General features: G+C 45.2%; 32 protein-coding genes, 11 long non-coding RNA genes and 12 pseudogenes across 241 annotated transcripts in view, besides 144 other annotated features; 28 read left to right on the top strand and 27 right to left on the bottom strand.

Annotated features, from left to right (window-relative positions):
- Positions 1-17,449, bottom strand: part of LOC102724497 (uncharacterized) — a 39,767-nt gene extending 22,318 nt beyond the window's left edge. Inside the window, exons 1-2 of one of the 3 annotated variants that reach the window (XR_427047.5) lie at positions 17,373-17,449; positions 10,915-10,974 (exon numbers count right to left, since the gene is read on the bottom strand). This is a non-coding gene — a long non-coding RNA (uncharacterized LOC102724497). The other 2 variants (XR_001739541.2, XR_001739542.2) reach the window with 2 other exon arrangements.
- Positions 17,063-17,322: a silencer, noted in NCBI's record as "silent region_11672". NCBI's record gives its function as "represses an Ori minimal core promoter by ATAC-STARR-seq in GM12878 lymphoblastoid cells {active_cell/tissue: GM12878}" and the evidence as "EXISTENCE:reporter gene assay evidence [ECO:0000049][PMID:35858748]".
- A 5,887-nt stretch (positions 17,450-23,336) lies between the features above and the next one.
- Positions 23,337-78,501, bottom strand: SEMA4F (ssemaphorin 4F). Of its 16 annotated transcripts, XR_007068742.1 has the most exons (16): positions 78,227-78,501; positions 76,063-76,214; positions 75,124-75,183; positions 74,797-74,895; positions 69,923-70,016; positions 59,172-59,291; positions 58,920-59,071; positions 58,072-58,250; positions 57,713-57,860; positions 57,364-57,586; positions 57,114-57,223; positions 56,839-56,999; positions 53,414-53,472; positions 53,007-53,149; positions 48,486-48,569; positions 39,539-42,341 (listed from the first exon to the last, which is right to left on the bottom strand). XR_007068742.1 is itself a non-coding variant. In NM_001436846.1 (15 exons), exons 1-14 carry the CDS (start codon positions 78,369-78,371, stop codon positions 48,478-48,480), a joined length of 1,794 nt encoding a protein of 597 aa, NP_001423775.1. In that variant the 5' UTR covers positions 78,372-78,501; the 3' UTR covers positions 23,337-25,237; positions 48,451-48,477. The 16 variants fall into 16 exon arrangements, 12 of the variants coding, with proteins under 12 accessions (NP_001423775.1, NP_001423776.1, XP_047298882.1 ...); NM_001436846.1 differs by lacking the exons at positions 39,539-42,341; positions 53,007-53,149 and adding an exon at positions 23,337-25,237 and having other exon boundaries at positions 48,451-48,569; XM_047442926.1 differs by lacking the exons at positions 39,539-42,341; positions 53,007-53,149 and adding an exon at positions 25,328-33,749.
- Positions 78,225-78,654: a silencer, noted in NCBI's record as "silent region_11671". NCBI's record gives its function as "represses an Ori minimal core promoter by ATAC-STARR-seq in GM12878 lymphoblastoid cells {active_cell/tissue: GM12878}" and the evidence as "EXISTENCE:reporter gene assay evidence [ECO:0000049][PMID:35858748]".
- On the top strand, positions 84,418-174,865 carry M1AP (meiosis 1 associated protein). Of its 14 annotated transcripts, none has more exons than XM_047443430.1 (11): positions 84,418-84,483; positions 92,421-92,712; positions 117,599-117,784; positions 125,525-125,693; positions 150,901-151,074; positions 156,130-156,292; positions 157,229-157,310; positions 170,325-170,531; positions 172,457-172,597; positions 173,039-173,050; positions 173,874-174,865. In XM_047443430.1, exons 2-11 carry the CDS (start codon positions 92,473-92,475, stop codon positions 174,030-174,032), a joined length of 1,533 nt encoding a protein of 510 aa, XP_047299386.1. In that variant the 5' UTR covers positions 84,418-84,483; positions 92,421-92,472; the 3' UTR covers positions 174,033-174,865. The 14 variants fall into 14 exon arrangements, with proteins under 14 accessions (XP_047299386.1, NP_001308668.1, XP_006712009.1 ...); NM_001321739.2 differs by having other exon boundaries at positions 157,169-157,310; XM_006711946.4 differs by having other exon boundaries at positions 84,418-85,473; positions 157,169-157,310.
- Positions 103,803-104,620, top strand: TVP23BP2 (TVP23B pseudogene 2; annotated as a pseudogene).
- On the top strand, positions 113,363-113,991 carry TOR1BP1 (TOR1B pseudogene 1; annotated as a pseudogene).
- Positions 154,165-154,264: an enhancer, noted in NCBI's record as "active region_16081". NCBI's record gives its function as "activates an Ori minimal core promoter by ATAC-STARR-seq in GM12878 lymphoblastoid cells {active_cell/tissue: GM12878}" and the evidence as "EXISTENCE:reporter gene assay evidence [ECO:0000049][PMID:35858748]".
- Positions 155,084-155,263: an enhancer, noted in NCBI's record as "active region_16080". NCBI's record gives its function as "activates an Ori minimal core promoter by ATAC-STARR-seq in GM12878 lymphoblastoid cells {active_cell/tissue: GM12878}" and the evidence as "EXISTENCE:reporter gene assay evidence [ECO:0000049][PMID:35858748]".
- Positions 160,295-160,504: an enhancer, noted in NCBI's record as "active region_16079". NCBI's record gives its function as "activates an Ori minimal core promoter by ATAC-STARR-seq in GM12878 lymphoblastoid cells {active_cell/tissue: GM12878}" and the evidence as "EXISTENCE:reporter gene assay evidence [ECO:0000049][PMID:35858748]".
- Positions 161,502-161,601: an enhancer, noted in NCBI's record as "active region_16078". NCBI's record gives its function as "activates an Ori minimal core promoter by ATAC-STARR-seq in GM12878 lymphoblastoid cells {active_cell/tissue: GM12878}" and the evidence as "EXISTENCE:reporter gene assay evidence [ECO:0000049][PMID:35858748]".
- Positions 175,197-183,643, bottom strand: DOK1 (docking protein 1). Of its 6 annotated transcripts, none has more exons than NM_001197260.2 (5): positions 183,576-183,643; positions 177,295-177,594; positions 177,080-177,173; positions 176,670-176,854; positions 175,197-176,440 (listed from the first exon to the last, which is right to left on the bottom strand). In NM_001197260.2, the coding sequence occupies exons 3-5, from the start codon at positions 177,114-177,116 to the stop codon at positions 175,634-175,636; spliced, it is 1,029 nt and encodes a 342-aa protein (NP_001184189.1). In that variant the 5' UTR covers positions 177,117-177,173; positions 177,295-177,594; positions 183,576-183,643; the 3' UTR covers positions 175,197-175,633. The 6 variants fall into 6 exon arrangements, with proteins under 6 accessions (NP_001184189.1, NP_001305796.1, NP_001372.1 ...); NM_001318867.2 differs by lacking the exon at positions 183,576-183,643 and adding an exon at positions 177,889-178,028 and having other exon boundaries at positions 177,295-177,592; NM_001381.5 differs by lacking the exon at positions 183,576-183,643 and adding an exon at positions 177,934-178,028.
- On the top strand, positions 177,046-200,490 carry LOXL3 (lysyl oxidase like 3). Of its 7 annotated transcripts, XM_024453177.2 has the most exons (16): positions 177,046-177,087; positions 177,755-177,908; positions 178,810-178,872; positions 180,102-180,426; positions 182,400-182,563; positions 183,165-183,379; positions 195,820-196,039; positions 196,277-196,457; positions 196,598-196,752; positions 196,993-197,160; positions 197,294-197,456; positions 197,974-198,217; positions 198,317-198,432; positions 198,512-198,648; positions 198,755-198,866; positions 199,069-200,490. In XM_024453177.2, exons 4-16 carry the CDS (start codon positions 180,114-180,116, stop codon positions 199,140-199,142), a joined length of 2,262 nt encoding a protein of 753 aa, XP_024308945.1. In that variant the 5' UTR covers positions 177,046-177,087; positions 177,755-177,908; positions 178,810-178,872; positions 180,102-180,113; the 3' UTR covers positions 199,143-200,490. The 7 variants fall into 7 exon arrangements, with proteins under 7 accessions (XP_024308945.1, XP_024308944.1, XP_011531436.1 ...); XM_024453176.2 differs by lacking the exon at positions 177,755-177,908; XM_011533134.3 differs by lacking the exons at positions 177,755-177,908; positions 178,810-178,872.
- Positions 177,411-177,928: an enhancer, noted in NCBI's record as "H3K27ac-H3K4me1 hESC enhancer chr2:74781947-74782464 (GRCh37/hg19 assembly coordinates)". NCBI's record gives its function as "activates a minimal SCP1, AML or CMV promoter by ChIP-STARR-seq in primed H9 embryonic stem cells {active_cell/tissue: H9 hESC(primed)}" and the evidence as "EXISTENCE:reporter gene assay evidence [ECO:0000049][PMID:30033119]".
- Positions 177,727-177,786: an enhancer, noted in NCBI's record as "active region_16077". NCBI's record gives its function as "activates an Ori minimal core promoter by ATAC-STARR-seq in GM12878 lymphoblastoid cells {active_cell/tissue: GM12878}" and the evidence as "EXISTENCE:reporter gene assay evidence [ECO:0000049][PMID:35858748]".
- Positions 177,937-178,686: a silencer, noted in NCBI's record as "silent region_11670". NCBI's record gives its function as "represses an Ori minimal core promoter by ATAC-STARR-seq in GM12878 lymphoblastoid cells {active_cell/tissue: GM12878}" and the evidence as "EXISTENCE:reporter gene assay evidence [ECO:0000049][PMID:35858748]".
- Positions 179,412-179,706: a silencer, noted in NCBI's record as "tiled region #4995; K562 Repressive DNase matched - State 8:EnhW". NCBI's record gives its function as "represses a minimal TATA promoter and a strong SV40 promoter by Sharpr-MPRA in K562 cells {active_cell/tissue: K562}" and the evidence as "EXISTENCE:reporter gene assay evidence [ECO:0000049][PMID:27701403]".
- Positions 179,412-179,706: an enhancer, noted in NCBI's record as "tiled region #4995; HepG2 Activating non-DNase unmatched - State 4:PromP". NCBI's record gives its function as "activates a minimal TATA promoter and a strong SV40 promoter by Sharpr-MPRA in HepG2 cells {active_cell/tissue: HepG2}" and the evidence as "EXISTENCE:reporter gene assay evidence [ECO:0000049][PMID:27701403]".
- Positions 179,412-179,986: a biological region, named in NCBI's record as "Sharpr-MPRA regulatory regions 4995 and 13004".
- Positions 179,692-179,986: a silencer, noted in NCBI's record as "tiled region #13004; HepG2 Repressive non-DNase unmatched - State 4:PromP, and K562 Repressive DNase matched - State 8:EnhW". NCBI's record gives its function as "represses a minimal TATA promoter and a strong SV40 promoter by Sharpr-MPRA in HepG2 and K562 cells {active_cell/tissue: HepG2 | K562}" and the evidence as "EXISTENCE:reporter gene assay evidence [ECO:0000049][PMID:27701403]".
- Positions 183,652-183,971: a silencer, noted in NCBI's record as "silent region_11669". NCBI's record gives its function as "represses an Ori minimal core promoter by ATAC-STARR-seq in GM12878 lymphoblastoid cells {active_cell/tissue: GM12878}" and the evidence as "EXISTENCE:reporter gene assay evidence [ECO:0000049][PMID:35858748]".
- Positions 186,533-186,702: an enhancer, noted in NCBI's record as "active region_16076". NCBI's record gives its function as "activates an Ori minimal core promoter by ATAC-STARR-seq in GM12878 lymphoblastoid cells {active_cell/tissue: GM12878}" and the evidence as "EXISTENCE:reporter gene assay evidence [ECO:0000049][PMID:35858748]".
- Positions 195,769-196,270: an enhancer, noted in NCBI's record as "H3K27ac hESC enhancer chr2:74763605-74764106 (GRCh37/hg19 assembly coordinates)". NCBI's record gives its function as "activates a minimal SCP1, AML or CMV promoter by ChIP-STARR-seq in naive H9 embryonic stem cells {active_cell/tissue: H9 hESC(naive)}" and the evidence as "EXISTENCE:reporter gene assay evidence [ECO:0000049][PMID:30033119]".
- On the bottom strand, positions 199,192-203,343 carry HTRA2 (HtrA serine peptidase 2). Of its 8 annotated transcripts, none has more exons than NR_135772.1 (9): positions 202,836-203,343; positions 202,236-202,307; positions 201,927-202,131; positions 201,643-201,837; positions 201,377-201,409; positions 201,046-201,151; positions 200,823-200,892; positions 200,034-200,129; positions 199,192-199,928 (listed from the first exon to the last, which is right to left on the bottom strand). NR_135772.1 is itself a non-coding variant. In NM_013247.5 (8 exons), the coding sequence occupies exons 1-8, from the start codon at positions 202,739-202,741 to the stop codon at positions 199,763-199,765; spliced, it is 1,377 nt and encodes a 458-aa protein (NP_037379.1). In that variant the 5' UTR covers positions 202,742-202,815; the 3' UTR covers positions 199,429-199,762. The 8 variants fall into 8 exon arrangements, 4 of the variants coding, with proteins under 4 accessions (NP_001308656.1, NP_001308657.1, NP_659540.1 ...); NR_135770.1 differs by having other exon boundaries at positions 202,236-202,303; NR_135771.1 differs by having other exon boundaries at positions 202,236-202,287.
- Positions 201,709-201,918: an enhancer, noted in NCBI's record as "active region_16075". NCBI's record gives its function as "activates an Ori minimal core promoter by ATAC-STARR-seq in GM12878 lymphoblastoid cells {active_cell/tissue: GM12878}" and the evidence as "EXISTENCE:reporter gene assay evidence [ECO:0000049][PMID:35858748]".
- Positions 201,929-202,008: an enhancer, noted in NCBI's record as "active region_16074". NCBI's record gives its function as "activates an Ori minimal core promoter by ATAC-STARR-seq in GM12878 lymphoblastoid cells {active_cell/tissue: GM12878}" and the evidence as "EXISTENCE:reporter gene assay evidence [ECO:0000049][PMID:35858748]".
- Positions 202,039-202,108: an enhancer, noted in NCBI's record as "active region_16073". NCBI's record gives its function as "activates an Ori minimal core promoter by ATAC-STARR-seq in GM12878 lymphoblastoid cells {active_cell/tissue: GM12878}" and the evidence as "EXISTENCE:reporter gene assay evidence [ECO:0000049][PMID:35858748]".
- Positions 202,129-202,258: an enhancer, noted in NCBI's record as "active region_16072". NCBI's record gives its function as "activates an Ori minimal core promoter by ATAC-STARR-seq in GM12878 lymphoblastoid cells {active_cell/tissue: GM12878}" and the evidence as "EXISTENCE:reporter gene assay evidence [ECO:0000049][PMID:35858748]".
- Positions 202,649-202,738: a silencer, noted in NCBI's record as "silent region_11668". NCBI's record gives its function as "represses an Ori minimal core promoter by ATAC-STARR-seq in GM12878 lymphoblastoid cells {active_cell/tissue: GM12878}" and the evidence as "EXISTENCE:reporter gene assay evidence [ECO:0000049][PMID:35858748]".
- Positions 202,649-203,598: a biological region, named in NCBI's record as "H3K27ac-H3K4me1 hESC enhancer GRCh37_chr2:74756279-74757161".
- Positions 202,714-203,596: an enhancer, noted in NCBI's record as "H3K27ac-H3K4me1 hESC enhancer chr2:74756279-74757161 (GRCh37/hg19 assembly coordinates)". NCBI's record gives its function as "activates a minimal SCP1, AML or CMV promoter by ChIP-STARR-seq in naive H9 embryonic stem cells {active_cell/tissue: H9 hESC(naive)}" and the evidence as "EXISTENCE:reporter gene assay evidence [ECO:0000049][PMID:30033119]".
- Positions 202,769-203,598: an enhancer, noted in NCBI's record as "active region_16071". NCBI's record gives its function as "activates an Ori minimal core promoter by ATAC-STARR-seq in GM12878 lymphoblastoid cells {active_cell/tissue: GM12878}" and the evidence as "EXISTENCE:reporter gene assay evidence [ECO:0000049][PMID:35858748]".
- Positions 203,042-206,096, top strand: AUP1 (AUP1 lipid droplet regulating VLDL assembly factor). Of its 3 annotated transcripts, none has more exons than NR_126510.2 (12): positions 203,042-203,168; positions 203,249-203,386; positions 203,466-203,616; positions 203,813-203,997; positions 204,259-204,331; positions 204,427-204,500; positions 204,742-204,808; positions 204,910-205,012; positions 205,158-205,277; positions 205,385-205,500; positions 205,627-205,807; positions 205,912-206,096. NR_126510.2 is itself a non-coding variant. In NM_181575.5 (12 exons), exons 1-12 carry the CDS (start codon positions 203,119-203,121, stop codon positions 205,946-205,948), a joined length of 1,233 nt encoding a protein of 410 aa, NP_853553.1. In that variant the 5' UTR covers positions 203,042-203,118; the 3' UTR covers positions 205,949-206,096. The 3 variants fall into 3 exon arrangements, 1 of the variants encoding a protein (NP_853553.1); NM_181575.5 differs by having other exon boundaries at positions 205,689-205,807; NR_126511.2 differs by having other exon boundaries at positions 203,466-203,997; positions 205,689-205,807.
- Positions 206,250-206,419: an enhancer, noted in NCBI's record as "active region_16070". NCBI's record gives its function as "activates an Ori minimal core promoter by ATAC-STARR-seq in GM12878 lymphoblastoid cells {active_cell/tissue: GM12878}" and the evidence as "EXISTENCE:reporter gene assay evidence [ECO:0000049][PMID:35858748]".
- DQX1 (DEAQ-box RNA dependent ATPase 1) lies at positions 206,517-214,617 on the top strand. Of its 4 annotated transcripts, NM_133637.3 has the most exons (12): positions 206,517-206,612; positions 207,000-207,255; positions 207,546-207,739; positions 208,441-208,825; positions 209,211-209,438; positions 209,530-209,629; positions 209,734-209,892; positions 209,977-210,168; positions 212,714-212,833; positions 213,002-213,192; positions 213,518-213,708; positions 214,146-214,617. In NM_133637.3, exons 2-12 carry the CDS (start codon positions 207,019-207,021, stop codon positions 214,300-214,302), a joined length of 2,154 nt encoding a protein of 717 aa, NP_598376.2. In that variant the 5' UTR covers positions 206,517-206,612; positions 207,000-207,018; the 3' UTR covers positions 214,303-214,617. The 4 variants fall into 4 exon arrangements, with proteins under 4 accessions (NP_598376.2, XP_047299539.1, XP_047299540.1 ...); XM_047443583.1 differs by lacking the exon at positions 207,000-207,255; XM_011532645.1 differs by lacking the exons at positions 206,517-206,612; positions 207,000-207,255; positions 207,546-207,739 and having other exon boundaries at positions 208,733-209,001.
- A 982-nt stretch (positions 214,618-215,599) lies between these two features.
- Positions 215,600-218,298, bottom strand: TLX2 (T cell leukemia homeobox 2). The gene is made up of 3 exons (NM_016170.5): positions 217,542-218,298; positions 216,878-217,115; positions 215,600-216,775 (listed from the first exon to the last, which is right to left on the bottom strand). The coding sequence occupies exons 1-3, from the start codon at positions 217,939-217,941 to the stop codon at positions 216,559-216,561; spliced, it is 855 nt and encodes a 284-aa protein (NP_057254.1). The 5' UTR covers positions 217,942-218,298; the 3' UTR covers positions 215,600-216,558.
- Positions 216,061-216,560: an enhancer, noted in NCBI's record as "H3K27ac-H3K4me1 hESC enhancer chr2:74743315-74743814 (GRCh37/hg19 assembly coordinates)". NCBI's record gives its function as "activates a minimal SCP1, AML or CMV promoter by ChIP-STARR-seq in naive H9 embryonic stem cells {active_cell/tissue: H9 hESC(naive)}" and the evidence as "EXISTENCE:reporter gene assay evidence [ECO:0000049][PMID:30033119]".
- Positions 216,561-217,062: an enhancer, noted in NCBI's record as "H3K27ac-H3K4me1 hESC enhancer chr2:74742813-74743314 (GRCh37/hg19 assembly coordinates)". NCBI's record gives its function as "activates a minimal SCP1, AML or CMV promoter by ChIP-STARR-seq in naive H9 embryonic stem cells {active_cell/tissue: H9 hESC(naive)}" and the evidence as "EXISTENCE:reporter gene assay evidence [ECO:0000049][PMID:30033119]".
- Positions 217,591-217,660: a silencer, noted in NCBI's record as "silent region_11667". NCBI's record gives its function as "represses an Ori minimal core promoter by ATAC-STARR-seq in GM12878 lymphoblastoid cells {active_cell/tissue: GM12878}" and the evidence as "EXISTENCE:reporter gene assay evidence [ECO:0000049][PMID:35858748]".
- Positions 218,241-218,340: a silencer, noted in NCBI's record as "silent region_11666". NCBI's record gives its function as "represses an Ori minimal core promoter by ATAC-STARR-seq in GM12878 lymphoblastoid cells {active_cell/tissue: GM12878}" and the evidence as "EXISTENCE:reporter gene assay evidence [ECO:0000049][PMID:35858748]".
- Positions 219,312-219,980: an enhancer, noted in NCBI's record as "H3K27ac-H3K4me1 hESC enhancer chr2:74739895-74740563 (GRCh37/hg19 assembly coordinates)". NCBI's record gives its function as "activates a minimal SCP1, AML or CMV promoter by ChIP-STARR-seq in primed H9 embryonic stem cells {active_cell/tissue: H9 hESC(primed)}" and the evidence as "EXISTENCE:reporter gene assay evidence [ECO:0000049][PMID:30033119]".
- Positions 219,378-219,437: a silencer, noted in NCBI's record as "silent region_11665". NCBI's record gives its function as "represses an Ori minimal core promoter by ATAC-STARR-seq in GM12878 lymphoblastoid cells {active_cell/tissue: GM12878}" and the evidence as "EXISTENCE:reporter gene assay evidence [ECO:0000049][PMID:35858748]".
- Positions 224,244-224,303: an enhancer, noted in NCBI's record as "active region_16069". NCBI's record gives its function as "activates an Ori minimal core promoter by ATAC-STARR-seq in GM12878 lymphoblastoid cells {active_cell/tissue: GM12878}" and the evidence as "EXISTENCE:reporter gene assay evidence [ECO:0000049][PMID:35858748]".
- Positions 224,860-225,790: an enhancer, noted in NCBI's record as "H3K27ac-H3K4me1 hESC enhancer chr2:74734085-74735015 (GRCh37/hg19 assembly coordinates)". NCBI's record gives its function as "activates a minimal SCP1, AML or CMV promoter by ChIP-STARR-seq in naive and primed H9 embryonic stem cells {active_cell/tissue: H9 hESC(naive and primed)}" and the evidence as "EXISTENCE:reporter gene assay evidence [ECO:0000049][PMID:30033119]".
- Positions 225,044-225,223: an enhancer, noted in NCBI's record as "active region_16068". NCBI's record gives its function as "activates an Ori minimal core promoter by ATAC-STARR-seq in GM12878 lymphoblastoid cells {active_cell/tissue: GM12878}" and the evidence as "EXISTENCE:reporter gene assay evidence [ECO:0000049][PMID:35858748]".
- On the top strand, positions 225,053-227,705 carry PCGF1 (polycomb group ring finger 1). The gene is made up of 9 exons (NM_032673.3): positions 225,053-225,172; positions 225,601-225,706; positions 225,864-226,016; positions 226,496-226,567; positions 226,691-226,796; positions 226,978-227,011; positions 227,110-227,196; positions 227,329-227,409; positions 227,558-227,705. Exons 1-9 carry the CDS (start codon positions 225,080-225,082, stop codon positions 227,603-227,605), a joined length of 780 nt encoding a protein of 259 aa, NP_116062.2. The 5' UTR covers positions 225,053-225,079; the 3' UTR covers positions 227,606-227,705.
- LBX2-AS1 (LBX2 antisense RNA 1) lies at positions 227,683-230,155 on the bottom strand. Of its 2 annotated transcripts, NR_152616.1 has the most exons (2): positions 229,796-230,155; positions 227,683-229,108 (listed from the first exon to the last, which is right to left on the bottom strand). It is a non-coding gene; the product is annotated as an LBX2 antisense RNA 1 (long non-coding RNA). The 2 variants fall into 2 exon arrangements; NR_024606.2 differs by having other exon boundaries at positions 227,683-230,155.
- Positions 228,997-229,622: an enhancer, noted in NCBI's record as "H3K27ac-H3K4me1 hESC enhancer chr2:74730253-74730878 (GRCh37/hg19 assembly coordinates)". NCBI's record gives its function as "activates a minimal SCP1, AML or CMV promoter by ChIP-STARR-seq in naive H9 embryonic stem cells {active_cell/tissue: H9 hESC(naive)}" and the evidence as "EXISTENCE:reporter gene assay evidence [ECO:0000049][PMID:30033119]".
- Positions 229,232-229,526: an enhancer, noted in NCBI's record as "tiled region #184; K562 Activating DNase unmatched - State 1:Tss". NCBI's record gives its function as "activates a minimal TATA promoter and a strong SV40 promoter by Sharpr-MPRA in K562 cells {active_cell/tissue: K562}" and the evidence as "EXISTENCE:reporter gene assay evidence [ECO:0000049][PMID:27701403]".
- Positions 229,256-229,325: an enhancer, noted in NCBI's record as "active region_16067". NCBI's record gives its function as "activates an Ori minimal core promoter by ATAC-STARR-seq in GM12878 lymphoblastoid cells {active_cell/tissue: GM12878}" and the evidence as "EXISTENCE:reporter gene assay evidence [ECO:0000049][PMID:35858748]".
- Positions 229,432-235,231, top strand: LBX2 (ladybird homeobox 2). Of its 2 annotated transcripts, none has more exons than NM_001009812.2 (2): positions 229,432-230,081; positions 234,430-235,231. In NM_001009812.2, exons 1-2 carry the CDS (start codon positions 229,889-229,891, stop codon positions 234,819-234,821), a joined length of 585 nt encoding a protein of 194 aa, NP_001009812.1. In that variant the 5' UTR covers positions 229,432-229,888; the 3' UTR covers positions 234,822-235,231. The 2 variants fall into 2 exon arrangements, with proteins under 2 accessions (NP_001009812.1, NP_001269359.1); NM_001282430.2 differs by lacking the exon at positions 229,432-230,081 and adding an exon at positions 233,145-233,415.
- Positions 229,623-230,247: an enhancer, noted in NCBI's record as "H3K27ac-H3K4me1 hESC enhancer chr2:74729628-74730252 (GRCh37/hg19 assembly coordinates)". NCBI's record gives its function as "activates a minimal SCP1, AML or CMV promoter by ChIP-STARR-seq in naive H9 embryonic stem cells {active_cell/tissue: H9 hESC(naive)}" and the evidence as "EXISTENCE:reporter gene assay evidence [ECO:0000049][PMID:30033119]".
- Positions 234,799-234,848: an enhancer, noted in NCBI's record as "active region_16066". NCBI's record gives its function as "activates an Ori minimal core promoter by ATAC-STARR-seq in GM12878 lymphoblastoid cells {active_cell/tissue: GM12878}" and the evidence as "EXISTENCE:reporter gene assay evidence [ECO:0000049][PMID:35858748]".
- A 2,957-nt stretch (positions 235,232-238,188) lies between the features above and the next one.
- TTC31 (tetratricopeptide repeat domain 31) lies at positions 238,189-249,667 on the bottom strand. 30 transcript variants are annotated; one of them, NR_164773.1, is made up of 13 exons: positions 249,613-249,667; positions 249,338-249,426; positions 242,621-242,723; positions 242,275-242,504; positions 242,009-242,092; positions 241,564-241,620; positions 241,373-241,453; positions 241,076-241,267; positions 240,697-240,744; positions 240,519-240,609; positions 240,303-240,444; positions 240,001-240,102; positions 238,189-239,826 (listed from the first exon to the last, which is right to left on the bottom strand). NR_164773.1 is itself a non-coding variant. In XM_011533035.2 (13 exons), exons 1-13 carry the CDS (start codon positions 249,650-249,652, stop codon positions 239,530-239,532), a joined length of 1,620 nt encoding a protein of 539 aa, XP_011531337.1. In that variant the 5' UTR covers positions 249,653-249,667; the 3' UTR covers positions 238,189-239,529. The 30 variants fall into 30 exon arrangements, 24 of the variants coding, with proteins under 24 accessions (XP_011531337.1, NP_071937.4, NP_001363059.1 ...); XM_011533035.2 differs by having other exon boundaries at positions 240,693-240,804; NM_022492.6 differs by having other exon boundaries at positions 240,693-240,744.
- Positions 249,238-249,347: an enhancer, noted in NCBI's record as "active region_16065". NCBI's record gives its function as "activates an Ori minimal core promoter by ATAC-STARR-seq in GM12878 lymphoblastoid cells {active_cell/tissue: GM12878}" and the evidence as "EXISTENCE:reporter gene assay evidence [ECO:0000049][PMID:35858748]".
- Positions 249,668-250,207: an enhancer, noted in NCBI's record as "active region_16064". NCBI's record gives its function as "activates an Ori minimal core promoter by ATAC-STARR-seq in GM12878 lymphoblastoid cells {active_cell/tissue: GM12878}" and the evidence as "EXISTENCE:reporter gene assay evidence [ECO:0000049][PMID:35858748]".
- Positions 249,750-259,916, top strand: CCDC142 (coiled-coil domain containing 142). Of its 2 annotated transcripts, none has more exons than NM_032779.4 (9): positions 249,750-250,931; positions 251,210-251,296; positions 251,376-251,525; positions 251,683-251,792; positions 251,866-251,979; positions 257,022-257,136; positions 257,346-257,523; positions 257,633-257,832; positions 257,946-259,916. In NM_032779.4, exons 1-9 carry the CDS (start codon positions 249,911-249,913, stop codon positions 258,200-258,202), a joined length of 2,232 nt encoding a protein of 743 aa, NP_116168.3. In that variant the 5' UTR covers positions 249,750-249,910; the 3' UTR covers positions 258,203-259,916. The 2 variants fall into 2 exon arrangements, with proteins under 2 accessions (NP_116168.3, NP_001352504.1); NM_001365575.2 differs by having other exon boundaries at positions 251,662-251,792.
- Positions 250,318-250,437: an enhancer, noted in NCBI's record as "active region_16063". NCBI's record gives its function as "activates an Ori minimal core promoter by ATAC-STARR-seq in GM12878 lymphoblastoid cells {active_cell/tissue: GM12878}" and the evidence as "EXISTENCE:reporter gene assay evidence [ECO:0000049][PMID:35858748]".
- Positions 250,508-250,607: an enhancer, noted in NCBI's record as "active region_16062". NCBI's record gives its function as "activates an Ori minimal core promoter by ATAC-STARR-seq in GM12878 lymphoblastoid cells {active_cell/tissue: GM12878}" and the evidence as "EXISTENCE:reporter gene assay evidence [ECO:0000049][PMID:35858748]".
- Positions 260,030-260,129: an enhancer, noted in NCBI's record as "active region_16061". NCBI's record gives its function as "activates an Ori minimal core promoter by ATAC-STARR-seq in GM12878 lymphoblastoid cells {active_cell/tissue: GM12878}" and the evidence as "EXISTENCE:reporter gene assay evidence [ECO:0000049][PMID:35858748]".
- Positions 260,068-260,766, top strand: MRPL53 (mitochondrial ribosomal protein L53). The gene is made up of 3 exons (NM_053050.5): positions 260,068-260,179; positions 260,278-260,390; positions 260,496-260,766. Exons 1-3 carry the CDS (start codon positions 260,088-260,090, stop codon positions 260,627-260,629), a joined length of 339 nt encoding a protein of 112 aa, NP_444278.1. The 5' UTR covers positions 260,068-260,087; the 3' UTR covers positions 260,630-260,766.
- Positions 260,530-260,659: an enhancer, noted in NCBI's record as "active region_16060". NCBI's record gives its function as "activates an Ori minimal core promoter by ATAC-STARR-seq in GM12878 lymphoblastoid cells {active_cell/tissue: GM12878}" and the evidence as "EXISTENCE:reporter gene assay evidence [ECO:0000049][PMID:35858748]".
- Positions 265,092-265,386: a silencer, noted in NCBI's record as "tiled region #2309; HepG2 Repressive DNase matched - State 5:Enh". NCBI's record gives its function as "represses a minimal TATA promoter and a strong SV40 promoter by Sharpr-MPRA in HepG2 cells {active_cell/tissue: HepG2}" and the evidence as "EXISTENCE:reporter gene assay evidence [ECO:0000049][PMID:27701403]".
- MOGS (mannosyl-oligosaccharide glucosidase) lies at positions 267,366-271,691 on the top strand. 2 transcript variants are annotated; one of them, NM_001146158.2, is made up of 5 exons: positions 267,366-267,434; positions 267,761-267,852; positions 268,026-268,252; positions 269,362-269,558; positions 269,736-271,691. In NM_001146158.2, exons 2-5 carry the CDS (start codon positions 267,819-267,821, stop codon positions 271,471-271,473), a joined length of 2,196 nt encoding a protein of 731 aa, NP_001139630.1. In that variant the 5' UTR covers positions 267,366-267,434; positions 267,761-267,818; the 3' UTR covers positions 271,474-271,691. The 2 variants fall into 2 exon arrangements, with proteins under 2 accessions (NP_001139630.1, NP_006293.2); NM_006302.3 differs by having other exon boundaries at positions 267,366-267,852.
- Positions 267,580-267,799: a silencer, noted in NCBI's record as "silent region_11664". NCBI's record gives its function as "represses an Ori minimal core promoter by ATAC-STARR-seq in GM12878 lymphoblastoid cells {active_cell/tissue: GM12878}" and the evidence as "EXISTENCE:reporter gene assay evidence [ECO:0000049][PMID:35858748]".
- Positions 271,857-277,725, bottom strand: INO80B-WBP1 (INO80B-WBP1 readthrough (NMD candidate)). Its single transcript, NR_037849.1, has 8 exons — positions 277,574-277,725; positions 277,150-277,342; positions 276,812-276,930; positions 276,476-276,645; positions 274,888-275,414; positions 273,003-273,105; positions 272,699-272,875; positions 271,857-272,527 (listed from the first exon to the last, which is right to left on the bottom strand). It is a non-coding gene; the product is annotated as an INO80B-WBP1 readthrough (NMD candidate) (long non-coding RNA).
- On the bottom strand, positions 271,867-274,310 carry WBP1 (WW domain binding protein 1). Its single transcript, NM_012477.4, has 4 exons — positions 274,077-274,310; positions 273,003-273,105; positions 272,699-272,875; positions 271,867-272,527 (listed from the first exon to the last, which is right to left on the bottom strand). The coding sequence occupies exons 1-4, from the start codon at positions 274,143-274,145 to the stop codon at positions 272,067-272,069; spliced, it is 810 nt and encodes a 269-aa protein (NP_036609.1). The 5' UTR covers positions 274,146-274,310; the 3' UTR covers positions 271,867-272,066.
- Positions 273,878-273,987: an enhancer, noted in NCBI's record as "active region_16059". NCBI's record gives its function as "activates an Ori minimal core promoter by ATAC-STARR-seq in GM12878 lymphoblastoid cells {active_cell/tissue: GM12878}" and the evidence as "EXISTENCE:reporter gene assay evidence [ECO:0000049][PMID:35858748]".
- Positions 273,878-274,432: a biological region, named in NCBI's record as "H3K27ac hESC enhancer GRCh37_chr2:74685443-74685950".
- Positions 273,925-274,432: an enhancer, noted in NCBI's record as "H3K27ac hESC enhancer chr2:74685443-74685950 (GRCh37/hg19 assembly coordinates)". NCBI's record gives its function as "activates a minimal SCP1, AML or CMV promoter by ChIP-STARR-seq in naive and primed H9 embryonic stem cells {active_cell/tissue: H9 hESC(naive and primed)}" and the evidence as "EXISTENCE:reporter gene assay evidence [ECO:0000049][PMID:30033119]".
- Positions 274,433-274,939: an enhancer, noted in NCBI's record as "H3K27ac hESC enhancer chr2:74684936-74685442 (GRCh37/hg19 assembly coordinates)". NCBI's record gives its function as "activates a minimal SCP1, AML or CMV promoter by ChIP-STARR-seq in naive and primed H9 embryonic stem cells {active_cell/tissue: H9 hESC(naive and primed)}" and the evidence as "EXISTENCE:reporter gene assay evidence [ECO:0000049][PMID:30033119]".
- Positions 274,658-274,807: an enhancer, noted in NCBI's record as "active region_16058". NCBI's record gives its function as "activates an Ori minimal core promoter by ATAC-STARR-seq in GM12878 lymphoblastoid cells {active_cell/tissue: GM12878}" and the evidence as "EXISTENCE:reporter gene assay evidence [ECO:0000049][PMID:35858748]".
- On the bottom strand, positions 274,804-277,661 carry INO80B (INO80 complex subunit B). The gene is made up of 5 exons (NM_031288.4): positions 277,574-277,661; positions 277,150-277,342; positions 276,812-276,930; positions 276,476-276,645; positions 274,804-275,414 (listed from the first exon to the last, which is right to left on the bottom strand). Exons 1-5 carry the CDS (start codon positions 277,629-277,631, stop codon positions 274,884-274,886), a joined length of 1,071 nt encoding a protein of 356 aa, NP_112578.2. The 5' UTR covers positions 277,632-277,661; the 3' UTR covers positions 274,804-274,883.
- Positions 275,058-275,297: a silencer, noted in NCBI's record as "silent region_11663". NCBI's record gives its function as "represses an Ori minimal core promoter by ATAC-STARR-seq in GM12878 lymphoblastoid cells {active_cell/tissue: GM12878}" and the evidence as "EXISTENCE:reporter gene assay evidence [ECO:0000049][PMID:35858748]".
- Positions 275,438-275,507: an enhancer, noted in NCBI's record as "active region_16057". NCBI's record gives its function as "activates an Ori minimal core promoter by ATAC-STARR-seq in GM12878 lymphoblastoid cells {active_cell/tissue: GM12878}" and the evidence as "EXISTENCE:reporter gene assay evidence [ECO:0000049][PMID:35858748]".
- Positions 277,558-278,147: an enhancer, noted in NCBI's record as "active region_16056". NCBI's record gives its function as "activates an Ori minimal core promoter by ATAC-STARR-seq in GM12878 lymphoblastoid cells {active_cell/tissue: GM12878}" and the evidence as "EXISTENCE:reporter gene assay evidence [ECO:0000049][PMID:35858748]".
- Positions 290,721-290,800: a silencer, noted in NCBI's record as "silent region_11662". NCBI's record gives its function as "represses an Ori minimal core promoter by ATAC-STARR-seq in GM12878 lymphoblastoid cells {active_cell/tissue: GM12878}" and the evidence as "EXISTENCE:reporter gene assay evidence [ECO:0000049][PMID:35858748]".
- On the top strand, positions 290,811-306,913 carry RTKN (rhotekin). 8 transcript variants are annotated; one of them, NM_033046.2, is made up of 13 exons: positions 292,165-292,395; positions 292,771-293,197; positions 300,082-300,281; positions 302,071-302,132; positions 302,230-302,283; positions 302,379-302,496; positions 302,711-302,920; positions 303,806-303,900; positions 304,011-304,117; positions 304,352-304,480; positions 305,156-305,324; positions 305,475-305,579; positions 306,174-306,887. In NM_033046.2, the coding sequence occupies exons 2-13, from the start codon at positions 293,126-293,128 to the stop codon at positions 306,503-306,505; spliced, it is 1,653 nt and encodes a 550-aa protein (NP_149035.1). In that variant the 5' UTR covers positions 292,165-292,395; positions 292,771-293,125; the 3' UTR covers positions 306,506-306,887. The 8 variants fall into 8 exon arrangements, 7 of the variants coding, with proteins under 7 accessions (NP_001015055.1, NP_001397772.1, XP_005264536.1 ...); NM_001015055.2 differs by lacking the exons at positions 292,165-292,395; positions 292,771-293,197 and adding an exon at positions 290,811-291,042 and having other exon boundaries at positions 306,174-306,913; NM_001410843.1 differs by lacking the exons at positions 292,165-292,395; positions 292,771-293,197 and adding an exon at positions 290,811-291,042 and having other exon boundaries at positions 305,989-306,865.
- Positions 291,111-291,170: a silencer, noted in NCBI's record as "silent region_11661". NCBI's record gives its function as "represses an Ori minimal core promoter by ATAC-STARR-seq in GM12878 lymphoblastoid cells {active_cell/tissue: GM12878}" and the evidence as "EXISTENCE:reporter gene assay evidence [ECO:0000049][PMID:35858748]".
- Positions 291,886-292,195: a silencer, noted in NCBI's record as "silent region_11660". NCBI's record gives its function as "represses an Ori minimal core promoter by ATAC-STARR-seq in GM12878 lymphoblastoid cells {active_cell/tissue: GM12878}" and the evidence as "EXISTENCE:reporter gene assay evidence [ECO:0000049][PMID:35858748]".
- Positions 292,623-293,360: an enhancer, noted in NCBI's record as "H3K27ac-H3K4me1 hESC enhancer chr2:74666515-74667252 (GRCh37/hg19 assembly coordinates)". NCBI's record gives its function as "activates a minimal SCP1, AML or CMV promoter by ChIP-STARR-seq in primed H9 embryonic stem cells {active_cell/tissue: H9 hESC(primed)}" and the evidence as "EXISTENCE:reporter gene assay evidence [ECO:0000049][PMID:30033119]".
- Positions 295,495-296,174: an enhancer, noted in NCBI's record as "H3K4me1 hESC enhancer chr2:74663701-74664380 (GRCh37/hg19 assembly coordinates)". NCBI's record gives its function as "activates a minimal SCP1, AML or CMV promoter by ChIP-STARR-seq in naive H9 embryonic stem cells {active_cell/tissue: H9 hESC(naive)}" and the evidence as "EXISTENCE:reporter gene assay evidence [ECO:0000049][PMID:30033119]".
- Positions 305,809-306,308: an enhancer, noted in NCBI's record as "H3K4me1 hESC enhancer chr2:74653567-74654066 (GRCh37/hg19 assembly coordinates)". NCBI's record gives its function as "activates a minimal SCP1, AML or CMV promoter by ChIP-STARR-seq in naive H9 embryonic stem cells {active_cell/tissue: H9 hESC(naive)}" and the evidence as "EXISTENCE:reporter gene assay evidence [ECO:0000049][PMID:30033119]".
- A 79-nt stretch (positions 306,914-306,992) lies between the features above and the next one.
- Positions 306,993-311,018, bottom strand: WDR54 (WD repeat domain 54). 6 transcript variants are annotated; one of them, NM_001320824.2, is made up of 10 exons: positions 310,932-311,018; positions 310,373-310,628; positions 309,816-309,878; positions 309,363-309,429; positions 309,217-309,270; positions 308,766-308,893; positions 307,773-307,873; positions 307,511-307,673; positions 307,257-307,331; positions 306,993-307,178 (listed from the first exon to the last, which is right to left on the bottom strand). In NM_001320824.2, the coding sequence occupies exons 2-10, from the start codon at positions 310,592-310,594 to the stop codon at positions 307,047-307,049; spliced, it is 1,005 nt and encodes a 334-aa protein (NP_001307753.1). In that variant the 5' UTR covers positions 310,595-310,628; positions 310,932-311,018; the 3' UTR covers positions 306,993-307,046. The 6 variants fall into 6 exon arrangements, with proteins under 6 accessions (NP_001307753.1, NP_115494.1, NP_001307752.1 ...); NM_032118.4 differs by having other exon boundaries at positions 310,373-310,595; NM_001320823.2 differs by having other exon boundaries at positions 310,373-310,595; positions 310,954-311,018.
- Positions 310,339-310,518: an enhancer, noted in NCBI's record as "active region_16055". NCBI's record gives its function as "activates an Ori minimal core promoter by ATAC-STARR-seq in GM12878 lymphoblastoid cells {active_cell/tissue: GM12878}" and the evidence as "EXISTENCE:reporter gene assay evidence [ECO:0000049][PMID:35858748]".
- Positions 310,919-311,198: a silencer, noted in NCBI's record as "silent region_11659". NCBI's record gives its function as "represses an Ori minimal core promoter by ATAC-STARR-seq in GM12878 lymphoblastoid cells {active_cell/tissue: GM12878}" and the evidence as "EXISTENCE:reporter gene assay evidence [ECO:0000049][PMID:35858748]".
- Positions 311,129-318,571, top strand: C2orf81 (chromosome 2 open reading frame 81). Of its 4 annotated transcripts, NM_001145054.2 has the most exons (4): positions 315,031-315,366; positions 316,507-316,737; positions 316,821-317,039; positions 317,130-318,571. In NM_001145054.2, the coding sequence occupies exons 1-4, from the start codon at positions 315,340-315,342 to the stop codon at positions 318,417-318,419; spliced, it is 1,767 nt and encodes a 588-aa protein (NP_001138526.1). In that variant the 5' UTR covers positions 315,031-315,339; the 3' UTR covers positions 318,420-318,571. The 4 variants fall into 4 exon arrangements, with proteins under 4 accessions (NP_001303694.1, NP_001303693.1, NP_001303695.1 ...); NM_001316765.2 differs by lacking the exon at positions 315,031-315,366 and adding an exon at positions 311,129-311,205 and having other exon boundaries at positions 316,507-316,590; positions 316,821-318,571; NM_001316764.3 differs by lacking the exon at positions 315,031-315,366 and adding an exon at positions 311,129-311,205 and having other exon boundaries at positions 316,821-318,571.
- Positions 314,057-315,929, top strand: HMGA1P8 (high mobility group AT-hook 1 pseudogene 8; annotated as a pseudogene).
- Positions 318,572-334,079: 15,508 nt separating the features above from the next.
- Positions 334,080-347,245, bottom strand: DCTN1-AS1 (DCTN1 antisense RNA 1). 4 transcript variants are annotated; one of them, NR_158172.1, is made up of 4 exons: positions 346,998-347,245; positions 341,505-341,589; positions 341,133-341,270; positions 338,867-340,759 (listed from the first exon to the last, which is right to left on the bottom strand). It is a non-coding gene; the product is annotated as a DCTN1 antisense RNA 1 (long non-coding RNA). The 4 variants fall into 4 exon arrangements; NR_024463.2 differs by having other exon boundaries at positions 338,867-340,754; NR_158174.1 differs by lacking the exons at positions 338,867-340,759; positions 341,133-341,270 and adding an exon at positions 334,080-337,694.
- Positions 339,690-340,231: an enhancer, noted in NCBI's record as "H3K27ac-H3K4me1 hESC enhancer chr2:74619644-74620185 (GRCh37/hg19 assembly coordinates)". NCBI's record gives its function as "activates a minimal SCP1, AML or CMV promoter by ChIP-STARR-seq in naive H9 embryonic stem cells {active_cell/tissue: H9 hESC(naive)}" and the evidence as "EXISTENCE:reporter gene assay evidence [ECO:0000049][PMID:30033119]".
- Positions 340,232-340,774: an enhancer, noted in NCBI's record as "H3K27ac-H3K4me1 hESC enhancer chr2:74619101-74619643 (GRCh37/hg19 assembly coordinates)". NCBI's record gives its function as "activates a minimal SCP1, AML or CMV promoter by ChIP-STARR-seq in naive H9 embryonic stem cells {active_cell/tissue: H9 hESC(naive)}" and the evidence as "EXISTENCE:reporter gene assay evidence [ECO:0000049][PMID:30033119]".
- Positions 340,882-371,593, top strand: DCTN1 (dynactin subunit 1). Of its 9 annotated transcripts, none has more exons than NM_001378991.1 (32): positions 340,882-340,954; positions 354,503-354,748; positions 355,022-355,100; positions 355,282-355,316; positions 355,986-356,006; positions 358,408-358,425; positions 359,800-359,820; positions 361,020-361,211; positions 361,572-361,769; positions 361,923-362,127; positions 362,204-362,282; positions 362,403-362,562; positions 362,679-362,783; positions 363,257-363,448; positions 363,534-363,650; positions 363,868-364,020; positions 364,617-364,777; positions 364,884-365,052; positions 365,328-365,396; positions 365,641-365,703; positions 365,816-365,965; positions 366,128-366,289; positions 366,373-366,504; positions 366,730-366,855; positions 367,091-367,233; positions 367,507-367,673; positions 369,120-369,134; positions 369,321-369,454; positions 369,571-369,754; positions 370,019-370,098; positions 370,607-370,696; positions 371,112-371,593. In NM_001378991.1, exons 2-32 carry the CDS (start codon positions 354,521-354,523, stop codon positions 371,247-371,249), a joined length of 3,786 nt encoding a protein of 1,261 aa, NP_001365920.1. In that variant the 5' UTR covers positions 340,882-340,954; positions 354,503-354,520; the 3' UTR covers positions 371,250-371,593. The 9 variants fall into 9 exon arrangements, 8 of the variants coding, with proteins under 8 accessions (NP_001365920.1, NP_001365921.1, NP_001177765.1 ...); NM_004082.5 differs by lacking the exon at positions 340,882-340,954 and adding an exon at positions 352,437-352,743; NM_001378992.1 differs by lacking the exon at positions 358,408-358,425.
- Positions 340,943-341,122: a silencer, noted in NCBI's record as "silent region_11658". NCBI's record gives its function as "represses an Ori minimal core promoter by ATAC-STARR-seq in GM12878 lymphoblastoid cells {active_cell/tissue: GM12878}" and the evidence as "EXISTENCE:reporter gene assay evidence [ECO:0000049][PMID:35858748]".
- Positions 341,333-341,382: an enhancer, noted in NCBI's record as "active region_16054". NCBI's record gives its function as "activates an Ori minimal core promoter by ATAC-STARR-seq in GM12878 lymphoblastoid cells {active_cell/tissue: GM12878}" and the evidence as "EXISTENCE:reporter gene assay evidence [ECO:0000049][PMID:35858748]".
- Positions 352,125-352,636: an enhancer, noted in NCBI's record as "H3K4me1 hESC enhancer chr2:74607239-74607750 (GRCh37/hg19 assembly coordinates)". NCBI's record gives its function as "activates a minimal SCP1, AML or CMV promoter by ChIP-STARR-seq in naive H9 embryonic stem cells {active_cell/tissue: H9 hESC(naive)}" and the evidence as "EXISTENCE:reporter gene assay evidence [ECO:0000049][PMID:30033119]".
- On the bottom strand, positions 381,329-381,662 carry TAF13P2 (TATA-box binding protein associated factor 13 pseudogene 2; annotated as a pseudogene).
- On the bottom strand, positions 381,739-382,679 carry NECAP1P2 (NECAP endocytosis associated 1 pseudogene 2; annotated as a pseudogene).
- Positions 389,332-516,506, top strand: SLC4A5 (solute carrier family 4 member 5). Of its 3 annotated transcripts, NM_133478.3 has the most exons (31): positions 389,332-389,392; positions 390,214-390,290; positions 393,845-393,893; positions 398,571-398,721; positions 404,562-404,628; positions 417,723-417,803; positions 428,068-428,259; positions 446,846-446,975; positions 467,484-467,644; positions 468,449-468,601; positions 470,516-470,611; positions 473,105-473,160; positions 476,816-476,973; positions 478,042-478,129; positions 479,620-479,774; positions 480,360-480,569; positions 482,231-482,405; positions 484,262-484,395; positions 485,441-485,712; positions 490,696-490,754; positions 493,213-493,413; positions 497,534-497,647; positions 499,185-499,346; positions 500,101-500,279; positions 501,440-501,512; positions 504,870-504,938; positions 505,618-505,791; positions 507,753-507,908; positions 509,796-509,880; positions 511,247-511,314; positions 513,956-516,506. In NM_133478.3, the coding sequence occupies exons 6-30, from the start codon at positions 417,725-417,727 to the stop codon at positions 511,279-511,281; spliced, it is 3,366 nt and encodes a 1,121-aa protein (NP_597812.1). In that variant the 5' UTR covers positions 389,332-389,392; positions 390,214-390,290; positions 393,845-393,893; positions 398,571-398,721; positions 404,562-404,628; positions 417,723-417,724; the 3' UTR covers positions 511,282-511,314; positions 513,956-516,506. The 3 variants fall into 3 exon arrangements, with proteins under 3 accessions (NP_597812.1, NP_067019.3, NP_001373065.1); NM_021196.3 differs by lacking the exons at positions 389,332-389,392; positions 390,214-390,290; positions 393,845-393,893; ... (1 more) ...; positions 404,562-404,628; positions 513,956-516,506 and adding an exon at positions 505,184-505,231; NM_001386136.1 differs by lacking the exons at positions 389,332-389,392; positions 390,214-390,290; positions 393,845-393,893; ... (2 more) ...; positions 417,723-417,803; positions 428,068-428,259 and adding an exon at positions 442,400-442,504.
- Positions 397,612-397,801: an enhancer, noted in NCBI's record as "active region_16053". NCBI's record gives its function as "activates an Ori minimal core promoter by ATAC-STARR-seq in GM12878 lymphoblastoid cells {active_cell/tissue: GM12878}" and the evidence as "EXISTENCE:reporter gene assay evidence [ECO:0000049][PMID:35858748]".
- Positions 399,304-399,393: a silencer, noted in NCBI's record as "silent region_11657". NCBI's record gives its function as "represses an Ori minimal core promoter by ATAC-STARR-seq in GM12878 lymphoblastoid cells {active_cell/tissue: GM12878}" and the evidence as "EXISTENCE:reporter gene assay evidence [ECO:0000049][PMID:35858748]".
- Positions 413,247-413,349, bottom strand: RNU6-542P (RNA, U6 small nuclear 542, pseudogene; annotated as a pseudogene).
- KRT18P26 (keratin 18 pseudogene 26) lies at positions 424,690-426,078 on the top strand (annotated as a pseudogene).
- Positions 441,970-442,470: an enhancer, noted in NCBI's record as "H3K4me1 hESC enhancer chr2:74517405-74517905 (GRCh37/hg19 assembly coordinates)". NCBI's record gives its function as "activates a minimal SCP1, AML or CMV promoter by ChIP-STARR-seq in naive H9 embryonic stem cells {active_cell/tissue: H9 hESC(naive)}" and the evidence as "EXISTENCE:reporter gene assay evidence [ECO:0000049][PMID:30033119]".
- Positions 442,166-442,225: an enhancer, noted in NCBI's record as "active region_16052". NCBI's record gives its function as "activates an Ori minimal core promoter by ATAC-STARR-seq in GM12878 lymphoblastoid cells {active_cell/tissue: GM12878}" and the evidence as "EXISTENCE:reporter gene assay evidence [ECO:0000049][PMID:35858748]".
- Positions 442,471-442,971: an enhancer, noted in NCBI's record as "H3K4me1 hESC enhancer chr2:74516904-74517404 (GRCh37/hg19 assembly coordinates)". NCBI's record gives its function as "activates a minimal SCP1, AML or CMV promoter by ChIP-STARR-seq in naive H9 embryonic stem cells {active_cell/tissue: H9 hESC(naive)}" and the evidence as "EXISTENCE:reporter gene assay evidence [ECO:0000049][PMID:30033119]".
- Positions 445,839-445,973: a silencer, noted in NCBI's record as "fragment chr2:74513902-74514036 (GRCh37/hg19 assembly coordinates)". NCBI's record gives its function as "represses an EF-1alpha promoter that drives an FKBP-Casp9 reporter gene in an ReSE screen in phorbol 12-myristate 13-acetate-treated (for megakaryocytic differentiation) K562 erythroleukemia cells {active_cell/tissue: K562(+PMA)}" and the evidence as "EXISTENCE:reporter gene assay evidence [ECO:0000049][PMID:32094911]".
- Positions 465,486-465,565: an enhancer, noted in NCBI's record as "active region_16051". NCBI's record gives its function as "activates an Ori minimal core promoter by ATAC-STARR-seq in GM12878 lymphoblastoid cells {active_cell/tissue: GM12878}" and the evidence as "EXISTENCE:reporter gene assay evidence [ECO:0000049][PMID:35858748]".
- Positions 482,167-482,226: an enhancer, noted in NCBI's record as "active region_16050". NCBI's record gives its function as "activates an Ori minimal core promoter by ATAC-STARR-seq in GM12878 lymphoblastoid cells {active_cell/tissue: GM12878}" and the evidence as "EXISTENCE:reporter gene assay evidence [ECO:0000049][PMID:35858748]".
- Positions 482,277-482,446: an enhancer, noted in NCBI's record as "active region_16049". NCBI's record gives its function as "activates an Ori minimal core promoter by ATAC-STARR-seq in GM12878 lymphoblastoid cells {active_cell/tissue: GM12878}" and the evidence as "EXISTENCE:reporter gene assay evidence [ECO:0000049][PMID:35858748]".
- Positions 504,146-504,646: an enhancer, noted in NCBI's record as "H3K4me1 hESC enhancer chr2:74455229-74455729 (GRCh37/hg19 assembly coordinates)". NCBI's record gives its function as "activates a minimal SCP1, AML or CMV promoter by ChIP-STARR-seq in naive H9 embryonic stem cells {active_cell/tissue: H9 hESC(naive)}" and the evidence as "EXISTENCE:reporter gene assay evidence [ECO:0000049][PMID:30033119]".
- Positions 511,292-511,586: an enhancer, noted in NCBI's record as "tiled region #13618; K562 Activating DNase matched - State 18:Pol2". NCBI's record gives its function as "activates a minimal TATA promoter and a strong SV40 promoter by Sharpr-MPRA in K562 cells {active_cell/tissue: K562}" and the evidence as "EXISTENCE:reporter gene assay evidence [ECO:0000049][PMID:27701403]".
- Positions 515,183-534,133, bottom strand: MTHFD2 (methylenetetrahydrofolate dehydrogenase (NADP+ dependent) 2, methenyltetrahydrofolate cyclohydrolase). Of its 3 annotated transcripts, NM_001410192.1 has the most exons (9): positions 534,006-534,133; positions 531,269-531,366; positions 526,859-527,043; positions 524,922-525,044; positions 524,027-524,179; positions 522,699-522,806; positions 521,457-521,549; positions 520,882-521,007; positions 515,183-518,669 (listed from the first exon to the last, which is right to left on the bottom strand). In NM_001410192.1, exons 4-9 carry the CDS (start codon positions 525,022-525,024, stop codon positions 518,506-518,508), a joined length of 747 nt encoding a protein of 248 aa, NP_001397121.1. In that variant the 5' UTR covers positions 525,025-525,044; positions 526,859-527,043; positions 531,269-531,366; positions 534,006-534,133; the 3' UTR covers positions 515,183-518,505. The 3 variants fall into 3 exon arrangements, with proteins under 3 accessions (NP_001397121.1, NP_006627.2, XP_006711987.1); NM_006636.4 differs by lacking the exon at positions 531,269-531,366; XM_006711924.3 differs by lacking the exons at positions 526,859-527,043; positions 531,269-531,366.
- Positions 525,911-526,490: an enhancer, noted in NCBI's record as "H3K27ac-H3K4me1 hESC enhancer chr2:74433385-74433964 (GRCh37/hg19 assembly coordinates)". NCBI's record gives its function as "activates a minimal SCP1, AML or CMV promoter by ChIP-STARR-seq in primed H9 embryonic stem cells {active_cell/tissue: H9 hESC(primed)}" and the evidence as "EXISTENCE:reporter gene assay evidence [ECO:0000049][PMID:30033119]".
- Positions 526,281-526,380: an enhancer, noted in NCBI's record as "active region_16048". NCBI's record gives its function as "activates an Ori minimal core promoter by ATAC-STARR-seq in GM12878 lymphoblastoid cells {active_cell/tissue: GM12878}" and the evidence as "EXISTENCE:reporter gene assay evidence [ECO:0000049][PMID:35858748]".
- Positions 533,375-533,464: a silencer, noted in NCBI's record as "silent region_11656". NCBI's record gives its function as "represses an Ori minimal core promoter by ATAC-STARR-seq in GM12878 lymphoblastoid cells {active_cell/tissue: GM12878}" and the evidence as "EXISTENCE:reporter gene assay evidence [ECO:0000049][PMID:35858748]".
- Positions 533,595-533,874: a silencer, noted in NCBI's record as "silent region_11655". NCBI's record gives its function as "represses an Ori minimal core promoter by ATAC-STARR-seq in GM12878 lymphoblastoid cells {active_cell/tissue: GM12878}" and the evidence as "EXISTENCE:reporter gene assay evidence [ECO:0000049][PMID:35858748]".
- Positions 533,913-534,471: an enhancer, noted in NCBI's record as "NANOG-H3K27ac-H3K4me1 hESC enhancer chr2:74425404-74425962 (GRCh37/hg19 assembly coordinates)". NCBI's record gives its function as "activates a minimal SCP1, AML or CMV promoter by ChIP-STARR-seq in primed H9 embryonic stem cells {active_cell/tissue: H9 hESC(primed)}" and the evidence as "EXISTENCE:reporter gene assay evidence [ECO:0000049][PMID:30033119]".
- Positions 534,065-534,204: a silencer, noted in NCBI's record as "silent region_11654". NCBI's record gives its function as "represses an Ori minimal core promoter by ATAC-STARR-seq in GM12878 lymphoblastoid cells {active_cell/tissue: GM12878}" and the evidence as "EXISTENCE:reporter gene assay evidence [ECO:0000049][PMID:35858748]".
- Positions 539,181-539,908: an enhancer, noted in NCBI's record as "H3K27ac-H3K4me1 hESC enhancer chr2:74419967-74420694 (GRCh37/hg19 assembly coordinates)". NCBI's record gives its function as "activates a minimal SCP1, AML or CMV promoter by ChIP-STARR-seq in primed H9 embryonic stem cells {active_cell/tissue: H9 hESC(primed)}" and the evidence as "EXISTENCE:reporter gene assay evidence [ECO:0000049][PMID:30033119]".
- Positions 539,909-540,635: an enhancer, noted in NCBI's record as "NANOG-H3K27ac hESC enhancer chr2:74419240-74419966 (GRCh37/hg19 assembly coordinates)". NCBI's record gives its function as "activates a minimal SCP1, AML or CMV promoter by ChIP-STARR-seq in primed H9 embryonic stem cells {active_cell/tissue: H9 hESC(primed)}" and the evidence as "EXISTENCE:reporter gene assay evidence [ECO:0000049][PMID:30033119]".
- Positions 543,713-544,385: an enhancer, noted in NCBI's record as "OCT4-NANOG-H3K27ac-H3K4me1 hESC enhancer chr2:74415490-74416162 (GRCh37/hg19 assembly coordinates)". NCBI's record gives its function as "activates a minimal SCP1, AML or CMV promoter by ChIP-STARR-seq in naive H9 embryonic stem cells {active_cell/tissue: H9 hESC(naive)}" and the evidence as "EXISTENCE:reporter gene assay evidence [ECO:0000049][PMID:30033119]".
- Positions 544,386-545,059: an enhancer, noted in NCBI's record as "OCT4-NANOG-H3K27ac-H3K4me1 hESC enhancer chr2:74414816-74415489 (GRCh37/hg19 assembly coordinates)". NCBI's record gives its function as "activates a minimal SCP1, AML or CMV promoter by ChIP-STARR-seq in naive H9 embryonic stem cells {active_cell/tissue: H9 hESC(naive)}" and the evidence as "EXISTENCE:reporter gene assay evidence [ECO:0000049][PMID:30033119]".
- Positions 550,793-550,922: an enhancer, noted in NCBI's record as "active region_16047". NCBI's record gives its function as "activates an Ori minimal core promoter by ATAC-STARR-seq in GM12878 lymphoblastoid cells {active_cell/tissue: GM12878}" and the evidence as "EXISTENCE:reporter gene assay evidence [ECO:0000049][PMID:35858748]".
- Positions 550,933-551,072: an enhancer, noted in NCBI's record as "active region_16046". NCBI's record gives its function as "activates an Ori minimal core promoter by ATAC-STARR-seq in GM12878 lymphoblastoid cells {active_cell/tissue: GM12878}" and the evidence as "EXISTENCE:reporter gene assay evidence [ECO:0000049][PMID:35858748]".
- Positions 553,869-580,220, top strand: MOB1A (MOB kinase activator 1A). Of its 5 annotated transcripts, none has more exons than NM_001317110.2 (6): positions 553,869-554,087; positions 559,999-560,162; positions 565,641-565,734; positions 567,397-567,530; positions 573,494-573,657; positions 576,103-580,220. In NM_001317110.2, the coding sequence occupies exons 1-6, from the start codon at positions 554,074-554,076 to the stop codon at positions 576,178-576,180; spliced, it is 648 nt and encodes a 215-aa protein (NP_001304039.1). In that variant the 5' UTR covers positions 553,869-554,073; the 3' UTR covers positions 576,181-580,220. The 5 variants fall into 5 exon arrangements, with proteins under 5 accessions (NP_001304039.1, NP_060691.2, NP_001304041.1 ...); NM_018221.5 differs by having other exon boundaries at positions 559,996-560,162; NM_001317111.2 differs by lacking the exon at positions 553,869-554,087 and adding an exon at positions 554,434-554,633 and having other exon boundaries at positions 559,996-560,162.
- Positions 554,108-554,297: a silencer, noted in NCBI's record as "silent region_11653". NCBI's record gives its function as "represses an Ori minimal core promoter by ATAC-STARR-seq in GM12878 lymphoblastoid cells {active_cell/tissue: GM12878}" and the evidence as "EXISTENCE:reporter gene assay evidence [ECO:0000049][PMID:35858748]".
- Positions 554,108-554,844: a biological region, named in NCBI's record as "H3K27ac hESC enhancer GRCh37_chr2:74405031-74405714".
- Positions 554,161-554,844: an enhancer, noted in NCBI's record as "H3K27ac hESC enhancer chr2:74405031-74405714 (GRCh37/hg19 assembly coordinates)". NCBI's record gives its function as "activates a minimal SCP1, AML or CMV promoter by ChIP-STARR-seq in primed H9 embryonic stem cells {active_cell/tissue: H9 hESC(primed)}" and the evidence as "EXISTENCE:reporter gene assay evidence [ECO:0000049][PMID:30033119]".
- Positions 556,017-556,209: a silencer, noted in NCBI's record as "fragment chr2:74403666-74403858 (GRCh37/hg19 assembly coordinates)". NCBI's record gives its function as "represses an EF-1alpha promoter that drives an FKBP-Casp9 reporter gene in an ReSE screen in K562 erythroleukemia cells {active_cell/tissue: K562}" and the evidence as "EXISTENCE:reporter gene assay evidence [ECO:0000049][PMID:32094911]".
- Positions 580,359-584,767, bottom strand: BOLA3-DT (BOLA3 divergent transcript). Of its 3 annotated transcripts, NR_045636.1 has the most exons (3): positions 584,525-584,767; positions 584,270-584,398; positions 580,359-584,050 (listed from the first exon to the last, which is right to left on the bottom strand). It is a non-coding gene; the product is annotated as a BOLA3 divergent transcript (long non-coding RNA). The 3 variants fall into 3 exon arrangements; NR_045634.1 differs by having other exon boundaries at positions 584,270-584,767; NR_045637.1 differs by having other exon boundaries at positions 583,694-583,854; positions 584,270-584,767.
- Positions 584,423-585,082: an enhancer, noted in NCBI's record as "H3K27ac hESC enhancer chr2:74374793-74375452 (GRCh37/hg19 assembly coordinates)". NCBI's record gives its function as "activates a minimal SCP1, AML or CMV promoter by ChIP-STARR-seq in primed H9 embryonic stem cells {active_cell/tissue: H9 hESC(primed)}" and the evidence as "EXISTENCE:reporter gene assay evidence [ECO:0000049][PMID:30033119]".
- Positions 584,423-585,095: a biological region, named in NCBI's record as "H3K27ac hESC enhancer GRCh37_chr2:74374793-74375452".
- Positions 584,616-585,095: a silencer, noted in NCBI's record as "silent region_11652". NCBI's record gives its function as "represses an Ori minimal core promoter by ATAC-STARR-seq in GM12878 lymphoblastoid cells {active_cell/tissue: GM12878}" and the evidence as "EXISTENCE:reporter gene assay evidence [ECO:0000049][PMID:35858748]".
- Positions 584,836-597,348, top strand: BOLA3 (bolA family member 3). 2 transcript variants are annotated; one of them, NM_212552.3, is made up of 4 exons: positions 584,836-584,927; positions 587,445-587,559; positions 590,388-590,476; positions 597,090-597,348. In NM_212552.3, the coding sequence occupies exons 1-4, from the start codon at positions 584,874-584,876 to the stop codon at positions 597,153-597,155; spliced, it is 324 nt and encodes a 107-aa protein (NP_997717.2). In that variant the 5' UTR covers positions 584,836-584,873; the 3' UTR covers positions 597,156-597,348. The 2 variants fall into 2 exon arrangements, with proteins under 2 accessions (NP_997717.2, NP_001030582.1); NM_001035505.2 differs by lacking the exon at positions 590,388-590,476.
- TET3 (tet methylcytosine dioxygenase 3) lies at positions 597,250-749,117 on the bottom strand. Of its 16 annotated transcripts, none has more exons than XM_011532683.3 (13): positions 748,362-749,117; positions 746,042-746,768; positions 729,582-729,638; positions 684,337-686,470; positions 659,109-659,199; positions 652,157-652,250; positions 644,710-644,918; positions 642,701-642,851; positions 639,757-639,846; positions 639,330-639,377; positions 639,082-639,219; positions 633,136-633,472; positions 624,572-632,355 (listed from the first exon to the last, which is right to left on the bottom strand). In XM_011532683.3, the coding sequence occupies exons 2-13, from the start codon at positions 746,342-746,344 to the stop codon at positions 630,572-630,574; spliced, it is 5,436 nt and encodes a 1,811-aa protein (XP_011530985.1). In that variant the 5' UTR covers positions 746,345-746,768; positions 748,362-749,117; the 3' UTR covers positions 624,572-630,571. The 16 variants fall into 16 exon arrangements, with proteins under 16 accessions (XP_024308513.1, XP_024308514.1, XP_011530985.1 ...); XM_017003566.2 differs by having other exon boundaries at positions 748,777-749,117; XM_011532684.3 differs by having other exon boundaries at positions 748,876-749,117.
- Positions 601,993-602,606: an enhancer, noted in NCBI's record as "H3K4me1 hESC enhancer chr2:74357269-74357882 (GRCh37/hg19 assembly coordinates)". NCBI's record gives its function as "activates a minimal SCP1, AML or CMV promoter by ChIP-STARR-seq in naive H9 embryonic stem cells {active_cell/tissue: H9 hESC(naive)}" and the evidence as "EXISTENCE:reporter gene assay evidence [ECO:0000049][PMID:30033119]".
- Positions 608,473-609,175: an enhancer, noted in NCBI's record as "H3K27ac hESC enhancer chr2:74350700-74351402 (GRCh37/hg19 assembly coordinates)". NCBI's record gives its function as "activates a minimal SCP1, AML or CMV promoter by ChIP-STARR-seq in primed H9 embryonic stem cells {active_cell/tissue: H9 hESC(primed)}" and the evidence as "EXISTENCE:reporter gene assay evidence [ECO:0000049][PMID:30033119]".
- On the bottom strand, positions 610,932-612,229 carry FNBP1P1 (formin binding protein 1 pseudogene 1; annotated as a pseudogene).
- Positions 612,119-612,478: an enhancer, noted in NCBI's record as "active region_16045". NCBI's record gives its function as "activates an Ori minimal core promoter by ATAC-STARR-seq in GM12878 lymphoblastoid cells {active_cell/tissue: GM12878}" and the evidence as "EXISTENCE:reporter gene assay evidence [ECO:0000049][PMID:35858748]".
- Positions 632,799-633,298: an enhancer, noted in NCBI's record as "H3K4me1 hESC enhancer chr2:74326577-74327076 (GRCh37/hg19 assembly coordinates)". NCBI's record gives its function as "activates a minimal SCP1, AML or CMV promoter by ChIP-STARR-seq in primed H9 embryonic stem cells {active_cell/tissue: H9 hESC(primed)}" and the evidence as "EXISTENCE:reporter gene assay evidence [ECO:0000049][PMID:30033119]".
- Positions 646,535-647,034: an enhancer, noted in NCBI's record as "H3K4me1 hESC enhancer chr2:74312841-74313340 (GRCh37/hg19 assembly coordinates)". NCBI's record gives its function as "activates a minimal SCP1, AML or CMV promoter by ChIP-STARR-seq in primed H9 embryonic stem cells {active_cell/tissue: H9 hESC(primed)}" and the evidence as "EXISTENCE:reporter gene assay evidence [ECO:0000049][PMID:30033119]".
- Positions 680,043-680,542: an enhancer, noted in NCBI's record as "NANOG-H3K4me1 hESC enhancer chr2:74279333-74279832 (GRCh37/hg19 assembly coordinates)". NCBI's record gives its function as "activates a minimal SCP1, AML or CMV promoter by ChIP-STARR-seq in primed H9 embryonic stem cells {active_cell/tissue: H9 hESC(primed)}" and the evidence as "EXISTENCE:reporter gene assay evidence [ECO:0000049][PMID:30033119]".
- Positions 680,543-681,044: an enhancer, noted in NCBI's record as "NANOG-H3K4me1 hESC enhancer chr2:74278831-74279332 (GRCh37/hg19 assembly coordinates)". NCBI's record gives its function as "activates a minimal SCP1, AML or CMV promoter by ChIP-STARR-seq in primed H9 embryonic stem cells {active_cell/tissue: H9 hESC(primed)}" and the evidence as "EXISTENCE:reporter gene assay evidence [ECO:0000049][PMID:30033119]".
- Positions 699,861-700,006: a silencer, noted in NCBI's record as "fragment chr2:74259869-74260014 (GRCh37/hg19 assembly coordinates)". NCBI's record gives its function as "represses an EF-1alpha promoter that drives an FKBP-Casp9 reporter gene in an ReSE screen in HepG2 liver carcinoma cells {active_cell/tissue: HepG2}" and the evidence as "EXISTENCE:reporter gene assay evidence [ECO:0000049][PMID:32094911]".
- Positions 700,071-700,240: an enhancer, noted in NCBI's record as "active region_16044". NCBI's record gives its function as "activates an Ori minimal core promoter by ATAC-STARR-seq in GM12878 lymphoblastoid cells {active_cell/tissue: GM12878}" and the evidence as "EXISTENCE:reporter gene assay evidence [ECO:0000049][PMID:35858748]".
- Positions 700,311-700,410: an enhancer, noted in NCBI's record as "active region_16043". NCBI's record gives its function as "activates an Ori minimal core promoter by ATAC-STARR-seq in GM12878 lymphoblastoid cells {active_cell/tissue: GM12878}" and the evidence as "EXISTENCE:reporter gene assay evidence [ECO:0000049][PMID:35858748]".
- Positions 700,983-701,482: an enhancer, noted in NCBI's record as "H3K4me1 hESC enhancer chr2:74258393-74258892 (GRCh37/hg19 assembly coordinates)". NCBI's record gives its function as "activates a minimal SCP1, AML or CMV promoter by ChIP-STARR-seq in primed H9 embryonic stem cells {active_cell/tissue: H9 hESC(primed)}" and the evidence as "EXISTENCE:reporter gene assay evidence [ECO:0000049][PMID:30033119]".
- Positions 701,483-701,984: an enhancer, noted in NCBI's record as "H3K4me1 hESC enhancer chr2:74257891-74258392 (GRCh37/hg19 assembly coordinates)". NCBI's record gives its function as "activates a minimal SCP1, AML or CMV promoter by ChIP-STARR-seq in primed H9 embryonic stem cells {active_cell/tissue: H9 hESC(primed)}" and the evidence as "EXISTENCE:reporter gene assay evidence [ECO:0000049][PMID:30033119]".
- Positions 705,311-706,188: an enhancer, noted in NCBI's record as "OCT4-NANOG-H3K27ac hESC enhancer chr2:74253687-74254564 (GRCh37/hg19 assembly coordinates)". NCBI's record gives its function as "activates a minimal SCP1, AML or CMV promoter by ChIP-STARR-seq in naive H9 embryonic stem cells {active_cell/tissue: H9 hESC(naive)}" and the evidence as "EXISTENCE:reporter gene assay evidence [ECO:0000049][PMID:30033119]".
- Positions 706,189-707,066: an enhancer, noted in NCBI's record as "OCT4-NANOG-H3K27ac-H3K4me1 hESC enhancer chr2:74252809-74253686 (GRCh37/hg19 assembly coordinates)". NCBI's record gives its function as "activates a minimal SCP1, AML or CMV promoter by ChIP-STARR-seq in naive H9 embryonic stem cells {active_cell/tissue: H9 hESC(naive)}" and the evidence as "EXISTENCE:reporter gene assay evidence [ECO:0000049][PMID:30033119]".
- Positions 710,927-711,426: an enhancer, noted in NCBI's record as "H3K4me1 hESC enhancer chr2:74248449-74248948 (GRCh37/hg19 assembly coordinates)". NCBI's record gives its function as "activates a minimal SCP1, AML or CMV promoter by ChIP-STARR-seq in naive H9 embryonic stem cells {active_cell/tissue: H9 hESC(naive)}" and the evidence as "EXISTENCE:reporter gene assay evidence [ECO:0000049][PMID:30033119]".
- Positions 710,927-711,427: a biological region, named in NCBI's record as "H3K4me1 hESC enhancer GRCh37_chr2:74248449-74248948".
- Positions 711,378-711,427: an enhancer, noted in NCBI's record as "active region_16042". NCBI's record gives its function as "activates an Ori minimal core promoter by ATAC-STARR-seq in GM12878 lymphoblastoid cells {active_cell/tissue: GM12878}" and the evidence as "EXISTENCE:reporter gene assay evidence [ECO:0000049][PMID:35858748]".
- Positions 711,608-711,687: a silencer, noted in NCBI's record as "silent region_11651". NCBI's record gives its function as "represses an Ori minimal core promoter by ATAC-STARR-seq in GM12878 lymphoblastoid cells {active_cell/tissue: GM12878}" and the evidence as "EXISTENCE:reporter gene assay evidence [ECO:0000049][PMID:35858748]".
- Positions 723,048-724,006: an enhancer, noted in NCBI's record as "H3K27ac-H3K4me1 hESC enhancer chr2:74235869-74236827 (GRCh37/hg19 assembly coordinates)". NCBI's record gives its function as "activates a minimal SCP1, AML or CMV promoter by ChIP-STARR-seq in primed H9 embryonic stem cells {active_cell/tissue: H9 hESC(primed)}" and the evidence as "EXISTENCE:reporter gene assay evidence [ECO:0000049][PMID:30033119]".
- Positions 728,031-728,546: an enhancer, noted in NCBI's record as "H3K4me1 hESC enhancer chr2:74231329-74231844 (GRCh37/hg19 assembly coordinates)". NCBI's record gives its function as "activates a minimal SCP1, AML or CMV promoter by ChIP-STARR-seq in naive H9 embryonic stem cells {active_cell/tissue: H9 hESC(naive)}" and the evidence as "EXISTENCE:reporter gene assay evidence [ECO:0000049][PMID:30033119]".
- Positions 728,547-729,063: an enhancer, noted in NCBI's record as "H3K4me1 hESC enhancer chr2:74230812-74231328 (GRCh37/hg19 assembly coordinates)". NCBI's record gives its function as "activates a minimal SCP1, AML or CMV promoter by ChIP-STARR-seq in naive H9 embryonic stem cells {active_cell/tissue: H9 hESC(naive)}" and the evidence as "EXISTENCE:reporter gene assay evidence [ECO:0000049][PMID:30033119]".
- Positions 729,864-730,403: a silencer, noted in NCBI's record as "silent region_11650". NCBI's record gives its function as "represses an Ori minimal core promoter by ATAC-STARR-seq in GM12878 lymphoblastoid cells {active_cell/tissue: GM12878}" and the evidence as "EXISTENCE:reporter gene assay evidence [ECO:0000049][PMID:35858748]".
- Positions 733,477-733,576: a silencer, noted in NCBI's record as "silent region_11649". NCBI's record gives its function as "represses an Ori minimal core promoter by ATAC-STARR-seq in GM12878 lymphoblastoid cells {active_cell/tissue: GM12878}" and the evidence as "EXISTENCE:reporter gene assay evidence [ECO:0000049][PMID:35858748]".
- Positions 737,002-737,071: an enhancer, noted in NCBI's record as "active region_16041". NCBI's record gives its function as "activates an Ori minimal core promoter by ATAC-STARR-seq in GM12878 lymphoblastoid cells {active_cell/tissue: GM12878}" and the evidence as "EXISTENCE:reporter gene assay evidence [ECO:0000049][PMID:35858748]".
- Positions 738,257-738,346: an enhancer, noted in NCBI's record as "active region_16040". NCBI's record gives its function as "activates an Ori minimal core promoter by ATAC-STARR-seq in GM12878 lymphoblastoid cells {active_cell/tissue: GM12878}" and the evidence as "EXISTENCE:reporter gene assay evidence [ECO:0000049][PMID:35858748]".
- Positions 738,407-738,596: an enhancer, noted in NCBI's record as "active region_16039". NCBI's record gives its function as "activates an Ori minimal core promoter by ATAC-STARR-seq in GM12878 lymphoblastoid cells {active_cell/tissue: GM12878}" and the evidence as "EXISTENCE:reporter gene assay evidence [ECO:0000049][PMID:35858748]".
- Positions 746,416-746,645: an enhancer, noted in NCBI's record as "active region_16038". NCBI's record gives its function as "activates an Ori minimal core promoter by ATAC-STARR-seq in GM12878 lymphoblastoid cells {active_cell/tissue: GM12878}" and the evidence as "EXISTENCE:reporter gene assay evidence [ECO:0000049][PMID:35858748]".
- Positions 747,126-747,295: a silencer, noted in NCBI's record as "silent region_11648". NCBI's record gives its function as "represses an Ori minimal core promoter by ATAC-STARR-seq in GM12878 lymphoblastoid cells {active_cell/tissue: GM12878}" and the evidence as "EXISTENCE:reporter gene assay evidence [ECO:0000049][PMID:35858748]".
- Positions 747,676-748,365: a silencer, noted in NCBI's record as "silent region_11647". NCBI's record gives its function as "represses an Ori minimal core promoter by ATAC-STARR-seq in GM12878 lymphoblastoid cells {active_cell/tissue: GM12878}" and the evidence as "EXISTENCE:reporter gene assay evidence [ECO:0000049][PMID:35858748]".
- Positions 747,719-747,917: a silencer, noted in NCBI's record as "fragment chr2:74211958-74212156 (GRCh37/hg19 assembly coordinates)". NCBI's record gives its function as "represses an EF-1alpha promoter that drives an FKBP-Casp9 reporter gene in an ReSE screen in K562 erythroleukemia cells {active_cell/tissue: K562}" and the evidence as "EXISTENCE:reporter gene assay evidence [ECO:0000049][PMID:32094911]".
- Positions 748,539-749,462: an enhancer, noted in NCBI's record as "H3K27ac-H3K4me1 hESC enhancer chr2:74210413-74211336 (GRCh37/hg19 assembly coordinates)". NCBI's record gives its function as "activates a minimal SCP1, AML or CMV promoter by ChIP-STARR-seq in naive H9 embryonic stem cells {active_cell/tissue: H9 hESC(naive)}" and the evidence as "EXISTENCE:reporter gene assay evidence [ECO:0000049][PMID:30033119]".
- DGUOK-AS1 (DGUOK antisense RNA 1) lies at positions 751,309-774,781 on the top strand. 2 transcript variants are annotated; one of them, NR_104030.1, is made up of 2 exons: positions 751,309-751,613; positions 774,541-774,781. It is a non-coding gene; the product is annotated as a DGUOK antisense RNA 1 (long non-coding RNA). The 2 variants fall into 2 exon arrangements; NR_104029.1 differs by having other exon boundaries at positions 751,309-751,639.
- Positions 761,537-761,706: an enhancer, noted in NCBI's record as "active region_16037". NCBI's record gives its function as "activates an Ori minimal core promoter by ATAC-STARR-seq in GM12878 lymphoblastoid cells {active_cell/tissue: GM12878}" and the evidence as "EXISTENCE:reporter gene assay evidence [ECO:0000049][PMID:35858748]".
- Positions 764,542-764,625, top strand: RNA5SP97 (RNA, 5S ribosomal pseudogene 97; annotated as a pseudogene).
- On the bottom strand, positions 773,802-805,868 carry DGUOK (deoxyguanosine kinase). Of its 16 annotated transcripts, none has more exons than NM_001318861.2 (7): positions 805,696-805,868; positions 800,065-800,150; positions 785,842-786,029; positions 782,016-782,163; positions 775,508-775,623; positions 774,503-774,602; positions 773,802-774,038 (listed from the first exon to the last, which is right to left on the bottom strand). In NM_001318861.2, exons 3-7 carry the CDS (start codon positions 785,991-785,993, stop codon positions 774,012-774,014), a joined length of 543 nt encoding a protein of 180 aa, NP_001305790.1. In that variant the 5' UTR covers positions 785,994-786,029; positions 800,065-800,150; positions 805,696-805,868; the 3' UTR covers positions 773,802-774,011. The 16 variants fall into 16 exon arrangements, 10 of the variants coding, with proteins under 10 accessions (NP_001305790.1, NP_001305791.1, NP_550438.1 ...); NM_001318862.2 differs by having other exon boundaries at positions 785,860-786,029; NM_080916.3 differs by lacking the exon at positions 800,065-800,150 and adding an exon at positions 793,726-793,838.
- Positions 794,911-795,410: an enhancer, noted in NCBI's record as "H3K4me1 hESC enhancer chr2:74164465-74164964 (GRCh37/hg19 assembly coordinates)". NCBI's record gives its function as "activates a minimal SCP1, AML or CMV promoter by ChIP-STARR-seq in naive H9 embryonic stem cells {active_cell/tissue: H9 hESC(naive)}" and the evidence as "EXISTENCE:reporter gene assay evidence [ECO:0000049][PMID:30033119]".
- Positions 805,567-805,836: an enhancer, noted in NCBI's record as "active region_16036". NCBI's record gives its function as "activates an Ori minimal core promoter by ATAC-STARR-seq in GM12878 lymphoblastoid cells {active_cell/tissue: GM12878}" and the evidence as "EXISTENCE:reporter gene assay evidence [ECO:0000049][PMID:35858748]".
- On the bottom strand, positions 812,883-839,740 carry ACTG2 (actin gamma 2, smooth muscle). Of its 2 annotated transcripts, NM_001615.4 has the most exons (9): positions 839,697-839,740; positions 831,311-831,472; positions 830,260-830,388; positions 823,965-824,075; positions 823,609-823,693; positions 819,102-819,263; positions 817,877-818,068; positions 815,983-816,164; positions 812,883-813,316 (listed from the first exon to the last, which is right to left on the bottom strand). In NM_001615.4, the coding sequence occupies exons 2-9, from the start codon at positions 831,434-831,436 to the stop codon at positions 813,173-813,175; spliced, it is 1,131 nt and encodes a 376-aa protein (NP_001606.1). In that variant the 5' UTR covers positions 831,437-831,472; positions 839,697-839,740; the 3' UTR covers positions 812,883-813,172. The 2 variants fall into 2 exon arrangements, with proteins under 2 accessions (NP_001606.1, NP_001186822.1); NM_001199893.2 differs by lacking the exon at positions 830,260-830,388.
- Positions 820,195-820,342: a silencer, noted in NCBI's record as "fragment chr2:74139533-74139680 (GRCh37/hg19 assembly coordinates)". NCBI's record gives its function as "represses an EF-1alpha promoter that drives an FKBP-Casp9 reporter gene in an ReSE screen in HepG2 liver carcinoma cells {active_cell/tissue: HepG2}" and the evidence as "EXISTENCE:reporter gene assay evidence [ECO:0000049][PMID:32094911]".
- Positions 839,851-840,664: an enhancer, noted in NCBI's record as "H3K27ac-H3K4me1 hESC enhancer chr2:74119211-74120024 (GRCh37/hg19 assembly coordinates)". NCBI's record gives its function as "activates a minimal SCP1, AML or CMV promoter by ChIP-STARR-seq in naive H9 embryonic stem cells {active_cell/tissue: H9 hESC(naive)}" and the evidence as "EXISTENCE:reporter gene assay evidence [ECO:0000049][PMID:30033119]".
- On the bottom strand, positions 854,929-855,566 carry LOC100420774 (zDHHC palmitoyltransferase 6 pseudogene; annotated as a pseudogene).
- On the bottom strand, positions 859,092-903,787 carry STAMBP (STAM binding protein). Of its 28 annotated transcripts, none has more exons than XM_047442970.1 (14): positions 903,678-903,787; positions 903,238-903,343; positions 901,689-901,903; positions 887,860-887,935; positions 887,486-887,581; positions 884,995-885,361; positions 883,261-883,385; positions 882,235-882,372; positions 873,382-873,494; positions 872,597-872,696; positions 870,444-870,545; positions 865,574-868,404; positions 862,396-862,605; positions 859,092-859,396 (listed from the first exon to the last, which is right to left on the bottom strand). In XM_047442970.1, exons 3-11 carry the CDS (start codon positions 901,889-901,891, stop codon positions 870,489-870,491), a joined length of 1,275 nt encoding a protein of 424 aa, XP_047298926.1. In that variant the 5' UTR covers positions 901,892-901,903; positions 903,238-903,343; positions 903,678-903,787; the 3' UTR covers positions 859,092-859,396; positions 862,396-862,605; positions 865,574-868,404; positions 870,444-870,488. The 28 variants fall into 28 exon arrangements, 24 of the variants coding, with proteins under 24 accessions (XP_047298926.1, XP_047298927.1, XP_047298920.1 ...); XM_047442971.1 differs by having other exon boundaries at positions 868,111-868,404; NR_148670.2 differs by lacking the exon at positions 865,574-868,404.
- Positions 875,771-898,386, top strand: LOC112268419 (uncharacterized). Of its 5 annotated transcripts, none has more exons than XR_007087106.1 (3): positions 875,771-876,127; positions 893,846-893,916; positions 898,099-898,386. It is a non-coding gene; the product is annotated as an uncharacterized LOC112268419 (long non-coding RNA). The 5 variants fall into 5 exon arrangements; XR_002959405.2 differs by lacking the exons at positions 893,846-893,916; positions 898,099-898,386 and adding exons at positions 883,103-883,505; positions 887,761-887,957; XR_007087101.1 differs by lacking the exons at positions 875,771-876,127; positions 893,846-893,916; positions 898,099-898,386 and adding exons at positions 882,367-882,451; positions 883,103-883,505; positions 887,761-887,957.
- Positions 899,486-899,575: an enhancer, noted in NCBI's record as "active region_16035". NCBI's record gives its function as "activates an Ori minimal core promoter by ATAC-STARR-seq in GM12878 lymphoblastoid cells {active_cell/tissue: GM12878}" and the evidence as "EXISTENCE:reporter gene assay evidence [ECO:0000049][PMID:35858748]".
- Positions 901,091-902,290: an enhancer, noted in NCBI's record as "CDK7 strongly-dependent group 2 enhancer chr2:74057585-74058784 (GRCh37/hg19 assembly coordinates)". NCBI's record gives its function as "activates an origin of replication core promoter dependent on BRD2, BRD4, P300/CBP, MED14 and CDK7 cofactors, with strong dependence on CDK7, by STARR-seq in HCT116 cells {active_cell/tissue: HCT116}" and the evidence as "EXISTENCE:reporter gene assay evidence [ECO:0000049][PMID:35650434]".
- Positions 902,350-909,611, top strand: LOC105374807 (uncharacterized). Its single transcript, XR_940246.3, has 3 exons — positions 902,350-902,432; positions 903,844-903,991; positions 908,528-909,611. It is a non-coding gene; the product is annotated as an uncharacterized LOC105374807 (long non-coding RNA).
- Positions 903,798-904,016: a silencer, noted in NCBI's record as "fragment chr2:74055859-74056077 (GRCh37/hg19 assembly coordinates)". NCBI's record gives its function as "represses an EF-1alpha promoter that drives an FKBP-Casp9 reporter gene in an ReSE screen in HepG2 liver carcinoma cells {active_cell/tissue: HepG2}" and the evidence as "EXISTENCE:reporter gene assay evidence [ECO:0000049][PMID:32094911]".
- Positions 909,612-915,599: 5,988 nt separating the features above from the next.
- On the bottom strand, positions 915,600-948,565 carry C2orf78 (chromosome 2 open reading frame 78). Of its 3 annotated transcripts, XM_047444260.1 has the most exons (4): positions 923,847-923,975; positions 919,210-919,271; positions 918,522-918,662; positions 915,600-917,677 (listed from the first exon to the last, which is right to left on the bottom strand). In XM_047444260.1, exons 3-4 carry the CDS (start codon positions 918,631-918,633, stop codon positions 915,756-915,758), a joined length of 2,034 nt encoding a protein of 677 aa, XP_047300216.1. In that variant the 5' UTR covers positions 918,634-918,662; positions 919,210-919,271; positions 923,847-923,975; the 3' UTR covers positions 915,600-915,755. The 3 variants fall into 3 exon arrangements, with proteins under 3 accessions (XP_047300216.1, NP_001073943.1, NP_001340273.1); NM_001080474.3 differs by lacking the exon at positions 923,847-923,975 and adding an exon at positions 948,342-948,565 and having other exon boundaries at positions 918,522-919,271; NM_001353344.3 differs by having other exon boundaries at positions 918,522-919,271.
- DUSP11 (dual specificity phosphatase 11) lies at positions 952,599-970,535 on the top strand. 2 transcript variants are annotated; one of them, NM_001424649.1, is made up of 9 exons: positions 952,599-952,874; positions 954,372-954,447; positions 957,704-957,835; positions 958,825-958,948; positions 963,423-963,483; positions 965,541-965,587; positions 965,845-965,920; positions 966,154-966,330; positions 969,889-970,535. In NM_001424649.1, the coding sequence occupies exons 1-9, from the start codon at positions 952,633-952,635 to the stop codon at positions 970,085-970,087; spliced, it is 1,134 nt and encodes a 377-aa protein (NP_001411578.1). In that variant the 5' UTR covers positions 952,599-952,632; the 3' UTR covers positions 970,088-970,535. The 2 variants fall into 2 exon arrangements, with proteins under 2 accessions (NP_001411578.1, NP_003575.3); NM_003584.3 differs by having other exon boundaries at positions 952,645-952,874.
- Positions 952,674-952,743: an enhancer, noted in NCBI's record as "active region_16034". NCBI's record gives its function as "activates an Ori minimal core promoter by ATAC-STARR-seq in GM12878 lymphoblastoid cells {active_cell/tissue: GM12878}" and the evidence as "EXISTENCE:reporter gene assay evidence [ECO:0000049][PMID:35858748]".
- Positions 952,824-952,873: an enhancer, noted in NCBI's record as "active region_16033". NCBI's record gives its function as "activates an Ori minimal core promoter by ATAC-STARR-seq in GM12878 lymphoblastoid cells {active_cell/tissue: GM12878}" and the evidence as "EXISTENCE:reporter gene assay evidence [ECO:0000049][PMID:35858748]".
- Positions 953,004-953,153: an enhancer, noted in NCBI's record as "active region_16032". NCBI's record gives its function as "activates an Ori minimal core promoter by ATAC-STARR-seq in GM12878 lymphoblastoid cells {active_cell/tissue: GM12878}" and the evidence as "EXISTENCE:reporter gene assay evidence [ECO:0000049][PMID:35858748]".
- Positions 978,567-978,750: a silencer, noted in NCBI's record as "fragment chr2:73981125-73981308 (GRCh37/hg19 assembly coordinates)". NCBI's record gives its function as "represses an EF-1alpha promoter that drives an FKBP-Casp9 reporter gene in an ReSE screen in HepG2 liver carcinoma cells {active_cell/tissue: HepG2}" and the evidence as "EXISTENCE:reporter gene assay evidence [ECO:0000049][PMID:32094911]".
- Positions 994,962-995,021: an enhancer, noted in NCBI's record as "active region_16031". NCBI's record gives its function as "activates an Ori minimal core promoter by ATAC-STARR-seq in GM12878 lymphoblastoid cells {active_cell/tissue: GM12878}" and the evidence as "EXISTENCE:reporter gene assay evidence [ECO:0000049][PMID:35858748]".
- Positions 995,062-995,141: an enhancer, noted in NCBI's record as "active region_16030". NCBI's record gives its function as "activates an Ori minimal core promoter by ATAC-STARR-seq in GM12878 lymphoblastoid cells {active_cell/tissue: GM12878}" and the evidence as "EXISTENCE:reporter gene assay evidence [ECO:0000049][PMID:35858748]".
- TPRKB (TP53RK binding protein) lies at positions 995,403-1,002,875 on the top strand. Of its 8 annotated transcripts, none has more exons than NM_001330387.2 (6): positions 995,403-995,446; positions 998,160-998,319; positions 1,000,048-1,000,164; positions 1,000,463-1,000,585; positions 1,002,012-1,002,188; positions 1,002,719-1,002,875. In NM_001330387.2, the coding sequence occupies exons 2-6, from the start codon at positions 998,179-998,181 to the stop codon at positions 1,002,803-1,002,805; spliced, it is 645 nt and encodes a 214-aa protein (NP_001317316.1). In that variant the 5' UTR covers positions 995,403-995,446; positions 998,160-998,178; the 3' UTR covers positions 1,002,806-1,002,875. The 8 variants fall into 8 exon arrangements, with proteins under 8 accessions (NP_001317316.1, NP_001317315.1, NP_001317319.1 ...); NM_001330386.2 differs by having other exon boundaries at positions 998,157-998,319; NM_001330390.2 differs by having other exon boundaries at positions 998,157-998,319; positions 1,000,044-1,000,164.
- An 8,515-nt stretch (positions 1,002,876-1,011,390) lies between these two features.
- Positions 1,011,391-1,011,861, bottom strand: LOC124905592 (uncharacterized). Its single transcript, XR_007087069.1, has 2 exons — positions 1,011,772-1,011,861; positions 1,011,391-1,011,532 (listed from the first exon to the last, which is right to left on the bottom strand). It is a non-coding gene; the product is annotated as an uncharacterized LOC124905592 (long non-coding RNA).
- A 2,410-nt stretch (positions 1,011,862-1,014,271) lies between these two features.
- LOC124907848 (uncharacterized) lies at positions 1,014,272-1,023,044 on the top strand. The gene is made up of 2 exons (XR_007087073.1): positions 1,014,272-1,014,354; positions 1,022,749-1,023,044. It is a non-coding gene; the product is annotated as an uncharacterized LOC124907848 (long non-coding RNA).
- Positions 1,030,212-1,030,506: a silencer, noted in NCBI's record as "tiled region #15607; HepG2 Repressive non-DNase unmatched - State 4:PromP". NCBI's record gives its function as "represses a minimal TATA promoter and a strong SV40 promoter by Sharpr-MPRA in HepG2 cells {active_cell/tissue: HepG2}" and the evidence as "EXISTENCE:reporter gene assay evidence [ECO:0000049][PMID:27701403]".
- NAT8B (N-acetyltransferase 8B (putative, gene/pseudogene)) lies at positions 1,030,623-1,032,239 on the top strand (annotated as a pseudogene). The gene is made up of 2 exons (NR_132338.2): positions 1,030,623-1,030,754; positions 1,031,368-1,032,239. The product of NR_132338.2 is annotated as an N-acetyltransferase 8B (putative, gene/pseudogene) (transcript).
- Positions 1,032,240-1,035,238: 2,999 nt separating this feature from the next.
- LOC112268418 (uncharacterized) lies at positions 1,035,239-1,038,883 on the bottom strand. Its single transcript, XR_007087079.1, has 2 exons — positions 1,038,847-1,038,883; positions 1,035,239-1,038,031 (listed from the first exon to the last, which is right to left on the bottom strand). It is a non-coding gene; the product is annotated as an uncharacterized LOC112268418 (long non-coding RNA).
- Positions 1,038,884-1,047,175: 8,292 nt separating this feature from the next.
- Positions 1,047,176-1,087,829, bottom strand: ALMS1P1 (ALMS1 pseudogene 1; annotated as a pseudogene). The gene is made up of 7 exons (NR_003683.2): positions 1,087,594-1,087,829; positions 1,061,598-1,061,668; positions 1,060,253-1,060,439; positions 1,059,698-1,059,940; positions 1,058,752-1,058,935; positions 1,057,843-1,057,906; positions 1,047,176-1,047,787 (listed from the first exon to the last, which is right to left on the bottom strand). The product of NR_003683.2 is annotated as an ALMS1 pseudogene 1 (transcript).
- Positions 1,087,830-1,090,325: 2,496 nt separating this feature from the next.
- On the top strand, positions 1,090,326-1,092,025 carry NAT8 (N-acetyltransferase 8 (putative)). Its single transcript, NM_003960.4, has 2 exons — positions 1,090,326-1,090,430; positions 1,091,046-1,092,025. Exon 2 carries the CDS (start codon positions 1,091,120-1,091,122, stop codon positions 1,091,801-1,091,803), a length of 684 nt encoding a protein of 227 aa, NP_003951.3. The 5' UTR covers positions 1,090,326-1,090,430; positions 1,091,046-1,091,119; the 3' UTR covers positions 1,091,804-1,092,025.
- The last annotated feature ends 23,135 nt before the right edge of the window (positions 1,092,026-1,115,160 follow it).

Raw genomic sequence — 1,115,160 nt, 5'->3', positions numbered from 1 at the left:
GAAGGGAGAAGAATTGAGGATGAAGGTAGAATATGTGGAAAAAGCATGAGCAGAAAAGGATTTCCTCAAAACTCAAAAAAAGACTTGCCAGGGAGGGAGTAGGAGGCAATAGTTACCAAAAATTAAGCTTTTTCTTCATTATTTTTTTTTCTTCTCCCCGCCCCGCCACCTTTTTTTTTTTTTTTTTTTTTTTTTGCTAGCTCCATACTAAATAATTATATAAAACTTTTTAAGGCACATTTCTAGTAATTCATACATTGAAGCATGTAAAATTATACATGGAAAGCACTGACATAAGGAAATATTTCAGCATCAACTGCAGAAGCACCTGAACAGGCACCCCCACCAAAAATATTTAGGAAGCTCTGCAGAGAGGAAAAAAGCTATTCGATCAAGGATCTGGGATTATTTCTACTTTGAAACTACTCATTATTAGAAATAACTACAGAGTTCTAGAGACAGAGATTAAGAAATAAAGTCCTGCAAAGATATATTTGTTACTCTGCTTTCTTAAGAACTTATGGGAATTACACATTAATGTTTTGTTTTTGGTTTTGTTTTTCCCCTGCATAAATGCCTCTGTTTTGGTTTCTGCTTCTCAGCTTCTGAATGTCACCCACCAAGAAGCTGTGAGCTGGATGCTCCACAGATATGATATACAGAGCCTTCCCTGCTGGCCTTTTTCCTTCCATCTGGAGATCAGCCCGGGTCCATAGGTAAATCACATCTTCCTACCTAATAATGACCAACTGCTAAAACCCAGGTAAGAGTACAAGGCTTGGAATTGGGGAAAGGGAAAAGGCAGCATTTTATCAGCTGATTCAATTTTTTGTTTGTTTTAAAGGCTTTTTAAAAATAAACTTATTTTGGAATAATTTTAGAAAAATTACAGAAAAGTTGCAAAGATAATACAGAGAATTATCATATACCCCTCACCTAGTTTCCCCTAATGTTACCATCTTATATTACATGGTACACTTGCTAAAACTAAAAAAAAAAAAAAAAAAAAAGGGTACATTATGATTAACTAGCCTTTATTCAGATTTCACCAGTTTTTCCACTAACATTCTTTTTCTGTTCCAATTCAGGAAATCACATTGCATTTTGTGATTTATAATTTTTAAGTTTAAGCTCTATTTTTACAAAAGTTAACATGTCCACAATTGAAAAAGGAAATGATCATACATGACTTATGAAAGGCAATCTTCTGCCCAAACCCTCCTTGCTTCTAATTTTCTCCTTCCAACAGCAAACAATTTCAACTTTCTCACTTTTTTCACCCTCTCTCCCTCGGTCCAGCCACACTGTTCTCTGAACATTCCTCAAGTATGCCAAGCCTATTCACATTTAAGGCCAAATCTTTGCTCAAGTTTTCTCTTTGTCATGTCTTCTTCCCAATAAAGTCTACCCAGACAGACCACTCTATTTAAAATTGTGGAGACTTCTGGTTCTGAAATGGCAGAACCAGAAACGAGTGTAGAAACAAGCTGGTGTAGAAACAAGCTGGCTTCACTCACCCCAAAGAAAACCAAGATCAAATATACAGTGCTGAGATTATCACTAGCAATAAATTATAACTCAAATATGAAGATGAGAAAGTTCTCCTGGCCTCAGAGAAGCGAAAAAAACTCCAAGCAGATGGTAAGAGACTTGGACTTCCATATCTGTGACACCCCTTTCCCCAGTCTGCCTAGCACAAAATGCATAGAAAATTTCCCCTGACGCATGGTTTCTACACTGGAAAAAGTGAGTTGGGGTGGACAACCAGCTTGCCCACCCTCTTGGTTCTCTGTCAGGAGACCTGTCCCTGCCTCAAACCACAGGATGCACTGGGAGTGCTTGAAAGGAGAAATCACCCTAAGGAAACTGAGGAGGCAGGACTACCATCTCCAGCTGTGAAAACTGCTCTCAGCCAAAGAAGACACCAAATTAGAGCAGCACCACACTGTAGGTTTGTTCCACATATCCTTGGGCATAAACTCTTAACCAGCCTTTCGATATTACCAGGATATTCCCCCTTGAGACCTACCCCATTCAGTACTGGTGGTACTCTGGTTGTTTAATAGAACCAGGGCAAACCCGGGCTTAAGGCACCATTTAGTGCCAAAAAGGAGGCAGCAACCTAGCAGTGGAACATAAGAAAGAAAATCAACTGATAAATTACAAAGAATCTCTAAGCAAACATACCCAATAAAAACCAAAACAAGCCAGACAAAGAAGACTGGAATAACTAATCCTTCAATGCAAAAACATAGACATACATCCACAAGAAACGGCAGCCAGTAGAGTGCTATGACTGCCTCAAATGAACAAAGCAAGGAACCAGTAACTGACCCTAACAAGATGGTGATATATAAACTCTCTGACCAAGAATTCAAAATGGCAGTTTTAAGGAAACTCAGTAATTTCCAAGATAACATGGAAAAGCAATTCCAAAATTTGTCAGAGAAATTTAACAAAGATATTGAAGCAGTTTTTTAAAACACAAATCTTGCGGCTGGGTGCAGTGGCTCACACCTGTAATCCCAGCAGTTTGGGAGGCCGAGGCAGAAGGATCACTTGAAGCCAGGAGTTTGAGACCAGCCTGGCCAACATGGTGAAACCCCATCTCTACTAAAAATACAAAAATTAGCTGGGCATGGTGACGCATGCCTGTAATCCCAGTTATTCAGTTGGCTAAGGCATGAGAATTGCTTGAACCTAGAAGGCGGAGATTGCAATGAGCCAAGATTGCACTGCTGCACTACAGCCTGGGCAACAGAGTGAGACTCTGTCTCAAAATTTAAAAATAAAATAAAATAAAGTATAAAAAATCACAAATCTTGAAACAGAAATACGTTTACTGAACTGAAAAATTCATTAGAGGCTCTCAACAGCAGAATGGATTAAGCAGAAGTAAGAATCAATGAGCTCAAAGACAGGCTATTTGAAAATACACAGAGGAGAAATGAGGAGAAAAAAAAGAATGAAAAGAAATACAGGTCACCTACAAAATATACAAAACTACCTCAAAAGACCAAATCTCTTTTTTTTTTTTTTTTTTTTTTTGAGATGGAGTCTCACTCTGTCGCCCAGGCTGGAGTGCAGTGGTACAATCTCGGCTCACTGCACTGCAACCTCCCCCTCCTGGGTTTAAGTGATTCTCCTGCCTCAGCCTCCTGAGTAGCTGGGATTACAGGCATGCGCCACCTTGCCCAGCTAATTTTTGCATATTTAGTAGAGACGGGGTTTCACCATGTTGTTCAAGCTGATTTTGAACTCCTGACCTCATGATCCACCTCCCTCGGCCTCCCAAAGTGCTGGGATTACAGGCATGAGCCACCGTGCCTGGCTCAAAAGACCAAATCTAAGGATTACTAGTGTTCAAGAGGGAATTGAGCAAGAGCAAGGAATAGAAAACTTACTCAAAGAAATAATAATAGAAAACTTTCCAAAACTTGAGGAAAAGATAAATATCCAGATACAGGAAGATCAGAGAACACCAAACAGGTATAACCCAAATAAACTACCCCAAGGCATATAATAATCGAACTCTCAAAGGTCAAGGACAAAGAGAGATCCCTAAAAGCAGCAAGAGAAAAGAATCAAATAACATATACAGGAGCTCCAATTCTTCTGGCAACAGACTTCTCAACAGAAACCATACAGGCCATCAGGGAGTGAGATGACATTTTCGAAGGGCTGAAAGAAACAACAACAACAACAACAACAACAACAACAACAAAAACTGCTTACCAAGAATAGTTGTAACCTGCAAAGCTATCCTTCCAATATGAAAGAGAAATAAAGGACACACACACACAAAAAAAGAAAACTGCAGGCCAATATCCCTGATGAACACAGATGCAAAAATCCTTAACCAAACCAAATTCAACAACATATTTAAAAAGATTCACCATGATCAAGTGGGATTCTTCCCAGGATACAAGAATAGTTCAACATACGCAAATCAATAATGTGATACATCACATTAACAGAACCAAGAACAAAAACCACCTGATCATTTCAATAGATGATGAAAAAGTATTCAACAAAATTCAACATATTTTTCTAATAAAAACCCTCAACAAATTGGATATAGAAGAAACATACTGCAAAATAACAAAGGCTACATATGACAAACCCACAACTAACAGCAAACTGAACAGGGAAACATTGAAAACCTTTCCTCTAAGGTCTGGAACAAGACAAGGATGCCCACTTTCAACATTTTTTTCAACATAATACTAGAAGTCCTGGCCAGAGTAATTAGTCAAGATAAAGAAAAAAAGGACATTCCAAATGGAAAGGAAAAAGTCAGACTAGTCTTATTCACAGAAAACATGATCTTAGAAAAACCTAGACTCTACTGAAAAACTGTTAGAACTAAAAACAGATTCAGTAAAGTTGCAGGACACAAAATCAACATACAAAAATCAGTAGAGTTTCTATATGCCACTGTGAACTATCTGAGAAAGAAATAAAAAAAGCAATCCCATTTACAATAGCTACAAAAAAAAACCTAGCAATAAGTTTAACCAAGGATATGAAAAATCTCTAAAACTATAAAATATTAATGAAAAAAATCGAGAGGGACACTAATAAATGGGAAGATAGCTCATGTTCATGAATTGGAAGAATTAATATTGTAAAAATGTCCATGCTATCCAAAGGGATCCACAGATTTAGTGCAGGTTCTATCAAAGACCAAAGACATTCTTCAGAGAAATAAAAAAAAAAATACTAAAATTTGTATGAAACCACAAAATACTTCAAATAGCCAAAACAATCTTGAGCAAAAAGAACAAACCTGAAGCCATCACACTACCTGACTTTAAAATATACTGCAAAGCAATGGTACTGACATACAAACAGATGCATAGACTAATAGAACGGAATAGAGAACCCAAATATAAATCCCCACATTTGCAAACAACTCATTTTCAACAAAGGTGCCAAGAACATACAATGGGGAAAGAAAAGTGTCATCAATAAATGGTGCTTGGTAAACTAGATAACCAAATGCAGAAGAATGAAACTAGACCTTTATTTCTTACCACATACAAAAATAAATTCAAAATAGATTAAAAATTTAAATCTAAGATCTGAAACTATGAAACTACTAGAAGAAAACATTGAGGAAATCCTCAAGGACATTTGTCTGAGCAAAGATTTTTTTGCTTTCTGAGCAAAGACCCCAAAAGCACAGGCAAGCAAAGCAAAAATAGACAAATTGGTTACATCAAGCTAAAAAGCTTCTGCACAGAAAAGGAAACAATCAATCAACAAACATCATATGTTCTCACTCATATGTGGGAACTGAAAAAGTGGATCTAATGAAGACAGGGAATAGATTGGTTGTTACCAGAGGCCAGGAAGGCTAGGGGGTGAGAGGGATAAAAAGAGGTTGATTAATGGGTAAAAATATGCAGTTTGATAGAAGAAATAAGACCTAGTGTGTGATAAATTAGTAGAGTGGCTATAGTGTACAATAATCTATGGTCTATTTCAAAATAGTGATAAGAGAATAACTGTTTCTAGCATAAACATTGTTAAAATGTTCATACTAACCAAAGTGATCAGAAAGAAAAGCATAAAGAACAGATATTTAAGGTGATGGATATCCCAATTACACTGATTTGATCTTTACAAATTATATGAATGGGATAAATTATTGCATGTACACAGAAAATATGTAGCTATATTTTGTGTCAATAAAAATAATAAGGCTCAGCACAGTGGGTCACATCTGTAATTCCAATACTTCAGGAGGCTAAGGTGAGAGGACTGCTTGAAGCCAGGGGTTCAAGATCAGCTTAGGCAACATAGTAAGACTGCATCGCTACAAAAAAAATAAACAGCCAGGCACGGGGGTGCACACCTACTGTAGTGCTAGCTACTTGGGGGGCTGGTGCAGGAAGATCACTTGAGTCCAGGAAGGACTTCAGTAAGCTATGATCACTCCACTGCACTCCAGCCTGGGTGACAGAGCAAGACTTTGCCTCAAAATAATAATAATAATTAATTAATTAAAATTAAAAATAGCCTGGGCACAATGGTTCACACCTATAATCCCAGCACTATGGGAGGCTGAGGTGGCCAGATGGCCTGAGGTCAGGATTTCAAGACCAGCCTGGTAAATATGGTGAAACCCCAACTCTACTAAAAAATACAAAAATTAGCTGGGCGTGGTGGCAGGTGCCTGTAGTCCTAGCTACTCGGTAGGCTGAGGCAGGAGAATCGCTTGAACCCAGGAGGCAGAGGTTGCAGTGAGCCAAGATCATGCCACTGCCCTCTAGCCTGGGTGACAGAGCAATACTCCATTGCAAAATAAATAAATAAAAATAAATAAACTTATAGGCCAGCTGTGGTGGCTCATGCCTATAATCCCAGCACTTTTGGAGGCCCAGGTGGGCAGATCATCTGAGGTCAGGAATTCGAGACTAGCCTGGCCAACATAGCGAAACCCTATCTCTGCTAAAAATACAAAAATTAGCCAGGCACCTGTGGTCCCAGCTACTCAGGAGGCTGAGGTGGGAGGATCATTTGAGCCCAGGAGGCAGAGGTTGCAGTGAGCCAAGATCACGCCACAGCACTCCAGCCTGGGCAACACAGTGAGACTACATCTCAAAAAGTTAAAATAAAATAAGATAAAATTATAATACACCTCACCCATGCACTCCCAATGTCCCTTACTCTAATTCTTTGTTCTTTTTTTCCACATAATGCCATATACTTTATTTATCTATTTATTATGTATATTGTTTATTATTTCTCTTTCCCTACTGGAAGGTAAACACCTAGAATAGTGCTGGGCCAGACAACAGTCTTTAAATAAATATTTGTTGAATAAATGAATGAATGAACATTGAGAGAGAAGTAAGCAGACAGGAAGATGTTCTTTCTGTCTTCCTCCTCCAACTCTGCAGCATCCCTCTAATTTCCATACTGACAGAGCCTAACATGAAGACAGCCAGCAAAGAAGAAATGTGGTTTGCAGCGTTCCAGCCCCAGCATCACAGAGCAGAGTGTAAAAAGGTGAGCTTATGGCTGAGAAACAGTGTAATAACTGAAACACACACACTCAATTTTCCTGCACTAATCTTCCCAATATAGTTATATTTCCATTTTTGTTTAAATTTATATTATTCTTTACATTATTTTTAATATAGAATATTATTTGCCGCTGAGTCATATGGTGTGCAATGATTACATTTCCTTTCTTACACAACTTTCTGTTTTTCCAGGATTTAATAATTGCTTATCTTTCTTCATCTCAATTTCATTCCCCAAATTCTCACATAACACTCCTCTCAATACAGTCAAACACATCAGGAACCTATCAGCTCATTTTTTTTCATGACTAGATGCTTCAGTGCAGTCCTCTGTCCTCTTGTATTTTCATGTTTAGCTTCTTTGTTTCTAAGATTACTTCTTCCCCTATTCTCTAACAGCCTCTTGATACAGTTTTCCACATATTCATATGTATCTGATGATCCATCTATTATTTTGTTTTCCTTCCCCATGGAGCCCTGTACCTCTCCTACTGCAGACTGGATTGTTTCTTCTTGAGGCCTGCTACACAGCTGTTCTGGAACTTCCCTTCCCCAGCATTATTCTGAATGTCCTCTCCTGTGTTGAATCCCATATTTCCCAGATCTCAATCTTCCTCTTTCCTGGTTTAATCATTTTTGAGGCTCACATTCTCCAGTATCTTTCTGAGAACGAATGCACAGGATATAAGCATTTTGCATGTCCGAATTTGTCTACTGTAAGACTTTATGGATGGTTTGTCTGTGTAAGAAAAATCTAAATTCAAACTACTCTCCTCAGTATATCAAAGGTATTGTTCCATGGGCTTTTAATTCCTCAAGTTGCTATTGAAAAGTCTTATGTTACTCGGCCTCTCACTCCTTTATATGTATCCAATTTTTCTTTTTTGTGCTTCTCTCTGGACTTTAGGACTTTCCTTTTTTTCCTGTGTTTTTTGTTTGTTGTGGTCTCTGGTGATCCATGACTGTTCACTCATATGTGAAAGTGAGAAACCAAAAGGCCGACTGATAGTTCAGTGCATGTGAGCAGGGTTTGTTGATTGTCAGGTCTTGCCTTGCTATAGGATGATTAGGTGGGGACCCAGCGATTTTGTTGATGAGTCCTTTCTGTCAGTATTTTCTTTTAGACTTGTCAGTTTCTCCAGATAGAAGTGACTGTGTTTCTTGTCTTAGGTATTCCTGATGACGGTGAACTGTAAGGAGGGGAGCCTGCTTGGCTTGTGAACTTTTACTTAATACCGCTCTTCAAATACAGTGCTTCTGCTCTGCCCTCTGCCATACTGAGTCCCCAATTCCCTGGCCTCTTCAGTCAGCCTCTGCAGAGAAGACATTCGCCCCAGTGCCCTGGCAGAGCAGACAATCACCTGGCTGCGTAGAGTGAGGAAGGAGCTGTAGAAGCCTAAGCGTCTCATGCCATTCTCGTTTGGAGTCACATCCTGAACCGCTTCCCAGTTCTACCACCTATGGCCCTGAAGTATCACGTAGGGAACTCAACTTCTCCCTCTGAGCTTGGAAGACCTTTGAAACACATAGGATGTCCAGGGCCCTCTTGGCCCTGGGATTCTATGATCCATGAACCTTCAGAAGCTAGAGAGCTCTGCCTAGGTAGTAACATAGACAGGAAGATACAGGAGGTGAAGAAGGGCAAGGTGACAGTGGGATAGAGTGGCAGGAGACTTCAAAGAAAAGGTGGGATGAGAGCAGGACAAGAGCCAGTTGGAGGAATAGGAGAGGGAACGCCTCCTCAGGTGTCCAATACTGGGGCAGGATCGTCACAGCATGCTGGGGGCTGGTAGGCAAAGGGTTCTAGAATAATAAAGTGGAAGAGTAAACTTCAATTAGAATGTGGAGAACTTGAATTTCTTTTTTACATTAGCAAACCCCACAATCAAAGTCGTCTAGAGATTTGTTTTCAGTGCCAGAGACCCTACCCCAGACTTTAAATCAGAATATCAGAGAAGAGCCCAGGAACCTATATGCCTTTAAACTTTCCACGTGAGTCCAATAAACTGGCAAGTTTTGGAACCACTTCCTTAGGCAATGGAGAACCATGGATGGTTTGTAATCAGGATGCATGATAGAAGTGGAAATTCTAGAAAGATGAATTTGACAGGCATACGCAAGGTGGACTGGAGGTTGAAGGACATGTGACAGGGATTCAAGGGAGGAAATTTCAATACTTCACAAAGATGGTCATGAGAGTCTATAGGAGGTAAGTGGTCAGGGAAAAGAAAGAAGAGACTATACCAATCCTTCTTTCATGGATTGAATTATGTATCCCCCAAAAATTCATAGGTTGAATTCCTAACCCTTAGTACCTCGGAATGTAACCTTATTGGGAAATAGAGTCACTGCAGATGTAATTAGTTAGGTTAGATGCGGTCATAGGGTGGACTCTAATCTAATAGAAGGGGGAACTTTGGACACACCAGCATGGACAGCCATAGAGGGAAGACGATGAAAAGCAAAGTAGGGAGAAATGGTTATCTATCTACAAGCCAAGGAGAGACGCCTGGAACAGATCCTTCCCTCAAAGCTAACAGGAGGAACCAGTCCTGTTGACACCTTGATCTCTGTCTTCTGGCCTCCAAAACTGTAAGTCAGTAAACTGCTAATCACCAGGTCTGTGGTACTTTGTTATGGCAGCCATAGGAAACTAATACACTGTCTTTTTGGAAACACATTCCTGCCTTCAACTACCTCTTCCTCACTTTCTCTTGAGGAATGATTTCTCAAAGCCACCCACCTGAGAGGGCTGGAAGCAGTGGTTACAGAATGAAGCATGTGTTTCTAACATTATAGGATGCCTTTTTACTGGAGGAGTGAGTGTGGGGTAGCTTTTTGGAGTCCTTGGCCAGTTTGCTCCCAGAACCTACCTGAGATATCAAAGAACTGACTTGTGATTGGACCTTGCTGAATAGAAAAGATGTTATCTCTAGGAGAAGCAATTCACATTCTCCCCACCTGAGAAAGGAATTGGTGCCAAGAATATCAGACAGTGGGTAAACCCCCAGAGGAGAAGGGAGACTCATTTCTTTGGAGCCACTACCGTCCCACTGGTGGCTCATCCAGATGTTAGAGCTGCAAGAGGAGGAACAATCTACAAAAAAAGGTAAACTCTCATTCTATCATTTTGTGGCTTGGCCTATGCTGAAATAACTATCTTCCTTGGCTAAACAAAGAATTTCCAAGAACCCAATACATGAAGGTCAATGTCATGGTGGCTGATATAACCACATGGGACCAAGCACAACCACATTCCTGGCCTCCCTCACTGTCCTGCTCAGCCTGGACCCACACCAGCTACTCTGCACTGCCCTTGCTAACATCCTTGGGACACTTGGCCCTTTTACCTGCCAGTGTCCCCAGTGGCAACCCTCACTCTAGATCACCCACCACCTGCTCACTCCAGGATTGCCCACTTTTGCTAGAAAAAGTGTCATAACTATACCACAGGACCCGCTAAGTATTCCCACTCCACAACCCTATCTGGGCCCTTCCTGCTTCCATGGTTATCCATCTGGAGTTAGCTTCCTGTTGCTTCCCTCCCAGCCCTTGCAAAGAATTCTCTAGGCTCCATGAGTCTTCAACTCCATCCCAATGACTCTTACCATCAGCCAAGGATGTCACTTCAATTTTCTGGTCAAGTGAAAAGTCTTCAGGCATCTACTACCTCACCTCTGTTTCTCTCCACTTTGGAGTTTCTCTATGTTAACATCACTCCTTTTCTGTATTCCTCCTATTTCAGAGGAAGAGGTGGTGTTTTAATTTCCTTGACCAGGCAAACCCATCTGTTCTGGGTCCCATTTTATTATACCAATAATCTCATTTTTAAAAAATTTTCTTACAGAGCATTTTAAATACATACACATAATTTTATTACCTTTTTATATCTTCAAAATTCTCTGGCTTATTTCACTTGCAAGCTCAAGTCTCTTCCAGCCTTAAAAACAAAACAAAAAATAAATAAAAAATAATCTTAATCATTCCACTTCTTTGAGCTACTTCCTAATTTCTTTCCATTTTTTAAATGGCCACTGTTTCCAACAGGTTACCTTTTCTTTCTCCTCTTTGTTTCTTAACTTTCTACAATCTAGTTTCAATCTCTATCACTCCACTAAAATTCTTCTTTCTTTTTTGTAACTTTGTTATTTTGAAATTTCAGTTTTTTAAACAAGTTTGCAAAAAACTGTGAAGAGAGTTCCCATATATCCTTTGTCCAGCTTCCCCAAACTTTAACATATTACATAACCATAGGACATTTATCAAAAGCAGGAAATTAACTTTCAGACAATACTATTAATAAAACTATAGGCTTTATTAGAATTTCACCAATTGTCCTCCTGTTAATTAATTTCTAAAGCCATTCTTTTAAAAAAGTTTTCTACTAAAGTCATTTTAAACTTTGTTTTACTTCATAAATTCTGAATATAAAATTAAGGAATAATGAGTGGAAAACTTAGAAAATATGAAAAGATATAGGCCGGGTGCGGTGGCTCACGCCTGTAAGCCCAGCACTTTGGGAGGCCGAGGCGGGCGGATCACGAGGTCAGGAGATCGAGACCATCCTGGCTAACATGGTGAAACCCCGTCTCTACTAAAAACACAAAAAATCAGCCGGGCGTGGTGGTGGGTGCCTGTAGTCCCAGCTACTCGGGAGGCTGAGGCAGGAGAATGGCGTGAACCTGGGAGGCAGAGCTTGCAGTGAGCCAAGATCACGCCCCTGCACTCCATCCTGGGTGACAGAGAGAGACTCCATCTCAAAAAAAAAAAAAAAAAAAAGATATAAAGAAGAAAAAAAACTACCCACAATCTGGCCAGAGATAAAGCTTCTAATCTACAGGGCATACCAGGGACAGAAGAACATGTTAAATACCACCATGGAAATATCAACACAATTCAGACGGTGGATTTATTTTTTATTTATTTATTTATTTTTTGAGATGGAGTTTTGCTCTTGTTGCCCAGGCTGGAGTGCAATGGCACAATCTTGGCTCACTGCAACCTCCGCCTCCTGGGGTTCAAGCAATTCTTCTGCCTCAGCCTTCCCAAGTAGCTGGGATTACAGGCATGTGCCACCACGCCTGGCTAATTTTTGTATTTTTAGTAGAGACGGGGTTTCTTCATGTTGGTCAGGCTGGTCTCGAACTCCTGACCTCAGGTGATCTGCCCGCCTCAGCCTTCCAAAGTGCTGGGATTATAGGTGTGAGCCACCAAGACATTCAGTTCCCAGGGGCAGGCAGGAGACAGTGGCCTTCCTCTATCTCAACTGCAACGGGCTTTCCTCTTTCACAAATCCACCTCAACACAGACCCTTTACGGGTGTCGGGCTGGGAGACGGTCAGGTCTTTCTCACCCCACGAGGCCATACTTCAGACTATCACATGGGGAGAAACCTTAGACAATACCTGGCTTTCCAAGGCAGAGGTCCCTGCGGCTTTTCACAATGCATTGTGCCCCTGGTTTATTGAGACTAGAGAATAGCGATGACTTTTACCAAGCATACTGCTTGTAAACATTTTGTTAACAAGACACATCCTGCACAGCCCTAAATCCCTTAAACCTTGGTTCCATACAACACATGTTTTTGTGAACTCAAAGTTGGAACAAAATAGCTGGGGCAAAGTGGCTGGGGCAAAGTTACAAATTAACAACATCTCAACAAAGCAATTGTTCAAGATACAGGTCAAAATAGAATTCCTTATGTCTTCCCTTTCTACATAGACACAGTAACAGTCTGATCTCTCTTTCTTTTCCCTACAACTGTGGATTTCTTCAGGAAAAAAAATTCAAGGAAAAATAAAAGAGATGAAAGGGGAATCTGTAACTTAAAAAGATGTTCATAAGCTAGATTAACCAATTGCAAAAGGTGAACTTTGTGTGGATTCCAATTTAAATAAACTACAAAAATTATAAGACAATCAGGAATCTGAAAATCCTGAATATTTATTTAGTAATGCTAAGAAATTATTGTTATTTTTAAAGCATGATAATACTATGCTTACATAAGGAACATTTATTTTAGATATAGCTATTGAAATATTTAAAGATGGAATGACTGCTTCAAAGTAATGGGATGGGGGAAATAGGTGGGGGTATAGGCGAAACAGATTGCCATGCACTAATAATTGTTAAAGTCAAAGGATGAGTAAATTAGGTTCATTAAAACGTTTTCTCTGCTTTTGTGTATGATTTGAAATTATCCATTGTGAATGCTTTTTAAAAAAAAATGAATCATCTATTCAACATTCAAAGTCATTAAAAATAAATTTAGACTTTTTTGCCTTAGTTTTTCAAATACATAGCACAAAGAATCACATCGTTTAAGTCTGGCAAATACCAGCACAAAAGACCTTTTATATCCACCTGTGTCCTCCAGGTCTCACTAACCCAGCCAATATTTCCCTTGTCTGACTCACTCCCAAACTCTGCCCTACCCAGGCTGTTCTGCCTTCTTTGCCTCCTTCGTGACCCTTTTACTCTTGCCCTTTGCTACCCTCTTCCTGATCTTCCCTGGATCCTTCATGCAAGTAGCTCCAAGCCCTTTCTAATTTGAAGCAATCCAGTCTTTCAAATTCCAGTTCCATGGCTCTGCTCATAACCTTCTAATTCCATGGCTCTGCTCATAACCTTGCTTCACTCAATAAAAGCACAAGAGCCTGGCAGAGAACAAAGGAAAACTCCCTAGTATATGTTAATATTCTGTTTGTGTTTAAAAGGTAGGCAGACAAAATAAACTTGGAATTATGTTTTATAGACATAATTGTATCCTCTCTTACGCTTTAATTTCTTTCTTTTTCTTTCTTTCCTCATTCTTTTCTTTAACATTATATTATAAACACTTTGCCAATTCCCTGTTCTTTGAAAACCTGGTTTTTAATGTCTGTGGAATATTCTGTCACATACATGAGCTGTAATGTATTTATCTCATCCTCTTTTGTTAGATCCAGTGACCCCTTAGTTGCCAAAGAAATTCAGTCCTCACCCTCCTTGACTTTCTACAGTACTTTGACACTGGTGACCACGCTCTGCCTTAAAATGTTCTCTCATTGGCTTTCCTGATATCCTCTCAATCTCACTCCTCTCTGACTGGTCATTCTCCTGCCTTCTGTGACCTGTCTTCCTCCTGCTCCCTGAATAAAATCCCTCCCCAAGGTTCCATTAGATTCTTTCTTTTCCTCTCTTTACTCTCATTCCCTAGGTGGGTTCTTTCTCCCTTGGCTTCACGTGAAGGACTCCCAGATCTTACAACTTCATCCCTAACCCCTTCCCAGTGTCCCAGACCTGCATCAACCCTGTCTGTTGTGCATGTTCACCAAAATATAGCCCAGTGCAGTCCCACCAACACGACTAAGCAACCAAAAGGAGCTATCCAGAAGCAGCTCAGCCTGCCTCCTCCCACCTGACCACAATGCTGCATCTCCTCAGGATTCAGCTCAATGCCTTGGATTCACCACCAACCCTTTCCTTCACCGTCCACTTCACCAAGTCACCAAGCCCTAAAGAATCTACTTCTGACATGTCTCCCATGACAATTTCTTACTTTGGATTCTCACTGCTCCATTCAGACTGTGAATAGGGTCAACAATTTTCATCTCCCATTTGCATTCACCTCCTACTTGGTCTTTTCTCCTCCTCCTCTGTCTCTGTTCTCTCCAATCCATCTTACCAATCAATCTTCCTAAAGTCTGACTTTAGTTAGGTGACTTACCTGTTCAGTAATCTTCAGTGGCTCCCTATTACTTAACCAAATTGAATTCTGACATTTAAGGTACAATTTAATAGGACCTGCCAAACAATTTCCCTAATCTCACTTCTCTCTTCTTCCCACACATATCTTGGAGGGGGAATAGCATGGCTCCAGAGTCGAATCCCAACCTAGTAGTGCTATAGCCTTGGGTAAATTATTTAAGTCATCTGAGCCTCTGCTTCCCCATCCATAAAATGGTAGTATTAGCAGCATCTACCTCATGTGTGATTATGAGGATAAGATGAAAAATATATATATAAAGTAAATAATATCCAGCATACAGTAGGTTCTTGATAAATATCACTTACTACTTTTATTGCATCACTGCAGTCAAACTGCATTGCTTGGTTTTCCCATATAAATTTTACGACTTATTTCCCCTCCTAATTTTGCTCCTACTCTTCCCTCTGCCTAACTTTGACACAACATCTTTGCCTTCTGAAAGCACCTCCTAGACTCTAAGGCCCTACTCAGGTGCTGCTTTCTCTGTGAACTTTTCTTTGACCACCAGCCACAGGAGCTCTCTTCTTGCTCCTCTGAATGGTAGCGCTCTGCTTCCAGCACTCTGAGGCATTTATACTGCCTTCTGGTGAGCTGTGTGAATGCTTTATCTCCTACAAATCAGGGCAGGACCATGTCTTCCTCATGTTTAATTTCCTCTACACTGTCCAGCACAGGATCTGGCACAAAGTTGAAACTCAGGAAACTTTAATGGAAAGATTGAGTGGATGACATTTCCTGTTTCTCATCAATAAAGTTTCATCTTCATACTCAACTGTTAAATATTTATTGTCTCTTTTTAATACATCTTATTAAGCCTAGGATTAATCAATATGGTTCCTGTTCTCTCAAAGCTCACAGCTAGTTCAGATTATACTTTCAGAAAGTAGAATGAAAACAAGTCAGGGCAATATTTAACAATGTGTTTAATCAACTATAATCAAATTTCATAATGTATAATCTAGACAGTCATTCCCGGGTGGTCAATCTAGGGAGGAGTCTGTAGGAATTAGAAGGTGAGATGGGGAGGGGCAGAGGCAGAAATCTTCACCAGAAGGTTGAGCAGACAGAAAGGCAGTTGAATTCAGGTCAGGAAAGTAGGAGGAAAAATAATTTTACAGGAGAATAATCATACCTGCTTTCATGGAGGTGGGGGGCAAGTGGGACGGAGTGTAAACTAAGAGGAGTGTGTCATCTACTTAGTTAATGACTCTTTGTCTTGCAGTACTGGTGGAGGACAATGGACACCAGCTACATTGTTCACAAGTGGTAATTATCATGACTACAAACACCAGGGATTAATACTTACCTATCGAAGACCATATGAGTAATGGGTGTCTCCCAAGCCTGTAACTGAAAGCACCTTCTAGACTCTAAGGCCCTACTCAGGTGCTGCTTTCTCTATTATACAACTTCTATTCCTGGAAAATCAATGTTGATTAAAGAAGTTTCTGGCCAGGCATGGTGGCTCATGCCTGTAATCCCAGCACTTTGGGAGGCTGAGGCGGGCAGATCACCTGAGGCCAGGAGTTCGAGATCAGCCTGGCTAACATGGCGAAACCCTGTCTCTACTAAAAATACCAAAAAAAAAAAAAAAAACTAGCCAGGCGTGGTGGTGGGCTCTTGTAATCCCAGCTACTCGGGAGGCTGAGGCATGAGAATCACTTGAACCCGGGAAGCGGAGGTTGCAGTGAGCCGAGATTACGCCACTGCACTCCAGACTGGGTGATGGAGTGAGACTCTGTCTTAACAATAAATAAATAAACTTTCCTGAGTTTTTGCTTTTTCTATTTTGAGGCTCCCAATTGCTGTTCAGGTTAATAAGGTCACAGCTCCATGCTTCACCTAAGAGAAGAGGGTTTACCAGGAAGTCCGACTTGCCTCTTAGCCACAGATGGTTGTAAGGCATGAGCCGATTGTGAGTTGAGGTGTAATTTAAATAATCCTAGAAAGAAACGCACATGTCTGAAATTACACCCTTATATCTCATGAAGTTGTATCCAGTTCCCTTCCTAACAAATCCAAGCATTCCTGACGAAGGACACAGAAAAGTCTCTAATCTTTTGGCTTGAATGTGATTAGCATCCTTTAAGAGGAGGAGAGAAGGCATGGAACGAGACGGAGGAGGACAGGTCCCTGAGCAGGAAAGGTGAGGGACAAAATAACCCGCACCCTGTCAGGTCTAAAGAAGCCTCCTGTCCCTCGCCTGCAGACCTGGGTCGGATTCCTCTGCTCCCACAGGGGACAGCAGTACGGGGGAAGGCAGCTTGGTGGAGTCCGCAGGCGTCCCCCGCTTGGAGGTGCAGCGCGGAGCTCGCAGTCCCCAGGCGGGAGAGCGCGGGAGGGCGGCCGGCGGGCTCAGGTCCTCGGTGGCGGGGGGGGTGCAGCCATGTAAGGCCTTACGAAATGTGCAGAGCCGGCCCTGGCGCCGGCAGTACGGCTGCGGAGGGACGGACACCCACGCGAAAGACCGCCCCAGGCCCTGCCAGCCGCGGACTGCGGAGGCTTCCGCACAGGCGGGCAAACCGCGCTGCGTCCGCCCCGCCCCGGCCTGCCCTGAGCCGCGGGGCTCCAGGGCCCACGACGCTTACTTAGGTGGAGTTTCCAGTTGAGCTCGGCTCGAGGGTTTAAATGGATGATGTGTTCCATCCGAAGTCGGAGTTCATGTGATCTTACTTTTGTGTCTAACTCCGTTCTCACCTCTATCCCTAAATTACTCTCTTCGGCTCCCACCCCTGAGCGCCCTCGCCTGACAGCGATCGGCACTCGTGCTGCCACCTGCAGGTGAAAGAGGAAATTGAGCGAACTCAAGTTGGGCGGCCCACTGCTGGAGGAGGGCTTTCAGGACAGGGTAGCGGATATTCCAGATTACTGGAAATCCTGGAATTACTAAGATTTAGATATATTACGCCCAAAGAGCACAACAATTGGCAAGAGACTTGATATAGCCTTCACATCCTCTGGAGGTTTTCCTTTGGTTTGTTTTTCCATTATGCGGATTTGGCAGGGGATGGATGATAAATATTTGCACGAATGCAATTTAGGGCTGTAAAACATATGTTCGCCACCAGGTCTTGTAATCGATGCACATCGGGCAGAGCTGGTTTTTTTTTTACCAGCGCCACCTCCATGATGTTACTGTGATTTCCATCATGGCAGGCTCTGCCCTGCCTATATTGCTCAGAAAGGGCCTTGTGCCATGACCAGTGGTCATACCTGGGTCATTCCTAGCCTGGCGGGTTACCCCATTACAATGTTCTCTGTGCCATAGCAAGTCTTTTTTCACGCATTCCGATACCATGATTTTGAAAATGAATGATTGTTTTTAAAATCATTTTAGAATAATTCCATTAGCATTGTGGTTGAAGCGCCCTGGAGTCAGGCTGCCTGAGTTTGAACCTGACTCCAGTTTACTTACTTGGTGACCTTGAGAAAGTTATTTATTCTCTCTGTGACTTAGTTTCCTCACATACTGAATGGGAATAATATACAGGCCACATAGGATTGTGCGTTTTAAATGAGATAATACACACAAGCACAGGAATATAACATAAAAGAGGATGTGCTCTAAGCTCAAAATGTCCAAGAAAAAAAAAAAAGTGCTCTGAGCTCAAAACATCCAGTGTCAAAAAGTCAGGCTTTGACACTAGCTAGTTTGGGAATATGGGACAAATTACTTCACTTTTCTGAGCCTCAGTTTTCTCACCTGTAATATGCAGATGATGAGAGTATCTATCTCACAGGTTATGAGAATTAAATGAGATAAAATGTCTTCCATGCTTAGACACAGTAAGGATTCAATAAATGCTAGTCTTTTAAACCTTAGCTAGTCTTTACTATTTTCAGCATTCTGTTGTTTGGAAGATTCTGGGTTTTAAACTCCCAGATAAACAATCTTCATCTGTTTGTTCACTGTTTTACTTTTGTATCTAGTACAATCATATGTAGTCCTTCTACCATCCTGGGAGGTAGGTGTCCTCATCCCCAGTTTACAGATGAAGAAGCTGAGGCTCATCGTAGTTTAGTGCCATGCCTGATATCATCATACAGCACCTGAAACCAGGGCACATACACAGCTCCACTCTCCAAGACTAGGGCTCTTTTTCCTGTATCACAGCTGCCTTTATAATTCCTCTAAATGTGATGAGCACTCATTTTATTTTACAAGCTTTTGCTAGATGCTCATGCAGTGTTTGAAATTTTTCAAGTTATGGCAACTTCCTAAAATCAGACTTGAAAATTTCAAGAAACTAAAAGAAATATACTTAGAGCCTTTTCTTCATGGCAAACCTTTTCTTCTGACTTATTAATGGCTTATTAGGTGTTGCTTTCAGAGGGAAGCATGGAGGGGGCAGCAGGAGGGGCTGCTGGAAGTACCAGTTGCTCAGAAGTGACAGGTGTGTTAAGTTCATGCATCTCCCTCCTTCCTAGCACCCCACATTCCCCTTTTGAAATGTTCCTCCCCTGTACTGAAATTGCTTATTTTCGTCCTCTTTCTCCCCTGACAGACTGTGATCTCTATGAAGCTCAAGACTGTGTCTAACATGTCAGTTCTCTAAAAGTTCTTTCAATTTTATTTCTGTAAGAAAAGAAATTCATAGAAGAAACACTCTTCAATTCAGGAGTCAGGAAACAAGATAACTTAAAAAAAAAAAAAGAAAACACTTAATAACAGATCCACACCAATCTGTAAATCAAAAGATTAGGGATAAATTTCATAATTTTGCCCAAATATCCAACTGAAGATCTTTCTTTGATGATTAGTAATATTAATAATGATAACAACTAGCACTTATCAAATGCCAACCATGATCAGGCCCTATGCTAAGCATGTTAGATGTATTGGCACATTCAAGTCCTGCAGTAACTCCATATACTAGGTACTCTAGTCATTGTCATTTTACTGATCAAGAAGCAGGCTAGGAGAGAGCTTGGGCTCATCAGCATCCCACAGCTAGTAAGTAAAGTGGCAGACCTGGACATGAACCCAGGCCTGTCTGACACTGAAAGAGAAGGCTCTAACCACTGCCCTGTGCTGCCTTCCAAGGAGTGGCAGAGTGCAGCAGGAGTGGCAGCTAGCTCAGGGAGGTGCCCGATGTGGAACAATGGATGGGATGAGTGTGTGCATGCTTCCTACATGAACCAGCTTGATTCCTTCTCTTTTATTTATTTTCCACTTCATCAGCTGGGTTTGTACCACAGTCATCTTCTTTCGCTGTGCCTGGCATCCCTGTCCCTGACTCAAGCCCAGAGTGATCTCTCCCCTAGTCCTTGGCACCAGGGCAAGGGGAAATATCCAGTGTCAGAGATCTGCAAAGCCCTCCATGTGACCACCAGACAGATCGGTGCTCATCTTCCCAGCAAACTGCATCCACGCCTCCGATGAGTGGTTTCGATGGTGGTCAGCTAGGCCAAGATCACGTCTCTCCCTCAGTAAGTCCCAGATGCCCAGGTCACCGGGAACAGCTGCCCGTTGCATGCTCTGTCCCCAAAGGCCAAATCTTTCTACTCAGTTCATGCAGTCCTGAAGCCTCCCACCCTCTTCCCATGTCCCCATTTGCCCCTACCCATCAAACCTCCCAGGGCCAGATCCTTTTACAACTGATTGGCACAGCCAATTCACTTCTGGGATTTGATTTCCAAATACTCAACAGCCCCAGTAATTTCAGCAATAACTGCACAGGCAGGCCCAGACCATTCACAGCTGCTGTGTCCAAGATTTTTTAAAAAGGTTTTTAAGGGATTTTTTAGAATTCCAAACTTGTTTTCTGTTATATTTGGTTCCAAATAATTAGTAAGACCCATGGCAGACCCTAGAAACCACCGATCATGTGCTGAACACCTGCAGGAAAGATAGTGGAACATCGAACGCCTTTATGCCAGTGTGGCACTTAAGGAAAAGTAACTATGACTAGAAAAGGCAGAGGAGTGGGTTGAGATTCTGAATTGGGTTCGAAGCAACTTCAGAGGCCATAGAGCAAGAACTTCTCGACTCCCAGATGCAGAGGAACCATCAGAAGAGCTTGTTGAAATGCAGATTCCGGGGCCGGGTGCGGTGGCTCATGCCTGTAATCCTAGCACTTTGGGAGGCCGAGGCAAGCGGATTGTCTGAGCTCAGGAGTTCAACACTAGCCTGGGCAACATGGTGAAACCCCATCTCTACTAAAACACAAAAAATTAGCCAGGCACGGCAGTGTGCGCCTGTAGTCCCAGCTACTTGGGAGGCTGAGGCAGGAGAATCGCTTTACCCCCAAAGATGGAGGTTGCAGTGGGCCAAGATAGCGCCACTGCACTCTAGCCTGGGCGACAGAGCAAGAATCCATCTCAAAAAAAAAAAAAAAAGAAAGAAAGAAAATTAATTAACGTTAATTAATGTGTGACTGACTTATAGCTCATATTCTTCCTAAAGTTTTTAAAACAACTTTATTGAGGTGTAATTGACATATAATAAAATACACCCATTTAAAGTGTACGATTTGATAAGTTTTCACATATGACTATGCCTGATAAACTAGCCCCACAATCAAGATAATAAACATATCCATCACCCCAAAAGTTTTCTCGTGGCCTTCTATTATCTCTCCCCCTGCAACCCACACCCCATCACACCTAGGCAACCACTGATCTGATTTCTATCACTATAAATTATGTTAGATTTTATAGAATTTTATATAAATGGAGGCTTACAATATGTACTGTTTTTTGTCTGGCTTCTTTACTCACCTTAATCATTTTGAGATTCATCCATGTTGCTGCATGTGTCAATACTTCATTCTTTTTCATTGCTAAGTAGTATTCCATCTCATAGATATTTATTCATTCATCCATCGATGGACATTTGGGTTGTTTCCAGTTTTTTACTATTATAAATAAAGTGTCTATGAGCATTCATATAAACTCTTTGTATGGATATGTGCTTTCATTTCTCTTAGGTAAATATCTAGGCATGGGATGACTCAATCACATGGTAGGTATATGTTTAAGTTTGTAAGAAACTGCCAAACTGTTTTCCAAAATGGCTGTGCCATTTTACACTGGCAATGTATGAAAGTTCTAGTTGCTCCATATCCTTGCCAATACTTGATATGGTCAGTATTTTTTTTTTTTTTTTTGAGATGGAGTCTCGCTCTGTCACCCACGCTGGAGTGCAGTGGCATGATCTCGGCTCACTGCAAGTTCCACCTCCTGGGTTCTCACCATTCTCCTGTCTCAGCCTCCCGAGTAGCTGGGACTACAGGCGTCCGCCACCATGCCTGGCTACTTTTTTTGTATTTTTAGTAGAGACGGGGTTTCACCGTGTTAGCCAGGATAGTCTCGATCTCCTGACCTGGTGATCTGCCTGCCTCAGCCTCCCAGAGTGCTGGGATTACAGGCGTGAGCCACCATGCCTGGCCGATATGGTCAGTATTTTTAATTTTAATCATTCTAATAGGTAACCAGTAATATTTCATTGTGGTTTTAGTTTGTATTTCCCTAATGAATGATGTTGAGCATCCTCTTGTCTCCAATCCATATATTGTCTTTGGTTGAATAGTTGTTCAAATAGTTGTCCTATTTGGGGAAGGGGAGATTGTTTTCTTATTATTGACTTTTTTCGTAGTTAAATCAGGGGAATAGATTTAATTCACTGTCTTATTAAGGTATTCCATACTTTATGTCCTTTACTTACCCAAAAGACACAAAATTGATAAAGAAAATATAAGCAAATGAAAAACTCAAGCATTTCCCATAGAATAGCATAGAATGTTCATTAAGTTATTAAAAGCTCAAAGATAACTTAAATCAAATGCTTATTTAGATCCAAGAATTGTGCTTGGTTCCACCTCAAAAAGCTTCATAACCTAAAAAGGAAATAAATATAGGAAAAGAAAGCAAGTGCAAAGTTTTGAATGAATAAAATTAAAGCAAGCTCTAGAAAAGAAATTCTAAATGGAAACAACAACAAAAATGTACTTAAGAGCCAAATATTCTTGGAAACTTAATTCACAGTGCAACCATGTTGAAAGGTAGGACCTTTAAGAGGTGGTTTGGTCATGAGGCCTCTGCCTTCATGAACGGATTAATGCTGTTATGTTTCCCAGATAAAACAGGGTTCCTGATAAAAGGGTGATTTTGATCTTCTTACTTCTCTCTCTCTTTTTCTCCTTCTCGCTCTTTTCCACCCCGTCACACATATACACACATGCCCTCTTACCTTTCCACCTTCTGCCATGGGATGACACAGCAAGAAGGCCCTCACCAGATGTGAACCCCTCAACCTTGGACTTTCCTGCCTCCAGAACTGAAAGAAATAAATCTCTTTATAAATATTTTTTAAATAGCCAAATGCTGAACAAAACCGTTCAAAAACAGTAGATTACATACTGTATTATAATGGAGTGCTTTAACATGTGCAATATAGGCATATAATATATACTGGTTTTACAAACTATTTCCATTATTTTGTATTCAGCTTGCTTGTAAAATAACTTTTTCTATCTTGAACATCAGAGAGTAGCAAAAAACTGACTGAAACTGCCTAGAAAATTACATTAGGCTAAATTATAATGTTTTAATATAGCTAGGCAATCTCCCTTTTATTCCTGAATGACATTTTCACTGAATTAGGATTCTGGGCTGACAGTTCTTTTCATTCAGGACTTGAAAAATGTGTGATGCCTCCCTCTGGCCTCCACAGTTTCTGATGAAAAATTTCTGTCATTCAAATTATTTTCCCTCTCTGTGCAAGGTGTCATTTCTCTCATTCTGTCTTGTCTTAGTTTTACAGAAGTTTGATTATGATGTGCTTTGTCATGGATTTCTTTTCAGTTTATTCTGTTTGAGGTTCATTAGCTTCTTGAATTATGCAATCACAGCTCACCGCAACCTCTGCCATCTGGACTCAAGCCAACCTCCCACCTCATCCTCCTGAGTTAGCTGGGACTATAGGCACGCACCACCACACCAGCTCTTTTTGTGTTTTTTGTAGAGACAGGAATTTGTCATGTTTCCCAGGCTGGTCTCAAACTCCTGGGCTCAAGCGATCCTCTTACCTCAGCACCCCAAAGTGCTGGTATTAATGGGGTGAACCACCGCACCCAGCCTATTTGGCTCCTCTTTATGTCTTGTGTTTTCCTGCTGAGACATTCTATTTTTAAATTTGTTTTAAGCATGTTTATAACTACTCATTGAAGCATTTTTATAATGGTTTCTTTAAAATTTTTGTCAACATCTGTGTCATCTCAACATTGGCATTTGTTGTCTTTTCTCATTCAAGTTGAGATTTTCCTGGTTCTTGACATGATGAGTGATTTTCTATTAATTCCTGGGCTTTGGGGGAATTATATAAGACATTATATCTTATTTAAATTTTCTGTTTTAGCAGGCCCTGTCTGACACTGTGCCAGTCAGGAAAGGGGACTGCTGCTTCATAATTGCCAGGTGGTTGTGTAAGTCCACAGTCCTCACTTGGCCTCTGTGGACACTCCACTGGGGTAGAGTGTCTCATTACAGCTGGTGAGGGTGAGAGTTCCAGGTCCCCACATGGCCTTCACTGACATAATCACTGAGGAGAAGGTCATTACAGGGCACATCACCCCAGCAAGGAAGGGTTGGGGTGCCTCATCACAGCTGAGTGAGGGGAAAAGCCTAGGCTCCTTTTTAATATGGGTCATATTTTTCTACTTCTTCTCATACCTGGTAATTTTTGCTTAGATACTAGACATTGTAAATGTACTTTGCTGGGTGTTAAATATTTTTGGATTCCTATATATATTTTTGAACTTTGCTCTGGGATAAGTTAAACTACTTGGAAACAGTTGGATCCTCAGGTTTTGATTTTATGATTTTTTTTTTCAAGGGTGCTGAGAAGTGCTCAGTCTAGGGTTATTTATTGCCCACTTCTGAGGCAAGGACCTTCTGTACAAACTACTGAGTGCCCCAGGAATCATGGGACTTTCCAATCTGGCAGGTGGGAACTGGCACTGTTCTCAGCCCTGAGTGAGCACTGAGCAGCGCTGCTTCTAATCCTCGCAGATGGTTTCCTCACACACATGTGCTGATTGGTACTTAGTTGAACCGATCTTGAGGAGACCCCTGAGGATCTCCTGGGCTCTCTCTGTGCACCTCTCTCCTCTCCATCATCTATCCTGCAAACTCTAGTTGCTTTGGTCTCCCCATACTCTTATCTCTGTTTCCTCAACTCAGAGCATTTTCCAGGCTCCATCTGGGTTCCACCTTCCTGAACTGTGCCCTAGGAACTTCTTCAGGGCTGTAAGCTGGAGCAATTGTAAAACTCTCCTCAACTCCCAGGAATCACTGTCATTTGTCACCTGATGTCCATGTCTTGAAAACCATTCCTTCATATATCTTTATTGTGTTTGTTGTTGTTGTTGTTATTGTTTCAGGCAAGAGGGCAAATCTGAACCTATTACTCCACTTTGGCCAGAAGCAGAAGTCTTCAAGAGAAATTGTTAACCTTTTTAAAAAAAAAAAAAACTTTCATAAAAGCTGCAAGAATACAATGAACATTTACATACCTTTAACCTAGATTTACCAGTCGTTAATATTTTGCCTCATTTGTTTTATTTCTCTCTAGATAGTTGGATAGATGGATAGATAGATAAATAGATAATCTGCACACATGCACACATTATTATTGGTTTTGCCTAGCCATTTAAGAATAGGTTGCTGACATCATGCTCCTTAACCCCAAATACTTCAGCATCTGTCTTTTAAGAACAAGGATCTTTTTATATAACTACAGTATAATTAACAAATTTGGAAAATTTAGCATTGATAACAAACTATTATACAATATATAGCCTACATTCAAATTTTGCCAATGTACTTTATAGTAATTTTTTCCAACCCAGAATCCAATCTAGGATCATGAAATGCATTTGTCAGATACATATTTTTAAAATATATTTTAAAATATAACCCATATGACTTCCTAGTTAGTTAAATGCAGGTAGCAGAAGGGTGAGATCCAGCCTTGTTCTGCTTCCAGGTAGCAGAGGAGAGGGAGTGGCCTACCAGGGATCCTGCTTGGTCACTGCCTCTGAAGCCTACTACCTAATCCCTGCAGTTAGGGTGTCTCCTCTCCTCATTTGGCTCTTTGATGAGTGTGAAGTGAAAATGCTCACTCACTGAGAAGTGCTCAATGGAGTATAAAAACTAATAGAAATGAGATGAAGAGATTTCAAACAAATAGGCAAACTCAGAAGTGAAAATCAATGACACAAAAGTGGTAATGCTATAAAATAAATAAATGCAAAGAGATTAACCGTGAAATATGAATCAACAAACCTCGTGCAGACAACCTTGTCCAGTACTGCCTGTGTCAGAAACTTCCCCACGTCTACTCCAGACAACCCATCTGTCCCTACTCTTCCTCCTTGCCACTGCACCCACATTCTTTGGCCTTCGGGAAAAGCTCTAGCCTCAATTGCTGATTCCTGAAATCTGACATCAAGTTCACATCAGATCTCACTCCCTGATTATGCAGCCAGATCTCCCCTCTATGCATCTCCATGACCCTATGTTTGTCTCACTCATGAGCCACTGATCTGGGTCTGCCTGGACCTGAAGTCTTTGGGTTTGTGGGTTCTGAGCCCCTCTAATACTGCAAGCTCCTGTGGTGTCATGGAAAAATTTTAAACCTGTATGAATATCGATAAGTTCTTTGGCGTCAGATCTGGTTTCAAATCCCACTGAATGTACAATCTTAGGCTAGTTTCTAATCTTCTATGAGCCTCAGTTCCCTTATCTGTAAACTGGAAACATAATATCCCATGCAATTATGGTAAAAATTAAATGAATTAAATTATACAAAGGATTCAGCTCATTGCCTAAAATGTTAAAAAAAATTCAATAAATGTTGTTTCTCCTTCTCTTATTCATTTTTTGAATTCCCAAAGCCTAAAATGTGTTACTAGTAATTTAATGCAAATTAAAATGGCTTGTAATTACATGACTAATTCACATTAACCATAAAGGAATCAGAAAATATACAAAAAAAAAGAAAAGAAAATAGAGAATAACTTGTAACCTCCAAACACCAAGATACTAGTGTATAAATTGATACATATCTTTTGAAACTTTAAAAATGTGCAAATATGGCCAGGCCCAGTGGCTCACACCTATAATCCCAGTGCTTTTGAGAGGCTGAGGCAGGAGGATTGCCTGAGACCAGCAGTTCAAGACCAGCCTGGACAATAATAGCAAGATCCCATCTCTACAAAAAAAATTAAAAATTAGCTAGGCATGGTGGCACACATCTGTAGTCCTAGCTACTCAGGAGGCTGAGGCAGGAGGATCACCAGATCCCATGAGTCAGAGGCGTCAGTGAGCTATGATTGTGCCACTGCACTCTAGCCTGAGTGATAGAGCAAGACCCTGTTTCTATAAAAAGTTTTTAAATACTCATTGTAAAATACTGTACATAGTGCTTTATAATCTGCTTTTTATATGATAATATATGACAAACATCTTTCATTGACCATAAATAGATTTCTCAATATTATCCATTATGGCTACAGAGTAAACCTATACAGGGATGTCTCTACTTACTCAACCAATTCCTTATTTTTGAATACTTAGATCTTTTGCAATTTTTTCACTATTTCCAGGCAATTACTGTGATGACAAGCTTGTAAATCTTTGTTCTTATTCTCAATTAAATTCCTAAGAGTGGAATTGCTAGGATAAAGAAAATGTGAAAATGTTAACACTTTTGAAATACATTGCCTAATTGCTCTCCAGAAAGATGTTACCAAATTATATTCCTCACCTACTCAGGGTATACGGTCATTCTTTGCTTGCCTTTGCCATGGGGAAATGGTATTTAATTGTTATTTTAATTTCCTTTTTTAAAAAATGTAATTTGTATTTAGAAAATGTTGGACTGAATAAATGCACTTCTCTGTCCATCCTGACCCTCACACCAAACCCATCTGCACATTTGCAAGCTTTCCCTTCTAGGATGAGTGGTCATGAAGAGAATATGATCCTAATTTGCATGAAACTGATGGACCCTTGGATTGAGGGGCAGGAGGAGGACCAAACGCATAGGAGAACAAAGACATCTGCAGTGTTGGGAGGAGCTGAAGAAGAGCAGGGCAAATCATAGGATTCCAGGGCTAGCAGAAATGAAGGTCAGGATTATGGGGCCGGGTTTGGAGAAGGAGAGAAGATAGGAAGGGACAAATCCAGTGACCATTCGGAGGGCAACTGGGGTTCTGCTAGGGCTGGGAGCATTATTGGAGACGTCTGGCTAAGTGTGAATCCAGCCCGCATTGGTAGGCAAGTTACAGTTTCCACTCACTCTTGTGTCGGCTCGTTATACAATATTTGTCCCCTAATAATTACTTTTCCTCATCTCCAATTGGTTAGATAATAAAAGTAATAACAATAAACAATTATTGGTGCTATACTCTACATGCATTATCTAATTTGATCCTTACAATAACCTCATGAAGTTTACACTAGCCAATTGTACAGACAAGAAAACAGCCTGAGAGACGTGCATCAACTTGCTCAAGGCCACGTAGCTGGTAAGAAGGGATCCCAGTTGAGAACTCCAGCCTTTTTTCAAAGTAACTGCAATATTTTACAAGGGCTGACATCTTTATCCAACCCATGCATCATACTAGATACTATTTCAAGTTGAAGGCCAAATAGCCATGAGAAAATAGAGGTAAGACTCTAGTAGCAATTCTACATGGAGAATGAGGAAAAGGAGATCAATAATGCTGCCCCTCTCCATACCCAGTCCACTATAGTGACTCATCTAAGGCCCCAATTATTCAAACATCTACTTTGTTAGAAAAACTTAGCACCTACCTCACCAAGCTGGGATGAATTTAATGTACTTGACTCTTTGGAGATTTGACACTCATTTAGGCCCAAAGAACCAATCTATTTCCTGATTCACACATCCTGCCTGTCTTCTCCCCTGTGCAGTCTAATCTAAAATGGGTACTAGGAACTCACTCTTCTCAAGCCCTACTTTACACCTGGCTACCACCCCCAAGGTTCGTGTCTGTGTTCTTTGGGGCTCCTCTAACACAGACCACAAGTGGGGCTTGGCCACATCTCTAGAGTACAGGTACAAACCCAAAGCCTTAAGAAAGAGATGCAGGAGGACCCTCCTATTGGCAGCTCCTGGTGGTTAACTCAGAGCAATCTGTGGCCCCCTTGGATTTTCATGCTATAAAGATTTGGAAGTAGAAGGTGTTACTGAATCTGCAGGGGTTGGTTCCTACTGAGTTCAAAGCCTGAGCTTGACCTGAAAGACTTGTTCCCTCTCCAGCCAATTTGGCCAGGTCACGTGGGGATCCACTGAAGCTATTGTGATTGTTTTTCTATGCCCGTTACGGTATCTCCCCATGACAGCCTCTTCCTGGAAAAGGCCAAGATTAGTGTTTCATTTTGGCCCATTGCAACACAAGCTGCTTCCCAGCAGCTAACGGGAGGGGAGGAAGGATGGAAGAAAACTTGCTTCACTATTTCGCGGCTAAGTTCCACTCCCTTCAGGAGACTTTTCCAGACCACTCATGCCAACAAGTCCTTGGGCTGCATCCCTTCCTGCTCCCCAGCTTCTCTGACCTTTTAGAACATTGCTTGTCTCCATGTACATAATAATGCCTTGTTTGTTCTATCACCAAAATTGGCATGTGAATCCTGTCTTATTTCCTTAACCAAAATGTGCATTTCTGGAGGGCTGGGACTATATTTTAAGATTTTTTTGTATCTTCCCCCAGCTCAGAAGATGACGTTAGGTCCCAGATCACTCTACTTAAAAACTCCAAATGAATCATCTCCTTTCCTCCAACCCGTAGTATTATTTATTTTGTTCAATATATGACCCCCAATAGAAGGTTAGCTTCAGAAATGTAGGGATTTTCACCTGTTTTGCTCACGGATTTTTCTTCAGCATTTAGAGCAGTGCCTAACAGCCTAACATATAGTAAATGCTCAATAAATACATACTGAATTAAAGGATTAATTCAGAAAGATTTATGAAGTGAACCACCAATATCTATGGGAAAATGACCATTTTCCATTTCAGCTTTTCAATGAGTATTTTACATGTTTCTCTTTATGCATTTCAGGATAATTTCTTTAGGCTCCCAAATCAATTTCATTTTTTACTTTATTTCTAGCTCAGAATATCCTAAGATAAAGCATTACTACCAGTAGTTAACTGAGCTTTTACTATGCATCAGTGACTATACATATTCTCATTTAATCAACACCCCCTCCCCTAGGTTGATCTATGAATCGTCTGGAAAGTAAATAACTTTCCTAGTCTCACAAGCAGTAAGTGGCATGGACCCAGGCCATTGATCATCAATCTGCTTTCCTGCCTGAACGGAATCCAGGTTTCTAGGATTCCCCTTGATCTTCCCTCCCTTGCAGTCCTCAGGCCCTAATTAGATGAGATCAGCCTTTTGATGAGAGACCAGGTCTGGAGATGCCCAGGAAGAGTTCAAAGTCCATACTAACAAAAGAACTACCATAGAGTAAGTTTATGGAAGAAAAAGAAAGTAAAACAACAATGTCTGATTGACAAAGTTGCTTCGTTGCTTCATTAGATGCTGATGAGCAATTTTAGCTGTATCATAAACATGAACTGAATGGAGATGACTGCAGATAGAACAGGTTTCAGGGCAGAGGAAGGAGTTAAGTTTTGGTCATCTTGAATTTGAGATGTCACTTCAACACTCAAGAGCAGATGTTCTGTAAACAGTTGTCAATAGTCTGAAGTTCAAGCAAGAGGGCTAGAGATATAAATTGGGGAGTTGACATCATCATGGGAGCTTGTTAAAAGCAAATGCCTCAGGGCTGCCAAACTTACCTCTTGGCTGTCAGGTCCCTAATCCTGATGATTGTGTTAAATGTTTTTGAGAGGCTCGGAAGAGCCATGGAGAGATCTCAGTGTTCCCCAAATTGCTGCAGCTGCAGCATTATGAAGCTCAAGTTTACCACAATGCCCTTCTCATCGGGGTCCCACTGGAACTCCATGAGTGTATGTGTGATCAATTGCAATTGCTCAACGGCTGGAATGGTTGACCTCTGGGATTACCTTTTTCCTGGGCTTCCAGGCTGCCCAAGACCCTTGTAAATAGACACATTCTTTTTAGACAGGTTAAAGCCATACTCCAGACCTGGGATCCAACTTGCTTCTTTTCAGTGACTTTGCATATCTCTAAACTGAAACAAGTGACAAAGATTTCATAGTGTGATGTGAGAATCCTCCAATTTCATTTCTTTTCATACTCTAGGCACAGCATGTACCACTTCACCAACTACTCAGTCAATATGCATCTCACCCCTGCCCCCAGCTGTGAAGATAGAGGCTACAAACAACGAGAGGTGCTGAGGTTGGGGGAGGGACTCACGGAGCATGGCGAGAGCTCAGAGCAATGGACTTGGGGTATCTGAAAAGTACTGACTGAATGAAAAGATTTTTTTAGCAGCATTGTGAACACAGCTGAGGTTGGAAGTCATAAATTTGTTCTGGAACCACTCAACCTGGCTGTGGAATTTTCTATAGCTGAGTTCGACTAGAGAAAATAAATGGTAGGGCTGATTCAGGACTGGGAGATGGCCTGACACTGACAGGTGCGCAGGGAGAGAAAGGTGGGATTCATTGATGAGAATGTAGCTGAAAAAGCTAGTGGGTCCCAGGCTGGGTAAGGAAGGAAGGGAAACCCAGAAGGAACTGATAAACAGTGTCCCATCTCTGCCAGTGAACCAGTGATCACCTCAATAGGATGGAATGTGGGGCAATCCAGGAAAGGCAAGGTCAGAACAATGGAGACCTCCATGCCCGTTCCAGCTCAGTAACCTCAACAGCCCCATCCTCTCCCACAAGCAAGGCAGCTGGGTGCTACACATTCCCCTCTGGCTAAGCCATACCCCACCCATCAGAGATCCCCAAATATCAGGGGCTACTGAAGGCTAAGTGTCCCAGGAATGCATCAGAACCTCCAGCTGAATCTCTCCAATTTCATGTTTTACTAGAATGACACTGGGGTATCTCACAGCATCAAATGAATAACTGAAGAATTAAGCCTCAAGAAAGCAGGAACCAGGAATTCTCCAGAGACCTCAAGCACAAGAACCAGGAACTGAAACACCATTAGAACTGTCTCTTCACCTTCCTTCTGTCCTTTGTTCTGCATGTTACCTTCACTTTCTTTTACTAAAGAAAGTTAAGAACATGGTCTCTGGAACCAGTGCCTGAGATTTGAATCCTAGCTCTGCTCTTCCAACTGAATGACCTTGAGCAAGTTACTTACCCTCTCTGTGCCTCAGTTTTTTTATGGAGATAACACTAGTGCCTACTTTGTATGATTGCTTGAGGAATAAATGATTTTTCTAAAGCACTTGGAAGAATCCCTCCCACACCCCCAGGCTCTGCCTTATCTAAGAGAAGAGTTTGGACAACAAGAGTATTAATCAGCAATCTAGCCTGCGAGGCTGAAGATAATAAACTGAGGTCCCATTCAGGCCAATGGTTGGATCCAATGCCATGGATGGGGTAGGGGGCAGCAGGAGCCATGGTGCTACTCAGGGTCAGGCAGGAGACATATCATTTAGTGAGGAGCAGGGGAACCTATTCCCACATGTGGCATTTATTCTCAGACCCTTACTCTACCATTGCTCCCTTTACTGGCAACAGATGACCTCATCTACTACGTCAAGGCAAAACTAGACATCTTGCCCTCTACCCTACCCCTACATTCTTTCAGAGATGTCTGCTCTGAAGCCCATCCACATTGCCTTTCCTCCCCCTCTGTGAATTATCTGTCCTTTCTGCAGATTATTTAAGAATAATTCCCTCCACTGTCCTTTCATGCCCCCAACGCTCTTCCTCAAGACCATGTCAGCCGTGGTGTTCTTCCCATTCTCCGCATATCTTCCACCCACTCTCCTCATATCTTCCACCTCATCCTCCTCCTGGCTCTTTCCATTAGCATTGAAACAAGCTCGGGTCTCTCCCACCCTAATCACAAATGGCACTCCTTTGACTCCCCTTCCCAGCTAGCAGCTCAAAAAGTTGTCTTCACTCCCTGCCTCCACTTCTGCCCTCCCATTCTCTCCTCAGCCCTATGTTCTCTAGTTCTCATTCTCACTTCTTCTGAGAAGCTGACAAATGCCTGGGCCTCTGCTATATTAGACATCACTGCTATCCCTATTTTGAACACCCTCCTCCCTGAGTTTCTATGGTAACACTCTCTTGGTCATTCCCCTGCCTCTCCAACCGCTCCTTCTCCATGTCTCTTGTATGCTCCTCCATCTTCCTCCACCTACCCTTGAACAATCTATCTTCCCCCAGGTTCCATCCTCTCTTAATCTTACAGTTTCCATAGGTGACCTCAACTACCTTCAACCACCCCCAACATGAGCTAATGATTCTCAAATCTATATCCATTATCTTAGTCCTCCCTCTGAATGTCAGATTATTTATCCAACAGCCTATGTGGCATCTTCACTTGGAGGTCCCCCTGAGGCATTGCAAACTCAGCATGTGGGTGTAGGGGATAGTTCCTGAAGCCATGTCATGTGGAGAATGGCTGAAAACCTAGGAGGTATCTGATCCACAGAGGTGACTCAGATGGATTATGGTAGTAAAGTGGGCCATAGTCTGGGTCAGCTGGGAAAGGTGCTGGAGATATTCTGTGTGTACCCCAAGGGGTGACATGAGGACTAATGATTGGAAAATTGGAAAAGACAGATTTCAGCTGAACCTAAAGAAGACCCTTTGGAAGTCAGAGTAGCTCAAAGGTAAACTTGGGTACCTTGTAAGTTACCTCAGTTATTGACAGCATTCAAGCACCAGGCTTTAAACTCCCTCAATAAGACAGGGCACAGTGGTTCACACCTGTAGTCCCAACACTTTGGGGAGGCCAAGGCGAGAGGATCACATGAGGCCAGGAGTTTGGGACTAGGCTGGGCAACATGGTGAGACACCGTCTCTACAAAAAGAAAAAAAAGAAAAAAAAAATTCCCTCAAACTTCAGGAGTCTGTGATTCTGTAAGAAAGCAAAATGGAGCTTATGCAGATTTGACCAAATACCATGAAACCTGGTACTACTGCTGCTTATTAATTGGGCATTGGTTTGCTGTTGGGGGCCCTGACCCTCTGAAGTGGAAATAACAACAGGGATGTTTTAGGATACCTGAGAGAAGAGAAGAAATTGAATACGTTCTCAAGTGGGAAGGACTGATAGTCAAAGGAAAACTCACCATGGCATGACTTTCTTGGAGGTATTTGTACTTAGTTATATTTGTAAGGAACCTCTCAGTGGATATGGATTTGGCATGACTCGTATTGCAGTAGGGCCTTTGTGCTAAGGTTCTGTTTCAACAAACCTAACGAGATATCCTTTGAGGCAGGGCCCCCTGAATCTGGGTGGAGTAAAATGGCCTGACAACCAGGCTGGGAAGGACTTTTGTGACTGAGTTTACAGATACCTCTGCCTTCTAAGCAGAGGACAGAAGACAAGAATTGCTGTCTGGAAAAGGATAGCTCCCACTTACAGCCAGCTCCATGAACATCTATAAGACAATGTACCCCAACTCTATGACAGCTCCATCCCATCCCATCCCATAATATGTATCATACTTATATTTTCTTGCTTATGTGGCTCCTACAACCTCTGCTTCCTTTCTCCCCATTTAAAACCTTCTTATGAACAGATTTCTCTGACTTGCATCTAGCTTTTTCATACCTGGATTTTCCAGCTTTGTCTAGTCCCTTTGAATTCATGATTTAACTGGATTATTTCCCATAGCATCACTCTTAGACCTAGGACCTATGTTTTAGAGGGTTCTTCTTTGGGGAAATCTATGGTCCCTAAGGGATGTGCCCATCTGGAGTCCAAACTTCCTTCTGGGCCATCTTGCAGGTACCTGGGACCCTGGAATTTCCTATCCAAACAGTCCTGATCCTGATTCCAGGGCCTGGACAAGCATCTTCTCTGGGTCTGGAGAGGGGACCTTGCTGCCTGTGAGTGAACTCCCAGGCCTGAGGGGTGGCTGAGGCCAGTGCACAGGGCTTTTTGAGATGCAAGATGGAGCCAGGGCCAGGAAGAGAAGGGGGAAGACTGGGGGCTGGGATCCTCTGTTTGTACTGCTGCCCTGGCCCTGCTAATCCTAGAGGTTCCAGGTACGAAGATGAATGAGGTCCAGCCCCTGGCCCAAAGGAACATCAAGAACACAAGTAAACTAGGGATCAAAGTTGAACTAAAGATTGTTTCTTTCTTCTATCTAAAGCCTGGAGCCTGGAGAGGCCTTCAATGTGCTGCTCTCTACTCCCTCTGAATGATCTGCACCTCCCCAGCAGGAGGCAACCCCACCTCAAAGTGTTGCCCTCTCAAAATGCTCTCCAGTTCATCAAGACCCCAATCTTACAACTGGGGCTCATCTCAGAAGAGAAGAGGGTAGTAAGAGGGTGCTATCTCTTCCCTCTGTGCCTCAGCTTCTTCATCTGTCAAGCGGAAGTCATATCTGCCCCCTCACTTCTCCAGGATTACTTTGAGGATAAAATTAGAATTGATCACCTGATTGCCCAACATTCAAGGCTATTCTAAGAAACAGCCTCTCAAAGAGAAGTGCAAGAAAGAGCTAATCTGGGGTGACAGACACTGATACTCTGGACTATACATTGAGCTCTAGCCATGCCAAGTTCTTGAGTCAATGCTGGTTTTCCATGTCACCCAGCATGCCTCAGGACTAATGCCCCCAAGTATGTATTCAAGAGATGAAAGAATTTAATCTTAGTCCAAGAAGACTATAACCTGGGAAGACAGATCTCCAGCAAGGGCTAACTCTAGCTGTGGGTAGACAGGCACACTTCTACTCTGTTCATGGAAATGCAAAATGGTACAGGCCTTTGGGAAAGTATTTTGGTAATATTCGTCAAAAGTACACATGCAATTACTCTTTGACCTTGCAAATCCATTTCTGGGAATCCACAGATATACATTCTTATGAGATGACATATGTACAAAGTTAGTTATGACGCCACAGGTTGTAAGAGCAAAAGATTAGAAATAACCCCAGGGTCCATAAATAGAGATTAGTTAAATATACTATGATTCAGCCTTACAACACAATAATTTAAAACAGAACAAGGACACTTTCTATGCACTTATGTGGAAGGATCTCCTTGATATATTGTTTATGTAAAAAATAATGGAAATAAGAATGCATTTTAATATTTTAATTTTTTCTTTCTTTTCTAAAAATATTTTTTATTTCCATAGGTTTTTGGGGAACAGGTGGTATTTGGTTACATGAGTAAGTTCTTTAGTGGTGATTTGTGAGATTTTGGTGCACCCATCACCTGAGCAGTGTACACTGAACCCAACTGGTAGTTTTTTTATCCCTCACCCCCTTCCCACATTTTTATATTTGATTGTATTTTCACAAAGAAACACTAGAAGGGTACAGAAGAAATTAATAAGAGAGGCAGGGCCGGGCGCGGTGGCTCATGCCTGTAATCCCAGCACTTTGGGAGGCCGAGGTGGGTGGATCACCTGAGGTCAGGAGTTTGAGACCAGCCTGGCCAACATGATGAAACCCCGTCTCTACTAAAAGTGCAAAAAAATTAGCTGGGCATGGTGGCAGGCACCTGTAGTCCCAGCTACTTGGGAGACTGAGGCATGAGGATCGCTTGAACCTGGGCGGTGGAGGTTGCAGTAAGCCAAGATCATACCACTGCACTCCAGCCTGGGCGAAAGAGTGAGACTCCGTCTCAATTAAAAAAAAAAAAAAAAAAAAAAAAGAGGCAGGAGAGATGTTTTTCAGTATACAAACTTTTATATATATATTTTTAATCATGAATATTTTAACTTTGCAAAAAAGAAATTAATAAAGATTTTTTCAAAATCACTTCAGAATGCCTTCTAAATGGGCAAAGAGTGCTGAACTAGGTGGCAGAGGTTCAGATTTGATTTTAGGTGGGGCCCTGGCTTCCCTGAATTTGCTCAGCTGTGAGACTAGGGTGGCCCTGTATGCTCTCAGTCCCTTACAGCCTTGCTCTTCTATAAATAAGGTATTTTCCTGGATCGCACCCTGTGTTGTATTACCACTCCCTTCTGTGCCCTTTCGTTGTACAGACAGTATCAAGTTTAATGAGTATGTTTGACACCAACTTCGGGAGAATTCCCAGCATCTCACAATTCATATCTGGTTACTTCCTGCTCTTGGATTATATTTGTCAATCGTCCATGCCATGTACTTCTCTCTTAGGCTTTATTCAGAGGCTTTTAAATTTGCACTTTAACTTGGATTAGTCCTTTTAGAAAGCAATTTGGTCATATAAAAGGTAACTCATTTACTCTTTTGAAAGAGTTTAATACAGCGTCCTGTTTCTTGGGGAATTACCCTCTATATGACAAAGTCCAGTTGTTTTATTCATTGATTTGGATTTACTTCTGTTGAGGGTTGTAGGGATGAGGGAGTAGGGATAACAGAAATCCATGGGTAGAGGATATGGAAAACAAGGTGAGCCAACTGCTCTGCTACATTTGGAGAGAAAAAGGCAAGGCTGAGGACGACAAAAGTCCAGACAGGGGAGTGCTCTGTGCAGAAAAGAAGCACTGTTGTGCTCTGAGGTTGTGCAAAGGAGATCATTGTGTGAGAAGCATGGAGACAGAGCCTGAAGGTTCAAGGAGGATAGAGGAGCTCTACGAGTATAAGACACCAGCTCTGCAATTGAGTCTGCTCCCAGCTACACGGGAGGCAACTCGACTCACATCTGGCTGAGTGTCTGATGCTGTTGTGGACAGTGTTGCTATAACCTGCTGAGACACGCAGAGATCCCAGCACAACAATTTTCCTCTTTTTATTCCTTAAAAACCATTTTAGTTCAAAAACAAAATTTCAAATAATAAAAAAAATTCTCCTCCCAGCTATCACAGTCCTCAGTATCTACTAAAAGGAGTTGAAAACATATCCACAAAAACACCTGCACATGTATGTTTATAACAGCTTCATTCATAATTGCCAAAACCTGGAAGCAACCAAGATGTCCTTTAGGAGGCGAGTGGATAAATAAACTGCAGCACATCCAGACAATAGAATATTATTCAGCACTAAAAAGAAACAGGCTACATTAACCAGTCAATGTACATATTGCTTGGCAAGACTAAGCTTCAGCTTGTCCAGCATAAGTCTTGACTTACACTTCTGTATTCCCTACAGCAACTAGCCTCATGCTTTCCACCTGAAAGATGTTCCACAAGTGTTTGTTAATTTTACCTGATTGGCATCAAAATGAAGATAGCAACACAGAGCTGTTATTTAAAAGAATAAGCCAGAAGCTGAATGGTATTGTTTTTAACTATTAGGACATGTCACCACGCATCAGTCTTTCCCAACTCATTGTTAGCTGGGAATGACTGGGAATAGGAACGCTGGGGGAAAAATCCTGGATGGGTGTGGCTAATAAAGAGGATATGGCTGTGGAGCAGATAGACTTGGCTTCAAACTCTGCATTTACTACTTCCTAGCTGGGGACCTTGAGCAAACTGAGCTCTGGGTTCCTCATTTTGTAAAAAGAGTTCAAAAGGGCTCTTGGTGTGGTTGAAATGAGAGTTCGAAATAATATACTCAGAGCACCTGCCAAGGTGTCTGGCCCCAAGCTGCTCAATGTCTAACAATGATTTCATCACCTTCCTTGCTTCCATCATGTGCTGGAAAATCTAAGTGCATTAAAAAAAATGAGAGACTGAAGGATGTGAATCGCTATGAGAAAGCATGAATATCAAGAAGAAAGCATAAAAGGTATGAAAGAAGCACGCACACACACATGCACACACACGTGCAGCAATTCCAGGCTCAACTGTCTTGTCTGCAGATGTTTTATCAAACATAGGAATATATTATAGCCAAGTTGTCTAAACTCTGTTTACCTGAGTCTATCAGAGTTTATCTGTTAGTAATCTATCTCTAAAAGGCTGAAAGCTTCCTGGTTCATTCTAACACAGCAGTCCCGTTTCTGAGAATTTACTTTAAAGTATATCCACACACCTACAAAATAATGGATTTATGGGGTTGCTTACTGCAGCAGAAGACTGGAAACACCTCAAATATCTATCACTACTGGGAACTGGTTGAATAAACAAACTATGACACAACCACACAAAGGAACACTGTAGCAATAAAAAAAAAATGAGGAAACACCCTATGAACTGATAGAGGACAATTTCCTTGATTTACAGTTAAAAAGAGCAGGTATAGCACAGGTTATAAAGCATGCTACCTTTTCTGAAATATTTTCAAGGCAACAACTTCACCTTCCCGATCTGCAAAACCACTAACACAGGGATGATCTTAGGAACCAACGTGGCTTCAGCACTAGGACATTCACAGGCTAAAGGAGAAAAACTATACCATCATCTTACTGGCTGCTTATGAAGATATTTGACATAATTCAACATCCATCCTATCCTCTTAAAAGAAAAATATAAAACCCTGTTAGTGTTAGAGGTAATGCAAAGACTCCCTCTGTATTACAAACCTATTAGAAACCAAGAGGAAGTGTGAAAAACAATGGTGAAATACTAAAGGCACTGCTATAAAATCAGGTTCAAGTCAAGAATGAGTTCTGTCTGGGCCAGTTCTGGAAGTTCCAGCCAACATGCTGAAATAAGAAAGAGAAGAAAGAAACAAATGTATTATTTTCAAATGATGTGATGTTAATCAATGGAAGGTTAGTTAAAATAAGAAATATCAAGCAACAGAATCCTATGCAGGATGATGATATAGAATAACATTTTATTGTGGAAAAGTACCCAAGATATAGTATCAAATGGAAGAAGCAGTTTACAAAATAGTATCATACTATGTTTATTGAAAATATCTATTTATATCCCTATGTTGAATATATACATAGAGAAAAGTCTGAAAGGAAATCCACCAAAATATATTTACAGATTGTATCTCTGGCCTATGGGTTTTGAAGTGATTCTTATTTTTATTTACTTTTCAGCATGTCCTAAATGCTTTATTACGAGCATATGTATGTAATTGTTTAGATAAATTTCTTTCACCCACAAATAAACACACTCGTGTGTGCACATGCAAAACTCATTTCAAGGTCAGTGAGATGAGCTGCATTTCTCTTAAAGTGGCTAGTGTTTGTGACCTAAGGCCACTTTCCAACTCACTCCCACCTTTGTGAAAAACCAAGCTGGTCTGCTCTGCCTGGTCCCTGCCCCTCTGAACAGAAGCCTCAGATCTGTGGGCTCCAAAAAAGCTTACTCTGGGTTTGATTTCCCAGGTGACCATGGCCCCTGTCCTCAGTACTCATACCCAGTCCTAGCCCTATCCTAGCTGTTTGCAAAGAACTCCCAGCCCTCTGAAGCCTGCCCACCTTGCCTGAGTGAAGAGGGCTCCTCCTTGCCACACATCCAACAGAAGCCTTTGCCTCCCCAGTGGGTGAATTTGGAGATCCCTGTGGCAGTCTGAAGCCTCCAAATGCCAGGCTTCTCAGCCCCACAATGGGGCTGAAGGTCATAGGCAGAGCATACCAGGTCCTGTCACCTCATCCCCGGTCTCTTGGGACCTTAAATGTCCCCCATATGTGTTTCCTCCCTTGGGTCCCTGCCTTGTATTTCAGACAGCTAGTTGGGTGGATTCTGCTACCTCGTTTCTGTTGGCCACATTTCATGAACTCTGTGTCTGCCTTTCCCCACCTCATCTTAGGCACATTGCCTGGCACAAGCTGCTGGTATGTGTGGTGCATCTGATCCTTACTTATTCTCCACCCTGCACCCTGAAGTTGTGAGAAGGCCACTCCTAGGTCTCAATTCCTCTGGGGAGAGGACTGGATTTGTTATCTTCCTGCGTCAACTTGAGTCATAATCCAGCAGTCTGCCCCTAGAGCCTGGTACTTCTTTTGCCTGGTACTTGCCCCACACCCCACCAGCTTCCCTCCTGGCCCAGTGCCCACCACACCATCGGAGGGTGGTCAGGCCTGCTCCGTAAGGCTGGACACTGTTACCCCCGACAGGAGCATTCCAATGGCTGCAGCAATGGAGTGACCGAGCCATATATACGTCCAGCATGACTCAGTAGACTGAGATCAAAGCTGGCCTTGATCATCTTGGGACTCTGAAAAATATTGGCATAATCATCCCTCATCTATCCAGAACCAGCTTCCTATCAGTCAGTGTCTCCTTTCCATAATTTAGTTATGAACCAGGAATTAATGCACCAATACAAATGCCTTCAAATAGAGTTACTTTGAACCTGGGAAAACTTTACATTATGCTCATTTCTACCTAGCTTGGTTATTTGATTTCTAACTCCAAAACGTTTTAGGAAAAGCAAACTAGGAAAAGGGAAAGCAGCAGCTATGTGGCAGTCCTCAGGAAATGATTGCCTGATAATTGATAACATGCAAGGTTTGGAAAAGTACGAGACCTCCAAAAGAGGGAGCAAACAGTCCTTTGCATCTGATATTACCACTCAGCACAAAACCTCATGTTTATAACGTAACCCCAAGTCACACACATGCAAACATGAGTCACCTTCAGCATGCTCCCCGAGGATGCCTAGGTGTTTCCGAACAACTCCCAGACCTCTGAAGGCTGCACACCTTGTCCAAAGTTGAGAGGGCTCCCCCATGTAATGCATCTCTGAAAGCTTTTGCATAATCACAGTACGTGAGCAGCATGGTCAGTTCTCATAATTTGTACTGCAGTTCTCAGAGACTGATGGGAATGTATTTTTACGGTTGACATATTTACAACAGTAAATATATATTCATATATTTAAAGCACAAATCGTGCTTTATTTGCTGCCTATATCCTTGTTTCTTGAATTAGCTAATGGAGGGGAAAGAAACCTTGACCAATTAATTGTTAATGACTTCAGTTTTCTAATGAACTTCGCCTTCCTCATCTCTAAAATGAAGCCAATAATACCTGCCTGAAGCACTTTGGATGACCACGAAAATCTAATAGGATGGCTATGTGAAAGTTCTACAGAAAGGAATAAAGAATGTGTAGTAATTTCCCTTATCTAGATTGGATCATGGATCTAAATTACAGAAGGAAGGAAAACTACAAGTACACATTACTCAAAGGTTAGAGATTAGGCAAATCTTGAAGACAGATAATTGACAGAATTGGGCACAGCTCAGAAGGGACTTCCACCAGCATTAGCAACAGGCTATTCTTGGGGAAAAAGCGACACCTACTGCATCTAACTATACTGCAATGGACCCAGAAAACCAAAAGTCTTCAAACTTGTGTTCAATGTTAGTCGGGCACGAGATCCCTACTTCACTATTGCAAAAATAAAAAATTAGAAATAGTCATATTGTATTTCTCCGGAAAAATCACAATCTCCTTTCATTTAAAAATAACTGTTGTTTTTCATATTCAAGTGTAATGCATATTAGTTATAGATATTTAAAGAACATAAATATCCTCTAATAACATCATTATCAAACGTCTTAGTGCTGCTGCCACTGCCATCTTCATTTCTCTTCATTCTTCCATTTTTTTCCTTCACTTATTCTCCTTCCCCACCTCTTCATCGTCCTCCTCCTTCTATCTCAATTCATGCACATTGTAAAAAATAAATAAATAAATAAGACAGTAAATCAAAAGTAAAACCCCTCATCAGGGGTGACCATTGCTAACAGTTTGTTGTGTGCTATGCCACACAATTTTATAACAGTGGAAATACATTATCTATTACAAATGATTGTAAGATAGTACTGGTTGTCATTGCTGTCCAGCCAAAGATCACTGGGAACACACCTGTAGTCAAGCAAGTTGGGGTTATTACTCTTTGCTGCGGGGGAGAATGCATGGCATGGGGAACCGTGGGGTGTTTCAGTAAGAGGGTGTTAGAAAGAACTTATTATGGGACTCAGGCTTGTGCTAGGGGGTTTGCAGAAGGGTTTAAGGAAGCAGGGTAATTCTGTGCGTGGGTATCTTAATAACTCTCATCCGGAAGGAGGGAAGACTGCTGCAAGGCTAAAGCCAGTGAAGAACTGGTAAAGAAGCACCAGTCATTCCTATTAGCCAGGACAGGAGGCTGCTCGGTCATTTTGTGGTCTGGACAATGTACCTGTTTTGCCTGTGTTGAGACATGATTATAGAGTGATCTCATTTTTTTCTTCATCATTGGCACTGAGTGTCCTTGTCTGATGTTGGTGTTCTATGAAATCCTTTATGTTCAATAGGAAAACACTGAGGCCTGGCTATGAGTGCCAGGCCAGCTCCTGTCTGTCAGGAAACACTTTTCTCTTTCTTATTGTTTCCTCCTTTTTTGCTTAACAATGTGGACATTTTTTCAGGTCAATACTGAAGCTTATTTAACCAAATTTCACTTGTTGAATAATTGATTTTTTTCCCAACATTTTAGGCTTATAATTATTATAAAAATAAAAATCTTTAGAAGTATGTCTTTGCACACTTATACTGCTATTTCCTTAAAATAAATTTCTAAAAGTGTAATTACTGGATCAAATGATATATACACTTTAAAGTTTTCAATAGATATTACCAGAATGCCCTCCATAGAGTGTGTACTAATTTCATTTCCAACAATAGTATAGAATGCCCACTCTCCACAAATCCTTGTTTGGGGAGCACACAAGGTCACCAACCTTTTTTTCTTGTTTTTTCTGGTTCCATAGACAGAAAAACATCTTATTTTAAAGTGTTTTATTATGTAAAATTTGATATACACAAAAGACAAAATGAGGCATGTATATGTCTCACTAGACTACACTACATTAGACTGTCTCAGTAGCTTCAGGGGAGTCTGGTTAGGTGGTACAAATGCTTTGATTGGCATCCCAAACCTGTTTCTCAAGCTGCTAGTTAAGAAGAGAGGTCAGTAGAATGAGGTATCTTTGGGTTCCTCAGATTTGGAACACACCTTAACAATAGCGCCTTTCAAAGTGTGTTGCTGTCTGCTTACTCATCTGCCTATCCTTGAATTATGAGCTTTAAGGGGACAGGGACTATGTCTTATTCACTTTTGTGTCTCCAGAATCTAGCCCAGAACCTGACCTAAATAGACCTAAATTAATATTTAATGAACACCCCCCAATCTATTTTTTTAAATCAATTGATACATAAGTAGTTGGGGGTGATAAATTAGCTATAGATTTTCTATGTAAGAAACATACTTATACATAAAATTCAATTTGTCCAACTACTCCGTTGGAATAATTCCTACAGATTGGAACTGCCAGGGCAAAGTACATACAAGATCTAAATTTTGAGTAAATTTCCCAAAACTGGAGTAAATTTTCCCAGTGTTTAAGAGTTCCCTATTTCCTAAAATTCTATACAAATGTTAGATTTCTGTATTTGTGATCATTGATAATGTAATATTACAAAGAAACTGCTTTTTCATCTATTAATGTTAAGCTACATCATCTTCATATCACCTTATTAATCATGTGTATTATTTCATTTTCCTGTTTCTTTTATTTTCATTTCCCTTGTAATGTTAGCCTGTTACTGATTTCTAAAAGCTCATTTATGATTAAGAATGTTAACATTTTTTCAAGTATTGCAAATGAAATACCATGTTTTTCTCATTTATTTTAATGTGGTGTTTTAATTTTTGGTTGTACAGAAGTTACGTATTGAAATATGATCATGTTCTGTTTTATATATATGAAATGAACAATGAGTGAAGGAGGAAACACCACTCCACTCTAGGAAGGCAAGACCCAGTTCTCGGAAGTTGATCTGTAATGGGCACTATTTGGGTACTTTGTACACTGCAGGGGTTCTGAGCACAAGCTTTGGAATCCGAGAGACCTGGGTTTTAGTCACAACTCAGCTACAAACTAACTGTATGACCTGAGCAAGTTATTTCTCCTTCGAGCCTCAGTTTCACTGGCCGACAATGTGGCTAACACCACCAGTCTTTCTGAGATTGAGTTTGATGTAAAAAATGTTTAGCTCAATGCCCACATCATATCTAGTAGATGATTATATTTTAGGGCATTATTATTATTATTAAGGGCAACTATGATTAGGGAATTTATGCTTGCAAAGTGGTGTTGTGCCTTCCAGGGATACTTTGATTCTTTCACTCTGAAAGAAAGAGCAGAGAGGACCTACCTGTGGACAACCAGACACAAATTAGGGCCCAAAGCAAAGAAGGGTCCAGGATGGAGTTCGGAACACAGACAGGGAGAGGTCATTTGAGGTCTAGGAGAAGGACACCCTAAAGCTATCCCTTGAAAACCATGAGTCTATGAGCAGAGGATCCCAGGGGCTGCCACTTGGTACTGCAGAACCACAGGAGCTGGGAGCTAAGTGGCCTCCTACAGGAGTACTGACCAGTGGATGGTGTTGGCCTCTCAGCAGGACCTGCGTTCTTTCCATTACCCAGTGGGTCAGCTCGGCAATGGCCATATTCATTCACTCAATAAATATTGAGCATCTACTATGTGTCAGGCACTGTTCACTGTTCTAAGCACTGGGGATACAACAGTGAACAAAAAAGCCATAGTTCAGGCTTTCATGGAGTTTGCAATCTAACAAGAAGGAAAATAATTAAACTAAGCAAACAAGAAAATACAAATTGATGATATGCTATGCTGAGAATTAAAATAGGAGGATGTGATAGGAAGTAACTGGGAGCTACTTTATACAGAGTAATCAGGGTGGGCCTCTTTATGGAGGCAATGTTTAAGATAAAGCCTGACTGACCAGAAGGACTTGCAAAGATCAGGGGAAACAACTAGTTCTCCCTAGTTGGGAACAAGCTTGGTGTATCTAGAAAGCTGAATGAAGGTTGGTGTGGCTGTTGCTCCTGAGTGAGGGGAAAGTAAAAATAGTTTAGATAGATGGACAGAGGTCCTAACATGTGAGGCTCTGTAAATCAGAACAGAGGATTTGGATTTCATTCTAATTGTAACGGGAAGTGATAGGAAGGTTTTCATTTGGAAGGAACAACATTATCTTTAGTTTTCTTTTCTTCTTTTTTTTTTAAATTATACTTTAAGTTCTAGGGTGCATGTTGGTTTGCTGCACCCATCAACTCATCATTTTTACATTAGGTATTTCTCCTAATGTTATTCCACCCTCAGCCCCCCACCCTCCAACAGGCCCCAGTGTGTGATGTTCCCCGCCCTGTGTCCATGTGTTGTCATTGTTCAACTCCCATTTATGAGTGAGAACATGCAGTGTTTGGTTTTCTGTCCTTGTGATAGTTTGCTCAGAATGATGGTTTCCAGCTTCATCCAGATCTCTGCAAAGGACATGAATTCATTCTTTTTACGGCTGCATAGTATTCCATGGTGTATATGTGCCACATTTTCTTAATCCAGTCTATCACTGATGGACATTTGGGTTGGTTCCAAGTCTTTGCTATTGTGAATAGTGCCACAATAAACATACGTGTGCACGTGTCTTTATAGTAGCATGATTTATAATCCTTTGGGTATATACCCAGTAATGGGATGGCTGGGTCAAATGGTACTTCTAATTCTAGATCCTTGAGGAATCCCCACACTGTCCTCCACAATGGTGGAACTAATTTACACTACCACTAACACTGTAAAAGTGTTCCTATTTCTTGGCCGGGCATGGTGGCTCACGCCTGTAATCCCAGCACTTTGGGAGGCCGAGGCGGGCAGATCACGAGGTCAGGAGATTGAGACCATCCTGACTAACACGGTGAAACCCCGTCTCTACTAAAAATACAAAAAATTAGCCGGGCGTGGTGGTAGGCGCCTGTAGTCCCAGCTACTCGGGAGGCTAAGCCAGGAGAATGGTGTGAACCCGGAAGGCAGAGTTTGCAGTGAGCTGAGATCACGCCACTGCACTCCTGCCTGGGTGACACAGCAAGACTCTGTCTCAAAAAAAAAAAAGAAAAAAAAAGCATTCCTATTTCTCCACATCCTCTCCAGCATCTGTTGTTTCCTGACTTTTTAATGATCGCCATTCTAATTGGCGTGAGATGGTATCTCATTGTGGTTTTGATTTGCATTTCTCTGATGACCAGTAATGATGAGCATTTTTTCCTGTGTCTGTTGGCTGCATAAATGTCTTCTTTTGAGAAGGGTCTGTTCATATCCTTTGCTCACTTTTTGATGGGGTTATTTTTTTCTTGTAGATTTGTTTAAGTTCTTTGTAGATCCTGGATATTCGCCCTTTGTCAGATGGATAGGTTGCAAAAATTTTCTCCGATCTTATTTAGTTTTCAAAGGTCACTGTCTATATCTAACTCTAAGACAGCTATAGTAAATTACAGTAATTGTGGTTTTTATTTGCCCAGCCAACTTAACCATGTCCCTCGTTCTGACAATTTAATCCTGTCCTCCCTGGGCATGGACTTGACTCAGGCCTGACCAATCATAGTATCCCATTTCCTAGGACACAGTCATTGGTTCAGTGTGGGCATGTGATCTAAGCTGAGCCAATCAGACTCCTTCCCTGGGATTCCCGGATTGGAGCTAAAGAAGAAGTCTTGTCTCTACCCTACAGAGCTGAGAGAAGGTGAAGGAAAGATGGCAACCATCTTTCCTAGTTCTAGGAATATGTCCATTTCCAGCAAGCAGAACATGCAGAGATGACAGACTAATGGAAGAAAAATAATCCTGGTGGCATTAACACTGATTCCAGTGACTAAGGCCTCAGTTCCTGAGGCCCTTCTTGCAATCCTGGGGAATAACTACTCCTTATCTTTCCTACTAAGTGAGACACTAAGTTTCTCTTTTTACTGAACCCTGTCACCATGAGTCCTCTCTAATTCAACAGCCCTTCTTACCCAGGTATTTTTTAAAATATCCAGTCGCCATTTCTCTAAGAGGAAATTCACTGTACTCCATGGAGACAGAAGAAAGGAGAGGAAGTAGCAGGTGCTCAATAGGAGGGATGAGTGAGATTATGAGTGCAAAGATTTAGTATATGTTTCCCTTCAAAAAAGAAACAAAGAGGACATCAGCAGCTCTTGGTCCTAGCAAAAGGGTCTGAGGCCATAATTTTTGGTTTTGTTTTTGTTTGAGACAAGGTCTCGCTCTGTCACCCATGCTGGAGTGCAGTGGCACGATCATGGCTCACTTCAGCCTCCACCTCCCAGGCTCACAGGCTTAATCCATCCTCTCGCCTCAGCCTCCTAAAGTAGCTGGGACTACAGGCATGCGCCACCATCCCGAGCTAACTTTTGTATTTTTTGAGAGACAGGATTCCGTCATTTTGCCCTGGCTGCTCTGGAACTCCTGGGCTCAAGTGATCTGCCTGCCTTGGCCTCCCAAAGTGCTGGGATTACAAATGTGAGCCACCGCGCTGACCCTGTGGCCATACTTTAGGCACAAATGCTTAGTACTGTGGTCTGAGCACAAGGCTATCATAGCCCTTCTCCATCTGCTTGAACTTGCAAAGTCACGTGGCTTGCTTTGATCATTGAAATGTGATCATGCATGTTACTTCTAGACAAAAACTTTAGGTGCCTACCTATGGTTAGCCAAGTTCCCTTTTCCTTTCTCTACAATCATGGAAGCTTATGTCAAGATGGAGCCTCCCTGAGCCTTGGTTCCTGAGTGACTACTAAGGATAGACATACGGCATGAGTAACAAATGTTTTAAGCCACTAAAAGTGTGGGGTTGTTATCGCATCATAGCAAAGCCTGCCCTGGCTAGTAACACAATAAATACCCAAAGTAGAATAAGAACTTACCTAGCAAAGATCTTAATGACAGCTGTATTACAAACCTTTGTAGAGGTAGCATGTGGACAGCTTATTTTGTTGACTGGAATCCTGTAGGTTCATATTCCCTTTTTTCCAAGGACGTTTACCTAGGAATTACAAGGCAATCTCAATCTATGATGACCTATATTATTATGATGAAACCATAGGCTTTGTCTGGTTAAAAAAAAAAAAAAAAAGTTAATTTGGTGGATATGTGTGGGGAGAAGTTGCATTAGGGGGATGACTCCTGCAAAAGGTTGGAGGGAAGTCCTCTTTCTTCATTTTGAGCACTTGGTGCTCACTCAACTCCACCCCATTTACAGCTACTCTGCTCTATCTATAGGTAGGTTCATCACGCATATGCTCCAGACAGATCGTTTTAGAAATGCTGATATTAGTATAGTGGGCAGGAATTTTTCTCCACAAACTCATAGGTACAAAAACTATTTCTATTTATTTATTTAATCAAGTTAACCCGATTCTAAGCATCCAGTCATCTGATGAGATATTTGATCTCAGCCATCTTCAGGGTGGTCATCCCTCTCCCAAGAATTCCACATGAATCCAGGGGGCTCATGTGGCTCCCAGCAAAGGGCAGAAAATCCTCTGGTTCTTATGACTGCCGCTGAGAAGCTCCTCATCCAAGCCCATACAGAGGGTGAGCAGCTCCCTCCTTCCACACCAAGCATGGGGACCCTTTCTCACAATCCTCTATGCCACAGCTGTCTCCAGCAAACACACATTCCATCCCAGCAGAGGTCTGTCACATCTGAGGAAGTGGCATGGAAGCAGGGCATAGGTCTACATCACTCAAAAGAAAAAACTCCCATCCCCGTCCTCACCTCGGGGAAAGCCACTTCTGCCTTCTCTCTTCTTATGGAGGAAGGAATTGGAGCTTACGTATCAAACACACTTAAGTGTGTCTTGAGAGTGCTGAGGATGGGTGGCACGTCCTCGTGTTTTGGGCTGGCATAAAGTTCAGATGAACCCATGTGAGGTGATTAGTGGCCCTTACTTGACAGACATGCAACGTGCCTAATGAAGGCCTGAGGCCTCAGCCTCCCTGACTAGACAGGTCCAATCATCCTTCTCAATCATTAATCTTCAGAGAATCCCTGCTGTCTTACAAATGTACCCAGGTTTGTTTTAATAAGGTATAATAAGACACATAGACACAGAAATGACTGTCATCGAGAAAGCTGATACTCACAGGTCCCTAGAAACAGGAGGCAAAGCACACTATACAGGGGCCACATGGGGAAGCACCAGGGTCAGTTGGGATGCAGAGGGAGCAGGGAAAACGTGGGCAAGAGTGCTTATTGTGGTTTCCATTGGAAGGAATGACTGAGGCAGGGTAGGCAGACTTAGGATTGGCTAGTTTGAGTAATTTCAGCAGGCTTTGGGGTAAAGAGGCCATCCCTAGTTGTCTGGTGCCTGGCCCTAGGTGATTAGAGCAGGCAGATAGTGGCCCAGAGTATAAGAGCCCTGGTCTCTCTCCTCCTTGAAAAACTCTTCTCTCCCACTCCCCACAGGAAGCCCAGTCCCCTTTGACATCTCCCCACCTTCCTCCCTCCCCCAAAGAGGAACTAGGCCACAACCTCAAGTGAGTGGGGTTGAAAGATAGGCTGAGGGTAAACCAAAGAACACACAGCCTTCCTCCATTCTATACAAAGGGATCTCAGGCCACTAAGGTCAGACAGGTCTGAGGATTACAAAAATCATAGATCTGCCTCCTAAAACCTAGAAACCAGCAGCTATGAGCTGTCCAGAGGTGACCCAGAACAGGATATCTGTGAAACAATGACTGTCCTTTACTGAGTGAGGCTTAATATGATTGCGAGTGTCATGGTTATCTTTTTTTTTTTTTTTTGAGACGGAGTTTTGCTCTGTTGCCCAGGCTGGAGTGCAGTGGCGTGATCTTGGCTCACTGCAAACTCCACCTCCCGGGTTCACGCCATTCTCCTGCCTCAGCCTCCCGAGTAGCTGGGACTACAGGCCCCCGCCACCACGCCCGGCTAATTTTTTGTATTTTTAGTAGAGACGGGGTTTCACCGTGTTAGCCAGAATGGTCTCGATCTCCTGACCTTGTGATCCACCTGCCTTGGCCTCCCAAAGTGCTGGGATTACAGGCGTAAGCCACCATGCCCAGCCTACGAATGTCATGGTTATCATATAGTTAAGCTATATGGTTATGGATAGTAAGCCCATTTTTGCAATAACAACATCTATTGGTACAGACAGGTCTTTATTGTTGACATATTTTCTCATTTAATCCTTGAAGCAACCCTGAGGTAGGTTTTATTATCCCCACTTCGCAGATGAGTAAACTGATGTCCCTAGGTTAGGTTACTTGCCGAAGATCACACATTTACTAGTGGCAAAGCCACTGATAATTCCAAACCCAAGGGGACTCTTTTGAGTAGTTCACAGGCTGCTGCCAAGGAAAGTAGAGCAGAAAACTTCAAAGGGGAAGGACTGGATCATTGACTGGAGCTTGAGGGGCTCAAGCACCAGGGATGAACGAGGCACATTCACAGGCCAAGACCAGGACTCAGCAGGAGAAGCCTAGAGCCATGTGCGAGTGGTCAAGCAGGAAGAGGTCTTGACGTTTGGTAAGAGCTGACAATGTCATCAAATACACATAGAGCTCAGCTTCCAGGGACTGGAGAAACAAGAAGGCCTCCAGCAGCTACCAGTCCAGGGACTGGCCACAGTCAGTCAGACTCAAAGAGAACTGAGAGGCCACAACAGTCTTCCAGACCCAGCAACCTTTGGCATCTCAGTGGTAACTCCATTCCAGCAAATCACCCTGTTCCAGGCAGGGCAAGTCCAGGGAGAGCTGCCACAGAGTGATGCCATCCTAACTTGGCCTCAGTGCAGTAACCTCAGGGCAGTGGTCCTTTAACTTTGTTAAGGCCTTGAAAATCTGACAAAAGCCATAAAACCTCCCCACAGAGACATACAGACACACATGTACAAACAACATTTTGCATACAATTTCAGGGAGTCCATGGACCCCAGGTAGGGGGGACTCCTGCTTTAGGGCAAGGGTGTCACCCTGAGTAGTCACTGATTGCAAACGTATCTTTATACTGCTCGTATATCCTATGACTGTTCCCCTTCTGTTGTTCCCTAATCATTAGAATGTTGTTGATTTTTAATGGGAGCCAAGGAAATGGGGTACAGCCTACACTCCAGCCAGAGAAAGCAGCTGTGACATGGCAGTGGTGGCAGCCAGGGGGTAAAAACAAAGAAAAGGATGGGGTCATGTGTACTGCTGCCCTTCCCACCCGGAAGGTCACTTTAGGAGCTTTTCTCTACTCAAATTTAGAGTAAGGTTGTGGGGCAATGGGGAGAGGGGCAGTGTTTCAGTTCCTTTTAGAAAGGAACGCCATTCCCTCTATGGCTACAGGGTCTAAAGTTCTGCAGGCAACGCCCCCATTCCAATTGTCTCCCTCCCCATCCCTCATAAATATTCCTAAGCATCGGCCCAGTCATTCATGCACATGTGGCCAGGTCTCTTATGAACACTATGTATTTACACGTACTCTTTCATGGAAGGAAAACTGAGATGGGGAAGATCTCAGGGCAGAGACTCCATATTGCAACATGGGGATCATGCACTCCCCACAGATTCAGATAAACTTGAAGAATAAGCAGAACCACCCCAAGGACTCAGGGCACATTTGCCCCCAACCACCTCCAGGGCTCTTCCTTCCGGCCAGGCTCCAACCAGAAAGCAAAGTCATAGCTATGCCCTGTGCCCCATCCCCAAAACTAATGGGCCCAAGATAGGGGGCCAGGGATGAAGGTTTACAGGAGTTCAGATGTTAGGGGGAAGCCCTGATTTGCTGCAGAAAGCAGTTCTGATTTCTCATGGGAATCAGGAATCAGGCAAAGGTCTGGCCCCAAGCCCATCCAGGCTCAGAGAGAACAGATACTAAAATCCAAGTAATCACTCATACTCAAAGAGAACTCAGAGGCTGGGATGGTCTTCCAGGCCCAGTGACCCCCAGCATCTCAGTGGTCACTCCGTTCCAGTGATCACTTATACACTAGTGGTCATTTGCCCAGCTCTAGATGGATGTTTCATCACATGTGGCTAGAGGAGCCCCAGTTAGCCGAATGTGGGCTGGGCTTGGGCAAGGATCAAGCAGGAAGGGTGGTGAGAATCCACCAAAGCCACTGCCCCTCTTGGCCAGGGCCAGCGGCAACCGCTCATCTTCAGGAGAGGGGGAGGGAGGGTCTTGGCTGTAGCTTGTGGTCCCAGAAGGTGGAGCCCCCAGGTCCAGGCCCACCTTGTCTCTAGCCAGAAGTTCCCTCTGTCGCCGTCGCTGCTGACGCCGACCAATCAGAATGAGAGTCAGGGATGCTGCGAGAATCCCCAAGAAGAAGCCAGCCAGTCCCGCCCCCACTGTGTGGGCCCGGCTCGGAGCATCTCGCTGGCTGCCCCATACCAAGCTGTAAGCTGCTACCACATGGGCTGCCCCACCCTCCTGACATTCACAGGCATAAGCGCCCATGGCCCCTGGGGTCACCACCACCTCCAGTCCATCCCGCCGGGGGGTGAGTGCAGTCACTCCACTGGGCTGGTGCCACACACAGGATGCCCATGCTGAGCTTGGAGAACATGGCAAGACCACATGCGCAGCTGTAGCCACGGGAACTTCAAACACTACTGGACGTTCTGTGAGAAACAGCAAAGGCACAAAAGGAGGTGAGGCTAAAGGCTGGAGGTGTGATGAAGAAAAGTGTGGGGTGATGTCGGACATGAAAAGGGGCTATGGAGACTAAGCTAAAAAGGGGATTCCTAAAGAGGCTAAGGCCCGAGGTTCCTGGCTGCCACATCTTCCAGGATCCAAGGTTTAGAATCGTTCCAAAATGAACAACTCTCTAGCCCCTTTCCATCCACTCCACCCACATTTCCCTAATCCATACAGACCATACAGACCTCCAGGCTCTTTAGGACACAAAGAGGAGACATCTGCTGACTCTATGTCTTGGACCAACCTATAAAGAAGAGAATGCTTGGTAAATCCAGTGTGAACATTCCCTTCAACCCCCCTCAGTATTACTGAAGACTCCCTCATTCAATATATCTCCCATCATCCCAGAAATCACTCCAGAAATTATCAGTCAAGTTTCTCCTCATCACCAAATTTTTCCCCAATACCTCTTAATATTACTCATGACATTTCATTTGCCATATCAAGTTCCATGCATCTTTCTAGCAGACCAGTGATAGCTAAATTTGCACTAGGTCTGTTGTAAAGATGTTTAGTGGGGGTGCTTTAAAAGAAACAGAATCTTCTAAGAAATGAACCTGGTTCTCCACAACCACAAGATTTCTCTAGGAAAAAAAAGGATAAAAACTATAGGGATTTTTTTTTCTCTTATTTAAGAGAAAGAGCAAACTCCTTTTCTGTAGAAGCTAATCAAAATTCCTTTAGGGTCAGTGAGGTGACTTCTTGTTTCCTAAAAGCTACTTGTCTCTACAAAGGAACTCTTCAATAGTGGTTGATATATACTGGCCTATGTGTTATTTCAAAGGATCTGGGGTCATCCAGCCGGAAGCTCCAGGCACAGTCCTGTCACTTCCAGGATTTGGGTGGACTATATCTGATGGAGGATAGCAAGATGGACTGCTCACTGCTGAACTCTCTGGCACCACTCGCAGAGGCTGGGAAGTCAATGAGACCCCTACACTAGGGTTGTCAGTGAAAAGGTCTGAACACAAAAAGCCTCAATCAAACACAGACTCATCTGAGTATGAACTCCTTCAATATGAATTGAGGTCCCTGAAATGAGCTCCCAAGACTGGTATGAATAAATAGATGGAAATTTCTTGGGTAAAACCAAGGTTGATTAGTCTAGCTGAGAGTGGGGAACACAGGAAGACCACATGCACAGCTGTTGCCACAGGAACTTCACAGTCTATGTTCTTCTCCCTTGGATGAACTGAGGTATGGGCAATGTACACAAGAACAACCCAGAACACTGGCATAAACACACAGCCCACACTCCCCACCACCCCCCTCCACTCATGTATACCTTAAGGGAATCCTTGAGGCTCAAGTATAGAGGATATCTAAGACCAGTGAATTCTTATTTTAATGGAAATTAAAACAATAAAGGACAGAATAAAGCCCTTGCTTTTCTCTTAGATGTTTAAAAGTTCTCCCCCAAAAAACTAAAAGACCAGGTTAAAGTTCTTAACCAAAAATGCAAAGCTGGCCAAGCCTGTCATCCAAGAGTTACTTTATATCCCCAACTGGCAAAAAGTCAAGAATCTGATCAAGAGACGGCATAAGATTTTACACTTATAATTCATGACAAATATCAGAAAAACAAAATTAAATGTTATGACTATTCTAATTATATGCCAGTTTTTTCTTTCATATCTAGCCCTACAGATCAGTTACCATTTTAAACATTTCACTCTGTTTTGACATGTGTGAATTAATCTGTTTTATTCCAAAAGACAAGTACTTTTACCTCTACAGAATTTGTAGCCATGGGGTTTTGTAATATTCTGGATTTTGTATATACTTGAGGTTCTGTAGTATACAAATATGCTATAAATTAACTGGACTTCAAAATAGGAAATCTCAAGGTCAGTTTGCAAAAACACTTTCGAATCAAGTGATTAAAAATACTTTACTGGAAGATCTCAACAATTAAAATACACTTAAGAAACATATCAACCAATTACAATTAATAAGCATTATTTGGATACTGACATAAACTTTTTAAAATATATGCAATTGAAGAAATCAGAACACTGACTGGATATTTGATGACATTAAGAAAGTAAGTTTTTGGTATGATAATGGTAATATGGTTTTTTTTTAAAGCCCTTGTATGTTAGAGATACGGACAGAAAGATTTATGGATGAAGTGAAATGATGTCCAGGATTTGCATCAAAGTAGTTGGGAATGAGTAAACGTACTGATGAGGCAAGATTGACCAGGAGCTGATGGTTGTTGAAGCTGAGGGATGGATGCATGGAAATTCATTATACAATTCTCTCTACTTTTGGATATGATTGAACTTTCCCACAATAAAATGTTTTTAAGAGTCCTGGGCTGGGCGCAGTGGCTCACACCTGTAATCCCAGCACTTTGGGAGGCCAAGGCAAGTGGATTGCTTGAGGTCAGGAGTTCCAGACCAGCCTGGCCAACGTAGTGAAACCCCGTCTCTACCAAAAATACAAAAATCAGCCGGGCATGGTGGCGGGCACCTGTAATCCCAGCTATTCGGGAGGCTGAGGCAGGAGAATCGCTTGAATAAGGGAGGCAGAGGTTGCAGTGAGCCGAGATGGCGTCACTGTACCCCAGCCTGGGCGACAGAGTGAGACTCCATCTCAAAAACAACAAACAAACAAACAAAAAACTCCTTATCTAGTAGAGATACATATTGAAATATTTAAGATGAATATGATATAATGTCAGGGATTTGCTTCAACGTGACATATGCTTTTAAGCTGCTAAATGGAAAATGGATGGTAGGAGCCCAAAATGGTCAAAAAAAGACCAATTAGGTTATTAGAGTAGTCCAGTTAAGAAGCGATGATGGCTTGGACTAGAGTGGTAGTGGTAGAGGTGGACAGAAGAGGGTGGACTAAGGACATTTGGGTGCTAGAATCAGTACAAATCATAATACGATGTGGGCAATTTCTGGCTTGAGCAACTGGATGCATGGAGGTCCCTTTACTGGAATGAGGAAGACCAGAGGAGGAGCATGTGAGAGAAAGAGGAAACAACAGTGCATACTTTGACTTGCTAAGTTTGAGTTGCTTATGAAGCATCCAAGGGAATATCAAGTAGACAGTCGGATGGGGAGTTCCACAGCTCAACTAGATATATTTGTGGTTGTCATTAGCACTCAGATGGTATTGAAAGTAACCAGAATGAAACTGCCTAGAGAGTGCATGAACGTGTGAAGAGAATGGGTCCAGGACTGAACCCTGAGGAATATCAACATTCAGTTGTTGGATGGGAAAGTAAAGGAGACCAAAGAATGCAGTCATAGAGAGCAAGAGGAAAGTATTTCAAGGAAAGAGGGAGTGGACAACTGTGAAAACACTTCCAAGAGCTCTTGTAAGATGAAAACTAAGCAGCATCCACTAGAGATGGCACACTGTCAGGTCAAGGCAGGTCCAGCAGAGAGGCAAGGACATTGATGAGGTAGCACTAGATGGACAAACAGATGAGCTAGTATGGACTGACAGAAGGACACACGAGTGATGTAGACACTAACAGACAGAAAAAGAAAACAGCCTCCGGCAGGGCAGCATTAACAGATGAGAAACGTAGACATATGGATGGGACAGAGCCCTGGCACAGTAAGCAAGAAATCCAGGCAGCTACACTCACCCTCGGTGCTCCCCGGCATGGGCCACACACTCATCCAGCCGGAAGCTCCAGGCACAGACTGGGTCCTGGGCCAGGATGCACTCTGAGCAGCTCTGGAGACGGCCACAGTTGGTTGTATTCACTTGTGTCACCTCAGTACGGGAGCCAACCAGGAGCCAGCTCTATAAAAACGGAGTGGGGAAGGGGAATACACTGGATCTCCCAGACCTCAGGGTCACAAACTGGCTCTGGACTCAGATGTCTCCCCAATAGACTCTCCAAAATCTACAACTCACGTGGTACAATTTCATGTTCTCAACTGGCTGTGGCTCTGGGAATAAGGCCAGATCTTCAAGAACGCTGAGCTGAGCTCCGATCCGCACTGCTCGGTGGAGGTGTCCATCCTCTAGGGGACAGGAAAGGAACAAGAATAATTACATAATTGCCCCTGTGCCTGGGACTCAGACCTATATGTATTACAGTACCCTCTCTGTGACGAGAATGTGTATGCACTAGGTAGGCAGCCTGCTTGACCATTAAATATACCTGTCCCCAGGTAGAGCACATCATACTCTTTCCCTGAGAGGCTGGTCACCCTGTGGGCCACGACTCTGAGATAGGCTGTATCTGTAGTGACCAGCAGGGGGTGGCCATCAGCTGGAAACACTGGCCTGTCCATGAGTGGGTGGTCCCGGATGAAGGTGAGTACGCGGTCAGGCAGGGAGAGAGATGAGCCAAAGTGCCGGAGCTTCATGTTGTTGGTGATGCACTAGAGGAAATACAGGGCTGGTGACAAAGTTTCCCAGGAACAGGACATGCCAGTGATGCTTAGTGGGGCTCTTGCCTTAATAGCAGCTCTTGACTTCAGGCCTAGAATGAAGATCTGCCCCCTCACCTCTCCAGGTCTGGGCTGGGGCACATCATTGTCCACGACAGGCAGTCCTCTGTTGCAGTCATGTTTTAGTTCTCTGAAGGGACCATTCAGCACTGTCCGAATGTCTTGTGGTCGGAAGGCACAGACAGCAGAGATAGTAGCCCCCTCCCTGGAATTCACAGGTTGGAGCTGGATATATGGAGGGGTCTGGGGGATAGCAACTCATCCCTTGTCAAATGAGATGACCCCCGAGAAACGCACAGGGAGCCATGCAGCCAAAGGCGGGAGAGCCTGCCCCCTCTGGAAGAGACAACACTGACATTGTGCCAACCCCACATATCTCCCACCCTGTAACTCTCCTCCACACCAAGACCCCTCACCACTGGGAAGAAAAGATGCCATAAAAGATGGGAGTCCCTGCCCCAAGCTCAGGTCGAAGCACAGCAACATCCTGCAGGACACTGGAGGCCCGGCCATGCTCAGGCCCTGGACAGAGCAGGTCAGCTTTCAAAAACGTCGTCCATCTCTGCTGGAGGGTCTTCCGGCCCCCGAGGTCCCCCTGGGGTGACAAACACATGGGAGGTTCTCTTTAGATGATCATCATTGGGCAAGGAGCATGGAGACCAATTTAAGTTTCCTCCCTGACTTCAGGGCAGACAGACAGATGGGGAGACAGATACATACAAATGCAAGGACAGAGAGCCACACAGAGTAGCTGCGGGGATAATGAGATATGAGGGTGAAGGGGTCACAATAACAATGACAGTGACTAAGTTAACTGTGCCCTTATAAAGTGCTGTATTATGTGTTTTACGTAAGTTACCTCATTTAATCCTCAAACAGCCCTCACAGACAGGCATCATTATTATCCTCTTTTTATAGACAAGTTTCAAAGACACTAAAGAACCTGGACAGAGTTGCAAAGGCAGCTAAATGGTGGGTAGGGCAGGGACTTGAACCCTGGTCTATCTGTCACCAGTTCCTCCCTTTAACCTCTACACTAGTCAGTAACCTCTACACTGTAGACAGTGTGTCACAAGGGTAATTGTGCGTGTCAAAGAGGCCAGAGCCTCTCTCTCACATTCCTCAAGCTCCCAGAAGAGAAGTCAAGGCAGAGAAAATAGGAGACACAGGAGAGATTCAAAGACAGAGACCCAAAGAGGAAAAGATAAGACGGGGGACAGACAGAGCAGGAGATGACAGACAGACAGCTGGGATGGGGTCTCACCGCACACACACGGGCCACCCGTGGGACTTTAATGCGCTCGTATGAGTCAAATGCTCGGGAAGTCTCCGTAAAGAAGAAGTAGATTTCGTCGTCTCCATCTTCATCCCCCCATTCGGCTGGGCTCAAGGCCACGGCTGCGACAAAGGCTGGGGCTGGGAATACCAGTGGCCTCAGATCCTCACAGACACAACCTAGGACTTCCCAGACTCCACCCCATCGGTCTCCCCAGAGGACCCCTCTCCCTCTCCCCACCGTTCAGCCAGGAAGGCAAGGTATCTGTCCGAATCCAGTCCTCGGCACGACCCACTGCTCTGGTGATAATTGGCTCCGTCCCCAGGTAGTTTTTCACAGTGGCAGCATAGAGGACCCCCCCTGCAGGGCGACAGGGAGGAGATGGGCTATCAGGGACCCACTGAGGGAAGCAACAGAGGTCACAGGCAGAGTAGGGCATAAAGCAGGGCAGCGACTCTCAGGGACTAAACACCCATGAGTGCCAGACTCTGCTGAGCACATCACAGGCATTATTGCAATTAAGGAAATCTAGACATAAACTGCTCCAGGGCAGTCAGGGAAACCAGGATTAAGAAAATATTGTGCAGAAATGTCCATGTGTATGAGAATAAAGGCATCCCTCATAAAAATCAAGCTTGTTTCTCTGGGGCTTTTTTGTTGCTATTTCAGTAATCCTGTAATGTGCTGATTGTACTGTGACTCTCCAAAAGGGGCATTTGCTTTGTAACAGGTCCCAATCTTATTTAAGTTGTCCCACTATGGTAAATGTCTCAGGGAATGAATGTTCTTTCTGAACATTAGTGGGCGTACACTGCTTTGGAACAAGTCACGATTTTAGAGAATACTAGACTCACTTGGGGAAGTGATTTAAATGCAGATCCCTGGGCCAGCAATTCTCATTCAGTAGAGCTGGGCTTGGCTCAAGAACCTGCATTTTGAAGAAGCAATCAGAGTAATCGGATGCAGGTGATTCAGGACCTCACTTTGAGAGATACTAGCCTAGGAGATGAGTGGAGATTTCACAGGCAGCCAGGAGAAACAACAAGGAATCAGGTCCTCCCTCCTAGTACAGTGGAGGGGCAGAGGTGCTCCAGGGATAGTGGAGACTGAGTAAGAGACAAATCACAGACACTCTGAGAAGGAAGGGGGGTTCAGCTCTGTGGGTTGAATGGGAGAGAACTGTAGCCACTCTGAGTACCACCACCAAGGGCTCTGACATGAGTAGGAGGAAAATGAATCAGAGAGTAGTACCAAGTCATGAACACCCTGGAGGTGTGTTGAGTATCACAGGCACTCTGGAGAGAACAAGGTTGCATGCCTTCACCAGCTACTATGTACAACAACTGTGCCGGGTGCTAAGTAAATCCCTGGCCCCAAGAACCCCCATGTGAGTCAGGAAGACAAGTGTGTAATCAGATTCCGGGAGGCACAGACCAACAGATATGGGGGACCCAGCTATATCTACCTGAGGGAACAGTATCTCAGAGGCAACATGTGAGCTGGGTATGGGAATGAGAAATTTGCCAGATGGAAGGAGGACTTCAGGGAGGAAGACAAGCAACCAGTGAAGAGGGTAGCCATGCTCAGCCATGTGGGGGCAGAGAGGCTGCTGGGCAGGGCCAGTGAGCAGAGAGGAAGCTGGAGGTGTGGGGATGGGCACTCAGTTGTGGTTGGTCTGCTCTGCCATGCCAGCAGATATGCACTTTACCCTGCAGGTAAGAATAAAACTGCAGAGATTTCTTTTTTTAGGAGGAAAGTGATATAAACAGTTTTGTTTTTTAAAAAGATAATGCTACTTAAAAGGCTATTCATACAGTCCAGGCAAGAGTGAAAGGCCCAAAGTAAGGCAGAGGCAGAGGAAATAAAGGGGCTGGATTTGGAAGGTATTTCTGAGGTAGAATCCATTAACAGGATTTGAAATTCATCCACTGAACATGAGATGAGACAGAATGGAGTAAACCAATGTCTCTCAAGGTTTCTAGCTTCTAAGACTGATGGTAGTCAGTGGTGACATTATTAACCAAGCCAGCAAATGATAGAATAAGGCCCATAAAAGAGGCAGCTGGAGAGGAAATAAGTCCACTTGTTGCACATCCTAAGGCTGAAGTGCCTTCAGGATATCAGTCAGAGATCCTGGAAAGCAATTAAGGGAAGAGCCTGGGAACAGGGCCAGAGTCAGCAACTTGGGAGTCATCACACTTCATGCTTAAGTCATGACATGAAAGTCATAGCCCAGGAAAAAGGTAAAGCCAGAAGAGAGCACTCTCATTTAAGGGGAGAGCTACCAAAGGCAACTGAGAAGATCCAGTCAGAGGCCAGAGAAGCAAGACAGGCTGATGTGCTGGAAGCGGGTGCATGAAACCTCAGCCAGAACCACAGGGCTCATGCACACTGGGGGAAGCAGCAGAGAGTGGGGGGCCACTTGGAGGGAAGCATGATCATCCTGGGGTCACAGATGCTCCAGAGAAGCAGCGTGTCTCAGGCACCAGAAAGGTAACCAGCACTGAAGAAACACTCTATGCAGAGAACAAGAGGGCCAGAGCCCTACAAGGGCAGCAGTGCAGGGCTGAAAGCCTTCTTTTGGGGTGGGGAAGTGAGACTATTCCATTATTTGCAATTATAAAAAGAATCCAAGTGTTTGGGAGCCAGGAAGACTTGGGTTTGAACCCAAGTACTAGTACTTGTATTAATACTAGTACCTAAGTATTAGTACTATGATCTTGGGCAAAGTAAATTTCCTAAGCCTCAGGTTCCTCAAATGCAGAATAGAGATAATGCCATCTTCCACTCAGAATAGTGCTAAGGGTTAAATAAGATAAACAAAGAGACCTAGCTAAGGCCTGGCACATGGTTGACATTCATTCATGTTAGTTATAGCTCCTTATGAAACTTCAAAGGGCCATATGCTTGATCTGCCACCAGAAGAGGGGGAAGCTATACAAAGATATTCCATTCCCTTCTTGAAAATTTCAGGAAAGAAAAACCAAGTATTGGTCAAAGGTCCTGGCAGAAAATGGAGCAGCAAATGAGCCAACCCTCTGTATTTCCAAGGGGGGAAAAGTTGACACAGAGGCCAGAGTTTGAAAATGTTCCCTAAGAGCATGACACATTAAATGCTCTAAAACCAAAACCCTGGCAGAAGCCGTGTCATGGATACCCTAAGAATAGGAGATGTGGTAAAGCAGACGCTGGGAGCGTGACTTGGTACGTAGGGTTGGAGAAAAACAATCATAAATATTCTGGAAACAGTAAAGGACCACAGATAACCATGCAAAGACACAGCAGTAGATAGAGGTCACAAAACTTCCTAAGTGACCAATGTGGGAGTCAGCAACACTGGAGCTCAGAAATACTGAGAAGTGCGCAGTCACTCAGAGTGGAACAGCCAAGGATCACTGACACCATGAAACAGCAGGAGGGATCAGACACTTCGGGAGCAAGTAGCAGGGCTCCAGGTGCCCTAAGAGTACGAAGGGGCTTGCAGCTCATCTTACAGACAGACAGACAGACAGATATACACGTACACACCCCTACACAGCAGAAGGAATAGCAACCATTACAATATTGAGCATAGGAGTCCACAAGATCACATGTCCTGGACTCTTCAGGACACTCTCAATTCCAAATATTGTGATTGTGATACATTGCTTATATAATAACACTGACCATACAACTGTTTGGCAAATTATTGCTGAATGGATCAAGGCCACATCCGCCATTGGCAAAAGATGATGTGCAAAAGCGAGTAATTCCCACAGTGATGAGTTTGCTCAACAAGCAGGTTAGAAAACACACCAGGAAAAATTCAACCCTATTTTTATTTTTTAAAAAATAAGTATATATGCCTGCAAGCATAGGAAAGATTATTCATTGAATAATCCTTGTTTTTTGTAGTTAGCATCTTTTACTTTTATAGTGCAAAAAAAACTAAGATATTTTCATTTTGAAAATACAAAAAAAAAGACATTGAAAGCCACAAAAGACGAAGAAACACAGCCAAAGAAAAATCATAATTATGAGTAAAAATAGATCCCAACTTGCCCAAATGGAAAGCCTATAAACATGTGTCATGGCAGTGAATATTTCTCTACAGCCTGGGGGTTTAAAATTTCTATTCTGGCATCAAAATGCTTCCTTTTAAAGGAGAGTTACAATAGGAATTATCAGTTCATTCGTTTTTTGTTTGTTACCTTTTGTTTTTGTTGTTGTTGTTGTTGTTGTTGTTGTTGTTTGAGACAGAGTCTAGCTCCGTTGCCCAGGCTGGAGTGCAGTGGCGCTATCTCGGCTCACTGTAATCTCCGCCTCCCAGGTTCAAGCGATTCTCCTGCCTCAGCCTCCCAAGTAGCTGGGATTACAGGCACCCCCCCACCACACCCAGCTAATTTTTGTATTTTTATTAGAGACAGGGTTTCACTGTGTAGGCCAGGCTGGTCTCAAACTCCTGACCTCATGATCTGCCCACCTCGGCCTACCAAAGTACTGGGATTACAGGCGTGAGCCACCATGCCCAGCCTACTTTTTAAGACAGGGTCTCACTTTGTCACCCAGGCTGGAGTGAAGTGGCGTGAACAGCCTCAACCTCCTGGGCTCAAGCAATTCTCCCACCTCAGCCTCCCAGGTAGCTGGGACCACAGGCATGCGCCACTATGCCTGGCTAATTTTTTTTAAAGACAGGGTCATTTTTAAAGATGGGGCCTTTAAAGACCCCGTCTTTAATTTTTAACAACAGGGTCTCAGTATGTTGCCCCAGCTGGTCTTGAACTCCTGGGCTAAAGCAATCTTCCCACCTTGGCCTCCCAAATTGCTGGGATTACAGGTGTGAGCTACCACACCTAGCCTTGTACATTAGTTTTAAAAAGCTAATTTTTTTTTTTTTTTTTTTTTTTTGGCCACGCTTGGTGGCTCATGCCTGTAATCCCAGGACTTTGGGAGGCTGGGGCGGGTGGATAACCTGAGGTCAGGAGTTCAAGACCAGCCTGGCCAACAAGGCAAAACCCCGTCTCTGCTAAAAATATAAAAATTAGCTGGGCATGGCAGTGCATGCCTGTAATCCCAGCTACTTGGGAGGCTGAAACAGGAGAATCACTTCAAGACAGGAGAATCACTTGAACCCAGGAGGTGGAGGTTGCAGTGAGCCAAGATCACGCCACTGCACTCCAGCCTGGGCGACAGAGCAAGACTCTGTCTCCAAAAAAAAAAAAAACACAACTGATTTTTTACATGCCTTGGCCTTTCTTCTTCCACTGCCTTTTCTTCTCATAGTCAGATATTTTTCAGGATAGATAGCTCCTACTCAAAAAGTCTTTTCCTTATTTAAGGATTGAGCCAGCTGGATATTTTTTAAAAAAAAAATTCTTTAAGCCTATTATTGGGCACAATTAGATGATTGGAGATGCAGTGTTGACTCTACCTTTCCCTCTGTTGGCCATGTAGGATTTCTGTAGCTGTCTTGTTTTCATGTGTGAATGCTAGTCTCAGAGATTTAAGAGGTAGACTTGGCCTCAAAATGCTGGCAGCATGCAGTGCATCTGGAACATTTGCAGAGCTCCTTGGCAGATGCGTTCATCACAAGATGCAATGACACCAAAACCATACAATAAAAACACAGGATGGGTTCCCAAAGAGAAAGAGCAGTCTTCTGCTCTTCTTGATAGAAACCCTATCTATTATAGGATGTGATAGGGAGGCCCAAAGACAACTGACTGCTGTCTCTAGCTTGGGTACCTGAGTGAGTATGGCACTATACACTCGGAGGAGGGAAGACTGACAGAGAAGCAGGTTTGGGGGAGGTGAGTAAAGATGATGAGCTCACTTTGGGACATGATGATTTTCAGATTCCTGTGGGACATCCAACTGAAGATGTGTGGAAGGCAGTTGGATGTGTGGTCTGTACCTCCACGTAATGTCCAGGAGGCAGATGCAGATTTGGGAGCCATCAGAATGCAGTGGAAACAGAAGCCATGGGCTCACTGAGATCACAACTACACAGAGTGAGAAGAGAAGAGGCTCTTAGGTAGAAGCCTAAGGAACTCCAACATTTAAGAATGAGCAGAAGACAAAAGGCCTGTCAAGGAGACTGAGAAGGAATCACTGATGTTCTTAGGCTAATGTGAATGTCAAAATATTCATATTTTTCCAAATTAGAATAGTGCAAATAAAGACAATGAGATCATTTACTTAATTGTATCTAAGTATAGTACAGATAAACTTCGTATTTGAAAATAAGATTTCGGAGGCTTTCCCAAAAGAAATAGAAGTACCAATAAACACATGAAAAATTGTTCAACCTCACTAAAAGAAATGCCAATCAAAATATATATATCATACTGGACTTTGTAGGAGGTCACTGTTTGTTTGTACATATTACTTGAGACTGGCAATGGGACAGGCCCTTTAGCCACTGCTGGTAGCCATTGCTGGTAGGACTAACTGGAGAGCAATTAATTTGTCCAAATCCATCAAGCACCATCAAAATCTATACTCTTACACCTAGCAATTCCACTTTTTGGATTGACTCATATGCAATTAAGTAGATTAATGCAAAGAATTATGTAAAAGGATTCCTGCTGCAGCATTATGTTTAAAAACAATAATTTTAAAATTTGAATGTATAATTATATAGAAATAATTAAGTCATGCTACATCCATCTGTGTATGCAGCACAAATTATGTAATTGTATGCAACTGCTAAAAATCATGTTTTGAAGAAACAATTTCTATGATGAGAAAATGCTCAGTATACAATAGTAAATGAAATATACATAATTCCAAGTTATAATAAATACGCAGACACATAGACACAGTAGAAGAAAACACTCAAAATACTCCAAAATAATAATAGTGGTTACTTGGTAATGATAGAATTACAAATAACATTTTTACTTTCTTCTTTATATATTTCTACATTTTCTCAATTTTCTACAATGCACATTGTAATTTTTACAATTTTAAGTAAATACTCCTATTATATTCTAATCATATTTTCATAATTAAAAGCTCTTTTCATTTCAAAATACTGCTATTATCTTTAAGGACATTTTTACAGAACCTAATTGGGAATTTTGGTTCTAATGATTATATAATGTTACCACTATTTCTATACTGCTATTTTCAAAACAGAGGCAAAGCAAGGCATAATGAATCATTCTTGAAAGCCCCAAGTAAATGCTAGCACTTATGTCAGACCAGGAAAAACTTTTAAATTATAACCCTGTAAAGTAATAACTTCAGATGAAAATGTATAATATTAGTATTGACTATGATTTGGATCTGAGACAGCTAGAGACATAGAGTTTCCACATTAACTGAAGCTAACCATTCTAAACCATTAGGAAGTGAGTTCTGATCGCCTCCATCAATTATCAACTGAAAGGCAACCCTGAATTTTATTTAAAAAAAAAAAAAGACTTAAAACCTTTTTGAAAATGTTCCTCCCACTTTGTCTTATAATGATCTTTATGGAATTTGTATTCTTGTGCTCGCTTCAGCAGCACATTTACTAAAACTGGAAATTTGTATTCTTAAACCACATTCTAATATGAATTCACTTGCTGACCTAATAAAGAGAAATTACTCACAGAGGGCTAAACATGCTTAAAGATTACTGCTTGAGGCCAGGTGCAGTGGCTCACGCCTGTAATCCCAGCATTTTAAGAGGCCGAGGCAGGCAGATCATGAGGTCAGGAGTTTGAGACCAGCCTGATCAACATGGTGAAACCCCATCTCTACTAAAAATACAAAAATTAGCCAGGAGTGGTGGTGGGCGCCTGTAATCTCAGCTACTCAGGAGGCTGAGGCAGGACAATCACTTGAACCTGTGAGACGAAGGTTGCAGTGAGCCGAGATGGCGCCACTGCATTCCAGCCTGGGCGACAGAGCGAGACTCCGTCTCAAAAAAACAAAAAAAAAAAAAAACAAAAATTACTGCTTGAAACAAAAGTACGATAAATGATTATCTTAGAGTGTTGCAAGTAAGAAGTCATTTTGCTGATAAACAATTTTATAGACTCAAGAGATATCACAACCACGAAAACTCAGAAATCTTTAATGACTCTGAGTGTCATCAAAGATGTTGATTAAAAACCTAGAAAAATAAACTATCCACTAAATTGTTTTATTCAAACATGTATAAGGAAGGTCTCATCAATTTCAACAATAGATAATGATAATCATGACAACTCAAAATATTGTATTTAGTCAATATATACTTTATGCTCATTTTCAAAAACTTTTTTTTATTTTTCAGAAAAAGATAAGTCATTAACTATAAGACTAAAGAGTGACTTAATGGCTGGGTGCGGTGGCTCATGCCTGTAATCCCAGCACCTTGAGATGCCGAGGTGGGCAGATCACGAGGTCAGGAGATTGAGACCATCCTGACTAACACAGTGAAACCCCATCTCTACTAAAAATACAAAAAATTAGCCGGGCATGGTGACACGCGCCTGTAGTCCCAGCTACTCGGGAGGCTGAGGCAGGAGAATGGTGTGAACCCAGGAGGTGCAGTTCGCAGTGAGTGGAGATTGCGCCACTGCACTCCAGCCTGGGCAAGAGATCAAGACTCTGTCTCAAAAAAAAAAAAAAAAAAAGAAAAAGAGTGATTTAATTTGTATAGCTTTTAAAACTTTCCCTAAAAAATAAAGTCATGCATAGGAAAAAATTTTCATTGTTAGATCTTGTGTCCCAATTTTTGTTTAACATAAAATATTTCCCAAAAATATAGGTAAAAATTAATTTTATGATAAAGTTGGCAAAAAAAGTCAGCAAGGAAAGAAAAAAACAGTATGATCAATGATGCTGAGTCAACTGATTAGCTAGCTGGGAAAAATTAATTTAGATCCCCCCTCATGCGATTCATCAAAATAATGCCAAATATTAACAGATCAAAGAGTTATATGTTTGGAAAAAATTTTTAAGAAAAAATGTTATCTGCTCTTTAAGTGAAGGATTGAGCTTAAAAATTATATACAATCACAAAGGAAAAGATATGTAATTGAAATACTAATATCCTACCTCTTAACTGGTCCAAGAACATGAGCAGAGGATTTACCAAAGAAGAAATAAAAATAAGTACTAAAACATGAAGAACATTCAACTTCACTAATATTCAAAGAAATACAAATAAAAACAAGGTGTCATTTTTAGACTCAAAATAGCAAAGATTTTTTTAAATGACAACAATACATTCTGGTGAAATTTATGTGAGAGAAAAGCCACTCTCATTCACTGCTGATTTAGGGTGTAAATTGGTATACCCTTTCTAGAAACTCAATTAGCAACAGATAATGAGCCATTAAATGTTCACACCCTTTGATACAGTAATCCATTTCTAGGAATCTTAAGAGGACAACCTAAAATGTGAGCAAAAATTTATGCACAAAGATGTTCATTACAGTCATATGGATACTAGCAAAATCTTTGAACTAACTAAATTTATATAAATAATTTGGAATTGTTTAATTCATGGTAGGTTAGCAGAATGAGTAACATGTCATTAAACATTATCTTTACAATGAATTTTTAAATTATATAGAAATGCCTGTGATATAAAATTACATGACAAAATTCAAAATTACATCCATGTAGCATGACATTTAAAAGTTTTATACTGTGCACATGCTCATAAAATTTCCATTAACCTGCTTTACACTACCACAAGAAAATGGCTTTTCACTGAATTTGGAAGGTGCATGTTGGGTGGTCTGACCTAAAATTCAGGCTATGTGGCACAAAAAAAATTTGCTGTGTGGCTGCTAATAAATTAGACAGTCATTCTCCAGAAGAGGTTTAGGTTTGTGATAGAATCATTTCACACTTGAGGAATCACAGGCAGCTTGTTCAAAAGAAGTACTAGCAGGAATTTATTTAATAGTCATTACTGACTCCCCTGAGCAACAAAGGACTGGCAGCAAATGTATGTGCATGAATGTACATGGGTGTGCACACACATTAATATCCATTTAGGATATGATATGGCTTGGATGTTTTGTCCCCTCTAAAACTCACATTGATATGTGACCTCCAATGTTGGAGGTGGACCTAGTGTGAGGTGTTTGGGTCATGCAGGCAGATGTTTCATGAATGGCTTGGTGCTGTCCTGGCAGTAATGAGTGAGCTCTCACTCTGAGTTCACAAAAGATCTGTTTAAAAAAGCACCTCCTCCCTCTCTCTCTTGCCCCCTCTCTCACTATGTGACACACTGGCTCCCCTTCACCCTCTGCCATGACTGTACGCTTCCTAAGGACCTCACCAGAGGGAGATACTAGCACTATGCTTCATGTCCAGCATCCAGAACCATGAGCCAAATAAACTTCTTTTCTTTATAAATTACCCTGTCTCAGGTATTTCTTTATAGCAACACAAATGGACGAATACAGGGTATTAGGAAATATCCTAAAATATTAGCAATAATTTTCTAAGTAGAGATATTTTAGAATTACACTAATACGGTACCACTAGACACACAGGCCTATTTACGTAAAATTAAATACTATTTAAAATTCCTTCCTTCAGTCACACTAGTCACATTTCAAGGGCTCTATAGCCACAATAGCTAGTGGCTACTGTATTGGACAGTGCAGATGTAGAACATTTCCATCATTACATAAAGTTCTTTTGGAAAGTGCTGTTCTAGAAGTTTTCTTCATGTTCTTCTTTATACTTTTTCCAAATTTATTACAATATGCATTGTAGTATATTCCACTTATTAACAGGAATAAAAACACTATGAGAAAAGAAAATGAGGTTAAGAGAGGAAACATTACACTAGAGGTGCAGAGGACACATTCTGTGGAGAGAATCCTGGGGATATCATACTAGGTGGGGAAAAGCAGGTGGTTACACAGGCACTCAGGGAAGAACAGGAAAGGCTAAAAAGAGACATGAGAATAATAGACATTCCAAGGTAAGAAAGAACACAGAAATTCTAACAGCAAGGGTGGGGAAGGAGGCAATTAGCAAGAAGTTACAGGTTCTTGTCTCTCCCCACTCACCAGCCATTACAGCTGCTGACCGCTGAGCTGGCTCAAAAGGACATTTCCCCCGGCCACTCTCAAGTCTTTCAACCTGCTGGAACCTGGACACATCCTATAGACCAGAAGGGGGCAATTGGTTTAGGGGTCATAGGGAAGGTTCATGGTGAGAATTACAAAGATGGTCAGATGAAGGAAAAGGTCAATTCCCATTCCTCTCCCCTTCCACTCCCTACCCCCAACTATCATCCCCATATTACCAGTCAGCTATTCCTGATGCCCCCATCTACTCCTGCATTTCTCATCTCTGCTATCCTTTGTTCATCAGTTTATTCCTCTTCCCTCAATTCCCCCAGCAGCCAACACCCACATGCCCTGATGAAGAAATTCCTAGGACAGCCCAAGAAGCACCTAAGAGGCTGAAGGTAGGTCTTTCCTCTGAAACACTGCTGAACTGTAGGGTTTGTAACTGGCTGGAGAATATGCTACATGACAAGAAGGATCAGGAAGAAAGCAGGCCTCCTGAGGACTGGAAACCTTAGAAAGGACAAAGAAAAGTGCAGGCTGATAAAGGACCATCTGAAACCCAGAGGCCTAGAGAGACAAGGGCCATCCTCCTCCTATTCCCCACCCCAAGGATGAAAGACAGAGCTGCATCATACGACCAAGGGCAGAGGACAGGGGAACCAGCAAAGTCAGTAAAGAATGACCTGAAGCTCAGGTCAGAATGTGAGAGTTTGGTAGTAAGTACCTTCCTCACCCAGGGACTCCAGAGGGACTGACATGGGCAAGGAACAAGAGGTGTAAGAGCTTCATCAGGGCCAGCCAGAAGTTACCTTAGTCTAGCATTTGGCACTAAGAGAGGCTTCAAGATAACATCTAAAAACAAGGATGATTTCAACCTAGGACTGAGAGGGAAGTTAACAGTGGCTGGTTGAGAGTCAAAGTTATGGCACGGAAATGCCAGGGATGATATCTTTAGTTCACAAACTGGCGTGGGCATATGGTGTCATTGGAGCCTAATTACTTCCATGGTAGCTGTTGCAGAAATATCGATATATATCCCCTGAAAAATAAGTGTACTACTGGCCCACTCCGATTACTCATCTCTTGTTCTAGATGGCAAACAAGATTCTATTTTACTGAGAGTCTGGAAGAAGGCCTGTTAAAACTTTTGAAGTCCCCAAAAACGGAATGCTGGGTCAGAAGAGTCTGCTGGAATGGAGGACTCCACAGAGGCACAGCACTCCAGCTGTGTGACAGTGGGAGCATCCTCACCTGAGAAGAAAGATGGGTTTGGTGAGAGATTAACAAGATGGTTGGGCACTCTAGAGATGTGGTACTTACCTGCTGCTGCTTCCCTTCTTACCTCTCACCTAAACCATGGCAGTAAACTCCTTTCTCCACATCATCTAGCCACCCCCACCAACCAAGTTATTCTAATACCCACCCAAGATTAATCTGAAGTATTGGTCACTGACTTAATAATAACTTTTTGTGCAAGAGAATGAGAAAATAGTCCACCATTGCCTGGAGTACAACCTCATCAGCCAAACCTACTTATTTTCAACTACTTTTCAAAATGACCTTTGTTCTATCCAAACCAGATCACCTGTTATTCCTGGAAGACAAATAATGTTTTCTATGCCTATAACTACTGCCTTACATTTCTCCAAGGACTAAAGGGATGAACTTTTTCTCAGTTCTCATTCTCTTTAACCCTTATGCACCATTTGATACTTTTGACTCACTCCCTTCCTTGAAATATTCTATTCCTTGACTCTCCTGAAACTCTGCCCTTCTGGAATCCCTCCTATCTGTTATTTCTCCATTTCCTTCTTCTTCTTTCTAGCTCCCACATGTGTATCCTAAGAATCCACCTTTAGTAGCTTTCACATATGCTTCAAAGATCTCATTCATTCTTTCCAGCCAGATATTCTATGCAAATCATTCCCCAAACTCTCCAAATCTGATATCTTCTAAACTCTAGCCCATATTTTTATTTGACTGCTGGACTTCCTCACAGAGATTTCCTATCTGCCCCTTAAAACTCAATATGTTGAAACTAGTTCTTTTTCAGTTTTCCCCAGCAGCATCATCATATCATCCAGGTTTCTAACCTTTGAAGAGGTGAGCCTCCTATTAACTAGATAGGTTATGATTATTGCATGGTCAAAATGACATTTAACTCGGGTCTGAAAGAGACATGACCACTCCACTATATTATCTATCTGAATGTTGAGATTCTTCATTGTATCATCATTGTGTTAGTCAGCAGCATAGTCTCTGAGAATCAGCTGTGGTAAAGCAAAGTCCCTGAAGCTGAAAGCTGGAGCTGGACAGGAAGGCTCTCTCTGAGCTATGGGTTGGAACTGGTCCTTTGGCCTTGGCCAAGAGGAGTTTAAGGCATAGGAAGGACCTTTCCCAGGTGGCTAAGAAAAAAAGCAAAGAAAAGAAAGATGGTTCCTAGTACATGAAACACATCAAATGCCACAAGAAATTGAAGACAGATAAGGTCTTCTGGGCTGCAGGCTAGACTAGAGGGACAGGATAGTGGAACAGAGCCAGAGACAAACACAGGTTTAAATTTTGGTTCTGCCTCTGCTAGCTATTCAGTCTTAGAGACAATACTTAATTTCTCTGAACTTCAGTTTCATTACTTGTAAAATGGAAATAATACCTAAATATCATGATGTGGTGATAAGAATTAAACTTAATCCTTAATGTAAAGTACCTAATACCAAGTCTTCATCAGAGCAGACACTCAACTGAATGGTTGTCATTGTTGCTGTTTGTTGTTGTTGTTGTTAGAAGTCTAACATTTTTCTCTGTTAACTGCTAGAGGTCCCTCAACAAAACAAATTAGGATATTTTCCTCCAATGTCCAATGAGCTATCACTGAAGGACAGCACTCCACAGTGGGAGCCCTTAGATCCAATGCTGGAATTTCCTTTATGTAAGAACCTTCATTTCTCCACAATCAACTTTGATCAAGTTGCTATGTCTGGAACAAAGCTCTCAGATAATTGTTTATATACAGTCTCAAAGTCATCAGTCTAGGACATGAGAGGTTCAGCAGTGAGGATAAAGGAAGAACTTGGTCAAGCAGACTGGGGCTGCTGGGTAGTAGGATAAGACAGGTTAAGGCAGAAGAGAACTTTCAAAACGTCTACAGAGCAGACAGGATGTGGCTCAAAGGGTTACCAGAGTTGACCTCTTGCGGCTAGTCTCTATATTCTCCTTCAAACAAGCCTTGACCAAAGGATGGGCCCTCATTTCATAAGCCTGCTAGACAGGAGAGTTCAGGAAAAGAGCTGAATTCTTGGGAGCTCAGGACACAGACCCCTGGCTTCACTCTTCATTGCTGATGTTCCTCAAGAAGAGATAGGCATCCAAGTCACACCAATCCTGACAGGTATGTCCAGAAAGAACATTTTCTGTCTAGATACCTTATGTAACAACCACTAGAGTCCCACCTCAGAGAAACAAGGAAGAATTAAAGGCCCTAGGAGACTAACTTAGAACAATCACACTGTCTATAAGCCATGGCTCTGGGATTCATACCCATGGGATCCCCAAGCCTGGCAGAATGGAAAAGGACAAATATGGCAATGGCAGTACCATTGCTACCTTATAAACTTAAGGAGAACTGTAGGGAAATTAGACCTCAATGTTACCTGAGGGAATACAGAGATTTTCACCAACACCCTGAACTGCGAACCTTTCCAGAATGAGGGAGCTATCCAGATGCTGGTAGGGAGTGTGTATCACCTGCATTATGAAAAGGACTTAACATAAGTCCAACCCACCCCAAGGCAGCCCAGGGGGACTAACTGGAGCAATCATGCATATGATTATGATTAGCATCCTAAGCCAGAGATATGAGGGTGGTATGTAACAAAGAGGGGTTTAGAGATACACACTGACTTGATCCAGGTGGCAGGGATTACTGAGGACTGCAGAAGAGTCAAGACAAGATCTACAGTTAAGGATGAGGTCAAAAAAGGGAGCAGTTATACTCCCTCCTATTGCTCTACAGAGCAGAAAGAGAAGCCACTGGATATAAAGGATATGTGAGGCTTCTGACTCACGCCAGGGGCTTGTCACAAATGTGAGCTGCCAAAAGACCAGTGCTGACTACTGTGTAACAGATGGGAAAAGCTGAGAATTCAGAAACAGTCATCAGTCCCAGAGATCATGACTAGCCTAGATGTGATTAGGATACACATGTCCCAAGCCTGCCTGTGTTTGAGGCTGGTGATGTCCAGGCCTTCAGCAGCAATAAACAGGATCTATAAGAAAACATGATTGACAGAGTGCCCGCCCTGAAGGCAAGATCCAGAATATGGGGCCAGCAGATATTACATTAGTGGAAGTGACATCAGAAGCCATGAGAGGAGAGACTCACAGCCCATATACAATGAGGTTGGCAGTGGAAGTAGGAGAAGGTGGTAAGAGACAGTCACATGCTGTGAAAGGAAGAAACAGGCAATGGGCTGTACTAATTAAGAAATGGACACAGGCTGCCTGGACAAAGCATACACAGGGCAAGGGAAACATGAGTTTCTGGTTTCTGAAGTCTCTCCCTGGATTTGTTGTTTCCCCAGCCCAACCAGCATCCCTAACTTCCTTAACTATCCCACTATGTCTCTCTTCACACTTTGTATATCTTACCCTCTCCAGACAACCTCCCTTTCCCTCCCTCAGTGGCTTACACATACCCTCATCCCATGAGGACAGCCCCTACACCCAATGCTTATCATGCACAATGGTTGCCTTGACCATGCCCCCATCATGGTCGCTCACAGAAAACCCTTCCCATCCTCCCACCACCACCCCAAGTAACTCACACTGGTGCAGGCACCCTCTCCCTCTCCTCCCACACCGTCACTCACAATAACCCCGCACTTCGGATCAAAAGCGAAGGTGCCACAAGTGAGGAGGTGAGAGGCATTGGCAATGGCGAGAATCTGGACAAAATTGTGACATTCGTCCTGGGGGTCAGAGACGGTTAGAAAGAATCAGAAGCAGCAGGTACGAGGAAGGGTAAGGTAACGTCAGGACAGTTAGATGCAGCTTTGGGATCAGAGATGATGGGTGATGGCATGGTGTTAGAGTCTCTGCCTGGGCCCATTGGTATGGAAGCATTACAGGGGACTGAGAGTCAGGGCTGGGCCAAGGTCTCAACTGACACTCAAGACAGGGCTCAGATTTACACCTACCTCTTTCTTGCCTTTCTTCCTACAGTTCTGTCTGTGAGCCTCAGGAACCATCCAGTCAATCTGAGAAAGGAGAAGTGATCATTTCACCCAGATTCCCCTAACATCAAACTCCCTCGATGTTAGAGGAGATTAAACTGTTCTATAACCTCCATCAATTTGGGAACTTCAAAAGTCCCCCTAGAGCATTGTTTTTCAAATGGAGGTCCCCACCCATTAATGAGTAATAAAATCAATTCTGAAATCATGACCAACATTATTTTTAATGAAATAGAATATATCAAAATGTATCACATATAAGAGGTAGATATTGTTTCAAGAAAGGTTTCTTTCAGTACATAATTGTGTACCACAATACACAGTATACACTGAGCATCCCTTATCTGAAATGCTTGTGATCAAAAGTGTTTTACATTTCAGATTTTTTCAGGTTTGGGGATATTCGCAGAATACATACTGGTTGAGCATCCCTAATTTGAAAATCCAAAATCCAAAATGCTCCAATGAGCATTTCCTTTGAGTGCCATGTTGGCACACAAAAAGCTTCAGATTTTGGAGTATTTTGAATTTTGGATTTTTAGATTAGGGATGCTCAAACTGTATAGTTCTAATAATGGTCAAAAAAAAGTTTGAAAGCTGTTTCCCTAGAGTATTGTAATTTTAATGATCCCTCTGCCCATTGTCACCTGAAACCTGGTCACTGTGGTCTCCTCCCCATCATCATGAACCTCCTTCATATCCTCCCCAGTCACCCTGACCCGCCATACTCTTAGCTAAGAAAACAAAGTGGATGATCTCCCCCCATGTCTCCCAACTCACCCCCTCCTACTACCCCTGCTGTTACATCTTTAGTTATTATGAAATCCCCCACACACACTCATAAAATCATAGATTTAATCACATGCTACAGGGTCAGGGGTCCTTCCCTCTCTTGTCTCTCACCCTGCGGGGTCTCTCCCCTGAGAAGGGCAGGGATAAAGCGAAGATGGTGTCCCGGGCGCCAACATAAAGTGTGTGGGAGGCAGGATCCACAAGGAGAACAGAGTAATTGTATGTGTGAGGGACTGCGAACCGGGTGAGACAGGAGTCAGCCTCTGGCAGGAAGAGAGGAGAGTGATGTTAGCCATCGCTTCCTAAGGGTCAAGTCCACAAGAGCAAAACCAAAGGGGCCAATTTTTGTTTTCTTCCAAGTACCATTTATTAAGCAGCCATGGGGGAGAAACACAGCCTTGACAAGTGAACCAGAGATAGATGAGGCCAGAATATTTAGCACACAATCCAGTGGGTAAGTATGCTTTTTCTATAAAAATAGAGCACTAGCTGGACACGGTTGCTCACGCCTGTAATCCCAGCACTTTGGGAGGCTGAGGTGGGTGGATCACTTGAGGTCAGGAGTTTGAGACCAGCCTGGCCAACATGGTGAAATCCCGTCTCTACTAAAAATACAAAAAATTAGCCAGGCAAGGTGGCGCGCACCTGTAATCCCAGCTATTTGGGAGGCTGAGGCAGGAGAATTGCTTGAACCTGGGAGGCAGAGGTTGCAGTGAGCCAAGATCACACCACTGCACACCAGCCTGGGTGACAGAGCAAGACTCCGCTTCAAAAAAAAAAAAAATCTAAACCTCATATTAGCATTCAAAATTCGTATCTATTTAAAGACTGGAATAAGTTGGCATGAATTTACCTTCCTAGCTCAACCTCTGGTTCTGGGGACCCTACCCTTGCACCAATACAGCTCTGCTCTACCTGCTTCCTCTGCTCAGTACCCTCAAGACTGCAGACTGGACACCAACCCATTCATTCCTAGATGTACTGATGAGTCCCGCCCACTCCTTCCTCCCACACCCATACTTACCTCTGTGCCCACTCTCTCATGCTTAGTATAAGCCCTGGATCACCTAACTTCCCCTCACATCCTCAACTCTGCTTCACCTTGCTTGCCATCTAGACATCTCTGGATGCCTGGACATCAACCCAGCCTGGCAATCTCAACTTACTTTGTGGCTATTGCTTGGGTGCAAACTGAAACCCCAGGCTCTGGCCACAACTTCGCCTTCTGGAATCACAGCATCCCTATATGGCACTAGTCTGAATTTAAACTCTAAACTACTATTAACCAGTCCAGAGTTGTTGCCAACAGGTTGTACTCTTGGCTTCACTGGTTCTGTCTGCCCAAGGTGCTAATAACACTCAATGCCCACTGAGAAGACAACAAGGTCCACGGCCATGCTCATACCCACCTCAGCAGAGTCTAAAATGTGAATCGCCCCAATGATCACTTTTAACCTTGTGACGTCTCCTAGCTTCTTCCACATCTTTTCAAAGGATCATATCCCCCTCCTCTATTTTTCCTTCTGAAGACTTGAAAAATCATTTAAGCAGAACTTTACATCAACACATTGAATGGTTTACCAATATTCAATGTAGGGAATGGGCAGAGGCAGCGAGGAACACTGAGGAAGTTAAGAGAGTTAACGTGGATCCAATAATGGGAGAATGGGAGCTGCTGTCAGAGATGTCAGGGGAGCGGGAAGGGCTGTCAGAAGGGCCAAGAGGCTCGGATGATGTATAGAACTGATAGGGAAATGAATTGGAGAAGATGGAAATGCTGACCTGGAGATCGGAATGGAAAGCTGGAGTAGAATGAAAGACTGATGGGTCTGAAAGCAGAGTGGGCGTCAAGCTGGAATGATGGACCCAGGTGTATGTGCGGGGAAACAGGGGACTAAGGGAGACGGAACTTCGAAATGAACGACCTCGGGCAGCCCCCACCCGAGCTCTGGGCCTCAGTGTCCGAGTCTGCACGGTGAGGACTGGACGCTCCTGCGGCTCCGGGAATAGGGCCCGCTGGTGCAGCCTGGGCGTGTCGTGGGAGCCGAGGCGCGAGGCCCGGGCTGGGGATGAGGGGCTGAGGGGCGCGGGAGGGATGCAGAGAGGATGCGGTGAAGTGCGAAGATCTCGCCCCGGTCCCGGCGGGGCGTGGGCGGCGTGAAACGCCATACACCAGGCTGAGAGGCCCGGGTCCGGCCGAGCGGTCTGAGGAGCAGGTGGGTGTGGGTGTGGGTGTGGGCGCGAAGGGCTGAGGGCGTGGGCGTCCGCGCCTTACCAGAGATTGGAAGCGAGGTTCTGGGCACCGAGCGGGGGACGCGGCCGGATACCGGGCCGCTCAGCACCGCCAGCAGCAGTAGCGGGAAGGGCGAGGCTGTAGGCTGCCCGGGACCCGGGCGGGGCCGCGCAGCAGAGGCCGGCATCTTTGGCTCCGCCTGGCCGCGGGTGCGGCGCAAGCTACGGCCTCTGCTCAGGGCCCCGGGGCTACTGGCCTCGGCCCCACTCGGGTCCTCTCGGCTCGGTCCGGCTCAGCCTGAGGCTGAGGGATGAAACACCGCCCGGCTCCGCCCCCTCAGAAAGGGGCCAATGGTCGGGCCTCCTTCTTCCTCCAGCCAATCGGGATTGAGTGAAGGCGGGGCTGAGGGGAGGAGAGGCCTAACCCAGGCAGAGGCGGAGCTAGACCCAGGTGAAGGTGGGAGTTCTGCCTCGGAAGTGCGCTGGGGCTGCCACTCAGGGACCTCGAGTGGCGAGTTTGCTCCGGCCACTCCAAAAACTCAAACGCCCATAGCTGTACTAATAAGGAAAACTTACTAATAAGAGGACGTGGATACACGCACCAAGTTTCTCAAAATTAATACTTTGCAAGCATTTAAGGACGGCTGCCTATGTGCTGGGCAGGCACAGTGTAACGCGCGCGCGCACACACACACGCACACACACACACACACACACACACACGATTATACAGAAAATACTAAAAATCACGGCCCTTGCCCTAGGGAGTTCACACTGTAATGGGGCTTCCAAATGTAAGCAAATAACTGCAAATAGATAATTGCAATACGAAGCAATGCACGTTTGCTATAATAACGTGCAATAAGTGTGCAGAAGGGCCAGGTTTTGCCAGAGGAAATCAGGAAGGCCTCACAGAAGAGGTGACATTTGAACTGATTCTTCTAGGGTTGGTAGGCCTTTGAGGGCGAGGAACAAAGACTGCCTATGGGCATATCCACTTGGATATCCTATAAACAAGGCAAGCATAGGTCCTGAGGATAACTCACTATCTCCTCCATCCCAACCCTAGCTCCTTCTTTTTTTTTTTTTTTTTTTTTTTTTGAGACGGAGTTTCGCTCTGTCGCCCAGGCTGGAGCGCAGTGGCGCGATCTCGACTCACTGCAAGCTCCGCCTCCCGGGTTCACGCCATTCTCCTGCCTCAGCCTCCCAAGTAGCTGGGACTACAGGCGCGCGCCACCATGCCCGGCTAATTTTTGTATTTTTAGTAGAGACGGGGTTTCACCGTGTCAGCCAGGATGGTCTCGATCTCCTGACCTCGTGATCCGCCCGTCTCGGCCTCCCAAAGTGCTGGGATTACAGGCGTGAGCCACCGCGCCCGGCCCCTAGCTCCTTCTTCAAGCACTTAGTCTGCACTTAGTAGGTAGTCTTTGCTTTCTCCTCTTTCACCCCCATTGTATTAGTTATTTAGGCTGCAAAACAAATGTAACAAATTAACCTCAGAATTTGGTGGCTTAAAACAAACAAACAAAAGACATGGTCCCTGAATTCGAATTGCTTAGCCTGGAGGGAAAATCAGACATTTGGAATAAACTTTTATTATCTCTCACAATCTCTCTGCGTCAGAAATTTAGGAGTAGTTTAGCTAGGTGGTCTGGCTTCCAGTCTCTCACAAGATTACAGTCCAGATATCAAACGGGGCAGCAGTCCACTGAAGGCTTGCCTGGGGCTGGAGGATCCACTTCCAAGATGGCGGACTTCCATGCCTGCCAAATTGGTAGTGGCTGTTGGCAGTAAGTGAAGGTTGTTCTCCACATGAATTTCTCCATGGGGCTGCTTGAATGTCTTCACAAAATGGGGTGACTTCCTCAGAGCAAGTGATCCAAAAGAACAAGGCAAAAGAGCAAATGATATATTTGTGACCTAGCCTCAGAAGTAACACACAATCTCTCGGCCATATTCTACTTGTCACACAGGGCAGCCCTGATGCACTGTGGAAGGGGACTTCACCAGGTGGTACAGGGATTTCACTGGGAATACAAGGATTTCAGCCTCCTTTCTTGGAGACTAGCTACCATGCCCATATGTAAGAAATCACTATGTCCTTATAAATCTGACTAAAAAGTAACTTAAATCCATCCTTTTCTTTCCATTATCATCATAGTTCAGGACATCATCATCATTCACCTGGACTGTGTGATAATTTCATTTAAAAAACAAAAACCTAGCCTCCAGTCCCTCCCCTTCCAGACTGCCATCAGGATAATCTTTCTAAAGTGCAAGTACTAGTTCTAGTTTGTTCTTTCAACAGTTATTAAGGGCCTAATATGTGCCAGGCATTTTACTAAGTACTAGAGATAAGATTAAGACATGGTCCGTTGGCTGGGCATGGTGGCTCATGCCTGTAATCCTAGCACTTTGGGAGGCTGAGGCAGGAGGATCACTTGAAGACGAGTTCGAGACCAGCCACGTCAACATAGCAAGACCCTGTCTCTGCAAAATAATAATAATAGCAAGGCCTGGTGGCACACACCTGTAGTCTCAGCTACTTGGGAGACTGAAGCAGGAGGATCACTTGAGCCCAGGAGTTCAAGGCTGCAGGGAGCTACGATCACACCATTGCACTCTAGCCTGCCAAAAAAAAAAAGCCATTGTCCTTGAATTCAAATTGCTTAGCCTAGAGGGAAAATCAGGCATTTGGGATCAGTACTTCTAATCTTCTCTCTGAAATCTTCTTTCTAAAACCAACCTCAACACAATGGAACCCCTGCCCCCCGTCTGAGTTTCTTCCTCTAGCCCACTATATGCCTTTCCTAAGCTGCTTCTCAGCAGTCTAGTCTAGGCCTTAGTCCCTTCTCTGAACATGACTTATTGGTTGTCTTTTGATTTTTTTAATATTTTTTCAATTTTTTTCACAAAACATACAATAAGAGGTTCTTATTGTGCAACCTAATTGCACTTAAGTACATGCATTCATGTACCCAATGTACATATTAGTGAGTTAAATTTTTAACAAAGTCATACTTACATTATATTTATCTTTACTTCAGGAGCTAAATTCTCATTTTTTTCCCTATCATGTTGCATTTTATTCTATTCCATTTTTTTAAATGCTGGTTGCAGCCCACTAAATTGATTTTACTATTCATTAATGAGTTGAGATCCCCACTTTGAAAAAAAAAATCACTGTTCTATGTAGTCTCATTCATACTAATTTAGTTAATAATGATTTTCTAAATCTACATTTCTAGGCCATATCTTTCTCTTCAGCTTCTGACACACACATCCAAGTGCCTAGTGGACATTTCCACACAGTGTAACCACAGGCACCTTGATTTCAATATGTCCAAAACTGAACTATCGTCCCCACCCTCATAGCATCCTGGTAATTGTGTGGATGCTAAAACCAATGTTCCCCATAGCACTACTGTCTTTCCAGCTGTCTAAGCCAGAGACTTTGCATTTGTTTATTCAATAAGTATTCATTGAATGCCTACTATGTTCTAGGCCCTGTCATTTTGGATTCCTCTTAATCAAATCAATCATAAAGGCCTGTTAATTTTAACTCCTAAATACTTCCTCCCACATCTCCGCATCCCCTCTGCCAATACCCTAATTCAAACAACTATCTTCTCTTGCCTGGGCTCCTTCCTACTCTTGTCTTGTCCCTATGCCCTGCTGCCACCACCCCAATTTCAGCCCCCAATCCATTCCTTTTAAGGCAGGGAGGCAGGGAGAATGTTCTCTCCAGTACACAAATCAGATCATGTCACTCTTCTGCTTAAACACTTCAGTTTATCTCCCCATTCCAGCCCACCCCGCCTTTGCTATGAGATAAGATCCGAAATCTTTAATATAGTCCACAGATCGTATATGTTCTGGCCCTTTGCCTATCTCTCCTGCTTCATCTTTGACACTCCTCTTCCACATACTATACTCCATACTGGAGTATAGTTCAGCAAGACTGTTGGGGAATCATCAAGCCAATGTTGCCCATTAGAGGAGTGCTGTGTGAGGAGTGCTGTGTGAGAAGTGCAGTGTTTCCCAGGAATGGGTCTGCCTTAGTATCTCCACCACATTCAGTCAGTGGCTGGGAAGATGGCCTCCATGCAAATGTGGCAGATTTCTTTTTTCTTTCTTTTTTTTTTTTTGAGACAGAGTTTTTGCTCTTGTTGCCCAGGCTGGAATGCAGTGGTGCAATCTTGGCTCACCGCAACCTCTGCCTCCCGGGTTCAAGTGTTTCTCCTGCCTCAGCCTTCCGAGTAGCTGGGATTACAGGCATGCACCACCATGCCCGGCTAATTTTGGATTTTTAGTAGAGATGGGGTTTCTCCATGTTGGTCAGGCTGGTCTCGAACTCCTGACCTCAGGTGATCCACCCGCCTCGGCCTCCCAAAGTGCTGGGATTACAGGCGTGAACCACGGAGCCCAGTCGTGGCAGTAGATTTCTAAGGCAGCAGCTGATGCCCTTGGTCAGTTACACTCCTTGTAGTTTAAAGTCTGCAAGGTGCTTTCTCATGACCATTATAGTTTATCACCCTCAGAAAACAATTCTTATGTCATAGTCCCCATTTCTGGTACAGTTCTTTGCATATTTTTAATAAATGCTATAGAGGGTACGGAAAGAAATTAATAGTAGGTAGGAGCAATGGGTGGTATGGTTTGGAGTGAGGCTAGTGCTCAAGTTTGAATGCGTCCCCCAAAGTTCATTTGCTGGAAACTTAGTACCCAATGGAATAGTGTTCAGAGGTGGGGCCTAACAAGAGGTGATTAGGCCATAAGGGCTCTGCCCCCATAAATGAATTAATGTCATTATCTTGGAAATGAGTTAGTTATTGAGAGAGTGGGTTTGTTGTAAAAGTGAGTTCAGCTCCCTATTGCTGTCTTGCTCTTTTGTACCCCTTGCCCTTCTGCCTTCTGCCATGGGATGACACAGAAAAAATGCCCTCACTAGATGTGGGATTCTCAACCTTGGAATTCCTACCCTCCAGAATTTAAGAATACATTTCCTTTATTTACAAGTTAGTTGTTCTGTGGTATTCTGGTATAGCAACACAAAGGGGAGTAAGACAGGTAATGCTGGGGTTGAGCCTAGTAAGGTAGGTGGGGTCAGTTATAATGGACCCTCTAACCGAAAAGGAAACATAAGCCATTTTTAAGACAAAGAATGATATGATCAAAATATTTTTACAAGGACAATTCTAACATCAGTGGAAACGATAATCTGGAGATTAGAGACAGAAAGGCTAATTTGGACTATATGGGGGGAAAGAGCTGTTGAGAAGCTACCCTTTAAACTGAAACACAGGAACTCTATTGAATATCAGATTATAGTGTTTAAAAAAGGACATAGGTTAAATAGTTCTGTTCTTACCTGAGGAACAGTTGATAGGAGCAAAATGGTTTAGTGGGACTAGAATACAAGCAGGCAACTCTTTTCCTGTTGAAACATCTAACCTATCCTGTGCCACTCATTGAAATATTGCCCCACCCCACCTCCAACCTGCATCTAGACAATGAACTGAGAAAATAACAATAATAATAATAAAGAAAACAAGGAAAACTGCTTGTACATTTCTAGCTTGGAACTAGCATTATCTTTCCCTCTCCTGTGGACTAATTCAGAGAATTCCTTTTTAACCAGAGTTGAAGACCCAGACCAACCAACTGTTAAGGACCAGGACGCTCCTACCCCATCTGGAGTTCGTCAAAGGGACTATGGGAATCAACCTCAAGTAAGCGAGAATGAGTATGAAGAGAGCGACAGACCCTCTTGGAATACAGGAGTTTGAAAAGACTTAAAAGAACTTTGTGAAGGCAGCTATAACTTCCATGAGGGCAGTGACCATTGTCTGTACATCCACTGTACTCCAATCCTAGCACAATGCGTGGCACATAACGTGCCCACCACAGATGTTTAGTGAACAAAATAGCGACTGGCTGAAGGAAATGATGTGGAAGGGAAAAGTTAAAACCAAGAAAACGGTCGGTGGGGGAGCTACTGGCATGTTTCATGGGAAGGGGTAGAAAAAGAAAAATGTCAGGTTTAGCACAGCATTTCCAACAAATAGACAAAATTCTACCTAAGGGACAAAGAAGGACTGTTCTCAGGGTATCTAGGGACTTGGAGACCGTTTTCCTGAAGCGCCACCTGAAGCGCACCCTGAGGCAGCCAGGCCCCGCCTTGCCCGCAGTGAGCCTCCCGCCCAGCCGCGCCGGCCTGAGGGGGGCGCCTCCGAACGCGCGGGCGCACGCTGAGAGCCGGGAGGACCAGGTGAGGGGGCCTCCGTCTTCCGAAGACAGGTACGGTTCTCCACGCCTCGGGGAGGGAGGGCAGCCCGAGAGCAGCCGGCACCACTTCGCAGGCTGGGCTGGGCGTGGGCCGAGCTCGGGCCAGTCCTCAGGCAGGTGTTGGTTGCGCTGGCCGTGGCGGGTGCCGGCGCAAGACTGACGCCGAGAGAGGCTCCGAAATCGCTGTCGGAGTCATCCCTCCGCATACTGTTCTGGGCGGCCAGGCCTGCGCGGAGTCTGGGCCCGGAGCTTCCTCCGCGGGGCCCCCAGGCCCGAGGGCCGGGCTGCTGATCCGCCAGGCACGGTAGGCGCCATGCCGAGGGACCACGGAGGCTTCAGGGAGCCACGAGAATTTTTTTTCTTCTGGTTTTGCTTTGTTTTTGAGACGGAGTTTCACCCTTGTTGCCCAAGCTGGAGTGCAATGGCGTGATCTCGGCTCACTGCAACCTCCGCCTCCCGGGTTCAAGTGATTCTCCGCCTCAGCTTCTCGAGTAAGCTGGAATTACAGGCTCCCGCCACCACGCCTGGCTAATTTTTTTATATTTTTAGTAGAGACATGGTTTCCCTATGTTGGCCAGGCTGCTCTCGAACTCCTGACCTCGTGATCCGCCCGCCTCGGCCTCCTAAAGTGCTGCGATTACAGGCGTGAGCCACCGTGCCCGGCCACGAGAATGTTTTCATTTCGTTTAAAGTGAACCCATGAAGTCAAAGAAAGTGTTTTGATTTTTTTCTCACATCAGGAGGGGGAAATGAGATTTTTAGGGCCTACAAAATCCATTAACTTCTTTTAATCTTTTTTTAATGGAGGAAGGGGTCCACGAAGACGAAAGTGCCTTAGGGCCCACGAAATCTTTAATAGGGCCCTGCCAGAGGGAGAACCATTGAATCGTTTATCACGCGACAAAGTGAATGAGGGCTTGTAAAGGGGCCCTAACCTAGAATGCTCAGCACGGAACAGAACATCCGCAGAGGCAGACACAGCGAGAAGCCGATCTGTGAGAGGTGGATCTCCCGGGGTGCGGGCAGGGGAGGGCCTAGTGTGAGGATGGAGAGTTGGGCAGAAGGCACAAGCAGAACTTTAGGGCCAGGGTAAAGATATTGGATTCTGTTTCCAGTGGTGTAATTGGAAGTCCTTGGAGGGTTTTTAGTTTGGGCATAACTTGGTGGTTTGGAGTGGTTCAAGGCCCAGTTCCAGTTTTAACCAGTTTGCAGGGAGAATTCATTAAGCGAGTGTTCTTGGCAAAAGTGGAGAGTATAGGGTCAGAATAAGGTCAGAGCCTGTTTAGTACTATGCCCAGACACATCAGATGCATGAATTGATGATGTTTGAGGATGTAAGGAAGAGAGCTGCCTCTTACCTCATTTAAAATACAGTCTTCCAATTGCACATTAGTGTGGGATTGAAAAATGACTGCAAGCTGAAACCATTCAAAGAGATCTTAAACACCAATGGGAAAAATTACAGTTGTTCTATAACCTTGAAAAATTGTCAAAACACTAAAACTTTCTTACTAACTGTATAGGGAAATGTAAAACAGTAAAACTATTTCATACACTAACTTAAAACATTAGAAACATTGAGAGCTAAAGTGTTTTATTTGTTGAAAAAAAACTCTCATAGTAAAACTTATGAGAGAGCAAACATTTTTTGTGTGTCTTGGCAAACTGACATACTTCTTTCTAAGTTTGGGTTAGTTTCCTACATTTTATCCTTTGTACCTTCAATTTTGTAAAATATCTCTGAAAGTTTCTTTAATAATGAAGCTTTTTGCCAGTGGCCCTTTCTGTAGGATGTCTTCATCCTTTTCATCACAATGACTTTCCTCAAGTATGTTGATAAGTTTGCCTTCACTAAATTCCTCTGGCTGCTTCTCTAGAGTCTATCAGGTGGAGGCAGTGTCAACACTCTCATAGTCAGCTGTTTCTCCTTTAACTCCACTTATGTTAGATTCAGATTTCACTCCTGGCATTATCATTTTTTATTTCTTTGCTGCTCCTTTTATCGGCTAGTTTCCTCTTTCAGTTTTTGTTTTTATAAAACATCACATGGGCTTATCACTAGGAGACAAGGAGGCGACACAACTACACACTTCTGTCTGTGCTTTAACTGACTAATGGATCTGCAGTGACGGGTCACCAACAGACTTTGAAAGAAGTGATATAATTAATTACTGATCATGATGCACTGATCACTATATTATATCAGTACGCTATATCAGTATACTATACTATTGATACTGATAACTAGTAATTCGTGAACTAAAGAGCTAGATACTACTTTATGTAATTACAGTTAATATTCCATGGTAACTGAAATTTGAACTGTGTTGTTGGAAGACTAGTGTTAATTAACTAAACTGTAGTAACTGAAATCTATATACTTGAACCATGCAAAATGAGGACTGCCTCTACTTTATTTTTTTATTTTTATTTTTTTCAAGGGTGAGCTGGTGATGTTAAACAGCAACTTTTATTAAAGCAGCAGTGTACAGCAGCAGCAGAGGTACTGCAACTGTGGAGCAGGGCTACCCCATAGGCAGTGTGCCCAGAATAGCAGCTCAGAGGTAGTTCAGCAGTCATAGTTATACCCAGTTTTAATTACATGCAAATTAAGGGGGAGTTGATGCAGAAATTTCTAGGAAAAGCATGGTAACTTCCAGGTCATAGAGTCGTTGCTATAGAAAGGGATGGTAACTTCTGAGTGTTGCCATGGCAATGGTAAACTGACAGGGCACACTGGTGGGCATGTCTTATGGAAAGCTGCTTCCACCCTCGCCCTGTTTAAGCTAGTCCTCAATTTGGTCTGGTGTCCAAGCCCTTCCTGCAGAGTTGAGTCCCGCCTCCTACCTCACTATCAAAACTAAACTCATACGTGCCTTATGGCCCAGCAATACTGTGTCCAGAATTGGTGGGTTCTTGGTCTTGCTGACTTCAAGAATGAAGCCGCGGACCCTGGCGGTGTTACAGTTCTTAAAGATGGTGTGTCCGGAGTTTGTTCCTTCTGATGTTCGGATGTGTCTGGAGTTTCTTCCTTCTGGTGGATTCATGGTCTCGCTGGCTTCAGGAGTGAAGCTGCAGACCTTTGCAGTGAGTGTTACAGCTCTTAAGGCGGCGTGTGTGGAGTTTTTCATTCCTCCCGGTGGGTTTGTGGTCTCCCTGGCCTCAGGAGCGAAGCTGCAGACCTTCACGGTGAGTATTACAGCTCATAAAGGCAGTGCGGACCCAAAAAGTGAGCAGCGGCAAGATTTATTGCAAAGAGCGAAAGAACAAAGCTTCCACAGTGTGGAAGGGGACCTGAGCAGGTTGTCCTGCCTCTACTTTAAAATGGCGTTTTCAGATGTGAGAGATGGAGATGGATAATTAAATTTAATTATACATTAAATAAGGCCTCTGACTACCTGTTTGTGTGAATTTCTCTGTGTCAGCTTCAAGTTCAGCATTCCATGTAGAAATTGGCCCCATGTACTTAAAGTACAGTTTAAAAATATGTTATGTGCTTTCTTGGTAAATACATTAGTAATTGATTTGGGTTTCTGGTTCAAGATGACTTTCAACAGATTAGCATATTAATTCATTTATTTTTCTAGCTGTATCCAGCACGTAATTGGAACTCAATTTTTAAAAATGTTGAATGAACAAATGCTGACTTCCACTATCCAAAAAGGGAAGTTTGAAGAGAATAACTTCACTGATTCATTTGGGGAAATACATCTATCTATGTATTTTTTTTTTTTTTTTTGAGACGGGGTCTCGCGCTGTCACCCAGGCTGGAGTGCAATGGCGCGATCTTGGCTCACTGCAACCTCCGCCTCCTGGGTTCCAGCGATTCTCCTGCCTCAGTCTCCTGAGTAGCTGGGATTACAAGCGCGTGCTACCACGCCCGGCTAATTTTTGTATTTTTAGTAGAGATGGGGTTTTACCATGTTGGTCAGGCTGGTCTCAAACTCCTGACCTTGAGATCCACCCGCCTCAGCCTCTCAAAGTGCTCGGATTACAGGCGTGAGCCACTGCGCCCGGCCTATCTATGTATTCTTAGATCATTTTTAAAGATTCTAAATTCCAAAGTGTTTCTGAAAATTATCATAATTATCTTTGTATTGTCACAGGGGAAATCAAATAAGCTTTAATTTTCCCTACATTCTTTAGCTAAAAACAATTATATAGAATGATTTTAGTTCTCAGAGGTGGGGACATATTTTTTAGCTATCTTTTTTATCATATTTCTTTTGTTTTCTTTTGATTGTCCTAATGTTCTTCTTGAAATATTTTTATTATTAAATATAACATATATACAGAAAATGTCATAAAACATGAATGTGTAGTTTAATAGTAGAAAGTGAATACCCAATATCCACAATAAAGATCAAGAAATAGAACATTAGGCTGGAAGTGGTGGCTCATCCCTGTAATCCCAGTACTTTGGGAGGCCAAGGTGGGAGGATTGCTTGAGCCCAGGAGTTTGAGACCAGCCTGGGCAACATGGCAAAACCCTGTCTCTACCAAAAAAACACACAAATTAGAGAGGCATTGTGGTGCATGCCTGTAGTGCCAGGTACTTAGGAGGCTGAGGTGGGAGGATCACTTGAGCCTGGGAGGTGGAGGTTGCAGTGAGCTGAGATTGGGCCACTGCTGCACTCCAGCCTGGGCGATGGAGCGAGACCCTGTCTCAAAAAAAAAAAAAAAAAAGAACATTACCAACACCCCAGGACCCCCTTCTTTTGTCTCTTCTCATCATAATGCCTTCATTCTTTCCTAGGGAAAATCACTACCCTCATTTTTGTGATAATCAATTCTTTGCTTTTCTTTATAATTTTATCACTGTGTATGCACCTCTAAACAATATAACTACTTTTGCTTATTTTTAAAATGTAGATGAAATCATGCTACATGTGTATGTATTCTTTGTGTCTTGCTGCTTTTACTCAATATTATGTTTCTTAGAATCATCCATGTTGCCACATGGAACTGCAGTTCATTCATCTTCATTGCTGTATGTGGAAATATACTATGATTTATCCATTTTAATGTAGATTGACATTTGTGTTTTTTTCAGTTTTGGGTAATTGTGAACAAGATTGTTATTAATAGTCTTTTGGCTGCTATGATCTGACTTTTTTTTCATGTATCCTGTTATATATGATTATTTAAAGATTATATGATTAAGAACAAAAAAAATCCAAAAAGTTCTATAGATAAATTATTATAATTAGTAAGAGAGTGCAGCAAGGTTGTTAAAGTCAATATACAAAAATTAATTATAGCTGGGCACAGTGGTTCATGCCTATAATCCCAGCATTTTGGGTGGCAGAGCCGGTTGGATTGGTTGAGCTCAGAAGTTCAAGACCAACCTGGGCAACATAGCAAGACCCCATCTCTATAAAAGATTGTTTTAATTAACTATATTTCTATACATAAGCAACAAACTAAAAATGAAATTTAAAAAGATGAGAAAGGGAAACTTTGTCATCGATAGTTCTTTGAAATGTAAATTAATATTTAAAAATCAACAGATCCCTAAGACTAAAATTTGACAAAAGACAAGGAGATCTTTTGGGAAAAATTACAAAGCTGTAGATTATTTTAGATTTTCTATATACACAATCATTGGCACACAATGACAGTTTTCTTTCTTCCATTGCAATGCCTTTTATTTATTTGTCTTACCTCATTACTACCTTCACTATAATGCTGAATAGAAGTGATGATAGCATGCTCCTTGTCTTACATGGAAAGCTTTCAACATATCACCATGAAGAATGATGTTTGCTCTCTCTTTTTGTAAATATATTTTGTCAGATTATTCCTATCATCTATTCTTACTCAGTCTTTATCATGCACAAATGCTGGGTTTTAAACAGAGGCTTTTTTGCGTCTATTGGGATGATCATATCATTTTTCTCATTTACTTTTTTAATGTGACGAATTACGTGATTGATATTCTAATGTTATATCAACCTTATGTTCTTGGGATAAACTCAACTTGGTCATGCTGTTTTTTTTTGTATATTATTAGTTTCAATTTCTCTATATTTTATTTAGAATTTTTACAAGTTTATGGGTGAGATTATCCTATAATTTTTTTCTTATTACACCTTTATCTGGTTTCACTTTCAAAGGTCGTGCTAACCTCGTAAAATTAATTGAGGAGGCCAGGTGCCGTGGCTCACGCCTGTAATCCCAGCACTTTGGGAGGCCGAGGCGGGCAGAAGTTCGAGACCAGCATGACCAACATGGAGAAACCCTGTCTCTACTAAAAATACAAAACTAGCCAGGCATGGTGGCACATGCCTGTAATCCCAGCTACTCAGGAGGCTGAGGCAGGAGAATCGCTTGAACCCGGGAGGCGGAGGTTGCAGCGAGCCAAGATCATGCCATTGCACTCCAGCCTGGGCAACAAGAGTGAAACTCCATCTAAAAAAAAAAAAAAAATTAGTTGAGGAGTGTATCCTGTTATATATGTTCTTCTGTTCTTAAAATAATTTGTTTAAGATTGAAATTCTTGGCTGGGCGCGGTGGCTCACACCTGTAATCCCAGCACTTCAGGAGGCCGAGGCAGGTGGATCACTTGAGCCCAGGAGTTTGAGACCATCTTGGGCAACATGGCAAGACCCCATCTCTACAAAAAAAAAAAAAAAGATTGAAATTCTTGGTCTTTGCATGTTTGATGGAGCTCATCAGTGAAATCATCTGACCCTCTTACTTGTGGGAAGATATTTGATTACCAATTACATTTCCTTAATGATTATAGACTATTTAGGTTTCTAAAATTTCTTTAGTATTGGTTAGATACATTTTTCTAGGAATTTGTCCACTTTATCAAACTTATTAGCATAAAGCTATTCATTATGTCCTCCTATAACCCTTTTCACGTTTGAGCATTTGTGATGATGTCCCTTTCTCATTCCTTATATTGGTTCTTTGTTCTCAATTGTTCTCACTTCCTAATCTGAGTCCTGGGGATAAGTATAAGTAGCCAGTAGAGAAAGAAGGCAGGAGTATTGGAGGCAGAGAAGCAGCATGAGCAAATGCACTAAAGTGAATATATTTGGTATTGTTTCCGTGAAAATCTTGAGGCGAAGAACAATTTCTAATGAGGCTAACAATTAAGTAATGACAGGTCTTAAAGACAGTTTAAATTTTACCTTATAAGAGATTCAGACAACCAAAGAATTTTAACCAAGGAGAAATGTAGTCATATTTTCATTTTTAAGAATTATTCGTTAGGTACTAAACACACATATGCTAGGCATTGATGAATAATATCAACAAGACAGGTTCTCTACCCTTGGGAAGCTTACAATATAGTGGGAGAGGCAGTCATAGAAACAAATTGTAATAGAGTGCAATAAATGCCAATAAAGAAACAAAGTTTATGAGGGCAGATAGCTTACTTTGAGACAGAAGCTTGAGTTTTTTGGTGTAACTTTTGATTAGTTCCACTCAGCATCTCTAAGCATTCTCAGGCTTACATGATAGGCAAACATCTAGATCTCTTGGGAGCTGTTAAAATAGGATGGCCTGGGCCAGGTACGGTGGCTCACGCCTGTAATTCCAGCACTTTGGGAGGCCAAGGCGGGCGGATCGTGAGGTCAAGAGATCAAGACCATCCTGGCCAACATGGTGAAACCCCATCTCTAAAAATACAAAAATTAGCTGGGCGTGGTGGTGTGCACCTGTAGTCCTAGCTACTCGGGAAGCTGAAGCAGGAGAATCGCTTGAACCTGGGAGACAGAGGTTGCAGTGAGCCAAGATCGCACCACTGCGCTCCAGCCTGGTGACATACCGAGACTCTGTCTCAAAAAAAAAAAAAAAATAGGATGGCCTGGACAAGCTTTAGTACCCAATCTGACTCCTTTCTGGATTTGTTTCCCTCGACTTGTATTTTATATTTCAACAGAGCACACATAATTCAGTTTGAAAACCAGTGGTTTCTCTTTCCTTCCCTATAGGTGTAAAGAATATCCAGCTGGTGGCTACAGTTCCCCCTCTGGTTTTGCTGCCATGCATCCTGGGCGAACTACTGGTAAAGGGCCCTCTACTCACACTCAGATTGACCAGCAACCTCCACGGCTTCTCATTGTGCACATTGCTCTACCGTCCTGGGCTGACATCTGCACCAACCTCTGTGAGGCTCTGCAGAACTTCTTCTCTCTAGCCTGCAGCTTGATGGGCCCCAGCCGCATGTCCCTGTTCAGTTTATACATGGTACAAGATCAGCATGAGTGCATCCTCCCTTTTGTGGTAAGTATATCTATATTTATTCATTTTACCCTGAAAGCAAATACAGTGGTAAGGTTTCTGGAATAGAGATCACAGTTATTAATACTTATAACAATAACCGCACTACTTCTCCACACACAGTAGCCCCCGAGTAACACCATGAGAGCCAGAGGGCATCCTGCATATATAGGGGTGTGTACTGTTGAAGAGAAAATCCAAAATTATTAATCTGGGAGTATAAATAGGCTACAAGCTCCACTCCAGAGAGAGGGAGAGAAACCTTGGCATTGACAGATGTTTGAAATGTAAACAACTGACTCCTTTTATGCCCTTTGAAATGTAAACACACAAGGAGGGAAGCCTCTAAATCTCTTCTGAGGTCTCTGACTATTCAATCATCTTTTAACTTCCAAGACTTGCCCTTTAACCCAGGTACCAGTTTTCTTTGCTCAGAAAGCCCTAACTATGCAAAAACATGAAAATATTTTTTCTACATTCCACATAGACTCAGGTGAAACTGCCCCCTAGGGTTATGGAAGGCAATGGCTGGGCCAGGGGCAGTGTCTTTACAAAGCTCCTTCATACATAAACAATTATCTATGCTCCTCCTCAAAATTTCAATCTTCCCTTTCTCCCTTGTATAAAATTCAGAATCATAGTGAAGAGAAAGACTTCCAGAGGTTCTATGCATCTCCTTCCTTGAGGTAGCCTTGCTGCTAATATACGTTATCAAATGGATATAAGTCTTATTTAAGATTTCCAAAAGAGGAAATTTCATAAATCCATTGCTGAATTATGAATGTAATATATGACTGAAATCTATTTTTTTATTAATGCCTTAGTTTCCCTCATTGGAAGTGGAAAGATAACATCTCTGTTGATACTATAAAGAATGAAAATAATATATATTACTTCATGCTTCTTGAGTTAGAACATACCCTGGTTGCTTTGACAGAACCTTAGGCTTATAACAACTCATGGTTTATTTCTTGACAAAAGTCACACAGGGAAAGTTTTGAGTATAAATGCTCCAGTGCTAAGTATGGGGATTTTGTCTGTGCATTGTTACTTAGGCTGGGTTGGGGATGGGAAAAGGATAAAATTATTTAAGAAATTCAACTGATCCTTTCTACAGTTTGAGCAGAATTTGGTACCTCTATTCATTGTTTATTGCTGTGTAACAAATTATCCCAAAATGTAGTGGTCTAAATTAATAAACATCATCTCATAGTTACTATGAGTTAGGAATTCATAAGTGGCTTAGGTAGATCAGGCTTGGGGTCCCTCATGAGATTGTAGCCAAGATGTCAGTCATCTGAAAGCTTGATTGAGGCTGGAGGATCCAGTTGCAAGATGGCGTATTCACTTAGCTGTTGGCAGAAATTCTTGTTTCCTGACCACTTGGATCTCTCCAAAGGGCTGCTTGAATGTCCTTAATTTGTGGCAGCGGGCTTCTCCCAGAACGACTGATCCAAAAGAGAGAGAGAGCAATGAAGAAGCCAAAATACCTTTTATGTCTTAGTCTCAAAAGTAACATGTTGTCACTTCCTCCACATTCTGTTCATTGGAAGCAAGTCACTGTTCCACCCTAGATAGAATAACAGCAAGCTGATTTACCCTCTTGCCTCAAACAATAAAAAAAAACTGGATAAAACCTATGAAAAACACTTTTCAAAACACTGGACATCACGCAGCAAAGAACAAAGCCCCCTGGGTGATAGGAAGTCAATGAGGTGAGACTTAGAATTGTTCCAGCTTGCAGATCACCTGAGGTCAGTAGTTCAAGACCAGCCTGGCCAACATGGTAAAACCCCACCTCTACAAAAATACAAAAATTATCCAGGCATGATGGCGGCTGCCTGTAATCCCAGCTACTCGGGAGGCTGAGGCGGGAGAATCGCTTGAACCCTGGAGGCGGAGGTTGTAGTGAGCCGAGGTCGCGCCACTGCACTCCAGCCTGGGTGACAGAGCAAGACTCCGTCTCAAAAAAAAAAAAAAGAATTGTCCCAGCTTACTGCCTTGAGAAAGTTTCTAAGCTACAATGCAGAGAGGGAGAACCTAGGGGCGGGTGCCAGTGGTTTCCTTGAGTCAAGGAGATGGATCTGGGACTTCAGAGAGACCAAGGTATTAATAGCTAGAGGAGAAGGAGCTACATACAGAACTCTATAAAGACCTGAAGAGGGTGCCCCTTGAGTATTCAGCAGAGTACTGATCAGTACATGCACATGAGGAAACTACCCAAGGCCAAAGAAGGAGCCACCCTGAAGGACTAGAGACAGTGGTACCTGATACTCACAACTGGAATAGTACCTGTTCATATCAGCCAAGCTGGAAATCCTCATAATTCATGATACATTGGATAGAGGACTCACAAAGATCTTGCCTCAGTAGTAGGGCATAAAATAGCCCAAGACTTAGTACTGCTCAAGACTACCTAACATAAACACAAGATCCTAAGTGTCAAACTGTTTCCAGGTAACTTAACTATCCCAGAACAAAGCTCAAGAATATTTATAGAAATACAAAACTATGTAGCACCCATCAAGGTAAAATTCATACTGTCTGACATTCAATCAAAACTTAAATAGGTGTGCAAAGAAGCAGGAAATTATGACTCATTATGAAGAAATTATTAATTAAAACTGACCCAGAAGTGACATAAATGTTAGAATTAGCAGATGAGGACATTAAGACAATTGTTATAATCGGGTTCCATGTGTTCAAAAAGCTAAGTGGAGATATAGAAGACATTTTAAAAGTTCCAAATCAAACTTTTAGAGAGGAAAACTACAATTTCTGGCATGGAAAATACACTAGATGGAATTATTGGCAGATTAGACATTACAAAAGAAAAGATTAGTGAGCATGAAGACATAGGAATAGAAACTATCCAACATGAAACACAGAAAGAAAATAATCATTTTTTTTAAATGGATAGAACATAATTGAGCTCTGGGGCAACTTCACGCCATCTGATATATGTGTAATTAAAGTCTCCAAAGGAGAGGAACAGGGGATAGAAAAAATACTTTTAAAAAATGGCCAAAATTTTTCTAATTTTGATAAATACTCCAAACCCACAAATTTAAGAAATCAATGAATGCCATGCACAAGAAACATGAAGAAAACTACATTAAGGCACATCATGTAAAAACTATTGTTAAAGATGAAATCTTGAGGCTGGGCATGGTGACTCACACCTATAATCTTAGCACTTTGAGAGTCTGAGGCAGGAGGATCACTTGAGCCCAGGAGTTTGAGATATATGTAGAGGAAATACCTAAGACAATTATATTATAAACAAAGCAGGGGAAAGTGATATAAAGGGAGGTAAGTTTTCTACACTTCATTTGAACTGGTAAAATGTTGACACCAGTTGACTCTGATAAGTTTCTATGTACAATGTGATAATTAGAGCCACCACTAAAAAACCTATACAAAGAAATACACTCAGAAACACCATGGATAAGTCAAAATAGGGTATTTTTAAAATATTCAAATAGCCCATTGGAAGGTATGTAAAAGAAAACAAAGAAACTAAAAACAGAGGGAACAAGCAGAAAACAACAAATAAATTGGCAGGCTAACATATCAATAGTTATATTAAATGTGAGTGACCTAAAAACATCAATTAAAAGAAAGGGCTTGGCAGAGTTGATTTTTTAAATGACCCAACTATATCCTGTCTAAAAGAAACTAACTTCAAACACATTAAATGTAGGCTGAAAGTAAAAGAATGGAAAGGGATATATCATGCAAACATTAACCAAAACAAAGCAGGAGTGGATTTATTAATATATCAGATGAAACAGATTTCGGATCAAAGAATACCAGGTACAGAGAGGGACATTAGACAATGATGAAAAGGTCAATCCACCAAGAAGATACAGAAATCCTAAATGTGTATGCATCAAACAACAGAAGCTATAAAATATGTGGAGCAAAAATTGATTGATCTAAAAGAAGAAATAGATAAATCCACAATTATAGTTGGATTCAGTGTCCCTCTCTCAACAATTATAGAACATCAATAAGGATATAGAAAAACATCAGCCAACAGGATCTAATTGACATTTATATAATACTCCACCTAACAACAAGCAGAATGCACATTCTTTTCAAGCACCCGTGGAACATTTGCCAAACTAGACCATACCATGGGCCATGAAGGAAAGAAACTTAAACAAACTTTAAAAATTGAAATCATGCATAGTATGTTCTCTGACACAATGAAATCAAAGTAAAAATCTATAACAGAAACATAACAGAAAAATTCCCCCAAACACTTGAAAACTAAACAACACACTTCTAAATAATCCATTGGTCAAAAAGCAAAATGTCAAGGGAAATTTTAAAAGACAATACATTGAACTGAAGGTAAATGAAAATACAAATATCAAAATTTGTGGGATGCAGGTAAAGCAGTGCTGAGAAGGAAATTTATGGCACTAAAATGCTTACATTAGAAAAGAGAAAAGTCAAATCAGTAATATAAACTCCCACCTCAAGAAACTAGAAAAGGAAAAGCAAAATGAACTCAAAACAAGCAAAAACAAGGATATAATGAAGAGCAAAAATAAGTGAAATTGGAAACAGAAAATAGAGAAGATCAATGAAAAGAAGTTGATTCTTTGAAAAGATCAATAAAATTAACAAACCTCTGGCAAGAATGACAAGGAAAATAGAAAAAGAAAATACAGATTACCAATATCAGGAATGAAACAGGGGAGTGTCATTATAGGCCCTTATTATTCCAAAGGATAATAAGAGAATACTACAGATACCTTTACATACGTAAATCTAACAACTTAGATGAAATGGACCAATTCCTTGAAAAGCACAAACTATCACAATTGCCCAATATGAAACAGATAGTTTGAATGGCCCTGTAACCATTAAAGGAACTGAATTCATAATTTTTAAATTTTGAAAAAGAAATCTTCAGACCCAGGTGGTTTTATTGAAGAATTCTACTAAACATTTAAAGAAAAATAACATCAATTCTACATAATCTCTTTCAGAAAATATAAAAGAAGGAAATACTTCCAAACTCATTTTATGAGGCTATTTTTTATCCCCAAAATAGACTAAGGTGGTACAAAAAAAGAAAACTGAAGACCGATATCCCTCATGAACATAGATGACATAAAACTTAACAAAATATTAAAAAATAGAATTCAGCAATTAAAAAGAATTATACAACATAACCAAGTAGAACTTATTTCAGGGATGCAAAATTGGTTCAATATTTGAAAATCAATCAAAGTAGTATACCATATTAAAAGGCTAAAGAAGAAAACCACATGATTATGTCAATTGAAGTAGAATAAGCATTTGACAAAGTTCAACGTCCACTCATGATAAAACCTACAGCTAATGCCATATTTAATGGTGAAAGACTGAATGCTTTCCCCCTAAGATTGAGACAAGACAAAGATGTCTGCTCTTAGTACTCCTCAGCATAGTACTAGAAGTCCTAGGCAGCACAATAAGGTAAGAAAAGGAAATAAAAGGCATGCAGCTTGGACACGAAGAAATGAAATTGTCCCGGTTTGTGGATGATGTGATGGGCTAATTAGAAAATCCCAAGAATTTTGTACTACCCTTTGAGGAGAAGTATGTCAAAGAATTTGTATACATATTTAAAACCACCATGGTTCCCTTCTGGTGATATACTAACACCTTAAGTCAAGTGGTAAGAGCCTGGATTTCTGAGAGGGAGCTCAATCCTCAGGTACTTCCTACTGGTAGTTTTGCCCTTATGAAATTGCCTCTATAGTAACCACCAACCTTCTCATTACAAATATACAAGGTATTTGTTGGTCATTTTCAGGCACTCAATTCAGACAAATCGCTCTATTTGCTAATATGTTAATAACATTAAGCTGATATTATGGAGTGCTTACTGCATACATGGCATCATGCTAAGTGTTTTTTCCATGACTTTCACTTTTATCCTAATATGTTTGCTTATTGATGTGTGTATTCAATGTAGTTTTTAAAATCTATTGTTATCTTTTAGCTTATAACTTTAAAAAGTATTTTAGATTTTATTTTCCTTTTTAATTGAGTATTTATGTAAGGAGCTGTTAAGTCAGTCAAATTGCTAGGAAGAAACAGATAGATGGCACACTCAAACCAAATAATTTTCAAAGAAATATAGAAGGGAATATTTACATAGGTGTGGGCAGAGTTTAGGTGGTGCAATAGCCATACCACCTCTAGGACTGAAGAGGAGGGAACTGTCTGAAGAGGGCTGCCTGACGGGATCTTTGGCCTTTGTTAAAGAAAAAGTTATTCATGACATTGTTAAATTATGGTAAGAAAGACTTTACTGAGGACCAACACAATAGGTATGTTGTTATGGTCCTAAATAAAGGGACCATAGCACTGGTCCCTTGGAAATCCATCAATAGGTATAAGGACCATGACAATGGGATGTTGCAATGGGAAAGAGAGATTGGGCTCAATTCTGAATATGGCACAAGCAAGTGGGAATATATAGCCAAGGAGCCTGTGGGGATCAGTGGATAGATAATTACTAAGAGGAAACATCAGGGGTAAGGGGAATTCTGGCTAAACTGACTTACAGGATTCTTGCTGAAAACAGGCCAGGGTGATCAGACATCACCTGGGGGATGGTGCAGGATGAGGAACCCAATCAGATACTGAGAATGATCAGACATTAAGAGTAGGGGATTCTCGCCAAACTGACTTAGCAGGGTTCTTTGCTAAAATGAAATTTTACAAGGAAGTGCACAGATGGGCCTAAGAAAAGGTTTAGAAGCCTGACTAAAATTTGATCAAGCAAAGAATCATGTTGCCTTCAGAAGAAGGATGCAGCCATCCCATGGCAATCTGGTGAGGAGGAAATCAGGAGATGAAATACCCTGACCTCACTTTCCTCCCACATGCAGATCTCCTGCTGGTGCCTCCCATTGACCAAAGCCAGCTGGAAGTAAGAGTGTGAATGACCTCATTGAATCAGTCCCTATGGATCACCTTCCTAGGGCACAAAATAGGGTAGAGAAAGTAGAGAGTGATCTGGAAGGGCAAATAGAAGATATCCAGTATAAGAGGTTTCTTAGGAAATGAGCCCATGTCCCAAACAAGGGTAAAAGGATTTTTTTTCCTCCTCAAGTGGCTATGTTATATCCTTCTGGCACTCCTCAGTACATTTGGACCTAGTTGAATCCCTTAATCTTTTAATCACTCCACTAGAAAAGGCAGACAGCTTTACACTAGAAACCACTGACTTGTCAGAAGCTCAACTAAGCTAGGAAAGAGCTGAGCTGTCATAGTAGCTGATTAACGACATCAAGCCTCAAATAAAAGGGTAAGCCTTTGATTATTTACAGTAATAGTATAAGCAAGAATCTAAACTGGAGAAAGTGCCTACTCGCCCTATTCCATTTCCTCCATGGAACTGTGCACTGGTTGAAGATAAGTGCAGACATGGGGATAGTTTCACTGTTGAAGGAGTCCCAAACAAAAGGCTCTAGCAATTTTATGCACCCTGGGGTTGAGGGGAGGGCAAGGAGGGAAGGCTAGGAGTGGAAAAGTACTGAGTAGTGACTCAGAGTAGGGAAAAGTGTCTTTAAGGCTTCCTTCTCCCTTCCGCCACAAGGAGGTCTTGACAGAGGGCCTGAGGAGGACTTGGCCCAAGGCCTCAGATGAAGAGAGCTAGAAATGAAAGTACCAGAGCTAGGAATACAAATATTCCAAGAACATGACCAGCTAGGGGTTCTGAATCCTTGACTGCAACTCCCTACAGAGACTGCAGTGCATTGGCTGTGCACCAAGTCTGGTGTGGCAAAGGCAGCTTTTTCCCCATGAGGTCTGCCAGGTAAATTATTTGTAATTGCCTATGGTCAGGCCTGAAAAAATCACACATAGGTTTTTAACCAGGAATCAGACTCCTCACTGGCTTCTCAGGAAAAATTGAAAGCCAAAATTTCTTTCCAACCGAACAATAAGTTCAACCCTAATTAAAAGCTTAAGAAAATTGCAGAAACAATACTATTACCTTACGTATAGAACAATCCAATCTTTGCTTACGGAAAAACATGACCTTAAATCCATTGTCACTGACCTATATAAATATTTGACATTTTCCATCTGCAGAAGCAGCTTAAAATATAAATGGAGAAAGATACCATGTGGGAAATCTTACTCAGAATGAATACCTCAATATATCCTCTCATATTTAATTTTTGAGTATAATCAAATAATTCTGAATGTTTTATAAGGAGTCATGAGAAGGGATTCATAATTAATATTAAAATTCCTTTTATATCCATTGTGCCGTTAATATAAATAATTTCAACCAGAATGATTCATTTCCCCTCAAAACAGGGTTTCAGAAGAATGCCCTTACTGTGAAGATCTTCCCAATTATTTTACTTTTTTATAATAAAAAACTTATTTAAATCATATATAATCTACAATGAGATATTAGGACTCAGAGTATTCTAATTTAGCTATAATACTCATTTTCTCTAATAGCTGGCATTCAAATGGAATCACTTCAAGGTGACAAGTAATAGAGATATAATATATTAAACAGCATAAAGGTAAACCCCAAGAAAGATAATATAATAAACTATAAGTTAGTGCTGCAATAAAGGGAGCGTAAGAGTAATAAGAGGAAATACACTAATTTTGTCATTTCTATAGTGGTGAATTGATAGATACTGCTAAAGATTAACTTAAGGGAATTACACAGAGTTATAAAGATAATCACTAAAGCAGAAATACAGGCCTTCCTAATCATGACAAGACAAACATACAGAAAAAATAAAAATAAAATATACAGTAAAGTGATTTTCTAAAAGCTGTAAAAATAAAGAGTATACCATAAAATAATATAACTAAAAACAAACATATCTGTCATATCAGATGCTTTTTAGAACTTACAGACAGACTTGATCACAAAGCAAATCTGTTGTTTTCAAGAGACACAGCTACAACAAAATGATTCAGAAAGGTTGAAAATAAAAGGGTGGGCAAATGTATACTAGGCAAAGGCAAACCAAACAAAGAGAATTACGATCAATTGCAGACAAGGTTGAATTTGAAGCAAAATGCATTAAATGAAACTAAGAATGGCACAATGGCACTTTAATGCTAGGGCAAAAACAGAGTAGAGTACGGAGTGATCAAGAAGGCACACTGAGAAATACCCTTTGACCCAGCAATCCCATTACTAGGTATATACCCAAATGAATATAAATCATTCTGTTATAAAGATACATGCACACATGTGTTTACTGCAGCACTATTCACAATAGCAAAAACTTGGAACCAACCCAAGTGCCCATCAGTGATAGGCTGGATTAAAAAAAAATGTGGTACATACACACCATGGAATACTATGCAGCCATAAAAAGGAATGAGATCATGTCCTTTGCAGGGACATGGAGGAAGCTGGAAGCCATCATACTCAGCAAACTAACACAGGAACAGAAAACCAAAGACGGCATGTTCTCACTCATAAGTGGGAGCTGAACAATGAGAACACATGGACACAGTGAGGGGAACAACACACACTGGGGCCCGTTGAGGAGGCGGGAGGAGGGAGAGCATCAGGACCAATAGCTAATGCATGTGGGGCTTAATACCTAGGTGATGGGTTGATAGGTACAGCAAACCACCATGGCACACGTTTACCTATGTAACAAACCTGCACGTTCTGCACATGTATCCCAGAACCTAAAATAAAATAAAAATTTTTTTAAGGTGCATTGAAGATATTTAGCATAGAAAGCTTGTTGGAAGGGGAGCCTATTAAAAATATATCAGTTTTGAATACCTATATACCAGCCTGGTGAGGTGGCTCATGCCTATAATTCCAGCACTTTGGGAGACCAAGGAAGGAGGATCACATAAGCCCAGGAGTTCAAGACCAGCCTGGGCAACATAGTGAGACCTCACCTCTACAAAAAAGTTTTTTAAAAGACATGGTGGTACATAGCTGTAGTCTCAGCTACTCAGGAGGATAAGGCAGGAGGATCACCTGAGCCCCAGAGGTTGAAGTTGCAGTAAGTCATGATTATGCCACTGCACTCCAGCCTAGGCAACAGAGCAAGGCCTTGTCTTAAAAAAAAAAAAAAAAAAGTTGTGAATCTCTTATCCAAAATACTTTAGACCAGAAGTGTTTCAGACTTTGGATTTTTTTGAATTTTGGAATATTTGCATGTACATAATGACTTAGGGATGGGACCCAAGTCCAAACATGAAATTCACTGGTTTCGTATATACCTTATATACACCATCTGAAGGTAATTTTATACATTTTTTTTTTTTGAGACAGAATCTTGCTCTGCCGCCCGGGCTAGAGTGCAGTGGCATGTTCTCAGCTCACTGCAATCTCCACCTCCCAGGTTCAAGCGATTCTCCTGCCTCAGTCTCCCGAGTTTCTGGGATTACAGGTGCCCGCCACCGCACCCAGCTAATTTTTGTATTTTCTGGTAGAGATGGGGTTTCACCATCTTGGCCAGGCTGGTCTCAAACTCCTGACCTCATGATCCACCCACTTGGGCCTCCCAAAGTGCTGGGATTACAGGCATGAGCCACCGCGCCCAGCCTATACAACATTTTTAAAATAATTTTGTTCATGAAACAAAGTTTTGACTGCAACCCATCACATGAGGTCAGATGTGCGGTTTTCCACTTATGGCCTCATGTTGGCCCTCAAAAAGTTTTGGATTTTGGAACATTTCAGATTCAGACTTTTAGATTAGGGATGGTTTACCTGTATTGGCAATATAATCCAGTGTCACATTAAAAGAATTATATGCCAAAAATTGAAATATGCTTTAATATTAGAAAATCTATTAATATAATTTACTATGTTAACCTATCTAAGGAGAAGCAACATCTTATGATCATGTTCATCTCTGTAACTTCTGAAAAAGCATTTGATAAAATTCAACATCCAATTTTGTTTTGTAAAAACTCTAATAAAACAGAAACAGATAGCTATTCTTTAGCATAATACATTTCTTTTTCAATTCAAGAGTTAGTATTGTTCTTAATGGAAAAACACTAAAGACATTCCCGTGCAAGATAAGGAAGTTTAGTATCATCACCATTATTTGAAAGTATTCTGGGCCATGAAGCAGCAGGATAGTAATGATGACACTGCAGATGTTTCACTAATTGATGCAGAAGAGGAGACAACTAATAGACCAAAAAAATCCAAAAATCAGATATTCAGTGGTATCGTTTTCCACTTATTCTTTCAAGTCAGTGCAATCATTGTCTATCTTCTCTGTGAGTTACTCAGCAGCAGCTTTATTGCCTGTATGATGACGATTATCTTGTTGTTGTCATGTGACTTTTGGGCAGCAAAGAATATCACAGGTAGACTAATGGTTGGCCTATGTTGGTGGAGTCACATTGATGAAGATGGAAAGAACCATTGGGTGTTTGAATCTAGAAAGTCTTCCTCTCAAGATAATAAAACTGTGTCAGAAGCTGAATCAAGAATCTTTTGATTGGGACTTACAGTCTGTGCAGTGCTTTGGGTGATATTTGCCTTTAGTGCCTTGTTCTCCTTCAGAGTAAACTGGTTAGCAGTGGTTATCATGGGTATGGTGTTAGCAGATGCCAACCTATATGGTTACATCAGGTGTAAGGTAAGCAGCAGAAATAATTTAACCAACATGGCTACCTCGTATCTTGTAAAGCAGTTTTTAAGACGAAACACTGGAGATGATCGGAGAAGCTTCCTGAATAGAGAAAGCTTATGTGCTTTGTTACATTGGGGAACAACTGAACAGATTCTTGACTCTGAACCTTTTGGAGCTTATTTGATGTCTCAATGAGGAGGATTGGCTTTGTTTTTCCACTTAAAAACTATTTATAAAAAGGAAAAGTAGTTTTCGTATTGTTTTTATTTCCTTTCCAGCAGTTGGGAATGGAAAGTATGTTGGCAGTAGAAACATTGTCAAGATTTGTTCTGTAGTGTATGTACATGTTCCATAGGTATGCGCATGGTCATGTAATATCAATATATCCCAAATTAATGAAAGAGTTTATTTATATATATAAAATGGAGACCTTTGCATTTTGATCCATAGAACATAGGAGGATGTTCTTAGTTTATCTCAAAGCTCTATGTGTTTATATATTATTTCTGTAGAGTATTTTCAGAAGTAAGTTTTGCTTTCATGGTAAGAGTGAGTGATTTGACTTATGTATAAATGAGAAATAATTGTTAGATTTTAATATGCACTTCATGGAGAAATTTCTTAGACAAATGCAAGCAAGTGAAAACCAAATTAGGGCTAGTGGTATTAACTAGTTTCTAAAATGTTATTTTTATTTGCAAGAAGTCATTTACTTACAGCCCAGGTAATATGAATGGAATCATCATAGTTTATGTTTAAGGGATACCCAGAGATTCCTGCTGTTCTATTTATTTTACAGAAAAGATGGCCAGATTTTTCTTTAGAACTTCCTGAAAGCTCTTCAGTGGACCTTGAGCTAATAAAATCTATCTTTTACCACTAAAACAATAAAAATAAAAATAAAAGTATTCTAGATATTTTCACTGATGTAGTGATACAAGAAAAAGAAATTAGGGTATGAAATGAGAAAAGAGGAGATTAAATTGTTATTTGCGGATTATTTGATTATCCAGAAAGCCCAAGAGAATCCACTAGGAAATTATTTGAAACAACAAAATAATCCACAGCAAAATCAACACAGATATTTGTACTCTTTATATGTCTAAGAGCAACAAGTTAAAAGTTATAATGGAAGAAAATTTTTCATCACAATAACCAAAATGATCAAATACTTATGAATGAAATGAACAATAAATATGCAAGATTTATATGACTTAAAATACTATTGATATATTTACATTAATAACAATGTTATATGTCATAAATATATATAGTTTTCCTTTTGCCAATTAAAAAATTGTTCAATACTATTGAGAAACACAAAAAGAGACTTGAACAAATAAAAAGCCATTCGTTTTTGGGAAGACTCAGATGTCAGTTATCCCTAATGTACAAATGTAATGCAATTCCCAAAAATTATAAAATTTCCAACAGGAGAACTAGACATTCTGCTAGTAAAGTTCAAATTTTAAAAGAAAGAATATCCAGGGACTATTCCTATCAGATATTAAACAGATATTCAAAACGATGTGATACTGGAGATTGAAAAGACAGATTGTAATGGAATACAATTTAAAGTTCATTTTAAAAAATATATGTGGGAACTTATTGTGTAATAAAGATAGCATTTAAAATGAGTTGGGAAAAAGGCTATTAATAAATGTTTGGATCAGCTGGATAGCCATATGGGAAAAATAAAGCTAGATCCATACTCACAGCATCTACCAGCATAGATTCCTGATGGAGCAAAGTATAAAAATAAACTATACAAGTACTAGAACAGATTGTATTAGTCTGAGTACAATCAGGAAACAAACCACACAGTGATTTAAACAAGGAAAGTTTGTGTAAAAAGTTTTAATACAGGCTGGGCGTGTTCGTTCATGCCTGTAATCCTAGCACTTTGGGAGGCCAAGGAGGGAGGATTGCTTGAGGCCAGGTGTTCACAACCAGCCTGAGCAACATAGTGAGACCTCATCTCTACAAAAAATTTAAAAATAAAAAATTAGCCAGACATGGTGGCCTGCAACTGTAATCCTAGCTACTCAGGTGGCTGAGGCGAGGGGATCCCTTGAGCCCAGTGCCATGAGCTATGATTGCATCACTACTGCATTCTAGCCTGGGTGACAAAGCAAGATCCTATCTCAAAAAAAAAAAAAAAAAAAACTGAAATATAGCTTAACATATTAAACTATGATAATAGATTACCTATAAGATATAAGGGAATTTATATGGTACCCTAGGGCTAAGGGAGAGATCCTAAGGAAAGTCAAACTTGAAAGGGGGACTCCCTTCCCGAGGCTGGGGTTCACACCAAATTGCAGAATGTGTATTTGTAACCCACTGGATGGCAGAGTTCACTAGTTTGTCAAGGCTAAAGTTGGTCTGCAGTTCCTGGGAAAGCAGGAAGCTACTCTCCAGTGATAGGTGAGCTACAGTGGTGGCTGGGCTTACAGGCATGCAGAGAGAGTGTAGGCAGGATGCCCAGAATACGTATTCTCCATGTTGGAAGAGCAGTAGCATTGAGATGGCCACAGGAGACAAACTTCTCACGGGGAGGAACAAGTAAGCAAAGGGAATTAGGCATTAGTACAGGCAGGAGGCCTGAATCATATGGTGTCCATGTTGAAAGGGCTGCAGAAAGGCGATTACTAGGCCAGGCAGGGCTATGAAGTCACTGAAAGACTATGAATTCTGAATGCATGGATGGGTCACCATTAGGTGTCCCTATACCCCACAGCTGACCCACAGTATGCTGCATGTAACAATAGGAGAGCCTCTTTATGTCCCTCCAGTGCCCTTTACTAAGAAAACTTAACATTGTGCTCACTGTAAAAGAGAAATGCTTAAAGGAATTTATCACAGAGCATGTACTGAAGGATGAATTTGGAGTTGAGAGGCAATAAATTAATAATTAATACACAGACCATGGGGAGAAAATAATAGGAATGGCTTTTCTAAGCATAATATAAAACCAAAAAATCTAAAAATAAAAGATTAATAATATATAAAAACAGAAAATGTATGCTTGGAAAAGAACACACATGCAAATTCTAAAGATAAATAGCTATGAGGAAAAATATTTGCTTCTCATATCATGTAGAGTTAATTTTCTACATACATAGAAAACTCCTACAACTCAGTAAGAAAAAAACATTCAATAACTCAGTAGAAAATGAGGATGGATATACACAGTCAGTTTTCAGAAAAGAAAATATAAATGACATTGAGACATGAAAATACATCAACCTCATTCATAGTAAGAGAAACCCAAATATGCAGAGATGTCACTTTCCACCTATATGATTGGCAAAAATTTTCTGTGACACATTTTCATGAGAATTTGAAGAAATAAGCATGCTTATATGCCATTTGTCAGTGTATAAATCGACATTATAGAGGGCAATTTGGTGACAGTATCACAATTTACATATCTTTTAAAGTAGCAAATTCACTTCTAGGACCTTATCCTACATATATATTTACACATGTACAAAAATAACTTAAGTACAAGATTATTCATTTTAGCACTGTTTGCAGTAACAAAAGATTGGAAACAAACTGAATGTCTGTAAATAGGGGATTGGTTACATAAAATCACGGTTCATCCATTAATGGAATACTCTATAATGATGTGAAATGATTGCTCAAATACAATAATCAACAAAAGCAAGATACAGAAAAGTATTGCCATCACTTCTATTTAGGGAAGAAAAATGATAGAATTACATATCCTTTTGAATTTCAAACCCTATGAATGTATGTATTCAAAACACATAAATATTAAAAATACATTTATGCTGATAAAATACCAATTTATATATAGGGAGTCTTTGTAAGATTTGATTTTTTATAAAGGGAATTCTGATTTTCTTTTTAAATATTTTTAATCCCCTCCCTAAACTGCATTCTGGTTTCTTGACCTGACCTCCAATGAAACATCAATCTAAGTTATCCTAACTGCCTAGGGCCATATTATCTATCTATAAGATAACCCAAAAAAGTTCATGTATGAAAGCCCAGAAATAGAATTCTTGAAGATTTTGTCAAGCCAAGGCATTTACATGATGTCCAACAAATATTAGCCATACTCAAGTGTTCTAGGTCAATAATATATGTCTACTGATTCCTGGAGTTTACCCAATTATTACCAATTTTTTATCCCTTATTTCTCTAACTTGACTTTCTGATAACCAACTAGAATGTGCCACAGCTTTACAGCCTCTGAAATCCTCTTCACCTTTACTTTAATGCTGGCTTATGCTGATCTAGCACTAGCCTGCTTATGCCTTTGTGACCAATCCCTCCAACAATGATATGAGTGTCAGCCTATTTCAAGACAACTCTATAGATAGATGATACACAGAGAAAAGACTTAAATTTTACATAAATGAGATAATACTATGCCTGCTGATTCCATTATCTAATTTTTTTTAATTAACAGTATATTGTAGGCCAGGTGTGGTGGCTCACGCCTATAATCCCAACACTTCGGGAGGCAAGTTGGGAGGATCGCTTGAGCGCATGAGTTCGAGACCAGCCTGGGCAACATAGCAAGACCTTGTCTCTACTAAAATTTTAAAAATTAGCCAGGTGTGGTGGTTCATGCCTGTAGTCCCAGCTACTCCAGAGGCTAAGGAGAGAGAATCGCTTGAGCCTGGGAGTTTGAGGCTGCAGTGAATCATGATCACGCCACTGTACTCCAGCCTGGGTGACAGAGCGAGACCCTGTCTCAAAAAAAATTAATTAGTTTAATTAAATAAAACATAAGTTAAACCAGTTTCAACCTTAGCTGCACATTAGATTTGCCTGAGGAAGTTTTAAAATATATCAGTGCGTGGAGCCCACCTGATAAAATTTAAATGTCTGAGGGTATGTCTCAATGCCTCAAACTCTCTCTCTCTCTTTTTTTTTTTTTTTATAGACAGAGTCTGGCTCTGTTACTCAGTCTAGAGTACAGTGGCACAATCTCAGCTTACTGTAACCTCCACCTCCTGGGCTCAAGCCATTCTCCCACCTCAAGTCCCAAGTAGCTGGAACTACAGGCACGGGTCACCATGCCTGGCTAATTTTTATATTTTTTTTAGAGACGGGGTTTCACTATGTTGCACAGGCTGGTCTTGAACTCTTGAGCTCAAGCAGTCTGTCCACCTCGGCCTCCCATAGTGCTGGGATTACAGGCGTGAGCCACTGCACCCAGCCCTTAAACATTATTTTACTCTCAATTATTACTGTTTTTAGGTATGCATATTAGAGATGACATACAGTGGAATTTTTCAATCTAGTCCAATAATTTGTTTTTTAGCTGGTATATTTTAGGAAGTAAGTTTGTATTTATTGTAATTACTGACCTTATTATTATTAAGATTATTCTGATTATCTTACTTGGTGTTTACTATTTGTCCTGCCTTTTCTTTGCTTGCTTCTCCCATTTACTATCTGATTTTGGGTTTGTTTTTTTTTTTTCCACTCTATTTTTTTTTAAAGTGTATAATCTATTTATTTTCTTTTAGGGGTTGCCCTAAATTAATTGGTATCTCTACCCTTCACTAAACAATACCTTAGAATGCTTTAACTCCGATCATCTCCCTCTCATCGTGCATATTTTTGCCCCTGTATTTTACCCCCAAATTAGACATTACTGCTATTGTTTTATACAGCTAATATTTATTTCATTTTACTCATATATTTACCAATTTATTTGCTTACCCTTCCTTCTTGCATATCAGACCATTTCTCTGTGATCAGTTACCCTCTCTCTTCCTTGAATTATATCCTTTAAATCAGCACCATTTACTAGATATGTAATGTGAGCCACACATATAATACAAATTTTTCTATTAGCCACCTTTAAAAATAGAAAAAAAAAAAAAAAAAAAAGCAGGCAATGGCCGGGCGCGGTGGCTCACGCCTGTAATCCCAACACTTTGGGAGGCCAAGGCGGGCAGATCACCTGTCAGGAATTTGAGACCAGCCTGCCCAACATGGCGAAACCCCGTCTCTACTAAAAATACAAAAAAAGCCAGGCATGGTGGCAGCCACCTATAATCCCAGCTACTCAGGAGGCTGAGGCAGGATAATCGCTTGAACTCGGGAGGCGGGGTTGCAGTGAGCCAAGATCGTGCCACTGCACTCCAGCCTGGGCAACAAGAGCAAAACTCTGTCTCAAAAAATAAAATAAAAAATAAACAGGCAAAACAAATTTTAATATTTTATTTGTCCTGACATATCCAAAATATCATTTCAGTATGTAATCAATATAAAAATTTATTGAATTTTTTATATTGTCTTTTTTTTTAATTTTGAGATGGAGTCCCACTGTGTGGCCCAGGCTGGAGTGCAGTGGCATGATCTCAGCTCACTGCATCCTCTGCCTCCCAGGTCTAAGTGATTCTTATGCCTCAGTCTCCCGAGTAGCTGGGATTACAGGTGTGCACCACCACACCCGGCTCATTTTTGTATTTTTTTTTTTTTTTTTAGTAGATGTGGGGTTTCACCATGTTGGCCAGGCTGGTCTCGAACTCCTGACCTCAAGTGATCCACCCACCTCAGCCTCCCAAAGTGCCAGGATTACAGGCTTGAGCCACCGCCCCCAACCAATATTAAACTTTTTTATGTTTGTTTGTTTTTTGAGACGGAGTCTCGCTCTGTTTCCCAGGCTGGAGTGCAGTAGCGCGATCTCGGCTCACTGCAAGCTCTGCCTCCCGGGTTTACGCCATTCTCCTGCCTCAGCCTCCCGAGTAGCTGGGACTACAGGCACCCGCCACCATGCCCGGCTAATTTTTTTATTATTATTATTTTTTGTAGAGACGGGGTTTCACCTTGTTAGCCAGGATGGTCTCGATCTCCTGACCTCATGATCCGCCCACCTCGGCCTCCCAAAGTGCTAGGATTACAGGCGTGAGCCACCGCGCCCGGCCAATATTATCTTTTTTACTACTCTTCAAAGTCTTATGTGTATTTTACATGGACAACAAACCTTCAGTTAGAGTAGCCACGTCTCAGATAATAACCACAGGCGGCCAGTGGCTGCCATATTTGACAGAGGCCCGGCTGGATCAGTTGTTAATCTGTGCCTCTCATTTTGCCAGCTGGGAAAGTGCTGCTTTTCTGGTGCTTTTTTGTTTTTTGGGGTTTTTTTTGAGACGGAGCCTCGCTCTGTCGCCCAGGCTGGAGTGCAGTGGCGCGATCTCTGCTCACTGCAACCTCCACCTCCCGGGTTCATGCCATTCTCCTGCCTCAGCCTCCCGAGTAGGTGGGACTACAGGCGCCCGCCACTACGCCTGGCTAATTTTTTTTTTTTTTATTTTTAGTAGAGACGGGGTTTCACCATGTTAGCCAGGATGGTCTCTATCTCCTGACCTCGTGATCCGCCTGCCTCGGCCTCCCAAAGTGATTGCAGGCGTGAGCCACCGCGCCCGGCCTTTCTGGCGCATTTTTAAGGTGTGTTTCTCTATTCTGGAGCTGACTCCTAGAGCCCTCAAGCTGGATTTGAAGGAGAAGCTGTTTGGACAGCATGTTGCCGCGGAAGTGATTCTCAAGGCACTGACTGGCTTCAGAAGCAACAGAAATTCCTAGAAACAACTAATTCTTTCCTTACGTGGCTGAGCTGGCATAGGCAAGAATTTTGTCAGCCAAATTGTGGCTGAACGTCTTCACTCAAAAGGCCTGAAGAGTAACTCTCCACCTATTTGTACTAACTCTGTACTTCCCTCATGAGCAAAAGATAAAAAACTGTACCAGGCAGGAGAACCCAGCATTATCTTGTTCACAGGCCATTTGGACTGGTCTGGGCAAACTGCACTAACTCTGGCCTCTGCTTCTCTTTTCTTTGCATTGCAGTAGCCCCAGGCTCCACTGAGTTAAGACACACTTGAACCCAAATTTCCCAACTCCCAGTTTACATGGTAGTCACATTCTCCAATGAATGAATGCACTCAACATTCCCACAGAGCATTTGGTGTTAGGTGGGGGTTGTTCAGCAGGTTGTTTGGGCATGGGGTCATTTAATGCTCTCCACCTATGATGCAGCCTCAGCCTTGCCTCTGCATGTTGCAATGTAGATTAGAGGATTTCTTTTCTTCTAAACACCTTTTATTCCCTTTGTTCCTCTCATCTTTCGAGTCCTTGGCATTGCTTTCTTCAAAGAAAGCCTCAAATAACTGAACATTGACACTGTTTCTCCTTTTCAGATATTCCTTCCACATTTAATTTGTATTACATTATCTAGGAGGGTTCATTCTCATTTAAATGAATGTCGTCCTTGTCAAGGTTAATATTCCCACTATTAGGTGGGGACTGAAATAAGAAACAGAAACTTAACTGAACAAGGAAGTGAAAGTGAGTGTTTGCCACACAAACTGTAAGATAGAGAAGACTGCCAAAATCAGGAATAATTTTCTTATTTTTCACATTTTTTCGTAAATCTCTAGAAATATAGTAAAATAAATAAGGATGTATCTGGGGGAGTTTCCTGGTCACAACCTTTTTACATTGTGAGGTTGAGAGCTTGTTGCCTGGGTGTCTTTTTGTTCCAAGAATGTATCAGAATAAATGCTTTTCATGAGATGTCACCTAGGTCAACTCCTTCATTCATTCCGTCAGTACAAGGCATTGGTCTCGGGCACTGTGCAAGTCTTAATCTAGTTCCTTATTCTTCAATATGTCTGGTAATATTAAGTTGAGATTTTGCTTCACAGTGAGATGAACACTATGGATTAGTTAACGGTGAATGATAAATATTTATGTATCTTGTGTCTCTTATACCTTTAAAAAAGTCACATTTAACATGTCATTTGAGTTAGGAAAAAACTTCCTTGCATTTTAGCACCTATCTCTCTGCCAATTTCAACTTTGTATAGATAAAGTTTTGGAAAAACTTACCCACTGAATGGAGGTGAGAGTGCAGTTTCCTAGAGTTCTTCCCCAGGGAGCTCTGATCTTAAGTCTTTTAGAGCATGAAGAGCAGCATAGTGCTTCTGCTCCCTCAGAGCATCCTTTGAGCCTCCCCATCCCATTTCATCTTTTATGGTTGGTCTAGGACCAGTTACAGAAGTGGATTCATGGTAATGTGAGTGCATATTCCAGCTATTTTCATATTTGACAAGATGCATAAATTCCACCCCCAGGGTTGTCAACACAATCAGTCTGTTTCTAGACCACTACAAAAAGGTTTTTACCAAAAAGCCATCTTCATCTTTCCCAGAAACATAGACAGGGACCTCATAACTGAGATAGCTCTTGACTTTTGGTGGGTAGGAGGAAGGAGGGAAGACATTTAGCTGAAGGACCTGGAACCTGTGCCGTCTGATAGTCTTCAATAATAAGCACAGTGGTCTGTGGTGCAATGGACTGATCAACAAAACCTTAATCAATTACTTTACCTTTTTCCTGCCGATGAAGTACAGACGTGAAAATATGCATGAAGGCAGAGATGAGGGCCCATGGTTCTGCTATAGATGAAGACATTGTCACAAGAGTGGCAGAGGAAATGACGCTTTTCCCCAAAGACAAGAAAATCTACTCAGTCAAGAGCTGTAAGACTGAACAATGACAGCTAGATTTCCACTGAGCTCTTAACCAGATGGGATAAGAGGGATTTGGGAGGCTCAGCACACGAGGGACCTTGCCTTTCAGAGGCATTTTGAAGACTTCTTTGGGGTTTGGCACATTTGCACCTGTGAACTTTCGGGATATAGAAGTTTCTAAGAATTGGTTTTTGAAAAGACACTAATCTGTCAAGTGCACTTGTCATTTTGCAACATGACATCAATCCAGCTGTTAATTGCAGTTAAAGATAAACTATAAAATCCCCTTCACACTTATTGTTGCTGACTTTGACAGAAGTGCCTGGAAACAGCTGTGCAAGGGAGGCCTGAGGATCGAGGATTGTTTCTGACCCACAACACCCACACCTCAGAAGCTACTGTTGTGACTGAAGGGGTTCAAGGGCCCTGCTACAGTCTGAAGAGCATTAGGTTTTCACCTGCTAAAAACATTCTTCTGCTGTTTCTTTTTCTTCACACAGAGAGGGTTCACTGACTTGTATTTTCAGTTTAAATTGGTGGCACTTGACAGGTACAGGTGGTGTCTGGTGGGAGGACATGGCCCTGCACGCTGAGCACTCTTGGCCTGGGGTGAACTGTCTGCATGTGGGGTGGGAGCTCCATCTGAGGTCTCTGCAGAGCAGGGCAGACAGGTCCATTGCTGTGGCTGCTGATTACATCTGTGATCATGGAATTCCTTCACCCATCTCTCACTTGATATCACTTACCCACTTGCCTTCCTTGTACCACATCTTCTCCTGACCTTCACTTGCTACTAAATTCCCCCCAACCATATCATCATAGAAGCTAATCAGAATAAGACTGTAGCTTCAAATTTGAGTCCTTGGTTCCTAAGGTTAAACGTTTGCTGTTACCTTTAAAATATGGGTCAATCTCTTGCTTTACTCCAGAGAACCATTTGAAATTCACAGGACATGCACATTCTCCATAGTTGACATGTGCACAGACTAAGCAGTCAGTTTGCAGATTCGGCATTGCCAAAGAAGTGGGAGTATTAAACACTAGAAATGCTAAGAGTTTTCAAGGATTTGTATATTTATTATAATGTTTTTACTTCTGAACCTTCGATAATAGAAATATAGAACATTGCTTATTTTAAAACATGAGAAGGGCACAAAATGGAATAATTGCTTATTTTTTCCCAGACACTCTTAAAACAAATGGTATGAATTTTTTTAACTTTTATTTTAAGTTCAAGGGTGCATGTGCAGGTACATAAGTAAACTTGTGTCATGGGGGTTTGTTGTACAGATTATTTCATCATCCAGGTATTAAGCCTACTACCCATTAGTTATTTTTTCTGATCCTCTCCCTCCTCCCACACTCCACCCTCTGACAGGCCCCAGTGTGTGTTGTCCCTTTTTATGTGTCCATGTGTTCTCATCATTTAGCTCGCACTTATAAGTCAGAACATGCAGTATTTGGTTTTCTGTTCCTGCGTTAGCTTGGAATTTTTATTGTTAAATCCATAGTAATATGTCATCACAATTGTAGACACAAACAAGCTTAGTCCGAAGTTGTGGCTGGTTCTGGGTGTCATCTAATGACACCCTATATGACATCACCAGGCTGGACTGCCCTGATCACTGAGAAGTAAGGCTTAGATTCCAGCTATTTTGAATCATTCTGTGTCTGTCCTATAGTTGTAGTACAACTGCAGACACATAATTAGAACAATGGTGTAGCATTTTTGTATATAAAATGTAATAGAATGAATTTGTGACATCAAAATGCCTTGTAGGGTATCACATTTAGTCTTTTAAAATACCAAGGTGAGGCTTAAAATTTTTAGTACATATTCTCAAATTGGAGTTAAGTTACATTTCTTTTATAGCCTTTTGGGTATCTGGTCAAGAGAAAACAAGATTTTTCTCTGTTTATAATGATGCAATAAACTCAACCCATGTTGGCCACCAAATAAATAAAATAGGAATAAAAATTGATACTGAATGTTGTGTCATTCGATCAGTAATTATTTTATTTATTCACACAAACCTGAGCTAATTGAAAGAAGAGCCCAGCTTGTCCATGCCATTAAGAGGAATATTTCCAATTATTAAGAGAAACATTTCCAATTAAAGCTATGCTTAATGCCAATAATTATTTCTCAAAATTTGTATATACATGTTGTTTTAATAAATTGTATATGAATGATAATTCTAATAATAACTCAATCTAGAGTGCCCCTTAGAGCCTATGCTCATAGGAAACTTAGAACTCTTGCAAAATATAGCTGTTTTAGATGCAGAGAAGTATGATGGGATGATCAATAAAAGGTTGCCAAGCATAAAAATTCTTTTACATTATGATAAAACTCTCAGGGAAAGTGAAATGGAAATATGAGTTCAAGGAGAAAAAGGAACAATCTAAATTTCTATCTCTTGGGAAAAAAAGAGCTTGTTCATGTACTTTTAACACTGAATAATGGTGAGTATCAAATCACCATGGCATTTAGATTCAATTGGACTGTTTTGAAGAGTTATATTATAGTTTTATTTTTAAATGTTGATATTTAAAATATGCAGGAAGTTACATCGTTAGCAACCACTTATAAAGTTGGAATTTTAAAATATAGATGTTCACTTAAAAATGCATAAGGGGGTACATTGTTTCTCAGATTCTTTTAGTGGGTACATGAGAAGAAATGCTTAAAGCCTACTAGGCTACACCTGTGGTGTGATTTCTTCTAATTTCTTTCTCGGATAGTTTTCTTATTTTCCTTTCTAGATTACAAGTTTTCTTTGTGTAAGAATTATATGCAATTCCTTGTGTTTTCACCCCAAAGACTTGGGGAGAGAAGAATATATCAACTGTGGAGCTAAGCCCAGGAAGGTGTTGACTTAAGCAGTCTTTGTATTCTGGCAGGTTTACAGCTCATGCTCATGGATTTTATGTGCATTACAGATATCACTCAGTTCTGCTCTATGGTCAGGAAGGTGTCCCCATCCCAAAATATAATTCTTCCCCACCCCCCACCTGCTATTGATGCATGGAATCCCTTCAAATGATGTCACAAATCTTCAGTCCACATTTATCAAAATGCATATATCCTTAGGAGAAGTAACATTGACCTAGTATCAGATTAAATTAGTTGACTCCTAAGAGCAAGTTTTTATAAAGGTAGATGAGGAGAACCAAAAGGTCGCTTGTCTCGGTTTAACATGTTGGCTCCTTAAGCTGACTGCAGACTAACCCAAATATCTCTTCTTTACTGAAGTTATCCTAAAGAGCGTATTAGATAGGACGTATGAATTCTGAAGTGATCAACCACATCAAAATTCTCACTTCTGGGAAAACCTCATTTTTAAGTAGAGAAGCTTTTGGTGCCTAGACTGACTAAGAAATGAAGATGATGTCTAAGGTGAACACTGTCTGGCCTCCAGTTTGCAGGTCACCCCAAAGTAAAACTAAGCAGTCACACAACTGGATTTCCCTTTGTGTGAGTGAATGAGTTAAAACACTTCCTTTCATGTTTCTGGTAACTCTAAGTAATCAAAACCTTTATGGCTGCAAATTTTCCTTCTGCTAGTGTAGGGAAGATTTTGGTGCAGTGGCTAGAACACAATAGGAATTCAGTAGATGTTGGTCAAATAAATTTTCAGGAAGGGAAGGAACTTCTGAGGAATTATTTATAATAAATTTAGACTGCCAATTAATCTGAAACCTGGTCCCTAAAGACTTGTGTCTTTGATTCGTTTTTCTCTGCAGCAAGTGAAAGGGAACTTTGCTAGGTTGCAGACCTGCATCTCAGAACTCCGCATGTTACAGAGAGAAGGGTGTTTCAGATCACAAGGTGCTTCTCTGCGGCTGGCAGTAGAGGATGGGCTCCAGCAATTCAAACAATACAGCAGACATGTGACCACAAGGGCAGCTCTGACCTATACCTCCCTGGAGGTAAGTGATGCTGGCCTTTAGGACTCCAAGCTGTGTTCCGATTTCAGTCCATATAGGTCATTGTTTATCATCTTTACATTGTTCTATCTTTCATTCACTCTAGATGTAATATTCAAAGCAAGATTTTCAGCTCCCTACAGGCAGAGGACATGTTTCTCTTCTTCCTATAACCTGTACAGTTCTTAATGTAGAGATAGTTATAGAGAAGAGCTCTAAAAATACAGACTGAAGTGAATTATGAGGAAAAACTGAAATAAAAATAAAATCTGAATATGCCATCTGCCTCTGGATTTTTGGAAGTTGTAAAGAAAATGTTAAACTGCCTACATTGGTAGCTGTATTTATATTTACCTTGGTACTCTTAGGAATTTACAGTTGTTTTTAATCAAATCTTGGCATCAAATTGAGGAACTTTTCTCGGGATTAGCAAGTGTGCAAATACAAGAGTGCCAGACTGAGCCAATCTTAAAAATATAAATAAGGGCATGGCTGGATACTCCATTGGGTACATGAGTAAGTGTGAGTTAAGACAGTTTCGGTCTCTTGTAACCTCAGGGATCAAACAGACAGGACAAAAAATAATCGTGTGGGATTGCTGGTTTCCAATTCTTCATGTAAGGAGCTTGGAAGTTGCCACTCCATCCTAACAACTAGTAAAAAGCTTAACAAACTAAAAAATCAACAATATTTTTTAGATCCCTGAGAAGTGAGGTCACAGGGCAAACTGTTGCATCCAAAATGGGAGAGACAACCAGGCAAATACAGAGAATCACAACATACTGGAACAGAAACCTCCACAGGAACCAGTGCTAGAGTAGGAAACTGTCATTGACATTGCTACAGGCTAGGTGTAGACATGTCTAAAATTCTAGGAGAGGATGAGCATTGTGGCTCACACCTGTAATCCCAGCACTTTGAGAGGCCAAGGCAGGAAGATCACCTTGAGGCCAGGAGTTCAAGAGCAGCCTGGACAGCATAGCAAGACTCCATCTCCACAGAAAATAAAGATTAGCCAGGCTTGGTGGTGTGCACCTATAGTCCTAGCTACTTGAGAGGCTGGGGCAGGAAGATGGCTTGAGCCCAAGAGTTCAAAGTTGCACTGAGCTATGATCATACCACTCCACACTTTTGTGAGTTTTACCTCCAGGAGCTCAACCAAGTCCTCTTGTAAACATCGGGGGAAAATTCCCTCATGCCTCTGACAGGGAGAAGGAAAAATGAACCATTTTGAAATATACCAGAGCACTCTGTTATTAACAGGTATAATGAAACTACCCTAACAGGTAGTTACTCAGGAGAAACTAGTTAAACAGAACCTAACCCTTAACCTCCTGGGATTTTATCAGAGTCTAAATGACCTGGAAGAAGGGAAATACCAAACTCCAGCCAGCTGTATCCTTCAATGTAGCAGAAAGGAATACTCAACTTCAGCCCACTCTAGCCATCCTGTCCCACCTAAGTAGGGAGAGAAAAAACTGAGGAACACTTGTAAAGTTCACAGTCCAGAGGCATAAGTTCACTAAAAGACTGAGACCTAATCATACTTCCCCTCCCTCTATCCCTTACCACACATTACTAAAGGCCTGCTTATAGCAGTTCCTTTAGCCTGGAACATCATGTACAACTATGAAAAGCGTACTAAAAGACAAAAAAACACAGTTTGAAGAGACAGCAAGCATCAGAATTAGACATGGCAGAGACACTGGAATTCTCAGACCACAGAATTTAAAGCAACTATGATTAATATGCTAAGGGCTCTAATGGATAAAGCAGACGGAATGAAAGAACATATGGGCAATGTAAGCAGAAAGATGGAAATCCTAAGAAAAAATAAAAAAAGGTGCTAGAGATCAAAAACATTGTAATAGATGTGAAGAATGTCTGTGATGGGCTTATTTGTAGACCTATGGCTGAAGAAAGAATCTTTGAGTTTGAGGATGTATCAATAGAAATGTTCAAATCTGAAAAAGCAAAGAGAAAAAAAAACTGGAAAAAAAACCCAGAGCAGAATATTCAAGAACTGTGGGACAACTATAAAAGGTACGACTTACATGTAACGGGAATACCAGAAGGAAAAGAAAGAAAGAAACAGAAGAAACATTTGAATAATAATGACTGAGAATTTCTTAAAGTCAGACACCAACCCACAGATCCAGGAAGCTCAGAGAACACCATTAAACCACATGCTCCTGAACAACCAGTGGGTCAATGGAGAAATTAAAAATGAAGTTTAAAATCTTGAGTCAAATGAAAATGGATATACAATATACCAAAACTTATGAGATAGAGCAAAAGAGGGAAGTTTATAGCAATAAACGCCTACATCAAAAAAGAAGAAAGATATCAAATAAACAACCTAGCATTGCACCTCAAGGAACTAGAAGAACAAGAATAGACTAAACCCAAAATTACTAGAAGGAAAAAAAATAGTAATGATCAGAATAAAAATAAAAGAAATAGAGACTTAAAATAGTACAACACTTTGGGAAGCTACGGCAGGAGGATTGCTTGAGGCCAGGAGTTTGAGACCAGCCTTGGTAACATAGTGAGATCCCATCTCTACAAAAAATTTTTTAAATTACCCAGGTGTGGTGCACATACCTGTAGTCCTAGCTACTTTGGGAGGCCGAGGTGGAAAGATTGCTTGAGCCCAGGAGTTTGAGGCTGCAGTGAGCTATGATCACACCACTGCATTGCAGCCTGGGTGACAGAGCAAGACCTTGTCTCTTAAAAACAAACAAAAACATAAAAGTTCAATGAAAAAAGAACTGGTGGCCGGGCGCAGTGGCTCACACCTGTAATCCCAGCACTTTGGGAGGCCCAGGCGGGTAGATCACGAGGTCAGGCGATCGAGACCATCCTGGACACGGTGAAACCCCATCTCTACTAAAAAATACAAAAAATTAGCCAGGCGTGGTGGTGGGTGCCTGTAGTCCCAGCTACTTGGGAGGCTGAGGCAGGAGAATGGCGTGAACCTGGGAGGCGGAGCTTGCAGTGAGCCGAGATCGCGCCACTGCACTCCTGCCTGGGCGACAGAGTGAGACACTGTCTCAAAAAAAAAAAAAAAAAAAAAAAAAAAAACACTTTTTTGTTGTTGTTTTTTTTCTGTCTGTTTTTTGTTTGTTTGTTTTGAGATGGAGTTTTGCTCTTGTTGCCCAGGCTGGAGTGCAATGGCGTAATCTCGGCTCACCGCAACCTCCACCTCCCGTGTTCAAGCAATTCTCCTGCCTCAGCTTCCCGAATAGCTGGGATTACAGGCATGCGCCACCACGCCTGACTAATTTTGTATTTTTAGTAGAGATGGCGTTTCTCCATGTTGGTCAGGCTGGTCTTGAACTAAAAAGAACTGTTTTGTTTGAAAGGATAAACAAAATCACAAACTTTTGGCTAGACTAAGAAAAAAAGAGAGATGAGTCAAATAAATCAGAGATTAAAAAGGAGACATTACAACTGATACCACAAAATACAAAGGATTATTATAGACTATTTTGAAGAACTATATGTCAACAAATTGGAAAACTTAAAAGAAATGGATACATTCCTGTATATACACAATCTGCTAAGATTGAATCATGAAAAAATAGAAAGCCTAAACAGACCAACAGTGAGTAATGAGATTGAATCAGTAATAAAAAGTCTTCCGTTGAAGAAAAGCCCCAGACCTCATAGATTCACTGCTGAATTCTACCAAACATTTAAAGAAGAACTAATAGCAATTCTTCTTAACTACTCTACAAACTTGAAGTGGAGAGAATTCTTCCAGACTCATTCTACAAGGGCAGCATTACCCTGATACCAAAACCGGACAAGGGCACAACAATAAAAAAGAAAACTATAGGCCAATATCTCTGAAGAACATAGATGCAAAAACCCTTAAAATATTTGCAAACCAAATCCAATAGCACATCAAAAAGATAATCAAGAGGGATTACCATAATCAAGAGGGATTTGTCCCAGGGGTGCAAGGATGGTTCAACATATGCAAATCAATAAACATGACACATCACATTAACAGAATGAAGGACATAAACCATCTTCATGGATGCAGAAAGAGCATTCAATAAAATTCAACATCACTTCATGATAAAAACTCTTAACAAAATAGGTTCAGAAAGAGCATACCTCAACACAATGAAGACCATATATGACAAACCTACAGCTAACTCATACTGAATGAGGAAAAGTTGAAAGTTTTTCCTCTAAAATCTGGAACAAGTACCAGGTGCAGTAGCTCACGCCTGTAATCCCAGCACTTTGGGAGCCAAGGTAAGAGGATCACTTGAGGATCAAGACTGGCCTGGACAACATAGTGAGACCCTGCCACTACGAAAAAAACTTTTTGGAAAAACTAGCTGAGAGTGGTGGTGCATACCTGTAGTTCCAACTACCCAGGAGGCTAAGGCAAGAGGATCCCTTGAGCCCAGAAATTCAAGATTGCAGTGAGCTATGATCATACCACTGCATTCCAGCCTGGGCAACAGAGCAAGACCCTGACTCTTAAAATGAGGGAAACAATTTGTGACATTGGTCTGGGCAAGGATTTTTTTTAATAAGACCTCAAAAGCACAGGCAACAAAAGCAAAAATAGACAAATGGAATTTTATCAAACCAAAAAGCTTTTGCACACCAAAGGAAACAATCAAAAGATTGAAGTGGGCCAGGTGCAGTGGCTCACACCTGTAATTCCAGCACTTTGGAAGGCCAAGGCAGCAGGATCACTTGAGTCTAGGAGTTCCAGACCAGTCTGGTCAACATGGTGAGGCCTCCATCTCTACAAAAAAAAAAAATACAAAAATAAGCCAGGCATGGTGGCATGCATCTGTGGTTTCAGCTACATGGGAGGCTGAGGCAGAAGGATCACTTGAGCCTAGGAGGTCAAGGCTGCATGCAGTGAGCCATGGTTGAACCACTGCACTCCAACCTGGGCAACAGAGTGAGACCCTGTCTCAAAAAAAAAAATAGAGTGAAGTAAGAGCCTACAGAATGGAAGAAAATATTTGTAAACTATGCATCTGACAAGGGATTCATATCCGGAATATATAAGGAACTCAAACAACTCAACAGGGAAAAAATGAATAATCTGAAAGCTGAATAAACATTTCTCAAAAGAAGACATACAAATGGCCACAGGCAGGTGCAAAAATGCTCAACATCACTAATCAGAGAAATGCAAATCAAACCCACAATAAAATATTACCTCACCCCAGTTAGAATGGCTACTATATAAAAGATTTAAAAAATAACAAATATTGGTGAGGAGATGGAGAAGGGGACCCTCCTTACATTTTTGGTAAGAATGCAAATTAGTACAGCCACTATGGAGAACAATATGAAGGTTCCTCAAAAAATTAAAAGCAGAGCTACCATATAATCCAACAATCCCACTACTGGGTATATACCCAAAGGAAATGAAATCAGTGTGTTGGAGAGATATCTTCACTCCCAGGTTTATTGCAGCACTGTGCACAGTAGCCAAGATATGGAATCAACCTGAGTGTCTATCAATGGATAAATGGATTTTTAAAATGTGGTATTTATACACATTGGAATACCATTCCTTCATAAGAAAGAATAAAAGCCTGTTGTTTGTGACAACATGGATGAGTCTAGAGAACATTATATTAAGTGAAATAAGCCAGGCACAGAAGGACGAGTACTGCATGATCTCACTCATTTGTGGAATCTAAAAACGTTGATCTCATAGAAGTACAGAGTTGAATAGTGGTTATCAGAGGCTGAGGATAGGGGGGAAGGGTGCATGAGGAGAGGTTGGCCAATGGTGCAAAGTTACAATTAGGAGGAATAAGTTCTGGTGTTCTACTGTACAATAGCATGACTATAGTTAACAGTAATGTATATTTCAAAATAGCAGAGAGGATTTTGAATGTTCTCATCACAAAGAAATGAGAAGTGTTTGAAGTGATAGATATGCTAATTACCCTGATTTGATCATTACACAATGTATAAATGTATCAAAACATCACACTGTACCCGTAAATGTGTACAATTATTATGTGTCAATTAAAAACAAAATAAAACTTTAAAAAATGGACCAAAGACCTTATCAGATACCTCACCAAAGAAAGTACACAAATGGTAAACAAACATGAAAAGATGCTCCACATCATATGTCATCAGGGAAATGCAAATTAAAACAACAATGAAATACCACCACATACCTATTAAAATGGCTAAATTCCAGAACACTGACAACACCAAATGCTGGTGAGGATGTGGAGCAACAGGAACTCTCCTTCATTGCTGATGGGAATGTAGAATGGCACAGCCACTTTGAAAGATAGTTTGATGGTTTCTTACAAAACTAAACATACATTTACCATATAATCCAGAAATCATGCTTCTTGGTATTTACCCAAAGGAGTTGAAAACCTATCCACACAAAAATCCGCACTTGGGTATTTATGGCAGCTTTATTCGTAATTGCCAAAACTTGGAAGCAACCAAGATGTCCTTCAGCAGATGAATGGATAAATAAACTATGATTCATCCAGACAATGGATTATTATTCAGCACTAAAAAGAAATGAGCTATCAAGCTACAGAAAGATATGGAGGGACCTTAAATGCATATTACTAAGTGAAAGAAGCCAATTTGAAAAGGCTGCATATATATCCCCAACTATATGACATTCTGGAAAAGGCAAAACTATGGTGATATAGTAAAAAGATCAATGGTTGCCAAGGGTTGAGGAGAAGGAGGGATGAATAGATAGAGCAGAGAGGATTCTTAGGGTGGTGAAAAGGCTCAATATGATATTTATTATACTGATGGGTACATGTCATTATGCATTTGTCTAGACTCATAGAATGTACTACACCAAGAGTCAACCCTAATGTAATCTGTGGACTTTGGGTGATTATGATGTGTCAATATAGGTTCATCAATTGCAATGACTTTGGTGGAAGATACTGATAATGAGGGAGGCCATGTATATGTGGGACAAGGGGTATATGGGCTATCTCTGTACCTTCCTTTCGATTTTGCTGTGAACCTAAAACTTCCCTAAAAAATAATGTCTTTTAAAATAATAATAATAATAATAGTGCTTTAATCTACATCCCTCTTCATGGATCAAAAACATCTAAGTACAAATGAGAATTGCATATGTTTAATGATTACCGTCCAGTCTTTAAAAGTTCAAGAGGAAACTCCTAATAATAACATACAGTGGCCAGTCATGGTGGCTCACGCCTGTAATCCCAGCACTCTGGGAGGCCGGGGCGGGCGGATCACGAGGTCAGGAGTTCGAGACCAGCCTGACCAACATGGTGAAACCCCGTTCTACTAAAAATACAAAAAAAATTACCCGGGTGTGGTGGCACGTGCCTGTAATCCCAGCTATCCAGGAGGCTGAGGCAGGAGAATCACTTGACCCCGGAAGGCGGAGGTTGCAGTGAGCCAAGATTGCACCATTGCACTCCAGCCTGGGCGACAGAGCAAGACTCCGTCTCAAAAAAAAAGACTAAAACATACATATGGTTTCTCCAGTCACTTTCTAGGGTCAGCTCAGCCTGATTGGAAAGGTCCTGTGATAACCTGTCCCACAAGAATCTGTCAGATAAAATTTGATTTTAAGTTACAGCCAAATCCTTTTTGCACTAAACATAATAGCCACCACCACAGACTTATGCTGTATTTATCCTCCGGGTAGGAACTGTTATGTTCCTCACTCTGTACATCAGGGAGAATAGACACATTGATTCTTGGATTTATTTTCAGATTACTATTCTGACTTCTCAGCCTGGAAAAGAGGTGGTCAAACAGTTGGAGGAAGGGTTGAAAGATACAGACCTAGCCAGAGTCAGGAGGTTTCAGGTCGTTGAGGTCACAAAGGGAATCCTAGAGCACGTGGACTCAGCGTCTCCTGTTGAGGATACCAGCAATGATGGTAAGAATTTTTTAACAAGGTAAAAAGAATTGTAAGAATTTTAATGAAAATGATGAGTTAATGGGTGCAGCACACCAACATGGCACATGTATACATATGTAACAAACCTGCACGTTGTGCACATGTACCCTAAAACTTAAAATATAATAATAATAAAATTTTAAAAAAAGAATCTTAATGAGCAGTCTTTTACAAGTCAGAAAGATTATTTTCCATGGTCTTTTTGTGTTCTTAAATGATAAAAGAAGCCAGCAGATTTCACTGAGGTTCAGACAGATGTTTCTAGATGTTGGAGTTGAATTTTTTAATAATCATTTTATTTCAGAAACAATATATCCTAATAATGAAAACTAAAATTTTATGGGTATGAAAAGTAAAAATTCCTTTCTCCCCTAATCACTTTGAAGGGATTGGGCTATCCCTTCTAACATTCTTTTATATATATATATATATGCACACACACACACTCTCTTAATATTTTAATTAACACTCAATATTTTATAGATACATATATACACATACACAACTAATTTACTGAAACCTTTGTTCATGTGTGTTGGACAGCTGTGTCAGTGTTTATAGATCAGACTCGTTTTTTAATGGCTTTGTATTGTGTTGTTTTACCATAATTTGTTTAATCACTAATGTAAACAATTTGGTTTATTACATTTTAGTATTATAAACAGTGCTGTATGAACAGACTCATATGCAGGGCTGGCTTCATGGGCTAATGACCAGGGGAGTCACACAGGGTCCTAAGTACAGAAAGGCCCCCATCCTTGAGATTTAATGCCCTGTGGCTTCTGTCTTAAAATTCTTAATAATTTTATCTTTGAATTTGTGCAGTTTGATGGAACAGTGGAGCATACACCAGGAGTTTTGAGCCTTGGCTCACACATGCCCTGCCTCCTGCTTCCTTCCCACCACTCCATAGTGGAGACCTCACTCATTTGCCAGCTTACCAGCCATCCAGTGACCTCTGCTGGCCTCTGTTCCCCCGGCTGGGCAGAAGCCTAGACACCTGTGTCAAGGTCCAGCACACATTCCTTTTGTGTTGAGTTGCCCAGGCATCTTTGAGGGTCTGCACTTGCTTGGCAAGTATCTGGTGCCGCCTGAGGAAGTGTGACATTAATAGCAATTTTTTTTTTTTTTTTGAGATGGAGTCTCGCTCTGTTGCCCAGGCTGGAGTGCGGTGGCGCGATCTCGGCTCACTGCAAGCTCCGCCTCCCAGGTTCATGCCATTCTCCTGCCTCGGCCTCCTGAGTAGCTGGGATTACAGGCACCCGCCACCAAGCCCAGCTAATTTTTTTGTATTTTTAGTAGAGACAGGGTTTCACCGTGTTAGCCAGGATGGTCTCCGTCTCCTGATCTTGTGATCTGCCCGCCTCAGCCTCCCAAAGTGCTGGGATTACAGGTGTGAGCCTCCGCGCCCAGCAGCAAACTTTTAAAAACCATGTCATGATGAAAAAGATGAGTAAGTTCTAGATATCTGCTATACAACATTATACCTAGAAATAACAATACTGTACTACTGTACATGTAAAAATGTGTTAAAAGGTTAGATCTCATGCATGGTGTTCTTACCACAATTAAAAAACAACATCCACACACACATACATACAATGACATCTTAAGAAAGAGACTATGGAAAAAAGGAAAAGGAAAAAGTTTTATATTTTAGTATTGTTGATGGCAGTTTTTTCCTGCTTTTTGAACAAAGGGCTCTGCATTTTCATTTTGCTCTGAGCCCACAAATTATGTAGCCTTCCCTGTTTATGTGTATAACTGTGCATTTGTGAGGATGTTTTCTGTGGAATAAATTCCTAGAAATAAAGTTACTAGGAGGTAAAACAGTATATGCATTTTTGACAGTTATTGCCAAAAAACTCTCCAAAAAGATCATACCAATTCATACTTCCACCAATAGTAAATAAGACTTTCCTAGTAGGAATTATCCTTGTTTGTTTGTTTTTTTATTTTTGCTAACCCCATGGGGAAAAAAAAAAGTCTAGTTTTGACTTTCTTTCACCATGTTAGCCAGGCTGGTCTCGAACTGACCTTAGGTGATCCACCCGCCTCGGCCTCCCAAAGTGCTGGGATTACAGGTGTGAGCTACCATGCCTGGCCAGACTTTTATTCTTGAATTATCTCCTAGGATTTTTTTGGAGAGAAAGTGTGGAGTGGTCCTACGTAGTGATCTTTCCCCTTGTTCCAGTCACTCTGTACCTTAATGACATTTTCCTTGATATTTACGTACTGAAAAATATTCATGTTTATTACAAACAAATTAAAAATGCAAATAAGCACAAATAAGTAAATCTAAGTTACCCACAATCCTACACTTCCTAAAAGAAGAAATACTCAAACTGTGTCTTAGAGCAGGGATCTCCAACCCCCGGGCCATGGACTGGTACCATCTGTGGCCTGTTAGGAACTGGTGATCACACAGCAGGAGGGGAGGGAAGGGTGGTGGCAAGTGAGCATTACTGCCTGAGCTCCACCTCCTGTCAGATCAGCTGTGGCATTAGATCCTTATAGGAGAGCAAACCCTATTGTGAACTGTGCATGTGAGGGATCTAGATTGTGCACTCCTTATATGAGAATCTAACCCCTGATGAGCAGAGGTGGAACAGTTTCATCCCAAAACCATTCCAACCACACATCTGTGGAAAAATTGTCTTCCATGAAACCAGCCCGTCATGCCAAAAAGTTTGGGGACCACTGGCTTGGAAGACAAGTAGGAATTAGCTAAGCAGAGGAAAAGGAAAAGGGCCACTCAAAAAGGAGACCCAGAGACATGAGAAGCAAGATATGCCCAACTTTTGAGAAATGCCCATGCTTCCCTACACCAGAGCCTGTCAGGCAGAGGTGGGAGTGAGGCATAAAGGTAGGCAAGGGTTAGATGGAAATGGCCATCTATACCATGCTAAAACATTTGGATTTCATTCTAAGGCAGTGGAAATGTATGAAAATATTTTAGTCAGGAAGTCAAGTGGAGATCTCCAAATTATGGAGTTCAAGGGCTTTGGGACCAGTTTTAATTCATCCAACATTCAAGTTACAGTTCACCCTCCTGCAGTCCTTTTGGGCTGTACTGGCCTTTTTCATGGTTATGCATACATGGAAGTGGCCACTGTTCTGATACCATCGATTTCTTTCTGGTCGCGTGCAGATGACTTCACTCTTCCTCCCCCTCCCATCTCACCTCCCTCTAATTAGGTAGGAGGGAGGGTTGGTTACTAAGGGTGTGGTTCCTGTCAGATTCTGACACATGTGGATCCTTCCACCATCATGCAGCCACTAACATTGTTCTGGCAGGGGAGGGAAGGCAACCAGCCTTAGCCATGTGATTTGTGAGCTCTCACTGTGTGTCCTCCTGTCTCTTCACTGACTGTCCTTTCTATCTCCATCCCTGTACTCATAGCAGTCTTTTCCTCTAAATTCCCTCTTCTTCTCTCTGAATTCCTTCCTCTATTCTCTTCCAGCCAAACCCTACTCATTCCTTAAATCCTAATTCAGGTTCATTACTACTGTATTCATTTTCCTCTTCTTAGAACAACCACATCACTTCTTCTTAGAACAACGACATCACTTGTGGTCTCTACCACGTAATTTAGCACTTAATTATATAGCATGTAGAATCGTTCACCATTGCTTTATTGTGCAATAATTGTGTCTTCTCGCCTAAATTGTAAACTACTTGATATCTTTTCCCTCTGCATTAAACTGTAAGCACCTTGGCATTAGAAACTTGTCTTACTCATTTCTGTGTCCTGGTGTATATCCTACATTATCAGTATATATTTGTTGAGTGAATCAATGACTTTGATACCCATGGAGGCTACTCTTGGTCTGCCTAGCATCCTCTATATCCCCTTTCTCTGGTAACACCTCCACCTTCCTGGTCACAGAATGGGTCATGACCCAGGTTGAGGCAATCATAGTTCCCTAGGCCACCAGTCAGAGCCCTTCTCATTGGGTTCTCAAAATGAATCTGTGAGAGAGAAGCTCTTTTTCTCTCTTTGGCCAGTGACAGATCAGGCATGGACTATGTTCTTTTCTGCCTTCTGTGACTGTCACCAGAAAGAACTTGTTATGTCTCTAATTGCATAGAGCTTAGAGTACACTAAGGCTGCCTGATGCCTTTCTTTAGAATAGTTAGTGGCTAGCATTGTATAGAACAGCTTTTAAATGCAGGAAAGCAGCTTTCTACCTGTGTCAGTGCTGATGACTCTTCCAGTAACTTCCCATTTGCTTCTGAATAATGCATCCTTCCATAAATCGCTTGTAATTCCTCTTTGTGGGTTAAGTGTATATGACTCATTGCTCAAAATCTTCCTAGTTTGCCTGTGCTTTCCTCATAATTAATTGTTTTATTCCCTTAGTGTTTTACTTCATCTTGGTGTTGTTATCAAGACATTGGCAACAGCAGCTTCTCTCATTCTCAGAAGGATGTGTGCTCCAAAATTAGGTTGCCCAAGTCTAAATTGCAGTTTCTATAACTTTCTAGCTATGCAACTTTAGGCAAGGTATTTAGCCTCACTAAGCCTTAGTTATTAATTCCTACTCCATGCAGTAGTTGTGGGAATTAAATGAGATCATGTAAGTTCTCTATAAAAGTTAGCTATACTTATTATTAATATTTTTGAAAATTTTTGTATATGGATGGTTTGTTATATTTCTGAGATTTGTTTTTAATGGCCAGGTCTCAAGTGAACTGTCAGTTACCTGGAACTAAGACTGTGTCTTATATATCTTTCTATCACTAACGATTATCACTCCACTTGGCACACAGTAGATTCTCAATAAATGTTTTTTGACAAAACAAATGAATGATTGAAAAAAAAACAAATGATTTGTGTGAGTGATTGGGGTCAACCTCTGTGACATCGGCTAAAATAGTTAGGGATATGTCCCAAACAGCCATAACTTCCCTCGATAACTCATGAATATCATAAATTGATTCAAACACTTCTTAAATCTAGTTATAATTCTTTTACTCCAATAGCCATGATCATCAATTAAATACAAATTATCTATAGTCCACTTTTCAGAGAGAAATACATCAAAAGCAAATGTTGATATTGCAGATTCATTTATAAAATGAGAATGTGTCCTTCAATCAGTCTAAATGCTGCCTACTTTAGTACAGTTCTGCACAGTGAAAGCTAATTATCACAAAAATGACTTAAGGACCCTGCAAGATCCAGGATCACTGTAAAAGAATGAATTTAGAAATTAAGAAAGTAGACTCACATCTTAGAAAGTTCTTTTACAGGATCTAATATGAAAAGGTTAGCTTTAAATTACATTCACATTAGTTAAGGTTTTCTATAAATTTTAACCATATAGCCTATTATATATTTTCTTCTAACTGTATAAATGGGACTTCCTTTAATATGTTCCTGGTCTTTTTCATTTTATTCTTTAAAATTTTGCTGAAAGATCCTGTCCAGTGCTGTTTGTAGTAGCTTTTGCCTGGCTATTTTAAAATTTTTTATTATGCATTATACAAATGTAAACATTATAGAGGCATAATAGAGACAGTTCAAAATGACCCCAAATTCCAGCCTCCAGAGATAACTACCATCAACATTGTAAGACACATTCTACTGAATTGCCCTCCTTACACATGCATGTATACTGATATACATGTAATATTATTATTGATATTATTTACTTTGACAAAAAATGAGACTATACCATACCAACTGCTCTGCTTTTTTTTCATTTAGCTATTTATCTAGGATTTTTTCCGTATTGGCACATAGAGATCTAACACCTCCCTTTTCATAGCTATGAAGTATTCCAATGTATGAATTAATCATCATTTATTTAACTATCCTTTTGGGTTTTTACATTTTAGTCTAGAACTATGTAACCTTGAACAAGTTAATTTAACTCTTTATTCCACAAATTTCTCATTTATAAAATAGGGCTTTATAAAATAGCTTGTTTTATAAAGCTCATTTGTAAAATAATAGCTACTTTATGGGGTTTTTGTGATGATTAAATACAACTTGCATGGAAAGAAAGCACTTATAACAGTGCCTGGCACAAACAAATAAATGTCATCTACTGATATTAATAGTAGTAGAAGTCCTTCTTATATATGCCTTTTACTGAGAAAATTTCAAGCTCTAATAATTCGTATTTATTAAGAATATAAGACTATAATTTTTAATGTAAAATTTCTCATTTCACCACCCCATTGCACTTTTATTTTTGCACATTGCTGCTCAGTTGTTCACTCATGTTTATGTTACATAGTTATAATTCATGTATATAATTTTTTGTTTTCATGTAACATAATATTATAAAACTTTTTCCATAGTTCTCATAGCCTTTCTTTTCTGTTCATTCTCTATTTTGTTCCTCTTTCCTCTTTTCCTCTTGAAGGAGAACTAGGAACTGTCTGTTCAAGAAATAGAGATAAGAAGATACATACCTCTCACAGGGAAAGCCAGATGCTTTCTTTGTCCTTAAATGCCCTCTTTACATATAAGCCAACCCTACAACCCTAGAACAGATCCCTAATGCTGGATCTTCATCATAAATTTAGGATAGAGGAGAACCTGCCAATTCTAGCAACCAATGTTAACCCCATAGAAGAGCCATAAATCATGGGAATAATGCTGCTAGCTTTGTTTTTAAATAAATTCTGAGCCTTGAGGAAAAGATATGTGAACTAAAGCCAGTCTCTTAATATTCTAACATTTGTTTTTAGGTCATAATTACGGCAACATTTTACTGAATACTTACTGTTCAAATACTTTCTGTTCTAAATAGTTTCTACATATTATCTTATTTAATCCTTGTTTATCTAGATGAAAAAACTAAGGCATATTTTCTTGTCTATAATAACTTTCCCAGGGTTTTTCAGTTGAGATAGAAAAGGATTCACATCCAAGTAGTGTGCTCCAATGGCCCCATGCTTAACTCTTCTCTATACTGCTTCAGTTGAAAAGAACAATAGAGATCAACAGTTCAGGGCCAGGTGTGATGGCTCATACCTGTAACCCTAGCACTTTAAGAGGCTCAGAAGTTTGAGACCAGCCTGGGCAATATAACAAAACCCTCTCTCTACCAAAAAAGTTTAGGCACGCTGAGGAGGAAGTATCTCCTGAGCTCAGTAGTTTAAAGTTATAGTAAGCTATGATCGCATCAGTGCACTCCAGCCTGGGTGAGAGCAAGACTCCACCTCTTTAAAAAAAAAAAAAAATCCTGTCAGAGTTTTTAGATGAACTTGACAAGCTGATTCGTGTGTGTGTGTCTGTGTGTGTGTATTATATATAGAGAGAGAATATATATTCTAGAATATATGTATTCTATATTTTAGAAGTAAAGATACATATTAGGGCCAGGGGTTTGCCTTACCAGATGTTTAGATGGTTTATAAAGCTATTCTAATTAAGATAGTGTCATATTTACATAGGAATAGACAAATTGTCCAAACTGGAATGGATTAGAGAAGTCCAGAAACAGCCACATGAAAACTTGATATGTGGCTTGGCTGACATGGCAGAGCAGTGTGAAAAGGGTGGATTTAGCCATTAAGTCATATTGAAACTATCAATATTCCATATAGGAAAAAATATTCCTACCTCACACCATTTATAATAATGTTTTTAGATGGATTAAAGACTTCAATGTGAAAAGTAAAATGTAAAACTTTAAAAAAAAAAGCATAGGAGAAAATTTTCATGACAAGGGTTGGGGAAGAGGAAGAAGCATTTCCTAAATAAGACATAAAGTTTGCTAATCATAAAATAAAAGATTTTTGACAGAGTCTCTGTCACTCAAACTGGACTGCAGTCGCATGATCTCAGCTCACTGCAACCTCCACCTCCTGGGTTCAAGCAATTATCATGCCTCAGCCTCCCAACTAGCTGGGATTATAGGTGTGCATCACCATGCCCAGCTAATTTTTTGTATTTTTAGTAGAGACAGGGTTTCACCATGTTGGCCAGGTTGATCTCGAACTCCTGACCTCAGGTGATCCGCCCACCTCGGCCTACCAAAGTGCTAGGATTACAGGCATGAGCCACCGTGCCCAGCCCATATAATAAAAGATTGATAAGTATAACTACATTAAAATGAAGAATTTCTGTTCATCAAAGTATACATGAAAATGGCTGGGTGTGGTGGCTCATGCCTATAATCCTAGCACTTTGGGAGGCCAAGGCAGGAGGATCACTTGAGCCCAGGAGTTCAAGATCAGCCTGAACAACATAGTGAGACCTCATCTCTACAAAAAATAAACAAAATTAGCCAGGCATGGTGGCATGCACCTGCAGTCCCAGCTACTCAGGATGCTGAGACAGGAGACTTGAGCCCGGGCGGTCAAGGCCACAATAAATGAAGATCACACCACTGCACTCCAGCCTGGATGACAGAGCAAGACTCTGTCTCAAAAAAAAAAAAAAAAAAAAAGTTGATATACAGAATAAATATTACAAGGAATGTTTGGTGGAATATCATACATTTTTGAAAATGAATGGTCCACAGCTGTAAATAACAATGTGAATGCATCTTTTCAATATTGAGAAAAAAGCAGATAGAGGTGTATACTATATGATACTTATTTATAAAGCTCAAAACTAAAATTATAAAGTGTTATTTAAAGTAACAAAACTACTTTTATTTATTTATTTATTTATTTATTTATTTATTGACATGGAGTCTCGATCTGTCACCCAGGCTGGAGTGCGGTGGCGCAGTCTCGGCTCACCACAACCTCCGCCTCCCAGGCTCGAGCCATGCTCCTGCCTCAGCCTCCTGAGTAGCTGGGATTACAGGTGCACACCACCACACCCAGCTAATTTTTGTATTTTGAGTAGAGACAGGGTTTCACCATGTTGGCCAGGCTGGTCTTGAACTCCTGACCTCAAGTGATCTGTCCACCTTGGCCTCCCAAAGTGCTGGGATTACAGGTGTGAGCCAGCGCATCCAGCTACAAAACTACTTTTAAAAAGAAAGAAATTATAAAAATAAAAGTCAACGTGGCAAGATTTCTGGAGAAGATTAGGGAAAAGCATGCAGATATCTCAGGAGTATTGATGATGTTCTACATCTGAAGTTAAATAAAGGATTTGTGAGTGTTCACTTTTGTTGTTATGCTTCATAGCTTACATTTTTATTGCATGTATTTATTGGCATACAATAAAAGTTTTACAATAGTTTTGTGAAGAATGACTAAGTAATAAATATGTCAAAACTAAAATAGCCACTGAGATCAATAACTTTGGCATCCACAGGGCATCTGTGCAGGTTGACAGCAGTCTGCACTCACTGGGTATGTAAGTCATTCAGCCAATTACAAATCAACCTAATGATGCTGGCAACTAGTCTACATCTCTCAGTCATACACAAGGATATCAGGTTCCCTTTCTAAGTGCTCGCAAACCATCTGTTTAATATTTCCTCCTAGACTTTGCCAGGGATCAATGTCAAGCTCTTTTGGGAAGGTATTTTCTCCATATGTGTTCTCAGGAAACACCAAATGTTAACAACCCAAACATAGAAGATAAAGATTCATTGCTTCCTAAAGAATGCCAGAAAAAAGGGCTGGGGGTGGGGTGGGTAGCCTCTTCTATGCTTCAGTGCAATTGTCAGAACAGATACTGATTTTCTCCCTTTCAGTGTCTTAGAAAATAGACCAGAAAACACAGCTGTTCATTGTGTCTGCCTTTGATAACTGCATTAAAGTCATTTCCCTCTGACATTAAGACTAAATTAGAACCACTGTTGTATTTATTACCTAAAGATTTTTAACACAGAGAGACATTTGTTTATTTCATTAACAGAAGCCATGGTCTCAGAAAAATGGCAGATTTTTCTCTTTAAACTTGAGTTAAATAATTTTTTGAGTTCAGTAGAAAATCTAAAAGTATTTAAAAATTGAAATTTAAAAAATTTTTCCTTTCCTTCCTTTATTGGGGAATAATTTACATACCATAAGTTGCATCCATTCGAAGTATACAATTCAGTGAATTTTGACCGATGTATATGCCCACAAATCATCATCACGATCAATATACAGAACATTTCCCTCATCCTCAAAAAAGATTTTTCTTTCCCCTTTACACTCCATCCATCCCTCCAGCCCCAGGTAAGACCACTTAACTGCTTTTTGTCTGTAGGTTAGTCTGTATTTTGTGTAGGTGGAATCCTAAAGTACACACACCTTTTGTGTTTATATTTTTTAATTCAGATTTTGAGATTCAGCTATGTTGTTTATATCAGTAGTGCGTTTTCTTTTTATTGCTGAGTAGTGGTATATTGCATGAATGTGTCATATTTTGTTTAAACATTTATGTATTAATGGATATTTCTATTGTTTCCAGTTTTTGACTATTGTGAAGAAAGCTGCTATGAATGTCTGTACACAAATCTTTGTGTGGATATATGTTTTCATTTATCTTGGGTCTTACTGTTTGTTGTTGTTGTTGTTGTTGTTGTTGTTGTTCTTTTGAGATGGAGTCTCGCTCTTTTGCCCAGGCTTGAGTGCAGTGGCGTGATCTCGGCTCACTGCAAGCTCCACCTCCCAGGTTCACACCATTCTCCTACCTCAGCCTCCTGAGTAGCTGGGACTACAGGTGCCCGCCACCACGCCCGGCAAATTTTTTGTATTTTTAGTAGAGACAGGGTTTCACCATGTTAGCCAGGATGGTCTCTATCTCCTGACCTCATGATCCACCCACCTCAGCCTCCCAAAGTGCTGGGATAACAGGCGTGAGCCACCGCGCCCCGCCATCTTACTGTTTTTATGGTTCATCCTTTCCCATCCATTTACTTTCAACTCATTTATGTCTTTATACTTAAAGTCTCTCTCTTATAGACAGCATATAGCTGGGTCTTGCTTTATGTCTATTCTGATCATCTCTGGCTTTTATTTAGAATGTAGAGTCCATTAACATTTACCATACATATTCATATAGTTGGACTCAGGTCTACCATTTTATTTTCTGTTTGTCCTGTTTTTCATCTTTCTTCCTTGCTTTCCTGCTTTCTTTTGGATTATTTAAATATTTTTCAATTTCATGTTAATTTATCTATTGTCATTTAGCCATTCATCTTTGCATTTTTTCTGGTTTCTCTATGGATTACAGTATATATACCTAACTTTTTACAGTCTACTTAGAGTCAATATAATACCATTTAATATAAAATGTAGAAACTTCAGGATTACAATATTCACATAAAATGCAAAGACCTTGTGGGAATTAAAATGTATTTTAAAAACTCTTTTACAGCCTACTCAGAATTAATATATATAGTACCATTTCATGTAAAATATAGAAAACTTGCTATTAAGTCCATTTACTGCTCCCATTCACATACACTATCTTTCATGTTATAATTGTCATGTGTATTACATCTACATAAACTCCACAAGAAAAGTGTTGAAATCTTTGCTTTTAGCCTACAATCCCAGCACCTTGAGAGGCCAAGACAGGCAGATCACTTGAGCTCAGGAGTTCAAGAGCAGCCTGGGCAACATGATGAAACCCCATCTCTACAAAAAATACAAAAATTAGCCTGGCATGGTAGTGTGCACCTATAATCCCCGCTACTCGGGAGGCTGAGACAGGAGGATCACTTGAGCCTGGAAGGTCAAGGCTGCAGTGAGCCATGATCATGCCACTGCACTCCAGCCTGGGTGACAGAGTGAGACCCTGTCTCAAAAAAAAAATTGTTTTTGCCTTTAAGCAAACATGTATTTTAAAAAACTTAAGAGGGCCAGCCATGGTGGCTTATACCTGTAATCCCAGCACTGTGGGAGGCCAAGTGGGGAGGATTGCTTGAGCTCAGGAGTTTGAGACCAGCCTGGGCAGCATAGTGAGACTTCATCTACAAAAAAATCAAAAAATTAGCCAGGTGTGGTGGTGCACACCTGTAGTCCCAGCTACTTGGAAGGCTAAGGTGGGAGGATTGCTTGATGTTGTTCCACTGTCTTCTGGCCTTTCATGGTTTCTGATCAAAAGTTACAGTCTCTAACTCATTTTTCCCTGTATGTAAAGGATCATTTTTTCTAGCAATTTCAAGAAATTTATCTTATGTTTATTATTCAGCATCTTGACAATGATGTGTTTAGGTGTGAATTTCTTCTAATTCATCCTATTTGGGATTCCCTGAACCTCGTGAATCTGAAAATTGATTATCTTTTTTATTTTGAGATAGGGTCTCACTGTGTCACTCAGGCTGGAGTGCTGTAGCGTGATCACAATTCACCGCAGCCTCTCTACCTCCTGGGCTCAGATGATCCTCCCACTTTCGTCTCCCAAGTAGCTGGGACCACAGGCTCGTGCTACCACACCCAGCTAATTTTTGTAATTTTTTTTGTAGAGATGAAGTTTCACCATGTTGCCCAGGCTGGTCTCAAACTCCTGGGCTCAGGCAGTCCTCCCATCTTGGCCTCTGAAAATGCCAGGATTACAGGCATGAGTCACCATGCCCAGCCTGTAAATTTACATCTTAACCCAACTTGGGAAATTTTCTGCCATTTTTTTTAAATATTTTTTCGGCCTCATTCTTTCTCTCTATCTTTCTAGGACTTCAATTACCCAAATGTTAAATCTTTTTAAATTGTTCTGCACAGCCCAAGACTCTGTGACTTTTTGCTTGGTTGGTTGGTATTGTCCTATCTTTTCATTTTTTATGAACATATTTTCTATTCCTCATTGAGCAAATTCTAATTATGCCACTTCAAAATCCTTGCCTGATAAATCCAACATCTCTGTCATCTTGGGGTTTGCATCTGTTGACTTATATTTTCCTTTGAGACTGAGTCATAGTTTTCTGTCTCAGTGTGCCAAAACATTTGGGTTGTATTTTGTGAACATTGTGTTATAAAGACTCTGGATTCTATTATATTGCTCTGAAAAGTGTTGATTTTTCAGAAAATTAACTTTGTTAAACTCAAACTGCAACCTGTTGTGCCTGCAGTGAGCAGGGACTCAGATCTTAGTCTCAATCTTTAAGCCTAAACTATAAGCTGCTTTCAGTTCACCCCATATGTGTATAGTGCAAGGTCCAATCAGCTATTTACCTAGACTGAGTTTAAACACATAATTTAGGGCGCTCCGGCTCTGGCTCTCTCCTTTCATGGATTTCTTCCTCACTCTCTGGAGGTCCTGGTTGCCCCAGACTCCTTACCCTGGCAATGCTAGTGAAAGACAAAGGCTTTTCTTTCCAATTTTTAGCTGCCTTCACACTATTGTGACTGCAGCCACTCTTAGAAAGTGCAAAAACTGGGGAACTCATTCCTTGCTGGTTTACTTGGTTACTCCAAGTTTCAACTCCTCTCCAAAGTCTGTCTACTTTTGTTCATTCTGCAGAGCCTTCAGGTAGTTGATTTTTAAATATTGTTCAGGCCAGGCATGGTGGCTCACACCTGTAATCCCAGCTCTTTGGAAGGCTGAGGCAGGCAGATCACTTGAGGCCAGGAGTTCAAGACCAGCCTGGCAAACATGGTGAAACCTTGTCTCTACTAAAAATACAAAGCTTAGCCAGATGCAGTGGTGCACACCTGTAGTCCCAGCTACTCAGGAGGCTGAGGCATGAAAATCACTTGAGTCTGGAAGGTAGAAGTTGCACTGAGCCAAGATTGCACCACTGTACTCCAGCCTGAGTGACAGAATGAGACTCTGTCTCAAAAAATAAATAAATAAATGAATAAAATATTGTTCAGAGTTTATAGCTGTTTTTTACAAGAAAATCAGTTTGTTGGGTACTGGAACCTAACCAGACTGGAATTCCCTTATTTACTCTTTTTCAATTTGGTTCTTTCTTTTTACCTCCTTTTCTGCCTTCTCTTCAGCTCAATAAGCTCACGTTCTCCATCATATCTCTCACTCTCTCTCTTTAGGAGATTTTTGCTTAAAAGAAGTTCTTCTGATTAAATCTCACCTTTTCTCTCCTCATTCCCCATCCCCTAACACGTTTGACAGCACTGCTTTACTTGGCAAATGACTTGTGTTGCCACTACCCAATCTGGGGACAATCTGGCCACTTTCTATCTGAAATCAGCCCCATCATATACCCAGCACTAGAGCATTAGTTAGTACAGTGCAAGAATTGATTGGGACACAGCTATATACATATTCAAGGTCCAGAAATAGGCACGAATATAGATATTAATTTAGCATAGGATAAAGGAGACATCTCAAATCACTAAGGCAAAGATGAACTTGCTCAAAAAGTAATGCTGGGACAACTGGTTTAGCCATCTGGAAAAGATTCCAAATGGACCAGGGATCCAAATGTAAATAATAATATTAAAAGTATTAAAAGAAAACATTGGTGAATTTCTTTACAATCTCAGCATAGATAAAGGTCATCTAACTATGACTCAAAATCCAGGTACAATAAAGAAAGATTTATTTATTTAACTATATGAAAATAAAAATCTTTGGCATGGCAAAAAGTACCATAAACAATGTCAAAAGACAACTGAAAAACCAGGAGAAAGTATTTGCAATTTATGCCATGGGAGAAAAAAAAGACTAATATCTCTAATATATAAAGAACACTTTAAAACTGAGGAGTAAGAAAAAGACCAAAAACACTAGAGAAAAATGGAAAAAAGTCATAAACACATAATTCAAAAAAAGATTTTTAAATGGTCCTTAAACATGTGAAAATATGTTCAACCTCACCCATAATTAGAGAAATGATAATTAAGACTATACCAAAATATTATTTCCTACCTATTATTAGATTGGCAAAAGTTAAAAAGTATGACACCAATAGAAGTGGCATGTGTTTATTTTTAAACACAAAATTACCTATGTGTTTTACTTCTATCCCTAGAAGTCACCAGCCCCACTTCTAGGAATCTAATACCCTGAAGATACACCCCCAGATCTACAAAAATGCATGTATATACACAGAGTCGGTTGCAAAGCTATTATACAGTCTATCTAGGATTTTTTTAAGAATATGTCTTAGGTCTGGGCTCAGTGACTTATGCCTGTAATCCCAGCACTTTGGGAGGCCGAGGTGGGTGGATCACTTAGGTCAGTAGTTCGAGACCAGCCTGGCCAACATAGTGAAACCCCTTCTCTACTGAAAAAAAATAAAATAAAATAAAATAAAAAGTTAGCCAGGCGTGGTGGTGGGCGCCTGTAATCCCAGCTACTCAGAAGGCTGAGGCAGGACAATCACTTGAACCTGGGAGATGTAGGTTGCAGTGAGTTGAGATCACACCACTGCACTCCATCCTAGAGGACAGAGTGAGACTCTGTCTCAAAAAAATAAAAGAGTATGTCTTAGGACTTTCTTTGATTTGAGCGTCTTCTTTAGCTTTTCCTTACTCTACTTAGCTCCCCCAAGTAAGTCTTTTCTTTCATGGCTCCACTTACATTTATTTTCACCTCAAGGCAGCTCTTTCTTTCAGTTCCCTTAGGTGTAAGGAGTCAAAACTGCTTGGTGTGGTTCTTGGGTCATGTCAAAAGATTTAACGCCTTCCTAACTCTGCTTTCTTCTTAATTCAAACTTCTCCTAAATAACCCATTCCCCTGCTCCCTCCCCCACCACAGTGCCTATGACAATATTTCTTCCCAGCTTTTCAATTTTGCATTGCAATTTACATTAAATGCTTTTTGGTTTATAGAATATATGTATTAGTCCCTGTAGAAAAAGAAGACTTTTAAAATACCTTCTAAGTCTAATGTTTCTCACGTCAAAAAATACTTCAGACTTTGGAATATTTCAATCAATAGTGATCAATCTCTTTTGCATATAAGCTGCATTTTTCCAATAAAATGAAAATGAAGCCATTGAGACCCATAGATAAAATATATTTTCTTACAACTTAGATCTTTATTGAAGAGAAAATTTTCAGCAAAAGAAATGGCACTGGCTTTTAGTGAATAAAATGTTCATATCTACTACATAGACAGCTGGGAGGCGGCTTTATACTCTATCATCCCTTATAGTTGCATGGTGCTTTAAAGTCCACAAATTGCTTTCAGGAGTCAAGTGTCATTATTTCATTTTCAAGTAAACCCTTAGCCTAGGTATCACTATCATTCCCACTTTACAAATGGAGAAATTGAGCTTAAAGAGATGAAGTGACTGGCCTAAGGTCACAGAGAAAGTAAGCACCAGGCTGGCTAGTTTCTTCTGTTCAATATAACGTTTACTGAGCCCCTGTTGTATGTAAACACTGCGCTAGTGCTGTGGGTACAGAGGTAGATAAGGTGCTACAACTGGTGCCAGAGGCAGGTATACCCTGCCTTAACCAGGGCCCTTCTCTCCCGTACCTGCAATAACTTCTCTCTGGACTGTCTAGGGCAGAGCAAGTCACTCAGTTCAAAGTGGGATTGGCAATCCGGGAACACTTCCGTGGCTCCAGAGGTGAGGGGTGCAGTGCAGCTTCTCTCATAGGGCAGTCCCCACTTCTGCCCTCTTAGAAACACACAAGCCTAAGAAAAAGATTATAAAAAGGCTACTCTCCCAGCCAAAATAATTGCTCTCTAAACTTTTTCTTACCCAATTCATCTGTTTACTAAAGGCTGAAATACTACATTTGAAATTGTAGTATTTGGGACCTATCTTAGAGCTAAGGGAGTCTGCTATGGTCTGAATGTTGTATCCCGCCCCCGCCCCCCCTAAAATTCATCTTTGAAATCTAATCACCAAATAGATAGTATTAGGAGGTGGGGCCTTTGAATGGTGGATTAGGTCATGAGGGAGGGCAGAATCCTCCTGAATGGGATTAGTGCTTTTATAAAATGTTCCCTAAGGAGCTTGTCTGCCCCCTCCACCATATGAGGATACAGTGAGAAGGGGCCATTTATCAACCAAAAACAGGTCCTCCCCAGACATTGAATCTGCCAGCACCTTGATCTTGGACTTCCCAGCCTCCAAAACGGTGAGAAATATATTTCTGTTGCTTATAAGCCACTGGTTTGTGGTATTTTGTGATAGCAGCCCAAATAGAACCCACTATTCCCTAGTCAGAAATTATGTAAATCAAGTTTGTCCAACCTGCTTCCCGCAGGCTGCATGCAGCCCAGGACGGCTTTGAATGCAACCCAACAAAAATTCGTAAACTTTCTTAAAACATTATAAGATTTGTTTTTAAGCTCATCAGCTATCATCAGTGTTGATGCATTTTATGTGTGGCCCAAGACAATTCTTCCAATGTGGCCCAGGGAAGCCAAAAGATTGGACACCCATAATATAAATCATCCATTGTGAACCATTAGTTCTTTAGTTAACAGTCAATTATTTTTTTCAGCCTGCCTTAGACTATATTAGCTTGATGAGGGCAGGTGAATGGACAACTGCTAACAATAGAATTCCCTGGGTAGCTGACCAGAGCTGGGAAAGAGGCATGTCCACTACAGGCTGAAGGATCTCTGCTTGAGCTCTGCTCATGGAACTCCCAGATTCCTCTTCCCTCCTTCCCCACTGCCTGCCAGCACCACACAACAGGAAAGCATAAGCGGTAAAGCTGGGCTGGGACATGTGGCACCTTACACAAGCTGATAGCTTGGGCACACCTTCAAACAAATATTTTTAAAATGCTAATTCAGTAGTTGTTTAGAAGCTAAGAGCTACAAAGAAAAAGAGAAAGAAAAAGGAACTTGCTTTACTCTGCCCCACTCTTGCACAGTTCCTGAGCAATACCAAATTGCAATAATGGAACCCACCCTTCTTCAAAGCAAGTGTAGTGACCCCTGTTGATACATGAGTGTGCCACTTTGGGGGTCTTGTCCTTCACCCCAGCAGCTTATTAGCTAGTCCTCACTTCCTTCCTTATTCTGCTTTAGTCTTCTGGCTAATCCCCCAACACAAAAAGCTCATTCCCATCTCAAGACCTTTGAACTTGCTCATCTCTCTATAAGAAACAATCTTCGCACAAATGTTTTTATGACTCACTTCACGTCATTCAAGTTTCTGCCCAACTGTCAGCTTCTTAAAGAATACTTCCCTGGCCAGCCAAGCTAAAACTTCACATGCATGCACGCGCGCGCGTGCACACACACACGCCCCTTTATTTTTCTTCATAGTATCTATCATCTGAAATTGTATTCTGTTTTATTTGCTTGCTTATTATCTGTTCTCTCACTAGAATGTAAGCCACGAAAGTAGGCAATTTGTCTCTTTTCTTGATGACACCAATAAGTGCCTAGCTCATAAAAGACAGTAAACTAATAAGTGCTTGAATGACTAAATAAATGAATGACTAAGCAAATGAATGAATGACAACAGTTCTCTCTCTCTGAGAAGAGTTCTGGGATATAAATTTTCTCTATCTCATTACAGTTATGGTGATGTTTTGACCCTCTTACAGACTGGGGCTCCAGGAAGATAGTCACCACTAGGTCCATTCCTGCAGTCACCTCTCTGCCCTGAGTTCACATGTTGATAACCACTACCACCACCCCTGCCAACTCTTTTCAAGGGGCTTCTCCTTTTTCCTAGGGTCCAAGCATCACTTCCACAAATGAGGCAAATGAGCTTAGAAAGACAAGCTTGACTGCCTCACCGTTGTAAGCTGTTAGATTATTCTCATGTTGTGTTGATTTAAAGACAATGGTTGGATGATGCTGCACTGCTGTTCCTGACTAAGCTTTATCTGCTGTGATTACTTACCCTGGTTGTTAACATCCTATAGCTATCCTGTATTCAGAGAGTAGACAGCTAATTGTAAACCAACCCAGGCAGGCTAAGATACTGTGACTCTATAGTCTCTGTAGTGGTTCTTGACCTTTTTGGGGTCATAGAGCTCTTTTGAGAATCTGATAAAAGCTAGGGGCTTTCCCCCTTCCCCCACCCCACCAAAATACATCTATGCATGTACAGATGAATTGTATATAATTTCAAGGGGTTCTCAGAATGTCTGAAGCCCATCCATGACACCCAAGTACAGGCCTCATGAATGTCATTCGGAAAGGAACAGGTCAGGCCTAGAGGTTAGGGCCCTGTGAGACGGGGGAAGATGTGGAGGACTGGGCAAGAGCACCTTTTCCTGGGCCTCTACTTTCCTGGGCCTCTATATTTTATGTGAAGAGAGAAATACAGACATTGTATATGCACGTATGTATGTTAAAGTCTCCTATTTTAAACACACTTTAATTTTATAACCCTATTTTAAGGTTTCTTCTGAGAGGGTCTACTTCAGGTATTACCTAATCTTCAGTCATTTGGCTTTCTTAGTTTTTTCCCATTGTGGCCGCAGGAGGGCAGGGTAAGTTCAAAAACAATGTGAATGCTGGCTGCAGCTTGGGCTGCAGTGAACCAGGCCTTCCTCACTGCTTTAACTATCCAAACACTAAGGGCCACCGTTTCACTCCTGTAACCTTTCCATTTCATGCCATTGGTGTGACCCGTTCATCTAGTGCATGGGTACCCTGCTCCCCAGCCAGTGAGGGAGCTGTTTTTCAACGTCTGAGAAGTCTCCTCCCCGATCCCCAGATTTAGCACATTTAGTCGTATTTGTGAAGAACACAATACATACTAGTTGTTGGTGTTCAATGTATGGTAGTCGGGGGTAGAAAGCAGTGACCAAGGGAAAAAAAGCTTTAAAAAAGGAAAACATATGGCCAGGCGTGGTAGCTCACACCTGTAATCCCAGCACTCTGGGAGGCCAAGGCAGGTGGATCACGAGGTCAGGAGATCGAGACCATCCTGGCTAACACGGTGAAGCCCCATCTCTACTAAAAATACAAAAAATTAGCAAAGCATGGCAGCAGGCGCCTGTAGTCCCAGCTACTCGGGAGGCTGAGGCAGGAGAATGGCGTGAACCCGGGAGGTGGAGCTTGCAGTGAGCCGAGATCGCGCCACTGCACTCCAGCCTGGGGGACAGAGCGAGACTCCGTCTCAAAAGAAAAAAGAAAAAAAAAAAAGGAAAATATATTATTATCCTAAAAGAGTTCATTTTGTGGATGAGAGAAAAGGAAGAAAATTATATTTGTTGGACCTACTGGATGCCATTTATAGATAATCATCTCGCTTTGTAGTGCTTTACTAAGAAATATGTTGTACTATTCCACTTCGCCCAAAATCACATAGCTAACAAATTTTTTTTTTTTTTTTGAAATGGAGTTTCGCTCTTGTTGCCCAGGCTAGTGTGCAATGGCGCGATCTCAGTTCACTGCAACCTCCACCTCCCAGGTTCAAGCGATTCTCCTGCCTCAGCCTCCCAAGTAGCTGGGATTACAGGCATGCACCACCACACCTGGCTAATTTTTTGTATTTTTAGTGGAGACCGGGTTTCTCCATGTTGGTCAGGCTGGTCTCAAACTCCCGACTTTAGGTGATCTGCCCGCCTCAGCCTCCCAAAGTGCTGGGATTACAGGCGTGAGCCACCGTGCCCGGCTGCTAACAACTTTTAATTCTCAAGTCAAACCCTGGTCTTTCCATTAAGCCTTTCATAAACTCAGGAAAAGAGAAGAAAATCCTTTAAAAAAAAATAAATCAGCAGTGCGATTAATATTGCCCAAATGAAGCCCACAGATACCCAGGGATGGCAATTAAAGCTAGATAAGGGAGGATATAGTTAAGCATAACTTCTTGGACAAAGTCAGTCCTGAGTTGAATTCTGGAAGAGGTGCAGGCCATGGGCTAACATTAATGAAAGCACTAAGGAAGGAAGGAAGTCATGTGGCAAGGAGACTAACTTAGATGAAGCTCAAGAGTTACAGGAAAAAGTAATGAGAGCTGAGGAGGAGGGAGTCACTGTTCAACTCAGGCATTTGCTAAGCTTCAGCTCTATACAAGGCCCTGATAGGGAGGATAAAAGTGAAAAGAAACAATTCCCACCTTTTAATTTACATTTAAATGGGAGAGATCAAACGTATTCCCAAATAACAATAGTACTAAGGTAAAATGTAATGTGAACTATATTACAAATGTAAACCAAAAGCTATGGGACTATAATAATGGAAGGAATACAATAATGGCAGACTTCATGAAGGAGGTGACATTTGAACTCGGTCTTCAAGGATGGCAATATCTCAACAGGTAGTGATGAGGAGGAAATAGTCTGAGCCATCACAGAGGAAGGGAAGGGTAGGGTACTTGTAGAATAATGAGTAGTACCAAGTGATACAGGATGAGTGAGTGACAACAAGAAGGCAGTGTGTGCTCTTGAGCAAAGGAGGGATCTGATGAAACCATGTTTCAGAAAAAGTAACTGGTAGTAGTAATAATAAGTAATGGAGGGGAAGAAATGGAGTTTGCTAGGACAGTTAAGAAGCTACTGCCATAATCAGGGACAAGGAAATGAATTCCTAGAATGACAAAGAAAATGGAAAAAAAGTTTAGCCTCTAAAATGTTCTGGTTTACACATAAGTCTCTAGTTTGGATAATGTAAGTCTGCCCCCAAGAGGTGCTCACTCCCTTCTGAAACTGCAAAACTGAAAGCTCAAACCCGACACACAGCACCTCTGTGGAGATTATATGAGGACTTTTTCAAGAAATCAGTTCTGCTTCATGGCTCTTCCAAGAACATGTAGGTTAAGAAGTTAGAAAAGAATGTCAGAACATCGATGGGTGACAACAGGGAAGACTGCTGCCTGGCTGGCTGCCAGGAGGACCTAACCACATGACATTTTCCTTCATAGAGAGGCTGTGCTTCAAGCCTGGTTCTTTAGCTTCGCAGGATCAGAAAGTTAATTTTGCCAGCAAAACACGCACCTTCCTAAGCTCAAGACTAAAGGATAAGCCAGAATGTTTTAGAGGGAGAACCATAACCATAATCACAAAAAAGAGCAGAGACTTGACAAACACATCTCTGCAATTGGGACACATCACTGAGTCCACATGCCTTCTCTGAGCTGCACTTAAGATGGGCACTGCCAGCACGCATCGCTGTTCCCCTTCTCTGTGCTGCATTTCTGGCCAACCCTCTCCCCTTCCAATAGACACATTCATTCTTTAGATATGCCAATATAGGCTGGGCAAGGTGGCTCACACCTGCAATCCTAGCATTTTGGGAGGTCAAGGCAGATGGATTACTTGAGCTCAGGAGTTTGAGACCACCCTGAGCAACATGGTAAAACCCCATCTCTACAAAAAATACAAAAATTAGCCAGGTGTGGTGGCTCACACCTGTACTCCCAGCTACTTGGGAGGCCGAGGCAGGAGAGTCACTTGAGCCCAGGAGGTGAAGGTTGCAGAGAGCTGAGATCACACCACTGCACTCCAACATGGGTGACAGAGTGAGACCCCATCTCAAAAAAAATAAAATAAAAAAATAATAATAAAATATATATATATATATATATATATGGCAATAACATCAATAAGGCTACAGCCAAATCTTGCCTTGGACAATAAGCCATTCTGCCTTCTTAGGGTAACTTTTTCATTGGCCTCACCATTCTGGTTGATTTTATAGTTTAACTCTCTGAGGAAACCTTTATTTTCCTTACTTCCAGATTCTTGATGGGACATGGCTTTGCATTGCTCCCTCACATTGCCTGTGGTAGGAGTGTCTCATCATCCACCCTTTCCCTGGGGAGAAGAAAAGAAACACTTACTTCTTTTCCCAAAAATTCTGTTATTTCAACTCAGCAAGTTTATCTTCTCTACTTTTCTTAGCTCCTTTGCTCAATTCTGTTTCTTTTTCTTTTTTTTTTTTTTTTTGCAACTGAGACAGTGTCTCACTATGTTGCCCAGGTGGGTCTTGAACTTTTGGGCTCAAGCTGTCCTCCTGCCTCAGACTTCTAAGTAGCTGGGACTACAGGCATGAGCCACCATGCCTGGCCTCGGTTGCATTGCTTTAGTAGCCGCCACTTTATGCTTTAAGAACTGTTTTGCCTCACTGAAGAGAAGCTGCTGAGTCATTTTCATACTTGTTACTCAAATCAAAGTACAGGCTTCAGGCTTAGAAAAATTAAATTACTCCTTGTTTTGCCTGTGACAAAATAAAATGCACATTATTTTTTTAAAAGATATTTCTCTTTACTTGCAAGGAATGTTTTTTTGGCAATGACTTTATATATATCACAGTAGTACCCTAAAACATAATGAGGCAGATGAGAGTTTGGGGAAAAATGGTCAAGATTCATGTTGCTTTATAAACTCCATAAGGGCACAGAGTGTCAGATATATCTGATGGAATGAATGAAATAACTAACTAGTTAACAATGAATCCTCATAACTATTCATGGAAGATGGCAGAGTTTTTATCATTCTGGCCATAGAGAAATGCATTTGATGCCCCTTTTCAGCTGCAGGATAAGTTGTTAAATATGACATGAAGTCATTTTCACCACAGTTCCCCTGTGTTGGAACAAGTATGTTGGACTGAAGCCCCTTTGTTCCCTGTGGAAAGTCTGCCACCTCTGCAAACTTGTCCTCAGGAATGTCATTCTAGAAATAATCCAGCCTTCTCCCTGGGGTCTATGAGTCATACACAGAAGCTAATTCATTGGAGCAACTGGCTTTTCTTAGGCCCTTTGTAAAAGTATTTCAGAGATCCCTCCTGATGAAGCAAGGAAAGTAGAGTTCCCCCTCAGCTTCTTTCTAGTTCTTCCCTTATTTGCTCTGTGCTTCTTCCACCACCTCATATTTGGCTTTCACTGATGACCTTTACCTGCAGACCCAGGCCCCAATTCCTTAGCTAGTGTTGCCCGAAGCTGGAAGTACACCAGCAAAGCCTCATTACCCCACCTACCCAGCTCCATTCATTCAGATTTGGAATTAAATCACACTCTACCAGACCCTCCCCATCCTTTTTGCTGTTAACCACACTTGTGAGATACAGTATGCCAATGACTGATGCTCCAGGCTTGGTTCTCTACTATAAGGGGATACCCCAAAATTCATCTTTTTTCCTTTTAATTTTTTTAAATTAATTTTTTATAACAAGTAGTAATAGAACACATTTTCACTGTAAAATAACATGAAGCTGAAGTCCCCTTTGTTCAACTAAGTATTTAATTTGCATTGCTGTATAATTTTTGGTGGTTTTTATATTCTAGAATGTTTTGGGGTTGTTTGTTTGTTTGTTTTTACAGTGGATTTCTTTCTCCCATGTTTTATTTTTTATTTATTTTATTTATTTATTTATTTTTCTTTTGAGATGGAGTTGCCCAGGCTGGAATGCAGTGGCCTGATCTTGGTTCACTGTAGCCTCTGTCTCCCAGATTCAAGCAATTCTCGTGCCTCAGCCTTCCACGTAGCTGGAATTACAGGTGCCCGCCACCACACCTGGCTAATTTTTATATTTTTAGTAGAGACAGGATTTCACCATGTTGGCCAGGCTGGTCTTGAACTCCTCAGCTCAAGTGATCCACCCACCTCAGCCTCCCAAGGTGCTGGGATTACAGGTGTGAGCCACCATGCCCCACCTAGAATTTTTTTTAACACAAGAAATGCACAACTCCAATAAAATTCAAACAGTATAGAAGTATGAAGAGTAAAAAGGGAAAGTATCTCAGAACCCTGCCCTATTTCCACTTCCTGTCCACTGTTAACAGTTTGATGATAGCCTTCCAGAGCTTTGTAAAATGCATTTACATATATATATGTAGATAGTTTTATTTTTATATAAATGGGATCATGTTATATCTGTTCTACAGCTTCCTTTATTTACTTACTATCTCCTAGTTTTTCATGTCAGTACATTTAGCTTTGTTAACAAACACGTAATACTCCATAGTTTGAGTGTGTCATAATTTAAATATTCCCTATTGAGGGGATTTGAACTGCTTCCCGTTTGGGGTTTTTATTATTACAGCAATGCTATACCAAACATCTTTGCATATGCCTTTGTGTACTGCTCAAGAATGTCTCTAGGCTAGATGTCTAGAGATACAGTCAATGGATCAAAAAATAGGTGTGGAAGCTGGGCCAGTGACAAGTGCCTATAATCCCAGCTAATCCCAGCTACCTGTGAGGCTGAGACAAGAAGATTGCTTTGAGGCCAAGAGTTAGAGACCAGCCTGAGCAACATAGCGAGACCTCATCTCTAAAAAAAAGTTTTTTAAAAAATTAGTCAGTCGTGGTGGTGAGTGCTTGTAGTCCCAGCTACTCAGGAGGCTGAGGCAGGAAGATTGCTAGAGCCCAGGCATTTGGAGGCTGCAGTGAGCAATGATTGTGCATGTGAATAGCCACTGTACTTTAGCCTGGGTGACATAATGAGACCCCCGTCTCAAAAAAGAAAAGATGGATGTGTTCAAAATTTTATATTACTCAAAATTTACAATCTAAGTGAACACTTTATTTCCCTTTCTTTTGCAGAGAGTTCTATTCTGGGAACTGACATTGACCTTCAGACTATAGACAATGATATCGTCAGCATGGAGATTTTCTTCAAAGCCTGGCTACATAACAGTGGAACAGACCAAGAACAAATCCATCTTCTTCTTTCTTCACAGTGTTTCAGCAACATTTCCAGACCCAGAGATAATCCAAGTACATAATCCCCAAAAGATATTTAGGCTATGATTATTCTTATCTGGGATCAGGACTCTAGATTGGTGGTGAGTCAGTGGAATATAGCATCGTTGAGGTTTAGGGACTGGAAGAGGGTTGGATGAGGCTGTCCAATATAAGCGTGAGGAATAAGAAGAGAAGTTCTAAGAAGCAATCATAGTTAGAAAGCTGAACCTAATTAAGCCCAACCAGCAAGGGCCAGTTAGTTTAGGGGCAAAGTCTGAGACACCTCAATGACAGAGAATTGGCTAGACTACATAAGAACACAGTGGATCACATTTCTCAATATTCTCATTTTTAATGTGGTAAATATAATTGACATTATAGTTTGGAGCATGCTGCTACCTCAACAATATCAATACAGCCTGTGGCGAGAGGAAGAGAACCAAGGTTAAATAAAGATCTTCTCGCTAGGGAGGCAGCAAATGGGGGAAAACTAAAGAACCTACAGAGATACGCCCCAGGGAGGACAACCTGTGCCCAAGACCATGTTCACAAAGCAGTTCAGGCAATTACTGAAACCGAGAGATCAATCCAGTGTTCTGGTCATGCCAAAAATATCCTGGATAATGGATACTGTTCTGCCTGGCAATTATACTTCATTCCAGGTCCCACTAGATGACAGGAATAAGGCCATTTCCATTCTCCCATCTCCTCGGAAGGCTGGCTCAGGCGGGACCTGGGGTGGCTGGGCCTGCAGATAGATGGGCCCATCTATCAGTCTAATCAGCCACACTGAGGTTGGGAAAGCTGGGTCCTCAAAGACCAGCTCCAAAGAGAAATGACCAAAGTATATCTTCTTTAGGGGTGGGAATTTGTACCCATCTTTCTCATTGAACAGAATACTGGTAGTGGTAGTGGCTACAGAGATCATTGAGGGTTGAAGAATGGATTGAACATGACGTTTACCAAAGCCCTTCTCATAAGTTTTGACACGACTCACTGGGGTTACCGCCTCCTTTGAGAGCTCTTTCTTGGCCATTGGCAGTATATTTGAGTTTTTATATATGTTCCTTTTCTTCAGCTGTAATAGAACTCTTTATGACCATTGTTTCTTTAGGACAGGGGAGGGCTTTTTGGAGGTGTTACTACACAGGATTAAGGCTTCCCAAGACCCTTTCTGTCTAGGGATGGCCGTCAAGTCTCTTCCTCTCTCCCCCATTTCAACCTAGTGCCCAGAATGTCTTTGCCAACTTAACTTGATTTTAATCTGTCTTTTCTTTGTGTAAAATATTCTTCCCAGAACCTCCTTTCCACCTCTTTTGTCCAAGGCTGATAGTACCAATTTCTCCCTGTCCTATCCTCTGGACTTCACTTATCTGTTTTCCCTACTTAAGGCAGCTAGCAACTTTATATAGAAGCTAGTGTATAGCTAACATTATTAAGCCCTGCCTCTGTGCCAAGCACTAACTTCATTTCTTGCATTATCCCATTTTATCTTCACATAACACTATGAGGCAGATACTGTTACCATATGTCATTGAATCTAAGATGCTATCAATTGTAAGGTACACCACTATTTTATGTACCAGTAAGAAAGAAAACAGGCTAGGTGCAGTGGCTTACTCCTGTAATGCCAGCATTCTGGGAGGCAAAGGTGGGAGGATCCGTTGAAGCCAGGAATTAATGACAGCCTGTGTAACATAGACCTGTCTCTACAAAAAATAAAAATAAAAAATTAGCCAGGCACAGTGGTATGCACCTGTAGTCTCAGCTACTCAGGAGGCCGAGGCAAGAGGATCACTTGCACCCAGGAGTTCAAGGTTGCAGTGAGCTGTGATGGAGCCACTGCACTTCAGCCTGGGCAACAGAGTGAGACCCTATCTCTAAAAAAATGTTTTTAATAATAAAGATTTTTTTTTAAAAAAAAGAAAGAAGACATTGCCCGTTAAACATTACACAGCTCTTTCTTGTCACTTAGAAGTAGTATTTTACCTGTATCGAGAGAGCTCTTTTAGGTTAGAGTAGTAAGTAAGGACTTAGAGTGCCTGCCTGGCCAATGGCAATTGTAAGACACATACAGAGATGAAAAAAAATGTGTCTTAGAATCAATTAAATACAATATTACCCCCATTTTCCATATGAGAAAACTGAGACTTAGAGAAATTAAGCACACTTTCCCAGGGCTGCACAGAAAATTAGTAGCAGAGCTAGGATTTGAAGCCAGGCAACAGGGCCCACTCTTAACCCTTAGGATCAGAAATCTATATTTTGTACACTTGACACTCTCAGCCCAGACAATGTCAATAAACCCAGGTCTATCTTCCTCCAGAACCTGGGCCTTTATCTACTATATTAACCTGCCTCATGCTAAGCAATTCTGAACAAAGGGGCTAGAGATTCACTTCTTTCATTAGGAGGGCTGGTGCCCTCAGAGGCCAGGAACTCCTGTAACCAGCCTTTCTTCCACTATCACATGGCATTTGCCCATGGTGCTAATCAGAATTTCTCTAGCTTCCCCTCTGTCTTTCCAAAGCTTTCAGCACCAGGATCAGAGCCAGAATATTTAACTCCATCTATAATCATTTTTTCAGAAATCTGTAGGTCTTCGGGATGCACAGTGGAACTTATATCCAGACTGCAGTCAGCTTTTCTGCTGGGGAGGTCTTCACTGGAATCCAGATGTTTAGGCACAGCTGGAATGAGGTCTGGGGAAATTAGGCCTCTTCTAGGGTGGATGTGACCCACCTGAGATTTTAAACACAATAAAGATTATGCTGGCATTATTATTTTAAAAATTGATGTATTGCCACACATGTAGATTTCTGGAGTATGGCTCACTACAAAAAATGAAAGAAAACAAAACAAAAAACCCAAGCTTTCCTCCTCTAGACTCTTTGGGGTATGCATCTCAGATGTTCACTCTGACTCCTTCTTACAAGGTTCTCTATCTGATGCCAGCTGCTTCTTTGCCTAGGGCCCTTCACCCCGTCTTTAGGTGCTTCCCTTAGAAAGGCGTTCCTCTGACAGAGCACACAGTGAGTTACACATGAGTTTCTTTTCTTGTTCTTAGGTATGGTGTCTGCCACATCTGCATCTGGGCTCTGGGTGGGAGAAGCACACCTGGTTCTAGATTCAAGCCCAGCTAAAACAGCTTTCCCAGCTTTGGGACACTCTGCTGAGACCACAGTTTGGGTATTTCTTAACCCAGGCTGCAGTAAGAATCACATGGGGAACTTATAAAAAATACCAGTGTCTCAGGGTGGGGAACATCATACACCGGGGCCTGTCATGGGGTGGGGGTTTGGGGGAGGGATAGCATTAGGAGAAATACCTCATGTAAATGACGAGTTAATGGGTGCAGCAAACCAACATGGCACATGTATACATATGTAACAAACCTGCACATTGTGCACATGCACCCCAAAACTTAAAGTATAATAAAATACCAGTGTCTGGGCTTCACCCCCAGAGACCCTGATTCAGTTGGTCTGGGGTAGGGCCCAGACATCAGTATCTTTTTCAAGTTTCCTAGATCGGGGTCCCCAACCCCTGTGGCCTGTTAGGAACTGGATCAGCAGGAGGTGAGCAGCAGGTGAGCAAGCATTACCATCTGAGCTCCGCCTCCTGTCAGATCGGCTATGTCATTAGATTCTCATAGAAGCCCAAACCCTATTGTGAACTACACATGCAAGGGATCTAGGTTGTGCACTCCTTATGAGAATCTAACTAATGCCTGATGATCTGAGGTGGAACAGTACCATCCCCCACCACCCCATGGAAAAATTGTCTTTTATGAAACCAGTCGCTAATGCCAAAATGATTGAGGATTGCTGCCCTAGATGATTCTTACTGCAACCAGAATTGAAAACCTCTGCCAGATGAACACAGCTGTCCAGTCCTAAAGCCTCAGGACCGGAAATGGAGAAGTCAGGCACAGAGGAAATAAGAGGAAGCTGGAGTCCTAGGCAAAGTCCCTCCTACTGACTTCCTGTGCTCTGGGACATGTCAGGCTGAGGGCCGTCTCACCCAGAATGAATGTCTTATTCACAATGTCTAATGTGATAAGACCTAATGTCTAGGTCTTATTCACAGGGCCCAGGAGGGCCAGCTGGATCTAACATCTGTTCTGCCACTCTATTTTTTTCTATGTTGTTTTTTACCTCATATTGCAGTTAGTACAGTCATTTCACAAGTCACTAGCATCAACTACCAGCCTTCTCAGAAGTACTCAACATTTGTATATTCACAAGTTTGTTATCACTATTCAAGCCAGGTATACGTTTTATTGAAGAACTTTGTAATATCAAGGATTTAAGCTTGTGTAACAGATCATCATACACTATGGCATATGCAGTTACCTACTGGAGCAGAAGCTTAATGCAGAAGAGTAAAATACCTAGATGAGTAACTCCTACCTAGCCTAAGCATTCCTCAGAACTGTTGTCTGATGCCACTGTGATGCTCCAAGGCCCAGAAGGTCCTAAATTCATGTTTCTTTGGGGAATTAAAAAATAAGCTATTTCAGGAACTTATTCCTTTCCCCCCACTCTGAATGTCCCTGAACGAGCCCACAGAGAAACAGTAGCAGTCATCTGACTGCCTGACTTCTGCTTTACTGCTCTTCCTTCATCTGACCTGCACTGTTGCCAAAGCTTAGCCACAAGGAAGCAGCAGAAGCAAGATTTCCTTCTGTGATTGCCAAAGGGCCTCTGCATATTTTGGCATTAGCTACCTCCTCCACAGAGGATACATGTTCCTCAGACTGGATCACAAGCCAGATGTCTCACTATGAGACAACTGCTCAGCCAGCCCAGAAGTAAAACAAGTAAAGATCATGTCAGACTCTTGAAGATAAGTTAACTTTTATGTAGAGCGATAGAGATACTATAGCTTCCAGACCTGTTCTCCCTTTCCAAACCAGTCAGGCTTTCCTCTTTCCACTCTCCTGCCTCCTCCTATCCCTTGCTTGCCTGGTAGAGATGGAATGGGTAGCAGATGTTGTCTCTTAATGGCATAGCCTAAGGTAACTTATTACCCACAATCCTTCCTCCAATTGTAGTGTGTCTGAAATGTAATCTCCTTTTATTGTAGTGTGTCTGAAATGTGATCTCCAAGAGCGACTGCTCTGCCCATCCCTACTCGCTGGCACAGCTGACGGCTCCTTGAGAATGGATGACCCTAAAGGAGACTTCATCACACTCTACCAGATGGCTTCCCAGTCATCGGCCTCTCATTACAAGCTCCAAGTGATCAAGTATGGTCCAAGGGAACCTCCCCAATCCATGCAAATGCTATTCTTAGTGGTTCTGTGGCTAGGAACTCCAGAGATAGATGGTATCTCTTAAGTGTCAGGCAGGCAAGAGTCAGTTCCGAAGTAGCAGTTACAGCTATGGCATGAGGAAGCAAAGACAGGCTACTCAGCATGTGGAGGCCAAATGTGCAGATGGTGGGAGAAGCGCTGCAGTAGAACACTCTGAGGTCTGCATGAGGATTGTTTTTCTTTTGACTCATTAAAAAGGTGTTTATCCATTTAGTAAATGTTTATTGAATAGCTACTTTGTTTAGGCATCAAGACAGAGATCCAACCTTCAAGGAGTAAGTGGTACATAGGATCTACCCCTGCCCCCTCCCATTTCTCTAAGTACTAGAATTCCTTCTTCCAGGAGAACCAATTGTAGGATAGAATTAGCAGACTAGGCACGGTGGCTCATGCCTGTAATCCCAGCCACTCTGGGAAGCTGAGGCAGGAGGATCGCTTGAGCCCAAGAGTTCAAGGCTGCAGTGAGTTAATTGAACCACTGCACTCCAGCCTAGGTAACAGAGCAAGCCCTTATCTTGAAAGAAAAACAAAACAAAACAAAAAAACACAATGAATTAGCAATAATGGCAGAGTCTGCTTCAACTCTTCCCAGTTCCTACCACTGTGCCCATGCACAGGTTCCTGAACTTTGACAATCTTCTGTGTGCTAGATACTATGCTAGATGCTGGCCATACAAAGATGCATAGTTCACAGACACTAATTTAAAAGCTTTCACAGTACTGTCTTAGAGTTAAGCTGAATTGAAGTGGATCTAGGTGGAGGTTCTAGATATCACTAAGGAGTCTTTGACTGTAATTATCTCTTCCTAGGGCTTTAAAATCTAGCGGGCTCTGCGAGTCATTGACATATGGACTCCCGTTCATCCTCAGACCTACAAGCTGTTGGCAGCTGGACTGGGATGAGCTGGAGACAAATCAGCAACATTTCCATGCTTTGTGTCACAGCCTGCTGGTGAGTACCCATGTCCCCAGGTGAAAAAGAAGAATCGTTTTTAAAGTACCAACCACAGAAAAGCAGCTAACTAACTCTGCCCAATCCTAAATCTGCCTCAACCCTCAAGAAGACAGAAAAAACTGGAAATACTCTGAAATTTGGAGTAAATATGACTTGCCTTTTGTTGGTTTCATGCTATAGAGAATAATTCCTGAATTCAGTTATACAACACTAAACTTGAAAATCCCCGATTGGCAAGCTTAACATTTAAATGGCAACAGGGAATTTTCCGTACGTACCTGTATTTTAAAACCTACTTCCTTCCTAACACTGATAGACGTTATGGTTCATTTAAATGAAGAGCATTTAGTCTATGCCAGACATTGTGTCAAGCCCTAGATATATATTCTGTAGTGACCTAAAAGACATTACCTATGACCTTAAGAAACCCACTCTCCAATGGAAGAAACAGAAATGTATATATTCTTAATTATGAGAAGTTTATAAAGGAAAAGAAAAAGCTGCTATAAGAAAGCCTGTCTATAGAAGTGACATTTAAACTAAGACCTACAAGATAAGTGAGAATTAACCAGGTGAAGGGTGGCAGGCAGAGCATTCCAGGTGTAAGGAAAGGCATGTGCAAAGACCCTAAGGCTGGAAAGAGCTGAGAGAAAAATCAAGAACAGAAAAGCCATTGTGACTGAAACAGGGAGGAAGGGAGAGAGTGACAAAAGGTAGGGTTGGAGAGGTGAGCAGGGGTCAAATCATGCAAAGCTTTGTAGGCCAAATTAAGGATTTGGACTTAGGGAAACAAATCATGAGAAATAACATTATCTATTTCAGTTTTTAAAATATTACTTGGGCAGAAATTTGGAAATGAACTCGCAGAAGCAAAAATGGAAACATGAAAATGAGCTAGGAGGGTATTGCAGTAGACTAGTCAAGAGACCGTGGTGGTTTGAACTAGAACATTGGAAGTCAAGATGAGATGAGCAAACCAATTAGAGAAATATTTTAGAATCGCTTCTTGGCCTTTTAGCTATGACCAAGTGTAGAAATATTTTAGAGAGAAGATTGTCAGAACTTGGTTGAGAGATTGGATATAGGGAGTGAGAAAGAGGAAGTATCAAATAACTGCATGGTTTCTGACTTGAACAACTAGATGGATGTCATTCCCTGAAATGGAAAAAATAAAAGCAGTCACATGAAACTAACACAACACTTAGCAAAATTAAAACAACTGCAAATAGAATGCAAGGACAGATATAGAATAAAGGTTTGACTTAGTAGGATGATCAGGACAGCACAGCAATGCATCTCTTTCACTATCAGAAGCAGACTTCTTTTTTTCCTGTTTCGAAGCCCGCACTCCCTTTTAGGTCCACCCACTGAGTTCCTGTTTCCTGTCTGAAGAACACCCATCTCCTGTCTTTGCAGAGCAGAGACAACGGAGCCGTTGTAACTGTTAGTGCCCAACAGCTCAGTTTACTATTTACTCCACCCAGTTCCTCAGAATCTGAGATGATACATCACATGGGAGGAATTTCTCCCAGGTGGCTTCAATACATTCTTACAGTATTTGATATTTTAAACATACATTGACATTTTAATACACTGCTAGAGAGGATGTAAATTTTCCGGAAAATGATACCCTTTCCTTTTGCTGGGAATGTAGCCAAAGAAGACAGTCAGGAAAGGGATGAAGATATATGTACCAGCATGTTCATCTCGGTGTTATTTACAGTGGTGAAAAATTAGAAACAACTCAAATGTCCTAAGTAGGGGAAAAGTTATAGGAACTATAACCTGGTGTGGTGACTCACGTCTGTAATCCCAGCACTTTGGGAGCCCAAGGCAGGTGGATCACTTGAGGCCAGGAGTTCAAGACCAGCCTGGCCAACATGGTGAAATCCCACAGCTACTAAAAATACAAAAATTAGCCAGGCATAGTGGCACGCACCTCTAATCCCAGCTACTCAGGAGGCCGAGACATGAGAATCACTTGAACCCGGGAGGCAGAGGTTGCAGTGAGCCAAGATCGCACCACTGCACTCCAGCCTGGGCGACAGAGCAAGACCCTGTCTCAAAAAATAGTTATAATAGGCTGGGCACGGTGGCTCATACCTGTAATTCCAGCACTTTGGGAGGCCGAAGTGAGTGGATCACAAGGTCAGGTGTTCGAGACCAGCCTGGCCAACATGATGAAGCCCTGTCTCTACTAAAAATAAAATAAAATAAAAAATTAGCTGGGCGTGGTGGCAGATGCCTGTAATCCCAGCTACTTGGGAGGCTGAGGCAGGAGAATCGCTTGAACCTGGGAGGCGGAGGTTGCAGTGAGCCGAAATCGTGCCACTGCACTCCAGCCTGGGCAACAGTGTGAGACTCTGTCTCAAAAAAAAAATAGTAATAATAAGGATGGGAAAAAGTATTCCCTTCCATCCTGGCTTACATACACGAGATTAGAGTCTCCCTGCCACTAAACTCAGGGTTTGAGGATCTGTATTTATCTATCTGTCTATTTATTTATCAAATATTTACTCACCACTGTATGCCAAGCACTGTTGTAGAGATGAAGAGACCTTTTCTTTGTTAGTCTTCTGTCTTGGAAAAGGGCAGGGATGTAGTTGACCTGTCACTAGTAGATACCCATATTTTGGAGCATTTACTAAGTGGTAGTCACTTAACCAAGTGTTTTGCATACTTTACCTCATTTAATCCTCACAATAATCTGAAGTAGAGATTGTTATCCCAACTTTTGCAGATGGAGGAGGCTGAGGCCTAAAAAGACCAAGTAAGTTACCTAAGGTCACACAGCTACCAAAGTAGTCTTGTCAGAGTTTGAGGACCTAGCTCACACATGTAATCCCAACACTTTAGGAGGCCAAGGCAGAAGGATCACTTGTGCCCAGGAATTCAAGACTAGCCTGAGAAACAGAGTGAGACCCTGTCTCTATTAAAAATTAAGAAATTAGCCAGGAGCAATGACTCACACCTGTAGTCCCAGCTACTCGGGAGTCTGAGGTGGAAGGCTTGCCTGAGCCCAGGAGTTCAAGGCTGCAGTGACCCATGATCGCACCACTGCACTCTGGGCGACAGAGGGAGACACTGCTTAGGGGGGGTGGGAAAGAAAGAAAATTTAAAAAGAATTTGAACCTAGTTCTGTTGACTACAAAGCCCATGTTTTTAACTTCTTTGCTAAATTCCCTACTCTGGATGTAGCCAGATAAATACAGACTATAACACTGAAGCTAATTCTCCTTCACTTACACCCTATGCTTCTGTACTTCAGCGGAGTTGAACTCACTTAAAATGGCACAGTACTCATAACAACGGCTTACTCATCTTGTACTGCTGTTCTCTTTACTCCGTTTGGTCCACCTCATCTAGATTAAAGACCACTCTCCTATTCTGGAAAAGACAGCAGCAAAACAGTTTTCTTTCTTTTTTTTTTTTTTTTTGAGACGGAGTTTCGCTCTTGTTGCCCAGGCCTGGAGTGCAATGGCACAATCTTGGCTCATCACAACCTCCACCTCCTGGGTTCAAACAATTTTCCTGCCTCAGCCTCCCGAGTAGCTGGGATTACAGGCATGCACCACCACATCTGGCTAATTTTTTATTTTTAGTAGAGACGGGGTTTCTCCATGTTGGTCAGGCTGGTCGCAAACTCCCAACCTCAGTTGATCTGCCCACCTCAGCCTCCCAAAGTGTTGGGATTACAGGTGTGAGCCACCGTGCCTGGCCGCAAAACAGTGTTTAAATGCCTCTTCCTTCTTGTTTTTCACATGACATTTTCTCCAAGCAGCAAAAATCCTGAATGGCAGTATGTTATAGAGTACAAACTTTTCACAAACTTCAGCTCATTAATTCAACACAAATATTTTTAAGTGTGACGAGACTTATTTAGGGTTTTAACCTCCTAAGCCTATTTTTACAAGTTTGCCATGCTTCTTTAACTCCATCTTTGGTTTTTTATTCTTTCATATACCTTTTTCATATGTTCTTTTAAAATCTGATTTCAAGTCAGCTCCATATTTAACTCTCTTGCCTTCTGTTTTTCACTGTAATGTTCCCCTCCAGCCAACTTCTCATTCTAACTTCTGCCTTTCTGTTAATAGCAGCACCGCCATTGTCTAGTCACCCAGGCTTGAAACCTCAGTCACTTTCAGCCATCTCACCCTTTACACCTACTCCATCACTAAGTCATATCAATTTTCCACTCATAACATGAGTTGTAACTCTCCTTTACTTCCTGTTCCCACTGCTTGTCTCACCAAGACTTCTTCAGTAAACTCCTAACTGGCTTCCCTGCCTCCAATCTCTCTCTCTTCTGGTTTTCCCTGCACATTGGCACTAGCTTAATCTCCTTGAAGCATTCCCCTATCACATGTTTTTCTATGTATCAATACTCAATCACGTATTACACCTTGCCTATTCTATCCCTATAGCATCTGTTATCACTATCCTAATTCAAGCCCTTTTAACCTTTCCTTTAATACTGCAATAATCTCTCAACTTGTCTCAATGCTTTTTTAGTGCTTCCCATTCCTAGTCCATTTCACATAATGCCAACAGATTAATCTTTTGATTAATCTGATTCAGCACTGATTCTGCCACTACTCAGCTGAAAAATACTTTGTGGCTTACTATTGTTTATCCATAAAGTCCATATTCCTTAGCCTAATATTCAAGGTCCCACCTTATCTCCCATTATTCCCCTTCATGTACCATACACTCCAACCAAATTAATACAGAAACCTTAAATTTTTCCACCTTTGAGCCTTTGCTCATGTTGACCTTTCTCTCATCTCTGTGTGTTCAAATCCTACCCTATCCTGAAAGACCAAACTCAAATGGTACTTCTTGAATGGGAGCTCTCTAGTTTCTTCCACTTGTCATTAGACATTTGTATGCTGTTTCTTTTTGGAGAAAAACATATTTCAAATAGGTTTTTAAATATAGGATCCTATGTTTGAGATTAAAGTCTCAGATATAATTTGACTACCCAAACTCCAGATTGACATAGTGCCTTTTCTATCGCTTCCCCACTTTACTAACCAATTCCTAGGCTTTGGTCAAATTTAGGCCCAGAATAGAAATTCCCCCCTTTCTTACTTCTCTTTTTGGAGGAGTCAAGGCAAGGCAGTTTTCTAATATGTTGTAGTAAAATATAATTTGTGTTGTCCAGGAAAATCCTGGACTGTGGAATCAGACGGCCTTAGGTTCCTGACGCTTTTTTTATTTCCCGACTGTGTGAACTTAGGCAACTTGCTTACCCTCACTAAGTATTGGTGTATTCATCTATTTGTAACCCTAACAAATTTAATGGCCCCTACGTGGCTTAGTCTCTGCACAAATGGCATATATGGAAGCACTATCAGAGGCCCAAAAGTAAATTTTAAAGTGATTTGTGTATTCAAAGGACACCAAAAAGGATCTAGTTCATAACCCATAATGACATTTCTCAAATTTTCTTCCCCCACTCCTCAATTATCTCTAACCTGAAGCTGTTCCTAGAACCTTTCACACACACACACACACACACACACGCATGCACACACACACATACACACACACACACAAATTATCTCTACCTCCTCAGTCCCTGTTCTCTCTCAATCCTCTTCCTCCCTCTCTCAGCCATATATTATAAATTGACTTAGCCTCTCTGACATAATGTAGTCCTCCTCTCTCTCAGGTCCTGTCTCTTTCTACCTATTTAAAATACTAAGAAATAAAGCTGATAAGGCTTCTCCTTTAATCAATAGAAGTAGAGTGAGGGAGGGCTGGGCACAGTGACTCACACCTGTAATCCCAGCACTTTGGGAGGCAGAGGTGGGCAGATCAACTGAGGTTAGGAGTTCAAGACCAGCCTGGCCAACATGGCGAAACCTCATCTCTACTAAAAATACAAAAATTAGCTGGGGGTGGTGGCACATGCCTGTAGTCCCAGCTACTCGGGAGGCGCGAGAATCACTTGACCCCAAGAGGCAGAGGTTGCAGTGAGCCGAGATCGCGCCACTGCACTCCAGCCTGGGTGATAGAGTGAGACTCCATCTCAAAAAAAAAAAAAAAAAAAAAGTAGAGTGAGGGAGAAGGTGCATGACACACACATTAGTAACTCTTGTCCCATCACATATAAAATATAGACAATAAAATATACCTCATGTGGTTTTTAAGATGATTAAATATTGCGTGTGTAAAGCACCCAGCACATGTCTAACACATGATTTCCACATAGTGGTTGGTTAGCAGTTCTACAATTTCCATTTGTTTCATTTTTGTAGATTCTAATTCTCTGAAGAAATTCTCCATATTTTCATCTAATTTCTTAAATATACTAATCATGGTTATTTTAAGGTTCTTGTCACCTAACCCCAATACCTGGATCACTTATGGATTTGTTTCTATTGTCTCTTTTTTCTCTTGGTTTTCAGACATGTGGCACATGTCTTTTGTCACACCTGGCAATAACATATATAAATAAATTGTAGAGACTCCAGCTGGTGTTAGCTTTCTCTAGAGAGGGCTCACCCTTCCCACACTAGGCAGACAGAGTGGTGGCTGAGCATCCTGTTTCACTAGAAACTGTGCTGAGTCAAGGCTGGGCTGCAGTCCTGCTAATGCTCAGTCTATCCAGGGTTTGTTCCTGGCCCTCCAGAGTTTTCCACTGAAAGCCTGGTGTATTATGTATATCCCCTCCCTTTGGAAGGTCCCACCTCTAATCACTGGCTCCCAAGTCTGCTAAAACATTCTACTTTTTGGAAGCTTTCTCCTTAAGTGTTTTTGCCTTTTGCCCCATGGAGCCCTAATATTTGGCAAATGTGTTTGGGGGAAAATTGACTTGATTCCCATCCCTTCCCACCACCAAGTCTCCACCAAAAAATCTGCTAGTTTCTCTGTTCTCCTGAACTTGCCTCCACAGGTGGAAGTCTTGGATTCTCAGCTTCTCCAACCACCACTACCACCATGCCCTCTGTCCCAGAATCAACATATACTCCCAGGGTATAAGCAGCTGCAATAATTCCCTCATCTCTCCGGACTCTTCCTTCTCCAGAGGCTTAGCTACCTCTAGATCTCATTGCCTCAGCAACTCCTTACTGCCTTCCAACAAATTATCCAGCTTTTCCGATTGTTCTAGGCAGGAGAACCAGTCTGCCTCTGGCCACTGTAACCCACTTAGATGCAGAAGTAGATGTTTATTAAATGCTCATTTATTCCCCCTTTGCTATCTGTTCAGACATAACAGCACATCTTCTAAGTTCCCCTTAGCCAGTTGGCCGGCTTCACCATGTTTTCATTTTCAGGCTCCTGGATTTCCTTACAAGTGTGGGTATTGCTCAGTTTATTCAACCACTGCCTCTTCACTTGCCCTTAAGTCGTAGTGATTAGTGCCAACGCACCAGTCCTCGTCGACTATAAATGTTGTGTAACTTTTCAAATTACATTTTACACATACTCTAAGCCTTAGTCAATCACAGGCTTGTTATTTCATTCCCTGATTTTTCACTTGAAAATTGTTTCTGTCTTCCTCACAGATTATTTTGCTTTATTCAGGTATTTCACTTGCTTTTCCTCAGAAAATGATCACTTCATCAGATAGGCAAGACTTTTCCCAGTCTTTTCTGAAAAATATGTGTTGTCCACCACTCCCGTAAATGTCACTCTTAGATTAATACAGACCACAAGAAAGCTATGTGTTTTGGCAGCATTCTTTGGAGCTTTTATAGATCTATATCTAAGAATTATTCACGTATTTTTAATTTAACAAAGTTAAATAAACATTCATAATTAAATGTAGTTTTCATTTTGAAAAGTTAACACTTCATGGTGCTTACCATGTACCTGACACAGTTCTAAACACTTCACAGCTACTAACTTATTTTATCCCCATAACCATTCTATGAAGTAAGAATTATTATCCCTGTTTTACAGATGAGGAATTTGAGGCCCAGAGAGTAAATGGTAGAGTAGGGATTGAAAGGCTGGCTTCAGGCCCCAAACTCTACACCACTCTACAGCTACATGAAATTTATCAGCATATTGATTGCAGGAGTGCTCTGAAATATATTCACTACTCAATAAGAAGCCACAGACAGCTTCTCCCACATTTTATATCAGGAAAGGCTATGGGGCTCCCTTCTAGCAAAAGTGGATGGTTTGTATTTCTGTGAGCTTATCTAATCCTGGCTGTATTATTGCCCTACTTTTATTTTTCTTTTACCCAGTCCCCTTAATTATTTATTTTATCTTTTTATGCTGTTCCATTTTTCTAAACTGGCATAGCTGTTTTGTGGAATGTGGTAGGAAATAAATATATAAATAAAATTAATTTTTTCCAAGTCTTTATGAGATCAATCTATCCATTGCCAGGAAAATATCATTTCTATTACCAAATCTTGCTGTATAGTCCTAGTTATGTAGCTAGTGACTCACTTTCCACATCCTCATTTCAATTACAAAGTCATGTCTGTGTGAACTAGAAAAAGAAATGAAAATACCACCTAGGTCTTTCAGTTTCCTACTTAAAATGTCAGAGTCTCTGGAGACACATTCCAGAGCTTTACAGTCCATGTCTGCCCTAATTGGCCACAGAAGTTACAGGATTCAAGCCATGATGTGTTCAGCAGGAGTCTAAGTACACAGGCAATGAGCCAGTTGGGCTATAACTGGGTGGGGAGATGGAAAGTGCTTGGTTAAATAGGCAAAGACTCAAGACCAAGAATCCAAGCTGAGAGTGGGGTGATGGCAGGTCAGGAGCCATTCGAGAACAGAATGATGGAGGTTACAGTGTAGCATCTGGGCGGGTGGGGGGGATAGACAGGTGCTAGAACAGCAGCCTAGCGTGAGTCAGTGGGCTTCCTGTGACCTAGCTTTGTCTGTTTCTCTTGCTTCATCTTTCACCTACGCCCCTCGCATCTTCCCCCCAGTCACACTAATAAATGACTGAATGTTCTCCAAATATGCTGAACTGTTTCACACCTCCACACCTTTTTTCATGCTGTTCTCTTCCTTTTGCCTCTGTCTACCTGACAAATATCTACTCATTTTTTTCCAGATCCTGCTTAAATAATTTCGGTATGAAGCCTTTCTTGCCTCCACCACAGCCTATCCCCATTCATCTTTCTTGCCTTTCCACACCCATGTACTTGTTGCCACATCTATCTAGACCTTTTGCACCATAGCTCTCTGATATGAGAAATGTCACATTACTATATTTTTCTAAATCAAATTTAGAAAGCATTGGTTCCCAAGGGCCAGGATGTTGACACACGCAATATCTTCATGGGTGCCTCTACCCCTAGGATCATACCCAGAATCCAAAGAGCTTAACACAGTACAGAAAATGTGGAAAATGACCTTCTGGTCTTCAGCACACCTCCCAGGACAATAGTGAATAGAAGTAGCAAGAGCAGACATCTCTGCCTTGTTTCTGATGTTAGAGGCAGAGAATCCACTCTTTCACCACTACATATGAGGTTAGCTGTGGATTTTTTTATAGAGGTTTTTATCAGGTTGAGGAAGTTCCATTCTACTCCTAGTTTACTGAGCATTTTTATTATGTAAGGGTGTTGGATTTTGCCAAATGTTTGTGTGTGTGTGTGTGTGTGTGTGTGTGTGTGTGTGTGTGTGACGGCATCTCACTCTGTTGCCCAGGCTGGAGGGCAGTGGTGTGATTTCGGCTCACTGCAACCTCCGCCTCCTGGGTTCAAGTGATTCTCCTGCCTCAGCTTCCTGAGTAGCTGGGACTACAGGCACGTGCCACCACTCCCGGCTAATTTTTGTATTTTTTTAGTAGAGATGGGGTTTCACCATATTAGCCAGGCTGGTCTTGAACTCCTGACCTTGTGATCCACCCACCTCGGCCTCTCAAAGTGCTAGGATTACAGGTGTGAGCCACCACGCCCGGCTGCCAAATGTTTTTTCTCCATCTATTGAGATGATTATGTAGTTTTTGTTCTTTATTCTGTTAATATAGTATATTACATCAGTTGATTTGAGGGTATTAAACCAGCCTTAGGGATAAATCCTACTTTGTTGCAGTATATAATTCATTTTATATGTTGCTAAATTTGATTTGCTAATATGTAGTTAGGGTTTTTGTATCTATATTAATAAGAGATATTGATCTATAGTTTTCTTTTCTCATGATGTCATTGTTCTGGCATGGTTCTGTGTACCCACACCTAGTGCTTGGAACATAATAGGCGCTCAATAAATTCTTTTTTTTTTTTTGAGATGGAGTCCCGCTCTGTCGCCCAGGCTGGAGTGCAGTGGTGTGATCTCGGCTCACTGCAACCTCCACCTCCCGGGTTCAAGTGATTCTCCTGCCTCAGCCTCCTGAGTAGCTGGGATTACAGGCATACACCACCATGCCTGGCTAATGTTTTTGTATTTTTATTAGAGACCGGGTTTCACCATGTTGGCCAGACTGGTCTCAAACTCCTAACCTCAGTTGATCTGCCCGCCTCAGCTTCCCAAAGTGCTGGCATTACAGGCGTGAGCCACTGTGCCTGGCCTGAATAAATTCTTAATAGACAAAAAATTCACAAGTAAATGCACGAATCAATGTAAAAATAGAAGATTTAAAATAATACTAATAATCCAAATCCTGAGCCCCATCAGAAGTTACTTAAGCCAACTGAAATGGAGTCCCCTGAAACTTCCTGGTTTCTATCCCTTCCAGGCTTAAACAGGCCATGTCCTCAGAGCAGGGGCAGGTCCAACCCACAATCCACATACACACACACCATGATTTGTATACCATTTATTTCCAACATGATGGATTTTAAGCATCAAGCTGACTTTCCTGCACATTTGGATTTGTTCTTCAGGAAGACAGCACATCTCTAGATAGAAGCAAAATGCTAAGAAAGCATGAACTTCTGAAGGCACGCATAAAGCTCTTGGCACAGTACCTGGTGCCTGATAAGCATTCCTTTAAAGTTTGTAATTATGATTATGACTAATTTTCCCATGCCCAAATCATCTGTCCCACCCCCAAAACCTTCTAGTGAGGATGCATCATGCCTCCCGAATTATCAGTCAAGTCCTACCCCACAAAGAGGTCAGCAACCGCAGGAATGGTACATACCTGTTTTTCTTGGAGCTGTTAACAGGTTTCCTACCACTTGCTGTGCCTACCAGACCTCCTCAGAGCTCCGCACTGCACAGAATGATGACACTGCTTTAAAGTGCAGAGCCTCCCCTACACCCACCCCAGCATGTGTCCCGTGGGGTCTAACTCTCATGCTACAGCAAGTGTTTTCTGTCTCACTGTGTCACTTTCTATTTGTCTTCCACAAGACACTGATAATCCTCTTTCCTCTAAAAATCTTTTCCCCCTTTTTGCCTTTCCTCTTTTATTATTTGTCTCAACTTTTCATATAAGAGTAGCCAGAACTCATGTGTTTTCTTCTATCTTATGTAGCAGGGAGGTTGTTACGGTTTGTACCAGATGTAACTGAAGATCACCCCCAGTAAGAGGACACAGTTTGAGATGATTATGATAGTTCTAACTCCATATTTCCTGGAGTTTTGTGTTTTTTGTTGAAAAGCTACCACAAAAAAAATTGCCTCATTTTCATGGCTCATTTAAAAGGGTACATCTACAAAATCTTCTCAGAAGTCTGGTTGTCTCTTCTTCTTACCCATGCCCTAACCTCTGCCATCACCATGGCACATGGCAAAGTGCCACCCTCTGTTCCATAATAACCCATCATCCACAGAGGCACTGCCCCCAGAATCCTGACTCTTCTTGTCCTGTGATTGGCTGAGATGATCTCAAGGGCCCTGCACCCACCCACCTCTCCCTCTGCTCTTTCTTTATGTTTTTTTTTTTTTTTTTTTTTATGTTTTGAGACAGAGTTTCGCTCTTATTGCCCAGGCTGTAGTGCAATGGTGCAATCTCAGCTCACTGCAACCTCCACCTCCCAGGTACAAGCAATTCTCCTATCTCAGCCTCCCAAGTAGCTCGGATTACAGGCATGCGCCACCACGTCCAGCTAATTTTTTTGTATTTAGTAGAGATGGAGTTTCACCATGTTAGTCAGGCTGGTCGAGAACTCCTGACCTCAGGTGATCCACCCGCCTCAGCCTCCCAAAGTGCTGGATTACAGGTGTGTGCCACCGCTCCCGGCCCTGCTCTCTCTTTCTCCTCCCACTTTGCAGGCTGCTTTCACTGCCTTCTCTCTATCTGTCTGTCTATCTATCAATCATCTATCTATCTTTATTTATTTAATTTTTTGTAGAGTCTTGGTATGTTGCACAGACTGGTCTTGAACTCCTGGGTTCAAGCAGTCTTCCTGGCTTGGCCTCCCAAAGTGCTGGGATTACAGATGTGAGCCACCACATCTGGCCTTACTACCTTGTACCCTCTCTGGACATTCCAGGGATACTGCCCAGTCAGCCCATTCTAATCCCAGTTGTTAGCAAACAACCAGACTTTATTACCCTCAAAAGAAGAACTGAATTTCTACAACAGACAACACCCCATACAAGTCTTGGTTTCAAGACACTGCTTTTTTCTTTTTCCTTTTGAGACAGAGAGGGTCTCACTCTGTCACCCAGGCTGGAGTGCAGTGGTACAATCATGGCTCACTGAAGCCTTGATCTGCTAGGCTCAAGGAATCCTCCCACCTCACCCTCCTGAGTAGCTACGGGTACAGTCACGCACCATGGGCTTCAAGACTCTGTTTTTAAGAATTATAATTCTTAAAAGTCCACATGTATGCTGAATGTGGTAGGCCCCTCTGGGATGAACACCTACTTCAAGTTACAGGGAATTTCTTAACTTTTCTCTCCATTGTTGACCCTTTTATATACTCTCTCTGGCATATCTCAAACCAGGGAGGAAGAGTAGTACATTGTGATATTGATGATTCATGCAGGAAGTCCCTCCCTACCAGGGCCGAAGTTAAATGGCTCTGCCCTCCTCAGCACCCCTGGAAGTCAGGGAAACTTCAATTGGGACTGATCCTCAAACCATGCCATAGACTAAAGATGAACCAGTATTTCTGTATGTCCTTGTTTCAGAAAAGGGAATGGCTGCTGTTAGCCAAGGGGGAACCACCGGGCCCAGGACACAGCCAGAGAATTCCTGCCAGCACCTTCTATGTGATCATGCCGTCACACTCCCTCACACTGCTGGTAAAGGCGGTGGCCACGCGGGAACTGATGCTGCCCAGCACCTTCCCCCTGCTACCTGAGGACCCACATGATGATAGCCTTAAGAATGTGGAGGCAAGTGGAGCCCAGATCTCATGGGACAGATCTAGAAGCGAATGGAGTTTGAGAAAGGGATGAGGGAGAGGAGTGAGCCCATGAGGGAATGGATGCGGAGCTGAAGGAGTGTGGTAAGAGAGTAAGAAGAGAAAGCAAGGATAGGCAATTATGCCAGAAGAAGGAAGTAAACACTTAGATTATGGCAGCAGGGTAAGGAGTGAAATAGAATGGAGGGAAATGAGGTTTGAGAACAAAAAACTGGGAGAGAAAAGGGATATTGGCATCAGTGATGACTGGGAATTAGAGCCATCCTGGAGGACACACGACATGCACACGGACCTGAAATCTGAGGAATGGGTGGCTGTGAAGGAGAAAAGGGAGCATCACAGAGTGGAAACCTGATGTCAGGCCAGGGCACAGGGAGGCAGGGGAGGAAGCCACAACACCAGCAGGTCCAGCTCCTGGGGATGCACTGGACGCTTGTTTGGTTTGGTTTTGTCTTTGCGCAGACTGGTTCTCCTGCCCCCACCTCCTCCCCAGAGAGGAGATTGTGAAGTTAGACAAGGGAGAGCAGAACTTTGGGAGGGAAAGGAAAGAAGACACAGTGGAAAGCAGAAGAAAAAAGAAGGGAGAAGGGAATAAAAGGAGACCCAAAAAATCAGCCTTTGTATGGGTTTTCGTGTCTTTGTGTGTTTTTGTGCCCGAGTGTGTCTGTGGTTGGGTCTCTAAATTGGTGGCAGTGGGTGTAGATGCGCCTGTGCACATCTGTGTGCTGGTGTGTTCTTAGGGGTCTGTCTGCATTGCACGTGTGCATATGTGTATACCTGTGTTTGCGCTCATTTATGTTTGTTGAGAAAAGGCAGCCAATGTAGGTGCCCAAAATAGGAAGGGCTTCAAGATGAGATGTGATAGATGCAGATGCAGAGGAGCAAACAACTCTGAAAGCCATTTTTACCTCCTTCTTTTTCTTCTTCTCCTCCTCCTCCTCCTCCTCCTCCTCCTTCTCCTCCTCCTCCTTCTCCTCCTCCTCCTCCTTCTCCTCCTCCTCCTTCTCCTCCTCCTCCTTCTCCTCCTCCTCCTTCTCCTCCTCCTTCTCCTCCTCCTCCTTCTCCTCCTCCTCCTTCTCCTCCTCCTCCTTCTCCTTCTCCTCCTCCTCCTCCTCCTCCTCCTCCCCTCCTCCTCCACCTGTTTCTCCTCCTTCTCCTTTTCCTCTTCCTGGGATCTGGATTCTCTATATTTGCTCTGCTAGTCTCCCCAGGCTAAGAGTGGGAGGGCTGGCTCTGGGTAGGGAGAACTGGAACCACGTCGCTGCTGGCTCGCTAGCTTAAATGCAGCAAGGACAAGGCCTGGGATTGTGCTCTTGGCTTGGCGGCCACAGAGACACAGAGAGAGGTGGGCACAAGTGGCCATGGCCTGCTCAGTGTCTCACTTTGGGGCCAGTGGTTCCTGGCACAGGATGTTGTGGCCGGAAAACCTGACTGCACAGGAATGTTGTGCTCCTGTATCCCCTCCTCCCTTTCCATTCAGCTCAGCTCACCTCTAGGCTGAGAACTCCATGTACTCGCCTTGCAGGCTGTGAGCACCCTGCCCTGCAGGGTAGCCCACTGACACACCCTCCCTCCATGCTCACAGTGGATCCCTTGTAGCATTCATGTGCGCCGGCCCCCTCAGAACCCCTGGACATGCATCTTGGGGCCAGAGTGTTCAGTGTTCCTAACCACTTAGGGTTGTTCCTACTTCTCCTATCCATGCCTGGCCCTTACATCACAAGCACTGGACCTCAGGCCAGAACACCCAGGGGGACAGCATCTATTTCACAGCCTTCATGGCAGCCCTGGGGTTTCACACTTCCTCCAGCCCCTCACACTCCTGGATCGCTACCTGACATCTTGTGTTCTGTGATCTTAAGTTCCCTAGTGAGGCCCCTCCTCTCTTTTCCTCAGAGCATGCTGGACAGCCTGGAGCTGGAGCCCACCTACAACCCCTTGCATGTTCAAAGCCACCTGTACTCACACCTGAGCAGCATCTATGCCAAGCCTCAGGGGCGGCTCCACCCACACTGGGAGAGCCGAGCTCCGAGAAAGGTACCGCTCCCCTCCTTCCCTCCTCTTCCTTACTTCCCCTCCCTCCCCTTCATGCCCAGAGTCCTAGAAAACCCTCCTCCCCCATCCCAACACCGCCCCCATCCAAGGGAGTAGCCTTCCTCCAGGATCCACCCCTGGTGGAGGGGAAAATTAGAACCCTTACTGGGTAGGGAGGCCTGTTTGCTAGGGCATTTACATATAATAATGTTCAGGTGTTTTAATTGTAGTGTTTATGATAGCTCATTAAACAGACCATTGTCCCATTAAGCAAACTGGCTACACAGGAACTATAACCACAGTCCTCGTGAAAGAAAAGGCTGAAGGAAAGGTGGGAAAAGAAATGCCCAAGGGATGGGAAATTAATATTTATAGAGCACCAGTCATTTGCCAGGTTTTATGATAAGTGCTTGCTTATATGTTTTTCTCATTTAATCCTCACAGCATCCCTGCAAGGTAAGTGTTTGCTCATTTACAGATGAGGAAAGGAGGCTGACCAAGATTAGTAACTTGAGAGGACTCCCATGACTATCTGGGGTTGAAGACAGTTGGGGTTGAAGAGGGAAGAGTGATTGAGGATAGAGAAATATTTTTATGAAACCCGTGTTCTATATAATATTTGGGCTTCCTTTTGCCCTTATTAACTTTTTCTCAGTTTCTTAGTAACACAGCCTTTAGAAAAATTCTCATTTTAGGCCGGGCACGGTGGCTTATGCCTATAATTCCGGCACTTTGGAAGGCCGAGGCAGGTGGATCGCTTGAGCTCAGGAGTTTGAGACCAGCCTGGGCAACATGGCAAAACCTCGTCTCTACAAAAATACAAAAAAAATTAGCCAGGAGTGGTAGTGCACACTGTAGTCCCAGCTACTTGGGAGGCTAAGGTCGGGGGATTGCTTGAGCCCAGGAGGTCAAGGCTGCAGTGAGCCAAGATTGTGCCACTGCACTCCAGCTTGGGTAACAGAGCAAGATCCTGTCAAAAAAAAAAAAAATTCATTTTGTCTTAGCTAAAATTACAGAAGGACGTTTCCAAACCAGAGGTAGGAGCAGAGGCTACCACAAGTTAGCTGCTAGGCAAGCTGCCAGAGGTAGGACACCAGGCAAGGAGACAGGCACTGTGGAGGCTGGGCTTAAGGGACTCCAGATCACTGTCCTCGGCCTTGAGGCTGTCACTCCAGGGAATGAACTTAGGAAAGAGTTAGGACAGGAAGCCCAACAGAGAATGGGATAGGTGCTCAGAAACTCTGATCTTCAGAGAAGGCTCTGGTTGCTCTCTTTGCAGACTGGGCAGTTGCAGACCAACCGAGCTCGAGCTACTGTGGCCCCCCTGCCTATGACTCCTGTCCCAGGCAGAGCCTCCAAGATGCCAGCAGCCAGCAAATCTTCCTCAGATGCCTTCTTCCTGCCTTCAGAGTGGGAGAAGGATCCCTCAAGGCCCTAAGTCACCAGCACCAGAGCCCAGCTGCCCAGCTTAACCATATCCATGCTCAGGTTCACATAATGGCTATCTGTGGTCAGACTTGCTCTCTATCCGCCTGAGCCTCTGTGAGTGAGGGCTGACTGGGAAACAACAGCCTTCCTGTCCTGTTTCAGTGCTGTCCCACTCCTCAAGTCTGGAAGCGACACACCCGAGCCTGTCCTTTCTCCAGCAAGGACTTTCATTTTCTTTAGAATCATTTGCTACTGTTTACACAGGTGAAGATTAAACACCCAGTAAGCTTCTACCATTGTTAGGAGCATTCATAACTCAGAATTTCTTCTTGTAGCTCTGTGTAAGCAGGTGGATGAGGTCAGATCACCTTTGGTAAACTGGACCTCAGGAACAAGGATGAGGTTTTGAAAGCTCATAAAAGACAAGTAAGATTGAAATCCAAGCCTCATTTCAGAGCCTGTGCCCTTCCCACTACACCACCAGGCTTCAGCCTCCAAAGAGACAAGTGCTTGGTACCTACATGCAAAGTGTGTGTGCTGGGGGGTGGGAGGGCTGCCCAGAACAGGGGAGAGGATGGTGTAAAAAAAGACCTACTCCTTTCCTGTTACCCTCTCCCCACATGTACCAACCTTCCTGTTGCTCCCTCCATCCACAGAATAATAGCTACCATTTATAAAATGTTTACTCTGGGCTGGGAGCAGTGGCTCACACCTGTAATCCCAACACTTTGAGAGGCTGAGGTGGGATGATCACTTGAGGCCAGGAGTTCGAGACCAGCCTGAGCAACACTGTGAGACCCCCCCGCCATCTCTACATAAATAATAAAAACTTTTAAAAAAACACCCTGTGCTTCAGATTACACTAAATACTTATAATGTATCTAATTTCATACAAAAAGCCCTGTGAGGTAGAGCCCATTATAGCTTTTCCATTTTACAGAGGGGCACAGGGGAAACTGAGGGTTGCAGATGTTATCACCCAGGGCCACAGAGCTCACATCTAGCCCAGGGCAGCTTGACTTGACTCCCCAGGCACTGAACCGCCACACTTCTGTTCCCTTCCTGGGCCCCTTGCCTCTCCGTGACTCTCAACACATTCCTGGTTCTCCTCTTGATCCCCACCACACCCAACCCAACCACTGTGTCCCCTCTTTTTCTCTTCACACACATAAACTTCTTAAACCCAAGCTGACTTTAATGAGAATTTTAAAATTTTTAAATAGGTCTCTGGCAAAGAACAATGCAGGAGTAAGGATCCAGGCACAGTCCAACATCTCCCTGAGGCCTCCACACAGGCCCCTCAAACTGCACCCATTCTGACCATGCACCACTTTCCACAGACCTGGTCCCACAGCCGTCCCTTCATTTGGGGAAGTAGGGAAGGGATGGCTTTGGGGGATGCAGAGCCCATCCTCAGCCCTGCCATCTGCCCCACTTCTTAGGACTTCCTGGGATTGTCCTTCCCTTGACTCTCCCATCCCTCTGGTCCCCTGGTCTCACACAGCATGGCCCCTCCCACCCTCTGGCTTCTGCTGGTTCTAACCATCTTCTTTGATCCCTAGTGCCACCTCCCCATGGTCCCCCTTAGCCACCTCAGCCTTGCCGTCCTTCTCAGGTAGAGCCCTCTGACTTGACCCCAGTCTTGTCAGTCCCTACTCTAGAGAGCCCACAGTCCCAGCTCCCTGAGGCCCCGCTCTTCTGGACCTGGCTGTACAGGGCTGAGTTGTGGCTTTTGATGCCACTGCCAGTTGCAGTACCAGGTTCAGGGAAGGCTGGGCCCTGGGGCTTGGGAGCAAGGAGGGGCTTTGTGCTCCGAGGGGGTGGCACAGCGTAGTCATCAGTGGCAGGGTTGTAGGGGAGCTCATAGCCCTCCTCCTTCACCCGAGCTTGGCACCACCATGCATCCTTGGGCTCCCGAGGCAGATCATAAAGGCCCTGGGGAGGGACTGGGGCCAGGCCCTCAGGTTCATCATAGATGGGATCCTCTTTGGGGTCTGTCAGCTTGGCCTTCAGCAACTGCTGCTGCGCATGCTCATACAAGTCCCAATAGAGAGGTTTCTTCCGTTGTACTCCCTCTCCTGCCTGAGCAGACGTGCTGTCCAAGGGGTCTGAGTATAGGGAGTCCTGGGAAGGGCATGGAGCAATGCGCAGGGAGTCTAAGGGCTCAGCATACAGGGCTGGGGGACTGTCGAGGAGCTCTTGGGGGCCAGGTGGGGAAGGCAACTTCCCCTCTGCCACCTCCCCTTCATGGGAGTCAGCTCTGAGAACATCGTGCCCCTGTCCGGCCTTTCCCTGGGCCTTCTGCCGGTGGATGGCAGTCTCAACTGCCTGGAAGATGTCATTTCCCTGTGCCGTCTGGAAGGTGAAGGTTCCAGGGCCTGAGGGGCAGCGGCGGCCGGCCTCGAAAGAGAACATGACCTAAGGAGGGTAGAGGGGGAAACACATTACCAGGAGCCATCAGAGGAAGTGAGTCACACGCCTGCACTAGTTAGGGTATCTACAAAGAAGAGACCACCTGCGAACAGACGCGGGGTCACCGGGTAGGCAAGAAAGGGGGATCCAAAGGTCAGAGCTTCCCACTTTCTGTCCTGCCCCACCCCTCCCACAGCTGCCCAACCCAGGAAGCCCTCCCGGACAGCCCCTGCACCTTGTCCCGGCCATAGCGACGCAACAGAGTGTAGGGCCAGGACAGGAGTGGCTCCAGTATCTGACTCTGGGCCCCCACGGTCAGGAGAGTCAGCCTTTCAGCCTCCACCCTCAGCACGTAGGAGCCATGCAGGCCACAGCGCTCGGCGGCCTCAGTCCTCTGCACCGTTACCCAGAATTGGGATCCTGGAAGGCATACACGATTAGACAGCTGCGGGGGAGGGACGGGGGCAGCAGTGGGGACCCAGAGGACTCATGAGCATAGTGTCCAAGCACTCACTCGGAAGCCAGATCTCAGGGCCTTCCTACTTCTTACTTCCCCATGGGCCCCTGGGTATCCACCCACTTCCCAAAGGCCCTCGGCCCTCCTCCTCTTCACTCCATCCCTGCCCGGGCTTCTGAGGCGTCTACCTTCCCAGGTAGGGCTGTACAAGGAGTTCTCCAGCATCTCCAGGGCAGAAAGCTTAGGTGGGTTATCGGTAGGCGCCAGAGTCCAGCTGCCTTTCTGTAGTAGAGAGCATCGAGAAACCCGTAATTTCCTCAGCGGGGAGCGGGGGTCGGTCTGAGGCAGCCCCATTTCTCTGCCTCTGTAACTGCCCCCACCCCGCATCGCCGCAGCTCCTCACCGGAAAGGCGTTTCGGCACAGCGTCTGCACCCAGGCTGCACTGGACGGCGCGTCGGCCGCCAGCAGGTGCGAGCGCTGAGCAGTGTCCAGGCGGAAGGCAGTGGCGCCGGGCTCAGGGGGGGTCTCCACGGTGACGGGGGCCACACTCACACACTCAGCCAGACGGATCACTTTGCAGTCCAGGCGGCGCGAGCTCCCTCGGCCACCCCCAGAGCTCGACCCCTTATGGTCAAAGAACTCGAGCCGCGCTACGCCGTGGGGACTGGCCGGGTAGAGCACGGCCCAGGTCTTCCTCCACCTCTAGGGAGAGAGAGAGAGTGCTCGAGAGGGAGTGGCGTGCGCAGGCGGCCCGGGTCCCGACGGGGAAGGAGGTTGCGGCGCAAGTCGATTTGGGATCTGGGGCTTCCAAACGGGGTTGGGGGCGAAGTTTCCCAAGGACGATGCCACTCCGTCTCCCCAGGACCAGAACCCCTAGACTACAGACGCTTCCCGGGAGTGTGCAAAGCAACTTCACGGGAAAGTCACAGGCTCTCCAACTCCCGGCGCCGCTCTCCAGCCCGCTGCCCACCTCTCCCTGTTTCTGGGCTCTCTCACCCACTACTAGCCCGGATAAGGTTCGGCATCCATGCGCCAGACTACCTTGGTCCCAAAGCGCTGACTCTGCAAAAAAAGCGGCCCTTCCATCACTGCTCCGTCCATGGCCCCCGGCGGTTCCTTCCGCGCTTCCTGGCCCTGCGGCGGGAGGCGGGGCGGGAGGCGGGGCCGGGTTCCCTGGAGGAGTTTCCGCCCCTCCCCGGCCCCCGCCGGCAGCCGCTGGGGGGGTCGCGGTGGGGTGAGGGAGAGGAGCGAGAAGGAATGGTGGAGACCCCCGGATTAGCCGGGAGCTGCAGCACCCCAGGCCCCTACCCGCCGTCGTGGGGGCGCGCCAGTGGCTCCACCGAAAGTCCTCGGTTTTGGCGCGAGGGCCCTGGCCTCTGGGCGTGGTGGCTGCGCGTGACGTCATATGCCCAAGGTGACGTCAGAGTGAAAGCCATGACATCACCCCGAAAGCGCCCCGGGCACCGGAGAGACCCACACGGGCCTCCGGGGCTTTATTTACCCTGGCCGGGCCCGCCCCCAGCCCCGCCCGAGCCGGGCTGTTTAGACTCCGCTGGCCCGGGACTCGGAGGGAGGGCTGGGGTTGAACCGCTTCCCGCCACCACCGGGGCCGCCCCGCCGCCCGGCCGCCGCTTGCATGTCAGCTCCCTGACCGCAGAGGCCTGGCCTCCATGCCGCGGGAAGAGAAAGCTTCATTGAACGAGCCGGGAGGGCCAGGGAGGGGGAGGGGGCGCGGCAGTGGCCAGCTCCACGGGGAGGGAGGACCCAGAGGAGGAGAGGAGGGAACTGGCCGGGAGGAATGGAAGGAGAAGGCGGAATGTGGGAGGGCTCAGGGGGATGTGGGAGGGACGAACGGAGAAGGGGGAGAGAGGGGGGTCCAGTCTCCCCTGGCCGAGCATTTTTTTTTTTTTTTGGAAGTCCTAGGACTGATCTCCAGGACCAGCACTCTTCTCCCAGCCCTTAGGGTCCTGCTCGGCCAAGGTAGGGGGAGTCACGCTAACCGCAGAGGGAATGAGTAGGGGATGGAGAGGATGTGGAGGGACCAGGGAAAACGGGTGGTGTGGGATGGAGTCGAGGGGAAGCCACCCAACTGAGAGTTTGATTCTTGTCAAAGGGCAAGTGAGACAGAGTACACGGAGGAGGCACATACCGGAGGCGGGGGCTACGGGTGTTCGAACAGGGCCGCCAGGAGCGCCCTAAGGGAGGGGGCTCCTCCGGGAGGCGCTGCCCCTGGGTCCCCAACCCAGAACAAAGCTGCCTTGTTGGATTGATTGTTTGGGTTGGGGGAAGCATGTTGACGGGGGCTTGCTGTAGAGGGGCTGTTCTCAGCCCTAGGCAGAGAAGGCCTTGGCTGAGGAGCCATAGCGCCTGGCCTCCCGTTGCCCGGTGACAGGGATGGTGGTGTTGGCAGGAGGCTGGGACAACCCTACCCCATCCCCCGCCCAGCCTTGAGGCCTGGCCCTCCTGGGCCTCTTGACCCTGCAGGGCATCTGAGAGCCTGCGTGTTGGGGAGGGCGTGCAGCAGGTTCTCCAGGCGAGCTTTGGTGCCAGCCTTCCCTGCCTGGGAATCTGCTGGGTTAGGACTCTGGGCTCCCATTCAGGGGATCTGTGATCCCAGGGCCGCCTAGGGCCCCTTACGTGCCTCTCTGCACAATCAGTACAGCTGTCTGTCCTCCCTCTGAGTAAATGGGGTCATCTGGATCCCTCCCACGTCCGCCCCTTGGCTCTTGTCAATCCCTCTCCTTCTCACCCGCGGTGTGCTTGGTTCCCCTATACTGAGTGCTTAGTTCTTTGCCTATCACTTTCTATCCGTTGTCTCTCTCCTCTGTGTCTTTCTGGTTTTCTCTCTCTCATTCCCACAGTCTCCCTTCCTCTCACATCCTGTCTGTCTGGGTCTTCCTCTCTCTCTACGTGTCTCTTGCTCAGTCTCTATCTCTTTTTATTGACCCTTCTCTGACTCTCGATCTCTCATAGTTGTCTCTTATCTCTGGGTCTCTCAGGCTGTGCCTCTATGACCTGTGCCTCAGCCCTTATTTAATGTGTTTCTCTCCCTGTCTCTTGGTCCCTGGGGCTCTTTCTCTCCTGTTGTCTCTCGCTGTCTCTGTCTTACTCAGTGTCTGTTTTTCTTTCGTGACTTCTCCCTCTCTTTCTGACTCTGGGCCCCACTCAATCTGTTTCTCTCACGCACACTTTGTCTCTGGGGCACCCAGGCCTTCCCTGCCATGCGACCTGTCAGTGTCTGGCAGTGGAGCCCCTGGGGGCTGCTGCTGTGCCTGCTGTGCAGTTCGTGCTTGGGGTCTCCGTCCCCTTCCACGGGCCCTGAGAAGAAGGCCGGGAGCCAGGGGCTTCGGTTCCGGCTGGCTGGCTTCCCCAGGAAGCCCTACGAGGGCCGCGTGGAGATACAGCGAGCTGGTGAATGGGGCACCATCTGCGATGATGACTTCACGCTGCAGGCTGCCCACATCCTCTGCCGGGAGCTGGGCTTCACAGAGGCCACAGGCTGGACCCACAGTGCCAAATATGGCCCTGGAACAGGTGAGCAATGATCCAGGCATATCCTAGATATTTCCTATGTGTGGCCAAAGTGCAGGGAAAGGGAACACGAGGATGGCACAGCCATAGGGACACACGACACCAAGAACAGCCAGCATTGAGTAAATCCATGGATGACAAACCAAGCAACATAGTTACTTCCCAGAGCTGTGTGACCTTAGGCTAGTCAGTGCTTTCTCTGAGCCTCAGATGCCCTGTATGCAAAATGACTAGATGATGTCTAAGTTCTTTTCTGCTGCAAAAGTATGATCCTACAAAGCCATCCACAAAACAGCCCAGATACAGGTGAGCCCTGTACAAATAAAGTACAGTTAGTCTCATGGGACGCTAAGAGCAGGTAAATGATATCTGGATGTCCCAAAGTCACAAGGGGTCACAGACACTGCAGCTAACAAAATCAGGTTATGGGCCAGAGCTAAAACTAACAAGGTGGTACTGTCTAAGGACAAGTATAAAATCTAGGACAAGTATGAGTGTGGGTGGTGGAGGCTTAAGAGCAGTTCCCTAGGTGAGGCCTAGGACTGTGCCCATGGTATGAACCCACAGTGGGAATGATGGACAGAAGCAGGTGCAACCTGCAGCTGATTCCCCAGTTCCCACTGGCTAGACCACCTGTGGAATTAAGTGTCATTTGTAGATGCTGTGTTTTAAGAGGGACAGTAGAAAATGGAAATACTTTCAGAGGAGAGCTGCCTAGATGTGAAAGATTCAGAAGCCAAGTTTCAAGGAGGAATTGCTGAAGAATCAGGGGATTGATATGGAAAGTAAAAACCTTGCATAGCAATGGCGTAATGGTTGTTTTTAAATATGGGAAGGACAGTCGTGTGGCTGAAGGATTTTTCTGGTTGGCACCAAAGGAATGAATCAGATGTGGTAGGGGAAAGTCATGAAGAGTCACAAGGACTTTGATGGTTACACAGTCTGGTGGGGCAGGAGCTAGGTGTCTCCGCAACAACTGGGTAAGTCCTGTTGGGATGTGAATGAGATGTCCTTGAACATTGGCTAGGACAGATGACCTTTGAGGCTGCGCCCAATTCTGAGAGGAAGCCAGTGATACTCCACAGGGTTCAGGCCGGGCTCAGTGGCTCACGCCTATAATCCCAGCACTTTGGGAGGCTGAGGTGGGTGGATCACCTGAGGTCAGGAGTTCGAGACCAGCCTGGCCAACATGGTTGAAACCCTGTCTCTACTACAAATACAAAAATTAGCCAGGTATGGTGGCACATGCTTGTAGCCCCAGCTACTTGGGAGGCTAAGGCAGGAGAATTGCTTGAACCTGGGAGACAGAGGTTGCAGTGAGCTGAGATCATGCCACTGCATTTCAGCCTAGGCAACAGGGCAAGACTTCGTTTCAAAAAAAAAAAAAAAACAGGTTTCAGACAGAGAGAAGAACAAGGGGCTATATGGCAGCACAGACAGGGCGGGCACAAGAGAGAATGCAAGGATGTGAAGAAAGGATCTTAGACATCCAAGCCTCACAGATAGATCAAACTCCTAAGCCCCCACGTATTGGCTTTATGGTCTTAAGCAAGTTGCTCAGCTTCTCTAAACCCCAGTTTCTTTATATAAAACAGTGTTCTGGCAGCTCTGTTCTAAGAATGATCACATATGTGCACACCATGGCAGAGCACCTGGCACACAGTAGGTACCTGATTAATTGTAGCTATCAATGAATGGGTAGAGACTGATCAGAACTTCAGGGTTGATTCTTGGTTTTTTATTCACCGTATCAGGTTCTTGAGTATCCCCAGATCACACCAATTTTCCCTCAATCTTATGCCCCCTTCCTATTCCCTGCCAGGGTCCCCTGTCCCGTCTCCACCCCTTATCATACCAGAAAGATGGGATCATCATGGCCAAGTGGGAGGCCTCAGCACTCACTCTTCCCTACATCCCCATTACTCCCCCATCCTCCCTCCCCAAGCTTCTCTGTCCCTTCATCTCCCCTTCCACAGGCCGCATCTGGCTGGACAACTTGAGCTGCAGTGGGACCGAGCAGAGTGTGACTGAATGTGCCTCCCGGGGCTGGGGGAACAGTGACTGTACGCACGATGAGGATGCTGGGGTCATCTGCAAAGACCAGCGCCTCCCTGGCTTCTCGGACTCCAATGTCATTGAGGTCTGCATTTCCTAGACATACACACACACACTACCCAGGATAGCCGAGAGTACTGTGGGGTGGTTAGCGGAGACATTAGAAGGTAGTTACCCCTGGGGGATCATTTGGATTGGTGGGAGACTTGGAAAAGCAAATGATAGAGCTCCCAGATGCTGTAAAATCCAACAGGTTTTTAGCATTCACATTCAAGGGGCTAAACCTGGCATGAGCCTCTCCAGCTTCATCCCTAGTCACCCCTGGGGCACCTGGTGCTCTCCTTCTCCTCAAATGTTCCTGCTTTCCTGAGACATCTTCCTTCTGACTTTCTCCTCCTTCAAAGCCATTTCCTTTTTGAAGTGCTCCCTCCTGCTCCAGGCACAGGGAGGGCCTCCTTCCTAGTGCCCTGAATCCTCTCTGGGAGCACAGCACATCCCACGCGCTGCTGGCTGCAAGAGAGTCCACACCGCGGACTGCGGCCATCGTGGCCGCTCTCTCAGCGCCGCCTCGGGCCCATCCCGCCACTGGGTTTACAGCAGGCACACCAAGCAGGGTTCCTTAAGGGCGGCGGGACACATGAAAGGTGCCACTGGGATTCTTTCCCTGCTTGTGGCCCCGCCCCCAGGTAGAGCATCACCTGCAAGTGGAGGAGGTGCGAATTCGACCCGCCGTTGGGTGGGGCAGACGACCCCTGCCCGTGACGGAGGGGCTGGTGGAAGTCAGGCTTCCTGACGGCTGGTCGCAAGTGTGCGACAAAGGCTGGAGCGCCCACAACAGCCACGTGGTCTGCGGGATGCTGGGCTTCCCCAGCGAAAAGAGGGTCAACGCGGCCTTCTACAGGTGAGGGGCCGCGGGCGCCGGGCGGAGCAGGCCGGGATTGGGGTGCTCCCTGATGAATAGCCTTGGGAGACATCTGAGCAGGTCCGGGGCACGGGAGGACCCGGGGGTCGGGACGCGCGGGAAAATATGGAGGCCGTTGCAAAGCTGGAGAGTTGGGAAATCTTGTGGGACCACGAAAGGTGCCCCAAGGGAGTACCTGAAATGGGGACCAGCGAGGCTCCCGCTCTCTCGTGGCCGACGCCTGGGCGGGCAGGCGGATTCCTCGGCCCCGGGGCGCGCGCCGGCCTCGCGAGGCCACTCCCAGGCGCGGGGGCGATTCCAGCGCTGGCGCTGCCGGCCAGCGATTTCCGAGTTCAGTAAGGACGCGGCCGCCCCTGGGAGGCGGCGCCTGGGTGTGTCCCGCGCAGGCTGGGCGCCCAGGGTCCGGGGGCCCGGGGACGGCGGCGCGCGATGGCCGAAGGGCGCCAGGAGAGACCGCGCCAGTCTCTCTGCCCGGGCCGCCCCGGGGCGGGGCGCGTATGTGAACGCTCGAGCCCTCGGGGCTCCTGGAAGTCCTGGAAGTTTCCCAGGATCTCTTTTGGCGAGGCCCAACCTCTCCACCTGCGCTGGAGCCCTGGGGTCCAGTCCGGCTTCCAGGGAAACGCATCACCCTGGAAACTGCCTGTGCTTAACGTCTCCCTTCCCTGGAACATCTACTTTGATCTTTTTGAGAAACTGCCATTGACAGCCAGGCATTTATTTGGAAATCTTTACACCCTCTCACTGTAATCTATTTTGCGAGCCAAAAATCCTCCCTTTCTTCAGTGGTTCCCTAGATCAGTATTGCTGAAAGGCCTCTTGATGTCCGGATAGGTTTCCGCGGGCACACTACTTCAGATGGGGTCTGATGCCGCCAGCTACTGTAGAAATCCTCAACCCCGACTGAAGCGTGCTCGGATTACACTGTCTTCCTACTGCGGCAGCTTCCCACTGCTTATACTGAACTTGTCATCACTTAAAACCAGTTCAGGTCTTCCCTATGCTTCCTACTGATAGAGCAGCCTTTTCCAACCCAGGTATAGGTGACGTTTACCTATTACATTTGTTTTGATACATAATTTAGAAGCCATAAAAAAGCCATGATGATCCCATGAGATTATCTTGAGTCCTGATGTGACTTTCCATCTGTCATTTCCCCTCAGCCTCCTCTGCTGAACAGACATGGCAGCTTTGCCTTCTGGCTTCATCCAAATGGCTAAAAGTTGTTGTGGAAATGTTTAAAACCAAAGTCTAACTCTTCTTGCAAAATGTTCCTGTAGATTTTCATCAAGCTTCTAATCATCAGCTGTAAAATATGTTCCTTCCACCAACTGGGAAGAAACAGAACACTTCAATGATGTAACCAACATTTCACCTTATCTATCTATATATTTCTTATCTGTAATGAAATCATGGGAGATTCTGTTAGTTTTTGATAAAATCCAGATATGCTATGTTCACAGCCATTCTCCAGCCTTCCAATTTAGTAATCCTGTCAAAAAAGAAAATCATAGTAGTTTGAGTCTATTTTTACTGAAATCCTTTTAGGTCTCTAAGAATCACCTTATTTTTTCCTAAATGCTTACAAACTTCTATTTAATAATTTATTCTAGAATATTACTTATGTGTAGATTGAGGAATTGAGGAATCCTTTTTCTCCTTTTTTTTTTTTCTTTTGAAAGTCAGGATATTATCCAGTCTCCAGTCTTTTCTATACCTGCTCACACTTTCTTTGCCTTGGCTCTGAGGCTCATCTGAAATGTCTTTCAGTACTGAGGACTTTCGGTACTTTATCTGGCCTGGACACTCAAACCACTTTAAAACAAACGTGCTGTGCCTCTTTACTTTCATCCATCTTGGGGCTGCATTTCCTTCTCTGTGCTGCTTACCTTCCCTAATTTAAACCCCATGTTCTGAAAGATGCGTAGAATTTAGACATTTCCAGTGAAGAAGATAGCGTGAACAAAGGTGTAGAGATCCACTCACCCAATATTTATTTACTGAGATCTTACTATGTGCCAGGTACTGTTGTAGACACTACCCGTGGCTCATGCCTATAATCCCAGGACTTTGGGAGGCCACGGTGGAAGCATTATTTGAGCCCAAGAATTCGAGACCAGCCTGGGCAACATAATGAGACCCTGTCTCTACAGATAATTTTTTAAAAATAAAATTAGCTGAACATGGTGGTGCGTGCCTGTAGTCCCAGCTACTTGGGAGGCTGAGGTGGGAAGATTGCTTGAGCCCAGGAAGTCAAGGCTGCAGTGAGCTGTGATCATGCCACTACACTGCCTGGGTGGCAGAGCAAGACCCTGTCTCAAAAAATAAATTAACTAAGGCCGGGCACGGTGGCTCACACCTGTAATCCCAGCACTTTGGGAGGTCGAGGCGCGGATCACCTGAGGTCAGGAGTTCGAGACCAGCCTGACCAACATGGAGAAACCCCATCTCTACTAAAAATACAAAACTAGCCGGGTGTGGTGGCGCATGACTGTAATCCCAGCTACTCGGGAGGCTGAGGCGGGAGAATGGCTTGAACCCGGGAGGCGGAGGTTGCGGTGAGCTGAGATCGCGCCATTGCACTCCAGCCTGGGCAACAAGAGCGAAACTCCGTCTCAAATAAAAATAAAATAAAAATAAATTAAGTAAGTAAGTAAATAAATAAGTGGTGAAGGAAGGCCTCTTGGAGAAGGCATCATTTGAGAAAAGATTTAAAGGAGGTGAGGGCACAAGCTATGCAGACCTCTAGATAAACATTTCTAGGAAGAGGGATCAAAAATGAAAATATTCTGGGGTGTGTGTGTGCCTGTGTGTGTATGTAGTGGGTGATGGGATAAGGCCTCTCCTTCTCCTGGAGGCCACTGTGGCTGGAGCTGAGTGAAAAAGAAGAAAATGGTAGGAGATGCAGTGTAGGTGGTCTTCGGAAAAGAATGGGAAGCCAGATCCTGCGGGCCATCTGGGAGAGGATGGCTTTTGTTCTGTGGGAGATAAGGAACCACTGGAGGGCTTGGAGCAGAGGTGTGACATCGGGCTTCCATTTTTTTTTCAGTACTACTTTCACTGCTTTATTAGGAATAGATTGTAAGGGATGCAGTAGAAGCAAGAAGTCAGGTGGCTGGTTATGGGGTTATTGTCTTCTGAAAGCCACGTAAAGAAAGTGAAAGGTGATGGTGACCAGTGAAAGTGGTGAAAAATGATCAAGATTTACAGACAGTTGAAGGCAGAGCTATAGGACTTGCTGATGGATTCAGTGTGATGTGAGAGAGAGGAGTTAAGGCTCTCTCCAGGTTTTTGGCCTCAGCTAAGTAAGAAATTGGCCTCACCTGACAAGGAAAACAGTGAATGGAGCATGTTTTGTTGGGAGATGGGCTTGGGGGTGGAGGGTAGGAACTTGGTTTTAGACCTGTTAAATTTAAGATTCTTTAAGACATTGAAGTGGCGAGGCTAAGTTAGGTAATTTAATATAGGACTCTGGAGTTCAGTTGAGTAAAACATATAAAGTCCTGAAACTGGACAACATACCAAGGAAGTGAATGTAAATTTAAAAGACAGAGAGAGGCCCAGAGACTGAACCTTGGGGAGACTAAATATTTAAAAGTCAGAAGATAAGATGAATGCAAACAGTGAGGTGAGGTAGGAAGAAAACCAGGGGAGTGTGGTGGCCTGGGAGCCAAGTAAAGTGCTTCGAAGAGGAGAGAGTGACCAGCTAAGTCAGTGCTGCCCAGACCTAAAAACATGAGGACTGAGAAACAAATGCTGGATTTAGCAACAGTAAAGTCACTGTTGGCCCCAACAGAGATGATAATGAATGGTTTATATTTGGAAGACAGTAAGTTAGCAAGAGTAGGTTTATACTGAGAAATAGTGGAAGATCTGGATAAAGGGAGGCCAGAAAATGGAATGCTTTAGGTGCCAAATTGGAGAGTTTGGCCTTTGCCTTATAGAAAAATTACAAATAAAGGTATTTATATGGGACAAGAATAAAGCCAGTGTTTTTGAAAGTTTGCCTGATAGTAGTGGATGAGGAGAGGAGGGTCTTGATGCAGTAAGACCAGTCAGGAGTTTGTTCTAAAATTGAAGCTTATCAGGAGGGTAAAAACAAAGATGGAGGAAAATGAATAGATGTAGGATGACTGATAGAACATAGAGAATGAGAGAACAGACACCTAAAATGATTCCGATGCTGCCTGAGAGAAGGATGGTACCAGCAGCCATCTCTGGGCTTCAGGTTAATATGAACTAGCTTTAGAGATGGGCTGTCCTTGGAAAGTTTGAGACACAGGAATTGTCCCCAGGTATGCAAAGCTGAAATAAGTTTTAGGGATCAGGAATATTTGTTGGACATATCGGAATCTCATACTAAGTCTGGGATATAAAGGCTGGAGAAAGAGATACACTAAAGCACAGAGGCCATTCTTCGTGGGGAAAGAGATTGCGGGAGCCCTGGGAGATTCTGTGATGGGGCTATGATCTAGATCCTTCACAGGTCAGGCCCAGCAGAGGGAGCATTCTCACAGGTGATACAATTATTACAATTATGAAAGATAGGCAAGACAGTTGTAAACAACTCTCCCCTCCTTAGGGAAAAAAAATGGATCTGCTGGCTTTTAGAGGAAGTCAGTAAGATTTAGGGAATGAGAAAATCAAAACCTGATGTATTAATCATTTTTCAATTTGTTTTGGTAGTTCTACCCTAGAACATGTAAAAGTTGTAGAACTTTAGAATAAGAAAAGAATGTACAGATAATTGAACTATTTACTACTCTTTTACAGGTAATGAAATTGAGGCTCTAAGAGCTTCAGTGCTATTTAAGAAGTCACTCTTCTAGTTCATTTCAGCTTGACAGATGTTTATTGAACTCCTATTTGCCAAGTACTGTGCAAGGTGCTGAGAATACAAAGGTGAATAAATGACAAGAGAGGTTATTAGGCTGCAGATCATAGAAGACCTTATAGGCCATCATAAGGATTCAGGTCCTTATGATAAAAGGATTGGGAAGCCTTTGATGTTTGGATTGTTTGTTTGTTTGTTTTGTTTGTTTGTTTTTTTGAGAGGGAGTCTGGCTTGTTGCCCAGGCTGGAGTGCAGTGGCACAATCTCTGCTCACTGCAACCTCCACCTCCCTGGGTTCAAGTGATTCTTCTGCTTCAGCCTCCTGAGTGGCTAGGTCTACAGGTGCCCACCACGCCCAGCTAATTTTTGTATTTTTAGTAGAGACGAGGTTTCACCATGCTCGCCAGGCTGGTCTTGAACTCCTGACCTCAGGTGATCCGCCTACCTCGGCCTCCCAAAGTGCTGGGCTTACAGGCTTGAGCCACCGTGCCCGGCCATTGAAGTGTTTTAATGGGGAGGGCTATGAGATGGCATGATCAGGTTTGTGACTCCAAAAGATCATTTGAATCTATTTCTTTTTTTTCTTTTCTTTTCTTTTTTTTTTTTTTTTTTTTTTTGAGACAGAGCCTTGCTTTGTCACCCAGGCTGGAGTGTACTGGTGCAATCTTGGTTCACTGCAACCTCCGCCTCCTGGGTTCAAGCAATTCTCCTACCTCAGCCTCTCGAGTAGCTGGGATTACGGGCACGCGCCACCATGCCCAGCTAATTTGCTGATTTTTGGGTATTTTTAGTAAAGATGGGGTTTCTCCATGTTGCCCAGGCTGGTCTTGATCTCCTGACCTCAGGATCAGATCAAGTGATCTGCCTGTCCTGGCCTCCCAAAGTGCTGGGATTACAGCTATGAGCCACCACGCCCCGCCTTTGACTCTATTTCTGAGAATAATCAGGAGAGGAGCAAAAGATATGGATTGGAGAGATATTTAGAAGTAAAATTGACAGGACTTGGTTATTGATTGACTTTGGGATCCAAGAAAGGGAGAAGTCAGGATTGACCCCTAGGTTTCTGGAGTGGATTTTACTGAGATAATTATCTTTTTTTTTTGGACCTACATTACATTTCAGATTACTTTCAGATCTCTACCTAGAAACATCAAGAAGGCAATGAAATAGACAAGATTATGAATACACTAGGTGTGAATTAGACCATATAGAGGGCCCTATATGAAGTGAGAACAAAATGCCTAAGAAAGAGCTCCACAAATTTTAATGACCAGATAGGGGAGGAGCCTGCAGAGAAGACCAAGAAAGAGCAACCAGAATTAGGAGTAGGCGGCTCTAGGCACACTGCCTAGGAGTCAGCCCTGCTCCCTGGGGAGCCACTCTGGAAATTAATAATAATAATAAGCAGAATTAGGAATAAAACCAGGATATTGTAGTGTTATAGCAGCCAAGGAAAGAGAGGACAGTCAGATGTTGCAGAGAGGTCATTAAGATGAAGACTGAAAAATGTCTGCTGGATTTAACAAAATAGAAGTTTGCAGAGTGATAGGTAGGGAAAACCAGAGGAAGTGGGTTGAAAAATGAGTAAGAGGAGGCTGGGCATGGTGGCTCACACCTGTAATCCCAGCACTTTGGGAGGCCAAGGCAGGTGAATCACCTGAGATCAGGAGTTTGAGACCAGCCTGGCCAACATGATGAAACTCCGTCTCTACTAAAAATACAAAAATTAGCTGGCTGTGGTGGTGCGTGCCTGTAATCCCAGCTACCTGGGAGGCTGAGGCAGGAGAATTGCTGAGCCCAGGAGGCGGAGGTTGCAGTGAGCCAAGATTGCACCACTGCACTCCAGCCTGAGTGACAGATCGAGACTCTGTCTCAAAAAAAAAAAAAAAAAGTAGGAAGAGAGGATATAAAGATGATAAGTATGGACAGCTCTTGAGAAATGTTACTGTGAAGGGGAGGAGAGATAAGTAGAGGGTGTGTGTGTGTGTGTGTGTGTGCATGTGTAGGAGTGATTTGAATGTTTAAAAGGATTCAGTTGAGAAAAAGAAATGGTATGCAGGACTGAGAAAAATTGTAAGAGATGGAATTTAGAAACATTTAGGTACAGTAGACTTAGAGAAGAAAAATAGTTGAAAGGTATGAGAAGAGGATATGCAAATGTAGACAGGTTTTTGTTTTGGGTTTTTTCTTTGTTTGTTTGTTTGTTTGTTTGATTCCTTGTTTTTGAGACAGGGTCTCTCTATGTTGACCAGGCCAGAGTGCAGTGGCGCCATCATGGCTCACTGCAACCTCGACCTCTTGGGCTCAAGCGATCATCCCATCTCAGCCTCCTGAGTAGCTGGAACTACAGGCTCGAGCCACCACACCCGGCTAATTTTTAAATTTTTTGTAGAGACGAGGTCTCACTGTGTTGCCCAGGCTGGTCTCAAACTTCTGGGCTCAAGCAGTCCTCCTGCCTCAGCCTCCCAAAGTGCTGGGATTACAGGCGTAAGCCGCTGCCCCTGGCCTACATAGGTTTTTATGTTTGATGGCTGAAGGAAGGAACAAATGGTAGGTGGAAACAAACACATCTGTGAATGAAGAAATTTAAATCAAGACAAATAACAGCACTGGTCCTCAATGAGGACAAAGTCCTTAACATAACTTATATATAATTTTATATATAAAATATTTATAAGATAAAAGGGTCTAAACTCTTTTATATAAATATGAAATAAGATTACATATGTTTGTGTATATATATATATAAATAATACAAAGACCTGTTGATATAAGGTCCTTAAATAATTTAGAGAAGAGGTACTTCTAAATTTCTAGATAATACCAAAATGTTTTAGTACTACTCTGGAGATCAAGGTGAACTCTCCAGGTTGATTGGTGAAGAGGCCAAGTGTATTTCATTTTAGACATTTTAGACATGTTTGAGAAAAAGACATTTGGAGAAAAAATTTCACACCATATTTATAAGATGAAAGAGTCTAACTATTAGCAATGTCTCAGTAAAGGGACCTGAGAGTTGTATATTCTTTGCCAGGAATGTCCAACACTTTGGACACTTTGGCAAAGAGACCAACTAAGTACATCCTCAGGAAGAAGCTGAGGCAGAAAATATCAAACAGCTTCTGACTGGTTTAAAATATATACGTATATTTAAATCCCAAGGTGTCTTCACACATTAAACAGTCATCCCTCAGTAACCATGGGGGATTGGTTCTAGGATCTCCCAAGGATACCACAATTCAAAGATGCTCAAGTCCCTGATATAAAATGCTATAGTATTTGCATATAACCTATGCACATCCTCTGTATGCTTTAAATCATCTCTAGATTACTTATAATACCTAACATAATGTAAATGCTACATAAGTAGTTGTTATATTTTATTGCTTAGGGAATAATGACAAGAAAAAAAGTTGGTACGTGTTCAGTACAGATGGAGGTTGAATCTACAGATGCAGAGCCCATGGATATGGAAGGCCAGCTGTACTATGTTGAAATATGACTCCTCAAGAGAAACAGCGGAGCAGGAACATGTTCAAAGAAAGGACAACTAAGGCTGGGCTCAGTGGCTCATGCCTGTTATCCCAGCACTTTGGGAGGCCAAGGCAGGAGGATAGCTTGGGCTCAGAAGTTTGAGATGAGACCAGCCTGGACAACATAGTGAGACCCTGCTTCTAACAAATATTAGCCAGTCATGATGGTGCACACCTGTGGTCCCAGCGATTCAGAAGGCTGAGGTGGGAGAATCACTTGAGCCCAGGAGATAAGGCTGCAGTGAGCCATGGTTGCACCATGGCTCACTGCAGCCTGGGTGACAGAGTAACCCTGTCTCAAAGACCAAAAAAAAAAAAAAGGAAAAATTATTTATTTCCCTGGAAGTAAGTTTGGGAGATGAACTCAGTTTGTGAATGACCACAGCATATGGGATTGGAACTTCAGCAGGAAGGGTGGTGTCATTGTAAGGAGCCTGGCCTGTGTTCCCCAGTCAAACCAAGTTAACGCCCTTGGATATTCGGCCTTGGTTCTTGGTCCTGGTCCAGCGGCCTCAGGCCTGAACAATGCCAGAGTCTTTCTCAAAGAGAGCATCCAGGAAAAAAAGACACAGTAGCCTCCCTAGGCCTGACTCAGGCTAGTTCTGCCGCCTAGCCTGGTCAGTCTGGCAATCTTAACAATCCTAACGATGCTCCCCTTAGCCCTCCACTGAGGTTTAGCACTAACATCTGGACTCAGGAGTCCTTACTTGCCATCTGCCCTAGCTAATTTCTGAGGGTGCTGGCATGGGGGCACCGTCCTGAGTCCACGGCCTTCACTTCTGCTCACCCACCTGGTCATGTGCTGAAGAGGCCAAGCAGCTATGAAAGCTTGGGTCTCAGCCAGGTGCGGTGGCTCACGCCTGTAATCCCAACACTTTGGGAGGCCAAGACGGGTGGATCACAAGGTCAGGAGTTCGAGACCAGCCTAGCCAACATAGTGAAACCCCATCTCTACTAAAAATACAAAAAAAAGAAAAAAGAAAGCTCGGGTCTCAGGAGTGTCTGCTGTTATAATATCCTGCCACCAGGAAGCCTTCGGACTGCTAGAAGAGAAATCTTGCCCCTGGTCCTAGTTGCACCAGCTTTTCCACTTGGTTCTACACTAACCCTGACTACTGTTGTCTTATCCTCACAGAAAGTTGAGGAAGCGAGCGGCCAAGGTCTCAGCCCGACACCCCAAGCCCCTTGGAAGGTATGGGGCAAGAGCCCCGGGACCTCCTGCTCGCCCTGCGGCCCCAGGAGGTGGATGGATGGATGGCAGCCATCCATGTCCATCCCAGAACCCAAGCTGATGGATTAGGGATGTGAGGAAAATGGCTTTTCCTGCAGGGAGGTGAAGGGAGCAGGCATGGGGATGGGCAAGCTTTGATCTTAGGGAACACAAGGAGGAAGTAATGTAGGAGTGGCTGAGAAGCCTCCCATCTTTACACCTACCCCAAATAGCTTGGATTCCAGCCTCAGCCACCTTCATTCTTCCTCCTTCCTGCCCCCTCCATCACCTCCCTTAGTTCACCCACATTCCCATTCTCTCCCCTCTCCACCTTTCCTCTTCCCTTCTCCCCTTCCCAACTCCCCCACCTGGATTGACATCGCTAGATTTCCCATTACTGTTGCTGAATCCAGAGAGCAGCATGAGTTCCTGAAATGCAGTTCAATGGTGTTCAGCAGACGGTGGATGCGGAAAATCTTCATTTTTCCCATCCCCATGCTGCCCACAAAGGGTCTTTCCCAGAAACAGAAAAATAACCCTGTACCTTTCCTGCGCCACATATGTAACCACTACCTCTACCAACTTCCTTCTCCTTTTTGCGGACCAATCACCAAGCTTAAAGTCAAACCCAAACCCCGAGTGGTCAGGGGGCCACACAAGAGGTAAATAAAATTCAGGTTGGGTGGAAAGGAGAGGGAGCATGGAGTTACTCGGCTGTGGCCAGGGAGGGAGGGGGTCCAGGAGGCCTTTGTGGCTGAAAGAGCTGACCAAGAGGAGGAGCAGCAGCAGCTCTTAGAAATCACCTTCCAGGGCATTTACTGAAGTGTTACGCAAGACTGGTCCTTACCTTGGTCTCAGGAATGATGCTTGTCCTAGGATTTGTTTTTTCACTCACTGACTACCTCGTTCCACATGTTTACTTATCTTCCCCTGCTGAGTTCCAGGAGACAACATGGTGCTTTTCTCTTTCAGACGCCATACTTGCGTCTCCTGTAAGAGGTTACATTTGCCTAAAGGATCAGTGTTCCCAAATCAAATGCTTTATTTGATTAGTTGTTAAAAATAAGTGCTACCAGCTTACTCGAGATGGAGGGAAACTCAGCGTCCCCTTTGGAACCTTTACCAGGAATGCAGTCAGATTGACAGCCCCTGCCTCTCTGGCTCATTTTCCACAATTAGGCTCCCAGTTCCCTAATTTTCCTCCTGGGCTCCTTTAGAACTCGAAGTGGGAAGCTTCCAACCCCTGTAATTACATCTAACTTGTCTTCAAAAGGCAGTTTGCACATTAAAAGTCTCCCTGATAACTTCAAGAGGGACTGAAGTATCGATAATTCATCCCTTTCTCCCCTCCTGTTCTCAACAAGTTCTAGTCTCACCCAGTGGTCCCCTCATAGCCCTCATTCCCCAGCTTCTCTGGTGGTTTCAAAGGATCTCAGAAATTTGGGGATGTTCTTGTAGTGCCCTTCTAGCTTAGGGTCATCTTTGCCCAACATGGCCACACTCTAGCCTTCCCTGACCTGCACATTAAAGTACACACTGCCATTTTTATTTTGTTCATTGTAGACAACGGGAATGAGGATGTTTAGAAGATAGATGTATTTTTCCTGTGATGGGCTCCTTGACTTTTACTTTCAGCCAAACAGGACTGTGGGAGAGTGCCTGATCTCTTAGATCTTCAGGATCCATTTATCCTGAGCTTCCAAAGGTATTCTGTAAAGTCTCCAGGCTTCCTTTGTCTGTTTTGTGTATAAACTTTTCCTCCTCCTGTGTCTTCCTAGCCAATGGCTTCAAGTCATCATATTCCATCCTTCCTCTGACATCAAGTGATAGGGCACATTATTGCAATAATGCATGACTACATCAGCCTCACAGGCCCGTTCCACCAGCACCAGACCTCATTTTCTTCCCTTTCTCTGCGGGCAGAGTGTACTTCACTCTGGCACGTGCCTCACTGCAGCCTCTCATTCTACTGGTATCGATAAAGAAGTCCCCCCATTCTCTCAAACATCTCGGCAGCATTTCCAAGCCTTAGCATCTATAGTTCAGTCCCATTATCCTATTCAGATGGCTTTGGGACACTGTTACGTTGAAATTGCAGAAGCATGGACTGCCTTTTTAAAGACTTACACAGCACAGGTCCTGGGATGTCTTTGCCATTTTGTTGTTCACATCCATCTCCTTTCTCTGGTCATTTATTCCCTCAAACTTTGACCTGTCCTGCATTTATACATCTTCATTCTTGCATATGCCAGTCCCAGTTTTTCTTGCGTCTACCTGCTGGTCTGTTCTTGCTGCATCTGCCCCTCCTAATCTGTCCTGCAGAGTCTCTGGCCTCTGCGGAGCTATGGAGATGGGAGACTTCCTTAGTCCTTTGCATCCTGACTCATTCAGTTATTCCAGTCTCAGCATCACAGAAGGACTTGCTCGCCCTGGCTTTTCAGGCTTCCTGTGTCAGCCACTCCCTCCTGGCCATTTCTTCCAACTGGAAAGTCCTGGTTTCCCCTTCCCTGAGGCCTTAGCCTCAGCCTCCTTTAGGGCCAGCAGCCTGAAACCACTTGGAACAGTTTCTTCCAGGCAAGTCGAGACTAGCCATCCTTCTCTTAAGGTTGTTCTACTGCAGGAGGTCCCCAAGGCCCCTCCTATCTGGGTAGTTGAGGCTCCCTCAGCCTGGAAACTCAGCAATCCCCATGTATCTCCCGAGGGAAACATGGAAGGGGGAAGAAGAGGAGATAAATGGTCACAAAAGGGTGGGGGGCATGGTGGAGGCATGAAGTGGGAGGATGTTTGTGGGGCCAAGAGGCAGGAGCATTGTTTTACCCTACTGCACCTCACTCCTGTCCCCCTAGGCTGCTAGCCCAACGGCAGCAACACTCCTTTGGTCTGCATGGGGTGGCGTGCGTGGGCACGGAGGCCCACCTCTCCCTCTGTTCCCTGGAGTTCTATCGTGCCAATGACACCGCCAGGTGCCCTGGGGGGGGCCCTGCAGTGGTGAGCTGTGTGCCAGGCCCTGTCTACGCGGCATCCAGTGGCCAGAAGAAGCAACAACAGTCGAAGCCTCAGGGGGAGGTGTGTGAGACAGTGATTATGACCTTTCCCACCCCAGGTGGAGAACCCCTAGCCTGGCAACCCCAGACTAAGCACAGCCCTGACCTTTGAGGACAGAGAGGAGCCTTCCAGGGGGTGGGCCACAGACCTGATACCACCCACTCCCTTCCACCAAAGTCTCACTCATCTCCCAGGTCTGCTTAGCCCTCCGTGCAGATGTTGCCATTTGCCTCTGTTGGGCACTTCTCTCTTCTATAGGCCCGTGTCCGTCTAAAGGGCGGCGCCCACCCTGGAGAGGGCCGGGTAGAAGTCCTGAAGGCCAGCACATGGGGCACAGTCTGTGACCGCAAGTGGGACCTGCATGCAGCCAGCGTGGTGTGTCGGGAGCTGGGCTTCGGGAGTGCTCGAGAAGCTCTGAGTGGCGCTCGCATGGGGCAGGGTGAGGTGGCATGGAGGTGGGAGGGAGAGGGAAGGAGGTACATGCTCCTGGGGGGCATATTCCTTCGGAAGGTTAGGTGTCCCCTGGGCAGACAATATATGCTTAATTACAACTTCCTGATCTTTGCCATCTGGCCCTAGGCATGGGTGCTATCCACCTGAGTGAAGTTCGCTGCTCTGGACAGGAGCTCTCCCTCTGGAAGTGCCCCCACAAGAACATCACAGCTGAGGATTGTTCACATAGCCAGGATGCCGGGGTCCGGTGCAACCTACCTTACACTGGGGCAGAGACCAGGGTCAGTCATCCTCTCTACCTTGGTTGAGGTCTCTTTCATCCTATCCAGGTCTGGTCTCCAATCTACAGTCCAATGGCCCCCAGCCCATTGCCCCAGGCCCCTGCCCTCCTGCAGCTCCCACCTGACCCATCACTTGCTAGCCCATTATGTGCCTGAGTCACGCTTCAGCCACATCTGTTAGAGACTCCCACTACCTCACCCCAAAGCTTTCTCCAGCGCTTCCATTCTGTGTCACTACAGATCCGACTCAGTGGGGGCCGCAGCCAACATGAGGGGCGAGTCGAGGTGCAAATAGGGGGACCTGGGCCCCTTCGCTGGGGCCTCATCTGTGGGGATGACTGGGGGACCCTGGAGGCCATGGTGGCCTGTAGGCAACTGGGTCTGGGCTACGCCAACCACGGCCTGCAGGTGAGTGGGAAGGAAAGGGGAGCCGAGGCTGTTGTCTCAAAGCCTGTGTTTTGGGCAGAGGGCTGAGGAATGAGTCCCTTGGCCCAAGATGCTGGATCCTGGGCCTTACAGAAACATCTGCATATGTCCCCAGGAGACCTGGTACTGGGACTCTGGGAATATAACAGAGGTGGTGATGAGTGGAGTGCGCTGCACAGGGACTGAGCTGTCCCTGGATCAGTGTGCCCATCATGGCACCCACATCACCTGCAAGAGGACAGGGACCCGCTTCACTGCTGGAGTCATCTGTTCTGAGAGTGAGTGAAGGAGGGGGTGATGCATGCCAGGGAAGGGAGTGTCTGGGCCACCCGTTTGCAGGGAAAGGGGGCTGTAATCTGGAGGGGCACTTCTTCCCCATAAAAGAGCCAGTTTCGCCGGGTGCAGTGGCTCACGCCTGTAATCCCAGCACTTTAGGAGGCCAAGGCGGATGGATCACGAGGTCAGGAATTCAAGACCAGCCTGACCAAGATGGTGAAACCCTGTCTCTACTAAAACTACAAAAATTAGCCAGGCGCAGTGGCAGGCGCCTATAATCCCAGCTACTCGGGAGGCTGAGGCAGGAGAATCACTTGAACCCAGGTGGCAGAGGTTGCAGTGAGCCAAGATCACGCCGCTGCATTCCAGCCTCGGCAACAGAGTGAGACTCCATCTCAAACAAACAAACAAACAAAAACAAAAACAAAAAACTAGTCTTACACACTAGGGAGGGATGGAAGCACCCCTCTCTGTGAAGTCAGCAGTGACTTCTAACACCCCCTTCCTTTCTTGGTGCAGCTGCATCAGATCTGTTGCTGCACTCAGCACTGGTGCAGGAGACCGCCTACATCGAAGACCGGCCCCTGCATATGTTGTACTGTGCTGCGGAAGAGAACTGCCTGGCCAGCTCAGCCCGCTCAGCCAACTGGCCCTATGGTCACCGGCGTCTGCTCCGATTCTCCTCCCAGATCCACAACCTGGGACGAGCTGACTTCAGGCCCAAGGCTGGGCGCCACTCCTGGGTGTGGCACGAGTGCCATGGGTGAGAGGGTAGGGAGTCAAGTAGAAGGGCAAGACCACGGGGGATGGGGCAAACCTTCTGGGGGCAGAGAAGGAAACAGAAGTTCCCTTCTCCCCACAGGCATTACCACAGCATGGACATCTTCACTCACTATGATATCCTCACCCCAAATGGCACCAAGGTGGCTGAGGGCCACAAAGCTAGTTTCTGTCTCGAAGACACTGAGTGTCAGGAGGGTGAGTTGGGGACTGAAGTGAACCACATGGTATCCATTGCACAGCCTTTCCTTACACTGACATATGCCAATCCCTCCAGATGTCTCCAAGCGGTATGAGTGTGCCAACTTTGGAGAGCAAGGCATCACTGTGGGTTGCTGGGATCTCTACCGGCATGACATTGACTGTCAGTGGATTGACATCACGGATGTGAAGCCAGGAAACTACATTCTCCAGGTACCTGGAGTCTGGGGCTTCCAGATGGGTGAGTGGGGGGAGCGTTAAAGACACCTTTGAATTCGAGGATTGTCGCTGGGTTAAGTGGCCTTTTTCTCACTCACAGGTTGTCATCAACCCAAACTTTGAAGTAGCAGAGAGTGACTTTACCAACAATGCAATGAAATGTAACTGCAAATATGATGGACATAGAATCTGGGTGCACAACTGCCACATTGGTATTTGATGGGAAGAGCAACCCAGGAAGATTAGGGGATGGGAGGGAAAGACGTTCATTCTCTTTTCCATAGCTTGTTTCTCCATCTTCCCACCTTCCTGTAGAGCTCTCAGTCCCTCCACTTCTACCCACCCTTCTCCACAGTGCATCTATCTCCCTCCCTCTGTGCAGGGCGCCTCCCAAATTGCCTGTCCACTCTGCAGGTGATGCCTTCAGTGAAGAGGCCAACAGGAGGTTTGAACGCTACCCTGGCCAGACCAGCAACCAGATTATCTAAGTGCCACTGCCCTCTGCAAACCACCACTGGCCCCTAATGGCAGGGGTCTGAGGCTGCCATTACCTCAGGAGCTTACCAAGAAACCCATGTCAGCAACCGCACTCATCAGACCATGCACTATGGATGTGGAACTGTCAAGCAGAAGTTTTCACCCTCCTTCAGAGGCCAGCTGTCAGTATCTGTAGCCAAGCATGGGAATCTTTGCTCCCAGGCCCAGCACCGAGCAGAACAGACCAGAGCCCACCACACCACAAAGAGCAGCACCTGACTAACTGCCCACAAAAGATGGCAGCAGCTCATTTTCTTTAATAGGAGGTCAGGATGGTCAGCTCCAGTATCTCCCCTAAGTTTAGGGGGATACAGCTTTACCTCTAGCCTTTTGGTGGGGGAAAAGATCCAGCCCTCCCACCTCATTTTTTACTATAATATGTTGCTAGGTATAATTTTATTTTATATAAAAAGTGTTTCTGTGATTCTTCAGAGCCCAGGAGTCAGTGCTGGTGGTTGGAGGGACCTGCCCCCACTGGTTCATTTAACCCTCTGTCTCGGTGCCCTCAGAACCTCAGCCAGAAAGGCAAGGAGGAAATCAGAGCAGGAGCCTCATACTCTTGGTGATCTATTCATTCTGTGACCTCAGGGGTCACATATAAGGTCAGTGTTTCTCGTCCCCGCCGGATCTGCACTGCCAACTGGGATTGGGTTCGAACAGCTTCATAAACATCTTCAGCATTTTGTACCATCTGCTCCCCAATGGCCAAAATCACATCACCAGGCCGCAGACCAGCCCTATAGAGAAAAATGGACAGAGAGAAAGGAAGGAGTACAAAGCCTAGTTCAAGGACACATGCACACCTTGCCCATCCCCATATCACACTGCAGCCTCTCCCTCACCGGTGTGCAGGGGAGCCCAGGATGACTTTATGGATGAGTACACCATGCTGAACATCGGGAAAGCTTGGTTCTCGAAGCTGTAGTTCAGCAAGGATGCTGAAAGTACACAGATCACCCTATTAGCCAAACCCAGGCATTCTCCCCATCCTGAGTTCCACCTCAAGTCTCTCATCAACACATTGATAAATATATGGACAGGACATGGGCTAGGTACTACAAAATACAATGGCAACTCACTTTCTGTCTTCTAGCAATAAAGTGCAACATGTACATAAAAGATGTACACCACATGAGGGCACCAAATGACAAACAGTGTTAAATCAATAGCACTAATGTCATTCTAGAATACTAAGAGAAGCTTTAAGGGGAAAGAACTTAAGTTGAGCCTAAAAGGATGGATCTGATATTAACCATATAAAACAAGAACAGCATAAATAAAAAACATGGGAGTAGGAAATCAGGTTGGCTGAGTATTCATATAGGAAGGTATTACAGCCAGGTCTAGAAAGTTGATTTACAGACAGATGGAAAATGGCCCTTAAATGCCAAGTTAATGGATTGAAGGCTTGAAATCAAAGCAGTAACAGGATGAAATCAATCTGGTGACAGGTGTACAAAGTGGAGTGGGATAAGAAAGTCAAGATGATGAAGGGAGACAGCTCTTGTGATTATTTCAAGTGTGACACAGTTCATCTTAGATAAAGACAGAAATGAGAACAAAGCTCAATAGAGGTGCCCCCCTCTGATTACACTGGTCACATTACATGTCACTGTCCCTAAAGCTCATACCTGGGACTCAGGGTCAGCATCATCACCCCAATGTAGCGCCGCTGGGACCCACTGATTCCGGAGGAGGAATCTGTGACAGAGGGACAAATGAGCCCCACCCAGCTACATCCTTCCTTCCCTGCCCTCTTCTCCCAGTAGACCACCCTCCAGGAAGTCCCACTGAATGCCCTTCCCCTATTTCCACCACATTAAAGGAACCCGTTTCCCCATAAGGCAGGCTCACTCTTCTTTTCCCCACGATGCAGAAACTCTCGAAGACGATCAGAAGGGATGGCAAAGGAGATTCCAGCTGTGACCTTCATGGTGTTCACTCCAATCACCTCCCCATCCTGCAGGGATACAGCCCCCAGTTCCCTAGCCTAAACAAATAGTAGGGGATGGGGGCACCCGAACAAAAGTACCAGCAAGTGTTGGGGAGATCTGGTTGGATATTGAGAGATAGCCAACAAAGAACTGCTCAGAAACTTGACCAAACATCCTTGAATTAGGGGAAACCTACCCTTCCCACACTGACCTGGGGCAGGGATTCTTGGAAGGAAGGATGTCTCACTCACCAGGTTAACCAGGGGACCTCCAGAGTTTCCAAACTGTAGGACAAGGAGAAAACATGAAAGAGATCTGGGGATTCTAAGTCTGGGGGCATACCAGGATGTAGGTACTTTCTCCAAATTCTCTTCTTTCTCAGCCCATGAATAAGTGGCCACATTTTTGCAGCCTAAGCTCTATATAGGCTCATCCACCATATATCAGTTGGTGCTTGTACCACACAGCCTCTCCCCCCTCCCCCATCATTTGTCATTTCTCTCCTATCAGGACGCACATCAATAGCTGCATCAGTTTGAATGTATTCCACATTGGTTTGGGGGAGTCCCAGGTCTCTGGCTGGACGCTGAGCAGAGCTAACAATGCCGGATGTGATCGTGTTCTGCAGTGCAAAGGGACTTCCCATGGCAACAACAAACTCCCCTTGCCGGACATCAGCTGAGCGTCCCAGAGGCAGCGTGGGGAGAGGCTCCTAAGGGAGAATGGGTAAAAGAGACCTGTCATCTGAAGATGCGAGCAAATAAGCAGCTCCAACCAGACCTGGCCTACCCCAGCCCCCACCTTAGTCTGAATCCTCAGCGTTGCGATGTCTGCCACGGGATCCACAGCTGTGACCACGGCCTCATACGTGTCGCCGCTTAGCAGTCTCACACGGACTCTGCGCCGATCAGCCACCACATGGGCGTTGGTGACAATGAGCCCATCGGCAGCCACCACGAATCCTGAGCCGTTCGAGATAGGGACCTCGCGGCCCAAGAAAGGGTGCCTGAAATGGAGGGAAAGCACAGATAAGAGGAGGCTCTGACCCCTCCTACCCGCCCGCCCTCCAGCCTGTGGCTTCAGTGCCTCCCGGTCTACCCCCACCATTACCGGTCCAGGATCTCGATATAGACCACGGCAGGTGCTGTCTTCTCCACCACATCTGCGATGAAGTTGTACTGACTCCGGGGAGAAGCGGGCGGCGGGCTAGGGACGGCGGCGAGGACGGCCGGAGGACCCCGACCCCCGCCCCACAACAACAACAGCACTGCCCCCCCAGCGCCCAGCGCCACCGCCAGCCACGCGCGCGAACGGGTTCCAGAGTTCTCTGAGGCCTCCCGGGTCCTGGTATCTGGGGTCACCGCAGTCAGTTGTGCCCGGGGACCCGGGGTCCCAGACGTCAGGCATGCTCGGGGTTCAGTGACCCCAACAGACAACCGGGCCCAGAGACTGGGGGTCCCATAAGTCACTCGGGCCCGGGGGTCAGAAGTTCCTGACGTCAGCAGGGCCCGGAGGTCAGGGGTCAAACGGGGTCTCCTCCCCCAGCGAATGCCCCCCAAAGCCCGCCATGCCCGAAGGCTCCAGCCTGCACCCCGCCCCGCCCTCGGCGCAGCCATCAGCTCCGCCTTGGCTGCCTCCTCGCCCGCCCTACTCAGAGGCGGCACCCAGGACGCGAGCAGGCGGACAGTAGGACGCGGGGCACGCCGGTACCTGAAGTCCTTCAGAAGTGCACGCCGGGACCAGGATTCCGGGAGGCCGACTCCTCCCTGCCCCACGAATGCCGGGAATTGTGGTCTCCGCCGGACGCGAGTTGTGAGACGGCCCAAGGGGCCGCGGGGTATGCTGGGACCGCTAGCCCTTCCGGCGCGCCTCAGGACTTCGGGTCCCCTCACCCCGGGCGGATGCCCAAAGACTCCGCCTTCCCAAGAGCCCCTGCGGCCGGGCGCGAAAATGGCGGCGGCGGCGACGGCCGGGCGCTCCTGAAGCAGCAGTTATGGAGCTTCCCTCAGGGCCGGGGCCGGAGCGGCTCTTTGACTCGCACCGGTAAGAGACCCGGCGGGAAGAGACCGATCCCCGCGTGCTCTCGGCCTTCGGCGCCTGACCACTTCGCCTCTCGCCCCCAGGCTTCCGGGTGACTGCTTCCTACTGCTCGTGCTGCTGCTCTACGCGCCAGTCGGGTTCTGCCTCCTCGTCCTGCGCCTCTTTCTCGGGATCCACGTCTTCCTGGTCAGCTGCGCGCTGCCAGACAGCGTCCTTCGCAGGTTCCGACGCGGGCGTTCGGGGAGTGTCAGAGCTGGGTCTGGCCCGAGGCCACACAGTCACCACCTCCTGTGTCCCCAGATTCGTAGTGCGGACCATGTGTGCGGTGCTAGGGCTCGTGGCCCGGCAGGAGGACTCCGGACTCCGGGATCACAGTGTCAGGGTCCTCATTTCCAACCATGTGACACCTTTCGACCACAACATAGTCAATTTGCTTACCACCTGTAGCACCGTGAGTGAGAGCGAGGCCGAGAGCGCCACGGGGCGGTTCCCTGGGGCCCAGCTGAAGGCCCCCCTGTCCCCACTCGCGTTCCCCATGGAGGATACTGAGCCTTACCCCTAACCCCGATCCTCTACCCAACATGTCAGTTTTTTTTTTCATTTTCCTCAATATTTTTCTTCTTGCTTTCTCTTCTCCTGGTTCCCAGCCTCTACTCAATAGTCCCCCCAGCTTTGTGTGCTGGTCTCGGGGCTTCATGGAGATGAATGGGCGGGGGGAGTTGGTGGAGTCACTCAAGAGATTCTGTGCTTCCACGAGGCTTCCCCCCACTCCTCTGCTGCTATTCCCTGAGGAAGAGGCCACCAATGGCCGGGAGGGGCTCCTGCGCTTCAGGTGGGTTTAGCACAGGTATGGGGCGCCAGCTGGGTAGGTGGTCAAGCTTGTGGGCCCTTGAGTTTTTACAACTTTCTTCGGCCCTTAGACCCCATCATCTCCAGTTCATTTCCTTTCTGTCCACTTTAAGTTCTTTCTCCTGAATCCCTTCATTCTTCAATTATGTGCTTGTAGAGTTTGACAGTTGCCTGTTATAAGGCAGGTGTGAGCTGCTGACTAGGCTGGCTGGATTCCCATCCTACTTTCTCCTTCCTCTTCTAGTTCCTGGCCATTTTCTATCCAAGATGTGGTACAACCTCTTACCCTGCAAGTTCAGAGACCCCTGGTCTCTGTGGTGAGTGTGTGTTGAACAGGGAATCTCTGGGGCTTGAAGGGGAAATTTCCCATCCCTGGCCCTGGCTTAGGCCTCATCTCATGCCCTCCCCTCAGACGGTGTCAGATGCCTCCTGGGTCTCAGAACTGCTGTGGTCACTTTTCGTCCCTTTCACGGTGTATCAAGTAAGGTATTAACTGTCCTCACATTTTGGTCGCTGGGGAGAGGCTCACCTCAAGGTCAAGGAATTAGTGGCCTCTGCCCTGTCCATTTGTAGATCTTTATATCAAGGTTCTACCACAGAGGCAACACAAAGTATTTACAGTATTTACTATTTTCCCACCCACCATGCAAAGAGGTACCAAAGTGGGGAATGGTGACAGCCTCTACCCTGGGTGCCCACAACATAGCCCTGGATTGTTTCTTTGCAGGTGGCTTCGTCCTGTTCATCGCCAACTAGGGGAAGCGAATGAGGAGTTTGCACTCCGTGTACAACAGGTGGTCGGGTGCACAGACAGGGTGGAGGCGGGGTCCCTGCTTAGGAGGAGAGGGAGGAAAGCTTGAGATCTTGACACTTCCAGTCTTCCAATTCTCCCTAGCTGGTGGCCAAGGAATTGGGCCAGACAGGGACACGGCTCACTCCAGCTGACAAAGCAGAGCACATGAAGCGACAAAGACACCCCAGATTGCGCCCCCAGTCAGGTATGTGGTCTCTATACATTACAGCTTTTGGGGTTTTTTTTTTTCGGCCTACTGTGATTCCTCCCCTATTTCTGTGCTAGTTAGCCTCTCCTTCTAGTTCTCTACTTACCAGAATTTCTTTTTTCTTTTTTTCCTTTTTCCACAGCCCAGTCTTCTTTCCCTCCCTCCCCTGGTCCTTCTCCTGATGTGCAACTGGCAACTCTGGCTCAGAGAGTCAAGGAAGTTTTGCCCCATGTGCCATTGGGTGTCATCCAGAGAGACCTGGGTATGGGAAAGGGTGGCCCCACACTGGGAGATGGGCACAGGGAGGAAAAGTGGGTTGTGAAGGAAGAAAGTAAGTAGGGAGTGGACTCCCTTCTCTTTTCTCCCCAGCCAAGACTGGCTGTGTAGACTTGACTATCACTAATCTGCTTGAGGGGGCCGTAGCTTTCATGCCTGAAGACATCACCAAGGGAACTCAGTCCCTACCCACAGCCTCTGCCTCCAAGGTGAGACCCAGGAAATGGTCAGATCCAAGTGTTGGGGTGAGTTGGGGGCAGGCTATGTACTCCCTTATCCCTGACCTTTCTTTTTTGATCCTGAGACCCTAGCATAGTGCCTCTCTTGCAAAGTAGGCATTCGATGCGTGTTTAATGATGATGACTCCGCAAGCCCTCTGACATTGTGATCACCTCAGTTTCCCAGCTCTGGCCCGGTGACCCCTCAGCCAACAGCCCTAACATTTGCCAAGTCTTCCTGGGCCCGGCAGGAGAGCCTGCAGGAGCGCAAGCAAGCACTATATGAATACGCAAGAAGGTGAGGGGGTTAGAGGACAATTAATAGGATGTGGCAAATTGGAGAATGGAATTATGGAGCTACTACGGCAAAGCCTGAATAATATCTCTCCCTATGTCCCACAGGAGATTCACAGAGAGACGAGCCCAGGAGGCTGACTGAGCTCAAAGGAACAGGATGGCACCCAGAGCCGCAGGACGGAGACTGGGGGCAGCCCTCACCCAACTCACAACAGGCTGGATGGGTGGGTGGTAAAAAGGGAAGGATGAGGCTCCCCCAATGTCACATTAAATTCATGGTTTTCATTCAAGGCATCTGTTGTCTCTCTCGGTCTCAAAAGCCCTGTGAGTGGGTTCCTTATTCCTTGGCTGCGGGGGATGGGGGTGAGAGTCTTCTCGTACATTTGAAGGGGGTAGTCAGACTGCAACTGTCTAAAATCACCTCCTCATGCCAAGTGATGAGTGATAAATTAAGGAAGTGTAACTGAACTGAAGACCCAGCTTGGGTGATCAGCCCAGGTTTTGGAGGAAGCTGCTGCAAAACTACAAGTCCCAGCATGCCTTTCACAAGCACACTACACATCATCTATAGAGTTCACACATGCTCAGTGTGGTAGCTGGAGCCTGTTTTCCATAGGTTCCTGACTAGGTTAAATAAGGTGGAGCAAATAGCCCCACCCCAAAAGCAGGCTTCAGGATTTGAAGTTTGAGCCCATCCCTGAGGTAGAGCCGGAATTTACCTTTGTACTTCACACGGTCAGGGTTGGTGGTGACTACGTGGGTCTGGAGCTGACTGCCGTCCTGACACGTCCTAGAGCTGCAAGCAGGTTTGAATCCAGGATCCCTGTGACTCTGCTGTTCCTCTCCCCACCCCCTATATTCTTTATCCTTTTCCCTTCAGGACTTTCCCACAGGTTACTAGGTCTCACATAATTTCTACTGCCCTTGAGGACCCCTGCCTAAGTAAGATTTCTACTACCTGCCAACGGGGTAATAGTCTCAGGTAGATTTCTACTACCTGACTATAGGGACTGTCGACTAACTCTCAGTAGCCCTTTATCAAAATACCTAGCACTGTTTCCTGGCAGGAAATGCTGGGAAGGGTGGGCCCCAGAGCATGATCAACTGAAGGTAGAGGTTAAGGATCAGGGCTGAGGTGGGAAGATGGTGTCGGTCACCAAATATGACCTTACTGGCTGCTCTGCCTTCTGCAGGTCCTGCCAGAGAGCCACCATGACCTCTCAGCCTCTCAGGCTAGCAGAAGAGTATGGCCCAAGTCCTGGGGAGTCTGAACTGGCTGTGAACCCCTTTGATGGGCTTCCCTTCTCTTCCCGCTACTATGAGCTGCTGAAGCAGCGCCAAGCCTTGCCCATCTGGGCTGCTCGCTTTACCTTCTTGGAGCAGTTGGAGAGTAACCCCACTGGAGTGGTGCTGGTGTCTGGGGAGCCTGGTTCTGGCAAGAGCACCCAGGTGTGGTGGGGGTTGTGGGGGCAGGCAGATTCTGGGAGTGGACAAAGGGAGGACAAAGGGAGGACAAAGGGAAAGTGGCCTTTCCCTGGGCAAGGGGGGACTGGGCTGCGTGGGGTCATGAGGAAGGTGAACGAAGAGAGATGGGATGGGTTAGGTTGGCCCTGGAGGCTGGTGAAAGACCAGGGGACTCCCCAAATAAGGAAAGATTAAAGTGGCCATAGTTCCCTGAGCACTTCTGACTGAAGTCCTACATCTTCCTCACTGGCTCTCCTTCCCTACTTCTATCCCAGATCCCTCAGTGGTGTGCAGAGTTTGCGCTGGCCAGAGGGTTCCAGAAAGGACAGGTTACTGTTACTCAGCCCTACCCTCTTGCAGCCCGGAGCCTGGCTCTGCGGGTTGCTGATGAGATGGACCTGACCCTGGGTCATGAGGTTGGATACAGCATCCCCCAGGAGGACTGCACGGGGCCCAACACCCTGCTCAGGTGGGGGCCTCTGCAGGCCTTACCCGAATATAATTCCCCTTATTCAGTAGAAACAAACCCATTCCTCTGGCATCTCACCATACCCTCCCTTAGCCCAACTCACTCTTTTTTATTTTATTTATTTTGGAGAAAGGGTCTCACTCTGTCACCCAGGCTGGAGTGCAGTGGTGCAATCACAACTCACTGCAGCCTCAACCTCCCGGGCTCAAGTGATCCTCCCACCTCAGCCTCCCAAGTAACTGGGAATACAGGCGCGCACCTCCACGCCTGGCTAATTTTTATATTTTTTGCCATGTTGCCCAGGCTGGTCTCAAACTCCTGGGCTCAAGTGATCCACCCACCTCGGTCTCCCAAAGTGTAAGGACTACAGGCATGAGCCACCGTGCCTGGCCCCAACTCACTCTAAATTGTGTGTGGTGCAATGGCTAAAATAAGCCCTTGAATCCCAGCCAGGGGCCTCAGACATTCAGCCTCACCCTCATCAGAAAAATTTCACTTCCCAGCTGGCGTATACCTTGTGAACAAAGTGTTCTCAGCGGGGTTGTGGGGTGACAGTTATGGGTCCATAGGCTCAGGAAGTCACAGCATATTTTTCTGACCTTCAATATCAAAATATACGTCCCTTGGGGAGAAGATTCCCTGAGCTTGTGGGGCTGGTCAGTGTCCACACTGATTCCTCTGCCCACTACCAATGTCAACAGGTTCTGCTGGGACAGGCTGCTTCTGCAGGAGGTGGCCTCGACCCGAGGCACTGGAGCCTGGGGCGTGCTGGTACTAGATGAGGCTCAGGAGCGGTCGGTGGCATCAGATTCACTCCAGGGGCTACTGCAAGATGCCAGGCTGGAAAAACTTCCGGGGGACCTCAGAGTGGTTGTGGTTACTGACCCAGCCCTTGAACCTAAGCTCCGAGCTTTCTGGGGCAATCCTCCTATTGTGCATATACCCAGAGAGCCTGGTGAGAGACCTTCCCCCATCTACTGGGACACCATCCCACCTGATCGGGTGGAAGCTGCCTGCCAAGCAGTGCTTGAATTGTGTCGGAAGGAGCTTCCAGGAGATGTGCTAGTGTTCCTGCCCAGTGAGGAGGTAAAAAACAAAACAAAACAAAAAAAACAGCCTGCAAAATGAGCCTGCAAAAGGAGGTACTCATCATCATCTTCCAGTCCTGAGGAATGGGAATGGGAGCAATGCCTCTTAGGAACAGTAGAGTTGCAGTATTTACTCTCCGTTGGGGTCCCAGAGAAAAACTTGAGGATTTCAGGGTAAAGAGGTTTACCACTCACTTTTTTATTCCCTTTAATGCAGAGATTTGTGATTCAGTGAACCCCTGAAATTATAAAACCTTCAACTTTATGAGTAATTTGCATTTTCTCAGAGTGAAGGGCCATAACTTTCAACAGTCTTTCAAAGGGATCTGTGACCCCAAAAAACGTGAGAACTGCCCTAATGCCCCACCCACCCTTCTTCTCAGGAAATTTCCCTGTGCTGTGAATCCTTGTCCAGGGAGGTAGAGTCCTTGCTTCTCCAAGGGCTTCCACCACGAGTACTGCCCCTTCACCCAGACTGTGGACGAGCCGTTCAGGCTGTGTATGAGGACATGGATGCCCGAAAGGTTGTGGTCACTCACTGGCTGGCTGACTTCTCCTTCTCCCTCCCTTCCATCCAACATGTCATCGACTCAGGACTGGAGCTCCGAAGTGTGAGTGAGAGAGAGAGATAGCGGTGGGGTAGTAAAGACAGAAATGGCCCACTCTGATCTGTCTTGGCCTTGGTTGGGGGACGGGCAACAGGTTTACAATCCTAGGATCCGAGCAGAATTCCAAGTGTTGAGGCCAATCAGCAAGTGTCAGGCAGAGGCAAGACGATTGCGAGCAAGAGGGTTCCCACCAGGTAAGAGCCTTTGCCCTCACTGAAATAAAAAACCCAAGAGTCACCAACATGCAAGCCCTGAGAAATCTACAGTGGTCTTCTTTCCCAGGTCTTTTTCCCCTCAGGATCCTGCCTCTGCCTGTATCCTAAGTCCTTCTTAGAACTAGAAGCTCCACCATTGCCACAACCCAGGGTGTGTGAGGAGAATCTGAGCTCCCTGGTGTTACTACTAAAAAGGAGACAGATTGCAGAGCCAGGGGAGTGTCACTTCCTGGACCAGCCTGGTGAGCACCTCTCCTGCCCAAGCACTGCCATCTGACCACCCAGTTCTGAAACTTCATATCCTGTAAGCCCTGTTTCCTCACCAGCTCCAGAAGCACTGATGCAAGCCCTGGAAGATTTAGACTATCTGGCAGCCCTGGATGATGATGGGGACCTGTCAGATCTGGGTGTCATACTATCAGAATTCCCTCTGGCCCCTGAGCTGGCCAAAGCCCTGCTGGCCTCATGCGAGTTTGACTGTGTGGACGAGATGCTCACCCTGGCTGCCATGCTCACAGGTATAAATCGCTGCTGTAAATCCATAGCTCTTGAAACCACTTCAGCCCTTCCTCTTGGGTTTTGGTGCTCCTGAGGCTAGCCCTTTCCTCTCTGCTCCAGTTGCCACCCCTCACAATGCCTAAAGAACCAGGCTTAGTCACCCATCTCCCTCTTGTCTCTTTAGCCTTTTTTCTCTGCTGGTTCTTGCCCTCAGCATGCTTAAATCTCTCCTAATCTGTTATTGCTAAAACTCACACACCCCTCTTCCTCAACCCTATCCTCCCCTTCAGCTATGCAGCATGATTTCTATCCTGTTCTAACTGGTGTATTGCTCACCCACTGCACTCCAGCTTCAGGTCTACCATGCCAGTGAAACAGCTTTCAACTCACCAGTGACCTTCCAGGTACCTAATCCAGTGGATACTTTTGAACCCTTATTCATGACCTTCTTTTGACACTTGAGATTGCTGACCGCTCCACCTTGAAACTGCCTCCTCCCTAGGCCTCTGTAACGCTGCTCCTCATGGATTTCATCCTACGTCTCTGGTCATCCCCTTTATCTTTTCCTTGAGCTCTTTGTCCTCTTCTTATCCATTGTAAATTGGTCCTCAGGGTTCTATTCTTGCCTCTTTTGTCTTCTATTCCCTGAACTCTCTGAGCAAGTTTATCCACACCCATGGTTTGAAGTGCTACCTTTAGCCTTAAAATTTCCAAACCTTGTGCCGTGTATCTCTCACCCAATACCATTCTTCGAATCTGAGAGACAGAGAGAGAGCAAGGGAGAGACGCATGGGGAGAGGGGGAGAGAGGGAGAGGGAAAGAGGGGGAGAGAGGGAGAGGGAAAGAGGGGGAGAGGGGGAGAGAGGGAGAGGGAAAGAGAGGGAGAGAGAGAGAGCATACTCCAACTCCTGATGAACGTTTCTTTTTTTCTTTTTCTTTTTTTTTTTTTTCAGACAAAGTCTCACTCTGTCACCCAGGCTGGAGTGCAATGGCATGATCTCAGCTCACTGCAACCTCTGTCTGCCTGGTTCAAGCAATTCTCATGCCTCAGCCTCCCAAGTAGCTGGGACTACAGGCACGCACCACCATGCCCAGCTGATTCTTGTATTTTTAGTAGAGACGGGTTTTTGCCATGTTGGCCAAGCTGGTCTCAAAGTCCTGACCTCAGGTGATCCATCCACCTCAGCCTCCCAAACTGCTGGGATTACAGGCCTGAGCCTCGGCACCCAGCCCCTGATGGACATTTCTACCAGAATAGTTAACAGTACCTCAGCTCAGAACTGAACTCAAATGCTCTATTAAACCACTCCCTCACCACCATCACCACAAAATCTTTTCCTCTCTCTAGAGTCTTAGATTCAGATAATACTATTATCTCTGCTGCTCTGCTACCATCACTCTAGACCAGTCTTTCTCCAGGTTATTTCACTTTTATCTCCTAAATGTAAATATATATATAAATATATTCATCTGTCCTTCTCCATATTCACTTCCAGTGAATACGGTAGGTAGGATCTGCCAATGGTAGGTCCTCCTCATTGCTCAGCTGGTTTTCCTCAGTAGCCTCCTAACTAGTAATGTGAACTTTTTCAGACACATGGACTCTCTTACTTAAAAACTCTTCTTCAGCCAGGCGTGGTGGCTTGTGCCTGTAATCTCAGCACTTTGGGAGGCTGAGATGGGAGGATCACATGAGGTCAGGAGTTTGAGACCAGCCTGGGCAACATAGGAGAGACCCTGTCTCTACAAAAACAAAAAATTAGCCAGGTGTGGTGGCATATGCCTGTAGTCTCAGCTACTGAAGAGACTGAGGTAGGAGGATCATTTAAGCCTGGGAGGTTGAGGCTGCAACGGGCCATGATCACGCCACTTCACTCCAGCCTGGGCAAGAGAGTGAGACCCTGTCTCAAATAAACAAACAACAACAACAAAAAAAACCCCACAACTCTTCCTCTACAGCTACTCTTTACCTTAAAGACAGTTCCTTTCCTCAGTACTCCAGCCTCTCATGACCTTACCTATACCTACCTCTCCAGCTTTATCTCCTGCCATTCTGCCACGTCATTTCATTCCCTCCACCCATACCAGATGGCTTGCAGTTCCCCAAATATGCTATATTATTAACTTACGTGCCATGCTGTTGCCACAGTCTAAAACATACTCCCTGCCCCGTCTCCACTCGGCTAATTCCTACTCAAATTTCAAATACTAGCCCAAGGGTCCTCATCGTTTTCTCTTACATCACTCACATCCTCACCACCTAAAGCCTGGATTAGGTATCCTCCTCTTTGTTTCCACAGTACCATATACAAACACCTATCATGCTTATCAAGTCTGCTTACCTGTTGGTCTCTCCCACCAGACTTGAAGCTCCTTGATGGCAGAGACTGTATTTCATTTACTTATCCTCAATGTTTAATAAAGTGCATAGCACCTAGAAGTTATCTATGTCTTTTGAATAAAGTTCCCAAAGGGACACTTCTGCCTTTTCAGCATTCTACCTGTACTACTATCCCTTCCCATTTCCCAAATGGCAGATTCTACCTTCCACTCTTCTGCCTCCAGCTGCCCCTGGGTTTACCCGTCCTCCACTCAGTGCAGAAGAAGCTGCCCTGCGTCGGGCCCTGGAACACACGGATGGTGACCACAGTTCTCTGATCCAGGTGTATGAAGCCTTTATACAAAGTGAGTTCTGCATCCTTTTATAGAATCCCAGATTTTCCAAAGAGGGGAAATTTTATGCAGCCAGCTGACAGATCTCTATGCTCAGAAAGAGGAGGCCCTTTGGCTAAGGGTTGGGTTATTTCAGGGGTCTCAAGGACTTTAGTTTAGCTGGTCCCTTTCCTCTCCTAGGTGGAGCAGATGAGGCTTGGTGCCAGGCTCGAGGTCTGAATTGGGCAGCATTGTGCCAAGCCCATAAACTTCGGGGAGAACTCCTAGAACTCATGCAACGAATTGAACTTCCCTTGTCCCTACCAGCCTTTGGCTCTGAGCAGAATCGCAGAGACCTTCAGAAAGCACTGGTGTCAGGATACTTTCTCAAGGTTAGAGGAAAGGGTGGGGGTGAGGGTGATCAAAGGAGCAAAAGGCAAAGAGAACAAATATTGGTAAGCCACTTTGAAATCAGGGTCCAGGTGGCCATTCAAAAGATTCTTTAGAACCAGAAAGGACTTTTCCCTTGAGGATTTGAGGTACAAGGGGCTATGGTAAATGCCATGAGGTATAGTAGAGACCAGACAACACCTAGAGGTAATGCTTTACTTTTCATGCTCTCATCACCCTTACTCTTTCTCAATCCCCTTTTATTTTTTTCTACTGCCTGCCTCTTCCCTTTTATTTATTCCGTCAATATTTCTGCCTTTCAATAAGGTGGCCAGAGACACAGACGGGACTGGAAATTACCTTCTCCTAACCCATAAGCATGTGGCCCAGCTCTCCTCATACTGCTGCTACCGAAGCCGCAGAGCTCCTGCCAGACCCCCACCATGGGTGCTCTACCACAATTTCACCATATCCAAAGACAACTGCCTTTCCATTGTTTCTGAGATTCAACCACAGATGTGAGTTCCCTGACATCCCTCCTATACTGCCTATTCCTCTCCCTGGGGCCAAAATTATGGCTGGGGAGTTAGAGAGACAGAGGAAGGGATCTTAGTGGTTAGTAAAAACATGATCTGAGGAGACAGGATTTGTGGAAGGGCTGGTGAGAAGTTTAAAAGTCTGCATTATAAGAGAAGATGCACTTTTGGAGACCTAGGCAGGAGGAGTCCTTGAGGCTAGGAGTTTGAAACCACCCTGTAGTCCCAGCTACTTGGGAGATTGAGGTGGGAGGATTACTTGAGTCTAAGGCTAAGGATTACGGGAGTCTAAGGCTACAGTGAGTTATGATCATGCCACTGAACTCCAGCCCAGGTAACAGAGCGAGACCCTGTCTCTAAAAAGAGAGAGACAGAGAGAGAGAAGATGCAGATCATCTAATTATGACTCTCTCTATTAGGCTGGTGGAATTGGCCCCTCCATACTTCCTGAGTAACTTGCCTCCCAGTGAGAGCAGAGACCTTCTGAACCAGCTAAGGGAAGGAATGGCAGATTCTACAGCAGGGAGCAAATCATCCTCAGCCCAGGAGTTCAGAGATCCCTGTGTCCTGCAGTGACCTGCCTGCCTATGGAATGGAGCTGGGTTCATCTCATCACATTAGATTATCCCTCAGGGTGACACCAAAGCACCCAGACAGATTTAGAAGCCCAAAGTTTAGGGTCAAATGTAAACCCTGGAACCTGAGTCCCAAGAAATGGTAGACTGGGAATGGAAAGAATGGGGTAAACCACAGTCTACATAGGGAAGGACTCTTTCCTTAGCCTTCTCTTATTGATTGGAGAGGGACTGACATGCTCCTCATTCTCTTAACTTTGCCAAACCCATTCTTGTACTCCCTTGTGATCTATAAAAGATTTTTCTATGATGCCAAGTTTTAGTTTGGTCCTGCAGTGCCATATACAACATCCATAAATCAGTGATGATATTACAGTAAATAACCAGGGCCAGCTCCTCCAACTATATAGTCTCTAGCCTCTTCCCATCTCCAATCAGGCCTTCATGCTATGATCGACATAGTTGTCACTAGCACAGACATGAGTTGTCTGGCTACAGTTGGTCTCTAGCCTGGCCTCTCTTCCCTCTGTCACAGTGCACCAGCCTCCAGGGGACAAAGGATGGGGGTGCTAGAGGAATCAGACAAATTCTTCCCTTTCTTCCTCATACAGCTTAAATCCAATTCCTTTTTAAACCTTAAGGCTAATGCAACCATCCCCTAACTAGACTTTCTATTAACAAGCTTCCCAGCAGCCCAGACACACCCACAAGGGGAAGTCTTTCTAACAACTTCAGAGACATCATGCTTTCCTTTCTTTCTTCCTAGGTTCTCCTTCCTTCCCTTCCCCTTTTGTGCCCTCGGAATTTTTTTTTTTTTTTTTTTTTAGACGGAGTCTCGCTCTGTCACCCAGGCTGGAGTGCAGCGGTGCAATCTCAGCTCACTGCAACCTCCACCTCCCGGGTTCAAGCGATCCTCCTGCCTCAGCCTCCTGAGTAACTGGGACTACAGGCATGTGCCACCATGCCTGGCTAATTTTTGTATTTTTAGTCAAGACAGGGTTTCACCGTGTTAGCCAGGATGGTCTCGATCTCCTGACCTTGTGATCCTCCCGCCTCGGCCCAAAGTGCTGGGATTACAGGCGTGAGCCACCGTGCCCTGCCTGCCCTTGGACTATTGACTTAGGTATTCTCCATCATCTTGCACATTGCAAAGGTGGTTGTCGAATTTGGTGGAAAGGTTTAGTCCTTAGAACTCTGCTTTTCTCCTCAAGAGTTCCCTCCCTCAGAGATTCTATCTGTTCTCATTCATTCTATCTAGGTCCACCTCTATGTGGATGTCAGCTGATCTCCCTCAAAGGCACTTCTCCAGGATTTATTCTCTCTAGGTATAACATTTAGTTTTGCCTATACAGTTAATTTTGCTCCAGTCTTCCCAATTTCCCTTTCATCATCCACAGCACCATTGATTTCCTGATGCTGCACATTTCCAGTCTTGGAATTACCTTTGATTCTTCTTAAGCTTGTCACTTCCAAATTATTTTCCAAATTCTCTTCACCCTAACTCCACTGGGCCCATTAACTTTGTCCACTGTTTCCTCCTCTCCCTTCTCTGTCCCTATGTGACACCGGAGCCAGATTTTCTCTTTCGTTGGGTGTGTAAGTATCCGACTCGCCTCCTGCCCGGGCGTGTTGCCGGAGGATGTGGCCAGCAGGCTGAACACACATGACAACGTGAGGCTCAAAGTCAGGAAGGAATCCTTAGCGATTATTTTACAGTTGAGGGATGAGATGCCCGGGGTGGACAACCCTCTGGTTTCGGTCACAATCAGCCAGCCTCTCGCGCTCCAGCACCCCCTCTATTGCTTCGCCGTGGTCGGTGTCTTCTTTCCTTCACACCTTTGGTACAGACCCAGCCGGCACCGCGCGCAACGCCGCTAGAGCCCCTCAGAGCCCCAGCTCCCGACCACCCGCCGGAGAATTTCGAGTCCCTCAGGAAAGCAGCTCCCATTGGCCAGCCCGGCCCCCTCCCCGCACCTCATTGGCTACTGTCCTGCAGGTCCCGCCCTCTCGGCGCCTCAGGTTCCAGCGAGGGCGTAACGGCAGTGAAGTGAAAAATGGCGGGAAAGGCCGCCTCTGAGCTGGCCGTGCATCTGCGCAACGCTGGCTTGGGAGCCGGCCGGTGGTGGAGGAGCCCTCGACGACAGCCTCAAGGCCTGCCGCTCCTCACGCGCCCGGCTGCCACTAGACCATGGACGCAGGCAGCCGCGCGCTCCACCGCTCCGGGCCCGGCGCTCCACGCCGATCGGACGGGCGTCGCTCACACCACCGAGGCGAGCCCGGACACTGAAGCCACTTTGTTGTCCTCGGCCCAGGGCTGCAGGTTCTGCAGCGCGAAGAGCGACGAGTTGTGCAGGCAGAGAGGGTCCGGGGGCAGCGGCGGCCGCAGCGGCCGTGGCAACGCGTCCTGCTGCAGATGCAGGAGCAGCCGGCCCGCGCGGTGCCGCTCGGCCTCGCGCTCCTCCGCCGTCTGGCGCCTAAGGGAGGGAGACGCGGGGTCAGCGGGGCGCCCGCCGCGTCGCTTCTCACCAGGCCCTGCTCGGGAACCCCAGTCCGCCCTCGCCCGCGCCGCGCCTCACCGCCACTTGGTGCGTCGGTTCTGGAACCACGTTTTGACCTGTGCGTCGGTCATGCGCAAGGCCTTGGCCAGCGCCGCCCTCTCCGCAGAGGCCAGGTACTTCTGGCGCAGGAAGCGCCGCTCCAACTCCAGCACCTGTGAGCGGGAGAAGGACGTGCGCGGCTTCTTCCGCTTCGGAGGGGTCCGGTTTTGGTAGGGGTGGCCTATGCGGCGCGTCCCAGAGAAGGGCGAGAGCGCAGCTACCGGGAGGAAGAAAGACCAGGGCAGGATTTGCAGGGTGGCCCGAGGTGCCACTGAGAAGGCCGCGCGGCTGTCCAGGCCGCAGAACTCCCGCGCCCTGTCCTTACCCGGGCCCTAAGCATCAGCCGAGCCCTATAGCCAAGAAAGGCCCTTCCCCTGGGATGCGAGGGAGACGTCCCCTGTAACTTCACCCTCCCCTCCCCACGCGTGGACAGTGGGACTACAGAGGAGGGCGCGGGCACCGACGGCAGCTCCCTCCCCATCACCTCTCGGAGGCAGGACCCAGAGATTTGAGTTGGGGGAGGATCCCCTGGGAGGATCTAGTGGGAGGTGTGAAAGGGGTCCTTGAGTTGGAGCAGAAAGCTAAGAAATGAGGAGACGGGGTCAGAGTCGGGCGTGACGCTGGAGGGGTCAGACAACCTCACCCGTGAGCCGGTCCTTGGCAAAGCGGCGGCCGCTGTCCATCCAGGGGAAGGTGAGTCCCGCTAGGCCTCCGGCGCCGCCCAAACCCGAGGGCCCAGGCACTGCAGGCGCCCCCCCAGCGGGCGGCGGCACAGGCAGCGGGCGGTGCGCAGGGACGCGGATCACGCCGCCTGGGCCCACTCCGGAGCTGCCGGGCAGCGGGGCAAGTGAGCCGGCGGGACCGTAGCCCGAGGCTCCGTGGTATCCACCCGAGAACGCCCCATTCTCCCCATGACCCTGGCCCCCGCGACCCAGGCCTAGACCGCCCCCTGGGGTTTCGGGGCCGCTCAGGATCTGATCGATGCCGAAGCTGATTGGCTCGTGGTGTGGGAGGTTGTGTGGACCCAGCATCCCCGGCTCCATCGGTCTGGGCCGAGGAGAACCGCCGGAGGTTCGGTGGTTGGGGAGGATGCCTCAGGCAGCGCCAGAAGCCCAGCGGCGGCGCGCTCCGGAGAGTGGCCTCAGGGGCCCGCGGGGCTGGCCAAGGCAGGGCGCCGGGGTCCCCGAAACAGCAGCATCCCTGTGCACCCGGAGCAGCCGCGCCCGTGCCAGCCGCTGCCGGGCGTCAGCGCAGGGACTTGCATCCCGGGGGAGCACGGCCAGCTGGGGCCCCTGGAGCTTCCTTGCTGGCTCTTAAGCGCAAATAGACGCTGGGCTGCCGGCGCCGCTGCCCAAGTCCCGGGTGGAGAGGGTTGGCCAGCTCCGGCTGGGGCAGTGACTGACGGATCGGCCCGGGTGGGTAGTGGGGGCTGGGGGTAGGGCAGGGGCGGGGCCCAGCAGTTAAAGGGGAAGGGACGCCTGTTTGCGCCAAGCGCAGGGGGAAGGCTGGCTGGCGGAGATGTGCGGGGAGGGGGACAGGGGGCCAGGGTGTTAGGAGCCAGGCTCAGCGCGGGAGGGGCCCGAGCATGGGCCGCTGAGTCAGCGGAGATGCTCACCGCGCCTCCATCCTTGCTGGCCTCCGCCTTTGGGCGGCCTCCGCCTTTGGGCTGCCTCCGCCTCACCGGCTTCCTCCGCAGGTGCCTCCTCCCCCAGCCCCCACTCTTCGCCTCTCGATGGATCCTTCTGGCCAACTCCCGGATTCGTTGTGGTCCCCGCCTAAATGCTCTCGAAGACCAAATCTCGTTGTGGTTTCCCGGCTGCGTAAGAAGCGGCTGGGGAACGGCGCCCGGTGAGCTGCAGGCCCAGGAAGAGAACAGGTGTGGGAAGGGGACGGCAGGGGCTAAGGGCGGGGAACGGCCGCTTTGGGCTGGCGATCGTGGTGCGCCTTCTGGCCTCTCCTGTAGGTCCCCCCAGCCCTGTTCATGCGCACCGGTAATTGGTGTCCTGTGTTTCCTAGAATTTCGATTTTCCAAAATCCGTGTAAAACGGACCATGGCTCAACCCGGGCCAAATCAGGCCGGCGGGTTCTTGGGGCTGGCACTTACCCCCGGACCCCAAGTGCAGGGAGTCCTCAATGCAGGACTCTGCCCCTCCATTCTGTGCCTAGGAAGTCTGTTCTCACACTCTTCCTCCTCAACGGCGGGAGGGCGAAATCTCGCCACGGGGGACACGTGGGACCTCACTGAGGCCTTGGTTGGATCCTGGCCGCCTTGTTTCCCATAAACATTTTACCCCACCCAAACTCAAAAAATGGCCTGGAGCTGTCAGAGAAGGGAGGTGGGGAAAGACCTAAGCCGCTTGGTGACCTTGTGACCTCTGGCCATGAATCCAGGAGCCGGGAGTGCGTGAACTCTGCGTCCTTCCCGGGGATGGGACCCCCGCGGGCGGGCCCCTGAGCCTTAGACCCGCCCCCGCCGCCGCCCTGCCCGGTGCAGGCCGCGGTAATCGGGTTAGCTGGGCCGGAATTACATTACCTTCCCCGGCCCGCCCCGGCCCCCGGGGGGGCCCTGGCGCCTCTGAGCCGGTGAGACTGGGCTCAGAGAGGGGGGCGCTTCTACCATCCTGCGGTGGCGGTGGCGGGTGGGCACCAACGAGCAGCTCAGCCTACCTCTGACACGTGGTGGCCAAAGGACCTTACCCTGCTGTGCCAGCCCTCTACCCTCGTCCCGAGCCCACCCCGCTGTTCAGCTCCATCCTGCTGGTTCCCGTGTGAACCGAAATGCTTTGTAAGTCTACTAGCTGGATCTCCCTGGGAGCACTGATCTTCAAACTGATTCTCCAGGATCCCCTGGGAAAGACTCTGCCCCCTCCTTTCTCCCCAGCAGATGGGCTGGCAGCCTGGCGCCTGGGGCAGGGTGAAGGGGTCTTTTCTCCCCTGGGAACCAGGAATGATATTTGGGCATCTGGGCAGAAAGATAAAGAAGAGAAAGAAGGGTGAGCTCTGTCCACCAGCCCTTCAGTGTTCTCTGAAGCCTTATATCTAGAGGAGGTGAACCATAAATGGGACAGAGGGCAGTGGGAGGAATAGTGGGCATTAATATGTGTCAACCTGCCAGGCGCGGTGGCTCACGCCTGTAATACCAGCACTTTGGGAGGCCGAGGCGGGTGGATCACGAGGTCAGGAGATTGAGACCATCCTGGCTAACACGGTGAAACCCATCTCTACTAAAAATACAAAAATTAGCTGGGCGTGGTGGCGGGTGCCTGTAGTCCCAGCTACTTGGGAGGCTGAGGCAGGAGAATGGCATGAACCCGGGAGGTGGAGCTTGCAGTGAGCCGAGATCGCGCCACTGCACTCCAGCCTGGGCAACACAGCAAGACTCTGTCTGAAAAAAAAAAAAAAGTGTCAACCTCCCCCACCTTGACCACTCTACTATCCAATTTGTCCAGCCCCTCCTCAGCCCTGCTAACAGCCCGTTCTGAAAGAGGGTGGGGGCTCCTACCAATTTAGCAGATGTATTTTCATCTTGATGGAGAAGACAGACATTATCACCTCCCGTCTCTTTACAGAAACCCATGCACTTTTCTCAGCAGTAGAGAGGGCTACAAGGAAGCATGAACCTGTTTAGTCCAAATCTTCAGGCCGGGAGCAGTGGCTCATGCCTGTAATCCCACCACTTTGGAATGCCAAGAGGGGACGGATCACCTGATGTCAGGAGTTCAAGACCAGCCTGGCCAACATGGTGAAACCCCGTCTCTATTAAAAATACAAAAAAATTAGCTGGGCATGTTGGCAGGTGCCTGTAATCTCAGCTACTGGGGAGGCTGAGGCAGGAGAATCACTTGAACCAGGGAGGCAGAGGTTTCAGTGAGCGGAGATCACCACTGCATTCCAGTCTGGGGAAACAGAGCAAGACTCCATCTCAAAAAAAACAAACAAACAAACAACAACAAAAAAAACTTCCTTGGTACCAAGGGCTGGATTCCTCCAGATGGGAGCAGGAAACCTAGGGAGACAGCAAAGAAATATAATCTCTGAAGAGGGCTGGTGTGCAGGTTAGGAGTTTGCTAGTCCCATTCTCTGCTCTGAAGGTTGAGTCTGGGGGCAGGGGGGCAGGGTAACCAGTGTGTCTCCAGCCAACCTAAATAAATCCTCCTTGAATGAATCAGTGAGTGAATCAACAAATGAAAAAAAGGCAACATCATGCAGACCCGTACACCCCTGCCGTTTGAGTTCAGCACAGATGGTACTGCCACCCAGGGACTGTCCAACTAATCCTTTAAGGAGAATGGTCACAAACTCAGTAGTTCATACAAGTGTTCTGGAGAGTTTTTAAAATATTTTAGTGCCCCACTTCAAGAACAGATGGCATCCAGTTACGTCACCCAGACCACAGTCCTAGGACTTTCTCTTTTTTTAAGAGACAGAGTCTCGCTATGATGCCCAGGCTGGCTGGCTGGCCTCAAACTCCTGGGCTCAGACAATCCTCCCACTTTGACCCCCTGAGTATCTAGAGTTACAGGTGTGCACCACCACCCCAACCTGGCTTGAAATGTCCTTTCTTGCCTCCTTGTCTCTGATTCACGGGGAAAGGATGGTTCCTGCTGGTTTATATTCAAGATTGGCTAGGCGCGGTGGCTCATGCCTGTAATCCTAGCACTTTGGGAGGCCTAGGTGGGTGGATCACGAGGTCAGCAGATTGAGACCATCCTGGCTGACACGGTGAAACCCCGTGTCTACTAAAACTACAAAAAATTAGCCGGGCTTGGTGGCGGGCACCCGTAGTCCCAGCTACTCGGGATGCTGAGGCAGGAGAATGGCGTGAACCCGGGAGGCGGAGCTGGCAGTGAGCCGAGATCGCGCCACTGCACTCTAGCCTGGGTGACAAAGCGAGACTCCATCTCAAAAAAAAAAAAAAAAAAAAAAGACGAAGATAGAGGTGCTGGAATGAGTGCCCCCTCATACACACTGCTTTGGATCTGTCTCACCATGTCCTGTGTGTCCGTGGCTCTCATCAACTTAGTCTTTCCTACCCCTCAGCTGTCTCAGATCTTTATCATCTGGACAAAATCTTTGCCTGAGTCTTCAAGAGAGATCATGCTTTTCCTTTCCTTTTTACTTCATGCCTACTGCCTCCATTTCATCATGATTTATTCTTGTTTTAACTCAGTGCAAGCTGCCTTCATTATAGTAACCCTTTCTCAGAGAGCTCCAGTGTTCAGTATCCCTCCTCCAGGACTTCCCTGGCATGTTTTACTTTGTTGGTCATCAATTATTTTTTGAAGTGTCCCTTCTTTTTGCTTCTGTAATATCTTATTCCACATCTTTGGACTTTCGTAGTCACTGCTTATGTTTTTCCTCCACTGATTTTCCTTCTTCCACTGAAGACTGTGAGGATTCTTCAGAGCTCAGACTTAAGCTTTCTTTTTTCTTTTCTTTTTTTTTTTTTTTTAAGACATGGGATCTCACTCTGTCGCTCAGGCTGGAGTGCAGTAGCATTATCACGGTTCACTGCTGCCTCAACCTCCCAGGCTCGAGCAATCTTCCTAACTCAGCCTCCCAAGTAGCTGGGACTACAGGTATGCGCCACCATGCCAGGCTAATTTTTGTACTTTTTGTAGTGACGGAGTCCCACCATGTTGCCCAGGCTGGTCTCCAACTCCTGGGCTCAAGTATCCACCTGCCTCAGCCTCCCAAAGTGCTGGAATTACAGGCATTAGCCACTGCACCAGGCCTTAAGCTTTCTTTATCTCTTCATCTGCTCAAGTTTCACCCATTCCAAAAGTCCCAACTCTCATATCCAGCCAGATAACTCTGAGACCTCCATCCCTTGTTCTGACACTCCAGCCCCACCGCTCACTCTCCTAGCCTTCTGACAAGCTCCCCCTGCTTCCCTGCAGCCACCTTAAGTCCAGCAGGCTGGAGGACATGCTTCCCTCCAAAGCTCTTCATTCACCCTCTTACCCAGGCCTACCAAGCCAGGTTCCTGGCTACTTCCTCCTATTATACTTTCCTTTGAACTGTTTCAGATACAGCCCTTCCTTTCCATTGCCATTGCTAAAACCCTAATCGAGGCTGTCATCACCACCACTTGGATTCATTCATGTATTCATCCAGAAAAGTTTTATTGAACACCAACTATGCACCTGGCACTGGAGCTATATCTGTGAACACAACAGAGGAAAAAAAATCCTTGCCACTGAGAAGCTTATAGTCTAGTGGAAAAGGCAGATGAAAAACTAGGAAATATGTTTTCTAGAAAATATTTTCTGAAAATAACTAGAAAATATAATATATATTAGAAATGTATATTAAATAATAATAAATGATAGAATGCTAATAAGTGCTAACCAGAAAAAAAAGAGCAAGGAAGTGAAAGGGTGGGTGAGTTGTTATTCATCTAGAGTGATTACAGCAGCCTCATGAGTAAAGACCTGAAAGAAGGAGGGAGCCATTTTGGATACCTAAGCATTTCAAGTTGGGGACACAGTGGAAGGATATCCTGGTGTATCTGAAGAGACTATGCAGGCCCTTGCACACCACTCTGAGACTTTGACTTTCATTCTGATTGAAAAGGGAAGCTCTCAACAGGTTTTAAACGTAAAAAAGGAACAACCTAATTTTTCAACTTTATTTTTAATAGCTTTCTTGAAGTATAATGGACATATAAACTGCAAATATTTGAAGTGTACAATTTGATAAGTTTTGACATATGTATATACCCATGATACCATCATCACCATAAAAATAATAAACATATCCACATCTCAAAAATTGTCCTTTGTCCTTTGTGTTTCATGTTTTATCAGAATCACTAGCTCTGAGAAACAGCACTCAACTGTGATGTTGAGAACAGGCGAAGGGGGACTCAAGGAAAACAGTCAAGAGGCCACTACAGAGGACAGATGATAGTGGCTCGGACCAGGGAAGTAGGTAAACAGGGGCTGTAACGAATAATTGATTAATCACTAATCTCATAACTTCTTGCTGCATATTCACTTCAATTCACTCTGAAGAGAAATGAACAAAAATGTCGCTTTCACAGGATAACCTCCCTTCAAAAAAGTCCGCTAGCTCCCAATTGCCCTCAGGCTAAAAATCGCAACTCTTTATGGCCCTGCTTTTTCTATTACCACTCTCAAATCTACATCTTGACCTTCCTGTCCTCTGGTCATTCCCCTCCACGTCCTTTCTATTTCACCACACTTCCACCCCCTCCCCCAAGTCTAAATTGTGCCCAAAGTCCCACTTTCTCCAGAAAGCCTTTTTTGAGGTCTCCATTGGAATCTCTCCCTTCTCGTATCTCCAGTTGCATTTGATGTTAATACCTCATAGCAAATTTATCCCTTTTTAAGTACCCAGAGCCGGCGGTGTAGAGCTCTCGAGCGAGCACCCCGCGTAGTCCCCAAGTGCGGGACTGGGCCTATGCTACTACAGGCGCTCGCTGCCTAAGCCTGTCTGTGTGTGGCAGTGTCCTAGTCGTCCTCCCCTCCTCCTTCGGCATCTGCTCTGCATTAGTCTGTCCCAGGCCTCCGCAGGCGCCGATGATTAAATCATCATCATTAACCAGGGCCTGCCCCCCCCATCCCCGGCAGCAGGGGGGAGAATGGGGGAATAAGATCACTACCAAGTCCCTGGGGGTCTCTCACTCCCCATCCCCCGGCACCCTCTCCGAGACTCTGCAAAGCCCAAGAAACTCCCTCCGTGAAGCCGGGAGAAGACCCGCCATCTGGACGAAGCTCCGCTACGCGGACGCCGACAGGGCGGCATTACGAGGAGAGGACCCAGGAGGGGCTTCTTCAGCAGGGTCGTCGTCACAGAAGACCGACGACCCTGAGCGGGTAGCGGGCACAGACTGCCAGGCCTTTGGGGGTAGGAGGGGGCAGTCTTTCGCAGGCTCCGAAAGTTAGTCTTGAGGTCGCGTAGGGCCTATTATGATGATTTCTACAGGAGGTTGAAGAGATAAGACCCTTCCCTGTGCTCCCCCCCCCCCACTCCTTAATTACGGATTGAGCAGGGGAGGGGCCGGTGGGGCTCAGGTGAGCACACAGGGAGAAAGGGACGTGGGCGGGGCCTTACAGAGGGTGAGCGAATCCGAAAAGACCTAGAACCTCGTTGCTGGGAGACAAGTCCCGCCCTGCAGGCGGCACCGGAAGTGGCCGGCTGGGATCAGCCTTTAAGATGGCGTCTCCTCAGGGGGGCCAGATTGCGATCGCGATGAGGCTTCGGAACCAGCTCCAGTCAGTGTACAAGATGGACCCGCTACGGAACGAGGTGCAAGGGCGGCAGGGTTACTGCTGTGGTCGGCCAGCGGTGCGAATTGGGGCGGGCTAAAGGACGGGCGGTGGCTGGCCGGGCGCCCAGTGCGCCTGCGCAGAGACAGAGTGCCCAGTGCGCCTGCGTGGTTGCGATCGGGTTGCCAAACTCCGGTTAGGACGCCTGCGCGTTGTGTCGCCGACGTTGTGTAGTCTCCCCTGGGAAAGGAGGGTCAGGCGAGTCCACGTGAGGGAAGCCCCCGCTGTGCGCGGAGCCCTCTGCTGGGCGGAGGGGGAGTGCCAGCCCCCAGGAGCTAATCCCCGGCTGATGGCGCAGGGCGCGGGGCTTGGCCGTCTAGTGTGATGAAGGAGGCGACCCCCAAGGTGGGAAGGCGCACGGGTTGGGGTTTGAGGGTGGATGATTGGTGACGGAGGGTGTATCTTCAGGAGGAGGTTCGAGTGAAGATCAAAGACTTGAATGAACACATTGTTTGCTGCCTATGCGCCGGCTACTTCGTGGATGCCACCACCATCACAGAGTGTCTTCATACTTGTGAGTGCCTTGGAGACTGCCTAGTTCTTCCAGTCCCTAGTCTTCACCAAGCTGACTGCCAGCTTCTGTGCGGCCTGCCTCACGCATCCAGGCACCCCACCCAGCCCATGAATCCAGTTTCCAGAGGGCCTGAGAATCTGCTTTTCTTTTCCTGCAGTCTGCAAGAGTTGTATTGTGAAGTACCTCCAAACTAGCAAGTACTGCCCCATGTGCAACATTAAGATCCACGAGACACAGCCACTGCTCAACCTCAAACTGGACCGGGTCATGCAGGACATCGTGTATAAGCTGGTGCCTGGCTTGCAAGACAGTGAGTCACCAACCTGACTTTGAGGGGCCTCTTGAGGACTAATTGCTGAGTGGCAGCTTGAGGTGACGGGTTTGGTAGGACTCACGTAGGCAGAAGGCCAAAGATGAGGGAAGGACAAAAAGTGAGGAAGGGCTAATACTTTATTCTTTTTTTTCTTTTTTTGAGACGGAGTCTTGCCCAGGCTGGAGTGCAGTGGCGCAATCTCAGCTCACTGCAAGCTCCACCTCCTGGATTCATGCCATTCTCCTGCCTCAGCCTCCTGAGTAGCTGGGACTACAGGCGCCCACCACCATGCCCAGCTAATTTTTTATATTTTTTAGTAGAGACGGGGTTTCACCATGTTAGCCAGGATGGCCTCAATCTCCTGACTTCATGATCTGCCCACCTCTGCCTCCCAAAGTGCTGGGATTACAGGCGTGAGCCACCGCGCCCGGCCCCGAAGGGCTAATACTTTATTCTCATACTTCACCTTCTTCTAGGTGAAGAGAAACGGATTCGGGAATTCTACCAGTCCCGAGGTTTGGACCGGGTCACCCAGCCCACTGGGGAAGGTATGTCCTTGGCCGCGGGACAGTAAAGACCCCAGAGCATTCTTCTTGCCCAGTTTTGCTCTCTGGGGAAAGAGGAGTATGGAATGTGTGCCACCAGCCACCTCACTACCCTATCTTTCTCAGAGCCAGCACTGAGCAACCTCGGCCTCCCCTTCAGCAGCTTTGACCACTCTAAAGCCCACTACTATCGCTATGATGAGCAGTTGAACCTGTGCCTGGAGCGGCTGAGGTGAGGAGAAGGTCAGGGGTTGCAGGAGGTGACAGTGCCAATGACCCAGAGCCAGGGAGGGTCTAGGGGAGAGGCTGAGCAGTGAGTGAGTGCCTATCCCCTTGAAGAGAGTATATCATGGCTCTGGGTGGGGAAGAGGAGGAAAGATAGGATTCCCTAACCTGTGTCTATTTCCCCCCAGTTCTGGCAAAGACAAGAATAAAAGCGTCCTGCAGGTGAGAAGGGCTGAGGGGAGGGCCTCTCTAAGGAGACTCACCTCCCATGGTCCTTCCCTCACACACCTTGCCCTCTTCCCTCCCCTCCCTGCTCCCAGAACAAGTATGTCCGATGTTCTGTTAGAGCTGAGGTACGCCATCTCCGGAGGGTCCTGTGTCACCGCTTGATGCTAAACCCTCAGCATGTGAGTAGTCCCACAGTAGGTTTCTTGAGGGGGAGAAGGGGCTAAGAAAGGAGGGACAGAGTCTAGGGTGGACCAGGGTAGTTTTTGACCTGCCAGAAAGTTCCTAAAATTATGCCCCCATCTCCCTCCTAGGTGCAGCTCCTTTTTGACAATGAAGTTCTCCCTGATCACATGACAATGAAGCAGATATGGCTCTCCCGCTGGTTCGGCAAGGTAAGCCAGGCCACCCTCCCTGGGATCACACCCCCTTCAGACTCCCCCCAACCATCCTACAGTCCTCAGGGGAAGGGTGGGCTGAGGGGCCCTTTGAATAATATAAGAACATTCCCCACTGACTACTACTTCCTCATTCTCTCCTTAGCCATCCCCTTTGCTTTTACAATACAGTGTGAAAGAGAAGAGGAGGTAGGGGCCAAGCCCCCACCCCATCCCACTCCCCTTCCCTCCCCAGATATTTATGTGAAATGAACTGCAGCTTTATTTTTTGAAATAAAAACTTTTAAAAAGCACCTCTCTTCTGCCTTATTCTTCCTGCCTCACACTCATGCTGTGTCCTGCCTTCTTCAAAAATCCTCTGAGTTTCATTGTGAAGAAGGGCCTGTCCTCTATGGCCATGGGCCCTCAATGTCTTGCCAAAGGAGAAGGGTAGAGGATCCCTATATGTGTGAAACCAGGCCTCCCACACCACTCTTTTTGGTGATGGGAAGGTTTCCTGGAGGGGAGCTCTCAGCTGTCTTTGTATGCTGCAGCATACAGTGCGGGTGCGGGCCTCTTAGGAGGTTTCCTAATTCAGCGGTGGTGAGAAGGCTAGAGTTGGACAGTGGCTGCTGCAGGATTGAACAAGTGTGATTTTTTAAAGAAAAATCCAAAGAATTGCATTATAGTTTTATAACTTGGGGGATGGGGACAAAAAGGAGGGAGAAGTCTAAAAAACAAATGGAGTGGGGCCACAGGAATTGTCAGAAATGGAGGCTTAGGCTGTCCATACAGGATTCAGCAAGTACTTGGGGACTGCGACTAGAAGAAGCCAGGGTGGGGAATAAGTAGCTGAGGAGGAGAGGGAGCTGATGTGGAGGAGAGCAAGGGCAACTTCAAGGAACAAAAGGGAAGCTGCAAGGCACCAGCTCCATTAATTCAGCAAACATTCCTTGTCTGTATGCCATGCCAGGGTCCTTGTTCTATGGTTCTCTCAGTGGGGTAGCTAGAAACTTGCCCAACAGACAGGAACAGACAGAAGCCAAAGCAAAGAATTCCTGAAGGTAGCCGGCCTGCTGCCAAACCTGGGACAAACTGTATGGAGGCGCAGCGTGTGTAGCCAGAACCCGAGTTAAAACCTAGGTCCCACCCTGGCCGGTCTGACTCCACGGCTTCTAGGGGTTGGTTGTGCGAAGCTGTTGAGGGCTGAAGGCGCTAACCATCAAAGATGGAGGTCGGGTGGCAGAAGATGGGGTGGGAGGCAGAGAGTGAGTACAGCGAAGGCGGCCTCAACTGGATAAGAAAACTCCAGACTTGCGGGAAAGGCCTGAGCTCGCATTGGACGCTCTGGGGTGCCACAGTCGGACACTGTTTCCGGGAGACCTCCGCCTCTCCGCGCGGATGAAGAGGCTGCAGACGCCGAAGAAGAGCTCGAGTGCGTGGGGCACTGATGGGGATCGGGGTGGGCACACAGCAGACGGCCTGGGTACGCTTCTTTCCTGACATGGTCTCCAAGGTTAGCAAAGCTTCCAAACGTTTCCAGGCCTCCAGCCTGGAATGCCTCTCCCCCCGCTCCCCGACCTCTTCCAGGAACACCCCAGCTCAGGGCTCCCCACTCCCCTTCCTGCGAATTGAAGCTCTGTGGGCTTTGCGGTCCGGGCGGGCGAGTACCTGGCGGCCGGGGCTGTTCTCCAGGAGTTTCTGCGCGAAAAGTTTCCTAGGAGTGACGGGATGGCGTGGGCTCAGGGGAGAGTAGAAACGCTCCCGGGGGCTTTGCAGGGACCGAGCAGCTGCGGGAGCTGGGGAGCAGTCTGACTGGGACTCCCTGGAAGGCCCTGCCATTGGGGCTGGGCGGCAGCTCGGCGTCGAAAAAGCCGGGTCTGAAGATTAATGTGCCGAGGCCGGAGACCCTGAGGACCAAGTCACGGGACTTGCCCTTGGTGACTCACGCCTTGAGGCCGAGCAGCGCGGAAGGCGCTCAGGCCGGATCTGGGGTGGGGCCCAGCCGAGCCTTGGTCTTGTCTGTCAGCAGCGGCAGCTGCACTGCGTCTCCCAAGGTGGCTGAAGCTGGCCAGCTGCGGGCTCCGCGCCGCTCGTCCCGGGTCTATGGGTCCATTCCCCACGCCCACCCGGACCCCGGGGTCACTCGGGTCTCCGTCTGTGCCAGGGAGGGAGAATCACGCCCAGGGTCCTCTCTGGCTTCGCGCGACTGAGAACGCGCCCGGACGCGGCGCGGCGCTCCTGAGTCAAAGGAGAGGTGGCGGCAGGACCACCCCAGGGCGCCGTCTGCACCCCCGGACGCACTCGGCCGTGCTGCGCTTCCGGGACAAGGCGTCGGTTCTCGCCTGAGGGCCAAACCTTGCCCCTGCCCACCTTCCTCACCCCCGCCATTTCCAGGACTCACATCCAAAGGCGACAGCACCAGGATTTGCTCCCGCCTTTGGCACAGAGGAGGACGGGTCCCTCTCTCAGCCTGGCCAGTCTTTCCCAGGGCTTGATGGGAAAAAGGACTTCCCTAGAAGTGAGTCTTGGGGAGTTGGGGGGAGAAAAGTGTCGAGGAGGGCGTCGGAGTTTCCCACCGCTGGCTGCTTCCCGGCCCGCACGCCCGGGAGGGTGGCGGTGGGCGCGCAGAGATCTTTGCAAAACAGCGTCCAGGGCGGAAAACAACTCACAGGCCTGCCGCCCCCAAAGTCACGAAACTAAGATATAAGGACCGGTTCACTCCGCAGTAGCGCTTTCTGAAAGAGAAAACAATCCCAGAAGTGTGCGGGACGGACGGAAGCCCCGCCTCACGCTCCTCCGCCTGGACTTTGCTCCCTGAACTCCCACTGCCCTCTCACTCCGGTTCACGGACGTTTCCTAAGGGTGGGGAGGAGGGGAGCAAGCTCTTCGCTGAGATTGTCCTTGTCCACCTCCCCAAGGGGGTTATTCCGAGGGTCCTCCAACCCTGCTACACATTCACAGAATTCAGTGGAATGTCCGGGCCGGCAATCCGAGACTAAAGGTCGTTTATTGAGCAGGCCTCCGTGCCACCAGTGGGGAACGGGGTCGAGCGGGGGCGGCCCGGGGTGGAGGAACCCGCCGATGGGGTGTGTGGGTGCAAGATAAGGTGGGGGTAGGGCTGAGGGGTGAGAATGGGAAATCTGAAAGGGGAGGTGTGAGGAAGCATCCTTAAGCGGGAATGGGGTGCCTTCCCAAGACAGCGAATTTGGAATGTGGGGATCTCTACAAGGGGAGGGAGCGCAGGGCCCCGAAATGTCTGAATGGACAATCAAAGGAATCTGAGAAGGTGGGAAACACAAGAGACTGCCTGAAAAGGAAAACCGTTGGCCCCGCGGGGCCAGCGGTGAAGGCTGGCCTCCGTGCATCTCTTGAGAAGGATCGTGAACAGGGAGGGTTCTACCCGCGGGTGGGAAGAGGCGAGCACCCAGGAGCTTCTGTGCTTCCAAGCTGGGGTGGGGGGTAACCTATAGGACAGCCGAGTGAGTGTCCCCTCCCCAACCCAGAACAAGTTTTAATCTCTTAATCTTCCTCATTAATCACTCACCCTCCTACCCCTCTCTGTGGATCCGATTTCGCCCCAGCTCGAGTTCCAGTACTGAGAAAAGTCCCCTTCTGTGGCCCCACGATCCCCTGGACTAGTCCCTGGCCGCTTTGACGACCTTAGAGGGGCCTCTGCTGTCCTGGGCCTCCTCCCTTTGCTACTCTCCACTTCCATCTCCTCCCCCAAACTCATGTTTAGGAGCTGTCCAATCCCAGTACCTGAGCCCAGCTGCAGAGGGGAGAACTAGGCGGGAGAGATGGAAGGGGCTGTGAGGCACAGGCCCATCAGCAGAGCTCCACACTCCTCACAGACACACGTAAGTAATTGAGAGCAGAGGTAGAGACAGACACAAAAGCCACATAGAGGATGCATGAGTGAAGGTTGCAGCATCTGCTTGGTGATATGCCTGGGATGCAGTGGGGCAGTTCCTGCTGCCTCCAGAGAGCTGCTTTATTGCACATTAAGTGAAACCACTAGGATGGTTTCCAGGGCTGAGGCCTGTAGCCCGAAGATCTCTCCAGGCCCTCCCCTGCCCCTCACCATTAATAACCATTTAACAACGTCCTGAGGCAGCTCAGCTTTCCACCATGGCCTGGCTCTGCTCTTTGATCCAGCAGTGGCCCATCAGCCTTTAAGTGTGTTGCTCAGCTTTCCAGGAGGGCATTATGTGAATGTTGCGGGTGGGGGAGGGGGGTTGTTGGAGTGAGCCCTTTACCAAGAAGACCCTATCAAGGTGCCTTCCCATCTTTGTCAAGGAGTCTTTGGCCCAGGTGCCTTGGATCTCCTAAGCCCTGTTTAGGGAACCCCAATTGCATGCAGCAGTTGCCCCAGGGAATAGACAGGTGGACACTGCACAGATGGTGGGAGATGCAGGGGTCTACAAGGAAAGTGACATAATGGACAGTCCAGGAGGGACTGGCCTGGTTTTTCCTGACACTGTTTTAAAAAGCTAGAAGCACATCAGTTTCTGACTTCCCTGGGCAGCAAAGCAGCAAGCTCCTCAGGAGTGGCAGGGCTTCCCTGCTCTAAGGTGTGAATCCTCCAGCTGTTTGGGGTGGAATGTAGGAACAAAACCCATACCCTGCTGGGCCTCAACTGCTGAGGCCCCACTGTCCCTGAGCTGCCTTCTTCCTACAAAGGAGGGCTGTGGGTGCTTACCCAGGTATGAGCCCAGAACCAGAATAAGTGTGGCAGATAAAAAGGGCCCAGATTAAATAGGAATGAGTATACCAGGCCTCACAGTTAGTACCTGGGTTGTCAGGAATGTCCCAAGATCCAGCTGGGTCCGTGAAGTCTGCCCTTCAAGTCTCTCTTCTATGGGGAGTGACCCCTCTCTGGTCAGGGCACCTTGCTCCCCTTGGCAGTTTCTGAGCCTCTGCAGGCTGGGGAAACCATACATACCTGAACTATGGGAGCTTAATAAAAAGAAGATAAAGACAGACAAAATCGACTGATTTTGCCAGTCCTCACTGACAAAGACCCCTCCTGGGCAGTTGCACCAGCTGGGAGTTCCCTGGGTCTTCTCTCCTGCGGCCCGGGTCTCCCGGCAGCTTCTCTGTGTGTTCTGATTTCGTCAGGTGGGGCAGCCTCGGGTCCATTCACCTGTGCTTGCTTCTTCGTGGCATCCCCACTATTCCCAGTTGCAGTCGCTCCGCCAGGCCAGGTCCTCCCAAGTGTTGCGCCCCCGACCCATGCAGCACTAATCACTTCCAGCCGTCAGGACCAGAAACAACGTTTCTCAGGGGTGGGGTGGGGAAGAGGGAGCCAGGTTAGGAGACTGAGGTCCTAGCTGGGATCAGAGATCCCAGCACAGTCAGCCCTGATAGCCTTCCTCAGAACTTTGCAAATCCCCAGCCGCTGGGGCCAGAGAAGGCAATTTTATCGTCTACTAGTTTATGAGCCGGAGCGGCGGCTAGGCGGGGAGTCGGCGGCATACAGCGTCTGGAGGTATGGCCCGGCCTGACTGTGCACGGTGCAGCGCCCCGCAGCGCGGAGCAGCCCCGTGGCCCTGCTCTGGTGGGTAGTTTGGTCGGCTTCTGCTCTCCGCGCCTGCCCCAGCCTGTAGAAATACCCTCCCCGGACATCTAGGAGCTCCAGATCCACCGCGGCCCGGGGTGGAGAGGTGGGGGCGCAGGAGGAGGGGCACACGGGACTCGGGCCCAGAGCCGGGGGCGGGTCCGAGGCTGGGGGCCCGGATTGGGAGCCGAGCACTGGGGCCCAGGCGTTTGCGGAGCCTAGCGCAACGGACAGCCGGACCGCCCCAGCCCGGCCGACCATGAACTCGGGACGCGAGCCCCGAACACCCCGGACACTCTTAAGCATCGCAGACATCCTAGCCCCGCGCATGGTCCCCCGAGCACCCTCTGCGCCGCAGCTTCCAGAGTCGGGTCCGGGTCCAACGTCGCCGCTGTGCGCGCTGGAGGAGCTGACTAGTAAAACTTTCCGCGGACTTGACGCGCGCGCTCTGCAGCCCTCTGAAGGTATAGAGCCGGCAAGGTCGCGGACTCTGACTTAGCCTTTTCCTCACCTCTCTCCTCCTGGTTCCCCGTCTCAAACCTTTGTCCCAGCCCAGGCCACCCACCCTAATCCTCCCCTGTCCTCAGCCCACGTGCCAGGACTCGCACCTGCGACTTCTCACCTCTCCTCCGTTAGTCCCTAGGTTCCGCGGCGGCTCCGGAAGGCCGCCAGTGCCAAGGGAAAAGGGCAGACCGTCGCCAACTGAGCGACCTGTTGCTCTGTTCCTTGTAGGCGGGGCAATCGCGATAGAGAAAGGCAGGAGAGAAAGAGACAAAAGGCTTCAGCCGCAGGCGGTAAACGAGTGAGCCTGCAAAGGCGGCACAGAAAGCGCTGGAGAGTCGAGTCTTTCCGGGTGACCAAGCTCCGCTCCAAGCCACTCTCTTCTCGAGGGGAGTCAAGGAGCAGAAAGCCCTTGGCGCAGCACTGGGCGCGGGATTCCGCACTCTGCCTTTTCTCGCTCTCTGTACCTCATTATCTCCCTTTGGGGCCGGAGGAGCGGGCTCTGGTGTCACTAAGGAACTGTAAACCGAATGCCCGACCCGATCCATGGAAGGGCATGATCTAAGTCCTGTTACCACCACCACGCTGGGTCGGCTGCCCTGACTCTTACTCGCCTCTGATGTCACCCTCAACTTATAGCCTGCTCAGCCTGAGGCTCCTAAAAGCCTCAAAGGCTCCACCCCAGAAGGTTTGACCCTGCACCTCTGAATCATCCCTCCCTTCCTTCACTTCCTTGCCCCTACAATATGCCCTCAGCCTGCTGCCTTTCGCACCCCTGTGGCCAGCCCGCTTTGCGCCCCATATCCCCACCTGGGCCTGACTCCCGATAAGGGATCACAGTTCTGGTCTCCGTCCGCCTTCCTGGCTCTCCCTCTACTTCCCCCACCGCCACCGGCCCGACCCCACCCCCAACTTTTCTTTCCAGGCCCAGCCTGATTCCCGGAGGCTGGAAACTGACCCCCTCCCTATCCCTACAGGGCGGGCAGGTCCGGACGCGCTGGGCCCTGGTCCCTTCGGCCGCAAACGGCGCAAGTCACGCACTGCGTTCACCGCGCAACAGGTGCTGGAGCTGGAGCGGCGCTTCGTCTTCCAGAAGTACCTGGCGCCGTCCGAGCGAGACGGGCTAGCTACGCGACTCGGCCTGGCCAACGCGCAGGTGGTCACTTGGTTCCAGAACCGGCGAGCCAAGCTCAAGCGCGATGTGGAGGAGATGCGCGCCGACGTCGCCTCGCTACGCGCGTTGTCCCCGGAAGTCCTGTGCAGCTTAGCACTGCCCGAAGGCGCTCCAGATCCCGGCCTCTGCCTCGGCCCTGCCGGCCCTGACTCCCGGCCCCACCTGTCAGACGAGGAGATACAGGTGGACGATTGAAGACAAAGCCGCCGCCAATCCTGGGCTCTGGGGCCCTGGACTCCTCACCTCGCGCTCTGCCTCTGGCCAGAGTTCCAGGGTGGAGGAAGGAGGTCCACTTGGGCCTCTTCCGGCCCACAGTCCAGACGCTCACCTTTCCCGGTTTTTTTGTAAGTTTGTTTTGTTGTCTGAGACAGGGCCTCGCTCTGTCGCCCAGGCTGGAGTGCCGTGGAGCGATCACCGCTCACTGCAGTCGCGACCTCCTGGGCTCAAGCGATCCTCCTGCCTCAACCTCCCGACTAGCTGGCATTACAGGCGTGCAGCACCACCCCAGGCTAATTTAAAAAACTTTTTTTTTTAGAGAGGAGGTCCCGCTATGTTGTCCAGGCTACTTTCCCAATATTTGAGAATAAAGTCGAGACTCTGCCGCACCATGCCTCTATCCAGACGCCCGCCAGAAGCAAGAAACAGTAAAATCTGTAAAGTGCTATGGGGAGTCCGCACTTGGCACTGTGCCAGGGCTTTCAATGCAATGTTTCCTTTAGCCCTTATAGCAACCCTTTAAGGTAGGTAATAATTACACCATTTTTACAAAGTCAGAACCCTGAGGTCAGGTTTTGGACCCAGCATCCAGCCAGCCTTCAGAGCTGATGCTTATCAGTCTACCAAGGGGAAGTCACCGGGCCTGAGTGAAAGACAGTGGGGCCTTGGCCCACCTACTGTCTGCCTGGGAGACCTTGATTCTAATCCCTAGGTTGGCCCCAGAGTGATGACATTGTTTCCCCACCTGTTAATGGGTTCCTGACCCTTTCCCCATCCTGCCAAAAGAACCCTCCGCTGGGACACAGGCAAATAGACGGGTGCCCAGAGAGGCCACACCCCTACCTGGAAGACCTCTGCCAGGCCCCTGGGCCAGAAATTTTACCACTAGGATGGTGGCAGCAGCCAGAGGGTGGAAAGGCTTGGCCTGCTGGGGCGAAGCTTGGAGTAGTGGCCTTGCCTGGTAGGGATTCCAGCCTAACTCAGCCAGTGGACATTTCTGACATTCATTTATTCCACTGGTGATAATCACCCTCCTGCAGTGTGAGGGGAGAGGAGGGGGAACGCTCAGTAGTTGCAGGCCTTCCCCTCCCCAGTGGTCCCAGCCAATCTTCAGATCAAGCTCAGTTGTCTTTCCTGCTTCCCTTCTCTCCTGTCAGTCCTCTGGCTCTCTTCAGACTTTCTCCTGCCTCTGCCTAAGTGTGACAACCCTACTTTCAAGGAAGTTCCATGGGTTCAACGGGGGTCAGCTAGGGCCTTAGTTGCAGGTGGAGGGCCCAAGAGAGAATATTCCTTGGAAAGTGAACAAGGCTGGAAGGCAGAAGGGAATCTGGCATTTTCAGACAGTACCACTTATTAAGCAGTTCCAAGTGCTTTGCAGGTATTAATCCTTAAAATAACCCAACAGGACAGAGACTTTTCTTTCCATTTTAAGGATGAGACTGAATTACAGAACCCTGAGGAAACTTGGCCAGGTCACAGTTTGTAAGTGGTGGCACAGGGACTGAGCTGTTTGCTTGTCCGACTCAGGAGCCCATGCTCTTGGTCTCTATAAAGGTGACTGAGCCTAAAGGAAAGAAGCAAAGGATTTACAGAGAAAGGGGAGGAGAAAGGGCCACAGGTAGGGACTTAGGCATTGTACTTTAGAGCATGGTCCCTGGAGGTTTTAGAGAAGAGAGACAAGAGACCATTGTTTAGGGTAGGCCAATCTGGCTGTGGGCGCAGGTTGGATCAGAGACTGGTAGAGACCTGAAAAAGGGAGTATATATCTGGCCACTGCAAAAGGTAACAGCAGAGAGAACTCAGGGCCAGACTTGAGGTGGGGCTGGGAGGTGGTCACAGAAGAGGAATCTGCGATTGCCCCAGGGATCAAGGATTGCATGAGTCAATGACAACCTAGCAAATGTGGGCAACTGGAAGAAAAATGGCAACATGGAAACAGACAGTGACCACTGGTGTGGAGCTAAGAATCTGTCAGCCATTATGCATATGCAAAAAAATAATTCTTTGCAACTGCATTGCCCCTTCAGTACTCCCTTCTAAATACTGCCTCTCTGGAACATTTCCAGTAGGGTGATCAACTCTTTCCCATCTGCCCAGCATTTTCCAAGTTTTGGCATTGAAAGTCCCTCACTCCAGAACATCCCTCAGTTCCAGGAAAACCAGGATGGTTGGTCACTCTACTTTCCAGTCCTGGGAACTCAGAACTCAGGCTGTTGGGTCAGACCCCTATTAATTAGGAGGGTGAAAATGGGGCAAAGTGTCAGGAGTCACGTGACTCTTGGAGAAGCTACAAGTCCAGGGCAGGCTAAGGTACTGGGGAGGGAACATTTACTTGAGAAGCTAGAACAAGGAGCCAGCTCAGCTGGAAGGCAAAAATACCATTGAGTAGTGGTGGGTGGCCTTTGAGAGGTCAGGAGCCCTACAGACATCCCAAAAGCATGCAGGTCCCTGCTCAAAAACAGGAAAGCCAGATGGGCAGGCCTCTTATGGAACCACTGTAATATAATCACCCCTTGGACAAACACAACCACCTATGCCCATCCTGCTCCCCAACCAGGGGTGAGCAAAGAACTCTCAGGGCAAATCCTTCTAGTTAGGAAGGTAGGGTCCAGTCAAATTAACTGGCTGAGTCATAACCTCTCTCCCCATTGAGGTTTCCCAAATTCTAGCCCAGCTAGCACTGCCACCTCTTATACTGAAGACTTGGACAACAAAACTCAAACCTGTCCCACCAAAATGGCCTCTGGATGGAGGTCTGCTCCGCTAAGCCCCGCCCTTGAACAGTGTGTATCAGGATCACTTGGTAGGTTTATTGAAACACAAATTGCTGGGCCCTGCTCCCATGGTTTCTGATGTAGGTCACTGCAGGGGGCCTGAGAAATTGCATTTCTTTTTTTTTTTTTTTTGAGAGTTTTGCTCGTTACCCAGGCTGGAATGCAATGGCGCAATCTCGGCTCACCGCAACCTCCGCCTCCCAGGTTCAAGCGATTCTCCTGCCTCAGCCTCCCGAGTAGCTGGGATTACAGGCATGTGACACCACACCTGGCTAATTTTGTATTTTTAGCAGAGGAGGCGTTTCTCCATGTTGGTCAGGCTGGTCTCAAACTCCTGACCTCAGGTGATCCACCCATCTTGGCCTCCCAAAGTGCTGAGATTACAGGCGTGAGCCACCGTGCCCAGCCTGAGAAATTGCATTTCTAGTAAGTTCCTGGATGATGCTGATGCTGCTAGCCTAGAAAGCACACTTTGAGAATCCAGTCCCAGAACTCTGGATTTTGTGAATTTCAGCACCAATTCACCCACACTCCTCTCTTCCTATTGTGGGAAGCATGACTATGTAGGACAGTTGCAGACAAAAAGTGGTTTATTTAGCACCCACTATGTACCAGGCACTTGGGAGGTATTTTCTCACACTTTCGCTTTCCATCCTCACAATATCCCTTATGAGGTAGGGACTACCCTCATTTTTACAGGTGAGGGAACTGAGGCTTAGATGTTGACAGACCCATCCAAGGTGACCCAGCTGGTAATGGTAGACTTCATCCTGCTACACAGTATTTAAGGGGCCTAAACCATAAACAATTTTTAAAAATTTGGGAAAGTCACACATAAAGGAGATGTTTCAATACCTTCTCTCTCCAGGTATGAACAGTATTGAGCAAGACCCACAGGGCAGCAATAATCATTTATCCTGATGAAAGGTTCCTCTGTGAAAGGTAAGGGGGTTGGGGGAGACCTAAAGCCTTCTGCAGACCCACATTTAAATGAGCTGACAGTCCCAGCAGGACTACAGAGGAACCAGCTAGGGGAAGCTGCCAGGATCTTAGACGTGAAATTAAAAGGAGATCATGCTTCTTACCCAGGAAGTGGGGAATTCAGTTGACCCTTGAAAAAACTGAATAAATTAACATGGGGAAAGGCTAATTACCATGCCCAGTGCTGGGGTGGAGAAACAGAGTGGCCAAGGTTGTAGCAGCTTGGGCACCTGCTGAGGCCCCATTCAGCGGGAGAGCCACCAGTTGGGAGTGTGGACATGTATGGCCCTACCAGCTCTAAGCAGGAGCTGGTAAGGGACTTCCCAAATGCAAACCCTTGGTGAATATTCTAGCAGTGAGAGGAGGTGAGCACCAGACCACTGGACAAGAGAGGTCAGAGTCATACATAGCAATCTGGACAGGAAATGGCATGAGGAGCTGTGAGTAATCTGGGGGCTATGGCTAGAAAAACAGGGCACGAGCTGGGGCTGAGAAGAGGTGAGCATCCATCAAGCTGAAAGGTGGGACTCAAGCCCCCTCAGCACTGTGACCCCGTTCCTGTACACCAAGCTCTAGTTGGTGAATGAGGTCCCCTGGACCAAGAGGAAGAGAAAGGCCCAGATGCTTTCTCACTGTCTCTGCTATAGCCTAAAAACCTGAACTTTTCTATAGTTCCCTTCTTGAGCCTTGGTGGGTTTTATTTTTCCTTACTGCCTCCAGAAGAAGCTTGAGAACCAAAGGATGTTTCAGTGGATGTGGGGCTCCTTTCTCTCATCAGAAGCTTCCCCATGGCAAGAGGAATGACTGCCAGGGCATCATTAACTATGGATCTAGAGAATAAGGTCTCAAAATATGCAGTGAACTGTCACCACACTATGTCCCCCACCAAGGGATATATACATGGCCCTGCCCTATGAGGGACCGGTGCCCCCTCATCTGGCCTGAGACAGATGCTGGAGCCCAAGTCCCAGGATGTCCCAGCCCTTTGAAGGGTCCTGGGGCTTGAGAGGATGGGGCCTTCTACTCTGAGTCTGGGAGAGGGGCTGGTTGGGGTGGCTTCGGTGACATGAAGGATAATGCAAGAGTGGAGACAGGCCAGGGGACCTCAAAGCAGTGCTTCGAGGGCACCTGAGGGAAGGTAGGCCTGAGGGTGCCAGCTCAGCATGGGGAAGTGGCTGGAGGGCCCCAGGTGACAGAGGTGGTGCACAGATTCCTCCTCGCTGACCCTGCTGAGAAGGGAGAGAGAAGGGCACCAGATCCTTCTTTTAAGCAGGAGAGCCCATGCCTCTCATTCCACCCATCCTTCCCCGCCCCCTCCTTAGCCACCTGAGGCTTGGTATTGCAGTCCCAGCCAATTCTCCCTGATACCCGCCTCAGCATGACAGTGTGCCTGGCCCCCTTACCAGTGTGAGGTGGAGAAGGCAAGAGCGGAGCTCTCGGGCTGCGTCAGGCTGGGACCCACCTCTCAGAGTTTCCTGAAACACAGCAGCTGCCTCTCTGAAGCGCTTTGGTCCCAGAGGGATCAGAAAGAAAAGATTAGGTGTCAAGGTGCTTAAAAGTACCCTTTCTAAAACTGGCCCCTGCTCCTAGTACCACAACCATTGTGACACTTTGGTACTAGAAGCTTATCTAGAAAGTCAACATAGACCCTCTCCCCACTCCATCCCACTCAAATCTCTCCTGTTTCCAGCCCCAGACCTATTACCTGTAGTCCCATCAAGGCCTTGCCCAGGCGGAAGAGGCCCCGGGGCCAGCCAGGCCGTAGGGTAAGGGCCACCTGGGCATCAGCCAGGGCCCACGCTGGCTGACCCAACCGCTCATGGCAGAAGGAACGATTTCCAAATAACCTGATAAAGACAGAAGGTGGCCAAAGGTCTGAGTCCTCAACACTCTGCCCTGCCCTGGCCAAGCCCCCACCTACCGGTGGTCCTGGGGGTTGAGCTTCAAGGCCTGGGTGAAGAGGACCACGGCCTCATGGTAGAAACCATTTTGAGCAAAGCTGGTACCCAACTCTGGAAAGGAAAGAGGGTGAGAAGGTTCAGATGGGGCTACCCCAGGGAGGGTGGGGTGAGGACGGAGAGAGAAAGGATCTCACTTGCCAGTTCCTGGCTCTGTTGTAAGGCAGCTGCCAGCAGTCCCGGAGATGCCTGGGGATAGGGTGCAAAGTCAAGCAGGTCTTGAGGTCTCAGCCTCCCCAAATCCTTCTCCTTTGTTTAAACAGGTAACACTGCAATTAGCATTACCCAACTCATGTAATCCTCATGACAGCCCTACAAGATGGTATCAGCCCTATCTTCCTAGACAGGAAACCACCCGGGGTCATGGTGACAGTGATGGGGCCTGACTGTAGGTCTCTTGACCCTAGAGCCAGAGAACTCCCACTGGACCCTGTGTCAATCCTTAGACCCTGTGCCTCCCCAGCAGCTCCTTGTGCCCCTTCCACGGTTCCAGCTGAATAAGGTTCTTCAGCCACCTCACCTGTACCTTTGGACTCTGCTGGGGCCTCTCCTCTCTTGGAGGGCTCTCTTCCTCTTGACCCATCTTCTGGAGGGCCAGACCCCTGCCTTGGGGCTCCTGGTTCAGTCCCTTCTCTCTGCGGGCACTGAGGGGCCAATCCCCAACCTTGCGCAAAGCCAGAGACACAAAAGTGCTAGATAGATCCAGTGAGTCCTGTGAACAAAATGGAAAGTTAGGGAGGGGGTGGGGATGAAGTACATTCTGGAGGAGGAGGAGGAAAATGAGCAGAGACCAAGAAGGGAAAAAAGGGGCTCTCACCTCTTCTTCACCACACTGTCCCTGAACTGGGTTTCCAGGGCTGGATGGGGGGCTCTCATCTCCATCTGAGGTAGTGCTGGCCTGGAAGAAAGATAGACAGGTACAGAGTTGGGATCACCTTGAGCTGCCTGCTTTCTTGGCCCTCACCTTCCTGGCACTTGGTGCTCTTAGTACCTGCCCTAGATACTCACCTTGGGCTCCCCACAGTACTGCTCCAAACGCTCCTGTCGCTTCCGTTCCTTTTGACGCTGCAATAGTAATGGTAACAATGATGTATTTTGAACACTTACTGTATGTCGTGTGCTGGGCTAAGATTTCGCATTCCATCTTTGCAGCTCTATGAGACAGGCATCATTATTATCCTCATTTTGCAGGTGAAAAAGCAGACAAGAGAGGCACCAGCAAGAGGCCTCATGTAAGGAGGCAGATTCCTACCTAGGCAGCACAGTAGGATTCCAGAACCACTGCACCAGATGGCCTGTGAGAGACCCCCCAGTCCCTGGGCCCCTTGTGTCCTCCTGGCAAGAGAGTCCACTGCAGGCCATCTTGAGCTCTCTCCTGTTCCCACAAAGTTTCCTCTTTCCCTCTCCCAAATCCCTTTGGCTCCCCTGCACCCTCCAGCCATGCTCTAGCCACCTTCTTCTTGAGTCGCTTTTTCTCTGCTTTCTGTTTCATGCGCTCCTCCTCAGCCACCAGCTCCTCAGCCAGGCGATTGGCTTCCTGAAGGACGAAGGGCAGGTGACAGAAAAAGAGAGAAACAGGGAAATGGAGAGCAAACATGAAAGGGGGCAGGCAGTATAGAAGGATCTTGAAAGGTACCAATTAGGGGAGAATATAGGGATGGGGATACAGGGATTGAAAGAACCCTGGGGGACGGCAAAGCCCTCTCCTGAGAATCTCACCTCTTCTGTCACCAGGAGCTTCTGGGGCATGGCCACCTGAAGCAGGCTGTCTGAGACACTGGGGAAGGTGGCAGAGGCAGAGGGGCTTTGAGGGCAGGGCTCAGACTCTTGGGGAGGATACAGGAAGGACTTGCGGAGACCACAGTAGGTGCCCAGTCCCTCAGCCCCCTTGCCCCTGTCACTCTGTCCAGTTGATTTCCCTTCATCATCCAAGTGGCCCAGGAGGTAATCTGTCAGGAGGGAGAAAGAGACAGGAAAGAAAGGACATGAGAGCGGGGTGCATCTGAGGGTCAGCCCTCCCAGGGTACCAGCCTCGATCCCTGGGCCCGGTCCCTGCACTCCCCACCATGGTGCCACAGCTGCAGCCGCCCGCTGCTCCCATCCACATGGATCCGGTGCAGGCCCTGGGGATCACTCTCCACAAGCCGTCGAAGAAAATCCACTATGTCCTGGGAGGGGAGGGGAGGGGAGGGGAGGCTGGTGTTGGGGGCAGTTCCTGGAGAGAGCAAGGGCTTCGCTGGCTTGATCTCTCCACCATGGCAGCCACCAACCAGCTATCCAGCCCAGAGACTCTCACTGGCTCTGACCTCTCCCTCCTCAGCACCGCAAAATCTGCTGCCCCCAGCTATTGTAGTGAATCACCTCCCCTCGCTGCTTTCCTGCCTTCCCAAGGGTTGAGTATGGTATTCAACCTGGCCTCCTCTACCATCCAGGATCTTCTCTCCTCAACCTGAGTTAGCCACACTGAGGCCCCTGGAATGAAGCCCTCCCACCTGCTCTTCCAGCTAGGCCCCCTGTCATATCTGCAGTATGAACAGCTCCACATAACCCACCCTGAGGCTAGCTCACACCTAAACAAGTACAGCAGCTCCTGGCTGGCCGCTCCTCTGCACCTCATCTGTTTCTCCACAAAACTAAGCTCTAAGAAATTACTTCCCTACTCAGGGACATCCAATAATCCCCCACTGCCAAGGCCATAGGCAGAGTTGAACCTAATTCCTCAGCCTACGATTCAGAGCCTTCCAAAAGGCTCCCAGGCTGACCTTTCCAGCCCTCCTTTTAATCCTCCCCTGCTTCACTGCTGTCCTCCCTCCCACCACCAGGCTCCCTCCAGCCTTGGGGCCTTCCCCCAGCTGCTCTCCAATCCCTCCTAACTCTTGAGCTTCTTTCTCACATCTTGCCTCACCTTCAAGGTCCAGTTCAAATTCTATCTCCCTTCAAAGCCTTCCCAGACCCTTTCATCTCCAATTATCTCTGCCTCCTCCAACTAACCTGCAACCACATTATCTGTGTTACACAATTTAGAAACTTGTTATTGATTGCTTTCTATTGCTCTCCTCATTGGCCAGGCAGCATGGAATTCCAAAGGGCATTGTGCTGGAGTGGAGCCACTTGCATCTGAGGTTATTTTTTCTTTTGAGGTGGATTCTTGCTCTGTCACCCAGGCTGGAGTGCAGTGGTATGATCTCAACTCACTGCAACCTCTGCCTCCCGTGTTCAAGCGATTCTCCTGCCTCACCCTCCCAAGTAGCTGGGATTACAGGCACACGCCACAATACCATTTGTATTTTTAGTAGAGAGGCGGTTTCACCATGTTGGCCAAGTTGTCTTGAACTCTTGACCTCAAGTGATCCACCCGCCTCAGCCTCCCAAAGTGCTGGGATTGCAGGTGTGAGCCCCTGTGCCCGGCCGACTATTTTTTGTTTGTTTCTGAGACAGGGTCTTGCTGTGTTGCCCAGGCTAGACCCAAACACCTAGGCTCAAGCGATCCTCCTGCCTGAGCCTCCTGAGTAGATGGGACTTCAGGTTTGCACCATCATGTCCAGCTTGTCCAAATTTTCACTCTGACACTACCTGCCTGTTTGATTCTGGAGAAGTCATTTAACTTCTTTGGACCTCTCCCTCATTCACAAAATAAGGCAAGACTCTTTAAGGCCTGGCCCACACATTCTGTGGTCCTGATGGGAGTCATTTCCTCAGGGAGTATAAGCTTCAAAGACAGGAATGATCACATTCCTATTTGCCTAATCAGGCCTAAACAGAGCAGGACTGACTGAGACGCTTAGAAGCCAATGATCTTTTGGACTTATTGAGTTAGAAGCCACAAACTTAGAAACTCCAGCGTGCTAAAAAAAAATCTGTAGGCAGGACTTCAGATGACTAAGGTATATTCAATTTTCTAAACAATTTTAGATCCAAGGCTTCCCTCAGAAGATAGTCCTGGCTTAACAGCATCTCCAATACTGCTAGGCACTTTCATCAGTCTTATACTTAAAATTCAATTTCCTGGTGGGTTTGTGTCACCTTCCTAACTGCAACATAAGCATAAATAATGAGCCAGGTGTGGTGCGGACGCCTATAGTCCCAGCTACTCGGGAGGCTGAAATCGAAGGACTGTTTGAGCCCAGGAGTTCAAGGCTGCAGTGAACTATGATCATGCCACTGCACTGAAGCCTGGGTAACAGAGGGAGACCCTGTCTCGATAAATAAATATGGCTGGGCATGGTGGCTCACGCCTGTAATCCCAGCACTTTGGGAGGCCAAGACGGGTGGGTCACTTGAGGCCAAGAGTTTTAGACCAGCCTGGCCAACATGGCGAAACCCCATCTATACTAAAGATACAAAAATTAGCTGGGCATGGTGGCACATGCCTGTAGTCCCAGCTACTCAGGAGGCTGAGGCACGAGAATTGCTCGAACTTGGGAGGCAGATGTTGCAGTAGCCAAGATCACACCACTGCACACCAGCCTGGGTGACAGAGTGAGACTCTGTCTCATAAAAATAAATAAATTAATTAATTAATAATAAATAAATAAAGCATGCTCTCTGCCCCATGTCAGGCAGCCTCCTCAGGATGTGCCACTCAAATATATACTGTATTTCTTCTCTCTTCCTCCTCAAACCAGTGTAGTCATCATTAAAAATAAAAAATAAAAATAAATTTAAAAAAATAAAAAGCCGGGTGCAGTGGCTCACACCTGTAATCCCAGCAATTCGGGAGGCCAAGGCAAGCAGATCACTTGAGGTCAGGAGTTCGAGACCAGCCTGACCAACATGGTGAAACCCGTCTCTACTAAAAATACAAAAATTAAGCAGGTGTGGTGGCACGCATCTGTAATCCCAGCTACTTGGGAGGCTGAGGTAGGAGAATTGCTTGAAACTGGGAAGTGGAGGTTGTGGTGAGCCGAGATCTCGCCACTGCACTCCAGCCTGGGCAACAGAGCGAGACTACGTCTCAAAAAAACAAACAAACAGGTACTTCCTTGACCTTCTACTACCTGTCCCCAAACCACAGTCTGTGCTGCTCTCTGAATTCACTACATGGCCACTACATATGATCTGGTCCCCCAATATCATTGTGAATCTTCTCCTATCTTGTTACCCTCCTCCAGCCACAGCAGTGTCCTTGGAAGTTCCCACAACATACCAACTGTGCTCCCATCTTAGGGCTTTGCACTTTACTTTGCCTAGAATGCTTTTTCCCCAGTGAACAGCTCACTCCTTCGTCCTTTTTAGATCTCTATGTAAATGTCACTTTCTCAGAGAGGCCTTCTCTGAACACTCCTTTTTTTTTTTTTTTGAGGTGGAGTTTCGCCCTTGTTGCCCAGGCTGGAGTGCAATGGCATGAACTTGGCTCACCGCAACCTCCGCCTCCAGGGTTCAAGTGATTCTCCTGCCTCGGCCTCCAGAGTAGCTGGGATTACAGGCATGCACCACCATGCCCAGCTAATTTTGTATCTTTTAGTAGAAACGGGGTTTCTTCATGTTGGTCAGGCTGGTCTCAAACTCCTGACCTCAGGTGATCCATGTGCCTCAGCCTCCCAAAGTGCTGGGATTACAGGCGTGAGCCACCACACTTGGCCTGACCACTACTTTTAGAAGGAGAAACTTCCCAACTCCACTCAGCACTCCCTATCCTCCTTCTTGCTTTTTCTTTGTACTTCTCATGTTTGACATACTATGTTGTTTATTTATTTGGTCACTGGTTGCCCTCATTAGATGCTCCTAATTTGTTGAACAGAAAGATTTTGGTCTGTTTGATTTACTGCTGTTTCTCAGTACCTACAACAGTATCTAGTACATAGGTGGTATTGTGTGTGTGCTGAGTAAACAGAGATTGGTGAGGAGGCTATTCCAATAGAGACAGAGCCAGGAACTGTGTGTGAAGAAACATGTGTGACACAGTGAGTGTGAACTTTTTTTTTTTTTGAGACGGAGTCTAACCCTGTCTCCAGGCTGGAATGCAATGGCGCAACCTTGGCTCACTGCAACCTCCATCTCCTGGGTTCAAGCAATTCCCTTGCCTCAGCCTCCCAAGTAGCTGGGACTATAGGCGCCCACCACCATGCCCAGCTAATTTTTTGTATTTTAGTAGAGACGGTGTTTCACCATGTTGGCCAGGATGGTCTCCATCTCCTGACCTCATGATCCGCCTGCATCAACCTCCCAAAGTGCTAGGATTACAGGTGTGAGCCACTGCGCCTGGCCGTGAGTGTAGACTTTATCTTGTCAGTGATAGCAGTGGACTTGATCTGGGGAATGAAACAATCAAATGAAATAGTGCTGAGACGGCCAGGCATGGTGGCTCAAGCCTGTAATCCCAGCACTTTGGGAAGTCAAGGAGGGTGGATCACCTGAGGTCTGGAGTTTGAGATCAGCATGACCAACATGGAGAAACGCAATCTGTACAAAAATACAAAATTGGGCCAGGTGCGGTGGCTCACGCCTGTAATCCCAGCATTTTGGGAGGCTGAGGTGGGCGGATCACAAGGTCAGGAGATCGAGACCAGCCTGGCTAACATGGTGAAACCCTGTCTCTACTAAAAATACAAAAAATTAGCCAGGCGTGGTGGCAGGCGCCTGTAGTCCCAGCTACTCGGGAGGCTGAGGCAGGAGAATCACTTGAACCCGGGAAGCAGAGGTTGCGGTGAGCCAAGATCACACCATTGCACTCCAGCCTGGGCAACGGGAGCAAAACTCCATCTCAAAAAAAAAAAAAAAAAAGAAATACTGCTCAGGGGAAGATGAGGCTATGGATGTAATGTTTAGTTCAGGCCAGATACAAGGAGTCTTGATATAAGGGAATGGCAGCAAGACCAGGAACGGAAATGAGGGGCTTCTGTCAAGAGACATTTAGAAGTAGATTTTAGTGGCCGGCATGGTGGCTCATGCCTGTAACCCCAGCACTTTGGGAGGCCGAGATGGGTAGATCACAAGGTGAGGAGTTTGAGACCAGCCTGGCCAATATGGTGAAACCCCTCTCTACTAAAAATACAAAAATTAGCTGGGCGTGGTGGTGGGTGTCTGCCATCTTAGCTACTCAGTAGGCTGTGGCAGGAAAATTGCCTGAATCCGGGAGGAGGAGGTTGCAGTGAGTAGAGATGGCGCCACTGCACTCCAGCCTGGGCGACAGTGTGAGACTCTGTCTCAAAAAAAAAAAAAAAAAAAAGTAAATTTTAGTGACTAACTAAATGTTTGAGGTAAAAGAAAGGGATATAAAATGATTATCAGATTTCCAGATTAAACAACTAGATGAAAGTTTGTGTTATTAACCAAAATTGGGATTAGAAGAAAAGCAACCAATTTACAAACATGATAAATTAATTTAACAAAAGTTAATTAAATTAACTTTTGGGTTTGAGTTTGAGATTCTAGGGAGTATAGCGCCTCAATGCTTCCAAATCTGATCCTGTCCCTCCTTCGAAAACCCTGCTGTCTACCGGGCATGGTGGCTCACACCTGCAATCCCAGCACTCTGGGAGGCCAAGGCGGGCGGATCACGAGGTCAAGAGATCGAGACCATGCTGGCCAACATGGTGAAACCCAGTCTCTACTAAAAATACAAAAATTAGCTGGGACTGGTGGCATGTGCCTGTAGTCCCAGCTACTCAGGAGGCTGAGGCAGAAGAATTGCTTGAACCAGAGAGGCGGAGGTTGCAGTGAGCCAAGATCACACCACTGCACTCCAGCCTGGGCGACAGAGTGAGACTCCATCTTAAAAAAAAACAAAAAACAAAAAAACTCTGTTGCCTACTTGAGAACATCCAAACCCCTGTGCTAAGTCAAAGCCTTTCAAGCCATCTGCTGCCTTCTCTCCCACCCCATCTTTTACTGTTCCAACCAGATTCTCTACTCTGGTCTCACTTTGGTAAAGTTCTCTCAACTTTTCCTTGTTTTACTGTCTTTGCTCACACTGTCCCCTCCATCTATAAAAAGATATTTTTTCATTTTTTTTTTGAAATGGAGTCTCCCTCTGTTGCCCAGGCTGGAGTGCAGTGGTGTGATCTTGGCTCACTGCAACCTCTGCCTCCCGGGTTCAAGCGATTCTCCTGCCTCAGTAACCCCAGTGACTGGGATTACAGGCGCACACCACCACGCCCAGCTAGTTTTTCGTATTTTTGGTAGAGATGGCGTTTCACCATGTTGGCCAGGCTGGTCTCGAACTCCCGACCTCAAGTGATCCGCCCCCCTAGGCCTCCCAAAGTGCTGAGATTACAGGTGTGAGCCACTGGGCCCAGCTTTTTTTTTTTTTTAGACAGAGTCTCACCGTTCCCCAGGCTGGAGTGCAGTGGCACGATCATGGTTCACTGAAACCTTGACCTCCCGCGCTCAAGAGATCCCCCACCCACCACGCGGGCTAAATTTTTTAAAAACATTTTTGTAGAGATGGGGTCTCACTATGTTGCCCAGGCTGGTCTCTAACTCCTGGGCTCAAGCAATCCTCCCGTCTCAGCCTCCCAAAGTGTTGAGATTACAGGCACAAGCCACCGCGCCCGGCCTCCATCTTTTCCCAAGGAACTCGTACCCACTCCCTAATCCTCAACTCAGAGACCCTTGTCTGCTCAATTCTACCCACTTCGAGCATCTGTTACATCAGGATCATCCTCCTGATCCCCTGCCCCTCACTTGCCTAAGATCCTCAAGGGCATGGCCGGAGACTACAACTCCCCAAAGCCTCCAGAGCCCCGTCTGGCGCCCATCCGTCGCGGGTTTCTGCACAGCTGACTTCAAAGAGGCGTGACCAAAATGAGCAGGACTGGGGGAAACTGAGGGTCGCTTTTACCTCTTCGCCGTAATCCTCTGGACCGAATTCCTTGCAAAGTTTGGGTGCAGCAGCGACCTCCAGTGGGCAGCTGGGCCGTAGAGAGCAGTCTACAGGAAAGGAAGGCGGAGCCTCGTCAGCGGGCTCGGGACAGATGGGCTAGAGTCCTCCCCACTCTACCCTCGACTCTCCGCCCTCTGCATAAAATCCTACTCGAAACGTTCAGACCACAGGTGGACCCAAGAGGGGCTGCCTCTGCCCTCCTAGACCCCCACTGGTCTTGTCATACCGCTCACCTAGCTTGATCCGCCCCACAGTCTTTGGAATCGGCGCCATCGCATCTACAGTGACCCGGAAATGAAAGGTAGTCTAGTATTTGATACCAGCCAAAGGGCGGGGTGGGACAGAGTGGGCGGCCATGTTTGTTAGGGGCAGAAGCCTCCCATTACGGAGCACGAGAGAGTCCATGAAGGTCCCCGCGACTCCCGGACTGGAGAAAACGGCTCTTGCGATGGGGCGAAGTCCGAGCTGCGGCGGGCGTTGGTCCGTGCAGGGAAGTGGGAATCGTTAGGTTCGTTCTGGACCCGCCGCCCCATGGCCCAGGCGTCTCGCTCAGGTAGCCTGCCTCCACTCGTTATCGTGCCCCCGCTGAGGGCGCAACCCGGGGGCACTGGGGAGGAGCAGTGGGAGAGAAGTCGAACGGGCGGTCTTCGCTGGGAGGTTCACTGCTGGCCGAGCGGAACTTCTGGAGGGACGCCGTGGTGGCCGACGCCGGCGGATGTGAGCGAGGACTACGAGGCTGATGCTGCGGCCTGGAGGCGGGGGCCCGCAGGTGGCGGCCCGATCCCTCCCGCGCTGCAGCGTCTCCGGGCGGTGTTGCTGCGGCTGCATCGCGAGCGGGAGCAGCTCCTCCAGGCCCGAGACTGCGCCTACCACCTACAGTCGGCTGTGCGACTCATGAAGACCCTGAGTCCTGGCTCGCCATCCGGCGGCCCTAGCCCCTTGCCCCAGTGGTGCCGCGACCTGCAGCTGCACCCTTCCCAAGGGGCGGTTCTGCGAATCGGCCCTGGGGAGACTCTCGAGCCGCTGCTGCTAGCGCGCCCCATCGGACTAGCCGCCCAGTGCCTGGAGGCTGTCATCGAGATGCAGCTTCGCGCTCTCGGCCGGGAGCCCGCCAGCCCGGGCCTGTCGTCCCAACTCGCCGAGCTGCTCTTTGCACTTCCCGCCTACCACACACTACAGAGAAAAGCCTTGAGCCACGTCCCAGGGGCCGCACGTCCTTTCCCCACGTCCCGTGTGCTCCGCCTCTTGACGGGGGAGCGGGGTTGCCAGGTGGCAAGTCGGCTGGACGAGGCGCTCCAAGGATCGGCGTTGAGGGACCAGCTCCGCAGGCGGTGCCAAGAGGAGGGGGATCTGCTACCAGGGCTGCTGGGCCTGGTCGGGGGCGTGGCGGGTTCAGCCAGCTGTGGACTAGGGCTCGGAGGGGCTGGGGCCTTGTGGAGCCAATACTGGACCCTGCTGTGGGCAGCCTGTGCTCAGAGTCTGGACCTAAATCTGGGACCCTGGAGGGACCCCAGGGCAACAGCGCAACAGCTGAGTCAGGCACTGGGTCAGGGTGAGTGATGGGCTTGGGTGGGCGTTTGGGAAGGCTGGGGTCTCTTCCTTCCCCTTGGCCAACTCACTGACCTGCCATCCTGAAGGCAAAAGCAGGCCCTTTAGAAAGAACACCCCTGGGTTCAGACTATAGCTTCTGAGCTTTCAAGGCAAAGTCTTGCTTTCCACCCCAGTCCCGAGTCTTGGAGGAAGCATGCCTTCTTGCCTCATCATTGAGTGGGCAGGGGTTGTGGAAAGTGAGACCTTGTTTTCAGGCCCCAGAGTCATTTCTCCCACTAGCATCCCTGCCTCAGGAGTGTGAGAAGGAGCTGGCATCTTTGTGTCACAGACTACTTCATCAGTCGCTTATCTGGAGCTGGGACCAAGGTGAGAAGGAAGGGGCACTGGGGGTGACATAAGTCCCAGGTTACCGCTTCCCCACCACACTATACTCTCTCATCCTCAGGTTTCTGCCAGGCCTTGGGATCAGCTCTTGGGGGTCAGAGCAGCCTTCCCACATCCTCTGGCACTGCTGAACTTTTGCAGCAGCTCTTTCCTCCTCTCTTGGATGCCCTTCGAGAGCCCAGGTTACGACGGATTTTCTGCCAGCCTGCAGGTGAGACGAGGGGCTGGGGCTGGGGACACAGAGCAGTTGAGGATATCTCTTTTCTTTCACTCTGTTCTGAAATCTGCCTCTTCCCAAAGGTACTCCATGACCCCTAAGATACTCACTCTGCTGCTCAAATCCCCAGATCCTGCGCCTGTCGCCCTAGGTCTCTGTACCCTTCAGACCACCTTGCTCTGGTTCCTGGGCAGAGCTCAGCAGTACTTGGCAGCATGGGACCCAGCTTCCTTCCTGCTCCTGATCCAAAAGGACTTACCTGTGAGTGGCTGGGGAGTAGGGAGGGGAGCAGCCTGAGCTAGGCTGAGCCCTCACTCCCTGTTTCCACCCAAAGCCTCTGTTGCATGAGGCAGAAGCTTTGTATAGCCTGGCCTCAGAGGAAAGCTTAGCTCTGGAAGTGGAGCAGCAGCTGGGCCTGGAGATCCAGAAGCTGACTGCACAGATCCAGGTGAGAACAGGGGCCTCAACAGTGGCAGTGTAAGACCCTATGTTCTGTGCCAAGTATCGGGGGTGGGAAGAGTAGAACATCTCAGTAACTTGGAATCTCCTTGGAGTCTCTGCTAAATGTATCTTTTTTTGCTCTGTTCATTTTTTGTTCTCTTTAACTTTTTTTTTTTTTTTTTTTTGAGACAGGGTCTCACTTTGTCACCCAGGCTGGAGTGCAGTGGCACAATCTCAGCTCACTGCAGCCTCTACCTTCTGGGCTTAAACGGTCCTCCCACCTCAGCCTCCCTAGTAGCTGAGACTACAAGCTCGTGCCACCACACGTGTCTAACTTTTGAATTTTTTTAGTAGAGACAGGGTTTCACCATGTTGCCCAATCTGGTCTCGGACCCTTGAGCTCAAGTGATCCATCCACCTTGGTCTCCCAAAGTGCTGGGATTACAGGCATGCGCCACCATGCCTGGCCCCTTTAACATTTTACTATGGAAAATTTCAAACATGTACAAATGTAGAGAGAGGTGTATAATGGACTCCCATATGTCTGTCACCAAGCATTTAACAATTATCAACTCATGGTCAATTTCATCTGTGTATCCCCTACCCTCTCCCCAGTAATGCCAGACTCTCGTTTTTGATGGCAACAGTGGATCATTGCCTCGATTCATTATTTCATTAGAGGTTGTAAAGTGGTAACATTTCAATTCTCATCATTCCTACTTCATTTATGAGTTGGATTACTCCTATGAAGAAAAACTTGCCTTCATTAATGATTTGGTTACTCTTAGGTATATTTTAGAGAGAAAATTCAGGATAAATGATTGCATCTTTCTCTTTACTTACCAGTTATCGGCACATTTCTCCTCTCTTAAAAGTTTAATTTGTATTTTTATTAATGCTTTGGGAGGCCAAGGCAAGAGCATTGCTTGAGGCCAGGAGTTCGAGACCACCAGGGGCAACATAGCGAGACCACCCTAGGCAACACAGACTCCCATCTCTCCAAAAATTAAAAAATTTAGCTGAGCATGGTGGCATGCGCCTGTACTCCCAGCTACTTGGGAGGCTGAGGCAAGAGGATCGTTTGAGCCCAGGAGGTCAAGGCTGCAGTAAGCTGTGATAGCCACTGCATTCCAGCCAGCCTAGGCAATACAGTGAGAGACCCTGTCTCAAAAAATAAAATAGTGCATGTCTATAGTTTAAAAAGTGAAATAGAATATTATTTTATAAAACTAATGAAAAAACAGCACTTTGTTTGCCCTCACTCACCTCTGATTTCTATTTCACAGTAGTAACCTTCATCCATGTTTGCCTGTTTCTCCTAACATTTTCTTATATGTTTATGAATAAAGCCATTATACTTTTTCTTCCCCATTTTGCACATTTATCTATTCCTATGTGGAAGATGTCTGGTTTTTTGTTTTCCTGCTCAGTTTTCTCCTCTTTGCCCCGAATAGGGGTGTGGCTGTAGAGTTCAGTCCTTAACTCTCTGCTTTTCTCTCAGTATTCCTGCTTACCCACAGTGTCTTGCTGCTGTGAACTCCCGGGTTCAGTCTTTCTGGCTCCCAGAGTTCTTTTTTTTTTTCTAAGATGGGGTCTCACTGTCACCCAGGCTGGAGTGCAGTTATGTGATCTTGGCTCACTGCAACCTCCACCTCCTGGGCTCAAGCAATCCTCCCACCTCAGCCTCCTGAGTAGCTGGAACCACAGGTGGAAGCCACAATGCCCAGCTACTTTTTTTTTTTTTTTTTTTGAGAAGGTGTCTCACTCTGTCACCCAGGCTGGAGTGCAGTGGCGTGATCTCTACTCACTGCAACCTCCACCTCTCAGGTTCAAGTGATTCTCCTGCCTCAGCCTCCTGAGTGGCTGGGATTACAGGCGCCTGCCACCACGCCCAGCTAGTTTTTGTATTTTTAGTAGAGATGGGTTTCACCATGTTGGCCAGGCTGGTCTGGAACCCTTGACCTCAGGTGATCCACCCACCTCAGCCTCCCAAAGTGCTGGGATTATAGGTGTGAGCCACCACACCCGGCCAATGCCCAGCTACTTAAAAAAATTTTTTTTTTTGTAGAGACAAGGTTTTGCCATGTTGCCCAGGCTGGTCTTGAACCCTTTTTAAAAATCTTTTTAAAAAACTTTTTTGGGAGGCCAAGGTGGGTGGATCGCCTGAGGTCAGGAGTTCAAGACCAGCCTGCCCAACGTGGTGAAACCCCGTCTCTACTAAAAATACAAAAAAGTAGCCGGTATGGTGGCAGGTGCCTGTAATCCTAGCTACTTCTGAGGCTGAGGCAGGAGAATCGCTTGAACCTAGGAGGCGGAAGTTGCAGTGAGCCGAGATAGCGCCATTGCACTCCAGCCTGGGCAACAAGAACAAAAATTCTGTCTCAAAAAAAAAACAGAAAACAAAAAAATTTTTTGTCCAGGTGCAGTGGCTCACACCTGTAATCCCAGCACTTTGGGAAACCGAGGCAGGTGGATCATCTGAGGTTAGGAGATCAAGACCGGCCTGGCCAACATGGTGAAACCCTGTCTCTTCTAAAAATACAAAAATTAGCTGGACATTGTGGTGTACACCTGTAATCCCAGCTACTCGGGAGGCTGAGGCAGGAGAATCACTTGAATCCGGGAGGCGGAGGTTCCAGTGAGTCGAGAGCGTGCCATTGCATTCCAGCCTGGGCAACAGAGTGAGACTCAAAAAAAAAAAAGTATATATATATATTTTATTTATATTATATCTATATATATTTTATTTATATTATATCTATTTATATATATATATATTTTTTTTTTAATTAGAAGTTTGGCTCGTGACATAGCCCTCAGGAGATCTGAGAACATGTGCCCTGTTCTTGAACTCTTGAGCTCAAGCAATCCACCGCCTTGGCCTCCCAAAGTTCTGGGATTACAGGCATGAGCCTCCACACCCAGCCTGGCTCCCAGAGTTCTAGTTAAACATCTGCATTTGCCTGTTGGGCATTTCTACCTCAGTTTACTGCTGTCTACTTAAACTCAACATGCCCCAGAGCAGGCTCATCATGAGTACTGCACACAGTGACGGTCATAGAGCCCTGAGGAAGGAAGGCTATAGTGGGCATGTGGTTAAAGAACGCTCCATACATGGCCTATGGCTGGAGATGGTGGCTGGGAAGCCTCAGAGGAGTGGCTGGGGTTACTGGAAGTGGGCAGTTTGTAGATCCTTGTGGGGGTAGCAGAGAGGTGGCCTTACCAGAGCAGAGGTTCCTTTTGTGGGTATGTTCACTGGGGTTGGGTGTGGGGTAGGGTAGTAAGCAATTTGGCATCAAATTGTGGAGGGCATGAACACCAGCCCCAACAATTTGCGCTTTACCTCATAAGTGAGGGGGTGACATTTTAAGAGCAGAAGGGTGTAATCCCAGCATTTCGGGAGGCCGAGATGGGTGGATAACTTGAGGTCAGGAGTTTGTGACCAGCCTGGCCAACATGGTAAAACCCCATCTCTACTAAAAATACAAAAATTAGCCAGGCATGGTGACGGGTGCCTGTAATCCCAGCTGCTCAGAGGCTGAGGCATGAGAATCGGTTGAACCCAGGAGGCAGAGGTTGCAGTGATCTGAGATTGCGCAACTGCACTCCAGCCTGGGCAATAAGAGCGAAACTTGGTCTCAAAAAAAAAAAAAGAGGCATTGTGAGTTTTCTTCCTGTTTGGACTATAAGATCCCAGTGGGTGGGGGAGAGACTGTCACACACTCTGCACCTTGTATTCCCTCAGTGTTGAGTACAGAGGCTCCTAACAAAAGTCCGTTGACAAAAGGGCAATTTCCTTGACATAAATAAGGGAGGAGAAGGGGGCTTGCATTTACTGGAGAAGAGAGGAAGATTTTGGATTTAGACAGGTTGTCAGATGTGCCAGGAGCCATATGGGCTCCACTCCATGTCTGGCCGCCCCCAGGTCTATCCTGTCTTCAGGCTCCCTGGCATCTACCATTTCTTTACAGAGCAGCTGCCATTAACCACATTTACTGGGGTTCCTCTCCCTCAAGATGGGCTGTAGAGCAGAAACCAGCTTTATTGCTGTGTTCTCTCCCTCCAAAAACAACCTATCAAACCAAAGAAACAAACCCAGCATATAGGCCTTTTCTTGCTTTATGGGTTATATTGCTCTGGAGTGGGCTGTGAAGAATAATAATATATAATAATGCCTTTCAATGTAAGGACATTCCAAAACTTCCTGAGTCTCAGAACATTCAAATAGTCATTGCTTCTGGTTTACATACAGTTCTTGTCTTCCTTTTGTAGGTGATAACCAAAAGATCATTGTAGGCTGGGTGTAGTGGCTTAGTGGCTCACATCTGTAATCCCAGCACTTTGGCAGGCAGAGGCAGGCCGATCACCTGAGATCAGGAGTTTGAGACCAGCCTGACCAACATGGCAAAACCTTGTCTTTACTAAAAATACAAAAATTAGCTGGGTGTGGTGGTGCACTCCTGTAGTCCCACCTACTTGGGAGCCTGAGGCAGGAGAATCACTTGAACCCGGGAGGCAGAGGTTGCAGTGAGCCGAGATCACGCCACTGCACTCCAGTCTGGGCGACACAGCAAGACTCTGCCTCAAAAATAAAAGGTCGTTGTAATTCCCCTTTCTTCCCTCAATTTCTGCCCATTGCAGATCATACAATCCCTCTTTCTGGCATATGCTCTGTGTGTGTGTGTGTGTGTGTGTGTGTGTGTGTGTGTGTGTGTGTGTGTGTGTGTGTGTTGCGGGGGTGGGGGCAGGGTATGTCTTTCTTTTTCCTTAAAGCTCTTGTATAGTAAAATTAACCTCAAGGATTTTCCATCTTTTGAACCAAGCTGGGGAGAGCAAGGTAATCCTAGGGCAATTGTTCATAATTTGGGTCCAGACCTCTTGGAAAACCCAATGACAACTATGGCATTGCTCCTCAAAAAATGGCCAGGCATACACAACTATGCAACAATTCTGGGGTTTTATGGATGTCAAGTTGGACATAGAGCTCCTTAGATATAGAGGATCATCATAATTTGACAAGCCCCTTTTACTTTCTCCCTATCCCTACAGCTCCTGCCTGAAGAGTCACTAAGTGTCTTTTCTCAAGAATGTCATAAACAAGCCATGCAAGGTTTCAAGCTCTACATGCCACGGGGTCGGTACTGGCGGCTTCGTCTCTGTCCTGGTAACTCCTCATCCCAGCTTCTCCTTCCAGAGTTCCAAGGGGGTAATAGTGTCTCAGCCCTTCCAAATTCCGGTTCCCCTCCACTGTCTCCATCCTTGTCCTCAGCTTCTGTACCCTTCCCTCCTGAAATCCTACCCTCTTCTCCCAAACACTCCATTTAGGGGTTCAATGGATCTCCACAGCCTTATATTCTGTCTTCTCTATTCCAGAACCTCCCAGTGCTCCTAGTGAGTATGCTGGTTTAGTGGTCCGCACCGTACTGGAGCCTGTGTTGCAAGGATTGCAAGGGTTGCCACCTCAAGCCCAGGCCCCTGCCCTTGGTCAGGCTCTGACGGCCATCGTGGGTGCCTGGCTTGACCACATTCTTACCCATGGGATTCGGTTCAGGTCAGGAGTAAAGGTGGAAGTGGCAGGGGGTGAATGGAACTGGGAAAAGGAAGGGGATAAGTGGGAGAGGCAGGAGGGTCAAGTGGCCATACTGTACCTCTGCCTTCAGCCTGCAGGGAGCGCTGCAGCTCAAACAAGACTTTGGAGTGGTCAGGGAGTTGCTGGAAGAGGAGCAGTGGAGCCTGTCCCCTGATCTCCGCCAGACCCTGCTCATGCTCAGCATCTTCCAGCAGCTGGATGGGGCCCTGCTGTGTCTGTTGCAGCAGCCCCTGCCCAAGTCTCAAGTCCACAGGAGGCCCCCCTGTTGCTGTGAGTTACTCCCCTTCGCTCACTGCTTTGTGTGTCCCAAACCCTATTCTCACCATTAATCTGGCTTCAGTATATCCCCAGCAGCCACCTACCTTCCACTCCTGCCTTACCAGGTGCTTGTCAGGAGGTCCAGACCACGAAATTGCCCAGCAGCTGCCTCAATAGCCTGGAGAGCTTGGAGCCCCCGCTCCAGCCTGGAACATCTCCAGCCCAGACAGGTCAGCTGCAAAGCACACTAGGAGGAAGGGGACCTAGCCCGGAGGGCTACCTGGTGGGAAATCAGCAGGCCTGGCTTGCCCTCAGGCAACACCAGCGACCCCGTTGGCACCTGCCGTTTTTTTCCTGCCTGGGAACCAGTCCTGAATCCTAAGGAGCCTGGGACCAGGAGCCAGAAAGTTAAGAGCTCCCCATCTCTAGCTGGAAAATCCAGACATTTGGAATTGCATATTAAGGAAGCCCAGAACTGGAAGCTTGGAGGAAAGCATACTGGAGAATAAGCTACAAAGAGCCTGGGCTTAAGAATCCAAGATTAGGGGCTGGGCGAGGTGGCTCACGCCTGTAATCCAGCACTTTGGGAGACCGAGGCAGGCGGATCATGAGGTCAGGAGATCAAGACCATCCTGGCTAACACGGTGAAACCCTGTTTCCACTAAAAATACAAAAAATTAGCCGGGCGTGGTGGCGGGTGCCTGTAGTCCCAGCTACTCGGGAGGCTGAGGCAGGAGAATGGTGTGAACCTGGGAGGCGGAGCTTGCAGTGAGCTGAGATCCAGCCACAGCACTCCAGCCTGGGTGACAGAGCAAGACTCTGTCTCAAAAAAAAAAAAAAAAAAAATCCAAGATTAGGCAGGGCATGGTGGCTCACACCTATAATCCCAGCACTTTGGGAGGCTGAGGCAGGCGGATCACCTGAGGTCGGGAGTTCCAGACCAGCCTGACCAACATGGAGAAACCCCGTCTCTACTAAAAATACAAAATTAGCCAGGTGTGGTGGCGCATGCCTGTAATCCCAGCTACTCAGGAGGCTGAGGCAGGAGAATCGCTTGAACCTAGGAGGCGAAGGTTGCGGAGAGCCGAGATTGTGCCATTGCACTCCAGCCTGGGCAACAAGGGCAAAACTTCGTCTCAAAAAAAAAAAAAAAAAAAAAAAAAATCCAAGATCACTCCAGCACCTGGAATCCAGAGTAAAGAGCAAGACCATAGCCTGGAACCTGAAGGTCAGACCCTTGGGAGGTTCAGGCCTAGTTCTCCATCACTGAAGATATCTCAGGGATAAAGAGTTGAGTGCTCGGCCAGGTGAGGGGGCTCACGCCTGCTCACGCCTGTAATCCCAGCACTTTGGGAGGCCTAGAGGGGCGGATCACGAGGTCCGATCAAGACCATCCTGGCTAACGCGGTGAAACCCCGCCTCTACTAAAAATACAAAAAATTAGCCGGGCGTGGTGGCACGCGCCTGTAGTCCCAGCTACTCAGGAGGCTGAGGCATGAGAATCGCTTGAACCCGGGAGGCAGAGATTGCAGTGAGCCGAGATCGCGCCACTGCACTCCTGCCTGGGCAACAAGAGCAAAACTTCGTCTCAAAAAAAGAAAACTGGCTAGAATGCACTTCAACTTAAGTCCTGGGAGCTACGCTAATTCATGGAGAACCACAGAGGTTTAATAGGCATTTCTATACCTGGATCAGCCCCAAGGACAGTATTACCCTGTACTGCCCTTCCTATTACTATTTTCAGTCATTTACTAATATTGGGCTGTAGTACTTTCACGTTTAAGCTTTGGCTATTCAGAGCTCACTACGTTTAATCTTCAGTTACCTGAATGGTGTTTACCTTCTGGTGTGGATCATCCCGGCTTGTGTTAGTGCTCTCTCTTTGGAAGAAGCCAGGATTTAAGATCGAGTTAGCCTAGATGTGGCCCAGCAGGGTACAGAAGGGGAAAGGCTGCAGAAAACGGGCGTATTTTCGTGCAAAGAGGTTTTTGCGCCATTTATTTATGGTTTTCACCGTCGTATGAGAGGACTATTCATGATAGGCTGTATTTGCTGACAGCCTACTTTGGGCTCCCCCATGCGTTGTGCCGAAACCACCTCTTTCTTTCCTGCCTTCCTCCGCCTGGGCTAGGAAGCCCAGAGCTGCGGTTCGCAGGCCTGCTAAGCAGCCGGCGGCCGGAAGTCTATCCCGCAGAAGCGCAGCCATTCACGGCCTCACGCAATGCGACACTTCCGCCTGCACGAGTTCTTCCGGGGCGGAGGTCACCATGGCAGCTGCCTTGGCTCGGCTTGGTCTGCGGCCTGTCAAACAGGTTCGGGTTCAGTTCTGTCCCTTCGAGAAAAACGTGGAATCGACGAGGTACGAAGGGGAAGTGGGTAGAAGCGGGAAGTGGTGCGCCTTCCTTCAGCCGGGGCTTTAAGCCCTCAGCTTGGCGCTCCTCTGTTTTTCCACCGTAGGACCTTCCTGCAGACGGTGAGCAGTGAGAAGGTCCGCTCCACTAATCTCAACTGCTCAGTGATTGCGGACGTGAGGCATGACGGCTCCGAGCCCTGCGTGGACGTGCTGTTCGGTGGGCTTGGTGGAGACGGGCAGGAGGGAACAGCGAGCAGCCCGCGCGCCCCTAAGCCCCAGCACTGCGGTCCCTCCCTGTCTCACTCGTTTGTTTCTTCCCCAGGAGACGGGCATCGCCTGATTATGCGCGGCGCTCATCTCACCGCTCTGGAAATGCTCACCGCCTTCGCCTCCCACATCCGGGCCAGGGACGCGGCGGGCAGCGGGGACAAGCCGGGCGCTGATACTGGTCGCTGACAGCGCCAAAGAGACCAACAAGATGATTTTAGCGTGGACTAGGACACTTAACCTAAGAAGAGTTTCACTTAATCATTCAAATCACTATCTGAAGGGTCACGGAGCGCAAAATAAAGTTTAAAACCCTGCTACCACAATGTTTCTGGAACAAGACTAGATCAGAGAGGTGTCTGGATGAACCTGAATTTATTTCACTTTCTTACTATCACTCACTGCTTAACCCTTTTGAATTTGGCTTCTGGCTTCTCCTACCACTCACTCAAGGTACCTCTTTTTTTTTTTTTTTTTTTTTTTTTTTTTTTTTGACTGGTCTGTTTCTGTCGCTCAGGCTGGAGTGCAGTGGCATGATTCTAGCTCACTGTAACCTGGGCTTAGCCGAACCTCCCAAGTAGCTGGGAAGTTGGGACTACAGGCACGCCCCACGCGCCACCACGTTTAGTTAATTTTTAAATTTTTTTGTAGAGAAGGGTTTTCACTATGTTTCCCAGGCTGGTCTTGAAGTTCTGGGCTCAAGTGATCCTCCCACCTTGGCTTCCCAAAGTGTTGGGCGTGAGCTACTGTGCCCAGCCCTCTTACTTTTACCAAATCTTGTGTGAAAGAACACTGATAGGCTGAGCGTGGTGGCTCACATCTGTAATCGCAGCACTTTAGGAGGCCGAGTCAGGCAGATCACCTGCTTGGAGAAACCCCACCTCTACTAGAAAATACAAAAAAATTAGCTGGGTGTGGTGGCACAAGCCTGTAATCCCAGCTACTCGGGAGGCCGAGCGAGGCAAGAGAATCGCTGGAATCCAGGAGGTGAAGGTTGAAGTAGGCTGAGGTCACACCACTGCACTCCAGCCTGAGCAAGAGTGAGACTCTGTCTCAAAAAAAAAAAAAAAACAAAAACACTAACAGAGTGCTGTTTTTTCAGCTCTCATCGTTGTATCCCAGTTCCATCTTTTTTTTTTTTTTTTTTTTTTTTTTAAATAGAGGTGGGGTTTTGTCCTGTTGCACGGGCTGGTCTCTAACTCTTGGACACAAGTGATCCTCCTGCCTCGGCCTCCCAAAGTGCTGGGTTCACAGGCGTGAGCCACCAACGCCTGGCCGCATCTACAACTCTTGTTTTTGAGATAGAGTCTCACTCTGTCACCCAGACTGGAGTGCAGTGGCGTGACCTTGGCTCACTGCAGCCTCCGCCTCCCGGGTTCCAGTGATTCTCCTGCTTCAGCCTCCTGGGTGGCTGGGATTACAGGCATGTGCCACCACGCCTGGCTGATTTTTGTATTTTCAGTAGAGATGGGGCTTTGCCATGTCAGCCAGGCTGTCCTCAAACTCCTGATCCGCCCCCTCGGCTTCCCAAAGTGCTGGGATTACAGGCATGAGCCACTGTGCCCGGCCTGCAACTCTTAATTCACCCATTTGTGGAACTTCTCTCCCTCTTGGGTCCTTTTTCTTTTGAACCACACAGGTGTTCTACCTTCATTCTTTTTCTTCTCTATTTTTTTCTGGGGCATCTCATCCTCTTTCACAACTTGAATTACACCTTCTGGGGTTAAACTATTTCTGTTTGGTTCTAATCCCAACTTCTATGCTATAATCAGGTTACCTGCTACCAATTTCCTCCAAATCCCACCAACTCTCTTTGTATAAAATAGAATTGATAATCTTACATACACATATACTTGCCTCTCTTCCCTGACTTACCCATTCCTTTTTAAAAACAGGCACTTCATCTACTCAGCCACCTGGGCTGGAAACCAGTGTTCTCTAGTTCTGTTCCTTTCCATTCTCTGCATATCTGGTCACTCAGTTCAGAATATTCTGTCTTTTAAAAAAGTGCCTGAAAGTTGGGCAAGGTGGCTCATACTTGTAGTCCCACCTACTCAGAAGGCTGAGACAGGAGGATCCTTTTGAGCCTAAGAGTTCAAGGCTAGAGTGAGCTGTGGTTGCACCACTACACTCTAGCCTGGTGACAGAGCAAGACACTGTCTCAAAAACAAAACAAAACTTCTGAAGTGATCTCTCCATTCCCATTCACTCTATTCATCATTATTGCATTCTGCTACCCAGTCTATTTCCTAAATATTTTTGCTGCCACTTAATTTTATCCTTCCAAAACATGCGATGGGTTTTATCTCTCACTACTCCCTGTTTAAGAAAACAGTGCCGGCCGGGCATGGTGCCTCATGCCTGTAATCCCAGCACTTTGGGATTTGGCCGAGGTGGGTGGATCATGAGGTCAGGAGTTCGAGACCAGCCCAACCAACATGGTGAAACCTCATCTCTTAAAAATACAAAAATTAGCCGGGCGTGGTGGCAGTTGCCTGTAATCCCAGCTACTCAGGAGGCTGAGGCAGGAGAACTGCTTGAACCCAAGAGGTGGAGGTTACAGTGAGCCGATACTGCACCACTGCACTCCAGCCTGGGTGACAGAGCAAGACTCCGTCTCAAAAAAAGAAAAAACATTGCCTAAACTGTTTTTCATACTTCCTCAACACTCATTAGTGTGGACCATGCAATCAATTTAGGGAGTTAAACCATTCTTTTTTTTTTTTTTTAGATAGGGTTTCGCTCTTGTTGCCCAGGCTGGAGTGCAATGGCACAATCTCAGCTCATTGCAACCTCCGCATCCCGGGTTCAAGCAATTCTCCTGCCTCAACCTCACAAGTAGCTGGGATAACAGGCATGCACCACCATGCCTAATTTTGTACTTTTAGTAGAGGGGGTTTCTCCATGTTGGTCAGGCTGGTCTCGAACTCCTGGCCTCAGGTGATCTACCCACCTCGGCCTCCCAAAGTGCTGGTATTACAGGCATGAGCCACCGCACCCAGCCTAAACCATTCTTAAAAAAATAATAATAATAAAATAAAATAAAAAAAGTAGGCCGGGTGGAGTGGCTCATGCCTGTAATCCCAGCACTTTGGGAGGCTTTGGCGGGCAGATCACTTGAGGTTGGGAGTTAGAGACCAGCCAGGCCAATATGATGAAACGCTGTCTCTACTAAAAATAAAAAAATAAAAAATAGCTGGGTGTGGTGGCAGGCACCTGTAATCTCAGCTACTCAGAAGGCTGAGACAGGAGAATCACTTGAACCCAGGAGGTGGAGGCTGCGCTGAGTGGAGATCATGCCACTGCACTCCAGCTCGGTTGATGGAGTGAGACTCTGTCTCAAAAAAAAAAAAAAAGTAGAATAGAATAAAAATTATCAGACTGAGGCTGAGTTTAATGGCTCATGCCTGTAATCCCATCACTTTGAGAGGCCGACGTGGGCGGAATCACCTGAGGTCAGGAGTTCAAGACCAACCTGACCAACATGGTGAAACCCCATCTCTACTAAAAATACAAAAAATTAGCCGGGTGTGGTGGCGGGCACCTGTAATCCCAGCCACTTGGGAGGCTGAGGCAGGAGAATTGCTTGAACCCGGGAAGTGGAGGTTGCAGTAAGCCGATAGCACCATTGCACTCTAACCTGGTTGACAAGAGCAAGGCTCCATCTCAAAAAAAAAAAAAAAAAAAATCAGACTGCATGGCACTTAGAATAGGAAGTTTAAAGAGATTAAGTCATGCTTTGTCACCCAGGCTGGAGTGCAGTGGCACAATCGTAGCTCACTGCACCCTCCATCTCCTGGGCTCAAGCAGTCCTCCCGCCTCAGCCTCCCAAGCAGCTGGAATTACAGGCGTGAGCCACCATGCCTGGCCTAATTTTTTTTTTTTTTTTTTGAGATGGAGTCTTGCTCTGTTGCCCAGGCTGGAGTGCAGTGGAGCACGATTTTAGCTCACTGCAATCTCTGTCTCCTGGGTTCAAGCGATTTCCAGCTAATTTTTGTATTTTCAGTAGAGACAGAGTTTCACCATGTTGGCCAGGCTGGTCAGGAACTCCTGACCTCAAGTAATCCACCCTCCTTGGCCTCCCGAAGTGCTAGGATTACAAGAGTAAGCCACCGTGCCCAGCCCTAATTTTTTTTTTTTTTTTTTTTTGAGACGGAGTCTTGCTCTGTCGCCGATGGTGCCATCTCAGCTCACTGCAACCTCTGCCTCCCGGGTTCAAGTGATTATCCTGCCTCAGCCTCCTAAGTAGCTGGGATTACAGGCGCGTGCCACCATGCCCAGCTAATTTTTGTGTTTTTAGTAGAGGCGGGGTTTCACCATGTTGGCCAGGCTGGTCTTGAACTCCTAACCTCAGGTGATCCACCGCCTCAGCCTTCCAAGGTGCTGGGATTACAGGCGTGAGCCACCACACCCGGCCAACCCTAATTTTTAAATTTTTTGTAGATGGGGGGGTCTCCTCATCTTGTCCAGGCTGGTCTAGAACTCCTGAACTCAAGTGATTCTCCTGCCTTGGCCTCCTAAAGTGCTGTGATTACAGACGTGAGCCACCACACCCAGCTAAAAGTATTCTTTTAGGTAACTTGTTTTAAATAAGTTGTGTGTGTATGTGTATCTGCACATACTGGGTTGCACTATGGAATTATTTCTTATTGTGAGTTGTAGGAAAATGGTTGAAAGCCACTGCTTTAGACACCTTCACAATGCTCAGCTAGGTAACAAAAGATCTGTAGACAGTGGCCTGCTGTGTACTTTGCCAGATACATTTCCCACGACCCTCCTACAGCAGCATTACTATACCTTTTCCCGGTCTAAAAGGGTGCTATCTTCAAAGGACCGTTTTTCCCCTCCCCCTTTAAAAAAGAAAGCTAGGAGGAGGCAGTATAGTGTTGTAATGAGCCAGACTGCTTGGGGTTGAGATCCTAGCTTTGTTTTTATGTAGCTGTATGACTTTAGACAAATTATTTAATCTATCAGTGCTTATTTCATTTGTAAAATGAAAATAATAGTACTTTTCTCATAGGACTGTTAAGGAGATTAAATGAATTAATATCTGTAAAGTACCTAAAACATTGCTGGGAGTGTAGTAACTGCTGTTATCTAAGAGGCCTTATTTATTCTTTTTTTTTTTTTTTTTTTTTTTTGAGACAAGAGTTTCGCTCTTGTTGCCCAGGCTGGAGTGCAATGGCACAATCTTGGCTCACTGCAATCTCTGCCTCCCGGGTTCAAGTGATTCTCCTGCCTCAGTGTCACGAGTAGCTGGGATTACAGGCATGCACCACCATGCCCAGATAATTTTGTATTTTTTAGTAGAGACGGGGTTTCTCCATGTCGGTCAGGCTGGTCTCGAACTCCCAGCCTCAGGTGATCCGCCCGCCTTTGCCTCCCAAAGTGCTGGGACTACAGGCTTGAGCCACTGCGCCTGCCCTAAGAGGCCTTATTCTAAAGTCAAAAGAACAACCTGGATTTGAGTTCCCCAGCTCCATAATTAACTGGCTGTTATTTTGGGTCAGTCTTAACTACTCTCCTCATCTGTAAAAATGGGGGTGGTCTGGCCAGGCGCGGTGGCTCACGCCTGTAATCCCAGCACTTTGGGAGGCCGAGGTGGGTGGATCACCTGAGGTCAGGAGTTCGAGACCAGCCTGGCAAACCTGGTGAAACTCCATCTCTACTAAAAATACAAAAATTAGCTGGGCGTGGTGGTGGGCACCTGTAATCCCAGCTACTCGTGAGGCTGAGGCAGGAGAATCACTTGAACCCTGGAGGCAGAGGTTGCAGTGAGCCGAGATCATGCCATTGCACTCCAGCCTGGTGACAGAGCGAGACTCCGTCTCAAAAAAAAAAAAAAAAAAAAAATGGGTATGGTTCAACATGCATTGAGTGCTGGCATTGTGCTTCTAGACTGTGAACTTGAGGTTGGGGCCATTTTCTCTGAGTCCCCAGCACCTTGCATAATGCGATATAGGGTGTACAATAAACATGTGTTGAATTTATAAATATTTAGCATCTGCCTTATGCCTATAATTGATTAGTACTGTGATACAAAGATGAAAAATGAAACAGGTATGTAATAAGTGCTACAATAAGGATGTCGACAAATGCAACGGTAGCAAGAAAGACAAAAACAGGACTAACCATTGGGTTTGGTCAGATGATTTCATAAGCAAAAAGTCTACCACTAGTGGAGAGTGGGGCCACCAGTCAGATTATAGTGAAATATAAGTGGTCGTGTTGCATAAAGCATCAGTCTCTCTCTCTCTCTCTCTCTCTCCCTCCGTCCCTCCCTCCCTCCCTCCATCTCTCTCTCTCTCTCTCTTTCTTTTTTTTTGAAACAGTTTCACTCTTGTTGCCCAAGCTGGAGTGCAATGGCGCAATATCGGCTCACTGCAACCTCCGCCTCCCAGGTTCAAGCAATTCTCCTGCCTCAGCCTCCCGAATAGCTGGGATTACAGGCACCCACCACCACACCCGGCTAATTTTTGTATTTTTAGTAGAGATGGGGTTTCACCAAGTTGACCAGGCTGGTCTCCAACTCCTCATGTCTGGTGATCCACCTGCCTCGGCCTCCCAAAGTGCTGGGATTACAGATGTGCGCCTCGGTGCCTGGCCACATCAGTCTTTTTTTTTTTTTTTTGAGACGAAGTCTCGCTCTGTCGCCCAGGCTGGAGTGCAGTGGCACAATCTCGGCTCACTGCAACCTCCGCCTCCCGGGTTCAAACGATTCTCATGCCTCAGCCCAACGTTAGATTGGTTTTTCCGAGCCTGTGAACTCCATGGGGTCGCCAGATAAACGCAATCCCGGTGGACCAACGCCCAGGACAGACGCTACGTACCAACCCTGTGTCAAGCCGCAGGCAGCGGTTCCGGACTCTGGGACTTAACCTAACGTGGCGGGGCGGGACTTCCGGCGGGAGGCGGAGGCGGAGGCGCAGGCGCTGGCTGGCAGGTGTCGCTAACCGGACGGTGGTCGCCAGGGCGAGAGGCGGGAGCCGGAGAGGTGAGGCAGGACCCGGGCTCCACTGCCGCCTCTCCGAGCTCTTGTGACGCGGACCTCAGTGCCAGGATGGCTCGGGGCGAGCGGCGGCGCCGCGCAGTGCCGGCAGAGGGAGTGCGGACAGCCGAGAGGGCGGCTCGGGGAGGCCCCGGGCGACGGGACGGCCGGGGCGGCGGGCCGCGTAGCACGGCTGGAGGAGTGGCTCTGGCCGTCGTGGTCCTGTCTTTGGCCCTGGGTATGTCGGGGCGCTGGGTGCTGGCGTGGTACCGTGCGCGGCGGGCGGTCACGCTGCACTCCGCGCCTCCTGTGTTGCCTGCCGACTCCTCCAGCCCCGCCGTGGCCCCGGACCTCTTCTGGGGAACCTACCGCCCTCACGTCTACTTCGGCATGAAGACCCGCAGCCCGAAGCCCCTCCTCACCGGTAACCGGGCCCCAGGGCGGGCAGGCAGGCGGACTCCTAATCTGGGCGCCCCAGCTTGAAGCGAGAGCAAGGGTGGGAAGGAATGGATCAGGAGAGTTATGAAGAGGGATGACCCGGAGACCCGGAGGGACAGGTCCCCTGCTCTTTGACTTACGTGGCCATTCTACCCCCAGGACTGATGTGGGCGCAGCAGGGCACCACCCCGGGGACTCCTAAGCTCAGGCACACGTGTGAGCAGGGGGACGGTGTGGGTCCCTATGGCTGGGAGTTCCACGACGGCCTCTCCTTCGGGCGCCAACACATCCAGGATGGGGCCTTAAGGCTCACCACTGAGTTCGTCAAGAGGCCTGGGGGTCAGCACGGAGGGGACTGGAGCTGGAGAGTGACTGTAGAGCCTCAGGTCAGGGCCTCAGGACACCCTTTTCTCAGCCCAGACCCCCTCCATCCTTCCCTTGCTGCCAGCAAATGCAGCATGAAGTGGGCTCTGGCTGCCTGGCTTAAATCCTGCCTTAAACAACTGCCTGTATAACCATTTCTATTTACCATCTCTAAGCCTTGATTTCCTTGCTTGTAAAATGTACAATGTAGATAATAATAGCACTTAACTCACAGGACTGTAAGAATTAAATGAAAAAGAGGCTGGGCGCGGTGGCTCACGCCTGTAATCCCAGTACTTTGGGAGGCCGAGGCTGGCGGATCACCTGAGGTCAGGAGTTCCAGACCAGCCTGACCAAAATGGAGAAACACCGTCTCTACTGAAAATATAAAATTAGCCGGGCGTGGTGGCGCATGCCTGTGATCCAAGCTACTTGGGAGGCTGAGGCAGGAGAATTGCTTGAACCAGGGAGGTGGAGGTTGCGCTGAGCCGAGATCGTGCCATTGCACTCCAGCCTGGGCAACAAGAGCAAAACTCCATCTCAAGAAAAAAAAAAAAGCCAGGCGCGGTGGCTCACGCCTGTAATCCCAGCACTTTGGGAGGCTGAGGCGGGCGGATCATGAGGTCAGGAGATGGAGACCATCCTGGCTAACACGGTGAAACCCGGTCTCTACTAAAAATACAAAAAATTAGCTGGGCGTGGTGGCGGGCGCCTATTGTCGCAGCTACTCGGGAGGCTGAGGCAGGAGAATGGCGTGAACCTGGGAGGCGGAGCTTGCAGTGAGCTGAGATCGCGCCACTGCACTCCAGCCTGGGCGACAGAGCGAGACTCCGCCTCAAAAAAAAAAAAAAAAAAAAAGAATTAAATGAAATCAACTGTGTAGAGTTCTTAGTGTAGGACATAGTACAAAAGTATACTGTTATCTCCCAGGGCACCCAGTGCAAGGCTCTTTATCTCATCCCGCTTGGGTGTACCTGGTTACCCTCAGTGACCCTCATTACTGCCAGACGTATGTTGTTTACATTACCCCTGCCTACTGTTCCTTTCCCTCACTAAGGCTGATTCTCAAGAGGGAATTCAAGAGAGAATGCCAATCTAACACTGTTCTTTTCTGTCCTCGTTGGTCACTCAGGACTCAGGTACTTCTGCCCTCCCTTTGGTCTCCCTGTTCTTCTATGTGGTGACAGATGGCAAGGAAGTCCTACTACCAGAGGTTGGGGCCAAGGGGCAGTTGAAGTTTATCAGTGGGCACACCAGTGAACTTGGTGACTTCCGCTTTACACTTTTGCCACCAACCAGTCCAGGGGATACAGCCCCCAAGTATGGCAGGTAACTGGGGGAAAAGAATGTTGGGGGATGGAAGGGGTGGTTATTCCCATTTTCACCAGTCTCCATGTCCCCTGCCTGAGACCTCCCAACCTGACTCCTGAACACTTTGTATTTCTCTTTATAATGCCCACTGCCTTCTCTTGAATAATATTTCCTATTTATCTTCTCCCCTTCAAGCTACAATGTCTTCTGGACCTCCAACCCAGGACTGCCCCTGCTGACAGAGATGGTAAAGAGTCGCCTAAATAGCTGGTTTCAGCATCGGCCCCCAGGGGCCCCCCCTGAACGCTACCTCGGCTTGCCAGGATCCCTGAAGTGGGAGGACAGAGGTCCAAGTGGGCAAGGGCAGGGGCAGTTCTTGATACAGCAGGTGACCCTGAAAATTCCCATTTCCATAGAGTTTGTGTTTGAATCAGGCAGTGCCCAGGCAGGAGGAAATCAAGCCCTGCCAAGACTGGCAGGCAGTCTACTGACCCAGGCCCTGGAGAGCCATGCTGAAGGCTTTAGAGAGCGCTTTGAGAAGACCTTCCAGCTGAAGGAGAAGGGCCTGAGCTCTGGCGAGCAGGTTTTGGGTCAGGCTGCCCTCAGCGGCCTCCTTGGTGGAATTGGCTACTTCTACGGACAAGGGCTGGTATTGCCAGACATCGGGGTGGAAGGGTCTGAGCAGAAGGTGGACCCAGCCCTCTTTCCACCCGTACCTCTTTTTACAGCAGTGCCCTCCCGGTCATTCTTCCCACGAGGCTTCCTTTGGGATGAAGGCTTTCACCAGCTGGTGGTTCAGCGGTGGGATCCCTCCCTCACCCGGGAAGCCCTTGGCCACTGGCTGGGGCTGCTAAATGCTGATGGCTGGATTGGGAGGGAGCAGATACTGGGGGATGAGGCCCGAGCCCGGGTGCCTCCAGAATTCCTAGTACAACGAGCAGTCCACGCCAACCCCCCAACCCTACTTTTGCCTGTAGCCCATATGCTAGAGGTTGGTGACCCTGACGACTTGGCTTTCCTCCGAAAGGCCTTGCCCCGCCTGCATGCCTGGTTTTCCTGGCTCCATCAGAGCCAGGCAGGCCCACTGCCACTATCTTACCGCTGGCGGGGACGGGACCCTGCCTTACCAACCTTACTGAACCCCAAGACCCTACCCTCTGGGCTGGATGACTACCCCCGGGCTTCACACCCTTCAGTAACCGAGCGGCACCTGGACCTGCGATGTTGGGTGGCACTGGGTGCCCGTGTGCTGACGCGGCTGGCAGAGCATCTGGGTGAGGCTGAGGTAGCTGCTGAGCTGGGCCCACTGGCTGCCTCACTGGAGGCAGCAGAGAGCCTGGATGAGCTGCACTGGGCCCCAGAGCTAGGAGTCTTTGCAGACTTTGGGAACCACACAAAAGCAGTACAGCTGAAGCCCAGGCCCCCTCAGGGGCTCGTTCGGGTGGTGGGTCGGCCCCAACCTCAACTGCAGTATGTAGATGCTCTTGGCTATGTCAGTCTTTTTCCCTTGCTGCTGCGACTGCTGGACCCCACCTCATCCCGCCTTGGGCCCCTGCTGGACATTCTAGCCGACAGCCGCCATCTCTGGAGCCCCTTTGGTTTACGCTCCCTTGCAGCCTCCAGCTCCTTTTATGGCCAGCGCAATTCAGAGCATGATCCCCCCTACTGGCGGGGTGCTGTGTGGCTCAATGTCAACTACCTGGCTTTGGGAGCACTCCACCACTATGGGCATCTGGAGGGTCCTCACCAGGCTCGGGCTGCCAAACTCCACGGTGAGCTCCGTGCCAACGTGGTAGGCAATGTATGGCGCCAGTACCAGGCTACAGGCTTTCTTTGGGAGCAGTACAGTGACCGCGATGGGCGAGGCATGGGCTGCCGCCCTTTCCACGGCTGGACCAGCCTTGTCTTACTGGCCATGGCTGAAGACTACTGAAGGGAGGGAGAGGAGGGGAGCCAAGACACTCATGCCACTCTGGCTCTGAAGGGACAAAGGCTTCTGGCTTTTGCCCCCAGCCCCTTGGATACCAGTAATTCAAACCTTCCTCATTTCATCTCAGGTGTCTCCTTGCTGTCATCCCACATAGCCCTGGGGTGAATGTGAATCCAGAGTCTATTTTTCTAAATAAATTGGAAAAAACATTTTGAACTCTATTGCTTTTGCCAGATTTGCCTCACCAAGAGGCCTTAGGTCAGTCCAGGCCTCAGCACTGTCTGCTGTCCTCAGGGAAGGTGGGGTCAAGTGGCCATAACCTGTCCCCTTCAAACCCAGTCAGGTCAAGTGCAATGCAGTGAGTTGAGCTTTAGTCCACCCAAATCCACAAGTAGCTGGTTCACATCTCTTTAATGAGATCAAAGGCTCCTGTGTATGTCCTGCGGGGGTAAAGCTAGCACAGTCCCCCAATACTGCCCCTCTCCAGCCCTTTCAGGCAGATTCTAGGTAGGCAGGGAGGGGCCAAAGGAACGCAAGGAGTTGGGACTAGGGCTGTTTCTGGTGGGCAAGTAACCCATCCACCCTCTCAAAACTACTTATGGGATGTCCCCTTCACTGGAAGACAGCCCCATGGGAAAGATCTGCGGTACAGACTCTGGGGGTAGTGCACACGGGGAGTAGTCCTCCAGATCTGGCAGGGTGGCACTAACCCTCACCTCCTTGACTGGCTCACCCTCACCGGAGGCAGGACAAGGGCAGAGCTCAATACCGGAGTCGCCAGTTAAACGGCGATAGCGGCAGGAGGGGGGTGTGGAGGCAGGGGTCACCCCTGCCCCGGGCTCACCCTCCTGATGAGGGGGGGCACTCTGGTGGGAGGAAACACCTTCCACATTTGTTCCTTCAAAGTGGGCAGGGCAGCTGGATGAGGAGGAACAGCAGGTTTGTTCACTGGAAGCAGTCAAGGGGCGGCCTGGGGCCACAGTATAAGGGGGGGGTGGTGTGCCTGGGCGGTGAACCACATCCTCGTAGGCTGGGGGCTTGAAGGTGCTGAGGAAGCCTGCAGGGGAGAAAATTGGCATGATTGGTTGAAGACAACCAGGTATAGGGTGCTAGTTTTTATATTAGGGAAAAATACTTTGAAATGTGTGGAAAAGGGAATGTGAGACGATTTGGGGTTCTGGTTTGGGGAGGGCCACTGGTAGCTGACCCAGGGCATCAAGTCACTCACGAAGGTCAAGCAGTGAACCGGTAGGGAAAGGACCAGCCCCATGGCATGCCCCATGATAGGCCAACAAGTTGATTTCACGCTGCCGCTGCTGTTGTTGCAGCCTGAGTTTAGCTCGTCGGTGGCGGAAGGCGCAACAGCAGCTAAAGAGGATGAGGACAGTCCAGAGCAGCCAGAACCCTGCAAGAGGCAAGGAGGGAGCAACTCAGGCATCTTTCATGCAGAGAAGGGGCCCTGAAGGCCGAAATTCTGAGGTCCAAGGGAGGGTGGACACAGGGACCTGGAAATAGCCCTCTTGGAGACTTACACCAGAGCTCATAGTAGTAGGTGCAGCAGCCAGTCTCCCCGCAGCAGTGACCACTCTCACAGAGGTAGGGCTGGTTGTTCACTCCTGGGCACAGCTCTCGAAGCTGCGGGCAAGGAGGCACTTAGAACTAAGGGGGATTCCAGCCCAGGGCACTGTCCACCCCCACCTCCTGCATGCACATACACAATCCCACCCTGTGAACCAAGTTCAGCTTGGAGAGATGGGGGAAGTGGAGGATGCTGAGAGGAGTGTTGAAATATCTGAAGGGCTGTCAACGTGGAAGAGGATTTGGAATAGCAAGAATCAGTCTAGAGAACAAGACAAAAGTGTGGACATACAAAGAGGGAGATTTCAGCTCTGCATATATGAGACTTCCTTCACACTCAAGCCTCACTCTCCCCAACCCCCCTACCCCCATCCCCTCGGTGCTTTCTGTTAAGGGAGTGTTTTGGCAGAAGCCAGAAGACAGTCTGAGATAATCTCAGTCTCAGACAACGGGTAGCGGTAGGTCATTTCCAAAGCAAGTTGCTTTCATTATCCTGCGCGGTTCACTACCCCCCACCCGCAACTGGATCTTTCCACCCCTGGGCCTCAGGCTCCCTAGGATAGAGGAGGGGCAGTGTGAGACCCAGAGCAGTGCTCCCAACCAGATGGGATTGCTGTGGATGATAAAGGATGGCATCCAGGGCGCGAGTCTGGGTTCCAGCTCTTCTCCAAATTGCTCCCTCAAGAGAAGACGCTGCCGGACTCTGTTGTGACAATAGGCACATAGAAAAAGATCACAAATAACTGTTGCAAGACAGAGGGAGCCTCCCTGGGACCTCACTATGCCTCTGGTCACTGGAGAGCCACCGCAAGCTTCCACTGCAGCCATGGGATGGGTTCTATGAGGCTACAGGCAAAGTCAGCTGCATCTACGTTACAAAGTTTAGACAAAGAGTGGAAGAGACATGTTTAGGAACTTCACAGTACCTTTGGCTCCGTGAGTTCCTCCCCCACCCCCAAAAGGAAGGGACAAGGAAAGGGGAAAGAGACAAATGGCTGTCGTGATAGGTTTTGGAGCTATTGGGATACCTGCTGTTGCGGCGCCCGAAGTGCCCCCCAGGCCTCCTCGCTGCCGTTCCCGCTGCTGGCCCGAGCCATACCTCCACCTACAGCCCCCTGAGGACCACAGCCTCCTCTACCGCCAGCCGCCCCGCCCCTGCCACCTCTGCTGCCACCGCCATGGTCCCTGCCCGGCCCATCTTCGCTGAGGCCACCATCACTCCGCGGCCGGAGCTTCCATCCGGGCAGAACTCCACCAACTAGGACTCAGATTGCTCTGCCCTACCAATCATCATCGTCCCTTGACGGACGGGCCAATAGGAACAGATCAGAGGTTTCTCCCTGTGACCAATCCACAGCAGCGCCTCCGCCGCTCACCCAGACAACAAGAGCTTGTACAGACAAAGAGTAGGTGAAGGTTCGACCCACGGCCCTGACTGACAGCGGCAATAGCCAATACAGACAACAGAACAGGCTCTGGCATATCAACCAACGAACAGCCGCCCCGAAGAGCAAGGTTGCCGCTGATTGGCTTGCGGTATGTTTTCGGAATGACGCCAAAGGCCGAAGCACGCCAGGTAATCCCGGCTGGAAGAGGCGGAGTCCCAAAAGTCGGTCCGCTGGTTTGCAGCCTGGTTTTTTGCGGTGGTTTCCAAGCCCCAGGCATCGACGCAAGCTCCGACAGGGGCAAAATACGTGTATACCGGAGACTGGTCTGCCCACAACATCCCACTCCCCCAGTTCTGTACAAGCCGAAGCACCGGATGTAATTTAATAGGGTGGGGAAGATACTCAAGAGCGGGCATGGGACGGGGCGCAGAGTCCGGGTTAAGGGCCTTACGTAGCCAAAAGGGGGGATCCAGGACCCTCGGGCCCCCCCAGCCGCATCTGCAGGTTGATGCGGTAGCACTGAAGACTACAGAGTGCCTGGCCTGTGCGGGAGCAAGCGTAGCGGCGCGGATGGGGACAGCCGGGGACAGAGCAGCGCGGCGGCGGGCCTGAGGGGGATGGCCGCTGAGACACTGCCGTGGGGGCGGGGACGCCAGGTGGGAAGGAAAGGGTGGAACCCTGTGCTCCGCTGCAGTAGCGCACCATGGGGGCCGGAGCCGCAGCCCGCCCTCCCCGCCGCTCGCCCCGTGCGCCCCCCCGGCCTCCCCGCCCACTGGTCGCCGCAGTCTTGGTGAGGCGCTCGATAGTCTGGTTCTTGTGCTCTTCTGCCCGCCGCGCCGCCTGGAGCCGCCGCTTCCGCGCCCGCTCCTCGCGCTTCAGCAGCATCTCCTCTGTGAGGGCGGGAGGTGGGCAGCCCTCAGCTACAGGCAGCGGCAGCATAGGGGAAGGTTGACTCCGCGCCTTCTGGAGCAGAGCTCGCTAGGGAGAGACAGAGACGGGGTGCTGTCTGAAAATGGAGGAAGATGGAGAGGCGAGGTCGGCCAGATCGGGGGAGGGGAAAGAAGGGACATGGAAGGCAGGGTCTTGAGCAGTGCAGGCCTTCGGAGGCGGGATATTAATTAATGAGCACCCTCTCCAGGACACCTTCCATAGGTTCCTCTTCATAAATACTGCCTCCTCCCAGATCTCCTGACATTTAGCTTTAGGTCCTTATCTCTCAAGGGGAGAAGCATCAGTAATGTTACCTGCCTGACCTGTGCACCAAAACTGTACCAGCTTTCCCAGAGGTCTGTTGTTATTTTTAATCTTATCTCAATAGAGAGTATCAGGTGGATAACTGCTCAAGCCAAAATCCCAGGCTTAGCCTTGATATATTTTCTCTCCATTCCCCTCCCCACAAGTATCTACTTCCAAAATATAGCCATAATTCATCTGATTTTCTCCATCTCCACCACTTTCGTCTTGGTTAAAGCAACCACTGCCTCTCAGCTGATTACTTCAACAGCTTCCTAGTTGTTCTCCATACTTCTATCTCTTGTCTCCACGAAGATTCATTCTCTACAAAGATGCCAAAGTAATCTATTGAAATGTAAACCAAGTATGTCACTTCTCTGCGTACAGCCCTTCAGTGGCTTGTCCACTTTTTCTTCTCCTTTGCTAGACATGTTCCAGTCTCAAGGTCTGTGCGCCTGCTGGTCTCTGCTCAAAAGCTCTTCTGGTATTGCAAATGTTATCTCTTCAAAGAAGCCTTCTCTAACTACCCTAATGTCTCTCTTCCATCATTTCTATCTGTTTGTTTACGCCACTTTCTATTTCATCACCCTTTTCTTTTTGTCATAAACCATATAGCTTTTTGAAATTATTTACTTATTTACTTCCCAGCCCCCCAACACACACACTAGAATACTAGCTCCAGGAGAACAGAAACTTTGTCTTTTCTCTACTATCGATATCCCCAATGCCACGCAAAGTGCGTGGGTCGTGGAGAGTTCTCAATACTGTATACATTTGGTGAGTGAATAAACAATGAACCAACATACCTGTCGAGCAGTAAGCAGCCGCTCATTGATCTCCTTCTTGAGGTCTCCATTGTCATCCAGCTCCCCCTTCTCCAGGGCATCCAGCCACCTCTGTTCCTCCTCTTCCTCCTGACCCCCTAACCCTCCTGATAGGTCCCGAAGTGGAGAGGGAGAGAGATTACTGTCTTCATCTGGGAAGGAAGTTGGAGAAAGAAAAACAGAATTGTTCAGATGGGGCACCCTAATTTGGCTGAGTTAATACTGGGACATGGAAAATCCTAACCCATTTCAGAACCAACCTTCTTTCTTTAGGCGGGTATAATAAGAAACCCAGTTTCCCCACCTCCAGATCCTCACCCAGCCAGGCACGGTACTGCTCAAGGGGGACTCCTTCCATAGGTTCCTCTTCATTATCCACAACCATAAGGGGAGAGGGTGAGCGAGGCCCCTCTGGGATCACAGTGAAGGTAGGAACACTGCAGAGAAGCAACACTACTCTTTAAAATGAGCAAGCGTCTCCTCCTCCTACTCCGTAGCTACACCCAACTTTCCCCACCCTCTTAGACTCTTGCTGCCTAAATCTGGACCCTGAAGTCACAGTGTCCATTCGGTCTTCTAGAAAGCCCAGTCGGCTTCTAACTACTATCTCTGCTCCTAAAGTTCCCCTTATAAAACTATGACCCTCTTGGCCTCACCTCTTGGTCCCCAGGACTTGTCCCCCAAGCTTGATTTTGAGTTTGAGCTGAGGCTTGGCAGGGGACGGCTGCGTGGGCCCGGCGTCTTCTTCCTGATGGTGTTTCTTCTTGTGTTTCTTCTTGTGCTTCTTGTGTTTTTTCTTGTGCACTCCATGGCCATGGGCACCCGCCAGGCTCAACTCCAGGGCTTCTCCTGTGGAAGGAAAGCCTGTCGACAGTGTTTGGCCGGAGGGTGGCAGGGGAAGCCCTGAATAACCTAAGCCCCTACTGGATCCCACCCTTCCCGCAGTACTCGCTGTTACCATAACAACAGCACCGCCTTTCTCCTTGCCACCTGTGGCCGAAGTACCCTGGACTCTCCGAGGAGCAAGAACGGGACTTCTTTTCTAACACGACCTAAATTGCTTGATCTATTCGCGCTTACCCGGCTCAGGGGCCTCCATAGCCCCAGAGGTGCTCCCACGCCGCCACAGCTTACTCATGAGGTCCTGCGAGGAAAGGGGACTAGAAATGGTTGGGACACACGCAGACACGCCTTTTCCGCCCCGCGGAAAAACTGGAGCCAGCAAAACAACCAGTTACTTCCGGTTCATGGCAACCATCCTTGTGCGGGGCACGCTTCGCGTCCAAAATCGTCCCTGAGAAACGAGGATCCTTCCAACGAACGTTCCGGTCCCTCTGAGGTCGGGACAGCCCAAATGGGCAGGGCTTTCCCCTGGCTCCGCCTCCCCACGCTAGCTTTCAGAACTCAGCGCGGATGAGTCAATTATTGAACACAAGTTTGGTGAATGTATACACTAGACCAAGTGCGGGAAGCTAGTCTAAGAGGATGCAAAGATGAATATGAACACCGCCCCTGTCCTTGAGGAACTCACAGTTGGGTGGAGGAATACATAAACTATATTGATGACAAAATGGCCGAAATGGTTAAACAGCACGAGTGCCCTAAGAGCAGATGCAGTTTAGGTATTTAAACTTCAATTTTCATAAGTAGGGAAATGAATAAATGAATTACGGTGCAGCTGTACAATGCGGAACACCATATTGCTAAGAAAAGTTGAGTTGTAAGTAATTAATGAGATTGACACAGAATTTAAACAATCTAAGTGTCCTGATGAATTGGTGTATCCATACAGTGGGATGTTAAGCAGCTTGGAAAAGAAATGAGGCGCCCCAGAAGGCTATCTAGGAAATTGGTAAGAGTCATTTGCTGATGAGCATCTAGAGAACAAGGGTGGATGGCGACCTATTTTTTTATGATTATACCCTCTTGTGCCTTTTGAATTTTGTATAAAACGTGTATATTTTACCTCATTTTAAAAAAGACATAAAAACAGGTAGGTTTGTATGTGCTGATACACGAAATAAGAAAAGTAAATTTCCCATCCTGGCTAATACGATGAAACCCCGTCTCTACTAAAAATACAAAAAAAAAAAAAAAAATTAGCCGGCGTGATGGCACGCGCCTGTAGTCCCAGCTACTCGGGAGGCTGAGGCAGGAGAATCGCTTGAACCCGGGAGGTGGAGGTCGCAGTGAGCCGAGATCGCGCCACTGCACTCCAGCCTGGTCGACAGAGCGGGACTCCGTCTCAAAAAAAAGAAAAAAAAAAAAAAGTAAATTTCAAGATTATGTGATCTGATTTTTAAAAGCATAATATACTAGCAAATACATAGAAAAAATTGAGGAATGTATACCTGTTAATGTTGGTTAACTGTAGAAGTTGGGGTTGAGGAACTTTCACTATTTAGGTATGTAATGTATTTTCTTACAGCCAATATATATCACGTTTATAATTAGAAAATAACACCTATATACATATATCTAAATATATATGAGTGTCTGAGCAAGGTAACAGCAGTGAAAAGTCTCTTACATTTCAGTGATAAAATTATCAAGAATCAATGAGCAATTATATTGGGGAATCCAGGATTAAGTCATGTAGTATGTGATTATGAAAAGGGATTTTGGAGTCAGACAAGCCTATTATCAAATCCCAGTTTCACCATTTATTAGCTATGCAACCTTGGGCCTAAAATTATTTAAGCTCTCTGAACCTGAGAATCCAGCTCTATAAGATGGAATACAGTAGGATCCACCGCTATGAGGGCTCTTTCAAGGAATAAAGGAAATCAAGAACTCATGATACTTAGGGTGGCAGCAGGCACAGGCACAGGCACATAGTAGATGCTTCAGTAAGCAAATAATAATAACTGACTCATAGGTTTCTAGCCTAAGTATTTAGCGGGAAGGTGGTATTTTCAGTAAGGAAGATAACATAGGAAGAGAAGCAAGTTAAGAAGGGAATTATTTAGTTTTGCCCAAGGCGACTTTGAAGTGCCTGTGGGAATGCCTGGGTGGAGGTGGAATAGCTGAGAGGAGAAACCAAGGATGAAAGTGTGAGTGGGGATGTCATCAGCGTAATACTGGAGGCCCCCAAGTGATGGGAGTAGATGAGACACCCAGAAAGAGTAAGTAGATAAGAGGAAAAGAACCAGGAACAGAACCAAGTGAGCACCTGTCCTGCACAGCCAGGCAGAGGGGCCAGACAGGGTTGAGAAGGTCAGGAAAGGCAGAAAGTATCAAGGGACTAAGGCTGTGATCAGCTGGGTACAGTCCTTCAGAGGGTAGGCTGAGCTCCAAGAAGAGGATGGATTTTATCACAGTGTGAAGGCAATACTCTTTTATCACCAGGAGTTACAGTGAGGGATCACTTGCAATTCATATTTGTAGAATACGTTAGAGTTTATAACCTGCCTATATATTCCTTCTCTCCCTTGGCCCCCACAGCATCTCCATAAGGGAGATACCATTGTTTCCATCTTATAAATGAGGAAACTGAGGCTCAGAAAAAGAAATGTTTTTGCCAAAGTCACAAAGTTAGGGAGTGGCAGAGCCAGACTCAAACAGAGGCTTCCTGACACCTGGCCCAGTGGTGTTTCCTCTGCATCATGATGCCCAGCAGGGAGGAAGTGGCAACAGTAAGTGACAACTGGCTTCATTATTTTGTTTGTTTTTAGTTTTGCTTTGTTTAGAGTGAGAGAGATTTGAGCATGTTTGTAGGCTGAGAGGCACTCTTCTTTCTGAAAGACTTCTTAGTCGTATTTTAAAAAATTATTTTGAAATAACTTCAAACAGAAAAATTGCAAGATGAATACAAAGAACTCTCTCTAATAAAGTTTTTGTTTCGTTTTGTTTTTGAGACAGGGTCTAGCTCTGTCTCCCAGGCTGGAATGCAGTGGCGCAAACACGGCTCACTGCAGCCTCAAACTCCCAGGCTTGAGTGATCCTCCCACCTCAGCCTCCCAAGTAGCTGGGACTACAGCTACACACCACCAAGCTTAGCTAATTCTTTTTTTTTTTTTTTTTTTTTTTTTTTTTTTTTTGTAGGGACAAGGTTTGGCCATGTTGCCCAGGCTGGTCTCAAACTCCTGAGCTCAAACGATCCTTCTGCCTCAGCCTCCCAAAGTGCTGGGATTACAGGTGTGAGTCACAGTGCCGGGCCAAAACTTTCTTATCTCCTTAAACATTCCATGTGTTTCAGGTTAACATGGAATGCCCGACATGGTTGGCGGGTGGGGCAGATTCTGAAATTTTTTTTTTTTTTTTTTTTGAGACGGAGTCTCGCTCTGTCACCCAGGCTGGAGTGTCGTGGTGCGATCTCGGCTCACTGCAAGCTCTGCCTCCCAGGTTCACGCCATTCTCTTGCCTCAGCCTCCCGAGTAGCTGGGACTACAGGCGCCCTCTACCACGCCTGGCTAATTTTTTGTATTTTTAGTAGAGACAAGGTTTCACTGTGTTACCCCAGATGGTCTTGATCTCCTGACCTTGTGATATGCCCGCCTCAGCCTCCCAAAGTGCTGGGATTACAGGTGTGAGCCACCGCGCCCGGCGAGATTCTGAAATTGTTAATATTTATCTGTGTTTATGCCCATTATCATTGTCAGTGAAAAGAGTCAAACTCTAAAATATTTGAAGAGATTTATTCAGAGCCAAATATGAGTGACCAATGGCCTGTGACACACCCCTCAAGAGATCCTGAGAACATGTGCCCAAAGTGGTCTGACTACAACTTGATTTTATACATTTTAGGGAGACATAAGACATCAATCAATACATGTAAGATGTACGTTGGTTTGGTCTGGAAAGGCAGGACAACTGGAAGATGGGGGCTTCCAGGTATTGTGTAGATGCAAAGGTTTTCTGATTGGCAATTGGTTGAAAGAGTTAAATTATTGGCTGGCTGTGGTGGCTCACACCTCTAATCCCAGCACTTTGGGAGGCCGAGGCGGGTGGATCACCTGAGGCCAGGAGTTTGAGACCAGCCTGGCCAACATGGTGAAACCCCATCTCAACTAAAAATACAAAAATTAGCTGGACATGGTGGCACATACCTGTAACCCCAGCTACTAGAGAGGCTGAGACAAGAGAATTGCTTGAACCCAGGAGGCAGAGTTTGCCGTGAGCTGACATCGAGCCATTGGACTCCAGCCTGGGCAAAAAGAGCAAAACTCCATCTCAAAAAAAGAAAAAAAAAGCGTTAAATTATTGTCTAGAGACTTGGAATCAATAGAAAGGAATGTCTGGTTGAGATAAGGGGTTGTGGAGACCAAGATTTTATCATTCAAGTGAAGCATCCAGGTAGCCAACTTCACAGAGAATACACTGTAAATGTTTCTTATCAGACTTAAAGAGTCTGTTATATCAGTAATTGCAAAAGGGAGGAGGGTATAACAAGGCATGTCCAGCTCCCCCTTTCCCATCATGGCCCATACTAGTTTTTCAGGTTAACATGGAATGGCCCAACATGGTTGGGGGACTCAGAATTTTATTTTTGGTTTACATCATTATTCTTTTTCTGATCAACATGATAGCAAGTTGCAGACATGATGTCATTTCACCCCTAAATCATGCAGTGTGTACTTCCCTCAAACAAGCACAGTTTTCTATAAGCTTTGTGCAACTGTCCCAATCAGGAAATTAACCTGATACATCATTAATCCAGACCCCATTCAAATTTCACCAACTGTGAAATACCTCCTTTTTCTTTTCTTTTTTTTGACACGGAGCCTTGCTCTGTTGCCCAGGCTGGAGTGCAGTGGCACAATCTCGGCTCACTGCAACCTCCACCTCCTGGGATCAAGCAATTCTCTGCCTCAGTCTCCTAAGTAGCTGGAATTACAGGCTCCTACTACCACCCCTAGCTAATTTTTGTATTTTTAGTACAGATGAGGTTTCACCGTGTTGGCCAGGCTGGTCTTGAACTCCTGACCTTGTGATCCACCTGCCTCAGCCTCCCAAAGCGCTGAGATCACAGGCATGAGCCACCGCGCCTGGCCTCGTTTTTTTTTTTTTTTTTTTTGAGACGTAGTTTTGCTCTTGTTGCCCAGGCTGGAGTGCAATGGTGCAATCTCCGCTCACCGCAACCTCCGCCTTGCGAGTTCAAGCAATTCTACTGCCTCAGCCTCCCAAGTAGCTGGGATTACAGGCATGCGCTAATTTTGTATTTTTAGTAGAGATGGGGTTTCTCCTTGTTGGTCAGGCTGGTCTCGAACTCCCAACATGATCTACCCACCTCGGCCTCCCAAAGTGCTGGGATTAAAGGCGTGAGCCACTGTGCCTGGTCCTCCTTTTTGTTTTTATCCAGGATCCAAATTTAGGATCATTTATTACATTTTTAAATTAAGTCTCTTTAATCTGTTTTAATCTGGAACATTTCTTCACTTTTACCCGGTCTTTCATGACCTTGACAAATTTAAAGGGTAGAAGTCTTTAATTCTATAGGATGCCCATCAATGTGGGTCTGTCTGGTGTTTCCTCAGGTCTATATTTATACATTGATTGATTGATTGAGACAGAGTCTTGCACTGTCACCCAGGCTGGAGTGCAGTGGTGTGATCTCGGCTCACTACAATCTCTGCTGCCCGGGTTCAAGCAATTCTTGGGCCTCAGCATCCTGAGTAGCTGGAACTACAGGTGTGCACCACCACGCCCAGCTAATTTTTGTATTTTTTGGTAGAAATGGGGTTTTGCCATGTTGGTCAGGCTGGTCTTGAACTCTTGGCTTCAAGTGATCTGCCCACTTCGGCCTCCCAAAGTGCTGGGATTACACTATGAGCCGCCACGCCTGGCCTAGACTTATAAATTCTTGGCAAGAACACCACACACACAAAAAATTGATTTCTTTTTTTTTTTTTTTTTTGAGACAGGGTCTCATTGTGTTGCCCAGGCTGGTCTTGAACTTCTGGGCTCAAGCGATTCTCCTGCCTCAGCCTCCCAAAGTGCTGGGATTACAGACGTGAGCCACCATGCCCGGCCCACAAAAACATTATGCTCTGTTCTTCTCAGTGTGTCACACTGGGAGGCTCATGATGTCAGCCTTTCCCACCACTGATGCTATTAACCTTGATCACCTGGTCAAGGTGCTGTCTGCCAATTTCCTCCACTGTAATGTCACCATTTTTGTCTTTCCAAATAATAAGTATTTTCTGGGAAATACTCTGCAACTACCCTAATATCCCATTCCCCGTCAAACCTCCACCCACCAGGCTTTGTATCCATTGATGACTACTGTATGAATCAACTCCAGTATAATAATTGCCAAATGGTGATCTATTCCCATTATTGCAGTTACACGTATTAGTTAGCATTCTACTGTAAGAGCTTTCTCTTCTCCTCATATTTATTTACAGATATATTTATTTGTTTCAGCATGGATTCCAGTTTTAATCAGTGGGTTGTAACCCATTGCTGTCATTACTTATTATGATGCTCAATTTTTAGAGGGGGACAGAGTCTTGCTCTGTTGCAGTGGTCCAATCATAGCTCCCTGCAACCTTGAGCTGCTGGCCTCAAGTGATCCTCCCACCTCAGCCTCCTGAGTAGCTGGGATTACAGGGATGTGCCACCCTGCCCAACTAATTAAAAAAAATTTTTTTTTCTGAGATGGAATCTCGCTCTGTTGCCAGGCTGGAGCGCAGTGGCGCAATAATCCTGGCTCACTGCAACCTCCACCTCCCAGGTTCAAGCGATTCTCCTGCCTCAGCCTCCTGAGTAGCTGGGACTACAGGCATGCACCACCATACCCAGCTAATTTTCAGATTTTTAGTAGAGACGGGGTTTCACTATGTTGGCTAGGATGGTCTCAATCTCTTGACCTCATGATCCACCCGCCTCGGCCTCTCAAAGTGCTGGGATTACAGGCATGAGTCACCCCTCCCAGCCTTTTTTTCTTTTTTTTTTTGAGACACAGTCTCACTCTGTCACCCAGGCTCGAGTATAATGGCATGATCTCGGCTCACTGCAACCTCCACCTCCTGGGTTCAAGCAATTCTCCTGCCTCAGCCTCCCAAGTAGCTGGGATCAGAGGTGCCTGCCACCACACCTGGCTATTTTTTTTGTATTTTTAGTAAAGACGGGGTTTCACCATGTTAGCCAGACTGGTCTTGAACTCCTGGCCTCAAGTGATCCACCTGCCTCAGCCTCCCAAAGTGTTGGGATTACAGGCGTGAGCCACCATGCTAGGTGGCTAATCTTGTACTTTCCCTGGAAAGAAGTGAGACTCAAATTTCCCTGGATAAAATATTTTTATTTCCCTGGATAAAATGTTTTGGGGCTCATCTCATACTTTCACTGGATAAGAAGCGAGACTCAAAGGAGGCCAGGCAGCACAAACTTATGGCTGAGGTTATGCCAAGGCCACACTGAAGTCAGGCGGCTTGAACATGCTGATGAGGATTTTCTGCTGGCACCACTACCCCCTTCTCAGGTACTGCAGGTACAGTGAGTGTATATCATGAACTCTGGCTGGGTCTTGTCTGCACTCCCTCAATATTCAAAGTCCAGTTGGGAACATTCCAGTTAGTTGGGTTAGGCCAAGTGCCTACCTTTAGGCTGTGAAAAAGTGGGAAGAAGGATAAATGTTCTCCAACTGCCATAAAGGGGCTAGAGCTCATTCTGTCAATACTGTCCACAGTAGGGAACTGTGCAGAAATAGAAGATGATTTGAACCCTAGGTGACCCACAGCCCCTTTCCCACATATCTACTTCATAGCTGGGGAGATATAGATACAGACATAAACAAAAAGATAAAGTTGGGAAGACTGTGCACCAAACCAGTGGCATGTTGGTAAATGTTTAACAAAAGCTCCCCAGGGGGGAAAAAAACCAGGCTGGATTTGTTATGTTCACCTATTTCTGTTGTGTAAGGACTCCCACCATGGCCAATTTCAAATGAGACATCACTGAATACAGAGTTGGAAAGAGATGTGCATTGTCATGTCATTTATATAGCATTCCCTCCATACAGATACTAAAGATGTAAACTACTCAAGACGTCGTCGTAAAATGCAGTAAAATAATTAGGAAGTGATGAGTTTTGAATATTTGTCACCTTTGCTTTAATAAAATTGATTTAGTTATATGTTTATGTAATTTAATTTAATTTTTTTTTTTGGAGATAGTGTTTCACTCTTGTTGCCCAGGCTAGAGTGCAATGGTGAGATCTCGGCTCACTGCAACCTCTGCCTCCCGGGTTCAAGAGATTCTTCTGCCTCAGCCTCCCGAGTAGCTGGGATTACAGGCATGTGCCACCACACCGGCTAATTTTGTATTTTTAGTAGAGACAGGGTTTCACCATGTTGGCCAGGCTGGTCTTGAACTCCTGACCTCAGGTGATCCACTGCCTCAGCCTCCCAAACTGCTGGGATTACAGGTGTAAGCCACCATGCCCAGCCTTAATTTAATTTTGTTTTGTTTTGAAACGGAGACTCGCTTTGTCCCCCAGGCTGGAGTGCAGTGACCTGATCTCGGCCCACTGTAACCTCTGCCTCCCGGGTTCAAGCAATTCTCCTGCCTCAGCCTCCTAAGTAGCGCCCAGCTGATTTTTGTATTTTTGGTAGAGACAGAGTTTCACTATGTTGGTCAGGCTGGTGTCAAACTCCTGACCTCGTGATCCACCCGCCTTGGCCTCCCAAAGTGCTGGGATTGCAGGCGTGAGCCGCTGTGCCCAGCCCGTAATTTAATTTTTAATTAAGGCAATGTTTAGCAACTGGCATGCCCAATTCCAGAAAAGTCATCAACACGAACCGCTGGTGTGAGCTTCAGCACTTGAATGCACCAAACTGTCTCAGTGTTTTCTTCTGGAAGTGGAATAATTGAGGGTGGGGAAGGCATACTTTTATTCATTTTTTTCATTATTTACATTATTTAAAAAACAGTGGCATTTATAGTGTTTAGAAAACTGTACACGTACTTTCAAATATTTTTCAAATGAAATTTAATTTAAAAAATAAGTCTGGCCTGGCGCGGTGGCTCATGCCTGTAATCCTAGCACTTTGGGAGGCTGAGGCGGGCAGATCACGAGGTCAGGAGTTCGAGACCAGATTGAACAACATGGTGAAACCCCATCTGTACTAAAAATACAAAAATTAGCCAGGCGTGGTGGTGGGCGCCTGTAATCCCAGCTACTCAGGAGGCGGAGGCAGGAGAATCGCATGAACCTGGGAGGCAGAGGTTGCAGTGAGCCGAGATTGCGCCACTGCACTCCAGCCTGGGTGATAGAGCTAGACTCCATCTCAAAAATAAAAATAAAAATAAAAATAAATGCATGCATACATACATACATAAATCCATAGAAATTTTGACCCTTATCTCTCCTCCCTCAGTTGAGTGCAGTGTTAGTTGGCTTCCCTGACTCCAGTCACAACTCCTCCAACTGACTAATGGAAAAGGCTGCCAAATTACGATCTCTAAAGTTAATTCTGGGAGGAGGAACAGTGGTCACGCCTGTAATCCCAGAACTTTGGGAGGCTGAGGCAGGAGGATCACTTAAGGCCAGGAGTTCAAGACTAGCCTGTACGATGCTGTCTCTACAAAAAAATTTAAAAATTAGCCTCGCATGGTGGTGCACGCCTTTAGTCCTAGCTACTCAGGAGGCTGAGACAGGAGGATTGCTTGAGCCCAGGAGTTCAAGGCTGCAGTGTATTATCATGGCACCACTTTGCTCTAGCTGGGTAACAGAGTGATATATATTATATAAATATATATATATAATATAATATAATATAATCCTGATCATGTCCCTCCTTCCCAAAAATCTTCAGCCACATTGAGTACAAACTCTCAGGCAGGATTTGAGCTCAACCTCCTTTTTGAAGATCCTCCATTCCTCTGCCTCCTTCCTGGGTCTCAGGCCAGGGGTTTTCAAACCCGTCCACAGAGCTTGTGTTCACTGGGGGAGCAGGGAGCAGCTGAGCACCTGTGGGTAGACAAGGCATGAGGCTCTAGCACCTGCTCCCATCATAGCAGCTCTGATTTGATTTCACACATTTCAGGTAAGATTTCATTAAAAAAAAAAGGTTCTGTTGCTTAAAAACAAACATTTGAAATGAACTATCTTAGTCCAACAGGATGGCACATCTCAGTCAAGGACTCTCAAATCTGTTTGCTTCTCTTTTATTTACTTCAACTGATGTTTATTGATCACTTGCTATGTCCCAGGCACTGGGGATAAGACAGACTGCCCCTCCCTAGAAGGCTTACAGTTCAGAGGAGTGATGATGAATATTTGAATAAATTAAGGAACAATATCTTTCCCTTTCTTTCCCCTCACACGTCTTTTGTGGTTAATCTCAGATGCCATGGACTTTATAAATCTTTTGATCTGCCTTTCCTACTGACCAGAAGAACTCCCTTCTCCATATAAAATTTTGTGTGTGGAGGATGTTGGTTGTTTTTCCTGTTCATTTTCCATTCTCTCACCTTCTGGTGGTAGTGGTTGGAACATTCTTTGGGGAACAACCCTCCCCCACCTTCTCCCTCCCAGTTCACTGGGTTCTGGTTAGTCTCCAGGAGTGGGCAAGTGACCCCAAGCCTGGCCAGCTGGCACCTAGAACCTCCTTAGCCACAGCAATTGGTTCAGATCTGGCCACCGTCTGACTCCAATGATTGGTTTGGGATGGATGAATGATCACAAATGTCTCACAGCGAATCCCAGACGTGTAGGAGCCTCAGGAAACAGATGCTCTCTTTTCAGCTGAATTTAAGCCTGAAAAGATATAGACCCAGAATTTTGGGCAGCAATTTCGTTACACTGTGGAGAGTGAAGCCAACGTGGAGGAAAGTAGAGCCAAGTGATGGGAAGAGACTGGATATTCCTGACACTCAATGAGTGGGTTAAGCCACATCTAAAGCTTGACCCCTGGCTCATTTGTTTGTATTGGCTCAGTTCCAGGAGCCGATGCATTTCCCCTTTTGCTTTAGTACTTTTCAGTCAGCTTTTCCAAAAGAATGTTGAAATGATTTGCCATAGCAAAACATTTCTAATCTGGACTCTCTAAGAGCTCAAGACTGGTATGTCTCTGGGTCCAGCCAGCCTGCCATGTAGGAGTCTCACCCTTTCTCAAGTTCTGTGTTCTGAAGCCTTCAGGAGATCTGTTTATGTGTGATCAGCAAGTTAATCCTTTGCCATTTCCTTCTCTTCCACTGGGCTTTCCCCAGAGGGGGCAAGAAGGGAACCCTGTTTTTTGTTTGTTTGTTTGTTTGTTTGAGACAGAGTCTCGCTCTGTCGCCCAGGCTGGAGTGCAGTGGCACGATCTCGGCTCAGTGCAAGCTCCGCCTCCCAGGTTCAGGGCATTCTCCTGCCTCAGCCTCCTGAGTAGCTGGGACTACAGGCGCCCGCCACCATGCCCGGCTAATTTTTTTGTATATTTAGTAGAGACGGGTTTTCACCGTGTTAGCCAGGATGGTTTCGATCTCCTGACCTCGTGATCTGCCCCCCTTGGTCTCCCAAAGTGCTGGGATTACAGGCGTGAGCCACCGCGCCTAGCGGGAACCCTGTTTTTATGGAAGCAGGGAGTGGTAAGTCCAGCCGGGCAAGTCCAGCCATCCAGCAAAGCAGCTGATTATATCTATATCTATCTATATCTATATCTATATCTATATCTATATCTATATCTATATCTATATCTATATCTATATCTATCTATATCTATATCTATCTATAGATAGATAATATTGGCCAGGCGTGGGCCACGCCTGAAATCCCAGCACTTTGGGAGACCAAGGCGGGTGTATCGCCTGAGGTCAAGAGTTTGAGACCAGCCTTACCAACATGGTGTAACCCCATCTCTACTAAAAATACAAAAATTAGCCAGATATGGTGGCAGACGCCTGTAATCCCAGCTACTCCGGAGGCTGAGGCAGGAGAATCGATTGAACCCAGGAGGCAGAGGTTGCAGTGAGTCGAGATCATGCCATTGCACTCCAGCCTGGGTGACAGAGTGAGACTCTGTCTTAAAAAAAAAAAATTAAAATAAATAAATAAATAAATAAATAAAAATAAAAAATTATACATATTTGTAATGCTTTTTAAGAGATGGGGTCCCACTATGTTGCCCAGGCTGGACTTGAACTTTCGGGCTCAAGCAATCCTCCCACCTTAGCCTCCCGAGTAGCTGGGACTACAGGTGTGCACCACCATGCCAGGCCAATTTGTGTGTGTGTGTGCGTGTGTGTGTGTGTTTTGTTGAGACAGGGTTTCATGTTGCCCAGGCTGGTCTCCAACTCCTGAGCTCAAGAGCGATCAGTCCCCCTTGGCCTCCCAAAGTGCTAGGATTACAGGCTTGAGCCACTGCACCCAGCCATCTTTTTTTTAGACGTAGTTTCGCTCTTGTTTCCAAGGGTGGAGTGCAATGGTGGGGTCTCAGCTCACCACAACCTCTGCTTCCCGGGTTTAAGCGATTCTCCTGCCTCAGCCTCTCAAGTAGTTGGGATTACCGGCATGTGCCACCATGGCCGGCTAAATTTTGTATTTTTAGTAGAGATGGGGTTTCTCCATGTTGGTCAGGCTGGTCTCGAACTCCCAACCTCAGGTGATCCACCCTCCTAGGCCTCCCAAAGTGCTGCGATTACAGGCGTGAGCCACCGCGCGCAGCTGCTCTTTATGACTGCAAATATGGGGCACTTGCCTTGTGCCAGGCACTATGCTGGGCATTTTACCCTCATTCTTATAGGTAATCCTCATAGCAACTTGAGGAGTGGAGATAATTACAGTATTCCCACTGAACAAATGAGAAAACTGAAGCTCAGAAAGGCCAGTGACTGGACCAAGTTAATGATTGCACGGTTAGTTAGTGACAGAGCTGGGGTTTCACGACGTGTTTAAGCACCGCCCCATCAGTTGTGGCCACTAGGCTTAGGCGGATAGCCTCGCAGAGGAGCCTAGGTGGGGAGGGGGACGAAGAAGGAACATTTGGGACTGTGGGATGTTGAAATGGTCTCTTCGGAGGCTGCCGGGATTGAAACTGGGCAAGGTCCCAGGGCCCGAGTAGAGCCAGAGCGTGCTACGCGGCGATCCCTGAGCCACGGGGTTTTCAGCGCCCGGGAAGCCAGGCTTGCCAGGTTGGGGCGGCTGGCGGGGCAGGGCTTCTCGGTCCGTCCCAAGTCCAGGTAGGCGCTCGCGACCCGCGCGGGCAGGGAGAACGCGCTCCCACAGTGCTCGCGAGGTGCAGTGCGCCCCTGGGGGCTCCGGGGCCGTCGGGCCAGGTCGGCTTGGCGCCCAGGGACTGGCCGGACGGGCTGGGCCTTTGGCGGGGGTGGAAGAGGAGGTTGCCGCGCCCTGCCCGGCCCAGGTGTCGTCTCCGGGGGCGGGGTTTGGAGCCCCGCAGCGGGAGATTCCCGGCCGGACTGGCGGACGAGCGTCGAGAGACAGAAGCCGAGGAGAGGAGGCTAAGCCGGGCGGCGCGGGGAGCGCACTGAGCAGGCAAAGTCGCAGGGCCGCCAGCATGTTCTCCCGAAACCACCGGAGCCGGGTCACCGTGGCCAGGGGCTCCGCCCTGGAGATGGAGTTCAAACGCGGCCGCTTCCGACTCAGCCTCTTCAGCGACCTGCCCGAGGTGAGAGACTCGCGTCCCTGCCTTCCCCTTCCGCGGCTCCCGGGGGCAGCCCCAGCCACCTCGGCCTCCTTCCCTCGCCCGCGTGCACGCCGAGGGGCGGAGACGCACGGTCTGGGTACAAACCCGACGGAGTTGTTGACTTAAAAAGTAAGGTGTGGACGGTCTGCATTTTCATCGGATCCATGCTGCCCATTCCGCGGCCTGGTTAGGATTATCTGCCTGAGCCTGGAAAAAGCCCGGGTTGGTCTCAATTTGTAGGGCCCCAGCTCGACTCCTAAAATGTGCCTGAACCCCAAAATGTCTTGGGCATCCCCGGGCCAAGGGCGGTGGGCAGCTAGGCGGGCCCCAAGCGCTCGGACTCTTGGCCTGGGCTCCCGCTTGTTCCCCAGTCGCCAGCCCCATCCCACAACCTGTCGCAGCCATCTGGGCCAGCCTCTGTCATCAACCCCGACTTTAGGCCGGGGCCGCTCGCTTCCCCGAAGCCCAATTCAAAGGCTCCTCTATGCCCCTGCAGGGCTTTTAACTCCTTGGGGTTACTTCCCACACGCAAAATTTCCGCCTCCTTTTCTGGGGCCTAAGAGGAGTCCAGCCCCTAGGCTGAGCGTTTCCCCCGTCCGCCGTCCACGCGTTAACCTGTTGGATCCCCACCTGTAACGCCCTAAGGGCTAGGGCGGGGCTGAAGGTGTGTGGTTGAGCGGGGACTGAGAGGGCGAATAGCTACCCCGAAGACTCTTCTGTCCCCAAGGTCAGACTCACACTCGCCCAAGGAGAGCCCAGTTCCAAGCCTTCCCTTCCGGGTCTGGAAAGGGTTAAGTGAGGTGGGCCTTCCTTCCGCCCCCTCTACCTCCCGGCTGGGATTCCAGGCCTGGCTTCTGCCCTTTCCCTCCAGCCTGCCCAGAACAAAGAGGCTCTTTCACACCCTTGTCCCGGCGTCCCGGGCCTTCTCTGACTCAGAAGCTAGTGGACCTGGGGAGAGGGGGCCTTTGTCGCGTCCCCTTGCCCCCAAGCGACTGGGCCCGAGGAACCCGCGTGGGGCCAGCGTGGGGGAGTAAGGGGCGAGGCCCGGGACCAGGGGGAGGGGCCTGTGAGCTGGGGCCGCCCCTGGGATTAGCCCGGCCTTCGGGGACAGCTCGGAGGAGCTGGGGCGGAGCCGCAGGGCCTGGCGGCCGCCGAGTGAAGTGTGACTCCGTGGGCCTGGCGTGGAGGCGGGGGCGCTAGGCTGCAGCTGGCTCGGAATCGGGGCTGGTTTCCTGTCTGGAAGGGAAGGGGCCTGCAGAAGGGAGCGGGGACAGCAGCAGACAGGCACACCCCTGCCTTCCTCTCTCCCTCTCCTCCCTTCTCTGGAAAAGCGAGGTAATTGTGAGCCCAGGGTGGAGCGGGCTGGATGGGGGCCCTGAGTTGGAAGGGGTGGCCCTAGGGCTGGGCTGCTTTGCCAACTCACCCCTTTGTCCCATTCCCTGGGCTCACTCTCCCCTGAGGTCCTCACCTGTGTGGCTCTTTTTCCCAACTTTCTCAAACTAAGCTGGAACCCCTCTCGGGAAGCTCCAACCTCCTGCAAACCCCATGACTCTAGAACCTGCATGAGGCGTCGTTTCCCTGCCCCCTTCCAGTTGTGCCTGCCCCTCACTGCCCTCTCCGCACACAGATTCCCTGTCCACCAGGCCAGGGATGTGGGCGGGGGCTGGGGAGCGGCCAGAGTCGGAATGAAAGGGCCTTTTTCTTCCACAGCTGGGAGAACAGCTGCCACCAAAGCGAGACTGGACACTCTGTGCCTAGAGCCCCCTCTGCAGCTGGCCTTTCCTCCTGGGACCCCACTTATCCTCACTTCGCTTTCTTTTTCTTCCCTGCCTGGCTCCCGGCAGGGCCCCGGAGCAGCAGTGGGCGAGGAAAATTTGTCACAGCAGCCAGAGGGGTTTAACAGGAGTGCAGAGGGATAAGGGCAGCTTCTGCCCTCTGCCCAAGAGCTGGCCACCTCTTTAAAGACTGAGGGAACAGTGGGAGGAGGAACTGTGGGACAGTGTGGTACCTATCTGTCCCCCCTCTGGAGGGGTTGACAAGGGAAAGGGCACCGGGGGGCACAGAGATGCAGGACAGATTGCACATCCTGGAGGACCTGAATATGCTCTACATTCGGCAGATGGCACTCAGCCTGGAGGTAATCCCCCGACCCTTGGAGTACACACCTCCTTCACTTGCATCCCAGCCCCAATCTCTGCCCTGCCCATTCCTGCTACAGCATGGTGGGGAGAGCCAGGCCTGCTTAAAGTGGGAAGAGGGACAGGTGGTTCCCTATGCCTTGTGTTGGGTGCAGTGTGTGGACCCAGGCTCAGTTCTGCCCATCATAGTCTTATGTTTGCAGCAGGGTCTTTACACCTATTTCAGGAAGCTCTGTGGGTGAGTGTAAATGTCTGTTCTGGGGACAAGGGTTCCTTTTAGGCATGGGAAGAAGAGAGGAGTTCAATGTGAGAGAGGTTTACAGAAAGGATGTAGCCTTGCTAGAGAAGAGAAGGACTCTGGGCTATGAGTAAGGATTCTGCTGGCCCTTGAGACAGCAAGGTGCTGTTTATTCGTGTATTTGTTTTTTTCAATTCTTTACAGAGACGAGGTCTCACTATATTGCCCAGGCTGGTCCTGGCTCAAGTGATCTCCCTACCTCGACCTCCCAAAATGCCGAGATTACAGGCGTGAGCCACTGCACCTTGCGCTATGTATTATTAAACACATGTAAATTTTATGTACTATCTGCCAAGCTCTTTTCGACCATAGGATACCTCAGTGAATAAGACAAGAAAGTTCCATTGTAGTGGGAGAACAGAAATATACATACGAACACATAAATAATATCACATAAAGAAATTATGATGAAAATGGGGATGTAATGAAAATCAGATGAGGGAGGCAATGTTAGATGTGGAGGTCAGGGGAAGCCTCTGTTGGGAGATCTTTGAGCTAAGCCCAGGAGGATTTGGAGATATGTGAAGACTGGAGGAAGGGCAAAGGCCCTGATATGAGGATGAGGGTAATATATTTGTGGGAAAGAGAGAGCCAGTGTGGCTGGAATATAGTAGTTGGGGTGGAGCTGATGGGCAGGGGCCAGATCATGCAGGGCCTTGAAGGCCATGATAAGGCACCTGGATTTCACCTTAAGTGTGATGTTGGGCCATGGAAGGGTTTTAAGCAAGGGAATGACTCATGCCATGTTTTTAAATGATGGCTGCTATGGAGAATAGGCTGGTGGGAAGTTGAGGGTAGGGTTGGGGGTGGAGGGTTGGCAAGAGAGTTCGCAAATGTCCACCAGGTGGGAGGCTGTTTCACTCCCACTTCAGGTGGGAGTGAACCTGGTGGTGTGAATTAAAATGCTCATGGTGGAGAAAGGGAGTAGATTTCAAATGGTGGTGGTAGGTCTGACAGGATTTGCTGATGGATTGGATGGGAGGGCAAAGAAAGAGAACTCCAGGATGATTCCCAGGTATGTGGCTAAGCAACTGGGTGGTGTGGCTGTTTACGGAGATGGGGAAGATGGAGGAAGTTGTGGAAGTGACTGCCTGGACCAGGCAGGGGCTGCTGCTGAGAGGTCAGAGGCAGGACTGCAAAGAGTCTAGATCAGGAATGGCAGGATATTGTATGTGCTGTCCCCCCTCAAGCCCTGCCCCCACTCCCTGGATCATAGTAGATGTTACTGGTCAATTTTGGCACTCTTTATCAACGAGCCCAGACCTGGCCTCAGAATCTTTCTCAGGACCGTCTTGGCATAAACTGTGCAGGTTGTGTCCTTCACACAGGTGCCAGCCAGAGGTGAGAGTCCTGGTCTGGTTTCAGCGGCATCAGGAGGGAGCACGTTTATCTAATTTGTTTGCCTGGAGAGGGTCAGCTTTTTCTAATTTGTGGAAAGGTGTCCAGTGAACTCGTTGGGACTCTACCTAATTATCCTCCATCAGTGCATGAGATAAAACCTATTTGCCATTCATAGTCCTCTGCACTGTCCACATCAGTTACATATGGCTATTTAAATCTTACTTTTAGTTCATTAAAATAAAACAAAACATTAATTCCTTAGTTGCTGTAGCCATATTTCAAGTGCTAGATGGCTACTGAACATTTCCATCACCGCAGAAGGTTTTATTGGACAGAGCTGGTCTAGGTATGTAAATGTTTAAATTCTGCATCCTACCCTCCTCCAAAAAATGTAAATTTTCTCTGTGGAAGGCCTGTTCAAGTTCTGGGGCAGAGGAGATGCTTAGTTTCACTTTGGTCACTCTCCTTTAGGAGAGTGGCTGAGGGTGCTGTGTTCTTTCTCAACCAAGTTCAGCAGGTCCTCAAAAGAGAGACCCATTGATGTTTCAGGGAATGGCAAAAGAGATAGTCGTGGAAGAGTAAATCCAAGAAGACTTTCTGGAGGAAGTGACTCAAGTTGCAAGTAAAGGGGGCTTATTTTAAAATATGTGCTAGGCCCAGGTAGAGATGAGACTTTCCCATATAATTCTCAAACAATGCTACGAAGGAGGTGGAATACTCCCCATTTTACAAACTCAGGTTCCAGGGGTCAAATTCTGTGGGCTTGTCAAGTCCCTAAACCAGGATTTGTACTTAGCCCTGGTGGAGATTCTGAAGGGAAAAAAGGGTAGTGAGAAGCAGAGCAGGAAGTCAGAGACTTAAGAGAGTGGGAGGGGTGGAAGGGATATCAACAGGGGGCCTAATGTGTGTGGGGCCCATGACTCATCCTCTAGCCCCTTGGGATCTGACCCGGGTCCAGCTGACACCCAGCTCTGCGCTCTTTCCCAGGGGAAATGCTGCCCGCTTGGGGAGAGGGTGTGTTTGGGTGGGGAGGGGGCAACAAGGAACTATCCCTGGGTTGGGGAAACGCTAGAAGCACAAGGGTCCAGATCCTGAGCCAGGATTCCCAGTTCCTCTGCCTGAAAGGGTGGGAGCCAGTTTCCTAGGGCGCTCCCGGCCTTGGGCCTTGGGAGAGTGGATTTGGGGCTGGAGATCAGTAGGGAAATAGAGGAGGTGTCTGGACTCGTGGTCCCACTCATCCATGCTGGGCCCAGTGACCTCCCTAGGGCCCCAGCTCTCCCAATTTATACACTATTCGCCCTCCATACTCTCAGGCAAGGGGTCACCTTGGAGGGCAAACGCTACGCGGGAGGGGCCTCCCGGAGCTGGAGCACGTCGTGAAGGCCAGGAGCCTTTTCCAGGGCGGCGCGGGCGCACTCCTGGAGGTCCGGTCCCGCCGCGATGGAGTCTCGGTGGAGGCACCGCCTTGAGCCAAGCCCAGCCAGGTGCCCGGAGGGACCTCCAGCGCCCTGGTACCCCTCAGTTGCTCTCGCGGCAATTGGGAGCTGATGTCACCGGCGTCCTGAGCGCTGCAGCTGGAGGCGGTGCAGCTATGCTGGCGCCCTGGCTCCTCCGATTTCCCGCGGCCCTCGGACCCAGCCGGCTCCCCAGGCCAGTGCAGCTCTCTGGACCTCGCGCGCCTCTGCGCGCCTCTCGCAATGGAGCGGGCTGGGGAAGGATCCGTGAGTGCTGGGACTGGGATGAGACTAGCCAAGATGGGGGTTGAGGACACCTCCGTGTCCCCCTCCTGCCAGGCTCACCCATTTGGGATGTTTGTGGCTGAAGCTGGGTGCAGACTGGGGTGGGGGTTGTCGGGCAGCGCAGAACCCTGGTGCAGACAAAACTAGACTGGGAGGACCTATGTAGTCTGAAAGGGCTTCCTGGTGAGGGGCTTTGGGAAAGGGTTGGCTTATTACAGAAGGAAAACGGGTGGATGGTGATGGGGGAAGGTGATAAAAGTCCGGCCTAGCACAGTGGCCCAGAAAATAGCCAAGGAAGCATCTGTAGGCAGGCAGGACAAGGCTTTTTAGAAGAGGGAATTTAGGGTGTTCGGGTCTGAGAGACTTGAAGGCTGGAGCCACTAGGGACAGATGCAAGGGCACAGTGTATGGAGGAGAGCTGGTGTGAGGAAAAAGACAGGTTTGGAGTGGTCACATTAGTTCCCCTGTTTCAAATGGATGGCTCGACTTGTCTCCTGAACCAATCTGTACACTGTGATAGAGTTAGTCTTCCAACTCCTCTCTGAAGCTTTCCTTGATCACCTCAGCCAGAAGCAAACAGAGGCTGTTTCTTGTGAGCATGGTTGTGCCATGACATGGCACTTATGGAGCAGCCATTAAAGTCATCATCTCTCACCTCCCAGCTGGATTTTAAATGTACAACCTTGGACAGTACAGGGATGCTCCAGTGTTGACTGAGTAAATGCTGCTACCACCAAAGTATAGCGTCATTAAAATAAGCATCCCTGCCATTAATGTATACCACATGCTGGGCACTGTGCTAAGTGCTTTAAGTTCCTGCCTCACAGAATTCTCACAGCCCTAGGACTATTTCCATTCCTGATTTACAGATGGGGAAACTGAGGCTTAGGGAGGTTGAGCAAATTGCCCATTGCTTTTTAAGAAGCAGGACCTCCAGGGCTCCTTTCTAAATGAATGTTCCTGAGAATCCTGGTGTCTCTTCCAGGGCCTCTCAGCTGGCCCTTATCCACAGTCCCTCATTCCTGGACCACCTACCTTCCCATCCCCATTCCTTGCCTCTGACCTCATCTCCCAAGCTCAGAGGGCCGGTAGGTGGTGATTCTCTTAATTTGGGGTGTATAGGTTTCTGTGCAGCGTCAGTGAACACTGTAGGTGGTATGCTCCTTGTCCACTGATCCCTTGCCAACTAGATGTCCCTGGCATCACTTGAGTCTGAGGGATAACTCTCATTTGCCTTTCCTTCTGTCCATTCCCATGAGTTGGTGGTTCTCAACCTGGGTGTACCTCAGAATCACTTGGGGAGTTTTCCAAAAGTACATATGCCCCACTCCTAGAGATTCTTATTCTGCAAATCTTAGGTAGGGCCTGATCATTTTTTTTTAAACTCCAAAGATCTAATATTTTTTAAAGGAAATACAATTTCCAGTAGTACAAAGGGTATATATAAAGTATCATTAGGCTGGGCGCAGTGGCTCAAGCCTGTAATCCCGCACTTTGGGAGGCCGAGGTGGGAGGATCACTTGAGGCCAGGAGTTCGAGACTAGTCTGGCCAACATGGCGAAACCCTGTCTCTACTAAGAATACAAAAGTTAGGCCAGGCATGGTGTCTCACACCTGCAATCCCAGCACTTTGGGAGGCCAAGGCGGGTGGATCACCTGAGGTCGGGAGTTTGAGACCAGCCTGGCCAACATGGTGCAACCCCGTCTCTACTAAAAATACAAAAATTAGCTGGGTGTGGTGGCTCACACCTGTAATCCCAGCTACTCCGGAGGCTAGGCAGAAGAATTGCTTGAACCTGGGAGGCGGAGTTTGCAGTGAGCCGAGATCATGCCACTTCACTCCAGCCTGGGCAACAGAGTAAGACTCGGTCTCAAAAAAAAAAAAAAAAAAGAATACAAAACTTACTCGGGCGTGGTGGCACATGCCTGTAATCTCAGCTACTCAGGAGGCTGAGGCACAAGAATCACTTGAACCTGGAAGGTGGAAGTTGCAGTGAGCTGAGATCGCGCCACTGTACTCCAGCTTGGGTGACAGAGTGAGACTCGGTCTCAAAAAAAAAAAAGTATCATAAATGTTTTCCATCCCTGGCTCCCAGGCCTACAATCACTAATATTTTATGCATAAACATGCATATCTATATCTATGTATATATATGCATGCATACATATATATATATCATGCACAAATGGTAGTATGTGCAATACTACCCTTCTTTTCTCACATCATTTATTTTGGAGATTGTTTCATATCTGCATACATGTGCATATCTCTTTCCTTAATGTCTGCAATACTACAGGGTACAGATGTACTGTTACTTATTTAACCAATGTCCTACTGAAGGGGTTTTAATTTTGGTGTTTAAAACAATGCCACAATGAGGCCGGGCGCGGTGGCTCACGCCTGTAATCCCAGCACTTTGGGAGGCCGAGGTGGGCGGATCACAAGGTCAGGAGATCGAGACCATCCCGGTTAACACTGTGAAACCCCGTCTCTACTAAAAATACAAAAAAACAATTAGCCGGATGTGGTGGCGGGCGCCTGTAGTCCCAGCTACTTGGGAGGCTGAGGCAGGAGAATGGCATGAACCCCAGGAGGTGGAGCTTGCAGTGAACTGAGATCGTACCACTGCACTCCAGCTTGGGCAACAGAGCGAGACTCCGTCTCAAAAAAAAAAAAAAATGCCGCACTGAATATTTTTGTATGTATGGCTTTACCTAGATATATGTGAAATTATATGTGTAAGATAAACTGCTAGGTATTGGATAGCTGAATTAAAGGATATATGAATTTGTAGTTTTCATAGATTTTTTTCCAAATTGCACTCAAAAGAGGCTGAAGGAATTTATACTTCCAACCATCAAATGCATGAGGGCATCTCTATTTTTCTTATTTGTTTTATATATATATATATATGTTTTTTTTTTTTTTGAGCCAGAGTCTTGCTCTGTCGTCCAGGCTGGGGTGCAGTGGTGCAGTCTCGGCTCACTGCAAGCTCCGCCTCCCGGGTTCATGCCATTCTCCTGCCTCAGCCTCCCAAGTAGCTGGGACTACAGGCGCCCGCCACCACGCCCTGCTAATTTTTTGTATTTTTAGTAGAGACGGGGTTTCACCGTGTTAGCCGGGATGGTCTCGATCTCCTGGCCTTGTGATCCGCCTGCCTCTGCCTCCCAAAGTGCTGGGATTACAGGCGTGAGCCACCGTGCCCGGCTGTTATATATTTTTTTAGAGGTGGGGTCTCACTATGTTGCCCAGGCTGGCCTTGATCTCCTAGGCTCAAGGGATCCTCCCACCTCAGCCTCCCTCACACACCACTGCACCTGGCTACAAAGCTTCTCTGGTTATTCGTGGGCAGCTGAGATTGAGACCCAATGCCTGCTCTTGAACTGCCTAAAACATTAGTTTCTTGTCAGTTTTACTGGCCACAGCCCACCTGGGGACTGGGGAGTGCTTTAGCCTGTCCACTGACTGACATTTCCTTCTCACCCTTCCCCCAACCCTGGCTAGGACACGGAGTTGCAGAGGAAGCTAGACCATGAGATCCGGATGAGGGAAGGGGCCTGTAAGCTGCTGGCAGCCTGCTCCCAGCGAGAGCAGGCTCTGGAGGCCACCAAGAGCCTGCTAGTGTGCAACAGCCGCATCCTCAGCTACATGGGCGAGCTGCAGCGGCGCAAGGAGGCGCAGGTGCTGGGGAAGACAAGCCGGCGGTGAGCAAGGGGGAGACGAGGCCTCGATGGAGGCAGGAGGCCTTCTGGGTGGTGGTGGTGCAGCATGTGCGTGTGTGGCATGTGGACCACCTTAAAGATGACTTCCCCATGAAGTCTTATCAGGGACCTGGGAGAGACCTTGGTGTTTTACCACCACTGTGTGTTGCCCAGAGGCGCATTTGTGAGTAGCCAGGGCAGGACTTAGAAAAGTCGGTGTGTCTGGTGAAAGGTAGCTGATCTGAAGGGTAGCAAGTAATGCAAAAGCACTAATTTGCTAAGCCCTGTCTGTGATCCAGTAAGACTGGCTATCTGGCTTTTGGAAAATTAATTTCCTCAACGCTGGTTCACAAAATCACCAATTTACCACATACTGACAATAGTTTGTTATATCTGGGGTTCACCTTCAGAGGCAGGGAGTGGGAAAGGAAATAAGAAACCACTTAAGGAAAGCCTACCCATTCAAACAAATTAGATTGTGCATTCTAAAAGGGCTCAGCTTCTGGATGTAAAATGTAAGCAACACTGACATTAGACTGTTGATCTGACAAGTCTATAATGACTTAAGTGATGCCATGATAAAACCAAAATATTGGGGAAAATATTTGGCAAATTATTCTAAGAATATGCCAATTTGGATAAAGTGGTCATTTGGAGAACTGGTTTTTAGGAAAGTGGCCTACTTACTCCACTGAGGCTGCTAGGGGAAATAGTCCCAGCCCCTCACAGGTATGGTGCCCATTCCAGCCATGAAGGCTGACACAAGAGGAGGTTGCCAGGAGCTCACCCATGAAGCTACCAGAAGAAGGCAGAAAACCCACTGTATGGCTATCCCATGAAGCTAGAGGAAGGGCAAGCTGGTGGGGGGACAGCCTCTGAGAGGCAGCATGGACAGACTCTGTCCTGCCAAAGTCCTCACACAGCCCACACAGGTGATTTGAGGTACACCCCAAGTGCCTGGCAGCTAAACACATTGCCATTAGTGCCACATCATTTAGCTTAAGGCTCTACTAAGTCAGTAATTACTTTAGTGGCATTATGAGTAAGTACAGATGAACTGGCAGTCGCTTCAGGAAAGGGACACATGGTGAGTCCTGATGATGGGCAGGGAGGGAAGGAAGGTGGGGTGTCGGGCCCTGCAGTGGGGTGTGGGGGAGCTGCAGAACTTGGGGCACTAGTAGGGTACACCATATCAGGCCAGGAGGAAAAAGGAGAAATCAAAGTTGGGGAGTGGTAGGGAAGGAAAAGGGTCTGTAGTGAATGGAACGTAACTCTTCCCTATTGGTGATTTTCCTTTGAACAAATGTTGGCCAAATTATTTTCTGACCCAGTACCCTCCTATATCAAAGAAGTGATGGGATGGTGGGAAATAAGCAGCTTTCCTATTGTTAAAAAAAAAAAAAATAAAGACTGGAGACCCCTCTAAGCCAGGGGTTTAATGGAGAGCCCTGGAAATGAAGTCTTTCTGTGGGCACCTGTCCCCTCAAGGCTGCACCTGTCCTTGGCAGGGATCTGGAGAGGTGGTCAGGGAGGTTGCTTGGAGAGAGGAGCCCTGAGCTTGTGCCTTATGTGTGAGTTAATGTGGCTTGAGTGTCCCTGGTGTCCCCAAGCCTGGCAAACTGCTGGGTTCAATGAACAACTTTCCCTTATAGTCCCTCAGCCCTGCCTGTCGGCCTGGCTGGGAACCTGGTGGCTGAGGCGCTGGGATCAGGGGGATCCTAGAGTCGTTGGGACCAGAGCAAGGGGGAATAGTGGCTAGAGGCCAGGCCAGGACATTGTGATTTATCCACAGGCCTTCTGACAGTGGCCCGCCCGCTGAGCGCTCCCCCTGCCGCGGCCGGGTCTGCATCTCTGGTAAGAAGCACAGCTACCCCAGCTGCTGGTACCCCTTGCCCAAGCACACGGCCTCCTGCCCCATCTCAACATCTATTCTTACCCCTCTGCCCCTTAGACCTCCGGATTCCACTCATGTGGAAGGACACAGAATATTTCAAGAACAAAGGTGGTGAGTTCCACACACCCTGGGACAAATTCAGGGGAATGACCCTGAAGTAGGAGGCTCTCGTGGGACGTGTTTTTTGTTTTGCCCTTTGTCCCCAGACTTGCACCGCTGGGCTGTGTTCCTGCTGCTGCAGCTGGGGGAACACATCCAGGACACAGAGATGATCCTAGTGGACAGGACCCTCACAGACATCTCCTTTCAGAGCAATGTGCTCTTGTGAGTACCTCACACTGTGGCTACCTCCTTCCTCCACTCTGCTCCAGTTCTGGATGAGCGAGTTCCAGGGGAGGAAGCTGGGATGGGGGCAGGGTGGAGAGGAGGGGCACCTGGCCTTCTCTGTGGAGCTGTCCTGCACTTGCCTCACCCACATCCCCTACCCTCTGCCTCCCTGGACTTTCCTGTGACCACCCTCCTTTCTTCCTCCCACCAGCGCTGAGGCGGGGCCAGACTTTGAACTGCGGTTAGAGCTGTATGGGGCCTGTGTGGAAGAAGAGGGGGCCCTGACTGGCGGCCCCAAGAGGCTTGCCACCAAACTCAGCAGCTCCCTGGGCCGCTCCTCAGGGAGGCGTGTCCGGGCATCGCTGGACAGTGCTGGGGGTTCAGGGAGCAGTCCCATCTTGCTCCCCACCCCAGTTGTTGGGTAAGGCCTTGCACACCGACACCACCCTCAGCTGCCTGTATTCTGCCCACAGGTGACCTTTGAACTGTGTTGAGTGTGCAGAACCCATTTTGCATTGCTGCCAGGATGTGCAGACAGATATGAATGAGCAGTGGCCACGTAGCTGGGAGGCATTCCAGCCCACGCCCCAGAGCTGGGCTGAAGCCAGTCCAGAAGACCAGTGGGAAGGCAGGGAGACTTAGGCCCTGGGGTCTTACCTTTTTAGCAGCAGCAAATACATTTTATTTTTAGAGACAGGGTCTCACTATGTTGCCCAGGCTAGTCTCGAACTCCTGGGCTCAAGTGATCCTCCCGCCTCGGCCTCCCAAAGTGGTAGGATTACAGGCGTGAGCCACAGCACTCAGCCTAGCAAATACATTTTATGTGGATAGAGCAGAGCTTCTTGGTTGGAGCAGAGTACCCTGGGACCTATGGTGGTACCTAAATGCACCTGGAGACACCGCATGGGACCACTGAGACTCTGAGAAGCAGTTTGAGAACCTTTGGGTAGTGAACAGAATACTGATTTTGGACATAGATATGGGTTCAAATTCAAACTCCCCCACTTTCCACCTATAAATTATGGGCAAGTTTCTTAACCTCTCTAAGCCTCAAGCTGCCTCATCTAGTTGAAGAATGCCACCAACCTCACAGGGCTGTCATAGGAATACAGTGGGATAAAACATATAAAGCATACGTCCTGACACTTAGCTGGAGCTCGGTAAATGTTCATTCCTAACCCTCTGGGGAGGCAAGCGAGTTTTCTGTGGGGCAGTCTGAACAATGGGGCAGATCTGCTCAGCCCTTAGAGTTCCTGCTGGCCAACATGCCCCTCCCTTGGCTGATGCTCTCTCCTATCTCCCTCAGTGGTCCTCGTTACCACCTCTTGGCTCACACCACACTCACCCTGGCAGCAGTGCAAGATGGATTCCGCACACATGACCTCACCCTTGCCAGTCATGGTAAGTATGTGTGTGCATGGGGGACATACACATGTGATGGTGAGAAGAGGGGCTGTGGGATGGTCCCCTTCTCATTCCCCTACCTCACCCTGCACTTCCTCCTCCCCCAGAGGAGAACCCTGCCTGGCTGCCCCTTTATGGTAGCGTGTGTTGCCGTCTGGCAGCTCAGCCTCTCTGCATGACTCAGCCCACTGCAAGTGGTACCCTCAGGGTGCAGGTGAGGGGGCCCTGAGGAGTGGAAGGGAGCAGGGAGAAGGCAGAGGAGAGCTGGATAACCAGGAATAGAAGAGCTAATGAAAAATCAAGATTTGGGTGGAAGAAATGGGGTATGGCCAGACGAGGGGAGGAATGGACAGCAGGGTGGACAAAACGAACAGGTTCTCATGGGGGGCTGAGAAGAGGGATACTGGGGGCCGTGACTTCCCCAGAAAATGTTGAGTCATTTGTGCAGCAAGCTGGGGAGATGCAGAACTGGGCACAAGTGCATGGAGTTCTGAAAGGCACAAACCTCTTCTGTTACCGGCAACCTGAGGATGCAGACACTGGGGAAGAGCCGCTGCTTACTATTGCTGTCAACAAGGTGATGGGTCCCTTGGTAGTAAGGCCACCAAGGGCACAGGCCCAGGAGCCTCTCCTTCAGGCCCCAGGAGGGTGGGCACATACCTCAGAGAGATAGAAGCAGGCCTCCTGCTCCTGACAGTGCCACATCCAGCTTCAGGGGCCCGTATTTTCCCCAACTACAGCATCACTGTGAGAGGATCGTCCCATTCACTTGCCATCCTCAGTCCCTGCCAAATCTCAGAGAGGGTTCTCTCGCCTGCAGGTTCAGGGCTTTTCATCCTCTCTCCCTCTTCTCCCTCAGATTCCAATTTATATCTACTTTACCACTTCCCATTTCTCTCCAGGTCCAATTGCCCTTCTTTGCTCCCTATCCCTTTTATGGGCTTTCCTGCCTACTTTTTGTCAGTTCTGAGGGACCTCTGGCTGGAGCATCCTTGCCTACCTTTGTGTCTTCCCTGCCTTGCTCAATCCCTTTTTCCCTGTCTCAAGCTGCTCCTCCTCCCCTGACTCAGGACTGGCTGTCTCATCCCCAGCCCTTTTTTGCCATTCCTTCCTACTCTGGTCAGTAGGAGGCAAATGAGAGGGCTCAGCAAAAGCCCCACAAGCTCATTCTTCTAAGGCAGGCGTGATCAAGGCTGCCTGATTGTCACTGCCAACTTCTGTGACCAAGGTAGACCTCTTCTTTCTCCTGCAGGAGACTCGAGTCCGGGCAGGGGAGCTGGACCAGGCTCTAGGACGGCCCTTCACCCTAAGCATCAGTAACCAGTATGGGGATGATGAGGTGACACACACCCTTCAGACAGAAAGTCGGGAAGCACTGCAGAGCTGGATGGAGGCTCTGTGGCAGCTTTTCTTTGACATGAGTAAGAGAGAAGGGGGCTGGGTTGAACCTTTGGGAAGAACTGGAGTTTGTCATTTTTACTAAAGGCCTCTGTTTCAAGATTATGTGGAAGGGAATGTAGCAGGAGAAAGGGCAGCCTGGCTCTCTCTTTTAATCAGCGCTCTTCTTCCAGGCCAATGGAAGCAGTGCTGTGATGAAATCATGAAAATTGAAACTCCTGCTCCCCGGAAACCACCCCAAGCACTGGCAAAGCAGGGGTCCTTGTACCATGAGATGGGTAAGTGAGAGGAATGTGAACTCCAGGAAGCTAATGGGAAGTAGGGTTGGGGACTTCAAGAGAAACCAGATAATGGAAACAGAGAGAAAGCACACTCTGGGCTACACCAGATCTCTGGGGACCCAAGTCTCACCCAATCTTGTGTGTTCTTTTCTCCTCTCCAACTCTTTTTAGAACCACCTCCACCAAAGTTCAAAACAAAACCCCAGTGAGCCAGGATCATTTCATTAATTTCTTTCCTAATTTCTTCTTTTCTGTTTCCCTTTCTGCATGTGGATTCCTGTCTCTTCTTCTGACCCCTCACTTGCCTGGCACCGCTTTCATTTTCTCCTCTTGGTTTCTTCACCCACCTCTGCTCCCCACTCCTCCCCTTCCCATCCCCATCTACCTTGTGCCCCATGTCCCACAGTCTTATCAGAGCCTGTAGCCCCAGGGGGCCCAGGTGAGGGGCTGCTCCTGCAGGATAACGCAATCTCCACTGAGATCCAGGCTTTGCTTTCCTCCTATTACAGTGACAGGTGATAGGGCTGGGTAGGCTTGGGGCCTGAGCTCTGACTAGCCCAACCCTCCCCCAACCCCTTCCTGGTGCCACAGCTATTGAGCCGCTGGATGACATCGCAGCGGTGACAGACATCCTGACCCAGCGGGAGGGCGCAAGGCTGGAGACACCCCCACCCTGGCTGGCAATGTTTACAGACCAGCCTGCCCTGCCTAACCCCTGCTCGCCTGCCTCAGTGGCCCCAGCCCCAGACTGGACCCACCCCCTGCCCTGGGGGAGACCCCGAACCTTTTCCCTGGATGCTGTCCCCCCAGACCACTCCCCTAGGGCTCGCTCGGTTGCCCCCCTCCCACCTCAGCGATCCCCACGGACCAGAGGCCTCTGCAGCAAAGGCCAACCTCGCACTTGGCTCCAGTCACCAGTGTGAGAGAGAAAGGTGCTGGCATAGGATCTGCCCAGAAGAGAAAATGACCCATGCGCAGTTGGGCTCTGGATACGGCGCTGTCTATAGCAAGTTGGCCAGTCTGGCCTCCTGTTCCTCTGCTGGACCTGGGGTAGGCTGCAGGGGTGGGCAGAAGCCCCTCTTAAATTGTGGTTGCCATGGTACCGAGGGACTCATTCCTGGGGCTCGCTGGGACCTCCCTAAACCCTTCCTGGAAGAAAACTGGAACCAACTCTGCCCTACCTCCCTGCACTAACCAGCTTTGAGGATGGCACTGAAGAACCCTTGGAGCAAACATACCTCCCTTGTGACTCCCACATCAACCATTAAAGTTATTTAACAGCAGCCTTCACCTGGCTCCTGAGGACAGGGTGCCTCTCTCTGCCTGGTCTAGACCTGCCTCACATCATCCCTGGAGCATAGTTCACCAGCTGTGAAACATGACTGTGATACTGAGTAATCAGACAAAGGCTGGGTGGAGCGGGTACTTTATGAATACCACAGGGACAAAGGAAGGCTGCTCTTCTCACACACTGCTGAATCTCCGGATCTCCGCAAGGTCATAGCCAGTCACAGCAAAGGAGTTGCCTGAGGAATCACAAAATCGAGCACCACACAGCTGGGTGTCGGCGACACACTCACCATGACAGTGTTCCACCTGGGGGAGCAGAGGGCTCGTCAGGGCCTGCTGCCCCATGCTTGGGCCCCCCCATTCCACCCACCCCATGACACATACCTCAATGTAGCCACTCTCTGGGTTTCTGCTCAGCTTCCAGATATGCACAAAGGTGTCCTCACCTGCAGAGAGTAGCTGTGGAGGAGGAAGAGGGGGAGTCAGAATGCCCTGACGGGACAGCTATAAGCTGGAATCCCCAGTCCAGGTGCCCCAGGGGAGGGGGCTACACTGAGTTGCAAAGACAAGCCTGTGGTGTTCTCTCAACATTCCACTGCCAGGAAAAAGGGTATGTAGGTACAGAGGAGGAGACTTACCTTGCCCACCTCAGAAGCCAGGTCCAGGGCGCAGATGGCCCGGGCATGGGCATTGATCTGGACATGTAGATTTCCTGTAGTGGCCTCATATAGATGCACTTGTCCGTTCCCATAGCCTGCTGCTATGATCCCCTGCCACAGCTGCACAGAGGGGCACGGAACTCTGCAAGGGTGACACCCAACTTTGTTTTGCCCAGATCAAATCCTACTCCCCAGCCTGAAGCTATCTCAGGAAGCCCTCTACCCTTTCTGCCTCACCTACCCAAATCCTGGAATGCGGGTCAATAATGTGAATTCTGGCCCTGACCGCCAGACACACAGCAAGCCTGAGTCATCTGCCGTCACCATGTCAGCCACACAATCCTGAAGGGAAAGGCAAGATCAACCCTTCCCTTTCTCCCCTGCTATGGTCCTGTATACAGGGCAGGAGGGGAAGGGAGGCAGTGTGTGCATCTTTGCCTCTCCAGGGAAAGGGCAAGGTGTGGAGCTCTCACTAGCTAGACCCATCAGAAACCACCCCTACCACCAGGGTTCCCTTGGGAAGCATGAACTGCTTTCCTTGAATTTCTTCATGGAGTCCCATCCCCCAATAACATTAGGAGGGGGTGCATAATTGCCTCACTGGATGGATGATAAAACTGAGGCCACAGTGTCGTGACCTTCTGGAGGTCTCGTAGTGAACCAGTCACAGTCATGACTAGACCCTGGGCCCCTGCACCCCCAACACCAGGCAGCCAACACAACCTATGGGCCTAGCCCTATGCCAGGTACAATGGAGAATATGAATAAGAAAATATACACCCTGTTCTCAAGAGGTTTGCAAATTACTTGGGGAGACAAGAGTTGTCTTTTGAGGGCAGTGCCAATTCAGGTTTCAGCTAAGAGACATCAGTGGGAGCTAGAATATGGGGAAGGCTTCCTGGAGAGGATGGATGGCACTGGAGCTGGGCCTGAATAGGTGGGACTTGCCCTAGAGAAGGAAGCTGCACATTTCAGAGCTGGAAAGTATCTTAGAAACCATTTGTTCCAACTCCTCATTTCACATCAGTATTATAAAGTCTTAATTAACTATAAAATACTACATAAATGTAAAGTATCTCTGGCTTTATCACTGAACCTGGTTGCTGAAGACTAGGAAAATGTAGATTTGCCCAAAGCCATCCACCTGTTTAGTGGCAGAGCCAAGACTCAAAGCCAGGTCCCCTGCCTCCCAGGGTGGGGAAGGCTCCCAGATGGGTAGGGGAAGTCCACTCACCTGTCCCTGGGCAGGCTCGGTGGCAATGTCTGTGATTGGCATCTGGTGCCCAGCCAGCTCCTCGCTCAGTACAATGTTGGGACCCTTTGCTGGGATGTCAAACACCAGCACCCGGCCTGACCACGTTCCTGTATCCAGAACCAGTACTCCAGTGATGACTTCCTGACCCTCCTGGGTCTCCAGCCACCATACTCAACACTTACTCCATCCCAGAAACCTTAGTAACAAAACCCCCTCTCACTGCTCCAACGGCCATGCCCCTTCATTCACTAGCCTTGTCTTATCCCACCCTGACCCTCTGAACCCTTCCATGGTTTACTGGAGTCTCTGATTCCACTCCACTTCCACCCTTCCCTCTAACTTTCCACAATTTCCTCAGGCCCTCATTATTCTCCTGGCCACAGCCCACATGCCCCAGCACCCCTCCATGCCCTGCACTTGGCTCCCTCACCCACACAGATGAAGTGGCCACTGGCAGCAATTCCCCGGGCAAACACAGCCTGTACTGAATATGAAAGGGGAGAATGATCAGAAATATCCCCTCCTGCAGCCCTAGCAAACACTCCCTGCCCCCACCCCACTTGGTCCTGCAGGTACCTGGGGAGGCATCTCCAGAGTCCAGTGCATGCCAGTAGACCATGGTGTAGCCATTGGACTCGTACATCTGGAAGACCGGGGCAAGAACCAGGGGGCATAACCCAACTGACCTCTGCTGAGTACTTCACATATCCGTGTTAGCCTTAGCCCATTTAATCCTCAAAACAAATCTGGGATGTAGGTACTATTTTTATCCTAATTTTTTCAGAGGACAACAGTGAGAGTGAGAAGTTAATAGTGTAAGGACATACAGCTAGTAAAGGGGCAGATACTGGAGGTGGCACTTGGAAACTGGAAAAGATGGAAAGATTGAAGATAAGAAATAGAAAAAGAGTGAGTGGGCCAAGCATGTGAAAAGTCTGGAAGTGTTTAGAGGCAAGTGGGAAAGTCTGGAAGCCTGGCAGGGAAGCTGAGAAGGCTCTGGTGGGGCAAGCAGGAGAGTCCTCTTCTTACCTGTATTCCTCGATGTGAGGTGAGTACCAGCAGCACTCGGAAGGGGAGGACACACCAGTGGACCTGGAGGGAGGTGCATCAGTGTAGGGAGAAAATCAAAGCAGGGAAGATGAGTTTGTTTGTTTTTTTTTTTTTTTTGGGGGACGGAGTCTTGCTCTGTGGCCCAGGCTGGAGTGCAGTGGCGCCATCTCGGCTCACTGCAACCTCAGCCTCCTGGGTTCAAGCGATTCTCCTGCCTCAGCCACCCAAGTAGCTGGGATTACAGGTGCACGCCACCACACCCGGTTAATTTTTTTTGTATTCTTAGTAGAGAAGAGGTTTCACCATGTTGGCCAGGCTGGTCTCGAACTCCTGGCCTCAAGTGCCCGTCTCAGCCTCCCAAAGTGTTGGGATTACAGGCGTGAGCCACCGCGCCCGGCAGGAGAGGGGAGATTCTGAGGTTAGGACATGCCTGGGGAGATTCTGAGGTTAGGACATGCCTGCTCCTGAAGGTTTGGAGAGAAAAGGCTGGGGGTAGGACTGGGTTCAGCAACATCACTCCCAGCTCCATGCCTCACCTGAGTGATAAGTGGGGGACTCACTCCAGCACCCTCCTTAGCGTGGAGCTGGCGCTGGGCCAAGGGCACACCCTCAGGAGCAGCGCTGAGAAGCTGGGCGCTTGGTCCATGAACCACGCCAAAATACGTGAGGTTGCGAGCCGGCAGCTGCAGCACACTGAGGTTGTTGCACAGGGCGGCGGCCGAGCCTCGCAGGGGAATGGAGCGCTCCCAGCGGAACATCCTGTGTGGGGGTGCAGCCGAATCACCAGGCGCGCTACAAACAGACGCAGCGGAGATGCCCGAGGGCGGCTATCATCGAGCATTTCGGAAGATGCCTGAGACTGGGTCATAGGATGGGGTGCCCAGAGGACGGTGATGGGGGAGGGTCTCGAGGAGCAAGACAGGGGAGTCCCAGGGCTGTTTTGGGGCGACGGGGGAATCGCAGAGGAGGAATGGGGATGACACAGGACCACCCGATGGCCCCAAGCCCGCGAGCCAAATAAGTGTGATGAAGCCCCCAAGGCTTTCTCCCTCGGCTCGGATCCCTGAAGCCCCCGGCCTAGATCAGAGGTAACACCTGCAGCCCCAGATCGGCTCGCCTGACTCCTGGTTCGTAGGGTCCCTCCAAATCCGCCGCCACCATAGAGACGACGCACGTACGCACGGCCCTTGGGCGGGGTGAGCGGCCGGAACGTGCCGCGGGCGGCGCGGTTGCCGGGGCAACTGTGGGCGGGGCGAGCGACCCCGAGCCCGTGGTTGCCCAGGCGACTGTTAGGTGGCTTACGCGGCCCGGATGCAGCAGAAACACCAGCGTTGCTGCGACCGCGTTGGCGATGGCGCACGAAGGCTCGGTGAGCTTCAGTTCAGCTGGGGATGCGCCAGAGCCAGGGTCGGCCGTTAAGGTCGGTGTCGGGAACAGTGGGCTGGCTCTGGGCCGCCCAGTGCCCCTACTTGCTCCCGCCCACCGCGCGGGAGTTTAGATGACCAAGGAAGCCACGTCGGTACTCGGGCAGAAAACCTACACCTGCACGGTGCCCACTCAAACGCTTTGTTACACTCAAGCCATGAGGGAAAGGGTCAGTGGGTGGTGTAGAGCCCGAGAACAGGAAGTGGATTTTGAAACAGCTAATGAATGTAGTAAGTCTCTTACATGGTGGTGCGTATTTAAATGGATGAGCATTTAGAGAGGGAAGATAACAGAAAAAATCTATTTCGAGAATTTCAAGAGGAAGAAATATATTAAATAATTCAGAGACTGCACTTGAAAGTCAAATTGTTTAAGAGCCAATCAATTTTAAAATAAAGAAAACGGGGCCGGTCTCAATGGCTCATGCCTGTAATCCCAGCACTTTGAGAGGCTGAGGCGGGAGGATTGCCTGAGCTCAGGAGTTCAAGACCAGCCAGGCCAACATGGCGAGACCCCGTCTCGACTAAAATACAAAAAATTAGCTGGATGTGGTGGCGCGGTGCCTGTAATCCCAGCTACTCGGGAGGCAGAGGCAGGAGAATTGCTTGAACTCGGGAGGCGGAGGTTGCAGTGAGCCGAGATCGCGCCACTGCGCTCTAGCCTGGGTGACAGAGAGAGACTGTCTCAAAAAAAAAAAAAAAAAAAAAAAAAAAAGAAGAAGAAGAAAGAAAACGGATTTGAAGAGCCTTTGTGCAAAAATATCTCTGTCCCTTCTGGTCACCATCACGGGTGTCAGATGCGAGGCTGGGAGGGGAGGTCTAAGGAAACAACTCTCTTTACTCAGTCCAGTCAGCCCTGCTCTAGTCAAGCTTGGCCTGGGCTATGGGCCACTCCTGGTGCTTGCTACAGGGCTGTTCTCACTGGTGGATAGGGTTAATGAGACTTCAGGGATTTTGAGTTCTGCAAGACTTAGGAAACAGCAGATTTGGGGGGATAATGAATTTTAGGAAACAGATATGAGACAAGGTTTTAGCGGGGCAATAGGCAAAGGTTTGGGAAGATCACATTTGGAAGTACATTTTGGAAGGAACCAGGTTCAGGGAGACTGTTGTGGGGAATTGAGGGAGCTCCCAAGAGATTGTTTGTAAACTTTTTATGTCTCTAAAGTGAGTTTTGGGGACTAGTCTTTTTTTTTTTTTAAGTGATTACAAAAGGAAACAAACTCATTGTAGAGAACTTACAAAATAGAAAAGAGCATAGGAAGGAAACGTATCCTCTGTTATCATTTTGAAGTTTTCCTTTTGTTGAACACATAGTGGTTTACATATATGAGATCATAATTGATGTGTAAGTTTGTATCCTGCTTCTTTCAATTAACGTTACATCATAAACATTTGCTTTATGCCATTGCAAATTCTTTCTAAAGATTACCTTTAATGGCTGGGTTGGTGGCTCATGCCTGCAAGGTGGGCAGATCACTTGAGGCCAGTTCAAGACCAGTCTGGCCAACATGGCGAAACCCCATCTCTACTAAAAATAGAAAAAAAATTAGCCAGGCCTGGTGGCAGGCGCCTGTAATCCCAGCTACTCCGGAGGCTGAGGCAGGAGAATTGCTTGAACCTGGGAGGCAGAGGTTGCAGTGAGCCGAGATCTTGCCACTGCACTCCAGCCTGGGTGACAGAGCGAGATTCCGTCTCAAAAACAAAAACAAACAAACAAAAAAAGATTACCTTTAATCATTGCATAATATTTCAGTATATATAGCATGTCAATTATTTATTCTCTTTTTAAAGACATGTTTTCAATATTCTGCTATTATAAAAATACCGCAGAGAATTTGTTGGAGAATATATTTTTATCTTCATTTCAGAAAATGCCTTTTGGTTGTATTTATAGAACTGAAATTGCAGGGTTGAGGAAGTGAAAACATTTTTTAATGTCTTCATGCATACTGTTGCAGCATGGTATCACACTAAACCTTTGCCAATGCTGAGTATTCTTGTTTTTAAAATAATTCCAATTTGATGAACTAGAAATCAGAATGTCAATACTATATTTATTAGTCATCTACAGTCCCTCTCTTGTGAAATGTCATGTCCTTTGCTTATCTTTGGGATCTTAAATGGTTTTTCTTCTTATAGTTTAAATTTTTATTGCAATATAGCCCAAGCTGGACTTGAACTCCTGGGCTCAAGCAATCCCCCTGCCTCAGCCTCCCGAGCAGCTGGTACTGTGGGTGTGCGCCACTGTGCCTGGCCATTTTTCTTCTTCTATTTTTTATTTTATTAGTTTTTTTTTTCTTTTTTGAGACAGAGTCTCGCTCTGTCACCCAGGCTGGAGTTCAGTAGCATGATCTCAGCTCACTGCAAACTCTGCCTCCCGGGTTCAAGTGATTCTCGTGCCTCAGCCTCCCTAGTAGCTGGAATTACAGGCGCCCACCACCATGCCTGGCTAATTTTTGTATTATTAGTAGAGACGGGGTTTCACCATGTTGGCTAGGCTGGTCTCGAACTCCTGACCTCAAATGATCCACCCACCTCGGCCTCCCAAAGTGCTGGGATTACAGGCGTGAGCCACTGCGCCCGGCCATTTTTTTTTTTATATGAGCTTTTAATTTACTCGGGGATATTTATCTTTTTTCATATTTGTTGCAAATGTCTTTGAGAGGCTCTGGAGTCAGACAGACTTGCATGTGAATGCATTCTGACTTCACTACATCCTACTTGTATGATACTGGGTAAATTACCATAAAATGGAGATAAGAATAGTTGGTTAAAAAAAAAAAATGTAGAGAACTTTTTAAGCTCCCCTGAGCCGGGGCTGTGCTCTTCTAAGTGGGACTCCGAGCCTGGGCTATTTCTGGCGCTGGCGCGGCTCCAGGAAGGCATCCGCATTTGCGACCAGGGGCGGCTGCGGTGGAGACTGGCCTGTCCTCAGCGCCCAGCACCGCTGCTCCCGGCAAACCGGAGCATGCACCGCAGGCCAGCGGCCGAGTTCGCCCATCCCAGCCATCACTTTTCCAACTAGTCCTTAGAGAAGGGAAGATGAGCGAGTCGAGCTCGAAGTCCAGCCAGCCCTTGGCCTCCAAGCAGAAAAAGGACGGCACTGAGAAGCGGGGCCGTGGCAGGCCGCGCAAGCAGCCTCCGGTGAGTCCCAGGACAGCGCTGGTAGGGAGTCAGAAGGAGCTCAGCGAAGTGCCAACACCTAAGAGACCTCGGGGCCGACCAAAGGGAAGCAAAAACAAGGGTGCTGCCAAGACCGGGAAAACCACCACAACTCTGGGAAGGAAACCAAGGGGAAGACCCAAAAAACTGGAGAAGGAGGAAGAGAAGGGCATCTCGCAGGAGTCCTCACTGGAGGAGCAGCTTCCTTCTGGGACTGGACAGCTTTGATCTGCTCCCAACCCCCCACCTCCCACCCCCCACCCCTTCCCTACACCCACCATCACCACCGCCTCCAGCCACCACCCTCATCTTCCACCTGCACCTTCACCACCACACTACACAACACACCAGCCGCTGCAGGTCCCTATGGGCTGAGTGGAGAGGACTTTTCCCCTGGCCTCTTCCCATCCCTACCCCCTCCTCCCCCCGTCCACCCACTCATACACATGTGCCCTCCTGGACAAGGCTAATGTCCTGCTTAGCCGCACCCTGCACCTGCTGCGTCCCTGATCCCTTGGTGGTGACATTGCTCTCTGGGCTTTTGGTTTGGGAGCCACTTCTCTGCTCCTCCACTGTTGCCTCTGGCTTCCCATAGAGGGGCCTGGGAGGGTTCCCCTGGTCTTAAAAGGGGCCCAAGCCCCCATTCTGGCACACCCCACTCCACTGTCCTGGCAGCAGCAGGTGTGGCCAATGGAGGGGGGTGCTGGCCCCCAGGATTCCCCCAGCCAAACTGTCTTTGTCACCACGTGAGGCTCACACCTTTCATCCTTCCCCACCTTCCCTAGTCCCTGCACTAGGTTGGACAGCCCCCATTGGCTACAGGAAAGCGGGAGGGGTGTGAGTCCCCTACTCCCTCTTTGCAGTGGCCCCAGCCCCCTTACCGTCTGCCTGGGATCTGAGTACATATTGCAGTGATGGAGATGCAGTCACCTATTGTCCAGGTGAGGCCCATGAGCCCTGTGGCAGCTACCTGAGGTGGGCTGGGGCTGCTCCCCCAACCCTACTTTGCTTCTACCACTTGGCCATTTTCCTCTCCTCAGATGGGGCACCAATAACAAGGAGCTCACCCTTCCCACTCCCAGCCCTCCTGCTCCTGCCACCCCCCCAGGTTCTGGTTCCATTTTTCCTTTGTTCACAAACTACCTCTGGACAGTTGTTTTGTTTTTGGTTCAATGTTCCATTCTTTGACATCTGTCATTGCTGCTGCTAGCAGCGCCAAATGTTCATCCACATTGCCTCCTGTTCTGCCCATGATCCCCTCCCCCAGGTTACTCTTCGTGGAGAAGAGGGGCTGGGGCATGGCAGGCTGGGTGACTGACTACTCCCCTAGGATGCTGCAGCAGAGAGAGCAAGGGGGCCCAAATCCACCATAAAGCATGTAGGGGCCACCTGCTCCCCCGGGTCTGTCAGGGAGGGGTAGCCATGATTTGTCCCAGCCTGGGGCTCCCCCTCTGGTTTCCTATTTGCAATTACTTGAATTAAAAAAAAAAAATCCTTTTCTGGAAAACAAAATGTAGAGAAGACTCTAAATAGCACCAATAATTCCAGGACTGTTTACTGAATTGTCTTTCTCAAGTAATTTGAACACTCAAGAATTTTGAACACTTTGCTCTGGTATAAGGGCCATGAAGTTAAACCTTCACATTGTCTGGGCTTGCTCACTGTGTGCTCCTAAGCAAGGCTGGTTAACTTCTGTCAGACTTCGGTTTCTTTTTTCTTTCTTTTTCTTTTTCTTTTTTTTTTTTTTTTTTTTTTTTGAGACGCAGTCTTGCTCTGTCGCCAGGCTGGGGTGCAGTGGCGCAGTCTCTGCTCACTGCAACCTCCATCTCCCGGGTTCAAGTGACTCTCCTTCCTCAGCCTCCCCACTTCAGTTTCTTTATCTGTCAATTGTGGTTAGTGGGCTGTTAATGAAAATTATTAGGTCAAACATCTACTAAGTATCTGTCACATAGTAGGCTCTTCGTCAATTGGCCCTTTTCCTTCCCACTAGACAACTTGAGAAAGCTTCCTCCTAGCCTATAGCTACTCTTCCGTTCCACTTCTTGGTTTCCTGCTCTGATTGCCATGTTTTGTTCTCACAGAGGCAGGAGAGGCAGGTCCGAGACCGCGGGGTGACCCGGTCCAAGGCGGAAAAAGTGCGGCCGCCCACTGTGCCAGTGCCGCAGGTGGATATTGTGCCTGGGCGGCTCAGTGAGGCCGAGTGGATGGCGCTTACAGCCCTCGAGGAGGGCGAGGACGTCGTAGGGGACATCTTGGCCGACTTGCTGGCTCGAGTCATGGACTCTGCTTTCAAAGTCTACCTGACTCAGCAGGTGGGCCGGGATCCGGGTCCTTCAGACTCGTCTCCCTCTCCCGCCCCTCCCTGCCGACCTGAGATCCTCTCTCGCCTCCGCAGTGCATTCCATTCACCATCAGCCAGGCCCGGGAGGCCATGCTGCAGATCACCGAGTGGCGCTTCCTGGCCCGGGACGAGGGAGAATCTGCAGTAGCTGAGGACCCCACATGGGGTGAGGACGAGGAGCCTTCGGCATGCACGACGGACTCCTGGGCTCAGGGTTCAGTGCCCGTGCTGCACGCGTCCACCTCGGAGGGCCTGGAGAACTTCCAAGGCGAAGTACACTCCTCAGGAGCCTCTCCGGACTCCTCTGCCATTGCTCCTGCTCTCCCCTTTCCGACATCTCACTGCCCGAGTGCATTTCCCCAGGACCCTGGGGGCGTGGACCGGATCCCTTTAGGAAGGTCGTGGATGGGTCGAGGCTCCCAGGAGCAGATGGAATCTTGGGAGCCTTCTCCGCAGCTGAGAGTCACGTCGGCCCCTCCTCCCACATCAGAGCTGTTTCAGGAGGCAGGGCCCGGAGGTCCTGTAGAGGAAGCGGACGGCCAGTCTAGAGGCCTCTCCTCGGCCGGGTCCTTGAGCGCGAGCTTCCAACTGTCGGTGGAGGAGGCGCCTGCCGACGATGCCGACCCTTCTCTGGATCCGTACCTGGTAGCCAGCCCCCAGGCCTCAACTGGGAGGGGACACCCCCTCGGCTTCCATTTGTCGTTGGAAGACCTCTACTGTTGCATGCCTCAACTGGACGCGGCTGGGGATCGGCTGGAACTCAGGTCAGAGGGGGTGCCCTGCATCGCCTCGGGCGTGTTGGTGTCCTACCCCTCTGTGGGCGGCGCCACCCGCCCCTCCGCGTCCTGCCAGCAGCAGCGGGCCGGGCACTCGGATGTGCGGCTGAGCGCCCACCACCACAGGATGCGCCGCAAGGCGGCCGTGAAACGCCTGGACCCTGCGAGGCTCCCGTGCCACTGGGTGCGCCCTCTGGCTGAGGTCCTGGTCCCAGACTCTCAAACACGCCCCTTGGAAGCCTACCGCGGACGCCAGCGGGGCGAGAAGACCAAGGCCCGGGCCGAACCCCAAGCCCTCGGCCCCGGCACCCGTGTCTCCCCGGCAGCGTTCTTCCCTCTCCGGCCAGGCATTCCTTTCCGTGACTTGGACTCGGGCCCCGCACTCCTGTTCCCCACTTTAAATTTAGGCCTATCGTCGCCATCCCTCGAGTCAAAGCTGCCACTCCCAAACTCCAGGATCCGCTTCCTCACCACACACCCGGTGCTCCCTGATGTGGCCCGCAGCCGCAGCCCCAAGCTGTGGCCCAGTGTCAGGTGGCCCAGCGGTTGGGAGGGGAAGGCCGAGCTGCTGGGCGAGCTGTGGGCTGGCCGGACCCGCGTGCCTCCACAGGGTCTGGAGCTGGCAGACAGGGAGGGCCAGGATCCTGGCAGATGGCCTCGAACCACACCCCCGGTCCTTGAAGCCACTTCCCAGGTGATGTGGAAGCCCGTGTTGCTGCCAGAAGCCCTGAAGCTGGCCCCTGGTGTGAGCATGTGGAACCGGAGCACCCAGGTGTTGCTCAGCTCTGGTGTGCCTGAACAAGAGGACAAAGAAGGTAGCACCTTTCCTCCCGTTGAGCAACATCCCATCCAGACAGGTGCCCCAAAGCCCAGGTGACCGTAGCACAGCTAATGAAGAACTCAGCCCCCAAAGTGTGGTCACGCTCCTCTAAGCCTGCTGCCTCCCTCTGATCCCTGAGCCTCTGGCAGTAGTAACTGGTCCCTCCCTCTGCTAGCCAGAAATAAACACCTGAGTTGCCTTAGGAACTAGTCTGATGTCTCTTGTCAGTTTCTTCCAAGGGTGTCCACCCTCTCACTGAACCCCAAGGGGAGCAGTTATCCTGCAGGCCTAGAAGAAGATAGAACCAGGGTTCAGGAAATAACCCTCTCGCCACCCTTAGGAGACCCTGCATTAGGGCCAAAGCTGCCCCATTGCAGAGGCATTCTAGAGAAACCCCTGTCCCCCAAAGGAGTAGACATAAGGGCTGCCAGCGGGTCTGGCTCTGTAGAGAGAACTTCGAGTCTCCTTTCAGTAGGGGAGGAAGGAGAAGGCCCCGCATAAGCACAGAGTGATTCGAGATATGAAGAACTTGATTTCTTGCTTCCCTGGTCCCTGGAGCTTGGTCACTTCACCTTAGACTGCAAATCCAAATTTCACTTTTGAAGTTAAGGAGGAACTCTCAAACTCAAACAGTATATTGAACAAACTCAAGAGTCAGTGCCTCCTTAAATTTTATCTTAGGCTCCACACCTGCCTCATTGCTAGTCTCCACTCTGCCCAGATTTATCCTGCACCCACTTCCTCCTACAGCATTTCCCCAGCAGGCCCAGGAAGTTTCTGCTATGTTGCTGTGGGCTGCACTCAGCATCCTGGTCTGGGGCGCTGGCTCTGTCTTCCTTATTCTGGTCTTCTTCAACTACATGTGCAGCTCTGGCAGAAGTCTCATCCCTGGGACCTCCAGTGCTGCTCCACAGATCTGACTGGGAAAATAGCCATAGTGACTGGGGCCAACAGTGGTGAGTGCTCCTCCCACCCTGAATCCTCACTATGGGCCTCAGCCTCCAACAACTCTCACAGGGAAGGCAGGGAGGAGCATCCACTATCAACACCCTTGTCCCTCCCCTAGAGTGTCCCTTGTTCACTGTAGTCACCACCCAGCCGAAGTTGTCCTCCCACAGGCATCGGGAAGGTTGTATCCCAGGACCTAGCTCGGTGTGGGGCCCAAGTGATCCTTACTTGTCAGAGCAGGGAATGTGGACAGCAAGCCCTGGCTGAGATCCAAGCAGCCTCAAACAGCAACCGCCTCCTGCTTGGCGAGGTGGACCTTAGCTCCATGACCTCTATTCGGAGCTTTGCCCGGAGGCTTCTACAGGAGAATCCTGAGATACATCTGCTGGTAAACAATGCTGGAGTCAGTGGTATGTGCCTGGCTTGCTTCTCCAAACATGTTTCTGCAGTCTCCTTTCTAGCTCAGGAACTCTAAAACAGGTATCCTCAAAGCCTAGTCTATGCAATCTTGCCAAAACACTAATCCATACCCTCCCCTAAAAAGCTGACATTGAGTTATAGCCTTAAACTTCATTGCCCCCATCTTCACATGTATGTGCCCCTGTGGCATTTCTGCTGAAGGTAATATGTCCCTCCCAGACCTTGTCTCCCTCAAGGTGGTCCCTTTATCACTCAATGCCAGTGTTTTCATTTCCTCCCAGGATTCCGAAGACACTTACCCCAGGGGGCCTGGATCTCACCTTTGTCACTAACTATGTTGGGCCCTTTCTGCTCACAAATCTACTCCAAGGTAAGGAAGGATGGGCACCTTCTGTGCTGCCCTCTTCCCTATACCCCTGGCATTCTAGTAACTGTCTCCCAGGACCACCTCTTGCCTCTTGGCACCCAGCTGTTTGCTGAGTGGTGACCCAACACACTTTTTGTGTCACACATCAGGGAAGCCCAGCTGGCACAAGTCAGTATTAGAAGGCTGATAGAAGAATCATTCAGCCCAAAATATAATCAGCAAGGGGATATGAGATCCCAGACCTCCTTCTCCCATCCCCTAGTTCTAGCCAGACCAGTAGAGTAGTTTTTGCAATGAAGGCTTCTTGAGGGGGACACTAGGCACCAGAAACAGAGAAAGCAAGAAGACTCAGTTTCTGTTCTCAGGGTCGGCCAGAGGTGTAGGCCATACAGATGATACAGTTGATACATTACTGCCTTGGGCCTAAGTCCTTTGAAGAGGCCCTTTCTGATTGAGAAAGTTTGGCTCCTCCAGGGAAAGTTTCGGGGAGTGGGTGGCAGGAACATTCTCTCTGACATTTTCTCCTAGATTGTATAATAGCCCCTTTATTATTATTATTATTTTTTAATTACTCATCCCCTTGCAATGTGATAGCCTCCTTAAAAGAAAAGCAATTTTTCTTTTGGTCAGGTAATACATATCCAAAGTACAAAATTGAAAGTGTACAAAAGGATACAGAGGGTTTTTTTTTTTAAACTATTTTTCTCTTCTGGTACATAAGCCACCTGTTCCCCTCCTGAGAGGCAACTACTGTTGCCGGAGTCTCACGTATCCTTTAGCAGTCAACTAAATTAATCCCAATTGGAAAGTGAACAAAGGCAAAACTCTATGCACCTGCAAGTATGATTGTTTTTGTCCCTTTCCACAAATTGTAACATGTCACGACACTATCTGCATCTTGCTTAGTGACAGTTTCTTAAACTTCTTTCCTGTCTCATCTTCTCTAATCTATTCTCCCCACTGCCACATCGAGTAATCACCTTTCATCATGACACTTTCTTGCTTAAAATCCTTTGAAGGTAACCTCTCCTTTGTAGGATGAACTCTAAGCCCCTTCTCTACACTTAGAAGGCTGTGTGCTAGGCTGGGTGCAGTAGCTCATGCCTGTAATCCCAGCACTTTGAGAGGCTGAGGTGGGCAAATCACCTGAGGTTGGGAGTTTGAGACCGGCCTGATCAACATGGAGAAACCCCGTCTCTACTAAAAATACAAAATTAGCTGGGCGTGGTGGTGCATGCCTGTAATCCTAGCTACTCGGGAGGCTGAGGCAGGAGAATTGCTTGAACCCGAGAGGTGGAGGTTTCAGTGAGCCAAGACCGCGCCATTGCACTCCAGCCTGGGCAACAAGAGTGAAACTCTGTCTCAAAAAAAAAAAAAAAACCCTCTGCTGACTAAGAGCCTTGCCTTTTGCCCTTCCTTAACCCACCTCCTAGTCTCCAGCCAGACAATCTGCAGCTCTTGGACCACGGTCTGTTTTTTTTCACCCTCTGGCTGTGTTTTTGCACATACGGTTCCTTCTATCTGGAATATCCTTTCTCATCATGTTGGCCTGGCTAACTTTAGTTCACCTGCCAAGACGCAGCACAGATATCACCTCTGCTGTGGATCTTTCCCCAACCTTCACCTCCCCCAGTCACCCCTATTTATGGGGCTCCATTAGCCCCCTTGTACATATCTCTGTGACTGCACTGATGTTGCTCTGTGAGGATCAGTCTCTCCAACTGAGCAGAGAACACTTTTGGTCTCTATGTCACTGTCTGCAAATTTAAAGTCCATTGTCTTCTTTAAGAATAATTTTCTTTCCAGCAAATTTTGGCTAAATACCACCTGCTCAGTTTCTCATTTGTAATTTGTAATTTTTAAATTTTATTTTGTATTAATTTTTTTTTCTGGGGAGAGAAGGAGCAGTGCTGGAAGCAGTCCATGCAGCAGGCTGGCCTCCCACTGAGTGAGTCTTAATTTCAAAATAGTTTTAGCATTTTAAAAACAATACTGTAAACTCATATGTGACAACAACTATTTTTTATACTTTACATAATCCAGACTTTTTTTTTTTTTTTTTTTTTTTTGGAGACGGAGTTTCGCTCTTGTTTACCAGGTTGGAGTACAGTGGCGCGATCTCGGCTCACTGCAACCTCCGCCTCTTGGGTTCAAGCGATTCTCCTGCTTCACCCTCCCGAGTAGCTGGGATTACAGGTGCCCAACACCATGCCTGGCTAATTTTTTGTATTTTTGCTAGATACGGGGTTTTGCCATGTTGGGCAGGCTGGTCTCAAACTCCTGACCTCAGGCCTCCCACCTTGGCCTCAAACTCTCGCCTTGGCCTCCCAAAGTGCTGGGATTACAGGCATCAGCCACCACACCCAGCCAATCCAGACTTTTTTGTATACTTATTGATATGGTTTGGCTCTGTGTCCCCACCCAAATCTCATCTCCAGCTGTAATCCCCATATGTAGAGGGAGGGACCTGGTGGGAAGTGATTGGGTCATGGGGGCAGTTCCCCCGTGCTGTTCTTGTGATATTGAGAGAGATCTCACAAGATTTGATGGTTTTAAAAGTGGCAGTTTTGACCTGGTGCGGTGGCTCACGCCTGTAATCCCAGCACTTTGGGAGGCCGAGGTGGGTGGATCACGAGGTCAGGAGATGGAGACCATCCTGGCTAACACGGTGAAACCCCGTTTCTACTAAAAATACAAAAAAAAAAATTAGCCAGGCGTGGTGGCGGGCGCTTGTAGTCCCAGCTACTCGGGAGGCTGAGGCAGGAGAATGGCGTGAACCCAGGAGGCGGAGCTTGCAGTGAGCCGAGATCGCGCCACTGCACTCCAGCCTGGGCGACAGAGCAAGACTCCGACTCAAAAAAAATAAAAAATAAAAAATAAATAAAAAGTGGCAGTTTTCCCCTGCCTGCTCTCTGTCTCTTCTGCCACCACGTAAGACATGCCTTGCTTCCCCTTTGTCTTCCACCATGATTATAAGTTTCCCGAGGTCTCCCCAGCCATGCAGAGTTGTGAGTCAATTAAACCACTTTTGTTTATAAATTACCCAGTCTCAGGTAGCATCTTAATAGTGGTGTGAGAACAGACTAAAACACTTATGTACTATTTTAAACATTTTTTTTAAGATTTAACTTTAGGATTTTAATTTTGTTTTTGTTTGAAACATAGTTGGTTTTTTTTTTTTTAAATATTAAGCTTGTTAATAGTTTTCCAGTGATGACCTTCCCTAGCTTTGTTTCTTTAAAAACATTTTCTCAAGTATCTCTGCACACATATTTCTTTTCCCCCAAACCTAGCACCGTTATGTCCTTAGCACCTAGCTTAGTGTCTGCCATATTCCAGGTGCCTAATGAACATTTGTGGGATGGATAAATGAAGGAATGAATGTATGAATACATGAAAGCAACTTTCACAGTGTTTCCAGCTTCTCCTTCCCCTTCTTAGCCATCAGTGAAATAAAACATATAAATGAGGATCAATTAAGGTAGCTCCAACTAGCAAGTAGAAGAAAAGAAAGGCAAAACTCCAAACACTAATATGAAAGAAGAAGAAGATCATTAGGAAGGCAGCTAATAATGAAAATGAGGTCCCAGCTAACATTAAGCTCTCCTATGCCTAGCCCAGGTTTCTGGATAGGGACCCCACTGCCCCTTCTTAGAGAGCCCTGCTCTCCTATCTTCTGGAGAAGCAGGTTGGGGAGTGAGCATGGGAGTTTACTCTAGAACTTGGATTGAAGCAGTGTGGTCCCTCCCATCTCTACCCAGGGGCCCTACGACAGGCAGGGTCAGCCCCAGTGGTGAATGTGTCTTCCGTTCGGCATGCACATGGGTACATTGATGAGGGGCACCTGACAGGCTGGAGGCCCTTTGACCTTTAACCAAAACTATGACTGCAGCAAACTGCTATTGACTTCATTCACTGGAGAGCTTGCCCAGAGACTTCAAGGAAGAGGTAACTGCCTCTGACACCCCTTACTCCACTCCCAGCACCACCTCCCAACCTTTCGCATCTCCTGCCAACATGTCCTGGCCATAAAGTACTCCCAATGTGCCCCAAACCAGCATTTTATTCCACTCCAACTATCATCTTTGTACCCTCTATTTCTCTCAACCCTGTATTCACATCATTTCAACCTTTTCCCACTCTTTTCATCTCCCACAATATTTCTTTCCTGCTGGTGTTTTCCAATACCAGCATCGTCCACCATGTTCCTCCTACAGTTCACCCAACACTTCCAATACCCATCCTTCCTTACTGGCTTGGGTACCATTAAGGTAAGCTACAGAGCACCAGTGTCCCCTGCACCACCCTCAAGTCACTGGTCAACACTACCCAACAGACTTGGTAGGATTTGCACGCTGCTGAACTACACTTAACCCCTTTTATCGGTCATCCTCCTCTCTCTTCACTTTGCACTCTCCTTGTGTCTCACCTTCTTAGGAATGACTGTGAATGCTGTGGAGCCCGGTGTTGTATACATGGGGATTATGAGGCATTTCTCTTAGCCATAATGCTTCCTCTTCTAGCTTGTCAGCTTCTTCATGAAGGTAGGTGGGGGAAAGAACTGGTTTGGCCTAGAGGAATGGGGCAGGGCTCAACTTCTCAGTGTGTCCCAGCAGGCCAAAGTTTGCCTGGCATGACTTCTTTTTCGCTTGTCCCTCCCAACAGGATCTCAAACAAGGTGTACTCCCAGTCCTCTACTTGAGCTTGGCAGAGGAGCCGGGTGGTATTTCTGGAAAATATTTCAGCAGTTCCTGTGTGATAACTCTTCCCGTTAAAGCCTCTCGGGATCCTCATGTTGCCCAGAGCCTCTGGAATGCCTCAGTCCGACTGACAAGCCTAGTCAAGATGGACTGACCCTCTGTGACCTCTGCCCTAACTTGCCACCCTGCCTCTAACTTCCAGCACTTACTCTGATTATGCCCTTTGTTTGCTGGCTTCTAGGACCAATTACTGTCCAGTATAATGACCACTTCCTATGCCTGTTGGCTTAGTGATGACTTGAGAGTCAAGAATAGTCGGGGCCAGCTGCGATGGCTCACACCTGTAATCCCAATGCTTTGGGAGGCTGAGGTAGGCAGATTGCTTGAGCTCAGGAGTTCATGACCAGCCTAGAGCAACATGGAAAAACCCCATCTCTACAAAAAAATACAAAAATTAGCTGAGCAGGGTGGTGTGTTCCTGTGGTCCCAGTTATTTGGGAGTGGAAGGTGGGAGGACTGCATTGAGACCGGGAGGTCGAGGCTGCAGTGAGCCAAGATGGCACCACTGCACTCCAGCCTGGGTGACAGAGCAAGACCCTGTCTCAAAAAGAAAAAAAAAAAAGAATAATTCACACAGTTTAATCTTCCACTTTATTGCCAGTTAGCCGGTGGAAGTATTCATCTTTTGGGAACTAGGATCTCCCAACCTACCGGGTGCTGTGGTGGGTTGTGGTAACTTGAAGTAAGACTCCTTCCGGGGAGCGCTGGGGATACCAGTAAGAAGGGAAACTTTCATTTGTACCTCTTGATTCCCAGACCTGTGCTTCTTGCCTATGGGGAAGATAGCCCCACACAGTGACCTCTGGATTAAGGCATTTACCACATCCTGTAGCACAGCACCCCAACCTCACAGGGAGTTGTCTCCCAACTAGTATTGTACTGAGCCTGCTCTGGGTGATGAGTCATAAAATCCAGTTAATTTAGGGAGTATGAGTCCATTGCTCCTTTTCTGGGATCTTTGTTCATGTATATAAATTTTAGAATCAGCTCTTTGAATTTCACACACACACACACACACACACACACACACACACACACACACACACATCCTGTTGGGGATTGCATTGAATCTATAGATATACTTGGGAGGATTGACATTTTTATGAGATTGAGGCTTCCTAACCATGGACAAGGTTGACTCTTATATCTATTTAAATCTTCTAAATACCTGTACAAAATTTTAAATAATTTTATCCACAAAGATCTTGTACAGAAGTTTTACTGCATTTATATTCAGGCACTTTCATTTTTATGCTATTATAAATGATATTTTAAAATGTGTATATCTGTTGACGGCTGTGTGAAACCTCAGTTCTTAGTTTGAAAGAATTTAAACAAGGGACACAGCAAAAGAAGTGCAGCATAGAGTAATTTATTGCACAAGAAAAAGAATATTTTGAAAGGTAGGTGCAGAACAGACAGTACACCGAAAGTGAGAGAATTCAGGGCAGGCTGCTCATAAGGATGAGACAGCAAAGACTGGCACTAGGGAGACTCTTATGGAAGTCTGACATGATTATTCATGAGGTGGGAAGAGGTGTTACTAGTAAGCATGTTCTGGGTGGTCCTCTGGGTGTGGATGTGCAGTAGCTGTATATGCTTGTTCATATGTCACATGTCTCATTAGCATCTTCAATATCCAGGGGTGTACTTTTTACTAATAAAATGAGCAAAGGGTCAGTTTGAGGACAGGTAAATCAAACTGCACATGCTGTCTGCAGGGGAAATTCCCTACTGAAGATAGCTTTGCTTGAATGAGCTCAGTTACAATGCATATGCTGAGGTTTATTGTGTTGATTGTACAGTCACCACTGTTGCTGCCTTGACTACTTGGTCACTTCCTTGACTACCTCTCCTGCCTCATATTGATCTTATATCAAACAACTTTATTAAGTTATCTAGTTCTAATAAGTCGTCCATAGATTCTCTTGGTTTTTCTACATGGAAAATCACATCATCCAGGAATAATCACAGTTTTATTTCTTCCTTTGTAACTATTCCAACTTATATTTCTTTTTCTAGAAAACTTTAATAGATTTTCTAGTATTGAAACAACCTTACATTTCTGGAATAAACCCAACTTTGTAATAGTGTTACCTTTTTTATGCATTGCTAAACAGCCTGCTCATTTTTTTTAAAACTTTTTACTATGTTCATAAAGGAGATTGGCCCAAATAAATAAATAGAAAAAAGAAAAAATAGTAAAGGAGATTGGCCTGTATTTTTCCTTATTTATGTGGAAACTGCCTAGTTTTGTTGTTATGAGTACTTTTTTTTTTTTTTTTGAGACAGAGTCTCTCTCTGTCGCCCAGGGTGGAGTGCAGTGGTGCGATCTAGGCTCACTGCAACCTCCGCCTCCCGGGCTCAAGCAATTCTCCTGCCTCAGCCTCCCGAGTAGCTGGGATTACAGGCATGAGCCACCACGCCCGGCCTAGAATTTTTAATCTACATATTTAACTTAATGTCTTTAATCAATATCTTCATTCTTCTTTAAAACAATTCATAGATTTTAGAGTTCTTTAACATTAATAATTCTCTTTGAATTTATACATTTTTGTAACCCTATATTTTAATTCTACTATTTTATTAATCTCACAAATCAGATATTATTATTATTATTATTATTTTTTTTTTTTGAGACTGAGTTTCGCTCTTGTTGCCCAGGCTGGAGTGCAATGGCGCAATCTCAGCTCACTGCAACCTCCGCCTCCCAGGTTCACGCAATTCTCCTGCCTCAGTAATCCCGAGTAGCTGGGATTACAGGCATGCACCACCAGGCCTGGCTAATTTTTTTTTTTTTTTTGTATTTTTAGTAGAGACAGGGTATCTCCATGCTGAGGCTGGTCTCGAACTCCTGACCTCAGGTGATCCGCCCACCTTGGCCTCCCAAAGTGCTGGGATTACAGGTGTGAGCCACCATGCCTGGCCACAAATCAGATATTATTTTAAATAGGTGATACTTGTATAGGTTTGCTCATATGTTTAATGTTAATACTTAATATTGCTTGCTCTTCTTTCTTGTATCTCAGATCTTCCATCTTGTGTTATTTTCCTTCTACCTGAAGTACATCTTTAGAAGTTACTTTAGGCCAGGCTTAGTGGCTCATGCCTGTAATCCCACCACTTTGGGAGACTGAAGCGGGTGGATTGCTTGAGGACAGGAGTTTGAGACCAGCCTGGGCAACATGGTGAAACCCCGTCTCTCAAAAATGCAAAAATTAGCCGAGTGTGGTGGCACGTTCCTGTAGTCCCAGCTATTCAGGAGGCTGAGGTGGGAGAATCACCTGAGCCCAGGAGGTCAAGTCTGCAGTGAGCTGTGATCACGTCATTGCACTCCAGCTTAGGTGACAGAGTGAGACCCTCTCTTTCTCTCTCAAAAGAAAGTTACTTTAGTGAGGATTTGTGGTAGACAGAATTCTAAGATGGCCTCCAAAGTTCTCATCTTTTGTTTATGTACCCTATAAAATCCCCCTTCCCCTTAAGTCTGAGCAGAACTCGTGAATATGATGGGATTTCTCTCCTGTGATTACGTTATTTACCTGACATAAGGGATTTTTCTGATGTAGTTAAAGTCTCTAATCAGTTAATCAAATTGGTGATTATTTTGGGTGGACCTGACTTAATGAAGTGAGCCCTTTAAAAGGCTTCAAGCCTTTACAGAAGTTAGAAAGATTCTCTCCTTTACCTTAAAGAAGCAAATTGCTACACTGTGGAGAGGGCCACATGGCAGGGATGGCAGATGGCCTCTGGGAGCCAGGCCTCAGTTCTATAGTCACAACAAATTGAATTCTGCCAATAACCAGTGAGCTTGAAAGAGGACCCTGAACTTCAATGAGCTTTCAACCCTGGATGACTTCTTGATTTCAGCCTGGTGACCTCCTGAGTGGAGGACCCAGCAAACATGTACCCAGACTCCCGACCCACAGAAACTGTGAGATAATAAATGTGTTTTTTTAAAAAATAAACATATTTATTATATTTTTTAGAGACAGGCTCTCTCTCTGTCACCCAAGCTGGAATGCAGTGGCACTATCACAGCTCACAGCAACCTCACACTCCTGGCTCAAGCAATCCTTCTGCCTCTCTGCCTCCCAAGTAACTGGGACTACAGGAGCATGCCACCACTCTGGCTAATTATTATTTTTTATTTTTTATTTTTTCAGAGGTAATCGAGTTAGAATTAAATTTTTTTTTCTTTTATAGAGATGGGGATTCTTGTTATGTTGCCCAGGCTGGTCTCAAATTGCTGGCCTCACAGGATCCTCTTGCCTTGGCCTCCAAAGTGGTGGGATCACAGGCATGAGCCATCATGCCTGACCTATGTTGCTTCACCCACTGAATTTATAGTAATTTGTTATGTAGCAATAGAAAACTAATATAAGATCTAATATAATAAACTTCCTCAGTTTTATTTGTTGGAGGATGTATTTATTTCACCTTAATGTTGGGGTATCAGTTTGCTACTGGCTAAGGAATTATAGGTTGACAGTTTTTTTGTTTTGTTTTGTTTTTTTGTTTGTTTGTTTTGAGACGGAGTCTCGCTCTGTCGCCCAGGCTGAAGGGCAGTGGCGCGATCTCGGCTCACTGCAAGCTCCGCCTCCCGGGTTCACGCCATTCTCCTGCCTCAGCCTCCCGAGTAGCTGGGATTATAGGCGCCCGCCATCACACCTGGCTAATTTTTTGTATTTTTTTTTGTTTTGTTTTGTTTTTAGTAGACACGGGGTTTCACCCTGTTAGCCAGGATGGTCTCCATCTCCTGACCTCGTGATCCGCCTACCTCGGCCTCCCAAAGTGCTAGGATTACAGGCGTGAGCCACTGCGCCCGGCCGACAGTTTTTGTGTGTTTTTTTTAATCCTGTTAAATATAGTATTGCTTTTTTTTTCTTTTCTTTTTTTTTTTTTTTTCGAGATGGGAGTTTCGCTCTTGTTGCCCAGGCTGGAGTGCAATGGCGCGATCTCGGCTCACCGAAACCTCCGCCTCCCGGGTTCAAGTGATTCTTCTGCCTCCCGAGTAGCTGGGATTACAGGCACGCGCCGCCACGCCTGGCTAATTTTGTATTTTTAGTAGAGATGGGGTTTCTCCATGTTGGTCAGTCTGGTCTCGAACTCAGGTGATCCACCCGCCTCGGCCTCCCAAAGTCCTGGGATTACAGGCGTGAGCCAGTCCACCCGGCTTGTTTTTTAAGATGGAGTCTTGCTCTTGTTGCCCAGGCTGGAGTGCAATGGCACGATTTCGGCTCACTGCAACCTCTGCCTCCTGGGTTCAAGCAATTCTCCTGCCTTAGCCTTCCGAGTAGCTGGGATTACAGGGGCCTGCCACCACACCCTGCTAATTTTTGTATTTTTAGTAGAGACGGGGTTTCACCATGTTGGCTAGGTTGGTCTCAAACTCCTGACCTCAGGTGATCCACCGGCCTCGGCCTCCCAAAATGCTGGGATTACAGGCGTGAGCCACCAACCCCGTACAAATACAGTATTTCTATGTCTTCTGGCTTTCATTGTTATTGAGAAATTGATGTTAATCTAACAGTTATTTTGCAGGGATTTTGCCTTTTCTCTTTTCCTCCTTTTAAGATTTTATCTTTGTCATTGCTTTTCTAGTTTCATTGTAATAAACTCACGAATTTATTACATGTGAATTTCTTTTTATTTATTCTGGTGGGAATTCCTTGGATTTCCTGAATTTGAGGATATGTATCTAACCTGTATTACTCTTTAAATACAACAATCTCTTCATTACCTTCCTTTCTTTCCTTCCTTCCTCCCTTCCCTTTTTCCCTCCCTCCTTTCTTCCTTCCTTTGCACCCCCCACTTTCTCTCTCTCTCTCTTTTTTTTTTTTTTTTTTTGGAGACAGAGTCTCCCTCTGTCGCCCAGGCTGGAGTGTAGTGGCACAATCCTAGCTCACTGCAGCCTCAAACTCCTGGCTTCAAACAATCCTCCTGCCTTGGCCTCACAAAGTGCTGGGATTACAGGAGTGAGCCACTGTGCCCAGACCTTTTTCTTCTCTCTTTATAGAATTGCAATTTAGATAAAAGCTAGATCTTCCCACTTTATCTTTCATGTCTCTTAATTTCTCTTTCATATTTTCCTTGTCTATATATGTTAAAGCTACATTTAAGTTCATTTTTTAAAAGCTCTATTTGGGCCCCCAATTCGAACCTTGGCCAAATTTCTGCAATAAACACTTCTAGTTCAAAAAAAAAGATCTATTTTCCAGCTTACTAATTTTTTTCTTCAACCATGGCCAATCTCTTGTTTATTCCATCTAGTAACCTTATGTTACCAATCATTATTTTTTTAAATTAATTAATTTTTTTTTGAGACAAAGTCTCACTCTTGTTGCCTAGGCTGGAGTACAATGGCACAATATCGACTCACTGCAACCTCTGCCTCCTGGGTTCAAGTGATTCTCCTGCCTCAGCCTCCTGAGTAGCTGGCATTACAGGTATCCGCCACCATGCCCGGCTAATTTTTGTATTTTTAGTAGAGACAGGGTTTCACCATGTTGGCCAGGTTAGTCTCAAACTTCTGACCTCAGATGATCCGCCTGCCTCACCCTCCCAAAGTGCTGGGATTACAGGTGTGAGCCACTGCTCCCAGCCCATTATTTTTTTATTACTAGATTTTATAATTAGTTATTTTCCAATCTATCTGGTCAATTTTGATACTCTTCTGTTCCTTTCTTATATTTTAAATCCTCCTATATGTTTTAAAAATATACTTAGCTTATTCATTTTATATACTGTAACTGAAAATTCCAGTATCTATAATCTTTGCAGGCTCGAACAGTTTATGGTGACTTGTTTCCTATGTTTTTAGTGACTGTAAACTCATCCTTCTTGGAACTATAGCTATAGAAATTATTTAAGGCTGTAATTAAAGTGCATTCCCTCATTACATTTCATTTGGCCGGGTTCCCAGGAGTACTAAACAACTTGGTACCACTTAAAATTAAATTTTTGTTTTGGGACTTTAAAAAAAAAAAATATATATATATATATATATATTCTGGTCCTAAACTTCTATGAGTACAAGTTTATTATTTGAATAATCAGAGAAGATTTCTTTTCCTCACCACTAAGATAGGCTTTTACCCTTACTGTTTCCCTCTGGAAGGGACTCTTTTTTGTTGTTTTTCACTCTATGGAGGATGTTACTCTTTTTCCTGGCTTATGTGTGTGGCGGGGGATAGCTCTCCATTCCAACCATCCATGATTTCATTTTCTGTCCCTATCCCCACTTGGAGATAGTGTTTCGCTGTGTTGCCCAGGATGGTCTCAAACTCTGGGCTTAAATAATCCTCCCATCTTGGCCCCCCAAAGTGTTAGGATTACAGGTGTGCGCCACCATGCCCAACCTTCTATCTACTTCTTATGGACTTTTAAACCCAGGTTCCAGACCACCAGAGGTTGACTACTTAGCAAACACTGGCTCCAGTGATCACCTGTGTTTTGGGATTCATATTTTCCTATCATCTCTATACTCTGAAGAATTTTCTTACTTTCCTACCAGTGCAGTCAGGCAATATAAATAGTTGTGTGTGTGTGTGTGTGTGTTTGTGTGAGTGGGTGTGTGTGAATGTTTTGTTCTGCCAACCTGCAGCTGGAGTCACCCCAAGTTGATCCCAAAGTAAGGGAGTTCCCACAAGGGAGCGCCCCAAACCATCTCGAGATGGGGCTGGTTGGGATTCCAAAGAAGGAAGCACTAAAAGCCTGGGGTATCAGTTCAAAGGATTTATTTGAAGAACTTACATATAGAGTGCTGCAGCATATTTTCAAGATGGACAGAGAGAAAAACAGGATGTCTTACCTAGGTTTGTCCACAAGGAGGGGTCAGGGTATGGAGTTTAAATGGGGGTTTAAGAAATTTGGCTCAGGGCTGGGGCCAGTTTATTTCAATATTTTGGGCAACCTAGATACCTTTAACAGTGCCTGGAAATGTTCAAGGCCCCAGTTTGGGTTCAAGCTTGCTGGGAAAAACCTGTAGCTGGCAGGGTCACAGAGTGACTCAGAAAGTTAAGGGGGTGGACTGGGAATCCCTATGGTGAAAGAGTGTGTGTGGTTGTTAAATATTATATCCAGCATTTTTAGTTGCAGTATATCAGAAGTTTCCGTAATATTTAGTCCACGGTAGCACCAGAAATGGAAGCACTTAATTTGTTCCTCTCTCCCTCCTTCCCTCCCTTTTTTCCTTCTTTTATTCTTTCCTTTCTTGCTTGCTTTTGCATTTGAATACCTAATTGTCCCAGCACCATTTTTTGAATGGTATATCTTTCCCTCACTGATCAATAATACAAATTTTGTCATATATTAAGTTTTTGGCCTGGTGTGGTGGCTTGCACCTGTAATTCCAGCGCTTGGGGAGGCCAAGGTACGGGAATCACTTTAGGCCAAGAGTTCAAGACCAACGTAGGCAACATGGCAAGACCCCGTATCTACAAAAATAAAAATAAAAAAATTAGCCAGGTGTGGTGATGACTGCCTGCAATCCTAGCTACTCAGGAGGCTGAGGCAGAAGGATTGCTTGAGCCCAGGAGTTAGAGGTTACGGCTATGATCACACTACTATATTCCAGCCTGGGTCACAGAGTGAGAACCTGTCTCTAAAACAATAATAATAATTTTAAAAAACGAAGTTTTTGTAGGTATATGTTTTAGTTTGTTTTTAGATCTAGACTCTTTCTATCCCTACGTCAATACTATATTGCTTTACTTAATAAACTTTAAAATAAGCACACACACACACAGCCACACTCTTTTTTTTTTTGAGATGGAGTCTTGCTCTGTCACCCAGGCTGGAGTGCAGTGGCGCAATCTCGGCTCACTGCAAGCTCCACCTCCTGGGTTCACACCATTCTCCTGCCTCAGCCTCCTGAATAGCTGGGACTACAGGCGCGCGCCACCATGCCCGGCTAATTTTTGTATGTTTAGTAGAGATGGGGTTTCACCGTGTCAACTGTCTTCTTTTTTTCAGAAGTTTCCTGGCTAATTTTTTGCCCTTTGCTTTTCTCTACAAAATTACTAATTTGTTGTCAAGTTCCTAGAATATCCTGATAGAATATTGATTGGAGTTATCTCAAATACATATTATTAATACAGGGCAACTAACTTCTTTATGACTTTAAATTTTCCTATTCATAAGTGTGCTATATCTCTCATTCATTTAAGCTACCTTTTTTTTTTTTTCCAGATGGACTCTCGCTTCTTTGCCCAGGCTGGAGTATAGTGGCACGATCCCTGCTCACTGTAACCTCTGTCTCCTGGTTCAAGCGATTCTCCTGCTTCAGCCTCTTGGGTGATTACAGGCGGGTGCCAGCACACCCGGCTAATTTTTGTATTTTTAATAAAGATGGAGTTTTGCCATGTTGGCCAGGTTGGTCTCGAACTCCTAACCTCAAGTGATCCACCAGCCTTGGCCTTGCAAAGTGTTGGGATTACAGGCGTGAGCCACAGGCTATCTTTAATGTATGTTTCCAAATATAATTTTGTAATTTTGGGTTGTGCACATCTCTCATCTCTCAGTCTTTTTTATTTTTTTGAGACGGAGTCTCTCTCTGTCACCCAAGCTGGAGTGCAGTGGTGCGATCTCGGCTCACTGCAGCCTCCACCTCCCGGGTTCAAGCAATTCTTCTGTCTCAGCCTCCCAAGTAGCTGGGATTACAGGCATCACACTCAGCTAATTTTTGTATTTTTAGTAGAGACGGGGTTTCACCATTTTGGCCAGGCTGGTCTCGAACTCCTGACCTCAAGTGATCTGCCTGCCTCGGCCTCCCAAAGTGTTAGGATTACAGGCGTGAGCTACCCTGCCTGACCACCCCACCTTTTTTTTTAAGACGGAGTCTCGTTCTGTCACTCAGGCTGGAGGGCAGTGGCACAATCTCGGCTCACTGCAACCTCTGCCTCCCGGGTTCAAGCAATTCCCCTGCCTCGGCATCCTGAGTAGCTGGGATTACAGGCGCGTGCCACCATGCCTGGCTAATTTTTGTATTTTTAGTAGAGACGGGGTTTTACCATGTTGGTCAGGCTGGTCTCAAACTCCTGACCTTGTGATCCGCCTGCCTCGGACTCCCAAAGTGCTGGGATTACAGGTATGAGCCACTGAGCCTGGCCGGGTTGTGCACATATTTTGTTGTTTATTACTAGGTGCATCAGTTTCATTTCAAAAATTATATAATTTAACTTTTCATTGTTGGTTAGAGAAATGCAATTGAGTTTTGCATGTTGATTTTATATCTAGTCACGTTGCTAAATATTTTCTAATCAATCCTAATAATTTACAGATTATTTTGGCTTTTTTTTTTTTTTTGAGATGGAGTTTTGCTTCTTCGCCCAGGCTGGAGTGCAGTGGTGCAATCTCGGCTTACTGCAACCTCTGCCTCCCTCCCAGGTTCAAGCAATTCTCCTGCCTCAGCCTCCCAAGTAACTGGGATTACAGGTACGTGCTAGCATGCCCAGCTAATTTTTGTATTTTTAGTCGTGATGGGGTTTCACCATGTTGGCCAGACTGGTCTCGAACTGCTGACCTCAAGTGATCCACCCACCTTGGCCTCCCAAAGTGCTGGGATTACAGGCGTGAGCCACTGCACCCGGCCTATTTTGGCCTTTTCCATGTAAGTCATCATATCATCTGTGAAAAATGACAGTTTAATTTCCTTCTTTCTAATCTTTATGTCTTTTATATACGTTTTTCTTGCCTTGATGCACTAGTTCAAATACAGTGTTGATCAGACTCAGAGATATTCGGCATCTTCGTATTCCTGATTTTAGAGAATCTAATGAGATCTTACATTCTTTTCAAGGATCTGTATTTGTTTTAACAAAAAGCTTTCATCTGTAGATTATTTTCTTTATGATTTCTACAGTGATTCACTTCTTTTTACTTTTGAAAATTCTTTTACTTTTTAAAATTGCATGGTCCTTGGTCGCCATTGTACTTTTTATGGTCGTTCTGGGTTATCCTACATTGTGGATTCTTCTTATCACACAGTTTTCAAGGAACCCCCAGGGGACCACCCTCATGCTGTTCCCTACCCCACCTCAGAAGGAAAAGGGGTACAGTAGGTCAGGCTCTCCCTAAGCCACCTTGTCTCCTCATACTCTACCTGTATGTTATAACAAACCAGGCAATGAACACACATGTGGTCCTTTCCTGAAGGGCCAGACCCTCTCATAAAAGTGTAACAAAGCAGGGAGAAGAAGGAGTGAAGCGCTATCTCTGTACTGACCAATATGGTAGCCCTTGGCCACATGTGGCCATTAAGCACTTGAAATGTGGCTAATGTAACTGAGAAATGGAATTTTAATTTTTATTTATTTTTAATTAATTTTATGTTTAAAAATGTATACATTTAAGTATTCAGTTCAGTTATTGGAAAATATGTTAAAATGTTTGAAATAAGTTGCATACCTGAATCTACTTTTCCAGGCTGAGCCTGGTGGCTCAGGCCTGTAATCTCAGCTTTGAGAGGCCGAGGCAAGAGGATCATTTGAGGCCAGGAATGCAAGGCCAGCCTGTCCAACATAGAAGGACCTTATCTCTGACATGAATGAATGAATGAATGAATGAGTAAATAAATAAATAAATCTACTTTTTCAATTGTAAATTTTATGTAGTCTAAACCAGATCAAGGATGTCCCATGAAAACTTAGCATCTGAATAGAGATGTACTATAAATGTGCAAAATACAGATCGCATTCTAAAGACAGTGCAAAAAAAGAGAATGTAAAATGCCTCATTTTTGTATTGATTACATGTTGAAATGACAATATTTTGAATATTCTGGTTTAAATAAAGTATGTTGTTAAAATTAATTTCACCAGGCTGGGCAACATGGCAAAAACCCATTTCTACAAAAAATATAAAAATTAGCCAGGCATGGTGGCATATGCCTGCAGTCCCAGCTACTTAGGAAGCTGAGGTGGGAGGATCGTTTGAGCCTGGGAGGTGGAGGTTGCAGTGAGCTGAGATCATGCTATTGTATCCCAGCCTGGGCAACAGAACAAGACCCTGTCTCAAAGAAAAAGAAATTAATTTCACCTTTTTTTTTTCTAACTTTTACAAACTGTCGCTACTAAAAAATTTAAAATTATATGTGTGGCTGGCTTATATAAAATTTTATCTTGGCTCGCACATGTAATCTCAGCACTTTGGAAAGCCAAGGCAGGAGGATCATCTGAGCCCAAGAGTTCAAGATCAGTCTGGACAACATAGTGAGACTCTGTCTTTCCAAAAAATTTTTAAAAATAGCCAGAAACGGTGGCCTTTGGTCTCTCAGCTATTCTGGAGGCTGATGTAGGAGGATCACTTGAGCCAGGGAGGTTGAGGCTGCAGTGAGCCATGATAGCGCCACTGCACTCTAGCTTGGGTGGCAGAGCAAGATCCTGTCTTTAAAAAATTAAGTTTTCTCCAGAAATTTTCTTTAAAATTTGTTAACCTATTTCCCAACTAAAAACAATTTTAAAATTTACATTTATGTCTATTGGGCAGTGCTGGTATAGCTAATCTAGATGCTTCTCTCTCCCACACATGTCCTCCCCCATGGCTTTGTCATCTTTGATTTACTCTCTATTGATTCCCCTCTCCAAGCTTTTCAGTCTGAAAACCCACCTTCTCCTGGAAAACAGCATCCCTTTCCTCAGGGGGAGGATTCTCCCATGGATTCTTCCCCACATTCTATAATGCCTAGGATTTCACCCAGGTAAGCACAGATGTTCTTCTCTGTTCAGCATCACATGTTGGGGGGAAGGGCTCTAGTTATGTGAACAGGAGTTTGGGGGTCCTTGTTCAGGTTCCCCATTGGAGGAAGCCAAAGGCAGCCTGGATCTCTTACAACAGCACCTATGAAGAAAAACACAGGACAAAGACAATATTAATTTTCCTTGAAGACCACTCAGCCTAATCAAATGTAAAAAAAAATCAATATTTCTCCTATTAGCACGTCCTGTCCTTATGATTCAGTAGGATCCCTTTCATGATGCTGAGAAACATTTTGGTCTTTCCTGAATCACCACCCCCATCCCACCTGAGGCCTGGCAGCTTTATATAAAAAACTCAACACACAGGTTTTTTTTTGTTTTTTGACAGTCTCACTCTGTCACCCAGGTTGGAGTGCAATGGCATGATCTCTGCTCACTGTGCAACCTCCGCCTCCCGGGCTCAAGCGATTTGCCTGCCTTAGCCTCCCAAGTAGCTGGGATTACAGGTGTGCGCCACCATGCCTGCTAATTTTTTTTGTATTTTTAGTAGAGACAGGGTTTCACCATATTGGTCAGGCTGGTCTTGAACTCCTGGTGTCAAGTAAAAACTCAGCACACAGGTTAAATGTTAAAGTCACTCAGAAGGAGATACATACAGTAGTTGCTGTGTGTCCTTCAGGGATTGGTTCCAGGACACCCCTTGGATACCAAAATCCATGGAATGGCATAGTATTTATATATAACCTACACACATTCTATCATACACTTTAGTTTTTTTGTCAGATCATCATCAGTATTAGTTTCTTATAGGAGCACGAACCCTATTGTGAACTGCACATGCAAGGGATCTAGGTTGCTTATTCTTTATGAGACTCTAATTCCTGATGATCTGTCACTGTCTCCCATCACCCCCGATGGGACTGTCTTGTTGCAGGAAAACAAGCTCAGGGCTCCCACTGATACTACATTATGCTGAGTTGTATAATTATCTTATTATGCATTACAATGTAATAATAATAGAAATCAAGTACTCAATAAATGTAATGCACTTGAATCATCCCAAAACCATTTGCCCAACCCAGTCTGTGGAAAGATTGTCTTCTACAAAACACGTCCCTGGTGCCAAAGAGGTCGGGAACTGTTTCTTTAAATAATCTCAGGTTATGTATAATACCTAATACAATGTAAACACTTGTTATACTGTATTGTTTAGGGAATAATGACAAGGACAAAAGTCTGTACATGTTTACTATAGACACAACCATCCATTTTTCCCCTAATATTTTCAATCCAAGGATGGTTGAACTCACAGATACAGAGGGCCAACTGTGTTTTATTTATATATAACCTACACACATTCTATCATACACTTTAGTTTTTTTGTCAGATCATCACAGAGGGTTTTGTTTGCTTACATGTTTGTTTTTGGTACAGAAAGGTGAAAAAGTTCTGGAGATGGATAGTGGTGATGATTGCACAACAATGTGAATGTTCTGAGTGCCACTGAACTTAAACATGGTTAAAATGGTAAATTTCATGTTATGTATGCTTTACGACAATTAAAAATATGTATATGCAGTATCTTTTAAAGTCTTTATATTTACTTTTTATTTTTCTTTAATTGAAGGAGATGGAAGACATTTCTACTAAAATTATAGATACATTTATTATTTGACCAAGATGTATCCTAGAGATATGCCTGCTCACATTGGAATGTCATTATGTTCAAAGTGATTCATTGCAAGATTGTAATACTAAAAGACTGGAAATAAAGTATGTAACTAGAAGAAACTGGTTAATAAATTATGTGTATCCATGCAATAGAGTACTAAGCAGCTGAAAAATGAGGAAGATCTCTAATTTATTGATTTAGAAAGATTTTCAGAATAGATTAAGTGAACAGAACTTATGCCAATTGTATCTGGCATGCTACATTTGGCATAAGAAATGGGAGGAGTAAGACTATATATTCATATGAGTTTATATTTGCACAAAACACTGAAAAGATAAACAAGAAGACACTAATAAGCATTATCTGTAGCAGGCAAGGGGGATGGAGTCGATGGGAACCAGGGTTGAAGGGAGGTTTCTCTGTGTATATTCTAAAATAGTGTTCTGATTTTTGAGCCATGTAAACGTATTATCTATTCAAAATAATAATTATAAATATTTAGAAGGTGAAATAGGGAAAAGGGGGGAGTAATAAAGGGGATACTCAATGCATCCCTTCTACTGCTTACTGCCCCTTACAGCAACTTTATGAATTTTTCAGTTTGTTTTAAATCTGAGATTAACTGAAATAAATATAACATTACAATAGTTATATTTCCAGCTCTTTACATGGATTAACTTAATCCTTCTAACAACATAATGAGATAGGTACCATCATTTACATTCTCACTTTAACAAATAAGAAAACAGAGGCACAGAGAGGGTAAATAAGTAACTCTAGATTTCACACGGCTAGTAAATTGCAGTTAGAATTTGAACCCAGGCGGGTGCGGTGGCTCATGTCTGTAATTCCAGCCCTTTGGGAGGCCGAAGCGATTGGATCGCTTGAGCCCAGGGGTTCGAGACCAGCCTGGGCAACATTGTGAAACCCCGTCTTTACAAAAAAACAAAAAACAAAAAACGAAAATTAAAAGGGCATGGTGGTGCGCGCCTGCAGACCCAGCTACTACGGAGGCTGAGAGGTGGGAGGATGGCCTGAGCCTGAGAAGTCAAGGCCGCAATGAGCCATGATTGTGCGTGCTACCGCACTCCAGTCTAGACAACAGAGCGAGACCTTGTCTTAAAAACAGAAAAAAAAGAATTTGAACCTATGTCTAAAATTTTAAAATGCCATTATGTAAATTTGTATTTTACATTCCCATCATAAGCGCATGAGAATGCCTGTATCCCCATATGACAGGTAACACTGAGTAGCAGCAACATTTAATTTTCTCCCCCAGGCTAATGGAGGAGATATGGTTTATCGCTATTGTTTTAATTAGCAGTTTAACACTTGCAAATAAGTCCTCCAGCCCTTCTGCGCTTTCTCCCCTCCGCCGAAAGAGGGCGCTCGCCACGACACGCCGATTTCTTATGGTCCTAATCGGCTTCCCAGGCACAGTGCGCGTGCGCTTATCCTGTCCCAGGTGTCCAGCTTTGTGCCTGATTGATGTAATCCCGGCTGCGGTCGGTGCGCAGTTTTCAGTCAGGGCTGGACTGCGGGAAAAGAGGGTTCACTCGACCCAGAACGCCTCTGGGCCTCTGGGCCGAAGGGTTCTGGGCGGTCCTGGAAGGGTCTGGCGGCGAGTCGGGCAGCCCACGAGGGCGGGGAGGGCGGGGCCGGCCCCGCAGGGTCTTGGGCGTCGGTCGTCGGTGGGGTCGGAGCTGGGCGCGGAGCCCCTCACAGTGCAGGTACGGAGGCGCGACTCTGCCAACCGTCTGCTCCGCCGGCCCCCTACGTGTTCGTGAGGTTGCCGGCGGTGGGCTGGGGACCGAGCCCGGTGTGCGGGGCGGGGACTGGCAGGGGTGGGCGCTTGTCGGGGTCCGGGGGCTCCGCCTGAGCGTTTGCCCCGAGGCCGGTCTGACCCACCTCAGCTCTTCAGCCTAGCATTGTTCTCCTGGGATCAGAGTGACTGCGCCTTAGAGTTCCTCCAGAACTGCAAGGGTCTCCCCTCCGTTCCTGCGAGCGTCTGAGGCGCCCCTGAATCCATACTGAGCTACAGGTTTCCTGTGGGCACATGGTTGAGAAATTCGTCTCAAACGGGGAGAAAAATCGTAAAGGACTCACAGCATGGGAGTCTGGATATGACTTGTGTGTGTGATCCTACTCCTGGGGTCCGCCTTAGCTGGCAAGATGATCCTTGAGGTCATCTTGCGCATCCCTTGTCTTTAGACAGAACCACAGCTAAATCACACAGATAAGGATCTCTGCTGTTTCAGAGGCAGGGATTTGAAAACTTACCGTCATTTATTGCAGTGAGGAGAGCAGCAAACCCATGTTGACCACTGGCTACTCAGGTATACTTAAGGTACCGAGAGGCGAAGAGCTAGGAGGTAGAGATTGACATCCTTTACTTAATGTACTGCCAAAGCCTAAGCTATGAGATGTTAAAAGAGATAATGATAACTTTATTTTTAAAAAAGGCATTTTGTTTTCGAAAGCTGTTGGAAAATTCGTGGTTAAACTTTACTACAGAATATTGCAGAGCCTTTAATATGCTAATAATATTTACCATGAATCTCCAACTGGGGGTATGGTATGTAGAATTTTGAAAATTTTACTAGGATATACTGTTATTCTTGGGTGATGCCTCTGGCTAACATGTGGGAACCGTTTGGGAATTGGAGTTCCAGAATTAGAAATTCAGGATTTAGAAGGGGCAGTATGGGTCAGTGCGCTTTGAGTTTTAATGGCGTGCACATGTAATGCGATCTCGTTACAGTACAGATTCTGATTGGTTCTGCATTTCTAACAAGTTCCCAGGTGATGCTAATGCTGCTGGCCCATGGAACACAATCTGAGTAGCAAAAGTATAGATCACTGGATTGAAAGTTAGAGACCATGTTTTCCAGAACAGATGTGCTGCCTTGAGAGAGTCACTTTATCTGTCCAGGCCTATAAGGTAGGAGTCTGGACTACAAGATCTCAAATATTTCTTTCAGATTTAAAATTCTGTGAGTCTAGTCGAGTTATCCCTGTAGTGTTGAATTCTATCTGAAATATTCTTGCCAATTTGGCAAATTTTGCAGCTTGGCTTGAACATTTAAAATAATGGGCAATTATCTGCATATAGGGCATCCCATTTTATTCTTGGAATAGCTCAAGAAGGAAGTTCTTCATGTTGCTGAAATACATCTCTGCAACTTCCATGCTGTTGGTCCTAGATTATCTCTTAACAATCAAACAGGAAAGAAGTGTTACCCGTCTTCCTAAAATGTTGACTCCAAGTATTAGATGACAGCTGTGCCTACTATGATTTTTCTAAGCGGAATTGTATTTAATTCTTCCATTATGTTTAAGAAATCCCTTTCTTAAATTTGTCTTTGTTCTCTGTGGAGTGTAGTGGGGCTTTGGCTGGACTTTGAAGGATGGGTGTGGCTTGCAAGACTAGAAAAGTATCTTAAGCAGTTGACACTGGTGCAGAGATGGGACTGCATCTGTTGAATCCAGGATTGTTTGATTATAGTAAGAAATGAGATTATCAGTGAAAGATGTCGGGCAGATGGGTGTAGGGACAAAGCAGTATTTTAGCAGATGTATGTGCTTTACTGTGATGTATAAGGTGGTTGGAACTAGGGAAGGAGGGGGAGACGGAGCTGGATAGGCTTCACATAGCAATATTAGACAATTTAGGTTGATAATAATAATGCCTTATATTTATGTATGACACTTTACAGAACTTTTCACAGGCATGATTTCATTTGATCTAATATTCCTACGAGGTAGGCAGAGCAGCTGTTATGCTGTTTTGTAGATGATGCACCAAAGAGGGTAAATGATTTGCCTTAATTTTCAAAGCTATTACATGGCAGACTGAAGTAGTGATAGTGATAATGGAGGAGAAAGGAAAGATGCAGGAGGCAGTACTAAGGACGAATTGATAAGTGGGGCCTGACTGACCATGAGGGTACAAAGGAGAAGAAGTTGTTAGGGAGGAGTCAAAGTAGTTGGGTGAATCATAATACCATTGAGAACTGCCACTCTAGGTTTTACTCTGCCAGCTCTATCATTGCTAGCAGCTGCTTGGAGTTATAGGTTGAAAGGGATTATAGATGATTCCCAGGTTGCTTGGCCTGTCTACAGCTACTAGGTGATACTGGGGGCACTTGGGCTATCTGTCCCATACCAAGGAAAATAGGAACTCGGTCCTCAGTGTCCCCTGAAGATGTAAGAGCTGGAATATTGCCAGATTCATATCTATATTAAGGTCCTTGCCATCCTGGAGACTCTGACTTTGGCTTTGTATCATTTTCCTTTTGAGATTCAGGCTGATGTTAGTTGAATGTGATCAAGGGACAGGTTAGCTATTTAGTCTGGCCTCCCCAAGGGCTTCACTACAGCAGAGCATGGGCCCTTGCTGCCCCAAATCCTTCCTAATGCTGTTTCCCAGGAGATTTGCACCTCACCTAGAGCTGTCTCTGTGGTTCTTTTACCCTGAAAGTATACAGGATTGAGATTTAGTGTCACTACCAAATTCCATAGGACCTAGGGCTGTTCCTGCACTTTTAGTTTCTTAGGCTTCTGTCTGGAGTGGAAAGAGCCATGTTTACTGAGGGTTAGGGGAGAGATGTGTGTGTGCGTACATATGTGCACATAAGTGGTGATTTCCCCAGTGGTGGTGGTCTTCAAGAGTGGAGCTACTCTCAGGGAAAGCTGTCAGAGCCAGTTTATATCCTGAGTGTGATGTTGGTACAGGCATCTATTCAACATTGAATACCTTCTCTTTGCAAAGCCCTACGCCGAGTGCTTAGATACTGAGATGGATACAATCCTCTGTCCTGGAGGAATTCATAGTAGAGTAAGAGATGATATTTTAAATAGAATGTGGTATTGAAATGGAGATATGTCTCAAGTGCTCTGTGAGCACAGAGGAGGGAATGATTAGCTCCACATGGAGAAGCCAGGAGAGTCTTTAGGAAAGAGGTGAGAATTGGGCTGAGCCTTGAAGGATGAGGAGGAAGAATTGTCCTGGTGACATTTGTAACATTTGCAGATGCATAAAGGGAAAGGCAGATAGATCCAAGTGGCTGGAATAAAAGAGAACTTTGGTGATTGATGCGACCGGATTCATAATGAAGCCATGTTGTTTTATTTTGTTTTGTTGTTTAGAGATGGGGTATCACTATGCTGCCCAGGCTGGAGTGCAGTGGCTATTCACAGACAAGATCATCACGCACTACAGCCTTGAACTCCTGGCCTCAAGTGATCCCCCTCAGCCTCCTGAGTATAGGTGGGTCTGCAGGCTGCTGTGCCAGTTTGAGGCCAGTTTTTTGTTTTGTTTTGTTTTTGAGATACAGTCTTGCTCTGTCAACCAGGCTGGAGTGTGGTGGTGAGATTTTGGCTCACTGCAACCTCCTGAGTAGTTGGGACTATAGCTACTACAGGTGGGACTACTTAGCCTCCTGAGTAACTGGTACTATAGGCATGCACCACCACCACACCCAGCTAATTTTTGTATTTTTAGTAGAGACAGGCTTTCACCATGTTGTCCAGGCTGATCTCAAACTCCTGGCCTCAAGTGATCTGCCCGCCTTGGGCTCTCAGAGTGCTAGGATTACAGGTGTAGCCACTGTGCTTGGTCAAGGCCAGGTTGTTAATGGCCTGTAGTGCAGTGCTAAAAAGATTTCATTTTGTGGGCAGAGAAGCCACTGGAGACTTTTAGGCAGGAAGATGACATGATTGTATTTTGGGAAGCTAAATGTGGAAATTGAAGGGGGAGAACCTGGTTCAGGGACATCGGGAGACTCTTGTAATATCATAGACATGGTTTAGGGCTGAGCTAAGGATTAGGTCAGTGGGGATAGAGAGGACAGGATGAATCTGAGAGAGACTGGAGAAACAGAATTAACCAGACATAATGACTAAATTGGTTGTTGAGAACAAGAGAGGGAGTTGTTGCGGATGACTCAGTTTTCTATTTTGAGTGGATGGTGGTGCCAATAGCAAAGAGAGAATATAGAAGAAGAACTTTTTTTTGTTTGTTTGTTTTTGGTGGGGGAGATACCAAGTGTGTTTTGGGTCATATTGAACTTGAGGGCTCTGTGGCAGTTAGCAGACAGTGAGATATGAGTCTGAAGTTCAGAAGAGTTTCTGTCTAGGGGCAGTAAGTATGAGTGGTAGTTGAAGTTGTGGGAATGGTTGAGGTCTCCCAGCCACGCTTACAGAAGGCTGAAAATAATGACAGAGGAGATGAGAAGGATTGACGTGCAAGGGTAGGAGAGAATGTTGCCCAGGAAGCTAGGAAAGGAGAAAATTCCAGGAAAAGGATTGACAATCTCAGTTGCTACAGGGAGATCAAGTTAGGATGAGCTTGGGAAATGCACCTTGAGGTTGTGTAGGACATTGGGGTCACCAGGGCTCTTTTAAAGTGTGAGCAGCTTCAGTGGAGTGGTAGGGATGGAGCCAGATAGCAATGGATCGAGAAGTAGATGGGAAGTGAAGATAGAGAATGTGTACTCACTTTGAGTAGTTCAGCAGAGAAAGGAAGAATACAGAATGGTGGCAGCTTGTGGAAGAGGTAGCAGGGACTTGTTTTTCCTAGAATGGAAGTCTTGTTTATGGGTTTTCTGATGCCATGTAAGATCCAGTAGACAGGGTGCAATGAAGACACAAGAGAAAAGACGATTGCTAAATCAAGTCCTCAGAGGAGAGGGGAAGGGGTGGGCCCTGAAAAGAAGGGGATACCATTTTCTTTAAAGAGGAATGTTGGAAGAAAGGAAGGAATTTAGGAAGAAAGAGATAATGACATATGCATGCAGATATATCTAAATTTTCAAAGAAATTCTTACCTAATAGGGCCAGTTTTCTTTTTCAGCAAGGTTATCTGCTGAGAGGTGGGAATGCTGGTGTTGGCTTGGGTGGGAGTAAGGACTTGAAAATGTAAAGGAAGCTTGAAATAACTGTTAAGAGGAAAGAGGAAGACAGTGGAACTGAAATAAGCTCCAAGAGTGTTGAGTACCCTCTGAACTGAAATCCTACACTATAAGCCTCCCCTTCATCTTTCTCATAATAATAATGGCTGACATTTATTGAGTGCTTTATACAAGGCACTGTTCTAAGTGCTTTTCAGGCATTCTCATGTGATTTTTACAACAATCCTGTTAGAAAGTTATTGTTATTATCCCTTTCTTCCAGAAGAGGAAATTGAGGCATAGAGGATTAGTAGCGCTTGTATTTGATGAATCTCTTACGTCTGCAGAAATGGATTCCTTTTCCTGAGGCATCAGAGAAGACAGAAATTTAATCCCAACTCCCGGTTTCTGAACCTTGAGAGCCTAGAGTCTAGGGTTGCTAAGGAGGGAATCTTACCATGCCAGTTTGTGGGCATGATGGTGGCATGGAGGGGGCAGGACAGTGGGATCACTGTTGCTGTCAGCTTTTGACAACTACATAGGGAAACTCGGATATTCTTGAGTGATTTTTCCAGCATCCTGACTAGAAAGACAAGTGACCGATAGTGATTTGTCAGGTATTGTGGGCTGAGATTGTGTCATCTGAGAGGTGAATAAGAAGAGAGACCTTGTCCCTGTTCCTATCACCTAGAAAAGGAGAATTTTTTCTTGGCAGAGAGACAGGCAGATCTAAAACCTTATATAATAACATAATGATTATTAACTCACCTTATGTGTTTTCTCAGTTTGTGTGACAGATACAATTTGTAGGTAAGCTGTATACCTGACTTGAGTGAAAGGAGAGAGTGATGGGATGGCGTGGATGGAAGAGAAACGGACTTACCTTTTCCTGCTGCAGCCACTGAAGCATCATCTCTGTGTCCTTCCTTTTGAGGTTGCCATGGATACGCCTTTGCATGGTGGTTTGAGGAGATTGATTTCCATTATGATCAGATGATGACGTGGGTTTAAAAAGAGAAAGGATGGAATGCTCTGCTTTTGGGGAGTGGCCGGCGAGCTGCCCAAAAGGCAGAGCCCAGTACAGCCGATAGGGCTGTGGCTTTGTTGGCTGCTTTGGCTTTTGCTGAAGTTGTGAAATGGTGCATCTCTCTCTTTAGAGCGCAGGCTCAGGGTTCCCTGTCTACAGGGTCCTAGTGCCAGGAACTTGCTGGTTGATTCAGGGGGAGGAATCAGCAGGAACTTCGAACAGCCTAAGTAGGACTTCTGATACCACTGAGAGGATTGAGGTTCTTGAGTGCAGGGCTGAGTGCCTCTTGCCTTCTTGCAGAAGTTCCTATATTGAAGATAAGTGAAGCATATAGCATAGCTTTTCTTCTTGACTTTTAGAGGTCTGGGCCCTTGGAGGTGGGCCTGGAAGTCACTGGATATTTCTGGGGAAAGGGGACATTTTGAGATGGAGTAGAGCTGCATTCAGAGTGGGAGTGGGTTTGTAGACGTTTTTTTAGGGTAATGAGGAGCTGGAGAAGGGAAGGAAGTCCGTTGAGTGTGTAGGCCTTATCTATGAAATCCGCAAGGCAGATACTGAGTAGGACCTAGGAACAAAAAGCTCTGTGTACGTTGTCTTCTGGGGTCCTGTGAATATCTGGAATCCAGCTTTCCAAGCTTCCAGTCTCCCAGCCTCCATTTACCACTCAGTAAGCAGACCTTTTCCTTTCTGACTCCTGAAGGACTTAGGTCCACGTTTATCTCTTCCTTACTAGTGCTTTCAGAGATGTATAGTTTTGCCTTGCTGTCAGACTGCCTGGGTTTCAGACAAGCTCCTCTAGGAGTGGGAAAGCAGGGAAAGCAGACAGTTGGGTTAGCCCAGGATCAAGGTTTGATAAGGTGAGACAAGAGGAGATCAAGGTATCAAAGGATGCTGGGGTGCCAGTAAAAACAAGGTAGAAATGGTTCAGACAGGGGAGAAATGGTAGAGGTGGAAAAGAGGCTTTTCCTCCTCACTTTCTCCTTTTTCATTCTCCAAAATCTTATTTTCCTATAATTTCCTGAAATTTCTCTAAGACTATTGGCAGACACAGAGATTATTATTTATCAGACACAGAGATTTTTCCCCTCCTCTCTTCTCATTTTTCTAGATATTTTAGTGGTATTTAATATCATTGGAGAGGAAAATGGATTAGAAATCCAAGAGGTGTCTGTCTCCTCCCTGGCTGGGGTAACATTAACCCAGGATTGTCCTATGGGATATGGGCCTGGGCCCGGTAATGCTGTGGAAGGAGCACCTACCTGTAGAGATATTCAGATGTGCCCCTCTGCCATTTTTTGGCTATGAGACTTGGGCAAGTCATTTGACTTCTGAGACATAGTTCTGTCATCTGTGGAATGGAGAGAATGGAATCTGTTTTGGCTACATCACAGGTTCATTTTTGAAGGAGATAGTGAAGTACATGTATTCGTGTATGCAATTAAGTTTTCCCCAGAGAAGGCCCTAAGAACAGGACGCATTTTCTCTCTCCTAACATGTTGTTTCTCCTCCCATTTTTTTCAGTTCTGTTAATGTTTCAATTATTACATTTCTCATGCTTGAAAACTCCTGAGTGTATTTATTCATTTACTTATTCATGCATTCATTGACCCATCTATTTATCCTTGCAGCATTTGAGTTCCTACTGTGCGCAAGTCATCGTGGATATTCCCTTAAAATAATGAATGAAGATGATATCTACCATTTGTTGAGCACACAGACATTGTGCTAAACGCTTTACTTAAATCTTATTTAATCTTCAAAATGTCCCTGTGAGGTAACATTATTTCTTCCTTTTTGCAGTTGAGGTAACCGGGACTCAGGAAGTTAAATATCTTGCTCAGAGGAGAACCAAAGGTATATTCAGGTCTGTCTCCAGAGCCCATGTAGGCCTGCTGCCTCTTTCCTCATGTTTGATCTATTACAAGGCCTTCTCAGGGCTTTTTTGGTACTGTCTCTGAACTGGCCTCTTTCTTCTCCTCCTGATCCTGGTTCAAACCTTCCTTACCCTGTGTCAAATGTTGCAGCAGCCTCCTTGCTGTTATTCCTGTCTTTGCCAGGTTGCTCCTGCCTGCACTCCATCCTGCAGGTGTCATCAGTTTGATCTTCCTAAAATAGTTTTCACTATGCAGTCTCCTGCTCAGGAACAAGACTGCCTTCCTGTTATTATTGGATCAAGTCCTTCTCTGTCTGCCTGATGTTAAACTCCGTGCCTACCCACAGTTACCTCCCAGTATGTTGCAATGTTATTCAATAAATGTTTATTCAATAAATATTTGACCATGAGCTACTTACTGGCTATTGGATCATAAAGAGGAAAAGGTGTGGGCTATGCTTCAAAAGGCTTATAGTTTGATAGAATAACCATCTACAATTCGTTACTTCAGCTAAGCTAGGGTTCTTTACTATTCGCTAGTCAAGCAAAGTTATTTCTGCCTCTGTTCATACTGTGTTCACAAGTTACAGGGCTTTGTAGGCCTTTCCACATATTTTTTATTTTTATTTTATTTATTTATTTTTTTTTTTTTGAGACGGAGTCTCGCTCTGTCGCCCAGGCGGGACTGCGGACTGCAGTGGCGCAATCTCGGCTCACTGCAAGCTCCGCTTCCCGGGTTCACGCCATTCTCCTGCCTCAGCCTCCCGAGTAGCTGGGACTACAGGCGCCCGCCACCGCGCCCGGCTAATTTTTTTTTGTATTTTTAGTAGAGACAGGGTTTCACCTTGTTAGCCAGGATGGTCTCGATCTCCTGACCTCATGATCCACCCGCCTCGGCCTCCCAAAGTGCTGGGATTACAGGCGTGAGCCACCGCGCCCGGCCTCCACATATTTTTTAAAATTCCCATAATTCAAGGCATGCTTAGGTACTCCCTTTCTTTCTAGCTCACCTCTCTCCTGTCTATAATTTCTTATATTTATTGTGTAGATGTATATACCATTTAGTATCATGTCAGGTAATTCTTTGCAGTTCTATAATTTCTGTACTTTTTACAAGGTGCTTTTTTTTTTTTTTTTTTGAGTCTCAGTCTGTCGCCCTGGCTGGAGTGCAGTGGTGCGACCTTGGCTCACTGCAACCTTCACCTCCCGGCTTCAAGCGATTCTCATGCCTATAGTCTCTCAAGTAGCTAGGATTATAGGTATGCGCCACCACACCCAGCTCATTTTTGTATTTTTAGTAGAGATAGGGTTTCACCATGTCAGCCAGGCTGGTCTTGAACTCCTGGTCTCAAGTGAGCCACCGGCCTCAGCCTCTCAAAGTGTTGGGATTACAGGCATGAGCCACCACACCTGGCCTACAAGGTACCTGTATATGCTTTAGCTTTTTTGAACCTCATGATACTGACGTAGATATGGCAGATATTATTTTCATTTCATAGGAAAATAAACAGATTCCAAGAAATTAGGGGACTATTGATACCTATGTGGTTAGTGAGTTGTGAGGCTATTTTTAGATCTGAGCTCTTTTGAATTTTTTAAGGCAGTGTGGCCTACAGGAAGAGCAGGGCCTTGGAAGCCTAGATATGTCTGTGGTAATGGTGAGGGGTAGTAGAAAGCACAGAGGGCTCTGGGTCAGGTTGTTTCCAGTTTTGGCTCTACTCCTCACAGTCTGTGTGTCTTCAGGGAAGTTGCTCAGTTCTCAAAGACTCAGTTGCCTTGTCAGCATCATCCCTGGCCAACCTCTCAATGGGGTTATTGTAATGTCTATATATGATGACATTGTTCTTAGCTAACTTTTATTTAGCACTTATTAAATACCAGGCGGTGTCCTGGATGCTTTGTTTGGATTATCTCAGCTAATCCTCACGATACCTCTCTGAGATATGTTCTTTGTTACTTCCCTATGACGGATGAGGAAATTGAGGCATAGAGATGTTAAGTAACTAGACCAAGTTTATGTAGCTACCAAGTGATAAAGCCAGGAAAGTAGCCTGAGTCTAGAACCAGTACTCAACCATGGTTCTATAAAATGTCTTTTTTTAAGGTGTCCTATAGACTGTAAAGTGCTCCGAACATGTGAGGTCCAGGCTGCAAGGATGTGCCTGGCCCTGCCCACCTGTGTAATGGCGAATAGGGAAAGGAGGGGGCGACATGGAGATTTTGCAGGGAGGAGAGAGATTATTTCCTAGGGGGTCTGGCCAGGACTGAAGATTTGGAATTGTGTTTTGGGGCCATATTTCTGAATGTTGGCTGTCATTCTCCTGTTGGGCTACCTGGCCTATCTTAAGAGGGTAGAGCGGGGTAAAGTCACTGTTCTGCCAGTGAAGTAAGCCCAGTGCAGAAAAGACAGGCGTCCCTAGGCCCAAGGGAACTAGATCCATACCATACTCAGTGGAGCCATAGGTCAGACCCCAGGCCAACCTTGTTGGCTGTGTAGGGGCAGGGACCCTGGTCTTTTGGTTTCTAGCCCATGATAGATGGGCCAGTGAATGAAAGCAGTGTGGTAACATAGTCCCTTGGAGACCTCTCATTAGAATGCATAATCTCATTAAATTAAACAATTCTAATTATAAAAGTAATACATGGTTACTGAAGAATTTTTGTGAAATACAAAAGCGTAGAAAATAAACCATTTCATTGGGTCTGAGATGCTAGGAGGCAAGGCCAAGAGTACAAGGGGCAGATGACTGAGGTGGACTGGGCCTTGTGCTACAAGAAGAAAGAAGGGCTCTCTGCTTTTGACTACTGCCTTTAGTAATCCAGTTGAGTCTGATACTCTTGTGTTTTACAACCTGGCCCCTTATAACAACCATAAAGGGTGAAGGGTGACTATGGCAACCTTTGCCAGCCTTGTGGGAGGGGGCTAGGGTACTTGGCTTGCTTTGCTATGTGTGTGAAGTTGCCTTCATTACTGCCCTTCTCTTGCTGCCTCCTGGGCAGGGCCTGCCTCCTCTGGCTCAGTGTGAGATTGAAATCCAGGCCCTACTCACATGAATTTGGACCCTGAGTCCAGAGTTTAGAGAGGGGAGGGAGAGAGAAGAGCACCAGAAAGGTAGATGAGAGACCCTTATTTTGGCTGTGTGGAGGCTCTAGGCAGCTGATCGCTTTGAAGTGTCACTTGATGCTTATGGGCCTGCTGAGGCCTTACATCCTGGGGGAGAGGGGAACAGTGATGGTGAGTGGGTACAGACTAGGAGGACGTGTCAAGACTGCTTCCAGCCCTAGGACAGTGTATTCAAGAGTTGAGTGCTGAGGGTCTGTGGCGTATGCCCAGCCCTTAGTTTCTGGCCCACGTGAAGCAGGGGGGCACTAGGACCCAGAGGCTAGCACGGTTCCTGACAAGTCTAGAGCAGCACTAGCGCAGAGTGAGACTCATCAGCTGGCAAGCAGGATTCTGTGTCTCTGGGTTCAGGAATCCTCAGGCAGCAGAGGGGACTTGCTCCTCAGCCCCCATCACTGCCCCCACCCCTACCCGTGTAGGCCACCGAGTGAGGCCCATGGACTGGGGAGGGCTGTGCCTGACGACTCCTGTGTCCCTCTATGAGGGCCCAGCGCCCTGACCCTCCTGCCTAGGTTTCTACCTTTTCTCTCTGTCTTTGGCCAGCTGGGGGAGGGGGTAGAGGCCGGGTGAGCAACATGGCACAGAGCAAGAGGCACGTGTACAGCCGGGTAAGTGGCCCTAATCTGGGATGGCCCTGGAGGGCTGCTGGGGAAGGCCTGGCTGCCTGTGGACATCATTGCTGTGGGGGCTGGGGAGATAGGCTGGAGCTCAGCTGAGGGCACTCAGACTGTGTTTTCTAAGGAGCCCTCGAAGCCCTGGTGGTGTAAGGCTGGACAGGCTTCCCTTTACAGAGTTGATCCCTAAATGGGGACTAGCAAGGCCTGACCTCTGACTCTAATTGGCCCTCATACCAGGGGCTCCTGAGGGGGTCCAGACTATCCTGGGGACTCAGAATGGGGATGATGGCTCAGAGAGGTCTTACAGTGAAGCCTTTCTTAAGAGCTGCTTTGTTATTTGTTACTTGCTTTCTTTCTCTTCTGAGATAGAATCTGTAGCTACTGTTGTGGCCCCCTGGTTCTGAGAGGCTTATTGGGGTTGGAAAGTGGGGGAGTCTCTGACTTTGGGTTCAGCCTTTTATATCACTGGCAATTCCTTTTATTGTCAGGTCCATGAGAGCCATCCTGCTGTTCCAGGTGTGATTTGGGGTCCTGGAGCCTCTGGGAACTACATCCTCACCTTCCTGGATGAGCTGTTTGGGGAAGGGAATTAGGCAGTGATAGGCTGGGAGGTGTCCTGGCTCTTCCCTGGCTCTGCCAGGGCTCCCTTCTGAAGCTATTATAAATGAGAGTATCAGAAGGGTCTCCCATAGAGTCTTTAGGATGATGGTATCACTTCATCATGCCTCATTCATCTGTTTGCTGCAAGGCCCCTGGTTCATGGAGTTGCTGTTGCTAAAAATGACCTAAGTGTGATTTTCTTCTAAACCATGGGCCTATTTGGGACCTAATTTTCTATTGTGTTCAGTCATCATGGGTGTGCCGAAGCTAAGAGCTGCCCAAGGACAGTGTCTTAGTCTGTTGTTTTGCCTTGCCCATCTGTGGAGTGATAAACCATTCATTTGGACCACTGAGCAGAGTCTTGGGGACAGAGCGAGGGGTAGATCCACCCAATTTACTTGGCCTGTGTTTTCCTTTTTATAGCAACATAGCATGGAGAAGAATCTCCAGAGCTTGGGGATAGAGAGTTGACCAAACAAGACTCAGGCCAGGTAGAAGGGGAGTTGAATGGTTGAATGGGCTGTGGTGAAGCATCTGGGGTTTCATGGTGGGTTTGTGGATGGGGGTGGGAGGAGTCAGATCAGGAAGGAGAGGTGGTGACTTAAGGGTCTGGAAGGAGGCACAATTGTGTGCCTCTGAAAGGGTGAGGCCTAAGAAAACCATTTGAAACACAGAGGAGACAAGTGACAGTGGAAGGGGAAACAGGATTCTGTAGGATCACCCACTGAATTGCCTGTCTTCCCAGCTCAGACTCCTGAGTCAGGGCATTGGGTTGTGGGGAGCCTGGTCTAAACTGAGTTATTTGCTTGATCTTATTTCCCCTCCTGAGAAGAGAATTAAGGAGACAGTGCTCCTGAGAAAGCAGCCATGTGGTGACATTCACAGACTGGTCAATGAATTCTGATTTGTTATAAAAAATATAAACTTAAAAATTCTAGCAGATTCCAGAGGAATTTGGAGAAATCTTAGAATATCATTGGCATTTTTTCAAAGGGGAATTTGGGGGTCCACCCAATTCTGTAAATGGGGTTTAAGAAAATGACTCTGGTTGTTTTTCAGTCCAGCATCTTGGCTGAGGCATTTCTTATACATAAGAATGCCACCTTTGATCTGAGGCCTCTAACTGTCTGTGTTTACCTGTGTCTTTCAGACGCCCAGCGGCAGCAGGATGAGTGCGGAGGCAAGCGCCCGGCCTCTGCGGGTGGGCTCCCGTGTAGAGGTGATTGGAAAAGGCCACCGAGGCACTGTGGCCTATGTTGGAGCCACACTGTTTGCCACTGGCAAATGGGTAGGCGTGATTCTGGATGAAGCAAAGGGCAAAAATGATGGAACTGTTCAAGGCAGGAAGTACTTCACTTGTGATGAAGGGCATGGCATCTTTGTGCGCCAGTCCCAGGTATTCACGCCCTTCTTTTGTGTCTGTGCATGTGTGCACATGTCTGTCGCATGTGCAGCTGATGTGTTGGTACTTCGTTTTCCTGAGCATGGGCATAAGCCTCTGGTTGGGAGAGTGGAAGGTAGTGGGGGAGGGAAGATTGAAGATGCATCCTTAGGGAAGCTGCCCTGTACTCTTGGTTTGCTTGGAGCCTGGGGAGGGGCCCATATTACAGCCGTCCTTGATCTGGCTATATTGAAACTATTGATCTGGCTATATTGAATCTGGCCTCAGATCCAGGTATTTGAAGATGGAGCAGATACTACTTCCCCAGAGACACCTGATTCTTCTGCTTCAAAAGTCCTCAAAAGAGGTAACAACCACCCACTTAAAGTTGCCTCCCCATAGCCAGGAGGAGTCCCCAGGACTTCTCCTCATAACATGGGGCCACAGTAGATCCTAAGATTTTTTTCCGTCACTACCATATTCCCTTATTATATCTCCCCCTACCTCTCTATACAAGTACACACTTTGTTTCTGTTTGCTTTCTACAGAGGGAACTGATACAACTGCAAAGACTAGCAAACTGGTGAGTGATTTGGGGGTGGGAATGGGGAATAATAAAGGGAGGGGAAGGAGAAAGAGGAGGGATACCCAGTGCTAGGCAGGTAGAAGTAGTAGGTGAGTCTGATTTGCCTTCTAGTCTCTCCAACTTCCCTAAGAAGGAGGCTTTCTGGGGATTAATTGCTGTGTTAGAGTTACAGTAAAGATGGTAGAAGGGAAAAACTCATAGGCTCCAGAAGTTCAGGGTCAAATGAGATTGAGCTGAGGGTGATAGGAAGGACAGGTCTGGCCCTAGTAGTGTAGCCAACTTCCTACCTTTTGGTACCCAAAGATGCCAACATCTAAAGGGTCTGAGGGTAAGGTTAAGGTAGAAGATAGAGGAAGAAGCAATCTCCTATTCACAAGTGAATGGCAAGGAGCCGGGCCCTCTGCCTCCTGTTTTAAGCTGGATGCAGAGAGTGCTTCCTAGTTCTTCTCTGCTACTCTGTGCAGGATGTGTGTGAGGTGGGGCTGCAGACTCTGCAGCTTCTCTGGGCCAAGGTGTGAACATCCTGGAAGCTGATCTTTGAGGGGCTACTCATCTCACCCTGACTCCCCCCTACCCGCGTCTAACCTGTGTAAGCCCGAGTTGGTCTTAACACCTATGCCCAGGACATCTGTTCTCTAACTCTGCCCTTTCCTACTCCTCATGCAGCGGGGACTGAAGCCTAAGAAGGTGGTGTGTTTACTATTTGTGCCTGGGTGGATGGGGGCCATGAGCCCCTTCCCCAGCTGTCCTGCATGTCCCTGGGCTGCTGCATGCATGTGTGTGTGACCTTGGGCTGGGATGGCCAGAGGAAATGGTGGCCTTGGCTTTCAGAGTTCCTTTGAAGGGTGCAAGAACATCAGGCTCAGTGTCCATACCCAGGTAGCACTCATTAGGGATGATTCTCTCTGCCCCAGGACTCCAAGTCAAAGATTCCCCAATCAAAAACTATAAGCATTTGACTGTAAATAGCAGCAGTGTGAAATAGATCATTTACTGGGTTACAGTGTGTTCTCACTTAGCCCGAGCTTGGACGACTGTGGAAGGATAGACTGGGGGAATGGGGCTGAGGAAGGTACCAAGTGAGGGGGTTTTGCAGGAAGATGGGAGGTCAGGGAACAGAGCCTAGGAAGAACAGTCCCAAGTTGGAAAACCTAAGAGCCTTCATGTGCCTGCCTGTGGATGGGCACAGCCATAAATATCCCCACACCCCACAACTCTGCCCCATCAGTCTGTCCCTGTCTCCTTCCTCTGGTGGTGTGCCTGAGGCCTACCTCCTACCCCTTGCAGCCTTTCATCAACCATCATTGGAGTGGGGCTCAATCATGTCACGTCCCCTCCCCTTCCCACCATAGACTCTTTAAACTCTTAGATCACTGCCATGACCACTTCCTCAAACCAGCCCCTGCCTTGGGCCTCTGCCCAAGCTGTTTTTGACCTGCATGTGCCTGTCTGGCCTGTATGTACTGTGCTGTATGTACAATTCTGTGATTTCCTTGTCGTCAGCCTATCTCAGGCCATTCTGACATTGCATGGAGAGCTGCTGGATTGGGGCTGTGGGAGGGAAGAGGAAAACATCTCCTTTTCCAGGGGGAAACCAGCTCCTGGTTGGTGATGGGTCCTTTGGAGTCTTGCCATGGTAGAGACCACATGCTGGTACTTGCTTTGGTAGGGAATGGGGATATAAGGAAAATAATGCTGTGAAGGATCCTGGGCCCATTTCAGAGTCATAGAAACTTGGCTTTGTCCTTTGATTATTGTCTCCTGGTTGGGGCTTCCATTTCACCTCAGGCCTTGAATAGAGAAGAGCATGAAACTATGGTCTGATATTTATGGAGTTCTGGCCCCAGCCTGGTCTGACCCTGGGCTGGGGCCTGAGCAATGCCCAAATCCAGGGGCTTTGGCAGCTGCCTGGGGAAATGTGAAAAAGCCCAGCCTAGGCCACCCATGCTGCCCTTCTGCACTCACGTTGGAAAGTGTCAATCAGACAGTTGAGTGCCCCCACCCCGGAGCACCCCAGTCTTCCTCTCCAGTAGTTATTTTTCAAAGCAGAGGGCCCCTGCTCTCACCCATGTGGATCAGGGAGCTGGTTCCAGAGCAAAAGAATATGCTTTGAAGGGGAAGGCAGAAGAAAACTCAGATGTCTCTGCAAAGTGCCTAGTTCTTTTTGGAAACCCTTTAGAGACAGGCTTTAACCTGTCTACAACCAGGGGATGGTTGGAGAGGAGCCCAACAGTCATTAGAGCTGCTGCTACCCAGATGCGTGTTCCGCAGGGTTTCGTAGTCACTGTGTGTGCTCCTCAGAGCTGAAGCCTGTTGCTGGAGGGGCACTCTAGATGTGTGTGCCAGATGAGAGACTGTAAGGGTGTTGCCAGGTTGTATAAGAGACAGAAGTGGAGTTAATGGGGCTGTGGGTAGGTGGGTGGCGGGGGCAGAATGTGAGTATGATGAGAGAGACTGCTGGAGCAGAGAGGCCATGTGTCCCTCCCCAGTGATGCCCTGGCCCCATAGAATGCCATTTCTGGGATAGCCCCTGGCCCAGTTTTTTGGAGCACGCTCTTGGGGGTGGGCAAGGGAGGGAAGAGAGGAGCCAAAACCTGTTCTTTGGAGAAAGAAGCAGGACAAGCTCTGCGCATGACTGTCATGAGGAGGAGGAGCCAGCAAAGCCCTAGATGGTTGCTAGGTGACTGAGGAGCAGTGGCTCCACCCCCATGGAGCAGAGGAGGGTGGGTGCATGACGTCAGGTGGAGCTGGTGCTGCGGCCACTGAGGCTGCCATCAGCCTAAGCTGGTGAACTGGGCCAGGCACCGCTCCGGTGCCTGCCGGAGCCTGGCGATCCAGCTGCACGTCTGCGGGGGCCTCTGTGTCAGAGCGGCGGCCGTTTGCAGGCTGGGAAGCTGCCGCACCGGGAGGCTGAGACTGCATTGTTGGGATTTGATGCACTAATCTCCTGTCTCCGCCGCCTTTCCCTCTGTTCGGTCTCTTGCCCTCCCTCCCTTCGTCTGTCCTTCCTCCGTGTGTTTGTCTATCCTCCTCTGTCCCTCCTCTTTCCTCTCCTTGCTTTCTTTGGTTTTCTGCAATGATGAGACAGGCACCGACAGCCCGAAAGGTACTCTTGCTTGCTCTCGTCCTGCTGCTGGGTTGCCAGGGCAATGGTGGCAGCAGGCTGCTGGGGTGGGGGTGGGGGCTGATTGACTTCATCTGTCTACCTGGTCGGGGAGGCGGGTGAGGACGAAGGTGGGTTAGGGAGAGGTGTGTGTCACCACTATGCCCCACACCCTGGGCATTTGCTTACTGCCTTGCCTGCTTTTGGCTCTGCCTGTGTTCCAGGCCTTAACACCCAGTGGCCTCACAGGCTTGGGCTTCAGGCAGCCTCTACCGCATACCGGATCTGGGAGGGTTTCCTGTGGTAGAACCTAGGGAAGCAGGCCCAGGTATCTCAGTGCCTCTAGCAGGCCTGCCTGCCTCACCCAACCTTTGCTAGAATACCTCTTGGTTGTTCTCCCAGTATCCCCCAATCCCCAGGATTTGTATCAGGGCACTTTACCAGGGTGGGATGGGGAACCTAGAATAGTCTTTGACCCACAGCTGTGGAAGCTTAGCCCAGGGTAGAAGAGGTGGGAATTGGCCTCAGTGTATGCTGGAAATAGGGCCCAAGCCAAATCTTGTCTTGGCTAGAGCAGTGAGATACTGGGTAGCAAGAACACTATTTGGAAATTGGAGTTAATTGTCCACTTACCATTTTGCAGTAACCTGAAGGGGCTGTAGTTTCTCTGTGCTGCTGCCCACCCCCACCTCCTTTCCTACAGCTGGGTGGGGTTACTTTGCTGAGCTCTGGGCTTCTGCTAATGCAATATTCATGGTCCTGACACCTGAGCCCTCTTCCCTAGTGATCGGGACTGCTGCAGGATCTGGTTCTGGGGAAGGGGGTTGGGGGAGGGAGGACAGCAGCATTGTTCTACCCTAGGGACCTGATCTCCCATTTCTGGGCTTAGATTACGCTCGTCACATGGGGTTTCTAGGGAGTTCTGTGTAGAGTCTAGCACTTGAAGGAAGAGGCTGACCTGGGAAAGTCCTTGGGAGTGGTGGCTGGGCGGGGCCTCTGGCTCTGGACTGGAGTTGGAGAGATCGTTAGCAGGAGGACTGGTCTCATGGGACCTTCTCACTAGCTGCTTCCTTGTTCTATGGCTCAGCCTAGAGATGGACTTCTGGGATTTCTGGGGTGTCTGAAGGGGTGAGGCCTGCAAGGATTGGACAAAAGTGGGAGCAGGAACCAAGGGGAACAGGAATTCTGGGTTCCTGAAGTAGGAATACAGTGATTCACTGAAGGGAGAAGGGGATGGGATGGGGGGGAGGGTGGCTAACTGTAGCCCCATTCCTGTTATTTCTTCTGCTCTCATTGCTGTCCCTTTTGCTCTCTGTCTTTCTGCCATTGTCCTTTCTTTCCTGACTACTTCTCTTCTGGCTCCTGTTGCCTGTCCAGACCACAACTCGGCGACCCAAGGTGAGAAAACAGGCCCCTGTGTGAGCCACTGCTGAGTGTACACACACGTTTCAGGCATGTGGATGTATGAGGGCACGTGTATGAGCAAGTGAAAGTTCGTCATAGTGTATCCTGGGTTCTCTTCAGAGGAAAGGGTGGGGGTTCGCAGTGCTGGCAGGCACCTCCTGGGGAAAATGGCTTTTGGCTTTTAGGAGGTTGTCTAAGCCAGTAGCTTGAATGCAAAAGAGAAATGAATGGGGTTGTGGTGGTTAATCAAAGCAGGCTTTCTTGAACAAGGGAATTTTGACCAGTTTTGATGGGAGGGATTGGAAGAAAGATGAACTTGGCCATGTAAAATGTCAGGGGATAAGGAGGTGAGTGTGTCTGTGACAGGCCTTGGGTGGGGATGTCTGAGGATTGCACATGATCTCTGAGTGTCAGCCCACTGGGAGACCTTGGGGCTCAGCACTTTGAGCACATTGGCAGGCCTGTCTGCTCCAGGGCTTGAACTTCAGGTCAGCTCCTCTGCCCACCTTCTCCCCTGCCCCACAGGGGCATGGATAGTGTTGCCAGATCGGGGGAGATGACGAAGAGTTGTTTCAAGGGGGAGTCTAGGGGTACAACTTTCACCTTGGCCCTTTTACCTGCAGGGTCCTCTGAAATAGACTGAGAGAGGGAGATTCAGCTTGACTCCCAAAGAGGGCTTAGCAGGGGTAGAGAGCCTGGCACCCCCACTTTTGGCCCAACCTTCTGTGGAAATTAGATTGTACTTTTTCCGTCTAGGGGTGGAGGGCATAGACCTGGAGCAAGGATGGGACTGAGAGTATAATGGAGTTGCTAGAATGATCACAAGTGGGTCATAGATGGGGGTTCTAGGGAATAACGGATTCTGCTCTTAAGGGTAGTGCCAGAGCTAGGAGGAATGTGGAGTCAGTGCCAAGCGAGGAGCCTTATAATCTTATGTCTTTCTCTTATCTTTTCCTCCCTCTCTCCTCTGCCTCCATCCTCCCCCTGTCCTTTGTCACTATCTCTCTCTGCCTCTCTGTATCATTTTCCTTGTCCCCTTCATTCTTCTTTTCTCACTGTGCTTTGATACTCTCTTTCTGCTTTTTCCCTTTTCTGTCTCCTTCCCTTGCCATATTCTCATATTCTGTTTCTGTTCCTCTTACTACCCCTATCCTCTGCTTTCTTTCTGGTCTGCCTCTACCCTTTCTGAATAGCCCACGCGCCCAGCCAGTACTGGGGTGGCTGGGGCCAGTAGCTCCCTGGGCCCCTCTGGCTCAGCGTCAGCAGGTGAGCTGAGCAGCAGTGAGCCCAGCACCCCGGCTCAGACTCCGCTGGCAGCACCCATCATCCCCACGCCGGTCCTCACCTCTCCTGGAGCAGTCCCCCCGCTTCCTTCCCCATCCAAGGTAAGGCCTGGGGTAGGGGTAAAGGAGAATCAAGACACCCAGAGGCTTGTGGCTACCCGCTGTGTCTTGAAAATTTCCTGGGGTTGGCAAAGACCTAGAACTTGGATCAGAAAGGGTGAGGACATAGCCTATGGATATCTTGCTACTGACTGAGCCATCCTTTCCTTTCTTGCCCTTATGCCATACTTTCCCCATATATACTGTGCTACGGTTTCCTCTCAGATGTTCTTATGCCACTGACTGTTGGCCACCCTGGGGCTGGGTGATGTTTGCACACTTTCTTGTGTTCTTTGCGCCAGCTCAGTGTTGGTGGAGAGGAGGAGTGGGCTGTGCACAGACCGTGAGGCCTCTCCTTTGCAGGAGGAGGAGGGACTAAGGGCTCAGGTGCGGGACCTGGAGGAGAAACTAGAGACCCTGAGACTGAAACGGGCAGAAGACAAAGCAAAGCTAAAAGAGCTGGAGAAACACAAAATCCAGCTGGAGCAGGTGCAGGAATGGAAGAGCAAAATGCAGGAGCAGCAGGCCGACCTGCAGCGGCGCCTCAAGGAGGCGAGAAAGGTTTGACTCTGGATGAAGGGGGTGGCTGGGGCAGCCTGAGACCTAAGGAAGCATGCTGGAAACTAGACTGGAGCTGGAGCCTGGAACATACTGTGAGAAAGGCCTGGGGCATCTCTGTGCTGGTACCCCCTCCCACCTCCACTTCTTCCTCAGGAAGCCAAGGAGGCGCTGGAGGCAAAGGAACGCTATATGGAGGAGATGGCTGATACTGCTGATGCCATTGAGATGGCCACTTTGGACAAGGAGATGGCTGAAGAGCGGGCTGAGTCCCTGCAGCAGGAGGTGGAGGCACTGAAGGAGCGGGTGGACGAGCTCACTACTGACTTAGAGATCCTCAAGGCTGAGATTGAAGAGAAGGGTAAGGGGCCCACAGCTGCTGGGGGCCAAACGGTCAGGTGAGAACCATGCCTGAAAGTGTTAATGATCTTCTCCAGGCTCAGATGGCGCTGCATCCAGTTATCAGCTCAAGCAGCTTGAGGAGCAGAATGCCCGCCTGAAGGATGCCCTGGTGAGGTAGGGTCTTCAGTGCTTGCCTCTGATGCTTACTCTTGTGTCTCCAAATGTGTTAGAGCACCCATCGCCAGAGACTCTGACACGTGCTTTCCTCCTTCTGCCTTCCTCACATCCCTGCAGGATGCGGGATCTTTCTTCCTCAGAGAAGCAGGAGCATGTGAAGCTCCAGAAGCTCATGGAAAAGAAGAACCAAGAGCTGGAAGTTGTGAGGCAACAGCGGGAGCGTCTGCAGGAGGAGCTAAGCCAGGCAGAGAGCACCATTGATGAGCTCAAGGAGCAGGTCTGGGGAGCCCAGCCCCTCACCCAGAATCCCCCACCTGACTCTCCTATCAGTTGATGCCTCCTCTTTCTAGGTACCTTCCAGCAGCCCTTCTCCCTATCCTCCCCGTAACACAGGTGGATGCTGCTCTGGGTGCTGAGGAGATGGTGGAGATGCTGACAGATCGGAACCTGAATCTGGAAGAGAAAGTGCGCGAGTTGAGGGAGACTGTGGGAGACTTGGTAAGAGAAGAGCAGACCCCTGACATCTGACTTGGACCTGCTGAGAAAAAGATTGACATGTGACCCTTGGCCTTTGAGCAGGGTGTGCGGTGAGGGACCCAGCCTGGGCTTGCTACCCTGACCCTGCCTTTTTTTTTTTTTTTTTTTTCTGAGATGGAATCTCGCTCTGTTGCCAGGCTGGAGCGCAGTGGCGCAATAATCTCGGCTCACTGCAACCTCCGCCTCCCAGGTTCAAGCGATTCTCCTGCCTCAGCCTCCCGAGTAGCTGGTACTACAGGCATGCGCCACCATACCCAGCTAATTTTTGTATTTTTAGTAGAGATGGGGTTTCACCATGTTGGCCAGCATGATCTCGATCTCGACCTCATGATCCGCCTGCTTTGACCTCCCAAAGTGCTGGGATTACAGGTGTGAACCACCGCCGCTGGCCGACCCTGCCTTTCTTTAGCCCAAACTATGGTGTGGTGTCCTAGGAAGCGATGAATGAGATGAACGATGAGCTGCAGGAGAATGCACGTGAGACAGAACTGGAGCTGCGGGAGCAGCTGGACATGGCAGGCGCGCGGGTTCGTGAGGCCCAGAAGCGTGTGGAGGCAGCCCAGGAGACGGTTGCAGACTACCAGCAGACCATCAAGAAGTACCGCCAGCTGACCGCCCATCTACAGGTACATGCCCACTGTTTGCTCTCTGCCCACCATCACCCCAGGGCTTCCTTATGACCCAGCTGTGCTTCACTGTCTCTCCTCCTAGGATGTGAATCGGGAACTGACAAACCAGCAGGAAGCATCTGTGGAGAGGCAACAGCAGCCACCTCCAGAGACCTTTGACTTCAAAATCAAGTTTGCTGAGACTAAGGCCCATGCCAAGGTCAGGAAAGTGTGTGGGTCTGAGGGAGCCCTGCCTGGGATGAACTGGTATGGGGTCTGGGCTTCAGATTCCTGGGGGAAGGGGTGCTTTGTGTGGTGGTTTGGAAGACTCTGGCCTGGGCTTGCCCTAGAAGCAAGGGATCTACTGGAGCAAGGCATGGGAATTTTGGGGCTCTTTCAGCTCTGGCTAAGAGTCCTCCTCCCTGTTCACCTCACAGGCAATTGAGATGGAATTGAGGCAGATGGAGGTGGCCCAGGCCAATCGACACATGTCCCTGCTGACAGCCTTCATGCCTGACAGCTTCCTTCGGCCAGGTGGGGACCATGACTGCGTTCTGGTGCTGTTGCTCATGCCTCGTCTCATTTGCAAGGTATGGCCAATCAATCACATGTTCCACAGAAATCTAGTGAACTTGCCATGAACCAGGCATTGAAGATGCTGAGTGAAGACAACAGAGTCTCTGCCCACAAAGAGTTTATGGTATAGTGGAGGAACACAGCAAAGTCACCGATTAATATATATTACAAATGGTGTGTTTTCAAGGAGAGATAGGTTCTGTGAGAGAGCACAATTAGAGATTTGATTTAGAGGTGAGCAGGGTGTGACTGAGGGAATAACATTGTCTGAGGGCCAGGAGGTGCCTAGGGGTTAACCTTGGGGATGATGGGCAGGATAGCATTCTAGGTGGAGAGATAGCAGGAGTGGCAGCTTTAAGTCAGGAAAGACCTTGATTCCACCGGTCCCACTACCCTTTCATTTTCACATCCTGACTCCTCACAACCTCCAGTAATCACATCACTACCCTTTCCCCATGCAAGATTCCCCACCCAGGTAAGAGCTATTTCTGCTTTCTCTCCCATGTGTGTCCATGCTCCCCACATAGTTAAGCTCTGAGTACTATATTCCTGAGTCTCTGTTCTCCATCCTCTGCTCTGAGGCCCAGGTTCCTGGTGCTTTTTCCCACAGGCAGAGCTGATCCGGAAGCAGGCCCAGGAGAAGTTTGAACTAAGTGAGAACTGTTCAGAGCGGCCTGGGCTGCGAGGAGCTGCTGGGGAGCAACTCAGCTTTGCTGCTGGACTGGTGTACTCGCTGAGCCTGCTGCAGGCCACGCTACACCGCTATGAGCAGTAAGTGACTCCTGACTCCCTCACCCCAGGGTGGGGGTCCAGGATTGGCCAGAACTGAGATTGCCTGGCAGACTCTAGCCTCACAGTGCCCTTCTCTGGTCTCTAGTGCCCTCTCTCAGTGCAGTGTGGATGTGTATAAGAAAGTGGGCAGCCTGTACCCTGAGATGAGTGCCCATGAGCGCTCCTTGGATTTCCTCATTGAACTGCTGCACAAGGATCAGCTGGATGAGACTGTCAATGTGGAGCCTCTCACCAAGGCCATCAAGTACTATCAGGTGTGGGGCAAGAATTTGGGCTTGGGGCAGGAGGCAGGGAAGCTTTCACTTGATGGGGGCTCTTACTAATATATTCAAGGTTGTATGTCCCATGCTTGCTGCTTGAGGCCTGGTTTGCTCTTAGATGAACTCTCCATATGATGCAGCTGCTTGAGGGCTTTGGATTCTCTTGTACCTCCAGAGACCCATGATGACCAGGGCTCAAACTACAGTTTGGGAAGAACTCCCCACCCGCTCCAGGGCCTAAAAGTTGTCTGTCTGTTATCTCTCCTCAGCATCTGTACAGCATCCACCTTGCCGAACAGCCTGAGGACTGTACTATGCAGCTGGCTGACCACATTAAGGTGAAGTATCTGGGCCAGTGATTGAGCCCCCGTGGAGATCAGAAATGGAGGGCATCAGGTCAAGAGATCAGGCACCCAAGAAGTGTCACATAAGACTAGGGCAGAGTTACCAAAGCCATATCAGGGAAACTAGAGGACCTACTTATGTATGGGGGTCAGCAGAGGATGGGGACTTCTTAGAGATGTTGATAAGGCAGAAGGGCTCCTGCTGGGGGCTGATGATTGCATGCTTCTATCCTCACAGTTCACGCAGAGTGCTCTGGACTGCATGAGTGTGGAGGTAGGACGGCTGCGTGCCTTCTTGCAGGTGAGAACACATCTAGATCTGTGTGAGCTCCTCTTCTTTCTTAGTCCTCACTTCCTTACTCCGAGCCTTAATGCTAACTTGGTTCTCCATCCATTTTCTTTTTCCTGAGTAGGGTGGGCAGGAGGCTACAGATATTGCCCTCCTGCTCCGGGATCTGGAAACTTCATGCAGTGACATCCGCCAGTTCTGCAAGAAGATCCGAAGGCGAATGCCAGGGACAGATGCTCCTGGGATCCCAGCTGCACTGGCCTTTGGACCACAGGTTTAAGGCTGCAACTGGGGAAGGGAAGGAAACTGAGTAGAAACATGAAGGGTATAGCACTTGAAGATCTGGATCTGGTTAGGGGACAAAAATGGTTTTGGGGTAGCTGGAAACTGTGGTGCTGAACCCAGGGTTGACTCCTGACTCTGGCCTGGCACACAGGTATCTGACACGCTCCTAGACTGCAGGAAACACTTGACGTGGGTCGTGGCTGTGCTGCAGGAGGTGGCAGCTGCTGCTGCCCAGCTCATTGCCCCACTGGCAGAGAATGAGGGGCTACTTGTGGCTGCTCTGGAGGAACTGGCTTTCAAAGCAAGCGAGCAGGTGGGCCTGGATGGCTGGGTAGAAGGTGTGGGGAGAGTTAGTGACCAGTGTGGGGCTTTTACTTCTGCCCTTGGCTCCTGCAGATCTATGGGACCCCCTCCAGCAGCCCCTATGAGTGTCTGCGCCAGTCATGCAACATCCTCATCAGTACCATGAACAAGCTGGCCACAGCCATGCAGGAGGGGGAGTATGATGCAGAGCGGCCCCCCAGCAAGGTAGGTGGAGATTTCCTTGGAGAAGTTGCAGAGGCCTGTAGGAGTAAGACTTGCAGAGCTACTGCTAGTTGTGGGAGGACGGGGAGACAGGAGGAAGGCATCTGGAGAGCACCATCCTGCCTAGAAGGCAGGGTTTTCCCTGTAACTGGATCTCTCTGTAAGGAGCACAGTGATGATCTCTTCTCTCCACCCTCACTTTCTCACCCCCTACCGACCATTCCTTAGCCTCCACCGGTTGAACTGCGGGCTGCTGCCCTTCGTGCAGAGATCACAGATGCTGAAGGCCTGGGTTTGAAGCTCGAAGATCGAGAGACAGTTATTAAGGAGTTGAAGAAGTCACTCAAGATTAAGGTGAGGGTAGTGTAGGCTCAGGATCTGGGGGCCAGGAAATTGGTAGGACTCAGGAAAGCAGTGAGTGTTGGGGATCGGGACCAAGACGGCTTGGGAGTTAAGGGGAGAAGTGGGGCCTGCAATCAATGGGAGCTGTGGTGAGCCCTCAGGGAACCTACTATCTCATGGTCTAGCCCCCAGTTTCCAGGGACTGTGGGGAGGATGTCAGGGATCTAGAAGTTCTGTCCTTGTCCAGGGAGAGGAGCTAAGTGAGGCCAATGTGCGGCTGAGCCTCCTGGAGAAGAAGTTGGACAGTGCTGCCAAGGATGCAGATGAGCGCATCGAGAAAGTCCAGACTCGGCTGGAGGAGACCCAGGCACTGCTGCGAAAGAAGGAGAAGTCAGGCACTTTCCCTGGGGCCTTGCTTCCTCTAATCCTCCCACTGCTGGAGCTCTCTGCCTCCTAACCCATACCCCTACTCAGGTTCTCTTATAGTGAGACTCCCCATTTTCTTTACCCACTGCCAACCCCATTGCATCACCCCAGCCTAAGCCTGTGCTGCTCTGCCCTGGCTTCTCACTGGCAGGGCTATTCCAAGGACCTCTCAGGACTGAATAGTCAAGGAGTGCTTTAGAGAAGGGACACTGCCAAAGCCCAGATTCTCTTTCACAGAGAGTTTGAGGAGACAATGGATGCACTCCAGGCTGACATCGACCAGCTGGAGGCAGAGAAGGCAGAACTAAAGCAGCGTCTGAACAGCCAGTCCAAACGCACGATTGAGGGACTCCGGGGCCCTCCTCCTTCAGGCATTGCTACTCTGGTCTCTGGCATTGCTGGTGGTGAGTACTGTGGAATAGGCAGCACTAGCACAGAGGAGATTGTCTTCTCTCCTGTCCTTGGCCTCATTTTGACCTCTGCCCCACCCCCCTTACCCCCGGGTATTCAGCCAGGAACATGCTTACACAGTTTCACTCTGTGCCAGTTTTCACCAAGTTTTCCCTTCCGCTGAAGATGTGTGCTGAGTTTCTCTGGGCAAAGGAGGGCATTACTAAATTGTTAATGAGGCTCAGAATAATGATGACAGTTGGTCTCTAGTAGATGTCCTTTCTGGCTCTGTAATCTGACCTTTCTGCCCAGCCCTATATCCCAGAGGGTTGTCAGCCAGCAGCAGGCTGGGCTGACTCTCCTGGGGCATCCAGCCCTGCCCGATACCTGCTCTTGATTGCTTCTCTGCTTGGACACTGTGTTTTCTCACTGAGTTCATGTGGCTTCATTTTATGATGTGGTCATATCTTCCACTGCTGAATTATCCCAGTTTCACTTGGGGCTTGTGTTTTGACCTTTGTCTAGTCACTCAGTATAGTCAGGGCTCCTCACCTAGAGTTTTTCTGGTTACCAGTTCTAGCCTCCCCAGTTACCTGACTCAGGAGGTGGCTGCTGCTGTCTTTGTTCTCCTCTGCCCTATAGTTTGTTTTGTTTACTCTCCAGTTTCTCACTTAACCTTCTCACCTCCAGAAGACAGGCTTTTTGCCCTGGAATTAAACCCTTAGGGCCTCCAGACTTTCCCAGCTGCTCCTGAGTCTTGTCAGCTGACCTCACCTACATAGAGTCTTTGACAAAGTCTCTGTTACTGACACCCCTTGATCTTGGGAGGTGACCAAGTACCTTCTTGACTTTAGGCTCTTGTGGTACAGACAGCTCTGTGTTCTTTGGAGAGAGTTTCCAGGATTACTACTTTGTGTTGTTTTTAGCACTCTTGAAACAAACATTAGCACTCTTTAAACAAACATAGTTCTGAATTTATGAAACTTCCCACCAAAAAAGAAGGTCTTTTGCCTCAGAGCAATGGGGAATCCTTAGGAGCAAGGGAGTGTGTTTGCATCCCCAACTTAAGCTTTGCTGCTGGTGAGCACTAAGGGTGCAGACATATTGGGGTCTCTGGAGCATTCTCCGTGCCCTTCTTGGAGATGGCATCTGAGACAGGGAGGCAGGAACAGCCTCATGTTCCAAGTACTTTGTACAGTGCACACTCTCTTTGCCACTGTTCTTCACACATTGTACCCTGTCTTGTGGCCTCACTCCTGTTTGGTGTCTTTCTTTAACACTTATCTGCTCGTCCCCAAAGATAGGTGGCAGAGAGTCTTGTTAGAGAAAGTATGATGATTAGGAAAAGGGTTTTCCTGCAGGTTGTGTCCAGGATTCCTCTGGTGTGTCCCCGTAACCCCCAAATCACCTAACTCCTCTCTCCTCTTTTCCTGCTCCCCCATGGGCTATCCCGAGCACAGAAGAACAGCAGCGAGGTAGAGACCCACTCTGGCCGGGGGTTACCAGGCTGGTGGGAGTTGGAGCTAAGGGAGCAGGGTGGAGGGGGAAGCCAGGACTGGAGATGGGTGATGGGGGGATGAGGAAAGGGGAAGAGTAGGAATGGAGCCCAATTTTCAACCCTTTCCACTTGGGGCTGATGAGATTTTTTATGGTCCCCACAGGAGCCATCCCTGGGCAGGCTCCAGGGTCTGTGCCAGGCCCAGGGCTGGTGAAGGACTCACCACTGCTGCTTCAGCAGATCTCTGCCATGAGGCTGCACATCTCCCAGCTCCAGCATGAGAACAGCATCCTCAAGGTGAGGGAGCCACGGGGAGGACTGGGATGGGAGATGGAGCATATTTGCCCCATTGATGATAGATGACAGGGGCCTCCTAGCACCTCTTACCACTATCCTTCTTTTTTCATCCACAGGGAGCCCAGATGAAGGCATCCTTGGCATCCCTGCCCCCTCTGCATGTTGCAAAGCTATCCCATGAGGGCCCTGGCAGTGAGTTACCAGCTGGAGCGCTGTATCGTAAGACCAGCCAGCTGCTGGAGACATTGAATCAATTGAGCACACACACGCACGTAGTAGACATCACTCGCACCAGCCCTGGTATGTACCTGCCAACCCCCAAGATGAATAAAACTGCCCCCTCCACTTGGCCCAGGGATTTAGCCCCTGCTCAGGTGGTTCCCCCACCACAGAAGCTCTTCCCAGCAGTGTTCTTTGGCTTCACTGTTCAGTTTGTTTGATTCACCCACTCTCTCTCAAGTACTTGTTCTGTTAGAGAGTCTTATACCTGCACCCCTAACCCTTAATCCAGTAGAACTGCCTGCCTGCGCCTTGGTGGGCCTCACCAGCTTTCTCTCCCCACAGCTGCCAAGAGCCCGTCGGCCCAACTTATGGAGCAAGTGGCTCAGCTTAAGTCCCTGAGTGACACCGTCGAGAAGCTCAAGGTCAGCTCAGTTTGCCAGGCAGAGCTCACTTCACAGCATAAACTGGTGGAGCCAGGCACTTGTGGAGTTCCTCTGAGCCCAGCCCTGTGCTAGACAGCAATTGGGGAGGAGATGGAAGGGAAGGCAGGGTTCTTGCCTTGGAAGCTCACTGTCTCAGTGCAAACAGAAGACAGATTCTCATAACAAAATGGATAAGCTAGGGTAATCTTTAGAGTGACTGGTTCAGGCTTTAGCTTCCATCAGCGCTGAGATCATTGTGGGGTAGAACGGTTGGGCATGGCTTCCCAAGAGCGGTAGAATGTGAGTTGGGCCTTACAGGATGAGGACTTGCAAAGTAAGGAGGAGTGCTGGTGTGGGGATGGGGTTGGAGATGAGAGCAAAAGTATGTTGATATAGAGGACTAAGTCCCTGCCCCCCTGGTATTAGTGTCTCTGTGAAACCACGTGGTCTTGTGCTAGCCTGTGGGGGTCCCATAAATGAACCCTTGTCTTCCTCTCCCCTTCCCTAGGATGAGGTCCTCAAGGAGACAGTATCTCAGCGCCCTGGAGCCACAGTACCCACTGACTTTGCCACCTTCCCTTCATCAGCCTTCCTCAGGGTGAGGGGGAGCATGGGGTGGAGGATGGGACAGTGTGGAGAGCTCAGGCGGGCCCCCCTCTCCTCCAGAATTGGAGGAGGCCTTTGGAGTCTCAGGTCTAACAACTGCATACCTTGGGTTATCTGGCCAAATTTTACTTACAAGTAACTCAGAAGTGCTTACAGTGCTTTGAAATTCCAATATTTTAGCACCTAAACACCTTCCGTGACTTTTGACACCAGGAGGGCCTCAAAACTCCCTTGTCAGATTATGTATCCCCATTCTTATTTGAAAAATGTGGTCACAATAGCCCAGGATCTCAGAAGCCCTAGTCACCCAGGAGCTGCCTTGGTCTCAGTGCTCAGGGACCCCTTCAGTGGCCCACAGCTCAAGTGAGCCCCTGACCTGGAGTCTTTTTCTCCTCATCAACCACCAGGCCAAGGAGGAGCAGCAGGATGACACAGTCTACATGGGCAAAGTGACCTTCTCATGTGCGGCTGGTTTTGGACAGCGACACCGGCTGGTGCTGACCCAGGAGCAGCTGCACCAGCTTCACAGTCGCCTCATCTCCTAAGCACTCCTTTCCCCTGCTGTCCCCTTCGACCCTCAGCCCTCTGGTGCCGCTCTGCCCGATGCACAGCCACCTCAGCCAGCCCCCAGGTAGAAACGTGGGTTAAGCTCTTCCTGCCCCGTTCAGCTTCACTCCCACCCTTTCAGCGTCCTGCCCCTTCACCTTGACCCGGGTTCCCCCACTCCCATTCCCTGGCCTCTGCCATAATTTGTTGTTCAACTGCTCCCTCCTTCCTGAGGGGCCTCAGGGCTTGTGGGGGGTAGGCTGAGACCCCACCACCAAAGGTTAAGTGAGGTCCCCTTGATTGAGGACTTCACCCCTTGATTAAAGCAACTTCTGCTTCAGTGCTTCCTGTGTGGTGTTGAGAGTGGGACTTGGGCCATTAAGCTCACAGCAGGAGTGGAGGAGAAGCGATGCTGAGGAAGCTTTGGCTGTATCAAATTTGAGGTCTCCTCTTCGTAGTGACCAGAAGAATGCTGTTTCTAAAATTCATGTGCAGTAAGTTACTCTAACCAAGGAGGAAAGGGCTAGACTTAGGACTAGGTACCTAAGTTCATTTATGGAGTCAGGAGGGCTGGGAGGGTGTAGCCTCTGCCAACCCTGCCTCTGCTTCCTGTAGCTTCCACTGCTCTTTAGTCCAATTTTTGGAGCTGGAGTAATGATATGATCACCACCCCAGCCAATTTTCTGATGTACTGGCCAGTCTTCCCATAAGACCTGGGGTCTCTCAGAGGGAATATTTACTAAATAAGGGAAAACTAAAGTGGCATACTAGTAAAGGATAGGAGGTACAAAAGCTACTCCCAAACCCCACCATAAATTAGTATCACCTGGGGAGTTTCTTTTAAAATGTAACAGATTTCTGGTCTTGACCCAGACCTACTGAAAATACTTGCAGAGTTGGGACTCATTAGGCTGGTAAACAGCACCCCAGCATTGTAGATATTAGCCCCAGTTTAGATTAGTTGGCTAGCTCCTTTATATTCTCTTTTTTTCCCTCTTGGGGAGAGAAGTCCAGTTCAGACTCCCAAAAGGCTCTGATCTAGATGCAGAAAGAGACCCTTGACCCTGCAGAGTGCTAGGCCTAAACTAGGCCAGACCCTCTGCTCTTCTGCTTTCTGTCTTGAGGGGAAGGGCAGACAGGAGGAGGGGTGCTTGAAGTTGGGCGTCCAGGGGCCATATTCTCAATGACTATACTGTCTGGGAGGTCAGTGGGTTATGGCGTTTGAATGCCTGCTCTGTACCTTGGCTCTTCTCACCTGGGATTCCGAGAGAAAATGATTTGATGACTTTTCTTCAATACTCTCAATGATGGTACACAACCAGTGTCATTCCAGATGCATAGGATGTAATGCATTACATATGAGGGATTAATTCTCACAGAACTGGTTGAGAAGGGTTATTATTGTGTCTTGAACCAGAGAGTCTTCACCTCACGTCTCCAAATTGGGCTCTGCTAGGGCAAGGAAATCACAGACCACACTGTCCTTTCCTTGGGATTGGATTCTACCCAAGCTGCTGACCTGCCTTCTGATTGGTGTGGTTAAGACACCGAGGCCAAGCAACTTCTGGTGGCACTTTGAAAGGAGAATGGGGCTTTTTGTTCCATCCTTTTCCCTTGGTGGCAGTTTCTCACTACTTAAACTGCTGCTCTCTTGAATGCCGAATTCATTCACCCAATTATTTGTTGGCTATCACCCTGTGAGTGCCCCACAGGTATCTTAAGAGTCAGCATGTCCAAAACTGAAATCATCTCTTCTGTGTCCTACATGTGACAAGCCACAAACCTGGATATCCTTGACTCCTTCTTTGATCTCTTTAGCTAATTTAGTTATCCAGTCCTGTTCAGTTTGTCCTTCATTACTGTCTCTCAAATTTTTCCACTTTTTTTACATCCACGAACTTTGTCTATAAATAACTTCTTGCTCTGGGCACTTCAGCAGTTTTTAAACTGGTTACCCTACCTCCATTGCCTTTCTTCAACCAGTTCTACACATCGATATGAGGGACCTTTCCAAAATGCATACTGGGCCATGTCACTCCCCAGTTTAAATCCTGAAATGATTTCTTCAACTAGATTTAAAATTTACATAAGATCCTGAAATGGTTCCTCTATGTGTCTAGATTTTAAAATTTAAACTCACTAGAATGGCACATGAGACCATCAATGATTTGGGTCCTGTCCGCCTCTCCAGCCTCTCCCGATGTGCCAGGTGGTTCAGCTTTAGTGAACCCCTGCAGTTTGCTTGCCACCCGGTGCTCTCTTAGGCCTCTTCCCACCACCCAGAATGCCATCTACCTCCTTCCCTCCACTCTACCTCCCTGCCCTCGCCCCATCCCCATTCCTCAGCTGACATCCTGTCCATTTATTAAGATAGCTCTGGCAATGCCATCTCAGGAAATTTCCAATCCCTATGGCCTGTTAGGTGCTCCTCTTCTTGAGGCAGCAAAAGATACCGACCTTTTTTCCAGGTGTGCTTGGATTTAGTTGCTTTGTGACTTTGGCAAGGTTTCTAATCTCTGATCTGTTTTCTTACCTGCAGAATGGAAAAATGATATCTTACAGGGTTGTTATGAAGGTCAAATGAGATAGTGCATGCAAGCATCAAGCACTGTGCTGGCACACAGTAGCCTTGCTTCTCTTCTCCAGTATGTGCTCCTACTACGCTACTTTATGCCAGTAAGCATCTGTTTCTATTTTAAGTGTTAGTTAACTCCTCTCCCACTTCAGACAGGAGTTCCTTTAGGGTGTCTTCCATCTCTGCATCCTGCCAAATACAAGTAAAGGGCACGTATTTGAGGAGGAGGAAGATGACTTTTATTTTGGACATGAGTTTGAGGTGCTTGTGAGAATGTACAAGCAGAGATGTCCCTTTGGCAGTTGGAACCTGCTGGGTCTGGAGCTCAGCAGGGATGTCCAGATTGAAGATAGGAAAAGTTTGGGGAGTGAGTTGGGAGTGTATCAATGGTGGTTGAAGGCATGGTTTGGGTGAGGTTACTGTCTGTATTCAAGTTACTAAGAAAACCGAATCTGAGGCAAAGCTAGTGTTAGCACTTTATTGGAGGGTGAAGTCTCAGAGCAGCGAGAGTGAGGGAAAGGAGGAAAAGAAAATCAAAGGTTGGTGTTAGTGAGTTGGCTCCTGCCTCACAAAGACAGCTAGTCACTTGCCCATGTTGGATGTCTCTGGATAGACTACACAGAAACACCATGACTGGCTAGAACATTGTATTTGGATTGATGGAGGGGAAATTCACCTGTTCTGCTTCCTGCCCATGCTTTACTGCTCAAAGTTTGCCATGGAGCCAGTGTTAGCTCCCCACTTTCTTGCTGGGATGATATTTCTTGGCCACTGCGAAAGCCAGATCCCATGCCTTGCGGCATGGCATTTAATCTAAGTCCTGCAATGGCAAGGGGAACAGAATGTGGTCACCGGCCTGTGGGAGTTAGTCAGCACAGAGCAAGCAGCTGGAGACGTGGGAGTCAGGTGAGGCTGAGAGAATCTGAAGCAGCAAGTTACCTCAGGAGAGTATTCAGAGGGAAGGGAAGGTAGAGCCCTGGGAAGCCCTGAGAGTTAAAGAGCCTGCAGCCTGAAGGGGCATCCACTGCAAGCATAGGGCCCCTGTAGAAAGCATTGTCACAGAGCCAAGGGAGGAGAGAGATTGAGCAGCTCAGAGGGCAATCAAGTTCTGGGAAGTGGCCATTGTGATTCAGAGATGCCTGATGAGCTGGCCAGGGCAGTCTCCATGGAATAGAGGAAACAAACTGGGTTGTGGTGGCAAGAAAGGGGAGACAGCAGCTCATGCTCACTGTGTGTCCTGGGTAGCATCCATTCATGGGGATTGTGGAGAATGGATAGCCAGGCAGATGACCAGGGGAATGATTTCTGGAAACTGGGGATGTGATGGTGGGGGAGAGGCCTGGCGAGGTGCTCTGTGTACCAAGGATGGAGTATAGCATAGTAACAGCCACCTTTGATTCATCCAAAGCCAGAAATGCCAGTGTGACAAAACCAAGCAGACCGGCAGTTGGCAGGGGCAGGGTATGAACATTCTCAACTCTGTTCCCTAGGAGCTTCTCTCTTTTGGTGGGTTTTGGGCAGTTTCCTAGGGTTAACGTTACCTGCCCCAGCATGGAGGCAGCTTTGTGAAATAAGAATAGGGCTTATATTCCATCTCTTCCGCTATTGAGCTGTCTGAACGTGGGGAAGGTGCTTAACCTTTCAGCTTCAGTTTCTGTATTTGTAATAGGCCAATAGCACCTTCCTCAGGTGATATTCTTAGGTAATCTTCAGGGAGAAAATTAAATAACATAGCATGCTTGATACAGGTATTTAAAAAAGGATACCTGGAAGAGGCTGATACTAAACAAATGAAAAGGAAACAAAATAGAAGCACATTCCCAAGATGTACACTGTGACACACATAACCATCTTTTGAGCCCCAAAGGATTGGTAGCCCTGGCCAGGCGCGGTGGCTCACGCCTGTAATCCCAGCATTTTGGGAGGCTGAGGTGGGCGGATCACGAGGTCAAGAGATCGAGACCATCCTGGCCAACATGGTGAAACCCCATCTCTACTAAAATACAAAAATTAGCTGGGTGTTGTGGCGCGTGCCTGTAGTCCCAGCTACTCGGGAGGCTGAGGCAGGAGAATCACTTGAACCCCAGGAGGCGGAGGTTGCAGTGAGCTGAGATCACGCCACTGCACTCCAGCCTGGCGACTGAGTGAGACTCCGTCTCAAAAAAAAAAAAAAAAGAAGAAGAAGGATAGGTAGCCCTTAGTGCCCCAGCTTTCAGCTTGTTTCTGTGGGCAGCTACTGTCTTATTTTCTACCATCCAGGCACTGTTTTCTCCTCCTTTTAGCAGGCCAAGGCTGAGAGAGAGAGTCTAAATGTGGTGGCACGTCCCTCACCCCACTCCCACAATTTGCATTCACCTGTTTGGTTCACATTTTCAGTGCTCTGCCTCAGTGGGGAGCAGGGGTGGGGCAACACAAAGACCCAAATAGGCTGCTGGGTAATCCTAGGGAATGTACAAGGATGTACAAGGCCCCAGAGCTGAGTCTACCCTACACAGCCATGAGGCAAAAAGTGAATTAGGAACAAGTATGCTCTATAGCCCAGGTACTCTGGAAGTTTTATAGCACAGGTGACCTTGGCCCCTGTCAAGTATAGGCCCAGGGCACCTGGAGAACACTTAAGTCTGAGGGTGAGTGGTCCCTCCTGCTTCTCTGTGGTTATTGTTTCATGTAGCCAGCTTTTCTATGTGTATGGGTAGCATGACCATTCATCTAGCCTCCCTCCATCTCTATCATCCGTGCCACCCGAAACAGGTATTGCTACTCCCAGGGACAGAGGTCCTCAGAGGGGCAGCCTGGGACGTTTGGCCTACATTCCTTTTCCGAAGGCTGGGGAGTTTGGATGTGGGAATTGGACTCTTGCTCAAATAACGGGTACCAGTGTAAATAGATGTCTCTCACCCTCTGTTTTGTTACTTTTTATTATGGAAAATTTTAACATACAAATGAGAGGAGAGTGTAATGACTTACACATACAATATATGTTCATTTCATGGTTCATCTTGTTTCGTCTATATCCCCTTTCCTCCCCCTTCTTCTCCCAGAATGTTTTGAAGCAAATCTCAGACATCTTATCACCTTATTATTTCATCCAAAAGTATTTTAGTATCCCTGAAAGATACAGCTCTTCAAAAAAGAAAACTACAATACCATTATCACACCTGAAAAGTTAATTCATCAGCTATCCAGCATTCAAGTTACCTTGGTTGTCTTATAAACATTTTGTTTTGTTTTACAGTATGTTTATTTGGATGAGATTTAAGACAAAGACAATACACTACAAATAGATGTCTTTTGAGTCTGCTTCCCCCTATTTTCTAATTATTTTACTAATACAGTGTTTGCTTTATATACGTTCTTCTTATTCAAATACATAACATTATCACCTTGATAATGCAAATAACACAATATGGAGGAAGATTGAGAACATAGGCTCCCAGTACTTAGTCACTGGGATTATAGAGATTTTCCTTTTAGTATTTTCTATCAAAATTTAAAGATGTCCTGCCATGGCTGTGCAAGAATAGAACTGTCTGGAATGGGAGTGCAATGAAAAAAAAAATGGATTCAAAGTTAGGAAAAGATGAAAAGATGTAAGTCAAGAAGAGAGAATATATTTTGAAACTAAATAGAATTTCCTGGCCAGGCGTCGTGGCTCATGCCTGTAATCCCAACCCTTTGGGAGGCCGAGGTGGGTGGATCACGAGGTCAGGAGTTTGAGACCAGCCCGACCAACATGGTGAAACCCTGTCTCTACTAAAAATACAAAAATTAGCTGGGCGCGGTGGCGTACGCCTGTAATCTCAGTTACTCAGGAGGCTGAGGCAGGAGAATCACTTGAACCCGGAAGGTGGAGGTTGCAGTGAGTCGAGATCGCACCACTGCACTCCAGCCTGGGTGACAAAGCGAGACTCCATCTCAAAAAAAAAATAAAAATAAAAAAAATAAAATTTCTTCATTCAGAGTGTAAGCATGCAAACAGGTGCTAAGGAGAGAAGTTGTATCATCTTATTTCTTCCTCAGATTGCCCTTAACAAACCAAATAGGTAATGCCCATTGACCTAGAAAAGGGAGCTCTCTTCAAGCAATGTATAAGAAAAAGCAGGGCAGAGGGAAAGTAGTGAGAGGGTCACTTGCTTTGAGGTACTCTAGGTCAGGGGTCCCCAGTCCCTGGCTATGGACTAGTACTGGGTGCATGGCCTGTTAGGAACTTGGCCGCACAGCAGGAGGTGAGCAACGGGCAAGGGAGCATTACCGCCTGAGCTCTGCCTCCTGTCAGATCAGCAGCAGCATTAGATTCTCATAGAAGTGTGAACCCTATTGTGAACTGCAATGCAAGGGATCTTGTGGGCTCCTTATGAGGATCTAACTAATACCTGGTGGTCTGAGGTAGAACAGTTTCGTTTCAAAACCATCCTCCCCCTCCTCCCCATTCCATGGGAAAATTGTCTTCCATGATCAGTCCCTGGTGCCAAAAAGGTTGGGGACCACTGCTCTAGGTGATGGATATCAAAGCCTTCACTTTGGGAAACCTGTCAAATGGCTGAAGCTGTGACTCTCCATCATTACAAATGATGAAAGATGTAGCAGATTTTTACTGAGGTGCTAATGGATTGAAAAAACGTGTCTATTAAATGTGGCCAGACAGATACCCAGGCAGCAAGTCAACATGGATACTGAATGAGAGTTAAGTGCTTGCAACCTCTCTGCTCCACAAATCAGGTTAAATTCTAAACTTTTTTATTTTAGATTTAATAATGGGGCAAATACAAAGCAAAGCCTTCCATCAGTTGCAGCAGCTGGATGGAGAAAAAAAACACTTCTAGAATATAACTTAGAACATCCCCTTGAACTTCCTTCATCTAAGCCATACCCACTGGCTGAAGATGTTGCACTTTTTGACAAACAAAAGAATGGAGGTGCTACCAACACCTTTGTATCATAGGAAGAGACATGTAAACACACGAGGGTAGTGGAGCTGCACTCAGCACTGGATGTGGTGAAGAAGGGTATATAAGAGATATTTCTCCATACCCATCAAAATTTTGGATCTATAAACACTGAAGGCAAGTGTATCCATTTTCAGAGAATTGGTTTAATGGAGTAGGAAGTAGCAAGGGTTTTTTTGTTTTGTTTTGTGTTTTTGTCCCCTGAAATTGCTAAATAGGACTTCACAAAGGGTACATGAGAGCCATGAGATGACTGAAGTAAGTTATGGAATTTAAAAGGTGGAGAAAAATTTTACAATGTTAGGGGTCATTTCCTCATAGCCGCAGGTATGGTAAGACCCATTAGTTCCTGGCTTGTTAGTGAGCAGGAGATGGCAGACACTCTTGGCTGCACAGCAAGTAACTGCAAAGGGGAATGACATAAACCAGCTTGAATATAATGGGGAAGCTAAGAAAAAGGTTGTTTAGTAATTGTAGTTCTGGGAAGGGAAGGAGTTTCTAGCCTCTTAAAGATTCCTGCTCCCAAGGTCATTTTATTTCTGTTTAGTTTTTCAGAAATTATTCCTGGTATCAATAGGTTAAGAAAGTAGAATTTTCCCAAGTACTGGCCAGGCGCGGTGGCTCACGCCTGTAATCCCAGCCCTTTGGGAGCCCGAGGCAGACAGATCACGAGGTCAGGAGATTGAGACCATCCTGGCTAACGCGGTGAAACCTTGTCTCTACTAACAATACAAAAAAATTAGCCCGACATGGTGGCGGGTGCCTGTCAGTCCCAGCTACTCGGGAGGCGGAGGCAGGAGAATGGCGTGAACCTGGGAGGTAGAGCTTGCAGTGAGCCGAGATCGCGCCACTGCGCTCCAGCCTGGACGAAAGGGCGAGACCCTGTCTCAAAAAAAAAAAAAAAAAGTAGAATTTTCCCAAGTACTGATTTATAGATAATGTTTATAAGTGGCACACAAAACTTTCTGTTTCACAAACAGTAGCATTGATTGATCCCTTTAAATGCAAGTTCAATCCTTATAAGCTAAGTGCAGTGATGATTTTATGTAACATAGCTAAATGCACACAAAATCTGTATATTCTGAACTACAAAAGTGGTTTCCATAGCCACATATGGTTTTAGATAAGGATTCATTTTCATAATGAATAGTACTAACAAATACGTTAATAAAACAATACTTGTTTGTTTAACACCAAATACTTGTTCTGTCACCAACTTTTAAAGCAACACCATTCCAACTACTACTAAAAGCATTTTTAGAAGCTTTGATCTGTGAAAACAAATTCTCCAAAAACTTGACAAATAGTATGGATAAACCTCAAAGCTTTTAAATTTAAAAAGCCTTCCAAAGGCTGGGCACAATAGCTCACGCCTGTAATCCCAGCACTTTGGGAGACCAAGGCAGGCAGCTCACTTGAGTCAATGAGTTTGAGACAAGACCAACCTGGGCAACATGGCGAAACCCCATCTCTACAAAAGAATACAAAAAGTAGTTGGGTGTGGTGGGATGTTCCTGTAGTCCCAGCTACTTGAGAGGCCGAGGCTGGAGAATTGCTTGAGCCCAGGTGGCGGAGGTTGCAGTGAGCTGAGATCCCACCACTGCACTCCAGTCTGGGTGACAGAATGAGACTCTTTCAAAAAATAAATAAAAATAAAAAGTCTTCCAGGCCAGGTGTGGTGGCTCACGCCTGTAATCCCAGCACTTTGGGAGGCTGAGGTGGGTGGATCACAAGATCAGGAGATCGAAACCATCCTGGCTAACACGGTGAAACCCCATCTCTACTAAAAAGACAAAAAATAAGCTGGGTGTGGTGGCGGGCGCCTGTAGTCCCAGCTACTTCAGAGGCTGAGGCAGAAGAATGGCATGAACCTGGGAGGTGGAGCTTGCAGCGAGCCAAGATCGCACCACTGCACTCCAGACTGGGTGACAGAGCGAGACTCTGTCTCAGAAAAAAAAAAAAAAAAAAGGAAAAGCCTTCCAACACTGAAGCCTTCACATGAAACTTAGTTTCTCCAAAAAATCACTTGCTATCTGAAAAAAAGGATATTAAAACAAATTACCTTTTAATACAAACATTCTTAAAAGAGACTTTTCCTATATCTACTTAAGAGAAACATAAAACAGCTCACTATCTTTAATAATTTGTCTGATACTGTCTAGAAACTAAAGAATACATGACAGAGCTGTGTCTCAGCTATGGTGAGTCAAAGGTCCTATCTGGATTTCACATATTAAACAGCTGTAGTGTAGCTTACAGCGGCACAAACACTCAACAAAAATATTGTGTTGTTTCATCATTTAGGTAGTAAAAAGAAGGAACTGCACAGTTTGCAAGGTCCTTTACATGTGGTCATTAAAACTGAATAATTCAAGTATGGTAATATAAATACAGGCGTTAAAGTCTCATTCTAAAATTGAAAATATGAAAACTTTGTTTCTTCATCTTTCATTTACATGGTTAGATATCGGGACCTTACTGTAGAAATATTTAGTTACTATATATGGTTGTCCCAGAAAATAATGGAGCTTCAGAACGTACAAAAGGTGTCAAAATCATAGTTGACTCTGTCAGATGCTTTTCTAGCTCATTTCAATTATTCATTCATAGTAACCAAGTCTTTTAACTCTAGCAAACTTTCTTGGGTCCTTTCTAATTAAGAAGACAGTATCATCAACTTGTACTTGATCTGATCTTCTAACTGGCGTTGGAAGTTCATAATTTCATTGATGAACTCTATAAAAAGATCTTCAGGAATATCCATTGGCTCAGTGTAAGGGTTCTGATAATCCCCAAACCCATATATCAGACATCATAATTCTTTAGGAAACAGTCTTTCTTTTACAAGATCTGCTCTTTGCTCCTTCTTCATTTTCTTCCTCAGAGACGTGATTTTCTACCCCATTTTCTCAAGGTCATTTTTGTTGTTCAAGTCTGTCCTTGATGTCTTGCCAGTACTATTCAGATCTGGAGTCAGTTGGATGGCTCTGATGCCAGGTTTGGGACAGAATGGTTATAAAGTCTCTCCAAGTCGTTGCTCACAGAGACTGCAGCTGGTGCTGGTGTCATGACAGGAGCAGAAGAATCACAGCCTAAAAGGATATCTGCATCACTCCCTCCATGGTTAGAATTGGAACAGCTGGTGAGGCAACATCCTTGGAGGATGGAGGGGAAGAGTAACTTGCTTCCAGATGGGGTTGGGAGTAAATTGAGGCCTCCAGTCCAGTCTCTTGCAGTCCTGAGCTTAGAAACATCTCCTCCTCCTCCTCATTATCATCATCATCATCATCATCTCTTTCTCTCTTTTAGAGAAGGGCCTCGCTGTGTTGCCAAGGCTGGAGTACAGTGGCCATTCACAGGCATGGTTATAGCACACTACAGTCCCCAACTTCTGGGCTCAAGTGGTCCTCCTGCCTCAGCCCTCAGCTGGGACTACAGGTGCGTGCCACTGCACCTGGCTGAAGCTCATCATTCCTTGGTTGTAATGTTCCCATTACTCAACTTGATGGTCTGTCTTTCCTTAAAGCCCAGATCCAACCTGGGATGAGTGTTCATTTCAAGAGATCCTTTGGCCATCTCAGATACCTGTTTTATCCATTTAAGGTGCTTTTTCAGAAGTTATCAAAGTCAAAGGCATCACCCTCATCTGTGAAGCCAATGCCGATGAAAGCACTATACCTGCTCAGTGTCATCCTAGAACCACATTACAAAGTAGAAGCTGTAATCTTTCACTGTCTCAGCAGTGTCAGCGTATTGTTCTACTGGTGCCCGAGCAAAGAGCTCTCCTGATATTTTATACTTGAGTTGACATAGGCAGTCTTCCCTTTTGAAGACTAAGCAGGCTGGTCCACATTCCAGCCTGTAGCCATTGTTGGAGGCCTGGGGCAGAATCTAGTAGACATTGACACCAGCTAAGATAGGCTTGTACCGTGCCTTGGGCTGCCATCTTGGCTCTCTGCCCTTTGTGACCTCCAGATGACGTTGGGAGTAAATTGAGGCCTCCAGTCCAGTCTCTTGCTTAGAAACATCTCCTCCTCCTTCTCATCATCATCTCTTTCTCTCTTTCAGAGAAGGGCTTTGCTATGTTGCCAAGGCTGGAATGCAGTGGCCATTCACAGGCAGTCTAGGTTCGTTCTTGCTTGATTTTTCCTTATAATTTATTTGTTGAAAGAACTATTTCTCAGAATCTGGATTTTCTTAAAATGCATCCTCATGGTGTTAATAAGTTCCTCTGTCTTCTCCATTTTCTGTAAATTATTAGTTGGGTTTAGAGCAGTGATTTTCTGACTAACAGCATCAGCATCATCTGGGAATTGTAGGAAATGGTAATTCCTACTCATCCCAGAGAAGCTGGCCATAAAAGTCACCATCTTGGTGAGACCTAGCATCTCAATTCTGTGAAGTCACCCATTGAAAGAGATCAAAACAATTGGAGTGGAGAGGGGTGAAATATTGGATGAGGTAGTGGTTGGTCTCTTGATGGTATGGCATGCCTGTTATTTCTATGTTTTCATTTCATATCAATCAAAAATTGGGGTTTTTGCATAACAGATGGAATGCAAAAAAGAAAAAAAAAGGAGTGTTGAACTTATGGTTAAACAGTTAACTTAGCTGATTTAATGTACTTTAAAGACTACGTTATTACTAATGGTTTAGTGTTCCCTGCCCTTGACAGAGACACAAGGAGAAAAGTGTTCACTCTCCCTGAGTGCTTAGACTACTATTTGACCCTTTCTAGAAGACAAGGGAATTCAGATAGGGCAGACTGTCCTCCCTCAGAGATTGGAGTTTTAGTTACCTACATATTTGACAGCCAAAGACACTTGATTTGGAAAGATCCTTGGCTGGGCCCTCTAGCTGCAGCCATGGCTAGTTAAGTTTCCACAGAGAGTACAAGCCAGGCTTGCCTTGCCAGAAGAGACCCTTCTGATCTTTGTAGAAAAGATCAGCCCAGGACTGGCCATCTGGCAGGTAATCAGGACCTACTCAAACAATTGAGCAAGGAACAATAGGTGGAACTGAACCCTCATGAACTCATGGAGTAAACTCTAAGCCTCAGTGAACAAAATCTGAGATAAATCACTTGTAACTCATCTTGGTATTCCTTTGTAAAAAGCAAAAAGCAAAGGATAGACTATGCATTTGACAACATAGAACTGAAAACCTAGATATATATTTAAATTTAAAAAAATGTAAACACACATTTTAAGAAGTGAATTTTTAAAAACGCAAAAAGAAACACTTAGATTAACAAATGATAAAACATGACCACACCATTTTACAAAATTTTTATACTTTTTTTTTTTTGAGACAGAATCTCGCACTGTCGCCTAGGCTGGAGTGCAATGACGCAATCTCGGCTCACTGCAACCTCCGCCTCCCAGGTTCAGGTGATTCTCCTGCCTCAGCCTCCCAAGTAGCTGGGTTACAGGCTCACAACCACCACCCCCGGCTAATTTTTTGTATTTTTAGTAGAGATGGGGTTTCACTATGTTGGCCAGACTGATCTTGAACTCCTGACCTTGTGATCCACCCGCCTTGGCCTCCCAAAGTGCTGGGATTACAGGCGTGAGCCACTGCACCTGTCCAGTTTTTATACATATTAACATAGTGATATTGGAAATTCATTTTTCAGTGGAAAAAAAATGCTCTCTATTTTGGAAAGTAGGTAGTTGGGCTCCTGTTTTAAATGAAGACATGTTATCTGAAAAATTAACATGCTGTGTAAGTTCAGTGAGGAGGCAAGGGGAGTGAAGAAGGGTGAAGAGACCAGAACATACCCATTCCACTACCAGTGGACATTTGGGTTGCTTCCGAGTTCAGGTACCTCCAAACCATGCTATATAAATATCCTCCCTTGTTCATGTGCTTTGGCACGCATATGCAAAAGTTTCTGTAAGGAGTTAAATTGCTTCGTCATTCCTTATGAGTATTTTCATCTTTATTAAATATTGCCACATTGTTTTTGCAGAGTGGCTGTACTGGTTTACAGCCTCATCAGCAGGATAGGTCCCCTTGGCGGGATTCCAGTCTGCCCCTTTGGGGAGGAGGGTGTAGCAGGGAGAGAAATAAGGCTGGCAAGGAATGAGAAAGCCAGGCAGGAGAACACCATTAGTGCCAATCCAAGGAGTTCAGACTGTATTTGACTGCATTGGGAAGCTACTGGCAATTCTGGAACAGGGAACAAAATGCAAAAACAGGGTTTTGGGAAGGTTAGTCTTTAAAGCTGTCTCTTGGTTTGTGTTGGCAGTTGGTAGTGATAGTGGTGGGGTTGACTTAGGCCAGCAGCAGGACTCAAGCTCACAGGAGAGAGATCTGTAGGGTGACAGCACAAAGGGGACAGTGAGCACATCCCTGGGGGCAGAAAACCAGAGCATCCCAGATCTCCCAACTCTTATCCTTAAATAATCCAGTTAGACACACACACTGCTAGTAGGTGTGTGAAGTGCTACAGCCACTCTGGAAAACAATGTGGCCGTATTTAACAAAGATAAATATGCACATACTGAATGGCCCACAAGTTGTAAAATATACCAAGCAAAACAAACAGGAAAAAAAAAAGAGGAAAGAATTGTCAATAACACCAGATGTAATAGAGAGGTCTATCAAGCAAAGATCTGAAAAGTGTCCACTGTCTAATTGTCCACTTGGCAATTAGAAGTTTGATGATGAGCTTTGCCACAGAAATGTCTGTGACCAGTAAGGAGCAGAAATCAGAACACAGTGGTTTGAGGGATGAGTGAGTGGTAAGAAAGGGAAACTGGGCACGGGGCCTACTATCAGGTTGGTTGGCTGAGAACAGACTCAAGCACATAGAAACATCAGTATGTGATCAAGCAGGATGGGTCCCCTCGGCTGGATTTCAGTCTGCCCCTTTGGGAAGGAGGGTGTAGGATGGTGGGTACAGGGTACATAATTTTACAAATGGTGATTTAACACTTGGGAAAAACAAGTTAAATCCTCATATTACACCATATACCAAAGTCCAGATGGATTGAATATTTAAATATACAAAGCAATACCGGAAAAGAACTAGAAGAAAATTTAGAACATACAGATTTTCTATATAAAGAAAATTTATTTTGTATATAAAGTTGGGGATGGCTAAAACTTTTCTAAGATTGACAACAAAACTAGAAACCTTAAAGAATAATATGGATAAATTTGACTTTATTAAAATACACACACACACACATCGTATTAAACCTTCCTGTAAGAAAAAGAAAAAGACTGCAAACAAAATTGAATGACAAATGACAAACAGAAAAATATCTATAATTGGGAGGCCGAGGCGGGAGGATTTCTTGAGCCTAGGAGTTTGAGGTTTTAGTGAGCTGTGATCGCGCCACTGCGTTCCAGCCTGGGTGACAGAGCAAGACCCTTTCTCTAAAAACAAAGAAAAAGAAAAATATTTATAACATAAATAAGTAACTTTTACAAATAAATAGGAAAAAGAAGCTGGGAGTGGTGGCTCATGCCTGTAATTCCAGCACTTTGGGAGGCTGAGGCAGGTGGATCACTTGAGGCCAGAAGTTTGAGACCAGCCTGGCCAACATGGCGAAACCCCATCTCTATTAAAAATACAAAAATTAGCCTGACATGGTGGCGCATGCCTGTAATCCCAGCTACCTGGGAGGCTGAGGCATGAGAATCACTTGAACCTGAGAGGCAGAGGTTACAGTGAGCTGAGATGGTGGCCAGTGCACTCCAGCCTGGGTGATAGAGTGAGACTCCATCTCAAAAATAAATAAATAAATAAATAAATAGAAAAAAGAAACACATCAATAGAAACATAGATATGAATAGGAAATTCACAAAAAATACACTTACCAAGTTAAATCAACCTTAAGTAAAAAATTCGTTCAAGATTGTAAAGTGAACTGTTAACATTTACTTCTCTTTCCTCCCTAAGTCCAACTGGAACTACATTTTTTAAATGAAAAAAAGTAAAGTATGCAACCTCATGAGAGAACTTGAAAAAAAAAAAGTAAAAAGGAAAAATATCCAAAGCAAAAAAAAAAAAAAAAAAAAAGCATTCCAAAGCAGTGCTGGAATACGAGGAGGGGTTTACAGTATACTTCTTTGGACCTGACGCCTAGCACTTTTCCCTTCTGAGAGAAAATCTGCCATCCCCACTTTAGTCGCCTGGTTCATGTGGGAAACTGAGGCTTAGAGACAGCAGAGCTGGGGAGTGGCAGCAGGATATTGTGGCAGGTGGTGGCAGTCGGGGACTTCAGGCTGTGGTCTCACACCGCCACACTGCCTTTCCCTTTTCTCACAGAGAACATTCAAATGGCTGTCTTTCTCTGGCAAGGTAGAAAGCCTCTCAAATAAGTAAGGAACATGCTTTGGTTAACAGCTAACGAGGCATTAGGTCTGGACAGGGAGACAAGCAGTGCAGCAGCCAAATCCCAGTGGACACTAGACACGAGGAAGAAAGCACGGTGCTGCCAGGGCAGGTCCTCCTCCCTCCTTCCTCCTTCCTCCATTAGGAGGATTCCTGAGCCTGCAAACCTGTTCCCTTTGTGCATCCTGGAGGGACAGCCCCTGCCCCATACCTTCCAATACCCTCACCAAACCAGATGAAGCTCACCCTCAAATTCCTGTGTGAAGTGAGAGACAAAAAAACCCCAAACCTGAAGTGTCTGAAATAAATGTCCAAATTATTTGAACAAAACCTGGGTAGGTAGAAACCAAAGGGTTTCACTTGAATGCTTGGCAGTAACGTCTCAACTGGTCTTTCCACCTGTGCTACAATCCACTGTGAAGTCCATTATTCCATTCTTGTACCAAGTCCCCTTCCACATTCCTTTCACTTCAGACATGTTTGCTGATGTTTACACCTCTCCATAGACTACCCAGCCTATCGTCGCATGCCCAAAGCTTTATTTCCCCAAACCTGCCCTGTGCCAGGGAAACTGCTCTCCAGTTCTCAGGATATTTATGCTATGTTCTCCCACCTCTTATGTCTATATTTTTTGTGGCTTCTTCCCTCTGCCTCAGATACCCCTTGGTAGTTCTACTGTTCTAAATCCTACCCCTATCCTATCCCTTCACTGCATCTCCAAGGCCATTTTCTCCACAAAGCTTTTCTTTAACACATGGGGCTGGTAGGTAAGCCATGAACATTTGTGGAACAAGGTAATCCTCCAAACAAGGGTGATTTTTCTTTCACTGAACCCTTCCCTCCCTTTGTGCTTCTTTTTGGAGCCTCACACTCTTCTGAATTTGTTGAATCCCCAACCAGCTGGAAATTCCCTAAGGCCCGAAACTGTTTCTGGCCTAGGCTGTGCTGATCTTCCTGGGACTAAGGGGTTTCCTGGGTCACAGATCTTCTGTGCTAAAACCAGGAAAGCCTCTGGTGACCCAGCATGTGTTGATCTCCCTAGTCTTGCCTGTCTTTGATTCCATGGATTATTAACAGAAACTATAATGTTGGGTTAATGTGTTGGCTTGGGCATGGCCTCCGAAACATGTTTTTTACATGTCTGCCACCAGCAGGCTCTAGATCCAGGAATGAGGCTTTTCCACTAAGGGAAAACTCCACGTGATCTAGGAAGAAAGTGAGGATATCCAACCAGATGATAAATTTCCTATCTGAAAGAGAAGGTCAACCCTGAAATAAGGAGGCTGAAGACCCTTAGAGAAGCCACAGAAGAGACTGGAAGAAGAGGGGTAGAGTTGCTTTTTTAATGGGGCTTCCAGCTCCTACTTTTCTTCCTGTCTGTAAGTCTCTGAGCTTCTGTTCCAGCTCTGTAAGGTTGGGGACGAGAATGCTCTCCCCACTGGACTGTTGAGAGTTCAATGAGGGGAAATGTGTGCATATACCAGGCCCCATGCTGGGTGCCCAGAGACGCTGCGCCTTCCTGGCATGCTTCTCTTCCCCATCGCTCAGCACCGCGTCCCTCACTCCCTCCACTCCCGATTCTCACTTCCTACTCACTGGCTTCTTCCTTCCCATCTTCCTCCAAACTTCCCATTTTCCACTATGTCTCTCTCACCGTATCTTTTTCACTTAAACAAAAATGGAATTCATAAAAACAGAGGCCAAAAGTCAGGATAAACCTGGAAAAATCACCAAGTACGCAAAGTTTTTCTTGCAAGGTTTGGTTTTTTCAAATGCCTTCTTTGTTTTCCTTGCCCATATCCTTCTTCGGAGAGTCAGGATTTGGGGTTTGCAGAGCTGTGTGGCAGTGGAATGTGGAATGTTCTCCTGAATCTCAGTCCCATGAAGAAAAGAGGCAAAAGTCCTGACATCTTTCCTGAGGATTGTCTGATTTAAAAGAGCTGATTCTCCCCAGGCAAATGACTTACCTTTGTTGTGCTGGGACAAGCTGAACAGGCAAGGAATAAACCTCCCTAGAACACACTGATTAGATTAGCCAGTGAGAACCACTGAAGACGCAGACATTAGATTAAAAAACAGAAAAATGAATGTTACTTTTACAGTGGCTATGAATAGACAAAGACTTTTTGGTTTGAAAATAGTTGGTGAGGCAATAGAGGAGGGGCTATGTTAATAGCAGAGATAGAAAAAACGAGAGGTGGATGGTTCCAACTGCAAGGTCCACCCTAAAGGAATTGGAGTCAGGGCCCAGGAGCCACAGGCCACTGCACTGGGGTAAGTAGAGTGGATTTTACATAAATAAAGTTACAGAGTGGTTGTAGGTTCTGGTTTGGAGATGTGAGTGAACCAACTGAATAGAATAGGCAGATTCCCCAGCCCACCAAGAGTCAGATGAGAATTTTATTGCTTTTTGCTAAAGGCCTGTACAAGACTTAGAGCAAAGATAAGGAGTAACCTGATTGTTGAAACTAATCTATAAGTATTCCAACATAGCAAAGGACAAGTAACGGAATGACGAGGTTTTCCTGTAGTAGTGTTGCGATTTTGTTCTGCTGTGTCCCCCTACTCCAGTTTCCTCTGTGAGGGGAGCGTGTAGTGTGTGCATATCTGTGGAATGTCAGACTTCTAAAGTCAGGGGCTGAGACCTATATCTAGTTAGACCTCTGTGCATATTCTTGAGCCATGGGAGTCTCAGTGGTTGATAGTACTTCACACTTCTTCCAGTTCAATAAGGGTTACCTATGGTGTCTCCTCTGAGTCTCCTAGGAGTCCAGAAAACATGAGACTTGTATAAGAATCCACACTTCAACTAAGCTTTCTGGCCCAAAGAAGGCATTGTTACCAAGGATCTGTTTCTTGAGGTCTTTAGGGAGTGAGAGGGAAGGAACGCATGAGGAACCAGAGCTAGTCCCCATCTCTCTCCCTAGAAGTGACAGACTGCATAGCTCTTATGTATCAGGAGTCCTGGAGATCAGCTGGCTTTCCTTAAAAAAGGGTCATCCAGCCGTGATGAAATCCTGACTTAGAAACCCAGTGCCCTTAGCTTTGTGGGCTTCTGTCCCTGAGAAATGGTGTTTTACCCTCCCTCCAAGCAGGCATCCCAGGATTTGGAATTCAGCTGTGAGCTCATGAGCTGATGGATGTTTCCAGGAGTACCCTGAAGACCACCCAGGTATGCTCTCCCCACCTCCTTTATTTTGGATGGACCAGTCTAAGGAGAGTCATCTTTTCCCACACCATTGGTGGCACTCAGTGAGTGGCTTGTTGCTTGACTGAATGCCTGCCCACACCCTCTCCAGTCAAGTTTATCTTGAGTAACTAAACACTTAGCAATGGAGACACTCATACATCTCCACTGCACTAGAAGTAGGGATGGTGGCCATGCCAACAAAGGAGATAACTTTAGCACAAAGGATGTCACAAGAAACAGATAGTAGAGTGTGTTCTCCAGTGTTATCATTTCCCAAACCAGAATCAACTGGTCTTGGGTTTCCTTCCCTCATCCTTCATCTGTAGAAAACTTTGTTTCTTGAGCTACTTCAGATCTACTTCCCTATCTTAAGAGGTGGGCTATGTGCTTCTTCTGCTAATTTATTATCTCAGAAGTACATAATTTGAGCAATTTTATATAGTTTTGAGGACAGGAGCCCTGTAAGAGTCTCTTACTCAGAAATGGATTCAGCTTGGTTTGAGGTTTAATAGGTCATTGCAATGCTCCCTTCTGGTATCACAGGACATAAGCTGGGTTGGGCGGAGTCCCCCTTTTGTGTCTTAGCCTTCCTCTCCTTACTCCAGAGTAAGAGCAGCCCTGATGGAAAAACAAAATTACCATCCATGCCTACTTCATTTCTGCCCCTCTTACTCTAAGTCTGGGCAATCCGCAACATCTTTTTATATTGGACTTCCTAGATCACAGACTCTTTTTTTAGGAAGAGTCAATTCAAGCCACCCAGGACTTATGATCCCTTGCTCTGTGTCGGGCACAGTGTGAGCACAGTAATGGCATGGGCTGCCTGATGTGGGGCAGTCCCTCTTGGTCAGCAATTCACTCAGCAGCCATCTCAGTGCCCCCTGTGTAAATTTGAGGCACTTTGCCAGGCTGTGGGAACAGTGTGGGGTTAAACAGCACATGGTCCTTGCCCTCAGAAAGCTTAAAATCCAAAGTCAGATACAAGGTTATTTAACAGATGCGTGTTAATTAACAATTAAAGCTAATGTGCACTGTTCCATTGAACAAACATGACTTATGTGGTAAAATCAGAAAGCAGCTTGATTTTTGTCTCTTACTGCTCTTTTACATTTACTCTTTTTTTTTTTTTTTTTTTGAGATGGAGTCTCGCTCTGTCGCTAGGCTGGAGTGCAGTGGCACAATAATTGGCTCGCTGCAACCTCCACCTCCTGAGTTCAAGCGATTCTCCTGCCTCAGCCTCCTGAGTAGCTGTGGTTGTAGGCACCCACCACCACGCCCAACTAATTTTTGTATTTTTAGTAGAGATGGGGTTTCACCATGTTGACCAGGCTGGTCTCGAACTCCTGACCTCAGGCGATCCACCCACCTCGGCCTCCCAAAGTGTTGAGATTACAGGCGTGAGCCACTGCACCCAGCCTCTTTTACATTTATTCGGTGGGACTAGCTCTTGCTTTGCCCCTGAATGGAATTTAGGCAAGTCACAAGGTTGTTCCAGCCACCCTTGGTCTCAGTCTCATTTTAATAATTATAATTTCCAGTCCTACCTAAAGATACCACTTCAATCTTGACTTGGAGTGGAGCCTCTTCTGGTGCTGCTAAAGAACAGAGGCCCGTGGTGGATGGTGGTCTGGATGGGGAGTCCCTGGTTTCCACTCTTCCTCACTTATTTAGCTAACCAGGGTCCTCAACCCCGTCAGGGTTGTTGCCTGGAAGAGAAGAGGTGAGAAGAATATGAAAACTATACGTTTGTGATCTCCAGCTCACCAGTGGAACATGGTGATTCTTTTACAGATTCTTGCTGTAACTCCTCTGTTACTCCCCTCAAAGGCCAGCTTTTTCCACCCCTGTAGGAAATTCCTTTCCTACACCCACCCCATTTATCTCATCCTCATGGCCCCATGGGAATTTCTCTGCTTCTGCCCCCACCCATCATCTCTTTCCTGCCCATTTCTCCTCCATCTTGGATGAAGCTACCCTCTTCCCCTGGTCCTGGTTCAGCCTTTCATCGCTGCTCAGTAACATGAACCCCCAAAAAGCCAGCCAGCAAAGCAGAGCAGGCCTGCCTAGCATAGAAAATGCCAGAATTTGGAGAACAAAAGTGCTTTTTTGGATAGGACTGTTTTTTGTTGTTGCTCATACAACACAGCTCTTTGTGATTAATCTACATTTAACATAGCTCCAATCAAAGTGATAAAGAAATATTTTTATTAAAATGATTTCCTTTTATGGCAAAATAAGCATAAGATTGACCATTTTAACTATTTTTGAATGTACAATTCAGTGGCATTAATTATATTCACATTGTTCTGTAATACAACCATCACCACCATCCATTTCCAGAACTTTTTCATCATTCCCAACTGAAACTTTATACCCATTAAACACTAACTCCCCATTTCTCACTGCCCCAGGCCCTGGTAGCCATTAATCTACTCTCTGTATCTATAAATCTGACAATTCTAGGTACCTCTATAAGTGGACTCATACAGTATTTGTCGTTTTGTGTCTGGCTTATTTCACTTAGCGTGATGTCCTTAAGTTCATTCATGTTGTAGCATGTGTCTGAATTTTATTCCTTTTTAAGGCTGAATCACGATTGTATGTATGTACCACATTTTATTTATCCATCTGTTGATGAATATTTAGGTTGTTTCTACCTTTTAGCTATTGTGAAGAATGCTGATATGCACATTGGGATATAACTATCTGTTTGAATCCTGGTTTTCAGTTTTCTTGGGTGTATACCCAGAAGTGGAATTTACTTAATTGTTCTTGAATAGGGAATACCTCTGTATGGTGGACAATATAAAAGGTACAAGAAGTCATAGAGTTCCCTGAGCCCCGACCTCCAAGTTCCCCTCCCAGGAAGCATCACTGTAACCAGTTTCTGTGACCTCTTCCCTGGAGAGACCATACTGTACCCATAGGCACCCTCTACACAGGCATGATGACAGCCATAAGCACTCTTCTACACTTTCCCTTTTTCCTACTTAACAATATTTCTTTTTTAAAAATTTAAAAATCTATTTATTTTTTTCTTCAACTTTTATTTTAAGTTCAGGGGTACATATGCCAGATGTGCAGGTTTGTTACATAGGTAAATGTATGCCATGGTGGTTTGCTGCACAGATCATCCCATTACCTAGATATTAAGCCCAGCAAATATTAGCTGTTCTTCCTGATGCTCTCCCTCCCCTAACAATATTTCTAAAAAAATCATTCCATAGCACCATTTAAAGAATATCCTCATTCTATTTAAAAGGTTCATCGTTTTCCAAAGTAGAGACAAAACTTGTTTTTCTTTCTTTCTTTTTTAAAATCAGTCCTTTATTCATGGACATTCAGGTTGTTTCCAATGTTTTGCCACTGTGAACAATGCTCGGATGATAACAGCCAGCATTTCCTGAATGCTTACCATGTGCCAGGCCCTTGTTAAAATCCTTCCCATGTATCATATTTAATTCTCACTACAACTGTGACATAAGCACAGGGAGGTGAGTAACTGTCCCAAACCACATCTCTGTTTTTGTCCACAGGTGGGAGTGTAAGATAACCTTCCAGATAAAGAGTTGCTGCTACCAAAAGGTATGTCCATTTTATTTATTTATTTTTATTTTTATTTTTTTGAGATGGAGTCTTGCTCTGTCACCTAGGCTGGAGTGCAGTGGCACGATCTGGGCTCACCACAACCTCTGCCTACTGGGTTCGAGCAGTTCTCATGGCTTAGCTTCCCAAGTAGCTGGGACTACAGCCACTACACCTGGCTGACTTTTGTATTTTTTTAGTAGACATGGGGTTTCACCATGTTGGCCAGACTGGTCTTGAACTCCTGGCCTCAAGTGATCCACCCACCTCAGCCTCCCAAAGTGCTGGGATTACAGGCGTGAGCCACTGTACCTGGCCAGGTATGTCCATTTTAAAGTTATATAAATACAGCCAAACTGGCTGCATCGAGGCTGTGCTTATCTGCATCTCACTGGCAAGTAGATGTATGAGGGCCCATTGCCCTCCTCTCTCACTGTTGAAAAATTTCTTGATATCTGCCGATCTGAAAGGTAAAAAATGGTATTTCATTGTGGTGCTGATTTGCATTTTAATTTTACTTGTAGATTTTTAAAATAACACAGTTACAAGATTCAAAATTTGAAGAGTACAAGAGTAGAGACAAACCCCCATCCATGTGTCTCCCCAGTGCCCAGTTCCTGTCCCCAAACAAAATCAGGCCTCCATTTGCCTCCATTTCTCCCTCCTATGCCTATGGTCAAAACCTGGGCCACACCATTATCCTTAGCTGCTCCATCTCTGAAATATTAAATTCAAACATTCTACTCTGATCTCGCCACTGTCCTATTAACTACCAAGCACCTGACCCTCTCTTGATGCCCCACCTGCCCTTTACCTTACCTTCCTTTCCCATCCAGCTGAGGTTCTCTGCCCTCCAGAGGCTCCATGTCAGGCGCCACTGGGCTCCAGCCACACCTGCCTGGAAAGCCTTACTTTCTGTTTCACGATACCTAGTTCAGAGTCAGCCCACCCATGGGATCACTCTCATTTAAAGATCTTAGGCAGAATAACCACATAATTTACTGCTCAAAATGGGACCCTTTTGAGAATGAAAGGAGCACAACTAATTATGAAGCCAAGACAACAGGGGCAGATAGTTACTGTCCAAGGCAGATCGGGATGCAAATTCAAGCTCAATCTTAAGGAACAATTACATTTAATTTCGGAGCAGAGATCAATAATATGTGCTGAGCCCTGCGAATGATTTAAGTTGCTGCCTTTGTCCGCTGCCCAAGCTTCTCTTCTAAATGGATTTTTTAAACAGTGCATTTCCCTAACACTATTTTCTTAAAACTTTATCCTTTAGAATACCAGTTTCGGCCCATAAACTCAAGTGTGTAAAAAAATTAGTTTGTTTATAAAATTCTCCTTCATCTGTACTTGAGCCCCGCTCTTTAAAAAGGTGCTGACCCTTAATCCCAGTCAGTTCTGAGTTTCCTTTGCAGTTTCCATTTTGGGTTTGGGGTGGGGTGGAGTGCAGGGTTCTAGACTCTCAGTGACCTACAAAGGGTCCTGCCCTTCATGTCATCTATCCTTGTCCCATCTGGTCCTGGGTCGTTGGTGCCTGCAGGTTATTGTGGAGGTCAAAGTCTCTCTCCACCTCTTCAAGCAGCCTCACTCAGGGAGCTTGCCTGGGGTCCTCTTGGCCTAGATACACCCAGCAGCTGTTCTGTTCCCTGCTCTCAGATCCACAGATTGTGAGGGATGCTGCTTTCTCTGTGGGGCTCAGTCCAGGGAGCGGGGATTGGGACCTCAGCCTCCAGGACCTAGCAAAGTCAATGTTTCTCAACTTCCCTCCAGCCTTTGTCCTTGCCCTGGGGAATTATTCTTGGATATGAGTGAGGGGCAGGGAATGCCTTGATCTTTCTCATGACCATTTTCTCCCACACTTTGGTCTAGGTCTAGGCCAGAAGTCTCTTCTATTCCCCTAAGGAAAGAGGCTCCTTACCTCTTCTTTCTGTTTTCACACACCTTCCCTGCAGCAATGAGCATAGAATGGCCTGGCTATTTGAGGCAGGGAAGGGAGAGAGGTAAGGGGAGTATCAGGCTGGAGAAGGCATTGGCTAATATTTCAGAACATAATCTTGCAAGGCATATAAAAATATCTTATACAAGATGTGCTTCCTGTTTTAACTATTATGATTTTATAATTTTTCAGATCTTGTAGGCAAGACTCCCTATTCCCATCCCCCAGGCCAGGGCAGCCAGTTATCAGCTGTGTGAACTTGGGCAAATTATGTTATCCTCTCTAAGCTTTAGTTTTTTCGTCTGTAAATGAGGATAATAGTAGTTCATATCAGTGCTTCTACTTGCCAAGCACTGCTCTCAATGTTTCATGTATGTTACCTCATTTAATACTCATCATAAACCTATGGGATAGCTGCTATCATTCCCATTTTACAGATGAGGAAACCACTTCTCACAGTTGTAACTTGCCCAAAGTCATGTGATCTCCTGCTCTTAATCACTTCCCCAACCTGTCTTTCATAAATATTAATAATGACCTCAGCCAGGCGTGGTGGCTTACTCCTGTAATCCCAGCACTTTGGGAGGCTGAGGTGGGAGGATTGCTTGAGCCCAGGAGTTCAAGACCAGCCTGGGCAACATATTGAGACCTCATCTCTACAAAAAATTAAAAAGTAGCCTGGTATGGTGTGGCACCTGCCTATAGTCCCAGATATTTGGGAGGCTGAGGCAGGAGAATCGCTTGAGCCTGGGAGGTCAAGGCTGTAGTGAGCTGTGATAGTGCCACTGCACTCTAGCCTAGGTGACAGAGTGAGAATGCTGTCTCCACAATAAATAAATAAATAAATGAAATGACCTCTTGAGGTTGCTGTGAGGATTAATTGAGGTAAGGTATGTAAAGCTGTCAGCCCTGAGCCTAGCACATAGTAAAAACTCAGTACATTCTAAGCTCATACTTTAGCCATGATTTTTTGGTCATTTTCATTCAAAATGCCCTTGGAATTGTATTTAAAATATATATAAATGTCTGAACTTAAGCATATTTGCCCTATTCAGTTTTCCCATCCAGAAATATGATGTCTTATTATGTGTTTCTTAGCAAAGTTTTGCCACGTGTCCTCATATAAAACATGCATTTCTAGGCGAGTTTATTTCTAGATGTTTTAGGGTTTTTGTTTTTATTGAAAATGAAATCTTTTCCTCCATTGTATCTTTTGATCAGACAGTGCTGGTGTCTCCAGGTTCTTATTAGTTAATCAGCTCCCAGATGTCTCTAGAGGCTATGTCTTTCCATAGCCCTCTTATTTTAGGTTGACATGAAGATCATTTGGCCCAGCCAGTGACATACGCTCTGAGAGAGAGGCACAGGGGCACAGGGTGAGAAGTAGCTTTCCAGGGTAGCTCAGGTTGGCTGAGGTGATCAGAGAACTGTCCTTTGGCTAAGGAAGTACAGCCTGGGGAGAGGGGAAGGAAGGGGCCAGCCCTTGCTTGGCTGCATGCTGTTTCTGGGTCCATTTGGGGATCTGTCTGAAGAACGAGTTCCTAGGTACCCACATTTCCTCTGTGGCCTCAATGATTCCCAATAGTGTGTGCCAAATGATGGCTCCAGTGGCAGCTCTGCCAAGGCCCAAGATGCCTCCGTGGGCTCTAGCTTGCTTAAGTAGAGAGACTGTCATCCAGCAATGTCTCATTCTTCATCATGTGATTAAGAGCAGGAGATCACATGACTTTGGGCAAGTTACTTACAACTGTGAGAAGTGGTTTCCTCATCTGTAAAATGGGAATGATAGCAGCTATCCCATAGGAAGTGGAGGATACATAATCTGTGGCGTCCCTGAATCAGCTCCCTGCCTGACTCCACTGCAGACCTCCAGAGGGCAGCAGAGAGCAGGCAAGACGGGAGAACAGGACTTGGTTCCTGGAGAAGCAAAAAAGACTCTCTGCTCCTGCAAGCTGCTAGGAATACTGCTCATCCCCCTCCCCGCCTCCTCAGGATACACATGTGAGCTTCTTCCTGAGGGTGTAATAATTATAATAATATTATTAGTTAATACTAACTATTCCCTGTGGGCCAGACATTGACCTAAGGTTTCACATTGATTCAGATAACCATTGAGGTAGATATAATTATTATTCGCATTTTTTTTCAGTTGAGGAAATTGCAGTGAAAAAAAAAAGAAGTTGTCCAAGATGCCACAGTTAGTTGAGTCAGGATTTGGACCCAATCATTTATGAGCCAGGCTCTATTCTAGGTATCAGAGATACATCAGTGAATAAGACAAACTTTCTGCCATATTGGAGGAACAGACAAAAAGTGAACAAATGAATAAACACATACTGTGGTTTTGGATAGAAATGCCATTTAGACAAATAAAGCAGAGTTAATGACCAGAGAGGGGCATTTTAGATGGGCTGGTCAGGGAAGGTTTTCTTGGGTAGATGGCATTTGACCAAATAGTTGAATACACGAGGTAGCAAGTCAGGCTGAAGATTAGGGAAACAGTAAGTGCAAAGGTCCTGAGGTGGGAATGAGCCTGGGGTGTTAGAGGAACAGCAAGACTTGCGTCGTGGCTGCTGTAGAGTGAGCCGAGTCCATAGGCCACAGCAGCGATTGGGAAGTAGATAGGGGTGGTGAAGAAAGAGAACTCCTCCACAGCATCACCTGGGCTTGGCCTCTTACAATGTCTCAGCTTCTCTTTAACATATCTCTCACCTTTTTTCACCTTCCTGCAGAGTGCTGACACCATCACAGTATGTTCCCTTCTCAACCCTGGACATGGTTCAGAAACAGCTAAAGCAGACAAGAATCTGGGGCAGCCAATATTGTACCACCTGCCAAAGCTTGGCACAAACAATCTGGAAGCCAAAAATTGCACATACTGTGGTGAGTACTGCCCAGCCTGTGGGGAACTTCTTGTGGGTAAAGGTTCTAGATAAGCCTGCCAGGGCCCCCAAATGAATCCTTAGTCCCATTAACAAGGGCCTAAGTCCCGCAGGCCTTTCCAGGGTAGGAAGCTGCTATTTTCTTCAAAGAATTTTGCCCCCATGCCATGGTCCTAGGTCAGACCTACCTAAATCCTTTCAGATGTCAAACCCAGGTAGGGTTCAGATGGCATTTAGCCAGGAGATGGAAGGGAATCCGTCCCAGTGAGCAGCCATCACTGTCCACCAGGTATCTGAAGAAAATGGAGGCACAGAGGTCAAACAGTCATCCCTCAGCATCTGCAAGGGATTGGTGCCAGGACCACCCGTAGATATCATAATCTGAAGATGCTCAAGTCCTTCACATAAAATGTGACCTATGCAATCCTCTGTTTATCTTAAATCATCTCTAGATTACTTCGAATACCTAATACAATGTAAATGCTATGTAAATAGTTTTTTATACTGTATTTTGGGAGTATTATTTTTTATTGTTGTATTGTTATTTATTTTTATTTTTTCAAATATTTTTGATCTGCTGTTTGTTGACTCCTTGGGTTAGGAACCTGTGGATATAGAGGGCCAACTGTACTAAGAATCTTTAGCTCCCTCTCCTGGCAGATCCCTGGCGAGTGAGGTGGGCCTATGTTGAGTGCTCCTTTTGCCTGAGTGAGAGCCTAGAACCAGAGACTGAATGCCCTAATCCAGGATTTCTTGATCATGGCACCATTGATAGTTGGGGTCAGATAATTTTTTTGTTGTGGGGGCCATCCTTGTAGGACGTTAGCAGCATTTCTGACCACTACCCACTAGAGGCCAGAAGTACTCTCCCTCCAGTAGTGACCTTCCCTCCAGTATAACCAAAATAGATCCAGACATTGCCAGATGTGCCCAGGGGAAGACACCTGTGGCTGAGGAACACTGGGGCCAGTTCTTTCCCTTTCCCCAAGACCAGTGCATGAGCCTCAGCTGTTACCACTCTGGTGGTGAGGAAGAGTTGACAGTATCCCCCAAGCATTTACTTCAGTGCCACAGCTGAGTGGCTGGCTTGGCATGTCCTTGGCTGTAACATGGAAGGAGGCCAGAGGACAGGGAGCAGAGAGAAAAGGGGTAGCCATATCTTCTCTCAACATTTTTTGGCTTACAAAACTAAACCACAGGGAAGGGCAGGGATGAGGTTGGCCATACACATCACAGGACTAGGTCTTTCTCTCCCTCCTCATCTCTCTCTCTCTTTCATGCACATACATGCGCACACACACGCACACACACACACACACACACAAATGGACACCCCTCTGCCATTCTGTGTATTGGCTTTTCTCTCTCCCACTGAAGACAGGCTTTTTCCAGAGACAAAAGAGTACTTTGTGCAGGAGGAAAAAGTTAACGAATGGACTGATTTTGCCCAAGAGATTGGCAGGGCAGGAATAAGAGGTTATGAGTATCAATGAGAGAAGAGAGGAAAGGATTCATTATGATGTCCAGACCAGAAGGGGAAGTAAATGAAGCCATGAGGAGCTGGTATATGGGGAGAAGAGGAAGATGCCTGAAGATCAAAGGTCTTCATGCAGTTGAAAAGCAGGAAAGAAGGGAGTCAGAGCTTGGGAAGTTATCCATTAAGAGTCCCAACATCTGACCAGAACTGTCAATGTATGTTTATTTTGCTTCAGCGATAATTTCACTTAGACACATAGAATCGTAGGGCAGTAGAGTTTCAAAGAAACTTAAGAGATCCTTGAGTCCAACCCAGTCTATGTGGACTCTTTTACTAATTCTTCAGTGCTGGACTTTGAGAATGAGACTTGTTCACAACCCCTCTGTGCTTAGAATCAAATGAGAAATAAGATATAGAAGTCCAGCAGCTGGAACTAAAATAAATTTATGACAGCTAAAGCTGATTGGAGAATGTGGTTTTGAATGTACAGTTGGGCTTCCTAATTCTTTCCCTCAGAATGAAACTTATCTACCCAGAACTGGAAGACTCCCCTATCCCACAACGCAAGAACCTGCCCTTCCTAGGGCAGGTTGAAAAGAAGAGGAGAGGAGGGAAGCACAGGCCTTCTCTGAGGAGGCTGTTCCCAGAAGGAGGAAATCCAGAAGAACCTGAGTCATGACATATGCCCATTTTATGTGCTCCAATTCTCCAAGCACACGAACCACTCATCCTCTGCTAGATAGCATGAGTTTAGAGGTAGAGCAGTAAGTGGAGAGTACTTTTCTCAAGGCTGCAGCAAGGACAGAAGTTCCCACTTTATAAGGTGAGGCAAAAGTGCTTGGAGGGAGAGAGGTAGATTTCCCCCTGACAAATGCCATTTAATAGAGCAAACTCTGCTCCAAGAACACTGAGGCCCAGAGAGGTGATTTCCCAAAGGTACCATGGCTCTGAAAGAATAAGGGTCTCCAGACTCCTAATGGTGAAATTTCACCATTTCACATGTGTAATCAAAGGAGGACAGGTTCTTCCACATTTATCAGCATAATAGCAACAACAATCTTCTATTTCTTCATGCACAAGGCCTTCTAACTCCTTCCTTCATCACTATCACTGCCTCCACATCCTCCATCTACACCTTGCCACCTCTATCTACACATCACACCCTCATCCACACCTCACCACTACCATCTACACCTCACTACCCTCACCTATACCTCACCACCTACACCTAAACCACACACCTCCATCTAGACGTCACCACCTCCATCTAGACATTACCACCTCCATCTAGACCTCACCACCACCATCTAGACCTCACCACCCTCACCTATACCTCACCACCCACACCTAAACCACACACCTCCATCTAGACCTCACTACCTCCATTTAGACCTCACCACGTCCATCTAGACCTCACCTCCTCCATCTACACCTCACCACCACCATCTATACGTCACTATCACCATCTACACCTCACCACCCTCACCTATACCTCACCACCTACACCTAAACCACACACCTCCATCTAGACCTCACCACCTCCTTCTAGACATCACCACCTCCATCTAGACCTCACCACCACCATCTACACCTCACCACCCTCACCTATAACTCACCACCTACACCTAAACCACACACCTCCATCTAGACCTCACCACCCACATCTAGACCTCACCACCTCCTATACCTCACCACCTACACCTACACCATACACCTCCATCTAGACCTCACCGCCTCCATCTAGACCTCACTGCCTCCATCTAGACCTCACCACCTCCATGTAGACATCAGCACCTCCATATAGACCTCACTGCCACCACCATCTAGACCTCACCACCCTCACCTATACCTCACCACCTACACCTAAACCACACACCTCCATCTAGACCTCACCACCCCCATCTAGACCTCACCACCTCCATCTGACATCACCACCTCCATCTAGACCTCACCACCACCATCTATACCTCACCAACCTCACCTATACCTCACCACCTACACTTACACCATACACCTCCATCTAGACCTCACCACCTCCATCTAGACCTCACCACCACCATCTACACCTCACCACCCTCACCTATATCTCACCACCTACACCTAAACCACACATCTCCATCTAGACCTCACCACCACCATCTACACCTCACCACCCTCACCTGTATCTCACCACCTACACCTAAACCACACATCTCCATCTAGACCTCACCACCATCTAGACCTCACCACCCTCACCTATACCTCACCACCTACACCTACACCACACTCCTCCATCTAGACCTCATCACCTCCATCTAGACATCACCATCACCATCTACACCTCACCACCCTCACCTATACCTCATCACCTACACCTATATCACACACCTCCATCTAGACCTCGCTACCTCCATCTAGATATCACCACCTCCATCTACACCTCACGACCACCATCTACACCTCACCACCCTCACCTATCTCTCACCACCTATACCTACGCCACACACCTCCTTCTATACCTCACCATCACCATCTACACCTCACCACCCTTGTCCACACCTCATCACCATGTATACCTCATACCTCCATCTATACTTCACACCACCATACACTACCTCACCATCTCCATCTCCACCTCACACCTCTGTCTACAACTTACCACCTCCATCTACATCTCATCACTTCCATGTAAACCTCACCACCTCCATTCACATATCACATTTCCATCTACACTTCACCCCCCATCTACACCTCACACTTCCATCTACATCTGATCACTTCCATATACACCTCACCATCTCCACCTTACACCACCGTCAATACCTCAGAACCTCCATCTATACCCCATACCACCATATACATCTCACCACCTCTCTCTACATGAACCTCATCATCTCTGTCTACACCTCACACCTCCATTTACACCTCACACCACCTCCATCTACACCTCACCATGTTTGTTTGTTTGTTTGTTTGTTTGTTTGAGATGGAGCCTCGCCGTGTTGCCCAGGCTGGAGTGCAGTGGCACTATCTTGGCTCACTGCAACCTCCGCCTCCTGGGTTCAAGCAATTCTCCTGCCTCAGCCTCCTGAGTAGCTGGGATTACAGGCATGTACCACCACATCTGGCTAATTTTGTATTTTTAGTGGAGATGGGGTTTCTCCATGTTGGTCAGGCTGGTCTCGAACTCCTGAACTCAGGTGATCTGCCCGCCTCAGCCTCCCAAAGTGCTGGGATTACGGGCGTGAGCCACCACACCCGGCCAATTTACTATCTTTATCTACATTTCATTACCTCCATCTACACCTCACACCTCTATCTATACCCCACATCTCCATTTATACCTCATCACCTGCATCTGTACTTCATAACTTCACCTACACTTTACACCTTCATCTACATTGCCACCGTTTTACTGCTACTTCTACAACCAACACCTCTGCCTCTATCATTTTCTCCATCATTCCTACCACCTCTCCTTTTGTCAGCAGAGAGCCAGCAGCCATCCTTTTGGCTGGAGTGACAGGTGTGAACTAGGAGCCTACCTGCATGGCTGTAGTCTAGAGAGGTCTTCAAGGTCTTTGAGGTTAAAAAAAAAATGTCTCTAGCTTTTGGTGTCACCTGATCTCTCCGAAAAGGTCACCTTGGAGCATTTTACAAAGATTGGGTTAGAGATGCCTAAAAATAAGTACACATGTTTATGTAAACTCATTGACCACAAGTACAGACTGCCACTATTTCCAAGCCATGCCCTAATCTGACAGCTGAACATTTAGGTACTTGCAATGTGATAAGATCCTTTATCAACATCTCAGCAGTCCTCAAAGCTCTAACAACTTAAAAGTTGGAGACATTAAAGTGAGCTGTAATTTTGAGCCAACTGGGGTCATGCCAGTACATAACAACAGGCCCACGTATCTGTAGGTTCCTGGAAATGCCACTGCCCCTCTCTGGGCCTCAATTTTTCATTATATAAAGTGGGCAACCTTGAGATAAGGCTGGATTCTTCAAGTTCTCTTCCAGCTCTAACATCCCTCCAAGACAGAATCCAAAAAGAATCTGGGTTAAAAACTATGCAGGGAGATAAAATAGCATTTCAGAATCAAGGCTGGAATATACCACTGCCATAAAAAGATCACCAAGTTAAAATTCAAGAAGAAATTTAGAGCAAAGGCATCTGCCTATGATCATGGCCAGCTCTATTCAGACCCTGCTATACCCTGGTCTGTCAGTCAACCAGGCATCCATCCCTGACCCTGCAGGAGCGTCCCTCCCCCCACCTTGGTCACATGGCTGGCCGCCACTGAGCCTCAGAAGTCAATCTCCAATGCCCCAAATACTGTTCAGCCTGGAAACCACAGAGAGCCCTTCTTGCCACCCAACAGGAACAGAGCAAGTGGTTCTGGCCTCCCTGGGATTTGGATCCTGGTTTCCAGAGCTAAGAACACAAAGGTAAGTTTGCAGCTGGAAGCTTCAGAGAAAGTAGACAGAGCTATGCAGATAAGGGAAAATGTGTTTCATAGCATGAACACAGAGTATTTAAGAGTAAGCTTCACACACACTGAAGAGGAGAATACCAGGAAAGCTGGGCAAATCTTCCAAATGAGTATAGGATATTTGGTTTTCCTTTAAAAATTATACTGTTTTTATCACCCTGGCCTTGAGGTTTTTGGGTGCAAAACCACTCCAAATTAACAGAAATGACAGGAAACTTGTTCTGTCTGACACCATGGTAAGTTAGTTCTATCTTGTTCTCATCTAATAGAACTGAATCTTTCTCTTCTAGTACGTAAATTTCTGTTGTCTTTGTCAAATGTGTTAGACTGGCTGAAATACTTATGAAGTAGCAAAAACCCTGAGACTTACCTCTTTCCCAGAAAACCATGGGAAAATAAATTATATCTGCTAATGTAGCATCTCAGGATAGAAACAGAATAATGGCTAGTCTCCTTTCATTACACATTTTTGTTTTTAGGTTTTGGATACGGTACCTGGTTTTGCTACTGCTAGTTTTCTTAGGGATATTTGTTTGTTTTGTCCTTTCTCTCCTGGAGCATGCGTGGGTGTTTCAGTCTGCAGGGCCCCGAGGCAATGGACAAGCTAGGGGTTGAGAGGGTAGCCTTTCCCTGGCTTCTAGCTTAGCTTTCTAAAGCCCAGCATGACCCCGTGTCATTCTTGTCGATTCAGTTCACAAAATAATCCCAGATAAGCCCTTGGGGAAGTCCTTTTCTGAAATACTCTGGGCTGTCAGAAGGGTGCATCAGACACCATGTTGGCTGGTCTAGAGTTCTTAGATATCAAGGTCAAGTGGCTTAAAATATGGGGTGGAAAGAAAAGCTCCCCAAAAGCTGACCAGTGAATGTGGCACAACCTTTTTACTAGTTACCTTTTTTCCCAGAGACATGGATGTCTAATCTTAAGGATTCATTACTATGCTTTACTCTTCTTCCCTAGTAATGAAACTATTTTGTTCTGTTCCCAGTGTCTAGTGCAAATATCTGGAACAAAGTGGATACTCAATAAGGATTTGTTGGATTGAATTGATGTGTCCTTGTGGATAGGGAAGGGGTGGGCACCTAAACACCAGATGATTCTATCACAAGGGCTCTGATGACTAAAACGTGTCATACATCTTTAAAGCTAGCTGTGTCACCACCACCTTGCTGCTTTGGGCATGCAGTCTGCTTGGGCAAGGACCCCTGTGTGTCTGTTTGCTAGGATAGCACTCTGATCCTTGGTCTTACAGGCTTAAGGTGTTTTGTTTGTTTGTTTGTTTTTGTTTTTGAGTGCAGTGGTGCCATCTCAGCTCACTGCAACCTCTGCCTCCTGGATTCAAGCAATTGCTGTGCCTCAGCCTCCCGAGTAGCTAGGATTACAGGCGTGCACCACCACACTCGGCTAATTTTTGTATTTTTAGTAGAGACAGGGTTTCACCATGTTGGCCATGCTGGAATCGAACTCCTGACCTCGTGATCTGCCCGCCTCGTCCTCCCAAAGTGCTGGGATTACAGGCGTGAGCCACTGCACGTGGCCCAGGTGTTGATTTTGTCAGTAGGGTTTTGGATTCTCAGGGATCCCAGATGTGATTTCAGGCTAGTGGTAGGGGCAATGAAATGGAAAGTGACTTTTGACTCAGGACAGAAGAGAATTTTGTGTGTTCCCTTACTGTAAAGCCATGCTCAACACCAAGGCGATCTATGATCTAAAGATGGATGGGGGAATAACAGTGAGCTAGTTGGGCAGGGAAGAGACTGGTGTTACAGGTCCTTTCATTTGCTGCATGCCAGAGGCTGATGTGTTGCTAGCACAATTCCTTTGGCAAGATATTGTAGTGGATGATTGTACTGGTTAGTACTCTTTGGATACAAGTAACTCAAATCAGCTGAAGCTAGTTGAAGAGAAAAGAGGGTTTTTAAAATTTTTTTATTTTTTTAAACATCAAATGCCTTTTTACCAAGGAGGGACTTATTATAATACCAGGGAAGTCTTGTGGACCGGAGTTCAGCCAGGCCTCAGGAAGGGCCTGGAACCCAGAAGTGGAAGACTGTCAGTAACCCATACCAGGCCCCCTCTGTTTCTCACATCTTTATTTCTCTTTCGTCTTTCTCCCTCCTTCCTTCTCCCTTCCTTCTCCCTTCCTCCTCCCCTCCTTTCCTTTCCTTTCCTTTCCCCTTCCCTTCCCCTTCCCCTTCCCCTTTCCCCCTCCCCTCCCCTCCCTTCCCTTCCTTCTTCCTTCTTTCCTTAGGTTTGAGAATCAAAAAGAATCCAGTTTGAACCCTGGCTCCACCATGGCTGGTTCTGTGATCCAGGACAAATCACTTAACTCTTAGTCTTCATTTACTCATCTATAAAATGTGGGTGAAAATTATATACCTCACTGAATTATAGTGAGGATTCAATAAGATGATGAAAGCAAAATACCTGACATTCAACTAATACACATTATATGAAATGCTGGAGGTAGAAATTCTGTTGCATGAATTAGGCTGGGACTTTTATGGTGGGCAGTATAGTTGCCAGTCAGAGCAGAGCTAATCCAAACACTTCCCCAGGGCCAACACTCAGCTTCAGATGGATGGACTCCTTTGAAGATCATCTCAGGGAGTTTGGGTTCTTCTACTTCTGCATATTCCTGGGAGGGAGCTTCTCTCAAGTTGTGAGAAGTTGGGATCTAGCACAGAGGACATGAAGCAGGAATGGTCTTAGCTAGTCCAGAACTGGAAGGTATGCATCTACCTGAATATTATAGCTACATTATAGCTCCATACTTCTATAGTTTGTAGAGTTCTCATCTGTGTTTGCATATGTATTGTCATTTGTCAGTGACAAGCAGGCATTTCATTATTTTTCCAACAAACTTTCTTTTCCAATCTGAGAATCCATAGTACTTCAAATAGGAAATAACACATTTTAAAATCATGTTGGAAAGCTCTATTTCATTTTCATTAGTCAGGCACTTGTGATTGCAAACATGAGAAGCCCAACTCAAACATGAGAAAAAATAAAGTGAATTTAACAGCTCAACACAACTGAGAAGGACAGTTCAAAATTAACTGACTCAGGGAGTCACAGTGTTATCTGGACTCTGTTTCTCTACTTTTCTTGAATGCTTCCCTCCATGTGACAGGCAAAATAGTAACTTCCAAGCTTATCAGCTTAGCAGTGCCAGAGTGAGCAGAGTTTTTGGATGAATCAAGCAGAAATGTCCTGGGAAGAATTCTGATTGGCCCAGTTAAGGACATGGGATCATTCCTGAACCAGTCTCTGTGGCTGGAATGGGGTGTGTTTGACCAGCCTGGGTCACATGGCCTTTCCTTCAGAGGCTTGGGGAGACATGGAGTCTCCCCCTAAGACATTTGAAGGTGGTTGTCTATGGGAAAAAAAATCTGTTACTCAGCTTCTCTGTACTCTTCACACCATACTGGAGTAGGAAGATATCAGCTTTTTAAAAATCACCAACTGACCCAATTTAATAAAAAATATAAATTGGGAGTTACTTTCTTAAAATAGAGGTTTTAAATGTGGTCCCTGGATCAGCATCATCAGCAGCAACTGGGAACTTGTTGGAAATGTACATTTCCAGGCCCCAACCTAGAGCTATGGAATCAGGCACTCTGGGGATGAGACCCAGCAATCTATTTTAACAAGCTTTCTGGAGCTGCTCACACGTGTAATCCCACCTACTTTGGAGACTGAGATGGAAGGATTGCTTGAGCCCAGAGGTTGGAGGCTGCAGTAAGCTGTGATTGCGCCATTGAACTCCAGCCTGGGCGACAAAGCGAGACCCCAACTCCAAGAAAACAAACAGAAAGCAGCCTTCTAGGTATTATGATGCACGCTCAAGTTTGAGAACCACTGCCTTAAAGGGTTCTTTGTTGTGTAATTCTGCTAAGTATTTTAAACATGATTCACTTTGAACAAATAGATTTAACCATTAATTTTCAAGGATACAATTATCACATAAAGTAGGAACACATGGCATATTAAATTATTTACTTTAAAACGTTTAAAATAAAAAAGCTATAATTTAAAAATCAATTAACACATGTAAGAGCTTTCCATAAAAAGCAATGGAACTCCATTCCAGCTTCCTCCATATGCCACAGTTCCACTTCCCAAAGATAACCACTAGGAATTCTTTTAGCTTTTTCTCCTGGCTACCTTTTAATAATAATGATAGTAATAATTATTCCTGCTATTTATTGAAGTTAGATATTAGCCACTTACAAGTGAATATTTAACTATCTTACAACCACAGACATCTCTTTTTTATCCTCCCAATGTAGAATATCATCACCATTTTTAGTTCATTCAAAAATCAGTGTTTATACTCATGATTACATGCCATGATCACATTTTATTCCTTGCAGAGTTTTAATTTTTCCCTGGTATTTCTCATTGCTGTCTTTTTTCTTTGCATTTTCTGTCACTTTCTTGAGTTGTTCTAAAATCCCCAAGAGTGTATCAAATCTTTTACATTTCATTTTTTCCCTGAGTGGCTCGTTCCAAAGCCTCATTTTCTAGCTCTTTTGAGGACTGATTGATTTTTGAGGACACAGCTGTCATCTGGGGACTGCTCTTCATTATTCTGATTTTATCCACTCTCTCCTGCATCTCATTGTCTTCTCCTTCTTGATTAATGATGGGTAACTTTTTTAAAGAACTTCCTAGGAAGTTATGAAAGAGAAGTAAAATGATTTTTTACATGTCTGGAAATGTCTTCTACCCCTACTCTGGACTGGTAGTTTGGCTGGGTGGAGAATGTTAGGTTGGAAACATTCTCCCTTGGATTTTGGGTGGCTTTGCTCATTATCTTCTCTCTCTCTTTTTTTTGAGACAGAGTCTCACTCTGTCACCTAGGTGGAATGCAGTGGCACAATCTCAGCTCACTGCAACCTCCACCTCCTGGGTTCAAATGATTGTCGTGTCTCAGCCTCCCAAGTAGCTGGGATTACAAGCATGTGCCACCACACCCGGCTAAGTTTTGTATTTTTAATAAGAGACGGGGATTCACCATGTTGGCCAGGCTGGTCTTGAACTCCTGACCTCAGGTGATCCACCCGCCTTAGCCTCCCAAAGTGCTGGGATTACAGGTGTGAGACACCGCACCCTGCCCATTATCTTCTCTTATTTAACTTGCTGAGGAGGAGTCTTCTGCTAGTCTGATTTCTATTCATTGACAGGTGACCTGTTTCTGATTGTTTTACTCTAGAAGTTTTTGGGATCTTTCTTTTCTTCATAGTCACTGTTCTAAAATTTCATAATGATCTAGCAAAGTGTGAGGAGTTTTTTTCCCAGATATTTTCTGTGCAGAGTGCTCAGTTGACCCATTTTGCCTGAGACTATTATCTCATAGTGTTGGGGAGACCTCTTAGTTATTTTTAAAAATACTTTTAAAAATTTAATAATAAAATACCTCAAATGTGTACAATATGACAAATATTGATATATTACTGTCCAGAATTAACAGATGTTAACATTTTATCATATTCGTTTCATATCTACATGTATATCTATCATCTATCCAAAATACCAAAGATCATCAAGCATCATTAACCTTATCCTTCCCCAGAAGTAACCTGAAGTTGGTGTGTATCATTCCTCTACATAATTTTATGATTTTATTACTTATAAATGTAACTATAATCAATATTGGTAGTGTTTTGTTTGTTTTAAAGTTTTATGTAAATAATATCATTTTCTTTTACAACTTCCTTTTGTTCTCATTATGTTTTTGAGATTTATACATGTTAATACATAAAAATCTAGTTCATTAATTTCAACTGTCCATAGTCATCCATTATGTGTCAGTTAGGAAGGCCTCAGCTAAAAGTAACATAAAACTTGGCTAGCAGTTTAAATATAGAGATTTTTTTTTTTTTTCAGATAACAGGAAATCCAGCAATAAGCAGTCCAGAGCTCAGTGATATTCTCAGGAACCCAGATTTGTCTTATCCTTCTGCCTTGTTCTTAGCCTGTGCCTTTGGTCTTCATACCTGTCACCTCATTGTTGCAAGATGGCTGCTTTATCTCAAAGTCTCAAGGTCCGTGCAAGAAAGCAGGAGGGTAAAGGACAAACTGTGCATTCCAACTGTGTCACTTTCAATTAGGAAAATAAAAGCTTTCCTGAAAGTCTTACCCAATGGACTTCCACCTAAATCTCATTGGCTAGAATAGGGTCACATGACTATTCCTAAACTCAGTGACTGGCTAAGGGCAACCAGAATACCGTGAATGGTTTATATAGATCCCAGCTCATGCCTGAGCCTAGGGAAGGTGACTACTGGCAATCAAGGGCCCTGTGTCTCTACCTGAACAAAATAAAGTTTTGTAAATAGGCAAGCAGAAGAGGGAATGGTTGTTGGACAGTGTAGGAGACATGCTAGATGACTACCCAATGCGCATTCTCCCTTTTTCCCTTACTGACAGACTCAATATTATTTTCCCAGTAAAAACTTACTTTCCCAGAGTCCTTTGTCAGATGACCCAGGTGTGGTTTTCAGTAACCACATCTGGGTCACCTTTGTCAACACATAATTTTTAGTAGAAGTATATCCCAAATATTGTGCTGAACATATACTCAAAGTTATTTGTTGTTATCTGAAATTCAAATTTAACTGGGCAAACTGTAGTTTCATTTGCTAAACCTGGCAACTCTATCCAGGAAGGAAGAAGAAGGAAAAGTGAAGAGGCTTTCTTCTGAAAATGCTTTATCTAGGAAGGGACTCCTTCCTCAGGTTCTTTCTCCTGTAGCTCTTCAGCCAGAGAGAGCTGAAGGGTGTCTGAGGGAAGTGTTTCTTTTTAGTTGGCCATAGTGCTACTGTGGCTGGAGCAGAAGTCAGAAAGTCAGAGCAGAAAGGGGAATGGGCATCAGGGAAGTAACTAGCAGCATCCTCCACAGGTGTTTTATACTCCCCAAATAGTTACATCCAGTGGTGATATTCAAAATATTTAACAACCAACATGGCACTGACATTGACCAACCCAAATGAATACCTGATCACTAAAAATGGACACCAATCATAAATAGCAGCCATACCAATGCGTATCGGTGGAATATCAACCCTGTTTCTATTGCTGTTTTCAGGAAAATTAACACTCACTTGATTTATTATGACTGTGTAAATATTGCTCACAGTTGAGTATAGTGTACCATGATTACTTTTCCTTTCTATGACTATTCTTGACAAAGTTTTTGTATCCTCTTGCAACAGTCAAACACATCAAGACCATTTTTCAGATCCAGGTTTTTTTCCTGAAGACATCCTGTCCAGAGCCTGCTCTAAGATGTGCCTGTTGCTCTCTGGACTGCTGCAGGGTTCTTCTCCGGTGACTTTCCTTTGCCTATCTTTTGTGGTGAATCCCGTTTCCCAGACTTAATTTCTTTCTTAGTGCAAGTCCTTCATCTTGCTAGAGTTCCTCCTTCAGTCACTTCCTGAAAAAAAGGTGCATCGAAGGTAAATTTTTGAGATAGTTTATGTCTGAAAATGCCCCTATTCTACCCTCCCACTTGATTGATAGCTTGATTGGGACTGGAATTCTAGGTTGGAAATAATTTTGTCTCACTTTTGGAAGCATGACTTCATTGTCTTGTAGCTTCCACTGTAGTGATTGAGAAATCTGATATCAATTCTTGTTTCAGATTCTTGGTAGATGACTTATTTTTTTCTGGAAGCTTTTAAGATTTCTTTATCCATGAAGTCCTAATGCTTCATAATGATGTGACTTGGAGTGGATTTTTTAAAAATTAATTTTTTCTGAGCTGATCGAAAGTTCTTTCAATCAGAAAATTCTTCCAGATCTTTCAGTTCTGGAAGGTATTCTCATGTTATTTCATTGGTAATTTTCTCTCCACTATTTTTTTATCTCTCTTTTGGGAACTCCTATTATTTTGATGTTTGGGCCTCCTGGATTGATCCTCTGGTTTTCTTGTTTTGTCATAGTATTTGTTTAATCTCTTTTTATTTGTGTTCTATTATCTGATATACTCCTTCAAATTTATGTTCCAAGTCTTTTATTGAAAATTTTCTTCTAAGGTATTTTTAATTTCGAAAAGTTCTGTCTTATTCTTTAAAAACTTATAGGTTCATAGGTTTATAGCATTCTGCTTTTCTTGTCGTCATGAATACAATGTCTTTTCTTGTCTCTGTTGTGATTTCCTCTAATTTGGTCTTGAGAGCTGTCTCTGGAGAGTAGCCAGAAACCAAGATAGCCACTTTCTAGGAGAGCTCTAACCAGGAGGAGAGTAAGGTTTAGATGGTCAGGTGAGACCAAATGAAACCAAAATGCATAAAACAGAAGAAATTTATTATTTACAGATCTCAAAGAGGTTAGGGGTGGCTGATGGGAAGTCAAGACGCAGTAGGATGTTCAATCAGTGAATGGGGAGAGAGAGAGAGAGAAAAAGAGAGAGAATGCACTATATTGCAAACAATCATATAGGGAGGGGAAGTTTTAACTAGGCCAAAGGAGTACAACTAATTGGGTTTCAAACAACTTATGTCAGGCCAAAAACTGGATGCCAAGAAAGCAACTATATTAAACAAACCTATGACAATCTCCTTGAAGATATTAACTATCTTTGTTTTTGTCTTTGTTTTGTAATCTTTGTACAGGGGTCATGCTTATCTTTTATTATTCCAGTTTTAGTATATGTGCTACTAAAGCGAGCACCAGCTACATAGTTTTTTAAAGAACCTAAATGTTTTAAAATATATATTTAGGGAGTACAAATTCAGGTTTCTTACATGCATATATTTCATTGTGGTGAAGTTTGAGTTTAGTGTACTCATCACCCGAATAGTGAACAGTGTAGCAATAGGTCACTTTTCAACCCTCACCCCCTTCCTACCCTCCTACCTTTTGGAGTCTCCAGTGTCTGTTATTTCACTCTACATGTCCATGTGTACGAATTGTTAGCTCCCACTTATAAGTGAGAACATACAGAATTTGTCTTTCTGTTTCTGAGTTATTTCACTGAGGGTAATGGCCTCCAGTTTCATCCATGTTGATGCAAAAGACATGATTTCATTTTCTATGACTGATTAGCATTCCATTATATATATATAATGTAATGTATATATTACATTTCCTTATCCAATCCTCCATTGATTACACTTAGGTTGATTCCATATCTTTGCTATTGTGAATAGTGCTGCAATAAACATACAAGTGCTGGTATCTTTTTTAATATAATGATTCTTTTCCTTTGGGCATATACCAGCAGTGGGATTGCTGAATCAAATGGTAGTTTTATTTTTAGTTCTTTGAGAATCCTCCATACTGTTTTCCATAAAGGTTGTACTAATTTACATTCCCACCGACAGTGCATGTTTTCTCTGCGGCCTCGCCAACATCTGTTATTTTTGGACACTTTTTTTTTTTTTTGTGAGACAGAGTCTCACTCTGTCGCCCAGGCTGGAGTGCAGTGGCACAATCTCGGTCTGCAACCTCTGCCTTCTGGGTTCAAGTGATTCTTGTGCCTCAGCCTCCTGAGTATCTGGGATTACAGGCATGCACCACCACACCTGGCTAATTTTTGTATTTTTAGTAGATACGGGGTTTCACCATGTTAGCCAAGCTGGTCTTGAACTCCTGACCTCAGGCCATCCCCCCCACCTCTGCCTCCCAAAGTGCTGGGATTACAGGCATGAGCCACCTCGCCAGGCCTAGACTTTTTAATAATAGCCATTCTGGCTGGTGTAAGATGGTATCTCATTGTGGTTTTAATTTGCATTTCTCTGATGATTAGCAATATTGAGCATTTTTTACATGTTTGTTGGCCATTTATGTGTCTTCTTTTGTCAAATATCTGTTCATGTCCTTTGCCCACTTTTTAATGGGGTTATTTGTTTTTTTCTTTTTGAGTTGTTTGAATTCCTCACAGATTCTAGATATTAGCTCTTTGTCACATGCGCAGTGTGCAATATTTTTTTTTCATTCTGTAGGTTGTCTGTTTACTTTGTTCATTGTTTATTTTGCTGTGTAGAAGCTTTTTAGTTTAATTAAGTGCCATTTGTCTATTTTTGCTTTTGTGACATTTGCTACTACATAGTTTTAATGGTTTCTTTGGCTGCCTACATTGCTCCTGTTTCCTTGGACTTTTTCTTTTCCTGTTTGTTTTGGTATCTGTCATTCTGGTGATTCTTGGCTGGCTGTTCATGTTTTGAAGTGGAGCTGCCAAACAGCTGCCATGTGGCCAGGCTGGACTTGTTGAATGATAGACTTACAGTGGGCAATTGGATGCAGCCCTTGCCATTTTGTCAGAGGTCCCCAAAATGTTGGAATCTGGAAGTTCTCCAATGTCCTGCCTGGAGGGCCTAAACTTCATTAGGGTTCTAGGAGTCCAGCAGGCAAAGGGCTGAGGGGCTAACTGCATTTACTTAACTCCTTTTTGTTTCCCCAGTGAAATTACTCCTTTTTGCCCTCAGCTGTCCAGGGATCTTCTGTCCTGGCTTTAGTCTCCTACAGGGCCCCTCCATATTCTGAGTAGAAAGGGCATTATAGGAGACTAGAGCCTAGAGGAGAGACCTGAGGATTTAACCTCAGAACTCCTTATGAAGATTTTCCACCATCTCCCCTGTGTTCAGCCCGCTCTGCATCATGGTCTTGAGATATCCCTATTGCCTCTGATGTCCTATTTCTATCTTTGAGAAACATTTTGTATATGTAGAGGCTGTCTAATCCTTGAAGGTTCAGATAAAACATTTAAAAAAAAAACTATCTGTTCCTGGTGTTTATTTTTCTTTGCATTATAGAAAAATTTTCAAACACAACAAAAGTAAAATAAATGATGATGACCCTGTTAACTTAAAGATCACATGATCTATGCATTTGGAGAGAAGACTTTATTTCTTGTAAAGGGTTACAGCCTGCAAGGTGGCCATGTTACAGGATGGGAACCATAGCCTCAGGGTTAGATCAGAGACAGGCACTTCGAAGGAGGAGGGGAAAGGCAGGAATTTAAGTTGACTGGGTTGGCTAAACATGCATATTCAGTAGGTTACAGGAGGATCTATGAATATTCATGAAGGTGGTCCTGATGCATGTGTATTGAACAAACATGCATATTACGCATGCCCATGTTCACCTTGGGATGGAGCCATAACATTTAAATGTATTACATTAGGCATTATACGTTAGAAGGTCTTTGTAGGACACAAATGCGTTCAAGTGCACAGCCTCTGTAAACTGACCAGAACCAGTCCATGGTTCATGATCTTCTTATCAGGAGGGAGTTACTAAAGTCAGTCTTTTGTCCAATCAAAGCTATAGTTATGGCTTATGGAGCAGGGGGTTGGTTAGTCAGCATCTGCTGGTAGATGTGCTGCAAATTGTTCTAATATTGCTTGTCTCAAGGCCAGTGCTTGCTTAGCTGCTAGAGGAAAAGAAAAACCGTGTGGCAGTTAGGACACAGTTTATTCTTCAAGTGTAGGCGTGTATAACTTAACCCTTGCCTGGCCTGGCTTTAGGTCTTGTTTACAGTTTGGTACCTTATTGCCATAAAGGGTCTGTTCTGTCAGTCTTATTCTCAATTTTAACATAAATGCTGGTCAGTTATGTCTACACTGCAAAAGGGAGATGATATAACCAGGTGTGTCTGACCTCCTATCCTGTCTTGGCCAGGATTTTGGTTTTTAATGTATCTCTGGGATCCCCTTGGCCAAGAGGGAGTCTGTTCAGTTGGTGGGGAGGCTTAGGATTTTATTTTTAGTTTACAACTCTTTTTTTTTTTTTTTTTTTTTTTTTTTACAACTCTTTTGTAGCATAACCTAGCTTCAATAATTATCAATACATGACTGATTGTGGTGTCTTTCCTACAATCATTTTAATTGTTATTGGTTAATTTAGGTTTTCTAATTTTTTTAAAAGTCAATTTTGATACTTCTATTGTTTTTGTAGAGAAGTATCCATGTATTAGCCTTGTGGCTGAGGGCTATAGTTCCAGAAACAGATTGTCCAGATTTGTTTTTCCATGTGGGTAGTCATTTAAGCTCTCTGTGTCTGGGTTTCCTCATTTGTAAAATGGGAATAATAATGTTATTTATGTCATAGGATTGTTGATAAGATTCAATTAAATCATACATGCAAAGCACTTCTGGCACATAGCAATGTTAACTATTCTTATTATTTAAGTTTTAAAATTAATTGGCATGAATTTTTTAATGGAATTATAATTTTTAAATTCTCAACTATATTTTATGTCCCTTTTTCAGTCCTAGTGTTGTTTACTTAAAAACAAAAGCATAGATTGCTTTTGTTTTTTCTTTTTCGTAGAGATAGAGTCTCACTCTGTCACCCAGGCTGTAATGCAGTGGCACAATCATTATGGCTCACTGCAGCCTCAAACTTCTGGGCTTGTATGATTCTCCCGCCTCAGCCTCCCAAGTAGCTTAGCACTACAGCACACCATCACACCTGGCGCATATATATATGCATAATATATTACTTTTATATATATTATTATATAAGCATAATAAATTTACTTTTCAGAGGCTTTTCTGTGACGTAGTATATGTGCTCTCTTTGTAAATGTGTCATTTGTACTTGAAAAAGAAGTGTGTTCTCTGCTTGTTGGAAATTATTCTTCAATTTGTTTATATGTCCTTTTTTTTTTTTTTTTTTCTTTTCGTAAGACAGAGTCTTGCTCTGTTCCCCCGGCTGGTATGCAGTGGTGCAATCTCAGCTCATTGCAACCTCCACCTCCCGGGTTCAAGAGATTCTCTTGCCTCAGCCTTCCTAGCAGCTGGGATTATAGGTGAATGCCACCACATCTGGCTAATTTTTGTATTTTTATTAGAGATGCAGTTTCACTGTATTGGCCAGGCTGGTCTCGAACTCCTGACCTCAGGTGATCCACCCGCCTCAGCCTCCCAAAGTGCTGGGATTACAGGTGTGAGCCACTGCACCCAGTTATATGTCCTTTTGTCTTAGTTTTTTATCTGTATTAAAATCTCCCATTATGACTGTGGATTTGACCATTTCTCCTTGAAATCCTACCCTTTTTAATGTATACATTTTGAGGCTGTGTTCCTTTTACTTTATAGTCATGAAGGTGAAGGAGGAGAAGGCTGGGGTAGGAAAGCTGGACCACACTAACCACAGGAGGAGATTTCCGGATCAGAAAGGTGAGGTCACTTTGAGGACTTGATGCAAATCTCAGGAGGCACTGAGAATTCTCTGAATGTCTTTATGACAGCTCTTTCAGCAGGAGAGTCTAGGGAGCAGGTCCCTTTTCCTGACTCATCCACAGTGTCTCCTTGAGGCTGGTGGGACCAGCCTTCATGGTATCCCCAGGTGACTGCATGGTCAAGCTGGAGACAGGAAACTGCCACTTTGCCTATGTGGATTAGAATATAGCTTCCCCAACACAAAATGTAACTCACCTAATTTTACAAGATCTGCAAACCATAATAAATGCCAAATATCAACATTTTATATTAATAGATTCCCAAACTGACAGCACAATTAAAACCAGTGCAAGAGGATGTTGAGGTGGCAGGTATTTCTGTTGCTCCAGAATTGCTGACTTTAGCTGCCCAAAGCCTCCTACACACTACAGAGAAGAAGCCATGGGGCTTATGAAAAGGCAATCAGATGGGCGGCTACTGCCATCGTTACCCCAGCCCCACTTGAAGGAAAATACCAACCTCGCTGCCCACCTAGAGGCTCGGTGAGCTGCAGAATGTGTAGAGCCACTCTGGAGCTGTCAAGCAAGAAAAATGCCCTAAAGAGTTGCTAGGAGAACTTGGCACATGTCCTGAGCCAAACTGCAAGATACTTACCGTGAGAGGAGAGGTCTTGTAGAGCCACAGAGGAGAATGTAGACTTGGGGGAGGGCAAGCCACTCCCCACAGTTCACCAGCTAAATCACCATGCTCTTTTGATTATGATAGAAGCCAAGAAAAGATGGGACAATTTAGATTCAGAACAGAAAGTAAAATAGTTTTTTGACAGCCATCTCCTCTGATTTCTATAATAAATATACTCTTCCTGTGTATAGTCCCTTACAATTTGCATAATCATGTTCTTATACATGATCCCATTCTATCTTTTCAGAAGCCAGTTTGGTAGAGAAAGGATTTTCATTCCCACATTACAGATGAGTTCACCGAGTCCCAGAGAAGCAGGATGGCCACAGATCAAGTAAAGGACAAGCCAGGGAGCACCTAGGGCAGCTGCCTCTTGGGTTGGGGCCTTTCTGATATACCTGCTTCTTTTCATTTCCATTCCTGGCCTCAAGGGTGGAGAATAGGAACTTGCTGTTGGAAGACCCAAATATGCTAAGCCCTTAGAGTGGAACTACTTACCTCTAAGTGCTAGTGTCTACTGCTTATCTCAAATTGCAGCTTGCTTAAACAATGCAGTATAGGGAAGGGAAGTTCCACCATGATGTGGGGAGGTGAGAGGAGGAAGAAGGGAAACTAGTCATTCTGACACCCGTGCCCTAGGAAGTGAGGCCATACTTCATAAGAATCTCCACTTCGTTTTCTTCATCCCTGTTACATCCAGGAGAGAATGGGATCCAGAAGAGCATGCAGTGGGGTGAGCTGGGACTTTAGACAGATTTGGACACTGACATCCAAGTAACCTGACCCCTAGTACCTAGGAATGCACCAACCAGAGTAGACTCATAAAACATCTGTCTAAAGCATATTCAACATCTCTCTAAAGCATATTCAACTTCTCTCTAAAAGGCTTAGACATGCTTCTCCATAGTTCAGCTGAGAAACAGTATAGCGTTATTTGAAAGTGGACATAGATTAGTTCTAACTGTATATTGCAAAGTCTAGGGCAAACACTAGAATTTTTTAAGGGATATAATTTATACACTCAGAGATGAGAGAAAACAGAATCATATAAAGTGCTCAGTTAAAACCAGAGGAGGAGCTGGGCATAGTGGCATGTGCCTATAGTCCAAGCTACCCAGGAGACAGAGGCAGGAGGATTGTTTGAGGCTAGGAGTTTGAGGCCAGCCTGGGCAACACAGCAAGACCCTGTTTCTTAAAAAAAAAAAAAAAAAGACCAAAAAGGGGGAAGATTAAAAAAAAAAAAAGGACAAGTGCCACAAACACAAAATTGTTGTAAACATGGTAGATATTAATTCACTGATCTCAATAATCACTTTATTTATTTATTTAGAGATGAAGTGTTGCTCTGTCACTCAGGCTGGAGTGCAGTGGTGCATCTTAGCTCACTGCAACCTCTGCCTCCCAGGTTCAGGCAATTCTCATGCCTCAGCCTCCCGAGTAGCTGGGACTATAGGTGCCCACCACCACGCTGGTTTATTTTTTATATTTTTAGTAGAGATGAGATTTCGCCATGTTGGCCAAGCTGGTCTTGAACTCCTGGCCTCAAGTGATCCACTCACCTCAGCCTCCCAAAGTGCTGAGATTACAGGCATGAGCCACTGCACCCAGCCAATAATTACTTCAAATATGAATGGTCTAAACATATCAATTAAAAGGCAGAGGATGTTAGGCAGGATCAAAAAACAAGACCCAACTATGTGACAAGAAACCTACATTAAATATAAAGACACAGGCCAGGTGCGATGGCTCACACCTGTAATCCCCATACTTTGGGAGGCTGAGATTGGAAGATCACTTGAGGTCAAGAGTTTGAGACCAGCCTGGCCAACATGGTGAAACCCTGTCTCTACTACAAATACATAAATTAGCCAGGCATGGTGGCATGCACCTGTAATCCCAACTACTCGGGAGGCTGAGTCAGGAAATCAGTTGAACCCAGCAGGTGGAGGCTGCACAGAGCAAGACTCTGTCTCAAAAAAAATGCATATACACACACACACACACACACACACACACATATACACACACACATATAGAGATATAGATAGATAGGTATAGATATAGATACAGATGGATTAGAAGTAAAGGGAGGGAGGAAGATATACCATGATAACACTAATCAAAAGAAAGCAAGAATAGGTATCTTAATTTCAGACAAAGAAGAATTAAGAGCAAAGAACATCTCTTTAACAGGGATAAGGGAGGGCATTGCATCATGATAAAAGGGTCAATTCTTCAGGAAAACATAATAGTCCTTAACATGTATGTACCTAACAGCAGAGCATCAAAATACATGAGGCAAAAAAATGACAAAACTGAAGACGAACAGACAAATCAGTGATTATAGTTGTGGACTTCAATACCCATCTACCAGTAATTGACAGATCCGGCAGGCAGAAAATCAGTAACGATATAGTTGAAAGGAACAGCATATAAATCACCTGGATTTAATTGACATTTATAGAATACTTCGTCCAACAATAGCAGAATGCACATTCTTCTCAAGCTCATGTAGAATATCCACCAAGACAGACCACATTCTGGGACATAAAACACACCTGAACAAATTTAAAGGAACAGAAGTCATGCAGAGTATGCTGTAACACCACATTGGAATTAAACTAAAAATCAATAACAGAAAGATTACTGGAAAATCCCAACATATTTAGAGATTAAACAATACACTTCTAAATAATATATGAGTAGTCAAAGAAGAAGTCTTAAGAAAATTTTAAAAATATTTTGGACTAAATGAAAATGAAAATTCAACTTATCAAAATTTGTGGGATGCAGCAAAAGCAGTGCTTAGAGGAAAATGAATAACATTAAATGCATATATTAGAAAAGAAGAAAGATCTAAAAGCAACAACCTAAGCTCCCATATTAGGAAACAAGAGAAGGAATTGCAAAATAATCCTAAAGCAAGAAGAAAAAAGGGATAATACCAAATAGAGCAGAAATCAGTGAAATTAGAAATAGGAAACAATAGAGAAAATCAATGAAACTGAAGCTATCTCTTAAAAAGATTAATAAAATTGATGAATCTTTAGCCAGGCTAACCAAGGAAAAAAGGGAGAAGACATACATTAATATCAGAAATGAAAGGTGATCATTATTGATTCCATGGACATTAAAAGGATAATAAAGGAATATTATGAGCAACTCTGTGCCTACAAATTTGATAACTTAGGTGAAATGGACTAATTTATTGAAAGACACAAACTACTAAAACTCACACAGGAGAAATAAATAATTTGAACAGGCCTATTACTATTAAAGAAGTAATAGATAATAATAATTAACAACTTACCAAAAAAAAAAAAAGAGCAACAGGCCTTCATGATTTCACTAGTGAATTCTACCAAACATTTAAGGAAGAAAGGATATCAGTTGTCTACAATCTCTTCCAGAAAATAGAAGCAGAAGGAATGCTTTCTAACTAATCCCATGAAGTCAGCATTATCCCAATACAAAATGAGATAAAGGCATGACAAGAAGAAAAACTACACACCAATGTCCCTTATGAATATATATGCAAAAATCCTCAACAAAATGCTAGCAGATCAAATTCAACAATGTGTAAAAATAATTATACACCATGACCCAAAAGGATTTATCCCAGGTATTTAAGGCTGGTTTAGTATTCAAAAGTCAATTAAGATAATTCATCATATCAATAGGCCAAAGGAGAAAAATCACACAATAATGTCAATAGATGCAGAAAAAGCATTTGACAAAATCCAACACCTATTCATAATAAAAACTTGCAGTAAACTAGGAATAGAGGGAAATTTCCTCAACTTGATTTTTAAAAAATCTACAAAAAACCTATAGCTAACATCATACTTAATGATGAGAAACTGAAAACTTTCCTGCTAAGATCAGGAACAAAGCAAAGAGATCCCCTTTCACCAGCCCTTTTCAATATCATACTGGAAATTCTAGCTAATGCAATAAGACAAGGAAAGGAAATAAATGTATATAGTTTGGGAAAGAAGAAATAAAACATCTTTGTTCACAGATGATATAACTGTCTATGCAGAAAATCCCAAAGAATTTACCAAACAACTCCCATAACTAATAAGTGACTGTAACAAGGTCTCAGGATGTAAAGTCTTAGGATACAAAAGACAGTTGCTTTTCTATATACCAGCCATTGGAATTTGAAATTTAAGACATGATACACTAGCACCAAAAATTTTAGACATAAATCTAACAAAATGTATACAGGATCTACATGAGAAAAACTATAAAAGTAATGAAAGAAATCAAAGATCTAAGTAAATGAAAAAATATTTTGGCCAGGCACGGTGGCTCATGCCTGTAATCCCAGCACTTTGGGAGGCCGAGGCAGGCAGATCACGAGGTCAGGAGATGAAGACCATCCTGGCTAACACGGTGAAACCCCGTCTCTACTAAAAAAATACAAAAAAAAAAATTAGCCGGGCGTGGTGGTGGGCACCTGTAGTCCCAGTTACTCAGGACCCTGAGGCAGGAGAATGGCGTGAACCCGGGAGGCAGAGCTTGCAGTGAGCTGAGATGGCGCCACTACACTTCAGCCTGGGTGACAGAGTGAGACTCTGTCTCAAAAAAAAAAAAAAAAATTTCATGTTCATGCGTAGGAAAATTCAACATTGTTGTCAGTTCTCCCCAACTTGATCTATAGATGCAATATAATCCCAATAAAAATCTTAGCAAGTTATTTTTTTGGATGCTGACATATTGATTCTAAAGTGTATATGGTAAGGCAAAAGACCCAGAATAGACAACATAACACTGAAAAAGTACAAAGTTGAAGAACTGACACTACTCAACTTCAAGACTTACTGTAAAGCTACTACAATCAAGTGTGATATTGTCAAAAGAACAGACAAATTGATCAGTGGAACAGAATAAATAGCCCAGAAATGGACCCACACAAATATAATCAGCTGATCTTTGACAAAGACACAAAGGCAATTTAATGGAAGAAGAATAATATTTTCAGCAAATGGTGATGGAATAACTGGACATTCATATGTTTAAAAAAAAAAATGAATCCAGGCCAGGTGTAATGGCTCATGCCTGTAATCCCAGCACTTTGGGAGGCCAAGGCGGGAGGATTGTTTGAGCCCAGGAGTTCAAGACCAGCCTGGGCAACATAGAGATTTTGAGACTACTAAAAATTAAAAAAAAAAAAATAGCTGGGTGTGGTGATGCATGCCTGTGATCTCAGCTATTCTGGAGGCTGAGGTGGGAGGATTGCTTGAGCACAGGAGGTCAAAGCTTCAGTGAGCCATGATCATACCACTGCACTCCAGTCTGGATGACAGAGTAAGACTCTGTCTCAAAAAAAAAAAAAATTCAGACATAGTCCTTACACCTTTCAAAAAATCATCTCAGAGTGGATCTTAAACCTAAATGTATAATGCAAAACTACAAAACTTCTAGAAGATAACATATGAGAAAATCTAGGTGACCTTAGGTCTGGTGATGAGTTTTTAGATACAACCCTAAAAGCACAATTGATGAAAAAAAAAAAATGATAAGCTGGACTCTGTTAAAATTGAAAACTTCTGCTCTGTGAAAGACATTTAAGAGAATGAAAAGAAAACCCACAGACCAGGAGAAAATATTTGCAAAAGGCATGTATCTGATAAAAGACTTGCATCTGAAAATACCAAAAGAACTTTTAAAACTCAATAAGGAAACAACCCAATTTAATAATGGACAAAAGATATGAGCAAACACCTCATCAAAGAAGATATACAGATGGCAAATAAGCATATAAAAAGATTCTAAATGTCATATGTCAGTTGGGAATTTAAAATTAAAACAATAAGATCCACTAACACCTATTAGAATGGCTATTTTTTAAAAAACTGCCAATACCAAATGCTGATGAGGATGCAAAGCAATAGGAAATGCTCTTCCATTGCTGGTGGGAATGCAAACGATATAACCACTTTGGAAGATGGTATGGCAGTTTCTTACAAAGCTGATCATAGTCTTGTCGTCCGAACCAGCGATCATGTTCCTAGGTATGTACCCAACTGAGTTGAAAATTATGTTCACATAGAAGCCTACATATGAATGTTTAGAGCTGCACTATTCATTATCACCAAAACTGGAGGCCACCAAGATGTCCTTCAATAGGAGAATGGATGAACAAACTACAGTACATTGATCGGTGGAATATTGTTCAGAGATAGAAAGAAATGAGGTCATCAGCAAAGCCTGAGTCCTTTCCTCTCACTCTCCTCCCCGGACAGCATGAGCTTCACCACTCGTTCCACCTTCTCCTCCAACTACTGGTCCCTGGGCTCTGTCCAGCCACCCAGCTACGGCGCCTGGCTGGTCAGCAGTGTGGCCAGTGTCTATGCAGGTGCCGGGGGCTCTGGTTCCTGGATCTCTGTGTCCTGCTCCACCAGCTTCCAGGGTGGCATGGGGTCTGGGGGCCTGGCATGGGGATGGCTGGGGGTCTGGCCAGAATGAGAGGCATCCAGAACGAGAAAGAGATCATGCAAAGCCTGAACGACCTCCTGGCCTCCTACCTGGACAGTGAGGAGCCTGGAGACTGATAACAGGAAGCTGGAGAGCAAAATCCGGGAGCACCTGGAGAAGAAGGGACCCCAGGTCAGAGACTGGAGCCATTACTTCAAGACCATTGAGGACATGAGCGCTCAGATCTTCGCAAATACTGTGGACAATGCCCACATTGTGCAGATCGACAGTGCCCATCTTGCTGCCAATGACTTTAGAGTCAACTATGAGACAGAGCTGGCCATGCGCTAGTCTGTAGAGAGCGACATCCGTGGGCTCCACAAGGTCATTGATGACACCAGTGTCACTCGGCTGTAGCTGGAGACAGAGATCGAGGCTCTCGAGGAGCTGCTCTTCATGAAGAAGAACCACGAAGAGGAAGTAAAAGACCTACAAGCCCAGATTACCAGCTCTGGGTTGACCATGGAGGTACATGTCCCCAAATCTTAGGACGTTGATAAGATCATGGCAGACATCTGGGCCCAATATGATTAGCTGCCTCAGAAGAGCCGAGAGGAGCCAGACAAGTACTGCTCTCAGCAGATGGAGGAGAGCACCACAGTGGTCACCATGCAGTCTGCCAAGGTTGGAGCTGCTGAGATGATGCTCATGAAACTGAGACGTACAGTCCAGTCCTTGGAGATTGACCTGGACTCCATGAGAAATCTGAAGGTCAGCTTGGGAAACAGCCTGAGGGAGGTGGAGGCCCACTACACCCTGCAGATGGAGCAGCTCAATGGGATCCTGCTGCACCTGGAATCAGAGCTGGCACAGACCCAGGCAGAGGGACAGTGCCAGGCCCAGGAGTACAAGGCCCTGCTGAACATCAAGCTCAAGCTGGAGGCTGAGATCACCACCTACCACTGCCTGCTGGAAGATGGCAAGGACTTCAATCTTGGTGATGCCCTGGACAGCAGCAACTCCATGCAAATCATCCAAAAGAACACTACCCACTGGATAGTGGATGGCAAAGTGGTGTCTGAGAATAATGACACCAAAGTTCTGAGACATTAAGCCAGCAGAAGCAGGGTACCCTTTGGGGAGCAGGAGGCCAATAAAAAGTTCAGAGGTTAAAAAAAAAAAAAAGAAATGAACTATCAAACCTTGAAAACACATGGAGGAAGCTTAAATGTATATTGCTAGTTGAAAGAGCCAATATGAAAAGGCTTCATAATATATGATTCCTGTAAGAGTGAAAGAAAGGAAAGAAACACGAAAAGTGGCTCGGCAGTCAAAGACAGTTTTACTTTGGAGAATAAACCTGAGAGGGGTTTCTGGCCGATTTGGGTCAGAAGCGCTCTCTCTTACAGACTAAGACTATTTATTTTAGGGTAAGAGAACTTACCACAAGCTTGGAATGTTTCTGTTTGGGGAAGAAGTTTTGGTGGTGTTGGAATGTCTCTGGTCAGAGAGGCAGTTATCCTGGGGCTAACATCTCTCTGGCCAGAGGGGAGGTTATCTCAGGGCTGGCATGTCTCTGGTCAGGGAGGGGTTTTGAATGTTTCTAGTTGGAGATGTTATTTGTGGCTTATGGTCATGCTCACCTTAGCCATTAGGCTGATGCCCTTTGGATTTAGGTGGTTTTTGATCAAGGTGAACTTTAGAATGGCAGTGCTTGTCCAACAAGATGGCAATGCTCCTGCTCTGTCAATTCCAACTCTGTGATATTTTGGAAAAGGCAAAATTGTAGAGATAGTAAGTAAAAAGGGGGTTGGAGCCAGGCACGGTGGCTCACGCCTATAATACCGGCACTTTGGGAGGCCAAGGCGGGTGGATCACAAGGTCAGGAGTTCGAGACCAGCCTGGCTAACATGGCGAAACCCTGTTTCTACTAAAGATACAAAAAATTAGCCAGGCATGGTGGTGCGTGCCTGTAATCCCAGCTACTTGGGAGGCTGAGGCAGGAGAATTGCTTGAACCTGGGAAGGGGAGGTTGCAGTGAGCCAAGATTGTGCCACTGCATTCCAGCCTGGGCGACAGGGCAAGACTCCGTCTCAAAAAAAAAAAAAAAAAAAAAGGAAAGAAAAGGGAGTTGGAGGGAGGAAGGGGTGGGATGAAGAGGTGAAATACAGGATATTTAGAGTAGTGAAGCTATTCTATATGATATATAATTGTAGATGTATGTCCTTATGCATTTGTCAAAACCCATAGAAGTATCTATACAATAGAAGAGTAAACTTTAATGTAAACTATATAGTTAATAATAATGTGTCAGTATTGGCTCATTAATTATAACAAATGCACCACACTAATGTAAGATGTTAATAATAGGGAAAGCTGTAGGGGCAGAGGTAGGATTAGGGTCGAGGTAGGTATATTGAACTCTGTGTGCTGTCTGCTCAATAATTCTGTAAATCTTAAACTGTCCTAAAAATCTATTAATTATTTTAAAAATTGTTGACTTAAGACAACACTGATGTTAAACTGATAGCAATGTCCTATCTGAGAGGTGAGGGAATTCCAGCTACCTCTGTGTGCTTTGCCCATTACCCTGGGTTTCAATAGTAATCAGGCTTATTAGTGGGATTCTGAATTAGGGCTCTTGGTAACTTTAGTTCTTAGAAATTTTAGTTTACAAAGCCAGCTTTGTGAAACCCTCAATAACTCACTTTTCTGATAAGTAGTCTATGTAGTCCTTGATTGTTAGTAAAAATGGCTCTCAGTAGAAATGCATATGACTTTCTCATAACAATCAAAGAGGGCACTTGGCATTTTGAACTACATCTGTGACCCACTGAGGGACTTTCCCCTTAACCACGTGTCATAAGCCATATCCAGTAATCACTGTTCCGGACAAGCAAGAACGGGGGAATGGGAGTTCTGCTCATTCTAACAGAATTCTAATTATAGCACTGAGGGTATTCCCTCCAGCAACTGTTGATTTGGTTCATTAATGGAACTTGGTCAAACCCAAGCCTCAGGGCAATGACCCCATCCTGGCACTCCATGTCTTCCATTTTGCTTCTGCAGCCCAATCTCTTTGTAACTGATGAATATTATGAAAAAATGCCAATTTTCAGTAACCCTGCCTCCCCTGTCTTTTGTGCCGTGTCCACAGAATGCCCTCCTATCCACATTGGGCTTCCAGTACCCACTTACCCTCAAAGAAAAACTGACCAGAAGGGACATCTTTCAGGCCTGCAAAAAGTCCACTGGGGCCTGCGGCCAGACCAGCCACAGCAGGAACTGACTGGCCCAGGGAGTGGGGCAAGCAGCCAGGACAGCAGCATGGATCTTATCAGCAGGACTCGTGAGTTCCTTGAGGGGTACATTCTGGGGAGCCATCCTGCTGGTGTGTCCAGATGGGACCCAGCAGGGCAGGGGGGATTTTCTGGAGAATGTGGGTAACGCTCCACATGGCTCAGCCTAACCTCTCTGGCCCCCTCTGCTCTGCTTCCATTGTTGGCCAACCTTCCTGCTCACTGACACTTTTGGTCAGACTGACACCCTGTCTTTCTCTGGGGACTTTGAGACCTCGACTCTGATCCATTCTATGTTGATTTCATGGTTTGATTCTCAGAATTATTTCCCTCATTTCCAAATTCCAAGGACCATACGGTCATTGCCCTAAGAACCAATAATGGACATGCGGCCGGGCGCGGTGGCTCACGCCTGTAATCCCAGCACTTTGGGAGGCCGAGGTGGGCGGATCACGAGGTCAGGAGATCGAGACCATCCCGGCTAAAACGGTGAAACCCCGTCTCTACTAAAAATACAAAAAATTAGCCGGGCGTAGTGGCGGGTGCCTGTAGTCCCAGCTACTTGGGAGGCTGAGGCAGGAGAATGGCGTGAACCCGGGAGGCGGAGCTTGCAGTGAGCCGAGATCCCGCCACTGCACTCCAGCCTGGGCGACAGAGCGAGACTCCGTCTCAAAAAAAAAAAAAAAATAATAATAATGGACATGCTTGTTTTGTATGAGGCATTGTGCTCAGTAAATTGAAGTTCTTGTTACATTAGCTCCACCCTCTCTCCTCACTGGAGCTGAAAGACCTGGTACAGAATTGTGTAGTCACCCTGCACGGTAGCTTGCAAGACACCTAGGAAGCTTTCTTCCAGGACAACAAAGCCCCCAGGCCTTCCTCTGCTCCTTCAGAAAATAGTTCTGGGCTAATTAAAAATCAGTCTTTTGCTCTTTCCTATGGAAAGAAAATGATCAATCTTAAGAGGAGTAAAAAGGACTGGAATCCTTAGAGCACAAATGTGACATTTTACTGTGACTTTACTGATGTTTCTGGGGACGTGATTTCACTCTCAGCATATCCCAAACCTGCCTAATAAACAGTATGAATTTGGTTTCTACTATATATAGCTCACTGTCTTGAGTGTGGAAAAGTTGGTTTATTATACCATCTATACCTTCCAAGGAGTGTCAGAGGCAGTGACTGCATCTTAGTATCCTGGCAGGAGACCTGATGCACCTGCTCTCACAGGCCATGGGAGCTACCCCCAACCCTGCAGAGCCCTCTACAACCCCCATCATTGGCATTAGGTTGACCAGGGCCTGTGGCTTTTACAGAGTAAATGTGCCTTTGTAGGAGATGGGGTAATGGTAAATCCTTTGGAGGAGTCCAGTGTAAGAGATGGGCTATAGTTAAAATACAACACACACACACACACACACGCACACACACACCACATGCACAGGCATACACAGACACACACCACACACACACAAAAAAACACTTCCACATGCACACACACACACACACACACACACACACAGTCCTGCTCAGGAGTGGGAACATCAGAGACCAAGAGGAAAGCAAGCCTGCTGGGAAGACCTCTTGCCCCCGTGTGGGTTCTGGATGCCTCACACATACTGACATGGTCTCTGAGATGTTCCCCTGTCACCTCACCACCTCTCCTACATTCAGGATTGAGGTCGTCCTTGGAAGGTGGAGTCTGCTGGGTCCTTCCTGAGCCAGAGAAGAAGAAAGCAGTTTAGATTTGGTGCCCTCTGCTCAAAGAGTTTAGAAGAGGTGACATAGAACATCACAGAAGTAGTTATAGATGGTGGATTTGACATTGCTTTGGTGGTGTCTTGTTCAGTTAAGTGGACACTGATTTTAAATGCAAACCAAAGGAAAAAGAATGTAGAACGCTTTGGCATATATATATTTTTGAGACGCAGTCTCATTCTGTTGCCCAGGCTAGAGTTAAGTGGCGCGATCTCGGCTCACTACAACCTCTGCCTCCCAGGTTCAAGTGATTCTCGTGCCTCAGCCTCGCGAGTAGCTGGGATTACAGGCACGTACCACCACGCCCAGCTAATTTTTGTATTTTTAGTAGAAACAGGGTTTCACCATGTTGGGCAGGCTGGTCTCGAACTCCTGACATCAAGTGATCTACCTGCTTCAGCCTCCCAAAGTGCTGGGATTACAGGCATGAGCCACCACGTCCAGCCCTTTTGGCATATTTGTACCAAATATATTGGTGCATTTCCTTCACCGTCTGCTCTTCCTATACTATGTGTGTGTGTTACTGGCTTGTTCCCGACAGGGCTGTGGAGTAGGAAAGGGAGAATGGGAGAGCCTAGGAGGACAGGGAATTGTAGGCCATGTCTCATAAGCTGGAGTAAAGTAAAAACCCCTTTTAAAGGGAAAATAAAGTCTTGTGTACCCATGAAAATGCATTTGTATATTTGTAGGGCCCCAGGAAGCCACATATTCCAATTTGAGAAATAATCTAACTAATTAGGGTTTTATTCCATAAAAATATCTTCCAATTATGAATTATAACCCAAATTTTGCTGTTCCATCTAATAAAAGGAATATTTTTAAGATTATCAAAATGGAAGCAAAATTTAAAAGTTCAAGTAAAACCTTTCTACCCCTGAGAATACATTCCAGACCCCAGTTCCAGACACTCCGGTTTAAGGAAGCCACAAAGCCTGGTAACAAAGTCACCAACCACAGTGATTTTTCTGCAGCCCATGGGCATTGAGTTGGTTTCTGCTGTTCTTCACGGAGTGGAAGTCTCAACCCTCAGTCTTTCACTTCTAAGCAAAATGGGCATTGTATGTGTGATACAGATATAAACCTTGCTCTTGCCACATCTCAGGGATAGTGCCAATGCCCTGCAGAAGTCAAAATAAAACAGCGCCAGAATCATTTTACCTGCCTCATCTGGATAATTGTCTGAATCTCCCACTTCTCTTTGCTGTAGGACACCTGACCACATATGTTTTTCCTCTCTGAGTGTCCTGTCTGTTCTGTAAATCCATCCAGACACCTAGGCAGGGGGCCCAGCTGGTCTGGCTGCATAGCCCAGCAGGAACTCCCACTTCAGAGAACAGGGGCATCCTGCAGAGTATGAGGGGCCTGGGCCAGGCAGGGTGGCTAGATGTGTCTGGGCCTGAGGGTCAGGCACACTATGCAGATGGAGGATTGAGCAGAGACCCCTTCAGTTCCTGCCTTACAGAATAATGGCAAAGATCCAATAAGACAGTATATGTGAAGGGGCTTGGTACCTGTGAAAGCCCCCTGAGAATGATAGTTCAATATCATTTTTAACTAAATGTATAATATTAATAATCATAACTATAAAGTTGAAACAAAGGCCAGGTAGCTGACTTTTATTCCTTCCACAGAGACCCACGAGGGTGGCTTTAATATATGCTGCAAGGTTCCTAACCTCCAGGACAGTTTTGAAATACACAATCCAGCTGCCTGACGTGTTAGATGTGAATGGGGCTTGGGTGTCTGTACTTTTCTATTAAGTTCCAGTGTACCTGGTTAAAAAATACACTATCCTAAAGAAATTTGATGCTTCCTTGAACCACATTTAGCTTACAGAACCCTGTGAAGTCCCTGCTTTAACTCTAGTTGAGGCCCAAGTAACTGCTGGTCCTCATTCCCACAGCAGGTCAGGGGCAGGAAAGAGGCCAGCCCAGGCATCCTTGTCCTTCTTGTACTGGCTCCATGCGCTACATGGAAAGCAGCCCCTTGCTGCAAAGTTGCTCTCTGGATCATGTCAGAGCTCCTTGGAGAAAATATCTTGCACCTGGAGATGACAGACCCACAAACAGATAAGCATAAATTGGTGGGAGGTGCGTTGATGGAGGTCTGCACAGGAAACTATAGGAGGAGAAACAGGAGCACATAGGCCTAGGTGGTGAGTGGTGGCAGAGGGGGCAGCACAGGCTTCCTGGAGCAGGTGACACCTGTCATGAGTCTTAAATGATAGGTAAAAATTAGCTAGAAAAGGCAGCTGGGAGAATTAAGGAAAAGGAAATTCATACATTTCTCTTTTCTAGCTTTATTGAAGTATAATTGACAAAATTATACATGTTTAAGGTATAAAACATGATTTGATATACATACACATTGTGAGATGATTACCACAATCAAATTGGTTAACACCTTCATCACCACTCATAGTTACCTTTGTGCGAGTGTATGGTAAGAACACTTAAGATCTCTCTAAGCAAATTTCAAGTATGCAATACAGTATTATTAACTATAGTCACCATGCAGTACATTAGATCCCTGGAATATTTTTATCTTTGACCAACATCTCCCCATCTTCCACATCCGACCCCTGGTAAACACTGTTCTGCCCTCTGTTTCTATGAGTTCAACTTTTTCAGATTCCACATATAAATGAGAACATGCAATAGTTCTGGCTTATTTCACTTAGCGTCATGCCCTCCCGGTTCTTCCATGTTGAAACAAATGGCAGAATTTCCTTCTTTTTTATGGCTGAATAATATTCCATTGTATATATTTGTATATGCCACATTTTCTTTATCCCTTCATCTGTCAGTGGACATGCAGGTTGTTTCTGTTTTGGCTATTGTGAATAATGCTGCAGTGAACATGGGCACGTGGGTATCTTTTCAAGATACTGATTTGGCTTCCTTTGGGTGTATACCCAGAGATGGGGTTGTTGGATCATATACTAGTTCTACTTTTATGTTTTGAGGAACTTCCATATTATTTTCCATAATGGCTGTACCAATTTACATTCCCACCAACAGTGCACAAGTGTTCCCTTTTCTCCACTTTCTTGCCCATACTAGTTATCTTTTGCTTTTTGTAGCCATTCTAACAGGTATGGGGTGACATCTCACTATGGTTTTGGTTTTAATTTGCATTTCCCTGATGATTAGTGATGGTGAGCACTTTTTCATATACCTATTGGCTATTTCTTTGTTGTATTAGTCCATTCTCACGCTGCTAACAAAGACATAACTGAGACTGGGTAATTTATAAAGAAAAAGAGGCTTGATGGACTCACAGTTCCACATGGTTGGGGAGGGCTCACAATCACGGCAGAAGGTGAAGGAGGAGCAAAGGCATGTTTTACATGGCAGCACGCAAGAGAGAATGTGCAGGGGAACTGCTCTTTATAAAACCATCAGGTCTCATGAAATTTATTTATTTATTGAGATGGAGTTTCGCTCTTATTGCCCAGGATGGAGTGCAATGGCGCAATCTCAGCTCACCGCAACCTCTGCCTCCCGGGTTCAAGCAATTCTCCTGTCTCAGCCTCCCGAGTATCTGGGATTACATGCATGCACCACCACACCCAGCTAATTTTTGTGTTTTTAGTAGAGATGGGGTTTCTCCATGTTGGTCAGGCTGGTCTTGAACTCCCAGCCTCAGGTGATCTGCCTTCCTCGGCCTCCCAAAGTGCTGGGATTACAGGCATGAGCCACTGCGCCTGGCGAGATTTATTCACTATCATGAGAACATGGGAAAAACCCACCCTCATGATTAAATTACCTGCCACCAGGTCCCTCCCATGACACATGGGGATTATAGGAGCTACAATTCAAGATGAGATTTGGGTGGTGACACAGCCAAACCATATCATATGTCTTCTTTAGAAAAACATCTATTCAGATCCTTGGCCTTTTTTTAAGGGTCTCACTGTGTTGCCCAGGCTGGACTTGAACTCCTGGTATCAAGCTATCCTCTTGCCTCAGCTTCCTGAGGCACTGGGACAACAGGCACATGCCACTGTATCTGGCTTCCTTTGCCCATTTAAAAATAGGATTTTTTTCTTTTTGCTATTGAGTTGTATGAGTTCCTTATATATTTTGGGTATGAAGCCCTTATCAGATATATGGCTTGCAAATCTTTTCTCCCATTCTGTGGGTTGCCTTTTCATTTTGTTGATTGTTTCCTTTGCCATGCAGAAGCCTTTTCATATGATATTGTTGCACTAGTTTATTTTTGCTTTTGTTACCTGTGCTTTTGGTGCCATATCCAAAAGAAATCACTGCCAAGACCAATGTTAAACAACTTTTCTCCTGTTTTCCTTTAGCACTTTTATGTTTTGAGGTCTTACATTTAAGCCTTTAATCCATTTCAAGTTAATTTTTTGTCAGTGGCATAAGATGGGGTCCAATTTTATTCTTCTGCACGTGGATATCCAGTCTTCTCAACACCATTTATTGGAGAGACTAATCTTTTCACCTTGTGTATTCTTACCACTCTTGTCAGATACTAGTTGACCATGTATGTGTGCATGTTTCTGTGCTTTCTATTATATTCCCTTGGTCCACGTGCCTGTCTTAATGCCAGTACCATACTGTTTAGATTACTATAGCTTTGTAATATAGCTTGAAATCTGGAATTACATCTTCTCAATTAATCCTCACACCAACAGTAAAAGGGAGATATTATTATCCCCATCTTCAGATTGTGAAACTAAGATTCAAAGAGATGTAGCATAATGCAGATGTTAATCAGTGAATGTGGGAAATAAAAACAGATCTATTGACTCCAAAGACTGTGCTTGCCCTTTCACTACATTGCTTTCCTTTATAAGATGTCATTGGTCAGTCACCATATTGGACCCTGGCTGATAATGATGTCCTTTCAAGTAGCCAAATTGCCTCATGTTGAAAGGAATAGATAGGTAGGAAATAATAGGCCATAGCAGTTGGTTTATTTATTTTCTCTCTCTCCCTCCTTACCACACCTTCCCCCAATGTGAATATATTAATAATTTAGGAAGTCAATACTTAGTAGCCAATCAATTTTGACTGAAGCAGAACTCATATGATGAATAGAATCATCAAGCTGTGGTGAAAGTCAGTAGGAGCCAGGGTTTCTACCCTGGGGGGAAAAAATGTGTTTTCTGGCTGTGAAAACCTCTTGAGAGGCCATTAGGAGAAAGAGGATTAGAAGCAGCTTTAGAAATGTGGTTGCACTTCCACTTTTCTAGGCTGCTAATAAGAACTGGAGCCAGTTTAAGAGAAACAAGGTCAGTCAAGCCCAACTGGGGTGTGTAGACCCTGGAGTCTCAGTATTCTCATCTGGAGAGTGAAAGATTGTTGCAGGGTGGCCAATTGTTTCAGTCTGCCCAGGACTGAGACTTGTCCCAGGATGAGGGAGGAAGGACTTTCAGTGCTAAAACCAGATCGGTCCTAGGCAAACTGCATGGTTGTTCATGCCAGATTGCTACGAGTTGTTAAATGAGAGATAAATAGATATTAGATACCTCACATGGTGCATGGTGCATGGTAGGCACTTAACATATAGTTGGTTCACTTTATACACATTAACCCAATTTAAGAGCACCACGCCCAAATCTTTTTCCTCTAAAGTGGGCATTTGTTTGATTTGGCTGCCCTCGTTGGTACTGAGAAGCTTATGAGATCCTTCTGATGGAAGGAGTGTGAAAAATATTCAAGCCTTCATCTATTTGCCAGGTATTGAGCAGCGCTGGGATCACCAAAAGATCAAAATTACCCTAAGATGAGAAGTAAAGGAGAGAAAGGCTTTCTATTAAGACACTGGAACCTCACAAGGTTCCAAAGCCTTAGGACCAAAGACATGTTTCATGTTGTCTTTCTTTTCTGATAAGAAAGGAGCCAAGGGTTAGGATAGAAAATAAGTTTATCTCTAAAACATCTCCTGCACTAAGGAGTCCCTGAGGCAGGCCACGTTTCAAACATGGGAGCAAAGACAACTGGCTTTCTTTTTTTTTTTTTTTTTTTTGAGACAGAGTCTTGCTCCGTCACCCAAGCTGGAGGGCAGTGGCACGATCTCGGCTCACTACAACCTCCGCTCCAGGTTCAAGCAATTCTCCTGCCTCAGCCTCCTGAGTAGCTGGGATTACAGGCATGTGCCACCACACCTAGCTAATTTTTTTTTTTTTTTTTTTTTTTGTATTTTTAGTAGAGACGGGTTTCACCATGTTGGCCAGGCTGGTTTCAAACTCCTGACCTCAAGTGACTCAAGTGATCCACCTGCCTCGGCCTCCCAAAGTGCTAGGATTACAGACGTGAGCCACAGTGCCTGGCCGACAATTGGCTTTCTTTTAGGGTTTGAAACTTTAAAATTGGGGTGGCTTCCTCACCTTTGTCTACTTAATTTGGATCTTGAAGGAAGTGGTGAAGAGGGGAGAAGTGAGAAAAGAGAAAAGGAGGAAGAAAAAGGAGAAAGGATAAAGATCATTCTAGACCTTTTATGCTCCCCCCAACCCTGGGGCTGGGGAAGGAAGACAAATTAAAATTACCTCAAGGAAGTCTGTTTCTACACCACTCTCTTCTTGCCCTTTAACACCTTAAAACCAAGATCGCCCCGAATTTTCAACATATACTGCATTCCCTCCCTAGCCAAGAGGGCTGTTCTCCTAAAAAACAAAAACAAAACTCAAGCAAAAAACCCTACCAGGAGAGAATCTTGAGTTAGTGACCTTAAGACCTTAAGGGGAAATGGGTTGAGAGCCTGAATTTGCAAGTGAACCAATGAAAATCCTAATATAAAGTTTTTATAACCTTATTCGATGTGGTTAACTAAAATAGACTCCAGCCTCCTCGCCACATTCTAGAATAGGCCCACACCTTTGCTTAAATGTCTGTGAATTTCCAAAGGCTTCTAGTCTCAGCGTTGCCCTGGCTCCAAGTCCCTGCTTGGTGGACTCAGTCTCACAGTGCTTCACCTTTGGCATCTGTTCTCTGCTTTCACCTCCAGGAAAGCCCAGGTATGGAGTTCTGCCCTGCTGTGGTTTCCTCAAAATTGGTCGTTTAAGGCACATAGGTGAGCAGCAGGCTTTGTTGAAGGTTCAGAACCATGGAGGGGGTTTACTTTGTAGAGATACTCAATTTTTTCTTTTTCTTTTTTGTTTTGTTTTGTGTTTTTTGTTTTTGAGAAGGAGTCTCCCTCTATTGCCCAGGCTGGAGTGCAGTGGTATGATCTCTGCTCACTGCAACCTCTGCCTCCCAGATTCAAGCAATTCTCTTGCCTCTGCCTCCCGAGTAGCTGGGACTACAGGCACCCGCCACCACACCTGGCTAATTTTTGTATTTTTATCAGAGGCGGGGTTTCACCATGTTGGCCAGGCTGGTCTTGAACTCCTGACCTCAAATGATCCACCCACTTCGGCCTCCCAAAGTCCTGGAATTATAGGCATGAGCCACTGCACCTGGCCGAGATACTCAATTTTTAAAATGAGATATTAGATATCCCTGTTCTTAAAAATCCTCTGGCCACTGAAGGTTTCCCCTTGGCCACCTTCCTCTGTAGTTTCACCTTCCTACCATATTTTTGGCAACTCCCACCCCCCATCACTGCCCTCCTGAGTCTCCTCGTATCTCCTTGCTTCTCGGTTTCTGAGCCCCCTCTCCTCAGCGCCCCCTCTCCAACACACACACACTCACTCCACTCACTTTACCTGTCATATGATTTACCTCGGTCTCTCTCACCTTAGCTCAGAGCCCATTTTCACCCAACTGGACTCATAATGTGTTGAACTAAACACAAAGACCATCTATCAGTCTAGCGCTTATGCAGCATAAAAGAACTGAAAGAGGGCCAGGCATGGTGGCTCACACCTGTAATCCCAGCACTTCGAGAGGCTGAGGCAGGCGGATCACTTGAGGCCAGGAGTTTGAGACCAGTCTGGCCAACATGGCGAACCCAGTTTCTACTAAAAATATAAAAATTAGCCGGGCGTGGTGGCAGACACCTGTAATCCCAGGTACTCAGGAGGCTGAGGCACAAGAATTGCTTGAACACTGGAGGCGGAGGTTGTAGTTAGCTGAGATTGCGTCAGTACACTGGGCGACAGAGCAAGACTGTGTCTCAAAAAAAAAAAAAAAATCCAAAAAACTGAGAGGCCTTTAAATTTTCTTCTCTCCTTTCTCCGTCCCCACTGGCCTCTGTCAGATGAAAGAAGCGGGATCAAGATTCAACTTCCTACTGATATCATTAGGCTCCATACCCCTCTTGGCTTGGAAGGAAAAAGCAGAGCAACTGTTCAGTTTGATTTTAAATGACAGCTTCTTCATTATACTGCATTTATATCTACCAAAACAGAACAATAAGGACAACATGCAAATTGAAGACTCTTGGTGACATTTTTAAATCTTAAATCATGAGTAATAATTGCCTTTTACCCTTTTGGTTTTCCAGAAACGTCTGATTCTCCTTCCCTTGTGCGCCAATGAGATGGATGTCGTTGTTCTCTTTTTGCTGTTGGGTCTTATAATGCTCGGGGCCTTTCTGATTTCACACTGAGGTTGTTGCCCTTCCCAGGCCTGGTAGGTCCAGAGTGGCGTAGGGAACTCAGATGGGAAAGACGGAGGGATCTCTTACCTGAATTTCTCAGCTAGCCTTGACTGAGTCTCCCCTGACCCCCAACATACTTAGGCCTTCTCCAGCCTTGGCTCCATCCACAAGCACTTTTGGGGGGCTGGCCATGCACATGCCAGGCTCTGCCAGCCCCTCTGACCCAGCTGAGCTTCCTCCCTTATCCAAGGTCACGGAGTGTTTCCTTTGCCTCTCTTTCTTTCTTTAGGCCTGCCCTGCCTTTTTTTACTCCCCGCTCTTTTACTTTTCACATGACTAGGCTTAATCTAACTATTCTTATGACAGTGACTCAACATTCTTTTATAACCTTTACACTTATGGTTTTCAAGAAGGTACTCAGAAAAAAATCTCCACACTCTAGAATTTCATACAAAGGGGACTCATGATTAAGAAGGTAATTTTATCACAATGCCAGAAACCTATTTGAACTGGCTTGGGGAAGCAGAGAGAGAAGGGGTGTGGGGAGAGATTGTTTATATTACAAGAACAAAGGAGTTTCTCACAGTCCCAAAGCAAAACGAAGAGCCGGGCTCAAGTGGGTGAGCGCAGTGCCTTCTCAGCCCCCTCTCTGGGTGTACACAGCCCTTTCCCACAGCTTCGCCTCTAGGCTGCTTCCTCTCTTTGCAGCCCAGCCCTTTCTGCCTCTTCCATTTACCAGCTCTGTCTCCCAGAAACCATCAGGAAAGGCCCAGCTAACTCAGAGACCCAATTCAAAATTCACAGGCTTGGGACAGGTGTCCAATGAACCATTCCTGCTCCAATTCATTGTGGCCAGGAGCACAGGTCACATGTCACACAAATACAGCTGCCCAGGGTCATCCTTATGGGAGGAGGGGACATGGGCTGGGCAGACATTCCAAAGCCACCCACCCCAGGAAGGATTCCCGTGAACACAGCAAGTCAGCAGATTCTCTCCTCTTCCTCTCTCAGAGGGCACACTTGGAGTTTGTATACAGCCTTCTAGAAAAAGAATGTTATTGCCCATGAAACTAGGACTCAGGGCCTCCAAGACCTACTTCACACAGTTGGCAAGAATGGTTTTGGCTCCTTTGGGTTCCCTCTCCCAGTCCCCAATAGTCAGTGGCCTGGAGTCACCCGAATCCCCCCATCCCTGCCCCCTCTGCTTCACCCTCAGCTCCATTTCCTTGTTCTTGGCTCCTCTCTTGCTGAGGCCAGCCTCAGCAAATATACTCCCGAGTGTCAGGCAGTCAAATCCATTCACCCAGCAAATATGCATTGAGTACACATGCTGTGTGAACCCATGTCAGGGGCCAGCAGTGCGATGTGAACAAGATAGGCCCTGACCTCACAAAGCTGACCGTGTAGCCACCCATCAGGGAGCCGATGAGAGAGAGAATGTCTGAAAGGACTTGCCCAGAGCTGAGGACCCCAGGATCGTGTCCTGATGTTGACTTCCAGATGGCCATAATGGCTCCCAGATCTTTACTAAGAGTTGAAGTCCACACTGCTTGCTAGTTTGCAGGCCACTAGATCATTTTGTGCTAAGTCAGTCCCCACCCAGTAAAAGCATGATTCTTTGTGTGGCTTTAGTGTGCCTCCTGAAGCGGTCCCCATGGAGGTTATGTTTCTCCCAGCAACTGCTGTTAGAATCCATTCCTATAGTTGGGCTGGCACTTTGTGACTCTTGCTGTTAGCTATAGAACAGAGGGGCTATTACCTGTGGCATTTCTCATTATGTGGATTAACTTCTGACGTGCTGCACACATGTGGGATCCGCAGGGCATTAGAGAAACCCTGACCCAGTGGCCCAGCATGTGGTGAGCTAAACCTTCTGTGGGCAGAAGGGAGGGGCAGAGACAGCGTAGGGGCCTGGGATGGAGGGCCAGAGGTAGCATGGGAGGAGCATGGAGTCTAGAAGCTGAGAAGGATTGGGCCCTTGGAATGTTTAGAGGGAACAGGCTGGTAACTGGTAGTAACAGAGGAAGCATCTCACCTGCTGGCATCAACAATAATAGCAATATCACCTATTGAGTGACTGGTGTACACGAGTGCTGTGCCAGCCAGTCACATTACATGTATTATCTCATTGAATCCCTGCCACAGTCCAGTGAGGGGGGCGTGATTATTACCGCTTCATAGATGAGGAAACTAAGGCTCAGTGGGAGCTTGATGTCTTGCCAGGATCCTACTGCTAGTAATAGCAGAGTCTGGAGTTGAGCCCAGGTCTGGGCTCTTAAAACACCACATGAATAAAGAGGGTCTTTTTGGGATCCTTGGCCATCTTTTTTTGGGTATTGAGGCCACCCACAGGGCCTGACTTGGTGTGGCCTGCTGTGGCCACTCAGAAGGAGCTGGGTCAACCTCAGCCACAGTGCAGTGGAAGCTGCAGAGCCTGGGACCCTCAGGCAGGGCCTGGTGTCCTCTGCTTCTGTTTTCTCAGCTTTAAAACGGGCATACTTGTGGCCACGTGTGATGGCTCACACCTGTAATCCCAACACTATGGGAGGCTGAGGCGGAAGGATTGTCTGAGCACAGGAGTTCAAAACCAGCCTTGCAAAACATAGCAAGACCCTGTCTCTAAAAATAAAATAATAAAATGGGCGTACTTGATCCTCGAGCCTCAGGTATGAAAATGTCACCAGTGGAGCCAGCCTCAATGGGGCAGTGTAGGGGGAGAATGTCAGATGTCTGTTCTCCCCCAGGCTCTGCTAACCTGTGTTGGGGCCTAGGGGGCCTATGGGGTAAACTGGGTCTTGGTTTTCTCATCCGTGAAATGAAGGGTTTGGACTTGACCATCACTAAGCTCCCTCCCAGCTCTAAGACTTAGTGAATTCAGGGTTTGTAACTCCCTGGAGCAGCCACCACTCAGTGACCTCCAATCAACCTTGGCACATTCTAAGTACTCAGTAAGCACTTGTTAAACCAAACCCAGGAGATTAGGAGTTTCTCAGAAGAGCAAAATAATTCCCCAGTGGAGTTTACCTCACACTCTGAAGTGACGAGCTTCCACTGTCCGTGGGCTCTCAGAAAACACCTGCCGAGTGGTGACACTTGGCACTTTGCCTGAGAGGTGGAGGAACAGGAAGTGTATCAGGAGTTTGGGTTTAAAGTTGGGGAGGAAAGAAACCAGCTACATAGCACATTATCGAGCACTGCTTGGTCAGTGTGAGACCCCACAGCAAACACTCCCCTCCAGCAACCCCACTCCACCTTTGGGGCTGTGTGGTGGAGAGGAAGGGCCCTGCTAGGTTCCTCTCCAGCCAGCTCACCTGCCACCAAGGCTCCTAAGGAGGCCCTGGGGAATCTCACAGCACATCCTACCCCTGCCTTTATAAAGGGGCCTGCAGAGAGGATCCTGGGCTCTCCTAGAGACCACAGGCACATAGGAAGCACTCATGGGGAAGGGGGTAAAGGGGCAGTTTTGCCAGTCCTCTCACAGGTCCTCAGCTGCCACCACCCCTGCTGCTGTGGAGACCCGGCTTCCTGCTTGAGGTTCTGCTGCAGCCACTGAGCCTTTCTCTCTCTAGTGCACCTGAGATTTCTCTCTCACCCTCTCACTTCTCTCTCTCTCTTGCTCACTTCTCTCTCTCTCTCTCTCTCTCTCTCTCACTTCTCTGTCTCTCTCTCTGTCTCTCTCTCTCTCAGATCTTTAATTAACTCAGTGTAGCTTTTCTCTCTCAAACACTTTTGCATAATCTTTCTCACACTTACACTTACCACACCTATATTCTCTCTACATATAGCCTCTCTCTCCACCTCCCCAGTCCTTCACACATTCCTTTTCTCTCTCTCTTTTTCTCCCCTCAAACCCCCCTTCTTCTCTCCCCACACCTCCCCTGGTGCTTAACTGGAAACAAAAGTGAGTTTGTTGTGTGAAGAAGAGGACCTGTGGAAGTAGCAGCCAGGGAGGCAGCAGCGGAAGCAGGCTGGGGCCAGAGGCAGCATCGACAGCCAGGGACCCCAGCGCTCAGCTGTTCCAGGGAGCAGGTAATGCCCCAGGCAGAACTGGTTTGCATCCTGCTCTCTGCCTGTCTCCTCTCTCCAGGACCTGTCCATTTATTTGCCTTCTTGTCTGGCCTTGAAGGGGAAAGGGGATTCCAGACTTAGGGAATGGCAGGCACAGGGGCCCAAGGAGTAGCATGCCCTCCTCTTCAGGGATGTGGTCTGCTGTGGCTGGGGTCGGGGTGGCTGGGTGAGGGACATGCTAGAACCTAGAAAGGCAGGTTAGGGCTATATTATGAGGGGTGGTTTGAGCCATGTCACTGACCCCTAGGCTTTAGGCAATAGAGAGACATTGAAAGTTTTTCAACTGGTGAATAACATAATCAAATCTACATTTTATTTTATTTTATATTTTATTTTCTTTTTCATGCCATCCTCCAAGGTACATCAAATCTACATTTTAAAAGAGTAGTTACTGATTTCTGATCCCAGGGAGAATTGGTATGGCCCCTCAGAATCAAGCAGTCACAGTTTTCTCAATTTTAAGAAAAAATAAGGTTATTTTCTCAATTGTTGGTTTTTTGTCTATAAAATTTCTTTAAACATTTGGTGTCTGCTAGCAAGCGCCAGCAATCAATAAGACAATGGAAAGGATGTAAGTTAAAAGTAATAGGCTGGGTCCAGTGGCTCATACCTTTAATCCTGGCACTTTAGGAGGCTGAAGCAGGTGGATTTCTTGAGCTCAGGAGTTCGAGACCAGCCTGGGCAACATGGTGAAACCTCGTCTCTACAGAAAATACAAAAATTAGCCAGGCATGGTGACATGAGCTAGTACTCCCAGCTGCTCTGGAGGCTGAAGTGGGAGGATCACTTGAACCCAGGTGGTGGAGGTTGCAGTGAGCCAAGATTGTGCCACTGCACTCCAGCCTAAGCAAAAGAGTGAGACTCTGTCTCAAAAAAAAAAAGTAATAGAAAAATTGAGAAATTTAAAATTCATTTAAATACATGAGTCCATGAGTTCTGTAGATAATAGTGTGTTCTGCTAGTAAAATGATTTCTAACTCATATGTATAGTGTTTTATGGTGCTATTCAAAGAGAACCATGACTCCCAGGAGCCCATTGTGTGAACATGTTTGAAATGTTTTAAAAGCACACTCTACTGCTACATAGGGAATGGGATTAAATGGGACAACCAGAGGCAATGGCAACAGTAGGTGGCTATTGCAGTGATAGGAGCAGATGATGAGAGCCAGAACCAAGATGGTGGCAATGGGTGGGGAAAAAAGGAGAGAGCCAAAAAATGTTTATGAAGCAAATGAAAGACATTAGTGTCCAGTTGGACATGAATTGTGAAAAAGAAGGAGCTTCAGGAATGAGTCCAGCATTGTCTAGATGGGTAGGTGGCTAGAGGTGCTATTAATAAAAACAGAGGAGAGCAGGGCTGGGTTGATGGGAGAAGGGATGCAGAGCTGTTTTGAATATGTTGAGGTTGACTTGAGAAGGCTGCCGAGCTTCCAAAAGGAGCAGTCCAATTGTCAGTTGGAATGTTCAATACACATGGGTGTATTGCCTGGACACAAGGGTGACCTCATTTATAAAATGACACCACAAATAACGTGAGCTAGCCCAGAAGGAGTGTGGAGAGAGAAGAGAGAACAAGATGAAGCAGAATCCTGGGCAAGATCAAGATTTAAGTGTTAGCCAGGCAAGAGGAACTAGGGAAAGATATTGAGAGAGAATCTTCAAAGAGGGAAAATATCAAGAAACTGCCACGTTATAAGAGCCATAAGTCACATTTCAGTTCAGAGCGGCGATGATCACCTCTGAAGTTCCAGAGAGATAAGCCAGACCATAGCTTCTCAGTGCTGTTGGTTTGATTGATTTTATTAGCTTATTGGTTTGACAATTAAAATAACAAGAGGGATCTGAGGGCAGGGGTTGTGAATTTGGGTGCATGGCAATAAGTGAGATTAACGGGACACCAGTAAGAAGTAGTGGGGACTGTGGCAAACTAAAAAGCATATGTTTACCTAAGAAGGCACCATCATCAACTCTCATGGATTGTTGCCAAGCAGGAACGTGGGCACAGTGATCAGAACATCTGACTTTTCAAGAAAAGTCAGAGATCTGGATTTCTATATGAAATCTTACAATTCTTTATCTTAGCAATACTTTCAAAAAATTTCATACTCTGCGAGGCCTGAATTAAACACACCTTTGAACTGTCAGTTTGAAACCTCTGCCTTTGTCAATGTCCTTAGCGTGGTGGGGGCTGAGCCAGTGGCAGCAGGCCGGGAACTGATTGGGCAAGGAGGAGATGGAGACCATGAGCACAGACCACTACTTTAGGAAGTATGGGTAAAAGAAAGAAGAAGGCAAGCAGGAGAGCTAAGGAGACAGGCAGGGTCAGGGAACCTGTCTTGGGTAGGAAGAGCTGTTTCTAGGCTGAGAGAAAGAGGGTGGAGAGAGGGAAGTTGAAGATCCAGGTGAAGAAAGACTAGCTGATGAAATAAGGATCTGAAAGAGTTGAGGGGATGGAAGAAAGGATGTTGATGGATTTCATGCCTGGAGGCCTTTATTCTCTTGGTGAAGTGGGGTAGGAGTTGAATCAAGAAGCTTGAAGAGAGGAGCAAAGGTTAGGGACAGCCTTGAGGGACACAGTGAGGGCGCTGACAAGGATGCATGGAAGGATGCCGCACTTGAGACTTGCTGAGGGGAAACCCTTACAGTGGGGCTCATGGGCCTGGATGTGGGTGTTGGTGGTGAGGGGCTAAGCAGCTGTTACCTTCCAAGCCCTGTGTCAGGCATTTCATTCTCTTACCTGTTGTATTCCTCCCAGCAGTCCTGCTCACTCAACTGAGTTCGCTTGTGAATAAGTGGCAGCCCCGAGACTCACACCCTTGTCTAGCTGGATTGGGATTCTATTTGATTCCACCACACTACCACTCCGTGCTGCCATCCCCACCCCAGCCATCCCCCAGCCCAAGCCCTCAGACACACCTGCAGAGGAGACTGGGCCAGTGAATTCTTGTTTGGGCATTGCCTGGCTGGTTTGATTGGGAAGTCAAGGGGAAAGAATGGAGGATGTGATGAAGAAAAGAGTAGAGGTCCATGAAGAAATAAGTGAGGACAGAAGGGAATGATGAACTGAGGAAACAGGCTGGAGGAAGGGAAGACCTGATGAGGCCCAGGAGACAGTGAACGAGAGATTGCGTCGGGGCAGGGCAGTGGGGTTCCTGAAAATTTCAATATGAGTGTGAAGATGAGGGGAAGGGAGGTGAGGTAATGATGACTCCAGGGTGTCTAGCCTGTGCAGTGGGGTGGGCAGGGATGCCTTTAGTCATGGCATTGGTCACCACTTTGACATCATGCCATCTCTCTGTCCCTTGCTCACGTGCTGAACCACACTCACCAGCACGTTTCCACCACAGGGTGTCTGGAACATGCAGAGCACTCTTCCTCCAGATCTGCAGAGTGGCTCGTTCTCATTTTTCAAGTCACAGCTCCAGTGTCCCCTCCTCAGAGAGTCCTTTTGTGACCATGCTATCTACTGTAGCTCCCCTGGTCATTTTGTTTATTTTAGACAACTTATGATTGAAATGGTCATTTATGGATTTGTTGACTTGTTTATTCTCTGTCTCTATCACTAGAGGACATGCTCAAGAGAGCAAGGACACATAGGTCTTCTTCATAGCTTTATTTGGCACATAGTAGGTATTCACTGGAGAGAGAGAGAGATGAAGAAAAGTAAGGAAGGAAGGAAAAGAAAGAAAAAGAGAGAAAGAACACAGGTGAAGTGTGTTTGGGAGAGGAATGTCGAGTTTTGAGGTGCCTGGGAGACACCCAGGAAGTGACTTCCAATGGGCAGCTGGAAAGCAGGCTGGGGCCTCAGGAAATGGACTGCCATCTTGCCCAGGAAGAAAGTGGGCCCACATGGTACAAGGGTGTGCAAGCTGTCCTTTTGCATGGCTGACTGCCTTTTCAAGACCAGTGTTGGAGGATGGCTTGCTTGGGGCCCGGTGGGAAGAAGAACCCCCTCGGGTGGTAAGCTGAAGTTGGGTCAGAGTGCTTCTCACTTCTCTCTTCAGTTCTGGTTCTTGCTACTGCCCTGGCTTCGACCATTTCCCATCATTCTTCACTGCCAGCTGCAAGACCCTGGATCTGAATGCAGACTAAATCTTTTCATCTCTTTTATCTTAAAGAGTATCTCGCCCACCTCTGATTCATGGTTACAGGAGGCCAGCATCACCCAGGAGCTGGACTTAGTTTTACAGAATTAGAAAATACTTTTCCCTTGTGCTTGCCTCCTACTCCATTTCTGTTGGCCTTGTGGTCCTCCTGCCTTCCATGGGACACTCAGCAGACCTGCTGCCCCTCTTTTGCAGGGTCCCCAGCTGCTGAGCAGCTCCAGGACATCCTGGGGGAGGAAGATGAGGCTCCCAACCCCACCCTCTTTACAGAGATGGATACTCTGCAGCATGACGGAGACCAGATGGAGTGGAAGGAGTCAGCCAGGTGAGGCGGGGCCCCACGAGGGAGGTGGGCACTTCAGTCTCACACAGCCTGGGCTTGCCTGACCCTCCTGGTGGGAAGTGGCACCTTGTACCTTGAGAGCTTCCTGGTCCACAAAGACCCTCCCAGCTGCCTTCCTTGGTGTCCAGAACTAAGGAGCAAACAGAACCTTATGAATTCCTCTTCATCCTCAAATAAATTAAAGTTCAAGTGGGAAGATAGAACAGTCATCCATGAAACTCTGAGAGTAATACAAGGGCATATACCATTGTCCCTCCATATCCATAGGGCACTGGTTCCAGGACCGCCTGCTGATGGCAAAATCCGCATATATTCAAGTCTCCCAGTTGGCCCTGTGGAACTACCTATATGAAACAATGGCCCATATATGCAGGTTTTGCATCCCATGAATACTGTATTTTTGACCCCATTTGGTTGAAGAAAACCTGTGTAAGTGGGCCCATGCAGTTCAAAATCCATGTTGTTCAGGGGTCAACTGCATTCTTCTCGTTGTTGTTGTTTTTCCAGAGACAGGGTCTCATTATGTCGCCCAGGCTTCAGTGCAGTAGGGTAATCATAGCTTACTGCACGCAGGCTCAAACTCCTGGGCTCAAGTGATCCTCCCGCTTCAGCCTCCCAAGTAGCTGGTACTTCAGTCACATGCCACTGCATCCAGCTAATTATTTTTATTTTTTGTAGTGATAAGGTCTCACTTTTTTACCCAGGATGTTCTTTAATATAAAATGGTTCAAGGTAAATGCTGTAAAAGGGAAAGTAACAAGCAGGCTGGGGTAGACAGCGAGGGCTTCTTGGAGGAAGGAGAAGGTGTGCCAGGCACATCAAGTCTGAATGGTGGGAAAAATCCAGATGGAGAGGGCTATCTGGCAGAGTTTGGGGCTGCAGAGTTGGAGCCATGGAGAAAAGCGTGTGGAGCAGAGAGCACTCCATATATACGGAGAGCAGAAACTGGAGGGGAGCCGCACGGAGAAGTCGCAGGAGCCAAGGGAGGGGCAGGGTAAGAATGGTTGGCACTGCTCATATCCCCAGTGCCTGTGACAAAGGGGCCTTGGGACTTAACTGGACTGTTCAGCAGTGCCCAATGCTCCCAAGAGCCCAAGGGGAAGGAAGGCTATGGTAAGAGGCAGCGGGAGGGACCTTCGGACAGGAAGACAGACTGCCGATATTTCTCCACCTTCTTTACATGATGCCACTCTGCCCCCAGGAGAAGAATTTAATTTGATTTAAATCAACTTTATTAAATTAATATTTAATTTCTTTCATTAGAAATAAGGAATAGGCCGGGCGCGGTGGCTCACGCCTGTAATCCCAGCACTTTGGGAGGCCGAGGCGGGTGGATCATGAGGTCAGGAGATCGAGACCATCCTGGCTAACAAGGTGAAACCCCGTCTCTACTAAAAATACAAAAAAAAAATTAGCCGGGCGCGGTGGCGGGCGCCTGTAGTCCCAGCTACTCGGGAGGCTGAGGCAGGAGAATGGCGTGAACCCGGGAAGCGGAGCTTGCAGTGAGCCGAGATTGCGCCACTGCAGTCCGCAGTCCGACCTGGGCGACAGAGCGAGACTCCGTCTCAAAAAAAAAAAAAAAAAAAAAAAAAGAAATAAGGAATAAGGGCTAGGCACAGTGGCTCATGCCTGTAATGCCAACATTTTGAGAGGCCAAGACAGGCAGATTGCTTGAGCCCAGGAGTTCAAGACCAGCCTGGACAACATAGGAAGACCTCGTCTCTACAAAAATAAAAATAAAAATAGAAAATTAGCTAGGCGTGGTGGCACACACCTGTAGTCTCAGCTACTTGAAAAGATGAGGTGGGAGATCACCTGAGCCAGGGGAAGTTGAGGCTGCAGTGAGCCATGATTGTGCCATTACACTCCAACCTGGACAACAGAGTGAGACTCTGTCTCAAAAAAAAAAAAAAAAAGGAATAAGATTTGTCAGGTCGAGTGTAGCTCTAGAGTACCACAAACCATTGTAATATCTAAAATATTTTCACTCCTCGAAGAAACAGTTTTTGCCCCCTTGGGGGCAATTATGCCCAAGTTGAGAGTGCATAGACTCAACCGTGCCCAGGTCTGTCTCTGCATGGGGGCCACTGTGACACCCAGAGCCTGACAGCTGCCCCCAACCATGGCCTGGGCTCTTCCCTCGCTCATCTCCCTCACTAGCCTGGGTAGTTGCTGTGCAGAGCCAGAAGGCACAGGTTTGGACACCCCCAGGTTTTCCCCACTCCACGTACCATGTATCTGGAAGAAAAGCCACTGGGTGTACTAGTAAATAAGTCCCTGCGGGCCTCAGAGAGGAACAAATCCCCAGCTCCACATCTGGGCCCGGTCCCTGTGTGGAAGCCATTGAATCTCTTCCTATGATGCCGTTCTTTGAACACTTACGGTGCTGATCGATTCACGGCTTGTCTCCTGCAAGTTGCACAGTGACCCTGAGTGGGTGGAATTTTCATTATCCCTATTTTATAGATAGGAAACTGAGGTGAAGGGGAGCAAGTAGCTCACCAGGGGTCAGAGCATGTAGGTGGCTGAATATGGATTCCAGTCCAGGCCTGTCTGACTTCCCACTTGAGGGATAATGGACTTTGTCTTCCTTTCCTCATTTTCTCAGCCCTTTCTCTTTCTGTCTCTAACTTCCAGTGACTGTTTTGACTTCCAGGGAAGAACATAGGTCTGGAAGCAATTCTGTTGGGGTCAGAGATACATGGGGAGAGCTGCAGAGCCCAGGATGCCTATCCAAGATTGACAGGGAAGGGGGACATTTCAAATGACCAGGACCCACCCTGGGTTATTATGTCTTAACACCTCTGAGGGGCCAGGGCCTGAAGCCACTGCCCGCCCTGAACGAGGGCCTCTCCTGCCCAGAGTGAGCAAATAGAGAGGAGGAAATCTGGGCAGGGCCTTCTCAGAGGCCCAGGAAGGGGAAGGTGCCTTCTCCACACCCTGGACAGGGTCTGCATCCAGAAGCCCTAGCCATGGTTGCCAGGACCAGACCCTCCACGAGGGCCTATCACACACACCCGTGGAGCCCTTGCCAAGAAGGCCTTATGGCCCCCAGAGACCTGACTATCACCAAAGGCAAACCACACTGTCTCTATTCTCTCAGAGTGTGGATTCACAAAGCCCTCTGCACTCCAGACCCAGTGAAGGAACCAAGAAACTGTAGATGAGGATGTTTCTAGAAGGGGGCTTCTCCTAAAACATAAAGGGGTCTGGCAGTTACCATCTGCAAAGTGGTAGGTTTCCCTGCAAAGCAGGCTTTCTGAAGATGGCATCTGAGGAGGTCCTGGAAGAAAGGCCATCAGGACCTCAGGATAACCTGGCTCCAACCAGCAGTGAGAAGAAAGCAATGACTAGAAGTTAAAGTGGTCGAACCCAATTCTAGGCAGATCCCAAAGAGGAGTAGCTTGAAGGCCAGCTTGCGGACAGGAAAATGTGGGAAGAGAGTAGCTTTCTCGACTTCTGCTCCACCCTTTTCTACTCTCTACAGCTAACCCCATCTGGTTTCCAGATAACTCTCCAAGGTATGACCAGCAAGCCCCTAGTGAAGTCAGAAGAAGGGTTTGACCATCAGCCAAGAAGCCCACCATGGGCCTGAACAGTTTTGCTGGGCCCTCCTCCAGGCAAACTACAAGGTTAGAGGTGCTTGGGTCAGAGCTGTTTGAGGCTTGTCACCCCCACAAAAAAATAGCAGTTTCTTCAGTTGACAGGCCAGTGGAGCCACTCAGGGAAGCTAGAGATCTCAGATGTTTTGAGAATCTAAGAATCAGTAAATCATAATGGGTTCTGGGCCTTCTTAGAGTAACAGGAGAAAATGATAGGGAGTAGGGGACAGCCCCTCACACAGACACTCAGGCTCCAAGACGGTTATGGTCCACAATGCCCATGTCAAAGAGAATCGGGGAGGGGACGCTTTAATAAAAGTATTTAATTTGCTGCAGGGAGTGTTTGCTTTATTGAGTTAGGAGATTAACAGAGTGAAAATCTCAAATCCGCAAGGAATTTTCCCTGGCAGTGCTTTGTCGGGAGTTATTAGTTTGGGGGATGTTTCAGGCCCTTGGAGGAGTCACTCCTGGAGGGATTTAAATGGCTTTTTGAGCTCTGCTGAGCCTAGCACCATGCACATAATGGGGACTGTGTGTGCAGCGTCATTTCTAATGTGATCAATGCTGGTAGGTCAGGCTGTTAATAAGATAGATTTTTATTAACTCTGTCTCTAGCATTCCCATGAGGGAAATGCAGCTGGCTGTTTGCTGATAATGACCTTGCCTGAAGGGAGGGCTGGATCAGATTGGGTGGGGGCGACCACCTGACTGTGAGCAAACTATTTACCCAGAATTCTATCCTCTCTCATGCCCACCTCTGCCTGACTGCAAGTGGAGGGGCTGGGAAGGAGAATGACCTGGGTTGGAACCCACCCAAGTGTGGAGGGCCCTTTGGGGTTACTCAGAAATAACCAGAGCTTAGCGCCTCCCAAGAGCTGTGAAAGCAAATTCCAAATCCAAGCTGCTTCTGGTCTCAACTCAGAGCAGACCATAAACACGAACCTGCCAGAAGATTCTTATGAGACACATGCTCTGAGAATGTTCCTGCAGTGACCGGGAAGGGCAGGAGAAGTGGGTCAGTTGTTGGGTCAAACCAGATCAGTATGTTTTCAAAAGCCCTGAATGGTTCTATGCACATAGGCAGGGATGCTCTCACTCCATACAGGATGGAGAAAGCTGAACTATCTGTTTCAACCCTGAAATCACCCTCATTAAGATCCTGTATAGTCCAGGCACAGTGGCTCATGCCTGTAATCCCAGCACTTTGGGAGGCTGAAGCAGGTGGATCACCTGAGGTCAGGAGTTCAAGACCAGCCTGGCCAATATAGTGAAACCCCATCTCTACTAAAAATACAAAAAAATTAACCAGGCATGGTGGTGGGTGCCTGTAATACCAGCTACTCAGGAGGCTGAGGCAGGAGAATTGCTTGAACCTGGGAGGCGGAGGTTGCAGGGAGCCGAGATCGTGCCATTGCACTCCAGCCTGGGCAACAAGAGTGAAACTCTGTCTCAAAAAAAAAAAAAAAATCCTGTATAATGCCCTCTTAACATCATTTCCCATCTTAGTATGGGGCAGTAGGCATCCCCAGCCCTCTGGTCTCACCACCCATCTGGAATCAACCTTCCAGTGGAGCCAGAGCTGCCCACTCAGTTTGAAGGAGAGTAGGATGCTGAGCTCCCAGTGCAGAAATCAACAAACTTGGTTCATTCATCAACTAATATTTATTATCTGCAAGCCCTGAGCCTGCTAGAGATATAAAAATGGAACATGGCAGATGCTGCCCCTGCTCTCTTGGGCTCTCAGTCTAATTGGACACTGAGGCAAATAAGGGGGCATTTGGTAATGGGGGCACTGTGAAAGCAGAGCATAGGGGCATCTAATCCAGGCAGGAGGGGTCAAGGAAGGCTTCTAGGAGGAAGAGATGTTCACATTGAGACCTGAAGGATGGGTCAGAGTTAGCCAGGAGAGGGTAGGGAAGGGGGAAGAGGCCTCTGGAATAGGGCAAACAGACACATAGAGGAAAAGGCACAGGTTTCCTGTGGCTGGACTGTAGAATAGGAGGCAGGGAATGGCAGGGCTGATGATGCAGATTCTATGCCAGCCATGTTGCAGTGTTGGAACTTGGTGCTGAGAGCTTCAGAGGACCACAGAAGGGTTCTAGGTGGGAAAAGGACAGAATCGTGCATATCCTTAAGAGAGTTCATCTCACTTTAGTGTGGAGAATGGATAAAAGGGGGCAAGACTTGGCTAGTTAAGAGGCTGGTCCAAGGGAGAGATGCTGGCAGTAGGGATAGAGAGAAGGGGTAGATTGAGACAAAATTTAAAAGGTACAATTGACAAGACTTGATAACAGATGGCACGTGGGGACAGATAGTCAGGGAGACACCCAGAATTCCAACCTGAGCTAGTGAGTACCTCATGGTAGCAGCTTAGAAAACACAAATGTAGTAGTAAAGTTTTATTACATTGGATATTTTTAAATTTTGTTTTGGGGGCAGTTGATAATGAGTTCCATTTTGGACAGGTTCTATTTGAGGAAACTCCAAGTGGAGATGTCCAGGGGTCATCATGTGGCCACCGTGTCTGGAGTTCAGTAGAGAAGCATAAATTTGTGAGGCATCAGCATCTAGGTGGAAATCAAGCCCACAGAAAAGGATAAGGTTGCCCCTGAGGTCTGTGAAGTGAGAAGAGAGCCCAGAACAGAGCCCCTAGGAACTTCAGTATTTGCAGGATGGGCAGAGGAAGAGGAACCCACGAAAGAGACTGAGAAGGGGCAACCAGGAGGTTAGGAGGGGAATGGAAGGAGGGCTTTGTCCTGGAAATCAAGGGCTGAGAGACATTCAAGATGAAGGGAGGGGATAAGAAGTACCGCAAGAACTGAAGCGCATCCGCAGGATGGACCTACTCCCGCAGTCTGAGGAGGGGTAGGGCAGAAGCCAGAGGGCAGTAAGTTGAGAAGAGTTAAAAGTAAAAAGCTGGGTTCACCTGACAGTTCTTCCAAGATGCTTGTCCATGAAGGGCAGGAGTGAAGGAAGCCTCTTAAGGAGAACATGGGCCAAGGGAGATCCTTTTGTTTTTGAGGGTCAGCGAAGTCTGAGCACATCGTAGGCTTACAAGAAGTGTCCAGGGAAAAGAGAGTCATTTAAAGGGAAAAGAAGCTGAGGGAGGCTGCTGGATGGAGCAAGGCGGCCCTGGGCACAGGTGGAGGGGCTCCTAGCAGGGAGTTGAGGGAATTCCAGGCCGGTCTGTGGTTTGAGGAGACAGGTGGGGTGGAAAAGCGACTGTAGGAGCTGCAGATGGCTGGTATACATGAGCCAGGTAAGCAGCTGCAGGCTAGCAGCCATCGCTCTCTTGTTTTATTGCAGTGGAGTCACACATGGAGATTTATGGTCAGATGAAGATTTTTAAGGTTGTTTGACTTCCACCTTCTGCTGATCTAGTGTTCTGAATAATTATACTCTTTGTCATTATCCAGCTGCTTTTATGTCCAGTATCTAACTTGGTCCTTCCCTCTCTCTATGCTAGTCCAACACTGACACTTGAGGCTTATGTTGGTGAAGTAGGAAAAAGGGATTTTTATATGAATCAGAACCTGGATCAAGCCCCAGGTAAAAGGTTCCCTGAAGTCTCAGAGGCCCTGGGTTCCATCCAGTGCTCTCACAGCTGGCAGTGTAACACAGAATGAGGGCTATGCTAGGGGCTTTCATCCCTCAGGGACTTAGGATAACTTACAGTTATTCCAGGGTGGAGCTGCAAAAGAGACCTTCAAAGTCCTGCAATCAGACAGGGGAAGCACAAGTCCACACCCATGGGGACAGCCAGGCAGTGACACAAGGCCATCACGCGGTTGACCCAGGATAGTACAATCAGATTAGTTGGCCAGTGAGTGAGATTGGAAGGCTAATTAAGTGAGGAGAGATGGGAGGGACTGGAGCACTCAGGAAGCTCTTCCCAGATAGGGCACAACTGGCTGGCAGCTCCTCAGAACCCTTGGAGCTGGTCTGCAGGAGCAAACACCTCCCCCAACCAAAGTCATCCCTGGATAGCTCACTCAGTTGCAGCTGTCAGAAGGGGAATAACCCCACCATCAGACCACCTTCATGTCAAAACCCCTACTTGATTTACCTATTCATGTATATTTTTATATATCCAAATATATATTTAAACTTTTTATTATGAAAAATTTCAAACACAAAAAGTAGAGAGAATGGTCCCCATCACCCAGCTTCATCAAAGTTTCATATTTATCTATCTCCACCACTTTTTTTGTTTGCTTTTGGGGATTTTTTTTTTGTTGTTTGCTTTTGCTGGGGTATTTTAAAGGCAATCCTGAATGTTGTAAACATTTCAGTACACATCTTTGTGAATTAGACTTCATTGTAAACACAATGCCGTTATATTTCCTAATAAAATTGAGAAAAATTCCTTACTATAATTGGTTATCTAGTCTAGATTCAGTTTCTCTTACTGTCTCAAAAATATCATATTTCTGTTGGTTTATACAACTTAGAATCAAAACAAGATCTACACATTGATTTTGGTGGTTATATCTCCTGTCTTGTTAGGATCACAGCCATCAGACTCCAGAGATGCCAAAGGAAGAGTCCTGCCTAAAAGCCCTTTGGCAACAGTACTTTATTTTTTTTTTTATTTTTCAGTCTCTGAGACGGAGTCTCGCCCTGTCACCCATGCTGGAGTGCAGTGGCACAATATCAGCTCACTGCAACCTACGCCTCCTGGGTTCAAGCGATTCTCCTGCCTCAGCCTCCCGAGTAGCTGGGATTACAGGCGCCCACCACCATGCCTGACTAGTTTTTGCGTTTTTAGTAGAGATAGAGTCTCACCATGTTGCCAGGCTGTTCTCAAACTCCTGGCCTCAGGTGATCCACCCGCCTCAGCCTCCCAAAGTGCTGGGATTACAGGCGTGAGCCACTGCTCCTGGCCGGCAGCAGTACTTTACACGAGAGTCAAGAGCCCCCCACCCAGCATCTCCATCTCTGGCTCCCACAGCCTAATCTTGAGTGAGCTGTTGGGGACTGTTTGCGATGCCCAAGGGGAGAGAAATGCCACTGTCATCGTCAGGAGGTTTGGGGCTACAAGTAACAGAAGCCCACTCAGGCTAACTCATACAAATGGAGGGAGCATCACTGGGACACTGGGATGACTTCATAGTCCCCAGGGGCATGATCTCTCAAGGGCTGGGTCTGGGAAGCTGGCCTGTCCTCTTTCTCTCTGCTTCTGGTCTCTGCTTCTCTCAGGGCATCTTCTTTACTCTTCTGCAACCAGCTTCTTCTGCTTGTCCCTGCCTTTGGCCAATCCTCAGCTTCCATGTTCACATCCACCCTACTCAAGGGACCATCCCACAGCGATTCCAAATTCTTCATGGAGAATCTGATCTGTCCAACTTTGATTGCCCTATCACTGGGACCCAGATCAGAGGTAGGAGGTATGGGGAGGACTCGCTATATCCTAGAGAGCACATCCCCATGGAAGACAGGGAGAGCAGACACCCCAAATATGTCTTTCATACCTGTAGTAATGAAGATATACACTTAACGTAAGCAATCCTTTGGCCACAGTTCTGCCTCTAATACCAACCAGAACTTTCAGAATTCTTCAAGTTGCCTATGAGAGTATAGGTGGTGCAATTTTACAAACTCAAACTCATCTTCCTCTTGAAGGAGAGAGAGACCACACCCCATCTCTGTCCATGGAGATCTGCTGATGTAACTGCAGCACTACATCAATCCCTAGAGCAGCGGAAAGGTGGAAGCTCTAACTTCTGAGTCTAGGAGAGCTTTGGAGAGGTTGTTTTATCCACACCTTTCTTCTTTCATTCCAAAAATAGTTGAGGGGATGTTGTGTTAGGTCCTGTGGGAGAATTAAAATGAGTAAAATATGAATCTGTTCTTAAAGAGCTTATGATCTAGTACAGGTATCAGCAAACATGTTCAGTTAATGGCCAGACAGAAAATATTTTAGGCTTTTTGTGCACAGATGATCTCTTCCCCTGTCCTTTTATTTCCCCTCCTCTCCCCGCTCCTCTTCTCTTTTTCTCTCCTTCTCCTCTCCTTTCTCTCTTCTGCCTACTCTTTCTCCTTCTTTACAATGCTTTAAATATATAAAAACCATGCTTAGCTAGCTGGCCATACAAAAACAGGCTGTGGGGTGCTTGGAGCCCATGAGACATGATATTTCAACCCCAATCTGGTATAAAGCAGGCATGTGCTCATACACACAGCTAACTAAAACCCAGGGTGGTATGTGCAAAGTGGTGAGAACAGGCTCTAGAATCTAAAGACATGCCTTCAAACCCTGTCTCTTATGAGCTGCATGACCTTGGGCAGGCTCCTCATCCTCTAAGGGTCTCAGTCTCCTCACCTGTACAATGAAATAGTCACAGACCTACCTCATGAGACAGATTTAAGGATTAAATGAGATAATACCTGTTAAGTGCTTAGCATAGTGCCTGGCACATAGAAAGCCCTCAGTAAGCTTTAGCTGTTGTCGTGATTAGGAAGTGTTATGTGATAAATGATAAAAAGTGTGATGCGAGTTAGAGGAAAGAGAGGTCTCCTCAACCTTGGCCCTTGGGAAGGCATTGTCTTCCCAACTGGGAAGGAGAGGTGACTTTTGAACTTGGCCCAGAATAGCAGAGGTGGAAGAGAGTGCCTAGGTGAGGAGAGGGCCTCTCCTGAGAGGCAGTGAAGGGAGGTACCAGCAGACTCTGAGGGAGGCAGACCACTGCGTAGATGACAGTCCCATGGGGCAATTACAGGGACTTCCTGGATACACAGACAAGTGGCCCTCAGAGAGGTTTTGGTTCCAGAAGCCTCTCCTTGAAGGAGCCCATTCAGAATTTTTCAGTAACTTTGTCTGATGACATTCACTTAGCTGTGGGCTCTCCTTCAACCCTGAATGAGGACATGGTGTGCAGGAGGATGGACCCTTCACCAAATGCATGAGCTTGGGAGCAGAGGCCACCCCCATTCCATTCACCACAGCTCCCTCGAATGCCACACCTCTGCCCCATCACCACCAGCTGTGCCACTGCAGTTCATCACTGTCTGGGAAGGAGTGTTTCTCCTGTAATGCCCAAACTGTACTGCATCACCAAAGGCCCTCAGCGGAGGTTCCTAGGCCACCAAAAGGAAAGACTTTCATTCAAAGGGAATCAGTCAGCCATGGGAGGAAGTGGGGTTCATTGCAGAACAATCTAAGACAGAAGGCCCTATCAATCTGATCCTAGTCCTAGACATATCTCATGAGTAGAGATGAAAGATCATCCTAAGTCTATTAAACACTGGAATCACTTAACTAATGATTAACTCATTCTGATTCTATATTCAGCAACTTTTTGGTGATAATTTGGCTTACCCTGTATATCTGCCCATGAGGAGAGAATGCAAAGGCTAGAGGATGAACATAACAAACCCCTATAACGATTGTAAATCTCACTGTAAATTAAATAAATTGGCCTTCAGGTTTATGCATCAGCCTTTGTGATCTTGGTTAGCATTAGACAGTGTCACTGGACCTAATCATCTTTGGGACACTAAAAAGATAAAATTTCTGAGCCTGGACCGGGGTGGGTGCCCCAAGAGGCCTGTGAGGCCTTTCTGGTGCTCATCAGCCCCTTCTGGTAGCTTCTGAACTTCTCCATATGTGTGCTGACCCTTGACCCATGCCTGCCCCCTCAGTCTTTTATACTTTATAATCTTTCAAATTTACTGCCAAGTTTGGTTTATTAACATATACATGGTATGCAAAGTCATAATCCGTTGTAGAAACAACTTGTTGTACTATCTCACATACATATTTTCATGCATGTGATTTTATGTAGCATGAATTAGCCAAATAAATTGTAAGAATGGGCCAGAATTTGCTTAGGTGTTTCTCCCGTTTTTTTGAGACAGAGTCTTGCTCTGTTGCCCAGGCTAGAGTGCAGTGGCACCATCTCAGCTCACTGTAACTTCCGCCTGCTGGGCTCAAGTGATTCTCCTGCCTCAGCCACCTTGGGCAGGCTCCTCATCCTCTAAGGGTCTCAGTCTCCTCACCTGTACAATGAGAATAGTCACAGACCTACCTCGTGAGATAGATTTAAGGATTAGATGAGATAATACATGTTAAGTGCTTAGCATAGTGCTTGGCTGGGAGTAGCTGGGATTACAGGCATGCACAACCACGCCTGGCTAATCTTTGTATTTTTAGTACAGACAGGGTTTTGCCATGTTGGCCAGGCTGGTCTCAAAACTCCTGACCTCAAGGGATCTGCCTGCCTTGGCCTCCCAAAGTGCTGGGATTATAGGCGTGAGCCACCAGGCCCGGCCTCAGGTGTTCCCCTTTTGAAAAATCTTCCTTCCACAGATCATTTTTTAGTGCCTCTGTCAAAGACTGAACCAGGGGAGTATCTGATGATTCCTCAGACATCTCTAGGAAAATTCTTAACGGGCTTCTAAGTGAATTAATACTGGTCTTCAGTATCTGTTGGGAAATTCAGTATCCTGATATGACTCATATGAAGTTAAAAAACTTTGCTGGATATTGAAGGAAAACTTACATTTCTTACTTTTAAGAAATGAATTTGTTGGAGTTACAAAATGTATTACAGGCCTTAGGCAGAAAGCACAAACATGTCTTGATGCTTTGTAACTAATACACAGAAGTCAAGCTTTTGGGTAATGGGGCGGGGTGGGAGAGTTACAGAATAAAGTTGGTGAGGCCACATAGATAGAGTGACCACAGGGATATATACTTTACAAATTTTAGCTGAGTAAACTTCATGAAAGAAACAAATTCACACAAATGTAATTCTTAAAACAAATGTTTGGAGGCAACATAGCCTTAGCATTAAAGGTTACATACATTGGGAGATTACATTTTTTAAATTAGAATGTCCTAGGGGGGATTTTGCAAACAAACTAACCAAGACACTATTTAATTATAATGATATTCAAAATAGTATAGATAGAAGCTTCTCTTCAATCACAATGTTTATGTATATTCTCCAGATTTTACTCTTATCTAACTACACATAATGGGCAGCCTGTTGTTTTATCATCTCAAGGATCTGTGTCTTCCTTTTAAAAAATATTGATGTCTGATTGTCAGTCCCCTGAGATTCTGATGTAATTAGTCTGAGATTCAGCCTGGGTTTTAGAATTTGTAAAAAGCTCCCAGATGATCCTAATGCAGCCATTGAAAACTGCTGATACTTACTCTAGCCCAGCAGGATCAGTGGGAGTTACGAAGTTTCCATCTGAGGAGACAACTAGAATAGAGGTCTCTTGGTTTTCAGCCCTTTCCAGATCCTCCTTGAAGGAGAACCTCCTCTTCTCCCATCCTGTGGTTTGAGCATTGGAAGCCTTGACTGTACCTGGTAGCTAGCGCCATGATGCTTTCTCCTGCTCTTGTTATTAATTGAACAGCAATGTCCTCTAATTATATCTCTGACCGAGTTACTAGGCACAGAAAAGGCCTCAGTTCTGGCCCTGCTTTGTGTGACAGAGAGCTGCTTTCTGTGACAAGTGACATTTCAAGGTTCCTTTTAGCTACATTCCAGTCAGGAGCGGGGCACCTGGTGCCCACCCTGGCATGCAGAGTTGGGGGTCTACACCCAAGCTTGGGCAAAATCCCTAAAAGTTAAAGCTTTGCTGGATAATGAAGGAGAACGTGGAGATTTTCTTTCCACTTGACCTGCTTCCCCAACTCTAATACCCCACTTTTTGAAGCCAACCATGGTACACAGTTCACTTTGCAATGAGTTGTTTGGGATTACACATGAACCTTATTATCAGGCTTTTGCAAGTTTTTAAACTTGGCTTTGACCAGAGGCTTTTTACAGAGGCCATTCCTTTATTCATTCTGGAGAATGTTTAAGGATTTTATTATGGAAAATTCAAATTTATACAAAAGTAGTATATAGCAGAATGAACCCCCACCTGCCCATCACCCAGCTTCAACAGTTAACAGCTAACTCATAGCAATTCTTGTTTCTCTGTCCCCCACCTACTACCCCAGACACACAGACACACATGCTAGGTCAGGTTGACACAAATCCCAGACACCACATCATTCCATCTGTAAATATTTCATTATGTCTCTAAAAGATAAGGCCTCTTTCTTTCTTTTTAGAGATAGGGTCTTTCTCTGTCACTTCAGCTTCATTGCAGTGGTGCGATCACAGCTCACTGCAGCCTCAAACTCCTGGACTTAATCCTCCTACCTCAGCCTCCTGAGTAGCTGGGACTACAGGCATATGCCACCACACCTGGCTAATTATTTTATTTTTTGTATAGTGGAGTCTTGCTTTGTTTCTCAGGCAGGTCTCAAGCAATCCTCCCACCTCAGCCTCCCAGAGCGCTGGGATTACAAGTGTGAGCCACCATGCCCGGCTTCTGAGTATTTTTAAATATACTTAAACAAAATGAGTTTTAAGCTTTTTTTCCCCAGTCATTTCCTCATAGCGAGATCTCACCCAAAGTGATCAGTGAGGTCTTGCTACCCTCAAGCAGAAGGGAGCAAGCATTTAATGCAATTGATCTGGGCAGGAGACCATAAGGGGACACCAGAGAGGAAGAAATGGCACCTGTCTTCAAAAAGCTTAATGTATATTTGGCATTTGTTATATACCAAAACAATCATAAAACATGATTGGCTACAATTAATTATTAATTTAGGCACTGAGCCTGAATTAATTAATTATTTTAGGCTCTGAGCCTAAGAAGTTAGAAACTTTACCTAGGATAGTCTGGAGCACAGAGTTGCCTGGATCCCACCCGTTTTTATTCTGATGTCAACTGGTCTAGGATATGACTGAGACATGAAGATTTTAAAGGCATCTAGGGTATTCTTATATGCAAGCAAGCTTAAGAATCACTGTCCTAGAACAGTGGTTTCTAAAGTGCTTCAGGTTGAGAACCATCCTAGGGTGTTATAGGAGAAATAAGCAGAATAACTGGCAGAGGCTTTGTGGAGGAAGGGGCATTCTCGCTGGGCAGTGGAAAACAGAGAGGAAAGAGGACATTCTACATGATCTCAGAGGTGATCTGCAGACCAGCAGCATGAGCACACCTAGGAGCTTATTAGAAATGTAGAATCTTTGACCTCATTCCAGACCTGCTCAATGAGGATCTGCATTTTGACAAGATCCCCATGCACATTAGAGTTTGAGGCACACTGGTGTAGTAGAATATGTACTGTAAATGGACTTCAGTTATAAAATCAGAGAAACTAAAGCATAGCATGACTGTGCTAGAAAGGAGACCCTTTCAGCTAGTGTTCTTGGAGCCATTCTAAGGGAAAGAGGCCATGTCCTGCTGTATAATGAGAATCAGATCCATGTGAGCTACGTTTGCCTGCGTTGGGACCCCATATAAGTTGAACTATCCCTAAGTCACACCATTCTATGTACCTACAGAGCAGGGGCTCCTGAACCCACAGGGTGCAGTCAGATAACCCGGGAGTTTCCATGGCAGGGTCACCCTCCTGGTGGGGTAACCATCCAGGCATTGGTTTTTGTTTTGTTTTGTTTTGTTTTGAGACGGAGTCTCGCTCTGTCATCCAGGTTGGAGTGCAGTGGCATGATCTCTGCTCACTGCAAGCTCCGCCTCCCGGGTTCACGCCATTCTCCTGCCTCAGCCTCCTGAGTAGCTGGGACTACAAGCGCCTGCCACCACGCCTGGCTAATTTTTTGTATTTTTAGTAGAGACAGGGTTTCACCATGTTAGCCAGGATGGTCTCGATCTCCTGACCTCGTGATCCGCCTGCCTCTGCCTCCCAAAGTGCTGGGATTACAGGCATGAGCCACCGCGCCCAGCCCCAGGCATTGGTATTTTTATAAATCTCTCCAAGTTATTCTAATGGACAGCCAAGGTTGAAAACCATTGCTATGGATCTTTGGTCCTCCATGTTTCCTTTTCCATTCAAGGTGAAAGTGAGCTAAATTTCTAGCTGTAGCCATTGAAAACACAAAATTAAGTTCCAGGTAGCAAGCTTAATGGTTCAACATCTGGATTCCCAAAATAGTTATAGAGGGGACTAGAGCGGTGTCCCTAGTTAAATGGTCTCATATTCCGGAATTTCTTAAATCAAATTTTCTGGATTCTGGTAGCAGAGTCTAGTTCTGGCATTGGCTTAAAATTGGAGACAAGTAATTTAGTGTTTATGCAGGCTATTCTCATGTGGGTTATCGCCCTTGTCTGTGTGTCTATGGGGTTAATGTTTGGTGTATGCCTAACACAGTACAAATAGTTGAAGTCCTGAGAGGTGGAGAGGACTGCATGTCTTTGCTATCTGCTATCTGGAGTTAGTAGAGGATGTTTCAAAGAGGAAGCATTGCTCTTATCACTCCTTCAGGTGGAGTTGCATTTGTATGGGCAGAAGACTGAAGAATGGGATGTCAGGGGAGAGAGCTGCCTGAGACTGTCTGGCCTAGGATGTTTGTGAGACAGTGAAGACAGCAACCCACTCAACTGGCCCCATGCACTGGGCCACATCACACCTTTAGGTGGGTGGGTAAGACCATGGAGTAGCAAAAGAGTCTTTGGGAGCAGGGTGACAGTTCAGTTTATCTTTTGTATTATTTTTGAGAAAAAAAAAACAATAAAAGGCAAGCTGAATAGGAGGTCGATCCTCAGGAAGAAAAGTTGAGCATCCTCTCAACTAAAACATTTGGACTGGCCGGGCGCGGTGGCTCACGCCTGTAATCCCAGCACTTTTAGAGGCGGAGGTGGGTGGACCACCTGAGGTCAGGAATTTGAGACCAGCCTGACCAACATAATGAAACCCTGTCTCTACTAAAAAACAAACAAACAAACAAACAAACAAACAAAAAACAAACAGCCGGGCCTGGTGGCAGGCACCTGTAATCCCAGCTACTCAGGAGGCTGAAACAGGAGATCACTTGAACCACGGAGGCAGAGGTTGCAGTGAGCCAAGCTTGCACCATTGCACTCCAGCCTGGGCGATGAGAGTGAAACTCCGTCTCAAAAAAAAAAAAATTTTGAACTTATCCTTTGGTCTATTCCTTGTAAACTCTTATGTTAATATACCTTTTAGAAACATCTTACTTTCGATATCACATAGTCTTGGATCTGCCATAATTTAAATGATATTTCCCAAACAGATTTCTCCACAAAAAGGTCAGCTACAACTTGTCTGCCTGGTCTCTGGCTCCAGCCCCCATGTTTCAGGTCTTCACCTCCCAGTCCTTCTCTAATTAGATCTCCCCATTCTGTGTCCATCTGATTCCCCAGGATCCCACCAGGTGCCTGGTTAACTTGTCTCAAATAAATGTATGGAATGAAGGTGTTAAACATAGATAATGCAAAATATACAGTTACGTGAAGAGGAAATCTGATGAAGGAAAAGATGTTCAATCTCACTAGTAATCAGAAGAGTGCAAATGTGAGATAATTTTTCAACTACCAAATGAACAAAGGTGAAAAAGAATGAAAATACCAAAGTCTGGGAGACTTTAGGGAAATGTAAGATCTCATTGGTGGCAGTGGGCACTGACATAAGCTTTCTGGAAAACAGTTTGGTAATGCTTGTTATAAATGTAAAAATGTGCAGACACAGTAATTCCACTTCTGAGAGTTTATCCTAAAGAAATTGTGGAGCAGGAACCAAGGATGTTCCAACCAGCCTTAATTAATAATAAAGAATAATTAGAAATAATCTGAATGTCTACCAGTTGAGAACTGTTCCTATCAATTATGGTACATTCAGACAGTGGAATACTAGAAGGACTTCAGAATGATGTTAATACTAATAGAGATGAAAGGATGTCCATTAGATACTATACCCTTAAGGTCCTTGTGGTGCCATTAATGTACAGTTAATGCAAACACAGGCATATGTGCATGCATGCACGAGGAGATCTAGAATGGCAGTTACCAAAATATCAACCATCAAGACATCAGCATGATGCCTCCTGGTTGGAGGAGCTTTGAATGACTTTGCTTTCTTCTTTTTTTATTGTTCCTAAAATTACAAAAGTAATATTCTTTATTTTTAACTTAATAGCTAACATTAACAGAGTGTATCTTGTGTGCTAGGCACTGCTCTAATTGCTGTACATTATTATTATTACTGAAGAAATCAAAGGTGATGAGAGATTAAGTAACTTACTCGAGATTTTCAGCTAGTAAATGATGGAGCTGTTATTCAAAACCTAATAGTGTTGCTTCATAGACTGTGCTCTTTTTTAAAAAAAAAAAAAATGTAGACGGACTCTCACTCTGTTACCCAGGCTGGAGTGCAGTGGTGCCATCTCGGCTCACTGCAACCTCTGCCTTCCAGGCTCAAGTGATCCTCCCAAGAAGCTGGGACCACAGCTGTGTGCCACCATGCCCAGCTAATTTTTTGGGTTTTTTGGTAGAGTCAGGGTTTCACCATGTTGCCCAGGCTGGTCTCAAACTCCTGAGCACAGGCGATCCACCCACCTGGGCCTCCCAAAGTGCTGGAATCACAGGCGTGAGCCACCTCACCCAGCCTAACCAGACTGCACTCTTGCTACACTAATTCGCCCCAATAAAGTGAAAGTCTTAAATCCCGCCCCAACAACAATCCTACTCCTCTGCTCAAAGTAATCATTGTTAACCATTTGACATGGATCCCTCCAAAACTTTTGCTTTCTCCAGACACATGTGTGCACACACACAAGTGTGTTTTTCTTTTTTATAAAATGGGATGGTAGTGTCCGTCCTGTCAGTATGTGAGTTCACCCACATATTTTTTATTTATTTCTGGGGGATATTCCACAACATGGACATACAGAATTGATGTAATCATGCTTCTACTGAAAACCTGGTGGTTTCCAGTTCTTTGGCCTAACAGACAAAGCTTCATCGAGCGTCCTTGTATACATATTACAGGGTGTGGCAGTGTAATTATATTCCTGTGATCGTTTCCTAGAAATCGAACCACTGGGTCAAAAGGCATGCACACTGAATGTTGAAACAGGCTGCCCACACCAGGAAGGCTGTGTCATTACACCTGCAGCAGATGAGAGGCCACCTCCCCATGTTTTCACTGACACAGGAAGTTGTCAATCTTTTTAACTTTTGCCAGTATTAAAAAATGAAGAATGTTATTTCATTTGTAGTAATTTAAAAGTCCATGATTACTGGTAAGGTTGAGCATCTTTTCATATGTTTATTGGCCATCTTCATTTCTTCTCAGGATTGTTTACTTTCTATTGGATAATTTGAGTTAATTGGTTAATTTCTTATTAATTCAAAGGAGCATTGTTATAAATATTAGTATTTTGATGCTTTCTTTGTTGCAGATATTTTTCTCAGTACATTACTTTTCTTTGAACTTGATTTATATGTTATTTTACTATATAGAAGTTTTCATTTATTTTAGTTTTGTGCAATCAAATCTGTCCATTTTTTTCCTTTATGGTTTTATACCTTGTTTAGGAAGTCTTTCTCCACAATATTCTCCAAGAATATAAGAATACTCTCCTATATTCTCTTCTAGTATATTTGCATTTTTGCTTATAGATTTATTTTTATCTTTAGACTTTAATCTATGAAGAATTTAGTATTGTGTTTGGTGAAAAGTAGGGATTTAACTTTCTATTTTTAGGTTGGTTGTCTTTTAAACAACTCCTTCATCAAAATCCTAATTCCGTGACTGGGCGTGGTGGCTCACGACTGTGATTCTAGAACTTTGGGAGGCCAAGGTGGGCTGATCACTTAAGCCCAGGAGTTCGAGACCAGCCTGGGCAACATGATGAAACCCCATCTCTACAAAAAATACAAAAATTAGCCAAGCGTGATGGTGCATGCATGTAGTCCCAGCTACTTGGGAGGCTGAGTTGGGAAGATCACCTGAGCACAGGTGGTCGAGGCTGCAGTGAGCCAAAATCATGCCACTGCACTCCAGCCTGGGGGAGACTCTGTCTCAAAAAAACCAACAAAAAACCTGAATTCCCATGGATATACAGGTCTGTTTCTGGACTCTTGTGCCACTGATCCCTTGTCTATATCTGGCCTGGAATCACACCGCTTTAATTACTGAAGCTTCTCCGCAAGTTTCTATATGTGCTAAGGCATGCCCCATCCCCATTTCTCTTCATTTTTGAACTTTCCTCACCATTCTCCTACATTTACCTTTTTTAGAGGAACTTTAGAATTAGATAGTCATGGTCCAAAAGTCCTCCCTTGGGATTTCAGTTGCAATAGATTGGAGCTACCCATGCATTTGTGGTTGACATCTTACAAAGGGGAGCTAGGTGTCTCCGGCCAGGACTCCTTGCTCCCCTGGCACTATCTGAGGCCTTTCTACTTGAACACCCAGCCCATGATTCCAAGTCTTCTAGAAAGGACAGATCCCTACACATCCTTGGTTTAATTTCTTTCCTTCCCTGGATGGCATGTGAATTTTTACCTGAACTTTCAGAGGCAAAAAGAGTGAAAAGCATGGAAACCTCAGACCTTGCAGGGGAACTCAGGGAGAAATACTTTTCGTCAGGGAACATTTTTCCTGCTCCCAGCAAACCACACTGAACACTCATGTGTGAACAGCCTGAGATAATCAGGTTCCAGTTGAGGCTTTTTAAAAAAACAGCTTTATTGTTCTAGAATAACTTAAAATTCTCTAATTGTAAGTGTACTGGTAAATGATTTTTAGAAAATGTATGGAATTGTGCAACTGTCACCATAATCCAATTTTAGAACATTTCCATCACTCCCAGAAGATCCCTCATGCCCCTGTATACTTCTCTGGATGCCACTTTCCTTCACATGACAGTATCAGGAGGAGTGGGGGACAAATGAGGGGATCCCCAAGAGATCCTCTGCCTGTGAGTCTGGGACCAACACCACAACCACATACATAGCATGAACCCACATGACACCCCTCTTTTGGGGAGACCCAGGTGAGGCCTCCTCCTGAGGGCCCTGGCCACACTGAGCCCCATCCTTACCCTTCCAGGTGGATAAAGTTTGAAGAAAAGGTAGAGGAAGGCGGCGAACGCTGGAGCAAGCCCCACGTGTCCACACTATCCCTGCACAGCCTCTTCGAGCTCCGTACCTGCCTGCAGACGGGGACGGTGCTGCTGGATTTGGACAGTGGCTCCTTACCACAGATCATAGGTGAGGCAGGGGCCACTGTGTGCATCTCTCCTGTGGTCCCTGCAAACCAGGGCAGCTCCCCTGACCTCATGCCTGCCCTCAAGTCTGTGTGACGGCCCGTCTCTGACACCTGATTCTGCAGAGACCAGCTTTGACTCTGTTGCTCCCAGGGCAGGATCATAGTCACTCCAAGTTTCAGTACCATGTAGACCTCCAGTAGAGAGGAAAAGACCATCCTCCAAAATGCCATCCAGAAATGTGGTAAAAGGGGAGAGGGCCTCTTGCATAGTCAGAGATACCTCTTGCCATGACAACCTGTTTCTTTTCAGGGTAAAATGGGTCATCATTCATCTTTAGGAAATTAGCTGTCATTTAGTGGTGTGTCGAAGGGAGGAGTTGGCTTGCCTTAACACCCCTAAAAATTTTTGTGAGTTTTGTTCTAGCACATTGGATTTTGCCAGAAGTATTTTGCCCAAAATACTTTTCTAAAAAGAGTTCATTTTAGGACTAAAACCATTGAACACAGTACTTTTGTGCCTCCTGGGGCAGTTTCATATGTACTGTTTATTTCACTTTTCATAAGAACATTGACAGAAAGAGCAGACACACACACACACACACACACACACACACACGTGCCCTTGAACAGGAGGAGGCCAAGAGTTGGTGATGTGCCCAGTTTTCCACAGCTAGTGGCAAAGCCAGGAGTACTTCCACACCCCCTCTGCCACATTTAATCCCACTAATAACAGGTGAAACTGAAGACTTCCATACCCTGGAGCTGTTCTGTCCCACAGGGATGAGGTGTGTATGTTTTCCACACAGATGATGTCATTGAGAAGCAGATTGAGGATGGTCTCCTGCGGCCAGAGCTCCGGGAGAGGGTCAGTTACGTCCTCCTGAGGAGGCACCGCCACCAAACCAAGAAGCCCATCCACCGCTCCTTAGCTGACATTGGGAAGTCAGTCTCCACCACAAGTGAGTCAGGCCTTACGCTGGTAGGCATGGGACATGCAGGGCCAGTATCAGGCCCTGGTACCCGGGTGAGCCCACCTTAGGGGCTGGGAGTTTCTGGAGAAATTCTGATGTTCTGGGGATCCCTCAGCCTCCTTCTCTGGCAGGCCTGTGGGGACCCCAGCCACACTCCCGTGTTGTTCCCACCACCAGAGCAGAACAATTTCTAGGGAGAGAGTTGGTTCCCAGCCAGGGCTGCATGTGGCAGATCACTTTGGGGCTTGAGATGTGTCCTAATGCCTGGGCCCCACCTTGGAGAGTTGGAGTCAATTGTTCTGGGGTATGGCCTAGAAAAAGAGAAGTTAGAATGCACCCCAAGAGATTCTTATGTCACACAGCATTGGGAAATGCTGGTAGAGATGGCTTGCTATGGAAAGGACCCAAAAGTTTCACATCAAACCCCCTAGAGAGGTCAAGAGCCTCAGCAGAAAATGGAACACATCAGGGTGGTAGAAGGGGCTGGGCTTATCTCAAGAGTGCCAGGGCTTGTAGATCTGGTGGCTGATGTCACTCTGATTAGCAGGACCTGGGGCCATTTAGAGAGAGTGGCTTGTTGCATGTACACATCTCAAATCTCCAACATTCCACTATCAGTATCCCAGCCTAGATGCCCAGGGACACTAGCCCTACTGAGCCTGTCAGACAAACACAGTAACCAGAGCAAAGTTGCTACATTAAAAACATTGAGGAACCTCTTTAAATGAATTACTTAAAAATGGGAAGTGGGCCGGACATGGTGGCCCACACCTGTAATCCCAGCACTTTGAGAGTCCAAGGTGGGTGGATTGCTTGAGCTCAGGAGTTTGCGACCAGCCTGGGTGACATGGCATAAACCCCATCTCTACAAGAAATACATAAACCTCATGGCTTAAACCCCATGGCATAAACCCCGCCTTACAAAAAATTAGCCAAGTGTGGTGGCACACACCTGTAGTCCCAGCTAATCAGGAGGCTGAGATGGGAGGATCGCTTGAACCCAGGAGACGGAGGTTGCAGTGAGCAGAGATCGTGCCATTGCACTCCAGCCTGGGCAACAGAGCAAGTCCTTGTCTCAAAAAATCGCTCCCAAAACAACGGGAAGTGTTTAACATACCATAATAGCAACAGATACATACTCAGCACTTAACTACATTCTGGGCACTATTCTGAGTGCTCTTCCTGTTTTAACTCACTTCATCCTCACAAAAATGCTGTGGCGTGTAGGTACGGTTCTTGTCTCCATTTTACAGATGAGACGCCTGAGGCACAGAGAGTTTAAGTAACTTGCCTAAGGTCACAAAGCCATTAAGTGGTGGAATCAGGGATGAACCCAAGCAGTCTACTACACCTTGTGCCCATTTAATGCACTGTGTATCTCTCTCACTTTCAACAGTACAGATATTCTCTCTAATCTTGTTCTTTTTTTTTTTTTTGAGACGGAGTCTCACTCTGTCACCCAGGCTGGAGTGCAATGGCGCGATCTCAGCTCACTGCAAACTCTGCCTCCTGGATTCAAGTGATTCTCCTGCCTCAGCCTCCCAAGTAGCTGGGATTACAGGTGCCCACCACCATGCCTGGCTATTTTTTGTATTTTAGTAGATACAGGGTTTCACCATGTTGGCCAGGCTGGTCTCAAACTCCTGACCTCAGGTCATCCACCCACCTCAGCCTCCCAAAGTGCTGGGATTACAGGCGTGAGCCATCGTGCCCAGCCTGTAATCTTGTTCAGACTATTGACTTGCTTAAATTAAAAAAAAAAAAAAAAAAAGAATTTCTTCCCAGAAGGGGAAGAGACATGTCTTGCCACCCAGTTTTATTTAGTTAAAGTGAACTAACCCAAGAGGCTTCGCTACACCAGCAAGGCTGTCGAAGCCAAGTCCCTTCTGATTCTCCTCCCAGATCGCAGTCCTGCCCGGAGCCCTGGTGCTGGCCCGAGTCTACACCACTCCACGGAAGACCTGCGGATGCGGCAGAGTGCAAATTACGGACGTCTGTGTGAGTGTGTGCTCTGCCGCTCTGTGGCAGCTTTATTCAGGCTGTGGCAGCTGTGACATGGCCACATTGCCATAGGTGGGGGAGACAAAGCCCAGGATCTGCCAAGAATTCTCAGGGCATGCATCAGGAGGAGCCTAACTTTCACTCTAAACCCAGGCTGCTCTCAGGGCCTCATTTACTACCATAATATTCAAGTCATTCCTCTGAAAAATGAGGCTGTCAGTCACATCCTGGTGTAATCAATACCCACTCCCATATTCTAGGTGTTTTTATCTTAGTCTGTACCTTCATCTTCATCAAACTGACATTAACCCTGTTTTTTGGTGAAAAGCTTTCCTGGAAATGGAATCAAAAACAGGCAAGGTCCTTTCCTTCAGTTCAGTCAGGCAGCATTCCCATCACTGGGTGGCAGTCTCATGCCACCATGGAGAAGAAATGTGGGCAGAGTCACGGCCCCTTTTTTCTGGGAATGGCTGGTAGGGGGCGGGGTGTGGGTTTGAGGTGAGAGGTGACAGACAGGTTTTACATGCACCTCGTCAGGGATACACAGACAGGCGAGCTGGGGAAAAGAAAGGAGCGAACTTAGAAAGTGAAGTGAAAAAGAAAAAGCAGTGAAGGACTATTTTCCTTCAGGTACTTTTACTAAAATGCCAAGATGTTAACAAGTTCAGCCCAGTGCTGTACCCCTGTCCAGGCCCAAGGAGTGACTTGGGGGCAATGCAGCCCCTGCCTGTGGCCTTGGGCACAGCAGGCATTTGCTGCAGTCTTCTCTCTCTGTCCTGATGACCCAAGTCCTCTTAGTCTCCCCAGCTTTGTTATGCCACATAGGGATGCCCAGTGGCAGTGTTCAGTGGGTACAGAGTGGCTTCGGGAAGACCTTCCACTCAGTTATCATTGTATATGAGGTCACCTCCCTACTGACACTGCTTAGGGGTGGGAACCACTGGGACAAGAGGCACGAATGGATGATTGCAGCTTTGTGTGAACCAGGTCATATTCAAGGTGGGCACCCGCCATGAGGTGGCCCAGCATGCAGAACACAGCGCACAGGGGAAGGATCAGAGAGGAGGAGACACTGACTGAGTCTTGGAGCATAAATAGAAGTTTTCCAGGAGCAAGGAGGAGGAAGAGGGGGTTCTAAACAAACAAAACAAATAGGAGGTTGGGGGATGGAAGAGAAGGAGCTGGAGCTATGAAAATAAAAACATTAGTCCAGTTCACAGGAAGTGCAGGAGTTAAAGGGAAGAGAGAGTCAAATCAAAGAGGGCCTTGTGCACCCAGCAAAAGAACCCGGGTTTTATTCTGAAGATAATGGGAACCCCTGGGAAGCTTGAAGCAGGAGCATGCTGTGATCGGATTTCTGTCTGAGTAGGAATAATCTAGAAGGGGCAACATTGGAAGGCAGAGACTGAGCCTGCATTCCAGAATGGAGAGGAAGGGACAGAGGTGGAATTGAAGTACTGGTGGGAAGTAGGAGGTGAGGAAGAGGGAGGGCCCAAGGCTGCTCCTAGATTTCTGTCTAAAGGGCTGGTGGATGGGAGGGAGGGGCATTGAGTGGAATGTGTCCATGAGGAAAGTGATTTGGGGGCAGGTAAAGAGTTGCATTTGAGGTGCCAGAGGGGACTGCTCCAAGGAGTCTGCAGCTCAGAAGAGGAGTCAGACTAAAGATCCATCCTGGGCATCCTCAGCCCAAATGGGTGTTGGAAACAACAGGAGTGGGAGCGATTGACCAGCGGAGAGGCTGAGGCACCTGGAGGGGATGAGAGCAAAGACAAGGCCCTGGGATGTCCAAGCAGGAGAGGATCCTGGGACAGAAATGAGAGGAGGAGAGCCAAGAGGAGCAGCATTCTGGACACCAGGAGTGGCACAGGCCAATAGCCGAGACACGATAGGTCTGAGGGTGTCCACCAGATTGGGCTAGTGGGAGAGGAGAGCTGGCTTTCTCTCTCTTAACAGAGGAAGGAACTATTGGGCAGTTCAAATAATTGGCTATCACTGTTCTCATGGGAAGCCCACCTTCCTTCCCTCTGCCAGCCTAAATCCCCAGCCCATGTTTGAAGACTCTCACCGGTCATGGAGGACAGAGGTGAAACTGCTCCCCCTCCAGCAAATTCCAAGCTAAGTGACACATGGAACCTCACCTAATAATGCGTCTGTGTCCCTCCTCCTATCCGGGCCTGGTGCAGAGCCACACCCAGAGTAGACAGCCTGGTGACATCCAAGACGTTGGGGTGGAGGAGTAGAGACTAGAGTGTGGTAGATTGAGGAGGGAGAAGGAAACAGTGGAAACTGGAGTCTAACACCTCTTTCAGGAAAGCAGCCATTGAACAGAAGGAAAGTGAGAGGATGCTAGTTTAAGGGGACTGCAGGATTAAGGGGGAGGGAGTTTGCTTTGGTTATGAACATGGGAGAGGTACATGAGTAGGGCCCATAGGAAAGGGACCTGCAAGAGCCTGGCTTCCCCTGATGGATCTTCTTTTCCTTTTCTCCTAGGTCATGCCCAGAGCAGAAGCATGAATGACATTTCTCTCACCCCAAACACAGACCAGGTAGTAAAACCCCTGCACTTAGCTGCAATGGAGGGCCAGGGCAGGAAAAAGTCTTTGGTTTCAGGAGCAGGGATCCCCTATGGGCAGAGTTCCACTCCTACAAAGGAGTGGGAGTTCCAGGAAGATCCCCAGTGGGGACTCTGGGCTGCCTGGGGGACTTTGCCAAGGCCAGTAGTCGGGGAATGACGGAGTCCCAGGTGCTGGCTCTGTGTCAGGCCCTGGGGGTGTGGGACAGAGAACATGATTAAATGAGGCGCCAGCTGTCCTTGAGCTTGGGATTTGTTGGAGAGAGAAGACCAGCACACATGGCTTCATCTATCCTGTGATCCACAAGCACCTTTAAAGATGGGATAGGGACTGGGGCTGGCAGAGAGACAGAAAAGAATCTCCCTGTGGCGAGAACAGTGGTAGTTAATTAGACTGTCCAATAGTGCATCTTCTTCCTGTGGTCTCCCATGAACTGGGCTGAAACCCTCGTGATGAGATCAGAATTCTGCAAACAAATTGGGTCCAGTTCTAAGGCCCACAGCCCCAGAATCCTGTGACTGTGCCCCTTGGGGAAGCCCAGAGGAGGCCCCCTTAATTCCAACTCCTGCATACCTCAAGGACAGGAGGCCCCATGGTCCCCTTGTCTATCTCCCCAGGAGTAGGAAGAAAGATGACAAAGGAAACCTGAGACTTGGCGAGGAGCCTTCAGGAGCTTGGGTGACCTCCAGGCCTTCCAGCCACCCCTAAGTTTGGTGGAAGGCAAAAACAAAGTCAGCCCCTCATGTCAGTGTCCCGGGCACAAATAAATTAATAACAACAGTAACAAAATCAATCAATATTTAAGCTCCACACCACATGCACTACACTGTGCCAGGCATTTTCTGTGAATCACAAAGGCACTATTTTCATTCCCATTTTACTCATGAGAGAACACTGAGGCTTACAGCAGTTAAATAACACACCAAAGTCTATACAGCTGAAAGACAGAACTTTGATTTGACCTAGGCAGTCTAACTCCAGAGCCCTTAACTTGGAAGTAATTTAGGAACTAGTCAGTATTCTGGAACATTATTTGGAGAGGAAAACCACTTTTACTCATGCATACAGACAGTGCAACTGTGATAAGAAAGCATTACCTAGTAAAAGTTTTTTATAACCTGTTTTAATGAATGTGTGAGTGGTAATAATAACACTAGCTGTCCCTTTCACCAGACAGTGCTTTCTTGATTTGGGGATTGGAACCCATCACCTAGCGCCAGCATCTGGTTCTCCTTGCTGATACTTGATGCTGCTTCTCGGTATTTGCAGCATCAGTGGTCTCTGCTATTGGGTGCTCTTCAGGTGCAAGCCCAGAGGCATTTGCTCTGCAGGCTCTTTCTTCATCATTGATTTGTGCAAAGCTAAACTCCATGCCTGCCCTCAGCTGGCAGATTCCCAGTGAACAGAGAGTAGATTCAGACAGCATCGTTGTGCTGCAGTGACTCTGCAGTGCAGAGCCAGATTGGAGTCCCCAAGGGTTCAGGAAGTGGAGTCAGCAGGGCCCTGGTTATACAAGCCCACATCCAGGCTTTGGGCAAGCCAGGGTTGGTTGGAACACTAGCATGCTCCCATTTCTGGGATGCCACAACCCTGGCCTTCTTACCAAACATGTCACAACGTGTAAGGAAGGACCAACTCCCTGGTTAAATTTCTCTTATCTTCTGTATTACAAGTGGGTTGGTTGGATGGCCAGGTGTGGTGGCACACACCTGTAATTCCAGCAGTTTGGGAGGCTGAGGCTGATGGATTGAGGCCAGGAGTTTGAGACCAGCCTGGCCAACATGGAGAAACCCTATCTCGATCAAAAATACAAAAATTAGCCGGGCGTGGTGGCACATGCCTGTAGTCCCAGGCATGTGCCAGACAGGCACGAGAACTGCTTGAACCCAGGAGGAGGAGGTTGCAGTGAGCCAAGATGGTGCCACTGCACTCCAGCCTTTACGACAGAGTGAGACTCTTGTCTCAAAACAAATCAAAACAACAACAAAAACAAGTGGGTTTGTTGGGACACCCTGAAGCATTGCTGCTTCCGAAGCCTCTTTCTCCAGGGTGCTCCTGCCCAGCCCGTATCTCCTCCCCTTCCCTGGACCCCCTCCCTGCCTGATGCTCGGAGACGGTGGCTGCCCTGTTACACCCAGCCCTCCACCCTGAAGAACGCTGCTTAGTAATCAGCTGACCATGCCTGAGACAAAGGGACTTTTTGAGTCTTGGGGACTCCGGTGTTCCTGTCAATTCCTGCTTTTTCTCACTATGTTAGGATCCTTGGGGCTGCTGATGGTTGCCCAGGTGGTTGTGGAGGGTTATTTTTTTTTTGTCTGATTGGATTTAAACGATTATAAGGGTAGTGCCATTGCTCACGAGCCCCTCCTCGTGCTGGTAGGCCACCCAGCCCAGTGTGTATGATGCCCCCACATGAGTCGAATTGGGAAACAGCTGTGGGGACAAAATGGCAGGACCTGTTGACCATATCCATGCCCATAGCTGACCCCTCCACAGGGACAGGAAGAGGCACAAGGAAGCTGTGTCTTCACTGAGGCTGTGAGAAACAGGCCTGTGCCCGCGGGAAAGACTGCAGTAGAAGGGGGATTGGTAGGAAAATTGTGATGTTCACAGGCGCTCTCTTCAGAGCTGTCCTCTACCCCCAGGCGCTTTCCCACTGTGTCAGCGACTGTGGACTGCACCCAGTCCTGCCGCTACCCCAACTGCTCCCCTCCATCTTCCGACAAAATTATCTCTGTCTCTTGTCTGTCCATGCCCTTGCTGCCCAGAGGGAAAGCAATCTGAAAAAGGAATTCATTCTAAGACGTTAAGGACTAAGAAGAGCTTGAAAGTAACCATCCCTGGGGTATCTTCAGCATAAAAGAGGACTCAGGAAGTTATAAACGCAGAGAGTGGGAATACATTTGGGTGGAGGGCTTGTCTCCAGTACCTCTCACATCAGACCCCACTGGCTCTGCCTGTGTGACCTTCCTCCCATGAAGTGACACTAGCCAGAGAGACTGGAGAGAGGCCACCTTGATAGTCTCTGCTGGAAAATTCCAGAAGTGATGAATTTCCTTGGGAGGTCCCCTGGGGGTAATGTGGGGGCATGGAAGTCTCCCACAGACTTGGAGACTGGTCCAGGAATTCCTGTGAGCCAGGAAGCTGGTGGCAAAGGGAAAATAAGGCCTGTTTACTCTGACCATCAGAACAGGCCTCCTCCTCCCCACAGCTACCAAAAGTGAAGGTGGAGAGGGGAGGTCTGGGTGGCTGAGGTAGAAGCACTGAGACTCCCATCTGCTCAGCCTGAAGGAGGCCATCCAGGCCTGATGTCCGGCAACCCCGGGGCTCTTCTCTGACCCCTCAACCCACATCTCAGTGGAGCCGTTTTCATCCGTCAAGGAATGTCTTAGTCAAGGAAAGTCGTTGCCAGTTCCTTCCCATCTACAAGGCTTAATGGTGCCTGGGGTTAACCTACATTCAGTCTCCCCATCTGCAGAATCGGAGGAGTACTTATTTATTCTTTCAGTCTCTTGGCAACATTGGGAGAATTTTTTTCAAGTTAGGCCTCAAAGCAGTCTGAAGGGGAGTGAGGGAGTGAGAGCAGGTGGGAGTCTCCTTGGCTATCTCGTTTCCCCTCCCTGTCCAGCGGAAAAACAAATTCATGAAGAAGATCCCCAAGGACTCAGAAGCGTCCAACGTGCTCGTGGGCGAGGTGGACTTCCTAGACCAGCCATTCATCGCGTTCGTGCGCCTCATCCAGTCGGCCATGCTGGGAGGAGTGACCGAGGTGCCTGTCCCCACCAGGTGAGAGCCATTGAAACCTGTCCCCACGCCACTCTCAGGTAGCCAGTCAGCAGTGCAGTCAGCAAGCAGTGCTGTTGACTGTTAGTGTTCTCAAAGGCACCTCTAAACGTGGAGGCTGCTGGGAAGGGAAATCTTCTGACTAGGGAAGAGTTTTAGAGTTTATTAAAAATAATAACAAAAGAGGCCAGGTGCGGTGGCTCACGCCTGTAATCCCAGCACTTTGGGATGCCAAGGTGGGCAGATCATGAGGTCAGGAGTTCGAGACCAGCCTGGCCAACAAGGTGAAACCCCGTCTCTACTAAAAATACAAAAAAATTAGCCAGGTGTGGTGGTACGCGCCTGTAATCCCAGCTCCTCGGGAGGCTGAGGCAGGAGAATCACTTGAACCCGGGAGGCAGAGGTTGCAGTGAGCCGAGATCATGCTATTGCACCCCAGCCTGGGCAACAGAGCAAGACTGCGTCTCAGAAAAAAAATAAAAATAATAAATAATAAAAGAGAAGGAGGCAACAACTAGGAGAGAAGTTGTCAGGTAAGCTTGGGCAGCAAGACAAAGGTGAGGATGCTCAAGGGGGAGCCTCATGGGAGGGGAAGAGGAAATGTTCCTCCAAAGCAAACATAGGGTTCCATGGAGGGAAGTAAAAAAGTTAAGAATGGGCCCAGCGCAGTGGCTCATTCCTCTAATCCCAGCACTCTGGGAGGCCAAGGCGGGTGAATTGCTCGAGCCCAGGAGTTGGAGACCAGCCTGGGCAGCATGGTGAAACCCTGTATCTACTGAAAATACAAAAAATTAGCCGGGCTTGGTGGTACACGCCTGTAGTCCCAGCTACTCAGGAGGCTGAGGTGGGAGGATCACTTGAGCCTAGGAGGTGGAGGTTGCAGTGAGCCAAGATTGCGCCACTGCACTCCATGCAGCCTGGGTGATGGAGCAAGACCCTGTCTCAAAAAAAAAAAAAAAATGCATACTGTTCAGGGCCAGAGAATTCTCTTCACTTGCTTCTGTTTTTCCTTCTCACTTTCATGCTCCTCTTCCTTAATCTTCTCTGTCTCCTCCTCCATCTTCTTTGCAGATTTCTGTTTATACTACTGGGACCTTCTGGGAGAGCAAAATCCTACAATGAAATTGGCCGTGCCATTGCAACCCTCATGGTAGATGATGTAAGTGGTAACCAGAAGCTTGTACTCCTGAATTTTACAGCTCCTGCACCAAGCACTGCACCTTCATTCATTAACTTATCCAGCCAGCACATTTGAGCACCTACTGTGTACCAGGCACTACATAGGATGCTAAAGATTATGAGAATCAGGGAATAGTCATTGTCCTTTAGGAGAACCAATCAAGTGTGAGGGACAGATTGATAATTGTAAAACTAACCATGTGCTAGCTGCCCAGGGGGTCAAGGAGGGCTTCACAGATGAGGGGGCTTTAAAGCTAAGGAGGAGCAGGAGGAAGGTAGACCCAGCACCAGGCTGTGAGGCAAGCATTCCAAACAAAGGAAATGGATCAGGCTCAGAGAAGCTGGATGGAGGTGGTTTGATATAGGCTCAGTGTAAGAGCTTCAAGGGCAGGAGGTAATACTGGAGAGGTGAGCCAGAGACTACACAGAGCCTGTAAGCAGAGCTGAGTCACACTCTGTCCCCAGAGTGATGGGGAGCCTAGAGGACTTTAACTCTTTTTCCGTTTGTGCCAAGAATACTCACTGGCGGTGCTTGCGGCTGCAGGCTTTACCCTGAGATAACTTTTCCCCACGAAATGTCTCACTTTTATTATTATTTTTGCATTGCTCTTATATGTTGACTTTGGAAACAAAAGACATCATTCTACTTAAAGCATTCTGTTTTTAGTTGTGGCATTTCCATTTACAAAATACACTAACTCTCAATCATTGAAAATATCAAATCCTAGAAAACTAGCATTCCTACGAGTGATGCTAACATCATTCTCGAACAGTTTTTGGCCTAAGATTCATTTGATGAATCCAGTGTTTCCAAAATAGATGATTCTGATCATTCCAATGATTCCAATGTTAGTTCTTTTTAGAAATAATTCTAAGAATAATTTTTATATTGCATTTTCACATTGAAAATCAGTCAGATTTGCTTCGGCCTCAAAGAGTGTGTTTATGTAAAATTAAATGAGTGCTGGCAGTGAGCTGCACTTTTTTTTTTTGCCTAAATGGGAAAGGGTTAAATGTGAGCATAGTCCCATCGAATCTGTAAGTCAGAAAGCACACTCTGGAGACAGTGTGAAGAACACGGCCTGAGCCTCCAAGGGCGAAGGGCTGGAAGTAAAAAATGGTTATGAAATATCTGAGCTCCTTGGACTGGGCTCTACAAAGGTTTTCTAATATGTATGATGTGTGGAAAACTGAAAACAGAAAGGTTAAGTAACTTAACCGAAGTCCTACAAGCAAGAATATGGAGACCTGGCCTTCAGATCCAAGAGAGGCTGTCTTCCCCCAGTGCCTGCTGTGTCCCATTGTGCCATATTTTACCAATGTACTATAGTCTCATTCCAAAAACTGAGAGTGAGTTGGCAGTGGGAGATGTGGTTCAAAGGGATTCCTTTAAAAACTAGATGTGATATGCTCCCAGGCATTTCAGAAACAGACCCGATCTTTCTTTTCTCCCTCCTCTCTCCTCGCCAGCTCTTCAGTGACGTGGCCTACAAAGCCCGCAATCGGGAAGATCTGATCGCAGGAATTGATGAATTTCTGGATGAGGTCATCGTCCTTCCTCCTGGAGAATGGGACCCAAATATCCGGATTGAGCCCCCCAAGAAGGTGCCCTCTGCTGACAAGAGGTGTGTATGAGAATGGGCAGTAGGGAGAGAAAAAGGAGGCTTCAACTCTGTCGGTATCATTTTATTTCTCTTTAAAATACATCTGAGGCTCAGCATAGTGGCTCATGCCTGTAATCTCAACACTTTGGGATGCTGAGGCAGGTGGATCACTTGAGCCCAGGAGTTTGAAACCAGCCTGGGCAACATAGTGAGATCTTGTCTCTACAAAACAAAAATCAAATTAACTGGGCATGGTGGCATGCACCTATAGTCCCTGCTACTCTGGAGGCTGAGGCAGGAGGATTGATTGAGCCCAGGAGGTCAAGGCTGCAGTGAGCTGTGATCATGCCACTGTACTCCAGCCTGGGCAACAGAGTTTGACCCTGTCTCAAAATAATGTTTAAAATAAGTTTAAAAATAATAAGATATATCAGAAACAAATATGGCTAAATGTGAACATTTGTAAAATCTAGGTGACCTGCGTGTGGATATTGTTAGACAATTTTCTGCATTTTTGTCTGTCTTTTAAGATATTTCATAATTTTGGTTGGAGAGGTGAGGGGTGCTCTGGGGGACCCACTCTCCTTCATCCCCCTTCTCTTCCAGGAAATCTGTGTTCTCCCTAGCAGAGCTGGGCCAGATGAATGGCTCTGTGGGAGGAGGCGGCGGAGCTCCTGGAGGAGGCAATGGAGGTGGTGGTGGTGGTGGCAGTGGCGGCGGGGCTGGCAGTGGCGGGGCCGGCGGAACAAGCAGCGGGGATGATGGAGAGATGCCAGCCATGCATGAAATCGGGGAGGAACTTATCTGGACAGGAAGGTGCCCACCCCAGGCCTCCCAGTGACCCTGCTGTCCTTTAGACTTCTCCCTTCTCAGCTGCCCTCTAGGGACTTTTCCCAACCATGGTCTGTAGTGCCCACTCGAGGTCACCCCTGCCTTCTTTCCCTCCCAGAGCCCTTGAACCCCATCATGGATCCCCAAAAGGTTGCCTCAGGAGAGGGGAATTTGAGACCCATACAAGAGGAGAGGAACCCAAACTTTTCTCTTAGATATCCTTTGGTGCCTGTTTCCTGGGTCTGCTGTAACAAAGTACCACAAACTAGGTGGCTTAAAACCACAGAAGGTTACTCTCCTGCAGTTCTGGAGGCCAGGAGTTCCACAGCAGGTGTTGGCAGGACCACCGTGCTCCCTGAGGCTCCAGGTGGAATCCTTCCTGGCCTCCTCCTGGCTTCTGGTGGTGGCCAGCAGTCCTTGGTGTTCCTGGCTGGCAGCCGCATCACCCCCGGCTCTGCCTCTCCACCACATGGCCTCCTGTGTGTCTGTCTTCACAGAGCACTTTCCTCTTTGTGTATGGACCCCAGTCATGTTGGAATAGGGCCCACCATAATGACTTAATCTAAACTGGATTACATTTGCATAGGTGTTACATAGATGTTAGGACCTTAATATATCTTTTGGGGGGACACAACTCAATAACAGTACCTTTTTTAAAACTTAATTTACCTATTCAAAAACTTTTTTTTTTTTTAAAGAAAATAAGAGAAAGTTCTCCTGGCCTGGGTTTCTTTTCCAGCTCTTGGAGTCATTCAGGTTGATCTAGATTTAGGAAAGGATGTGGCCTTGAAAATCTACATATAAATCATGACTTTGAGAATGAAGTCATGTTTTATATGCCCTTGGCTTTATACCAGTGGTTCTCACTGTAAGCAGCTTTGGCCCTCCTTAGTCCCCCTACCCCCGAGCCCAGGGAATTTGGCAATGTCCAGAGACATTTTTGCTTGTCACAACCGGAGAGGGGAGATGCTACTCGCATCTAGTAGGTAGCTGCTAAACATCCTGCAGTGCATGGGACAGCCCCTGCAGCAAAGGAGTATCCAGTCCAAAATATCAGCAGAACTGAGGTTGAGAAACTCTGCTCCATGCTAAGGACTGCATTAGGGGCTATGGGAATAGCAATCCCAGTAAACAGTGTCTCCAAACCTAAAATCTTCCACTCAGCTGTTCCAGATAGCAAAATCAAAAAACAAACAAATACCAACCAGTTATAAGGTTTAGGATCTGTTCTTAATGAATCTGTTATAATCTGGGATGCTTCTGTCACCGAAAGTTAGACACTCCTGTGTTCACCAAGAGCAGGCACCCTGCAGATGGTCAGGGATGTGAGGAGGACCACCATCTGTGGACCCCAGGACTTCCATTCTCCATGGAATGTTAGGTCTACCCCAGGACATATTCCCATCAGACTTTCCCTCTCCAAAACCCTCTATGTCCACCCTTCCCAATGTGGGTGGTGCCAACCACAAACTCAGTCCTACAGGAATTCATCCCTGGCCCTAAATGTTCTGGTGGAAAGATCTTTGCCCCATCCACCCTGGTCAAGTTCCTTTCCTCGCCCCAGACTCTGCAAGTTCTTGTAAATAGCCCTGCCCCTGCACTGGTGTTAGTGGTGAGAAAGCAGCCCCTGGGCCTGTCTTGAGCAGGTTCTTCGGTGGCCTGTGTCTGGATATCAAGAGGAAGTTGCCCTGGTTCCCAAGTGACTTCTATGATGGCTTCCACATTCAGTCCATCTCTGCCATCCTATTCATCTACCTCGGCTGTATCACCAACGCGATCACCTTTGGTGGGCTTCTGGGGGATGCCACCGACAATTATCAGGTGTGTGCGAGCCGGTGCCCTGAGTGTAAAAGTAAGATCTGCCGCCACCTGGTGGCAGCAGGAAGCTTCATCCTGTAATCCCAAAACCAAGGTTTCATCTACCATCCAGGTTGAGGCCATCACTATTTGTAATCCTTTACGCTTCAAGTAATAATAATATAATAAGACAATATTAAAAGATCTGAAGCTAAATCTCATTACTAAAGACCAAACTTAATGATTATTTAAATAGGTCAAACCGTTAAGGGGAATCATCTGCTGTGTTATTTGGTACTTTTCCCACTGATGCTGGAGTGAATTTAATCAGCACAATTAATGGAGTGCTAATTGTGGCCTTCTCCCCACACTTTTTAAAAACTAACCTTGAATTCTTAGTTTGGAGTTAAGACATTTTTAGAAGGATGGTAAGCTGTTGCCATGACAACAACTCAGGCCTCCCTGGGGAAAACAGCTCAGCAGACACCTGCCAATCTCCTAGGCAAGGGTCTTCTCCAATGGAGGCCTTCAAAGTAGAGCCATTGGAAAGCTCAGTACCCCAAGGAGAAGACCCATTTGTCAAGCTGCCTTTTGGGCATGTCCACATGGCTGCCCCTCAGGATTCCCCATGGCTGCCCCTCAGGATCCCCCAGTTCACACAGCTGACATTGCGTCCCTTATCTTCCCTCCTGACGTGCTGCTCCCTGCCCTTCCCCAGCACAGCAGGTGATACCGTGGTTCACCCAGCTGTCTACACCGGAAACTAAGCATTATCCTTGACTCATAAGTCCCAGCTGCCCCATGTGGCCCTCACCACATGGCCCTACCTGGCTCTCACGCCTCATCTCCCAGCATTCTCTTTCTCAGCATTCCTACCCTCCCCAACCATTCTACATTCTGTTTTCCATCAATCCTGATCATCTTTTGGTTCTTCAAGTACATGCTGTTTTTCAGCTCCAGACCTTTTAGACACTATTCCCTCTTCCTGGGACACTGTTTCTTATCACTCCACTTAACCCTATTCCCCTGGCCAATTCTCTGCTCATTTTTTGGATCTCAGCTTCCACTTATCTACTTCTAGGGAGGCCTTCCTGACTACATCTTTACCTCTACTGCGTGCTCCTGTGGCACCCTAAACCTATCCCAGCACACCTCTTGGCAGTGGCTCTCAACCAGGGACAATTTTCACCCCAGGAGACATTTAACAATATCTAGAGACAGTTTTCATTGTTATAACTGGGAGGAGGGTTCCTACTGGTATCTAATGTGTAGAGGCTGTGGATGCTACTAAACACACTACAATACACAGGACAGACCCTCCACAGCAAAGAATCATCTAGCCCAAAATGTCCATTGTGCCGAGGTTGAGAAACCCTGCTATATGGGAATTGCCTGGTTACTTACCTGTGTCTCCCACTGGAATGAAGATATGTTATCTTGTTCAGTGATGGGTTCTCAATACCTTTCACAATGCCTGGTACACAGCAGACACTCAGCGGACTTTGAATAAATGAATGATCTGACCTCTAAAAGCACCAAACAGATGTTTAGATGAATGAATAATCAGATGGATAAATGGGCTGTCCTCTGGGAGTAGAATGGACACAGAGAAAAGCACATCCACTGTTTTCTAGGCCCTGGGTGCCAGAAGGAAGTCACATGGTACCTTTATCTAGATGGAATTAAACAGAGTGACAATGGCCATGGTGGCAAGTTGTGGAGGGTGTAGGAGATGGAGAACAGGATTTAGGGAGGAAAGGGCCCAGAACGAAGGATAAACACTGTGGCCTGGGCCCGTGGAGAGATCGCTGGGGCTGCAGCCTGTGTGGAGAGACCGCTTCTCCTTCCTATGCTGAACCACACATTCCTTGTGCCCCCAGGGAGTGATGGAGAGCTTCCTGGGCACTGCCATGGCTGGCTCCTTGTTCTGCCTCTTCTCGGGACAGCCTCTCATCATTCTCAGCAGCACGGGGCCCATCCTCATCTTTGAGAAGCTCCTCTTCGACTTCAGCAAGTAGGTGTCCCTTGGTGGCCCCCAGTGCCTGCTCTCGCATTTGGGGCAGTATGCTGGGGCTAGGGCAGGGGAATAGGTCCCAAGGGTAGGTGGTGGTGCGGTGGTGCCAAAGCCATCTTTAACTATGGGAAGGGCTACCAGGTGGCCCCTCCTGACTCCTGCCAGCTACCTGCCTTTAAGACATCTTAGTGCATATTGGCACAGCCCATAGGGACCAGCCACGACAAGAGGAGAAAATTCACACCACTCAGTTTGTGAGCAATGGTGACTTGATAGGCAGTATAGTGTATGAAGTCTTGGGCTGAAGGTCAGAAGGTTACACCCAGACCCAGGCAGCTCCCATCACTACTCCAGGCTCAGTTGCCTCCTCTACAACATGAGGGTTTGGACCAGACCATTTCCAAGGGCTGCTCCAACCCTGTTCTTCCAAAATTCCCTGTTTTTCACTCACTCTGGTGTCTGTTACCAACTGTGAGCACTGAGATGTCTTGGCACCTTCCTGCCTCCTCCATAAGATCTTTAAAAAAAATTTTTTTTTGGCCGGGCGTGGTGGCTCACACCTGCAATCCCAGCACTTTGGGAGGCTGGGGCGGGCGGATCACCTGAGGTCAGGAATTTGAGACCAGCCTGGCCAACATGGTAAAACCCCGTCTCTACTAAAAATACAAAAATCAGCCAGGCGTGGCGGCGGGTGCCTGTAATCCCAGCTACTTAGGAGGCTGAGGCAGGAGAATCACTTGAACCAGGGAGGCAGAGGTTGCAGTGAGCCAAGATCACGCCATTGCAGTCCAGACTGGGTGACAGAGAGAGACTCTTTCTCAAAAAAAAAAAAAAGTTCTTATAAAGATGAACACTGGACCCCCATGAAATCTCAAAGATCAGACAACTCTGCCCAAGAATTGTCCCTGTCCCCAGTCTTTCACAGTCCCTGGGAGGGCATCAGTGCCACAGGAGGACAGATAAGCCACTTAAGGATGAGTCTGAGGAGTCAAGCACAGCCAGGAGCCCTGGGCTGGAGGCCCCTCACCTCCCCTCTGCCTTCCAGAGGCAATGGCCTGGACTACATGGAGTTCCGCCTCTGGATTGGCCTACACTCAGCTGTCCAGTGCCTTATCCTAGTGGCCACAGATGCCAGCTTTATCATCAAATATATCACCCGCTTCACCGAGGAGGGCTTCTCCACCCTTATCAGCTTCATCTTCATCTACGATGCCATCAAGAAGATGATCGGTGCCTTCAAGTACTACCCTATCAATATGGACTTCAAGCCAAACTTCATCACTACCTACAAGTGCGAGTGTGTCGCCCCTGACACAGGTGACCGGTAACCCCAGACATGCCGTGGGCCCTCACCTACCCCACCGGCCCCCTGATCCTTCACCACAGCTCTCTACTTCTACTGCTGGGGAGGGGCCATTCAGCCAAGGGCTTACAGTTCCAAGAGAGCAAATACAGGGTCTTGAACCCAGTGTTTGGAAGGAAACCAAGGGGACAGTAGCTCTAATAAGAGTCACAGGGTTGTCATCAGGAGGGCACAGGGATATCCTAGGAAGGAGTAAGGCATGCTTTGCCTCAGTGTGGGGTAATGTGGAGGCCACACCTATCAGGAGTGCCACTCAGGGGTTCCTGCTGCAGGCCAGAGATAGAACTGATGGTGCCTGAAGTCCCGCCCAGCTCCATCAAGTCATGATACGATGAGCTCTCCCCAAGACAGAGCTGCCCGTGTGGCCACATACCGTGTAAGGTGAGACCACACCTGAGGGATGGACATCCACACAGATGGAAACATGTCCAGAGTGGAGGCTCTGTCATCCATGCCATCTGAGAACAGTTGGAGAACCGGGGCTTATTCAGCCTCTTATGAATATGAGAGTTATGAGAGAAGGACTGTCATGTCACAAAGGAGCTGTGTTCACCCTCTGAAACCACAGGATGTAGAGCTGAATGAGGAACAGGGAGCAGAAGCTCCAGGAAGCCAGATGCTGGCTGAATTTAGGAAAGAACCTACAATGGTGGGCGTTAACCACCATGGGAGTTCTCGGCCCCCTTGGTTGGTAGCAAGTTACTTGGACACTCTCTGGATGTCCATCTGCCAAGGATATTGTAAAAAGGATCCCTGTACAGATGGGGTCAACCTGGTAACACCCAGTGCCACTCCTGTGGAGTTACTTTCTGGCCAAAACACCTGTCATCTGTAAATTAGGGCTTCCCATAGCATCTGAGCCTCCTCCATAGTCATGATCATGCCCCTAAGAGCTTTCAGTGGGATGTGCCCAGAGTGCCCAGGGTGCTGCAGAGCAGGAGCAGGAGGTCTATGCACACATCTCCAAGCACCAAGGCTGGACTCACAGAGAGCAAACTGAGGTCCAGAGACCACCCAAGGTCATGCCAAGCCTCAGTTTCCCTGGCTGTAAAAGAGGGGTCTCAATGCGGGCCCTGGTGGTCTCCTGGGACTCCTGTGGGGTTTCCAAATCTATACCCCGATTGAGTTGAAGGAAATAAGTGGATAGTGGGTTCAGCCCCTTAATACATTACTACGGGTAAAAAAAATCATAAGTCAATCGAAAATATTTGCTGCACAATTATTGTATGCCCTACTTTAGGCCTTGTGGAAGATAAAGATGTCCTGCCTTCAGAGAGTTCAGTTTTGATTATAACCCCTTCTCTCTGTGACTGCACTGATTTTGTAAAGAAGTCCAGACTTTTTTCTTTCTTTTTTTCTGTCATTAATTTTGAGTTATTCCACTAAAATCTAATGACAGGTGATGCTACCCTTTGTTCTGAGCCAAGGCATGTTGCTTGCCCAGAGGGGATCCTACCTGCAGGCAGGCCCTTTTCATTCTGCCCTGGAGCAAATCCTGCCTCTGTGGGGAAGCCCCATCAGGGCCCTCCTACGTGCTTGTATCTTATAGACTGTAGATTCAGTGTTGCATTGACGTAAATTTTACACAAACATAGCTTCTAGAAGCACACATCCTTGATCTCTTTTAGAAAAAATCCAAATTCTGTTTATTTTTATTTTATTTATTTTTTTGAGACAGAGTCTGACTCTGTCGCCCAGGCTGGAGTGCAATGGCGCGATCTCGGCTCACTGCAACCTCTGCCTCCTGGGTTCAAGCGATTCTCCTGCCTCAGCCTCCCAAGTAGCTGGGATTACAAGTGTGCACCACCACACCCAGCTAATTTTTGTATTTTTAGTACAGACAGGGTTTCACCATTTTGGCCAGGATGGTTTCGATCTCTTGACCTCGTGATCTGCCTGCCCTGGCCTCCCAAAGTGCTGGGAACTCAGGGGTGAGCCACCGTGCCTGGCCACTTTGGCCATTCTGAGAATCATCTATACACAGGAAAAAACAAACCCGGGGTGCTCTAGGAACAAGGGCCATAGGATCATATAAGGTGCATTATGAGGGACATAATGAAGCCACCTGTTCCCAAATAGCTTCCCCTCTGGCTTTGCCCAGGTGCCTGATGTCACCTCATTCTTTGGGGTCATGCTATTGTCATGGTTCTCAAAATGTCGTCCCTGGACCAGCAGCATCAGGGAACTTGTTAGAAATACAAATTCGTAGCCTCCTACCCCAGACCTGCTGAATCGGAAACTCTGGCTGGGCACAGTGGTGCACACCTGTAGTCCCAGCTAGTCAGAAGGCTGAGACAGGAATTTCACTTGAGCCCAGGAGTTTGAGACCAGCCTGGACAACATAGCCAGACCCTGTCTCTATTTCTAAGAAAGAAAGAAAAGGAGAGCGAGAGCAAGGAGGAGGAGGAGGAGGAAGAAGAAGAAGAAGAGAGAAGAGAAGAGGAGGAAAGAGAGAAAAAAGAAAGAGAAAGAAAGGGGAAAGAAAAGAAGGAAGGGAGAGAGAAAGGAGAAGAAAGAAAGAGAAAGAAAAGGAAGGAAAGAAAAGAAAGGAAAGGAAAGAAAGGGAAGGAGGGAGGGAAGGAAGGGGGGAGGGAGTGAGGGAAGGAAGGAAGGAACGAACAAACAAGCGAAAGAACTCTGGAGTAGGGTCCAAGCAGATGTATATTGAATCTTCCAATTGATTCTGATGCACTCTTAAGTTTGAGAACCATTGCTCTATTGAACTGTTAGTAATAATGGGCCGTTATTGACCACTAAACCCCAGTAAGATTAAAATTTCAGTTTCTTCACAGAAAGTAAAGGAACTAGAACTAGAACAAGTTAGTTTTGATTAAGATAACATGGAAAGGAAAATTCTACACATTTAGGAGACTGGGATGAGGGGGGAGAACTGTGGAGGGTTTCTTTCCCGGTCCATGGGCCACCTACTTAGTAATGGGCCCATATTCCTAGTTTTACTGCGAAGCCCAGTCTTACTATAGTATACTCTCACTCTTTGTCACTCTTCATCATAAAAGCTTGTTTGGGGGCACTCTCTTTCAATTTGCTTTTGCTTCCATTGTAACTGATTTGTATTCTATTTATGAATGCTGCACACACTGATTTGGCTGCTTTCAATCCCAAGTGAGTACCACTTTGTAAACACTGGAATTTTAAAATGTTTGATACTTGGACCCTTTCTGAAATTTTCCATGTTATATTTCTTTCATATTCATCTCAAGTGGCTTTCAGATAAACCCTACAGAGTTCTCGATATAAAAGAATTGATAAGCATAAGCAGAAGACATCAAAGGTGGTCTGAAGACATTGGGTAGTGAAAAAGACATCTGAACTCCCCAGGCTCAAGCGTCAGCCAGGAGTTCTCTAGCATTTGAATGAGAAGCCCTGAGCCAGCCTTCCTGCCCGGCTTCTCTGTCTCCATCATTAATTGCACATCATGTTCTTTTGGTCACTGATGTGAGGAAAGGCAATAGAACCCCAATTTCTAATAAATGAAGCCTTCCTCAGAACAATCCTAACAAACCTCTGGGTTGGTAGAGCTTCTAGGAATATTCTGCCCTGGGTCAAGATGGAATTCCTTAGCCACCCAGCGTCAGCAGGCCTGGGAGTGAGCAACGTAGCAGTTCAGGAAGAAGAGAGAGGGCAGCAGGCCTCCAAAGCCTGACTTCCTATGGGTGGCCACATCCCAGGGGAGCCTGGCCCTGTGAATGAGGAGCAAAGGAAGGACAGACTGCAGAACGGGGGAGCAGAAGGGTCCACATGGAAAGGAGAGACGGGCAACAGTGGTTCCTTGAAACTCTCCCTGTAGACCGTCATGTGATCCACATGCAGTTAGGGACACTGAGGCCAGGGTAGGGAAGTACCCAGCAAGGAATGCAGAGAGAGCCGCTGAGAGCAGCACCTTTGGGTTCCCGATTCTGCTTCAGGACCTGGACTTTGGTTTAACTTTCCTCAACTTGCATTTGGCAGATTAGAAAAGATACCAAAGCAACAAGTTATTTCAGGCCTAGCTGACCTTTAATAAAAAGCACATATGGGCTGGGTGCAGTGACTCATGCCTGTAATCCCAGCACTTTGGGAGGCTGAGATAGGCAGATCACTTGAGGTCAGGAGTTCAAGACCAGCCTGGCCAACATGGTGAAACCTTATCTCTACTAAAAATACAAAAAATTAACCAGGCATGGTGGCACACATCTGTAGTCCCAGCTACTCGGGAGGGTGAGACACGAGAATCACTTGAACCTGGGAGGTAGAGATTGCAGTGAGCTAAGATCACGCCACTGCACTCCAGCCTGGGCAAAAAAAGAGGCTGGAAGGGAAGGGACGTATCTGTGGAGGTGAACAGGGCAGGGAAGTTCATGGTGTAGAGCTGGGAAGTTTATAGGCTCTGGGCCAGCCTTTCTGGGATGGGATCATGGCTCCGAGTATGAACTGTGTGACCTTGGATGAATTACATAACCTCTCTGGGCCTCAGTTACCTCATCTGTAAAGTGGGCATACTTGGTGAAGATCTGGGAATTAAACAAATGAATATATGTAAAGGCTTGGCATAGGGCATGGCATAGAGTAAGTTCTTTGAACATTTTTAAGTCTAAAAGCCCAGTGGCCGGTGAAGATTCACAAGGCACGTTATCCTCCAGTTTGTCTTAGCACTTTGTCTTGGCTCCAGATTCCTTATTTCAGTTTTTAAAACCAGCTGTTCGTGGTCAGGCAGGTGCTGTCCTGGCCCAGCTGGTCTGTCAGAGCTGTGGCCCAGGCTCTGTCCCACCAGCCCTTCCCTAACTGGGGCAAAGTGAGGAAGGTGGAGAGGGAGCTGCCCTCACAATGGAAGCCAGGCCTTGGCTCTAAGGAACTGGAAGGAGATGGGAAGGGGTTGGGAATGCAGCTCCCAGCCCCACAGCTGCTGACCCTGCCCCGTGTCATGTGCTCATCCACAGTGAATACAACCGTGTTCAATGCTTCAGCCCCATTGGCACCAGACACCAACGCTTCTCTGGTAAGTCCTTTCCTCTTATGTTAGACATTTGAGTGCTTTTGTTTGTAGGAGGAGGGAGAAAAGATTTTGGAAATGAGACCAACTTATGGCCTCCCAGACTTGCAGAGGTCAACTCCAGCTGCACGTCAGGGTCACCTGCAGAGCTTTGTAAATGAACACTTTTTTCTTAGGTATATACTGTAAACATCCCACTTAAAAACATGCCTCATTCTGTTAAATCCATGTTTTTTTGTGCGTTTTTTTTTTTTTTTTGAGACAGGGTCTCACTGTGTTGCCCAGGCTGGAGAGCAGTGGCGTGATCTTGGCTCACCGCAACCTCCATCTCCCAGGTTCAAGCAATTCTCCTGCCACAGCCTCCTGAGTAGCTGGGATTACAGGCACGCACCATCACGCCCAGCTAATTTTTTGTATTTTTAGTAGAGACGGGGTTTCACCATGTTGGCCAAGCTGGTTTTGAACTCCTGACTTCAAGTGATCTGCCGGCCTCGGCCTCCCAAAGTGCTGGGATTACAGGCGTGAGCCACCGCGCCTGGCCCCCTCATGTGTATTAATAATATGATACGAGCTGGGTGTAGTGGTACACACCTGTAATCCCAGCTACTCAAGAGGCTGAGGCACAAGAATTGTTTGAACCCAGGAGGCAGAGGTTGTGGTGAGCCAAGATCGCACCACTGCACTCCAGCCTCGGTGACAGAGCGAGACCCTGTCTCAATAATAATAATAATAATAATAATAATAATAATATGACACGCACACAAAGGAAGGGGAAGTAGAGATGAGGGATGGTAAATAGAGCCTCACAAAGCTGTAAGCAAAGCCTGCCATTCATTTTTCTGCCTTCTTCCTTCTCTTTCTGCCTAGGACCCCCAATTTCTAGCAGTGCCACTCTCCAGCCCCAGAGAGTTTATTAGTGTTTCTTCCTCAATGAATCTAATGTGTCCTTTGCACACCTTAGTCTCTGGGGCCTAAGGTATGGTCTGCCTTTCCCAGTAATGACAGTGGTCTTCAGGAGCCAGCATCCCAGCCTAAGTGGCTTAATGATAGAAGTTCAATTCCAGATGAAGGTAGCACCTGGTAGGACTTGGGGGACATTTGTGAGCTTTTACTGTCTCCAAGGTTGCTTCTTAAGTTATTCCTGCCTAGGCAATTGACTGCTCTGCCTACACACATCCTAGTTGGCAATTTAACTTAATATTTTTCAAAGATTAGGGTTTTTTTTTTTTTGAGATGGGGTCTTGCTCTGTTACCCAGGCTGGAATGTAGTGGTGTGATCGTATCATCACTGCAGCCTCAAATTCCTGAGCTCAAGTGATCTTCCTGCCTCAGCCTCTCGAGTAGCTGGGACTACAGGCATCAGCCACTGTGCCTGGCTAATTTTTAAGTTTTTTGTAGAGACAAGGTCTCACTATGTTGCCCAGGCTGGCCAAGTATCAAATTTTGAGAGAGAAAGAACAGAATCAGTCAGTGCCTATTTCTGAATCCCTATTATATGCAAGGGGCCATGTGCACTGAAGGCTAAAAAAGACATCTAAGAAACCAACACAGAACCTGTCCTCAAATTTGTTTTTAATATATTTGTAGAGAAGAACCTGAAAAGTTATGGGACAGCATAAGCAGAATGTACCATGCATTAAATATAGGCCAAATGTGTACATCAATCTTGAAGGCAGGAAAGGAGGCTGCTGGAGAGGCCAAGAAAAGCCTCAAAGAGGAAGTAGAATGCGATCTGGTCTTCAAGGTTGGGAAAAAGTTGGCTCAGCAGAGAAAAGCACATTCCAGACTGAAGGAACAGCATAGACAGAAGGGCAAGAGAGGAAAAGCACAAAACCTGTGCAGAGGCTAGTGGGTGGGCTAGGCCAGCTAAGATGGGGTGAGGGTGGGGCTTGGAACACTGTCTCACAGTACACATCAGAGTGTGTCTCACAGTACACATTTATATATATATATATATAAATTTATATATGTATATATAAATAAATTTATATATAAAAATTCACTGTTGTGTATGCCTTGGATTTTAGGCATCTGAGACACCAAGGTGGGGAATGGCTGAAATGACCCAAGAGGGGACTGACAAGGGAGGTGATCCCCCATATATGAAAGGGTGTGACAGAGGGGATGGAGGGGAGAGAATAAAGATGAGACACTCCAGGAAGGAGGCGTCCACAGGACCTGTGGTTGGTTGATGGGAGCCAGGCATCCTGCCTCTGCACTTTTCCTACTTGCTAGCACAGCAGTGCATCCTAGAACACAATGAAGAAACACATGTGAGCTCCTAATCTTCCTAGGGAGCTTGTCATTCCTTGAACCAGCCCGTCCCCAGGAACATCACTCTGGGGGGCTGGGGTCCCTCAGAGGGTGGGAAGGTATGCTGGCTGCCTGGGGACTGCAGTGGGAAGGACACAGCTGACTCATCAGGAAGATGCTGACCCATTCTCTCCTGTGCTTGGTCTCCAAGTACAACCTCCTTAACCTCACAGCGTTGGACTGGTCCCTGCTGAGCAAGAAGGAGTGTCTGAGCTACGGCGGGCGCCTGCTTGGGAATTCCTGCAAGTTTATCCCAGACCTGGCGCTCATGTCCTTCATCCTTTTCTTTGGGACATACTCCATGACCCTGACCCTGAAGAAGTTCAAATTCAGCCGCTATTTTCCTACCAAGGTAAGCTCACCCTGCAGTTAGGAGGGGACCTGCAGTCAGACAGCTGCTGAGTCCCCCAGAGAGGGTTCTGGTCCACCGACAGGATGGACTCCATGCGAGCACTGGCCCACTGGGGTTTTTCAAGTTAAGTCAGAGAGAACTGTGTTCCCTTGTTGGCTGGTCCCCTTGACAACACTTGGTATTGTCAGGCTTTTATCTTTAGTCTTTGTCTATAGTAGTATCTCATTGTGTTTTTTAAATTTTTCATTTCCCTGATGACTAATGAAGTTGAAAATACAGCTATTCCTGTGTTTATTGGCCACATGCCCAATTGCCTTTCTTTTTGGAAGTGTCTGTTGAAATCTCTTGCACATTTTGGGTTGTCTGCCTTTCTGATTTGCAAGAGTTTGTTATATATTCTGGGTAGAAATGTTTTTGTGATTATATGTGTTGCAAAATCTTCTCCCACTCTGTGACTGTTTTTTTCTTTTTACATCCTTAATGGCATCTTTTGATTAACAGAAATTCTTAGTTTTATTGTAATTGAATATATCAAACTTTCCTCAAGGCAAATATTGGACAGCAGATATTCTTGTATGTTACCTTCTAAAAGCTTCATTGTTTTTCCTTTCATGTTAGATCTACAATCCATCAGAATTGATTCTGATGTGTACTGTGAGACAGTGTTTCTTTGTGATTTTATATAGTCAATTGTTCCAGTATTTTTTAAAGACTATTCTTTCTCCATTGCTTTGCAATACTTCCTTTGCCATATATCAAATATTCCTATATGACAGGGTCTGTTTCTGGGTTCTTTATTCTGTTTCACTAGTTTATTTATATATCAGTATCACAGTCTTCATTTCTGTAGCTTATAAGTCTTTATATCTTTGTCTCCCAAGCTCTCCCCTTTTGTCCTTTTTATATAATATTTTCTTGGCCCTTTGCATTTCCACATGAATTTTAGAATCATCTTAAATTTCACCAAAATGAAAACTTGTTGGAATTTTGATGGGATTATCTTTGCCTCTGTTTGGGAAGAATTAACGTCTTTCAAATTTTGAGTTTTTCTGATTTATGAATACAGTATACTTCATTTATTTTGGTCTTCTTTCTCTCCATAATGTTTTATACATTTTGATCTTTAAGTCTTGAACATTTTTTGTTAGAGTTATTCCTAGGTACTTGATTTTTTTATACCGTCGTAAATGCTAACTGCTATGTTATTATTATTTTATTATTATTATTATTTTTGAGACAGAGTCTCACTCTGTCACCCAGGTGGGAGTGAAATGGCATGATCTCGGCTCACTGCAACCTCCGCCTCCCGGGTTCAAGTGATTCTCCTGCCTCAGCCTCCCAAATAGCTGGGACTACAGGCGCCTGCCACCACACCCGGCTAATTTTTGTAATTTTAGTTGAGACGGGGTTTCACCATGCTGGCCAGGCTGGTCTTGAACTCCTTACCTCAGGTGATCCCCCCACCTCAGCCTCCCAAAGTGCTGGGATTACAGGTGTGAGCCACCGCACCCAGCCCTAACTGCTGTTTTAAATTTTATTTTCTACCTGTTTGTGGCTGGAATAAAAGATTTATGAAAACAGCACTTGCATACATAAGCAGTAACTGTGCCGTGGGGTGGGGGGTACTCGGAAGAATTTAAGCAACTCTTTCCCACCGTAAACTCCATTAGCAGTCTCCTAAAGCCATCTTAACTAAGTATTACAGCTGCTACTGCTACTAATCATAATGATAAAATCTTTGAAATAAATAGTTGAATTTTTCCCAGATTTTCTAAAGACTAAATAAAAGGTGCTTTAGGAAGCTTCACAGTATATAAACTGAGTAAAAAAATAGTTTGCTTACAACACAAATGCACCATCAAGACAAGTTCTCTTCCTTCCTGCCCACTTCCAGTCCAGAGCACATCCCTCAATCTCCTCTTATGTAAAAATTCTCAAGCAGTCACTGTATCTGAGAGTATCTATCTGTTGCCTACAGGATGAAAAGTAATTCATGTGGCATGAAATTCTTGTGCCAACAACATTTTTTCCGTCACATTACTTAAAAATTGCTCAGTTGGGCCAGGCACAGTGGCTCACGCCTGTAATCCCAGCACTTTGGGAGGCCCAGGCAGGCGGATCACGAAGGCAGGAGATCGAGACCATCCTGGCTAACATGGTGAATCCCCGTCTCTACTAAAAATACAAAAAATTGGCCGGGCGTTGTGGTGGGCGCCTGTAGTCCCAGCTACTTGGGAGGCTGAGGCAGGAGAATGGCATGAACCCGGGAGGCAGAGCTTGCCGTGAGCAAAGATTGCGCCACTGCACTCCAGCCTGGGCGACAGAGAGAGACTCTGTCTCAAAAAAAAAAAAAAAAATTGCTCAGTTGCCTTCTGGAATTTCCGGTTGCAGAGAGGAATGAGGCCACACCATTTTATACTCATCAGATTGGTAGACAGATGAAGGTCTTGGGACACCAGATGTTGGAGATGGAAAGCAGTAGGTGGGAATGTAGACAGATACATCCAATTTGGAGAGCAACTGACACTCTCTGATTAGGTTGGACCATATGAAGTTGCCCATATTTGACTGTTTCAACCTACAAAAAAAGTCAAGTTCATGTGGTTTAACTTAATAAGCATTCATATGGTTTTGATGTATATGCTAGGAATATTATAGAAAAGGAAGTATAAACCCAGCACACTACTTGGTTCTGCTGTGACTAATATTTATATGATCATGATAATATAAAGCTGTTACTAATTTTCAACTTTTGGAATTGACTTACAGATAAAACACACAAGCCATGTGTTTACGGAACAAGAAATGATTGTTCTCAGCTTCGACAATGGAAAGGTCAAAGTGGAGGTGTGACAGGAAGGAAGAGGGGAGGAGGAGAGAGGTGGTAGGAGGATAGAGGCAGTGGTCCTCACCTTGCAAGATGGAGAATGAGAGATATTAGCCAAAGCTAATGGAAGGAGATGTTTAATTATTATCACTTGAAAGTACAAAGGAAACCCATAGGAGCTTAAAATTAACTATCAAAGATTAGGAATAAGGAAAGGACAGGAGGCACAGTGTAAGTAAAGGTAAATTCTTATCAATAGATAATCCCTTAAATTAGTAAATGAAAATATTAAAGTATATGCATATTAGTTAATGACATGGAGGGAACCTCTGGAACAAGTAAAATCAAGCAGACATAGTGGATAGATCTGGAAGGCGGGGCTGGATTGAGAAAAGGGGAGGTGGGAGACTTTGCTTTTCCTCATAAGTATTTTCCACTATGTGGGTTTTTAACCAATTACATATGTTATGTTAATAACAAATTTAAAGAGAAAAGGGGGATGCAGGGAATGAAGTCAATGTACTGTCACCTGCCCCTGCCCTTCAAATTGCCTTCTTTGAAAAGATATTAAAAAGGCCACAGGGTAGACGTTGGGGGACCATCTGTCCTGAGACTTCTGGACATAGAGTTGGTTTGGAGGGGAGGTCGGAGGACATTGATTCAGAATGGGCAGGAAGGTCAGGTTCAGAACTTGGTCTAGGAAGGGCCTCCAGGTTCAGAACCTGGCCTAGGAAGGGCCTCTTGAGAAACAGCGGAACAAGAGACTCTTGGTGGACAAAAGGTCTGAGTGTAGCCAATGATCCCCAGTGGAATTGGGGAGCCTCCCTCCTAGCCCAGGTGGGGTACAACAACCTGTCACAGGCTTGTAGGAACTAAGGTTTGCTTCAGAGTCCAGCCCTTGCCCTCATCATACCTGCTGGGTGCCCCAGTTCAGACTGTCATACCAGAACACATCTTCAGCAGTGGCTGCCATGGCCATATGGATCATAACAGATCCCACATTGACCACCATATGCCAAGCACTCTAAATGTGTCACAGTTCACTTACACCTTTGAGGGAGATACTACCATCATCTCCATTTTACAGAGAAGGAAATTGAGTCTTGGAGAGATGACACGCTTCCCCAAGCTCACACAGTTAGCAAGGAGCAGAGCCTGGATTTGAGCCTAGTTCTGCTGCCTTCAGAGCCCAGACTGTAATAGTTCACCTCTTTGCTGCCGGAGGACTGGGGCTGCCTGGAGCTGGGTGGGTGCTTTACTCACTTCTTTTACTTGCTCATCTCCTGTCTGCAGGTCCGGGCCCTGGTGGCTGACTTTTCCATTGTTTTCTCCATCCTGATGTTCTGTGGAATCGATGCCTGTTTTGGCCTAGAAACTCCCAAGCTGCATGTGCCCAGTGTCATCAAGGTTTGCCCCTTTCCCTCGCTCTGGGCATCCAGTCTGCCTGCCTACCAGCTGCAGATTCTTTCCCCTCTGTGCTGATCAAACTCTCTTCTCCTCTTGGCCAAGAGACCATTTTAGTTCTCTGTGTGCCACCTTTCCTGAACACAGGCTCCCAGGAGCCAGTCCTTTGAGGTAGGGCGGGGAGGGGTAACATATTCACCAGGAAATCCTGATCTATAGTCACGAGGTGAGGAAGGCACTGGAATTCACCCTCCAACCCAGCAGAAGCCTCTTGATTCCTATTTGAGTGTCTCCAGTTCCCTGACCTCTAGCAATCTATAAGCTGGGCCAAATGGGATCCATTGAAACTGATCCCTTAGAACAGTGATTCTCAAAGTGTGGTCCTCAGACCAATATCATGGCATCACAGTCACAGGGAACTCGTTGGAAATGCAATTTCTCGGCCCCACCTGTGGAATCAGAAAAGCTGGGGGGTGGGACCAGCAATCTGCATTTTAACAAGCCCTTCAGGTGACTTGGAGTATGCTCAAGTTTGAGAACCACTGCTTAGAAATTACCCACTAGTTAGAACTGGTGACATATGCTTGTAGCTAAACCCAGCCCTACTCCCTCATAAGAGCACCAACCGGCCAGGTGCGGTGGCTCACGCCTATAATCCCAGAACTTTGGGAGGCCGAGGTGGGCGGATCATGAGGTGAGGAGATTGAGACCATCTTGGGTAACGGTGAAACCCCATCTCTACTACAGATACTAAAAAATTAGCCGGGCGTGGTGGCGGGCGCTTGTAGTCCCAGCTACTCGGGAGGCTGAGGCAGGAGAATGGCGTGAATCCGGGAGGCAGAGCTTGCAGTGAGCGGAGATCACGCCACTGCACTGCAGCCTGGGTAACATAACAAGACTCTGTCTCAAAAACAAAAAAAAAAAGAAAGAAAGAAAGAAAAAAAAAAGAGCACCAACGATCTCACCAGAGTAGGGAGTCCAGATTCTAGAACTTACCCTCCCTGTCTTTAAGGTTTTTTTTGTTGTTGTTTGTTTGTTTGTTTTTTGAGACAAAGTCTTTTTATATATTCTCCTCATTCTGAACATGCAGGACTGAACTGATGTTCAGCATTTTACAGACAATTCTATAATGCTCCCAGACAGGTGACTCAGGAGAGGCAGAAGCAGCTGGCCCTGGGCCCACCCATTTCTTTATTCTTTTCTGCTGGGCCTCATTCCTGCTGTTTGTTATTTGCAGCAGGTGACTGTGCTCTCTCTCCTGGCTGCCCTCTGACCTTCACCTCCATGTTTCCTGACAAACCCCAGGGCTGTTGCAGCAAATTACCTTCTTAGTTTTACAGACACTGTCTGCATGCATGCTCCTTCCCATGTCTGAATTTAGTCTAAAGTTGCAGCTACCTAAGGTGTTTAAGGGAAAAGATTGCACTTGAAAAGTACCCAAAGTCAGGGAAAGTTGAGGAGGTGGGACAGCAGGCCAGGCGACAAGTGCCCTGGGACAAGGGAGAGAGGAAAGGGCCCCTCTCTGTTTGCTCCCACTCAGCCAACGCGGCCTGACCGAGGCTGGTTCGTGGCCCCCTTTGGGAAGAACCCGTGGTGGGTATACCCAGCAAGCATCCTGCCCGCCCTGCTGGTGACCATCCTGATCTTCATGGACCAGCAGATCACTGCCGTCATTGTCAACCGGAAGGAGAACAAACTGAAGGTAAGGCCGGTACTAGGAGCAGAGGCATAACCTCTTTCTTCCCACAAAGTCAGAAAGAGCGAAGGAAGGACATGATGCTTCTTTCAGTACTTTGGGCCAGGAAAATATGAGGACAGAGACTAGAGTTCCCACTTGGTGTGTTGAGGGGGAAATGTGACCTCCAGATGTGGGTAAGGCCACCAGGGCTGGAGTGACTTTCTGAGGACCAGGACCAAACTAGGCTGGGCCACTGGGCACAGGCTCTCTGTCTTTCCCAAAGTGACCTCGAGTTCTTATGAGAATCAGCAGATCCTGACAGGGGCTCAGCCTAGAACACTGAGGCAGAGGAACTTCCTTAGCCTTCCTGGTCTCTGCAACTCCCCACCCAGCCTGTGAGCCTGAGAAGACTCGGGTCACCCCCTCCCCCATCCAGGTCTGGACCACTTTAGGTGTGGCCTGTCCCAGCTGGGGCCCCTCAGGAACCGCAAAGACCCTGTGGCCACCTTCTGGGCCCTTCTCCCCAGAGACCCAAACCCAGGGCCTCTCCAAGCTTGAACATCCCTCTCTTCTATGACCCATACCCCTTAGGCAGTTCACCCTTTCAGATGGGGTGGCAGGACACACCCACCTCTGCAATCCTTGCAAGGAGCACCTCAGGCCCCTTCAGTATCTTCTGGAAGGCAGGGGGTCCTTGAACCATGTTCCACAGAATGGTTGCATCCAGGAGGAACTGGCTCCCCAGAAACTTCTCCCTCCCCCAACCCCGCTCCTGCAGAAGGCTGCCGGCTACCATCTGGACCTGTTCTGGGTGGGCATCCTCATGGCTTTGTGCTCCTTTATGGGGCTCCCCTGGTACGTGGCTGCCACGGTCATCTCCATCGCCCACATCGACAGCCTCAAGATGGAGACAGAGACCAGTGCCCCTGGGGAGCAGCCCCAGTTTCTGGGAGTCAGGTAGGAGGGGTCAGGGCCTAGGGATCACCCAATGGGGAGGGGCCCACTCGGGGAGGAGAAGCTGGCTTTGCCTGCCACAAAAGGATTTGGACAAAAAGGGCCCCCGCTCTGACGGCCCAAGAACCACAGGGACAGGAGTGCTATCCCTGGAGGGAGGGAAGGAGAGAGACAGAAGTCCAGCTCTAAGTGGGGCTTTTTACCTACTGGGCTCCAAGCAGTATGCATACCCCATCCATAAATATGCACACGTGCCAGACACTCATCTTCATCAGCCACCCAAGGTCCCCACAAGGCTTCGTGCTGTCCTGCCCTTTTCCTCTTCCTCAAGACCCTCCAGGCCCCTACTGCCCTGATGGCCCTCCTGCGGGTTCAGGTCCTGCTCAGTCTCTATTCCTCCAGAAGGCTGTCCTGGGATCACCCCCGCTCCCCAGTCTGTGGCCCTGCCTGTTACTCCTGTTCCTTCACTTGCCTCTTCTCTCACGCCCCATGGTAGGCAGAGAAGTACATCTTCAGCCCCTTAGGGCCTCCAGGGCGAGACCACACCAAACCCTGGCTTTCTCCTACGTGGCTGCCCTAAGAACTTCTCCCACTATCTTGAGATACTTGGACCGCCCAGCCTGCCCGAATGAGGCTTCTCTGCCCGACTGCAGGGCTCACCTGCCTCCCACCCCTGACACCTGCTCTGCTGGTGTCCTCTTCCCCAGATCCTCATTCATTGTGCCCCACAAAAACGAAATCTTAAAATCAAAGGGCAGAGTAATAGCATTTTATCTCGCATGTATCCTCACAATAGGTGCCATTATTATCTGCATATACTGAGGCTCAAGATGGGCAGGCTCCTGCCCAATGCCACATAACTAGCAAGTGGCAGAGCCAGGATCCAGTCCACATCAGTCCTGCTCAAGCCCCCCAGCTACAAGCCACTACACTAAGCGGCCTCCCTCAATGCTCCTGCAAGATGCCCTTGCCCCAGTCAGGGGCCGCCTGTCTTCCCACATATGGTTCAGCTGGGCCTCAGGCAACCAGGCAGAGCTTCATGCAGAAGCCCTCAAGGCCATGGCCTTGGACACAAGCTTCAGGTGCCCACAGAGGGGCAGGAGGGCCAGAGTAGTTGCCAGGCATTTCCTGGTACACCCTGACCATGTGTTCTTCTCTGCCAGGGAACAGAGAGTAACCGGCATCATCGTCTTCATCCTGACGGGAATCTCTGTCTTCCTGGCTCCCATCCTAAAGGTGAGGTCCTGCACTGTCACCTAGGGCCTCGTTGCCTGAGAAAGCAGAGCGGATGCCTTAGGCAGGGAGGGGGTCCCCACATGGCTAGGGATCACTGGCCTATCAGCCCCCTAAGAAAGGCACAGTCTTGGCCGGGCATGGTGGCTCACACCTATAATCCCAGCACTTTGGGAGGCCGAGGCAGGCGGATCACCTGAGGTCAGGAGTTCAAGACCAGCCTGACCAACATGGTGAAACCCTGTCTCTACTAAAAATACAAAACTTAACCAGGCATGGTGGCACGTGCCTGTAATCACAGCTACTCGGGAGGCTGAGACAGGAGAATGGCTTGAACCCGGGAGGTGGAGGTTGCAGTGAGCCAAGATCGCACCACTGCACTCCAGCCTGGGCAGCAAGAGCGAAACTCCGTCTCAAAACAAAAAAAAGAAAGAAAAGAAAAAGAAAGGCACAGTCTTACTAGGCCAAAGCAATGTTTCCACACTGTCACCGCCGTTTTCTGTGATACTGCAGTTTTTTATCATCACCAATCCTCTCTCCCACCCATCCCAGGGCCACTCTCACCTTTCTGGAGGATACTCTTCCCTCTGAAAGTTCTGCCAAGTTGTAGCCCTGCTTAGATCAGGAACTTCCTGAATGGGGTGTGTTTCCACATTGCCAGGGTTTGGGGCTCATGAAGTTTAAAACTTGCAGCAGGAGGCCAAACATGGTGGTACATCCCTGTAGTCCGGCTACTCAGGAGGCTGAGGCGGGAGGATCACCTGAGCTCAGGAAGTCTGGGGACTCGAGTGACTTTTTCCCACACAGCTTGAAGCTCCTCTTGCTTATGTCCCACCACAACAGCTAAGAGACTAAGTCAAGTAGGGGTACAATGGAGGCAGGCGTCCCCCACAAGGGTCTCTTTCTGGAGAGACTCCAGAAAGCAAGGTGTTCCCACCAGGCTTCCCTGCTCTCCACTCCAGCCAATCGCCCATCACTCTCCCTTTCCCTTGATCAGTGCCCACGTAAGACTTTCCTTTCTTGAATTAAGTTTACCTGTAATTGCCTCAACCTTTTGCCGATATTATTTTTCCTCTTTGAATATCTCAAAACAGCTCATGACCAGGCATGGTGGCTCATGCCTGTAATCCCAGGACTTTGGGAGGCCGAGGTGGGAGGATCACTTGAGACCAGCCTGGGCAACATAGCAAGACCCCCATCTCTACAAAAAATACAAAAATTAGCCAGGCACGATGGTACATGTGAGGCATGATCACTTGAGTCCAGGAGGTCGAGGCTGCAGTGAGCCATGATCATGCCACTGCACTCCAGCCTGGGCAACAGAGTGAGACCTCTTCTCAAAAAAAAAAAAAAAAAACCTCATTCAGAGGTGACCTTGTAAGAAACAAACGCTAAAGAATGATGATTCTGGCTGATGTATTTACAATGGAAAATATTTCTGGCTTGAGAATTGGTGCTGGGCATACCCGAGCAGTAAGTAGGAGGCTGGCATTTTTTAAGGGATATTTCCCTTGTGGGGGAAACAAATTACACACAGGAGGGCAAGCATTTTGTTTATTGAAAAATATATTTTAAATGGCCAGGGACTACTTACTTTTGTAGAGAGGGTTCTAAGGTGCCATTGTGTATGTCAATTTTGACACTGTTTAACATACAAGTATTTGCATTAAAAAGCTCGAATCAGGCTGGGTGTGGTGGCTCAAGCCTGTAATCCCAGCACTTTGGGAGGCCGAGGCAGGTGGATCACCTAAGGTCAGGAGTTCAAGACCAGCCTGGCCAACATGGTGAAACCCGAAACCCTGTGTCTACTAAAAATACAAAAATAGCCAGGTATGGTGGCACATGCCTGTAGTCCCAGCTACTCAGGAGGCTGAGACGGGAGAATTGGTTGAGCCCGGGAGGTGGAGGCTGCAGTGAGCCGAGATTGCACCACTGCACTCCAGCCTGGGCAAGACAGAGTGAGACTCCGTGCCCCCCCCAAAAAAAAAAAACACCTTCGAATCGGCCAGGCATGGTGGCCCATGTCTGTAATCCTAACACTTTGGGAGGCCGAGGTGGGAGGATCACTTGAGAACAATAGTTTGAGACCAGAATGGCCAACATATCGAGACTCTGTCTCAAGAAAAAAAAAAAAGCTCAAATCTAAGAACAGACTTCTTTAGGGGCAAAAAATTCCTCTAAAGCCCTCCTAGTGTTGGCATAGTGCTCTGTGCTCTCCGGAGTGCTCTAACATGACCACAAGGAGGAACAGCCTCTGCTCACCATGGGGAGCCACAGCTGCAGGTGAAAGAGAGAAGGTAAGGGGCAGAAACAGCTGAGAGAGACAGCGGAAGAATGCTTTGAAAGGCTGTGAAGATTTGGAATCATTCTTGTAGAGTGGGATGAATTCTATGATCCCATTTTTGAAAAAGCAAACAAATTGCCTGTGTGCAAGTTTGGAGGGAAGGATACCCGCCAAACTATTGGTGGTTAGTTGGTGATGAGTGCTGATTAGTTTACACACTTTTGTTCTGCTTCTTTTGTATGTGATTGCGTATGAGGCATGATTTCTGTTTTTTTTTGGTTTTTTTGGGGGGCGGGGGGGTTTGTTTGTTTGCTTTGTTTGGTTTTTTTGAGACAGAGTCTCTTTCGCCCAGGCTGGAGTTCAGTAGCACGATCTCAGCTCACCGCAACCTCCATCTCCCGGATTCAAGCGATTCTTCTGCCTCAGCATCCTGAGTTGCTGGGATTACAGGCATGTGCCACCACGCCTGGCTAATTTTTTTGTATTTTTAGTAGAGACGGGGTTTCACCATGTTGGCCAGGCTGGTCTCAAACTCCTGACCTCAGGTCATCCACCTGCCTTGGCCTCCCAAAGTGCTAGGACTACAGGTGTGAGCCACCACACCCGGCCGGATGCGTGATTTCTGTTAAGTGTCCCGGGTACTCGCTGCTGATGTAGATCAGCTCATTAAAAGTCCCCATGCCCCTGCAGGCTGAGCAGTTTTAGGGGACCCTCAGCTGAGGCTGGAGGTAGGAAGAAGCTGGGCAGGAATGAGGAGGGGGCAGTCTGTGGAGTCTTCTCACTTTCCAGAAGGCATTTCTTTAGCCAGACCACATGGCCTCCGCACGGTGCAGTGAGGGGCCAGGCCAGGAGAGCAGCTGCATGCTGGGCCAGCTACCCCAGCCAGAGAAGGGGCAGTACAGCCCCAGTGACCCTCATCTTCACCCCTGCCCACATCCCAGTTCTGCTGACTCTCTGTTCCCCCAAATATCCAGTTTCCTAGCTGCCTCTGTGGTCAGGAGCCACTGTCATCCAGAACAGGGTGGCCAAGGGCCGCCCCAGGCAGAGGCCGATCCAAAGCTCTGCTCTCATTTTAGTGTATCCCCCTGCCGGTGCTGTACGGAGTCTTCCTCTACATGGGCGTGGCCTCCCTGAATGGCATCCAGGTAAGGCTTTCCCTCCAGATCCCTTCATGATCTGGAGTCAACATTCCATGTCTGGTTCCATGTCACCAAGACCCCCAATTCAGTTGTCCCAATTGTCCCCAATTGTCCTAATTCAATGAAAGAATAATAGTAATAATGATACTACCACTTACTGATGCTATCAGGCAAAATAAATATGTTAGGCACTTCATAGGCCTCATATAATTGAATCTATGTAATTAGGTCCTCTGATCCCCATTTTACAGATGGGGACCGGAGGGTCAGAATTCAAAATCCAGAAGAAGCTGACTCCAGTGAGCATTTCACTGTACCTCTCTCTCTTCCCTAAGGCAGCTATGCAGAAGAAAACATTTTTGTTTTGTTCTGTATTTACTGTGAAATCCCAGAATTCTTAAACAGTTTGTGTTACAATTAACTTGCACTTTCCCTGAATATGGACAATGTCCATTTTGTGGCCAGCTCCAGGGCTCCTCCCCTCACCCAGGGCTCAGGACCCTTTCTCTAAGACCCCATTATGCATCCGCCTAGACACCTCCAGCCCCCCTCCCGTGCATCCTTAAGGCCTGAGCAGGGGGCTTCCCCTCTCTGAGACCCCACCCAGGCACCCCTTCCCCTAGTCCCAGGACCCAGCGGGCCCTCGGGGTCTGGCTGCCTGGCTGAGCCCCCGCTGTCCCCCTAGTTCTGGGAACGCTGCAAGCTCTTCCTGATGCCAGCCAAGCACCAGCCGGACCATGCCTTCCTGCGGCACGTGCCGCTGCGCCGGATCCACCTCTTCACCCTGGTGCAGATCCTCTGCCTGGCGGTGCTCTGGATCCTCAAATCCACGGTGGCTGCCATCATCTTCCCGGTCATGGTAAAGTGGGCACGGGCTTCCCCCTCCTGCCTGGCAGGTTGGCCTGGGCAACCCAGAGGTGCAGCGCAACCTCCCCTCCTGCCACCTTCTGCCTTCCTGTCAGCTGTGGCCTGGCTCCCTCGGGTCACGGAGGCTGGCACAGAATGACCTGATTTGAGTTGTGAGTCCAGGCCAGATGGTGTGGGGTGGGGCAGAGAGGAGGCGGAGGAAGGAATGTCAGAGCCGCTCAGTGAGAACCCAGGAGCCACCCTACCTCCTGGCTCCAGGGAGGGACGGAGAAAGAAAATCAGTTCAACCAGGAGACCGAGTTCCCACTGCCAAAATTCCAACCAGTCTCAGAAGTCGATGCGTACTAAATATAGATCTTTCCACCATTCAAGATAGCTAAATTTAAAAAGCTAAATAGTGAAGTAGGGGGGCAGGGGAAGAACGAGGGTCAGAGATCAAGAACAACAAAACCCAATGATGGTATATATAAAGCTTGAGCAAGGGAAAGGTTACAGGTCTTTCACTATTCTTGCAAATATTGTATAAGTTTGAAATTACTCCAAAATAAGAAGTGAAAAGAATGCAAAGCCAACAACATGTTGCATCTGGCCCCCTAGATAACTCACCGAGGGCAGTGACCCAGGCCCTTGCCAGGAGCCTGGAGTGTGTCAGCAAATGCCTGGGGAAAGCCTGAGGGCTCTGGGGTAGGGGACAAAGTAAGGACACTGAGGAGAACTTGAAGTGCACACTGCTGGGAGGGGTCTAGTCCATGGTTCTTGACCCGGGCTGCCCATGAAAATCAACCCAGATCAACAAATCAGAATCTCTAGGGAAACCCAGACTTTGGTATTTTTATGAGGTCCACAGGTGAGCATAGACCTGCAGCCAGGGTTGAGAACCCCCACTGCAGGGAAAGGGAGATAGATCCTCCCCCCAGTGCCCTCAGGGGCCTCAGAGCTGGCGAAGGGAAAGGCAGTAGTAGTCATGATTAGCATTTACTGAGTACTGTTCCACTGAGTCCACACCAGCCCCCAAAGCACTAATAACCCCGCTTTACAGATGAGAAAATGAGGCTCAGAGAGCATGAGCAGAGTGACCCTGGACACACAGCCAGATAGGGCAGGGCAAGACCCACACCCTCCACCTATTGATTTTTTTGTTTAATTTGCATACAGTAAAATTCAATGTGTGGGTCTATGAGTTTTGGCAAATGTACAGAGTGGTTAGAGACATAAATTCTCAGGCATTACCTGACCTGCTAAATCAGAAACTGGGGGAATCCAGTGATTTGTGTATTAATTAACAAGCCCTCCAGGTCCTGGTGCATGCTCAAGTTTGAGAGCCACTAATTTATGTATTTATTTTATTTGTTTGAGATGGAGTCTTGCTCTGTCGCCCAGGATGGAATGCAGTGGCACAATCTTGGCTCACTGCAACCTCCGCCTCCCGGTTTCTAGCGATTCTTCTGCCTCAGTCTCCTGAGCAGCTGGGACTACAGGCACCCACCACCATGCCTGGCTAACTTTTGTACTTTTAGTAGGGACAGGGTTTCACCATGTTGGCCAGGCTGGTCTTAAACTCCTGACCTCAGGCGATCTGCCCACCTCGGCCTCCCAAAGTGCTGGGATTACAGGTGTGAGCCACCACGCCTGGCTGAGAACCACTAATTTAAAGAATAACTGTAGTTCTCCAGCCCATGGCCTTTCTGAGGCTCCCCACTTCGGCTGTCACAGGCTCCGTCCCTCTTGGTCACTGGTAGGCATGGTCACTCACCTGAGGGGCCAGACAAGAGGAACTACGGTGGAGGGAAAGTGAATAATGGCTTATGGGAGCTTCGAGACGGCTCCAAAGACACCACAAAAAGTCCCTGAACTCAGCCGACTGAGGGAGAAAAAAATCTATGCCTGAGTTTGGGCATTGAGACCACAGTTTTCTCCAAATTCTCACAAAACTTTAGTCTCTCTCCACCACAGATCCTGGGCCTCATCATCGTTCGAAGGCTTCTGGATTTCATCTTTTCCCAGCACGACCTGGCCTGGATTGACAACATCCTCCCAGAGAAGGAAAAAAAGGAGACAGACAAGAAGAGGAAGAGAAAAAAAGGGGCCCACGAGGACTGTGATGAGGAGGTGGGGAAGATGTGAGGCCGGGGCACAGAGGAGAAATTGAGAGACCTTCTCTCCACTTTTGCCAGGGACAGGGAGAGGGCGGCTTCTTGGGTGGCCTGCAGCAGTGCCTCGGCCCAGTCCAGGATGGGCTGGGGCATCTGCTTGTCTTGGTCTGGGGTGTTGAGGGCTCTTCTGTTTATGTGAATATCCTCAGGGTGGGCCAGAGTGAATGAGACTCCCTGTCCAGGGAAAAGGTGACTGGCCATGCCCACTCTTTCCATCACTGTGGGCTTTACGGCCGTGATCACAGCAAGCGGGTTCCTGTGGGAAGGGCCAGGAGGCAGCTCCAGCATGGAAGGAGGTTATGAAGACTGACCTCCAAAGAGTGGAGCAGACTTGGGGAGAGGTGTCTAATGGGGCCTTATAAGTAGACTGGACTCCAGACAGGCAGGAGGGGCTGGGAACAAGTTTTGCTTGCGCCTTTGCCTAGGGTATTGAGGACAAAGATGGGGAAAGAGGCAGGTATCCTCGCCAAAAGGAGACTGGCTACATTTCCCAGATGTCTGGGACAACATGGTTGCCCCATCTGCCCCTCTTCTCCCATGGTCCCTTCCCATTTCATCCCCAAAACACTCAGGGAGTCAACAGACAAGGGGCCAGTCCAGAAATTATAGTGAATCACAAAACATGAGGCAGAAAGATTCTTAATTCATGTGTTCATTACTTATGATGAAACTGTCCCCACAAAAGGAAGTGACTTACCCAAAATGGACATGTAGCTACATTTCTAAGAAGGAATTAAGAAAATAATTCCTGACTTTGCTGGTTTCTGATATGCTAAGCTGCCTGTGCCATCTCCTAATGCTGTGCTTGGTTCCCAATCTCCCAATTTGACCCAAACTCACGTCCCTGCATCCACCCTGTCCTGTTCTCGTGATTTTGCCTTGTGCAGATGAAACCTGTTCAAGGCAAATCCCTTCTGACTGGCTGGTGGTGATTAAACCATCTTCTGATCAGTCAGAACTCCCCTGGTCCTTAATTACTGTGCTCTTCCAGGAAGAGTCCCATAATGCATGTGTTTGTAGATGATTTGTAAAGGTGGGTTCTGAAAACAAAGAAACAGAGACTAAGTGCCTTTTAAAGACAAATACTTCTTTTGTTGATACTTTCAATAAATATCTGAGTGGCTACCACATGCCAAGAACTATTACAGGGTTGGGAAAAAGAATCTCTGAATTATGATATATCAATGGAAAAACAGGATTCAATTTATACAAATTCATTTTACTTGTCTTATAGCAACACAGTTGTTGTGTGAGGTTCATTCCCAAGTGACTGGTTGCTGTGACAGATAAAACTGTTTTGATGAGTAACATTCCTGGAAGAGTTCCGGTCTGTCTGATGGTGTGTATAGGACAGCAGGCTAACTGTGCCCATTCCCCTTCAGTGGACCCCAGGGTATTTGCAGCATCCCCTAACTGTTTAGAGGTGAACAGAATGGTGGTTTGCAATGTTCATGCATGCATTTTCCATCTTGGCAAGAAAGCCAAGTTGTTGGCCACGCGCGGTGGCTCACATCTGTAATCCCAGCACTTTGGGAGGCCGAGGCAGGGGGGATCACAAGGTCAGGAGTTCAAGACCAGCCTGGCCAGCATGGTGAAACCCCATCTCTACTAAAAATACAAAAAATTAGCCAGGTATGGGGGTGCACGCCTGTAATCCCAGCTACTTGGGAGGCTGAGGCAGGAGAATCACTTGAACCCAGGAGGCAGAGGTTACAGTGAGCCGAGATCGCACCACTGCACTCCAGCCTGGGCAGTAGAGCGAGACTCTGTCTCAAAAAAAAAAAAAAAGAAAGCCAAATTGTTGTGTTGGTGTTTATCCTCTTTTCCCACTGTTTTTCTCCAGCCCCAGTTCCCTCCTCCCTCGGTTATAAAGATTCCCATGGAAAGTGTCCAATCAGATCCCCAAAACGGTATCCACTGCATTGCCAGTAAGTAAAACACATGATGTCTCTCCCTTCTTACTACTAGTCCTCCATGTCTTTCCCCTAGGAACTTTCATCTGTAACTCAGGGGGATCTAATCATTTTGGATGCTAGAGCAGCAGTCCCCAACTTTTTTGTCATAAGGGACAAGTTTTGTGCAAGATAGTTTTTCCACGGACCAGTAGGGAGTGGGGAATGGTTTTGGGATGAGACTGTTCCACCTCAGATTCTCTTAAGGAATACGCAACCTAGATCCTGCATATGGACAGTTCACAATAGGGTTCTCACCCTTATGAGAATCTATTGCTGCCACTGATCCCACCGGAGCTGGAGCACAGGGGTTAATGCTTGCTCGCCCATGCTCACCTCCTGCTGTGCGGCCTGGTTCTGCTACTGTTCCATGGCCTGGGAGCTGAGGACCCCTGCGCTAGAAGACCTTTGTCCTTGGCAGAGATCAAAGAGAACTGGGCCACCAGGACTGGTACTCCAACCAGATGGAAACCCCAGAGCAAAGCCTGCAGACTCGACTAATTCTCACTTTAGTTGAGGCAAAATCCCTCATTCCCTCCTTTCCCCAGGTGTCCCCAGATCCCTGTGGCATCTCCTGGCCCTCTTCTATGTTGTTTCAGACCACATCAGTCCAAACATGGCCCACCAGGCCTCCCATGTTTTCCAGTGGCTGTTGAAATGGTTGAGGGCTCAGAACCAAGCTTTTCCCTTTAGAGAAATAGGTAGCATAGCACTTGGGTTATAAGTCAGGCATAATTGGAGGTCCTCGTGGTGGTTGTGCTGTGCCTCTGTGTGAATCCTCAGCACCTTCTCAGCAGACAGCTGAGAGGGAGGCTGCCTAGGAGGGACTGGGCATTGCTTATGGAAATCCTGGGAGATTATATTACTGCCTTTAACCCCTCCCAGCCTCAGCTCCCTATAGGTGGCCAGTCCTGTCATCCAGGCAACATAGCCTGTCCCGAGGTCTTCTGAAAGATCCCTACCTTAGTCCCGAGCCCCGTGCTTCTAATACAGGGCTTGCCACCCTCAAAGACAGATTAGGGGTGGGTAGCCAGGGCATCCTTCCCATCAGCACTGTCCATCATAGGTACCTCAAGATCTTGAGTTTCTCAGACTCCTCCCCCACTCCTATTTCTCTCTTCCCTGGCCCTCCCATGCCTCACACCCCCTAGCCCTGGCTGAGCACCTTCTGGGTGAAGGAGTAACTAAGCCCGAAGCCACACATCTCTGAGGCCCCGTATTCCTCTTGCATAGTGTTGGCTCTAGGGTTAGAGAAGGAAAAGAAAGGAAATGGTGGGGGAAGCCCGGAGAAATATGGTGCTCAAACCTGCTCCACATCTGACATTTTTCATTTTCCTGCCAGGAAAAAGATCTTCCAGTTGGAGTTACTCACTCTGATTCTTCCTTCAGTGACACAGAACTTGACCGAAGGTAAACACTGTTAGGTAGACTCCTTGCGTATTAGGTAAGAGACTAGGAAATGGCCGGGAAGGTGGAGGGTCTAGGATTTCCCAAGCTAGCTGTCCTCTCAGTAGAAGGCCCTTGCTGGCCCCCAACTGGGAGTCAAAGGCTGACAAACCTGACTCATCATTCAGGGCCAAGAAACAAGTATGTCTTCTTACTGACTTAACAACATGGTTACAACACACAAAGGTATTCAACTTTAGTAAAGGAAATTCTTATAAAAGATTAGGTAGAACAAAAATTGAAAGTAAACGTTGTGGCCCAGCACGGTGCCTCACACCTGTAATCCCAGCACTTTCGGAGGCCAAGGCGGGTGGATCACGAGGTCAGGAGATCGAGACCATCCTGGCTAACATGGTGAAACCCCGTCTCTACTAAAAAAATACAAAAAAATTAGCTGGGCATGGTGGTGGGGGCCTGTAGTCCCAGCTACTAGGGAGGCTGAGGCAGGGGAATGGCATGAACCCAGGAGGCAGAGCTTGCAGTAAGCCGAGATCGCGCCACTGCACTCCAGCCTGGGCAACAGAGTGAGACTCCATCTCAAAAAAAAAAAAAAAAAGAAAGGAAATATTGACAGAAAACAGAAGCCAGGCGCGGTGGCTCACGCCTGTAGTCCCAGCACTTTGGGAGGCTGAGGCGGGCAGATCACAAGGTCAGGAGATGGAGACCATCCTGGCTAACATGGTGAAACCCTGTCTCTACTAAAAATACAAAAAATTAGCCGGGCATGGTGGTGGGCGCCTGTAGTCCCAGCTACTCGGGAGGCTGAGGCAGGAGAATGGCGTGAACCTGGGAGGCGGAGCTTGCAGTGAGCCGAGATCACGCCACTGCACTCCAGCCTGGGCAACAGAGCAAGACTCCATCTCAAAAAAAGAAAAAAAAAGAAAACAGAAAAACTAGGCATGGCTTAAGTGTAATATCACTGAAAGCCAGGATAAATGAACGCTAAGGATCGAAACCCTGGGGTACTCTGTAGAATGAATTAACAGCAGGGTTAATTAGCAAAGGTCAGAAAGGGTATGGAGGAAAGCCAACATCAGAGATCAACATCAAAGCTAACATCAGAGATCAACTGGAGATGGGAACTGTTAAGAATAGGTTCAAGGCCAGTTGCCAGGAGCCCCCATGCCAACAATGTGATTGTTCTTCATGAGAAGCCACCCGTGAAAAAGGTGAGACTCCCTGATGATGACATAGTGGGGGCAAACACAGAAAAGATGAATTTAGAGGCAAGAAAGGCTTTACTTCATTGTTACTTGGGAAGATGCCAGGGGCAGTCCCACTCCTACCTTGTGCCCTAGAATGGACAGGGATCAAACAGTAATTACAGCACAGGCTATCCCAAGTCTAGAAGATCAATCTCCAGGCACAGAGGGCACTCATCCAAGAGATTTTTGGGGAAACGGGGCAGGGGATCTTCTGAATTATAAGGCAAAGCTGCTATCCCAATGCCAGGGTGAAACGACACACTTTTCCCCAGTTCAACCCTCCCTAAGCAGCAGTCCCAAAGATGCTCTAGCCCAAAGTGTCACCTGTCCCAGTTAATCTCCACCTTCCTTCTCATCCCACTTCCCCAGTCAGGCTCCTATATATGTGATGCCATTGATCTTTATACATTAGTATACACCGGTATTATGAGAAAAGCAGTCTATCTTATTTTCATTTATAAAATAATCTACATGAAATTGACTGACTACTCCCAATTTCAGGCAGTAGAGAGAAAATTTGGACCAGGTTAGGGGTTTCCAAAACCCTGTTAAATTACACAAGGCCCTAAGACAGGGTCAGAAATGAAGAAACTTTGGTAACTGGAGATGGTATCTCCCAACCTCATTGGTGTTTTACTGAATTTATGAAAACAGATGGAGGCAAAGATCACTAAATAGCAAGATTCTGTTTCAGTGAAAGGCTCTGCAACATGATCTGGTTTAACAAAGACTAAGCATCAATGATCTACCAGGTGCGATGCTTAATCCCTGAGGATGTGGAAAGAAAGGCATGCAAACAAAGACAGAGCACCCTGTGCAAGAATATCGGAGTACACAGGGAGGGAGTAGCCTCGTTTTGAGAATCTAAGAAAGGGAAACTGGAATCTGCCAGACATAGAGCGGGGCAGAGAAAAGAAAAGGCATTTCAGGCAGTGGACACAGGCCCGAAGTACCATTTGAAAACACACACAAACACACACACACACACACACACACACACACACACACACACACACCTCCAAAGAGCAAAGAACACTGCAATGGATGGGGCAAACTAAGCAGGCAGGACTACAAACACAGAAGACTGTGTTTGTGTTTGTGAGAAGACAAGACACTCCTGTCTTCTCACACTAAGGAGCTTAGATTCTTTGAACCCAATGAGGAATCACCAAATTTGTGATTTCAAAAGTTCACCTTGGCAGCAATGTGAAGATAGGTTTACAGGGTGAGACCAGATGCGTGACTATGGCTGAAGGCCAAGCCAATAGGAAACTGCTCATTCTGGCATGTGCTGAGAGTTCAGAAGCAAAGATGGAAGTATTTGCATTAGAGCCCTGCTCTAGGGGATGGGTTCAAAACACCAAGAACTACGTAATCCTTCTTTCCTACTTCTCGTTCAGCATCACCTTGCACTTCAAAATATCCTGTCCAGCTTCACCTGCTTTCAGCTACTCACGGAACCCAGTGTTCATGGTGCCACAGGTGAAGATAGAGATGGAGTCAGACTATGACTTCACAGACATGGATAAATACCGAAGAGAAACTGACAGTGAGACCACCCTCTAGGATGAAGCAGCTTCTCCCAGATGGGAGATGGAGAGCCTGGCTTAGTCTTCACTGGGAGGGTCTTAACTTCTCTGTGCCTGTTTCCTTCTTTATCAAACAGAGGGAGTCCGTCTGCCTATAGAAAACTGGAGATCTATTGATGAAAAGTATTGCTTAGATGCAAAGCTCTCCCCTTTGTAGTAATTAAAATACCTAAAGCTAAATATTATATTTTATTTTAAAATGCAGTTCAGCATAGAAATTCTAACATTTCTTTGGAAATAAAAAAATGCTTGTTTCCCCAAACCATAGCTAAGATAAAGGGGCAATAGTCAATTCATATTTAAAACAAATATCAATTTAAAATTGTTTAAAGGTTAGATTTAAATATAGATGTTCTCAAACAAACTTGTAATATACTTTTATGTCACTAGACCATCTTTGGAATATTTGGCAATTCTGCATATTAAGAAATGCTGAAAAGGTCCTATCTTTTCTCCCTGTCACATCCAATTTCCTAAGGGTTATATGAAAAGTTTGAACCAGCCGGGCACAGTGGCACACGCCTGTAATCCTAGCACTTTGGGAGGCCGAGGCAGGTGAATTGCCTGAGCTCAGGAGTTCGAGACCAGCCTAGGCAACACGGTGAAACCCCGTCTCTACTAAACTACAAAAAATTAGCCGGGTGTGGTGGCATGCACCTGTAGTCCCAGCTATTCGGGAGGCTGAGGCAGGAGAATCGCTTGAACCCAGGAGGCAGAAGTTGCAGTGAGCTGAGATGGCACCACTGCACTCCAGCCTAGGCAACAGAGTGAGACTCCGTATCCAAACAAAAAAAAAGTTTGAACCATCTGCATTATGGGCCTTGCTCCAGAAGTGTGACTGGGGCTTTCCCAGATTGAAAAGCCAGTTCCAAAACTCTGTTAATGAAAGAACCAATGCATCTGAGTGGATAAATGTTTCTAAAATAAAATAGTTCTTGTTAAAGTGAAATTTGAAACCACATGTTAAATCAAAATGATCCTTTAAATTAGTATCACTGGTTTTTCATACCTGGAATCACATTTCATGATACATTTGGGTGGGTCCTCCCTGCAAATTTTCAATGTTTATTCCCAAAGTCAAACTCCCATTCATGTGAACAATACAGGTTAGACAGAGGTAAGGTCACATTTTACATTACAACTTTGCAATATTAATCAACCTAGTACTTTAAAGGAATGATTGAAAACTATTTGGGAAGATAAAAACCAGTTTCAATGAAGCAAACCTATTCCTCATGAAACTTAAGATCAGTCATTTTATCTTCAATCCACATTTAATGAACACCAACCATGTTGATTTAATGCCTACTATGACCCTGACAGCCACAGTGCATCTGACACTTACTTTCTCCAAAACAACTATGATTTAAACCTTGAGTAAATCACTTGAACCTTGAGGTTAGAGTTACTATATTTGCTCAAGATGACAAATGCAGGTGCTTTCTTTTTTAAAGAAAAATGACACTAGATCATTAACACCTTGAGTATAGGACAGGTAATTGCCTCTGTAATTCCCAGCGTCTAGTGTAGTGCCTGGTCCATAGAAAGCTCTCAATAAGTGTTTGATTACATTTAATCTCAGAGCTCCCTTCCAAGGGATACTGCCAAGAGGTAAAGCTCCAAACCTCTACTCTTACTGAGAGCAGAATTTCTTAGAATTTCCAGAACCATCTCCTATGCTTAAGTATAAATTCTTGTCAGACACAGTGGCTCACACCTGTAATCCCGCTACTTGGGAGGCAGAGGTGGGGGGAATCAGCAGAGGTCAGGAGGTCAAGACCAGCCTGGGCAACATAGTGAGACCCATCTCTAAACAAATGTTTAAAAATTAGCTAGGCATGCTGGCACACACCTGTAGTCCCAGCCATTTCAGAGGCTGATGCAGGAGGATCGTTTAAGTCCAGGAGTTCAAGGCTGCAGTGAGCTATAATCATGCCACTGCACTCCAGCCAGGGAGACAGCTGGAATCCATGTCTTATAAACAATAATAATTAATTTTTAAAAAAAGTATTTATCATCCACACCAATCCTGGGGAAGCTAACAATCCACCCTTAACACATTTCAGTTTTAAAACCTGGCTGATCTGGAATAGAACTTTGTCCAAATTAAATTGTAGAAATGCTATGGATTCAAGAGTAAACCTGCTTGATTAATCAAACAAGCTGGAAAACTACTGTTAATTTCTTTGTTGTAAATTGATCACTGTAATTTTACCTTACATGTCATTTATATTTTGTATATACATGAACATTTTAATTTCCATAGCTTTTAACAGGTTGACATAATACTTCTCCATGCAGTAAGTCAGTCATTTTTTCCACTTGTAACTGTAATTCAATAAAATTTAATCCTGTCTGGTCATCTTGCTCCACATTTAATAATCTAGGTAAGCAGGCATGGATTAGAGACATAAGCTATACGTCACTTACAAAAACATCTCCAGCAAACTATCTAAACTTCTTTAAACTCCAGAGAACTATCAAAAGAATAACGCCAGCTGGCAGAAGAACGAGGACGGAGGTAGGTCAACTCAATTGTTTCTTCTCTTTCTGCCTCAAGCTGCCTAGAGCAGGAGCTACTTCTGCTCGCATGAAAGCCAAAAGCCAAAACAGACAAACCTATCCCTGCCTCAAGTATTTTACAGATTAAGCTCCTAGCTTGGCACAACCTGTTGTGATATAAGACTGTAGGACAGGCCAGGTGCAGTGGCTCACGCCTGTAATCCTAGCATTTTGGGAGGCCGAGGCAGGTGGATCACTTGAGGTCAGGAGTTTGAGACCAGCCTGGCCAATGTGATGAAACCCCATCTCTACTAAAAACACAAAAATTAGCCAGGCATGGTGGCATGCACCTGTAATCCCAGCTACTCAGGAGGCTGAGGCACAAGAATTGTTTGAACCCGAGAGGCAGAGGTTGCAGTGACCCGAGATCATGCCACTGCACTCCAGCCTGGGCAACAGAGCAAGACTCAGTCTCAAAACAAACAAACAAAGAGACTGGAGGACGAGGCTGGTTTCTCCAAAGCTCTTTAAACCTCTGTTTGGGTGTGGGTGGCCCAGGCCTGTAATCCCAGCCCTCTGGGAAGCTGAGGCAAGAGGATTGATTGCTTGAGGCCAGGAGTTCAATACCAGCCCAGGCAACATAGCAAGACCCCATCTCTACAAAAAAAAAAAAAAAAATAGAAGAAAAAAAATTATCTATTTAAGGCTATAGAAGTAAGTGTTACTGAATATAGGAATAGCTACATTGATTAAATGAGAAAAAAACTGGTTAGGTCACAACTAGGAGTCATAGGAAGACAGAATTTCAGAAATTCATACCATACCAGACAGATGTGTTTTATTAAAAAAGAAAGAAAACCCTTTAATCAGAAAGTCTGATTAAATTCAATAGTAACTCAAACTCTTAAAAAATTTCTGGAAAAGTCAACAGGATACATACATCACAGAAAAGCAGGCAGCTGCTGACAGTTCTTTGGTGGAAAAGTAAGTTGCGTACTTACCCAAGCTGCCCAAATGATTATCAAGCCAAGTTTGTTTTTCAAAAATAGGTTTTAAGATACACCAAAGAAACTATACAATACAAAAATTTAACAATGAAGTTAAAGTATATAGCAAAAGCCAAATATGACAACACACATGTATAATGTAGAAAAGAATCCTTTCAGTCCTAGAAAACTAAAATGGGGAGAACTTACTGAAGGGTAACATACATAAAATGAGTACTAATAGCAAGGAATAATCCTAAACATTTTCCCAATAAACTGACTAAGCCTCAAAAGGACAGCTTAGGAAAATGATTAACATGCAGTTTTTCTTTTTTCCTAGCCAATTCAGTTCTACTTAGATAAATCTGGTTGCCAATCAATACATATATAAATTAATTTTTTTCTGCTCAATTACTACCATTTTTTCTTTTTCACCTTTTCCCTAATTTTCTCTAGCAACACTTTTCCTTTGGTTTGATCAGTTGAACTCAAAAGGTTTGGTACCTAAAATGAGTATCAACTGTTATTGCAATAGCACTTGGGAAATGCAATCCTAGAAAAGGCGAATGTGTAACTGAGGTGCTTGACAAAGTGAAGCATCCATCCTCCATATGGTAATGTCTCCCATATTAATCACTAGGTTAATGGCTGCTCCTGGCTAGATCACAGGACCCTGCATGATACTGGAATGCTCCCTGGTGAGGTACTGCAGAGGTATGTGCAGAAACACCCACCCATTTAAGCTTTCAATAAATACAAGGCATCATTTTAAACCATTTCAGTAGAATAAATTAAAAATATTGCATTTCTATTGGCCTGCTTTGCTTCTTGAGCTGGCCTGGAGTGCTGTTTGTGACACAGAAGACACAGTAGTTAATTAGTGGCTACCCCAAGCTCTTTAGACTTCAGCACTTCTCGCTCTTCAAGCCTCAGCACCTTTTTTGCAGCAATAATGGTATTCTTCATTAGCATTGCCACTGTCATGGGGCCAACACCTCCAGGAACTGGAGTGATATACCCAGCTTTTTGTCTGACTCCTACATAGAAACAAGACAGGCAGGCTGCTTTAGTTATGGCAAAGGACATGTGTGTACTTTAATATATTATTAAACAAGCATGCAAGGAAAAAGTAACATACATAAGCATAAAACTCAAAAATCACATCTACATCATTCAAGGTTTTGTGAACACACTAGTAAAATAACATGCACATACAGAGTTGTTCAAGGAATATTTATACATCTAAGTAACCTATAAAGAAATCTATTAAAGAAATATCTAGTAGGTTAACTGTGTGGGAGTTGTAAGTATAACAATAATAAGCATTACCTCAATACCTGCCTATAGCATTTTCTTAATTTAATTTTAAGTATAATTTGTCCAAAGCAGAAAGCACAGTAATTTTTTAAAAGTGAGAAGTTAAAAAAAAAATTAACCTAATGTTAAAGTGAAAATCCTTACATACCTAGGCATGGGTTTGACTGCTTTAATAAAAACAGAAAGCTAGGAATAGGATTATCAGCATAGGCCGGGTACAGTGGTTCATGCCAGTAATCCCAGCACTCTGGGGGGCTGAGGCAGGGTGTGAGGTGGGGGAGATTGTTTGAGGCCAGGAGTTTGAAACCAGCCTGGGCAACATGGTGAAACCCCATCTCTACAAAAAATACAAAAATTAGCCAAGTGAGGTGACATGTGCCTATAGTCCCAGCTACTCAGGAAGCTGAGGCAGGAGAATTGCTCAAGCCCAGGAGGCAGAGGTTGCAGTAAGCTGAGATCCTGCCACTGTACTCCAGCCTGGGCAACAGAGAGGGATCCTGTCTCAAAAAAAAAAAAAAAAAAAAAAAAGGAAAGAAAAAAAGGATTATCAGCATAAAACTCGGATAAACATTCTATCTTAAGAACTGAAAGGAGAGGCCAGGTGCAGTGGCTCACACCTGTAATCCTAGCACTGTTAAAGGCTGAGGCAGGCGGATCACTTGAGGCCAGGAGTTCAAGACCAACCTGGCCAACACAGCCAAATTCATCTCTACTGAAAATACAAAAAATTAGCCGGCATGGTGGCTCATGTCTGTAATCCCAGCTACTTGGGTGGCTAAGGCAGAAGAATCACTTGAACCTGGGAGGTGGAGGTTGCAGTGAGCAGAGATCACACCACTGCACTACAGCCTGGGCAACAGAGTGAGACTCTGCCTCTTAAAAAAAAAAACAGAACTGAAAGAAGAAATCTACTAGTATATTCTAGTATTTCAGGGGTATGGTTTTTTCCTGGACCATTTTAACTTTCTAGGCCTGTGATCTCTCAGTGTGAAAATGAGAAATCTCTAACACTTTTTGGGAAACTCCATGGTTTAGAAAAATCACTTCATCAAATTTTCAAACTTGTTAAAAGTCAAGAAATTGCTTGAATTATGAAATAAGTCTAAGGAAAAAAACAATTCCCTGAAAAGTTTATAACTGCTCTCCATCACTATGATAAAACACCTAAAATAATTCTAGAAAAGCCATAATTTTAAAAAGGTTTCTCTAATTCTTATGAAAAGCCTACTAAGGCCAGGTGCAGTGGCTCATACCTGTAATCCCGGCACTTTGGGAGGCCAAGACGGGTGGATCACTTGAGGCCAGGAGTTCCAGACCAGCCTGGCCAACATGGTGAAACCCCGTCTCTACTAAAAATACACAAAATTAGTTGGGCGTGGTGGCCCATGCCTGTAGTCCTGGCTACTGGGGAGGCTTGAAGCACAAGAATCGCTTGAAGCTGTGAGGTGGAGGCTGCAGTGAGCCGAGATGGTGCCACTGCACTCCAGCCTGGGTGACAGAGTGAGACTGTCTCAAAAAAAAAAAAAAAAAAAAAAGAGAAAGAAACGAAGGAAGAAAGGGGTGGGGGGAGAGGAGGGGAGGGGAGGGGAAGGAAGGAAGGGAGAGAGATGGAGGGAAGGAAGGAAAGAAAGAAGGAAGGGAAGGAGAGAGGGAGGGAAAAGCATACTGACTGGGCGCAGTGGCTCACACCTATAATCCCAACACTTTGGGAGTCCCAGCTACTCGGGAGGCTGAGGCAGAAGAATAGCTTGAACCCAGGAGGCAGAGGTTGCAGTGAGCCGAGATCGCGCCACTGCACTCCAGCCTGGGCAACAGAGTGAGACTCCCATCTCAAAAAAAAAAAAAAAAAAAAAAGTAAATAATCTATCCTAAATGTCCATGAAAGGTAGTATTTATTGATTTCATTTTTAAAAATAAAATTTCACCATTTACCTTCAAAATCCACATCTCCAACCAACTTGGGTTTGGCAGTTACAGGATCGTGAACTCTATTTATTCCCACATCAATGACTGCTGCTCCTTCCTTGATCATATCTGCTGTGATCAGATTTGGAATACCTGGAAATGGAGAAAGGAAAGATCAACTTAGTACTGAAAACAGTCTACCTGTCAGATTCTTGTCTAACTTCAATTTCAAGAGACCCTGAAGAACTAATCAACATGTTTTATTAAAACCTGTTAAAAATATTAACTAAGGAACTATTTACTTTTATTATTTTTTTATTTTGGCTCCTGACAGGAAACAAAAGGAACCATTTAAACTTTATACAGTAAATATTAATATAAATATTTTGAAGCTTTAGGAATAACATTCACCCATCTAGACTATAATGGACTGCCAGAAACCGGTATTCCAATCACAACTCTATCCTCATCTTTGTAGGCAGCTCAAAGAATCATTACAAGGGGAATGATGAATAGCAGCTAGGCAGGCGAATTCTAAGATGAGGGGTACAACCTCCTCTTCTGAGGTGAAGTCCTTCCCTCCATCCCCCTTGTGTTCTTACCTGCAGCAGATATTACAATATCTGCAAGAATTGTATGTTTCTTCAACTGCTCTTTGGGAGTATATCGATGAGATATTGTAACAGTGGCATCACCTAGAAAGAAAAAAATAGATGTCTTGATTTCTGACACAAAGCTGGGATTGGATTAGGTCTCAACTAGTCAAGTCATTGTAGAAACTCAACATCTCTGAAAAATAATTGACTTACGGCCAGGTGCAGTGGCTCACGCCTGTAATCCCAGCACTTTGGGAGGCCGAGGTGGGCAGATCACCAGGTCAGGAGTTCGAGGCCAACCTGGCCAACATGGTGAAACCCCGTCTCTACTAAAAATACAAAAATTAGCTGGGCGTGGTGGCGCATGCCTGTAATCCCAGCTACTTGGGAGGCTGAGGCATGAGAATCACTTGAACCTGGAAGGTGGAGGTTGCAGTGAGCCAAGATTGTGCCACTGCACTAGCCTGGGCAACAGGGCAAGACTCCATCTCCAGGAAAAAAAAAAAAAAAAACTGACTTAATGGCTTGTGCCATGTTTTCTGAACAGCTAATTGTCATTTACTTTTTTAAAATTAATACCTAATATCATATAGCTTTAACCCATTGGTCCCAGCTCGACTGTTTTGAGTCATATAATTAAATTTATTCATCCTATTTTTAAAGCCTTTCAAGAATTTTACCTTTTCTAAGCAAAATATCACTAAAATTACTCAAGGTTGTTTTAAGTATGTTGAAAGATAGTTGAAAGTATATAGTTTTGCCTTTATTTCTGATATAATCATGTAAGGTCATTATTACAATAATTATGTGATAACTGATTGACGAGGCTTTACCTTAGAACCAATTAACAGAACCTGACAGGACACATTACAGTCATACCAATCCAATCCTTTGCAACGGCTAAAGATTTTTTTCCACTAAATGACACAGTATCTTTGAATAAGAATTGCTCCTTAGCTCCAGCTATCAAAGCTATAGCTGAAATTTTCTAATTGCCTACAACCATGCTTATACTCAAAACTTAAATTTATTTCTGAAGCTAGTTACATGATAAATGAATAATAAAGAAACTCAGGTGACACTGGGTGCAGCTTCTCTACAAAGGTTACTCCCTGAATTGTCTGTTAACAAAATTTCAACAAATACAAAGTATAACAGAGTTAATACTTCCAAACATGCACAGGATGGCTTCTGAAAGTTCTTACATGGGGAAAAAAGGACAGTGTTCCCTGAAAGCAATTTCCTTACCTCCGGGACGTTCATGCGCCCCATCTGTGTGCAGTAACATTGCAATGGGCATTCCAACGTTTTTTGACCTTCCAGCCACAACCACATTCTTCCCTAGGGTTGGAATGCCTATAAAAATATATGTATTGACATTAAAAGTAGTGCCAGTCCAAAGGAAAACAAAGTCAGATGGCCTAGAACATGAACCCAATTTTGCCTCATCAGTCAACTGGAGCTGTAACTTGCTACACATAATAAGGGCTAAAAGAAAACAGGAGAAAGCATACTACAGGCTACAAAATGTTACAGGAATGTGCACTGTCACCACTATCAAATCTTAAATTTCCTTCACTGAGGGCTGGGGCGGTGGCTCACACCTGTAATCCCAGCAGGAGGGAGGATTGCTTGAGGCCAGGGAGGCTAAGGTAGGAGAATTGCTTGAGGCCAGGAGTTTGAGACCAGCCTGGGCAGCATGATGAAACCTCTGACTCTTAAAGAAAAAATTAAAAAGAAAAATAGAGGCCACGCGCGATGGCTCACACCTGTAATCCCAGCACTTTGGGAGGCCAAGGCAGGTGGATCACAAGGTCAGGAGATCAAGACCATCCTGGCTAACACGGTGAAACCCCGTCTGTACTAAAAATACGAGAAAAAAAAAAAGTTAGCCAGGCATGGTGGTGGGCACCTGTAGTCCCAGCTACTCAGGAGGCTGAGGCAGGAGAATGGCATGAACTCAGGAGGTGGAGCTTGCAGTGAGTCGAGATCACGCCACTGCACTCCAGCCTGGGCAACAGAGCAAGACTCCGTCTCAAAAACAAAAAAAAAGAAAAAGAAAAATAGAAAATTTCCTTCACTGAGACTTCTGGATTAAAAAGCAAAAACTGTCATAGGCAACTGTTAAGGGCAGGCACGATGGCTCATGCCTATAATCCCAGCACTCTGGGAGGCTGAGGGGGCGGATCACCTGAGGCCTAGTTCGAGACCAGCTTGGTCAATATGGTGAAACCTGTCTCTACTAGAAATAAAAAAATTAGCTGGGCATGGTGGCACGTGCCTGTAATCCCAGCTACTCAGGAGGCTGAGGCATGAGAATCGCTTGAACTCAGGAGGCAGAGGCTGCAGTGAGCCAAGATCGCGCCACTGCACTCCAGCCTGGGTGACAGAGCAAGACCCTGTCTCAAAAAAAACAAAAAACAAAAAAAAAACTGTTAAGAGAGGTAAACTTTGGGGAGTAAGACTAGAGGATATGCAGTAGGGTTTCCACTCTTTGGGACTGTATGAGTTTTTACCATTTGCCAGTACTACTTTTATAATATTAACACAGACATGCAATTCTGGGATATACCTACCAGTTCGCTTGATTATTTCCCACACACCCCATGGAGTAGCCGGTAACATGGAATACTGATCCAAACACATTCGTCCTACATTAATTACATGAAAGCCATCAACATCCTTGTCTGGAGAAACAGCATTGCAGATCCTTCTCTCATCAATATGCTCTGAAAAAGAAATTGGCACAGTTGCCTTAAATCACCACCGCATAGTCAGCACTGCCTGACTCCAGCTTATCTGCTTCGCAAGGAAATCTATTCTTCTACAGCTTGCCTCTGAGATGTACTTCATCTGCATGGAAGGAACTCGCATAAGCAAAGCCAAACACCAATAGCAAAGCCAATATCGTCTATCACAGCTGCTTCCCTCCACTGTCCTTTGTATCAAGACCACAATACTAAATCAAGGCGTAATTGGTATTCTGAGTTGGTCTGTCCCATTTCTAATAAAATATTCACTCTTTTGAGTTTATTTTGCCTTTAAGCCAAATCCACATGAAGAACCAGGTGTATAAAGTAACAAGGCCTTTTTACCCCTCAGAAACCATTTTAGGTAGGGCATGGTAGTTCATGCCTGTAATCCCAGCACTTTGGGAAGCACAGAGTCCAAGACCAGCCCAGGCAACACAGACAGACTTTCATTTCTAGGAAAAATGTAAAAATTAGCTGGGCATGGTGGACATGCCTATAGTCCTAGCTATTTGGGAGGCTAAGGCAGGAGGATCCCTTGAACCCAGGAGCTTGAGCATGCAATGAGCTATGATTGTACCATTGCACTCTAGCCTGGGTGACAGAGTGAGACAAGGAAAGGAGAGGGAGGAGGAGGGGGATGGGGAGGGAGAGAGAGAGGGAGGGAGAGGGAAAGGAGCAGAAGCAGCAGCAATCATGTTAAATGGAGTCCAAAACTCACCTGGAAGAGGCAACTGAACAAGGAGGCCATCTACATTATCATCATTATTCAGTTTATTGATTAAATTCAACAATTCTTCCTCTGAAATTGAAGCTGGTTTCATAATTGTCTCACTGTTGATTCCTATTATAAGAAATTTTGAGGTTAAAAAAATTTTTGAGGCATTTAATGAGCACTGCTATGTTGCCTACCATACTTGGCTACCATACGGGTTTTGTATCATCACACTCATCCCTAAAAGCTGAAGTAGCTCAAGGAACCTAAAAAAGTAACTTCACAAATATATACACCAGAGAATACTAGCTTAACACATCCTGTATACCTCATTCTATGCAATCTTCATTAACCTTATTTTACAGACAGACTGAGGCTCAGAGAGGTTTAAAAATAAGCGAGCTAGGCCAGGCACAGTAGCTCACGCCTGTAATCCCAGCACTTTGGGAGGCCAAGGCCAGCGGATCACGAGGTCAGGAGATGGAGACCATCCTGGCTAACACGGTGAAAACCCGTCTCTACTAAAAATACAAAAAATTAGCCAGGCTTGGTGGAACGCGCCTGTAGTCCCAGCTACTTGGGAGGCTGAGGCAGGAGAATCGCTTGAACCTGGGAGGCGGGGGTTGCAGTGAGCTGAGATCGCACCACTGCATTCCAGCCTGCGCAACAGAGCGAGACTCCGTCTCTAAATAAATAAATAAATAAATAAGCGAGCTAATAATACAGCCAGTCTTTCTGGTTCCAAAATCCATGTTCTTTTTTTCTGCACCACACTACCTCCCAATGTCTTAAAATGCCATGGCTTGGCCAGGCACAGTGGCTCACGCCTGTAATCCCAGCACTTTGGGAGGCTGAGGCAGGCGCAGATCACCTGAGGCAGGTGGATCACCTAAGGTCGGGAGTTCGACACCAGCCTGACCAACATGGAGAAACCCCATCTCTACTAAAAATACAAAATTCGCCAGGCATGGTGGCCCATGCCTATAATCCCAGCTACTCGGTAGGCTGAGGCAGGAGAATTACTTGAACCCGGGAGGCGGAGGTTGCGGAGAGCCGAGATCACGCCGTTGCACTCCAGCCTGGGCAACAAGAGCGAAATGCCGTCTCAAAAAACAAAACAAAATGCCATGGCTTGCCATTATCTAGAGGTTTCTAAAGGCTTTCAATTAAAAGAGCAGGAGGCCTCACTCCTCAATAATAAAGAACAGAGAAAACCACAGGCTTACAGGCCAGTAACCCCACCCAGCCACGCGAGTGGTTTCACAGCCCTTCGAAGGAAAGGCCACCTGCTGCTCAGACCACAGGCCCACAGATGGGCAGGCAGAGGCATATCTGAGCCTGCCCACCCACCTCTTGTCCACAGAGACACAGTAATCTGTGGTACCGTGAGACCTAGAACACAAACCCCATCATCCAGACCTGAACTGCTTCTAAACTGCATGTTTGGCTTTAGAACCAATCGGTGAAGAACTTGAAAGCTATTTCCCAGAAGTCAGAGTCATTTCCTTCAAATCTACGACTGTGTTCCTGACCTCATCACTGAGGTCACCTAATACTGTATTGCTCAATCATGCCCCCTAAGCCTCTAAGGCTTTAAGCTGCAAACACTCAAACACCTCCACTGGAGACCCATTATTGCTCAAGGAAAGCAAATGTAAAATGCATTCAGGGTCACCTATCAAATATAAAGACTAAGAACAGAATGTAGCTTATATTCTTTCCAGAAGCCACAGAGAATACCAACCAGTATCTCCTGTCCTACTGTATAAACCCCGAAAGATATAGTCTGATTTCCTATGACAAAGTTTTGGGATACAGTTCAATCACATTAGCCTCCTCTGCTTGGGTTTCCTAATCAGAAAAAAGAAATCATAAATTAGAATGGACTTTGCCTCATATAAACCTCAACTGAACCGCAGTCGAGGTCTCAGAAGGACACATACCCACAACTGCAGCTGCCCTGGTTTTGTTGAGGACATAGGAGTGACTTGCAGGATTCTCGCCAACCAGGATCACACTCAGGTGTGGCCGTTTGTTGCCTGAGGCCACCCACTCTTCTACCTCCTGCCGCACTTCCTGCTTGATCTGCTGGGCCAGTTTCCTTCCAGAAATGACAACAGCTTCATTTCTGCAGAAGGCAACAGAGTCACAAAACCAAATAACTTGAATTTTTATAAAAACTAAAACTCTGCCAGGTGTAGTGGCTTATGCCTGTAATCCCAGCACTTCGGGAGGCCGGGGCAGGAGGATGGCTTGAGCCCAGGAGTTTGAGACTGGCCTGGGCAACATGGCAAAACCCTGTCTCTGCTAAATAAATAAATAAATGAATGAATATATCCAGCTACATATGGAGGGGGATAAAGTTGATAGAAATCATTATTATCATTAATTTGAAGCTCAGGGAGTTTAAGTGACTGACAGCGCTTGGTCAAGCTGAGTCTCACATCAGTCTGGGCTCTTAACTGCTACACCACCCTGCGCCCTGATCATTACTAAGTGTTTTACAGTTTTAATTTGCAATTGTTTGACCCCTCACCATGAGGTTAAATAGTTTTTCTTATCTGCTTATATGCCATTTGTAGTTCGTGTTTTGTCCCTGTTGTTAGCAGCCAGGCATGTATTTCAAATCATTTCCCAGTCAACTGACTTCATTTTTATGGTGGTTTAAATCGATAAATTATATTCTGTAGTTGAATAAACAAACAATATAGGCCGGGCACGATGGCTCACGTTTGTAATCCCAGCACTTTGGGAGGCCGAGGAGGGCAGATCACAAGGTAAGGAGTTCGAGACCAGCCTGGCCAACACATGAAACCCTGTCTCTACTAAAAATACAAAAATTAGCTGGGCGTAGTGGTGGGCTCCTGTAATCCCAGCTACTCAGGTGGCTGAGGCAGGAGAATCACTTGAAACCAGGAGGCAGAGGTTGCGGTGAGCTGAGATTGTGCCACTGCACTCCAGCCTCGGTGACAGAGCTAGACTCCGTCTCAAAAATAAACAAACAAACAAACAACATACTGGACAGGTCAAACATCAAAATGACCACCACTCCCCACAGTCCCTTCTGGGGAAGACTTTCCTGGTAAGAATAGGGGCAGGGCAGGGGACTGGAGGAAGCTCCTTCTCACAGTTGGCAATGTGCTCTTCCCAGGGACCCCACCATATCATCCAAAGCTGACAGACCAGGAGTGAGTATGTGACGCCAAGGGCAACAATCTCTAGGCTGGCCAGTGGTCCAGTTGGCGCAAAAGCTTAGCTCAACAGAGCAGTGAGAGTTAGTTGAACCAGTAAGAGCTCGTCCCTGAGGCAGTTCAAACTAGAACCACAGAACAAAGACAGAAAGAATAGGCAGAATAATAGTCACACCAATGGGAGACAACAGGGCAAGAAATCAGAAAACTGTTGCTGAGGTGGGGAGCAAGAAGAAAAATCAGGATCTAGAAGAACCTCCAGTTCCCAAAACCATGTTCAGCTGCCCGAAAGGCTGTCTCTTCCCAAAGAGAACTGCTTATGCAACTCTTCCTGGGTTCCATGAAACCCAAATGTGGAAGAGTCCCAGTTTTCCTATTTTCACACATGTCCTTACAGTAAAGTGCCCATTACTTAAAGATGAGCATCTGGCCCAGCGTGGTAGCTCAAGCCTGTAATCCCAGCACTTTAGGAGGCCGAGGAGGGTGGATTGCTTGAGGTCAGGAGTTCCAGACCAGCCTGGTCAACATGGCAAAACCCCGTCTCTGCTAAAAATACAAAAATTAGCCAGGCATGGTGGTGCGCGCCTATAATCCCAGCTACTCAGGAGGCTGAGGCAGGAGAATTGCTTGAACCCAGGAGGCAGAGGTTACAGTGAGCTGATATCACCCCACTGCACTCTAGCCTGGGCGACAGAGAAAGACTGCATCTCAAAAAACTAAACTAAACTAAACTAACTAAACTAAACTAAACTAAACTAAACTAAACTAAACTAAACTAAACTAAACTAAACTAAACTAGATGAGCATCTCTTCCTTAAGTAAAATGATCCCATTAAAAAAAGCCTTTCCCTTTAGATCTCTGTCCTTGGTGTCATGAAGACTGCTCTAACCTCAAGACCAATGAAGTAATCTCCTCTTATATTCTAAAACCTAACATCAAGGTACTGAATATCCTGTAGGGTCAGATAAAATTAATTCTCAAGATAACTGCTAATTTATTTATTTATTTTTTTTGAGACAGAGTCTTGCTCTGTTGCCCAGGCTGGAGCAATCTCAGCTCACTGCAGCCTCCCAAGTTCATGCAATTCTCCAGCTTTTGCCTCCATAGCTGAGAATACAGGCACCCACCACTGCACCCGGCCAGTAACTGCTAATTTAAATGGGATTTTAAAGCTTTCACAATCTTTAGGCCTTCAATAAGTGTTTTTTATTGCATTATGATTAAATACCAACTTTAAACCAAATCTCAACATCTTAGATATAATGCAATAATCTTATATATAAACTTTATCTTAATCTGTATTGCATCTTGTGAAGTATTAAATTATTATAATCTGGCCAGGCACGGTGGCTCATGCCTGTAATCCTAGCATTTTGGGAGGCCAAGGTGGGCAGATCACTTGAGGTCAGGGGTTTGAGACCAGCCTGGCCAACATGGCAAAACCCCGCCTCTACTAAAAATACAAAAATTTGCCAGGCATGGTGGCAGGACCCTGTAATTGTAATCTCAGCTACTCGGGAGCTGAGGTAGGAGAATATCTCGAACCCAGGAGGCATAGGTTGCAGTGAGCCAAGATCACGCCACTGCACTCCAGACTGTGTAACAGGGCAAGACTCCATCTCAAAAAAAGAAAAAAGTTACAATCTTACAGCAAATCAAATACTTTTACCCTGATTTTATATAATACTAGCATGGCACAACATATAATAGCATTTAATTATACCCATGGTATATGAAGAAATTGAAAACATATTAATATTCACAATTCCATTTCAGAATTAGAGTCGAAGAGGACTTCATTAAAAGGGTTTTGCAGGCCGGGCATGGTGGCTCACATCTGTAATCCCAACACTTCGGGAAGCCAAGGTAGGCAGATCATGAGGTCAGGAGATTGAGACCATCCTGGCTCATATGGTGAAACCCCGTCTCTACTAAAAATACAAAAAATTAGCCGGGCATGGTGGCACGCACCTGTAGACCCAGCTACTTGGGAGGCTGAGGCAGGAGAATCGATTGAACCCGGGAGGCAGAGGTTGCAGTGAGCAGAGACTGCCGTGAGCGGAGATCGTGCCACTGCACTCCAGCCTGGGCAACAGAGTCAGACTCCATCTCAAAAAAAAAAAATTAAAATAGGGGGGTTTTGCTGATACAAATACACCTGGCAACATTCCTCATTCCTGATTTGTATTAGTACCTGGAATGCCCACCGCAGGCCAAAAATACATTCCTAATCCTGGAACACTACAGAGTGAAAGACTACTTTAAAACGGCTTAGAACAGTCATTTATGTTGAATGAAATAACAAACATATATAATGTGCCAGGCATATATGTTCAATAAAACTAATTTCTTACTCTTTTCTCTTGGTTTTATATATATATGTATATATACACACACATACACATGTATCCTTAAAATAGATACACTTACACATAAGGAGATATATATAAGTATATACACTATATGTATATCTAGTCAGTGAGAATGACTTAGCTTGCACCTCATAAAAAGTTTCTTTTGAAAGCAGTAAACTTAGAGAAAATGGTATTAGCACATTCAGATAAAATCATATACTGAAGTTAAGGACACAGGGTTCTGGGAAAAGCCAGTGTTCCAAGTCCCAAACTTTGCTTCCAAAAGCAGGTTCTGGATGTTATGCCAATTTGCTTAAAAAAAAAAAAAGAAAAGAAAGAAAAACAGTCAAAGAGTAACAAGAACCAAAAACAAAGTCACATGCAATGAATATCTTTCATAGTATAACTGTCAGCCCTCCTCTGCTTCCCACAACTCTGCAAAATGTGAAATACAGCCTTGGGAGTGAGTCATTAACTAATTTAGCATCATCTCTTTTGCCAAGGGGCAGATTAACTGCTACCCCAAAATAAACAGGGAAATGGAGAGTCAGCTAAGTCCCACGGGGAATCCAAAATTGTAACTATATTAGCTAACATTTATCCCAGAATTAAATGCATTCACAGATGTGTTTAGAAAAAATTCCCAGGGCTGGGCATGGTGGCACAGGCCTTGTAATCCCAGCATTTTGGGAGGCCAAGTTCAAGACTAGCGTGGGCAACATGGTGAGACCCCATCTCTACTAAAAGTTAAAAAAAAAAAAAATTAGCCAGGCATGGTGGTATGCTCCTGTGGTCCCAGTTACTCACAAGCTGAGGTGGGAGGATCACTTGAGCCCAGGAGGTCAAGGCTGCAGTAAGCCGTGATTGCAGCACTGCACTCCAACCTGACCTAGGGAGAGATTCCCCTGCCAAAAAAGAAAAAAAAAAAGGAAAGAAAAAAATCCCATTAAGATAGGTAATCAACAGAATAGGAAGAAGTCAAGAGGACTGTTCAAATAAAATCCAAAACTGTGGCTCATGCCTGTAATCCCTGCATTTTGGGAGGTCAAGGTGGGTGGATCATTTGAGGTCAGGAGGTCGAGACCAGCCTGGCCAACATGGTGAAACCCTGTCTCTACTAAAAATACAAAAATTAGCAGGGCATGGTGGTGTGCGCCTATAGTCCCAGCTGTTTGGGAGGCTGAGGTAGGAGAACAGCTTGAACCCAGGAGGCAGAGGTTGCAGTGAGCCAAGATTGCACCATTGCACTCCAGCCTGGGCAACAAAGTAAGACTCCGTCTCAAAAAATAAAATAAAATTCAAAACTAAAATCCAAGTGAGTAGCATCTTCACTTTCCTTTTAATTCAATAGCTTACAGTACTGTAATTTTCCATGAGAAATTAGTATCAGGACATTTTACAATTCATAATCAAGTGATTTAGGGAAGAGTTGTTATCAATTATTAATGGGAAAAATAATGAGTGAAGGAAGACATAATGGAGAAAGGAACAAACATCTATTAAACACTAGGTGTTTTGCTTACACTTTAACATATATTACTCTGTTACCTTGGGACTATTATAATAACACTGTAATACAGAAGATGAAACTGAGGATAGTAGAAACAAGATTCAAAGGCAAACTTCTGCCTCTAAAGTCCATTGACTTCCTAATCCCACTGTCTCCTAGGCTACTATTTCTCCAACCATAGGTTTATGTTCCTGAAACTCTCATACCATCCAACAAAGAAAAAAAAAAAAAGAATGCAGACTCATATTTTTAAAAGGATACAACTTTTTAAAAATAAGCAGTATTTAAAAATAAACAGTATTTTAAAAAATAAGCAGCAGTAAGAAAGCAATATGTGGGAATTGTAAATAGCAAATGTGCAGTACAGATAATATGGATTGCTTTCAGAGATGTGGATGAAGCTTACTTGTTCTTTCAGAAAGGTAGTGAAAAGAGCATTTGTTATTGGAGAGTGTAGACAAACTGGCCCAGTTCTTTAGGTAATGAATGAGAGCATCTTTATAAATCTCTTTTGGACCATGGAAGCCTAGGAAAGGTCTGGTCCACAGTCACATGAGGCCAGCACTCAGGAAGAGGGAGAAGGGGAGAAAACACACAGTAACGAAACATGGGGGAGGTCAAGAGTCAGACCAGGGAAAACCCTGAAAGTCCCCTCCCACGTTTTCCTTCAAGAACTCATTGCTCCAACAAGCAGCGCCTTTGAAATATTTCTAACAGCATTTCCGCACTGACTGGAAATTACACGCGTGTTCTGCCCCTTGTCAGGAACATGAGCTCCATTAAGAACAGTTTTTCTCATCTTTGAATTCGCACAGCTTGGCATAGTGTCTGGTACACAGTGAACGTTAGATGAAAAAAAGAAGGGGCTGATGTTGTAAGGTGCAGGGCTCTAACAATGCCAACAATGCCAGCGCTCTAATGACCGACCAAATCACCTTCCCAAGGAAACCCAAAAATGCAAACAGAGCTTTTCCTTTCCTCCTCCCCTGTATATTTTTCCCAATTTTGTTATTGTGGTAAAATTCACATAACATAAACCTTATCAACTTTTTTTTTTTTTTTTTTTTTTGAGACAGGGTCTCGCTCTGTCGCCCAGACTGGAGGGCAGTGGTGCAATCACGGCTCACTGCAGCCTCGAACTCCTGGGCTCAAGCGATTCTCGTGCCTCAGCCTCGGCGCGTGTCACCACGCCCGGCCCATCTTAACCATTTTTAAGTGCAGTTCAGTGGTATTAAATACGTTCATATGTTGTGCAACCATCACCACCATCCATCTTCAGAACTCTTCATCTTGTAAAACTGAAATTCTGCAAGTACCGCTGAAATATGGGTACTTGTCACTCTCCATTCCCCCTTTCCCTAAGGCCCTGGGAGCCTCCCGGATGTTTGCCACCTCTATGTACGCAGCCCGGCACTGACAGGCTCTGGTGGGCTGCAGCCAAAGCTAGGGTGCCCAGAGTCCGTTCATGTTCCTGGCAGAGCGGAGGCAGCGCGGGCCACTCCCACCGGCGGAGGGAGGAGGGCGGCGCGGGGACCCCGAGCAAGTCGGCTCCGCGATTTCATCAGCTGCAGCAGCGCCCTCCGCCGCTAGGGTCCCCGCAAGGACAACTCGCCGAGGGCTGCTCTTTTGGAACCCTCGCCTGTTCTCCCCCAGACGACTCTCAGCATCCCAGCCAGAGGCGGCCGGCGCTGTCGGAAGGCTCCGCGTAAACTGATGCCTTCGCGTTCCGCACGCCACCCCCGTCCCGCCCGCCGACTGGCCACGGGCCCCGGCGACGCCCCGAGTCGCAGGAGAGCGGCTCCCTCCGAAAGGCGGGCTTCGGGTACCAGCCCTCCGCGCCGAGGAAGCGCCCCAGTCGAGAGCTGCGGCGGCGCTCGGTGCCACGTCGCCCCGCCACACCCCTCAGCGGCCACCACCGCCGGGGCGGAGATGTTCGGGAAGGACTTCCCTCGGTGTCCCTCGGGGGCCCGGCGTGCCCCTCGCCCTCCGTTCCCCTCAGCTTTCCGCGCTGACCGAGCTCTGTGACCCTCTTACCGAACTGCCGCGAGGTGGAAAGGGCGAAGGCGAAGGGAGCAGCTGTGCGCGGGCTGCAGCAGCCGGGCAGCCAAAGCAGACATTAGAGAAGTCGCAGCCATAGACCGCGCCGGTGACTGCGCCGGGAGGGAAGCGCGCGCGCGGGCCACGCGGTTATACTGCGGCCTCGTGGCAGGCCCCGCCTCCCTCCGCCACCCATTGGTCCCTGCCGCATGCCACTGGCTGTCTGTTGAGCCAGGTGGAGCCGAAGGGGCCAACCGGTTTTCTTTATTAAACGTAAGCGAAGTCCGAAAGAGCCCTGCTTTTGATTGGAGCCAGAAGAGCCTGGAGCGAGGTCCTGTAAGGCGCTGAAGCCTCGGCAACGTGCCATGATAGGCTGAGGAAGTCAAACTCCTGCCTGACGCCGCTAGTGTCACCGAAGGCCGGACAACACAAGAGAAAAGTTCATTCATTCATTCGTTGAACAATTATATGAGCGCCTACTGTGTGCCAAGCACTGTAAAGGGTGGATGAAAAGACAAGCTGATAGAATGCCAACGAACAGAAGTAAAAGGAATGATGGAGTTAGAAAATCACCATTTTCCAAAATCAGTACATGGTGGCGCGTGACTACAGTACCAGCTACTGGGGAGGCTGAGGTGGAAGGATCACCTGAGTTCAGGAGGTTGAGGCTGCAGTGAGCTGAAGGCGCGCCACTGCACTCCAGCCTGGGCGACGAGAGTGAGACCATATCTCAAAACAACAACAAAAAAAGTAAAATCATAAAAGATATTCAGAGACAGACGTCAGGGTTGCATGTGCAACCCTGATTCAGAAGCAGCAATAGATGTCAAAACAACTGGGTGAAAGTTGGATGAGGAGCAAGATATTTACATATAGGGTTGCCAGATCTAGCAAATAAAAACACAAGATGCCCAATCAAATCAGAATTTTAGATAAACACTTTGGGAGGTCATATTTATACTTTATTTATGGCTTATCTGGAATTCAGATTCAACTGGGCTTCCTGTATTTTTTCCCGCAAACTTTTTGCATAGTCTCAAAGTATCTCTCCCGCAAGGAAACTTAAGGAGGGCAGGGCGCGGTGGCTCACTTCTGTAATCCCCAGCTCTTTGGGAGGCCAAGGCGGACGGATCACCTGAGGCCAGGAGTTCGAGACCAGCCTGGCCAATGTGTTGAAACCCCCGTCTCTACTAAAAACACAAAAAATTATCTGAGCATCGTGGCGGACGCTGTAATCCCAGCTACTGGGGAGACTGAGGCATGAGAATCGCTTGAATCTGGGAGGCAGAGGTTGCAGGGAGCCGAGACTGTGCCACTGCACTTCAGCCTGGGCAACAAAAAGACTCTGTCTCAAAAAACAAAACAAACAAACAAAGAACAGGGGAAACCAATCCTGTCAACACCTTGACCTTTACTTCTAGCCTCCAGGAAGGAAAGGAAAATGGTAAATTTACAGTGAAGAAACATGACAGTTACTGCTTCAACCACGTGATCAAAGTTAGCACCACCCAGTAAGGGAACACACATATATGCCTTCTGATAGGATCCATTGAGGAGACACATCACTTCGTAGCTCTTAACAAGTCTGTAAATTTAATAAGGTGATTTTCCTAAACCAATGAGTCTCCTAAAAACGGTTACAGATTCCTCATTTCACATTGAGAAGAAAGATCACAGACCTAGAATGTTAAAACTGTCCAGGAAAAAAAACAGTTGTAAAGCTTTGGAACACACTAGTAGATCTTAATCTATTCACAAGGAAATATCAGACAAGCCCAAAGTGAGAGATATTCTACAAGATAAATTGCTTGTACTCTTGACAGCTCCAAGGCCATGAAAGACAAAGAATGAGAAACTGTTCTCCATTAAAGGAGCCTAGGCATGACAGCTAAATGCTGTTTGATTCTGGATTGGATTCTGGACCCAAAACTTTTTGTCTTTCTTTTTTTCTCTTTCTTGCTTCTTTTTTTCTCTCTTTTGCTATAGATGACATTATAGGACAATTGGCAAAATATGAATAAAGTCTGCAACTAGCTAATAGCATTTTATCAGTGTTAGCTAATCGCATGCAGTAATGTAAGAGAATATATTGCACTTGCTTCTAGTACTAAAGGACCATGTCTGTAACTTACTTTTGAATAGTTCAGAAAAAAATAATGCTTTGTATGTATAAGTTGGCTAGGGCTGCCATAACAAAATAACACAGACTGAGTCATTTAAACAACAGAAATGGGCTGAGTGCAGTGGCTCACGCCTGTAATCCCAGCACTTTGGGAGGCTGAGGCAGGCGGATCACCTCAGATCAGGATTTTGAGACCACCCTGGCCAACATGGTGAAACCCTGTCTCTACTAAAAATATAAAAATTAGCCAGGCATGGTTTCACATGCCTGTAATCCCAGCTACTTGAGAGACTGAGGCAGGAGAATTGCTAGAATCCAGGAGGCCGACGTTGCAGTGAGCCGAGATCGCACCACTGCACTTTAGCCTGGGCAACAGTGAGACTCGATCTAAAAAAAAAAAAAAAAGAAAGAAATGTATTTTCTAACAGTTCTGGGGGCTAGAAGCGAAGGTCAAGGTGTTGGCAGGATTGGTTTCTCCTGAGGCTTGCAGTCCTTGGCTTACAGAGGGCTGCATGCCTGCTGTGTTATGGCCTTTTCTGTGTGTGCACATGCAACCCTGACGTCTCTCTCTGAATATCTTTTATTATTTTACTTTTTTTGTTGTTGTTTTGAGACATGGTCTCACTCTCGTCGCCCAGGCTGGAGTGCAATGGTGCGCCTTCAGCTCACTACAGCCTCAACCTCCTGGATTCAGGTGATCCTTCCACCTCAGCCTCCCCAGCAGCTGGTACTGTAGTCATGCGCCACCACATCAGCCTAATTTTTTGTATTTTTAGTACAGACCGGGCTTCGCCATGTTGCCCAAGTAAGCCTTGAACTCTTGGGCTCAAGGAATTCACCTGTCTTGGCCTCCCAAAGTGCTGGGATTATAAGCATGAGCCACCATGCCCGGCCTCTCCGAATGTCTTAATCTCCTCTTATAAAGAAACCAATCAGATTAATTTAGAGCCTACCCTAACAGCCCCATTTTAACCATTTTAATCATTGTTTTAAAGGCCTTATTTCCAAATAGAGTCACATTCCAAGGTCAGAGTGTCAACACTGAATTTTGGAGAGGATACAATTCAGTCCATAACAATGTATATACATAAAAAAAAAACCCATAAAACAAGTGGCAAATGTAAAATATTAACAAGTGGGGAAGAGTATACAAGTATTCTTTGAACTTTTCCTGTAACCTTTCTGTATGTCTGAAATAATGTCAAAAATTTTTTAAAAGACCAGTAATTTTTTTTTCTCTTCTTTTCTTTTTCTTTTTTTTTTTTTTTTTGAGATAGAGTCTCACTGTGTCACCCAGGCTGGAATGCAATGGCATGATCTTGGCTCACTGCAACCTCCGCATCCTGGGTTCAAGTGATTCTCGTGCCTCAGCCTACCAAGTAGCTGGGATTACAGGCATGTGCCACTATGCCTGGCTAATTTTTGTATTTTTAGTAAAGATGGGGTTTCCCCATGTTGGCCAGGCTAAAAAGATCAGTAATATTTATGCCCTTATGGGGCATGGAGTGAGGCAGGCATACAATGAATAAGAGACTAAGAAAAAGAATGTGATGCTGAGAGCCCACAAAACAATGGATATGGAAGGTTTAGAGGTCAGAGAATGGCCTACAGGTTATATAACTGGTGATAAGACTGGGTGTGATAATTTGCAGATCCTGTCCCCAGTACGCTGTGGGGAGGAGGCACCTTAGAGTTACTTGAACCTAGCAACAGTGATTGAAGAGGGAAAGGAAATACACATTTCCCATCTTTTAAGGAAACTAACCCTCCATCCCTCTGCAAAATTTGGGAAATTTTCTTTTCCCAAAATGTGAACTTTCAGGAATGAATTGAAACCGCCTTTGCAAACATTGTTAACAGCGATCTAACATTTAGTTAGACCACTTTCATTAATGATCTGATCTAACCAACTTCATCTTGCCTTTAACTTCCAAACTTCCCTTGGTCATTCCTGGGCATGGACAAAACTATCCTTGAAACACCCAAACTTTCTGGGAGGCTGATTTGAGTAATAATAAAACTCTGGCCTGGCGCGGTGGCTCATGCCTGTAATCCCAGCACTTTGGGAGGCCGAGGTGGGTGGATCACAAGGTCAGGAGTTTGATACCAGCCCGGCCAACATGGTGAAACCCCGTCTCTACTAAAAATACAAAAAAAAAAAAAAAAAAAAAAAAATTAGCCAGGCATGGTGGCATGCACCTGTAATCCCAACTACTCAGGAGGCTGAGACAGGAGAATTGCTTGAACCCGGGAGGCGGGAGGTCACAGTGAGCCACTGCGCTTCAGCCTGGGTGACAGAGCAAGACTCTGTCTCAAAAAAAAAAAAAAAAATTCCAGTCTTCGGTTTAGCCAGCTCTCTGTGTATTAAACGCTCTCTGTATTATAATTCCTGTGTCTTGATAAATGGGCTGTATCTAGGCAGCAGGCAAGATGAGCCCACTGGGGAGTTACGAAACCCATGTGTGAACATTATTATATATTTTTAATATGCTTCACAAAAGGACCTGCTTCTACGCTCCCACTCTCTTAAAATATCATTTATTTAGACTAGGCTAAATAGTCTAACAGGCTAAATAGTCTAACAGGGTGGCTCATGCCTGTAATCCCAGTGCTTTGAGAGGCTGAGGTGGGAGAATTGCTTGAGCCCAGGAGTTCAAGACCAGCCTGGGCAACATCGTGAGACCCCATCTCTACAAAAAAATAAAAAACTTAGCCAGGCGTTGTGGTGCACACCTGTGGTCCCAGCTATTCGGGAGGCTGAGATGGAAGGATCACTTGACCCCGGAGGTTGAGGCAGCAGTGAGCTATGATTGGATTACTGCACTCCAGTGTGGGTGACAGAGATTCTGTCTCGGCCGGGCACAGGGGCTCACGCCTGTAATCCCAGCACTTTAGGAGGCAGAGGCGGGCGGATCATGAGGTCAAGAGATCGAGACAATCCTGGCCAACATGGTGAAACCCTATGTCTACTAAAAATACAAAAATTATCTGGGCATGGTGGCACATGCCTGTAGTCCCAGCTACTCAGGAGGCTGAGGCAGAAGAATCGCTTAAACCCAGGAGGCAGAGGCTGTAGTGAGCCGAGATCATGCCACTGCACTCCAGTCTGACAACAGAACGAGATTCTGTCCCAAAAATAAAAATAAATAAAATAATAATAATAATAATAATAATAATAATAATGAAATGGGCTGGGCATGGTGGCTCACACCTGTAATCCCAGCACTTCGGGAGGCCAAGGTGGGAGGATCACTTCAGCCCAGGAGTTTGAGACCAGCCTGGGCAACATAGTGACACCCTGTGAAAGGAAAATTAATTTCAGACTCTAAAATCACTAAACTGAGGGGAAAGTCAAGCTGGGAACTATGTCAGGCAAACCTGCCTTCCAATTTATTCCCCAATAAGATAGCTACAAAGATTAAAAAAAAAAAAAAAAAAGAAAGCTGCATATCTTCCTCACAATTTGCCCACAAGGAAATTCCTTGTGGGTCTCAAGATCTTTACCTGAAAACAGTTCTGTTGAATTTCATCCTGGCAATGTAAATTGATAGATGATCTTCACAGATGCAGGACAGAAAGTCATCCCTCTGCTTACCTGAGACAAATGCATATCTGATTGCTTCCTCTGCCCTATTGTTTTGTTTTGTTTTGTTTGTTTTTGTTTTTTTTTGAGAGAGAGTTTCGCTCTTGTTGCCCAGACTGGAGTGCAATGGCGTGATCTCAGCTCACTGCAACCTCCGCCCCCTGGGTTCAAGTGATTCTCCTGCCTCAGCCTCCCGAGTAGCTGGGATTACAGGTGCCCGCCACTATGCCCAGCTGATTTTTATATTTTACTAGAGATGGGGTATCATCCTGTTGGCCAGGCTGGTCTCGAACTCCTGACCTCAGGAGATCTGCTCGCCTTGGCCTCCAAAGTGCTGGGATTTCAGGCGTGAGCCACTGTGTCCGGCCTCCCCTATTGTTTATGTAAAAATGCAGATTCACTGAGCCAGACTAAATTGTGTATTCAGTGAAACGCTGATCAAGGACTCAAAAGAATGCAGCCTTTTGTATCTTATCTACCTATGACGTAAAAGCCTCCCCACACCACTCCCCACTTTGAATTGTCCCATCTTTTGGGACCGAATTAATGTACATATTACACATATTGATTGATGTCTCATGTCTCCCTCAAATGAATAAAAGTAAGCTGTACCCTGACCACCTTGGGCACATGTAATCAGGACCTTCTGATGTGGCTGTATCATGGGTGCATGCTTAAGCTTGGCAAACTAAACTTTCTAAATAGATTGAGACCTATCTCAAATATTTTGGGTTCACATTCTGTCTTTAAAAAATATTTTAAAATTAGCTGGCTTTGGTGGCATGCACCTGTAGTCTTGAAGCAGCCTCATTGTCTGGGGTAAAACCTGAGGTTCATTGTCTCACAGCCACAGAGATCAAGGACATGGACACACAAAGAGTGAGGTTAACAGCAGGAAGTTTAATAGGCAAAAGAAAGAAAATAGCTCTCTGCTACAGAGAGGGGTCCCAGAAAAATGGGTTGTCGACCCACGGTGAAATGCAGAAGGTTTTATAGATGAGCTGGTTGGAAAGTTGTGTCTGATCTACGTAGGGCACAAAAAGCTGGTTAGGACCAGGTGTGCCATTTGCATGGGGCACGATTTTCTGGCAGCCCCCACCCCAGTATTTTATTATGCAGGCGGGTTTTCAGCCTAAGCTGTGCCATGTTGCCCACTTCTTTCTTACTGTACACGTGCTAACAAAAAGGAAGATGAAGCTTCCATGATGGACATGCCTGGCCCCCAGGTACCCCTTTTCTATTGACACAGCTGCCAGCATTCCCCTGTGCAATGTTCCAGCTTGCTTACCTATGTTTGCAGCTAGATTTTTCAGGCTACTTTTTGTTAGGAGAAAACTAATTTCTTGGGCTGCTTTTTGTTAGAAAGGAAGCTCTGCTGAGGACTCATTTGCCCTCACTATCTGCCTAAATAATTTCTTTCTACCTCCTGTATCAGTCTCAGCTACTGGGGAGGCTGAGACAGGAGGAAGGCTTGATCCCGGGATGCACCTTGTGCTACTGCACTCCACCCTGGGTGACAGAGCAAGAACCTGTTTCAAAATAATGATAAAAATAAAATAAAATCTCTTTTGTTTAACAAAAATATTTTTTGCCCCAATTTTAGTCCAAATTCTGTGAGGTGGAGGTGCTCAAGCCTGTCTATATCCCACCCCAGCTAGTCTTTCTGCCTCGTCTTTCTTTGCTCTGCCCTCTATACTCTAAGCATACCCTGCACTTCTGCATGGTGTTTGATTACACTCCTTTCTCTGCTCCCTGTACCCCTACCCTGCCTGACTTAAAAACCTGGCCCCTAGTCCTCCACTTTAAGTGAGTCTGAATGCTTCATAGACACATAACCAGGAATCAGGACCGCACATAGGCAAAATAAACTTTTTGCTGCAACACAAAACAGACAGAATGAATTGCATTTTCCTCTGGGCTATTGTAGCATGTAGGAATACTCCTATTGCAACTCTAAGAACATCTTGATGTTGTTTGTGCACCTGTCTATCTTCAACAATAGTGGATGTAGGCTTATTTAACCAGGGCAATTTATATCTCATGATTCATCTCATTCATCTTTAGTGTGCAAGCAGACAGCACATTAATGACCAAACATATCTTTTTTTTTTGAGATGGAGTATTGCTCTGTCACTCAGGCTACAGTGCAGTGGCGCAATCTCAGCTCACTGCATCCTCCGCCTGCCAGGTTCAAGTGATTCTCCTGCCTCAGCCTCCTGAGTAGCTGGGATTACAGGCGCACGCCACCACGCCCAGCTAATTTTTATATTTTTAGTAGAGACGGGGTTTCACCATGTTGGTCAGGCTGGTCTCGAACTCCTGACCTCGTGATCTGCTCACCTCAGCATCCAAAGTGCTGGGATTACAGGAGTGAGCCACCACGCCCAGGCTTTTTTTTTTTTTAGACAGAGATTGAGGTCTCATTCTGTCACCCAGGCTGGAGTGCAGTGGCACGATCTCGGCTCACAGCAACCTCCACTTCCTGGGTTCAAGCAATTATGCTGCCAGTGACAGGGCCCCTCTGTACATCTTCATGAACCAAGGGGGATGAAAGGCAGCTGCTTAAGGATCCCGTGTTTGGAGAACTCCGACCTGAGAATTTGGGCTTAGGTGCCTCTTCAACTCTTGTTTGTTGCCTTGAACTAGGGGTGCTTTCAGTTTAAGGGGCACCTCTGGATTTGGGAGGAGTCAATGTGGCACCTAAGTAGATGCAAAGAGATTTTCTTCTAATTTCAAGGAAAAGTAAGGAAATCTTACTTATTTAACAGGATAGAAAAAGGGATAGGGAGTCAAAGGGTGAGGAATAAGGGCACTACGTTTATGGACCATTAATCATGCATCAGGCACTGTGCTAGATTCTTCCCCTACATTTATTCATAATGCTAACCTTCCTGTGAGGTCAATACTGTATCATATTATCTCTATATTAAAAAAGAAGAGACAGATTCACAAAGTGAAAGTAATTTGCCCATGGTCACCAGCTAGTAATGGCAGTGCCAGGATTAAATATAAGCCTGTCTTCATCCAAAATCCATGTTCATCCACAAAACCTAACTAGTACTGTTGTTAGTTCTGGTTGAAGACAGGGCATTTGGCAGAACACATTGGCCAGAATGCAGGAGAAGGAACCCCTGACAAGGTCACAGAAGACTTAAGGAAATGATTCGTACTGAAGGTTACACTCTAACAAACCTTTTTCTTTTCCTCTCCCTCCCCTTCTCCTTTCCCCTCTCCTTCCCTTCCCTCCCCGTCCTTTTCCTTCTTTTCCATCTTCTTTGTTTTCTTCCTCCTTTTTCTTCTTTTTTGCCTGCTAAAACAACTCTTGGCTGGGCCCAATGGCTCACACCTGTAATCCTAGCACTTTGGGAGGCTGAGGCCAGCGGATCACTTGAGCCCAGGAGTTCGAGACCAGCCTGGGCAACATGGTAAAAGCCTGTCTCTACTAAAAATAGAAATACATGCTGAGTGTGGTGGTGTGCACCTGTAGTCCCAGCTACTCAGGAGGCCGAGGTGGGAGGATCACCTGAGCTCGGGAGGTGGAGGAGGCAGTGAGCCAAGATCATGCCACTGTACTCCAGCCTGGGTGACAGAGTGAATTTAATTTCACTCTGTGAAATTAAGGAGGTGACAGAATAAATTTAACTTATTCGTTAATTTTTAAAAACCAAACAACTCTTATTAAATTTTTGCCATCTATGAAAATTTTGGGCTGGGTGTGGTGGCTTATGCCTGTAATCCTAGCACTTTGGGAGGTCAAGGCAAGAGGATTGCTTGAGCCCAAGAGTTCAAGACCAGCCTGGGCAACACAGTGGGACCTTCAAAAAATACAAAAATTAGCCAGGCGTGGTGGTGTGTGCCTATAATCCTAGCTACTTGGCCAAGGTGGGAAGATGGCTCGAGTGTGGAAGGTTGAGGCTGCAGCGAGCCATGATCACACCACTGCAGTCCAGCCTGGGTGACAGAGCGAGACCCTGTCTCAAAAAAAAAAAAAATAAAAATAAAAATTTTGTATGATTGTTTTATGAAATAGAGATGATGTTCACCAATGTGCTTAAAAATAAATTATTCTGACAGTAGCACCAGAAGTTGTTTTGGAGATGATTGTCTGACTTCCTTCAGTACTTAGATGCCGATTCATCATGTTTTTGCTTATCATCTCCTTACAATTAATTACAAGTGAATTGTAGCCATAATTATCATGAAAAAAGTTCTACACAGTTATTAGTCCTGATTTTATTAAATTGAACTTTTTTTTTTTTTTTTTTGAGATAGGGTCTTGTTCTGTTACCCAAGCTAGAATGTAGTGGTCCCAACATGGCTCACTGCAGCCTCGACCTCCTGGGCTCAAGTGATCCTCCCACCTTGGCCTCTCAAAGTGCTGAGATGACAGTGATGCAGGATTTTTCTTGGTCACTTTGCCAGCCAGGGACCTCCATGGCCAGTGTCATCCCCACCTGGGCCTGTTGGCCCCAGGCCTGCCACAGGAGTTGCCCCGTCCACTTGGCCAGCTGGGCCACACCTGGCTTGCACACTGGCCCAGATCCTGTGCTGGCTGCAGGATCCGCGCTCATCCCACAGCTATGCTGGGCATGCCCCAACCCGCCTGTGTTGCAGCTCGTATCCACATTTGGCAATCCCTGAGTTCTTGTCCTGCATCCAGGAAGAATGAGGTTATGCTGACAGTGGAAGTGTGAGGAGGGTGGAGAAGAATTTTATTGAGTGACAGAACAGCTCTTAGTGGAGAGGAGATGACAGGGTGATCCCCCACCCAAAGTCAGATGGTCTCCCTCCCAGTATGGCTGGTTGCAGGGCTTTTATGGGCTCAGAACGGGGAGTGTGTGCTGATAGGTTTGTGAGTATGCAAAAAGGCTAAAACAAAGGCACCACTCAAAGGTGGGCATGACAGTGTAAAAAACCAATTAGGGAAGGTAAGTATATGTAAAATAGGTGAAGGGTGGGAATCAATCAGAGGAAAGCATACCAAACAGGAAGAGAGGCTCTCAATCCAGTCCATGGATTTACCCAGGACTCGTAGCTTGACTTTCAGGCTTTAAAACTGTCTTTGGTTTGAAGGTTGGGTTTCACCAGGGACCTGCCCCTGTCTGCCTAGGCATTTGTCTGCCTCCTGCCACTATCGATGCTCCACATTCAGCATTTTAAAGTTAGTAACAATATTGGGAGAAATGATTTGCTGCAGAGAACAACGTAACTAACAGTTAGCCCTTACTATGTGCTAGTCACTGTACCAACTGCTTTATGCTTAGTAACTCACTTAATCCTCGCAATGACCCTATAAAGCAGTATACTACTATTATTCTCATTCTACAGAAGAGGAAATTGAGGCACAAAGAGGTAAGTAACCTCACACAGATAGTAAGTGGCCAATCTAATTTTCAAATCCATTTTCTTTCTTTCTTAAGATACAAGAGAAATAATCATTTTTGAACTTTAAGAGAGAAGGAAAGAAGTCAACAACACAAACCTTAGCTTCTGACTAATAATAATAGCCAGTATGAGGGGAAGCAGGGAAAAAGTACATTAACAAAATAATAATAATAACCAACATATACCACTTACCGTTCTGAGCATTTTACATGCATATTTAATCTTCACATTGGTCCTACTCTTATTCCTATTTTGCAGATGAGGAAACTGAGGCACAAAGAGGTTAAATAACTTACATTAGTTACACAACTAGTGAGTTAGAGTTAAGACAACAAAGGAAAATAATAAAAATATAAAAGTAGAGGCATTTTGGCTGAGCACAGTGGTTCTCGCCTAAAATCCCAGCACTTTGGGAGGCCGAGGCAGGTGGATCACCTGAGGTCAGGAGTTCAAGACAAGCCTGGCCAGTGTGGTGAAACCCTGTCTCCACTAAAAAATACAAATATTAGCCAGGGATGGTGGCACATACCTGTAGTCTCAGCTACGTGGGAGGCTGAGGCAGGAGAATTGCTTGAACCTGGGAGGCCGCAGTTACAGTGAGCCAAGATCGCGCCATTGCATTCCAGCCTAGGCAACAGAGCAAGACTTCGTCTCAAGAAGAAAAAAAAAAAGAGTAGAGGCATTTTAAAACTTCAGAGTGGGCCAGACGCGGTGGCTCATGCCTATAATCCCAGCACTTTGGGAGGCCGAGTGGGCAGATCGCCTGAGGTCAGAAGTTCAAGACCGGCCTGGCCAACATAGTGAAACCCCATTCCTACTAAACCCCATTTCTACTTTAGCCGGGCGTGGTGGTGCATGCCTGTAATCCCAGCTACTCAGGAGGCTGAGGTGGGAGAATTGCTTGAATCCAGGAGGCAGAGGTTGCAGTGAGCCGAGATCGCGCCTTTACACTCCAGCCTGGGCGACAAGAGCAAGACTCTGTCTCAAAAAAATAAAAAACTTCAGGGTGATTGGGGTCTCTCCACAGTTGAAAACAATATTAGGCAAATTTTTGTCAACAATATGAGCCAAAATTTTGTCATCATATCTCACTCAAAAGTGCACCTTCAGGCCAGGCACGGTGGCTCACGCCTGTAATCCCAGCACTTTGGGAGGCCGAGGCGGGCAGATCTCCTGAGGTCAGGAGTTTGAGACCAGCCTGGCCAACATGGTGAAACCCTGTCTCTACTAAAAATGCAAAAATTAGCCGGGTGTGGTGGCATGTGCCTGTAATCCCAGCTACTCGGGAGGCTGAGACAGGAGAATCGGGCAGAGGTTGCAATGAGCTAATATCGCACCACTGCACTCCAGCCTGGACGACAGAGCGAGACTCTATCACAAAAAAAAAAAAAATGCACCTTCAGAGAAGGCTACTCTGTAGTCAGAGAACTACAGGCCGTGCCTGGCAACATAGATTGTCATCTGTACCCTTGATTCCTGCCTGAATCCCTCCCCCTAGACCAATGTCTTTTGTGGGTGTTCACTCCTGAACCACTGCCGTGGAGCGTGACAATGAGAATGCTGTCAGAGGACTTTCCCAATGTCACCACATTTATCAACTTCCTCCTTCTGTCCTCCTCTTACAGGAACTTTCAAGATCATTGAATAGATCATTCTTTTTTTTTTTTTTTTTTTTTTTTTTTTTTTTTTTTTTGAGACGGAGTCTCGCTCTGTCGCCCAGGCTAGAGTGCAGTGGTGTGATCTCGGCTCACTGCAAGCTCCGACTCTCGGGCTCACGCCATTCTCCTGCCTCAGCCTCCCGTGTAGCTGGGACTACAGGCGCCCACCAACACACCCGGCTAATTTTTTCTATTTTTAGTAGAGACGGGGTTTCACCGTGTTAACCAGGATGGTCTCGATCTCCTGAGCTTGTGATCTGCCCTCCTCAGCCTCCCAAAGTGCTGGGATTACGGCGTGAGCCACCGCACCCGGCCGAATAGATCATTCTTAAACACTCTTCTCTTGCTTTTGTAATACTCCCTCTTAGTTTCCCTTCCGTTTCTCTGACTGCCTCTTCTCAACCTCCTTTGTAAGTTTCTTCCCTTGTGGTCTTTAAATGTCGGAAGTCTGGGCCGGGCGCGGTGGCTCATGCCTGTAATCCCACCACTTTGTGAGGCCAAAGCGGGCAGATCACGAGGTCAGGAGTTTGAGACCACCCTGACCAACATGGTGAAACCCTGTCTCTACTAAAAATACAAAAATTAGCCGGGCGTCATGGTGCGCGTCTGTAATCCCGGCTACTCAGGAGGCTGAGGCAGGAGAATTGCTTGAACCTGGGAGGCTGAGGTTGCAGTGAGCCGAGATGGCACCACTGCATTCCAGCCTGGGTGACAAAGCGAGACTCCATCTCAAAAAAAAAAAGAAAAAAAAAAAAGGTTCAAGACGACCAGCCTGGCCAACATGGTGAAACCCATCTCCACTAAGAATACAAAAATTAGCTGGGCGTGGTGGCATGTACCTGTAATCCCAGCTACTCGGGAGGCTGAGGTACGAGAATTGCTTGAACCCAGGAGGTAGAGGTTGCAGTGAGCCAAGATCGCACCACTGCACTCCAGCCTGGATGACAGATCAAGACTGTCTCGAAAAAAAAAATATATATATATATGTATATATAAATATATATTATAAATATATATATCAGACATCCTCAAGGCTCCATTTTGGCACCTCTTCCTCTTTACCGTCCCCTCAGCTATTTTACGCACTTCCATGTCTGTAAATATCTATATGCTGATAACTCCCAAGTTTATATCCATCCATCCAGGCCTCTTCTTTGAGTTCCAAATCTGTATATATCTATATAGTCTAACATTTCAGAGTTAATGCATCCAAAACAGACCCCTGATGTACCCCTAAAGCTACTTTCTTCCCACCCAGTCTTTTCCATCTCAGTAAATGGGAACAACCAGCTACCAGCTGCTTGTGCCAAAGACACAGGAATCAGCCTTGACTCCACATCCAGCTCTTCATTGAGACTTGTGTATTTTTTTCTCTAAAATAAATCTCAATTCCATCTACCTCTCTCTATTGACCTAGGCCAGGTCAACTCCATCTCCTACTCAGACAAATACAATAACCTCTTAACTGCTTCGCTTTTTTTTTTTTGACAGGGGCTTACTCTATCACCCTGGCTAGAGTGCGGTGGATTGATTACAGCTCACAGCATCCTCAACCTCTCAGGCTCAAGCAATCCTCTCACCTTAGCCTCTTGAGTAGCTAGGACTACAGGCACATCACCACACCTGGCTAATTTTTGTATTTTTTGTAGAGATGGAGTCTCCCTATGTTTCCCAGGCTGATCTTGAACTCCTAGGCTCAAGGATCCTCCCCGCTTAATCTCCCAAAATGCTGGGGTTACAGGTGTGAGCCACCACCCCTGGCCACTGTCTCGGTTTTTTAAAGAGTAAATGGTGTCATGCTTGTCCTGAAACCCTTTCAATGTCTGGCCACCTTGCTCCAAATAAGATCCAAGATTCTTGGTGGCTGGTTTCATCTCCCCTCACTTTCCCCCTTGTCTGTCACATTCTCATCACACTGGGCTTTTTTCAGTTCCTTGAACACAACAAACTCTTACTTGCTTCAGAACCTTCGCACATGCTATGGACTCTGAGCAGATCTCTTTTTTCTCTCCATTCAGCTAACTCATCTTCTGGAGACTAGGCTTAAATGACATCTCCTAAGACTCCTCAGTCTCTCTTAGGTCTCTCTTGTAACATGCTTTAAAAAAAAATGTTGCCAGGCACAGTGGCTCACTCATGCCTGTAATCCCAGAAATTTGGGAGACTAAGGAGGGAGGATCCTTGAGCCCAGGAGTTCAAAACCATAGTGAGACCCTGTCTCTACAAAATAAAAAAATTTAGCCAGGTGTGGTGGAGTGAGCCTCTAGTCCCAACTACTTGGGAGACTGAGGTGGGAGGATCACTTGACCCTGGGAGGTTGAGGCTGCAATGAGCTACGGTCACACTACTGCATTCTAGCCTGGGTGACAGAGCCAGATCCTGTCTCAAAAAAAATTTTTTTTGAATTACTGTTAAAAAATTTTTTTAAGCCAGTTAAATTTACCAGTAGGGGATTGTATATTAACTTTAGTGACACTAATATTTGTTTGTTGAGACAGGGTCTCACTCTGTTGCCCAGGCTGCAGTGCAGTGGCACGATCTTGGCTCACTGCAACCTCTGCCTCCCAGGTTCAAGCAATTCTCCTGCCTCAGCCTCCCAAGTAGATGGGAATACAGGCGTGCACCACCACGCCCGGCTAATTTTTGTATTTATTTAATTTAATTTTTTTTTTTGAGACACAGTTTTGCTCTTATTGCCCAGGCTAGAGTGCAATGGCGTGATCTCGGCTCACCGCAACCTCCACCTCCCAGGTTCAAGCGATTCTCCTGCCTCAGCCTTCCCAAGTAGCTGGGATTATAGGCATGTGCCACCAAGCCCGGCTAATTTTGTATTTTTAGTAGTGATGGGGTTCTCCATGTGGGTCAGGCTGGTCTCGAACTCCCGACCTCAGGTGATCCGCCCACCTCGGCCTCCCAAAGTGCTGAGATTACAGGCGTGAGCCACCGCGCCTGGCCTATTTTATTTCATTTTTGAGTCAGAGTCTTGCTCAGTCACCCAGGCTGGAGTGCAGTGGTATGATCTCAGCTCACTGCAGCCTCTGCCTACTGGGTTCAAGTGATTCTCGTGCCTCAGCCTCCCAGCCTCAGCTGGGACTACAGGCACACGCCACTATGCCTGGCTAATTTTTGTATTTTTTTTTCTTTTTCTGTTTTTTTTGAGACAGAGTCTGGCTCTGTCGTCCAGGCTGGAGTGCAGTGGTGCGATTTCGGCTCACTGCAACCTCCGCCTCCAGGGTTCAAGTGATTCTCCTGCCTCAGCCTCCCTAGTAGCTGGGACCACAGGTGCACGCCACCACGCCCGGCTAATTTTTGTATTTTTAGTAGAGATGGGGGTTTCACCATGTTGGCCAGGCTGGTCTCGAACTCTTGGCTTCAAGTGATCTGCCGACCTTGGCCTCCCAAAGTGCTGGGATTACAGGCGTAAGCGACCATGCCCAGCCGCTGAGTGAGTTTTTGATTTCTGATAAATTGGGATTTCTCCTTCACAGTCTGCAAAGTCTGCAACCTGAGTACTGAGATAATGGACAGGGACAGCTTACCAACTTATTTTATTTTATTTTTATTTTTTTGAGGCAGGGTCTCTCTCTGATGCCCAGGCTGGAGTGCAGTGGCACAGTCTCCTTTCACTGCAGCCTGGACTTCCTGGGCTCAAGGGATCCTCCCACCTCAGCCTCCAGAGTAGCTGGGACTACAGACTCAAGTCACCATGCCCAGCTAATTTTTGTATTTTTTGTAGAGAAGGGGTTTCACCATGTTGCCCAGGCTGGTTAGCAACTTTACTGTTTGTTTCTCTTCACCTATTTGTGACAAAGATTAAAATTCCTTAATCTGTCACAGGAGTAGAGTTTTTTGTTTGTTTGTTTTTGTTTAAAAAAAAAAAAAAAAGCTTGAGCTCCCAACAGCACCAACTGGCTGGGAGGGGCAGGAACGTTACTGCGACCAAAGTGGGAAGATGCCCTGTGTGGGTGAGGTTGTTAGGGTAAAACGGGAGTTTTGCAAATGATAGGATGGGCACTTACACAGAATGAAAATGCAGAGTTGCAAATCCTGCCTCAGGGAGCTAGAAAGGGGAACTGTGTGTGATGAAAGGCGGGTGGGGAGAGGTTCAGAAGATCTAGTCCTGGAGGCCTCATAATTTGCCGCTTAGCTTCTGCTTTCAGCATCTGCTGTGACCAGATGGTGTGCAGTGATCTCTGGCCGGCTAAGCCAAGAAGTGAATAAAACTTCTTCGGTCTTTGTATAGACCTTGTCTGGTAGGGAACAAATTGTCCTGTAGCAATTAGCAATGAACAATTTCTTTTTCTCTCTTTTACTGGAAAAATCTTATCTTTGATATCTAAGTGAACTATGTTGATATCGTGCTTAAATATTGATTGAGGATTTTTCCCTAACCCTGAAATCCTCCCTCCCTGCTACCCCAACCAAATTTAGCCATCCTGAAAGGTTTTTCTTATAAATAGCTGGACTTCTATCCTCAGTGATTCTTCAACTTGAAGAAAAATACCATTGAAAGAGGGAAACCTTTCATGAATTTCTTTTTTCCCATGTTATTTGGAAATTGTTTTTATGATATTATTTAAGTAATATAAATTACCACAGAAGTATAAATAGATGTACCTTTTTTCTTTTTTTTTTTTGAGACAGGGCCTCACTTTTGTCACCCAGGCTGGAGTACAGTGGTGTGATCTCGGCTCGTTGCAGCCTCTACCTCCAGGGCTCAACCCATCCTCCCGCCTCAGCTTCCCAAGTAGCTGGGACTATAGGCGTGCACCCCCACACCCGGCTATCTTTTTTTTTTTTTGTAGAGATGGGGGTTTGCCATGTTGCCTAGGCTGGTCCCAAACCCCTGAGCTCAAGTGATCTGCCCACTTTAGCCTCACAAAGTGCTGGGATTACAGGTGTGAGCCACCTCGCCCGGCCTAAATCTGTGTTCCTATATTTGTAACTTCCATATAGCGATATCAAATCGCATTTATTTATAAATCAAATTCCAAAAAACTACAAAAGTTTAAAAAATTAAAATTATTAATTTATTTTTTTCAGGGGAGGAAAAAGAGTATGTAAATTTGCTTTACATAACTGACTGAAAAATATATTCAAGAAATAGTAAATATAATTTAATACAGTCTCATGTGCCCTAACATCATTAACTTAATGTGACAAGTGATATATGAATGAAATAAAATTACTGGAAACATGAACATTGTGCAGTCAGGTACAGGGCAAACTCCTTTACATTGAGCACCCTGCACCACCATTTGCTGAGCTATGACTGAAGTCTCCCACTATTTTCCTTTTGTTTTCTTCATTCCACCATGGTGGAATGAAGGCGTTGCTTGGCTGTCACTTGGCATTAATACCACACAAAAGCCTGTACATGAATGTTCACGACAGCATTATTAATAATAGACAAAAAGTGGAAACAACCCAAATGTTCCTCAACAGATGAATGGGTAAACAGAATGTGGTATATTCACATAATGGAATATTACTCATCCATAGAAAGAAATAAAGTTTTTTTCTTTTTTCTTTTTTTTTTTTTTGTTTTAGAGACAGGATCTGGCTCTGTCACCCAGGCTGGAGTGAAGTGGCGCCATCTTGGCTCACTGCAGCCTCCATCTCCTGGACTCAAGGAATCCTCCCGCCTCAGCCTCCCGAATAGCTGTGACCACTGGCACACACCATTACGCCTGGCTAATTTTTGTGTTTTTGTAGAGGCGGGGTTTCACCATGTTGCCCAGGCTGGTCTCGAACTCCTGAGCTCAAGTGATCCGCCAGCCTCAGACTCCCAAAGTGCTGGGATTACAGGCGTAAGCCACAACTGTGCCTGGCCAGTAATGAAGCTTTGATACATGCTACAATATGGGTGCGTTTTAAAACATTATGCTAAGTGAAAGAAGTCAGTCACAAAAGACCACATAATGTATGCTTCCATTCACAGTGTATATGAAATGTCCAGATTAGGTAAATCCATGGAAATAGAAAGTAGAGTAGTGGTTGCCAGGGGTTGGGAGGAGGGAGGTGGGTAATAAAGAGTAACTGCTAATAGGTATGGGGTTTCTTTTCGGGGTGATGAAAATGGCCTAAAATTATGGTTAGGCTGGGCGCGGTGGCTCACGCCTGTAATCCCAGCTTTGGGAGGCCGAGGCGGGTGGACCACTTGAGGTCAGGAGTTCAAGACCGAGACCAGCCTGGCCAACATGGCGAAACCCCGTCTTTACTAAAAAAAAAAAAAAAAAAAAATACAAAAATTAGACGGGTGTGGTGGCGCACGACTGTGATCCCAGCTACTCGGGAGGCTGAGGCATGAGAATCACTTGAATCTGGAAGGCAGAGGTTGCAACGGGCCGAGATTGCACCACTGCATTCCAGCCTGGGTTACAAAGTGAGACTCTGTCAAAAAAAAAAAAAAAATTAGTGCTGATGGTTGGCACACTTTGAAAACATAAACAAAGCCGGAGGCAGTGGCTCACACCTGTGATCCCAGCATTTTGGGAGGTCAAACCAGGAGGATCCCTTGAGCTCAGGAGTCCAAGACCAGCTTGGGCAACACAGTGAGACGCTCGTCTCTGCAAAAACTTTGAGAAAATTAGCCGGGCGTGGTGGCAGGCACCTGTGGTCTCAGCTACTCGGGAGGCTGAGGCGAGAGGATCACTTAAGCCCAGGAAGTCCAGGCTGCAGTGAACTGTGAACTCCAGTCTGGGCGACAGAGCGAGACACCTCAGAAAAAAAAAAAAAAAAGAAAGAAAAAACCGAAAAAGACCACTAGAGGGTACATGTTTAAAGGACAGATTTTATGCTATGTGAATATATTTCAAGTAAAAATTAAATTAACAATTTTAAAAATTGCAGGAGTACGCAGCGCTTATAGAGGTCCCTGCATAACCTAGGGAGCGGGATCGAAACCCAGCAGCACCAAGATACTCTAAGAGCAGGACCAGCCACTGCCCCTTCCGCAGGACCGCCATCCTCGCCACGCCTCCGGGGGAGGGAGGTCCTGGCTTGGAGAGCGATGATTGGCCGAGTTCTAGGACGAGGCGGAGCGAAAGGGGGCGCGACAAGTCCCTCCCGGCGCAGCGAAACCTTAGCTCGCGAGATTTTGTTGGTTCCGCATTTCGGGTCTGCGAGGTGGGGTAGGCGGGCAAGGCGGGCGCCGAGGTTTGCAAAGGCTCGCAGCGGCCAGAAACCCGGCTCCGAGCGGCGGCGGCCCGGCTTCCGCTGCCCGTGAGCTAAGGACGGTCCGCTCCCTCTAGCCAGCTCCGAATCCTGATCCAGGCGGGGGCCAGGGGCCCCTCGCCTCCCCTCTGAGGACCGAAGATGAGCTTCCTCTTGTGAGTGGGGTCGGGCCGCGGGCGCCGGGCCTGCGGGCCGAGGTTGTGGGGGAGGCCTCCCCGGACCTGAGGCGAGGGCTCGGCCTGGGGGCCGAGGCGGGGGCGGGGTAGCTGGCGTTTGTTTTGCCTCTGTTCGGGTCCGCGGGGGAGGCCGAGATGTTGGGAGAGGCCGACAGAGATGAAGGTCGAAGTAAAGGAAACGGAGCGTGAAGGCTGGGGAGTAGAAAGGCCCCGGGGCCGTCGCGCCTCCAAACTTTTCCGCCCGAGCGCCCCCGAGGGCGGGGAGACGATCTGGGGGCGGAGCCGCGAGCCCCCAGTTTCTCTTGTCTCGAGCTTCTAGAAACCGTCCTTGCCGACTTAACTCGTTGCTCGGTTATAGGTCCAGTTTCATTATTGTCGGTGTTAAATGCCGCCCCAGGAGAATGTGCGTTGCCGCAGTTTGAGAAGCTTGAAGTTAAGATGCTGGCCTTGGAGTCGGATCGTTCTGTCCAGTTCTGATTCTGCCCACTTACTGGCTTTGATTTTAACCAACTTCTCTTGTCCTCGGTAGAATCCTGTGTTTTTAATCATTATGTAATATACCATACAGCATTATTATATAGTACATTGCAGTATTATAAATAATTTGGAAAGTTAAAACAAATTCATAGTCCCATTGCAGAAACACAGTATTGCCATTTTAGTGCACTACAGCAATTAACTTGATAGGCATACCTTAGAATCTCATTTTAGAGATAATGCCTGAGCCCAACCAAACAAGGCTAAAATGAAAAAGCTTGTAAATTCCCTGATGATTCTTATGCACATTAAGGTTTGAGAAGCATTGCTCTGGCACAGTATTTTTTATTCTCAGGTGTCTCTCTCTACCTTGTATATTGCTTAAATGTGTGTTTTGTGATTGAATAATTATCCAATTTTAGTTATGGATGTAATCCACATGCTTGACATTTTTATTAAATACAATATAAAAACACTATATAGTTTTTTTTTTATTTTTTATAACCAGAGTTTACCCACTTTATTGTGAGAAACTGGGATTCCTTCCAGTATTTACTATTATAAAATAGCACTACTCAGAATATGTTTATCTGCGTCTCATTTTCCTTCCTTTGGGTTATTCTCGTAAATGAATGGTCTCTAAAATACGATTACCTTGTCAAAAAGCCTGTATGATTTAGATTTAACTTCCATATTAATAGAAGTATTCCTCCCTCCTCCACTTTTTTCTTACGAGTTGATATTTAATTAGTGAATGCACAGTTGCTTTGTGGACCTTAATACGAGACTTTTTCTTTTTTTTTATTTTTTGAGACGGAGTTTCGCTCTGTCCTCCAGGCTAGAGTGCAATGGCACGGTCTCGGCTCACTGCAACCTCTGCCTCCGGGGATGGCACGGTCTCGGCTCACTGCAACCTCTGCCTCCCGGGTTCAAGCGACTCTCCTGCCTCACACTCCCGAGTAGCTGGGATTACAGGCGCCGGCCACCACACCTGGCTCATTTTTGTATTTTTAGTGGAGACTGGGTTTCATCATGTTGGCCAGGCTGGTCTCGAACTCCTGACCTCAGATGATCCACTCCCGCACTCGGCCGAGACTTTCTTTTTTTAAAACTTGGCCTTCTTGATGGACACTTGAGTTGTTCCCGCTTTTTGGCCATTATGAATAATGCTGCTGTGAACATATGTGACAGGTTTTTGCGTGGATGTATGTGTTCATATCTCTTGGGTATATACTTAGGAGCAGAATTGCTGGCTTAAGTGGTAACTATGTTTAACCTTTTGAGGAACTGCCAAACTTCAAAGTGCTGCACCATTTTACATTCCCATAAGTACTCTATGAGGGGTCCAATTTCCCCACACCTCTCATAGCACTTGTTAATTTTCTTTTTTTTTTTTTTTGAGACAGAGTCTTGCTCTGTCGCCCAGGCTGGAGTGCAGTGGCTCAATCTCGGCTCACTGTAAGCTCCGCCTCCCGGGTTCACGCCATTCTCCTGCCTCAGTCTCCCAAGTAGCTGGGACTACAGGCGCCTGCCACCATGCCTGGCTAATATTTTGTGTTTTTAGTAGAGACGGGGTTTCACCGTGTTAGCCAAGATGGTCTCAATATCCTGACCTAGTGATCCGCCCACCTCGGCCTCCCAAAGTGCAGGGATTACACGCGTGAGCCACTGCGCCCGGCCTTGCCTGTTTTTAAATTGGGCTGTCTTTTTGAGTTGTAGGACTTCTTTATACATTCTAGATACAAGTCTTTATCACATCTATGATTTGCAAATATTTTCTTCCTTGTTCAATATAGTTTTTTTTATCATGTTAAAAACTTTTCAGATATGATTTTTAGTGTTTTCATCATTCTTTTTTACCTCCTTTTTTTTTTTTTTTTTTTTTTTGAGACAGGGTCTCACTCTGTTGCCTAGGCTGGAGTGCAGTGGTGCGATCTCAGCTCACTGCAACCTCTGCATCCCGGGTTCAAGCAATTCTCCTGCCTCAGCCTCCCAAGTAGCTGGGATTACAGGCACTTGCCACCACGCCCGGCTAGTTTGTGTGTGTGTGTGTGTGTGTGTGTGTGTGTGTGTGTGTGTAGTAGAGGCGGGGTTTCACTATGTTGGTCAGGGTGGTCTCAAACTCCTGACCTCAAGTGATCCACCCGCCTTGCCCTCCCAGAGTGCTGGGATTACAGGTGTGAGCCACTGCACCCGGCTCTTTTTTACTTCTTAATCAGTCTTATTTAAATTCCAAATTACTCAGGTAAAGTAAAAGTCCATAGTTCTATTCCATTCCTCTTCCTAGAAGTAATCACCAGTTTTGATGAGTTTAGTTTTTGATATTTTCTATGTATTTACAAAATGGGCTCCTGCTGTACGTTTGGTTGTGTATTATGTTTAACCATGTATTAGATCTTTCCCTGTGAATACGTGTACTCTGTCTGGTTTTCTTAACTTCTATACAATATTCCATGATATGGATGTACCATACTTTAATTCAATCCTCTACTGATAAACTTGAGGATTGCTTCTAGGTTTCTCCCTATTAAAAACAATCTTGGAAAAAAATTCTTATCCATATCTAGAGGAGATATTTAGAAGTAGAATGGATGGCTTGAGGAGCTTTTCAGTATTAATAGATACTACCATATTGCCCTCCCAAAATGTTACACTTTATACTTTCACCAGTAGTGTATTAAAATACTAGTTTCTCTGTACCCTAGTCCAGTGGTCCCTAACCTTTTTGGCACCAGGGACCAGTTTTGTGGAAGACAATTTTTCCACAGATCTGGTTGGGGAGATGGTTTCTGGATGATTCAAATGCATTACATTGATTGTGCACTTTATTTCTATTATGACATTGGAATATATAATGAAATAATTCTACCACTCATCATAATGTATAATCAGTGGGAGCTCTGAGCAACTAGACAATCCCATCTGGGGGTAATGGGAGAGAGTGACAGATCATCAGGCTTTAGATTCTCATAAGGCACATGCAATTTAGATCCCTTGCATGCACAGTTCACAGTAGTGTTCACGCTCCTGTGAGAACCTAATGCCTCTGCTGATATGACAAGAGGTGGAGCTCAGGTGGTAATGCCAGCAATGGGGAGCAGCTGTAAATACAGATGAAGCTTTGCTGCTTGCTCACTGCTCATCTCCTTCTGTGGGCTCCAGTCTGTGTCCTTGGGGTTGGGGGCCCCTACCCTAGTCCACATTTAATGTAATCATTTAAACTTTTGACATTCAGATTAGGGAAAAAATAAATCTTACTTTAATTGAACAGTTTTTCTCATGCTCATTGATTGTCATACTTCTGAATTGCCTATTCATCTCCTTAGCCTATTTTTCTAAAGGATTCCTTATATTCTTAACGAGTTACAGAAGCCCTCTATTATCCAGTTCATCCTTTGTAATATATGTTACAAGTACTTTTATTTGGTTACTTGTCTTTTTGCTCTGTTATGAAAGTTTTAATTGATACTATTTGAAATCTGTCCACTTTTTCTTTGAGGTTTCTGAGTTTTGTGCAGGAAGACTTTATGGATGGTGTGAGATAGGAATAAAAACATTTTTTCCTCAATAACGAGTTGTGCCTGTCTCATTTATTTTCCCTATTATAAACTTAAAGATGTTAGTGTTTCTTTTACTGTGGTTTGCTTTCAAGGCGTCTCAAATATTTTGATATAGAATACTGGATTTTTGAACTAAACCTCCCTGCGCCATTTTCTTTTTATCTTCCCCACCCCCCATTCCGCCTTACTATGTTGTCCTGGCTGGTCTCAAACTCCTGGGCTCAAGAAATCCTCCTGCCTTGGTCTCTCAAATGGCTGGGATTAGAGGTGTGAGCGACTGCACTTGGCTCCACCATTTTCTTTTTTCTTTTCTTTTCTTTTTTTTTTTTTTTTGAGACGGAGTCTCACTCTGTTGCCAAGCTGGAGTGCAGTGGTGCAAGCTTGGCTCACTGCAACCTCCGCCTCCTGGGTTCAAGCCATTCTCCTGCCTCAGCTTCCCGAGTAGCTGGGACTACAGGCGTGTGCCACCACGCCCAGCTAATTTTTGTACTTGTTTTTTAGTGGAGACGGGGTTTCACCATGTTGGGCAGGATAGTCTCAATCTCTTGACCTCGTGATCCACTGCCTCGGCCTCCCAAAGTGCTGGGATTACAGGTGTGAGCCACCGCACCTAGCCATGGCCCCATCATTTTCTTTTTTTTTTTTTTTTTTTTTGAGACGGAGTTTCGCTCTGTCGCCCAGGCTGGAGTGCAGTGGTGCGATCTCGACTCACTGCAAGCTCCGCCTCCCGGGTTCACCCCATTCTCCTGCCTCAGCCTCCCGTGTAGCTGGGACTACAGGCGCCCTCCACCACGCCCGGCTAATTTTTGTATTTTTAGTAGAGACGGGGTTTCACCGTGTTAGCCAGGATGGTCTCGATCTCCTGACCTCGTGATCCACCCGTCTCGGCCTCCCAAAGTGCTGGGATTACAGGCGTGAGCCACCGCGCCCGGCATGGCCCCATCATTTTCTATAGCACTTTGGGAGGCTGAGGCGGGTGTATCACTTGAGGTCAGGAGTTCGACACCAGCCTGGCAAACATGGCAAAATCCCATCTCTACTAAAAAAAAAAAAAATTAGCTGGGTGTGGTGGTGCATGCCTATAATCCCAGCTACTCGAGAGGCTGAGGCAGGAGAATCGCTTGAACCCAGGAGGTGGAGATTGCAGTGAGCCGAGATTGTGCCACTACATTCCAGCCTGGGTGACAGAGTAAGACTACATCTCAAAAAAAAAAAAAAAAAAAAAACCGAAATTGAGGCCAAAAGAAGGTTCAGTTTCTCAAGAAGACACAGTTAGTGTCAGATCAAGAACTAAAATCCAGGATGTTTCTCTGTACCAGACTTCTTCAGAGGGCATAGTAAAATTGCCTTATTTGTGGAATTGTGCTGCTAATCTTGCTTTTACAGGCAGGGGAAAAAAAGCATTCTTGTATTGTGATCATCATCTTCCTATCTTGGCATTTTTCAGAGAGTGTTTTTGTTTTTTTTGAGACTGAGTCTTGCTCTGTCACCTGGGCTGGAGTGCAGTGATGCGATTTCAGCTTACTGCAACCTCTGCCTCCCAGGTTCAAGCCATTCTTCTGCCTCAGCCTCCCAAGTAGCTGGGACTACAGGTGTGCGCCATCATGCTTGGCTAATTTTTGTATTTTTAGTAGACGTGTGGTTTCACCATGTTGGTCAGGCTGGTCTTGAACTCCTGACCTCAGGTGATCCCAAAGTGCTGGGATTACAGGCATGAGCCACCATGCCTGGCCCAGAGAGTATTTTTTATTTTATTTTTACAGGCTACTTTATATACCTAAAATTATGTTGTTCTACCTGTTCTACTTCCAGTCTTAAAAATTCATATACTTGCACTTTTAATCTTACAGCAGCAGCCGCTCTTCTAAAACATTCAAACCAAAGAAGAATATCCCTGAAGGATCTCATCAGTATGAACTCTTAAAACATGCAGAAGCAACTCTAGGAAGTGGGAATCTGAGACAAGCTGTTATGTTGCCTGAGGGAGAGGATCTCAATGAATGGATTGCTGTGAACAGTAAGTTTTAAAATGTAACTTTGCTGTTTTCTAGAAAGGTTTTGCTAAAATCTCTTTGTTAATGAATTTTCTTTTACAGTTAGAACTGTTTTAATATAACAAATTATCTGTAAAGAAACATTAAGTACAAATACATCCAAAGCTATGTTGCTCTTTTCAGAGTACTAGGTGGTAGTTTGTGAGGTTGAGTAGAGGGAGCTGAGGAGAAATGATGAGTGCTTTTGGGCAATTTCTAAGAAGAATAGTATGAAAAGCTGAGTAAGGTCAGATAAAAGATTGATAAATGAAAAGATTATGCCTGTTGTGGTCTGTGACTTTGTAGCAAATCCATCTACAGTTTTACTTCCACTCCCAGCAGTACTCATCAGCCTGCATATCCAGAAAAGTCAATTGCAGTTCATATGGACAGTTGATTGTTGTGACTTAGAGTGGCAGAGGGAATTGAGAGATTGGGAGAAAATGGAGGGATCTGAGCTGAAAGTCACTTTAAGTTCAAGAGAACAAGTGCATGACATGGGACAATATGCTAAGGCTAGAGATTTGAATGTGAGAGTCTCTCATTTCTGAGATGATATCATTTCTGGGTAATAAAGTTTAAATTAGAGATTTCAGATGTTCCAGGAATAAAAAGTTTAAATAAAAAGTTTAAAACTTTTTATTTATTTATTTATTTATTTATTTTTGAGATGGAGTCTTGCTCTGTTGCCCAGACTGGAGTGCAATGGCTCAATCTTGCTTCACTGCAACCTCCACCTCCCGGGTTCAAGCCATTCTCCTGTCTCAGTCTCCTGAGTAGCTGGGATTACAGGCACACGCCACCACACCCAGCTAATTTTTTACATTTTAGTAGAGACAAGGTTTCACCATGTTGCCCAGGCTGGTCTTGAACTCCTCAGCTCAGGCAATCTGCCTGCTTTGGCCTCCCAAAGTGCTAGGATTACAGGCATGAGCCACCACGCCCAGCCTAAAACTTCTTAATGGAAAATTTCAAACATATAAAAGTAGACTAAGTACAGTGAATTCCAGGTATTCATTCCATTACCCAGCTCCAACAAATATCAGTTTGTGACCAATTTTTCTTCTTCTATATGTCACCCTGATTATTTTAAGCAAATCCCAGACATGATGTTTTATCTATAAATATTTCAGTAAGGTATGTCTAAAAGACAAGAACTTGTAAAGATAATGACAATGCCATCCTCCTTTAACTTATCAAATATCTGGTCAGTGTTCACATTTTTCATGACTGTCCCATAAATGTTTCTTTTATTTTTTATTTTTTTTTTATTTTATTTTTTGAGATGGAGTCTTGCTCTGTCACCCAAGCTGGAGTGCAGTGGCGAAATCTTGGCTCACTGCAACCTCCACCTCCACCTCCCGGGTTTAAGCAATTCTCCTGCCTCAGCCTCCCCAGTAGCTGAGGGATTACAGGTGTCCGCCACCACGCCCGGCTAATTTTTGTATTTTTAGTAGAGAGGAGGTTTTGCCATGTTGGCCAGGCTGGTCTCGAACTCCTGACCTCAAGTGATCTGCCCGCCTCAGCCTCCCAAAGTGCAGGGATTACAGGCGTGAGCCACCGCACCTGGCCAAATGTTTTCTTTTTAAAATTTTTTTGCTTTAAAAATCTATGCTTTGTTTAAATCAGGATCCAAAGAGGCCTGTGTGTATGCTTCTTGAATCTCTTTTTTTTTCTTCAGAGATGGGGTCTTGCTTTGTTGCCCAGGCTGGAGTGCAGTGACATGATCATAGCTCACTGCAGCCTCAACTTCTGGACTCAAGTGATCCTCCCACCTCACCCGTCCGAGTAGCTGGGACTACAGGCTCACACCACCATGCCCTGCTAATTTTTTTTTTTTTTTTTGAGATGGAATCTTGCTCTGTCGCACAGGCTGGCGCGATCTCAGCTCATTGCAACCTCCTCCTCCTGTGTTCAGGTGATTCTTCTGCCTCAGCCTCCTGAGTAGCTGGGACTACAGGTGCCCGCCACCACACCTGGCTAATTTTTCTATTTTTAGTAGAGACGAGGTTTTGCCATGTTAGCCAGGCTGGTCTCGAACTCCTGACTTCAGGTAATCCACCCACCATGGCCTCCCAAAGTGCTGGAAAAAACCCAGCCAAAAAAAAACCTTTTTTAAAAAACTTTATTCAGGGCCGGGCATGGTGGCTCACGCCTGTAATCCCAGCACTTTGGGAGGCCGAGGCAGGCGGATCACGAGGTCAGGAGATTGAGACCATCCTGGCCAACATGGTAAAACCCCATCTCTACTAAAAATACAAAAATTTAGCTAGGTGTGGTGGCACGCACCTGTAGTCCCAGCTACTTGGAGGCTGAGGCAGGAGAATCACTTCCCGGGAGGTGGAGGTTGCAGTGAGCTGAGGTTGTGCCACTGCACTATAGCCTGGGCGACAGAGCAAGACTCCATCTTAAAAAAACACACACACACAAAAACAAACAAACAAACAAAACTTTATTCAGATTATCATCTGTTATTCTGAAGTCATTTATTGACCTTCAGCCTTAGATTTTTCTTTGAGACTTAACTGCTGTAGATCAGCAGTTCTCAAATTTTTTGGTCTCAGATCCACTTACCCTCTTAAAAAATTATTGATTCCCATAAATATGTACCATTCTGTGTTAATTAAAAAAGTAAAATACAAGCTGGGCATGGTGGCTCATGTCTGTAATCCCAGCACTTTGGGAGGCTGAGGTTGGCAGATCACTTGAGGTCAGGAGTTCGAGACCAGCCTAGGCAACATGGTGAAACACCAGCTCTACTAAAAATACAAAAATTTGCTGGGTGTGGTGGCACACACCTGTAATCCCAGCTACTGAGGAGGCTGAGGCAGGAGAATTGCTTGAACCTGGGAGACGGGGGTTGCAGTGAGCCAAGATCGCACCACTGCACTCCAGCCTGGGCAACAGAGTGAGACCCAGTCGGGGGAAAAACAAGGTAAAATACAAAAAATACAAAAAAAATTATTGAGAACCCCAAAGAGCTTTTAATTATATTGGGTATATCTCGTGATACTCTGTTGGAAATTAAAACTGAGAAGATGTAAATAGTTATTTTTATTTTTTATTTTCTCTCGAGACAGTATCGCCCTGTCGCCCAGGCTGGAGTGCAGTGTCACGATCTTGGCTCACTGCAGCTGCCTCCTGGCTTCAAGCAGTTCTCCCACCTCAGTCTCCAGAGTAGCTGGGATTACAGGCATGTGCTACCATGCCCGGCTAATTTTTGTATTTTCAGTAGAGACGGGGTTTTGGCATGTTGGCCAGGTTGTTCTAGAACTCCTGGCCTCAAGTGATCCGCCTGCCTCATCCTCCCAAAGTGCTGGGATTACAGGCGTGAGCCACTGCACCCGGCCCAAATTCATTTTAAAATAACAATAATAAACCCATTACATGTTACCATAAATATGTTTTTACGAAAAATGACTATTTTCCATAACAAATTTTAGTGAGAAGTATGGCATTGTTTTATATTTTTGCAAATCTTATTTAATGTCTGGCTTAATAGACACCTGGATTCTTATATCCGTTTCTGTATTCAGTCTGTTGTGATATTACACATCATGGAGCCTCTGGAAAACACCATTGTGCCCTCTTGAGAGAGTAAGAGTGAAAAGAACAATTAAAATGGTTTGACCTTACAGATCCTCCCTCAGATAGGGGATTCCTGGACCACGTTTTGAGAATAGCTCTTCTAGACCAAACCAACTTCCACCTGGGCATATTTTTTGTTTTGAGTGAATATTGAATACCTAAGTGTTACTTTCTTAGAAACATGACTAAGAGGAAGATTTATAAGTGAGGGAGTTTTGTATAAAATTCCTTTTACAAGATAGCATTTTAAAAAAATCTATTTGTTTTTTAAGAAACTTGGAAAATACCTAGTTGTTTTTAGGTACTTCTTTAGACAGGAGACTAAAACTTTTTATTTATTTATTTTTTCGAGACAGGGTTGTCCAGGCTGGACTGCAGTGGTACCCTCACAGCTCTCTGCAACCTTGAACTCCTAGTCTCAAGGGATCCTTCCACTTCAGCGTCCTGAGTAGCTGGGACTACAGGCGTGTGCCACCATGGCTAACTAATTTTTTAAAATTTTCAATAGAGACCGGGGTCTAGCTGTGTTGCCCAGACTGGTCTCAAATCCTGGCCTCTTAAAGTGCTGTGATTATAGGCGTGAGCCACTGCACCTAGCCTAAAACATTTTTTGAAACTTTCCAAGGCTTATGTGGTTCTCTTTGCATAGAGTATACTCACTCAGTAAAGTTTATTTACTCACCCCCTGCCTCTTCCATTTTATTCTGGATCTAGCTGAAGCTCCCTCAGGAAGTACCCCCTGACTACTTCCAACTCTTCATGACTTTGCCTTTTCTCTGTAGCATTTATCGTTGGCCTTTGGATCCTGTCTTCTTATATCTTGTACTATTATTGCTATTTTTATTTTGAGACAGTGTCTCTGTCACCCAGGCTGGAGTGCAGTAGCACCATCACAGCTCACGGCAACCTCAGCCTCCTGGGCTCAAGCAGTCCTCTCGCCTCAGCCTCCTACATAGCTGGGACTGTAGGTGTGCACCACCACGCCTGGCTAATTTTTTAAAAATTTTTGTAGAGATGGAATCTCACTCTGTTGCCTAGGCTGGTCTTGAATTCCTGGGCTCAACCAGTCCTTCTACCTCAGCTTCCCAAAGTGCTGGGATTACAGGCATGAGCCACCATGCCTGGCCATATCTTATATTATTCATCTCTTTTAATTTTGTCCTTTCTGTTAGCTAGAGACTCCAGGGCAGGGGACTTTATCTGAAGTATTTTGTCCTCAGTATGCTGTAGACCTCAAAAACAAATGTTTATGATTAATTAGATCTTTTAAATGCCTCTGGATACAGCTGGTGCACCTTCTCCCTCACAGTATATTCCACAACATGTTTTGTCTCTTTCCTAACACAAATGGTATTATCTGGTCCAAAGTGGTAAACTATGGATTTTTCATTCCCTTGGATGTAATCATATTGTATATCCAAAGGATATAATAGTCATCGTTAAGTTAGAATTATCTCCAGTATCTTATTTTCCTGCTGTTACATGCGAGTGGATCATGAGGTCAGGAGTTCAAGACCAGCCTGGCCAACATGGTGAAACCCTGTCTCTACTAAAAATACCAAAACAAAATTAGCTGGGCGTGGTGGCATGCACCTGTAATCCGAACTACTTGGGAGGCTGAGGCAGGAGAATTGCTTGAACCCGGGAAGCGGAGGTTGCAGTGAGCCAAGATTGCACCAGCCTGGGCAACAGAACAAGACTGTTTCAGAGAAAAAAAAAAGTGTAGTATACTACAAGTTACAGTATCATTGGATTATTGAATGTCTCAAGGGTTCAGCTAAGAACCTAAATGTATTGTCTGTTTTTCCTTCAACTGGAGGTCTCATATTTTGTGTTTACACAGACATTTTGACACAATTCTATTATCTCTGCAGCTGTGGATTTCTTTAACCAGATCAACATGTTATATGGAACTATTACAGAATTCTGCACTGAAGCAAGCTGTCCAGTCATGTCTGCAGGTCCGAGGTACATATACTGCCTATTATATAGGTGTTTGGATTAGTTTTACTTTATCACCAATTGATAGAAATTAAACAGTTAAGATTTGTTATCCGTTTGTGTGAAGGTGATTCAGTTTTATTGGTTCTTGACTACTCACCTGTAAGCTTTTAGTTATTGTGTAATTTTAAAATTTTATTTATTTTGAGACAGAGTCTCGCTCTGTTGCCAGGCTGGATTGCAGTGTGTGATCCTGGCTCACTAACAACCTCTGCCTTCCGGGTTCAAGCGGTTCTCATGCCTCAGCCTCCCGAGTGGCTGGGATTACAGGCCTGTGCCACCACTCCCAGCTAATTTGTGCATTTTTAGTAGAAATGGGGTTTTGCCATGTTCCCCAGGGCTGGTCTCAAACTCCTGGCCTCAAGTGATCTGCCCACCTCGGCCTCGCAAAGTGCTGGGATTAAAGGTGTGAGCCACTGCACCTGGCCAGCTATTAGTTATTATTAAATACTTTAGTATGTGGGTACTCCCTGTTTTCATTTTTATGTTGCATCATAGTAAGTCTGAATGTTTTATTATAGGAATAAACAGAAATTTGAGTTACATTTGTCTTGAATTGCAAACATTTTATTTTTTCAATTTTATTAATAACATTTATGTTTCCTGTTTCTAGTTTTTAAATGAATTTCTTGGAAGAGTTTTTAGTTGATCTTTTAATATTTGATTATTTTTTCTTGTGCTTATTTAGTATTTAAAGCAGCACAATTTAGAAGTAATTATCTGGCTTGAAGATGCTAGATTTAAAAACATTTTGACTTTAATAAATTTCAAGAAATACTGAAAAAGATGGAACTCTATCACTCATAATATTAAGTCCATCATATGATGGGATTAATGTTTGCTGTGTTTCCTTCCAGTTTCTTTTTTTTTTCTTATAATAAATGACTGATTTTATGTGATGATAGATGTTATCAAGATGTTTGCTTCTTAGAAAAGATTGTCCTTTCTGACTTTGCTACAAGTGTAAAGGAAAAAAGATCCCTAATGAGTTTGTAGTTCTATTTTTATTATAATATTTTAGGAAGAATGTTTTTATTTTATATTGTGTTAAGTTTTATTATTCAAGCTTTAAAAGAAATGAAAATAAACAGGAAAATTAAACTTACCTATGGCTCAAATGCTTTACACAGTGATGTTTTGTATAACTCTTGTTAATCCTTCTAGCTCGGCAAAGGTAAGGGGGGAAAGTATGCATGCCTAATGTATATCTCTAACACCTGGCCCCCAAAACAGAGTTTTATAATCTTGGGTCCATTGATGATAATAAATTGATGACCAAGAATCTCAGAAGAATGTAGTGGATCCATCGGCTCCATGCCCAGCCCTCAGCAACCTTCTGCTTTACAGGAATGCAGTTCCTTTGTGTTTCCCAGGGCTGTGTTGTTAATAAAACATCTATCCTGGCATTGCCTCCTGCCACATTATCTCCCTTTTTTCTTCCAGTTATAACTGTCACTTTCTGGATAATTACATAGGGAACTCACAGTAATCTTCAGTAGAACTTAAGGTGATTTATTAAAGTTAGATGTAACTTCTATTGACAAAATGTGAATGAACCTGTTTTAATCACAACTTGCACATTTGTTAATATTTTTGAAAAATTTATCAGTAAAACATTTTTCTCTTCAGATATGAATATCACTGGGCAGATGGTACTAATATTAAAAAGCCAATCAAATGTTCTGCACCAAAATACATTGACTATTTGATGACTTGGGTTCAAGATCAGCTTGATGATGAAACTCTTTTTCCTTCTAAGATTGGTGAGTTAACATTGTCGAAGTATTCTTTCTTTTTTTAAAATTTTATTTTATTAATATAAATAGAGTTGGGGGGGTTTGCTGTGTTGTCCAGGTTGGTCTCAAACTCCTGGCCTCAAGTGATCCTCCTGCCTTGGCCTCCCACAGTGCTGGGATTACAGGTTTGAGCCACCGTATCCAGCCTGTTTCTCTTTTTGAATGATAAATCTGCTCTTTTTAACATTGTTATACTTGTAGAGACTGCCAAATTCTCCTCCAAAAAGTTTGTACCAACATGTACTCCCCCCAGCCCTGTTTGTGTTTGCCAGTGTTTCTTCACCAACACTGGTTATTACTCATTTTTTAATATTTTCTAATTTGGTTAAATTTCTGTTTTAATATGCATTTAAAAAATGTTGATGAGATTGAGCATTTTAGCCTTTTTGTTTGTTTTATTGATCATTGTGTGTTTTCTGTTTATATCTTTCATCTATTTCTGTGTAAAGGATATTAGCGCTTTGTCGTATGTGTTGTATATCTTTTTCCCCGGGTTACCTTTTGTCTCATTTTGTTCATGGAGTATTTTTGCTGTACACAACCTTACTATTTTGTCCTATTATATCTTTTATGACTTGATTTTAATATAACAATTAGAAAGCTTTTCCCTGCTTCAAGATTATAAAAATATTTATTCATGTTTTCTTTTTTTATTTTTTTATTTTTTGAGACAGAGTCTCACTCTGTTGCCCAGGCTGGAGTGCAGCGGCACAATCTTGGCTCACTGCAATCTCCACCTCCCAGGTTCAAGCAGTTCTCATGCCTCAGTCCCTGGGTAGCTGGGACTACAGGCACATGCCACCATGCCCAGCTAATTTTTGTATTTTTAGTAGAGATGGGGTTTCACCATGTTGGCCAGGCTGGTCTTGAACGCCTGACCTCAAGTGATCTACCTGCCTTGGCATCCCAAAGTGTTGGGATTACAGGCATGAGCCACCACGCCTGGCTGGGAAGTTTTTTTTCCCTGAATGCTACATTAATTTTTTTCCAAATGGAAATACTAGTCAGTTTGTCCCATTACCATTTATTAAACACATTTGCCTTTTCTCCCCTGATTATCTTATGTGCACAACAAATTGCCATATATTTTTGCATGTTTTAGTCTCTTTATCTGTTCCTATAGAAATTCCACACGTTGGTGACTGTGGCTCTGCATCTGTTAGCATCTTGTAAGGCTGGTCTCCCTTCCTCGCTCTTCTTTTTCAGAATATTCACAGCTATTCTGGGATATTTGTTTTTCCAAAGAACTTAGAAACATTTTGTCAAGGTGAAAAAAAAATTAGATTTTAATTATGACTATATTTAATTTTTATAGATAGGGATTCTTTTTACTGAATCTTCCTAGCCAAGAACAAGATATTGTTCATTTATTCATGTCTTTAGCTTTATTTTCTCTTGTAAAATTCTGTAGTTTATGTCAGTTGTTCAAGTTTCTTAATTTTATTCTAGGGATTTTATGTCTTTTATTGATAATCTGGTTTCCAGCTGGTTATTTAGTATATAGGAAAGCTGTTGGTTTTTATTGTAATTTATTTTTAATTTTTTTTGAGACAGGGTCTCACTCTGTTCCCCAGCCTGGAGTGCAGGGGTGTGATCACAGCTCTCTGCAGCCTTGATCTCCTGGGCTCCAGTGATCCTCCCACCTTAGCTTCCCAAGTAACTGGGACTGTAGGCACGCACCACTACACCTGGCTAATTTTGTTTATTTTTTGTAGAGATGAGGTCTCATTATGTTGCCCAGGCTGGTCTCGAACTCCAGGGCTCAAGCATCCCTCCTTCCTTGGCCTTCCAAAAGTGTTGGAATTACAGGTGTCAGCCACCAGGACTGGCCAGCTGTTGATTTTTATTTAAATTTTATAATTAACCATCAGACTCTTTTTCTGTTAGTTTTTGGTTGGTTCTCTTGAATTTTTAAAGTATACAACTGTGTCATATTAAGATAGTGTTCATTTTGTCTCTTCCTTTCTGATAATGTATTCTTGTTTTTACGCTTGCTTATCTGATTGCACTGAGTGGTATTTCAAGCGCAATGCCGAGTAATGGTGATGATGGCAGACATCCGTTTCTTGCCTTCTTACTATTATGCAAGTACTTCTAGTATTTCTGCAGTAAGCCGAAATCTTGGCTTTTGGTTAGAGGTGTATGGATTTTTAAAAAATTATATTAATGAAAAATATCCACCATTTATATTACAAAAATTGTTCTTAACGAGGAATGGCTATAGAGTTTATCAGATGCTTTTCCAGTATCTGTTGCCTATGACCATAAGGTTTTCTCCATTTTTTAATAAAAATATTCTGCTGGAAGAGTATTTGTTAATATTTTGATTAAGAGTTTGGCATCAGTATTCATGGATGAAATCACTCCTTGTCATTTTCAACTTAAGAGTATTTTATGAGCAACATATTTTTGAATTCCTTTTTGCAGTCTTATAGAGGCTTTTCAGGACAACAGTTTTTTTCCAAGTTGTTAACATTTGGTCTGTTTGTTGTTGGTCAGTTTTTCCATTCTGCTATTAAACCTTTTATTTCCTTTCTCATATATCTTTATTTTATATTGACTGTGCTTGAATATATCTGTTAAATTCAGCTTGGAAAGTGTTTAGATTTAAACAAATTACTTATTTCTTTACTCATTAAAGTCTCTGCTTATGGAAGGTAAATAATTCTTTTGATTTATCCTCTTTTCTCTCTTTTTTGTTTGGAGACAGGGTCTCACTCTGTCACCCAGGCTGGAGGGCAGTGGCACAGTCTCGGCTCTACTGCAACCTCCACTTCCTGGGTTGAAGCGATTCTCGTGCCTCAGCCTCCAAGTAGCTGGGACTACAGGCGCCCACCACCACACCTGGCTAGTTTTTGTAGTTTTAGGTAGAGACAGGGTTTCACCATGTTGGCCAGGCTGGTCTCGAACTCCTGACCTCAAGTGATTCACCCACTTTGGCCTCCCAAAGTGCTGGAATTACAGGCATGAGCCACCATGCCTGGCTTTTTTCTCACTTTCTTGTTCTTAAATAATTCATTCTGATCCACCACCTCTTAATCCCACTCCCCTGCCATTAGGCTATTATCTGCATCTTACTTTTGCCAGTTATTTAGTCTCAGACAGAACTGTTTATCATTAATTTTTTACTAATATATGCACATTATTAATATCCTTTTATTAGAAAGATGCCCATTTATACATTCTGATAAAAAAAGATGTTTGATTTTGAAATCTACTTTTTTTTTTGAGACAGACTCTCACTCTGTTGCCCAGGCTAGAGTGCAGTGGTGCAGTTACAGCTCACTGTGGACTTGACCTCCCAGGCGCAAGTGGTCCTTCTACATCAGCCACTTGAGTAGCTGAGACCACAGGCACGTGTGCCACCACGCCCAGCTAATTTTCAATTTTTTGTAGACACGAGGTCTCACTGTGTTGCCCAGACTGGTCTCAAACTTCTAGGCCCAAGCAACCTTTCTGCTTCAGTCTCCCAAAGAGCTTGAGATTACAGGCATGAGCCACTGCACCTGGCCAGAATACTGCTTTTTTTTTTTTTTGAGGCGGAGTCTCACTCTGTTGCCCAGGCTGGAGTGCAGTGGCATGATCTCAGCACACTGCAAGCTCCGCCTCCCGGGTTCACGCCATTCTGCCATTCTCCTGTCTCAGCCTCCCGAGTAGCTGGGACTACAGGTGCCGCCACCACGCCTGGCTAATTTTTGTATTTTTAGTAGAGACAGGGTTTCACTGTGTTAGCCAGGATGGTCTCGATCTCCTGACCTCATGATCCGCCCGCCTCGGCCTCCCAAAGTGCTGGGATTACAGGCATGAGCCACTGCACCCGGCCAGAAATCTGCTTTTTCAATACATGAATACAAGATCCTGCCCAGGAAAACATGCCTGTAAGCTCCAGGATAATGTCTGAAAAGTCACGTTAATGAGGACTGGGGTGGTGGTGGAGAATAACCACAAACATCAGCAAAATAAGTTTCAGGTTATTGAGAACTGGCTGGGAAAAAAATGCAAGGAAAGAGTGTTTTAAGCCTTTGTTTTCTGAAAAATTGAAAAAAAGAATGTGTTTCAAGAGTAGCGTTGTGGAACAGGCCTTTAAGGCCAACTAATGTAGGTTTATTTTTATTTTTATTTTTTGAGATGGAGTCTCACTCTGCCGCCCAGACTGGAGTGCAGTGGCGGCAATCTTGGCTCACTGCAACCTCCGCCTCCTGGGTTCAAGCGATTCTTCTGCCTCAGCCATTTGAGTAGCTAGGATTACAGGCCTTAGTCACCACGTCTGGCTAATTTTTGTATTTTTAGTAGAGACAGGGTTTCACCATGTTGGTCAGGCTGGTCTCGAACTCCTGACCTGTCTGTCCCTGTTTTCTAATGGACTTTGATATTGTCAGCCAAAATTCTCAGGAATGTAACCAGTTGGATCCCCATCTCCACTGCTTGGAAGGATACCAAACTCTACCCCCGTTGTTTTCTAAAAAGAGATTTCTTTTTTTTTTTGAGACGGAGTCTCGCTCTGTCACCCAGGCTGGAGTGCAGTGGCGCGATCTCGGCTCACTGCAACCTCCACCTCCCGGGTTCAAGCAATTCTCTGCCTCAGCCTCCCGAGTAGCTGGGATTACAGTTGCCTGCCACCACCCCTGGCTAATTTTTGTATTTTTAGTAGAGATGGGGTTTCACCATGTTGGCCAAGCTGGTCTCTTTGGCCAGGCTGGTCTTGACCTCCTGACCTCGTGATCTGCCCCCCTCGGCCTCCCAAAGTGCTGGGATTACAGGCGTGAGCCACTGTGCCCGGCTGCCTTTTTATTTTGCTTAGGAGAGTTTCCAGTCCTCATTGAGAGAGTGCGTATGTATGTAATTTCTTCTTTTTTTTCCTAAGGGATGAGGTTTTACCTTGTTGCTCAGGCTTATCTTGAACTCAGGCTTATGAGCTCAGGCAATCTGTCCACTACGGCCTCTCAACGTGCTGGATTACAGGCACGAGCCACCACACGGAGCCAGTGTAATTTCTTTAGAGTTACAAATTACAAAGTAAAAATATTTATGATCAAAATACTTACTCTTGTTGCATTTAATTTCAGAAAGAAACTCTCTAATATTAAAGAACTAAATCCCAGTACTTTGGGAAGCCAAGGCAGGCAGATCACTTGAGGCCAGGAATTCGAGACCAGGCTGGCCAACATGGCAAAAACCCATCTGTACTAAAAATACAAAAATCAGCCAGGTGTAGTAGTGCACGCCTGTAGTCCCAGCTACTTTGGAGGCTGAGGTGGGCAGATTGCTTAAGCCTGGGAGGTGGAGGTAACAATGAACCATGATCATGCTACTGAACTCCAGCCTGGGTGACAGAGTGAGGCTCAGTCTCCGGGGTGGGGGGGGGGACAAAAAACAAAAAACTAAAACTACAGGATTTTTGAACTTTGATTTAGCAGCATCTTACATAATTTGATACCTGTGCCTAAGGCAGTCAGAAAAAAGTGTGGTACTTTGTGAGGATTGGGGTTTGGGTTTTCATTTCCTTGGCTTTAAAAAATATATACAGAGGTAGGTTTGTGTGTATTTATGAATGTGTGTGTTTATATGTTGCAGGTGCTCATGGCAGTGTGTAAACTTTCTGCTGTTAGGCTGGGCATGCCTGTAATCCTAGCACTTTAAGAGGTTGAGGCGGGCAGATTGCTTGAGCTCAGGAGTTCAAGACCAGCCTGGGCAACATGGCAAAACCCCATCTCTACAAAAAATACAAAAAATTAGCTGGGCATGGTGGCGTGTAGTGCAGGTTATTTGGGGGGCCAAGGTGGGAGGATCAGTTGAGCCCAGGAGGTCGAGGCTGCAGTGAGCTGAGATTGCACCACTGCCTGAGTGACAAAGTGAGACCCTGTCACAAATAAACAACTTTCTACTGTTAGATAACCAAATAATTGTTTCATATGTGTATTTAATTGCAGGTGTCCCATTTCCCAAAAACTTTATGTCTGTGGCAAAGACTATTCTAAAGCGTCTGTTCAGGGTTTATGCCCATATTTATCACCAGCACTTTGATTCTGTGATGCAGCTGCAAGAGGAGGCCCACCTCAACACCTCCTTTAAGCACTTTATTTTCTTTGTTCAGGTAAGTTGATCCATGTTGATTTCTGTGTCCTGTGACTTGGACTTATTTGGATTGGGAACTTCAACAAAGAGCTGTGTGTCTTAGTTATAGATGTAGAGCCAATTACAGGCAAGCTTCTCTTTTCTGTTTTGTTCTCTTTTCCACATTATTTATTTTATTGATGTGTGCAGCAGTATAAAAAGGTATCACCCCCATTTGGGCCTTCTGCCTCTGGCCACCCTAGGTCTGTGGTTAGGATTATCCATTCAGGGTTGTGGCCTGTTGCTTTGTGGACCCTTAGTCAGAATTGGAACTTTTTTTTTTTTTTTTTTTGAGACAGGGTCTCACTCTGTGGCCCAGGCTAGAGTGCAATGGCGTGATCTTGGCTCACTGCAACCTCCGCCTCCTGGGTTCAAGTGATTCTCCTGCCTCGGCCTCCCGAATAGCTGTGATTACAGGTGCCCACCACCACCCCCAACTAATTTTTGTATTTTTAGTAGAGACGGGGTTTCCCATGTTGGCCAGGCTGGTCTCGAACTCCTGATCCACCCACCTCGGCCTCCCAAAGTGCTGGAATTACAGGCCTGAGCCACAGCACCCGGCCAGAATTGGAACTTTAAAAAATCAAAATAATTCACATTGTTTGAAAAAGATATCAAAGAATTGGTATGCCTTTAGCCTAACTTTAGAGATACTTATATTTTGCATATTGAATTACATATACATGTCTGTCTAGATATTTTATGATGAAAAAACCTGGTAGCTTTATAGTAGATACTGTGTATTATAGTTTTGTGTACTGTACCATGCTCTTCCTGATCTTCCTTCTCAGATTGTTGCATAAAAGGTCTACTGGCCCTTTATCAAAAATTCAGTTTGTAGTTTTCAGGTAGTTTCTTTTTTTTTTTTCCCCCCTCTTTTTTTTTTTTTTGGAGACAGAGTCTTGCTCTGTCGCCCAGACTGGAGTGCAGTGGCACGATCTCGGCTAACTGCAACCTTTGCCTCCTGGGTTCAAGCAGTTCTCCTGCCTCAGCCTCCTCAGTAGCTGGGATTATAGGCACCTGCCACCACGCCCGGCTAATTTTTATGTTTACTAGAAATGGGGTTTCACCATGTTGGCTAGGCTGATCTCGAACTCCTGACCTCAAATGATCCACCCACCTTGTCCTCCCAAAATGCTGGGATTACAGGCATGAGCCACCATGCCCGGCCTTTTTCGGGTAATTTTAATGTAAATTTAAATATATATACAGTTTTGATTTTAATGTTTAACACAATGAGGATCATACTGATACCTAGAGTTGGTTCTTTAATAAGTCTCCCATTGTAAAAATATGGGAAAAAACAAACTCCCTTTATCCTACTATACTCTCACCACACAGAACGCTTCTGTGACCAAACATGGGGACTGTCCCTCACACACCAAGCAAGTGATCATTTCTACAGTGGACACCAGATGAATGTCCTATAATTTGATTCAATTTTGATAATGTCTATCTGGAGGTAGCATCAGATCCTACAAGTTTGAGAGCTCAGTCCCACAAGACTGCCCCCCATTTGGGATATCAATCAAAAGTAATACATTGTCACCTATACCTCTGACTATAAACCAGGGTTCCCACAACCCCCTCCTTGGGTTTGATTAGTTTGCTAGAGCCGCTTATAGAACTCAGGGAAATACTTATCTCTACCTGTTTATTATGAAAGATGTTAACAAAAGATACAGATGAACAGCCAGATGGAAGAGATGTGTAGGGCCAAAGGAGAAGGGGCTTCCATGCTCTCTCCAGGCATGCCATGCTCCAGGAACCTCCACGTGTTCAGCTATCTGGAAGCTCTCCTGAGCCCTGTTTTTTGTGTTTTTATGGAGGCTTCATTACTTGCCCATGATTGATTAAATAATTGGCCATTGATGATCAACTCAACCTTCAGCCAGCCCTTTCCCCTCCCCAGAGGCTGTGATCTGGGAAGGGGAGAGGGCTGGCTGAAGGTTGACCAGTTCCCATCCTGAAGCTTTATAGGAGCCTCCAGCCACCAGTCATCTCATTAGCATACAAGATACTCTTAGCACTCTGGTGATTCCAACAAGGGTTTTAGGAGCTGTGTGTAAAGAAAAAGGAAGACCAAATACTTATATCACAATATCATACCTATATTTTTAAAAAGAGAGGGCTGGACGTGGTGGCTTACCCCTGTAATCCTAGCACTTTGGGATTTGGGATGCCAAGGTGGGCAGATCACTTGAGGCCAAAGTTCAGTACCAGCCTTGGCAACATAGACCACATCTGTACAAAAAAGAAAAAAAAAAGAAAAAGAATAAATGCCTACTTTAAAATGTTCACAGAGGTTATTTCATCATTCTTTTGGACTTCAGAAAACTAGAGTTGGGAATCCCTTCTCCAAAAGACATTTACAGAGTTTCAGTTTTAGATCCATTTTTAATTGTTATTTTTCTTCTCTTTTTAGGAGTTTAATCTGATTGATAGGCGTGAGCTGGCACCTCTTCAAGAATTAATAGAGAAACTTGGATCAAAAGACAGATAAATGTTTCTTCTAGAACACAGTTACCCCCTTGCTTCATCTATTGCTAGAACTATCTCATTGCTATCTGTTATAGACTAGTGATACAAACTTTAAGAAAACAGGATAAAAAGATACCCATTGCCTGTGTCTACTGATAAAATTATCCCAAAGGTAGGTTGGTGTGATAGTTTCCGAGTAAGACCTTAAGGACACAGCCAAATCTTAAGTACTGTGTGACCACTCTTGTTGTTATCACATAGTCATACTTGGTTGTAATATGTGATGGTTAACCTGTAGCTTATAAATTTACTTATTATTCTTTTACTCATTTACTCAGTCATTTCTTTACAAGAAAATGATTGAATCTGTTTTAGGTGACAGCACAATGGACATTAAGAATTTCCATCAATAATTTATGAATAAGTTTCCAGAACAAATTTCCTAATAACACAATCAGATTGGTTTTATTCTTTTATTTTACGAATAAAAAATGTATTTTTCAGTATCCTTGAGATTTAGAACATCTGTGTCACTTCAGATAACATTTTAGTTTCAAGTTTGTATGGTAGTGTTTTTATAGATAAGATACGTCTATTTTTTCAAAATTCATGATTGCAGTTTAAATCATCATATGACGTGTGGGTGGGAGCAACCAAAGTTATTTTTACAGGGACTTTATTTTTTGATCTTTATTTGAGATTGTTTTCATATCTATCTAAATTATTAGGAGTGTGTGTATCAGAAGTAATTTTTTAATGTCTTCTAAGGATGGTCTTCCAGGCTTTTAAACTGAAAAGCTTAATTCAGATAGTAGCTTTTGGCTGAGAAAAGGAATCCAAAATATTAATAAATTTAGATCTCAAAACCACTATTTTTATTATTTCATTATTTTTCAGAGGCCTTAAAATTCTGGATAAGAGAATGGAGGAAAATACTCAGAGTACTTGATTATTTTATTTCCTTTTATTAAAAAATTACTTCTATGTTTTTATTGTCTCTTGAGCCTTAGTTAAGAGTAGTGTAGAAATGCATGAACTTCATCCTAATAAGGATAAAACTTAAGGAAAACCACAATAAACCATGAAGGTGTACACATCTTATAACACAGATAAAGTTTTGGTGTGCTACCTATTCTTGAGAGAGTGAGTGAGTGTATGTGTTTAAAGGAAACAAAATGGGAGAAATAAGTTTTAAAAAAATCCTCATTTTGTTAATATTCAAAAGATGGACTGAGCTTCCACTTGGGTTTTATCTTGTTTTAATTGTTTTTGTATCAAAACTTGAAATTCCTCTATTTCTATTGGGATATAAAAGCCTTCCCCTTCAGTGAAGAAAACATTTATTTTTTATTTGATTCCTAGGATTTAGTAAACTCTAGCTGTCTATTTAAAATGTACTGAGGCACAACAAGTATTATACTGGAAGACTTGCCAAACTGGCAAAGCTTTAAGTTCATCAGCATTCTATGTGGTTCAGAGCTGTGATTTTTGCAAAGTATTTTACCAACCTCCTCGATGGCTTTGATAAAGGTTAGATTTGATGTTTTTTTTTAGATTTATTTTTCTTACTCCACTAAACTATAAAGAAAATAATTACTTAGAAACTCCATTTTAAATAATCATTTCCTAGAAATTCTTAAATATATACAGAATTTTAAAGAAAACATTTCATCTGATTTAGTTAGCATCCACATATCATTGAGGAATTAAAGTGTGGGACAGTCATTATTAAAAAAAAGAGAGAAAAGCCCTCTATTAGACATTCCACAATCCATGTTTTAAGCTTATCCAAAGGTCCAAATGTCAGCCATTCTGTATGTTCATGTTGATCATTTGCGAACAAGAAAGCAGGTTTCTAGGTATCACTTAGGATGTGAACTGCCTCTCAACTTTAAACCCTGTTAGCTTTACTTTTTTAAGTCCACAAGTGATGAAACTAGTTTCTCAGCTAGGCTTGTACTTTCCTCATTATTTCTAGTATTTCAAATATTCTCAAACAAAAGAGTTACCACTTTTCTCCATTTATTTTCAGTTATGGAAATGTTCCCTCTCTTCACCACTAAGCTCCAAAGCAAATGAAAGACGATCACATGTCAGGACAGTAGTAAAGGCAGCTTATAAATGGGACATAAATCAGAGATGTGTTGGTATTTTGAGACTCAAGACTGTCCTTTTTTAAAATAAAAATAAAAACATTACCAGGTTCCCAAGCCAATCTGGCTTAACCAACAGTGCACTGAAATATTAGTGTTTACCTCCAAGGCTAGGGAGCCAAGGGGAGGAGGAGAATTGGAGGAAGGGGAGATAATGGGAAGAGGATGGCGCCTTCCTGAGTTGGCTAGAGGGCCAACCTTTGATAACAGTTTGACGAAATCAATCTTTTTTTTTTTTTTTTTTGAGACAGAGTCTCACTCTGTCACCCAGGCTGGAGTACAGTGGTGGGATCTCGGCTCACTGCAAGCTCTGCCTCCCAGGTTCATGCCATTCTCCTGCCCCAGCCTCTCCTGAGTAGCTGGAACTACAGGTGCCCGCCACCACGCCCAGCTAATTTTTTCTATTTTTAGTCATGCCTGGCTAATTTTTTGTATTTTTAGTAGAGATGGGGTTTCACCGTGTTAGCCAGGATGGTCTCCATCTCCTTACCTCGCAATCCGCCCGCCTCAGCCTCCCAAAGTGTTGGGATTACAGGCATGAGCCACCGTGCCCGGCCTATAGAAATCAATCTTTTTGACTCTTCTCACTTTTATCTCCCCATGCCCAAGGTTTGCCTGTTCCATAACACTCACTCCCTTCCCCCTTGCTAATCAGAAGCCATCTCCTCTCAGTGTCTGATCTCTGCTCTTCATACATGATTACAGTCATGGGGTAGAGAGTGCTTGCTAAATTATGCAGTTAATCCTATGGTGCTTTAATTTTCAGGCCTTCAAAAAACACTTGTACAGTGATGTGCAGATTTTTAAACAGTTGAACTTCCTTGTACTACAGTTTTTGTATTGACAGCCAAATTTGTCTTTCATTCTTCAGATTGTGAATAAAGTGATTTTTACAGGGCTTCCAGCAAAGTTTTTCCTTTCATCTAAGGCTTGTAGAACCCTAGCTTATATAGCTGCTTACATGAGAAATGCAAAATCTGTATTCACCATGACTTTAGTAACAAAGGTAAAGTTTTTTAGTAGTGCCAAGGCAAGAGGAACAATCTTGGTGGTAGTACTAAGTTTTGTCAATATTGTGGTTTCCTGATTGTATTGTTGGCTTTCTCTCTGAGCATTGAGGTATACTAGAAGTAGAGCTTCTCAAACATAATATCATTACCTCATAAGCATTAACAAATCAGGCCCAAAGAGCGTAAGTCCTAGAAATTTGTTTTAAAGCAGCCCTAGTCATGGTGCTGGTGCTACCGCCTTGTTTTAGGAGCCTGCCTCCTGTCAGTATGAAACCCTCACCTGAAAAATGCCAGCCTGGACACCAAACACTGAGCCCCTTCAACAGGCACATTATTTCCCCCTGAGATCCATAAGGGAATTTAGTTTCTACTATTGTAGAGTTCTGAAAAGAGGTAAAATAGTAGTCCTTTGGTCATCCTATTTTTGCTTTCAATTTTGATATTTCAGACTGTAAAAGGCCTTGGGGGATGATAGTACATGTGGTAGCAGTAATTTTTTTGAAGCAACTGCACTGACATTCATTTGAGTTTTCTCTCATTATCAGATTCTGTTCCAAACAAGTATTCTGTAGATCCAAATGGATTACCAGTGTGCTACAGACTTCTTATTATAGAACAGCATTCTATTCTACATCAAAAATAGTTTGTGTAAGTTAGTTTTGGTTACCATCTAAAATATTTTTAAATGTTCTTTACATAAAAATTTATGTTGTGTTTTAAAATCCTTAGGGGCTTTATCTATTTTTCTAAGTCAGTTAACTGTACTTCTAAAAAAAGTATTTTGTATCTACTTTTGTAACTTCGTCAGAATAAAATATATTGAAAGCAAGAAATGACTGATTAAAGTATGTATATCAACACACATTTCTATTTAAATATAGAAACTTGAGAGTTTTGCAGATTCTGTGGATTTTTGAGTACAGCTTAAATTTGGAAAGTTATCTTTGCATATCATTTAGTAGCTAAAATGTTTTCTTAGCCGTTAAAAAAGGAAGTTCCTAAATGAACTAAGTATCATACTACTGGGACCGAACCCCTAAGAAACAAACTATGTCTCTGATAGTGGCTAAAACCCATCCCAAACAAAAATACGTGGTCTCCTTCCTGCCATGCAAATCAGGCTCCAGATCTCTTGTACATTCCTGGTTGTGCGATAGTAGAGTTAAAATTAAAAACTTAATGAATGTGGCTAAACAGTACAAGTTAACACTAATTTTATTTTTTTGAGCTGGGGTCTCTGTTGCCCAGGTTGGAGTGCAGTGGCACAGTCTTGGCTCACTGCAACCTCCGCCTCCCAGGCTCAAGTGATCCTTCTTTCTGAGCCTTCTAGTAGCGGGGACAACAGGCACACACCATCATGTCCGGCTAATTTTTTGTATTTTTTGTAAATATGGAGTTTTGCCATGTTGCCCAGGCTGGTCTCGAACTCCTGAGCTCAAGCAATCTGCCTGCCCCGGCCCCAAAGTGCTGGGATTACAGGTGTGAGCCACCACACCTGGCCTAGTTACTAGCAATCAGTTTTGGATTTCTTTTGACATTTTCAGTAGACTTAAAATCAATCACAAAAATGATAAGTTTGTAAGGGTATCTAATGGCTATTTCAAACTTTGTAAAATAATAGAATAACTCAGATAATCTTTGGGAGAGCCAGACTCTGGGTTTGAACCTGCACAGCCAGAAACAATGTCCAAACTATGCCATGGAGCTTCTCTGACAAATACCCCATTGATGTCCCCACTAGGTATGGACATTACAGCCTGCACTGTCCCCACTTAGGTGTGGACACTAGTCTGCACCTTTATCGCTGGCCACTAGATGCCAGTCTGCCACAACACCTCAAAAGCTAGCTACCTTTTTAGCTTTTTACTGGAGTCCTTTAGTAGGTTATCTCATTTAATCCATAAAGCAACCTGGAGAAAGTGACTGCAATTAAGAGGTATGCCAGAAATATTTCAGTATTCTTTAGACCATGCCACATAAGCTCAGACAAGTTCAAATAGCTAGTATATAGCAAGTCTGTTTCTCTGGATTGCATTTGCAAAAATTCTGCATGCTCAGCAGTGCTAGGAAGCTCTATAAAATGATGGTGCAACGAAAAATCATCCCAATGAGGTTAAAAAAGGAGATGCATCCAAAGAGTTCCTACCTAATGAATTTTCTGAGTTTCAGATGTATATATGTGTATGAAAGCTATGAGTGATCATGGACCAATACAACTGAAGAGAACAAGAGAATCTCGAGGTCACAGCAAAAAAAAGTAAGATGCAGAAAGGATTGACATTTCCTGGGACTAAATGCATTTCACTTTTGTTTTAATCACAAAGTAAAACTTACTTATTTGCTTCTGTCAAAAAAAAAAAAAAATACTAGAACTGTTGGAACTAATTTGGAAGCCCAAGATTCGTCAGATCGTCCTGCAAATCCTTTTCTAGAAAAGTTCAAACTTAGACCTATGGAGCGCAAATTGCTGAGCCTCTATCAGTTCTGTTCAGTAATTACAATGCATGCACTTTTTGTCCCATATTGGGCTGCTGACAGATGACTCAAGCAAGGCTCTGTCCTCAGGGAGCTTATAAACCAGTGAGAACAGACACATACATAAATTGATAGTTGTAAAAGGCCATAAGTGCAACAAAAGTTACAGGTAAGTTGCGGGCCCTAAGCTTACTGTGAGGCAGTCAGAGGTGGCTCTTTGGAGAAGACAAGGCTTGAACCTTAAAAGGTGGGCAACTGCATAACCAAACTTGTAGCATAGCTTATGAAGGGAGGTGCAAGTATAATATTACTGAAGGGTAGATTTCAGTTGGACAGGTAGATAGTGGTTAAATCATACAAAAGAACTTGAGAGTTTTGCCTGTAGGTAGGCGATGGGGAATCTGAAGGATTTCAAGTAGCAAATGTTTTCATTTCATTTTATTTTATTTATGTTTTTTAGACAAAGTCTCACTCTGTCGCCCAGGCTAGAGTGCAGTGGCTCAATCTCGGCTCACTGCAACCCCTGCCTCCTAGGTTCAAGCGATTCTCCTGCCTCAGCCTCCCAAGTAGCTGGGAGTAGAGGCATGTGCCACCATGTCTGGATAATTTTTGTATTTTTAGTAGAGATGGGGTTTCACCATGTTGACCAGGGTGGTCTTGAACTCCTGACCTCAGCTGATCCGCCTGCCTCAGCCTCCCAAAGTGCTGGGATTACAGGCATGAACCACTATGCCCGGCCTAAATGTTTTCATTTCAGATGGCTCTGACAGCCTAGGAGGAACTGAAGATAAGAGGAGGAGAATGGGGCAGAGAGTAGCTCAGAGTAACAGATAGTATGGGCAACTGTTAAATTATGGGGAAGAGGAAGGTTAGAGATAAGCAAAAGTACCTTTTTTTTTTTTTTTTTTGAGACAAAAAGCTGGTAGAAAGGCCACCGCAGCCAGCTAATGGTTTGTATTTTTAGTAGAGATGGGGTTTCGCCAATGTTGGCCAGGCTGTTCTCGAACTTCTGACCTTGGGTGATCAGTGCGCCTCGGCCTCCCAAAGTCTTTGGATTACAGGTGTGAACCACCTTGCCTGGCCAAAAGTACCATTTTAAATAAAGAAAAGGAGGAATTCTGCCAATACAAATCTGTGAGCTTGCCATGGGTCACTTGGTTACAAGTGACAAACCCATTAAACTGCCTTCAGTGCTCATTTCCAGCATTGCTGGTTTCCAGCTGTACAAAGTCAAACATTTGTCTCCTTTTATCTGTTTTCTTCTTTATCTTGCTTCATTTCCAAAGTAGTTCTCCCTGCATGGTTGCAAAGATGGTTGCCAGCAACTCCAGCCTTTCTACCAGCTTAGCAACATAGAGGAAAAAGATCAATGTCTGGGAACAACAGACACTGGGGAATACAAGACTGGGGAAGGAGGAAGGGGGCAAGGGTTGAAACTACCTATTGGGTACTATGCTCATTACCTGAAGGACGGATTCGTTCATACTCCAAACCTCAGCACCATGCAATATACCTCTGTAACAAGCCTGCATATATACCCCCGATTCTAAAATAGAAGTTGCAAAAGGAAGTCCCTCTACCAATTCTCATTGGTCTGGCTCAGACCATGGGGCCGACCCTAAACCAGTCTCTGATTAGCCAGACTTGGGTCCTGTTTCCATTCCTAAAGCTGGGGATAGGTGCGCCTCATCTAAACCATGCTGTCTGAATAGCAAGGGAATGGTTCACCATTACTACCCTGCTTGAGAAAAAATTTTTTTGACAGTTTAAATTGCATCATTGACAGCAATGAAGAAAACTTAGCAAATCATCTCTAAACATTTTAAAAGAATGAAGCAGAAAATGTAAGACAGGCTAGTAATTGATCCAAAGGAGAAATTCTGAAGGCCAGAACATAGGAGTCAGTTAATACTGTAATAAATAAATTAGACAATATCCATATATAACAACTATAGGTCCAATCCATCCAAGTGCAACGCTGAAGGGACGTATTGATTGCATAGGCCAGAATGTTGGCAAAAAGCTGGTAAATCCTGCAGGGTGCCACCAGACCGCGTGCTGCAAACAAATAACAGCTAGAGAGAGGAGAGGCTTGGTTGAATTTCGGCCTTGACTGGTCTGAAGACTCCAGAGGCGGGACGAATTTGCGGACAGTTCTACCCCATCCCACATGGCGTCAGCTTCCCTTCCATTCTCATGACTCCATGGTCCATGGCTCCAACCTGGGCCTCTGTTAGGCTGTGTCCTGTGGCACCTTAAACTCAGGCAAATTAAGAACTGTTCGTGGACTCTGCTCAGCCCCCACCTAACCCTCCATCCAAGTCATTGTCCAAGCCAGAAACTGGAGTCATCTCAGATACCTTCCCACTCACACCTCCACATGCAGTCGCTCGATTCCATTCACCTCCCAAGTGTCTCAGTTCATTCTTCCATCCCTCCCGCCACTGGTTTAGTTAGGCCCCTCCATTCTCACCTGGACCATCGCGGTAGCCTCGGAGCTTCTGACTGTGTCTCTGGTTGCAGCCCCTACACGCTCTCTTCCTTACAGGAGCGGAGCGATCTTTCTCAAGCGCGAATCAAATCCTTCCACGAGTCCCCGCACCTGGAGCGAAGGCCAAACTCCTCAGCTTAGAAGCTAGACTGCCAGAGTAGGGAGTGGGAATGGAAAAGTACATCAGGAGCACGAGGGGTATTCGGATGAGGGAAGGCCAGTATAGGGCGCCGAGACCTTGGAGTGTTTCTGAGCTGAGGAGGAATGAGACTTTCACGCGGGCAAGGGGACCCTATCCATGAAACAGGCCCTGGGGAGACTGAAGGAGAGCGGCGCGAGCGAAGGCAGAGGGCGGGGCCCCGAGGTCGGCAGGCGCTGCAGTGTCGGGGGTGGCGAGTCAGCCAGGGCCAGGGGATGGCGGGGTGGGGCCGGAGCCAGGCGACCGGAGGCCTCCGGGGCGGGGCCGGGAGGCTGACGGCCTCCGGGCGGCAGGGGGCGGCCTCTCCCACGGCGGCGGCTCTCGGTCCCCCGCTCCGCGTCTTTCGGGCATACAGTGACCTCGGGCGGCGGGTCACGTCGGCCGGGCATGGCTGCATGGAGCCCGGCCGCGGCAGCGCCTCTCCTCCGCGGGATCCGCGGGGTGAGCGTGGGCAGGGTCGGGGCTGCTCTCCCCGGGACGGGAGCTGCGGAGGGACCGCGGGGCCGGCGGCTGTCGGGGCTTGAGGACTGGCTCCCGGAGGGCGCGCGCGGCACTGGCAATGGGGGGCTCCTCTTCCTTTCTCTCATTCATTCTTTCATTCATTCATTCACTCAGCGACAACGGCATTCGAAATTTCAAGCTCTGGCGCGCTCTAGGGGAGCTCCCGAGCTGGGTGGAGGTTGGAGGTCAGGCGGACAGACACATGAACAGTCATAATACTGCGGGCACAGGAAAAAAAAAGGATTGGTTTACCGAGCAGAAGACAGGAGTCATAGCCCAGAGTCAAGGCGTGGGTGCGAGGGACTGCAGCGGGGCCGGGGCCTTGGGAAGGTCGACTGGGCCTCTGACCTTGATCCTCCTCCAAATCCCACACTACCGGAGCAGAACCCAAGCAGGGGGCACTTCCCACGCGCTCTCCTAATCTCTCCCCCTTTCTGAACCATCCTTTGCTTCAGCTCATACCATTCTTTCTCTTAACTTTCATTTTCCTTCTCCCCTGGTTCTGAACCTGCCTGCCCTGTGCATGAAGAGAAGTTCTTCCACTGCGGTGACTTTCAGCGTGGACAGTGATCATCTGGGGATGTCAGTTGATTGTTCCACTAAAGGCCGCTGCCCACAGATCCGCTAAGATGAAAGGCTTCTCCCAAGGATTCTGCAACGCTCACCTCTCTCACCCCTTAGTAGCTGCCGATTCTGTCTGCCATCTGGTTACTCTCTGCCTTTACCCTCAAGATTCTGCCCCCAGAAGCAGCTCCACCCCACCCTCACTCCTGGCAATCCTGTCCAGCCTCTCAACATCGAGTTTCTGTCCCTCCACACAGCAGGCAGACAATCACACTCTGGACCTTTCTCCTGTCTTGCATTTCTGTCCCTAATTGACTAGTTCTTCCCCTGCTCATTCATTCATCCAGCACCAAGTGCCTCTGAGGGCCTGCCCTGGGGTCAGCTCTGGGATGCTGCCGGACTCATTCCTGGCCTATAAGACCAGTGGTGAGAGAGCCAGTGCACAGCTCATTTTAAAGGAGGTGCTCTGAGATTCTGTGACACAGGACCCTGCTCTGAGCTATCAGGAAGGACTGAGGGGTAGAGGGGTGGGACCTTCAGCACCAGCACCCATGAACGGCCCTAGTGTCCTCCAACCTGTCATCCACGTCTAGTCAGGGACCAGTGCCCGGTGCTTCCATCATTGTAATGCCTCTTACTTGGGCATCTCTCCTGACTCGCTCCAGAAGGCACTGTTTCCTGCAGGTTACTTTGGTCCCATGAGCCTGGGTTCTATCACCTGGAGTCCCATCTCCTGTCCCATACAGTCCACAATCTTTAGCCTGGCATTCAAGGCCTGCCACACTCCATTCCCAGTCTGCCTTTTCAGCATGCACTCAGCCCAGCCAAGTGACTGCCGACCTGCTTTTCTGCTCCTTCACTACTAACTGTTGAGACGTGTTCCATCAGAAACATGGGCTCCCCTGGCCGGGCGTGGTGGCTCATGCCTGTAATCCTAGAATTTTGGGAGGTTGAGGTGGGTGGATCACCTGAGGTCAGGGGTTTGAGACCAGCCTGGCCAACATGGTGAAACCTCATCTCTACTAAAAATACAAAAATTTGCCGAGCGTGGTGGTGGGTGCCTGGAATCCCAGCTACTCAGGAGGCTGGGGCAGGAGAATCGCTTGAACCCGGGAGGTGGAAGTTGCAGTGAGCTGAGATTGTGCCACTGCACTCCAGCCTGGGTAACAGAGCAAAACTCTGTCTCAAAAAAAAAAAAAAAGGAAACACAAACACAGGTTCCCCCATGGTAGCCATTGGGGAAGGGGTGTTGTTGCCAATGGTAAACAACCTACAGATACTCCTTCTTCAGGTTCTTTCATAGAATTCTGACTTTGCTCCCAGTGAGAAGGAGTGCATGATGAAGGATAGCTGGCTAATTGAGCAGTGGGCTGTGAGGTCACATCCCACTGGGGAGGGCGAGACATGTTAATCAGGCCTAAAGGCGAGGGAGTGTGGAATTTGGCCCCACCATCCAGGGCAGTGGATGGCCTAGTGGTATGGATCTGAGGCAGGCTATCCAGCTTTTCTGGCTCTGTATCTTACCGAATTCAACCTTGGGCACATTACTGTGTGCCTCAGTTTCCTTACCTATAAAACTATCGGCATAATAGTGTCACAACATTATATGGAAGCAAACATCTCTTGAATTAGGTTTGGGGCCTCTTGTCTCTGGAGTCAAATTGAGTTATTAACAATCATCCTGTCCCCGCCAATAAAAGTTTATTCTGTGTTTTGGGGCACTTACATGGACTCCTGATACCACAGAGCCCCTCTGACATAACCCATGGCTGTGCTGGCGAGGGCTCAGGGGCCTGCCTTGCAGGGGGAATGGCAGGCGGGCCTGCACAGTGGCCCAGCTCAGGGGCAACAGCATCTTCCTCTGCCCTGACCTTCCTCTCTGTTCTGTGGCAGCTTCCACTTCACCATCGGATGTTTGCCACTCAGACTGAGGGGGAGCTCAGAGTGACCCAAATTCTCAAAGAAAAGTTTCCACGAGCTACAGCTATAAAAGTCACTGACATTTCAGGTAAGGTTTCTCTCACTCTTCCTACGGCGCTTGGATAAGATTTTGCCCTTTGGAAGGACAGAGGGTCAGGGGCTTGGAGGAGGGGGCTTGCTGCTGGTGAGTGGCTTCTCAAGATGTGTTGCTGCTGGACAGGTGGAGCTCGGCTGCCCCCACCTCATGGGATGGCAGTCAGGATTCAGAAATATCAGAGGGAAACTGAGGACAAGGCGCAGCTGGGAGGACTCAAGGTTGCCAGCCTGGCTCAGCTCAGACAAGGTCCCTCTCAGTCACCCTAGAGCTGAGGTCCACAGTCTGTCATTTGACTTTGAATAGGTTTTGCTCTAATTTTCCCCCATTCTTCTGACACCCTAGGATATCAGAGCTGGAGTGGACCCCAGAAAGATTTTCTTCAGCTGCTTTACTTTCCCTAAGAGGAAATGAGCCCAGAGAGGCCAAAGGAATTGCCTAGCTCCTCATAGGGAAGAGACAGTGGAACTGGAACCAGAACCGGGACTCAGGGGAGACTCTGTCCTAAGCCCAGTTACCAGCCCCAGCCAAGCGCTGTCCTTCTCAGGTGGCCACTGGCACCTAGAAGTTCAGGCTGGCAGTGTGTTAGGAGCAGGCTGGAGAAGCAACTTCTGCATCCACAGGATGGGGAAGATAGGCCCTTTATCCACACACACACACACACGTACACACAGAACGGCCCGTGGCGTGGGCCGCTGGATAGGCATCAGTCTGAATCTCTCCATACCCAGAGGCAGCCTTTGCCACTCAGCATTGCCATGAGGGCTCACTGACTTTACTGAGAACATAACATTTCCAAGGATTGAGGAGAAAGTTTAGAAAGTAGATTTTATTCTGGAAACCACAGGAAATAAATCAATCTAAAGATCTGCTGGGGTTTTGGAGCAGTGGCTCATGCCTGTAATCCCAGCACTTTGAGAGGCTGAGGCAGGTGGATCACGAGGTCAGGAGTTCAAGACCAGCCTGGCCAACATGGTGAAACCCCCCCGTCTCTACTAAAAATACAAAAATTAACTGGGCGTGGTGGCACACGCCTGTAGTCCCAGCTACTCAAGAGTCTGAGGCAGGAGACTTGCTTGAACCCGGGAGGCGGAGGCTGCAGTGAGCCAAGATCATGCCACTGCACTCCAGCCTGGGTGACAGAGCGAGACTGTGTCTCAAAAAAAAAAAAAAAAAATCTGCTGGGGCCAGGCGCGGTGGCTCATGTCTGTAATCCCAGCACTTTGGGAGGCTGAGGCAGGTGGATCACCTGAGGTCAGGAGTTCGAGACCAGCCTGGCCAACATGGTGAAACCCCATCTCAACCAGAAATACAAAAAAAAAAAAAAAATTAGCCAGGCATGGTAGCAGGCACCTGTAATCCCAGCTACTCAGGAGGCTGAGGCAGGAGAATCGCTTGAACCTGGGAGGCAGAGGTTGCAGTGAGCTGAGATTGCACCACTGCACTCCAGCCTGGGCGACAAGAGCGAAACTCTGTCTCAAAAAGAAAAAAAAAATCTGCTGGAATGGTACATCAGGTGAGGGCTCTGCAGGAGTCTTGGGGCAATGCTGAGGCCTTGATGTTACCAGGTCCTGAACTTGCCCCAGGCCCAGGGCAGAGTTAGAGCTTGACTCAGCTGTGGCTCTGCGCAGTCCTGGACAGAGTGCAGAAGGGGAGTTGAGGCTGAGAACCTGGGTTTAACCAAAACTTGGACTCCTAGAGCACATTATAAGAAAAACAGAACAGGCCAGGCGCGGTGGCTCACGCCTGTAATCCCAGCACTTTGGGAGGCCGAGGCGGGTGGATCACGAGGTCAGGAGATCGAGACCATCCTGGCTAACACGGTGAAACCCCGTCTCTACTAAAAATACAAAAAAAAAATTAGCTGGGCATGATGGTGTGTGCCTATAGTCCCAGCTACTCAGGAGGCTGAGGCAGGAGAATGGTGTGAACCTGGGAGGCGGAGCTTGCAGTGAGCCCAGATCGTGCCACTGCACTCCAGCCTGGGCGACAGAGCGAGACTCCATCTCAAAAAAAAAAAGAAGCAGAGCAAAGCCTGTTGAGTACGTTGCACCTCTCACACAATGGCCTGGCTCTGTAAATCATGCAGGGGACATATTCTTGCCCATGTTATTTCATGCTAGAGCTGTGTGTTTATCATCAGTCATCAGCACCAGCTCTCCAGCCAGGTGGAGGAAAGCTCAGGCAGGGGGTGGATGGCCCACCAAGCTCTGCCTCGAGGGCTTCACCAAAAAGTTCTCCCCCCAAAAGCCAGGATGAAATCCTGGATGCTGTGCTGTGGACCCAGCAGTGCCAGAGACAGCCCCGAGCAGCTCCATGCATAGCATGTTTGCTGTGTCCCTGGCTCTCATGCTCCCCTGGTTCTTTCCTTTCTTTGGACAGTATTACACAGTTTTCAAACCAAATTGTAGTGTATTTTTGCACTTCAAAAACACTGATTGTTGGTCCTTTGGAAGCTGGAACGCTGAAATTCCGTCCTTCTCATCCTCTTCCGTGGCGTTTATTGGCCTAGTGAAAGGAAACACTCTACACTCCCTAGGTTGTCCATGCTTTGTGCCTTATCTTTCCTGCCCACAAGTGGTAACCCTGGGTGGTGCAGCTGCCTCGCAAAAGGAAGAGCACATTTTGGATTGTGGCAGCCTGTCAGGAGGAGCATGTGGTCAGATTGGAAGCCATGATCTTTTCCTAATGGTCTTAGCAACTTTCCTTTGTGCTGAATGATAATATTCAGACCTTTGGATTGTACAGTACTTCAAGGATATATGGGACCATGGCTGCCATGACTTAATAATTGAAATGCTTTTGAATCATGTTTATTTTAGGAGGTTGTGGGGCGATGTATGAAATTAAAATTGAATCAGAAGAATTTAAGGAGAAGAGAACTGTCCAGCAGCACCAGATGGTTAATCAGGTCAGTAGAGGCAACAGTGCCCCTTGCCACTGGCCTTCAGCCTCCAAAGGGGCCTGCCAAGCAGGGATGGTGGTTTTTGCCGTCAGTTGCAGGAGAGAATAATGCAGTACTGCAATCACGAAACAGGACTCAAGACCTGAGAAAAATCGAATCTGGGAGTATCTGCATTGTGGCAAATAGGAATTTTATTCAAAATTGAAGACAGGCCTCCCAATAGTGATTTTGTATGTCCTCGTATAATGCTACCTATGTTTACTGTTATTGTCACATATTGATGAGTATATCTAAACACAGACACTGCTAAAAGATACATGTTTTTGTAGATCTGAAGAGGGGTTTTTTGGCCTCTCTTTGGGACTGCTTTACAGATGAGTCAGTTGATGCATGGCATGAGTGAGAATGGCTGCAGCTGCCCCAGACCCAATGACAGAACATTTGGGTTCTGGAACATCACGTTCAACCAGCCTAAGGCTCAGTTTAAATATTATCCATATTTATTTTAATTTGGAATTTATACCAACTTTGACCCTTGTACCTGTACCTATGAATTTGCCCCCTCACTGGGTGTGTTTGGCATCGTTCTGGAAGGTCTTGCCATTGTGAACTAGTGTTATTTTTGTAAAGCACAGCACTGGTAATGAGCGTCTCTTCGGTGGCCTCTCATGCATTGAGTTCAGGTGTCCTAGACTGCTGTTCACGCATTTCCCCCCACCCTTCTCTGCGTGCACCCTCCCAGCCGGCCTCTGCCCGCTGGTCTCTCTCTTTCTCTATCTGGGCCTTTGCCCAGATTGGACCTTCTGCCTGGGTTGCCCTTCCTCCCGTCCTCCACTCAGCTCAAATGCTGCCTCCCCTCCCTCCCCAGCAGGGAATGAATGCCGTTCCCCCACCCTCCCCGGCCCCCTTTTTTGGCTGTCGGTGTTTTCCGTCTTGTGTCCTGAAAACGGACATCTCTGCTGTCTGACCCTGCAACCTGTCAGCCCTTTGTGGACCAGTGCCCTTTGGGATCCATCTTTGTGTTTCTCATGGAACGTAGCCCTTTGCAGTGGATGTGACCCCTACAGCCCTAAGGCATGCTGGTGGTCTGCTGGGTGCTCCATCACTGAGCCCTCCCGGAAACTCTTGCAGTCCCATGTGATCTCTGGGGTCAGAATCAAGGCAGAAGACAAGACAGGGAAGACCTGGCTGGCCAGATGATCCCCAACCCGTGGCACTTTGGGTTTTATTCTCAGATCTGTACAAGCCACCTGGTGTGACTGGACCCATAGGTGCTGGTAATTTGAGTGTGTCCCTTGGCCTGAAACCACAGTTACAAGTGGTTAAGGAAGCAGTTTCTGGAATTGGACTTCCCACTTTCAAATCTGGGCTTTGCTACTTTCTAGCCATGTGACCTTGAGCAAGTTTTTCAACCTCACCCTTTGCCTCAGTTTCCTAATTGAGAGTAACAGTACTTGCTTCAAAGTGTTGCTGTGAGGATTCGTGATAAAGTACACGTTGACCACTGACAACACTGCCCGACACATAGTAAGCCTTCCATAAATGTGACCGCCATCACCATCATTGTCATCTCCAACACTGGAAGGAACCTGCACCAGTCTGGGGTGGGGAAGGGCTGTGATTCCCACAGTTTGGGGGAGTGTCACCTCACGGTCTTGGGATTAAGGTGTCTTCTGGCCCCCTATAGCAACATGTGCCTCTCCTCACACTTCCTGAGTAGACAGCCCAGTCACTTGTCTTTCATTCCCCCTCGAAAGCAGGCTTACTGCAGGACGGGGCTGTGTCCCCCACACCTAACAAAGGACCTGGCACATGGAAGGAGCCCAGTCAGTATTTCTTGAGAGTTTGCAGAGAGTGAGGAGAGTTGGCTTGTGTTTTCTTATTGGCTTACCCATGGAAATTATGTTTTAGTATCTGAAAGGCATTCTGTTTTGGAGAACTCACATCCTGACATTGGGGCACTTTTTAAAAATATATACTTCTTTTTTTTCCCTCCCACAGAGTATCACTCTGTCACCCAGGCTGGAGTGCAGTGGCGCTATCTCGGCTCACTGCAACCTCTGCCTCCTGGGTTCAAGCAATTCTTCTGCCTCAGCCTCCCAAGTAGCTGGGACTACAGGCGCCCGCCACCACACCTGGCTAATTTTAGTATTTTTAGTAGAGATGGGGTTTCACCATGTTGGCCAGGCTGGTCTCGAACTCCTGACTTCAGGTGATCCACCTGCCTCGGCCTCCCAAAGTGCTGGGATTACAGGCATGAGCCACCATGCCCAACCTTAAAAATATACATTTTTATATTTATATAGAGATGGGGTTCCACTATGCTGCCCAGGCTGGTCTTGAACTCCTTGACGATCCTCCTGCCTCGGCCTCCCTAAGTGTTGGGATTACAGGCGTGAGCCACTGTGCCCAGAGCAGCTGCATCCTGAGTTATTCTAGAGGCCTCTCCTCTGCCCCCAGCCAGAACAGCCCTTCTGGCTCAGGACTTGGGGGGGTCATGCAGCTCCACACTGGATGTCTGCAGGCAGCTGACATGAGGGGGTCCCCTGAGCCTGGCCACAGTACATTCTTAGGGGGCTGACACTTGTGTTAAAATATATGGACTTGGTCATAGGCAATTTTAGATGATTTAAGTCTGGAGATGTTGGCTTTGACAGTCGCATGAGAAGAATGAAAATGAAAATCTTCAGGAACAAGTCTGTTGGCCGGCAGGGTCTGAGCCGGGACCTGGAGCTGCCCTGCTCAGGACAGCTGTTGGGAATGGGGTTCTGACAGGCACTGCCCTAGGAGGAGGCAGAGACCTGGAATCAAGGGGAAGGCAAGGTGGTAACTGGACTCCACTCCCAGGGCCAGCTGGTCTCTTCAGGAGTGAGGTGGGGGTGGGGTAGGTGCCCCATCCAGATGCTCTCATGCCCAGGCTGTTTGGGTGGGGGCCTGGTGTCCTGACGGGGTGAAGCTTGCCTCATCTATTTTGCCTACTCACCCTATGCGTAGTAGTGTTCATCCTGGTGCTGTAGAGTCAGAATTTTCTGCCCAAAAGGCCTGAAAAGGTCGCCCAACCCATCCGATACTGGCATCCCTCCTGAGCTTCCCATCAGACTGTCCCTGCGGGATTCCCTGGAGGGGGCGCCCCCTGTCGGCACCCTCAGGAATGGACTCGTTCCTCTGGGACCCTGCTGCGCGGGGCTCAGCCTCTCCCAGGGCCCAGTGCGTCAGCCTTCTCTTGGGAAATACTTACTGGGCATTTGCTGTGGGCCACGCCCTAGGAGGCCTAGATGTTGAGGGTTTTGTACCAGGAGCACCTCCCTACCTGTCCTCCTGCCATCCTGGGGAGGTGTCAGCAAGGGTAGAGTAGGTAGGTAGCCACGGTGATCACTGAGTTGCCTTTTGAGGTGGACAGAGGTGAGATTTGAGCCTCATATTGGCAAATATTGCATGAGGCATTGACCACAGGTGCCCAGCGTCGTGCCTGCCACGTGGAAGGCAGTTGCTAAACAGCTGTTGCCGTCTCCCTGCCTCCGGCCTCTTTCCAGCTTAGGGGATTGCCCTCCCCTAAGGCGCCTCCACCAATGTCTTTCCCCTGCTCAGAGCCTTTACGTGGCTCCCCTGGTTGCCCAGAATCCAGTCCAGTCTTCCTAGCCTGGGATTGCCCATTCTTCATGTGATCTGCCTCAGTCTCCCTGACATGTGCCTACCTCAGTGAATCACGGGAGCTTCCCAGCCTCTCCTCACTTTGCTGTCCTGGGGCAGATGCCCTCTCACTCTTGCCTGCTCCACCTCTGGCTCCAGCTCCAGGGCTGCCTCCTGTGTGTGGCCCTTGTGCGTCCACCCCAGTCACCAGTGCAGTAGCTCACCTCGAACACCGGAAGCAGGGCTGTGCTGGCTTGAGTCTGGCAGTCCTCTGCTGCCCACATTCAGCCCATTTGTGTTGGACTTAATGCTACTTTCTCTTTCATTACTTTCCCACGCCTTTTCCTCTGTGTCCCCAGCACCTACTATAGTGCTGTGGGCATAGCAGGTGCTTAAGAATGGTTATCCAAGCTGCATCTTATTACCCATGGGACTTCGGCCAAGTCACTTCCCCCAGCAGGGCCCCAGTTTCCTTAACTGTAGAGTGACTCAGGTGATCTCTAAGACCCTGTGTGGCTGTAAGGGACTGTAGTGTGTTTTGGGAAGCCCTCAGGGGCTGCACAGAGAGCAGGGAGAAGGCATCAGGGAGGGGGAGTGCGCAGGGCCTGAGTGGGTGAAGCCCAGAAGGTTCCTCTGTCCAGGGTCAGTCACATGAAGGTGTGACTGGGCCCTCACCCAGCCAAGGTGGATGTAAGGAGGAGAGGCTGGTTGTGGTCCAGGCACAGACACAGTCTCTAGGGAGCATTCCACGCCTGCAGAGAGCAAGTGGCCCAGGGACCTTCGCCCAGTGATTATATGAGGCTTTTTCCAGGGACATTTCTGCCTGTCCGCAGAGTTGAGGGCCCTGCACTTGATTGTGGAGCTGGAGGGTGTGCAGTGTAGGCCAAGTGGGGCAGCTCATTGTCCCCCAACACAACAGGAGCTCCCGGATCAGGGCAAGTCAGGAACATGATGGAAACCAGGTATGGCCAGGACCTCAGGATACCTGGGTTCATATCCTGATTCCATTACTCGCTTGTTTGCTGACTTTGGACAAGGAGTAGACTCTATTTTTTTTTTTTAATTAAATAAGGGGATGGGACTAGATTGTGTCTAAGGATCTATAAACCTGACCACATATATTAGGATTCTTTATATTGTAAGAGACAGAGACCAAATTAAAATTAGCATAAGCAAACAAAGGGAATTAATTGGCCCATGTAACAAAATTATCTGGTTTCTGGCATATCTAGATTCCTCTCTCTCTCTGAGCTTTCAGCTTCTTTCCCTGTGTTGGTCTCCTTTTCTCCTGCTAAAGATGGGCTTTCTCTCCTTGGTGGGAAACACAGTCCATGGCCACCTCCAATTAATTTCATAGCATGTTGGCCCAAGAAACAAGGCTCCACTCTCAGAAATCCCAAGGGAGATTCTAAGTGGCCCAATTTGGGTCATGTGCCACCTCGGTCCAATCATAGGCTGGGCCAGTGGCACATAATGACCTCAATATCAGACCAATTGGTGGTTCCACCAGAATTATACAATAGAGTGGAAAAGGAATTATTCCCCAAGAGAAGGAGATCACTAAAGAGACTAGAAAAGAAAAATGTCCACTCTAGTATGATTATCAGATTTTGGCCTAGTATAAAAGGACCTTATTTCTTCCTCTGTACTGATTATAAACTTGAGCGGTCCAAGCCCCACTCTGATTCTGTAACCTCACTTTCTCCCAGCACTACAGGGGCCAAATATCTATTTGACTCTGGTAGTTCCTTCAGATTTGGGCTCTGACACCATTTGTAGCCTTAAAACAAGTCCCATAATTCCTTTGAAACTTTATTTCCTGCTCTGACCATTGGGGAATTTGTGCTAATTGGTATGATTTTAAAGAACTGCTCATTTTAAAGAATGCTTGATGCTCGAAATAACAAAACACAGGAAACAGCCTAAAAGTTCGCTAGGGGACAGGTTGAAAAGTTATAATGCATTCATATAATGGAATACTATGCTGATGCAAAAAAGAATCAGGACACCCATATATGCCTAACATAGAAAGATCTCCAAGATAGATGTTTGGGGGAAGAGCAAAGTGTAGAGCAGGGGTGTCCAGTCCTTTGGCTTCCTTGGGCCACAATGGAAGAAGAATTCTCTTGGGCCACACATAAAATATACTAACACTAATGATAGCTGATGAGCTTTAAAAAAAATTTCAAAAAAAATCTCAAAATGTTTTATGAAAGTTTACGAATTTATATTAGGCCACATTCAAAGCTGTCATGGGCCGTGGGTTGGACAAGCTTGGTGTAATGTGTTTGAAATTTTAACCATTTGCGTTTTAAAAGGTCATGGGGTGAAATATATTAGCTTGAATATGCCTGGTGAATATGCATTTTTAAGTCCCTGTAAAGATACACAAGAAACTGGCCAGGTGCAGTGGCTCACGCTTGTAATTCCGGCACTTTGGGAAGCCAAGACAGGCAGATTGCTCCAGTCCAGGAGTTCAAGACCAGCCTAGGCAATATAGTGAGACCCTGCCTCTACAAAAAATAAAAAAATTAGCCAGGCATGGTGGCATGTGCCTGTAGTCCCAGCTACTAGGGAGGCTGAAGCAGGAAGATTGTTTGAGCCCAGGAGGTGGAGTTTGCAGTAAGCCGATATCGCGCCACTGCACTCCAACTTCGGCGCTAGAGCGAGACCATGACTTAAAAAAAAAAAAAAAAAAAGATACACAAGAAACTAACAACAGTTCTTTTGGGAACAAGGGTGGAAACTGGGGAGATGGACAGGTATAGGAGGGAGACTTCCCTGAATGCCTTTTTGTACCTTTGAATCTTTAAATCATGTTAGATATTATTGATTTAAAAAAAATTGTTTTTCAAAAAAAGGAAAAATTGCTTAAACAAAGCACATACAAAGTCTCCTTCAGATGCAGAGCTGTATAAAAATACTCTCAGAGAATTACTGTAATCAACGTCAAATACACAAAAACTGATGATGCTGTTTTCTTACTTAGGCACTAAAAGAAGAAATCAAAGAGATGCATGGATTGCGGATATTTACCTCTGTCCCCAAACGCTGACCACGCCCTGGCTGCATAGATGCTGCTGCTTAAGACCTTGGATGAACTTCACTGACATCATTCTTCCCTAAGCAGTCACCAAAAAATTTATATATTTTGCTCATATACATTTCCATATTATAATTATAGAAGATGTATAATCTATTTAGATGTTAATTAAAGGAAACAAACAACTGAAGCTTTTGAAGGGTCATTAGTAATGTTTCAGGTTCCTTTATTTTGGCCAAAGGGGTCTTGTCTTTAGACAGTTCTGTCCTGCTACAGAGAGAGAATGCAGTGCCAGCTTTTTGTCTTTTGAAGAGGTTTTCCTGTTTCTTCCCCTCCACGAAACTGCTCAGGCCTCTTCATCTTACTGAAACAAAGAAAAGATCCTTTACTATTGCTGTTCTTTTCGTTTATCATTCTTTTCTTCCCCCTCTAAACTTCTTACATGAATGATCTTGGACCCTCAATTTCTTATGCTCTGAAATGGACTCTGAAAATTTGGGGGTGCCAGGATCCGGGTTCTTTTCCTGTGTTTGAAGATCCTCCACCCTTTGATTCTTGGTAGGAGGCAGAGCCCACCTCCCACGACAGAAGCTGAAAAGGCTTACTTTCCCTGCCTCCCTCACAGCTGAGGCACAGGCAGATATTCCAGACTCAGCCAATCAGATGGACCTGCCCTGAACTTGGGAGCAAGTCACACCGAGGAGCAGGGACAGTGGGACATCCATTCCTGCTGCAGCCATGGCTACAACATCTGGTGTTCTGGATGGTGGTAGTGGCAGCTGATTGAGTACTATAAGCTGCTCTCTCTGGAGTCCATGGTGGTGGTCACGGTGTCTGGGTCTGCAGTGTGATTTGGGCTCCAGCCACGGAGGCTTCCTTGTCCCTGTTTTCAGCAGCTGGCTCGCCAGTTTTCTCAGACATCTTGTGACTGCCCCCACAGACTTTCACTAAATTATTTTCTGCTCCCATCAGCCAGCACCCATGTTACCATGGCAGTGGGAGGTTGACCATCCACTCCTCTCTCACACTCCTTTGCCTTTCATGGAACCGACCACCAGAGAAGTTAGGGGTCACTATTGGTTCTGAAGGTACCTCCCTAAGAAATGAGGACATGAAGATATAACAACCTTGGGCCCCAGATTTTTGAGGGCAGAAAAAAATTTCAAATATTCTGTTCATACATTGTGCCCCCGTTTTGTAATTTTAAAATATTCTCTATCTGCACAGTGGGGTTGGGAAGGATTGGTACCTGCCAGGGCAGAACTGCCTCTTACAAGCAGTAGAATCACTCAGTTGTATCAGAGCTGAGAAGGTTGGGACAAAACAGAGAACTGTGCCTGAAGGCCCGAGCCACCTCTGAAACAGCTAGACACCCCAGGGACGGCTTTCAGGTGATACGGTGAGGAAACACCCAAGCTTGGAATCCCAGAGGCCAGCAGGACGGCAGTGGTCAGTGAGAATGGAGAGACCTCAAAATTAGACACACTGATTCCCTGCGTGGAACCTATTTGTCTTTCTCTTAAGAGTGGGCTCAATATGGTGATCTTCTAAAGAACAGAATAGGCCAGGCGTGGTGGCTCACACCTGTAATCCTGGCACTTTGAGAGGCCGAGGGGGGGGGATCACAAGGTCAGGAGTTTGAGACCAGCCTGACCAACATGGTGAAACCCCGTCTCTACTGAAAATACAAAAATTAGCCAGGCATGATGGCACGCGCCTGTAATCCCAGCTACTCAGGAGGCTGAGGCAGGAGAATCGCTTGAACCCGGGAGGCAGAAGTTGCAGTGAACCAAGATTGTGCCACTGCACTCCAGCCTGGGAGACAGAGCAAGACTCCGTCTCAAAAAAACAAACAAAAAAACAGAATAAAGTGAAAGTGACCTGCAGTTTCAGAGAATACATCATGTAGGGCACAGTGGCTTTCTCCTTGCTCTCTCCCTTGGATTGTTTGCTCTGAGGGAAGGCAGCCATGTTGTGAGGACACACAAGCAGCCTACAGAGAGGTCCATGTGGTGAGAAACTGAGGCCTTTTACCAACAGCCAGTCAAACAGACCTGCCAACAGTCAGCACAGAATGAGGCCTTCTGCCAGGACAAGAGCCATGTGGGTGAGCCACCTTGGAAGTGGATCCTTCAGCCACAGTCAAGCCATCAGAAGATTGCAGCCCCAGCTGGCATCCTGACTGCAGGTTGAGCCACAGCCACTCAGCTGAGCCACTCCCCAATTTCTGACCAAGAGAAACTGTGAAATACATATATGTGTTTGTTGTTTTAAGCCAGTGTTTGGGGTTACATTTTTATGCAGCAATTGATAATTAATATGTTTGTTCATTACTGAAGGAACACGGGGGACTCTCACTTATTGACAGACGGGTTGAAGAGCCAAACTTCGGGCTGGGCACGGTGGCTCACGCGCGTAATCCCAGCACTTTGGGAGGCTGAGGTGGGTGGATCACTTGAGGTCAGGAGTTCAAGACCAGCCTGGCCAACATGGTGAAACCTTGTCTCAACTAAAAAAAAAAAAAAAAAAAAATACAAAAATTAGCCAGGCATAGTGGCACATGCCTGTAGTCCCAGCTACTCGGGAGGCTGAGGCAGGAGAATCTCTCGAACCTGGGAAGCAGAGGCTTCAGTGAGCCAAGATCACGCTACTGCACTCCAGCCTGGATGACAGAGCCAGACTCCGTATCAAAAAGAAAAAAAGAACAAAAAAAAAGAAAAGAAAAAGAGCCAAATTGCAGAAAGGACACGGGTCCAGCTAAGAGTCAGGAACACCAGTGCCACTGGGTCTCCCCTTCATCTGCTGTCCCTTCCTCTCTACAGATCAGCTTTATTATCTCTCACTCTAGATTGGCATCTGCCATACAGTGGTGACTTGAATGCCAGTACCTCTTAATTTATATATTTTAATGTCCAGTTCAGCCAGATGTGGTGGCTCACATCTGTAATCCCAACACTTTGGGAGGCAGAGATGGGAGAATTGCTTGAGCCAAGGAGTTTGTGACCAGCCTGGGCAACAAGTAAGACACTGTTTCTACAAAAAATTAAAAAAATGCCAGTTGTGGTGACATGCACCTGTAGCCCTAGCAACTCTGGAGGCTGAGGCAGCAGGATCACTTGAGCCCAGGAGTTTGAGGCTGCAGTAAGCTGTGATTGTGTCATTGCACTCAGCCTGGATGGCACACAGTGAGGTCCTGTTCAGGCCGTGGGAAGAGCAGACTTTGTTTTCAAGTCCCCAGGACGGCCTCTGTTTGGCTCATCTTGAATTAGGAGCCACCTGGCCTAACGCGTTGTAAGAGCAAACTTTCTTTTGGAGTTCCCAGGAAGGGCTCTGATTGGCTCATCTTGAATTAGGAGCCACCTGGACTAACCAGGTGGGGTCCAGGGGGCATATAAAATTGCAGCCTCTAGCTGGACTCTGGCTTGAAGTGGAGAGAGAAGGCGTTACCAAAAGAAGAGGGGGTTCTATTCTTCAAAGAAGGGCTGGGACAAAGCAGCAGATGTTCTTGACTGGAGGAAAAGATAAGTGTGGCTTTGTGGGCCAAGCCGCCTAGGAACCTCCGGACACCAGAAGACAGGGGACTCTTCCTTCTGCTTCACCCCACCCGCAACCAGAGAACTCTTCGGGCTTGTGAAATGTGTAATCCCCTAAATGCTTCTAAATCTGGAAACAAATAGGGCCCCCCCACCCAGTTGTTCTTCCCCCCAAATTAAAAGGAAAGTTGGGAGAGGAATCACAGGTTTTTTTAATTGACGGATTAGAAAACGAGAAGAACGTGTTTAATCCCAGTGGCTAGAGTATAGCATTGCATCGGATGTAGCCACCTCCTAGCTTTTTGATTAAGTGTTGCTTGTGGAAAGTGCTAGGTTCACATGAGAGGTCTTCTGAGCTCAGTGTCGTTTTAAAAACAGTGTGCGGTTTTCCAGTGGAAAACCCAAAGTTCCCTGAGGTGCCGGCTGACTGGGCAAGTCAGTGTAGGGGAAACTGCCTGCTCCACAGCCCTCCCCTGGGCACATTTTGTTCCTGGGTTCCTGTAGTGCCCCTCAGCCCTGGTTAGACCACCTAACTAGCAGTGTAGGGGACAGGGTGGCCAGTAACCTGAGAGAGGACCTGAGGCTGCAAAGCCCCACCCAGACACAGACTGGTTAGGAGCCAATGGTTTCAATTCCCTTTCTTGGGAATCCAGAGTGGGAAAGGTGAGTGAATGACCCGCGGAGAGCCAGTCCACCGACCAGACAATGGCTGCTGGAGCGCTCAGGGCTAACGGACCTGCGAATCCAAATCGGGAAGTGCGGAGATAATGGACTGGAGAGGCCAAAGCTGAACAAATGGACTGAGAAGGTCATGAATGAAGGGTTGTGGCAAGAACGTGCTAAGAGAAAGCAGGCATTGAAGTAAAGAAGATACAGTGATTCCCATTCTGGCTGCAAATTCGAACCACCTGGAATAATTACAAATATCCCTTCCTGGGTCCCTGCCAGATTTAAGAGTCTCATTAGTGAGGGAACGGGAGAGCGGAGGCACCGAGACCAGGTAAGTCACCGTACAGGGGGACTCTCCTCTTTATCCCCTACCAGCCCCCTAGGCCTGCCCTGCCCACCGCAGTTCCCCTCCGTCCAACCCCTTTTCCCTCGATGGGGCTACTGCGTATCCATTAATTCACCTCGCCTCCACCCCCTCACCCATTTGCGGGGAACTGCCCCCCAACCCCTAATTCCGCGGGGTGAACAGCGGGAGCACTTCCAGGCAGCCAGAGCCCGGGCAGGCCCGACGTGGCCTGCGCGCAGAAGATGCCTGTCCTGCAAAATGGTCGCAGCCGGCAATTGTTTGTTAATCCTCTCATCAGAAAGCAGCCCGACGAGTCTGCGGTCCCTCAGGCCGGCTGTATCCACAGGGTGCACCCAAGCACAGAGAAGGTGGAGATGGAGGGACGGGAGGGGGTTCCGCTGCCCTCGATCCCCGGGTCCAGACGTTGTTGGAGAGCAGCAAGCGCGCCCTAGTCCGCGCTTCCTCGCCACGACTCTGCAAGAAATGTCTTACATAAGACACTCACTCTCGGTTCAAGTCCGCCAGCAGTGGCTTGTGAGCTCCAGCTGCCTTCTTCGGGCCACCAAAAGGAGCGCAACCCGCAGAGCGCGCACTCTTGCACGCTCACCGCCTCTCCACTCCCTGCCCAATCAGCCAACATTTGTACCTGCACTGGCGCTAATATTGCTGGTCGGGCTATGCTAGGAGTCAGCTCTACCCTTAGGCACCTCATTCCAGGAAGCTGACCTCATTTCTTAGCTCCTGGTAAGATACCCTGTGGCTGTGAACTTAAAAGAGCATTTGTGTAATTTATTTTTTCTGTAAGGAAAAGGTGTTTAGGGTGGCAGATGAGAGTACACCTAAAAGATGCCCGACGGGTTCTTTTCTTTTGCAATAAGACTAAGCAACCATAGTGACTATGGTCAAACAAAACTGTGAACCCAAGTGTCTATACTAAAGCCAACTTTTTTTTTTTTTTTTTTGAGACAGACTCTTGCTTTGTCTCCCAGGCTGGAATACAGTGGCACAATCTCCGCTCACTGCAACCTCTGCCTCCCGGGTACAAGCCATTCTCCTGCCTCAGCCTCCCAAGTAGTTGGTATTACAGGTGCCTGCCACCAAGCCCGGCTAATTTTTGTGTTTTTTAGTAGAGATGGGGTTTCACCATGTTGGCCAGGCTGGTCTCGAACTCCTGACCTCAGGTAATCCGTCCACCTCGGCCTCCCAAAGTGCTGGGATTATAGGCGTGAGCCACTGCACCTGGCCTAAAGCCAATAAAGCAGCCACCAGGGAATTCAGTGTGAGTGTAACAACAGACTCCTGCCTCTCTCTGGAAGATATAAAAACAAAAAAGTCATTGGGGGCACAAAAGATGATCACATAAAAGAGTAAAACAACTGATGTTCAAGTAATGCCCTTAAGGTTTTTTCAATTCATTTTTTTTTTTGAGACAGGGTCTTGCTCTGTCTCCCAGGCTGGAGCACAGTGGTGCGATCTTGGCTCACTATAGTCTGCCTGCTGGGTTCAAGCAATTCTCCCACCTCAGCCTCCTGAGTAGCTGGGATTACAGGTGCCTGCCACCACTCCTGGCTAATTTTTGCGTTTTTTGTAGAGACGAGGTTTCACCATGTTGGCCAGGCTGGTCTCAAACGCCTGACCTCAGGTGATCTGCCTGCCTCAGCCTCCCAAAGTGCTGGGATTACAGGCATGAGCCACTGTGCCCGGCCGGGTTTTTTTTTTTTTTTTTTTTTTTTTTTTTTTGAGACGGAGTTTCACTCTTGTTGTCCAGGCTGGAGTGCAATGGTGCAATCTCGGCTCACTGCAACCTCTGCCTCCCGGGTTCAAGAGATTCTCCTGCCTCAGCCTCCTGAGTAGCTGGGATTACAGGTATGAGCCATGAGCCACCATGCCCAGCTAAGTTTGTATTTTTAGTAGAGATGGGGTTTCTCCATGTTGGTCAGGCTGTTCTTAAACTCACGACCTCAGGTGATCTGCCTGCCTCAATCCCAGCACTAATCCCAAAGTGCTGGGATTATAGGTGTGAGCCATCATGCCCAGCCTTTTTTTTTTTTTTTTTTTTTTTTTAAATTGAGACAGGATCTCTGTCAACCAGTCTGAAGTGCAGTTGTGCATTCACAACTCACTGCAGCCTTGACTTCTGGGGCTCAGCTGATCCTCCCACCTCAGCCTCCCAAGTAGCTGGGAGTATAGGTGTGCACCACCATGCCTGGCTATTTTATTGTTGTTGTTGTTGTTGTTGTAGAGTTGAGGTCTTACTATGTTGCCCAGGCTGGTCAAATTTCTGCCCTCAAGTGATCTTCCTGCCTTGGCCTCCCAAAGTCTTGGGATTACAAGCATAAGCCCAGCCTTTTTTTTTTTCTAATAGTCTTTATTATTTTTTTATAGTCTTTATTGTTTTAGAACAGTTCTACATTTACAGAAAAATTTTGAAGATAGTGGAGTTCCCATATGTCCCACATCCAGTTTCCCTGATTATTCACATCTTACGTTAGTATGGGGCATTTGTTACAATGAATTTGTTACACTATTATTAAGGAGAGCCCATACTTTATTCAAGTTTCCTTAGTCTTCCCTTAATGTCTTTTTTCTAGGTAGCCCCTCCATGAAACCAGATTACATTTAGTCATCATGTCCCCTTGGCTCCTCCTGGCGGTGGCAGTTTCTCCGATTTTCCTTATTTTTGGTAAGCCTTAGTCCATATAAATATATTCTGGGGGAATTATAGATGGGTTTGACAGAAAGCAATTTTAAAAACAAAAACTACAAAAGAAGAAAGTCACAATCAATTGATTAGTTGAAAGTTACTCTATTCCAAACATCTTGGCAAACATTAAATAATCACATTTCAGAAACTACACCAAGCGAAAAAAAAAATGCCTTGAGTTATGGACATCAGGAAGCAGTAGCTTTGCACAAAAAGGATGGGTTTAAGGAGAACACTGTTTGAGGTGAGGTTTGGTAGATTTACAAACAAGGTTAGAGAAGGCTTCTATACACACATTATTAACCTGTGACATTAAATATATCTCTAAAACTTTATAACTTTTCCTTTTATTTAACAGAACTGTTGGAAGAAAACAAACAATATTTTGACTAGAAATGGAAATTCCTGATGCTTTGGGAATTGTTTCAGTACTTTTTCTAATACTTTAGGCATTGACTAGAAGAACTGAGACTAGAAAATACTCTTGCCTGTTTAGTCAGTATCACGTATCTTCATCTGTTTGTTGTCGCTGCTGAAGCACACACTTAAAATAATCATCATACATTTATGCACACAACCCCTTCTCCCGTGCCCTATACAAACCTATTAAGCTATTTTTCCGAATCAAATTTGCACAACTTTAAAGAAAAAAAAAAAACCTCACAGAATAATGTGTTTTTCAAGGCAGGCATTTTAAAAGCTAATCCCAACTTGCCCCGTTTTAGGCTTTTACAGTGTTTAACTTGCTTTCTTGGGTAGTTAGTCTGGAAATGAGTTCATCATCTGATATAGGATGGCTGGATTTTAATATTTTCTGTCTCCAATTCGTTTGGTTAAATGCCTAAAGCTGGTAGTCTACTAGTGCTGAAGGAAGAGGGGAAGCATTTATGGCTCATTAGAACCAATCCCCATGGTTTCCAGGTCAGCTGATTTTCTCACTACAATACTTAACAGCAAGATGAGAGGCTTTATTAACATCATGTCAATAAAGCCATTAATAATTCAGAAGAAATTTTAATTACAAACTTAAAAGAATTACATAGTTGTAAATTAGTCTGTCACTAAGTAAAGACTACTACATTTCACTTTGGGAGACCTTGTAAAATGTAAGCTAACTCATTGCTGGAACCTTGAAACAGAGGTCATCCGGATCAACAAGCATGAGTCCGTCCCTTCTGCCAGCTTCTGATCCCCTCATTTGAGTTTATGAGATGAGCCAATAATGAATGTAGAGGCAAGCAGCTCATTTTTCTACCTAAAACTAAGTCTCAGCCTGACACTTTTCTTCTGACCCAGTTACAGCTGCTTCTCTGGTGTGTGCTTCAATCCTCTTCACTGGGCACCATTAAACACTGGACTTGGTAGCTGTCTATGCATGTGACCAATTTCACTATCCATCTTCTGGCTTCAGTGCCAATTTTAAGAATGCTAATTCCTACGTGGCCAGATTTCTATAAAGATGGCAAATTATTTTATTCTGGCTAAAATTAATCATATTATTAATATTTTCTAAAGTTAGCGTTTACATTTACTGCTTTAAAAAAATTCCAGGCTGGGTGTGGTGGCTCACGCCTGTAATCCCAGCACTTTGGGAGGCCGAGGCAGGTGGATCATGAGGTCAGGAGATTGAGACCATGCTGGCTAACACGATGAAACCCCGTCTCTACTGAAAAAATACAAAAAATTAGCCGGGAGTGGTGGCGGGTGCCTGTAGTCCCAGCTACGTGGGACACTGAGGCAGGAGAATGGTGTGAACCCGGGAGGCGGAGCTTGCAGTGAGCAGAGATGCACCACTGCACTCCAGCCTGGGTGACAGAGCAAGACTCCATCTCAAAAAAAAAAAAAAAAAAAATCCAGCAAATATAAAATTTAGGCCTAAAAGATGCCAATGATTTAAAACTCTACACAGATCTAAGATCAATGCCTATGTATGAGTGTAGCTACTGCCACGAGGCATTCTACTCATAGCCAGCCTAGGAAAGTGTGAGCTGAATACAGGTCCTATGCCAAAAAACCTCTGCCTGAAACAGAACTACAGACGTGAGAAGCATTAATAGATGTGCACTGTATTTATATAAGCTTCTCTTTTCAGCATTAAAACAGCTGATCTACTGTGTCAATCTGGTAGAGATCAGTTGGTGCCATATATAAAAACCAACAGGTTAACTGACCAAATTTCTCCAGATTTCAATTGGCTCTATGGGATCAAATAGACATGATAGGTTAATTATGATGAAAACAATAATCTTAACCATGTTTAAGAAAAAATACAAAATTTTAGTGCAAGTACTTATTTACTTCTGTACTCAAAAAGGGTGAGAATCCCAGCTACTCAGAGGCTGAGGTGGTTGGATCACCTGAGCCACAAGTTCAAGACCAGCCTGGACAATATAGCAAGACCCTTGCCTCAAAGAAAATTGAGATTTTAAATTTTGTTTGTGATTTTCTCTAAGTGAATAATGGTAAAATTTAACAAACTAGCATAGTTCAATTTACTGAGCTACAAAGTATAACATTCAGCTGGGCATGGTGGCTCATGCCTGTAATCCCAACACTTTAGGGGGCTGAGGCAAGAGGATTGCTTGAGGCTAGGGGTTTGAGACCAGCCTGGGCAACACAGTGAGACCTCATCTCTATAAAGTTAAAAAAAAAAAAAATTTTAGCATACTTTAATTTATGGCAGGTACTATATATGAGAGCTGAAGTCTTCTGTACCTCCACAATGCCACACTTCTTATTCACAAAGGATGGTTAGAAGCTAGAATACAACTTTTTTGTTATTTATAAATGCTGCCAAAAGAAGAAATGTTTATGGAATTTCAAATGACACAGTTGTAAATTGGCAGTTAGCAGCTTTCCATGTAAAGCTTCATCTCAGCATGAAAAACTTGATTATAGTCAAAACTAGCCAAGGAAAACTCAAGTGTATGATGCCTAAAAGTCTACTGTGTGGCTGTCTGAAAACGTGTATTGTACCATGGTGTTATCCATCCAGCCAGGCTTTTGAAGCTATCTGTAAGAGTCATGTTGTAGGGAGAAACAGCGCCACAATTAAAAAATAATCCAAGTGAGGCCAGGTGCAGTGGCTCACGCCTGTAATCCCAGCACTTTGGGAGGCCGAGGCAGGCAGATCACCTGAGGTCAGGAGTTCGAGAACAGCCTGGCCAACATGGTGAAACCCTGTCTCTGCAGGTGGCAGGCACCTGTAATCCCAGCTACTCAGGAGGCTGAGGGAGGAGAATCACTTGAACCCAGGAGGCAGAGGATGCAGTGAGCTGAGATTGCACCATTGCACCCCAGCCTGGGTGACAGAGTGAGACTCCATCTCAAAAAAAAAAAGAAAAAAAATTCCGAGTAGTATTAAATATACATGTTAGCACCTTTTTTTTTTTTTTAGTTTTTAACCTTTTTCTTTTTTTTTTTTAGTATTTATTGATCATTCTTGGGTGTTTCTCGGAGAGGGGGATTTGGCAGGGTCATAGGACAATAGTGGAGGGAAGGTCAGCAGATAAACATGTGAACAAGGGTCTCTGGTTTTCCTAGACAGAGGACCCTGCGGCCTTCCGCAGTGTTTGTGTCCCTGGGTACTTGAGATTAGGGAGTGGTGATGACTCTTAACGAGCATGCTGCCTTCAAGCATCTATTTAACAAAGCACATCTTGCACCGCCCTTAATCCATTTAACCCTGAGTGGACACAGCACATGTTTCAGAGAGCACGGGGTTGGGGGTAAGGTTATAGATTAACAGCATCCCAAGGCAGAAGAATTTTTCTTAGTACAGAACAAAATGGAGTCTCCCATGTCTACTTTCTACACCTACACAGTAACAATCTGATCTCTTTTCCCCACATTTCCCCCTTTTCTATTCAACAAAACCGCCATCGTCATCGTGGCCAGTTCTCAATGAGCTGTTGGGTACACCTCCCAGACGGGGTGGCGGCTGGGCAGAGGCGCCCCCCACCTCCCAGACGGGGCAGTGGCCGGGCAGAGGCGACCCTCACCTCCCGGACGGGGCGGCTGGCCGGGCAGGGGCTGACCCCCCACCTCCCTCCCAGACGGGGTGGCTGGCTGGGCGGGGGCTGACCCCCCACCTCCCTCCCGGACGGGGCGGCTGGCTGGGCGGGGGCTGACCCCCCCACCTCCCTCCCGGATGGGGTGGCTGGCCGGGCGGGGGCTGCCCCCCACCTCCCTCCCAGATGGGGCGGCTGGCGGGGCGGGGGCTGCCCCCCACCTCCTGGACCGGGCAGCTGCTGGGCGGAGGGGCTCCTCACTTCGCAGATGGGGCGGCTGCCGGGCGGAGGGGCTCCTCACTTCCCAGACGGGGTGGCTGCCGGGCGGAGGGGCTCCTCACTTCTCAGACGGGGCGGCCGGGCAGAGACGCTCCTCACCTCCCAGATGGGGTGGCAGTCGGGCAGAGACGCTCCTCAGTTCCCAGACGAGGTCGCGGCCTGGCAGAGGCGCTCCTCACATCCCAGACGGGGCGGCGGGGCAGAGGCGCTCCCCACATCTCAGACGATGGGCGGCCGGGCAGAGACACTCCTCACTTCCTAGACGGGATGGCGGCCGGGAAGAGGCGCTCCTCACTTCCCAGACTGGGCAGCCGGTCAGAAGGGCTCCTCACATCCCTGACGATGGGCGGCCAGGCAGAAAAACGCTCCTCACTTCCCAGACGGGGTGGTGGCCGGGCAGAGGCTGCAACCTCGGCACTTTGGGAGGCCAAGGCAGGCGGCTGGGAGGTGGAGGTTGTAGCGAGCCGAGATCACGCCACTGCACTCCAGCCTTTCCTGATTTCCCACTCCTCTCTGGGGTTACCGAATCCCTCCTGCACGCCCCTGCCCTGGCTGGCGTGTTTCTTGGTCGGTTCCGCCCACAGGCCGGGTCCAGTTTTTTGTATTTTTAGTAGAGACAGGGTTTCACCATGTTAGCCAGGATGGTGTTGATCTCCTGAACTCGTGATCCGCCCGCCTTGGCCTCCCAAAGTGCTGGGATTACAGGCGTGAGCCAGCGCGTGTGGCCTATTTATTTATTCATTGAGACAGAGTCTCGCTCCGTCGCTCAGGCTGGAGTGGAGTGGTGTGATCTTGGCTCACTGCCATCTTTGCCGCCTGAATTCAAGCGATTTGACATGTTAGCACCTTTGGCATTTTAGTCCAAATCAATGTTGACAAAGTAGGGACTTAACTCTTTTCATCTTCATTTTTCCAAAAGCAGATTCACGCAGCACCTTCATTTTCCTCTATAATATACAATATTTTTGCTTCAACTATTGAAATGATTCCTTCATTCTGAACTTCAAACATGTAGAGGGTTTTCCAAGTCCCTAAGGCAGGAAGCAGTTCCTTATCAAATTCATTATCAAGGCTGGGTGTGGTTTCTCATGCCTGTAATCTCAGCACTCTGGGAGGCCAAGGTGGGTGGATCGTTTGAGCCCAGGAGTTCAAGGCCAGCCTGGGCAAAATTGTGAAATCCCATCTCTATAAAAAATACAAAAATTAGGCTGGCCACGGTGGCTCATGCCTGTAATCCCAGCATTTTGGGAGGCTGAGGCAGGCCGATCACAGGGTCAGGAGATCAAGACCATCCTGGCCAACAAGGTGAAACCCCATCTCCATAAAAAATAAAAACATTAGCTGGGTGTGGCGGCATGTGGCAAAAAAAAAAAAAAAAAAAAAAAAGCTAGGTGTAGTGGCACATGCCTTTAGTCCCAGCTACTTGGGAGGCTGAGGTAGGAGAACAGCTTGAGCCTGGGAGGTCGAGGCTACAGTAAGCCATGATCGAGCCACTGCACTCCAGCCTGGGTAACAGAGCAAGACTATCTCAAAAAAAAAAAAAAAAAAAAAATATATATATATATATATATATGTATGTATTTATATATACACACACACACACACATATATATATTTCACTATCAAAATCCACAACCAGAACTCCTCACCCCACTTTCTTGACTGGCTCCTCTATGTAACTGCCTTCTGAGTCCTTCCAGTCTTGTGCAAACCTCTCTGGGATTTTGGATTGGGTTTTTGTACATTCCACTCTGTTGTCAGGCCTGTTCACTTGATTGTGTGAGCCTGCCTTCAACCTCAGGCAGCTAGACTTCAAATTTCTGGGCCTCTTGTTTTTCTATATTTTTGTCTGAATTTTGTTAATTTGTGACTCAAACTGGCTGTATCTCCCATTTGAAGATTTCTTTTGTACATGTTTTTCATTTTTGTTATGCCATTTCTTTGATCCATCTCCATCTGTATTTATTTCATTGACTTTCTCTTGTAGTTTTTTCCTTTTCAGTTGAGGTGGAAGACTGCCAACATCCTCTGGGGTTACACCCCTTACACTACAGACTTTTTTCTTTGAGATGGAGTCTCACTCTGTCACCCAGGTTGGAGTGCAGTGGCATGATCTCAGCTTACTGCAACCTCCACCTCCCAGGTCCAAGCGATTCTCCCATCTCAGCCTCCCAAGTAGCTGGGATTACAGGTGTGCACCACCACATCTGGTTAATTTTTGTATTTTTGGTAGAGATGGGGTTTCACCATGTTGTCCAGGCTGGTCTGAAACTCCTGACCTCGACTGATCCACCTGCCTCAGACTCCCAATATGCTGGGATGATTACTGGTGTGAACCACTGTGCCCAGCCTACATTATAGACTTTTGAAGCAGCCAATATTGGGTTTGATAACGAGCTCATTAAACCAATCAGTTCCTTTTGCTGCTTTGGAGCTTTATTTATACATTTTTATGAACAGCCAGAAGTTTCCTTTCAATTTGCCACCACAGCTGACCCTGGTTTGCCTTCTCCTCAGAAATCTGAAAGACTATTATCAAGCACCTTATTGGCAGAGTGTAGTCCTCAGATGTCTCCAGGAGGCTCACACTCTGACTTGAAAGTTTTTATTACCAGCTGTGACATTTTTCTGATCATTGATTCAGTTGCCTTTACTATTCTCTCCAAGCATCTCCTATTGATTGCTATCACCTGTTGCCCAATCGCTACATATGTCTTCACTGATTCTCTCATTCTCACTATCCTCTTTCCCTCTATCTCTTGTATTTTCTGGAAGTTGTTGGAACTATTAGGATGGTAAAATTCCTGCAGCTCAGTGTCAAATTTCTTGAATTGATGAGTAATTCAATTCTCATTGAGTAGTCTGCCGTCTTCTGCCATTGGTGATGTTTTCGCAGCTTGGTGGTGTGCCTTTTTCAACATCGACTTTTAAAAACGTGTTTTTAAAACATATGGCATTTTCTCAAAATACTGATGTGCTCAGCAGCCTTTTTATAATCTCAATTGTCTTTTACTTGCCTCAAGTTGCTTCCATCAAGTCTCTGTCGGTGGTTGTGCCTTCTGGGCATCATGAAAGTGAGATTTCCTCTCCTGCTTTTGGTTTTGAACATGCCCTTGTAACTCCACGGTGATCTGAAAGTTCAAGACCTCAAAGAAGATAACTTAATGCTGCCTAGCGTGATCACTCATTTTGTTCACAGGGAGGGAAGGAGAGTTTTACGTAATGTATTCTTTCTCCTTCCAGTTCCTTTTAGGTTGGCATGTCTTTAAAAGATTCCTGAGTTGTTTTGTATAGCTGAGTTCAATCTCAGTCCTTTCCTTGGCAGATATGATGAATTTCTCAAGACTATCGATTTTCTAAGTTGTCAAACTGATCCCAGAGTTCTGGGTCCAGGCAGGCAAGTGGGTCCCACTCGGCCACGCCCTTGCCTCCTGAGCTCCTAGTGGCCGCCGCCCCGCTCCTTGGGCTCCTCAGCCGCTCCTCCTTCCGGTCCCTCCTCAACAAGATGGCCGGAAGAACCCGCGACGACGCCTGCAGGGCCGCCTGCCTTGGGTACTTGAACGTGTGAATAACCGGCCATTCGCGACTCCAGCGGCCCAGGCACACGTTCCCCCCGGGTAGGTGTGTGGAGCGGCCGGGGCGTAGCCACGGCACCAGCCCAGGAGGGAAAGACGGAGAGGTACGGACGTCGCCCGCCATCTCTCCGGAAGCTCCTGCCGGGCTGGGACCCCGGCGGAAAGTCTTGCCGAGAGGTCGCCCCCTGCCGCCGTGGAGGCCGTCGGCCAGAGCGACCGGAGGCGGAGTTTGCAGCCTGGCAAGGAGAATGGAGCGCTCCGGGGTTGGGCGGGCGGGGGAGCCGGGAGCCGGGCGCCTAGAATGGAGTTCCCCCGGGAGGAGCCCGAAGCAGCGTCCTTCCGGGAGCACCCAGGGAAGAACCTGGAGGTCCAACCTGTGGGCTCTTAAGAGAAGGGAGGCGGCCTATCGAAAGTCCTAGAGGCCCGAGGTAACAGGGCTTCAGGGGCCACTAGTACGTCTTTCCTGCTGACACCTCAGGCCTGTAACAGAAAACAGAAGCACCCAAGGAATGTCAAAAGGCCACAGGAATAAGTTTGAAGGGGCTGCCGTTGGTTGAATTTTGTATAATTTGACAAGTATTTAAAACATTCAATTAAAAAGAATCCATGGGTTCATATTACCACAACTACTACACTAATATTAATATAAAAGGAGAGAGAAGTAAAGATGCTTTTTCAAAACAGTAGAATGACAACCAATAAATATAGGAATTATAAAATTGGAAATCCACCATTTTGCAGCAATCGTGGTAATAATTGATTCAGCCAAGAATCACCAGTGGAAGCTGAAACTATTAGGTGAAAGACTGGGAATAGGTTATTCACACAGTCTTAAAGTAACACCTCCTGGATTACTTATTAATTATAAAGGGGAAATTTTTCAGGCAATGGAGACATTTGCTGGACATTGCCTTAGCCAAAAGTCAAACTTAGCATTTCCAGTAATAGGACAAACTGAGACTGTGTGCCTCCTGGTGTGAGGAACAGGAAGAACACACATCATCTGGGTAGTATTTCTAATAGGCTCAACCTGATTAATGAAGAAACAATCAGACAAATCAAAATTGAGGAACATTCTGCAAAGCAATTGACTTGAGTTCTTAAAAGATGGCAATATCTTTTTTTTTTTTTTTTTTGAGATAGAGTCTCACTCTGTCTCCCAGGCTGAAGTGCAGTGGTGCGATCTCGGCTCACTGCAACCTCCGCCTCCCCGGTTCAAGCAATTCTCCTGCCTCAGCCTCCGAAGTATCTGGGATTACAGGCACGTGACACCATACCCAGCTAATTTTTGGATTTTTAGTAGAGCCAGGGTTTCACTATGTTGGCCAGGGTGGTCTCAAACTCCTGACCTCAAGTGATCCCGCCTCAGCCTCCCAAAGTGCTGGGATTACAGGCGTGAGCCACCGCACCCAGCCAAAAGTTGGCAATATTGTGAAAGAACAAAGTGATAGGGCAGCAGTCTGCAGATCAAAGAAGGGTCAAGAAACTACAACTTACATGCATGGTGTGATTCTGGACTGGATCTTGGTTTGAGTCTTGGTTTAGGAGGAAAACACAATTATAAGAGACATTATTGCAAAAGTTGGATAAATTTGAATATGAACTCAATATTAGATAATATATCAGTTTCCTGGGTGCAATAATTTTATGTAGTTATGAAGGAGAATGACTGTTCTTAGGACATACAGACAAAAGTATTTACAGGAGAAGTGTCTTGATGTCTGCAACAAATTCCCAAATGGTTCATATATATGTGTTATATATATGTTTATATATATGTAAATGTAAATATATGTGTGTGTGTATGTGTATTCAGAGAGAAAAGCAAATACAATGTGACTTTTGAACAATGTCAGTTAAGCATTCTGACTAACCCACATATACATTTTGACTCCCCAAAAACTTTACTAATAGGCTACTGTTGACCAGAAGCCTTACTGATAATATAGTTATTTTGTATGTTATATGTATTATATACTGTATTCTTACAATAAAGTAAGCCAGAGAAAAGAAAATATTAAGAAAATCGTAATGAAAATACATTTACAGTACCGTACTGTGCTTACTGATACTGTAAGTTTCAATTGTCTTTTTAAGATGAATCGTCTGTCTGAAATGGTGGGCAACTGCAGCTGCAGACCTCAATCCATGGTACATATCAAGCAATTCAACTTGTTCTTGTAATGTCATGACTTGACTTTGCTTCTCGGGAGCACTTCCACCATTACTAGAGGCACTACGTGTGGGTGCCATGGTGTTATTCAAGATTTACAGCGTTGTGCTAAACACAATGAAAGACACGTGAAAACCACAAGAGATCACTTTTTACTATAGTATGCAATTTACTGGTGATAGTATCTGCTCTCGTGGAGATGATTAGCGTCACAGGTGTTTAAAGCAGGTACTTGGTTTTTATCAATTTTAATTTTTTATAATAGATTTGTGGGTCGGGTGCAGTGGCTCATGCCTGTAATCCCAGCACTTTGGGAGACTGAGGTGGGTGGATCACGAGGTCAGGAGTTCGAGACCAGCCTGGCCAACATGGTGAAACCCCGTCACTACTAAAAATACAAAAATTAGCTGGGTGTGGTGGTGGGTGCCTGTAATCCCAGCTACTCAGGAGGCTGAGGCAGGAGAATCATTTGAATCCGGGAGGCAGAGGTTGCAGTGAGCCAAGATTGTGTCATTGCGTTCCAGCCTGGGCGACAGGGCATGACTCCGTTATAAAAAAATATATATAATAGATTTTGTGTATTTTATGGTAGAACATGATAAAATAGACTAATATCTACCTGTATTTTATGCATTCTTGACAAACCAGTGTTGCTCAAGGGACAACTGTATGACAAAAATGCTAAAAAATGGTGAATCTAGGTGAAGAGTATGTGGGTGCTCATTGTACCATTTGTGCAAATTTTCTATAAATTTGACATTTTTTAGGATCAAAAGGTCTGTAATCCCATGCATGCCTGTGGTCCCAGGTACTCAGGAGGTTGAGGGAGGAGGATCACTTGAGCCTCACAGGAGGCAGAGGCTGCAGTGAGTCAAGATCGCACCACTGCACTCCAGCCTGGGAGAAAGTAAGACCTTGTCTTTAAAAAATAATAAAATAGGCCGGGCATGGTGGCTCATGCCTGTAATTCCAGCACTTTGGGAGGCTGAAGCAGGTGGATCACCTGAGGTCAGGAGTTCAAGGCCAGCCTGGCTAAAATGGTGAAACCCCATCTCTACTAAAAATACAAAAATTAGCCAGGCATGGTGGCACATACCTGTAATCCCAGCTACTTGGGAGCCCGAGGCAGTAGAATTGCTTGAACCCAGGAGGTGGAGGTTACAATTCAAAAACAAATCCTGATTTATCTCTTTACCTTCAAAACACAAGCACAATCTGACCCCTTCTTACCACCTCTTCTGCTCCCAATCAGAGTTCCCACTGGGTTCTTTCACATACCCCTTGCCCATCTCCCCGCTCCCCTCTCCCTTGCCCATTTGAGGTGCTTCCCTGAGTTCCCTGGTTGCTGCTCACCTCCCTCCTGGCTTCTCTTCCCTGCCAGCCCCTTAGTGTCTGAGTCCCCTTCTCCCTCCCTGGAGTGTCTCATGCACAGCTGGGGCTTTGCTCACCATGGACTGCTGACAGCTCCCCTAGCCGCACCCAAAGTGCTGGGATTACAGGCACGAGCCACCACACCTGGCAAGATGCTCTTTTTAATCTTTTTGTTTGTTCTTTTAATTTTTTTAAATTGACAAATAATAATTGTACATATTCATGGGGTACACAGTGTTTTTTTTTTTTTTTTTTAACTTGGGATGGAGTCTCACTCTGCTGCTCAGGCTGGAGTGAAGTGGCGCTATCTGGGCTCACTGCAACCTCCACCTCCTGGGTTCAAGCAATTCTCGTGCCTCAGCCTGCCGAGTAGCTGGGACTACAGGCACACACACACACCACCACACCCAGCTAATTTTTTGCATTTTTAGTAGAGCTGGGATTTCACCATGTTGGCTGGTCTTGAACTCCTGACCTCAGGTAATCTGCCTGCCTTGGCCTCCCAAAGTGCTGGGATTACAGGCATGAGCCACCGTGCCCTCCCAGATATCTCTTTGATATAATGATTTCCTTTCCTGGGGATAAATGCCCAGTAGTGGGATTGCTGGATCACATGGGAGTTCGATTTGTACTTTTTGAGGAACCTCCTTACTGTTTTCCATAGTGGCTGAACTAGGTTTACATTCCCACCAACATTGTATAAGAGTTCCCTTTTCTCTGCATCCTCACCAGCATTTATTTTTTGTCTTTTTGTTAATAGCTATCCTGAGATGACATGATATCTCAGTGTGGTTTTGATATACATTTCCCTGATGATTAGTGATGTTGGGCATTTTTTCATATATTTGTTGGCCATTTGTATGTCTTCTTTTGAGAAATGTCTGTTCGGATTATTCCCCCGCCACCCCCTCCAGCCTTTTTTTTTTTTTTTTGAGACCAGATCTCAGTGTCGCCCAGGCTGGAGTGCAGTGGTGCAATCACATCTCACTGTAGCCGTGTCCTCCAGGGCTTAACCAGTCCTCCCACCTCTGCCTCCTAAGTAGCTGATACCACAGGCATGTGCCACCATGCGAGGCTAATTTTTTGTATTTTTTGTAGAGAAAGGGTTTTGCCATGTTGCCCAGGCTGGTCTTGAACTCCTGGGCTGAAGCAGTCTGCCCACCTTGACCTCCCAAAATGCTGAGATTATAGGTGTCAGCCACTGCACCTGGCTCATTTGCACATTTTTTTGTTTGCTTATCTATTTATTTTTAATTTATAGAAGCAAATGCACCTTTAACATGTTCCATTGAATCATCTTCAACATTAAATTTTTCTCTCAACTAGGCCTCTTTCTTTTTTTAGCTCTATCCAAATTAACAAAATTTTAAATATTTCAACAGTTTTAGGGGTACAGTGGTTTTTGGTTACATGGATGAATCATACAGTGGTGAAGTCTGGGCTTCTGGCGTACCTGTTCACCCGAATAGTCTACATTGTCCCCAATAGGTAATTTTTCATTCCGTGTCGTCTCCCATCCTCCCCGCTTCTTGGTCTCTAATGTCCGTTATACCTCTCTATATTCCTTTTTATCCCGTGGCTTAGCTCCTGCTTATAAGTGAGAACATGTGGTATTTGGTTTTCTGTTCCTGAGAAACTTAGGATAATCATTTGCCCATTTTTAAATAGCATTGTTTCGTTTTTTTGCTGTTGAGATGTTTGAGTTCCTTGTATATTCTGGATATTCGTTCCCTATTGAATGAGTTGTTTGCAAATCCTTTCTCCCATTCTGTAGATTGCCTTTTTACTCTGCTGATTGTTTCAACTTTACTGTGCAGAAGCTTTTAGTATGATATAATCTCAGTTGCTTATTTTTGCTTTTTATTGCCTGTGCTTTTGAGGTCTTATTCATAAAATATTTTCCTAGACCAATGTCCTGAAGCATTTCCCCTGTGTTTTCTTCTAGTAGTTTTATTGTTTGGGGCCTTACATTTAGGTCTTTGGTCCATTTTGAGTTGATTTTTTGTATAGGGTGAGAAGTGGGATTCTAGTTTTCTTCTTCGCATATAGATAACCAGTTTTCCCAGCATCTTTTTTTTTTTTTTTTTTTTTGAGACAGAGTCTCTCTCTGTCACCCAGGCTGGAGTGCAGTGGTGTGATCTTAGCTCACTGCAATCTCCACCTCCTGGGTTCAAACGATTTTCCTGCCTCAGCCTCCTGAGTAGCTGGGATTACAGGCACCTGCCACCACACCCAGCCAATTTTTTGTATTTTCAGTAGAGACGGGGGTTTCACCATGTTGGCCAGGCTGGTCTTGAACTCCTGACCTCAAGTCATCTACCTGCCTCGGTCTCCCAGAGTGCTGGGATTACAGACGTGAGCCACCATGCCCAGCCTGCTTTTTTAACTTTTAAGAGATTTAATTTTATTGTGGTAAAATATACAGAACATAAAATTTATGATTTTAAGTGTACAATTCAATGGCATTAAGTGTATTCACATTGTTTATTTCAATAATTTTTGGCATACAGGTGGTTTTTGGTTACATGGATAAGTTCTTTAGTGGTGATTTCTGAGATTTTAGTGCACCTATCACCCAAGCTGTGTACACTGTACCCAATATGTAGTATTTTATCCCTTATCCTCCTTCCAGCCCTCCCCCCCGAGTCCCCAAGGTCCATTATATCACTTTTATGCCTTTCTGTCCTCATAGCTTAGCTCCCACTTATAAGCCAGCACCATTTGTTCAAAAGATTGTCCTTTCCCCAGTGAGTATTCTTGGCATCTTTGCCAACAATCAGTTGTCTGTAAGTATGTGGATTAGTTTCTGGGTTCTCTATTCTGTTCCATTAGTCTTTGTGTCTATTTTTATGCCAGTACCATGCTGTTTTGGTTATTACAGTTTTTTAGTATATTTTGAGGCCTGATAGTGTGATACCTCCAGATTTGTTCTTTTTGCTCAGGATTGCTTTGGCTATTTGAGGTCTCTTGTAGTTTCATACAAATTTTAGGATTTTTTTTTCTATTTCTGTGAAGAATGTCATTGGTATTTTGATAGGGATTGCATTAAATATGTAGCTTGCTTTGGGTAGTATTATTATGTTAATAATATGAATTTTTCCAAATCTGCGAGCATGGGATGTCTTTCCATTTGTTTGTATCCTCTTCAATATCTTTCATCAGTGTTTTGTAGTTTTCCTTGTAGACATCTTTCACCTCCTTGGTTAAATTTATTCTTAGGTATTTTATTTTATTTTTTGGTAGCTACTGTAAATGGGATTGCTTTCTTGATTTCTTTTTCAGCTAAGTTTGTTGTACATGTATGGAAATAACTGCTGATTTGTGTATGTAATTTTTTTTTTTATCCTGCAACTTTACTGAATTTATCAGTTTTAAGAGTTCTTTGGTAGAGTCTTTAGGTTTTTATATATATGTGATCCTGTCATCTACAAACAGGGACAATTTGACTTCCTCCTTTTCCATTTGGATGCCTTTTATTTCAAGTTCTTGCCTAATTGCTCTGGGTAGGACTTCTAGTACTACGTTGAATAAGAGTAATGAGAGTGGACATTCTTTTTTTTTGACGGAGTCTCACACTGTCACCCAGGCTGGAGTACAGTGGCGTGATCTCCGCTTACTGCAACCTCCACGTCCCGGGTTCAAGTGATTCTCCTGCCTCAGCCTCCCGAGTAGCTGGGATTAGAGGCATGTGCCACCATGCCCGGCTAATTTTTTGTATTTTTAGTAGAGACAGGGTTTCACCATGTTGGCCAGGCTGGTCTCGAACTACCTCGTGATCTGCCTGCCTCGGCCTCCCAAAGTGCTGGGATTATAGGTGTGAGCCACTGCGCCTGGCCATTCTTGTCTTGTTCCAGTTCTCAGAGGAAAAGCTTTCAGCTTTTCTCCATTCAGTAAGATGTTAACTGTGGGTTTTTTTTTTTTTTTTTTTTTTTTTTTTTGAGACGGAGTCTCACTCTGTAGCCCAGGCTGGAGTGCAGTGGTGAGATTTGCACTCACTGCAACTTCTGCCTCTCGGGTCCCATATCAAGCAGTTCTCCTGCCTCAGCCTCTCGAGTAGCTGGGATTACAGGAACGCACCACCTTGCCCAGCTAATTTTTGTATTTTTGGTAGAGACGGGCTTTCACCGTGTTGGCCAGGCTGGTCTTGAACTTCTGACCTCATGATCCATCCACCTCAGCCTCCCAAAGTGCTGGAATTATAGGCGTGAGCCACTGCACCCAGCCTGCTGTGGGTATTTTTAATCTTTTTGAAAGTAGATTGTAGTCACTGTCTAATCTCTTGTATTTCTTGCAAAGCACTCATTACTAGTCTTTGAGTTCTTAATATTTGTTTTTTAAAATAATTTTAAAAAATTTTATACCCTTAGATCTGCATATTGTTTTTTATGTAGTAAAACTTTTTATTTGGCTTTAGATAACTTGGTTAACTTGGTTTCCTGTTTATTTACTTCCTTGAGTATAATTTTGCTGATGTTTTGGTTCTTATTGATAATTTTCTTTATTTGGAGCGGTTTTATAGTTTATGTAAATGTTTTAATGGATTTCAAAAGGAGTTAGTTTCTTACAGATACTTTAAAAGCAAATAAGTAAATAAAAGGAGTGGGTTCTTGGTGGTATTACTGGCATTACCATCAGAAGACCCTTCATATTTGAGAGGCCACATGGGGAGGTGCACCAAGGAGATAATCAGATAAAAGACACCAAATGGCCTGCAGTGTTACTAAAGATGCAAGCTGGGGCCAAGTCCTGTGGGGCCCTGCGGCAAAGTTAAAATGTGTCTTATCCTGAGAGCTGTATCAAATGGGGAGTATCGAGGAGTATTACAGGGAAATAGTATCATCTGATTTGGTTTTTAGAAAGATTATCTGAGTAAGGAGATTGGCTTTGGTAAGCTGGGCAGGGAGATCAAATGGGGGCTAGAATTGAAGTCTTTCAAATAACAATACCTGTTGAAGATGCTCTGAAGAGCCAAAGTCTTCCTGTGGAGCCACTTTGTTGCAACCTGTGCCTCTTGTGCCCATAGACCCACAGACTCAGGTCATGCCCTAAGCTTTAGGTAGGTAGATTCCCACCAGTGAGGACAATGTCCCTTGGGTTTGTGGGTCTTAAGGTACAGAAGAAACAGGGGTATATTTGGATAGGGCACAAACTTTGGCACCAAATACACCTGGGTTGATTCTGGGCTCTGCCATTTCCTAGCTGGATGGTCTTGAGCAAGCCATTCAACCTTTCTGAAGGGTCTCACATTTAGACCAAGATATGAGAGGCCTCTGCCCTGGGTCCCCAGCTTTAGAGGGCTATACTGTGGTCCTTGTCCAACATGCCTCTGTCCATATCAGGGAGGAGTCCATATCTGTAATTAAGGCTTACACATGGTAGTCTGTATGAATGGTGTTCCCCAGAGTTGTGCAGTGCATAGCCTGTATGACTGTACAATGTGGGTTGCTAATAAAAGTAGCAAAGAGAAGCAGGATTGAGAATGCTGAGGATGTAGAATCTAGACTTGGCAGGTGTCAGGATATGACTGGGAGAATAGGAAATTTGGTGGAGAGTTGAGAGGTCAGTTTTGGTTAAGACTTTGACCTTACCAAAGAGCCACCCAGAGCTATCCAGCAGCCCAAACTCATGAGGCTAGACATGGCTTTGGAAATCATTGGCATTAGGGTCATAGTTGAGGCCTGGTGGCTGAACAAGTCCTTTGAAGGAAAGCTTATAGTCTGTGGAGAAGACTGAGTCGATTCTTTTGGGGGCATTTGTGTTTAAAGGACAAGAGGTCACAAAGGGGCTCATGAAAGGGGGCAGGGTCCTGGGACAATGGAATGTTCCTGGCTATGCAGTCCGGGAGCAGAGGGTTTCCAGGGCTTCACAGAGGTCAGTGAGGATGAGGATCCCTGGCTCAGAAGCTGACTATTTCTGGAGAAATAAAGGTACAGGTGAGTGAGTGGTATGGACCTTCAAGCTAGGAGGTTGTCTACACCTGCAGATATGTGGTGGTGATAGGAAGGAGTGGGAAAGGTCTATGAGGCACAGCAGGGTCAGGCTGGGGTGAACCTGAGAGCACGTGATGGGGAGAAGCCACAGAAAAGGGTTAATGGATGAAGCATGTTCCACAGGAGCAGCACAGGGTGCACATGGAGAGTGAGAGTCAGGGGTACCGAGCAGCAGGGGTGTGTGTACAGTAAAGAGGACAAACATACAGGAAGATGGTTTGAAGTGTGGTGAGGGAAATTGGGCAGGCTCCCTGGGCCTGGGGTTGGGCTTCTCAGTAGAGGAAAGCAGGCCTCTGCTAAGACCTCTGGAGTGGGGATGAGGTGCTGGGGGGTATCTAGAATTTAACAAAGCTTTGTCTTTCACGTCTTCTATGTTGTGTTCATGGCTCTGACAAGAATGTACACTGGATTATGTGTGTCGAACATGTTTTTAGGGCTTCATGTCCCCTTGCAGGGACATGATGTATGTATGGATGCACCATCCCATGGACATGGGACGTTGAATGCCCATTATTTTCAGAGTACAATGGGAGACAAAGATGACTAACAGCTCTCCAAGCTTAAGAAGCTTACAAGAGCATCAGAACACACAACAAAGTTGCTGACCAAGTTGTGTAGCTGGGTTGGGTAAACCAATATTTGACAAAATTAAGATTCAAAATAGGCAGGGAGAGTGGGTTAAACAGTTCATTTAAGATGGCTACATTTCAACTGCTGTGTGAAGCATTAAAAAAAAAAATTGCACGCAGACTTGAGTTAGTGGACCTGATTTGGCAAAAGTTCACTGAAGAGGTCACTATGTGGTCCCAAGACTAGTCTTGGATTCCTTAGTGATCTAAAGCTTTGCATATGTCAAGAGTAATAATGATAGCTCTTATTACTTGCTATGTCCCGAATGCCTGGCACTTTCACTTCTGTAGCAATTTTTTTATCCTTATATCTTATGTGGTATCATTAGCCTGTCTTATTGACAAAATGACACAGGGAGATGAAACCCTCATCAAATCACACAATTGGGAAGTGAGGGATCTATGTTCTTTCCAAGCCACAAGCCGCTGCTTAAAAAGCTAATAAACCTTGGTGTACACTCATAAAAATAGTGTGTCCAGATCGTGGGGCTCCTTGGTGTCTTTGTGCTTGGCTTGCATGAGCCGGATCCCATCTGGAACAAATTGCTCATTTCTAGAGATCCCAATATGAATAATGATGCTCTAGGTGTGAACAGACGGGGGCACGGTGGGGAGTAGTGGTGGACAGGGCCTGGACCTGTTACAAGAAGGTTTATGGAATTAAGAATGTAGTCACGTGGCAGAGGGGAATTTACTGCAACGCTTCTCAGCGTAGAAAGAAATAGACTGAGTGGGATTTACATGGAGGCACATTTAGATTAGTTCAATTTATAATTGCAACAACTTGGGATGTTAAAGAGTTTGGTGATACAGGGATGATTAAATGCTTCTGTATCCATACTAAAAACATTGCTAGGCAACTATTTAAAAAGATGCTATTCTGCATACTGATAAAGATAGTTTAAGTGCAAAAAGATTACAAGATTGTATTATTGTATTCCATTTGAAAAAATACATATGGGTCGTATTTACACACTCAAAATGTTTGCAACCAATATGCGGTTCTCTCGTGGTGGGATTTCAGATAACTTTTAAGAACTTCTGTCTTCTAATTTTCTATATTTAACATGGAACTTGTATAAGAAGAGATGGCAGCATATTTATAGCTAACCAATAGTGAAACCAGCCCCAGCTGAAGGAGGAATGTCCTGGCCCTCCCTTCAGGCTCTGCAGATGGATCCATCATGACAGGCGCTCAGGAAGGGGACAGAACTAGGTCTCTTCCAACTCAAGGAGGAAAGCAGGTTACAAAACACAGTGTGACCCCACTTTTGTAAAACATATAAACATGTTTGAGGATCCCTGGATAGCCAGGTGTGCCAAGGCATTTCCAGTGGGTTCCTTTGCAAGCAAAGTAAAATGGAGATAAAAACCTCCAAGCCGATCACCTGGCACTCATTATGATCATGGTATTTTCACTCAGATGCCCTCAGAGATGAACTTTCCCACCTAGAGTGACTTGGGATGTTGGGATATTGCTGAAGTCCTTATCAACAGCTGGGCTGGTTGTCCCTCAAAGACACTGGATCAATTTCAGTCAGATGTTTCATGCAGGAGGAAGGAGGAAGAGCAAGCAGATTCACTATTCTCTCTCCTCCTTCCTCAATTCATATTCCCTTTTCAAGAACAGCCACCTCCAGAATTGGCAATTTGAATTAAAGAAGGTAGCTCCAGGCATGGGATCTTGCGGGAAACCTCTGCCGCTGGTCAGCAGAATCTCGGGTTCCGTATATTAGCCAATCCCTACTAGACTTGCTGTTCAAGCCATCCGAACCAAGCAGCATTTGGTGATCCTTTAGCAAACCTAACAAACATCAGAAGTTAATTTTAGTAGGAGGGAGGTATCTCCCAGTGGAAAGAAAAAAAAGGACAAAAAAACATAAAAGGGAAAGAAAACAAAAAGAGAAACATAGATGAGAAAAAGGCCATCTCTATTTTCTCCCTTTAGATCCCGTTTTAACAGCTGATAGCCTCTGAACATTCCTTTATCCAGGTGGCAGAATGGACAAGGCCAGGTTCCGCTGCTGCTATTAGTGAGGGCTTCATTTGTACATCTACAACATACGGTGGGTGGGTGAGGTTACAGGGTACCTGACACATCACATTCCAGTCCTGGTTCAAGAAGGGGAAAAAGAGAACCCACACTGAATTTGAGTGCAAAAAATAAATATAAAATTTATTAAAACACCCACAATATTTTAAAGATACCAGGAGTAATACAGTTCACAAACCCAGTTGTTTGTGTAAATTATAATAAAATACAAATCAAAAAGGATACATACTTGCAATTTCTAGGCACCCTAAATTAAATTTACTGAAACACTGAGGGAGAAGGGAGGGTAAGGAGGGGTAGCTCAGGAGGCAAACCAATAAAGTGGAAGGAAAAAATATTAACAAAAAGGTAAAAATTATACAAAATAAAATTATCAGCATAAATTTACTGTACTAAGAATATCTACAGTTTAATACACATCCTATTGCCTTGAGACATTGCAAAAATCTACCATTCATCCATCAACCCCAGATAAACTTCATTTCAAGTAGCCACAGTTTACAAAGTCAAGACGGAATATTCAAGTATGGTTGTTAAGTTCACCTCCATTGGAAGCCAAGTAACCAAACAGGAATTCAAAGAGATAAGAAATAAAACACATCAAAAAGCTACAGGGGTTCTAGATTAAGTCTAATGTATTAATATGCCATTATACGACCTGCCCTTGTTTCTTTAATTGGAATACATGAAAAAGAAATGACATCACTCCTGTTTTTCTCCCCTCTTTTCCCCTCAAAAGAAAAAAAAGGGTATTGAAACCAAGAAAATTTGGAATGTTCACATGAGCCAATTAGTTTCTTAATTTAAATCCCCGTGTGAAGAGTGATGAGTTACCCCTGAATGACGGGTAGTCAAAACGCGAAGAGGGAGCAAACAATACCACTACAAAAAGCATCCCTGATATCAGAATAGAAGCCAATGAGGAAGTAGGCCAAATCGCTCGCTGATTCTTAGGCAAAAAGCAACTTTAGACCTTGCATTTCTGTGCTGCGGTCTCTGCTCAGGGGAGAAGCCTATTGCTCTGCTCTTGCCTGCAGCTCTGCAGGAGGAAGGGCTGGGAGCACCAGAGGGGGCCGCCCCTCCCCCCGCACTCGCGGAGTGCACTCGCACTCTGTGCACCTGGATGTGGGACTGTGTAACTTATGTTGGGGGTATGCACCTCAAAAATGTTTTGGTCCAGGGTATGTTGAAGTTGGCCATGTACTACAGCAGAGGCAGCTGGCTAATAAAACTAGGTTTTGAGGGAGTCATTTCAAATGACAGCAACAATGACTGAGAAAGCTCAATGAGATGGGCATAGGAAATTCACATTTTATTCAAAAGCAAAACTTAAACATGAAATACAGCCAACTACGCTCCTTCCTTTCGGCGTTCCGCTATCTTAACTGCTGAAGAATGAAAAACAAAATGACCCCAGATTTTTCAAGGTCAAGTATGTCATCAGACGGACAACCTGCAGGTATCAGACCCTCATGGAATCTACTTTACTGAAGTTGTCATGATGTCCTGTTTTTGAGGTATTTAAAAAAATTATTGTGACAGTGGATGACACAAAATGGAGCTTCCTGGTGAGTTTTTAAAACATCAACTTCTGTGGACCCAAGAAGAAATTTAGGTTAGCACCAACTAAAAAGCAGCCTCAGTGGCATCGAGTGAGCAAAGAAAGCTCCTTCCTTTAGTCCGAACATAAGGGGTTACCAATGAGAGGCAGAAGCAACGCTGGGTCAGAGAATGAAGCCCCTGCCCACCATGGTCCCAGCCAGTGCCAGGGGAGGAAGGAGATCCATCTGGTCTCCCTTGGTGTGCCCTTGGGACTCCCAGAGATGTCTGCTTAGCACCCTGGGCTGCAGGAGAAAATCTGTCCCTGGCTATGAGAATGCCTATCATGCTAGGAGAGGCAGAAGTACCCAACTCCCCTTCCTCAAAAACAAAAACTCAAAAAACCCTTCGCCCTTTCTTTCACATCAAGCCTGAGAAGACAGGTGTGGAACCAAAAAGCACCTGCCAAGCCAGGCAGGCCCACTCCCGATCACAGAAAGGGAGATAGCTGCCTTCTCGACTTGCTTTGTTTGGCCACCAAGGGAAGAACAATACAACACAACACAACACTGCTCAGAGCAGATTATAGCACGGTAAACGGGTCTAAGACAGCACCAAAAGAGGGGAGGGAAAAAAAAAAGCCAAGAGACTGGAGCCCACCTTGTTTTTGGTTGGTTGTGGTTTCAGAACGTTGATAGCACCTCAGCAAGACAGGATCAGGGACAGTCACATTAAAACACCATAGCACCATTTTATTTAGACTATTTCAATTCATAAAAATGCTTCCTAGTCCATAAAACACACTTCAGTAACAAAAGGAAAGAGATACTGGTTGAGGCACGTCAGGGATATCATATAGTTTTCCACCAGCTTTGCCTTGGTTTGAGATCTCATGGTGATTAAACCTCTAGAAGCAAGTCTGGCTGGGTTTCTCTCAATGAAATTAGGTTATCATCGACTCATTGTCAACCGTCCTTGCACATCTACTGCTGTGTGGTACAAAGCAGTTAAGCTCTGCTACTTCTTTCCTTGCTTTAGCGCTTTAAAAATCCCTTGCTCTGCAAACTACTGTTCCCAAAAGAGGCTGGTGGAAGGACCAAGAGGGGGCGGTGGGGTATCATCTCTTTCCACGCACACCATCGTCACCTTGGTGAGAAGGCAAAGCAGTACCCATGAAGCCGGGGTGTGGGAAACATTGGCCCTGCTAAAAGCCAGACCCAAAACCAAAAACCGAAAGACCCCCAAATCCATGCAACACCTTTAGTCAAGATTTCTGATGGTCAGATGATGATTTCTTGAGCTAGCACCAGTTATTTTGTGAGAACCTGCTGCGAAGCGATTTTTATTTTAAAAATCTCGTAGCACAGAACTTTACAAGCACTTCCCTTGCACGCAACAGGCAGGGAAAACAAAACAGAGCAGAAAAGGAACCAAATGTTTGCACTGCACGTGGATGGTGTCCGTGGACAGGGCACACTGGGGAGATGACTAAGACGCCATCGATTTCCGTTGCTATAATATGACTCTTCGAACTTGGTCATGCTGTTAGGTTCTTTAGTTGCAATGGCTTTATTTTTCTTCTCATGATAAAAATGTCTGTTAATCATCTTTAGGACTTAAAAAATGATAGTGCCAGTAAAAAATAAAAATTTGATTTTTCTCTTTAAGAAAGCTTCAGCAGCAAGGGGGGGATAAAGAGCTGTGCATAGTTACTTTTTAAATATATGTCTAAAGCATGCTAATTTTAATGACTGAGATTTGAGGTAGGTTAGACATGTAGTGTACAAATCAGCATGGGCTTGAGCACGGCAACCACACCGCCTAACTCTGGAAACGCCATTCTGCGGGGAGTGGGGACATCCAATGGAGACTGCCTCTTGACTCACCTCTCAGCAGCCTATCTCCTACTGCAGAAACTGATGAACCAAGGCTGTTTGGGCTGGGGGACAGACGTCGCATGCTTTTAGCTTGTATTGGTTTCTCCTTTCATCTAATGGCTTTCCTACCAAAGGGTGATGAGGGGAAGAGTTTATTTAACATACATCAGGAAGATTCACACATGCCAAGTATCAGAATCACCTGGGTTACACTCGGGACCTTCCAAACCAACAGCCAACCTGGGGCTTCCACGGGTCATACAGACGGTCACATTCTCCAAATGTTTCGTAAAATATTGTATTTCTTGCTTAAGATCATTTAAAATGAAGTTTTCAAGGCACCCCCGCATCTACCTAAGCACGGAGTCAAATGAGACCTGCATAAAAGTACTGATGCGATAAGCAAAATAGCATTTAAAGGACCCAATTTTTCCTCAAAACTAGAAAATTAGCATGCTCATTAAAGACTCTGCTTCCTTTAGCTTGTCAAACTGAAGGTCAGAGGTTTTCCTATAAATCTGAGTTCTGAATAATTCTAAGTCCTGATAAGCTCTTGGGTATTTATTTCAAAAGCAATAATATTTCATTTTTTTGTCCTGTAAAATAAATGCAACTTTACAGAATATGGTAAAAGTGGAGGATAGACAAAGCACATTAAATATTCGGCTACTATTTACAATTTCTCCCACAATTACATGTTAAAACATACTTTTTTTTTCAAGTTGCTGTTTAAATCTAGGCAAAAGTGCTTAAAAAAATCTTTCACTATTTACAGTTAAAACCAGACCACATAAATGCTCAGGACATCTTACAACGACCCTCCGCCAGTGCTTCCAAACAGATACAGTAAACACCCAGCAGGCCGGTTCTCAGCTCTTACTCAAGGCACCCGGAAGCTCAGGAACTTGCCTATAGCGGTCATCTGATTGTTAAACATGATTCATGAAGACCCATATCTGAATACAACTGCTCAGTAAATACCTGTTCATCTCAGGGCTTGGTGGTCATCCACCGTGTGGCCACATTCCCCTCTGTGTGTCCTGATGAAGCCCCCCATTCACCACACACACATCCACATGGCTAGCATGAGATCATTTCTGCTAATATCACAAGAAAAACCAACACTCCAACAAAGTTTGACTTGGTGATGATGAGTGTTGCTCCCATCAGGCCCAACCTCTCTCGACAACGTCACAAAAATTAAGCACCACATTCTCATTTCAAAGAACCGAATGAATGCACCAGAATTTCAGAACAGCTATATTAAAGTGGATGAAGAGGGGAGAAAGGAAAAAAAGAAAATGATCAAATGGAGAAATGGCACCAATTAGGGAGGAAAATTATAGCAACCTGTTGAAAATGTTTGACTCTTGCACTTTAAAATTGTTAAGTGTAGGCCCCCGAACCCAATGACAGCATGGAGGAAGCAGGCTCAGGTGTGAGGCATGCACCATTGTCCAATGTGGAAATTCAGGGATCAGGATAGATGCATTAACTGTTGTTACACTGGTCTGCTGAGCTCCTGTAGGATGTGACCTGCCCAAGAGTCAAGAAAGTCCCAGCACAACACTACAGCACCAGGCTCCGCACAGCACCATGCACAGAGCACCACTGGCTTTTCACAGCTTGGGTTCAACTTCCTGTTTTTAAAGATACAGTAGCCCTTTTTCAGTATCAGCATAGACTTTGGGGGCATTTTTTAAAAAACTGCCACTAAGACAAATTCCTTCAGCTCAGCATGCATTGGCTTGGCAACATGGTGGGCACGGCCCCTAAGAACCTCGCACTCCAGCTCCAGCGTGAGGTGCTGCCTAGTGAACCATGACATCGTGTGACTCCATAAATAACGGACAGAGGATTCAGTGTGGAGACTAGCAAGCTTGAAGCCATCTACTTCCAACCTGGTTTCTGGGGAAAGCTATGCCAGCATCTCGTGGGGCTGGCCTGGGGTGCATCTGCCCTTCGACTCCAAGCCGGGGACTGGAAAAGGGACCCCAGATGGTTTTCTGCAGACTCTCCCATCCTATCAGAGAGGACAGAAGCTGTCCTGAGGCTCCCTTCCCCAAAGGGAAGGGGTGTATGTCGGGAGGGATGAACTGGGTGGCTACCGTCCGCGCTTGGCTCTCGAGGGGCAGATGGCTGAGGACCTCGCCAGCGCCCGAGGGGCTTGGCTCGCCAGACCCAGCGAGACTGGGCGGGGGAGCACTACTGGCCTTTCCTGCCCATCCTTTACCATTACTATTGTCGCTTTTAAAAAATCCAATAAATACACATTTTAAATGGAATTTAAAACTACTCCTTTGTGAAAGGATACTATAAACTTTCTTTCCATTATTGTGATATACAAGGATAGAGTTTTAAAAACAAAGAGAAAATAAAAATAAAAACCCCCCAGACAAGGGGGGGGGACAACTTGGAGATATAAATATTAAGATCACGGAAAAATCACCCGACAGCCGTAGTTTCTTCTTCAAAGTGCTGGGGAAGTGGGGGTAAGGGAGGGGCGGGTCAGTTCTGAGGTTTGGACCATAAATACATATATATGATATGCGCATCTATATATGTATATAGAGATAAAAAGACTTCTGCACCCCCAACCCGCCCCCAGGTATGAGGGCAAAAGCACCACAGAGACAGCTCGGGCCAGGCCCGACGCTGAGGTACGCTGGCTCCCTGGCACCTAGATCCAGCGGCTGTAGGGGCCAGTGACCTTCGTGTAGGCATAGGAGGACACGGTGACCGCCGAGTCTGTGGGCACAGCCAGTGCCTGCCGGGTGGGGACGACCCCCTTCTTCTCTTTCTGCTGGGGCTCAGCAACCACAGTGCCCCCCCACTTGCGCTTCTTCCCGTAGAGCTTGGCCTCCTGCTGGCCCAGGCCCAGCCGGGCAGCCTCCTCCTGCCGTGCCCGTGCCCTCTCCGCCAGCTGCTTCATCTTGGCTTCCCAGAGGGCCAGCCCGTGGTTGGGCTGGTTGAGGTTCTTGTGCTGGTAGAAGACCAGCGAGATGCGGGTGGGGTGGCAGCGGTTGGGCTTCTTAAGCGGCGTGGTGGCGTGCAGCTCCCGCCGGGCACACTCGATGAGGATGGAGCCGTGGGCTGGGGCCACGGCCACGCCGCCGATGTTCTCGTCCAGGAAGTTGTGTTCACTGTCCGACCACAGCTCCTCCTCTTCCTCCTCCGCACCACCACCGCCCTTCTCCTCCTTCACCGCTCCCTTGCTGGGGGGCTCCTCAGCCGGCCCCTCCTCCAGGCTGAAGGGGTCCCACAGCTTCTCCTCTGACTTCAGAGCCCCAAACAGCTTCTCGCTGGATCCCAGGGGCAGACCAAAGGACTGCCAGGCCCTGTCCAGCTGGCTGGCCCCTGCGGCTGGAATCCTGCCCTCCTCTCCTTTCATGGGGTTCCACAGCTTGTCTTGGAACCCAGGACTACCTTTCAGGGCCGAGTTGAAATCCCCTGCCCCCAGCGCCCACGGCTTCTCAGTCAGGCTGGGCCCAGCCAAGGCCGAGGTGCTGTTCCCAAACTTGCAGGGGCTCCACGGTTTGCCTCGCAGCCGTCCTCCAGAGTGGGAAGCTGCCTGCTGCCCCTCACCGGGGAACAGCCCCCACTGGCCATCTGTGAAGTGGGAAGGGGCCAGGCAGCTGGCCCCAAAGGAACTGAGCTTGTCAGGGACGATGGCAGGACTCTCCCCAGACGAGAACACACCCCAGCTGCCACCCACACCGTTAGTCCTCTTGGGGGACATGCTTGGGCCTCCTGAGTACTGTCCCCAAAGGTGACTGGGTCCTCCATTCTGAGACACCTCGGACAGAGGTGTCTTGCCCATCTTGCCAGCGTCTCTGGGCACAGGCTCAGCCTGGGTCAGCGGGTCTACTGGCTCTTGCTTGATGGATCTGTTGTAGCAGTTGGAGCTCTGGGCAAAGGGGGAGGGGTCCCTGGACACTGAGTGGAGTAGGGGGGCCTTGGGAAGCAGATACTCCTTGGGGCCTGGGTACGCAGGCTGCTGGTGGTGAGGAGTGGGGTGGTGGGCGTCTGTGGGAACAGCCTGGCTGGGCAGCTCGGCAAACTCAGCACCACCGTAGGCCGGGCTCAGGCTGTTGTGCAGAGCGTGGAGGTCTGGCTTCTTCTCAAAACTGCCACTGCTGCCACTGTGCCCCCAGGCACCAGGACCCAGGAACTGAGAGGGGAAGACGGGGTTGCTGGATGGAAAGCCATAGTAGCTAAAAGACGGGAGAGCGTACTTGGAGTGGAAGCCATTGACGGAGGTCAGGCTGGGCTGTGCATAGTAGGAGTGGTAGGAGTACACGCTGTTCATGCTGTAAGGGTCGGAGGGCCGGCAGTTGCCCAGCACCGAGTAGCTCTCCACCACCGCGTTGCCGCTGTACTTGAAGGAGCTGAAGTGGTTCTGCGGCTCCACCTTGAGGGAGGGCTTCAGGCCTTGCTGGGACAATCCACCCTTCAGAGACAGGCCTGGGGAAACAGAAGGCAAGATGGCAGAGGGGCAGACAACACCACAGCCTGGAGAGGCCCTGGGTCGGGGACTGGGGATGGACCCTCCCTCTTTCCCAGGGATGTTTCCTCTTTTGGGACAGGCAGGTGAGGTGCTGAGGCATGTCCAGCCCAGAACGGGTCGTACTCCCTGGGCCCTGCTCAGCACAGGCCCCAGCCCCAGCCCCACTGGGGGTGGGAGGAGGCGATCCCTGCTGAGAAGCACCTCATGCGGGGTCCACAGTACCCCCACCGACTCCTCTCTTCACCCTAGAGAACTCCAGAAGTTGTACTGAACCACCACCACCCACTCTGTGCCCAGCCCAGTCGGGATCACTGCAGGGACCAGGGCCAGGAGAATGAGAACTCAGATGCCTGCCAGCAACCGTCTCCGCCCATAAGCCCTGCTGCCCTGGCACACACCCACATGTCCTGAAGTGCTGCTACTCACCTCAGTATCTCAGAGGGGAGCAAACTAGAGCTCAGAGGGGAGCCTCTGATTCTCTGAGGGATGCAAACTAGAGGAGAAACCCAGTGCTTCCCCTCTACCAAGCTCACTTCCACGCAGATAACAAGTCCTGCTGTACTTGCATCCCCACGGCCTCCTATCAGGCTGGCTGTGGCTGCTGCAGATACCCTTCTGACTGACAATTAAGCAGAGGCCCCAGTTCCAGTGTGATGCAGGAGGGTGCGTGGAAGAGCAGGGGCCCCCATGAGGACAGTGCCATTGTGACTCCAAGCGGGCACCCTCCCCCCACACACCTGGGTCCGACGTAATGCCCGCCAGCTCCAGGGCCTCCTGCTTGATCTTCTCCGGAGTGCTCAGCTTCTCCTTCTGAATCTTCTTCTTCTCGGCTGCTGCCTTTCTGGCTTCCAGCTGCCGCTGGCGGCAGGACTTGGCAGGCTCGGGCAGGCGTCGGACCTCGCGGGGGAAGGCGGTGAGCACCTGGATGGCTCCGCTGCCCACCTTTGCATTCTGGTTCTCCTCGCTACCAAACTCATCCGTGTTGGCCATCTTGTACAGGGGGAGAACATGCAGCTGCTCATCCTCGGGAATCTTGCCCACGCAGCGATTGTCTTCCTTGGTCAGGGTGCAGACCTGCCCCAAGCAGTGGGGGAGAGAGGACATGGGGTTGGGGGACCGAGTGCTGGGAGAGAGGGGTCTGAGCACCCAAAACACATGACCTCATCTTTCCCCACACAATCCCAATACCAGCCACTACTACTTCCAAGAGTTTGTGGAAAGCACATTGATCTTGGTTCACGGGGCAACAGTATCACCAGCATTTACAGTCCACTCATCAACTTTCAAGGCACATTATCTCCTATGATCCTAAGAAGGCTGAGAGGAGATGAGATACCTGGCAAGGGGCCTGGCCAGGACCTGGAGGCTTGCTCTGCCCTCTGGCATAGCACTGACGCCACAGCACCACGTTGCCCAGTGAAGCTCAGACCGTCCACCATTATCTTCCTTGTTCTAAACACTCAGCCTCCTTTTGCTCTTAAAATACGTTTCCTTTTGGGAGGCCAAGGCGGGTGGATCACCTGAGGTCAGGAGGTCGAGACTAGCCTGATCAATATGATGAAACCCTGTCTCTACCAAAAATATAAAAATTAGCCTGGCGTGGTGGCATGCGCCTGTAATCCCAGCTACTTGGGAGGCTGAGACAGGAGAATTGCTTGAACCCAGAGATGGAGGTTGCAGTGAGCCAAGATCATGCCACTACACTCCAGCCTGGGCAACAAGAGTGAAACTCCGTCTCAAAAAAAAAAAAAAAGAGTTTCCTTTTTATTATAAACTCTATGTGCTGATTATAGAAAATTTAGGCAAGCAAAAAGGAAACAAAATCTCCCATCCCACCACCCAGAAGTAATCACTTTAAATATCACGGTCACCTAATTGTGTACATACACAAGTACACAATTACTTTTTGCTAATTAAAGGGGGTATTATGCATATGGTCACATAATAGCTTCATTTTTTTCTTAACATAGTATAAATATTTTCCTGTGCATTAAATATTCTCCCCCAATATGATTAGAGCTGTGTAATATTATTCTACTGTATCAATGTGTTAATCTCATTATCAAATATTTCAACTTGTTTCCAATTTTTTTATACCATAAACAATACTTTTTGAAATACCCTTTTAGCTAAATTTTGTAAGATTCTTAATTCCTTAGAATGAATGTTAAGTAGAACTGCCACATACTGCCAGACTACCCTCAAAAATGATTCGGTTTTTCACTCATACCAGCAGAATGTGTTTCAACTTTCCTATATTTTTTCCACTAATTTCTTTAAAAACTTTTTGCTCACTGTTAAAATCGATCTCGTTGTTGGTGTACATTTCTCACAAGATTTGCTTTTTTATTCAAGTTTACTCTCTACTCTTGTGTTGACTATATTTTCTTATTTTCTATATTTTTGATGCTCTGGCATTTGGGGTCTTGATCCCAGAGAGGCTGCCCCTCCCAGGGCTACTTAATTCTCAGAGATAGCAAATGGCTCCCTGCGAGTGTGCCTCTGATATATGAACCAGCAAATCCAGAGCTCACACCCCCTCGCCATCTCCTTTATCAAACTCACACACCAAACCAATATTTCCCTGGCCTTAATAGAGGGCCGTGCACGAGGAACCACCCCATAGCTCAGAGCCTGCTAAAATATTCAAACTGTTCAATCCTAAACTTCCCCAGTGTAGCTACGCTGCATCACCCATTCTTCCCTGCAAAACCCCACTAAAGACTCTGGGCCATGCTCCCCACTCTTCCTCTTCTGCCTCCTGACTGGCCCGGTGCTCCCCTGAGTAGCCCCCGAGCATGACCTGCCCTCCTGTTTCTAGGATCTGAGTATAAAGTTCTTTCCTGACAATTATCCAGGTCTGCATGTCTTACCATATCCGATTAAAATCAATCCTTGGCCCATTTTAACACAATTCTCTCACTGTCTTCCTTCTTTTGCGAGTTTTATGACTTTTGCCCACTACTATATACGACTTGTCATTTTTTAAATCATGAAGTCATCTTTGCATATTAAAGTTATAATTTCTTTATCACGTTACAAATATTGTAGCAGTTGGAGCTCTGTGAATTATTAGTCATTGTTAGTGTTTAGATGACTACCCAGACATTTGAATGTATGTGTGTGTGTGTGTGTGTGTGTGTGTGTGTGTGTGCATGTATGGCTATATAAAACTACAAATCGGATTACATTATATATACATGCTATTCTGTGACCTGCTTTTCTTTTTTTTTTTTTCTTTTTCTTCTTTTTCTTTTTGAGATAAGGTCTTACTCTATTGCCCAGGCTGCAGTGCAGTGGTGTGACACGGCTCACTGCAGTCTCAACCTCCTGGGCTCAAGTGATCCTCCCATCTCAGCCTCCTGAGTAGCTGGGACTACAAGCATGCACAACCACGCCCAGCAAATTTTTGGTATTTTTTGTAGAGATAGGGTTTTGCCGTATTCCTCAGGCTGGTCTCAAACTCCTGGGCTCAAGTGAGCCTCCCACCTCAGCCTCCCAAAGTGCTGGCATTACAGGTGTGAGCCACCGTGCCCAGCCTGACCTGCTTTTCTTTCTTTCTTTCTTTCTTTTTTTTTTTTGAGACAGAGTTTTGCTCTTATTGCACAGGCTGGAGTGCAGTGGCGCCATCTCGGCTCACTGCAACCTCTGCCTCCCGGGTTCAAGCGATTCTCCTGCCTCAGCCTCCCCAGTAGCTGGGATTACAGGCGCCTGCCACCATGCTTAGCTAACTTTTTGTATTTTTAGAAGAAACGGGGTTTCACTATGTTGACCAGGCTGGTCACAAACTCCTGACCTCAGGTGATCCACCCATCTCAGCCTCCCAAAGTGCTGGGATTACAGGCGTGAGCCCCTGCGCCCGGCCTGACCTGCTTTTCTTAACTCAAGGATAACTCAAGGTATCCAGTTTGTATTGGCCTTTCAATTGTTATTATGGTGTTTTATTACGCTGAACAGAAAACTTATATTTTTATGGCACTAACTTTATTAACCCTTTCACTTAGAGGCACTCTGAGTTTGGTGTCATGCCCTACCCAGCTTGTTTCTTCCCAGACTATGTGTGGGTCTACGACTTCCTCTGCTCTGACCAGCCTCCTGTGTACTTTCTGGGTTGGACTGGCCAGCCCCAGCCCTGCTTCCTACCAGTCTGTCAGACTAATGCTATAAACAACAGACCAAAGGGAAAATCCAAAAGATAAGATGTGGCAGAAGCTGTATTTCCTACAAGAGATACTTTACAAATATCAAAAGGTAAGGGTAGCCTGATTAAAAAAATAAGTAAAGTACATAAATAGGATAGTCGCAAAGATGAAATTCAAATGTGTAAGAAGAAATAGGAAAAAATGTTCAACCTCTCTAGTAATAAACACAAATTAAAATAAGATCATATGTTTCCCACTCAGGCAGCAGGCAAAGATGAAAGAGACTGACAAAATCCAGTGTTGCCAAGTAAGTAGGAGAATTAGTGCCCCAAGCCTGTAAAAGTAAACATCAATGCAATCTCAAGCAGGTTACTGCGCCACTGCACAAATACGTGAGAAGAATGGCCTCTCCCTGTGGTTTACAGAAGGGAAATGTCTGAAAGCACTTACTGTCCATTGATAGGGGACTGGTTAAATAAATGATGGCAGAGCCATACATACAGCCTCGGAAAATGAAGTCCACTGACATAGAAAGCTTAAGAAAAGCAGGTCATAGAACAGCATGTATATATAATGTGACCCCATCTGGGTAAAATTTCATAAAGCCATTCGTGCATACATACACATTTGGGTGTCTGAATGGATGGTCATCAAACTGCTAACTGGTTATCTCTGAGATTTCAGGCAACCTTTTTAATATTATTTAAATTTTTAAAAAATGAGTCTTGTTTAGGAAAAAACAATACTTTTCATTTTGGAAGAAAATACTCCTTTTTTCAACCCCAAACTCTAGAAGCTCTGCGATCCAGATCACCTCATGGTGCTCTTGCTCTCGCCCACCTTCCAGGGCCCCCTGGGCTCCTTCGTCTCTCTAACACTGTGGGCATGCCCTTTCTGTGTATTTCACCTAGAAATCCTCACAACAGAGTGCCAGCAGGAGCTGCCCCTTCTTGCTTCTCAGTCTTGGATGCAGTGATAGAAAACAAGTGGAGAAATGAAATCCCGAGGTGGGTCCATCAATCCCCAGGGGGCATAAGCTACACTCGGAATCTGGGAGCCCTCTTTCCAGGCAGATGTGCTGGTGCCCTTGTCTCGTCCTCAGCCCCTGGAAGCCCTGTCTGCCCAGAACCTGGCTAAAAGGCAGAGCAGACAGCCAGCATCATCCCTTCAAGGAAGCCCCTAACCAAGTCCAAACTCCCTCTCTTCTCCATCTGCACTCACTCCCCTGCTGATGGCGTCGGCCTCACAGCTCTAACTATAAACCACGTGCTCTCCAGACCCTCCTTGCCCCCTGCCTACTCCACATCTCCACCTGCACGTCTAGCAGGCATCTTGAAACAGGACTCTTGATTTCTTACTCCTAAATTCAGCCTTCCCCTGTTACTTACATCTCGGTCCATGTTACCAACACTCACCCAGATGCTGAAGCAAAAAGCCTTGGAGTGCTCCTCAAGTCCTGCTCACATAACAATCCAGCCCATCTGCAAATCCTCTTGGCAGTCCCTTCCACATCATCCAAAATCTGTCCCATCAGCACCTCCCCCCACTCCTGCCCAAGCCGTGTCCCCTCTGGCCTGGATGGCTGCCCCAGCCTCCTCCTTCGCCTCCTTCCTCTTATTCCCTCCCGTTCACCTCACTCTGCCCCCACCATCACACACCTCATTCTCTAACTGCAGCAGCAGGAGTGCGTCTAACTTTACAATGCAAACTTACTGCTGCCCAGCTGAGAAGCCCTCAACAGCTTCCCATCACACTTAGAGCAAACCCCGCAACCCTCCCCTGGCCCTCAAGGCTCCCTGTGAGCTGGTCCCTGCAGGCCTCTCCAATCCCACTCTCCCTGCCCCTTGCAGTAAGTTACTCCCTTCCTGTTGTTCCCTGAACACACACCCAGCCTGCTCCCCGCTCGGAGCCTGCACACACGCTGGTCCCTCTGCCTGGAGCACTCTACCCCCAGATAGTGGCTCTCTCACTCTCTTGCGCCATTCACATCTCAACTTAAACGTCCCCTCCTCAGAGCAGCCTCTCATCTAAAACAGCATCTCCTGTTGCTTTATCCCTCACCCTACTTCATTTTTCCCTCTTGGCCTTCATTGCTACAGGACATTCCCACACATACTTGGGCAGGAACTTTGTCCGTTTCATCCCGCAGCATGCAGAGCAGTGCCTGGGCACAGCTGGTACTCAATACACATTTGTCCAAAGAATGAATCAAGGGTTTGTTTGCATTTAAATCCAAGTGTCCACAGAGACCGGGGCCCACGCTTTAGATAACTGGGCACTCCAGGTGCTTGAGGGGCTACATCCTGCAGCATCCCCCTAAGACACAGACACAAAGCCAGCCTTGTCTGTTCAAGGGTTTTCTGGTGAGGTTTTCTCTGGGAGGTGGGCGAAGGCAGGCCGTCTTGCAGGGAACCTTCCAGAGTTCTGAGGATCCTGTCTCCAGGTCCCTCCCTACCCTCAGCCTGCCTTTCTGAAAAGACCACGGTGGACTCCCTCCCACAGTTGCCCCACAGGTGGGGCTATGACAGGGCACAGGCTTACCACGGTGCACCCATTGTAGAGGTTATGCTGGTCCTTGTGGGCGTGGGCACAGAAGTCCATGCAGGCCGTGACCCCCGCGAAGGGCCGTCCTTCCTTCAGCCCCAGACGGCAGTCAATCGCTATTTCCTCGTTGGTCACCTGTGTAGACAGCCAAGGAGAGGTGCTCACATGACCTGAGGTGAGTGGCCCCGATTCTGCACCTGGGGAGGCCAGGTCTTGGAAGGAGGGATGTTAAGGATGATAGTCACCTTGCCCTTCGACTGCAGGAGGGAGGTTTTCTGGCTGAGAGGCCCCAGCTACAAAAAAGTTACTTTCAGTCTCCTGTAGGAATTACTTCCTTCTGGGTTATCCCAAGTCCCCTTGCCTTGTCTAGGAGATACAAGGGTGACAGGTGAGAGAAACTCGGGCCTCACCAGTGGATACCAGACCAGAGGAGGTGGATGGGTTACCAGGGGAAGGGAGAAGACCAGGATAGAAGAGGGACGGTGTGGGATGCAGGTAGCCTGGTGTAAAAAAGGGGTTTTTATCAAAGAACCACATCATATCGCTTTACTTCTGGACTAGGCTCTTCCCATAAGAGAGTAAAAGAGCCCACTCTCCCACTTCCCACCTTCAGAGCCTGAGCAGAGATGTGGACGGTGACATGTGGGCAGCAAAAGGCCCAGGGCCCGTTACCTGGTTCTGATAGGCCTGAGGGGCCAGTCGCTTGTACAGGGGAGCGACTTCGGTGGCCAGGTCCTGGAAACTCTTCCGGAGCACTTCTTCCTGCAGAGAGAGGGGCAGTCACACATCCAGAGCAGCCCCGCCTGGCAGACCCTGCACCCTGGAAGTGGACTGGCATTCCTGAAGCATCGTGGGGGAGGCTGGGAGGGAGGTGTTATCAGGTGTCTTTCTGGCCTTTCCTTCAGGAGGGCTGTGGTGCTGTGTCCACTTCACAGCTGGGGACACTGAGGCTCCCAGGAAAAGCTGTGGAAGCCACGGCCTGAAGGTCTAGTCATCCTGACTGCTAAACTACTGCTCCTTCAGGCTCCCGCCCAGTTCAGCCCAGAACATATCAAACGTTTCTTGCTTTCGAGTGCTGAACACCGTAGGTCAGAGGTGCGGCACAGTGGGACTGAAAAAGCCAAGAGCAACAACTGTGGATCTTTCCTCCCAGGCTACAGACAGGAAGAGAAAGGCAGGCAGGATCCATGCTAGAAATTCCACAGCCAGCCCAGCCCAGCCCAGCCCAGCCCAGAGCCTGTCATAAGCCAGGAATACAGACAGACTTCAAAGCTCCAGCTGCTAGACTCGTACTACGTAATGTTATTCACAAACCACATGAAGCTACAGAAATACAGATGAATTCTAATTTTTTTTTTTCTTTGAGACAGAGGCTCACTCTGTCACCCAGGCTGGGGTGCAGTGGCATTATCTTGGCTCACTGCAACCTCCATCTCCTGGGTTCAAGCAATTCTCCTGCCTCAGCCTCCTGAGTAGCTGGGATTAGAGGTGCCCACAGCCGGCTAATTTCTTTTATATTTTTAGTAGAGATGGGGTTTTGCCGTGTTGGCCAGGCTGGTCTCAAACTCCTGACCTCAGGTGATCCAACCACCTTGGCCTCCCAAAGTGCTAGGATTACAGGCGTGAGCCACAATGCCCGGCCTGAATTCTAATAAAAATTAAAGCAATTCAGTCCCTTGGTTGCACTAGTCCCATTTTAAATACTCAGCAGCTACACGTGGCTCCTGTATGGACAGCAGAGAATGTTTCCACACATCACAGAAAGTACTGTGGGACAGCACTGCTCTATGTGAAGCAGCAGCCCCTGGTGACATGTGGCAGAGAGTTCCAGGTATCCACAGCCTCTGTCTGGCCCTCCGAAAACAAGCAGGGCTTGAAGGGCTCCTAGGACACCACGAGCACAGGCACAAAGGGTTTATGAAGAAGAAAGCAGGAAGAGAGGAAAGAGAAAAAGAACCAAGCACACAGAATGAGAAATGGAAGGTGGAGACCCACAGCTCAGCTGTACATCCAGTGGGGTCGCCAGGGCTGCCAGCCACTCTTGACCAGGCCAGCCTGGGCCAGTGATGCCAGGCCACCTCCCTGCCTGATGTCCAGATGCTGCCACCAGCACAGCAGGGGGTGAGGCTTGTGAGCTCTAGGGACACACAGGCCTGAGTTTCAAACCTGCCTTCACCATGAACTAGCCACATGGGCTTAAGGAAGCCATCTGCCTCATCTGTAAAGTGAGGGGTAACAGTGCCTAGATCACTGGGATGGAGGGGTCGTGAAATCATCTGAGAAACCTATGAGGGGCTTGGCAAAGTGCTTAGCACATCGTAAGAGCACAGGAAGTGGCAGTTGGTAGAACAGGGAAAGAATTTGAGAGAAATTAAGCCAATGTCTTTCCATTCCTAGTAGTTCTTAGGTCCTGGTAGCCCCAGGGCTCCATTCATTGAAGCAACCACATCTGCTGCTTGTAAGGGAGGGTGAATCTTACCGTAAATAAAAATCTAATAACAAATTAGACTATTTGCATACAGGTCTATTAGACTATTTAAGTCTAAAAGCCAGGTCTGGGGTAAACAAAGAGTTCTGAATTTGAAAATGCTTCCTTTTTCTTATGAGGACCCAAGCTTGGCAGTCAGAGCACAGAAGGTGACATAGGCTTTGGTGTAGAGAGGGTGTCCCTGCACCACGGGAAGTGGGAAGCCCTTCTGGTACTAGGAGCTTGGAGAGATTTGGAAGGTTGCAACTTGAGTTCACGTATTTGGATATTTGTCTGTATCCTAGCAAAGGAAGCCAGCACTCCACCCGCTCAGGAGCCCAGGCAGAAGGAAGGTAAAATGGCAGACAACCTGGATAGGCTTGTGCCTTCCTTGCATTTGGAGCTGAGTGGAGACCGCCTCTCAGGAGGGCCTTTGCCATGCAGGCATCAGAGGACAAACAACAGAGGGGAGGCGGCCTGAGCAGATGCTCCGGCCCCCACAGCCTGAGGGCGCCTTCCCCTGCTGTCTTGGGGCTGGGGGAGGCCCTGCAGGGCAGGGGTCTGGGTAAGGAGCCTACAGAGAGAAGGTGCCGTGCCTAGCGGTCATACTGTATGGACACCAGTCCAGAGCCCAGGGACCAGGCCAGGCCCCCAGCATGGAGACTGCAAGGGCCCGGATGACTGCCCAGAGACATCTGTCCGGCAGCCAGGCAGGGTGGGAGATACCTTGGGAAGTACAGCAAAGGCCCAGAGGATGGCCCACATGCGGGAGACCGCCTTTCCTGCTAAACCTCACACCTAGAAAGGTGTCCTGGGAAGATGGGGGGGAGAAATGACCTCTGAGAGGGCCAAATTCTGACAAGCGATTTGAATATGTATCTTCGATATTTGGAGTATTTACCTAAAAGAGATGGTTTACATGGGAAGAGCCTGGGGCACCCGTAACTGCTAAGTCTAATTTTTCACACTTGGTGCCCTCCACACACCCCTTATTTCACAGCAAGATAAGGTCAGCTTTTAAAAAAACGAAAACAAGTTCCACTTCCTGTGCATCTGAGTCATGGCGTGCCAGTACTACCTCCCGCTGGACCATGAAGGACGCCAGGCGAGAAAGGATGGGAGGCAGGGTCCCCGCCCAGCTCTGCTCACCTCTTTGGGATTGTCCCCTGCGAGGCGGAACTTGCGAGGTGTCTTGCTCCGAGCATACTTGCAGCCGTTGAAGTACATGCTCCAGGAACAACCAAAGGAGAAGGAGGCACCACAGGTGTTGGGGTCTTTGCCTTGGCAAGCGCAGGTCCGGCTGCAACACACAGCACAGGTCAGGGATATAGATGCAATATCCCTTCGTTCTGGAGTATTCCTCCTCCCTCAAGGGGTGGCCCTGCTGAGCCCTGGCACCCACCAGCCTCCCAGTGACTGAGACTCATCCTTCCCCACCCCCAACCCCTTTCTCAAGTTTCCTTGAGTAGGAAGCCAGATCTAAGCAGCCTCTGCTGCCTGCACCACTGCGAGCCTGCAGGTCTAACACTGAGTCTGTTGCTGGGAGTAGCACATGGGTTTACGGAAGTAAGGGGGAAGAATCTGGTAAAAACCCATTAACGTTTATACTTTCCCTTAACTTAATATCTTAACCAGCTCCAGGACAGGCCATATGAACAGGGAAATGATGTGAGCCCCAGGGTTTGAACGTGTCTATTTCCTATAGCCCAGATGCTAACAGGCCTTTCAACAAAGTATACTGAGATGAAAATTAACGCTTAATACAATCTGGAAACAACCCAAGTGCCCCTAACTGGGGGATGGATAAGCAAACTATGATAGATCCACACAGTGGATTACGACTCATTGATAAAAAGGAACGAGCTACTGACACACACGTCAACACAGATGAACACTGAAAACACTATGTTCAATGGAAGAAGCCAGACTCAGAAAGCTACACCCTGTATGATCCCATTTATGTGACATTCTCACAGAGGTAAACCTACAGGAACAGGAAACAAGACCGGTGACTGCCCAGGGCTAGGGGAGGGCTTGCTTATAAAGGGCATGCATGGGGCACTTCGGGGGGAAGATGGAACTGTTCTATGTCTTTTTTTTTTTTTTTTTTTTTTTTGAGACGGAATCCTGTTCTGTTGCTCAGGCTGGAGTGCAATGGCACGATCTTGGCTCACTGCAACCTCTGCCTCCTGGGTGAAAGTGATTCTCATGCCTCAGCCTCCTTAGTAGCTGGGATTACAGGCATGTGTCACCACACCTGGCTAATTTTTATATTTTTAGTAAAGACAGGGTTTCGCCATGATGGCCAGGCTCGTCTCGAATTCCTGGCCTCAGGCGATCCACCCGCCTTGGCCTCCCAAAGTGCTGCGACCACAGGCATGAGCCACCATGCCCAGCCCTGTTGCATATCTTAATTGTGGTGGTGGTAGGTACGTGACTGTAAACATTTGTCAAAACTATATACCTAAGAGGATGAATTTTATTGTAAATAAATATACCTTCATTTTTAAAAATGGGAAAAACTCTGATAAGGGCAGGGTTTTTTTGTTTTTGTTTTTGAGACAGAGTCTCACTGTTGCCCAGGCTGGAGTGCAGTGGTGCAATCTCAGCTCACTGCAACTTCCGCCGCCCGAGTTCAAGCGATTCTTCTGTCTCAGCCTCCCGAGTAGCTGGGACTACAGGTGTGTGCCACCACGCCTGACTAATTTTTTTATTTTTAGTAGAGATGGGGTTTCACCGTATTGGCCAGGCTGGTCTCAAACTCCTGACCTTATGATCCACCCACTTCGGCCTCCCAAAGTGCTGGGATTATAGGCATGGACCACGCCTGGCCAAGGGCAGGTTTTGTAAATATCTTCGATACCTTCTATTTATGGGGCACATGTACTTCACACTCGCTAATATCATTAGTGCCAGTGTTATCGACCTGGGGTTTAACGGTGAAGTCAAACTAGTAGACCCTCTGGAGCCAGAGCTAGAACCCAGCTCAAGCAAGATCTGTGGATATGCCTTCCTCAACCACAGTCCTAACTGTGCAGGACAAACAGTGCCGCAGAGAGGGCCCCTAGGAGCCTTCCCCAGGGTTGCCTGCAGTCTCCTGTATTTGCTGCCCAGGACCCTATAGGTGGGCCCTGGCCCTGAAGCCCTCTGCTACATACTCATCGTTGAGGCCGCATCTCCGGCTGGTGGGGTTCCCATACTTCCGGAGGGTGTCGGTGAGCTCCTGGTAGAGGGTGTCTCCGAGGCTACGGGGAATGCCCTCCCAGGCCAGGATGAGGATGACGATCACAGCGTTCTGGCAGTGGTGGCCTGCCCGGTGCCGCACCAGGCAGAGTAGCTTCTCCTCCAGCGTGTGCCTGCGGATCACCTGCAGGGACGCAGGGTGTGAGGGGCAGGAGCCAGGTACCCGTGCTCCTCTGCATGGTGCCACCCCTCCCTTTGTCACACAGACCCAGGGTGCAGGTCTTAACGGCAGGGTTCTAGGGATGTCATGCCCTGAAGACAGCAACCTTACAAGCTAAGAGACCATTATTAGGGAACAAATAGGGAACATTATTAGGAACAAATGTTTTGTTAGGGAACAAAAACATAAAAGTTATTTTGAGAGTGAAATAAAAAATAATTACCACAAAATCTAAGTTGCTGATGACTTACATAGGCTTAGGAGTAAAAATACACAGATAAAAATTGTAAGCCAAAATACAGTCAGATTTTTATGTTATCCTAAAACATTTGCAGAGAAAATGCTGCCTACCTGTGTGTTTTTAGTTAACATGCAAGGGGCTTGGCACTGTGGAAAACAGTCTGGCAATGCCTCCAAAAGCTAAACATAGGATTACCATATGATCCAGCAATTCCATGCCTAGGAATACACTCGAGGGACTGAGAGCAGGACTCAGGCAGATCCCTGAATACCCACGTTCACTGCAGCACTATTCACAACAGCCAAAAGGTGGAAGCACCCCCAGGGTCCATCGGTTGATGAACAGGTAAGTACGACGTGGTATAGACAGACAACCAAGTATTACTCAGCCTTAAAGAGAAACAAAATTCTGATCCATGTTACAACATGGATGAACCCCAAAAACATGCTATGTGAAATAAGCCAGACACAAAAGGACACATAGTACATGATTCCACTGACATGAGACACCCAGAACAGTTCCATTCAGAGAGACAGAAAGTAGATTAGAGCTTACGAGGGCCTGGGAAAGGGGAGAATGGAGAATTATTGTTAATGGGTGCAGAGTTTCAGTACAGGATGTTGAAAAAGTTCTGGAAATAGACTAGGTTGATGCTTGTACAACAACGTGAATGTACTTAATGCCACCAACCTGTACACTGAAAAATGGTTAAAATGTTAGATTTTATTTCTACACAAACTTTTTTTTTTTTTTTTTTTTTTAGAGTCAGGGTCTTACTCTGTTGCCCAGGCTGGAGTACAGTGGCATGATCATAGCTCACTGCAGCTTCAAACTCCTGGGCTTAAGCGATCCTCCCACTTCAGCCTTCTTGAGTACCCGGGACTACAGACACACGCCACCATGCCTGGCTAACTTTTTAAAATTTTTTAAGAGACAGGGTCTCACTATGTTGTCTAGGCTGGTCTTGAACTGCTGGGGCTCACGTGATCCTCCTGCCTCAGCCTTCCAAAGTGCTGGGATTACAGACATGAGCCACTGCACCCAGCCTGTTTATACACTGTTACCACAATTTTAAAAATGTACTACACCAAAAACCATTGAATTATATGCTTCAAATGTGTGAACTGTATGGTACGAGAATTGTATCTCAATAAAGCTACTTTTTTTTTTTTTAAGCGAGAGCCCTGGGCATCCACTGCTCTGCTGCTCAGGATCCAGGTCTGAGGTCTGGGTTCTCATTAATTCCTAAACACTGTCCTGGTTTATAAAAAGATGTCAGGGCCAAGAGGCCTGGGAGCTGGGGAAGGAGGTGGCTGAAAATTGCCAGAGAATGCCAGATAATTCCATGACCAGATAAGATGTGAGGGCCTGTGGGCAGGGGAAGGATGAGGGTAGACTGGGAAGGGCTCCGAGTGTCAGGCCCAGGGGCAGGGCCTTGAGGCGGGAACTCCACGCAGGATGGTGAGCAGGGGGCTTACATAAAGAGTTTCATGCTTTAGAAAGTGGGGGCAGAAAATCGGGAGAAGGGCAAGACGGGGAGACCAGCTGGAACACCATTGACATAATGCAAGCAAAATGAATAAAGTCCTAACTATGGCAAGGGGTAAGAAAACAGGAGAAGAATGGATTCCTGAGGCTGAGGGACAAGGAAAAACCCTGAGTGACTTCCACACTTTGTGGCTCAGGAGACTGAGTGGGCATGGGTGTGGTTTACTGGCAAGTTAACTGGGAGCATCCTGAGGCTGAGGTACCTTAGAGCAGGGGTCTCTGACCCCCAGGGTGCGGACCTGTACTGGGTCTGTGGCCTGTTATGAACTGGGCTGCACGGCAGGAGGTGAGCAGCAGGCGAGCGGGCGTTACCGCCTGAGCTCCACCTCCTGTCAGATCAGCAGCAGCTTTAGATTCTCATAGGAGCATGAACTGCGCATGTGAGAGAACTAGGTTGTGCACTCCTTTTGAGAATCTAATGCCTGAATGGTCTTCCACGAAACCAGTCCCTGGTGCCAAAAAGTTAGGGACCACTGCCTTAGAGCACCTGAGTGGTCTCTAAGGATACCCCCCAGAGTGGGTCTGGAGGTCAGGAGATGCTGGGTTGCAGACAGACCTGGTCACGAGTGGATCGTGCTGGGAGACCCTGAAAGGGGTAGCCAGGCAGGCAATACAAATGAGGAAGGTGGGCCGGATGCAAGACTAGTGGGTGGTGTGGACCGTGGCAAAGTGAAAAGCATCTGCCCCATCAACAGGGGGAGGCCAGGCCTTATTGCCATCAACTACCGCCTGGGGGAAATTCCAGCCCAGTGAGGCTAATTCTTCCAATTTTGAAGAAAAAAACGGAAATCCAGATTTTACATAAAATCCCTCTCCAAAAACATGAGTGCTCCAATTTTCTTTTTTTTTTTTTTGCTGTGGAAAAATATACGAACAATTTACCATTTTAATCATTTCAAAGTACACCGTTTAGTGGCATTAGGTATGTTCATATTGCTGTGCAACCATCACAACCACCCATCTCTAAAATTTTTTCATCTTGCACAACAAACTCTGTTCATTAAGGAACTCTCCATTCTCCCCTCCTGAAACCACTGTTCTACTTTCTGCCTCTGTTTCTCTTTTTTTTTGAGACCGAGTCTTGCTCTGTTGCACAGGCTGGAGTGCAGTGGCACGATCTCAGCTCACTAACACCTCTGCCTCCTGGGCTCAGGCAATTCTCCCCACTGTCTCCAGAGTAGCTGGGACTACAGGCGCATGCTACCACGCCTGGCTAATTTTTTGTATTTTTAGTAGAAACGGGGTCTCACTGGGCTGGGTGCGTTAGCTCATGCCTGTAATCCCAGCACTTTGGGAGGCCGAGGCGGGTGGATCACGAGGTCAGGAGATCGAGACCATCCTGGCTAACACAGTGAAACCCCATCTCTACTAAAAAATACAAAAAATTAGCTGGGCGTGGTGGTGGGCACCTGTAGTCTCAGCTACTTGGGAGGCTGAGGCAGGAGAATGGCGTGAACCCAGGAGGCGGAGCTTGCAGTGAGCCAAGATCGTGCCACTGCACTCTAGCCTGGGCGACAGAGCGAGACTCCATCTCAAAAAAAAAAAAAAAGAGAGAGACATGGTCTTACCAGGCTGGTCTTGAACTCCTGATCTCAGGTGAGCTGCCCGCTTGGTCTCCCTAAGTGCTGGGATTACAGGCGTGAGCCACTGCGCCCAGCCTACTTTCTGCGTCTGAATTTAACTGTTCTAGGTACCTCATGTAAGTGGAATCATACAGTATTTATCCTTTTATGACTTGCTTATTTCACTTAATGTAATGTCCTAACCATGTTGTAGCATGTGCCGGAATTTCCTTCAGACTTTGAAAGGATACTTTGCAATGCTGAACAAAACACATCTCTGGCCATGAATTCCTGCTCTGAGGCACGGCAAGAACGGTGCTTCCCCACTAAAGCATCAATTGTATTATTCTTTTGATATGTGTATTTTGGCTATCAGTAACACCTGAACACGGTATTAAATCAGATACTGAGTTAGAACTCTCTACGTGATTGCCTGGCTTCCTGCAGATTAGGCTGAGTGCATCACGGGCATCGACGCACATCTGTGGACACTGATAAGGCCATGGTCTCTGTGACTAGGGTTTGCGAGGCACTATGGTCAACTTCTGCTCCTGGCCAGGGGGAACGCAGCCAATCACACTCATGTGTGAGGCATTCAGAGCACACAAGTCACCCAACCAGTCATGGCCGTGACTGAGGCCATGCCATTCTGGTTTCCCAAATGGCAAACACGCAATGTCATTAGACACAAGCAGACAGCTATCTGTGGCCCATCCTCACAGGCCCCTGGGTGCACTAAAAAAACTAAGAAAACAGCACAGAGGAGTTCCCTACCCACACTCGTATGAAGGAGCCTGGCAGGATGAAACACACAAAATGTCAAAGTCAAAGGCTGACAGAGGCACAAACACATCCATACCTGAGCAGAGCAAGAGAGATGGCTCCAACTCAGCCACAGGATCCTCAACAGCTCATCCAGCTTCTAGGCAGAATTCCCTGAGCACCAGACCAAGAGTAACATAACCCCCAGCAGAACCCCAACCCTGTCTTCCCACAGCTCCCACCACGGTACTTGGTTCTAACACCTGCGGCTTCCTAAGTCTGTTTTACTGTGTCCCTAATGAGCCTACAAGTACCTGCCTTCTGATCTCTGTGACCTTTACACACCAGTATGGGCAGCATCTCTGGAGTTCTTTCCCAGAGCCCATCTTGCTGCCAGGTGTTGCCTTTGGCATGCCTCTGTTGTTCTGAGCCTTCAGAGTGCAACCAGGGCACGCCTGGAATCTTCCGTATTTTGTACAGGCCACCTTAAAATCACAGATGATCAGAGGGCTCTCTGGGCTGACCCACTGCTTCCTAGGTCATCCTCTCAACACACATTTGCTGGGCACCCATGATGTACCTTGACTGTGTCCCCAAATCCTGGCCAGTCAAGTGCAGAACATGTGAGGCACACTGCTTTAAGCTGAAGGTATGGCTGGGGGCTAGGGAGAGGCTGAAACACAGGCACAAATCCTGGTTGGAAAACAAAAGCCAGGCTCTGGACACTGTACCAGGCAGGGTGGGGACATGCACAGGAGACACTGGATGCCTGCACTCACCCGTGGCCACAGAACCGGCTCCGGGCTCCTGACGCTACACTGCCACCAAGAATAATCCGTCCTTCTAAGCATCTGTGGGTCACTTTCCCTGCAGGGCAGGGAGAAGGAGCACCCAACTCCTCTTCAACTTCCAAAGGAGGTGGAACTCTTTAAACCAAGCCCTCTTACCAAAAAACATAGGGTATTTGGCAGCTGTGTAGCCAAAAGAAAACCCCAGAAATCCACCACACTAAAGGAGATGGCCAGAAAAAATAAAGCCCTCAGCACTGCCGTTTTCTTGCCACTACAATAGTTCTGTGATTGACCACCCATTTGCTCCTCCCATAAAAAAAAGTATTTCCTCTCCTTTTCTCTTCACTCATAAGACATGGGAAGTCCCACCCTCTGCAAACACTATCAGCACCTTCTATGTTCACCCACCAGGGCTCAGTGACACCCACGAGTTGTTCCCTCCTTGAATGTAACCTCCAGTTCACTGCGCCCCATGCGTCCTGCTCTGGGCATCCGTCCACAGACCCCAGAGCAATGGCATACTGAGGACAAAGTTCCTGCCCCTCCATCCTCCTGCCTTCCTCTTCCAGCCCCAGGAACTGGCCCCAGTCTGCAGGCAAGTGTGCTCTTCCCAGCCCTCAGTGGGGCCACACGAGCCCTGACCAGGACTTATCGCTTTACCACTGTAACCGGGGTCTAGAAATGCATCTTCTTTAAGCCACCCACAGGACCAGCTATTCTTTAAGGGGCCAACTGTCTTGAAGCTGGAAAAGTCTCCAACTCTACCTATGCTCCAAGATCTTCATTTTTATGTCCAAGACTTTGGAATTCCTCAATGACTGCATGAATTAGCAGGAGAAAGGGGCAGCTGTCACTCTACGGCTGACGTCTTTTCTCTGATGGGTTCTCTGGGGAGGTAACACCCCACCATGATAAGCCACATCAGACTTCTCACTGCAATGACCACCTCTCAAGAGGGTGGGGGCAGCCTGCTTCTTCATACTTATGAATACACTAAGTGATTCCAGATTCTCTGGTTGTATATAATTCTGCAATGCTGACTAAAAATTGCTAAAAATAGTAAACTTGGTAGTTCAAGTTCAGACACCTTTTATTTTCACCAAACACAAAGACACAAAGGCACAGGGTGTATACCAGGTAAAAACAGGCACATACGTCCTACACATGTTGTAGCATATGTCAGAATTTCCTACAACATGCACAGATGGACATATGCTGACAGGGGTTATCTTACCCGCCTCCCTCACAGTCAGCCACGGGTCTGTCCACCCAGCCTCTCTGCCTTTGCCCACATGATTCTCCTCACTGGGAATGCTTCCTCCCTCTCCTCAGCCTGACTAGTAACGGGCCAGTATTCATGGCCCCTGGCACGCTCACCTCGGGAAACCTAGCTTGAGCATTCCTCCTCCTCTGAACCACAGCATCAAGTCTGCCTCTCAACGACCCCAGTCTCCATGACTTTATTTCATATGTCTCTAGAGCACAAACAGCTTGAACATAGGGACCGAGCCCTCGTCTTCCACCCATACCCACTGCCCAGCACAGCGCGAGGCTGAGCTTGCAGGCACCCGAGGAACCTGGCTGCTCCTCCTCAGCACTTCTTCTGCAGAGGCAGATGCTCTGCTATTTAAAGATCTCCCTGTGGACTGGGAGGGCAAGGTCAGAAGGACTCTGTTTGGTGACTTGGGGTCTGAGTCACTGATGTTCTCCCTGTGAAGATGTCTAGGTTGCCTGGTAGGAAACTGCTTAGAAGCAAGGCAGAGGCAAGACTGGCCCACAGTGCTGCCCAGAGCCCTGGCCTCTTCCCTCAGGTTGGATCTCAGCATGCTAGCCTTCAGGTTTGTCTCTGGCTTCCAGGCAGCAGACAAAAGCACTGGCAGCTCCAGGGCACATGGAAGGGGACAAGGAGTCTGACAGTCCACAGTGGAGCCCATCAACGGGTCATGACAGCATCCCCAGTTTCCCTTCCTACCCCTCCGGCCCTGAGCCACGGGGACAGGATGAGCCGAGTGTGAAGACTAACACAGTTCCAAGGCTGACCCAAGACTCGGGGACTGGCATTTAAACAAGATGAGGACAAACAGCTGAGGCTGGGGGAAATGACCCTAACCCTGAGCCAGATTCCAGCTCTAAGGCTCCCCTGGACAGTCAACATGTTGTCTCCTACACACCCACCTGGCCCCACCCCCCGCCCTCGCCTGCTCAGCTACATGCAGCAAGGGGAACCAGGCACAGCCGTGGCCATGCAGCAAGGGGAACCAGGCACAGCTGTGGCTCTTGAGTGGGCTCAACACTCACCCACTTTGCAATGGGGCAACCGCGGGAGCTCTTTCCCTCCTTCCCCGTGTAGATGACCTTCTCGATCCGGATGGCTTTCCCCTTCTCTCCATACCTGAAGAGGGAGACAGAAGCCACCATTAGCACAGCAGAACCCCAAAGGAGAACAACTTTTGGTCAGAAGACAGCCTCAGTGTGCTTTTGTTTGAGTTTCTGGTTACCGTCGGGGGCAACAGAGAAGAAAGAGAAAGGTTTAAATGTTATTTGGTACCTAAAGGCTCTGGAGACACAGCGGCCACTTCCAGGCTTCCAGGTTCACCTGCCCCTTCTCTGCTCCCGCCCATCGGGCCCCCTCTGATCCAAGGCAGAAAGACAGCCGAGCAGAATGTCCCTGATCGTTACCTCCGAACTCCAGAAGGGAACTGAAACCAAAGGCTAAACATGGGCATTTGTATCCAGCCCTGTTAGCTGAGTCACCCTGAGAGTTAGCTATTTATAAATATAACAAATGAAATAAATGGGGGAACCCTTATTATTCTCTTTGAATAATCCCTAGATGACATTTGACCATGATGATGACAAACAGCTGAGGTTGGGGAGAAGTGGCTCTACTAAGCCCAAACGCCAGCTCTGAGGTTCCCCTGGACAGTAAACACATCTGGTTCCTGCACACGTCACCTGCCCTGGCTCCCCCACACACTCAGGGCTTCAGAACCCCAGCTCTCTAGGACTGTCTAATCAACCACACTATATTCAGAGATGGTGCAACTATGGCCCCTGGAGTTGAACTGACTTATCCAAGGCCACACAACTACAAAGAGGCAGCAGTGGTCTAAGCACAGCCCTGGACATCAGACAGACTTGGGTGTGAGTGCCAGCCCTGCCACTGTCTTGCTATATAACTGTGGCCAAATTACTAAACTTCTCTAAGCCTCAGTTTTCTCATCTGTAAAATGGAGATTAAAATGATCCCCACCTCCTGGGCTTGGTAAAGATCAAACAATAGTCCACAGGGAGTATATTATTTAAAGTGCTTTGAAGTTCCTGGCATGAGGAAAGAGTCCAATAAACAGTAATTATTTTTAATAATGTAAACGCCATCTTACAGAATCTTCTTATTTTTAACAGTTTTTTAGTTTCAGGTGCAATGTCATATCACCTGCAGATAATGGTCATTTGCCACCTATTCCCTTCTATTCTTTATAGCTCTAGCCATAAAGAAAGCACCTAAGATGGCCAGGGGCTTTCTTTTTTTTTCTTTCTTTTTGAGACGGAGTCTCACTCTGTCGCCCAGGCTGGAATGCAGTGGTGCAATCTCGGCTCATTGCAACCTCCGCTTCCCGGGTTCAAGTAATTCTCTGCCTCAGCCTCCCGAGTAGCTGGGATTACAGGTGCCTGCCACCACGCCCAGCTAATTTTTGTATTTTTAGTAAGGACAGGGTTTCACCATGTTGGCCAGGCTCGTCTTGAACTCCTGACCTCATGATCCACCCGCCTCGGCCTCCCGAAGTGCTGGGATTACAGGTGTGAGCCACGCATGCCAGGCCTGGCCAAGTTTCTGAAGGGCTGGCGGGCATCTCTGCTTCTTCCCGACTTTACTGAAAATGTTTCCAACAATTCATCACTGAGCATGAAACTGGCTAACTTTGGGAAAGCGACAGATTTCCTTACTTTGAAGGGTGCCACTAAGAGTCTCCTGTCCTAAGGATTTTTAATCAAGAATTATTTTTATAAAATATATTTTTAACACATAAGGAGACAGATGATTGAATGTTTTTTATTTGAGCAATTAACACAGCATACTATAACCTTGTATTTCTGTAATAAATTCAATTTGATCATGGCATGTTATTTTAATATACTATTTCATAGAGCATGAATGTTATCATAGCTTCTACAGTTCAGAATACACATATTCTTTATCTTACCCACTCCACTTCTAGGAATCTCCACCCCAGAAATAACCATACAAATGCACCAAGCTTTAGGAACAAGATAATTCACTGTCTCATCAACAACAGAAAAATGAAACAACTTATATGTCTAACATGAGACTGGTTAAATACATTATAATAAATTTCACAAAAAATATCAATTTTCATGCAATGAAAAACCATGTCCCATCAAAAATGATTAGGTAGAATTGTATGTACTGACATGGAAAGAAATTAAGTGGGGGGGAAAAAGCAAGCTACAGACAGTGGGTATAATGGACCACATTTGGTTTAAAACTTCTCTATATACATATTAATACATTTATCTCTGTATATATACAAATATCTTTGTAAATCCTTAGAAAATATTGAAAAATAAGCATTGAACTTTAGCGCTTTATTCGTTCTTTAGACTTTTAAAGCCTTTGTTTCATTTTTGTAATTGAAAAAGAGAACAGTTTATAATTTTTTTTTAATTAACGAATTAATTTTTTAAAACAAGCTCTTGTCAGGCCACAAACATTTTTTTAAAATGCTGATCTAAGGTTCCTCTGAGTTCCATGTTCTCTATTTCACTCAAGATCTTAGCAAAAGGATGAAAACTGTTTCTGATAATTACAACATTAAAATTCTAAGGCTCTGTTCTCTTACAGAAAGCATTTGGAGACAGGACTCAGGGGTTTATATAGCATGGTCTGGATGAAGAGGAAAAGATCACATAATGCTGCTTTTGTCTGGTTCCTGGACAACTTTCATTTCAACAAGCATTTATCAGGAAGCCACCCATAAGGGCAGGGCCTGGGCCCCTGGTGTGTCGTGGAGATCCCTGTTGGGAGAACAGCCTGAGGTGACCACACTCCTCTCGCTGAGACGGAAGCACTATCGCATTCCTCGCAGGAGGGTGAGCTGAGGACACTGCCACCACTTTCCAACCAGGACCTTCCCCACCATCCCGCCCCTGTGAGAAACATGTCCTGCAGTGAACCTCGCATTAGACAAATAAAAGGGCCAAGCACTGTCTGATCAGCTAGACTTAAAAAAACAAAAACAAAAACAAAAACAGAACTGACTGTCTCTTTGTGTTTAAAGACAGCCAATCAACTCTCATTTTAGCTCTTTCTTCTCAAGTGCCTTACTTTTTGGCCTATCATGAAGAGGCCCTTCTAGTATTCAGATTAACTATCAGACCCTCAACTAAGTCTGCATAGATAGCCTGAAATCTTATTCTAAAGGATAACTAATCATACAAGCCAATCATCTTATTCTAAAGGATAACTGGCTCTCCAAGGGTGGTCCCAGGGCCAGCAGCATCAGCATCCCCTAGAAATTTGGTAGGAATGGAACATAGATTCTCAGATCCCATTCCAGACCTGCTGGGTCAGAAACTCAGGTGGGGCCCAGTCATCTGTGCTTTAACAAACCCTCTAGAGACTCTGAGGCCCACTGAAGTCTGACAACCACTGCTCTGAGGCTTTGCCTTTTCAGGATTGTCTCTGTCACACAGTAATGAGACCAGTTCCCCCAAATCTCAGAGAACCTGCTAGTGCAGTGTTGGTTCTTTGTTCCTAGAACAAGCATTTAATGAACTCCTAGGCTGCAGAGAATCTCCTTCCCAGACAGAACACACAAGGCTCTGTGCTGTGCACCGGTCTCAGATACGAGTTTGACAACTGACTCCAATTATCTATGAAGATAAGGACCTAGGTACCCACAAAGTATGACACTCATAAATAAGTTGGGACATTTTAGGATTTGCTTTCAACCTTCCCCTCCTTTCTCCAAAATCTTTACTGGAAAAGCTAAGAGAACCAGGTTTCCCTGATTTCAGTTTACTTCCCCTCCCTGCCTTCAGCCAACTCCTGACAGCAGAGCAGTCCTGAAGAGAAAGGGTTGAGGAAGAGTCTAGGAAAAGAGACAGCCTAGACCTACCATTCACAAACTAGACCCCTACCCAGGGGATTTGCATCAATCACTCATTACTCCCCTCGTTCCAGAAAGGATCTTATGAAGATATCTATAAGATAAAACTAACAGGTGATGAAATCAGAGTAAAGGGCAAAAAAAAAAAAAGGTATGCTGGTACACAAAATACAATCAGTGGGGTTTCGTGTGTATTTTTGAGAGACAAGCCTGGAATATCTTGTTATATGAGAAATCCAAAAAAGGCTTGTTAGGATCATGTCAAAAACAAAACAAAATAAAATAGACAAAAAAAAAAAAAAAAAAAAAAAAAAAAACCCAGAGGAATGAACCTGAATAGGTTCTATGGGCCAAAGATGAGAAATTACCTTCCTCCTGATGGGGTACACAAATCTGACTCCAAGTTTACTAGCAGGCAACGTAAAGATGGAACTGCAATCTGTTACATGATTTGCAAGGTCCTTAAGATAAAAATAAACCAGTTGCTAAGGAAAAACACAAGTATTCCTGGTCTTGAGAGGAATTCCTCCCTTGGATCAGTTTCTGAAGAGTCTACAGCTGGCTGTTATTTTTAAAGAATCAGGGGGTAAAAAAAAAAAGACATATGTCAACCTTATCTTACCAAATTTCAAAGATCTCTTGATCCTTGTTTCAAAATACTTTTCTATAATGAAAAGTTGTTTAAGAGAGCTGTCTGGAAATCTTATAAAATTGTTACCCCAAAATACCCCAGAACAAAAAACCTGCCCCAGATCAAACTTGTACATTTGACTCCCCTGCAGCAAATGATAGTGTCAGGATTCCTTACAAAAATCACCGGCCCAGAAGCTGCCTGGTCTAATCTGCAAACTACAACACACAGGCATGTGAGCACATGCAGGCAAGCACGACAACACTGCACACAGCTTCAAATCTGTCTCATGCTCATGGACTCAGAAGTGCCCTCATACCAGGCTGGAATTTACAGACTGGTGAATATAAATGTTCCCAGATGGTCTAGGAAATTAACAGTGATGACTGCAGATCACTGTCCTCCATGTATCTTACCTTTTATTTATTCAGAGAAGCTGTTATAGTCATTCAGCTCAAAATCATGTTTCCTGCTACACAGACAAGAGTATCTGGCTCCTTGCCAGGCACGGTGGCTCACACCTGTAATTCCAGCACTTTGGGAGGCCAACGTGGGCAGATCACCTGTGGTCAGGAGTTCGAGACCAGCCTGGCCAACATGGTGAAACCCCGTCTCTATTAAAAATACAAAAATCAGCCTGGAGTGGTGGCATGTACCTGTAGTCTCAGGTACTCGGGAGACTGAGACAGGAAAATTGCTTGAACCTGGGAGGCAGAGGTTGCAGTGAGCCAAGACCACACCACTGCACTCCAGACTGGAGGACAGAGCAGATTCCGTCTCAAAAAAAAAAAAAAAAAAAAAAAAAAAGTATTTGGCTCTCATGGTCAGACAAAATGGGGTTCCCAAATTTGCGACAACTCTAAGCCACACAACTTTCCACTTATCTGTATGTATATGTATGGGCAAGCATATGCTTATGTCTACATCATCTTAGCTTTTATTATTAAAATACTAATGCAGCTGGGCGCAGTGGCTCACGCCTGTAATCCCAGCACTTTGGGAGGCCGAGGCGGGCGGATCACAAGGTCAGGAGATCGAGACCATCCTGGCTAACACGGTGAAACCCCATCTCTACTAAAAATACAAAAAATTAGCCAGGCGTGGTGGCAGGCGCCTGTAGTCCCAGCTACTTGGGAGTCTGAGGCAGGAGAATGGCGTGAACCTGGAGGCGGAGCTTGCAGTGAGCTGAGATTGTGCCACTGTACTCCAGCCTGGGTGACAGCACGACTCCGTCTCAAAAAAAAACAAACAAAACAAACAAACAAACAAAAAACACTAATGCTTGTTCTAAAAAATGCAATCAGTGCATTTGTCTGTGAGGTAGTTAATGACTATCTACCTTTTCCATAGTCCTCATGACAAGCACTAAGTGTTTCCACACATCAATTCATCAATTCAGTTTATCCTCGGGACACTCCTACAGTGTGTTTTTATCAGCATCTCTATTTTGCAGATAAGAAAACTTGAGTCACAGAAGAGCAGAACAACTTGCTAGGGACTCAGCAGTGAGTGGCAGGGCCAGGACTGGGCCTCAGTCTGGCTCAAGTCCCTGCTCTCAGCCCCTGAGCCATAGACTCGAACTTAGAGTGTTTACTACCTGCCGTGGACACGCACATGGGTTTCCAAGTCTCCATCTGCATGAACTGCTCAAAAACCACAACTAGTAAACAGAAACCCTAGAGTCCTGAATTTGAATTGGGAGTGTCAATATAAACTCATGATGTATATAATCACTAAGCAGTAACAAAAATGAAAAATCCAGATTCAACATAGCTCTTTCTACATAAGCAGCCTAAAAACAATGAACAACCCCTGTGTAGTCATGAGTGCCCCTAGTAGACAGAGTCTGTTTTCTAAATACCTTTTCCTCCAATAAAAGGAACCAGGACTTCTTGGATAAACGTACAATGTGAACCCAGGATATCTTGTCATATGAGAAATCAAGAAAGCTATGAAACACTCCTACGATCCTGTCCAAAGGATTTAGGGGACAACCTGAGTAGGTTTCCACTGGCCAGGAGTGAGACATTATATTCCTCTTAGGGGAGGTAAAAAATTCCACCTATGAGGTAGTTTTGGAAAAAAAGGAAAAATAACCTGATCTCAATCAGGGCTTTTGGTCTAACTACCAATTTATAGGACATAGAGGCATGTTAAACACTTTTAATGATACCACAATACCACGGGAAAGCTATCAGCAAAATTCAGATGTAGGAAACTAACTCTACAGGACATAGAGCCATATAACCATAAAAACATTTCAAGACAGAGAGAAGCAGGGGGACATGAATTGGGCAGACCTACAGAATGAAAGAAACCCAGAAACAATGGAAGTGAGGATCCCACAGTAAACCTTCCCTAAGCCCGTTATCAGGGTTTCCTTTCTGTATATTGTCTGTTACAAGGCAAAGAAAAATGAGAGGCGCTTAATATCCGTATTCCATTAACAGCACATCCATTTCTCCTTGGACATCTGTGTATCACTCACCGCTCCTCCATGAGTTCCCGGATAGAGGCGACCGTGGGGCCAGATCCCAAGTGAGTATAATATGGACCTTCATCTTTCTCCACTATTTGTTCTGCAGAAACACAGAGAGTAAACATTTTTGGAATATCAATTAGTCAATATTAATTTAGAAAAGCAAACCACCAACAGGAAAGTTAATAGGCATGCTAGAAAACAGGAAACCCACATGGCTTATGAACATGTGAAAAGGTGTTCAACTCCATTAGAAATCAGGAAATACAAATTAAAATCACAATAAAACACCATCACATATGGACCAAATTGGCAAAAATTTAAAAATCTGATAAAACCAAGTGTTGTCAAAGCTGTGATCTAAGCACTTTGGGATTCCGCCTACCATTATCCAATAAAGCTAAACAGTTGCATCCTGCCTGACCCAGTAATTCCATTTCTAGATACACACTCAAGACCAGGGGTCAGCAAGCTACTTCCCTCCAGTGAGCCACCGCACCCGGCCAAAAACATTTTGTTAAGTGAAAGAAGCCCTCCTGGGTAAATACCCAATCAAACTGAAGACAGAGGCTCAAACAGATACTTGTATGCCAATGTTCAGAGCAGCATTTATTCACCACAACTAAAAGGTGAAAACAACATAATCATCCATCAGCAGGTGGATGGATACATAAAATGCGTATGTCCACATGACAGAATATTACTCAGCCAAAAAAGGAATGAAGTTTTGATACATGCTATTACAAGGATGAACCTTAAGAACATTATACCAAGTAAAATAAACCAGACACAAAGGACAAATACTGTAGGATTTCCCTGATATGAATTATCTAGAAGAGGCAGATTCCTAGAGACAGAAAGTAGATGAGAGGTTCGCAGGGGCTGGGAGGAGCAGGAAATGAGGGGTTATTGCTTAATGGGACAGAGTTTCTGTTTAGGCTGATGAAGTTTTGGAAACAGACAGTGGTGTCAGTTGCACAATATTGTGAATGTAATTAATGCCACTAAACTGTACACATAAACATGATTAAAATGGCAAATTTAAGTTATACATACTTTACCACAATTTAAATAAAAGAAGTTCTGATACATGCTACAATATGGATGAACCTTGAAAACATTTTTTTTTTTTTTTTTAGATGGAGTTTTGCTCTTGTTGCCCAGGCTGGAGTGCAATGGCGCGATCTTGGCTCACTGCAACCTCCGCCTCCCAGGTTCAAGTAATTCTCATGCCTCAGCCTCCCAAGTAGCTGGGATTATAGGCATGCACCACCACACCCAGCTAATTTTGTATTTTTAGTAGAGACAGAGTTTCACCATGTTGACCAGGCTGGTCTCGAACTCCTGACCTCAGGTGATCCACTCACCTTGGCCTCCCAAAGTGCTGGGATTACAGGCATAAGCTGTTGTGCCCCACCAAAAACATTTTGTTAAGAAGCCAGATACAAAACAGGTCACACATTGTATGATTCCATTTATATGAAATACTCAGAATAGGTAAATCTATAGAAACAAAAAGGCAAACTGGTGGTTGTTGCCAGAGGCTGGGGGCTGGGTAGGAATGAGGAGTAACTGCTTAATGGGTAACGGTGTTTTTTTGGAATCATGAAAATATTTTAAAACTGGAGGGAGATGTGGTTGTACAACATTGTGAATGTACTAAATGCCACTGAATTGTTCACTTTAAGATGGTTAATTTTACGTGAAGCTCAACTCAATTTGTAAAAAGGAACCAACCATTCACGTAACAACATGGATGAATTTTAAATGAGTTTTTCTAAGTGAAAGAAAACAGACCCAAAAGGCTACATAGTAGCAGCTTTGGAAAACAGTGATGTGGCTGGATATTAGGAGGCTAAAAACAAAAAAACTATACACACAGTGTGTACCTACTGTACTACAGTTGGTAAGTTTGCTTCATATCTAAGAAGACATGACAATTAAATGTAATAGAGTAACCTACATTGGGTCCTATGACTGAAAAAGGACCATTGGTGGAAAAACTGATGAAATCCAAAAAGTCTGTAGTTAACAGTATTGTACCAACGTTAATTTCTTCATTTTAAATATACCATAATTACGTAAGACATTTACAAGCAAGAGAAAGTATATAAAGGGTATACAGGAATTCGCTGCACTAACTTCGTAACTCTCCCATAAATGTAAAATTATTTCAAAATAAAGTATTTAAAAAGTAAAAGAAAAAAACAGTGAGCCACAATTTGCTGATCCTTAGGCGAAATCTTAGTCACACACATTAAAACCCACATACAAAGATTTTCACAGCAACACTGTCTGCAAGAGTCAAAGCTGTAGACAGCCTGCTGTGGACTGAAGGTTTGTGTCCCTCCCAAATTTGTATGTTGAAGCCTAATCCCCAATGGGATAGCATTTGGAGGTAGGGCTTTGGGGAGGTAATTAGGTCAAGAGGGTGGCACCCTCCTGAATGGCACTAGTGTCCTTATAGGAAGGGATACCAGAGAGCTTGCTTCCCCTTTCCCTCTCCTCTCCTATGTGAAGATATAGCGAGGAGGTGGCTGTCTACAAGCTAAGAGAGGGCCCTCGACAGACACCAGATCTGCTGGTGCCTTGATCTTAGCATTCTCAGCCTCTACAGCTGTGAGAAATCAATGTTCATTATTTAAACCACCCAGACTATGGGATTTTTTTTCTAGAGACAGGGTCTCACTCTGATGCCCAGGTTGGAGTGCAATGGCATGATCACAGCTTACTGCAGCTTCGACCTCCCAGGGTCAAGTGATCCTCCCACCTCAGCCTCCTGAGTAGCTGGGACTACAGGTGTGCACCACCATGCCTGGCAAATTTTTCTATTTTTTTGTAGAGGCAGGGTTTTGCCATGTTGCCCAGGCTAGTCTCCAACTCCCGGGCTCAATCTATCTGCCTGCCTCGGCCTCCCAAAGTGCTAGGATTACAGGCTTGAGACACTGGGACTGGCCGGTATTTTTGTTAAAATAGTCCAAATAAAGACACAACCCATAATTCAGCAACAGTGGAATGGATTTCTCTTGAAATGCAGTAGTGATATTATGGAATATATTCCGCAATGAAAATCAGAAACCTGCAACAGCATGGTTGACTACAACAGCATAGTGAGTGAAAGCAGCACAGCGCAGATGATATGGTCTAGCTGTGTCCCCACCCAAATCTCATCTTGAATTGTAGCTCCCATAATTCCGTGTTGTGGGAGGGACCCAGTGAGAGATAACTGAATCATGGAGGCAGTTTCCCCCATACTGTTCTCATGGTAGTGAATAAGTCTCATGAGATCTGATGGTTTGATAAGGGGAAACCCCTTCCACTTGGCTCTCATTCTCTCTTGTCTGCTGCCATGTAAGACATGCCTCTCACCATGATTGTGAGGCCTCCCCAGCCACGTGGAACTGTGAGTCCATTAAACCTCTTTTTCTTTATAAATTACCCAGTCTCAGGTATGTCTTTATCAGCAGCGTGAAAATGGACTAATACAGCAGAATACAGTTAAGATTCCATTTAAATGATATTCAATAACAGACTCAAACTATACTGCTTAGAGATCCATACACAGTGAGTAAAAACTACTAGGCTGAAATATGAAATTGCAGACAGTTAATGATGTTTGACCTATCAAAAAATGATAATTTTATATGGTTCAACTTAATAAAAAGAAAAGCAAGGAAATCATTGTCACAAAAGTTAAGAGAATGGTTACTTCTAGGGGATGGGAGAGGAATGTGATTAGAAAGGCATACAGGTCGGGGCACGGTGGCTCACACCTGTAATCCCAGCACTTTAGGAGGCCAAGGGGAGGATCACTTGAGTCCAGGAGTTTGAGACCAGGTTGGGCAACATAGTGAGACCCTGTCAATACAAACAAACAAATAACAACAATAAAAACCTAGCCAGGCTTGTTGGTATGTGCCTATAGTCCCAGCTACTTGGAAAGCTGAGGCAGGAGGATCACTTGATACCAGGAGTTCAAGGCTGCAGTGAGCTATGATTGCACCACTGCACTCCTGCCTGGGTGACACAGCAAGACCCTGCATCAAGGGAAAAAAAAAAGATAAGAAAGGGCATAGAGGTGACTCCTGGGGGGCTAGAAGTGGTCTAATTCTTGATCCAGGTGGTGGTCACACAGGTTCATTTTATAAAATTTCATTAAACTCTATGTGAATGTTTCAGGTACTTTCCTATGTTATATAAATCACAATTTTTTAAATGTAAAAAATTAATTTAATACCTATTTTATCCAGATCATTATGCTCAGCTTTATGGGGCATACAAGATAGAATAATACCTGACTGTTGCCTTTAAAAACTGTATGATCTAGCCAGGCAGACAAGACCTACACATAAGATACCTAATGGCATTTCCTATCAATAGGGAAAGATAAAACTTTCAATGTGTAGTGTTAGGACAACTGCGGGAAAAAAGTTTGATCCATACTTAATACCTTATCCCCCAAATCCATTCCAAATGGCTGAAAGATTAAAATAAAAAAAAAAATTAAACTATACACGTGCTAGAAGGAAAAAAATGGAAGTTTTAAAAAATAATCAGGAAGAAGGGTCTTCTCTAAGTATGACATAAAATTCCAAAGCCACTCCCAAAAATAAATAAATAAAACCCTGATAAATCAACTGAAGAAAAACTTTGTAATAACTACTGAAAGTCAAGCTGAAAGACAAACATCACACTGGGAAGAGAGATCTGGAACTCACATCAGTCAAAAGGCTAATTTCCTTAATATATCAAGAGCTACTATAGCTGAACAAGGTCAACAACACAAGAGGAAAATGAAAAAAAGATACCAATGGTTCTTGAAAAATGCAAATGGCTCAAACACGCATAAAGCTACAATGAGATGTCATTTTCCCTCTTTCAGAGGAGTCCCTACCAAAAAGTCTGATAAGTCATTGTGTTGGTGAGGATACAGGCAGTATAAAGAATAATTTAGCAATACATTAAAATGACAAATGCACAATCTGTTTGAATTAGCAATTTCAAAGAATTTCAAATTCCTCAAAAAATTTATTTCTAGGAATTTGGTTATAATTGTATATGTAAAAAATGACCTATGTAACAAGAATACTCATTATATCATTGTTTGTAATGGAAAAATATCAGAAATAACCTAAATGTCCATTATTATGGACTAGTTAAATGCATTACAGCATATCCATATAATGAAATATTGAGCAGTTGTCAAAAGGAATTAAGTAGCTTCAGATTTACTGACAGAAAATGACCTCCAAGATATTTTAAGTGGGAGAAAAAAAATTTCAGTACAGCATGTATAAGATGCTAGTTCGTGTACACACAATCACACATACATTTGTACATACACACACGTACAAGCATAAAGGTATATACATATGTCATTACGAACTCTAAGAATAGCAGAGTAAAAGCAAGTTTAAACTGAGTTCAGCTGTGTTCCAGTAAAAAAAATTAAAAATTAAAAATTAAAAAAAAAATAACAGCCATGGAGTGTGCAGCCAGGCAGATGACCTGACCTGATCAAAGTAGCTTGCCACTGACGGCGTCTACTCATGGAGGCTCCTCACCCCTCCCTACTGTCCTGGGTCAGGCTCTTGCCTCAATTATCACCATGGTCTCCTAACAGTTGGTCTGAGCCCTCCTAAGTCATCCTACCCAATACCACCAGTTATAGTCCCCAAACAAAAATCTGTTTACATCACTTTCCATTATTATACCACGCTGGACAGAAGACAGAATCTAAATTTCAGAATGTGGTCCACAAAGTCCCCACCACACCATCTCCACACACCTCCCTGCCTTGCAACCTGTCCCAGCCACTAAGGGCTCTGCCACACAACCACTCGGTATCCCATGTAACCTTAAATATGTTTTCTCACTGACAACAGTGCCTTTCTGGATCTCTCCTTTTGGAAAAACTCATTTTTTTTCCCTTTCTTTCCTTGCAGCTCCAGCTCCAAGAAAGGGCCTAGTTTAAATGCCACTTTTTCTGCGAAGCCCTATTGAACTTTCTCAGGGTGTTTTCCCTCTGGACTTCTAGAGCATCTTGTATACAATGTCAATTATTGAGGCATGTATAAAACATAATTGTTACGTAATTGTTAATGTAGCACAGAATAACAAATACTGATCTTGCAGACGGAAACCTGGGCAACTACAATGAGTTACTTCCCAACCTCTCTAATCCTCATGCCTCTATGTGTAAAATACACAAAGGGCTTAGCACAGTATTTGGCACATAACATAAGCTCAACAGGTAGCTGTTGTCCAGGCTCCGCCAAACAAACTATGTGACTGTGGGCAAATTACACAACCTTTATGAGCCTCAAAGTAGTTAAAATAATGTTTTTACATAATAGAATTGTTGAAGATCAGGTGAGATGCAAGGTACCAGTGCTTAAACATTTCATGAATGAGTATTTTCAACTAAAAAGTTAGAAATGATTCATTCCAAATGGGCACTATTTTGAACCATAAAATAGAATTACAGAAGGATGCATGTGAAGAGGTGGGGAGAGGAGAAGGCCAAGGGAGAGCAGGGGGGAGTGGGGAGGGAGAGAAAGAGAATATGAGAATGTGGGTGATGGAGGCAGTGGTCTGAAAGCTCTTTATAGGTGCTAGGAGACCACACGGTATACAGAAAATAGAACATAAGAATATGCCAGAACTTCTGGGCTCTGTTCCAGTTGCTATTGTCTGGAGAAAATTCAAAGTAACAAATTGACTGCAGGGTCTTATGCTGGGAAGAGAAACATCATGTAGCTTTTGGTGACCACCTTCTGCCCTAAGTCACAAAAACTCAAAACTTACACGGTTAAGGACAGAGAAAGGAAATTTTCAAGGAGAAGGCACAAACTAAATCTTAGCAACTCCATCCCAATAGCTGGAAAACAAGATACGAAGATCTAAAACCAAGACAACCTAGAACTGGCTGGTCAGGTTTCCCTGGGAAGGCCACTAAAACACAAAGGGCAGAGAAAGCTTCAAGTGCCAAACAAAACCAAAGCCACTTTCAGCAGTTTACAGGGCAGCCCAAGGAGTCTCTTAAAAGCAGTTTCTTTTACTTATGTCTCCTCTCCTGAGTATAAGGGAAAAGATATTCTAGAGAAGAAATCTGACAACAAAGTTGCTGACTTACAACAAAGTTATCAAACTAGTATACATGTACAAATTTAATTATCCTCATATATGTTATATGAAGATATATATTACAGATACTATAATCTTCTGTGCATGCATATGTGTAACATATATATATACACTACCACCATCGATTTCTTGTTATGTAAATGTCTCATTTTCAAATAGTTTTCATTTTATATATTGAATAAATGTTATATACGGTACTTAAAGGATCCTGAGCTAGGAACTAAGATATTAAGTGTCTTATTAAGCATAACATAAAGGAGATACAAATATAAAAATCAAAGAAGTAAAACCTCTGTACTGTTAAGTCTGAATTATAAATATCATTATGAACTCGGGTCCTGTCCACTGGAGAAACATAAGAGCAATGACATTCTAGTAGCTGTAAGTACCCCTAGCTCTCTGGTTTTGATTTCTAAACACCATTATCCCTTAAAAGGAACCAGGTGGGCCAGGCGCGGTGGCTCACACCTGAAATCCCAGCACTTTGGGAGGCCAAGGCAGGCGGATCACGAGGTCAGGAGATCGAGACCATTTTGGCTACCACAGTGAAACCCCATCTCTACTAAAAATACAAAAAATTAGCTGGCATGGTGGCGGGTGCCTGTAGTCCCAGCTACTCAGGAGGCTGAGGCAGGAGAATCACTTGAACCTGGGAGGCGGAGGTTGCAGTGAGCTGAGGTCGCACCACTGCACTCCAGCCTTGAGACAGAGCCTCGCTCTGTCTAAAAAAAGAAAAAACAAAAGAGAAGAGAAGAGGAAAGGAAAGAAAGGGAAAGAAAAGGAAAGAAGGAAAGAAAGAAAGAAAAAGAAAGAAGAAAAGAAAGGGAAAGAAAGAAAGAAAAAAGAAAAGAAGAGAGAGAAAGAGAAGGAAGGAAGGAAGGACGGACGGACGGACGGACGGAAGGAAGGACGGACGAACCAGGTGACCAAGCCAAAAAAAAAAAAAACAAAAAAAAGAAATCAGGTGGTCTTGGAGAAATGGTTAATTCAAGGTCTGAGGCAGGAAAAGGATGATGTGCCCTGGATATTTCTTGTTGAACAAAAAGCAAAGAAATGATCAAAGAATGATCTGGGGTGAGGTATGTCCAAAGACCACAGGAGCTGGCCTGAAGGGGCATCCCACTGGCCAAATTTGGGACAATCTGAGCAAGAAGAATGACTGTAACTAAAACTCATTAAATATATAAATATTCATTAGTCCATAATGATGCTCAAAAAAGAGAAAAGAGGAAAAAATAACAAACACTCCTTTGTCCTTGAAGGTGACTATTCACTTCATTTTCATTTTAACTGCTATAATATGCATAATTTCTATGAGTTACCATTAAAAGATAAACCTTGTCACTTAAACCATGGCAATACTATACATAATCACTTTCACTTTTTATCTCATATTCATTGAAAAAGCTTTTAGACTTGCTTAGATGGATCTATCACTATATATACATAAAAAGAAAAATATAAGCTAAATGCAGTAAATGAGTTGCATGTTTTACAAGAATACAGTTGACTCTTGAACAACATGGAGGTTGGGGCACTAACTCCCAGTGTGGTTGAAAACCTGCATATATCTGTTGACTTCTCTGAAACTTTACTAATAGCCTACTGTTGACTGGAAGTCTTACTGATAACAGATAATTAACACATAGACTAGTATCTACATATATTTTATGTATTTGTGACATATTTACCATTTATTAATAAATTTTTTCAATATTTCTAGGCTATGCATTTTGTCAGTTTTTTCAAATTTTTTACAAATCTCCAAAAAGCGTTCCAGTATATTTATTGAAAAAAAAATCTGGGCCAGCTGTGGTGGCTCATGCCTATAATCTCAGTACTTTGGGAGGCTGTGGTGGGCAGATTGCTTGAGCCCAGCCTGGGCAACATGGTGAAACCCCACCTCTACCAAAAAACAAATAAACAAACAAAAATTAGGCAGGCGTGGTGGCACGCACGCCTGTAGTCCCAGCTACTCAAACGGCTGAGGTGGGAGGATCACTTGAGCCTGGGAGGCAGAGGTTGTAGTGAGTGGGAATCACACCACCGAACTCCAGCCTGGGAGACAGAGTAAGACCTTGTCTCAAAAAAAATAAAAAAGAAATGCTCAGAAGCTTAGTTTCCATGTTTCTACACACAATAACTTTGTTTCAATACTGAATCACACTGTACTCTTTTTGAAGACAATTTAAACAGTATTTAATCTTAACACACATAATACTAACAATATTCATAACTCACCGAGATAACAATATGAAAAGCTATGACCAAATTCATGCGTGTATACGGGTGCCATAATGGCTGCCTGGCCAACAACTAGTATAAGACATCATTGATTATAAGCTATATCCCGACTTCAGAGAGCTTTGAGATGCTTTTTAAGTAGTATAAAGCCACATATGCTCACACTTCTTCCAACTGATGAAATGTGATATTAAGCCAACTCTTATATTCTGACAATTGGTAATTAAGGGGAAAATTATGCATTATCCTGGCTTTCTTACTTAGAAAGTAATCAAATGAAGAACAGCACTTTTTTTGGTAAGAACTCTAAAGATAAGATCTACCCTTCTTTCAGAATCTATTTTACTTATTTTTTTTTTTTTTTTGTCTGCAGAGATGGGCTTTGTTGCCCAGGGTGGTCTCAAACTCCTGGGTTCAAGTGATCCTCCCACTTCGGCCTCCCAAAGTGCTGGGATTGCAGGCAGAGGTATTGCACCAGGCCAGATCTGCCCTCTTAAACTTTTAACTGCACAATATGGTATGTTTAGTATGCTGTACAGCAGATCTCTAGAACTTACGCATCTTGCATAACTGTAACTTTATACCCACTGAACAACTCATCTCCCCCTCCCCCATCCCTTAGCAATCACATTCTATTTGCTACTTCTATAAGTCTATTTTACAAAAACTCATATAAGTGGAATCATGCAGCATTTGTCCTTCTGTGACTGAATTATTGAGCATCTTTCAGGTTTTGTAAGGTATTAAACGTAAAAAAAGGATGGACAGAATTAGAATATCATCAGTTTGCAATCCCTAATGAAAAATTAACTTACACAAGGATCATCAGTAGACATGATATGACTAAAGATTGATGGGGAACTGGATAATCACATGGTGGTGAAGTATTGCCTGACAAATTATTTGCTGGACACAAAGGGGAAAACATAACTTTATAATGGCAAGACCTGGCTCTTGCTCTTACCACCTTAACCTAGTGACACCTGGGCTTCACCAACGGTGGGACAATTAGACTTCTCAAAGTGATCTTACATGAGAAGCCTGGCATACTCCATTAAAAAAAAAAAAAGTTTCAGGCCAGGCATGGTGGCTCAGGCCTGTAATCCCAACACTTTGGGAAGCTGAGGTGGGTAGATCACTTGAGGTCAGGAGTTAGAGACCAGCCTGGTCAACATGGTGAAACCTCATCTCTGCTAAAAATACAAAAATTAGCCAGGCGTGGTGGTGCACGCCTGTAACCCCAGCTACTCGGGAGTCTGAGGCAGGAGTATGGCTTGAACCCAGGAGGCGGAAGTTGCAATGAGACGAGATCGCGCCACTGCACTCCAGCCTGGGTGACAGAGTGATACTCTGTCTCAAAAAAAAAAAAAAAAAAAAGTTTCACCTGAACTTAACCAAGTATTTAGATCCTTCAGCATACGGTTCTCTTTTTTCTCACAGTGAAACAAGGTTTACTAACCTTCTTGGTGCTGTTTAATGCTATTCAATCTTAAATTCAATCTTTACCCTACTTACATTCATTGTTATAACATATATTTCCGGCATTTTATGTTTTCCATGTTTAGTGCTTCCTTGTCTTCCTCGTTTGCTGCAGATTTTGTATTTTCTATTTCCCCCATCAGCACCATCCCTGGTAATCTGGAAAATCTATAGTATGTTTTTAAAAATGCTAACGGTACTTCTAAAGAGAAAAGTTAGCACCTCTATAATTTCTCCCACCTCCTCCTTTACTTCTGCTTTTCACTGGTATCCTCAGGAACATATTTCCCTCTGCTACATGTTAAGATGTTTAACATAAAAATATATCTTAAGTAGAGTTTAAGTAAATATCTTTTGTTTTAGAAAAATAACTGTCATTTAAAGTTAGACTTTACATTTGAACAGATTTAGTGTTCATCGCCAGCCTCTCCATACTACAACTTCCCCATCTATTATTATTTTGATTCATCTCTAGAAAATTTGAGTTCTTGCATATTTAAAAATGTTTTTATGGATTTTTTTTGGTGGAGACGGGGTTTCGCTGTGTTGGCCGGGCTGGTCTCCAGCTCCTAACCGCGAGTGATCCGCCAGCCTCGGCCTCCCGAGGTGCCGGGATTGCAGACGGAGTCTGGTTCACTCAGTGCTCAATGGTGCCCAGGCTGGAGTGCAGTGGCGTGCTCTCGGCTCGCTACAACCTCCACCTCCCAGCCACCTGCCTTGGCCTCCCAAAGTGCCGAGACTGCAGCCTCTGCCCGGCCGCCACCCCGTCTGGGAAGTGAGGAGCGTCTCTGCCTGGTCGCCCATTGTCTGGGACGTGAGGAGCCCCTCTGCCTGGCTGCCCAGTCTGGAAAGTGAGGAGCATCTCTGCCCGGCCGCCATCCCATCTAGGAAGTGAGGAGCGCCTCTTCCCGGCCGCCATCCCATGTAGGAAGTGAGGAGCGTCTCTGCCCGGCCGCCCATCGTCTGAGATGTGAGGAGCGCCTCTACCCGGCCGCGACCCCGTCTGGGAGGTGAGGAGCGTCTCTGCCCGGCCGCCCCGTCTGAGAAGTGAGGAGCCCCTCCGCCCGGCAGCTGCCCCGTCTGAGAAGTGAGGAGCCCCTCCGCCCGGCAGCCACCCCGTCTGGGAAGTGAGGAGCGTCTCTGCCTGACAGCCACCCCGTCTGGGAGGGAGGTGGGGGGGGTCAGCCCCCCGCCCGGCCAGCCGCCCCGTCCGGGAGGTGAGGGGCGCCTCTGCCCGGCCGCCCCTACTGGGAAGTGAGGAGCCCCTCTGCCCAGCCAGCCGCCCCGTCCGGGAAGGAGGTGGGGGGGTCAGTCCCCCGCCCTGCCAGCCGCCCCGTCCGGGAGGGAGGTGGGGGGGTCAGCCCCCCGCCCTGCCAGCCGCCCCGTCCGGGAGGGAGGTGGGGGGGTCAGCCCCCCACCCGGCCAGCCGCCCCGTCCGGGAGGTGAGGGGCGCCTCTGCCCGGCCGCCCCTACTGGGAAGTGAGGAGCCCCTCTGCCTGGCCAGCCGCCCCATCCGGGAGGGAAGTGGGGGGGTCAGCCCCCCGCCCGGCCAGCCACCCCGTCCGGGAGGGAGGTGGGGGGGTCAGCCCCCCGCCCGGCCGGCCGCCCCGTCCGGGAGGGAAGTGGGGGGGGTCAGCCCCCCGCCCGGCCGGCCGCCCCGTCCGGTAGGTGAGGGGCGCCTCTGCCCGGCCGCCCCTACTGGGAAGTGAGGAGCCCCTCTGCCCGGCCACCACCCCGTCTGGGAGGTGTGCCCAACAGCTCATTGAGAACGGGCCATGATGACAGTGGCGGTTTTGTGGAATAGAAAGGGGGGAAAGGTGGGGAAAAGATTGAGAAATCGGATGGTTGCTGTGTCTGTGTAGAAAGAGGTAGACATGGGAGACTTTTCACTTTGTTCTGTACTAAGAAAAATACTTATCCTGTTGATCTGTGACCTTACCCCCAACCCTGTGCTCTCTGAAACATGTGCTATGTCCACTCAGGGTTAAATGGATTAAGGGCGGTGCAAGATGTGCTTTGTTAAACAGATGCTTGAAGGCAGCATGCTCGCTAAGAGTCATCACCACTCCCTAATCTCAAGTACCCAGGGACACAAACACTGCGGAAGGCCGCAGGGTCCTCTGCCTAGGAAAACCAGAGACCTTTGTTCACTTGTTTATCTGCTGACCTTCCCTCCACTATTGTCCTATGACCCTGCCAAATCCCCCTCTGCGAGAAACACCCAAGAATGATCAATAAAAAAAAATAATAATAAATTTAAAAAAAAATGTTTTTATGAAGACTTTACATATGGATGGTGACTTAAGTAAGTCGAACTTGGATCAAACTTTTTAATCTCAATACTCTACTCTGAGAACTGCAATACACGTATCCAGCTAAGAACCCATATATCCAAAATAAAGAACCCTTACCACTCAATAAGAAAAACAATACAGAAATGGGCTTGAACAGCAACTTGAATGACTTGAACCGGAACTTGAACAGAAATGACTTGAACAGGAACTCCACAAAAGACGGCATATGAAAAACTGCTCACCCTCATTAGGCATCAGGGAAATTCAAATTAAACCCACAGTGAGATACTATTATACATCTACCACAATGGCAAAGACTGGATGGCACCATTTGCTGGTGAGAACGTGGAGCAATGCTGGTGGGAGCTTAAACTGTAACAACCACTTTGAAAGACCAATGGTACCTACTAAAGCTCAACACACACAATTTCAGTCCTAGGTAAATACCTAAGTATACACATGTATACATAAATGCACCAAGAGACAGGTATAAGAATGTCTTATATCAGCATGATTCATAATAACCCCAAGTTGGAAACAACCCAAAAGACCATCAGTGACCTACTGGATACACTGTGGTGTATTCAAAAAATGGAATGCTGTACAGCTATGAGAATGAACGACGGGGCAGATAACAAATGTACATACATACAGATAACACAGGGCCAGGCATGGTGGCTCACACCTGCAATCCCAGCATGCTGAGAGGCCAAGGTGGGAGACTAGCCTGGGCAACAAAGAGAGACCTTGTCTCTAAAAAAAAATTTACAAATTAGCCAGGCACAGTGGCATGTGCCTGTAGTCCCAGCTACTTGGGAGGTGTGGGGATCACTTGAGCCAAGGAGTTCATGGTTGCAGTGAGCTATGATCACATCACTGTACTCTGGCCTGGACAACAGTGATATCCTGTCTCTCTAAAAATAAATAAATAGGTCAGGCATGGTGGCTCACACCTGTAATCCTAGCACTTTGGGAGGCCAAGGCAGGCAGATCACCTCAGGTCAGGAGTTCCAGACCAGCCTGGCCAACCTGGCGAAACCCTGTCTCTACTAAAAAAATACAAAAGTTAGCCAGGTGTGGTGGCGCATGCCTGTAGTCCCAGCTACTCTGGAGTCTGAGCCAGGAGAATCACCTGAACCGGGGAGGCGAAGGTTGCAGTAAGCCGATATTGCATCACTATGTTCCAGCCTGGTCAACACAGCGAGACTCCGTCTCAAAAAAATAAATAAAAATTAAATAAATAAAATAAAAACACAATATAGATGAATCTCACAAACACATCATTGAGCAAAAGCCAAAATATGAAAGAGCATATGATACATATTCATGATTCCATTGTATGAAGTTCAAGAACAGGCAAAACTGATCAGTGTGGTAAGAAGTTAGAATAGAATAGTTACCTTAGGACAGGGGTCAGCAAACTTACTCTGTTAAGCACCAGACAGCACACATCTTAGGCTCTGCAATCTCAGGGGCAACTACTCAACTGTGCTGCTGTAGTGCAAAAGTGGCTATAGACAACGGATCAACAAATGAGCCTGGTCATGTTTTCATAAAACTTTACAGACTCTGATATTTTCATGAGTCGTGAAATGTTATTCTTCAACTGACTTTTTTTTTCAACCATTTAAAAACATAAAAACCCCTTTTATACATGAGTGTGGGCCAGGTTTGGTCTGCAGGCTGCCAGCCTATGCTTTAGGGGATTGGGTGCCACGTGCCTGGAGGGGTGGACTTCGGAGGCTTCTGAGATGCTGGTAAAATTCTGTTCTGCTGTTTACATGAGTGTGTCTTTTATAAAACTGTATTGAGCTGTACACTTGTGATTTACATATCTTCCTGTATGTGTATTTCAATACAAAATGTTTTTTGAAAGTGCTTTTAAAAAAGAAAAAAATTTAAAAATTAAAAAAAATTTGTCTACAAAAACCTAATATAGGTGACCAACTTTTTTTTTTTTTAAACTTGTAGGTGATTCTTCACCCTTGAAATTTAATAAGTTAATCGGCATTGTTATTTGTCAAATTTCCCTCATTTTCCCTGGGACATGATAACTTATAACACCTTTTCACTTCAAAAATGTTTTCTATTCCACCTTTGACTCTCACGTTTGTTCAGTTTGCTCCACACTGTTCGCCGAGAACACCGAGTGTTCCCAAGATTCCCACCAGAATGAATCTGTGTGTGGGGTCCCTACTGTCCCTCTCTTCTGCTTCCCTCGCTGTCTGCCACAGTGATACTGTTCATTTCTACATTTTCCCGTTTTGGGGTGAACTTTCAAGACCATGCCTCTTCCTCACCGATCTGCTTTTTCTGTTAACTCTGATTCTGCTTTTTGTAGCTTCTCAATGCACTTTTTATGTGCTTTGTAATGGCATGCTTCTTCTGGAATTTAATCCATAACTCTCACAACTTCTTTATAACTTAGCACCTCATCTTTCATTTTTTATTTGATAGCGACTGTTTTCTTCAACTTCCCTGAAGATATAAATCAGCGGTTTAAACAATTCCTGTATTTTCTCATGTAAATTTTCTTTTTTTAGCTTAAGTATTTGTTTGCAACTAAGCTTGTTAACACTAATGAAAATGTACAAAGAATTATAAATTTTCTTATTAAATGTTATATTAATCCCTCCACTTTTCCTACAGAATTTGAATGGCTACCATGTTGATTTTGTTTATTTGTTAATCAATCTTCTCACAGGAGAAGCTGATCTCTAGTTTCTCCCCCTTGACAGAACTGACATTTTGGATCAACTAGCTCCTTACTGTAGGCACTGTTAGGAGGCTTAGCAGCATCCCCAGCTTCTAGACGCCAGTGGTTCCACACCACTTTTGATGACCAAAAATGTCCTCAGATATTGCCAAATGTCCCCTGGGGGAGAGGAATGGAAAGCCTCCAATTGAAAGCCACTGGTCTATACTTATTTGCCCAAAAATAGAGTGGGCAGAATTTCCTTACTCCTGTTTACCTGGACAGTGCTCAAATTCTTTCCTTAAAAATTCAGGTAGATAACTGGATGCTTGTAGAGGTTTCAATTATTAGTTTGAAAGTTCAGCAGTCTGAGAGGGGATAGGAGAACTGGGGCTGGCTGTGGACAATTGCGACTGGGAAATTTCATCTCCAAGCCCTTTGTCTGTTGGAGCCAATGCCTCTAAATTTTTATGTGTATGTTGAGGGTTGGGTTGTACTCTGTCCTGATGTGGAGAGACACTCTTAGGATTTTGGTTCATTCCCTCGAAAGGGACTGAGCTGGTCACTCTGATAAGATGTCAAGTTAAAATAAAGCCCCACAGTTGGCAGGATTTTTGTTTGGTGGTTCAGCATATATTTTTTCTTTGTACAATAGCCTTTTCGGTACTGTTGGCCCTCAGCTACAAAGCCAGCTCTTAGGATATGATTTCCCATCTCTCCAGCCCACCATCCTCATCCTCAGCCCAGACCTTATCCCCTTCAAAAGCTGGAGCAAATGGGGAACATGCTCTGCCTGCATTCCCTGGTTTCCAGAGAGCATGGCTTCTAGATGGTGGTCTCCCATCTTCCAGCCCATTTCTCCAAGTTGTGGGGTCCCTCTGTTACTTTTCCCAACACTGGGAGTTGTGTACTCAGTGTGTCATTCTTTAATTCAATTTGATCTCAAAGTGGCAGAGAGACCTTGGAATTCATGGTTGAAGATTGGGGCTATTCCCAAATTTCAGCTGATGAAAGCTTTTCCTCTATTTTTATTGATTTGGTTCCTTTCACCAGGTTTCAGGAAAGGAGTATTTTACCATCTTGCTGTTAAGTCACTATTTTACCTTGTAGTCCCCAGGGTAATATTTCTTCCTTCTCCATAAAGATAAAGTGGCATCGCTGGGAAATGGCTCAACTCTTCTTAAAGAAAGATCTATTTTATGTCTTGTTTTGACCACTGAGAGAAGAAGTGAAGGTGGTTCTTTTTTTCCCCCCCTTTCTAAAATACATGGTAGAAAGCTCTAGGGGAGAGCTCAGGAGAGCAAAATCCAATTTTTGAGAAAGTGCTCGTTATACAGCTTTAAGTGTTTTTCTTAACCCTGTGCACTTAATTCTATACTCATTAAAATAGAAAAATATGTTCTGTTCCATTTCTGCTCTAGGCTGGGGAGAGAATGAATATATCCTTTCTGCTATCAGCAAGAGACACTTAACACAAGAAACCACTCATTACTACCTAACAGAAAGAGAGATGCTTAATTTCTAAAAGAACCTTCCACCTTTCCACACTCTCTACACACAGACTAAGGCATCCACATTTTTCCAGTGGGGAACCAATGGCCAGGAATGTACACAGGAGCACAGCTGAGGCATTTCTTTTTTATGACATTAGTACAGAGAGACAGTATACAATTAATGTACAGATGTCAAGATCACACAAAGGCTCCATTTGTACCTATCTACTCTTTCCAAACAATCCTATATAATTGCCCCAGTTTCTTAGTCCATTTTCTGTTGTTTATAACAGAATACCTGAAACTGGGTAATTTATAAAGGAAGGAATCTATCTGGAGTCTGAGAAGTCCAAGGTCAAGGGGCCACACCTGTTGAGGCCCTTCGTGTTGATCGGGACTCTGCAGAGTCTCAGGTGGTGTAGGACACATGGTGAGGGGCTGGGTGTGCCAGCTCAGGTCTCTCTTCCCTTTCTGAATAGAGCTACCAGTCCCACTGCCATGCTAACCTGTTAATCCATTAACCCATTAATCCATGAATGAATTAATCCATTCATGAGGATAAAGCCTGCATCACCCAATCACCTCTTAAAGGCCACTCTCTCAATACTGCCTTTAGGGGATTAAGTTTCAATGTAAGTTTGGGGAAACAACAACATTCAAACCACAGAACTCAGTTTCCTGATATAATTTTAGTGGACTTAACGCTGAAGAGCATAAGATTATATAGATAATTAGATTCCACTTTAATGACAGTCAATGACTGCTAGCATGATGCCTCCTGATAGTTACAAAGCCACAGCCATGGGCAGGTAGAATGTTAGGCTTTACTCTGGATCAGGTGTGCTGGATGAATTTTTTAACACTAAAATCTCAGGTCAGCTGCCTGTGAAACCATGTACAGCATGCTGGGCCTTTATAATAATGGGCATATTCAAGACCATAAACATTAAAGGTAAGGAGATCATTCCTAAACCCATTTGACACCTTTGCAGAGTATAAATATGGAGGCAGAATAAGGCTGACCAGTTGACCAAAAAATATGAAGGGTACTTGCCATAGGCTTAGCACCAGTCTAGATGCTTTATAAATACAACACGCGGCCAGGCATGGTGGCTCACTCCTGTAATCCTAGCATTCTGGGAGGCCGAGGTGGGTGGATCGCTTGAGCCCAGGAGTTCAAGATCAGCCTGGGCAACATGGCAAGACCCCATCTCCTCTACAAAAAATTTAAAAAATTAGCCAGGCATAGTGGTGCATGCCTGTAGTCCTGGCTACTTGGGAGGCTGAGGCAGGACGATCGCTCAAGCCTAGGAGGTCAAGGCTGCAGTGAGCTGTGAGTCTGCCACTGCTATCCAGCCTGAGTGACACAGTGAGACCCCATCTCAAAAACAACAACAACAACAACAACAAAAAACATGCAGTCCTTGTGCTTAAGGAATCTGGGCTTTAACTGCAAAGACTGGTGCACATAGAACAAATAATGTAAGACAAGAAAGAATCCAGCATTAAATCCTAACCCTTCTTTTCTGATGCTGTTAGCCCTCCCGACCTTGAAACTATCCATTGGTTCTTTAACATACCCTCTCCTCAATTTCTTCCCACATCTTTTCCACACTTTCTTCAAAGCCTCCTGTTTGAGCTCCTCTCCCCTAAATGGTGGTAACTTCCATTCTGGGGCTTCTTTTTGATCTACACAGTCAGCCTGGTGAAAAGATCAGGACTGAACATTTTCAGTTACCATCAGTCTGCCAAAGAACTACCAGTTCACAGATCTGACCAGATGGACACTGCCAGGTCCCACAGACATTCAAAAGCCAGGTACCCAGACTTGCTGCCCTCCCAGTATTTCTAACCTTGGTGAAAGGCAGCACCATCAACCCAGTCGCCCAGCCTGAAACCTCAGGAGTCACCTGTGACCACTCCTCCTCCCTTACTCCTACATCCAACCAGTCACTGGAGCAGTTAATTCTTTTCTTATTCTTTCTCTTATCTGCCCCCTCCCCTCCTCCTTTCTACTCAAGGTCACTCTAGTTCAGAGGCCCATTATTTCTTGCCTGAACTACATCTGAGCCTACAAACTGGTTTCTCTGGCTTTGGTATCATCCCCTCTTCCCCTGAAACTCTCCTCTCCAGCCACTCCCAATCTTTCATCCTCCACACCCGTCACACCCGCATGACCTGTATTTCCCCATGTTCTCTCATCTTCCGCATCTTCATGTGTCTTTCCACATGTCTTTCATCTGCATAAACTTCAGGTCCCTTCTCCCTGTTCCTCTATTAAACTTCTATTTATCCTTTAAAACTCAGTAAGACATCCTCTCCTGCAGGAAGTTTTCTCTGATACCCTCCTACTCACCGTCAGATTCCCCATCCTTTATATGGTGTCCAAATAGTCATTGTTTCAAAAAAACATTTAAAAGATAGGAAGTTTCTCTTCATCTCAATGCAGTGGGGTGGGGGGTTTGTGTGATACATTCTCATAGAAATAAAAACTGTAGAAAACAGACTTTACACGACTGTAAACAAATAACTTTGTGTCCTCCATTCAGGACTATGTCCCATTTGAAATTCCCTGATGGACATGCCATCAGCCACATTCGCTGGACAATGCCACTCCCTCACCCAGACTTTCACCATGCTCCAGGCAAAGGAGATATTTTCCCTGTGGCTTCTTCAGGGAAGAACAATCAACTGATTAAAAATACAACATATTTCTATGAAGGCAACCACTAGCATCTACACCTCCTAACCTCTTGCTTTTGCTGTGGTTTAGTCTCTGCAGCTTCCTGTTGGCTGCTCCCCAGAGACATCAGGACAACGCTTACAAACTAACACAGATACCTTCCTCATCTCTAAGATGGTGACTAGATGAGCACAAAGGATGCTTTTCCCACTAAAAAGTCATTTGCATTCATTCTCCGTCCTAAACTGGCTCCTCTTGGGAATTTCCCTGTTACTGAAAATAGACAAAATACACAAAGGCGAAGGGAACAACAGTCTCTATAGCTCCTTGTCCTGTTTCTGACAATGGTGTTATAGGATGGTTGGGGGGGGACTCTCCAATGAGTATTTTTAAATATCCACATCCACAAGTCACTTGCAATAATTCAACATAGAAATTCAACTTGTGATAAATATTCTCAAAGCTGCAAACATCATATTATCTTTTAGAGAATGGCATTTCCTTTCATAGCTTATAAGTTTACTTCTTTGAAGCTTTAAGGGGTGCCTTTAATTCTAGAACTTCAAGATTCAGATAAAAAAATCCATATGAGTCCCATTCAGACCTTCAGAAACCCATCATTTTTACATAAAGGGGTTGGGGACTTTGGTTACATGGTGATGCTCATATTGGCTAAATTGCTTATTTGGCAAAATTACCAAATAACTTGAATAATAGAGGGTTTTTTTGTTTTGTTTTGTTTTTTGAGACAGAGTCTTGCTCTTTCGCCCAGGCTGGAGTGCAGTGGCGTGATCTCAGCTCACTGCAACCTCGGCCTCCCAGGTTCAAGTGATTCTTCTGCTTCAGCCTCCAGAGTAACTGGAATTACAGGCACCCGCCACCATGCCCAGCTAATTTTTGTATTTTTAGTAGAGATAGGGTTTCACCATACTGGCCAGGGTGGTCTCGAATTCCTGACCTCATGATCTGCCCGCCTCTGCCTCCCAAAGTGCTGGGATTACAGGCATGAGCCACAGCGCCCGGGCCCCTCCCCCACCATTTTTTTTTTTTTTTTTTTTGGCTATAGGAACTTGTATGCTTTTATAAAGTTGTTCCCATATTCTGTTATCAGCTCTTAGATGGCTTCATGGAGTCTCCATATTTCACCCCCACTTCTATGGAAAATTCTTCCTTATATTAACCTATAACTCTCTACCTACCACTGGTGAGGGGATGAATTTCTGGAGTATGGGATTTTCCCATTGTCATCCCAGAGTGAGCACCTTGATTTCTAAGCCTTGTTCTGAGCCTGAATTCACAAAGACAAATTCTACCATACCAACTGAAGAAGCACCTGTTCAGGCGTGGTGGCTTATACCTGTAATCCTAGCACTTTGGGAGGCTGAGGCAGGTGGACTGCCTGAGCTCAGGAGTTTGAGACCAGCCTGGGCAACACGGTGAAACCCCGTCTCTACTAAAATACAAGAAGTTAGCCAGGCATGGTGGTGGGTGCCTGTAATCCCAGCTACTCGGGAGGTCGAGGCATGAGAACTGCTTGAACCCAGGAGGCAGAGGTTGCAGTGAGCCAAGATCACGCCACTGCACTCCAGCATGGGCAACAGAGCGAGAAGCATGTGGCCAGACAATTCTGGAAAACAGAATGGGTTTTCCTAACATGAACCTCAGGCCCTCCAGAAGCTGTTTCAGAGCAAATCTCTTCGTTGGTTCTCTTCATTCTACTACCATTGTTTTAGTGAGGACTTGTTTCCCAACTGACCAATTTCAATCACAATATGACATGGTGGTTAAGAGTCCAACTGCCTAGGTTCAAATCTCACTTTCACTAGTTTGTATGACCTTGGTAAATTACTTAATCTGTTTCCTCATGGCTAAAATGGAGCCACTGACAGTATTTACCTCATAGAGCTGCTATGAGGATTAAGTGAGGTGGTGACTATTAAGTACTTGGCAGGGTGCCTAGACCAGAGCAGGTGCTTCATAAACACTTTTACTCTCAAAAGCTTCCTAACGGGTCTCCTACCACAGGGTTATCACCCTTCACCAATCCACCTTCCATGCTACTGCTAGCATGCACTTTCACAAATATTTCTGGGTTATACAACACAAATTTCATTGTAGAAAATTCAGAAAACACATGAGGGAAAGGTCATCCATACTCCGACCATACAGACAATCCACTGTTCATATATTTTCTTCTAGTCTTTTTTCCATTTTCTAAAACTCAACTGAGATGATTGTTCAAATTTGTTTCTGCTGTTTTTACCTAAGTATTTTCCTCTAATTTAATAATACAAAGTGTTGTTAGCTCCCAGTTCCTGGAGGTCTGGTTTCTCTGATGCTGACAGATGCCTGCATTTTTGCTCACTGCCTACAAGCGAACATGTATCCTCTCTGGTGGAGGCTCCTCATCCGAGGAATGCAGGAGAACAGAGGTTTCAGGTCACCCTTGCAACATCCCATCCTGCAAGCTTGCTCCTTCTGCCCCAAGACTGTGCTTATGCACTACTCAGTCTGGAAAGCCTTTCTGCCTCTCCCCATCTGTGTTCACCACAGTTTTCAAAACCCAGCTCTAAACAAGAGTTTCCCAGATAAAACATGATCTCCCATGATGACAACTAAGTCTGTGCTACAGGGTACCCCTGCGATATAGCCACTTCCATACAACAGCATGGGCCTCGGAGGTAAAAGGCACTCAGCACACACTGGCTGAGTGGGTAACTAAATATTTTATTGTTGTTTTTTTTTTTCCTTAAGTAAACCATAGGCTGGGTGCAGTGGTTCACGACTATAATCCCAGCACTTTGGGAGGCTGAGATGACAGGATCGCTTGAGCCCAGGAGTTTGAGACAAGCCTGGGCAATATAGTGAGACCTCGTCTCCACAAAAAATTTTTAAAAATTAGCCAAGTATGGTGGCATGCGCCTGTAATTCCAGCTACTCGGGAGACTGAGGTGGGAGGATTGCTTGAGCCCAGGAAGTGGAGGCTACAGTGAGCAGAGATCATGCCACTGCATTCCAGCCCCCGCAACAGAGTGAGACCCTGCCTAAAAATAAAAAAAGGAAACCGCAAAGTCCTTCAGTGATGAACCATTTCTCTTAATTTTATCCTTATTGGTAGTTATACATGGCTAGGTAATTAATATATGGTAACTAAAGGAACAGCCAACTTTTTTTTTTCCTTTACAAGGTATGGTTTTACTTTTCTTGCCCTATTGGACTTGATAGGCTTGATAACAGCTGACACTCTTGTGCCAACACAGCACTAAGTGCTTTACACATAGTAACGAATTTCATCCTCACAACAGCCCTGGTGAGGCCGGTACTATTATCGTTTTCATTCTACATATGAGGAAGCAGAAACCGTGATGGGTTATGTAAAGTGCCCAAGCACTCCCAGCTAGTAAGTGATGGAGTTGGGATGCAAATTTAAAAACTAGTTTGACCACACATAATATCCATATAATTAAATTCAACAATTAAAATATTGGCTAAGGATCAACTATGTCTTAAAACACTAGGTAAGGATATTTCCCACGTTGTAGAAGGAGAAACGAGGTGCTAAACACAGGCGGATGGGACACACACATACACGCACAGAGAAAAGGGTAAGCGGACCCCATGATCAAAACAAGTTTCCCCCATATGCTGGTAAATAAGAGGGCCCTCGAAGTCATGTCGTTACTAGTCATATCTAAGAATGGACAGGGCCAGTGGGAACCATCATCTAGGAGCATGTCTCTTGAGTGCCTGGCAGCATATCTGTTCACCCCCAAGTAAGAGCCCTGGGGCCAGATTTTCCTTGTTCTGCATGTGACTCCTTGTCACCCACCCCTCTGCCTCGTACCCCAGGATCGGGGAGGGGTAGCTGGAGGAGGCAGAACAGCCCAGCTCCTCCCTACTGACCGGGAAACAACATCCCAGCAAGTACATGACTTACTTGATATTTACGTATTTTTCACAAGTAGGGAAGACAGCCTTTTCCCAAGACCCGTCTGTGTATCACAAAATCACAAGAATTCAATATGCTCATCGCCAGCACCACTGTGTTTTCTGTCAACATCTGAAACACACATATCTTTTACAGAACACTCCCTAAACAGAGTGTGGGGGCCGAGTGGACCTGGAGCTTACTACTGCCTCCAGGACTTCCCAGAGACAGTATGCTTATTGGGGAGTGGTCCTCAGTGGCCCTGCACCCTACTCTCATTCCAGAAGGCAAGGCTTAGAAGTGGACTCAACTCCTCAACGCGTTCTCACACACGGCACCGCTTCAACCATGACTTGCATGCTAACTAGGTCCAAACGTGTAACTCAGACCCTGACCTGGTCTTCTGGCCACTTCAGATGTGGCTCGTCCAGTGGGAACTCACTTCCTGTCCTCCCAATCCGAGTTATCAGTGAACACCACCACCCCCAGGCAGAGACCTGCAGTGTCTCATCCCCTCCTCCCACAAGCCTTCCTCTGGAGACCTTCCAACCCCTCCCTCTGCCACCGGCTCTTTCAGGCCAGGCCCTTGTCATTTCTTGCCTGGCTCATGACAACACCTTTCTTACAGCTATGTCTCCTCAGTGCCCTCAAGCTTCCCTCCCCACCATAAGCCAGAAGTCTTTCAAAAGCACAAGGTGACAGGGCATTCCTTGCTTTAAAATCCTCAGGAGCTCACTATTACCTATGGGGTCAAGTCAAACTCTTGGCCTTGGCTCCCTGGGCCCTACACAATCTGGCCCCTGACACCATCCTCCTCACCCACCAAGCCACCTTTTGTTCATCTCCACATATACCCAACCCCTTTTGCTCCTGCCTGAACCAAGAATAGTCCAAGTAAGTTCCACTCCCTCATAGCCACTAAGCTGTTGCCCAAGCTACTCCCTCTTCTAGAATGTGTCCTTTCTATCTGATGGCTCTGTAGGGCTCGGCGCAAGTACTACCTCCTACAAGAAGGCCTCTATTATGCCTTCAACTCCATTTGTGTATTAAAGCACCTATGCCCATCTCAGCCGACGTGGCATACACGCACAGTATCACGTCAATTTCTTTCAATGTCTTTTCCACTAGGCTATGAGCTCATTTCTGTGTTCCCAGAACCCAGTGTGGCAGTTGGCACAAATAAATGTTTGCCAAATGAAAGGCAGGGCCTAGAAATCCTAGCTCACCAGGCCACAGCCCTTTCTCTGCCCTTCCCTGATACCCAGGCGGACTTACCGACGCAATCGCAGGTGGGGAACTCGGCCTGGGCTCTCTTGGCAGGTGTGTCCAGCAGACTCTTGGTGGGTGTGTCCAGGTACTTAAGAGGTGACTCCAAGAAGCCACTGAGGGTGGGTGTGAGTGGGTTCTCAGCCTTGGTGGGTGTGGCCTCCTGTCCTCCCTCCTCTGAATGGAAGCAGGTGGTTGAGAGCACAGTCACAGCCCCCGAAGACTCAATCTTGATTTGCTTGGGGGAACGGGTAGCAAAGGGGCTCTCAGGGGCTGGGAGACATGTTTGCTGGTTCTCGGGGTCCTGAATGGGCACAGAAGGGGGGCCGGGAAGCCCAAAGCTATCTCCAAATTCAGCCTCAAACTGCCGGATGAGCTCTTCCAGCTTGTCATCGGCAGGGGGAAGAGGGCCAGTGGAGCCTGGCTGCAAGGCTGTCATGGGGCTGGGGGACCTCATTTCCTGAGTAGGGGGCAGCAGGCTGTCCCTGGAGGGACTAGGTGCAAATAGCGCAAGAGAAGGTTCTGGGGGCAGGGGCACAGCAGAGCCCTGTGAGGCAGGCAGAGGGGCCGGTGGATGAGCCTGCACTTCCTGGGAGGCTGGGGACCTAAGCCCTTCCAGGACAATCTGTCGGACAGGTGGGAAGAGGGGCTGTGCTTCCCGGGGCCTGGACTTCTTGATCTGAATGGGCTTTCGGACACTGGGCTTGATCCCAGGGGCAGCTTTCTCCGTTCCCACGGGACCTCCAGCTGGTGTTGGGAGCTTCTTCTTCTTCTCCTTGGGTGGTCTGTCTGGAAGCCGTGGGACAGGTGAACTTGGTGGGGGCCACCAGCCAGGAGCAGAAGGCTCTGAAGGAGCAGGGAAGGAGGTGTCGTGCACCTGTTCTAGGAAGAGGCTGCGCTTGTGGTGGAGGTGCTGCTGCAGGGCGGTCTGGGCCTTCTGGTGGGTGTCGGGCTCCGAGGATGGCGTGGGAGCCTCCCTCTGAAGTACAGGGGATGGGGCCGGGGCCGGGGAGGAAGAGGGTGCCTCCACCTTGACCTTGGGCTTGGTAGGCAGGGCCTCAGGCCGCTTGAATACTGACTGGATGTAATCACTGGCGCTGCCCAACAACTGCTCCAGTTCAGCCATGGGATCGGGGCTTGGGCGAGGCATGGGCCAGGAGCTCCGGGGCGTTGCTGGAGGGGTGTCAGTGCCCCAGGCTTCAGGGAACTCAGTTCTAGGAGTTGCTGGAGGGAAGGCAGAGCTATCAGGAGCAAAAGATGAGTGCTCTTCAGGAGGAACCACAGGCCATGAGGGAGCCCGGAGGTAAGACTGGGGAGATCTGAAAGGGGCAGGAGGTGACAAGGCCTCAGGAAGGGGGCAAGAAGCCTGGGGGGTGGAATGAGAAGGCTGCGGGAGGGCAGAGGAGAGCTGTGTGAGGGCCTCAATGGCAATGGCGGTCTGCAAGCTGATGTTTTTTTCCTTGGCAATGCTCAGGGCACTCTGGGACAGGGGCAGGCCCTCTTGGGGAGAGATCTGGGGCACCTCTGAGCTGAGGAGTGGCCTGGTGCTTGGTGCTGGGAGGCCGGCCTCACCAGGAGGCAGAGGCCCTGGGAGCCTGGGCCGCTCCTCCCCTCCTTCCATGACCACAGACTTGATCTTCCCCTCCAGCCACTCGAGGTAGTCAGGGCATTCTGGGCCATCGCAGTTGCAGTTGGGTGGTTTCATACCATGCCGCGCGAGGGCCAGGGCCGTCTGCAGTGTGTCAAGGTCTTCGCTGCCAGCAGAGCAGCCCTCAGGCCCTGGCCGGGGTCCCCTGCTGTTGTTCCCAGCCTCACGACTCATCTCACGGTTGAAGGTTTCATAGAGCCGGGTGCTAAGGGCCCCATAAGAGGACACAGCTTCGGCCACAGCCGAAAAGGCCACCAGATCGTGGGCATCTTCCAGGCGAGCAGTATGAGCTGGGCCTGGGGCAGCCTCCCAGTCGGGCTTTTGGTCTACCCGCCAAGGACCCCCAGTCCCCAGCAGACTGGGTCCAGCGGGCTCTCTAGCACCATTGACCGGCACCCCTGAGGCGCTTAGCTGCCGTGAGTCCCCATGGTACACTGGCCCTGAGTCCATCTGACCTGGAACAGGTCCATCAACTGGGCTGAGCTCTGAGCCTGTCTAAAGAGAGAGAGAAGGGGGAAAAAGGAAAAAAATGAACCACACTATTTGAAAAGCATTTCCCTGCTTCATACCACTCAGGTGCACATCTGACCCCAACTTTTCTTGCAAATCCTCTCTCTGGTACTTCTTGAGCCTCCAATTCATCTTCCCATGTCTCTGGTTCCCTAGGGAGCTTCACCAGCAGAAACAAAAAGAAGATCTTTAAGATATTTTTAAAGAGAAGATCCTAATGAGACATTCTTAATGTTGCTCAGAAACTTTTAGAGCCTCAGATCAATCACACAAATGAGGCTCTCCTAAAACCAGAGACACACAAAAAGGTCCTTAATTCACAATGATCAAAGTCACACTAGGACTTTATTTTGTTTTTTGTCAAGATGGAAAGAAATCCAACCAAGCCTGTGTGTACACACGTGCTCTAAGTGTGAAGTGTGGGTTCGTAGGGGTAGGGAAAGAGGAGCTTTGATGAACAAATTCAGCCTGGACCATGGGTCAGCCATGGCTTCCTAGTGGGGACCCATAGTTCTTTTCTCCCCCTAAAACTGTCCTCACTTAAGCCCAGGCTGAGCACAGAAAGCTGGCAACAGACCACATTCCCACACACAGCCCCAGGCCTGAGGGAAACGCCGATGATCTGACACAGCATGCGTTTAGCCCCATGCCAGGTCAGTCCTGCCAAAGACAAGCAAGTTGCTGCTTAGAGAAGGATTCAGGCCTCTCCCCAAGCACGAGAGCCACCACCATATACCTCATATCCCCAAAAGCACACCAAAGGGGAAGGATGAGAGGAAGAGAAAAGTGAATACAAAGATGTGAAATTGAGTTTGCAGACCCATCCCTTAGGAAAGGAAAGCTCTTCCTTACTGTAGAATGCTAAGAGAAAACACAGAAGGACTGATGGATTTAAAAAGACATCAGTGGCAGCAGGTGAAAGCATGATGAGGTACAGGATGTATACACGGTCTCAAAGCATCTCTAAAATTACATAATTACAATAGTAACTGTAGTGGAGAGATCTGGTAGACAGACACCACCTTAACCCAAATGACCAAAGTTACAATCATCACCAATACTGAGACAAAACAACACCATGTGCCTCTTGATGTAAGACATTGCGGATGACTTAACACCACTCACATAGAACTCCTGCCAAAATGTATAACCTGAATCTAATCACAAGGAAACATCAGACAAACCCAAATTGAAGGGCGTTCTAGAAAGTACCTGTATTGTTTTTCTTGACTTTGAAATTTTTTGAAGAGAACAATCTCTTCCCTTAAAAAGAACAGCTAAATGCGTGTTCATGGCTTAGACCTTAGACTGGGGAAAAGCACACTATTTTTACTTGGGACAAGTCATGAAATGTGAATATGGATGTGGATAAGATAATATTCTGTCATCCCTAATCTTGACTTGGATCATTAGACAATGGGTTATGTAAGAGAATGCCCTTGTTCTCAGGATACACATACTGAAGTATTTAGGAGTAAAGGGACAGTACAGACAGTCCCCAACTTACGATGGTTCCACTTAAGATTCTGACTTTGCGACAGGCGTTCAATAGAAACCATACTTTGAATTTTGATCTTTTCTGAGGCTAGCAACACTTTCGCGATGCTGGGCAGTGGCAGCAAGCCAGATCCCCTGGTCAACCACGCCATCACCAAGGTAAACGACTGAGGCTCCACAGTGTTCCATGCTGTTAGGGCTTTCTGGATATTGTGTTCTGTGTTTTAGCAACCCATCATGTCTATAAAATGCCTATTTTTGACTTACAATACTTTCAATTGATGATTAGTTTATTGGGACGTAACTCAGTCATAAGTTGAGGAACATCATGTACTCAATTTAATCTCAAATGATTCAGAAAAAAACCATATGCATATGGAAAAATATGTCTATACAGACAAGATGATAAATACATGAGACAAAACCTACACATTTGGGGTATGTGAAGTCCCAAGTATGATCCCTGCTATTTTTCTATAAATTTTTAAATTCTGTGAAAATAAAAAGCTAAATAAGAAATCAGTCCCTCAAGTATAACACAAAGTGTTTTATTTATTTATTTTACAGACACACTCTCACCCAGGCTGGAGTTCAGTGGCATGATCATAGTTCACTGCAGCCTTGAACTCCTGCAGTGGTGTGATCACAGTTCACTGCAGCCTTGAACTCCTGGACTCAAGCGATCCTCCCACCTCAGCCTATCAAGTAGCTAGGACTTGATGCATGTACCACGCCCAGCTAATTTATTTTATTTTTATTTTTTTTAATTTTAGAGCCTGAGTCTTGCTGTGTTGCCCAGGCTGATCTCTAACTTCTGGCCTCAAATGATCCTCTGGCCTTAGCCTCCTAAAGTGTTGGGATTATAGGTGTGAGACACTGTGTCTGGCCTCAAAGTGTTTTAAGTAGGTGGCTAAAAAGATGCCAGTGCTAAGACTGTCAGACAAGGCCATCATGGGCTCCTAAGTGTGGTGGGAAACTAGGGTTTGGGATGAGCTCTGTGGGAGGTTAGCAGAGGCCCCAGCCCGCAGTTCCTGTCTCATCCTCACCCTTGCCCCCATTCTGGCCACAAAAGACCCTCATGCTTTTCTAACAGGCCATGTTCTCTGATGTCACCAGGCTTTGTACACGCAGTTCTCATTGCCTGGAATGCCCTTCTCAGCCTCTTAGAGCGGCCTCCCTGGCTTATCAGCTCAGTGTCACCTCTTCCCCTACCTACTACATAGAATTATCTGTGGCTCCTTCCCTGGATTCCCAGGGCACCTTCATTAGCACTTATCGCATGCCACTACTGTTATTTGTTCAAGCAGCTGCCTCCCTCCCCCACTTGATGGTGGCTCCAGGCAGGCAGGGTCCAAATCTCAATGACTCCTGTGCTTCCTGCCCACAGCTGGAGCAGTAACACTCAGGCAAAGGAAAGGCCTGCCATCCCCACAGGCCATGGAATATATCAGCTTTTCCCTGACCCCAGTGGGAGACTACTTTTCCGAAGTCTAGGAATGTGGCAGATCACCCAGCACTCTCTTCTTTCTTAGAAGCCTAAACTAATGTGGCTAACAAGGCTATACAATCTGAAGTGGTCAAATCTTACATGCTTATGTAGGAAGACGGAAAGAGCATGCATAACCAAGAAGAAACACCCGAGAGTAGCACAGATTTACAAAAACAGTGTCAGGGAGACTAATGCTACATGAGTGGAGGCTTCCCCAAAATGGTCAAGACAACTAAAAGGGATTTAAAAAGTTATTTTTGGTGTGTGAATAAGAACAAGGAAGGGCTAGGATGGCTCTTGTGCCTCTGAATTCCCTGGGAAGGAAAATGCTCCTCGGACCAAAAAGAGGAGAAAGGGAAAAGTAGATGTAGATATGAGGTAAGTGAAGCCAGTATGGATAGGAAGATCTTAAGAAACTCTAAATTCCCATTTCCCAACCAAGAGATCCCACTGATACCTTTCTCAACACCTGTCAGTAATGCTGGAGGAAACCTGCCAGCAGGAGACGGGGCCAACAGGCAAGAGAAGGAGAAGCGTCCTTCCCAACTCTCAGTCTGCTGCATTTAAGAACAGCCCAGGTAAGAACCACAAGGAGTCAGGTCCACAGAAGGCCATTAACCTACCAACATCCAAACAATCTTAGTGCTTTGAGTCATGGGGTCATTGGACAGTAAATGGGGAGATACTGTGGCTGACAGGTCACAAAGGTGAGAGCTTCGGGCCAAATCTCCCACAAGTTTGTTTTACTTGCCTATATGGTGTTAATGTTTTTGTTTTGCCAACATTCAAAAATCAAATTCCACATGAAACCTGGATTTTCTTGAAGATCCACACTTCTATGGGCAACTATGTCTGTAACTGAGCAGTGGCTACTCCTTACATAGGATATAACTACTCCAACTCACCCCCAGCTTCCCCACTCCACACTGCCTTCTTGAAACCAAGGCTGGGGTCAGGAATTACTTATTAATTGCTTGAATTAATTATCACTTCACTCACTTGTGTTACCTGCCAACCCCCTGTAGGCCTTTGACTTTGCAACTTCGGCTGTGGATGTTCAAGTTTCACAAGGTCTGCCATGACCCTTTTGAGGCCAGCTACAGAGAACTACAGGCTGAAAGGGCCGGTTCACCACTGGTTAAATGACCATGCTCAAAGGGTACAAGAGGTGTATCAACTGGGAGAAGGGTCTTTAGTGGTCTGCCACAGGGCTCTGTTCTTGGAACTATCCTGTTCAACATATTTATCAATAATGATAGAGAAGGCTCACTTAATAAATAAGTAGATGTTGAAAATAGAAGGGATAAAGCTATGTTGAGTGACAGAACCAGGTGCCAAAAGGTCAACAGGCTAGAAAGAAAAAAAATCTAAAAGGGTAAACAGGGTCTCATACTTAGGCCCCAAGCCACATCTGTGCAAATAAATTAAAGATGGAAGAAGCACATAATAGCAGCAGCGGTACCCATAAAAATGTCTTAGGAATCAGAAGAGGTAAAATCCTGAGAGCTAACTGATGGCACACCCAGTATGATGTGATGTGGCAGCTTCAAAGGGTCTTATAACCCAGTTTTTTTCAAAAATTTTCACTACAATCCACAGTAAGAAATACATTTTATGCTGTGATCCATTAGCTACTTATATACAAGTTTTGTAAAACAGTACTTCGCCTTAACAGATACATTAATGTATCTTTCTTCTTTATTTTTAAATGCAGGTTGCAACCTTCTAAGTTGATTTCGGGGTCTACTAATGGGTTCTGACCCAGTCTGACACACACAGCTATGACCTGACCTGAACAGGACTACAGCACAAGCAGTGACAGCCCTGCTTGTGACCCAGACAGTCCCCCACTGAATGGAGGCTTCCCTGTGGGGCCGCACCCTCTGGGCAGAGAGGAAGGCGAGCATGAGGGTTCAAAACCACAAGAGGAACAGCTCCCTTTTGGTTCTGAACAAGATAAAACTCCAGAAAGTCTTTAAACATCTGAAGGCCTACTGTTTGGGAAAAGAATTAGACTTGTTTTGAGTGGCCTTAAGGGATGGAATTAGAAAATGGGTAAAGAGAGAGAAAAGCTTAGGTTCCATCTAGGGAAGAATTTGCTTAATACTTAGAGATACTAGAAAATGCACTGAAACCAGTCCCCCTAACAACCAGAGGAAACAAGTTCTTATCAATGGAGATGCGGAAAAGAAAAGCAAGCAGCTATTTGGCAATTATCGGCAGGGAGGCAGGACAATGCCAGAGGAGGATGGGGACCAGTTTAGCCCTTTTGAAGCCTCAGCTCAGACCCATCCCAGCTCAGAAACCCTCCGCTTTTCCCCTCAATTCTCATGCCCTTCTGGGCTCCAGCAAACATCACTGTGAGATGCTCCTTTTTTTGAGACAGGGTCTTGCTGCTCTGTTGCCCATGATGGAGTGCAGTTGCGCGATCGTGGCTTAATGCAGCCTCAACTGATTCTCCCACCTCAGCCTCCCAAGTAGCTGGGACCACAGGTATGCACCACCATGCCCAGCTGATTTTATTTTTAGTAGAGACAAAGTCTTGCTATGTTGTCCAGGCTGGTGTCAAACCACTGAGCTCAAGCAATTTTCCTGCCCCGGCCTCCCAAAGTGCTGGGATTACAGGTGTGAGCCCCCATGCCTGGTCTAAATGTCTGCTTTCTGTCTGGACTTCTCAACTACCCTCCAGCTAGCTCCAACCCCTAGACCATGCCGTAAGCCCACTGAGAGTCAGCTTGTCTAAAACAGAACTGAACTCTCCCTCCTGAGAGCAACTTTCCCAACTTTCCTATTTTTGCATTCACCAACATTCCCAACCCAAATGTTACCCATATTCTTCCAATGTGTGCAGTCATTGGATCCAAACAATTCTAAATGTGAACTGTCTCTCAATTTTATCTCCTCCCTTTCCATCCCTGCCTTCCCAATCTGGGTCCTTCTGTGTGTATGTTTTAATTGTCTCACCTGACAGTCGGTCCTTTAAGCAACTCTATGTATCCCCAAGCCCCCTCCCTGACCACACATATGTGTGCATGCACACACACCACACACACACTCTTCTCCACTCTACAATCTCTTGAACATACCCTCTCTTAAGACTCCCAGCCACCAACTTCATAACTCTTCCTCATTGTCCACCCTGGCTTCAATCTTCAGTTTAAGAATGCCATTCATATGCATCGAGTGCTTAATACGTGTGACATACTGTGTGTTCCAAAGATAGCCACAACATTCCCTCCATTCCACATGCTCTTCTTACTGTGTGACTTGGACATTTCCCCCATGGAGAGGTGGGGGTCTATGTTCCCTCCTCTTCAATCTGGGTGGGCTCGTGATAATAGAAGTGATGCTACATGACTTTCAAAGCTAGATCATAAAAGGCAATTCAGCTTCTGCCTGGTTCTCTTGGGATTCTCACTCTTGGAGCCCAGTCACCATGCTGTGAGGAAGCCCAGGCCATGTGGAGAGGCCACATGGAGGAGTCAGCTGACATTCCCAGCTGAGGTCCCAGCCAACAGCTGCCATCATCTGCCAAATGTGTGAGTGAAGGAGCCCTTCGAGGATTCCAGCCCAGTCATTAAGTTACCTCCAGCTTTTATGCCTTCCTAGCTGAGACCCTAAATATTAAGGAACATATAGAAGCTACCCATGCTGTTGTCACTTCTGACTTCCCAATCCACAGAATCCCTGGGCATAACAAAATGATTACTGTTTTATACTACTGTGTTTTGGGGTGATTTGTTGCCTGACAATAGACCAGACTATGTATTTCAGGACCCCAAAAAGTTTTAAGATGAAAAGGAAGAAAAAGGCCTATATATAAGTCAATGCCCTAAATCATATCAGTGCTGTGAAAGCAGTATCTACAGGGGCCTGTGGTGGCTCAGTATATACAGCTATCTGGGCAGGTGGGCAGGTGGGTGTCCAGGAAGGTTTTATCTCAAAGAAATCTCAGAGAGGCTGGAGAAAGTAGCAGGTATTTTGGAAGAAGGGGAAGAATTCTGCAGGAGTTCCAGATGGAAGGAATAGCATGTGAAAAGGCACAGAATCATAAGCCCTGGCAGGCTTGGAGATGCATAAGCTGTTGAGTGTATCTTGATCGCAAAGGCAGGGGAGGCAGGTGTGTGGACCACAGCCTGAATGCTACAGAGAGCAGATTTACATCTCAGGAGGGGCATTCAGGCATCTTGCAGAAGACAGACTGCAGGGTTCGAGGCTGGTGACCCAAAGACCAGTTAGGAGACTATGCAACTGTCCAGATTAGTAACAATAAGGACCTGAACTAAGGCACTAGCAGACAGATGGGGATGAAACGTGGTTATGGAGGTTAAGTGATTAAATTTAGCAGTGAGACAAGGAACAGAATCAATCCCTCCCTGAGAAAGTCCTCCTTGACCAGTCCTTTCCACCACAGGCTGCCCCAGAGCCTACAGTTACCGTGCACAGCCACGTTCTGTTAGGGATCTTTTCGTAAGAGTGTATGGTCAACTACACCATTTGCTCCTAGGGAACCAGGCATCTGCCACACCTTCAAAACCTACCGGAGTCTCTAGAATGCATTCAAAAAGCTCTGTCACTGCTTCCTCCCTAGGGACCTGGCTGGTGCAAGCCTCATCACCCCTATACTTTGAGATGACCCATGGAAGCTCTAGGCAGAGTTGGTGATCTCTCTGCTATTATGGCACCCATTACAATGCACACATGGTAGAGGTCTGCAAAGGCTACAGGGGCCTCCAGAGAAGCCCAAGGTGCTAGTGCTGCACATCTTACTGCCAACTTCCAGGTGCAAACCCCTTTTCCCTGCCCTCGCTGGGTCCTCACACCCAACCCCATCAGGTTTCTTCCCTGCTTCACAATATCACTGAAAGGGGGTATGCCCATCCCAGGCTAGGTCTTCCCCAAGTTGGAGGTGTGTTCCCATCACCTAGGGGCAGCAGGAATTTGTTACTAGGAGACTGAGAGGCAGGAAACATTACTCAGGCAGAGAAAATGCCCTTCTCAGATCCAAGAAGAGACATAACTCTTCACTACACTCCATGAAGAGTTCATATGTGCATACAGCATCGCCAACCCCAGTCACATTTCCCACCTTCAGAGAGCTGGGGACCCTGTGCTGAAGGTGACCCTGCACCCCGCCTGGCTAGCTCACAAGGTCCCCTGCCTCCTCCTCTACAGTGCACTGTCTTCTTAGACTCCCAAATCCCCAGAGCTGGTCCTCCAGACATCTGCAGGCATTCAACAGCAGCACCCTGCTCTCCCCACCCAGGGGACTCCAGAGCCCCCCAGATGCCAGGCAAGGCTGGAAAAGTGTGGAACGCCACTCCCCAAACACCTCGTTCAGTCAACAACACAGTGAAGGATACAGATATGACACCAGGTTTCCCAAATCCTTCCTTACTCTCAACACATCAAAACCAGATCAGCAATTCTCTATTAAAGGAAAATAGGGAAGAGAGAAGACAAGAATGTTATCTTGAAAGAGCAAAGTCCTGATTGGCTATACCTTCTTAAGGCCTTTAAGAAAGGGGAAGTTACAAGAGGAACAGAGTCTGGAGGGCTGTTTTGCTGACTGTCAGCAGTTACACACCATATTAGAAGAACCATGTCCAAGAAGGTGTTTTTGGCCAGAATGAACTAGCCTGTAGTCAACCTTCAGAGCCCAGTAGCCCATTCTCTGCAAAGGAATCTCCTGAAGCGAATTCTCATGGGACTCCAAGATAGTGGTGGCAACACCCCACCCTGCTAAGCCAGTAAACTCCACCCAGTACTTTCCCAACCACACATACCACCAGCTCAGCTACTCTGATCCACAGCAGCTGTTCAAGGGGCTGCTCTTTCCAGCCTCATCCTTTATCTCAGTCCTAGAGTTCAGAATCCACCTCCTTACAAAGCTAATTCCTTCTTCCTTGCCACCAAATGGATGGCCCCACTCTCTCTAATAGCAAATGGGTTGTATTTATGGCATGTTCTGTCTAGGGTTGATCAATTATTCATTTCTTAAGAGGATTCTCCCTTCGGAAGATTTATTGATAAAACTAATAAGCGAGTGCAGAAAGAGAGTTTTAGGGGAACCCTTGCAGAGGAGGTGCACATCTGCCTGTTCTTGCAGAAGTGAGTGTGTGCCCATGGGCACACTGGCTAGCCCAGTCCCATGTCTGCACCCTCCATACCCAAACTGGCCACCTCTGCAGACAGCAACTCCAGGATTATGTCTAACTTCTTGAGAGCATTATACGTTGGCAGAGGGTATTCTTATATGGGGGGAGGGGGAGGCAGTTGTTCTTGTGGTTACTACATGCATACCAGTAAAACATTTTAAAATCTAATTTTTTTTCCTACTACAAAATGGGCAGATACAGCAAATCTGTCAGTGGCTGGGGTGATACTTAGAAAAAAGCTGAAATGGGCCTAATTCCCTGAGGTCATCATATCTGGCAGAAGCACAGGACTTTGTTCATGTCCTCTGACCTAACAGTAACTAATGTGGGTTCGAGGAAGAAAGGAAAAGAAGGAACCAGGAAAAGTCTCTACGTGACTCTGATGGAACCCTCTTATGACAGGCAGAGTATCATGCAAATTGTCGCACATTCACTTATCTCATTTAATCACCACAGGCTCCTCCAAGGTGGAGATCAGAGATAAGGACACTAAACACAGAGAGGGCAAGTAATTGCCTCAAGATCACAAGGCAATGTGGAAGAGCACAGCCATTTTTAACCACTAAGTACTCTTAATTTCACTGGAAATGTAAAAGTAAACAAGCCAACAGAAGACATAAAAAAGCTACATGTGCCAATGATTTTCCCTCAAGCATGAACAGCAGAGAATTACAAACAACCTGAGTGCCCCAACAATAGGGAGATGGTTTTAAATTTTATATTTCTTCTTCATGAAAAGGGAATAAACATATGAAAAAATACTCAGTATCATCAGTAATCAGAAAAATACAAAAGAAGATCACAAGAAGATTCCATTTTACACCTATTACGTAGGACTGAAGAGGAAGAACATTTAGTTTGAATCGTGGCCCCACCACTTACTAGCTGTGTGACCATAAGCAAGTTAGCTAATCTCTCTGCGCCTCTGTTTTGTCACCTGTAAATTGGGGATGAGTAACAGTACCTATCTCACAAGATTATTATGAAAATTAAACAATATATGAAGAGCATTTATAACAGTACCAGGTACATAGTAAGCACCGCGAGAGGGTATTTTAGTTTAATACCAAGTGCCGACGGGGTTTAGCAAGAACTTTTTTTTGAGACAGAGTCTCACTCTGTCGCCCAGGCTGGAGTGCAGTGGTGGGATCTTGGCTCATTGAAACCTCTGCCTCCCGGGCTCAATGATTCTTGTACCTCAGTCTCCCAAGTAGCTGGGACTACAGGCGCACAACATCACACCCAGCTTGCTTGCTTATTTATTTATTTAGTAGAGAAGGGGTTTCATTATGTTGGTCAGGCTAGTCTCAAACTCCTGGCCTCAAGGGATCCACCCACCTCGGCCTCCCAAAGTGTTGGGATTACAGGCAGGAGCCACCACATACTTTTTTTGAAACAGAGTCTCACTCTGTCGCCCAGGCTGGAGTGCAATGGCACGATCTCGGCTCAATGCAACCTCCACCTCCTGGGCTCAAGTGATTCTCTTGCCTCAGCCTCCCGAGTAGCTGGGATTACAGGCGCCCACCACCATGCCCAGCTCATTTTTGTATTTTTAGTAGAGACAGGGTTTCACCATGTTGGTCAAGCTGCTTTCAAACTCCTGACCTCAAACCACCATGCCCGGCCCCAATAACTACATTTTTTTTTTTCTTTTTGAGATGGAGTCTTGCTCTGTTGCCCAGGCTGGAGTGCAGTGGCGCGATCTCGGCTCACTGCAAGCTCCGCCTCCCAGGTTCACGCCATTCTCCTGCCTCAGCCTCCCGAGTAGCTGGGATTACAGGTGCCCACCACCATGCCCAGCTCATTTTTGTATTTTTAGTAGAGACAGGGTTTCACCATGTTGGCCAGGCTGGTTTTGAACTCCTGACCTCAAACCACCATGCCCGGCCCCAATAACTTTTTTTTTTTTTTTTTTTTGAGACGGAGTCTCACTCTGTTGCCCAGGCTGGAGTGCAGTGGCGCGATCTTGGCTCACTGCAAGCTCCGCCTCCCAGGTTCACACCATTCTCCTGCCTCAGCCTCCCGAATAGCTGGGACTACAGGCGCCCGCCACCATACCTGGCTGATTTTTTTTTTTTTTTTGTATTTTTTAGTAGAGACAGGGTTTCACCATGTTAACCAGGATGGTCTTGGTCTACTGACCTCGTGATCTGCTTGCCTCAGCCTCCTAAAGTGCTGGGATTACAGGCATAGCCACTGCGCCCGGCCCTCAACAACCACTTCTTATACCTCACTGGCAGGAAGGCAAAACAGAACAAATACTTTGAAAAGGTTTGTGGTGCTACCTTTTAATGTCAAACATGCACATCTCCTACAGCCCAGCAATCCGACTCCTAGGAAAGCTTTGTACACATGCATCAGGAGACATGTACAGAAATTTTCATGGCAGCATTACTCATAAAAATCACATCATGGAAGTATTTCTAAAGGAGCATAAACTACAGAATGGACAATGGAATATTATAGAGCAGTGTCAATGAATGAGCCACAGGAACATCAATGAATCCCAGAATCTACAACAGGGTTTTTTTTTTTTTTTTTTTAATCAATGCTCGAGGACTACATATGTCCTACTGAGTCTACAAACCTCAAACAAGCAAGCAAAATTAAATGTATTGTACAGAAATGCAAACTTATATAATGAAGACTTTAAAAAGCAAGGGAATGATAACAAAATTCAAGGTAATGGTTACCTCTGGAGGTGAAGAAGGGAGATAGGGCTGGGGGAAAACACCCAGGTAATTTCAATGATGTTGGCAATATTCCAGCTAACTTGGGGAACTGGCATGTGTTTATTATTATGCTTTATCTGTTTAACATATATAAAATACTAGGGTCAAGTATGGTTCAAGTAATACATAAAAAAAAAAACTATAATACAGCCATACCTTGTTTTATTGTGCTTCATTCTATTGTGTTTCACAGATACTGGGGGTGGTTTGTTGTTTTTTTTTTTTAATGACGAATTTAAGGTTTGTGGCAACCTCACATTGGGCAAGTCTCTTTTTCTTTTTTTTTCTCTGAGACAGAGTGTTGCTCTTGTTGCCCTGACTAAAGTGCAATGGCACGATCTCGGCTCACTGCAACCTCCGCCTCCTGGGTTCAAGCGATTCTCCTGCCTCAGCCTCCCAAGTAGCTAGGATTACAGGTGCCCACCACTATCCCTGGCTAATTTTTGTGTTTTTAGTAGAGATGGGATTTGGCCATGTTGGCCAGGCTGGTCTCGAATTCCTGACCTCAGGTGATCCGCCCGCCTCAGCCTCCCAAAGTGCTGGGATTACAGGAGTGAGCCACCGTGCCCAGCCACATTGGGCAAATCTTACTGGTGTCATTTTCAATAGCATGTGCTTACTTTGTTAGCATTTTTTGGCAAAAATGTATTTTAAAATTAAGGTATGTACACATTTTTTTAGCCATAATACTATCACACACTTGCTAGACTACAATATAATGTAAACACAACTTTTACATGCACTGGGAAACCAAAAAGTTCACGTGACCAGCTGTACTGCCATATTCACTTTATTGCAGTGGTTTAGAGCTGGACCTGCAGTATCTCCAACGTATGCCTGTTTATAATATTTAATCAGTAGATGTACACAACTGCTTAAAATGATATGGAATAAGAACATAAAACTAAATGTATTAAATGAAAAAGTGAAACTTGAGAATGTACTTATTAAATGAATGCTTTCAGAAGGTTTTTATGATGGGGGAAGTACATAATATTTGAAATGGGGGAAAAAATAGGATTCAAAATATTGCCCAATTTAACAGTTCAATTCAATCACAACGCATGCCTGTGTAAACACACAAAACAGCAAGGGGAATCATACAGAAATGTTAACAGTGCTTATCCTCTGCGTGATAGAGGATGAGTAACTTTCTCGTTTATAGTTTCCAAAATTTATCATAGGTATTTTCATTTTTATTTAGGGGAAAAAGATTTAAGAATAGAACACCTATAAAACACCTGAAACTGCAAACTACACATGTCTGTGAACGAGACGAGAAGGGAGCAGTCAGGGAAAATTTCTGGGTATTTTTTGTGCTATTTCTGTTGCTAGAGAGCTGTACGCAGTTATAACACAGAGGCAGATCACACATAATGCAGAAAGAAAATGAAGAAAATTTCTAAGAGATGAGACGCACTGGAAGGTGAAGATAAGCCTAGTTGAGATGGGGTGCCAAGCCTGAAACTCCCACCCATTAAAAGTTCTATGTAACTAACTTGCTGTTCTCGGACCAGAACTCCAAAATATAGCCCTGCAACTCTAACCTATGCAAAGTTATCGCCTGGGCAGCACACGCTCCCCTGCAGCAGGTGGGGGTGAAGGGGGAGCACAGCTGCTGGCTGCTCTGCAGGCTCCCCATGCCCCACCCCTAGCCTCTTGATCTGCGGCCCAGAGCAGGATCCAGCTCTCCTGACGGAAGCCCCTGCCTCAAGCAGCCGGTGGACAGAGGCCAGCCGGGAGGAAATCGAGCCTAACCACATCTGAGGCCTGGCAAAAAGCAGCAGCAGCTGCTCTGAAGCTGCCAGCACACAAGAACCAGGTCATGACGCGGAGGCAGCTCCTCAGCCAGACCCAGCAAGGGCCTCAACTCCCCTAACACACACACACACACACACACACACACACACACACACACACACACACACACACACAGAGACACACCCCTCTTGCAGCCGCTGGGGCCATCGCCCAAGCCCCATGGTGCACGTCCCATGGCCAGAAAAGCCCCCATCAGTTCCCAGCGAGGCAGGGCATTCTCACAACTCCTCCCACCCAACAGCACAGATCTACTCCTCATCACCCACACCTCCTACCCCAAAAGTCTAATAGGCTAAAGAAACAGAAAGCATGCATTGCTAACACCACAGTCCCCCGCAGAGCCAGTCCTTCACTAAAGGCTCCATGTACTTTCCCTAAAGAAGCCCCCAATCCCTCAAAACCCACTGACAGCTCAGGTGTGTCAAAGGGGCCAGGTTTAGAGAAGGAGGACAGCAGCCCACAGTTTTGAGTGCTGAGTGCAAACTTTAAATAAGCACCTTTACGTTTAAATGTAACCTTTCTATTCTTCCAACAATTCCACATCCATTTTAGTAGATGAGGTACAGAGAGGATAACTAACATACTCCAAAGCTCAGAATTGGTGAGTGGCAAAGTAGAATCCAACATCAGAGTCAATAGTGGATGCCCATGGCCTCCCAGGTACCAAGGTTCTAATCATTCTTTTGGAGAATGAGCTCCCACATGTGCCTCAATAAATATTCATGGATTTCAGCTTTTCACAGGAATCCCTGTGTGTTTGCCCCCACTCAATCCTTTCTGAAGGACTTAAGACCTAAGTTTTTCATTCAAAGAAATAAATCTTTAAGTGACCACCCAAAAATCTAGAGGAAAATTAATTTTTGGCAGAGGGTATCCACCTACCAGCCACAAGATCAACTTCACAGAGTAGGCTAGGAAATGCCATTTAGGGAAGCCTGCTGCTGTCCAGAAGGCAGGAAATTGGGGAGCACAAATTAATCCTCTTTATCCTAAACTTCAACTCCTGGAAAAGTCACACAACTCATCTTAGTGTGTAAAGCTTCATTATCCACAGTCACTACTCGTTTATTAGCCCAGATAACTGAAAGATGCCAGTAATCTGGGTTTGCACATGTTCATCTGAAAGGCCTGGGTGCAATGCTGGAGAAACAGAACAGGAACCTAGGCATTTGCGCAACCATTATCTGTTTCTGAGAGTCGGGGTGATGAGGAAGGCCACGGGGGTCCCTCGTCTCTCTGGCCTGTCTGTGGCAGCAGATCACCCACTCACCTGCCCACCCTGGGTTTCCGTGACCCTGCCGGTTACTGGTCCTCCTCCATTCTCCTTTTCCTCCTCCGTCCCCTCAACAGAGCTGTTCTCCACTCTCCTGCCCTCACTGCTCTCCATCGCCCCATGCTCCCCTCAGAAGCCTCCCCTCCAATCAAGGCCCCACCGCTCAGCCTGCACCAACAGCCCCAAAGTTTCCTTTTTCCTTGACTGCTTTCCAGCTACCAGACACACTTCCACTTGAATGCAACTTAAGCCCATCACATTTACAACTTAACTCAGCGCCTGCATCCTTTTCCTCAGCAACTCCCCCCCGGACATCCCTTTACAAAAAAAAATCACGTTAAGATCCATTCCCCTGGGCATCCTGGCTAAACCCTTCCATCCCCTCTGATGTCCTCTTGATGTTTCCATATGCAAGCAAACCCTAGTCCTGCCAACTGCTCCTGTAGAGCATTTCAGATCTGCCTTCTTTTTGTTTTCTCCTCATTTATCTCTCACAAGGACAAACTCAGGAGGTGGCTCCTTGACTGGCCCCCTGCCTCTGCTTCCACCCCAGAACACTACTGTTGGACTCATATTCAACCCACTGAGCCTTGAACCCCCATCACCCAGCTCCCAGGCCAGGGTGCCTTCTAATTCACAACTTACAACTTCTGTCTTGGTTCAAACAGTAAAAATAAATAAGTAAATAAATCTGTAGATAAGCAAATAAATGAACACATGAACAAATGTTATCAAGAGCAATAAAGACTACTTCCATCAAGCAGTGCTATTCCTAGAAACTTGAGCTTATAAGTTTGCATTAAAAAAAATCTTTCCACACATTAGTGAAAGCTGAAAACTCAGTATGAGGGGCTTGGTTTGGTAAACTATGATACAATTCAACAGAGTATTATACACTCATCTAAACCTGCAATTATAAACACTAAGGAAAAAAGCTAGATGAAATAGGAAGAATAGCAGAATACCATACTGTATGAAGTTTAGACTGCCAACTATGTAAAACCAAGCACACAAATGAGAAAACTAGGTAGTTTTTTTAAAAAGTGAAAATAAGTATTTGCAGCCCACAGAATTATGAGATGTCACTCACTGATGCTATCAGCACATCATAACAACCATTCCTTTCCTATATGCATACATAATTATGTATTCATTCATTTATCTCTCAAACAAATATACATTCCGCATCACTTCTTTGTGGATAGAGTAGTGAACAAACAGAGTCCTTTCTCTTGGATAGGGACTTTTTAGACGTTTGATTTTGTCTTAGATCCTATTCAAAGGCAAGTTCCTTTAGGAACTGATACTGTACCACTATCACTAACATGTGCAGGGCAACATAAACCCATGTTACATACATACTCTGTGGTTTTGAGTATGTGATGAAAGCAATGAAAACTGATATTAACAGTGACTTTATCTCCAAGTGAAGCTGCCACTAGTGTAGTTACTGACAGGATATCAAAGGCATACTACAAACTCATTATAGAGCCAGAGAAAACCCTGGTGGATGATCCAAGAGAATAAAGAGAGGTCATAGGCATAGAATAAGGAACAGAAAGGACAGCTTCAGTAGAAGTTGCTGAGAGAGACAGAACAAGAGGTTCTTTTCACTGTGGAGAATAAAAAAGATGTAAAAATCTCCCACTGCCTAAAGATGACTATAGTTTGTATTTGGTATCTTTTTTAACTATGCAACATACACTTAATTTACAAAACTGGGATGACTGAGTATATCAGTGGTTTTTTCTCATATGCTAATTTCTTCCCTAACTGTATAAACATTTTCCTATATTGTTAACTATTCTTCAAGAATTTCATTTTTAATAGCTGTACTGTTTTCTCTGGCATGTATATAGCACACACAGGGCCCCGGAGGCTGAATCTCTAGGTTTTCTCCTGTTTGCTATATTCCCAAGGGACGTATTGACTGTTGGAATAGTGTCTTTCCTCCTCCTTCCATGTCTATTTGGGCTTATTATTCCCTTGAGAACAGGGATGGCAACTTGGCACTAAAGGCTGAATGGATGGATTCTACTCAACCTTGAAGGCTGTAGGAAGCAACCTTGATAACAACAGGTAGGGGTAGGATTTTACTCACATTAGTACAAGGGCTTCATCTTATTTGGGTGACTACAAATATAAAAGGTACGTGTCTAGTAAGCCTTTGGGGACAACTGCCCCTTTCAAGATTGGAGGAGAAGCAGTAGTAACACTAGTATTTGCTGTTCCAGTACCCCAAGGTAACAATCATGAGACCCCCTAAGGCCCATGGTTCTACAAACACTGGTTGAAGACATGCCCAGCAAGAGATAAGCAGATTGAGCATGGCCAGCTGAGTCTTGGCCAGGACTCCTGTAAGTGTGATCTATGGACTAGCACTATTCTGCTATCTCCATTAGTCTGTGACAAGGTAAATACAAAAGCTAAGAGTGTTAACTTTAGACACTTGTATCACAATTTGACATTGTCATGGCATCTAAGCACATGATCATTTTTCTAGTAATTCATTCTTATTTTTACAAAATTATCAGTCCATGAATTAGAAATTTTTAAAACTTAGTCCTTCACCAGAAATTTTGAAGATAACTGATGTACATCATGTAAATGTTAATACCAAACAATACATGCAAGTAACCAATAAAAAAGCTATAAAGACCAATCTAGCTCTCTCATCTACTATAAACATCTACAAAACAGTGAGAAGACACTAAGATAATTAAATGGGAAAAGAACAGTCTTTTAATTGGGACAACTGGTTATCCAGTTGCAACAGCATGTGAACCCCTGCCTCACACCATATACAAAAACTCACTCAAAATGGATCAAAGACCCAAGTGTAAGAACTAAAACTATAAAACTCTAAAACAGACATAAATATTTATTATCTTGGATTAGGCAGAACTTTCTCAGATATGAGACCAAAAGAAAAAAGATAAACTGTACTTCATCAAAATTAAAAACTTTTGAGTTTCAAAGGACACCATCAAGAAAGTGAAAAAAAAAACGGCTAGGCATGGTAACTCAAATCTGTAATTCCAGCACTTTGGGTGGCTGAAGAATTGCTTGATGCCAGGAGTCTGAGACCAGCCCAGGCAACAAAGCAAGACCCCTGCTCTACATAATTTTTTTTTTAAAATTAGGCAGGCATGGTGGTGGCACACATCTGTAGTCCTAGCTACTTGGGAGGCTGAGGCAGGAGGATCCCCTGAGCCCAGGGGTTCCAGGTGCAGTGAGCCATGATCACTCCACTGCACTCTAGCCCAGATGACAGAGTAAGACCCTGCCTCTTAAAAAAAAAGTGAAAAAAACCCACACAATGGGAAAAAAATTTATAAATCATATACATATATACATATAATCATATTCAAGGAACTCATATAGAAGAGATAACAAACTCTTACAACCCCTTAACCAAAAAACCCCAATTTTAAAATGGGCATGTTCACACAAAAACGTGTATATAAATGTTCATAGCAGCATTATTCATAACAGCCCAAAGTGAAAATAACCTACATGTCCAGTGACTAAAGAATGGATAAACAAAATGTGGTCTGTGCATACAATGGAATATTATGCAGTCATGAAAAGGAATAAAGTATTGACACAGGCTACAACATGGATGAACCTTGAAAATGTTATGCTAAGTCAGCCAGACACTAAAGATATATACTATAACATTCCATTTATATGAAATGCATGGATTGGGTAAATCCACAGAGACAGAAAGATAAGTGGTTGCCAGGGGCTGAGGGGGTTAGGGGAACAAAGAGGAGTGAATGCTATTTGCCACAGGGTTTCTTTTAGGGATGGATAAAAATTTTGTGAACTAAGAGAGTGGTGTTGGTTGCACAATCCTGACTACACTAAAACCACTGAATTATACACTGCCAATGGGTGAACTGTATATGATTTATATCTCAATAAAACTGTAATTTCAAAAAAAAAAAAAAAAGTCACTTCTCATCACCCACCTTCTACCCCGAAAGTCTAAAAGGCTAAGAAAACGAGAAAGCACACATTGATCCTTCATCTGCATCTCCATAAGCAGCTTTGAGGCAAAAGCAGAAACTGAACACAAGCTCAAGGAGGGTGGGTGAGCCAGTGAGCTCACCCTCAAACAATGGTTGGGAGACAGGGACAGAGGAAAGGGAAAGGCAAGAGTGTCGTGCAATTCATTCTCTGCAACTCGTTCATCAGCATTTCTCTCTCCTTTTATTTCCCTACTGGGTTACAAGTGAAAGTGAAAACAGGAGGGTCTTATCTCAGGGAAAGTAGTGGTGGTCCCTTTTCCGTCAAAGAAAGATGGGAAGAATACCTCCCACGTCACTGCAGGGGACAGTAGGAGTGGTGGCAACTCTTGAGTGGGGAGAAAAGCAAGCTGGGACAGCCCTGAGCTCTGGGTTGGGGAAGAGAGAGATGAGCTCTGGAAATGCATGGGCAGGGGGCCTGGAAATGAGAACCACTGACTTAAAACCAGCTGATTCCCTGGGTAGAGTCACAGATAACTAGAAAACAGGAAATGGAACTTGGTTCAAAGGCCCTTAGAATTAAAAAAAAAAAAAAAGTTGGAGGGGAAGTTTGCGAGCGATTCAATAAAATAAAAATAAGTGAGACAAAGAATGCATAATATGCAATAAGCATGACCTTAAAAAGCTAAATGCAAATCATTTGTTAAAAAACAAATCATGTTTTTAATATCTATTATACAAGGGAGTTCTGCTACTAAAAGATAACCTAACAGTCAATTATCTGTTAAGCACTGCCCTTGTAATGCAAATAACCACTCTGGAACCTCCTTAGGTCCGAGAACAGGCAACCTGCTCCCTCTGGCTCACCCTCGGGACATACCTCAGTTGGGACACACACCTCTGACTGGGGATTAACAATCCCCGGCCACTGGCCTCAAAGTTTTGGGGTGGGGGAGAGGGGGGTGACAGGGGTGTTAAAACCCACATCCCCAAACCGAGGGTGTTACTCTTCAGAAAGCAGCGGCTGGGCCCTACCCAAGGCAGTGATCTCTGTTCCTCAGCCCTGATCTCAGGGAGAGGCAGTGGCAGACCAGTGTCAAAGTCCCTCTCTCCCCCCAGCGATGGCCTCCATCCCAGGCTAACACCAAACCAGCCAGGGAATGGGTGGGGTAGGGTGGGGTGGGATGCTGTGGCCTGGTATTACAGAGGGGCAAAGGGGAGAGCAGAAGGCAGCTTCCTGGGGAGCTGGGCCCTGCCCCACCTCTCTGCCTTAGGCTTTGCTGATGACACACAACTAGGAGCTGAGTGTTCCCTGGGAGCTATGAGGACAAGGAGTCAGCTTCCTCATGTGCTTAAAAACAATTATTATTATTATTTTTTTTTGGAGATGAGGTCTCACTCTGTCGCCCAAGCTGCTCTCAAACTCCTGGCCTCAGGTGATCCTCCTACCTTGGCCTCCCAAAGCACTGGGATTACAGGCATGAGCCACAGCGCCTGGCCAAAAACAATTCTTTAAAAATATCAGGAAAAACTGAGAATCTGCTCCAGATTAAAGGAGACTTAAACAAACAACAAACTGACCACTGGACACAGCATGTGATCTGGGGGGTTTCTCTTACAAGAGAGGTTGTAACGATTGGTAAAATTTAAGTAAGCCTAGGTTAGCTGGTATAATAATGCTGTATCCACATTAACTTCCTGATTTTGATGGCTCCTTTGTGGTTATTGACATGATTTTAGAAAACCTACATTCAGGCCGGGTGCGGTGGCTCACGCCTGTAATCCCAGCAGCGGATCACGACATCAGGAGATCGAGACCATCCTGGCTAACAAGGTGAAACCCCGTCTCTACTGAAAATACAAAAAATTAGCCGGGCGTGGTGGTGGGTGCCTGTGGTCCCAGCTACTCGGAGGCTGAGGCAGGAGAATGGCGTGAAGCCGGGAGGCAGAGCTTGCAGTGAGCCGAGATCGCGCCACTGCACTCCAGCCTGGGCAACAGAGCGAGACTCCATCTCAAAAAAAAAAACAAAAACCTACATTTGACTATTTAGTAGTAAAGGACATCAGTTTTGCTACTTACTTTTTTTTTTTTTTTTTTGAGGCGGAGTCTCGCTTTGTCACCCAGGCTGGAGTGCAGTAGCACAATCTCGGCTCACTGCAAGCTCCGCCTCCCGGGTTCACGCCATTCTCCTGCCTCAGCCTCCTGAGCAGCTGGGACCACAGGCACCCGCCACCACGCCCGGCTAACTTTTTTGTATTTTTAGTAGAGACGGGGTTTCACTGTGTTAGCCAGGATGGTCTTGATCTCCTGACTTCATGATCCACCCGCCTCGGCCTCCCAAAGTGCTGGGATTACAGGCGTGAGCCACCACCACGGCGCCTGGCCTGCTACTTACTTTCAAATGGTTCAAATACAAATTACAGAGAAAGAAAAGGATAAAGCAAATGTAGTAAAATATTAACATTTAGGTATCCAAGTGAAGAGAATTCTTTGTACTATTCCTGCAACTTTTGTAAAACTCTGAAATTATGCCGAAATAAAAAATATTTTTTAAAAGAGTGATGTTTACTGTATGGTATCTATGGCTTTTCTAGTTTCTGTGAAAAGGTAACATTCCCCAAATCTTACAACGAGGAACAGGAAACGGTGAAACAAGCAGTCACTGACAAATGGCTGGTTGGAGGCAGGAGGGGCTCCAGAACTCAAGTTCTCTGACTTAATCCCATCCCCCTTCCACCAGCCCTCAGCTCATCTAACACTGAGGGACACTGAGCCCCAGACACCACCCTGGGTACCGGATGACCACCGCAGAGCAGAGGGCAAGGAAGAAGGGGGCCGCCTGGATGGTCTCCAGGCTGGGCAACAGCCTGAAGAGGCAAGGCTGACAGGAGAAACAGAGTGCCTGGGAACAGGGTCCACCCTCTCTCCTCCCAAGACCCCTTCCCTCCACACACAGAGGGCACAGACAGCCCCTGTCATGTGCATGCCAGAGGGCCAACTCAAAGTTTCAGCAACACACCTGCACAAGTTCCAACCATGAGCATACAAGACCATGCAGAGCACAGACTCACAGACTGGTCTGCAAACGAGTAGGGCCCTGGGAAGGCAGCCTTCAAGCCCTTGCTAACTGAAAGGAATACAACATCTGGAAATCCTAAGCAAGTCTCCTAAATAACTCCAGGATGAAGGAAAAAAATAAAGTCACACACAACTACATATCTAAAGATTAAATATCAGTGAGAACAGTATCTATTAGAAAAATTCATGTTTTCATAAATAGTTTTACTAAATGAGAAAAAAGTAATTGAGGCTTCAATCCAAGAAGCTAGAAAATAAAAACAAAGAAAGGTAGGAAAAACTGAATCAGGAGGGATAAAGACAGAAATAGTGGATTAGAAAACAAAATGTAGTGGTATTTATAAATGAATCCAAGAGATGACTCTCCTGAAAACCAATAAAACAAACAAACCTCTGACAAGACTGGTTATTTTAAAAAGAAAAAAACAAATATTAGAAATATAAAAGGAATATAACCACCATCTGTGAAATGCTTTACTAAAAACTTTGAAAACATGAATTAAAGAACAATTTTCTAGGAAAACATATTCAAGAAGTCATAGAAATACTGATAATATCAATCACCAGAGCCACTGGGAGCCACTGTCTGGAAGTCACCAACCAGATGTGGCCAAGCTAGGCTCAGTCCCACAGCCTAAAGTCTCTGGATTAAGGTGCAGAAAAACTCTGAGTTCCAAAATGCTCCTGAAAATCATAACTAAACTGTGCGCTGTGGCTCACACCTGTAATCTCAGCACTTTGGGAGGCCGAGGGAGGACGATCACTTGAGTCCAGGAGTTTAAGACCAGCTCAGGCAACACAGTGAGACCCCATCATTACGAAAAATAGAAAAATTAGCTGGGTGTGATGGCGCACACCTGTAGTCCCAGCTACTCAGGAGGCTGAGGCAGGAGGAGTGATTGTGCCCAGGAGGTGGAGGCTGCAGTGAGCCATGATCGCAGCACCGCTGCACTCCAGCCTACGTGACACAGCAAGACCTTGTCTCGAAATTAAATAAAAATAAAAATAAATCAAACTACATATCTGAAAATTAATTAATATCAATGCTGATGAGGTACCTCTGATGGTCACCCAGGTTTGGAAACTCCTGGCCCCTTGCTACTCAAAAATGTGGTCCAAGGAACAGCAGCATCAACATGACCTCAGAGGTTAAAAAATGCAGAATAAGGCCGTGCGCAGTGGCTCACGTTTGTAATCCCAGCACTTTGGGAGGCAGAGGTCAACAGATCACTTGAGGTCAGGAGTTCAAGACCAGCCTGGTCAATTTGGTGAAACCCCATCTCCACAAAAAATACAAAAATTAGCCAGGCGTGATGGCGAGTGCCTGTAGTCCCAGCTACTTGGGAGGCTGAGGCATGAGAATCGCTTGAACTGGGAGGTGGAGGTTGCGGTGAGCCAAGATCATGCCACTGCACTCCAGCCTAGGCGACAGAGCAAGACTCTTATCTCAAAAAAATAAAAAAAATAAAAAGCAGACTCTCAGCCTCATCTCAGACTCACTGAATTTGAAAATGCATTGTAGTAAGAATCCCAGGTTATCTGGATGAAGAAGATAAAGTGGAGAAGCACTGGTCTGGCCTATACCTGCCTAATTGCCCCTCAATTCCTCTTAATTTGCAAAAGCAGTGCCTGTTCTGTGTTCTGTCTGGCACAACCAAAAGAAAAAAAAATAATAAACCGATTAACTACTGGAGCTAGATTTGATCACACAAGCATGTAAAAAAAAAAAAGTTTGGCAAAAAACAAAACAAACAAAAAAAAACCCTCCAGCCGGGGCAACAGAGTGAGACTCTGTCTCAAGAAACAAAAAAACAAAAAACAAACAAAAAACCCCCCAAACATACATTAAAAGAAATTTGCAATACTTGCCAAAGCATGATAAAGAGTTAATACCACTAATACATGAAGCTGTCTTACCATTCATAAAAAAAGCATACACAAAAAATAAAGGAAATAAAAATATATTCACAAAGAAAAAAGATCACAACTAAACATAGCAAGGAAAGATTTGCAAATCAAACATTTTGCACTCATTTTTATGCCAATCAGAAAAGAAATAGTTTTACAATAAACATGTATTATTTTGACAATCCCAGAGGGAAAAGACCAGAAACATTTAAAATGGAAAAAAAAAAAAAAAAAAAAAAAGTGTCCTAGAAAGACTGAAATAGTAACAGGAGTTCTCTCTGAGTAGAAAAATTATGGACTTTTTTATTTTTCTCTATCTGCTTATCTGAACTTTCTGATTTTTCTACAGTGAATTTTTATTCTTTGTAATAGACAATGGCAAAAAAAAGTTTTAACTATTTCCTAGAGTTTGATCATATCTGAAATGTCTTCCTGTGTTTTCACAAGTGTTTGCATAGCACCTGGCCTTTTCACAAACCATCATGGCATTTAAAGGCATATCTTTTCAGTCCTGATCAAGTACTGGAAGCCCCAAACAGGCAGCCTCTTTTGTTAACATTAGTTCACAGGCCAGCAGTTCTCAAACTCCATTGGGCGTGGGAATCACCTGTAGGAAGCTGGTTATGGATGCAGATTCCCAGGTCCCACCAGAGATCAACGCTGCCTGACCATGGAAGGGATTCTGACCCAGGTGGCCCCTGAACGACCTTTTGAGAACCCCTTCCCATAATCCTATGGGGTTGAGGGTGAGTGCAGATGAGGGGAAGGCCTCGGCTGGTTCAGAAACCAGGTGAACTGAGGTTCTTACAGGCTGACCAGGGACAGTAGTCTCTTCCCACCTCCCATATGCACATGCAGGCCTGGCCATTCAGTGGTCAGTGCTGATGCTCTCTGAAACGCCAAAACATGGATGGAGGTGGCAGTGTAGAAACAGACTTTGTCCAACGGGTGGGCTAAAGCCCTAGGCAGCCCTGCATCGTGGCCTCACTGCCAGAATGCGCTCTGCTCTGTAAGGAGGCATCTGGAACAGCTCCATCGGTTCATGGAGGTCCATCTGTCAGAGTCTCTGCTCAGCACCCTGAGAAAGCAGCTCCTCCAGAGCTGGCAGAGATGCAGCTGTGGATGCAGCTGGGGCCTCATGGGGAGCCTCAGGGCCACCTGGCTGGGGAGACTCAGAGGCCCCAGGTGGGCACTGGGAGATGAAGTAAGAAACCAACAGCAGGGGATAGGGGCAGATAGAGCAATACTTCCAGATCTTTTCCCCAATCCAGTATTTCTTGAGTGTCCTCTTGGTTCCAATGTTTCCCAGGGATTAAAACAAACCAGCAGAGGAGCCAGAGAAGCATTTCTATGTCCTCTGCCACCCTGAGCATGGGAGATGAGTGAGTGGGAAGGGGAGGGTGAGCACAGACCACGGGATAAATGAGGAACAGCTTACTGCTGCGGTCAAGCAAAACCCAGGGAAACCCCGGGACACGCTGAACCAGATGCACAACTGCTAGAGAGGGATTAGAAATCAGCTCACGTCCTCACTCCCACCTTCTTTTTATGCATGTTGAGAGGCAGAAATCCTGACCCCTGCTTAACAACAGCAGGGATTCCCTTCTCTCCAAGGGCATAGCCCTCAAGCCCTTGAACAAGAGGTGGGAGTTCCCTTGTTCCTGGGTCCCTCCAAGGCAGGTAGACATCACCATCCTTGCTCCAGGGGCAGCAGAGACCAGTGGGGGCAGGGACCTGAGAGTCTGGAACCACTGCCAAGGGTACAGAGTGAATTGGCATGCCCCAGACAGCTCCATCAAGGAATAGTGCCTGCCATTCCCCAATTACAAACAAAAGCTTACATATAAAATGCAAACACCAAGCCTGGGCACTGTGGCTCATGCCTGTAATCCCAACACTTTGGGCAGGCAGACCACTTATGCCCCAGAAATCAAGACCAGCCTGGGCAATATGGTGAAACCCCATCTCTAAAAAAATACAAAGAATAGCTGGGTGTGGTGGTATGCACCTGTAGTCCCAACTACTAGGGAGGCTGAGGTGGGAGGATCACTTGAACCCAGAGGCAGAGATTGCAGTAAGCTAAGATCATGCCACTGCATTCCAGGTTTGGTGACAGAGTGAGACTCTGTCTCAAGGGAAAAACAAATGCAAACGCTATGGTAAAGATTAGCACACGGATAGGAATAAACTTCACGTAGGACATACTGGGTTGGGGGGATGCATATACTCTGGAGGAGAATAGTAGAAGAAAAAAGAAAGGCACTACCATATGAGAGAAGGTGACTGGGCACATAGGTGTGAACCCATCTCACAATGTTCTGTACAAGCTCTGCTTCCAGCCTTGATGAGTCCTCATCCCCTAAGGGAAGCTGCAGATAAGTTTGTTTGTGCTACCTTGAAATGATTGGAAGCTAAGAAAGCAGTTCTCCCAACTAGTTAGCACTAATGAGGGCTAACAACAAGGGGGCTGTGGGTCTCAGGATAATAATGAGATAGAGGCTCAGAGGGCTCCTCCCTGATGTCTGCACGTGGAAAAATGGCCCAGGACCTCCTTTTTCCTGCGGGGACAAGGAGGGTGCCCAATCTGTTATCCAGATCACAGCCTGCAGGGCCTGGAGCCAGGGCTGCTTGAGATTCTGCTGCTCACATTGGCCCAGGCTGTCACACTTTGAAGAGGTGAAGCTCACTGTCCCTCTCATCAATCTGATGCCACGGCGTTTATTAAAAGGATTTACCGCATGCTAGGCTTTGTGCCAGGTACTGGTGACATGAAATGGAGTGAGATGAGCACCCCACCACTGGGAACTCACACTCAGGCACACAGTATTGCCACGGAGGTACAGACAATATACCATGAGGACTTGAGGGAGAAAGGGACAGAAGTGTCAGAAGAGGCAGCACAGAGCAGCTGCATTTCTAATATGCGGGCAAAGATGGGATACAAAGTATAACAGAAAAGATCCCATTCCCAACAGCAACAACAGCAGCTACAGCATATCTAGGAAGAAACTTCACAAGAAATGTGTAAGAAGAAAACCTTAAAACGTTTCATTTATTTTGTTTGTTTGGTTTTTATTAGAGACAGAGTCTCCTTCTGTCGCCCAGACTGGAGTGCAGTGGCCAGATCATAGCTCACCGCAGCCTCCAACTCCTGGGCTACAGCGATCCTCCCACATCTGCCTCCCAAGTAGCTGGGACTACAGGCATGCGCCACCACACCCAGCTAGTTTTTATTTTTTGTAGAGATGAGGGTTGGCGGGGGGTCTCACTATGTTACCCTGGCTGATCTCAAACTCCTGGCTTCAGGCAGTCTTCCCGCCTCAGCCTCCCAAAGCACTGGCATTATGGGGCATGAGCCACCACACCTGGCCTTAAAACTTTGATGAACACACAAAAAAGACTAGAATAAACGGAAAGGTCTACTTCCCTTTCTCTGGATAGGAAGATTCATTGTAAAGCTATCTATTCTCCCCAAAATAACCTGTACGTTTCATGTGATTCCAACTGAAAAATCCCAGTATTTTTCGCAGAACATGGTAAGTTGTTTATAAGCTTATTTGGAGAAAGAAATGCCAAAAAAAAAAAAAAAAGTAAGAAGTATGTTTTAAACCAAAGTATTATATAAAAATGGTGGTAATTAAAACAATGAAATACACAGAATCAGACAAATAAGTCAATGGAAGTAAAAAGAGGCCTTAAAACACCCATGACTGTAAGAGTACTTATGAAATGCTTAAGGTAGAATTCATACACTACAAGGGAAACTACAAATACCCAATAAATAGATTGGGGATAACAGGCTTTCTATTTAGGAAAAGTTCAATCCCTATCTTATATCGCATGCAAAAATAAATCTCACCTTAGAAATCTGAACATCTAAAATAAAACTTAAGTAAGAAAAGCCAAAATACTGATGAATTCTCGTTGTATAAAAATCAAATTTTTATGATAGACACAATGAAAGACAAACAGGCCAAAATTTTTTTCAAAACGTAACAGAAGTTAGTATCAAAACCCTCATAACGATGAAAGCTATACTATGTTTTCTCACTTAAGATGACAGAAGAAGGCCAGGCACGGTGGCTCACACCTGTAATCCCAGCACTCTGGGAGGCCAAGGCAGGCCGATCACTTGAGGGCGCGAGTTCGAAAACAGCCTGACAAACATGGAGAAGCCCCGTCTCTACTAAAAATACAAAATTAGTCGGGCACGGTGGCACATGCCTGTAATCCCAGCTACTCGGGAGGCTGAGGCAGGAGAATTGCTTGAATCCGGGAGGAGGAGGTTGCAGTGAGCCGAGATTGTGCTACTGCACTGCAGCCTGGGCGACAAGAGCAAAACTCCGTCTCAAAAAAAAAAAAAAAAAAAAAAAGAGACAGAAGAGGTTTCATCTTATCCCAGTTAAAAAGGCTGTTAAGAAAAAGACAAAAAATAAATGATGGTGAGGATGCGGAGAAAGGGGAACTCTTACAGACTGTTGGTGGGAATGTAAATTAGTACAGCCATTACGGAAAACAGCATGGAGGTTTCTCAAAAAAACTAAAACTAGAACTACCGTATGATCCAGCAATCTCACTTCTGGATATACGTCCAAAAGAATTGAAATAGGTGTGTCAAAGAGATGTCTGTACTCCCATGTTTACTGCGGCAGTATTGACAACATCCAAGATATGGAATCGACCGAAGTATCAGTCAATGGATAAAGAACACGTGGTACGTGCACATAATGGAATACTAGTTAGCAATTAAAAAAACAACAACAACAAAATACTGTCATTTGTGGCAACATGGATGAGCTTGGAGGATATGTTAAGTGAAATAAGCCAGGGACAGAAAGATAAATACCACATGTTCTCACTCAAATGTGGAAGCTAAAAAAAGTTGATCTCATAGAAACAGAGAGAAGAACAGTGGTTATCAGAGGCTGGGGAGGGCAGGGGTGCAGGGGAAATACCCAAAGGTTGGTTAACACATTAAACAGCACAGCCAGATAGAAGGACTAAGTTGCGGTGTTCTATAGCACCATAGGGCAACTATAATTCACAATTTATTGTTTGGTTGTATGTGTGTGGAGTGGAGTGCAGCGGTGTGAAAATAGCTCACTACAGCCTCAAACTCCTAAGCTCAAGCAATCCTCCCATGTCAGCCTCCCAAGTAGCTGGGACTACAGGCATACAATGTCGTGCGGGGCTAATTTTAAATTTTTTGCTATACAGAGAGGGGTCTCACTTTGTTGCATAGGCTGGTCTTGAACTTCCCACCTCAAGCAATTCTGCTGCCTCAGCTTCCCAAGTAGCTGAGATTATAGGAGTGTGCCACTGTGCTTGGTTTATTGTATATTTTCAAATAGCTAGAAGAGTAAATTTTGAATGTTTTCAACACACACACAAAATAATATTAATAAATGTTTGAGGTGATGGATATTCTCATTACCCTGATTTAATGATTATACATTATATACATGCATTGAAACATCATACTGTACCCCACAAATATTTATAATTATGTGTCAATTAAATAGTAAAAGCAAAAAAAAAAAAAAAAAGACAGGAGAACCTATACATTTTTATTGGGTTTGTGGGTTTTATTTTTTTGTTTGTTTGTTTGTTTTTGAGACAGAGTCTCACTCTGTTCTCCAGGCAGGAGTGCAGTGGCACCATCTTGGGTCACTGCAACCTCCGCTTCCCAGGCTCAAGCGATTCTCCTGCCTCAGCCTCCCAAATAGCTGGAACTACAGGCATGCACCACCACGCCTGGCTAATTTTTGTATTTTTAGTAGAGACAAAGTTTCACCATGTTGGCCAGGCTGGTCTGGAACTCCTGACCTCAAGTGATCCTCCTGCCTCAGCTTCCCAAAGTGCTAGTATTACAGGTGTAAGAGCCACTGTGCCTGGCCTACATTTTTGGATAATGTTTATCATAATGCATGTAAGAATCATGTCACTCTTTTTTCTTTATCCCTACCTAACAGCACAGTGCCTGGCATACATGAGTAAGTAACAGTCCATTGAATTTTTTTTTTTTTTTTAAAGAGACAGGGTCTTGCTCTGTAGCCCAGGCTGGAGTGCAGTGGCCTGATCGTAGCACACTATAGTGTCCAACTCCTGGGCTCAAGCAAGTTCATTTTTTGTACAGATGGGGTCTCACTATGTTGCCCCCACTGATCTAGAACTCTTGGCCTCAAGCAATTCTCCTGCCTTGGCCTGCCAAAGCACTGGGACTATAAGCATGAGCCACCACGCCCAGCCTGAATTTTTTTTTAAAGAAATTAATATTGATAATATATCTTAATATACTGATAATATATTAAGAACTTTTGTGGATCAATAAAAAGACAATCTAAGAGTAATATGGATGTAATAGGCAATGGACATAGGTAATACACAGAATAAATGCAAAATGGCTAACGTTTTAAAACATTCTCAATTTTACTAATAGAAGATATTAAAATGAGATATTTTACCTAGCCAAATGGCAAAAATTAAGGACTGATAATTCCTCACTCAGTGTTGGTGGGAAGGTAAATTTGATAGATATTATCAAATTACCTTTGGGGAGAGTAACTTGGTAATGTCAATTAAAATTTCATTTGTATGATTTTGTTCTATACAAACACTTAAGTAACCAAAAAAATCTATATACAAATATATTGATAACCTCAACATTTATAATTGCAAAAAAATTAGAACTGTAAATGTCCATCAATAAGAAGTTAAATTATAATACAGCCATAAAATGAAATATTCAATAGTCATGTAAAAGGCAAAGACAGATGTACTGACATGGAAAGGTGTCTTCAACCTATTTATGAGCGAATAAAAGACTACTCAAAAATAAGTAGGGTACAAACACATTACTGCAGGAAGGCAGTAAGTTCATGTACTCATTTTTAAGTCTGGAAAGATATATATAAATTGTTAATAGTGATTATACTGGGATGGAGAAGAAATAGGGATTCTCAGTTTCTAATTATGTACTTTTATATTGATTTATTTAAATGGGCGTACATTATTCTCATTTAAAATTCAAAACTTTCTGCATTTTGGAAAAAAACAATCCGCTACCATTGGTTTCTTGGTTGAACTCAAAAGTCCATCCTTTCTTCCTCTCCCTGCCTATCCCTTTCTCCTGACCATCACGGCTCTCTAAGGAGTTAGGATAAAGGGTAAGAATATCTTCCCCCAAGGCACTGCACCTTCTCCCTTGGGTGCGACCCTTGGGCCAAGTCATTCCTCTGATGGCTTGAACAGGTTCAGACTGGGACACAGAGGGCTGTCCCTACTGCACTAGGCGCTGCTGGACCCAGAGAGGGGAGACTGTGCCTTCACCACATGATCACTGTTACCCTATACTCTGCACTCTAAGGGAGAAATCCAGAAATGGGTTTTCAGTGGAGCCCAGGAGGTGGTGTCTAAGAGATGTCCACCACATTTTTCCTGGCACTGTGGGTCCCTCTCTTCTGTTCTCTCCATCCTGGGACACTCTTCATGGACTGAAGGATCCCAACTGGACCATATTTTCTAGAGGCTCATGAAAGATGCAGGGAGCAAGCCTTTAGCCTGCAGCCTAGACCAGCTCAGCAAGGCCATCAACTCTGGGTCAAAGTCTCAGTTTTTTTTCTCTCACTGCCCCAGCATATAGCTTCATTTCTTCTGGTGCTAATGTACGAGGCTTTTCTAAATACTACCAAAACTTCCATTTCGGCCTAGGATATGCTCTAATCCTAGGCAATAAATTCAAACTGATTTTGCTTAGGGTAAAAAAGAAAAAGAAAAAAAAATTCCACAGGTCCTGGTGGCTAAGCTGGTAAGCTATTACTAGGGTCCCTATTTGGGGGTTTAGAGACAGAGCCCAAGGGAGTCACCAAGTGCTGCACTGCCTAGCTGTGCCACCAAGCCATGCACAGGGACTCTCCTCAGGGCCCTTACTGGGAGGAAGGGTGGTCAGGCTAAATCGGGGCTCGGAATTCTCATGCTGGGTATATCATCGAAACCTCTCCAAGAACTCCAGACATAAAATATCAAAACCAAGAGAATTAGGCCACAGTGGAACTTGGTGAAAGTCATATTTTTAAATGTATTTGTTATCAAAGAAGAAAAAAATAGAAAAAATGTGCTAAGGATCCAACTGAGAATCCAGAAAAAAGGACATACCAAATAAACCTAAGGAAAAGATGACAATTTATATAAGACTACAGTAGAAATTAATACTTTAGAAAACAGCACAACTGACAGATCTGTGTGCTTTTAAATTACATAAAACTCCAGCAAAGCTATGGAAGAAAAAGAAAAAATATACAATGTTAGAAATGAAGAAAGTTAAAAAAAAACCACAGCTACTGAGGGAACTGAAAAGCAGTAGCTGTAGACATATTATGTTAATAAATTTGAAAAGGATCATTTCTATGGAAAATACAAAGTAAATATTTGATAACATTAGTTATGGGGAGTAGAGGGGAGATCAGAAAGCTGCAAAGACCCACCCCTCATAAAAGAATGGAATTATTATTACTATTTTTTTTTGAGATGGAGTCTCGCTCTGTCGCCCAGGCTGGAGGGCAGTGGTGCGATCTCGGCTCACTGCAAGCTCCGCCTCCTCAGTTCACACCATTCTCCTGCCTCAGCCTCCCAAGTAACTGGGAATACAAGCACCCGCCACCACGCCCGGCTAATTTTTTTTTGTATTTTCAGTAGAGACGGGGTTTCACTGTGTTAGCCAGGATGGTCTCGATCTCCTGACCTCGTGATCCACCCACCTCGGCCTCCCAAAGAGCTGGGATTACAGGCGTGAGAGCCACTGCGCCCAGCCCCAATAAAAAGAATCGAATTATTATTTAAGCAGTACTATTTAAATTATACCAAAGAATAAAGAAGAAAAGCCTTCACAGTCCATTATATGAAGTTACTATTATTCTAATACTAACATCTGACAACAAAAACACAAAAGGAAAATTATAGGTCAATCTGATTCATAAATATAGATGCAAAACTCCTATGTTAATAAATCAAATCAAACAGCATGTTAAAAAAATACCCCATCAGGCCAGGCGCGGTGGCTCATGCCTGTAATCCCAGCACTTTGGGAGGCCGAGGTGGGCGGATCATGAGGTCAGGAGATCGAGACCATCCTGGCCAACATGGTGAAACCCCATCTCTACTAAAAATACAAAAAACTAGCTGGGCATGATGGCATGTGCCTGTAATCCCAGCTACTCGGGAGGCTGAGATGGGAGAATCCCTTGAACCAGGGAGTCAGAGGTTGTAGTGAGCCGAGATCATGCCATTGCGCTCCAGCCTGGCAATAGAGCAAGACTCTGTCTCAAAAAAAAAAAAAAAACACCCCATTACCAAGTATAGTATATTCAAAGAATGCAAAGACAATTCAATAGGAGAAATATCATTTGATCTTCAAACCATGCTAAACAGACATGACAAAAGCAAACATCCACTACTAATTGGAAAAAAAAACTTCTTAATAAAATGTAATGAAACCATTTCTTCAACATGATATAGAAGAATTCAAACCAACAACCAGAAGACCTCAAACAATCAGCAATACCCACACTTAAGTGTAAAACACTAGAGTCATTCACATTAAAGTGGAAAGGAAAAAATACTAAGGAAAAGGATGTCCTCTACTCAATACATATTTGGTAAATGAGTTCAACATGCAAAGACGGTCCTAGGAGGGAGGCAGCAGTCTACAGACACAAGCATCAGCTCTAATGTCAGATATCCTTGGCTTGGATTCCAGCTTCATCCCTTGTGAAACATCAACCTCTGGTCAAGCTCCTGGACTGAATCTCAGTTTCCTTTCTGAAAGGTGGGGCTGCTACCACCTGCCTCGGAGCTGTCCTGAAAACTAAGAGAGAACTATGAAAACTTTACCCCTGTGTGCCTGCCCCACACATGGTAAATGCTCAATAAATGACTGCTAGTTATTACACAGAGGAAAGTGTGCTACAATGCAGCATGACTCCATTTCTACAAACGACACTAAACAGATATGAAATATGCATAGAATAAAGTCTGCAGGGATACTCCGGTTAACAATGACTAATGGGGCCTGAGGAGGTGGCTCATGCCATCCCAAAGTGTAATTGTAACACTTTGGGAGGCCAAGGAGGGGTGGGATCCCTTGAGCTCAGGAGTTTGAGACCAGCCTGGGCAACATGGTAAAACCCTGTCTCTACAAAAAATACAAAAATTAGCTGGGCCTGGTGGCATGCGCCTGTAGTCCTAGCTACTCAGGAGGCTGAGGCAGGAGGATGGCTTGAGCCTGGGAAGTGGAGGCTGCAGTGAGCCGAGATCGAGCCACCGCACTCCAACCTGGGCGGCAGGGCCAGACCCTGTCTCACAAAAAACAAAAAACAAACAAACAAAAAAATGACTAACTGGACTGTGAAATTATGGACAAATTCCTCTCTTTTGCTCCCTTTCTTTTTTTTTTTTCCTTTTGGTAGAGATGAGGGTCTCGCTATGTTGCCTAGGCTGATCTCAAACTCCTGACCTCAAGTGATCCTCCCACTTTGGCCTCCCAAAGTGCTGGGATTATGGCATGAGCCACCACACCCAGCCCTATTTCTATTTTCTAATTTTTCCAAAGAATATGTATTACTTACAAAATCAAAAAACAGAATACAAGGCAAAAAAAAGGATATGGATTTTTGGATTCACCGAAGATAGGGGACTGGGACACCTAAGGCCCAGGTAGAAAAGAAACTAAAGGTGATAAGGGAGAGAGTGACACCGGGGAGGAGCTGGAAGGGTGCCCCTACCCTGTGCCCTATCACAGGGGGAACCCACTCAGTTTCAGGAGCACCCACATAGGTGTGAAAAGTATTTAAAGGTATTCCAGTGGAGGCCAAGCTGAAGCCCTCTAGGCCCAAAGCCAGCACGTACTACTGTACTATGGCCTGGCCTGACCTTTGTCCAAATGCCGTAGAAATTCTAGGCAATGGGAACGGGGTGAAGGTACTTATTTCTTGATCCAGGTGCTGATTACACAGGCATTTACTCTGAAAATTCACCAAACTGTACACAGCATATGCCTTTCCGTGTGTATACTATACTTCAATTTTTAAAGTGTTTTTTTTTTTTTTTTTTTGAAACGGAGTCTCTCTCTGTCGCCCAGGCTGGAGTGCAGTGGCACGATCTTGGCCCACTGCAACCTCTGCCTCCCGGGTTCAAGCGATTCTCCTGCCTCAGTCTCCTTAGTAGCTGGGATTATGGGCACCCACCACCGCACCCAGATAATTTTTAGTAGAGACGGGGTTTCTCCATGTTGGCCAGGCTGGTTTTCAACTCCTGACCTCATGATCTGGCCACCTCAGCCTCCCAAAGTGCTGGGATTACACGCATGAGCCACTGCACCCAGCCTTAAAAGTTTTTAAAAATTAAAAACTGAGGAGAAAATTCAGTTTCTATCATTTGCTATAGTTTCCCGCTTAAGTTCTGGTTTTAATAACTATGAACTCATGGAACAGTCTCATGGAACAGAACACTGAATCCAGTGTTTGGTCTGACATGTCTGTCTTCACTTTTGCAAACTCTGTATTGATCAATAAAATTATCAGTGAATGAGAAAAAATTTCTGGGGCAACCCAGGGACATGGGAGAGGCAGGGAGACCCAAACTGGATATGGCAGCTGCTTTCAACTCTGACTGCACATTCAAATTACCTGGGGAGCTTTGAAAAATGCTGGGGCCCAGGTTCCACTGGAGACCAATAACAGCAGACTCTCAGGGGCTGGGGCCAGGCATTGACAGTTTCTTTTCTGAAATCTACTCAGATGATTCCAATAAGCAGTTGGTGCTGAGAACCACCAAACTCGTTGAACCAGAGGGACCAGTCCCTGGAAACACTCTTGGCAAGTTGAAGCATGGTCCTGCCTGTGCCGGTGGTGGCTGTGGGGGTGGGAGCATTTAGGTGAGGTGAGCTTAGGGATGAAGTGCTCTGGCACCCACCCAGGTCCTCCTCCACATCCGGCTTCCCCCAGACCTCGGGCAAAGACCCAGCGGGGAGCAACACCCCCCACATGGAGGCGGCAGCATCTGGAAGGTGACGGGGAGGAGCTTCCCAGGCTTCCCGGGTTGGACACGGAGCCCCGGTTTCTGGCTCCTAGCCAGGGTGTTTAGACTGCTTTGGCCCACTTGCCAGTACAGCCCTAAGACACACGCCGCTCCAACCACACAACCCCAGAGCTCAGCCCTAACTACTACCCAGGGTCCAAATGACGCCTCTGGGAACCCACAGCTGGAAAACAGGAAACCAAGGAGAAATAACAGTGGGAGGAAAGGCCACAGGGCAGAGGTCCCCATACAGCTCAACCATCAGGTAGCACCTGGCTCAGGGACAAGTGGCAGGGCTAGTGAAGAGGGAGATGCCACACAGCCCACCTGCCCAGAGCTTCCAGCCCTCATACCTGAGGCCCCTATGCCACCCTTGTCTTGAGCCCATTCTACCTAACTGTGCAGCAGGAGCCCATGGGTTTGATTCTAGTAGACAGCTGTCCTGGCTGGGCAGCCCCCTGGCATCTTACACATTCCCTGGATGATTGACATAGAGCCCTGGGCCCATGCTTCACAAAGCATGTCCTTAGAGGCCCTCTCTGCTCAGTCTAGGTCTTAAAGCTGAGATCAAAGCACAAGGGGCAGGACTAGGGATGGACTGAAGCCATGAAGAGTGTCCTAGGATGGAGAGGACAGAGCAGAGAGATCCACAGTGCTAGGAAAAATATGGTGGACATCTCTTGGACACCACCTCCAGGGCTCCCCTGAAAACCCATTTCTGTATTCCTCCCCTAGAACTAGGGTGTAAGGCAATAATGATCCATGTGGTGAAGGCACAGTTTCCTCTCTCTGGGTCCAGCAGGGCCTGATGCAGTAGGGACAGCCCTCTGTACCCCAGCCTGAGCCTATTCAAGCCATCAGAGGAATGACTTGGCCAAAGGGTCACACTCAAGGGAGAACATGAAGTAGAGAAAGTTGGTCTATGGATCCAGGCAGGGTTCTCAGCTCAGAATCCCTTTCCAGGGCCTCTCTCTGCCTCCTACAGGAGTTACCAGCCTCCCTTGGCTCTTCCCCATCTGCAGAGTGGCCAGCAGGGTCAGAGATGGCACCTCCCCGAGGTACAGGAAGGTGGACTGGCAGGAAACGGCTCCTTCTGTAAATTCCATCTGCTTAGCAGGGCTAGGAACCAAGGCCTGCAGGCTAGAAAAACAGACTCCTGGGGACAAGGATTTTGAGAGAGACGGTGGATGCTGCAGAGGAGGCAAAGGAGGAACACTCAGTCGGCAGGGCTCACAGCTCAGGAGCTCAGTGTCAGGGACAAGTTGCAAACCCTTTCAATGCCTTTGTTTCCTTTGCAAAGCCCATGAGGTTAGGATTACACGGGGGAAAAATGCCTGGAGGCGGGGTTGAGAAATCCAATTACTTAAGCACCAAGGGCGTAAAAGTTCCAGGCCTCGGAGGTAACCAGGATTTCTTTAGACCCTAATCTTCCTATCCTTGGAATGTTTGCCTCTTAAGGAATATTTCTGTGGCAAGATACTGTTACCTCCCCCCACCCCTCCCTTCCTACTCTCCTCTAGCTAAGGCAGCCAGAATAGAAGAAAGTTAGTCATTTTTACTTTTTGTCTAATCTTTAGCATCTCAAAAAAGGCCGTAGATCCTCAGCAACAGAAAGTAGGGGGAAGATGGTCAAGCTCATACTGTCAGAAATATTAAGATGTCTTTGTTTATAGAAATCAGGGTAGAATCTGCAATCAACCCCCAGGGGAAAAAGGGTATACCTCTAGGTTATTAACAAACACTGCATGGAATAAGCTCAAAATTCAAGGTGCCCTGCCTGTGGCAATGGAGCTTTAGTCTCTTGCAGGGTCCAAGTCCACACCAGCATCTACAGGAGACTTGGCTTCCTCCCCAACTGTTCTCTTCCTCCAAGGCATGCAATTCACACACACACAGTACAGGGGCTCCAAGGGCTCTGACGGGCCTCCATCAGACTCCCAGACTTGCAGAAGTGAAAGAGAAGGCAGGAGGCATCCTTATCTACAGAAGCTGAGATGCAAGTAAATCTTTTGGGGCACTCAGAGAACTTATGGGACAAAAAGATCTCTACTCTTTCAAGCGGAGGCTTTGTCCCCAAGATGGAGGGTATAGAAGAGTGGAAAAGTCATGTCCAGAAGGGGTGGGGAGGCATCAAAACAGAGACCCTATGCTGTCCCAGATAAAAGTTCAAAAGCAGTGCTATTCAGGATATGGCCCGTAAACTGCTTAACACCAATCCACCACAACATAAATACAGGAACCAAGAGGAAGCCTTTAGGAACCTTTATAGCAATTTAAAGCTACCATGACATCCAAGGGCATGATCACTTGGCTCGCCTCACTGAATGGCTCACAGACCACTTTGGATGGTGCTGAGCCACACGTGCAGCAGCTGCAAACTCGCTGTACAAAGTAAGTGGGACCACGTTTTAGTTTTGCAATCTTTTGGGAACACTGAAAAACAAAAAACAAACAAACAAAAAAACTGGTCCTTCCCCAGATTTAGTCTGAGAAAAACTTAACTTTGGAAGGCAATCCCCTCACTTTACCCAGAAAGCTGAAGTCCAAAGACAGTAAGTGACCTCCCCATGGCTAATGACAGAACCCAGGAGTAGGAGTAGAGTAGAAAACAGAGTGGAAGGAAACTAACAACTGCACTTCTCACCCTCCTCCTCTCAGTCAGTGGGTCTCACTGAAGCCCCCTGAAGCAGTAAGGGCTGCGGGGCCCACACTCTAAATGAGTCTAAGGCAATTTCAGGTTCATGGTAGATTGCTCAGGCACAGTATTTCCATCCAGCTTTCAGAATCTCAAATCCGAAACATCTAATGCCAACATGTGCCTTTCAAAACTAAGCTCCCTTCCCAGCTAGCCCATTTCTGACCCCACTGCCCTCCTCTGTCATTGCTAGATCCGGGAAACAATGACTTAATTGAAAACAAACTTGGCATGTTGAGTCAACCTTCGAAGTCCCTTGAGGTTCTCTGAGCCAGAGAGAAAGCAAATGTAAAGTGCTGGGTGCATCTGGGGTGAGGATTCTGTCTGCCATGTGCAAGTTCACAGCCCCAAACACAACGCTGAAGTCAAAAGCATTCAATATACAAAACACAAAAGCTTCCAGTGCTGGCTTTCCCACTCAAGAGTTATAATTTCAGGTAATAGTTTAGTCAATGTCTCTTACTTCCAATGGTTTTGTGAGAATCAAATAATAATGATTTCTCTTATTTTTCAGGACCTAATGCTGTACCTAGAACATGATAAATACTTGGTGGATGTTGAAAGACAAAGGGAAGAAGAAAGGGGGAGAAAATAGATAGAGATGGGGGTAATAGTCCTAGAGAATACACTAATCTACAGATTTTAATCCTCCAAGTTTTCCCTGCCTTCTATTTGCCTAAAGGCTTCCTAATGTATCTCCTTCTCTGAAGCTGTAGAGACGCTGAGAACAAGGGGGAGTCCTCAGCTAACTGCCAGATGCCCGGGTGTGAGAGGAAATGAGGCCGAAAGCCCAAGAGGTCAAGGGTAGGAAAGAGGACTTAAGAGGATTGTGAGACCCAAAAGCTGAGCCAAACCGTAGCCCCTCCCATACTCCCTGCCCCCACCCCCATCCAGCCAAACCATTTGCTGCAGCCTCCGGGGTATGGGAGGGGACTTGGCAAGACCACAAAGCCCATTTCTAGCAGAAACCTCCATCTGCAGCTGGAGGGAGCCCAGTGCCCAGGCCCCTCCTCACCAGGCCCAGCAAAAGGGCTGTAGTCGTCCCCACGGTGGTCCCTGAGGGCAGGTCCAGGGCCCCTGCACCACTGTGGACAGGAGGGCTCTCCCTTCAGCTCACTCATGTGTATGTCTTGCAAGGCTCTCTCCCTCTCCCATGACATTCAAAAAGGGTGAGGGTCACCAAGGAGATGGAGCTGAGCTCTGGGACTCTAACTCCAGTTCTTATCATGGATGGGGAAAGCCCCCTCTTTCTCTCCATCCTCAAACTCAACTCTGAAAATCTCTTGCTTAGTTCCTTCACTTCTCTAGTTTGACATGCTCACCTGCTTCCATATCTTCCCAAGCTGGCTGCTGCTTATAAACATACCCGAGAGAGAAGTGGCTGGAAGTAGGAAGAGCAGGCAAGAAACAAGTAGTGGGAAGGACCCAGAGTGTATAGAAAGTCGAGGATCACAGGTCCTTGAGAACAGGGCATTTTTTTTTTGCAGTGGTCAAAAGGAGAGACAGAAGGCAGAGATCCTGGGCACAATCCCAAAATAGTTTCCAGACATCCTCAGCCAGTCAAGGGTTCCCATGGGGCAGAGTGTGGGAGCCGTGTGGGAGCCTTGAAAGCAGGGCGGCCCGGTGTTCTCGGCACTGGGCACTCACTCCTCTCCAGGCTGCCAACGAGGAGGTGGTAGCAACAGTGTCTGCTATAGCATGTTCCTTGAGATATCACGGGTAGACATGTAATGCACCAAACAATAAAATGTCAACTTGCGTTTATCAAGCTCAACTCTGTGCCTATGCTAGGCACTATGTGGACTCATACGTACATCATAGGTATTCCTGAAACCCTGGCAGGACTTAGCACATCGTATATGTGTCTATTCCCACTGGCTACCAGATACCATTCTCCCATGGGGCTTCCTCAGCCAGCACCCATCTCGTGACACCCCCGTGTCCCGTGTCCCAGGGTCTTGGTCTGATCTCACACCAGACCAAGATGAGCTCACACATCAGACATATCCTTCTTACACCACGACCTGAAAATGGAAGGGCCTCTGGCAAAACTGCCTCACCCTGGGTATGTGGGACACTGCAGCCAACTGGCCACCCAAGGAAACTCTATGTGTGAAGGTGGCACCAGGGACAGAAGACTCAGACCTGAGTGTTTGCTGGCAGTGCCTGAGCTGCATATGATTCTCAGACAACTGAACAATAAAAACAAGCATAGATACAACCTCAGAGTTTTAAAAACTCAGCCAGCTCAGGCCCTACTCTGAGAAGGCGGAAGGAGAAAGACTTGTTAGGAAGGCTTCCTCTGGATTTTCAAGTAGCCCCTGCCACATGTCCACAACACTAAGGCTGGGGCATTAGGCTGGGAGCTTCCAGCAGGACTGCGGAAAACCAGCCTCTATCTGGGGCCAGCAGGCAGGGAGACACGGAGAACACACTTGGAAAGAGCTGAAGAGAAGCGGGTCTGCCAGGGAGAGCCATCACTACAGCGGAAGGGGGTGCTTTCGGGAGTAAACAAACCTGCCAGCCCGTCCTTTCTCCCAGCAGAGAGGGAAGCTCTAGGCTGACAAGGCTGGAGATACAGAGGAGAGAGGGGCCTGCCCCCTCCCTGAGTCCATCTGTCCTCATCCCGTTGGCCTGCTTTCCCCAGGCTGGGAGACAGAGCAGATCTACTCTACGATCTCTGTGCCCACACCCCTCCAACAGCACATGAGGTGATTACAACTCCTCCAGCCAGCAGCGGGAGGCGAGGGGAGGAAGCAGAGGTGGAACCTGGGGGTTCTGCTCCAGAGAAGGCTGTAGAAAAGAGTGTGTAGTGAGAGCCAACTTGAGGTGAGCTCAGCTCTCTCCTCCCCACCCACAGTATCGCCCGTATCAACTGCCCTCTGTCACCTCCCAGCCTCCCACCGCCTCATCCCAGGTGATCATCCACTACTCCCAGTCTCACTAAAGCACACCCGCTAGACGGGGAAGCCGATGCCCCCTGGCTCTTCTCCTTCCCAGAAGCTGCTCCAGAAGCAAAATTCACACCCTTCCCCAAGCACTTACTTGCCTCAAGTTCCTTGGGACAAAGCCAGGGAACTATCTAGGCCTCCTGATACACCCTGCAGCCTCACCTAGAAGTCCCTATCCCCCACGTGGGAAGCAGAGCCCCTCCCTACCAGCATCCATATCCAGTCAGTAAGGTGGCAGGATGCCACTTCCAGCACCTCCATGGAGCTTCCCACAGCTTTCCCAGGGGGCGGGAAGAGAATTTCCAGGGAGGAAACTAAGGGTATCTGGGGACACTTGCAGCTCACCCACCTGCTACCCAAGCAACCAAGATCCCCAGCTCCCTGAAGACTCCAGCGGCTGAGGGGGCAGGTGGGCTGAGGCAGGGGCAGGAACGCGCTTCCTCTCCGCTAGGAAGAGTTCCATGAGCCCTGACCCTGCCCACCTGCCCCATGCTCCCTTCCAGCCTCTCTGCTCTTGGACTTCAGAGGCAGCCACACAGAGCCACCTCCCAATCTGTTTTCTCCGCCCTGGGCCAGCAGAGGATACTGCTGAGTAATCCCAAACTCACAGTGGCTCCTTAGCCCTGAAAAGGGGGACAAGCTCAAGGAAACCTACTGATCGGGTCCATGCCAACGTGGGAGGAATATCTGTGGTTTCCTAGTAATGGCTGATACTCTACTGGACTCTCCCCTCCCCTGTCTCAAACACCCCAGCTCCCCGCCCCCCAGACAACCACAAGGAGAAGCTCAGTGCCCCCTTCTCTGCTTCCCACGCACCTGGGAACACTCTCTTCCCAGTCCCCTAGACACCAAGTCACACAGAGTAACAGCAGACGCCCGCCGGATTCCCAGTCATGATGTTGCATCAGCCCCCACCCTACCCAAAATATCCTCACCCCCACCACCTCCTCTCCTCTCCAGCCATCTCCATGGTGACAGCAGCATGACTAATGACATCCTATCAGCTTCAGACTCAGGAGCGCAATTCTCCCTCCCTCTTACGCCCCCCCACCCCCCCTCCCCGCACACCGTCCCCCCCGGGATTTCTGCAGATTGGATGCAAACCAACAGTGCCAGGGACATTCTCGAGAGATTTCCAGAGGCAGGGGTGGGGAGTGGGTTGCATGTCTTAAAAAGAAAAAAAAAAAAAAAACAGTTCAACAAACCAAGCCCCAACTGCACCCAAAACCATCCAGCTGAGAAAGCAAAAAGAATCCAAACAAAACCCACACAGGCCTGAGAATTCATTGGCCGCCCACACCCCCGCCGCCCCTCCCCCTCAGCTGCTGCTACACACACAGTGGGAGATTAAGGGATCACCAGAGGAGACCCTTTATTTTTATCCAATCCGGTCAAACACTTCACCGCCACCACACACACGCACACACACGCACGCACACACACAAGGTACCTTGACAGCCGCTCCTTGTCCCCACGGCCCGGCTCCTTCACCAGCCTTTATTTCCACCTGCAAAAGAAGCCAGAGGAACGTGTGAGCCAGGCGGGTACCAGGAAGGCAGCAAAGTCCTCCTGCTACAGCCCCCAGCCCGGCCGGAGGGGAAGAAGGCGAACGGGAGGGGATACAGCCTGGGAAAGAAAGGCTATCTGGGACCATCTTCCTGCCTCCAGCTGCCGCCTGGATCACGGCAGACAGGCTCCCCCGCCTTCCAGTGTGTTTTTGTTTTCATTTCTCCTCTGAGAATCCCCCCGAGATCCGAGAGGACGGCGACCCCCGGCCCGCGTCCGCCCGGCCATCCCCGGCCCCGCGCGCTCTACCTCGGCCGGCCTCCTCTGGTGCATCGGCCGGCGGGCCTCCCATTATCCCCGCCGGAGGGAGCGCACGGAGGGAGGCACTGCAGAGGAGGCGGCGGCCAGCTGCCGGCTGCGCTCCCCTCCCCGCCGCGGGGCTGGTGTGCGAGGGGGCGGCGCGCTCGCCAGCCAATCCCCGCGGCCGGCCCTGCCCCCGCCTGGTGGACCTGCCCAGCCGGGAGGCGGGGGCGCAGCCGAGGGTGCTGCTGAGCCGCGCTGGCTGCTTCCCAGGCCCGCCGTGCCGCTCCCCGGCAGGCTGGGGCATCCCAGGGCACCCCCGGCCTCCTCCCGCGGGGACCCCGAAGGTAATACCCAGAAGGCGTCCTCTGCGCCTCCAGGATCAAAGATGACAGACTGCGCCTCCGGGTGGAGCGGAGCGGAGCAGACGCCGGGGGGGTGGGGGGGGATTCCCGCTTCGCCACTCTCTAACCCCAGCATCATCCTGGCAGCAGCTGGGACGGCACCGGGCCCTGTCACAAGGGCATGAGGTGCAATAGCCCCTTCATCCTCAAAAAAGAAGAAAAAGCCCAGGCAGCACGAACCTTTACTCCATTCTGCAAATGAGGTGATAAAATAAGTGAAACAACTTACCCAAGGTGATGCGGCTAGGAAACAGCAGAGCCGGGACTCTGAGCCAGGTCTGTCGGCTCTGAAGACCATACTCTTAACAGCTATGCAAGCTCTCTGCTCCTCCCTGCTCCAGCGCCCACCTCAGAAAACAGGCTCCTCGGAGCCCACACCTCCTGTGTCAACCCTGCCCTCCTCCACACACACAAACACCCACACCTCACTCTAGGATCACCCCCCAGCCCCGCCAGAACATACCCATCCAAGACAGCCTCCCCACCAACACCCCACAATGGGTTCTCCACTCTTAGGCTACAGGAGGTAACCCCCAAGACCCCAAGGGTCCCCAGACCTCAGGGCTTCCCATCTCCTGGAAAGGCAGAGGAGGGGAGGTAGCCCAGACCCCAAGAGCTCCGGTCTTCCAGTTTCCAGACTCAGCCTTTGAAAGCTGCATCAGAAGACTGAAAGGAGGGCAGGATGAGAAAGAACAGAGAGGGGAGAGGCAGACCCTGCAATCCACTCCTAGATTTACTTCCTGGGCCACCCAGGGCACATCGTTCCCTACCCCAATCCCTCCCTGTAGCTGAGCACCCCAGAGCTTCTACCTCCCAGGAAGCGACTTCCACACACTTTGGTACCCACAAACTCCAGGCTCCATCACTACCTAGCTGGTTGTAACTTACCTCTCGTAGCCTCTCTTTGCTCATCTTATAAAACTGAACTACAAATAGCAGCTACCTCATCCAGTTGTGAGGATTCACTGCAGGTGAATCAATTTCTGGAAGAGCTCACTGGGTGCTCCTTCTCATTCTCACAGATGAATAAGCTGAGGCCAGGGAGAAGTGACTCACAGGATTAATTAGGATGTTTGAGAGCCCCTGACCCAGTGATTCGCTCTCCTACCCACTACACCACAGATGCCTAATTGCTGTCCCCTCCCCGGGGGCCCAAAGGGGGTACTCAGAACAGGATGAGCGGCCTTTGGAAAGACAGCAAAGCTGGCCTCCAGTGAGGAGACTCCAGGAGGCATCAGGGCCCATACCTGCCTCCCCCTGGGAACACAGGGCAGGGAGGGAGGCAGGTGGCAAAGCATGACAAGGAACAGTGTCCTAAGCACAGCTCAGGTGGAACAATGGGTTTCTGTGCCCCTCAACTTTGACAATGACCAGGCCAAGTGGAGTCCCTCCTTTATCCTGGTCCCCAAAACCCCTGCCCTCACACCTACCCCCCATACAGTCTGCTGCTGGATAGGAGAGACAAACAATGCTTGGAAAGGAACAACTAGTACGGTTGCTGCAGCGGCTGCCACAGTTTATCAAACCCCTGCTACATGCCAGGCCCTGTGCCAACCATGTTGTAGGATCATCTCATTTGACTTACTCCCCATACAAGCTCATCTCTAACAGGGCAACGGAAGGACTTCGCGATGTTAACTTACTTGCCTGTCAACACAGCTGGTGAGTGGTGGGCTAGAATTCAAATCTAGGTCCTTCTCTTTCCAATTCTCTAAGTTCTGTCTGTCTCTGCCAACCCCAGGGAGATACAAAGAAGACCGAGGTCACTTGAACCCAATCACTTCCCTTTAAGCTATGGATCTAGTAATGTTTTCATGCCTCAGAGACTTCCCGGTGCTGCTCCTTCTGCCTGGATCCCTCCGCACCTCCCCCGACCTGGCAAGCTAATGTGGTACAAGACTTAGTTTAAACATTGCCTCCCCCTGCCAGTTTCTCAGATCACCAAGCTCCCATGAGCATCATCTGCTCCTCCCGGGTCCTGACAGAGCAGTGTACTGCCTCTTCCACAGCACCAGTCACAATAAAGTGCAGTTATTTATTTACACGGCAGTCCTCCCACGTGGGCGGGGGCCCTGTCTTCCCTACTTTCCTAGGCTCTGCACAGAGCTGGAATGTGCTGAGCCAAGTTTCTACACAAGGAGGGTGGAGAGGCAGGGGGCTGGGCACTGAGAAGTGGAGGCCCCTCTTCTGGTCAGCCTTCTCCCTGAGGTCCTCAAGGATCTGAGAGACACCCGCTGTCCTGGGAGGGCAGGACCTGCCAGAACTGAACTGTGATCTACTCCCAGACTTGCTCAACCAGCACCTATCTTCCTCAGCAGCCTGAAGGAGCCACAGAGCAAAGTTCCCATCCCAACTCCTGGCTCCACTCATCTCCCGGTGGTAATTCAGCCCTACCCCAAACACAGGTCCCCACCCTGCCTTCCAGCAGCCCTCGGCTACACCAGAGAAGTAGCCCAGAGGAGGAGCCCATAGTCCCCCAGGCAGTCCATCTGCTCCCATCCCCATCTCACCCTGGCCTCATTCCCTCTTCTGAGACTCGTGGAATGCCGGGGCTCAAGGGAGTCACAGAGGTGCATGCCAGGGCCACTCTGCCTCCAGCCGGTATGCTCTCCGCTCCCCTCTTGATCCTCCTCCCATCTCTATCTGCCCCCTTTTCTAAATTTTGCACTTCACAGCGATCACTCACAGGTACTTGGAACCCCTCTGCATAGGGGCCAAGGGTCCCTCCCCTCCCCATCTTCTATCACAACCCCCAGACCCTACTGTGCTCCCAGCAGGAGGAATGGAGCCACAGCCCTCCCCACTGGAGAGGTGAATGGATTTACTCGCTTTCAGGACACACAAAATGCCCTAACACTGAGAACCTCAGGAACATGGATACCCACAGGTCAGATTCCACACAGATATTCAAAGACGAAGGAACACAGACACAACCAGACACATTCTTGGGGGAATTTACAAGAAATCAAGCAAGCACCAACCCCATGTCAGGCCCCATAGAGCATGATATACTGTATCTTTTTTAACTCTCTAAACAAACCAATGAGACAGGAAATATTTGTGCCCATTTTACAGACGAAGAATTGGGATACAGACAGGCTAAGTATCTTGCCCAAGGTCACACAGCCAGAAAATGAATGCACAGGGTTCTTGCCACCCCCTCACTTGCAGCAGCACAGCCAAGGCTGCTCTGTGTTGCTCTACGATTTTCATATCCACCTACCTCTTCTAGAGCTGGTAGAGGGTAGAGGGAGACAGGCTTCTCATCCTCCCTCACCATGGCTGTGTCCTGAATGAGGTCACTCTTCACAGGGCTTTACTTCAAAGCTCTGTTTAAGCCCTGCTTCCTCCAGGAAGCCTTCTCTGATTATACCAGTCTTCTGCCAACCAACGGCGCTTCTAACATTTCTCATCTGACCCCTGGTACTGTTGTCTGTCTCTCTGTGTGTCCTGCATTCCCAACCAGAATGACTGGAGTTGTGCCTCTCCAAAGCCCCTGCAGGGCTATGCCTACGTTCCACACACTGAAGGCACTTGGAATTGACTATGAGGGAAGTCTGTGACCTCCTTTTCTCTTCATCACACAAAGGATCCTGCCAAAAAAAAACCCAACACCCCCTCCACCTTCAGAGCCTATGTTTGAAGTCCCCGGTGTCCACGCATCAATTTCCACCCAAGTAATTGCCGCCCATCACACACACATCATCCCCTATATTTGAAACTCTTTACGGTTGTCATGGGAACTGCCTTTGCCTTCATTCACTGATCAGGCCTCACAATTAGCTTTGGCAGCGGAAGTCTGTGTCAACGACAATCACAGGGAGGAGGAGGCTGAGGAGGTGGAGCAGCAGCAGCAGCAACAGAAGAAGAAAAGATGCTTCTCTCCTTGGAGATGCGGCAGAACCAGACTGAACCAAGGCACCCAGCAACACTGGAGGGAAACAAGTCGGAGCCAGCCAACAACTCCATCTTCGTGCTTCCTACCAGCAAACAGCATGCATCCAGGGCCTCCCAGGCTGATAGGTGACACTCTGCCTATACCCTACATGCCCTTTGAGATGCTCGTGAAAAGGTCTTATAGTCTGTGAACCTTGTCAGGGTCTCCTCGCCCCAAATTCAACAGCCTTGAACCATCAAATGTTCCAAGGACCTAAGCAAATAACAACGGACTGTATGATGCTGTTGAGAAGGTGGGGCACGAATGCTGAGCTAGAAACCCGGGGACAGCCCCAGCAGAAGACTTCCAAGAGGAATTAACACAAAGCGTCTGACCTTCCACCTCTAGGATTCTCACGCGGTACCCAGCAATCTGTCCTCATCCTTCCACACCCCTGCCGCCAGCATCAAGTAGCATCTCTACACACTGCAAGATCAGGGAGGTGCTTCCCCCTCCTGGAAGTCCTTCTCCTCCTCATCCTTCACATGTCACTACACTCTCAAGACATGTTCCTTCCCTTCCTGGCTGGCCTCTATGGGCCCAAAGGTGACTAAGGCCAGTCTCTGCCCTCAAGGCATCCCTCCCTTTTAGCCCTATCAGAATGTACTGTAGTTATTTGTTTCCATGCTTGTCTCCCTCCCCAGACAGCAAGATCATTAAGGACACACAGAGTTAATGTGCCTACCTTTACCCACCGCTCAGACTCAGTATGGCACCCAGCAAAGAGCTAGTCCCAGGCGAGGTTTGCTGAATGGGGCCAGGAGGGCCACCTGCCTGTCTATAGGTCAAAGCAGATGATGTCCTGCCTCGGGAAACTGAAGCAGCACCAGAGAGAGGGGCTGGCTGCCTCCAGTACAAGGGACCTTGTAGATCCTGGGACCCAGGATACACCAGGAAGGTGTCTCTCTCTCCTTGTCCTCCTGGCACCAGCTCTTCTCCCACTGGCCCTCACAACCCCCTCTCCCCTCACTGCACCTCACCCCATCCTGCAGCATGAACATAGTACAGGCAGGACCCAGCCCTCACAGTAAGAGTCTGCCGTCCCTCTCTCTTCTAGGGCTTCAGGATCATTCCCAGCATCATTAAGGGAACTGGGGCACACAGAGCTTACCTTAAACGGCAGATCAATCAATAAAAAATAAGACAGGAAAGAGCCACCCATGTCCTCCCCAGAAGAAAAACTCAGCAGTGGAGCAGACTCTAGTCTAATATTTTGTTACTTCTTTTTGACCCAGCATCTCCGTACTCATTTCCTGAGACTTCCCCCACCCAGCAGTAATTAGGAGGGGCAGGAGGCATGGGGGACCCACAGTCTGGCCAATACCACCAAATAATTCCATCCAATGCAACTTCCCATCCATTCTGAGAATCTGGAATTGCTGCTCTAGCAGCAGTCAGAGATGCCTTATTTTGTCCACTAACACCCTCGTTAGGTGTGGTAGAGGTAGGACACAACAGAGCTAGAATTCGTACCAGTCACAGCCAGCAGTGCAGGAACAGCCATCAACAGTGCCCCAGCTGCATGCTGGTGCTACCTGAAGCAAGCAGGCAACAAACCCCCATACCTGTGGCCACCTGAAGGTCAGCCAGTTATCCCACAATGGGCTGCCGGCCTTCTTTTCGATCCCTCCCTCAGTGGTTAATAAAAACTTAGGTTATCAAGCCGGTCATGGTGGCTCATGCCTGTAATCCCAGCACTTTGGGAGGCCGAGGCAGGCAGATCACCTGAGGTCCAGGAGTTCAAGACCAGCCTGGCCAACATGGCGAAACCCTGTCTCTACTAAAAATACAAAAATTATTCAGGTGTGGTGGTGCATGCCTGTAATCCCAGCTACTCAGGAGGCTAAGGCACGAGAATCGCTCAAATCCAGGATTGGAGGTAGCAGTGAGCCAAGATCATGCCATTGCACTCCAACTTGGGGGACAGAGCAAGACTCTGTCTCAAAATAAAAAATAAAAAAAAATCTTAGGTTATCAGATTTCCTATGCAAATGACAGCAGACAAGGCCACCATGGGATTTGTCCACCCTGGGTGTGGCAACTGTCTGTGCAGTGCCTATGCCCTGCACAGACATAGGCAGAGGCCCACAGCAACTCTAAAGGGCCCTCCCAGAAATAGCCAGCCAGGTTGAGCAGGGCTAAAAAAGAAGATGAAGGGGTCTCTTTCCTTTCCAATACCTCCTCTCTTCCTGAGCATCGTCCCCTCATTCCAAAAAGGAGCTGTAACGGAGTGAAGGGGAATGGAGTGGGAAATTAGTGACAACTCCTGAGACCCTGGACCTGGTCTTCCGGCCCGCCCAGTCACCACACTGCCTTTTCCAGAACAAGAAAACCCACAACAGAGAGGACAACTCTGGCAGGACCCAGGAGATAAGGTTGGAGCTGGAAGTCAACATGAACACAGCTCAGTGGGGCTGCTGACCAAGACTGTAGGTGGGGAGGAGTCATTTTCCCCACTAGGGACCCACAGAGAGCCTCTGGGTGGCGCACACCACCTCACTCCTGTCCCTGTGCTCTCCCATAGCGACAAGTAAAGCATGGCCGTGCCTTCAAGGAGAAGCAGTGGACTGGGCAGTGGGTTAGAATCCAGGAAAGTTCTGTCCAGAGACCTCACCACTTACCTTGGGTGTGGGGGCTGGGATCTCAAACCCTGAGAGCTGCCAATTCAGACAGCTATTTCCCCAACCTAAAAAGAGCCCTTGGTGAGGGTTCAGGGACCACACAGGGTCACTCTAAGGCTGGCTCCCAGCACTGTCCTACAGAACCTCCTGTGATGGCAGAAATGCTATCTGCACCGTCCAATACATGAGCCACAAGCCACTAGCCACATGTGGCTAATAAGCATTTGAAAGTCGACCAGTATGACTGAGTCACTGAATTTAATCTTAACTAATTTAAATTTAAATAGCTACCTGTGGCCGATGGCAACTATATTAGAGGGCTCAGGTAGGGCACGCTTCTTAAATCTGGGGAGGTCCTGAATACTCTTGACAATCTGCTAAAAACCACGGATCCTCTCCCCTGAGAAAACACACCCCTGCACATTCACATAACATTTGGCTGAAATTTTCAAAACAGTTCACAGACCTTACCCCAACTGAGGTCTGAGATTAGGTCTAGGTCTAAGATTAAGTCTAAAAGTTGACCAAAATACTGCAGTCTAAGATAGATGCCTCTCTTGCATGTAGTCATCTAAAAAACATGCAAACAGGCCAGGCACAGTGGCTCACGCCTATAATCTCAGCACTTTGGGAGGCCAAGGTAGGCGGATCGCCTGAGGTCAGGAGTTCAAGATCAGACTGGCCAACATGGTAAAACCCCGTCTCTACTAAAAATACAAAAATTAGCCAGACGTGGTGGTGTATGCCTGCAGTCCCAGCTACCTGGGAGGCTGAGGCAGGAGAATCACTTGAACCATGAGGCAGAGGTTGCAGTGAGCTGAGATCACGCCACTGTACTCCAGCCTGGGCAACAGAGCAAGACTCCGTCAAAACAAACAGACAAAAAAAAAGAAACATGAAAATAGACCTGATAGGCCAGGACAGTGGCTCATGCCTGTAATCCCAGTGCTTTGGGAGGCTAAGGCGAGTGGATCACCTGAGGTCAGGAGTTCGAGACCAGCCTGGCCAACATGGTGAAACCCTGTCTCTACTAAAAATACAAAATAAGCCAGGCACGGTGACACGTGCCTGTAATCTCAGCTACCTAGGAGAATGAGGCAGGAAAATTGCTCGAACCTGGGAGGCAGAGGGTGAGTGAGCCGAGATCATACCACTGCACTCCAGCCTGGGGGACACAGCGAGACTCCGTATCAAAAAAAAAAAAAAAAAAGAAAGAAAGAAAGAAAGAAAGAAAAAAAATAGACCTGATAATATACTTCACATAATCTTAGCAAGAGACCACCAAATGTGAATCTCCCTCCCAACCTTCCCGCAACCCAGAGGACATCCTCATAACTTCCCTGTTAGGCAGCACCCAGACTCGTGCAGGCACTGGTCACACAGGACCTCTCAGGGCTAGTTCCTCAGTACTGGAATAGTCATAAATGCTAGACAATTCTTTTTTCTAATGTGGGTTCAGTCTGTCTAATAACTTTCACCCACTAATAAAACTCCTGCATACTCCCTCCAGTGAGGGAACTGACCTCTTCTTCATACAAGCTTTGCCTGAGCCTGTGTTCCTCTACTCATCAGCAGCTGAACAGCCCTGCTTCCTTCAACTGTCCTGCATGTGACCACTCTGACAGATTTCAAGACAGACTGTCAACATTCTTTTTTAGAGTTTCAGTTATTCCTACCTGCTAGGAAGCCAGAGTTCGTACATTTCTTTTTTAAAACAAGTACAGGCCTTTGTACTTGCCCTGATTAAATCCCATTGAGTCTTACTGGGACTCACTGTACCTGACTGCCCCAACCTCCTTAGCCCCTTGTTCTATCATGCAACGTAATAACTGCATCATCACTGCCACCCACCTACCCACCACACCCACAGATCTGACTCGCCTACTACTTCATCTTGTGAAAAGGGCACACATCGATTCTGCTCCATAAGCTTCCAGATTGTTCCATGAGACCTAAGATTCTATGGACACACCCCTTCCTCTGCACAACCACCACCATCTACTACTGGGTCATGGAGCTCCAACCTCCTGAATCAGGCTGCTGAGCAGCAAACATCTTCTGAGAGCCCTTTCCTGACTGTTGTCAGAACAAATTCACAAGTTCTCTGATAACTTTGTAGATCAGTTTTATTGATAGGTTTTACTGATAACTCACTAAACTACAAGGAAACAAATGCCAGAAGAACAAGCAGAAACATGCAGTAAATCTCAAGAGGTCCTTGTCTCCCCGGCTTAGAGGGTCAGGAAATGGGTTGGGTCATCCTCTTTACCCTGCTGGCACTTGGAATTCTTTGCCTGTTCATCACAGCTTATTTGTCACTGCCCCCGCCCTCCACCCCACTGGCTCCGTGTCCCATTCCCTTCTGGTCATAGAGATGTTGTAGACAGCTCCTCAAACTTTCATGGACATACAAATCACCTGGGGATCTGGTTAAAGTGCAGATTTCAATTCAGCAGGTCTGGGGTAGGGCTGGACATTCTGCAGTTCTATCAAACTTGCAGGTGATGCCAATGCTGCTGGTCCACTGAGCAGCAAGGTGGAAGTGAGGCTGTGGAACATACAGGTGTCTCAGGACTCAGGTGAGCAATTTGCCATAGAATAGTCCAGGTAGGTGCCCATCACCTCACAGTCTCTCACCTGCATCAGAGGGTTTCCATGCTAACTACACATTAGGTACACCTGGGAGCCCCAGACCAGTTTGGTCCACCCTGGATCAATTAAATCAGAATCCCTTGGGAGTGGGGCCCAGGCACCATGTTTTGCTACGTTTCCCAGGTGATCCCAATGTGGAACCCCTGATCTACATGGCTGACAGACTGAACAGGGCAGTCATATCAGTGGCCTCCCTCTCTAAGATGACTTTAAGTCAAAAACTGGACTTCTCATCTGTCCAAGCTGGCAGGAGATGCCATCATTTATTTACAGAAATCTAGATCTGTTCATTTGCCTCAGCTGCTTTGAAAAGAACCACAAGCACCCTCAAAGTTTATCACCTGCCTTTCTAAAGTTTCACAAAACACCTTTTAAACAATCTGTTCTAGAACTCTCAAAAACTGACATTAAGATTATATATTTACAATTTTCAAAATCTCTTTGAGAAATTGGACTTTTAGCCCATCTCTGGTTTTTTGGCCCTCTTTCAATCATCATAATTCCATAAAAATTGTAATTCACCATGAGTTCACCAGGCTGGGCAAAATAGCGACACTCTGTCTCTATTTAAAAAAACAACAAGGGCCGGGCACAGTGGCTCACGCCTGTAATCCCAGCACTTTCGGAGGCCAAGGTGGGCAGATCACCTGAGGTCAGGAGTTCAACACCAGCCTGGCGAACATGGTGAACCCCCTTCTCTACTAAAAAAACAAAAATTAGCCAGGCGTGATGGCACATGCCTGTAATCCCAGCTACTCGGGAGGCTGAGGCAGGAGAATCGCTTGAACCGGGGAGGTGGAAGTTGCAGTGAGCTAAGATCACGCCATTGCAGTCCAGCCTGGGTAACAGAGCGAGACTCCATCTCAAACAAAACAAAACAAAAAAAAAAAAGAAAAGAAAAAAAGATTGTGATTTTGCAATCACATCTGCAGGTGTTCAGTAGGAAGTGAATGACTCAGACTCAGGTAGGGTAGCTGGCTGGCTCTGTTTTCCCCAGGTTATATCTTCTGACACCACAGGGACCCAGTGTCTGTCCACTCTCTCCATCCCTAGAAAGTTGTAAGCCTACCTCTTCCCTCTCACTCTTGCTAGAACCATATACAAGACATTGTTATCAGCATTTTCCACCAGCCTTAGCACATTCTGGCCACTGGACTCCCTGATGCTCCTCTTAGGGGCTCAGACCACACTCCTGACTCTGCTTCAGTGCCATGTCCCCACTTTCCACATAATGTGCTTGGCCTTTTACCCCCTCACTCACTAGAGAACAGCCCATACAGCCACACAGATGGCTCAGTCCTTCCCCAGTCCCACCAACACCTTTCTCCTGAAGCTATCATTCATGACTGTTCTATCAGCGTTTCCTTCTTTTTTTTTTTTTTTTTTTTTTTGAGACAGAGTTTCACTCTTGTTGCCCAGGTTGGAGTGCAATGGCGCAATTTCAGCTCACTGCAACCTCTGCCTCCTGGGTTCAAGGGATTCTCCTGCCTCAGCCTAGGTACACCTGGGAGCCCCAGACCAGTTTGGTCCACCCTGGATCAATTAAATCAGAATCCCTTGGGAGTGGGGCCCAGGCACCATGTTTTGCTACATTTCCCAGGTGATCCCAATGTGGAACCCCTGATCTACATGGTTGACAGACTGAACAGGGCAGTCGTATCAGTGGCCTCCCTCTAAGATGACTTTAAGTCAAAAACTGGACTTCTCATCTGTCCAATCCTCAGGAGCTGGGATTACAGGCACCCACCACCACGCCTGGCTAATTTTGTATTTTTAGTAGAGATGGGGTTTCTCCATGTTGGTCAGGCTGGTCTCGAATTCCTGACCTCAGGTGATCTGCCTGCCTTGGTCTCCCAAAGTGCTGGGATTACAAGCGTGAGCCACCGTGCCCGGCCAGAGTTTGCTTTTTAACAAGCAATTCTATCCCTCCAGCTAATTTTCATTTAGAATCTGTGGCCGTGGAGTTAAAAACCGCTTGCATTTGAAAGACGATATTCTAAAGACTATCCATAAAAATTGTAATTCACCAGTTCAAGACCAGCCTGGGCAAAATAGCGAGACCCTGTCTCTATTTAAAAAAACACCAAGGGCCGGGCACGGTGACTCACGCCTGTAATCCCAGCACTTTGGGAGGCCAAGGTGGGTGGATCACCTGAGGTCAGGAGTTCAACACCAGCCTGGCCAACATGGTGAAACCCCATCTCTACTAAAAATACAAACACTCCTCCCTGTCCAACCTTCTTTCAGGCTTGACAAATGCTCAGATGCGGTCCCTTTCTCTAAAGATTCTCATCACTTCCACTTCTCTAGTCAATTCTCCCTTTGATGCTGAGACCAGCCTGAACACATTCCTCTCCACAGCCTCCATCTTCAGGAAGATAGAACTACCAGCAGGATGGGCAAGGATTCATCAGGTGTTCTGATATTGTTGAAAGATTCCCAATTCCAAGGTATCTTGACTCAAATCTGGCAGAGATCTGTTTCAAGATGTAAATCCAGTTGGCTGAGGGCTAGAAAGTATTCTCATCACATATATCTTTCCATTTCTCTCATTTTCACCCATAATATTCTCAGTCATGCTTCCAAACTTATGCATACATTTTTCTATGCATTTTTTTAAGGGTCATTCTCCTACTCTAATAGTTATTTACTTCCCTCATCCATGGTCAACTTTTCAGTCAGGCCTAGGACCATAGTGACTCCTTGGTGTCTAGCCTCCTCCCCCAGCACAGAGGCTGGCAAACTCCTCCCTCCCTCTGCCTGGCTCTACTGTTCTGCCCCACGGTTCTTCTATGAGCAAGTGAGGTGAATGCCTTGAGATAAACGCTTAATTTGTATTGCATCTGGAGTTGTATGCAGGCTGGAGTGCAGTGGCTCAAATATTGCCCACTGTGGGCTCAGGCGATTCTCCCACCTCAGTCTTTCCAGGAGCTAGGACTACAGGCACATGCCACCATGCCTGGCTAATTTTTTTTTTTTTTTAGCAATGGGGTCTTGCTATGTTGCCCAGCCTGGTCTCAAGTGATCATCCTGCCTCAGCCTCCCAAAGCTCTGGGATTACAGGAGTAAGCCACCATACCTAGCCCTTGTATTGCATCTTTACAGCTCGAAGACTAATGCACAGTTGTTTATGCATAAAGATTCATCATTTTCTAGATGTTTAGGAATGTTTTGTCATCATGCATTGATTACCTACTATGTGCCAGACATTATGCATATTTTATCTCATTTAATCCTCATGACAACCCTACAAAGCAGGGTTACTCCCATCTTACAATTGAGAAAATGGACACAGAAGGGATGGAGCACTGGTTGCCCAAGAGAGTAAGGGCACAGCACTTACTCTGGGTTCTCAGCCCTATCCACTGTGCTTCCTTACTCACCAAACCCTACTTTTCTACTCAGTCATCTTCATTGTACTACCAAGCCACCACTCAGGTAAAAAGAATATGAAATCAAACAACCTCCTCTAAAGTCTTCCTGGAACTAGGAAGGAAGACCACAGCTACTACCAACCTGCCCCAACCTCACATTAGGACCCAGAGAAGTAGTCACCGCCTCCTAGGGCAGGAAGGCCCATCCCTGGGGGACCTGTCTCTAGCCCTAAAATGCTGAACTTCTTTTCTGAGGGATTCCCCTGCACCCTTCTCCCCACCGACAAAGCCCAGAGAAAAAGAGTGAGGAGCAGGGAAAGAAGATGGAAAACCCAAGATAATCTCCTCCTTACAGGATGATATAAAGTAACTGCAAGCAGACAATTCAAAGGAAGCCCCAAAGTCAGCTACGAGAGATGGAGACAGAAGGGAAGTAAGGAAGAGTGCCCAGAGGAGCACAGCACTCTCACAGAGAGGAGGAAGTACCACACAGCAGGAATGCAGGTAAATGGTCTGATGTCCGAGAGGATCCTAGGATACTGCGTCCCGCCCCACCTGAACAGTCACAGCCAAAACAGCCTCCCCAATCCCGGGACATGTTCCCTCTGCCACACGGCTGCTAAGATCTAATGGTTATGGTCCCAGCAGTCCCCAGCATCTGCTAAATGCTGGGCTGGTCTTGGGGTCTCATCCACCCTGGCAGTCTCTCAGGAACATCTCAGCTTTTCAATTAATTATGCCACAGATATGCCCGTTAAATGTGGTATACCCTAGACAGTGACTCTCTGGCATTCAGCCTTCATGGACCAAAAAAAAAAAAAAACAAAAAAAACTTTTTTTTTTTTCAGAGAGAGGCACTGGTTACCATTTTGTATTTTACCAAGCTAAGACTTAAAAAAAAAAAAAAAGGTCTAATTTCTATTACACCTTCACTTCATAAAGCACATTTTAAGAAAGCGTATTTTAAACATCGAGAAGTAGAAAGGACCTATCCTTAGAAAAAAAGTACTGCTCTTTGAGTCACAGAAAGTTAGCTTTACGAAAAAACTCATTCCACTGTCCCCTTTTGTTTCTCTAGAAACAGAGAACTCCACAGATCAGCATGTAGACCCTCTGTCCTCGGACACCCAAGGCTGTCCAGCCTCACCTTACCTGACCCTGGGGCTTAGAGAGGCAGTTGGCCATGGCAAGGTCAACAGGGATGCAGACATCTCTCAGCAGGGGTGTCTCTAAGCCTCAGCCACCCCAGATCCATGATATCTTAACCAAGACCACCCGGCAGCCTGGGCCGACAGCTTACACACAGGATGACAAGGTCCTGGCCTCACTCCCAGCCCCTTTCACTCAGGTATGTTCTGTTGTTGCCAAAAGCAGCACTTCAACTTAGTTCACAAGGGCCACTGCTTCCAAGAACATCTAGCCCAGGAAGCTCAGCATCCTCATTCCTCCCGTTTAATTATGGGAGGAACCGAGTAAGATAATGGGGGCTGGGGAAGAAAAGGAATGCTAGAAGGAAAGGCGCAAAGGAATCAAGCTTTGCAAAGTAGACTCAGCAGCTCCTCCCTACACCAAAGCACCAGCTCTTACATCCAGAAGTAAAGCCTCCCCCGCTTCATAACACCCTGCTTTCAGTAGCGACCCATGGGGCACTGGGCCAGCAGGACGATAACTACCCCCAACACCAGCAACAGAGAAGTCTCCCAGGCTGGGGCTGGGGGCTGCATATGTGATCCAGATGTCTGCTTTAACCAGAAACAAGGGAAACAGGGCCCCGAGTCTGCAGTCCCTGGGTCAGGACATACAGCTTCCACAAGGCACGGACAAGACAAGGTGAGAAGGGGCAGAAATATCCAGCAACCCCATGTCCCTGTCCTCAACACTTGAATCTTTCTTCCTAGCCACGGGACCAGCCCCACCAGCTCGCTGTGAGGCTCTGCACTCAGCGGTCAGGGAAACCCAGAGCACGGGCTGCCAGCCCAACGCCAGCCACAGGGACCCGAGTCCTCAGAAGCAAGCAGCTCCCAGCCCAGCTGGAAGAGGCTTTGAAAGCCATCAAGTACAACTCTTCCACTTCCCCCAAGGAAAAGACAGGCCCAGAGAGGGGGCCCGAGTTGTCTGGGCCCTTGGACAAATGAATGGCAGAGCCAGGGGGAGCTCGAAGACAGCGCAGGCCTCCGTCTCTGTCCAGCGCCAGTTCTACTGCCTGGAGCGACCTCAGCGGCTACACCGCTCCTCCTAAGCTGCTCAACTTCGCTCAGCCCTACTTCTGCCAACTCTCTGCTGTCGCGGCTGTCACCAACCTCAAGCCGGCAGTCCGCCACTATAATGGGAGGGAAAGACGGCCAATGCAAGGTCATGGTCTCTCCCATTCCTTCCCACCCTGCCTGCTCTCACCCCAAATCTCCTTCCCTCCTCCACCCTACTACCCCAAATAAAGGGAGTACACCTCCCTGGGGTTGACAGTGTCTCAAAAGCATGTCATCCATTCATGCAATTAGTATCTGAGTGCCTACTACCTGCCAAGGAATTGTGCCAGGTCCCGAGAACACAGAAATAAAGTTTTTGACCGCAAGAAGAACTAAGATAGGGGAACCCAAAACATCAGTTCGTCACTAGATTCCCCAACAGTTTCAACTGGCTCTCTGGCCATCTGAGAAAAACGATGAAAGAAACATCCCACTCCATCAGGGCATCATAAAACCACCCTGTCAATCCAAAACTTTGTCTCCAAATCCATCAGCCTCCATCTCTTATCTTACACCCTCACTGACCAAGTCATCCAAGCATTAGCATGAGCTTGAAATACAACATCTGAGGCTTCAAGCAGCAGGACAAGAAACTTCTAGAGGTAAAGGTAGACATCACAGTCCCGCCTCAAATGCAAACATCAGAGATGAGGGTGCTAGCTCAGATCCCCCTTCTACCCAGTTACTCATACAAATTGTCAGCCCTGCAAAGGAGTCCAAACATGTCAGTTACACTCCTACTTAAAGTTGGACCAAGAGGATCAGAAATGAGAGAATGGACTCAACTGGACGAGCCTTGCTTGAACAAGACCCCCGTGATCACCGTGCCCTCGAGGAAGGAACAGGGTAGCCCAGCAAGGGCCGGCTTACCTCCTTGAGAAGCCCTACTTTTTTCTTCAGCACCTCACATTTTCGCAGTTTGCAGATCTGGTGCGTGCGGCGGTTGGTACAGCTAGTGCAAGCGCCACAGTTTTCCAGCCGCCGGCAGGGCTCACAAGTACCACACCGTTTCCGTTTCTTTCGACCATCTCCACCCCCTCGGAGTTGGGACTCACTCCCAGCCATGGAGAGCCCAGACCCCGGGAAGCTCCCTACCATCACCTGGCGCTGAGGGAAGTCATAAAGGCCTGGCAGGTCCGGCTGGACGGCCAGGGGCACCTGAAACTGGCTCATGATGCTGCCAGAGGTGGGGTCATAGGTGCTGGGGCAGAACCACAGTCGTTTCCTGCCACCTCCAAAGGCCACCAACAGGTCCTTCTCGCCTAGAACAGTCAAGAGTCTACAAGGGTGAAGGCAAGTGGCTTCAGTCTCGTGGATGGATGCCTCTTCTCAACCCCTCTTCACCTCCTCTGCAGCAGTCTGATCGGACTCCGTAGGGGGCCACTCTCCCACCTGCTGGGGCCCAGGATCTGGGGGAGGACACCAGCAGCAGCCCTCAGAAAAGGGATCATCTTGGCCCGGTGGGTTCTTCACCCTCACCCACCCTGGACCCAGGCATGAGTTGAGCAGGTAGGGGTGTGGTGGGGGCAGAGCTGAGTGAGCAGTTTCTCCTGGTATTTTTCCTCCAGGGTCTGGACGCTGGAGAAGGCAGTGCTGCCTGAAAAAGACAGAAAGGGGAAGCGCATCACTCGGGGCTCAGGGACAACTTTCACGTGTCACTTCTTCCTGTTTCTGGGAAGAGAAAATGGGGGAAGAGATGGGGCTTGCTCAATTGAGGTCCTGCCCAGAACCTCAGGCAGGACGCACCCAGCACCCGCTCCCTGTCTGAGGGAGGCGGCCTCGGGCCTGAGGGCTGCTGGGGGCCCTGGATTCAAGGGGGTGATCAAGGTGAGATTTCTAAGAAAGTTGCCCTCTTCCCCACCCCCACGGGCTGGTGAGAGTTTCACCAAAATTCCCCCACACGCCCTGGCTGGAGGCCGCCGGGCCCTCCCTAGGGAGCTGAGCTTTCAAAATAAAGTTTGCTGAGAGCCTCGCTCGGCGGGACTGCCCCGGCGCCCCCGGCACGGAAGCCGCCTGGAGGTGGGGGCGCGCCCTGGGCAGCCCGCGCCCGCCGCGCCCGCCGCCGGAGCGCAGCCCGCCAGCCCGACTGGGGAGGGCGGCCCGCGCCGCCGAGGGGCGCGGGGAGGGGGGCGCGCTCGAGCCGCGGGCCGGGCCGCGCGCGCGCCGCCGCTCGGGCTCCTTTGTTCTGGGGCCTCCGCCACTCCGCTCCGGCGGCTTCGCAGCCCCCGCCCCCGCCCCGCCACCCCCGCCCGGCTCAGCCGCACAGCGCCCCGCAGCACCCCAGTCCGGCCCCCCGCACCGGAGGAGCGGCCCCCCGCCGGATCCGGGCCGTCCCCTCCCCCTCCCCCGGGCCGGGCCCCCCGCGCCTCCCGCCGCCCCTCCCCCACTCCGGAGCCGGAAAGGCACCGACTGCACCGACCTGCCCGCCGCCTCCGGGGCGGAGCGCACAAAGGGGCAAAGTTTCCCGGCCCGCGCCGCCGCCGCCACCACCGTCGCGGCCGCCGCCGCCGCCGCCTGGGGCTCCCGCCTCCCGGAGCGCCCGGCCCGACCGAGCTCAGCGCGCGGAGCCCCCCGCCCGGGCCGAGGAGGGGACGGCGCAGGAGGAAGGAAGAGGCAGCGGCGGCCGCGGCGGCAGCAGCAGCAGCAATGAAGGCGTCCGCGGGACTCCCCGCCCCCCGCGCACCGCGGCACGTGCTCGCCCGGGGACTCCCCCGCCCGGGAGGGCGCACACGTGCGGCCCCGCCGAGCCCCGCCGGCCCGGCCGGGCCCCGGGCCGGGCGAGAGGGGGGTGGTTCCCGCGGAGGGGAGGGGTCGGGTGGGCGGCCTGCGAGCGGCTTGGGGCAGGCTCCGGCCCGGCCGCCGCTTCTCTGCACCTGCAGTGGCTCCCACCCACGCGGTCGGCCCTCCCGGGAGGCGGCCGCCCCCTTCGGGTTGGCCACCCTCGCCCTCCGGCGGGGCTGCAGCCGGGGCCGGCGAGGCGGGGTGGGGCACGCGGACCTTCCAGCCTAGGCCCTCGGCCGAGCCTCGCTCGGTGTCCCCACTTCCTGCCACTCCCTGCGGGCCAGATCTGTCCGGGACAGCCCCGGCGCCCCCGGGAGGCCTGAGCGCCGGGCCCGACTGACCCCCCTGTCCCAGCTGCCGCTGGCTCATTCCGAGGCAGGACAATGGGGGACATCGCGCGTTTGCGTACCGAGTCAGCCTGGCCGGCAAGAAGGGGTTGCTCGGGGGCAGAGGCTAAGGGCACCCTCGCAGGGGTCACGGCCGAATGCCCTGTCCAGGTGGACCCCACGGCCCTGCCATCACCAGCCTCCCCCGCGCCGCGCTCGATTCTTTCGCGTCGAAAACAAAGACTAATCCGATACCCCCGCCCTGCCTCCCAGAGGAGGGGGAACGGGCGCGTCGCGGAGGGTAACTGAGGAGGACAGCGTTCAGGAGGGCCTCGGACAGCCTCGAGGGGGCCGTGGGGCGACTAAGCCCTAAAACCCGGCGCAGACACTTTGAAGAGTCACCCTGGGCTACGTTCCAGGCAGGGGGTAAGGGGCAGGGCTCAGGAATATTTCCAAGTTGCCAAACTGCCCGTTCTCTCTGCTGCTTTTTTCCCTCACCTGTTGTGCAGGCCAAGTTGAAATTCCAGGTTAGATTAATTCAGCCCCACCCATCTGGCCTGACTGCCAGGCTGGTGCCTGCAACTGCCTTCCACCTACCTCGGTTGCAGGGGAGCAGGGTGGGTCTCTGACATACACGCGCACACACACACTCGGGCGAGTCCTGGCAGAAACAGCCACAGGACGGACTGGCCTGACCAGTTTGGGCGGTGCTCACGGAGCCAGGTACCTGGCAGGCGTCGCCGCCCGGCTGCAGCTAACAGCTTAGCCAGAACTGGAAAAAGAGCATTCGGCCGGCTATTTAGAAAGAAAGAAAAAAAAGTAACTGATCTGAAGTAGCGCTGTCCAGAAAGCCCTAGGCGGTAAAGCAGCCCGGGTTCTATCTGGAACTTCCCTCTGATTTTGACAGCCTGCTCCAGGGTCCAGGTTGTCAGCGAGGGAGTGGGTGGGGGTGAACATGGCTGCAATATCCACTTCCTACCATGGCCTTTGGGAGGACTGAAGAGTTTCTGTTCAGGGTAGTAAGACTAGAACCGAGACGAAAAACCAAGAGAGTGCAATTTTCAAACAGGGGAACAGGTTGCAGACTCGTAATTGTTTTTAATGTAATATATTTTTAATAAGCAACTTTATTAATAAAAAATGTGTATAAAGAAGACGTGGAGACTACAGATACTAGAGGGGAAAAATCACCAAATTACAACCATATTTAACCATTTGCTATATTTCCTTGTAGCCTTTCCTATTTGTGGATTTACTCACACTGATTATACAATTTGCCATCCTCTTTTAACTTAACATTGTACCATAGGCATTTCCCTGTTTGGTATACAGTTTTCAGAAAGTGTGACAGTGAGGTGAAGAAGATGGCTCAGGAGCCAGAGAACTCTGGCTTCCAAACCTGAATCTGCCACTTGGTAACAGTGTGACCTTGGACTAGGTACTCCATCTTCAAGGGAATCCAAGTAAAAGACTTAATATAGGGCTCAATGAATGACAACAACTAATATTGTTTAATCCATATGACAACCTTGTGAGGTAGGTACTATCATCAAACCCATTTTATGGATAAGAAAACAGATTAAATAACTTGCCCAGGATCACTCAGCTAGTAAGTTGTGGACTTTCAGAGGAGCCCAGCAGCCATCCTCTTGTATTCTGTCTGGGTAAATGGCACCAGCAAGTTACTGTGTCATTTACTCTTTGCCAGCAATCTATGAGAGGGTCATTTCATAAAGCCCTCTCGTTTAGGTAACTGGGTGAATGCTGGTGCCATTCACTGTGACAAAATGCAGAAGGAAGGATGCCTGGGGATGGAGACATTCGTGTGAAAGTGAGTGTGCAACTGAGGGGGTGAGGCCTGGGTTTGAGATTTGGGCCCCATCAGTGAGCAGACAGCGAGGCCTCAGTTGTGGAGGAGCTCATCCAGGGTGGATATGGAGTGTGAGAGGGAAAGGCTGCCAGGACAGAGCCCCAGGGAATACCAGCCCATGAGGGACAGGAGCTGAGAAGGCGCCGCCAGAGAGGTTGGAGGGAACCCAGCCAGGCTAGAGAGCTGCCTGTCATATCTTCCCGGCCTCTGGAACCTTACACTTCGGCAGTCCTGTTGCTCATTCCTTCTGCCTGGGGAAAAACCCTTCCCACCCCACCCCTTCTCAGCTACCCCTTGTACCTGCCAAATTCCCACTCATCCTGCAAGTCATAAGTGCCAGTTCCATGAAACCTCCAGCTGCTCAGATGATTCCAGAGCCCCACCCACTCTCCCTCCACAGAAGTTTGACTCTCCCTGCCTAGGAACAGTTATCTCATCGGCGCTGGGCACTGGAATGGTTTGCATGTTTCTTTCCCAGTTACTACAAACTCCTGGAAGGGTAGCACGCTGTCTTTCACCTCATAACCCTAGACCTAGCAACCAACCACTGTGTTGAATGAAGAGACGAGGTGAGTAGACCCTAATGAATGACAGACCCCAGTAACACTGAAGACCCATAGGCTTCTTTCCTGCTTTCTTTACGACTTGCACAAACTGGTCAGGGGCGCCCAAGATAAAACAGCCTAAACTCCTCAGGTCCTGCCTTCTGGTTCTCCAGCCTCCTGGGCTGCTGCGGCTATTCCCATTCACATTGCGCTCAGGGCAGGAGAGCAGCGGGGGTGGGCGTAGGGATAGGGCGAGCCCTTCCTGGGGCTGCATTAGCCTAGACGCAGTGGTTCCGCCAAGAGAGCCCCGGCACCAGCAGCATCACCATCTCCTGGGAACTGGCTAGAAATGCAAGCTCTCGGCCCCATCCTAACCCCACTGAATCAGAAACCCTGGGGGCGGGCCCAGCAATCTGTTTTAATTAGTCCGTCAGGTGAAGTCAAGTTAGAGCAGCACTGGACTACAGCAAGCGGGGGAGAAGGAAGTTCAGCACCCAGGTGGAGACTGCGATTAGGCCCCCAAGGCGCTTAGAGCAGACAGAGGGAGAGAGGCTCCTTTTAGGAGCGGGTTTGGCGGGCGCCACCCCAAGCGGCCAAGGGCGGAGCCTCTTTTAGGCGACTGCTCCCGCGAGGTCAGAGCCGGGCTGTGCCGCTGCCCCCGGGACTAGAAAGGGAAATCTCCTTGCTAGAGGAGGAAGCCCTAAGAACTCAAGGGAGATAGGGGTGGCAGGGGCATTTCCCTGGATGCCTGGAGCATGGAGGGTGCGAAATAAGGAGGCTTTCCTACCCCATTGATGAGCTGAAGTTGATTCCGCACGGGGGAGGAAAGGGACAGGAAGCATAATTGGATGTGCAAGCCTGTGGTTCTTCAGGAAGTTAACACGTGGAACTAACACTGTTGGATGCTGCTGAACTCTCAGGTGATTGATGTGACTAACCTCCTCAGGTACTTGACCTCTCTCCTCTTCAGCTAATGAGTAATTTGTCCTTATTTAAGAATGAGATTTGCGTATGGGGACCTTTTGCAGAAATGTAAATACATCCCGATATCCATACCTGGGCTTGGTTTTAAAGACTGAAGGTATTGGGAGGTTTATTTGATTTTGGATGTATTACTTCTTTGGTCATGTATTGGCTAAAAATATTATCAACTAATATTTGCATAGATCTTTCCCTTTTCAAAGCACTTCCACACACATTATCCTTCTGTCTGCACAGAGTGGCAAATACAACAAATGTGCAAATGTTAACTTTCCTTATCTATGACATAGTTTTTATTATCATCACCATTTTACAGATAAGAGAACTGGCGCTCAGTGAGGTAATTTGTCCAAGGTCATTCACTACTACATGTCAGAATCCAGGACCTACAATCCAGGACCTCTGAAATTAGCCCACGAATGCTAGAGCTGATACCAGGCAGAAGCTGGCATTTTGCTCTCAGGGAAAGGGAGGTTCATTAGTGGGTTGCTTGTGGACCTGCATTGGTGAGTGTGACACGTGTAGGATATCTATGCTATGCGTTTTTGGGTTTTTTGTTTTGTTTTGGTTTTGGGTTTTGGTTTTTTTTTTTTCTTTGAGATGGAGTCTCACTCTTGTCACCCAGGCTGAAGTGCAGTGGCGCGATCTGGGCTCACTGTAACCTCTGCTGCCCAGGTTCAAATGATTCTCCTGCCTCAGACTCTCGAGTAGCTGGGATTACAGGCACCTGCCACCGCGCCCAGCTAATTTTTGTAGTTTTAGTAGAGACTGGTCTTGAACTCCTGACCTCATGATCCACCCACCTCGACCTCCCAAACTGCTGGGATTACATGAGTGAGCCACCGCGCCCGGCTACTACGTTTTTCAATAGCCCCGCAAATGTCCTCATGTTTTATAACTAGTTTTGTGACTGCATTTTGAATTTTTTGAATCAAATAGGCTTCATTACTTGCAAGGAGAATGCAAGGGTACCCATCATAATGGAAGGAATACCCAACAGGGATAAAGGCCTTGGTGCCCCTGAGCCTTGGTTGACAGGGTGTATCAGTCAGGATCAGTTAGATTGTGCTGGAGTAATAGACAATCCCCAAATCACAGTGGCTTTACATAACAAAAGTGTATTTCTCAATCACAAAACGTGTCCATTATGAGTCATTAGGAGCTCTGTTTCCCGTAATCACTCGGGCATCCAGGCTGCTGCAACTGGACATGCATCTCCTCAACCCTGAAGGCAGGAAACAAGAATGGGGCAAATCTAGCACTGGCTCTTAAAGCTTTTCCCTGGAAGTGACACACATCACTCCTGCTGTCATCTCACTGGCCAAAGAAAGTTACAAGGGGGCAGGGAAGTGCAATAAGTACAATCCTGCTATGTGCAGGAAGGATAAGCAGAAGTATTTGGTTAACAGCACTAACACACAGGGAGTGTGTGTGAGTGTGTGAATGTATATGTGTATATTTGAGGTATGTGCAATTACACATACTGCCCATTTCCAGAGCATTCCTCCCTCCTGGCGACACATATTAGAGATTCCTAGTGTAAAGGACTGTCTTACCTTGCACTAGAGCAGGTTCAGAGATTTAAACTAAAGCGAAAAAAAATAAGAGTTGAAGGAAACATAGTAGAAGAGGTGAGTGGCTGTGGGACAAACTCAGTAGAAATTCGTTTGTAAATAGAGAAAGAAATCCAGGAAAGGAAGGTACTCAGGGTGTATGACACAAGGAGCCTGCCTACTAAAGGAAACTTCTAAAACAGCGTAGCTTTAGCAGAGGCGTTTCCTGCCGCCTTGCCATTAACTCCCACTCATCCTTCCTGGTTAAACTCAGGTGACGCTTCAGGAAGCCTTTGATGATCTCTCAAGATTGGGTAAGGGGCCCACCAATCAGATCACAGGTATGCCTGGGTCTGTCCCATCCCCTCAGCTGTGGACAGGACCACATCTTACTCAGTGCCAGCTGCTATATAGAGAATACATTAGAGGAGGGTGTCAGAATAGAGGCAGAGAGAGCAGCTAGAAGGCTGTTGCAGAAACCTAAGTGAGAAAACAAAAATGATGGTCTCCATTAGGGTAGTGGTGGTGGGGAGGGAGAGAGGTATCAAGAAAGATTTACGAAGTCAAACCCACAGGACGAGGGCATAGGAAGGGAGGTTTCTGGAAGAACAACAGGGTAGTTGGTAGTGCCAGGGGGCCCAGAGAAGGTGGAAGTTGATCAATGAGGTCAGCAAGAACACATCCCATTTGAGGTCCATTTTGACAGCGCCCACAGAGAGACCCAGGAGCAGCCCCTGTCACAGCCTGAGATTCCGGGGGGGGGGAGGGGGGCGGTGGAAACCAGGTCCTATGAGCTGCCTCTTGGTTAAACTCTAACATCGAATCAAGGTTAGTATTTTCTTGTTTAAAAAAATATCAAGCCGGGCCTGGTGGCTCACGCCTGTAATCCCAGCACTTTGAGAGGCCAAGGCAGTCGAATCACTTGAGCTCAGGAGTTCAAAACCAGCTTGGGCAATATAGTGAGACCTCAACTTTACAAAAAAATTAGCCAGGTGCAGTGGTGCACACTTTGAGGTGAGAGGATCACTTGAGCCCGGGAGGTTGAGGCTTCAGTGAGCCAAAATTGTGCCATTGCACTCCAGCCTGGGCAATGGAGTGAGACCCTGTCTCAAAAAAAAAAAAAAAAAAAAAAGTATGTGTGTTGGGGGAGCGGGAAACACAGAAAATACATATAGTATAAAAGTGGTGAAATTCCTGAACTACACATCATAGGAATCCATTCAGAACAGTGCTTTATAGAAAGAGCAGAGCATCCCTGAAAGATTGGTTCAACTTCAATTGGCTTGTCCCCTGATCTTGTTTCCATGTGTTGTTTCTGTCCCATCTCCTGCTAAGTAGGAGCCTGCTTGTCCCATTTGAGACTTGAAGATGATATCAACCCCTTTCACCTTCGAGGCTTCCCTTCCTCATGGCCTTTTGTGGGTGAGGATTGAGTCCCATTTGTAGGTACTTGACAGTGCTGGGGCACCCATCCTCAGAGACCCTGTTCTTCCCACTTGGATGTAGTGCTCCCCTATCCCCCACGATATCTTCCCCCTTCCCCATGCACTGAGATGCTCCCGCTGGTTCCTCGAGTTCCATTTTCAGCTCCTGTGTGTACCAGTTTTTGGCTGCAGGTGAGGTAACTCCCCCCTCCTGGCCTCCTTCCAATCTCTAAAGATGGGACTCATGATACCTCCTAAGCAGACTCCTTTGCAGAGGATCGAATGAAGCCAACCTATGCCAAAGTCCCGCCTCAGACCTTGGTGGACAGTAGGCACTCAAACTGTCCTATACTTTCATTTCCATTGAGTCCCCTGATTCTTCCTCCCACTTATCAGAGAAATGGTCTTACCCTAGTCTAGCCATAGGTAACCATGACAACCAGAGTTAAACTATATACAATAATCAATGCAGACATTATGTATTACAGAGGGTCATCAGATATAATGGCATTCAGGTGCCCAGGATAAGATTTGATATTAAGTAGGAGCCCCTAGCCAGCCTCCCCAGGTGGAGACAGTTTGCCAAGTGCCTCCCTTGTTCTCTCTTTCCCTGCATATTCAATCAACACTAGGTCCTACCAGCTCCAGACTAAACTGTCCTGAACTGGTGCCCTTTCTCAGGCTTCCTGCTCTCCCCTTTTCAGCCTGCCTCCCTTCCCCTCACTCTGTAGTTTCCCCTCACTCTGTAGTCTCCCCTCTCACAGACACAGATTTCGTTGCCGTTGATTCAGACCTCCTGGGCGTGGGCAGGCAGGGTCCTGGAATTGAGATGACGAAGTGTCTGGGCCATCCTGTAGCCAGTCAGGAATATAAGTTTCAAACTCCTGCTACTCAAAGTGTGGTTGGTCTGTGGGCTTGCAGCAGCGGTACCACTGAGAGTTTCTGGAAGTGCACTATCTCAGCAGGCCTCAGAGCTACTGAATCAGACTTTTTTTGTTTTTTGTTTTTTTCCTCAAGAGACAGGGTCTTACTCTGTTGCCCAGGCTGGAATGCAGTGGCCTGATCATAGTTCACTGCAGGCTTCAACTCCTGGGCTCAACTGATCCTCCTGCCTCAGCCTCCTCAGTAGCTAGGGCTACAACTGTGTGCTACCCACCCTGGACTAATTTTTAATTTTTTTGTCTCACTATGTTGCCCAGACCAGTCTCAAACTCCTGGCCTCAAACCATCCTCCCACATCAGCCTCCCCAACTGTTGGGATTATAGGCATGAGCCACTGCACCTGGCCAGAATCTGCATTTTGACAAGACTTTCAGGTGATTCCTAGGCACCCTAATAATTAAGAAGCTCTGCTTTAAAATCCCTCAGAAGGTAGAGTTAGTTAGGATAGAGATAAAAAGGACACAGGCATCCCTCGTAGAGCTGGGAGAGGCCTTCTTGGAAATGCCTGCACTAATAGATCGAGTCATATGGTGTTAACACCAGCATCATTCTGGGGAGATACGCTGTATTCTCAACATTGTACTATTTATCTGCTAAACCAGGGAGGGATGTGATTAGCAGATGTCTCGGTCTTCTTGCCATTCTTTAGGACATCGACATGACACCCAGCCATCTCAAACCATGTTAAAATTGAATTTTAACATCCAGCCTCTAGAAAACAATCTATTTATAGTGAATCAAAAATCTGTAAGATAGGCCAGGCGCGGTGGCTCACACCTGTAATCCCAGCACTTTGGGATGCCGAGGCGGGCAGATCGCTTGAGGTCAGAAGGTTGAGACCATCCTGGCCAACATGATGAAACCCTGTCTCTACTAAAAATGCCAAAAATTAGCTGGGCATGGTGGTACGTGCCTGTAGTCCCAGCTACTCGGGAGACTGAGGCACAAGAATCGCTTGAACCCGGGAGGCAGAAGTTGCAATGAGCCCAGATAACACCAGTGTACTCTAGCCTGGGCGACAGAACAAGACTCTGTCTCAAAAAAAACAAAACAACAACAACAAAAAAAAAAACCTGTAAGATAGAAAATAGGGTGTTAAAAGCTGAAAGAGGCCAAAGGGGAACTGACAGATTGGCCACTCGGACAGGAGCATGCAGCGGACCAAAGGCATGTGAGCGAGGTGATGGTGGCCACTCAGATCCATAGACCCATGAGCAGCTTCATGGCTGCTAGAAAAAAAGAGGAAGAAGGACAATGAAGTGCAGGAAGCCTGGAAGCAACCCATGAAGTCTGGGTGAAGAGCTTAGGTTTATAAGCACATGGCTGATCTGTGTAGAAAAGGTAAATGCAGTGTTTTTGTTGTTGTTGTTGTTTTGTTTTTGTTTTTTAATGTCTCAGGGGCACAAGGGAGAGGCTGCCCCTTGGCCATGAGAACCCTCTTTGAAGGTAAACAGGTAAATTCCTTTATGCAGCATGTTGCCAGGTCTGCTGCTTCCTGTGGGCACTCCTGGGGCAAGGGCACCAACATTAAGACTGAGAGAAAAACCACAGGATTAGGGTTGTCAGATTTAGCAAATGGAAACACAGGACTTCCAGTTGAATTTGAGTGTCAGATAAACAACAAATAATTTTTTAGTATACATATGTCCCAAATATTACATGCCAGAGTAACCCTCCTCAAGAGCAGAGCCTGTCCCCGAAGCACTTGACCAGGAGAAACTTGAGCTGAAGGAAAGTTTCTCCCTAGGGCTGAGAGAGCCCAGTGGTACTATCCTAAGACCCACCCTATTTTTCAAAACAGGATGGAAGTGGGCTTTGTTAGTTTTGGGGTGGGGCAGTCTTTTGTGAGAGGCTATGCCATATTGTTTGCTTTGTAAAATGTTTTGCCCTGCAAAATGTTTTTTACGTTATGCTGTATTGGGCAAGGTAGTTCAAGGAACATACACCATAAAAGCAGTGTAGTTTTGATAATTCCAAGTCAGATTCCTGTAGGAGATGGACAGTTTCTTTTTTCTTTTTCTTTATTTTTTTTGAGACGGAGTCTCGCTCTGTTGCCCAGGCTGGAGGGCAGTGGCGCAGTCTCGGCTCACTGCAAGCTCCGCCTTCTGGGTTCACGCCATTCTCCTGCCTCAGCCTCCTGAGTAGTTGGGACTACAGGCGCCCGCCACCACATCCGGCTAATTCTTTTGTATTTTTAGCAGAGACGGGGTTTCACCGTGTTAGCCAGGATGGTCTCGATCTCCTGACCTCGTGATCCACCCTCCTCGGCCTCCCAAAGTGCTGGGATTACAGGCGTGAGCCACTGCGCCCGGCCAGGAGATGGACAGTTTCTTAGTCCGGAACAATAAAATCCCATGTAGCCAGATAAACTGCTTCTATATAACCAGGCATTTATTTATTGAGACTTGTAGAAGAAAATGTTGGTAACAATTTACCTCATCAAGGAACATTTCTAAGCATAAAATCAATAAATCCTTTTGTATGTCAACAAACCAAATTAAATGATAAACTGAGGAAAAATATTTACAAAACAAATGAACAGGAAAGGTGTTATATACTTAGTAGGTAAGAAAAGATGGACACTCAAAAGGGAACAAAAAGGCAAAGGATGTGAACATTCACAAAAGAAGGAATGCAAATGGCCAATAAAGACATAAAATGTCCAGGCCCGGCATGGTGGCTCAAGCCTGTAATCCCAGAACTTTGGGAGGCCGACGTGGGCAGATCACCTGAGGTCAGGAATTCGCGACCAGCCTGGCCAACATGGTTAAACGAAACCCTGTCTCTACTAAAGAAAAATACAAAAATTAGCCAGGCATGGTGGTGTTCCCCTGTAATTCCAGTTACTCGGGAGGCTGAGGCTGGAGAACTGCCTGAGCCTGAGAGGTGGAGGTTGCAGTGAGCCAAGATTGTGCCACTGCACTCCAGCCTGGGCCACAGAGCAAGATTCCATCTGAAAAATAAAATAAAATAAAATAAAAACTTTATTAATTAATAACTATAGCAAACTGGCAGATCACAAAATAGAAATACTCAGTTTTGCAAAGACTATAAGGATCTAAGTACAAGGATCTTCTTGGAGGACTTATAACAGCAAAAAAAATTAAATTAAAATAAACTTAAATGTTCACATTAAAGAATGATTAAGGCCAGGTCCATGGCTCACACCTGTAATTGCCACACTTTGGGAGGTCAAGGCATGAGGATCACTCAAGCCCAGGAGTTTGAGACCAGTCTGGGTGACATAGGGAGACCCCATCTCTACAAGAAAAAAAAAAGAAAAAGAAAAAGAAAAAAAAATTAGCTGGACATGGTGGGTGTGCCTGTGGTCCCAGCTGCTCTGGAGGCTGAGATGAGAGGATTTTTTGAGCTCAGGAAATTGAGGCTACAGTGAGCCATGATTGTGCCATTGCATTCCAGCCTGGGTGACAGAGCAAAATACTGTCTCAAAAAAATTACATAAAATATACACGAGGATTGGAAGCAAATATATCAAAATATAAACATTGGGTCTCTGGATTATTTTTGTTTTTTTCTTAATACCTGTTTTCCCTAAAATTTCTACAACAAAGAGGTAGTAGCATTCCTATCATTGAAAAATAGAGAATTATGTTTGAAAAAGAAGACAAGTGGACCATCAATGCCTTTAAGTAGGTCTTTGAGAGAGAAGGAAGCAAATTCTGATAATTCTCTAATAGAATGACCAAGACTTTTCACAGAGGAATCACTTGGAGAACTTGAGGAATACCAATGCCAAGGCCCCACTTCCAGAGATTCTGGTCGTATGGACCTGGTGCCCACCCCATGGGGTCTTTGGCAATGTCAGGTCATGCCCCGAGGCGTGGGGACTCCAATGTGAAGCCAGGCTGGGAACAACTGCTTGCAGGAGTGATCAGGAGTTTTGGAGTTTAGGATCCTGTGGCCTGTTGGAGGAGCTGCTGCAGGAGGAACGGCAAGACCTGGTTTCAAGCCTAGTAAGTGGTCCTTTAGGCACATAATTTAAGTGAATCTTTGTGTGTCTATCTGTAAAATGAGAATATTTAATGTCTACCACAAGAGTTGTGGCTTCGAGGAGAGGATAAATGAGGAAGTAGTGTGTGAAATAGAAAGCATATACAAATGTACTCTTGTTAGAACCTGGAAATTCAGACTATAGCAATGACTTTTGATCAGTGGAATATCCTTGACAACACTGGGGCAGATGCAAATAAGCAGGTTTGTTTCAAAACTGTCCATCCTATAATTTGATTTGATTTGCAGATCTTTTAGGCAGGTGCTCTCAAACGTGGATGCCTGGGGCAGTCCTAGCCAGAGGGCTCATGAGCAGGGGACAGCAGCCAATAGATCTGGGTTGGTTCAGATCATTTGGTCGTTCCTGCTTTGAAAAGTGGCTGGTCTCCAGGAGTCAAAACCTTGTTCTCCTGACAATGTGCCTTTGCACTTTTAACAAACACACCAGAATGTCTACTTCCAAATAAATATTCTTATCTAAATTGTTTCCTTGTGAGGTTGTATTACCATAGCTTAAAATGTCTTGGGAATTCCTCGTTTGAGATTGCCTTTATCTAAGCTACATCTCTTTTTTCTGAGTATTTTCAATCAGTGAATTTATTCTCCATCCTCTGAAGAAGAGCTTAATTTTAGAAAGCAGCCAAAAATATCTTTCAGAACCAAACCTGGTGATTAAGGTGGTAGTCTAACCTAGGTAAGACATTTTATTTTTTAAGTAGAAAGGTCACTTGTAAGGTACATGTGTATCTGTCTTGCTACTCACTGTACTCTGTGCCTGACATACAGACACTCAGTGTGTTCTTGTTGAATGATGAACAGAGCCTGGCTCTACTGGGACCCATAAACTGGCTCCAAAGGCAACTCCGAAGAGGTTTTTGAGCAACGCCAGCCTATTTGGCAATAATAATTTTTAGCCTGTATGTTGATTAGAAGTCAGTCCCTTTCCTTTATAAGTATTCTACATCTATACCTTATGCATTTGATCAAGGAGAAACTGTGGTAGTTCCTTGTACCTTACTGAGGCTAATGCTGGACTTAGTCTTCTAAAGCAAGCACTAATCAGTGACATTGGACAAATCCAGGCATTTTTGGAATTATTTTGCATGCCAACCCAAACCACAGAACATCTGAGCATGTGGTGGGTTAACAAGGACAATGCCTGAAACCCAACTCACTTTTTCACACAATGATTTCAAGATGCTGACATTTGAGGTGTACAGAGTTAAGCAGCTCATAGGCAGGGCAGCAAGCACTGGCTTGAGTGTCAGGACACCCGGGCTATTCCAGCTCTGCTGCTAACTAGCTGTGTCTGCTTGGGAAAAACGTGTCTTACACACTCCCATCTGTACAAACACACCCTTAGTCTTTATTTACGTACCTATACAATGATCTAGCACCATTAAAATCATCATTCTAAACTGAAAAAAGGCAGACAACAGTAGACACCCCACCGGCAAGGTCTGCCCAAGTACTGGGGAGATTTTTGGTGCTGCAAAAACCAGTTTGAGGCCGGGCTCCGTGGCTCACACCTGTAATCCCAGCACTTTGGGAGGCCGAGGCGGGTGGATTGCTTAAGGTCAGGAGTATGAGACCAGCCTGACCGACGTGGTGAAACCCTGTCTCTACTAAAACTACAAAATTAGCCGGGTGTTGTGGCGCATGCCTGTAATCCCAGCTACTCTGGAGGCTGAGGTGGGAGAATCACTTGAACCTGGGAGGAGGAGATTGCAGTGAGCTGAGATCGCACCACTGCACTCCAGCCTGGGTGAGAAAGCGAGACTCCATCTCAAAAAAAAAAAAGCCAACAACAACCACCACCACCACAAAAAAAACCCAGTTTGAGCAGAGAGAAAGTCTCTGCTCTGAAGGAGAAAAAAAGCCAAAGATGAAGCTCACTGCTGCTGGCACTGAAACTGAAGGGAACACGCAGGTCATCTGAGGTCAAGTTCAGGGCATGCAGCCAGCCACCAGGCAGGAAGGAAGCAGAGTGAATGCCTGCCTGCTCTCCCAGCCCTCCACCTTCTGAGCAGAAGTCCCACACCGGTCCCCTTTGCTGGGTCTCCCAAGGGACCTCAGAGACTCCTTCCAGACCCGGGCATTTGGGCTCTGGCCTCAAAGATACAGCCTACGTAGAAATGCTGAAAGAAACAGATAAGACAACAGTGTGAGCAATGGAGGCTTGGCTGGCCTGGCTTGTCTTTGCCAAGCACTCTATTTAAAACATTTGAGCATTTCTTGCCTGCTATTGCCCTCTACTCTAGCCTTGCGGTCTCCCTGCCCAACCCCACCCCCTCACAGGCTCTTTTCTTAGCTCCCTGCCTTTGCTTATGGTGTTTACTCCAAATCACCCTCAACCCAGTCTTGCTCTAAAAATCCTACTTCACTTAATGCCCAGCTAGAATGCCATGTAATCCAGGAAGCTCCTTAGCTGGAAGCAGCACTCATTTTGGTCCACAGTGGTATCACGCTTAGGGGCATGAGGTCTGATCCCACAAGGACCTCGACGCACCCCACCCTTCACCATCACATCCTGTGTGTTCCTTCCTTTGCCCATGCTGCTCCCCTGCTTGGACCGTCCTTCCCACCCTACCTGCCCGAATGGTCCTCACCTCACCCTTCAAGGCTCAGCTCAGCTGTACTTTGTGAAGCACTCACCAGCTCTTTCTTTCTCTCCACTCACATGCACCTACCAGTTCCATTTACTGAGTGGCTACTCTGCCCAGAAGTTTGTCTACAATATTTCTAATTCTTGGTACCACTTGAAAAATAGTTGCAAAATTAGTTTCATTTTCAGATTTAAGGAAAACAGAAGCTCAGAGAGGCAAGTTGTCCAAGTTGCGCTGCTGGTGAGTGGCCCAGCCAGGATTTGGAACCAGATTTGTGTGATGTCTAAACCCAAGTCCTCCATGTACTCCATGCTGCTTATTCATTCATAAGGTGGATATTTTAAGCAGGAGACTGTCAGGACCTTAAAGATGGTCTTCCTTGCTTTCAAAGCAAGGGACCTAAAATATAGAGATGTTCAGTGACTTGCCCAGGGTGATACAGTTTCTCCCAATCCCCTTCTCTGATTCCTCCCATGTGCCAGCGCTGGTGGCCAGGGAACTATCTATCACTGCAGAGGCTGTCCAGTACCAGGTAACGTTTGTCCGGGGTCCCCAGTCGTAAGCCATGGGGCACACACCTGCACTGCAAGCAGGGCCCCAAATTAGGCAAGAGAGAATGTTGCAACAAGCTCAGAGCCACAGGATATATTAGCACAATTGTATACAATGATAAAATCCTAAACAGTGGCTTCAAAGTTTATAGCTTTCTGGCCAGGCATGGTGGTGGCACATGCCTGTAATCCCAGCTACTCGGGAGGCTGAGGCAGTAGAATAGCTTGAAACCAGGAGGTGTAGGTTGCAGTGAGCTGAGATTGCACCACTGCACTCCAGCCTCGGTGACAGAGCAAGGTTCTGTCTCAAAAAAAACAAAACAAAAGTAGTTTACAGCTTTCTCATGTAGAAGTCTGAGGAGAGAGTCCAGGGCTAAAGTTGCAGTTCTGTGAAGTCAGGGCCTGAGGCTTCTTCTGTCTTTTGCAATTCTCTCTTTATGAGGCACTTCATGATTCAAAGTGGCCTCCAGGATCATGGGGGAGGGGGTGGCTCTGAGGGCAGAATCAAAGGGCTCATCATCATCATCTATTTCTACCATCCGTTCTAAGGATCTTACAGTCACGTAATCTAGTCCAGAGTCAGAGAGGCTGCTCAGAGCCCACCTGCAGCTGGCCTGGGTCTTAGCGAGTACGTAGCTAAGTATGTTAGCAAGTATGTTGCTCGCAGCATGGAGGGGTAAGGGTGTGGGAGGTGTTTCATTGCTTAGTGCAAGGGGTCTTTCTCAGGCTCAGCCTGCGTCCCTTTTTCTTCTTTCTTCCTGCTTTCCATTTGTCCAGTATCTATTGAATTACCCACTCCCATGTGCCAGGCACTGGAGATACAAAGTGGGATAAGACATAAGCCATGCTCTAATAAAGAGACAAAGAGATGATTTTAGACCAGGCATGGTGGCTCACACCTGTAATCCTAGCACTTTGGGAGGCTGAGGCGAGTGGATCACCTGAGGTCAGGAGTTTGAGACCAGCCTGGCCAACATGGCAAAACCCCATCTCTACTAAAAATACAAAAATTAGGCGGGCATGGTGGCGGGCACCTGTAATCCCAGCTACTCTGGAAGCTAAGGCAGAAGAATCACTTGAACCCAGGGGGTGGAGGTTGTACTAAGTCGAGATCACACCACTTCACCACTCCAGCCTGGGCGATGAGTGAGATGCCGTCTCAAAAAAAAAAAAAAAAAAAAAAAAAAGACAGAGAGAGATGATTTTAATACTATGTGTAAGAAAAACAGATAAATGCAAAAGGCATTTGACAGGAGCTCGAAGGGAGGTGCCTGACACAGCCAGGGTAGAGTCAGCAGAAGCTTCCTGAAGATGGCAATTGGGGATGCCGAGGGGCTTAGAGGTGAAGGGCACTCCAGGGAGAGCGCACAGCATGAGCAAAAGCAATGAGAGTGTGTGTGTGTGGGGGGGTAGGGCAACCATGAGTTTAATGTAAACACAAGCAGAGGAGGGTTTGGAAGGATGTGTGCTTGCTCAGGGCCCCCGGGGGGCCAAAGGCACATTCTGGAGGCACCTGGTGGCGTTCAAGGCCCTCTGGCTCCTCTGTGGAGTAGGGATTTGGGGAGGCCATAGCAAGAGGCAGAGAGCCTGGGTGGGAGGGCTGGGTTAGGAGTGGAGGTAGGAGAGCAGGCAGATCTGAGAAATGTTAGCGGGAAATTGGTAGCACCAGACATTTGCCTGGCTGCTGGAGATGAGTGACAGAGAGGAGTCAGAGGATCCTAGTTTTCTAGCTGGGTGGCTGGAAGGATGATGGGGTCACTGCTGATATAGAGAATACAGGATCTACTGTCATGCCACCCTGAATGCACCTGATCTCATCTGATCTTGGAAGTTAAGCAGGGTCGGGCCTGGTTAGTATTGGATAAGAGAATAATACAGGGTCTTCTCCCAGAAACCTTTCTTGCCTTGGGGAATACTCCCAGCTTCACAGTAGGATATAACCTTTCCTATGTTGCCTTTTGCATAGCTGATCTTAAAGACATGCACATGGGCCCTTTTCTTTCCTTCCTTCCTTCCTTTTTTTTTTTTTTTTTTTTTTGACAGAGTTTTGCTCTTGTAGCCCAGCCTAGAGTGCAGTAGCAAGATCTCAGCTCACTGCAACCTCCACCTCCCAGGTTCAAGCGATTCTTCTGCCTCAGACTCCCAAGTAGCTGGGATTACAGGTGCATGCAACCACGCCCAGCTAATTGTTTTTGTATTTTTAGCAGAGACAGGGTTTCACCATGTTGGTCAGGCTGGTCTCGAACTCCTGACCTTAAATGATCCACCTGCCTTGGCCTCTGAAAGTGCCAAGAGATTACAGGTGTGAGCCACCATGCACGGCTGGGCCCTTTTCATTTGAAAGATTTTAATTCAAGTGTCCTCAGGAGATGAAGTTCCCTTCACTCTGGTGTAGTGAATGAAATATAGGAACACAGTTTGTACCATGGAGTCTCCAGGCCAAACCAAGCTGGAGTTTCAGCTTAGGTAACAAATGTTACCTAAGCCCAGTGGTTCCTAATGGAAGATTTGGTTCTAGAAAACCCATCTGTAGTAAACATCTGCCATTCTTTTTGGAGAACTAGTAAATCATTCCCCTTCCTGTGTCTGAGGACTTATTCACCTTGGTTGGGGATAGACCCCACCTCTCACAACGAAGATGTGATGTCAGATACTGTATTTCTCAGACTCCCTTGCACGTACTTGGCATGTCAAGGGCATGTGGTCTAGGTTCTGCAAGTCAGATGTACCTACCAGAGTCTTGGGTCCATGAGGAGTATTCTGTGACAGCAGTAGTAATGACAGGGAAATCACATTCTCATAACAGCCATAGTGGACCCTCCTGGGGACTTGCAAGTGATGCACCCTAAAACCTAAGCTTCCTTAGGTTCACAGTAACTTCCTGCTGTTTGCGATTAAGGACTGTGACTAGTGGCATATCAGTCCAACAGGGTACATGGCTAAGGCAAAAGTGGAGTCTAGGAGAGCACAGACATTGTTAAGAGGACAGTAAGTGAAACCATTTAGCAAGAACAGAGGATTCTTTCACAGGGGTGGGGAAAGATAAGGCTGGAGGGCTCCAAAAGCCCACTTAAGGAGCCTGGTCATCATCTTCTAAGAGGTATCAACATTGTTTTAATGATTTTTATTTTGGAATAATTTTAGATTTACAGAAAAATTGCAAAGACAACACAGAGTTTCTGTGTATCCCTCATCCAGATTCCCCTAATGCTAACATCTCACATGACATGGTACACTTGTGAAAACTGACAAGTTACATCAATTAAACTCCAGACTTGATTTGGATTTCACTAGTATTTTCCACTAACGAACTTGATCTGTTCCAGGATCCAATTCAGGATACCACTGTGCATTTGGATACCAACTTTTTTTTTTTTTTTTTGAGTTGGAGTTTCGCTTTTGTTGCCCAGGCTGGAGTGCAATGGCACCATCTTTGCTCACCACAACCTCCGCCTCCTGAGTTCAAATGATTCTCCTGCCTCAGCCTCCCAAGCAGCTGGGATTACAGGCATGCGCCACCACACCCAGCTAATTTTGTATTTTTAGTAGAGATGGGGTTTCTCTATGCAGACTGGTCTCGAACTCCAGATCTCATGATCTGCCCACCTCAGCCCCCCAAAGTGCTGGGATTACAGGTGTGAGCCACCACGCCCGGCCACCAACATTTTTAAAGAAGAATATTAACATGATTAAAGGTTTTTAGGCTGGGTGTGGTGGCTCACACCTGCAGTCCCAGCACTTTGGGAGGCTGAAGTGCGTGGATCACTTGAGGTCAGGAATTTGAGACCAGCCTAGCCAACATGGTGGTGTTTACTAAAAATACCAAAAAAAAAAAAAAAAAAAAAATTAGCCAGGCATGGTAGTGTGCACCTGCAGTCCCAGCTACGTGGGAGGCTGAGGCAGGAGAATCACTTGAACCCAGGGGGCGGAGGTTGCAGCGAGCTGAGATCATGCCACTGCACTCTGGCCTGGGCGACAGAGCAACGCTGTCTCAAAAAATAAAAATAAAAATAAATTTAAAAAAAATAAAGGTGTTTTAAGAAAATCATCTGATAGCAACATAAAGGGTGAGCTGGGAAGTGGAGTAGAAGGCATCTGTAAAGACACTCCAGAACCTTCACCAAGCTTCCACATACATTCTAATGGCTAGTGCCTGAAGGGCACTTTATGAAGGTGCAGTTGCTGAGAAGAGAAAATCTAGCCCCCCAGAAACATCTCTCCACCTGTTCAGGGACCCAGGGGCCAAAGGCACAGCTAAGATGCACCTGGTGGCCTCCACCTAGCAGTGCTGGCAAACTAGGTTTTCCTGCCCAGGCTACAAAATTTGGCTGGTAAATCCAGACAGGCAGCCAAGGAAATGCTTGCTTGCCTTCTTTTCTGAAAATCTAGTCTTATCTCCCTTATGTAATGGTTTGGTGTTATGCAGAGAACAGGCTCTGGAGTCAGGATGGACCTAGGTGTGAGTCCCAGCGCTGTCAGTTACTGTGGGACTCTCGTTGAGTTACTGAACTCTGAGCTTCAGTTTCCTCACTGGTAAAAACTGGCACCTTAAACCTCCTTCACAGGATTATTGAGAGGGTTGAATAACATTTAGAAAGTGTTCAGTAGGGTAGCTGGCACACAGTAGGCATCTGATAATCATCAACTCCTTTGACAATTTAAGAGTAGAGTCCAGGCCCCAAATTTCTTGCATATTCTCAGTGCTTAGTACACAGAAGGGACTTCCTCAATTGATGATCGTAATATAGAGCTCACAAATAACCCAGGAACCTGAGAAAGGGCGGAGCGTGTCTCCAGTCAATAATTTCTTTATTTAAAAGTCTATGTTAGGCACTCATGAAACAGCAATAAATAAATAAATGCCAGGCATTGTACTAAATGACCAAGACATGGTCTATGTCAAGAAGGTCAAGGCCAAGGACATCAAAGAGATGTCTCCAGACAACTTTCATTCAGGTATGACACGTTTGACAGAAGTTTAATAAACAGGGTGCTCAAGGGCACAAAGACTGGACATGGTGTGGGGTGAGGGAAGGGCTCCACAGAGAGAGGAATGGTGGGCTTGGGCCTGGCAGGGTGAGTAGTTCTTCCAGTGTAAAAGCTTGGGGTGGTGGGTGGGGGGTGGGAGAGAAAGAGAGAGAGAGAAACATTTTGTCATGTGGGAAAACACATCTGAAGCTATGGGTGGTCTCGTGGGGTTTATGGTAGGAGTGATGGGAGATAGGGTTATAAAAACATGGTAGCTCTCATACCTCCACATAGGAGAGGCTGAGGGGCAGCTCTCTGGTGGCAGGGGTGGGGCAGGTGACCTGACCTAGCAACCACTGTTCTTTTTTATACATCATTTAGTTGATGTGGCTTGGGGAAGAAATGATTACTGGTAGTAGTAATTGGGGGGCAGGGGAGGGGCCATTCCTGCCATTCCTAGGCATGGCCACTGCTACAATGGGGACCATATGACTGCTATGGAAGAGGAGGAGAGGTGGGATGAATGCTGGGGAGTCAACCACAATTTCCACTACACCTTCAACTAGAGAGACAGAAACAGGTGCAGAGAAGATTTGAAAGATTTCAGAGATGAATAGGCAGAATTTGTTGAGAATGAGTGTAAGTGGGGGGTCAAAGATAACACCAAGGTTTTTAATGTGGCCAACGGGGTGAATGGAGAAGCAGGGGAAATGGCTTTGCTGGCTGGGTTGGGGTAGGGTTGGTGGTGGGTATGCGGGTGGGGAGAACTGTTTTGTACCCATTGAGCATAAGGGATCCGGGTTGTGAAATCCATAGTTTGATATAGCTCTAGCTTTAAAAGACATCCTCCTGTTTGGGATTTGCTTCAGAATAATGAGAGTGGGGGTAGGCTGTAGGTGAAACCAGATTGGTTCTGAGTAGATAACCGAAGTGGGTGAGAAAGTCGAAGTTGGCGAGAAAGTCGAAGTTGGCGAGAAAGTCGAAGTTGGCTCATGCTAAGAAGGTAAAAAGCTGCCCTGCGACTCAACAGGCTGGGAGGACATTACACAGCTAAAGCCAGTCACAAAAGTTACCATGAAACAGTATTTCTCCCACGAGCACGTTGTAGCCGTAAAGTGTCATAATGACCCCTTTCCTTGTGTGACTACTGCTTTCTGACTCATAGAGAAACCTTGTTCTTTAAAATCATGAACTATCAGAAACTTTGCTGTGTGAAATGTTAAATGTTATCAGTAAAAACTTTGCTGTGTGAAATGTTAAATGTTATCAGTAAAAATTCCTTTTTTTTTTTTTTTTGGCCAGAAGATTCTAAGTCACTTTGACACAGAGAAGTTGTCTTGGTTTCCAAGCCAGGTTCAGAGTTTCACGTAAGGAGCTTCTGAACACAAATTCCATGTTTGTCTTAACTTTGTACTTTCTAGGGAAACAAACCTGAGTTCACCGAACAGTTCAGAACAGACTCCTTTATACACAGTCCTGCTTTGCTTTGCACCTATCCAAACAATGCTTCATTCAATTTTACCAAAACTCTAGTTTTCCTTAAAATCCTGTAACGGTATATTTTCCTGTTTGGTGAGATGCCCCACAGTTCCTCTGGTATGTGGTCTTCCTCATTGCAATCTGACCTTCTCAAACTCAAGGTTCGTTTCTGGTGATCTTAGGCTGATTGGGCTAGAATGTGGGTATGGGGGTACAGGGGTGCTTGATACCATTCCCTCTTGCATATGATTCACATTTTCCATAAAATTTCCAAGTTCATAAGAAGTCTTCACCCCATGAGAATAGTAGGAGCCATGATAGTGTTTGAGATCTGCGGAAAGCAGAATAGCAGCCTCCCTCCCACCCCGCAGCTTAGATTTCCCAGAGGGGGCCAGTGTAATCACGTGGGTCCTTGAAAGCAGAGAAGGATTCCTGGCTGTGGTTAGAGATGCAACACTACTGGCTTTGAAGATGAAGGGGCCACAAGCCAAGGAATGTGGGCAGCTTCTAGAAGACAGAAAAGGTAAAGAAACGGAGTCTCCTCTAGAAACTCCAGAAAGAAAAGCAGCCCTGTTGATAACTTGATTTTGTCCCAGTGAGACCCATGTCAGAGTTCTGACCTCCAGAGCTGTAAGATAATAAATGTATGCTGCTTTAAGCTGTTACATTTGTGGTAATTTGATAATGGCAGTGATAGAAAACAAATCCAAGATCACGCAGAGGGAGTGGACGAAGACAGAAATGAGCCAAGGGTACCTTGGGGACACCAACACTTTCGAGGAAAAGAGAAAAAGATGGCAGCCCAGGAAGCAGAAGGGGAGGCATCAAATGTAGGGGAGCCAGGAGAGACCCATGAAGGAGAAAGTGGTTCAGAAAATGTAAACTGCTATTTAAGTGAGGGCTGAAGAAGGTTAAATAGTATTAAAATTTTAAAGTGCATGTTATTTCGTTGCATCACTTCCTCTGTGATTCTGGTATTTGCATATAACAAACAATCTCTTTTACTTGAAATTATCACCTTCTGAGAGTTTGAGAACTTTCACAACCTTGATCCTTGTTATAAACCCATCAAGGTAATATTCAGGTTCCAGAACAGCAGGTTTTACCACATCGTAAGCCAGAAAGAAATGCAGCTATTTCTTATGTGTTAATCCAAATTTTTTGACGCTGGGAGTTGGCCTAAACCAAGAATAACAGCCATCCAGACTGGCCTGAGTGTAGAGTAGGGACCGTTTTAGTGTGACCTCCACTCTCTAGCGTCCACTTTAAAAACCCACGGTGCCCAAGGTTTCAGCCTGCCTTCCTGTGGTCCTAATCTGCACACTTACAGGCTCCACCCAGACCTACTTGTCCCTCCCCCACAATTTAAGATTCAAAATTACTGCTGCTCATTAATATGTTTACTCTCTACAGATGATCTCGGCTACAAATTTGGAAAATGACAAATATCACCTAGGTTACACTGTTGATGGCCCGCACTATCCTAGAGGATATTTACTTTTTTTTTTTTTGAGACAGAATCTCGCTCTGTCACCCAGGCTAGGGGGCAGTGGTGCAATCTCGGCTCACTGCAGCCTCTGCCTCCCAGTTCAAGCAATTCTTCTGCCTCAGCCTCCCGAGTAGCTGGGACTATAGGCCTGCACTACCATGCTCAGCTAATTTCTGATTTTTAGTAGAGATGGGGTTTCACCTTGTTGGCCAGGCTGGTCTCGAACTCCTGACTTCAAGTTATCCGCCCGCCTCGGCCTCCCTAGGTGCTGGGATTACAGGCTTGAGCCACAGTGCCCAGCCAACGTTTACTTTCTAAAAGGCAATATTTACCAATAGAGATGCTGAATTTGTAGACTTTCAGGCTTTAAAACTAGGTGAAGAGTGTAGTGGCTTACATCTGTAATCCTAGCACTTTGGAAGGCTGAGGCAGGAGAATCACTTGACACCAGAAGTTGGAGACCAGCCTGGGCAACATAGTGAGACAGTCTCTACTAAAAATAAAATAATTAGTGGGCGCGGTGGTGTGCACCTATAGTCTCAACTACTCAGGAGGCTGAAGTAGGAGGATGGCTTGAGCCCAGGAGTTCAAGGCCGCAGTGAGCTGTGACTGCACCACTGCACTCCAGCCTGGGCAACACAGTGAGACTGTTGTGGGGGAAGAAAGGAACGAAGTACTGATACATGTTACCACTTGGATGAACTTTGAAAACATTATGCTCAGTTAAAAAAAAAAGTTACAGGAGACAACATAGTATGATTCTATTCATATGAAATTGCAGGAATAGGCAAATCTACAGAGACAAAAGTAGACTGGTTGTTGCCTAGGGCTGGGAGTTGGCAGCAGGGAAACTTGGGGGAGATGGGGTATGGGCTTTCTTTTTGGGGTGATGAAAATGTTCTGGAATTGTGGTATTGGTTATACAGCCCCATGACTACTATACTACAAACTATTGAATTGTATACTTTATTTTTTGTTTTTATTTATTTATTTATTGAGATGGAGTTTTGCTCTTGTTGCCCAGGCTGGAGTGCAGTGGTGCGATCTTGGCTCACTGCAACCTCTGCCTCCTGGGTTCAAGCGATCCTCCTGCTCTGCCTCCTGAGTAGCTAGGATTACAGGCACACACCACCACACCCGGCTAATTTTTTGTATTTTTATTGGAGACGGGGTTTCACCATGTTGGCCAGGCTGGTCTCAAACTCCTGACCTCAGTTGATCCACCTGCCTCAGCCTCCCAAAATGCTGGGATTACAGGCGTGAGCCACCACGCCTGGCCTGTACACTTTATTTTTAAGAGATAGAGTCTCGCTCTGTCACCTACAAGTGCAGTGGCAGGATCATAGCTCACTGCAGCCTCCTGGGTTCAAGCGATCCTCCCACCTCAGCCTCCCAAGTAGCTAGGACTACAGGCTCACTCCACCACACCTGGCTTATTTTTTTAATTTTTACTTTTTTGGAGAGCTGGCCTCTCGTTATGTTACCTAGGCTGGTCTCAAACTCCTGGCCTCAAGCAATTCTCTTACTTTGGCCTCTCAAATCTCTGGGATTACAGGTGTGAGCCACTGTGTGTGGCCTGAATCGTACAGTTTAGATGAGTGAATTGTATAATATGTGAATTATGTATCAATAAAGCTATTAAAATGTTTTAAATAAGTAGGATAAGGAAATTGCCATACTTTTATATTAAAACATTACTTTTTTTTTTTTTTTTTGAGACAGAGTTTCGTTCTTGTCGCCCAGGCTAGAGTGCAGTGGTGTGATCTCAGCTCACTGCAACCTCCGCCTCCTGGGTTCAAGCGATTTTCCTGCCTCAGCCTCTCAAGTAGCTGGGATTACAGGCATACACCACCACGCCCGGATAAATTTTGTATTTTTGGTAGAGATGGGGTTTTGCCATGTTGCCCAGACTGGTCTTGAACTGCTGACCTCAGGTGATCCACCTGCCTTGGTCTCCCAAAGTGCTGGCATTACAGGTGTAAGCCACCTTGCCTGGCCTATGTATTTGTTAGAAACCAATCTCACATTCATTTCCCCAAAGCATAAAGGACAGAAACACAGATTTCTGTCTTCTGGGGCACTCTTACGTCCCCAGATCATTCATCTTCCTGTGTACCTGCAGAACCGTCAAGGGTTCAGTGCAGATCTGCTCCTGTGAATCATGGACCTGCAGGCTTCTGGCAATGGAGCACTTCAATCCTATAGAGCCATGTATTTTTCTTCCCTTAACAATAAATTCTATTTGAAGGGTAAAGAGCACAACAAAAAATTTTTTTTTTTTTTTTCCTGCACAGAGAGATCCACTCCATTAACGTTATCTGGAAGTCATTGGGTAAGGTATTTAGACAAAGATAGAGTGCCGGGCGGGCCAATCTTAAATGTCAGATGCTTAACTTTTGGGTTCTTGCTGTTTTCTACCTTTTTCTTTTGGCCAGGTTCTTTAGCTCTAGGACAAGGGTTTAAGTTCCCCACACCTGTCCCCTATGTCAAGAGTGGCAGATGGGAAGAGATAAAGAAGCTTCCTGGAGTTCATGCTCCATTTCCTGCTCTGGGGGGCTCACATTTAAGATCCCACCCACTCTTGAGCCACTTTATTTCCCTTCTTCATGCATGGCAGGTAGGGCTTGGGTTAGAGTTCTGGGAGCAATTTGAAAATTGCTAGTTGATATGGTTAGGCTTTGTGTCCCCAGCCAAATCTCATCTTGAATTGTAATCCCCAGGTGTCAAGGGAGAGACTTGGTGGGAGGCGACTGTATCACCGGGACAGGTCCCCCATGCTGTTCTCATGGCAGTGAGCTCTCAAAAGATCTAATGGTTTTATAAGGCAGGTTTCCCTGCTCTTTCTTGCACTCGCTCATTCACCTGCCACCATGTGAGATGTGCCTGTTTCCCCTCTGCCATGATTGTAAGTTTCCTGAGGCCTCCCCCACCATGCGAAACTGTGAATCGATTAAACCTCTTTCCTTTAGAAATTACCCAGCCTCAGGTAGTATCTTTATAGCAGTGTGAAAACGGACTAATACACTAGTCTAGAGGTGAATTTAGAGCAAGCACCAAGAGATACATGCTGAAATAAATGAGCAACTGAATTAGAAAAACAAGCATAACTTAAGTAAACTTTATTTTCAAAATGCTTCAGGTACAAAAGAAAACAATGGCAAAGTCTAACAATAATTAACAAACCAGCTCTTGAGCGGCAGAGTGCTCCAGGGATGAGAGGGGCTGGGGATGGAAAGGTGGTTGGGAGACACAACATTTTTCTAGCTTCAGAAAGTCAGGGAGCCCAGATCACAGCCTGAACTTCATGGTATTGGTTACAGATTCTTTACAAAGGTGTTTACCTGTGGGAAGGAGAAAATCAGAAGTTTAATTTCACATTTTTAACAGAATTTTCAATGGTCCACCCCCAATGCATATGCAGCCAAGCCCATGAGGTTTTTGTGAGGAAAGGAAAATAATAGGCATGGAGAAGAAATGTGGGCAGCCCAGGGTCATATAGCATCAAGTGGCAGAGCTGGGAATAGAATCCAGTAGTCTCATTTCCCTAGTTTTAGGATGCCTTAGAGAAGAAAGTCAGCTGGCAAGCACATGTTACAAGTCAATTATTTAACAATTATTAGTCCAGCATACTTTAGAGAATAGGGATATTTGTAATCTGCACAAGATTCCATAGGCCTTGGAGTGTGAAATGCAATGTGAGATGCAAAGCACAAGACCCATGATATTGAACTTTGAAGCAAAGGCCAGAAAGATAAAAGTACAACAAAGGAAACCACCAGAAAACAGGAGTTAAAGTCCTTCCCACCTCTCTCATGAGGTCTTCTTGTTTGGTTACTTCCTCAGAAAAATCATCATTGACATCCAACACCAGCACTGGAATGTTCATCAGAGCCTCAAAGTGGAGCCTATAAGAAGCGTGAACGTTTGGGGGACAGAAAAAAAGAAATGTAACTTGAGTCAAGTTTCACATACTCGCCAAGTCTTACTCAGAGAACAGATCTAAATTCAACATGACTTTTCAAAGAAACTGCATGTAAACTGCATTTAAAAAAACAAATTCAATAAAGTTGGCCGGAAACAGAAAGGTTGAGGTTTCTCTTCATTCTTGAGAGTGATACTAACAAACAGTCAGAGCACCAAACATTTTAAGTGGACAACAAACCAAGCCTAAAGGGAGGACAGGCAGAAACCAGGAATGCCAACTTAGTAATACTGACAATTTCTCTAACATTTTCAGCCCTTCATGCTGAGCCAACTATCACCATCAATCACAATGTTCAGTCTAGGGAAATGTTAAGAAACAAAGAAAAAGCTGGAGAAATACAATCTAATAAAAAGGCCCTTGGAATGTAAAGATTATATTCAATATTAAACTTCTTCTGGGCATCTCACTCTGTCGCCCAGGCTGGAGTACAGTGGTGCGATCTCGGCTCACCGCAATCTTTGCCTCCCAGGTTCAAGCGATTCTCCTGCCTCAGCCTCCCGAGTAGCTGGTATTACAGGCGCCTGACACCACACCTGGCTAATTTTTCTATTTTTAGTAGAGACAGGGTTTCACCATGTTGGCCAGGCTGGTCTTGAATCCTGACCTCAGGTGACTGCCTCAGCCTCCCAAAGTGCTGGGATTACAGGCGTGAGCCACGGTGTCCAGCAATATTAAACTTCTGAGTTGGAAAATGCTTGACATTTCCAACCATTTCCAGTATATTCTGAACCTTCCTACAGGGGGCTGCATGCTGAACTTGTTTTTAACAACTGGCTGTTGGGAGCCAGGTCTCTGTCTCTGATACATTCTTTTCTCCCCACTTACTTCGTTGTCTTGTGAATAAGCCAGGCTTCGTGTTGGCCATGCAGCTGCTCTAGATAGGCCAGCTCAATTCCTTTCTCCTCCTCCCTGGCCCTCTGGTACAGTCTCTTCAAACAAACCTAAAAGACAGTCCCCAAGCCCTGATGAGCTCTTTGCTGTTTTGGCTGCTACAATGCAGTCTTCGGGGGCTCTGAGGCCCACCCATAATGTCTATCTTGGGCATTACAAGCCATGCCTTTGCTTCTGCTGTCTTGTTTTCTTATGCAATCAGAGGATCTACACCATTCTTTTCCCATCTCCACCTTAAACCTGCTCTTCCTCTGAAGTATCCTAAGTCGGTTAATGATGAACATCATCCATCCAGTCATCCAAGCCACGGACCTGGAATTTTCCTTGTTTTTCCTTCTCCCTACTATATCTGGGAAGTCACTCAATTCTCTTTCATCTCTCTAGAATGTTCTCTCCTTGCCTCTCCTCTCACCTCTGCCCTGGTCGGGTCCTCTTTACTTCTTACCTGGATTATGGCAAGAGCCTTCTGGTTCTGCCTCCTGGAGGCAGGGAAGCATATGGACAGAGTACAGGCCTTAAGGTCAGAAAGTCCAGGAGTAAATTCCTGCCTTCATAAGGTACTAGCAGTGCAGTCCTTGTGGGCTTCTATTTCCTCATTGTCTACCCATCCACAGGTCACTGAGGTAAGTTGTATTGAGCTCCTGGCAAAAGCTGTTCCCTCCTTCCAGTTTTTCCCCTTCACTCCACCCGTCTGTAGTACGGCAATATAATGACATGACTTTCCTTGCTGAAAATACTTCACAGGCTCTTTACCGCCTACAGCCATAGCCCCAGGGTTCAAAGCAGTATGTATGAATAGCATTGCATTTATAAAATGTTAGGTAATTTGAAATATCTCTTTCATGTCATACCAAACATTCACTCAGGAATAGAATGTAAAATTTGCACAGGTCAAAGATAAAACAAAGAAGTGGAAAAACAAGTGAGGCTTGAGACTAACTCTCCTCCCCCGCTGCTTTGCAGAGTGTACATAATTCTATTCTGCATTCATCTGGTAGTGAAGTTTGATGCACACTGGCTCAGAAAATGACATCTTCTTTACCTGTCACACAAAGCTACCCCTCCTACTTCTCAACTGCCTTAGCTCTTCCCCTGGACTCACTGCTTTAGCCAGATTTGACCTCTTTCCTGGGGAACAGGCCAGGCTCTTTCACACCTCAAAATTTTTGCTCCAAATGTTTGTTTTGACTGAATTATCCTCAGTCCTCTCTCTGCTTGACAAACATTTCATTATTCAATATCATCTGTCCTGGAAGAACAGATGGATTAACCCACTGATTTAGGACTTCACTCTTTTTTTTTGAGACAGAGTCTTGCTCTGTTGCCAGGCTGGAGTGCAGTGGCGCGATCTCAGCTCACTGCAACCTCTGCCTCCCAGGTTCAAGTGATTCTCTTGCCTCAGCCTCTCAAGTAGCTGGGACTACAGGCGGGAGCCACCACGCCCAACTAATTTTTTGTATTTTTAGTAGAGATGGGGTTTCACCATGTCGGCCAGGATGGTCTCGATCTCTTGGCATCGTGATCTGCCCGCTTCGGCTTCTCAAAATGCTGGGATTACAGGCGTGAGCCACCGTGCCCGGCCAGGACTTCCCTCTTTCAATAACTTACTTAAGAAATGAAAACTTAATTTCCAAATGTAGTACACAATAATCCCAAAGACTTGGGAGTCTTTGCTGTTTCCCTCTTATCTTACCTTTTCTCTAAGGAAATGAAATTATAGAAACAAATTTTATTAATGATCAAAAGGTATATGCACTTGCAATTATATACTGCCAGACTGCCTCCTTAGAGGTTAACCAATTTATATTCCCACCAGAAAGGTAGCTTTAGGATTTCTAAGCATAGCAAAGCTATCATCTCATTTTCCTTTCTGAGAAAAAAAATGTTGTCTGTTTCGTGAAAATAAATTTTTTTAAAATGTGACTTTATGTTTCCAAGTACACACACAAAGGCAGAACAATTCTTTTTAGGAAAGCTATTTATAATTATTCATTCACTGCTTGCAGACAAACCTTGACACTAACATTGATCTATTAAAATAAGCTAACATATTTCTATTTACTATTAATTTCCTTAACAGAGCAAATGGATTTCCCTGAGAAGTCTAAGTCTTAACTGGTGGCAGTATTGAGTGGGGAAAAAAAAAGAGGTCGAAGTAAACTCCTACTATGAGCATTTGGCATAACTCTTGCTTTACTGATATCGCTATAACAAATTCTATTTAAAAAAATCCCGTGCAAACAGTGCTTTAGTCTGACCCCTCTTCATCTCAGTCCTCATGAGGAAGACACACCTGAATGTGAACAGGAAAGATAGTGTAGCTACAAGTGGCGAGGGAGAGACCCTTTACTGGTCTTCTTAACCTGTCCCACCCAGGAAGAAGAACTGCTGCTCTGCTTGCTTGGAGTCAGAAACAGAAAATGGAAAGTGACTGCTAGTGGGTCTTTTCACTATGCCTCTCAAGCCCAAACCCAGGTGCCATTTGTCCCATGCACCTCCTGCATGCTGTCCCCATGCTGTGCCAGTCCCAGGTAGGGCCTGGCTTTTTGATGTACATTGATCAGCTGCACTCTCTTGATTCCATGGGGCTGGCTAGGAACACTGAGGCCTAGCTATTTCTCTTTTGAGTTTTAAAATTGTTAGCTTGCTTGTGTTTTAAAAAAAATTTTTAGAGATGGGGTCTCCCTATGTTGACCATGCTCGTCTTGAGCTCCTGGCCTCAAGCAATCCTCCCATCTCAGCCTCCCAAAGTGCTGGGATTACAGGCGTGAGTCACCGTGCCCGGCCTGAGTTGCCTTTTCTAAAAAAAAAAATTTATTTATTCATTTATTTGAGACAGGGTCTTGCTTTGTGGCCTAGGCTGAAATGCAGTGGTGTAATCCTGACTCACTGCAGCCTCAATCTCCCAGGCTCAAGTGATATCCCACCTCAGCCTGCTGAGTAGCTGGGAATACAGACACACCACCATGCTTGGCTAATTTTTAAATTTTTTGTAGAGGGCAGGGGGCTCTCACTATGTTGCCCAGGTGGGTCTTAAACTCCTGGGCTCAAGCAGTCCTCCCACCTTGGTCTCCCAAAGTGCTGGCATTGCAGGCATGAGCCACTGCACCCGCCTGGTCCAGTCTGGCCCGGCTTGCTGGCTTTTAAGAAGTTAGGGGGCCAGACGCGGTGGCTCATGCCTGTAATCCCAGCACTTTGGGAGGCCGAGGCGGGCGGATCACGTCAGGAGATCGAGACCATCCTGGCTAACATGGTGAAACCCCGTCTCTACTAAAAATACAAAAAAAAATTAGCCGGGTGTGGTGGCGGGTGCCTGTAGTCCCAGCTACTCGGGAGGCTGAGGCAGGAGAATGCTGTGAACCCGGGAGGCGGAGCTTGCAGTGAGCAGAGATCGTGCCACTCCAGCCTGGGCAACAGAGCAAAACTCTGTCTCAAAAAAAAAAAAAAAAAAAAAAGAAGTTAGGGAAGAATAGGTAGAAAGGAGCAGAAGGACCTACGAAGTCCATCTGACATGCTCGAAACTCAGTATTTACGAGGGCTCTGAACTGGAAGATTGGGCACTTGCACAGCTTTTTACATAGTGACAGGACAACTTCTATTCTGCTCTTCCCTTGGGCACAGTTACCTCTGAATTTCACAGAAGAGGTCAAGTGTGACTTCAGGGAAGAAACATGGGCATTCCTGCATCTCTGGAACTAATGCCATCAAAACAGCATTAAAATCCCCATCTAATCTCAAAATGAATAAGCTATTTTTCTTTTCTGCCATTAAGTTGTAATAATCCTTCAACTCTTCTCATTCTACTCCAGCTGAAATATTTCAATTAGCCTCTCCAAAAGGGCAGATCTGCCCCCAAGTGACGACGACGACGACGACGACGACGATGATGATGATGATCATCATCATCATCATCACCATTTGCTATGGTTTGAGTGTATCCCCCCAGAATTCATGTGTTGGAAATTTGGTCCTTAGTGTGGTAGTGCTGAGAGGTGGGGCCTTTAAGAGGTGATTAGGTTGTTAAGACAGATTAATGCCACTCTCTTGGGACTGGGTTAATTCTCGCCGGAATGAGTTCTCACTCTCGTGGGATTGGACCAGTTGCCATGAGAGTGGGATGTTATAAAGCAAGGCTGCTCCTCCTATCTTGCCCCTTTTGCACATGCCTGCTCCCTTCCACCTCATCATATGATGAGGCAGCAGGAGGTCCTCAATGGAAGTTAAGGCTGCCCAATTTGGACTTCCCAGTCTCCATAACTGTGAGCCAAAATAAGCCTCTTTATAAATTAACCAGTTTCAGGCATTCTGTTATAAGGTCATTCAGAGTGCACAAAGAAGAAAAGCAATTAAGACTTTCTTGTTCTCCTTGCTGGGTCCAACTTCCACTCCCCAGAAACAAGAGCCTCTTCAGCTGGCCCAAGTAGCCCCATTTTACTCCCAGGAATGAGTCAGCCCACTTCCTCTCTCACTCCTCCCCAATGCTGGCTTCATGGCACTGAGCTGAATGTGCTGTTCTCTTGGAAAAGGTTAAGTCAGCATTCTCACTTCTCCTAATGCTCAGCTCGTCCTGAGAACCTCCTGCTTCTTTCAGTCCAGCCATCCCAAGACTCCCATAGGAAACCTGTCACTTCTTCAAATTCCAACCAGGATCTTTACTCAATCCAACCTCACAGCACTCTCACTCCTCTTTGGCCCAGGCCACAAGCCTTCCTGGGGCTCAGGACTTCTCTCCCAACTTGAACCCTACACTTTGACACTTCAAACTGTCCTCTTTGAGAGGGGACTCCTCTCCCCACAATCGCTGACACTAATCTCTACCCCTAAAGTATAATCCCCTTCTTCTATTCTGGCTCTCAGGCAATGAAGACTATTGAAAGAAGTCACATAAACATGACCCACCTTGTCAACTTGCAATCAATGCATCTAACTTTAGTGTGGTTCTTTCCATGGAAGATTATTAGCCCTCTGGCCTCACTGAATCTTTAGTTCAGTTTTATTTTATTTTAGAAACAAGTTCTCACGCTGTCACCTGGGCTGGAGTATAGTGGCACGATCACAGCTCACTGTAGCCTCGAGCTCCTGGACTTAGGTGATCCTCCTGTCTCACCTCCCCAATAGCTAAAACCACAGGCACACATAACCACACTCAGCTAATTTTTAAACTTTTTTGTAGAAATGGAGTCGCACTATATCGCCTATGCTGGTCTTGAACTCCTGGCCTCAAGTGATCCTCCCACGCCAGCCTCCCAAAGTGCTGGGATTGTAGGCATGAGCCACTGCACCAGCCCAGTTTCATTTTAAACTTTAACCCTTATTTATTTCTGTAGAATCTCTTATTCCCTCGTACGATCTAGCTTTTGCCTCAAAATGTCCAGAAACTCTCAACACAAAGATCCCCAATATCTGGCCCCAGTCACATTCAAGGGCCTTTTTTCCTGGTTGCCACCTTCTTAAGGCAAGACCCTTCCTTCCAGTCCTCTCCTCGTTGGCTGGTGTGAGGCTCTGTGATGGGAGCTCTCCCACTCATCCTCTGGTTCTGCTCAGTCTGTTCTCGGCTCCTTTCTGCCCACAAGTCTCAGTTCCATCTCTAAAAAGCATAGCCTCTAGCTTGGAGACAGCTTTCCTTCCTTCTAACAGTATGTGGTATATCTGGCATTTGACTATATATTGGATGTATATCTCAAAAGCTGAGAGCAGTACATCTCTAAAAAAAAAAAACTCACCTTGACTCAGAATCCCACTCCAGAAGAGCCCTTAGAGATCGTCTAGATTGAACCAGTGGATTTTACAGGCAAGGATCTCTCCAGTGGAAAGGTCTCCAGGGGCTGCCCAAGGTCACTACCAGTCAGCAGAAGCCACAGCTCACTTCTATCTCCAGAGACTCTGGTGCTCCTGCCGTGACATCATCCTACTTCATGTAGGATGGCACCAGCCAGAGAGTCACAGAATGGAACTGCTATAGTCCATCCTGCCTTCCCAATGGCATCACAGTTCAAAAAAGGGCTATAAATTAGGGCAGTATCATGATGAGGTGAGAAAATTCTCCTCTTCCTCCTCACATCTTACTAAGGAAACCACTGAGACTACACACTCTGATGACCCAGTCAGAGTAAAGGAGGAGCTGAGGCAAGTGGCTACAGGTCAGAGCGTCCCACCTGCAAACCCTAAGCGTCATCATAAAGATGACACTCGATTTGCTCTGTTGTTCCTACATCAACAGCAATCCTTTTATGCATAGTCAATGGCTTTAGCACTCTGCTACACGAAGCCAGTGGGGAACAGGGTGCTCAACGCTGGGACAGGAGGGTGTCCCCCACTGCTCTCTGTGCTGCAGGTAATGTCTACGCTCTAATCTCTCCAACCAGAAAATCAGGGGCTTGGAGAATGTCACTTCTTAGGTTTCATATGGCCCTAAAGTCTAAGGTTGTAGGTTCAGTGTTACCTGGGGAGAAGCCTGGAGGTAGATGAAGCCATGTAATGTGATCCGGCTGGCAAACTCCCACAGGAGAAAAGAATGCCAGTCCTGATAGATATGCCACTCGATGTCACTGAGGGAACCATTTTCAAAAAGATTCTTTGCAAAGATATACCTGGTTGGAAGTGGGATGGGAATGGGGAGGGCAGGAGAATGGGAAATGGAATGAAAGGCACGAGAGAGAGAGAGAAGCAGAAAAATCAATAACCAACTTGTTCCATGTCTGTTCAAACCACTTAACCTTTCTAGCTCCTCATCAATCCTTAAGAAATCTGAATTCTTAACCCATATCTCCCTCCCTGCTCAGTACTAAGATGGGAAATAGGATCTAGACTTTGGAGGCTGAAATCACACCTTTCCAGATGGATTGATTCACTGGAAGAAAAGAGACAGAAGATAGTATCATTGGTCCCTAACAATTTTCTCTGCTAGAAACCAGTCAGAACATACAGCAAATATATGTAAACTTGAACTTTTGAGATTTCCTTATTATTATTATAGCAAGGCCCAAAACAAATAAACAAGTGAATCCAGTATAAATCCACCCACTAAATTTCATACAAGGACTGAGGGCTTCTAAGTCTCCAGGCTACTGAGCCATCCTTTTGTTTAGCTGAGACATGCAGAAGAAATAGTATTTATGTGGTGTCCTCTATGGAGCAGAAAATGCATTTCCTACTAATTTCAGTATTACTAAGAAAGCAGACTCTCCTGCAAAATGCATTATGAGCTCCTGCTTGCTTGCTTCCTCTGCTGCTGAGTTTCTAGTTCAGATAAAAGAAAGCTAAAGCTAAAAATCAAACCAGCTTTGCCCCCTGCTTATTTCTACAACCAAAAGAGCATCTGGTAAACAGGAAATCAGAGCTAAACATAAACCATGGCTTCAGACAAACCAGGGGTCAATCCTGCTTTCAAACCTCAGGCATTTTAATAAAAAACACAATTTGCATCCTAAGCAAGGGACTCCAGTTTCCAAGGCAATGCTCAGCAACTGGCCACTTTGGAGAAAATAAAATTCAGAACCCTTGTGTATGATGGCTCAGGAAAGTACAGACTGCAAGGCTGTGAGTGTCACCACTGAGAGAATACCTTCCAGAATAACATTTCAGGGTCTGATACTGGCTGAAACATTCACTAGCTATGTAACTTCAGGCAAGTCACCTAAATCCTCTCAGCCTGTTATGATGATGTCTTGTAATAATCCTCACAAAGTGCTTAGAAGAGTGACTGGCACATAGTCTTCTAGATATCTTAGTTATTATTATAACTGCTTTTTGTTAGGCTATGAAGAAGCTAACTTAGAAACTCCACAAGTAAACTTTCCCAGTCTGGAATGGTTTAGCCATAGTCTAGTTGATGAGAACAAATAAAAGGGTAACATTTTAAACTCAAAATGTTTTTGAGTTCTTTACAGATAACTAGAAGATGAAATTAAGATCCTATAAAGTGGCCACGCACTGTGGCTCACACCTGTAATCCCAGCACTTTTGGAGGCTGAGGCGGACGGATCACCTGAGGCCAGGAGTTTGAGACCAGCCTGGCCAACATGGTGAAACCCCGTTTCTACTAAAAACACAAAAATTAGCCAGGCATGATGGCGTGTCCCTGTAATCCCAGCTACTCAGGAGACTGAGGCACAAGAATTGCTTGAACCCAGGAGGCGGAGGTTGCAGTGAGCCAAGATTACACCACTGCACTCCAGCCTGGGCGACAGAGCGAGACTCTGTCTTAAAACAAAAAAGGATCTTATAAAGAGAAATTAAAGATTTGCTAATAAGCCCTATGAAAGGGGTTCTTGGCTTTCTTGAGAAAGAGCACTTCCTTTATTTCTTCAAAGCTTGTGGTGGTGATGGGGTGAGGGGCAGAAGGGTGTGGTGCTGAGTGGGAGGGAAGTACTGCAGACTGAATGCAGGGGCTGCAGGACAGAACAGGGCATAAGGATCTAGGAGTCAGGGCCTCTGCTCTAAAACCATATGCTAATGTTTCCTTTAACTCAAACAGAAAAGACTAAGATTTCTTCCTCGCTATAATCAACTCTCCCAGATAACCTGTGTTCCTCCTTTGGAACAAATATCACACACGTGAGCATGTGTTCAGTCCCTGTTAGGCAGGGACTGGGTCTGCCTTATTCACTGCTGCAGCCCCAGGGCCAGCCTTGGTGCTTCAACACAGGAGGCATCCAATAAATCTGTGCAAGTGAACAAAGTCTAAATTACCCTCGGGATTAGAACTTGTGATTAGTTTTCCTTTCTGTCTCGAAAATGCCCTCACTGAAGATAGCACCTGGAATGTTGTATGCCCACAGTGTAATCAATTATTACCTCTTCCTTTACAAGCAAAGGTTAAGATCCATGCAGCTTCTTAATGCATTTCTAATTAACAAAGTGTTTCTACTTCTCTATTTTCCTCTGAGGGTCTCACACACCTACTTCATGAAGCGGCTAGAAATAAAGACTGACTATGTTTCCAAACAACCCATGTGGTTATATGTAATTCAACTTCGGAGTCCGAGAGGCATGGCTTGGGAGAGAAGAGAGGAAAACAGGCAGGTGGGATATCCAACAGCTGAAAAAGAAGTAAAACCTATAGCCCAGCCATTTGTAATTCACATATTTAGCTTTTATAAAAAGTAGGCTCTCTCGGGGTACGTACACAAGGAACGGATAGCCTATAGGGTTTGTTTTACATATCTTCCATGATTTTAGGGTAAAGTCAGAAAAATCACTTGTCATTTACAAATGTATCCTTATTTTTTTTCTTCTAGGAGGCTTTCCGGAAGCACTAAGAAATAGAACTAGTTTGTCTAATTTGGAATTAAAAGAGTAACCAACTGAGTGTCTTCAGCAGTGACAATGAAAATGTACCACTTCCCATTTTGATAATTCAAAGAGCCTTAAGAAAGATCGTTTTGCTTGAAAGCACTATTTCACACTGACACTGGTCATTCATAGGCTTCAGATAAGAAAAACTCCAGCAGTGTCCAGATCAAGCCATCCTGACTTTGTCTCTAGGCGGCTTAACCTCAAGTCACAGCCTGGTCTCTGCAGCAGAGCCAGGCATTCCGGAGCCTGCACGGCCTAGCTCTTCTGGAGCAGATGGGCTCACTTCCCAGGGTGCTGCTAGCTTGCATTCAAAGTGACTTCACATCTCACTCCCTCAGGTGGTCAGGATGATGCCCATCCCTGATCTGACACAGGCACTGATGTCCACTAGACTCTGGCCAGCAAAAAGCCCTCTCACAGAAGAAGGGGTCAAAAAGGGCTAAATCTGAGACAGAAGCCAGTTTCTCAGATGTGCTATTTCTGCCTAAGCATCCTTTCTTGAACAATAAAAAAAAAAGGCTGAAAATATCTCTTATATCATTTTCAGGAACACAAATTTTAATTTCGTCTGCTTTTTTCTTAAAGGGGATAATCAACCACTGAATCATCTGATTTCTTAGAATATACACTGCTACTTAAGTGTCTATTATGTGCCTTTTAGCATGTGATGGTTACATTAGGTGGCTACCAGCTTGCTCCATGCCAGAAAATAAGGAAACATAAGGTAATCAGTAGCAATGTAAGAAATTCAAAGCATTCAGTTGATGAAAAACCCAATTTCCTTTCTTGACATAGATGACAATCTGGTAGAAGTACAACTCTGGACAAATCTGTATAGTGTTGTCTTTAAAAAAGAAGATAATTTTTCAAATTATAATCATCAGTGACCATAGCAGTGCAGGATCTGTGCAAGATCAAACAGGCAGCACTGAGCATGGGGCTTGTGACTGGTGGAGGGCTTGGCATTTTACCTGTCACTGTACACAGACCTCTCAAAGATCTGTACTGGCTTCCTGGCCTGTAAGAGTTTCTCAGGGAAGGGCTCCAGCTGTACTTTCAGGCGGCTCAAAAAGGAAAATGTCTGGAATGTGTAGGACCATCGTGCTGGCTCCCGGTACATCATATCCAGCAAGTTTCCAAGACTTTGGGCAGTGCAGGCCTAGAGGGAGATGAAAAAAAGAAGAAAATTTCCTAGAAAGCATATTTACTCCATGGGGTACACCCCTCCACACACACCCCTACCTCCCCAAACAGGTTTAATAATCAATGAAAGAAGAAATTACAAAAGTTTCCTTCCACCAAAAAGGTAGAATCAGATCCCCAGCTTAGTCAAAATTTCATAATCAGGTATGAGATTTTCCTACCTATTAAATAAGACTCTCTAAAGGGAGATGACATGCCACTTCAATATAACAAAAGCAGAGGAAGAACCATATATAGAATTAACACGATCACTGATTGAGGGATTTGTGAAGTCTGTCTGGGGAGGAGTTAACAGTCAACAACCATCTAAAATTTAACTCTGAATCAAATCTTTCCACTATAACACTATGTTGCCTCTCTTTTGAGCTTCCATCTGTAGTTATGTTTATAAAATGTCAAGGCAAACCAGAAAGCAACTGCTTATTTGAAAATCCAACCAATCAACCACCAAATAGAATTTTATCTTTCATATAAGGAGTACAATTTGTTTGTTAAAACAAAACCCTACTTAATTCTAGAGACTTTATGAAACATAATTAAAACGTTCCACTTACTCGGCATGTGCAAGTGGGCACAAGTGTGGGATGTTCAGCAGCCCCGGATTTTTTTTTTTTTTTTTTGAGACAGAGTCTCACTCTGCCACCCAGGCTGGAGTGCAGTGGCACGATCTCAGCTCACTGCAACCTCCCGGCTCACTGCAACCTCCGCCCTCCTCCCCACCCCAGCCGAGTTCAAGTGATTCTCCTGCCTCAGCCTCCTGAGTGGCTGGGATCACAGGCACCCGCCACCACGACAAGCTAATTTTTGTATTTTTAGTAGAGACAGGGTTTCACCATGTTGGCCAGGCTGGTCTCGAACTCCTGTCCTCCCAAAGTGCTGGAATTACAGGCGTGAGCCACCACGCCCAGCCCCAGATTCTTTTCTGGATCTGCCATTGACTCAACAATGCAAAAGTGAATTTTGTACAAAAGCACTTTGGATCTGTATTTTTTATTCAATCACCAATCACTGAAGGCCTGTGTGGATGAGGCGCTACATGGGCAGGGTACCGTAAGGGTATAGAAAAAGGAATTAACATTTATTTCAACCTTTACTGTGGTATGTTACCTCAATTAATCTTCAAAACAGCTTCATGAGGTAGGTACTGTTGTAATGCCCATTTTCCAGAGGGGAAAATCCACTCAGAGGTTAAGTAACTTACTTGTGCAAGGTTTCATGGCGAGTAAATGTTGAAGGGACTCAAACCTGGCTTCCTCTAACCTCATCATTCCAACACCCTCCATCTAAAGGTGAACAAGACAGTTCCTGAACTCAAAGAGCTCACAGTGCAAAAAGGAAGAGGGTGATGAGGATGTACGAAGCTGGAATGTAAGGCAGAACATGTGATGAAGGGACGATTACTGATGGTGGAAGGAATCTCAGGGAGTTTCTGAAAGAAAGTGGCATTAAGCTGGGAAGTAACTGATGAGTAGAATTCTCACAGATGGAAATGGAGATTAAGAAGATTGTACTTCAGGTAGAGACAACAGGACAGAAGGAGAAAAAAGATTCAACAACAGTAAGAAGTCCAATTTGGCAAAATAGCACTATTAGATTCCAAAGAAGGGTCTTAGCCCTTTGAAAGGCTTCAGCAGAAACAACACATATAGAGCAGAGTGGACCAGAAAAGCATTTAACTCAGAGGTATTTTCGGGATTTCCCTCCTTCTGACCCCGCAAGCCCACACATACCAGCCTCACACGTGGCCCCTGACTAAGAGCTGGAGGTAGAAGTAGGAGGACAAATTTGTGTCTCCTGTAGTCTCTGTGGTGTCACTAGAGATGGTTGGGAGCAGCCCTGGGCCTGTTGCACAATTCACACACTGTATGTGGAGCGGAGTGCTGTGCTGGCAGATGCAATAGGTTGACTGGTGGGTTCTATTGCACCAGTGGGCTTTGGGCTATCAAAGAGAGACTCTTCTGGAACCAAAAATGTAAAAGAAACCAACACAATTTCTGAAAGAACCCATCTCAGCTACAGAACAAATGCAAACATCCTTCCAAAAATATAAGCAAACAGATGAACAATAATTGGACACAAAAATACTTAGCAATTCAAAAGGAGAGGACTAGTCTCTGTGCTCAGACAGGGCTGTTGTCAGAAACAGGAGAAAACAAAAGATACGGCCTTGCTGATAAAACAAGAATAAGCTATCATAAAAAAGGAACAATAAGAAAATAACTTTCTTAGAGGTGAAAAATGCAATTGCCCAAGTAAAACACCCAATGAAGATAATGAAGATGGTAGCTAGCAGACTGTATAATGCAGTAAACCTAATTAGTGAATTAGAAGATCCTTACAGAGTATCAGTTTAAGGGCTAGGTATGGGGGCTCACACCTATAACCCAAGCACTTTGGGAGGCCAAGGCAGGAGGATTGCTTGAGGCCAAGAGTTCAAGACTAACTTGGGCAACATAGTGAGACTCTGTCTCCACAAAAAAATTTAAAAGTTACCTGGGCATAGTGGTGCATGCCTGTAGTCCCAGCTACTCTGGTGGCTGAGGTGGGAGGATTTGCTTGAACCCAGGAGTTCAGTGCTACAGTGAGCTATACACTTGATCTTAGCCAAAAGGCTGAGAAGCAATGCTGCAGTGAGCTATAATAGGGCCACTGCATTCCAGCCTGGGTGACAGAGTGAGACTCTTTAAAGAAAAAGAAAAGAGTATCAGCTTAAGAAATTCTCCCTAGGGGCTGGACATGGTGGCTCATGCCTGTAATCCCGGCACTTTGGGAGGCCAAAGTGGGTGAATCGCCTGAGGTTAGGAATTCGAGACCAGTCTGGCCAACATGGTGAAAGCCTGTCTCTACTAAAAATACAAAATTAGCCGGGCATGGTGGTATGCCTGTAATCCCAACTACTTGGGAGGCTGAGGCAGGAGAATCGCTTGAACCTGGGAGGCGGAGGTTACAATGAGCTGAGATCGTGCCATTGCACTCTGGCCTGGGCAACAGGAGCAAAACTCCATCTTAAAAAAAAAAAAAAACCTGAATAACTGAGGCAGAAAACAGTTGTCCAATAATGATTCCCCTCAAACAGTACTGAATCCATATAATCTTAAAGATGATTTCTATCATACCTTCAAGGAATAGATCATTTCTATGCTAGAAAAGATGCAAAATTTCTCCATTTATTTTCATAACATTGATGGTAAAACCTGTCACAAACTACACATGGGCCAGGCATCACAGCTCACATCTGTGGTCCCAACACCTTGGGAGTCCGAGGTGGAAGGGTCGCTTGAGCCCAGGAGTTCGAGACCAGCCTGGGCAGCAAAGTGAGACCCTATCTCTACAAAAAAAAAAAAAAAAAAATTTTTAAGTAGATGGGGACAGTGGTATGCACCTATAGTCCCAACTCACCAAGAGACTGAGGTGGGAAGATACCTGAGTCCAGGACTTCAAGGCTGCAGTGAGCTATGATCATGCCACTACACTCCAGCCTGGGTGACAGAGGAAGACCCTGCCTAAAAAGAACCCAAAAGTCAAAACAAACAAAAATCACCATACACACAAATAATAATACCAACCAACTGTATAAATAAATATACATGCAAAATTCCAAACAACACATTACCAAATTAATGGAATAGTACATCATGACCAAAAAAAAGTTCATTCTAGAAATGTGAGGATGGTACCATTATTAAATCTATGACTAATACTAAGAGATTAAAAAGAAAAACCCCTTGTTTATCTCACTAGATGCTAAAGTGGTTTTTGATGGAAATTCAACATTTGATCATGATAAAAACAGTTACTATTCTAGTAACAAAAGGGTACGTGTACCACACGGTCTACTGAAATGAATAATAAACATTAAACTTAACACTGATATATTAGAGGCAGTTTCATTAATGACAGAACAAGATAAGGAAACTACCCTCACTGCTATTAGTTTATATTGCTCTGGAAGTTCTACCCAATGAAAGAAAACAAGAAAATAGAAATGTGGCACAGATATTAGAAAACTCTTTCAAATGATTACTATTTAGAGACAACTATTATTTTCCAAAACTTCAAGCAAATAAAAAAATAATGAGAAATTAAATCATATAAGATAAATATAACAATCAACTGTTTTCCATTAAAACAGCAATAACCAGTTTCAGAAGATGATGTGGAAAAAAGATCTCAGTCACAATAAAAACAAAATATATATTCTGCTCAGGAATAAACAAGAATACTACTGGCTAAGTAGATAACCATTTGTGAAAAAACTAAAGTCTTATAACTTGTAAAGCCACATAAAACATAAAACCATAAAAGCAACAAAAAGAAATAGATTATTTTTATACTCCTGGGCTACAATTTTAACATCAAAGGTGCTAACTATGAGGAAAAAGAAGGACAGGTTAGACTACATAAAAACTGAAATGTATTATATTGTAAAAATATATTATATACCAAGATAAAAGAAAAATGACATGGTCGGGCGCAGTGGCTCACGCCTGTAATCTCAGCACTTTGGGAGGCCAATTCAGGTGGATTACCTGAGGTCAGGAGTTCCAGACCAGCCTGGCCAACATGGTGAAACCCCATCTCTACTAAATATTCAATAATTAGCTGGGTGTGGTGGCAGGCACCTGTAATCCCAGCTACTCAGGAGGCTGAGGCAGGGAGAACTGCTTGAACTCGGAAGGCAGAGGTTGCACTGAGCCAAGATCACACCACTGGACTCCAGCCTGGGCGACAAGGCGAGACCCCGTTTCAAAAAAAAAAAAAAAAAGAAAATGACAAACAAATATATGACAGAGTTAATATACTTAACATACAATGAGTTTTTATGAAGCCATTACACAAAGATGAAGATCTCAATAGAAAAAAACAAGGCAAGGGGTTTGGACAGGCAATTCACTAAAGAACAAAAAGATACACAAAACATGGCTTTATATTAAAAAACAAGCAGTATAGCTACAATGATATTCATCATTGCAACACTGCTTATAATAGGAAGAAATTAGAAAACTAAACATTCAAAATAGAGGACTGGATAACTAAATGATAATATTCATATTATGCAGTACACTACAACCATTAAAATGATATCACTGTGAAAGGGAGATCTTGTCTATTAAGTGACATACAGGTGGCAATCAAAATTTTTGTTTCAAAAAGCAAATGTATATATATTTTATACATTTATGTAAGTATATGTAAATCTATACATTTTCTCTGTAGAAAAATGTCCATTTTACTTCTGAATAATGGGATTACAGGATGATTAGTTATCTATTGCTGCCTAACAAATTATGCCAGAATTCAGTGGCTTAAACAAAAACATTCATTATCTCAGTTTCTATGGGGAAGGAATTTGGGAAGGAGCTTAGCTGGGTGGCTGGGCCTCAGGGTTTCTCATGAAGTTTCAGTCAAGATGTTGGCTGAGGCTACAGTTGTATGAAGGCTGGACTGTGGCTGAAAGATCCAATTCCAAAAAGACTCACGTACCTGTTCACAGGAGGCCTCAGTTCCTTCCGTGTGGCCCCCTTGAAAAGGCTGCTTCCTGACATGGCAGCTGGCTTCCCCCAGAACAAGATGGAAGCTACAGTGTCTCTTATGACCTACCCTAGAAAGGTATTTCTTATTTTTGCTACTTTCTATTTACTAGAAACAAATCACAAAGTCCAGCTGCATTCAAGGCAAGAATTACGCTCTACTTCTAGAAGGGAGGAATATCAAACAATTGTGGACATGCAATCATGTACCACTTAACAACAGGAATATGTTCTGAGAAATGTGTCGTTAGACAATTTTGTCACTGTGTGACCATCAGAAAATGTACTCACACAAACCTAGATGGGATAGCCTGCTACACACCTATGCTATATGACACACCCTATTGCTCCTAGGCTACAAAGCTGTATCGCATGCTACTGTATTGAATACTGTAGGCAACTGTAACACAATGGTAAGTATTTGTGTATCTAAACATAGAAAAGGTACAGTAAAAATATGTTGTTATAATCTTATGGGGCCACCATTGTATACAAGGTCTATCATTGACAGAAACATCATTATGCAGCCCATGACTGTATTTTGAAATACACACAGGTGACCTGTGGCATACTCAGAAAAAGATATGTAATTTATTCCTGCATAGGAAAGTTAATTTCACAAATACACACACAGGCACACATACAGACATATAAAGAGACAACTTAAGCAGCAAAAATCCTCAATAGGCATGATATGCCAGCCACAAAAGGTAACACAATTCTGGGTTGGAATAAAAAAAAATGGCACCCAGAACAAGTTCCATGATACTCTGTCCCACTTAGACTACATCCAGAATGTCCTGTTCACCTCCAAGTAGCACTCTTAGTAAATTCAAAGTGGAAAGTGAACAAACTAGGACTCATCACTTAGGTAAAGTTACTTCAGAGTAAAGAATAGCCTGGAGGAAAACTGGAGGTGTTTGGCTTGAAAGAGAGAAGACTTGACCAGGCATGGTGGCTCATGCCTATAATCCCAGCACTTTGGAGGCCAAGGTGGGTGGATCACTTGAGCCCAGGAGTTTGAGACCAGCCTGGCCAACATGGCGAAACCCTGTCTCTACTAAAGATACAAAAAGTATCCCAGCATGGTGGCATGCACCCATAGTCCCAGCTACTCAGGAGGCTGAGGCATGAGAATCACTTGAACCCAGGAGTTGGAGGTTACAGTGGGCCGAGATCACACCATTGCACCCCAGCCTGGGTGACAGAATGAGACTGTCAAAAAAAAAAAAAAAAGGAGAGAGACTTGAGGGGGAGAAAGAACAGGAAAATCATTACCTTCAACTATATATAGGGTTGTTACGGCGAAAAGTTAAAAGACTTAAGAGGTAGAACTTGAACCAATGAGTCAGAGTCACAGGGGTGCAACATGGCTCATTAAAAGGCAGAACTGTTTAGTAATTAGAGTTAAGAACCAGAATGTGCCACTCAGTGAATATCCCAGGTGGCGGCAGGAGCAGTTCATGGTGCCTGAGGAGGCATGGTGCTTCTGCTCCCTCTAAGGGTCATGTCGAAACAAGTCTTTCCTTACTCAGACTGATGTGGCTGGAAACCAACTCTATGGCCTCTGCCAAAGCCATAGTCTTGACACCAGGGCCTAAGCCATGAGGTGTAAGTGAAATGTACTGTGCTTGGCATAGTACAGTGCCTGGCACATAGTACATGCTCATAAATGTTAGCTGTAACCTCTCCCATTGACTCAAAGTGTGACTGGAACCTCTCTAATATCCCTTCTAATTTCTAAGACTTTATTTAAAAAGTTAAAATCACTATAATTAGCTATTAATCCTAGTGGTTAGCTTAAGTAATAATATAAATACTTAAGTGTAGGAATGACAAAATTCATCTTCAAAGCCATCCATGATGGTTGGACATGCTTTGGGAAACCACAAACAACAGAGGCAGTCACTTAGATAGACATATAAAAACCACAAAAATCAAAACTGCACATATTCAAACAAGTCATATCCTCTCTGGTGTATGTGGTCTGCTTTCTGGAATGAAGCTATTTTAAAAAGGATACTCAAACTGGGCTACTTTACTCACTGAGAGTAAATTAAATTATGACAATTAGATTATTCACCCATGCCTGCCAACTACCCACCACAACTAAAAACTTACTTTTTGGGTGCCAGCAGCCTGGATATTCTGCCATGTTGCTACAGGTTCTGTAGCTACGTGCCATTCTGGGTAAGTTTTCGTGAGTAACTTCACAAACGTGGACTTTCCCACAGCTGCAATGCAAATAGCATGTATTGGGATGCTTCCCAAATCAGGGCTGAAGGAGAAGGCTGCTACTAAACTCTGCCACAAACGCCCAAACTCAAGGGAACAAGTATTAGTTTTCTGAATTTCAAACTCAGCAGCCGTACCATTGTCAGACTGATAACAGATCAATTCATGCTAACCAGAACCACCATAATGAATACAGCCAATAGGGAGGAAAAATTCCTTTTAAGATTTAATTTGCAATTTCCATGTCTCAACCTTCCAGAGGCAGAGCATTTAATAACAGTTGAAAATGTAAAAGTAGATGAAATCAGCTCCATAAGTTCTATCACTTGAGTCACCATTCTATTTGTACTGTGACAGTGTAAAATTTCTAAGTTTTTCAAGACAAAAAATAAAAATGATTATAATCTCATTCATTCAACAAATCTAAAAAATATTCATGGAGTGCTGACTATGAGCTCAGGACTGTCAGGAACTGTGGGTACAATGGTAAACAAAACACAGAATGGATTTTGTCGTCACAGAGCTTGTATGGGTGATACAAACGCACAATTAACTACTAACATATTGTGTTAGGTGCTAGGAAAAAATGCAGGATGGCACTAATATAGCCCAGGAGGTCAGAGGAGACTCCCTTGAAAAAATGACATCTGAGGTAAGACCTAAAAGATGACAATTCATGCAAAGGGAGTAGCATATGCAAAGACCTGAAAGAGAGAAAGAACTTGACACACAACAATACAGAAGTTTGAGGCCCTAGAAGAAGCCATACAGTATGGCTACAGCATGAGCAAGTGATGGAGAAGTGGCTCAACATGGGTGTGGCCAGACAGGGAGTCCAGGGCCAGGTCATACAGGGCTTTGTAGTTATGGTAAGAAGACTGAATTCTATTCTAAGGGCAATGGGAAGTTAGTGAAGATTGGTTTTAAGTAGGAAAATTATAAGACTCCTTCTCATTTTTAGAAGATCACTCCACTAGCTGTGTAAGAATGGGCTGAAGCAGAAGCAGGCAGACTAGTTAAAAGATATAGCAGCTTGCCCCGAGGTGATGGCAGAGGAGTGAAAAGTAGTGGTTGTTTCGAGAAATATTTTGGAGATGAAATCAACCTAGTACCACAACATTCAAGTTATCTTTTCCCATTTATACCAATGTTTGGCCCATACCTCCATGAGCTCCAGAGACTATTCAAGAACTCTCCAGACATCTCCACTTGGGACATTCCACAAACACCTCAAAGTCAACATATTTCCTAAATGAACTAATCATCTTTCCCACCAAATTGAGCTTCCTCCTGTATCCCAGACCTCAGGGTATGAACACACCATCCACTCACTGACAGAAGTCCCTCCTCTGCCAAACCTCAGTGGCCACCAAATCCTTCTGCATTTGCTTCTACATTTTTCATATTTGTCCTTTTCTCTCCATTCCCACCTCCATGCTCAAGACCAGCCTCTTATCATCTCTTGCCTTTCTGATGCTGGCCTTGCTCTCTTCAATCCATGCTCCATACTGTGGCCAGACTGAATATGAAATAACACTGCTTACAATCTTTTGACAGCTCTCTATCGGCTAACTGGCTATAGCAAGGGCAAGCAATGGAGGAGTGGCTCAAGATGGGTGTGGCCACATGGGCAGTCCGGGGCCAGATCACATAGGGCCTTGTGGCCATGGTAAGAGGTCTGAATTCTATTCTAAGTGCAATGGGAAGTTAGTGACATCTGAGCTAAGACCTGAACAAGCTTCATGACAAACTCCAAACTCTTTAACATGGTCTGCAAGACACAAGAAGATCTGATCCCTGTGTATGCCTCTCTGGCCTTGGCTTTCCTTTAGGTAGCCTACCCTCCTGCAGGACCAAACTCCAATCATGCCATGTTCTCTTGCAAATATGACTTTGCATATGCTTTCCCATTTCCTGAAGCGCCTCCTCTCCTCACCTGACCAACTCTTACTCAATCCTCAAGGTTCTGTTTAGATGAACCTCCTGTGTGAAGCCTTTCCAGATCCTGACACCTCTAAGCTGGATTAGCTAGTCCTCCTTTCTGCATGGTTGGTATTCTGGGTGAGACTCCATCACTGCAATTGTCATTGTGTTTCTCCAGCTACAGGATGGGGCTCCTCCAGGGTAGAAAACAAATTACAACCTAATGACCTAGCTGAATGAATAAAATACACAATATATTACTAATTTCAGTTCCCTCTGAAACCTACATTTGTGAAAAATAAAAAATAAATCTTAAGACTGTATCTGGACCTCAATCTCCTCTATCAGAAGTAATCTTTCTCAAGGGAAAGAAGGGGGGCATCCTTCCACTTATGGTTACTGATTGGGGTGCTGATGTCTCAGCATAAGAACCCACACATTTAATAGATGACATTTACTACATGCCACCCCAACTCCTCTCTGAATAGGCAGGATAAGAACAAACAGCATGAATCTGTGGATTTGTACAGTCACGCTCATCTCTCAGTCCCCACCTCCACCTAACTTGTGTGTGCTTCTTCACATCTGTTCGATCCCTGCTCTTCCCACACTCCAATGAATAAATGCCCTCCCCTGCTCTTCCAGGCCTGTGTCTAAATCCTTTCCCCCAGCAAGCCTAAGGTGCCACTTCTTCAGGACTTCTCTAGCTCTGAATTCCTACCACACTGGTCAGGTGCGAAGTGGTTGAATGTGTATATTATCAGATACCTGTCTGCCCTGAGTAAGCCCTCGCTTAAAATATTTGGCCCAGATGGTCAATATTTAGATTGTAGGTTGTTTAACAAGTCTAAAATATGGTCCCTGCTATTTAATAGCTAAAAAGCTATTTTAATTAAATGAAAAGATAAACGTAGCTGATTTGTTAGATGGCTGGGATTGAACAATTGTTAGAATTACTTATATTTTTTAAAAGTTAAAAACAATTACCTTAAAAAACTGTTGCAGATGGAAAGGAAGGGCTCTGAGGTCAGACACTATTAGTTCATCTAAGAGCAGTCAGGACTCCAAGAAATTGACTCATGCAATTTAAACACATTAATTCTAGAATGCCAACAAATTAGATGTAACAGGAAATATACAGTTCCAATGACTGGAACAATAACACCTAATACTCAGGGTACTCTGTAACCCATGCCCCATTCCAAGGCTTCTGGAAAGCTAGTTTAGTAATCACAAGGCAGCTTCAGCATACAATGACAGTAAATGGTGGTGAAATGTCCTGAGAGCTGTGCCATCCATGTTTCTCAGCCTTGGAGAGCCTGGGTAATTCACTACAGGGCAGTATTTCTTAAACTAATTCCACTGGAACTGAGCTGTGCCAGGTACCACCCACAGATGTGGAATAATTACTTTAAAAAATAATTCAAAGTTACATGGTTTTATTAAAGCCAGACACAGTATAACTTTCTCAGTGCTGTGATACCTGATCATCATAGATTTTTTTTTTCCCTTCTTGCTGGGGTGTTGTTTGTTTGTTTGTTTTGACAAATGTTTCAAGATGTTCACAGGGGGTTCCTAAGAGTGGTGGTGTTTTGCTCTCCATTGCTTCAGAAGCCTCCTCCTAGTGACCAGAACACCCCTGTCTACAGAAAGCCATACTTCTTCAGCCAATCTCTTATGATATCACTATCTCAGACTTACTGCAATTTAGTTAGATCCCAGCTTAGCTGCTATCTTTCCTTTTGAGATGGGGGTCTCTCTCTGTCACCCAGGCTGGAGTGCAGTGGTGTGATCTTGGCTCACAGCAACCTCTGCCTCCTGGGCTCAGGTGATCTTCTCACCTCAGCCTCCTGAGTAGCTGTCCAGTATGTTTGACCTGTCCAATATATTGTTTGTTTATTTATTTATTTTTGAGACAGAGTCTAGCTGTTGCCCAGGCTGGAGTGCAGTGGCACAATCTCGGCTCACTGCAACCTCTGTTTCCTGGGTTCAAGCGATTCTCCTGCCTCAGCCTCTTGAGTAGCTGGGACCACTACAGGTGTGTGCCACCACGCCCGGCTAATTTTTGTATTTTTGGCAGATACAGGGTTTCACCATGTTGCCCAGGTTGGTCTCAAACTCCTGAGTTCAAGCGATCCACCTGCCTTGGTCTCCCAAAGTGTTGGGATTACAGGCGTGAGCCACTGCGCCGGGCCACTGCTGTTATCTTTCTTTCCTTTTTTTTTTTTTTTGAGACAGAGTCTTGCTCTATTGCCCAGGCTGGAGTGCAGTGGGGTGATCTCGGCTCACTGCAACTTCCAACTCCCGGGTTCAACTGATTCTCCAGCCTCTCAGCCTCCCGAGTAACTGGGACTATAAGCACGTGCCACCACACCTGACTAATTTTTGTATTTTTAGTAGAGACAGGGTTTCGCCATGTTGGCCAGGCTGGTCTTGAACTCCTGACCTCAGGTGATCTGCCCGCCTCAGCCTCCCAAAGTGCTGGGATGACAGGGGTTAGCCACATCGCCCGGCCTGTCTTTCAATATACTCTCAGTATTATGAATTTTGGAAGGTATCAGAACTTACAAGCAGCATCAAACCTTCCCTTAGGACCCTGGCCACCAGTGTTCTCTGTTGTTATATTGCCACAACCTTAAAAAAAGGTGGAAGGTACTTTCTTAAGAGTATATTACTTCAACATGTTGATTTTCATTAGCTCCACTATTCTCATTCCACAAGCTGGGACAAAGAGTTCTGTTGTTACCACTCATCTTTTTCTAAGGCATGTTTTTTTCTCCCCACAAAATTTTCTATAAACTGACAATGCCTACCATAGCTATGTAATGCTAAAATCTAGCAGCAAGATAGCATATGATGTAATACCCAAAATAACAGATCCCATTATTTTACGTCTAATACAGCTGTATTTCATAGGAGCCTATATTTATCACCTCTAGGCATTTTCATCTCCTGAACAAGATGAAAAACATGAGAAAAAAAATCCAATTCTGAAATCTTTTACCAAAATCCAACAAAGTCAGAACATATAAAACTGTCTAATGTCTTTTTTAAAAAGTCCTTCCAAAAAAAATTGAAGTCTTTATTTCAGATACTGTATTTGATGCTGCATTCATTCACTCACTCATTCAATCAACAAATGTTTATGGAGTAGCTACTCAGAGGTAAGTACTATAACTGAAATGATGATCTAGGCTGAGAGCTTGCCCTCAAGTTATATTCCAACCCCAAGACTGAGTACCCAGGATCATACAGGCTCCAAGCTTAAAGGCATTCTAGGCAAAGTTAATAAAAATCAGTCAGCAGGCTTAAAAAAAACTTAATACATTTTACTTTGATGACCTTTTTTCATGAAAAACTGTTTACGAAAAAAAAAAGGCAAAAAATTTTCTCACACCTTCCTATGATCCAAACTCATCTGCTCAGCACAAAAGACCCTCACTGATCTGACATCCCCTCCTCCCGCCTTGCCTACCAGGTGATTCAGCTTTCCACTGCCACCTTCTCTGTGAAGCCTCCTTGAACTCTCTCCAGCGCCACTTCATCTCTAGGCAGAGTTAATTACTGCCTGCTCTGGTTTACCAAAGGATTACGCTGTAATTATTTGTTCACTCATCACTCCCTCCAGCTAGACTGGGAGCTCACTTTTGAAGACAGAGACTGAACCTTTGCATCCTGAGTATGAGAACAGTGATGGAGGGAAGGAGGTGAGTCACAGGCACAGAGAATCCACTATACAGTATTTGAAATAAATAGGCTATTTTTTCCCAAGGATTCTTTGCCCAATCATTTATACTTAAAATAAGTAAGACACATATTAGTGATGTGAAGTCACTAATTTTGAATGCTGGAGGAAACATGTTATTAGGGAAGCCCTCTACTGCTTTATGTTTAAGTTTCTTGATTGAAAAGTGCAAAAGAGTTTCCTCTTTTCTGGTTGGGTCTTTGAAAATAAGGTAAAAATGCTGAGATGACTCACTGACAGTGAGATTTCATACAGCAATCTTTTCTTCAATTTACGCTTGTAATCGTAAGATAATCACAAGAAGATGATAATACACTGTAGGGATGAACAGTCTTAAAAGACAGGCTAGGTGTTTTATTTTTTAGATTTTCAGGGGTTCTAGGTACCAAGCTTTTGACTTTCAATCACACATCTTATATGGCTTCGTAAGTCATGCTAGATGCCATTAGTTGCTACTTCACTGATCAATTTTCCTTACATGCCGCTGTCTGCACCTTCAGGATCAGAATAATAGGACTTAGAGCAGAAGGAATACAAGAAAAGCCCTCTAAACATACCCAATTTTGGTCAGGACAGGGGTTCACCTTCCCTGTTCAGGTTTCCTGAATGGGTGCTCTCATTCTGATTTGCTTGAGGATGTTACCTGTGATTAGAGAAGATGATCACTCTTGATTTAAAAAGCAGTTTAATACATTCCCTGTGTGGGTACCAATGCCTAACTTCCACATGGATATCATAGCACAGGATTCAAGAATCTGGTCAGTACTGAGTACACTGGGTCAAGGCGGGGGTTAGGTGTCAGCAATACAAAGATGAACAGCACACTGAGTGGTCAGAGCCCAAGGAAGGTGGTGAATGTGCAAACAAGCTCAGCAGAACTCAAGTGCTGCAGCAGTTGTGGGTACAAAATGTTATGTCAGCCCACAGAGGAGGCAGTGACTAATTCTGTCTAGGGAGAGTCATCAGGGTGTGTGGGGTGATGAAGAGTAGTGGGAGATGAAAGTAAAAAGAGTCAGATTAGGTCCTCCCATTCCACTTCGCATCACCCTTTTCTTGGGCAATTGCATTTACTTCCAAGGCTTCACCAACTACCCCTCTACCCACCAGTCAACAACTTCCACATCTGAAATCTCAGCACCCATCTCCGGACTCTCTTGACCTCAGGCACATATTCCAATCTGTCTCAGAACACCTCTATGTCTCACAGGCACCTCATACAAAACATATCACTCTAACCTCCCCAGACCGCCTCTTCCTTTATTCCCATCCTCATGAACCTCAGTGTCACCCTCCTCTACTCCTCCTCCTACCTCACCTCCAAGTGGCCACCACATCCTGTCAATCCCGCTTCCAAAATCTCTCTGAAACCGTCACTTCTCTGTCATTTCAGTTCTTCTATTCAGGCCTGCATCTTTCCTCCCTCCAATTACTCCAATAGCCACAAAACTAGTGCACAGACTCAACTCTGTTCCAATTCATCTATTCATTCATCCAACAAACTGGATGCAAGGCACTATGGGTACTGCAGCAAACAAAATATACAAAGAAAGTGCCTGTTTTATGGAGCTTTCTTTCTCATCCTACACAATTTCCTTTTTTAAATTAATCTGGTCATGGCACACACTGGCTTCAAGTGTTCAACAGCCTCCCACTGCCAACAGGATAAACTAGCATGGTCCACAAGGCTCTTCGACATATGGCAAATCCCACCCTTCCAACCTCTTGTTCTGCCACCCTTTCACAGGTCCCTTCAACTCCAGGCACATCCAACTACTTCTCTTTCATTAAAACTGCATGTGTTAGCTAGGCGTGGTGGCACATGCCTGTAGTCTCAGCTACTTGGGAGGCTGAGACAGGAGAATCACTTGAACCTGGGAAGCGGAGGTTGCAGTGAGATGAGATCACACCACTGCACTCCAGCCTGGGTGACAGAATGAGACTCCATCAAAAAAACAAACAAACAAACAAAAAAACCCCCAAAAAACTGCATGTGTTTCTTCAGGCTTCACCACCTTGGCACATGTTGCTTTCTATGGCTGAAACACTTTTCCCTCTTCTTCCTCTTGGGAATTCCTACCCCAGAGATTCTGGCTTTCCATGCCCAATCACAAATCTCACCACACAGTATGAAAATTATGTCGAGTCGGCCAGGCACGGTGGCTAACGCCTATAATCCCAGCACTTTGGGAGGCCGAAGCTGGCGGATCACGAGGTCAGGAGATTGAGACCATCCTGGCTAACATGGTGAAACCCCGTCTCTACTAAAAAATACAAGAAATTAGCTGGGCATGGTGGCGGGCGCCTGTAGTCCCAGCTACTTGGGAGCCTGAGGCAGGAGAATGGCGTGAACCTGGGAGGCGGAGGCTGCAGTGAGCCAAGATCACACCACTGCACTGCAGCCTGGGTGCCAGAGCAAGACTCTGTCTCAAAAAAAAAAAAAAAAAAAGAAAAAAAAAAAGAAAATTATGTCGAATCTGTTTTCTCCTACTTAGTTGTGAGTTGTGAGCTCCTTGAAGGACAGGAGCTGTATCCCATTCACTGCTGTGCTCAGCATGAGAGTGGACTCTTAGTCCTCACTCAGTAAGCCTCTGTTGCACAAGAAAGCAAGGAAGAAGCAGAGAAATTTGACAAGGTTAAGAAGCAAAAGTCAGGAAAATAGAGGGAGTTCAAACCTTATCTGATGACCTGTCCTAAGTACTTACTTTGTGACATACCCTGTTCTCTCTCTGGGATTTGAGGACAGAGCTTCCTTTAGGGGTGTGTTTCTCAAAGTACAGTACAAAACATCATATTTAAATAATAACATCATCAGGCAAATAGCAGGACTCTCCCTTCCCATTCCTTTCAATGTTTCGGATTTGGCTGGAGAAAAACACACAGCCATGGTGACTGGTCTCACTTTAAATTCATGACCACTAACTCCAAGTGGGTCCTAAATGGTACCCAGTAATTCAACATTTCTCTTGCTTATTCACTAGAGTATTTCATGTCTTCTGTCTCTACATTCACTCTTAGCTGATGACCTTTCTTCCTACTTCACTCTGAAAACAGACACAACCAAAAGACCTTCCCAAGTTCCCACCACACCCTCTGAAGTTGGTGCTCATATATTTTGCCATCACGCCTGTTACTAGGGATGAATTGTGCTCCTAGCTAAGACTAAATTATTTCCCACTGGGCAATAGATTCCATTCTTTCTTGCTTAAAAATCACTCCAGCAATTCTATCCTCTGTCCCGATTTACCAATTTTCCTCCTTTCCACTAGACCACTTCTGTCAACTTAAAAACATGCTCTAATTCTTTTCACAAAAAGAAAATTAAAAATGTTAAACACTCACACCCTCTTCTAATTTCAGCTACCACCCCATGACTTCCCTTTCTAAAAACTTCCAGTTATCTTAACCCACTCTCCTCACCTCCCATTCTCCTTGAACCTATACCAATTAGGCTTTCACTCCTAACACTCCTAAAACTGTTCTTTTCAAGTTCACCAAAGACCTTCATTTACTTAAACAGTATAACACAGCTGATCATTCCCTCCCACTGAATACCTTCTTCACTTGGCTTCCAGGATATCATTCTCTTTTGTTTTTTTCTCCTACCTCAGTAGGCATTCCTTCTCAGTCTCTGCTTATTCCTTCCCATCTCCCCAGTTTCATAATATTTGCATGCTCAGGGCTCAGTCCTTTCCATCAACACATAGTCTCTGGCATTAAATACCACCTACATTTACAGCTCCAGTCCGGGGAGACCCTAATTCTGAACTTACATATCCAATTACCTATTCAACACCTCTACTTGGATATTAATAGGCATGTAAAAACCTAACATGCTTAAAACCAAGGCTCACTTCTGTAATCCCAGCACTTTGGGAAGCCAAGGCAGGAGGATCAATTGAGCCCAGGAGATCAAGACCAGCCTGGAAAATATAGTGAGACCCTGTCTCTACAAAAAATATACAAAATTAGCCACGCATAGTGGCAAACACCTGTGGATCCAGCTACTCAAGAGGCTAAGGTGGGAGGATGGCTTGAGCCTGGGAGGCAGGCTGCAGTGAGATGCAATTGCATCACTGTATTCTAGCCTGGCAACAGGGCAAGACCACACCAAAGGAGGGGAAGCGAGGGGAGGGGAGGAAGAAGGAGAGGAGGAAATAAAAGAAAATCAGGAGTCTATCTTTCAAGTACTCAAGTCAAAATAATTGGAGTCATCATTGGCCCCTCTCTTTACCTTACACTCTGCATTCAACCTGTCACCAAATCCAATTGGCCCTATCTTAAAATATAACTAGAACCCAATCATTTCTCACCACTTCCACTGTTAAATTTTACTTAAAATGTAACTCAATTTTTGTTAACGTATAACTAGAATCCAATCACGTCTCACCACTTTCACTTTTCACAATACTATAATTATTGCAATACCACTTAACACTCTTCACTTTCAATGTTATCAGCCACAGTGATCTTTTTATAATCTAAGTAAAACTGTCACTTGACTCCTCAAACCTTCCAATGGCTACCCATCTCGGTAAGATTAAAAACCCATGATAAGGCCTATAAAATCTGGCCACCCCTTGGGCTTTTGCCCTAATTTCCCTCCCATCCTTGCTCACTCGACTTCAGTCACAACGATTTCCCTCCTATTCCCCGAACACACTTTCCACCTCAGGGCCTTTCCAATTGCTCTTCACTCTGCCTAGAAGATTCTTCTCCCAGGTATCCACGTGATTTGCTCCCTCATCTTCAGTTTTTTGCTCAGATGTCACCTTCTCAGTGAGGCCTTGCTTATTTTATTTAAAATGACAACTTCGGCCAGGTGCAGTGGCTAACGCCTATAATCCCAGCACTTTGGGAGGCCGAGGCAGGCGGATCACCTGAGGTTAGGAGTTTGAGACCAGCCTGGCCAACATGGTGAAACCCTGTCTCTACTAACAAAACAAAAATTAACTGGGTGTGGTGGCGGGTGCCCCTAATCCCAGCTATTCGGGAGGCTGAGGCAGGAGAATCGCTTGAACCAGGGAGGCAGAGGTTGCAGTGAGTCGAGATCGTGTCATTGCACTCCAGCCTGGGTAACAAGAGCAAAACTCCATCTCAAATAAAATAAAATAAAAACTTCCCTCAATTCTTCATCCCTAATTTTTCTCCATCATACTTATTACTCTCTAACATATTGTTCACCTTGCTTAATTTATGTTGTTTATTGTCCATCTCTCCCTACTTGAGTTCCATGAGAGCAGAGATTTTTATTTGTTCTATTCACAGCTGTATTCTCCAGGCCAAGAACAGTGCTGGCATATGGAAGTGGCTCAAAAGGTGATTTGTTGAATGAATAAAAAAAGAAATTCTCAGTTTGCTGCTACGTCTTCAGTACTCAACACTTGCTAAGCCCCTTTTAGGGGCTCAGTGACTTGGTAGATAAAAGTATCAAGTCAGAATTTATTAATATTAAATCGAAATGCTTTGCCTTCATTTTGCTTTCTGACTACTTTTTATTCAAGATACTGGATCTCACTCTTTTAACAAAATAATTTTTAATTTAATACATGTTTTTAAGTTTAAAAAGTGAGGTTCTTCTAAGAAAAGCCTTAAGAAATTATTATGCAACTAGCACAGGCACAGGGCAAAAATTGTGAATGTGGTATTTGAACGACTGAAATTTAGGAACTCTCTTCGAATAGGGTTGCCAGATAAAATACAGGACACAGTTAAATTTGAACTTTCAATGAGTGATTTCGTTGTTGTTTTGCTGTAAGGATGTCCCAAATATTGCATTGGACACACACTAAAAATTATTCGTTATCTTAAATTCTATTTTAACTGGATATTATTTTTAATTTCTGCTAAATATGGCAACCCTATCTAGGAGAACAAATAAACTGCACCCGCTTGTCGCTTCAATTTCGATCTATTACAAACAGCTAATACAATTCTTGTCCTATCCACTAACTGCGTGGCTTTTATGCCCCAACAAATATGTTCCTGTGGGCGGGTACTGAGGCCCGATATCCTAAAAACAAGGAGGCAAAGATACACAGTGCACTTTGCGAGGGGAAAGGCTCTCCTCGCAGCCCAGAAAAAGAGGCCGGCCGCATCAGACGCAGGCCATTCCGGGCCCAGCTCCTTTCCCAGCCTCTGTCGCCTGCGTGGCGGAGGCCAAGGCTTGGCAGCCGCTTTCCGGCCCTTACCAATGTTGCCTTCGATGGAGAGCCTTCGGGGCCCGCGCCCCGCGTGCAGGCCTCTGGAGGAGGAAACGCCCTCGAGTGGGCTCTTGGCCATGGAACTGAAGGGTGCTCGAAGCCGACTTAGAAAGAGGCGGCCCGCGGCCATCCCACCCACGATTCACACAGCGATCACTTCCGCCGAGAGCACTTCCGCCCTAGGTATCGCTGCTCACTCGCTCCAGCGCACCGTTGACGTAAGGAGATCGTCAGACAGGAAGTGGGTGGGGTTGAACATGCGGCGGGGTGCGCCCAAGAGACCGCTCCGCTATCGCGATGTTTGTAAAGAAGCGTTGAGTGAAGGAAGTTTTGCAACGGTGCAGAATTTGATAGTAAAAGGAGTTGCGGTGCGAGTGGTTTTTGTTCATTGGACAAATAACATTTTAAAAGACGTAATTCCACAATCCAACCACTTCATTTTTGTATAACTTTAAAATAAATTTTATAACTGAAGACAAAATTAAAAATAGAAATTGTAATTTTAAGAGGGGATTTCCCCCCCCCCAGGTGCTTGTTGTCTGGTTTTTATTTTAATATCGGAAGAAAATGGAAGTTTTAAAGTAGGAAAATGACTCAATCTGATGATTTACACAAATTTAACTTTTTCCTATTCCCTGTAATTCCCCTGCACAATGCTGGCATATTATTGACTAAATTAACAAATTAGATAATCAGTTACACCCCATCTCTTAGTTTGTGTCTTGAATAAGTAAATAAATGTTCGGTCAATCGATTTGCATTATACCCAAAAATCCCTTCAGGATAAGGTGGTGGTGGCTCAGGTATGTGACTGGAAATTGTTTAAACCTGGTAGGCTGGGTTCTTGGACGTAAGCAATGGCGAGTAGAGACTTGTATAAAACCTGAGTCCTGCTGTCGGTGAAGTGTGCTCTGCAGGAGGGCAGGGACCTAAGCTGCTGCCACAGGTGAAGCCGGACTGCCACACCCCGTCGTCATAACAACCTCAGAAGTAATGATTTACAAAATGTTGTCAAATGGTGCTTCCAGTTCCAATCGCTTAAATCACCAACAGTCAAAACCAGGAGTCAACAGGCCAAACCGGCCTTCAGGCAGCGCTCTTAGGTGTGGCAGGTTTTAGAAGACAAGGATCTGATTGCAAGGGGGCTGGGGAGGGGCCGGGGGCTGGGATACCTGTCTTGAAGCTGTTCCCATAAAAAGCACGGGACCTTTTTCTTATGTTGATGTATATATAGGATGGCTGAGGTCATGTTTATATATTAAGAACTTTTTTTTTAATCGAATTTTTTAAGGATAACCAGGGTGGGGCGTTAATGGCTACTGGAGCGGCTAAAGTCCTACCCATTCCCATCTCCACTCCAGCAGCCACTTCTGTTAAAACAAAACAAAACAAAACAAAACAAAACAAAAAACAAAAAAAAAACTGCTTACATTTCTTTACCTATGTAAACTCAGACTTGGAAAATATTCATCCAAAAAAGCTTGAGAGGCTCTCTGCCTCGCCAGGATCTTGCTGCCTCAGGGGTGTTGTGAAAGTTAAATGAGGAAGTTGTCTGCAGGCAGGCATTAATCTCCTAAAAGCTACGAGGCAGGAAAATAGGGTCTGGAGACAGGGAACCTAAGGCCGATTTAGGCTGACTTCCTAGAACTAAATCAAAAGGAAAACCCCAACTTTCTAGCCCAAGTAACAAAAGGACCAGAAGCTAATCCCTCTTCTGGGTGGCAGATAAAAAATTGAAAGTACCTCTGACTGGTCCCCGCGGGCAATCAGTCAGGCTGGTGGCAGGCCAAGTCTTTAGTTGCATGGGGTATAACTTCATAACTTTACTTCAGCCTCTGATTGGTCCCCTCCTGCAACCAATCAGACTGATCGCTGGCCACTACTTCATTTACATAGGGTGTACACCAGGTAACCAATGGGAAACCTCTAGAAGGTATTTAAACCCCAGAAAATTCTGTAATTGCTGCTTGCTTGGGCCCTTCCTACCGCAAGGAGTGTTCTTTGATGTACAATAAATCTGTGCTTTTGTTGCTTCATTGTTTCCTTGCTTTGTACGTTTTGTCCAATTCTTTGTTCAAAATGTCAAGAACCTGGGCACCCTCCACCAGTAACAGAGCTCCTAAAAATTATTTTTAAAAATTTTATGGTGAAGTGGCCTGGCGCGGTGGCTCACGCCTGTAATCCCAGCACTTTGGGAGGCTGACGAGGGCGGATCACGAGGTCAGGAGATCAAGACCATCCTGGCTAACATGGTGAAACCCTGTCTCTACTAAAGAGAGAGAAAAAAAAAAAAGCGGAGTGTGGTGGTGGGCTCCTGTAGTCCCAGCTACTCAGGAGGCTGAGGCAGGAGAATGGCCTGAACCGGGGAGGCGGAGCTTGCAGTGAGCCGAGATCGCGCCACTGTGCTCCAGCCTGGGCGACAGAGCGAGACTCCGTCTCAAAAAAAAAAAAAAAAAAAAATTATGGTAAAGCATAGTATGTAGTGAGGAAAAGAGGATGTGTTGTGCAGTGAGGAAAAGAGGATGTGTTGTAAGTGTACAGTTCAATGAAGTTTTCACAAATGGAATGACTGTTACCTGGATTCAGATCAAGAAACAGCATTATCCGCATCTCCAGAATCCCCCATATTCGTTGCCAGTTACTATCCCTCAAAGATAACCATTAGCCTGACTTCAACAGTAGAGATTAGTTTTGCGTTTTCTTTATATAAATGGAATTATATAGTAAATACTTCTTTTATTTAACATATCTGTGAGATTCATCCAGGTTGAATGTATTAGTTGTAGTTCACTCATTCTCATTGCTGTATAGTATTCCACAATGTCACTATACCACAATGTACTCGGAAGTTTCTAGATTTGAGCCATAATGAATAGTGTTGCGGTAAATATTCTTGTACATGTCTTTTGGTAAAAAGAAGTATGCATTTCTCTTGGGTGTATAAGTAAGACTGGAACTGCTGTGTAATAAGTTACATATATATGCTCAGCTTTGATAGATATTCCCAAATAGTAGATAGTTCCACAGTGTTTGTTCTAGTTGACATTGCCATCATCAGTGAGAGAGAGTTCTGGTTTTCCCACATTCTTACCAACAGTTGATATTGTCAGCTTTTTAAATTTTATCCATTTTGCTGTGTGTAATTATAACTTATTGTGGTTTTAATTTGCATTTTCCTGCTGATTAATGAAGTCAAACATCTTTTTGTATGTTTATTGGTCATTTCAGTATCCTCTGTTGAAGTCTTATGTCCATTTTTCTATTGGTTGTCTTTTGCTTGTCTTATTCTTCAAATATTCTGGATGAGTCCTTTGTGAATATTTTATCTCTGTGGTTTGCTTCTTTTCTTTTCTTTTCTTTTCTTTTCTTTTCTTTTCTTTTCTTTTCTTTTCTTTTCTTGTGTTGAGACAGAGTCTCTTGCCCAGGCTGGAGTGCAGTGGGGCAATCTTGGCTCACTGCAACCTCCATCTCCTAGATTCAAGCGATTCTCATGCTTCAGCCTCCCAAGTAGCTGGGATTACAGGCATGTGCCATGCCCGACTAATTTTTTGTATTTTTAGTAGAGACGGGGTTTTGCTATGTTGGCCTGGCTGCTCTTGAGCTCCTGGCCTCAAGTTATCCACCCACCTCTGCCTCCCAAAGTGCTGGGATTACAGGTATGAGCCACAGCACCCAGCCTCTAAAAACATTCAAAATTTTTTTGATGTAGAGTGTAATGTAAGAAACTAAAATATCTTTTGCCTAAGTTGCCTGTCAGTTATCTTAATTCATTAGTAATAATCTTTCTACCCCCCTTTAGTTATCTATGCTTGTTTTGTTAAATGTTTTTTATTTATTTAGGTCCCAATTCCAAATTCCCAGAAGGGAGAATCTGATTGGCCCAGCTGTGTTCAGGTATCTAATCATGGTTCAATCAGCTGTGGCCAAGGAAGAGGGTTGGGGCCCCACTTTTGCACATGAGGAAGTACAATTAAGGGGATCTTCATGAGGAAAGAAGACACCCCAAAGAGGTGGTGATCATTTCCTCTTCGAAGCAGTAAACACGGAGTTTTCATCCCATTTGGGTGCTAGCCAGAAGACTGAAAGTAGTGGCATATTGGTGAGTAGAATTACCTCCCCCTTACCTGGGAGAACGAGGCCACTTCCTGCCCCTGGGCGATTTTGTCCTGGGCAAAATGTTGTCCTGCAAGAACTCTAGTCATTCAGCATCCATTCATTCATCCAATATTTGCTGAGCATCTACTGCATGCCAGACACTCTGCTTAGTCCTTGAAGTGCAGCTCTGAAGGATTTACTATTTTTCCAGTGTTTCTAAATGCTACCGTATACATAAAATACTGACCAATATTATTTAAAATGTCATGCAGCCATTAAAAAAGGGAGATAAACATACAAAAATGTGGCCCAAACTTTATTCTGCAGCCTGGACTTTTAGCCAGCTATATCTCACCTACTTTGAAGATTTTATAATGTGCTGGATTGTGCTAAATCGATTTGGTTAAATTGGAAAGTACACTTCCAGAACGCCCTACCAACAAGGCTCTGAGTTAGAGTTGGCCAAAAGAGGACCTGGGGTGAGATTTGGAAGGCAGAGTGGGAGTGTCAGCCATTCCTCTGTGGAAATCTTCTAGTCAGATGCTATGACAGACAGAGGTGCCCAGCAGATAGGTTTCACCTAGTCCTCCACCCATTTGTGACTCCTCTTGGAGTATCCCACAGTTCCTTGCAGACTTTCACTTTTCCAGCTCCTTCAGTCTTTGGGGAAAGTGTCATTCCTGTAATAAAGCCCTTATTCCCATAATACCCATAATGGCTCTGCTCCCCTGAATGAACTGTATTGATACACCTAATCATAAAGGGAGACGTATCAAAAGGTGGTTAACAGTGTGGGCTCTGGATTCCAGTGACCTGGGGGTGAGGATTAAGAGAGAGAATCCACCTGCCACACCTGCCACACAGTTACCACCCAATAGACATTATATAACACATAATAAGTAATGGCTGCCTTCTTAGGCCCTCAGTGCCTGGGACATTGTTTCTCTCTCTCTCTCTCTGATAGGGTCTCGCTTGTCAGAGGCTGGTTTGAATTAGGCTCAAAGGATCTTCCCACCCCAGCGTCCCAAGTAGCTGGGATTACTGGTGTGAACCATCACACCTGACTTTTGTCGATCTTTAATAGACTTCCAGTTGGATTTCCACTTTCCTCAAGCCACTGTCCCTCTCTCTGTCAGTGGATAACTCCATATCCATTGAAGAATCTAGGTCAGCATTTTTTAAACTTGAAATAGAGTAAGACTGGAGTAGGGGTGGAAGGATGGGGAAGGGAGGTCAGATGGGTGCGGGGGGTTTGTGGGAACAGTCTGGGCAGCCTGCCCTTCTCCATGTGGAGGTCCGGATGCCCCTCTATAGCGCAGTGTCGGTGCCCTACATCTCAGATCGCTCCCGCCTCCTCCTGTGCCTTCTCTTCCAGCAACCAGAGCCTGCAGCTCTTCTTTGGAGGAGGCCTTTGCCGATACAGGTGGAAAGCCTAGGACTTCAGTCCTCCCAGGGAGCGCCCTCACCAACCACTGGCAGGTGGGACTGTGAAAGCCTGGCTCCCTGTCCTTCACCAGGCTAACCTTAGACTCCAGAGCTCCCAGTGGGCGGGGCCAGGCTGAAGCTGCCCTCTCCAGGACATTATCTGCAATTACCCCCTTGACAGATTTCCTCCCCTTTCCTCTTCTGCGCCCCCCTCCCCCGCACTCTGCTTACCAGCTGTCCTCAGAGCACTTCTTTAATAAGTCGTTTGCAGGGAATCCTCATTTCAGGGTCTGCTTCTGGTCCTCACACAGAAATCCCCTAAGGGCTTATGAAAGCCGCTCCTCCATCCCACCCCACCCACAGAGATCAAGTGCTGGGAGGGTGAAAGGAATGTCTGGCATTGAAGTGTCTGCGCTTAACCACTGGACTCCACTGTCTCCAAATGGGTATGTCTGGGAAGCTTCATGGACCAGGTGGGATCTGATGGGGGCACGAAGGCTGGGACTTTGCTAGGTGGGGAGGTGAAAGGTGCACCAGCCCAATGTGAGGATCTAGTTCTAAGGTGAACTAGCTGGGTGACCTAGTAACCAGTAAACTAGCTATAAAATGGGAAATGATGCTAGTACCTGCCTCATAGGGTTGTGGTGAGGATTAATTGAGGAAATCCATGCAAAACTCTTAACCTGGCCTGAATACATGTTAGCTATTATTATCATCCCTTATTTTCTCATAGTACTTTTAGGCGCTTGTTTCACTTCGTGTCACTGTCTTGTATGCATGTGTCTATCTCTGCCTGTATGCAGTGAGACCCTAATGGGCAGGAATCATCTTTGTTGGAAACATAAATCCCTTGTGGCCTTACCCGGCAATTCCAGATGCCAAAAATTCAGTAAATACTTGTAAAATTAAACAAAATTAACCTAGTGGGTAGGGAGGAAATTGATAAAGAGGGGAGGAGGAGGAGGAGGAGGAGGAGGAGGAGGAGGAACAGGAGAGGGAGGGAGAGAAAATGTCCTTCCTAACGATGCTACTCCTTTCTTAATTAATTTTGGGGCAAAATACAACCTGGCCAGGCGCGGTGGCTCACACTTGTAATCCCAGCACTTTGGGAGGCCAAGGTGGGCAGATCACCTGAGGTCAGGAGTTCAAGACCAGACTGGCCAACATGGTGAAACCCCATCTCTACTAAAAATACAAAAATTAGCCAGGCGTGGTGGCGCATGCCTGTAATCCCAGCTACTCAGGAGGCTGAGGCAGGAGAATCACTTGAACCCAGGAGGCAGAGGTTGCAGTGAGCCAAGATCGTACCACTGCACCACAACCTGGGCAAGAGTGAGACTCTGTCTCAAAAAAAAAACAAAAAAAAATACAGCCTAATCCTCAATGACAACCTCATAGAGATCATAGAGATCTTAAGCCCACGGTGACCCTCCTTCACGTGAGTGACAGTAACATTGTATGTGAACTCTTCATGTCACATCCCATAAGCCTATGTCACGACTGCGTTCATATTCCCTAGTGAACTGCCCTAGAGCACAAGGACTTACATCACTGAAAGTCTGTGTTTCTACCCCCATCCCAAGAGTCATCTAGCCTCATTCTTACTTATATTCAAGGAAAAGAAAACAAGATGACACAGTAGAAGGAGCACTAGCTTTGCAGTCAGATACTTGAATTTTAATCTGGAATCTGTGTGATCTTCGCAAGTCCTTGACTTCTCTGAGCCTCAATTTCCTCATCTGTAATATGGGTATAATGATAGCACCTACCTTACAGCACTATTGCATGGATTAAAAGTAATGTGTGAAAAGTCCTTAGCACTGTGTATGAGACATAGCCCAGGAAAAAAGAGCCCCACACAGAGAAGTAAGGCTTGTAGGTTTTAATGTTTCATGACTGGTAACAGAGTAGTCTCGAGGGGATCCTTGGAGAACCTGTTCTGACTTTAGAAGCACTTCCTGTGGACAATGGAGGGCCCTGCCTCATCATACTCAGGCTTGCTGATCCACATCTGCTGGAAGGTGGAGAGAGAGGCCAGGATAGAGCCCCCGATCCAGACTGAGTACTTCCGCTCTGGGGGAGCAATAATCTGCAAAGAACAAATGTGGTGAATCATGATCAGTCCCCAAGGGAATAAGCAAGGTGGTCCAAAAATCTACTTATCCCAGAAAAGGGGAGCCCCATGGTCAGAAAAGAACAGGAGAAACATTGTGATAGATTAGATTATTGCTCAAAACCTTCACTTCCCCCCTCTTCCCTTATTCCTTCCATGGGAAGAGTGCACTGCTCCCTGTAAGGCTGGGCATTGTGTTTGCTTTGACCAATGGGATATTAGCAGACATAACACAAACAGGGGCTTGAAATATGCTTGTGTACTTGGGCATGTTCTCTTGCTCTGCCATGTGCATGAGAAGAGCTGCCCCTGGGAAGCAGCTAGCCCTTCAGCCTGGGCCCATTAATGAGAAATATGGACTTGACCTGAGCTGGCTGGACCTGCAGTTAATTCAGAGCCACTTACTTAGCCAAGCCTGACCTTGATCAGCTAACTTCCAGGTGATGCGCAGATGCACGAGTAATAAATGCTCATTGTTAGGTGCCCCTGAGATTCCACGGTTGTTTGTTACTTGGCAATAGCTGACCAATACAAATATCTATAAGGGGAACCTTGTTCTGTTCTTGCCTGGAGTTTGGAAGCATGGGCAGGTTGGGCTGGGCTTCCTCCATGCCTGAGTATAAACCAGTCTACCCAAACCCTGTTTTGAGCTATCTGTCATCAGCCAATTATATCTCAGAAGTCCTCAAATTTATATCTACATTGTTCATGCTTTCCACTAGGAATCCTGGGCTTAGCTTTTAGAAATTGATTGTCAGGTCAAACAACTTTGAACTCTACTTCAAAGGGGATCCAGAAGGACTATGATTCTTCAACTAGTTTTCCAGTTTTGGAAGGGTCTAAGAATTCAGTGCTAGAGCAAACCAGATAATAAATTGATTTTTTTTGTTGCCGTAGAATCTCTTTACATATTCCCTAAATCACAGAGATCATGGAATTGTAGAATAAGAAGGATCTTTAGAAGTTATTTTATTATCCAGGCAGACAAAAGTCACACAAATGCTCCTTGAACAGATTATTTCAAGGACTGGGAATGCACAGCCACTAGCAAGGTAACAAATTTTATTGTTGGACACTTCTCATGAGAAAACTCTGGCTTCTCTTAGGTTGGTGGTCCTAAATATAAGCCCTACCCCCACCCCAAATCTGTTCTTCTGTGTCCTTGAGACTTGCCTCATCTCCCCCAGTTCCCCTATAACAAATCCTGCTGTCCAATTTGGATAGGTGCTCATATAAGCACACACCTGCCTGGACACATTTGCTCCTTCTATTTCCTCTGCTTAGAGTGTCCTTTCCCTTCCGCTTTTATTTAGATTGTCCTGGTATTGATAATGTTTACTAATTAGATCCTAAACTCCATGAAGGCTGGCACGTACTGTTTAAGTCAGAGCTGTGGCTCATGAATTGGGAAATGCATCAGATCACTGGTGGTTGTTTATCAGTGTAGGTGATGGGGGAGCAATTCAGACTTGTTGGACCAGAATCTGGGAGTGAGGCTAGGCGTGGTATACTGACACACAGTCCTGGTAAAAAGCCCCTGCCCCAGGCCTGGCACAGCTCTCCACAGGACAGGCCTCAGTAATGCACCATTCCTGTGGCTCTGGGTGAGAAGAGCCCACAGGTTCTCACCAGTTTCCTGCTGGTTTGCTCCATTTCTCTGTGATGAACACCATCTGTTAGGCAGGGGGAAGGCCCGGGGCAGCCTTCCTTCATGAAGGTTCTTAGAATATTGACTGAGAACACATTTCCTTACATCAGGCCTACTCCCCAGAGACCAGCTTTATTGTGAGACTTTGTAACTTTCAACCAATGTGATATTTCTATTCCCAACTCTTTCTCTAAAGCTGTTAGCAGCAAAGTTCCTAGAAGGAGCTAAAAATGTCTGTGTGACTGCTTGGAGACCAGAGGCAGAAGAGAAGCTCCCATCCTGCAGATGCCCAGGAGGCGAGAGGCCCTGTTGGGAGGCAGTATGGGGAAGGGCATGGCCAAGATGGGACAGTAGATCAGAGATGTTCAGGAATCAAGGAATGTCCCTGTTGAGTTTGAAGCAGAGCTGGCCCTATGACCAAACATCCACTCTTTGGAACTTTTACCCTCCTTCGGAGCAATAAAGTTTAAAGATACCATAGTGTGACCTCCTTCTTTTCTTTCCTTCTATTTCCCATCTCCTGATTTCCTTCTTAACCCTCTCAATATTCTATTTATTTATTTATTTATTTTTAGAGACAGGATCTATCTGAATTTATATTTAGAGACAGGCTGGAGTGCAGTGGCACAGTTAGAGCTCATTGTGGCCTTCAACTCCTGGGCTCAAGTGATCCTCCCACCTTGGCTTTCCAAAATGCTGGGATTACAGGTATGAGCCATTACACCTGGATAATATTCTCATCATCCCAAATTCTTTCAGCCTCTTCTCATGTGACATTCCTGGGATTATGTTTGAGATCCATGCTAAGTGGGTCTTCAGCCCATCAATGCCCAAGGAACATAATTCCGTAGGATAAAATTGGCTCCAGTCCAGGATGATATTGAACCCAGGAGACCAGCAAGTTATCAGGTCTGGCAGTCTGCCTCCGAGGAACTCCCAGGTAGGCAAGACTTTATACAAAGAACAGGATGGAGACAACTGAGGCAAGACCCACCTTGATCTTCATGGTGCTGGGGGCCAGGGCTGTGATCTCCTTCTGCATCCTGTCAGCAATGCCAGGGTACATGGTGGTGCCCCCAGAGAGGACATTGTTGGCATATAAGTCCTTACGGATGTCAATGTCACACTTCATGATGGAATTGTAGGTTGTCTCATGAATTCCAGCGGACTCCATGCCTAGTGGAGATCACAGTGTCTGGTCAACAGGCATCACTTCCTAAATATGCACACCTCCAGCTCCTCAAATGACCCTTCTTCGATTGTTGCAACTACCCTAGTTCAGAACCTTAATATCTCCCAGAAGGATTATAAGATCATACCCCCTTCCTTGTCATGGCCTTTCCTTTATTGTCCCCAGTTCTGATTGATCTTTTTTTTTTTTTTTTCTGAGATGGAGTCTGCTCTGTCACCAGGCTGGAGTGCAGTGGCGCGATCTCAGCTCACTGCAACCTCTGATCCCTGGTTCAAGTGATTCTCATGTCTCAGCCTCCCGAGTAGCTGGGATTACAAGCACATGCCACCACGCCCAGCTAAATTTTGTATTTTTAGTAGAGATGGGGTTTCACCATGTTGACCAGGATGGTCTCCATCTCCTGACCTTGTGATCCACTCATCTCGGCCTCCCAAAGTGCTGGGATTACAGGCGCGAGGTATTACACCCGGCCTGATCTTTTATACTGTTGCCTGAAGCATATTTCTAAAGGAACACTTTTGTTATATCATCTTTCTTTTTTCATAACTTTTTGAGATATAATTCAGTCATTTTCAGTATATCCACAGAAGCAAACATCACCAAAATCTAATTTTAGAACATTTTAAATACCTTCAAAAGAGACCCCCATACCTAATAGCGGTCACTCCCCATTTTCCCCTCCATCCCTGCCCCAGCCCTAGGTAACAGTGAATCCACTTTCTGTCTTTAGAGGTTTGCCTATTCTGGATGTTTCTTGTCAATGGAATCATACACCATATGGTCTTCTGTGTGTGGCTCCTTTCACTTAGTATAATGTTTTCAAGGTCACAGCATGGATCAATACTTCATTCCCTTTTATTGCCAAATAAGATTCCATTGTATGGATATACTCGTCATGTCATCTGACAGTCACCCATTGCCTGCAGGTTGACATCCAGCTACTGTAGCCTGGCATCACAGTCTTCTAGAGCAAAAGGTCCTGCACGCCAAACTGGCTCTTGCCATCTGCCTGGTCTACTTACCTCTACTCTTTTTTTTTTTTTTTTTTGAGACAGAATCTCACCCTGTTGCCCAGGCTGGAGTGCAGTGACACAATCACGGCTCACTGCAGCCTTGATCTCTGCGGCTCAAGCGATTCTCCCACCTCAGCCTCCTGAGTATCTGGGACCATGGGCATGCACCACCATGCCCTGCTAAATTTTGTATTTTTCATAGAGATGGGGTTTCGCTATGTTGCCCAGTCTGGTCTCAAACTCACAGGCTCAAGTGATCTGCCTGCCTCAGCCTCCCAAAGTGCTGGGATTACAGGCGTGAGCCACCGCGCCTGGCCAAGCCTCCGGTCTTTTATCCATGCAATATGATTCCACACTGTAGATAGAAGAATCTTGCTAAACTACAACCTGACCTTGCTACATTGCTGCCTACAAACTTTCTGTGTTTTAACCTCATTCTTAAGTTTCATGTTATATTTCCTGTTCTGCTTTTCCTGTATCTTGATTTCCTTTCCCTTTTATTTAAAATGAGATTTTTCCCTAATTTTTTTTAAAATACATTTTTGGCCCTTCCTAGGAAAATGTGAGGTACGTGTATGTAATTAACAAAGTGGCCATGACTCCTGGTGTTTCTCTCTCCATACCTCACCCACTCCTCCACCCTCCCCTCCTGAGATTGGCAGGGACTGTGGGCAGCACCTCACCAATAAAGGAAGGCTGGAAGAGGGTCTCAGGGCAGCGGAAGCGCTCATTGCCAATGGTGATAACCTGCCCATCTGGCAGCTCATAGCTCTTCTCCAGGGAGGAAGAGGAAGCTGCTGTGGCCATCTCATTCTCAAAATCCAGGGCCACATAGCACAGCTTCTCCTTGATGTCTCGCACAATTTCTCTCTCAGCTGGAAGGAGCAGAAATGACAGAAGGTGAATACTGAGCTCTGATAGTTTGGTTGTCCCATTTTGATCTCCATGAAAACCTCCTTCTCACATCTACTTTATTCTTTTTTTTTTTTTTTTTTTGAGACAGAGTCTCACTCTGTCACCCAGACTGAAGTGCAGTGGTGCTATCTTGGCTCACTGCAACCTCTACCTCCTGAGTTCAAGCAATTCTCCTGCCTCAGCCTCCCAAGTAGCTGGAATTACAGGCGTGCGCCACTAAGCTCGGCTAATTTTTGTGTTTTCAGTAGAGACAGGATTTCACCATGTTGGCCAGGCTGGTCTAGAACTCCTGACCTCAAGTGATCTGCCTGCTTGGCCTCCCAAAGTACTGGGATTACAGGCGTGAGCCACCACGCCTGGCCTCACGTCTACTTTAGGTTCAGTCATAGGATGATGATAGACTTGCCGCGAAGAGGGTCAAGCGTCACTCCATTCAATCTTAATTCTTCCACTCCTCTTTCTAAAGAGGGAGTCTCAAGTCTTGATTCCCATGCAGGACTTTGCATGAGATTTCTGACAAAGCCTTAGGCCTTCCTGGGGGCTTTGCAGGACATATTTCTGGTCTAGACTCAGATGTTTGATCTTACAGAACCTAGAGAGGCTCCCACCTAAAAAATGCCGATTGCCCAGGTGGGCCACATGACACCTTCCCCTTAGAAATTCGGGCCTCACTTATTCAATTTGTCCTCAAACCAAAGGTGCCCCTAGGTAATGAAATGCATCAGCAGATCTTCACTACCATTCAGCCTGTGGAAACTAGCCCTAGTCCTGGTGTGGACGTGGACAGAGGCAGCTGGTCTCTGGGGAAGGAGGGACTGCTTCCATGACTATCTGGTCTTATCCAGAGGCCTAGCCCCAGCTTAAGGCCTCTCAGTCTATCTCAGGAGAGTTTAAAGACACAGAGTCACAGAATTCTCATTGGTCCTGAGAACTTCTTGTCCTAAACCAGATTGGTTCTGAGCTCCAGTCAGAATCAGAAAAGGGGCTGGATACCTGTGGTCACAAAGGAATAGCCTCTCTCTGTGAGGATCTTCATGAGGTAGTCCGTGAGGTCACGGCCAGCCAAGTCCAGGCGCATGATGGCATGGGGCAGGGCATAGCCTTCATAGATGGGGACATTGTGGGTGACGCCATCACCTGAATCCAGGACGATGCCTGTGGACAGAGAGGATCAGGCTTATAAAATTCTCATTCTTGCCTTTCATCAGTCTCTTTCTAGGACTGTTACCAATGAGCTCTGACTACCATATTTTCCTTTACCAGTTAAGAATATTCACCCATCACAAGAATCATCAATCATATTTTTTATTTTTTATGTATGTCACTTTTTTCCCCCCAGTGAGACTGTAGGCCTCTGGAGGGCAAGTAAAATGTGTCCTTTTTTTGTATTCCTTGAAACACATTACTGGTAATGCATACTTGTCAATTTGCATTAAGTCTACATTGCATATTCTTTTTTTTTTTTTTTTGGAGACAGAGTTTTGCTCTTGTTGCCCAGGCTGGAGTGCAATGGCATGATCTCGGCTCACTGAAACCTCTGTCTCCTACGTTCAAGTGATTCTCCTGCCTCAGCCTCCTGAGTAGCTGGGATTACAGGTGCCTGCCACCACGCCCGGCTAATTTTTTGTATTTTTAGTAGATGTGGGGTTTCACTATGTTGGCCAGGCTGGTCTTGAACTCCTGACCTCAGGCAATTCACCTGCCTCGGCCTCCCAAAGTGCTGGGATTACAGGCATGTGCCACTGCGTCCAGCCTCATATTTCTTAATCTAACAGCCACATCATAACGGATGAGAAAACATTACAATATCACCACCATTTTTTAATATTGTCCAGGATGTTCTAGCCAATTGCAGTGAAACAGAAAATAGAAATAGGAGGTGTGACTACCAAAATTGTCATTATTTGCAGATAATGTGGTTTTATACAGAAGACCCAACAGAATCAATTAAGAAACCATTAGACCTAGTTAGATGGTTCAGTAAGGGCCAGATGCAAAATAAATGTCCAGAAAGCAGCAACTTACTCTTGTGTAAGGACCTGAATCATGGCATATTGTATAATAAAAATGAGAGGCAACCTAAAGCTCCAGCAATAGAGAAATGGTAAAATAAATACATAATGAAACCATCATACAACGACTACCACGTGGCTATTAAACATGATGTTTGCAACGAAGTGCAAGGTTGGGCGCGGTGGCTCATGCCTGTAATGCCAGCACTTTGGGAGGCCAAGGGGGGCAGATCACTTGAGGTCAGGAGTTCAAGACCAGCTGGCCAACATGGTGAAACCCCATTGCTACTAAAAATACAAAAATTAGCCGGGTGCAGAGGCAGGTGCATGTAATTCCAGCTATTCGGGAGACTGAGGCAGGAGAATCGCTTGAACCCGGGAGGTGGAGGTTGTGGTGTGCTGAGATCACATCATTGCATTCCAGTCTTGGCAACAGAGCGAAACTGCATCTCAAAATGAAAACAAAAACAAAAACCAAAGTGCAAAGCACAGGATACGACACTGTATATGCCATGCATTTCTCCATCATTGTCCTTATCACATGCAGTGAAATTATCTTTTACTTTTGTCTATCTCCCACTAAACTGTTAGCTCCATAATGACAAAGTCTGTCTTATTTGTCAGTGTGTGCCCATGGCCTGGTACCATGTTTGGCACATTGTAGGGAGTAATGGAAAATATATGATGGATGAATGAATGGATAAATCAGTGAATAAATGATTAATGAACGTTTAAACAAATGTTTATGGAAGCTGTCAAGTTCCTATTAAAGACCATTTTATTTTGAGATTTCCTCTGTTACGCTGAGCACACTTCTATACCAAGGCCACATATAGTCATGTCCACATAATGACATTTTGGTCAACTTCGGACCACATACACAATGGTGGTGCCATAATATTATAAGGAAGCTGAAAAATTCTTATTGCCTAGTGACATCATAGCTGACATCACGTCATAGGGCAACGCTTTATTCACGTGTTTGTGGTGATGCTGGTGTAAACAAACCTACTGTGCTGCCAGCTGTATAAAAGTACAGCACATACATTATGTACAACATACTTGAAAATGATAATAAACAACTATGGTACTAGTACTGGCTTATGTATTTCTTATACTGTCTTTTATTTTTTTATTTTTTTTTTGAGTGTCACCCAGGCTGGAGTGCAGTGGTGAGATCTCAGCTCACTGCAGCCTCTGCCTCCTGGGCTCCAGCAATTCTCCAGCTTCAGCCTACCGAGTAGCTGGGACTACAGGCGTGAGCTACCAATGCCCGGCTAACTTTTTGTATTTTTTGTAGAGATAGGTTGTAGCCATGTTGCCCAGGCTGGTCTTGAACTCCTGAGCTCAAAGAGATCCACCCACCTCGGCCTCCCAAAGTGCTGGGATTACAGGCATAAGCCACTGCACCCAGCTCTTATACTATGTTTTTAATCATTATTTTAAAGTGTACTCCTTCTACTTATTAAATAAAAAGTTGACTGTAAAACAGCCTTAGGCAGGTCCTTCCGGAGATATTCCAGAAGGAGGTATTGTTATCATAGGAGATGACAGCTCCATGCATGTTATTAACCCTGAAGACCTTCCAGTGGGCCAAGATGTGGAGATGAAATACAGTGGTATTGATGATCCTGAACCTGTGTAGGCCGAGGCTAATGTGTATATTTTAGTTTTTATCAAAAAAGCTCTAAAAGTAAAAAATAAAATAAAATAAATTTAATAGAAAAAAGCTTGTAGAATAAAGGATATAAATGAAACTATTTTTGGCTGGGGGTGATGATCACACCTGTAATCCCAGTACTTTGGGAGGCTGAGGTGGGCAGATCACTTGAGATCAGGAGTTCGAGACCAGCCTGGCCAACATGAGATGGATCTGGAGAGGAGAATGGTCAGCCCTGGAAATTTCTGATCGACATTTAAAGGGTGTACTCCTTTTTTTTCTCTACTAAATAAAGACAAAAATAAGCCAGGCATGGTGGCACGCTCCTGTAGTCCCAGCTACTTGGGAGTTTGAGGCATGAGAATCACTTGAACCTAGGAGGCGGAGGTTGCAGTGAGCTGAGATCGCACTACTGCACTCCAGCCTGGGTGACAGAGTGAGACTTCATCTCAAAAAAAAAAAAAAAAAAAAGTCATGGGAGGCTGAGGCAGGAGAATCGTTTGAACGTGGGAGACAGAGGTTGCAATGAGCCGAGATCACGCTACTGCACTCCAGCCTGGTGACAGAGCAAGGCTCCGTCTCAAAAAAAAAAAAAAAAAAAAGTCGAAAAAAGATGTTTTTCTATTACTGTCACTACAAAAAAAGTAAAAATGGCTTTAAAAATTAAAAAGTTTATAAGGTAAAAAACATTACAGTAAGCTAAGGTTAATTTATTATTGAAGAAAGAATAATATATATATATACATATTTTTTGAGACGGAGTCTCGCTCTGTCACACAGGCTGGAGGGCAGTGGCGTGATCTTGGCTCACTGCAACCTCTGCCTCCCAGGTTCAAGTGACTCTTCTGCCTCAGCCTCCCAAGTAGCTGGGATTACAGGTGCCTGACACCACGTCCAACTAATTTTTGTATTTTTAGTAGAGACGGGGTTTCACCGTGTTGGCCAGGCTGGTCTGGAACTCCTGACCTCAGGTGATCCGCCCACCTCAGCCTCACAAAGTGCTGGGATTTCAGGTGTGAGCCACTGTGCCTGGCCAAGAATAATATTTTTATAAATGTAGTACAGCCGATGTGTACAGTGTTTATAGTCTACAGTAGTACACAGTAACATTTTAGGTCTTCACATTTTCTCACTACTCACTCACTAACCCACCCAGAGCAACTTCTAGTCTTGCAAGCTCCATTCATGTAAGTGCCCTACACAGGTGTACCATTTTTTATCTTTGATATTATATTTTCACTGTAACTTTTCTATGTTTCAATATGTTTAGCTATACAAATACCTAACCATTCTGTTACAGTTCCCTACAGTATTAATTATAGTTAAATGCTATACTGTCTGTAGCCTGGAAGCAATAGGCCACGCCATACAGCCGGGGCATGTAGTAGGCTACAGCGTCTAGGTTTGTGCAAGTACACTCTCTGATGTTCCCACAGTGACAAAGTCACCTAATGACACACATTTCTCGGAACGTATCCCTGTCATTAAGCAATGTGTAACTGCACTTACATTTCCACCACCACAGGTTCTACTCTTTCTGCTTCATGAAGCAGAAACATTCCAGTATTGTTGGAATGTGTGTATGTGTAGAAGCTCCTGGAATTATTACTGTGAGGGAAACAGTTCTTGCTGGATGTTTTTTCCAACTATACCAGCTAGGCTCACATCTGGCATTCCACATGGGCATTCTCACCTATTATCCCTAAGAAAGATTTTGCCTGGACTTCAGCTGTCCATTTGATTCTTCTGAGCAGGAGCCTCTGCCAGACCCCAGCTTTTCCCTACCTCCCCTGAAGTCAGAAAAGGAATGGATTACAGGATTACTCACCTGTCGTGCGGCCAGAGGCATAGAGGGAGAGCACAGCTTGAATGGCGACGTACATGGCAGGGACATTGAAGGTTTCAAACATGATCTTAAAGGACAATGAAGAATAAAAGATTATTTGGCAAAAATCACAGCACTTCTTGGCCTGTAGAATGGTTTGTAATCTCATTAAGGGCAGGAACTATGCCAGTTTGATAGTTCATTATTCCACACCCACTCCCCCAGGGCCTGGCATGGACCACAGACATAGCAGGTCCTCAGAGAGTTCTGTTGCACTGATGTTTGAAGGGGAGAAAGTATCTGGCCAAGCATCCATGTTGCATTCTTATGCCAGTGTTCAAGTCTTCCTGGCTTCTTACCTGGGTCATCTTTTCCCTGTTGGCCTTGGGATTTAGGGGAGCCTCTGTGAGCAGGGTGGGGTGCTCTTCAGGTGCTACACGCAGCTCATTGTAGAAGGAGTGGTGCCAGATCTAGTGGAGACAAAAGCCATATGAGCCTGGCAGACTCCCAATGGCTGGAAAATTCTCATTGACATTCCCATGCTGGGAGAGTGTGGCACCATGTTACACAGGATGGGATGGATCTGGAGAGGAGAATGGTCAGCCCTGGAAATTTCTGATTGACATTTAAAGGGTATACTCCTTCTCAACAGGGCCCCAGGTAGGACTCAGACCTGGAACCAGTATTTTCTATGTGTTCATTATTTCCATTTGACCTTCCCTCCTCTTCACTCTCCTACAGTCTCTCCCCTGCCTTTGTGCACTGAGTGATGCAAGGCACATTGTATCACTCAAGTGTTCATTGCTTTCTGGCTTCTGGCTATATTTGGCTGATAGAAGATTCCTGCAAGAGGCTGGAAAGTAGGAGGGCAAAAGAAGTCAGGGTCTATCTCCTGACAATGGCGTGGCCCTCCATGAGCACAGTTCCTGTTGGGCAGCCCCTCTTTCAGAGCTCAAGCTCTCACTAAGCTCCAATGACACTGCCCTCGTCACCTGACCCCTTCATGTTTAGGGGTGTGAGAGCTCCCTCTGTTGCTGGCTCTTGGGTGCCTCGACATCCCTTTGTAGTTGCCTTAACCCTATGCACATTTCTGTAGGACATTCATTTAACCAGTTGTAAAACCCCAGCTGAGTATACACTGTCAAACAATTTCAAAACCGCAGCTGAGTGTACACTATCTCCTGCTGAGAATCTGACAGAGGCACTTGGGCTCAATTTTCACTGGCTATTATTGGCCAGGCTGGTGCTTTAAAGCAGGGTTTCTCAATCGCAGCTCTATGACATTTTAGGTTGGATAATTCTTTGTTGTGGAGGGCCGACCAGTATCCCTGGTCTCCACCCACTGGATGCTAGCAGCAGTTTTCCAGTTGTGACAATAAAAAATGTCTGCAGACATTGCCAAATGTCCTTTGGGAAGCAAAATCATCCTGGTTAAGAACCACCGCTTAGCCTGGGCAACACACTGTGGGCCTGTCTCTACAAAAAGATAAAAAATTAGCCAGGCATGGTAGCGCCTGCCTGTAATCTCAGCTACTCAGGAGGCTGGGGCAGGAGGATCGCTTGAGCCCAGGAGGTCAAGGCTGCAGTGAGCTGTGATCATGGCACTGCACTCCAGCCTGGGCAACAGAGCAAAACCCTGTCTCAAAAATAAAAAAGAACCACTGTTTTAGAGGAAGTTAATTTCTTCCTGTGTCCAGTTCCTTCTTCAGTGATCAAGTACGACCAAAAAGGAGTCTTTCAGAGGGATTGGGCAAAGTGTAGCAGGGACATGGGGCTTTGGTTTCCTCAGAGGTGAGGCACAGGGTCATTTGATGCCATTGGACCCATGTATTTATGGACCGCCAGGTTTGTGCTAAGACGGTGGTAAGTGTGATGAGGGCAGATATGAATCAGACATGGCACCCTATTCTCAGTTGCAAAGTCCAGAGGGGAGAGAGACGTTTAAAAAAGACCAAAACAAACAAAAAGAAAAACACAAGCCACATTTTAAGTGAAAGAAGAGGTAGGAGTAATTCATTATCTGAGGGATTTAAATGGGCCTTGAGGGCAAAAGAAGGTCTCCAGAGGCTGCTGCAAAAGGCATCCGAGGCAGAGGGAATGGCACAGGCAGAGGCCCTGGACTGTGAGCATTGCACAGGAGCCTGAAGGACAGCAACTGGTCTTAAGGAGGGGACCCCATGCTACTTAAAATGTGCTTCCTCAAGGCCCTGTCTCAGAGTCACCTGGGATCATCTGACCCACTGAACCAGAATCCTTGGGTGTTGGGCTCAAGCATCTGCACTTGATTTTGGTTTCTTTTTTGGAGTTTTTATACCTTAAAAGTTAAAGATGTTGATAATTTTTAAAGTTAGAAAAATATTTTTAAGGTCGAGTGTGGTGACTTATGCCTGTAATCCCAGCACTTTGGGGAGCTGAGACAGGCAGATTGCTTGAGCCCAGGGGTTGGAGACCAGCCTGGGTAACAAAGTGAGACCCTGTCTCTACAAAAAATTAAAAAATCAACTGGATGTGGTGTGCACCTCTGTTCCCAGCTACACCGGAGACAGAGGCAAGAGGATTCCTTGAGCCCAGGAGGCCAAGACCACAGTGAGTTATGACTGCACCACTGCACTCCGGCCTGGGCGACAGAGGAAGATCCTAGCTCAAAATTTTTATGTATTTATTTATTTATTTATTTTTTATTTTTTATTTTGAGATGGAGTCTTGCTCTGTCGCCCAGGCTGGAGTACAGTGGCGCCATCTCGGCTCACTGCAAGCTCCGCCTCCCGGGTTCACGGCATTCTCCTGCGTCAGCCTCCCGAGTAGCTGGGACTACGGGTGCCCACCACCACACCTGGCTAATTTTTTGTATTTTTAGTAGAGATGTGGTTTCACCGTGTTAGCCAGGATGGTCTCAATCTCCTGACCTCGTGATCCACCCGCCTCCGCCTCCCAAAGTGCTGGGATTACAGGCGTGAGCCACCGCGCCCGGCCAAAATTTTTTTTAATGGAATAAAAATCTCCCCTATGTCCATCACCTAACAACAAACAGTTAACATTTTGGCTTTTTTCTTTTTCCTAACCTTTGTCTTTATGTATTTTTAAATTTATTACTATCATTATTTATTTCATATTCTTTTATTTATTATATTATTATACTATGTTCAAATTTGTTTTTATAACAAATTATTTTACTTTTCATAATAAATATTTATTTTTGATAAACTTAAACTTTTGAAAATGCTTATATAACATTTTATCATATACTATCATATATTTAATCACATTACTATTCATGGTGTCTTTGATTTTTGGTTATAAATAATCCTATGATAGTTATCTTTGTGCATATTGCAATTTATTTTTTGTATTCAGGATGTTTTCCAAAGAAGAAGATTCTAAAAGTGGAATGACTGGGCTAAAGAACATAGCAATTGGAAGACTTTCTGATTTCTGTTATTAACAAATAGGCTAAACCAATCTTTACTTCAGAATAAAAAAGTGGCTGTTTTACCCCATTCTTAACTGAATTCAGTGCTCTCACTCTTAAAATATGAAATAATTTGATAGGTAAAAATCATACCTAGTTATTTTACTTCAATTTTTTTGTTTCAAATGAGTTTAAATTTTTTCACATTTGCAACTTTTCATAATTTCTGTTCAGCTAATTAACTGTTTTTTATTTGTCTGGGGGACACTTCATATTTTTAATTGTCAATTTGCATTAACTGTTCATATTAATCCCTCATTGCCCTTTTGTTTTGCAATTTGTTATTTGGCTTTTAAATTTGGTTATTTTTGAGATATTAAAAGTTACGATTTTTTAAGAAGTCAAATTTGTCATTCTTTTTCTCTATGACCACTCTTACCAGAAATTTGATTAAATGCTCACATTAACTGTATTATATTTTTGGTAATTTAAATGTTTACATTTAACTTTTATATTTAATTGACATGTGTTTGGTGAAATGGTATGAGCTTAGGGCTATAAACCAAGATTCTCTAGCTCCAAAAATAACTAATCAGTTGTCCCAGAAATAATTTATTGACTAGTCCTTTCCTCCTTTCTGATGCTGGAAGTTTCATTTATTATATATTTCCTCTTTACCTTTTTGCTGGTATCAAATTGTTTTAACTTTATAATTTATATTGTATTTTATTACATTATGTCTTCCTTCATAATTAAAAAAATTCATTTTGTTCTCATAATTGTTGCTTATTTATTTCTGCAAACATACTTTAGAATTATGTCACATAATTTTTATTGGAATGCAATGAGCCTATAAATTAATTTGAGGACATTTGACACTTTTACCCAATTTGGTTTTTCTTTTAAGGCACACAAGATTATATATATATATATATATATATATATATATATATATACACACACACACACACACACACACACACACACACACACAATGATTTATAGATATATAATGAAATGATTATATAATGAAATGATTTTATATTTATACATATATACATTTTTAAAAAAAAATATATATAGGGTCTCACTCTGTTGCCCAGGCTGGAGTGCAGTGATGCGATCTTGGCTCACTGAAACCTCCACCTCCCAAGTTTAAGTGATTCTCCTGCCTCAGCCTCTGGAGTAGCTGGGACGACAGGTGCTAACCACCACATCCAGCTAATTATTGTTTAGTAGAGACAGGATTTCACCATGTTGGTTGGCCAGGCTGGACTCAAGTGATCCACCTGCCTCAGCCTCCCAAAGTGCTGGGATTACAGGTATGAGCCACTGTGCCCGGCCTTAAGGCACATAATTTATTTTTAAGGGTTTCTTTAAAGAGTTCACATGTTGTCACTACTGTGAATAAAATAGTTTGTCTATTATTTGTCTATTATGTTTTCTTCCTTCCTTCCTTTCTTTTTTTTTTTTTTTTTTTTTTTTGAGACATGGTCTCACTCTATCACCCAGGCTGGAGTGCAGTGGCGTGAACACAGCTCACTGCAGCCTCCACCACCTGGGCTCAAGTGATTCTCATGCCTCAGCCTCCTGAATAGCTGAGACCGCAGTCATGTGTTACCATGCCCAGTGAATTTTTACATTTTTATTTCATAGAGATAGGGTATCACCATGTTGCCCAGGCTGGCCTCAAGCTATCCTCCTGCCTTGGCTTCCCAAAGTGTTGGGATTACAGGCATGAGCCACTGGCCTCTATTATGTGGTTTTTTTTTTGTTTTTTTTTTTTTTTTTTTTGAGACGGAGTCTCACTCTGTCACCCACAGTGGAGTGCAGTGGCACAATCTCGGCTCACTGCAACCTCTGCCTCCCGGGTTCAAGCGATTCTCCTGCCGCAGCCTCCCGAGTAGCTGGGATTACAGGCACCCGCCACCATGTCCAGCTAATTTTTGTATTTTTAGTAGAGACGGGGTTTCATCATGTTGGCCAGGTTGGTCTCAAGCTCCTGATTTTGTGATCCACCCGCCTCGGTCTCCCAAAGTGCTGGGATTACAGGCATAAGCCACCACGCCCGGCCTATTATGTTTTTAAATTAGATACTGTTACATATATATGAATCATATGTGTCACTTATTGAGCACATAAGTATGTTCCATGCCTTGGGATTATACTAAGCATTTAGCTAATTCAATCTTCAAAGCAACCTAATGCACAAAGTGTTTTTTATCTTCACTTTACAAATGGGAAAACTAAGACTTATAGGGTGGGATTTGCACCTGGATTTCCTGCCATTGCCTCTAATGTCTGTGCTCTTACCCACTCCACTGTATAACGTGAAATCCATTGCATTTTATGTGCAGTACTTATCTCACATTGAGTGACTCAGTCTAGGATTTAGAGAAAAGTATAAGTGAATTACAGACTTCAAGTCAACATTCCTCATTTCCAGTTGCAGTCTGCTCAATAAGCCCCCTATCACATTTCCAAAGACAGGCGTTGCAGAAACAAGAACACTCAGCCAACTGTCACCAGAGTTAATCACAAGAATATTAGAAAGGCTCTATTAACATTTTGCACACATAATTTTGTTTACCATGAGCTCCACCATTTAAAAATCCCGCTCCCCCCACAATATTTTCTTAAACAAAAATGCTTCTAGAAACCCTGAGAGAGTTCTACTTAGAAACTTTCACTGGAGACTCATCATCATAGTCTAGCATCAGTCCACCTATGTGAAGTCTTGACAGGGAAGATAAGAATGAGAGAGATGGCTGTTTGCCTCTCTTGAGCCAGCACCAGCATTTTAAAGAAGGGGTGAGCACTGGCCTGAGTAAATATTGCAGGAAAAGATGATCGCGGGGATCAGGCAGGGAAAGGTCCTCCAATGCCAAGACGGGGAGTTAGGAACCCCCTGTTGGTTAATGAAGAGCTACTGAAGATTTCTGAGGAGGTGAGTGACATGAGCTGACCTGTGTTTAGAAAGATCAGTTTTGCAGCAGTGTAGAGAATTAATTCGGTGAATGAGGGCAAGAGACCAAGAAATCAGCCAGGAAGCCATTGCAATAGTCCAGGGAGAGATGTTGGCAGCCTAGGTTGGAGAAATGGTCGTGGGGCTGAAAAGAAAGGAAAGACAGAAGTGAGAAGCATTTTAGAGGGAGAGTTGACAGAGCACAGTGGCCTATGAATACGAGGGTCATGATGATGGGTGATCATTAAAGCAGGCTCATTAAGGGGAAGTCTACAGATACCTTCTCCATGTCATCCCAGTTGGTGATGATGCCGTGTTCAATGGGGTATTTGAGAGTTAGGATCCCTCGCTTGCTCTGAGCCTCATCCCCCACATAGCTGTCTTTCTGGCCCATTCCCACCATCACACCCTGCAATGCAAAAAGAAGAAAAGAGAAATGAATGGCTGAGGGCTCCACACAGAGGGATTCAGGCACTGGAAGGTCTCTGAAGAAGGATAAGGATGGGAAAAACAGCCTTTCTTCCCCCAGAAACAGGATAGCAGGAGACAGGATGGAGCAGATGCCAGTGAGTATGAAGGTGTCAGGAAGAGAAGGTGGAGGATTTCTTGTGTGGTGGCCTTTCTTCTTTCTCTTCAGACAACGATGTTTTCTGAGATAAAACAAGCCCCTCCCATACACTTCTTCCCCTCATCCTACTACACACAGACACACACACACACACACACAGACACACACACACACACACACACGACTTGTATGCATCCTCCTCAAGTCCCCTGTGCCTGCTTAGATCTCCAAATCTTTGCTATTCTCTCCACCTGCTGAAATCCTTCTTATTCTCAGATATTACTTTTTCTGTGATACTTTTCCCTTCCTGTGAAATATTTTACCTCTATTACAGCCCATGATCTCTGGTTAGTTATGTGTATTTCTTCACAAAGTGTAAATTTCTTAAAGGCAAGAGGCTTGTTCAATCCCATATAAATTAACTTTTCCAAACCTGGCAACCCCCCAAATGTAAGCCAGACATAGTAGTGTCATTGTGTGCCTGATGTATGTTGGTTTTGGCCCTGGATATTTCTATTTAAAGGGTCCTGCTCTATCAGTTAATCAGAAAAGAACTCCCTACACCTGGCGTGCACACACGCATGTGCATGCACAGACACACACACACACACACGCACAGACACACACACACACACACACACACACACACACACACACACACACACACATTTCCTTCCCCTAACCCCCAGCTCAGCAGGGTCTCCACAGTGCAGCGCTTACTCCTAGTGGCTCAAAGCCTGGTGGTATCCAGATGAGCACGCACCTGGTGGCGAGGGCGGCCCACAATGGAGGGGAAGACAGCCCGGGGGGCATCATCTCCTGCGAAGCCTGCCTTGCACAGGCCAGAGCCATTGTCACACACGAGCGCGGTGGTCTCCTCTTCACACATGGTGTGTGTGGCTGAGTGAGCTGGGGACTGGAGCACCTTGGGATTTGCGGGAGAAGAGAACTAGTCAGCCACTTGTCAAATCAGTTTGGAGACAGTTTCTTGGCTTTGGGGCCTGACCCTACCTGCAATCAGGGCACACTTCCAGGAGGGACAGGCATGGGCTTGGCCTCCCACTCACTGGCAGTTGAGCCTCCTCCCTCTGCCCTGAAATGTGAATTGTGTCCCCCCAAAAATTCATGTTGAAGTCCTAACCCCCAGTACACAGAAGGTGACTGTATTTGGAGATAGGGTCTTTAAAGAGGTAATTAAGTTAAAATGAGATTAATGCAATATGGCTGTCATCCAGTATGACTACTCCAGTACAATGGGTGTCTTTATAAGAAGAGGGAATTAGGATCCAGATGCATGCAGAGGGTAGGCCACGGGAGGATGCAGTGAGAAGGTGGCCATATACAAGCCAAAGAAAGAAGCTAAAAGTTCTGGAAGGACACCTAGCAAACTGATTATCATGATTACCTCTGGGAGTGTGGAAAGGAACTGGGAGAAGAAGTGCTGGGTTATATCTATAATATTTTAATTTTTTTACAAGGAGGCTGCATTTGCATATAGTTTATATAATTAAAAATCAATAGCATAACATATCACTAGGAAAAAATAGGCAGTGGTTATAGGTGAAATGTACACTCCTAAGGGTAGAAGCACCTTGATGAGGAAGGGGCACTCTGGGAGGAGAGAGGAAAAGAAGGGACTCCATGATGGGACTCACTGTTGCCTCGACAGATGGGGACAACAGAGGATTCCCTACCCCATGCTGAGATCCGAACTGGGATGGATGCAAAATAATGAAGAAATTAACTTTCCCAACATCTGCTGCACGCATTCTTTCTTTCTCTTTTTCTGCCTTCCTTCCTTCCTGTATCTTTTTCTTTTTCTTTCTTTCTTTTGAGTTACAAACAGCATCTGACAAATTCCTGGCATTTGGTGATGAAGGAGAAGCAACAGAGCCTCGGAAGACAGTCAGAGATTGCCTCCTACCCTGGGAGGACCCAGTGGGGCGGGGCAGAAGTGGGGAAGGCCCCAGCTGAGGGGCTGGGCAGGCAGACTTCCAAAAACCCAGAGAAAAGAGAGGCGCCAGGCACATAAAGAGAAGGCCGGCTGAAGTTTTATCCAGGATGTGCGATTGCAGGTGCCTATGGCATGGAGCGGGGAGAGGGGAACTTCTAAAACCTGTGACCCTTGGCCCCAGATGGCCTCATGCAGAAGCTGGACAGAGAAGACCATACTGAAGCAGAGAGGAGACAGCACCACAGGCCTGAGAACGCGAGGTCTGAAGGCTAGGTAGATGCTGAGCAGAGGCTTGTAAACATTTTCAAGACTAAAAGGAAGCCCTTCCCAGATATGTTCAAAGCAAGGCTCATACTAGGGGAGAGGCCTGCTGTGACTTCTTAAATCCAGCTTTGCCTCTGTCTCTGCTGATCCTTATGTCTCCCATAGCCCCAGAGATGAGTCCTCACTCTCTAAACCAGCCCACAAGGTCCAGAATAGGATATCCCTCTTGATAAAGCCATGTACTAAGCAATAATACAATTTGGTATATTTGCGGCTGCCTCAGTCAATGTCAATGAGGAGGCAGCAATATGTCCCAGGGCTCTACTCTTGACCCTTTCTCATGTGACATTTTTATAAATGAATTGAATGAAAATATAAAGCACAGGTTGATAAAGTTTTCAGATAAAACAGCTGGGAGAGAGTAATATTAAATACACTGGGTGAAAGAATAAAAGTCCAAGAAGATCTCAAAAGGCACAGAAAATGAGCTGAATCAGAAGATATATATATATATATTTTTTGAGATGGGGTCTTGCTCTGTCACCCAAGCTGCAGTACAGTGGCAAGAACACAGTTCACTGCAGACTCGACCTCCCAGGCCCAAGCGATCCTCCCACCTCAGCATCCCAAGTAGCTGGGATCACAGGCATGCCCTATGGCTGGCTGATATAAAAATTTTTTTCTGTAGAAACAGAGTCTCCCTCTGTTGCCCAGGCTGGTCTGAACTCCTGGGTTCAAGTGATTCTCCTGCCTCAGCCTCCCAAAGTGCTGAGATTACAAGTGACCCACCACACACAGCCAAGGTTAAATTTAATGAAATGAATATGAATTCCTATATGTGGGTTTCAATCACCAAACTGTGAAAGTTCTTGTGGCCGGGCGCGGTGGCTCACGCCTGTAATCCCAGCACTTTGGGAGGCCAAGGTGGGCGGATCACGACGTCAGGAGATCAAGACCATCCTGGCTAACATGGTGAAACCCCGTCTCTACTAAAAATACAAAAAAAAAGAAAATTACCCAGGCATGGTGGCGGGCGCCTGTAGTCCCAGCTACTCGGGAGGCTGAGGCAGGAGAATGGCGTGAACCCGGGAGGCGGAGCTTGCAGTGAGCCAAGATCGAGCCACTGCACTCCAGCCTGGGCAACAGAGCAAGACTCCATCTCAAAAAAAAAAAAAAAAAAGAAAAAAAAAAGAAAAGAAAAAAGAAAGCTCTGTTTAGCATCTGTGAGCAGGACTTGGTGTCTTGTTGACCATCAGCAGTGTGCTATGGCCAGGATAAAAGCTACCTTTGCCTTTAGCTGGGGTACTGTGTGTGGTTCTTGGGGCCACCCTTGCTGGCAAAGGTATGGAGAATTGGCTTCACATTCACTGCTTGTGAGTGTTAAATTGTACTACTTTTCTGAAAGGGAATTTGAAAATACTTATTCTACGAATCTATCTTTGTGAAATGGTCATGAGTGAATGAAAAGATTTGGCCTGTTTTCACACCTTTGTTTAAAATGATCAAAATTAGGAACAATCTCAATATCAAAAAAAGTTACTGAATAGTAAATAAGTTGGCTTGTAAACTAATTGCTGGAAGCCTCCATACAATGGAGAAACTGAAATATTTAATACAATAGAAAAGGTGCAAGTTGCTTTGGTAGGTGAAACAGCAGTATGTTCCAAATCTCAGAGAAGGTAAAGAACTTAGCCAGAGATCTCTTCACCGAGAAGAGGCTGGGAAAGGCAGGCCTGGCACCCACCGAGGACACTTCCCAAGCCTGAGATGTGCCTTCGTCACTACTTTGGGGAACTGTCATAACTTCTCCATGTTTGGTGTTTTTGCTTCAGCCTGTCTCTCCAGAGCGGTTGGCAGCAAGCACCCTAAAACAAAAGGGTCTGTGTTCTTTTCTCTCTATGAAATGGAGTCCCTCCTGTGCCAGGGCCACGCCTAGATTTACTTTTTACAGCCCCAGCACCTAAGTGGGTGTTTAACACACAGGCGGTGCTATGGTTTGAATGTTTGTCCCCCTCAAAACTCATGTTGAAATTTAGTTACCAATTTTAACAGCAGGGTTCTGCCCTCTTGAATGGACTAATGTCCTTCTCAAGAATGGGTTTTTTTATAAAAGGGCGAATTTGGTCCCTTCTCACTCTCTCTTGCTCTTCTGCCATGTAACGGTGCAGCAACAAGGTGCCACCTTGGAAGCAGACTCTGGGCTCTCACCAGACAGACACTGAATCTGCTGGTGCCTTGATCTTGGATGTCCCAGCCTCCAGAACTTTGAGAAATACATTTCCATTGTTTATAAATAACCCAGTCTCACATATTCTGTGGTAGCAACAAACATGGATTAAGACAGTAGGTGTTCAATAGATATTGAATGACAATGTTGCCGTCTGAGTGGCCCCCCTCCCAGACCTGGTGTGCTCTGCCTCTGGGATACCCGAGTCCCCACAGTCCAGCCTCATGGTGGTTCAGTCACAAGGGCCTGACTTAGAATCACATGGGCAGTCTTCTCTCCAAGCTGGCCAGTGAACAGCAGTGCTGCCCTGTTCTAGCAGGTGGTCCACCTTGAGAAGAAAGCAACCTCCAAAGCAAGGAAGTAGCCAAAGAAGCAAAGCTGTGCTCCGGGACTGCCTCCCTCTAGGGTCCCCTCAGCAACCCTCTCTCCGGTGTGACTTACAGTTCAAGCCTGTCTGGGTTTTCAATGGGCCCTTTTGTCTCCCTCCCCAAACTCTCTCCGGTGTTTCCCACACACAGAAAGAGGGAGAGCCTGGAATTTTGTTTCCAAAGCACAGCAGCAGCTCAGAGAAGCCACAAGGCGACTTGAAGCTGTCAACAACGCTGTTCTGCAGCCCTTCAGGTGGCTTGGAGTCTGCTATTTTGAAGGCAAAACTCAACCGAAGTGAGGGTGGGGAAGGCAGGGGGAAGGCAGTGGGAGGGCTGGCGGAGTCGAGCCTCCAAAGGGCCCCGTGCTGCTCTGGGAAGAAGGGGTTCACCCTGGAGCCAGACTCGTGGACCATCTCTGCCAGGAGAAATTCTAAACTTTCCTCAGCTGCTTTCTGGTAATTTGTGGCTAGACTCGAGCATGTCAGCTGAACCAGAGTCAAAGTCACTGTGGTTTCCTGGGGTCACAACCGCTTCATGCTTGGCAGGGAGCAGAGAGTTGTTCTGGTTCTTTCAGCACGAATGACATCTGGGCTTCATTGAAGCTCTCACTGACTCAGGAATGAAGCTTTTATTCCCCTAGCCCCAAAGGTGGCCAGAAACCAAAGACATAATGAATGCAAGTCATTTGCTCACTCACCCGTCTCCCTGGCCACCTCAAACCCAATGTGAGGGCAGAGCTGTTAAAATCCACCCTCCCCAGCACCTCAAAGGAGACAAGTTTGGCTCTAGAAATCCTCCCACTGCTCCTCCTTCCTTTACCCTCTTCTCCCTCCTGGTTCCCCTTTCCCACAGCCCAGTCCCTTCCTTCCCTGGGCCTTAGTTTCCTCCGCTAGAACATGGAAATGATAGTATCTATCTCACAAGATGACAGAACGGAAATGAAGGTGCCGTAGACATTGTAAATCAGGGTAAGGCAAATTCCGGCCTGTTTCTGTATGGCCTATATCTCAGAATGGTTTTTCTTTTTTTTTTTTTTTTTTGAGATACTGGGCCTCACTCTGTCACCTAGGCATTGAGTCCAGTGGCACCATCAAGCTCACTGCAGGCTTGAACTCCTGAGCTCAAGGATCCTTTCTCCTCATCCTAGGAGCTGGGATGGCAGGCATGTGGCTGGCATGGCCACTACATTCTGCTAATTTCAAAAAAAAATTTTTTTTGTTGAAACAGGGTCTTGCTATGTTGCCCAGGCTGGTCTCAAACTCCTGGCCTCCAGTTGTCCTACTGCCTTGGCATCCCAAAGTGTTGGGATTACAGGTGCAAGCACTGCACCCGGCCCTACATTTTCAAACGGTTGAGAAAAAAGCAAAAGAAGAAAAATATTTCATGACCCATGGAAATTATATGACATTCAAATCTCAGAGTCTAATAAAGTCTTACTGAAACACAGCCACATCCATTCACTTACATATTATCTATGGCTGCTTTTGTTACAATGGTAGAATTGAGTACTTGTGACAGAGAACTTCAGGCTCCGAAAGCCTAAAATATTTACTATCCGGGCTTCGTCAATCCCTGTCGTCAAGGGCTGTAAAGAATAATGATTCTTATTAATCTCTCTTACTCTTCTCCATCAAAACTTGCTCCCAGGATGAAGCCTGTCATATTGAAAGGAATTGAATGATCCATTTCACACATCAATGACTATTGAAAGTTGAATTTATGTCAGTTCTCAAAGACATTTTCATTTTGACAGAAAGTGTTAGGCCTAAACGGAGGGCCTCTGCGATGATGAGATTTCAAACAATAGTTGGCGACAGGTTTTTGGGTGAGAGCTTCAAGTGACATGTAAGCAGCTGCGTCTCTGCCTTTTATTATTTGCCTACACGTATATACAAACCATCAGAAACCCTGGCAGAGAGAAATTGTCTATGAAAAACACTGCCACGATGGAAAATTCTAACAGCACCTCTAATTAACTTCAGGATATCTTCACTAGGTTCTATATATACATGAGTTCAATTAAAAACAACTCTGCTGAGTAATATTTTGGATCCTCCACAATCTGTCGTGGGTGCCTTATCTTCTGGCTCTTACCCGGACTTCCATTCACTCCCCTGGCTCTGCTCCTGTCCAGACCCCTCTCTTGAGCTCTAGGCCTGCAGAGCCTGCCGTGCATCTCCCCCACCAAAACCCCCCTGGCACCCCAACTCCACACCTCCAGGACTGCTCTCCTCATCAGCAGCCTCTGCCCGGAGCTGCCCTCACAGACTCACACCACCCACCCTGAGCCCATGCCCAATGCCCTGGTGCCGCCCTCTTCCCTCCCAACCTATCACCAGCCCTTCTTACTTCTACCTGCACGGCACCCATGCCACCAGCTCAGGACCACCGCATGCTGCAGTAGCGCTCTTGCCCTGTTCCAGTCCACTCTCCTCACAGCTGCCAAAGCAGCCCCTTCAACAGATACCCTCCAGATTAAAACCCTTCCATGGCTCCCCATAGCCTGATCCTTTAGAGTCTAAAGCCCTTGTAATCCAGCCCTGCGGACCCCTCTGAATTTAGTTTTACCTGATTCCTGCCTTGCTATCTAAATTCAGTGGAATTGAGCCACTTGAGTCCCAAAGACCATGCTTCCTCTTTACCAGGAAGGACCAAGCTTGGTCCTTACTTCAGGACCAAGCTCAGGCACCTCTTCCTCCAGGAAGTCTTCCCTGATAACTCCTGGGTTGAGTGATGGGCTCCTCCTGGCCTTTACCCCTTTCGTGTACTTATTTGCTCCATGGTTCTCATCTGTTTATCTGTCTCTTCCAGTAACTGCAGAAGCCTCTCCACTGTCCCTAAGGAGCAGAGACAGTGCCTGGCCCATAATAAGTGCTCAATAAATGTTGGCAGAATGAACAAGGGGAAAGAGGAAAGATATCTCGCCCCAAGGTCATGATGTCACACGGCCCATCCCCTTTTCTCAGGCCTGGCATGTAGGATCTTACTGTTCATTGCAGTTTCTCCAGCACCCATCCCTCTCTGTCACAGGAAGCTCTTCCTCTTTTCAGCCCAAGGGTTAGTATCAGAGTCCAAACCCACATTCAAGTAATCAAAGTGAGCACTTAGAGCCTCCCTGTACAAAGTGTGGTCCCAGACCAGCAGCTTCAGTGTCGCCTGGGAGCTTGTTAGGAATTCCAAGTATCAGGCCATATCTCGGCCTACTGGAATCAGAATCTGGGGTGGGGCATGGGGCAATCTGTGTTTTAACAAGCACTCCAGGTGATTCTTAAAGTTTGAGAACTCAGGGCCGGGCCCTGACAGCCTTGAGCTGAGTGCTGTATATACGCATTCTCTCGTTTAATCCTCACACCATCGCCAAGTAGATATTATTATTCTTGCCCCCATTTTACAGGTGAGGAAGCTGAGGTCGCTCAGTAACTTGGTTAGCCTGACAGTCTGCCTTCAAGGCCTGCACTGCCACACCCAGCCTGCCTCACCTGTGAAGAGATGCTAGTGAATTCTGATGCCAAACATAGAAGTGGCCCCTTCATCTCATCTTCCTCTTAATTCTTTGTGCATGTGTTGTGTGTGTGTTGGGTGGGTTGGGGGGAGTAATGACATCTGCAAATGGGTCACAGTTGGGTGTGAGTCTTTTGGATGAGTGGCTGTACGTCTCTAGGCCTCAATGTCCTCATCAGAGGAGAATGAACTAGATGGGTCCCAAGTTCCTTCTACCCTGAAACCTCACGATGCCACAGGGCAAGTGGAATTTTCTCCATCCCCCAATGATCCTAGAGCCTTCAAGGACTGCAGAAACCCTCCATTCTCCTCAGCCAAGCACAGATCAGAGGACAGAGAGACCCACAGGGGACCTGAAGAAAATACCCTCCCATTCCCAGCACAGACATTTCATGGACTAAACAGCTCACAGACACCAGGACCACTGTTGGCTTTGACTCAAGTATTCTGAAAAGCTGCTTTTCTGCAAAGTATATGATCCCCTAAAACAGCCTCCCAGACATTCTAACCCAAGACAAAGGACATCAGGGTGTGGATCTGCACTGGCCCTGGGGAGCAGGGCTAGTAGAGACTGCAGGCATTATATCCCGCCAGTCCCCATTCTGAGGCAGGGAGCACGGTTCCAAGCTGCCCCTGCCCCAGGATGTCCCATGGCCAGATACGCCTTTTCTCAGCAGGCTGCAGTATGCTTGCAGGTGCCGCTGCCCACCAAGGGCTCTGGTGTGTGATCTGGGCCAGCGTCACAGAAGCCAGGCCAATCTGGAGGCACCTCCCGCACCCAGGAGGCCAGGCAGCCCCGGAAAGGAAGAGGTGGCAAAAGCCGTACAGTACTTACCGAGGGTATGAGAGGTTCTTCTCCCAGTGACTGAGGGCTGGTGTGTCTTTGGCATGAATACCAGAGCAATATAAAACCCCAGAGGCGGATCTTCTTTAAACAAAGTCCCTAAAAAGGCCAGCTGACGGTGTGTTAGCAATATTACCATATAAGGTGGTTTTTTCAATAAATCGCCTTGGGGGTAGGGAAGGGGGGTGGGTAGAGTGAGTTATCATTTGAAAAATGTATGCAAAAGGACTCAGTGGCAACAGCCCCGGTGCTGGTAGATTTGTTCCTTTTATGCTGCACTTGCATAAACAAAACTCACACCAGGCCTTATAAGCTGCCCAGAGTGAGACCAGATGCAGCTGTGCTCCTGGAGTGAGAACCATACCAAGAATGGCAGCGGGCCTCCTCCGTCCACACCTCCCTCCTCAGGCCCTGCTGCATGCGGCCCCTGGGTCTGCCTGGGACGCCCAGGCACTGTCCCCAAAATGGGTGCAATCATGCCTTGTCTGGCACGAGCCTGGGACCAATGAAAGCTGAAGAGAAATGCCTTCCGTACCCAGGAAAGAAATCCTGCGTGCCCTACTCACCTGCTGCACCTTGACACAAGCTCCTAACCCTTGGGCTGAGTTCTCTGAGGGTCTCAGGACACCTTAGGCTTCATTCTCTCTTGGCTCCTTCCTGGTTTTCCTTTAAATATCTCTAAATATCTGCAGACTGAGGGACCTGCTTCAGGGTTGAGGCACACCTAACAAGACTCTTGGCCTGTAGGATTTTCCACAGTCCTGTGATTCTTGAGCTGCTTCTTTTTCTTTTTTGAGATAGAGTCTCGCCCTATCCCCCAGGCTGGAGTGCATTGGTGCAATCTCGGCTCACTGCAACCTCCGCCTCCCAGGTTCAAACAATTCTCCTGCCTTAGCCTCCTGAGTAGCTGAGATTACAGGCACCTGCCACCATGCCCAGCTAATTTTTGTATTTTTAGTAGAGACAGGGTTTCACCATGTTGGCCAGGCTGGTCTCGAGCTCCTGACCTCGTGATCCACCTGCCTTGGCCTACAGGTGTGAGCCACTACGCCTGGACTTCTTTTTGTTTGTTTGTTTTGTTTTTAATTAGACAGGGTCTCGATCTTGAACTCCTGGATTCAAGCAATCCCTCCACCTTGGTCTCCCAAAGTGCTGGGATTACAGGTGTGAGCCACCATGGCTGGCTGATGATTGCTCTTCTTTGTGTAATTCATGTACTATCCCTAGGTAGCTGGTTCATTTCCCACATTATCAGCTACCAGCTCTGCAGTATTACTTTCAACTCCACATTCTCATGGTCCCCCTCCCTCACCCTGATCCAGACTAAAATGATCAATTGCCTATTGGACATCCCAATCCAGATGACTCTCCAGCTCTTCAAACTCATCCTGTCTAAAACTGAACCCTTCTTCCCTACCCTCAAAGCTGCTGTGCCTCCTGGGTTGCCAACTTCCAAGTCCACCCCTCGGCCCTTCAAGCTAGAAGTCAGTCAGTCTAGAACCCTGTGTCTCCCTCATGCTCCCACAACCACCTGGGCACCACAGCCTGGTGCTCCCCCGACCAGAAATGCCCCTCAGCTCTGTGTCCTCCCTCAATCCCTGCTGGCCTGCGCTGCCTCAGGCTCCAGTCCTATCTGGCCTGGAGTGGGGCGCAGCTTCCTGACTGGCCTTCCTGACTCTGCTTCGTCTTCAACACAGAGGTTCCCAAAGCATGGGGACCACCAGAGTGCAGCAGCAGCATGATATGGGAATGTGCTCACAATGCAGATTCTCAGGTGTCACCTAGCCCTATTGAAACAGAAACTCAGTGAATAGGCCTCAGCCATCTGTGTTTCTTAAACTTTCCCCACCCGGTGCCCAGGATACCCCCGCTTCAATAGAAGAAGCATGCATTGCATCCCTGCTAAACGCACAGGGAGTTCCAGGTGGTTTTGGGTCACCTGGTGCAATGGCTTGGTACAGGTCTGGCTTCCTCATTAACTGAAAATTGAGGCAGGAGATGGTGTGAATGAGGAGTGTCCTCTGCTGAGACAGCCCAGAGGAAAGATTTAAAAACACTTTCCTTGAGGACCTGCAGTTGTTCCCTGTGGAGAAGGAACACTGTTGTCATTGTGAGGTTCACTTACTCATCATTTGATCACTGGCCTGCGTGTTTAGTGCCTAAGTCTAAATTCCAGGCCTGTGGAAAGCTTCCTGAGCTTTTCAAGTTCCTAGAAAACCCTCACTGGGGATTCTGGAGGGAAGAGGGCTCCCTTTCCGGAGCTGTGCTGCATAGAAGGTGGCAGTGGATGAGGTGTGAGCTGTCCCAGCATGGACAGAGTGCTCGCAGTCCCAACTGGCCGAGGCAGGTAGCTCAACGCTAAGTGACAGGGTCATAAGCTCCCCCTCTGATTCTCTCTTCTTGTGTGGGAATGAGGCCAGGGCAGGGACAGGGTGCCAATCACCCTTGACCTGATCATGGGTTTAGAGGGGTCATCCTTTCCCTTCTCAGAGTAAGGGTTGTTTCACAGAGTGAGCTTTCTTCTAATCACTCAGCACCGTGGTCAGCGTGCAGATGGGGGCACCTTGCCCTATGGACATTCCCCTCTTAGTTGGCACAGCCAGTCGATAAACAATGAAAAGCCTATAACAAAGGCACTGGTTGTGATCTAGGCTCCAAACAGCCCAGAGACGAGAAAGCAGGGACTAACTGAATAAACTGAAGCTCTGAGGAAATGTTTAGGGAGAGATCAGAAGGTGAGGGAGGTTACACCAGGTACTCGATTTGTTTATATTTAACATTTTTTTCTGGTTTCAAAAATTCAATCAAAAATTTCAAAAAATACAAAAATGTGTGTTTTAGAAAGCAAATGTTCGCTATAATCCCACTTAGACCTAAGTCAGAGAAGGCCACTGTTAAGGGCAATAGGATACCTATTTTAAAAATATTTTTTCCAGATTTTTTTCTAACATTTTAACATTATTTTACAAAAATGGGATTATGTCATTGCATATGTTTTTACAATTGTTCTGAAACTTGTCATGTTCTCTTAATAATACTCTTGGATGTCTTTCAAAATCAGTTTATATAATTTTTTAAACTCTAGCATCGTTTTCCATAGTAGGGATATACCATAAATTATTTGACCAATATCCTATTGATGGGCTCTTGGGTCATTTCCAGCATTTTTACTCATGCAAACATTGCTAACATTAATAAAACTTTGTATATGTGCCTTTGTGCACATGTGGGAGTATTTTCATATGGTAAATTTGTTAAAGTGGAATTGTTTGATTAAGTAAGCACATGTGAAATATTGATGGAACCTGCCAAGTTGTCTTACAAAAATTTGTACCAGGTTATACTCCTGGGAGAGTATGAGACCACCTCCCTCTTCATGTTATTTCAGTTAGCATTAATAAGGTTTTTTTTCAGTACATTACATTTGTTTATTACATTAGAAACATGTCAATTTTCATACGATTGGCCACCTTAGAACTGTTTAGTTTTTTCCCTAATTACAAAAGTAATATATGCAATGATTAAAAAAAAAAAGAGGAAAATATACGAACTAGGTGTTCACATCTTGAGTTATTTCCTTGAGTGGGCAATTGTCCAAACGAGCCTCTCTGCTCATCTGGCTCTCTCTCCTTGTGTCCAGATGAACCATGTGGATCATTGGCAATTACCCATCTTTTAAATGTTTCCTAATCGGGAAGGAGAAACTTAGCATCTTCTTGTTTTAAAATTATTATTATTTTATTGAGACAGGGTCTCGCTCTGTTGCCCAGGCTGGAGTGCAGTGGTGCAATCACTGGAGCCTTGACATCCTGGGCTCAGGTGATTCTCCTGCCTCAGCCTCCATAGTAGCTGGGAATATGGGCAAGCGCCACCCTGCCCTGCTAATTTTATTTTTATTTTTATTTTTTGTAGAGACAGAGTTTCACCATGTTGCCCAGGTTGGTCTTGAACTCCTGGCCTCAAACGATCCAACGGCCTCAGCCTCCCACAGTGTTGGAATTATAGGCATGAGCCACCGCACCCGGCTCATGAAAGTGTAAAATTATGTGGTAACTAATGAGAATGAACACATGTTTTGCTTATATCAACTTTTCTTTTCTTCTTTTTCTTTTTGAGACAGAGTCTCTCTCTGTCACCCAGGCTGGAGTGCAGTGGTGTGATCTTGGCTCACTGCAACCTCTCTGCCTCCTGGGTTCAAGCGATTCTCATGCCTCAGCCTCCCGAGTAGCTGGGATTACAGGTGTGCATCACCATGCCCAGCTAATTTTTGTGTTTTTTAGTAGAGATGGAGTTTCACCCTATTGGCCAGGCTGGTCTGGAACTCCTGACCTCAGGTGATCTGCCCACCTCAGCACCCCAAAGTGCTAGAATTACAGGCATGAGCCACTGTGCCCGACCTAACTTTTTTTTTTTTTTAACTTGTCTTTCTCTGAAAATGGCTGCTTCCTGTTTACTTTTTTTTTCTATTGGATTGTTCACCTTTATCTTCTTGAGTTATGAGAGATCTTGGTATATTATATTAGTGATATAATTAGCCTTTTGCCTACTACAAGTGTTGCAAATATTTTCCCCCCAGTTTAAACATTTGCCTTTCGATTTTGTCTGGTAGCATTTGCCTTACTAAAGTTTAATCAAATGTCTTTCCTGTTTAGTGTCTGTTTTATAACATCCTTAGGAAGGCTGAGCACTTCTTTTTATACATTTTAACTTTTAAAAATTGTAATTGTGGAAAACACATATAATATAAAATTTACAATATTAACCATTTAAAAATGTATGGTTCTATATGGTTTTTGTTTTGTTTTGTTTTGTTTTGTTTTTTTGAGACGGTGTGTCACTCCTGCTGCCCAGGCTGGAATGCAATGATGCAATCTCGGCTCACTGCAACCTCCGCCTCCCGGGTTCAAGCGATTCTCCTGCTTCAGCCTCCTGAGTAGCTGGGATTACAGGCACCCACCACCATGCCCAGCTAACTTTTGTATTTTCAGTAGATACGGGGTTTCACCATGTTGGCCAGGCTGGTCTCAAACTCCTGACCTCAGGTGATCCATCTGCCTCAGCCTCCCAAAGTGCTGGGATTAGAGGTGTGAGCCACCGTGCCCTGCGGTTCTGTACTATTAAGTATATTCACATTGTTATACAACCAGTCTCCAGAACGTTTTTATCTTGCAAAACTGAAACAGTATCCATTAAACAACTCCTCACTTTGCCCTCCCCCAGCCCCTGGCAACAGCTCTTCTACTTGCTGTCTCTGAATCTGACAACTCTGAATACCTTGTAAGAGTGGAGTCATACAGTGTTTGCCCTCAAGGTTCATCCATGCTGTAGTATGAGTCAAAATTTCCTTGCTTTGTATTTATGTAATTTTATTTTTCGGAGACAGGGTCTTACTTTGTCACCCAGGCTGGTGTGCAGTGGCGTGATCATAGCTCACTGCAGCCTCAAATTCCTGGGCTTGAGCAATGCTCCTGCCTCAACCTCCCAAACAGCTAGGACTATAGGCATGCTCCACCACACCCAGCTAATTTTTAAAAAATTGTAATTTTTGTGGAGGAGGCGGGAGGCGGGTCTCAATATGTTGCCTAGGCTGGTCTTGAACTCCTGGCTTCAAGCGATCCTCCCGCCTGCGTCTCCCAAAGTTCAGGGATTACAGGAATGACCCAATGTGTGGCCTCCTTGCTTTTTAAAGCTGAATAATACTTCATTGTATCTCTATAACACATTCTGTTTATCCATTCATTTATTGAGTGACACTTGAAGTCCTTTCACTTCTTGGCTATTGTGAATAATGCCACTATGAACATGGATGTACAAATAGCTCTTTGAGACCCTGCTTTTACTTCTTTTGGGTATACACCCAGATACAGAATTGCTGGACCATCTGGTAATTTTCTTTTTACTTTTTTGATGAAGTGCCAAATGGTTTTCCATAGGGACCACATCATTTTCCATTTCCACCAACAGTGGTGCACAATGATTCCAATTTCTCCACATCCTTGCCAACACTTTGTTATTTTCGGGGTTGTATTTTATTTTCTAAAGTAGCCATCCTAATGGGTGGCTACTTTTTAAAAATTGTATATGAGCGTCGTGTTTTAATTAAACAGACTTTTTTTTTTTTTTTGAGATAGAGTCTTTCTCTGTCACCAGGCTGGAGTGCAATGGCGTGATCTCAGCCCACTGCAACCTCCATCTCCCGGGTTCAAGTGATTCTCCTGCCTCAGCCTCCTCAGTAGCTGGGACTACAGGCATGCACCACCACACCCAGCTAATCTTTGTATTTTTAGTAGAGATGGGGTTTCACCATGTTGGCCAGGATGATCTTGATCTCTTGACCTCATGATCCACCTGCTTTGGCCTCCCAAAACGCTGGGATTACAGGGGTGAGCCACCGTGCCCAGCCTAGACTATTTTTTTAGAGTAGTTTTAGGTTCACAGAAACATTGAACAGAAAGTATAGAGAGTTTCCATTACGCCCAACACCCACACACTCTCAGGTTTCTCCACTATCAAAGTCATATACCAATGTGGTTCATTTGTTATAACCAATGAACCTACATTGACACATCATTATCACCCAAAGTTCATAGTTTGCATTAGGGTTTGCTCTTGGTGCTGTACATTCAATGGGTTTTGACAAATGTATAATGCCATGTATCCACCCTTATACTGTAGTGTCATACGGACTAATTTCACTGACCATCTATTCATCCTTTCCCCTCCACAACCCCTGGCAACCATTGATCTTTTTGCTGTCTCCATAGTTTTGCCTTTTCTTGAATGCCATATAATTGAAATCGTACAGTATGTGGCCTTTTTAAGGTTGACTTCTTTTACTTAGCAATAGAGATTTAAGTTTTCTCCATGTCTTTTTTACGGTTTGATATCTTATTTCTTTTTAGTGCTGAGTGATATTTCATTGTTTGGATGTACTACAGTTTACATATCCACTCACCTACTGAAGGGCATCTTAGTTGCCTCCAAGTTTTGGCAGTTATGCATAAAGCTGCTCTAAACATCCTTTTGGGCTGGGCGCAGTGGCTCACACCTGTAATCCCAGCACTTTGGGAGGCTGAGGCAGGCAGATCACCTGAGATCAGGAGTTCGAGACCACCCTGGCCAACATGGCGAAACCGCATCTCTACTAAAAATACAAAATTAGCTGGGCACGGTGGCACATGCCTGTAGTCCTAGCTACTTGGGAGGCTGAGGCAGAAGAATTACTTGAACCTGGGAGGCAGAGGTTGCCATGAGCCCAGATCGCACCACTGCACTCCAGCCTGGGCAACAAAGACAGACTCTGTCTCAAAAAAAAATCCTTTTGCAAGTTTCTGTGTGAGCATAAGTTCTCAGCTCATTTGGGTAAATACCAAGGAGTGCAATTGCAAGACCTTCTGGTAAGAATATAGTTAGTTTTGTAAGAAACTTCCAAATTGTCTTGCAAAGTAGCTGTACCATTTGGCATTCCCACTGGCAATGAATGAGAGTTCCTGTTGCCCCACATCCTCATGGTTTTGATTTGCATTTGAGCATTTCAACATAACAACATTTTTTCCCACTTGACAGTCATTGATTTTTAATTTCTTCAAGGGAAGAAAATAGCAAATATTTATTCAGAAACTTTTAAAAATAAACGTTTGTCATTTTATTTTTGTCAAAGTAAAAATTATTTTCATATGATTTAAAAAGAACACTCATTCAAAAAACTTCAGGAATAAGACAAAGTAGAAAAAATTCCCACCATCCTGATAACCATTATGAACTTAAATCTTTCCAGACATTTTCAAGATATAAACACATTTAGAAAAATGGTATCAGGGCCAGGTGTCGTGGCTCATGCCTGTAATCCCAGTACTTTGGGAGACTGAGGTGGAAGGAATGCTTGAGGCCAGGAGTTCAAGACCAGCCTGGGCAAAATAGTGAGACCCTGTCTCTAAAAAAAATTTAAAAATTAGTTGGGTGTAGTGGTGTGGATCTGTAGTCCCAGTTACTTGGGAGGCTGAGGTAGGAGGAGCCTTTGAGCCCAGGAGTTCAAGGCTGCAGTGAGCTATGATTGTGCCACTGTACTCCAGCCTGGGCCACAGAGTGAGACTCTGTCTCTAAAAAATAAATAAATAAATAAAAGGAAAAAGAAAACTGGTAGCATCCTGCACATGCTATTTTATATACTACACGATTTATTTTGCTTTTTATTATCTTTCATTTGTCACTAGAAAGTCAGCTCCATTCTTCTAAAAGGAAGGCAGCAATTCCTTTTATTTTTTGCTCACTGCTGTATCCCCAGCACCTAGAAGAGGGTCTGACACATGTAGGCACTCAATAAATATTCATTAAATAATGCAATAAACAAATCCCACTTTTACAACATAACAAAATGTTTTGGAATTTCTTTTTTCTGTGTCCATAGTATAATTTTCATCATCATCTATTTTATTGGCTGTGTATATTTCAAGGTATTTATTGAGCTTTACTGACTGACCACGTAAGTGGTTTCTGATTGGTCACTATTACAAACAATACTGTGGTGAATGTGCTTTTACTTATATTTGTGTACCTGTGAGATTATCTCTTTACAGCAATTTAAAAAGAGAAGTTCCTTTGTCAAATGGAATGCATATTTTAATTATAAACCATTTTTGCTAAGCCAGACCTCCAGAAAATGATTGCAATTTATTCTCCCACTCAGGCACAAGAGTGCTTATTTTCATTTTGTGCAACCTAGCTAGACAGCATAAAACTTGTTAATTTTTGCTGTCTAATAGGTAAAAAATAGTGTTGCACTGGGTTTTGAGTTTGGTTATTAGTGAGCTGCAAATCTTTTATTTTTTACTGTTCCTTTATATATCTTTTCGGAATTGCCTATTTGTGTTTTTGCATTGTTATTAAATTGCTTGATCCTTTTTTATTGATTTACAATAGCTGTTAAATAAAAGATAATTAATCTTTTCTATGTCATGACTGTTGCAAATATTCCTAGTTTGTCATTTCTTTTAAAATTACATTCATGGTAGGCCACCTGCTTGGGTCCCCTTCCACGCTGTGGAAGCTTTGTTCTTTTGCTCTTCATAATAAATCTTGCTATAAAAAAAAAAAGAAAGAAAGAAAAATACATTCATGGTAGCTTTTGCCAAACAGAAGTTTCACTAATTTTTTTTTATTTGAGGGATAACATACAGACAGTAAAGTAAACCACCAATTTTAAGTGCTCAGTGTCTTCTTCTTTAGAAATGTGCATATTTGAGGTGTAAACATGATGTTATGGGGTACATAGAGACAGGAAAGTGGTTACAATAGTGAAGCAAATTGATGTATCTCTCATTTCACATAGTTACATTGTGACAAGAGCATCTAAAATCTACTTATTTAACAAGAATCCCCTATACAATACAGTTTTATGACCTATAGTCCTCAGGGTGTACATTAGATCTCTAGACTTGTTCATCCTACATACCTACCTTCTACTTTGTATCCTTTGACTTACATCCCAATTCCTTCCCCTCTTCACCCCTCCCCACTCCAGCCCCACCACTATTTTAACCACTGTCTCTATCAGGTTTCCAGGTAAGCTCTCCCAGTCAATAATCCTCCCAAGTTAATCCTCTGATAATGTTTTAACTTGATGTAATAAAATCTGAGGCCAGGCGCGGTGGCTCATGCCTGTAATCCCAGCACTTTGGGAGGCCAAGGCAGGTGGATCGCCTAAGGTCAGAAGTTCGAGACCAGCCTGATCAACATGGTGAAACCTCGTCTCTACTAAAAATACAAAAACTAGCTGGGTGTAGTGGCGGGCGCCTGTAATCCCAGCTACTCAGGAGGCTGAGGCAGGAGAATCGCTTGAACCAGGAAGGCAGAGGTTGCAGTGAGCCGAGATCGCGCCATTGCACTCCAGCTTGGACAACAAGAGTGAAACTCCGCCTCAAAAAATAAAATAAAATCTGTTCTTCCTTCATGGCATCTATCTTTGTGCCCTGTTTAGGAAAGCATTCCCCAGCTCATACTTGTGTAAACATTTCACTGCCTTTTATTCTGTCACTTTCATTATTTCTATTGTTATATTGAAATCTTTAACCCAGCTAAAATTTAGTCTAAACTGTAAGATAATGATCAAATTCCTCTGTCTCCTCCGTTCCCCAAGGGCTACTTCCCAATGTCGTTTATTAACTAGTCAATACCATTTATGTATTAAGTAGTCAACACTATCTCCATGATTTGAAATATTCCCTTTTTCTATGCCCTTTTCCTTTATTTCTGTTTATTGCAGCAACATTATCTCATCATTGTAAATATAGCTTTTAATATCAGCAATATTGCATCTTCACTCTCTTTCAAACATTTCTTCGTTATTATTACTTATTTATTCTCCAAGAAAAACTATATTTATTCATTTATTTATTTTTCAGACAGGGTCTGGCTCTGTCACCCAGGCTGAAGTGCAGTGGCACAATCATGGCTCACTGCAACCTTTACCTCCCAGGCCCCAGGGTTCCTCCCACCTCAGCCTCCCAAGTAGCAGGGACTACATGTGCACACCACCATGCCCGACTAATTAAAAAAAAATTTTTTTGGAGCGATGGGGTCTCCCGATGTTGCCCAGGCTGGTCTCAAACTCCTGGGCTCAAGTAATCCTTCTGCCTCAGCCTCCCAAAGTGCTAGGATTACAGGCATGAGTCACCACCACACCCAGCTCACATTATTTTTCATATTAAGAAAGTATTAATCCATTATAAGTTTATTAACAATTATTAATGAAAAGAGTTGGATTTAATAATTTTTTTCAGCCTCTCAGTGATCCTCTAAGATAAAATATTTTAAAATCACCTGTTTGAAGGCATCAGAGAAGCATTCAGTTCACGTTTCTAGAGGTGAGGTTTCTAGAGAGAAAGAAAACTCATTTGGATGAATCTGATATTCTATGTCACTTTCCTCTTGAGACATCTTTCCATGTTAAGCAGTACAAGGCCGTAGATCAAGTTAAGCAAGAAGCAGTAACTAAGAGACTGAGAAGCTAATTAGAGTTTTAGCAGACTGATGGGGTTGGGGGAAAAATACTGGAGTTCAGAGCCCACTGTGGAGGAAAAACACTGTTAAACACTCCAGGCTTTCTGTTGGGATCTGTGATAGTTAATTCTATGTGTCAATTTGGCTAGGCCACACTATCCAGGTATTTAGTGGAACATTAATCTAGATGTTTCTGTGAAGTTATTTTTCAGATGAGATCTATATTTAAATCAGTAGACTTTGAGTAAAGCAGGTTACCCTTCATGATGTGAGTGGGCCTCATCCAATCATTTGAAAGCCATAATAGAAAAAGACTGACTTTTCTGGAAGCAAAAAGAATTCTGCCAGCAGATTGCCTTTAAACTCAAACTGCAGACCCCAATTCTTTCCCAGCCTACTCTGCAGATTTTAGATCTGCCAAGCCTCCACAACCATATGAACAAATTCCTTAGAATCCTCTCTCTCTCTCTCTCTATATATATATATATATGTATATATACACAAACAAATATATATATAAACAAAAACAGACACATAGATCAATGGAACAGAATAGAGAGCCCAGAAATAAGTCCACACACCTACAATAATCTGATTTCAACAAAAGCGACCAAAACAAGTGATGGGGAAATGGAGAAAGGACTCCCTATTCAATAAATGGTGCTGGGATAATGTTTTACTAAATACCTGGGTACTATGACCTAGCCATAACTTCCGTATCTGGTGCTAGCCATATACAGAAGATTGAAACTGGCCCCTTTCCTTACACCATATACAAAAATCAACTCAAGAATGATTAAAGACTTAAATGTAAAATCCAAAACTACAAAACCCTGGAAGACAACCTAGGCAATACCTTTCTGGACAGAGAAACAGGCAAAGATTTCATGATGAAGATGCCAAAGACAATTGCAACAAAAACAAAAATTGACAAATGGGATCTAACTAAACTAAAGAGATTCTTTTTCATTTTTCTTTTCTTTTTTTTTTTTTTTGAGACAGAGTTGCACTCTTATTGCCCAGGCTGGAGTGCAATGGTGCGATCTCAGCTCACTGCAACCTCTGCCTCTGGCGTTTAAGTGATTCTCCCTCCTCAGCTTCCCGAGTAGCTGATATTACAGGCGCCCACCACCATACCCAGCTAATTTTTGTATTTTTAGTAGAGATGGAGTTTCATCATGTTGGTCAGTCTGGTCTCGAACTCCTGACCTCAAGTGATCCACCTGCCTCGGCCTCCCAAAGTGCTGGGATTACAAACTAAAGAGCTTCTGCACAGCAAAAGAAACTATCAACAGTGAACAAACAATGTACAGAATGGGGGAAAATTTTTGCAAAGTACGCATCTGACAAAGGTCTAATAGCCAGCATTTATAAGGAACTTAAACAAATTTACGAGAAAAAACAAACGACCCCATTAAAAAGTGGGCAAAGGACGTGAACAGACACTTTTCAAAAGAAGACATACATGCAGCCAACAAGCATATGAAAATAAACTCAACAACACTGATCATTAGAAAAATGCAAATCAAAATCACAATGAGTTACCATCTCACACCAGTCAGAATGGCTATTATTAAAAAGTAAAAAAATAACAGGTGCTGGCGAGGTTGTAGAGATAAAGGAATGCTTATACACTGTTGGTGGGAATGTAAATTAGTTCACCCATTATAGAAAACAGTGTGGTAGTTCCTCAAAGACCTAAAAACAGAAATACCATTCCACCCAGCAATCCTATTACTGGGTATATACCCAAAGGAATATAAATTGCTCTATCATAAAGACACATGTATGCGTATGTTCATTGCAGCACTATTCACAATAGCAAAGGCATAGAATCAATCTACATGCCCATCTATGATAGACTGGATAGAGAAAATGTGGTACATACATATACACCATTAAAAACTACGCAGCCATAAAAAAGAATGAGATCATGTCTTTTGCAGAAACATGGATGGAGCTGGAGGCCATTATCCTTAGCAAACTAACACAGGAACAGAAAATCAAATAATACACGCCCTCACTTATAAGTGGGAGCTAAAGCTAAAATAGATGGACACAATGAGGGGAAAAACAGGCACTGGGGCATACCTGAGGGTGGAGAGTGGAGGGTGGAGAGTGGAGGGTGGAGGGTGGAGGGTGGAGGGTGGGAGGAGGGAGGATCAGGAAAAATAACTGCTGGGTACTAGGCTTAATACCTGGGTGACGAAATAATCTGTACAACAAACTCTCGTGATACAAGTTTACATATATAATGAACCTGCACATGTACCCTTGAACTTAAAATAAAATTTAAAAACAAAGCAAAAAGATTGTTGGGCTGGTTATTTAATGATAAACTGACAATATGCTGCTTATAAGAGATACTCCTTAAATGCAAGGATATAGTAATATTGAAAGTAAGAAGCACTAATCAAAAGAAAGTTGTATCAATCTCAAAGTAGATTTTAAGGCAAGAAGCAGTCCTAAAGATAAAAAGAGACATTTTATAACATAAAAGGGTCAGTTCATCAGAGGATATAACAATTCCATATTTGTATGCATCTAATAACATAACTTATATATACATGCCAAATGTGTGTGTGTATATATGTATATGTGTGTATATGTAAATAAATAGAGCTCAAAAATGGACTAAACACAAAAGAGAAATAGATAAATTTGCAATCATATCAGGAGATTTTAGCACAACTTTCTCAGTAATGGACAGAAGAAGGAGCCAAAAAAATCAGGAACAGTATAGAGAATTTGAACAACAGGATGAAATCTTATCTGTGTAATGGAGTGTTGAGTGAACAGTTTTCTATTCCCCCAAATTTTCTTCTCTTTCTTTCTTCTCTCTCTTTCTTTCTTTTCTGTCTCTCTTCCTTCCTTCCTTTTGTTGTTATTGTTGTTGTTGTTGAAATGGAGTCTCACTCTGTCACCCAGGCTGAAGTGCAGTGGCACAATCTCGGCTCACTGCAACCTCCACCTCCTGGGTTCAAGTGATTCTCCTGCTTCAGCCTCTTGAGTAGCTGGGATTACAGGTGCCTGCCACCATGCCGACCTAAATTTTGTATTTTTAGTAGAGACGAGGTTTCACCATGTTGGCCAGGCTGGTTTCAAATTCCGGACTCAAATGATCCACCCACCTTGGCCTCCCAAATTGCTGGGATTACAGGCGTGAGACACCGCGCCCGGCCTCTTATCTGCTTTTTATTTCAACTGTTCTAGTGTTAAGCTGTACTGGTGATAGCTTTCTCTCATTGGCCACTCCAGGTCATCTCTTTCAGGGACCCCTGACCACACAAATACCTGTTTAAATTCCTCCATTTACTTCCCATATCATAAAGAAAAACAAAGACCTCTAGTTGATAATACTGAATTCAATCTTTAGCTTTCTCTTCAATCCATGACTGACTAAAAGTTTTGTTTCTGAGGATGATTTTCATCTGGATAAAAAACAACTTCCTGGTCATTAGAGAAATGCAAATCAAAACCACAATGAGATACCATCTCACGCCAGTTAGAATGGTGATCATTATAAAGGGAGGAAACAACAGATGCTGGCAAGGATGTGGAGAAATAGGAACGCTTTTACACTGTTGGTGGGAATGTAAATTAGTTCAACCATTTTGGAAGTCAGTGTGGTGATTCCTCAAGGATCTAGAACCAGAAATACCATTTGACCCAGCAATCCCATTACTGGCTATATACCCAAAGGATTATAAATCATTCTACTATAAAGACACATGCACACGTATGTTTCTTGCAGCAATATTCACAATAGCAAAGACACGGAACCAACTCAAATGCCTATCCGTGATAGACTGGATCAAGAAAATGTGGCACATATCCACTACGGAATATTATGCAGCCATAAAAAAGGATGAGTTCACATCCTTTGCAGGGACATGGATGAAGCTGGAAACCATCATCCTCAGCAAACTAACACAGGAACAGAAAACTAAACACTGCATGTTCTCACTCGTAAGTGTGAGTTGAACAATGAGAACACATGGACACAGGGAGGGGAACATCACACACCAAGGCCTATTGGGGGGTGGGGGACAAGGGGAGGGAGAGCACTAGGACAAATACCTAATGCATGTGGGGCTTAAACCTAGACAACAAGTTGATAGATGCAGCAAAACACTATGGCACATATATACCTATGTAACAAAGCTGCACGATCTGCACATGTATCCCAGAACTTGTAAAGTAAAAACAAACAAACGAAAAAACTTCCCAATAGTTATGGTTGTTCCTAAAATGAATCCCAACGTAAACAAGAAGGCAGCAAATGCGGTGAATCCAGGCGGAACAACTGAAAGAGGATCTCTCCAGGCTGCACTTGTATCAGTGTTTACTGTGTTTCCTCCAAAGAAGAACCGATTACAAAGCTGTATGTACATAGTGAAAATAAAAATGAAAGCAGCATGGATACAAGCCAGAGGTGCTAAAAGAAGGAACAGTGTGAACGAAGCATGATTTTGGTAACCATAATAGTCGTGAATGTATGATGAAATTCACACTTCCTCCAGTTGTATGTAAGGGCTGATATCACAATACAGAGTCAATCATGGCCACTGCAGAACATACTGCTGTAACATCAAGGGCTGTGATGGGACCCTTTCTTTAATTCTTGGAGATTTTCAAACTTGATAACTGAGCCGAATGTATGCATTTTGGCAAGGAAGAATGTCTTCCTACTTTTAAAGAATTACAGAGTTGTCTTTTCTGTGCACACATTTCCATGTGCCACAAGTCCCAGTGTGTTCTTTGTCATGCCTTCAAGTTGTGACACGTTAACATGGATTGTGCCATTTTCACCGTCAAGCACTCAAAGCTGTTTATCTTAACCAGGAGAATCAAGTTTCTTGGTTTGAAACCCAACCTCAGTCTGCTCCCTGGTGCCCACTCCTCAGCCATGGCATACTTGGGGAGTAGAGAGAGCCAGGGCACACCAGAACAGATTTTCTCCTCTTTGGCTGACTCCATCATGAGCACCTCAGTTCAGAGTAAGCAGAAAGCAAATCTTGGTCTCCAGAGGCTGGAATGCAGGACCCATGTGTCTCCTGCCAGCGTGCTTGCTGAGACTCAGCAATAAAGTATTTTAAAATTAAGGTATGTACATCTTTTTAGATACAGTGCTATTGCACAGTTAATAGAGTACAGTGTAGTGTAAACATAATTTTTATATGCACTAGGAAACAAAAAAATGTGTGCAACTTGCTTTACTGTGGTGGTCTGGAATCAAATATTCAGTATCTCTGAATGTTCAGTTTGTCTGAACACCGCTCTCTGCTTTCCATGTGTTCTGAGCCTTGAGTGGCTTGGGAGGTACCCCAAGATCTGGGCTCCAGTAACCCCACTTCTCTTATTATCAGGCAGTCTCTCACTCCCACTCCCATACTTCCTGGCAAGCACTTGGGTGTGTGTTTCCCAGCCTCCCTATCCTCATCTTGGGAGACAGGAGAAGCTGGGGATGGTGGTGATGGGGAAAAAGGGGGCTAGAAGCCTCCCCACAGGATGGTTCTTTTAAAAGTCAAGCTCTACCCAACAACTCAGGCCTGCCTACCCAGAAGGGTAGCTTTTATTTTTTTATTTTGGAGACAAGAGTCTTGCTCTGTCACCCAGGTTGGAGGACAGTGGCCCAATCATGGCTCACTGCAGCCTCGACCTCCTTGGCTCAAGCGCTCCTCCCACCTCAGCCTCCTGAGTAGTTGGCACTATAGGTGCAAACCACCATGCCTGGCTGCTTTTTGTATTTTTTGTAGAGACTGGGTCTCACCACATTGCCCAGGCTGGTCTCAAAGTCCTGGACTCAAGTGATCCTCCTGCCACAACCTCCTAAAGTGCTAGGATTACAGCTGTGAGCCACCATGCCTGGCCAAGGGTGTCTTTTAAATGAAAGTAGGGGCTGGGCACGGTGGCAACTACTGGACTTAGGCCTTATTACTATTATTGTTATATTATCCATAGTTGCCATGTATGGAGTCGTGTGTGTATGCTGCAAATTGTACTGAGCCATGTGTATGCATTATCTTATTTAATCTTGTTTTTTTTTTTTTTTTTTTGAGACAGTCTCACTCTGTCACCCAGGATGGAGTGCGGTGGTGCAATCTCGACTCACTGCAACCTCTGCCTCCCAGGCTCAAGTGATTTTCCTGTCTCATCCTCCCGGGTAGCTGGGATTACAGGTGCCAGCAGCCATGCCCAGCTAATTTATGTATGTTTTCAGTAGAGACAGGCTTTCACCATATTGGTCAGGCTGGTCTGGAACTCCTGACCTCAAGTGATCTGCCCGCCTCGGCCTCCCAAAGTGCTGGGATTACAGGCATGAGCCACCATGCCTGGCCTAATCCTGGTATTATTTACATTTTGAAACGTTGAAGACTGTGAGACCAGGGAGGTCAGTTTACTTTTTGAAGTCATGCAACCAGTAAGTGAGGAAGCCAGGAATATCCCCGGTCAGTCTCGCCCCTGCACCTGCCCTCGTAAGCTTGGCATTATGCCTCCCCTAGTACTGAGGGAGAAAGCTCTACTTGCAACTTGGTGTTAGCTGAGAACTATTAAAATCATCACTTGCAGTGTTCTGAAGGTGAAGTTCTCACATAACAACATAACGCAAATAACTAAGAATCAGTTTTAGTTTCAAAATGTTACTGCAAATCTGGGTCCTCCTTTCCATACATTTGGTTTAAGAAGGATTTTTGGGTAACCAAAAATGACCTTTAACAAGTCAAATGAAGAAGCTGTGAAGAACCAAGATAGGAAGAGGCCACTCAGGACTTCATCAAAGTTACAGTTTATCCTACATTTTTCACGGTCTTTATTTATTTTTTTTTGAGATGGAGTCTCCCTCTGTCGCCAGACTGGAGTGCAGTGGTGTGATCTTGGCTCACTGCAACCTCCACCTCCCGGGTTCAAGCGATTCTCCTGCCTCAGCCTCCTGAGCAGCTGGGATTACAGGCACGCACCACCATGCCCGGTTAATTTTTGTATTTTTAGTAGAGACGGGGTTTCACCATGTTGGCCAGGCTGGTCTCGATCTCCTGACCTCGTGATCCACCCGCCTCAGCCTCCCAAAGTGTTGGGATTATAGACGTGAGCCACTGGGCCCGGCCTTTCACTGTCTTAAAAATACTTTACTTCAATACATTGTGGTAAGAATTGAATCTGGCTGATAGATCTCTGGCAACAAGGGTGGACTCTGTAAGTTTTCTGAGTTATTCTGGAAAGTGGGTTTGTGTGGGGCCCAATGCTGAGTAACACCTAGGAAGTTCACTTCCTCCAGCTCTTACAAAATGGGGTCAACTGCCCCAAGTTTTATAAATATGAGGCAAGTCTCTGACTAGAACTCAGTTATGGTCCTTCACTGCCCAGGCAATTTTAAAACTTGACCCTAATCTAAAGCACACACATAGAACTTTCTGCCTCTGGAGTTGTCAATGCTTCTGAATCGTGAGCTCCAATCCTCAGTTTTATTGATTGCTTTATTTATTTATTGTGTTCATTTTTATTTTCTTACTCTATGGACGTGGCTTTGTTTGGCTAGACACAGAGTCCAGTTTAACTTGCCTTCAATAAGGACATCCTGTATCTCCTCTAACTCAAATGAAAAGTCTATTTGTTTATTGGCCATTCTACCCAAATTCCATGCCAGCTTTTTAACAAATTGTATAAATTGGGATTCTCAGATCAGCATTTGACATAAGGAACAGATGAGCTTTAAATAATAATTCCACGATAGGCTGCTACTGCCATAATTTTTGCTTTATGGTAGCAAGAATAATATCAAATCATTTGCAACTTTTATTGACCTATCCTCAGCTGTGGGCCCTGGCTGAATTGATTGGGCACTGCTCTTCTGCTTCATGGGTCAGAGCTGTGGGAACAACTTTCCTGAGGGCTGATCCAGGCTGGGCTCTGACACCATGTACTTTTCCACTCATTAAAAAAAAAAAAAAAATCTGATGCCGTCTTTGGATGAGCTGGTTGCATAGCCTCCTTTGCTATTAGGAAAAAAAAAAAAAAAAAAAAGGAGGCTGGGCATAATGGTTCATGCCTATAATCCAAGCACTTTGGGGAGGCCAAGTCGGGAGGATTGCTTGAGGCCAGGAGTTTGAGACCAGCTTGGGTAACATAGCAAGACCCTGTCTCTACAAAAAACTTAAAAGATTAGCCAGGCATGGTGGTGCACATCTCTAGTCCCAGCTACTTGGGAGGCTGAGGTGGGAGGATCACTTGAGCCCAAGAGGTTGAGGCTACAGTGAGCTATAATAGGGCCACTGCACTCCGGCCTGGGTGACAGAGCAAGTCCTCCCTCAAAAACAAACAACCCTCCCCGCTAAAAAAACCCAGAAAAACAAAAACCACACTCACACAAAAGAAAAAGGAATATTCTTTCTTATTCTGATGATATAGTTTAATTTTCTTGGACAGGGAATGGTTTGTGTTTGTACAGCAGAAGCTATTAGCTAATTATGGACAGAAAGAAAGGCTACAGATCAAAAACCTCTGATGTTAGTTGTTACCTAAGTAAGTATTCCCAAGTTCATAAGTAAGGAGACAACCACACTGTCTGAAGTTCAATTCCCTAAATTTGCTTATACAGAAACTTTTGTGGTTACTGCAAGCTCCTTCTCCACTGTAAAGTGGGAATCCATGTAGTAAGTGGGCCATGGGCTCTGTTCCTCCATCTTGGTGAGCTGTGTTAAAACAAAACAAAAATGAGTTAAAAGTTAAGCGCCTCATATCTTACTCAGCCATCAATAAAGAATGGCAGCTGCACCCCAGGCACTTGCCAAAGATACGATTCTGAGCTCACTGTCACTAAATATTTATTAAAATGTCAGTGCAGAAAACAACCCAGAGTTGTTTAAAATGCATGCAGTCCACCTGAGCTCCCAGATGTGATGAAATCCATCCCTAGGCTAGGTCCAGTTAGCAGACAACCCGGTGTCTCAGCTGGACTATGTTGCCTTCCCCACACTCACCACAGTTCCAGTAGAATTACATTTACCATATCTTGTGCTTTAGTGAGATTCCATCATTTCTATGGGAAAACAGAACCCCTCTACCTGATGTTGGGTTTGTTATGCAAATTATTTATTACATCATACATCCTACGGCCCATCCACGGTAGGAATGTAAGTAATCACGGTTTACGTGTTTTACTTTATTCCTGAATTCACTTTGTTGCATACTTGATTTCTAGATCCTTCCCCCACTTTCAATTTATTTTCTCTTTCTCATATTTTACACATCCTAGGAATCTGTCTGAAATCCTTTCTACGAGGTTTCTAGAGTCCTGTGGGACTTGAATTTAGTAGGCATACAGTAAATATTTGTTGAATAAAAGTGGAAGATACAGAAATTAAAATGAGAACATTCATTTCTCCCTCACTTGGGTTCCCTCAACACTTCGGGATAAAGTTGGTGCTCATGATTCTGCGTACACTCATTGATCATGAATTGCTCTTGCACTGTGAGAGTAGGGCTCCTTTATCTTACTTATCTGCTCCTTGAGGACAGAGAGCGTAACATCTACTTCTTGTGTACTTTGAACAGTGCTCTGCACACAGCAGGTACTCAATATATGCAAATTAAATGAATGACCCACAGCCTGGATGTGCGACCCACCTTTTTGGGAGTGAGAAGGTCACTACCCCATCGTCCAGCTGCTATTATCTAAAGCTAACAGCACTTTTTTCTTCTAGGCATGCATGGTGGACATCTGTTGCCTTTGCCTGCCCAGCATCTACTTCCCCTTCTGCCACCACCATTCTTCTTTGGAAATGAATGCTGCCCCACTCTCAGTGCATGTGGCGTAGATGGGTTATGGGTACATGATCCAGGCCTGGCTAATATTCCATCCTCCTGGTCAGAGTGATTGGTTCAAGGATGAAGTCATGACCAAAGCCATGACCCAATATCTCAATTCCAAATATTGTGTTGAAACTGTTGAACTAAAAAGTTCTTTTTCTTGGCCAGATGAGGTGGCTCACGTCTGTAATCCCAGCACTTTGGGAGGTCTAGGCGGGTGGATCCCTTGAGGTCAGGAGTTTGAGACCAGCTTGGCCAACATGGTGAAACCCCGTCTATACTAAAAAAAAAATACAAAAATTAGCCAGGCATGGTGGTGTGCGCCTGTAATCCCAGCTGCTCAGGAGGCTGAGGCAGAAGAATCACTTGAACCCAGGAGGTAGAGGTTGCGGTGAGCTGAGATCACGCCACTGCACTCCAGCCTGGGTGACACAGCGAGCCTCTGTTTCAAAAAAAAAGTTTTTTTCTTGCTGAGTTTACCAAGGCAATAGGCTATAACCTTCTAGCTGTCAAAGCTACCTCATTGAAAAACCCAATTAAATGAACAAACATTAAGCATAGAAGAGCCTAGAGATGAATAAAAAATTAGCCTTGATGACAATGGACACTGGATCCAGCTGTACCTGAACACCAGTTTTAATTGAGTTTTCTGTCAGTGCAATTAAAAGAATTTTTTTTTTTTTTTTTGAGACGGAGTCTCACTCTGTTGCCCAGGCTGGAGTGTAGTGATGCGATCTCGGCTCACTGCAACCTCTGCCTCCCGGGTTCAAGTGATTCTCCTGTCTCAGCCTCCTGAGTAGCTGGGATTGCAGGCACCCACCACCACGCCTGGCTAATTTTTTTTGGTATTTTTCGTAGAGACGGGGTTTCACTATGTTGGACAGGCTGGTCTTGAACTCCTGATCTCTGGTGATCCACCCACCTCAGCCTCCCAAAGTGCTGGGATTACAAGCATGAGCCACCACGCCCGGCCGCAATTAAAAGAATTTTAACTAACAGGGTTCTATTTTCATTATGTGGTTTCCTCATAGGCCAGCTGAAGTCTCAAAGGCCATAATCATAGGCCCTGTGCTTACAGAACAACACTGTGGCTGAGAACCAAAATATTTGTGTAAACTTATCCTGCATTTACTATGGTTCAATTAAAAATAATTTTAAACTCTTGGCCAAGGCACAGTGGCTCACACCTGTAATCCCAGCGCTTTGGAAGGCTGGGGTGGGAGAATTGCTTGAGGCCAGGAGCTTAAGGCCAGCCTGGACAACAAAGTGAGACTCCCGTCTCTACTAAAAATAATATAAAATAAAATTTAAACCCTCCTACAACATGGGAAAGGTGTATACTAGGCTGTGTGAGAAAAGTTCTAGACACAGGTGTCTAAGTGTGGCAAGCAGGGTGTTAAGAGCTGTTCAACGTGGCACAGGGCCTGGTGCTGCAGGTGGCATGGAAATATTTTGATGGAATTGTGCTTTGATATGATGCCATTCACTTTTTTGAAGGCAAAATGGGGTGAAGAGAGGAGGCTGCTGGGGATAGGGAAGCTAACCATAGGGAATTATGGAGGGATATCTAAGAATAGTGTTACTTCCTTTAGTCTAGGTAATGTTTTCACTTCTGTCACCCACCAATAACCCATTATGATTTGTCCAACACAAGAAACATCCTACATTCTAACGCAAGTCCAGAAAAAAAGACAGAAATAACCCTGGGCCACGGTGGGAGTTCTTCTTTGAAGGAGGCTGAGGTTGGGAAAAGTAATCCTTCTCTAGGAATAGATCATAAAGGAGGCCTGCTAAGCCCAGATGGGTACCCAGGACTTCTTCATGCTGTAAGACCAGCACTTCTCTCTTCTTTAGGTCAGTTCTTTCTCAGCTCTCCACTCACCACGTTTTGTCCAAAGAGCTCTGCTAGTTCTTGCAGCAAGGTTTATGTTGAACGGGTTCCAGTGGTGAGGTCACCCTCATGGAAGGTTTCCATATATGACATGCCTCTGCTGCTACGCCCAAGAGCTTTCCCAAGCCCCTTTCACTGATGCTGTCCAAGAATAGGGTCTGGCTGGATTCCCACATTGAAGGGGCAATGAAGTTTCGGTTTCTGAAAATAGAAGGTATTGTCCTTTTTGTCCAATTATAAAAGCAATACATGTTCTTTGTAGTACATTTGAAGAAATTCGAAAAAGGATATGGGGGAAAAATGAACAGTCATCCCATAATTCTATCACCTACAGATAACTAATATTAATATTTTTAGGTACTTCTTATTCATAGTTTTTCTGAATACATGTATTAATGTATATTTTAGGAAGGCAGCATTACAGTGTGGTTGAGTGTGGGTTTGAAAGTCTGACACTATTCATTTGGAGTTCTGTGGCCTTGGTCAACTTAAACTCTTCTAAGTCTTACTTCCTTCAACAATAAAGTTTGCTGATTCTTAATCTAGTCCTCGGTCAGTATCAAATTACTTTAACTTATAGGTTTATTTTTTATTTTTATTTTTTAAAGTTTTATTATTATTATACTTTAAGTTTTAGGGTACATGTGCACAATGTGCAGGTTTGTTCCATATGTATACATGTGCCATGTTGGTGTGCTGCACCCATTAACTCGTCATTTAGCATAGGTTTATAATAAGCATTATCTGGTAATAAATTTCCCCCAAAATTCTTTTTTTCTTTCAATTTTTAAATGTTATTTCACATATCTCAGATTAATTTTAGAATAATCTTTCAAGTTAAAAAATGATACTTTTTAGCAGACTTGCATTTAAATTTTTGGATTAAAGAAGACGTAGCATCTTTAAAATTAAAACATTGTCTTTCTCTCATAGAATACCGATAGTGTGCCTGTCTTTCCATTTATTTTCTTCATGTTCCTCTGAAAAGCTTACTGGTTTTCTTCATATGAGGCTTGCACATTTCCTGTTAACTTTGTTCCAAAGTATTTTATATTTTTAGTTGCTATGTGCTGAATTAGATTTTTTTTCCCCCAATCACAAATGGCTATTACCTGTACTGAAAAGCTATTTTCAAAGTTTTAAAATGTATCTTTTAGTGAACATCGTTGTGCCTTTCTCTTAATAGGTCTGACCATTTTTCAGAATTTATTATCTTCAGATTTCTAGGTAGATACTTAGCTTGTAGCCCAAACCTGTCTGCTTTCCAGTAGTATACTCTTTATCCTGCTTCACTGCATTGGTTAGATTATCCTTTCAGGACACTGTTCAATAATAGTAGTTAGAATGGATCTATCTTGTCCCTGACAGCAGTGTTTGCTTATTAAGTATGACGCTGGGTGTTATATATTAGAAGATTTATTTTATCATGTTAACGAAGCTTCTTGCTTTCTTTTTTTTTCTTTTTTTGAGTCAAGGCCTCTCTCACCCTCGTCCAGGCTGGAGTGCAGTGGCGCTATCACAGCTCACTATAGCCTTGACCTCCCTGGGCTCAGGTGATCCTCCCACCTCAGCTTACTGGGTAGCTAGGACCACAGGCATGCACCAATGCCTGGCTAGTTTTTTGTAGAGACAGGGTTTCACTATGTTGCCCAGGCTGGTCTCGAATCCCTGGGCTTAAGTGATCCGCCCACCTCAGCCTCCCAAAGCGCTGGGATCACAGATGTATGCCACTGTGCCTGGCCCTTTCTTTCCTTACTAGGGGAGTTTAAAAAATAAAAAATAAATGTTGATTTTCATCTTAAAAAAATTTTTTTTTATGAGAGACTCTTGTTTCTGCTTGTTTCCTTTGACCTACTCCTGTGATATATTATATCAGTGGATTTCTTTTAATGAGGTCACCATTACATTCTAGGGACAAAAATCACCAAACGCCTCAGGGCTCTCAGAGTCAGGTAGACCTGGGCTGCCATCCGACTCATCACTTTCTAGCAGTGGAATCATGGGCAAGTCCTACATGAGGATGCATAATACATGCTGGCAGTTAGGATACTTTATTCCTTTACTAGATTGATGATTTTTTTAGTGTTCTATTTAGAATTTTTGCATCTATATTATTGATTTTGATGTGAAGTGTGTGTGTGTGTACACAATTTATGAGATTGTGCTCATAAAAATGACTTATGTCATTTACTTAATTTCTGGGTTTTTTTTTTTTTTTTGAGACAGAGTTTTGCTCTTGTTGCCCAGGCTGGAGCGCAATGGCGTGATCTCGGCTCACCACAACCTCCGCCTCCTGAGCTCAAACGATTCTCCTGCCTCAGCCTCCCAAGTAGCTGGGATTACAGGCGTGTGCCACCACAGCCGGCTAATTTTGTATTTTTAGTAAAGATGGGGTTTCTCCATGTTTGTCACGCTGGTCTTGAACTCCTGACCTCAGGTGATCCACCCGCCTCGGCCTCCTAAAGTGCTGGGATTACAGGCGTAAGCCACCGCACCTGGCCAATTTCTGCTTTAGTACTTATTTCTTTCCCCCTGGTTTCCTAGTATATTTTATTATTCTTTTTCTAATTTGAGTCCGATGCTTAATTCATATCTTTTGATTCTTTCTTCTTAAATAATGAAAGCATTTAGAGTTCTAAATTTCCTTCTCTGTATAATTTGTAGAAATTACAGAAATTTTAATTTGTGATATTGTATTATCGTTCATCTCTAAATAAAAGATGAATGATTATATATGTAGTTTTTCTCATTTGCCTTTCTTCTAGAGGTAACCTTCTATTATTGTTATTTATTTATTTTTTTAGACGGAGTTTCGCTCGTTGCCCAGGCTGGAGTGCAATGGCGTGATCTTGGCTCACCACAACCTCCACTTCCCAGGTTCAAGCGATTCTCATGCCTTAGCCTCCCAAGTAGCTGGGATTACAGGCATGTGCCACCACATCTGGCTAATTTTGTATTTTTAGTAGAGACAGGGTTTCTCCATGTTGATCAGGCTGGTCTCAAACTCCTGACCTCAGGTGATCCACCCGCCTTGGCCTCCTGCTGGGATGACAGGCATGAGCCACCATGCCCGGCTGATTGTTAATTTTTAATTTTCACAATCTTTAAACATCAATATTTAAAATGTGCTCACATTTGTTGCACTTCTCCCAAAAAAGCAAAGCCTTACCATTTATTAATTGGATGATTTTGGACAAGTCTGTGCATTTATTCATATCTTATTCCATGTCAGGGGACTCAGTACAAAGGTGAAAAAGACAAAGTTGCTGTTCTCAAGGAGTATACTTTAGACACATAAGCTAGCAATAAACAAACAGGATGATTTTAGCTCATGACAGGGCTACACAGACAGTAACAGTGATGAGATAGAGTGATGGGGAAGAGGTGCTTAAAATGGGGTTGTCAGGAAAGGCCTCTGCTAACCACCAGATCTCATGGGCTCATCTTGAGATTTAACCCAGCAAACCTCTTCTGAGCCAGTTGGCACCACTGATCTCCCTCCCCTCCTTTAAACTGTTGCCTTCCTTGATTTCTGTGACAAGATACTGGTGTCACTATCTCCTTGTCTCCTCCTACTTCCAGCTCCCTCTTTCAGCCTTCTATGCAGGCACATCTTCTTTTGACCACCCATTAAATTCGCTGTTGGCCAGGACAACCATCCCTCCTGGCGGCTGGAAAGAAAGCTCAAGTGCAGCACAGGCCCAGCATATGATGCTGAGTCAAATTCAGATGGCTTCCTACAAGGTGACATAGAGCTTCTCCAGGCTAGGACACAGGTCCACCTGGCTACCTAACACATTATTCAACACCAAGGAACAACTGATCAATAAGGTTAAGTGCCTATACTGACTGCAAGGCATGTTACACAGTGCATAAAGCAAACATGATTCTTACCCTAATGAAATTTATACGATAGTTCAGAAACATGACTTACATAAAAGACAATATGAAAACGCTGCAAAACAACAAAAAACACACACAACAAATTGTGGGAAACAGACTATAGTTGCCACTGGAGTTCAAGGAAGGAAGCCCTCAGAGTGAACCTACCAGTGAGGGAAGGCACTAAAGGAACTGGAAGGACAGAGCCCATGGTTATGTAGCGTCACAGTGCTGGATTCTGGATCTAACAGGCTGATTGAATGATGCCGGACACACCTGTAAGTTAAGGCCCAGCTTCTAATCTCAAACAGGCTAAGGTGAACTAAAAATTGAACCCTGGATTAAGGGGTGAAGACTTCAGTGAAGAGGGCCAATGTTCTGCCCTTCCTTCATCTCAAGAAGTAGTTGGAACAACAAAAGTGGGAGGTTCAAACAAGAGTGGGCTGGAGCCAAGGGAAAATAGAGATGATGTAATTTCTTTAGGTCCTGGGTCTGCTCTGGGTCTTAGGGAGAATGAGTAGAAATTTGGAATGGTTCTTGAGGTCCTCAGTTTTCCTGCTCAGAACATCAAGGTAGACCAGATAGCTTTGGAGTCAAAGCCTAGCTAGTGCTAAAGAATGTGGATCTGCCCAAAGATTCCTCTAGCTGTATGCTGAATGGGCAGAGGTCCAGAAGATAGAAGCAACCGCACCCCAACTGTAACATTTCAAGAAAGACAAGTAACAAATCCCTTATATCTTTATAGCATCTTTCAACTAACGTAGGCCTCATATGCATATAGATGTCATTCTGTCATCATTTGAGGTAGGCATATTAGACTGATCCCATTTTACAGATTTTAAAGAAATTTAGGAAGTTAAGTGATTTGCTGGTGAATGTATAGCTGGGCCTAGAAGCAAAGCCTTAAATGTTCAACCTGGCACTTCCCCTGGAGAGGATAATATTCCAATAGTCCTGATCTAAACAGGATTTCCAGTGCCCCAAGCAAAGCTCCTCAGAAAAAGACATGATCCTTGACTCAGAAGTTCTACTCTGGGCTCACATGTTTGAAAGATCCTTGGACAAACTGGTCTCCAAACTCAGGTGGGGTTAAAACACTGAGATATGAGGGATGGGAGGCACAATATCAATAGCTGACTCTATTTTCTAGGGAACAACATCTACTCTGGTCCTAAAACTGTGTTCTCAAAATCCACTGGAAACATATCAAAATTGCAGGATTCACCAGACTTTCACTCATTAAAGCTTTGCTCCTAATAGCCTCCATTCTTCTCAACCCCAATATGAAAAATTTCTCTTTCAACTGGGGTAACTAAAACCCCAAAGAAGCCATCAACAGTCAAAAGGGATAGGCACTTACAATTTTAAATTCTGTGGTACCAAATGAAAGCTGAAATCCTTGCCTCTCAAGCAAGAAAATCCACCATGACACTGGCCCAAGGGAATGTTTCTCTCATGCTGCCTTTTATGGTATCTGGTACCCAAGACAATATTACAAAAGCTTAAGGGTTTCTTCTTCTTCCCCTTTGGTCCCATTTAACAAGGAGTATGTGAAAGTGATCATCTGAAAAAACCCAGCTCTGCTCTGACCCCAAGCAAATCAGCTCCTCTGATTCTCTCTGCACCTGGCCTATGGCACTTTGGTAGGTTTGTGCCTCCCAGGGCAACTGGGACATTGTTTGGCAACCTGACGATGCTTTTGTCTCCCCTCTCAGCCCAGAACACTAAGTATGGTACTTGTGCAGCTTGCAAGAGTGGAAAAGTCTCCTGGTCTTTGAGCCTCGGGAACCCAGGAGTCAGTCCCTTTAGCCAAATAGTCATTACCCTTTCAATACAATGTCTTTCCTCAGGTTGCGTGGTCTTTGTCCCTTTTACCCACAGTATTCCTTTCCTCTTTTCCCGACCGCTCTGGCTACTCCTCTTTCTCTCCGGCCTATCCAGTCTCAGGGCTTGTGGGCTGGCTTGATTCCACGTCTCCTCCACAGAGGTAAGATGAAGACAGAGACACTTAGACCATCCTATGCAGAGTGCCTCTGCAGTGGCTAGGCTGCAGCAGATATGAAGAGGGATCTACAGACTGATTTCCTGCACCCATCTAGCCACTAAGATATCTTGTGCCTAGAGGAAGAGAAAAGAAAATATAGCAGTTTGGTGATCAGTCTGTGATCAATGTGGTTGCAACGTATGATATGTTGTTGACCTGGCTGAATGTCTTTGGTGGGCAGAGACGGATAAGAGAGCTCACAATTCTTAGGTATCAAAGACCAATGCAGTGGTTGTCAACCCTGGTTGTACTTGAGAATTCTAGCAGCTTGAAAGACAAATGCAGAAACAACATCTGAGGCTCCACCCTAGAGATTCAGCTTTAATTGGTGGGGGGTAGAACACAGGCATCAGTATTTTTTAAATTGCTCCCTAGATATTTGAATATATAGCCAGGGGTAAGAACTTTAAGTGGAAAGTTCTGACTAAAAGCTAAATTTAGATTTTCAGCAATGGGAAGCTATTGCAGGTTTTTGAGCAAGAGAGAAAACATGAACATGGCTGGAATGTGAGAAGCTTCTCCTGATCAAAGTGTGCAGAACAGACTGGAATGAAGAAATGCTAAAAACAAAGAGACTTGGTAAAAGCCAACGGCTACAGTCGAAATAAAAGGTAAGAAAGCCCTAAGCTAAGTGGTAGACAAAGAATGGGAAGAAGGGGATGGATTTCCCAAAAGCAGAGGACTGGGCAATTTCAGGACTGTTTAGAGCAAGGTGGAACAGCCAGGCTGCTCTGGGCTGCAGCAGGAAATGGCTTGTCCAAGCCCAGCTGGCCCCCAGACCCACCCATACCAAAACAGCAAAGAAGGAATTTCCACTATATGGGGAATTAAGAACCCAAGAGAAGAAAAAGAATATAGAGAACTGGGCTCTTTCAGGGGACAAGTTCAAGGACCACTAACCTAAGCAATAAAGACTGAGACAAAATTTAAAAATGAAGAAAACTTTATGCATTCACAGATTCTCCCTCCCCCACCTAGAATTCTGATAAAGAATAAATCACTCTTCTCCTAGCCAAAGTATTTACTCTCCTGCCCTCACTCGAGGTGTCACAAATGACACCATTATTTCTAGGCCACCTAGAACACCAGGCTCAGCTCACAGAAAATTGCAGTAACAATTGCTGCTTCAAGCGTTTTCCTAGGTATTGCCTTAGTCAGAAAAGAACAGCCAACACAATGAAATTGGTAGGGTGGGGTGGCTGGGAAATGTAATCATTTATTGGAGTGTAACCTGGTACTCCAAACAAAGGCTTCATTATCCTCAGCCAAAAGCATGGAGGGCATAAGGAGGAAGTGAATGGTTGACCCATTTGAGACAGCACCAAAAGAACAGAGATGACTTCACAACACCTCTGGAAGATGGCAACAGGCAGATAAAAAACAAGGAGTAATTAAAAGTGAACTGGGACACACCATCAGTGTCAGTATATCTCAAATTCCATTTTTCCTTCACCTTTCCAAAACAACCATACCTTTTTTTTAACCTGTTTATACAATGCTTGATCAAATGGATCACTCTGAAGCACAAAAACATAAGTTAATTGTTACTTTATTGTAGAGGAAAAATATCCTGAAATATTTATTAAATAACAATAATTCCTGACAAAATCATTCTTCGGGATGTGTTAGCCAAACAATCTGGTCAAATGGAGTAAGCTGTCCCTCACCCCAGTAATAAGCTCCATTCATATTGCCATAAACCACAGGAAAATCCAAAAGATTTTCTAAATGGCTTCCAAATTTCTGCACAGATGCCCTTATTGAGCCCAGAGGTAAATATAAACAAATTGAAATTAGAGAGAAATTAGAAGGATAGCTGAGAGGAAAAAAATGTTAACAATTGGTGAATCCAGAAGGAAGGGTATATGGGGGTTCATTATACCATTCTTTCTTAATTTCTGAGCTACTTAATTTCTGAGTAACTTAATTTCTGAGTTACAGTTGCTTTTGGGTGACCATGTTCTCTTTCTGACTTGCCTAAAAAATATGTTCAGTTATTTCTTTTCAAACCTGAAATACAAAATCAGCTCTTTCTCAGGTGATGCCCCCCTTTCTACTATCTACAAAAACTTCCAAAGCTTTCTAGAAAGCTTAAATTAAGGGGCTACAGTACACTGATATGGTTTTGTTGTTCTTGGAAGGTGTTGGACTCAAACGCTCATCGAAGGTCTGTGATGGTCACTGCTCTGTCCACAACAGTCACGTGGCTGCAGCTCTGCAATAGGAAAAAAGAAAGGTGGAGTCCTAGAAAATTCTGAAAAGTCTTTTTTTTTTTTTTCTTCATATAGGGTCTTGCTCTGTTGCCCAGGCTGGAGTGCAGTGGCACGATCTCGGCTCACTGCAACCCCCGCCTCCTGGGTTCAAGCGATTCTTCTGCCTTAGCTTTCCCAGTAGCTGGGATTACAGGCACGAGCCACCATGCCTGGCTAATTTTGTGTTTTTAGTAGAGGTGGGGTTTCGCCATGTTGGTCAGCCTGGACTTGAACTCCTGACCTCAAGTAATCTGCCTGCCTCAGTCTCCCAAAGTATTGGGATTATAGGCGTGAGCCACCGTGCCCGGCCTGAAAAGTCATTTTAAAAAACCACTTTTTGGCTGGGTGCGGTGGCTCACGCTTGTAATCCCAGCACTTTGGGAGGCCAAGGTGGGCAGATCATGAGGTTAGGAGATCAAGACCATCCTGGCCAACATGGTGAAACCCTGACCCTACTAAAAAAAAAAAAAAAAAAAAAATTTAACCCGGTGTGGCGGCGCGCACCTGTAGTCCCAGCTACTCGAGAGGCTGAGGCAGCAGAATTGTTTGAACCTGGGGGGCAGAGGCTGCAGTGAGCTGAGATCATACCACTGCACTCCAGCCCGGCAACAGAGCGAGACTCTGTTTCAAACAAAAACAAAAACAAAAACAAAAACAAAAAAACCCTTATTTAAAATGTTCATTCTAGGCTAGTGGTTCTCAGTCTGGAAGCCAGACTGCTATTTAAGTGGTAGTTGTGGTAAGAGTCTGGGACTCATTACTACCACCAGTCCCACCTGTAGATGGAATCAGTGTTTGCCCATTTACCTTTGTTTATTTTTAAAATGTATATACATTCTAGACTCATTCTTTGATTCCTAAACTTGGGAACAAATAGTGTCATCCCTAAAATATATATTAATTTAAAAGAATTACTGAATTCATCACAGTTTTTTTAGCTATGATGTCACCCAAATAATAAAGTATACCTACTGTCACATGGTGAGAGAAGAATGCTCCCTTTTGGCATGCAACAGGGGCCTTTATAACTGAAAACATGGGCACTGGTGCCCCAGACCTTTTTTTCTGATTGTGTAGTCTTTGTTTCAACATCCTAGTACTTAGACATTCCAAGGCAGACTGATCTATTTTTGAACAGATTTGTCAGAAAGTTCTTCCTCACGCTCAGCAGAAAACCATCATTCCATGAAGTCTTTGTTTTAGTGCTAGGAGTGACGTGAAATATACCCAATCCCTTTTTTTATACTTCAACTCTTCTAACACTTGAAATCAGCTCTCAGATCCTTCCTGGGGTTTCTCTTCTAAGCATCTCCAGGTCCTTTTAAGTGTCAAGGTTCTTAGTCCCTTTTCCATATTGCTCACTTTTCTCTGAACCCAAAAGAAATAATACTCCATGGCCAGCATGGAGTAATGCAACACCATCAAATCAGCTTGCAGGGGCAAATGGAAACATACTGATCTTATCATCAACTAAACTTTTTATTCACAGACCACAACATAGGGAAAAAAGAACTTTGTAGGAAGGTCGTAAAGCCCCTATGATTTAAGCAAAATTCTACAAATATACTTAATTTACCTATCTGAAGTGGCTTCTCTTTTCCTTTGCCTTCAAATCTCTTATTGAAGTACAGGCTTAGAAAGAGACATTGATGAAAGGAAAAAGTAACATTTAATAAGCCAGCAACTGCATTACGTACTTCCTGCACATTACTTCATTTAATCATCTCAAGAACCCTATAAAGTAGGTGTTATTATTATGCCTATTTTATAGATGGGAAAACTGAGGCCCAGGAACGGTAAGTAGCCCAATCAAAGGCACACAGTGGCAAAGCTAAGATTCAAATCTATTCCTGTCCCACACTGCTTCTCATGTACGTCCTTATTATGGAGATCTGGCAAGGTAAGTGACAAAGCTGGTCTTCTGTGTGGATCAGAAAGGATGATGCATTTCATCAGCTCTGACTGTCCTCCCTGCTTGAAGCATAGCCCCATTTTCTTTTACATAGATACGTACACAGAACAGAGGTGGATCCTTGCTGTGTGGATGAAATCCTTTCTGGCGACAGGAAGAAATCTCCTCTAGTCCATGGTCAGTTAGTTTAAAGAATCCAGTTCTGAAATTTAAAAAAGGCAGGCTAAGAGTCAAGCAAAGGTGTCCCTCCATCCCAAACATATGCACGCACACACACACCAGCATGCACACTCACACAGCAGGGCAGAGGTCATTGTGAGACAGCTTCTGTAGGATGCTGCCTCACAGGTCTCTTCTCTGGTGAATGAATCACAGTTAGAGAATGACTCATTACTGCCATCACACTAGTTTTGCTGGAGAATTCATAGTAAATAATCAAAGTGGGAGTAGAGACAGGATTTGGTATGAAAAAGAAGTGCATTCTGAGATAATGTGTTTGATTTTGAAACTTTCTTATTTTTTATTTTTATTTTTTTATTATATTTTTTTATTTTTTATTTTTTATTTTTTTATATTTTATGATTTTGAAACTTTCTAATCCAACATAAAACTCTTGACATTCCTATCGCTTCAAGTCAAACACTTCAAATTTCTTGTAGACTTTTCTTAGAAAAGCAACTAAGTTGTTACTTGGATATCTTTTTGAACAAGCATGATAGATAAATCATGATATGGGGCTTAAAAGGAAGCCCTTTAGAATAACCAACTTACATTATAATCTATGTATTTTACAAAGGACAAGTCCACAAGAATAGAGACCTTTTCCCCTGAGGCTTTCTTCCCTACTACCCCCTTGAAACACCCAGAACCATGCCCTCTATACTCACTCCTGGAACTTGGGGGAGCAAACAATGGCTACTGACTCTGGCAACATCATCTGGTAAGAGCAGTGAGTGTGTAGGTCGACACTGGAGAGAAACGCGGTCTGTGTGGGGTGAGTCTGAGGAGAGAAAAAGAGTCAGAGGACTCTTAGCGAGGATATATGGTAATCCCTCCTTATTTGCGATTCCCTTTCTGAGGTTTAAAGCTATCCATATCAACTGCAATCTGAAAATATTACATACGATAACATACTTTGAGAAAGAGAGATCATCTTCACATAACTTTTATTACACTGTATTTTTATAACTGTTCTGTTTTATTATAGTTGTTGTTAATCTCTTCCTGTGCCTAATTTATAAATTAAACTTTATCGCAAGTATGCATGTATAGGAAAAAAACATAGCATATATAGGGTTTGGTACTATCTGTGATTTCAGGCATCCATTGGGGGGTCTGGGCTCATATCCCCTGAGGATAAGGGGGGGACTACTCTGACATACAACCAAGTCTGGTCTCTGAAGGAAGTAAAGCCAAACAGTTCTCAACAGCTGGTCACAATCTCCTTTGTAAGTGAGAAGCCATCTGCAACCATGAGAGGTCCACCTGAGGTTCCTAATAAGTAAGGAAGCTCCTTTCCAGCACTGTAAACAAATATTGCTTAATACCAGTATGTGAAGAGACTCATAATTTCTTTCCTTTTTTAAGTTCAAGAGACTTACTATACAACATGGTGACTACTGTTCATCACAATGTATTATACACTTGAAAACTGCTTAAGAGAGTAGATTTCAAGTGTTCTCACCACAAAAAAGTATGTGACATAATGCATATGCTAATTAGCTTGATTTTCCCATTCCACAATATATGCATACATATTTCAAAACATATAGACTATTGTTATTTGTCAATTAAAAAAAGAAAAAACAAAAACAGGCTGGGCATGGAGGCTTATGTCCGTAACCCCCAGCACTTTGGGAGGCTGAGGAGGGCAGATCATTTGAGGTCAGGAGTTTGAGACCAGCCTGGCCAACATGGTGAAACCACATCTCTCTTAAAAATACAAAAGTTGGCTGGGCGTGGTGGCGGGCACCTGTAATCTCAGCTATTCGGGAGGCTGAGGCAGGCAGATCATGAGGTCAGGAGATCAAGACCATCCTGGCTAACATGGTGAAACCCTGTCTCTACTAAAAAAAAAAAAAAAAAAAAAAAAAATACAAAACAATTAGCCAGGCGTGGTGGCACGCGCCTGTAGTCCCAGCTACTTAGGAGGTTGAGGCAGGAGAAGAGCATGAACCCGGGAGGTGGAGCTTGCAGTGAGCCGAGATCGCGCCACTGCACTCCAGCCTGGGTGACAGAGCGAGACTCCATCTCAAAAAAAAAGAAAAAGAAATAAGGAGTATAAACAATTATTGGAAACTGGAAGAGCTGTCTGTGGTGAAGGATACAATGAGAGAGGGGAAGGGGATGAAAATAACTAAATGAAATAACTTAGATTGCATTGTCCCCAGCAGAATGACAACTAAACAGATGAGGATTTGTCTGAAGAGCAATCGTGGGGAGATGCCACAAGTGGGGTGGGGGAGATTCCACTTCAGTTCCTGGGTAGGTGGATGTATGCCCTCACTTACATTGTGCAGAACCATAATTCTGAGATTCTGTAGAGTGTCTGATGAATGATAAGGTGATCTTTTTCTAATGGAAAGTAACAGCATTAAGCCCAGGCAAGCGCATGCCGTCCTAGCTCATGGTTATAGATGACATACCAAATAACCCACCCACCACATTTCATCTAATTCACTCAGACAACCTTCTCAGGGAGAGAGCTCCCAGAGGTCACCAAGGCTGTACTGGACAAAAGTAAACTGTGGACGAAGAGGCTTGGAACTTTCTGGCTTCCCTTGTTTGAAGGCAGTGGAAGATGTTAGGCAGCTTGAGCACTCAGGGGGAAGGGGGAACTGGAGTAGGCAGACAAAAAGGGAGGTAAACACAAAGGGGGAACTTTCTTCTCTGTACTACTCAAAACGGGGACTCTGATCCCACTGGTTCAGAAGATCTAGGGTACCTGATGGGTTCTGGAATTCCTGGTTGGATGAAGGACTGTAGGCGCAGAGCCTTGATGCGAGAAGGCATCAAGACATCGGGCCATTAAACAGGTAGGGTATGGAGAGGACCCAGGGACAGAACTCAAACCTTCCATCTGGGGCATCATCGGGGAAAGATACTGTTCCACAGTGTTAAAACTCAAAGACCACTGCAAAGTGGGAGAAAAACAGAATTCTGAGGCTGGAATAGACAAGGCAGAAGAATTCAATGCTGTGCCACATTCCAGTTAAACAAATTCTGACCTCACAAAAGGAAATCAAGATCTAGGTTCCAAGTGTGAAGAAAAGGCTTCCCTGGGGTTGGTGTGTGCTAGCCAGGAGATCAGTATGGTGGGTCTTGTGGGGTGTGAGAACTGGCAAGGGGAACCCCATCTCAGATGACAGCACACAGAAACTGGCTTGGAGACCTCCTTCAGGCACATACCTGCTGCACAAAGATCACCAGACAGTAGGAGTGGAGACAGGAAAAGACATTTGCATCTCAGGGTTGGAGACAGAAGAGGGGGTTGTTTGTTGATATTTCCTGCTCTAGCTCTCCTGTTCTTGAACCAAATTGGAAGAACTCAAGGACTATGATGTTGGATTCACCCAGGGATCCATGGAATCAAAGGTGTTAATGGGGTTGTCATGATGGGCATCCATGGACAAGGTAGGTGGGTGTCCTCAACAATTGTGAATGGCACTCAGTGGCCCTTGGAACTTTTGCTAGGGAATTTCTTCTATCTCCTCTAAGAAGTGTTTCTCTCTGGATGATTCAGGCTTTGGTTTTTCAAGAGACTCATAATTTCTAACTGACCATCAAGACTTATTTGGTTCCTTACAAGGTCTCTTCATACCACTGAGTCACCCATTCTGGAACAGATGGTACATACCCAATATTTCAACATGGTGGAAGTCAAGGACTTAGTAAACCACAATTAGATGAATGATTCTTCTCTCCCACAGAGGTGTTAAAAGGTCAAACATGAATCAGGTTCTATAGGCAAAGGCTGTCCTGTAGCTAAAGCATCATCCAAGGAAGATATGGGAGGTAGGGGAATACTTGAATTTCAGTTGATAGTTAAACCATACAAAGGAGACCATTCTGTTTGGAAGGAGAACACGATGCTAAAATTTGAGGTTAATCAGTTAAAATATCACCTAAATGTGCATCCCGATTATTTGTTTCCATTGTTTGTTTTATTAAGCACATATTTTATATACAAAACAGACAACTATATAATGACTTATGTTCATCTTAGAGGAGGTGTGATCTTAGGTAACAAAAATGGAAAAAGATCTAGCATGATTCAAAAAGACAACCAACCTTCACTGACAGAAAAGCACAGACAATAAAGACATGCAATTGACTAGCGTTTTCAAACCTGCTGTCCAAAAAAACAAATCTCCTGAGGAGCTTGACAAAAGCCCAGACTCCTGCACCCCACTCCTAGAAAGAACCATCATGAAGGAACATTTTTCTTGAAAGCTCACTAAGTGATTCTTATGTGCAGCCTCATCTGAGAAGCACCATTCCACAGGGTGCTGTGATGAGCTCACTGTGGAAGAAGCCTTCAGGACAGGAACGTGTTAGCTCAGTGCAGGCAGCAAATCCACACACAAGTCTTCATGGGGCATGTAAGGACTTCAGTGACCACAAAGTTTCTACCTGATGAGAATATAATCCTTTAGGCTGCTAAAGAGCAGTGGCCTGTGCCAACACCACCTTCCATCCCATGGTTAGAGTCCAGGATTCTAACTGGGAGCAAACGTGGGTAGCCAGAAAGATAATAAAGAGACATAAGCAGGGACTCAGTAAACAACTCTTAAACAGAATCAAAAAACTTTGCCATGATCCCCTGCTCCTCTCTAACTACTGTACCTTCTCTCCCTCCTTCCTTTCACAGTCAAGTTTCTTGAATGAATAGTTCATTATGTTCACTGTGCCCATGCTGCTGGGGATAGAGGAAGGCACTTTGACAAAGAGAAAACAATATACCGAAGGAGCAGAAATGAGCAAGGAGGGTGAATGCTGAAGGCAGCCTGGGTACCTAAGAGGGAAATTTTCCCTAAAGGGAAATGGCTCAGATAGCGCTGAAACATGATGAGGAGTGCCTTGAGTTCTGGGCTGGAGGTTTGACAACAGTTGGTGATCAATCCATAACCATACTTTTGACCTGGGCAGCTGATTCATAGTTGACAAGGTTAAGAAGGAAGAACTGATCTTTTGCATTTTCCTCTGGCCAATTTTAAGATCTGAATAAATCTTTCGGTCTGCTTTTCGTTTGTTTTTGAGATAGGGTTTTCGCTCTGTTGCCCAGGTGCCCAGGCTGGAGTGCAGTGGTGTGATCACGGCTCACTGCAGCTTTGACCTCCCAGTCTCAAGCGATCTTCCTGCCTCAGCCTCCCAAGTAGCTGGGACCACAGGCGTGTGCCACCACAAATGCATAATTTTTTTTTTAATTTATAGAGATGAGGTCTTGCTATGTTGCCCAGGCTGGTCTTGAACTCCTGGCCTCAAGTGATCCTCCCACCTTGGCCTCCCAAAGTTCTGGGATTACAGGTGTGAGCCACCATACTCAGCCTGTTTGTTTTTAATCCCGAATTAGGAAGGAATGGTGCAGAAATATGGAGGAAAAAAAGCTGAACTAGCTGGGCACAGTGGTGTGTGCTTGTAGTCTTAGCTACTCAGGAGGCTGAGGCAGGAGGATCACTTGGGCCCAGGAGCTCAAGGCTGTAGTGCAGTATGATTGTGCCTGTGAATAGCCACTGTATTCCAACATAAACAATGTAGTGAGACCTCATCTCAAAAAATAAAAATAAAAAAGCTGAACTACTATCAATTTAGGCTTCAAATCTGTTCCCAACTGGACCCTCACTGATACTTAAAACTCTTTTATTCATTTGTAGCTAAGTTCTACCTGAAGTCTGTACAGTAATGATTCTAAACTTTCCCCCATCTCCTCCAGTTTCTAATTCCTCCTTGGTCTCCCTCTTGCTCAACAGCAGACCTAGACTCCAACCTTATTGAGGTCAAGATTGTCTAAAACGTGTTTCCTCAACTCCTCCAGACATCATTTCAAAAATCTCTCTGGATCTTCATTTCCGTTCATTCAATCTTGTCTTGGAGGAATGGATGTTTTTCCCCCTGTGAAGATGAATCCCTCTATGTACTTCTCATTCGATCCTTCCTTATCACCACATTACCTTGTCTCTCCTGCCCTTTTACATCTCCATTGTTGGCTCATTGGGCATAAGAACATGTTCAGAAAACTACACACAAGAATGTGGATAAACCTTCAAAATGTTGAGCAAAAGAAGCAAGACACAAATATACATATGGTATAACTCCATTTACAAAAAGGTAAAAGCCAGGCAAAAGTAAACTATAGTGTTTAGAGATACACATTGAAGTGGTGAAATTATAAACGAAGCAAGGAAGGGAGGACTTCCCTCCCTTAGGGCATGCATGCTCCTGACAGTGTTCTGTTTCCTGACCTAGGTAGTGTATGTACATAGATATTTGCTTAATGATTTGTTAAAGTGTACATTTAGTTTCTTTTTTTCCCAAGACCAAGTCTCGCTCTGTTGCCCAGGCTGGAGTGCAGTGGCGTAATCTTGGCTCACCACAACCTCCGCCTCTGGGGTTCAAGCAATTCTCCTGCCTCAGCCTCTCGAGTAGCTGGGACTACAGGCATGCGCCACCATGTCCAGCTAATTTTTGTGTTTTTAGTAGAGACAGGGTTTCACTATGTTGGCCAGGCTGGTCTCGCACTCCTGACCTCGTGATCTGCCCGCCTTGGTCTCCCAAACTGCTGGGATTACAGGCTTGAGCCACCGCACCCGGCCTAAAGTATATATTTAGTTTCTGTGTGCTTTCTTATTACATGTGTTATATTTCATCAAAACAAAACATGTTCAAGCCTTTCACTTTGAACAATCAACCAAACATTCTCTCAACCCAACTTCTCCTTAAACCACCATTCCATGTTTCTCCTTTCCTCTAGAGCTAAGTTGCTCAAAATGGTAGTGTATACTTCATTGTCTCCACAAACTTAATCCCTATGAGTTCTTAAACTCTTACAGTCTACTCCCATTAATGCCTAAAACACACTAAATCGAGATCCTCAATAATTTCATCAAATCCAGGCCGATCCGAGTCTTCACCATTCTGGAGCTCTCCATAGGATGTGACATGGTTAACATCTGGAAATTTTTTCTTAAAGCCTTCCTTGGCCGGGTGCGGTGGCTCATGCCTATAATCACGAGGATCACAAGGTCAGGATTTCGAGACCAGCCTGGCCAACATAGTGAAACCCAGTCTCTACTAAAAATACACACACACACACACACACACACACACACACACACACCTGGCCAACATAGTGAAACCCAGTCTACTAAAAATACACACACACACACACACACACACACACACACACACAATTAGCCAGGCATAGTGGCGGGTACCTGTAATCACAGCTACTCAGGACACTGAGGCAGGAGAATCACTTGAACCTGGGAGGCGGAGGTTGCAGAGCCAAGATTGCGCCACTGCACCCCAACCTGGGCGACAGTGTGAGACTCCGTCTCAAAAACAAAACAAAACAAAAGAGCCTTCCTCCTCCTATGGCTTCTGTGCCTTACCACTACCCTCACCTTTTTCATACATCTCTTTGCTCCATTGCTAACTACATTCTATGTTACATTAGGTAGCCTGTCCCCCAAGTTGCCAGTGAACCTTTTCTTGCTCTAGACTCTTCTCCTACTTCCAGGGCTTCCAAGATCAGCACTAAATAGTGGATTCCCAGAGCCCTCTCTCCTGCTTTGACTTTGCTCCCAAGTTCTAGCCCTACATTGCCAACTGGCTGATAACTACCTCCAGTGATTTAATATCTCATCAATACCTGAAATTTAACATGCTCAGAACTGAACCCCACTTTCAAACCAAATCCTTCTCCTGGATCCCCTACTTTTGCTTATGAGATGATCACTGCAAGGCCCCAAATCTCTGAGTCACCATTGACTCTGAGTCATCATCCTCTATTACTCATTTCCCAAATCCTCTGAAATCCTACATTCATCTCCTCCTTCCCAAACACACTAGCATCACCCTAGCTCTTATCATTATTAGGCTTTATCAGCACACTAACCTCTTAAATCATCTCCTTGCCACAACCTACCTTAAAACTGTATTTATGTTAAATTTTCTAAAGTATGGCTTTAATCATATCATTGCTCTACTCAAAAACCTTTAGGAATTTTCCACTTACTAAAAAGTGGAACAATTCTGCCTGTCCACCCCAGACCCTCCAGAACTCGGCTCCAATGTACTACATTAAAACATATCTAGCCGGGCGTGGTGGCTCATGCCTGTAATCCCAGCACTTTGGGAGGCTGAGGCGGGTGGATCACCTGAGATCAGTAGTTCGAGACCAGTCTGGCCAACATGGTGAAATCCCATCTCTACCAAAAATACAAAAATTAGCTGGGCATGGTGGCGGGCGCTTGTAGTCCCAGCTACTTGGGAGGCTGAGGTAGGAGAATCGCTTGAATCCGGGAGGTGGAGGTTGCAGTGAGCCAAGATCTTGCCATTGCACTCCAGTCTGGGTGAAAAGAGTGAAACTCTGTCTCAAAAAAAAAAAAAAAAAAATCTACCACTGTTTCCTGATATGAACCATAAATCTCAGTGAACTGGTCCCCCCAGTGCTCCAGGGACAGAGTCCGCCTCTTCTCCACCTGTCTGCTCCTTAAGGAACTTGCCCTTGGCCCAGCTTGCCAACATTCTACTAAACCCTATCAGGCATGGTCCCTCCTTCCTCTGAATTCCACAGTGCCTCGCTGGCACCTCTTGTGGCCTTTAGCACGTTCTGCCCCAGGTGAAGTTATTAATTGTCTATTTATTTAATCTCCTTCATGAGGCTAAAATCATACCTTACTCAAATTTGTATGCCCTGGCAGATAAGGAACAAGTTTTCTCTCCCCCATCTACTACAATGGGGGTGGGATGGGGATACACAATAATAGGCAAATCATCAACATGAATGTAATTGAATAGAAGAAAGGACAGAAGGCACATGGGACTGCCTCACAGGTCAGTCTTTCCCAAATTCTGGCATACAAGTATGTGTAATCCAAGAATAAGCCAATTTATTTGTAACTCTGTCATACAGCATAAAATGCAGCTTGGGCTATGAGAGTGAGGGGTTGAAAAGGAATAGAAAGAAAAATTTAAAAATAATCTTTAGGGAAGGCATTATATTTTACCTGAACATTACCAGAAGGCTGCACAAGATATGCAGACACTTGAAAATCATGTGTATTTATAGCCCTTCTTGTTTATATAAAGGTGCTTTAAGAAAGACCAAATGCAAGCATCTGAATTAACCTCCTTGGCTCATTTAAAATATTTTGAATTATATACCTTTAAGGAACATCATCTGTACACAGTAGGCATAGTCTCTAAGGTCAATGTCCACTTATATTCTAGGCCAGCATCCCATCACCAGTTACACTCAGAGGGAAACTGGAACTTTAGGGAAAACAGTTTATTTTTACTAAAAAATAAATAAAAAGTTAAAAAAATTTAAAAGCCCTAAGTGTTCCCAGAAAACAATACCAAAGTGCAATAGTCAAGTATGCTAAGGACTGCATCCAAAAGAGAGAAAAACAATAAATAATCTGGATATAATTGACTTTGTTCAAAGAAACACTCATGTATTTATACCACCATGGGAGAGGCAGAGACTAACTCTCGGACAGCTCAGAATTGCTTACATGAATCCAGCCCAGTGTGATGAGGCCCTGCTGATCCTGTATGAGGAAAAGTTCTTCTTCGTTCTCTGTGTTGCAGTAATCAGACCCAGCACTTTGCTTGGGGATGAGAACATGGGTAATGGTAAATTCATTCCTCATCTGCCAAAGGAGAAAACAGCTGGTCACAATTCCCTGGTGCTCATGCAACCCTGCTCCACTCCATCCCGACAGTGGAAAGGTAAGCATCTATACAAGTGAAAGCCCTTCCCACACAGCAGGAGTCCTGCCACTCAGTGGTTCACAACCTTGGCTGCTGATGCACATTGCCTGGGGTACTCTGTACAGCGACAGATGCAGAGACCAACCCCAGAACTCTGCAGCCTGGGCAAACACCACAGCCCTGAGGGAATTTCCTGCTGTGCCAAACTGCTCTGCTGAGAAGCTCTGGGTAGAGTACCATTTCTCTTCCCTTGCTCAGGTCTAAAGTTGTTGTCCTGTCACTGTTTCCTTAAGCCCTTCTCATCCTGTAAGCCTCGGCTTACATTTACTCTACTTCATTTATTTATTCATTCAGCAGTAATGGGTTCTTTAAGTGCCTCCATTCAGTGACCTTTCCTTCCTCAAAATTCCCAATACTTATACTGTACATATTTTTCAGCATGCTGGTTAGACTTTAGTGCATGTCTGCCTTCTCTCCAAAGTGACTGGGCACTTTTCGTGGACACATACTATGTGCTTTACATATTTTATATTCCCAGGTCCTACCATAAAGTAGGTACCAAAAAAATTGATATGTAGATAATGACTGGATCTTCCTACCAAGTTTAAAATTAGGTATTTCTTACTACTAGCATTAAAATAACCACTTCAATTCAATCAATCAATACAGGGTCACCAAATTCAAAGTGACATGAAATTATGCAGTCCACGGTTCCTTGGTACAAAGAGTAACTGACCCTGGATATTTTCTCTGAGAGTCACAGGATGCCAAGAGGGGAAGAAACAGTTTCGGTTCAGAGAAGAGTTTGGTTTTTTTTTTCTTTTTACCAGTTTTCCACAGAGAATTCCACATGTCTCCACTCCCCGGGCAGTGTTGGCACTGGCTAACTGGAGAAACTGTGGGCACAGCCGCCCAGGCACCACCACATGGCGCAATCCATCGATTGTGGGAACTGTAAAGGAGAAAGGAGAATAGTCTGCGACCACTGAGCCCTGCCTCCTCAAGCAGACCTCACAGCCAGCAGCCCTGGAGGAGCAACATTAAGCCACTGGGATTCCCCCAACTTCAGGCAGTGAGTAGGGATCTCATTCTAATGGCACCAAAAAAAGGGCTGTAAAGTGTCTTCTCCAATCTTGGGCCACAGCTGTAAGGAGCACATTACTTCAAGAAGAGAAAATAGTAGGCTTTAATTATTCAAGTTAAGAAAAGGGCAAACTACTACCTTAAGAAAAGTTTTCTTAAAAATAACCTTAAGAATGTAATTGGATTGTTTGTAACTCAAAGGATAAATACTTGAGGGGATGGATACCCTATTCTCCATGATGTGCTTATTTCATATTGCATGCCTGTATCAAAACATCTCATGTACCCCATAAATACATACACCTACTATGTACCCACAAAAACTTAAAAAATAAAAGTAAAAAATAAAATTTAGGGGGGAAAAAGACACAAGTTCTTGAAACATTTGGGAATTTTCTGTCAGAATCTAATACAAAGAATTAAAAAAATAACCTCCCTGCTGTGGTTTGACTGTGTCTCCCAAAGTTCATGTTTTGGAAACTTAATTCCTAATGCAAAATTATTGAGAGGTAGGATCTTTAAGAGGTGATGAGGCTATGAGGGATCTTTGTTTGCCCTTCCACCCTTCTGTCGTGGGATGACGCAGCAAGAAGGCCTTTGCCAGGCCCCTGGGTCTTGGACTTTCCACTCTCCAGAACTATGAACCAAATAAATTTATGTTCATTATAAATTATCCAGCCTCAGGTATTCTGTTATAGCAGCACAAAATGGACTAAGACACTGCCCATTCATCTGAACTTTTAATTTTAAATCTCTTTTATCTCAGATAAGAATATCAGAGTATGACTTTAAAAGAAATACACTGGTGTATATTCTTGAGAATGGAAAACAATCTGGGCAGTTATTTACTTCTGAACTTACTCTTCTGGAAGAAGTTAAATGCCAAACCACAACAAAATAAAAAATACAGTGTAGTCCCCCAAAAAAGGCATGAACAAAGCAGCTCATAAAAAATGCCAAGAATGGACCCAGTTTCTGAACACCATGGAGAAACTCTGTGAGACAGCCAGCAAGCTAAAGTTAGGAAGTGTCTCTCACAGCTATATTTTCATATTTAAAAAAAAAAAGTGGGAGGGGAAAGATGTTCTGCTTTTGCGTATTCAACAGCAAGATCTGAATTGCTAGAGAGGTAACAAAGTCAGAGCAGGGGACACAGAGTCACACAGCAGTCTGATGATGTTATCTGAGGATTATGAATTCGGTTTGGCACATTCTTTTCCTTTCACTAAAAAGTTGACAGTCTGACTTTCAAGAATAATATTAGCTCTTCAGAAAATCGACCAGACTAGGTTTCAGCAAAGGCCACTTTTATAACATAGCCAGTGTATTAGGACACAGTACAGCAATACTTATCAGATGGGTTTCTGTGACCAAAGCTTAATGAGTGGGATCAGGGAGGTAATCTTAGGTTGACCCCGTCAGAATGATACTGTTTGGCTGCAACTGAGAAGGAAGAGGACATCAGCAAATGCACTTACTACTTTCTGAGTTGCTCAGTGCTCCAGGTTTCAAGGACCTGTCCACCACAGGTGGCTTAGCTGGCCTTACAGTTGTGTGACAGTCTGAAGGCTGTATGGATGAGACTGTTAAGGTGGGGAACACATCTAAGGAGGGCTTCTCCAAGTCAGGCACTAGCGGGCCACCTAGGCCAGGGTCTACCTTCCCAAACTCCTGTACAATTTTCAGTCGCTCTTTTTCTAGCTCCTGGTTCCGGATCATCTCCTCGAAGGCATGGAACTGTTCCTGTTCCAATTGCTGCTGCTTCTGTTGTGCTACCCTCTGTTTTTCCTTTTCCAGCTCTTGCTGGATGGCCATGTTCCGGGCCAATTCCTCTGCTTCCTTCTTCTACAAAGAGAGAAAATTTAGGCTAACACTTCACACCTCAGTGACTTCACACTTCAGGAGAACAAGGCTTTTTAGCATGGAGATTTCCAAAATGTACTTCTGCTGTGGCCTGATTACCTAACACAGAATTCATGCTTTCCTCAGTATCTTTATACCCACGGAGTGTAGTCACCACCCCTTTCTATCTGGCCACAGTATACCTATCTCCAAGGACAATTAAAATCCCAATCCTCTCAATACCCTCCCGACAATGACTCTACCTAATGCACTTTCCTCTTCACTGAAATCTTTTTTTTTTTTTTTTTGAGACAGGGTCTCATTCTGTTTCCCAGGCTGAAGTGCAATGGCATGATCACAGCTCACTGCAGCCTTGACCTCCCAGGCTCAAGCAATCCTCCCACCTTAGCCTCCTGAGTAGGTGGGACCACAGGTGTGCACCACCACACCTGGCTAATTTTTGTATTTTTTGTAGAGACAGGGTTTCGCCATGTTGCCCAGGCTAGTCTTGAACTCCTGGGCTCAAACAATCTGCCCACCTCGGCCTCCCGAAGCGCTGGGATTCCAGGTGTGAGCCACAATGTCTGGCCTGAAATCTTGATGCAACTTACTATCTGTGTTCTCCTAACCTGTATCACAGACAGTTTTATTCTTCTCTCTGTGTCATGTACATATTCTATATTTCAAGTAAGGCTATAAAATAGAACCAGATCCAAACTTATACCTGCTATCTTGGGGGTCTCTACTGAATTTTTTTTTTTTTTCTTAGAGAGTCTCACTCTGTCACCTAGGCTGGACTGTAGTGGTCAATCATGGCTCACTGCAGCCTCAATCTCCCTGGGCGCAGGTGATCCTCCCATCTCAGCCTCCCGAGTAGCTGAAACCAGAGGTGCGTGCCACCACACTAATTTTTGTATTTTTTGTAGAGACCCAGCTAATTTTTGTATTTTTTGTAGAGATGGGGTTTCACCATGTTGCCCAGGCTGGTCTCGAACTCCTGGGCTCAAGCGATCACCCACTTCAGGCTCCCAAAGTGCTAGGATTACAGGCATGAGCCACCACGTCTTGCCTTCTACTGAATTTTAACCCAAAATGAGGCCTCTGAAATTTTTATGGTTTTTGTGCATTTGTTCAACACAGAGTGACATTTTAAGCTAATAAGAAATACTTGAGAGGCATTTGGATTAAAAAAAAAAAGAAAGAAAGAAATGCTAAGTAATAACCTCCTCCTTAAAGCTTACACTCACTTGGTGCTTTAGAAGTATATACCTCATAGCTGTTCATCCCTCTGCTGATTTTCAACATCAGAGTCCAGAATAGAGACCAGCAGACAGCTACACAACAGCCTGTGAGTGGCTGCAGTATGTATTCACAGCTGGCCACTGACAGCGCCCTGGCAGTTTCTCCACATGTTTTAACTGACTTCCTAAAAAGAATCATTTGAAAATAGCTTGAAATGGCTGGGTGCAGCGGCTCACGCCTGTAATCCCAGCACTTTGGAAGGCCGAGGCAGGCGGATCACTTGAGGTCAGGAGTTTGAGACCATCTTGGCCAACATGGTGAAACCCCATCTCTACTAAAAATACAAAAATTAGCCGGGTATGGTGGCGGATGCCTGTAGTCCCAGTCACTCGGGAGGCTGAGGTAGGAGAATCACTTGAGTCGGGGAGGCAGAGGTTGCAGTGAGCTGAGATCGTGCCACTGCACTCCAGCCTAGGCGACAGAGTGAGACTGTCTCAAAAAAAAAAAAAAAAAATAGCTTGAAAAGTCAATTCTTATAAATAGCTTCAGGTATAACCAAATGTGAATCCAACCCTCAAATTCTCTGATCTAAAAACCTATGTTTTGGAGAGAATGTTCATTGTTCTTATGATTCTCACTCTAGACATAGCAGGTAGGCGACAGATTTTCTGTCCCTCAAGTCACTCTCTTCGACAAATAGGCTATATCTGTGTTACAACCCTGAGCCTAACCACTGGTGTTCTACTTTTTTGAGTTTCTGGTCTTTGCCCAAAAAAGGTGAAACAGCACATTAAAAGCACAGGATATATTGAAATGTCATATTACAATCCCAGGGCACAGCCTAAAAAAGCAAAATAATTTTCTTCTTAGCTGTTATATACTGACCTTTTCTTCATTATATTCTGTATATTCTTTGGTATATCGTTTTAACAGCTCTGCCTTCAGCTCTTCTGCTTTGGGAAATGCAATCTCCTTTAATTTCTGAGACACAAAACAGAAAATAGAATTAGAACAATGCCAGAAAATTACAGAATCCAAAAGAAGACTTAAGTCAAGTTGGTGACTGCAACATTTCCCAAAATGATTTAAAATACCCCCTACTGTACCATACCTGCTACTTCAGAACTGTTGTGGTGAAATGGCCTTATCTCCTATTGCAGGATCTGGTACTCAGATGCAGAGACTACTACTTTTATCTTGAAGTCAGTCTGTGCTGCTCTGAAGCTTTTAGATGGGCAACAATGAAAGTGAAGACCCACCTTTACTGTGTCTTTCTTTTCAGGAATGACAGCAGATTTGTAATCTCGATGTTTTGGTAGTTTCTCAATAAAGAGCCTAAGGAAACAGTTCAAAATGATTATGAAGCAAATGGTCCAAATGTCCATAAGACCCTAAAGCTATGCAACCCCCTTATCCTGAAGCCCTTATATGAAAGGTTCCAGAAGTGCAGCGGAGGGAGAGCTAATACACCCAGCTGGGCCATGCTCCTTTCCCATCTCTATCCCCCTAAAGAGCCAGAGTCTTTTCCTCTACTCCCAAACTAGGCAGCAAGCACCAGACTCCTACAATGAAAAAGATGGCCAAAAAAATTTTAAAAAGCCTTTCTTGTGCCCAAAAATGTACCTCCAAAGAAAGAGATCTTTTTCTTGTTGTGACGTGACAGGTTTTCAAAGGAAAGGGCTTCTGTCACATAGCAGTCTTCAGAGAACCGTTTGGCAGCCATGGGCAGGAAGCAAGAGAAAACCATGTTTCCTTACTCCTTCTAGCTCTTATGTAACCTTTAACTTTGGCTTTTTTCCTTTGGGATTCGTGTTCCTTCAAAGAAGAATACTACTTTGCATCATACAAAAATGCATGGAAATACTTAGTGCATGTGTTCTATGCATGTAGTATGTGCATATTACATGTTAGCATGCACTGTCTTTGATGAAAAGTGCTTAGGTAAATATAAGATGCTAGATTTCATCTTTTGGTTCTTGTCCATGGCTCTAAAGCTCAGTGGGGAGAATAAACTTAATTAATTCACAAATCTCTAACATTTAAGACATCTACTTAGGGGCAGTGAAAATAAATAAAAGTCCAGTAACCTGTCACAGAAAGAAAGTGGCAGATTCAGAATTTCAGTATGAGCAGGCTGGCTCCAGAGCCTATTCTTTTAACCACTACACCATACTTCTTCCATACGGATTCTGGAATGTCTAGAACTACTGGAGGGATTCTGAACAAAGATGTCTTTTAACAGAATTAAGTTGTAATACACAGAAACTGAGATAAAAAAATAAATTGAAGGTAGCTTGCTGATAGCTCTAAAATATTATATTGTAATTGGGATAAACTCTTTTCTACTTACTGCCCATGGGGCAGAAGTAATTGGAAGAAGAATCCTCAATAAAGAAAAAAGATGATCCCCACCAAAACAAACTTTCTAAAGATAAGTCCTCATCCTTCAGTTCTATATTAGGCACACAAGTTTCATTTTGATCCAACTTGATAAGGCTCCTCAAGGCAGGGATGGACTCTAAAATAAAAATGGTTCTTTAAAAAGCTTCCTTTTGGGTTCATGAAGAAGATATAAAAGAGGCTGGGTGCGGTGGCTCATGCCTGTAATCCCAGCACTTTGGGAGACCGAGGCAGGAAGACTGCTTGAGCCCAGGAGTTCAAGACCAGCCTGGGTAACAGGGTGAGACCTTGTCTCTATTTATATTTTTTAATTTATATATATATATACATATATATATATACATACACAAACATATATAACAAAACATAAAAAAACACAAAAATTAGCTGGGTGTGGTGGTATGCATCTGTAGTCCCAGCTGCTTGGGAGGCTGAGGCAGGAGGATCTCTCGATCCCAGAAGTCTGAGGTTACAGTGAGCTTTGATCACACCACTGCACTCCAGCCTGGGTGACAGAGGGAGATCCTATCTCTATTTGGAAAAAAAAAAAAAAAAAGAAAGATATAAAACAGTTTCCTTGAAGTCTATATTTAAAAGAAATACAGATTCATTTGTTCAAACCATAAAGTCCTGAAGAATCTATTAAGATAAATAAGACATATTTCTTATATTTTAGAGACTGATAGATGATTCAGTAGAACTCTCATCTTAGCCCCAAAAGCCAAGATACATATTAATATTTACTACCTTTAGCAGGCTGAATGTGCTTTGTATTGAGGCCTGAATCAGCTAAGAAAGTACTATGTCATATAAACACTATGTTTTATTTTTACTTATGCTCTTATTATAGAACTACACTGCGAGCTTCCTGAGGCCAGAGATTTCTGTGTTTCATGCTTCTTTGTATACTCCTTGGAAGCCAGCACAGTGCCTTGTATAAAGAGGCACTCAATAAATATTTGATGAGTAAACATTACATATATGTACAAGTATGTACATATACACAGTAAGTCCTTAATGTTGATAGGTTCTTGGAAATTGTGACTTTAAGCACAATGACATATAACAAAACCAACTTTACCATGCACTAATTGACATAAACAAGAGTTAAGTTCCTTTGATCTATCCTGGTCACAAAAACACCAGACTTCTAAATACAGACCAAAACACTTCTAATATTAAACACTGAAATAAATATGAGCTATACATACATTTAAGAAAGACTTATAAAAACAAGTAAGTAAATGATTTACCTGCCTATTCAGTCCCAGGTGGCCAGAGTCCATCCCAGCAGCTCAAGGCCAAGGTGGGAACCAGCCCTGGAGAGGATGCCATCCCATTGGCATCACACATACACTTGCACTCACTCAGACTGGGGACAATTCAGACATGCCAGTTCACCTAATGTGCAGACCTTTGGGGTGTGGGAAGAAACTTGAATACCCGGAGAAAACCCACACAGACATGGGGAGAATGTGCAGACTCCACACAGACAGTGGCCCCAGGCAGGAATGGATTTTTCTTTTCTCATCAACATTAAAACAAAACGACATTGGACAAAACGACATTATTTGACAACCTGCCGTATTTAGCCTGCCGTATTTATTTACTTTGCTTTGTAAGTATACAAAGAAACAGGAAGTATACACAGAAATGAGGGCAGGGGTAATAGAACAGATAAGAGTAGGTGTGAAACTTTTCACCAAGTACCTCTTTATATTACTTTGACTTTGAGCCATGTAATGGAAATCTAGTTTATAAGTAAAAAAACAAAAACAAAAAACAAACAAAAAAAACCTCCCAGACCTGTACATGAATAGCTTTCCCTTGCTTCAACAACTGTAGCCAGTTTTCTGAATGGGGATAGATGGGCAAAAAGGTCTCCTGAAACAGACAATGGGCAACATACCCCATTACTCATACTGGAGGTAAAAGAACTTAGTGGTTAGTAGGGCTGGCTCTGGAGCCACTGTGCCTGGGCTCAAATCCTGGTTTTGCCATTTACTAGCTATGTGACCTTGGGCAAGTCACTTAATCTCACCATCCCTCAGTTTTTTGCAGGGGTGTCCAACCTTTTAGCTTCCCTGGGCCACACTGGAAGAAGAACTGTCTTGGGCCATACATAAAATACACTAACACTAACTAGCTAATGAACTTTTAAAAAGGTGATATCTGCTACCATAGATAAGCAAAAAAGTCCTTGCATTCAAAGGGTTGGACATGGCTGATATCCTGTCCATAAAATTGTAGAGATGGAGACAAACTAGTACTCCCTGACAGGCTTGCTGTGACACTTAAAGAGATAATAAAATGCTAAACACGGTATCTAGAACATAGTCAATATTTGCTATGGGTTTCTATGATTTTTTTTAACTAATAAACAAAAAATGTGAGCAAGAATAAGAGATGAAGATGCTAACACCAGCATCATATACAGGTTTGGGAGTTTTTTCTTTACTTATAAACTAGACTCCATTACATGGTTCAAAGTTCTATCCCTAGAAACTTTCTAAGGATAGAAAGCGGTGGCCCAGATGTATACTGTTCTCTGGGGTTATATCTGGTTGAAGCCTGGAGAGAGGAAAGGTACCAAAGCAAACAAAGATATGATTGCAAAAACACAAGCAAAATGACCCAATAAACAATGAAAAAAGAAGACATAAGCAGAAAAGTAAATACAAAAGATGAATATATGCAATAATGCTGAATCCACTCATAATTAAAGAAATTCAAATTAGGATGAGATACCATTTTCATCCATCGGATTGGCAAAGGCGTAAAGGTTAATTATACCTGGTAGAGAAATGGGACTTAAAGGTTGATCATACCTGGTATAGAGAAATGGGATACCCATACAGTGTTAGCAAGATTGTAAATTAATATAACCTTTCATCTTAAGGGAGGGAAAATGGAAGCTAATTATTCAAAATTTAAAACGTGTATATCCTTTATTTTTAATTTGTACTATTTATTTTTTTTTTGATTTATTTATTTTTTTTTTTTTGAGACAGAGTCTTGCTCTGCCGCCCTGGTTGGAGTGCAGTGGGGCAGTCTCGGCTCACTGCAACCTCTACCTCCCAGGTTCAAGTGATTCTCCTGCCTCAGCCTCCCGAGTAGCTGCGATTAGAGGCACCTGCTACCACGCCCAGCTAATTTGCGTATTTTTAGTAGAGATGGGGTTTCGCCATGTTGACCAGGCTGGTCTCCAACTCCTGACCTCAGGTGATCTGCCCGCGTCAGCCTCCCGAAATGCTGGGATTACAGGCGTGAGCCACCGCATCCAACTTAAAATGTGTATATCCTTTAAACTCACAATTCTATCTCTAGGAATTTATCCTAGAGATCATTATAAAACAGTACAAAGATATATGTATAAAAATATTCAATACAGCATTGTTTTAAAAAGTAGAAAAAACTGAAAAAAAAAAAAAAAACAAACCCCTAAATGTCCATCAATAGGGGATTGTTTAAAAAATAATGTGCATTCAAATGTGAAGACAATGTAATCATTCACCCATTCATTCAGTGAATATTTACTGAGCATCTACTACAGGGTCCAGAATTATTCTAAAGGTTGGGGATATGGCAGTGAACAACACAGTCAAATATTCCTCCCCACCATAGAGTATACATTACAATGGGGGAACAGACAATAAACAGAAGTATGCTAGGAAAGTCATTAATAGGGAAGGGGGATAGAAAGGGATAGGGGAATGGTTGAAATTTTAGATACAGCAGCTAAGGAAGTCATCATTAAGAAGGAGGCATTTGAGTAAGGACTAGACAAGAGTGAGCCATGAATCTGGGACTGTTCCAGATTCATGTTCCAGGCAGATGGAATAGCTCTGAGGCAGAATGAGATGGCTCAGTATGTCCTGATATGGAAAGACACTACTGTGAAGAAAGCAAGTCGCAGAACAGAATACGTGGTAAGATCCCATTGATGCTTTAAGGAAAAGGACACATGGGGGCACCTATGAGCTTAATCACACCTCATCCATGCCAGAAATACAATAGTGGCCACCTCTGATAGATGAGACTTCTCTTTTCACTTTAATATCTCCCTTGTAGTGTTTGAAAAATTTTTTAAATCGTGAATAAGTGTTAATTTTGTATGAAAACAACTAATTCAAAAAGTCAAGCAAAGGTTCTTTAACATGGATGCATTAAGGATCCTCATCTCGATTCTTCCAGTCTTAAAAGTTACTCAGCATGGTAAGCATGATCACAGATGGAACCTTCTTCAGTCTATAAACCCCAATCCCAGCAAACATTTTCAACACAGGTGACAGTTCATTTTCAGAAAAAGGGTTGGTGTTCCAGGAGGCTCACATAGCACACAGGAATTGCCTGAATACTCTCACTCCCTTCTGGGCAGCCTAGTTGATGACCATAAAAAGCTGTGAAAGAATCCACTGCCTGGTTTATTGTCTGCGCTCATCATGAAAATATGTACTGATTTAATATGCTGAACTCTTTCTTCTATACTGGGGTCTGCAAAAGGCAAAGCATTCCTACATTAGGGAAGCTACTGAGGGGGGAAATATGCCTGAGATCATTAAGATGCCTGAACTGCTCCAGGAAAAGGAACAAACATGCCTTTTAAAACCCTGAAGTAAAGAAAGTATCCACAAAAGGTCTAGAACAATGATTCTCAGTAGTAGGGGAGGCAGAGGAGTGGTGAGGCAGATGTATACTCCCCTCTCTTTTCTCCTCGGTTGTAGTAACTGCCAAAGCTGAGCCACTGTTATTGATAGGAATGTACTAAGTAAAATACAACAGAAAACAGACTGAGAATCAGTGAGCTAGAATTTGTTTGCAATTGCTGTGATTTTCTGTTCACAGAATCAGAATCAGAATCAAGATTTTAAAGGTATCTCCAAGAAAAGTGAAGGTAGCTACATTAATTACTTCAGGTAAGGCCAATACAACAAAATTCCAAATTAAACTCTAAATCCCACAAATCAAGTAAATGAGCTGCTAAATCTCATCCGCACCAACTCTCCTAGTAGTTCATCATTTTAAGTGGTCCTATAAGTGACAGGGACAAACTCCCCATATCAGTCTTGCTGTTAACACTAATATGTCACTCAAAATAACACTAAGTGTCATAAAAAACAATTCCTTAGGCATCCATGTACTCTTAATCCTATCCCCTCTTGACTTCTGAGGAGTTTATTAGTACAGCTAAGCTCTCTTCTGGACTGTTAGCCTCTCCTCCTCCATAAGATCCTTTTCCATCAGCAAAAACATGCTCTAAAATCTCCTAACTTAAAATACATACACATGTTCACACGCTCCTTGTCCCCCATCAACTACTTCCCCATTTTTCTACTTCCCTTCCCATCTAAACTTCTCCAAAGAGTTGTCTATACCGGGGTTGGCAAACTACAGCTGGTGTGCCAAATCCAGCTAGCCATCTGTTCTTGTAAATAAAGTGTCATTGGAACCAGTCACATCCATTCATTTATGTGTTGTCTATGGCTACTTTCACACTATAAAGCAGAGGTAGTCACAGACACAGCAAGTAGCCTACAAAACCAAAAATTTTTACTCTCTGGTCCCCTATAGAAAAAAATTTGCCACTTTCAGGTCTATACCCTTTGCCTCCACTTTCTTACTGTCCATTCACCTTTCTACCCGTTCTAATTAGGGTCTCTGTAATCCTTCTAGCGAAATTGCTTATGAAGATCACCCATGACATCATCTTACCAAACCCAAAGGCCAATCTTCTGTCTTCACCCATCTGACATAGGTGGCTACTCTCCTTTTTCAAACACTAATTTATTTTGGCTCCCATGACACAACACCATTCTCTCTTGGATTTCCTCCTGCCTCTTGAACCTCCCTTCAAAGAAAGTCTCCCCTATTGACTCTCCCTCCATTAACTAACCTCAGGGCTCAGTCCTAGGCTCCTTCTCTTCTCATTCCCTAGCCTTATTAACAAAGATACTTGATCTTTTATGTTCCATGGATCCTTCTGGCATCTGGTGAAGCCTATGGACCCTTTTCAGAACAATTTTTTTAAGGTATAACTTAAAGTACAAAGGATTACCAAGAATACCCCAATTTTATGGAAAAACAGTTTTCAAAAATTTTAAAAATTGTGATATATTCTTCTGTATTAATGTGTTCTTTTTTTTTTTTTTTTTTTTTTTTTTTTGAGATGGAGTCTCGCTCTGTTGCCCAGGCTGGAGTGCAGTGGCGCGATCTCGGCTCACTGCAAGCTCCGCCTCCCGGGTTCACGCCATTCTCCTGCCTCAGCCTTCTGAGTAGCTGGGACTACAGGCACCTGCCACCATGCCAGGCTTATTTTTTGTATTTTTAGTAGAGATGGGGTTTCACCATGTTAGCCAGGATGGTCTCGATCTCCTGACCTCGTGATCCGCCAGCCTTGGCCTCCCAAAGTGCTGGGATTACAGGCGTGAGCCACTGTGCCCGGCCTAATGTGTTCTTTATCAATGCATTTGATAATGGGATCTAGCTGTAGGTCTAATAATTCTGTACTGTAATTCTGAAGTAGTGATGTTTAGATGCTATTTTGAGATGTCAGCAACAACTGTAATGCAATATGAAAATATCTTGATTTCTACTGGTGACAAAATTACAAATATTACTACTACTGTACTTTGAGGCCTACATTCAAAATGGAAGGAAATGCTAAATTTCAGTCACTGGTTAGAAAAAACAAGAAAAGTTTTTCCTATTCCGGTTCACAGATCCCCTGAATTCTATCAATGAATCTCTGTGAGGTTCCTGGACCCCAGATTAAGAGCCCCTTCACTAGAAAATCTCAGGCATTCTCAGGCCCTTCTCTGCATGCCTCAGGAATCCTGAGCCCCGGGGACCTAGTCCTACAGGGCAGCAGGCCAGGCCTAAGCCTCCATTTCTTCCCCAGCCCCTGGCCCAGGGGTTGAAGTGGAGATGGCAGCCCCTCCCCAGTGTGCATGCACCTCTGCTGGCAGGAGGCCAAGCCTCTGGCCGCAGGGCCTAAGAGCTGGGCTTACTCAAGCTCAGCTGAGGCCACCCTCTGAGCCCCAGGGAGGAAGAAGGCCCTGTTCCCCAGCCGGCGGCCACTGCTCTCCCTCCCAGCCTCTAGTCTCTGACCCTTAGCAGTGCCGGGCCAAGCGGAGTGTTCTCACCAGTCATCTGCAGGCTTTAGCCATCCAGCCCTTTCCCCTGCTCAGGGCTGGGGCTGGACAGGGTCTATTCCTCCCACAGCTCCCTCCTCCACCCCTCACATACACAACTTCTTGGCCCAGCCAAGCAAGTCTAGGCCACAGAATGGCACCAGAGGGGTCTGTGGTCAGCCACCCCACCTTGAGGGCAGCGCGGGCACCACGGGGTGGAGGGGAGGGGGAGGCTGCCGGGAGCCTCCAGATGCTGCCTGCTGGCCTGCAGGAGAGCCCTGCAACAGCTGCTGCTCCTGCCTCGGCAATCGCCTCACCTCCTCCACCCCAGCCCCCATTCGGAGGTTCCGACGACGGGCCAGCCCTTGGCTGCTCACAACTGATTCAGTCTCCCTCCTTCACACGGGGAAAGCACAGCAGGGATGTGTGGAAAGAATGTACCTGTAGATGTGTACATACCACAGTGCTGTAATTTTGTATGTAGCAATCATGTAAATACATGTATGGATTTTATTATATACATATATAAAAATCTCTAAAGGCGTATTTTTAGAAAAACAGCGCACCACTGCTTCTTTTGAAAATAGTCTGAATAAGAATAAAATTAATTTCTACAGCAGAAAAAAAAAAAGAAAAAGAAAATCTCAGCCATTCTCATGACTTCAGAACCATCTGTATGCTGAGGACTCCCTTGTCTGTATTTCCAGCCCAGACCTCAGTCTTCTGAGTTCAGACTGGTACATTCAACCTCCCACTTGACATCTCTACTTGGATATCTCACAGGCATCTCAAATTTTAACATGTCAAAAAAACCCCAAACGTGAACGGTTAAATTCCCCCGCTACCCAGCCCTCTTTAGAGGGCTTTTCCCATCTCAATACATGGACTACCCTATCGTTTAAGTTGTTCAAGGCAGAAACACGACATCAACCTCCGCAGTATCTTTTTTCCTAAGTGATTAGTAAGTCCTATGGACCTGACCTCCAAAATACCAAATCCATCTGTCTCTTTCCATGTTGCCACACTACTTCAAGCCACCAGCCTGCAAGAATTTCCTAACTACTCTCCCTGCCTTCTCTTAACGCTTGCTCCACCATTTACCACACAACTGCCAAAATTTATACTTTAAATATTGATTGGGCATGGAGGCTCACACCTGTAATCCTAGCACTTTGGGAGGCTGAGATGGGAGGATCGCTTGCATCCAGGAGTTCGAGACCAGCCTGGGCAACATTAGTGACATCTCTTTTTTTTTTTTTTTTTTGAGACCGAGTCTCGCTCTATCACCCAGGCTGGAGTGCAGTGCCGCGATCTTGGCTCACTGAAACCTCTGCCTCCCGGGTTCATGCAAGTCTCCTGCCTCAGCCTCTCGGGTAGCTGGGATTGTAGACGTGGGCCACCACGCCCGGCTAAGTTTTGTATTTTTAGTAGAGATGGGGTATCACCATGTTGGCCAGGCTGGCCTTGAACTCCAGGGTGGCCTCCCAAAGTGCTGAGATCACAGGCGTGAGCCACTGTGCCCGGCCGAGACCTCATCTCTTTTAAAAAACAGTAAGTAAATTTAGGTCTGAATCCCACTTAAAACTTTTCAATGGCTTGCTGTTACCCTCAAGATAAAAAACAGACTCCTTACCATGGCCCATAAAGTCCTGCATGATCCAGCCCCACTTGCCTCTCCAGCCTTACCTGGAGTCATCTTGCTTTTCTCTGGCTATACTCCAAACACAATGATCTTTCAATCCCCAGAACATGCTAAGGTCTTTCCCATCTAAGCACTTCTAAACACATAGTTACCTGTGTTTTAATGCTCTGCCCTATGCTCTTGGAATGACCAACTGTATTGCATCCCTCAAGTCTCAGCTCAAATCTTGTCTTCTCAGACAGACCTTACCCTGACTACTCTAGTCATAAACCCCTGCTTATTCTCTATCACAGTACTCTTAAGTATTTTCCTTATTTCGACTACAGCTGACTTTTGGACAACATGGGTTTCAATGGTGTGGGTCCATTTATACACGGATTTACTTCTGCCACTGCCGCCCCTGAGACAGCAAGACCAACCCCTCCTCTTCCTCAGCCTACTCAACATGAAGATGACGAGGATGAAGACCTTCATAATGATCCACTTCCACTTAACAAATAGTATCTATATTTTCTATTCTTTATGATTTTCTTAATAACATTCTCTATTCTCAAGCTTACTTTTCTGTAAGAATATAGTACATAATACATACAATATATAAAGTATGTGATAACTGACCATGTTATCAATAAGGCTTCCAGTCAAGAGTAAGCTATTAGTAGTTAAGTTTCTGGGGAGTCAAAAACTTTATATATATATATATATATATATATATATATATATATATATATATATATATTTTTTTTTTTTTTTTTTTTTTTTTTTTAAGACATGATCTTGCTCTGTCCCCAGGCTGGAGTGCAGTGGCGTGATCTCGGCTCACTGCAACCTCCACTTCCTGAGTTCAAGCAATTCTCCTGCCTCAGTCTCCCAAGTGGCTGGGGTTACAGGCACCCGCCACCACACCAGGCTAATTTTTGTATTTTTAGTAGAGACGGGGTTTCACCATGTTGACGAGGCTTGTCTTGAACTCCTGACCTCAAGTGATCCATCCACTTCGGCCTCCCAAAGTGCTGGGATTACAGGTGTGAGCCACTGTGCCTGACCATATGTATATTTTTGATTGCATGGGGGATTGGTGCTAACCTCTGTGTTGTTCAGGGGTCAGCTGTATTTATTTGCTTATCTGTTTATTGTCTTCTCCCATACCTATAAAGGAACACCAATAAGGACAGGGGCCATTTTACTCACTGCTGTTCAGGACCTAGTGCAGTGCCATGTAGACAGCAGGTATACTCAATATACATGTGTTGAATGAATATGGTCTTTGCCCTGAAAGCCCTTTCTATTGTGGGGCAATAGGATTCTGAAGGCCCTTCAGGAAATACCTGGTGCAGTGATTCCATGATTCTACTGAACTTTCTGAATTAGTGTTTCTCCAAAGGAATTGTGCCCCTGGGTTTCATTCTGAGAGAACAATCTACAAGCTTATAGGAAATACATAAGAATATTCTTTCTACCAAGAATATATAAAGAAGACAGGGTCAAAAAAACTGTGCAGGAAAATAAATAGTGTGCCTAGGAATGAAAAACTCATAACAGCAAACAGAAGCAGAAATATAATTATAATTTTATGAAACCTTAACAACATTGAGGCCACATGACATGACATAATGGCATTAAAGAACTACAGATCTTTAAGGAAACAGGTGTTAAGTTAAAGCTGCCTCCAAAGATAGTGAACTGTAACCTAATTTAATGTATAAACAAACTGTAACTTAACATAAGAGTTAGGTTACAAGTGTAACAAATAGCTGAGTCTCAGCCAATCATAGCAGCTGAAACCTCCAGCCAATTGGAGGCTAAAGCCTGCCAAAACATGACCAAATAAGGCAAACACATAACTGTAGCCAATCAGGCTATTTCTGTATCTCATTTCCTTTTCTCTGACTATAAATATAGCCTGCACAACCTCCACTATGGGGTGGAACATTCTGCACCACTTTTGGTCCTGAGTGTTCCCTGAACCTTTTTCTACTGGATTAAACTCTGTTAAATTTAACTTGTCTAAGGTTTTCTCCTCTTAACACAGGCAACACTTCTAAATAAAAAAGACAATAGCAGTCCCATTTCTCCACTCTACAATTACAATATGAATCCTAGACAGTCCATTCTTCCGCATACTTTCCTTTGGAGCACTGGTTCTCAGAGGTGATTCTGCCCCTGGGAGAACATCAGATAATGTCTGGTGACATTTTTGGTTGTCACACTGCGGGGAGGGGGGATACTGGCATCTGGTGAGCAGAAACCAGGGATGCTGCTAAACATTCTGTGACACACAGGACAGCTCCCACCACAAATAATGATTCAGTCCAAAAGGTCAATAGGGCCAAAGTTGAAAAGCCCTGCTTTAGAGGAGTATGTGATCAAAAACTTAATGTGATAAAACTGGTATGTGTATATCATCTCTTGGAAGATATCTAAGAAACTACTAAGAGTGGTTGTCTCTGGGGAGAAGCACTGAGGGTTTGGGGGGAAAAGAGGAGTGGGTGGGGAGACTTTTTTTTTTTTTTTTGAAACAGTCTCGCTTTGCCACCTAGTCTGGAGTCCTGGAGTGCAGTGGCACGATCTCGGCTCACTACAACCTCTGCCTCCTGGTTTCAAGCGATTCTCCTGCCTTAGCCTCCCAAGTAGCTGGGATTACAGGCACACGCCACCATGCCCGACTAATTTTTGTATTTTTAGTAGAGATGGGGTTTTGCCATGTTGGCCAAGCTGGTCTTGAACTCTTGACCTCAGGTGATCCGCCTGCCCTGGCCTCCCAAAGTGCTGGGATTACAGGCGAGAGCCACTGCGCCTGGCCAAGACTTACTTTTTAACTATAGTTATTCTTTTGTGCCTCTGAATTGTGCACCATATATATGTGTATATATATATATATATATATATATGTTACCTACTCAAAAATCAGTAGTAAAATAAATAACAAAAAAATAGCCAGTGTGGCTCATGACTATGATCTCAAAAGACTACCTCTGACTCTAGAACATTACTAAATGGAAAACAAGAAGAACAGGACCTATGTTGTAGAACAAATCCTGAATTAGGAGTCAGAAAACCAAGGTTTTGTCACTTCAAACATGAGCATCCACCAAACACTGAGTTTGTTTCCTCATATGTAGAATGTAGGGTAGTGTACCCTATTCCATGCACACAGAACTGTGAAGATCAAATGAAATTATGCAGGTGAAACACACTATGAGCTACTCAGAACCAAATACATTATAATTATTTTTTAAAAAGTCCTGATATTGTGAAAGAACAAGATTAGAAATGATAAATAAGACCTTTAACATTATTTCCTTTCTAAATTATGTATCATTGTCAATGGAGTTTTAGAAGTTGTTTGCTGTTAATAGTACTGAAATCTTCTACTTATGCTGCCTACCCTAAGATGATAAATAACTTAAGGGAAAGGTCTTATTATGATGAGCCACACAAACTGTAGGCAGTTACTAATTATTTGATGATTTGCATGATTATGATAAAGGTTAAGAGGAAAAAATTTTTTCCTGTATCACTAAATTTGCTACAAAATAAGTACAAGTGAGGAATTTTGGCTCTGCTAGACCCCAACAATAATCCTATGATTGGCTGCTTTAGTAGAAAGAGAACAGTAAAAGCATTCATCAGAACATAATATGTCTAGTTTAACCACCAACTCTTTTGTCTAACAGCTGGGCTATGTGGGCATAGGCCAAAGAACTAAATCTCTTACTCATAAATTACTGAGTCATGAAAATAACACCTTCAGCACTCATGTCTTTGAACGGCAAGGACAGCCAATATGTAGGAGTTGCCAGCAAAAATGATTAATGTTGATGATATTGTGAAGTTCTGTGGTTTTAGCAATTCTGAGCCAAATAGGCGAGGCACCAGTCACCAGAAAGGAAAAAGGAAACTGTAGGTGTCTTACGTGATATACTTGTTATAGAGGATGAAGGCATGTTCAATGTTGCCTTCCTCAGAGTAAATGGATGCCATTCGGATAATCTCAACTCCAGAGCGGAAGTACCGACGGGGTGGAATGTCTTCATTCACCTCTACCGCACTACCCAGCTGGGAGAGAGCCCTCACCCGGTCTTCGGGCGGGAGGCTCACATCTCCATGGTCAGACATCAGGACCAAGTTCTGAGACAGAAAAAACAGATGGCATCAATACCGTTGCCCTCATCATCCCAGCAGTTTTACAGTTTATCTCACAGACCTCTACCTTAAGAAGAAAATATAAGAGAAACATACCAAATGCTGTGGCTCCTATTAAATAAGGACTTTCCTACAAGAAGGCTGAGACCCTCAAGGAAGCCCAAATCACAACGATGAGAGTACTGGCAGACTAGAAAACATACAACCCCTGTACCATAATTAGGTGGTATAAGGAGTAGAACCACAGTGGACCAACCAAAGGTTCAGTTCAAGTTAATCAAATCCTTTGCCATTAGGGGGCTCCGCCCACAGCACTGTAAAAGTGGGAACAGCATCTTTTATTTTCTATTATTTCTCCTTCCAGATACCCACATACCTCCACCCCAGTACCTGGCAGAGTGCACTCAGTGAACTTTCTTGAGGATTGTTAACTAACTTCAAGGTTGACCATTTTTACTTAATCTGAGAGTAACTGACATTTTCTGTGGTATCCTTTTTCATATTTGAGCACAAGGTGAGTTAGGGGAACTGGTCTGGGAATTAATGCTCATAATTGTAACTCTGCTCACTAAACCACTATAGTCAATCTATAAAATCATTCATTCATCATTATCATGGCAAGAGACTTAAATCTTGAAAACAACCATTTACTCATCTTCATAGACTAAACACTGAATAACAAAAAGGCACGATGGTAACTTGCATTGCAAAAACCCCTGGTGTCCCAAAACTCCAGTAATTCTAGTCTTTCTAGATATAGTTGCTGTTAGAATCAGATTCCAAATTCCAACCAGATATCACCACTATCATCTCCAAAATAAAACTGGGCATTTGACACACATTGCATTACAGCAAACCCTAATCAGTATGCTCTAGAATACACAAACTACAGTAGAATAAATCTTGGAATTCAAGGCCCTGTGGCAACTGGCCCTCCCCAACAGAGATCTTTTGCTTCAGTCAGGATTCCAATCCGCCCAGGCATCCTCACATTTCAGTTTCATTTATCTATCCAGTTTTTCTTTTCTACTACAACTCTTCCCTCAGGGGTAGTCTTCTCTCAGCCAATTCCATCTTTAGGTCTCTTCAATATTCGGGTCACAATTCCTCCACAAACCTTCCCCTCTAAAACACCCTCACTAATAGCACAAAAGCCGTGAGGACTACTAGGGATGCAGAGATAGTCCATCTCTCACGAGGCCTCCTTAGGGACTCAGAAAGCCGCAAGCATATCTAAAACCTCCCCAAGTAATTAGTAAACCTAGTCCACGGCCCATGAAAGTTAACTGAAACAGAGGATGCTTGTTGCATCTCAGTACCTCTTGGGAGAGGTTCTTGTGGGTTAAGAAAGGAACCACCTCCCAAGGCCAGGAAGCGGCGCCGGTTACCACCTGGTTGAGCAATTCCAAAAAGGGGATGCAGCATCTGCAAATGAGGGGGAAAGGCGGCGTAAAGGACCGAGGGGGAAATACGAGGAGGAGAAAGGAAGTAGCAGGAATGAGCGGAGGGGGCGTATACAGTAGGGAGGGCTCTATCGACAACTGCTTGAGGAACCCTTCTTGAAGGCACTCAAGACGAACTTGCCAACCCCAGGCACAATCATCCAGGGTTTTCGGGATCTTTCAAATGCAGTAGGCGGGGAACCGCTGGGCCTGGCTGGTCAGGCGCCAGCCCGCGGAGACAGAAGCCGTCGGGTGCCTCGAGCGAGGCAGGCCGGGCAGGGGACTCGGGGAGAGTAGGCTGCAGGCCCCACACTCACGGCGGCCGATCCCCTTCAAAGTCCAACCACGCTCGGAGGCCCTGCCCCACCACGTTCCCGGGACCCTTCCCCACCTTTCCCCGCGGATGACACCCGGAGGTTCCGGAAACGTCACATCCGGCGCCCGCTCCGCCCACTCCCGTTCGTCTGTCTATTACATTCCCAGTGATTTAGGACTTGGAACGGAGAGCTAGTAGGTGGGGCTAGAATCGGCACCTGCGGAAAATCCGACCAATGAGGAGCGAACGACACAGCGGCCATCTTGGTAAAGGAAAAGGAACAAGGAAGAAAGTGGAACCAATTAGCAAGCTAAGGTTTGCTTTTAAAATTATTTTGATTTGGGGTAGTCCCTCATCACACTCACAATACTCCTGCATTTAAGGAGGGATTGCTGATCCCAGCACAACTGCAGACTTAGCTAAACTAACCAGGATTTATAAATTGGGGGACAGAAAGTCTTTCGAATGTATTTTTTAGCTTGTATTACATTCTACACAAAAATTGGTAGTCTTAGATATTAGGCAATATCTAAGACTAATTTTATTGCTTAGAAAAGAACATAAGTCTAACTTTTTTTTTTTTTAAGACAGGGTCTTGCGGTGTCACCCAGGCTGTCACAGGAGTGCAGTGGTGTGATCATAGCTCACTGTGGTCTCCAACTTCAGGGCTCAAGCGATCTTCTTGCCTCTGCCTCCCAAAGTACTGGGATTACTGGCGTGTGCCACCGCACCCAGATGAGACTAACGTTTTAATGTCAAAAAACCTATAAAATATTTGGAAAAAAAGCGTTTAATCTCTAAGAGCCGCTATGCAAAAGCAGTGGAGACACAAAAATCTGTATGACACTGTTCCTGCCCTGAGACCGGGACAAGGTGGTTTTATGCATCAAATACAGAATGGCACGTTCTGCATGTAGATGTGTGTCTGTACGAATCCATATACATCCTCTTTACAAAAAGGTCCTACAAGCTTGCTAATCATTCTGTCTCAGAAGACTTTGTGAAACATTAGGCTTTGGTTTAAAAGTCTAAGTCTCTGGGGGACACTTTCCCAAAATTTGGGAGCCTCCCTGTGAGTTTGTTAGTGTGATGGCATGACCTATTCTTCAAGGTCTAGCTTAAATCCCTAATTCAGGTGTTGCCTCCTCCACCTAGCCAGCCTCCAGATCTCTCATTTCTCCCAACCTCCGTTGTGTATATTTCTGTTGGAGTTACCTGAAGTGATTTTGTGTAGTCATCAACTTTTCAGACTTAGGGTTGAAAGTACTTGCTTGCATCATATCACCTCCCCTTCTGCCCCCAGCAAGCATTAATGTGCATGGGTCTACTATCAACTCTCATGGATCTACTGCAGATAAATCTGGGAAGATAATTGTATAGGGCACTCTACTGTGTCTTCAAAACTCTCTCTACTGACTCTCTTCAGAATGTAAACATGATGGGTTGGGCCTAAAGAAATTGATGCACTGGAGATGCTGGTCATTGGGTGGGCATTATAGTGCAGATGGGGTCCTGGCAGGAGGCAACACAGGTCAAAATCTGATCCATTCAACCTCTCACTCAGTAAATGTTTACTGAGTGTCTACTATGTGCCAGGTTCTGTTCTAGGTGTTAGGGATACATCAGCAAACAAACCCAGCAGGTGGATACTCTAATGGTGGAAGCACAGGTAGAAGTACAGCTGGTGGGGTAGGGAGGGGCATCTGCTCCCATTCAGCACAATCTCTAAAGTAGTTCTTTTTTTTATAATGTTTAGCTTAACAAGTAAAGAAAATTTACAAACATCCTAGATTTTAAGATTATGATGAGAAGACTTTAAGAAGCTATAACTGAGACACACATATAAGGGGTGTGCATAGTCGTAAACATAGCTAGCGCCACATAGAGGCTGTTCCTGATATTAGAAAGTTAATATGCCCAGTTGCTAGCAGTTCTTAAGGTAATAGCTAAGTGAATATAGGAAGCAGGATCTAGTCTTTTTAGGGAGAGAATTTGTAAATGTTGACCAGAGTTTTTGATATCTGGGGCAAAGTTCAATACTCAGCTTTCTAGGGACCTGAAATAAGAAAATCTTGGCCAAGGTAAAAATTTTACATTCCTCATTTCTTGTTTAACTGGAAAAGTTTAAAAACTAAACAATTTTGTATACACAATCAGGAAATCAAAGCTATAAAAGATTCTTGGCATAACTGATGAGAATATCCTACCTACCCCTGCCCTAAAGATTGGAGGCTAAGCGTGGAAGGTATTCCTTCAGCAAATAGGCTTCAGCAGTTCACCTGGCAGACTAGACCAGGTTAGGAATTGAGATGCTCTTTCCTTCCGGTGCTCACTCCCAGCCATGAACACTTTTCCTGAATATAGCAGCCTCCATCTGGCCGCTTGCATATGCCAACGTCAGGTCTCCTGCACTCCTGCATGCTCATTCCTACTTGCTCATTTTTGGGCAGCAGCAAAAGATGCCTAGAAGGTGAAGTTCTTAATCTGAAATGTAACATCGGGGTTTAGAAAACACAGGCCTGGACCAGGTGCGCTGGCTCACGCCTGTAATCCCAGCACTTTGGAAGGCTGAGACAGGAGGATCGCTTGAGCCCAGGAGTTCGAGGATATAGTGAGCTATGATTACACCACTGCTCTCCAGCCTGGGCAACAGAGTGAGACCTCTAAAAAAACAAAACAAAACAAAACAAACAAAAAACCCAGGAGGATCACTTGAGCCCAGGAGTTTAAGGCTGTGGTGTGCTATGATCTCACCTGTGAATAGCCACTGCATTCCAGCCTGGGCAACATAGTGAGACTCCTATTGCTAAAAAGCAAAAAGAAGAAAAGGAAAAATACAGACCCAGCGGAGTTCGGGGGTCAGGGAGGGTAAAAACAAGGAAGACTCTAGGTGTATTTCACTTGCAAGGTTGGTACTCTTGTGTTAAGTGACATACCTAGAGGGACAATTGCATTAGTACAGGAAGGGCGTTCATTCTTACCTACTACAATGCATTCTTACAACAGCAGCTAATTTTTTTTTTTTTTGAGATGAAGTCTTGCTCTGTCACCCAGGCTGGAGTGCAGTGGCACAATCTCGGCTGCAACCTCCACCTCCCAGGTTCAAGCAATTCTCCCTGCCTCAACCTCCTGAGTAGCTGGGATTATAGGTGCTCGCCACCAAACTTGGCTAATTTTTGTATTTTTTAGTAGAGACAGGGTTTTGCCATGTTGGCCACGCTGGTCTTGAACTCCTGACCTCAAGTGATCCACCCACCTCAGCCTCCCAAAGTGCTGGGATTACAGGTGTGAGCCATCACGCCTGGCCACTAATGATCTTTTTAAAGCAAAAATCAGATTCCATCACTCCTCGGCTTAAAACTCTTCAGTGAATTCCCATGGCACTTGGAATAAACATCCACACTCCTTACTGGGGATTACAGAGTGACTCGGCCCCTGTTGCCTTTCTGACTTCATCTCCCAATCTCCTTGCTTAATACTCTCCACCGACACCATCCAAACATCTGCTTTTCCACTCAAGACCTTTGCATAGCTGACTCCTTTTCCTGGGATGCTTTTACCCTCATCTTCACTTGGCTGGCTCTGCCTCATCATTCATTTCTCAGTTTACATGTTACCTCCTCAAGGAGAACTTCTCTGACCACCCATTCTAAGGAGCCACCCAGTCATCCTTCATTAGTTGGTCTTATTTTAATTGTCTTGATAATCCTTACCACTGTCTGATATGATTTGGGTTGCTTATTGTCTTTCATTCCCCACTAGAATATAATTTCCAGAAAGTTAAGATCCTTTTCTGCCTTGCTCACAGCTCTATCCCCACTGCCTAGAATGGCTTGCGAAACCAGATGTGACACTCAATGAACATTGTTGAATGTTCAAATGTTGTTGAGATAAATATTGTCTCACTGTCCCCAAAATGATTTACAGGAATGTAATTAGCCAATTATGCTGATTACTGAGATGAACAATGAAAAACAATGACCGTTATGCTTTTGGGACCCACTCTTCTCTGCAAGGCACTTAGAGCTAGAAGCAGAAAGCCTAAAGGCTAGATGCCTTTATTAATTGAGCAAGTGTTTATTGAATATCTTTCAAGCTCATGGGTCTGTGTCTGGCATGGGTCTACCACAGTGAAAAAGAAAAACTGGGCGGGGCATGGTGGCTCATGCCTATAATCCCAGCACTTTGGGAGGCTGAGGTGGGCAGATCACAAGGTCAGGAGATCAAGACCACCCTGGCTAACATAGTGAAAACCTGTCTCTACTAAAAATACAAAATTAGCTGGGCGTGGTAGTGGGTACCTCTAGTCCCAGCTGCTCAGGAGGCTGAGGCAGGAGAATCACTTGAACCCAGGAGGCAGAGGTTGCAGTGAGCTGAGATCGTGCCATTGCATTCCAGCCTGGGCGACAAAGTGAGACTCCATCTCAAAAAAAAAAGAAAAGAAAAGAAAAGAAAAAAGAAAAACTGAGTTCCAGTTGTTTTAAGTCTTCCGTGGATGAAGGTTTAGAGCCATTAGAAGGAAAAAATTCTTTAAAAGATGAGCAATATTCTCAAGGGGAGGCTAGGTGAGCTCCATGCATTGAGACACTAAAACAGCCTATCTTGAACATTGCTTGGGAATGGAGGGGCTATGAAAGCAGAAATGGAGTGTGTACTAAAAACAAATTGTTCACATTGTTAAAATTTTTGCTATGAGTCCATTGGGAATATAAAATGACAAATAGGTTTGAAAAGTACTTGGGAAGAAAAAGATATAGAATGAGCTGATTCAAATAAAGGGAAATGTAGCAAATGCACTGGGATCTTTTAAGTTTGTGCATTATGAATGCATGCATATATGTTCCTTTTCAGCTGGAGTTGGAATTACCCAGTGAAGTTGTTCTTAAGAAGGCTACTGTAAAACCAGTAACATGAAGGTGAATCTGTGGTTTGGAGCTCCCCCTACAGTTTGTTTGAAGACTGGTCTCTCTCATCTCCAAGAAAAATGACCACTTTGGAAAATGAGTTCTTACGCATGCTTGGAAATATTTTTAATGTGTATATATTGTTTAAATTTATGTTTAAATGTGTACATGAGGAATCCGTTTTATGTTAGACATATTTTTTTCGTTTGTTACCTGCTTGCTAGCTGTGGACTGTATAATTTATTTTCCAATAAGTCAAAGTCTTTGTTTTAGGTCAGAGTGCCATTTTCAAGGTTGCGAATTTCAACAAGAGTTAAATGACACGTGAAACTTTATGGCTATTTGAGAATTGGACATTTTGAATGAGAGATTTTATCATTTTATATTTTGTTTACGTATTTCTTTTCAAATATAGGGCCTGAATTATGACCAAGCACTATAACTTTTAATGAGGGATAAAGAATTGCATGCCACTATGTGTGTACTCTGAAAAATACTCATTTAGTTAGTCATTTGACAAATACTGATTATCATCTATGTGCCCGACACTGTTTAAGGCATTAGGCACATATCAATGAACAAAGCAGACAAAAATTTCCCTGCCCTTGGGGATCTTGTAGTTTAGTGATGGATGGAGGAGTAGTGGATTATAAAAATTATCATGATAAAGAAGTCAATTACATAGTGTATTAAAAGGTTCAAAGTACTGTGAAAGCAATGGGCCCTGGCACAGGAAATCAGATTGAAGGAAGGGAGAAGCAGTGAGGCAACTGCAATTCCAAATAGTGTGGTCAAGGAAACTCCCATTGAAAAGATTTGAGAAAAGACTTGGAGGTAAGAAGAGCTTTCCAGGCAGGGAATAGCAAGTACAGAGGCCTTCAATCAGGAGCTTGCTGGTGCATTCAAGGCACAGTAAAGGGGCTCAGCGTGCCTGGAGTGGAGTGAAGGGGAGTGTAGCTGTAAATCATATAGGGCAAGAGTCAGCAAACCAGTGCAGCCTGTTTTTGTAAATAAAGTTTTATTGGAACATGGCCATGCTCATTTGTTTATGTATTTTCTGTGGCTGCTTTCATGCTACAACCAGAAAGTGGAGTTGTTGAGACGGAGATGATCTATCCCACAAAGACTAACATATTTAACTGTCTGAGTCTTTATAGAAAATATTTTCTGACCCCTGCTGTAGGTAAGATTTCACAGGCCACTGTAACAATGTTGACTTTGACTCTGAGAGAAATGAGAAGCTATGGGAAGGACTGAACAAAAGAGTGATCTGATTTGTGTTTTGTGATTTGTGTTTTGAAAGGATCATTATGGCTGCCATGTTGACAAATTTTAGGGAAAAGGCTGGGAACAGGAAAACCAATTAGGACTGTGGTTCAAAAGGTGTACCAGCCAGGCACAGTGGCTCATGCCTACAATCCCAGTGCTTTGGGAGGCTGAGGTGGAAGGATCTCTAGAGGCCAGAGTCTGAGATTGCAGCAGTGAGCTATGATCACACCACTACACTCTAGCCTGGGTGACAGAGTGAGACCCTGTCTTAAAAAAAAAAAAAGTGCACCAATGTGCTCCCAAGACACTACAGCAGATTCATCTGGGTGCAGCTGGGTATTTTAAATTCGTGAAGGATTCATAGCAATACCCAACATCTGTTAGATATTGCATGAGCTTCTAGCTAGTAGGTATAGTTCACAGTTTCAACATCAGGTCATGCCACATTACTTTCAATGATACTGTATCTTTGTGAAGCTGGGTTTTTGGCAAGTGCCCTATGCAAATCAGTGTGGAACAGGAAGTGATGCTGGTAATATCCAACTTGATTCTAAGGTTTGAGATGTACAGTACCCAACTGGCATACATATCCCATTAGCAAGTGATTGTGGCTAAGAGTAAGGTTTTCTTCTAACTTAATTATATTATTTTTCAGATGGCACCTTACTTGTTACAATACTCTAATGAGCATTGTATTAGTTTCTAGTCGCTGCTCTAACAAATCACTACAAATGACTTCAAAGGTTTCTGCCCCAAGCAACTGAAAAATGGCATTACCATGAACTGAGATAAAGAAAACTGTGTATGAACCAGGTTTTTTTTTTTGTGGGGGTAGGAGGGCAGATGAGAGATTCAATTTTATACACGTTTAGGAAAGAAGATACAAAGAGAAGGAAACGATGCACATTCTGACCAGGGCCTTTCTCCAGATTGTCCACCCATGAGCCCTTTAGGCTGTTGTGTTTTGACTTCTCACTCAAAACATGGACTGAGCAAGTACAGAGTTGCCATGTTAGAGAGAGGAGACTCAGCAAGCCTTGTCTGACTCAGAGTCTTAACTAGTTTGGGGCAAATGGAGCTCTGTTTAAGGGAACAGAGAACTACAGGGTTCCCATGTTTAAAATAATTATGTCAAAAGATTGAGCAGGATTTTAGAAAGATGGAGGCAGCAGTGTAGTTTTGAATCTCCTCAAATCCTCTCATGGAAATAGATCAAACCAAACAAAAAACCCATAAGTAGCCTTTATCACAAAACTAGAGGACGGTTTTCCCTATGAACCCCAAAACAAGAGGGTGGGGCAAACCATCACCAATGGGCACCAGACTTGCCTGGTATGGCACCCACACAAGAGGGAGTGGTAGACAGTATGCCTTCAAACTGCCAGCAGAGAAGTTCACTGGAAAGTACCATGGGCCAATGTGAGAACAGCAGCTGAAACTGAGGGGTTTTGCCCAGTCACAAAGTGAGTAAGTACAAGGGACCTGTGATAGACTCTGAAGCACTGAAGCAGTCTAGTCCCTTCCCACTCTTGAGCCCGAGCAGCCAGAGCTCCTTTCCAGGATGTGGCCCTGGAAACACAGAGGAAAAACTACTGGGAGGAACAACGGATACAAAGATAAAAATCAGGGAGGGAAACAGAGCTAGGAAATGTCAAAAAGCAAACCACCATGTCATTTGACACTACATTTTTAAAAAAGAGAAGTTTGGGGAAGTTTTAGAAAAGTTATCCTTAACACCTCCTTTTCAAAGTGCAGAAAAACCAATTTCACCTAAAAATGAATAACAGAAAAGGATCGTAGTCAAATCCCATACAAAGGTATTATAAGAAAAAAGAGAATAAGCAGCAGAATAGCATCCTGTCAGACAACAAAAGCAAGTCAGAAAAGACAGCCCCGCCAGCTGATCCAAAGAGTAATCTGCTATTTCAAAACTAGCTAAAAGACATTAGGAAAAAACGATGCAAAAGATGAAAGGACCATGGGGGGCAGGATGGGAAGTTACTGAATGAGTACTGTACAGAGTTTTTGTTTGGGATGATGAAAAAGTTCTGGAGATGGATAGTGGTAATGGTGGAACAACAGTATGAATCTACTTAATGCCACTGAATTGTACACTTAAAATGGTTAAAATGGTAAATTTTACATTATGTGTATTTTACTGCAATAAAAAGGGTGAGAAAACAATATAAATCAAAATTAGGTGAGATGGTAGAACTCAGAACAGGATTAAAAACAAAAGAAAAACTTCAGAAATGAAGACTAAAGTAAAAAGAACACAAGAATGAACAGGCTGGGCATGGTGGCTACATTTTAAAAAACACCTGTAATCCCCACACTTTGGGAGGCCAAGGCGGGTGGATCAGTTGAGGCCAGGAGTTCAAGACCAGCTTGGCCAACATGGTGAAACCCTGTCTCTACTAAAAATACAAAAATTAGGCCAGGGCGATGGCTCACACCTGTAATCCAAGCACTTTGGGAGGCCGAGATGGGTGGATCACCCGAGGTTAGGAGATTGAGCCCAGCCTGACCAACAAAACCCCGACTCTACTAAAAATACAAAATTAGCCAGGCATGGTGGCGCATGCCTGTAATCCCAGCTACTCGGGAGGCTGAGCCAGGAGGATCGCTTGAACCTGGGAGGCAGAGGTTGTGGTGAGCCGAGATCGCGCCATTGCTCTCCAGCCTGGGCAACAAGAAGGAAACTCTGTCTCAGGAAAAAAAAAAAAAAAATTAGACAGGCATGGTGACGTGCACCTGTAATCTCAGCTACTCAGGAGGCTGAGGCATGATAATCGCTTGAACCCAGGAGGTGAAGTTTGCTGTGAGCCAGGTGGCACCAGTGCACTCTAGCCTAGTGACAGAGCGAGAGTCCGTCTCGAAAAAAAAAAAAGAAAAAGAAAAAGAAGAAAAAAGAATGAATTAGCATAATGGATAATGCCTTTTAAAAAAAGGAAATTTTTAAAAATCAAAAAGAAGATAATAAAAAGAATTCTAGAGAAATGGCAAATAACAAAAGATAGGCAAAAAAGTCAGGACAGTTCTGAAAAGAGTAATGCAAACACATAGAAACGTAGTATACCATAAAAGTGACATTTCAAATCAATGGGACAGATTATTCAGTAAATTGTAATATGTACATGTTGGGGTAAAAATAAATAATTTATCTGGAAGAATCCTTAAAATGGCAAAAGTAGATGCTTCTAAGGGAGGGGGTGGTGGTGGCTGGGAAACTTGGGGAAAGTGTGAATTTCCATTGTCACCATTTTGTATCTTTCCAATGTTCTATCATGTGAATCTATTATCTTTTAAGTCTAAAATGCCTGTGTTCAAATCCCAGCTATTGCTAGCAGTTGCTAGCTAGCTCTTAATCTTGGGCAAATTCTTCAGATTCTCTACCTCCTTATCTGTGAAATGGGATGAATAACTTAGCCAGGTGCTGCCTGGCACAGAATAAACTCTCAATAAATATAAATTGCTGGTGGAAACAACCCAAATGTCTAGTAATGGATGAATGGATAAGCCAATGTGGTGTAGTCATACAATAAGAATACTATGCAGTATGAAAAGGAATAAAGTTCAGACACACACTACAACATAGATAAACCTTTAAAACATAGTATTAAATGAAAGAAGCCAGATACTAAAGGTCACATGTTGTATGATTCCATTTATATGAAATGTCCAGAAAAGGTAAATCCAGAGATTGGTGGTTGCCTGGTGTCAGAGGGAGGAGGGAATGAGGAGTGACCGCTAATGGGTAGAGGGTTTTTTTGCAGGGGATGATGAAAAGGTAATGGCTCAGATAGTTGTAATGATTGTACAACCTTGTGAACATACTAAATGTCACTGAACTGTACGATTTTTGTTTGTTTGTTTTTTGTTTTGAGACTGAGACTCGCTCTGTTACCCAGGCTGGAGTGCAGTGGCACGATCTCGGCTCACTGCAACCTCCCCCTCCCGGGTTCAAGCGATTCTTGTGCCTCAGCCTCCTGAGCAGCTGGGATTGTAGGCATGCGCCACCACGCCCGGCTAATTTTTGTATTTTTATTAGAGACGAGGTTTCACCATGTTGGCCAGCCTAGTCTCGAACTCCTGAGCTCAAGTGATCCGCCTGCCTCAGCCTCCCAAAGTGCTAAGATTACAGGCCGCTCCCGGCCGAATCGTACGGATTTTGAACAGTGAATTTTATGTTAGGTGAATTATATATCAGAAACTAATTTTTTAAAAAGTAAATTACTGATTTACCCATGGTGACCATCCACTGCCCCCATCTTCCCTTCCCCCACCCATTCCTCTCCTGCCCTCCCCCCACCGCCCCCAACCCTTTCTACCTCCCACTGTGCCTCGAGGGGCGTGGGGGGGGGGGGCCTCCCCCTAAGGAGCGTCTGTGGACAGTTGGGCGCCTGCGTCTTGCGGCTTTTGGAGGGGGACCCAGGGCGCGCGCGCGCCCACCACTCATCCTGTGAAAATGGACGCTCCAAGCCGTTTTGTCTCGTGTACTTCAGTTAATGGTGATGGCGGAGAAGGTTGCACGTGCTGGAATGGGTGGAGGAGGACCTGGCGGCCTCTTAATATTTAAGTCCCTCCAGAAGCTTGATTTATTATGCCTGTAACCTCCGGATTCCGCGGTCTGAAAGCCAGGCTGGCTGCCTGCAGGCGCTTGCAAACGCTGAGGACTTCGGAGACCCACAGGCCTTACCCCTTTGCACACAGTGTGACCCAAGCCCACTGCTGAACCTCACTAGTAAAGTGGCACAGTGTTACTGGTCTTGTGTGTTGTTGTGAAGGTGAACTGAAGTAGTGCGTCTCACTGCCCCTTGCATAGGTGTTGGTTGAGTAAATGGAGATCTATACTCTGGGGTCTGTTCTGAGCCAGCTTCATGCTGCTGCAGTTCATTTGGCTGGGCCCCAGGTTATCAGCTGTATCTAGGAGAACTGTGAGCCCTTGCCATTCCCCTGGTAGATTTCCCCTATGTTTTGTACTCACTTTCCCAACTGTGATCATATACGTATAAGGTAACCCAAACCTGTTGATGAGACCTGAATCTTATTTTCTAAAATACCTATCTGATAGGCCATGAGACATAAGGCTATCATCCATGGGGGATTTTGTACGTTTCTTTTGGTCCACCCAGCCTCATCTTCTGCCATCTTCAATTTATATCCAAATTTTATTCTTTTAGTCCTAACCTCAGATTCTGCATCTTACTTCTGCCATTTTCCCCATTTCTGATTCTTTGTATAAGCCCATAAAATCTCTCCCCATTTGACCTTCTTAGTCCTGGAACATGTTCCTTCCTGTTTCCTCAATTCTTATCCCTTTCTTTCTCTCTATTCTCCCATCCAACTTTTAGTTCCTTCTTTTTTTTTTTTTTTTTTTTTTTTTTTGAGACGCAGTCTCACTCTGTTGTCCAGGCTGGAGTGCAGTGGCACGATCTTGGCTCACTTTGACCTCCACCTCCCGGGTTCAAGCGATTCTCCTGCCTCAGCCTCCTGAGACGCTGGGATTACAGGCACCCGCCACCACACCCAGCTAATTTTTTGTATTTTTAGTTTTTAGTTTGTATTTTTAGTTTCACCATGTTGGCCAGGCTGGTCTTGAACTACTGACCTCAGGTGATCCACCCACCTCGGCCTCCCAAAGTGCTGGGATTATAGGCATGAGCCACCATGCCCGGCCATAATTCCTTCTTTCTAATGCAGCCTTTCATCCCCACCCCCACCAAAGAAAACCCACAGTCAACAGCATCTCAAAACTCAAAAGGCCTCTTTATTACTTATCTATTAATCAATTCTATTACATTTCTTTATTATGTTTTAAAAATATATCAGAATAAATAAATTAGTATCTATCTATATATGTGGAAAACCAGCGGTATCCAAAGTAAAACCAACAATCTCAGCTCTTAGATTGTGTAGCCATAGTATTCAGCAATTTCCATATCTCTTTCCCTTTCAATGAAAAACTGCACTTTCCCCAAAGAGGTGTATTTGGCAGCATTCTCACGCTCTTGTTGAGCCTTTCTCTTCATGGCCTCACGCTCTGGCCTCTGCTCTTCTGTGATGGGCGTTGACATTACTGGCTCAGGAACAGTGGGTTTCCTCCATGGACGGGGTTGGAGGCTGAAGTCTTGGATTAGAAATTGATTTTGAGGCTTGGGCAGTGACCGGAGACTGGTCACAGCAGTGGAAACAGGCTCCCGCTGCAGAGAAGAACAAGATGATGTTTTGTAGGCTGATGGCCTAGAAGCAGCAGATTGAGGGACAGTAGGCTGGGTAGGGTTGGCTGAACTGGGTTGGGTTGCTTTGGCTGAAATTGGCTGAGCTGGTGTGGCAGGACCTGTCAAAGATGTGTTGGTAGGAGCTGGTCGGGATGGATTGACTGCATTCGATTGAGCTGAGTTAGTAGAATCAGGTCGAGCAGGGTAAGCCACAGCAGGCCTACGTGAGGCTAGAGGGTTTGGCCGCCGAGAAACATGTCGAGCTTGAGGTTGGTCCAGGGTCAGAAAGGGCAAAGGTATCAACTTGACCTTCCCAGGTGGTGGCAACTCAGAGTGGGATGGAGATGTACACTCTTTTTCAGCACTACCATCTAGTTTCTGGGCCTTGACTTGAATTTTCTCCGGGCCTTTACCCTCATGTTGGATATCCAGCCATGGTTTGAGAGCTGGGAATGGCTGGCGGTTTTGGGTGTTGCTTGAGCTTCCCAGGGTCCTGGAGGAAGAGAATCCAGTTTTCATATCGATCTTTTTCCCGAGTGCATGGAAAACTTGCACGGACTCTAGCATGTGCATGCCTAGGGAGCTTCGGGGCTTTTTAAGGGTCTTTTGGCTAAGCTCAGGTTGATTTTTCTTCCGTTTCATATTGGGAATGGTTTGCTTCTCTTCTACCTTGACTTTTTTCCCTGACTGCTTACTCTCTTCAGATTTCTTGGAGCTGTTCTTTCTGTTCCCTTTGGTCTTTTCCTGCCCATGGCTCTTAGTTTTGCTGATCCTGCTGGATGCAGCCTTGTGAGGTTTGTTGCTAGAATGCTTGGCCTTGTTCACAGAAGCGCTGTTACTGACTGTAGCACTGCCAACAACCACTTCTCTCTCTAATAGGCACTCTGGGTTCTTTGGCTGGATTTTGGCCTTGGGAGCACCCTGGATAGGCTCGGAAGCTTTATGCTTGTTCTTCCTGACTTGATCAGAGTGACCCTTTATGACACATGACTTTTCCTGCACCTGATTTACCTTGATGGCACTGGTATCTTTGGCTTTCTTTGCTGAGGGACTTTCAGGTTGGTCAAGATCTTGTAAGGAACTGAAGATCGGGGGGAGGTAAGTATCCTCCACCCATGTAGTGATGTCTGCCAAATCACTGCTAGACTCAATCCCATTTTCAAATATCCCTTGGTCCTCAAGACTCAGGCTCTTATTTCTTAGATTGGCATTTTCAGAACCAGGCTGCTCCTCTTGGCCAAGAGGATCAATGCAGGCCAGAAGCGGGTGAATATCGGGGATTTCTACAGGAAGTAGTGGAGGATCTTGATTTCCTATTAGGATCTGGTGGACATCTAGAGGCTTTGAAAGGTTGGTTTTAATCTCATCCAAATTCTCATTCTCATTTTTTTCCTGGCTTGGAGCTGGAGACAGTGTCAAGAGATTAGTAGGACTCTGGACTGGAGTTATTGAAATGTCCCCAAGCTCAGGTGATGGGTTACTCTCAAGTGTCTGGGTATTTCTGCTACTGAAGGACTTGGAGAATTCTGGAGTTTGTGGCAGACAAAATGTCTGGCTTGGAGATTGCAATCCCAGGGAAGTATCCATCCCCAGGGAAGTTTCCATCACTACAAAGGAATCAAGGAAGAAGTCAGTCCCTGGTAAGTGAGATGCTCCCCCTACACACCAGTGCAGCAATCGGATACCTTTCCAACATGGGCAAGGCATTTCTACTAGCTCTTCTTAAGGACCATGGGCAAGACCCTGTATTAGGAGATTGGCAGTGACTGTTCTCTTACTGGTTATCATTTGATGTGATTGTTTCTTGGTTTTCTTTGTATTTCATAGGGTTGTTGTAGATCAAAAAGTGAAAGTGATTTTTAAAATAGGAGATGTTTTATACAGCCTCACATTCTTACAGGGTCCTTTCAATTCTCTCCACTCTCCTGAGAGAATAAGAACAGTTTACACCATGGACTAGGGTAAGGTAGAGAGTGGAGCCCTTCCTCATGAAATATATAAGCAAGCACAGATTCTGAGCCTGTTTGTTTTGGAGAGGATCTCTGAACACAAGGTCTTAAATCCTATTGTAAGTTAAGGAAAATCAAAATGTCACCGCCAAAATAAGAGTTCTGAAGTGCCTTCCAAAGAGACTAAAGTAATAGATTAAGGAAGGACATTACAGCGTGGTAGTGTGGGGGAAGTGATCAGTCAGGGCACTAAAAAGTGTATCCCTCAGTATGCTCTTGCGATTCTCTTACATGTAGCATAGATGGCCATTACAGTGTTCCACTTTCCCACTTATAAGGTGTTCTTATATAGAGTCTGAAAATGGAGAGCACTGCCAAAGAATAGTGGTTGAAGTCTCAGGACTTAAATTCTACCTATCCACGGACTCACCACTCGCTACAGATTTGACCCTCCTTTTCAACGCTGACATTATTCCTCTCCTTTCTTGATGTTTGTACTCACCTTGAACACTGGTTTCTGTGATGGGTTGAGAAGACACAGAGTAATACATCCCAGAAGTAGAGACTGGTGGTAGGACATTTGTGGGCTGAACCTCCTTCAGCACCATCACCATTTCTGGTTGATGGGCAGAAGCCCTATATCCTGTGTATGACACAGAGCCATAAGATTGCAGGCAGGATAGTTGAGGCCCCAGTGTGCCTTGATTATAGTAATAGACCTGGCTTCCTATCTGGCAGGGAAGTGACAGGTTATGGCCCTGCTGATTTGGAATTTGAGTTAGTGTCCCCTGAACAAGGCTGGCAGATAGTGATGGATACAGAGGGACCATAGTATTGGTATCTGAAGTTTTATAATACTGGGCTGTCATAGACATGGAAGAGACAGCTGTGTTCTGATCAATGACAGTCACAGTGAAGTCCCTGAGTGAGGATGACTTCTTTACTGTGCTTGCTGTACTATCCCACTCAAAAACGCCTGGATAAGAGGCAGCTGAAGTACAGATATGGCTCTGGCCAGTAACCCCAGACAACATAGTTGTGCTAGAATGTTGGTAAAGGTAGGCACTGCCCATGAGTGGCTGGAAGGAGGTGCCAGAGGCTGATGGCTGTAGCCATGCTGAGCTGATGGCTGGAGCAGAGGCTCTGGAGAAGTTGGAGATGCTTCCTGTTAAGAAAGCTGCATTGCTCACCACAGGAAGAGAGAACTGCCGAGAATTTGCAGTTCCAGGTAAAGACGTATTTTGGAAATATTCTGTAGGAAACAAGAGAGAGATGAAAAAACCGATGAGAGTGAAAAATTCTCACCTTATTGGAAGACTAGCATTATCTTAAGGTTGTTGCAATCAGGAAGCCTCTAATACCAATACTCACTGAGATACCAAAAGCCAAACAGTTTATGATGGCCTTGAGTGCTGAAGCAGTTTGGTCCTCTTCTGATGAACTGTCTTTGTGTCCAACTTGGACACAGATATGAAGACCCAAATGGTCTGGTTTCGTACATTATTTCCTAGGCTAGAAGCAACCTTCTCCCTTCCCTATCTTTCCCTTGAATCTGGGCTAGTATAGACTCATAACTATTTCCTAGAATTGGAGCATTTTAGAACTAGGAGGTCCTTAGAGAAGTTCTAACATTTCATTTTATGAGTCTGAGAGGTCAGATTGACCTGTTTTAAGTTTTACCATTATGTTAATATCATTACCAGGTTACAGAACCTGACTTCCTTGCCAGGAGTCTTTTCTCTGAGCATAGACCAGAAACCAGGAAATTAGAACTTTTAATATGGCATTTTTTTGGTCTACTAGAATATAGTACAGCTATTACCTTTATAATCCTTAGTGTCACATTTTGCTTCTGCAGGTCATATGATATGTCCTAGAGTTTATATTTAACCCAGGCCATTGGTAAATCTAAAAGGTCATTCTTTGCCCTCTTCAAGCCTGGCTTTTTATCATTAGTCAAAATAACTACCTGATAGAAATGTTTTCTTTTTTCTTTTTACTGAGACAGAGTCTTACTCTGTCACCCAGGCTGGAGTGCAGTGGCTTGACACCCAGGCAGCCACTCTGCCTGGCTAATTTTTTGCATTTTTAATAGAGACGGGGTTTTGCCATGTTTACCAGGCTGGTCTCAAACTCCTGACATCAGATTATCTGCCTGCCTCGGTGTCCCAAAGTGCTGGGATTACAGGTGTGAGCCACAATGCCTGGCCAAGAAATGCTTTTTGAAAGAAAAAAGCTAGTTAAACTCTGTGAGCTTCAGGCTGCCTGTCTATAAAGAAGTTGTAAAATAATAACAGTGATAATTCATACATGAATAAAAGTGATAGATTACATATGACTTATAATGAGGAAGATATAGTAAGTTCTGAAAAAACAGACAAAATAATTAAAAACATAAAATCATGGAACTAAAACAATATATAGATATTAATGAAAATTGGGGTATGTAGCTAGCATCAAAACATAGTAAAGTACTAACTAAAGCTGTTACCATACATGCAACATTAGGAAACTGAATAGTATCTACTCTTTCTTAGTGAATACTATTAACCAAGAAACAGCCCATAATAGAATGAATGAATTTCTAACAAGCATATATAGACAGAGAAATTGTATCAGCAAAAAGTGTGTAAGAAGCAGAAAATGTATAGACAAACTGTATCAGCAAAAAGTGTGTAAGAAGCAAAAAGTATGTAAGAAACAGAAAAATGCAGTAAATGTGAATGTAAAATAGCCATAATATATGTGGATAGATATTTCAATAAAAACTGGTACAAGGTAGAATGCAAAAAATAAGTGTAAAGGAATTATTATGCTCATTCATATTTCTATGAATATTACCCAGCAAATGACAGGTATTAATCCTAGTGTAATATTTAAATTATTGTAGCCACATAACAAGCAGAAAAGAACTCTTAAAAAGTATCATGAGAACTTTAATATCTATCCTCAAAACCTAGATTATAATCATCTCCAACGTCCAGGAAAATGACATTCCCATAGCTTAAAAAAAAACAACTGCTAGAATCCAATTAAAAAATGTTTTGAATGTAGGAAAGTTCAAAGGACTCCAGAAAATTTGGCTTAGATTGATATGGAATTAGAGATATGTGGCTGATATGTGGCTTGACTTTTTATTCTTAGGTCTAAAAGCAGTCCATTATGAATCAGTAGGTACTCTGTTTTTGGAAGAAAGTATTAAGATAAAAAAGCAGCTTTTACTTGGAATCTACTTTTCATGCAAAGGTATTGTTCTTCTGATGCAAATAACGATACATTCTTTTTTCAGAAAACTTAATTTTATTGTTAATAGGAGAAACATCCATATAATTTAAAAATTAGAAACAGCACACTGCAAATTACATGTCCTCCAGCTCTCTAGGTAACCACTTATTAGTTTCTTGTTTGTAGGAAGCAACATTTCTTTTCTTTTCTTTTGAGATGGGGTCCTGCTCTATCCTACAGACTGGAGTGCAGTGGCAAGATCTCGGCTCACTGCAACCTCTGCCTCCCAGGTTCCAGAGATTCTCCTGCCTAAGCCTCCCAAGTAGCTGGGTTTACAGGCGCCTGTCACCACACCCAGCTAATTTTTGTATTTTTAGTAGAGATGGGATTTCACCATGTTGGCCAGGCTGATCTCGAACTCCTGACCTCAGGTGATCCACCCGCCTCAGCCTCCCAAAGTGCTGGGATTATAGGTGTGAGCCACCGAGCTCGGCCTGGAGGCATCATTTCTAAAACATATATATATATATATATGAAATATACATGTATATTATATATAACATACATTTATATTATATAATATACATATATTATATATAATATACATGTAATATACACTAAATTTAAAATTTATATGTATATTATATATAATATACATGTAATATATATAACATACATGTATATTAATTATACATGTATATTATATATATAAAATATACATGTATATTTTATATATATATTATATATACATAAAATATACATGTATATTTTATGTATGTATATTTTATATGTATATTATATATATATAAAATATATATGTATATTTTATTATATTATATATATTATAGATATATACATAAAATATACATATATATATTATGTATATATATAAAATATATATATTTTATGTATATATATAATATACATAAAATATACATATATATTTTATGTATATATATATATATATTTTCTTTTTGAGACAGAGTTTCGCTCTTGTTGCCCATGCTGGAGTGCAATGGCATGATCTAGGCTCACTGCAACCTACACCTCCTGGGTTCAAACGATTCTCCTGCCTCAGCCTCCCAAGTAGCTGGGATTACAGGCATGTGCCACCATGCCCGGCTAATTTTGTATTTTTAGTAGAGACAGGGTTTCTCCATGTTGGTCAGGCTGGTCTTGAACTGACCTCAGGTCATCAGCCCACCTCGGCCTCCCAAAGTGCTGGGATTACAGGTGTGAGCCATCCTGCCCGGCCTCTAAAGCATATTTCTAAAATGTTTATATTAAAAACTGTCAAGTGTCATCTATGTTCAAAAAGGCAACAGAAAAAAAACAACTGAATATGACTTCTGATAAGGTGCTTTTTCTAGGGATACTCTATTCTAGCCTGTTTCCTTCCTAGTCCTTTGATCTAAGCATTTGCTAAAACCAACTTCATTTTGCTCTATTTTGAATAGATTTCACTCTGTTGTCCTTTTGCTTTTTTTTTCAAATTTAAAATATATTTTTTTATTTTAAAATCATTTCGTCATTCTCCAGGGCATATCCCAAGGGGAAAAGTAGGGGACCCTGTCTTTCTGCTTTAATTAAAATACCAAATTCCTTACTCTAGAATACCTGCCTCCTTATAACCCAGTACTCTCCATTTTCTCTTTCCACCTAGTTTAGATAGGAATGTCCAAAACATGAATATTACTTTTGTTTGTTTATTTGTTTCTTTGTGACAGGGTCTCACTTTGTCACTCAGGCTGAAGTCCAGTGGTGTGAACCTGACTCACTGCAGCCTCAACCTCCTGGGCTCAAGCAGCGTCTGATCCTCCCACCTCAGCTTCCTGAGTAGCTGGCACACCCCCAACCCTGGCTGAGTTTTAAAAAGTTTTTGTAGAGATGGGGTCTTGCCATGTTGCCCAGACTGGCCGGGAACTCCTAGGCCCAAAGCGATCCTCCCACCTCAGGCTCCCAAAGCATTGACATTGCAGGCATGAGCTACCACGCCCAACTGAATATTAAAAACATCACTACACATCAGTAAACATCACTAAATTTAAAATAGGAAAGTTGAAATATTAGTGAGGGAGATGGCCTCCCAAAGTGCTGAGATTACAGGTGTGAGCCACCGTGCCTGGCTGAATATTATTTAAAACATCACTAAACATCACTAAATTTAAAATACGAAAGTTGAAATATTAGTGGAGGGAGACTATTACACATGAAACATCTCAGAATATATTGCTAGTTTTCTAGACCACTTTGGTTTTTTCTCTGTTTCTGTTGAAATGAACACTCTCAGAAAGTCTCTGATTTCATTTTCTATACGTATACCCTTTAAGACTCAGTATTAGAAAAGAAAAAGGCCAGGGGGAATAACCAGTCTATTATCCTAGTGTAATAGATGAGGAAACAGATTTTGTGAGAGAATAAAAGTTATCTAAAGTCACACAGCTAGTTAATGTCAAAGCCAAAACTGAAATGAGGTCTCTGGATTTCTACTTCAATACTTTCCCTGTTATTCCAAGCTGTTTGGGAATATAGGGGGAAAGAAATCTAAATTTAGTGGCAAAGAAATCTCATGAAAACCTTTTTAAAAAGTTTCTCTCTTTACCTGACATGGTCAGAGAAGAAGAAACATCAACTGCAGATAGAAGGGAAGAAGAGACGATACTAGCGGATGTCTGGGTGGCTGAAGCCAACCAGTGCATGTGTCCAGTATGAAGGCCACTGGTCACTGGTTACTGGTCACTGGCCCCTTGTGATGATACAAATTTACAGGCCACGCCCAGGAAACCCCAAGATTCTACCAGGTGGCAGTTGGTTTGGTGGGAGAATGATGTCACAAAGCAGGCAGTTTAAAGGTCTGCGATAGCCAATAGGGAGGTCAGATTCCCCACAAGACAGGATTGGCTGGCAGAGGTGGTAGGAAAGGTGTAACAGCACTAAGTGGCTGAGCTCTGGGGAGGTGAAATCTGCAAGACAGACATGATAGTCCCACTTTCCCCCAGGCTCTCATGTTAGGGAGATCATCTCAATGTTTCTCATAAATGTTCACTAATATAATTAACATTTATATTTAATGTGTTACATTTCATATTATATAATACTATGCATTTATAATTATACAGTACATACACAATATCCTTGGGGAGAAAGGAAGGGGATGTCTAAGTTGAGCAATTACAGTTGTTCTAAAACTATTTCAGTGAATCTGATTAATGAATTTACTGCTGCTTTTTTATTTTATTGAATTTTTTGTGAGATGGAGTCTGGCTCTGTCACCCAGGCTGGAGTGCAGTGGCGTGATCTTGGCTCACTGCAAGCACCACCTCCCAGGTTCACGCCATTCTCCTGCCTCAGACTCCTTAGTAGCTGGGACTACAGGCGCCTGCCACTTCAGCCGGCTAATTTTTTGTATTTTTAGTAGGGACAGGGTTTCACCCTGTTAGCCAGGATGGTTCGATCACCTGACCTTGTGATCTGCTCGCCTCAGCCTCCCAAAGTGCTGGGATTACAGGCGGGAGCCACCGCACCCGGCCCTACTGCCGATTTTAAGGGCCAAAGGAAGAGATTAAAGAACCCTCTTTTGTAACTTGAACAGCAAAGTTTGTTGATTGCCCCTTGTAGGAAATGATGTGGTCCAAGGCTCTTCTCTTTTAGTTTCTTCTCCTTGAATTCCACCTTCTTTGGGCTGGGCCAGGTTGGACTTGGATCTCTCTTCTGCTCTCCCATTTTTAACCCCTTGATTTTAGGCATTGTTTCTGGGCCAAGCCTTGATCTTGCATTTTTACATTCGTGGATATTCCTTCTTGTCAACTTCCAGAGCAGGAGTCTTCTTTTCAGTGTCCTGATGTTTGGAAAACGGACTCTGCTCATGAGAAGCAAACAGCAGAGAGGTAGAAGACAAGGCTGACTGCAGACCTTCCCTCTTCTAGCCTTTGGTCACAATTCTTTTGCCCACAGTTTGCTACCTCTGGCTCCTTGGGCCACACAGACACCCTGCCATCCTGCTCTTTTATATGTGAGAGGCATTCAGGATACTTTCTTTCTTTCTTCTCACATAAGAGGATCCAGTGTGGCAGTTACTTATAGCCTCGTCTCCCTTGCAAACAGCCACTATAGAATCTTGGGCCTTTAGGATTTTCTGTCAGCCATGCTTGGGTGCAAGGGCCAGGCAAAATGAAGAGTTGAAGCATTTAGTGGAGAATAGGAAACAGGCAAGGTGAGGGTACAGGAAAAAAGAGATTTATGTGGATTTTTTGGTTTCTGTGACAAACAATTCAACATACCTATTTTGTATTAACAAAATAGACAATTCTTTTTTTTTTTTTTTGAGACAGAGTCTCTCTCTGTCACCCAGGCTGGAGGGCAGTGGCCGATCTCTGCTAGCTTCAAGCTCTGCCTCCCAGGTTCACACCATTCTCGTGCCTTAGTCTCCCGAGTAGCTGGGATTACAGGTACTCGCCACCATGCCCGGCTAATTTTTTGTATTTTTTTGTAGAGACGGGGTTTCACCGTGTCAGCGAGGATGGTCTCCTGACCTTGGGATCTGCCCACCTCAGCCTCCCAAAGTGCTGGGATTACAGGCGTGTGCCACTGCGCCTGGCCCAATATTTTTTATGTAGCTAGATAGTCCAGAACTTCCATGACTTCTGTACACTGAAGAAAATAATCATAATGTATTTTTTCCATTTTGTTTTATACCGTATTACCTCATTTATGTCATTCATTAGTATGTCTGTAGAATGTAAATTGCTTTTGTTTTATTAACTTTATTTTATTTATAAGAGTGAGACAGAATTTCACTCTTTTGCCCAGGCTGGAGTGCAGTGGCACGGTCTTGGCTCACTGCAACCTCTGCCTCCTTGGTCCAAGTGATTCTCCTGCCTCAGCCTCCCAAGTGGCTGGGATAACGGGTGCCGCCACTATCCCTGGCTAATTTTTGTATTTTTATTAAGGACAAGGTTTCACCATGTTGTCCAGGCTGGTCTCAAACTCCTGACCTCGGTTGATCTTCCTGCCTCAGCCTCGCAAAGTGCTGGGATTACAGGTGTGAGCCACCGTGCGTGGCCTGTAGATTGCTTTTAAATCCTCTGGTTTTTCTACATGTTTTTTCCTTGTCATATTTTTAAGGAATACAAGATTGTAAGACATACTGCATGTTTTTCTCATGATGGTTGTTTATTTTGAAACATCATGAACTATGGTGACCTGATGGGTTTTGTGGAGGAAATTAAAGAGGGGTCTGTGAAAAAGGCACTGTTGTGAGTTGTGCTGTGTGCCCAAGCATAAGGAACAGATGTCTGCAGTGAGCCCAAGTTGACTTGGATTGCCTTGGTTTTCATTTTCCTAGTTAGTGCTTTTCTCACTAACTTCTCTTGTAACTGTGATAAAATGAGTTAGGGCTGAGTTGCTAATGATTTACGTGTGGACTAAGCTGGTTTGGGGGAGGAAATCTATGGATATAATCATTTTCCTTGGTGGTAAGCTTTTAGAGATACCTGCATTGATCATTTGTTTGTTTATTTGTTTGTTTGTTTTTAGATGGAGTCTCGCTCTGTCGCCTAGGCTGGAGGGCAGTGGCACGATCTCGGCTCACTGCATCATGCGCCTCCCTGGTTCAAGCAATTCTGATGCCTGAGCCTCCCAAGTACGTAGGATTAAAGGTGCACACCACCACACCCAGCTAATTTTTGTATTCTTAGTAGAGATGGGGTTTGACCACGTTGGCCAGGCTGGTCTCCAACTCCTGACCTCCGGTGATCTTCCCACCTCAGCCTCGCAAAGTGCTGTGATTACAGGCGTGAGCCACCGCACCCCGCCTGGAAGCCTCATTTCTAAAACATGTTGGTTTCTTTTTTTTTTCTTTTGAAGCGGAGTTTCGCTCTTATTGCCCAGACTGGAGTGCAATGGCGCGATCTTGGCTCACCACAACCTTTGCCTCTCGGGTTCAAGCGATTCTCCTGCCTCAGCCTCCCAAATAGCTGGGATTACACGCATGTGCCACCATGCCCGGCTAATTTGGTATTTTTAGTAGAGATGGGGTTTCTCCTTGTTGGTCAGGCTTGTCTCACACTCCTGACCTCAGGTGATCAGCCCACCTCGGCCTCCCAAAGTGCTTGGTTTACAGGCGTAAGCCACCGTGCCCGGCCTCTAAAACATATTTCCAAAATGTTTATATTACAAACTGTCAAGTGTCATCTATGTTCAAAAAGGCAACAGAAAAAAGTGACTGAATATGACTTCTGATAAGCTGCTTTTCCTAGGGATATGTAATGTAGCCTGTTTCCTTTCTCGTCCATTGATCTAAGCATTTGCTAAAATCAACTTCATTTTGCCCTACTCTGAATACATTTCACTCTGTTGTCCTTCTGCTTTTTTTTTTCAAATTTAAAATATATTTTTTTCTTTTAAAATCATTTTGTCATTCTCCAGGGCATATCCCAAGGGGAAAAGTAGGGGACCATGTCTTTCTGCTTAAATTAAAATACCAAATTACTTACCCTAGAATACCTGCCTCCTTAGAACCCAGTACTCTCCATTTTCTCTTTCCACCTAGTTTAGATAGGAATGTCCAAAACGTGAATACTACTTTTCTTTTTTGTTTGTTTGTTTGTTTGTTTGTTTGTGACAGGGTCTCACTTTGTCACCCAGGCTGAAGTCCAGTGGTATGAACATGGCTCACTGCAGTCTCAGCCTCCTGGGCTCAAGCAGTCCTCTGATCCTCCCACCTCAGCCTCCTGCGTAGCTGGCATACACCCAACCCTGGCTGAGTCTTAAAAAGTTTTTGTAGAGATGGGGTCTTGCCATGTTGCCCAGACTGGCCGGGAACTCCTAGGCCCAAAGCGATCCTCCCACCTCAGGCTCCCAAAGCATTGATATTGCAGGCATGAGCTACCACGCCCAACTGAATATTAAAAACATCACTACACATCAGTAAACATCACTAAATTTAAAATAGGAAAGTTGAAATATTAGTGAGGGAGATGGCCTCCCAAAGTGCTGAGATTACAGGTATGAGCCACCGTGCCTGGCTGAATATTATTTAAAACATCACTAAGCATCACTAAATTTAAAATACGAAAGTTGAAATATTAGTAGAGGGAGACTATTACACATGAAACATCTCAGAATATATTGCTAGTTTTCTAGACCACTTTGGTTTTTTCTCTGTTTCTGTTGAAATGAACACTCTCAGAAAGTCTCTGATTTCATTTTCTATACATATACCCTTTAAGACTCAGTATTAGAAAAGAAAAGGGCCAGGGGGAATAACCAGTCTATTATCCTAGTGTAATAGATGAGGAAACAGATTTTATGAGAGAATAAACGTTATCTAAAGTCACACAGCTAGTAAATGTCAAAGCCAAAACTGAAATGAGGTCTCTGGATTTCTACTTCAATAATTTCCCTGTTATTCCAAGCTGTTTGGGAATATAGGGGGGAAGAAACCTAAATTTAGTGGCAAAGAAATCTCATGAAAACCTTTTTAAGAAGTTTCTTTCTTTACCTGACATGGTCAGAGAAGAAGAAACATCAACTGCAGATAGAAGGGAAGAAGAGACGATACTAGCGGATGTCTGGGTGGCTGAAGCCAACCAGTGCATGTGTCCAGTATGAAGGCCACTGGTCACTGGTTACTGGTCACTGGCCCCTTGTGATGATACAAATTTACAGGCCACGCCCAGGAAACCCCAAGATGCTACCAGGTGGCGGTCGGTTTGGTGGGAGAATGATGTCACAAAGCAGGCAGTTTAAAGGTCTGCGATAGCCAATAGGGAGGTCAGATTCCCCACAAGACAGGATTGGCTGGCAGAGGTGGTAGGAAAGGTGTAACAGCACTAAGTGGCTGAGCTCTGGGGAGGTGAAATCTGCAAGACAGACATGATAGTCCCACTTTCCCCCAGGCTCTCATGTTAGGGAGATCATCTCAATGTTTCTCATAAATGTTCACTAATATAATTAACATTTATATTTTATATGTTACATTTCATAATATGTAATAGTATGCATTTATAATTATACAGTACATACACAATATCCTTGGGGAGAAAGGAAGGGGATGTCTAAGTTGAGCAATTACAGTTGTTCTAAAACTATTTCAGTGAATCTGATTAATGAATTTACTGCTGCTTTTTAATTTTATTGTATTTTTTGTGAGATGGAGTCTGGCTCTGTCACCCAGGCTGGAGTGCAGTGGCGTGATCTTGGCTCACTGCAAGCACCACCTCCCAGGTTCACGCTATTCTACTGCCTCAGCCTCCTGAGTAGCTGGGACTACAGGCGCCTGCCACTTCAGCCGGCTAATTTTTTGTATTTTTAGTAGGGACAGGGTTTCACCCTGTTAGCCAGGATGGTCTCGATCACCTGACCTCGTGATCCGCCCGCATCTGCCTCCCAGAGTGCTGGGATTACAGGCGGGAGCCACCGCGCCTGGCCCCACTGCCGCTTTTAATGGCCAGAGGAAGGGATTAAAGAACCCCCTTTCGTAACTTGAACAGCAAAGTTCGTTGACTGCCCCTTGTAGGAAATGATGTGGTCCAAGGCTCTTCTCTTTTAGTTTCTTCTCCTTGAATTCCACCTTCTTTGGGCTGGGCCAGGTTGGACTTGGATCTCTCTTCTGCTCTCCCATTTTTAACCCCTTGATTTTAGGCATTGTTTCTGGGCCAAGCCTTGATCTTGCATTTTTACATTCGTGGATATTCCTTCTTGTCAACTTCCAGAGCAGGAGTCTTCTTTTCAGTGTCCTGATGTTTGGAAAACGGACTCTGCTCATGAGAAGCAAACAGCAGAGAGGTAGAAGACAAGGCTGACTGCAGACCTTCCCTCTTCTAGCCTTTGGTCACAATTCTTTTGCCCACAGTTTGCTACCTCTGGCTCCTTGGGCCACACAGACACCCTGCCATCCTGCTCTTTTATATGTGAGAGGCATTCAGGATACTTTCTTTCTTTCTTCTCACATAAGAGGATCCAGTGTGGCAGTTACTTATAGCCTCGTCTCCCTTGCAAACAGCCACTATAGAATCTTGGGCCTTTAGGATTTTCTGTCAGCCATGCTTGGGTGCAAGGGCCAGGCAAAATGAAGAGTTGAAGCATTTAGTGGAGAATAGGAAACAGGCAAGGTGAGGGTACAGGAAAAAAGAGATTTATGTGGATTTTTTGGTTTCTGTGACAAACAATTCAACATACCTATTTTGTATTAACAAAATAGACAATTCTTTTTTTTTTTTTTTGAGACAGAGTCTCTCTCTGTCACCCAGGCTGGAGGGCAGTGGCCGATCTCTGCTAGCTTCAAGCTCTGCCTCCCAGGTTCACACCATTCTCGTGCCTCAGCCTCCCGAGTAGCTGGGATTACAGGTACTCGCCACCATGCCCGGCTAATTTTTTGTATTTTTTTGTAGAGACGGGGTTTCACCGTGTCAGCCAGGATGGTCTCCTGACCTTGGGATCTGCCCACCTCAGCCTCCCAAAGTGCTGGGATTACAGGCGTGTGCCACTGCGCCTGGCCCAATATTTTTTATGTAGCTAGATAGTCCAGAACTTCCATGACTTCTGTACACTGAAGAAAATAATCATAATGTATTTTTTCCATTTTGTTTTATACCGTATTACCTCATTTATGTCATTCATTAGTATGTCTGTAGAATGTAAATTGCTTTTGTTTTATTAACTTTATTTTATTTATAAGAGTGAGACAGAATTTCACTCTTTTGCCCAGGCTGGAGTGCAGTGGCACGGTCTTGGCTCACTGCAACCTCTGCCTCCTTGGTCCAAGTGATTCTCCTGCCTCAGCCTCCCAAGTGGCTGGGATAACGGGTGCCGCCACTATCCCTGGCTAATTTTTGTATTTTTATTAAGGACAAGGTTTCACCATGTTGTCCAGGCTGGTCTCAAACTCCTGACCTCGGTTGATCTTCCTGCCTCAGCCTCGCAAAGTGCTGGGATTACAGGTGTGAGCCACCGTGCGTGGCCTGTAGATTGCTTTTAAATCCTCTGGTTTTTCTACATGTTTTTTCCTTGTCATATTTTTAAGGAATACAAGATTGTAAGACGTACTGCATGTTTTTCTCATGATGGTTGTTTATTTTGAAACATCATGAACTATGGTGACCTGATGGGTTTTGTGGAGGAAATTAAAGAGGGGTCTGTGAAAAAGGCACTGTTGTGAGTTGTGCTGTGTGCCCAAGCATAAGGAACAGATGTCTGCAGTGAGCCCAAGTTGACTTGGATTGCCTTGGTTTTCATTTTCCTAGTTAGTGCTTTTCTCACTAACTTCTCTTGTAACTGTGATAAAATGAGTTAGGGCTGAGTTGCTAATGATTTACGTGTGGACTAAGCTGGTTTGGGGGAGGAAATCTATGGATATAATCATTTTCCTTGGTGGTAAGCTTTTAGAGATACCTGCATTGATCATTTGTTTGTTTATTTGTTTGTTTGTTTTTAGATGGAGTCTCGCTCTGTCGCCTAGGCTGGAGGGCAGTGGCACGATCTCGGCTCACTGCATCATGCGCCTCCCTGGTTCAAGCAATTCTGATGCCTGAGCCTCCCAAGTACGTAGGATTAAAGGTGCACACCACCACACCCAGCTAATTTTTGTATTCTTAGTAGAGATGGGGTTTGACCACGTTGGCCAGGCTGGTCTCCAACTCCTGACCTCCGGTGATCTTCCCACCTCAGCCTCGCAAAGTGCTGTGATTACAGGCGTGAGCCACCGCACCCCGCCTGGAAGCCTCATTTCTAAAACATGTTGGTTTCTTTTTTTTTTCTTTTGAAGCGGAGTTTCGCTCTTATTGCCCAGACTGGAGTGCAATGGCGCGATCTTGGCTCACCACAACCTTTGCCTCTCGGGTTCAAGCGATTCTCCTGCCTCAGCCTCCCAAATAGCTGGGATTACACGCATGTGCCACCATGCCCGGCTAATTTGGTATTTTTAGTAGAGATGGGGTTTCTCCTTGTTGGTCAGGCTTGTCTCACACTCCTGACCTCAGGTGATCAGCCCACCTCGGCCTCCCAAAGTGCTTGGTTTACAGGCGTAAGCCACCGTGCCCGGCCTCTAAAACATATTTCCAAAATGTTTATATTACAAACTGTCAAGTGTCATCTATGTTCAAAAAGGCAACAGAAAAAAGTGACTGAATATGACTTCTGATAAGCTGCTTTTCCTAGGGATATGTAATGTAGCCTGTTTCCTTTCTCGTCCATTGATCTAAGCATTTGCTAAAATCAACTTCATTTTGCCCTACTCTGAATACATTTCACTCTGTTGTCCTTCTGCTTTTTTTTTTCAAATTTAAAATATATTTTTTTCTTTTAAAATCATTTTGTCATTCTCCAGGGCATATCCCAAGGGGAAAAGTAGGGGACCATGTCTTTCTGCTTAAATTAAAATACCAAATTACTTACCCTAGAATACCTGCCTCCTTAGAACCCAGTACTCTCCATTTTCTCTTTCCACCTAGTTTAGATAGGAATGTCCAAAACGTGAATACTACTTTTCTTTTTTGTTTGTTTGTTTGTTTGTTTGTTTGTGACAGGGTCTCACTTTGTCACCCAGGCTGAAGTCCAGTGGTATGAACATGGCTCACTGCAGTCTCAGCCTCCTGGGCTCAAGCAGTCCTCTGATCCTCCCACCTCAGCCTCCTGCGTAGCTGGCATACACCCAACCCTGGCTGAGTCTTAAAAAGTTTTTGTAGAGATGGGGTCTTGCCATGTTGCCCAGACTGGCCGGGAACTCCTAGGCCCAAAGCGATCCTCCCACCTCAGGCTCCCAAAGCATTGATATTGCAGGCATGAGCTACCACGCCCAACTGAATATTAAAAACATCACTACACATCAGTAAACATCACTAAATTTAAAATAGGAAAGTTGAAATATTAGTGAGGGAGATGGCCTCCCAAAGTGCTGAGATTACAGGTATGAGCCACCGTGCCTGGCTGAATATTATTTAAAACATCACTAAGCATCACTAAATTTAAAATACGAAAGTTGAAATATTAGTAGAGGGAGACTATTACACATGAAACATCTCAGAATATATTGCTAGTTTTCTAGACCACTTTGGTTTTTTCTCTGTTTCTGTTGAAATGAACACTCTCAGAAAGTCTCTGATTTCATTTTCTATACATATACCCTTTAAGACTCAGTATTAGAAAAGAAAAGGGCCAGGGGGAATAACCAGTCTATTATCCTAGTGTAATAGATGAGGAAACAGATTTTATGAGAGAATAAACGTTATCTAAAGTCACACAGCTAGTAAATGTCAAAGCCAAAACTGAAATGAGGTCTCTGGATTTCTACTTCAATAATTTCCCTGTTATTCCAAGCTGTTTGGGAATATAGGGGGGAAGAAACCTAAATTTAGTGGCAAAGAAATCTCATGAAAACCTTTTTAAGAAGTTTCTTTCTTTACCTGACATGGTCAGAGAAGAAGAAACATCAACTGCAGATAGAAGGGAAGAAGAGACGATACTAGCGGATGTCTGGGTGGCTGAAGCCAACCAGTGCATGTGTCCAGTATGAAGGCCACTGGTCACTGGTTACTGGTCACTGGCCCCTTGTGATGATACAAATTTACAGGCCACGCCCAGGAAACCCCAAGATGCTACCAGGTGGCGGTCGGTTTGGTGGGAGAATGATGTCACAAAGCAGGCAGTTTAAAGGTCTGCGATAGCCAATAGGGAGGTCAGATTCCCCACAAGACAGGATTGGCTGGCAGAGGTGGTAGGAAAGGTGTAACAGCACTAAGTGGCTGAGCTCTGGGGAGGTGAAATCTGCAAGACAGACATGATAGTCCCACTTTCCCCCAGGCTCTCATGTTAGGGAGATCATCTCAATGTTTCTCATAAATGTTCACTAATATAATTAACATTTATATTTTATATGTTACATTTCATAATATGTAATAGTATGCATTTATAATTATACAGTACATACACAATATCCTTGGGGAGAAAGGAAGGGGATGTCTAAGTTGAGCAATTACAGTTGTTCTAAAACTATTTCAGTGAATCTGATTAATGAATTTACTGCTGCTTTTTAATTTTATTGTATTTTTTGTGAGATGGAGTCTGGCTCTGTCACCCAGGCTGGAGTGCAGTGGCGTGATCTTGGCTCACTGCAAGCACCACCTCCCAGGTTCACGCTATTCTACTGCCTCAGCCTCCTGAGTAGCTGGGACTACAGGCGCCTGCCACTTCAGCCGGCTAATTTTTTGTATTTTTAGTAGGGACAGGGTTTCACCCTGTTAGCCAGGATGGTCTCGATCACCTGACCTCGTGATCCGCCCGCATCTGCCTCCCAGAGTGCTGGGATTACAGGCGGGAGCCACCGCGCCTGGCCCCACTGCCGCTTTTAATGGCCAGAGGAAGGGATTAAAGAACCCCCTTTTGTAACTTGAACAGCAAAGTTCCTTGACTGCCCCTTGTAGGAAATGATGTGGTCCAAGGCTCTTCTCTTTTAGTTTCTTCTCCTTGAATTCCACCTTCTTTGGGCTGGGCCAGGTTGGACTTGGATCTCTCTTCTGCTCTCCCTTTTTTAACCCCTTGATTTTAGGCATTGTTTCTGGGCCAAGCCTTGATCTTGCATTTTTACATTCGTGAATATTCCTTCTTGTCAACTTCCAGAGCAGGAGTCTTCTTTTCAGTGTCCCGATGTGTGGAAAACGGACTCTCCTCATGAGAAGCAAACAGCAGAGAGGTAGAAGACAAGGCTGACTGCAGACCTTCTCTCTTCTAGCCTTTGGTCACAATTCTTTTGCCCACAGTTTGCTACCTCTGGCTCCTTGGGCCACACAGACACCCTGCCATCCTGCTCTTTTATATGTGAGAGGCATTCTGGATACTTTCTTTCTTCTCACATAAGAGGATCCAGTGTGGCAGTTACTTATAGCCTCGTCTCCCTTGCAAACAGCCACTATAGAATCTTGGGCCTTTAGGATTTTCTGTCAGCCATGCTTGGGTGCAAGGGCCAGGCAAAATGAAGAGTTAAAGCATTTAGTGGAGAATAGGAAACAGGCAAGGTGAGGGTACAGGAAAAAAGAGATTTATGTGGATTTTTTGGTTTCTGTGACAAACAATTCAACATACCTATTTTGTATTAACAAAATAGACAATTCTTTTTTTTTTTTTTTTTGAGACAGAGTCTCTCTCTGTCACCCAGGCTGGAGGGCAGTGGCCGATCTCTGCTAGCTTCAAGCTCTGCCTCCCAGGTTCACACCATTCTCGTGCCTCAGCCTCCCGAGTAGCTGGGATTACAGGTACTCGCCACCATGCCCGGCTAATTTTTTGTATTTTTTTGTAGAGACGGGGTTTCACCGTGTCAGCCAGGATGGTCTCCTGACCTTGGGATCTGCCCACCTCAGCCTCCCAAAGTGCTGGGATTACAGGCGTGTGCCACTGCGCCTGGCCCAATATTTTTTATGTAGCTAGATAGTCCAGAACTTCCATGACTTCTGTACACTGAAGAAAATAATCATAATGTATTTTTTCCATTTTGTTTTATACCGTATTACCTCATTTATGTCATTCATTAGTATGTCTGTAGAATGTAAATTGCTTTTGTTTTATTAACTTTATTTTATTTATAAGAGTGAGACAGAATTTCACTCTTTTGCCCAGGCTGGAGTGCAGTGGCACGGTCTTGGCTCACTGCAACCTCTGCCTCCTTGGTCCAAGTGATTCTCCTGCCTCAGCCTCCCAAGTGGCTGGGATAACGGGTGCCGCCACTATCCCTGGCTAATTTTTGTATTTTTATTAAGGACAAGGTTTCACCATGTTGTCCAGGCTGGTCTCAAACTCCTGACCTCGGTTGATCTTCCTGCCTCAGCCTCGCAAAGTGCTGGGATTACAGGTGTGAGCCACCGTGCGTGGCCTGTAGATTGCTTTTAAATCCTCTGGTTTTTCTACATGTTTTTTCCTTGTCATATTTTTAAGGAATACAAGATTGTAAGACGTACTGCATGTTTTTCTCATGATGGTTGTTTATTTTGAAACATCATGAACTATGGTGACCTGATGGGTTTTGTGGAGGAAATTAAAGAGGGGTCTGTGAAAAAGGCACTGTTGTGAGTTGTGCTGTGTGCCCAAGCATAAGGAACAGATGTCTGCAGTGAGCCCAAGTTGACTTGGATTGCCTTGGTTTTCATTTTCCTAGTTAGTGCTTTTCTCACTAACTTCTCTTGTAACTGTGATAAAATGAGTTAGGGCTGAGTTGCTAATGATTTACGTGTGGACTAAGCTGGTTTGGGGGAGGAAATCTATGGATATAATCATTTTCCTTGGTGGTAAGCTTTTAGAGATACCTGCATTGATCATTTGTTTGTTTATTTGTTTGTTTGTTTTTAGATGGAGTCTCGCTCTGTCGCCTAGGCTGGAGGGCAGTGGCACGATCTCGGCTCACTGCATCATGCGCCTCCCTGGTTCAAGCAATTCTGATGCCTGAGCCTCCCAAGTACGTAGGATTAAAGGTGCACACCACCACACCCAGCTAATTTTTGTATTCTTAGTAGAGATGGGGTTTGACCACGTTGGCCAGGCTGGTCTCCAACTCCTGACCTCCGGTGATCTTCCCACCTCAGCCTCGCAAAGTGCTGTGATTACAGGCGTGAGCCACCGCACCCCGCCTGGAAGCCTCATTTCTAAAACATGTTGGTTTCTTTTTTTTTTCTTTTGAAGCGGAGTTTCGCTCTTATTGCCCAGACTGGAGTGCAATGGCGCGATCTTGGCTCACCACAACCTTTGCCTCTCGGGTTCAAGCGATTCTCCTGCCTCAGCCTCCCAAATAGCTGGGATTACACGCATGTGCCACCATGCCCGGCTAATTTGGTATTTTTAGTAGAGATGGGGTTTCTCCTTGTTGGTCAGGCTTGTCTCACACTCCTGACCTCAGGTGATCAGCCCACCTCGGCCTCCCAAAGTGCTTGGTTTACAGGCGTAAGCCACCGTGCCCGGCCTCTAAAACATATTTCCAAAATGTTTATATTACAAACTGTCAAGTGTCATCTATGTTCAAAAAGGCAACAGAAAAAAGTGACTGAATATGACTTCTGATAAGCTGCTTTTCCTAGGGATATGTAATGTAGCCTGTTTCCTTTCTCGTCCATTGATCTAAGCATTTGCTAAAATCAACTTCATTTTGCCCTACTCTGAATACATTTCACTCTGTTGTCCTTCTGCTTTTTTTTTTCAAATTTAAAATATATTTTTTTCTTTTAAAATCATTTTGTCATTCTCCAGGGCATATCCCAAGGGGAAAAGTAGGGGACCATGTCTTTCTGCTTAAATTAAAATACCAAATTACTTACCCTAGAATACCTGCCTCCTTAGAACCCAGTACTCTCCATTTTCTCTTTCCACCTAGTTTAGATAGGAATGTCCAAAACGTGAATACTACTTTTCTTTTTTGTTTGTTTGTTTGTTTGTTTGTTTGTGACAGGGTCTCACTTTGTCACCCAGGCTGAAGTCCAGTGGTATGAACATGGCTCACTGCAGTCTCAGCCTCCTGGGCTCAAGCAGTCCTCTGATCCTCCCACCTCAGCCTCCTGCGTAGCTGGCATACACCCAACCCTGGCTGAGTCTTAAAAAGTTTTTGTAGAGATGGGGTCTTGCCATGTTGCCCAGACTGGCCGGGAACTCCTAGGCCCAAAGCGATCCTCCCACCTCAGGCTCCCAAAGCATTGATATTGCAGGCATGAGCTACCACGCCCAACTGAATATTAAAAACATCACTACACATCAGTAAACATCACTAAATTTAAAATAGGAAAGTTGAAATATTAGTGAGGGAGATGGCCTCCCAAAGTGCTGAGATTACAGGTATGAGCCACCGTGCCTGGCTGAATATTATTTAAAACATCACTAAGCATCACTAAATTTAAAATACGAAAGTTGAAATATTAGTAGAGGGAGACTATTACACATGAAACATCTCAGAATATATTGCTAGTTTTCTAGACCACTTTGGTTTTTTCTCTGTTTCTGTTGAAATGAACACTCTCAGAAAGTCTCTGATTTCATTTTCTATACATATACCCTTTAAGACTCAGTATTAGAAAAGAAAAGGGCCAGGGGGAATAACCAGTCTATTATCCTAGTGTAATAGATGAGGAAACAGATTTTATGAGAGAATAAACGTTATCTAAAGTCACACAGCTAGTAAATGTCAAAGCCAAAACTGAAATGAGGTCTCTGGATTTCTACTTCAATAATTTCCCTGTTATTCCAAGCTGTTTGGGAATATAGGGGGGAAGAAACCTAAATTTAGTGGCAAAGAAATCTCATGAAAACCTTTTTAAGAAGTTTCTTTCTTTACCTGACATGGTCAGAGAAGAAGAAACATCAACTGCAGATAGAAGGGAAGAAGAGACGATACTAGCGGATGTCTGGGTGGCTGAAGCCAACCAGTGCATGTGTCCAGTATGAAGGCCACTGGTCACTGGTTACTGGTCACTGGCCCCTTGTGATGATACAAATTTACAGGCCACGCCCAGGAAACCCCAAGATGCTACCAGGTGGCGGTCGGTTTGGTGGGAGAATGATGTCACAAAGCAGGCAGTTTAAAGGTCTGCGATAGCCAATAGGGAGGTCAGATTCCCCACAAGACAGGATTGGCTGGCAGAGGTGGTAGGAAAGGTGTAACAGCACTAAGTGGCTGAGCTCTGGGGAGGTGAAATCTGCAAGACAGACATGATAGTCCCACTTTCCCCCAGGCTCTCATGTTAGGGAGATCATCTCAATGTTTCTCATAAATGTTCACTAATATAATTAACATTTATATTTTATATGTTACATTTCATAATATGTAATAGTATGCATTTATAATTATACAGTACATACACAATATCCTTGGGGAGAAAGGAAGGGGATGTCTAAGTTGAGCAATTACAGTTGTTCTAAAACTATTTCAGTGAATCTGATTAATGAATTTACTGCTGCTTTTTAATTTTATTGTATTTTTTGTGAGATGGAGTCTGGCTCTGTCACCCAGGCTGGAGTGCAGTGGCGTGATCTTGGCTCACTGCAAGCACCACCTCCCAGGTTCACGCTATTCTACTGCCTCAGCCTCCTGAGTAGCTGGGACTACAGGCGCCTGCCACTTCAGCCGGCTAATTTTTTGTATTTTTAGTAGGGACAGGGTTTCACCCTGTTAGCCAGGATGGTCTCGATCACCTGACCTCGTGATCCGCCCGCATCTGCCTCCCAGAGTGCTGGGATTACAGGCGGGAGCCACCGCGCCTGGCCCCACTGCCGCTTTTAATGGCCAGAGGAAGGGATTAAAGAACCCCCTTTCGTAACTTGAACAGCAAAGTTCGTTGACTGCCCCTTGTAGGAAATGATGTGGTCCAAGGCTCTTCTCTTTTAGTTTCTTCTCCTTGAATTCCACCTTCTTTGGGCTGGGCCAGGTTGGACTTGGATCTCTCTTCTGCTCTCCCTTTTTTAACCCCTTGATTTTAGGCATTGTTTCTGGGCCAAGCCTTGATCTTGCATTTTTACATTCGTGAATATTCCTTCTTGTCAACTTCCAGAGCAGGAGTCTTCTTTTCAGTGTCCCGATGTGTGGAAAACGGACTCTCCTCATGAGAAGCAAACAGCAGAGAGGTAGAAGACAAGGCTGACTGCAGACCTTCTCTCTTCTAGCCTTTGGTCACAATTCTTTTGCCCACAGTTTGCTACCTCTGGCTCCTTGGGCCACACAGACACCCTGCCATCCTGCTCTTTTATATGTGAGAGGCATTCTGGATACTTTCTTTCTTCTCACATAAGAGGATCCAGTGTGGCAGTTACTTATAGCCTCGTCTCCCTTGCAAACAGCCACTATAGAATCTTGGGCCTTTAGGATTTTCTGTCAGCCATGCTTGGGTGCAAGGGCCAGGCAAAATGAAGAGTTAAAGCATTTAGTGGAGAATAGGAAACAGGCAAGGTGAGGGTACAGGAAAAAAGAGATTTATGTGGATTTTTTGGTTTCTGTGACAAACAATTCAACATACCTATTTTGTATTAACAAAATAGACAATTCTTTTTTTTTTTTTTTTGAGACAGAGTCTCTCTCTGTCACCCAGGCTGGAGGGCAGTGGCCGATCTCTGCTAGCTTCAAGCTCTGCCTCCCAGGTTCACACCATTCTCGTGCCTCAGCCTCCCGAGTAGCTGGGATTACAGGTACTCGCCACCATGCCCGGCTAATTTTTTGTATTTTTTTGTAGAGACGGGGTTTCACCGTGTCAGCCAGGATGGTCTCCTGACCTTGGGATCTGCCCACCTCAGCCTCCCAAAGTGCTGGGATTACAGGCGTGTGCCACTGCGCCTGGCCCAATATTTTTTATGTAGCTAGATAGTCCAGAACTTCCATGACTTCTGTACACTGAAGAAAATAATCATAATGTATTTTTTCCATTTTGTTTTATACCGTATTACCTCATTTATGTCATTCATTAGTATGTCTGTAGAATGTAAATTGCTTTTGTTTTATTAACTTTATTTTATTTATAAGAGTGAGACAGAATTTCACTCTTTTGCCCAGGCTGGAGTGCAGTGGCACGGTCTTGGCTCACTGCAACCTCTGCCTCCTTGGTCCAAGTGATTCTCCTGCCTCAGCCTCCCAAGTGGCTGGGATAACGGGTGCCGCCACTATCCCTGGCTAATTTTTGTATTTTTATTAAGGACAAGGTTTCACCATGTTGTCCAGGCTGGTCTCAAACTCCTGACCTCGGTTGATCTTCCTGCCTCAGCCTCGCAAAGTGCTGGGATTACAGGTGTGAGCCACCGTGCGTGGCCTGTAGATTGCTTTTAAATCCTCTGGTTTTTCTACATGTTTTTTCCTTGTCATATTTTTAAGGAATACAAGATTGTAAGACGTACTGCATGTTTTTCTCATGATGGTTGTTTATTTTGAAACATCATGAACTATGGTGACCTGATGGGTTTTGTGGAGGAAATTAAAGAGGGGTCTGTGAAAAAGGCACTGTTGTGAGTTGTGCTGTGTGCCCAAGCATAAGGAACAGATGTCTGCAGTGAGCCCAAGTTGACTTGGATTGCCTTGGTTTTCATTTTCCTAGTTAGTGCTTTTCTCACTAACTTCTCTTGTAACTGTGATAAAATGAGTTAGGGCTGAGTTGCTAATGATTTACGTGTGGACTAAGCTGGTTTGGGGGAGGAAATCTATGGATATAATCATTTTCCTTGGTGGTAAGCTTTTAGAGATACCTGCATTGATCATTTGTTTGTTTATTTGTTTGTTTGTTTTTAGATGGAGTCTCGCTCTGTCGCCTAGGCTGGAGGGCAGTGGCACGATCTCGGCTCACTGCATCATGCGCCTCCCTGGTTCAAGCAATTCTGATGCCTGAGCCTCCCAAGTACGTAGGATTAAAGGTGCACACCACCACACCCAGCTAATTTTTGTATTCTTAGTAGAGATGGGGTTTGACCACGTTGGCCAGGCTGGTCTCCAACTCCTGACCTCCGGTGATCTTCCCACCTCAGCCTCGCAAAGTGCTGTGATTACAGGCGTGAGCCACCGCACCCCGCCTGGAAGCCTCATTTCTAAAACATGTTGGTTTCTTTTTTTTTTCTTTTGAAGCGGAGTTTCGCTCTTATTGCCCAGACTGGAGTGCAATGGCGCGATCTTGGCTCACCACAACCTTTGCCTCTCGGGTTCAAGCGATTCTCCTGCCTCAGCCTCCCAAATAGCTGGGATTACACGCATGTGCCACCATGCCCGGCTAATTTGGTATTTTTAGTAGAGATGGGGTTTCTCCTTGTTGGTCAGGCTTGTCTCACACTCCTGACCTCAGGTGATCAGCCCACCTCGGCCTCCCAAAGTGCTTGGTTTACAGGCGTAAGCCACCGTGCCCGGCCTCTAAAACATATTTCCAAAATGTTTATATTACAAACTGTCAAGTGTCATCTATGTTCAAAAAGGCAACAGAAAAAAGTGACTGAATATGACTTCTGATAAGCTGCTTTTCCTAGGGATATGTAATGTAGCCTGTTTCCTTTCTCGTCCATTGATCTAAGCATTTGCTAAAATCAACTTCATTTTGCCCTACTCTGAATACATTTCACTCTGTTGTCCTTCTGCTTTTTTTTTTCAAATTTAAAATATATTTTTTTCTTTTAAAATCATTTTGTCATTCTCCAGGGCATATCCCAAGGGGAAAAGTAGGGGACCATGTCTTTCTGCTTAAATTAAAATACCAAATTACTTACCCTAGAATACCTGCCTCCTTAGAACCCAGTACTCTCCATTTTCTCTTTCCACCTAGTTTAGATAGGAATGTCCAAAACGTGAATACTACTTTTCTTTTTTGTTTGTTTGTTTGTTTGTTTGTTTGTGACAGGGTCTCACTTTGTCACCCAGGCTGAAGTCCAGTGGTATGAACATGGCTCACTGCAGTCTCAGCCTCCTGGGCTCAAGCAGTCCTCTGATCCTCCCACCTCAGCCTCCTGCGTAGCTGGCATACACCCAACCCTGGCTGAGTCTTAAAAAGTTTTTGTAGAGATGGGGTCTTGCCATGTTGCCCAGACTGGCCGGGAACTCCTAGGCCCAAAGCGATCCTCCCACCTCAGGCTCCCAAAGCATTGATATTGCAGGCATGAGCTACCACGCCCAACTGAATATTAAAAACATCACTACACATCAGTAAACATCACTAAATTTAAAATAGGAAAGTTGAAATATTAGTGAGGGAGATGGCCTCCCAAAGTGCTGAGATTACAGGTATGAGCCACCGTGCCTGGCTGAATATTATTTAAAACATCACTAAGCATCACTAAATTTAAAATACGAAAGTTGAAATATTAGTAGAGGGAGACTATTACACATGAAACATCTCAGAATATATTGCTAGTTTTCTAGACCACTTTGGTTTTTTCTCTGTTTCTGTTGAAATGAACACTCTCAGAAAGTCTCTGATTTCATTTTCTATACATATACCCTTTAAGACTCAGTATTAGAAAAGAAAAGGGCCAGGGGGAATAACCAGTCTATTATCCTAGTGTAATAGATGAGGAAACAGATTTTATGAGAGAATAAACGTTATCTAAAGTCACACAGCTAGTAAATGTCAAAGCCAAAACTGAAATGAGGTCTCTGGATTTCTACTTCAATAATTTCCCTGTTATTCCAAGCTGTTTGGGAATATAGGGGGGAAGAAACCTAAATTTAGTGGCAAAGAAATCTCATGAAAACCTTTTTAAGAAGTTTCTTTCTTTACCTGACATGGTCAGAGAAGAAGAAACATCAACTGCAGATAGAAGGGAAGAAGAGACGATACTAGCGGATGTCTGGGTGGCTGAAGCCAACCAGTGCATGTGTCCAGTATGAAGGCCACTGGTCACTGGTTACTGGTCACTGGCCCCTTGTGATGATACAAATTTACAGGCCACGCCCAGGAAACCCCAAGATGCTACCAGGTGGCGGTCGGTTTGGTGGGAGAATGATGTCACAAAGCAGGCAGTTTAAAGGTCTGCGATAGCCAATAGGGAGGTCAGATTCCCCACAAGACAGGATTGGCTGGCAGAGGTGGTAGGAAAGGTGTAACAGCACTAAGTGGCTGAGCTCTGGGGAGGTGAAATCTGCAAGACAGACATGATAGTCCCACTTTCCCCCAGGCTCTCATGTTAGGGAGATCATCTCAATGTTTCTCATAAATGTTCACTAATATAATTAACATTTATATTTTATATGTTACATTTCATAATATGTAATAGTATGCATTTATAATTATACAGTACATACACAATATCCTTGGGGAGAAAGGAAGGGGATGTCTAAGTTGAGCAATTACAGTTGTTCTAAAACTATTTCAGTGAATCTGATTAATGAATTTACTGCTGCTTTTTAATTTTATTGTATTTTTTGTGAGATGGAGTCTGGCTCTGTCACCCAGGCTGGAGTGCAGTGGCGTGATCTTGGCTCACTGCAAGCACCACCTCCCAGGTTCACGCTATTCTACTGCCTCAGCCTCCTGAGTAGCTGGGACTACAGGCGCCTGCCACTTCAGCCGGCTAATTTTTTGTATTTTTAGTAGGGACAGGGTTTCACCCTGTTAGCCAGGATGGTCTCGATCACCTGACCTCGTGATCCGCCCGCATCTGCCTCCCAGAGTGCTGGGATTACAGGCGGGAGCCACCGCGCCTGGCCCCACTGCCGCTTTTAATGGCCAGAGGAAGGGATTAAAGAACCCCCTTTCGTAACTTGAACAGCAAAGTTCGTTGACTGCCCCTTGTAGGAAATGATGTGGTCCAAGGCTCTTCTCTTTTAGTTTCTTCTCCTTGAATTCCACCTTCTTTGGGCTGGGCCAGGTTGGACTTGGATCTCTCTTCTGCTCTCCCTTTTTTAACCCCTTGATTTTAGGCATTGTTTCTGGGCCAAGCCTTGATCTTGCATTTTTACATTCGTGAATATTCCTTCTTGTCAACTTCCAGAGCAGGAGTCTTCTTTTCAGTGTCCCGATGTGTGGAAAACGGACTCTCCTCATGAGAAGCAAACAGCAGAGAGGTAGAAGACAAGGCTGACTGCAGACCTTCTCTCTTCTAGCCTTTGGTCACAATTCTTTTGCCCACAGTTTGCTACCTCTGGCTCCTTGGGCCACACAGACACCCTGCCATCCTGCTCTTTTATATGTGAGAGGCATTCTGGATACTTTCTTTCTTCTCACATAAGAGGATCCAGTGTGGCAGTTACTTATAGCCTCGTCTCCCTTGCAAACAGCCACTATAGAATCTTGGGCCTTTAGGATTTTCTGTCAGCCATGCTTGGGTGCAAGGGCCAGGCAAAATGAAGAGTTGAAGCATTTAGTGGAGAATAGGAAACAGGCAAGGTGAGGGTACAGGAAAAAAGAGATTTATGTGGATTTTTTGGTTTCTGTGACAAACAATTCAACATACCTATTTTGTATTAACAAAATAGACAATTCTTTTTTTTTTTTTTTTTGAGACAGAGTCTCTCTCTGTCACCCAGGCTGGAGGGCAGTGGCCGATCTCTGCTAGCTTCAAGCTCTGCCTCCCAGGTTCACACCATTCTCGTGCCTCAGCCTCCCGAGTAGCTGGGATTACAGGTACTCGCCACCATGCCCGGCTAATTTTTTGTATTTTTTTGTAGAGACGGGGTTTCACCGTGTCAGCCAGGATGGTCTCCTGACCTTGGGATCTGCCCACCTCAGCCTCCCAAAGTGCTGGGATTACAGGCGTGTGCCACTGCGCCTGGCCCAATATTTTTTATGTAGCTAGATAGTCCAGAACTTCCATGACTTCTGTACACTGAAGAAAATAATCATAATGTATTTTTTCCATTTTGTTTTATACCGTATTACCTCATTTATGTCATTCATTAGTATGTCTGTAGAATGTAAATTGCTTTTGTTTTATTAACTTTATTTTATTTATAAGAGTGAGACAGAATTTCACTCTTTTGCCCAGGCTGGAGTGCAGTGGCACGGTCTTGGCTCACTGCAACCTCTGCCTCCTTGGTCCAAGTGATTCTCCTGCCTCAGCCTCCCAAGTGGCTGGGATAACGGGTGCCGCCACTATCCCTGGCTAATTTTTGTATTTTTATTAAGGACAAGGTTTCACCATGTTGTCCAGGCTGGTCTCAAACTCCTGACCTCGGTTGATCTTCCTGCCTCAGCCTCGCAAAGTGCTGGGATTACAGGTGTGAGCCACCGTGCGTGGCCTGTAGATTGCTTTTAAATCCTCTGGTTTTTCTACATGTTTTTTCCTTGTCATATTTTTAAGGAATACAAGATTGTAAGACATACTGCATGTTTTTCTCATGATGGTTGTTTATTTTGAAACATCATGAACTATGGTGACCTGATGGGTTTTGTGGAGGAAATTAAAGAGGGGTCTGTGAAAAAGGCACTGTTGTGAGTTGTGCTGTGTGCCCAAGCATAAGGAACAGATGTCTGCAGTGAGCCCAAGTTGACTTGGATTGCCTTGGTTTTCATTTTCCTAGTTAGTGCTTTTCTCACTAACTTCTCTTGTAACTGTGATAAAATGAGTTAGGGCTGAGTTGCTAATGATTTACGTGTGGACTAAGCTGGTTTGGGGGAGGAAATCTATGGATATAATCATTTTCCTTGGTGGTAAGCTTTTAGAGATACCTGCATTGATCATTTGTTTGTTTATTTGTTTGTTTGTTTTTAGATGGAGTCTCGCTCTGTCGCCTAGGCTGGAGGGCAGTGGCACGATCTCGGCTCACTGCATCATGCGCCTCCCTGGTTCAAGCAATTCTGATGCCTGAGCCTCCCAAGTAGGAGGATTACAGGTGCACGCCACCACACCCAGCTAATTCTTATATTTTCAGGAGAAATGGGGTTTCACCATGTTGCCTAGGCTGGTCTCCAACTTCTGACCTCAGGCAATCCGCCTGCGTCAGCCTTGCAAAGTGCTGTGATTACAGGTGTGAGCCACCGCACCCTGCCTGGAAGCCTCATTTCTAAAACATATTTCTCTCTTTCTTTTTTTTTCTTTTTGAAGCGGAGTTTCCCTCTTATTGCCCAGGCTGGAGTGCAATGGCGCGATCTTGGCTCACCACAACCTTTGCCTCTCGGGTTCAAGTGATTGTCCTGCCTCAGCCTCCCAAGTAGCTGGGATTACACGCATGTGCCACCATGCCCGGCTAATTTGGTATTTTTAGTAGAGGTGGGGTTTCTCCTTGTTGGTCAGGCTTGTCTCACACTCCTGACCTCAGGTGATCAGCCCACCTCGGCCTCCCAAAGTGCTGGGATTACAGGTGTAAGCCACCGAGCCTGGCCTCTAAAACATATTTCCAAAATGTTTATATTACAAACTGTCAAGTGTCATCTATGTTCAAAAAGGCAACAGAAAAAAGTGACTGAATATGACTTCTGATAAGCTGCTTTTCCTAGGGATATGTAATGTAGCCTGTTTCCTTCCTCGTCCATTGATCTAAGCATTTGCTAAAATCAACTTCATTTTGCCCTACTCTGAATACATTTCACTCTGTTGTCCTTCTGCTTTTTTTTTTCAAATTTAAAATATATTTTTTTCTTTTAAAATCATTTTGTCATTCTCCAGGGCATATCCCAAGGGGAAAAGTAGGGGACCATGTCTTTCTGCTTAAATTAAAATACCAAATTACTTACCCTAGAATACCTGCCTCCTTAGAACCCAGTACTCTCCATTTTCTCTTTCCACCTAGTTTAGATAGGAATGTCCAAAACGTGAATACTACTTTTCTTTTTTGTTTGTTTGTTTGTTTGTTTGTTTGTGACAGGGTCTCACTTTGTCACCCAGGCTGAAGTCCAGTGGTATGAACATGGCTCACTGCAGTCTCAGCCTCCTGGGCTCAAGCAGTCCTCTGATCCTCCCACCTCAGCCTCCTGCGTAGCTGGCATACACCCAACCCTGGCTGAGTCTTAAAAAGTTTTTGTAGAGATGGGGTCTTGCCATGTTGCCCAGACTGGCCGGGAACTCCTAGGCCCAAAGCGATCCTCCCACCTCAGGCTCCCAAAGCATTGACATTGCAGGCATGAGCTACCACGCCCAACTGAATATTAAAAACATCACTACACATCAGTAAACATCACTAAATTTAAAATAGGAAAGTTGAAATATTAGTGAGGGAGATGGCCTCCCAAAGTGCTGAGATTACAGGTGTGAGCCACCGTGCCTGGCTGAATATTATTTAAAACATCACTAAACATCACTAAATTTAAAATACGAAAGTTGAAATATTAGTGGAGGGAGGCTATTACACATGAAACATCTCAGAATATATTGCTAGTTTTCTAGACCACTTTGGTTTTTTCTCTGTTTCTGTTGAAATGAACACTCTCAGAAAGTCTCTGATTTCATTTTCTATACGTATACCCTTTAAGACTCAGTATTAGAAAAGAAAAGGGCCAGGGGGAATAACCAGTCTATTATCCTAGTGTAATAGATGAGGAAACAGATTTTGTGAGAGAATAAAAGTTATCTAAAGTCACACAGCTAGTAAATGTCAAAGCCAAAACTGAAATGAGGTCTCTGGATTTCTACTTCAATACTTTCCCTGTTATTCCAAGCTGTTTGGGAATATAGGGGGAAAGAAATCTAAATTTAGTGGCAAAGAAATCTCATGAAAACCTTTTTAAAAAGTTTCTCTCTTTACCTGACATGGTCAGAGAAGAAGAAACATCAACTGCAGATAGAAGGGAAGAAGAGACGATACTAGCGGATGTCTGGGTGGCTGAAGCCAACCAGTGCATGTGTCCAGTATGAAGGCCACTGGTCACTGGTTACTGGTCACTGGCCCCTTGTGATGATACAAATTTACAGGCCACGCCCAGGAAACCCCAAGATGCTACCAGGTGGTGGTCGGTTTGGTGGGAGAATGATGTCACAAAGCAGGCAGTTTAAAGGTCTGCGATAGCCAATAGGGAGGTCAGATTCCCCACAAGACAGGATTGGCTGGCAGAGGTGGTAGGAAAGGTGTAACAGCACTAAGTGGCTGAGCTCTGGGGAGGTGAAATCTGCAAGACAGACATGATAGTCCCACTTTCCCCCAGGCTCTCATGTTAGGGAGATCATCTCAATGTTTCTCATAAATGTTCACTAATATAATTAACTAACATTTATATTTTATATGTTACATTTCATAATATGTAATAGTATGCATTTATAATTATATAGTACATACACAATATCCTTGGGGAGAAAGGAAAGGGATGTTTAAGTTGAGCAATTACAGTTGTTCTAAAACTATTTCAGTGAATCTGATTAATGAATTTACTGCTGCTTTTTAATTTTATTGTATTTTTTGTGAGATGGAGTCTGGCTCTGTCGCCCAGGCTGGAGTGCAGTGGCGTGACCTCGGCTCACTGCAAGCTCCACCTCCCAGGTTCATGCCATTCTCCTGACTCAGCCTCCTGAGTCCTGCCACTTCGCCTGGCTAATTTTTTGTATTTTTGGTAGAGACGGGGTTTCACCCTGTTAGCCAGGATGATCTCGATCACCTGACCTCGTGATCGGTCTTCCCCTGCCTCCCAAAGTGCTGGGATTACAGGCGGGAGCCACGGCGCCCGGCCCTGCTGCCGCTTTTAAGGGCCAAAGAAGGGATTAAAGAGCCTTCTTTTGTAACTTGGTTGAACGGCAAAGTTCGTTGACTGCCCATTGTAGGAAAGGATGTGGTCCAAGGCTCTTCTCTTTTAGTTTCTTCTCCTTGAATCCTACCTTCTTTGGGCTGGGCCAGGTTGGACTTGGATCTCTCTTCTGCTCTCCTTTTTTTAACCCCTTGATTTTAGGCATCGTTTCTGGGCCAAGCCTTGATCTTGCATTTTTACATTTGTGGATATTCCTTCTTGTCAACTTCCAGAGCAGGAGTCTTCTTTTCAGTGTCCGGATGTTTGGAATACGGACTCTGCTTATGAGAAGCAAACACCAGAGAGGTAGAAGACAAGGCTGACTGCAGACCTTCCCTCTTCTAGCCTTTGGTCACATTTCTTTTGCCCATGGTTTGCTACCTCTGGCTCCTTGGGCCACACAGACACCCTGCCATCCTGCTCTTTTATACGTGAGAAGCATTCAGGATACTTTCTTTCTTCTCACATAAGGGGATCCAGTATGGCAGTTACTTTTAGCCTCCTCTCTCTTGCAAACAGCCACTATAGAATCTTGGGCCTTTGGGATATCCTGTCAGCCATGCTTGGGTGCAAGGGCTAGGCAAAATGAAGAATTTAAGCATTTAGTGGAGAATAGGAAACAGGCAAGTTGAGGGTACAGGGAAAAAGAGATTTGTGTGGATTTTTTGGTTTATGTGACAAACAATTCGACACACTTATTTTGTATTAATAGAACATAGAATTTAATATTTTTTATGTAGCTAGTCCAGAACTTCCATTACTTCTGTACACTGAAGAAAATAATCATAATATTCTTTTTCCATTATGTTTTATGTCATATTACCTCATTTATGTTATTCATTAGTATGTCTGGTTACTTTCTAGGAACCCTATTCCGCCTAGGTCTGGATTTTCTTGTGTCAACTATAACTGAGTTTGTTCTCACCCCAATGTTGTGTCTTTTAGCAAATTGAAAGTGTAAGCCCAATACAGCTTTTCTAGCTTCTGAAAGATTTATGTCACGTTTTGTATCTTGTCATGTCTATAGACATTTGTAACATTTGTAGTTTTGGGCTACTATACACCTATTGGAATTTTTCATGCATTTCAGAAAAACATTGTATTATTTATTTATTTATTTCGTGATACAGAGTCTCGCTCTGTTGCCCAGGCTGGAGTGCAATGGCACAATCTTGGCTCACTGCAACCTCCGCCTCCCATGTTCAAGCCATTCTCCTGCCTCAGCCTCCCAAGTACCCTGGACTACAGGTATGAGCCACCACGCCCAGCTAATTTCTGTATTTTTAGTAGAGATAGGATTTTACCATGTTGGCCAGGTTGATCTCTAACTCCTGACCTCAAGTGACCTGCCCGCCTCGGCCTCCCAAAGTGCTGGAATTACAGGCATGAGCCACCATGCCCGGCCACAATATTTTACAATTTAATGTCAAATTTGAATGTGGGCTGGGCGCAGGGGCTCACGCCTGTCATCCCAGCACTTTGGGAGGCCGAAGAGAGCAGATGACTTGAGGTCAGGAGTTCAAGACCAGCCTGGCCAACTTGGTGAAACCTTGTCTTTACTAAAAATACAAAAATTAGCCGGGCATGGTGGCACACGCCTGTAGTCGCAGCTACTCAAGAGGCTGAGGCAGGAGAATTGCTTGAACCCAGGAGGCAGAGGTTGCAGTGAGCTGAGATCGCGCCACTGCACTCTAGCCTGGGTGACAGAGAGAGACTCCATCTCAACAACAACAACAACAAATAATTAAATGTTCCTAATTGTAGGTTTGTTATGTTCTGCTATCCTGTCTTTTTCTTTTTCCAATGAACAATTTATGAATATTGACACATTTTTAATGATGTGGAAATTTTCAGAATTGTAAATGTTTATGTATTTAAAACTGGTTGGAAAAGTACTGTCTCAAAAATGTTAATAAAGCTAGCAGTCTAGCTTTATTAATATTCATTTATTCAATAGCTCTGACCTTTCTTATCCTTGGTTTACCCAGCTCTGAAATGGTTGCAAAGATTACTAAAAATATATGTAAGTTACTTTCATAAATTAGAAACTAAGAAGTAAAAATTACTTTCAAAAATCTGCCATTGGCCAGGTGCGGTGGCTCAAGCCTGTAATCCCAGCACTTTCGGAGGTCGAGGAGTGCTGATCATGAGGTCAAGACATCGAGACCATCCTGGCCAACATGGAGAAACCCTGTCTCTACTAAAATACAAAAAATTGGCTGGGAGTCGTGGCATGCACCTGTAGTCCCAGCTACTCAGGAGGTTGAGGCAGGGAGAATTGCTTGAACCCGGGAGGCGGAGGTTGCAGTGAGCTGAGATGGCACCACTGCACTCCAGCCTGGTGGCAGAGTGAGACTGGGTCTCAAAAAAAAAAAAAAAAAGTCTGCAATCATAATTACTTACAGTTTAATCTGGAATTTAGTACTCTATTCTATTTTCAAAGCTGCTATAGGGTATGCTGTCCTTTGTAGTTCCACTTTTAGCAGAATTGAACGTTTTTCTAACGGGTACAGATCTTTATGCTTGAGACTGTGTGGAAACCTTGGACTTGAGCTCCACTCTCAGTTATTTTTTGTATTTGCTAAAACTTAAATACATTCTGTCCACCTCTAGCATGATACCTGGTATGTGATAGGAACCCAATAAAAGTTTGGCTTTGATGGGAGTGTATGTTTCTACATTATTTTTGGAGGGTAATTAGGTAGTATCTTTCCAAATTTTAAGTTTGTATGTGTTTCATTCCAGACATTCTACTTCTAGGAATTTAGATATAGTTGTATATATGTATAAGGATGTTCACATTGCAGCATTGTCTGTAACAAGATTTGAAAAGAACCTGAAAACAACTAAAGGTCCATTAATATTGAACTGGCTAAATACGTTATGGTACTTTTAATTATGTTACTCATAAGCAAGTAAATTGCCTATAGCCATTAAAAATAGAATCTATGTATGCATAAATTGACTGGGATAATCAGTGTTTAAGGTATACTGTAGAATATGTACAGTTACTCCTTTTGTATAAAAATAGAGGATATACATATATGTGAAAGTAAATATGTATACAAAATATGCAAAATGTGAATGTAAGCGCTGGTAAATATCTAGAAGAACACACAAGGAACCGGGGCGTGGGGCGGATCGGGCAGAGGGACTTCCCTGTGCCTCACTGTTTGAATTCTGAAGGGTGCATACACGCCCTTATTGACCTGTGCTACTGGCCTCTGGCTAAAGAGGGCGCTGTAGCCACCAAAGTCCTGTTTACAGATCAGGAGTCTCAGTAAGCCAGCGTGGCTACGCCATCACGACCGGCGGTGGCACATGCGCAATAGCGAGACGCTGGAGCGCGGCGTAGGTGGCTGCCGAGTCTTTTCCTGTTTAGGGTCTTATCCTGGCATTGAGGGCGCCGGACTGGCGCTTTTGGCCGACTTGGCATTGGGTGGGCGGCTTCTTGGGACCCACATGAGCCAGTGGCATCATCCCCGCAGTGGCTGGGGCCGGAGACGCGACTTTTCAGGACGCTCCTCAGCCAAGAAGAAGGGCGGAAACCACATCCCCGAAAGGTAGTATGTCTTGGTCCCTTGGCGTGGCCTTTCCAGCTCGTGGCTTCTGGGTCTGGGCTTCATCGTTTGTGGTCTCTGCCTCTCGCCGTTGCCATCGCAAGCTTGACTTGTCCGCCGCTTGCTTTGAGGCTTTGACCCTCTGCGCCACCCGCTGTAGCTGAAAGGGGCGATGTCTGTGATGTCCTGTGATTTCTCCATATTCTTGTAAAAGGGAGGTTCTGGCCATTGCTCTTAGGTAAAATACGGAAGGATTGCTTTAAGGTGGGACTGTTACTGTTGGGGACACTCCTTAATTCCCAAAATGGAACCTCCTCAATTCCTTGTTACGTTGGCACGGAAAGTGTAATGGTTTGAGTTAGGAACCCAGCAGTAGTAGCGCCCTGAGATCTCACATGGAAAGTTGGTTTGTATTGTTTCCAGAAATCACAAAGAGCATACTTTGTTACTTCCTAACAGGCCTCATTTGAAAGATAACTCCTTTATACGTACAAATGATTAATTTTGAGACTTTGCACGTAGGTGCATTGAACTGTTTTTACTCCTTGAGACCATCCTCCACCATCTCATACCTCAATAAATCCTCTTCATTTTATCTACTATCTTTTGACTGTCACTTTCTGTCAGTACCCTAATACAGGTCTTGCCTGACTTATTGCAGTGGGGTTCTAATTAGTGAATCTCCTGTTTGTTTTCTTCCAATCCGTTTTTTTGTTTTTGTTTTTGGGATGGATTTTTGCTCTTCTCCGCCAGGCTGGAGTGCAATGGTCCAATCTCGGCTCACTGCAACCTCCGCCTCCCGGATTCAAGCGATTCTCCTCCCTCAGCCGCCCAAGTTGCTGGGATTACAGGCGCCCGCCACCACACCCGGCTAATTTTTTTTGTATTTTTAGTAGAGATGGGGTTTCACCATGTGGGTCAGGCTGGTCTCGAACTCCTGACCTCAGGTGATCCACCTGCCTCAGCCTCCCAAATTGCCGGGATTAACAGACGTGAGCCACCGCGCCCGGCCAGTTCCTAGCATTATTAAGTGAAGTTCACAGTCCCTCTTCTAGCAGGTTTTCTCTTAAAATATGAACTTGAAGTTTCCTACTAATTGAACTTTATGGCATCAGTCGTATGAAAACTAAAAGCGTGAAGTGAAATAATTGAATTTAAATTATTTCAGTGAATATGTTTGTATTAATGGCACTTTAGTATCTGGTACTGGGCCAAGTTTAACAGGGATACAGAAGTTCTGGGTATCTCCGGTTTTATATAGGCCTTATTTGAGTTGTACTGTTGTGTTGGCTTGTGTTCGTTTTTATGATGGGGAAACAGGAGAGAAGGACGGTATAGGTCGTTACTTGGTGGGGTTTAATAAGTGGAGTGGCGAAATGCAAAGCAGAGAGGAGAGAGGACATGTTGTGCGGGCTATGATTCCCATTTTCAAAAAGTCTTATTTTGTGCAAGGAAACAAGGCTAACATACAATTTGGCTAACAAAAAATATATCTAATAGGTGGAAAGACTATCTCCCAGTTGGACAGCGGATGCCTGGGACTCGTTTCATTGCTTTCAAAGTTCCTTTGCAAAAGGTAAGCAAAAGTTAATTCAGTATTCTTTCAGGCATCTGAGTTCACCATGCAGAACACTGCTCTCCACTCTATCACATTCCATTTTCTCTTTTTATAGCAAATACTTTGTAATGACCCCTTTACTATCCTGAAATGAAGTTCATAGGTACATACAACCTACTTCATATTTTAAACAAAAATACCAATTAACACCCTAACTATAATATAAAAAATAAAATAAAAGTAATTTATAATAAAATAATATTTATTTCAATATATAAATGTTTGGACATGACTACATTAAAAGACATAGAGTAATAGTTGCCTGCGCCATGAATTCAAGAATTACAAATGTAGACTGATCTAGGTGGGTTGTATTGCTTTAGTGGTAGGAGTTTCTGTAATAGATTTCCAAATATAACAAAGTATAATCTTCATTTGGTTGATAAGGTGATTATTATCCTGGAAAATTCAATATATATTAGTATTGTACAAAAAATACTTTGTGTTTATTTGTGAAATGGAGTTAGGTTCTGAGGCCAAGCTAAATATGAACAGCTTTTTATCTATATTAATCTTGAATAGGACATCCAAAAGCCATTCAGGATGTGGGACACATTTGTAGGACTGTCCTGAATTTGGCAAGTTGTTTAGAATTTGTAACCCTTACCCACTGAATGCCAGTGGGACTCCTTTCCTTCCATGGTCACAATCAGAAATATCCCCCGGATCATCAAGGTCAGGATTTCAGTGGGGAAAATCTGAAGATTGTATTTTTGTTTAAACTAGGAAAGGAATAGGAGGGATAGGAGGGGAAAGCTTTTGACAGCCATAAAAAAGATGAGAAGGTGAAGACAAATAATTGTTTTCTAGATTCCATGTCTTTCTTATTAGACTTCCCCAGCATAGCTCAGATTAGTATCAGGAGAAGCCTACTTGAAACGTTTTGGGAATTTACTTAATTTGTGACTTATAGATCAGATTTCCTTTTTCAACTGCTGTGTCAGCTTCTCTGCATGTCTGGGCTTAAAAATGAGTCATTTCAGGCCAGGCCTGTTGGATCATGTTTGTAATCCAGTACTTTGGGAGGCAAGGTGGGTGTATCGCTTGAGTCCAGGAGTTTTAGACCAGCCTGGGCAACACTGAAACCGTGTCTCTACAAAAAATACAAAAATTAACCAGGCGCGGTGGCGTGTGCTTGTAGTCTCAGCTGCTCAGGAGGCTGAAGTGGGAGGATCGATTGAACCCAGGAGGTCAAGGCTGCAGTGAGCCATGATCATGCCACTGTACTCCAGCCTGGGCAACAGAGCAAGACCCTGTCTCCAAAAAGAAGGTGTTGGAGACACAGGGAATTTTTAGGGAAGTGAAACTATTCTGTGTGATACTCTAAGGGTGGATACATGTTATATATTGATCAAAACCTATAAAAGGGCTTCACGTATATTAACACATTTCACAACAATCCTGTGCTGATGAAGTAGCAGTAGTACTAATATCTCTTACTGAGTGCTTATTCTGCACTAAGCTCAGAGAATAGATGGTTACATCTAATAAATAATTTTGTAGATAATCAAACAGGCTCAGAAAAGGAAGAATCAAAACTTGAACTTAGTTCTTTCTCTCATTTTTTTTGTGGCAAAATATATATAACATAATATGTACATACAATGCATAACATAGAATGAATCACGCATACCTAACCTCTAGACTTTGGTGATAACGATGTGTCAGAGTTGGTTCTTCATTTGTAACAAATGGACCACACTGGTATGGAATGTGGATAGTGGGGGAGTCTGGGTGGGTTGGGGAAGGCAAAGTACATGTGGGAACTATCTGTCCTTTTGGCTCAGTTTTGCTGTGAACCTAAAACTGCTCTGAAAACTAGTCTATTTTTTTTTTTTTTTTTTTGAGATGGTGTCTCGCTTGTCGCCCAGGCTGGAGTGCAGTGGTGTGATCTTGGTTCACTGCAAGCTCTGCCTCCTGGGTTCACGCCATTCTCCTGCCTCTGCCTCCTGAGTAGCTGGAACTACCGGCGCCTGCCACCACGCCTGGCTAATTTTTTTGTGTTTTTAGTAGAGATGGGGTTTCACCGTGTTAGCCAGGATGGTCTCGATCTCCTGACCTCGTGATCCTCCTGCCTCGGCCTCCCAAAGTGCTGGGATTACAGGCTTGAGCCACCGCACCCAGCCAAACTAGTCTATTTTTTAAAAAGTACATTGCTGGCACCTGAGTAGCCAGACAGATTGAAGGAACAGAGCATAAAGTTCAAAAATAAGCCACATACATAAAAGAATATTCAGCAATGAAAGCCATCCTTCATATATGTAGACATGTGAGAAATATTTATTTGTGAGGCCGAGACAGGAGGGTTGCTTGAGCTCAGGAGTTTGAGATCAGCCTGGGCTACATGGCAAGACGGCAAGACCCTATCTCTTTTTTTTTTTTTTTTTTTTTTTTAAATTTTTTTTTTGAGATGGAGTCACTCTGTCACCCAGGCTGGAGTGCAGTGGTGTGATCTCGGCTCACTGCAAGCTCTGCCTCCCGGGTTCACGCCATTCTCCTGCCTCAGCCTCCCGGTAGCTGGGACTACAGGCGCCTGCCACCACCCCTGGCTAATTTTTTGTATTTTTAGTAGAGACGGGGTTTCACAGTGTTAGCCAGGATGGTCTCGATCTCCTGACCTTGTGATCCTCCCGCCTTGGCCTCCCAAAGTGCTGGGATTACAGGTGTGAACCACTGCGCCCAGCTGACCCTATCTCTTTAAAAAAAAAAAAAAAAGGCCAGGTGTGGTGGTTCATGCCTGTAGTCCCAGCTACTTGTGAGGTTGAGGTGGGAGTATTGCTTGAGCCCAGGAGGTGGAGGCTGCAGTGAGCCATGTTTGTGTCACTGCACTCCAGCCTGGATGACGGATGACAGAGCAACACCCTGTTTCAAAAAAAAAAAAAAAAAAAGAAAAGAAATATTTATAAGCACTAAATATGATAAGCACTCCACCTGGAGCTGGAGATACAGTGGTGAATAAAATCTGGGAGATTACAGTCTGATTAGGAGACCAACATGAAACAAATACAGAAATACATATATAGAAGTGGGCTTATTTTTTTCTTTCTGACCACTCTGGAAGAAAGGATTGTTGTAATATACCTTCTATGTTCCAGGAGAATGGAAACTTTCCTTTGAATCTCGTTGTATGTTAGCATCACAGGACTTGAATAAATGCCTAATGTAGTACAGGATTTTAAGCACATATTTGCTCTTATTTCATTCTCTGTGACAGAGTTTTGAAAAGAAACTTGCTCCAGAAGAATGCTTTTCCCCTTTGGATCTTTTTAACAAAATCCGAGAACAAAATGAAGAACTTGGACTGATTATTGATTTAACATATACTCAACGCTATTATAAACCAGAGGTAAGTGGAACCCTTCAATGAAAAGAACTTTCTTCCTTCTGATCCTAAAATAATTTATAGTAATTCAGTAATCATCTTGTGCTAATGTGAAGCTTGGCCTTCTTTGATGGGTAGTAAGTTTAAAAGAGAACCAAGTGATTTCTCTAATTACATGTTTTTAATTGCTGTCTTAAATGGAATATTATTCAGCCATAAAAAAGAATAGATTTAATACGTGCTACAATATGGATGAACCTTAAAAACATGCTTAGTGAAATAAACCAGACACAGAAGGACAAATATATGATTCCACTTGTATGAAGTACCTAGAATAGACAAATTCACAGAGACAGAAAGCAGACTAAAGGATCTATGAGGTGGGGAGAAAAGGGAATTATGGTTTAGTGGTCAGAGTCTTTTTGTCGGGGATGATGAAAAAGTTTTGGGTATAGACAGTGGTGATGGTTACACAATACTGTGAATGTAATGCCACTGAACTATACACTTGTGGATGGTTAAAATGATTTTGACTTAGCCTCTTCTGTCTTTTATCTGTATCTACTTTTCTCCCACCCCAAGAATATCGGTTCTCAATAGTGCCTGGAATTCCCTCTATCTCACAATTCAAATCCAAGTTCTTCTGACTCTATTCTCTACTCTTCTACTTAAATCATAGCTGCTTTATGAAGGCACTGGCCCTTGAATTATAAAATATTAAATGGAACTGTTTATATAATTTATAGTTAAATATGCATTCATTCACATGGAATTTGCTTTCAGTTTTGTATACCTAGTGACTATCTATTATGTAGTTTTATTGAAAATCAAGTGATACTTCCTGGTTGAAGCAGTGTTGGAAAAAATGGCTCTTTTATCAGAATTGTGTATACTGATATTGGCATATTAAGTTTGTTATAATCTCTTGGCTTATATTCTGGGTCCCCTAATTACTCTTTAATTATTTCTCTACAAGTGAAATAATACACATCTTTTATGGTTTTGCTTTATAGGATTTGCCAGAAACTGTTCCTTACTTAAAAATTTTTACAGTTGGACATCAAGTGCCTGATGATGAGACTATTTTTAAATTCAAACACGCTGTTAATGGGTTTTTGAAAGAAAATAAAGATAATGGTGAGTTTTTGTTCTTACCTGAACTGTGGTGTGCATTATGAATGGGGTTGGGGATTTTTGGTATTTTTTTATAGTTCCAACCTCAGACCTGTTGTATTTAATGATGCTAAGGTGATGAAAATGTCAGATGGTGCTAATAGGGTAAGATGTTTTTCCTTTTGTTGATCACAAATAATTTAACTTTGGAATGTTAAATTAGTTTTAGTGCAAAATATGAACTGAACTGGCTCATCTTTCTTTTTTAATTTGAATGAGAAATATATAAAATTAAAATGTTATTTTTGTCTTCTATATTGGTTAAGAAGTGAGAAGTAGAAGAAAAGATTAAAAAACTCTGAGTCTTAGAGTTATGTGAAAGAGACAAGAAAGGGCAAAGATTAAGAATGGGACGGACCCCTAGAAGCAAAACAAGAAAGAGTGCACCAGTGGAATTGCCCCTTTGTCATATGTATTTAAGACACATGTATACATATGTAACAAACCTGCACGTTGTGCACATGTACCCTAAAACTTAAAGTATAATTAAAAAAAAGATATTTCTGCTGTTTTTCCGCTTTGAGTACAGATGGGGAAGGATACCACCACCTCTTATTCTTCACATGGGAGAACTTAAGCCAAAGGCTGGTGCTTTCTTGTTCCTGCTTTAAGATTTACCTTACTCTTTTGAAAATAGAACTTAACAGCTTCTTTATCTTAAGGATCCAGTTGCCTTTTTCTGGCATCTCTCTGCCAGAAAGAACATGATATTTGTCATATTTTAAGACTGAAGAAGCTTTTATCTTTGGAAAGCCACTGACACCCACAGGACAGAGGCTTCATTTGCCTTCTTTCCAAATTTAGCTTGAGGAGTGTACACTTTGTTACATAAATCTGACAGTAAATACTCCTTTTTAAAAAATGTGATGGAGTAGTGGAGAAAGAATAGAGACAGAGGTGGGAAGATAGGGAATGGAAGGTGAGAGATAGAGACTGGATCAGTGGGTTTGAAGATAAAATTTCAAATTGTAACCTAGTCGCTCACTTAATGTGGACACTAGCTTTTAATTATGTTAAACCTTGTTCACAGATCTTCCCCTGTACTTTAACTTTAAAACTTGAGAGGTTTGGCTTTCCCATTTGTATAAGCTGTTGTCACAGAAATACTACCTTTTAAGATATGAGGGTACAGCTGATGGCCTATTCACTGCTTCCAGGCTCTTTTCTGTGAAATTTTTATATAGCACTTCATCTGTTCTGTGAGGGCTAGGAGGTCCTTATGAATACATGAGAACACATTTTTAAATCTTAGTTGTTCACGTTATACTGATTGTAGTCAGTTGGATAGACTGAACTCCATGTTGGTCTTCTGCCTGAGTGGTGCTGACTGTCTAAGTCTTGCAGTACTCACTGCCATAGCAGGCTTGGGACCTTGTTTATAATCAGTTTTGGCTACCTCTGCTATAATCCCTTCCCACAGATAACAGGCTCACTGATAAAAAGAGGACACTACACTCTCCACTCGCTTCTAGAACTAGTAGGGACTGAGAAAATAAATTGATTCAGTAAACACTGAGATCCTTTTAGATTTGTTGTTAGAGCATGAAGACACAGAGATGATAGCAGTCTTTGTTTTTTGTTATAGCAGTTCACAGTTATCTAGGAAAATAAATATGTAGTGCATGTGGTTTAAGATGTGGGTTAGGCTGGGCGCGGTGGCTCATGCCTGTAATCCCAGCACTTTGGGAGGCCGAGGTGGGCGGATCACGAGGTCAGGAGATCGAGACCATCCTGGCTAACACGGTGAAACCCCATCTCTACTAAAAATACAAAAAATTAGCCAGGCGTGGTGGCAGGCATCTGTAGTCCAAGCTACTCGGGGGGCTGAGGCAGGAGAATGGCGTGAACCCGGGAGGCGGAGCTTTCAGTGAGCGGAGATGGCGCCACTGCACTCCAGCCTGGGGGACAGAGCAAGACCCTGTCTCAAAAAAAAAAAGATGTGGGTTAATTATAGAACAAAAAAGCCGGGCGCGATGGCTCATGCCTGTAATCCCGGCACTTTAGGAGGCCGAGGTGGGCAGATCATGAGGTCAGGAGATCGAGACCATCCTGACTAACATGGTGAAACCCCATCTCTACTAAAAATACAAAAAAAAAAAAAAATAACCCAGGCATGGTGGCGGGCGCCTGTAGTCCCAGCTACTCGGGAGGCTGAGGCAGGGGAATGGCGTGAACCTGGGAGGCGGAACTTGCAGTGAGCCGAGATTGCGCCACTGCACTCCAGCCTGGGCGACAGAGCGAGACTCCATCTCAAAAAAAAAAAGAACAAAAAAGACAGTTCATCATAATAAAAGAATAAATTAAGTGCAGTGAGAATATAGAGGAGAGATTGAGGAAGGCCTGACAGGAGACAACATTCGAGCTGCAGGGATGAGAATTTTGCCAGTATGAGAAAAGGGCAGCCCAGTTTTGGGGATTAGGCACAAAAGGCACAGGGCCTAAAGCCATGGAGAGGCAGCCTCTTGTGTGACTAGAAGATAATGTGAAAAGGCATGGAATTCATATGTTCATTTGCAACAAATAATTATATAACCTATGTTGAAGTCACTTTTCTAGAAAGTGGAAATAGAACAAAGTCCTTGCCCTTATATACTTTACATTCTAGTCGGGGAGAGAAATAAGCAAATAAATACATGGAATATATATGGTGATAAGTGCTTTGGAGAATAACAAAACATGATAAAGGGATGAGGGAAGAGGTGAGTGATCAGGAAGGCCTCTTTATGAAGATGTCATTTGAGCAGAACCTTAAAGGAAGTAATGAACCAAGCCATTGGGTGTCTGGGGAGGAATGTCCTAAGGCAGAGGGAACAGCAGGTGCAAAGTCCCTGAGGCATGACTATGCTAGGCATGTTTGAGGAATGTTACAGAGCCGAGTGTGGCTGGAGTGGAGTGAGTGAGGGTAAGAGCAGGAGAAACGGGATCAGAGAGGTTGGGGCTGGGCAGAAGGGAGGTGGATCATATCAGCCCTTGTAAATCATAGTTAGGATCATTGTGGACTTAGATCGGTTGGAAAGACAGATTGATACCAGTTTATGAAGGATTCTAAATGCCATGCTAAATTTGGGCTTCATGCTATGCTAAATTGAGATTTTTAAGCAAAAACAACCCAGCCAGGCTTATGTTTTAGAAAGATAACATCTGCCATATGGAGGATCAGTTGAGATAGAAGTAGGGAGATTAGTTTGTTGTAGTAATCCAGGCTGGCGATGATGAGTGCCTTCTTTTTTCTTTCTTTTTTTTTTTTTTGAGATGGAGTCTCACTCTGTCGCCAAAGCTGGAGCGCAGTGGCACCATTTTGGCACACTGCAACCTCCGTCTCCTGGGTTCAAGCAATTCTGCTGCCTCAGCCTCCCGAGTAGCTGGGATTACAGGCACCCACCACCACACCTGGCTAGTTTTTGTATTTTTAGTAGAGATGGGGTTTCACCATATTGGCCAGGCTGGTCTCGAACTCCTGACCTCAGATGATCCACCCACCTCCGCCTCCCAAAGGGCTGGGATTACAGGCGTGAGCCACCATGCCCGGCAGAGTGCCTTCTTTTTTTCTTTTCTTTCTTTCTTTTTTTTTTTTTTGAGTAGCTGGGATTATAGGCTCCCGCCACAATACCCAGCTAATTTTTTGTACTTTTAGTAGAGACGTGGTTTCGCCATGTTGGCCAGGTTGGAAAGTGCTGGGATTACAGGCGTGAGCCACCACACCTGGCTGATGAGTGCCTTCTTTACCAGACACTACCTAGTCATGGACACAGATTTTGCAAAGATAAACTACACTTTTTTTTATTTAATTCCTCATGTAATTTTTTAAAAAGATGGACTAAGAAATACTGTGGTGTAATGGGAAAAATCTTAGACTTGATTCTAGTCTTGTACTATTTGCCTGCTTTGACTTACATCTCCAAGCCTTGCCTTTTCATTGTAAAATGTGAATAGTGCTATTTACCTGAGTACTTCACAGGGCAGGTAGACCTGTGGTATGTGTGGAGCACCGAACAAGAGAAGGAATAGAAGCTCTTCGGGAACTCAAGAGTACTATGGAAACTGTCCTTAATATTCAGTATCAAGAGTGAAGGCCTTTTATTTGTTTGATTCAGAAACAAATTTCATTCTTCTCTTAGCCTGTTGTTGCTTTCACTCCCTTTTTGTATAATTAAATCAGTTGCTGATGGGCATTCTGTTTTAAGATAGACGGGTTTGTCTCATTGCAGTTTTAGCTGTTAGTGTCTGACCAGGCTTGCAGTTTACATCACTGAGTCTAATTGGGACTATGCAAAGTTTCCCAGAAGCAGTGAGTTTTGGCTTTCTGTTAGATGATTCTTTATAGTATGTTCCTAGAAAAAACAATTCCTCTTAAGAGTTATTCATTTTCAGGGCAGTGATAATGTTATATACTTGTGTATCTACTTCAGTTACTTAACCCTGTATTTTCTTTTTATAGATAAACTTATTGGTGTCCACTGTACCCATGGTTTAAACAGGACTGGCTACCTCATTTGCAGGTAAGTTGCCAACCCCAGAGGCAGACCATTTTAAATTGTTTTTGTCTGTTTACAATGGTAATGTAAGGTTGTAAAAAATGGAACTGGTATAGAAATACATGAAGTAGAAGGCAGTCTTGCTCCCCACCCAGAGATTACCACCATTAATAATTTAGTACACATCTTTTCAGACTCTAAAAATGCAGATACAAGCATACATGTTATTGAATGGTATAATAGTTAGACATTCTGTTTTTTAATTTAATATGTGATAGACATCTTTCTTTGAAAATACTTGGACTCCTTATTCTTTTTTTTTTTTTTTTTATTGAGACGGAGTCTTGCTCTGTCACCCAGGCTGGAGTGCAGTGGCACCATCTCGACTCACTCCAAGTTCTGCTTCCCAGGTTCACGCCGTTCTCCTGCCTCAGCCTCCCAAGTAGCTGGGACTACAGGTGCCCGCCACCACGCCCGGCTAATTTTTTGTATTTTTAGTAGAGATGTGGTTTCACCGTGTTAGCCAGGATGGTCTTGATCTCCTGACCTTGTGATCCACCCGCCTCGGCCTCCCAAAGTGCTGGTATTACAGGAGTGAGCCACCGCGCCTGGCCAGACTCCTTATTCTTTTTAAGGCCTGCGTTGTTCTTTGCACACCGATGAACACAAAAGTCAGAAGTTTTTGATATTATAAAACATTGAAGTAGTGAACATTTCTATGTAAATATTTTTGAATGCATATCTCATAGCCCCGGAGGTAATTTCACTCAAAATAGAATTTCTTAATCAAATAGTATGTGTCGTTATGCTTTTTATGGATGTTGCCACACTGTACTGAGTTATGTTTGTTCATTCAGAAAATATCTCCTGAGCATCTATTATGTGTAAGCAGTGTGCTGCGTGTTAGCAAAGAGACTTTAGCTGCCCTTTGTGCGTCCTAACAGTCTAGGGAGGGAGTAGATATTAAAGAATCACACAAATGCCTATACAATTACAATTCCAACAAGTGCTGAGAAGGGGAGTGACATGGTACAATGAGAGCATAGAATAGGGAGGATTTGACTTCAACAAGAGGACTAGAGGTTTCTGTGGGGAGGTCTGAGCAAATATCTGAAGTATAAGTAGGTGTTAACCAGGTAGGGATGTTGTGGAGAGAATTCTGAACGTAAGGATCAGCAGAGACCATATTAACAGGAAAATATATACTGTGTTGGAGGAACTGGCTAGGGAGACTGGGCCATGGGGGTAGTATGGCGTTAAAATGGAGCTGGAAATATGAATAGGAGCTGAAACCATGCAGAGCTATGTTTAAGGTTTTAGTCACTACCTTAAGAGCAATAGAAAACCATTGAATTTTTTTTGTTGGGGATGAGTGTGGGGAACACATTCAAATTTGTATTTTCAACCTATCATTTTGCTGCTGAGTGGAGAATACACTGCAGAGGGAAAGAGGTAGAAGCAAGGAGACAAGTTGGGAGGTGTTTGTAGGAACTGAGGCATAATGGTGGATTGGACCAGGGCATGGTGGTCATTTTGGTAGAAAGATACAGATATACTCTATAGAGATATTTAGGTAATATTGTTGTCAGGAGTTGGTGGTGAATTGAATATGAGAGTTTGGAAGAAATGGCTGACAGTGATGGTGACTCCCAAGTTTCTGGCCCATTCTGTTGGTTATACAGTATTTTTTAGATATAATGTTAATATTTTTCCCAATTTGTCTTTTGTTCATTGTTGGTTTCTGATAAATACTCTGTCATATTAAGGAAGTCTCTATTTTTAGTGTATAAAGCATTTTGATAAAAAATGATTCTGCATTTTCTTTCCTTTTGTTTATTAAATTACATTAATGTAAATAAATATATAAATAGATTTTCTGGAGTTGGGTCATCCTTGCATTCTTGAAAAACGTCTTTTTGTGGTCATGGTATGTCATTCTTTAATAACTGCTGGATTTGATGTGCTGATATTTTCTTAGGATTTTTATATCTATGTCTATAAGTTGAAATTGGACCTTTTTTGAAAAAACTTGATTTTTTTCTTTTCGTATATAAATGACCCAAATTATGTTGTTTTGTTAGATATTTGATTGATGTAGAAGGCGTGAGGCCAGATGATGCAATTGAATGTAAGTATGAGGGTTGACACTATTTTTCCCTTTTATTAAAGTTAAAGGTGGAAATGTAGAAGAATTTATCAAATTTTGGAAAAAAAGAAGTTTGTAATTCGTTTGTTCCAATATAAGATAGTCTTGCCAAAAGTCTATAGATGTATGTGGAAGTAGTGAGATATAACAGCTTGAATAGTGAATTTCAGCTTAATTTGCTTTTTCTGGAAAGATCTGCTTTTTGTACAGTTATTTCTAACAGTTTATCCTCTCCTCAGTATTCAATAGGTGCCGGGGACATTGCTTAGAAAGACAAAACTACATTGAAGACCTTCAGAATGGTCCTATCAGAAAGTAAGTCTTATGTTATATATGTGAGATTTGTGGGTCAGGGAGATCTCTGTTTATGTAATTTAAGTTGCATATGTTCATTCTTCTGGTAGCTTGTTTGTTTGTTGGGGGGAGATGTAAACAAATAGGAATGGGAGAAGGAAGAAATTGTTATTTTCATATGCCAAAATATAGTCACTAAATTGACTACTAAATTTGGAAACCAGTAATATTGTGTGGAAAATATTCTCTTTAAGGAATTGGAATTCCAGTGTACCCAGGTCAAGTGATTTTGAAGACTCAGCACATCTCATGCAACCAGTCCACAATAAGCCTGTTAAACAAGGACCTAGGTATAATCTACATCAGATCCAGGGTCACTCAGCTCCTCGACATTTCCACACCCAGACCCAAAGTTTGCAACAATCAGTCAGGTACCTCTCTCTGTTTTCCCTTTTCTAGAATTGAGATAGAAATTAATACTATAGTTAATGAAAACACATTATGATACTGATGAGGAATTCTTCGTTTTTTTTTTTTTTGGAGACAGAGTCTCGCTCTGTCATCCAGGCTGGAGTACAATGGCGCGATCTCGGCTCACTGCAACCTCCACCTCCCAGGTTCAAGCAATTCTCCTGCCTCAGCCTCCTGAGTAGCTGGGACTACAGGCACCCGCCACCATGCCCAGCTAATTTTTTGTATTTTTAGTAGAGATGGGGTTTCACCATGTTAGACAGGATGGTCTTGATCTCCTGACCCTGTGATCTACCCGCCTCAGCCTCCCAAAGTGCTGGGATTATAGGCGTGAGCCACCGCGCCTGGCCGATAAGGAATTCTTGCTGTTCAGTTTGAACCAGGAGATATTATTCTGCTCTGTATTTTGCATTTAGCACTGGAAAATCAGTTACAGGACAGGGAATATGTGACTTTTCAGAGGCAATTCGGAAAGGGACTTAGAAATTTTGATTGATTTTAAACTTAAGCCAAGAGTTTGATGTGGCTATCAAAAAGGATCTTATATTCTTAGGCTACATTAATGTAGTATAGTTTTTAGAATAAGGAAGATTGTTATTTAAGGAGTTGATATGAATTATAAGAAAAATAATAAAATCCTAATAGAGAAATAGCAAAGGATCTGAACAGATAAAACGACAAAAGTATTTTCACTTGGAAAATGGGGAAGACCTCAGTATGGTTAAAGTGGTACATTAGTATGAGTTCTCCAGAATGATAGAACCAGTAGGATGGATGGATGGATGGATGGATGGATGGATGGATAGATGGATGGGTGGATGGGTGGGTGGATGGGAGGAGGAGCTTTTTTATTCGGGGTATCAGCTTATGCACTTGTGAAAGCTGAGAAGTTTCATAGTAGGCTGTCTGCAAACTGGAGAACCAGGGAAGCTGGTAGCATTCAGTCCAACTCAGAAAGCCTCAGAACCACGGAAGCCAGTGGAGTAACTCTCAATCCAAGGCTGAAGGCCTGGGAATCTGGTAAGGGTTGGAGGACACTGGTATGAGTCCTCAAGTCCAGAGGCCATGAAGCCTGGAGTTCTAATGTCCAAGAGTAGGAGAAGAAGGTAAGGTATTCCAGCTCCAGGAGAGAACACAATTTGCCTTTCCTCTGCCTTTTTGTTGTATCCAGGCCCCCAGCCTATTGGATGGTACCTACGCAAACTGAGGGTGGATCCTCCCACTCAGTCCACCCACTCACACACCAGTATCCTTTGGACACACCCTCACAGACACTCCCAGAAATAATACTTTACCAGCTATCTAGATATCTCTTAACCCAGTCAACTTGACACCTAAAATTAACTATCACAAATAGCAAGCTATTATTCTTGCCTATTAATTTAGCAACAGTTTTGTTTGCTTTTTTTTTGGTGACAGAGTCTCACCCTGTCGCCCAGACTGGAGTGCAGTGGTGCAGTCTTGGCTCACTGCAACCTCCACCTCCCAGGTTCAAGCAGTTCTCCTGCTTCAGCCTCCCGAGTAGCTGGGATTACAGGCACTGCCACCACGCCCAGCTAACTTTTGTATTTTAGTAGAGATGGGGGTTTCACCATGTTGGCCAGGCTGGTCTTGAACTCCTGACCTCAGGTGATCTGCCTGCCTCGGCCTCCCAAAGTGCTGGGATTACAGGCATGAACCACCTCGCCCAGCCAGTTTAGCAACAGTTTTTGATAAGCACTCCATTGTAGTGGTTGTCAGGCTGGACCTGGATTTGCATGTTGGCTTTGTTACTCACCTGCTTTGTGATCTTGGATAAGATACTTAGCCTATCTACATTTCATTTTTCCCATTAGTCAGATAGATATTTTAATAATACATACCCCATAGTGGTTGTTATTGACAGTTAACATGAATTTAAACAGTTTAGCACGTTGTAAACACTTTCAAAAATACATTGCCATTTTTAGGCCAGGTGCATTGGCTCACACCTGTAATCCCAGCACTTAGGGAGGCCAAGGTGGGAGGACTGCTTGGGCCCAGGAATTTGAGACCACCCTGGGCAACATGCTGGAATCCTGTTTTTATTAAAAAAAGAAAAAAGAAACTTTAAAAAAATTGACATTTTTAAAAGATGTAAACAAACATTTCAAAAAACATGTCACTTGCGGCATTGAAAATTGGTATAAGCCTTTTGAAGCACAATTTCAAGAGCCATAAAAATACTTTACCTAGTAATTTCATTCTGAGACTTAAGGAAATACTTCAAAGTACAGAAAAAGCTATATTTACTTAATCATTCAGCACATTTCTCAAACTCCCTTCCATGTGTCAGATGCTGGGCTAGCTCAGGATACAGTAGTATATGTTTTGCAGTGTTAATCCCAGCATTATTTGTGGTTGTGGAAAAACTTGTAGCTGCTATATTTCTAACAGTGGAGAATGTAGCTAAATAATTATATCCATACTATAACATTTTATAAAGCCATTGGAAGTGTTAGCTCATTTATGATAAGTGAAACTAATAGGCTGTGATTCAACAGTCAGAAAAAGATGCTGGGGAAAAGAACAAAAGGAAATACTAACTAATTGAATTATAGTAAGTGGGATTGAGGGCTCTGCAGTGGGGGGTTTTTCTTTTCTCATATTTCCAAAGTTTCTTTATTTTTTTTTGTAAGATGGAGTTTTGCTCTTGTTGCCCGGGCTGGAGTGTAATGGTGTGATCTCAGCTCACCGCAACCTCCACCTCCCGGTTTCAAATGATTCTCCTGCCTCAGCCTCCCCAGTAGCTGGGATTACAGGCTCCCACCACCACACCTGGCTAACTTTGTATTTTTAATAGAGATGGGGTTTCTCCATGTTAGTCAGGCTGGTCTTGAACTCCCGACTTCAGGTGATCCGCCCGCCTTGGCCTCCCAAAGTGCTGGGATTACAAGTGCGAGCCACCACGCCCAGCCCCAAATTTTCTTTTGTATAATTATATGAGATTTTCTGGTCTTGCTTTTGAAACAAGTTAATTTAAATCCTAATTTTTCAAATTTGTTGCATATACCATGCTTAAAGTTTTTCACACTTCATAATTAATTTATGTATGTTCGTTTATAAAGTGGAAGCAGATATCTGTTCTCAGTACTAACTAGCTTATTCTGTCTTATGTCAACCCTGCCAGACTTTGGGAGAGAAAGTATTTGATTAGAATAGTATGGGCATGCATTTATCTCTGTAGGGAAAGGTGGAAAGGCTTCTGGGAATCCACGGTGTGCCAGGGCATTGTAGGTAATTGAAATGTATTTTTTTAATTTAGCTTCATAACAGCTCGTGAAGGTGAAAAGTATTATTAGCCCCATTTTATAAAGAACTTAGGGAAATAACAATTAAGTATTTTATCTGCTTAGGTCACACAGGTAGGAAACAGTAGAATATATATTATTTTGTAAATTTATAAATTTAAAATATTTTATGAAAATATAAATTTAAAATAAATAAAAATTATTGTATTAATCCTAGTAATGGCTTATTACTTTTTGTTTTGCTTTAAGAAAATTTTCAGAGAATCCACATGTTTACCAGAGACACCATCTCCCTCCTCCTGGTCCCCCTGGAGAGGACTATTCACACAGGAGGTATTCTTGGAATGTGAAGCCCAATGCCAGTCGGGCAGCCCAGGATAGAAGAAGGTGGTATCCTTATAATTACTCCAGACTCTCCTATCCAGCCTGTTGGGAATGGACCCAGTGATACAAACCTGTCCTGGAATTCTACCTGGAGACCAGAGCTGGCCTGAAAATTACTGGTGTGACTTTTAATTAGTTCAGGTCTAATCAGGTTTCTTTATTGTTCCCTTATGTATTCAAGCTTAAGGAAAAATTGCATTGCTGTTTACCTCTTTGCTGATAAATTTGCAGTAATTACAGCATTGCAGGAAAAACAATCTGTTATTCCAGTCTTAAATTTTTCTAAAAGAAGACAATATTTTAGAACTGAAGCATTGAGAACTTCCCTTGCAAATTATTTTTAAAATTCTATCTTGTTTTTCTATGTATTTCTTTCTGACTAGACTTGTGATATGCGTGTGTTTATGTACAGAAATTTTTAGTGTTTTTGTTATGTTCTGTTATTGACCCAAAGGCCATCTTTATTTTCTATAACTGTTCAAAATTTATATTAAAATCTACTTAGGAGATAATTTCTTTAGAACCTAGTTACTACCTGTAATTAATTGTGGTATTTTTGTGATTAGATATTACTTTCTTTGGCAGTCAGTTGTGGGATTTGACCAACTTCCTTTGACTGAATTGTCAGATATACGGTCTCACACAGGAATGGATGAACTTTTAGGGATTGTCAATTGAGCAAGAGAGACTGACTGATAAACCAGATTGCTGGTTTATTCAATTATAGTGAGTAAGTTACCTGGCAGGGTAATTGCCATCAACTGAGTAGAACTATCCAGAAAACTTGAAAACTTTTATAAAGGTGATAAACAGAGTAGAATATGTCCATTTAAAGGCTGTGGATGTCTAGCAAGACTACTGTGTTATTGCTCCGTTGTTGAATATAACCTCCTGGGATCTTTCTCCAGTTGCCTCTCCTCTTAAGTGGAGTTGTGGCTTACCTTTTTTTTTTTTTTTTTTTTTGAGACAGGGTCTTGCTCTGTCACCCAGGCTGGAGTGCAGTGGTGCCATCTAGGCTCACTGCAGCCTCTGCCTCCTGGCTGAAGTGATCCTCCCACCTCAGCCTCCCTAGTAGCTGAGACTACAGGTGTGGACTACAATGCCTGGCCAATTTTTTGTATTTTTTTTAATAGAGACCAGGTTTTGCCATGTTGCCCAGGCTGGTCTCAAACTCCTTAGCTCAAGCGAATCCACTCACCTCAGCCTCCCAAAGTGTTAGGATTATAGCCATGAGCCACTGTGCCTGGCCTACCTTCACTTTTTCCAAGTTGTCTCTTCTGCTGCTATACCTGTGGAACACACAGACCCTTCATTGGGGAGGGTAATTATTTTTAGTTGCAGAGGAAGCCAGAAACCTTTGATGGCTCAAAGAAGTGTCTCATCATCATAACACATAGTAAGCCTCAGTAAATACTTGATGAATACTTGAGCAACCTGGCTTCATTTTTAAATTATTTTAATTAATTTATTTTTAAATTTTTGATAGAGATAAGGTCTCACTTTGTTGCCCAGGTTGGTCTTGAACTCCTGAGCTCAAGCGATCCTCCTGCCTTGGCCTCCCAAAGTGCTGGGATTACAGGCATGAGCCACCATGCCCAGCCATTGGCTTCATTTTTTAAAGCATCTGATTTTGAGGATTTGTGTCATTGAATGTCTGATGCTGCATGTGATAGTTATTTTCTCTTCTCTCATCTATGAACAACATCTGGACCCTGATTTTAAGGAGCTACTGTAGCTCAGCTGTTCTTGGCTGTACGTGATTAGCTCAGTCAGGTTGCTGTTGTAGAACCCCAAAAGTTAGGTTCATGTACCCGGTGCACAGTAAGCCAAACACTGACACATTAATGCTTAGAAAGGTTTATTCAATTTGGCCAAAGTATGAGGGTGGGAGAAGCAGATTCTCAAATATGACCTTCCTTTGCATGTAATTGGGGGCTTTCCCTGATGATCAAAGCTGCTCGTGTCCCTTGGCCAGTCAAATTTCTGGATGCCATCAGGGAGGTCAGTATGACCTAAGGATCATTGTTCTTTAAAAGAAAAACAAGTACGTTAATCTTGCAAGCAGCCCCTGGGGGTTAGGATATAAAGTTAATCACTTGTTAGTGACTGCTCTCTACCAAAATGACTACGTGCGAGCGATCCTGCCTGGAGGAAGCTAAGGACAGAGAAAGAAAAATAAGTAAAATAAACACCTGATGATTTTTCTAATATAGGCTGGGTTACAGTATCCCCACTGACACTGTTCCTTTCCTCAATCTTCAGTTGGGGTGTTGACTCAGTCTAACTACTTCCCGCTGGCAAGGGGCATTCCTAGGGGGCTGAGGAATGGAACTTACTTACCTGCAGTTGAAAATATTCACATGTCCCGGGACTTAGGCAATTTTGTTGTAACATTGTTGAACAGGGTGTCAGGAGCTTGAGAAGGGCGATCTTGCAATCCCACATATATAGTGCCACAGCAGTATAATCCACAGCCAAGGAGTATTCCTGTTCCTATAGTCATAGCTAGAATTACCAGTAATTTTTTCCACCAAGAGGGTACTGACCGGAAGTATTAAGATAATCATTGGTTTAGTGACATCATGAGGTTGGACACAGCATCAGTTTGTACATATCTTGAAGGGCCAGGGTGATGTTTCCTGAATTGTCTGGAATGTACACATAGCATTCAGTTTTCATTATGGCACAAGTTCTCCTTGTGTAGCTGTGAAGACATCAAGGGCCATGTGGTTCTACAAAACTGCTTTTTTCATCATAGTCATCTGAGAGGTGACTAAAGAGATGCCTTTGAATGCATCCTTCAGCACATGCTGGGTATAATTTGTTAGGATCTCAACATGTCAGATAACATTTTTTAAACTAACTTGGGGAACAAAAATGGAGAGGGGATGGTCATACCAGTGGAAAACTGACTTGGTCCGTTGATGCAACACATTTGGGAAATTTCCAGGTTGTCCGTTGGTTTTTGCCAAATGGCCCTGGACCTGTGAGAATCCCAGAGCATATTGTCCTATCTAGCCAATGGGTAATCAGGGCCAAAGATTAGTCCCACATAGCCATTGCACTCCGTATGAAGCTAGCCAATTGAATTCCTGGCCTGTGTCCAATTGGTAGCAAACCAGTCAGTTTGTTGCAGCCCTGGAGTATGTTCACACTGGTGGGGGGAGCATCCAGCCCATATTCTTAGTGATATTTGGCCAGTTATCATAAGAATGCTGTTTTTTTTTTTGTTGTTGTTCCCAACATAAAGGGGCAATTTGATTTATGTGGCCGGTGGCAGGATAAGGGTAGGGGAACACAGTCATTCAAAGATAATCATCCCAAGCTTGATAAAAACCTTCCTCAGTATAGTGGCTATTAATAGCCAAAATTTGGGGGGCTGCCAAGGGAAATTCCTTCAGGAGAGGAGGAGCAGTGTATTCAAAAGTTCGTTGAACAGTCTGATATATAGTAAAAGATTTTCTGTGACCTGGGTTGTGAAGGGTTATATTAATGCCAGGCCATAGCCTTACATTTCCTCGTGTTAGCACACCAGAGACCTGATTTTCTTTGGAATAGTTTTTCATAAAAGTTTGTTACTGTACTCAGTTGTTTCCTTGTAAGAGCAAGACCGACCAAGGTAATACCAACATGCTAGAGATAGGTAACAGCCCTCAAACCCTACGAGCTTCTGTAGGCTATCTGCATAATGTGCCCATTGTAGGAAAAGATTGGTTTCAGCAGACACCGTAAGCCATATAGTACTGTGGTGCTTAGCAAGAAGGCTTTACTTATCTGTGGATGTTTTCTTCAAAAGCAGCTTCAGGTTTTTAGTTGGTTCACATGTCCTTTCAGGTCTATTAACCTGATAGGTCGGGCTGAGGCGGGGGCAATTTTTATCCAGGTATAATGTACCCACGGTTTAACTCCTGCCCAATTGATGAATGCGTGGTCAGAAGGACCTCATAGGGTCTTACCCTTTGAGGGGCTAGTTGGTGATTCAGTCCAGTCTCCCTCCAGGTTTTAAGTAGAACTTGGTCTCTAGCCTAGAAAGGGTGAGGTGGCCTGTCCATGGGGAAGAAGCAAACTCATGAACAGAAGTCGGTATTTCATTTAGCAATTTTAAATAATGTCTAATAGCTCCTTCCCTTTCTAAGATTTTATAGCCTGATCTAGCCCCAATGTGGCTAGGAAGGGTCTCTCATACATAATTTCTAAAGGGCTCAACTAGAGCCTGTTTCAGGGAATGACCCAAATCCTCAGCAGGAGAGAAGGTAGTACTTTGTCCCAAGTTAGATTAGTTTCCTGGCACACTTTAGCAGCAGTTTTTTTTTTTTGTTTTTTTGTTTTTTTTGTTTTTGAGACAGTCTCACTCTGTCGCCCAGGCTGGAGTGGAGTGGCATGATCACGGCTCACTGCAATCTCTACCTCCCGGCTTCAAGCAATTCGTGTGCCTCAGCCTCCCAAGCAGCTGGGACTAAGGGCATGCGCCTCCACGTCCAGCTAATTTTTTTGTATTTTTAGTAGAGATGGGGTTTGCCATGTTGGCCAGGCTGGTCTCAAACTCCTGGGCTCAAATAATCCACCTGCCTTGGCCTCCCAAAGTGCTGGGATTACAGGTATAAGCCACCACACCTGGCCTAATTGTTCTTTAAATAGTTTGATTCAGTTTTTTAGTCTTTCCGGTGGGCTGTGGCTGTGCTGCATGAAGTTTCCATTCAATGTCTAGGACTTGAGACACTTCCTGTACTACCTGAGAGATGAACACCGCACCATGGTCACTCTGAATCGTCAAAGGGAGTTCATACTGGGGAATTATCTCTTTAGTATAGTGTGGGCCACTTCAGCTCCCTTTCTGTTCGGATAGGGTATGCCTCTACCCATCCTGTAAATGTGTCTACAAAAAACAAAAAGATGTTTTTTGTACAAAAAGATGCCCTGTAGCCTCCAGGCACCCGTGGCATTGTGGTGAAATTAACTTGCCAGTCCTTGCATGGAGAGTCTCCTCAATGTTGTACCCTTGAACAGGGGTGGGGTCAGTTTTAGGGCAGTTTGGGCACAAAGCATGCATTGATAGATCACATTTTGAATGACCCCATTGCATGTCGGGGTCAATCAAGAACTCACATGCCATTGAAGGGTTGCATCTTTTCTGTAATGGATGCTTTGATGAAACTAGCTCACTATATCTTTAAGGAGGGCACTGGGAACCAATACGATACCTTCCAGATTACATTTCCAGCCTGGATGGGCCAGGGCTGGGATGTGAATCCCCATTCCTTGGCTCACTTTAAATCTCCTTTGGTATAGCAAGGTTGGAACTTGGTCAGATCATTGTGAGGTATTAGTGGGGCTAAGAAAGCCTCAGAGTCCAATGTTTTTGTGGCTTGCTTGGCTGCCAGGTCGGCAAGCTAATTTCCTTTGACTATTCGGGAGTCTCCTTTTTGATGGCTGGGACAGTGGATGATAGCCACTATTAGAGGGGGCATTTACTGATTTTTTTTTTTTTTTTTTTTTTTTTTTTTTTTTTTTTAGATAGAGTCTCACTCTGTTGCTCAGGCTAGGGTGCAGTGGCACAATCTCGGCTCACTGCAACTTCTGCCTCCCGGGTTCAAGTGATTCTCCTGCCTCAGCCTCCCAAGTAGCTGGGACTACAGGCATGTGTCACCGTGCCTGGCTAATTTTTATATTTTTTAGTAGAGACGAGGTTTCACCATGTTGGCCAGGCTGGTCTTGAACTCCTGACCTTAGGTGATTCACCCGCCTCAGCCTCCCAAAGTGCTGGGATTATAGGCATGAGCCACCATGCCTGGCCTTTTACAGATTCTAATAAGGCCAAAATATCAGAAGTATATTTGATTTCTTTATTTTTGCTAGTCAAAAGACCTCTCTCTACATAGCTCTGTGGGCATGTGCCACCAAGAAATCATATTGGGAGTCTATGTAAATATTCATAATTTTTTTTCTTACCCAATTGGAGGGCATGCATAAGGGCACCTTGGCCCACTGAGCTGAGGTGCCTAGCAATAAGGCTTTGGCTTCCTTAATTCCTTGTAAGGTAATGACCTCAAATTCAGCATGATGATGTCCATGGTCCATGAAGCTGCTTGCATCTGTGAACAGTCCTAGTTTGGAGCACAGCAGGGGCTGATCTGCCAGGTCTGGTTGCCTTGGAAAGACCTGCTCATTAATTGGAAGGCAATTTTGTATGGGCCCTGGCTCCTTCTCTGGAGGTATTAAGGTAGCAGAGTTAAGAACCGAGAACACCTTTAACTTCACCTCTGGATTGTCAAGGAGGGTGGATGGCTTGGTATTTTCCCAACCTCTCAGAGGTCAGCCAGTATCCACCTTTTTGATCTAAGAGACAGGAGATGTGATGCAGTGTGTGGACAGTGATGAGCTGAGCTAGAGTTAGCTTTTCAGCCTCCTAGAAGAGGTTGCAAGTTGCAGCCACTGCTCGGAGGCAGGGGGACCAACCCTCACCACCTGGTCAAACTGTTCAGAGAAATAGGCAATCAGTCTTCAGTCAGTTCCCAAGCTTTGAGTTAGGACACCCAAGCCCATGGCTTGTTTTTTGTGCACAACTAAATTAGAGGGCTTTCTTAAATCTGGAAGGCCCAGCAAAGAGGCAGTCTTTAACTTTTCTTTGACTTTATTTTATTTACTTATTTATTTTTTTTGACATGGAGTTTTGTTCTTGTCACTTAGGCTGGAGTGCAGTGACACGATCTCAGCTCACTGCAACCTTTGCCTCCTGGATTCTCCAGCCTCAACCTCCTGAGCAGCTGGGATTACAGGCACCCACCACGATGCCCAGCTAATTTTTGTATTTTTTAGTAGAGACAGGGTTTTGCCGTGTAGGCCAGGCAGGTCTCGAACTCCTGACCTCAAGTGATCTGACTGCCTCGGCCTCCCAAAGTGCTGGGATTACAAGCATGAGCCACCGTGCTCAGCCTCTTTGACTTTTAATTTTGGCATTCTGAAGTCCAGATCAGGGGCTCAGAATTTTTTCCTTTTAGGGCCTCATAAAGGAGTTTTACCGTAAGTCCAAAATTCAAAATCCAAATTCAACAGAATCCCATCATTCCTAGAAACCGTTGCAGTTGTTTACAGGAGATGGGGACAGCTACCCAGACGATTGCCTCCAGGTGGCCTGGGGGAAGGTTTCTATGCCCCTTATTCAGTTCAAACCCTAAGTATTTTACTATCTTTTGGCAGATCTGGGCTTTCTTTTTGGAAACCCAGTAGCCTGTTACCACTAGGAAATTCAGTATTTGAATGGTATTTTCAAGGAAAGCTCTGAAGGTCTTGCAACACAGATTTCATCCACATATTGTAAAAGCGTTCCTTCTGTCAGCCAGATGTCCGTTAAGTTCCATGCCAAAAATTTCCCAAAGATTGTGGGGGAATTTTTAAATCCTTGAGATAACAGTACTGCTGATTGACCTGTGTCCCAGCCTCAGAGATTCAAATTCAAAGATCTCTTGTGTCTCCTTGTCTAATGCAAAATAAGGCATCTTTACAGTCCAAATCTGTAAACCAACCTAGTTCTCCTGACAAAGTGATCAGCAAGCTATAGGGGTTAGTTACCATAGGGTGTATGTCCTAGACTGTTTCATTACTGGCCCTAAGTCTTGTACAAACTGTAGTTGTCTTTTTTTTTTTTGAGACGAATCTCGCTCTGTCACCCAGCCTGGAGTGCAGTGGCACGATTTCGGCTCACTGCAAGCTCCGCCTCCCAGGTTCAAGCCATTCTCCTGCCTCAGCCTCCTGAGTAGCTGGGACTACAGGTGCCTGCCACCACGCCTGGCTAACTTTTTTGTATTTTTAGTAGAGATGGGGTTTACCATGTTAGCCAGGATGGTCTTGATCTCCTGACCTCGTGATCCGCCCGCCTCGGCCTCCCAAAGTGCTGGGATTACAGGCGTGAGCCACCACGCCCAGCCGAAACTGTAGTTGTCTTAATGGGACTTGCATGATGGTAAGATGTAGGGACCAGCCCCACAGGGTCAGTGGGTTTTTCTCCCCATGTGTGGAGACGAGAGATTGTAGAAATAAAGACACAAGACAAAGAGATAAAAGACAGCTGGGCCTGGGGGACCACTACCACCAAGATGCAGAGACCAGTAGTAGCCCCGAATGCCTGGCTGCACTGTTATTTATTGGATACAAGGCAAAAGGGGCAGGGTAAAGAGTGTGAGTCATCTCTAGTGATTGATAAGGTCACGTGAGTCACGTGTCCACTGGACAGGGGGCCCTTCCCTGCCTGGCAGCCGAGGCAGAGAGAGGGAGAGCGAGAGAGAGACAGCTTACGCCATTATTTCTGCATATCAGAGACTTTTAGTACTTTCATTAATTTTGCTACTGTTATCTAAAAGGCAGAGCCAGGTGTACAGGATGGAACTTGAAAGCAGACTAGGAGCGTGACCACTGAAGCACAGCATCACAGGGAGACAGGGTCAGGCCTCCGGATAACTGCGGGCGGGCCTGACTGATGTCAGGCCCTCCATAAGAGGTGGAGGAGTAGAATCTCCTCTAAACTCCCCCAGGGAAAGGGAGACTCCCTTTCCCGGTCTGCTAAGTAGCGGGTGTTTTTCCTTGACACTGATGCTACTGCTAGACCACGGTCTGCTTGGCAATGGGCGTCTTCCCAGACGCTGGCATTACCACTAGACCAAGGAGCCCTCTGGTGGCCCTGTCCGGGCATAACAGAAGGCTTGCACTCTTGTCTTCTGATCACTTCTCACTCACTATGTCCCTTCGGTTCCTATCTCTGTATGGCCTGGTTTTTCCTAGGTTATGATTATAGAGCGAGGATTATTACAGTATTGGAATAAAGAGTAATTGCTACAAACTAATGATTAATGATATTCATATATAATCATGTCTATGATTTAGATCTAGTATAACTCTTGTTGTTTTATATATTTTATTATACTGGAACAACTTGTGCCCTCGGTCTCTTGCCTCAGCACCTGGGTGGCTTGCTGCCCACCGTAGAACAGGAATGTTAAAGGGAGAATTACAGGACCAAATCAGTCCTTGTGCCAAAAAAGCCTTCCAAGAGTGGTTGAATACCCTTTCATGCCACTTCCTTTAATGGGTATTCTGTGTCTCTCTTTTAATTTTTATGGGTTTGGCTGTGACCACTCTCCCTGGCTTCCCTTGGGCCCAAACATCTCTCCTTACCTGTGTGAGAATTTCTTCTGGAATGTCCTGAACCTCTTCGTTTTCTGGTTGCAGCAGGAGTATTTGAAACCTGCAAACTTGTTCAGAAGGAATCATTATATCTAGGCATCTGGGGGGAAAGACAAGTTGAGCATACAATTTGGCAAGCAAATCCCAGCCCAGGAGGGGCACTGGGCATTAAGCATGTACAAGAAACTATGCCCTAGGCCGGTCTCTCGTAAATGGTAACCTGAAGATTGTAGAAAGGGATAATGGTGTCTCCCAATATCCGTGTAACAGTAATGGTTTTTCCCAAAGCTGGAGAGAGACAATTGTTAATTAATTAATATGTGGCACTGTGTCAAGTAAAAAGTCAATCATTCTGTTCCCCACTGTCAGTTGTATCTAGGAATCCTGTGGGGATATAGCCACTGGTTGCTCCAAGTCTAAGGGAGTCCCTGGGACACATCAGTCTTCATCTAAATATTATTCTCTCTCCTCATCTGATTTTGAGGGACACTGCACTTGCTAGCTGCTTTGGTCAATTTGGGACAGCCCTTTTTCCAGTGTCCCTCCTTCTTACAATAGGCATATTGGTTTTTTTTCTGAAGGGGGCGTGAGCCGCTCTTTGATTTCTTCCTTTTCCCCTAGGTTGGTAGTCAAGCACAGCTGCCAGTGAGTTACTTGTTGCTTCAATTTGCACTTTCCTGAGCCTCATCCTGAGCATAGTACACTTTAAAAGCTAAGTCCACTAAATGTGAGATTGGCAACCCAAGGATCCCATTTACCTTTTGCAGTTTTCTTTGAATATCAGGGCACTGTGGCTGATAAAGGTCACATTGACCATTCTCTGATTGTCCGGTGCCTCAGGGTTAGTTAGCGTCAACCTACTTTCCACATGTCTGATGGAGTCTTTCTGGGAATTACAAAGGGTCCTCATATGCTTGCCGCTGTACTTCCTGTACCTTATTGAGGCTCTTAACCTGAGTAACCCCTTTCCTCAAACCTTCAAGGATGTGGTTCTCATAGTGTCCTAAGTGGGAAAGGCCCCACCATTTACATCGCACCTGGTCTCTGTGTTAGGGACTGAGTCTATTGGCCAGGGGTGATTGTTTCCTGCCTCCAGATGGAGCCGATTTGCTTCTTCCCTAGCCTTTTCTGTGACTACATGCCTTTCTTCTGCTGTGAGCAGCACTTTAACAAAGTGAGTATCTGCCCTTGTCGGGTGGTAGGTCAGAAATATAGACAAGAATAGCCCAGCCATTTGCTTGGGTTGGGATAGGGGGGATTATTGTTTTTCCAAAGATATTGTTTTCCCACTGAACAGCTCCAAAGTGGGAAAAGGAAATGTAACCACATCATGCCAAACTGTTGTCCATTCAAGTCCCACAGTGGGGAATTGACACAGAGGAAACTGCCCTACTAAGGGACCAGTGGGTCCCAGGCCAAATTGGGTTTCCTGTCAGTTGCAGGAAGGCGAGACCACAACCTGTCCTAATTCCATGGGGAGGACAGGTTTGGGAGTGTTCCCCTCCTGCTCCAGACAATCCCATAAGGAGGTGGAGGTGCTGGAGCCATAGCTGACTGGGGGGCAGAGGATCAGGATGATTATTCAGGGGATTCAAAGCACCAAGCAGTGCCCTGTCTTCCCCACCTAATGGTGGGAGTCTAAAACCTTAGGTTTGGGCTGTTTTTCCTTTTGCAGCATCAAATTATACCTCTTTTGAGTAGGTTCATTCTGATAAAAGAGTATAAAAGCCTGGACATACAGGATTGCATCCTATTTTCTCTGCTCTTACAGAATAGTTGCAGTTGTATTATAGTAGCATAACTTAAAGAACTGTTTGTCAGCCATTTTTTCCCAAATTCTAAGGCATATTGAGGCCAAGCAGCGTTACAGTTAAAAAAATTTTATTTTTCTTCATGGGCTCATAGCTGAAAGTGGCCCAATTCTGGAGAATGCAGCCAATGATGCTACTCTCTGGGATCAATTCCAAATTTGCCCTGTTCAGTCTTTTCACATAACACACACACCACACACACACACACACACAGATACACACACACACACCCCCCAAACCAAACAACAACAACAACAAAACAAAATCACAAACAGAAAACCAAACTCCCTACAGGAAAGCAAACAAGAAAATGGGCATAGTCCACCATTCTATTACTCCCCCAAAAGGGCCCTCTTCACAATGCAAGCAGAGAGAGTGAGATATGGCTGTGTGCACCGCAGTGACTTACCCTTCAAACCAAAACCAGAAGTCCAGATAGCAGTCTGAGATGTTTCTCTGCTCTAAGCTTCTAGAGTACCAACAGCAGCCTACACTGACCTAGAAGAGCGACTTTAGGGCCCCCTGACCAACACACTTGGGCAGCTGCTGGGACACTCGTTCGCCTAACCTGGCCAGGGCCTATTGCCATGCTAGACCTGGCATGGTTGCCAAAATCTGTTGCAGAACCCCAAAAGTTAGGTTCAAGTACCTGATGCGCAGTAAGCCAAACACTGACACATCGGTGCTTCAGAGCAGAGAAAGGTTTATTCAATTTGACCAAAGCATGAGGGTGGGAGAGGCAAATTCTCAAATTCAGCCTCCCTTTGCACGTAACCAGTGGCTTTTATGAGTAAGGTAGGTATATGGGAAGTGAGATCCCCTGATTATCAAAGCTGCTTGCATCCCTTGGCCAATCAAACTTCTGGGTGCCATCAAGGAGGTCAGCATGACCCAGGGATCATTGTTCTTTACAAGAAAAACAAGTTCATCAATCTTGCAAGCCGCCCCTGGGGGTTAGGATATGAAGTTAATCACTTATTAGTGACTACCCTCTACCAAAATGACTACATGCAAGCAGTCCTGCCTGGAGGAAGTTAAGGACAAAGAGAAAGGAAAATAAGTAAAACCTACATGATTTTTGTAACATAGGCTTGGTCACATTGCTATATTTCATCTAAGTGATGGCTATACAGTTTTTCTCTGCTTGTCACATTTAACAGAGATATAAAAGTTCTTGCTAAAAGGCTAGTCTTGTAGAGTACGTCATGAAGGCTCATCATGAATACATCATGAAAGCCCACTTGGGAAGAAATCGGAGCAAGACAACTGGCGAGGCAAAAAGAACAAGCAGGGGCAGACATGGAAATCCACCTAGTCTGTTTTAAAGAGCCCCTGGGCAGGCAACTTCTGAGGAGGACGCTGTCAGCAGAAGTGCCATCATATAAACACTACACCTTCAAAAAAGTTTCCTGACCCTATTGTCCCCTCTGTGTCCTCCTCATTTCAGTTAACATGGCCTGTTAAAAAATCTTGTCACCATTAGATGTTTCATGTCTTATTTATTTAACACACTTGTTCTGTGTCTGGCTAAGAGGACTAGCAAGTCTTTTGTTTAAAAATGTCTTTAGGCCGGATGCAGTGGCTTACGCCTGTAATCCCAACACTTTGGGAGGCCAAGATCACCTGAGCTCAGGAGTTCGAGACCAGCCTGCCCAACATGGCAAAACCCCATCTGTACTAAAAATACAAAAATTAGCTGGGTGTGATGGCGCTCACCTATAATCCCAGCTACTTGGGAGGCTGAGGCAGGAGAATTGCTTGAACCTGGGAGGCGGATGTTGCAGTGAGCCAAGATCACCCCACCACACTCCAGCCTGGGCCACGGAGTGAGACTCTGTCTCAAAATTATATATATATATATATATATATATATATATATATATATATATATATATATACAATTTAATAAAAAGGTCTTTAGTGGTCTGCTTAGGTTTTAAAATTCTTTCATTATTCATAAACACCTATGAGTTGTTTACAATTCAAATAGCTCCACTGAGATTATCATGAAAAGGGGCGGTCTTCCACCTTACTCCTGGATATCATTTCCCAAAGGCAGCCACTTTAAGTATTTTTGCATTATTTATTGGCATTTGCCTCCATATTTAAATAATGTGCTTATATCGCCACTTCTTGATTTTTCCATTAGTGTTATTACCTGTTGATTTCCTCCTATGGTAGATAAGAATTTAGCTCTTTCATAATATCCACCCACACCACACCACAGTTGTTTCTCAACCTTTGGTTAAGTCAGCGATCTAAGTTCATGTTATTTACTAGCTAAATATTCATCATGAGCCATAGTGTACCATGATTGTGTTTCTCAGACCACTTTTCCCCCCTCACTTTTACTTCATTTGTTTGCCTCTTTTCCTATGGATTGATGATGAATTCATCCCCCAAATCTCTGATAGCATTATGTAATCTTGTATATACATCAAATTCTTTTTTTTTTTCTTAATCTTTCCTGGTTCCCTTGTTCTGGGTTCAGTGCTATATTCGTTTACTAGGGCTGCCATAGCAAAGTACCACAGACTGGGTGGCTTAAATAAGAGAAATTAATTTTCTCACAATTCTGGAGATGGAAAGAGCAAGGTGTCAGCAGGGTTGGTTTCTTCAGAGGCCTCTCTTCTTGTCTTGTAAATGGCCGTCTTCCTGTGTCTTCACATGGTCTTCCCTTTGTGTCTCTCTGTGTCTAAATTTCCTTACCTTAAAAAGATGCTAATTGGAATGGGACCTCAATTTAAAAGAAAAGAAAAAGAAAAAGGACGCTGGTCATATTGGATTGGGGCCCACTCTAGTGACTTCACTTTTACTTATTTACCTGTTTAAAGGCCCATTTCCAAATACAGTCACATACTGAGATACTGTGGTTAGAACTTTAACATGACTTTTGGAGTGACACAACTCAGCCCAGAACAGGCACTTTGGTTATTCTTTTTTTTTTTTTTTTTTTTTTTTTTTGAAGACAAGGTCTCACTCTGTTGCCCAGGCTTGAGTGCAGTGGTGTGATCTTGGCTCACTGCAGCCTCCGCCTCCTGAGTTCAAGCGATCCTCCCACCTCAGCCTCCTGAGTAGCTAGGATTACAGGCATGCACCACCACACCCAGCTAATTTTTAAATTTTTGGTAGAGAGTGGGTTTCACCATGTTGGCCAGGCTGATCTCGAAATCCTGACCTCAAGTGATCTGCCCGCCTTGGCCTCCCAAAGTGCTGGGATTACAGGCGTGAGCCACTGCACGTTGGTTATTCTCTAGACCTCAGGCATAGCTTCTGCCCTGGGATTTCTCTTTACCTTCACCCTGGTCATTTCTTCCTCTCCTGTCTCCTGGATCCCATAGCTGCTGCTTTTTGGTTTACTTTCCTGTTGGGTGGAGTATATCTTTCAGCATCCCAGGGAAGGTCATTGGGATATAAACTTTTCAAGACCTTTGCCTGAGTGAAATGGGTTTATTTTACTCTTTCACTCCTTTGATAGTTTGATCGTGGAATTGTAGGTAAGCAGTTTTAAATGCATTAATTCATTGTTGTTCTAGATTTCATCTCTGCTGTTGAAATCCTGTGCTATCCTGACTGCAGAGCTTTTATTTGTGACCTGTAATTTTCCTCTCTGGCAGCTTTAGGATCTTTATCTCAGGTGTTCTGAAATTTCATGTTATGACTTAGTGGGTGCTTTTTTTTTTTTTTTTTTTTTTTTTTTTTTTTTTTTTTTTTTTTTTTTTTGATACAGTCTCACTCTGTCGCCCAGGCTGGAGTGTAGTAGCATGATCTTGGCTCACTGCAACTTCCGTCTCCCAGGTTCAAGCGATTCTCTTGCCTCAACCTCCCAAGTAGCTGGGACTACAGGCACATGCCACAATGCCTGACTAATTTTTGTATTTTTGGTAGAGACGGGGTTTCACCACATTGGCCAGGCTGGTCTCAAACTCCTGACCTCAAGTGATCCATCCGCCTCAGCCTCCTAAAGTGCTGAAATCACAGGTGTGAGTCACCGAGCCCAGCCAGTGTGGGTGCTTTTTAATTCATAATGCTAAATACTTAGTGAGCTTTTTCAATCTGGCAAGTTATGTGCTTCAGTTCTGGGATATTTCAATTTTAATCACATTTTTTTTGCGGGAGGGGGGAGTTTTATTAGTTGAATGTGGGATTTTCTGAAATGTACCTCTAAGTTTTTTTTTCTCTTGTTTTCCATTTTTAACCTTTTGCCTTTTTTTAAAATTTAGGATGATTTTCTCAGCTTTATTTTCTACCTTTCTGTTGGCTATCTACATTTTCTGCTATATATATTTTTTCTGCTCTATGATTTTAATTTCCAAGAGCTAGCTCATTTTTTTTCTGGAAAAAAATGCTATTAGAAAATGAATTCATTATCTCTCTAATGTCAATTATTTCTACATTTCTTCTGTTCCCTGAATCAACTTTTTTTTTCTTTCTTTCCCGTCCGCTACTTGTTTATACCTCTGTCTCTGCTCTTAGAAGTGTTCTTGAAATACCTCATGACCATGTTTACTGCTCATTTGTCCATACTTAACATTGAGGCACTAAAAGCTGATGATGGACGCTCTAGTCTTGTCATGGTGGCCTTGTAATAAGGTGGTTAGTCAGCTTGGTTTTTGTTTACTTTCCTCCTGCCGCACACATTTAAGTTTTATTTTTCTCCATTCTGACAGTTACCATCTTTGAAATTTTAATTTTTGTTCACCACAAACACTTCTACTATGGAAGGGAGGACCCTTCTAGTATCCTGTGTGAACCTCCTTTCTGATGTAATTCTAGCAACTGCCCCAGAATTACGTCCTGAAAACAAGCTGATTTGTGTTTTTCCCTTTGGGAATCTTGAATGGCTTCTGGCCTTCAGAACCCATTTTCAGTTCCTTGTCAAGGCTTTCTGTGATCTGACTCCAAGCTGAGTTTACAAAGCCCTGTACTGTATTCCACTCCATATCTCAGGATGCCAGCCATTTCCTGAGTACATTGTGTTACATGTGCTTATGCCACCGTGTCCTTTGTCTTTCAGGTTGTTCTCCTGGCTATAATTTCTCTTCTGTGGCCTCTGTGAGCACATCGTTCACATTCTTTAAGCCCATCTCCTTAGTAAAGCCTTCTCTCCCACCCTACATTATTCACAAACAGCCTACCCTTCCAGGTGGATGATTCCTCTCTCGGCAAGGTACCTTGTGTCATTATTTAGCATTTGTTTCATTTATATCTCATCCTGTATGAAACACAGATTCTAGAGCACTGTCTCAGATTCCATCAACCCCATCAACCCCTTGAGCTTCTGCTGACAGGTTTAAGGCAATGATCCAGAAGTATGGAGGAGTCAGCTCCCTCTGGAGGGCCTTGATTAGTGAAATGCAGAGGACAGGAGGGAGCCTGGCAGGCAAGCGCCCCCTCCTGTCTCCCTCCTGTGAACTCCTCTCAGCCATGGTTTTGCCTTGCATGCCTTCCAGAGAAGACACACAGGTTGTCTGGCAAATGTGTTCGGCTAAGTAAATGCACTTGGCAAACACTCCGTGTGTCCTCCTGGCTCACTGTGAAGCCTGCGGTGAGGTAATGCATTACATCACATTGCTATGCATCGTTCCTTGCTTCATTTACCTTTTTCCTCGCCCTCACCTCTCTGTTCTTACATATCCCAAATAAAATACCAGTGCTTACATGTGCCGTGTTGGTGTGCTGCACCCATTAACTCGTCATTTACATTAGGTATTTCTCCTAATGCTATCCCTCCCCCATCCCCCCACCTCATGACAGGCCCCGGTGAATGATGTTCCCCGCCGTGTGTCCAAGTGTTCTCATTGTTCAATTCCCACCTATGAGTGAGAACATGCAGTGTTTGGTTTTCTGTCCTTGTGATAGTTTGCTTAGAATGATGGTTTCCAGCTTCATCCATGTCCCTACAAAGGACATGAACTCATCAATTTTTATGGCTGCATAGTATTCCGTGGTGTATATGTGCCACATTTTCTTAATCCAGTCTATCATTGATGGACATTTGGGTTGTTACATATGTAACAAACCTGCACATTGTGCACGTGTACCCTAGAACTTAAAGTATAATAAAAATAAATAATAAATAAAATACCAGTGCTTTAATCCTTGCCTTGGGCTCTGCTTTCTAGAGGGCCTAGGTTAAGACACCCAGATATTTGTTTAAAAATCTGACAGTCATAAGTGTTTAATCATTCAGACATGTGTATGACAGCTGGAAGTACCACATCTCTCACTGATTTGACATTGAAGTCCTACAAATATTTATACCTTTTAAGAATATAGAAATGTCAGTTACATCCAACATAACAATTGATCAAGAATTACAAGTTTCATTTTCGAAGTTATTTTCACAAGACATGGGGATTGTGTTTGGAGTCTGGGTATCTTACCTGACCCATTTGTTCAGATAACATTTCCAAGGTTAGATTCATTTTAACACATGGTAACAGTTATGCATATTTATACAAGTCTATATATTGCAGAGAAGAATAAAGTTGATATTGTTTTGAAAGCTCTCATCTAACACCTTATCAAATTAGATCTTTTGAACTAATTTTATGGTACATAACCCTTGCAAGTCATAAGGGATCATTTTTACCTCTGAGATGACTTAAAAAATAGTCAAATAGTAAAATTCACCTCTTTTAGTGTACAGTTCTACAAATTTTGACAAATGCGTAGTTTTATAACCATCACCACCACCACCACAATCAAAATATACAACCATTCCATCATCCCCTAAAATTCCCTCATGGCATTTTGTAGCAATCCATTCTCACCAACCCCAGACTTTGGCAAATGCTGACCTATTTTCTGTCCCTATAGTTTTGCTTTTTCTAGAATGTTGTATAAATGGAATAACAGAGTATGTAGCCTTTCAAATGTGGCTTCTTTCATTTAGCATAATGCTTTTGAGCTTCCTCCATGTTGCTGAGTAGATCAACAGTTCATTCCCTTTTGTTGCTGAGTATGCTGTGGATATACCACAATTTGTTTTCCATCTACTAGTTGAAGGATATTTGGGTTATTTACCAATATTCGAATTTTGAACAAAGCTGCCATAAACATTTGCATAGAGATTTTTGGGTGAATTGTTTTTATTTCCCTTGTACTGGGATTGCTGTTGTGGGGTAAGTGTATATTTAATTTTATAAGGAACTGCCAAACTTTTGCAAAATGTCTGTATTACACAGCATCCCCGTGAATAAGCTATGAGAGCTCCAGTTGCTCACATCCTCACCAATACTTAGTGTTGTTAGTTTTTTCTAATTTTAGCTGTTCCAACAAAAAGATGTAGTGTCTCATGTTTCTTAAACAGCGTTAGAGAGATAATTGACATGCAATATGCTGTATATTTTTATAAGCATACAATTAGATTCACATGACATATACACATCCATGAAGCCATTACCATAATCAAGGTAGAACACATCTATTACTCCACAGTTCCCCCACACTCCTTTGTAATCCTCCCTTTGCATCCTAGAACCCCTACTCAAGCGACCACTGATCTGCTGTCACCATAGAGTAGTTTTACATAAACGGAATCATATAGTATGCACTCTTTTTATGTCTGGCTTCTTTGATTTGGCATAATTATTTTGAGATTCATCCATGTTGCTGTATATAGCAATAGCTGACTTCTTTTTATTGCTGAGTTGCAGTCATTGTATGGATGTGTGACACTTTGTTTATCCATTCACTCGAACATTTGGGTTGTGGGTTGTTTCCAGCTTTTAATAGTTAGAAACAAGCTGCTATGAACTGAGACAACTTTTTTTTTTTTTTTTTTGGAGATGGAGTCTTACTCTGTCACCCAGGCTGGGGTGCAGGGTGCAATTCTGGCTCACTGCAACCTCTGCCTGCTGGTTTCAAGCGATTCTCCTGCCTTAGCCTCCCGAGTAGCTGGGATTACAGGCGTGCGCCACCATGCCCAGCTAATTTTGTATTTTTAGTAGAGATGGGGTTTCACCATGTTAGCCAGGCTGATCTTGAACTCCTGACCTCAGGTGATCCACCTGCCTGGGCCTCCCAAAGTGCTGGGATTACAGGCATGAGCCACCATGCCCGGCCAAGACAATTTTTTTATTCCATGGGACTCTGCTTGATATGAGACAACAATTTTTATGTCTGTTTTCGAATCAACTTTATTGAGGCATAATTTGTAGTTTATAAAATATGCTCTTCTAGGCTGGGCATGGTGGCTCATGCCTGTAATCCCAGCACTTTGGGAGGCCAAGATGGGCGGATCACAAGGTCAGGAGTTCGAGACCAGCCTGCCAGCATGGTGAAGCCCCATCTCTACTAAAAATACAAAAATTAGCCTGGCGTGGTGGCGCACCTGTAATCCCAGCTACTCGGGAGGCTGAGGCAGGAAAATCGCTTGAACCTGGGAGGCGGAGGTTGCAGTGAGCCAAGATCGTGCCACCGCACTCCAGCCTGGGTGATAAAGCAAGACTCTGTTTCAGAAAAAAAAAAATTATATATATATATTTTTTAAAATATATTAAATATATATTATATATAATATACTCTTCTAAAGTATACCTAATTTGATGAATTGTAACAAATTCATACTTCCTTGTAACTGACACCACATCAAGATATAGAACATTGGCTTCACCCTAAAGATTCCCTTTGGGTCCTTTCCAGTCAGTGTCTCCCACTTCCCTATCCCAAGCAACCACTGATTTGCTTTCAGTCACTCCATAATAAATCTGTAATCTCTAGCATTTTGTAGAAATGAAATCATATGGTAATTTATTTTATTTTATTTATTTATTTTTGAGACAGAATCTTCCTCTGTCGCCAAGGCTGGAGTGCAGTGGCACAATCTTGGCTCACTGCAACCTCTGCCTCCCAGGTTGAAGCGATTCTCCTGTCTCAGCCTCCCGAGTAGCTGGGATTACCGATGCTTGCTACCACACCCGGCTAATTTTTGTACTTTTTGGTAGAGACAGGGTTTCACCATGTTGGACAGGCTGGTCTCGAACTCCTGACCTCAGGTGATCTTCCTGCCTCAGCCTCCCAAAGTGCTGGGATTACAGGCTTGAGCCACCGTTCCCAGCCTAGTAATTAATTTTAGATTGTCATTTTGCTGAGCACATTCTAAAGACTCATCCATGTTGCAAGTATTGTTGGAAGTATCTGCAGTTCATTCCTGTTCATTACTGAGTGGTATCTCACTGTATGAATTTGCCACAATGTGTTTATCAATGTATTGTTGGGCATTGGTTATTTCCAGTTTTTGGCTATTATGAGTAAAGTTGATATGAACATTCAAGAACAAGCTGCAGGACAATTCTCCAGGTCACCTTAGACTCGCCCAGTTCTTCCCTCTTTCTCACGTGTGTTCTCAACAATAACTGTAGAATGTGCTGGGAATGCAACATCCTGCGATAAAGAGGGACTGACAAGAACAGCTCACAGGCTCTCTCTGTTCCTGTCTGCCTCTGAGAAACAAGATGTCCATCAACACTTTTGCCCAGCGTGTCATGTGGTCCCCAGGGTATTAAATCCAGTGTGGGATGCTTTCTAGTGTCCCTCAGCTGCAGTGCAAGTGGGACACATGCCCCACTTGTGAGAATCCATCCACCCTCGGTAGCTTTCTTGAGCCTTGGGAGATTGGCTCACAATGAATTCCGGGCTTCTGTTGTGCCTCAGGGCCAATCTGTAAGTAATAAACCCACTTCATGTAACTTGTGTGTGGGCATTCCATCTTACCATCTCATTGGACTCAGGCAAGTTGATAACCAGTGCACAATGAGCCTGCTTCACAAAATTGACACAACAAACAGGGTTCAGTCTAACAGAACCATGTTTTCCTGGTGAAAGGAGGTGGTGATGTCAACCTGTGGGTGCAGAGGCTGGACTTGCAACTGGACATTTTATGGGAAAGGAGGGGTGATACGTGAGACATTAGGTCACGTGCAAACACACCCTGTGGATGTGACTGAGCTGGCTGAATGGGTGGAAGCAGAGAGAAAGTAAGGTGGAGCTGAAATGCCACACAGGATCCCTTGGTTGTTAGCCACTTATGTGATTGCTCATTTCCAGGGCTGATGATTGGGGACCCAAACATACCCTAAGGCACTTAAGAGAAAGAAGAGGGATGAGGTACTCACATGGTCCCTGAAGCATCTGAGAGGAACCCACATGCACAACGTGGCCCGTCACAGAAAGGGAGACTCAAGTCTAAAGGACCACAGTCTTAGACATGGAGAAAGGCCAAGGAAGTCACATGCATCCTGGTTGATGAATATATTTGATAAAGGGACATTGCAAACCCAAATGTCTTGGGCTGTATGGCACGGGTAGGAATGGGGCCCAAGGTCTCTGGATCCCCACCAGAGGCCAATGGCTCTATACTCCTATTAAGATAAAATGGGGCCAGGTGCAGTGGCTCATACCTATAATTCCAGTACTTTGTGGGGCCAAGGCAGGAGGATCCCTTGAGCCCAAGACTTAGAGACCAGCCAAAGCAACAAAGTGAGACCTCGTCTCTACAGAAAATTTAAAAATAATTAGGTGTGGTGGTGTGCTTCTGTAATCCCAGCTATGTGGGAGGCTGAGGCTGGAGGATTGTCTGAACCTGGGAGGTTGAGGCTGCACTCCAACATGGACAATGGAGAGAGATCCTGTCTCAAAAAAAAAATAAATAAATAAAATGGGGAAAGATGGAAATTCTGATTTCTTTCGAGTTCTTGGATACTGAAGGCCACATGACAGAATTTCCAGGTTCCTTTAGGGGAAAAATTAAGCTGGTGACACCAGGAAGTTTGGGGATGAACTCGGTGACACATAGTGTTTATCTGCTTGTGGTGCTTATCTGCTTGTGGGTGGAGGCCTTTGGGCCATTTCAGGTGTCAGTGACCATGGTTCCCACCACTGAGTGCTTTATAGGCATTGACATTTTGGTGGCTTGTGGCACAGAATGTCACTGCCACCAGAGGGGCTATGACCCCTAACAGCTAAGGATTTGAGCCATAACAGTGGGGCACATCCCCTCCCACCTACCACCATATCTTGCCACATTTTTACTGACTCATGGGCCATTGCCAACAGCCTAGCCATCTGGTCAGGGGAATGGCAGCAGTGATTGGACTATTAAAAGATTCCATGTGTGGGGACAAGGGCTATGGCAACAGCTTGCTGTTGGAAGGGACTCTATATGCCACTCATGTGGATGCTCTGACTACCACAGCTGCCCTTGAGAGGACTTATGTTTTTGGATACCCCATGGGACTTCACTCTGACCAAGGAAAATCCTCACTGCCCAAGCAACATGACAGTGGGCACACTCATGCAATACAGTGGGTTTTCCATGCACTCTGTCATCCACAGGCCAATGGAGCCATTGAATGATGGACCAGTCAACTCACAAAGCAACTGAATAAAGGACATCAGGACAGCCTGTTAGTGGGGTGGCACCTCAACCTGACTAGGGCAGTGTGGACACTAAGCACTGTTCTCCAATCAAGGGAAACACAGCACTGCACACATCTTGAAAAACGCTGAGCTTGATGTGGATAGAGGTGGACCAGGTGACTGCCTGATGAGGCTGCACCTGTGAAATTCCAATCTCAGTGTTCCCAACCATTGTCTTTTCTTTTTCCATTTAGAGTGCACATCCTGTAGGTGGCCGGTGGTTCAAGCTGCCAGAGCACCCGACAGGCCCCTCTGACTCTGATCTAGAGGTGATACGTCCCCCGGGTGCCTCTCTTCTATGAAATCCACAGGGATACAGGACAGGACCAAGGAGTATCAGGGTGCTAGGCTTAGTGGCACCAGGAACACCTGATCCTTCCATTCAGGTAGGTAACCTTATCAGACATGTCGAGTTTGTACAAGACAAACCTTCCCGGACTGGACGACTGAAGCCAAAAGGCCTGGGTCATGCAACAAGCGGAATGGGTACTCTCGGGACTGCAGCAGTCAGACTGGGACACTACACTCAGCTCAACCTCTATCACATAGGTAGGGAATACCCGAGGATGCAGGAAGTGTAAGGGGCAGGGCACTAACCTGTCAGTCTGCTTTTTCCACAAGGACGTGACTGCAGAGGCCTAGAAGCATAACGCGTTTGTTAGGCTCTCCCAAGCTGTGGCTACCATAGGAAAGTGCTGGATCTGTCATCCCAGACCCCATTATGTCACAGGCTACAGCAACCTTCTCGTCCTGCCAGTAGTAAACTCTACCAGTATTATAGTGGCACAGTGAATATCAACAGAACCTGAGCCCTGGCTTACTGAGTGAGGATCTAACATCTGCCACATGGGAGGGAGGTAGACTTAATTGGCCTAAGGTGGCAAAACATCATGACAACTAATAAGATCTTGGTGGGCTGGCACCTTTGACCTATTATGTTCTTACCTGGATCACTGGATCCTGGACTAGGTTGATGCTCCAGACAGACCTGATCAACCTGTTTGTGATGTAGTCCTCCTGGGCCTAGTAAAATGTATTCTGGCTATGGCTCAACAATGTTGTACTGACATTGTGTCTGTGAAGGTGTTACATCGATCTGATAAGACAAACTTCCGCCTCCAGATACTAGGAGGTTGGTGGGCATATGAAACGGACTAGCTTTGCTAAAGGGTATAATCTGGGTTAAGGGCATAGACTGCAGGACAGTTCTCCAGGTGGCCTTGGACCAATTTAGTTCTCTCTCCTTTCTCACTTGTGGTTCTCTAGGATAACTGTAGAATGTGCTGGGAATGTAGCATCCTGTGATAGAGAGAGACTAACCAGACCAGCCAGGGCCCTGTTCCAGTGTCTCCCAGAAATAGAATGTCCTTCATATATATATGTATATATATATATATATATTTTTTTTAATTTTAATTTTTATTTATTTATTTTTTTTTGAGAGGGAGTTTCACTCTTGTTGCCCAGGCTGGAGTGCAATGGCGCGATCTCAGCTCATGGCAACCTCTGCCTCCCCAGATCACGTGATTCTCCTGCCTCAGTCTCTTGAGTAGCTGGCATTACAGGCATGAGCCACCATGCCTGGCTAATTTTTTATTTTTTAGTAGAGACGGGGTTTCTCCACGTTGGTCAAGCTGGTCTCGAACTCCCGACTTCAGGTGATCTGCCTGCCTCGGCCTCCCAAAGTGTTGGGATTACAGGCGTGAGCCACCGCACCTGGCCGAATGTTCTTCATGTTTTAGCCCAGTGTGTCATGCCTCCCCACCTCTTCCCCCTGCCCCTGCCCCCTGCAATTAGGCTGTTGCATTGCCACAAAGAAATACCTGAGACTGGGTAATTTATATAGAAACGAGGTTAAATTGGCTCATGTTTCTGCAGGCTGTACAGGAAGCATAGTACCACCATCTGTTTGGCCTCTGAGGAGGCCCCAGGGAGCTTTTACTATTGGCAGAAGGAGAAGAGAGAGCAGGCACATCACATGGTGAGAACTGGACCAAGAGACTGTGTTGGAGGGTGCCACACACTTCTAAATAACCACATCTTCCTGGCACTCACTCACTATTGCAAAGACACCAAGCCATGAGAGATCCACTTCCATGACCCAAACACCTCCCATCAGGTCCCACCTCCAAAAATGGGGACAATTCAACATGAGATTTGGCAGGGACATATATTCAATCCATCCCTGGACCCCCAAATCTCATGTCCTTCTGACATTGCAAAACATAATCATGCCTTCCCAATCACCTACCAAAATTTTAACTTGTTCCAGCATTAAACTCAAAAGTCCAAAGTGTCACAGGAGACATGGCCCAGAAAAAGAACTAATCCCAGCTCCTTGGGAGGCCAAGGCGGGTGGATCACGAGGTCAGGTGATCCAGACCATCCTAGCTAACACGGTGAAACCCCGTCTCTACTAAAAATACAAAAAATTAGCGGGGCGTGGTGGCGGGTGCCTGTAGTCCCAGCTGCTCGGGAGGCTGAGGCAGGAGAATGGCTTGAACCGGGACGCGGAGGTTGCAGTGAGCCGAGATTGCACCACAGCACTCCAGCCTGAGTAACAGAGCAAGACTCTGTCTCAAAAACCAAAGAAATCTCCAGCAGCGGAAATGTATGTAGAACTCATTTTGGTCAGTACTTTTCCTTGTACAGGAAGAAACTGAGGTCGCCCGGTGCAACGCCCAACACAGGTTAAGACAAAGCCGAGACTCAAAACCAGACCCCAGCTTCCGGTCCCAGCCCATAGATTCTTCCATTTCCTTCGCCGGAAGTGATATACAGCCCCTGTTCTCCTTCGCGTCCGTTGACGGGACCCAGGTTGGGGAGGCGGAAGAATGGGCGGGACCATGGGCGGAAGCACCCCTCCTACCAGGACCCGGAAACAGATGGCCACCCCGAGCCGGCCTATCCGGAAACTGGCTCGAAGAAGACGGGGATTGGCCATCGCTTCCGGAAGTTGTGAGCTTTGTTTCGGAGCGGGAGCTCTTCCGAGACGCACTGGGGGCCGGATGGTGAGTTTTCCTTGCGCTCTAACGGGCAGGCTCGGGAGCGGGAGGGTCCGGGCAGTTTTAGTAGTGTCTTTGGGACAACGGCTGCGGTTGGTATTTCTCAAGCGGCAACGAGGCCAGCCCCTGGGAATGCAGCACGAGAATGATAGAGTCAGGCTGTCCCCTCAAGAAATAGTTTAGTGAGGAGACATGCAGCGGATAGGCGCAGGATTCTTCAGAGTTGTGATTGGGCCCAAAAAGGAGCTAGTCCTCAGACTAAAAAGAGCCGTAGTGCCGGGGTTCTGGGCGCTGTAGTAAATGGACTCCAAATGGAGTTGAAGGGAGGGAGGAGTGCGTCAGGCGGAGATGAAAGGAGAGAGGGAACTACCTGTCCGATAGGGCAGAATCGGGGAGAAAGGTTGGTGACTTGAGCTTAGAGAAGGCCATTGCGGCGGTAGCAGAAGAGGAGAGGCAGGGACCAGATCGTAGAGTGTGGAACACCGTGACACAAAGTTGGGGCTTTATCATAAGAGCAGCAGAATGACAAGATCTGATGTACATTTTGAAAGGATCACTGTAACTGCTGGTGACGACTGGATTATAGGAGGGCAGGAATTGTGAGAAACCACTCAGAAGGCTACTGCTGTAGATGAGCGATGTGACCTAGCGTATGGGAGAGAAGTGGACGAATCAAAAGTATATTTAGCAGGTGAAAATTCAGGACTTTACGGATTAGATATAGGATTTGAGTGACAGGTTGGGTCTCAACGATGATTCCAAGTTTCTGACCTGAGTGAGTAAATTACGCTAAACAAGAACAAACTATTTTGAAGTTTTCTAAGGGTTCTTCCCCCCACTCAGTGTTAAAAAGCACGTTTTTTTCCTTTCTTATTATGTGTACTCATGTTTTGTGTGCTTACTGTAGAAAATTCAGAACATACATAACAAAATATTTTCTTTTATATAAAGGACAATAAAAATCACCTCATAACCTCACTACCCAAGATGGTCATATTTTAGTGTTTCTTTCATGTATTTTAAAAAAATATGTGTATCTTTTTATATAATTGGGATCCTACTGATTATGTCTTTCTGTATCCATTTTTTCCACCTTAGCATGACTAATGATTGAACTGTGTGCCAGGATATCGTTCACAAATATATTTTTTTCTGTTTGTAACAGAAAAAGTCAAATTAATTCTAAATAAGAGATAACATTAACTTTTTGGTGTATTTTCTTTTTAATATTTGTTTAAAAGCCTTTTAAAAAACCCACATTTTGGCCAGTTTGTGTTTTGTTTTCCATTCAGATGTTTTTACTTACTTAATGTTATTTATTGCCGTTTTTACACACCGTCAAGACCACATGTTTTAATGGTTGTTAAATAACAACTAATCCCATCATTAGCTAGATAGGTTATTTGCAACTTTTTACTGTTAAAATAATGAGAGGAACATCTTATATAATTATTGGATTCCTAATGACTTCCATCAGAAAGAGTTCTAGAAATATAATCTGCCAGGTAAAAGGATAAAATGAGTCTCAAATTGCCCCACCAAAATATTTTATTAAGAATTTGATAGAAATTGTTTTAAAGAAATTTTTGCAATACATAGTTTTTCCATTCAAAGATATGGTCATGTCTTTCTGGTTATTCAAGTTGTCTTTTATGTTTCTTTTATGTCTTTATATATAATAACCTATCCTTTTCTTGTTAAGCTTATGTCCAAGAAAGGAGCGACATTGATTATTTAATAATTGTACCCTCTCTGCTTAATTTCCATGCGTGGAATGAATATCTTTGGGTCAAGTGGGATACTTTATCCTTTTTTTTTATTTTTATACTTTAAGTTCTAGGGTACATGTGCACAACGTGCAGGTTTGTTACATCTGTATACATGTGCCATGTTTGTATGCTGCACCCATTAACTCATCGTTTACATTAGGTATATCTCCTAATGCTATCCCTTCCCCCTATTCTTTTTTTTTTTTGAGACGGAGTTTCACTCTTGTTGCCCAGGCTGGGGTGCAATGGTATGATCTCGGCTCACTGCAACCTCTGCCTCCCAGGTTCAAGCGATTCTTCTGCCTCAGCCTCCTGAGTAGCTGGGATTACAGGCATGCGCCACCATGCCTGGCTAATTTTTTTGGCATTTTTAGTAGAGACGGGGTTTCTCCATGTTGGTCAGGCTGGTCTCGAACTCCCAACCTCAGGTGATCTGCTCGCCTCGGCCTCCCAGAGTGCTGAGATTACAGGCATGAGCCACTGCACCCAGCCTACTTTATTCTTTAAAATTATTTTCTTCCTTAATATTTATGTCTAGGCCTTCCTAAAATATAAATAAAATGATGAGATCAGGAAGTTAAAAAGACTAAGATAGAGTAAGACTTCATTAATACCGTAAGCAACCTCTGGTTTAAAAAATTCCTGACATTCTGCTCCTACTTGTCTGCTGGGGAAGCAGCCCTTCAACCATGCACCTGAGCCTGCCTCATCTGAACAAACAGCAACCAGCTGGGCCCCTTGGCGTTTCCCTGGGGATGACAACAGAACAACTCAGAAGGGTTAGGAAGACAACATCTCATGAGGATGCCAAATGGGCTTTGGCGATGGATTTTTCTAGTTTAACACTTTTATCAAGTTACTTTCAAAGTTTTTGAATATTTATTAAGAAATGAGTTCTGATGTTAACTTTTAAATGAAATCTTTTGGTCTTTTCATTTTGTGTGCAGTAGAATCCTGCTTATCTGTGAAATGCAGTTAACACATCAGCTGGACCTATTTCCCGAATGCAGGGTAACCCTTCTGTTATTTAAAGATGTAAAAAATGCGGGAGACTTGAGAAGAAAGGCCATGGAAGGCACCATCGATGGATCACTGATAAATCCTACAGTGGTAAATATAAATTTTAAGAATGAATGAGCCTGCTGGGTGCGGTGGCTCACGCCTGTAATGCCAGCACTTTAGGAGGCCGAGGCGGGTGGATCATCTGAGGTCAGGAGTTGAAGACCAGCCTGGCCAACATGGTGAAACCCTGTCTCAACTAAAAATACAAAAATTAGCTGGGCGTGGTGGCGGGCGCCTATAATCCCAGCTACTCGGGAGGCTGAGGCAGGAAAATCATTTGAACCCTGGAGGCAGAGGTTGCAGTGAGCCAAGATTGCGCCATTGCACTCCAGCCTGGGCGACGAGCAAAACTCTGTCTGGAAAAAAAAAATGGCCAGGCATGGTAGCTCACGCCTGTAATCCCAGCCCTTTGGGAGGCCGAGGCAGGCAGATCATGAGGTCAGGAGTTTGAGACCAGCCTGGCCAATATGGTGAAACCCTGTCTCTACTAAAAATACAAAAATTAGCTGAGCATGGTGGTGGGCACCTGTACTCAGGAGACTGAGGCAGGAGAATCGCTTGAGCCTGGGAGGCAGAGGTTGCAGTGAGCCGAGATTGTGCCACTGCACTCCAGCCTGGGCAACAGACCAAGAATCCGCCTCAAAAAAAAAAAAAAAAAAAAAGAATGAATGAGCCATACAGGGCATTTAAGTATACATTAATATTTGTGATGTTATAGGGTAGCCTAAAAATCTGTCACGGTTAGGGAAAAAATTCTTGTCCAAGTCAGATGCAGCCAACTTTGACTATAACAGTGAATAGAGGCAGAAGTGCCAGGTCCTGCCCTAGGAAATAGGAAAGGTTGTGGTCTGGGTCTAATATGGGAAATGCCTGGATCTCCAGCTTCTCATCTTTAAAATGGGGGTTCCTAACAAGACAGTCTGTAGAGGAGGAATAGTGTAGTGGTTAAGAGTACACACAGAGGCCAAGGTGGGTGGATTGCTTGAGGCCCGGAGTTTGAGACCAGCCTGGCCTACATAGTGAAACCGTGTCTCTACTAAAAATACAAAAAGTAGCTGGGTGTGGTGGTGTGTGCTGGTAGTCCCAGCTACTCGGGAGGCTGAGGCACAAGAATCATTTGAACCTGGGAGGCGGAGGTTACAGTGAATTGAGATTGAGCCACTGCATTCCAGCCTGGGCAATGGAGCGAGAGACTCTGTCTGTCTCCAAAAAAAAAAAAAAACAAAAAAACAGGGCACACGCAGTGCGATCATGTTACCGGGAATTAATCCCAGACCTACTACTTAGGCCTTTGAACAAGACATAACCAACCTTTATATAGTGCTTACTGCATTCCTAGCATTGTTCCAAGTGCTTTACGTATACTAACTTGCTTAATCTTCACAACAGCCTATGGAGTGAATACTGTTTCATCGGTCTCTAACAAATAAAATGCTAATGAACTTGCATAAGTTTCCTAGGTGATAGGTGACAGAGATGGGATTCAAACCCAGACATTCTTTGCCTCAATTTCCTCATCAATTACATACTACTACTACTGCTACTACTACTAATAATAGTGTCAATTTCATAGGGTAGTTTTGAGGATTAAAGAAAATATTACAAGTAAAATGTTTGCAATATGATCATGCCCATAATATTAGCCCTCAATTAATGTTATTTAAAAAAATTTTACTATTTGCATAAGTTCCTTGCAGCTTTAAAATTCTGTGATTTCCTGACTACCCAGGCCCTTGGGATAATAGTTGTTTTTTGTTTTTTTTTTTTTTGAGACAGTTTCACTCTTGTTGCCCAGGCTGGAGTGCAATGGCGCGATCTTGGCTCACGGCAACCTCTGCCTCCCGGGTTCAAGCAATTGTCCTGCCTCAGCCTCCTGAGTTGCTGGGATTACAGGTGCGTGCCACCACGCCTGACTAATTTTTGTATTTTTAGTAGAGAGGGTTTCGCCGTGTTGGCCAGGCTGGTCTTGAACCCTGACGTCAGGTGATCTACCCACCTTGGCCTCCCAAAGTGCTAGGATTACAGGTGTGAGCCACCGTGCCCAGCCGGGATAATAGTTTTGAAAATACAGACCGTAAGAATTGTGATGAAGTAAAACAGCTTGACACTGGAGTTAACCATGAGTTACCATGTGTTTTCAGGCACTGCAGATTCTCCATGTGTAATTAATTCTTTTTCCTTGCTTTGGTAGATTGTTGATCCATTTCAGATACTTGTGGCAGCAAACAAAGCAGTTCACCTCTACAAACTGGGAAAAATGAAGACAAGAACTCTATCTACTGAAATTATTTTCAACCTTTCCCCAAATAACAATGTAATGTGCACTTTCCTATTTCTGTTGACCGTGTCATAATAACATATGTGTTCCTCAGTGTTGGGTTGGAGGCTAAATTCCTGCAAGCCAGTGGTTAGTAATAAACCCAAATAATAGTGAAGAGAGCTCTGGACAGAGAGTTGAGGTTTAACCCTGCCTCTTACTAAGACAGTTTACATATGAGTAAACAAAAATTTAGCTAAATTAAGCGAGGTTAATTTTATCTGTTCTTACCATATAGGGTCAGGAAGACCCCTCAAGTATTTTTGCTTGAGAAGCTGACAGAAATCTAAATGATAAAACATTAGGCGTGGATATTTTGTGTGCTAGCCTGCATATCATTCTCTCTTCCCGTAAACTCCTTGAGGGTGGGATCCATGTCTTTTTCATATACCAGGAACTTGCTTGTACCTATAACAGTCCTTAACACAGCCTCACTCACACACCCAGTACATAGGTAGAGTTTGTGGTTTGAAATACTTATAGTAATGCTTTTTCAATGAAAGTTATCAAGCTAAAGACATCACACATGTAGCACATGAAAAAAATGACTGCAATTTTGCTGATGAAGTTTTAGTATTACTGCTGCTGTTAATAACAACCAGGTACTAATGTCATCTACAGGAAACCTGTAGCATAGGTTAAAATACAGATGATTGACAAGTTTATAAAATGCAGTTATCTCAGCATGGTAATAGAGATTCCCAGTACCTGGAATAAAATTTACTAATTATGGTTTCCTTGAGATCATTAGACATAATTCAGAAAACTCTTGAATTCAGTAAACATCTGTTGAACTTTTTCCCCGTTCCATTTACAGTTCTAGGGGCAGAAGAGGCAAATATGTTCCTGAGGAGAGGCAGATAAACAAGACAAGTTAAAATGCCCTAAGATAAATGATATAATGGGAAAATGAATTCAAATCTAGGGGTACAGCAATGAAGCCATTCATTTTGGAGGGAGGAGGGTGTGGTGGGGAGTGGCATCAGAACTGTGGACCCTGAAGCATGTGTTCAGCAGCCAAGCCATGAGGAGAAGGGACATGCGAGCAGAGGACAAAGCTTGAGCACAGGCAGAAGGGCATGAAATGTGACTGGATCCCCAGGCAGGCTGGACTGGCCAGAAGGCAGAAGCGCCTGGCTGGAGGGCCACTTGGCACCAGAGGGAGGAGGTGTTTTTGTGCAGCGCCAAGAGGCTGGGCTTGATTCCATAGGAACAAGGCGTACCTTTAAGCAGGGAGTGCTTTTGAGGAAGTGCCAATGGATGTTGGAAAGGAATCATTAAAGTGAAAAAGTAGGCAGTGAGAACTGTTAGGACATGAAAAATAAGAGCCTGACCAAGGAAGAAGGCAGATCAGGAAATGTTTCAGACGTAGGAAACAATGGTTAATGATCTTGTGTTTTTTTTTTCATTTTTTTTCTCTTAGATTTCAGAGGCTTTGAAAAAATTTGGTATCTCAGCAAATGACACTTCAATTCTAATTGTTTACATTGAAGAGGGAGAAAAACAAATAAATCAAGAATACCTAATATCTCAAGTAGAAGGTCATCAGGTTTCTCTGAAAAATCTTCCTGAAATAATGAATATTACAGAAGTCAAAAAGGTTTGCCAGTCCATATTTTTAGAAAGAGTGTGATAGATGAGCAATAATGCTGATGCCGTTTGCCTATTGATCACCAGAGCTCCTTGTTTTTTGAACTTTTGAGAAAGTTAATCTAATTTTAAAAATTACTTAAAAATTACAGATACAAAGAACTGGGAGGTGTGATGGTTTATGTAAAATATAATTACAAACTCAGCTGACATAACCATTCTCCACATTAAGAAAGAGAATACCTTTAAATATCAAACTTACATAGTATATTTAAAATGTAAAATAAATTTAGTATGCTTTTAAAATGGATAGAAATTTGGTTTTTATGTTCTTGAGAGTTACTCCCATAGCAGCAATTTAAAGGGGATACAAGTAATGAATTGCCCTCTACTTTGAATATTTTAATCACATTTGTTGTTTGTTATACCATGAACCCAATAATTGAATGAGGAATAATTTCACTTACACATGTTTGTATAATGACAATTAGTAGTGAATGACGATATCAGCAAGTCATAATTTGTCTTTCATTTTTACAGATATATAAACTCTCTTCACAAGAAGAAAGTATTGGGACATTATTGGATGCTATCATTTGTAGAATGTCAACAAAAGATGTTTTATGAAATGTCAGAAATATTAACAAAAATTCTCAGCATTAAAGAAAACATTGATTTTCCTTTCCTGACTATAAAACTAATTGTGCATTATAGAAAAGTTTAAATCACAGAATGGTATTAAAAAAAAAAAAAAAAGGCCAGGCACGGTGGCTCACGCCTGAAATCCCAGCAATTTGGGAGGCCAAGGCAGGTGGATCACCTGAGGTCAGGAGTTCAAGACCAGCCTGGCTAACATGGTGAAACCCCATCTCTACTAAAATACAAAAATTAGCTGGGCATGATGGCAGGTGCCTGTAATCCCAGCTATTCGGGAGGCTGAGACAGGAGAATCGCATGAACCTGGGAGGCACAGGTTGCAGTGAGCTGAGATCGTGCCATAGCACTCCAGCCTGGGCAGCTGAGCGAGACTCCGTCTCAAAAAAAAAAACCAAAAAAAAAAAAAACAAAAAAACCACTTGTAGTCCTACCTCGTTGTATTTTAAAAGATAATCAGTTACTATTACTTGTTATTGCCTTCTAGAGTTCTGTTTCTATTCAAATATATTTTATTTTTATATAATTAGAATAAAAATTGCAAACACTTATGGAATGCCTACAGTGTACTAGGTTCTTGCCTTAGTGATTTTTTTTTTTTTTTTTGTAGAGATGTGGTCTCACTATGTTGCCCAGATTGGTCTCAAAATCCTGGACTCAAGTGATGCTTCTGCTGCGCCTCCCAAAGCGCTGGAATTACAGGCATGAGCCACTGAGCCCAGCTGGTTATTGTTTCTGTTTTTAAATTTTTTGCCTTGGTGATTTTATATCCTCAGTTCACCTCCCTCTCCATACTTACCATGGCTACTCCAGCTCACCCTTCGCAAGCCTCTGGATCCTGGTTCTAAGTGTCTTTCACTTCTAGGAACTCATTTAGTTCTTGCAGCAACCTTATGAGGTAGATACTGTTATTACCCCCATTTTACACACAAGGCCCAGGGGCAGCTACTGTGCAGAGGCCTGGCGGCTCCAGCTGAGGGTGGTCACTCAGAGGGACACCTCGGCAGAGCTCCCACCCTTCTTCCTGGCAGAGGCCCAAGTGGAAGTGGGGGTGTTCCTCGTGAGAAGAAGAAAGGTTGTGCCAGGGGGACTCTGAGGGTGCACATGGAGCCTGGGCAAGGGGAGGCAACCAGGGCCACAGCAGAACTGGTGCCCCTGCTCCCAAGAACCCCCAACAACTGTACCCTTGCAGTGCCACTGTGAACCTGCCATTGCCCCTTGGCTTCCAGAGGGCAAAGAGCCATGGGGGAAGGGGAGTCAGAACACAACCCCAAGAGGTCAGACCCCAGCTGCTGAGGCAGGTCCGTGGCCCCAGCCTGGGTCCTGCCTCAGCACTCTTCTGAGCACTCTCACCTCATCCCTGACCCTGTCAGGTTCTTGGGAGGGCTCCGTCTTCCTCCTCCACATTCACATGCACCTTGTCCAACACCTGGCCCCCTGGCAGGATCCTCATTTCCCAGTCTCCCTTCTTCGGAGGTGCACTGGGCAAGTGGAGCCAGGCCCCTTGGGGTCCCCTGGAGTGGAAGGAGGTACAAAATGGGATGGGTAAAGTATAACTGCCACAGGCATTCACCCAGGAATGTCAGCAATGAAAGAGAACGAATTCCTCTCTCCAGGCAGTATGGAGTCCCAGGAAGACTCTAAGTTCTGCTACTGATGGATGAACTGGGTGCCTGTAGAGTGTGGAAGGCCTAGGCATGGGTTCTAAACTCCTTCTCAGCTGCCTGACCCCCAAAGTCCGGCCTCTGGCGGTGGGGAAATAGAATTACAAACAAAATCTATCCCAGCAAGCCTCTCTGCAGAGGTAGAAGAGGAAGAAAACACTTTCATCATTGAAGAGGCATTAACTCAGAGTGAGATGTGCATCACAGACAATGATCCGCTAAGATGCTGCAAAGACAGAAATCTCACGCTTATCTAGCCAGTGGGTCCAACCCATTGTTCACTGCACGCATTCTCAAGAAGAGTAATGCCTAGTCCTCAGATCAGTGGACTTCCCAGCACCTTTGGCCACACCCATTTATTGGAGATTCAACCTCAATTTACCTGACCACCTGCGTTTGCTAATTACCTTGTTACAAAGGAAAATAAACTCTTACCTTCGTGACAGGAGGTAGATTTACTACTCACAGCAGATGTTAGGCCCCCACCATCCCACAGAGACTGGCAGATAGGGCCCTGGCTGCTCTGATGATGACGTTTCAAAGACGGGCTCCCAGGTCCTTCAGGAACACAGTCCTGGGTTGCAAAGCTGGCAAGAGGCTTATTTAGTTGTCAAAAAGCATTGCATGCCCCTCAAAGGGGCAGAGGAAGATTTACAATGACAAGTTTTCCAAAGAAAACGCTCAGAGAGGACACCACTTCCCTTGTTTTGTTTTGTTTTGTTTTTTATTATTATACTTTAAGTTTCAGGGTACATGTGCACAATGTGCAGGTTAGTTACATGTGTATACATGTGCCATGCTGGGGTGCTGCACCCATTAACTCGTCATTTAGCATTAGGTATATCTCCTAATGCTATTAGTCCCCCCTCCCCCCACCCCACAGCAGTCCCCAGAGTGTGAGGTTCCCCTTCCTGTGTCCACGTGTTCTCATTGTTCAGTTCCCACCTATGAGTGAGAATATGCGGTGTTTGGTTTTTTGTTCTTGCGATAGTTTACTGAGAATGATCATTTCCAATTTCATCCATGTCCCTACAAAGGACATGAACTCATCATTTTTTATGGCTGCATAGTATTCCATGGTGTATATGCGCCACATTTTCTTAATCCAGTCTATCATTGTTGGACATTTGGGTTGGTTCCAAGTCTTTGCTATTGTGAATAGAGCCGCGATAAACATACGTGTGCATGTGTCTTTATAGCAGCATGATTTATAATCCTTTGGGTATATACCCAGTAATGGGATGGCTGGGTCAAATGGTATTTCTAGTTCTAGATCCCTGAGGAATCGCCACACTGACTTCCACAATGGTTGAACTAGTTTCCAGTCCCACCAACAGTGTAAAAGTGTTCCTATTTCTCCACATCCTCTCCAGCACTTGTTGTTTCCTGACTTTTTAATGATTGCCATTCTAACTGGTATGAGATGGTATCTCATTGTGGTTTTGATTAGCATTTCTCTGATGGCCAGTGATGGTGAGCATTTTTTCATGTTTTTTGGCTGCATAAATGTCTTCTTTTGAGAAATGTCTGTTCATGTCCTTTGCCCACTTTTTGATGGGGTTGTTTTTTTCTTGTAAATTTGTTTGAGTTCATTGTAGATTCTGGATATTAGCCCTTTGTCAGATGAGTAGGTTGCGAAAATTTTCTCCCATTTTGTAGGTTGCCTGTTCACTCTGATGGTAGTTTCTCTTGCTGTGCAGAAGCTCTTTAGTTTAATGAGATCCCATTTGTCAATTTTGGCTTTTGTTGCCATTGCTTTTGGTGTTTTAGACATGAAGTCCTTCCCATGCCTATGTCCTGAATGGTAATGCCTAGGTTTTCTTCTAGGGTTTTTATGGTTTTAGGTCTAACGTTTAAGTCTTTAATCCATCTTGAATTAATTTTTGTATAAGGTGTAAGGAAGGGATCCAGTTTCAGCTTTCTACATATGGGTAGCCAGTTTTCCCAGCACCATTTATTAAATAGGGAATCCTTTCCCCATTGCTTGTTTTTCTCAGGTTTGTCAAAGATCAGATAGTTGTAGATATGTGGCATTATTTCTGAGGGCTCTGTTCTGTTCCATTGATCTATATCTCTGTTTTGGTACCAGTACCATGCTGTTTTGGTTACTGTAGCCTGGTAGTATAGTTTGAAGTCAGGTAGCGTGATGCCTCCAGCTTTGTTCTTTTGGCTTAGGATTGACTTGGCGATGCGGGCTCTTTTTTGGTTCCATATGAACTTTAAAGTAGCTTTTCCAATTCTGTGAAGAAAGTCATTGGTAGCTTGATGGGGATGGCATTGAATCTATAAATTACCTTGGGCAGTATGGCCATTTTCACAATATTGATTCTTCCTACCCATGAGCATGGAATGTTCTTCCATTTGTTTGTATCCTCTTTTATTTCCTTGAGCAGTGGTTTGTAGTTCTCCTTGAAGAGGTCCTTCACATCCCTTGTAAGTTGGATTCCTAAGTATTTTATTCTCTTTGAAGCAATTGTGAATGGGAGTTCACTCATGATTTGGCCGTCTGTTATTGGTGTATAAGAATGCTTGTGATTTTTGCACGTTGATTTTGTATCCTGAGACTTTGCTGAAGTTGCTTATCAGCTTAAGGAGATTTTGGGCTGAGACAATGGGGTTTTCTAAATACACAATCATGTCATCTGCAAACAGGGACAATTTGACTTCCTCTTTTCCTAATTGAATACCCTTTATTTCCTTCTCCTGCCTAATTGCCCTGGCCAGAACTTCCAGCACTATGTTGAATAGGAGTGGTGAGAGAGGGCATCCCTGTCTTGTGCCAGTTTTCAAAGGGAGTGCTTCCAGTTTTTGCCCATTCAGTATGATATTGGCTGTGGGTTTGTCATAGATAGCTCTTATTATTTTGAGATACATCCCATCAATACCTAATTTATTGAGAGTTTTTAGCATGAAGTGTTGTTGAATTTTGTCAAAGGCCTTTTCTGCATCTATTGAGATAATCATGTGGTTTTTGTCTTTGGTTCTGTTTATATGCTGGATTACATTTATTGATTTGCGTATATTGAACCAGCCTTGCATCCCAGGGATGAAGCCCACTTGATCATGGTGGATAAGCTTTTTGATGTGCTGCTGGATTCGGTTTGCCAGTACTTTATTGAGGATTTTTGCATCAATGTTCATCAAGGATATTGGTCTAAAATTCTCTTTTTTTGTTGTGTCTCTGCCCGGCTTTGGTATCAGGATGATGCTGGCCTCATAAAATGAGTTAGGGAGGATTCCCTCTTTTTCTATTGATTGGAATAGTTTCAGAAGGAATGGTACCAGTTCCTCCTTGTACCTCTGGTAGAATTCGGCTGTGAATCTATCTGGTCCTGGACTCTTTTTGTTTGGTAAGCTATTGATTATTGCCACAATTTCAGAGCCTGTTATTGGTCTATTCAGAGATTCAACTTCTTCCTGGTTTAGTCTTGGGAGGGTGTATGTGTCGAGGAATTTATCCATTTCTTTTAGATTTTCTAGTTTATTTGCGTAGAGGTGTTTGTAGTATTCTCTGATGGTAGTTTGTATTTCTGTGGGATCGGTGGTGATATCCCCTTTATCATTTTTTATTGTGTCTATTTGATTCTTCTCTCTTTTCTTCTTTATTAGTCTTGCTAGCGGTCTATCAATTTTGTTGATCCTTTCAAAAAACCAGCTCCTGGATTCATTAATTTTTTGAAGGGTTTTTTGTGTCTCTATTTCCTTCAGTTCTGCTCTGATTTTAGTTATTTCTTGCCTTCTGCTAGCTTTTGAATGTGTTTGCTCTTGCTTCTCTAGTTCTTTTAATTGTGATGTTAGGGTGTCAATTTTGGATCTTTCCTGCTTTCTCTTGTGGGCATTTAGTGCTATAAATTTCCCTCTACATACTGCTTTGAATGTGTCCCAGAGATTCTGGTATGTTGTGTCTTTGTTCTCGTTGGTTTCAAAGAACATCTTTATTTCTGCCTTCCTTTCGTAATGTACCCAGTAGTCATTCAGGAGCAGGTTGTTCAGTTTCCATGTAGTTGAGCAGTTTTGAGTGAGTTTCTTAATCCTGAGTTCTAGTTTGATTGTGCTGTGGTCTGAGAGACAGTTTGTTATAATTTCTGTTCTTTTACATTTGCTGAGGAGAGCTTTACTTCCAACTATGTGGTCAATTTTGGAATAGGTGTGGTGTGGTGCTGAAAAAAATGTATATTCTGTTGATTTGGGGTGCAGAGTTCTGTAGATGTCTATTAGGTCCGCTTGGTGCAGAGCTGAGTTCAATTCCTGGGTATCCTTGTTAACTTTCTGTCTCGTTGATCTGTCTAATGTTGACAGTGGGGTGTTAAAGTCTCCCATTATTATTGTGTGGAAGTCTAAGTCACTCAGGACTTGCTTTATGAATCTGGGTGCTCCTGTATTGGGTGCATATATATTTAAGACAGTTAGCTCTTCTTGTTGAATTGATCCCTTTACCATTATGTAATGGCCTTTTTTGTCACTTTTGATCTTTGTTGGTTTAAAGTTTGTTTTATCAGAGACTAGGATTGCAACCCCTGCCTTTTCTTGTTTTCCATTTGCTTGGTAGATCTTCCTCCATCCTTTTATTTTGAGTCTATGTGTGTCTCTGCTCGTGAGATGGGTTTCCTGAATACAGCACACTGATGGGTCTTGACTCTTTATCCAATTTGCCAGTCTGTGTCTTTTAATTGGAGCATTTAGTCCATTTACATTTAAAGTTAATATTGTTATATGTGAATTTGATCCTGTCATTATGATGTTAGCTGGTTATTTTGCTCGTTAGTTGATGCAGTTACTTCCTAGCCTCAATGTTCTTTACAATTTGGCATGATTTTGCAATGGCTGGTACCGGTTGTTCCTTTCCATGTTTAGTGCTTCCTTCAGGAGCTCTTTTAGGGCAGGCCTGGTGGTGACAAAATCTTTCAGCATTTGCTTGTCTGTAAAGTATTTTATTTCTCCTTCACTTATGAAGCTTAGTTTGGCTGGATATGAAATTCTGGGTTGAAAATTCTTTTCTTTAAGAATGTTGAATATTGGCCCCCACTCTCTTCTGGCTTGTAGAGTTTTTGTCGAGAGATCAGCTGTTAGTCTGATGGGCTTCCCTTTGTGGGTAACCCGATCTTTCTGTCTGGCTGCCCGTAACATTTTTTCCTTCATTTCAACTTTGGTGAATCTGACAATTATGTGTCTTGGAGTTCCTCTTCTCGAGGAGTATCTTTGTGGCGTTCTTGTATTTCCTGAATCTGAATGTTGGCCTGCCTTGCTAGATTGGGGAAGTTCTCCTGGATAATATCTTGCAGAGTGTTTTCCAACTTGGTTCCGTTCTCCCCGTCACTTTCAGGTACACCAATCAGACGTAGATTTGGTCTTTTCACATAGTCCCATATTTCTTGGAGGCTTTGTTCATTTCTTTTTATTCTTTTTTCTCTAAACTTCCCTTCTCACTTCATTTCATTCATTTCATTTTCCATCACTGATACCCTTTCTTCCAGTTGATCAAATCGGCTCCTGAGGCTTCTGCATTCTACACATAGTTCTCGAGCCTTGGCTTTCAGCTCCATCAGCTCCTTTAAGCACTTCTCTGTATTGGTTATTCTAGTTATACATTCGTCTAAATTTTTTTCAAAGTTTTTAACTTCTTTGCCTTTGGTTTGAATTTCCTCCTGTAGCTCAGAGTAGTTTGATCGTCTGAAGCCTTCTTCTCTCAACTCGTCAAAGTCCTTCTCCTTCCAGCTTTGTTCCGTTGCTGGTGAGGAACTGCGTTCCTTTGGAGGAGGAGAGGCACTCTGCTTTTTAGAGTTTCCAGTTTTTCTGCTCTGTTTTTTCCCCATCTTTGTGGTTTTATCTACTTTTGGTCTTTGATGATGGTGATGTACAGATGGGTTTTTGGTGTGGTTGTCCTTTCTGTTTGTTAGTTTTCCTTCTAACAGACAGGACCTTCAGCTGCAGGTCTGTTGGAGTTTGCTAGAGGTCCACTCCAGACCCTGTTTCCCTGGGTATCAGCAGCAGTGGCTGCAGAATAGCGGATTTTCGTGAACCACAAATGCTGCTGTCTGATCGTTCCTCTGTAAGTTTTGTCTCAGAGGAGTACCCGGCCATGTGAGGTGTCAGTCAGTACCCCCTACTGGGGGGTGCCTCCCAGTTAGGCTGCTCGGGGGTCAGGGGTCAGGGACCCGACCCACTTGAGGAGGCAGTCTGCCCGTTCTCAGATCTCCAGCTGCGTGCTGGGAGAACCCCTGCTCTCTTCAAAGCTGTCAGACAGGGACATTTAAGTCTGCAGAGGTTACTGCTGTCTTTTTGTTTGTCTGTGCCCTGCCCCCAGAGGTGGAGCCTACAGAAGCAGGCAGGCCTCCTTGAGCTGTGGTGGGCTCCACCCAGTTTGAGCTTCCCGGCTGCTTTGTTTACCTAAGCAAGCCTGGGCAATGGTGGGCACCCCTCCCCCAGCCTCGCTGCCACCTTGCAGTTTGATCTCAGACTGCTGTGCTAGCAATCAGCGAGACTCTGTGGGCGTAGGACCCTCCGAGCCAGGTGCGGGATATAATCTCCTGGTGCGCCGTTTTTTAAGCCCATCGGAAAAGCGCAGTATTAGGGTGGGAGTGACCCGATTTTCCAGGTGCTGTCTGTCACCCCTTTCTTTGACTAGGAAAGGGAACTCCCTGATCCCTTGCGCTTCCCGAGTGAGGCAATGCGTCACCCTGCTTCAGCTCATGCACAGTGCACTGCACCCACTGTCCTGTGCCCACTGTCTGGCACTCCCTAGTGAGATGAACCTGGTACCTTAGATGGAAATGCAGAAATCACCCGTCTTCTGCGTCACTCACGCTGGGAGCTGTAGACCAGAGCTGTTCCTATTCGGCCATCTTGGCTGCCCTCCGCTTCCCTTGTTTTTAACAGGGAGAATTAAGCCTCTTCATTGTCTTTATTCTTTTTTTTTTTTTTCAATTGCCCTAACAGTTTCCGAGAGCAGTGTTCCGTGACTCCTCAGTTAAGCCACCAGTTCTTCCGAGCCCAACACAGGGTCTTTGGTGTGAAAATTTCTGTTTTTTCCTTATTGCTTTAAAAAAAAAAAAAAAAAACCAGCCACTCAGCTTGCTTAGTATTTTGCATAAACCTGCATTTCCCTTAAAGAAAACTTTAGCTCGAGGAAGTGAGGTGAGATGTGGTTAAGGCACCTCCCCAGGCTGGGCTGCTGGTTTGCCCCTGCCCCTCATATAGGCTTCCCTGGTCACCCCTCACTGTCGCAAAGTAAGACCTGAATATGAAAGCTTTCACATGCAGCCCAGATCCACGCACCTTTGGGTTTGCACTTCAGGCATTGTCTGCAGCAAGTGCTCAGTTCCAGGCCAGCTTCCAGAAGCTCCAAGACTCATCCCTTTATTCAGGAATTGAAAATGAACTGGAACTGAAGACTTTTAAACTGGAAGACATTTCAGAAATGATCAAATTTAATAGTTCCCAAGCTTTTGGAATCACAGAGACCTTTGAAGATCTGATGTAGAAAGTGAGCCCATAAATTTGCACACCATTGCGAGTTTAAGGAGCCGCTTTGGCGCCCACGAAGCAGCCCTTCATGTTTTAGTTGAGGAGGCTGCAGCTGAGCCCTGTCTCCTGAGGCAGAGGTCTGGGCTTTTAGTGGGAACAATAGCACCCACGTCACCGCAGGCAACAGAAGCTCACTGGCTACGCTAAGTCTGATTAAGAAAACTCCTGTGAGCGTTTTTGAGAGGCTGCATTTTAGAGGCTTTGTTTCAGGTTTTCTGTGTGGCCGATCAGTTCTATGTTCAAGGCTGGCTGCCAGGAGTGGACTTTAATTACTGGGCCTACACATCAGTGTCACAGAGAGGCAGACGAACTGCATCAATAGTCTCTTCCCTCTGTCCCACTGAGGGCAGTCTCAGTGACAGGAGCCTCTGTCCCTGACCCCAAACCGTTCTGTCCTCCACTCCGTGGGCTTCTGAAAGGAACAGAAAGGGCCAAGGCCAAACCCGCATCTGCACCTGGGGAAAGGAATCTCAGCAGAATCCGGGTGGCCCACAGTTCCCTTATCCTATGAGCCATGGGGTTCAGGGTTCAGGAAAACCCAACCAAGCGCCCTGCACCATGCTGTGAGGCTGCCCTAAGGCCTGCAATCCTGAGACCCCAACCAATGGAACAGGCCCCCTCTTAGTCAAGGGGACCCCAGGGAAACTTGAAAATGAATTCCTGGCCATGGTGGAAGGGGAGGTCAGAGACACCTCATGAAAGCCCTGCACCTTTGGAGTATAAAATAGGCATAGTTAGATTATTCAGACTGGACTCTGGACAATCAGTTACAGATTATGAACAAGACCTGAGGCCATGCAAGGCAAGAATTAACACACACCTAGAAACCACAGAGTCTCCTTCAATGGGTTGTAAAATCACTGAGGATACTGTGGCTGACTTTCCTACCTGACTCTGGGACAGCATCACGTGGCAGAGGCAGACCCTCTCTCTGAACTGAAGCATTCCTTTGTACCAACTTCACGTCTTTAGACAAAGCTGAACTCTCAACCAATTGCCAATCGGAAAATCTTTGAATCCACCTATGACCTATAACACCCCCGACTTCAAGATATCCCACCTTGTTAGGCCGAGTCAATGTACACCTTCCATGGATTGATTTATGATGTTACTCCAATTCCTGTCCCCTCAAATGTAGAAAACGACGGCCCCGGCACACGTTTTCAGGACCTCTTGAGATCCCCAGGCCATGGTCACTCATATTGGCTCAGAAGATACCTCTTACAGATCATTTAAGAGTGTGGTGTTTATGTTAACAAGCCCAACCACAGGCCTTGACATACCGTTTGCTCAGCTTGGGAATTCCCAGACCAGCTACAGGCCCCCGCCTTCTCCTCCCAACCAGCACACTCTTTGTCCCCATCCACCATCAGGTCCACCTGTGCTCACCTGGGTGGGCCTCTGCCGGCTGCCGATCTGCACCTGTTTCCCACCCCTCCTGACTTCAGAGTGCCCCCTCTGTGGGCAGTGCTCACTGTCACTCAGCCCCTCAGCCCCTGAGCTGCCTGGGGTTCTCCATCTCTATAGGGTGCTGGTATCCTCAGGCCAGGACTCCTTTAGTATAACCTGGCTCCTGCTATGAAATGTACAGTACCCAGAAAGTGTGACTGAGTCCCGATGTAAACCTTCCCTGTCACCTGGAATGCAGGGCATAGCCCTCACCTTTCTGCTGGTGGTGAGCAAGGAAGCAGAGAGCTTCAACTGGGTTGGCAAACACCCGATGTCCTATGCAGTGCCAGTCTTGGGAGGAAGCTGACGCCATGCACAGAATGGCAGAAAAACACCAGGTGAAACCCACTTTCAGGTCACCCTGTCTGTCTTCCTAGAGTTGGTGGTTTTTTGAGCCATTAGATCACCTCTATTACTTAAGGCAATTTTAGGTGGCTTTTTGATACCTGCAATGTAAAACTCCTGACTGTCAAGTTCAGTCTCCTAACAAAGTTATTCTGGATGTGACGTCTCCACCATTGTCCTGTTCCTGGAGCCCCATCAGGTGTGTCCTCCTGGGTGGCAGCCACGCCTCCGACATCTCGTGCCTTCATGCCAAGCCCAGGCCCAGCACACTGCAGATTCTCAGCCTGCTGGGCTCCCTTGCTCCAGGCTCATTCCCTGTGACCACACGGGGGAATACACTGGGGAATGCACTCCCTATTGTGTTACAGCCCAGCTCTTTGACCCTAGGGTTTATGATTATCAAAAATTAAGGAGCCAAGCAATGAGGGGGCAGCCAGCCTGCTTTCCAGGGATGGACGGGTCCTGGACACTATCTCCTGGATGCCAATGAGTGGCTGAGAGCTGAAGCTCCATGGACGCTCAAGGCTCTTGTGGTGACAGGTGAGGGGACTGGGTGGAAGGACAGTGCTCTGAGCATGCACCTTCCTTGGGATCTGGAGGCTGGGCTGTTTTTTGTGCTTGGCTCTTATGCCCCGTCAGCAACCTAAACACTTGTTATCAAGGGGGAAGGAGTCTTTGCTGAAACTTGTGCTTGGACACAGGATTTCTGTGATGTATGGTCCCTGGAGAAGGACTAAAGTGTTGGATATGTGGCCTGCCTGCGGTAGGTGCCCCCTCAATGCACCAAGAAGCTGAGAGAGCCAGGAAAAGGGAACAGAGGGAGGAGGGGTGGGTAGTTCATCTATCAAGGCTTTATAAAAGTTATTTCATTCAATCTTCAAAACAACTCTAGAAGGCAGGTTTTCTTCTCCCCTGTTCTATAGATGAAGAAGTGGAGGCTCAGAGAGGTTAAGTGACATGCCCAAGGTCACACAGCTAGAAAGGCATGGAGCCAGATTCCAATGCAGGTCTTTCTCATGCTACCTTCTCCCAGTGGCAGAGGCCTGCTTCCTCATGGGCAAACGCGGAAAGACACACCCTTAAGCAGGTCTCCCTGTTCCTGCAAGGCTGGAAGCCATGCAGGCACTCAGATGGTTTCCTCTCTCTTCCCCAGGCCTGGCGTAAAGGCGTGCAGGGAGGCCTAGCTCTGTCTCCCAGACTTAGAGATTTCCCCAAGAAATGTGTGGTTCAAACCAGGGACGCCAAGGAGTTCAAACCAGGAGACGCCAGGGCCACAAGTCTTGGGCATGTGGCCTCCCTAGAGGCATGTTTTCCTTCTTCGATCTAGACTCCATATTTTCCACAGGAACAAACCAGGAAATTCCTGCAGGAAATAGTTTTTAGAAGGAAAACAGATTTTTCACTTTTTTACAGCCCCACCCAGCTTTCATCAAGGACATGCATGTAATACAGGCTCTCAGGGGTCTCAGCTGTCAGTGGCCACAGGGTGCCCTTGAGTCTGGTTTCACTGCAGGGATGACTGTGGAACTGCAGTGCTGGATACTTTGAAAACCTGACAAGGTGGTGGCTGGGGGTAGGTGAGTCCACACAGTGTCACTTGGAAACAAAGAATCTTAGCATTGTAGGTGTTAAAAGAAAAACTTTAGCCAAATTAAATTTAAAAGACTTTGAGCAAAAAATGATTCGTGAATCAGGCGGCCTCCTGAGCCAGAATAGGCTCAGAGACTCCAGTGCACCCATGTGGTGGAAGATGATTTATGGACACAAAATGATAAGCAGTGTATGGAAGGTGGAAGTAAGCCACAGAAACAGCCGGATTGGTTCCAGCTCGACGTTTGCCTTATTTGAACATGGTTTGAACACTGGGCCACCTTTGATTGGTCAAAACATGGTGAGTGGCAAAGAGTAGGCTATAGTCCATTTACAAGCCCATTTAGGTTACAGTTTGTGGAGTACAGAGAACCCTTTAGGACGAATTTAAAATATGTAAGGAAGCAGTAGGCTAAACTTACTTAACACAAGGAACTTGAAATTCACTAGTTTCTCTGCCACAAAATCTGGAAGGAGAAACTGACCTTCACGGGAATTCTCCTTGTTCCTTTTTAACTTTTGTCCCCAGGAAACAAAGAGCACTTTCACTTCAAGTTTTTCTTCTGACCAAGAAGCAGTCACATCACTGTCCTCTTCTAGTTTAGCCTCACTGGAACTTGGAGTCTGGGAAGTTATCATGATATTGTGTGTTTTTTGGCACTGTTCACAGTCTCCAAGTTACCCGAGGACATCTCTGGGAGCAGCCTTGAGGCTGAGTGGGCAGGTTTATTCAAGTAAGGAAGGGAACCCTTTTTAATGTTTCACACACAGAATGCCTTTGTGTGGGGTGAGGGATGGGAGGAGAAGGAGAGAAAGAGAAGGAAGGAGGGGGAGAGGGAGGAAGAAAAGTTTTTTATTTCTAGGTCAGTTTAGACATTAGCGGGAAAGAAGAACTAATATGGGCTCAAAGGGTAAAGGATTTCGATTTAGATGCCAAGTGGGAAAGACAAACCCCAAGTCCTGCCGGCAGTCACCCCGGTAAGGAAGTGGTGGACAGAAGTAAAGACAGGACCCAAGAGGAGAAGGCAATCAAGAGGGAGGTTTACTTGCGTTTGATAAAATTTAAAGTGTGTAGAAAGGCATCATTGGAAAAGCTTCCCTTCCACTCCTGTTCTCCATTCACTCTGTTCACAACCCTACAGGATTTCAGAGAATTGTTTTACATTCAAGCAATTCTCTTCCCTCCTTTATTTGTTAAAAAAACGCAAGTTGTAGTATGATACACACTGCTCTGCACTTTTGATTTTTTTTTAAATTATGTGTCTTGGAGATCTTTCCATACTGGTATAGACAGACCTTCCTCATTCTATGTAGGACTTCATTATCTGGATATACAGTAATTTATTTAACAGTTTGTCTACTGATGGACAGATAAACTGTTTTAATTTTCTGCTATAACAAACTGCTTCAGTCGTTAATTTTGTACACTATTTTGCACATATGCAAGTATCTATAGCTTAAATTCCACATGTGCACAGTATATCATAAATTCCAAAAGTAAAAATGCTGGGTGAGCTGGGTGCAGTGGCTCACACCTGTAATCCCAGCACTTTGGGAGGCCGAGGCAGGCAGATCACTTGAGCTCAGGAGTTCGAGACTAGCCTGTGCAATATGGTGAAACCTCGTCTCTACCAAAAAATACAAAAATTAGCCGGGTGGTGGCACATGCCTGTACTCCCAGCTACTCAGGAGGCTGAGGTGGGAGGATCACTTGAGCCTGGGAGACGGAGGCTGCAGTGAGCTAAGATCATGCCACTGCACTCCAGCCTTGGTGACAGAGTGAGACCCTGTTTCAAAAATAAAAATAAAATTCTGGGCGAAAGTAATTTAGATAGGAACTGTTAAATTACCTTTCACAATGAACCAACTTCTACTCCCACAAGAATATATAAGGGACTCTATTTCCCTACACTCTTGCCATCAAATTTGAATTTTTGATAATCTGGTGAAAAAAGGCAGTTGGATACAGTTTTAATCTTCATTTGAGAGAGGTTGCGTATCTTACATATTTAAGAGCCATTTGTATTTCAATGGAAAAGTTTGAATTTAAGTAATTGTTTTGCATGTATGCTCTTATTTAATTTGTGCTTGTTGCAAAGTGCAGACTTTGAGCACAAGAAACTACTGGTAGACGATGAAATAGAGCAAATCACATGTTTTCCTACCTGGAAAAAGAAAAGAAACCTTGGTATCATTACTGCAACCAATGTCAGTTACCCACAGGATAAGCAAGCCTACAAGTCTCCAGGAGCCCTTTTTAATCCAATTCAAACTGTTCAGATGTAGTTGGGGGAAGCCTGAGACAATGTGAACATGCTGCCATGTATCTGTAATTGTTGTAGTTGGATAGGACCTGAGCTCTTGCAAGATGATAAGACAAAAAAATCCTGGCTGTATTCGTGGGGCTTGGAACAACTCTGATGGGGATGTTAATTTTTCATATGATAGAGTCAATAGATACTGTTTCGTGTCTGAGAGTGATAGATTGAGAAAGTGGTTGAAGCATATCAGTTAATTAGATTACATGGCTACTAAGTTATCAGAAAAACAGCTCAAAGAAGCATACATTATGGCTGGGCGCGGTGGCTCACACCTGTAATCCCAGCACTTTGGGAGGCTGAGGCAGGCAGATCATGAGGTCAGGAGTTCGAGACCAGCCTGACCAACATGGTGAAACCCCATCTCTACTAAAAATACAAAAATTAGCCAGGCATGGTGGCGGGCACCTGTAATCCCAGCTGCTCAGGAGGCTGAGGCAAGAGAATCGCTTGAACCTGGGAGGTGGAGGTTGCAGTGAGTCAAGATCGTGCCACTGCACTCCAGCCTGGGTGACAGAGCGAGACTCAGTCTCCAAAAAAAAAAAAAAAAAAAGAAAAGAAAAAAAGAAACATATATTACATAGTAATAAAAAAAGATTGGAAATGGCAATAAATCTGTAAAAATCATAAGATATCCTGGATAGCCAAAACAATTTTGAAAGAGAACAACAATGTTGGAGGACTCACACTACAACAATGTTGGAGGACTCACACTTCCTGATTCTAAAACATATTACTGGCTGGGCACAGCATCTTTCAGACGTGTAATCTCAGGACTTCTGGAGACCCAGGCTGGAGGATCACTTGAGCCCAGGAGTTTGATACCAGCCTGGGTAACATAGTGAGATCCCCATCTCCACCAAAAAAAAAAAAAACAAAAAAAACAAAAATAAAAAACAAAAACAGGATTAAAATATGAACCAGTAATTTCGCTCCTAGGTATACATTGAAAGAATTGATAATAGGTATTCAAATAACTGCTTGTATGTGAATGTTCACAGCAGCATCATTCACAATAACCAAAAGATAGAAACAACCTTAATGTCCATCAATGAATGAATGGATAAACAAAGTGCGGTATAAACATACATGGAATTTTGAGCCCTAAAAAGGAATGAAATACTGATGCATGATGCAACACGAATGAATTCTGAAAACATTAACTGAAAGAAGCCACACATAAAAGGTCAGATATTGTACAATTCCATTTATATGAAACATCCACGATAAATAAATCCATAGAGACAGAAAGCAGATTAGGTTGCCAGGGATTGGGGAGAGAGGGAAATAAGGGGGAACCACTTAATAAACAAGGAATTTCCTTTTGCAGTGATAAAAATGATTCGGAACCAGAAAGGGGTGGTCGTTGCACAACATTGTGAATGTACTAAATGCCACTGAATTGTGCACATTAATTGGATTAATTGAAATAATAAAACCGGACGCGGGTCTTACCTTTAGGAGCTCACAATCACACTTGAGTCCCTGAGTCCCTTTAGACTTCCAAGATTCAGTTTCACTGTCTGAAAGCAGGGCCAAGTGCCTAGAATGTGCAAAGACCTTCAGAGTTTATCTTTTATGCAGAGAATCCCCCACAATTCCTCTTTTCAGAGGTAACTGCTACCAACATTTGGTGGAACCACTCAGACTTTTCTCTCTGCATGCTTGTTTGTGGATATCATTTTTCAATACCATTTTTCCAAAAATAAATCCAAACATATTGTTTTATAATCTTTTCTTGCTTGTTGCTATAGTTGGGCAATGTTTTTCATGTCAGTAAACCCTCATCAGCATTGGTCATGGCTGTGAGGTACTGTGCTACAGAAATAGAGCAGGATTTATTCAGCCAGTCCCCTCTTGTTGCACTTTAGGTTGCTTCTGTGTCAATAAACTTTACAGTGATAAACATCCTTATACAAACATCTTTGCACATTTGACCAGTTACTTTCTTGAGCTCTAACCCTAGAAGTTGAATTTGGATCAAGTCTTTTCAAAGGATTTTGAGGTCGAGCAGGGTGGCTCACTCCTGTAATCTCAGTGTGTGGGAAGACTGCTTAAGCCCAAGGATTAGGGACCAGCCTGGTCAATATAGCAAGACCCCGTCTCTAAAAAAAACCTTTTTTTTAATTAGCCAGTTGTGGTGGTGGGTGCCTGTAGTCCCAGCTGCTTGGGAGGACAAGGGCAGAGGATCACTTGAACCTGTAAGTTTGAGGTTACAGTGAGTTATGACCTTGCCACTGCACTCTGGCCTGAGCAATGGGGTGAGACTCTATTTTGATTTAAAAAAAGGATTTTGACATGCTGTGTAATGATTCTCCAGCAAGGATCTCCCATTTCAGTATTCCATCAAAAGTGTGTGTGTCTGCACATTTCTTTGTGCTTGTCCTACATTAGCTCATACCATTCTTTTAATTCTTTACCATAATGATAGGTAAAACCTAGATAGTATTTTGATTTTTATTTGATTTCTAGTGAGTTTTTGTATATTCTTTTTTGTACACTTTTAAAATATATTCATAAACCATATTTGCTTCTTCTTTAAAAATTCTCCATTCTTATCCAGAGTCCATTCTATCCATTTGGCATTTTTTTCCTATTAATTATTAGGAAGGAAACATGAACTTTTCTGTTTTGAGGAAAGCTTCCATTTGAGGAACACTCAAAATGAAAGCTTGAAAAAGAACCATCAAAGAGGGAAAGACAGACCAGGAGAGAAGGGGGTATGAAATGAAGAGCCATGTGTTACAGCAGTTGGGTGGCTGCTGGACCCAGAAACCTCCTCAGTTGACATTATTTGCCTGACTCTTAGTTGCTCTGGTAGGAGCCAGTCTCTTGCACCTCTCTGCTCTGATCTTATTTCCCTTACATCTAAGCTCTTGGACTGACTCCAGTGCCTTAGTCCATTCGGGCTGCTGTAACACAATTACCATAAACTGGTCAACACTTTACATTTAGCTTGTAAACAGAAATTTATTTCTCACAGCTCTGGAGGCTGGGAATCCAAGATTAAAGTGCCAGTAGATTTATGTCTGGTGAGGACCTGTTCCTCATAGATGGTACCTTCTGTGTATCCTCACATGGCAGAAGGGGCAAACAAGCTCCCTTGGGCCTTTCTGTAAGGGCACTGATCCCATATGTGAAGACTTCATCCTCACGACCTAATCACCTCCCAAGACCCCACCTCTGAATACCATCACCTTGGGGATGAGGTTTCAACATAGGAGTTTTGGGGGGACATATTCAGTCCATAGCACCCAGGTACTGCAAGCAGCTGTATGAATGGAGGAACTCCCTCAGCATTCAGCATGTTTGAGGACTATAAAGCATTCCTGGTACTTGGCAGTTAGGAGGCCCCTGATGATCTTACCAGGGGTGGTTTTAGAGGGTCCGTGGAGGCAGCAGCCAGCAGTGAGGAGTGGAAATGAGGTAGCTCCATGTGGAGGTCAGCCTGCTCTTCTGGGCTGTGAGTGAGAGCACCATTCGGAGGTAATGGAGGTGAGAGAGCTGCACTGGCCATCTTTGGAGTGGGGCCCGGGGACAGTGTGAGTGAGTCTTCCCTCCAATTAGCAACTGCCTTCCTGTGCGTGTCCGAGTGCAAGGGGTGCTTTCTATGGGGTATAGAAGAATCCTGGGTAATAGATAAGGATGGAGTTCAGATGCCGTAGGGTGATACTGAGCCTGGAAGCCTGTAAGTTTCATCACAGAACTGGCTCCTCATTGGCTTTCTTCTTCTCCCCCAGCTCCACCCTGTCAGATTCTGTCCTTACTGAACAGAAGAGGCAACTACTGGACAACGGCTTATCATTTCTCTCCCCCTCAAAGAACAATGCCTCTTCTCTGACCCTCACTCTTAGTTGGTAATATCCTTTCCTAGTTCATTGTTAAAAACCAAGACACAACAGAAGAGGCAATGGAGAGAACTTCTGCCAAGCCCAGCACATAACACACTGTCAGTCCCTGTTCACATTCCTGCCTGCCCCTTTTGCTTGACTGTCTCATACGGGCCAGCCCCTCCCAACCAGTCAAGAGCACCGTCCCAAAGGTATCCCCACCCCTATACCGTCACTATTTGGCTTGCCTCTGGATCTCTTCAGCAAACAATTATTTCACCTACATCCCAGGAAGCAAAACCTTATTTTACTTTAACTCTTATTTTAGGTTCAGGGGTACAGGTGCAGGTTTGTTATATTGGTGAATTCATGTCATGGGGGTTTATGGTACAGATTATTTCATTACCCAGGTACTAAGACTAGTACTCAAAATTATTTTTCTGCTCCTCTCCCTCCTCCCACTCTCCACCCTGGGGAAGGCCCCAGTGTCTGTTGTTTCCTTCTTTGTGTTCATAAGTTCTCATCATTTAGCTCCCACTTATGAGTGAGAACACATGGTGTTTGATTTTTTTTTTTCCTTTTTTTGAGGCTGAGTTTCCCTTTTGTTGCCCAGGCTGGAGTGCAATGGCGTGATCTCAGCTCACCGCAGCTTCTGCCTCCTGGGTTCAAGTGATTCTCCTGCCTCAGCCTCCAAAGTAGCTGGGATTACAGGCATTCACCACCAAACCTGGCTAATTTTTTTAATTTTTAGTAGAGTCGGGGTTTCTCCATGTTGGTCAGGCTGGTCGCAAACTCCCGACCCCAGGTGATCCACCCACTTCGGCCTCCCAAAGTGCTGGGATTACAGGCGTGAGCCACCGCACCCAGCCTGGTTTTCTGTTCCCGTGTTAGTTTGGTAAAGATAAGGGCCTCCAGCTCCATCCATGTTCCTGCAAAATACATGATCTTGTTCTTTTTAATGGGTGCATAGTATTCCACGGTGTATATGTACCACCTTTTCTTTATCCAATCTGTCATTAATGGGCATTTAGGTTGACTGCATGTCTTTGCTATTGTGAATACTGCTGCAATGAACATTCACATGCATCTCTATGGTAGAACGATTTCTATTTCTCTGGATATATACCTAGTAATAGGATTGCTGAGTCAAACGGCAGTTCTGTAACAAATCTTTTTGACTGCACCCTCCTCTGCAGCTGCCAGGCATCTCCCTGTTTCACTCTGTGGCAAAACTGCTCCATGGTGTCCTCTGCACTCAGCTCCAGTTCCTCTCCTGTGAAACCTTCCCCTGTCAGGAGGTCTTTGGGGACCACTGAACCAACGCTGCTCCTGTCAAGGTCATCAGTCATCCCCATGTTGCTGCATCCTGTGGTCAATATCAGTCACTTCCCAGGCCCCATCTCACTTGACCCATCACAGAAGCCTTCGACTCTGTTGATATTTGTACCATGAACTTTATTCCACAAATAATAAAGAAAGGTTTTGAAAACCAGATCGTGTCATCAGTTTTTAAAATTATGTTATAATGGATACATACAAAAGAAACTGTGGAATGCATATATTAATATTCAGGTTAGATACAAATGTGCCCTTCCCACCCTGTTGAGTCTTACACATGTGGGGATATTATTCCCTTGCACAAATTAGGAGAGGGGGGTCAGAGAGGTTAAGACACCTGCAGGAGGCAGAGCTAGGATTTGAACCCAACTCTGACTCTAAAATCTGTATTTCATCCAGTAGGCAGCACTGCCCTCAAGGAAGATCCAGGTTTTTTGGAGCCTGAGGTAAATACATTTCAGAGCCTGTTTGCAAAATATAAATTGTAAAACCACAGTAGGTTTTTTTTTTTTTGTAAGGTGCTGGTGCAGGGGAAAGAGGAACTTTGAAGCTTAAGATTTGTTAGCTTCCCAATAAAACGTGTCTCTTCTCTGTTCCTGCCCTACTGGGAATACCCAAACTGGCTGTCTGTTGTTTACTCACTCAACACGCACTTACCGAGCACCTAATATCTGTCAGGCTTGTTCTGGGCACTTAACATACATGAGTGAACCGAAGAGCCAAAGATCCCTGCTTGCAGAGCCTACTAAATACAAATCAACAACAGATGCATATCCTTAGCATTTAGAGCAGGTTAGAGGTGATAAGAAAACTTAGAGCCAGCTATGGGGATAGGGAATGGCCAGGTAGGCTAGGGGTGAAGTGCACTGTGAAATAGGGTGTTCTGGGTAGGACTGGCTGAGAGGAAGGCCTGGGATCAGGGTGTGGTAGAAACCTAGTCACCCTTGAGGCTGCCGGGAAGGTACCCTGCTGATTGGTTATGAGGCACTTATGGCCTTGATCAGCAGATTGGCCTAAAGTACCTAGGGCTGAGTGGTCCGGGGCAAAAGATCGGCCCAAGGCGAAGCAGCCTTGTCTGGTGATCCCAACAGCAGGAACACACCTGTGTGTGCCACCAGCCTTGGCCCAACTTCCAGCGGCAGCAAGAGCTGTGGAGCCCCAGGTCGGCTGCCTGAGGCCAGTTATGCACAAGCGGGGTCCCCCGCCCCAGCTCTCCTGGTGGACAATGACAGGATATGAGAAGTTGGCAATGATGCTGTTCCCTAGGGAGAAGAGCTGAGGGGTGGCAAGAAGGGCCTAACCCAGCAATGGGGTCTGGGTGGGGGACACGTATCTGGAGCCCAGATGCAGCCAGCCAGGGGTGGGGGAGCACAGGCTCAGGGGTGGCTCCTGTGCAGGGACCTGACTGATGGCTTCAGGTGTGGGTGGTCACTCAGAGGGACGCCTCGGCAGAACTCGGGCCCTTCTTCTTGGTGGAGGCCCAGTTGGGGGAGGGGTGCACCAGCGGGACAGAGAAGGGTCTTTCCAGGGGGACCAGGGGGCACATGTGGAGCCTGGGCAGACGGGGTGGCCAGGGTGGGACCCATACCCCTGCTCCACAGGAACCCCCAGCTCCCCAGGGCACCCCATCCCCCCCACCCCCGCCCACAGTGAACCTGCCACTGTGGCCTCCAGTGGGCCTCCAGTGGGCCAAGAGCCTGCACGTGGGAGGGGGAGTCAGAAATGCAACTTCAAGGAGTCAGCCCCAGTTGCCTGGGCAGGTTGGCGGCCCCAGCCCAGAGCCATGGCTTCCTGGGCACCCCCACCCCATCCCTGTCCCTGTCCGGTTCCCAGGAGAGGGCTCCATCTCCTTCCTCCTAGTTCACATTCACCTTGACCAACACCTGGCACCCTGGTGGGACCCCCAACCCCAGTCTCCCTTGGGGGTGCTCTGGACTAGCAGGGCCAGGGCTCTTGGGGCCCCCTGAGGTGGAGAGGGGGCACAGGGTGGGACTAGGGTATGGGTAACCGCCACACACAGTCATCCAGGAGTGTCAGCAATGAAAGAAAATGAGTTCCTCTTTCCAGACAGTATGGGGTCTTCCAGATAGTGTTTCTGCTACTGCTGAACTGAGGGAACTGAGTGCATGAGCCTTGGGGAAGGCCTAGGCATGGGTTCTAAACTCCTTCCCAGCTGCCTGACCCCCAGAGCCCATCCTCTGGTCGTGGAGAAATGGAATTACAAATAAAATCTTCTCCCATCCCAGCAAGCCTCTCTGCAGAGGAAGAAGAGAAAGAAAAACACTTTTATCCTTGAAAAAGGATTAACCCAGAGTGAGATGCGCATCACGGGCAATGATCCGCTAAGAAGCTGCAAAGACAGACAGAAATCTCACCGCTAATCTAGCCAGTGGGTCCAAACCATTGCACACGTTCTCAAGAGAAGCCATGCCTAGTCCTCAGGTCAGGGGGCCTGCACAGCACTTTTGGTCACACCGAGTTTACAGAGATTCAACCTCAATTCACTCGACAACCTGCGTCTGCTATTTGACTTCATACAAAGGAAAAACAACCCTTATCTTTATGATAGGAGGTAGATTTATCACACAGGGCAAAAGTTAGGTTCCTGCCCTCCCATGGAGACTGGGAGATAGGGACCTGGCTGCTCTGATGATAACGTTTCAAAGATTGGGATCCCAGGTCCTTCAGGAACACAGTCCTGGGTTGCAAAGCTGGCAAGAGGCTTATTTAGCTGTCAAAAAGCTTTGCATGCCCCTCAAAGGGGCAGAGGAAGGATTTAAAATGACAAGTTTTCCAAACAAAATGCTCTAAGAAAAGGGACAGAGGATACCTCTTCCTTTAACAAGAAGAATTAAGCCTCTTCATTGTTTTTCGTTTTTTTTTTTTTTTCCCTAACATTGTTTCTGAGAGCATTGCCCCATGACTCCTGAGATGTGCCACCAGTTCTGCCGAGCCTAACACAGGGTCTTTGGAGTGAAAAGTTCTGTTTTTCCTTATTGCTTAAAAAATTAAAATCTCAGCTTGTTAGTATTTTGTATAAATCTGCACGTTCCCTTCAAGAAAACCTTATCTCTGAGGAAGTGAGGTGAGAGGTGGTTAAGGCAGCTCCCAGGCTGCCTTGGTTTGCCCCCGCCCCTCATATAGGCTTCCCTGGTCACCCCTCACTGTCGCAAAGTAAGACCTGAATATGAAAGCTTTCACATGCAGCCCAGATCTACGCACCTTTGGGTTTGCACTTCAGGCACTGTCTGCAGTAAGTGCTCAGTTCCAGGCCAGCTTCCAGAAGCTCCAAGACTCATCCCTTTATTCAGGAATTGAAAATGAACTGGAACTGAAGACTTTTAAACTGGAAGACATTTCAGAAATGATCAAATTTAATAGTTCCCAACCTTCTGGGATCGCAGACACCTTTGAAGATCGGATGTAGAAAGTGAGCCCACAAATTTGCACACCATTGCAAGTTTAAGGAGCCGCTGTGGTGCCCACGAAGCAGCGCTTCATGTTTTAGTTGAGTAGGCTGCAGCTGAGCCCTGTCTCCCGAGGCAGAGGTCTGAGTTTTTAATGGGAACAATAGCACCCATGTCACAGCAGGCAACAGAAGCTCACTGGCTACACCAAGTCTCATTTAGAAAACTCTGGGCCTGGCGTGCTGACTCCTGCCTGTAATCCCAGCACTTTAGGAGGCCGAGGCAGGCAGATCACGAGGTCAGGAGTTCGAGACCAGCCTAACAAACATGGTGAAACCCTGTATCTACTAAAAATACAAAAATTAGCCGGGCATGGCGGCGTGTACCTGTAGTCCCAGCTACTTGGGAGGGTGAGGCAGGAGAATCACTTGACTGGCATGAATGTTAAAATAGGCATCATTAGATTATTCAGAATGGACTCTGTGACAATCAGTAACAGATTATGAACAAGACTTAAGGCCTTGCAAGGCAAGAATTAACACACACCCTAGAAACCACAGAGTCTCCTTCAGTGGGGTTTAAATTGACCCAGGATACTGTGGCTGACTTTCCTACCTGACTCTGGGACAGCATCACGTGGCAGAGGCAGACCCCTCTCTCTGAACTGAAGCATTCTTTTGTACCAACTTCACGGTCTTTAGACAAAGCTGAACTCTTTCAACCAATTGCCAATCGGAAAATCTTTGAATCCACCTGTGATCTATAATGCCCCCTGCTGCTTCACAATATCCCACCTTGTTAGGCCCAGTCAATGTACACCTTCCATGGATTAATTTATGATGTTACTCCAATTCCTGTCCCCTCAAATGTAGAAAACGACGGCCCCAGCACACGTTTTCAGGACCTCTTGAGATCCCCAGACCGTGGTCACTCATATTGGCTCAGAAGATACCTCTTTCAGATCATCTAACAGTTTGATTTTTCTGTTAACAGGCACCACCACAGGCCTTGGCACACCTTTCGCTCAGCTTGGGTTTCCCAAACCGGCTACCGGCCCCCAGCCCTCCACTCCCAACCAGCACACTCTTCATCGCACCAGCAACTCCACCTGTGCTCATGTGGGTGGGCCTCTGTTGGCTGCCGATCTGCACCCGTTTCCCACCCCTCCTGACTGCAGGGCACCCCCTCTGTGGGCAGTGCTCACTGTCACTCAGCCCCTCAGCCCCTCAGCCCTTGAGCTCCCTGGGGCTCTCCATCTCTATGGGGTGCTGGCATCCTTCGGCCAGGACTCCTTTAATATAACCTGGATTCTGCTATGAAATGTACAGTCCCCAGAAAGTGTGACTGAGTCCCCATGTAAACCTTCTCTGTCACCTGGAATGTGGGGAATAGCCCCCACCTTTCTGCTGTTGGTGAGCAAGGAAGCAGACAGCTTCAACTGGGCTGGCAAACACCCGACATCCTATGCAGTGCCAGTCTTGGCAGGAAGCTGATGCCACCCACAGAATGGCAGAAAAACCAACAGGTCAAACCCACTTTCAGGTCACCCTGTCTGTCTTCCTGGAGTTGGCAGTTTCATGGGCCATTAGATCACCTCTCTTACTTATGACAATTTTAGGTGGCTTTTCAACAAGTGCAACATAAAAGTCCTAACTGTCAAGTTCAACCCTCCTAACAAAGTTATTCCGGATGTGATGTCTCCACCATCATCCTGTTCCCAGAGCCCCATCAGGTGTGTCCTCCTGGGCGGCAGCCTCGCTTCCAACATCTGGTGCCTTCATGCCAAGTCCAGGCCCGGCACACCTCAGGTCCTCGGGAACTGTTTGTTGAATGAATAAATGAATCTTTCAGGTCTGACAAGGAAAGCCCAGGCTTTTATCAGGAAAGCTACAAAAATGCAGAAGTCACAGTAGATCCTGGGAGCAAGAGATGCCTGAATGTCAAGTGAGGTCGCTGTGTTTTGAGGAAGCCACAGCCACGGGTGAGCATGGAGGAAGAGACAGCACACAGGGACGGAGCACAAACCTCTCCCCCTCCAAGTGACCGGCAGGTTTCTGACTCTGAATATTGGTCAGACTCACACTAGAAGTACTCAGTGGTGCTTTGAAGCAGCTGCTCACCTCTTGTAATTCCTAGGCCAACTCCTGCTTGACACTGAACTGTTCTGAGAACACTCTAAAGATAAGCCATGGACTTCCTGCCCAGACTTGATGCTCCTTAGACTTTTCCTCGGAGGTGGTGTTGGGTACCAAAGATCTGGAATCTCAGCAGCCTCCACTGGCTGGCCCTGGGTTCCTGCTGCTGACTCCCAGCCTCTGGTTTCTGCTGAGGAAGGCTGCAGGGCAGCACCTTTAGGGGAAGCCTTGACTTTTCCAGATCTGGGCTCTCTCCAGTGTTTTCCTGAATGCCCCTACCAGAAGCCTGGCTGTCATCTCTGAGCCCTTCCTCATCCTCCTCCCTGTGTGAATCATTCCAACTCCTGCCATTTCTGCCCCAAGTGCACCTCCATGTGGCTCATGTCTCACATTCTTGACTTCCTCCCTCTGTTGAAGCCACTGCTGTCTCATGGGCCTCTGCTAGCCCAGGCGGCTTCTTTGTGAACACAGAGCTAGGCACAGCCTCAAGCCATGCAGTCCACTGGATGCAGAGTTTAGCAGGCAAGCAATGCCTTCGAGCAAATAAGAAAAGGTTGCCTTTTCCTTTGGCCAGTCTCAGTTTCGTGCCATGGCTCATGGCTTGGCAACGGGAGGCCCGATTTTAGCTCCTACCAGCCCCTCTGGGCCAGCTGCTCTTGTACAGTGAGCACCTGCATCCCTGCACTGGGGGCCCTGCTGTTGCCTGGATGCGGCACTAGCCTTAAGGGGTAGCTGCTTCCATTCCCACCTCCTCAGATCCATTGTCCACCTGCAGCCAGAGTGAAGCGCGCACACACACACACACACACACACACACACACACACACACACACACACACACACCCCTTCTCCCCTCTGTGCATATCAATGTCCTCCCCTTGCTCTTGGAATAGAGTCCAAACTACCTAACCTAGATGACGGGCCCAGCGTGGCTGATCAACAATGGGTTGGCTAATCTTTTAGGGAAGTTTCCCTTCAATAGCATGTAAGTTGGTGTGGAAAAGGGCTTTTTCTGTTAGGTTTTGCTTTTGCCTATCTTGTATATGTTGCATCCTTGTAATTGGGCCCCTTGAGATTTCAGCACCATACCATGTTTTAGTGACTGAAATAATGAACATTCTGATCAGACCGTTGCTGGCTTGCACATGTTAACCACTTGCTTTTGGTCCAATATTCCTTGTTCCCACAACATAATGATAAACTGCTCATGCACTGTTTCTTTGTTCAGCAGGAAGACATTCCTTCAGGGTCAGGAAAAGTTTGCAGAAGGAATGAATGCCTTGAAGGACACTGTGACCAGCTGCTGACACTGAGAAGCCTGGTTGCACAAGGTGTTATCTCAGACTGAGGAAACACAGACTTTTCCTCTCAATCCCCCTGAACTCCCCCTTCCTCACTCTCTAGCTGCATAAAAACATTCTGCTGCTGCTTCTTTGTTGAACTGAAGTTGAGAGATCTTCCTCTCCTGCCTTCTTGCTTTGGCCAAATCGAATACAACTTTCTCTATCTCCAAGCACCCATGTGTCAGTGTTTGGGATCAGCTCCACGTCGGGTACAAGAGCTTGAATTTGGGCCTCTCCAACATCTGCAGTGCAAAATATTTAACAACGGGTGTGGCACAGCCTCTGACCAACAGCCAGAACACACACAAGCCACACACAGCCATGCCTGTCAGCCGAATGTCAACCTTGCTCATGGCTGAAATGACCCCCAGACATGGGAAGTGCATCGCACACACCTGTTGACTGAATCAATGAATGGGTGGAGGTGGGGGTTGGTGAGGTGAGTGCAAAGAACTGCCAACAATCGATGCTTTGTGGACCAGGGAAACCTCAGCATGGAGAAGCCTAGCTGGGAAGGGCCTTGTTGCCAAGTGTGGGGACTCGGCTTCTGGCCAATGGTGACTGAGTGCAGGGTGAATGGCACAGTTCTCAGGCTCGTGGTATATGTGTACAGGGACCAAGGTGGATCTCAGAGAGTATCAAGTGTGCCAGGTGGCAGAAAGATGCCCAGGGCCTGAACAGGCAAGAGAGGTGGCAGGCCTTCCAGAAGGGCAAGGAACCCAGGCGGTTCCAGACCCTGAGTTTCCCCCTCCAGGCCATTCCCTTTGACTATAAAGGGGAATGCACACTGGGCTCCCTGCTGTGTTACAGCCCAGCTCTTTGACCCTAGGGTTGATGATTACCAAACATTCAGGAGCCAAGCAATGAGGCAGGCAGCCTGCTTTCCAGGGGTGAGCAAGCCCCAGACGGTATCTCCTGGATGCCAGTGAGCGGCTGACAGCTGAAGCTCCCTGGACACTCAAGGCTCTTGTGGTGACAGGTGAGGGGACTGGGTGGAAGGACAGTGCTCTGAGCATGCACCTTCCTTGGGATCTGGAGGCTGGGCTGTTTTTTATGCTTGGCACTTATGCCACCTCAGCAACCTAAAAACTTACAATAAAGCTGGAGGGAGCCTTTCCTGAAACTTGTGCTTGGTCACAGGATTTCTGCGATGTATGGTCCCTGGAGAAGCACCAAAGGGTTGGGCATGTGGCCTGCCTGAGGTAGGTACTCTCTCAATGCACCAAGAAGCTGAGAGAGCCAGAAAAAGGAAACAGAGGGAAGAGTGGTGGGTAGTTCATCTATCAGGGCTTTATAGAAGGTATTTTATTCAATCTTCGAAACAACTCTAGAAGGCAGGTTTTCTTCTCCCCTGTTCTATAGATGAAGAAGTGGAGGCTCAGAGAGGTTAAGTGACATGCCCAAGGTCACACAGCTAGAAAGGCATGGAGCCAGATTCCAATGCAGGTCTTTCTCATGCTACCTTCTCCCAGTGGCAGAGGCCTGCTTCCTCATGGGCAAACGCGGAAAGACACACCCTTAAGCAGGTCTCCCTGTTCCTGCAAGGCTGGGAGCCATGCAGGCACTCACGTGGTTTCCTCTCTCTTCCCCAGGCCTGGCGTAAAGGCGTGCAGGGAGGCCTAGCTCTGTTTCCTGGACTCAGTGACTTCAGACACAGAAGTCTGTCCATGGCTCCTTATCACATCCGCAAATACCAGGAGAGCGACCGCAAGTAGGTCGTGGGCTTGCTCTCCCGGGGGATGGCCGAACACGCCCCAGCCACCTTCCGGCGATTACTGAAGCTGCCTCGAACCCTCATACTCTTACTTGGGGGGGCCCTTGCCCTACTCCTGGTCTCTGGCTCCTGGATTCTGGCCCTCGTGTTCAGCCTCAGCCTCCTTCCTGCCCTGTGGTTCCTTGCCAAAAAACCCTGGACGCGGTATGTAGACATAGCATTGCGCACAGACATGTCTGACATCACCAAATCCTACCTGAGTGAGTGTGGCTCCTGCTTCTGGGTGGGTGAATCTGAAGAGAAGGTGGTGGGCACAGTAGGAGCTCTGCCCGTTGATGATCCCACCTTGAGGGAGAAGCGGTTGCAGCTGTTTCATCTCTCTGTGGACAATGAGCACCGTGGTCAGGGGATAGCAAAAGCCCTGGTCAGGACTGTCCTCCAGTTTGCCCGGGACTAGGGCTACAGTGAAGTTGTCCTGGACACCAGCAACATCCAGCTCTCTGCCATGGGCCTCTACCAGAGCTTGGGCTTCAAGAAGACGGGCCAGTCCTTCTTCCACGTGTGGGCCAGGCTGGTGGATCTTCATACAGTTCATTTCATCTATCACCTCCCTTCTGCTCAGGCAGGGCGTCTATGATTTCTTTCCTTCTGTATTGGTCAGAATAGAATCCATTCGGCTGTAGCAGCAAGCAATCCCCAACCTCTGACTGCAATGACCTTTCTGTGCAATAAAAGCTTATTGTCCATTAACATCTGAGTCCCATGCGATTGCCTGTGGGGTAGCTTCTGGGTTTCTGCTTCATTCAGTCTTTTTGATTCCCATCTGTTTCATTTTTCTAGTGCCAGGATAATGTTGCATAAGAACAATCATAAAATGAAATCAATATTTATTTAGCTCATGAGTCTGAAGTCAGCAATTTTGCCTGAGCTTGGCTGGGCAGTTCCTCTGGTCTCAGACTGCATTGTGCAAATGCAGTGGGATTGGCTGAAAGATTAGCTCAATGGTGCTTTTTCATTTTCCCTCAGGCTAGCTCAGGCATGGTTTCAAGGAAATTGCAGAGGAGCAAAAACAAAAGCAGAAGCAAACAAACGTGTTTTCAAACTCCTGCATGCGTCGCATCTTCCCCAAATTCAAGGAGAGAGGAACCTGCCTCTGTAATGATCATGAAGGGCTGCAAAGTCACATAGCAAAAGGGTGGAATGCAGCCTCGGGAGAAGAATTGGGGCCAGAGACACAACCAATCCACTCTAACCACAGGGTCTCTGCAGAGGGAAGAAGGTGGCCTCAGAGGGGAGTGTGGGATTTACCATGGTCTAGACCTGGAAGTAGTATAACTCTTCCAGGGGATCATAACAGAATACCTGAGACTGGGTAATTTATAAGGAAAAGAGGTGTATTTGGTTCATGGTTTTGCAGGCTGTACAAAAAGCACAGTGCAGGCATCTGCTTCTGGTGAGGGCCTCAGGAATCTTTCACTTATGGTGGAAGCTGAAGGGGGAGCAGGTGTGTCACACGGCGAGACAGCACACAAGAAAGATGCTAGGTGCTTTCAAACAACCAGCTTACATGTGAACTAACAGGGCCAGAACTCATTCATTACCATGGACAGAGCACCAACCCATTCATGAGGAATCCACCCCTATGAGCGAAACACCTCCCACTAGGCCCTACCTCTAACATTGGGGGTCATATTTCAACATGTGATTTGGAGAGAACAAACATCTAAACTATATCAGTCTGCCTCTTACCCCAAAATCTCATGTCATCTCACATTGCAAAATGCAACCATCCCTTCCTGATAGTTTCCCAATGTCTCAGCTTGTTCCAGCATCAACTCAAAAGTCCAGAATCCATAGTTTCATCTGAGCCTCAAGGCAAATGCCTTCCACCCATGAGGCTGTTATATCAAAAACAAGTTACATACTTCCAAGATACAACTGTGTTACAGGTATTGGGTAGGCATTCCCATTCCAAAAGCGAGAAATTGGCCAAAAGAAAGAGGCAACAGGCCCCACACATGTCTGAAACCCAGCAGGGCAAACACTAAATCTGAAACTTCCAAAATCATCTTCCTTAACTCCATACTGGTGAGAGGAGTGGGCTTTCAAGGCCTTGAGCAGCCCTGTCTCTATGGCTTTGCTGGGTGCAGCCCACATGGCTGCTCTCACAGGTTGGGATTGAGCCTGTGGGTCTTCCATGCTGAGGTTGCAAGCTGCTGGCGACTCTACCTTTCTGGTGTCTGGAAGGCATTGGCCCCATTCCCACAGCTCCACTAGGCAATGTCCCAGTGAGGACCCTGTATGGGGGTTCCAACCCTATGTTTTCCCATGGCTCTGCCCTAGTAGAGGTTCTCTGTGGGGTCTCCGCCCTGTGCAGGCTTCTGCCTGGGCACCCAGGCTTTTTGATACATCTTCAGAAATTTAGGTGGAAGCTCCCAAGCCTCCTTCACTCTTGCATTCTGCAAGCCTGCAGACCTAAAACCATATGGAAGGCTGGGCATGGTGGCTCACACATGTAATTCCAGCACTTTGGGAGGCTGAGGCAGGTGGATCACCTGAGGTCAGGAGTTGGAGACCAGCCTGACCAACATTGTGAAACCCCGTATCTACTGAAAATACAAAATTAGCTGGGCATGATGGCACATGCCTGCAATCCCAGATACTTGGGATACTGAGGCAGGAGAATCACTTGAACCTTTGAGGCAGAGGTTGCAGTGAGCTGAGATCGTGCTGTTGCATTCCAGCCTGGTTGACAGGACAAGACTCTGTCTCAAAAAAAAAAGACAAAAAAAAAAACATATGGAAGCTGCTAAGGCTTAGGGCTTGTACCCTCCAAAGCAGTGGTCTGCGCTTCACCTGGGGCCCTTTGAGCCAAGGCTGGAGCTGGAGAAGCTGGGATGTGGGAAGTAGCATCCTGAGGTGACATAGGGCAATGGTGTCCTGGGCCTGGTCTCTGAAACCATTCAGTCCTCCTAGGCCTGTGGGCCTGTGATAGGAGGGGCCTTCTGAAATGCCTCTGAGGCCTTTTCCCACTGTCTTGAATATTAGCACCTGGCTCCCTTTTAGACATGCTAATGTCTCCAGCAAGTAGTTGCTCAGCAGGCTGCTTGGATTCCTCCTTGTCTACCACATGGCCAGGCTGCAAGTTTTATAAATATTTACACCCGCTCTCCATTTTAATTATAAGTTCTGTTAAAAGAAATCCATTAGACAAATTAAATTTCACAGAGTAATTGAGCAAGAAAAATAAATATTTTGCAAGTTGGGCAGCCCTCAGAATTACAGCAGATACAGACAGACACCAGGGATGCTGTGTTGTCAAAGCAAATTTGTGGACAGAAAAAGGAAAGTGACATACAGAAAATGGAAGTGAGGTACAGAAACAGCCAGATTGGTTACAGCTTGGTGTTTGCCTTATCTGGGCATGATTCCAACAGTCGGCTGCCTGTGAGTGGTTGAAGTATGGCCAATGGGATTGGCTGAGACTCAGCTATTGCTAAAGAAGCATCCTCCTAAGTTAGGTTTTCAGTCTGCCTGCCTACTAGTTACATTACGGTTCACCCTTAAGAACTCAAGCATGGCAATATGAAGGCTTCCTCAGGCCGGATTTGAGTTTCATTTATCAACTCCCCTCTCTTTGTCAGACTCTCAATTTAGAGAGATTGATCAAAAGTTTAGGCATTGATGCCACTCTCCCACTATTGTAAATTGGCTCAGTATGGAATTCACAAGTCCTTTTAGTCTCAGTATGGAGTTCACAAGTCTTTATTGGTGTCACTATGAAGTTCACAAGTCACAACTTCACACTAGGTAAATGATTCTTTATGTTCTTGCTGACCTAGTTGAAGTGAGACCATTCAATTCTCAATGTATGGCTGCATACAAAACATTTATGACTTGAGAGGATGCAGCACACCAGGGAACTATTATTATGACTATCAAGAGAATAATATCAAAATACCAAGGTGCACCCCTTAACAAGAGTTCTTATGAAATAAATGAAACCAACTTAAACCAGTCAAAGTTCAGGCAACATAGGCAGTTCAACAATAGTAAAGTTTAATTGGTCATAGTTCTTGTTTGAAATGTGATAGCAATTAAGGACCATAGTTCACTGTAAAGTGGCCTGATTTAAAGACGTAGCCATTTTCATTGTTACTCTGGTAACACAGGCCATACTAACCTGGACACCTACTAGAAGACATATAAAGACTAGAAACCTTTGGGAAACCCAAGCTTGCCATCCACCATTTAGGATGCCTACAAACCAACTGTTAGTTGCTCCTGTAAACACACCATGTTTTCCTCTTGAGAGACTTCTTTATTGTATTTGGTGTCAGTGTCTAAGGAAACAGCAGTATCAGCCACCTTTACATTAAGCTTTCTGTAGTAACAAAATCAGTAGAGAGAAAATTGCAGCATTCCATTTTGTTCAATACCAAACATAGGCCCCAGCTTGAGTAAAAAGGAGATATGAAGCTGCATGATGTTCCATTAACTGTAACATCTACCTCGTTTATTTTATTTATTTATTTATTTATTTATTTATTTATTTATTTATTTTTTTGTGAGAAAGGGTCTCGCTCTGTTAACCAGGCTAGAGTGTAGTGGGGTGATCTCAGCTCACTGCAACCTCTGTCTTCTGGGTTCAAGCAATTCTCCTGCCTCAGTCTCCCAAGTAGCTGGGACTACAGGCACACGCCACCATGCCTGGCTAATTTTTTGTACTTAGGAGAGATGGGGTTTCACCATGGTGGGCAGGCTGGTCTCGAACTCTTGACCTCAGGTGATCCACCTGCCTTAGCCTCCCAAAGTGCTGGAATTACAGGCATGAGCCACTGCACCAGGCCACATCTACCTTTTGGAGAGTAGCTTCTACCTGTCTGGAACATTGGGATGTCTGATTGGCTATAAAATCCAAGACCCCAAATATGGATTAGCTTCAGATTCCATACAACTAGTATCCCACCACCACCAAGAGTGAGTCCCCAGGAACCCCACTGGAATCTTTCCTCAGTGGAAACTAGCTTATCTTTGTCTATTTCAAAGCTAGTGCTAATTTCAGTTATTGTCTATTTTGGCCTCCAATCATAAGAGCTGTTAGGAGAATTTTTAGGTGAAACTATTTGAAAGGCAGAAGTGAGCCAGACCAAACAGCAAGGTCTGAGTCAACGAGGAGGCAGAATGAAATGCGCAGATTATCCACAGACCCAGTATAGGCCCTTGGGAGTTGAAAAACAGGGCCACATAGTTGCATTTGAGCAGGGGTCAGTTAGATTTGTTCATTAATAAACCTACACAGCTCCTGAACAAAATCCACTGGGAAATTGACCTTTTTGTGCTCGCCCTGTAGTATGTTGTAAGGGTGTATAACACATTTAGTAAAAAGAGACCCTGTTGAATTTAATCTGGTGATATTATACAAGCAATTACTTGTACTCACATAGGTAATTCCCGTAACTTGAGTGCATGATGCCTGAAAGCACAATATATCTTTTGCAGGCATCACTTGGACTGGTTTTCTATATTTTGGTATTGATCAGGTTATTAATTGAAACAGTTAAGGCCAGGCATGGTGGCTCACGCCTGTAATCCCAGAACTTTGGGAGACCGAGGCTGGTGGATCACTTGAGGCAAGGAGGTTCGAGACCAGCCTGGCCAACATAGCAAAATCTAGTCTCTACTAAAAATTCAAAAATCAGCTGGATGCGGTGGTGCATGCCTAGAGTCCCAGCTACTTGGGTGGCTGAGGCAGGAGAATTGCTTGAACCTTGGAGGTGGAGGCTGTAGTGAGCCAAGATAAGGCCACTGCACTCCAACCTAGGCAACAGAGTGAGACTGCCTCAGAAAAAAAAAAAAAAAGGAAAAGTTAAAGTGTTGCTTTTAGTGAGTGCAGGAAAACAAGTAGCAATGGTGTTCAGAATATCAAGGATAGCTTTCTATCCTTCCCTTGGAATTTTGGGGTGACTCTCATTGGCAACATGGAGAGGCATTGGCATTAGCGGAATTGTTTCCTTATTTTTTTGGCAATAAAAACAAACCCAATAAGCCACAAACTCTGGTTCTGTGCTAGAGCATATGCTCAAGCTAAAGCCATCCACTGATTATCGTCCCATGGATTTTTCTGTAGGGAAAAAGAAAGAATTAGGGCAACAGGAAATGCGGAGAAAAGAAAAAATGTAAGGCTTTCATGATGATACAGAAGTCTTGATCTGTGATCTTGGGAAAGCTGTCCACAGCTAGAATGCCCGCTGCTCTGGAGAGATATTTCCTTAGACAGCTTTACCTTAAAGTCTCCAGCAGGTGTACAGTTCCAGGAGTCTGAAGAGGCCCTTCTGAGTTGTGAGGTGTGGACCCAAGTTTCAAGGCCCTGAAGCTTCACTGCAGTGTAGGTGTTGAGAAGATCTCAGCACGGTCCCTTCCAAAGAGTTGTCAAGAGCAGCCTTTCTCTGATGTCATTTCCAGAAGACACAATCTCCAGGTTCTAGACTGTGGAAGGTTTGATTATCCTCAGTTGGTGGATCTTGAAAAGCTTCCTTTATCTGGTGAAAGTACACTTTGGTATAATGGCCTTGCAGTACTTACTCATATCAGAATTTAGGAGACAGAAAGATGCATGAGGTTTCACTATTGGGGCATAGGCCTTCTAGTGACTATTTCATAAGGGATCCACTTCTGTTTTTTAGTGAGAGTGGATCTGATTGTCATTAAGTCCAATGATAGTACCTTTGGCCAAGGCAACCCAACTGATTCAGTTAACTTTGCCAATTTCAGTTTTAATATGCCATTTGTTCTTTCAACCTTTTCAGAAGACTGAGGGCGATAGGGACAATGGTAGTGCCATTGTGTCCATAACACCTTGTTTAACTGCTTTATAACCTGCCTAATAAAATGAATTCCCCTATTGCTGGGGATTTTTCCAGGGATGCTCCATAAAGAAAACACATTTTCTAATAATTTCTTAGCTACTGTCACAGCATCAGCTTTCCTACACAGGAAGGCCTCTACCCAACCAGAAAACATGGAAACTATTACAAGAACATACTGAGACCCCCATTGAAGGTGGCAACTGAATGAAGTCTATCTATAATTGTTCAAATGATCCATTAGGTGGTGAAAATACAATACACCACCTGAATCTTTTGTTTTTCCAGGACTATGGGTTTGACAAGCCAACATTGGTTATAAAATATTCTAGCAGGCTGGGTGCAGTGGATAATGCCTGTAAGCCTAGCATATTGGGAGGCCGAGGCAGGTGGATCACAAGGTCAGGATATCCAGACTATCCTAGCTAACATGGTGAAACCCCATCTCTACTAAAAATAAAAAAAAATTAGTCGGGCATGGTGGCACACACCTGTAGTCCCAGCTACTCGGGAGGCTGATGCAGGAGAATCACTTGAACCAGGGAGGTGGAGTGTGCAGTGAGTTGAGATCGCGCCCTTGCACTCCAGCCTGGGTGACAGAGTGAGACTCCGTCTCAAAATATATATACATATATATATATATATATATTCTAGCAATTTTGGAACAATCATCCCACAAGTATTTTTTCACAATTTGGACGTATTTTTCTGTTCCATGATGAGTTGTGGAGTACAGAGCTTTTGAAAATAGAAGCTTCAAAGACTCAGGAAAGACCAGACAGCCATCTAGGCCCTCTGTGAGTCTGCACTTAACATTGAATTTATATCCTTTTAGATACCAGTTTTGTTTTTCCAAATGAGGTGCATTGCACTGTTTATTAAATAGGTCATTGTAAGGTAGTTGGATTGGATTAATCTTATGAAGTTCATTCAGGTTGCATATCTGAACAGTTTCAGTACTAGCTGATTTAGCATAAATATCTGCTAAGCATTCCCTTGATATTCAGGTTCAGTTCTGCAGGTATGAGCTTCGATCACTAACAGCAAACTAGGAGTTTATCTAACTGGAGTCCATTTTTGATGGTGATCCCACTAGAAGTGAGAAACCCTTAGAGTTTCCCTATCATGCCAAAATCATGTACTACTCCTAAAGCGTATCTACTATCTGTCTAAATACTTACTGATTTGTCTTTAGCTATACGACAAGCTTGGGTGAGGGCAAAAATCTTCAAGAGTTAAGCTGACTTATAGAGCTTAGACTAATAGAGCTGACTAATAGAGGAAGGGGTCCCTTCTCTATTAACTCATTTTGGTAACAGCATATCCTAGCTGATATTTTCCTTCTGAGCTTTTGGCATAGGACCCATCAACAAAAGTATTAACTCAGGATTGTCCAAAGGACTAACTTGTAAATTAACATGAGGGGCCACTATTTCTGATGCTACACTTATGCAATTGTGGTCTTCACCATCATCAGGCAGCAGTAATACAGTGGCATGGTTAAGTAAATTGCAGTGTTTTAGAGAGAGATTAGAAGGAGACAGAGTATTTCATGTTAGTCTACTTACTAAAAAATGCTGGGTTTGGGTGGAATTTAGCATGTGGGACTTCCAAATTAAATTCATTTCCTAAAACCAGATCAGCTGAAGCTTCTTTCATCCTGGTTGCTGCTGCTACTGCTTTTAAATAGTTAGGATATACCTTAGCTACTGGGTCTAATTGCAGGCTATAATATGCAATGGGCCTATGTTTCTCCCCATGTTCCTGGGTAAGAACTCCTAAATGCCTGATTATTACTTTCATGAGCCAATTAGGTAAACAGTTTAGTGCAATTTGGAAGTCCTAAAGCTGGAGGCTGTTACAAGGTCAATTTTATTTAGCTAAAAGCCTGCTCGTAACTATCATCCCAAGATAAAGGCTCTGGTACAGCATTTTTTAGGGAGCTCATGAAATGGTGAGGCTATTAAGGAAAAATTCAGAACCCAGGAATTTTATATCCTGCAAGTCTAAAAACATATCCTGCAAGTCCAAGAAAACTATTTAATTATCTTTTGGTTGCAGGCCAAGGAAAATTTTGAATAGTTTTTAACTTTTTAGGTGAGAGGGAAATCCCTTCAAGTCATGTCCCAAATAATGGACTTTTTCCCCTTGAAAACTGAAGTTTTTCTATTGAAGCTTTCTGACCTTGATGTGTGAGTTGCTGTAAAAGGTAAACTGAGTCCATTTCAGAGCACTCTTTAGTGGGAGAGCATATAGTAAGTCATCTATGTACCGAATGAGAGTAGAATTTTAAGGAAACTATAATGTCATTAAGTCCTGATGCAAGGCCTGGGAAAAATACGAAGGGGCTTCGGTAAACCCTTGCGGCATCACAGTCTAGGGGTACTGCTGATTTTTCCAAGTGAAGGCAAATAAGCATTGACTCTCTTTACGAATTGGATTGCAAAAAGAGGCTGAGCAGAGATCTAATATTGTGAACCACTTAAGAATCAGCATGTATACTGGATAATAAAGTATTAGGATTTGGGACTATAGGAAACCTTGCTACTACAATTTTGTTAACTGCCCATAAATCTTGAATAAATCTTCAACCTCATCCATTTTTTTTTTAACCAGTAGGATTGGAGTGTTACAACGGCTGGTGCATAGAATTATAAGTCCCTGTTTAATTAAATCTTCTATAATTGGCGAGAGCCCTTGAATTGCTTCTAGTTTTAGTGGATATTGGGTAATTTAGGCAAAAGTTTAGAGTGGTCTATTTGGACTTTTATAAGTTCCACACTTTAAATTCTTCCTGTGTCAGTTGAGGAAGAGACCCATAAACATTCATGTATTTTTGGAAGATCAGGCATTACAGGCCTGAGTTTCAATCTTATTAATTTCTGCCTATAGAGAGCATAACAATTCTGGTTCAGGAGAATCAGGAAACTGATTCTTACTCCTTCTAAGGAAAATTTTACATCCTCCCCACTTTTAAAAATTTTTTAATTTAAACAATTTCAATTGTTTTGGGAGTACAGGTGGTTTTTGGTTACATGGACAAGTTCTTTACTGGTGAGTTCTGAGATTTTAGTGTGCCCATTTCCCAAGCAGTGTACAATGTACCCAATAGGTAGTCTTCTATGCCCTTTCAGCTTTGAAAGTAAATCTCCCTCTAGCAAATTTACTGGAGCACTATCATACAGTAAAAAAGTGTGATTTTCTGAAGAGTGCCCCAAAGTCAATTGGACGGGTTCAGATATGGGAACCTCTTGAATTTGATTTGAAACCCCAACCACAGAAATAGCCTTTTTAACTCTGAGGGATCTGTTGGCGTATGAAAGTGTGTTTTACGGTAGTGGCAGATAAGGTAGCTCTGGTATCCACCAAGACTATACATGAGTCCCCATTTATTGTAACCTCTGTTTCTCCATATTCTTTTAAGGGTGTTATGAGGAGCAATATACTGGGAAATCCCTCAGAGCCGCTTCAATGCTGATTATCTTCAGGAGAGCTAAGGTCTCTTGTGCTCCCTCTAGTGGTGAAACAGGCTGGCCTAAAGGGAGGGTCATTGGTGGGCTGGTATAAAAGGGCACAATCCCTATTCCACTGTCCTGGTTGTTTGCAATAAGGCAGACATCTTAGGGTGAAGAATTTCTTGGTCTAATACCTCTTGGTTGTGATTTAAAATGAGAATGAGAAGATCCCTTTGGTCTTGGCCCCTGTAACTGTTGTAATTGAACAGTCATAAGCTTGTTAGCCTTTTGGGTTTTTTCTTGCTCTACAGTCCTCTCAAAATGTTCAGCTAGAGCCACCAATTCAGTCATGGCTGTAACTTCCCATCCGAGTTTATGTTTTCTAATTAAATTTCTAAGTTCAGGATGAAGTCCCTTTATAAATAGAGTAGTTAATACCATTTCAGTCCCTGCAGGAAATACTCCTTGCTGGTACTCTGAGCCCAGAATGTTTCACATTATTTCTAAGCAAGTTCTGTAATCTGACACTGGTTCATTCTTTTTTTGGTTTACAATATTGTATGATGTACCAATCAACTTTTGCGGAAAAATTTTAGCACTTGAATTTAAAAGATTTTCAGCAATTTTTTTTTCCTTCTTTTCTTTTGAGATGGGGTCTCGCTCTGCTACCCAGGCTAGAGTGCAGTGGCACAGTCATGGCTCACAGTAGCCTCAAGCTCCCAGGCTCAGGTGATCCTCCCACTTCAGCCTCATAAGTAGCTGGGTCTACAGGCGTGTGCCATCATGCCCAGCTAACTTTCTGTATTTTTCGTATAGACAGGGTTTTGCCATGTTGCCCAGGCTGGGATTTGCAGCAATATTTCTAGCTCCTGTTGGGCCTTCTCATGAGGAAGTTTTGTGGGGGCGGGCAGTAGGGGCAGAGTCTTTAATATCTTCCTCCGGTTTGTTCCATTCTGCTGCTGCCATCCATTTTTGAGCTTCACCAGGCCTCCATATCATATGAATAAATTTATATGAACCTTTGTCAGGGAGTCCTGGATCATAATCTCCTATGAGGATTCTACACTCCTCAGTCAATTTTTGAGGATTCTCTCCTAGATCAGGGAAGTCTTCTACAATAGCTCTAAGCTCAGTTTTAGACCATGGAGTGAAAGTGGTTATAGCAGGCAGGCCTGGATAATCAGAAGGTCTTCCTTTGTGAGGCGTACATCTAATTCCTCTTTTTTCATCATCTTGAGAGTGAAAGGTCAATTTAGTAAAAAGGTTAGTAGACTCAGAGTACGTAGGTAGAGATGCATAAAGAGAAGAATCAGTTGGGGTTAGTTCAGTCAGAGTACAGTTCTCTTTCATCATGTCCTTAGCCTGTTACTTAAGCTGTTCACTTGCTTTTGCGAAGAATCTTTTAAGGAGGCAAGTTTTCATTCATTTTGTCTTTTAGAGGCTTCCATGTACCAATGAAAGACTATATCCCACTGTTTTTGTGGGGTTTTGACCCCCTTTTTCTAATATGCCATGCAAATAAACAATTTTATACAAATTAAAACTTCCCCATTGTGGCCATCTTTTCTCTAGTAAGGTTAATCTATTTTTCTAAAAATGCACATATTCTGGGTCCATAATTTTACATATCAAATTAGATGGAGTCCCAGAAGGTAGAGTCCCAGAATCTTTGGATTGAGACAAACCCATTATCAAAAAAAAAAAAAAAAAAAAAGTGCCTAGTATAGGTCTGAGGCTCTAACGGAACCTAATCCAGTTAATTATTGATTCAAATTTGATCCTGAACCCAGTCCACTTTAATATCGCTCCAGTAAAGTTGGAGAGCTTCAATTAGAATACACATTAGTGGAGCTCTGAATCCAAGAGAAAACGCATCTACAACCTCCAGTTACAATCAAGAGATCAGTGAGCACAACTGGCCTGGTCACCTGGTGTTCCTGGAGGTCACCAGAGTTTTACTTCAAATTGCACTTCCAACACCAGATCTGGTAAAAGAAAAACCTTAGACAAACTAAATTTAACAGAATTTAATTTTGAAGAAAAAAAAAAAGACAATTCACAAATCAGGCAGTCCCTAGAATCACAGCAGATTCAGAGCAACACCAGAGATGCTATGTGGTCGGAAAAAACCTTATGAATAGAAAAAGTAAAGTGACACGCAGAAAGCCGAAGTGAGGTACAGAAATAGCCAAATTGGTTACAGCATGGTGTTTGCCTTATTTGAACATGGTTTGAACAATAGGCTGCCTGTGAGTCACTGAAGCATGGCTGCTGCGATTGGCTGACGCTCAGCTATTGCTACAGAAGCATCCTTCTAAGTTAGGTTTTCAGTTGGCCTACCTACAAAGTTAGGTTATGGTTCATCCTTAAGGACTCAAGTATGGGAGTGAGGAGGCTTTCTCAGGCCAGATTTTAGTTTGATTTAATAGTTCCAAATTTAAGTCAGTCCTTTGCTCCAATATCTGATCATAGGCTATTAGAAGCAGCCAGGCCATTTCTTGAATGCTTTGCTGCTTAGACATTTCTTCTACCAGATACCCTAAGTCATTACTCTTAAGTTCAGCCTTCCACAAAGCCCTAGGACATAGATACAATGCAGCCAAGTTCTTTGCTAGGGCTTAACAAGGGTGACCTTTGCTCCAGTTCCCCATAACTTCCTCATTTCCATCTGAGACCTCATCAGGCTGGCCTTTACTGTACATATTTCTGTCCACATTTTGGTTACAACGACATTACAAATCTCTAAGAAGGTCCAAACCTTTTCTCATCTTTCTGTCTTCTGGGCCCTCCAGACTCTTCCAACCGCTGCCTCATACCCAGTTCCAAAGCCACTTCCACATTTTCAGATATCTTTATAGCAACGCCCTACTCCTCGGTACCGACTTTCTGTGATAGTCTATTTTGCGTTGCTATAAAGAAATATCTGAGACTAGGTAATTTATAATGAAAAGATGTTTATTTGACTCACAGTTTTTCAGGCTGTACAAGAATCACAGGGCTGGCATATGCCTCTGGTGAGGGCCTCAGGAAGCTTTTACTCATGGGGAAGGGTGAAGGGGGAGCAGTTGTGTCACATGGCAAGAGAGGGAACCAGAGAGATGCCAGGCTTTTTTAAACAACCAGCTCTCACACGAACTAATAGAGTAACAACTCAGTCATGAGGAGGGCACCAAACCATTCGGGAGGGATCCACTTCTTATGACCTAAACACCTCCTACTAGGTCCAACCTCCAACACTGGGGGTCACATTTCAACATGAGATTTGAAGAAGACAAATATCCAGACTATATCCACCTTCTAGAGGGGACAGGGCTTCTGCTCCTGGAAATTCAGACCCAGGAATAGGACTTGGCATTCTTCTGCTCCATCTTATGCCCACTCCCCAGCCACACAGAGCTACTTCTACTTCTTCAATACCTGAAGCTCTCTTTCTGCTTGAGGCCTTTGGGCATGTTGTTCCTTTTGCCTGGAACATTCTTATCCCCACCCCATCCCCTTGTTAGTTCAGTGACTCCCTAGCTGCTGAGCCAGGAGGAAGCAGTTCATCCTGTTTTTTTTTCTCCCCCCCCGGCAGTTATTGCAATTTAGTCCTTTGCTACTCAAAGTGTGATCCCCAGACCAGTGCAGCAGCCTTGCCTAGAAGTGTGTTAAAAATAAGTGTGGGGTCTACGGCCATACCACCCTGAACACACCCAATCTTGTCTGATCTCGAAAGTTAAGTGTGGGTACGACGTTTATTATGCCCACAAGATTAACATTAGCAAAACAGTATGAATCTTGCACAGCTTCTTCCTAAATGCAACACAGTGGCCGCCCTCCCATGAGGCAGAGAAATTCAGGTGTGTCCTCTGCTGGTCGACGCTCCCATTGCCTGGGCATCGATGGGCAGTGCTGATTTGCTGAAGACCAGGGAGAGAGGAGGGGCCAGCTGCCCTGACTGGTGCTCATCTTCCTTGGACCAAGTCTACACTCACTGCTAAGGGAGTTACAAGCTCTTCTTTCCTGAAGGACTCAGATAGGAGGCCCAAAGCTGTAGGAGGGAATGCGTCTGTGTTTGTGAATTGGGGGAGGGTATTATTGGGGCAAGATAGTGGGCTCGAGGTAACAGGAAGTTAAACTGGAACTTCGCACTGAGGCACTGGATATAATAGGTAAGAAATTCTGCTGTGAGATCTGACACCAAAATGAAGAAATGCCAAAGGAGGCTGTCAAGAACGGTTTGGGGTTGCCAGGGTTTGAGGGGAAGGGGATGTGAGGAGTGACGGTTCCATGACGACAGGTTTCCTTCCTGGGTAATGAAAATGTTTTGGGGCTTGATATGGGTGTTGCTTGCAAAACACTGTGAATGTACCAAATGGCAGGGAACTGTACACTTGAAAATGGCTAACTGTAGGTTATGTAAATTTTGTCTCCAAGCATTGGGAAAAAAGAAGAGTTCATGTGGCTCTAAAACTCACAAGGAGTACAAGGGTCAGAGAACTAAGACACTGAGGGATTTTTTTTATGGGGAGAGTTGCTGCTGTGCTGAATCTGCCCTCATCTAGCCTCAGCCAAGGGGCCGATGGGCGGTGCCACTGTGACCTCCAGACAGCTTCTTGGCCAAGGTGACTCCAAGTCCTCCTCTGCCAGGGAGCAACAGGACTGATGTTGACACTTGCCAGAGGAATCTGAAAGTCAAAGTCCACACCTATTCAACCTGGAACTCTGGCAGAGGTAGAATGTTGCTGGCTGTGTGTGTGTGTGCGTGTGTGTGTGTGTGTGTGTGTGTGAGAGAGAGACAGAGAGAGAGACAAAGAGAGAGACAGAGAGAGAGACACAGAGAAACAGAGAGACAGAGACAGAGAGAGAAGGCGGGGGGAGACAGAGAGAGGAGATGGTGGGGAGAGAGAGATAGAGAGAGAGAGAGGAAACAGAGAGTGGGGAAGAGGAGGGTAGAAAGAGAGTGAAAGGAAAAGAAAGGAATGACAGAGAGGGAGAGGGAGTGATTGCTTTGCCTGGACTGGGGCCATGGGCAGTGGCAGTGGATGAGGCCAGGCCTTGGGAATGTAAGGGCTTCCAGGGAATGGCAAGTGCAGATTTGTGATTTGTATGGGAAACTCTTTGGGCAAGCATAGGGTAGGAGACTGATTGTTTTCCAGAAAGTAGGAAGGAGGGAGGGCATGATCTAAGATAATTTTAGAGGTCAGTGACTTGGACCAATCAGTGAGAAAATCTAGACTGTTAATTCCAAACTTCCTTTCACCTTTCTTCGGCTAATAAGTAATTTGTTCATTTTGAAGGATGGTATTTTATTCTGAACCTGGTAAAATTGTAATGACATTCAGATTTCCTTTTACATATTGCTTACTGGTTAAATTAGAATTTCTTTTTTTGCTTCATTTTTGTTTTACATGTGTGCACATGTGAAGATGTGCGTACATGCAGGGAAAGTCAGCCAGCCTGAGACAATCTCCCCTTCCTTTTTTTCCCCCTAGTTTTTATTATGGCAAAATACATAAAACATACAACTAACCATTTTAACGTGTACAGTTCAGTGGTACTAATTATGTTCACAATGGTGTGTAACTGTCACCACAATCTATTTCCAGAAGTTTTTCATCATTTCAAACAGAAACTCTGTACCCACTAGGCAAGAACTCCTTGTCTTCTCCTCCAGCCCCCGGAAAGCCCTGTTCTACATTCTGTCTCTACGAACTTGCCTATTCTGACAATTTCATATAAGTGAAACTATACAATATTTGTCCTACTGTGTCTGGTTTTCCTTTCCCAGAAAATCCCCCCACCCGACTCAAGGCACAGATTAGAAAACCTTCCCAGGCCTTGAGTCTCCCCCTGCAGGCGGTGTCCTTACATGGTCTGGGTGCTGCTTCCCGACGTCACCGGGATCCCTGGGTGTTTCTCTCCTTTCCCTGGAAGCCTTTCTTTCACCCACAAGGCACCGGGAAGCCTTTGTGCTACTGTTCCTCCTGCGTGTGTCCTTGATAAAGTACAGAATGGACCAATAAATTTAAACTTATCATAAACAGTGGGCAATTTTTAGCATGGGACAGAATCAAACATTAAAAATCATTTATCTGAAATTCAAATTTAATTGGGCATCCTGTATTTGTGTTTGCCTCATCTGGCAGCCCTACTATGGACACTTCTCTAAATTCCAGACTCAAGTCCAGTCCACAGGTTGTCCACCCTTCTCAGAAGTCCAGGGATAAGGGATATGGACCAATCTCTAAAGAAAAACCTCCATTTCAGGAGGAGTTATGCTACAGGTGCCTGTGACTCCAGGTCTAGATGCTGGCTTTCACCACTTGACAGGGATTCCCTGCAGTGGGAGAGGTTCAGTGGCCTGGGGCTGACTCACGTCTGACAAACCCAGAGTGTGGGTTTCAGGGCCTAGCTAGGCTGTGGCCATGAGGTGATCCTGCACTCTTAAGAGTTCACCCCAGCATAGGATGCATAAGTGTTTCCTGAGGACAAGGTTTGGGACATGCAAGAGGCTGGCACTGGGCCAAGAAGACTCTGAGTCTCAGTGGAGTGACTGCTAGAAACCAGGTTTGGGGAGGAGGAGGAGGAGGAGGAGGACCAGAAGCTGGAGGAAAACCTATTGCTTGCATTGCTGGAGTTACGATCCAATATTCCAGAGGGAGGCCTCAGAAGAAGCCATGAAAACACCCAAGAAAGTCAGCTTGAGACAATGAACTGCCAGGGTGAGAGGGCAGGATGCCAAGCTATGGTCCCCATCCCCACCACATAGACACACACACACAGATGGGTCAGACACCTCCCTGTGCTGCTGAGGAGGAGAGCCCTGTCAGGCAGGGACAGAGGGGACTATGCTCCCCTAGATGGTGCAGAGAGGTCTGGCAGGGGAAGAGAGAAGATTTTAAGTGGAACTCAAATTGGGAGTTTCGATTATTACACTTTTACTTATTGAGTGGAGACTGGGCTTTCAGTGAAAAGTCAGCACGGTAGAACATGTAATCCCCTGACAGTGATCCGAACAGTCGAGGCATTACCTGAGTTCTCATCTCCAGTATAAGGGGAAGAACTCCCCAATTGAGCAGGCTTACAAAAGGCAGTGAGAGACAAGTGCAGTTGGGTCCTGATATTCACAGCAGCATTGTTCACAAGACCTACACATTATATGCAGTTATGAATCTGTTTACCAAACTGCTTACTGTAAGATTAGAAAATATTTGATATAATAAAATGTCTCACATAAATTATGGTGCATAATAAAATGAATACCCCTGAACCCAGCACCCAAATGAACTAGAAAGGTCACTATATTTGACAATACTTTCAAAGCTAAGTGTCTCTTCTCCAATCCCAGCTCCCTAAGGATGTAACCACTATTTTGAGTTAAAAAAATCCATCTGTCTGTCTATCTATCATCTGTCCATCTATCTGTTTGATCCTAAAATGACATGGGTCCCTAGGTGTCCCTGCACATGTTTACCTTGGCTTGCTTTTAAACCTTATGATAAAAGTATCATACAATATATTCTTCTGAATTTTTTTTCCTACTCAACATCGTCTCAAAGATTCACTAAGTTTGATGTTCCTTAATTTTCTCTTCTGTCTAGAATTCTTTTGCGTGACATACCACTTGCCATTTACTCATTCTCTTGTCAAAAGACACTTGAGTTGTTTCTAGTTCTTTGCTAGGGTGAAAGGACATATTTGGTGAAGATGTCCTTGTGAACCTTCCTGGGCTGATTATTGGTGAGCACTTTTCAGAATGCTGAATTATAGAGTGAATGCAAGCTTCCTCAAGCAGTGTGTGAATTCCAGTTGATCAACATCCCTGTCAACATTTAGAGTGGCACAAAGACAAAACTTTGTGCCAATCCAGTGAATGTAAAAAGGTATTTTATTCTATCCATAACATGCATTACCCTAATTAATAATGAACTCAATCTACATTTTATGTTTATGGGCTATTTGTGTTTTTCTATAAAGTTGCCTGCTCATGAGTTTAGCCCATGTGTATTAGTCCATTTTCATACCACTGTGAAGAAATATCCAAGACTGGGTAACTTATAATGAAAAAGGCATATCTTACATGATGGTAGGCAAGAAAGCTTGTGCAAGGGAACTGCCTTTTATAAAACCCTCAGCTCTCATGAGACTTATTCACTATCACAAGAAAATGGGAAAAATCTGCCCCCATGATTCAATTACCTCCCACCAGGTCCCTCCCACAACACATGAGGATTATGGGAGCTACAATTCAAGATGACATTTGGATGCGGACCAATCACAGCAGAACGTGAAGGAGGAGCAAAGGCACATCTTATGTGGTGGTAGGCAAGAGAGGGTGTGCAGGGGCACTGCTCTTTATAAAACCATCAGCTCTCATGAGACTTATTCACTAACACAAGAACATGGGAAAAATCTGCCCCCATGATTCAATTACCTCCCACTGGGTCCCTCCCACAACATGTGGAAATTATGGAAGCTACAATTCAAGATGAGATTTGGGTGGGGACACAGCCAAACCATATCACCATATTTCTATGAATTGTCTATTTGTTTTAAAGAGACTTAAATATAAATTGTGTTTTTAAAAAACCGACTCATAGAAGTTCTTTATATATTCTGGATACAAATTCTTTGCTGGTCAGATGTGCTGCAATTATCTTCTCCCATTTTGTGCCTTGTCTTTTCACTGTCTTTATGGTGCCTTTTGATAAACAAAAAATTTATCAAGATGAATTTATCAATCTTTTTCTTTATGGTTAGCACTTTGTGCCTTAAGACATTTTTCTGTTCTTACTCTCTTATATTTTCCTCTAAAAATTGTAATGGTTTTGCCTTTCATGTTTAAGTCTTTTTTCTTTTTGGTTTTTATTTCTATTAAAATTATGTATGTAACTATTATAAACAGCCAGGGTTCAATGGCTCTGTCATGTGAAACAGCAGCCCCTACATTCCCCAGCACTTCTTTCACAGGCTGTGTGACTCCTGCTCCATTGTCCAGGTCTAGCCTGCCTGCTGTCAGCTGCTGAGGAGGGTGAAGACAAGTCTCCTCCATGCATATACGCACTCCTCCCCTGCTCAGCTTCCCAGTGTGGTTAGATGGCCCTTTGGGCTACTTCACTATTCTGTGTTATTTTAAGCTAAGCTATACAGTAAGCCATGATGACTTATCCTTTCCTGAAGGCTTTTGATTTGTATCTTTTCCCTTAGAACTGATACTTTTCTTTTTGCCGTTGTTCAGTTTTCTGTGTATTTATCACTTATTCAATGCCAAATTCTATCAGATGTCCAAATGTCTCCTCTTAATATTTAGATGACGTGATTTAACGATTAGATCTCCCTGGTCTTTTCCAGCACCTCTGATCTGTCATTTGGATTGTTTATTTTCTGTGTGCCATTCAACAAACTCCACTTTAAAAAAAAAAAAAAAAAAAAGAAGATAGGGGTCTCACTATGTTGAACAGGTTGATCTTGAACTCCAGGCCTCAAACGACTCTCCCACCTCAGCCTCCCAAAGTGCTGGGATTACAGGCATGAGCCACCACATCTGGCCCCCATTCGACAAATTCTTATTGGGCCAACCACGTGCTACATGTTGTGTTAGACTCCAGAGAAACAAGGAGAACAAGATGGTTGTCATTCTTGCCTATGTGGAGCTTACTATCAAATTCAGGGGAAAAAAAACCCCAACAAATTCTGGAGCAATGTTTGCTATTCCTAACTGTTTGACTGGCTCTGAAGCTGATGCCTGCCTGTCATAAGATGGCACCAGTGTGGGGGACTCCTGAGTAAGAGAGGGGTCTTCCCCAGTTTCCTGTGTGGCCAAGGCTCTCTGCCTAAGTTAGGGATGAATACAGAGAAGTCTCTGAAGCACCTTCCACCTTTTCTCAGTTCACCTCTGTCTCATGAAATGAAGACTGTGATAGCCATTTTGTTAAGTCTAGCCCTACCTGTCTCATAGTTCCTTGAGGTTCCTGGACTTAGTGGAGCAATGGTGAGGCCAGACGAACTGTGTGATGAGACACCATCAGGGATCAAAGGAATATGTGAATTTGGCCATGACTTTTTGGGGACAGGCTGGAACATTGAACCCCAAGCCCCATGCAGAAGTCTAGCAAGTTGGGCTGACCTCTCAAGAGGGCTCTATTTTCTCCAGAGTGGAGCCTTGGGTCTCATCTCTGCAACAATCAGACTATCTAAAGTAAAGCCACCAGCATTGGAGGAAACAAATCCAGGATAGAGTAAGACAAGACACACACACCCATAGGCAGAGATTTTACTCCAGTGTCTATGGAGGAGATGGCTTGGGCTACTGAGCATTTTTTGGCCCATCATAGCTCCCTGAAAGGCTGGAGAGGAGCACATAGGGCTACGGCTGCTCAGGCAAAGAAAATTAATAGTCCACATCTATGTTCTCTGTGACTATGATCCCCTTAAAATGTAGCCTAGTCAGGTTTGGAAAATAATGCCCCCATTGCCACCACCCCAGCCTTGGTGGTGGTGGAGTTTCCTTAGATCAGGACTCTCATCTTGGGCAGCTGCAAGAGCCAAGGGCTATGGAGATGAGCCATGAGTGCCCCCTAGAGGCCAATGATGTTAGCTTTAATTTTAATATCATTCCCTTTTCCCCATGCCCACTCCCCACCATCCCCTTTCATGAGTATTTCGTGAGAAACTGGGAAAGGGCTGTAAGCAAGGCTTCAAAACCAGTAAAAATAAGTCTAGCATCAGAGGTAAAATCACCCAGCTCCCAGACTCGTAAAGACATAGACTGTGTCAACAGTTCAGCTTGGCCTCACTTCCTAAGGACTGGCTATATAGACAAGACAGGGCGGGCCCCCAGGGAGTGAAGGAATTTAATGAATTTGAGCAATTAGCCCGTTTTACAGCCTTCTGCCTTGCAGACGGTTTTGTCTCAAACCCTGTGTGAAATGTGGTCACCTAGTCAGTTGGAACCTGCTCCTGACAGACCCCAGCAACTTATAGATGAACTCACTTACAGTGAACTTTCCTCATTACAATGCTAAATCCTGCACCCTGGGAGAGCTATAGTTTCATTACCATAGCATGCGTCCTATGTGGTGGCACGATGACTCCCTCCATCTGTGTCACTGGGACCCCTCCTCTTCATGTGATGATGCACCTTCTCCCCTCTCGATCACTCTATAAAGCCTTCCTGTCATTTTCTCTTAGGAGACACTGCTTTGACGAATATTCCCAGAGCTCTTCCTACTTGTGACAAGTAATAAAACTCCTATTGATCAAAGTCTGTGTTCTCAGCGACTTTTGTTACTCACCAGGCAAACAAACCCCGCTTTTTTTTTGGAGGCAGTGGGGTGGGAGGGCCTGGGAAACAAATCTGGTTGATCCAGATGGGACTATGGACTGAGCCCTGACTCGACCTCCCTTATAGGCTGCTTACAGGCGAAGCAGCAGTCTGAGGAAGCATGAGTGGGTTAAGTTGCCAAGAGGGAGATTGGTGAAGGGCCTCAGGCATGCCAACCCCATCCCCCCAGCCCACCAGGAAAGCAGAAGTGGCTGCTTGGACCTTTCATTTGGTGCAATTTTGAGGCAGTAAGTGGTGGTGGTTCTGTGAACTGACTAAAAGAGTGGTTTTGGTTTTGATTATTAGGACTCTGGGTTGTCAGGTTTAGGACCTAGCTCAAGGGATCCAGGACTGTTGGGAATGGGCAGGACTCCCCTTCAGGTCTAGGAGTTGAGAGATGTCTCCATCCATTTTAACAGGGGAAGCCCTAATATAAAGACGAGGACTCTCATCTTTAAGACTTTGTCCCTGTCTGGTATATCTGTAGGCTGAATGCTTGTCACTTTTGCCAATACTTGTGTTTCTTTGTGGCCTGAATGCATGTGAAGTCTGGATTCCCTTCTCCTTAGTCTGTGGTAATCCCTAAAATATTGGGCTTCCATATTCCAGCAGTCACAGAAGAACTGTTATTGATTTGAAGAGGCCTAATTTAGAATGGGGCAGTTTGGGTGGGAATTCCTGGAACCAAAATACAGTGATGTAGACTTTACATGAGCAGAGTGTGCACCCTCTCCAGAAAGAACACCTTGCTTACTTGATTGATTTACATACCTCCCACCACTCAAGCTGGATCCGGAACTACTGTGGAATCTCCATGAGATTTCCAGGGAAGCTACCCAGACTGAACATGATCCAGGGAGAGGCAACCCCTATTGTCCTCTCCTAGCTTCCCAGCACCTCCACTCCATAGTGGCCTGCGTGTAGCAGCAAGCTGAAAGGACCAGAAATATCCTACAGGCTAAGAGTTACAGGATTTGTGTCATCACTAATCCCCAGTGGAAGCTTCTTGGAGGGTGGAATCAGCCTTCTGGGCAAAGACCCTAGAATATGGGGAACCAGGTCTCAATACTGGAGGAGAGCCCGTTACAGTGCCTCCTCCAGCACTGGAAACTATTTGGATACCCATATCCATGACCAAAAAGCAAATGATATATTACTGTAATACCATATGGCCCCAGTGTTCCCTACGGAATCAAGAGAGATGGTCTGAACATGAGTTACTTACATACATTAATACTACAATTCTCCAACTGGGACTTATTTTGTAAGAAACAAGGTAAATGGGATAAAATACCTTATGTATAATGTCTTATGGCCCTCTATCAACACCCAGCCCTACAGAAGAAATGCAGGATATGTAATCAGCCAAAGGATCAAAGGGAACAATGTTGCTAATTCTAGAAGCCCCTGGAGAGGAAGAATCAGTCACGTGGGGACTTGTAGGGAAGGGAATGAGGAGGAGCCTCTCTACTTCTCCTTCAAGAGAAGTGAGGTCCTCTAGTTCTACTCAAAAACTAGAACCTTTGCCAATACAGGGAAATAATCCCCTTACTTCCTCGGGAATTAAACTCTCAGCACCTCCAGGGGAAAGCAAGGGTCTTCCTCCATACTTGCCAGGCCCTCTGAACTATGTGGAGCTGGCTGTGGCTCCTGCTACGGCCCCAAAATAAACAACAAAAAATCAATATAAGACCAATATACGATAGAGAAAAATCAATAAAACCCAAAGTGGGTTATTTGACAATACTAGTGAAATTTATATACCCCTTGGAAAGAGTGATCAGGTAAAAATGACAGGAGGCAAAAATAATATCAGGAATAAAAACGGAACATCACTACAGATCCTAGAACGTCCAGACATTAAAAAGATAACAAAGGGCCAGGTGCGGGGGCTCATGCCTGTAAACCCAGCACTTTGGGAGGCCGAAGAGGGCTGATCACGAGGTCAGGAGATCGAGAACATCCTGACTAACACAGTGAAACCCTGTCTCCACTAAACATACAAAAAATTAGTCAGACGTGGTGGCGGATGTCTGTAGTCCCACCTACTCGGGAGGCTGAGGCAGGAGGATGGTGTGAACCTGGGAGGTGGAGCTTTCAGTGATCCGAGGTCGTGCCACTGCACTCCAGCCTGAGGGCGACAGAGCGAGACTCCGTCTCAAAAAAAAAAAAAAAAAAAGATAACAAAAGGATATTATAACATTGGATCATCAATTTGTAAATTTCTAGGAAATGAACAAATTACGTAAAAAACACAACTTACTAAACCTTGGCATAAAAGAAAAACTGAAATCTGAATAGTTATTGAAAAAAATGAATCCCACAAAAGAAAATCCAGGCCCAGATGGGTTTCACTGGTGAATTCTCCTAATTATTTAAGCAATAAATTACATTACATTCTTCTAGAGAATAAGAAAGAAAAACTTCATTCCAACTCATTTTATGAGGCGTGAGCCACTGTGCCTGGCTGACAAGTGGTAGTTTCTTAAAAATTAGTTGCAAGGTGGAATCTGAAAGCATGTCAGCAAACTTTTCCTATTCTGTTACATAAAAATCCATCAGTCTATCTTGTACTATTTGAATCTTCTATCTATTCCCTGATTTTGTAACAAAAAGCAACAATCATTTGGAAAATCCTGGTCCAGGGAGTTGTGCAGATCTTCCAAATGTTGACAAATGTATTTAGATAACATGAAAAACGTCACATTTGTTAATGTCACTGCTATCTCGTCAGAAAGGTCTAAGTACTAAGATGTCATCAAGCCCATGGTGGTGAATACAAGTTTTCTAGAATTCTATTGTTGGCTTGAAAACTCACATTTTCTTTGGCAACAGATACTGTCAGACATTTTCCTGAAGTCAGAGAGTCACTTCTTCATTTTCAAGAAAATGTCTGCTAAACACAAGTCAGAATAATTGGTTTTCTGTCAGTTACTCTTTCAATTAAAAGTCATGTTCCATGACAAAGGCAGCTGGTTCAGCTCACGACACAAACCATGGCATAAGTGCTTTTCCTTGAAACAGTCATCATCTTTCACGGTGCAAAGGAAGTGCTTCCCGTTTACCTCCATTTACACTGCTTCCTTGTTCTTCCATCACACTCCTGGCGGGAGGCTGTGCAGGATACAATGCCTATTAGACTAGTACGGTTTGGTGCCACCGTCTTGAATAGTGGTAAGACACCAATGGTTTTACTCCTCTCCCAGTACTCTTGCATCATCAGTGCAAATAGCCAACACAGCAAAAAAGGCACAGAACATCCTGGTGTCATTCTGAAATTAGTTTTGACCTTGCAAATTGCCTGAAAGGGTCTCAGCGACTTCCAGGACTCCACAGACCACTCTCTGAGAACCACTGGACTAAAGCATCCAAAGCATCCCTTTGGATTGCCTATAAAGACTGACTAGAAAGAGTAAAAACAAGATTTCAAGAGGAATGCTTAAAGTCCGTAAGATAAACTGTTTTAAAGTACCTTTACTTCAGAAGCATTATGCCAACTAAGAAACTATTCTCATTAAAGCAAGTCTCTAATGAACACCTAAAAAAGTCAACCTTAACTTATTCTCTGGCATTCCCATGATCAATATATCAATATCTGAAATGAATTAATTTTTTAAAATATTATTTATTATTTTTTAGATACAGAGTCTCAGTCTGTTACCCAGGCCAGAGCGTAATGGTGTGATCATAGCTCACTGCAGTCTCAAATTCCTGGGCTTAAGAGATTCTCTCACCTAAGACTCCTGAGTAGGTAGGATTACAGAAATGTACCACCACATCCAACACTCAAATGAATTAATTTATGAGTAACTAATGTTCGTTCCTCATGACACAACATTCAAAAAGTCAAAAAATCTACTACATCCTACATCAGTTCTCCTTTCCAAAGGCAATCAGTATTATCAGGTTTTTCTGTCTTCCAGAAATATTCTATGCATATAAAAGTATACACGTCTACATAGGCACAAATACTTACTTTTAAAGACCACAAATGGAAACAGTGTTGACATACTTCGAAAATTTAATTTTTTAAAAAAGTTTAACTTAATATGTTCTGGAGAACACTGTTCTTTCTCACCCTATGGGATCAATTCCAAGAAATGGGATTGCTAAGATAAAAGGTATAATAACCCAAATACATATTTAATTTTATTTTAAAATAATCTTTTTTTTTTGAGATGGAGTCTCGCTCTGTCACCCAGACTGGAGTGTAGTAGTGCCATCTAAGCTCACTGCAACCTCTGCCTCCCAGGTTCAAAGGATCCTCCCGGCTCAGCTTTCTGAGTGGTTGGGATTACAGGCGTGCACCACCACGCCCGGCTACTTTTTGTATTTTTAGTAGAGACGGGGTTTCACCATGTTGGCCAGGCTGGTCTCGAACTCCTGACCTCAAGTGATTTATCCACCTTGACCTCCCAAAGTGCTGGGATTACAGGCGTGAGCCACCGCACCTGGCCTAAAATATTCTTTATTTACATTTAGGTTAATAAAGAGGAGCCTAAGATATGCAAATTAATGAGAAGTTTTTCATCTTTTGCATATGAGTCATTCATACCATGATGTGCTACTTTTTTTTTCAGTGCCATAAGTGAGAAATGACTCTCACAACTTTCTCATAATGTTTAAATTTGAGCATAATGCCTTTATTCTGGGTGCAAGCCAGAGCTCCTGACCACTTGGTGGCCTGGTTAACACTTGTACACAAACTCTTGTTTTCTTGGTCTTACCGTTTGGACCTCTGAATCATTTCCTTCTTGCTGATAGGCTTGTTCTTCTGGACAGCCAGGAAGACTAAGGAAGAGAAGAAAGGGTTTTCAGTGGACAGTGACTTAACCCAGAGGGTGTGGTGCAAGAGCTGGGAGAGGGAGCTGCTAGGACTTGGTGCCCCTACCCTGAGCTGGCAAGACTGAGTGGGGAGCAATGACCAAGGCAAGCCAGGGTTAGACTAGGGTAACAGGACAGCAGCCTAAGGCCCTAAGGACCTAACACTCTGTAGCAAAGACTAGGCTTTGAATTAAAAAACTGGCCAGTTTCCAGGTAAGGCTTGATGAAAGAATTAGATAGTACTTTGTAGTTTTCACAGCTTTCATTATTTTATCAAGATCTGCTTACCATAATTGTTAAGAATGCAGACTCCAGAGCAGCACACCTGAGTATGTCACCTTGGGAGAGGTAGTTAATCTCCCTTTGATTCAGTTTTCTCACTATAAAGTAGATATATTAATAGTACCTACTGAGAGTGCTGTAAGCGCTAATGTGAACAGTGCCTGGGCAAGATGTAAGGACTATGTGTTTATTATTATCATTATTACCATCCTAAGAGGTAGGCAAGCCTGGAATCAGCCCCATCTTTTCAGGAAAAATCAATATACTTTTGGAACTAACTTGCTCACAGACAGAGCTGGTTTAAGATGCAGTGACAGGGCTAGAGTAACTGGGCTTACTTGGATCATGAATGTGCTGACGGCTAAGGTGGGGAGGTTCTGTTAGCTAAGAAGGTTTGAGTCTTGGCAAGCAAAAGGTTGCTGTCTGCCCAGGTAACTGGCCTGGGCTGGCCTTTAGCAGGGCTCTGCAGCACAGCAGCAGACCTTGCCTTCTCTATTCCACTCACAGGAAAGTGAACGGGCAGGGCGTACCTCTCTTGGGTAGTGGGCGCATGCGATTCTGGTGGCCCTGCCGTTCCCTGTCAATGTCGAATAGCGCATCCCGCTCGCTCTTTAACATGCTCTGCAGCTTTCTCTCCTGGACTATTAACTTCAGACGCTTTATCCGCTCCCCAATGTGGGAGATGAAGTCAGGTCTGTGAAACTGAAGCGATTCCTTAAAAAAAAAAAAAAAAAAGAGAGAGAGAGAGAAAATACCCAGCCTCAGATTAATGATGCAATCTACTCTCCATATGGCTGGAAACACACCACGTACCCAAGAGGTCTGGGGAAGCCTGATTCAAATGCCGAGAAAATACCTAGAGTTGAAGAAACCTCTGACACCTCTCTATGGCGGAGAGCTGCAGCTTGGAACCCACAGGGATCAAAGACATGCCTTCAGCATAGGCCAGGAACTAAGACTATGGCGATTACAACTCTCTGAAACATCAACGCAATACAGCTCTGCCCATGCTGCTATTTTAAAGATCTATTCAAACAAATACATCATTAATAACTTTTCCTTTATCCCCAGAGGGACACATCAGAAGAGACTTGGTTTCCTTTAAATCCGACATGGAGCAGAAACAGGAGCTGCGGACATGGAGGAACATGCATGAGGCTGCACAAGCATCAGGCCTCTGGGCCCTCCACACACAGGGACCCACAAACCCAATGAGCAGAGCCACAAATCCTCCCTCCTGTGCCCTTGTCTCCAGATCCTGACAGTGATGCACCATCTATGGCTAAGAGTAAGGCAGCCTTTGACAGATGATGAGAAACTCAGTCCTCACGTGTGAAAACAGGTGAACTGCGGAGGTGCTGGAAAAGAGCGTCTCAGGCCTACACCTCAGCTCGCCAAGTCACAGAGCCAGCTTCTCTGCGCCTTACCCTTCTTCTCCCTACATGTAGGGCTAAAGTTAAGTAAACGTCACTGCACCTGCAGGGTTGCTCTCACAAACAGCTTCAGTGGGTTTCTGCCATCCTCTCTGCCTGGGCCTGCCAGGTAGCCCCGACTGTCCAGGTGCTGCCCCTGCCAGTTCCGCTCCCACAGTGGCTCCCTCCACGGCTTGGTCTTGGTTACTGGTTCCAACCGGGAGATGCCAGGGTCATGAGTCTTGAGCATGTTTTCCTTCTTTTTATCTAGACTCCACATTTTCCACAGGAACAAACCAGGAAACTCCTACAGGAAATAGTTTTTAGAAGTAAAACAGAATTTTCACTTTTTACAGCCCCACCTGGCTTTCATCAAGGAGATGCATATAATACAGGCTCTCAGGGGTCTCAGCTGTCAGCGGCCACAGGGTGCCCTTGAGTTTGGTTTCACTGCAGGGATGACTGTGTAACTGCCATGCTGGACTTCGAAAATCTGACAAGGTGGTGACTGGGGGTAGGTGGGGGTCACATAGAATCACTTGGAAACACAGAGTCAGCATTGCAGGGGACTTGAAATTCACTAGTTTCTCTACTACAAGATCTGGAATGAGAAACTGACCTTCATGGGAATTCTTCTTGTTCTTTTTTAACTTTCTGTCCTCAGGATAACTGGTAAAGAGCATTTTCTCTTCATGTTTTTCTTCTGACCAAGAAGTCACATCACTGTCCTCTTCCAATTTAGCCTCGCTGGAACTTGGAGTTGGCTCGAGTGTGTTTTTCGGCACCGTTCACAATCTCCAAGTTACCTGAGGGGAAGGATCACAGGTGTCTCTGGGAGTAACCTTGAGGCTGAGTTGACAGGTTTATTCAAGTGAGTATGTGAACCTTTTTAATGTTTCAAAAATACAATCCCTTTGTGTGGGATGGAGTGATGGGAAGAGAGAGGAAAAGAAGGAAGGACAGGGGAGAGTAGGAGGGAAAAAGAGGGAGAAGAAAAAAGAAAGGGTTTTATTTGTAAGTCATTTTAGGTATGAGAGGGAAAGAAGAATGAATATGGGTTCAAAGGGTAAAGAATTTCCACCTGGATCCCAAGGCAGAAAGACAATAAATACTTAGAGTCCTTTTGGTAGTCACCCAGGTATGGAAGAGGTTGACAGAAGTAAAGACAGGATTTGAGGGGAAGAAACAAATCAAGAAAGTTTATTTATTTTTATTTTATGAAACCAAAAGTATAGAAAGGCAATAGCTAAAAATCCTCCTTCCCACTTCTGGTCTCCATTTACTCTGTTCACAACCCCATATGGTTCCAGAGAATTCATTTTGCACATTTAAGCAATTCTCTTCCCTCCTTTATTTCTTTTATTTAAAAAAACTCATATTGTAGTATGCCATACACTGTTCTGTACCTTTTCTTAAAATCAGTTATATGCCTTGGAGATCTTTCCACGTTAGTAAAGAGAGAGCTTCCTCATTCTATGTAGAATTTCATTCATTATCCAGATATACAATAATTTATGTAATCATTCAGCTATTGAGGAATACCTAAATTCATTTTAATCTTCTGCTATAAAAAACAATGTTTCAGTGGTTAATTTTGTACACTATTTTGCACATATGCAAGTATATCTATAGGTTAAAATCCACATATTCATAGTATATCTATAGCAGACATTTCAAAGGTAAAAATGCTGAGTGAAAGTAATTTTGACAGGACCTGTCAAATTGTCTTTCACAGTAAACCAACTTCTACTCCCACTGGAATATACAAGGGAACACACTTCCCTACACTCTTGCCCACAAACTTGCCATCACACTTGAATTTACGCCAATCTGATAAGATGAAAATTGGCAGTTGGATATAGTTTTAACTTCATGTCCTTTACTATGATTGAGGTTGAGTATCTTATATGTTTAAGAGCCATTTCAATGTATTTCAATGAAAAAGTTCAGATTCAAGTAATTACCTGCTTGTGTGCCCTTGTTTAACATGTGTACATTCTGCTTGTTGCAAAAAGTAGAGTTCGAGCTCAGGAAACTACTGGCAGAAGAGGAAATAGAGTCAGAAGAAATCACATGGTTTGCCACCTAGAAAAATAAAAGAGATCTTGTTATTATTACCTGCAGTCAATGTCACAGTTACCCACAGGATAAGCAAGCCAACAAGTCCTCTTTCTAATCCAATTCTAACTGTTGAGATGTATTTGGAGGAAGCTTGAGATAATGTGAACATGCTGCCTTGTATCTGTGTTGGGAGAATGTAGTAGTTGGATAGGACTTAAGCTGTTTGTTGTAAGGTGGTAAGACAAAAAAAGCCTGGCTATTTTCACTGGGCCTGGAAAAACTCTGAAGAGAATGCTAGCCAAACATTAGTCTGATGCATCTTCAGAAGGAAATTCTGAAGTGACACTTGCATATAATTTTCATGTGAGATAAGGAGGCCTGGAGATAGCTAAAAAAAGTGATGAACTTCAAAACCACCGGAGGGTTCCAAGATAGCTGAATAGGAATAGCTCCAGTCTACAGCTCACAGCATGAGGGATGCAGAAGATAGGTCATTTCTGCATTTCCAACCGAGGTACGAGGTTCATCTCAATGGGGCTTGTTGGACAGTGGGTGCAGCCCATGGAGTGTGAGCCGAAGCAGGGTGGGGCATCACCTCATCCGGGAAGTGCAAGTGGTAGGGGAATTCCCTTTACTAGCCAAGGGAAGCCGTGACAGATGGTACTTGGAAAATCAGGACACTCATACCCTAACACTGTACCTTTCCAACAGTCTAAGCAAACGGCACACCAGGAGATTATACCCCACGCCTGGCTTGGAGGGTCCCATGCCCACAGAGCCTCACTCACTGCTAGCACAGTAGTCTGAGATCAAACTGCAAGGTGGCAGCGAGGCTGGGGGAGGGGTGTCCGCCAGTGCTGAGGCTTGAGTAGGTAAACAAAGCAGCCGGAAAGCATGAATTGGGTGGAGCCCACCACAGCTCAACAAGGCCTGCCTGCCTCTGTAGACTCCACCTCTAGGGCAGGGCATAGCTGAACAAAAGGCAGCAGAAACTTCTGCAGTCTTAAACATCCCTGTCTGACAGCTTTGAAGGGAGTAGTGGTTCTCCCAGCATGGAGTTTGCCATCTGAGAACGGACAGACTGCCTCTTCAAGTGGGTCCCTGACACCCGAGTACCCTAACTGGGAGACATCTCCCATTAGGGGACAACTTGACACCTCATACAGCTGGGTGCCCCTCTGAGACAAAGCTTCCAGAGGAAGGATCAGGCTGCAACATTTGCTGTACTGCAATATTTGCTGTACTGCAGCCTCCGCTGGTGATACGCAGGTGAACAGGGTCAGGAGTGGAGCTCCAGCAAACTCCAACAGACCTGCAGCTGAGGGTCCTGACTGTTAGAAGGAAAACTAACAAACAGAAAGGACCTCCGCACCAAAACCCCATCTGTACATCACCATCGTCAAAGACCAAAGGTAGATAAAACCACAAACATGGGGAGAAACCAGAGCAGAACAGCTGAAAATTCTAAAAATCAGAGCACCTCTTCCCCTCCAAAGCAACAAAGCTGCTTTCCAGCAATGGAACAAAGCTGGATGGAGAATGACTTTGACGAGTTGACAGAAGTAAGCATCAGATGATTGGTAATAACAAACTTCTCTGAGCAAAAGGAGGATGTTCGAACCCATTGCAAAGAAGCTAAAAACCTTGAAAAAAGATTAGATGAATGGCTAACTAGAATAAACAGCATAGAGAAGACCTTAAATGACCTGATGGAGCTAAAAACCATGGCACGTGAACTATGTGAGAGATGCCCAAGCTTCAGTAGCTGATTCAATCAAGTGGAAGAAAGAGAATCAGTGATTGAAGATCAAATGAATGAAATGAAGTGAGAAGTTTAGAGAAAAAAGAGTAAAAAGAAATGAACAAAGCCTCCAAGAAATATGGGACTATGTGAAAAGACCAAATCTATGTCTGATTGGTGTACCTGAAAGTGATGAGGAGAATGGAACCAAGTTGGAAAACACTCTGCAGGATATTACCCAGGAGAACTTCCCCAGCCTAGCAAGGCAGGCCAACATTCAAATTCAGGAAATACAGAGAATGCCACAAAGATACTCCTCGAGAAAAGCAACTCCAAGACACATAATTGTCAGATTCACCAAAGCTGAAATGAAGGAAAAAATCTTAAGGGCAGCCAGACAGAAAGGTCAGGTTACCCACAAAGGGAAGCCCATCAGACTAACAACTGATCTCTCAGCAGAAACTCTACAAGCCAGAAAGGAGTGGGGGCCAATATTCAACATTCTTAAAGAAAAGAATTTTCAACCTAGAATTTCATATCCAGCCAAACTAAGCTTCATAAGTGAAGGAGAAATAAAATCCTTTACAGACAAACAAATGCTGAGAGATTTTCTCACCACCAGGCCTGTCTCACAAGAGCTCCTGAAGGAAGCACTAAATATGGAAAGGAACAACCGGTACCAGCCACTGCAAACGTATGCCAAATTGTAAAGAACATCAATGCTAGGAAGAAACTCCATCAACTAGCGAGCAAAATAACCAGCTAATATCATAATGACAGGATCAAATTCACACATAACAATATTAGCCTTAAATGTAAATGGCCTAAATGCTCCAATTGAAAGACACAGACTGGCAAATTGGATAAAGAGTCAAGACCCATCAGTATGCTGTATTCAGGAGACCCATCTCATGTGCACAGACACATATAGGCTCAAAATAAAGGCATGGAGGAAGAGCTACCAAGCAAATGGAAAACAAAAAAAGGCAGGGGTTGCAATCCTAGTCTCTGATAAAACAAACTTTAAACCAACAAAGATCAAAAGAGACAAAGAAGGCCATTACATGATGGTAAAAGAATCAATTAAACAAGAAGAGCTAACTATCCTAAATACATATGCACCCAATACAGGAGCACCCAGATTCATAAAGCAAGTCCTTAGAGACCTACAAAGAGACTTAGACTTCCACACAATAATAATTGGAGAATTTAACACCCCACTGTCAACATTAGACAGATCAACGAGACAGAAAGTTAACAAGGATATCCAGGAATTGAACTCAGCTCTGCACCAAGCAGACCTAATAGACATCTATAGAACTCTCCACCCCAAATCAACAGAATATACAGTCTTCTCAGCACCACATCGCACTTATTCCAAAATTGACCACATAGGTGGAAGTAAAGCACTCCTTAGCAAATGTAAAAGAACAGAAATGATAACAAACTGTCTCTCAGACCACAGTGCAACCCAATTAGAACTCAGGATTAAGAAGCTCACTCAAAACCGCTCAACTACATGGAAACTGAACAACCTGCTTCTGAAAGACTACTGGGTACATAACGAAATGAAGGCAGAAATAAAGATGTTCTTTGAAACCAATGAGAACAAAGACACAACATACCAGAATCTCTGGGACACATTTAAAGTAGTGTGTAGAGGGAAATTTATAGCACTAAATGCCCACAAGAGAAAGCAGGAAAGATCTAAAATTGACATCCTAATGTCACAGTTAAAAAAACTAGAGAAGCAACAGCAAATACATTCAAAAGCTAGCAGAAGGCAAGAAATAACTAAGATCAGAGCAGAACTGAAGGAGATAGAGACACAAAAAACCCTTCCAAAAATCAATGAATCCAGGAGCTGGTTTTTTGAAAAGATCAGCAAAATTGATAGACCGCTAGCAAGACTAATAAAGAAGAAAAGAGAGAAGAATCAAATAGATGCAATAAAAAATGATAAAGGGCATATCACCACCGATCCCACAGAAATACAAACTACCATCGGAGAATACTATAAACACCTCTATGTAAATAAACTAGAAAATCTAGAAGAGATGGATAAATTCCTGGACACATACACCCTCCCAAGACTAAACCAGGAAGAAGTTGAATCCTTGAATAGACCAATAACAGGCTCTGAAAATGAGGCAATAATTAATAGCCTATCAACCAAAAAAAGTCCAGGACCAGACAGATTCACAGTTGAATTCTATCAGAGGTACAAAGAGGAGCTGGTACCATTCCTTCTGAAACTATTCCAATCAACAGAAAAAGAGGGAATCCTCCCTAACTCATTTTACAAGGCCAGCATCATCCTGATACCTAGGCCTGGCAGAGACACAACAAAAAAAGAGAATTTTAGACCAATATCCCTGATGAACATTGATGCAAAAATCCTCAATAAAATACTGGAAAACTGAATCCAGCAGCACATCAAAAAGCTTATCCACCATGATCACATTGGCTTCATCCCTGGGATGCAAGGCTGGTTCAACATATGCAAATCAATAAATGTAATCCATCATATACACAGAACCAAAGACAAAAACCACATGATTATCTCAATATATGCAGAAAAGGCCTTCAACAAAATTCAACAGCCCTTCATGTTAAAAACTCCCAATAAACTAGGTATTGATGGGACATATCTCAAAATAATAAGAGCTGTTTATGGCAAACACACAGCCAATATCATACTGAATGGGCAAAAACTGGAAGCATTCCCTTTGAAAACTGGCACAAGACAGAGATGCCCTCTCACCACTCCTATTCAACACAGTGTTGGAAGTTCTGGCCAGGGCAATCAGGCAGGAGAAAGAAATAAAGGGTATTCAATTAGGAAAAGAGGAAGTCAAATTGTCCCTGTTTGCAGATGACATGATTGTAAATTTAGAAAACTCCATTGCCTCAGCCCCAAATCTCCTTAAGCTGATAAGCAACTTCAGCAAAGTCTCAGGATACAAAATCAATGTGCAAAAATCACAAGCGTTCCTATACACCAATAACAGACAAACAGAGAGCCAAATCATGAGCGAACTCCCATTCACAATTGCTTCAAAGAGAATAAAATACCTAGGAATCCAACTTACAAGGGATGTGAAGGACCTCTTCAAGGGGAACTACAAACCACTGCTCAATGAAATAGAAGAGGACACAAACAAATGGAAGAACATTCCATGCTCATGGATAGGAAGAATCAATATTGTGAAAATGGCCATACTGCCCAAGGTAATTTATAGATTCAATACCATCCCCATCAAGCTACCAACGACTTTCTTCGTAGAATTGGAAAAACCTACTTTAAAGTTCATATGGAATCAAAAAAGAGCCCGCATTGCCAAGACAATCCTAAGCCAAAAGAACAAAGCTGGAGGCATCACGCTACCTGACTTCAAACTATACTACAAGGCTACAGTAACCAAAATAGCATGGTACTGGTAACCAAAACAGAGATATAGACCAATGGAACAGAACAGAGCCCTCAGAAATAATGCCACACATCTACAACCATCTGACCTTTGACAAACCTGATAAAAACAAGAAATGGGGAAAGGATTCCCTATTTAATAAATGGTACTGGGAAAACTGGCTAGACATATATAGAAAGCTGAAACTGGATCCCTTCCTTACAGCTTATACAAAAATTAATTCAAGATGGATTAAAGACTTAAATGTCAGACTTACCACCATAAAAACTCTAGAAGAAAACCTAGGCAATACCATTCAGGACATGGGCATGGGCAAGGACTTCATGACTAAAACACCAAAAGCAATAACAACAAAAGACAAAATAGACAAATGGGATCTAATTAAACCAAAGAGCTTCTGCAGAGCAAAAGAAACCACCATCAGAGTGAACAGGCAACCTACAGAATGGGAGAAAATTTTTACAATCTACCCATCTGACAAAGGGCTAATATCCAGAATCTACAACGAACGTAAACAAATTTACAAGAAATAAATCAAACAACCCCATCAAAACTAGGCAATGGATATGAACAGACACTTCCCAAAAGAAGACATTTATGCAGCCAACAGACACATGAAAAAATGCTCATCATCACTGCCCATCAGAGAAATGCAAATCAAAACCACAATGAGATACCATCTCGCAACAGTTAGAATGGTGATCATTAAAAAGTCAGGAAACAACAGGTGCTGGAGAGGATATGGAGAAATAGGAACACTTTTACACTGTTGTTGGGACTGTAAATTAGTTCAACCATTGTGGAAGACAGTGTGGTGATTCCTCAAGGATCTAGAACTAGAAATACCATTTGACCCAGCCATCCCATTACTGGGTATATACCCAAAGGATTATAAATCATGCTACTATCAAGACACATGCACACGTATATTTATTGTGGCACTACTCACAATAGCAAAGACCTGGAACCAACCCAAATGTCCATCAATGACAGACTGGATTAAGAAAATGTGGCACATATAGACCATGGAATACTATGCAGTGATAAAAAAGGATGAGTTCACGTCCTTTGTAGAGACATGGATGAAGCTGGAAACCATCATTCTGAGCAAACTATCGCAAGGATAGAAAAACAAACACCTATGTCACTCATAGGTGGGAATTGAACAATGAGAACACTTGGACACAGGATGGGGAACATCACACAGTGGGGCCTGTTGTGGGGTGGGGGGAGGGGGGAAGGATAGCATTCGGAGATATACCTAATGTAAATGACCAGTTAATGGATGCAGCACACCAACATGGCACATGTATACATATGTAACAAACCTGCACGTTGTACACATGTACCCTAGAACTTAAAGTATAATAATAATAAAAAAGAAATATTTTAAATGATTTAAATATCTGTTATTAGGGAACTAATTAAACAGTATAAGTATACAATGGAACTCATAAAGCAATAAAAAAGACTACATAAATCTGTATTTCACACAGAAAGATGTCTATTATGATATATTAAATGAACAGTTTCAAAACAAACAAAAGTTGAAAATAAGACTTTCAAATCACCTGGTATAATTCCATTTTTTAAAATAAAACAAGGTATGTGAATCATAAAATATAAAACTGGAAGATTATATATAAAATGTTAATCAGGACTATTTCAGGATGGGGAGAATTACGGATGAATTACAAGGCCTTTTTATTTTCTATGTTGTTGAACTCTTTATATTTAACTATCCTTTTATCTTTATACTTAATAAAAGATTACATATTTGGTAATAAAGAGAAAGATGTAAGGCAGTAGAAACATCAACAGAAGCCATCCTGTCACACTTGTCCTCCCCAGTCCATGTGAGGAATGACTAAAGCATGGTTCCAGTGAAGAGGAAGCAGCCTATAGATACAGAGAAGCTGAGTAAATAGGAGAGAGAGAAACACTGAGAAAACAGGTGATGGATTTTAGGAAATAGACAGGTATAATGAATCTCCTCTTCCATGACTGAAATATACAAACAAACAAAACATGAAAAGAATCTTCAGAATCCAGAGAAGGGGCTCAACTCATATCACAAATTTAGAGCTAATACACAGTTCTTTCTCCACAAAGGATCATACATACAGAGGGTGAAAGGTGAGTCATTACATTCAAAATACCCTACGGATAGCCCACTTTTGACAGAAAAGGTGACTAAGGTAAGAGATAAACTTCTCAACTAGAGACATGCAACCCTGTTTAAAAAAGAAAACAGCATTTCTGCCCCAGCTTGAATGAAGATTAATCATATACTCCTTCTAGCCAGAAAGAAATCAGAAAAATGTCTAGAAAATTATCTCTTAGATCTGAATAGCTTAGCTGCATTATGAAGATTTGCTAGAAAAAAAATCAGGCCCAGCAATATTACTGTACACTAGGAAGCCACCAAAGCAGCCAACAGCCACCTTAAAGAAGTACAAAAGCAAAACCTCAAGGGCACGTCCCATAGAACTAGGTATTTCCCTTACCCTGCAATTGCTAAAGCAGCCATCAGTTTGTGAGTTTTAAAACAATCGCAGAGAAAAATGTCACTTCAGGAGGTTGCACAGAGTCCTAGAATCACCTACTCCCTCTCTGGCTTCTCCAAGCTCCAAGGAACAAAATTAATACAAACCACACACAATTACCAGTCATGTCCTGGGAAGGGGATTCAAACAGCAACTTATAAACATGTATAAGGCAGTTAAAGAGAATTCAACCACATTACTATGGGCAACTAAATGGTTTCCATAGTGAGTGAGAGCCCCTGGGGGATCTACACTTCCTGCGGGGACCTGTGCAATCCTGGGATGGGAGATTCCTCCTGACCCCCAGGCATATAGACTGATACAGGGAGCTGCCTGCCCAGAGTGTATAAGGAGGCAACACTCAAGTCCACAAGGGACCTCCATAGGCCTTGGACCCCAGAGCAGCCTGGTAGATGCACAAAACATCTTCCATGAAATCCAACACCCCTTCATGATAAAAACCCTTAACAGACAAGGCATTGAAGGAACACACCTCAAAATAATAAGAGCTTTCTATGACTAACATAGAGCCAACATCATACTGAATAGGCAGAAGTTGGAAGTATTCCCCTTGAGAACTGGAACAAGACAAGGATGCCCATTCTCACCACTTCTAGTACTGAAAGTCTGAGCCAGAGCAATTATGGAAGAGAAAGAAGTGAAAGGCATCCAAATAGGAAAACAAGATGTCAAACTATCTCTCTTTGCTGATGATATGAGTTACATAGAATACCCTAAAGACTCCACCAAAAGCCTCCTGGACCTGATGAACAAATTATTAAAGTTTCAGGATACAAAATCAGTAGCATTTCTCTACATCAGTAACGTTCTAGCTGAGAACCAAATGAAGAACACAATCCCATTTACAATAACCACAAAAAATGAAATACCTAATCAAGGAGGTGAAAGATCTCTACAAGGAGAACTATAAAACATTGCTGAATGAAATCAGAGATGACAAATAAATGGAAAAAAATTCCATGCTTATGGATGAGAAGAATCAATATTATTGTTAAAATGGCCACACTTCCCAAAGCAATTTACAGATTCAATGCTATCCCTATCAAAATAGCATATCATTTTTCACAGAATTAGAAAAATGTATTCTAAAATTCATTTGGAACCAAACAAGAACCCAAATAGTCAAAGCAATCCCAAGCAAAAACACCAAAGCCAAAGGCATCACATTACCCAACTTAAAACTCCACTGTAAGGCTACAGTAACCAAAACAGCATGGTACCGGTACAAAAACAGACAAATAGACCAATGGAACAGAGTAGAGAACTCAGAAATAAACCTGCACACCTACAACCATCTGACCTTCAAAAAATTGGCAAAAATAAGCAATGAAGAAAGAACTCTGTATTCAATAAATGGTGCTGGGATAACTGGCTAGCCATATGCAGAAGAAACTGGACCCTTACCTCTCACTATATTTAAAAAAATCAAGGTACATTAAAGATTTAAATGGAGGACCTCAAACTACAAAAATCCTAGCAGAAAACCTAGGAAATACCCTTCTCAATATTGGCTTTGGAAAATAGTTTATGGCTAAGTCCTGAATAGCAATTGTAACAAAATAAAAAAATTGATGATTGGTACCTAATTAAACCAAAGAGCTTCTGTACAGTAAAATAAATGATCAATCAAGAGACAACTCACAGAATGGGAGAAAATATTAGGAAATTATGCATCCAACAAATCTCTAATGTCCAGAATCTGTAAGGAAATGTAAAAATTTAAAAAGCAAAAATCAAATAATTCCATTTGTAAAAATGGGCAAAGGGGCTGGGCACGGTGGCTCACACCTGTAATCTCAGCACTTTGGGAGGCCAAGGTGGGAAGATCAATTGAGGCCAGGAGTTCAAGACCAGCCTGGCCAATATGGCGAAACCCCATCTCTACTAAAAATTTAAAAAATTAGCTGGCCAATATGGCGAAATCCCATCTCTACTAAAAATTTAAAAATTAGCTGTAATCCCAGCTACTCAGGAGGCTGAGGCACAAGAATTGCTTGAACCTGGGAGGCGGAGGTTGCAGTGAGCCAAGATCGTGCCACTGCACTACCGCCTAGGTGACAGAGTGAGACCCTTTCTCAAAAAAAAAAAAAAAAAAAAAAAAGTAGGGGGAGCAAAGAACAGGAAGACACTTCTCAAAAGCAGATGTACAAGCAGCTGACAAACATGAAAAAATGCTCAACATCACCATTCATCAGAGAAATACAAATCAAAACCACAATGAGATAACATCTCACACCAGTCAGAATTCTGATTATTAAAAAGTCAAAAAATAACAGATGCAGTCAAGGCTGCAGAGAAAAGGGAATGCTTATACACTGTTGGTAGGAATGCAAACTGGTTCAGCCATTGTATAAAGCAGTTGGGAGATTTCTCAAAGAACTGAAAAAGAACCACTGTTCAACCCAGCGATCCCACTACTGGGTATATATTCGAAGGAAAAGAATTCATTCTGTCAAAAAATCTCATGTACTCACATGCTCTTTCCCGCACTATTCATAATAGCAAAGACATGAAATCAACCTAGGTGGCCACCAACAGTGGATGGATAAAGAAAATGTAGTGTATATACACCACGAAATACCGTGCAGACATAAAAATAAAATAAAATCATGCCCTTTGCAGCAGCATGGATGGAGCTGGAGGCCATTATCCTAAGCCAATTAATGCAAGAACAGAAAACCAAATACTGCATGTTCTCACTTACAAGCGGGAGCTGAACACTGAATATACATAAAGATGAGAATAATACAAAGTGAGGACTTCTAGATGGGAGGAAAGGAGGAGGGAATGGGCTGAAAAACCACCGATTGGGTACTATGCTCACCACCTGGGTGATGGGATTATTTATACCCCAAACCTCAGTGTCAAGCAATATACCCATGTAATAAATGTGCACATGTGTCCTTTAATCTATAATAAAAATTGAAATTATTTTAAAAAGGAATTAGAAAAAGATGAGCTCTACGTAACTAAAGTTCTATGTAACTAAAACAAAAATAAGTAGAAGGAGGGAAATGCTAAATGTTAGAATGGAAATAAATAAAACAGAGATTAGGAAAATGCAAGAGAAAATTAAAGAAACCAAGTTTGGTCTTTGAAAACATCAACAAAAACTGAAATCTTTAGCTAGATTCACCAAGGAAAAACCGAAGACTCAAATCACTAAAATTAAGAATGGATGAGGGGATACTATGAACAATCATATACCAAGATATTAGACAACCTAGATTAAGTAGACAAATTTCTAGATAAAGAAATGATCAAAATCGATTCAAGAAGAAATAAAAAATCTCAGTAGGCTTATAATGAGAAAAGACTGAGTTAATAATCAGAAAACTTCTCCAAAAGTAAAGCTTGGACCAAGCTTCACTGATAAGTTCTGCCAAATATTTAAAGAAGAGGTAACACCAATTATTCACAATCTCATACAAAAAACATAATCAGAAGGATCACTTCTTGATTCCTTCTATGTAGGCCAGTATTATCCTGATATCAAAGGCAGACGAAGATATCACAGAACTGCAGACCAATATCCCTTGTGACTACAGATGTAAAATACTACAAAAATACTAGCTCACTGAATCCAAGAAGACAGAAACGGGATTACACATCAAAACCAAGTGGGATTTATCTCAGGAATGCAAGGTTGGTTTATCATATGAATAAATCAATATAATGCACCATATTAATAGAATAAAGGGAAAACATATAATCAGCTCAATAGAAATAGAAAAGGCTTCTGGCAAAATAAAAAACCCTTTCATGGTAAAAACACTCAACAAACTAGGAATGGAAGGGAACTTCCTCAACCTGTTAAAGGGCATCTACAAATAACTCATCCCTCATATTATGCTTAATGACTGTCAAGCTTTCCCTTTTAAGATTAGGAACAAGACAAGGACATCCATTCTTGCCACTTCTATTCAACATAGTTCTGGAGGTTCAAACAAAGGCAATCAGCAAAGAAAAAGAAAAAATAGCATAAGATTAGAAAGAAAAACCATCTCTATTTGAAGATGACATGGTATTCTATATAGAAAATCCTAAGGCACACATATACACACACAAATTATTAGAGCTGATAAACAAGTTCAGCAAGCTTGTACAATCTATGATCAATGTAAGAAAAATCAGTTGTATTTCTATACACTAGCAGTAAACAACCTAGAAATGAAATTAGGAAAACAAATTCATTTACAATGGCATTAGAAAGAAGAAAATATATAGAAATACATTTAATGACAGATGTGCCGAACTGCAAAGAAGTAAAAACTATAAACATTGTTGAAAGAAATGAAAGAAGACTTAACTAAATGGGAATAGATCCCATGTTCATAGATTAGAAGTCTTAATATTTTTAAGATGTCAGTACTCCCCAATTCCAACTATAGATTCAATGACATCCCTACCAAGATTCATGCTGCCTTTTATTTTTTTTCAGAGACTGGCAAGCTGATCTTAAAGTTCACAGAACCCATAAATAGCTAAAGCAATTTTATAAAAGAAAAACAAAGTTGGAGGACTCACACATCAAAATTTACCACAAGAACACCACAACAAGACGGTGTGGTGGTGGCATTTGCAGAGACATATGGATCAATGAAATAGAATTAAGAGTCTAGAAATAAACTCTTACATTTATGGTCAATTAATTTTTGGCAAAGGACCCCAGACAATTTAATGGAAGAAAGAATAGTCTCTGCAACAAATGGTGCGGGGTCAACTGGATATCCATATGCAAAAAATGAAACTGTATCCCCTGCCTCACATTACATACAAAAATTAGCTAAAAAATGATCATAGACCCTAATTTAAGAGCTAAAATTATAATACTCTTAGAAAAAAGCAAAGAAGTAAACTTTTTTTGTGTGTGATGTTGGGTTAGGCAATAGTTTTAAACACAACATGAAAAACACAAATGACAAAAGTAGATAAATTGGACTTTGTCAAAACTAAAAATTTTGTACTGCAAATGATACCATCGAAAGTGAAAAGCATCCCAAAGAATGGGAGACATGTTTTCAAATTACATAGTGAATAAGGGACTGCTGTTCAGAATATATGGAGAACACGTCGAACCCAATAATAAAAGAACAAAAATAAGCCAATTTAAACATGAGCATAGGATCTGAATAGAAATTTCTGCAAAGAAGATATTCAAATGGCTAATAGGCACTTAAAAAGGTGCTTCTCATTATTAGTCATTAGAGAAATGCAAATCAAAACCACAATGAGATGACACTTCACACTCATTAGGATGGTTATAATCAAAAATCAGAAAATAACAATTATTGACGAGGACGTGGAAATACTGAAACCCTAATATGATCCTGGTGGAAATATAACGCGGCACAGCCACTTTGGAAAACAGTTGGGGAGTTACTCAAAGGTTAAACAGAGAGTTACCATATGACCCAGCTGTTCTACTCCTACGTATATATCCAAGAGAACTGAAAAAATTATGTCCACACAAAAACGTGTACACAATCTATAACAATTTATAACAGCATTATTTGTGAAAGTAAAAAAGTACAAACAACCCAAGTATCCATCCATTCATGAATATATAAATAAAATGTTGTAAATCCACGTAACGGATTTTATTCTGCAAACCAAAAAATGAAGTACTGATATACGCTACAACCTTAAAAATATCATGTTAAGTCAAAGAAGCTAGATACAAAAAGCCACATATTTTACAATTCCATTTATGTGGAATGTCTCATATAGGCAAACCCATAGAGACAGAAAGTAGATTAGTGGTTGCCAGGGCGAGGCGGGGGTGCAAGAACAAGGGTAATGGGAGGTAACTGCTAATGGGCACACGGTTTCTTTTTGGGGAGACAAAAATGTTCAGGAATTAGGGGTGAAGGATGTATAACTTTCTGAATATACAAAAACATGCTGAATTATATACTAAAAAAGAATTGTATGGAATGTGAATTTTATCTCAATTAATAAAAAAACAGAGCTTGACCTACATTGAGACATACCCTAGAAAAGTAACTAGACTTAAAATCTTTTTTTTTTATTTTGTTCAATTTTTTTTTAATTATACTTTAAGTTTTAGGGTACATGTGCACATTGTGCAGGTTAGTTACATATGTATACATGTGCCATGCTGGTGCGCTGCACCCACTAACTCGTCATCTAGCATTAGGTATATCTCCCAATGCTACCCCTCCCCCCTCCCCCCACCCCACAACAGTCCCCAGAGTGTGATATTCCCCTTCCTGTGTCCATGTGATCTCATTGTTCAATTCCCACCTATGAGTGAGAATATGCGGTGTTTGGTTTCTTGTTCTTGCGATAGTTTACTGAGAATGATGATTTCCAATTTCATCCATGTCCCTAAAAAGGACATGAACTCATCATTTTTTATGGCTGCATAGTATAAAATCTTAAAAACCTACAAGAATCCACGAATAAGTAAAGCTAGTCAATGTAGTAATACTACTACAATGAGCTGACACAAAATCCACAAAATATAACCATTATTGGTTAGTTGGGGGAATGTCTGTATGTGGGGGCACAGGTGGGGAGAAGTGCAGTCACTTTCTTAATTTTTCATATGATAGAGTCAACAGATACTGTTTCGTGTCTGAGAGTGATAGATTGAGAAAGTGGTTGAAGGATATTAGTTAATTAGATTACATGGCCGCTAAGTTATCAGAAAAACAGCTCAAAGAAACATATATTATGGCCGGGCATGGTGGCTCACGCCTGTAATCCCAGCACTTTGGGAGGCTGAGGCAGGCAGATCACGAGGTCAGGAGTTCAAGACCAGCCTGACCACCATGGTGAAACCCCATCTCTACTAAAAATACAAAAATTAGCCGGGCATGGTGGCACATGCCTGTAATCCCAGCTACTCAGGAGGCTGAGGCAAGAGAATAGCTTGAACCCGGGAGGTGGAGGTTGCAGTGAGCCAAGATCATGCCCCTGTACTCCAGCCTGGGTAACAGAGCGAGACTCAATCTCCAAAAATAAAATAAAATAAGAAGCATATATTACATAGTAATGAACAAAAAAGATTGGAAATGGCAAGAAATCAGTAAAAATCATAAGACATCCTGAACAGCCAAAACAATTTTGAAAGAGAACAACAATGTTGGAGGACTCACATTTCCTGATTTTAAAACATATTACTGGCTGGGCACGGCGTCTCAGACCTGTAATCTCAGGACTTCTGGAGACCAAGACTGGGGGATCACTTGAGCCCAGAAATTTGATATCAGACTGGGAAACACAGTGAGACCCCATCTCTACAAAAAACAAACAAACCAAAATAATCAACAACAACCGAAAACCCAAACATATTACCAAAGGTGCAATAATCAAAATAGTGTGATAGTAGCATAAAGACAGACGAATAGACCAACGAAATATGATAAAGTGCCTACAAATAAACTCTCACATATGGTCAAATGATTTTTTTTTTTTTTTTGAGGCAAGGTCTTGCTCTGTCGCCCAGGCTGGAGTGCAGTGGCACGATCTTGGCTCTCTGCAACCTCTGCCTCCTGGGTTCAAGTGATTCTCCTGTCTCAGCCTCCTGAGTAGCTAGGACTACAGATGTGCGCCACCACACCCAGCTAATTTTTTGTATTTTTAGTAGAGACAGGGTTTCACCATGTTGGCCAGGCTGGTCTTGAACTCCTTACCTCAGGTGATCCACCCACCTCGGCCTCCCAAATTGCTGGGATTACAGGTGTGAGCCACTGTCCCTGGCCAAAATGATTTTTGACAAGGGTGCCAAGACCACTCAATGGGAAAAGAACAGATTTTTCACAAATGATGCTTGGAAACCTGGACATTCACATGCAAAAGAATGAAGTTGGACTCTAGTCTTATGTAAAAAAATTAACTCAAAATGGATTAAAGACCTATGTGTAAGGCCTAAAACTATCAAAGTCTTGGAAGAAAACATAGAGGAAAGGCTTTGTGACATTGAATATGGCAGTGCTTTCTTGAATATGACACCAAAAGCACAGGCAACAAAAGCAAAAATAGACAAATGGGACCACCAGGCTTAAGTTGTGCCTCAGGGGATGCATTCAACAGAGTAAAAGACAACCTACGGATTGGGAGAAAATATTTGCAACTCATGATTCTGATATACAGAATACACAAATAACTCTCAGAATTCAACAATGACAACAAAATCAATAACCTGACCAAAAATGGGCAAAGGAATTGAATAGACATTTCTCCAAAGTTGATATACAAATGGCCAACAAGCATGTGAAAAGATGCTCTATATCGCCAATCATCAGAGCAATGCAAATCAAAACAACAATGAAATATCACCTCACACCCACTAGGACGGTCATTATAAAAAAAAAAGAAAATAACAAGTATTGGTGAGGATGTAGATAAAATGGGTCTCATGTGTGCTGTTGGTGGCAATGTAAAATGGCACAACTGCTCTGGAAATCAGTATTGAGATTCCTCCAAAGGTGAAACTTAGAACTACCATTTGATTCAGTAATCCCTCTTCTGAGTATGTCTCCAAAAGCACAGTAAGCAGGGACTTAAAAAGCTAACAGCATACCCATGCTCACAGCAGCACAACTCACAATAGGCAAATGTGGAAGCAACACAGATGCCCATCCACTGAGGAATGGATACATAAATGTGGCACACACAACCCACGGAAAATTATCCTGACTTAAAAAGGGAGGAAATCCTGTCACATGCTACAACATGGATGAATCTTAAGGATCTTATGCTAAGTGAAATGAGTCAGTCACTAAAGGGTAGATATTTTATTTCTCTTATCACACAAAATCAGGAATTAAAAGATATTTCTTATCTTCCAAACTTGGTATCGACAAATTCACAGAGACAGAAAGTAGAATGGTGGTTACCAGAAGCTGGGGGAGGAGGACAAGGGAAGTTGTTATTCAATGGGTATAGAGTTTCAGGTTTGCAATATTCAAATGTTCTGGAGATCTGTCTCACAACAATGTGAATATATTTAACATTACTGACCTGTACACTTAAGAATGCTTAAGATGGTAAACTTTATGTTAGGTGTTTTTTACTCCTTCCCACCGTTTGAAATGGAATTTAGTTTAACAAACATTAACTTAATAAGTTTACCAGAAAAGGAAAAAAAAACAAAAAGGGAAATGATAAAATTTAAACCAAACATATTTGTTACAACAATGAACTTAAGTTGAACTCACTTCAAAAAAAGACCTTCAAATTGGGTGGGGGAAAAAAGTTAAATTCAAGTAGGTGCTACTTCCACTTGAGTGAAGTGACTCAGAAAAGCCAAAAGTAAAAGGATGGACAAAGAGCAATGGTACAAATCCACATTTAATAAAACTGTATTGGATGAAGTAGAATAAAAGGCAAAACATATTCAAAATGTAAAATAAAAGTTACTTTATATGATTTATGGTATGATTCACAGTGAAAAAAGTGTCATTAATATTCATGTCATTAATATTTATGTGCCGAAAATAAAAATATATATAACCAGGCCGGGTGCTGTGGCTCATGCCTGTAATCTCAGCACTTTGGGAAGCCGAGGTGGGTGGAACGCTTGAGGTCAGGAGTTTGAGACCATCCTGGCCAACATGGTGAAACCCCATCTCTACTAAAAATACAAAACTTAGCCGGGTGTGGTGGTGCACACCTATAGTCCAAGATACTCAGGAGGCTGTGGCAGGAGAATCGTTTGAATCCAGGAGGCAGAGGTTGCAGTAAGTCGAGATCACGCCACTGCCCTCCAACCTGGGTGACAGAGGCAGATTCCTTCTCAAAAAAAAAAAAAAAAAAAAAAAAAAAAAATATATATATATATATATATATAAAACCATTCAATTAACAAAAGCTATATTCAATTAACTTAAAATATACTCTTTGAAGTTCTCGACAGATTAAGAAAATCAATATTCAGGAAGAATATAATTTAATTAATAAAATGATTTAATAGATGTATATTAAGAAATGCATTGTTAGGTGATTTCATTGTTGTGTGAACATCACAGCGTATGCTTACTCAAACCTAGATGGTACAGCCTACTACACATCTAGGCTATAAGGTATAGCCTATTGCTCCTAGGCTACAAACCTGTACAGCATGTTACTCTACTGACTATTGTAGGTAATTTTAACACAGTGGTAAGTATTTGTGTATCTAAAATATCTACATAAAGAAAAGGTGTAGGAAAAATATACTATTTTAATCTCATGGGACTGCTATCATTTATATGTTCTGTGGCTGACTGAAATGTTGTGTGGAATCTGACAGTGACTGGAATGTCATACTCTATTTGGAAACTCTACCTTCTTTAAAACACCCATGGATTACTTATATTTAGCCACAAAGAAAATCTCTATGTATCCTTAAAACACAAATAGAACACAGTACAATCTCTAATCACAATACATTAAAATTATAACTTAATAAGTAGTGACAATAAATCCAACATGGAATTAGCAAAAAAAAAACTCTTATATGTCTTTTGAATTAAATAGAAAATCCAAAGCTACAGTTACATAACATCTAGAAAGTAATACCAATAAGAATACTAATAGGTACTAATATACTGGGTATATACACCTGATTTCCACTTCCATATCTAGAAAACTGGATACTATATTGCTCCCCGCCTTATGGTAAGACAACAACAATGGCAAAGGGGTAGAAATGGCAAGTTCTTAACTTTTCTGAAAGCCAGCAGCAAGTTGAGGAGTGGAGGGAAGAGAGCGTGAGGCAGGCTTGGTATTGATTGTGCCTTGGCCCCAGGCCTGCTCTAAGGGCAGCCTGCTCTGCCCAGGTCCTTTCAGGTTCCAACAACTCTCCCTCCTCCTCAGGGCTATGGGTTCCTGTGCCATCCTTGTTGCTCCCCTCTACCCATCTACACTTTCATAATTAGTCCTTTGATTACCTATATCTACGAAGCTACTTGAAATGTTGGGACCTGATATCTTCTGTAGAGAATTTGTTAAAAGGTTAGGTTAAAGAACGTGTCCTCTCTGAAGAGCTAGGACCACCATCCTCGGATTTCTGGACATCTAACCAAGGATGACCTATCTGTCTACTTTCATTCTGCTTCATATGATAAGTCCAGGGCACTGATCTGATGTTGGGTTATTGATGAGAGATTGGGGGAGATGATATCCTTTCCAGGAGCCTATGTTAAATGAGTCTGAATCGATTTTTCTCTTCCTCTGAGACTCCCAGAATGTATTGGCCCTGGATTGTCCACCTTCCGCCTCACTGGCCCCTTTCCAGGCTGGGCTGGTCCAGTGGAGGAGTGATCTTCCCGGATGCAGGCATGGGGTGGCACTGACACGCTGCTCTGAAACCTGACAGCTCTGGGAATAACAGTGACTCCAACAATACAATGATTTATTATAATCAGGTTCATAGAGGCAATAGAAAGACAAAATAGTTTATCAGGGTAGTTGAACTGTTAATTTCTAGTCTAATTAACTATGATAAGTTAATTATTAAGTAAGCAACAAATGGCAGCAATACAAGTGCTTAATGAGAAATGCAAAGGCTTCCAAGGAGGGAGGGACTGGGACCAGATTCATCTGGTTGGGTGGTCAGAAGTGGACGGAGCAGGTAGCACTAAACTGGATCTTGAAGAAGGAACAGAGCCTTAGTCACATATGGGAATTTGGTCAAGGGTGTCCTGACCACTGGCAACAGGATGGGGGTGATGGGGCCTTACTGGTGAATCTTATGCGCCTCCACACAGAGCTGCTTCTCTGGGCTTGTGAGGCTTTATGTGAATTTCAGACTCACTAAACACTTGTCAAATCCCTGCCTGCAGGGTCAGCATGCTGTACTGAAAAAGTAAAACAGTGCAGGCTTTGGAGTCAGAGCTACCTTAGGTTTGAGCTTTCACTTCCCATATGGGGCCGTGGAGAGGAAACCTCAGGTTTCTGGACCTCAGTTTCCCATTTGCCAAATGGGGATGTTAATAATACCAACCTTAGCTCCAAGGCTGTTAACATGAAATTGCACAACATGGGAAGCCCTCTTTCTCACAGTGCTGGGCATCTAATAACTTCTTGGTAAAAAAACAGCTATTGCTTCTTCCCTTTATGTTCTAGGCAGTAGTGCTGAGGCAGGCAGTGGAGTAAAATAAGGTTCACTGCTGGTGGGAAAGTAAACTACAGCTGACACTTTGGAAGACAGTTTGGCATTTCCTCAAAATGTTAAACAGGATTAAAATATGAACCAGCAATTTTGCTCCTAGGTATACATCGAAAGAATTGATAATAGGTATTCAAATAACTGCTTGTACCTGAATGTTCACAGCAGCACCATTCACAATAACCAAAACGTAGAAACAACCTTAATGTCCATCAATGAATGAATGGATAAACAAAGTGCAGTATAAACATACATGGAATATTATTGAGCCCTAAAAAGGAATGAAGTACTGATGCATGATGCAATACGAATGAATTTTGAAAACATCAGCTGAAAGAAGCCACACATAAAAGGTCAGATATTGTACAATTCCATTTATATGAAGTATCCACAATAAATAAATCCATAGAGACAGAAAGCAGATTAGGTTGCCAGGGACTGGGGAGAGAGGGAAATAAGGGGGAACCACTTAATGAATAAGGAATTTCCTTTTGCGGTGATAAAAATGATTTGGAACAAGAAAGGGGTGGTCGTTGCACAATATTGTGAATGTACTAAATGCCACTGAATTGTGCACATTAATAGGATTAATTGAAATAATAAAATAAAACCGAACACGGGTCTTACCTTTAGGAGCTCACAATCATAACTGAGTCCCTTTAGACTCCCAAGATTCAGTTTCACTGTCTGAAAGCAGGGCCAAGTGCCTAGAATGTGCAAAGACCTTCAGAGTTTATCTTTTATGCAGAGAATCCCCCACAATTCCTCTTTTCAGAGGTAACTGCTACCAACATTTGGTGGAACCACTCAGACTTTTCTCTCTGCATGCTTGTTTGTGGATATCATTTTTCAATACCATTTTTCCAAAAATAAATCCAAACATATTGTTTTATAATCTTTTCTTGCTTGGTGCTATAGTTGGGCAATGTTTTTCATGTCAGTAAACCCTCATCAGCATTGGTCATGGCTGTGAGGTACTGTGCTACAGAAATAGAGCAGGATTTATTCAGCCAGTCCCCTCTTGTTGCACTTTCGGTTGCTTCTATGACAATAAACTTTACAGTGATAAACATCCTTATGCAAACATCTTTGCACATTTGACCAGTTACTTTCTTGAGCTCTAACCCTAGAAGTTGAATTTCGATCAAGTCTTTTCAAAGGACTTTGAGGTCGAGCAGGGTGGCTCACTCCTGAAATCTCAGTGCTTTGGGAGGCTGAGGTGGGAAGACTGCTTGAGCCCAAGGATTAGGGACCAGCCTGGGCAATATAGCAGGACCCCGTCTCTAAAAAAAACTTTTTTTTTAATTAGCCAGATGTGGTGGTGGGTGCCTGTAGGCCCAGCTACTTGAGAGGAGGACAAGGGCCGAGGCTCACTTGAACCTGTAAGCTTGAGGTTACAGTGAGTTATGACTCTGCCACTGCGCTCTGGCCTGAGCAATGGAGCGAGACTCTGTTTTGATTTAAAAAAAGGATTTTGACATGCTGTGTAATGATTCTCCAGCATGGATCTCCCATTTCAGTATTCCGTCAAAAGTGTGTGTGTCTGCACATTTCTTTGTGCTTGTCCTATATTAGCTCATACCATTCTTTTAATTCTTTACAATGATAGGTAAAACCTGGATATTAATTTGATTTTTATTTATTTGATTTCTAGTGAGTTTTTTTGTATATTCTTTTTTGCACAGTTTTAAAATATATTCATAAACCATATTTGCTTCTTCTTTAAAAAATTCTCCATTCTTATCCGGAGTCCATTCTATCCATTTGGCATTTTTTTCCTATTAATTATTAGGAAGGAAATATGAACTTTTCTGTTTTGAGGAAAACTTCCATTTGAGGAACACTCAAAATGAAAGCTTGAAAAAGAACCATCAAAGAGGGAAAGACAGACCAGGAGAGAAGGGGATAGGAAATGAAGAGCCATGTGTTAAAGCAGCTGGGTGGCTGCTGGACCCAGAAGCCTCCTCAGTTGACATTATTTGCCTGACTCTTAGTTGCTCTGCTAGGAGCCAGTCTCTTGCACATCTCTGCTCTGATCTTATTTCCCTTACATCTAAGCTCTTGGACTGACTCCAGTGCCTTAGTTCATACGGTCTGTTATAACACAATTATCATAAACTGGTAAACACTTTACATTTAGCTTGTAAACAGAAATTTATTTCTCATAGCTCTGAAGGCTGGGAATCCAAGATCAAAGTGCCAGTAGATTTATGTCTGGTGAGGACCTGTTCCTCATAAATGGCGGTTTTTGTGTATCCTCATATGGCGGAAGGGGCAAACAAGCTCCTTTGGGTCTTTCTGTAAGGGCACTGATCCCATAGGTGAAGACTTCATCCTCACGACCTAATCACCTCCCAAGATCCCACCTCTGAATACCATCACCTTGGGGATGAGGTTTCAGCATAGGAGTTTAGGGGGGACATATTCAGACCATAGCACCCAGGTACCGCAAGCAGCTTTATGAATGCAGGAACTCCCTTAGCGTTCAGCATGTTTGAGGACTATAAAGCATTACTGGTACTTGGCAGTTAGGAAACCCCTGGTGATCTTACCAAGGGTGGTTTTAGAGGGTCCGTGGAGCCAGCAGCCAGCAGTGAGGAGTGGAAATGAGGGGGCTCTATGTGGAGGTCAGACTGCTCTTCTGGGCTTACTGTGAGTGACAGCACCACTTGGAGGTAATGGAGGTGAAAGAGCTGCACTGGCCACCTTTGGAGTGGAGCCTGGGGACAGTGTGAGTGAGTCTTCCCTCCAATTAGCAGCTTCCTTCCTGTGCATGTCCGAGTGTAAGGGGTGCTTTCTATGGGGTATAGAAGAATGCTGGGTTATAGATAAGGATGGAGTGTTGGGCAGTTCCAAGATGAGCGAATAGGAACAGCTCCAGTCTACAGTTCCCAGCATAAGCGACGCAGAAGACGGGTGATTTCTGCATTTCCAACTGAGGTACCAGGTTCATCTCACTGGGACTTGTCAGACAGTGGGTGCAGGACAGTGGGTGCAGCCCACTGAGCATGAGCCGAAGCAGGGCAAGGCATCGCCTCACCCAGGAAGTGCAAGGGGTCAGGGAATTCCCTTTCCTAGCCAAGGGAAGCTGTAACAGACAGCACCTGGAAAATCAGATCACTTCCACCCCAATACTGCGCTTTTCCAATGGTCTTAGCAAACACTACACCAGGAGATTATATCCCGCGCCTGGCTTGGAGGGTCCCACGCCCACAGTGCCTCGCTTTTTGCTAGCACAGCAGTCTGAGATCGAACTGCAAGGTGGCAGCGAGGCTGGGAGAGGGGCGCCCATCATTGCTGAGGCTTGAGTAGGTAAACAAAGCAGCCAGGAAGCACGAACTGGGTGGAGCCTACCGCAGCTCAAGGAGGCCTGCCTGCCTCTGTAGACTCCACCACTGGGGGCAGGGCATAGCTGAACAAAAGGCAGCAGAAACCTCTGCAGACTTAAATGTCCCTGTCTGACAGCTTTGAAGAGAGTAGTGGTTCTCCCAGCATGGAGTTTGAGATCTGAGAATGGACAGACTGCCTCCTCAAGTGGGTCCCTGACCCCCGAGTACCCTAACTGGGAGGCATCCCCCAGGAGGGGCAGACTGACACCTCGCACGGCTGGGTACCCCTCGGAGACAAAGCTTCCAGAGGAATGATCAGGCAGCAACATTTGCTGTTCAGCAATATTCCCTGTTCTGCAGCCTCCGCTGCTGATACCCAGACAAACAGGGTCTGGAGTGGAGCTCCAGCAAACTCCAACAGACCTGCAGCTGAGGGTCCTGACTGTTAGAAGGAAAACTAACAAACAGAAAGGACCTCCACACCAAAACCCCATCTGTACATCACCATCATCAAAGACCAAATGTAGATAAAACCACAAAGATGGGGAGAAACCAGAGCAGAAAAGCTAAAAATTCTAACAATCAGAGCGCCTCTCCCGCTCCAAAGGAACACACCTCCTTGCCAGCAACGGAACAAAGCTGGACAGAGAATGACTTTGACGAGTTGAGACAAGAAGGCTTCAGACAATCAAACTTTTCGAAGCTAAAGCAGAAAGTTCAAACCCATCGCAAAGAAGCTAAAAAGTTTGAAAAAAGATTAGACGAATGGCTAACTAGAATAACCAGGGTAGAGAAGTCCTTAAATGACCTGATGGAGCTGAAAACCATGGCATGAGAACTATGTGATAAATGCACAAGCCTCAGTAGCCAATTCGATCAACTGGAAGAAAGGGTATCAGTGATTGAAGATCAAATGAATGAAATGAAGCGAGAAGAGAAGTTTAGAGAAAAAAGAGTAAAAAGAAACAAACAAAGCCTCCAAGAAATATGAGACTATGTGAAAAGACCAAATCTACATCTAATTTGTGTACCTGAAAGTGATGAGGAGAATGGAACCAAGTTGGAAAATACTCTGCAGGATATTATCCAGGAGAACTTCCCCAACCTAGCAAGGCAGGCCAACATTCAAATTCAGGAAATACAGAGAACGCCACAAAGATACTCCTCGAGAAGAGCAACTCCAAGACACATAATTGTCAGATTCACCAAAGTTGAAATGAAGGACAAAATGTTAAGGGCAGCCAGAGAGAAAGGTCGGGTTACCCACAAAGGGAAGCCCATCAGACTAACAGCTGATCTCTTGGCAGAAACTCCAATCCAGAAGAGAGTGGGGGCCAGTATTCAACATTCTTAAAGAAAAGAATTTTCAACCCAGAATTTCATATCCAGCCAAACTAAGCTTCGTAAGTGAAGGAGAAATAAAATTCTTTACAGACAAGCAAATGCTGAGAGATTTTGTCACCACCATGCCTGCCCTACAAGAGCTCCTGAAGGAAGCACTAAACCTGGAAGGGAACAACCGGTACCAGCCACTGCAAAAACATGCCAAATTGTAAAGACCGTCGATGCTAGGAAGAAACTTCATCAACTAATGAGCAAAATAACCAGCTAACATCATAATGACAGGATCAAATTCACACATAACAATATTAACCTTAAATGTAAATGGGCTGAATGCTCCAATTAAAAGACACAGACTGGCAAATTGGATAAAGAGTCAAGACCCATCAGTGTGACCATCAGGAGACCCATTACACGTGCAGAGACACACACAGGCTCAAAACAAAGGGATGGAGGAAGATCTACCAAGCAAATGGAAAACAAAAAAAGGCAGGGGTTGCAATCCTAGTCTCTGATAAAACAGACTTTAAACCAACAAAGATCAAAAGAGACAAAGAAGGCCATTACATAAAGGTAAAGGGATCAATTCAACAAGAAGAGCTCACTATCCTAAATACATATGCACCCAATACAGGAGCACCCAGATTCATAAAGCAAGTCCTTAGAGACCTACAAAGAGACTTAAACTCCCACCACAATAATAATGGGAGACTTTAACACCCCACTGTCAACTTTAGACAGATCAACGAGACAGAAAGTTAACAAGGCTATCCAGGAATTGAACTCAGCTCTGCACCAAGCAGACCTAATAGACATCTACAGAAGTCTCCACCCCAAATCAACAGAATATACATTCTTCTCAGCACCACATCGCACTTATTCCAAAATTGACCACATAGGTGGAAGTAAAGCACTCCTCAGCAAATGTAAAAGAACAGAAATTACAACAAACTGTCTCTCAGACCACATTGCAGTCAAACTAGAACTCAGGATTAAGAAACTCACTCAAAACCACTCAGCTACATGGAAACTGAACCTGCTCCTGAATGACTACTGGGTACATAATGAAATGAAGGCAGAAATAAAGATGTTCTTTGAAACCAATGAGAACAAAGACCAGAATCTCTGGGACACATTTAAAGCAGTGTGTAGAGGGAAATTTATAGCACTAAATGCCCACAAAAGAAACTCCATCATCCCAGCCCAAAAATCTCGTTAAGCTGACAAGCAAATTCAGCAAAGTCTCAGGATACAAAATCAATGTGCAAAAATCACAAGTACACCAATAAAAGACAGAGAGCCAAATCATGAGTGAACTCCCATTCACAATTGCTTCAAAGAGAATAAAATACCTAGGAATCCAACTCACAAGGGATGTGAAGGACGTCTTCAAGGAGAACTAAGTCCTAACTGTCAAGTTCACCTTCCTAACAAAGTTATTCCGGATGTGATGTCTCCACCATCGTCCTGGTCCCAGAGCCCCATCAGGTGTGTCCTCCTGGGCAGCAGCCTCGCTTCTGACATCTGGTGCCTTCATGCCAAGTCCAGGCACAGCACATAACAAGCCTTCGGCCACTGTTTGTTGAATGAATAAATGAATCTTTCAGGTCCGACAAGGAAAGCCCAGGCTTTTATCAGGAAAGCTACAAAAATGCAGAAGTCACAGTAAATCCTGGGAGCAAGAGACGCCTGAATGTCAAGTGAGGTCGCTGTGTTTTGAGGAAGCCACAGCCACGGGTGAGCATGGAGGGAGAGACAGCACACAGGGACGGAGCACAAACCTCTCCCCCTCCACGTGACCGGCAGGTTTCTGACTGAATATTGGTTAGACTCACACTAGAAGTACTCAGTGGTGCTTTGGAGCCACCGCTCACCTCTTTTGATTCCTAGGCCAACTCCTGCTTGACACTGAAATGTTGCGAGAACACTCTAAAGATGAGCCATGGACTTCCTGCCCAGACTTGATGCTCCTTAGACTTTTCCTCGGAGGTGGTGTTGGGTACCAAAGATCTGGAATCTCAGCAGCCTCCACTGGCTGGCCCTGGGTTCCTGCTGCTGACTCCCAGCTTCTGGTTTCTGCTGAAGAAGGCTGCAGGGCAGCACCTTTAGGGGAAGCCTTGACTTTTCCAGATCTGGGCTCTCTCCAGTGTTTTCCTGAATGCCCCTACCAGAAGCCTGGCTGTCGTCTCTGAGCCCTTCCTCATCCTCCTCCCTGTGTGAATCATTCCAACTCCTGCCATTTCTGCCCCAAATGCACCTCCATACGGCTCATGTCTCACCTTCTTGACTTCCTCCCTCTGGTGAAGCCACTGCTGTCTCATGGGCCTCTGCTAACCCAGGCGGCTTCTTTGTGAACCCAGAGCTAGGCACAGCCTCAAGCCATGCAGCCCACTGGATGCAGAGTTTAGCAGGCAAGCAACGCCTTTGAGCAAATAAGAAAAGGTTGCCTTTTCCTTTGGCCAGTCTCAGTTTCGTGCCATGGCTCATGGCTTGGCAACCAGAGGGAGGCCCAGTTTTAGCTCCCACCAGAGCCTCTGGGCCAGCTGCTCTTGTACAGTGAGCACCTGCATCCCTGTACTGGAGGCCCCGCTCTTGCCTGGATGTGGCATGAGCCTTGAGGGGTAGCTGCTTCCATTCCTACCTCCTCAGATCCATTGTCCACCTGCAGCCAGAGTGATGCTTGCGTGCGCACACACACACACACACACACCTCCTCCCCTCCGTGCATATCAATGTCCTCCCCTTGCTCTTGGAATAGAGTCCAAACTACCTAACCTAGATGACGGGCCCAGCGTGGCTGATCATCAATAGGTTAGCTAATCTTTGGAAGGGAAGTTTCCCTTCAATAGCATGTAAGTTGGTGTGGAAAAGGGCTTTTTCTGTTAGGTTTTGCTTTTGCCTATCTTGTATATGTTGCATCCTTGTAATTGGGCCCCTTGAGATTTCAGCACCACACCATGTTTTAGTGACTGAAATAATGAACATTCTGATCAGACCGTTGCTGGCTTGCACATGTTAACCACTTGCTTTTGGTCCAATATTCCTTGTTCCCACAACATAATGATAAACTGCTCATGTACTGTTTCTTTGTTCAGCAGGAAGACATTCCTTCAGGGTCAGGAAAAGTTTGCAGAATGAATGAATGCCTTGAAGGACACTGTGACCAGCTGCTGACACTGAGAAGCCTGGTTGCACAAGGTGTTATCTCAGACTGAGGAAACACAGACTTTTCCTCTCAATCCCCCTGAACTCCCCCTTCCTCACTCTCTAGCTGCATAAAAACATTCTGCTGCTGCTTCTTTGTTGAACTGAAGTTGAGAGATCTTGCTCTCCTGCCTTCTTGCTTTGGCCAAATCGAATACAACTTTCTCTATCTCCAAGCACCCATGTGTCAGTGTTTGGGATCAGCTCCACGTCGGGTACAAGAGCATGAATTTGGGCCTCCCCAACATCTGCAGTGCAAAATATTTAACAACGGGTGTGGCACAGCCTCTGACCAACAGCCAGAACACACACAAGCCACACACAGCCATGCCTGTCAAGCCGAATGTCAACCTTGCTCATGGCTGAAATGACCCCAGGACACAGGAAGTGCATGACACACAACTGTTGACTGAATCAATGAATGGGTGGAGATGGGGGTTGGTGAGGTGAGTGCAAGGAACTGCCAACAACAGATGCTTCGTGGACCAGGGAAACCTCAGCGAGGAGAAGCCTAGCTGGGAAGGGCCTTGTTGCCAAGCATGGGGACTCGGCTTCTGGCCAATGGTGACTGATTGCAGGGTGAATGGTACAGTTCTCAGGCTCGTCGTATATGTGTACAAGGACCAGGGTGGATCGTATATGTGGACAGGGACCGAGAGTACTAAGTGTGCCAGGTGGCAGAGAGATGCACGGGGCCTGAACAGGCAAGAGAGGTGGCAGGCCTTCCAGAAGGGCAAGGAACCCAGGCGGTTCCAGACCCTGAGTCTCCCCCTCCAGGTCGTTCCCTTTGACCACAAAGAGGAATGCACACTGGGCTCCCTGCTGTGTTACAGCCCAGCTCTTTGACCCTAGGGTTGATGATTACCAAACATTCAGGAGCCAAGCAATAAGGCAGGCAGTCTACTTTCCAGGGGTGAGCAAGCCCCAGACGGTATCTCCTGGATGCCAGTGAGCGGCTGAGAGCTGAAGCTCCCTGGACACTCAAGGCTCTTGTGGTGACAGGTGAGGGGACTGGGTGGAAGGACAGTGCTCTGAGCATGCACCTTCCTTGGGATCTGGAGGCTGGGCTGTTTTTTATGCTTGGCTCTTATGCCACTTCAGCAACCTAAAAACTTACAATAAAGCTGGAGGGAGCCTTTCCTGAAACTTGTGTTGGACAGAGAATTTTTGCGATGTATGGTCCCTGGAGAAGGACAAAAGGGTTGCACGTGTGGCCTGCCTGAGGTAGGTGCCCCCTCAATGCACGGAGAAGCTGAGAGAGCCAGAAAAAGGAAACAGAAAAAGGAAGAGCGGTGGGTAGTTCATCTACCAGGGCTTTATAGAAGGCATCTTATTCAATCTTCAAAACAACTCTAGAAGGCAGGTTTTCTTCTCCCCTGTTCTATAGTTGAAGAAATGGAGGCTCAGAGAGGTTAAGTGACATGCCTAAGGTCACACAGCTAGAAAGGGATGGAACCAGATTCCAATGCAGGTCTTTCTGACCCTACCTTCTCCCAGTGGCAGAGGCCTGCTTCCTCATGGGCAAACGCGGAAAGACACACCCTTGAGCAGGTCTCCCTGTTCCTGCAAGGCTGGGAGCCATGCAGGCACTCACATGATTTTCTCTCTCTTCCCCAGTCTGACGTAAAGGCGTGCAGGGAGGCCTAGCTCTGTCTCCTGGACTTAGAGATTTCAGACACAGAAGTCTGTCCATGGCTCCTTGTCACATCCGCAAATACCAGGAGAGCGACCGCCAGTGGGTTGTGGGCTTGCTCTCCCGGGGGATGGCCGAGCATGCCCCAGCCACCTTCCGGCAATTGCTGAAGCTGCCTCGAACCCTCATACTCTTACTTGGGGGGCCCCTCGCCCTACTCCTGGTCTCTGGATCCTGGCTTCTAGCCCTCGTGTTCAGCATCAGCCTCTTCCCTGCCCTGTGGTTCCTTGCCAAAAAACCCTGGACGGAGTATGTGGACATGACATTGTGCACAGACATGTCTGACATTACCAAATCCTACCTGAGTGAGCGTGGCTCCTGCTTCTGGGTGGCTGAGTCTGAAGAGAAGGTGGTGGGCATGGTAGGAGCTCTGCCTGTTGATGATCCCACCTTGAGGGAGAAGCGGTTGCAGCTGTTTCATCTCTTTGTGGACAGTGAGCACCGTCGTCAGGGGATAGCAAAAGCCCTGGTCAGGACTGTCCTCCAGTTTGCCCGGGACCAGGGCTACAGTGAAGTTATCCTGGACACCGGCACCATCCAGCTCTCTGCTATGGCCCTCTACCAGAGCATGGGCTTCAAGAAGACGGGCCAGTCCTTCTTCTGTGTGTGGGCCAGGCTAGTGGCTCTTCATACAGTTCATTTCATCTACCACCTCCCTTCTTCTAAGGTAGGGAGTCTGTGATCTCTTTCTGTGTGTATTGGTCAGAATAGAATCCATTCAGCTGTAGCAGCAAGCAATCCCCAACCTTTCACTGCAATGACCTTTCAATGCAATAAAAGCTTATTGTCCATTCACATCTGAGTCCCATGTGATTGCTTGTGGGGTAGCTTCTGGGTTTCTGCTTCATTCAGTCTTTTTGATTCCCATCTGTTTCATTTTTCTAGTGCCAGCATAATGTTGCATAAGAACAACCACCAAATGAAACAAATATTTATTTAGTTCATGAGTCTGAAGTCAGCAATTTTGCCTGAGCTTGGCTGGGCAGTTCCTCTGGTGTCAGACTGCATTGTACAAATGCAGTGGGATTGGCTGAAAGACTAGGTCAATGGTGCTGTTTCGTTTTCCCACAGGCTACCTCAGGCATGGTTTCAAGGAAATTGCAGAGGAGCAAAAACAAAAGCAGAAACAAACAAATGTGTTTTCAAACCCCTGCATGTGTTGCATCTTCCCCAAACTCAAGGAGAGGAACCTGTCTCTGCAGTGAGAAGGGCTGCAAAGTCACATAGCAAAAGGGTGGAATGCAGCCTCGGGAGAAGAATTGGGGCCAGAGACACAACCAATCCACTCTAACTCCAGGGTCTCTGCAGAGGGAAGAAGGTGGCCTCAGAGGGGAGTGTGGGATTTACCATGGGCTAGACCTGGAAGTAGTATAACTCTTCCAGGGGATCATAACAGAATACCTGAGACTGGGTAATTTATAAGGAAAAGAGGTGTATTTGGTTCATGGTTTTGCAGGCTGTACAAAAAGCACAGTGCAGGCATCTGCTTCTGGTGAGGGCCTCAGGAATCTTTTACTCATGTTGGAAGCTGAAGGGGGAGCAGATGTGTCACATGGCGAGACAGCACACAAGAGAGATGCTAGGTGCTTTCAAACAACCAGCTTACATGTGAACTAATAGAGCCAGAACTCATTCATTATCATGGACAAAGCACCAACCCATTCATGAGGAATCCACCCCTATGAGCGAAACACCTCCCACTATGCCCCACCTCTAACATTGGGGGTCATATTTCAACATATGATTTGGAGAGAACAAACATCTAAACTATATTGGTCTGCCCCTTACCCCCAAATCTCATGTCATCTCACATTGCAAAATGAAACCATCCCTTCCTGATAGTTCTCCAATGTCTCAGCTTGTTCCAGCATCAACTCAGAAGTCCAGAATCCATAGTTTCATCTGAGCCTCAAGGCAAATTCCTTCCACCTATGAGGCTGTTATATCAAAAACAAGTTACATACTTCCAAGATATAATTGTGTTACAGGTATTGGGTAGGCATTCCCATTCCAAAAGGGAGAAGTTGGCCAAAAGAAAGAGGCAAGAGGCCCCACACATGTCTGAAACCCAGCAGGGCAAACACTAAATCTGAAACTTCCAAAATCATCTTCCGTAACTCCATACTGGTGAGTGGAGTGGCCTTTCAAGGCCTTGAGCAGCCCTGTCTCTATGGCTTTGCTGGGTGCAGCCCACATGGCTGCTCTCACAGGTTGGGATTGAATGCCTGTGGGTCTTCCACGCTGAGGTTGCAAGCTGCTGGTGACTCTACCTTTCTGCTGTCTGGAGGGCATTGGCCCCATTCCCACAGCTCCACTAGGCAATGTCCCAGTGGGGACTCTGTATGGGGTTCCAACCCTATGTTTTCCCATGGCTCTGTCCTTGTAGAGGTTCTCTGTGGGTTTCTGCCCCTGTGGCAGGCTTCTGTCAGGGCACCCAGACTTTTTGATACATCCTCTGAAATCTAGGTGGAAGCTCCCAAGCCTCCTTCACTCTTGCGTTCTGCAAGCCTGCAGACCTAAAACCATATGGAAGGCTGGGCATGGTGGCTCACACATGTAATTCCAGTACTCTGGGAGGCTGACACACGTGGATCACCTGAGGTCAGGAGTTGCAGACCAGCCTGACCAACACTGTGAAACCCCATCTCTACTAAAAATACAAAATTAGCTGGGCATGATGGTGCATGCCTGCAATCCCAGATACTTGGGATACTGAGGCAGCAGAATCGCTTGAACCCTGGAGTCAGAGGTTGCAGTGAGTCAAGATCGCACCGTTACATTCCAGACTGGGTGACATGGCAAGATTGTCTCAAAAAAAGAAAAAAAAACAACCATATGGAAGCTCCCAAGGCTTAGGGCTTGTACCCTCCAAAGAAGTGGTCTGAGCTGCACCGGGGGCCCTTTGAGCCAAAGCTGGAGCTGGAGAAGCTAGGATGTGGGAAGTAGCATCCTGAGGTGACATACAGCAATGGTGCCCTGGGCCTGGTCTCTGAAACCATTCAGTCCTCCTAGGCCTGTGGGCCTGTGATAGGAGAGGCCTTCTGAAATGCCTCTGAGGCCTTTTCCCACTGTCTTGAATATTAGCACCTGGCTCCCTTTTAGATATGCTAATGTCTCTAGCAAATAGTTGCTCAGCAGGCTGCTTGGATTCCTCCTTGTCTATCACATGGCCAGGCTGCAAGTTTTCTAAATATTTACACCCTCTTTCCATTTTAATTATAAGTGCTGTTAAAAGAAATCCATTAGACAAATTACATTTCACAGAGTTTAACTGAGCAAGAAAAATGAATAATTTGCAAATCGGGCAGCCCTCAGAATCACAGCAGATACAGACAGACACCAGGGATGCTGTGCTGTCAAAGCAAATTTGTGGACAGAAAAAGGAAAGTGACATACAGAAAATGGAAGTGAGGTACAGAAACAGCCAGATTGTTTACAGCTTGGTGTTTACCTTATCTGAGCATGATTCGAATAGTTGGCTGCCTGTGAGTGGTTGAAATATGGCCAGTGGGATTGGCTGAGACTCAGCTATTGCTAAAGAAGCATCCTCCTAAGTTAAGTTTTCAGTCTGCCTACCTACTAACTACGTTACGGTTCGCCCTTAAGAACTCAAATATGGGAATGTGAAGGCGTCCTCAGGCCAGATTTGAGTTTCATTTATCAACTCCCCCCTTTTGGTCAGACTCTCAATTTAGAGAGATAGACCGAAACTTTAGGCATTGATGCCACCCTCTCACTATTGTAATTTGGCTCAGTATGGAATTCACAAGTCTTTTTAGTCTCAGTATGGAGTTCACAAGTCTTTTTTTTTTTTTTTTTTCTGAGTCAAAGTCTCGCTTTGTCACCAGGCTGGAGTGCAGTGGCATGATCTTGGCTTACTGTAGCTCCGCCTCCTGGGTTCACGCCATTCTCCTGCCTCAGCCTCCCAAGTAGCTGGGACTACAGGTGCCCATCACCACGCTCAGCTAATTTTTCTGTATATTTTTAGTAGAGACGGGGTTTCACCATGTTAGCCAGGATGGTCTTGATCTCCTGACCTCATGATCCGCCCGCCTTGGCCTCTAAAAGTGTGGGATTACAGGCGTGAGCAACCATGCCCAGCCAGTTCACAAGTCTTTACTGGTGTCACTATGAAGTTCACAAGTCACAGCTTCACACTAGGTGAATGATTCTCTATGTTCTTGCTGACCTAGTCAAAGTGAGACCATTCAATTCTCAATGTATGGCTGCATACAAAACATTTAAGACTTGAGAGGATGCAGCACACTAGGGAACTATTATTATGACTATCAAGAGAATAATATCAAAATACCAAGATGCACTCCTTAACAAGTGTTCTTATTAAATAAATGAAACCAACTTAAACCAGTCAAAGTTCAGGCAACATAGGCAGTTCAACAACAGTAAAGTTTAATTGGTCATAGTTCTTGTTTGAAATGTGGTAGCAATTAAGGATCATAGTTCACTGTAAAGTGGCCTGATTTAAAGATGTAGCCATTTTCATTGTTGCTCTGGTAACACAAGCCATACTAACCTGGACACCTACTAGAAGACATATAAAGACTAGAAACCTTTGGGAAACCCAAGCTTGCCATCCACCATTTAGGATGCCTACAAACCAACTGTTAGTTGCTCCTGTAAACACACCATGTTTTCCTCTTGAGAGACTTCTTTATTGTATTTGGTGTCAGTGTCTAAGGAAACAGCAGTATCAGCCACCTTTACATTAAGCTTTCTGTAGTAACAAAATCAGGAGAGAGATAACTGCAGCATTCTATTTTGTTCAACACCAAACACAGGCCCCAGCTTGAGTAAAAAGGAGATATGAAGCTGTATGATGTTCCATTAACTGTAACATCTACCTCTTGTTTTTTTTTTTTTTTTTTTTTCTTGAGACAGGGTCTTGCTCTGTCACCCAGGCTGGAGTGCAGTGGGGTGATCTCAGCTCACTGCAACCTGTGACTCCTGGGTTCAAGCAATTCTCCTGCCTCAGCCTCCCAAGTAGCTGGGACTACAGGCACGTGCCACCATGCCTGGCTAATTTTTTGTACTTAGTAGAGACAGGGTTTCACCATGGTGGGCAGGCTGGTCTCGAACTCCTGACCTCAGGCGATCCACCTGCCTTGGCCTCCCAAAGTGCTGGGATTACAGGCATGAGCCATTGCACCAGGCCACATCTACCTTTTGGAGAGTAGTGTCTACCTGTCTGAAACACTGGGATGTTTGATTGGCTATAAAATCCAAGACCCCACATATGGATTAGCTTTGGATTCCATACAACTAGTATCCCACTACCACCAAGAGTGAGCCCCCAGGAACCCCACTGGAATCTTTCCTCAGTGGAAACTAGCTTATCTTTGTCTATTTCAAAGCTAGTGCTAATTTCAGTTATTGACTATTTTGGCCTCCAATCATAAGAGCTGTTAGGAGAATTTTTAGGTGAAACTATTTGAAAGGCAGGAGTGAGCCAGACCAAATAGCAAGATCTGAGCCAACGAAGAGGCAGAATGAAATATGCAGATTATCCACAGACCCAAAATAGGTCCTTGGGAGTTGAAAAACAGGGCTACCTAGTTGCATTTGAGCAGGGTTCAGTTAGATTTGTTCATTAATAAATCTGCATAGCTGCTGAACAAAATCCATTGAGAAATTGACCTTTTTGTGCCCCTCTTATAGCATGTTGTAAGGGTATATAAAACATTTGGTAAAAAGAGACCCTGTTGAATTTAATCTGGTGACATTATACAAGCAATTACTTGTACTCACATAGGTAAATCCCAAATCTTGAGTACATGATGCCTGAAAGCACAATATATCTTTTGCAGTCATCACTTGGATTGGTTTTCTATACTTTGGTAATGATCAGGTTATTAATTGAAACAGTTAAGGCAGGGTGTGGTGGCTCACGCCTGTAATCCCAGAACTTTGGGAAACCAAGGCTGGCAGATCACTTGAGGCCAGGAGGTTCAAGACAAGCCTGGCCAGCATAGCAAAACCCTGTCTCTACAAAAAATTCAAAAATCAGCTGGATGCGGTGGTGCACGCCTGTAGTCCCAGCTACTTGGGTGGCTGAGGCAGGAGAATCCCTTGAACCTGGGAGGTGGAGGCTGCAGTGAGCCAAGATCAGGCCACTGCACTCCAACCTTGGCAACAGAGTGAGACTGTCTCAAAAAAAGAAAAAAAAAAAAAAAGGAAAAGTTAAAGTGTTCTTTTTAGTGAGTGCAGGAAAGCAAGTAGCAGTGGTGTTCAGAATATCAAGGATAGCTTTCCATCCTTCCCTTGGAATTTTGGGGTGACTCTCATTGGGAACATGGAGAGGCACTGGCATTAGTGGAATTGTTTCCTTATATTTTTTTGGCAATAAACAACAAACCCAATAATCCACAAACTCTGGTTCTGTGCTACAGCAGATGCTCAAGCTAAAGGCATCCACTGGTTATGGTCCCATGGATTTTTCTGTAGGGAAAAAGAAAGAATTAGGGCAACAGGAAATGAGGAGAAAAGAAAAAAATGTAAGGCTTTCATGATGATACAGAAGTCTTCATCTGTGATCTTGGGAAAGCTGTCCACAACTAGAATGTCATCTGCTCTGGAGATTTTTCCTTAGACAGCTTTACCTTAAAGTCTCTAGCAGATGTACAGTTCCAGGAGTCTGAAGAGGTCCTTTTGAGTTGTGAGGTGTGGACCCAAGTTTCAAGGCCCTGAAGCTTCACTGCAGTGTAGGTGTTGAGAAGAACTCGGCACAGTCCCTTCCAAAGAGTTGTCAAGAGCAGCCTTCCTCTGATGTCATTTCCAGAAGACAGAATCTCCAGGTTCTAGACTGTGGAAGGTTTGATTATCCTCAATTGGTGGATCTTGAAAAGCTTCCTTTATCTGGTGAAAGCACACTTGGTATAATGGCCTTGCAGTACTTACTTATATCAGAATTTCAGAGAGAGAAAGATGCAAGAGGTTTTACTACTGGGGCATAGGCCTTCTAGTGACTATTTCATAAGGGGTCCACTTCTGTTTTTTAGTGAGTGGATCTGACTGCCATTAAATCCAATGATAGTACCTTTGGCCAAGGCAACCCAACTGATTCAGTTAACTTTGCCAATTTCAGTTTTAATATGTCATTTGTTTTTTCAACCTTTTCAGAAGACTGAGTGTGCTAGGGATAATGGTAGTACCATTGTGTCCATAAAACCTTGTTTAACTGCTTTATAACTTGCCTAATAAAATGAATTCCCCCATTGCTGGGGATTTTTCCAGGGATGCTCCATAAAGAAAACACATTTTCTAATATTTTCTTAGCTACTGTCACAGCATCAGCTTTCCTACACAGGAAGGCCTCTAACCAACCAGAAAACATGGAAACTATTACAAGAACATACTGAGACCCACATTGAAGGTGGCAACTGAATGAAGTCCATGTATAATTGTTCAAATGGTCCATTAGGTGTTGAAAATACAATACACCACCTGAATCTTTCGTTTTTCCAGGACTATGGGTTTGACTAGCCAACATTGGTTATAAAATATTCTAGCAGGCTGGGTGCAGTGGCTCATACCTGTAATCCCAGCACTTTGGGAGGCCGAGGCAGGTGGATCATGAGGTCAGGAGATCGAGACCATCCTGGCTAACATGGTGAAACCCCATATCTACTAAAAATAAAAAAAATTAGCCAGGCGTGGTGGCATATACCTGTAGTCCCAGCTACTCGGGAGACTGAGGCAGGAGAATCACTTGAACCAGGAAGGTGGAGGGTGCAGTGAGCCACGATCGCACGACTGCACTCCACCCTGGGTGACAGAGTGAGACCCCATCTCAAAAAAAAAAAAATATTCTAGCAATTTTGGAACAGTCATCCCACAAGTATTTTTTCACAACTTGGATGAATTTTTCTGTTCCATGATGAGTTGTGGAGTTCAAAGCTTTTGACAATGGAAGCTTCAAAGACTCGGGAAAGACCAGGCAGCCATCTAGGCCCTCTGCAAGTTTGCACTTAACATTGAATTTATATCCTTTTAGATACCAGTTTTGTTTTTCCAAATGAGGTGCATTGCATTCTTTATTAAATAGGTCATTGTAAGGTAGTTGGCTTGGATTAATCTTACGAAGTTCGTTCATGTTGCATATCTGAACAGTTTCAGTACTAGCTGATTTAGCATAAATATCTGCTAAGCATTCCCTTGATATTCAGGTTCAGTTCTGCAGGTATGAGCTTCGATCAATAACAGCAATCTAGTGGTTTATCTAATTGGAGTCCTTTTTTGATGGTGATCCCACTAGAAGTGAGAAACCCTTAGAGTTTCCCTATCATGCCAAAATCATGTACTACTCCTAAAGCGTATCTACTATCTGTCTAAACACTTACCGGTTTGTCTTTAGCTATATGACAAGCTCGGGTGAGGGCAAAAATCTTCGAGGGTTAAGCTGACTTATAGAGCTTAGACTAATAGAGCTGACTAATAGAGGAAGGATTCCCTTCTCTATTAACTCATTTTGGTAACAGCATATCCTAGCTGATATTTTCCTTCTGAGCTTTTGGCATAGGACCCATCAACAAAAGTATTAGCTCAGGATTGTCCAATGGACTAACTTGTAAATCAACATGAGGGGCCACTATTTCTGATGCTACACTTATGCAATTGTGGTCTTCACCATCATCAGGCAGCAGTAATACAGGGGCATGGTTAAGTAAATTGCAGTGTTTTAGATAGAGATTAGAGGGAGACAGAGCATTTCATAAGATGTTAGTCTACTTACTAAAAAATGCTGGGTTTGGGTGGAATTTAGCATGTGGGACTTCCATATTAAGTTCATTTCCTAAAACCACATCAGCTGAAGCTTCTTTCAGCCTGGTTGCTGCTGCTACTGCTTTTAAACAGTTAGGATATACCTTAGCTACTGGGTCTAATTGCAGGCTATAATATGCAATGGGCCTATGTTTCTCCCCATGTTCCTGGGTAAGAACTCCTAAATGCCTGATTATTACTTTCATAAGCCAATTAGGTAAACAGTTTAGTGCAATTTGGAAGTCCTAAAGCTGGAGGCTGTTATAAGGCCAATTTTATTTAGCTAAAAGCTTGCTCATGACTATCATCCCAAGGTAAAGGCTCTGGTACAGCATTTTTTAGTGAGCTCATACAACGGTGAGGCTATTAAGGAAAAATTCAGAACCCAGGAATTTTATATCCTGCAAGTGTAAGAATATATCCTGCAAGTCCAAGAAAATATCCTGCAAGTCCAAGAAAATATCCTGCAAGTCCAAGAAAATATCCTGCAAGTCCAAGAAAACCTCTTAATTATCTTTTGGTTGCAGGCCAAGGAAAATTTTGAAGAGTTTTTAACTTTTTAGGTGAGAGGGAAACACCATCAAATAATGTCCCAAATAATGGACTTTTTCCCCTTGAAAACTGAAGTTTTTCTACTGAAGCTTTGTGACCTTGATGTGTGAGTTGTGTAAAAGGTAAACTGAGTCCATTTCAGAGTACTCTTTAGTGGGAGAGCATACAGTAAGTCATCCACGTACTGAATGAGAGTAGAATTTTGAGGAAACTATAATGTCATTAAGTCCTGATGCAATGCCTGGGAAAACACAAAGAGGCTTCGGTAAACCCTTGCAGCATCACAATCTGGGGGTACTGTTGACTTTTCCAAGTGAAGGCAAATAAGCATAGACTCTCCTTATAAACTGGATTGTAAAAAAAGGCTGAGCAGAGAACTAATATTGTGAACCACTTAAGAATCAGCATGTATCTTGGATAATGAAGTATTAGGATTTGGAACTATAGGAAACCTTGCTACTACAATTTTGTTAACTGCCCATAAATCTTGAACAAATCTTCAACCTCATCCATTTGGTTTATTTTAACCAGTAGGATTGGAGGGTTATAAGGGCTGGTGCATAGAATTATAAGTCCCTGTCTAATGAAATCTTTTACAATTGGCAAGAGCCCTTGAATTGCTTCTAGTTTTAGTGGATATTGGGTACTTTAGGCAAAAGTTTAGAGTGGTCTATTTGGAGGTTAATAGGTGACACACTTTAAATTCTTCCTGTATCAGTTGAGGAAGAGGCCCATAAATATTTAGGTATTTTTGGAAGATCAGGCATTACAGGCCTGAGTTTCGATCCTATTAATATCTGCCTATAGAGAACATAACAATTCTGGTTCAGGAGAATCAGGAAACTGATTCTTATTCCAAGGAAAATTTTACACCCTCCCCACTTTTAAAAATTTTTTATTTTAAAAAATTTCAATAGTTTTGGGAGTACAGGTGGTTTTTGGTTACATGGACAAGTTCTTTACTGCTGATTTCTGAGATTTTAGTGTGCCCATTTCCCAAGCAGTTTACAATGTACCCAATAGGTAGTCTTCTATGCCCTTTCAGCTTTGAAAGTAAATCTCCCTCTAGCAAATTTACTGGAGCACTATCACATAGTACAACAGTGTGATTTTTTGAAAAATGCCCCAAAGTCAATTGGACGGGTTCAGATATGGGAAACTCTTGAATTTGATTTGAAACCCCAACCACAGAAATAGCCTTTTTAACTCTGAGGGATCTGTTGGCTTATGAAAGTGTGTTTTATGGTAGTGGCAGATAAGGTAGCTCTGGTATCCACCAAGACTATACATGAGTCCCCAGTTACTGTAACCTCTGTTTCTCCATATTCTTTTAAGGGTATTATGAGGAGCAATATACTGTGAAATCCCTCAGAGCCGCTTCAATGCTGATTATCTTCAGGAGAGCTAAGGTCTCTTGTGCTCCCTCTAGTGGTGAAACAGGCTGGCCTAAAGGGAGGGTCATTGGTGGGCTGATATAAAAGGGCACAATCCCTATTCCACTGTCCTGGTTGTTTGCAATAAGGCAGACATCTTAGGGTGAAGAATTTCTTGGTCTAATACCTCTTGGTTGTGATTTAAAATGAGAATGAGAAGATCCCTTTGGTCTTGGCCCCTGTAACTGTTGTAATTGAAGAGTCATAAGCTTGTTAGCCTTTTGGGTTTTTTCTTGCTCTACAGTCCTCTCAAAATGTTCAGCTAGAGCCACCAATTCAGTCATGGCTGTAACTTCCCATCCGAGTTTACGTTTTCTAATTAAATTTCTAAGTTCAGGATGAAGTCCATTTATAAATAGAGTAGTTAATACCATTTCAGTCCCTGCAGGAAATACTCCTTGTTAGTACTTTAAGCCCAGAATGTTTCACATTATTTCTAAGCAAGTTCTGTAATCTGACACTGGTTCATTCTTTTTTTTTTTTTTTGGTTTACAAGATTGTATGATGTACCAATCAACTTTTGTGGAAAAAATTTAGTATTTGAATTTAAAAGATTTTCAGCAATTTTTTTTCCTTTTTTTTTTTTTTTTTTTGAGACAGGGTCTTGCTCTGCTATCCAGGCTGGAGTGCAGTGGCACAGTCATGGCTCACAGTAGCCTCAAGCTCCCAGGCTCAGGTGATCCTCCCACTTCAGCCTCATAAGTAGCTGGGTCTACAGGCATGTGCCATCATGCCCAGCTAACTATCTGTATTTTTCGTATAGACAGGCTTTTGCCATGTTGCCCAGGCTGGGATTTTCAGCAATATTTCTAGCTCCTGTTGGGCCTTCTCATGAGGAGGCTTTGTGTGTGTGTGTGTGGGGGGGGGGGGTGCGGGGGGGGGGTGCGGGGGGGGGGGTTTTAATATCTTTCTCAGGTTTCTTCCATTCTGCTGCTGCCATCCATTTTTGAGCTTCACCAGGCCTCCATATCATATGAATAAATTGTCATATGAACCTTTGTCAGGGAGTCCTGGATCATAGTCTCCTATGAGGAGTCTAAACTCCTTAGTCAAGTTTTGAGGATTTTCTCTTAGATCAGGGAAGTCTTCTAAAATAGCTCTAAGCTCAGTTTTAGACCATGGAGTGAAAGTGGTTATAGCAGGCAGGCCTGGATAATCAGAAGGTCTTCCTTTGTGAGGCGTACATCTAATTCCTCCTTTTTCATCATCTTCAGAGTGAAAGGTTGATCTAGCAAAAAGGTTAGTAGACTCAGAGTACGTAGGTAGAGATGGATAAAGAGAAGAATCAGTTGGGGTTAGTTCAGTGAGAGTACAGTTCTCTTTCATCATGTCCTTAGCCTGTTGCTTAAACTGTTCATTTGCTTTTGCAAAGTATCTTTTAAGGAGGGAATTTTTCATTCGTTTAGTCTTTTAGAGGCTTCCATGTACCAATGAAAGACTATATCCCAATGTTTTTGTGGGGTTTTGATCCCCCTTTTTCTAATATGCCTTGCAAATAAACAATTTTATACAAATTAAAACTTCCCCATTGTGGCCATCTTTTCTCTAGTAAGGTTAATCTGTTTTTCTAAAGATGCACACATTCTGGGCCTAAAATTTTATATACAAAATTAGATGGAGTCCCAGAAGGTAGATTCCTAGAATCCTTGGATTGAGACAAACCCATTATCAAAAAAAAAAAAAAAAAAAAAGTGCCTAGTAGAGGTCTGAGGCTCTAACAGAACCCAATCCAGTTAATTGATTCAAATTTGATCCTGAACCCAGTCCACTTAAATATTGCTCAAATAAACTTGGAGAGCTCCAATTAGAACACAAATTAGTGGAACTCTGAATCCAAGAGAAAACCCATCTACAACCTCCAGTTACAATCAAAAGATCAGTGAGCACAACTGGCCTGGTCACCTGGTGTTCCTGTAGGTCACCAGAGTTTTACTTCAAACTGCACTTCCAACACCAGATCTGGTAAAAGAAAAACCTTAGACAAACTAAATTTAACAGAATTTAATTGAGGAGAAAAAAAAAAAGACAATTCACAAATCAGGCAGTCCCTAGAATCACAGCAGATTCAGAGCAACACCAGAGATGCTATGTGGTCGGAAAAAACCTTATGAATAGAAAAAGGAAAGTGACATGCAGAAAACCAAAGTGAGGTACAGAAATAGCCAAATTGGTTACAGCATGGTGTTTGCCTTATTTGAACATGGTTTGAACAATAGGCTGCCTGTGAGTACTGAAGTATGGCTGCTGAGATTGGCTGAGGCTCAGTTATTGCTACAGAAGCATCCTTCTAAGTTAGGTTTTCAGTCGTCCTACCTACAAAGTTAGGTTATGGTTCATCCTTAAGGACTCAAGTATGGGAGTGAGGAGGCTTTCTCAGGCCAGATTTTAGTTTGATTTAATAGTTCCAAATTTAAGTCAGTCCTTTGCTCCAATATCTGATCATAGGCTATTAGAAGCAGCCAGGCCATTTCTTGAATGCTTTGCTGCTTAGACATTTCTTCTACCAGATACCCTAAGTCATTACTCTTAAGTTCAGCCTTCCACAAAGCCCTAGGACATAGATACAATGCAGCCAAGTTCTTTGCTAGGGCATAACAAGGGTGATCTTTGCTCCAGTTCCCCATAACTTCCTCATTTCCATCTGAGACCTCATCAGGCTGGCCTTTACTGTACATATTTCTGTCCACATTTTGGTTACAACGACATTACAAATCTCTAAGAAGGTCCAAACCTTTTCTCATCTGTCTTCTGGGCCCTCCAGACTCTTTCCAACCGCTGCCTCATACCCAGTTCCAAAGCCACTTCCACATTTTCGGATATCTTTATAGCAACGCCCTACACCTCCGTACCAACTTTCTGTGATAGTCTATTTTGCATTGCTATAAAGAAATATCTGAGACTGGGTAATTTATAATGTAAAGAGGTTTATTTGACTCACAGTTTTTCAGGCTGTACAAGAATCACACTGCTGGCATGTGCCTCTGGTGAGGGTCTCAGGAAGCTTTTACTCATGGGGAAGGGTGAAGGGGGAGCAGTTGTGTCACATGGCAAGAGAGGGAACCAGAGAGATGCCACGCTTTTTTAAACAACCAGCTCTCACATGAACTAATAGAGCAATCAATCATAGGGAGGGCACCAAACCACTCAGGAGGGATCCAGTTCTTATGATCTAAACACCTCCTACTAGGTCCAACCTCTAACACTGGGGGTCACATTTCAACATGAGATTTGAAGACAAATATCCAGACTATATCCACCTTCTAGAGGGGACAGGGCTTCTGCTCCTGGAAATTCAGACCCAGGAATAGGACTTGGCATTCTTCTGCTCCATCTTATGCCCACTCCCCAGCCACACAGAGCTACTTCTACTTCTTCAATACCTGAAGCTCTCTTTCTGCTTGAGGCCTTTGGGCATGTTGTTCCTTTTGCCTGGAACATTCTTATCCCCACCCCATCCCCTTGTTAGTTCAGTGACTCCCTAGCTGCTGAGCCAGGAGGAAGCAGTTCATCCTGTTTTTTTTCTCCCCCCCCGGCAGTTATTGCAATTTAGTCCTTTGCTACTCAAAGTGTGATCCCCAGACCAGTGCAGCAGCCTTGCCTAGAAGTGTATTAAAACTAAGTGTGGGGTCGGCCAGGCGCGGTGGCTCACGCCTGTAATCCCACCACTTTGTGAGGCCGAGGCAGGCGGATCACCTGAGGTCCGGAGCTCGAGACCGGCCTGACCAACATGGAGAAACCCCATCTCTACTAAAAATACAAAATTAGCCAGGCGTGGTGGCGCATGCCTGTAATCCCAGCTACTCTGGAGGCTGAGGCAGGAGAATGGCTTGAATCCGGGAGGCGGAGGTTGCTGTGAGTCGAGATTGCACCTCTGCACTCCAGCCTGGGCGAGAGCGAAACTCCGTCTCAAAAAAAAAAAAAAGTGTGGGGTCTATGGCCATACCACCCTGAACACACCCAATCTTGTCTGATCTAGAAAAATAAGTGTGGGTACGACGTTTATTATGCCCACAAGATTAACATTAGCAAAACAGTATGAATCTTGCACAGCTTCTTCCTAAATGCAACACAGCAGCCACCCTCCCATGAGGCAGAGAAATTCAGGTGTGTCCTCTGCTGGTCGACGCTCCCATTGCCTGGGCATCGATGGGCAGTGCTGATTTGCTGATGGCCAGGGAGAGAAGAGGGACCAGCTGCCCTGACTGGTGCTCATCTTCCTTGGACCAAGTCTACACTCACTGCCAAGGGAGTTACAAGCACTTCTTTCCTGAAGGACTCAGATAGGAGGCCCAAAGCTGTAGGAGGGAATGCTTGTGTGTTTGTGAATTGGGGGAGGGTATTATTGGGGCAAGATAGTGGGCTCGTGGTAACAAGAAGTTAAACCGGAACTTCACACTGAGGCACTGGATATAATAGGTAAGAAATTCTGCTGTGAGATCTGACACCAAAATGAGGAAATGCCAAAGGAGGCTGTCAAGAACGGTTTGGGGTTGCCAGGGTTTGAGGGGAAGGGGATGTGAGGAGTGACGGTTCCATGACGACAGGTTTCCTTCCTGGGTAATGAAAATGTTTTGGGGCTTGATATGGGTGTTGCTTGCAAAACACTGTGAATGTACCAAATGGCAGGGAACTGTATACTTGAAAATGGCTAACTGTATGTTATGTAAATTTTGTCTCCATGTATTGGGAAAAAAGAAGAGTTTAGGTGGCTCTAAAACTCACAAGGAGTATAAGAAGGGTTAGAGAAGACACTGAGGGATTTTTTTATGGGGAGAGTTGCTGCTGTGCTGAATCTGCCCTCACCTAGCTCCGGCCAAGGGGCCGATGGGCGGTGCCACTGTGACCTCCAGACAGCTTCTTGGCCAAGGTGACTCCAAGTCCTTCTCTGCCAGGGAGCACCAGGACTGATGTTGACACTTGCCAGAGGAATCTGGAAGTCAAAGTCCACACCTATTGGCCTGGAACTCTGGCTGAGGTAGAATGTTGCTGCGGTGTGTGTGTGTGTGTGTGTGTGTGTGTGTGTGTGTGTGTGTGTGTGTGTCAGAGAGAGAGACAGAGAAGGCAGGGGGAGAGAAAGAGAGAGGAGATGGTGGGGGAGAGAGAGAGACAGAGAGAGAGAGGAAACAGAGAGTGGGGAAGAGGAGGGTAGAGAGATAGTGAAAGGAAAAGAAAGGAATGACAGAGAGGGAGAGGGAGTGATTGCTTTGCCTGAACTGGGGCTGTTTTCGGTGGCAGTGGATGAGGCCAGCCCTTGGGAATGTAAGGGCTTCCAGGGAACGGCAAATGCAGATTTGTGATTTGTACATGGAACTCTATGGGCAAGCATAGGGTAGGAGACTGATAGTTTTCCAGAAAGTAGGAAGGAGGGAGGGCATGTTCTAAGATAATTTTAGAGGTCAATGACTTGGACCCATTAGTGAGAAAATCTAGACTGTTAATTCCAAACTTCCTTTCAGCTCTCTTCAGCTAATAAGTAATTTGTTCAGTTTGAAGGATGGTATTTTATTCTGAACCTGGTAAAATTGTAATGACATTCAGATTTCCTTTTACATATTGCTTACTGGTTAAATTAGAATTTCTTTTTTTGCTTCATTTTTGTTTTACATGTGTGCACATGTGAAGATGTGCGTACATGCAGGGAAAGTCAGCCAGCCTGAGACAATCTCCCCTTCCTTTTTTTCCCCCTAGTTTTTATTATGGTAAAATATATATAACATACAACCATTTTAACGTGTACAGTTCAGTGGTACTAATTATGTTCACAATGGTGTGTAACTGTCACCACAATCTATTTCCAGAAGTTTTTCATCATTTCAAACAGAAACTCTGTACCCACTAGGCAAGAACTCCTTGTCTTCTCCTCTAGCCCCCGGAAAGCCCTGTTCTACATTCTGTCTCTACGAACTTGCCTATTCTGACAATTTCATATAAGTGAAACTATACAATATTTGTCCTACTGTGTCTGGTTTTCTTTTCCCAGAAAATCCCCCCACCCGACTCAAGGCACAGATTAGAAAATCTTCCCAGGCCTTGAGTCTCCCCCTGCAGGCGGTGTCCTTACATGGTCTGGGTGCTGCTTCCCGACGTCACCGGGATCCCTGGGTGTTTCTCTCCTTTCCCTGGAAGCCTTTCTTTCACCCACAAGGCACCGGGAAGCCTTTGTGCTACTGTTCCTCCTGCGTGTGTCCTTGATAAAGTACAGAATGGACCAATAAATTTAAATTTATCACAAAGAGTGGGCAATTTTTAGCATGGGACAGAATCAAACATTAAAAATCATTTATCTGAAATTCAAATTTAATTGGGCATCCTGTATTTGTGTTTGCCTCATCTGGCAGCCCTACTATGGACACTTCTCTAAATTCCAGACTCAAGTCCAGTCCACAGGTTGTCCACCCTTCTCAGAAGTCCAGGGATAAGGGATATGGACCAATCTCTAAAGAAAAACCTCCATTTCAGGAGGAGTTATGCTACAGGTGCCTGTGACTCCAGGTCTAGATGCTGGCTTTCACCACTTGACAGGGATTCCCTGCAATGGGAGAGGTTCAGTGGCCTGGGGCTGACTCATATCTGAGAAACCCTGAGTGTGGGTTTCAGGGCCTAGCTAGGCTGTGGCCATGAGGTGATCCTGCACTCTTAAGAGTTCACCCCAGCATAGGATGCATAAGTGTTTCCTGAGGACAAGATTTGGGACATGCAAGAGGCTGGCACTGGGCCAAGAAGACTCTGAGTCTCAGTGGAGTGACTGCTAGAAACCAGATTTGGGGAGGAGGAGGAGGAGGAGGACCAGAAGCTGGAGGAAAACCTATTGCTTGCATTGCTGGAGTTACGATCCAATATTCCAGAGGGAGGCCTCAGAAGAAGCCATGAAAACACCCAAGAAAGTCAGCTTGAGACAATGAACAGCCAGGGTGAGAGGGCAGGACGACAAGCTGTGGTCCCCATCCCTACCACATAGACACACACACACAGATGGGTCAGACACCTCCCTGTGCTGCTGAGGAGGAGAGCCCTGTCAGGCAGGGACAGAGGGGACTATGCTCCCCTAGGTGGTGCAGAGAGGCCTGGCAGGGGAAGAGAGAAGATTTTAAGTGGAACTCAAGTTGGGAGTTTCGATTATTACACTTTTACTTATTGAGTGGAGACTGGGCTTTCAGTGAAAAGTCAGCTGGGTAGAATGTGTAATCCCCTAACAGTGATCAGAACAGTCGAGGCATTACCTGAGTTCTCATCTCCAGTATAAGGAAGAAACTCCTCAACTAAGCAGGCTTACAAAAGGCCGTGAGAGACAAGTGTAGTTGGGTGCTGATATTCACAGCAGCATTGTTCATAAGACCCACACATTATATGTAGTTATAAATCTGTTTAACAACTGCTTACTGTAAGATTAGAACATATTTGATATAATAAAACATCTCACATAAATTATGGTGCATAATAAAATGAATACCCCTGAACCCAGCACCTGAATGAACTAGAAAGGTCACTACATTTGACAATACTTTCAAAGCTAAGTGTCTCTTCTCCAATCCTAGCTCCCACTATTTTGAGTTAAAAAAAAAATCCATCTCTCTATCTATCATCTATCCATCTATGTTTGATCCTAAAATGACATGGGTCCCTAGGTGTCCATGCACAACATGTTTACCTTGGCTTGCTTTTGAACCTTATGATGAAAGTATCATACAATATATTTTCTGTAGTTTTTTTCCTACTCAACATCATCTCGAAGACTTACTAACTTTGATGTTCTTTAATTTTCCCTTCTGTCTAGAACTCTTTTGCATGACATACCACTTGCTTTTTACCCATTCTCTTGTCAAAGGACACTTGAGTTGAGTTGTTTCTGGTTCTTTGCTAGGGTGAAAGGACATCTTTGCTGAAGATGTTTTTGTGAACCTTCCTGGGCTGATTATTGGTGTGCACTTTTCAGAAGTGCTGAATGACAGAGTGAATGCAAGCTTCCTCAAGCAGTGTGTGAATTCCAGTTAATCAACATCCCTGTCAACATTTAGACTGTCAGACAAAACTTTGTGCCAATCCAGGGAGTGTAAAAAGGTATTTTATTCTATCCATAAAAGGCATTTCCCTAATTAATAATGAACTCAATCTATATTTTGTGTTTATGAGCTATTTGTGTTTTTCTATAAAGTTGCCTGCTCATGAGTTTAGCCCATGTGTATTAGTCCATTTTCATACTGCTATGAAGAAATACCCAAGATTGGGTAATTTATAAAGAAAAAGGCATATCTTACATGATGGTAGGCAAGAAAGCGTGTGCAAGGGAACTGCCTTTTATAAAACCCTCAGATCTTATGAGACTTATTCACTATCATGAGAACAACATGGGAAAAACCTGCCCCCATGATTCAATTACCTCCCACCAGGTCCCTCCACAACACATGGGGATTATGGGAGCTATAATTCAAGATGAGATTTGGGTGCAGACCAATCATGGCGGAACGTGAAGGAGGAGCAAAGACACATCTTACGTGGCGGTAGGCAAGAGAGGGTGTGCAGGGGAACTGCCCTTTATAAAACCATCAGATCTCATGAGACTTATTTACTATCACGAGAACAGCATGGGGAAAACCCACCCCATGATACAATTACCTCCCACTGGGTCCCTCCCACAACATGTGGAAATTATGGGAGCTACTATTTTAGATGAGATTTGGGTGGGGACACAGCCAAACCATATCACCATATTTCTATGAATTATCTATTTGTTTTAAAGAGACTTAAATATAAATTGTGTTTTTAAAAAACTGACTCATAGAAGTTCTTTATATATTCTGGATACAAACTCTTTGCTGGTCAGATGTGCTGCAATTATCTTCTCCCATTTTGAGCCTTGTTTTTTCACTGTCTTTATGGTGCCTTTTGATAAAAAATTTATCAAGATGAATTTATCAGTCTTTTTCTTTATGGTTAGCACTTTGCCCCTTTAGACATTTTTCTGTTCTTACTCTCATGTTTTCCTCTAAAAATTGTAATGGTTTTGCCTTTCTCACTTAAGCCTTTTTTCTTTTTGGTTTTTATTTCTATTAAAATTATGTATGTACCCCTTTTAAACAGCCAGGGTTTGACGGCTCTGTCATGTGAAACAGCAGCCTCTACATTCCCCGGCACATGTTTCACAGGCTGTGTGGCTCCTGCTCCATTGTCCAGGTCTAGCCTGTCTGCTCTCAGCTGCTGAGGGTGAAGACAAGTCTCCTCCATGCATATACGCACTCCTCCCCTGCTCAGCTTCCCAGTGTGGTTAGATGGCCCTTTGGGCTACTCCACTATTCTGTGTCATTTTAAGCTAAGCTATACAGTAAACCATGATGACTTATCCTTTCCTGAAGGCTTTTGATTTGAATCTTTTCCCTTAGAATTGATACTTTTCTTTTTGCCATTGTTCAGTTTTCTGTGTATTATCACTTATTCAATGCCAAACTCTATCAGATGTCCAAATGTCTCCTCAACATTTAGATGATCTGATTTAACCATCAGATCTCCCTGGTCTTTTCCAGCATCTCTGATCTCTCATTTTGCTTGTTTATTTTCTGTGTGCCATTCAAGAAAACCCACTTAAAAAAAAAAAAAGATAGGGGTCTCACTATGTTGGACAGGTTGATCTTGAACTCCAGGCCTCAAACGATCCTCCCACCTCAGCCTCCCAAAGTGCTCAGATTACGGGCATGAACCACCACATCCGGCCACCATTCAACAAATTCTTATTGAGCCAACCACGTGCTACATGTTGTGTTATGCTCCAAAGAAACAAGGAGAACAAGATGGTTGTCATTCTTGCCTTTGTGGAGCTTACTACCAAATTCAGGGGAAGAAAAACCCCAACAAATTCTGGAGCAATGTTACTTATTCCTAATTGTTTGATTGGCTCTGGAACTGATGCCTGCCTATTGTAAGACGGCACCAGTGTGGGGGACTCCTGAGTATGAGAAGGGTCTTCCCCAGTTTCCTGTGTGGCCAAGGCTCTCTGCCTAAGTTAGGGATGAATACGGCGAAGTCTCTGAAGCACCTTCCACCTTTTCTCAGTTCACCTCTGTCTCATGAAATGAAGACTGTGATAGCCATTTTGTTAAGTCTAGCCCTACCTGTCTCATAGTTCCTTGAGGTTCCTGGACTTAGTGTAGCAATGGTGAGGCCAGACGAACACTGTGATGAGATGGCATCAGGGATCAAAGGAATATGTGAATTTGGCCATGACTTTCGGGGGACAGGCCAGAACGTTGAACCCCAAACCGCATAAGAAGTCTAGCAAGTTTGGCTGACCTCTCAAGAGGGCTCTATTTTCTCCAGAGTGGAGCCTTGGGTCTCATCTCCGCAACAATCAGAGTATCCAAAGTAAAGCCACCAGCACTGTAGGAAACAAGTCCAGGACAGAGTAAGACACACACGCACATAGGCAGAGATTTTACTCTAGTGTCTATGCAGGGAGATGGCTTGGGCTACTGAGCATTTTTTGGCCCATCATAGCTCTCTGAAAGGCTGGAGAGGAGCACATAGGGCTACGGCTGCTCAGGCAAAGAAAATTAATAGTCCACATCTATGTTCCTTGTGACTATGATCGACTTAAAATGTGGCCTAGTCAGGTTTGGAAAATAATGCCCCCATTGCCACCACCCCAGCCTTGGTGGTGGTGGAGTCTCCTTAGATCAGGACCCTCATCTTGGGCAGCTGCAAGAGCCAAGGGCTATGGAGATGAGCCATGAGTGCCCCCTGGAGGCCAATGATGCTAGCTTTAATTTTAATACCATTCCCTTTTTCCCATGCCCACTCCCCACCATCCCCTTTCATGAGTATTTCGTGAGAAACTGGGAAAGGGCTGTAAGCAAGGCTTCAGAACCAGTAAAAATAAGTCTAGTATTGGAGGTAAAATCACCCAGCTCCCAGACTCGTAAAGACATAGACTGGGTCAACAGTTCAGCTTGGCCTCACTTTCTAAGGACTGGCTGTACAGACAAGACAGGGCGGGCCCTCAGGGAGTGAAGGAATTTAATGAGTTTGAGTAATTAGCCTGTTTTAGAGCCTTCTGCCTTGCAGACGGTTTTGTCTCAAATCCTGTGTGAAATGTGGTCACCTAGTCAGTTGGAACCTGCTCCTGACAGACCCCAGCAACTTATAGATGAACTCACTTACAGTGAACTTTCCTCATTACAATGCTAAATCCTGCACCTTGGGAGAGCTATAGTTTCATTACCATAGCATGCGTCCTATGTGGTGGCACGATGATTCCCTACATCTGTGTCACTGGGACCCCTCCTCTTCATGTGATGATGCATCTTCTCCCCTCTCGATCACTGATCACTCCATAAAGCCTTCCTGTCATTTTTTCTTAAGAGACACTGCTTTGGCAAATATTCTTAGTGCTCTTCCTACTTGCGACAAGTAATAAAACTCCTATTGATCAAAACCTGTGTTCTCAGCAACTTTTGTTACTCACCAGGCAAACAAACCTTGCTTTTTTTTTGGAGGTGGTGGGGTGGGAGGGCCTGGGAAACAAATCTGGTTGATCCAGATGGGACTATGGACTGAGCCCTGACTCGATCTCTCTTATAGGCTTGCTCACAGGCGAAGCAGCAGTCTGAGGAAGCATGAGTGGGTTAAGTTGCCTAAGTTGCCGAGAGGGAGATTGGTGAAGGGGCTCAGGGACCCCCTTCCGCCCCCACCAGGAGAGCAGAAGTGGCTGCTTGGACCTTTCATTTGGTGCAACTTTGAGGCAGTAAGTGGTGGTGGTTCTGTGAACTGACTAAAAGAGTGGTTTTGGTTTTGATTATTAGGACTCTGGGTTGTCAGGTTTAGGACCTAGCTCAAGGGATCCAGGATTGTTGGGAACGGGCAGGACTCCCCTTCAGGTCTAGGAGTTGAGAGACATCTTCATCCATTTTAACAAGGGGAAGCCCTAATATAGACGAGGAGTCTCATCTTCAAGACTTTGTCCCTGTCTGGTATATCTGTAGGCTGAATGCTTGTCACTTTTGGCAATACTTATGCATCTTTGTGACCTGAATGCATGTGAAGTCTGGATTCCCTTCCCCTTAGTCTGTGGTAATCCCTAAAATAGTGGGCTTCCATTTTCCAGCAGTCACAGAAGAACTGTTATTGATTTGAAGAGGCCTAATTTAGAATGGTGCAGTTTGGGTGGGATTATAATTCCTGGAACCAAAATACAGTGATGTAGAGTTTACATGAGCAGAGCATGCACCCTCTCCCGAAAGAACACCTTGCTTACTTGATTGATTTACATACCTCCCACCACTCAAGCTGGATCCAGAACTACTCTGGAATCTCCATGAGATCTCCAGCGAAGCTACCCAGACTGAACATGATCCAGGGAGAGGCAACCCCTATTATCCTCTCCTAGCTCCCCAGTACCTCCACTCCATGGTGGCCTGGGTGTAGTGGCAAGCTGAAAGGACCAGAAATATCCTACAGGCTAAGAGTTACAGGATTTGTGTCATCACCAATCCCCAGTGGAAGCTCCTTGGAGAGTGGAATCAGCCTTCTGGGCAAAGACCCTAGAATATGGGGAACCAGGTCTCAATATGGGGAACCAGGTCTCAATACTGGAGGAGAGCCCGTTACAGTGGCTCCTCCGGCACTGAAAACTATTTGGATGCCCATATCCATGACCAAAAAGCAAATGATATATTACCGTAATGCCATGTGGCCCCATTGTTCCCTAGGGAATCAGGAGAGATGGTCTGAACATGAGTTACTTACATACATTAGTAATACAATTCTCCAACTGGGACTTATTTTGTAAGAAACAAGGTAAATGGGATAAAATACCTTATGTATAATGTCTTATGGCCCTCTATCAACACCCAGCCTTACAGAAGAAGTGCAGGATATGTAATTGGTCAAAGGACCAAAGGGAACAACGTTGCTAATTCTAGAAGCCCCTGGAGAGGAAGAACCAGTCATGTGGGGACTTGTAGGGAAGGGAATGAGAAGAAGCCTCTCTACTTCTCCTTCAAGAGAGGTGAGGTCCTTTAGTCCTACTCAAAAACTAGAACCTTTGCCAATACAGGGAAATAACTCCCCTACTTCCTCTGGAATTAAACTCTCAGCACCTCCAGGGGAAAGCAAGGGTCTTCCTCCATACTTGCCAGGCCTTCCGAATTCTGTGGAGCTGGCTGTGGCTCCTGCTATGGCAACAGCAGGCCCCAAAATAAACAACAAAAAATCAATATAAGACCAATATATGATAGAGAAAAATCAATAAAACCCAAAGTGGGTTATTTGACAATACCAGTGAAATGTA

This window comes from Homo sapiens, chromosome 2, assembly GCF_000001405.40.
Source record: "Homo sapiens chromosome 2, GRCh38.p14 Primary Assembly".
Classification (NCBI taxonomy): Eukaryota; Metazoa; Chordata; class Mammalia; order Primates; family Hominidae; genus Homo; species Homo sapiens.
Note: the sequence above shows the minus strand (reverse complement) of the source record. Positions and strands in the feature narration are given on the sequence as shown.

Coding starts and splice junctions, on each gene's coding strand:
- ACTG2 (NM_001615.4), bottom strand. CDS start 831,436: ATGTGTGAAGAGGAGACCACCGCGCTCGTGTGTGACAATGGCTCTGGC. Junction 823,694..823,964: donor ACAGGGAAAAGATGACCCAG/GTAAGAAGCCAG, acceptor TTGTCCTTTAAG/ATCATGTTTGAAACCTTCAA. Junction 819,264..823,608: donor TGCCTCTGGCCGCACGACAG/GTGAGTAATCCT, acceptor CTCTGTCCACAG/GCATCGTCCTGGATTCAGGT.
- INO80B (NM_031288.4), bottom strand. CDS start 277,631: ATGAGTAAGCTGTGGCGGCGTGGGAGCACCTCTGGGGCTATGGAGGCC. Junction 276,931..277,149: donor CAAGTCCTGGGGACCAAGAG/GTGAGGCCAAGA, acceptor GCTTCTCTGCAG/TGTTCCTACCTTCACTGTGA. Junction 275,415..276,475: donor GGCTGCTTACTGCTCGACAG/GTATGTTGGTTC, acceptor GTCTCTCCCTAG/CGAGCTCTGCTCCAGAAGGC.
- C2orf78 (NM_001080474.3), bottom strand. CDS start 948,438: ATGCACTGGTTGGCTTCAGCCACCCAGACATCCGCTAGTATCGTCTCT. Junction 919,272..948,341: donor TTCTTCTCTGACCATGTCAG/GTAAAGAGAGAA, acceptor TGTTTCCTACAG/AATATTTCCAAAATACGTCT. Junction 917,678..918,521: donor CACAGAAACCAGTGTTCAAG/GTGAGTACAAAC, acceptor ATTCCTTTGTAG/TGATGGAAACTTCCCTGGGG.
- C2orf81 (NM_001316764.3), top strand. Junction 316,738..316,820: donor AAGTCTACCTGACTCAGCAG/GTGGGCCGGGAT, acceptor TCGCCTCCGCAG/TGCATTCCATTCACCATCAG.
- TPRKB (NM_001330387.2), top strand. CDS start 998,179: ATGCAGTTAACACATCAGCTGGACCTATTTCCCGAATGCAGGGTAACC. Junction 998,320..1,000,047: donor CACTGATAAATCCTACAGTG/GTAAATATAAAT, acceptor TTTTTGAGACAG/TTTCACTCTTGTTGCCCAGG. Junction 1,000,165..1,000,462: donor CTGAGTTGCTGGGATTACAG/GTGCGTGCCACC, acceptor TTGCTTTGGTAG/ATTGTTGATCCATTTCAGAT.
- DQX1 (NM_133637.3), top strand. CDS start 207,019: ATGACCTCTCAGCCTCTCAGGCTAGCAGAAGAGTATGGCCCAAGTCCT. Junction 209,630..209,733: donor AGCAAGAGGGTTCCCACCAG/GTAAGAGCCTTT, acceptor TTTTCCCCTCAG/GATCCTGCCTCTGCCTGTAT. Junction 212,834..213,001: donor GTATGAAGCCTTTATACAAA/GTGAGTTCTGCA, acceptor TTCCTCTCCTAG/GTGGAGCAGATGAGGCTTGG.
- BOLA3 (NM_212552.3), top strand. CDS start 584,874: ATGGCTGCATGGAGCCCGGCCGCGGCAGCGCCTCTCCTCCGCGGGATC. Junction 584,928..587,444: donor TCCTCCGCGGGATCCGCGGG/GTGAGCGTGGGC, acceptor GTTCTGTGGCAG/CTTCCACTTCACCATCGGAT. Junction 587,560..590,387: donor AAAAGTCACTGACATTTCAG/GTAAGGTTTCTC, acceptor TGTTTATTTTAG/GAGGTTGTGGGGCGATGTAT.
- LOXL3 (XM_011533134.3), top strand. CDS start 180,114: ATGCGACCTGTCAGTGTCTGGCAGTGGAGCCCCTGGGGGCTGCTGCTG. Junction 198,218..198,316: donor GTGTGGCACGAGTGCCATGG/GTGAGAGGGTAG, acceptor TTCTCCCCACAG/GCATTACCACAGCATGGACA. Junction 198,649..198,754: donor CAGGAAACTACATTCTCCAG/GTACCTGGAGTC, acceptor TCTCACTCACAG/GTTGTCATCAACCCAAACTT.
- TTC31 (XM_011533035.2), bottom strand. CDS start 249,652: ATGGCGCCGATTCCAAAGACTGTGGGGCGGATCAAGCTAG. Junction 241,621..242,008: donor AAAAGCGACTCAAGAAGAAG/GTGGCTAGAGCA, acceptor TTACTATTGCAG/CGTCAAAAGGAACGGAAGCG. Junction 240,103..240,302: donor AGGCCTTGATGGGACTACAG/GTAATAGGTCTG, acceptor CTGGGACCAAAG/CGCTTCAGAGAGGCAGCTGC.
- M1AP (XM_006711946.4), top strand. CDS start 85,412: ATGCTCAGCACGGAACAGAACATCCGCAGAGGCAGACACAGCGAGAAG. Junction 85,474..92,420: donor GAGAAGCCGATCTGTGAGAG/GTGGATCTCCCG, acceptor CCTTCCCTATAG/GTGTAAAGAATATCCAGCTG. Junction 170,532..172,456: donor ATAGCCTTAAGAATGTGGAG/GCAAGTGGAGCC, acceptor TCTTTTCCTCAG/AGCATGCTGGACAGCCTGGA.
- DGUOK (NM_080916.3), bottom strand. CDS start 805,837: ATGGCCGCGGGCCGCCTCTTTCTAAGTCGGCTTCGAGCACCCTTCAGT. Junction 786,030..793,725: donor AGGCTGCTGGCACCCAAAAA/GTAAGTTTTTAG, acceptor ATCTCCCTCTAG/GCCTGCACTGCCCAAAGTCT. Junction 774,039..774,502: donor AAGAAGACCTCATGAGAGAG/GTGGGAAGGACT, acceptor TCCTTCCCACAG/GTAAACACCTTTGTAAAGAA.
- CCDC142 (NM_001365575.2), top strand. CDS start 249,911: ATGGCCCAGGCGTCTCGCTCAGGTAGCCTGCCTCCACTCGTTATCGTG. Junction 257,137..257,345: donor GCGGCTTCGTCTCTGTCCTG/GTAACTCCTCAT, acceptor TCTCTATTCCAG/AACCTCCCAGTGCTCCTAGT. Junction 257,524..257,632: donor ACCCATGGGATTCGGTTCAG/GTCAGGAGTAAA, acceptor CTCTGCCTTCAG/CCTGCAGGGAGCGCTGCAGC.
- WDR54 (NM_001320823.2), bottom strand. CDS start 310,997: ATGGTGGCGGCGGATTTGGAGGGACCCTACGAACCAGGAGTCAG. Junction 307,874..308,765: donor CCGAGCCTGCCCAGGGACAG/GTGAGTGGACTT, acceptor CTTTCCCTTCAG/GATTGTGTGGCTGACATGGT. Junction 307,674..307,772: donor ACCCGCATTCCAGGATTTGG/GTAGGTGAGGCA, acceptor TCACCCTTGCAG/AGTTCCGTGCCCCTCTGTGC.
- MOB1A (NM_001317111.2), top strand. CDS start 554,494: ATGCCGCCCCAGGAGAATGTGCGTTGCCGCAGTTTGAGAAGCTTGAAG. Junction 560,163..565,640: donor TGAATGGATTGCTGTGAACA/GTAAGTTTTAAA, acceptor TTATCTCTGCAG/CTGTGGATTTCTTTAACCAG. Junction 573,658..576,102: donor ACTTTATTTTCTTTGTTCAG/GTAAGTTGATCC, acceptor TTCTCTTTTTAG/GAGTTTAATCTGATTGATAG.
- RTKN (NM_001015055.2), top strand. CDS start 290,932: ATGTTCTCCCGAAACCACCGGAGCCGGGTCACCGTGGCCAGGGGCTCC. Junction 302,497..302,710: donor TTTCAGAGCAATGTGCTCTT/GTGAGTACCTCA, acceptor TCCTCCCACCAG/CGCTGAGGCGGGGCCAGACT. Junction 305,325..305,474: donor GCAGCTTTTCTTTGACATGA/GTAAGAGAGAAG, acceptor CTCTTCTTCCAG/GCCAATGGAAGCAGTGCTGT.
- AUP1 (NM_181575.5), top strand. CDS start 203,119: ATGGAGCTTCCCTCAGGGCCGGGGCCGGAGCGGCTCTTTGACTCGCAC. Junction 203,169..203,248: donor CGGCTCTTTGACTCGCACCG/GTAAGAGACCCG, acceptor TCTCGCCCCCAG/GCTTCCGGGTGACTGCTTCC. Junction 203,617..203,812: donor TGCTTACCACCTGTAGCACC/GTGAGTGAGAGC, acceptor CCTGGTTCCCAG/CCTCTACTCAATAGTCCCCC.
- HTRA2 (NM_013247.5), bottom strand. CDS start 202,741: ATGGCTGCGCCGAGGGCGGGGCGGGGTGCAGGCTGGAGCCTTCGGGCA. Junction 202,132..202,235: donor TATATCGAGATCCTGGACCG/GTAATGGTGGGG, acceptor CCTCCATTTCAG/GCACCCTTTCTTGGGCCGCG. Junction 200,893..201,045: donor GCATCGTGGGGAAAAGAAGA/GTGAGCCTGCCT, acceptor CCTCTGTCACAG/ATTCCTCCTCCGGAATCAGT.
- SEMA4F (NM_004263.5), bottom strand. CDS start 78,371: ATGCCGGCCTCTGCTGCGCGGCCCCGCCCGGGTCCCGGGCAGCCTACA. Junction 74,896..75,123: donor GGAAGAAAGGCAAGAAAGAG/GTAGGTGTAAAT, acceptor TCTGACCCCCAG/GACGAATGTCACAATTTTGT. Junction 57,000..57,113: donor AGAACATGAAATTGTACCAC/GTGAGTTGTAGA, acceptor CCGTTTTTATAG/AGCTGGCTCCTGGTTGGCTC.
- DUSP11 (NM_001424649.1), top strand. CDS start 952,633: ATGCGCAATAGCGAGACGCTGGAGCGCGGCGTAGGTGGCTGCCGAGTC. Junction 952,875..954,371: donor GGAAACCACATCCCCGAAAG/GTAGTATGTCTT, acceptor TATATCTAATAG/GTGGAAAGACTATCTCCCAG. Junction 963,484..965,540: donor ACTGGCTACCTCATTTGCAG/GTAAGTTGCCAA, acceptor TTGTTTTGTTAG/ATATTTGATTGATGTAGAAG.
- PCGF1 (NM_032673.3), top strand. CDS start 225,080: ATGGCGTCTCCTCAGGGGGGCCAGATTGCGATCGCGATGAGGCTTCGG. Junction 226,568..226,690: donor CACCCAGCCCACTGGGGAAG/GTATGTCCTTGG, acceptor TATCTTTCTCAG/AGCCAGCACTGAGCAACCTC. Junction 227,197..227,328: donor TGATGCTAAACCCTCAGCAT/GTGAGTAGTCCC, acceptor TCTCCCTCCTAG/GTGCAGCTCCTTTTTGACAA.
- NAT8 (NM_003960.4), top strand. CDS start 1,091,120: ATGGCTCCTTGTCACATCCGCAAATACCAGGAGAGCGACCGCCAGTGG.
- LBX2 (NM_001282430.2), top strand. CDS start 233,211: ATGAACTCGGGACGCGAGCCCCGAACACCCCGGACACTCTTAAGCATC. Junction 233,416..234,429: donor CGCTCTGCAGCCCTCTGAAG/GTATAGAGCCGG, acceptor CTATCCCTACAG/GGCGGGCAGGTCCGGACGCG.
- DCTN1 (NM_004082.5), top strand. CDS start 352,711: ATGGCACAGAGCAAGAGGCACGTGTACAGCCGG. Junction 355,101..355,281: donor TTCAAAAGTCCTCAAAAGAG/GTAACAACCACC, acceptor TGCTTTCTACAG/AGGGAACTGATACAACTGCA. Junction 364,778..364,883: donor ACGCTACACCGCTATGAGCA/GTAAGTGACTCC, acceptor TCTGGTCTCTAG/TGCCCTCTCTCAGTGCAGTG.
- WBP1 (NM_012477.4), bottom strand. CDS start 274,145: ATGGCTCGGGCCAGCAGCGGGAACGGCAGCGAGGAGGCCTGGGGGGCA. Junction 272,876..273,002: donor CTACTACTATGAGCTCTGGT/GTAAGTCTCCAA, acceptor TGCCTCTTGCAG/GGTTCTGGCTGCTCTGGACT. Junction 272,528..272,698: donor CGGTTCACTGCTTGACCTTC/GTGAGTGACTTG, acceptor TCTCCCCTGCAG/GCTTCCTCAGCACCTTCAAG.
- TLX2 (NM_016170.5), bottom strand. CDS start 217,941: ATGGAGCCGGGGATGCTGGGTCCACACAACCTCCCACACCACGAGCCA. Junction 217,116..217,541: donor TGCCAAGGACCGGCTCACGG/GTGAGGTTGTCT, acceptor TCCTCCCGGTAG/CTGCGCTCTCGCCCTTCTCT. Junction 216,776..216,877: donor AACCGACGCACCAAGTGGCG/GTGAGGCGCGGC, acceptor TCCCTCCCTTAG/GCGCCAGACGGCGGAGGAGC.
- MRPL53 (NM_053050.5), top strand. CDS start 260,088: ATGGCAGCTGCCTTGGCTCGGCTTGGTCTGCGGCCTGTCAAACAGGTT. Junction 260,180..260,277: donor AAAAACGTGGAATCGACGAG/GTACGAAGGGGA, acceptor TTTCCACCGTAG/GACCTTCCTGCAGACGGTGA. Junction 260,391..260,495: donor CTGCGTGGACGTGCTGTTCG/GTGGGCTTGGTG, acceptor TTTCTTCCCCAG/GAGACGGGCATCGCCTGATT.
- MTHFD2 (NM_006636.4), bottom strand. CDS start 534,106: ATGGCTGCGACTTCTCTAATGTCTGCTTTGGCTGCCCGGCTGCTGCAG. Junction 525,045..526,858: donor CAGGGCAGCTGCAGTTGTGG/GTATGTGTCCTT, acceptor TTCTTATAATAG/GAATCAACAGTGAGACAATT. Junction 521,550..522,698: donor GGCGCATGAACGTCCCGGAG/GTAAGGAAATTG, acceptor TTTTCTTTCTAG/GTGATGCCACTGTTACAATA.
- TET3 (XM_011532683.3), bottom strand. CDS start 746,344: ATGAGCCAGTTTCAGGTGCCCCTGGCCGTCCAGCCGGACCTGCCAGGC. Junction 729,639..746,041: donor AAGTAGGGCTTCTCAAGGAG/GTAAGCCGGCCC, acceptor CTTCTTTTGCAG/GTGGAAATAAAGGCTGGTGA. Junction 632,356..633,135: donor GGGCATTACGTCGGACCCAG/GTGTGTGGGGGG, acceptor CTGTTTCCCCAG/GCCTGTCTCTGAAGGGTGGA.
- DOK1 (NM_001381.5), bottom strand. CDS start 177,993: ATGGACGGAGCAGTGATGGAAGGGCCGCTTTTTTTGCAGAGTCAGCGC. Junction 177,174..177,294: donor TGTGCCGAAACGCCTTTCCG/GTGAGGAGCTGC, acceptor TCTCTACTACAG/AAAGGCAGCTGGACTCTGGC. Junction 176,855..177,079: donor GTACAGCCCTACCTGGGAAG/GTAGACGCCTCA, acceptor TATGCCTTCCAG/GATCCCAATTCTGGGTAACG.
- STAMBP (XM_047442964.1), bottom strand. CDS start 901,891: ATGTCTGACCATGGAGATGTGAGCCTCCCGCCCGAAGACCGGGTGAGG. Junction 887,936..901,688: donor CTCTATAACAAGTATATCAC/GTAAGACACCTA, acceptor CTGTTTCCTTAG/GCTCTTTATTGAGAAACTAC. Junction 870,546..872,596: donor AGGATCCACCTCTGTTCTGT/GTACGTATCTAT, acceptor TTCCTATTGCAG/AGCTGCAGCCACGTGACTGT.
- MOGS (NM_006302.3), top strand. CDS start 267,501: ATGGCTCGGGGCGAGCGGCGGCGCCGCGCAGTGCCGGCAGAGGGAGTG. Junction 267,853..268,025: donor CCCGAAGCCCCTCCTCACCG/GTAACCGGGCCC, acceptor TTCTACCCCCAG/GACTGATGTGGGCGCAGCAG. Junction 268,253..269,361: donor GAGTGACTGTAGAGCCTCAG/GTCAGGGCCTCA, acceptor TTGGTCACTCAG/GACTCAGGTACTTCTGCCCT.
- SLC4A5 (NM_021196.3), top strand. CDS start 417,725: ATGAAGGTGAAGGAGGAGAAGGCTGGGGTAGGAAAGCTGGACCACACT. Junction 468,602..470,515: donor GAAGTCAGTCTCCACCACAA/GTGAGTCAGGCC, acceptor TTCTCCTCCCAG/ATCGCAGTCCTGCCCGGAGC. Junction 500,280..501,439: donor CCCCAGTTTCTGGGAGTCAG/GTAGGAGGGGTC, acceptor CTTCTCTGCCAG/GGAACAGAGAGTAACCGGCA.